The sequence below is a fragment of the Microcaecilia unicolor genome, chromosome 11 (assembly GCF_901765095.1).
Source record: "Microcaecilia unicolor chromosome 11, aMicUni1.1, whole genome shotgun sequence".
NCBI classification, from domain to species: Eukaryota; Metazoa; Chordata; class Amphibia; order Gymnophiona; family Siphonopidae; genus Microcaecilia; species Microcaecilia unicolor.
Window position 1 is genome coordinate 100999391 of NC_044041.1, and position 1012124 is coordinate 102011514.

Consider the following 1012124-nt stretch of genomic DNA (forward strand, 5'->3'; position numbering starts at 1 on the left):
CATCTGCCCTCTATCTCTGCTCCTTCCATGATCCATCCACCATCTGCCCCTGTCTGCCCTCTCTCTCTCCCCCATCCATTCACTGTCTGCCCTTTCTATCCCTGCCATCCACTGTTTGCCCTTTCTCTTTGCCCCTTCAATCCACAATTTGACCTCCCTCTCCCATCCATCCAGGGTTTGCCCTCCCTCTCGCTACCCCATCCAGGATCTGCCCCTCTCTCCGCCCCTTTTTCAGTCCCCAGTTCCAGCCCCACTATCCCACCAGTCCCCCATTTCAGCCCCAGCCCTTTTCTCTCACCAGTCCCGAGCTTCAGCCCCCCAGCCACTTCTCCCTATCCCGTTTTCAGCCTCCAGTCCCAGTACTAGCCCCCTTATCCCACCTACCCTCCTTTTCAGCCCCCAGTTCCAGCCCCCTTCATCCACATTCCTTGTATTAGGGCCCCCTTTTCAGAACCATTCTCCCACCTGACCCATGCATGCCCCATTTTCCCACCAGCCCCAGGCATGGCCCCCATTTTCTCATATGGCCCCTTCTCAGACCCCAGTGCCTGCCCCCTTCTCCCATCCGAGAACCCCCTCCCAATCCCCTTCTCCCATCCAAGAACACCAGTCCCCTCCCCACCCGTCCCCTTTAACCATCCAAGAACCCCCTCCCCACCCCTTCTCCCATCTGTGAACCCCCTCCCCACCTCGGTCCCCTTCTCCCATCCAAGAACCCCAGTCCCCTCCCCCACCCGTCCCCTTCTCACATCCGAGAACTCCCTCCTCAGTCCCCTTCTCCCATCCAAGAACCCCAGTCCCCTCCCCACCCGTCCCCTTCAACCATCCAAGAACCCCCTCCCCACCCCTTCTCCCATCCGTGAACCCCCTCCCCACCTCAGCTTTAGAAATTTTAAGTAGTAGTCTCCTTCCCATTTGAGAACCCCCTCCCCACCCTTCCCCCACCTGAGAACCCCCACCCCACACACCCTTCTCCCATCTAAGTCCCCCACCCCCAACCTACCTACTAGCTTTGTTCTCCTGCCGCCCACCACCCTCACTGGCTTTAAAAAAAGAATTTGGAAGCGCCAGAGGGACAGGCAGCGCCTCGTGTCTGCCCTCCCTGCTACTAAAAATGTCTTCGACGTCGTCATTGGGCCTTCTCACATTGAGTCCCGCCCACCCTCGCGGTAATTGGAAGTTACCTCAGAGAAGGGCGGGACTCAATGTGAGAAGGCCCAACGACGACGTTGAAGACATTTTTAGTAGCAGGGCAGACGGGAGGCGCTGCTGTCACTGGCGCTACCAAATTCTTTTTTTAAAGGTAGGACAGGGTGGGAGCAGCGGGTGCAGGGCACCCCCCACCCGCTGACATCCGGGGCGGACCGCCCCCACCACTCCGCCGTCGCGCGCCATCCGAGGGAGGGAGGGAGGACTGGAACTCGGGCGGTCGGGGCGGGGCGACCTTAGGCGCGCCGCGCGGGGCCCCCCTGAGCGCGGGGCCCTATGCGGCCGCATCAGTCGCCTCGCCTTAAGACCGGCCCTGGTGTGGGTAGACGCCAATCTGCATGGTCCAGTCTGGCATTTATGCCCAAGTGAAAAAAACAGCTTTCTGAAGAATGAGCCGTGCTCCACTGCACATGCATGAGTGCCTTCCCGCCTGGCAGAAGAACGGGGTCCTCTCAGTTTCTTTTTCTCCATGTGAAGAGAAGCTGCGTTCTTTAGTGTCTCAAGCTTTTCAGTGCCTTTGGCCTTCCATGTCCACGAAAACTGCCAAGGCTTCAAGTGTTATACCCAGTGCAACTGGACCATCTTGGGAAAAGACACCCATTCTTGATGTCTGCAGTGTCTTGGGCCTGACCAAAGCCCTGCTAACTGTGTTCTCTGCCTTCATATGAAGAAGAAAACCCAGGTTTCCCAAGAGGCTCAACGCAAAAAGATTTTTGGAACCATGCCAAGTTCCTCAACATCAGCATTGAGATCAGAGGCGTCAGTATTGATATCGAGTGTTGCACTGGCATCAGGCGTATCGGTAAGCATGGCTGCTTCAAGACCTCAAGACACTGGGAACAGTGAACCATCGAGTGAGTCTTCTCGTGTCTCGAGGCCTCCTGCTGTGCAGGCCCACTGGGACTATCCAAGACCCCAAGGTGATGTGAGGATTCAACGTCATCCTCATCAGCACGGAGGAGCATGGGTGATGTGCTTCGGGCGAAGGCCAAGAAGCACCATAACCAGTCTCCTTTGCTACACAGTGCCAGGGGCGCCAAGGGACATGGCACATGAGAAGCGTCGGCACCGGAAGGACCGCTCTCCCTTCATCCAGGACAGGGCCGGTCTTAGGGCGAGGTGACCGCATAGGGCCTCGCGCTCAAGGGGGCCCCGCACAGCGCGCCTGAAGTCACCCCGCCCCAACCGCCCGAACTCCAGTCCCCCCTCCCTCTGAATTTTATATTTAAATCGTTTTTTAATGACATTAACAGAAACAGCATATGTTCTTTCAGAACGTACAATAATGAACAGTCATATACCACTGGGTTTACATATTTTCATTATACATTCCACTTAGGACCATTTTATAACCCTTTAACCCCTGACTAACCAATTTCCCCTACTCGCCCTAATTACCCACCCATCCCTCCCTACCCTCCCCTTTCCTTCAAGTTCTAGGACACACTCAGACAGTCGGCCTGAAAGTTACTTGCATTAGAAGTTCAACAGATGACTCCTAGAAGCATGGGGTAATGTCTGTATAAATGGATTCCATTTCTTTAAGAATTGCTGAAAGACCAGTTCAGACTTGCCCTGACACATCTGTCTTTCCAAGCGCATCAAAGCCACCATTTGCATTCTCCACTTCTGCACTGAAGGGCCATCAGGAGAAAGCCAATCTATAAGAATAGTTGCCTTTGCTATGATTGTAGTTCGTTTTATAAAGGCAATGCATCCCCCTGGGACCGGGGGTCTCAGTTCAGGTTCACCAAATAACAGCAATGGAGAATAACGCCAATCTATGGCCCACAGTTTAGAGACCTGTTCCAAAATGCTCTTCCAGAATTCCTCCACCTGTGCACATCGCCAGAACATATGTCCCAACGTCGCTCCCTCCCTCCCACATTTGGGGCATGCTCCATCTGGGGAAGCTCCCATATGAAACGCTCGCCGTGGGGGAACATGCAGTCTGAGGGCAAAACGATATTGCATCTCCCAATGCGCTGACAGCAGAGACGTCCGATAGATGATCAGGACGTGCCTTTTGAACACGTCAGTCGTTACTGCTGCATTCAAGTCTTTCTCCCATTCCCCAGCATATTTTGCATAATCCAGCTCCAATTTATGATCTTTAATATGTCTGTGATGGTACTTCAAAGGTACCTTCTGTTGGGAGTTGAGTGAAAACGCCTCCGCCACTTCCACCTGAACATCTTCTGTTAGGTCCTCCCATTCCAGGCTAGACACATAGAGGCATATTTTCAAAGCACTTTGGGAGGCTAAGTTCCATAGGTTTCTATGGAACTTTGGGAGGCTAAGTGCTTTGAAAATATGTGTTGCAGCTGCCAGTAGTGAAAATAGTCTCTCGGAGTTAACAGTTTTAACCTTTGAAGATCTGCAAATGTTTTTAGTCTCCCTTCCTCTGTAAGTATTTGTTGAAGGTAAATTATTCCTTGTCCTTCCCAGCGCTTGAACACAGCGTATAAATCTCCAGGAGGGAAGTCCGGGTTTCCCCTCAGTGGCAGGAATGGAGTAGTTTTATAGGAGAAATGATGCATTCTGCAAATCCATTTCCAGGTTTTTTGCGCAGTTTGTAAAATGTTGGTGGACTTCAGAACTGAGGAAGTTCTCCTATCCAAGCCATGCAGGGCACTGCTGAAATGAAGGGGTTTTAGTAAGCTTTTCTCTATTTGAGTTGCTGAGAAATCTGTAGTACCGCGGAACCAGTCATTAATATGTCTCATTGCACACGCTACCGTCATGTGCCGCATACTCAGCAGCCCCATTCCCCCGTATTCCTTTGGTATCTCCATCACTTCCAATGGCAGTCGTGGCCTTTTCCCCCGCCATAAGTATTTCCTTAACATTGCATTCAGCTGTTTTTCATCTTTACTAGAGAGATACAATGGCAAAACCTGGAATACATACAACCAGCGTGGAACTATCATCATATTGTAAAGCGCTATACGCCCCATGAGAGAGAGAGGTAGTCCCTGCCAGTGGCCCAGCCTGGTTGCCGTTTCAGACATCAGTTTTTGGATGTTCAGGCTATAGAGCTGGGACAAGTCGCTCGGGATCTGCACCCCCAGGTATTTGATGGCTCCTACTGCTCTGCGTAATGGGAATTTAAACCTTTCCACGTCATCGGGGCTGGATTGAATATGCATGACACTAGATTTCTCTAAGTTGACTTTAAATCCCGAGATCTTGCCAAAATGGGAGACCCTGTCTATCAGTACCCGGAGCGATGTTGCCGGTCTAGTGGTCATTATCAGTAGGTCGTCTGCAAACGCTAAAGCTTTCACCGTCTCTCCCCCCACCTCTACTCCAGCTATCTCCCTTTCTCTTTTTAGACTCTTCAACAGTGGCTCTATCGAAATAAGAAACAGGGCCGGGGACAGAGGACAGCCCTGCCTCGTACCCCTCGCTATGGGGAATTGAGTTGTTCTTGAGCCATTAATTAACACTGCAGCTGTGGGGTTTGAGTATAGAGATTGGATCGCCTGGTATGCCCATCCCTTAACACCCATATGTTGTAACACTGCGAACATGTACTCCCATCCCACTCTATCGAACGCCTTCTCGGCGTCCAGGCTCACCAAAATTGCTTCTGTTTCCGCACAACTACATTGTCCCATTGCCAAAAGTAGACGCCTCACATTTACTGCAGCGTGTCTGTTTCGTACGAAGCCCACTTGTTCTGGTTCTATTAATATCGGTATCACTCTCTGTATTCTATTAGCTAGAAGTTTGGCCATTATTTTTGTGTCTACATTGATTAATGATATGGGCCTATAAGAGTCTGCCTGTGTGTCCTTTCTTCCTGGTTTCAAAAGTAACGTAATTAACGCTTCATTAGCATGAATTGGAAATTCTCCAAGTTCTACCACCTCCTCATAGTATGAGAGCAACGGTCTTATTATTGACTGACTTAGCATTTGGTAAAATTCACTGGAAAACCCGTCGGGCCCCGGTGCTGAGTGGGTGGGGAGAGCCTTAATTATGTCTTGTAGTTCCTTCCCGGTTATTGGTGTATTAAGTTCGCCTAGCTCTGTCTCGCCTAACTTGGCCAGACCTGCATGTTCTAAATACTGATCAATGGAGCTTGTGAAGTGAGGTAATGGCGCCGAATATAGATCTTGGTAAAAGTCTTGGAATACCTTCGCTACCTTGTCTTTTTGGTTTTGGATATGGCCCTCCTTGTCCTTAACTGCTACGATTGCTCTGTTTCCTCCCCAGGTTTTAATTATGCGTGCCAACATGCCTCCCGCCCTGTTCCCAAAGCGTTGTAACCGATATTTCCTACGTACTAGTGCCCTTGAGGTTCGGTCATGTAGAAGAGTGTTCAATGCTATTCGTGCTGACTGCATTTGTTCTTTAAAGTATGAATTAGGGTTGCTAATGTACCTTCGTTTTGCTTTTTGGAATCTTTTTTCTAGGTTGGTAATTGCCCCAGTGATTCGCCGCTCCCTTTTAGCTGTGAAAGCTATAATTGCCCCTCTTAGTACTGCTTTAGCTGCTTGCCAAAACAGGGATGGCTGATTTTTGTGGGCTGCATTAAACTTTTCATATTCCTCCCAACTTTCTTGTATATATTGTGTGAATTCCTTGTCTGCGGCCAAATACGCTGGGAAACGCCAACCCGCCCCGCCTCTAGATGTTTCTGGGTCCATCAAGTCTATCCATGTCATCGCGTGGTCGGAAACCTCTTCTGGTCCTATCACTGCGTCTACTACCATGTGAAACATGCTCTGGTCTACAAGGATATAATCTATCCTTGACCAGCTGCCATGCGCCCGTGACAAGTGGGTGTAGTCTCGTGAGTCTGGGTGCAGGGTCCGCCACGCGTCCACCAAATTTAGTGATTGCATGAACTGTGGTAGCGCTCTCGATCTTATTCCTCCCCTGTTAGCCCGTCTGCGTGCTGAGCAATCTAATGTTGGGTCTGCTACAAGATTGAAATCTCCCATTATTATTAGAGGGATAGCTCTACGGGAGAGACAGCGTTGGGCCACCTGTTCATAGAATGATTTATCAAATAAGTTCGGCCCATACAATGCTACTATCATATATTCTTGGTGTTGAATCCACAAATGGACCATCAGGAATCTCCCTTGAGGATCTCTCTCTATGACTTCTGATTTGGCTACTAGTCCCTTACGAATCAAAATGGCCACCCCTTTACTTCTTCCCTCAGCTGGGGCCGAGTGAACTTCTCCTACCCATGCCCGCTTCAATTTCTGGTGCTCTTCTGTGGTGAGGCGGGTTTCCTGCAAGCAGGCCACATCCGCTCTGTGTTTTTTAAGGGCTGCTAAAATTTTTGTTCTTTTAATTGGGGATGAAATGCCCCCCACGTTCCATGTGAGGAACCGGACCGAGTTATTCTTAGTCATTACTGTGTCCAGTTGTCATGTAGCGGTGGAATTTCCTAGATGTGCGGAACTCCGGGGCCCAGCTCCACCCGTGTCCCTTCCTATCTAACCAATTAGCTCCTGCGTCATGTTCTATTGACCTTCCCCCCTCTTTGTGTCCAACGTTATGTTGCTCTCTAAGTATGTCCCAGAAATCTTTGCTCTCTGCTCTCCCTCTCTCTACCCCATCCCTCCCACCCCCCCCTCCCCCCCTCCAACCCCCCTCCCCCCCCTTTCCCCCCTCTCTCACTTATCTCCAACCTTGCACTCCCCTCTCTTATCTTAGATCGGGTGTGCAGAGTCAACAATGGTAGGGCCTCCTCCCTCCCCCATCCCCCCCCACACTCTGTCAAACACAGCAAACTGTAATTCAAACATGACCATCTCTCTCTGTAGGGAAAAGTATAGCACTGTGCATTGTTTCATGCATCACTTACAATTCAACATTTAGCTATTCAACCAACGTTCTGCCGTCCAACTGGGACTCAACTCTAGCAAACCGGGCACTCCAGCTCTTGAAGTGTTATGTTATGTTCTTCAAATTGCCACTTCACCCCTGCTCTGAGCTTTTGTAATCCTGACTTTGAAGCACTTCTTGAGCTTCTGCTGGAGAATTAAAAGTTCTCCAAGTGCCGTCCATGTTGATTTTTAGTTGCGCGGGGTATAGTAGCAAAAACCGCTGATTTCTCTCTGTAAGTTGTCTGCAGATTGGAGTAAAAGCTTTCCTGCGTTCCTGTAGTGCTTGGGAATAGTCTTGGAACACTTTAATGCTAGCTCCATCCAAATTTAAGGAGTCCCATTTTAGACGCGCTCCCCGTAGAATCTCTTCTTTGTGCACAAAGTTATGTACTTTGACAATCACGGCTCTTGGACGGGTTCCGTTGTTAAGTCTTTTCCCCAATCTGTGCGCCCTTTCCAGGCAGAGCGGTCCCATGCTGTCAGAAAGGGCAAATTCTGATTTTAGCCAACGCTCTAATTGTTTCCGTCAGGGAGCGATCTGGTATCGACTCCGGTACACCGATAAGTCTCAAGTTGGATCTTCGAGACCTATTCTCGAGATCATCCAGCTTCGCTGCGTGTGATTTCAATTCTTTTTGCATCTCTTGTATTGACGCCGCCGCAACTACTGCGGTGTCCTCTGTCTCCGACACACGTGCTTCGAGCTCGCCCGTTCTTTTTATTGTTTCACCGAGCTGTGTCTCCACACTTGCTAGCCGTTCGGCGATTTGCTTCAGCTGCGGCTCTAGAGCGGTCTTTACCGCTTCTGTGAGTTGTTCGAGCTGTGCATGGTGGAATCGCGGCACTGAATCTGCTGCTGGGCTCGGCGCCATCTTGTTTTCGCCGAACCCTCGCTGCTTCTCGGGTTCTTTTTTCGCTGTTTTCCCGGTCATCGCTCTGGTTTCGCGGATAATGTAAGAGTCCATGTGTCTTAAATCTTTTCCTATTAACGCTCCCTTGTTTCTTAGCGAGTTAATCCAGTCTATGGAGGGTTTGAGGGAGGGAGAGCCCGAGAGTGAAAAAGGCTGCGACCTCTTCCCTCAGCCCATCACGTGACTCCCTCCCTCTGAATTTTAAAAGTTACCTCACATTGACGTCGGGTTACAGCGCCACTGGACTAGCAGCCGTAGATTCTAGGATTAGGGCAGAAAGCAAGCTTTGAAAGTGCAGGATCGAGCAAGCCCAGGGGTGGTGAGAGCTGAGGATGCGTTTCTCAGATGTGTTGTCCTCCTCACCCCAGTCCAAGGTTTTGCTGGGAGTCATGTGTCTGGTGGTAGTTTAACAGATTTAAGTTTAACATCACTAGCCTGTTATTCAATTCCATGTGAAGTTGTAGCCTATAGGACCCTGTAGGATCCATGACATCATCTTTTCCCTACCCCCTTTTTTTTTTTTTTACAAACATAAGAGTGTAAGACAAGAGGCAGACTAAAACGCTGTGGCCGTGCGAAGTTTCACATCCTGTGTAGCTCAATATCGTCTGTAATCTGCGGAAACTTTTCACAGCACAGTGACAGTAAATCCACAAGTAAACTGGTAACATAGTAACATACATAGTAGATGACGGCAGAAAAAGACCTGCACAATCCATCCAGTCTGCCTGTTATGGTATAAGCCAATCATCAGAATTAAATGTGTAGCATGATGTTGTGTTGGATCAGATACATATATATACACCAATATATTTGTGCAGCTTTTAAAAATATATATTTGACACTGCAGCAGAACTGGCTTTCTTCCAAAAGCCCTCTTCCCTCTCCCTTTGGGGAACATTTAAAAGACATTTAAGAGACAAAAGGGTACTGTGCTTCAAAGAGAAATAAAACTCTCTCTGCCCTCCCACCTAAAAAGACTGAACAAAAGCATGACTAAGGTGGATACTTGAAGAATCACATAGACATCTCCACCAGCAGACAGATAGTCTGGAAAAGGCATAACTCCAGCTATTGATAACAAAGACTTCAGAGGGGAAACCATAAACAAGACATTTGCTTGTCAAAGATATACCTGCCCTCCCATCAACTATCAGACAAATGGACGCCAGGACATCTGCAGAAAGGAGAGACCTATAATGCAGATCATGTGAACAGACTACAATAACCATAATGCCTTGCAAGTTATCCAGTGCAAACCAGGAAGCAGGTGCTGGGACTCTGTGATCATATCCTCCTGCAGCTTGCAAGATATAAAAGCAAAAGCTGTTTCCCCAAGATTCAGATTCTCTCTTCAGCTGCAAGCAACTCAGATCCACTCACTGCAGAAGCCCTGCTGTCCTGAGCATGTGCTTACCTCATGCTGTTCATACTATGTAACAAGGACTTGTGAGTAACATAACTTTTGATCTAGACCTGCTACTTTACTTTACTTTACTTAAGCACAGATTATCTGTAAAGATCTTTTAAAAAACCTACCTCTCGTGTGCAATTGTATATTAAATCAACCTTTTTGAAGCTAAAAATACGGTCTCTTTGTGTTCTGAGTATATGGTATCTTTTATATATACTTAATTTATTTAATTTATTGCAATTATCACCTTTGGTGATTGGTGGAGAAATTAATATCCTAAAACTTATAAATACAGCGCCTGCTCTTAAATTATAAACAGTAGCGAGTGCTCTAGAGCTCTTTTCCCCAAGTAAATCATTTCTTGTAACATGCCCAACAAGATAAACTCATATGTGCTACTTTTTCTGTAAACTTTACCTTGATTTGTACCTGTCCTTTTCAGGGCTTAGACCGTATAAGTCTGCCCAGCACTATCCCTGCCTCCCAACCACCAGCCCCGCCTCCCACCATCGGTTCTGGCACAGACCGTATAAGTCTGCCCAGCACTATACCAAAGGCAGATGATCGCCTGTGATCAGGCAGGTCTGAAATCCGTGCAGTAGTACCTTTCTCAGGCAAGCCCTTTCTCAGCTCTATGACTGTTTTAGGTGGATTAAGAAGCGACCAGGGTCTAGTTCTGGCACTGGGGGGGGGGGGGGGGGGGAAGGGCTGTGCAGAATTCAGCCATGACACAAACTGACCAGTGGAGGTTTGGGATTATCTGTCTTCAGAGCTTGCATTCTTTTAGGGGAACTCGATGGGCGCATTGATTCACCCCCCCTCCCCATGCTAAAAGCTGGTTGTGGAGTCCAGTAGTCATCTCGGGAAGGAGATGTTTAGCATGCATCTGTGTAGGAAGGGGGAGAGGGGGGAGGATTATTGAAAGTGGAGAAGCAGAATACAGTAGGGTCAGTTCTTTGAACCAGAGCAGAATGGAAAAACAAAGCACTGGGCTGGCCGGGAGCTCGGAGGGAGGGGTGGCCGCCCTGGAGCTAGGGTGGGGGCAGGGCTAGGATGGGGCCCCATCAAATTGATCTGCATAGGGCCCCACACTTGCTAAGACCAGCCCTGATATAGGAGGTGCCGATGCGATTGTTTCCAGCCAGCTAAGATCCTGCTCCCATATCGGCCCCAGTGGTTCTGCAACCTGTGCCTCAGCTGATGCCCCAGCTTTTCCCCAATGTCAGCCCTCAATGAGCACATCCAGACCTTGCTCCCTGAGCTGCTGGATGGCCTCATGTGCTACGGTGTCAGGGGTGTTTGCACCTGCCATACCTCCCACTGCACCCTGTCTAGCCTTCAGCCTGCGGTGCGGTCTCCAACAGCGGCACCGCTTGTGGAGCCAGTGTCCACTGCCACACAGGCTGGAACCTCTCCGACGTTGGTGAAGGAAGCTTCGCCGGAGTCGAGGTGGGAGCCAGTCTCTTGACGTCGCTCTCAGGGACATGGTTCCTCGGCTTCGAGGCAGGCTGGATCTTGGTCATCTCGTAGAGAGATTTTATCCGACACCAAGGAGGAGCTCTCATGGGAATCAGAGGAGAATCCCAGATACTTTTCCTCTGATGAGTCTTATAGGATTCTTTCTGAGCCCTCCCCACCACCTGAAAGGAGACAATCTCCACCTGAGAGACTCTCTTTCCCATCTTTTGTGAGAGAAATGGCTGATGCTATTCCATTCCCTGTAGAAGTGTAGGATGAGCCCAGGGCCGAGATGCTTGAGGTCCTGGTCTATACCTCCCCTCCTAAGGAGGCTGTGATGGCTCCTCTCCATGAGGTACTCAAGGCAGTCCTTGTTAGGAACTGGGCATCCCCTTTGTTGGTCCTTGTCCCCAAGAAGATCGACACACAGTACTGGATCCACGGTGAGCCTGGGTTTGTGCGGCTTCAGTTGCCTCAACACTCCATGGTGGCAAAATCCGCTCTCAAGAGAGTCAGGAGTACTAGGGACTATGCCTCAGCTCCCCCAGGCAGAGAAGCTAGAACCCTGGATTTGGGGGGGGGGGGGAGAAAGATGTACCAGGCCTCTATGCTTATCTCCCGCATTCAATCATACCAGCTGTTCATGAGCATTTACTTGCGGAATTGGTGAGGCAGCTGTCTTGAATTGGTTAGTACACTCCCTCAGGAGCAGGCAAAGCCTTTTCACCAGTTGGTCAAGCAGCAGAAGGCATGTCAAAAGTTCTTGACCAGGAGCACTTACGACACTTTTGATGTGGCATCCAAGATCTGTGCTCAAAGTATAGCAATGCACAGACTCTCATGGCTGCATGTTTCTGACTTGGAACATTCTGTTCAGCAGAGGTTGGCAGATGCCCCTTCCAGGGGGGGGTAATCTTTTTGGAGAGAAGATTGAGGAGGTCGCTGACCAGATCAAGAAACTCACTGATACCATCTTTTCTGTCTCCCGTCGTGCGCCTTCTGCAACTATCTCCTCATCCAGGAGGTTTTTTGGCAAGTCAAGGAGCAGTCCCTACTATTCTAGGCATAGGTATGCTCCGGCTTGCCAGCCTGCCCAGGCTCAGCCCCAGTACTCATCAACAGCGTGCGCCTAAGGCCCCTGCTGCTCCCTAGTCAAAGCAAGGGACGAGTTTTTGACTAGCTCCAGCAGAGCATAGCCGCAGTAAAAGTGTCCGTCCCGGATGACTTGCCGGTCAGGGGGAGGCTAAAATTTTTTCAACAAAGGTGGCCTCTCATAACCTCCAACCGGTGAGTTCTTCAAATAGTCCATCTTGATACACCCTTAATTGGCATTCCAAACCTCCAAATCGCCCCGAGAGCTCATTTATTCAGCTCTCATCACAGTCATGTGCTTGCAAAGGAACTCTGCCCTTCTGAAGGCCCGTGTGGTTGAGCCCGTTTGATCCGCTATAGATTTACAGCCTGTCTCACTAACACAGACTACCCAATAATTACTGTGGATTCTTTTGGATTCATAATGAGTAAATGAAACCTTTATTAGAGGAAGCTAGATTCTACAGTTGGTTAATATAAACATATATATACTGGTTAACACATATACACTGATTAGCTATATGAAAACAATGGTTACATCACTGATCTCTCATCTCTCAGACCAGGAAAAGAAGCAAACACAATGATTAAGACAATTATTGCATCACTGGCCTCTACATCTAAGCAATGCAAAGAGTTCTTTGACCAGGAAAGAAACAATAATTACATACATACAAACATCACTGATCTCCATCATCCAAGCTCTTGTTATCATCAGCTGAGGAGGGCCTGACACACACAGCGAAACAGCTAGGAGCTTTTTGGACCAGGAACAACAGATTTCTGCACAGCCCATACATTGCTCACAGATGAACCCCACTGTGCTGTGACAAGCCTTCCCTATTATTAGATTCCGAGCCCATGTCCAGAGCTATGGGAAGTTACAGGAACACCTCTAAGGGAAAATTACAGAATGTACATGGAGATGCAGTCACATGCTTCTGGCCCAAGTAAACAAACCACTGGCCAGGTGGCTCCTCTCTTGGGCTTTGAGCATATCCTGTTTCCCTCCTGCACAAACTGAATTGGTTAGAGACATGCCTTATCTTCCACATTCCAACTTATTTTTGTATTCACAAGGAAAGTTACTTTCGGTCAAAAGACAAGATTTCAGAGGGTATTATCGGACAAAAAGCAGGGTAGAAAAGCAATCCTCCTTTAAGATAGCACTTAAACAATGAATGAAACAGAATTACTTCTAATTAAAGATACAGGCCTCAAGCGCACTGGTCTGTCAAGGCAGACAGAGTTGAAAAGCAATCTTTTAAAATTCACTTCCATTACATTCGGTCCTTTGATTTTCAACTCTGTCTGACCGACAGTCCATACATAAGTCATTACTCTACATCAGGTAAAACAACCAAAAAAAAGTAACAAGACAGATTGTACAAATGGATAATATACTGAGCACTAATTTCAACAAACATACTAAAATTAACAGGAAGTGTAATTCAAGGGCAGATGGTAATAATGCTGCCCACTAATTACTAACCAAAATTCAGTATTACAAATAATACACAATGCTTAGTTTCACTAAACTACACAATTTGCCCAGAACAAAAAAGGTCAGTGCACAAGGCAGTATTTGAAATTATTAATCAGGTTGTGGAAGGAATCCACCGGTGAAATTCACCTCCACAAGTATTCAGAGCTAGTCATCATGAGCCTTATCCCTTTGCATAAGGGCAAATAGATGTTACAACATGCAAGTAGTAAATTATGCTATATTAATTTCTACTTGTAAACTATCTGAGTATAATAAAAAAAACCTCTTTATTATATTGCAAAATAATAAGCTGATTAATATCAGTTCTAATACATTTTGTGTTGTCTAAAGTTTCAGCATCAATAGCATTTATTATCTCTACACTTGTACTAAAAGCGCCTAACAATGTTTCATACCAAACTCTACAATTAAGGCAATTAAGAGTACTACAGTTCTTGCACAGGCCTTCATAGGTGTAGTATTCACACAAGAAGAATATAAACATTTGCTAATGGTGTAAATGTCAACAATGTCCGCATTTTTGGGTCAATAATGCTGTATTGACTGTCTCTGACTTGTGCAAGTCATATTAAACTCATTCATGTGACAGGACTTCTTTCCATATTTGAGTGTTGTTGACAGTTGCCACAGAACACATCTAGTTAGCCGAACATGTGTCTTGTTGTCAGATTTCACTCTGATTCTTCCACTGCCACATCAGCTTGCCTTGTCGTTCGGTGGTAAGATGTAGTCATCCACTGGGGGTAATGTCAATACCCAAAGACACCATAAGAAGGAGGATTATATTGGTTTTTACAAGTATCTATAAATGAAACATATTAACAGATTGATTACTCTCTAGGATAACATTTATTTGCTGGAACATAAGTCCATTTTCCCCGCCCAGATCGGAGGATCAGAATGGTATTATCCGCCCCTTGGGCAATAATTTCAGCAGGCTGTAGGGGCCCATTTTCTTGGGTAACCCACACCTTTGCACCTGCAGACAAATTAGTGGATCCAAAGCCTTTATCCCCTCATGTGGTAAAGGTGGTGGGTGGATCCAACTTTACAATTCCAGATTGTAACACAGGTAAAATTAATAATTAAGCAAATCTATCATTAGCCTGAATTAACACATCATGTGGACCTAGGTTATTAAGTATAACCCTCACTTTCCATTGATAATCTGTATCAATCACCCCTCCCAAAATCTGTATTAATTATTTGAATATCTCTTTGTAACAATTTGTAGAGCATATAAATCCAGCCCTGCAGGGCATTATAGCTCCTGCTGTAATTTCCCATTATCCTAATTGGTCATGTTTGATAGTCAAGACTTGTAGGTTAGAAGCAGTGCAATTTTTCTAGCAAAAAAGGTGCCGGTACTCAAATGCCAGGCCACCCTTCAGGGGTGGAGTGATCACTGAGGGACTCACTCCACAATAGCCAGGCCCCCTGTAACCAGTCACAGAATCTATGACAAGGCAGAATTGGTGTCTTGAGCCTGAGCTCGTTCATTAAAACTTGTGGTCCATGGGTCAATTTTAGCAGACACTGGAAAAGGTGCCGGTACTCAGTACCCCCGAGTATCCCCTCAAAAAAAACCCTGGTTAGAAGTAACCATTCACATTAGGGGTGTTTCTGCTTCCCCAATAGACCAATTCCTAAAGTATCCTTAAGGCCTCTACCACATTTATTTTCCAATTCTTTAAATGATCCCCCTATTTTACGTATTTGTTGTTTCAACAGACCATTCATTTGTTCAATTAAACCTGCTCCAATATATATATTATGGTCTGAAGCATATTGTTGCCAATTAATCCTCAAAAATGGGAACCATTATCAATTGTCAATTCTAAAGTTTTAAAAGTATTGGCTGCAAGGATGTGCAATTACTTATCTAAAATAATTATCTACTGCTGTGCACACATATTTACATCCTTGCAAATTGAGTAAAGGTTCTGTATAATTCATCTACCAAATTTGTTCAGGTAATTTTCCCCTTTTTAATTACCCCTCAGACATGTGGGGAACAGATCGCCATTAACAGGCCAGACATTCAACAATAACAATTTTAATAACATCTATAATTAAACTAATACCACGATCTGTTGCCCACCTGTGAATGGCCTTTCTTTCCAGATGTTCACATTTTTGGTGCACCCATTTCACCAAACCTGAGCATTTTTTTTTAATCATTTATTTATAATTTTTTCATTTTACAAGGATCACTTGCAAAACAGTAAAACAGAGATGATTGTACATTAAAACAATATTAGAAGAAAACAATCTCAACCAGATAAATGGATTTTATACAATATTTCTCTTTCTTAGACCACAAAATAAATAGGGAGAGTGAAACAAGACAAGGAGATCAATTTAAACAGCAAACAAAGAAAACGTGGTATTAACCCGATTATCCCCAGTCATTATTTATCTAAATCATTATTCCACATTGATCATCTGGTTGGTTTCTTCAAGACCATAACGGTGCATAGTCCATCAATTTCATTGGAAACATACTCACCGTCCAACATTAGTGAAAGTAATGCACCTGATTTCATTTTTTCCCTTTTAAAACCAGAAATTGTTCAACAATACAAACCCTTGAATCTCCAATCCAATTCCCGCTGATTAAAGCAATCCCAGCTTCACAGGCTCCACTCCCCTTGAATCAATATATTAAGAGGAATCATTTCAGAGGAAAAAAAACATTAGGAGTCATACCCGGAACTCTGGGAAAACAACAATCTCGATATTAATCATCTGTAACAATATTCATTTTGTTCAAATTTTTCTGGTCTTTTATCATTTTCAAATCTTAACCGTTTCCTACTTCAGTAGAACTTCATTTGCTGTATATTCTCAAAGGATTCGATTAGATTATCCCTGTGGCTCATTAACACAAACCTGAGCATTTATCTGGCTCTTCCCCAGTCATCAGCCACTGCGCTGTAGAGATGTTCTAGAGCAGTGATGGCGAACCTATGGCACGCGTGCCAGAGAGGGCATGCATGCCGGCCGTCGCCTCAGCTAGTTCCAGCCCTCCGTCGTCCCTCCCTCCCACCCACCCGGCACCAGGCCTTCCTCCCTTCCACCCGGCACCAGCCCGCCCGGCCTCCATCCCTCCCTCCGAGCACGAAATTTAAAAGTCTTCCCTTGTCCAAGTTAAGGCGGCATCAGCAGTAGCAGTGAAAAGCGTGCTGCTGGCTTAGCGCGCCTCCTTCAGCCTTCCGTCATAGGCGTAGTTTGACTGTTTCATTTGGGGGGGCAAAGGATGGGGCGGAGCATATTAGCATATCATTTGCATATATTATATATATACCTGTATGTATATATATATATATATATATATATATATATATATATATATATATATATATATATATATATGCAAATGAATATGCTAATATGGAGGAAGGAAGGAAGGGAAAAGAGCTGGCTTTTTTTGGGAATAACCATAACGAATATATATGAGATATCAAGCCAGCTCTTTCTCCCTTCCTTCTTTCCTCCTTACCCAGCACTCCTTCTTCCACTCCAGTAGTATTTCCCCACCCCCTTTCCCATACCATGCCAGTGACACACAATCTCTCCACTGCAATACACTATACACAAACTTCTGCAAAAACACACTCATAACCTTACTAAACCATAACAGCACTAATCCCAAGGACAGGACGAGCTGCAACCTTATGCGTGAAAAGGCAGAATTGTAATTACACCAGGCTCTAAAACACCAATACACTACCTCGTGAAAAAAACATGACACAACAGACATGACACAAGGAACTAGAAAGCAAAAAATATGAAGGCAAAATACTGAACTGGAAAGTTAACTCAATAAGTCAGACTCAGCATGCAGCAATACCAGAAAAACTGAAACTTACATGCAAAATTTCACAGATGCACATTTCAAAAAGCTGACATATTCCAATTAATAAATTCTGAATAAAATACTTTTTTCTACCTTTGTTGTCTGATCATTTAGTTTTTCTATTCGCTTTGGTCCCGTCTTCTGTTTTATGCAGTGTCTTCTTTCCATTTGATATTCCATTTAATAGATTCAAAATAAAATACTTTTTTGTACCTTTGTTGTCTGGACATTTTACTGTTCCATCATGCTGGTTCCAGTTTCCTCTTTTCCTGTCTTTCTGCTAATTCTCCTTCAACTGCTTGCTGTCCATTTGTCTTTTCTCTTCTCTCCTGTCTTATTCCATTCCTTCACTACACCTACCTTTGACACATTATTTCTTTTTTAGCTCTTTCCTCTCTGTTTTGTTTCTTTACTGCCTCTCTGTTCACTTAAATTTCACCGTCGTCCTCATCCTTCTCCTTTTTAGTTTTCAGCTATCAAATTCCATTTCCTTCTCTCACCCACTAGCTGCCCCATTCCTCTTCTCAGTCCTTCCTCCAACCTTCCATTTCGTTTCATCTTTAATCAACTCTCCATTACCACATTTCTGCCCCCCCCCACCCATCACTATCATCATCTCACTTGTATCCTTCCCACCTCCCCTTTGGCCTCTCCCAAATAGTTCCACCATTTGCAACATCTTCTTCCCTCCAACCTTCTAGCCCATCACGCCTGCTCCCTTTCTCCCCTCCCCACCCTTGTAGCCTAATATCTCCCTGTCCCTTCCACACACACACACACACCAGCATCTTCCAGCCCCCTCTTCCCTGTGGTCCAGCATTTCTTCCTCTCTCTCTTCCCTCCCTCCAATTGTCCAGCATTTCTCCCTCACTCCCTTCTGTCCCTGGATCCACAATCTCCCTCTTTTTCTCTTTCCCCTCTAGTGTATATCTATCCCTCCCTCTCATCCATCCCCGTGTACAACCTCTCTTCCCTCCTTCTTCTCTCCCACTGCCCACATCACTCTCAGTATCTCCCTTCCTTGCACCCTGGGCCCAACATCTCTCTCTTTCGTCCTCTTCCTTCCCCTTTTAGCATCCCTCCCATCCCCATACAGCATCTCTCGCTGTCTCCCTCCCTCCCACTTCCATGTTCCAACATTTCCCCTTTTCTCTTGCTGTGCATCTGTCCCTCCCTCCTCCTCCACATCCAGCACTATTTCTCCCCCTCTCTCCCCATGCATCTCCCCCCACCAACATTCCCCACCTCCCTCTCTCACCTCTACCTCGCAGCATTACCCCAACAGTGCTCCTCCTGTCTCTCCCTGCCACCAGCCAGCATGCTGCCTCGGTCTTCCCTGCCGGCGCTGCCTCGGTCCCTGACTCCCTGCAGCATTCTTGTGTGGATTCCAGATTGAGGGTGTATCCTAACCGGACTATTTGGAGAACCCACCTGTCGGAGGTTATCAGAGGCCACCTTTGGTGAAAAAATTTTAACCTCCCCCCAACAGGAAGATTGTCCGGTACGGACACAATGATTTCGGCTATGCTCTGCTAGAGCCAGTCAAAAACCCGTCCCTGGTTTTTGTTGGGGAGCTGCAGGGGCCTGCTTAGGCGCACGCTGTTGACGAGAATGAGCATACTGGGGCAGAGCCTGAACCGGCTGTTGAGATGCAGAGGTGTACTTACGGCCCCTAGAGGCGTAAGGGGCACTTCTCTTCCCTTTAAAAAACTTCCTGGAAGAAGAAGTGGATGCAGAAGGCGCCCGGCGGGAGAGAGAATCCATAGCGTTATCACGCTGATAGAGATTATCAATTAACTCCTCAACCTTCTCTCCAAAAAGATGATCCTCCCCCGGCAAGGGATATCTGCAATTTTCTACTGAGTTCTCTCCTCTAGGTTAGAGGCACGCAGCCATGAGAGTCTGCACATCACTATACCCATAGCAGAAAATCTAGATCACATCGCAAGTGTCATAAATGCCCCTGGACAGGAACTTGCGACACGGCTTCTGCTGCCTGACCACTTGGCAAAAGGGTTCAGCCTGCTCCGGTGGGAGTGCATCAACTAAACTCTCAAGCTGCCGCACAGAGTTCCGCAAATGAATGCTCGTAAAGAGCTGGAAAGACTGGATTTTGGAGGCGAGCATGCCAACCTGATACGCCTTCCTCACAAAAGAATCTAAGGTTCTATGTTCCTGCCCCGGGGGCACCGAGGCAAAGTTCCTAGAACTCTTAGCTCTTCTGAAAGCAGAATCCACCACCGCAGAATCATGAGGCAATTGAGGTCAGATGAAACTGGGTTCCCCGTGGATCCGATACTGAGACCCGGCCTTCTTGGGAACAGTTGGACAAGAAAGAGGCTTCTCCCAGTTCCTCATCAGCACTTCCCTGAGTGTATTGTGAAAAGGAACTGTGGTAGAAGACTTAGGTGGAGATGGATAATCCAGGACCTCGAGCATCTTGGCCCTGGGCTCATCCACAACCTCCACAGGGAAGGGAATGGCCTCAGACATTTCCCGTACAAAAGAGGAAAAAGACAAGCTCTCCAGAGGGGAGAGTTGCCTTTGAGACGAGGGAGTCAAATCAGATGGAAGACCCAGAGAGTCCTCGGCAGAGAAAACTCCACGCCCCCCCATTGTCATCAGATGAGCCATCATCAGATGGGGCTAGAAGCTCAGTCAGAGCCGCCCGGATCTGAGCTCGTCTCGACGCAGAGGCACGATGACCTCGATGACGGTGTCGAGAAGTCGAAGCTCCAGGAGACTCCGGTGAAGCTTCCTCCACCGACGCCAATGGAGAGTCGACCTGGGAGGCTGCCGACACCGACACCGGGGCCGGTACCGGTGAAGAAAGCCTCACCCCAGGCGAAAGGCTCGATGCCGCAGGAACCTCCGGTGCCGATGGCACCGATACCCCCGGCACCGGCACAGGCGGTACCTCCGGCCCCAATACCTCTGGCACCGAACGCAACTGATGCAGCATAGTTTCTATGACCTTTGAAGTCAGAATGATTGAATATTTTAACACCCAACAGAAAGGACTTAACAAGGATCTGGGGTTCCTAGCCCATTATAAACCATAAAGCTGTATGTCTCTGTTGATCACCCTCCCCTCACCTATCCACACCCACCCTGTTAGAATATCAATGATATGCTTTGATGTCCCCATGCATACTTTCTACCCACCCCCCTCCTCCCACCCTGTCAGACTGTCACAGTAATGCTTGAATGTTTTCACTTATAAACACTGTCAGCTAGCACATTTGCTTATTTCCGATCTGAGGAAGAAGGGCAACCTTCGAAAGCTAATCAAGAAATGTATTAAGTTATGTCCAATAAAAAAGGTACCATCTTATTTTCTTTTCCATGTTTTATTTTGTTTGATTTCTATTGATGGCATTGATGAGAAATTATTTTTACTTCAATGGAAATTTCCATCAGCAATTAAAAGGTACTATGATGGGGGACTCTATGACCCCAGATATCGCTATCCTATACATTGCCAAGTTTGAAAAATTGCATCTTGAACAGCATTCTTTTAATTCAGAGATTCGTATATATATGAGATACAGAGATGATATTTGTATTTTATGGAAAGGTAATTCTGAACATTTAGCCTGTTTTCTCTCATGGCTTAATGGCAGAGACCAGAATTTCAAATTTAAGATGTAGTTTGATCTACATGAGATCTCATTCTTAGACATTTTGATTATGAAAGATCACTGTAGGTTCATCACCACACTTTTTAGAAAGTCTTCAGATAAGACCAACTATTTACATTATTCTAGTTATCATAACAGTTAAAAACAAATCTACCATACTGCCTATTTCTTAGACTCAGATGATTGTGTTCAGAACAAGAAGATTTTCATATTCAATCCAAGGCCCTTACAAAGAGATTTAGACATAGAGGGTATCCAGATCAATGTATAAGGAAAGGATATCTGAAAGCTAGAGGCCAGTCTCGAGAAGAACTTTTGAAAACAGGACAAAACAAAAGAACACCTCCAGATCTGGTGTGTACTCTACGTTTCTCCTTTCTTTCATGTGATATTCAGAACACAATCAAAAGACATTGGCACATACAGTAGACACGACTGTTTCAGAAACATAACACCTGTTATGTCTTAATCCCACAACAACAACCTGAGAAACCGGTTGGTTCCCTCGGCACTACCAGAAGCTAGTCAGGTTAGACCATCACACTTTGGACAAACTCCCTACGGCTCATGCTCTGTATGTAAACATTCATTGAATCTTTCTGTTTTCACATATCCCTTGTCTGGGAAAACATACAAGATTAATTTTTCCAGTACAAGTAATACCCACAATGAGATATATGCCATCGTTTGCCCCTGTAACCTAATATATATAGGGAAAACTAAACGAATGGTACGCACAAAGATAGTGGAACACGGGAGTTGTATCAACAGACGGGTTACTTCAGCACCTCGTGTAAACCACTGGGAACAAGCTCAATATACAATTGATGATCTTCATTTCTTTGTATTCTGACTTTTAAAAAGTAGTTGGAGAGGAGGCAATACAGATATTGCATTCCTTAGGCTGGAACAAAGACTTAAGTTTTACACATATATGGTTATTTATGTTTTTAGGACCGATGTTTTTATTGTCTATTTATTGTTTTTTATTTTCAAATGCAAGCAACAGATTACTTAAAGCACTTAAAAAGTAACCAGTTGTTTCAATCCGATTTGAGTTTGACACTATCTTTGTGCTTTTTGACCTTTTTGTCTTTATCATATTTTTATTGATATGTTTTTTATTATGATGTATAAAGCTGCACCATTAGGTTGACATGTTTTTAAACTGTCAATTATGGACACGTTTAATGAATGTTCACGGTTCAGAAATAATTTATTTATTGTATTTTTTTGTTACATTTGTATCCCACATTTTCCCACCTATTTGCAGGCTCAATGTGGCTTACATAGTACAGCAGAGGCGATCGCCAATACCAGTATGAAACAAATACAAAATGAGGTTATGACAGAGTAATGATCAGTGTGATAGACACATTGGACTTAAGAAGGAGGGAGAGTTGGGTTATGTCCAGTACTGTCGGGTTCTCGAGGCAGAACCGGAATTTGTGAGCCCTTGGACCACTGCCGAGGAGCGGCAGAGGCAGGCAAGACCACCCTGGAACTGGATACAAGGAAGAGCAGGACGGGAACTCTTGGCTGGAGTAGTAACTGAGGCAGGCAACTAGAACAGGTAGAACAGGAACAGCTTCACCTGCGCTTGACCACCGTTCCTCAGGAGTTGAGCTCCCAAGTGCGGGTGGCCGGCAGGACTTGCAGGACAGGGCAGGAATTGAAGACCCAGACGACCCACCCTGGGTCTAGGATACACAAGGGAGGCTTGGCACAGAACTAGACTAGGACTGAAAGCTGCTACGCAGCCACTAAGCAAGAAACACCAGACAGACTGAGCAGATGGGATGTGCACAAAGACTAGGCAGGAGCAGGGGCTAGGATATACATACAAGCTTGGCAAAGCAGAGGCTAGGAGGCACATACAGGCCTGGCAGAGGCAGGGGTCAGGAAACACATACAATCTTGGCAGAAATGGGGTTCAGGATATACCCTAGCTAGGCAGAAGCAGGATTCAGGATATACACTAGCTAGGCAGAAGCAGGATACAGGATATGCACTAGCTAGGCAGAAGCAGGGTTCAGGATATACATACAAGCTAGGTAGAAGCACACAGAGAGTATCAGGGTTCAGACTACCGTCAGAGACAGGCAGCAGGCAGAGAATATCCGGGTTCAGGCTGTAGTCAGAGACAGGCAGCAAGCAGAGAATATCCGGGTTCAGGCAATAGTCAGAGACAGGCAGCAAGCAAGCAGAGAATATCTGGGTTCAGGCAATAGTCAGAGACAGGCAGCAGGCAGAGAATAAACCAGGCACTAGCAGAGGTCAGGGCAATGGCTGAAGCTCAGGAGCTAACAACCACCGACAGGGAACAAACAAAGGCTGGAAGCTAAATAGCTCCAAACACAGATAGGGATCAAACACAGGCTGAAGATTCAGTGGCTCCAAACACAGAGTGGAGCACCAGAAGGACTAGCAGTCCACAGACACAACAAGCAGATGGGCAAGAGCCCCAGAGAAAGGCTATGTGGCAGCGCAACAGTACACTCACTAACCTGACGACCTTTTGGAATAACACATGCAAAGGCCCTGAATGCAAGCACAGTACTTCCTTATGAAGGTTCTCACTGATGATGTCACCTACTGCAAGACAGGAGCATGGAACACACTCACACCAAGGAGAGGCTTGGAACACAGGAAGAACAGGCAGGAGCCATCTTGGAAGCTGACCCCCAGAAATAAGGTAAGTCTGAGGGTGGTCACGACCACAGACGTGACAGTACCTCCCCCTCAAGACCCCCTCCCCGGTCTCCACCGGGAGTTCAAGTGTCCAGGGGTAACTGTGGTGAAACCTCCGGATGGATTTCAAAAGCCAAACATGGATAACTGGACTGGACAGAATCAGGATCTTGGATGCAGCAAGAGGAACAAGATTCAAAAGGAACCCTTCCCTGAGGGAACCCACAACGTCCTTGACCTCCTGGCAACTCCAAGTAGTGACAGGAACAAGGCTGGAGCTGGTTGGTAGGTCTATGAGGTCTGTCATGTATCCCGGGGCATTGCCGTAGATGATTTTATGAACCAGGATGCAGATTTTGAATGCAATACATTCTTTGATTGGGAGCCAGTGTAGTTTTTCTCGTAGAGGTTTGGCGCTTTCAAATCTTGTTTTTCTGAATATAAGCCTGGCTGCTGTGTTTTGAGCAGTTTGGAGTTTCTTTATGATTTGTTCTTTACATCCCGCATAGATTCCATTACAGTAGTCTGGGTGGCTTAGTACCATGGATTGTACCAAGTTGCGAAATATTTCCCTCGGGAAAAAAGGTTTCACTCGTTTGAGCTTCCACATGGAGTGAAACATTTTCTTTGTTGTAGCTTTCACTTGGCTCTCTAGTGTAAGATTTCGGTCGATTGTAACTCTGAGAATTTTCAGGCTGTCTGAGATAGGGAGGGTATAGTCTGGGGTGATTATGTTGGTGGGTTTGATTGTGTTATATTGGGATGAGAGGATGAGACAGTGTGTTCTTTTTCTGTGATCAGTTTTAGTTGGAATGCATTCACCCATGAGTTCATGACGTTCAAGCTGAGTTTGATTTCTTTGGCGATTTCTGTTAGATCATTTTTGTAAGGGATGTACATGATTTATTTTATGAGCAATTGATTTTGCTCTATTTTGCTAACATCATGCATTATTACACTACATCACCCATCTCTTCTCTCCCCTTTTTTCCAGTAACTTATCAGTACTGTCCATTTTCTGTATTTACATGCTTTCAATTTCATATATTTACTCACAGAGTTATTTTTGACCACATAATTGGATATTTCTACTAGTCACTATGATCCTTTGGTCACACGTTGGTTCACAAGTATATTTTATACTATGTACAACACTAGATTCAATGTATTGGGTCTCACCTTTGGTCACACATTGTTTTATAATGTTCGGGCCTGTCAGAACTGGGTCACAGAACCTGGGACACAGTTCCTACCCAAACATCTACCCTCAGCCATATTTTCTTGGACACCAGCCTGGCCAAACACAAAAATACAACTACAAACAAAATAATCTTATCACATTAGCAAATGTTTATTCTTACAAAATTAGCAGCAAAGCGAGACTAGTTTCTTAGCAAGAATAAGCAGGGGGAAATTGGATATATAAGCAAAAGGGTAAAATGGCAGGCGGAACACCTACTAAGTTTCTGGCTCCCCAGAGACTTAGGACTGTCAGTGTCCAACCTGCCCATAGTATCTGCGTCCTTATATAAGAGCACAAAGAATATTGTTTTAGGAATACATCGTGTGGAATAAGTAATCTTTTGCATAAGCAGTCGGTGGCCCAACTGTTTGGGGAGGCTAAAGGGGACGGGGTTAGGGGTGGGGCCAGGGGTGGAGCTTAAATCCATAATTGTCTGATAACACACAGAAAAAATAAATAAATAAAAATAAAAGTCACAATTAATACCTTTTATTAAATTTAGATATTAGATATGTATCATATGTCAAAGAATAAAGTGGTTGCTCAAAGCATATTCTAAGCACAATCGCTCAACTGCAAAACACTATGCACAACTTTGTGCAAAAACACACTCAGAACCTTACTGTACCATAAATATTACACTGGGCAGAACCTAATACACCAATATACCACCCAAACGGAAAATGCAGACCGTCAACAATATGAAACAAGGGATCATCATATCATCACAATTCTCATGTAGAGCCACAAAACACCCTAATTCATGTTTAATGTGGGATAAAATGCCATAAATAAGTAAATAAATATAAACTTTTAATGTTGAGCACCTGATTCTCAAAGTGGACATATTCCAAACACTATAATGAAAATAAAATGATCTTTTCTACCTTTGTTTGGTGACTTTTTCTGATCATGCTGGCCCAGTATCTGCTGCTATCTGTTCTCAGTGCAGGTCAGGAAGTCATCCTCCTTAAATATCTCCCTGGCAACCCAGGACACCTCCAGCCAACCCCCCCCCCTCCTCCCCTACTCTCCCAGCAGTAAGGTAAACAAACCATAAACCAATTTCTACAACTGATTACACACAAGGCTAGAGGGCTTTCACTGCAGCTCCTGCTGTAAGGATGGAGGTAAATCAACAATTTAAACCCCTCAGAGCACAGCAGGGGAGGCTTAGCCTGTCCAAGCCTCTTATACTGGACGCCTATGATCTTTTGGCATAATTGCAAGAGATACAATCAAACAAATATAGTTCCTTCAAAGATACATCTTAGTTTCCTGATTTTAATTATGCATATTCTCAGTAGTAACTTCTTATCTAAGTTCAAAAGGTCAGGGTCCTATTCTCACAATATATTAAGCTTACAGTATGTTTTTCTTCCCTTGCCTTGGCCGCCAGGAATGCCTATCTCCTCCTCCCCATGTCCTATCCCCTTCATCTCTTCACAGGGCAATTAGTTCTCATGCAGATGGAAAACCTCCTAAACCCTGGTGCAAATTGGCTTCTTTGAACACACTCAAACAGTGAATTGCAAGACTCATTGCCTTGCAATTACATGGCAAGGAAGAGGGAGGGAATGGAAGGGGTGCTTGGCCATGTGCTGGCTGCTGAGATGAACTTTTGATGGAATCCACAGAAAGTAAAAATGTCTCCACAGTTCTTTGTCTGTAGATGATGATTTTCTTAATATTAACCATTACCAATACTGGACCCACATATCCTAGGCCTTCATATATGCACCCCCATCTCCAACAATAAGCACATGTTATAATATGTGTATCACTAGTTCACTGCTTTGGGTGTATTCCATCACGATTGATTTTTACATGGCTTTCAAACCTTTGCTGCTTTTACAAGTTTTCAAAGCCCAGGACTAAAACGCCACTGTTGGTTTACCCTTCTCATGTTAGGTTCGCTGCTTCATATATACATATTTATGAGCAGCATGCTCATTGGGATGCAGATCACGTTGCAAGTCATGCTGGCTTCTATATAATTAGGTTTCCTGTTTCCTTTGGCGCATTTTCAAGCCTTTATGACAGAGGATGCCACTTTGATTCTTGCTTATACTTCCATTTCTCAAGAAGGATTTTCACATGTAATTTCATCTTGTTCTTTGTTTGATTGGGGTTGTTTCTCATTTGATAGACTCTTGGCTCTATACTCACTGCTTACCAATATTAAAAAGCAGTATGGCCATTTGATACTGTTTATTGTGTCATTGATGTAACCCAGTGTGTGGCTTAAAGGCTCTGTTTCCTAATGTAAATTTAAAGCACCTTGCTTTCAAGATCTTATATAGTTTTTCAAAAATGTATATCTGGGTAATGCATGCAGGATGTTGATCTGATTCTCTCTGATGCTTTAATTTTTAAAGTTCAAGTCAGTATGTGGAGTCACGTTTATACAGTTTACATATATTTTTGGTGTATTTTGAGAGGGGGTCATTCTTTTAGTTTTTAGAATTTTAGAGGACGTCTTTGTTTAATATAGTTCCTCTATTTCTATTTTATTTTACAGAAAGCGATACATTTTGTAAGGAATATGCCGAAAGGAAGAGGGACCCCAGCTACCCACCGGAGAAAAGAGAGCCGGAGGGTAGGAGGGAAGACCCTAGGGATGCTCAGGTTATGCCCAAAAGGGACATAAAGATGGGAAACTACAACTCCCAGAAGGCCCCAGGAGAGCTCCGGGGGAGGAAAAGTAGGGTGCAGAACCAAGGAGCTCCAGAAGAGGGCCACCAGGGAAAAGGAAAAGCTGATTCTCCCACCTGGTGGAGGAGGTGGTGGAACCGGTGGCAGGAGAAGGAAAAGCAGCCTAGCAGAGTTAATGAAGAAAAGTGTAATCAGCTGGAAAAGGGGTGGGGGGAGGAGAAAATGGACTGGGCTACTGAAGGAGAGGGGGGAGAATGAACCAGAGGCGATGGAGCAAGAGGAGGCTGAGCTGGTCTTAGACGAACCCATGGAGCTCTTGGCTATGGCTCGGCCAGCACTGGAGGTATAGGGGAGAGGCCTGGGTCAAAGCGGGAGGAGGTTAGGAGAATAGAGACTGACCCAGAGGGTGGGACCCAAGGCTTTGAGCCCGCGCAAAGCCTAGCTCCATTGAACTGTGCTGAGAGAAGCCGGGCTGTAATTGGACTGTGTTAGAAACAGCCTGACTTTATTGAGCTGTGCTAAGAGAAGTCTGGCTGTAATTAGACTGGGTTAAAAACAGCCTGACTTTATTGAGCTGAGCTGAGAGAAGCCTGGCTGTACTTGGACTGTGTTTGAAACAGCCTAGCTCCCTTGAACTGTGCTGAGTGAAGCCAGGCTGTAATTGGACTGTGTTAGAAACAGCCTGACTTTATTGAGCTGTGCTGAGAGAAGCCTGGCTGTAATTAGACTGGGTTAAAAACAGCCTGACTTTATTGAGCTGAGCTGAGAGAAGCCTGGCTGTACTTGGACTGTGTTTGAAACAGCCTAGCTCCCTTGAACTGTGCTGAGAGAAGCCTGGCTGTAATTGGACTGTGTTAGAAACAGCCTGACTTTATTGAGCTGTGCTGAGAGAAGCCTGGCTATACTTGGACTGTGTTTGAAACAGCCTAGCTCCATTGAACTGTGCTGAGAGAAGCCTGGCTGTAATTGGACTGTGTTAGAAACAGCCTGACTTTATTGAGCTGTGCTGAGAGAAGCCTGGCTGTACTTGGACTGTGTTTGAAACAGCCTAGCTCCATTGAACTGTGCTGAGAGAAGCCTGGCTGTAATTGGACTGTGTTAGAAACAGCCTGACTTTATTGAGCTGTGCTGAGAGAACCCTGGCTGTAAATGGACTGGGTTTAAAACAGCCGAGGAGCTGTAGAAGAAAAGGGGGCTGGGTTGCAAATCCCAAAAACAGGCCCCAGAAAGAAGAAGAAACACATAAAGAGGAAAACAGAGAGCTCGGTGCTGGTGGTGAGGAGGCTTCACGGACTTAGCCAGTAGGAGCATTGTTTACAATTTGTGCTTATACTGTCTACCGCTCAATTACAATGGTTATTAGCAGTTTTGTTACGCTCAGAAGTAGCAAAGTTTATAGTTTTATTGGTCTCAGGGGTTATACACATATGTTTTATTTGTCTGCTATGGATCTGCACTGTTTTTAAAGTATGGCTTCACATTTACACTTTTTCCGCGATGATACCCTAGTCACTTAATTCTTGTATTTTCATATTTATATCTATATTTATATGAACACTTTTTGGTTCTATCACTTTTATCTATTTAATGGTTACATTTTCTTTTATATACTCTTCTCTTTATTATATCTATCTATCTATCTATCTATCTATCTATCTATCTATCTATCTATCTATCTATCTATCTATCTCTCCAAACTCGTCCTTTCCTACTCCCCTTCCCGTGCGCTCCGATCCATGGATAAATCCTTCTTATCTGTTCCCTTCTCCACTACTGCCAACTCCAGACTTCGCTCCTTCTGTCTCGCTGCACCCTACGCCTGGAATAAACTTCCTGAGCCCCTACGTCTTGCCCCATCCTTGACCATCTTTAAATCTAGATTGAAAGTCCACCTCTTTAACATTGCTTTTGACTTGTAACCACTTGTAACCTCTCTCTTCTACCTACCCTCCTCTCCTCTTTCCTCTACAAATTAATTGATTTGCTTGCTTTATTATTATTTTTTGTCTATTAGATTGTAAGCTCTTTGAGCAGGGACTGTCTTTCTTCTATGTTTGTGCAGCACTGCGTACGCTTTGTAGCGCTATATAAATGCTAAATAGTAGTAGTAGTAGTAGATAAATAGATAGATATTAATATAGATATATATATTCATATTCTTAACCATTTTATCCATTGATTATATTATTTTTTTATTTATAATTTTTATTTTTTTTTCTATGTGGTCCCTGATGAAGGCACATCTTTGCCGAAACACAGCCTGTGTTGGGTTTTGATGTAATATGCATCCTGTATATTGTATTTGAAGACTGCATTTTGCATACGCCTTCTGGATTTTATGAATAAATTGAACTTTTTATAACAGTCAGACTGAGTTATCCTGATACCTTGTCTTATTACCTTTATCCTTTTTGTTTTACTGCCTTTTTTCAAACATGACAAACCAACTGTTCTAACCTCTACACTACCTCATCTACTATCCAGCTCATTTTCGAAAGTGATCGCCGGCCATCTTCCAACACAAATTGGGAGATGGCCGGCGATCTCGCAAAAGCTGCCAAATCAGTATAATTGAAAGCCGCTATTTTGACACCATCGCCACTTTCCCGTCGCAGAGCTGGCGAAAGTTCAAGGGGGCGTGTTGGCAGCAAAGTGAAGGTGGGACATGGGCGGGCATGGGTGGGGTTACGAAATGGCCGGCTTTAGCCCATAATGGGAAAAAAAACCCGGCGATGGAAGAGCATTTGGCCGCTTTTACTTGGTCCCTTTCTTTTCAGGTCCAAGCTTCAAAAAGGTGGCTGAACTGACCACATGACCACCGGAAGGAATCAGGGATGACCTCCCCGTACTCCCCCAGTGGTCACCAACCCCCTCCAAGCATAAAAAACAGGTTACAAATACTTTTTTGCCAGCCTCTATGCCAGCCTCAAATGCCGTACCCACCTCCATGACAGCAGAATGTGTTCTGTCCTCCGACAGCCTTTGCCTGCTTGTGATGTGGTTCTGGGGTGAGTGTGGCACCTTTTCTGTTATTTGCACTGCAGAGTCACATCAGCAATACATTGTGGTGGGTATAGGTATTGGTAGTTGGTAGACTCTGCTTTTCCCCCTGCTTACTGGGTCAGAGTGTGCCCTGTTTTGTTTCCTGTTGTAGTCCATGCGGTAGTGGCCATTTTTGTAAGACAGTTTTAGATCCCTTCCTGTGTTACCCACGTCAGAGAACATATTTCTTACCTTGAATGGTGCTGAAAGAGGGCATTGTACACCATTGTGCCAGCTCTGACCTACTGCTAATCTTAGTACCAGGGGACTCTTTGCCAGTGGGGCATAACCTCTGATCTGCAGTTAACTGTGAGTAAACATGGTTATTTCAAGAAAGGACGTTTTCAGAGAGATTAGTCTTCAGGTGTGAACTGGTGTGCCAAAGTTATACAGCAGCAATAAGTCCTAGAGGCTGTATGCAGGTCCCTGGAGCAGTTTTAGTGGGTGCAGTACATTTGTGGGTAGTGGGTTTTGGGGGGTGGGTTGGGGGGCTCAGCTCCCAAAGTAAGGGAGCTATGCACGTGGGAGCTTTTCTGAAGTCCACCGCAGTGACCCCTAGGGAGCCAGGTTGGTGTCCTGGCATGTCAGGGGGGCCAGTGCACTAAAAATGCTGGCTCCTCCCATGGCCAAATACCTTGAATTTGGCTGGGGTTTGAGATGGCCGACATAACTTTCCATTATCGCTAAAAAATGAAGCCGGCCATCTCAAACCCCAGCCAAATCCAATGCATTTGGCTGGCCGGAACCGTATTATTGAAACAAAAGATGGCCGGCCATCTTTTTCGAAAATACGGGTCTGGCCAGCTGTTTGCGGCGCCGCCAAAATACATCGCTGGCCATGTATTTCACCGGCGCCGTTCGATTATTCCCCTCCACGTAACCTACTATCTCTGTCATCTGAGAAAGTTTTGGGAGATTCCTCACTTCAACGGGAACCCGAAGGCTTGTCGAGGATTCCTGAATCAATGTTAAATTGTTTTTGAGTTGCAATCAAGGGACTTTGTATCTGATAGAGCCAAAATGGCTTAACTCATCTCTTTGCTTACAGGTCCTGCTCTTGCCAGGGCCTCCCCTATCTGAGAGCGGAATGACCTGGTGTTGAACAACTTGGCAGAGGTTTTGGGCCACTTCAGAAGAATTTTGAGGAACCGGGGGTGGGGGGGAGTCTTCCTCTGTGGCCACTGAGTTATTGAATTTACACCAAGGGTCACAGACCCTAGGTGACTACGTGATCCGGTTTCAGACCCTGGTTTCCGAATTGGAATGGAACAAGAGCCTGGTCACTATATTCTGGTAGGGTCTGTCCTCTCAGATCAATGATGAACAATCAGGGCAAGACCTCCCAATGAACCTTGATGACTCAAGTGGATATTCAGTTCCGCGAGCAGGCACAACAGTGGCTGGCTGGCTGTCTGCTATTCCGCTTGGCTCCCAATTTCCAGCATAAATCCTCTCCTGCTCCGGCAAAACCCTCAGCGTCAGCAGAAAGTGGGGTGCCTATGTAGATTGACCGACTGGGTCTCTCAGATCAAGAGAAACAGCATAGACAGACCTAGGATCTGTGCCTGTACTGTAGGGATAAATGTCATTACACCTGGCAGTGTCTCAAGAAGCCAGGAAATCTTCAAGCCTAGTCCTGGCTGGGGAAGCAGGACCAGGTCCCTCCAGACAAATTCCTTGTGCACAATTGCTGATTCCCGCCACCATTGAATCAGCCCAGAAAGTTCGAATCAGACCAGAAATTTCCACCGAGGCATTCATCAACTCAGGGGCTAGAGATAACTTAATTAATGAAGCCCTGGTCCATTATTACCACATCCCAAACCAGGAACTACCACAATCTATCTCTGTCTCTTCTGTATTTGGGAATGTCCAATAAGTCATCAAGGCTAAGACAGTTCTGCTCTGCTTGAGGATCAGGGTTCTTCATAAAGAGACCACTGTCCTGTACGTCCTCCAGATGACAGTAAATCCCATCATACTGGGCCTTCCTTTGCAGCAGGAACACAATCCTCAGATTGACTGGGACCTGGGCGAGCTCTTGGCCTGGAGCCAGCCCTGCTTACATCGCTGTTTGGGTTCAGTGTATCCCGCCATTCTGGTGGCCACCAGTAACTTGGAAACCTCGGAAAACTTTCCTTGAGCATACCAAGATTTTGCTGATGTTTTCTCCAAACAGCGAGCGGAGATACTACTCCCACACTGACCTTCTGCATGGAAAGATGCCTCCTAGAGGTAGAGTCTATCCTATTTCTCACCCCAAAACTGAAGCAATGTCAGCACACATTAAGGATAATCTGCAGAGAGGTTTCATTTGCCCATCCACATCCCCAGCCAGGCAAAAAGGTTGGAGGTCTACATCTGTGCATCGACTACGGTGGCTTGAATGCTATTACAGTTAAGAACAAATACCCCCTTCTACTCATTTCAGAACTGTTCAACCAAGAGGCCCGTATCTTTCCCAAATTGAATCTACATGGAGCCTATACCTTAATTCGCATTCAGGAGAACGATGAGAGGAAGATAGCATTCAATACCAGAGACAGGCTGTTAGATTTCTCGTGAGCCCTTGTGCCTAGGCCGAGGCCTAGGAAGGATCTTGTCCAAGGCCTAGGGTAGACCAAACAGGCGCTACACAGTAACAAGTGCCATGAAGCCCAGCACACTCAGAGTAATCAGCAAGCACCACCAGAAAAGGGAAGTAGACCACTCATGCGGGCTGCAAGGCCGAACAGGAACCCACATGTACAGAGTCTAAGCGTATGGGCCGTAAGGTCAAACCAGAACCCAATCATACACTAGGGAATGGAAAAGAATAATGAGAGGTCCCAGAGGGGACTAGAGTTCGGGAGGCACACCAGCGCCAGGCATTGACACCAAGGGAAAGAAGTCAGACCAAACAGGCAGATACAGACAACAACCAGAGGGGGAGAATTCAGACAAAGGCTACATGAACCCATGTAGCAGAAGGCAGTTCCCTACAGTAGGTAAAGGGGTAAGGCAGGGTCGGAGCAAGACACTACTAGACTCAAGCAGGGCCGCCGAAAGACTGGGCAGGGCCTGGGGCAAGGCTGCCCCCAGGGCCCCGTCCCCCTGAGGTCGCTGCCTCCGCTCCCCTCTTCCGAGATCACTGCTGCTGCCGCTCCCCCCTCCACCCATCCCCCTCTGTCCACCACTGGGCTGGGCCCCCTGCATTGAAATCACAGCGCCTCTCACCTCCATGTGAAAGTGCTGCAGGCAGCAGCAGATCGCCTCCCTTTGGGCCTCCTTCCCTCCCTGTGTCCCACCCTCATGGAAGTTATATCAGATGACGGCGGGACACAGGGAGGGAAGGAGGCCGAAAGGGAGGTGATCTGCTGCTGCCTGAAGCGCTTTCACATGGAGGTGAGAGGCACTGTGATTTCAATGCAGGGGGCCCAGCCCAGTGGTGGAAGACGGTTGACGACGGAGGGTGGGTGGGACTGTAGCGCCGGGCCCCCCTTGGAGGCCCAGTCCCAGGGAATTTTGCCCCCCCCTCCCCCTCTCGGCGGCCCTGGACTCAAGGGACCTGAAGGAGCAGAGCTTCACAGATAAAGCAGAGAAGGAAAAGACAGAGAAGGACTGCTAGAATCCACAAGGCGGAGAGGGGCCAGAGCCCCCCAGAGCCAAGTAACAAATACTGTACACAAAGGGGTGCTCACAAGAGCTAGGAGCAAACACAGCACACCAAAGGAAAAGCAGACTAAAAGAAAAGGCAGCTTCTATCTATAAAAACCAGGGAAGGGGAACAGAGCACACAAGAGTTAAATAACAAACACTGCACACAACGAGTAAAAGCAGATTACAAAGCAAGGCTACTTAAAGAAGCAGGGCACACAAGAGCCAAATAACAAGCACTGCACACAAGGGGTTAAAGTAGGCTACACAGCAAGGCAGAATAAAGAAGCAGGGCTCACAAGAGAACACTAGGAGTCAAAGCAGACCACAGAGAAAGGCTGACTAAAGAAGCAGGGCTCACAAGAGCCAAGTAATAAACACTGCACACAAGGGGTTAAAGCAGGCTACAGAGCAAGGCAGATAAAAGAGGCAGGGCTCACAAGAACCAAGTAACAAACACGGCACACAACGAGATAAAGCAGATTACAGAGCAAGGCTGCTTAAAGTAGCGGGGCTCACAAGAGCCAAATAACAAGCACTGCACACAAGGGGTTAAACCACACTACAGGGAAGACAAAACAAACAGAGAAGGAACAAGCTTATCACGAACAGGTCAATACCCAAAGCAAGGAAGGGAGAGGCAAGGCAAAGGAGAGACAGCAGACACAGCTGCACAGCAGTGAAGCAATCAGAGAGAAAGCTAGCTACAGCCAACACACAGAGAAACCACAGACAAGGGGAAAAGCAACCAAACTACAGAAAGCACACCCTGTACCACGAGCACAAGCTAAGCAGGACAACGAGAGCTCACAGCTGCAAGGGATAACGCTAGAGCGTCTGCCATAGGGAGAGGTAAGTTTAAATAAGGTCTGACGTCTGCTGCCTCAGACGTCAGACCAATCACTGACAGACCAATCAGGAGCGTGTCCCAGTCATTCCCCTGCCTGTCCCAGTTGAATCATAACACAGGCACTACGAATATCTCGTTATGCCATTTGGGCTAGCTAGTGCTCCTGTGGTCTTTCAGAATTTCATCAATGACATTTTCTGAAACATGTAGAATCGTCTATCTTGATGTCACGCCGCTGCGGATGATCTGGAGTAGTGATCCCTTGGGCTGCTGCCAGAGACTGGCAACAGCAGGGGAACCACCCAAACTGGAAGCGAGGCCAAACACCAACAGGCTGGTACCAGGTACAGGAGTCTCGAACAGGTTTGGCTGGACAGAACTCTGAAGCGGACTTGGACTGGCTGGACTGGAACCAAATGCCGGAACGGATGGGACTTGATTAGACTGGAGCCAAATGCTGACACGGACTTGGCTTGACTGGACTGGAACCAAATGCTGGAATGGACTTGGCTTGGCTGGACTGGAACCAAAGGCTGGAACGGACTTGGCTTGGCTGGGCTGGAACCAAATGCTGACACAGACTTGGCTTGGCTGGACTGGAACCAAATGCTGGAGCGGACTTGGCTTGGCTGAACTGGAACCAAATGCTGGAACGGACTTTGCTTGGCTGGACTGGAACCAAATGCTGGCACAGACTTGGCTTGCCTGGACTGCAACCAAATGCTGGAACAGACTTGGCTTGGCTGGAACAGGATTCAGGATTTTCAAACAAGGCAGACACAAGCAGGGTAGGGCAGAAGCTAAGGACAAACAGGGTGATACAAGCAGGAAGGGAACTAAAGCTGAAGACAGACAGGGCAGAGACACACAGTAAGGAACTGAAGCTAAAGACTCACAGGGCAGCTACAACCAGTAAGGAAGCTAGAACTGAAGACAAACAAGGCAGATACAAACAGTAAGGAACTGAAGCTAAAGACACACAGGGCAGATACAACAGTAAGGAACTGAAGCTAAAGACACACAGGGCAGCTACAACTAGTAAGGAAGCTAGAACTGAAGACAAACAAGGCAAATACAAACAGCAAGGAACTGAAGCTAAAGACAAACAAGACAAGAACTAGCAGAGCTAGAACTGCAACAAGCACTCACAGACGAAAACACATCTGAAGACCTCTGTTGCAAAGGCAAGTCTGACAATACTCAGGAGCTTAATAAAGGCAATTACAGATTAGGTCACAGGTGAGGCTTGGCAGCAGAAACACCGGGGCAAGTCTGGAGTGCTGGAACATCAGGAACGGAATGGAACCTGGAAGATGTCTGGGAAACAGGAAAAAACAGTCCACAGCAACCACAGGGCCCGGTCACCCGGGGGCAAGGTGAGTGTAGGCATGGAATATAGTCACAATTGTGACACTTGATGATAATCTGATCTTCTTTCACTTGCTAGAACACCACCAGCAACATGTCAAGATGGTACTACAATACTTATACCAGAGTCGGCTGTATGCCAAGTTGGAAAAATGCGTGTTTGAGTGCATGGAGCTACCCTTCCTAGGGTATGTCATCTCTGACTAAGGACTATGGATGGACCTGACCAAGCTTTCTGCGATTCGCAACTGGCCTCAGCCCCATGGGCACCAGGCAGTGCGGAGATTTTTGAGATATGCAAATTACTGGCAGTTCATTCAGAACTATTCCTCCTTGGCAGTGCCATTAATGGTTCTCACCTAGAAGGCAGCTAATCCCCAAGCTGTAGCCACATGTGACTGCCTAAAGCAGGCCTTCACAACCACCCCAATTCTCCAACACCACCACCAAGATTGCAGGAAACATTTCTTTGTTGAGATAGACACCCTCTACCATAGGGGCTGATGTCAACGGTAAACTGTTCCCTTGTGCCTACTTTTCCCTGAAGTTCTCTTCTGCCTAAAGAAACTATGCAATTGGAGACCAGGAGCTTTTGGCCATAAAGATGGCACTTACTTGAGGGGGCCAAGTATCCATTCATCTTACTGACTGACCATAAAAATCTGCTGTATCTCCAAGAAGCATGCCGACTGAATCCATGACAAGCTCAGGGTCCCTTTTCCTTTCTCATTTCAATTTCCAGATGCTCTTTTATCCTGCAGAGAGGAATGGCAATGCAGATGCTCTGTCTTGATCAATGGAAACCACCAAAGAGATGTCCAACCTTCAACATATCATTGACCCCGCTCGGATCCTGACCGTAGTCACTGTGCTGGTTCCACCTGGTAAAGCCATTGTGCCCAAACGTCTCCAGGGGTCACAACTCTAAAATTGCTGGACATCCTGGGATTCGAGGTACCACTGAACTGATTTCCTGCTCATATTGGTAGCCCAGCCTTAAGAGAGATGTAAAAGAATTTGTCATGGCCTGTCCAGTCCATGCCCGCCAGATGCCTAATCATGCCCAACCCTGGGGCCTGTCGCAGCCACTTCCAACATTTAAGAAGCCTTGGGCACATCTGATGATGGATTTCATCATGGACCTTCCTCTTTCTGATGGTTTCTCCACCATCTGGGTGGTGCTGGACCATTTTTCAAAGATGGCTCACTTTGTGCCTCTCGCCAGATTACTCTCAGCCTCTACACTGGCTCGACACATTCTGAAGAAGATTTTCCACCTTCATGGGCTACCTGAGTCCATTGTCTCCAACTGGGGAGTCCAATTTACCTCCAGGTTCTGGTGGAAACTCTACAGTTCACTTCAGGTTAACCTCGATTTCTCATCTGGATACCATCCACAGACTAATGGTCAAACTGAGAGAATCAATCAAATTTTGAAAGCCTTCTTGCAGCTTATGTTTCCACCATGCACAGTGACTGGTCCTGACTGCTACCCTGATCAGAATTCTCTTACAATAATCATGTTAGTGAGTCCACTAGAGCATCCCCCTTTTGGATAGTGTTTGGCCAACATTTTTGAGTGCCTATGCTGGTTCTGCTGGCTCCGGAGGTCCCTGCAGTCAGGAAGACCATCAATTCCTTCTCCCAGATATGGAAAACAACACAATCTCCTAATCCAGTCCACTCACAGATACAAATGGCAGGCTGACAAAAAATATGCTTGTTTCCATAAAGAAGATTTGGTCTGGCTCTCTACACAGAACCTGCACCTCAAAACCCTATCGGTCCAGTTTGCTCCCCGGTTATCCGTCAAGTGGGTCTAGTCACTTATGAATTGAAACTGCCCACTAACCTACGAATGCACATCTTCCACGTCTCCCTCAAAGCTTCTGCTCCTACGGAAGACAGCTAAGGGCCTCCGTGCACCTCTACCAGTCAATGCAGACCCCGACAAGGAATACAAAGTCTAGGGCATCCTGGATTCATGAAGAGTGCATGGAAGATTGCAATACCTTGTCGCCTGGAAAGGCTATGGACCAGAAGAAAATTCCTGGGACCCAGATGACCAGGTCCATGCCCCAGCCTTCTTTGCTGATTTCACTGGACTTTTCCATGGAAAATCCAACCCACCTACCTCAGCAGGGTGGCCTGTGTCATGGACAGGACCCATGTGGCAGTCCAGGTGCACTAGGTCTCTGTTGCCGCTGGAAATCTTTGTGGTGCTTTGTGCCTTAGGTGCATGCGTGCCCCACGTGCCCTTTTCTGCAGTATGCCTGCCCTAGGTATGCTCCAATGACGTCAGCAAGGGGGACTACATAAACCAGTCAGCCTTTTCCTCATTGCCTTTGCAATGTCCTGCCGACCGAACCGTGTGTTGCCTGGCCTCCAGGAATCTTGGTTCCTGCCTCAGTATTTGTGGCTGCAGTCTCCAGTTCCAGTCCAGATCGCTGTTGTCTCCAGCTCCAGTCCAGCCCTCTGTGGTTCCAGTCTCCAGTTCCAGTTCAGCCTGCTGTGGTTCCAGTCTCCAGTTTCCCTTCTGTAGACCTGTGCTGCCTTTGGTCCAGTCTCCCACTGTTCTCTGTGACTTGTCTGCTGTTGGTCCGGGCCTTCTTGTCTTCAGGTCAGGGACCCAATGACGGTCCAAGGGCTCACCCTCCAGGCCCAAAACACCCGTTATTCCTGCCACAGGGTAGTGAAGTGATTGCATAAGAGATGGCGACCGCCATTATGGCAAATGTAAGCCACATTGAGCCTGCAAATTGGTGGGAAAATGTGGGATACAAATGCTACAAATAAATAAAATAATAAATTCTAGTAGTCACTACAGTCACTATGCAAACACATAGATTTGAAAAGGAAAGGGTAGGGTAGTAGATTCGATATACTGCCTTTCAGTGGTACAACCAAAGTGGTTTATATTTTTTACTATGTACGGGTACTTTCTGTTTCCCTGGTGGGTTCATAGCCTAGGATTTATACTTGGGGCAATGGAGGGTTAAGTGACTTGCTCAGGGTCACAAGGAGTTGCAGTAGGAATTGAACCCAGTTGCTCAGGTTCTTAGCCCATTGCACTAACAATTAGGCTACTGGTTGAATGGGTAAAGTAGTGTGGTTGCCGTGTTAGTCCACTTTAAAGGTAGTAAATACAAATAAAATGTTTAAAAAAGAAAAGAAGGTGGTATCTTTTTTTATTGGGCTAAATATATTTTTGGCAAGCTTTTGAAGGCAGAGCCATCTTTTTCAGGTCAGTTATGAGCAAAAGATGGCAATAAAGAAATATATATATAATGAAACATGAATTAAATCCAATGCCAGTCTTGAGAGAAAAGGAGGGATGAGGGAAGGAGCAACAGGGAAAAACAGGGAGAGGTGGATGTGTATTCAGGTGACAAGCAGTATAGTTCATAGTTGGTAATGTGATAGGAAACTCAGACCTTTCTTAAGTCCTATGAACACAATCTCCTTGCACAGCTCTAGTAAATCTAAACAGACCTTCACTCTATATCCCCAGACAAGGAGCCCAGCACACTGTAAACCTCCCTAAGAGGATACAGACATTTCTCAAAGCAATACAGTAATAGTCCAGTCCAGCGCTCCTCAGGGGTCAGTTGATGCAAACCTTCATTGAGCACAATATCCAAAAAAGTCTGAGCCTCCTTCAGAGAATTGTAAAATGCAGGGCGCCCCTCGTGAACCTCCCGTAATCAGGCTGGATAAAGCAAAGCAAACTTGATTTGGTGTTTAAACAAACACATGCAAACTGAGAAGTTCTGAGAGAAGAGAACATTTTTCTGGCAGTGAACATTATTTTGCTTTGCGCTTTGAGAACTTAAAGATCGGGGTTTAAAGGATTAATTGTAGGTTAGTGATAGGCAGAATAAAATATAAAAAAGTAAACTTTATCAACTAATCTCCATACTCTTTTTCTCCTAGTTTTAAGCCTTGAACTTTGTACCACAGCATTAACAGAAAATCTAGCAGGCATAGCAGACTTAGTTTAGTCTTAGGAGGGAAAAAGAGAGAGAGAGCAAAGAAAGCATTATTAACTAGTTTCCATAGTGTATAACCCTTTTCCCATAGTTTTAAACTGAAACTTTTTCTAGTGGTAGAAACTTAACAGCCAAAGAACTTTAAAAAGGATAGTAGGAAGGCTCAAATCTTGTTCTAAAAGACAGTTATTTTCTGTTCTTTGGTTGGTGGAACGGTAGCACTGCTACTGACCTGAATTAGGTGTTAATTAAGGTGTGAGGAAGTCGCAGATTTGCAAAGGTTATTAAGGGTAAACTGATTACTGGGTTAGCTTGAAAGGGTCTGTTTGAAGCAGTCCCCTTAGATTCAAAACTATATAAAGAGGAAAGGTCCCATTTAACTTTCTTTCTGAGTAGTTCTGAAAGTAGAGGACATTTCTCTGGTAAGTGAACATTATTTTGCTTTGTGCTTCCAGAACTTAAAGATTGGGGTTTAAAGGAGGAATTGTAGGTTAGTGATAGGCAGAATAAAAATATAAAAAAGCAAACTTTATCAACTAATCTCCATATTCTTTTCCCCCTAGTTTTAAACCTTGAACTTTGAACCACAGCATTAACAGATAGCCTCTAGCAAGTACAGCAGGACCTAGTTTAGGCTGCTGGTGCTAACTTTTAAAAAGGAGATAAAGCAGTTTTTAAACTAGAATGGGGGAAAACCGACAGTTGCCCAGGAGTGCATGGTTTGGTGTGGAGTATCCTTGAAGGATACTATTGAAACAGGACATTTAGGGAATCCCAGTAGAGAGGTTTCAACAATGCAGAAAGTAAGCCAGATGTGCTTAATGAGAGAGAAGGATAAAGGATGCACATTATCCCCTTCAACTTCTAAGCAGCTGGTAGATCAAATGAAGAAACACAATTTGAAGTGCCTGTATACAAATGCTAGAAGCCTAAAAACTAAGGTGGGAGAGTTAGATTATATAGCATTAAATGATGAGGTAGATATAGTAGGCATCTCAGAGACTTTGTGGAAAGAGGGCAACCAATGGGACACTGTGTTAACAGGGTACAAATTGTATTGTAATGATAGAGAGGATCAAATGGGGGGGTGGGGGTTGCGCTATATGTTAAAGAGGGAATTGAGTCAAATAAAATAAGCATTCCACATGACTGTCACGTCTGTGGCCGTGACCACCCTCAGACTTACCTTATTTCTGGGGGTCAGTTTCTAAGCTGGCTTCTGCCTATACTTTCTGGAGTAGTTTTCCTTCTGTGTGCTGGCTGCTTCCAGCATGGCTCTAATTACTCCACTCTACTGCACCTGGGGGTGCTGCCTGAGTTAGCTCTACCTCTGTCTCCAGCCTGGCTCTGTTTGCTCCTCTGTGTATCGCTCCATGGTGCGACCGCACCTGGAGTATTGTGGAGTATTGTGTTCAGTACTGGTCTCCGTATCTAAAAAAAGATATAGTAGAATTGGAAAAGGTACAGCGAAGGGCGACGAAAATGATAGTGGGGATGGGACGACTTTCCTATGAAGAGAGGCTGAGAAGGCTAGGGCTTTTCAGCTTGGAGAAGAGACGGCTGAGGGGAGATATGATAGAAGTGTATAAAATAATGAGTGGAATGGATCGGGTGGATGTGAAGCGACTGTTCACGCTATCCAAAAATACTAGGACTAGAGGGCATGAGTTGAAGCTACAGTGTGGTAAATTTAAAACGAATCGGAGAAAATTTTTCTTCACCCAACGTGTAATTAGACTCTGGAATTCGTTGCCGGAGAACGTGGTACGGGCGGTTAGCTTGACGGAGTTTAAAAAGGGGTTAGATAGATTCCTAAAGGACAAGTCCATAGACCGCTATTAAATGGACTTGGAAAAATTCCGCATTTTTAGGTATAACTTGTCTGGAATGTTTTTACGTTTGGGGAGCGTGCCAGGTGCCCTTGACCTGGATTGGCCACTGTCAGTGACAGGATGCTGGGCTAGATGGACCTTTGGTCTTTCCCAGTATGGCACTACTTATGTACTTATGTACTTATGTGCTGCACCTAGGTATTCTAAGTCTCTCTATGTTCTGTGTGCGCTCTGCTTGCTCCTTGGTTTGTGCTCCTCTCACCCGCTGGTGGCCAGAGCCAGTGGCTGCCATAGTTTGTCTTGCTGTTCCTACCCGTTCCAGACTTTAGCCCAGTCCGGTCTGGTTCTGCCAGGCTGCTGAACTTGTCTCTCTTGTTTGTGCCTGGACAGTCTCCGTAGTTGCTTACTGATGGCTGCAGCTGCTGCTCAGGTGTTGAAGAGCTTTATTAATCACTTAGAGACTACAGCCTTGGCCTTTGCATTGTCTAAGGTCCCTGGTATGTTAGAGTGCTCTGTGCACTGCTACCTTGTCCAGTTCAGTGTGAGTTTCTAGCTTGTTACTAGTAGCTTGGGCATAGCTTTTCTTGTTGGCTTGTGTACAGCTTTACTAGTTCTCCTGTATGTTGTGTTGTGTGAGTTCCTAGCGTATGACTAGTTAGCTTGGGCATAGCTTTGCTTGTTAGCTTGTGTACAGCTTTACTAGTTCTCCTGTGTTTTGCTTAGTGTGAGTTTCTAGCTTGTGACTAGTTAGCTTGGGCATAGCTTTCTTGTTAGCTTGTGTACAGCTTTACTAGTTTTCTTGTGTTTAGCTTTCTGGTTTTCCCGTGTGTGTTTTCCTTTGCTTCTGGAGCTTCAGCCCTAGTCCTGTCCGCTGCCTGTACTCCTTGCTACTGGAGCTCCAGCCATAGGCTTGCTGCTTGCCCTGACCATTGCCTGAATCTGACTACTCTCTGCCTGCTGCCTGACCTAACTACTGCCTGAACCCCGATACTTGCTGCCTGCTGCCTGACCCGACTACTGCCTGAACCCGGATATTCTCTGCCTGTGGCCAGACCTGACTATTGCCGGAACCCGGACATTCCCTGCCTGTCTGCCTTGCTTTCACCTAGGTGCCTGGGGGCACTTCTGTATCCTGATTCCTGTTGTTCCTGCTTGCTAGTTCCAGTTCCGGTTTTCCTGTAAGCCCTACCGGCTGCCCGAACCTGAGGGCTCAACCCTTGGGGAATGGTGGCTAAGCGTAGGTGAAGCCTAGGTCCAGTGTGTTCCTGTCCAGCGGGTTTCGGTCCCGTGTGTTCCAGTCCAGTGGGCTCCACTCCAGTGTGTACCAGCCCAATGGGTTCCAGTCCGGTGCATTCCAGTCCTGTGTATTCCAGTGCAGAACTCCAGTCCGGAGTTCCAGTCCAGCCTTGCCTCGTCTCTGCTTTGAAGGTGACCTTGCCTGCCACTGCCGCTCCATGGTAGTGGTCCAAGGGCTCACAACCCAGTGCTTCCAGGGAAGAAGCCTGACAGAATGCAAAGGCCATGAGTCCGGCGAGATCATCCATCCAGCGGGGCTTGCTGCCCATGACCTTGTTCCTTAGAGACAATACGGACATAGTTCTTAATTTGTGGTCGGATCCCTATATCAACCCAATTTTTTCTGTGAATCATTTTTTGACCCTCCGTGATTACCGGAAGAAACGTTTGTCTAACCCAACCCTGAGAGATACTTTGGAAGCGGCAGCCGAGAGAAAGCATCTCCAGGGGCGTAGGGTCCACCATAGCCCAGTTTCTGATATCGATCCTTTGACTAAGCTTTATGAATACCGCTCCAGACTTCTCGAGGAGCCAGCCCTGCGGGATACTCCAGAAGCGGAGGCTGAAAGAATACGCTGTGGAAGGCCCACGCTCAGGGCTCCCCAGCAGTTGGTACAGAGCAATCTGAGTTCCTGTCACAGTTCAGCTCCTGTTCGAGATGTCAAGTCCAGCCAAGCTCCTAAGCCGGTCCGAGGGGTACTTCAGACCAAGCCTCTGACTTCAGTTCAAGTAGCGCTGCCACCTAAGCACCTGAGTCCAGTCCGGGGGGTGCTTCATACTGAGCCTCCGATTCCAGTTCAAGCAGCATTCCCAATCAAGTCTCTGAGTCCCGTCTGAGGGACGCTTTCGATTGAGCCTATGATTCCTGTTCGAGTGGCGCTTCTGGCCGAGCCTACGGTCTCAGTTCAAGTGGCACGTCCAGTGAAACCCCGGAGGCCAGTTCGGGGGGTACTTCTGATGGAGCCTCCAAGTCCTGTTCGAGTTGGGCTCTGGGTCAAGCCTCCGGATCTTGTCCAAGTAACCCGTCCAGTCAAGCTCCTAAGACCAGTTCGAGTGGTGCTTGAGACCGAGCATTTGATCCCTGTCCGAGGGTTTTTTTCTGCCAAGCCTCAGTTAAAGTCCAGTTCGAGGGGTGCTCCCAGCCAAGCTCCTGAGTCCAGTTTGAGGGGCGCTGCCAGTCAAGCTTCTGATTGTAGTCCGGGTCCCAGTCCCGATTCAGCTCCGGGTTAAGAGTTCCTGTTTCAGTCCAGACTCTGATTCCAGTTCGGGTCCCAGCCCCGATTCAAGTCCTGATTCCAGTCCGGGTCCCAATCCCGGGACTGCTCCTGATACCAGGCTGAGCGTCCAGCCTATAAAGGTTTCTTCAGTTTCTACCCTTAATGATGAGATGACACTCCAAGAGTACCGTGATCGACTTTGTTCTGATCCAGCCTTGGAAAATACCCCCGAAGCTGTAGCTGAGAGAATGCGAGTTCAGCGGCTTGGGGTCCAGAGAAACCCAGTTTCTGCAATTGATCCTGCTATCACGCTCTGTGAGTACTGCCGCAGTCTTCTCTTGGAGCCTGCCCTGCGGACTACTCCTGAAATCAACGCCGAAAGGAGACGGCTTAGAAGGTCGTTCCAGTCCAACCAGAAAAGCATCAGTTCCAGCCAAGCTGTTGCATCTATTCTGAGTTCCAGTTCCATCCCCGCAGTTAAGCCCGCTCCGAGTTCCAGTTCCAGCCCAGATGCTGAGTCTGCTCCAAGCTCCAGTTCTAGCTCAGACACTTACTCCAAGTTCCAGCTCCAGCCAAGATGCTGAGTTCACTCTGAGTTTGAGTTCCAGCCCAGATGATGCTGAGTCCACTCCGAGTTCGAGTTCCAGCCAAGATGATATTGAGTCCACTCCGAGTTCCAGTGCCAGCCAGGATGCTGAGGCCGTGCTGGGTTCCAGGTCCAGTCAAGCTCCTGATCCCGGTCCAGTTCCCGGTTCCAGTTACAGTCAAGCTTTTGATTCCTGTTTGGGTCCCAATCCCAGCCCAGCTTTGGATGCTAGACCTGTTCCTGCTACTAGGTTGATATGCCAGGAGGCCCAAGAAGTTGTGGATCCCCTCAGAAAAGGGCTCCAGTTGAGTAGGACTCCTCTTGCTGCATCCAAGATTCTGATTCTGTCCAGCAGTGGTTCGAAAGAGCCTCCTGTTTACAAGACAGAATGAACAGACGGATGAAGAAATGTTTACAGAGATTAGGAAAGCTGGCAAACTGGGCAATGCTATAATAATGAGTGATTTCAATTACACCAATATTGACTGGATAAATGTTACATCAGGGAGTGCCAGGGAGATAAAATTTCTAGATGTAATAAATGACTGCTTCTTGGAGCAACCTGTCCAGGAACCAACAAGAGGGGGAGCCATTTTGGATCTGGTCCTTGGTTGAATGCAGGGCATAGTGTGAGAGGTGGCGGTGTTGGGTTCCCTGGAAAACAGTGATCATAACATGATCAAGTTTGAGCTACTATCTGGGATGAACGTGCAAAGGAAATCTACTGTAGCTGCATTTAATTTTCAAAAGGGTGACTATAATAAAATGAGGAAAATGGTTAAAAACAAACTAAAAGGATCGGCTGCAAAGGTTAGGACACTAAATCAGGCGTGGACGTTATTCAAAAATACCATCTTGGAAGCCCAGTCTAGATGCATTCCACATTCCACAAAGATGGAATTAATAGAAAACCTCAGTCAGCATGGGTAAAAGGTGAAGTAAAAGAGGCCATTACAGCCAAAAGATTGTCCTTCAAAGAATGGAAAAAGGACCCAACTGAAGAAAATAAGAAACAACATAAGCACTGGCAAGTCAGATGTAAAGAATTAATTAAGAAGCCTAAACAGAATATAAAGCAAAACTTGCCGCAGAGGCTAAAACTCACAGTAACAGCTTTTTCAGGTACATCAGAAGCAGAAAGCCTGCAAGGGAATCCATGGGACCGTTAGATCATGAAGGAGCAAAAGGGGCACTCAGGGAGGACAAGGCCATAGCGGAGAAACTGAATGAATTCTTTGCTTCTGTCTTTACTGAAGAAGATGTAAGAGATCTGATGGAACCGGAAACAGTTTTCAAGTGTGATGATGTGGAGGAACTGAAATAAATCTTGGTGAATCTGGAGAATGTACTGAGCCAAACTGACAAATTAAAGAGTAATAAATCACCTGGACCAGATGGCATACCTCCAAGGATACTCAAAGAACTCAAGCATGAAATTGCTGATCTGCTGTTAGTAATATGTAACCTGTCATTAAAATTGTCCATAGTACCTGAAGATTGGAGGGTGGCCAAAGTGATGCTGATTTTTAAAAAGGGTTCTAGGGGTGATGTAGGGAATTATAGACCAGTAAGCCTGATATCGGTGCAGGGCAAAATAGAATAAAATTATAGAACTCGTAAACAAACACAGTTTAATGGGACAGAGTCAGCATGGTTTAGCCGAGGGAAGTCTTGCCTCACCAATTTGCTTCATTTCTTTGAAGACATGAATAAACATATGGATAAGGGTGAGCCAATTGATGTAGTGTATCTAGATTTCAGAAAGATTTGATAAAGTTCCTCATGAGAGACTCCTGAGAAAATTAAAGAGTCAAGGGATAGGAGGCAAGGTTCTGGTGTGGATTAAGAACTGGTTATTGGTCAGAAAACAAGAGGGTAGGGTTAAATGGTAATTTTTCTCAATAGAGGAGGATGAACAGTGGAGTGCCAAGGGATCTATACTGGGACCGGTGCAATTTAACATATTTATAAATGATATGGAAATCAGAATGATGAGTGAGGTGATCAAATTTGCAGATGATAGCAAAATTATTCAAGGTTGTTAAAACACATGCGGACTGTGAAATATTGCAGGAAGACCTTAGGAAATTGGAAGATTGGGCATCCAAATGGCAAATGAAATTTAATGTGGACAAATACAAGATGATGCACATTGGAAAGAATAATCTGAATCATAGTTACCTGATGCTAGGGTCCACCTTGGGGGTCAGCACTCAAGAAAAAGATCTGGGTGTTGTCGAAGATAATACGCTGAAATCTTCTGCTTAGTGTGCGGCAGTGGCCAAAAAAGCAGCCAGGATGCTAAGAATTATTAGAAAAGGGATGGTGAATAAGACCGTAAAGATTATAATGCCTTTGTATCACTCCATGGTGCATCCGTGAGTATTATGTTCAGTTCTGGTTGCTGTATCTCAAAAAAGATATAGTGGAATTAGAAAAGGTTAAAAGAAGAGCGACCAAAATGATAAAGGGGATGGAACTCCTCTCGTATGAGGAAAGGCTAAAGAGGTTAGGGCTCTTCAGCTTGGAAGAGACAGATGAGGGGAGATATGATTGAGGTCTACAAAATCCTGAGTGGTGTAGAATGAATAGAAGTAAATCGATTTTTCACTTGTTCCAAAAGTACAAAGACTAGGGGACACTCGAGGATGTTACATGGAAATACTTTTAAAACATATAGGAGGAAATATTTTTTCAATCAATGAATAGTTAAGCTCTGGAACTCTTTGCCGGAGGAGGTGATAACAGCGATTAGTGTATCTGGGTTTAAAAAAGGTTTGGACAAATTCCTGGAGGAAAAGTCCATAGTCTACTGTTGAGACAGGCATGGGAAGCAACTGCTTGCCCTGGGATTTGTACTATATGGTGTGTTGCCACGATTTTGGTTTCTGCCAGCTATTTGTGACCTGGCTTGGCCACTGTTTGGAAAACAGAATACTGGGCTAGCTGGACCATTGGTCTGACCCAGTAAGGCTACTCTTATGTTCTTATGACTGAATTCCCAGTGGCATACTGCTACTGCCGCAGAGTAATCCTGAAAGCAAAGTACCTGAAAATTGTCCAAAAGTAGAGATTTGCCTGGCCGCAGTGCTCTCAAGACCAAAGTTCAGGACCTTCAGCACAACTACTCGAGGCCTCAAGCCCTCAGGCCCATGAGCACCCACATGGTGAGCTCGCTCAAACCAAAACTGGCCATGCTGAGTCCCTAACTATAATGTGTATGGTATCCAGCCTTCCAGAAATTGTTGTAGTTCCCTATCTGCAATAAGCTCGAGCATGCCTAGCAAGCGTAAATTGTTGGGTCGAGACTGATTTTCCAGATCTTCCAGTTTCTTTGATAAGTTAAGCACTTGCTTTTCCAGAATGCGTTGCATAGTCTCAGCGCTGTGCAACTTGTCTTCCACCTCTCCAGTCCACCTCTGCGTGTCATCTACTTCCAGGCCAAGGCTAACTAGGCATTCATGTGCATTATCTATTTTGTCAAAAAACTGCTGCAGCTTCTTGTCTATGGCAGCCTCTACTGCCACCTTGACTTCAGAGATGATCTCCGCTGTCCACTCTGAGGTCACAGAGGGACTGGGTGGGTCTGAGGACACCGCCATCTTGACTTCAGAAGGTCATCTCAGAGTATGCTGTTTTTGCTGCGCTTGTGTAGCCATTCCCACCAAAAGGCACTAAATCAAGTGCCAAAAGGTAAGCGGATAGTCCCACGCTCAATATGGTCCACAAATACCAGGAGTGCAGCAATACAAGCAGGCTCAAAGAAGGGAGGGGTGGGGGAAGGAGCAGTGCTTAACAGCGTCTGCTCGGTCTCATGGCTCCACTGGAAGTCTTATCTTTCATGTATTTTTAAACATCTGTATCTCCCCTGTCCCTTCTCTCCTCTAATGTATACATATTTAGGTTTTCAAATTTTTTCTCTTTATGACTTCTGCCACAGACCACCTACCCTTTTGGTCATCTGCTTCTGAACCACTTCCAATCTCTTTATATCCTTGGTAAAATACAGCCTCCAAAACTGAAAACAGTACTCCAATTGAGGCCTCACCAACGACCTGTATGGGGGCATTCTCACATCCTCTTTTCTTCTAATTATGCCCCTCTTTATGTGGCCTAGCATCCTTCTAGCTTTATCACATTGTTTTACCACCTTGAAGTCTCTTTCCTTTCACCTCCTATAGCATACAACTCCTTGGGATTTCTATTCCTCAAATGCATGATTCTGTACTTCTTCACATACAAGCCTGACTGCCAAACATTAGACTAGCATCATATTATATGAATTTTTGGTTACCAACATTATTAAATCAGAACAAGAGAGCTTTGCTCACGACTCTTAAGTTTTATTTTTCCAGATCCAAGGGGAGTGAGATATGGGAGGAATTTTGAACAATCTCTCCCCTATCAGGTAGCAAAATTTGGAATGCTCTCCCAGTTTAAATATGCCTGGCTATGGATTATATATGTTTTCATTACAAAATTAAAACCTTTTTGTTTCAAAGATTTTCTTTTTAAGTAAAAAATTAGAATAGTGTCCTATCAAACATTAATTTTTTAATGATTTTTTTCCTGGTAATTTAGCTAGCTCCATTCAGTTGTAATCCACAGTGAGTTTTATGGCATCTAGTGAAATACAAATAATAATATTGTATTATATTGTTGATTACTCCTCATGTTGTCTGCTTCTTCTGGGGTTGTAAATCTTCACATCATCCACAAAAAGGCAAACTTTTCATTCTAACCACTTGGGTACTATCACTCAGAAAGGCAATGAATAGAATCCATCCCAGTACCAATCCCAGAGGCACTCCACTACTTACTTGTTTTTTTTTTTTTCTGAGTGAATGCAATTTTCCACCACCCTCTGTCATCCATAGACCGTTATTAAATGGACTTGGGGAAAATCCACTATTTCTGGGATAAGCAGTATAAAATGTTTTGTACATTTTTGGGATCTTGCCGGGTATTTGTGACCTGGTTGGCCACTGGTGGAAACAGGATGCTGGGCTCGATGGACCTTTGGCCTTTCCCAGTATGGCAATACTTATGTTCTTATAATCAATTTCTATTCCAGTTCACCTCTTTGGATCCCAACCTCAGGCTGCTCATTTTATATATGAGCCTTCTATCAGAAACAATATCAAAGGCTTTGTTGAAAGCTAAACAGACCACATCTAGTGCATGCCCTCACCCTTCTGTAACCAGAGTGCTTTATATATATCTGAATTTGTAGGCACTGCGCCCTCTAAGCTGAGTGGGAGTCCTCCAACTGCATTGCCTCCAGTGGAGGATGATGCTTCAATATTGTGTTTTCAGTTGCTAGGGTCAAGCAGGTTTCCTAGAATCCTGCAGAGCTAGCCTGTCTCTCACTGTTGAAAATATGATAGTGATAAAGCACCTCCCACTGGCAGGCCTTCCTAGGCTGGCTGACACCCGGGGCAGATCGCCGATGTGCCCCTCCTGGGTGCAGCGCCCCCCCCCCGGTGAAATTACACCCCCCCCAGGTGCATTTTACCTGCTGGGGTGGTGCCGCGCGCCTGTTGGCTCTGAGTCCGCTCGTTCCCTGCTGCTCCCTCTGCCCCGGAACAGGAAGTAACCCGTTCCGCGCAGAGGGAGCAGCAGGGAGGGAACGAGTGCACTCGGCCAACAGGCGCGCGGCACCCCCCCAGCAGCATGCACCCAGGGCAGACCGCCCCCACCACCCCCCCTTGGTACGCCACTGCTTTTATGTACTACTAACAAGAAACCTGAATAAGGAACGTCCTCAGATTGGATCTATGAAAACTGCAGACCTAGTCTTATCCAAGAAATAAGCAGTGGACTTTTCCAAGTCCATCTTAATAATGGCTTATGGACTTTTCTTTTAGGAAATTATCCAAATCTTTTATATGCCCTGCTAAACTAACTGCTTTTACTACATTCTCTGGCAAAGAATTCCGGAGTTTAATTACACATTGAGTTAAGAAATATTTTCTTCAGTTTGTTTTACATTTATTACTTAGTAACTTCATTGCATGCCCACTAGTCCTAATATGTATGGAAAGGGTGAACAAGCGATTCACGTTTAGCATTCCACTCTCCTTAGTATTTTACAGACCTTTATCCAGTGGCGTAGCTAGGGTAGTTGACACCCGGGGCCGGTCATTTTTTAACACCCCTCCCCCCCCCCCCCCCCCCCCCCCCAAAATCCAATACTAGGCATACCGAGAATACAAAACACTCAGGACCTATACAGCAATTCTACCATACCATAAGCAGTAATTTGTACGAGTCACACAAGGAAAAGGAAAGCATCTTAAACACTACAGTGAGCACTAGAACATCAATTCACCTATTGTAAAACGAAAACAGACAGATTAGTACAGATCGTCGATCCTGCACAGTCAATGCCAACCGAAAGCCATGTCTTTTTCACAAATACAGATACACCCTAATCCACTATAGAATAAGTAATCATAAACTTTCTATTTAGACAAAAATTAAACTGAACCCCCGATGCCAGACTCTGCATACAATGCAACACCACAGAAACAGAAAATGTCCTCTAGTACTGTGCAAAATATAAAGACAGCAGATGTAAATTTGAAAAAACTAACAAATACCAATCACCACTTTACAAATTAACAAATAGATATAAAACAAATAATATCATTTTATTGGACTAATACATTTAGCTTTCAGAGGCCAAAACCTCCTTCCTCAGGTCAATTCAGTATAGTACTGTTACAGTGTCCTATCCTGACCTGAGGAAGGGGGTTTTGCTCTCCGAAAGTAAAATGTATTAAAATTAGTCCAATAAAAAGATTACCTTATTTACATGTTCTATTATAAACATTTATTAACACAGCTATAATACTACTTTATCCTAAAGCAAAAAAATAAAAATATATATTTACAGTTCGTTGTCTCTGGTTTCTGCTTTCCTCATCTTTTCACTGTCTTCCTTCTATCCAGCATCTGTCTTCGCTCTCTCTGCCATCCAGTGTCTGCCCTCTCTCTCTCTGCCCCTTCCATCCACTGTCTGCCCTCTCTCCCTTCCATCCACTTCTGCCCCTTCCATGCACCATCTGCCCCAGTCTGCCATCTCTCTCTCCCCCTTCCATCAACATCTGCCCTCTATCTCTGCCCCTTCCATTCACCATTTGCCCCAGTCTGCCCTCTTTCTCTCTCCCCTTCCACCCACCATCTGCCCTTTCTCTCTGCCCCTTCAATCCGTCTGCCCTCCCTCTACCATCCATCCAGGGTCTGCCCTCCCTCACGCTCCCCCCTTCTATCCCCTCTCTCTCTGCCCCCTCTTTTCAGCCCCCAGTTCCAGCCCCCTTATTCCACCTGCCCCTAGTTCCAGCCCCAGCCCACATCTCCCACCTGCCCCCCTTTTCAGCCCCACTATCCCACCAGTCCCCAGCCCTTTTCTCCCATCAGTCCCAAGCTTCAGCCCCCAGCCACTTCTCCCTGTCCTCTTTTCAGCCCCTAGTTTCAACCCCAGCCATTTTCTCTCACCAGTCCCGAGCTTCAGCCCCAGCCAGTTCTCCCTGTCCCCTTTAAAGCCCCTAGTCCCCACAGTTTCAGCCCCCTTCATCCACCACATGCCTTGCATCCCCCCTTTTCAGCCCCAGACCAATTCTCCCACCTGCCCCAGGCATGGACCCATTTTCCCTCCTGCCCCCTTGTCAGACCCCAGTTCCAGCTTCAGACCCCTTCTCCCATCTGAGCACTCCCCTCCCCCCTCCCCTTCTCCCCTGAGCACCCATCTGAGCTCCCCCACCCTCCCTAATCCCCTTTAAGCACCCCTCTGAGCTCCCCCACCCCTCCCCAATCCCCTTCTCCCCTCCTTGATACTCTCCCACCCTCCCTAATCCCCTTTAAGCACCCCTCTGAGCTCCCCCACCCCTCCCCAATCCCCTTCTCCCCTCTGAGCTCCCCACCCTCCCTAATCCCCTTTAAGCACCCCTCTGAGCTCCCCCACCCTTCCCCAATCCCCTTCTCCCCTCTCTGAGCTCCCCCACCCTCCCTAATCCCCTTTAAGCACCCCTCTGAGCTCCCCCACCCTTCCCCAATCCCCTTCTCCCCTCTCTGAGCTCCCCCACCCTCCCTAATCCCCTTTAAGCACCCCTCTGAGCTCCCCCACACCTCCCCAATCCCCTTCTCCCCTCCTTGATGCTCTCCCACCCTCCCTAATCCCCTTCAAGCACCCCTCTGAGCTCCCCCACCCTTCCCCAAACCCCTTCTCCCCTCTCTGAGCTCCCCCACTCTCCCTAATCCCCTTTAAGCACCCCTCTGAGCTCCCCCACCCTTCCCCAATCCCCTTCTCCCCTCTCTGAGCTCCCCCACCCTCCCTAATCCCCTTTAAGCACCCCTCTGAGCTCCCCATCCCCAATCCCCTTCTCCCCTCTGAGTCCCCCCCGACCCGACAGCTGAGATCCGTTCTCCTGCTGCTCCTACCCTGTCCTGCCTTTAAAAAAAAAATTTCGAAGCGCCGGAGAATGGCAGGCAGCGCGCCTCGCGTCTGCCCTGCTAGTAAAGAAGATCTCGTCGACGTCGTCGTCCTTCCCACACTGAGTCCCGCCCACCCTCGCGGTAATAGGAAGTTGCCACAGAGGGGGGTGGGACTCAATGTGGGAAGGGCGACAACGTCAGCGAGATCTTCTTTACTAGCAGGGCAGACGCGAGGCGCTCTGCCTGCCACTCTCCGGCGCTTCGAAAAAATTTTTTTAAAGGTGGAGCAGCAGGAGCGGAGCACCCCCCCACCCGATGACACCCGGGGCGGACCGCCCCCACCGCCCCACCCTTGCTACGCCACTGCCTTTATCATATCTCCCCTGAGCCATCTCATCTACAAGCTGAAGAGCCGTAGCCACTTTAGCCTTTTCTCATAGGATAGCCATCCCCTTTATCATTTTTGTCACCCTTCTCTGTACCTTTTCTAATTCTGCTATATCTTTTTTGAGATGTGACCAGAATTGTACACAGTTTTCGAGGTGCGGTCGCACCATGGAGCAATACAAGGGCATTATAACATTCTCATTTTTGTTTTCCATATCTTTCCTAATAATTCCTAAAATTCTGTTTGCTTTCTTAGCTGCCACTGCACACCGAGCAGAGGGTTTCAATGTATCAATAACAATGGCACCTAGATCCTTTTCCTGGGCGGTGACTCCTAATGTGGAACCTTGCATCACACAGCTATAATTTGGGTTCCTCTTTCCCATCTGCATCACTTTGTACTTGCTCACATTAAACATCATCTGCCATTGAAGAAACAGCAGAAAAGTTATTGATCAAGGGATGTTGTTAAAGGTGAAGGCTGACCAAACTAGCAGACAAAGACTGTAGTTAGAATGGTATGTGCACAGGAGTTCAGGAAACAGAACATGAGGTAATAGATAAAGTAGCAGGGAGTTTTTGGCTGAAGAACATAAGAGAAAAAGATGATAAGTGAAAAGAATGAAGTAATGTCTTTTATGAAAAGGCTTTGTGTAGAAACAGTATATTAGTAGCAGCCTGATTAGTAAAGGTTTGAAAACAGTCTCAGCCAATACTTTTGTATAAGCAGAACTGTACTCCTATGAGAAAAATTATTTTAATTCTGTATATTCTATTGGTAAGTTAATAAATTACTTTTCTCATACGTTACGTGGCCTTGGTCTTTTATCATTCCAATCTTTTCTCGGGATATATATGAATATTGGGATGGTGGTAAAAAGACCTAAATCTTAATTACACCATTTATCAGTAAATTTCACAGAAACAGAATTTAACTAACAAGGCTCTCACCAAGGTCATCTAGTCTGGCTAAATGTAGTCCTGCTACAGGACTCCAGTTCATAAGAGCCGGCTCTGTGGGTGCTTGAGCACCCCAATATTGAGAAAATTTCATGTATGTGTCCAGGGAGGGGCTATTTCCATTGAGCTTAGCACTCCCAATAATTTTGAAAAGTTGGCTTCTATGCTCCAGTTAATCTTTGGGCTTCCAGTTTATAATAACCAGGAATGCCCTGTGCGTATGCTATGCTTTCTTACATTCTATTACCATTTCTGTCTCCACCATCTTGCCTTGAAGGCCACCACCCTTTTCATTAAGTATTTCTTGATGCTGTGCCTGAGTCTACCTCCTCAGTGCCTCACATTGGGGTCCTTTTACTAAGGTGTTCTAATGGAGTTAGCGTGTGCTAATGGTTAGCATTATATTCATATGGGCTGAATGGCATTTAGCATATGCTAACCATTAGTGTATCTTAGTAAAAGTACCCCATTATGATTTCTTGCTCTAGAGCCCTGATGGCGAACCTATGACACGCGTGTCAGTACTGACACACGTAGCATTTTCGGTGACACGCAGCCGCATGTGGCCTCATACAAAGAAGCAGCGGCGTTCCTTGCTGACACCCGGGGCGGATCGCGTGACCTCCCCCCCCCGGTGAAATCACCCCCCCCCCCCCCCCCCGGTGCATGTTTACCCGCTGGGGGGGGGTGCCATGTGCGCTTCTATTGGCTCCCTCCGAGTCCTCCGCTCGTTCCCTCCCTGCTGCTCCCTCTGCCCCACCTCCTGCACGGCCGTTAGGGGATCTTTGACCTCACTTCCGGCCGGCGGAGCAGAGAGCAGCAGAATGCCGTGGGGGGCACATCTCTGTGATCGCCATTACCAGCAACCACATAACCACAGCAACCATCATCCAATCTACTGTTCTGGGGTGTCGTGGATTTCTAATTGACCATCATTACTGAGATAGGTGAGGGGGAGGCTGGGAGAGGCGAGGGCATGTGCTATGGGTGCCGTTTCCCGCCATTAGAAATAGCGGCAGCCATCTTAATTTACATAAGGTGGTCAGTTAGGCTAGTTAACCCCTAATTGCCTGCAGGGCTAACAGGCTATCTATAATTCTATCTTCTGTCACTGCCCCCCTGATGGAGAACCCAAAAAATAAAAAACCAAGGTTAAGTAAAGGAAGTGGTAGTAGCAGTAGCCGACCCTTTCAAGAGACATGGACCGAGATGTATGGCATTATAGAAAAAAATGGCAGATCATTTTGCGTTCTATGTACTGAAACGGTAGTAAGCAGAACGTGGAAGATAAATAGACATTTTGAAACTAATCATTCCCAGCTCTTGAAAAAAAGTGAGGATGAAAGGAAGGAATACATTTCCATGCAGCTACACTTTTATAAGAGCCAATCTAATTCCATCCTTAAATTTGTAAAAGGTTCTACAAATTTAACATCTGCAAGTTTGAGCATTGCTCACTCCATAGCTCAGCATGGAAAAGCACTCAGTGAGGGAGAATTTATTAAAGAAACTCTCCTAAGATGTGCACCAGTTCTATTTCACGATATGCAGAATAAAGATGCAATTATTAAGAGAATATCTGAGTTACCACTCAGTAGAAATATCAATTGAAGATTTAGCCAATGAAATTCAGCAACAAAAAAGTCACTAATAGGCAGATTGGTTAAAGAATTCCCCCTCCCCCTTAGTTCACGGCACCCCACACAAGTTAAATAATATCAAGACCAACAAAAGAAACCGACTGACAGATGAACAAAGAAGTCACTAAGCAGGTAAGTTAAATAATTAGGTTTTGGTTTATTAAATACAGTTATATATTACAATTATACATTTTTGTTATTTAAACTATAAATATTGCGAAATTATGTTTTTTTTTTCTCGAAGTGACACACCACCCGAGTTATGCTCGGTTTTTTGGCGAATTTTGACACACCAAGCTCAAAAGGTTGCCCATCACTGCTCTAGAGCATGGATTCCTCTTTGCCAATATCCTGATAGCCAGACCTGTTTATGGCCCTTGAAGACATCAGGACAACTCTGTCTTATAGTGGCAAAATGGTTTGCAAAACATCTGTGGAGAAAATGCAGTGGGAAATTGGGGGAAAAAACTAAGGGCTACATTATACATGGTGCATCAGTGATAAAACAGTAAGGAGGAAAAGGCGTGCATGACAACTCCTTAATACAGGACTGCCAAGAGACAAAGCCGGGCTCGGAGCAAACAAGGACCCCCCTCCCCACCCCACAAATTATACTAAATTTGCTTAAAGCAGCCAATGTAATTTTGGGGAAGGAATATCTCTGAATGTAAAGTAACTTTAAAAAAAGTTTTTTTCAATATACTCAACATTTAAGGCATTCACAGATAACCAGTATTGCGCTCTATTAGTATTTTCCGCCTTTTTAATGATGTTTTTTCCCCCTTTTTTTATTTTTTATTTTTTATTTGAGTCTTCAAATTTTTAATAAAATTGTTTATTAACGAACATCCTCCAGTTTCTGGTATCCTTGGTCGCTCTCCCACTTTTTGTACTCCACTGTTTTTACCATGGGGCGTTTGAGTTTTCCGCTTGCTGGCGGATCTTCTCTCACAGCACCAGCCTCAGCTCAGCACAGAGCAGGAGCACACAGGGTACTGTCTATATGCGTCTGTTCCCTCTACCTCCGCACAGTCTGTCTTCTTTCTCTCTCTTGACTCCTGCTCGTGTGTGCTGTCTGGGACCCAGGTTGTCGTGATGTGTTAACAGGGCCGGTCTTAACAAATGTGGGGCCCTATGCAGACCAGTTCAGTGGGCTCCCTGCCCGTGCCCACCCCCATTCACCTGCGCCTGCCACCTTAAGCCATAATTTATCAGTTTAAAAGGAGGTTTAGAGCTCTTGGAACCCCATCTCACCACATACCTTGATATACATCCACCACCTTTCAGTAGAGAGCATCAGACAGCGGCAGCAATTTTCATGTCCCATCAGCTGCCGAGCCCAGAGCCTCCTTGCTGCTGCATCCTGCCCTTGAGGAAGCAGGAAGTGACATCAAAAGGGGGTGGGATGCAGCAGTGAGGAGGCTCTGGGTTCGGCAGCTGACAGGATATGAAAATCGCTGCCTCTGCCTGATGCTCTCTACTGAAATGTGGATGCACATTAAGGTTCGGAACAGGGAGGAGTTCTGAGATAGGAGGACAGACGTGCCAGAGATGCGTGGCCCCTAAGAGCGCGAGGCCCTGTGCAACCGCCCCTGTTGCCTCTGCCTAAGACCAGCCCTGTGTGTTAACTCTTCTCTGCCACATCCCCTCCCACAGTGGAAACAAGAAGTACATTGCATAGGAGGCGGGATGAGGTAAGAAGAAGGACCTGCGGGCTGTACTGGCAGAGAAGCCTTAAGCATTAACGTGATTTGCACAACCCAAGTCCCTGTTGACACAAACGAACAGGAGACCAATGCAGCCTTGTGTGTGCCTGCCTTGACGTGGCACCACCACCGAGCCCAGGGAATGTTCCACCCCCATCCCCCCCTCTTGGCGGCCCTGCCTTAACAATAGCTAGGGAAGAAGGAATGGGGATTGCTCCAGTGGCTTAGGAAGGGGGGGCAGTGAGGCGGTCCGCCCCGGGTGCACGCTGCTGGGGGGGTGTCGGCTCCGCTGGTTCACTGCTTTCTCTGCCCCGGAATAGGTTACTTCCTGTTCTGGGACAGAGAGAGCAGGGAACCAGCGGAGCCGACGCAGCTCCCAGCAATGTGCACTCAGGGCGGAGCGGCCCTCCCACCTGCCCTCTTTGGTAAGAATGCGTTCCGGGGGGGTGCGCGCACCAAGGGGGGGTGCGTGCACCAAGGGGGGGGTGTGCCGTGCTGCACCCGGGGGGGGGTGCACAGCGGCGAACCGCCCCGGGTGTCAGCCGCCCTCGCTACGGCACTGGATTGCTCCCACCAAGGTCTTTCATAAAGAGTTAGTTGGGAAGGAATAAAGAGAGAGGATTGTATGATGATTCATGATGAAAGTCAGATGGGAAAGCAAGAAGCCATGCATGAAGGCCCTTTGAGAGCAGAACAGCAAAAATAAAAACAGTAAGTAGAATGACTCAGCAAAGTAGCTGATTTTGATAGGAAGGAGTAAGAAGAGAGAAAGGCACTATGTTGACAATCAGTTGGAAAGAAGTCAAGTGAAGCAATCCTAGATAACAAAATGATAGCTAAATTAAACTGTAAAGTAGGTGAGTATACAGAAGATTGGGGAATGGGCAGGATCTATTACAAAATGATAGTGTGTCAATATCTGACCATGGGCTATGTCCAAGGTCTTGCCATCACATGTATAGATGAGATGATCTTCACTACAGTCCTATAAGACTGCACTGGAAATAGAAACAAATAGTATACACACTAATTATACCTTGATAAAACAATGTCTCTTCATGTTCAAGTGTACAGCGCTGCGTACGTCTAGTAGCGCTTTAGAAATGATAAGTAGTAGTAGTATTGTAAGCTCTTTGAGCAGGGACTGTCTTTCTTCTATGTTTGTGCAGCGCTGCGTATGCCTTGTAGCGCTATAGAAATGCTAAATAGTAGTAGTAGTATCTTGTAACCGTTTATTTTGTCCCATGTAAGCCACATTGAACGTACCATAAGGTGGGAAAATGCGGGATACAAATGCAACAAATAAATAAATAAACAATAGCTTCACCAGTTGGTTAAGAAGATCAGACTTTTAAAATGTTGGAAACCCAGAAGATGATGCAGCTTATGTATTTCTAGTTTAGAGGAGCCTCAAATGCAGTGGTGTCACTAGACAAAAGTATTTGGGGAGGGCACAGGGGAGGCAACCCACATATTACCCAAGCATATTAGACACTCAGTTGATAATATATCGTTTAGAAGTTTACTTAAAGCCCAGTTCTTTAGATCTGTGTTCAGCTAATATGAAAATAATTTTTTTAATAGTTGTATTCTTGTATTAATATTAATTGTCTTGTAATGCTTCTTCTTAATTTGTTATGTAAGCCGCATTGAACCTGAGCTTTCTTGGGAAAATATGAGGTAGAAATGTCATAATAAATAAATAAATACATATTGAGGGAGGCTAGCTAAAGTGACACTTCTGTACATCATAGCTGGCCCATCCCCTCCTCCATCTTCAAATTAGCTATAAAGGATACTATAAGAAGTCACAACAGCCTTAGAAACCTTTTTAGACAGTTTCAACTACCCATTAAAACAAGTATTATTTAATGATACCATTCAATAAATTTACAGACCGGTAAGCCTTATGTCAGTGCTGGGCAAAATAGTGGAAACTATTATAAAGAATAAAATTACGGAACACATAGACAACATGATTTATGGGACAGAGTCATCATGGGTTCAGCCAAGGGAAGTCTTGCCTCACCAATTTGCTTCATTTCTTTGAAGGCATGAATAAACATATGGATAAAGGTGAGCCGGTTCATGTAGTGTATGTAGATTTTCAGAAAGCTTTTGATAAAATTCCTCTTGAAAGACTCCTGAGAAAATTAAAGAGTCATGGGATAGGAGACAAGGTTCTGGTGTGGATTAGGAATTGATTACTAAACAGAAAACAGAGGGTAGGGTTAAATGGTCATTTCTCTCAGTGGAAGAGGGTGAACAGTGGAGTGCCACAGGGATCAGTACTGGGACCAGTGCTATTTAACATATTTATAAATGATATGGAAATCAGAACAGTGAGTGAGGTGATTACATTTTCAGATGACAAAACTATTCAAGGTTGTTAAAACACATGCAGACTGTGAAATATTGCAGGAAGACCTTAGAACATTGGAAGATTGGGCATCTAAATGGCAGATGAAATTTAATGAGGACAAATGCAAGGTGATGAACATTGGAAAGTATAATCCAAATCATAGTTACCTGGTGCTAGGGTCCACCTTGGGGGCCAGCACTCAAGAAAAAGATCTAGGTGTCGTTGCAGATAATATGTTGACATTTTCAGCTCATGACTTTGGTGCTGAAAATTGGGTTGTTTCAGTTCTTCCTACCATCTTGAACGAGTTTGCACCTCGTGATATTTTCAATGCTGATGAAAACAGTCTCTACTGGCGAGCAATTCCTGATGGAACACTTGCATTCAAATAATCCAAAACTACAATCCTCCTTTGCTGCAATATGGATGGGAGTGAGAAGTTGGAACCACTTGTCATTGGAAAGAGCAAACAGCCTCATTGCTTCAAGAATGTTAATTAATTTATTTATTTTATAGCATTTATACCCCGCTCTTTCCCGCTCAATAGCAAGTTCAGTGAGGCTTACAAGTTGTGTTACAAAGTATCACAGAGGTTACACAAGTATAGTACAAAGTTTCACATAGATGACACAAAGTATGGTACAAAGTATCAAGAGATGTTCAGTTATAAAGAGTAGAACAATATGAAGAGATGTGAGGGAGAGGATTGGAGTGTAGGTAGGAAGAGACAGCCTCATTGATAGACTTGGATAACATAGTGCTTGAGAAGAGGGATGAAACACTGGTGGAGAGAGTGCAAGAGTCAATAGCCTGAAGATTCCTAAATGTATAAGTGGAGATTGGAAAGGACTGGGGGGGAGGGTTTTTAAGTGTGAAGGTTATCAATTGATGGTCAGAGAGGGGAAGAACTGAAGTGCAGGAACTGGAGAGTAAGCAGTTGGAAAAGACAAGTGGCAGTTCTAGTGAGTAGGGTTAGTGCAGCACAGCAGAAGATTGAAGAAGGATGTTAAAGCAAGAAACTGAGAGGCATAAGAGTCAGAGGGATCATTAGCATGAATGTTAAAAGGAGATGAGGATTCAAGAAAAAGGAAAGCCAGGAGTTAAAATTAGTGAGAAAGGAAGAAAGGGACTTATCAGGGGGTCGATAAATGACTGCTACTCAGAGAGGTAGAGGAGTGAGATGGATGGCATGGACCTCTAAAGAAGAAAAAGCAGTGAGACTGAGGTGGAAGAAGAGACTGAGATCTACAAAAGGATGAGAGTAGTATCCAGACACCATCTCCATGGTCAACCTGGCAAGGTGTATGGGAGAAAAGTTAACCTCCATGACCCAGGGCACCAGCTGAAGCAGAGTCTTCAGGGCAAAGCCAAGTCTCAGTTAGTGCATGCAGATGAAGAGTACGAGAGATAGAGAGGTCATGAATGTAGGAAAGCTTGTTGGATACAGAGTGGGCATTCCACAGGGCACATGAGAAAGGCCCCGGGTGGTTCGGGGTGGACCTGGGAGGATATGCAGATGGTCTGCAAGTCCTCCACAGCACCTGGAAGGTAGCTAGTAGAGGTGCTAGGCCTAAACACAACCAGACCACACATCCTTGCCATATGGACCTACAGCAGTTTTAGACATTAATATTCTGGTTTTATAAAATCAATATTTGGACATCCATGTAATATTATTTGGACATCCATGCAATATGGATATCTAATGCTAGTCTTCAGACATCTATAACATGACTAGAGCTTTAAAAATAAGCACCTTAGTAAGGAAAGTATTGCTAAATTGTGCTAACTTCAACATATAAAGAAATATTTATTGCAGGAGCATTTTCAATTAGTTATTCAGACAACAATACTACCATAGTTCAATTATTATAATTTGTTTTATTTAGGTTATACAGAAAATATAATGAAATGATTAAAACTGAGGCAAAATGTTGCAGCTAGAATGATTTTCAGGAAATGTAAATTTGACAGGGTTGCCTGTTTGTTGATTTACCTTCATTGGCTTCCAATTGAAGCACGATGTTATTTTAAAATATGGTTTTCAGGATTTTAGGGGTCAAGTGCCAGGGTATCTGATTCAGTTGGTTGCAGTATCTTCATCTAAAAAGCCTCTGCATTCAAAAGACCCTTTAACTCTTCAATTTCCATTGATAAAATTATTAGAATTCAAGAAGTTCCATGTTGTTATGTTTACTTATCAAGCATAACCATCAGTTCTGAACTGGTTTGCTGGGATGATGAGTCAAAAGCCTGTTTCCAAATATAAAGCATTTTTTACAGATGGAAAATGGCTTAAAAAACGCATGCAGGCATACACTTAAGACTGGCAAACCACAATATTTCACCTATTTTTATGTGATCTGTGCATAGGCAGTCCCAAGGGCAAAATTACAATGACACATATATTTTATAAAATATACACACACATACATACACATATTTATACCTTCTTTGGAGCACATGTAAATTTGAGCACTACTGAGGTATACAGTAGGAGTGTATTTTATGTACAGTAGGTACACAGGTGCCTAGCCAGCTTATTTTCGAAAGAGAAGGCTGGCCATCTTCCGACACAAATCGGAAGAGGCAGGCCATCTCTCAAGGCCGGTGAAATCGGTATAGTCAAAAGCCGATTTTGGCCGGCCTCAACTGCAGTCCGTCGCAGAGCCGGCCAAACTTCAAGGGGACGTATCCGCAGGGTACAGAAGGCGGGACGGGGGCATGCTTAAGAGATGGCCAGCTTCGCCCGATAATGGAAAAAAGAAAGCCAGCCCTGACGAGCATTTGGCCGACTTTACTTGGTCCCTTTTTTTTCACAACCAAGCCTTGAAAAGGTGCCTCAACTAACCTGATGACCACTGGAGGGAATCGGGGATGACCTCCCCGTACTCCCCCAGTGGTCACCAACCCCCTCCCACCCAAAAAAATAAAAAATAAAAAACATGTTTTTGCCAGCCTCTATGCCAGCCTCAAATGTCATACCCAGCTCCCTGACAGCAGTATGCAGATCCCTGGAGCAGTTTTTAGGGGGTGCAGTGCACTTCAGGCAGGTGGACCCAGGCCCACCCCCCTACCTGTTACACTTGTGGTGGTAAATGGGAGCCCTCCAAACCCCCCCAAAACTCACTGTGCCCACATGTAGGTGCCCCCTTCACCCATAAGGGCTATGGTAATGGTGTAGAGTTGGGGGAGTGGGTTTTGGGGGGGGGGTTGGGGGGCTGAGCACCCAAGGTAAGGGAGCTGTACACCTGGGAGCTATTTTAATTTTTAATTTTTATTTTTAGAAGTGCCCCCTAGGGTGCTCGGTTGGTGTCCTGGCATGTCAGGGGGACCAGTGCACTACAAATGCTGGCTCCTCCCATGACTAAATGCCTTGGATTTGGCCGGGTTTGAGATGGCCGGCCTCAGTTTCCATTAGCGGCAAAAACCGAGGCCGGCCATCTCAAACCCGGCCATCTCTGACATTTGGCCTGCCCCAACTATATTATGGAAATGAAAGATGGCCGGCCATCTCGTTCAAAAATCAGTCGGCCACGCCCCTTTGCAGAGCCATCCTCGGAGATGGGCGCCCTTAGAGATGGGCATCCCAGGTCAAAAATGCCCCTCTCTACTCTCTCCCCTTATGTCCCCACCCGTAACCTCCGCTCTCTAGACAAATCCCTCCTTTCAGTACCCTTCTCCACCACCGCCAACTCTAGGCTTCGCCCTTTCTGCCTCGCTTCACCCCATGCTTGGAACAAACTCCCTGAGCCCATACGCCGGGCCCCCTCCCTACCCATCTTCAAATCATTGCTCAAAGCCCACCTCTTCAATGTCGCCTTCGGCACCTAATCACTACACCTCTTCTCAGGAAATCTTAACTACCCCAACTTGACATTTCGTCCTTTAGATTGTAAGCTCTTCTGAGCAGGGACTGTCCTTATTTGTTAATTTGTACAGCGCTGCGTAACCCTAGTAGCACTCTAGAAATGTTAAGTAGTAGTAGTAGTATATTGTCTTTATAAAATAGGTGCTTTTTTGGATTTTTCCTATAGGCACCCTGTTTTAAAATTAGCCACATCAGGAATAATTTTACAAGGAGCTGCCTAGTTCTAGATTCTAAGAATGCATGTGAATGCCAGTTTTTAGTATTTGCACATGCAATTGGCCACTTATATGCATAAATGACCTCTTATAAAATGACAGCTAGGATGAAAGCATGCATGTAAGTTTCTTGGTGTGAACAGGGTGGAGTTTGGATAGAGTATGCACCTATGGAATAGATATATGTGGAAAATACATGCTAACATTTACAGCAGCTCTCAAGTTAATGCCTACATTTATGCATGTTCATTTATGTTTATACTTGTGGTTTATAAAGTCAAGTAGATGCAAGTTGACTTTATAAAACAGGTGCCTGAAAATGTGCATTAACTAGGCATGACTTTAAAAAATTATCCTCATCTTGTGTCAAATTCATAGCACAGTGTAATTGTGTATTTATGTTTATTTAAAATGTTTGATAAAATCACCAATTTTTGGACTAGAAAAGTCTAACCTCCCTGTTTACTAAAGCTTAGTTCAAGTTATCTGCAGCAGGGCCCATTTTATTCTTATGAGCCCTGCTACAGATAACTTGAGCTAAGCTTTATAAACAACACCCTAAGTGATATACAAAGACCATAAAAATAACAGCAAAATAAATTAAAAAGGAAAGAAACTCACTCATACAGAAAGCAAAGCTTAATGATAGTAAAAGGCATTAAAAAAAACAAGCTTAAATATAATAGATAGTATGCAGATGGTAATAATGCTGGAAATCTGTGCTTGGTCTGTTAAAATCAAATCAGTTGGTTGGACGCCCCAGATAGAGAATTTTATTCTACTTACAATGCCAAATGACTATCCATAGGTCCACATCTGACTCTTCCCAATGTAGCACTATGAAATGTAACCCTCTCGTTTTCACTTTTAATAATGTTGACCAAACTTTGGCTCATACCTATAGCCTAGCTATTGATAGTACAGGTTGTGATCCTATGATCCATTTTCGTATCAGTTACAGACCCGCCTGCGACTCCTGAACCCTGGTTACCCAAACCACACACGTACCATTATGATCTCCAAATTCATCATGCTAATTCTGTTCAGGATACCATATTCCAAGAGACTGGTTACGAAGATTATAATACATGGTTACACTGTCTGCACTATACTGCTTCTTCCCTTAAAGTTTCTGACTGCTACATGTGTACAAGACCTCGTCTTACATCTCAATTATTTTCCTTTCCTTTTAATTTCAAATAACATTATAATGCTTGTTTGTGTATGCTCGTCTTTTACTTCTGAAAGCCTAATTTCCGCTTCATGCAAGTCTATTCACCCTTTGTATCCACCTTTGGCTTTTCATTCCTTGTTTCCTCCTTCTTTTGGGGTGCATTTCAATCTGACCTTTTCTATATATTTGCAACGATACACTACCTAGACATATTCTTGCTTTCTAGGAAATGTTGCTCATTGTTCTGATACTTTTAACCCTTCTGACCTCCGAATGCTTAATTTCTCTCGCCTCTGTATCCCAAATTCTGATGTATGGTTAGGTAGTCTCTGTCTTTTCTGTCACCCCATATCTTGGGGGTGGCTGGTCCACTGTATCTTGGGGTGGGTGTAAGAAGGCAGAAACCCTATTGGTATATTTCTTATGGTAAGTAGAGGAGTGTGGTAGCCGTGTTAGTATGATAAGTAGAAAGGCCAGAGAAAGAATTACCACATATTATAGCCTGAGACTGGGTGGTTAGCAGAGGGGACCATATAACCCCAGACTCCACTATAAACATTTGGTCCGAAACTGGTAAGTGGAGTCAGAGGTTATTATGCTTTATTAATTCCTCTTGGACTAAAATTTGAAGTGTGTTTTTGGCAAACATAAATAGATGTGAGATAGGGTTATATTTTTAAATTTGGGTAAATCTGAGCTGGGATATATATATATATATATATATATATATATATATATATATATATATATATATATATATATATATATATATATATATATATATATATATATAACTTCTGCTTAGCTATAAATTATACTGCTAATTTCAGGATCCCAAATTTTTCATTTTCCAGTTTCTGTTTCAATGACAGGATTGCAGAAACTGTTCAGTGTTCAAATACTTTTTCGGAATCAGCTGTCAGAATTCTGAAACTGATATTTATCCACTGTTGGAAAAGATGTAAAAGATTTTTTGTTTCAGAAGACTGATCTCTTCACTGTGCCTTGCCAAGAAATCAGTGCAGGATTCTTGGTAATACAATATTTAGGTTCATCTGCAGATTCCCTGAATATCGGACTTACAGAACCTGTGATTGACTCTGTAAGTACCTACAGACATCCATTTGTAAGTATACCTTTTATTATTTGACTATATCATTTAGAAAGTCTGTTAGGTTTGTTTACATTATGTCCACACCTGTTGAAATTGTTGTAAGATATTTCCCTACTTAGCGAAAGGAATTAGAAAACATTTGTATCCAATGGCATGATTGGAACAAAAGATAAACCAATTTTTTTTTGTCCAAATAAGGGATCCCTTGATAGACAACTTTTGCAATCACTTATGAATTATATTGAAAAAACTAAAAAGGGTACCTCCAGCCTGAAACACCTTCAAGCTTTAAACCAGTGGGTTTTCGTTTACCAACATGAGAATGACATTAACTCCGTACCTCAGGATGAGAAATTTCCTCCCCCACCACCTGCAATGGAAACCGAGGCTACGGCTCCCTCCTCACCTTATTCATTTTATTTAACCTAGACATGTAATAATTCCAGTACCAGCTCTAGCCCCCGTTCAAGCCCCAGCCAGAGTTCTCCTAATAGTGGCACTAGCCCTACTCCTACCAAAGGCTCTAATTAGCACGCTCAATTATCATTTTAACTGTAAATCACACACTTAAACATTCCAATTCTGTACCTTTCCCATGCTGTTTATCCCGTCTCTAACGGGTTTTCAGATAAGCAATACTGTTAACAAGATTTGTCTATACAGTGAAACCTCGGTTTTCGTTGACTTCGGATTTTGTCGTTTTCGGTTATCGTTGATTTCTTTCGTGAAATTTTTGTCTCGGTTTTCGTTGGTCGCCTCGGATTTCGTCGGTGTGCCCACACTGCTAATCTTGCATTCTCACATGTCGTTCTTCTGCGGCTTTGTTTCTGGTTGGTGAGTGCCTGTATGAAAGTTACTTGCAGTTTGAGTACTCTAGGATCAGTACTCATCCTAGAGTACTGACAGAACTGAAAAATGAGCTTGCAGATCTACTGTTAGTGATATGCAATTTATCCTTAAAATCAAGCGTGGTACCGGAAGATTGGAGGGTGGCCAATGTAACGCCCATTAAAAAAAAAAAAGGTTCCAGGGGAGATCCGGGGAAATTATAGACTGGTGAGTCTGACGTCGGTGCCGGGGAAAATGGTAGAGGCTATTATTAAAAACAAAATTACAGAGCACATCTGAGGACATGGATTGCTGAGACCGAGTCAGCATGGCTTTTGTGTGGGGAAATCTTGCCTGACGAATTTACTTCAATTCTTTGAAGGAGTAAACAAACATGTGGACAAAGGGGAGCCGGTTGATATTGTGTATCTGGATTTTCAAAAGGCATTTGACAAGGTACCTCATGAAAGGCTACAGAGGAAATTGGAGGGTCATGGAATAGGAGGAAAAGTCCTATTGTGGATTAAAAACTGGTTGAAGGATAGGAAACAGAGAGTGGGGTTAAATGGGCAGTATTCACAATGGAGAAGGGTAGTTAGTGGGGTTCCTCAGGGGTCTGTGCTAGGACCGCTGCTTTTTAATATATTTATAAATGATTTAGAGATGGGAGTAACTAGCGAGGTAATTAAATTTGCTGATGACACAAAGTTATTCAAAGTCATTAACTCGTGACAGGATTGTGAAAAATTACAGAAGGACCGTACGAGACTGGGAGACTGGGCGGCTAGATGGCAGATGACGTTTAATGTGAGCAAGTGCAAGGTGATACATGTGGAAAAAAGAACCCGAATTATAGCTACGTCATGCAAGGTTCCATGTTAGGAGTTATGGACCAAGAAAGGGATCTGGGTGTCGCTGTCGATAATACACTGAAACCTTCTGCTCAGTGTGCTGCTGCAGCTCGGAAAGCGAATAGAATGTTGGGTATTATTAGGAAAGGTATGGAAAACAGGTGTGAGGATGTTATAATGCCGTTATATTGCTCCATGGTGCGACCGCACCTTGAGTATTGTGTTCAATTCTGGTCGCCGCATCTCAAGAAAGATATAGTGGAATTGGAAAAGGTGCAGCAAAGGGCAACTAAAATGATAGTGGGGATGGGACAACTTTCCTATGAAGAAAGATTAAGGAGGCTAGGGCTTTTCAGCTTGGAGAAGAGACGGCTGAGGGGAGACATGATAGAGGTAAATAAAATAATGAGTGGTGTGGAACAGGTGGATGTGAAGCGTCTGTTCACGCTTTCCAAAAATACTAGGACTAGGGGGCATGCGATGAAACTACAGTATAGTAAATTTAAAACAAATCTGAGAAAATGTTTCTTCACCCAACGCGTAATTAAACTCTGGAATGCATTGCTGGAGAACGTGGTGAAGGCAGTTAGCTTGGCAGAGTTTAAAAAGGGGTTAGACGGTTTCCTAAAGGACAAGTCCATAAACCGCTACTAAATGGACTTGGGGAAAAATCCACAATTCCAGGAATAACGTGTATAGAATGTTTGTACGTTTGGGAAGCTTGCTAGGTGCCCTTGGCCTGGATTGGCCGCTGTCGTGGACAGGATGCTGGGCTCGATGGACCCTTGGTCTTTTCCCAGTGTGCCATTACTTATGTACTAAAATTTCGTTGTTTTCCTACACTACTACTGCTGCTGGTTGAGTGTCTGTATAAAAGTTCCTTGCAGTTTGATGACCAAAATTTCGTCGTTTTCCCACACTACTACTGCTGCTGGTTGAGTGCCTGTATAAAAGTTCCTTGCTGTTTGATGACCAAAATTTCGTCATTTTCCCACACTACTACTGCTGCTGGTTGAGTGCCTGTATAAAAGTTCCTTGCAGTTTGATGACCAAAATTTTGTTGTTTTCCCACACTACTACTGCTGCTGGTTGAGTGCCTGTATAAAAGTTCCTTGCTGTTTGATGACCAAAATTTCGTCATTTTCCCACACTACTACTGCTGCTGGTTGAGTGCCTGTATAAAAGTGCCTGCTCTCATCATGGGACCCAAAAAAGTTTCTATAGCCAGCAGTCCTTCAAAGAAGAAGGACAGGAACACGATTGAGTTGAAGAAGGAAATCATTGAAAAATACGAGAGTGGCATTAAGATTGCTGAAATCGCCCGCATGTATGGGAAGTCGCCATCCACGATAAGTTCAATCGTGGCGAAAAAGGAAGCAATAAAGGAGGCAAAAGTAGCAAAAGGTGTGAATGTGCTATTAGATTGAAGATTAGAAATTGTCCCATATACACAGGAATTGTTCCATATACACAGGAGCCGACTCTGTGTGTGCTCAAAAATCCCCCAATACTTTTGTAAAGTTACTATCTATATCTGTATCTATGTACAGCAAGTGGATAGAGACTGATCACCTCTATCCACTCTGATTTTTTCCCCCCAGGTTTGTAAAATTGTCCTTTCACCTTAATTGACACCTTATAGTACAAGCAAGACAACACATCATTTGAACACTGACTATGTGACCACTGCCAGTACTAGTCTTCGCTGCAATTATGTCCTGATGATTTTTTTTTACCTTATTCAGGTCTTACGGCTATCCCTATTACGGCTGATTTAATTGCATTTGTGTACCTTCCATCTGCTTTTTGTTTCAAAGGCCCTGATTCACAGAGCAGAGGAATATTTGAAATGCACTACAATTTTTAATTTCCAAATTATAGGCTTTTTCTTGCCTGATCTATATATTGTAAAGATCGGCCAAGGATGCAGCTTTGTTTACTTCATTATGATTTGAATTTTTTTTACAGCTAAATTTTATAACATTGGGTTCACAGCTTGTCATTACTTGTTCTGAATTCTCTGTACTATGTTTCTTCACTGGACATTACTTATTATGCTTTCTACCTTTAAATTTAGTTATCAGAAATGTTTGTTTACTGAAATATTAAATGTGTTTAATTCTTATATCTCAAGATAGAGGTCTGTATATGTATGTGCTGTACCCTAGGTACCTGAGATTTCAGAGACATCCCTTCCAGGAATATTGTACCTAAATGAGCTTTTACATTATGAAGTCATTTAGTTTTTGCCTGTGCTCCAGTCTCCCCTAAATTGTTTATCTGATTGCAAACTTTCCCAATAAATTTTTCATTTATTTCATTTTTGTCATTATTCTCACTGCCTTGCTAGCAACAGGGAACCCAACTGTGCGGGGATAACAGATGCTGCAGGACAAAAAACGGAGGTGAATCTGGATAGAATTTGGCTGAAGCTATTAGATATGGAGAGAACCTTAAGACAATCTTTAGAAGAGGTAAAATCTTTAAATTTACATGTGCAGGAAGTGAAGACCTCTTTGGATGTGGTTAAACAAGATTTTACTACAAAAATTGAGGCCTTGCAGAAAGAGACTAAGCAAACAGAAGATTTTAAGGTGGCTGTGATTAAAGATAATATGGAAATAAGAAGGAAGATAGAACAAATGGAGAACTTTAATAGGAGATTGAATGTCCATATATTGAATTTTCCTAGATTGGTGGGTATATCCCCAAATGATATGTTTATCAGATTTTTGAGAGAAAACTTGAAGTTTCCCCAGGAAGTTGTTCCTCCATTGAACAAGATTTATTTATTTTTTTTTATTTATATATTTATTAACATTTTCCAATATTTTACAAGACAATCCGCTTGTTCAGGAAAAGTATCTAGTAATTTACAAAATATGTAAAAAAAAAAAAGAATAATAATACAAACAGGAAAAAAAAAGTGAAGCTAAAGCTTCACATTAACAGGAAAACTATACTCAAGTCCATACATATGATCCAAGATTTCAGAAAAATACTGGAGACAAATTATCTAAAGGTTTATCAAAAAAGAAAAAAGGAAATTATACAAATACTGTTAAGTAGAGCAAACATTTATAATTAACGCTTATCCGTTTTCACTGAGGTTATGAGTGAAGATACATGAGACGGCTCTGTAAATACATATTTTTTCTCCTTAAGCCTTATTATACACTTGCAGGGGTATCTTAAAAAAAAGGTACCCCCCAAGTGTAGAACTTCAGGCCTAAGGAGCAGGAATTGTTTCCTTCGTCGTCGAGTCTCCTTAGAGACATCAGGAAAAAGTAAAACTTTTAAACCCAAAAAGGGTTTATCTTTATTTCGTAAAAACAAACGAAAGATCCAATTCTTGTCTGGTAATAATGCAACTGTAGCCACCAATGTAGCCGCAGTTGCTAGTTCGGTATCAGAAGTCTCAAGCAAGAGAGAGACATTAATCGGAGCTTCGGGTTGAGAGGTTCCTTTCCCAGGAATATAATAAACCATAGTCATTGGTGGCAAATTCTGTTCGGAAATTAGTAAATTTTCACGCATATAGCGTTTCAGCATATCCATAGGAGTAACATTTTGAAGTCTAGGAAAGTTGATAAATCTTAGGTTATGATTTTTAGTGTAATTATCAAAGGTTTCCATTTTATCTCTAAGACTCGTCAAATCTTTCACCATAGTAGGTTGTAGCGTTTCAAGCTTCATAATTCTCTGATCCAAATTAGCAAATTTCCCATTCAAGTCTTTAATCTGTTCCTCTTGTACCCCCAAATTGCTTTCCAAAGATTTAACTTTAGGCTGAAGGTCATTTATCTGCTTAAGGAAAACTTGTCCTAGATTGGAAACCAAATCCCACAAAGCTTCTAATCTCACATCTTTTGGTCTAGTCATAAATTCTTTAGGTAGTTCAAACCTTACAGGCTGGTCTCGGTCCTCACTCTGCCCCTCTGCTTCTCTCCCCTCAGTTTGCGGTGTTTCCACGGGCAAACTGCTCTCCAGTCCCACCTCTGTAGTAAGGGAGGCTTCGATTCGGCGATCTTCTGGGCCCCTAACCTCTACGGGAGTGGACCCCGTCGAATCCAAGAGGAAAGAGCTGACGCCAATCGGCTGGGGAGGAGGAGTGCGTTCGGTGGGGCTAAGGGTCACTTCAAAGCCAGAGAGCGCCGAAGTCTCCGTTTCGCCGGCGCGCACCTCTGGAAGCAAACCGCCGTCTCGGTGAACTCCCTGCGATCTCAAATATCGATCCATCGGACCCGGTAATGAGGGAGTTAGCGGGGAAGCCCTACCCGCTAATCTCCCTCTTCGTTTCGGCATTTTTTTTGGGGAGCGTGAGTCGCAGCAACCTAACAGCTTGCGGCCATCTAAGGAGACTCGACGACGAAGGAAACAATTCCTGCTCCTTAGGCCTGAAGTTCTACACTTGGGGGGTACCTTTTTTTTAAGATACCCCTGCAAGTGTATAATAAGGCTTAAGGAGAAAAAATATGTATTTACAGAGCCGTCTCATGTATCTTCACTCATAACCTCAGTGAAAACGGATAAGCGTTAATTATAAATGTTTGCTCTACTTAATAGTATTTGTATAATTTCCTTTTTTCTTTTTTGATAAACCTTTAGATAATTTGTCTCCAGTATTTTTCTGAAATCTTGGATCATATGTATGGACTTGAGTATAGTTTTCCTGTTAATGTGAAGCTTTAGCTTCACTTTTTTTTTCCTGTTTGTATTATTATTCTTTTTTTTTTACATATTTTGTAAATTACTAGATACTTTTCCTGAACAAGCGGATTGTCTTGTAAAATATTGGGAAAAAAAAAAATGAACAAGATTTATTATATACCTAGTACAATGAAGAAAATAGAGGGAGAAAAATCAATTGATTTACAGAATATCACAGCCATTTTGGAACAATCTATGGAAGATGCTACTGAAAGAGGGACGTTGATAGTTTCATTTGTTTTCCAGCAAGACTTAAACTCAATAATGAGACTTTATTTTAAATCAACCTACCGCATATTTGCTGGTCAGAAAATCTGGCTATATCCTGACGTGATAAAAACCACTCAAGAAAAAAGAAAAATGTTTCTTTCTATGAGGTCAAAAGTTGTGGAATTAGGGGGATCTTTCCTTCTAGCATATCCCTGTAAATGCGTTATAAGGTTAAATCAGATAAAATATGTATTTTATGTACCTGATCAGCTTAAGACTTTTCTAGAAGCAAAACAACGTTAGAGTTAAATGTAAGAGAAAACGACGCCATAATTTTCTTTGTAAATTGTTTGATTCACTAAGTACTTCACTAATTCTTACCCCCCCCCCCCCTTAGCATTTTGAGATCTAAGGAAGTCAAATTAAATCAATATGTATATGGGAGAATAATGTAGTCTCAAATAATAATTGTTATTATACTTTATGGCTGTGTTAAGCTTGACAGAATTTTATGTATCTGTTTAAGTATATAAAATCAATAAAAATTATAAATCATAAAAGATATAGACAATGGTTAGCACATATACAATAATTATCTCAATACACACAATGATTAGAAACAATCACAAACAATCGTTACATCACTGGTCTCTACATCTAAGCAATGCAAAGAGTTATTAGACCAGGAAAAGAGGCAATTATATATATATATATATATATATATATATATATATATATATATAATCTTCACTGGTCCTTACATCATCCAGGCTCTTAACATCAGCTGGGGGCCCATTACAGCGAAAGCCAGAAGCTTTTTAGACCAGGAACAAGTCCTCTGTGCAGTACGTCTACTCACAAATGAGCCCCCGATTTCACTGCAAGAAACTCCCCTTTTTATTGGGCTCAGAACTCATGTTCAGAGCTGAGGAAAGTTACAGAATGCATCTAAGGAAAATTACAGAATGCTTCTCTGTTTAGGTAAACAAGCTACACTGTGGGAAAGTGGTCACATGCTCCCCAACTCCAGGTGGCTAGGCTGGAGCCAGTAAGCAAGCGCAATCCTCCCCTTCACATACCAAATTAGTTAGAGCTGTGCCTCATCTTCTGCATTCCAACTTATTTCCACACAATCAAAGTTAAACAACCATTTTTAAACAGAATTACTTCTAATCAACAATACAGACCCTGAGTGCACTGGTTGGTCAAGAAAGAGATGAAAAACAATCTTTAAAATTCACTTCCATTACACCCTTGCTTATTCAAATTCTGCCAGTATTTTGGCTCCTACCATTTTCACAGGAAGTATTTCAGGAACCCACCAGCTTCTCAATGAAAAAATATTTTCTCACATTCTTTTTGCACTGCCTCACATTTAGCTTCAAATGATTTGTCCTTTTCTTTTAACTTTTCGTTCCTTGGGAAAAGGTGCCTATCATACCTTATGAAAGCTTGCTATATTTGAATGTTTGAATCTTGCTCTGTTAGACTGGAATTATTTTGAAGGAGGCCAATACCTCTACAAAATCTTCAGTCCTGCCTATAGCATGATAGCTTTCTGATGAGATATGTATGTTTAAAAAAAAAGACAGAAACAGTATAAGATGGCTTTCTAATGGAACTGAGAAGGCCTAATTAGGACTGAAAGATGGTTTCCTGCTAAAAGCCAGATGATGAGTAAAAAGAAAAGAATGGCTATGAGGCAATGAACAGAAAATAATCAAAACAGGAAAACAAAGTCAGAACATCCTGCACCCAGAGACATATTTTATTTTGTTCAGTAGCTAATTGAGCATCATATGCTATTTCATAGAGACAGCTAATGAGATGGGAAGGAAATGTCTCTTGGAAACCAAAGCAGGACCACATTCTGCTGAATATGTTTGTCTTAATTAACTATTCACTTCTGACCAGCAGCCTATGTATAATAAGAAGCTAGAGGTCTTGCAATATTTCCCCAAGAGTCAAGATTCTGTACACCGACTCAATCTAGTCCAGCAGGCATTGTCCAGATAGTTCATGTTAAAGAACTTTAATTAACAAATGTGGTGATGCAGTATGTATCCATTTCATTAGGCTTTGTGTTGGCTTTTTAGACTGAGAAACATTTAACCTGAGGCAAACAAATCATAATTACCTTTACAAAATGATATATTGCCTCATTTAAGTACATAGATTGTGTGTTGCTTAAATATTACAACACCTAAAGCTTGCACAAATCTTAACACAGCACTGTAACCATGAAACATAGCAAAAAAAAAAATCATACCAATCACAGTTTTCTCTGTTTCCTGGCTTTGTTTGCTTTGAACTTTAGATATATTCTAGTCGGCAGGGCCAGCCCAAGAGTATCTGATGGCCTAGGCAAATTTACCTTTATCTGTGTCCTTTCCCCTCCCTATTAGAGGGGAGTATAAGCTTAAGCAGAAACTCCCCCCTCCCACAGTCTAATAGCACCTCTCCCCCCCTGGTCTGGCCAGTATCTCCCCTACCCCTCCCTATTCTTTCCCCCACCCCTCCACCGGTGTCTCTAGCATCTCTTCATCTTTTCCTTTCCCCTTCCTATGAGTCTAGCATCTTCCCTTCCTCCTGCTGTGCCTGCTGTCACTGCCGCCATATCTCCTTCTTGGTCTGAAATTACAAGGGAACTCAGCACTTTGTGTGGACTTTAAGCACAAGCCTAATCTCAAAGTACTGCCAATACAGGACTTGATAGTGCTCAAGAAAGCCTTAAAGACCCTATGCAGCGCTGAGTTCCCTTGCAGCTTTTGGCTTGGAAATGGGTAGAGAGTAGAAGCAGGCCTGGCAGGGGGAAGGTAAGAAGGGGAAGATGCTGGAAATAGAGTGGGGGTAAGGAAGGGGAGATGAGATGCTGCTCTCTTCCAGGCTGGAGTCACACCACTGAGTCCCAAATTCTTATTCCCTAGACAGATAGCTAGTCTGCCTCATGACAGGACTGGCCCTGCTAGTTAGTGCTAATTACATCTAGGGTTATAGTCTTTCTTCCTGTTTCTTATGAGTGTTTTTACAACCACTTTGGACTCTTCTTTCTCATTGTTTAGCTAATAGAAAAACTCATATTCTGTAATGCAACAGGATAGCTGCAGATACAATTTGCAGGATAAATTGTTTATGTTACATATGGTTATCTGCTTATTCTCCTCAAGCAACCCCAAAGCAAATAAGCACAAAATCTTGCCCAACACCAACTCCTGTACCCTGACTTACAGTATAAAATTATAAACAATTCTGACACCTCCACCTACAATAACCCTTTCCCAACCCTTCCAACCACACACACTCAACCTACAGTTCTGTCATCTCCATAGCACACCCTCAGAGAAAGAAGGGTTGCCAGTAAATGGAATCAATCCGGTGGAAACACTTGTACACAAGCACTAAACCTCCACCTCCCCCTCACAAAAAAAAACAAAACAAAAAAAAACAACTTAAGAAATAGCCATACTAGGTCAGACCAATGGTCTATCTAGCCCAGTATCCTGCTTCCAAAAGTGGCCAATCCAGGTCACAAGTACTTGGCAAACACTCAACTAGTAGCAACATTCCATGCTACTGATCCCAGGGCAAGCAGTGGCTTCCCCCATTTAGCAGACTATGGACTTTTCCTCCATAGTCTATTGTCTCTTTGATAATCCTACTATATAAATGAAGAGTGACTGATGTGCCGTGCATGTGCTGTTCTGCGCATGCGTGGCACGTCACAGATCTATCCCGAGTCCTGACGTTGTTAGGGGCAGTAACAGCGGCACGTAGAGGCAGGACCGGTGGATCAACGGAGGTCTGTAACAAATGCCCAACCGGCCTGCCCGGTTCGTCATTGCCACCCAGCAATTCTCCTCTCTACCATGCCCCCCCCCCTCCAGACACCCACCGAGTCTCCGTCGCTCCTTTGAAAGCCCTGCCCGTCTGTAGCCTTCCCTTCCAGGTCGTTCCCTCAGAGTCCTGCCCTCGCGGAAAGAGGAAATGACGTCAGAAGGTGGGACTCAGAGGGAACGAACTGGAAGGGAAGGCTACAGATGGGCAGGGCTTTCAAAAGAGCGACGGAGAATCGGTGGGTGCCTGGAGGGAGGGGCAGGGGAGAGAGGAGAATCGCTGGGTGGCTGGAGAGGGGGGGCAGGGGAGAGAGGAGACTCACTGGGTGGCTGGAGGAGGGCAGGGGAGAGAGAAAACTCACTGGGTGGCTGGAGGGGGGCAGGGGAGAGAGAAGAATCGCTGGGTGGCTACAGGGGGGTACACACTCTCTGTCTCTCTCTCAACTCACTCTCACACTCTCTTTCACACAGATGCACACACACACTTTCTCTGTCTCTCTCGCACAGTCACACATATACACACTCTGTCTCTCTCTCAACTCACTCACACTTTCTCTTGCACACAGATGCACACACACACTTTCTATGTCTCTCACACACTCACACATATATACACACTCTCACTCTCTCAACTCACTCTCACACTCTCTCTCTCTTTCACACAGATGCACACACACACACTTTCTCTGTCTCTCTCTCTCTCACACATATACACACTCTCAATCTCTCTCTCTCTTAACTCACTCTCACACTCTCTCTCTTTCACACAGACGCACACACACACACTTTCTCTGTCTCTCTCTCTCTCTCTCTCTCACACACACACACACACACACATATACACACTCTCAATCTCTCTCTCTTAACTCACTCTCACACTCTCTCTCTTTCACACAGACGCACACACACACACACTTTCTCTATCTCTCACACACACATGCACACACACACATGTTCTCTGTCTCTTTCTCTTTCTCTCACACACTCACTCTCTCACACACATTGTGATAAACACAGGACTGCCTTACCCTGAGGAGGCCGCCAGAGGGCGCTCTCCTACAGAAAGTCGGGATAATGCCCACTCTGGTCACTAGAGGGAGCCAAGAGGGGTATGTCCCCGTAATGACCTGGAGGGACAGCTAGGGGGTGCTCAGGATACAGGACTTGCTTTTCCAGAAGGGGCCACTAGGGGAGTGGTCAGAGTTGGAGAGAGACAGGTGGAGAGAGTTATGGGCCTGGACCTTTCTGGAACCAGGGGGAGAGGCCTAAAGAGGTGGGGTGGATTATTGGCCACCCTATAAAGAGCGCCCTCCAAGACAAGAAAGGAAGAGGAGATGGGGACCTGGAATGAATGAAGTCAGAATGAGAAAGTGAAGGAAGAGACCTGCTGGAGGAGAATTGGAAGCTGAGAGAGAAGGTTCCCTCAAAAACCCAGAAGGTACTTACCTGACTGTGGACATGTTATTAATGGCACTGGGGATTATTTGAAATGGACTAACAGCTGTGGGGTGGAGGATAGGACTGTAGAGTTAGAGAGAGTAAAGAAAGTCCTGTCCAGGGGAGGTGGCTGTTTTACACTGAGACCCAGGTCCCCTAAGAGAGTGGGCTCAGTTATCTACGTCAGAGGAGGGCGGGCCCAGGAAGAACAGAGACGTCGGAGGAGGCAGTAGTGATCGCCAATCATCTATTCCATCCTGTGCAGCGCCTTCACACAGAGGTGAGAGGCGCTGCGCGGGTCGGTAAGCGGAGGGGGGGTCCGGTAGAGGGTGGGAGCGGCGGCGACAAGCTCAGGGGGGTGGGGCATGGGGGCGGAGGGTGCCGGGAGGCGGAGCTATGGGAGAAGGAGTACAGAGAGAGACAGGAAGGGAGGGGGACCGGGCCTGCTAAACTTTTTAGTTTTGTTTTAATATTTTATTTTATACGAGCGGAAGCGGGGAGCAGTGGCGACCTCGGGGGGGGGGGGGGGGGGGGGGGCAAGGCCGTCCATACTGGACGCTTCTGACGAGCACCTTTGCCCCCTCCCGATCCTTTTTCGATTTTGGGTTCATTTTTTATTTTATGCAGAGGGAAGCGGGGAGCCACTGTTTGGGTTTTTTTTGTTGTTGTTGTTGCTGTTTTGGACATTTGTGGCATGCGCAGAGCAACCAGCTTAACGCTTGGCTGCTCTGTGCATGCTTTAGGGGCCAATTACCGACAGGGATTACGAATCTTTGACACATTGTACTTTTCAGTACCGCACCAAACATGTGCGACTTGTTTTTTTGCTGCATGCTTCGTTCTTTCAAATTCGTTAAGGACTTTAACGTCTTAGATTTTTTTTACGTATGGTTGATGCATCTGGGTCTATGTTAGGATTTGTACACCCTGGAGAAAGGGGGAAAGAAAATAATCTTCAGCACTTACCTTGTAAGAAGATACCTTGTAAGAAGGAGGCAGGAGAAATCCCTACACAAGCTGAGCCAGGGGAGGAGAATTCCCTCTAGGCAGGTCAGTTTCCTAATCAAGATAGCCTGGTGTATATGTTCCTTGGTTTTTCCAGCAACTAGAGAGCTAGAGTGAGAGAGAGGGTGGGACTGGAAGGCACACTCTGTTTAAAAGTAACAATCCTGCAAAGAAGAAAGGTCCATGGTAATGGAAGGGTGGGATTCCCTAGAAACCAGAGGGAAGGAAGGAGCCATTGAAGGGGTGGGCCACAGCATTGTAACCATGAAACATATAGTATTTAAACAAACAAACAAACAAACAAAAAACTCATAACAATCATAGTTTTCTGTATTTCCTACCTGTAAGAAATATAGAAATATATGGCATTTTCATATAATAAACCCTAGCTAAGATGTCTTTAAAAGAAAGCATTTTACTGTATCTTAGCTGTTTGAATTATTGTACAAAGGAATCTGTACTAAGCAGGAGAAGGGAGAGGAAAAGGGGGGTAAGAAGTCCACACTGCTGGCAAACAAGCTTTAGAAAAGACAGCAGGTCCCAGAGCTGAGGGAAGCCAATGCCACATCTGTGAGATAACAGGGAACTATGAACAAAGAGACTAAAGAGAGGGAGGGGGAGAAGTCCCAGCTGCTGTTATGCAGAACCCTAGCAGACAGGCAGACGACCATTGGCCAATGAGAAAAACTTAGAGGCAGACACTTAAATGTAACTATAAAGTCTGTGGAATCTTATAGAAATCTGTGTGTATAGAGACAAGCTCCAAGTTAGAGCTGACAGAACACACACACACCTCATACTTGCAAGAATGATTTATTATTAAACAATAAATTGCTTAATTAAGCTTTGATTCATCAATCTGATTTTGAATCCTATTTTTGTATAGGTTATCTGGGAGCTATTTGCAACACTATCTTTGCTTTAAACTTTAGATATGTACCTATTCTAGTTCCCAGAGGCAAGAGGAAAGAGAGGGTTTCCCTGGGTGGAAGCAGTGGTATGCTGCAGCCAGCTCGCACTGGCTCACAACAGCCAGTTGTTAGATTTTCTGAAAATCTGTGAGCCGGGTTTTGCACCAGATCAGCTGGGCAAGAGCGATCCCTCGTTGTACACTCCTGCCCCAGAGCTGGCGCTGCCCCAGAGCTGGCGTAACCTGGTAAGCTCAGTAAGCATGGCAGGTGGGTACTGACCTCTGGAGGGCACCACAAGCCATGCTTACCGGCAGCTCCCAGTTCCAGTCCCAGCTCCCAGTCCCCACCTGCCCACCCTCAGCTCCCGTGACAGCCCCCTTTTTGTTCTTGCCACCCTGCGTTTCTTTTACCTCAAAGCAGCAGCATGACAGCATCCGTGAACAAAGCAGGCTGCTGGCTCAGGCCTTCCCTCAAAGAAACAGGAAATTACATCAGAGGAGGACTGAAGGTTGGGATGCAGAAGAGATCTTTTGTTCTGCATGATGAGGGTCAGAAAACACTCCAATCTCCACAGTTCTTCAGAGGATAACTTCAGAAGAAGAGGGAACCAGATCTGCAGAGGCCAGTAAGGGTAATCAGAATCATGGTTCTGTGGTCTTGCCTGAGTTTCAGGAAAGTCTTCCCTACAAGAGGAATGGGAGGATACACATACAGAAGGCCTGTCACCCAGTGAAGGAGGAAGGCATCCAACCTTAGCCTGTCATGAGCCTGAAGCCTGGAACAGAGCCTAGAAACTTTCAGGCTTATTTTCGAAAAAGAAGGATGCCCATCTTTCGACACAAATCGGAAGATGGGCTTCCTTCTCACAGGGTCGCCCAAATCAGCATAATCAAAAGCCGATTTTGAGCGTCCCCAACTGCTTTCCATCGCGGCAATGACCAAAGTTCCCAGGGGCGTGTCGGAGGCATAGCGAAGGCGGGACTTGGGTTTGCCTAACACATGGGCGTCCTCGACCCATAATGGAAAAAAAGGGCGTGCCTGGCGAGCATTTGGACGACTTTACCTGGTCCAGTTTTTCTTGAGACCAAGGCACAAAAAGGTGCCCGAACTGACCAGATGACCACCAGAGGGAATCGGGGATAACCTCCCCTAACTCCCCCAGTGGCCACTAACCCCCTCCCACCCTCAAAAAAGAACGTTAAAACTCTTTTGTGCCAGCCTCAAATGTCATACTCAGGTCCATCGCAGCAGTATGCATGTCCCTGGAGCAGTTTTAGTGGGTGCAGTGCACTTCAGGCAGGCAGACCCAGGCCCATCCTCCCCTACTTGTTACACTTGTGGTGGTCAATGTGAGCCCTCCAAAACCTACCACAAATCCACTGTACCCCCATCTAGATGCCCCCTTCACCTGTAAGAGCTATGGTAGTGGTGTACAGTTGTGGGTAGTGGATTTTGGGGGGCTCAGCACACAAGGTAAGGGAGCTATGTACCTGGGAGCTTTTTCTGAAGTCCACTGCAGTGCCCCCAAGGGTGCCCGGTTGGTGTCCTGGCATGTCAGGGGGACCAGTGCACTACGAATGCTTGCTCCTCCCACGACCAAATGGCTTGCATTTGGTAGTTTCTGAGATGGGCGTCCTTAGTTTCCATTATCGCTGAAAATCAGAAACGACCAAGTCTAAGGATGGCCTTCTCTAGGGACGACCTAAATGTCAAGATTTGGGCGTCCCCGACCGTATTATCAAAACGAAAGATGGACACCCATCTTGTTTTGATAATACGGGTTTCCCCGCCCCTTCGCTGGGAAGTCCTGCGAGGACGTCCTCAGGAAAACTTGGGCACCCCTTTCGATTATGCTCCTCTTTGTGATTTATGTGAGTGGCAAAGAGGTCCACAAGGAGGTGCCCCACGCTTGGAAGATCTCTCAGGCCATGCCCATGTTGAGGGACCACTTATGTGGTTACATAACCATTGTCTTATTGTAAGCCGCACTGAACCTATGTCATCTCTGTCACACTTTGTTCCCATTTATTGTAAGCCGCAATGAGCCTGCCATCGAGCGGGGTATAAATGCTACAAATAAATAAATAAATAAATACTCTGTCAGCCAAGCTGTTGCTTTTGCCTGCCAGATAAATGGCTTGAAGGTATATGACATGTCGGCAGGTCCTGACACAGAGGGCGAGATCCAGTGCCCCCCGGCTTGTTGTTGTAATACATGGCAAGCTGATTGTTAATTTGAATTACAATTTGGTAAGACAGCCAAGCTCTAAAAGCCTTTAGAGTGTTCCAGATTGCCTGAGATTCAGGAGATTGATCTGGAAATCCGTTTCCTAGGCGGACCACTACTACTACTACTACTACTACTCGTGTGTGAACCCCCATCTACAAAAGCCCCCCAACCCAGGAGAGATGCATCCATTGTCAGCACTTTCTGCAGCGGAGGAATTTGGAATGGAAGTCCAAGAGTCAAATTGGATCAAATGGTCCACCACAATTGAGAGCGAGCGAGTTCCAGAGACACTCGGATGACATCTTCAAGACATCCCCTGGCTTGATACCACTGAGAGGCCAGGGTCCATTGGGTAGATCTCATGTAAAGGATTGTCATGGAAGTCATAAACTGTAAAGGCCATGTGGCCCAAAAACCTCAACATCTGCTGAGACATGACTTGCTGAGAGGCTCTAACCTGAGAAGCCAGTGTGACTAGGGTGTCTGCTCTTGGCTCTGGGAGGAAAACTCATATCTTCTGTGTATTGAGCAGGGCTCTAATGAATTCCAATTGCTGGGCAGGGCAAAGATGGGACAGGGTAGTTTAGGACAAATCCCAGTAGCTCCAGCATCCAAATAGTCCTCTGCATGGACTTCTGAGCCCCGTCCTCTGACATGATCTTCACCAGTCAGTCGTCGAGGTAAGAGAACGCATGCACCCCTAGCCTGCTTATCGTCACTCCGACTACTGCTAGACATTTGGTAAAGACCCTGGTAGCTGATGTGAGGCCAAAGGGCAACATGCGATACTGGAAGTGATGTGTTCCCAGCCAAAATTGAAGATGCTTCTGATGGGCTGGAAGTATCAGGATGTGTGTGTATATGCATCTTTTAAGTCCAGAGAGCATAGCCAATCTTTTTCCTGAATCATGGAAAGAAGGGTGCCATCCTGAACTTTTCTCTGACCAGGAATTTGTTCAGGGCCCTTGGATGGGATGCATCCCCCCTGTTTTATTTAGCACAAGGAAGTACCTGGAATAGAATCTCTGCTCTTCTTCCCCTGGTGGAATGAGCTTGACCGCATGGGCCTTTAGAAGAGCGGAGAGGTCCTCTGTAAGTACCTGTTTGTGCTGAAATAATGAGCTCTCAGTGGACAATTTGGAGGTTTCTGATGCCAATTTAGGGTGTATCTGAGACCAACTATTTGGAGAAGCCACTGGTCTGAGGTGATGAGGGGCCACCCTTCGTGGAAAAACATCAGCCACCCTCTGACCAGCAGGTTGTCCGGGACGGACTTTTACTGCGGTTATGATCTGCTAGAGCCAGTCAAAAGCTCTTCCCTGGCTTGGACTGGGGAGCAGCAGAGGCCTTAGGTGCATGCTATTGATGGGAACAAGCACACTGAGGCTGAGCCCGAGCAGGTTGGTGGGAGGTGGCATTTCTACTCTTCTGAAAGTAGTAAGCACTCCTCCTTGACTTGCCAAAAGACCACCTGGGCAGAAGGCGCCCAGCAGGAGAGAGGGTATCACGTTTAAGTTAAGGTTTCCTGAACTTAACTCACTGTATAAATGGGCTGGAAGAAGGCAGTGGGTAAAGATGAGTTCCTTTAGTTTTATTTTCCTATATCTTAGGGTCTTTATTACTTGATTTGTGGGCAAATTATAGAGATTATATTTCTTAGCTATATTTCTGGTTTTGTAACTGATTTCTTGTTTTCTAATCATGGAAGTTCTTGAAGTGATATATATTTGAAAAAATTATTTAAATAAAAATGTAAAACAAACAAAAAAACCTAAGAAACTGAGCCTTGTTTTCTCTCATAACACAATTACCACCCTCTGTGGCTTGCCTATTCCTTTGAGGGATGTTAAAATTCTTGGTGTAGTTGTTGAGTCATCTTACTTTCTCTCAGCATATCTCTATGGTGGTACAAAAGTCATTCTTCACCTTGAGGCAGATCAGAGCTGCTTGTTAACTTTTTGATTTGCAGTCCCTTCACACCTATTAATACATAGTTTAGACATCTTGACTTCAGTAACTCTCTTTTTCACGGTCTTCTACTCTCTGGAATTCAGTACCCTTTAGCCTTAGATTGGAGATGATTAACTTACAAACGTATTTCTTTAGTAAGGTTTTTAGCATTACTTAAGATTGCTGCATGGACTCACTTGCTGTTAGTCATGATGCCTCCGTTTTGTAGGCCCTGGTCTGTACCTCACTTTTGAATAGTCTCTTGTTATCACTCCTTCCCCCCCTCCCTCTTGTTTCATTTATGACTAATTTCTTCTACCTGATTCTCTCTCATATTAAATTTGTAACCTAGCTTCTTTGTGTATCCTTCAGCTTCTTTCCTTTTTCTGAACAACAATTTGGTAATTAAATACATCAAGGCAGTTTACAAATTCAAAGTTGAACCTTGAACTACATATGCTACCTGTTAAGGATGATCCCACTTGCAAACTAGGAGGCATTTGGGCTCATTTTCGAAAGAGAAGTATGCCCATCTTTCAACATAAATGGGAAGATGGACGTCCTTCTCACAGGGTCGTCCAAATCGGTATAATTGAAAGCCAATTTTGGACGTCCCTAACTGCTTTCCATCGCAGGGATGGCCAAAGTTCAAGGGGGCGTGTCAGAGGCGTAGCGAAGGCAGGACTTGGGCGTGCCTAACACTAGGATGTCCTCGACCCATAATCGAAAGAAACAAGGACGTCCCTGACGAACACTTGGACAACTTTACCTGGTTGTGTTTTTCTTATGACCAAGGCATAAAAAGGTGCCCGAAATGACCAGATGACCACCGGAATCGGGGATAACCTCTCCTTACTCCCCTAGTGGTCACTAACCCCCTCCCACCCTCAAAAAATATCTTTCAAAATATTGATTGCCAGCCTCTATGCCAGCCTCAGATGTCATACTCTGGTACATCACAGCAGTATGCAGGTCCCTGGAGCTGTTTTAGTGGGTGCAGTGCACTTCAGGTAGGCAGACCCAGCCCTATCCCCCCTACCTGTTACATTTGTGGAGGAAACAGCGAGCACTCCAAAGCCCACCACAAACCCACTGTACCCACATATAGGTGCCCCCCTTCACCCATAAGGGCTATGGTAGTGGTGTACAGTTGTGGGTAGTGGGTTTTGGGGGGAGTTTGGAGGGCTCAGCACACACGGTAAGGGAGCTATGTACCTGGGAGCAATTCATGAAATTCACTGCAGTGCCCCCTAGGGTGCCCGGTTGCTGTCCTGGCATGTCAGGGGGACCAGTGAACTACAAATGCTGGCTCCTCCCATGACCAAATGGCTTGCATTTGGTCGTTTCTGAGATGAATGTCCTTGGTTTCAATTATCGCCGAAAATCAGAAACGACCAAGTCTAGGGATGACCAAATTTAAGGATTTGGACGTCCCTGACTGTATTATCAAAACAAAAGATGGACGTCCATCTTGTTTTGAAAATACGGGTTTACCCACCCCTGGATCGGGATGTTCTGCGAGGACGTCCAAATCGAAATGAGGACGTCCCTTTCGAATATGCCCCTCATTATGTACTTTGTACAGTACTATTCTTTTTGATCACTGATTCTAAGAATATGAAGGTATTGTTAGGATTGAATAACTGTAAACAGACCACACTGCAATATGAAACAGATGTATTGAAGACTAAATTCTATAAGTGGTGCCTAAAAAATCAGTGTTGAAAAAAAGAACACTTAGAACTATTCTATAAATGGTACTTAAAGTTAGGCAGTGTGTCACAGATGTCAGGAATAGTAAGTGAGCCCTTGTGCTGATCCAGAGACCAGCGGTCAGAAACCCAATGCTTCACCTGCAGCGACCACCATTCCCCAGCGGTTGAGCCCCTGGGTTTGGGTGACCAACAGGACTTAAGAAGTCAGGCGAGTAAGAAGGACTCAGGTACTGACAGACGGAGGAGGTGAGGACAGAGCTAAGCAGAAGTTAGGTCCAAGTCAGTTCAGGCAGTGGTCGGGACAGGCGGCAATCCAGCAGAGGTCAGGTCCAGGCAGTAATCAGGTCAGGCGGCGATCTAGCAGAGGTCAGGTCCAGGCAATGGTCAGCAAAGAAGAAGAGTGATAGGGAAGCAATGCATCAGACATCAAGAAGGCAGTAGTTGAAGCAAAGGTGTGGTGAGAAGTTCCTGGTTATAAAGTGAAGGCATCTGATGTCAGAGTAGGCGCGCTCAGTGTGTAGTAGGCATGCCCAAACTGTAGGCATGTCCAGACGTAAGTGAGCTAAACTATAGATGCACCCAGACGTAGGCACACTAAACTGTAGGCGTGCCCAGATGTAGGTGTGCTAAACTGTAGACGCCCCCAAACTGTAACTTCTCTGGAAAGAGGGATTAAGCGCAACGCCGGCGCGTGTGTCTGGTTTAGCGCTTGATGTTCCAGGTTCGTGACACACTGTTTATAGAATAATGCTTAGCACCGGGAACCACAACCACATTTAGGTGTGACCACTTACACGAACAAAACCTTGGGGTAAATCCCTGTGCCTAAATTAGATGCGGATCCCCTTTATTCTATAACAGCACATGCAAATTAAAGGAACACCCCTAATCTACACATGATTCTCCCATGGCTGCGCCCTTCTTTTTGGACCCGCACATAAAATTTACACATGGATCCTGCGCCTAAATTTATATGCATAAATGTTAATTAAATCCAATTAGCACCAATAATTACTTAAGATCTCAATTATCACTAATTGGCTCATTATTCAATTAACTTGTGTGTGCAAATTGGGCATGCGCCCAAATATGCATGCACAATTTTTAGCAACTTTTATAGATTTGGGGGGGTAAAAGTGGAGATTCTTGTGGGCTTGGCAACCCCAGACTCCGGCACAAATAGCACCCTGCCCTCTACCCTATCAGTCTGGATCTGCATCAGTCTGTCCCAACCAGCCTGTGAAACAGACAAGCAGTTGAGAGCAAAGAAATAGATACAAAGATCTTGAGGGCAAGACCTTCAAAAACTCCTGTCCCACCTTCCATTTGCTGGTCTGACACCCCAGCATCTTACCTCTCCTGCCTACTTAAATTGCATATTGGGCCCTATGGAGTTTTCCTTCAAATACCTTTCCAAATCTGTTTTAAACCTAGTTATACTAAATACCTTGACCACTAGTATTTAATTTAACTGTCTTGGAAAGGAGGCTGTATCTGGCTTCATACTGCCAGCTAGTGGTCTACATGTGTGCTGATCTGTCATTCTGTCCTTTTTGTTCAGTGAACTCCTACATTTCTTATCAGATTTTAAAGAGTCATACTGCATTAGAAAACACTAAGGTGTACATTTGTTGAAAAAAAAAAATTGCAATTTAAAATGAAATTTTTTATATCAAAAGATACAGTGGTATATATGCAACTTTATATCTGCACTGTGTTTATGTATCCTCTGTGATTTTTATTCATAGAAGCAGAGATCAGAGTGATGAGATAACACATTTATGTTCCAAACCCTTGGTCTGAAAGAAGTAGATAACAAAGCAAAAGGCTTGCTGATATTCAGGAGGATTGTGCAGCAGACACAAATCCTCAAGCTCCACAGCTAGAATAATCAGCTTTAACACCAGCACATCTGGCCAGGAGAACAAAATCATACCAGCAACATTACAAGTTAATGTCCCAATCAAAGTTCAACTCAGGCTCCCCAGGCAAAGATACTTACCAGTATTAGGTGTTCTCCAAAGACAGCAGGCCATTTATTCTCACAACTAGGTGACATAATTCGATGGAGCCTGGTGCGAACGCTAACTAGCAAGTATTGTAGAAGTTTCTAGCAGCATCCAACTGTGCTTGTGCGGGTGCCCTCCCGTGATGTGCAAGGGCGGGTACCACAGTCAGGTGAAAAAGCAAAGAATACAACTAAATTCAACACCTAGGAGAGGTGGGAGGGTATATGAAAATAAATCCGCCTGCTTTCCTCAGAGAATACCTGCTACAGGTAAGTATTTTTGCTTTCTCTGAGGAGAAGCAGGCCTTCATATTCTCACATCTTGGAAGCTCTAGCAAGCTCTAGCTACCAGGCTCACTGAAAATAACAAAGCTAGGATAATCAAGTCTCAAAATGTCTAGACCAAAACTCCAATGAACCTGAAACGATGTACATACTAGCTGTGTAAGTGCAGCCTGGAACTAAATAAACTGGGCCTAGGAGGGTGGAGTTGGATTCTAGACACCAAACAAATTCCACAGGACTGCCTGCCCAAACCAACTGTCATATCGGGTAGCCTGATCAAGGCAGTAGTGAGATGTGAAAGTGTGGACTGAAGACCATGTTGGAACCTTTCAAATCTCTGTAGAGGCTGATCTCATGTGAGCTACCGAGGCATCCATGGCTCTCACATTATGAACCATGACATGGCCCTCAAGAGTCAGTCCAGCCTGGGCATAAGTGTCATGTTCCCTGACCGTTCAGGATATGGGCATCTGAGGATGGGGCGGCCATCTTGGATTTGGGTATCTCCAGGATAGGGCGGCCATCTTAGAGGTGGGCGTCTTAAGTTGTGGCAGTCATCTTGGAGTTGGGCAGTTTCAGGAAGGAAGGCCATATTTGGGTGTAAGGGCGTCTCCGGTGGGGGGCAGCCATCTTGTTGACAGCTGCACATGTTTAGGCCTAATTCCTGTTCTATTTAAAGCCCAACTACCAGTCCTTCCACGCTTTGGCTTCTACTCTGTTTCCTGGGTAGTTGCAGTGCTTCTGGATCTACCTCTGTTTGTTGCCTGGTATTGACCTTTGCCTGTTCCTGCATCTGCTACTGTTTGCCGTCTGGCATTGACCGTTGCCTTTTCCTGGATCTGCTACTGCTTGCTGCCTGGTATTGACCTTTGTCTGTTCCTGGATCTGCTACTGCGTGCTGCCCGGTACTGACCTCTGATGGCTCCTGGCCCTGCTTCTGGCCGTTGCTTAGCCAAGCCCCGTGGACTTTGTTCTGGACTCAGTTTTCTCTGCTGTTTGCTTCCCGCACCTGGGGGCTCAACCCCTGGGGAATGGAGGGGGACATGGGGAATTCAGGGTTGGCCGACAGCGCGATGAGGAATCCTCCTCCATTGGGCACAAGAGCTCACACCTCCACTGGGCAAACCTGACAATAAGCAAAGGAGATGCAATCTGCTAGCCAATTTGAAAAAGTATATGTTTGCCGATGGCCACCCCCATCCTGTTTCGGTCAAAAGGAAACAAAAAGCTGGATTGTCTATGGGCTTTAATCCGCTCCAGTTACAAGGCTAAGGCTTGCTTGCAGTCTAAAAGTATGCAGTATACTTTTGCCAGGATGGGCATGTGGTTTTGGGAAAAGTGTTAGCAGAACAACTGACTAAGATGGAACTCCAACACTACCTAAGGAAGGAACTTAGGATGTATAGAACTACTTTGTAGTGATGAAATGTAGTATGCGGTGGTTGAGCTACCATGGCTTGAAGCTCACTGACCTTGCGAGCTGAAGTGACTGCCACCAGAAACAACTTTCCAGGGGAAGATGACAGGAATTCAGAGGCTTTCAACATCTGAGTGAGAACCACGTTGAGATCCCATGACACAGTGGGAGGTTTGGTAGGAGGCTTCAGTAAGAAACCTCTCATGAAGCGAACAAGTAGAGGCTGTACAGAGATGGACTTGCTCCTACACGGTGATAAATGCCAGTTGCACCAAAATGAACCCTTACAGAATAGATTTTCAAACCAGACTCAGAGAGGTGTAGGAGGTACTCAACAGTTTTTGTGTAAGGCAGGAAATAGGATACACGGCCTTTCCCCCACATCAGACAGCAAACCTTCTCCACTTAAAAGAATAACAGATCTTAGTGGAATCTTTTCTGGAAGCCAGCAAGATATGATAGACACCCTGAGGCAAGTCCAGGGGTTCAAGTTCTATGCTCTCAACATGCAAGCTGTGAGGGCCAGAGATTGGAGGTTGGGATGCAGAAGGGAACCCTAATTCTGTGTGACGAGGGTCAGAAAACAGTCCAATCTCCACAGATCTTTGGAGGACAACTTCAGAAGAAGGGGGAACCAGATCTGCTTCAGCTAGTAAGGAGCGATCAAGTTCATAGTCCCCATAGTTTTAAACTGAAATTTTCTCTAGAAATAGGCATTTTTCCCATAATTTTAAACTGAAACCTTTTCTAGAGGTAAAAACTAAACAGCCCAAAACTCTTGTTCTAAAAGGCAGTTAGTTTCTGTTCCTTGCCTGCTGGAGAGGTAGCACATCAGCGACCTCAATTAAGTGTTAATTAAGGTGTGGGGCAGTAGAATACTTGCATAGGTTGCTGAGTCAGCTTCAAAGAGCCTGTTTAAAAAAGGCCCCTTAGATTCAAAACTATATAAAGAGGAAAGGTCCCACTGAAATTTCTTTCTGAGAAGTTCCGAGAGAAGAGGACATTTCTCTGGTAAGTTAACACTATTTTGCTTGTGATTTGGGAACTTAAAGATTGGTGTTTAAAGGAGGAATTGTAGGATAGTGATAGGCAAAATTAAAATATAAAAAGCAAATTTTATCAACTAATCTCCATAGTCTTTTCCACTAAGTTTTAAAAACTTTGTACCACAGCATTAACAGAATCTAGCACACACTGCAGGATCTAGTTTAGCGCATGGTTCGGGATAAGGTATCTTCCAAATATATCACCAAAACAGGGAAGATAGGGGGTTGCAAAAGAGACCATAGTAGATCAGGTGTCCTTAGTTCAAACGTTTTTTATTGACATTGTATCAACACCAACATTGTCATGCAAGCTCTGTTTCAGTCTAAATATACAACAATTGTTAACTAGCATACAGCATTTATAAATTTTTGCCAACATTATTATCCCCTCAAGTATACCAATCCTCCCCCCGCCCTCTCCCATTCCCTCCCTTCCCCCCCCCTTTTACCCCAGACCTGGATATCCATTCAGTTCAGCCCGTAGAGTTCACCTTGTATTTAAAAGCAAACTACGGCCTCTATGGCTTAGACTTTGCAAATAAGGGCCCCAGATAGCCAGAAATGTAACTCTCTTTTTCTGCGAGAACCTAGAATCCCCCGCCTCCCACGATACCAACTGATGTAGCTGATTTCTCCAGTGCCAGTATGCCGGAGGATCTTTGACCGTCCAGTACTGTAAAATACATTTCCTGGCCAAGAGGCTCATCTTACGGAGCATTAATGTTTCAAAACGATTCTGCCCTCTAAAGGACCCCGGAATGTCTAAAATCAGTTGCTCAACTGTCCCCAAAATCCGCAGCCTTAACCGCTCCTCCCAAAATCCTCGAACTCGAGCCCAGAACCTTTTTAAAATTGGGCAGCTCCAAAACATGTGCAGCATTGTGCCAGGATGTCTTCCACATTTAAGACAGTCCGGGCTTCGATTTCCTCCCATATGTGCTAATTGAGCTGTAGTTACATATCCCCTATGGATGCAACGATAGGCACATTCTCTCAAACGAGCATCTGATACTAACAGGGGTATTCGTGCTATTGATTTAGTGATGTCCCAGGAGGTCACTGCAACTCCCAATTCCTTTTCCCAAGCACTCCTCAGCTGTCTATAGTCCCTGGGGGGCAGCCATCCTGATATTGTTTTATAAAGCGAGGATATTGTGATTTCTCCCTCACCAAAGGAGTGAAAAAATTCCCGTATCCTTTCCCCCAACTGAGTTCTCAAAGGATCTGTCGGTAAAGAAGTGAGGTAATGTCGCACTTGACGTATAGCAAATCTATTCCCCCAGGAGTCGCCCACCTTTCCCAATAACTCCTCGTCGGTAAGAGGCTGCCCATCTTCACCCACCAGGTGTTCCAATTTAGAAATTCCCCGTCTAGCCCATTCCACAAAATATCGGCTTGACAGTCCTGGTAAAAATGCACTGTTCCCTCGTATGGTTATCAAATCTGTTGTTGTTGGGTCCCCCCCCAGTTGACGAATAAGCACTCCCCACACCTCTCGGAGAGAGCGCAACAACACACTTTTACTGAATCCCTCCGGTAGGTCTCGTGTTTTGTGGTGTAAAAGCGAAAAAAGATGATGCGGTTCCCAAAGCGCTGCCTCCAGCGCCGTAGGAGTGTATTGTTGCGTGTCTAAACACCAATCTCCCAGATATCTCAAATGACATGCTTTATTGTATAATTCTAAATTTGGCATGCCCATTCCTCCTCGACTCCAGCTCCCCACTAATCGTGAGAAGCGAACCCGCGGCTTCTTGCCTCTCCAGCAGAACTTTGATGCAAGCTTGTAAAAACTCTTTAGGTCTTTCCGTCGAAGCCAAACTGGGATGGTCTGCATCACATAAAGCCATTTGGGGAACAACACCATTTTAATCATGTTTACTCTCCCTAACACTGATAACGGCAAATCCATCCATCCTTGTAGCACCTGCTGGGTCTCCTCTAACAACCAAGTAATATTCAGATCATACAACCGCGAGAGATCCATAGGCATCAAGATTCCGAGATACCTAAAAGAGGTTTGTGCCTTTCTCAGAGGGAACTCGCCTCTCCACCGCCTCCACACGTCCTCTGAGGAGGCCAAGGCCTCCGATTTTTCTAAATTCAAGCTGAGGCCCGCATAGTCTCCGTATTCGGAGAAGATCTCTAATAGAGCGTTCAGGGATTCTTGTGGGTCTGTTAAATGGACCAAAATGTCATCTGCGAAAGCCGCTACCTTAAAGACCTCGCTTCCTATCTTTACCCCTGCCACCGCTTTCTGTTCCTCAATTTCTCTCAATAAGGGATCCAGTGATAGCACAAATAATAACGGTGACAGAGGGCAACCTTGGCGTGTTCCCCGGCCTATTTCAAAATCTTGTGTCTCAATCCCATTTACCGATATTCTAGCCTTTGGCGCTGAGTACAATGCTTTGATCCCTGATAGAAATCTATCCGTGAAGCCATATTTCTGAAGAACAGCATATAGGAAATTCCATTTTACTTTATCAAAAGCTTTTTCAGCGTCAAAGCTTATTAACAAAGAATTTTCCTTCCCTCGACATCTGGCTTCTAATGAGGCCAGCACCTTGCAAACATTCTTAGTGACTTTCCGTCCCCTCACAAACCCCACCTGGGAGTCGTGTATAAGGTTCGGCAAAATTCTCGCTAATCTGTTCGCTAAGATCTTAGCCATCAATTTCACTTCATAATTTAACAGCGAAATGGGCCTATATGATTCAACTAGTTCCGGGTCCTTCCCTTTCTTGGGGAGTACTATAATACAGGCTGTATTTAAATCCGGAGGCATCCTTTCCTGCTCTATTAATATGTTAAACATTGCAGCTAAGGGCTCAGTGATCTCTTCTCCCATGATCTTGTAAAACTCCGCTCGGTAGCCGTCTACTCCCGGCGCCTTAAGCAGTGCACTTTGATTAATCGCCAGAAACACCTCGTCTGGTGTAATGGGAGTTTTCAGTTGTTGTGCCTCCTGAGGGGATAGCGTTGGTAAACCTATCTGATCTAAGTAGGAGTCTCCCGTCAGACCATCATCTGGCGGGGCCTCATACAATTTTTTGTAATATTGATAGAAACTCTCGCTAATTTCCTTGTCCGTGTGGACTCGCTCTCCTTGCCTCTTCTTCATAGTCAAAATCCTGGTTTTCCCCTGTTTGGTTGCAATCAGGCGCGCCATCAAACGACCACACTTATTCCCATGCTTATATAATTGATATTTATAATAAATTTGCGATTTAACTGCCTTATAATGAAGTATTTCATTTAATTTAGTCTGCAAGAGCATCAAATGTTGTCTATTCTCAGTGGAGGCCTGTTGCCCATATCTTCTCCGAGCCTGGCATACTAATTGACTCACCCTCAATATCTCTCTATTCCTAGCTTTACGTTTGTGAGCCATATAGCTAATGATGTCTCCTCGAAATACTGCCTTAGCCGCCTCCCAGTACAGAACCGGATCTTCAACGTGCATTGCATTGTGTACTTTATAATCCCGCCAACTCTGATGTATGGAGGCCCTGAAACCCTGATCCCGATATAGCTCTGTGGGAAATACCCATCTCTGTGCCCCTCCCCTCTCTTCCCGAGGCGTCCAGCTCATTTCCACCCAAGCATGATCCGATATCACATCTGCTCCTATTGCAGATGCCGTCACTGAATTGGATCAGGTGTCCTTAAATAAAAATAAAAATCAGACAAAAGATTGCAAATTAATACTGTCAAGTACTAAGGATGATGTAAATAGGAACAACAAACATAGTTTGAAATGTCTATATGCGAATGCCAGGAGCCTAAGAAATAAGATGGGTGAGTTAGAATATATTACACTAAATGAAAAATTAGATATAATAGGCATCTATGAGACCTGGTAGAAGGAGGATAACCAGTGGGACACTGTCATACAGGGGTACAAATTATATCGTAGTGATAGGCTGGATCGAATTGGTGGAGGGGTAGCATTGTATAGATTGAAAATTCTGCAGGAAACAAAACACTTCTTGGAATCACTGTGGATTGAAATTCCATTTATAAAGGGGAAAAGGATAGTGATAGGAGCAGGGCTTTTTTTGAGGGGGTACTTGGGGGTACTGAGTACCGGCACCTTTTCCATTGTCTGCTAAAATTGACCCATGGTCCCCAAGTTTTAATGAAAGAGTTCAGGCCCTATACACCAATTCTGCCTTGTCATAGATTCTGTGACTGGTTGCAGGGGGCCTGGCCATTGTGGGGTGGGTCCCTCAGTGGTCATCCCACCCCTGAAGGCTGGTCTGGCATTTGAGTACCGGCACCTTTTACACTAGATAAAACTCACTGGATAGGAGTGTACTACTGTCCACATGGCCAGGATGAACAGACAGATGCAGAAATGTTAAAGGAAATTGGGGACGCAAACAAAATGGGCAACACAATAATAATGGGTGATTTCAATTACCACGATATTGACTGGGTAAATGTAGGATTGGGGCATGCTAGGGAGGTAAAATTCCTTGATGAAATCAAGGACAGCTTTATGGAGCAGCTGGTACAGGAGCTGACGAGAGAAGGAAAAATTCTGAACCTAGTCCATAGTGGAGCACATGATGAGGTGCGGGAGGTAATGGTGCTGGGGCCACTTGATAACAGTGATCATAATATGATTGGATTTGATATTAGCTTTGAAGTAAGTATACACAGCAAATCAAATATTTTAGCGTTTAACTTTAAAAAAGGAGACTATGATAAAATGAGAAGAACGGTGAAAAAAAACTTAGAGGAGCATTTGCGAGGGTCAAAAAATTACATCAGGCATGGATGCTGTTCAAAAACACCATCCTGGAAGCCCAGGCCAAATATATTCTGCGTATTAAAAAAGGAGGACGGAAGACCAAACAACAGCCAGCGTGGTTAAAAAGTGAGGTGAAGGAAGCTATTAGAGCTAAAAAAAAATCCTTCAGAAAAATAATAAGACTGAAAATAATAAGAAACAGCATAAGGAATGTCAAGTCAAATGCAAATCACTGTTAAGGAAGGCTAAGAGGGACTTTGAAAAAAAGATTGCGTTGGAGGCAAAAACACATAGTAAAATTTTTTTTTAGGTATATTAAAAGCAGGAAGCCGGCAAAAGAATCAGTTAGACCGCTAGATGACCAAGGAGTAAAAGGGGCGATTAGGAAAGACAAAGCCGTAGAAGAGATTAAATACTTTACTTCGGTCTTCACCAAGGAAGATTTGGGTGGGATACCGGTGCCGGAAATGGTATTAAAAGCTGATGAGCTAGAGAAACTTAATGAATTCTCTCTAAACCTGGAGGAAGTAATGGGGCAGTTCTACAAACTGAAGAGTAGCAAATCTCCTGGACCAGATGGTATTCAGATGGTACTGATAGAACTGAAAAATTAGCTTGCAGAGCTATTGTTAGTAATATGTAATTTATCCTTAAAATCGAGCGTAGTACTGCAAGATTGGAGGGTGACCAATGTAACGCCGATTTTTAAAAGAGGTTCCAGAGGAGATCCGGGAAATTATAGACCAGTGAGTCTGACGTCGGTGCCGGGCAAAATGGTACAGACTATTATTAAGAACAAAATTACAGACCATATTCAAAAGCATGGATTTAGTCAACATGGATTTAGTGAAGGGAAATCTTGCCTCACCAATCTACTACATTTCCTTGAAGGGGTGAACAAACATGTGGATAAAGGTGAGCCGGTTGATATTGTGTATCTGGATTTTCTGAAGGCGTTTGACAAAGTACCTCATGAAAGACTCCAGAGGAAATTGGAGAATCATAGGCTAGGAGGTAGTGTTCTATTGTGGATTAAAAACTGGTTAAAAGATAGAAAACAGAGAGTAGAGTTAAATGGTCAGTATTCTCAATGGAGAAGGGTACTTAGTGGGGTTCCCCAGGGGTCTGTGCTGGGACTGCTGCTTTTTAACATATTTATAAATTACCTAGAGTTGGGAGTAACTAGTGAGGTAATTACATTTGCTGATGACACAAAGTTATTCAAAGTCGTTAATTCGCGGGAGGATTGTGGAAAAATTACAAGAGGACCTTAAGAGATTGGGAGACTGGGCATCTAAATGGCAGATGACATTTAATGTGAGCAAGTGCAAAGTGATGCATGTGGGAAAGAGGAACCCGAATTATAGTTACGTCATGCAAGGTTCCACATTAGGTGTCACGAACCAAGAAAGGGATCTAGGTGTCGTTGTTGATGATACGTTGAAACCTTATGTTCAGTGTGTTGCTGCGGCTAAGAAAGCAAATAGAATGCTAGGTATTATTAGCAAAGGAATGGAAAACAAAAATGAGGATGTTATAATGTCTTTGTATCGCTCTATGGTGCGACCGCATCTCGAATATTGTGTTCAATTCTGGTCGCTGCATCTCAAAAAAGATATTGTGGAATTAGAAAAGGTGCAGAGAAAGGCGACGAAAATGATAAAGGGGATGGGACAACTTCCCTATGAGGAAAGGCTAAAGTGGCTAGGGCTCTTCAGCTTGGAGAAAAGGCGGCTGAGGGGGGATATGATAGAGGTCTATAAAATAATGAGTGGAGTTGAACGGGTAGATGTGACGCGTCTGTTTATGCTTTCCAAAAATACTAGGACTAGGGGGCATGCGATGAAGCTGTAATGTAGTAAATTTAAAACGAATCGGAGAAAATATTTCTTCACTCAACATGTAATTAAACTCTGGAATTCTTTGCCGGAGAATGTGGTAAAGGCGGTTAACTTAGCGGAGTTTAAAAAAGGTTTGGACGGCTTCCTAAAGGAAAAGTCCATAGACCATTATTAAATGGACTTGGGGAAAATCCACTATTTCTGGGATAAGCAGTATAAAATGTTTTGTACTTTTTTGGGATCTTGCCAGGGGTTTGATTGGCCACTGTTGGAAACAGGATGCTGGGCTTGATGGACGTTTGGTCTTTCCCAATATGGCAATACTTATGTACTTATGATCTTGCCTGAGTTTCAGCAAAGTCTTCTCTATGTGAGGTATCGAAGGATATGCATACAAAAGTCTTTCCCCCCAGTGCAGAAGAAAGACATCTGATGCTAGTCTGCCGCATGACCCAAGCCTGGAGCAGAACTGAGGGACTTTGATGTTGAGATGAGTGACAAAAATATCCACCACGGGAGTGCCCCACTCTCGGAAGACATTGCGGGCTTCGCCCATATTGAGACCACTCATGTGGCTGCAATACCCTGCTCGGTTTTGTTGGGTAGGCACGTGGTATGGAGGTCCATTCTATGAAGCAGAGCCCACTGCCACATGCCAACTACTTCCTAAGTCAAGGGGTAAAAACCCGTACCCCCTTGCAATTGACATAGAACACTGCAACCTGGTTGTCTGTCTGAATCAGAACAATGTGGTTCTATAGTTGATCTCTGAAAAGCTTTAGAGTGTTCAATATGGCCAGAAGCTCAAGGAGGCTGATGTGGAATCAGACCTCCTGGGCAGACTACATACCTCGAGAGTGAAGCCCATCTACATAAGCTCCCCAACCCAGGTTGGATGCATCTGTTGTCAACACCTTCTGAGGTGGTGCAATTTGGAATGGAAGTCCCAGGGTCAAATTGGACCTGATTGTCCATCAGAGAAGTGTGTGAGACAACTCTGAGGGAATGTGAATGACATCAAGTTTCCTGTCGCCTGAAACCACTTTGAACCTAAGATCCACTGGGCCGCTGTCAAGTGGAGACATGCCATATGCACTATGGAGACCATGTGGCCCATCAATCTCAACATGTGCCGAGCTGAAACCTGCTTGCTGCTGCAGACATGCGAGGCAAGCAGTGAATGAGGGCCCAAGCTTGCAATGTGTCTAGCAGGGCTCCTATATACTCCAATTGACAAACTGGTTGGAGGTAGGTCTTGGGATAATTGAGGACAAAACCTAGTAGCTCCAGTACCTGAATGTCATCCACATTGGTTGTGATGTGCAGTTGAGCAGCTAATTGTCTAAGATAGGGAAACACATACACTCCCAGTCTGTGTAGACATGATGTTACTATCGCCAGGCATTTGATAAACACTTTGGGAGCAGATTCTAGTCCAAATGGCAAAATGCAACACTGGTAGTGGTGTTTTCCTTCTCAGAATCTGAGATACCTCCTGTGACTAGAAGTATCAAAATCTAGGTATAGGCATCCTTCAAATCCAGAGAGCATAGCCAATCATTTTCCTGAAATAGAGGGAGAAGGGTTCCTAAAGAAATCATCCGGAATTTTTTTCTGACCAGGAATTTGTTCAGGGCCCTTAGGTCTAAGGATGGGTTGGAATCCTCCATTTTCTTGGGCTTAAGGAAGTCCCTGGAATAGAATCCCTTCCCTTCTTCCTATGATGGCACAACTGCTTGGGCCTACAGAAGGACGGATATAGCGAAGATACTTACCTATAGCAGGTATTCTCCGAGGACAGCAGGTTGATTGTTCTCACAGATGGGTCAACGTCTATGTCGGCCCAGGGAACAGCAATTTTGAAAGCAAAAATAGAAAGAGTTTTTGCCCAGAGTCTTTTCGCACGTGAATCACGTGCACCGAGCATGCACGGACAACTTCCCGCCCGTCGCGCGAGCGTGCCCCTTAGTTAAGTCAAAAAGCAAAAGAAAACCAGTGACAACTGCAAAGGGGAGATGGGCGGGTTGGTAAGAACAATCAGCCTGCTGTCCTCGGAGAATGCCTGCTACAGTGTCAGGTTCTCAAGGGTAGTCTGGAATCGTGAGCCCTTGGGCTGCTGACGAGGACCAGCAGCAGCAGGCAAAACCCTCCAACCAGGACTGGACCAACAGGACTGGAGTAGAAGCTGTAGGCACGCGAGGCAGGAATAAGCAGAACCGGAATGGACTTGGTTTGGCAGAGACCAGAATCAGGAAACACAAGCAGGAATCAGGAACTAGCGTGACTGGAACAGGACTTCACCTGCGCTTGACCGCCGTTCCCTAGGGGTTGAGCCCCTAGGTGCAGGCAGTCGGCAGGACTTACTGGACCAAGAGGAGAAACAAGCCAGACTAGACAGGGCTCAAGATACAGGGTCTCAAACAGACAGAAATACATACACAAGCTTGGCTAGAACAGTATAGAAGATACAAGGTCTCAGGCAGGATACAAACACAAGCTTGGCTAGAACAGGATAGAAGATACAGGGTCTCAAACAGGCAGGATACAAGGTACACAAACAAAAGGGAAAGGAAGCCAAAAGCAGAAAGGGAAGGAGCAATCAGGGCTGGATTCAAGACAGGATTCAGGAGACTCAAACACCGGTGGAGGTTTGACCGGGGGCTTTGACAAAAGCAAACCTCTCATGAAGTGAACAACTAAAGGCTGTCTAGAGATAGGCTTACCCTCTACACGGTGATGATAAGCACTAATCGCACTAACATGAACCCTTACTGAATTGGTCTTGAGACCAGACTCTGATAAGTGAAGAAGGTATTCAAGCAGAGTCTGTGTAGGGCAAGAAAGAGGATCTAGGGCCTTGCTGTCACACCAGACGGCAAACCTCCTCCATTTGAAAGAGTAACACCTCTTGGTGGAATCTTTTCTGGAAGCAAGCAAGACTCAGGAGACACCCTCTGAAAGACCCAAGGAGGCGAATTCTAAGCTCTCAACATCCAGGCCGTGAGAGCCAGACACTGGAGGTTGGGATGTAGAAGCGACCCCTCGTTCTGGGTGATGAGGGTTGGAAAACATTCCAATCTCCACGGTTCCTCGTAGGACAACTCCAGAAGAAGAGGGAACCAAATCTGGACACTAGGGACAGGAGGTTGTCTGCCCTTGCCTTGGGAAGATAAGCTTGAGCTGTCTTTGTGTTCAACAGAGCTCCAATGAATTCCAACTTTTGAACTGGGGTGAGATGGGACTTGGAGTAATTGATCACGAACCCCAGTAGCTCTAACACCTGAATAGTCATTCGCATGGACTGTAGAGCGCTTGCTTCCGAGGTGCTCTTCACTGACCAAACATCGAGATAAGGGAACACATACACCCTCAGCCTGCGGAGCGACGCTGCGACTACCGCTAGGCACTGTGTAAAAACTCTGGGTCGCAGACGCCAGACCAAAGGGCAGTACACAGTACTGAAAGTGCTGTGTTCCCAGCTGAAATCGAAGATACTTCCAATGAGCTGGGAGTATCGAGATGTGTGTGTAAGCATCATTTAAGTCTAGAGAGCATAGCCAATCATTTCCTTGAATCATGGGAAGAAGGGTGCCCAGGGAAACCATCCTGAACATTTCTTGGACTAGAAATTTGTTCATGGCCCTCAGGTCTAGGATGGGACGCATCCCCCCTGTTTTCTTTTGCACAAGGAAGTACCTGGAATAGAATCCCAGCCCTTCTTCCCCTGGTGGAATGGGTTAGATCGCTTGGGCCTTTAGAAGGGCGGAGAGTTCCTCTGCAAGTACCTGTTTATGCTGGGAGCTGTAAGAATGAGCTCCTGGTGGGCAATATGAAGGTTTGGATTCCAGATTGAGGGTGTATCCTAACCAGACTATTTGAAGAACCCACTGGTCGGAGGTTATGAGAGGCCACCTTTGGTGAAAAAATATCAACCTCCCCCCAACTGGCAAGTCGTCCGGTACGGACACTTTTACTGAGGCTATGCTGAACTGGAGCCAGTCAAAAGCCCGTCCCTTGCTTTTGCTGGGGAGCTGCAGTGGCCTTAGGTGCACGCTGTTGACTAGAATGAGTGCGCTGGGGCTGAGCCTGGGCAGACTGCCGAGAAGCAGGAATGTCCCTACGCCTAGGATAGGAATAGGGAACACCTCTTCCCCCCAAAAAAATACCTCCTAGATGAGGAGGCAGTAGCAGAAGACGGCCAGCAGGAGAGAGAATCCATAGCATCATTATGCTTCTTGATTTGGTCAACTAGATCCTCTACTTTCTCACCAAAAAGGTCAGGTCAGAGACACGCAGCCATGAGAGTCTGTGCATCTCTATACCTTGAGCAGCGATCCTGGATGCTACATCAAAAGTGTCGATTGTACCCTGGCCAGGAACTTTCGACACGGCTTCTGCTGCCTGACCACCTGGCGAAAAGGCTTGGCCTGCTCCGGAGGGAGTGCGTCAACCAAGCTGGACAGTTGCCTTACTTAGTTCTGCAAGTGGACGCTCGTGAAGAGCTAGTATGTGTCAGGTTCTCAGGTTCAGAGCCCGTGGGGCCGGGCTCTGGAGCAAACGTGAGCCCTTGGGCTGCTGACGAGGAGTGACAGCAGCAGGCAAAACCCACCAACCAACGTTGGGCAAGCACACCGGCACCGGCACCGGCAGGGACTGCAGGCACCGCCCAGCAACCGGAACACACGGACTGGAATCCCCCGGACTGGAACACTGGACTGGAGCACACTGGACTGGTCCGAACAGCTTCACCTGCACTTAGCTACTAAGCCCCCCAGGAGTTGAGCTCCTGAGTTCGAGTAGCCGGCAGGACTTACCGGATACCGGATGACACAGGGACCAGGACAGGAAACAGAAGAGACAGCAGTGCTCCAAGGAACTGGACTAACCAGGGCACTCCTAGGCCTACACTAACAAAAGGACTTCCTAAGCCCTATACTAAACAGGAGCTCCTAAGCCCTGCTCAACAAAGGGACTTCCTAAGCCCTAAACTAACAGAGCAGGGAACTAAATACACAAGCTAACACAGGTGCTACTAAGCACCAAGCTACAAGCAATGCTCTACAACTCTAAACTAACTAAGGTGCTCCTATGCACCAAACAACCAAAAGAGCTTCTAGCACTAAAAGGGAAGACAGGGAAGGCACAAGGAAAAAGCAGGAAAGCAAACACACGCTAGCAAAGGAGCTTCCTAAGCCCCCACGCTACAGCAGTGCACCACCGCACTAACCTAACCCAGGTTCCACTAAGTACCAAGCTACTGACGTACTTCTCACAGTGAACTGAAGTGCCTCTAACAGCACCAAACCCAGAAGTACTTCTAACAGCAAACTGAAGTGCTTTCTACAGCACCCAAAACCCAAACAGCAAAGACTGCAATGCTCCCAATAGCACAAACACCAGAAGTACTTCTAACAGCAAAATCTGTAGAGTTCCTAACAACACCAAACCCTGAAGTACTTCTAACAGCAACAGAGCTTCCAAAGCCCTACACACAGCAATGCTTCCAAACCAAGAGGGAAAAGCAGGGGAACCAAAGGGAAAAGCAGGAAAGCTAAACACACAAACACCAGTGCACACTGCACTAACACTAACCTGGACCTTAGCAAAATCAAGCAGGGAAACTAGACACAAAGTCAGAAGTGCACACTGCACCACCTTACCTAAAGCAAACACAACCGTTGCAAAGGCTCTGAAGGAAACAACACCACTTCCTTATCAAGGCCCTTCCTGATGATGTCACACTCCCTAGACCTAGGCAAAAGCACACTGACCCAGAGAGGCCCAACCCACACCAATGCAACACCGTGAAGCACTTGAAGCCAGTACACCCAAAGAGAGGTAGAGCTAACTCAGTCCACCCACACAGCTGTAGTAAAGTAAAACAATTAACCCCATGCTGCTGGAAGCTGCCAGCACAGAGAGACAGAGCCAGCTCAGAAAGGACAGAGAAAAGAAACAGAAGCCAGCTAAGAAGCTGACTCCCAGGAAAGAGGTAAGTTTGAGAGGGGTTCTGACCCCAATCATAACAGCATGACTGGATCCTGGTGGCGAACATAGCGGCCTGATATATCTTCCTCCCAAAAGAATCCAAGGTCCTAGCTTCTCTGACTGGGGGCGCCGAGGCATAGTCTCTAGTACTCTTGGCTCTTTTGAGGGCGGAGTCCACCACCATGGAATTGTGAGGTAGCTGAGACTTCATCAATCTAGGTTCACCGTGGATCCGATACTGGGATTCAGCTTTTTTTCGGGATCATGGGGTTAGATAGAGGGAACGACCAGTTTTGCTTAAGGACTTCCTTCAGTACGTTATGCAAAGGAGCCGTTACAGCCTCTCTAGGTGGAGAAGGATAATCCAGGACCTCGAGCATCTGAGCCCTGGGTTCATCCTCAACCTCCATAGGGAAAGGAATAGCAGTAGCCATTTCCCGGACAAAGGAGGTAAAGGACAGACTCTCTGGTGGTGAAAGTCTCCTTTCTGGTGAAGGGGAAGGTTCAGAGGGAATCCCATAGGATTCATCAGAAGAAAAGTACCTGGGATCTTCCTCTTCCTCCCATGAATGCTCCTCTTCAGTATTGGGCAAGACTTCTCTCAGGGTAGTCTGAGACTGAGCCTGCCTCAACGCGAGGAACGACGTACTCGATGGAGATGTTGAGAAGTCAACACCTGCCTGGACTGCGGTGAAACTTCCTCCAACGACGTCGAAGGGGAGTCGACCTGGGTGGCAGCCGATGCCGATGGCGGCACCAAGGTCGAGGACCTCACCACAGGTGAAGGGCCAGACGCCGCTGCACCAGACGGCACAGAAGGCGCAAGCACCCCCGACACCGTTAAGAGCCGCCGTCAGACAAGGCTGCGGGGTCAGTGGAGCATCCGGTGATAGAATCTGTCGAGGCTTGGGAGCAGGTACTGGGCTGCTAGGAGACCGACGCATTGGCACCTCCTGTATAGAGGGGGAGCGATCCTCTTGGCGCAGACGCTTCTCAGGTGCCAATTCCCTCGACGTCCTGGAGCTCCCGGCACCGTGTGTCGAAGGAGATCGATGACGGTGTTTCTTTGCCTTCGCTCGACGCCCGTCATTGAGACTCCTCGGTACCGATGAGGACATGGAATCCTCACGCCTCCTCGGGGCCGGGTCCGATGCAGGTCAGTCCCGGGGGGCCTGCATGAGGCCTTGAGACAGGTAGAGACCCACTCGATGCCCCACTGCTCTCAGCACTGGTTGGTCTCTCAGCAGCCATTACCTCTGCTCCCGACGTCGATGCTCCTGTCGATGTTGACACCAACGACCTCGGTACCGATGTCGAAGGACCAGACCGAGCCTCAAAAACCTTTTCACGTTGGGCTTCTCAAGATGCTTACATCTGTCTGTTCATACGAAGACAAAGTCTACAAGCGTCTGGGCTATGGTCGGGCCCAAGGCACAGGATACACCAGGCGTGGGTATCGGTACCTGAGATGGGCCGGTTGCACCGAGTACAACATTGGAGGCCGCTGGGTGTCTTCGATGACATGGAAGGAAAAACAGCTTTGGCGAAATCAAACGACGCGATTGTGCCAAAAAAGGGAAGGGCATAAAACGGGAGAAAACCCGGCCGCGTCGAAAAGAATGTAAACTTAAAATAGGGAAAAAAATACTAAAAGTAACTACGGGAATATTATTATTATTATTTTTTTTAAGAAAATTACTAAAATAAAAGAAATAAAATAAATAGTCGTCAGAGAGAAATAGTCGTCAGACTCTGTTCCTGGGCCAAGAACGAGGAGAGCAGAAAAAATCCTGTCACCTCGTCATGGACAAAAAGGAACTAAGGGGCACACTCGCGCGACAAGTTGTCCGCGCATGCGCGTGATTCATGCATGAAAAGACTCTGGGCAAAAACTCTTTTTATTTTTGCTAGCAAAATTGCTGTTTCCTGGGCCGACGTGGACATCGACCCATCTGTGAGAACAAGCAGCCTGCTTGTCCTCGGAGAATTCGTCTACCAGCATATGCCCATGGTGAGAGCTTATGAAAAGTGATCTCAGTGGGCAATTTGGTGGTCTTTGATGCCAAATCAAAGCGTAACCAAGATGGAAAATTTGAAGAACCTGCCGGTCAGGGATTACAAGGAGCCATCTGTGATAAAAATTCAGCCTCCCCCCAACTGGTAAGCCAACCGGGACAGTTAATTTGAGTGCAGCTATGCTCTGCTGGAGCCTGTCAAAAGCCAATGCTCTGCTTTGACTGGAGAGCTGTCTGGGGCTTCTGGGTGTGAAGTTGGTGAGGCCTGGGGTGCTGGGCATAGGTAGTCCGAGTCACATGAGTGGGAGGCGGAAACCTACGTCTCTGTAATAGTGTCACCACCTAGGCCTGCTAGAAAATCTTCTTGTTGAAGATGACGCAGATGGAGGATGTCGAGAAAGTGTGTGGATGGTGTCTGTATGTTTTTTTTGTTAATGAAGTGAGCAACCTCTTCCACCTTTCCTCCAAACATTTTGCCCCCTCAGCATAGCGTGTCCACCTACCTCTCTTGTGCCGCAGGTTTCAGGTCAGAGACATGCAAGCATGAGAGTCTGCGCATCCCCACACCCATGCCAGAGAGTCTGGACACAACATCAAAAGAGATAACGCCTACACTCCACCTTCTTGTTGGTCAGCTGATGAAGCTCTGCGGCCTGCTCTGATGAGAGAGAATCTGCAATACTGCGTGTACTGTTTACCAAAGACTGTAAGTATAGTCTCTTTTAGAGCTGGTAGGACTGAATGAGCCTGTACCAACCTCAGCCTGCTTGTCATCGGTGGTGTGGAATCTCAATGTCATGCTCACAGCTCTCATGAAACCTCCATTTGAACCACTCCATTCCTGTTCCCTCCAGTTCCTGATATATTATTGTTCTTAATAGCCATTGTGACAGACCCACCTTATACCAGGTTCTACCAGGACAGGGTTGTTCTTCAAGCCAATCCCACAATTGCTCCTTAAAGTGGTATCAGAATTCCACCTCAATCAGTCCATTGTACTTTCCGTCTTCTTCTCTAAGCCACACTCTCATCCTGGAGAAAAAGCACTGCTTACCTTTGACTGTAAGAGTGTTCTAACGTATTATCTGGAACATACAAAACTTCACAGAAGCCCTACCAGCTTTTTGTATCCTTTGACCCTAACAGATTAGGAATTCACATCTCCTACACATATGCTCAGGCTGGGCTAACCCTTCATGGCAGTGTCAAGGCTCACAATGTAAGAGCCATGGCTGCTTCAGTAGCCCATTTCCACTCTGCCTCCACTGAAGAAATCTGCAAAGTGGTAATGTGGTCTTCTATCCACACCTTCACTGCGCACTACTGTCAGGAGCAGCATTCCAGGTGGGATAGGTGGTTTGGACAAGCAGTCCTGCAGAATCATTTCCTACTTAACAGTCAACTCTGCCCTCTGGCCCTTTTTTTTTTCCGCCAGGTTCACTTTCTACTTAGTTCCCAAGTTTCATCATTATATTGTGCACCTGGCAGATAGTCCAACAAGTGAGAACATCGTGCCTGCTTGTTCTCAGAGAAATCAAAGTTACTTTCCTGTAGCAGGCATTCTCCAAAGAGAAGAGTCATATATTCTCACATCCCTCCCACCTCCCCTTGGAGTTGTCTTCTTAGCTTTAGTATTCGAGTGTCAGGTGGGAAGGCACCCATGCATGCACAGTGGGGCACTGCCTCAAAGTTTTAAAATGACACTGCACTGAAAGACTCCAGAGGAAATTGGAGAGTCATGGGATAGGAGGTAGTGTTCTATTGTGAATTAAAAACTGGTTAAAAGATAGAAAACAGAGAGTAGGGTTAAATGGACAGTATTCTCATTGGAGAAGGGTAGTTAGTGGGGTTCCACAGGGCTCTGTGCTGGGACCACTGCTTTTTAACATATTTATAAATTACCTAGAGATGGGAGTAATTAGTGAGGTAATTGAATAACTGTGTCATCAGCAAATTTAAAGTCGTTAAATCACGAGAGGATTGTGAAAAATTACAAGAGGACCTTACGAGACTGGGAGACTGGGCATCTAAATGGCAGATGACGTTTAATGTGAGTAAGTGCAAAGTGATGCATGTGGGAAAGAGGAACCCGAATTATAGCTACGTCATGCAAGGTTCCACGTTAGGAGTCATGGACCAAGAAAGGGATTTAGGTGTCGTCGTTGATGATACGTTGAAACCTTCTGCTCAGTGTGCTGCTGTGGCTAAGAAAGTAAATAGAATGTTAGGTATTATTAGGAAAGGAATGGAAAACAAAAATGAGGATGTCATAATGCCTTTGTATCGCTCATGGTGCGATCACACCTCGAATATTGTGTTCAATTCTGGTCGCTGTATCTCAAAAAAGATATAGTGGAATTAGAAAAGGTGCAGAGAAGGGCGACGAAAATGATAAAGGGGATGGTACGACTTCCCTATGAGGAAAGGCTAAAGGGGCTAGGGCTCTTCAGTTTGGAGAAAAGGCAGCTGAGGGGAGATATGATAGAGGTCTATAAAATAATGAGTGGAGTTGAACGGGTAGTTGTGAAGCGTCTGTTCACGCTTTCCAAAAATACTAGGACTAGGGGGCATGCAATGAAGCTACAATGTAGTAAATTTAAAACAAATTGTAGAAAATGTTTCTTCACTCAATGTGTAATTAAACTCTGGAATTCGTTGCCGGAGAATGTGGTAAAGGCGGTTAGCTTAGCGGAGTTTAAAAAAGGTTTGGATGGCTTCCTAAAGGAAAAGTCCATAGACCATTATTAAATGAACTTGGGGAAAATCCACTATTTCTGGGATAAGCAGTATAAAATGTTTTGTACATTTTTGGGATTTTGCTGGGTATTTGTGACCTGGATTGGCCACTGTTGGAAACAGGATGATGGGCTCGATGGACCTTTGGTCTTTCCCAGTATGCCAATACTTATGTACTTATGTTATGTACTTATGCACTGTAGCAGTGTTCGCAATGGGCTCCGTGGATGATGTCACCCACATGAGAATATATATCTGCTGTCCTCAGAGAACACCTGCTACAGTTAACTTTGTTTTACCATTAGTAATGCAATGTGAAGAAATGACACAAATTAAATTAATTGTTTTGCATTGGTCTATGTAGTAGTGCACCCGAGAGAGGGGTGATCGACCTAAGACACTGCTGCAGAAAGAAAAACGAGGGATCTACAGATTAAAAACTTTGCATCCACAGGATCTTAGCATGACTGTGAATGCAGCTTTGATCAACGAGATTCAGTGATTTTTAATTTAAAAACTCAATCAAGTTAATTTTGATATGTGCTGGAATATTTGGTTGCATTGAGTAAGAGGTTTGTGAACAGATGGATCAAGCAGCTCTCAATGAAGATGCGATCTTAAATATTTAAAAATATATATTTTTTGTATGTGATTAGAATCAATGTAGAATATATAGTGATCAGTAAGTACCAATGAGTTGCAGACTGCAATGAGTGTCTTTGTATGTTATTTTTTCAAATATTGAGACATCATCATTTTATAGAGCCATGATTGAGCAGGACAACCTCTCAACATTCTATCTGAACACTGGTGCAATCTTTAATCAGTTTGCATGTGGGCAGCGAATGCAATCCCGGTTTAAAACATAATACCATTTGGATCTGTCTTCTGTGTTTAAAATGTTTTCTTTGACTGATTTTTTTCATGTTTTGTAGATTAAGCCTTGCCCCTGGGCACAATTGATTGGAAGTTGAACACATTATTATTCCTGAAGAACCCACAAGGTAAAACGGCAACCCCATTGAGTTCTAAGTATTTTAAGATTTTTTTTTATATATTACTTTTTATTGATGGCATTAACATTCAAACAAACATGACATGAGATTTCTACAAGATGTGACATCACACTAATCATCCAATAACTATACATCTTTAAGTGTCTCTACTTCTGTCATCATACATTTTTATTTTCTCCCCCCCCTCCATCTCCTTCCTTCCTCCTCCCCCCTTCTTCACCAGGTTTCTGTTTTTTCTTTTGTTTAGCCACTTAAAACCCTACTGAGAGCCCGTAACGTTTAAGTGTCCAGAAAGGGCATCCAACATTGTAGATATTTTTCACCCTTCGGGGTGGCCAGGTCTGATACATCCTTCCATTCCAGTGCACTCAGCGAGATCATATATGCCCTCCAAAGTTGAGTTGAAGGTCTTTCCTCCTGAAGCCACAGTGTTAGTATTGTTTTTTCCCCATCATCACAACCCGTCGCTGGAAGTTGCGCAGTCCTGCCCTGCTTGGTCCTCGATTTGTGAATTCATCAAATAGGAGACCTGGGTGTCTGGTCCACTGTATGTTCCACATCTTAGATACTTGCCTACATATTGATGACCAAAAGCCTAAGACTGGTGGACAATGCCAGAACATATGACCTAGATGTGCTCCTCTCCCCGTGCACCTCGGGCAGTCATCTTTTGGCCTTAAAGTTGCCCAAAATGCTCTATATGGGGAGATGAAGAGCCGCATCAAAAATTTGTATTGTGTTTCCCGTATATCCACGTTCCCAAACTCTTTATAACATGTCTGCAGGCAGGACTGTATTGTGTCTTTCCCAATTTGATATCCCAATTCGCCTGCCCATTCCTGTGTCAGCTTATAATACTGCACTATAGGCATGGCTTCTCGTATTTGTGCGTGATAGTATTTTAGGGGGACTACTCGCTACGCTTCTAAGTCAAAAACTTCTGTAATCTGTTCATGCACTGTTGATTGCAGAGATGGACTGGGGAGCGACTGCACATAGTGTTGCAATTGAGTATAAGCTAAAAAATCCCTTATCTCTAACCCCCGGCGCCCCTGCAACTCCTCTCTGGGCTGCAATGTTCCATCCTCCTGCATGACCTGAAACAAAAAGAAAATTCCTGCTTCCCTCCACTTTATAAATGTGGTCGAGGAACTTCCCACTGGGAAGTCTACATTACCACCGATAGGTAGGAGCGGCGAGGCCATGGCGTTAAAACCATATAATTTACAAATCCATGTCTATGTCCTCCTCAATGGTGTAAACAGAAACTGAATGTGTTTTGGTGTTTTCACTTTACCCGGTCCCGCATGTAGCCAATAACTAAAATGTATATCATCCAACATCATACACTCAGCTTCTGGATAGGTAATATGCCCCGTCCCTCTCATCCAGTCTGCTATGTGTTTCATGCATCCTGCTGCTGATAACCATTTGACACTTGAGGTGCCCAATCCTCCCTTATCTCTTGGCAAATAGGTTTGTTGCTGTGATACTCGGGCTCTTTTCCCATTCCATAAAAATTGTTTGAGTATCCCATAGAGATCTAGCTCCTCTCTATGAGTTAAAAGTAGCGACAGCACCTGGACTACATACGTCCATTTTGGAACTATAATCATCCTATATAATAATTCTCACCTCCAATGTTCTAATGTGCCTGGGACCGTGGCTCCCTCGGAGGTGGACTGCTAGGCAGTTTAGAATGCACTGACGTCAGTGATCTCACTGACAGCTGATTCCAAGGCAAGGGGAGGAGTAGGGAAACACGCGGAAGCCAAAAACTTTTTAAATCTTTTGAATATATGTATGCTGTTTTAATGGTTATTAAGCATATTTGAGCATATTGACCTCTGATCAGAAAATCAGTGTCTATTGAATTTTCATATCTCTATATGAATGTGCATATATGTTTTTATTGGCATTATTTATATGTTATATGTTTTGATTTGTAGTGTATTTATTGACCCCTGATGCAGACGCTTTTTAGCGTCGAAACACGGCCTGTGTCGGGTCGCTATCTCTGATATAATAAAGACTGTTGGACTCACGTCTCCAGTGGTGAATCGTCTATTAGTCTCTACTTTTGCCTTCTGTGAACTGTGTGCAAAGCAAGGAAGCTGGCTGGGGTAAGAAGGCCTAGAGTGCCAGGTATAAGAACTGTGTGTTACAAGGACGGACTGGGGTGTCCGGGTTACAAGGAAGGACTGGGGTGTTCATGTTACAAGGAAGGACTGTGTGTCCAGGTGTTTAAGCTGGAAGATTGAACTGAGTAGGAAGAAATGTTTAAGCTGGAAGAACTGTTTAAGCTGGTAAAAGTGTGACCCAGGAAGCGGGAATAAAAGATTTGTATGAGAAATATCCTGTGGTGAGACCTGACTATGTTTGCCTTTCAAGAAGCAGGTCACCCTGAGCAGAAAGGGGTAGTAGACTAATTTGCATAAATTCTGCATACTGAGAACCAGCTCACCCTGAGTGAAAGAGGGACCTGGGATCCTGAGGTGGGAGCTTCATCTTCACAGTAGCCTCATTTTCACAATATTGCCACTCTCCCCCATAATGACAGGACCAGTTTCTGCCACATCAACAGGGCTGCTTTTGTTGATTCCCACAGCAGCTTCAAATTAATTTTATTTATTTGATCCAACTGGATTGATATGTATGTTCCCAGATATTTGATTTTATCTTCTCTCCACTGTAAAGGAAATGGACCTGCCCACTGTTTTTTAATTGTCGATTTATTCGGTAGAGCTACTGACTTTTGTCTATTTAATGTGAACCCCGAATGGTAGCTAAATTCGTCCACTGCCTCCAAAAGGTTTTGTAGTGAGCTTTGTGGTTCTGTGAGTGTAAGGAGAATATCGTCCGCGAAGGCCAATACTTTGGTCGGTAGTCGGTGAATTGCTACTCCCGATATTTCCGCATTGTTCCCTACTGTACACAGAAATGGTTCTATGTATAATAAAAAGAGCAGAGGGGACAATGGGCATCCCTGCCTCGTGCCTCTCTGCACTGGAAAAGCTGGGGATATCATATTGTTTACTACTATGCGGGCTGTTGGCTCTGTATAGAGTGTTGATACCGCTCGAAGATACCATCCCTCCAACCCCACATATTTTAACACTTCAAAGAGATATCCCCATCGTACCTTATCAAATGCTTTTTCTGCATCCAGGCTTACCAGCAAGAGAGGATCCCCGACGGCCTTACTGTGTGCTAAGGCCAACAGTGCACAGCGTACATTAAGACCCGGGTGCCAATCCCTCACAAACCCCACTTGGTGGTTTCCTACCATGTGTGGGAGGTGTTTTGCTAACCGATCTGCTAGTATTCTAGCTAGTATTTTTAAATCTACATTGAGTAGAGAGATTGGCCTATACACTTCTAGCTCCTCCGGCGCTTTACCTGGTTTTGGTATCAAAGTTATAAGTGCTTCGTTCACTCTCAGGGGCAATCGTCCTCGCTCTACCACCTCCTCAAAGTATTTTGCCAGAGGCACACTCACCCGGTGTGTCATCAGTTTATAGTATTCTGTGGAAAATCCATCGACTCCTGGACTTGTACCCCCTGAGAGCGACCCAATCACCTTTTGTATCTCCTGAGCGCCTACCAGGGCATTAAGTTGTCCTCTCATTTCCTGTGTTAAACGCGGGATTCCCGAGTCTTCTAGATAGTCGCTAATCGCTATTTCCTCTATCTCCGCTTCTGCCCGAAATACCCCGGCAAAATAGTCTTGGAATAGTTGCAATAGTTCTAGGGGCCTACGTTTCCTAGTTCCATCTGGGGCTTTTAGTGCATGAATGAACGGTTTCCTCGTCCATGCCCGTGCTATTCTCGCTAGCAATTTCCCGGTCCGATTACCGAACATAAAAAATTGAAATCTCCTGTGAAAAAGGTATTTTTGCGTTCTTTCATGGATCAGGGTATTTAGCCCTGCTAAATTTGCCATCATTTGCTCGTAATGGACTCGTGTTGGGTGCTGCTGGTGTTTGCGTTTTGAGGACATGTACAGATGCTCTAATTGTATGATTCCCTGTGCTATCCTTTTGTTCCTACCAGCCACATAACTTATTATTTCACCACGTATTACCGCTTTCGATGCTTCCCAAAATAGCCCGGGTGTATCTTGATGTTGGCTGTTTGCCTCCACATAGTGTTCCCATTTCTGTTCTAAAAAGATGCAGAAATCCGGATCTCCTGCCAAATATGCAGGGAATCTCCAGCATTTGTGCTGCTCTACAGACAACCCCATTTCTATCTCTACCCAGATCACTGTATGGTCAGATATTGCCATCGGTCCCTCCTCTGCTGTATGTACTGCTGAGAACACGTTTTTGCCACTAAGATATAATCTATGCGGGACCAGGTCCGATGTACTTTTGATAGATGTGTGTATTCCCGTTGTGTAGGGTGCAGGAGGCGCCAGGGATCTACTAAATCTAGCATTTTACATATATAATCGAGCCCTTTACCCTTGCCCGTCACCCCCCAGGCCATAACTGACGACCTATCGAGTCCGGGATCTAATACTTGGTTAAAGTCTCCCATTATTATCCACGAGGCTGAGTCATACTTTATGCCTAGCTTAACTAAGGTGTGAAGAAAGTTCGGGTCATGTGTATTGGGCCCATATATATCACAGAGATACATAGTAACATAGTAGATGACGGCAGAAAAAGATCTGCACAGTCCATCCAGTCTGCCCAACAAGATAAACTCATATGTGCTACTTTTTGTGTATACCCTACTTTGATTTGTACCTGTCCTCTTCAGGGCACAGACCGTATAAATCTGCCCAGCACTATCCCCGCCTCCCAACCACCAGTCCCGCCTCCCACCACCGGCTCTGCAGGATAGCAGTCTTGCCCTTGATAACTCAAGTGCACCAAGATGTACCTTCTAGCTTTGCCTTTTTCTACCATGCGTGACATTCCAGACAAGCCTTTTTTGATGAGTATGGCTACTCCCCCCCTCTGGCCTTCCGCCTATGAAAAATGGCAGTCTCCCACCCATTGCTGTCTCAATTTCTGATGTTACACATCTGTTAACTTAGTTTCCTGCAGACATGCAATTGACGTTGTGTGTTTTTTAAGATAAGCCAGTATCTTGGTCCGCTTTATTGGGGAGGTTATCCCAGATACATTCCAAGACACTAACGTAATGTTGGGGGTCTAACCATTGCTCCCCGTATAGCAGGCGAGGGCAAAGTTTTGGCAAAGTCTGAGGTTCTGGGTCTCCCAGCCAGGACCCATCACCCTCTTAGGTGGTCCCCGCTTTTGCGTGGCTATAGCTATCCATTTCACTTTACATCTTACTTGTAAACCTGGTGAAGATTTTTTTTCCCCTTCCCTCCCCCTCCCCCCTCTATATTCTCCCTTCCCTTGTACCTTTTCCAAGCAGGTCCGTTTAAAGCATCCGGTAGCCCACCTCCAACCCCCATAACAGATACATAGTTTCCCCTTTACTCCCCCCAACATTTTCCAGTGTACACAAAGTTCTATGCCTGTTTTATCTTATGCTCGTTGTATCAGGAGTCCCCTTCCATCTGCTGGATTCACTGTCAACGTGTGCACTCATCTTTGCTGCATATTCCCCACGATTTCCGCTCCATTAGATATCCACACCTCTGTTCCCAGTCTCTTCACCCCAGAGAGGAATTTATCCACTCTAGGACTTGCTCTGGTGTTGTGAAGCTTTTCCATCCATTACTCGTTTGTATCCTCAGTGTGGCTGGATATTGCACAATAAATCTTTGTTTCTTTTCTACTAGGTCGTGCACATGCAGGCATAAAAGTCCGTCTCCGTGTTATTAATGGGGCTGAATAGTCCTGGAATATTTTTATGGTTCCTCCTTCAAACTTTGCTTCCTTCTTGTTAGCTTTGTAAAGTTGGAGTACCGCTGCTTTCTGTGTGTAGCGATAAAACTTTGCGATAATCACTCTGGGCCTATTATCTTGAGGGTGTTTTTGGCCTATCCTGTGAGCTCTGTTCAAGTGAATCTCGCCTCCTTCACTGGCCTCTGGAAACCGCGCTTTCAGCCATGTCTCTAAGGTAGCTTTGATTTGCCCCTCTGCAAGTGACTCTGGGAAGCCTACAAACCGTAGGTTTTCCCATCTCGCTCGATTCTCGAGATCATCCAGCTTCTTCTGATATTCTCTAGTTATTCGCTCCAGCTTCTCTATGCTTGCCACGTGCTTGTGTTGGACATCTTCAACTTCTGAGACACGCGCTTTCAGCTCGCCTGTTCAACTCGGAGGTAATGGCTGTAATCTCGGTTAGCTGCTCCGATAGCTGGGTAAAGCGTGAGTCCAATGCGCGTACTACTGCCTCAGTAAGTTCTAGCACCAGTGAATCTGCTGGTGATTGAGGCGGGGATACCGGCGGCGTGGCTGGTGCCATCTTGTTTTCTCCTCCTCGGAGCCTGTCGTCCTTGCGTTTCGTTGTTTTTCTACCGTCGACATGTTTTGCTGGATCAAAATTTGTCCATGCACACCTGCAAGGTTAGCGCTTCGTTTTATGCTTCGTATAGAGGCTTGGGGTATTTCAAAACGCAGGTTTAAAGCGGGCTCCGGAGCAGACGATGTATCACACGTCCACTGTCCTCACTGCATCACATGACCTGTCAGTATTTTAAGGTTTTACAATTTTTAGTGCTCATCAGGTTGGCTCATAACTTGAAAAATTAATAAAAATGATTGAACTAAATTTTTTTTTTAAAGAAGAATGAATCAATAAAGAGCTGTTTGGGGAGGCTGGTACATAAGGCATGAAAAAAACAGCACCAACTCACCCCCATCCCCAGAATATATAGCCCCTCAGAGCACCCCTCCCCACCAAATAACCTACCCAACCACAAAGAGAAACAGAGGTAAATCAGGGCCTTGGCTCTTAGGACCCTGAACCTATGAATACCTAACCATCCCCTTCCAACTAATCCCCAAATCCTACTACTTACAAACTAGGAAGGTACCTGCACAGTGTCCTGAAAGGTGTTCAATAATTGGCACTGTGCTTTGGGAGATATAGAAGATAAATATGGTTCCCAGATAGATATAGATTGTTTTTGTCTGTTAGGATGGTGCTTAACTCCATAAGATTCCCACATCAACACATGAAGTTTATTGTGCCAGTATGAATGTGGAAGACAATTCTTGCAGCCAATGGTTTAAGATACATTTCTTCTCCACCACATAGGTCGTTCCCAAAAACTGGCGTTCACCTGTACTCTGAGCTCCAAAGATCGAGATCAGCCTAAAGGGAGTCCCCTGACAACTGGCCCTCCTCTGGGTCAGATGGTCCAGAGAAATCCCCCTCAACGTTTGGAAGCTCCAATCATGGCCTCTTAGGGAAACTCTGGGGCATGACAGATCGGGGGCTCTGAGGACTATGACTGGTAGTCATAGCTGAACCTCCTGCAGACTTCAATAAAAATGCCCTGTGCACGAGAAGAACGAATTCTGGTGAAAAGGGAGTCACTCCTGTCACCAGGGCCGCTGAGAGGGGGGGGGGCAGGGGGGACAAAATTCCCTGGGCCTCCAAGGGGGGCCCGGCGCCGCAGTCCCCTCCACCCGCCCCCCTCCGTCCACCACCAGGCCAGGTCCCCTCTGAATTCAAATCATAGCGCCTCACCTCGACCTCGCTCCGTGTGAACGAAGCGCAGCAGTGGCAGTCTGCAGATCGCTTCCCTTCGGGCCTTCCCTCCATGTCCTGCCCTCGTCTGATGTAATTTGCGTGAAGGTGGGACACAGGGAGGGAAGACCTGAAGGGAGGTGATCTGCAGACTGCCGCTGCTGCGCTTCTTTCACATGGAGCGAGGTCAAGGTGAGGCGCTATGATTTGAATTCAGAGGGGACCTGGCCTGGTGGTGGACGGAGGGGGGGGGGGGGGTGGAGGGAGTGTGACAGGGGCGGCCTTGCCCGGGCCCAGTCTTTCGGCAGCCCTGCCCGTCACAACTTCTACCAAGGAATTACAAGCACCACTCACCTCTTCCTTGAGTGAGGGCAGAGCGGACTGCAATCCTGCCGCTGTGGGGCCGACCGCATGGGAAGAAAAAATGGCGCCGGCAGAGGCGCGCATTGGGCCTGACAGTGGTGTTCCTGCCTAAGACGGTAGAGCGGAATCTGCACCTTCCCCTGCCAGTGGCTCCCCGCTCTGCTTCCTGCCTTGGGGCCCAGCCTTAGAGACCTCGCCACAAGCATCCGAAGATGCTCTTCTGCTCCCGCAGCACTTCGCCAATTCAGACGGCGCTGACATGACAAGCCCCCGAAACGGTATTAACCCAGCCTTCCCACGCGCAGGAGACTCTGCCCTGGCCCCGCACCCTTCTATTTAGTCTGAGGAAGAAGCCTGCAATAAGCGCAAACGCTTTTTAAAAAAATCTGACAGAGAGGCAGGAGAGAGCTGATACAGGCAAACTCAGACAACGCGCCAATGCGCCCCAAAGGACTGGCTAGCGAGGCTGTCAGGGGGAGGAGGGGAGGGACCTGGCCCCACCAGGTATCCCCAACAATACCACACGGCACCTTAACCCCACAGAAAGACTCCAAAGCTCCCGACTGAACTGGATAGGAGTCAGATCAACACAGAGCTGCACAGGTATGTCCTTCCACCTGCTAGAGAGAATGCTGAGATTGAGCTGGTTGCACAGGACCACATATAGCAATCTTGGAGTTCTCTCTATCTCCACCTGCTGGTTGAGGGACATAACCCACAAGTCTCTGGATTGATCTGGGGATGAAATGGAAGAGGCCTTTGGCAGCATCCCACTGTGCCATGTGCAGGGTTGCCTTCCTGTCCAATGCACAAGAAGGTAAAATTATGTATCATACCTGATAATTTTCTTTCCATTAATCATAGCTGATCAATCCATAGACTGGTGGGTTGTGTCCATCTACCAGCAGGTGGAGATAGAGAGCAATCCTTTTGCCTCCCTATATGTGGTCATGTGCTGCCGGAAACTCCTCAGTATGTCGATATCAAAGCTCCATCTGCAGGACTCAGCACTTAGAGAATTACACCCACAAAGGGACACTCGGGCCAGCTCACCACCGCCGAAACGGGAGAGGGGAATTAACCCAGCTCATCCCCACACAAGTGGGGGAGGGGAATCCGTCCAGCTCATCCCGCGGAGCGGGGGAGGGACACCACACCCGCCGATGCGGGGGGATCTGGCTTATCCTGCAACCGCAACCGCGGGAGGAGCTGACTGACCCTACCACCGCCAAAGCGGGAGGGGTACAAAGCTGCCCTACAGCCACACGAAGCGGGAGGGAGCGCCGGCAGAATTTAGGTCTCAATCCAGCCCCGTAAAACGGAGGGGAGAGGAATGCAGCAGCTCACTGTAACACAAAATCGTCTCAACTCCTGAAGAATCCAATTGAAAAAAACTTGAACACGAAGTCCTCCTGAACAGGAACTGAAGACTAAACTTGAACCTGAAATGCAACCAGAATAAAAACAGTACAGATATCTGGGAGGGGCTATGGATTGATCAGCTATGATTAATGGAAAGAAAATTATTAGGTATGATACATAATTTTACCTTCCATATCATCATGCTGATCAATCCATAGACTGGTGGGATGTACCGAAGCAGTACTCACCCAGGGCGGGACATAGAAATCCCTGACCGCAACACTGAAGCTCCAAACCGGGCCTCCGCCCAAGCAGCCACAGTCAAGCGGTAATGCCTGGAAAAGGTATGAGCCGATGCCCAAGTTGCCGCCTTGCAAATCTCTTCCAAGGAGACGGACCCGGCCTCCGCCATCGAGGCCGCCTGAGCTCTAGTGGAGTGAGCCTTCAGCCGGATAGGCGGCACCTTCCCCGCGGCCACATAAGCCGCTGCAATGGCTTCCTTGACCCATCTTGCCACTGTAGGCTTAGCAGCCTGCAGACCCTTACGAGGACCTGCAAACAGGACAAACAGATGATCCGACTTCCGGAAATCATTGGTCACTTCCAAGTATCTGATGATGACTCGTCTCACATCTAGATATTTGAGAGCAGAGTACTCCTCTGGGTAGTCCTCCCTACGAAAGGATGGGAGACAGAGCTGCTGATTCACATGGAAGCGAGAAACAATCTTGGGCAGGAAGGAAGGCACTGTGCGAATAGACACTCCTGCCTCAGTGAACTGCAGAAAGGGCTCTCGACATGATAGCGCCTGGAGCTCGGAAACTCTTCTGGCTGAAGTGATAGCCACCAAAAAGACTGCTTTCAACGTCAGGTCTTTCAGAGATGCCCTCGACAAGGGTTCAAAAGGCGGCTTCTGCAAGGCTCTTAGCACCAGATTGAGATTCCACGCAGGTACCACTGAGTGCAGAGGAGGGCGCAGGTGATTAACTCCCTTGAGAAAGCGCACCACATCTGGCTGCGAAGCCAGGGAAGCACCCTTCAGGCGGCCCCTGAAGCAAGCCAGAGCCGCTACCTGGACTTTAAGGGAACTGAGCGACAGGCCTTTCTCCAGACCTTATTGCAGGAACGCCAACACTGAAGAAATTGGAGCAGTGAAGGGAGAAAGTGAGCCTGCCTCACACCACGATGCAAAGGTACGCCACACCCTGGCGTAAGCAGTAGAAGTAGAGCGCTTCCTCGCTCTCAGCATAGTGGCGATGACCTTGTCTGAGAAGCCTTTCTTCCTCAGACGCTGCCGCTCAATAGCCAGGCCGTAAGATCAAAGTGGGAGGGATCCTCCATCACCACGGGACCCTGATGCAACAGGCCCTGCTCCGCTGGCAGTCGCAGAGGTCCGTCCACTGAGAGCCTGATCAAGTCCACATACCAGGGACTTCTGGGCCAGTCCGGACCCACCAGGATTACCCGGCCCGGATGCTTTGCCACCCGGTCTAGCACCCTGCCCAACATGGGCCAGGGCGGGAACACATAGAGAAGCTCCTGTGTCGGCCACTGTTGGAGAAGAGCATCTACTCCCAGAGATCGAGGGTCCCGTCCTCTGCTGAAAAAGCGTGGCACTTGGCAATTGGCCGATTACGCCATCAGATCTAGGCTCGGTTGGCCCCAGCGCATCGTGATGTACAAGAACGCCTGAGCCGATGGCTGCCACTCTCCGTGATCCAAGGTATGGCGACTGAGAAAGTCCGCCTGGACATTCATGACTCCAGCAATGTGGGCCGCCGACAGCTGTTCCAGGTTTGCTTCCGCCCACTGGCATAGATTCATGGCCTCCTTGGCTAGAGGGGCGCTCTTGGTACCTCCCTGGCGATTGACATAGGCCACAACCGTGGCATTGTCCGACAGGACCCGTACTGGCTTCTTGCTGGCCTCCCACTTAGTCACCTCTCCCCTCTCCAGTCGGTTCAAAACTCTGCTGCCCATCTCATCTTCCGCCAGGGTCGCTTTACTCATACTACCCCTCTCCTCAAGACCCTTCACTGGCTCCCTATCCGTTTTCTACTAACCTATAAATGTACTCACTCTGCTGCTCCCCAGTATCTCTCCACACTAGTCCTTCCCTACACCCCTTCCCGTGCACTCCGCTCCATGGATAAATCCTTCTTATCTGTTCCCTTCTCCACTACTGCCAACTCCAGACTTTGCGCCTTCTGTCTCGCTGCACCCTACGCCTGGAATAAACTTCCTGAGCCCCTACGTCTTGCCCCATCCTTGGCCACCTTTAAATCTAGACTGAAAGCCCACCTCTTTAACATTGCTTTTGACTCGTAACCACTTGTAACCACTCGCCTCCACCTACCCTCCTCTCTTCCTTCCCGTTCACATTAATTGATTTGATTTGCTTACTTTATTTATTTTTTGTCTATTAGATTGTAAGCTCTTTGAGCAGGGACTGTCTTTTTTCTATGTTTGTGCAGCGCTGCGTATGCCTTGTAGCGCTATAGAAATGCTAAATAGTAGTAGTAGTAGTAGTAGTAGTACCGGGAGAAACTCCAAAAGCGCCAACCGAATGGCTCTGAGTTCCAGGAGGTTGATAGACCACTTTGACTCTGCAGGAGACCAAAGCCCCTGCGCTGTCCTTCCCAAGCAATGGGCTCCCCAGCCCGTCAAAGAGGCGTCCGTTGTGACGACAACCCACTCCGGGGTCAAAAGAGGCATCCCTGCGGACAACTTGTCTGTCCTCAGCCACCAGCTCAGCGCCTTGCGCACCGCTAGGTCCAAGGGAAGGCGCACAGCGTAATCCTCCGACACTGGAGTCCAGCGCTGCAGCAGAGAGAGTTGTAGTGGTCTCATATGAGCCCTGGCCCAGGGCACTACTTCCATCGTGGCCGTCATAGAGCCCAACAGCTGCACATAGTCCCATGCCCGAAGAGTAGAGGCTACTAGGAACTGGTCCACCTGAGCCTGAAGCTTGACAATTCGATTGTCTGGCAGGAACACTCTGCCCACTTGGGTGTCGAAACGAACTCCCAGATATTCCAGGGACTGAGTTGGGCGCAGCTGGCTTTTCTCCCAGTTGATGATCCACCCCAGGGAGCTCAGAAGAGCAATCACCCGGTCTACAGCTCTGCCGCACTCTGCATAAGAGGGGGCTCGGATCAACCAGTCGTCCAGATAAGGATGGACTTGTACTCCTTCCTTTCGAAGGAAGGCCGCGATGACCACCATTACTTTGGAGACGGTCCGCGGAGCAGTAGCCAACCCGAACGGGAGGGCTCTGAACTGGAAGTGTCGGCCCAGGACTGCAAAACGCAGAAAGCGTTGATGAGGAGGCCAGATGGGAATATGCAGGTAAGCTTCCTTGATGTCCAAGGATGCCAGGAACTCCCCTGCCTTCACTGCCGCTATAACAGAGCGGAGAGTCTCCATTCGGAAGTGCCGAACTTTCAAGGCCCGATTGACCCCTTTGAGGTCGAGGATAGGCCGAACAGAACCTCCTTTCTTTGGTACCACAAAGTAAATGGAGTAACGTCCCTTGCCAAGCTGATCTTCTGGCACCGGAACGACCGCACCCAGGCGGATCAGATTGTCCAAAGTCTGCTGCACTGCCACAGCTTTGACCGGAGACTTGCAGGGAGAGAGTACAAACCCGTCTCTTAAGGGTCGGCAGAACTCTAGCTTGTAGCCGTCTCTTATGACTTCCAGGGCCCAAGCGTCTGAAGTTACCCTGGTCCACTCGCCCAGAAACGAGGACAGGCGTCCTCCAATCTGCACTGGGCCATGGACCAGGGCCCCGTCATTGTGTACGAGACCCTGGGGGAGGACCGGAGGAAGCACCTCCGGGACGGCGGTCTCTGCGAAAGGAATGCTGCTTGGGGGAGAAGTTCCTCTTGAAGGAAGAGGGGGCAGAGGAGCCCGACTTGCCCGGGCGATACTGACGGGCTTCCTGAAACCGTCCTTTGGAGGACCCGGGGCGAGCACCACTGGCCCGAGCCCTGACCTCTGGTAACCTCTTGCCCTTAGACGTGCCGAGATCGGTCACAATTTTGTCTAGCTCGACCCCAAAAAGCAGCTTGCCTTTAAAAGGCAACTTAGCCAGGCGAGACTTAGAGGCGTGGTCCGCAGACCAATGCTTCAGCCAAAGCCACCGCCGCGCAGAGACTGTCTGAGCCATACCTTTAGCTGAGGCTCTCAAGACATCATACAGCAAGTCTGCCAAATAAGCCAAGCCCGATTCCAGGGCCAGCCAATCAGCCCTCAAGGAAGGATCCGAGGGGGAAGCCCGCTGCACAATCGTCAGGCACGCCCTGGCCACATAGGAGCCGCAAACTGAGGCCTGCAAACTTAAAGCAGCTGCCTCGAAGGACGACCTTAAGGCCGCCTCCAATCTTCTGTCTTGGGCGTCCTTTAGGGCCGTGCCACCTTCCACCGGCAACGCCATTTTCTTAGTCACCACAGTGATTAAAGAATCCACGGTAGGCCAAAGAAAGGCCTCCCGTTCACCTTCAGGCAGAGGATAGAGGTGGGACATAGCCCTAGCCACTTTGAGGCTCGCTTCTGGGACATCCCATTGAGCCGAAATCAAGGTGCACATGGCTTCATGCACGTGGAAGGTTCTAGGCAGGCGCTTCGTCCCCAGCATAATGGCGGAGCCAACAGAGGCTGAGGGAGAGACGTCCTCCGGAGAGGAAATCTTCAAAATGCTCATGGCCTGCACTAACAGGTTGGGCAAATCCTCTGAGCGAAGGATCCGCGCTGCAGAGGGGTCATCCGCTCCATCTGAGCGGGAATCCGTCTCCTCCAAGGAATCCCCAAAGGACCGTTGGGAGAACTCAAATACGCTGCCCTCATCTACATCAGAGGAGACAGAGTCCTCTAGGGCCTGGAAATCCACCCAAGGGCGTTTGCTTCCGGAGGCCTCAACCCCTTTATCTGACAGGGGGCAGGGGCAGCGTTTTGCATAAGAAAAGCCTGATGCAGCAGCAAAATGAACTCAGGGGAGAATCCCCCCGAACTGTGCACTTCTGAACTTGGGCCACGGCCCTAGCCGCACCCGCAACTGGCGCTCGCAAGAGCGGGGGAGAAACGTGCTGTGCATCCAAAATGGCGTCTGGCGCGAAACTCTGAGAAGGAGCCGCACGGGAAGAACGGCGCTTAACTTTGGCCACTTTCTTACCGTTGCCCGAATCAAGAGCGACCATAGTATTAACGTCTCCCAGCTCGAGCGCGGCCCAAGAAGAAGCCGTCCGAGCAGAGTGGCCGGCCAACATGGAGTGGGCGAGCAGCGGGGGATGGGCGCTTATGGCGGGAAAAACCGCCGCACTGGAAGAGGAACCGGGACACTGACCGGACTCCAAACTGATGCCTAACAAAGGCGATTCAGGTTTTGAAATCCCCGCATCCCCGCTAGACGCACCCACGCGGTCCGGGGAGTGAATCCTCGCACCCTCCGACGCCATAAGCCACGTGGAGACCGAACGGGGAACCCCCTGCCCGCTATAAAAAGGTAAAAATTACCTGCTTCTTGCTCCGAGCTGTAACGAACTGGTGTCCCAGTGAGCAGCTGCAATAAACGTTGAAATAAACGCCCTTAAGGACGTCCAAAATTTTTTTTTTTAACGGAGCCAGCGGGAGGGGGGAGAAAAGGAGAGACCTGGCACCACCAGGTTTGCACTTGCTCAAGAAGAGCCCTCAACCCCAGGTACTCAACAAAACCTAAAAATTAGGCTTGGAGACCTAGCCAGAGCTGCTGCTGTGTGTGACCACCATCTGCTGAGATAGAGAACATACTGAGGAGTTTCCGGCAGCACATGACCACATATAGGGAGGCAAAAGGATTGCTCTCTATCTCCACCTGCTGGTAGATGGACACAACCCACCAGTCTATGGATTGATCAGCATGATGATATGGAATGGGACAGCAGTACAATACTAAAGCTGAAGGAATACAACTACAAGGGGAGGTGGAAGGGGATGTGAGAATACATATCCTACTGTCCTAGAACACTTGCTATAAGTAACTTCGCTTTCTCTGAGGACAAGTAGGACATAGTTTCAGGTTAAGTGGTTTTCCAGGGATTTGGTGTTGCAAGTCTCTCCCATATGTGAGAAACAATATACACCTATGTCCACACACAGTGGCATTGAAGATGCGGTCTAAGACAGAAAAAAACAGGCTTAGGAGGTTGGAGTTGGCTTCTACACACCAAATTCTACAGAAGTACCTGTCTCAACCAGCTATCATACCAGAAATTCTGCACAAGGCAGTAGCGAGATGTGAATGTTTGGCCAAAAGACCACATAGCAGCCCTGTAAATTTGCTCAATGGAGGCTGACCTCAAATGGGCTATGACATTGTGAGAAGTGACATGACCCTCCAGAATCAGCCCAGTCTGGGTATAAGCGAAAGAGATGAATCCTATCTAACCGGTTTGCAGACTGCATTTACCACTGGCTGCCCCCGAGCTGTTTGGATCAAAAGAGACAAAACGCTGGGTGGACTGCCAATGGGCCTTAGTCCTGTCCAAGGTAAAAAGCCAAGGCTCGCTTGCAGTCAATGGCATGGAGTGTGCTGCTCACACCGGGATGGGCATGAGATGTGGGACAGAATTTTGGTAGTTCGATTAAGATGGAAGTCCAACACCAACTTAGGAAAGAACTCAGGGTATGTATGAAGACCTATGTAAGCTGCATTGAGCCTGCCATGAGTGGGAAAGCGCGGGGTACAAATTTAACAAAAAAAAAACAAACTACTCTGTTGTGATGAAACTTCATGTAAGGCAAATCTGACCGTGAGCTGAAGTGACCGCCACCTAAACAAGACTTTCCAGGTTAGGTAATTCAGACACGAATGTAGTGGCTCAAAAGCTTTCATCAGCTGTATGAGAACAACACTAAGGTCCCATGATATAGTTGGAGTTTTGATGGGACTTTGCCAACAGCAAATCTTGCATGAAGCGAACAACTAAAAGCTGTACAGACAAGGGCTTACCTCCAGTATGGTAATAAACACTCATTGCACGGAGGTGAACCCTTAGAGTTGGTCTTCAAACCAGACTCAGAAAAGTGAATGGCTAGTTCTCTCAATGCAGGAAGATGAATAGTGGACTGGGATCAGCTTCTGATGAAATCTTGTCACTTTTTGGGACCTAGATTTAAGACCAAAAGAGTTGCCCAGGGGTCCATCTAGCCCTGTGTCCAACAGGGACCAGTCCAGGTCACAAATACTTGATAAAGCAGTCCCAAAAAGTTGCCATATTCAATGTTAGTGAACCTCAGGGATAAGCAATGACTTTCCCCAAGTCTACCTTAATAAACAGTTCATTGACTTTTCCTCTAGGAATTTATCCATTTTTTTAAAAAACCCAGCTATATTAACTGCTCTCACCACTTGCTCTGGCAGACACATTGGGGGAGGGGATAGAAATAGAGAAACAATGCTTGGCACATGTGATGGGGAATAGGAACACAAAAGGGGATGCTGGACAGCGCAAGAGAATGTGGACACAGGAGAAGCATGCTCAACATGGTGGGAGGATAGGGGCAGAAACATGGGAAATACTTGACAGGGCAAGAATGTAGACACAGGAGGAGGATGCTCAACATGGTGGGAGGATAGGGGCAGAAACATGGGAAATACTGGACAGGGCAGATAGCGACACAGAGGGATGACAGATGGACATGGAGAGAAGAGAAATGCTTAATAGACATGAGACCCTGCCAAAAGAGTTAAAAGACAGAGGAAAGTAGAAACCAGAGACTGGGGCCAACATGATTTTAAAAAATAATAAAATGACCAGACCACAAAGAGAAAAAAAAAAAAGAACCCCTTACCCACCAATCCCTTCCACCTGCATGTACCAGGTATGTTCCTGGTGGGTTATTGGCTATGTGCAGGGGGGGTAGGAGCAGTGCACAGATAACTCCTACCCAATCACTAGCCCAGGGACCAAATGGTAGCTCAGACCCCTAGTGGATGATGTTCTGCAGGTTTTCTTTTTTTTTTTTTTTTTAAATCAGGCTATGGTCAGTACATTCATTGTGTCTGTATGCAGTTATCTTGCAATCTGTGGATGTGGGTTAACATGTGGTAAATGTTTCCCCTGCGTGGCAACTAAAGGACAGATTATTTGGCCCAATCCAGTGGTGTGCTGGAGCCGGCTCGCAAGAGCCGGTTGTTAAATTTTGTTACGACTTGCGAGCCAGTTGTTCCTAAGTGCGAGCCGGATCGCCTTCCTTCCTCCAGATCCGGTCCCTCACCTGGCTGAGTCACCCTTGTCCAGAATTCTTCGGGGCCGCTGCCGGCGCTGACCCTCCCCGCTGCCGGATCGCTCTTTAATAATGGCCACTGAGACTTCCAGGGGCGGCCTCGCGAGACTTCTGCTGGTCTCGGCGGCCATTTTGAAAAGCAATCCAGCAGCGGGGGAGTCAGCGCCGGCAGGCAAGACTGCCTGACCCGATGAATTCGTTGAACAACTCGGTGAGGGGGTGGCAGGGGAGAGAAGGGAGTCACTGGACATGGGTGGCTGGAGGAGAGGGGGCAGGGGAGAGAAGGGTCGCTGGATATGGGTGGCTGGAGGAGGAAGGGGGGCAGGGGAGAGAAGGGAGTCACTGGAGGAGGGGGCAAGGGACAGAAGGGAGTCGCTGGGCATGGGTGGCTGGAGGGGAGGGCAGGGGGAGAAAAGGGTCGCTGGACATGGGTGGATGGAGGGCAGGGGAGAAGAGGGTCGCTGGGTATGGGTGCATGGAGGGCAAGGGAGAGGAGGGTCACTGGACATGGATGGATGGAGGGCAGGGGAGAGGAGGGTCGCTGGGTATGGGTGCATGGAGGGCAGGGGAGAGAGAAGAAATGCTGGACATGGATGGAGGGGAGGGGAGGGAAGGGAAGAGTAAGGAAGATGAGATGAGGGAAGAGGAAGCAAGGAGAAAAACTACACATGAAGAAAATAGGCAGAAGCTGGATCCACTGGACAGTCAAGTCTGTGGAGGACCAGAAATGAAGAAGAAAGGAGGAAAGGAAAGAAATAAATGGAAAGGAAGCCCTGGAAACGGAGTTAAGAGGACAGATAGTGAGGCAGTGAGCAAAAGAAATTGAATAATTCTGAGAAATCATATGAAGGGTTAATTTTGTTTAAAGGTGCTCAGATATTATTTTAAATTCTCAGTTCTGCTAGCAAGTGAAGGAATGTTATCTGGTTTAAGTTATTTACATTTGCTGGGCTGGGTTAGAAAGGTCAGACACAGGAATTTCTTTCAACCTTGTGAGGGATGGATTGCTAAGCAAACACATGTATTCTATTATGAGCCGGTATATAGCAGGCTGTTTGTTTAGGATTAGTTTAAAATGCTTAGAAGAAATACTGTTTAGAGAGAGGCAATAGATTAGTATTTACAAGTTTTTGATATTTAGAATATGTTTACTCTGTGTAGTTAAATGTAGAATGTCTGTTAAATTCTGTATTACTCTTTGTCTGCTGTTTAAGACTGCAGTTGAGGAGATCAACATGTGGTTAGACTTATCTGCAGTTCTGGCTGGTTTAATATATAAGCTGATAGGTGAACGAGGTCAGGGCTAGTTAGCTCTCGTCTCCTTGATTAATTATAAGCTAAGTGTAGGACTGGGTCAGTTTGAGGAATACCAAACCTATGTAACTGATATTTCAAAAGTAATGATTGGTTGAGGCAAGGTGACCAATCTATTCCTTAAACCAATTGGGAGTAAAGGGGGCTAGGCTAGGAGGAGGGCTTAGGACCCTATTTAAGTAGGAGCAGAAGCAGTTTACGTCAGAAGGAGCTCAGAAGAAAGGAAGAAAGCTGGAAGACAACAGGAGAGACAGCATAAGAAGAGAAGCAGCTGAGACAAAGACACAGAGAGCTGAGAGAAAGACACAAAGAGCTAAGAGAGGAGAAGAGAGCTAGAACTGATGTCCTGCTTTGTTTGCTGGCAAATAAAGAAGATTTCTCTCTCATTCTGGTGTGTGCTGTCTGACTCCTGAAGCATCACAAATTCCTATCCCAATTCCTGCAACAATTCTTGGTGGCAGCGGTGGGATAAATCCTGCATTAATCCCAGCACCCAACTGACTGGAGAACATTTGCCGGGTATGTATTCTGTATTTTGTATTGTAATCCTAGCTAGGAAGTTGTAAACCAGCCCCTCAAGAAAGAGGGAAGGAGAATCTGATCAATTCTCAGCAAAGGCCCTAGTACCTTCTAGTCGCGGGGACTAGAAGCGAAAACGCTTGAGCTTATCTGTATCTGAGAAATTTGAAATTGTTGGGTGGGATTTTCTGTATGGAATGTGTGATGCTTGAATGTTAGAAGAGTGCAGACCTCTTACTGCATTCTCAAAAACTCCTTCCCTCTTTGTGTGTTGTAACTGTAAGCATTATGGGTGGGACATCATCTAGAACAATTGCTACCCCCCTAGATTGTATGCTTAGAAATTTCAAAAAAGGATTTTTAATTAATGACTATGGACAGACTTTAAGCTCAAGTACTTTAAGAACCTTGTGTGAAGTTGAGTGGCCATCTATGGGAGTGGGGTGGCCCCCTAGTGGCAGCTTAGATATTGAAGTAATCCGGAAGGTCTACAGCATAGTAGTAGGAGGACCAGAATATTCTGAACAACTCCCTTATATAGATTCCTGGGACAGCCTTGTGACTGACCCTCCCTCTTGGTTGAAAACTTATATGGGATCCCCAGTAAAATTCATGTTAGGCCGTGTTCAAAGAAAGATTAGAAAATCTAAACTAGAAGAGGGAAAGAGCCCTAGGAAGCCTACCACCCAATCGGTGGCTTCCGCCCCTACCCTGTCTGAGAAACCCATACTCTCTGATGACCCCTCAGACCTTGAGCCGCCACCTTATGGCCCATTGTTGGGGTTCCGTGCCGCCCCCAGAGATCCACGCCACCCAGCCCAAGCCTCTCCAGCACAGGCTTCTCCGGATAGTTCTTCCCCTCCTGTGCCAAACCTGCCACACCCTAGGTTGGACTTTTCACCTGGCCTCTACCCTTCTGTGCCAAATCCTCTCCTGTTAACCTCTGAAGACCCGTTTTGGGTTCCACTCCCTGACTCCTCAACTCCCGACAGCCCAGCCTCTCCTTCTAATACCCCTACCCACTCATCAGGGGCCCGGCATCCCTTTCAATGGACTGATTCACCTGTGACCACCTCTCAGTCTATGAGTACCCCTCCCCATCCCTCAGGGGTTCAACACACCTCCACTGAATGGGTTAGACCTGCTGCAATTACCTTTGAGCATGATAGGAGGGTAGCTCCTAGCTCTACCTCAGGTTCCATTCCCACCTCCTCGAGAGTTCTGCCACTTCGTCAGGTAACTACCACTCGACCGGATCCTAATAATCAGGGTCAGGTTATACAGGCACAGGCCTATCAGTATGTACCCTTCACAACCACCGATCTCCTGAATTGGAAGACGCATTATCCCTCTTATACTGAAAAGCCTCAGGCGGTGGTGGACCTAGTGACTAGCATTATGGCCACCCATAACCCAACCTGGACTGATTGTCAACAACTTCTCCTGACCCTCTTCACAACTGAGGAGAGGCGGAAGATTTTGCAAAATGCTGAGGCCATCACGCGAGAGCGTGTTCCCGAGAGGACACAGGACCCAGAGGGATGGGTTAGAGCTCGGTTTCCTCGCGCAGCTCCAGATTGGGATCCAAATGATGGGCAGCACTATGAACTGTTGTCTGGCTATTGCCGGGACTTACTGGAAGGTATGAGGAAAGGCATAAAGAGGCCCATTAATCTGGCAAAGGTCTCTGAAATTCTCCAAGGGGCAACTGAATCCCCTGGGGCCTTTCTAGAGCGACTAATTGAAGCCTACAGAACATACACCCCATTTGACCCTGAAGCCCAAGAAAACCAGAGAATGGTGAATAGCGCATTGGTGGCCCAGAGTATGCCAGATATCCGGAAGAAGTTGCAGCGTCAGGAGGGATTCGCAGGGATGAATACCACCCAGCTAATTGAGATCGCAACCAAGGTTTTCATTAATAGAGATCAGGAGGTGCGCCGAGAGGCTGACCGGAAGATGCAGAAGAAGGCCGACCTTTTAGCGGCAGCCATTACTAATTCCACTCTTAATCGAGGTCGACCTCTAGCTAATGGGAAGCCAAAGTGGGACCCCGGACCACCAGCCAGGCTCCGAGATTCCTTCAATCAATCCCGGCCAAGGGGGGAGAATCCCAGACCAAGATTGGAGAGGGATCAGTGTGCCTATTGTAAGGAAAGAGGGCACTGGAAAGATGAATGCCCCCAGAGGCGCCAGGGACTGAGAAGGGGACCAGGAGATCGAGGAAGCCGAGGCCGAGTTCGAGAGGGAAGATATGAGCCTCCTGAATCTGACATCATCGGGATAGCCGAGATGGCAGAATGGGACGAATAGGACAGACCGGGTTCCTACAAACTGGGCTCCCAGGAACCTATGGTCAAGTTAACTATAGGGAGCCGCTCAATTCCATTCATGATTGATACAGGAGCTGAACATTCTGTTGTGACGGAGCGATTAGCGCCTGTGTCTGGAAAAACTGTCCGAGTGGTGGGTGCCACGGGGGTGCAGAACCGGAGGCCCTTCCTGACAACCCGTAGATGCCAATTGGGCTCACACATAGTCACTTATGAATTCCTGTATATGCCAGACTGTCCAATCCCTTTGTTAGGTCGAGACCTGCTGTCCAAGCTTAGGGCCCAAATTTCCTTTGACTCTGATGGCCAGACTTCAGTCTCCTTTCGGCCCCCAACATCCAGCCCTAAGGGTATACTGAGTTTCTGTTGCCCTCTTGAAGAAGAATGGCGGCTGCATCAGTCGCAGGGCCAAGTTGACCTACCCCTGGCAGACAGCTTTCAGGTCAGTGGGGTATGGGCAGAAGATAATTCCCCAGGGTTGGCCCGAAATATTCCTCCTGTACATGTAGACTTACTTCCAAGTGCCCGGCCAATCCATCTTCGCCAATACCCAATTCCCAGAAAGGCTCTGGAAGGGATTCAAGCACATTTGAATCGTCTGTTATCCCATGGAATTATTCGACCTTGCCAGTCTCCATGGAATACGCCACTATTGCCAGTTCAGAAGCCAGGGACTGAGGATTACCGGCCAGTCCAAGACTTACGAGTGGTTAACAAATCCACTATTTCATTACACCCTGTAGTGCCTAATCCATATGTCCTGCTAGGATTGATACCTTCTGGAGCTACCCATTTCACAACACTAGATTTAAAAGATGCCTTCTTTTGTATTCGGGTGGCCCCCGCCAGTCAATTGCTTTTTGCCTTTCAATGGGAAAACCCAGTAACAGGAAGGAAGCTTCAGTATACATGGACCCGCCTGCCACAGGGGTTCAAGAATTCCCCCACTATTTTTGGGACAGCCCTAGGACAAGACCTTAAGACTTTTAAATCTGAGCCTTCCAGGCGAGTTTTACTCCAGTATGTAGATGATCTCCTGATTGCAGCAGTGACTCAGGAAGAGTGTTTTGAGGCTACCAGAGAATTGCTGGAGCTACTCTTGGATGCAGGCTATAAGGTCTCACGCTCAAAGGCCCAACTTTGTCAGTCAGAAGTGAAGTATCTGGGCTTTTGCATTTCCCAGGGAAGTCGGAGATTGGATGCTAGTAGGAAGCAAGCAGTAGCTGCAATTCCCCAACCCAAGTCCAGAAGGGAAGTTAGGGAATTTCTGGGAGCAGCCGGATTCTGCAGAATTTGGATTCCAAATTTTGCATTGATGGCGAAACCCCTATACCAAGCCACAAAGGGGGGTGAAAAGGAACCATTTGAATGGGGATCTACTGCTCAACAATCCTTCATTGCCATAAAGAAAGCCCTACTCCAAGCCCCTGCGTTAGGCCTTCCTGATGTGGAGAAACCTTTCTCATTGTATGTCCATGAGAGACAGGGGGTTGCTCTGGGTGTGCTGACCCAGATGATGGGATCCTGGCAGAGGCCTGTTGCATACCTGTCTAAACAGCTGGATGGAGTGGCTAAAGGATGGCCAGCCTGCATGAGGGCCATTGCAGCAACAGCCTTACTGGTCCAGGAAGCTGATAAGTTGACCTTGGGGCAAGAACTGGTTGTTAAAGTCCCCCATGCAGTTCTCACCCTCATGGAGTATAAGGGCAACCACTGGTTTACAAATAACCGCATGGTTAAGTACCAAGCTAGTTTGTGTGAGAATCCACGGATACACCTGGAAACAGTGGCTACATTCAATCCCGCCACTCTTTTGCCAGCATCTGAGGGACCACCGGATCATGACTGTATCCAAACCATGGATGAAGTGTATTCCAGTCGACCAGATCTTAAAGATGTTCCATGGAGGGACCCAGATGTAATTTATTTCACAGATGGAAGCAGTTATGTGGAGAACTCCAAGCGACTGGCAGGCTATGCTGTGGTGACAGAAGACAAGGTGATAGAAGCAAGAGCCCTGCCCCAAGGAACTTCAGCTCAGAAAGCAGAACTTGTGGCCCTCATACGAGCTCTGGAGTTAGCAGCAGGACTGGTAACCAACATTTATACTGATTCCAAATATGCCTTCACAACTCTACATGCTCATGGAGCTTTGTATAAGGAAAAGGGACTCATAAATGCTGCAGGCCAACCTGTTAAGTATGGACCTGAAATACTTCAGTTGCTAGAGGCTGTGTGGGCCCCTAAGAAGGTAGCTGTCATTCATTGCAGGGGACACCAAAGAATAGATACTCCAGTGGCCCGAGGGAACCGCCATGCTGATCGGGTGGCCAAGGAAGCTGCTCGAGGACCCTCAGCAAGTACTGTGACCCCCCTGTTCCAAATTCGATTGCAAGAATGGACACCTATGTATACCCAAATGGAAGAGAAATGGGCTCAAGAAGAAGGTGCAGTAAGGAGACCTGATGGCTGGTTACATCTCCCTGATACCAGAGTTCTGGTGCCACGCCACCTAGCTTGGCCTGTAGTGTCTCAAGCTCATGACCTATCACACTTAGGGAAAACAGCACTAGCCCGCCTACTCAATCGAGTAGTGGTGCTGGAAGGATTGGATAGTCTGGTTGCCACTGCCTCTGCCCGATGTACTCTCTGTGCCCAGAATAATGCTCGTCAGGGACCCCGTATTCCACCAGGAGTTCAGTTTAGAGGACTAACACCCTTTGAGTCCCTAGTTATAGACTTCACAGAAATGCCCAGGAGTGGTAGGTTCCGATACCTCTTAGTCATGGTCTGTACCTTTTCTGGGTGGGTGGAAGCATATCCTACAGTCACTGAGAAAGCCACAGAAGTAGCTCGAGCCCTCCTTAGGGATGTCATCCCCAGGTATGGACTGCCTCTTGCCATAGGTTCAGATAATGGTCCCGCCTTTGTTGAAGCTACACTTCAGGCCCTGTCCCGCGCTTTGCGCACTACCTGGAAATTGCATTGTGCCTATCGTCCCCAGAGTTCAGGGCAGGTTGAGCGGGCAAACAGAACCTTGAAAAATAGCCTAGCAAAGATTTGTCAGGAAACCCAATTGAAATGGCCACAGGCACTGCCACTAGCCCTTTTCCGTCTCCGATGCACTCCAACTAAAGGAACAGCCCTCTCTCCCTTTGAAATTGTGTATGGGAAGCCCCCAGCCATTTTACAGGGAATTAAGGGAGACATAGGGATTTTAGGGTCTGCCCAGGTGCAGGAGCAGGTAGCCCTCCTGGGTAAGATAATTTCTGAGCTTCAGTCTTATGTGAGAGAAATAAACCCTGTCCCCTTCCAGGCTCAGGTACATTCCTTCCTGCCAGGGGATAGAGTTTGGGTGAAAGACTGGAGGCTCCAGCCTTTGGGGCCCCGATGGAAAGGACCTTTTACTGTTTTGCTTTCTACCCCTACAGCTGTGAAGGTCGCAGGGATAACTCCATGGGTCCATTGGTCTCGAATTAAGTCTGCTGACCAGACTGAGCCCAGCACGGATCAGACGGAGCCTAAACAGTGGAGAGCAGAAAGAGATCCAGCGGAGCCATTGAAGTTGCGCCTGACCCGAATCAAAGAATCTACTAGCTGAAAAGAAGGGTCAACTGCATACTGCAGGAGCGGCTGAACTTCGGCTTCATACTGAGACTCTTTCTTGCCTGATTCTGGCTTTCTTGGAATTTGAAAGCTTGATCCTTGTCAGTTGAGGGTCTATCCCAACTGGTATAAGAACTCAAAGACTGAGAACATTATATGAGAGTAATCTGTGATTAGCACAGACTGTTGAAATATTACTGCTTAATGAGTTTGCTGTATTTGTTTTAGATTAGGAAGAAAGAAAATGTTATTCCTAGTTAGGACCACTATAATCTCCAGAGTCTGAGTTGTGAGACTTATCTCTGCATAAGCTGATTTTAGTCTCAAAGGGGGGAATGAGGCAGTGAGCAAAAGAAATTGAATAATTCTGAGAAATCATATGAAGGGTTAATTTTGTTTAAAGGTGCTCAGATATTATTTTAAATTCTCAGTTCTGCTAGCAAGTGAAGGAATGTTATCTGGTTTAAGTTATTTACATTTGCTGGGCTGGGTTAGAAAGGTCAGACACAGGAATTTCTTTCAACCTTGTGAGGGATGGATTGCTAAGCAAACACATGTATTCTATTATGAGCCGGTATATAGCAGGCTGTTTGTTTAGGATTAGTTTAAAATGCTTAGAAGAAATACTGTTTAGAGAGAGGCAATAGATTAGTATTTACAAGTTTTTGATATTTAGAATATGTTTACTCTGTGTAGTTAAATGTAGAATGTCTGTTAAATTCTGTATTACTCTTTGTCTGCTGTTTAAGACTGCAGTTGAGGAGATCAACATGTGGTTAGACTTATCTGCAGTTCTGGCTGGTTTAATATATAAGCTGATAGGTGAACGAGGTCAGGGCTAGTTAGCTCTCGTCTCCTTGATTAATTATAAGCTAAGTGTAGGACTGGGTCAGTTTGAGGAATACCAAACCTATGTAACTGATATTTCAAAAGTAATGATTGGTTGAGGCAAGGTGACCAATCTATTCCTTAAACCAATTGGGAGTAAAGGGGGCTAGGCTAGGAGGAGGGCTTAGGACCCTATTTAAGTAGGAGCAGAAGCAGTTTACGTCAGAAGGAGCTCAGAAGAAAGGAAGAAAGCTGGAAGACAACAGGAGAGACAGCATAAGAAGAGAAGCAGCTGAGACAAAGACACAGAGAGCTGAGAGAAAGACACAAAGAGCTAAGAGAGGAGAAGAGAGCTAGAACTGATGTCCTGCTTTGTTTGCTGGCAAATAAAGAAGATTTCTCTCTCATTCTGGTGTGTGCTGTCTGACTCCTGAAGCATCACAAATTCCTATCCCAATTCCTGCAACAATAGCAGCAGAATCACATACTGGGCCAGTATGATCAGAAAAACAAAGTCACTAGATAACAAAGGTAGAAAAAACTCATTTTATTTTCATTATAGTGTTTGGAATATGTTCACTTTGAGAATCAGGTGCTCAACATTAAAAGTTTTCATTTACTTATTTATGGCATTTTATCGCACATTAAACATGAATTAGATTGGAACCTGGGATCATTTAATTTTTTTTCCTGGAGTAATGCATTGCCACCCCCCTCCCGACTATAGCCAGCTCTGCAATTTGGGGGGGGGGCGCAGAGGGGGCCTGGGGAGAGAGCCTGTTAAACATTTATCAGCACACCACTGGCCCAATCCCAATGGTCACCACACCAGCTTTGAATTTACCTAGAGGCATCAATAGAAATCAAACAAAATAAAACATGGAAAAGAAAGTAAGATGATACCTTTTTTATTGGACATAACTTAATACATTTCTTGATTAGCTTTCGAAGGTTGCCCTTCTTCATCCGATCTGATGAAGAAGGGCAACCTTCGAAAGCTAATCAAGAAATGTATTAAGTTATGTCCAATAAAAAAGGTATCATCTTATTTTCTTTTCCACGTTTTATTTTTTGATTTCTATTGATAACCTTTAAGAGTGGACTAACACGGCTACCACACCTCTCTACCCTAGAGGCATCGACATTTCAAAATAATGGAAAGTGACCAGTATAATACAAGCTACTTTTCCCTGCATTCTGGGGGAGCGCGAAATATTCAATGCCATCCAGAGCTGGCTCCTGTAAACATCTACCGCCGCGTATGAAAGTGCCTAACATTAATGCACTTTAGTGAGCAGACCTCCTGATTTCGTTTCATTTATCTTGCACGCTCCCTTCGTCCTTCTAGAAACTTATGGCACTTTGGAAGGCTAAGTGCTTTGAAACAATGCCTCAAAGAAACACAGGCACACATACAAAGCAAGTCACACAAATGTTATTAAGAATACACAAGCTACATGCGTTTCCCTCTTAATTTATGGATTTGCACGAGTTAGACTTACCAATATTACAAGTGTCCAGTAAAGCAATAGCTAGTCAATTTCATTGGAGATAAATGTTACACCCAAAAGAAGAGCTACAAAGTAGTTGCAAAAGAAACCAGCCGTGCACATTTCTACAATTCGTTGACAAACGCTTCATGTTCTCTTAGGCTTCTGCACTAGCATTCCGATTTTTGCTGTTGTCTCGGTCTTGTTGCCATCGTGCTGTCACTTTCGAAGAAAAGCTACAGCACAGGACTTTAAAACCTCGGTTTTACCGACTCGGACAGCTACAAAAAAGTAGTTCGTACTACCATCCATATAACAACCTGTTTCGTTTTAAAGGTCCTTGGTGTCATTCTGCTTTACCATTCTATTTTTATGTTAACTCACACGTGGTTACCGTACATACTTTAAGAAAGCCCCTCCCAAGCCACTGTTAATAAAATGAGCAAAGCCAATTTGTCTTCAGAGTTGGTCGATTTTAGTCAACGCATTTTTAGTTCTAGAAGGAAATCCTCGACTAGAAGATAGAAATTAAAGAACGTTTTTTGTTGTAAAGAATAGTGATTATGTACGCTATGTGAGGTTCAAGTTTTGCAGACACTTCATAACAAGCGGAAATCTTTCCCAATCAAATTCCTTTCATCATCAGGAACAACCCTCCTCTCTTCAACTCACTTCCCTTTATATTTTGGAACTCTGCAGCTCACCTATGCCCACCAAAGCCACCCTCCTACAACTCTTCTTCCCGCCACACTGTGCGCCAAAATCAACCCACTCTTCGTCTCACACAGCGACCCACTACTGCCCCAGCAATAATAGGCTAATAGCTTAGTTTCGTTTAGTAGTATACAGTTTGGTTTAACTCAACTCAACCCCCCTCCCCCTCCCCCTTCAAGACCGGAAATGGCGCAGTCATTAAAAGCCCGCCAGTGGCCGAAGAATTTGGGTCTGGCCAATTAACAAAGCTTAAAGGTTTATATCGCCGTCCCACTCCCACCCTCCGCCCCGGGTGAGAAAGAAGTTGGCACCATTGAGGGGATGGCGTAGAGAGGCGGCGGTTAGTTACCGTTGATGACGTAAGGAAGGAGAGTGTAGCAACAGTTGCTTCGAGACCCCCGCGCGCCATAGTGACTGTAGTCGTGGAGACTGTTACTTGCCAACGGGAGCAACACGCAGCAACAGCAGCAGCAGTGGTAGTAGTAGTGGTAGGAATCGGAGGAGCGTCGGCGGCGGCTGTGAAAGGATAGGCCGAGCATTAAGGGATATTAAAAAAGGGTAAGCTAAGGAGCAGAGGCAAAACTTCAAGAAAACAGAATTCCCGCTACCATATAGACCTGCATCCCCACCATTAATTCGTTTTATAGGCTGTTCTTTTTGTTAGCTTCACGCTTTTTTACCGCACTGGGAGAAAAAAAGACAAAACTTTTTCTCACTATAGTTTTATTACTGCATTTTTCTTTTCGCTGCTTTTCATGAACTGTTTCCTCACGCAGCACTGAGGAAGGGGCGGAGAAAGCGCTGTTTTCTAAAAAAAAAAAAAAAACCCAAGGAAAACTCATTTTCTTATAAGCATCATAACGTTGATGCTTATGATGGCGTTTTCTAGTCACAACACCTTTTTTTCTAGCAGCAGTTTTTTTTTAAAGCAAAAGAATAAACTATGCTTAAGTAACATTTTTGGCCGTGCTTATTCTTTTTGCTGCTTGGTGAAAGCTACATCTGAATGGATAACTTTTAAAAGCGGATCTATGATTGTTTTTTGTCAATGTAATATAAATTGGCTCATTTATATCTGAAATCTGCGTTTTTGTATCTTATTCTTTATGTTTCACTATTAATTATTGTACATCTGAATAGCTTTTACGTTGCAGTATTTTCCTTCAGGGAAGTTTTGAAAACTTTTGAGCTTCCTTTTTCATTTTTGGTTTTAAGTGAAACAAGTCTACTCATAAAGTGAGAAAGTGCTCTTAAGTTGCACCTAATATTTGCTGAAGATTTAAATGAGATGCAAAGCATTTTAGAAACTCCTCTAAAAAACTGTAAATTCCAAAAATTAATTTTAAGTGCATTTGGTGTGGTTTGAAATCAGATTTTATACCTAAAGTCAAAGGATAACTGGTTGCTGCTAAACAGTTGAAAAACTCACACAGCCACTCCTTTAAGTATTTTTCTTACCTTGTAAGCTCTTGAAAACATGGCAAGAATATAAATAGGCTGTAGCTGATTTCAGTATTTCAAAGAAAATGTTATTGTTTGTATTCCTTTTCATTTCACACCTTATTTTTATACCTTGTGTATATTTTTAGTTTTTTTTTCTGATGTAGAAAGAAATAGAACAAAATTCTATATTTATGTTCCTTGGTTTTGAATAGATTTGATGGTGCTGTGTAACTCAAGGAGTGGATATCTTTTCTCTGCTTAAGTCAATTTTCCTTTTAAATTTCTGGCATAACTTTTTTTGGTACTGATAAATCCAGTTACAGCTCTTCCATTTCAAATTATTCACTGGTTTCTCTTATAAACTTTTCCAGTGCATGTTTGTTAGATTCTGTTTAACTAGATGCTGAATCTAGAAACGGTATCTGAATGGTAGAACCTTACAAAAAAAGTTCTGCCAAGATTGCTTTTGATAGGTCATCTGTTCATAATAACTATTTATAGGTGTATCCAAGAAATATAAAACATTTAATGGTGTTTTAGCTATTTGCACAGTGTTTTATTAAGTAAAATATGTGAAAATGTTTCTGGTTCATAATGGCCATATGTGAAGTTAATATGCATGGTAAATGTGCTATTATGGGATTTAAAATGTAGAATTGTTTAGGCTGGGGTTATTCTGATTTTATAAATATTGTATCTGCCATAAAGGAGAACTTATAAATTACTTTTCATATTTAAAGTCTGTGTTATATACAGAAAAGAGATTTTATGAAGTCATGTGACTTGCATATGCACATAAGTACATATATGGAAAGCATGCACATACTTTTATGGGATATGTGTGTAGCTGTGTAGTTTAAGCACAGAAAGAGTTGTCTAATGGTTACAGTAACAGGCTGGGATCTAGGGGAAGTGGATACAATCCTACAGCAGCTCCTTGTGATCTTGGGCAAGTTATTAAATCCTCCATTGCTTCGGGTACGAATTTCATTTGTGAGCCTTCCAGGGACAGATAAATACCTGCATGTACACTTCTTTGATAGTTTTAGACTTGCAGGTGGTATATAATAAAATATGTGGGTACACACACACACACCTTCAGAGCAGGTGTAAATTATGTGCTTTTTGGAGCTAGTTCTGGAAGCATATTTTATGAAGGCATATGTGTCATGGTTGCCTTTCAATAGATACTGATTTGGATTTCTCACAAAAGCATTCTATTATAAAAATTAAGCTCAGAATGTTTAGGATTACCCATTCTAATGATTTGCTTGAATGTTTTTCGGGATACCACTTTTACTAGCTTAAAGTATTCAAAGTAGGAGCATAATGACTTTTCATTTCTGAACCTGACCCTAGGTGTTCAAATGTCTGTATTCCTCCAGAGGGTTTATAGTTTTTGTACCTGAAGCAATAGAGGATGTGACATGCCCAACATCTTGAAAAATGACAGTGGGAGAATCAGGGTTTGAGCTCTAGCTTGCCTGGTTCCTGCTGTTCTAACCACTTGTTAGTGGTAAAGAAATTTATATAAGGAATGTAGTAGGATGTTAGCAAGCATCTGGTGGGATAAGGTTTTTATGTGTGCAGAAGCAAGAAATTGCAAGCAGTTCAGATATTGTGGCTCAGACACTGGAATATGTGAGAAACATAGCAATATTACCCAAGTAAAAGGTACAGTGTAAATATAGAATATATTGCCTGAATAGAGGGTACAGTGTAGCTGATGCTTACCACACAATGGTTATATTTAACTATTAACAATAAGTATGTTTTACTCCCTCCTCTGAGTGGAAGCCTCACTGTAGCCAAGTGATACCATCTCTCAGGAGGCGTTGTCTTGGATAACACTTTCTGGTCTTTCTGCTGGCTGGTTTCTCAGAAATCCCTTAATTTTAATTTCATATTTATATACCACATAACCATCTGCATAGTCAAGGCGGTTAATATAAAAGTTCACATGGGAAAGAAGGAAAACAAACAATATTAGTTTCAATCTCTTTATTGATGACCAATAGAAATAAAACATTGAAAAGAAAATAAGATACCTTTTTTTATTGGACATAACTTAATACATTTCTTGATTAGCTTTCGAAGGTTGCCCTTCTTCATCAGATCGGAAATAAGCAAATGTTGGGAGATTACAGTATATAAGTGAAACCATAAAATTGTACTGCTTTGTCACCCTCCTGTCTCCATGCATATCTCCTTGTCCTTCATTCACCCAACTCTTCCTGTCTCTCACCTATCCACCCCCATCCTGTTAGACTGTCACTGAACTGCTTTGATGTTTCACTTAAATATACTGTCATCTACCAACATTTGCTTATTTCTGATCTGACGAAGAAGGGCAACCTTCGAAAGCTAATCAAGAAATGTATTAAGTTATGTCCAATAAAAAAGGTATCATATTTTCTTTTCCATATTTTATTTTGATTTATTTCTATTGATTACCTTTAAAAGTGGACTAACACGGTTACCACACCTCTCTACTTTATTGATGACAAAATAGTACAAGCATAACAAGACAGATTCACAAATATTCAGTAGTCACCAAGAAATTTCACATGTTCTCTTACCCATCCAGTTCCCCTCAACGTTCAGCCCCAAACCTCAACCCATATAACAAGGGTACACGAAGTCCAAACAACCCCTTCAATCCCCGCCTCCCCTCCTACATACAATAGACCACTTCATAGTAACATAGTAGATGACAGCAGAAAAAGACCTGCACGGTCCATCTAGTCTGCCCAACAAGATAAACTCATATGTGCTACTTCTTGTGTATACCTTACCTTGATTTGTATCTGCCATTTTCAGGACACAGACCGTAGAAGTCTTGCCCAAAACTAGCCCCACCACCCAAACACCAGCCCCGCCTCCCAATCTCGGCTAAACTTCTGAGGATACATTCCTTCTGCACAGGATTCCTTTATGTTTATCCCATGCATGCTTGAATTCCGCTACCGTTTTCATCTCCACCACCTCCCGCGGTAAATGTTGCAACATGAATAGAACGCAGGGAAGCAAAGTGCAATAGTAACAAAAAGCAAGTAATATTAATATCAAATATCTATCATAGCTGTATAAATCAGGATGTTAAGCTGAAATTTTCCTAAATAATCTTGTTTTAGAGTTACAACAAAAATTTGCATAGTCTTGCTTACTTAAGCTCACAGGAAAAGAATTCCACAGTTCTGGCCCTGCACTATCAGTAAACCTTTTCTTTTAAGTGTCCAGTTTAAATTTCTGAAAAGAAGGAAAATCACTTTAAATTGATTTTCACAATGGAGATGCTGAGTTGGAATATGCCAGAGTACCCAGTTTGGAATATAAATAGGTGTTAAACCATGCAAGATCTGAAAGAGAAGTTTAAATTCAAGTCTAGCCTTTATTGATAACCATGGAAGGCTGGAGGAGTGGCCTGGTTGTTAGGGTGGTGGACTTTGGTCCTGGGGAACTGAGGAACTGAGTTTGATTCCCACTTCAGGCACAAGGCAGCTCCTTGTGACTCTGGGCAAGTCACTTAACCCTCCATTGCCCCATGTAAGCCACATTGAGCCTGCCATGAGTGGGAAAGCGCGGGGTACAAATGTAACAAAAATAAAAAAAATTGGGTATGGGGTTGCTCTATCCCATTTAGAATAGCCAACAATCATTTTCGCTGCTGTATTCTGCAACACTTGTAATATCCAGAGCTGATGAGTGTAAGAATAGCCATACTGGGTCAGACCAATGGTCCATCTTGCCCAGTATCATGTTTCCAGCAGTTGCTGATCCAGGTCAGAAGTACCTGGCAGAATCCCAATCAGGACACTATTGTCATAATCTATTGCTGGTTAAAGCACTGCTTGTATCACTAAATGGCCATGATATGTATGTAGGCAAGATCTTATATGCCTGGTTTGTCTCAAGTGTCCATAAATATTCTTCACAAGAAAGTTAATGTGAATCCAAAGTCAAGTTAGAAGACTTCCAATAGTTTCATGATTGGTCTAGCCCAGGGGTTCTCAACCCAGTTCTTGGGACACACACAGCCAATCAGGTTTTCAGGATATCCACAATGAATATGTATAAAATATATTTGCATGCATTACCTGCATTGTATACAAACTTGTATATTCATTGTGTGTATGATGAAAACCTGACTGGCTGGGTATGTCTCGAGTACTGGGTTGAGAACCCTTGTCTAGCCTTTAGACATTGGTTTGACTTTATCTTGGTCTCAGTATCTGCTCCTGTCATACCAGACCAGAATGTGTATGTAACATATATATGAAGAGTGCAACTTATCGTGGGCTTTCTGGCTTTTGATGTTAGTTTACTTGCAGCAAGATGACTAGAAAGTTCATGTGCTCCACTTAATATTCCCCTCAAGGCCTAGTGTAGGGGTGGGCATCCTCAGTACTTGAGGACCGCAACCCAAGCAGGTTTTCAGGACTTCCCAAGCACTCTTATTAAATAAAGGGAAAGGGAATTGAGACTTGATATACCACCTTTCTGTGTTTTTTTCCAACTTCAGCCAAAACGGTTTACATTTATGTATTTATGTAATTAATACATTTATACCCCACTAGTTGTAGGCTCAATTGGCTTACACAAAACTGTAGTAGGGCTACAGTACAAAAGTACAATAATACAGTATAACAGTAAGGATTATAAACAGATTGATATAAGTTTAAACACAAGATAGTAAAGAAAATATAAGGTAATTAGTGTCCATGAATTATTTTAAACCATTAGTAAATCTTATTATGTTGTGCCTGGAGAATAAGCCTTTTTCAACAGGGTGGACTTCAATAATTTTCTGAAATTTAGATAGTTCTGAGTTGTTTTTACTAATTTATACATGTATACAGGTACTTATTTTGTGTCTGGGGCAATGGAGGGTTAAGTGACTTGCCCAGAATCACAAGGAGCTGCAGTGGGAATCAAACCCAGTTCCTTAGGATCAAAGTTCGCTGCATTAACCACTAGGCTAAACTCATGGCATTAATTTTTACCTGATTTCACCTCCTGTTAGACCTGTTTATGGTAGTTAATCCTAGCCCTTTACCTTCTTCCTCCATATATTTCAATTATCTATTTAATTACTTCCTTGTCATCAGCAGCAGATGAATCCATTAACTGATGGGTTGTATCCGCCTACCAGCAGGTAGAGATAGAGAACACTGAAAGACCATAGTGCCTCTAGGACGACTAGCCCCAACTGCCTTCAGTATTTCTCTATCTCCCAGCAGGTGTGGACGTAGCTTGATTAGCTCCTGGATCTCAGACTGCCTGGGGTGGCTCCTGTGCTTTGCCAGTTGAGCAGGGGTGTTGTGGCTGGTGGTGCCCACTATAAAGGCATATAGGTTCGCCCTTTCCCTGCCTCACCCATTCCCCCCCGCCTCCCGGAGTCCCTCTGTTGCTGCCTGCCTCCAACTTTCCTCACAGCATTAAAAAAAAAATAATAAAAAGTGCTCTTTTACTGCGTGGCTGTTCTGAGGCTTTTTCCAGTGATTCTGGTTCTGTGCAGCTTGACCGGAGCTCGTTGACTTGGTCTTCTGAGGTGAGAGTAGTGCCCAGCTCCTCCAGGGAGGTCCCGCAGACGCCGTTCCGATCGGGGTAAGTTTTGGCGCGAAGCCGCCATTTTATTGCTATATTCCCGTCTTGTGAAAAAACGGACGATGGCTGCTGAAGGAGTTAAGCGCTGCTCCTGTTGTGGTAAACGCAGATCAGCAGCTTGGCTGTGTAAAACGTGCTCCTTCCTTGTCATCAAGCAGATGAAGCCATTACGTATGGGTTGTGTCCATCAACCAGCAGGGGGAGATAGCGAGCACTCAACTTTTCACAGTGCCTCATGGCCAGCTAGCTCCACTGCTTCTTCAGTATTCTCTATCTCCCCAAGCAGGGTGGCTGCAGCTTCTTTGAGCGCCATCAAAAATCTGCCTGGGGGTGGCTCCTGGCTTGCCAGTTGTTGGCCGGGGTGTTAGAGGCTATAGCAGCTTCACTTTGAAGGCACATAGGTCAGCCCTTTCCCTGGCTTACCCATGCCCCCGTGGATGTGGACATATTAGCTTGCTTTTCCCTGTCCTTTCCCACTCAGTGGATGCAGGCACATTGGTTCGCCTTTCCCTGCCTTTCCCACTTATCTGAGCCTCCGGAGTGTTTTTTTCTTACCTCTTTTGCCTCTGCTTTCCTCACAGCATTAAAAAAAAAAAAAAAAAGAAAAGAGTTTTTTTTTCTTGAGATTCTTCTGCAGGACTGGAGCTATGATACTCGGTCTAGTGAGGTAAGAGTGTTTTCTGACTCCTCCGGGGTGGGCCCGCGATCGGGACGTTTTTGGCGCGAACCGCCATTTTTGAATTTTAATGGCTGCGGAGACTGTAAAGCGCTGTTCTAAATGTGGCAAGCGCAAATCAGCAGCGGGGCTCTGTAATTCGTGCTATACAGACGGTAGAGCCGGCCCGAGCATGGCGAGCGGTGATCTGTTGCGCACTGAGCTGGCAGCGGACGCCATTTTGGATTTTCCACATGGTGCGGCCTCCGTTGCGACGGAGAGCCCTGAATCCGGGGGGGGGGGGGGGGGGGGTCCTCTGAGTGAGGCTAATAATAGAGCTGATAGCCCTGGGCAGGATCCGGGCGGTCAGGGAGCGGTTTTCTCCCCTGATTTTGTTTTAATGCTGCATAGGGCTTATATGCTTAAAAGAGCTGTTCCACAGGGATCTTCGGACCCTCTGCCTGCCCACCTCCTCGGTGGATCCTGGCCTTTTGGAGTTGGCTTTGCCTGTTTCTTATCCTCCTGATAAACGCAGAAGGGCTAATTCCCCTTCTGAGGGTGGCGCCCCCCTCTTTTCCCTCCCGTGGTCGGGCTATGAGGATTCTGAGGGGTCTGGCAGAACTTCTTGGGCTGAGGAGCCAGAGTCGGGTGCAGAATTGCCACAGGAGCTTGATGATCCGTCTGCGGTGAGGATTTTCCACTGCGAGGAGCTGCCAGTGCTTATTTCAGATGCCTTACAAGCCCTCTCGATTGAAGATCCTGGGAGTGGCACAGCCTCCTCTGTTAATCCAAGGATGGCTAGTACCAGAAAGCCTGCTCGAGCCTTTCCTTTGCATGACTCCATCCAAGAGCTTATTTCCTTAGCGTCCCTCCGGACCGGACCAGGATTGGACTGTTGGGTTGTGCCCGCCTACCAGCAGGTGGAGACTGAGAAAAACTCTGACTCTAGAGAGCCAATAGGAGCCCTGGCCATGTGACCTTAGCCTCAGTATTTTCTCAGTCTCTCAGCAGGTAGGAAGTGAGCCCATTAGTCTCTCTCTCTCTTTTTCTTTATAAGATATTACAGATATATTTATAATACTTCTTCTGTGCCTGGAATCGTAATTAGAGGCTTGACAGGGTTTCTTTTCTTTCTTTGACAGCCTCTGGGGTGTTAAACTCGGGTGTCTCGAGTCCACCCCCCTTCCTCCCCATCTCCCTGGCTTAGCAGGGAAGGGCCGTCCCTTTCTCTGGAAAGGTGTACCGTCTTAGGGAGAGGCAGCCATTTTTAATAGGCAGCTGTTTTTAAATAATTAAATCAAGTAAAAGAAAATTAAAAGAATTAATTCAATTGAAAGGAATTTAAAGGAAGTAGTTTTTGCTTTCCCCAGGCTTATAACGAGCAGGTAGCTCTTTTGTCTTATTCTGTTTGAAGAGTCTTTATTTTCTTTTCTGGCGGAGCTATTTAAAAAAAAAAAAAGTGATAAGTCAAATCGGCATTTTTTTTTTGTCATCTTCATTATTTTTCCTCTGCTATCCGGCGTTGTTAGCGGCGGTAGTTGTAAAAACAAAAAAAAAAGAGGCGCGAACTGTTAAGCGCGTGCTCGCTCTTGGACGGGTCTGTATAGCTTGGGAGCTGTATTGACGGTTCCTGTTCGGGCCAGAGGCTAAACCATGGTTTGTGCGGCATCAGAGGCTATCTGTTTTTCGGCGGCACGGATTTCCTGCTTCTTCGTCGGTCCGGTCAGTGGTTTTCTCCCCCGAACTTTATTCTTCTCATTTTGGCGCGCTTGGCCGCCATTGTTTTGCTTGCAGCTGCAATTTCCCTTGACGCGGCAGCGTTTTTCTGCTTTTACTGTGTTTGGCTGTTTGTGCAATGGAAAGGAGATATTGTTTCTCCGGTAGTTGGGGCAATTGGTAGTATATTTGCCCTGCAATTAATTTTTACATGTATTTTTCAAGCTATTAAAAAAAAAAAAAAAAAAGAAATGCTACGATGCGAATGGCGCTCATTTTGTTTTTCCCTCTGTTTTTTCTCCGTCGGAGACTTTTTGGTTGCTAGCAATGTTGTGACTTAAAGTGCAGCTCAGTTGGCGATTTCTTTGTTCTTGGCAAGACTCCGATTCAAAGTGCAGCTCAGTCGGGAATTCTCTGTTTTTGACAATTGGGCGAATTAAATTGTATCTCAACTCCAAAATAATCATTTTCCTATTCCTTTCCCTTGTGTGTGATGTTTGGAGGAAAGGTCTTTGCTATTGTCTAGCGCAGTTTTTATGGGGGTCCAGTGTACGTCACTCTGTGTCTTTCTCATTTCCTGGTGAATAGGACTACATTGTCTAATAGTCAATTGATTAGTACTTTACAAATCTGGCCATAATATCGTAGTTCCTTTTAAACATTTCCCTTCATGGCTATGATGTTATACAGTGTTTTTAAGAACTTAACAAACATTTTCTATGGCATAGGCTATCTGGTTCAGGTGCCATGTGGATAGAACTACATTGCCGGATAGTCTATTGTTTGGTACTTTACAATGCTGAATATAAGATCTTAATTCCTTTCAGTAAATTTTCCTCCATGGCTATGTTCTTATACAGTGTTTTAAGATCTTAACAAACGTTCTCTAGAGCGTAGGCTATATGGTTCAGATGCCATGTGCAATGAAATACATTGTCTGATACTCAATTGTTGCGTACTTTGCAATTCTGGACATAAGGTCTTACTTCCTTTCAGCAATTTTCTTTCATGGCTATGCGTTCTCTTTGGCATAGCAGATGACAGCTGCATAGGCTACATGGTTCAGATGGTTCTCATATTCTAGGAGACTCAGTCCTGTCTACCGAGCACCCAGTTTTCTCAGCTGCTTTAGAAGGCATGTTTTATTCACGTCTTCTCTACTTTCCAACTGTCTTGGAGTTTCTCATGTGTTATCTTAGTTTTCTTCTAGGACTTACAAGATATATGTCCACATAGGGAGTAAAGTTATCCGGTCAATTTGCATTTTCTCCCACTTAAGGATAGTGGGAGGTCCTCACGCCATCTACTTGTATTTTTGTTTCCTCTATTCAGCCTGGGCACATGGTAAACATTCTGGTTTTGTCCAGTATGACCATCCATAACATCTGCTATCCCTTTCTCTTCCTTACAGATTTTAGGGTCTTGTTTCAAGCTTTCTTGATGTCAGGTACAGTCTTGTCTCCTGTGGCACAAATTCACCACCTTTTCCGTAATAGGTATTTTCCAAGTCTATTCCTTTTCATTTTCATTTTATTCTTCCTCTCTCCAGAGTTTTTTTCTCTTGGAAGGAGATTCACTCATTTTCTGTGCATTTTTTGCCATAAGGGCATAAGTGTTGCCATAATGGGAAAGGCCAAGAGTCCCCATCCTGTTTTCAGATGGGGTCAATCCAGATTGCAAATACCACATTCATATCTCGTGAGTGTGCGTCTGTTCATCTCTGTACATCTCAGTGAGGAAGGAGGCATGACATGATACGAGGTTTGGGGAGATCCGGTAAAATGAAAGGCCAGTGTGTCTCAGTCCACGCTCAACATATGGTGATCCTTTCATTTTCATTCTATACGTCCTCACTCCAGACCTTCCTTTCAATTGGAAGGGGATTCTTTCACTTCCTGTGCATTTTTGCTATTAGTATACGAGTATTGTCATACGGGGAAAGTCTAAGAGTCCATTAAGCCCAGCATCCTGTCCTCAGTTGTGGTCAATCCAGGTTGCAAGTATCGCATTCATTTCTTATGGGTGTGGGTCGGTACATCTTAGTACATCTCAGTATAGGAGGAGTAATGTCCACGATTCGAGGATGATGAGAAGGTCCTCATTACCAGTTTTCTTGCCCTGCTCTTTGGTCTCACGTCGGCTCTGCGCACTTTTTTCTTAAGTTATGGTCGTAGTAGCAGCGGCGCTCATGAAACAACGTCTCCTCGTTTCATCCTTTCCTAGATGTCTGGTTCATTACAGACAGTCTTATTGGCAGAGTTGTCAGGTCAAGCAATGGGTGGTGCATTTCGGGCACACTCTAGGTTACGGGGTGCATGTAGCCAGGTCTCTCATTTGATCTCTCTTTTGAGCTCTCGTGTGATCTCATTAGATTTCGTAGCATGTCTTTATTTTTTCTCTCTTTGTTTACTCAAGTTGGCGCAGACTGTTTTTTGTCTTCTCTACAAGCGTCCCACTTTCTGTTTTCTCTGGATGTTCTTGGGCCTTCGGCCATTACCTTGCTCTATTTTGCAGAGTAAAATTTTACTTTCTAGCTCCCAAGAAGGAATTTTTTCTTCATTCTCTTTGGAGTCTCGGTAGTCTTTTTTGGCAGCTTTTCACTCCCATCAATTTCGTGACCATTGAAAAAAAAAAAACAAACTTCTGGGAGTTCTCAGTGGATAGTACCTTAAGGGGAGGTCCCAGTTCTAGAACTATTTCTTTTCGCTCTGACCTTCCATGTGCCTCGCTTACTCTCTTGCTAAAAAGACTTGTCAGCGGCAGAGATAGATGCCCTCTCGTATCCAGATATTTATCTCGGATGGAATTCCCTCCGCTCAGTTGTCCTCTGTATTCTCACTAGTGCAGCACTTGGGTCTGGTGGTTGAGATTGAGCATTCTTCCTGCAAGTATGCCGGGAGTATATACACAGTGAGCAGTTTTTTGATAGCTGCATCTGTGAAAATATATATGTATATTTATAGTTCTACTACATAAGTACATATTTAATTCCACACTGGGAAAAGCTCAAAGGGCCTATCGAGCCCACCTTTCGGTCCACGGCCAATCCAGACCATGAGCACCTGGCTAGATTCCTAAACGTACAAACATTCTATACATGTTATTCCTGGAACTGTGTAATGTTTTATGGACTTCTATATGTATCTAACAGATGAAAGGTACTAACAAGTGTCTGCTGTTGATTTATTCCTGTTTTCACTAATTGGGGTCTACGACAGGAGTCTCAGGTGATCTGCTTGCAGAGGCAACAGCTACAGATGATTCTTTCTCTCTCATTTGAATTGCGCTCTGAGATATGTTTTCTTCATGTTGGGTAACTGCAGCGGCTGTCAGTTTATTTGGACCTTCAGTCTAGTTTGCAGCAGGGATTTAGGTACCTTCTTCTTCTGCATAGTATTTAACTGCATTCTTGTTTTTACCTATTTAGCTTCTAGTGATCAGGTACTTTCTCACTGACAGGCTTTACATACTTCCAATCTGTTGCTAGGTCAGCAATAGTCTACGATATCTGGAGTATTGTACTTCAGGATCTCGGTTTCCACTTTCTCAGCTGAGGTAGATTCATTGCAGTTTTTTGTTTCCAGGCGGCTCTGCTTCTACCTTTGCCATCTTTCTTTCAGTTGTCTTTTTTTTTTTTCTTGAGTCTCTCTGTCCTTTGCGCTGCACTGATAGTGCGGTAGGGGACATTATATAGCGGCCACTTGGTAGGGGACAATGTTCAGTGTCGCTTGACTTTTCAGCTTTTTTGCTTTGTAGTCATTCTATTTAGTTTATTGGCGGTTCTTGGATCGTCAAGCTTTTGGCTTCGTATTCATCCTAGTTTGGGTGTTTTCAGGGACTCTACCGCATTCTCAATGTCTGTCCCTCCCGTAAGATTACTGCTTTGGTACTTCCCAACAGTCCAATCCTGGTCCGGTCCGGAGGGACGCTAAGGAAGGAGAAATTAGATCTTACCTGCTAATTTGCTTTCCTTTAGTCCCTCCGGACCGGACCAGGCCCCTCCCATGTTCTATCAACTCTTTAGATTCTTTTATTAAGTTTGGAAGTGGAATGTTTCAAAAAAAAAAAAAAAAAAGACTTTGCGTGGTCCATACCACTTCTCTGGTGGTTGCTGGTGAGCTCGGTTGCTGGAATATATATAAAACTTTAAATATGTCATACCACTTTTCTGGTGAGAGTTGCTGGTGAGCTCAGTTGCTGGAATATATGTAAAGCCTTAATGGGTCATACCACTTCTCTGGTGAGAGTTGCTGGTGAGTTCAGTTGCTGGAATATATATAAAGCCTTAAATATGTCATACCACTTCTTTGGTGAGAGTTGCTGGTGAGCTCAGTTGCTGGAATATATATGAAACCTTAAGTGAGTCATACTGCTTCTCTGGTGAGAGTTGCTGGTGAGCTCTTATATGAATGGGCCATGCCACTTCTCTGGTGAGAGTTGCTGGTGAGCTCTTATATGAATGGGCCATGCCACTTCTCTGGTGAGAGTTGCTGGTGAGCTCTAATACAAATGGGCCATACCACTTCTCTGGTGAGAGTTGCTGGTGAGCTCTAGTACTTGGTTTTGCCGAGGAATTTGTGGCTGCTAGGATTCCATACGGCACAGAAGTTCTTTCTTTCTTTCCTGCTTTGTTATTCAAATACTGAGGCTAAGGTCACATGGCCAGGGCTCCTATTGGCTCTCTAGAGTCAGAGTTTTTCTCAGTCTCCACCTGCTGGTAGGCGGGCACAACCCAACAGTCCAATCCTGGTCCGGTCCGGAGGGACTAAAGGAAAGCAAATTAGCAGGTAAGATCTAATTTCTCCTTCGGCTCAATGGGCTGACCCCGAGGGACCTTTGAAGGTTGCCAGGGCTATGGGGCAATTATACCCTCTGAGTGAGGAACATTTGGCCCACTTTGCAATGCCTAAAGTGGATGCCCTGGTCACGGCTGTGACCGAGAACTACCCTCCCTGTTGAAGGAGGTGATGCCCTGAAGGATATTCAAGACCGCAGACTTGATTCAGCTCTGAAGCAGTCTTTTGATTTGGCAGGTCTCACTGTTCGGGCGTCTGCATGCAGTTGTTATGCTGCTAGAGCCTGCCTGGCTTGGTTACAGCAGGCAGTGGAACAGCCCGGTGATGGAGCGGAGACCTTATCTGAAGTGGCTCCGCGGATGGAGTCGGCCTTGTTCTTTTGGCTGACGCCCTTTATGATATGGTCAGAGCTTCGGCTAAACAAATGGCTGTAGCAGTGGCGGCTCGCCGCACTCTTTGGCTACGACATTGGGCGGCGGACATGGCCTCTAAGCAAAGGTTGGTGAAGTTGCCCTTTCAAGGCCTTCTCCTGTTTGGTAAGGAGCTGGAAAACATTGTTAAAGGCATGGGGGATTCCAAACCTCAGCGCTTGCCCGAAGATAGGCCGAAGTCTTCCTCTAAGGGTCAGGTGGTCCGCTCCTCTTACAGACCTCGCTTCCGTGAAGCTAGAAGGTACCGCCCGGGGCGTGCTGCTGGGTTCACTTCTCGTGCCCGCTTTCAGCAGAGAAACTCCTTTCGCTCGGACAAATGTTCTGCAGCTGCCGGTTCAAGGCCTGGAGTTCAGGGGCGACCCTCTCAATGATGGTGCGCCGGCCCCCTCCTCGTTTCCTGTCATCGGAGGAAGACTTTCCCTCTTTTTTGAGGAGTGGGCCAAAATCTCCGCAGATCAGTGGGTCTTGGACCTGATCAGAGACGGATACCGAATAGAATTCGATGCCCCGGTGAGAGACGTGTTTGTGGAGTCCCGATGCGGTTCTGCCGCCAAATGGGCGGCGGTAGAGGAGACTTTGCACAGTCTGTGCCAGATAGGGGCTGTGACCCCGGTGCCTCCCGCCGAACAAGGTCTAGGCCGCTACTCCATTTACTTTGTGGTGCCACGAAAAGGCGGGTCTTTTCGCCCGATCCTGGACTTAAAAGAGCTGAACAAGTCCTTAAGAGTGCGGCATTTTCACATGGAAACCCTGCGCTCCGTCATTGCGGCGGTACAGCCAGGAGAGTTTCTCACGTCTCTGGACCTGAAAGAAGCTTACTTGCACATACCAATTTGGCCCCCGCACCAGACGTTTCTGCGGTTTGCGGTGTTGGGAAAACATTTCCAGTTTCGGGCCTTGCCTTTTGGCCTCGCCACAGCTCCCCGAACCTTCTCCAAGGTGGTAGTAGCTGCCTTTCTCAGGCGAGAGGGTATCCGGGTTCACCCATACCTAGACGACTGGCTCATCAGAGCAGACTCAGATAAAGAGAGTCATCTAGCTACAGCCAGAGTGGTTTCAGTCGTCAATATGGCCAAAAGTTACCTGACCCCCTCGCAATCTGTAGAATATTTGGGGGCCAGGTTCGACACAGCCTCGGGCTATGTGTTTCTTCCCGAGCAAAGGCGATGCAAGCTTCAGAATCAGGTCCGTCTGCTCCTGAGGATGCCCCGCCCGCGAGCTTGGAACATTGTCCAGCTGTTGGGATCGATGACGGCCACCTTGGATGTGGTGCCATGGGCGAGAGCGCACCTGAGACCTCTACAGTATTCTCTACTTCAACGATGGTCTCCAGTATCTCAGGATTATCAGTGCAGACTTTCTTGGCTCCCTGCGGCCCGCCTCAGTATGGAGTGGTGGCTCTCGGACAGCATGTTGTGGCGGGGAATGCTGCTGGTGCTCCCCGATTGGTGCCTAGTGGTGACAGATGCCAGCCTGAAGGGCTGCGGCGCACATTGCCAGGGGAAGCATGCCCAGGGTCTGTGGACGCCCGACGAGTCGGAGTGGTCTATCAACCGCCTGGAGTTGAAAGCGGTGTTTCTGGCTCTTCTGGCCTTTCAAGTGACCCTGGAAGGATTGGCTGTCCGGGTATTGTCGACAGCACGACAGCAGTGGCAGGAGTGGCCTAGTGGTTAGGGTGGTGGACTTTGGTCCTGGGGAACTGAGGAACTGAGTTCGATTACCTCTTCAGGCACAGGCAGCTCCTTGTGACTCTGGGCAAGTCACTTAACCCTCTATTGCCCCAGGTACAAATAAGTACCTGTATACAATATGTAAGCTGTATTGAGCCTGCCATGAGTGGGAAAGCACGGGGTATAAATGTAACAAAAATAAATAAAATAAATAAATCGACAAGGCGGCACTCAGTGCAGAGCTCTAGCCGCGCAGGCCAAATAAATTTGCCACTGGGCCGAGCTGCATCTACAGTTCCTGTCAGCAGCTCACATTGCAGGTCAGAGCAACGTGCAAGCCGACTATCTAAGCAGGCATCAGATCGATCCAGCGGAGTGGGAACTAGCAGGCGATGTATTCCTGCAGATATGTGCCAAATGGGGCAAGCCAGTGATGGATCTTATGGCGACCAGTTCCAATGCCAAAGTCCCGTGCTTCTTCAGCAGAGGGAGGGATCCTCGCTCTGCCGGGTTGGATGCCTTGGCTCAACCCTGGCCCTGGGCTTGCTGTATGTCTTCCCTGCGTGGCCCTTGATAGGGCGAGTGCTCCTGCGGATTCGGCTGCATCCAGGAGAAGTGGTGCTCATCGCCCCGGATTGGTCCAGGAGACCTTGGTATGCGGACCTCTGACAGATGCTGTTGGAGGCTCCCTTTCCGTTACCTCTGGTTCCGCACCTGTTGTCACAGGGTCCGGTGGCCATGGAGGACGCCTGCCGCTTTGGTCTTATGGCATAGCGATTGAGAGGGCGCAATTGAGAGATAAAGGCTACTCAAATAAGGTAATTTCCACTCTCCTGCAGGCCTGTAAGCGCTCCACTTCCGTGGCTTATGCCAGGATTTGGCCCCAGTTTGAAGTCTGGTGTGTTTCAAGAGCGCTTTCTCCGTTGCAGGCTCCTGTCTCGCCGATTCTGGACTTTCTGCAGGATGGTGTACTCAAAGGCTTGGCCTATAATTCCCTGCGGGTGCAAGTGGCAGCATTGGCCTCCCTGCATGGCAAGGTTGAAGGCGTGTCCTTAGCTGCTTATCCAGATGTGGCACGGTTTCTTTGAGGGGTGCTTCGCCTCCGTCCTCCCGTGTGGGCACCTTGTCCAGCTTGGAACCTGGGGTTAGTATTGAAGGCCCTTCAGGGGGCTCCCTTTGAACCGCTTCGGCGTGCTTCAGAGAAAGATTTGACACTGAAGGCCGTCGTTTTAGTGGCCATTACCTTGGTGAGACGGGTGTCAGAGCTCCAGGCGCTGTCCTGTAGAGATCCTTTTCTGCAATTCTCACAGTCAGGGGTCACGGTTCGGACCGTGCCTTCCTTCATGCCTAAGGTGGTTTCAGCATTTCACCTAAATCAGCCTGTTTTTCTTCCCTCCTTTTTTGCGGAGGATTTTCCAGATTCATTTGGGCAGTTGCACCTTTTGGATGTGCGCAGGACTCTGTTGCAGTATCTGTGAATTACAAATTCTTTCAGGACCTCTGATTATCTTTTTGTGCTGTTTGCAGGTCCTCGCAGAGGGTCTTCAGCGTCTAAAGCCACTATTGCCCGTTGGCTCAAAGAAGCTATCTTTTCAGCATATCTGCTGTCTGGCCGGGTTCCGCCTGAAGCCTTTAAGGCACATTCCACAAGAGCGATTTCCTCTTCCTGGGCGGAAACTGGAGCACTATCTCTTCATGAGATTTGTATTGCTGCAACATGGGCTTCTAAGCTCTCTTTCGCCTGACATTACAGGCTGGATGTGGCTGCCAGGAGGGATGCGCGTTTTGGAGCACAGGTGCTAGCGCGTGGTGTGGCTTGTTCCCACCCTATTTAGGTATTGCTTTGTTACATCCCATACGTAATGGCTTCATCTGCTTGATGATAAGGAAGGGAAAATTAGGTGCTTACAATGATAATTTTCTTTCCTTTAGTCATAGCAGATGAAGCCATGAGCCCTCTCTGTATGATTGTCTGTCTGTATTGCAGTGATTCTGATTTTAGGTGCTGTTCTTGTTTCCTGAAGTTATATTCCTTCCTTGGGGAGTCGGAAAACAGTCTTCAGGATTCTTGTTACAGTTATAGGAGGATGAGTTCATTCCCTCCAATTCATGTTTTGGGAGGATGAGTTTATTCCCTCTAAACGGAGGACGAATTTATTCCCTCCATGAGGATGAGTTCATTCCCTCCTTTTGTGAGTTCATGCCCTTTTTAAGGGGCCATCGTTCACTGTGAGGAAAGTTCATGTTATTCCCATTGCGGTTTGCCATACTGCTTTGGAAGCTTCAGATACTGAAGAGGCAGTGGAGCTAGCTGACCATGAGGCACTGTGAAAAGTTGAGTGCTCTCTATCTCCCCCTGCTGGTTGATGGACACAACCCATACGTAATGGCTTCATCTGCTATGACTAAAGGAATGAAAATTATCATGGTAAGAACCTAATTTTCCCTTAGACGCTCACGCTAGTTTGAGCATGCCGAGCGATGTTTCTTCCTGCTCGATGGAGCTGGCAGCGAGCGCCGTTTTGGAAGTGCCGCATGCCTCGACCCTCGCGGTTGCGGAGGAGTCAGTACAGGGGGACGCCTCATTTAGAGGCTGCCAGAGGAGCTCCTACATCCATTTCTCCTAATTCGGAGGCGGAGGGTCAGGGTGAGTTTTTCTCCCCTGAGTTTGTGCTTTTAATGCATAAGGCTTTTATGCTGAAAAGAGCTCTGCCGCAGGTGTCTGACACTGCATTGCCTCCTGGCTTCTCTCTGGGTGTTGATGCCCTGGGGATGACTTCAGAGGTTATTTCCTCCCCCGAGAGTTTGAAACACACTAAACATAGATGGGTAAATTCCCCGTCTGAAAGTGGCGCATATCCCCCCCCCCCCCTTGGTCGGGCTGTGGAGACTCTGAGGGATCTGGCAGACCCTTAGGGACGGATGATCCAGAGGAGGGTGCCTGTTTGCCACTGGATTTGGATGATCCCAATGCGGTCTGGATTTTCCACCGCGATGAGCTGCCAGCTCTCATTACTGACGCCTTGCAGGCTCTCTTGATTGATGATCTTGCTGAAGGCGATGCCTCCTCTGTTAATCTTAGGATGGCGAGTACTAAGAAGCCTACTCGGGCCTTTTCAGTGCATGACTCCATCCAAGAGCTTATTTCTGCTCAATGGTCTGATCCCGATGGGCCTTTGAAAGTGGCCAGGGCTATGGGTCAGCTTTACCCTCAGTGTGAGGAGCACTTGGCCCCTTTTGGGGATGCCTAAAGTGGATGCATTGGTCACGGTGGTGACAAAAAAAAACACTCTCCCAGTAGAGGGAGGAGTCGCTTTGAAAGACATGCAGGACCGGCGTTTTGAGTCCACGCTGAAGCGGTCCTTTGAAATTGCGGGCCTTGCCTTGAGGGCGTCTATTTGCAGTTCCTATGCAGCCCGGCGGTGGAGCAGCTTGCCGATGGTGCGGGCCCCCTTTCTGAGGTGGCCCCGCAGATGGAGTCGGCTCTGTCATTTTTGGCTGACGCCCTGTATGATCTGGTCAGAGCTTCGGCTAAACAGATGTCTATGGTGGTGTCCGCCTGCCGCCTTCTTTGGCTGCGGCATTGGGCGGCTGACATGGCTTCTAAGCAAAGACTGGTGAGGCTACCCTTTCGGGGCCTCCTGTTATTTGGAGAGGAATTGGAGAAGTTTGTGAAAGACCTGGGGGAATCTAAACCCCAGAGGATAGGCCGAGGCCTTCTTCCAAGGGTTCTGTGTTCTCTTCCAGACCTCGCTTCTGTGAAGCTCGAAAGTATCGCCCGGTGCGCTCTGCTGGGTTTTCTCAACATGCCCGTTTTCAGCAGAGGAACTCCTTTCGTTCGGACAAACGTTCTGCAGGGGCTGGTTCAAGGCCAGAAGTTCATGGGCGTCCTCCACAATGATGGGACGCCGGTCCACTCCTCCTTGCCTGCAATAGGAGGACGTCTTTCCCTCTTTCTAGAGGAGTGGACCAAGATTACCTCTGATCAGTGGACCTGATCAGAGAAGGTTACCAACTGGAATTTGGTGCCCCGGTGAGAGACGTGTTTGTGGAGTCCCGATGCGGCACTGCCGTAAAACGGGCGGCGGTAGAGGAGACCTTACAAGTCTTGCTGCACCTCGGAGCAGTGATCCCGGTGCCTCCTGCCGAGCGCAGCTGCGTCCGCTATTCCATTAATTTTGTTATGCCTTGAAAAGTTGGGTCTTTCAGGCCGATCCTCGACTTACGAAGAGTAAACGAGGCTCTCAGAATACGACATTTTCACATGGAAACCCTGTGTTCCGTCATTGCGGCAGTACAGCCAGGAGAGTTTCTCACGTTTCTGGACCTAAAAGAAGCTTATTTGCACATTCCTATCTGGCCTCCACACCAGCGGTTCCTCACTTTGCAGTGTTGGGAAAGCATTTCCAGTTTCAGGCCTTGCCTCTCGACCTAGCCACAGCTCCCCATACCTTTTCCAAGGTAATGGTGGTAGAAGCTGCCTGTCTCAGACGAGAGGGTATCAGAGTTCGCCCTTATCTCTACGACTGGCTCATCAGAGCGGAGTCGGCAACCGAGAGTCGTCTTGCCACAGCCAGAGTGGTGGCGGTCCTTTAGGCGGTAGGCTGGGTGGTCAATATACCCAAAAGTCACCTGACCCCCCTCTCAGTCCCTCGAGTATTTGGGGGTCCGGTTCGACACGGCATCGGGGTTGGTCTTTCTCCCCGACCAAAGGCGGTGCAAGCTTCAGAATCAGGTCTCTCTGCTCCTGCGGATACCTCGCCCTCGAGCTTGGGACTTTGTCCAGCCGCTGGGGTCGATGATGGCCATCTTGGAGGTGGTGCTTTGGGCGAGAGCGCATATGAGGCCACTGCAGATTGTCCTGCTTCAACAGTGGTCTCCGATGTCCCAGGAATATCAACGCAGACTAACGTTGCTCCCTGCGGCCTGGCTCAGTTTGGAGTGGCGGCTCTCCGACAGGATGCTGCGCCGAGGAATGCCTCTGGCGCTTCCTTCCTGGTGCCTAGTGATAACAGATGCCAGCCTTCTAGGCTCGGGAGCGCATTGCCAAGGAAGCTATGCTCAGGGTCTGTGGACACCCATGGAAGCGGGGTGGTCCATCAATCGCTTGGAACTGAGTGATATTCCAGGCTCTTATGGCGTTTCAAAAGACTCTGAAGGGGCTTGCTTTCCAGGTTCTGTCAGACAGCACGACAGCGGTGGCGTACATAAATCGTCAGGGAGGCACTCAGTGCAGGGCCCTGGCTGCAGAGGCCGCTCAGATTTGCCACTGGGCCGAGCTACCCCTGCAGCTTCTGTCTGCAGGTCAGAGCAACGTGCAAGCCGATTTTCTCAGCAGGCATCAAATTGACCTGGCGGAATGGGAACTGGCAGAAGAAGTTTTTCTTCAGATTTGTGCCAAATGGGGGACTCCCGGAATGGGTCTAATGGCGTCAAGTGCAAACGCCAAAGTACCTCGCTTTTTCAGCAGAAGGAGAGATCCTCACTTGGCGGGGTTGGATGCTCTGGCTCAACCCTGGCCCTCCCCTTGGAGCTTCTGTATGTGTTCCCTCCTTGGCCCTTGATAGGGCGAGTCCTACTGCGGATTCGACAGCACCGAGATCTGGTGATTCTCATTGCTCCAGATTTGCCAAGGCGTCCGTGATATGCGGATCTCCGCCGGATGTTGGTGGACGCTCCGGTGCATTTGCCCCTGGTGCCGAACTTGTTGGTTCAGGGTCCGGTGTCTATAGAGGATCCCTGCCGATTTGGTCTGGCTTTAGAGAGGGCGCAATTGAGAGACAAGGGCTACTCTAAAAAGGTAATCTCCACTCTCTTGCAGGCCCGCAAGTGGTCCACTTCCGCAGCTTATGCTCGGATCTGGCACAAATTTGAGGCGTAGGGTGTTTCAAAGGCGATCACACCCACGTGGGCTACGGTCTCGACAGTGCTGGACTTTTTGCAGGAGGGCTTACAATTCCCTGCGGGTGCAAGTGGCAGCATTATCATGCTATCGAGGGAAAGTTGCTGGCTTGTCCTTTGCTGCTTATCCGGACATTGCCAGATTTCTCAGAGGGGTGCTTAGGCTCCGTCCTCCCATCTGGTTGCCCTGTCCAGCCTGGAACCTGGGGCTGGTATATAAGTACATAAGTAATGCCATACTGGGAAAAGACCAAGGGTACATCGAGCCCAGCATCCTGTCCACGACAGCGGCCAATCCACTCCAAGGGCACCTGGCAAACTTCCCAAACGTACAAACATTCTATACATGTTATTCCTGGAATTGTTGATTTCCCAAGTCCATTTAGTAGCGGTTTATGGACTTGTCCTTTAGGAAACCGTCCAACCCCTTTTAAAACTCTGCTAAGCTAACCGCCTTCACCACTTTCTCCGGCAACAAATTCCAGAGTTTAATTATACGTTGGGTGAAGAAACATTTTCTCTGATTTGTTTTAAATTTACTACACTGTAGTTTCATCGCATGCCCCCTAGTCCTGGTATTTTTGGAAAGCGTGAACAGACGCTTCACATCCACCTGTTCCACTCCACTCATTATTTTATATACCTCTATCATGTCTCCCCTCAGCCGTCTCTTCTCCAAGCTGAATAGCCCTAGCCTCCTTAATCTTTCTTCATAGGGAAGTCGTCCCATCCCCGCTATCATTTTAGTCGCCCTTCGCTGCACCTTTTCCAATTCTACTATATCTTTCTTGAGATGCGACGGCCAGAATTGAACACAATACTCAAGGTGCGATCGCACCATGGCGTGGTACAACGGCATTATAACATCCTCACACCTGTTTTCCATACCTTTCCTAATAATACCCAACATTCTATTCGCTTTCCTAGCCGCAGCAGCACACTGAGCAGGTTTCAGCGTATTATCGATGACAACACCCAGATCCCTTTCTTGGTCCGTAACTCCTAACGAGGAACCTTGCTTGACGTAGCTATAATTCGGGTTCTTTTTTCCCAAATGCATCACCTTGCACTTGCTCACATTAAACGTCATCTGCCATTTAGCCTCCCAGTCTCGTAAGGTCCTCTTGTAATTTTTCACAATCCTGTCGCGATTTAACAACTTTGAATAACTTTGTGTCATCAGCAAATTTAATTACCTTGCTAGTTACTCCCATCTCTAAATCATTTATAAATATATTAAAAAGCAGCGGTCCTAGCACAGACCCCTGAGGAACCCCACTAACTACCCTTCTCCATTGTGAGTACTGCCCATTTAACCCCACTCTCTGTTTCCTATCCTTCAACCAGTTTTTAATCCACAATAGGACATTTCCTCCTATCCCATGACCCTCCAATTTCCTCTGTAGCCTTTCATGAGGTACCTTGTCAAACGCCTTTTGGAAATCCAGATACACAATATCAACCGGTTCCCCTTTGTCCACATGTTTGTTTACTCCTTCAAAGAATTGAAGTAAATTGGTCAGGCAAGATTTCTCCACACAAAAGCCGTGCTGACTCGGTCTCAGTAATCCATGTCCTCGGATGTGCTCTGTAATTTTGTTTTTAATAGCCTCTACCATTTTCCCCGGCACTGACATCAGACTCGCCGGTATATAATTTCCCGAATCTCCCCTGGATCCTTTTTAAATAATCGGCGTTACATTGGCCACCCTCCAATCTTCCGGTACCACGCTCGATTTTAAGGATAAGTTGCATATCACTAGCAGTAGCTCCGCAAGCTCATTTTTCAGTTCTATCAGTACTCTAGGATGAATACCCTCCGGTCCAGGAGATTTGCTACTCTTCAGTTTGCTGAATTGCCCCATTACGTCCTCCAGGTTTACCGTGAAGTCAGTAAGTTTCTCCGACTCGTCCACTTGAAATACCATTTCCGACACCAGTATCCCACCCAAATCTTCCTCGGTGAAGACCGAAGCAAAGAATTCATTCAGTCTGTCCGCTACGTCTTTGTGTTCCTTGATCGCCCCTTTTACCCCTCGGTCATCCAGCGGCCCAACTGATTCTTTTGCCGGCTTCCTGCTTTTAATATACCGAAAACATTTTTTACTATGTTTTTTTGCCTCTAATGCTATCTTTTTTTCGTAATCCCTCTTGGCCTTCTTTATCTGCGCCTTGTATTTGCATTGACACTCCTTATGCTGCTTCTTGTTATTTTCAGATGGTTCCTTCTTCCATTTTCTGAAGGCGTTTCTTTTAGCTTTAATAGCTTTCTTCACCTCACTTTTCAACCAGGCCGGCTGTCTTTTGGACTTCCGTCTTACTTTTCTAATTCGCAGAATATGTATGGCCCGGGCCTCCAGGATGGTATTTTTGAACAGCGTCCACGCCTGTTGTACAGTTTTTACTCTCTCAGTTGCCCCCCTAAGTTTTTTTTTTTTTTTTTTTTTTTTTTACCGTTCTCATTTTATCATAGTCTTCTTTTTTTAAAGTTAAACGCGAACGTATTTGACTTTCTGTGTACCGTTACTTCAAGGTCGATATCAAAACTGATCATATTATGATCACTGTTATCAAGCGGCCCCAGTACCATAACGTCCCTCACCAGATCATGCGCGCCACTAAGGACCAAGTCTAGAATTTTTCCTTCTCTCGTCGGCTCCTGCACCAGCTGCTCCATAAAGCTGTCCTTGATTTCATCAAGTAATTGTACCTCTGTAGCGTGTCCCGATGTTACATTTACCCAGACTGTATTTGGATAATTGAAGTCACCCATTATTATCACATTGCCCATTTTGTTCGCGTCTCTGATTTCTTTTATAATTTCTGCGTCTACCTGCTCGTCCTGGCGGGGCGGACGGTAGTACACTCCTATCGCCGTTTTTTCCCCTTTTATACATGGAATTTCAACCCACAATGATTCAAAGGTGTGACTTTTGTCCTGCTGAATTTGTAATCTATCTGAGTGAAGGCTCTCGTTAATATACAATGCTACCCCTCCACCTGTCCGGTGTTAAAGGCTCTTCAGTGTTCGTCCTTCGAGCCGCTTAAGCGAGCTTCGGAGAAGGATGTGACTCTCAAGGCAGTCTTTTTGGTGGCCATTACATTGGCTAGACGTGCGTCTGAGCTGCAGGCGCTGTCCTGTCGGGACCCTTTTCTGCAATTCTCGGAGTCCGGAGTAACGGTACGTACAGTGCCAGTGCCTTCCTTCCTGCCTAAGGTGGTTTCAGCGTTTCACCTGAACCAGCCCATTTTTTCTTCCTCCCTTTTCTAGGGAAGAGTTCCCCGACTCCTTTGGGCAGTTATATCTTCTGGATGGCCGCAGGGCGCTCTTGCAGTATCTACAGAGGTCAAATGACTTCAGGACTTCTGATCGCCTTTTTGTCTTGTTGTCAGGTCCTCGGCGTGGAGGCCCAGCGTCTAAGGCCACTATAGCCCGTTGGCTCAAGGAAGTAATTTTTTCTGCATATTTGCTTTCAGGTCGGTCTCTGCCTGAAGCTTTTAAGGTGCATTCCACGAGAGCAATTTCCTCCTCGTGGGCTGAAACGGGTGCACTCTCTCTTCAAGAGATCTGTATTGCGGCTATTTGGGCTTCTCAGCTCTCATTTGTCCGGCATTTTAGGCTAGATGTGGCAGCAAAGCAGGATACTATTTTTGGAGCACAAGTGTTTGCTCGCGGTGTGGCCTGTTCCCACCCTAATTAGGGATTGCTTTTGTACATCCCATCTGCTGCTCATGACAAGGAAGGGAAAATTAGGTTCTTACCTTGGTAATTTTCTTTCCTTTAGTCACAGTAGATCTCTCTATATAAAAGGCAACCCCAACATTCTGAAGCCTCCACGGAAGTTGAGGCGCCCGAGATATCCGGTGTGCACTGGAGTGTTTGCACCGCTCTCGCGTCAAAACGTCATGATGTTGAGGGCGGAGCTATGACACTCGACGAGGGCCGAAACGGAAGCGCCACAGCGAATAAGGCAAGTAGCTCGGAGGGAGGGGGCCCCTTGCTAGCGCCCGTTTCATTGCGCTCAAACGGGCATTTTTTCTTAGTGAATCTATGATCCCTCCCTGTCTGACTTTGTTTTTTGTCCAGATCTTTCATGCAGATATAAATCTCATTGGGAGAAGTTGGAAACCAGTTCTCAGAATTTCTACATGATGTTCTACTACAGGAGGTTGAGTTTGTCCCAACTTTGTATGGTTATTGCTGCTCTTCGGGGGCGTTTGTTCGCTATGAGGAGTATGGTTATTGCTGCTGTTCTGGGGCGTTTGTTCGCTGTGAGGAAAGTTTATTATTATACCTTTTATGGTTCACTCTGCTTTGGAAATCTCAAATACTGAAGGCAATTGGGGTTAGCCGTCCAAGAGGCAGTATGGTTTTTCAGTGTTCTCTATCTCCACCTGCTGGTAGGCGGATACAACCCATCAGTTAATGGATTCATCTGCTGTGACTAAAGGAAAGAAAATTACCAAGGTAAGAACCTAATTTTCCCTTTTTATTTAATACTTTGTAAGGACTGATATATACCTGCTTTGTAAAATGTACATTTTTTTCTATTTTTATTTTGCAAAGTACAGGAGAAAATGCATGTCTTGTCTCTCTTTTTTTTTTTTTTTTTTTTTTTTACCAGTATTGCACTGTTTAGAGTCTGGCTTCCTTGGGCAGGGAGGGTTCTCTATTTCAATTTTGTTATTTTTTTTGTGGCTCCCTATTCTGTATTAGATTGGTAGTATGGAATGTTGTCACAATTTGGGTTTCTGCCAGGTGCTGGCCACATTGGAAACAGGATACTGGGCTAGACGGACCATTGGGCTGATCCAATATGGCTACTCTTTACGTTATATAGATGAGGGTCTGTCCATGTTACATAAGTAATGCCATACTGGGAAAAGACCAAGGGTCCATTGAGCCCAGCATCTTGTCCACGACAGCGGCCAATCCAGGCCAAGGGCACCTGGCAAGCTTCCCAAACGTACAAACATTCTATACATGTTATTCCTGGGATTTTGGATTTTTCCAAGTCTGTTTAGTAGCGGTTTATGGACTTGTCCTTTAGGAAACCGTCCAACCCCTTTTTAAACTCTGCTAAGCTAACCGCCTTCACCACATTTTCCGGCAATGAATTCCAGAGTTTAATTACACGTTGGGTGAAGAAAACTTTTCTCCGATTTGTTTTAAATTTACTACGCTGTAGTTTAATCGCATGCCCCCTAGTCCTAGTATTTTTGGAAAGTGTGAACAGACGCTTCACATCCACCTGTTCCACTCCACTCATTATTTTATATACCTCTATCATGTCTCCCCTCAGCCGTCTCTTCTCCAAGCTGAATAGCCCTAGCCTCCTTAGTCTTTCTTCATAGGGAAGTTGTCCCATCCCCGCTATCATTTTAGTCGCCCTTCGCTGCACCTTTTCCAATTCTACTATATCTTTCTTGAGATGCGGCGACCAGAATTGAACACAATACTCAAGGTGCGGTCGCACCATGGAGCGATACAACGGCATTATAACATCCTCACACCTGTTTTCCATACCTTTCCTAATAATACCCAACATTCTATTCGCTTTCCTAGCCGCAGCAGCACACTGAGCAGAAGGTTTCAGTGTGTTATCGACGACGACACCCAGATCCCTTTCTTGGTCCGTAACTCCTAACGTGGAACCTTGCATGACGTAGCTATAATTCGGGTTCTTTTTTCCCAAATGCATCACCTTGCACTTGCTCACATTAAACGTCATCTGCCATTTAGCCGCCCAGTCTCCCAGTCTCGTAAGGTCCTCTTGTAATTTTTCACAATCCTGTCGCGAGTTAACGACTTTGAATAACTTTGTGTCATCAGCAAATTTAATTACCTCGCTAGTTACTCCCATCTCTAAATCATTTATAAATATATTAAAAAGCAGCGGTCCTAGCACAGACCCCTGAGAAACCCCACTAACAACCCTTCTCCATTGTGAATACTGCCCATTTAACCCCATTCTCTGTTTCCTATCCTTCAACCAGGTTTTAATCCACAATAGGACATTTCCTCCTATCCCATGACCCTCCAATTTCCTCTGTAGCCTTTCATGAGGTACCTTGTCGAACGCCTTTTGAAAATCCAGATACACAATATCAACCGGCTCCCCTTTGTCCACATGTTTGTTTACTCCTTCAAAGAATTGGAGTAAATTGGTCAGGCAAGATTTCCCCACACAAAAGCCATGCTGACTCGGTCTCAGTAATCCATGTCCTCGGATGTGCTCTGTAATTTTGTTTTTAATAATAGCCTCTACCATTTTCCCCGGCACCGACGTCAGACTCACCGGTCTATAATTTCCCGGATCTCCCCTAGAGCCTTTTTTAAAAATGGGCGTTACATTGGCCACCCTCCAATCTTCCGGTACCACGCTCGATTTTAAGGATAAGTTGCATATCACTAGCAGTAGCTCCGCAAGCTCATTTTTCAGTTCTATCAGTACTCTAGGATGAATACCATCCGGTCCAGGAGATTTGCTACTCTTCAGTTTGCCGAACTACCCCATTACGTCCTCCAGGTTTACCGTGAAGTCAGTAAGTTTCTCCGATTCGTCCGCTTGAAATACCATTTCCGACACCGGTATCCCACCCAAATCTTCCTCGGTGAAGATCGAAGCAAAGAATTCATTCAGTCTCTCCGCTACGTCTTTGTGTTCCTTGATCGCCCCTTGGTCATCCAGCGGCCCAACCGATTCTTTTGCCGGCTTCCTGCTTTTAATATACCGAAAATTTTTTTACTATGTTTTTTTGCCTCTAATGCTATCTTTTTTTCATAATCCCTCTTGGCCTTCTTTATCTGCGCCTTACATTTGCTTTGACACTCCTTATGCTGCTTCTTGTTATTTTCAGACGGTTCCTTCTTCCATTTTCTGAAGGCGTTTCTTTTACCCCTAATAGCTTCCTTCACCTCACTTTTCAACCAGGCCGGCTGTCTTTTGGAGTTCCGTCTTTCTTTTCTAATTCGCGGAATATGTATGGCCTGGGCCTCCAGGATGGTATTTTTGAACAGCGTCCACGCCTGTTGTAAAGTTTTTACTCTCTCAGTAACACATGTTCTGCATGTGTTACTGAGGTGAAGGATTCTGCTAGTATGTAGTATCTGTATAGGAATGTGTAACGGTGCAGCTTGTTCCAGTTTCCCAATAGTAGGCATATTGGTGCTCCAGAGCCCAGTGTACTATATATAGCACTGTCATCTGATAGGTGGGTTAGGGCTGTTATGGTGTGGTAAGTTTTGTGTTCTAGGGCAGTCCTGGAGTACCCCCTTGTCAGTCAGGTTTTCAGGATATCCACAATAAATATGCATGACATTGATTTGCATATACTGACTACATTACATGCAAATCTTTTTCATGCAGATTCATTGTGGGTAGCCTGAAAACCTGAATGGCAAGGAGATACTCCAGGACCACCTATGGAAACACTTCTCTAGGCCCCACTGTAATATTTATGGCACTGTCTTAGTTGGGTTAGGGCTGTTATGGTGTGTTAAGTTTTCAGTATAGGTTTTGGGTGTCTTTTTTTTTTTGCAGGGGTTTGTGTTATTTCACAAAGTGCCTAGCCCTATTTGGAAAGTAGGCTCTGGGGCAAGGGCCACCTTTGGAGGCCCTTGTCACCCAAAATAAAAATGCTCAAGATTAGTGTTCTTCACATCCTGTAGAGTCACCACACAAACAAAAGCCCATCTTGATTTAAACAAGGTGTCTATCAGTGGAAGGACTGGGTGTGCTATTCCTGAGATGATGGTCTAGATTTGAATATTTATATGTGAAGTTAAGAAGACAGGTTGCCAGCTCTGGCCAGTCTAGGGACCTCTTCTGCGTCCTGCCTCCTGATGTAACTTACTGTTTCCTTGTAGGCAGGACGCAACAGAGACAGCCTGTATTAATCATTGCCCACCACAGCTCTTGAGCAACAACACAAACACTGCTGTCTAGCTGACACCAACTGGCACCTATTTTTTTTTTTTTTTTTTTAATCTTTTTTATTGAAGTGTATAAAGAATACAACAAAGAACCAATGACATTTGAAAACACAATATATGCTACAAATGTTGAATTCTCAATAAACATGTTATATACGATCACATATCTTGTCTCCTTTGAAAGTCATTAAGTTTCATCTATTCATTGTCTCATTGTATGAAACCTGTTACTTAATGTTCGACAGATGGCCTTTCTGATACCACGGACACTTGTGATCCTTCCGCATACTTCAACTCATTTTCTTCTTTTATCCCTAGACCCCCCCCTCCCCCCACCCTCCCGTCCTTATAATTATAAAGATCAACAGATTTTCTTGGTGATCCTGCGAAGCAAACAATGTTCCTCTAGTGCTTATACAGCACTACAGCATATTAAAGAAAACTCTGTTACAACCTTATGATACGACTTGATGCCAAATAAAAAAAAAAAAAAAAGGACATAGCCGCTTATAGTCGATTCAGAATATAACTCCTCGCCCTGGGTGCCAGGGACTGGATATAGGGTTCCCAGATCCTCAAGAATGCCTTCTTCCCCTTGGGGGAGGATCCCACCTCTCTTCTCTCCATCAACAGTAATTCATACAATCTATTTCTCCAATGCCAATACTCCGGCGGATCAGAGTGTACCCAGGCCTGCATGATCAGTTTCTTGCCTACCAGGCTGGCTTTCTTGATGAATTGCCGGGTTCCCCCCCTGTGCGAGACAAAGAGCTCATACTGATCCAAAAGGAGACCCTGCGGAGTAAGTGGAATCTTATTCTTTAATATCCGCTCTAAAAATCCCACAATTTGCCTCCAATAATTCTGGATCTTGTAACACTCCCAAAGGTAATGATATAATGTGCCTTCCCTCTGCCCACACTTAGTGCACAAAGGATCAGCTCCTCCTCCGAATTTGGATAGTTGCTGCTTGGACATGTAAGCCCTGTGTAAGATCCTGTATTGACATTCCCTCATAGCCGCATTTCTCGATATGGTGGGAATCCTAGCAGATAGTTTCTGAAAGTCTAGTTTCAGGTTTGGACGCTTTAGATCTTGGGCCCATTTCCCTAGAATATAGCCTGTATCTTTACTCCTGTTCGTCTCTCCCAATGCTTTTTGTAAACCAGAGACCGATAAACGCTCCCCTCGTATAGAACTAAAGAATGCCCTTATCTGGCGCCCATGCCCACTACTCAATTTCCCTTGTTCTAGAGATCTGACATAATGTGCTATCTGGTAATACGCAAATTGATGGCTTTGAGTTATACCCACCCCCAAGGCTCCAAGCTCCAATAGTCGTCCCTTAGAATCCAGTACATGTTCTAATCTGGTGATCCCCATCATTGCCCACCTACATATTACTTTGTTCTCCGTACCTGGTAAAAACTGTGGGTTGCCCTGCAGCGGTAGAAGGTCTGTCCCATCCGCTGCTAGCCCCCAGATCTCATTTAACTCTCTCCACATTTGTCTCAGAGGTCTTACCAATATGCTATTGCTTGCCCATGGCGGGAGTTGTCGGCTTGGGCATTGTAACATGAAATATAAATGGTATGGTTTAAAACATTCCTGCTCCAAGTTACGGGGAGTGTAGTCTTGCCTGTCTAGTAACCAATCACCCAGGTGCCTTAGTAAACTTGCCTGATTGTAACGGCGGAGGTTTGGTAGCCCAATGCCTCCCTCTCTCCATGACCCCATCATTAACTTCAAGGGGAGTTTTGGCTTTGCTCCTCTCCAGATAAATTTCCTGACATATTTACCGATTTGATTTATGTCTTTAGCCCGTAATCGTATAGGGAGTACCTGAAATAGATATAACCATCGTGGAAATTCCACCATACGAAATAGATGCACTCTCCCATGCAGATTAAGTGGCAGGGCTCCCCATCCGTCTAATCGATCCTTCAAAGCTGCGATCCTATGACCAATATTCATCAGATGTATTTCCGATGTTTTTTTAGGAATCTGTACTCCCAAGTATTTAAGTGACTCTGATGCCCATCGCAGCGGGAACTCTGTTCCCCACAGCTGCCTTACCTTATTATCTGTGGCCAGTGCTAATGATTTTGAAAAATTTATTTTAAAGCCGGCGAAATCCCCATATTCCCTAAAGAGTTCTAATAGGGCCTCCAATGAGCTCTTTGGTTGCGTTAAATGAACCAACAGGTCGTCCGCAAATGCGGATATCTTAAACCCTTCAGGTCCCCATTTTACCCCCTCTATTTCTGGATGGTCCATAATTTCCCTAATCAGCGGGTCTAAGGCCAAGACAAATAGCAGGGGCGAGAGAGGACACCCCTGTCTCGTGCCCCTCTCTATCGGAAACAAGGGCGATTGTTCCCCATTGATCCATAAATATGCCTGAGGGTTTACATATAGTGCTCCTATCGCGTCCTGGAAAGCCCCTTCAATGCCCATCTTTGTCAGCACCGCAAACAGAAAGCCCCACACCACCTTATCAAAGGCCTTCTCTGCATCAAAACTGACCACCAGAGAAGGCCTTTTCTGTCTATCCACTGTCTCCAAGGATGCCAACAGGGCCCGCACATTTTTTGCCACTGTTCTCCCTCGCACAAACCCAGCTTGAGGGGATGCTATTAACCCAGGCAAAAGCTTTGCCAGTCGATTGGCTAGGATCTTTGCATATAGTTTTAGATCACTATTTAAAAGGGAGATTGGTCTATATGAACTTACGTCAGTATCATCCTTCCCTGGCTTTCGTAATAGTATGATTTTTGCTATGTTAATGGAGTCTGGCGTTGTCCCAGTTGTGATCATGTGATTATATAAATCTAGCAGAGGAGGTGTAACCTGTTCTTGTAGGATCTTGTAAAATGCTACACTAAACCCGTCTGGCCCTGGCGCTTTGTGCAAATCACTTTGTTGTAAGGCCAGCATCAATTCCCCTTCCTCAATAGGTTTGTTCAAAGTCTCCCTCTGCACCTCAGTAATCTTGGGCAAATTTTGGTTTATTAAATATAGGTTACTGTCTTCTATAATATCAGTAGGTTTTGCATATAGGGCCCTAAAATAGTCCCTAAACCTCCCTATAATACCTCCAGTTTCTTTTATAAGGTTCCCTCCTCCATCCTTCACTTGCAAGATCCTTGAGGGCCCTTTCTTCCCTTGCACTAACCTGCCTAAAAGTGTACCTGCTTTATTTCCGTATTGAAATAATTGATATTTATAGTACATTTGCGTTTTTTGTGCTCTTTGATGGAGGAGCTCGTTTAGGTTTTTCTGAGTTATGAGCAGTTCCTTCTTGTTCTCGTCCGTTACTTCCTCCCCTAGTCTCTTCCTTCTTGTCCGAACCTCCCTTTCCAAGCGGAGAATCTCTTTATCCCTCAGTCTCCTAGCTCTGGCTCTGTAGACTATCACCTCCCCCCTCATTACAGCTTTGGCTGTTTCCCAGTATAGTGCCACCTCCTGCCTATGGCCCTCGTTAAATTGCTGGAAGTCCTGCCATTTTTCACTGATAAAGGGCTTGAAATTTGGGTCTCTATACAATTCAAACGGAAATCTCCATCCTCCCCTCCCATGCCCCCTTCCCGTAACTTGTAATTCAAACCATACCATCGCGTGATCCGATATCTCGCATGGGCCTATCTCTGCTTTTGGCACTTGGGAAAACAATGTTGGGGATATGAGAAAGTAGTCTATACGGGACTGGGTCAAGTGCGCCCTAGAGGTATGTGTATAGTCCCTCTGCGAAGGGTGTAATATCCTCCACACATCTATCAGGTTGAGGGCGGAGCAGAGGAAAGGCACACCCCTTGATTGAAATCTATGCAGTAGTCCCAGTGTACCACTTCTATCCATTTCAGGGTCCAACACCATATTAAAGTCCCCTCCGAGTATTACATTGCCCCCCTGATAGGGGCCCAGCAGTTCCAATAATTTGCTATAGAATTTCTTGTCATACACATTGGGTGCGTATATGTTACACAGAATATATGAAGTCGTGCCTATTTCTATTTCCATTATCACTATTCGGCCTTCCTCATCTCGTCTTATTCTTTTTGTTCGCATTTGCAGGCCCCTCCTTATTAGTATCAACACTCCTCCTTTTTTCCCTTGTGCTGGTGATCCTACTGCCTGTTCTACCCAGCCCTTCTGAAATTTTTTATGCTCTGTAGTTGAGAGATGGGTCTCCTGAAGGAATGCTATGTCAGCTCTGTGTCTCTGCAGCGCCTGCAGTACTTTAGAACGTTTCACCGGAGAGGAGATCCCCCCCACATTCCAGGATATTAACCTAATTGGGGTCATCTTCTTGTTTTACAATCATTACTATATCTGATAACTTTCGTATTCTGAAGAGCACCCCCCCAGCCCCAGGGCACCCTCCTTTCTTTGACCTGCAATTGTATCCATGTACGGCTGTCCAAACCAATAATAAAAAAAAAAAAAAAAAAAAAAAACCCTTTACACTCGTTGCTCCTTTCCGTAGTTCCCCTTTCCCCTTCCCCATCTGCCCCTTAACCCTCCCTCCCCCCTCCTCTGTCTTCCTTCTTTCCTGTCCTGTTGTTCTCGCTAGAGAACGAGTCACGCCCCCCCCCTTTTCCCCCCAGCGCTGACCCCCAAATGTTATATTTCACCCTTTGTTAATTATAAACTTCTAACTTTTATGCAGACCTGCATTTTCTTATACATAGTATTAGCCTTAGATTTACATCCTTTCTATGTGAACTTAGACACAGCCTTTAATACAAAAATCTACGGTGTATGTCCCTGCTAAGGCCTAGATAATACCTGCAGTTATTCAAGCATTCTGCCTTTCTGCACAGACCTTACAGTCCTGTCAGCTTAGCAGAGATTTAGTGTCCGGGCTTACTCCAATCAAGCCTTTATCACCGCCTTATCCCTAATCTCCTGGGCTGTTGTTCCTTGCGGCCTCACTCCCTTCCTCCGGTCTCTGCTCCATTTTGTTGGCAAAATGCAGGGCTTCCACATGTGAACTGAAAAGGTGTTGTTTGCCCTTATACTGAACTCTTAGTTTGGCAGGGTACATTAGAGCGAAATTCGCTCTCTTTTCATGCAGGCTCTTGCACACTTCTACAAATTGCCTGCGCTGGGCTGCTACTGCTGTTGAGAAGTCTTGAAAACATAGGACATTGCGGGCCTCGTACTGCACCTTGCCTCTCCCTCTCCATGCCCGCAATATTTCTTGCTTGTGAGTGTAGTTGAGGATTTTACATATTATCACACGAGGTCTTTCCAAGTTCTGTCCCGCACGGCCCAACCGGTGCGCTCGCTCAATTTTGAACTCCTTCTCCAATTCTGGTAGGTTCAGGACCTTAGGCAGCCATGTTTCGAGAAAGTCCCTCAACTCTACCTCGCGTATTGACTCCGGGAGCCCCACCAGTCTGAGGTTGTTCCGGCGCGATCTGTTTTCGAGATCTTCTATTTTGGCTTCCAGTTTATTCAATTGCTCCCTCATTTGTTCTTGTTTCTTATCTCTCTGCTGGCACTGATCTTCCACGTCCGACAGTCTCTGCTGAAACCCAGTCAAATCTGTGCGTAAGCTTTCTAATTTGCCGTCCATTTGCACTATTTGATCTGAGATTTTCTGTAGTTTTTTGTCGACAGATGCCTCCAGCAAAGCGGAAACCTCCGCGGCTATCTCTGCCGCCCAGGCGGAACTCACCGCCTCGCTCGACGCGCCGACCTCCGCCATTTTGTTTTCACCCGTGCGGCTCCTTGTGCTGTCTTTCCGGCTGATTTTTGTGGCCATTCCGACCCGAATCGCTGTTTACTCGCCGTCGTTTGCACCAAGGGAGTTTCCCACGCTTTTCCAGCTCGATTTTGTGGGCTCTCTGCCGCTGTGGTCAGCGCTAGGGGAAGTTGTTTTACGAGGGGTCTTGGAGCTCTCTCAAGCGGCGACCTTCCCCTCGCCTAGCATCACGTGACCCTAACTGGCACCTATTTTATAAAAGTCTGCTCCTCCTGAGATCAAAACCTGGCTACGCTTCTGCCATTTAGCATATTTTGAAACCAGTTTTTCCTTAACGTCCCTCCGGACCGGTCCAGAAACTGACTCGTGGTTATGTACTCCTTCCTTCCAGCAGGTGGAGACTGAGAATTCTGAATCTGTAGAACCAATAAGAGTCCTACCCAACTAGCCTTAGATTCAGTAAACTCAGTCTCCAGCAGGTGGAAGGAGGTGAGCCTTTAGTCTCTCTCTTTTCTCGTTATTAGGGTTTCTGTTTAGATCTTTTAAAGGTGAATTTTGGTTTGGATAGAGGCTGTGTTGTTTCTTCTTTCTCCCTGTGCTCTGGGTAGGCTTTGTTGTGACTGGGTGCAGTGCACACCGCAGTCAACCTTGGGGTGTTACACCCGGGGGGTAACCGGGTCCATCCCCCTCAATACCTCCTGGAGTCCCGACGTTATTTTCTTGGGGGACTGCTCAGTCTCTTCGGAGGAAGAGCACGGCAGCATCAGGAGAGGCAGCCTGTTCTAATTAAAAAAAAAAAAAAAAAGAATTTCTGGCGGCAAACGGCACAACAGCTCTGGGACTGGGTAGCTTTAGGCGGTTGGCAGTTGCAGCTTGGATTTTTTTTTAGAGTGGGTACTTTAAGTTCGTACCCATGGCATGGCCGAGAAGCTGCACCGGTGTCGGGTGTGTCAGCGCTAGGGGGTGGGCTCCTCCGGTGCTTACAAGTACTGCACTGCCGTACAAACAGCTGATTTGCTGGTTCCAGCTGTTCTTCCGACATCGACGGGAGGCTTCGGGTGTGGTGGCGGTCCAGCCCCGTTCCTCAGTCGGTTCGCACTCCCGTTTTGGCGGGCACGGCGGCCATTTTTATGGATTCAACTGCTGGGGAGGAAGGGCCTGTCATTGTTTCTGAGGGACATCGGCTGCAGGGCTTCACTGTTCTGGAGTTCAGGAGGGAGGTTTTCTTCCAGAATTTGTTGTTCAAATGTGCCAGGCCTTCCTTCTCAAGCAGTCTGGTGCCCATTTGTTTCCTTCTGCTTCTCCAGGGAATCCTCCGCCTAAGCGTTTGCCTATTAAGAGAGGTAGAGAGGCACTGCTGACCAGGTTTGGGGGTCTCGAGGAAGATCGGACTTCAGACCAGGATTTGGATATTGTTGCGTTCTTGAGGGCCTTGGCATTCTGTCAGGTCCTCGAGGCAGGACTGAAGTTCGTGAGCCCTTGGGCCACTGCCGAGGAGTGGCAGCGGCAGGCAAGACCACCTCGGGACTGGAAACACAGAAGAGCAGTACTGGAACTCTGGACTGGAGTAGTACAAGGCAGGCAACTAGAACAGATGAAACAGGAACAGCTTCACCTGCACTTAGCCACCGTTCCTCCGGAGTTGAGCTCCGAAGTGCAGGTGGCCGGCAGGACTTGCAGGATAAGGCAGGAACTGAAGATCCAGAGGACCTCCCCCCCCCCCCCCCCCCCCCGGGTCTGGGATACATGAGGGAGACCAGACTAGGAACTAAACACAGACAGTGTACTGCTGCATAGCCACTAGCAAGACCCAGAAGACAGACCAAGGAACACAAGGCGTACAGAAGCCTAGCAGGAGCAAGGACTACAGGGTAAACCCTCTAGCTAGGTGGAGACAGGATACAGGAATAATCACCCAGGAAATACACACTAGCTAGACAGATACAGGATTCAGGATATACACTCAGGATATACAAGCAGGGTAGGCACACAGGTTAGGCAAGGCAGGACTTAGGGTAAAGAGAGCAAACCAGGAAGAACAGGCCAGGGGTCTTGGGCTGGCAGCAGAGCAAACAGAGTAACCAGGAATATCAGGCCCAGGGACTTTGGGCAGACAGGAGAACAGACAGAGTAAACACGGACAGAGGCTTCACCCCAAACACAGGGTGAGCCAGGAACAGAGGCTTCACCCCAAACACAGGGTAAGCCAGGAAGGACCCACAGTCCACAGACACACAGTGGCAGGGAGGAACCCCCCCACTGGAAGACAACAGACACAGAGTGAAGCTGGGCTGGAACCCAGAGAAAGGCTAAGCAGTAGTGCAGCAGACACTTACTAACCTGACCTGGCCTAAGAGCATAACACTTCATGCAAAGGCACTAACTGCAAGCACAGTACTTCCTTATGAAGGCTCTCACTGATGAGTCACCAGCAGTAGGACAGAAGCAGGAAGTACACTGACCCCAAAGAGAGGCTTGACATACATAGGAAGTGAGCCCACAGGAAAGACAAGCAGGAGCCATCTTGGAAGCTGGCACAGAGCAAGTGGCAGCCATCTTAGATGCTGGCTCCCTAGAGGGACATAGCCCACACAGGTGAGGTCTAGTGAAGCAATCAGGTTCATGCTGGAAGCAGCCAGCACACCAGGACAGAGACAAGACTAACACAAACACAGACAGAAGCCAGCAGAGCTGCTGACCCCCAGAAAAAAGGTAAGGCTGAGGGTGGTCATGGCCACAGACGTGACAGATATGCCTGCTTTGGAGGCTATGGAGCTTTTAGAGGAGTCGCAGTTAGAGGATTCTAGTCCTGCGGAGGCAGGGTCAGATTCCTTTCTTCCAGGAGAAGATTCTTCGGTGGTCCGTATTTTTCATAAAGAGGACCTTCAGGAGTTAATTTCTCTGGTGGCAGACACTCTACATTTTGAGGAAGATCTCCCCACTGTTCCTGAGGTACGTAAGGTTGATTTATTGGTTAAGGGCATTAGACGCTCTGGGAAGACTTTCTCTGTGCATCAGGATATTAGGGATATTTTCCAGGCTCAGTGGGATTTCCTGGATGCTCCGTTTAGGTTGGCTAGGTCAATGGTTCAGCTTTATCCAGTTCCTGAAGAGGATAGATCCCTTCTGAAGGTGCCTGTTGTAGATGCTGTAGTATCGACGGTGACTAAGCGCAATACCATTCCGGTTGATGGTGGTACTGCTCTTAGGGATGCGCAAGAGCGTAGGCTTGATGCACTTTTGAAGACTTCTTTTGATGTCTCCTCTCTAGCGGTGCAGGCGGCCATTTGTGGTTCTTTGGTAGCTAGAGTCTGTTTTTGTTGGGCTGAGCGAGCTTTGGACAGATCTTCTGATGACTTCTTGGCGATTGATTCAGAAGTGGCGAAGATTGAGACGGGTTCAGCTTTTTTGGCGGATGGTTTGTATGATTTGTTGACGGCATCGTCGCAGTCTATGACCCTTTCAGTTGCGGCTCGTAGGTCTTTTGTGGCTGAAAGGCTGGTCTGTGGATGCAGTGTCTAATTCTAAGTTGAGTAAGTTCCTGTTTTGGGGTTCTTTTCTGTTTGGCCCTGAGTTGGATAAGCTGGTCAATAGTTTGGGAGATACTAAGGTACCTCGTCTGCCAGAGGATCGTCCTAGGGCTTCTCAGCATTATTCTGGATTTAGTCGGGGTCGAGGACGGGATTTCCGCCGATTTAGGGCTGTCAGAGCTGTTCCGCCGCAGCGATCTTGTTTCTGTCAGAGGAATCAGTCCTTTCGCGGGTTCCGTAGAGGAGGTAAAGATTCCCTCTCTTCCTCTGTCTTCTTCCCTTCCAGCCCAATGAAGGTTCGAGGGACTTGCCTCTGGTTCCAGTGGGAGCTCGTTTAGCTTTCTTCTTTCAGAGGTGGGTCCAAATCACTTCAGATCAGTGGGTCTTAGAGGTTATTTGAGACGGGTATGCCTTAGAATTTGCTCGTCTTCTCTCCGATGCCTTTCTAGAGTCTCCCTGCCATTCTCGGCTAAAAGCAGGGGCGGTGCGGGACACTCTCTTAAGGCTTCTCCAGCGGCAGGCGGTTTGCCCAGTACCTCCGTCCAAACTCAAGCAAGGTCGTTATTCAATTTATTTTGTAGTCCCAAAGAAAGAAGGTTTCTTCCAGCCAATTTTGGATATCAAGGCGGTCAATCGATTGCTTCGGGTTCCCAGTTTTTGGATGGAAACTTTGCGCTCAGTGATAGTGGCAGTCGGGATGAGAGAGTTCCTCACGGCTTTGTATTTGATGGAGGCTTATCTGCATATTCCAATTCGGGCAGCACATCAGGGATTTCTCCGATTTGCAGTTCTGGGACAGCACTTTCAGTTCCGCGTGCTTCCCTTTGGTTTAGCCACGGCGCCGCATACTTTCACCAAGGTCATTCGCGCTGACTCCGTGGGTGCTGTGGGTGCTCGAGCACCCCCAATATTTCCCCGTCGGAACCGGAAGTTCCCCAGGAGCCAGCCCAGTGCCCGATCTCTTGTCCCACTCCCACAACAGTCCTTCACCTGCTCCTCGCCTTCTTGCATGCCGCCCATAACTTAAGTCATCTTACCGGGGTCCTGGCGGCAGCAGTAGTGAAAGGCAAGCACGAGCAGGCTCGGCGAGTCGGCGCTTCAGCCTTCCTTCCCTTCTCGTTGCTCTCAGCTCTGCCTCTGGTCCCGCCCTTGTGGAAACAGGAAATGAGGGCGAGACCAGAGGCAAAGCTGAGAGCAACAAGAAGGGAAGGCAGGCTGAACTTAGCGCCGACTCGCCGAGCCTGCTCGTGGTCACCTTTCACTACTGCTGCCACCGGGACCCGGTAAGATGACTTCTAAAGTTATGGGTGGCATGCATGAAGGCGAGGGGCAGGCGAAGGACTGTTGTGGGGGTGGGAGAAGAGGTCGGGCTGGAACTCTAGTCGGAGGGAGGGAGGGAGGGGCTGGAACTCGGAGGGGTCTGGAATTCAGACGGAGGGGGGTCTGGAACTCAGAGGGAGGGATTGGGGTCTGGAACTCTGAGGAGGGGGGGGGGGGGGAGAAATGCACCACCTGTAAAAAGAAAAATTAAGCACCCCAAATCATTTTGAAAAGTTGGCTCCTATGACCAAGGTCATAGTAGTTGTTGCAGCGGCGCTCAGATGGGAGGGCATTTTGGTTCATCCTTATCTGGTTGATACGCGCAAAATCGTATCAAGAGAGCCTTCAGGTCATGAATCGAGTGGTCCAGCTTCTGCAGTTTCTTGGCTGGGTGATCAATTCAGCCAAGAGCCGGTTGGTGCATCGCAAACCCTGGAATATTTGGGAGTTGTGTTCAATACGGCGCAGGGTTGCGCTTTTCTTCCGCAGACAAGGATTCTCAAGATCCAGTCTCAAATTTCAGCCTTGTTGCGCAGCCAGATTCCGTGTGCTCGAGATTATTTGCAGCTGTTGGGCTCCATGGCAGCAACGATAGAGGCGGTTCCTTGGGCTAGGGCGCACATGCGCAGTCTTCAGTCATTCTTCCTGTCCCGGTGGTCTCCTCAGACGGAGTCAGTACACGTGAGGTTACCTTTGCGAATGCCAGAGCGCAGCAGCTTGTACTGGTGGTTGAGGACGTCCAATTTGATCAAGGGCATGCCACTAGATCAGCCCAGCTGGACAGTGCTAACTACGGATGCCAGTCTCAAAGGCTGGGGTGCCTATTGCCTGGGACAGTTTGTTCAAGGTCAATGGTCTCAGTCGGAGACATCCTTGTCAATCAATCTCCTGGAAACCAGGGCGATCAGGCAAGCTTTGGTGGCATTCTCTTCTCTACTGAAGGGCAGGTCGGTTCACGTTCTGTCGGACAATGTGAGTGCCATAGCTTATGTCAATCGGCAGGGAGGAACGAGGAGTCGCATGCTACATCTGGAATCATCGAGAATCATGTCCTGGGCGGAGGCTCATCTAAGTGCTCTGTCGGCATCTCATGTGGCAGGAATGGAAAACGTGCAAGCAGATTTTCTCAGTCGGAACATTATAGATCCCGGAGAGTGGGTTCTGGGATCGCGGGCCTTTCAGGTGATAGTAGATCAGTGGGGGTGGCCAGTAATGGATCTACTGGCCACTCAACTCAACGCCAAAGTAAGTCGTTTCTTCAGTCGCAGAAGGGATCCACGGGTGGAGGGGGTGGATGCTCTTCTTCAGCCATGGCCCCACGGGCTTCTATACGCGTTTCCTCCATGGCCTCTCTTGAGGAGAATTCTGCAGCGAATCGACACACGAGGGAAAGGTGATTCTGGTAGCTCCAGATTGGCCTTGCCGACCTTGGTACGTGGATCTTCTGCGTCTTTTGGATGCTCCTCCTCTTCGGTTGCCTGATCATCCCAGTCTACTTGTTCAGGGGCCGACTCTTCATCCAGATCCGGCTTGATTTTATCTTACGGCCTGGCTTTTGAAAGGGCACAGTTGACAAAAAGAGGTTATTCTTCCAAAGTCATTTCTACTATGCTTCGTTTGCGTTGTCATTCCACTTCTCTTAATTATATCAGAATTTCAATAGCGTCCCCTCAGATCAATCCAGAGACTTGTGGGTTATGTCCCTCCTCTAGCAGGTTAGATAGAGAGAACTTAGAAGTTTGCCTCAACGGAGCATGTGCAGCCACTCAAACTTCAGTATTCTCTCTATCTAGCAGGTAGAAGGGAGCATAATGGTGCAGCTCTGTTGATAAGACTCCTATCCCGTTCCCTCGGGTGTGTTGAAGTCTTTCTGGGGTTGAGGTGCTGGTGCACATTTTGGGGATACACCTGGTGGTGCCAGGTCCCTACCCTTCTCCCCCTGGCAGCCTGAAGAAGTATCAGGAGTTGGCTATTTAGTCTCCTGCCTCTTTTAAAAAACAAAAAAACAAATCCGAAGTGAGAGATTTTATTCTCGTCAGAACGTCCCTACAGCGTTGTTTCTGTCTGGTGCTGCAGCAGCCTTCAGTTCGGCTAGTCTGGAATGTGAGCAGGTTCTGGGGTAACTGAGGTAAGGCTTGGGGAAGGATGTCAATACCGTTGGAATCAGTAAAACGCTGTTCGCGCTGCGGAGCGCGACAGTCAGCGTCGGGATCCTGTGAAGTGTGTTCCGGGGCTGTAGGGAAGTCTGGGTCGGAGGAAGCAGTTTTGGCGGGAACAGTTAGGGCCGCGTCGGCGCGTACCTCCGCCAGCGCCAGTTTTGCTATGGGGCCTTCTGTACAGGACAATGCGGTAGCGGTTTCTCCGGGTGTAGCGCCAACTGAAACCGGGAAGATTTTGAGCCCGGAACTGGCGGTTTTGGGGGGTTTTTTCTCCCGAATTTGTGCTTTGGTTGCACAAGGCGTTTTTGCTCCGTTCCGAGAGCAAGCGCCAGCCGGCGGCCATGTTAGAAGGGCCAGCGTCCTCGTGCACTGAGTTTTCTCAAAAACCTTCAAAACGAGCCCGCTTACTGTTGGAAGAGGTTGCGGGTGAGGGGGACGGTTGTCTTGATTCGGGCCCCTCAGATTTCGAGGGGGATCTGGGGTCAGGAGATTCTGGCCCTGAGGCCATTGAGGAAGGTGAACTGCCCGCGGGGGAGGGGGATGACCCCACCGCGGCGCGATTGTTCAGAAAGGAGGAGCTTCATGGCCTTATAGAGCAGGCGTTGCAAGTGTTAAACTTGACAGCTCCAGAACCCGCGATTCCGGTGGCGGTGAGTACATCTATGTCGGGCACTAGAGCCCCGCCTAGGTCCTTTTATATTCATGAAGCTATGCAGGTACTCATTCGGGCGCAATGAGATTTCCCAGAGGCTGGTCTCCGAGTGGCTCGGGCAATGGGTAAGCTTTGCCCACTCTGGAGGATTTGGAATCCTTACGGTTGCCAGTAGAGGACTCGTTAATTTCGGCGGTGGCTAAAAAGACTGCGTTACCGGTAGAGGGTGGAGCGGCGCTCAGAGATCCGCAGTAGAAAAAACTTGAGGCAGCGGTTAAGTCGTCTTTTGAAGTGGCTGCTTTATGTTTGCAGGCCTCAGTGTGCGGGTCGTATGCGGCTAGGGCGTGCCTTTCTTGGGTACAAAAGGAAACGTCTGCGGATGATCTGATCGGAGTTCTTCCAAGTCTAGAATCAGGGTTGGCATATTTAGCTGATCTGTTATATGATGTTCTACGAGCCTCTGCGAAAGGAATATCCTTGGCAGTTTTGGCTAGGCGTTGGATTTGGTTACGACATTGGGCAGCTGATTTACCTTCGAAGTCTCGGTTGGCCCGTTTGCCTTTTAGGGCAGGCTTCTGTTTGGTCAGGAATTGGAGCAGATTGTTAAAGATCTTGGAGAGTCTAAAGGCCGTTTGCCAGAGGATAGGTTTAACTCAGTCAAAAATGTTTCGCCCACGGTTTAAGGAAGCGAAAAAGTATAGGCCTGGCAGAGTGAGCAATTTTCCTAAATCTCGATTTTCTCAAAAACAGCAGCAGCCCTTTTGTCCAGATCGCAGAATCCAGCCTCAGGCTTCCCGAGGTCAGTCGGGAGCCAGAGGGTCACAATGATGGGGCCCTAGTCCAGTCCTCTCCGCTAATAGGGGGACGGCTGTCTCTGTTTTGGGAGGAATGGGCCAGGGTGACTACAGACGTGTGGGTGCTGGATGTCATACGAGAGGGGTACAAACTAGAGTTCGCTTGCACTTTCGGAGACAGGTTCCTCGAATCTCCCTGCAAGTCTGCAATAAAGAGTGCGGCAGTAAAGGCTACTTTAGCAGAATTACTGCGCCTAAAGGCGGTGGTACCCGTGCCGGCGGATGAAGTAGGTCAAGGCCGCTACTCGATTTATTTTGTTGTACCAAAGAAAGAAGGAACCTTCCGTCCAGTGCTAGACCTCAAGGAGGTCAACAAGGCCCTGGCAGTGCGTCACTTTCGAATGGAAACACTTCGCTCGGTGCTAGCAGTGGTGCAACCGGGAGAATTTTTAACGTCACTGGATTTAAAAGACGCTTACTTGCACATTCCAATTTGGGGCCCTCATCAGAGATTTCTGCGGTTTGCGGTGTTGGGACAACATTTCCAGTTCAAGGTAATGCCATTCGGTCTGGCCACGGCCCCTCGCACCTTTTCAAAGGTAATGGTAGTAGTAGCGGCTGCTCTCCGTGCCAGAGGTCTTCAGGTGCACCCTTATCTCGACGATTGGTTGATTCAAGCTCCTTCTTACGCAGAGAGTGTACAGGCAACTCGAGAGGTAATTCTTCTTCTGCAGTCTCTGGGCTGGGTGATAAATTTTCAAAAGAGTCATCTTGTTCCAAGTCAGACATTAGAGTACTTGGGAGTTCAGTTGGATACCGGTCAAAGCAGGGTTTTTCTACGAATCAGAGACGGTTGAAGTTGACGGAACAAATTTCACTCCTTTAGCAGCAGGCCCCAACGGCCTGGGATTATGTTCAAGTACTGGGATCAATGGCAGCGACTCTAGAGGTTGTTCCTTGGGCTCGGAGTCACATGCGTCTTTTGCAGTGGCATGTGCTCAGTCTTTGGTCTCCCCTGTCAGAGGATTATTTGATCCGGATTCCCTGGTCTCCACAGGTTCGCTTTGCTCTTCGATGGTGGCTCCGGTCGGAGAATTTGCTTTGGGGCATCCCCCTAGCTACGCCAGAGTGGCGAGTGGTGACGACAGATGCCAGTCTGTTGGGCTGGGGGGCTCACTGTCTCGGGCATGCGGCTCAAGGGTTTTGGTCACCGGCGGAAGCAAGGTTATAGATCAATCTTCTGGAACTTCGAGTGGTTCGGTTGGCTCTGGTAGCATTCGAGAAGCTTCTCAGAGGTCTTCCAGTCTGAGTGCACTGCGACAATGCGACAGCAGTGGCGTATGTCAATCGTCAAGGAGGGACGCGGAGTGCTCCCTTGGCAAAGGAAGCAGCGATACTTTGTCATTGGGCGGAGAGTCATCTGCCGCTGTTGTCGGCTACTGATATTGCGGGAGTACTGAATGTGCAGGCGGATTTTCTCAGTCGGAATCGGCTGGAAGCCGGCGAGTGGGAACTCTCTCCGTCAGCCTTCCAACAGATTGTAGACCGTTGGGAGTTCCAGTGATAGATCTGATGGCTTGCACGTGCAATGCCAAGGTGGCTCGATTTTTCAGCAGAGGCAGAGAGGTCGGGTCCGAGGGCATAGATGCTCTTCTTCAGCCGTGGCCGACGGAACTCCTGTATGTTTTCCCCCCGTGGCCGATGATAGGTCGTGTGGTGGCCAGGATATCTCGGCATCCGGGACGGGTGATTCTGATTGCTCCAGATTGGCCCCCGGCGTCCATGGTATTCGGGTCTCATTCGGTTGCTGATAGACGAACCGTTCCGTTTGTCCCATCTATCGGAACCTCTGATCCAGGGCCCGGTGGTAATGCAAGAATCCCGTTCCATTTGCGATTACGGCCTGGCTATTGAGAGGTCGCGTTTGAGACGTAAGGGTTACCCGGAGACAGTCATACGGACGATGTTGCAGGCTCGAAAACGTTCGACGTCTTCCGCGTATGCCAGAGTATGGAGGACTTTTGTGTCTTGGTGTTCCGAGGTGGGACTGTCTGTGCAATCCGCTTCTCTGGGGTCTATTTTGGCTTTTTTGCAACAGGGAATGGATAAGGAATTGTCATTGAGCACATTAAAAGTCCAAGTGGCGGCTTTGGCATGCTTTCGGGGGAGATTAGGGAAACATTCCTTGGCCTCTCACCCAGATATAGTACGTTTTCTCCGTGGGGTAGGAGATATGAGACCTCCTAGAGATCCGGTGATCCCTGCCTGGAATTTGAATTTGGTACTCAGAGTGTTACGGCGGCCGCCGTTTGAGCCTTTGGTTAAATCTTCTCTAAAAGATCTCACTTTGAAAACAGTTTTTCTGGTAGCTATGGCTTCAGCTCGACGGGTGTCGGAGATTCAGGCACTTTCGTGTAGAGACCCCTTTCTCCGTTTTTCAGAAGCGGGAGTATCGGTTAGGACGGTACCATCCTTTGTTCCTAAGGTAGTTTCGCGGTTTCATGTTAACCAGAAAGTGGTGTTACCTTCTTTCAGGCGCGAAGATTATTCATATCGGGAACTCCGTTGTTTGGATGTTCGGAGAGTACTGCTGCGCTACCTGGAGGCGACTAATCCGTTTCGCAAGTCAGACCACCTATTTGTTCTGTTTGCGGGTAGTAGAAAGGGGAGCATGGCTTCTAAGGCTACAATTGCTAGATGGCTTAAGGAGGCGATTGAGTCAGCGTACCTTATAATGGGGAAGATTTCACTTCTTCACATTAAGGCACATTCCACACGAGCTCAGGCAGCATTGTTTGCAGAATCCAGTATGTTGCCGTTAGAAGACATTTGTAAAGCGGCAACTTGGTCATCAGTACATACATTTGCAAAGCACTACCGTATTGATGTGGGCGCACGACGGGAAGCGACTTTCGGGGCGTCGGTTTTGGCGGCCGGATTGCTACGGTCCCACCCTTGATGAGGATTGCTTGGGTACATCCCACAAGTCTCTGGATTGATCTGAGGGGACGCTATGGAAGGTAAAATTATGTCTTGCCTGATAATTTTCTTTCCATTAGTCCCTCAGATCAATCCAGAGCCCCTCCCTGGGATTAGTTCTCGCGCTATCGGAATCTGTACACTTCAGTCATTTTGTTCACGTTCCTGTTATTACTTGAACTGTTACAGGTTTAGTATAAGTTGAAGTTTGTTTATTCTATTTCATAGCAGCTCGGAGGATTCTCCCTGCTTTGGCTGCTTTTGTAGAGGCAGGAGACTAGTTTATGGTTTTATTTCCTACTGCTTTAGTATCGTATACTAAAGTTTGAGTGGCTGCACATTCTCATTTGAGGCAAACTTCTGAGTTCTCTCTATCTAACCTGCTAGAGGAGGGACATAACCCACAAGTCTCTGGATTGATCTGAGGGACTAATGGAAAGAAAATTATCAGGTAAGACATAATTTTACCTTGGCAAATATTTGAAGCCTGGTGTGTCGATCGAGATATTTATCCTTTATGTGCTTCGGTCCCGCAGATGTTGGATTTCTTACAGCATGGTTTTGATAAGGGTTTGGCCCTGGCTTCCATTAAGGTTCAAGTGGCGGCCTTATCGTGTTTTTGGGGGTGTGTACAGGGCAAATCGTTGGCGTGCCTTCCTGATGTGTCTCATTTTTTGAAAGGAGTCGGTCTTCTACAGCCTCCGAGAGTGGTGTTTCCGGCTTGGGGTCTTAATTTGGTCCTGTCAGTTCTTACTAGGCCTCCGTTTGAGCCTTTGTTGGACTGTTCTCTTAAGGATTTAACACTTGACTGTGTTTTTAGTGGCCATTGCTTCGGCCAGACAGGTATCGGAGTTTCAGGCTCTTGAATGTAGATCGCCGTTTTTGGAGTTTTCTAAGGAGCGTGTCGTGTTGTGGCCGGTTCCTTTGTTTCTTCCTAAAGTGCTTTTCTCGTTTTCATCTTTCTCAGTCTGTGGTTTTACCAGTCTTAGGTTCGTCCTCGGGTACGGAAGATCAACGCAGATTGCGGTTTCTCGATGTTAGACGAATTCTTAGACATTATTTGAACGTGTCGGAGCATTTCAGATGTTCAGATCGTTTGTTCTTATTGGGGGTTCCCGTAAAGGTGTAGCAGCTTCTAAACCAACTCTGTCTAGGTGGTTGAAGGAGATGATTCAGTCTGCATACATTCTTTCTGGTAAACAGGTTCCGCGGGGAATCAAGGCTCATTCTACTAGAGGGCAGGCGGCCTCTTGGGCCGAACGTTGTTTGGTTCCTCCGTTGGAGATTTGTAAGGCGGCTACTTGGTCTTCTTTGCATTAATTTTCGAAACATTACAGATTGGATGTCCAGTGCCGTCAGGAAGCTGTTTTGGGGGCAAGGGTTCTCACAGCAGGTTTCCTGGGGTCCCTCCCTTAAATTGTACTGCTTTACTTCCCACGAGTCAGTTCCTGAACCAGTCTGGAGGGACGCTAAGGAAGGAGAAATTAGGTCTTACCTGCTAATTTGCTTTCCTTTAGTCCCTCCGGATCGGTCCAGATCCCTCCCAGATAAATCATCAGTGTATATAGGAGTTCATTGTGGCATATGGTGTTTAGTTTTGGTTTCCAGTAGGAGCTGTTTTGTAGTTTGTATTTTCAAATTAAATATTCCTAATTTTATTATGACAAGGAATTTTCCATTGAGCAGTTCGGCACAGAGGTGTCGCTATCTTGCTTGGGATGGCTTGGCTGCTAACATTCTCAGGGGCACAGTAGAAGGCAATATGTTCCACTCTTTATTCTTCTTCTGCTTTGTTACTTGTTTACTGAATCTAAGACTAGTTGGGTAGGACTCTTGTTGGCTCTAGAGATTCAGAATTCTCAGCCTCCACCTGCTAGAAGGAAGGAGTACGTAACCACGAGTCAGTTCCTGGACCGGTCCGGAGGGACTGAAGGAAAGCAAATTTACAGGTAAGACTAATTTCTCCTTAGTCCCCTTCCAAGAAACAAATGCCAGCAGAGTTGAAACCTGCCATTTAGAAATACTCTAATCAGCATGCTAACACTTGAAATGGGATTTCTCAGGAACAGATAGTTTAACCTTTTCAGATTTCAGTCCTCATGAAACTGGCATGCAGTTACATTTCTAATGCATGCCGTATGTGGACCTTTGTCTTTAGCCTCTGCTTTAAGGTGTTTAATCTTGGTTTGTACTGGCACACTTTTATTTGAATGTTTTAACAATTAGTTCATTTTTGAGTATTTGGTCAGGGCGGGCAGGATATCTAGATGACATAATTTATTAGCAGCACTGAAAGCTCATCTCTTTTCTATTTATCTCTCTGCAGCTCCCTGGCTCATTTCCTCCACCTGTCTCTCACTTCTCTATACATCTGTCTTTCCTTTTCCTTGCTGTCTGTATTGCATATTGTAGTTTGTAAATTGCTTAGCTACTTGTGTAGGCCTCAAATGGTATACCAAGCGCTCATAAAATAAATTAATTCCTATTGTGGCATTAGAGAATTATTACTTTAAGATTTCAAAAGCTCACCGCAGTAGTAATTGTTTTGTAAGAATTAAAAAAATGTTGATGTTCAGTTCGTGTTAACTGGTTAAGAACTGCTCCTACCCAGTAGGCCCTCGTTGTGGCCAGGGCAGATTGTGCTGCTGAATATCTGTAGACCGCTACAGCACTATTGGGATAATACTAGGGTGGTCTGGAGTAGAGAGCTGCACGGGAACGGGGTTTGCGGGAATCCCGCGGAACCCACGGGATTCCCGCAGGGACAGAAGCAGTTCTGTGGGGTTCCCGTGGGGATGGAAGCAGTTCCTGTGGGGTTCCCGTGGAAGTGTAAGCTACACCTGCACCAGCCTCTCATCTACCGAGTACCAAGCTCTTTGAGTGCTGTCTCCTCCTCTTCTTCCTTGCTTTAACAGCACAAATGTGGAAAATTTTCCATTAAGGAGGTGGTAGAGACACAAATGATGATGGAATTCAAAAAGGCGTGGGATGAACACAGAGGATCTCTAATTAGAAAATGGAAGTTATAAAAAACCTAACCTTAAATGCCTGCATGTGTGTGGATGTGTGAAGTAATGCTTAGATGGTGAATCTGGCTGTGATTGTATGGTCTGTGTCTAATATATGGAAGTCTGGTTTAGGATGGGCTGGAAAGGGCTTAGACAGCAACTTCAGTGGCTGGAACATAAGGACAGTTCTGGACAGATTTTTACGATCTGTGTCCCACAAATGAGAAGATGTACAGACTGGAGTGGGCTTCAACGACAAATCCAGTAGTTGGAACATAAGGATAGGGCCAGATAGACTTCTATGGTCTATGTTCCAGAAACACAAAAGAGAGACAATAATCAAGTATATAATATCACACTCGTTGATTTAATCATGAATTGATAATGAGTGTGACTATTGGGCAGACTGGATGGACCATTCAGGTCTTTATTTGCTGTCAGTATGTTACAATTAATCCTCTTTGCTCCTGGGCTGATGAGCAGACCTCAGCTCTGACACAGGCATGAGCATCAGATGTCGCCTGGCCTACTGGCTCGTGCATGTGGTGACCTCTCAGCACACAGTGCCAGAAAATCAGAGACAAATCTTACATGTGCACACCAGAGTGTTCCAAGTTTCAGCTTCAATCCCTTCCTTGCCTACAGTGCTGTGGCTCAAATCCAGAGAGAGACTGAGGGAGCTGACTGGAATTTTCTTTTATGTACCATTAAATTCTTGCGGGGACGGGTTGGGATGGGTTACATTTTTGCGGGGATGGTTTAGAAGCTGCTACACCTTTACGGGAACCCCCCAATAAGAACAAACGATCTGGTAAGATTCCAGCAGGGATGGGCGGGGATGGGTAAGATTTCTGTCCTCGTGCAACTCTCTAGTCTGGAGGTAGAACCAAAAATATCCAAGCACTGCTGATATTTATGCTGTCTTACTTGCCCACATAGTTATCTAGCTACCTGTACCAAATACCAGCAGTATCTGGTTAACCTCTGAGGGCTGCTGAGGACCTAGATATTGAGCCTTTGTGGACAAATATGGCCTAGTGCTAAATATACTGGTCTAAATGTTCCACCTTGGGTTTATTTAAAAAAAACAAACAAACCCTGACGGCTGCAGTTTGAATATTGACAGATTGTGGGTTTTTTTTGAGAGACTAAATTTCTGTCCAACTGTGATAAGCAGTGGTCCAAACTGAATTGTATAGAGTATTGACTGATTTATTAATGCTGTGTTTGCAAGATATCATTTATTACTTAATAGCTAGAGTCACCAATTAGATTCATGTTGTGTAAGGCAATTTGCCACACAGTTCTGAACATGACTGCTCCCTAAGATTATGGTTGTCTTAATGCTGTTTTGTTGCCTTCTGCTCTGTATCTTGCTTTAGTCTTATTCTAATATTCAGGATTTGAAAATTGACTCTTATCCTGGTAGACAGGGGTGGGCAACCATAGTCCTCAAGGGCCACAACCGAGTTGGATTTTCAAGATTTCCACAATGAATATGTTTGAGATCTATTTGCATACAATGGAAGCAGTACATGCAACTAGTCTCATGCCTTCTTAGCATCAGCTCTACCATTCTGCACAAATGAGTGTTATTCTTTCCTACCAGCAGGTGGAAGTAGAGAAAACTGAAGTCTGCCAGTGACATTGCCAGCATAAGCAGATGTGTTCCCTAGAACCAATCCAGTAATTTTCTTTACCTTCAGCAGATGGTAGGCCATGCTGATGGTGCTTCTGTTCCTGGTGTAGCTCCCCATACTGCTGGCTGCGGCTTCACAGCATCGTCAAGCCCAATGGCCAGTTCTGGGTCACAGTCTCAGGATCGTACCTGGTTGAGCTTGGAGCTTTGGCTCAGTCCTGCCAGGCCTTGCTCGAGAGGTGCAAGTGTCTTGTCTGAAAAGAAGGTGAGCCCTTAGGTCCCGCAAGGCCCCGAAGGACCTCAGAGGACAGCCGTGCAACCCCAAGTCTTCACCCGCGGCGACCGCCATTCACCAAGGGTTGAGCCCCCAGCTGCAGGCGGTCAACGGGACTTCCGGAACCGCGGGGTTGACGAACTGACCCAGAACTGGAACCAGGAGTGAAGAGGGCAGGTGTAAAATAGAGGAGTCCAAAACCGGCAACAGGTCAGGGCAGGCAGCTCACAGCATAGTCTAAAACAGGCAAAAGGTCAAGGCAGGCGGCTAGCAGAGTAATTCAGAAACAGTCCAAAGGTCAAAACCAGGAGAGCAAGGAAACCAACTGAGAACTAGAACACACGAAGACTGGCCTCGGGAAACAGAACCTGAAGCAATGTCTTATCTCAGGCCCGTTCCATAAATACTATCAGCATTCAACCGCCCAGCCCCAGCCGACATGGCCGGCCAATCAGAACCTGGTTACTGACAAACTCCTTCTGATTGGTTCTGTCCGACCTCCGAGGCGGGACTACAGCACCAGCCTCCCAATCTAACTCCTCAGAGGCGGAGCTTCGGGTTCCCGCGCCCGAAAGTGAAGGAGACGCCGGCCATTGCGTCTCGGCGCCATTCTCCCCATTGGCGCAAGCACGGACCCCATAGCCGGCGATCGAGAGCCCGGCAGCCGCGATCGCCGGCCCACGGCCTCGGCCCCGGACTGGGCGGCTATCGCCGCGGTGAGCCCCGGCTCTCTGCTGCGGCCTCGAGAAGTCCGGCCCTCACCGCAATGGACATCGGTTCCTGCTTTCCGCAGAGGAGCAGCCGGAGGGAGCGACGGATGTGACAGCAAGTTCTTATCCCCCTCCTTCCCTCTTGCCCGTTCACCTTCTTTGAGTGTGCTCCCCCGACATCTCCCAGGCTTTCCAATAAGCCTGGCTAGGTTTATTCCCTTTGTCAGGGGTAGAGGCTGACCAAATTTCGGTTTTGTCACCGAAACTGACCTGAAATCCTGATTCAGGTTTCTGCTGAAAATGCCTGTGCATTTTTGGCAGAAACCTGAAACTGTAGCCCCACCCCCCCACTGCTGCAAGCCAGCCTCCCCGGGCCTACCTTTTTCTCCGTTTTTCGGAGGCGGGAGTATCCATTCGGACGGTGCCGTCATTTGTTCCTGAAGTAGTCGCGATTTCATGTTAACCAGGAAGTGGTTTTACCATCCTTCAAGCAAGAGGATTTCCCGCACAACGTTCGAGCTCTAGGGTGTCTAGATGTTAGGAGAGCGATTCTGTGTTATTTGGAGGCGACTAATTCGTTTTGGAAGTCAGATCATCTTTTTGTCCTGTTTGCAGGTCATAAGAAAGGAAACATAGCCTCTAAGGAGACGGTCGCTCAGTGGCTTAGGGAGGAGATTACGTCTGCTTACCTTTTGATGGGGAAGTCTTCTCCTCTTCACGTTCGGGCACACTCTACCAGGGCTCAGGCTACGTCTTTTGTGGAGTGTCGTCTGGTGCTGTTGGAGGACATTTGTAAAGCAGCGACTTGGTCGTCTTTGCATACATTTGCTAAGCATTAACGTCTTGATGTCGCTGCGTGTCGGGAGGCGATTTTTGGGACTTCAGTTTTGACGGCCGGGGTAGGCCGGTCCCACCCTTGATGAGGATTGCTTGGGTACATCCCACAAGTCTCTGGATTGATCTGGGGTCGCTATGGAAGGTAAAATTATGTCTTACCTGATAATTTTCTTTCCATTAGTCCCTCAGATCAATCCAGAGGCCCTCCCTGGGATTCACTTTCCTAATCGGATTCAGTATATTTCAGTCAGTTCTGTTCACGTTCCTTTATTATCTGGATGGTTAAGAGTGTTCAACGGTGTTACATTGGGTTTTACCTACAGTTCTAAGTTTAGCAGCTCAGGGAGTTTCTTCCAAGTTTATGCTGCTTTTGCAGAGACAGGAGAGTGTTCTATGGTTCAGTTAAAATTTCTTACTGCTTTGGTATCGTTATACTGAAGTGAGTCTGGCTGCACATTGTAGCAAACTTCGGAGTTCTCTCTATCTAACCTGCTAGAGGAGGGGCATAACCCACAAGTCTCTGGATTGATCTGAGGGACTAATGGAAATAAAATTATCAGGTAAGACATAATTTTACCTTCAGGATCCTTAACAAAGATCTGGGTTTTCTAGCCCAATACAAAGCATAAAATTGTATTGCTCTCCTGTCTCCCTGACTCTCACCTATCCACCCCCATACTGTTAGACTGTCACTGAAATGCTTTGATTTTTCGCTCATATATACTGTCGTCTACCAACATTTGCTTATTTCTGATCTGACGAAGAAGGGCAACCTTCGAAAGCTAATCATGCTTGCTTGTGACCTTAGGAAGGTAATGCAGTTTCCAAAGCCATGCTGGCTCACCATTTTTAGATTGGCAGATGTGGTGTAGCAGTTTTGATGTCAGGGGGAGCAGATCTTTTGTAAATAGGTGTCAGTGTGAAGATGAAGGGCCCCAGCTAGTTACGTTTCTGTATAGCGGGGGCAATGTCTGGGGTGAGCCACTGAGCAGAAGTGACTTCCTCTCATGCATTGCTAAAGACTGAAGTGGTCTTCTAGTGCTCACCATTTTAATGTTAGCAGATACAGCAGTTGCAGGATCAGAAGCAGACATATTCAGAACCTGGAGAGCCTTAGGTATATAGGAAGGCGACTCTTCCTTACGAAACACCCACACTGCAGTAGGATCATCAGATTCCTGACCTGCTGAGTAGAAATGCCTCCTGGCATAGCCTCATGCTGTCCTCTGGCTGGTCACAAGAAAAAGGATCTGGTTTCGAGAGCCGTGGTGGCCGAGAGAGGCAATTTCTTTGGCTGGCCTCTATATGGAACAGTCTCTTCTTTTGCAGGTGGCAGTGCTTGCTTCCAGATTGCAGTTGACTTCCTTTTTTGAGTCCCATCGGGCTTCCTTGGCTACCCTTTGTAGTTCTGCCACTTGATCCTCTGTGCTGCCATTGATCTGCTGTCCTTCCTTTGCTAGGCTGCAGACTTGATGTGGCAGTGCATGTAGCAGTGACCTGTGGAGCATCGCTCCAGTCTGCTGAGGTTGTAGTACCCCGCCCCACTTGAGGACTGCTTTGGTACATCACAGAAGTCTCTGAATTGATCTCTGGGACGCTATGGAAGGTAAAGTTAGTCTTTACCTGATAACTTTCTTTCCATTAGTCCCAACAGATCAGTCCCGAGGCCAGCCGTTGTTTGTTCCGGGTTGAGTGGTTTCTTCTAGTTGCTTCAGTTTCATCAGATTCCCTTATTTGATTTTTGGCTAACAAAAAAGCATCAAAACAAATCAAAACATAAAGGAAACCTTTTGTTATTCCCCTCCCGCAGGAACGGTTGAAGAACAAACATGGGCTTTATTCAGGCTGGAGAGGATTTACTGTTGTATTTCCTGTTCCTTCTTTCACTGCTTTGGTATCGACAATACTGAAGTTAAGGTGGCTGCACATGACCACATATAGTAAACCTCTGAAGTTCTCTCTATCTCCATCTGCTGGTAGGGGGACATAACCCACAAGTATATGAATTGATCTGTTGGGACTAATGGAAAGAAAATGATCAGGTAAGGAATAATTTTACCGTCTCAAAATGTGAGCAGTGATTGGTTCACATAACTGGAAAGGGGCCATATCTGCATCGGCCACCAAATCATCTAGCAGCCCCTGATCCACCCTGCCCCATGTGTATATTTCTCTCTATCATAAAATTCCCTGGTCTCTAGTGGTACCTATCGCTCCCCGCCCCCCCCCCCCCTAGGGGGGGTGTACCAAGAAGCAGGAGCAGTGGTCACTTGTTCCTGCCTCTGCACCATTATCTTGGAAAATGGCAGAGCCTGACCCCACCCAGTGCATACAAGATGGTGGCAGATTTAGGAGTGTCATTGCTCCTGCCTCTTGAAGGTATGCCCTGGGGTAGGGGTGTCACTAGAGCTCTCCTTTCCCTTTTATGCTGCCTCAGACCTGCAGTATATTTCTCGTGTTGTCCTCCATCTAGTAGACATATTTGTATTGCTGTGTATTGATAGGCTCCTTAACATTCATTTTAATATACAATGTGCTGATGTCTACTTGAGTCCTGAAACTGTCTTCATTGTGTGGCCAGTAGCAATTACTGCATCAACCCCACAAGTCAAAGTAACTGATAAGTATGAGTGTACAGTCAGATTATGAGCCCACTAGGGATAGTGAAAGTACTAGTATGTAATATATAAACTGCTTTGGTTGTAGCACGGAAAGACCTATCAAAAATCACACAAACACAGATGAAAAAGGGACAGCAATAGCTGTGGAGAAGAGGAACAAAGGCTGAAACATTGAGTCAGTAAATTGATTTGATGTTAAACAAATACTCTCAAATGGCTTCTTATTCTTGACATTTTAAAAGTAGCTTTTCATAAGTGTAGGGTCTGGTAAAGCTGGAGATACCCATCTAATTTTCAGCAACAGTTACTAACATGTCCCAACTCATTAGTGTTCCATGGTGCCATTAATGCGCATTGTTAACTCTTTATATTTCATTTTATGCAGTGGAACCTAATTACTAATGTGAAGTAATGGTGTTAGCACACACTAACATGGTAGTTAGTACTCATTAATAAATGTTTGCATGTTTATGCTAAACCTTTTAATTGTCTGACACTTTCCAAATGCCATGAAGTAATGGTTTTAATTTAATTTCGCAGTCGATGTGCTTAATGTTAAACTACATATTTGCCTCATAGCTGCTAGAAGAGGAAGAGAAAGCAAATTATACACAAATATTTAAATCCTTCCTCTTTAAACCACTTGTTGACCTGTAAAATGAGGGAGTGCAGTTACTTGTGCCTGCTAAACAGATCAATTTATGTAGTTACTGTAGAACAGAAGTGGTCCTCTCAGGGGTTCTGGAGACACAAGATTATATATTTTGTTTCAGATCTGGTTAATATAAGATACAGAATTGGCTGGGGGGTGGCATTGTTTAGTTTGGGAAGTATTCTGTTGGTTGCTGAGCAGCCAGGTCTTGGAAACGGGAGTGGACTGTTACCCTTAGCAACTGTTGTTACTAAGCAAACAATGTCGGTCAGTGCAAACAGAGCCAAGGCTGTGGACTCCAGTTTTTAATTGAACATCTGCTTTTCTTTGATTCAGCAGTGTTTGAGTCTTGATTTTGTCCTTTACACTGACTATGGTCGGTTGAAAAAAAAAGTATTCAAAGTTATTTTTTTTCAGAAGATGATGTTTTCCTAAGATTTCAGTATATTTTAACTTTAATGAATTATGGCTTAATACTTGTGAAACTGCTTGCTACATTATTTTATTAAGTAGCACTGTGTGATATTAAATTGGGAAGAAAAAACTAGTGTGGAAAATTTATACAGACGTTTGTGTTTGAGAGTGTATCAAATTGTTTTCCGCCTGTATTTTCTTCCTTTCCAAATGGATCCATTGTGTTGGAGAGGTAAAGGAAAAAATATTATGTTTTAAAATTCTATTTAAAGGGTCATTCTTAAATATTATTTTTTGCTATTTACCTTTTGCTTGAATAATTTTATTTTGTGGGGAGAGGAGTTAAGATGACAGCGCACAGACCTCGCTGGTGAGATCTCTCGTCTTGTATCTGGAAAATTACTTATTCCTGTGAAAACTATGCTTCATACCAAGAGGAAAGGTCTGGTAAAGGCTGGAGCCTTGGCTATCAGAACATCCTCGCCCTCCCAAATTACTATCGAGATTCGCAACGAGGATGCCCGATGTGAAAACTGGAGGAAGCCCTGCTGTCCCGGGAGGAGGAGACCCCTGTGACCTAGGGCTGGATACCACCCTATCGCCTTCGAAGTGCAGTCCGCCGCCCGGAGGTTGTACTGTCCAGCCAGGTCTACCAGAATCGGAAGTCGATGAGGCACGACCCTGGGCTAGAGGCCTTGGAGAGGAATCACCCAACGGAGGTCTGAGGCCTCAGGGCCAACAGACAATGAGATCTTCATTATCTAGACCGGAGACGGTTACACACGGGATGTTCTCCAGAAATTGGATGTTAAGCTAACCAACTCAACTACAGAAATAGCGACACTAGTAAGTAAAGTTGAACTTCTTTCTAATTCCTCTGAATCTTTGAAAATAGACTCTATGAATCAAATTGCAGTCTTGAACGATGATGATAAAAAAATCTACAAGACTTTACCACGGCAAACATTAAAGACAAGACTGTGATTCACAGAAAATGAGAACAAATAGAAAATTATAATCGTCGATTGAATCTGCGTTTTTTTAACTTTCCTTATTCGATTGGGACTTCTCCACTAGAGGCTTTTAAAAAAATACCTAATGGAAATTCTGGGATATTCCACTGATCTTATTCCTCCATTAACTCGCATATTTTATGCACCGAATAAAAAGACCTCAGACTCTCAATTGGAGATAGAACAATCTGAAAGAAAGACTTTGCTGGTATCATTTGTGTTTGAACAGGATTTGGAGGCTGTCAAACGTTTATTCTTTAAGAAGTCACAGTCTTTATTTTGTGAGAAAAAGATATGGATGTATCTGTTACCGGAAATAATTTAAATGTTCTTAATATCCATTAAAAATGTTACAAAATTGTCACAGTCCTAATATGATATTTAAGAACAAAGAGCAGGGGAGTATTTTAAGAGCAGTCGCTAAACTTTCTCCACCACTTACCTACAAGGTAAGAATGATTTACAATTGCAAGAATACAAGGAATTACCATATACTCAGAACACAAAGAGACTATATTTTTAGCTTCAAAAGGGTTTATTTAATATTGCAAACGAGCGATAGCTTTTAAAAGGATCTTAGAACAGAGAATTTGTGCATAAAATAGAACAAAGTAACAGGTCCAAATCTTAAGATTATAGGTTAACTTACAGTCCTTGTTACAAGAATGCTGTGGTCCAGCTGATTGATGAGCACATGGTCAGGAGTAAGGCATCAGCAGATCCCAAAGAGAGCAGCAGGTCCCAAGAGAGCGAGCTGGGCTGTTTCCAGGCTTTTTATAATGTTCCCCGAGTTCTGGGCATTGAAGCTTGCAGAGGATCTTGGGTATTGTAGTTTGCAAGGGGTCACATGCCATCAGCCCTTTGTCTTTACATGTGCTGAAGTCTTATCGAAAGGGGGGGGGGGGGGGAGCACTGAGTCCTCTGTGGCAAGTGGTTTATGGCTTCCTGTTTATTCTTCCATTCTGAGTCAATAGCTGGAGTTATACCTTCCCAGACTCTGTCTGCTTCAGTTTTTTGTTCTCTAGAGATGTCTTGGTGACCCTCCCAGCCAGCTTTTGTCTCAGTTAAGTGTTTGTAATTGACTAGCCCTGCTATCAGAGATTCCCAGGGAAAAGGGGAAAGAAGGTATTGAAATGCAGTTTCAATACATCTTTTAAAAGCTGCATTTTTATATTGGTATATCTGATTCAGCATAATCAATAATCCTGATAATTTAAACTGATACCAATACAGTGGTGGAAATAAGTATTTGATCCCTTGCTGATTTTGTAAGTTTGCCCACTGACAAAGACATGAGCAGCCCATAATTGAAGGGTAGGTTATTGGTAACAGTGAGAGATAGCACATCACAAATTAAATCCGGAAAATCACATTGTGGAAAGTATATGAATTTATTTGCATTCTGCAGAGGGAAATAAGTATTTGATCCCCCACCAACCAGTAAGAGATCTGGCCCCTACAGACCAGGTAGATGCTCCAAATCAACTCGTTACCTGCATGACAGACAGCTGTCGGCAATGGTCACCTGTATGAAAGACACCTGTCCACAGACTCAGTGAATCAGTCAGACTCTAACCTCTACAAAATGGCCAAGAGCAAGGAGCTGTCTAAGGATGTCAGGGACAAGATCATACACCTGCACAAGGCTGGAATGGGCTACAAAACCATCAGTAAGACGCTGGGCGAGAAGGAGACAACTGTTGGTGCCATAGTAAGAAAATGGAAGAAGTACAAAATGACTGTCAATCGACAAAGATCTGGGGCTCCACGCAAAATCTCACCTTGTGGGGTATCCTTGATCATGAGGAAGGTTAGAAATCAGCCTACAACTACAAGGGGGGAACTTGTCAATGATCTCAAGGCAGCTGGGACCACTGTCACCACGAAAACCATTGGTAACACATTACGACATAACGGATTGCAATCCTGCAGTGCCCGCAAGGTCCCCCTGCTCCGGAAGGCACATGTGACGGCCCGTCTGAAGTTTGCCAGTGAACACCTGGATGATGCCGAGAGTGATTGGGAGAAGGTGCTGTGGACAGATGAGACAAAAATTGAGCTCTTTGGCATGAACTCAACTCGCCGTGTTTGGAGGAAGAGAAATGCTGCCTATGACCCAAAGAACACCGTCCCCACTGTCAAGCATGGAGGTGGAAATGTTATGTTTTGGGGGTGTTTCTCTGCTAAGGGCACAGAACTACTTCACCGCATCAATGGGAGAATGGATGGGGCCATGTACCGTACAATTCTGAGTGACAACCTCCTTCCCTCCGCCAGGGCCTTAAAAATGGGTCGTGGCTGGGTCTTCCAGCACGACAATGACCCAAAACATACAGCCAAGGCAACAAAGGAGTGGCTCAGGAAGAAGCACATTAGGGTCATGGAGTGGCCTAGCCAGTCACCAGACCTTAATCCCATTGAAAACTTATGGAGGGAGCTGAAGCTGCGAGTTGCCAAGCGACAGCCCAGAACTCTTAATGATTTAGAGATGATCTGCAAAGAGGAGTGGACCAAAATTCCTCCTGACATGTGTGCAAACCTCATCATCAACTACAGAAGACGTCTGACCGCTGTGCTTGCCAACAAGGGTTTTGCCACCAAGTATTAGGTCTTGTTTGCCAGAGGGATTAAATACTTATTTCCCTCTGCAGAATGCAAATAAATTCATATACTTTCCACAATGTGATTTTCCGGATTTAATTTGTGATGTGCTATCTCTCACTGTTACCAATAACCTACCCTTCAATTATGGGCTGCTCATGTCTTTGTCAGTGGGCAAACTTACAAAATCAGCAAGGGATCAAATACTTATTTCCACCACTGTACATATCCAGATGTTACCAGACAAACCCAAGAAAGAAGACAATAGTTTCTAGCCCTTAGGAAAGAAGCCCTACAGATAGGAGCATCTTTTTATTTGAATTACCCCTGCAAATGTGTGATCAAATATTTAGGGTTTAAATATATTTTCTTTTCAGTAGAACAACTAAGTCTTTATTAATCAAAAAAAAAGTTGGCTTCAGCTTAGTAATACATCTGATGGATTGATATAATTTGTTAATGATTTGGGTGTATTGTGTGTTAAGCTATATACAATTTAATATTATTACTCCTTAAATTCTCTCCTGAATATGTATCTTCTCCCTTTGATGGTAGTGGTCTAAAGAAGGCTTATATTTTTTTCCTCTAAACTAATATTCTTATACCTATTGATTTAGTTATCAGTCAATTAATATGCCTGTATTACCTTTCAAGTATTGTACTTGTTGATATAGTTTTGGATAAATTAATAAAAAAAAAAAAGAATAATTTTATTTTGTTTCCCTACTTGTATACTTGTCCTGGTATAACTTTCCCTTTTATTATTGAGACCTGCTGTATGGCATCAGTTACCCTAAGCATCTATAGGATACCCAATGCCTTAGAGTCTCTCAAATCTTTCAATGCACATGGCAGGCAACACTTGATTCTACTTGTTTATAACGTATTGGAACTCATTAGTGTATCATTACATGAGAATTGAATCCCTCTCAACTCACCTGCCTCTTCATTTGGCCATTAAAATTTTAATTCCACATTTAAAAAAATATAGTTTGAATTTTTTTTTTGTATCATTTATAATTTTATAGAAAACTTAAAACAATGTACTTAACTCGAACTTCCTTAGCATCAGCAGCAGATGAATCCAGAGACTTGTGGGTTGAGGTAGAGACAGGTAGAGATATAGTGCTGAACTGCACTGTCTTATAGGATGGGAAGCTCCTTGGTCAGTCAGTATTCTCTAACTCGAACTTCCTTAGCATCAGCAGCAGATGAATCCAGAGACTTGTGGGTTGAGGTAGAGACAGGTAGAGATATAGTGCTGAACTGCACTGTCTTATAGGATGGGAAGCTCCTTGGTCAGTCAGTATTCTCTATCTCCAGCAGGCGGATGGATGGTCTCTCACAAGCTCCTGGTCTTATCTGATGGTGGCTCCTGTTCTGGGTCTCTCCTCCGCCCTTCTCCCCTCTCCAGCCCTTCCTCCATTCTCCTTCCTCACTGAAAAAAATTGGGACATAATTCTTTAAAACCCACAGGCTTGGCTTCAGGAATGATACTGGTTTGGGCCATATAAAGGCCTTAGTGATGGAGAGGAGGTGAGTGTGTTTCTAGCAACAAAGGCAAAACCCCTGATGGCTGTCTCCCAGGGTGAGTGTTTCTTTACATTTTCTTTCACCTTTGGGTTACTAGAGGTTTTACTTTTTGTTTTTTTGTAAAGGCTGCTGAAGTTGTTAAAATCTGGTCTCACTGTGGGAAGCGGGGAGCAGCACTGGGGCAATGTCCGGGTGGCTGTGCAGGCTCTCCTCTGGCAGAAGAGGCAATGTTTGGGGGAGGCCTCATTTGTTTCCCGTGCAGGAGAGATGTGGGCTCGTTCTCATGGAGCCGAAAGTGATCCAGCAGCCTTTTATACATCAGTGCAATTGGAGCAGCGCTGCCAGTGGCTCCTTTTATTTGGCACTGCTTCAGAGGTCCTTAGACACATGTTAGCTGCTCTGGGGGTTTCTCCAGGGTTAGGGTCTTCTGACACCCCCCCCTTTCCCCACCTGTTTATTCTGCTGCTCCATAGTGCCTATATGTTGCAGAAGTCTGGTAGGGGAACTGACAGTTCCTTTTCGGCTCAGCCTTTGGAGATTTCTGTTGTGTTCCCTATCTCAGTCTCCACTGATGGATCCTGCCCCGAAGAGGAGATATTTACACTCCAGCTCAGAAGTAGGGACTATTGCTCCCCTGTTTCCCTCATATTCTGAAGGAGTCATTTCAGGGCAGTCCCTTTCTTCATGGATGCAAGAGGAATTGGAGGAGGGGGAGCTGTTTACAGAGGAATCTGATGATCCCACCGCTGTGCAGGTGTTTCATAAGGAAGAATTGCCTTCCTTTATACCTAAGGCTCTCCAAGTTCTTAATATTTCTTCTTCTAATCCTGCTACACCAGCATCTGCTAATCTTAAAATGGAAAGCATTGGAATACTGTTTCTGATCTTGCTACACCTGCATCTGCTAATATTATGTTTCAACATTTTTTATTGATGTAATTGGGAATAAGTACACAACAAGCTCAACAATGCGTATAATACAGAGCCAAATTTTTAAGCCAAGTCTTAACATCAACAGTTTAACATTTCGTTCCCCCCCCTTTTTTTTTTTAAACCTCTCCCCTCCCCCCCTTTTGTAACCCCTCCTCCCCCGTTTTAAATCTCCTAGCTAGTTACGAATAGTATTACTTTTGTCGGCATCTGCTAATATTAAAAGGGAAAGCACTGGAATAGACTATCAGAAAGTAATTTCTGCTTAGTGGGTTATCCTAGACATTGCCCTTCAAGTGGCAATGGCTATGTCACGTCTTTACCCCATTTCCACGCCTGAGCTGGAAAAGCTACGTTTGCCTAAAGTGGAATAATTGGTTGCCACCAATTAATCCACTTTAGGCAGTCACCAAAAGGCCATGCTGTCTGTGGTGAGTTAAGATGTTACTTATACAGTGCAGCGCTGATTATCTGGACTATGCTTTGCAGGGGGTGGTCCGGATAATCTTAAATCCAGATGATTGGACATATTTCTTGAAAGGGAAAATTACTTTTATTTCTGCAGCTGTTAAATGGAAAGAGGAGTTTCCTTATCAGCAGCAGATGAATCCATTAACTGATGGGTTGTATCCGCCTACCAGCAGGTGGAGATAGAGAACACTGAAAAACCACAGTGACCCTTGGATGGTTAGCCCCAACTGCCTTCAGTATTTCTCTATCTCCCAGCAGGTGTGGACGTAGCTTGATCAGCTCCTGGATTTCTGCCTGGGGTGGCTCCTGTGCTTTGCCAGTTGAGCAGGGGTGTTGTGGCTGGTGGTGCCCACTTTAAAGGCATATAGGTTCGCCCTTTCCCATTCCTCCTCCCTCCCGGAGTCCCTCTGTTGCTGCCTGCTTCCAACTTTCCTCATAGGATTAAAAAAAACAAAACGCGCTTTTACTGCGTGGCTGTTCTGAGGCTTTTTCCAGAGATTCTGGTTCCGTGCAGCTTGACTGGAGCTCATTGACTCGGTCTTCTGAAGTGAGAGTAGTGCCCAGTTCCTCTGGGGGAGGTCCCGCAGACGCATTGCCGATCGGGGTAAGTTTTGGTGCAAAGCCGCCATTTTATTGCTATATTTCCTTCCAGTCGGGCGATGGCTGCTGAGAGAGTTAAGCGCTGCTCCCGTTGTGGTAAACACAGATCAGCAGCAGGGCAATGCAAAACATGCTCCTTAGATGCTCACGCTAGTACGAGCATGGGTAGCGATAATTCTTCCCGCTCGATGGAGCTGGCAGCGGGCATCATTTTGGAAGCGCCGCATGTCTCGACCCTTGCGGTTGCGGGGAGTCTAAGTGCAGAGGGAAGACTTGTTTAGAGGCTGCCAGAGGAGCTCCTACATCTGTTTCTCCTAATTCGGAGGCGGAGGGTAAGGGTGAGATTTTCTCCCCTGAGTTTGTGCTTTTAATGCATAAAGCCTTCATGCTGAAGAGCTCTGCCGCAGATGTCTGACACTGTGTTGCATCCTGGGTTCCCTCTGGGTGTTGATGCCCAGGGGATTGCTTCAGATGTTATTTCCTCCCCCGAACGTTGGAACCATGCTAAACATAGACTGTTAAATTCCCCGTCTGAAAGTGGCGCATATCCTCCCCCCCCCCCCCCCCCCCCCGTGGTCGGGCTGTGGGGTGTCTGAGGGATGTGGCAGGCCCTCAGGGAAGGATGGTCCAGAGGAGGGTGCCTGTTTGCCACTGGATTTGGATGATCCCAATGTGGTTCGGATTTTCCACCATGACGAGCTGCCAGCTCTCATTACTGACGCCTTGCAGGCCCTCTCGATTGATCCTGGTGAAGGCGAGGCCTCTTCTGTTAATCTTAGGATGGCGAGTACTAAGAAGCCTACTCGGGCCTTTCCAGTGCATGACTCCATCCAAGAGCTTATTTCAGCTCAATGGTCTGACCCCGATGGGCCTTTGAAAGTGGCCAGGGCTATGGGTCAGCTTTACCCTCTGCGTGAGGAGCACTTGGCCCCTTTGGGTGAATGCGTTGGTCATGGCAGTGACTAAAAAGACCACTCTCCCAGTAGAGGGAGGAGTCACTTTGAAAGACATGCAGGACCGGCGTTTTGAGTCCACGCTGAAGCGGTCCTTTGAAATTGCGGGCCTTGCCTTGAGGGCATCTATTTGCAGTTCCTATGCAGCCCGGGCATGTCTTTCCTGGTTACAACAGGTGGTGGAACAGCTCGCAGATGGTGCAGGGTCCCTCTCTGAGGTTGCCCCGCAGATGGCGTTGGCCCTCTCATTTTTGGCAGACGCCCTTTATGATCTGGTCAGAGCTTCGACTAAACAGATGTCTGTGGCAGTTTCTGCCCGCCGCCTTCTTTGGCTGCGGCATTGGGCGGTTGACATGGCCTCTAAGCAAAGGCTGATGAGGTTACCCTTTCGGGGCCTCCTGTTATTTGGAGAGGAATTGGAGAAGATTGTGAAAGACCTGGGGGACTCTAAGCCCCAGCGGTTACCTGAGGATAGGCCGAGGCCTTCTTCCAAGGGTCCTGTGTTTCCCTCCTCTTCCAGACCTCGCTTCCGTGAAGCTCGCAGGTATCTCCCGGGGCACTCTGCTGGGTTTTCTCAACGTGCCCGTTTTCAGCAGAGGAACTCCTTTCGCTCGGACAAACGTTCTGCAGGGGCCGGGTCAAAGCCAGGAGTTCAGGGGCATCCTCCACAATGATGGGACGCCGGTCCACTCCTCGATTCCTGCAGTAGGAGGACGCCTTTCCCTCTTTCTAGAGGAGTGGACCAAGATTACCTCGGATCAGTGGGTCCTGGACCTGATCAGAGAAGGTTACCGACTGGAATTCGGTGCCCCAGTGAGAGACGTGTTTGTGGAGTCCCGATGCGGCACTGCCGTAAAACGGGCGGCGGTAGAGGAGACCTTACAAGTCTTGCTGCACATCAGAGTGGTGATTCCGGTGCCTCCTGCCGAATGCGGCCGCTATTCCATTAATTTTGTTGTGCCTCGAAAAGGCGTGTCTTTCAGACCGATCCTCGACTTACGAAGAGTCAACGAGGCCCTCAGAGTATGGCACTTTCGCATGGAAACCCAGTGGTCTGTCATTGCGGCGGTACAGCCAGCAGAGTTTCTTATGTCTCTGGACCTAAAAGAAGCGTATTTGCACATTCCTATCTGGCCCCCGCATCAGCGGTTTCTACGGTTTGCGGTGTTGGGACAACATTTCCAGTTTTGGGCCTTGCCTTTCGGCCTAGCTACAGCTCCCCGTACCTTTTCCAAGATAATGGTGGTCGTAGCTGCCTGTCTTAGACGAGAGGGTATCAGAGTTCAAACTTTTGTCGACGACTGGCTCATCAGAGCGGATTCGGCAACCGAAAGTCATCTTGCCACAGCCAGAGTGGTTACAGTCCTGCAGGCGCTAGGCTGGGTGGTCAATATACCCAAAAGTCACCTGACCCCCTATCAGTCTCTCGAGTATTTGGGGGTCCGGTTCGACACGGCCTTGGGGTTTGTCTTTCTCCCTGACCAAAGGCGGTGCAAGCTTCAGAATCAGGTCCTCGTGGGCTGAAACGGGTGCACTCTCTCTTCAAGAGATCTGTAGTGCAGCTACTTGAGCTTCTCAGCTCTCATTTGTCCAGCATTACAGACTGGATGTTGCAGCAAAGCAGGACGCGATTTTTGGAGCACAAGTGCTTGCTCGCGGTGTGGCCTGTTCCCACCCTAAGTAGGGATTGCTTTTGTACATCCCATCAGTTAATGGATTCGTCTGCTGTTGATGACAAGGAATGGAAAATTAGGTACTTACTTTGGTAATTTTCTTTCCTTTAGTCACAGCAGATGAATCCATGATCCCTCCCTGTCTGACTTTGTTTTTTGTTCAGATCTTTCATGCAGATATAAATCTCATTGGGAGAAGTTGGAAACCAGTTCTCAGAATTTCTACATGATGTTCTACTACAGGAGGTTGAGATCGTCTCTCCTTTGTATGGTTACTGCTGCTGTTTTGGGGTGTTTGTTTGCTGTGAGGAAAGTTCGTTATTCTACCTTTATGGTTCACTCTGCTTTGGAGGAGTGGCCTAGTGGTTAGGGTGGTGGACTTTGGTCCTGGGGAACTGAGGAACTGAGTTCGATTCCCACTTCAGGCACAGGCAGCTCCTTGTGACTCTGGGCAAGTCACTTAACCCTCCATTGCCCCATGTAAGCCGCATTGAGCCTGCCATGAGTGGGAAAGCGCGGGGTACAAATGTAACAAAAAAATAAATAAAATAAATACTGAAGACAGTTGGGGCTAGCCGTCCATGGGTCACTGTGGTTTTTCAGTGTTCTCTATCTCCACCTGTTGGTAGGTGGGTACAACCCATCAGTTAATGGATTCATCTGCTGTGACTAAAGGAAAGAAAATTACCAAGGTAAGAACCTAATTTTCCCACAGGCTATCTCAACTTATAAAACAGTTGGTGGACCATGAAAATGGGAGTGTGATTTTAAGTTCTGTTGGTCAGATCATTCGTTTGCTTTGCTCAGAACCCCAGAAAACTAATGTGGCTTCCAAAGCCATTCTAGCTCGCTGGGTCAAGGAGGCTATCGTGTCTGCATGTTTACTAGCGGGTAAACCACTACCGTCCGGATGCCGGGTGCCTTCTACCCAAGCTGTCAAGACTTCTGGGGGGAAGCCCATCTGTTGTCCCTGGAGGAAATATGTAGGATGGCGACATGGTCTTCCTTGTATACCTTCTCCAGACACTACCGTTTGGATGTATCTTGGTCGGCTGTATCGTTTGGAGTATCGGTGCTATCTGTGGGAGCTTCAGGTTCCCACCCTACTTTAGGATTTCTTTGCTGCATCCCACAAATCTCTGGATTCATCTGCTGCTGCAGCTAAGGAACGAAAAATTATTTCGTACCTGATGATAATTTTCTTTCCTTTAGTGCAGCAGATAAAACCAGAGGCCCACCCTGTTTTTCCTGCGGTTCCTGTCGGTTAGTTCTCTGTTGGAACTTGTTGCTGCATTTTTATATTTTAGATGGACTGTTGTAATCGGTGTACGTGTTTGTAGTTCTTGGATTATAATTTTTCCCTGTGGGGAAAGAGAAATGTTATAATTGTTTTTTTTCTGCTTTGCCATGAGAAATACTGACTGACCAAGAAGCATCCCATCCTTTAAGACAGTGCACTTCAGCGCACTCTCTGTCTCCACCTGCTGGTAGATGGTCACAACCCACAAGTCTCTGGATTCATCTCCTGTGACTAAAGGAAAGAAAATCATCAGGTAAGAAAATTTTTTTCAATTGTATGATTATGGAACCATTCGCCAACAGGCGGCATGTTTCGCATAAAGCTGTGTCAGGGTTTGGTCCACTGAAAAATACAAAACCATAATTAATTTCAAAACACATAAAAAAAAAAGTGCCTGTCTGTTCAGTTCATGTAAACTCACCTAACCACGTCTCATATCCCCTTCTCAATTCAATTTCACAAAAGTATGATGTGTGGCAATTATTTATTGGAAATAGCCTACCAATGTGATCAAACTTCACTGCCAATTGGAGCCCCCTCTGGAAGTCATTGAATAAACATTGACAGGTTTACATTAGACATCCAGTCTATTTAAGCCCCCTGGCGAGAAGGTGTACAATGTGTAAATCTAGCGCTGCTCCTTATAATTCAGTAGTTTGACTAAATCCTCTCCTTCCCTACCCAAATCAATCTGATCCAATACTCGCCAATGCAAGTCTGATAATTTGTTATACTCCACCCAATGATGGACAGTAGGGGCTGTGATTACGTTGCCTTTAATATGTGACTTGTGCTCATTTAATCGATACTTAATAGATCTTATAGAATGCTCTTTATATACTTCATCACAAGGGCAAATCAATGTGTAAATCACAGTTGCACTGTCACAGTTGGTATTTACTTGGGCATAAACTTTTTTGCCTATTTCAGGAACCGTCCACATCACTCAAACTATAGCATCTCACACCACTGGCATTATGACCAAACCGTATGTCCAGTAAGCAATTCTACATTTAAAACATACCACTGTCATTATGACCAAACCGTATGTCCAGTAAGCAATTCTACATTTAAAACATACCACTGTCATTATGACCAAACCGTATGTCCAGTAAGCAATTCTACATTTAAAACATAATCCAGACATTTATGATAGTATCTCGGCTATGGTTTTCCTCTGTGGTAAGCCACTATAAATTCTTTGACCTCAGCATTACAGTTTACCAGTACCACAACTGTACTGGATTTTTTGGATGTAAAGATTTACAGGCATGGAGATACTATGCAAAACTACTTTCCTTAGCATCCCTCCGGACCGGACCAGGATTGGACTGATGGGTTGTGTACGCCTACCAGCAGGTGGAGACTGAGAAAGTTCTGAGACTAGAGAGCCAATGAGAGCCCTGGCCATATGTCACAAGCCTCAGTATTTTCTCAGTCTCCCAGCAGGTAGAAGGGGAGCCCATTGGTCTCTCTCTTTTCTTATTTCTTACTCAGAATTGTTTTTATTTACTACTACTATTTCTTAATTGTTTTATTTAATTTACCTTCTGTGCCTGGAGAACTCTCTTTAGAGGCTTGCTGCTAGAGTATTATTTATTTATTTTCGTTGCATCCTCTGGGGTGTTATACTCGGGTGTCCCGAGTCCCTCCCCCCTTTTCCTCCCCATCTTCCTTTACTTTCTAGGGAAGGGCTACCCTTTCTGTAGGAAAAAACAAACAAAAAAAACGGAGCAGTGAGAATTTTTTCCCCCCGAAGTTCAGACGAGCATTTGATATCTTTACTTCTGAGGTATTTTGTTGTGCAGACACTCGTTCTGTTCTTTAGTGGTGTATTAAAAAACACAAACTTTGAAGCGCGTTTTCGCTTCCAGAGCCCTCAGCTCCGCTATGGCGGAAAGGTTTAAACGATGTTTAGTTTGTTAGTGCTGAGGAGTCGGCGCTTCTGGCTCATGTAAGTTTTGTACTGCCAGAGAGGATTCTATTTCTCCGTTGCCATCTTTGCCTGTCGCTTCGGCGAAATTAGTTCAATTTTCCTCAGATGCCTCTTCCTCTGCCCTGGAATCGGGAACCGCGAAAACGACGCGAACGGCTGCCATTTTGAATTTGGCTGCTGTTTCTCCTTCTCGTGAGTGCTCTATTTCTTGCCCTTCTGAAACTGTAGCTCAGGCAGGGACTCTGGTACAGTCTGGAGCCTCTCAAGAAGGGGGTTTTCCCCCTGAGTTTGTCCTCCAAATGTACCAGACATTTTTAATGAAAAAGGCAGGTTTGGGGTCAGGAATTTCTAAGCACATTTCCATGTCTTTTCCTCTTGCTAAGAGATCTAGGGGATGTGACTTGCAGTCTGATTTTTTTCTCTAACCTGGATCGTGATATCCCCTTATTAGAGGACGAGGATGGCTTGGCTGATGATCTTTGGGAGAATCAGTCTCCTGTTGATCCTGAGACACTTCCTTTTTCCCAAGGGGGAGATCCTTCAGTAGCTAGGGTTTTTCATTAGGAAGATTTGCAGGAGCTCATTTCTCTTGTCTCATCTACTCTGCATTTTGAGGATCAACCTCAGCCTTCAGAAGTCCGTAAGGTAGACTTGTTGGTTAAAGGCACTAGATCTTCAGCAAGAACATTTCCCATGCATCAGGATATTTGGGACGTTATTAAAACTCAGTGGGAAGTTCCAGATTCTGCTTTTCATCCAGCTAGGTCCATGACCCGCCTTTACCCAGTCCCAGAAGTAGACAGAGCTCTTCTTAAGGTTCCGGTGGTAGATGCAGTGGTATTGGCGGTTACCAAGTGTAACACGGTTCCTGTGGACGGAGGAACAGTACTTAGAGATGTTCAGGACAGGAGGTTGGACTCTCTGCTTAAGAATAGTTTTGATGTTTCATCTCTGGCGGTGCAGGCGGCTATTTGCGGATCTTTGGTGGCCAGAGCCTGTTTTCGCTAGGCGGAAAGTGTCCTGGATAGATCTACGGATGATCTCACTATAGATGTAGAGGTGGCTAAGATTGAGACGGGTTCTGCTTTTCTAACAGATACCTTGTATGATCTTCTTAGGGCTTCTTCTAAGTCTTGAAGAGTTATGCTCAGGATTATTAACAGTCTTTTGGCTTTGGGGGTTGCAGCTCGCCGATCTCTTTGGTTACGAGGTTGGTCGGCGGATGCAGCTTCTAAGTCTAAGCTTAGTAAGTTTCCTTTTGTGGGCTCCTTTTTATTTGGAGAAGACTTGGATAAGTTGGTAAATTCTTTGGGAGAGTCTAAGGTTCCTCGCCTTCCAGAGGACAGGCCTCGTCTATGTGGTCGGGGTTCTTTGTTTGGTCGTAGTAGGGTGAGAGATTTTTGTAGATTTTATTCTGGGCGCGGAGCTCAAGCTCAGAGGTCTTGGTTTTTTAGTAGGACTCAGTCCTTTCATGGTTTCCACAGAGCAGGTAGAGTCTCTCGGGTGCTGGTTTTCGAACCCCCTCCCGTTCTTCCCAATGAAGGTGTGGGGGCCTCTCCTCTGGTCCCTGTAGTTGCTCGGCTTTCTCAGTTTTATCAGAGGTGGGCCCACATTACTTCAGATCAGTGGGTCTTGGAAGTCATTCGAGAAGGTTATGCCTCAGAATTCGCAAGGCCTCTCTGACGCCTTTCTGGAGTCTCCCTGTCACTCTCGTCAAAAGGCAGCTGCGGTTCAGGAGACTCTACAAAGGCTCTTAGATCTTCAGGCTAATTGTACAGTCCCTTCTTCTGAGTACAAACAGGGTCGTTATTCCATTTACTTTGTGGTACCCAAGAAGGAGGGATCCTTTCATCCTATTTTAGATTTCAAGGCTGTCAATCGAGCTCTGAGTCACAAGTTTTCGAATGGAGACTCTTCAATTAGTTAGTGGCAGTTCAGGCTGGAGAGTTTCTAACGGCCTTAGACCTGACAGAAGCTTATCTACATATTCCTATTCGCCCTGATCACCACAAGTTTTTGAGGTTTGTGATTCTAGGTCGCCATTTCCAGTTTCGAGCTCTGCCCTTTTGGTCTAGCAACAGCTCCACGCATTTTTACCAAGGTTATGGTCGTGGTAGCACCGGCTCTCAGGAAGCAGGGAATCCTAGTCCACCCGTACCTAGACGACTGGTTAATCATGGCAAAGTCTTATCTCGAGAGTTGCCATGTTACGGATCAAGTGGTAAATTTTATTGCAGTCTCTAGGTTGGGTGGTAAATGTAGCCAAGAGTCGTCTGGTTCCTTCTTAGTCTTTGGAGTATTTAGGGGTTACCTTCGACACGGCTCAGGGGAGAGTTTTTCTTTCACAGGGCAGAATTGTCAGACCAGTCTCAGGTATTAAACTTACTTCACAGATGCGACCTTTGTGCTCAAGATTATCTTCAGGTCCTGGGGTCCATGGCAGCGACGATAGAGGTAGCTCCCTTGGCCAGAGCTCATTTGAGATCTCTATAATGGTCTCTACTTTCCAGGTGGTCCTCTTAGACGGACTCTCTACTAATGAGGTTACCTCTCGGATCCCAGGAGCGCAGCTCTCTCTTCTGGTGGCTACGGACAAAGAATCCTTTCATAGGAATGCTGCTGGAGTCTCCTCAGTGGATAGCCTTAACGACAGATGCCAGTCTTCGGGGCTGGGGAGCCCATTGCTTGGGCAGGTTGACCCAAGGTCTCTGGTCTCCTCTGGAAGCAACCAAATCCATCAACTTTTTGGAGACTAGAACTATTCGGCTAGCTCAGCTGGAGTTCTCTCGGACAATGCCACAGCGGTGGCTTATGCCAACCGCCAGGGGGGAACGAAGAGCCGCCTTTTGAGTCACGCCGCACTGTAGGCGTGCAAACATTAGTGCACGCTAATGCTAGAGACACCCATAGGAATATATTTTATTTATTTGGATTTTGCTCACACGTTTTTCAGTAGTAGCTCAAGGTGAGTTACATTCAGGTACACTGGATATTTCTCTGTCCCAGGAGGGCTCACAATCTAAGTTTGTACCTGAGGCAATGGAAGGTCAAGTGACTTGCCCAAGATCACAAGGAGCGGCAGTGGGATTTCAAGACCGGTACTCTAACCACTAGGCCATGCCTCCACTCCCTTTGCCTTACATGTGGTATTCCTGCCGGAGAAGTTGTGCAGAATTCCCCAGTCGTGCAGAATTTAACATTTTTGCACAGAATTTGTGTCTTAAGGGAGCTGGCTAGCTGGCTGGTTTTCCTTGCTTCCTCTCTGAGCCTGTGGTGCTGGCTGGTTCCCCCACTGCCCCTCTGGTTTAAAATAGGCTTGCAAGTACACTTTATATGACTTCAGCCACAGAAGCGTCACCTTGCTCTATTTCCCAGAGACCATCTCTTTTTGTGTCACCTGCTCAGGGGCATAGGTTGATGCCACATGATATCTTACCCAGTATGCTAGCCAAATCAGTAGCATGAGAGTGCGCAATTGACCAATTTATACCACCGCAATGGGGTGGAACAATCTATTCAGTCACTATTCTCAACGTTTGACATTCCAAGGAAAAATACTCTGTGAATGTTTCCCTATATTCTCTATTTCAGAGGCTGATGTATTAATAGCAATAACATCTAAGGGAATAGGTGGTAGTTCAGGGGTGTGTATGGGTAAATCATTGGAAACATACTGCAGCATTGGTCTGTAATTACTAAAATCACTTATTATGAACAGTGAATCATTAGCAATAATCTAATACAGAAACAAGAATGGTAATATGGAACTGCTATACTATTGTTATCATTAGAAATAAAGGCATATGTATGCAATTATCATAATAATACACAAAAAGAAAATAATTATTCCTAACAATCCTATACCACAATATCTACTTAATCATTGACCAAATAAGCAAAAACAGAGTCATGGTATAGTGCCATGAAATACTTTAAAGAGAGAAACTTTTTTTTCCAGAGAGAAACTATTTATGGGTAATGAGTGTGGTAAAAGGTTACCATATTTATCTGCTTTAGCAGTGTTTAATGTAGCAAATTAATAGACAATATTCACGTGTTTAATGTTGTAAAGAATTTAGAAAATATATGCTAATTGTGCTTTGCGCACAGCCAATATTTCATTCCAGAGAGAGCATTTTGTACGTACTGGCTGTGATACTGAATATCAGAAATATTCACTATACTGACTGTATCTGGTGGATCATGTAAAGAGAAACCTTTGCTCATATTTTCAAATATACACATGTGAATATATAACCTTAGGTAGCAATTAGTAGAACATTATATGTGAGCCATAGCTTGTATAATAATCTTTTCTGTAGCTTTTCTGCCAGTGAAAATGGTCTTTTTCCTTTCTTGGGAAAGGACATGGTACAATGTGAACTAATGGAGGGACTGTTAGTAGGGAGGGTCTATGAATGTCTGTGTATAGTTTCTTGGGTACCCCATAACATAAAACAAACATGGAGACCACATGACAAACAAACAAAGAACTCTATTAGGCCTTTAGGTCTCCGATCGTCCATTCCAGATCCAGGATTGAGCTTAACCTGCAAATAAAGCACAAAAACACAAAAGCAACGTACGTGGCATCCATCTTGGATTGCCAAAGCATTTTCAATCATTTAGAAATAAGCAACAATTAGCAAATTTAATAAAGCACAAAAAGCACCAAAAGCAGCACCTGTGGCATCCATTTGGATTACCACAGCAGTTTCATTCATTTAGAAATAAGCAACAATTAGCAAAATTATACATGTCACTATCTCGTAAGTAGAACAGGTATAGATCTATTCATTTAAAAATGTAGAAGAGGCACAGATCTATTTTAAAATGTAGAACAGGTATCTGAGATAGCCATGTATATATTAATTACTAGCACCATTAAAATATTAATATCTCATAAGTAGAACAGGATCACTATTTCATAAGTAGAACTTGAACTCTGAAAAAGACAAGAAAAAGAAAAACACTTTCACATTAATTTTAGCAGGTCACACGGCTCCAGGTTCTGGTAGGGAATCCCTCTCTTGCTCCATTTCCTTCCTATAATCTTAGACCATAGTATGCAAGCAGCGTGTAGACAGGCTTTATTTTCTTAAGCTTTAATTTCTTTTCTGTAAAAATAAGCATATCTTGTTAATTCTCATTAAAGCACAATATTAAGTTTCAGCTCAAGTGGGAGTTACTTATTGGCAAGAGGCAATTTTAAAACTTCTTACCCAGTATTTTAGTTTCAACTCCAGTGGGAGTCACTCATCAGAAAAATACATTTCTAAATCCTTAAACAATATTATCAAAAACAAATTACAATAGAAGCTAATCATAGAGAGACATTTTAAATCTTACTTACTGCAGAGAGACATTATTAAATCTTAAACATTCAAAAGAACAATAGAAGCTACATTTTAAATCCTTAACAGTGTTACAAAAGGTTAATAGCAAAAACTTTTTCTATATTCCTGTCCAACCTATTTTACAAATTAGCACCTGGATTCCACTGCCATCTGCAGAGTGGGTCACACTGTGGAGAAGTCCAGTCCAGGCTGGAGGCGTCTCCTCATGTTTCTAGGAATTAAATTGCAGGAAGGGCTGACAGAATGTCAGTTTCTGGCACGGTAGGACCTGCAGTTACAGGTTTCTGCTTATCTGGTGGCAAATTTCTCTTGTTATTGTTAGCTATCTGCAATATCTGCATGGCCCTTGCTATAATGACGCCAGTGGGTTTGTTCTCCCAATATGTAATATTCTCACCATGAGATTTTAAAATGTCACATGCTTGCTTGTGGTTTTCAGTAGTTACATACTGAGGAGCTGATTTCTTTATTAGAGGTTTACCTTTATGGGAGCTTAGATCAGAATGCAGCCCAGGCGGTGCATCTGTGTGTTGAGGAGCTGAACATTTAACTGGAGGCTTACCTTCATGAGCATTTAAATTAGACTGCAGAACAGGTTGTGCATATATGTGCTGAGGTTTTGGATGCTGTGAGGGGGCCTGGGAGCTAATGGTTCTAGTTGAACCTCCTGCTATGGGGATGGACTGTGATACTGTTACCACAGCTGAAACAGGCATGGCTGTAGCTGTATTTGGGTCTGGAGGGGCACATGGGAGACCCGTAATGGTTGAGACCTGCAAATGTGAATCCTGTACCTGATCAATATTCTCATCTATAGGGGACGTCTGCAGATTTAGCTCTCTGATTAGTTGTTTTAGGCCTGGGACCTGGTTTGCCTGCACTTCTAAAGCTAAAATTCGGGCTTTCATTTTAGTCTCCTGTGCTGCCTGCCTTTGCACCTGTATTCTAAGGGCGTCTAATTGGTCATTTAAGCAACTAGCCATTCTGATTAGAAAATCCTTTTCTGTGGTTACCTGCATGCATTCTCTCTCTTTGGTTAGTAACTTCTCATTCAATTCTGCATGTTCTTTTAAGGCTTTCTTATATATGGTCCACATTAACCAGAGACAGGCTGAATTCCTCTTGCTCCCTGACTTAATTGAATATAAATCACATTTTGTTTCAATATCAGAGGGGGTGGAAATATCATCAGTTACGTTATGGGTCCAAGGATTAGGGCCAGAGGATTCTACGCATTGCTTAGGCAAAGTGGGGTTATCTATGTCCTCCTCAAAAGAAACTGCAAAATTGGTTTTTATTTTATGCCAGAGCATGCCTAAAGATTTGATTATAAAATACATAAAGTACATGAGTGCATAAGTACCTAAATAAGACCAAACATCCATCCAGCACGGCATTCTGAATACCTGAAAACCTTATCAATTTATCAATCGGAAATTTAATTAATGAAACCTGATACTCAGTTCACTATAAAGCAGCAAAATACAAGAATATAATTTAAGAACACTGCTACTTTGTGCACAATAACTCTGCGCGCAATTCTCCACCATTAAATATATTACAAGAAATGATTTATCTTGGGGGAAAGAGCTCTAGAGCACTCGCTACTGTTTATAATTTAAGAGCAGGCGCTGTATTTATAAATTTTAGGATATTAATTTCTCCACCAGTCACCAAAGGTGATAATTGCAATAAATTAAATAAATTAAGTATATGTAAAAAGATACCATATACTCAGAACACAAAGAGACCATATTTTTAGCTTGAAAAAGGTTGATTTAATATACAATTGCACACGAGAGGTAGTTTTATTTAAAGAGATCTTTACAGATAATCTGTGCTTAAGTAAAGTAAAGTAGCAGGTCTAGATCAAAAGTTATGTTACTTACAAGTCCTTGTTACATAGTATGAACAGCATGAGGTAAGCACATGTTTGCAGAAGAGGTCCTCATAGCAGGCAGGTGGGCTAGAGGTCCCAGGAAGAGAAGAATCTGTGTTGCAGTTGAAGGGAAGCAGCATCTGCTTGTCTGGAACAGCTTCTATCTTTTATACTCTTGCAAGCTGCAGGAAGACATGCCATGTGTATCTCTGTCCTGGTTTCCTGGTTTGCACACGACCCTTGGGCATTTGCAAAGCATTGTGGTATCTTGGTCTCATGTCTTATGACATCACAAGACTTGCTGTCTGGATCTTGCTGACAAATGGTCTTTTGATGTGAAAAGGCTTCCTGCTCAGTCTCTGGAGCAGATACACATTATAAGTCTTTCCTTTCTGCACATGTCTGAAAGCTGATGGGAGGGGCAGGTATACATATCTGAGGTAACTACCAAATGGTTTGACAAGCAAATATCTTGTTTATGGTTTCCCTCTGAAGTCTTTGTTATCAATAGCTGGAGTTATGCCTTTTCCAGACTATCTGTCTGCTGGTGGAGATGTCTATGTGATTCTTCAAGTATCCACCTTAGTCATGCCTTTGTTCAGTCTTTTTAGGTGGGAGGGCAGAGAGCGTTTTATTTCTCTTTGAAGCACAGTACCCCTTTGTGTCTGTTAAGTGTTTGTAATTGACTAGTCCTGCTATCAGAAGTTCCCAAGGAAAAGGGGAAAGAAGGTATTGAAATGTAGTTTCAATACATCTTTTAAAAGCTGCATTTTTATATTGATAGAATCAATAACTCTGAATTCTGACAATTGGCTTATACCATAACAGCGCTTTCGCCAGACGTATCTCTCTCTTGGCTTCTTTCAGTTTCATCCAGTATTCCTCCTCGTGTTCCTTTTCTTGAGTTTTTCTGTATTTCTGGAACGCCAACTCTTTAGCCTTTATTTTCTCAGCCACTTGCTTGGAGAACCATATCGGTTTCCTTTTTCTCTTGCTTTTATTTACTTTCCTTACATAAAGGTTCGTGGCCCTATTTATAGCTGCTTTCAGCCTGGACCACTGTCCTTCCACTTCTTGTATTTCCTCCCAGCCCATCATCTCTTTCCTCAGGTATTCCCCCATTTTACTAAAGTCAGCACGCTTGAAATCCAGAACATTGAGTTTTGAGTGACCGCTCTCTACTTTAGCTGTAATATTAAACAAAACCGTTTGGTCACTGCTGCCCACTGGGCACCCACTCGGATATTTGACACGCTATCCCCATTTGTGAGCACCAGATCCAGCGTCGCTCCCTCCCTTGTGGGTTTTATTTATTTTATTTATTTATTTATTTATTGCATTTGTATCCCACATTTTCCCACCTATTTGCGGGCTCAGTGTGGCTTACAATACATTGTAAATGATGGAAGTACAATTTGTTACAACTCAGTTATGGATTACATTGTAAGAGTTATGTGAAGACAAAGTCAAAGTATCGTTAGGGAATAGGACAAAGGAAGAGAACAATGGAACAGTGGAAAGAGACAACGGGAAACTGATAGGGTAATAGAACATTAGCAAGAGAACATTCGGTATAACATTTTTCTGTGAGTAAAGGTATAAATGTGATAAAATTACGGGGGATGAGAATTCAGAAGAGAATGTATTGGTGTATTTCTGAAAAGTGAGTGTGGACTTCATGTGTTTTGATCCTTACAGTAAATTTGATCAAAAAGATGAGTCTTCAATAGTTTGCGGAAGTTGGTTAGTTCGTGGATCGCTTTCAAGTTGCGTGGTAGTGTATTCCAGTATTGCGTGCTTATGTAAGAAAAGGTTGATGCGTGCAGCGCCTTGTATTTTAAGCCTTTGCAATTAGGGAAGTGGAGGTTAAGGAAAGTTCGAGATGATCTTTTAGCGTTTCTGGGAGGTAGGTCTATTAAGTGAGACATGTAGGCTGGGGCTTCACCGTGAATAATTTTGTGGACTAATGTGCATACTTTAAAAGTAATGCGTTCCTTAAGTGGGAGCCAGTGTAGCTTCTCTCGTAAGGGTTTTGCACTTTCGTATTTTGGTTTTCCGAAGATGAGTCTGGCTGCTGTGTTCTGGGCAGTTTGAAGTTTCCTCAGTATTTGCTCTTTACAACCTGCGTATAGTGAATTGCAGTAATCCAGATGGCTAAGTACGAGGGATTGCACTAGGTTGCGAAAGACGGATCTTGGGAAGAATGGTCTTGTTCTTTTCAGTTTCCATATGCAGTAGAACATCTTTTTGGTTGTATTGTTTGCATGGGTTTCGAGTGTTAGATGGCGATCAGTAGTGACTCCAAGGATTTTTAAAGTTTCTGAGATTGGAAGGTTTAGTTTCGGTGTGTTTAAAGCAGTAAATTCATTCGTGTTGTATTGGGAGGTGAGTATTAGGCATTGAGTTTTTTCTGCATTTAGTTTCAATCGAAATGCATCTGCCCAGGTGTTCATGATGTGTAGACTTTGGTTGATTTCATTGGATATTTCTTTGATGTCACCATTTGTCTGAGCAAACCGCTTTGTAAAGCAGCCACGAAAATAAGGGTTCTGAACAAGTGAATAAGGGTTAGGAGTTAAAAGCAGCATCAAAAAGGTGGGCTTTTAGCTTAGATTTGAAGACGGCCAGAGATGGAGCGTGACGTACCGGCTCAGGAAGTCTATTCCAGGCATATGGTGCAGCAAGATAAAAGGAACGGAGTCTGGAGTTAGCGGTGGAGGAGAAGGGTGCAGATAAAGATTTACCCAGTGAACGGAGTTCCCGGGGAGGAATGTAGGGAGAGATGAGTGGAGAGGTACTGAGGAGCTGCAGAGTGAATGCACTTATAGGTCAATAAGAGGAAACGGATAGGAAGCCAGTGAAGTGACTTGAGGAGAGGGCTAATATGAGCATAACGAACCTGGCGGAATATTAGTCGTGCAGCAGAATTTTGAACAGATTGAAGAGGAGAGAGATGGCTAAGTGGGAGACCTGTGAGAAGCAAGTTGCAATAGTCTAAGCGAGAGGTGATAAGAGCGTGGATGAGGGTTCTGGTAGTGTGCTCAGAAAGGAAAGGGCAAATTTTGCTGATATTATAGAGAAAGAAACGACAGGTTTTAGCAGTCTGTTGAATATGTGCAGAGAAGGAGAGGGAGGAGTCGAAGATGACTCCAAGGTTACGAGCTGATGAGACAGGAGGGATGAGAGTATTATCCACAGAAATAGAGAATGGGGGAGGAGGAGAGGTTGGTTTAGGGGGAAAGATAAGAAGCTCAGTCTTGGTCATGTTTAGTTTCAGATGGCGCTGAGACTTCCAGGCAGCAATATCAGACAGGCAGGCTGATACTTTGCTGGGTTTCAGCTGAGATTTCTGGTGTCGAAGGTAGATCTGGGAGTCATCAGCGTAAAGATGATACTGAAAACCATGGGATGAGATCAGAGTACCAAGGGAAGAAGTATAGATTGAAAAAAGAAGAGGTCCCAGGACAGATCCCTGAGGTACACCAACTGACAGTGGGATAGAAGTAGAAGAGGATCCACTAGAGTATACACTAAAGGTACGCTGGGAGAGATAAGAAGAAAACCCAGGAAAGAACAGAACCCTGAAATCCAAGTGAGGACAGTGTATCAAGGAGCAGGCTGTGATCAACAGTGTCAAAAGCAGCAGATAAGATCGAGAAGGATGAGGATAGAATAGAGACCTTTGGATCTGGCTAGGAACAGATCATTGGAGACTTTAGCAAGCGCTGTTTCAGTTGAATGAAGGGGGTGAAAGCCAGATTGAAGTAGATCAAGAATAGCTTGAGATGAAAGAAATTCAAGGCAACGGCAGTGAACAACACGTTCAAGTATCTTGGATAGGAAAGGGAGGAGGGAGATGGGGCGATAGTTGGAAGGACAGGTAGGGTCCAATGAAGGTTTTTTTTTAAAGAGTGGTGGGACTACGGCATGTTTGAAGGCATCAGGAACAGTCGCAGTGGAAAGTGAAAGACTGAGGATATGACAGATAAACGGGATGACAGTAGGAGAGATAGTGTTAAGTAGATGGGTGGAAATAGGATCAGAGGAACAGGTAGGTAGTTTTGAGGAGGAATGAAGATGTGTAGTTTCCTCTTCAGTGATTTCAGCAAAGGAAGAAAAGGAGGCAGGGGTTGGAGGGTTGAGAGAATGGACTAAGGGAAGGAGAGGTGGAGGTGACCTGGTTGAGAATTCAAGTTTAATCTTGTGAACCTTATCATGAAAGAACTCAGCCAGAGTCTGGGAGGAAAGTGAAGGGGGGGGGGGGGGGGGGGGGTTGGAGGTGAAGGCACTTTGAGGAGAGAGTTCAGTGTGGCAAAGAGACGACGAGGGTTTGAGCCAAGAGAATTAGTCAACTGGATGTAATAGTCCTGTTGGCAAGTAAAAGAGCAGACTGGAAGGAGGTCAGCAAGTATTTGAAATGTATGAAGTGAGCATGGGCACAGGATTTCAGCCAAAGGCATTTGGCAGAGTGGGCACAGGAGCGTAGGTAGCGGATACTAGAGGTCAGCCAAGGTTGGAGTTTGGTACGTTTTACAGAACGTGGAATGAGAGGAGCGAGAGTATCCAGAGCAGAGGAGAGAATAGTATTATAGGAAGAGACAGCCTCATTGACAGACTTGTATAACATAGTGGTAGAGAAGAGATTTGAAACACTGGACGACAGAGTAGAAGGGTCAATAGCCTGAAGATTCCTAAATGTATTGGTTAAGATTGGACGAGATTGGGGAGGAGGGTGTTTAAGTGTGAAAGTTATCAGATAATGGTTAGCTAGGGGAAGAGTTGAGGCACAGAAACTGGAGAGTGAGCAGTTAGTGGAGAGGATAAGATGAAGACAGTGGCCGATCTGGTGAGTGGGGGCAGTGGAGCACAGTTGAAGTGGGTTTGTGGGGGGTTGGGGGGCTGAGCACCAAAAGTAAGGGAGCTATGCACCTGGGAGCAATTTGTGAAGTCCACTGCAGTGCCCCCTAGGGTGCTCGGTTGGTGTCCTGGCATGAGAGGGGGACCAGTGCACTATGAATGCTGGCTCCTCCCACGACCAAAGGGCTTGCATTTGGTCGTTTTTGAGATGGGCGGCCTTGGTTTCCATTATCGGCGAAAACCGAGGTCGTCTATCTCTAAGGTCGACCATCTCAACATTTAGGTTGACCATCTCTTAGGTCGACCTAAATGTTGAGATTTGGGCATCCCCGACTGTATTATCGAAACGAAAGATGGACGCCCATCTTGTTTCCATAATATGGGATGCCCCACCCCTTCACGGGGACATCCTCAGAGATGGCACCCTTAGAGATGGGCGTCCCCGTTCGAAAATGCCCCTCTTTGTATATTTTGTTGGCTATATAAATATACATAGAACCTCACACCTACCTTATTATTATTATTTAATTATTTTTGTATTTTTTATATATACTATTTTTTTTTCTATTTTTCCTTTTTTTTTTCATCACAATTTTGTGCCTTAGTCTCAGTGTTGAGGAACACCATATACTCAGCATTCTCCGAGGACAAGCAGGCTGCTTGTTCTCACTGATGGGTTGACGTCCTCGGCAGCCCCCTCCATCGGAAAGTTTACTAGCAAAGGCCTTTGCTAGTCCTCGCGCGCCCATGCGCACCGCGCATGCGCGGCCGTCTTCCCGCCCGAAACCGGCTCGAGCCGGCCAGTCTTCTTTCGTCCACGCTCGGTACGGTCGTGTTACGCCGTTCGTGCCCCAGAGAGTCGACCTCGTGCGTCCTTTTCGACGTGTTTTTTTGCTGTTTTTCCTTGAAAAAGTTCGGGAAGCGCTCCGGTAGTGTTCCGGAAGACCCTTTCGGGTTTTCTGCCCTTCCCGTATTTCTCAGTTTTTGCCCCGTAAGTTTTCTTTCGTTGTCGGGGTAGGCCTCTTTTGGCCTCGGTCGAGATTTTTCTCCCTCTAAATTTTGGTGCTTCAATTTTCGCCATTTCGGCTTTTGATTTCGCCGGCGTGATTTTTCCGCCCATGACATCGAAGCCTTCCAGCGGCTTCAAGAAGTGCACCCAGTGCGCCCGGGTAATCTCGCTCACTGATAGGCACTCTGCGTGTCTTCAGTGTCTAGGGGCCCAGCACCGCCCTCAGAACTGCAGTCTGTGTTCCCTGTTACAAAGGCGGACTCAGGTAGCGAGATTAGCCCAGTGGAACGTTTTGTTCTCGGGCTCTTCGTCGGCATCGGCACCGGAGGCATCGAGTGCATCGACGTCGTCAGCGTCCGGACCATCTTCCTTGGCTGCCGCCCCATCGACTGCATCGAGGCATCGGACCTCTGCATCGGCGCCGAGGCATCGGGCGACTGCATCGACGTCGGTGGTACCGAGACTTCGTCTGCTGATGTCGTCGGACGGAGGTGCATCGTCAGGAGTGCAGGTGAGGGCTGTCCATTCCCCTGCTGGTGGCGGTGAGCCTTCGGGTGGGTCTCCTCCTACCCTGAGGGCTCCTGCGGTACAGCCCCCCCGGGATCGACCCTCTTCGGTCTCGGCCCCGAGGAAGCGACGGATGGATTCTACGTCCTCCTCGTCGGTGCCGGGGAGCTCCGGTGACATGCTTCGGAAGAAGTCGAAGAAGCATCGACACCGGTCTCCTCCCCATGTCGGCACCGAGAGCTCTGGGTCGCCGAGGGATTCGGCACCCAGCAGGCATCGGCACCGAGAGGACCGCTCACCCTCTGTTCAGGAGGTGTCGATGCGCTCCACTCTGGACAGCCCGGAACAGCCTCCTCGCCCGGAACAGGTTCTGACGTCGACGCCTGCATCGACCTCTCAGCCTTTCTCTGCAGCCGCTCTAAACGAGAGCCTCCGGGCCGTTCTCCCAGAGATTCTGGGAGAGCTGTTGCGCCCTACCCCTCCGGTACCGGCGGTGCTTGCGCCTCCGGTACCGTCGAGCGTGGCGCCTGCTGGCCCATCGCCCAGGTTGAGGTCCCCGACGTCGGTACCGTGTGCGGTGCCGACAGCGGCCACCTCCCAGGAAGGCTCCCCGACTACGTCGGCGGAGGGAGCTTCGCCGATGCGGGCGAGGGAGTCTACCTCTCGACGCCCCCACCGTGGACGGGGTTCCACCGAGTCGAGCAGGGCGAGGTTGCAGACGCAGGTTCGTGAACTTGTGTCTGACACCGATGGTGAGGCCTCGTGGGAGGAAGAGGAGGACCCCAGATATTTCTCTGACGAGGAGTCTGAGGGTCTTCCTTCTGATCCCACTCCCTCTCCTGAGACAGCTTTCTCCTCCCGAGAGCCTGTCTTTTGCTTCCTTTGTCCGGGAGATGTCTACGGCCATCCCCTTCCCGGTGGTTGTGGAGGACGAGCCCAGGGCTGAAATGTTTGAGCTCCTGGACTATCCTTCTCCACCTAAGGAAGCGTCCACTGTTCCCTTGCACCATGTCCTGAAAAAGACATTGCTTGCGAACTGGACCAAGCCACTAAGTAATCCCCACATTCCCAAGAAGATTGAGTCCCAGTACCGGATCCATGGGGACCCAGAGCTGATGCGCACTCAGTTGCCTCATGACTCTGGAGTTGTGGATCTGGCCCTAAAGAAGGCTAAGAGTTCTAGGGAGCATGCTTCGGCGCCCCCGGGCAAAGACCCTAGAACCTTAGACTCCTTTGGGAGGAAGGCCTACCATTCTTCTATGCTCGTGGCCAAGATCCAGTCTTACCAGCTCTACACGAGCATACACATGCGGAACAATGTGCGGCAGTTGGCGGGCTTGGTTGATGCTCTTCCCCCTGAGCAAGCCAAGCCTTTTCAGGAGGTGGTCAGGCAGCTGAAGGCGTGCAGAAAATTCCTGGCCAGAGGAGTTTATGACACTTTTGATGTTGCGTCCAGGGCCGCTGCTCAAGGTGTGGTGATGCGCAGGCTCTCATGGCTGCGTGCCGCTGACCTGGAGAATAGACTCCAGCAGCGGATTGCGGACTCGTCTTGCCATGCGGACAACATTTTTGGAGAAAAAGTCGAGCAGGTGGTAGAGTCTCTCCACCAGCGGGACACCGCATTCGACAAGTTCTCCCGCCGGCAGCCTTCAGCATCTACCTCTACAGGTAGAAGATTTTTCGGGGGAAGGAAGACTGGTCCCTATGCTTCTGGTAAGCGTAGGTACAATCCTCCTTCCCGACAGCCTGCGGCCCAGGCTAAGCCCCAGCGCGCTCGCTCTCGTCAGCAGCGTGCGCCTCAGCAAGGCCCCGCGGCTCCCCAGCAAAAGCAAGGGGCGAGCTTTTGACTGGCTCCAGCAGAGCATAGCCGACATCCAAGTGTCAGTGCCGGGCGACCTGCCGGTCGGGGGGAGGTTGAAAGCTTTTCACCAAAGGTGGCCTCTCATAACCTCCGATCAGTGGGTTCTCCAAATAGTCCGGCAGGGATACACCCTCAATTTGGCCTCAAAACCTCCAAATTGTCCACCGGGAGCTCAGTCTTACAGCTTCCAGCACAAGCAGGTACTTGCAGAGGAACTCTCCGCCCTTCTCAGCGCCAATGCGGTCGAGCCCGTGCCATCCGGGCAAGAAGGGCTGGGATTCTATTCCAGGTACTTCCTTGTGGAAAAGAAAACAGGGGGGATGCGTCCCATCCTAGACCTAAGGGCCCTGAACAAATATCTCGTAAAAGAAAAGTTCAGGATGCTTTCCCTGGGCACCCTTCTCCCCATGATTCAGCAAAACGATTGGCTATGCTCTCTGGACTTGAAGGATGCCTACACACACATCCCGATACTGCCAGCTCACAGACAGTATCTGCGATTTCAGTTGGGCACACGCCACTTCCAGTACTGTGTGCTACCCTTTGGGCTCGCCTCTGCGCCCAGGGTGTTCACAAAGTGCCTAGCTGTGGTAGCAGCGGCACTTCGCAGGCTGGGGGTGCACGTGTTCCCATATCTCGACGATTGGCTGGTGAAGAACACATCCGAGGCAGGAGCCCTGCAGTCCATGCAGATGACTATTCGCCTCCTGGAGCTACTGGGGTTTGTGATAAATTACCCAAAGTCCCATCTTCTCCCAGTGCAGAAACTCGAATTCATAGGAGCCCTGCTGGATTCTCGGACAGCTCGCGCCTATCTTCCAGAGGCGAGAGCCAACAACTTGTTGTCCCTCGTCTCGCGGGTGCGTGCGTCCCAGCAGATCACAGCTCGGCAGATGTTGAGATTGCTGGACCACATGGCCTCCACAGTTCATGTGACTCCCATGGCCCGCCTCCACATGAGATCTGCTCAATGGACCCTAGCCTCCCAGTGGTATCAGGCCGCTGGGGGTCTAGAGGACGTGATCCACCTGTCCACGAGTTTTCTCAAATCCCTGTATTGGTGGACGATTTGCTCCAATTTGACTCTGGGACGTCCCTTCCAAATTCCTCAGCCACAAAAAGTGCTGACCACGGATGCGTCTCTCCTGGGATGGGGAGCTCATGTCGATGGGCTTCACACCCAAGGAAGTTGGTCCCTCCAAGAACGCGATCTACAGATCAATCTTCTGGAGTTGCGAGCGATCTGGAACGCTCTCAAGGCTTTCAGAGATCGGCTGTCCCACCAAATTATCCAAATTCAGACAGACAACCAGGTTGCCATGTACTATGTCAACAAGCAGGGGGGCACCGGATCTCGCCCCCTGTGTCAGGAAGCCGTCAGCATGTGGCTCTGGGCCCGCCGTCTCGGCATGGTGCTCCAAGCCACATATCTGGCAGGCGTAAACAACAGTCTGGCCGACAGACTGAGCCGGATTATGCAACCTCACGAGTGGTCGCTCAACTCCAGAGTGGTGCGCCAGATCTTCCAAGCGTGGGGCACCCCCTTGGTGGATCTCTTCGCATCTCGAGTGAACCACAAAGTCCCTCAGTTCTGTTCCAGGCTTCAGGCCCCCGGCAGACTAGCATCGGATGCCTTCCTCCTGGATTGGGGGGAGGGCCTGCTGTATGCTTATCCTCCCATCCCTCTGGTGGGGAGGACTTTGTTGAAACTGAAGCAAGACCGAGGCACCATGATTCTGATTGCTCCTTTTTGGCCGCGTCAGATCTGGTTCCCCCTTCTTTTGGAGTTATCCTCCGAAGAACCGTGGAGATTGGAGTGTTTTCCGACCCTCATCACACAGGACAAGGGGGCGCTTCTGCATCCCAACCTCCAGTCTCTGGCTCTCACGGCCTGGATGTTGAGGGCGTAGACTTTGCCTCTTTGGGTCTGTCAGAGGGTGTCTCCCGCATCTTGCTTGCTTCCAGGAAAGACTCCACTAAGAGAAGTTACTTCTTCCATTGGAGGAGGTTTGCCGTCTGGTGTGACAGCAAGGCCCTAGATCCTCGCTCTTGTCCTACACAGACCCTGCTTGAATACCTTCTGCACTTGTCTGAGTCTGGTCTCAAGACCAACTCTGTAAGGGTTCACCTTAGTGCAATCAGTGCATACCATTACCGTGTGGAAGGTAAGCCGATCTCAGGACAGCCTTTAGTTGTTCGCTTCATGAGAGGTTTGCTTTTGTCAAAGCCCCCTGTCAAGCCTCCTACAGTGTCATGGGATTTCAATGTCGTTCTCACCCAGCTGATGAAACCTCTTTTTGAGCCACTGAATTCCTGCCATCTGAAGTACTTGACCTGGAAGGTCATTTTCTTGGTGGCAGTTACTTCAGCTCGTAGAGTCAGTGAGCTTCAGGCCCTGGTAGCCCAGGCCCCGTACACCAAATTTCATCATAACAGAGTAGTCCTCCGCACTCACCCTAAGTTCCTGCCAAAGGTTGTGTCGGAGTTCCATCTGAACCAGTCAATTGTCTTGCCAACATTTTTTCCCCGTCCTCATTCCTGCCCTGCTGAACGTCAGCTGCACACATTGGACTGCAAGAGAGCATTGGCCTTCTACCTGGAGCGGACACAGCCCACCAGACAGTCCGCCCAATTGTTTGTTTCTTTTGACCCCAATAGGAGGGGAGTGGCTGTAGGGAAACGCACCATATCCAATTGGCTAGCAGATTGCATTTCCTTCACTTACGCCCAGGCGGGGCTGGCTCTTGAGGGTCATGTCACGGCTCATAATGTTAGAGCCATGGCTGCGTCGGTAGCCCACTTGAAGTCAGCCTCCATTGAAGAAATTTGCAAAGCTGCGACGTGGTCATTTGTCCACACATTCACATCTCATTACTGCCTGCAGCAGGACACCCGACGCGACAGTCGGTTCGGGCAGTCAGTTCTTCAGAACCTGTTTGGGCTTTAGGATCCAACTCCACCCCCCGAGGGCCCTGTTTGTTCTGTTCCAGGCTGCACTCTCAGTTAGTTGGTAAATTTTTTAGGTCAATCTCAGTTATGTCCTCGCCGTTGCGAGGCCCAATTGACCATGGTTGTTGTTTTGAGTGAGCCTGGGGGCTAGGGATACCCCATCAGTGAGAACAAGCAGCCTGCTTGTCCTCGGAGAAAGCGAATGCTACATACCTGTAGAAGGTATTCTCCGAGGACAGCAGGCTGATTGTTCTCACAAACCCGCCCGCCTCCCCTTTGGAGTTGAGTCTTCCCTTGTTTCTCTTTTGCTACAATACGAGACTGGCCGGCTCGAGCCGGTTTCGGGCGGGAAGACGGCCGCGCATGCGCGGTGCGCATGGGCGCGCGAGGACTAGCAAAGGCCTTTGCTAGTAAATTTTCCGATGGAGGGGGCTGCCGAGGACGTCAACCCATCAGTGAGAACAATCAGCCTGCTGTCCTCGGAGAATACCTTCTACAGGTATGTAGCATTCGCTTACTGTAAATATCAATATAATTCAGCGTTGTAACATATATTTTTGAAACATACAATACATAACTTTTAATTTTTATTATTATTTTTGATTCTTATCAACAATGTTATTCTCCTTTCTCTTTCTGCATATCAAATTATCATCTGATATCCATTCTAGTGGAGTACCAACACACACTGTATTTTATTTCATTTTCCTATTTTTTTTAGTTCTATACTATATATATATATATATATATATATATATATATATATATATATATATATATATTATTATATTTTCCCCCTATTCTTCATCCCCTTGGCTAGCTTTTCCTCCATCCATTTCTTCCCCCTTCCCCCCTTTTTTTCTTTCTTCCCTTGTCCCCTCCCCCCACTTCCTCTTCCCCCTCCTTTTTTCATTTTCCCCTCCCCCTTTTTTTGTTTCCCTCCCTTTTTCCTTTCCTTCCTCTCTTTGCTCCCCCTTTTATCTTCCCTTCACCTTCTTCTTCTTTCTTTCCTTTCCCCCTCCCCCTCATCTCTTCGCAAGTATTATCATTCATTCACCTACTTCATCTACTCTTTCTTTTATAGAAACATTGCATCATCTTACTGCTTGCTATGTTATAACTTCAGTCGTAGCATCCGATTTTTAAATATTTCCTTAGATTCTCCAATAACCCATAGGAAATACTTTGTATCCCTCATTTTAATTTAAACCCACGTTTAACTATATTTTTAACTTATTTATATTTATATATTTTTATCTTTTATTTTTACTTTCATTTTTATTCACATCCTTACGTCATTTCCTACCAATTTGGCGCCTTTTAAGCTGCTTTTTTTTTTTTTTGTTACATTTGTACCCCGCACATTTTCCCACTCATGGCAGGCTCAATGCGGCAGGCAATGGAGGGTTAAGTGACTTGACCAGAGTCACAAGGAGCTGCTGCCTGTGCCGGGAATCGAACTCAGTTCCTCAGTTCCCCAGGACCAAAGTCCACCACCCTAACCACTAGGCCACTCCTCCACTCTTAAGGGACCATCTAGGTAAACGTTCCTTCTTTCGTTTATGCTGGTAACTTAACCCATCGACGAACAAGTCTCTTTTCAACTAAAGGTCTTTTTAAAGATAAGCTTTTGTTATTCAAGCAACATTTCCCAGCATTTACAATAGACTTTCTTTATAGTGAATTTAAAACCGGCAAGTACGCTTAAGGGTAATGTTTATTGCAGATGTTTCTGCTTTCGGCTACTTTGATTAGACCTCTGTCTGGATGCTCCATGGGTTCATTCATTGTTTAAATGTTCATATTGTTGCAGACTGACTTCATTGACTCCATACTTAACCAGTTTATATTCTCCAACAATTGCGCATCAGGTGTTCTCCGTCCATTGAGGTTAGTAGTTTTTCAGTATGTTGATGCACAGTTACTTCTCATGCTTCATGCACCACAACTATCTTTTTTAGCCATTCACACATATTTTTAATAACTGTTACGGTTCAATAAGCCTGGTGAGGTAACCTCTCCGCTTTCTTTCCTCATAAATATACGCACCACTCGGAAATAATGTGCCTCCCTTACCAGTTTCACGTCTCAAATTGTTTCGTTTTCAAGACTAACCTTGTTCTTCCCCTCTCCCCCGCCCCATCCGTCCCCTTTTCTTCTTCTTTTTTTCCTCTTTCTTCCTTCCTTCCCTTTTCCCCTTCCCTCCATTTTTTCTTTCTCTTTTTCTTTCCTTCCCTCCTTTTCCCTTTTTCTTACTTTCCTTTTTTCATCCTTCCTTTTTCATCTTTTATGTATTTTTTATTTCTATTTTATATTTTTCATACTGATCCAATTTCATTTTAACTATTTTCATTTTTATTATTTCATTTTGTATTTAATATCACCAATTAATTCCTTAATGTATTCAAACAATATTGTACCACCTTGTCAGTATATTTCTTCATATACAAAACATTTGTGTTGAATTAAGACAGATATTGTCTGCCTCTTTATATTTTATATTTTATTTTTCACTAGTAAAAAAGACCCGTTTCTGATGCAAATGAAACGGGGGCTAGCAATGTTTTCTTCTGTGTGTGTGTCCCTGCCCTCTGGCCTCTCTCCCCTCCCCCCTCTGAGTCCTTCACTGTTACGGAGCCAGCGATTTGATTTCGTGCTCTGCTGTTTTCCTTCACTGACTGTGTTACAGAGAGGGCGGGGCAGACACTCATAGAGAAACCGGATATCTCGCCCCCTTCACACTTCCGGCTGGAGGCTTCATAGAACGTTGGTGTTGCCTTTTATATAGAGAGATATTTCAGTTTTATATAGGGACTCAAATGATATCCATTTTTTCTTCATTAGGATTTATTACAGATGATGTGCACAAAGTACTTTTACTATACTTTTATTTTCATTTTTCATGTCTTTATGCATACATGTACGTGTGTGTGTGTGTATATATATCATTTATTCCAATCATGGTTTGGAAGCATATACATTGATACTGTATTATCCTTTATTCATGTACACAAATTTTGTTATAAGAGGTATCTACGTATATACACAATTTTAGTCGTTCTTAATATATAAGTTTTATACTTTCTTATACAGTGCACTCCATTTAAGTGCACGTCGGATAAGCACATGCTCTGTTTAACTGCATGCCGTACTTCGGTCCCGATTTTGGCACCATCAATTTCTATGGGGACAAAGTTCAGTTTAGCGCACCACTGATAAGTGCAAGATTCGCTTATATGCATGGTTCAAGACCGCTCCTCTGCAGGAAAGACTCCGCATAAGCGTGCGCATGGAATATGGAAGCTGATTGGCGTGTGACAACCAACGAGATTTCAAATTTACTGCCTCTTTAACTGCCACAGGCAGAATAAGTGAAAGAATGTTGTTAGGGCGTACACCGGAGTTATCGTCGCGGCGGAACTGTAAGACTTTAACACTGGCTGAACGAATAGAAGTTCTTAAAAAATTAGAAAACAAAGAAAGTCAAGCATCTATTGCTAAAGAATATGGTGTCAATCCCAGTCAAATTTCACGTGTCTTGAAGCAGAAAGACCAGCTTCTGGGAGACTGGCAAAACAACACAAATCCACACCAGAAACAAAAACTAGTGGGAACAGCTGAGGAGGTAGAAGATGCTCTTCTTTGGTGGTTTTCTTGAGTCAGGAGCAGACAGTTTTCTGTCAGTGGTCCACTGCTTATGGAGAAAGCTAACTAGGTAGCAGAAAGTCTTGGACTGACTGAATTCAAAGCCACTGTTAGATGGTTGGAAAGATGGAAGGAGAGGAACAGCATAAAATTCAAGAAGCAGCATGGTGAGAAACAAGACGCTGATGACTTTGGTGCTGGAAATTGGGTTGTTTCAGTTCTTCTTACCAATTTGAACGAGTTTGCACCTTGTGACATTTTCAATGCTGACAAAAGTGGTCTCTACTGGCGAGCGATTCCTGATGGAACACTTGCATTCAAACATGCCGAAACTACTGGAGGTAAAACATCGAAGGACCGATTGATAATCCTCCTTTGCTGCAGTATGGATGGGAGTGAGAAGTTGGAACCCCTCGTCATTGGAAGGAGTAAACAGCCCCATTGCTTCAAGAAAGTTAAGCGATTTTCTGTGTCATATGAGGCTAACGCAAATTCATGGATGACGGGGGAAATTTGGAAGCAGTGGCTAAAGAAGTTAGACACTAGAATGAGGGCACAAAAGCGTCAGATTTTGCTGCTTTGTGATAATTGTGCTGCACACAGGGATGATGTCAGGCTGTCTAACATCAAGGTGGTCTTCCTGCCACCAAACACTACCTCTCTGATCCAACCTATGGATCAGGGCATAGCCAATTTCAAACAACATTATCGGGCTCTTGTGCTACATTGTCTGATGAGTGTTATGGATGACCAGACTGGGAAGGATAAACGTGCTGTTGAACTGGCTCGTAATCTGTCACTGTTGGATTCCCAACACATGCAGAAAGAAGCCTGGAATCATGTTACACAGGCAACCATTGTGAACTGCTACAAGCGGGCAAGCCTTGTTAAGGATGTGGAGAGGGACGAAACAGATGCAGCTGTTGCAAACGCGTCAGATGAAGAGGTTATTGACATCCCAGCCGGTGTTACTGAAGAGGAGTTCCATCACTGAGTAGCTGTTGATTACGATCTACAAACAGCTGAAGACAGCACTGATGTCTAGATATGCGCCTACACGCAGGCAACAACGGCTGATGATGGAACAGATGAAGAAATGAGCAGCGAGGCACATGCTGATGAAATTCAACAACCTCCTCCTGTCACTTTTGCAAGAGCGCTGGAGAGTCTCAAAACCGTGCAGGCCTATCTGGAGACCACTGGATGTCAGTGCTATGACAGTTTTTACCGTCTGGCAGACGTAGTCTATGGAACTCACAGACCCAAGAGTGTACAGAGGACTATAACTGATTACTTCAATTAAGCCTAATGTCAGTTAACTGAGACCGTATACTGTACGTATAATAATAAACAGTACTGTGCATATGTTTATCAGATGTCAAGCTTCTTTGGGTCACAACGGTTAAGTGCACGCTTTGGTTAACTGCATGCATTTCTTTGGTCCCAGACCCTTGCATTTAAGCGGATTGCACTGTATATATATATATATATATATATATATATATATATTACTTTCTTTACATATACTTTTTTGTACATAGTTTTCTATATACTACTACTACTACTTAACATTTCTAGAGCGCTACTAGGGTTACACAGCGCTGTACAGTTTAACAAAGAAGGACAGTCCCTGCTCGAAGGAGCTTACAATCTATATATTCTTTCATATACCTGTCCTTTTTATTTTATATTTACATTTTTGTTTAGTTTTATCTTCTTCTTTGTCATTATATATTGACACTGTTTATATATATATATATATATATATATATATATATATATATATATATATATAATTTTTTTGTAGACTCCTGATGCAGGCCTAGCAGCTGAAACACAGAGTTTGTGTTGAGTGTTTTTATCTAAATAAACGTTTGCTTTTAAAAGAATTTTTCTCTTCAGCTTTTGGTTTTCATGGTCAAACATTCCACTTCTTTTCATACCTTGGGACGTTCGAGTTATCCACTCAAGCAGATCTTCCTGGATATAAATGTAACAAAATAAGTTTTATGAAGCTATGCTTTTTAAATCTGAGAAAAGTAGTATATCATTTTGTTCTGGTTTTTGTTTCTCCAGGACTGAGTATGCAAACTTCAGAAGGGGGGTCAGATTCAGCAACTTCAGTTACCCTGCGTACTTCTGCTCCGGCTCCTGTAGTGCAACCAGTTCCAGCTTCCCAACAGGTAAAATATATTCAGAATTCCTAATAGGTTATGGGCCAAAATGAGTGACATTTGACCTTGAAATATTTAGTTAAACCTAATTGGGAACTGTTGGGTTTTTTCACTCTGAAATATGAGAGAGCAGAATATAGGCTAGTGTACTAAAGGGTTTTTTCCCCCCATAAAATTCTATGTGAAGAATACTTGGTATGTATGGCCCATTGAGAACGATCTATAAAGGTATACTAAATTAAGTGCATCTTACCATTGCTTTAGTACGCAGATATATTAAAATTACTTCTGATACAGGGATTAATTTAGTTTTGACATTTATATTCCACATATTCCAGATCCTGGTTCTCTGAGAACAACCAGAATGTTCATATTCTTACTTCTGGGTGACGTTATCTGACGGAGCCTGCGCAGTAACGCTCTACAGCTACTCTTCCTGAAGCTTTTGAAGGCGAGTCACTAAGCATGTGCACATCTTTTCACCTGCTGCTGGACCCGCTCAGTCTGTTCTTTTTTCCTGCGGAACAGTGAGGACACATTTATTGTCATTCTATATCCGCTTGTGTTTTTTTTCTCAGCAGCAGTTGTGTTTTCTTTGAGGTGCATTTATTGCCTTATATTGAGTAAGTCCTGTTGTACGGGAACCCTGACCCACATTTCCTCATAGTTTTCCCTTAGGTTTTTTGGCAGTTCAATTTTTTTTTTTCTTTCTATGGCCTAACAGGTCCCCTTAGGCCTCAGGCAGTCAGTTGGGTCTGATTTTCATCAAGCCATTTGATTTTTTCTGCGGCCATCTATCCAAAGATGTCCTTTAAAACTCCCAGTGACTTTAAGAAGAGTTTCAAGTTCAACAGGACCATGTCCCTCAGACACCCCATAACTGGTGCTTTAGTACCTGGGGCCCAATCATGACCCTTCTTATAAACTGTTCACAGATGTCAAGGGGAGGTATCAAGGGTTGAAAGAAGCAGTGTGAACACATTTTTGGAGCCAAGAAGTCCAGTCCATTGATTTTGGCATCGGGGATATCGATCTCTGTGGCTTCCAGAGCTACACCAAACACTCTGGACGCATGGACAATGAAGGGGCCTCCCCCTTCTTTGACACTGAGCACTGATATCATCTGCCGGATTCAGGCATCCTCCAATCTTCTGAGGAAAAGGAAGGATTCATCTTTGTCCTTGTTGACACCAAGGAACTGTGATGCAGTGCATCGGGTGAAAGCCAAGAAGTATCGACATTGCTGCCCCCTTGAGGTATGGCATCAAGATACTGAAGTCACTGGTATCCCCAAGATGGCTTGCTCACCTTTTGGTATTGGATAGGGCATGACAGCCATCAATCTCAGATCAGGTCATAGATACACAGAAGGCTGTCTGTTGAAGGTTTGTGTGCCAACTGAGCCCCAGTTTTCATCAATGGCAACCCTCAAGGAGCAGCTCAGGATAATGCTCCTGAGTTTAGTTGAACTACTACCGTCATTACCACTCAGAGCTAATTACTTGGCGCTCTTATCATTTAAAGCTAAGACATTGGGAGCTTTTTTCCATATATTTGCCCTCCACCTGATCAGCAGTAGGAGGACAGAGTATACATAAGAGTGATAGCCTCAGCCCAGATTGAAAAGCACGCCTGCTTCTGAGGTGTTGTGCAAAAGGAGCATGCCAAAGAGACAGATTATGGCCCTTCGTGAGCTCCTGGAGCTCATCTCTCGGTCCCCCTCCTTTTTTCCTTATTTATTTTTTTATCTATTAGAGTTGCGCCATTTTGATTTCTCCGGTGGCTCCTTGTGAGAATTCGCTGCCATTCTCAGATACTTCGTCGAGTTTAAACAGAGCTTTAGCAGGGAAGGATGGCGGTGAGACTTTTCCAGCTGAGATCGTCGCAGAGCGGGTTATCGGTGATCGGAAATGGGTGCATTTTCACCCGAATTCGTCCTGCTTCTGCATCAGGCTTACCTTTTAAAGCGTGCTTTGCCCCCCCCCCCCTGTTTTTTCTGGAGTGCATGAGACTGAGATGACACCAGGTGAAGCTACTGGCTCTCTCCAGTTGCAGGGATGCAGTCTAAATGCAGGTGTCTGGATTTAGGATGTTGAGGAGGGAGAGATCATTTCTGAAGAGCCTCAGGATGCCTCAGCAGTGTGTATCTTTCATAAGGAGGAGCTGTCTTTTCTTATTACTTCGACCTTGGAGGTTTTAAACAGTGTAGATCCTGAAGCGCAGGGGGCAGCGTCTTTTAATATTCGCATGGCGAGTACAAGAAGGCCCAGCAGGGCCTTTCCGGTACACATGTCTATTCTGGAGATGGTCACAGATCAGTGGTCTGATCCTGAGGCTCCTCTCAAGGTGTCTAGGGCCATGGCTCATTTGTACCTGGTCCAGAGTAGTCTGGTGGATAATTTGGATTTTCCGCGGGTAGATTCTTTGGTGACAACTGTCACCAAGAAGACCACCCTTTTGGTAGGGGGGGGGGGGTGGCATTAAAGGACATACAGGACAGGCATTTGGAAGCTTCCCTGAAGCGGGCTTTTGAGGTGGCGGCCTTGGCACTCAAAGCTTCGGTGTGTAGTTCTTACGCGGCCCGAGCTTCTCTGGTTTGGCTCCAGCAATCTTTGGATCAAGAACAGGAACTGGGGGTTATCCCCATAGCCTTTGTGCTAAAAATGGAGGCTGTGCTTGCTTACCTTGTGGAAGCTTTGTATGATCTTGTTAGATCTTCGGCGAAACTTATGGCATTAGCTGTCACGTCTTAATGATTACTGTGGCTTCGTCATTGGACTGCGGATATGGCCTCTAAACAGTGTCTCACCAGGTTACCCTTTCGGGAAAAACTGTTGTTTGGAGAGGATTTGGAAAAGATTGTTAAAGATTTGGGCGATTCCAAATCTCAAAGGTTACCTGAGGATAAGCCTAGGACTTCAAGCTGGCCTGGAACAGCTAAGCCCCGGTTTCGTGAGGCCAGGAGCTGTCGCCCGGGTAGATCTTCCTCGGCTTTCCCTCGCTCTCATTTTCAGCAGAAGTCTTCCTTTTGTGGAGACAAAAAGGGAACCAGTTTTGCAACCCGTCAGGGAGCCGCTGCTCGATCCTTACAATGATGGAGCGCTGGTCCACTCTTTGGTTTTGAAGATATGGGGTCAGCTGACCCAATTTTACCAAGAGTGGACTAATATCACTTCAGAACCAGTGGGTTCTCGATGTTATCAGAGACGGTTACAAATTAGAATTTTTGACTCCGGTCGGAGATTCTTTCTTGGAATCTCGGTGTGCCACTTCTTCAAAGCGAGAGGTGGTGTTCATGACACTGCATGACCTGCTGGCCATTGGGGCTGTTTCTCCAGTTCCAGTGGTGGAGAGGCACACCGGGCGATACTCTATTTTCTTTGTGGTTCCAAAGAAAGGGGGTTTGGTCAGGCCTATTCTTGACCTCTGGAAGGTAAATCAGTTCCTCAGGGTGCGGCATTTTCGCATGGAGACACTCAGGGTGGTGATAGCGGCGGTTCAGCCGCAGGAGTTTCTCACTGCCTTGGACCTCAAGGAAGCTTATCTTCCTATCCCAATTTGGCCGCCACATCAGCGGTTCCTGCGGTTTGCAGTGCTAGGGCAGCACTTCTATTTTCAAGCCTTACCTTTCGGTTTGGCCACTGCATCTTGCACATTCTCCAAGGTAATGGCAGTGGTAACGGCGGCGTTAAGGAGGGAGGGAATTTGAGTTCACCCTTATTTGGACGACTGGCTCATTCAGGTGTCGTCGGAAGTGGAGAGCCGTGTGGCTACTCAGAGGGTGGTAGACTTTCTTCAATCTCTTGGATGGGTGATCAACTTTGCCAAGAGTCATCTGTCTCCTTCGCAGACTCTGGAGTATCTGGTAGTGAACTTCAATACGGCTCAAGGAGTGGTCTCCCTGCCGGAGGACAGGAGGCTCAAGTTGGTTCTCCAAGTGAAAAGCATCTTGCGGCTGCCGAGTCCCCGAGTTTGGGATTATGTTCAGGTTCTCGGGTTGATGGCGGCTACTATCGAGGTAGTTCCTTGGGCGCGAGCTTACATGAGGCCGTTGCAAAGATCTCTGCTAAGTCACTGGTCTCCGGTTTCCCTAGACTATTCGCGTCAGCTTCCTTAGTTGACTCAAGCTCGGGCCAGTCTGTCTTGGTGGCTTCGTCCCTCTCACCTCCGACAGGGGTTGCCCCTGGCAGCCCCTCAGTGGATTGCCAGTCTTTCCGGTTGGGGGCACATTGCCTGTCCAGCTGTGCGCAGAGGAGGCGACTTGGTCCATCAATCGATTGGAGTTGCGTGCCATTCTGAACGCTCTGAGGACGTTTTGGGAACTAGTGCCAGGGGTCTTCGGTTCTCAGACAACACGACAGCAGTGGCTTACATCAACCAACAGGGGGGTACTCAGAATTGGGCACTCTGTTCCGAGGTGAACAGTTTGCTCTCTTATTATTATTGTTATTATTATTATTAGCATTTGTATAGCGCTACCAGACGCATGCAGCGCTGAACACCTGACACAGAGAGACAGTCCCACCTCAATAGAGCTTACAGTCTAAAATAATACAGACAGACAAGACAAGGGCGAGGGAAGTACTGGGTGAGAAGGAACAAGGGGGGAGGCAAATGAATAGTGGCTAGGAGCCAAAAGCAGCAGTGAAAAGGTGGGTTTTCGCATAGATTTGAATACAGGTAGAGATGGAGCTTAGACGTACAGGCTCAGGAAGTTTATTCCAGGCATAAGGTGCCGTGAGAGAAAAGGAACGAAGCCTGGAGTTAGCAGTGGAGGAGAAGGGGGACGACAAGAGAGATTTGTCCAGCGAGCAGAGGTCATGGGGAGGAATGTAGAGAGAGATGAAAGTGGAGAGGTAATGGGGGGCTGCAGAATGGATGCATTTAAAGGTCAGTAAGAGAAGTTTGAACTGTATACGGAAGCGGACAGGGAGCCAGTGAAGTGACTTGAGGAGTGGGCTAGTTTGGGTATAACGATTTTGGTGGAAAATAAGCCGTGCTGCAGAATTTTGGACAGACTGGAGAGGAGAGAGATGACTTGAGCGGAAGACCAGTGAGAAGTAAATTGCAATAATCCAAGCGAGAGGTGACAAGGGTGTGGATAAGGGTTTTATCAGCGTATTCAGAAAGGAAGGGGCAAATTTTGCTAATGTTGTAGATAAAGAAACGACAGGTTTTGGCGATCTGTTGAATATGTGCAGAGAAGGAGAGAGAGGAATCAAAGATGACACCAAGATTACGAGCCGAGGAAACAGGGAGGATGTGAGAGCCATTAACAGAGATAGAGAATGGGGGAAGAGGGGAGGTGGGTTTAGGGGGAAAAATGAGAAGTTCCGTTTTAGTCATGTTTAGCTTCAGATGGCATAGAGACATCTAAGCAGCAATGTCAGACAAGCAGGATGAAATTTTGTTCTGGATTAAGGTTGAGATTTCAGGGGTGGAGATGTAGATCTGAGAATCGTCTGCGTAAAGATGGTATTGAAAGCCGTGGGATGAAATCAGGGTACCAAGGGAAGAGGTATAGATGGGAGAAGAGGAGGGGGTCCAAGGACAGAACCCTGAGGCACACCAACTTGGGCAGAGTCGAACCTTCTCCTGTCAGTAGCACACATTGTGGGCCTCGACAACGTGCGGGCGGACGTTCTCAGTCAACATCTTCTGGACGCAGCGGAGTGGGAGTTGTCAAATGCTGCATTTCAAATGATTTGCAGTCGGTGGGGTCGGCCAGAGACGGATCTCATGGTGACTCGAGCCAATGCCAAGGTCCAGAGATTCTTCAGCAGACGAAGAGAAGTAGGTTCCGAGGGACTGGCCACGTTGCTCCTGCAGTGGCCTCAGGAAGTTCTGCTGTACGTGTTTTCCCTGTGGCCTCTCCTTGGTTGAGTCATGCTCAGGATCAGCAGGCATCGGGGGTTATTGATCCTGGTGGCTCCGGATTGGTTGCGACGTCCGTGGTATGCGGACTTAATCAGGTTGCTGGTGGAGCCTCCACTTCGCATCCCGACGTCCTCTGATATTTTACATCAAGGGCCCATTCTGATGGAGGATCCATGCCACTTTGGTCTTACGGCTTGGCCTTTGAGAGGTCGAGATTGAGATGGAAAGGTTATTTGGATACGGTGATAACCACTCTGTTGCAGGCTCGGAAATGTTCCACTACTACGGCTTATACCTGGGTGTGGCATACCTTTGTTTCTTGGTGCGCCTTTCGAGGCTGGAAACCCTCTCGTGCTTCTGTCTTGCAATTGTTGGACTTTCTACAGGATGGCCTACAGAAAGGGTTGGCCTATAATTCTCTAAAGGTACAGTTAGCAGCTCTGTCCTGCTTCCGAGGTCGGCTCTGTGGATATTGGTTGGCGGCACATCCGGACGTCTCTCGTTTTTTGCGAGGGGTTCTTCATATTAGGCCTCCCTGCTGACAACCTTGTCCTAATTGGAATCTTAATTCGGTTCTGCGAGCGTTGGAGCGGGCTCCATTTGAGCCGCTATGCAGGGCGTCAGAGAAGTATTTGACCCTTAAGACAGTTTTCTTGGTGGCTCTAGCTTCAGTTTGTAGGGTGTCTGAGTTGCAGGCATTGTCTTGTCGGGAACCCTTTCTTTGTTTCACAGAGGCGGGAGTCTACTTACGGCCGGTTCCTTCCTCTCTTCCTAAAGTGGTATCTGAGTTTCATCTTAATCAGGATGTTTTTATTCTGGCTTTTCGTCAGGAGGATTTTCCCGCGCAGTTTGTTTTGCTTCACCTCCTGGATGTTCGGAGGGCCCTGATGCAATACCTACAGGTTTCAAACGAGTTTCAATGCTCGGATCATCTATTTGTCCTCTTAACAGGGCAGTGGCTAGGGGAGGCCGCGTCCAAGGCGACTATTGCTCGTTGGATTAAAGAGACCATTTCTTCTTCTCCGGTGGACGTTCGGGCTCATTCGACTGGGATCAGGCTACATCTTGGGCGGGAACTGGCATGCTTTCAGTGGAGGAGATTTGTCGGGCAGCGACATGGGCGTCTTTGCATTCCTTTTCTAAGCATTACAGGCTTGGCGTGGATGCGTGATTTGGAGCTACGGTGTTGGCACGACTGTTTCCCACCCTATCTAGGGAGTGCTTTGGTACATCCCACTGGCTTCTGGATTCATCTGCTGCTGATGCAATGGAAGGTAAAATTACGTCTTACCTGATAATTTTCTTTCCTTTAGTCGCAGGGGTTGAATCCAGGATCCCACCTTGTGTCTTTCAGAAGCTGTCCGGAACCTTCTTCCTTCTATCTAGGTTTCCTTTCAGATGGAATTCTCGTCTGTGTAAAAAAAAAAAAAAAAGGATGAAAAGGAAAATAAGTGTTGTACGCCAGAAGGCGTTGATTACATTGTTTCCACGTTGGCATAGAGTTTTCTCGCGCTTTGTTTTGGTGACTCAGGTTTATGAGGAAGTTTTCGTTTTTTTCACTTTCTAGTGCTTTGTGATGGGACATACTAATTGGTTTTAGCGCTGGTACTGTGGTGGTATAGCTGTTGGCAATTTAGTTCTCTATCTCCACCTGCTGGTAGACGGATACAACCCACTGGTTTCTGGATTCATCTGCTGCGACTAAAGGAAAGAAAAGGATCAGGTAAGAAATAATTTTACCTTTTCAAATACACTTTGGAACCATCCGGATCTAGATCTCTATTGCCCCAGAAAGGCAATAATACTGTGGTTCGTGGTGATACCTTCATTTTCTGGCAGTCAATGCTAGCCCTGCCTCATAGACTTCAATATGGGATGCTGTGGCATAGTAAATATCAAATGAGTTGATTTAATGTGCAGATAAGATAAAAGATGCACAGGTGTCAAGTTGTTGCTCCACAGAGATGGGTGGCCTTGATCCAATCCACCAAGTGTCTCATCAATCAAGCCACATTCTAATACCGAAGATCTGGAAGGGACAGGCCACCTCGTTCCATAGGCATTGTCAATTGGTGTAGAGTAGCTTGAGGCTTCTTATTGTTCCAGATAAATTTTCGTAATACAGTGCAAAATTGATTCAGAATGCTGCAGCAAGACTAATAGAATTTTGCAAGTGATGTGACCAAATCACACCATTTTTGCAAAAACTTCACTGGCTATCAGTACAGTACAGGGCTAAATTTAAAACTCTGTCTGATCTTCAAGGCCCTTAAAGGAAATGGCCCCAAATACCTGAAGAATAAGAGATCCTCTATACACCTCCAAGGACACTAAGGTCCTCTCAAGGACTATCACTAACCACAGCCTCTCCAAAAGACATTACACGATGTGATACCTGCAAGTGAGCCTTCTCCAGAGTAGCACTCACACTCTGGAATGTACTCCCTGAAAGGCTCCGCTGAACACAAGACTATCTCTACTTCAGGAAGCAGGTGAAAGCTTGGCTCTTCAACCAGACCTTTAATGGAAGACGTAACTAACTTGTAAGCCTCACTCTCACACACAAGGAGTGACACGAGCTGTACATACTGCAGCAGGACCTGTTTTTCCACTCCTACCCTAGCTGAGATAATATTTAACCATCTCTCTGACCTCATGTGGAACTTACTTTAAATTAGTCATCTTACTTTCTAACTCCTCTTACTCTTACCTATCTATATGTTCCATCTTTGCTTATACCGTACACTGTCAATTAAAATAGTTCTATTACGTATTATGTTGACGTAAGTAGTATATTATGCCATACTTGGTATTGTTATTTGAATATTTTTACTGCTGTAATTGTCTATTCCTCATGTTTGATTTATTCTTACTCTACACTGCCTTGAGTGAATTCCTTCAAAAAGGAGGTAAATAAATCCTAATAAATAAAACAAATAGTTAAAAACATTGGGAAAGTCTGTAGTATATATAACCACTTAGGGGACAGCACTATGTTGAACAGCTCAAACCCAATGGTAAAGACATCCACAATGTCAGAACATCCTGGGACGTATTCAGTAAAGCAGTGCCATTTTCAGAGTAGGCTCTGGCCACAGATGCAGTCAAATATATCCCTAAAGATTTAAGTTTGTTTTCCTTTTTAAGTGAAAAGACTTAGTCCAGTCTTCATAACTATAGAGGGGCATTTTCGATATGATGTCTGTCTGACTTTGGATGTTTTGCAAACAACATCCAAAATCTAAATAGGAAAAGGTAATTTTTTAAAAAGAAAAATATCTTATCTTTTTTTTATTTTCTAAAATACTGTAGACGTTTTGTGATTTGGACGTTTTTTTTTTTTTGGTCCATTTTCGAAAAGAAAAAAAAAAGTCCAAGTGCAAAATGCACAAAATCAAGCCATTGGGATGTAGGAGGAGCCAGCATTTTTAGTAGACTGGTCCCCCTGACATCCCAAGACGCCAATAGGCACCCTAGGGGGCACTGCAGTGGACTTCATAAAAGCTCCTAGGTGCACATCTCACCATTGCTCCTTTACCTTGTCTGCTGAGCCCCCCAAAACACACCACCCCCAACTGTACACCACTACCATAGATCTTACGGGTGAAGGGGCACCTATATGTGGGTACAGTGGGTTTGTAGTGTGTTTTGGAGGGCTCACAGTTTCCTCCACAAGCACAATCCAGATACATGGCCATGAAAATGTTTAAGAGATAAAGCACGAGGAAGTGACTTCGGAGCTAGCGAATGGCCGCTTGAAACCGGAGCTCCGTTGGAGTCCGAATAAAAGCATCAAAATCCCCGAGTCAGACGAGAAAAAAACGCAAGTACAGAGCAGCGCTAAGTATTGGGCACTGATGGCAGCAAGGAAAAAAACTGTTGCCATTCAAATATTCCTCCGGGAAGCCAGGTGCAGGACAGAGCGGGGCCCAGAGAGTATTGACACGAGGCGTGAAAATGGCGCCTGAAGAGTCGGAATCCGACATGGACCACTAACCTGCAGAGGCTGGTGACATGGCGGTAAATATGAAAGAGATATCCCGCTGGTTCAAGGAAATGAAGTCTGAGCTGGTAGCGAATTGAAAGAGTATACAAACAGCAGTAGCGGAACTGCATGCAGAGGTGAAAGAAATCGGTGGTTGGATGGCAGAGACTGAAGAGAAGGTAAAAACACTGATGGAGGAGGTGGGCACGCTCCAGGCTGGATTAACGAATGAGCAGCAGCACAGGGAAGAACTTGAGAGAGCAATTGAAGATTTAGAAAATAGAACACGGAGGTGTAACCTGCGAATCAAAGGAGTTCCTGAAGATGAACAATTTAAAGATGCAGTGACGGTGGTGAAAGAGCTTAGTGAGTACATTTTGCAGTCTGGTGCAGCAGCAGGGGAAGAGCAGGAGTTAGCAGCTATCAATATTGATCGAGCACACAGAAGCCTGGGTCCACAAAGAGGGAATATACCCAGAGATATTGTAGTGTGCTTCCATGAATTCTCAATGAAAGAGAAGATTTGGAAAAAAGCCAGAATTCTTGGAGAGATCCATTGGAAAGGATGCAAACCACAGATTTATCAAGATTTGGCAAAAATGACCATGCAAAAGAGACGTGGATTTAAAGAGGTCACCACCTATCTGCAGAAGGAAGGATTGAGATACAAGTGGTTGTACCCCTTTGGACTACAGGTCACGGTCGGTGACAAATCTCGCAGGCTATTAAAACCGGAAGGATCCTGGAAGAGCCTGGCAGAAATGGGATGTACAAATTTACCTGATGAATTAAGATCAACATCGGGACACCACCAAGGAGGTGGAAGTAGAAGTACCTCGAGCTGGTAGAAGGTGGACAGAGCAAAACGGAGATCTCCCCAGAAAGACTCCAAGACGTGAAGGAATAAAGGAACTGAGTTCTTAAACTTAGGGTCGAGGTACCTGTAGGAAGGTGTATTGCATGGAAACTTTTTTTTTTAAATATTGTGAATTATGGTTGTATGTTAAAGAGTTGAGAAACCTGCTGGTGGGGGAATAAAGGGGTAATGGAGTGGGGGGAAAATGTTGAAGGGGATATATTCGACATAAGAATGGCCTCTGGCGAAGACTAACTTCCTCGGAGCACAAACTGGCTGGTGGGCTTGTAGGCCAGTTAAAGGGGCTAGGGGGAGGGGGGAAGGTGGTGGGAAGGGAGGCAGCTGGGATGGGAGGGAGGGATGAGATTAGAGTGGGATCATGGAATGTTAATGGCTTAAATAGTCCGGGAAAACGAAGTGTTGTGTTTCGGGAATTGAGAAGGTTGAAATGAGATGCTGTAATGTTACAGGAGACACATATCCGAAAACAGGATGTTTCCTTAATATTGAATAAAGGAATAGGGGAGGGCTACTCTATGGAGGACCCGAAAGGGGGTAAAACAGGGGGATTAATCATCTATATTAAGGAAGGCTTACAATTTGTAAAGGAAGCAATATATAAGGACAAGGTGGGGAGGTGTATAGCATTGAAAGGGAAAATCCACAATACACCTATTACATTTGTAAATGTATATGCCCCTAACATAGGACAAGGGGGGTATTTTGAGTCCCTGCGGGAGGAATTAGGGGCTTTTGTAGGACAGAGAGTGATTGTAGGATGGGATTTTAATTTCCCAGTTGAGGCGATAGATCACTCTAAAGGAAGCGGGGAAGGGAATACTAGGATGAGGAAGCAATTTCATAAATTAATGAGGGAAATGGATGTGGTGGATGCGTGGAGACTACAGCACCCTGGGCAGAAAACTTTTACACATTACTCACATGCGCAGCAGACTTATGCTAGGATAGATGCACTTTGGGGCACTTTGGGAGTCGGGCACTTTGGGGGGAGGTTATTGAAACGGAGATTGAAAGTATACATACATCAGACCACGCGCCTATATGGCTGGCATTAAGGGGCATGGGAAATGGGAGAAGAGGTACAACCTGGCGCCTTAATGAATCATTGTTGGATGGGGAGCAGGAATGCAGGGAATTACGAGAGGTTATTCTGGAATATCTAGGCCTCAATGATACAGGAGAAGTCTCGGATGGCACCCTTTGGGACGCATTGAAAGCTGTGGTGAGAGGTCATCTTATCAGTAAAGGTGCCAGACGGAAAAAAGAGGTGTTAGCTAGAGAGCTCGAAGTGCGCCAAAATTTAGCTTATTATACAGCAGAACATCAGCGAGAGGGAGACTCTAGTAGTTAGTAGAAATGCTAAAATGGAGAACAGAATTGCAGAAGATATAAGTGGTAAGAATGGAATTTTACAGAAGTCTATTACAACAAAAGTTTTACGAATTTAGCAATAGAGCGGGTATTATGTTGGCCAGAAATTTGCGTCAATGGCGAGTAAAACATACAATAGTGAAGATAAAGGGGCCAAGGGATACATTACTGCACCAGGATGAGGAGATAAAGGAACAATTCATGAGGTATTATAAGGGATTATACTCCAAGGAGACTAGGGCCACCACGACAGAGATACGAAGTTATATCCGAGGGCTGGGTCTACAGAGGATTACTGAACAGCAAAGGGGGGAGATGGAGGCGGCCATCACATTGGAGGAAATATTAACCGTCATTAAGGGTTTAAAAGGGGGAAAAGCGCCAGGCTTAGATGGATTTACAGCTAAATATTACAAACTTTATGGCCAGGAGTTAGGACCGCTACTAGTAAGGATAGGGAATGCATGCGCTAAGGATGAAGCACTGCCCACTAGTATGTATGAGGCAGGGATATCGGTATTGTTAAAACCAGGAAGAGATCCGACCTTGTGCGGATCTTACCGTCCGATATCCCTGATAAATACTGATTTAAAAATACTAGCAAAAGTGATGGCCAATAGACTGAAAAAACGTTTGCCATATATCATACATGAGGATCAATCGGGATTCATTGAACATAGACAAGTAGCGGACAACATTAGGCGTGCGCTGAATATCATCTGGGGGGCACAAAGGAGGGGGGACTCGCTGACAATGCTCACAGTTGACGCAGAAAAAGCATTTGACAGGGTGGAGTGGGACTACTTGTGGGAGGTGATGGTTGAAATGGGTTTTGGGAGAGCCTTTGTGGGTTCGGTGAAAGGGCTATATAAGACGCCAATGGCCAGAATTAAGGTGAATGGGAGTTGGTCAGAACAATTCACTATTCAAAGAGGGACAAGACAGGGCTGCCCACTATCATCACTGTTGTTTGCCATTTCAATAGAACCATTGGCGCAGAGAATTCGGTCCCTAGAAGATATCAAAGGGGTTCGGATGGGAGGCAGAGAGCATAAGGTAGCGCTATTTGCGGATTACATATTATTTTATGTGGCATCCCCACTTACGACCTTACCAAACATAATTAAAACACTTAAGAGCTTTGGGGATTTATCAAGCTTTAAAATTAATATTAGTAAATCTGAGATTATGGGAGTGACAGCTTCGGAACAAGAGAAAAGGTGGATGGCAAAGCAATTTTCTTTTAAGATGACACCCACAAAGAGCCATTATCTCAGAATTTGGATTCCGGTGGAATTAGAGAAAATATACCTCTTAAATTATGTGCCTCTGCTTAAAAACATTCAAGAAGATTTAAATAGATGGAGGAAAGGGTGGTTATCATGATGGGGGAGGATTGCCGTTATTAAAATGAACATTCTGCCCAGGTTGCTGTTCCTTTTCCAGTCCCTACCGGTACAGGTTCCCAAAGGGGAGATATTAAGAATACAGTTGGAATTAGGAAGGTTCATCTGGGAGGGACGTCCGGCTAGAATATCTCGAAGGGTTATGTGGAAAGGGGTGGAACAAGGGGGCAGGGGAGTGCCTAACGTACTTTGGAACTACTGGGCAGCTCAATTAAAGCAGATTGGGGAATGGAGTAAGGTGGATCTATCACCAGTGACCAGGCTAGAGCAGATTTTTGTACGAGAGGGACAATTAGACGGATTACTGTGGGCTTCCATCCCGGAGAGTAATTATAAGAAATTGTCACTAAATTCTTTTCTCTCCCACTTATTAGAACTCTGGGGTACTCTGAAACAGAAAGTGCGGGGACCTCAGAAAAGCTCTACTTTTGCCTGGATTACTCAGGAACCGGGGTTCCCAGTGGGAGGTGAGAGTGGGATTTTTAAGACCTGGGCACAAAAAGGATTGATTCACTTTCGAGAACTGATGGGAGTAGGGACTATTAAGACCTTTGAGGAACTCCAATCTGATTATGAGCTTCCAGAGACAGATCGTTTTGCCTATCTTCAAATTAAGCATTATCTAGTTACAGAAAATTGGGCAAGGGCTGAAGCACTGGAACGGGAAAGCTTTTGAGAATATGTGGGGGGAGATAGTAGGAAGTGGAAGGGGGATTTCCCGATTCTATACATATCTGAGAGGCCAAGACATGGAGAAATTGCCATATATGAGGGCTTGGGAAAGGGATATAGGGGAAGAACTCAGTAACCCGGAATGGAAAAGAGTATGTATGGAAGTCAAAAAGACTTCGATCTGTGTGTTAATTAAAGAGAATGCTTATAAGATTTTAAGTAGATGGTATTATACTCCGGATAGGTTGAAAAGGATGTTCCCAGGGGCCTCTGATCAATGCTGGAGATGTGAGCAAGTGTTAGTCCCTCACCTGTTTGACGCTCCTCCCGGCTAAGTCATTCCGCAGCTCCGTCCAAAAGGGACAAGGTTCAGTCTTAGGAAGGGTCTGTTTCAGTTTCCTAAGTCTGGCAGCCGTCGTCCGGCTTGGAGCAAGAGCAGCAGCCATCTTGGCTAGCTCAGGAGGGGGCAGCCATCTTGTCTAAACGAGAACAGGAAGGAACTCCATATCTGGTCTTGGGAGGATCTCCTATGGGGGCTGCTATGTTGGATTCACCTGAGTTTGGTTTGCTCTGATTGCTTCACTATTTAAAGCACTGCCTCCAGGCCTTCTTTGCTTCGGCCTCAATTGTTCTGAGGAGTTGCTGTCTGAGTGCTGTTCGCCGGCTATCTTCTGTTCCTGATTTCCTGTGTACCGGATTTTGACTAGTTTCTTGGATTTCGCTTGTTTGCTGCCTGTCTTGACCCTGGACTGATTTTTGACTATTCTTGCCTATTCGGAGTTCTGGTGCTGGACTGTGTCTGTTTCCTGCCATCCTGGTCAGCGGCTGTGCAACCCCGCCGGTTCCAGAAGTCCTGGTGGCCACCTGCAGCTGAGAGCTCAACTCTCGGTGAACGGTAGTCGCTTCCCAGGTGAAGCTAGGGGTTGTCTGGCTGCCTGACCGAGTACGGCATCACTCCCTCTCAGCCGTGCTCAGCCGGGACACAGGGGCTCACTACTACCGGGTCATAACAGCAAGCAATAGGCACGTATTATCATATATGGTGGGAGTGTGAACCATTGAAGAAATTTTGGGGAGAGATAACAAATCTACTGTCCAAGACCCTGGGGATGTTGTTCCCGTGTGACCCTAAATGGTGCTTGTTGGGTTGGGGTAATGGGAAGGGGAAGGGATGGCAATGCAGACTTAAGAGGATAAGCCTGGCAGCGGCAAAAACACTTATTGCTGCAAACTGGAAACAGAAATCGGGCCCTACCGTACAGACTTGGTTATTGAAACTTATATCTTCATTGGAAAAATTGACAGATCGTCGAAAAGGACGATTGAACATGGAAGCAGAAGAGTGGAAACACCTGAACGAACTTTTTGAACATAGCATATAAATACAGACTATGACAGCCAATGCAGGGGCTGGGAAGAGTGGGTAATGCCGGGGAGTGGGGGGGGGGGGGGAGTTGGGAAGAAATGTATAGATTATGTGTTAAACTAGGGTGGATGACCTCAAATTTATCTTCATGTGATTAGGTCAATGTTTGGAGATTGGCACCTTGGCAAGTTGTGGAATGTATAGCTTTAACAATAAAAAACTATAAATTGGAAAAAAAAAAAGAGATAAAGCACTCAATAATGACTGTTGTGGATTGGTTAACAGTGTCATCAGTAAAAGCCATACAGCGTACTTCCTCGGTCCAAATTGTCAAACCCTGGATCGAGGCTGCCTCCCTTAAAGCAACAAGCAATGGCTCCACAGAAAGAACAAATAGAAGAGGGGACAGTGGACACAACTGTCTTGTACCCCGTCCCAAGCAGAACTCTATCTGACCATTGACCAAAACCACTGGCAGGGGATTAGTATATCAAATATGGATCATATCTAAATAGTAACTTCCAAAACCGTATTTATCCAGCAATTGGAACAAAAAAAATCCCAATTTACACAAATGCTTTGTGAGCATCTAAACGAATTAAAAGGGCAGGGATTGTATAAGTAGCACTGTGTCCCGTAGCAGCCATAACCTGGTGGACATTCCGCACTGCTTGTCTCCCTTGCACAAAATTCACCTGATCAGTGTGGATGACCCCCGGGCAGCAGCATGGTCAATCTAATAGCTGGTATTTTAGCAATCAACTTTAACTTAAAATTAATAAGAGAAATAGGTCTGTAGGAATGTAGTAAGGCCGGATTCCTACCCGGCTTCGGCAGCACCACAGTTAAAGAACGATTAGCATGAGGGAGGAGTGCTCTGTTCTTAAAAACTCTCTCAATGTACTCTGCCAAAGGCAAAGAAATATGGTCCTGCAGAATTTTATAAAACTCTGCAGTCATCCCATCCAGACCAGGTTCTTTAAAGAGTTGGGCTTGCTTAATAACCTGCCTAATTTCCTCTGCAGTTATTGGAGCATGCAGAGACTGCAGAGTCCCCCTCAGAGATAGCAGGTAACCAGAGTGTAGCTATGTAGGAATCAATAATTTATAAAATGTTTTGCTTTTAATTTAAAAAAAATTGAGAAAAAAAGCTCAGTTATCCTCTCTCTATCAATTTTATTTATTTATTTATTGCATTTGTATCGCACATTTTCCCACCTTTTTGCGGGCTCAGTGTGGCTTACAATAGGATATGAATAATAGAAATACATTTGTTACAATTTGGTTATGGATTACATTGTGCAAAGATATACGAGACATTCAAATATCAAATTAGGAATATGACAATGGGACATCAACATAGAAATAATTGGAAGGGGACAATGGGAAGCTAAAGGGTAGTGTTAGACAAAGACATATGGTGTCCATAGTTCTGTGGATAAGTGCATGATAGACTGGGGTGCGGGATGAGGGATCAAAGTGGATGTAAATTGCATTGATGAATAGTGAGTATGGACTCTATGTGAGTTGGCTCTTTCCGTAAGTTTGTTCAAACAGGTGAGTCTTTAGTAGTTTACGGAAGGAAGCTTGATCGTCAATCATTCTCAGGTTGCGCGGTAGTGTATTCCAAGCCTGTGTGCTCTTGTGGGAAAAGGTTGATGCGTGCAGCGTCTTGTATTTCATGCCTTTGCAAGTGGGGAAGTGGAGGTTTAGGTGTGTTCGGGATAATCTTTTAGCATTTCTGGGTGGTAGGTCTATTAGATCAGACATGTACGCTGGGGCTTCGCCGTAGATGATCTTATGGACTAGTGTACAAATGAGTGTTGAATAATATGCTACTACAAAAATGGGTACTAGTCCATGGATGGACCAGATGGGCAAGAATTTTCCCTGTACGATCTCTATATCTGTACAATCTATATTTGTAGTAGTATTATTATTATTTCAGTTTTTGTATTCTGCCTATACCTTTACAGTTCAAGTACAGATCACAGTTGTTGAAAGAGATGGACAGCTCAGTCCAGGAATTAGGAAAAGAGAGAGAGCAGTTAGTGATAGGATTGTATAGTATTCTCATGTACTTTGACATTTAAGACCACTCTAGTCGCCAATAAGTTTCCAGTGGACAGCCATCGTCTCTTGCATTTGTCTATTTCCTTAGCGTCCCTCCGGCCCGGCCCAGAATGTGACTGATGGGTTGTGCACGCCTTCCAGCAGGTGGAGACTGAGAAAAAAACTGTGACTCCAGAGACAGCCAATAAGAGCCCTTGGCAACAAGAGAAAGATCCAGTAATCTCAGTCTCCAGCAGGTGGAAGGTGGTGAGCCCTTCAGTCTCATTCTTTATATTATATTTATGTTCTATTATATTCTTTATATTTTTTCTGTTTCTTGGTGTAATTTTTAGTTGGTTTTAATTTATTTCTTCTGTGCATCCGGATATCTATCTATCTATCTATATATAATATATATAATATAATATAATATAATATAATATAATATAATATAATATAATATAATATAATAAAGCTCAAGCTCACCTCCAGTTCTGAAGCTCACAGTGTGGCAGGGAAACAGTGAAGCCCTGTAGTGTTGTAGCCTGTCAGCACCACTCACTCTCACTCATACACCCGCCCTCAGCCACGCCCCTTCCGGACATAATTCGCGAGGCCAATGTTCTAATGAAGCCGCTCCATCGACTTCCGTGAAGGGTTCGTGGCGTTCGTGGTGGTGAAGCCTCTCGACTGAGCATCTGTCCATCTCAGTCAGTCACGCCCTCACGCCCTCCCGACGCTGGCGTCCTCCGCCCTCCGCAAAACAGCTGATGACCGACGCTGCCGTCCTGCGCCCTCCCGACCCTACCGTACATACACCTGCCGACACTGCCACGATCCCCAAGCTGCCACCCTCCACAAAACAAACCAACAGAACGCCGGATGACCAGGAGGTAAAAGTGCTCCATGCTAGCAGGCCGGGGGACGAGTCGCGAATAACGGCGATCAAGTGCCACGGAGGGGTGCAGGACCACTAAGAGGTGGGGAGAGAGGCAGAGGGGGGGAGGCCCCTTGGCAGCCAGGCAAGCACTACGAGGTGGGCAGAGAGGCAGAGGAGGGGAGGCCCCTTGGCAGCCACGCAGGCAGGCATGGAGGGAAACATCAGTGCTAGCAGGCAGGGAATGCTGCAGGAGGAGTAGGAGGTGGGGAGACAGGTATAGGGATGGAAGCCCCTTGGCAGGCAGGCTGCCAGGCACGCAGGCACTGCCACGCACTCTCATTCCCCCACACACACACCCACTCTCTCTCTCACAAACACACTCGCACACACTAACTCTCTCTGTCACAAACACACACTTGCATCTGGCAGGCAGAGAAGAGGGAGGGAAGGGGGGCCACCTTGGTGGAGGGGGCACCCTAGCACACACTCTCATTCCCACATTCTCTCTCTCTCTCTCTCTCTCTCTCTCTCAAACACACACACTTGCTACCACCTGTTTCATCACACACACACACTCTCTCTCACACACAAACATTGACACACTCTTTCTCTCTCTCTCATTCTCTCTGTGACACACACACTCCATCTCTTGCACACACTGTTTCTGAAACATACACTCTGAGGAAAACCTTGCTAGCGCCCATTTCATTTCTCACAGAAACGGGCCTTTTTTACTAGTGTGTATATGTATATATATATATATATGTGTGTATATGTATATATATATATATAATATATACATAAAGCCTGTTATTTAGAGGCAGAAGCCCGTGGGGGTCTGTTAGTGCCTCGGGGATGTCAAACTCGGGTGGCCGGGTCCCTCCCCCCATGTCCTCCCTGGTATTATTTTAAGCTGTGCTTGAGTTAAAAAAAAAAAAAAAAAAAAAAAAAAAAAAAAAAAGAGGAAATTTCAGCACAAAAAGGCAGTTTCCTCAAGCTCTTCAGGGGAAGAGCTTTTGAGGCAGGGAGAGGCAGCCAGTAACAAAAACAAAAAAACAAAACAGACAAGCTTTGATTTTGGTTCTCTGTCCTTTACTTTCTCTTTAAACGAGCAAGACAGCTTCTGTTTTCTCTCTGTGACGGTTTGCTGTTGTTTTTTCTGCCTCCTATTTTGGTTCGCAGTTGGCTTAGGCAGACGCGATGGCAGAGAAGCTCCGCTGCTGTTCAATCTGTCAGCGGCAGGGAGTCTGCTTGAGCGGTGCTTGTAAGTTTTGCACTGTGGTAGATGCGTCATCTGAGCAGGGGCTGTAAAAATGTTGGTGCCATTAGTGTGTGTGTGGGGGGGGGGGGGATACGATTCAGCACTTTTAAGTGCGGTTGGGTCAGCCTCGCTGGCAGCGCCAATTTTGTCTTCCCCTCTAAATGCTGCATCCCTGCCTGCTTTACCGGCCTCTATACCAGCTCTGCCTCAGGCGCCTGTTTCTTCAGCAGGTGAAGGTGGCTTCCCGCCTGACTTTGTGGTACAAATGTACTAAGCTTTTTTATTGCACAAAGCTGCTCCAGGAGAGGCTTCAGTGAAGAGGTCTGAAGAGGGCTAAGCAGTGGCTGCTAAGCGGCCCTGGCAGTTTTAAGATTTAGAAGTAGATTTTTCTTCTGATTTGGACCAGGAAATGCCATCCTTGGAGGAGACATAGATGTTTCCGGAAGGTCATTTTCCTGAGGACCTCGGTCAGTTGGAAGATGGTGCGGAGACTCTCCCTTCGGGGGAGGATACTTCAGTGGTGAGAGTGTTTCATAAAGATGACCAGCAGGAGCTTATTTCTCAGGTTTCCACAACCTTGCGGTTTGAGGAGCAGGTGACTGTAGTGGCGGAGTCCAGAAAGGTATTCGTAGGCCAGGTAAGACTTTTCCAATGCATCAGGATATTAGGGACATCATTCAGCCACAGTAGGAGGGCCCGGATTCTGCCTTTCATCTTGCCAGATCCATGCGCAGGCTTTATCATGTTCTGGTTTTAGTCAAGGATCTTTAACGCCCTCCAGTAACATAGTAACATAGTAAATGACGGCAGAAAAAGACCTGCATGGTCCATCCAGTCTGCCCAACAAGACAAACTCATATGTGCTACTTTTTGTGTATACCCTACTTTGATTTGTACCTGTCCTCTTCAGGGCACAGACCGTATAAGTCTGCCCAGCACTATCCCCGCCTCCCACCACCAGCCCCGCCTCCCACCACTGGCTCTGGCACAGACCGTATAAGTCTGCCTAGCACTATCCTCACCTCCCACCACCGGCTGGCTCTGCCACCCAATCTCGGCTAAGCTCCTTAGGATCCATTCCTTCTGAACAGGATTCCTTTATGTTTATCCCACGTGTGTTTGAATTCCGTTACCATTTTCATTTCCACCACCTCCCGCGGGAGGGCATTCCAAGCATCCACTACTCTCTCCGTGAAAAAATACTTCCTGACATTTTTCTTGAGTCTGCCCCTCTTCAATCTCATTTCATGTCTTCTCGTTGTGGACATCCAGTGGTGGATGCCGTAGTGTCTGCAGTCACTAAACGAAATACTGTTCCCGTGGATGGCGGAACGGCTTTGAGGGATGTCCAGGATTGCCGTATAGAATCCTTGTTAAAGAATAGTTTTGATGTTTCTGCTCTGGCAGTGCAAGCTGCTATCTGTGGTTCTTTAGTAGCGAGAGCCTGTTTTCGTTGGTCTGAAAAGGTCTTGGACCGTTCTTCTGATGATTTTTTTCAGCGATAGATGCCGAAGTGGTGAAGTTGGAAGTGGGTTTGGCCTTTTTGGCAGATGCTCTTTACAACTTGCTTCGGGCCTCTTCCAAGTCTATGGCTCTTTGCGTGGCAGCCCATTGCTCTCTTTGGCTTCCTGTCTGGTCTGTGGATGCGGGCTCTTAAGTCCAAGATTAGTAAATTTCCTTTTATGGGTTCTTTTCTCTTTGGCGATGAGTTGGATAAGCTGCTGTGTAGCCTAGGTGAGGCTAAAGTTCCGAGGCTTCCTGAGGATCGTCCCAGGGGTCCTGGACGTGGTGTTTTTTTTCCGGCCGTGGTAGGAGCGGTGCTTTTCGGTATAGACCAAGCAGAGTAGTTCTGTTTCAACGATCCAAGTTTTTTTCAGAGGACTTTCTCCTTTTGGGTGGTCGTAGAAGCGGTCGGGAAACAGGAAATTCTTTCTCGTCTTCCTCCCATCCTCAGCAATGAAGGTTTGCTGGCCTAGCCTCTGGTTCAGGTAGGAGCTCGGTTGGCACAGTTTTATGGGTCCTAATTACTTCAGACCAGTGGGTTCTAGAGGTTATTTGCGATGGGGTTCACCTTAGAGTTTGCTCGTCCTTTGTCAGACGCTTTTGTGGAGTCTCCCTGCCGTTCTCTGCTCAAAACCAGGGCTGTCAGGGACATTCTATGCAGACTTCTCGACCTTCAGGCTATTTGTCTAGGACGTTACTCCATAAACTTTCTGCTTCCCAAGCAAGAGGGTTCCTTCAGGCCGATTTTAGATCTCCAGGTGGTCAATTGAGCCCTCAAGGTGCCCTCGTTTCGTATGGAGACTTTGCGGTCGGTCATTATGGCGGTGCAGACTGGGGAATTTCTGACGTCGCTCGACCTCACAGAAACCTACTTGCATATCCCTACTCGACCAGCACACCGACGTTTCCTTCAGTTTGCGGTGCTCGGCCAGCATTTTCATTTTCAGGCTCTTCCCTTCAGCTTGTGAGTGCTCCTTGGACGTTTACCAAAGTCATGTTCATAGTAGCCGCAGCACTCAAAATGGAAGGCATTCTAGTCTATCCTTATTTAGGCGATTGGTTGATCAGAGCAAAGTCTTACCAGGAGTGCGTTCAGGTGACAGCTCGAGTAGTAGACTTCTTGAAGTCCCTAGGTTGGGTAGTCAGTGCACAAAAGATCCGTCTGCAGCCATCTCAGTCATTGGAGTACCTGGGAATCTATTTTGACACGTTGCAGGGCTGTGTTTTTCTTCCGCCGGTTCGTGTCCTCAAACTGCAGTCTCAGAATCGTCACTTATTGCAGTCACCGAGGCCAGCGGCCAAGGATTATCTTCATGTCCTGGGTTCCATGGTGGCGGCGATTAAGGCAGTGCCGTGGGCTAGGGCTCACATGAGGCCACTTCTTTCTCAGTGGTCGTCACAGAAGGACTCTCTACATCAGAAATTGTCACTTCTGGCTCAGGTGAAGAGCAGCCTACATTGGAATGCCTCTGGATCAGCCCAATTGGAGGGTGGTTACGACAGATGCCAGTCTCCAGGGATGGGGAGCTCACTGTCAGGGACAGTATGCTCAAGGCCTGTGGTCTCCTCAAGAGAGATCTTGTTCAATAAATCTATTAGAGACCAGGGCAGTTAGACTAACAATCCAGACCTTTGTCCATCTGTTTGTTGAGGGGCGAGGCAGTCCGCGTGATGTCATTAAATGCCACAGCGGTGGCTTACATCAATCGGCAAGGAGGACCGAGGAGTCGGCAGTTGGAGCAAGAAGCGTCACAGCTGTTACAGTGGTCAGAGGTGCATTTGGTGGTGCTGTCAGCGGCTCATGTGGCAGGAGTTCAGAATGTTCAGGCAGACTTTCTCAGTCGAAACATGCTAGATCCCGGGGAGTGGGCTCTAAGCGATGTGGCATTATCGGGCGGTGGTGAACCTTTGGGGGTTCCCCAAGATGGACCTGTTTGCTCACTGGCCGACCGGTCTTCTTTATGCCTTTCCTCTCTGGCCATTGATAGGGCATCTACTTCAGAGAGTCGAGATGCACAGGGGCCGTCTGATCTTGGTGGCGCCGGATTGGCCTCGCAGACCGTGGTACGCCGATCTTCAGTGGCTTCTAGTAGAGGATCCGTTCAAGCTCCCGGTCAGGCAGGATCTTTTGGCTCAGCTTCACTCTCGTCGGTGTTCTACCTCTTTGAATTATGTTTGTGTTACTACCTCCCCGCTCGTGAGCCCTTGAGCCCAGGCCACAGACAGAAGGGAAGTCTAGGAGAGGCCTGGGGTGGACCGAACCACAATAAATGAAAGAAATAGCCCACAGGGTACTCACCCAGAACTCCAGCTTCTGCGAGAGGTGCAGACCTCCTCACAGGTAGAGAACTTCAGGACTCGGATGGTCTGCACACAGATAGCGGAAGCAGGGCCACCGGAACCGACAGGCAACAACAGGTACTCCCCGGGGAACAGCAGGAACACCGATACTGGAACAGCTACTTGACTTTACCTGCTCTTAGCCACCGTTCACCAGGAGTTGAGCCCCTGGCTGCAGGCAGCCGGCATGACTTAGGACCACCGGAAGCAGGAGCAGGAAAAGCTAAACCAACAGACCAGCAGATCAGAGCAGACAGCACCCAGCACAAATGACAGAAGGAATCCCAGCCAGAGGAAGGCTTCTGGCCACAAACCCCTACAGAGCCAGACACAGAAACAAAAGGGTTAACACAGCAAGCTTAGATACAGAGAAGGGGGTGGAACCAAGGACAAGTGAGGAGCACACAGCCCAGCTGCAGAGGGAAACTAATTACCACACACTGAGAAAACAAACAAAGAAGAAACGAAACACTGGACAAGTGCTGACCACCAGCACACGAGAACACAGAGAGGGAGAGAGGCAAGAGGAATCTACCCTTCCCCCACAGAGCAAAAGCTCTCTAAACAGAGAAAGCCAAGGCTTCCAGCAAGCACAAGTCTGAAACGCCAAAGCAACGTTTATCAGGCACTGCAGGTACAAAACATCCTGGCTACTGACGTCAGAGCTGCAGACGTCAGCTACTACCCAGCTGACCAATAGCGAGCAAGCCCCTCCCAGCTACCTAGCAGAGAGATTCCCAGCCCCGGGCCCTACCCAGCCTGCTAGGAGAAACGTAACCATTTGGACCTGGAGGATTTTTGAGGCCTGGTGTGAGGAGCTTGGGATAACTCTCTTTCACGTGTGTCTTGCAGATTTTGGATTTTCTGCAGCGTGGTTTCGACCAAGGCCTTGTTTTGGCTTCTCTTAAAATGCAGATTGCAGCTCTATCGTGTTTTCGAGGTCGTGTTCAAGGAAGATCGCTGGCGAGCCACCTGGATGTGTTCCATTTTTAAAGAGAGTTTAACCTCCTGTGTCCTCCATCTCGCTGTTCTTTTCCCTGCTGGGATCTTAATTTGGTACTCTCGGTTCTTACCAAGCCTCCCTTTGAGCCTTTATCTTCTTGTACTTTGAAGGACTTAACCCTGAAAGCATTGTTTTTAGTGGCTATTGTCGCAGCTAGGAGATTTTTGGAGTTGCAGGCTGTTTCGTGTAGGTCTCCGTTTTTGGAATTCAGCTTGGATCGAGTGGTTTTAAGACCAGTTCCTTCTTTTCTGCCCAAGGTATTGACTTGTTTTTTTTTTCATCTCAACTGGTGTTATTGCCTGTTCTAAGTTTTTTCTCCGGGTCAGAGGAGCAGCATCTCTTGAAGCGTTTGGATGTCGAAAGAGTTCTGAAGCATTATATCAAGTCTACGGAGGAGATTTGTCAGTCCGATCGTTTGTTTTATTCTCTTTGGAGGTTCACGCACAGGGTTTATGGCTTCTAAGCCCACTGTTTTTCGTTGGCGTAAGGAAATTATTGCATCAGCTTTCCTTCTTTCTGGGAAAGCTGTTCCAGAAGGTGTTAAGGCTCACTCTACCAGAGGTCAGGCTATTTCTTGGGCACAGCGTTGTCTGGTGCCTCTGGAGGACATTTGTATGGCAGTGACTTGGGCTTCTTTGCATTCCTTTTCAACGCACTATCGATTGTACCTCCTGAGTCATCAGCAAGTTGTTTTCGGGGCACACGTTTTGATGGCGGGGCTGTTAGGGTCCCTCCCATAATCTTACTGCTTTACTTCCCATCAGTCACATTCTGGGCCGCTCCGGAGGGACGCTAAGGAAGGAGAAATTAGACCTTACCTGCTAATTTGCTTTCCTTTAGTCCCTCCAGACCGGCCCAGATTTCTCCCTTTAGGTATTCTGTGTCTTCAAGAGTTAAGTGATATTGTTTTCTTGGGAGCTGTGTTGCTGGTTTCTGGTTTCATTGTTTTAAAAACAAAAACACACTACAAATTCTATGGTTCAGTATCAGGCTGATTTTCGAAAGAGAAAGACGCTCATATTTCGACCCAAATTGGGAGATGATCGCCTTTCTCTCATGGGCGCCCAAATTGGTATAATCGAAAGCTGATTTTGGGCGCCTCCAACTGCAGTCTGTAGCGGGAACGGACAAAGTTGACGGGGGCATGTTGGAGGTGTGGTGAAGACGGGACTGGGGCGTGTTTATCGGCCGAGGACAGATGGGTGTGCTCGGCCGATAATGGAAAAAAGAAGGGCGCCAGCAGCGAGAATTTGGGTCACTTTTTCTGGACCCTTTTTTCCCCACAAACAAGTCCCCCAGAAGTGCCCCAGCTGCCTAGATGACCACCGGAGGGAATCGGGGATGACCTCCCCTGACTCCCCCAGTGGTCACTAACTCCTTCCCACCAAAAAAATAGAACTTTAAAAACTTTTTTTTCCAGCCTGTATGCCAGCCTCAAATTTCATACCCAGCTCCATCACAGCAGTATGCATGTCCCTGGAGCAGTTGTTAGTGGGTGCAGTGGACTTCAGGCAGGTGGACCCAGGCCCATCCCCCCCACCTGTTACACTTGTGCTGGTAAATGGGAGCCCTCCAAACTGCCCCCAAAACCCACTGTACCCACATGTAGGTGCCCCCCTTCAGCCATAAGTGCTATGGTAATGGTGTAGAGTTGTGGGGAGTGGGTTTTGGGGGGGATTTGAGGGGCTCAGCACCCAAGGTAAGGGAGCTATGGACTTGGGAGGTATTTTAATTTTTTTTTACTTTTTACAAGTGCCCCCTAGGGTGCCCGGTTGGTGTCCTGGCATGTGAGGGGGACCAGTGCACTACGAATCCTGGCCCCTCCCACACCAAATGCCTTTGATTTGTTCATTTTTGAGCTGGGCACCTTTGGTTTCCATTATCGCTGAAAACCGATACCGCCCAGCTCAAATCCGCCCAAATCCGTTTCATTTGCCTGGCACCAACCATATTATCGAAACAAAAGATGGATGCCCATCTTTTTCGAAAATACGGTCTGGCCCGCCTCTTTGCAGACCCGTCCACGGAGATGGACGCCCATGGAGATGGGCGTTCGCGTTTGATTATGCCCCTCCATGTAACCTTTTGTGCATGATATGCAGAGGCATGTCATTGGTCACATTATTGTTGGTGGCACACACCCTGTGTTGGCAATGTGCCGGTGGCTGCTCAGGCTTTCGTATGCACAGATCATTTACGTATTGTTTTACTTCCTTCTGCTTTGGTACTTTGTTACTGGATCTTTCTCTTGTTGCCAAGGGCTCTTATTGGCTCTCTCTAGAGGGATCTGGAGGGACTAAAGGAAAGCAAATTAGCAGGTAAGATCTAATTTCTCCTTGGTTTTGTAAATATAACTCTCTAGCAGCCTCCTTCCCTTTTCCCACTATGTAAGCTATAATTTCTCCCCTTAAAACTGCCTTAGCCATTTCCCAGGATCCAAAGCTTAAGCATGAGCCATATTATCTTGTACATAAGCCTTCTGTTTATTAATTATATGTTGCTTATAAGTTTCATCCCAGTACAAGTGATTTGGAAAACGCCAGGCTTTAGACAAATACTCAACTTGAAACCCCCAAAGTTCCAGCCTATAATTGCATGACCTGACAAACCAGGGAGTCCGATCTCCACCCGTAGAACCCTGGGAAACAGCAAAGAGGCCACCAACATAAGATCAATATGATCACCAACATAAGATCACAGTTCCCCACAGGAGGCTCTTAAATAAACTCGATGGGCTGAAGATAGGTCCCGAAGTGGTGAACTGGATTAGGAACTGGTTGACAGACAGACGACAGAGGGTGGTGGTAAATGGAGTTTGCTCGGAGGAGGGAAAGGTGAGTAGTGGAGTGCCTCAGGGATCGGTGCTGGGGCTGATTCTGTTCAATATATTTGTGAATGACATTGCCAAAGGGTTAGAAGGTAAAGTTTACCTATTTGCTGATGATACTAAGTTTTGTAACAGAGTGGACACCCGGGAGGGAGTGGAAAACATGAAAAAGGATCTGCGGAAGCTAGAAGAATGGTCTAAGGTTTGGCAATTAAAATTCAATGCGAAGAAATGCAAAGTGATGCACTTAGGGAGTAGAAACCCACGAGAGACTTATGTGTTAGGCGGTGAGAGTCTGATATGTACTGAGGGGGAGAGGGATCTTGGTGTGATAGTATCCGAGGATCTGAAGGCGACGAAACAGTGTGACAAGGCGGTGGCCGTAGTGAGAAAGTTGCTAGGCTGTATAGAGAGAGGTGTGACCAGCAGAAGAAAGGAAGTGTTGATGCCCCTATACAAGTCGTTGGTGAGGCCCCACCTGGAGTATTGTGTTCAGTTTTGGAGGCCGTACCTTGCTAAGGATGTAAAAAAAATTGAAGCAGTGCAAAGAAAAGCTACGAGAATGGTATGGGATTTGCGTTCCAAGAAGTATGAGGAGAGACTTGCTATCCTGAACATGTATACCCTGGAGGAAAGGAGGAACAGGGGTGATATGATGCAGACGTTCAAATATTTGAAAGGTAATCCGCAAACAAATCTTTTCCGGAGATGGGAAGGTGGTAGAACAAGAGGACATGAAATGAGATTGAAGGGGGGCAGACTCAAAAAAGATGTCAGAAATATTTTTTAACAGAGAGAGTGGTGGATGCTTGGAATGCCCTCCCGCGGGAGGTGGTGGAGATGAAAACGGTAACAGAATTCAAACATGCTTTGGATATACATAAAGGAATCCTGTGCAGAAGGAATGGATCCTCAGTAGCTTAGCCGAAATTGGGTGCCAGAGCCGGTGATGGGAGGCAGGACTGGTGGTTGGGAGGCAGGGAATAGTGCTGGGCAGACTTATTCGGTCTGTGCCCTGAAAAAGACAGGTACAAATCTTTATCTTGTTGGGCAGACTGGATGGACCATGCAGGTCTTTTTCTGCCGTCATCTACTATGTTACTGTGTTACTATGTAGAGGGATGTTCATGAGCCACATTGGTGTAATCCTTATTTAATGGATATAGTATTCTCCATGAATCTACTAGGTTTAAAACTTTACAAAAATGACTCAATCCACAAATCGACCTATGATCACCAGGATTATCCCCACCCATTCGGTCAATCTGCAGATCCAAAGGAGTTAAAATCTCCAACTACCCTTAATGGCAAATGACGATAGGGTGCACAGATTTTAATTAACTGTTGGAAAAATGCCATATTGAACACATTATTCATATTAATTGAATAATATTTGTAGTCAATATTATAACTATAATACTTATAACATTATCACTAAGACATTTCTTTCATACACAACTGATAAAGTTCAACATATATCTTTTCCATATATAAACTCCTATGAGCAGCTGCAATAATTGTATAATCCAACGTTGTATATCTACTAAGAAATGATCTTATAATCTTGGCGCAACTGGCATGTCCAGTTTATGCTGCCCTCTCATATGTCCAAGCAGCAATAATGCATTGTACGTATACAAGAGCTGATTGTCTTATAAATCGGATCCACTTGATGTGTCCAAATTATCTGATACTGTATTCAAGCAGCTGAAACAAAGTCCTCCAATAGGGCAATATCTCGTTGAACTTCATCCGGAGGTTTTCACACGTGCCAACAAACATCTCAATATCTTTCTTTGGTCTGAGACTTGCCAGCTTGCCCTCCACAGTACTAACCCACTTTAGCATCGTGTTTCAGCCCTATGCTATCAAGCTTCTCATGGGCTGAGCTTATTTTATCAAAGAAATGTTGCAGCTTGCAATCAATTTGCAGCTTCCACAGCCACTGAGACCTCAGCAATGATCTCTGCTGTCCATTCAGAGCCGAACAACGGGCTGGGAGGGCATTGGGGCCACCACCCTCTTGGTCTCTCCCTGTTTGGTGTGCTCTGTCTTTTCTCACCGGTCTCGTGGCCATAAGCATTGTCCGCAATTCTAACAGCAGACACTTCTGACTAAGGTGCACTAAGGAAACGCACGAGGCAGGATTTTTAGCCGATAATTCACAGAATTGGGGCATGAACAGAACGGAGAGGAGTAGATACTGTCAGTGTCGGCTCACCTGCATGGTGTCACCGGAAACACTTCCTGCTTTCTTGATTGATTTTATTTTTAGTTTTAAACAGTTTTTTTTATTGATGAATAGTTGTGTATCACAAATAACAGACAAAATCTTTAGCCTCGGTACAACTTAGCCAACAATATAAACAGTTCGATAAAAGAACTTTGATATTTATAATAGAAGAAAAACCTAACCCCAACAGTAGCTCCACCAACCCTTAGCCCCTTATCCTCCCCACCTTTCCCTCCCCATTACCCCCTTACCCGCCCCCTCCCATACGTCCCCCTAGGACTGATTTTATTTTTAATACTGTATTATTTTATATTCTGTTCATTTTGTGGTTTCATACTTTGGAAGGTTTAGTTGAGATTTTATTGCTATACTTATCTTTTTTTTTTTTTTTTTTTTTTTTTAACCATGTATTGGTGACCTGTAGTTCTTTTTTTTTTTTTTTTTTTTTTTTGGGGGGGGGGGGGGGGGAATTGAGAGGATTAAATGATTCTAGTTATGACTTAACATTTCATAAATCCCTGTATTTCTAACCCATGCTAACCTAAGCCAGCTGATTGATTGTGGCGAACCTTTCAGAGACCGAGTGCCCAAACAGCAACCCAAAATCTAATTATTTATTGCAAAGTGCCAACAGGGCAATTTAACCTGAATAACAGGTGTCAGTACTCATTATGGGCGGGGTCACATTTGACTCCACCCCTATGATAGCCACACCCCTTACACCAGCCATGGCGCATATAAACAGACATCATTGAAAATATTATACTAGTACAGGAGAAAAAAATAACATGATTTTTTTTCATTATAAATCATTTCTGTAAGCTGTTACAGCTCCAGTATACCCAGTGCAAAATAAGACAGCAGATGTAAATTCTCAAATTGGACATATTCCAAACACTAAAATGAAAATAAAATGATTTTTTCTACCTTTGTTGTCTGGTGATTTTGTTTTTCTATCCATATTGGTCCGAGTCTCTGATTCTGCTGCTCTCTATCTGTTCTCTTAACTCCGTTTCCAGGGCTTCCTTTTCATTTATTTCTTTACTTTCCTCCTTTCTTCTTCATTTCTTGCCCTCCATCCATAAGTAAAAGCTGGGTCCCTCCTCTGTGGACTTGACTTGGAGGAGGTATAATGTGGATCCAGCTTTTGCCTATTTTCTCCATCCATGTGCAGTTTTTCTCCTCCCTGCCCTCCCCTCCATCCACCCACCCATGTCCAGCCACCCTCCTCTCCCCCTCCCTCCCAGCACCAGGCACCCCTCCCTCCCATCCAGCATCAAGCACCAGACACACCTCCCTCCCACCCAGCACCAGGCACCAAGCATCCCTCCCTCCCACCCAGCATCAAGCACCAGGCAGGCAGGCATCCCTCCCACCCACCCAGCATCAAGCACCAGGCACCCCTTCCTCCCTCCCACCCAGCACCAGGCACCCCTTCCACCCAGCATCAGGCATTCCATCTAGCACCAGGCACCAAGCATCCCTCCCTCCCACCCACCCAGCATCAAGCACCAGGCACCCCTCACTCCCACCCAGCACCAAGCACCCCTCCCTCCCTCCCACCCAGCATCAAGCACCAGGCATCCCTCCCACCCAGCATCAGGGTTTCTTCCCTCCCTCCCGCCCGCCCCCCCTCCAAAATGTAAAACTCATACCTGAGCGGGGTTAAGACAGCGTCGGCAGCGACAGCAGCAGTGAAAAGCATGCTGGGCTGGCTCGGCGCGCCTTCAGCCTTCCCTTCTGTCTCTCAAGCTCTGGTCCCGCCCTTGCGGAAACAGGAAATGAGGGCGGGACCAGAGCTTGAGAGACAGAAGGGAAGGCTGAAGGCGCACCGAGCTAGCCCAGCACGCTTTTCACTGCTGCTGTCGCTGCTGATGCCGCCTTAACCCTCAGCAGGTATGAGTTTTAAATTTCGGAAGGGAGGGGCAACTGGCTAAGGAGACGGCGCACGTGCCAGCAGAGAGGGCTCTGCGTGCCATAGGTTCGCCATCATCACTGCTCAATAAAATACTGAGTGAAATGGAACGGGTAGACATGAATCGCTTGTTTACTCTGTCCAAAAATATTGGGACTAGGGGGTGCTCAATGAAGCTACTGTAGTAAATTTAAAACAAATTAGAGTACATAATTAGACAGATTGGAGTTGGGGGTTCTAGGGACTAAGCCACCTCCCCCATTTGCCAATTTATTTCTATGGGAAAAGCAGTTCCAGCTTCTGCAACATAGAGACGTTAAATACAGAGAATCATAAAGATAAACATGTGCACAGAGGGGTTGGAAAGAATTCAGTGAGCCCTGTGCTGCATGCTTTTGCCACCTTTTCTTTTGTTAAAGCCTAATATCTGATAAATGATGATGCCTTTAAGTATCCTGTGGGAAACTTAGTACCAAAGGATTACTAAAAAGTCTAATAAGACTGTAAACTTCATATTTCAGGTGCAAACAGTTCAGCATGTGTACCCATCCCAGGTACAATATGTGGATGGAGATGATACGGTCTACACGAATGGAGCCATGTAAGTCTGTATTATTTTCTTTTTGCTGGGCCTGAGCGTTTTCTCTTGCTTCATTTTTAGGTTATTGGCACAATCAGAACTGATATAGCACAGGGACAGGAAACATATAGCCCGTAGGTCAAATGCAAACTGCATTACCTTAGGATGTGGCCCATCCAAGATTTTCAGCAAAATACATTTTCTCCTAAAAGCTAGTACACATGATTTTGTAGTATTACATTCTCCGAGGACAAGCAGGCTGCTTGTTATCACGAATGGGTGACGTCCACGGCAGCCCCTCCGATCGGAGATCTTCACTAGCAACAGCGTTTGCTAGCCCTCGCGTGCGCATGCGCAACCGTCTTCCCACCCGAACGCGCTCGTGTTCATCAGAGTTCTTTTTTCCGCGGCTCAGGACGGCTGTTTTTCGGTCGGTCTGTGCCCCAAGGAGACCCCTCGCGTCTTTTCGCCGCGTACTTCCGTTCGGAAGTGTCCGATTTTCTCTTTTTCCGTCGTGTCTCTTAGTTTAAAAAAAAAAAAAAAAAACTTCCCTTACATCGTTTTTTCCCGTAAGTTTCCTTTCGTTGTCGGGCACGGCCTTTTTCGCTGCCCGTACTGGTTTTTTCTAAATTTTTTGGTGCCATTAGCCATCATCACGAATTTTGACTTCGCCGGCGTGATTTTTCCGCCCATGTCCTCGAAGCCTGCCAGCGGCTTCAAAAAGTGCACTCAGTGCAGCCGGACTATCTCCCTCACTGACAGGCACGTTTCTTGCCTTTAGTGTATGGGGGCCGGGCATCGCCCCCGGGCCTGTACTCTCTGCCTTCTCTTGAAGAAGCGGACTCAGGCGGCGAGATTGGGCCAGCGAAATCTGTTGTTCAGGGCCTCGTCCGGTGCTTCGACGTCTTCGGTACCGAGGTCATCGTCTGGTGCGTCGACGTCTGCGGTACCCAGCTCTTCTGCCAGTGATCCAGCGTCTTCGATACCGAGGTTAGCGGTGGTATCGATGTCGTTGGAGGGTGCTTCGACTTCCGGAGCACAGGTGAGGGCTGTCCATTCCCCTGCTAGTGGCGGTGAGCCCTCGAGTAGGTCTCCGCCTGCCTTGAGGGCTCCTGCGGTACAGACCCCCCCCCCCCCCTCCCGGGATCGACCTCTTTCGGACCCGGCCCACAGGAGACGTTTGGATTCGACGTCCTCCTCTTCGGTACCGAGAGGTACCGGTGATGTGCTTCGTGCAAAGGCAAAGAAGCATCTTCATCGGTCGCCTTCCAGACGTGGTACCGAGAGCTCTGGGTCGCCGGTGCCACCGGCACCCAAGTGTTGACATTGGGAGGACCGCTCACCCTCCATTCAGGAGGTGTCGATGCATTCCCCTGTGGACAGCCCGGTACCGCCTCCGCGTCCTGGACAGATTCGCAGCTCGTCGCCGGTACCGGACTTCTTGCCTCTCTCGACAGCCGCTTTGAACGAGAGCCTCAGGGCCATCCTTCCAGGGATCCTGGAAGAGCTGTTGCACCCTTCTCCGGTACCGGGGGTGCTTGCGCCGGTACCGACGACTGAGGCGACGGCTGGGCCCTCGTCCGTGGTGAGGTCTCCTGTACGGTACCAGCATCGGCTGCCTCCCAGGCGGACTCCCCGACGACATCGATGGAGGGAGCTCCATCGCTGCCGGTGCGGGAGTCTTCCTCTTGACGCTCCCACCGTGGCCATGTTCCTACGGAGTCGAGGCAGGCACGGCTTCGGACAGAAGTTCATGAACTGGTGTCCGACACCGATGGTGAGGCTTCGTGGGAAGCAGAGGAAGACATCAGATATTTCTCAGATGAGGAGTCTGACGGTCTTCCTTCTGATCCCACTCCCTCTCCTGAAAGACAGCTTTCTCCTCCCGAGAGTCTATCTTTCGCGGCCTTTGTCCGGGAAATGTCTACGGCCATTCCCTTCCCTGTGGTTACGGAGGATGAGCCAAGGGCTTAAATGTTTGAGCTTTTGAACTATCCTTCGCCACCTAAGGAATCGTCCACAGTACCCATGCATCATGTCCTCAAGAAGACATTGCTGGCAAACTGGGCGAAGCCGCTAACTAATCCTCACATTCCCAAGAAGATCGAATCCCAGTATTAGATCTATGGGGACCTGGAGTTGATGCGGACTCAGTTGCCTCACGACTCTGGTGTGGTGGATCTGACCCTTAAGAAGGTCAAGAGTTCTAGAAAGTATGCTTCGGCGCCCCCCGGGCAAAGACTCTAGAACCTTGGATTTTTTTGGGAGGAAGGCTTACCATTCTGCTATGCTCATTTCCAAAATTCAGTCCTACTAGTTCTACACGAGCATTCATATGCGGAATAATGTGCGGCAGTTGGCGGACTTGGTGGACAAGCTCCCCTCTGAGCAAGCCAAGCCTTTTCAGCAGGTGGTCAGGCAGCTGAAGGCGTGTCGTAAATTCCTGGTCAGGGGTGTTTACGATACTTTTGATGTTGCGTCCAGGGCCGCTGCTCAAGGTGTGGTGATGCGCAGACTCTCATGGCTGCGCGCCTCAGACCTGTAGAATAGGCTCCAGCAGCGGATAGCGGACTCTCCTTGCCGGGGGGATAATATTTTTGGAGAAAAGGTTGAACAGGTGGTAGAACAGCTCCACCAGCGGGACACCGCTTTCGACAAATTCTCCCGCCGGACGCCTTCAGCATCTACCTCAACTGGTAGACGTTTTTATGGGGGAAGGCAGACTGTTACCTATTCTTCTAATAAGCGTAGGTACAATCCTCATTCTCGCCATCCTGCTGCCCAGGCCAAACCCCAGCACTCGTTCTCGTCAACAGCGTGCGCCTCCACAGGCCCCTGCAGCTCCTCAGCAAAAGCAAGGGACGGGCTTTTGACTGGCTCCAACAGAGTATAGCCGCAATCAAAGTGTCCGTGCTGGACGATCTACTGGTCGGAGGGGGGGGGGGAGGTTTAAAATTTTTTCACCAAAGGTGGCCTCTCATAACCTCCAACCAGTGGGTTCTTCCAATAGTCCGGCTAGGATACTCCCTCAATTTGTTCAAAAAAGCCTCCAAATTGCCCACCGGGAGCTCAGTCCTTCAGCTTCCAGCACAAGCAGGTACTTGCAGAGGAACTCTCCGCCCTTCTCAGCGCCAATGCAGTCCAGCCCGTGCCACTGGGGCAAGAAGGGCTGGGATTCTATTCCAGGTACTTCCTTGTGGAAAAGAAAACAGGGGGGATGCGTCCCATTCTAGACCTGAACAAATATCTGATCCGAGAAAAGTTCAGGATGCTTTCCCTAGGCACCCTTCTTCCCATGATTCAGGAAAACGATTGGCTATGCTCTCTGGACTTAAAGGATGCTTACACTCATATCCCGATACTGCCAGCTCACAGACAGCATCTTCGATTCCTTCTGGGAACACAGCACTTTCAGTATTGTGTACTACCCTTTGGTCTCGCCTCCGCTCCCAGGGTGTTCACAAAATGCCTGGCGGTAGTGGCGGCGTCTGTACGCAGACTAGGAGTGCACGTGTTCCCTTACCTCAACGAGTGGCTGGTGAAGAACGCCTCCGAGGCAGGAGCTCTACAGTCCATGCAGATGACTATTCGACTCCTGGAGCTACTAGGGTTTGTGATAAATTATCCAAAGTCCCACCTTCTTCCAGTTCAAAAACTTGAATTCATAGGAACTCTGCTGGATTCTCAGACAGCTCGTGCCTACCTTCCGTCCCTCGTTTCCTGGGTGCGGGCATCTCAGCAGATCACAGCTCGGCAGATGTTGAGATTGCTCGGCCACATGGCCTCCACAATTCATGTGACTCCCATGGCCCATCTTCACATGCAAAATTCATCAGCTCAATGGACCCTAGCTTCCCAGTGGTACCAAGCTGCTGGGGATCTAGAGGATGTAGTCCAGCTGCCCACCAGTTTTCTTCAATCCCTGCAGTGGTGGAAAATTCGATCCAATTTGACTCTGGGACGTCACTTCCAAATTCCTCAGCCGCAAAAAGTGCTGACAAGGGATGCGTCCCTCATGGGATGGGGAGCTCATGTCGATGGACTTCACACCCAAGGAAGTTGGTCCCTCCAGGAACAAGGTCTACAGATCAATCTCCTGGAGTTACGAGCGGTCTGGAACGCTCTAAGGGCTTTCAGGTATCGGCTGTCGCACCAAATTATTCAAATTCAGACAGACAACCAGGTTGCCATGTATTACATCAACAAGCAGGGGGGCACCAGATCTCACCCTCTGTGTCAGGAGGCCGTCAGAATGTGGCTTTGGGCTCGCCGATACGGCATGTGTCTTCAGGCGTAAACAGTCTGGCCGACAGGTTGAGCAGGATCATGCAACCTCACGAGTGGTCGCTCAATTCCAAAGTGGTCCACGAGATCTTTTTTTTTTTTTTTTTTTGTTACATTTGTACCCCGCACTTTCCCACTCATGGCAGGCTCAATGCGCCTTACATGGGGCAATGGAGGGTTAAGTGACTTGCCCAGAGTCACAAGGAGCTGCCTGTGCCTGAAGTGGGAATCAAACTCAGTTCCTCAGTTCCCCAGGACCAAAGTCCACTACCCTAACCACTAGGCCACTCCTCCACTCCCTCTTGGTGGATCTCTTTGCTACCCGAGCCAACCACAAAGTTCCTCAGTTCCGTTCCAGACTTCAGGCTCACGGCAGACTAGCGTCGGATGCCTTTCTCCTGGATTGGGGGGAAGGCCTCCTGTATGCTTATCCTCCCATACCTTTGGTGGGGAAGACTTTGTTGAAACTCAGGCAAGACTGAGGCACGATGATTCTGATCGCTCCTTTCTGGCCGCATCAGATCTGGTTCCCTCTTCTTCTGGAGTTGCCCTCTGAAGATCCGTGGAGATTGGAGTGTTTTCTGACCCTCAGAACAAGGGGGCGCTTCTGCATCCCAACCTCCAGTCTCTGGCTCTCATGGCCTGGATGTTGAGAGCATAGATTTTGCCTCCTTGGGTCTCTCCGAGGGTATCTCCCGGGTCTTGCTTCCAGAAAAGATTCCACTGAAAAGAGTTGCTTCTTTCTATGGCGGAGGTTTGCCGTCTGGTGTGACAGCAAGGCCCTAGATCCTCGCTCTTGTCCTACACAGACCCTGCTTGAATACCTTCTGCACTTGTCCGAGTCTGGTCTTAAGACCAACTCTGTAAGAGTTCATCTTAGTGCTATTAGTGCATACCATTACCGTGTGGAAGGTAAGCCGATCTCGGGACAACCTTTAGTTCTTCTTTTCATGAGCTGTCTGCTTTTGACAAAGCCCCCCATCAAACCTCCTACAGTGTCATGGGATCTCAATGTCGTTTTCACCCAGCTGATGAAACCTCCTTTCGAGCCACTGAATTCATGCCATCTGAAGTACTTGACCTGGAAGGTCATTTTCTTGGTGGCAGTTACTTCAGCTCGCAGAGTCAGTGAGCTTCAAGCCTTGGTAGCTCATGCTCCTTATACCAAATTTTATCATAACAGAGTAGTCCTCCGTACTTACCCTAGGTTCTTGCCGAAGGTGGTGTCGGTGTTCCATCTGAACCAGTCAATTGTCTTGCCAACGTTCTTTCCCCGTCCTCATACCCGCCTTGCTGAACCCAGCTGCACACATTGGACTGCAAACGAGCATTGGTCTTCTATCTGGAGCGGACGCAGCCCCACAGACAGTCCGCCCAAATGTTTTCTTTTGATCCCAACAGAAGGGGAGTGGCTGTCGGGAAGCGCATCATCTCTAATTGGCTAGTAGATTGCATCTCCTTCGCTTACGCCCAGTCTGGGCTGACTATTGAGGGTCATGTCACGGCTCATAGTGTTAGAGCCATGACAGCGTCAGTGGCCCACTTGAAATCAGCCACTATCAAAGAGATTTGCAAGGCTGCGACATGGTCCTCTGTCCACACATTCACATCGCACTACTGCCTACAGCAGGATACCCGACGCGACAGTCGGTTTGGGCAGTTGGTGCTGCAGAATCTGTTTGGGGTTTAGAATCCAACTCTAGCCCCCTAGGCCCATTTTTATTCTGTTCCAGGCTGCACTCTCAGTTAGTTGAATAAGTTTAGGTCAATCTCAGTTATGTCCTCGCCGTTGCGAGGCCCAATTGACCAATGTTTGTTGTTTTGAGTGAGCCTGGCGGCTAGGGATACCCCATTCGTTAGAACAAGCAGCCTGCTTGTCCTCGGAGAAAGCGAAAGCTACATACCTGTAGAAGGTATTCTCCGAGGACAGCAGGCTGATTGTTCTCACCAACCCGCCCGCCTCCCCTTTGGAGTTGTCTTCCCTTGTCTATGTCTTTGCTATTTACTGGACTGACGAACACGAGCGCGTTCGGGTGGGATGACTGTCGCGCATGCGCACGCAAGGGCTAGCAAACGCTGTTGCTAGTGAAGATCTCCGATCGGAGGGGCTGCCGTGGACATCACCCATTCGTGAGAACAATCAGGCTGCTGTCCTCGGAGAATACCTTCTACAGGTATGTAGCTTTTGCTTTACTATTTGGTGGATATGAAGTCACAATTTCAGAAGATATACCATGATTAATAATCAAAATACGTGTATCAGGCTAAAATATTCATGTGCACAAATGGACCATGCAGCCCACTTTCAAGAAACTTGGACACTGTAGTACAGCAAAATTAGAAAAGGTACATAGAAAAGTGACCAAAATGGTAGAGGATAGAAACACTCCCCTATGTGAAAAGGCTAAAGAGGTTAGGGCTCTTCAGCTTGAAGAAAAGAGGTCTATAAAATCTTGAGTGGCGTGGAATGTGAATCCATCATTCTCCGAGGGCAAGCAGGCTGAGTTCTCACAACTGGGGTCGATGTCCGCGTCTGCCGGGAATCGGCATTTGCAATAGGAAAAAGAAAACATTTTCCCAGAACCTTGTGGTGCGTGTGCGCGCACTGACTTCCCACCCGTCGCGCGACCGGGCTCCTCAGTTTTCTTTTTTCCGTATGAGAACATAGTAACACAGTAAATGACGGCAGATAAAGACCTGTACGGTCCATCCAGTCTGCCCAACAAGATAAACTCATTTTACATGGTATGTGATACTTTATATGTATACCCGATTTGTCCTTGCCTTTATCTGGGCACAGACCGTAGAAGTCTGTACTAAGTTCTGATGCTAACATCGAAGCCCCTTAAAATTTACACTCCAGCCCATTCTTATCCAGTCACGATCAGGGCGTAGGCCGTAGAAGTCTGCCCAGCTCCCGTTTTGTTTCCAATTACCGGCGTCGCCACCCAATCTCCTCTAAGATTCCACGGAACAGTTCTAAACAGGATTCCTTTTTGTTTATCCCATGCATGTTTGAATTCCATTACCGTTTTCATTTCCACCACCTCCCGCGGGAGGGCATTCCACATATCCACCACCCAGTCCATGAAAAAATACTTCCTGACATGAGTCCCGAGTCTGCCCCCCCTTCAACCTCAATTAATTTCCTCTAGTTCTACCGCCTTCCCGTCTCCTGAAAAGGTTCGTTTGCGGATTAATACCTTTCAAATATTTGAACGTCAGCGATGGCGTTTTTCTGTGGCCCCTTTTAGTGCCCGGGAAAGAGCCTTCACTGAAGTGTTTTGTTTCTACTTCAGTTTTCTCATTTCATTTTGTTTTCATTTGTTTAAAAAAAAAATCATTCATTTAAAATTTTTAGTTTATTTTTTTCCCCAGTTTGAAGTTTCCTTACTTTTTCACAGAGGCCCTTTTTGTACCCTTTTTTCTTGGCACAGTTGAGCCGTTTGATTTCGTCGGTGTATCTAGTGCCTTGGGCCCGACCATAGCCCGACTCGTTCTCTTTGTCTTCGTATGAAGAAGAGGACACAACTTGATCGTGAAGCCCAGAGAGCGAATCTTTTTTTAATTTCCATGAAGTCTTTATTGATTGTTAGTACATAGAATCTGAAACATATTACAGCATAAGTATAATATTACATGTCAATGGTGCAGAACATAAGTCTCCAGAAGCATAGCACGTAAATAATACAAAGATTAGTTAGAGTCTCATGCTATACCAAAAGAAAACTTCTTACTGTGGTAAAATACCTAGAGAATTATTCAGAATAACCAGTTCAGAACTTCAACTTTTTTAACAAATTTTTTGTATATGAAATCCCACTTCCATATCACTCTTGTCACTCGGAATCCCAACCCACCCCACCCCTCCCTCCCCCCTCCCACCCTTCGGGCACCACCATAACATAGGTCCTCAGACAAATTACATATGAAGGAGAAAGGAATCCCAGGTCAAGTGCCATCTACCCATTTGATTGTGCCGTTCCGCTAGGAGTCTCTCCATCTCGCAGATGTGCCTCAATTTTTGAATCCACCTAGTAATCGGTGGAGCTATGGGCTGCTTCCAATGAGCAGCAATTATAACTCTCGCTGCACTTATGGCCTGTCTCAAGAAAGTTTGCTGGGTGTGGGAGAGACCTGCAGCTAAAGCAGAAAATAGGAAAAGAGTCGAGCTCCAAGGTATTAGGCTCCCCGTCCACCTCTGCAACCTGCTACGAACCGCTCTCCAGTAAGCCTTAACCTTCCTGCATGTCCACCAAATGTGTCCCGCTGTGCCCCGCACCCCACATCCCCTCCAGCACAGCCCCGTCAATGCGGAATAAATACGCTGAAGACGTTCGGGCGTCAGGTACCAACGGTACAATACCTTTACTGCATTCTCCTTAAAGGGCACATGAGACGACACCCTCATCACAGCCCGCTCCAATTTTTCCCACCCTGCCTCCTCCAACTCCATGCCCAGCTCCCTCTGCCAACTCTTCCTGTGAAGTATATATGTCGGGGATTGCCTGTTGATAATGTGGTAGAGGCGCGATACCAACCCACTTGTCTTAGGTGGGCCTTCACAGATGGTTTCTAGTGCTGTTTGTTCCCTGGCCACTACCTCTCGAACTGCCCTTGTCTTAAGAAAAGAGGCTAATTGAAGATAGGCATATTGGTCTGACTCCACTATCGGGAACCTCTCACTGGCCTCAGTATATGACAGTAGTTTCTCCCCATCAAACAATTGACCCCACATTCGTAAGCCTCCAGTGTACCATCTTGTGAACACTCCTGTTATCATTCCAGGGTAAAACAATGGGTTGTGAGCTATGGGAGACAGACGAGATAGTGTAGTACGTCGATGGGGAAACAGACTGTCCCAATTTAAGAGAGTAACATATATAGAAGGACAGAGTCCTGCCTCCAAAGATCTATGCGAGCCTGGGATCCACATAAGGGCCTCCAGCGGCCTCTCACCCAAGGTGTATTGTTCAAGCTGCACCCATTGCCGATCCGGGTAGTCCTGAAACCATTCCACTGCCGCGCGTGCCTGCACCGCTCTATAGTACCAAGCCAAGTTGGGTACTCCCAGCCCTCCTCTCGTTCTGTCCTGGTATAGGACCGAGCGTGCCAGACGCGGTCGTTTTCCCGCCCAAATAAAATGCATGATACGATCCTGCAATGATGATAAGAATTTACGGGGCATTTTGATTGGGAGAGCCTGAAAGAGGTAGAGCAGGCGCGGCAGTACATTCATCTTTACTGCTGCTATTCGGCCGAACCAGGAAAGATCAAGATCACCCCATTTTCCCAAGTCCTCAATGAGCGCCCCTGCCAAGCCCCTATAGTTAATTGAGAAAAGATCTGAGAGGTCTGCCGACAAGTTTACTCCCAGGTAACGAAGATTCCCATTGGTCCACCTAAAGGGATAGGAGGACCCCAGCGTTCCCACAAGCTCCTCTGGAAGGGTCACATTCAGAACTTCAGATTTGGACATATTGACTTTAAATCCCGACACATTAGAGTATTCCTCTATCTCTTTCAAAAGCCCAGGGAAGGTGGTCAAGGGATTAGTGACAAACAATAATACATCATCCGCAAAAAGGGATAGTTTATGATTTCTCCCACCAATAGAAAGTCCTGAGATACCTGGATTAGTTCTAAGCCTGGTTGCAAAGGGCTCCATAACCATGGCAAAGAGCAGGGGGGACAAGGGGCAGCCCTGTCTAGTGCCCCTGTGTAAAGGGATCATTGCTGAGTTACCCCCATTTACTCGAACACAGGCTTTAGGAGCGCTGTAGAATGCCTGGATCCACCCACTAAACTGCGGTCCTATCCCAAAGGCCTCCATCACTTTATACATAAAGGGCCAGTGAACCCGGTCGAAGGCCTTTTCAGCGTCCAGACTAAGGAGACAGAGAGGCCTCTTTCTTTTGACCAAGTATATTAAATCGACCACTCGCCTAGTATTGTCTGTTGCTTTTCTATATGGGACAAATCCCACCTGGTCAGGGTGGATAACAGCTGGGAGCAGCGGGGCCAAACGGTTGGCCAAAACTTTAGCTAAAATTTTAACATCGGCGTTCAAGACGGATATTGGACGGAAGGACCCACATTCTGTATGATCTTTATTCGGTTTAGGCAATACCGCGATCCAGGCTTCCAACATGGAGTTAGGCAACGACTCCCCTTTCCCAATCATGTTAAACAAATCCGCGAACAGCGGGGCCAATTCGGGGGCGAATTTCTTATAGAATTCGTTAGGTAAGCCATCTAACCCTGGTGATTTACATGAGGGCAAGTGTTGTATAGCTTTTTGTATCTCAACTGGGGTAACTGGTGCATCAAGGGCGGTCCTCTGCTGGATATTTAGGGACGCTAAGTCACTCTCAGCTAAGTAATCTAAAATAGTGTCCTCAGAGGGATTAATCTCCTGTGCATATAGCTCTTGGTAAAATTCGCTAAAACGCCTCCGTATGGATTCTGAGGTATTCAGCAGGTTGCCCCTCTTGTCCCTAATGTGGGTGACTGTTCGATCTACTTTTCGCCTGCGTAGCTTTATAGCCAGGAGGCGTCCCGCTTTATTGGTAAATTTGTATGTTCGAACTTTATTTCTAGATTGTAACCAAGTTAATTGTTCGGAGTAGATAGAGTCCAGCTGGAGCCTTTGCCCACGCAGCTCCTCCAAAATTGCAGAGGAGCCACCTGATTTGTGCTGCGCCTCCAAGATCCGTATCTTTTCCATGCATTGCGCCAGCTGGGCCCTACGAACCCTCGCACGCCTGCTAGCTATCTGTATAAAATAACCTCTAGAGACTGCCTTCATGGCATCCCATACAACACTGAGGGGTGGGCCCGATTCTATATTGAGCTCCAAGTATTCCTTCAGGACACTCCTACAACCCTCCACCACCTCCTTCTCCTGTAGTAATTCTGTGTTAAGCATCCATTTTTTATCTTTGACCTCTGCTCTAATGGTCGGCAAAGTGACCCAGACTGGGGCATGGTCAGAGATTGTTGCATTACCGATTCCTGCTGTCGGGCCTCTCTCAACTAGTGTAACGTCAAGAAAAAGATAATCGATGCGTGAGTACGACTTATGTACGGGAGAGAAAAAAGTATAATCCCTAATTGTCGTATGCCCCAGCCTCCAGACGTCTAATGTCCCCAGTGAGTTGACCAGAGAGTTCAGTGCCAAAGAATCCTTAGAGATCGGATGTTGAGGTCTCCCGGACCTATCCAACACATGATCCATAACTTCATTAAAATCACCCCCCATGATCAGAGAACCCCGGGTAAATGTAGCTAGTATGTTCTTCACTTTGGTGTAGAATGCCCCCTGTTGTTCATTAGGTGCATATAGGGTTGCAAGAGTGAGTTCTGTGTGGTCTAGAACAATTTGCAGGAACAAAAAACGCCCTCCCGGATCTCGTTTAACACTCAGTATTTGGGCTGTTATAGATTTATGGAACAGCACTGCCACACCACGCTTTTTGGAGCCATCAGCAGAGGAGGCAAAAAAAAGCACTAGGGTAATCTGGATGGGAGAGGAGTCGCTCATGTACCCTGCGGAGATGGGTCTCCTGTAGGAGGACAATATGCGGCCTTAGCTGTTGTAACTCCCTGAACAACTTCTGCCGTTTTTGAGGCATGTTCAGGCCCTTCACATTATATGATAGAATTTTTAGGTCTGTAGTCATGCCTGGGACAATATATCAGCTTTCTCCCCCATTATATAGGGTCCATCTAATTCACATATTTGTGCTCCCCTGTACCAGTGGTGCCCCCAACCCACACATTCCCCCCTCCCCCCTGTTATTAACCCCCCCCCTCTCCCTTACCCACTGCATCCCCCCCTGTCTAACACCAACCACTGGGCACATGTCCCAATAGTGGGATTTGAGAAGGTAACACACCACTACGTAGGCATCCCAGCCCGCCCGCCCCCCCCCCCCCCCCCCCGAATTGCTTCACAGCATCACCAGGAGCCTTTACCCTAATAAACTTTCCACATTTGCACAACTACGAACTTAGCCCCCCCCCACCCTCCATCCCCTTAAACTACCCCTTCATACATCGCTTAAAACTTTATAACATCATAAACAATATTCCACACTGCTGTAGTTACCATATCCTCTGTTAATTAAGAGACGTCAGTTCCTTTGTGAAAAAAGATAACAGTTAAACCTGAAACAGAGCTTGGCTTTGGATACTGTCTACAGATTTACCAATCATGAGGTCAATATCAGCCAGTGTCCCTCTGGCCAGCTCCTTAGTTAGGACCTTGAATAGAGTATAACGTCCAGGCTGCTCTGCGCGATCAGGTTTCTTCCACGACCGCTTTTCTTTTTGGGTTATTCCTTTTAGGTGTTGCAGGGACCCGTTGCCATTTTTGAAGCCTGGCCTTCGTAGTTGACGCTAATTCACCTGGAGGTTTGCTCTTTTGCACCACTCCCGCTTCAAGCAGTGATGTCCAGGCTTCGGTCAGCGATGTAACTCTCATTTTAGCACCCTGTAATGTATAATTCAGGGAAAAAGGGAAGCCCCATCTGTATGTTATCTGCTCCTTAGTTAGAATGCGAGAGATCTTGGTACACTGTTATTTTGGCCCCGCCATATTCCAAGTTGGGCTTTTTCCTGGCACAGTTAAGCAGTTGTTCCTTCACTTCATATCGGTGGAACCGGGTGATAATGTCCCGTATTCTATTGTCCTGCCGCTGGCCCAGTGTTCTGTGTGCTCTGTCTATCTCGATCTTCACCGCTTCGGCCTCAGTCCCCAACAGGGTGGTACACAGTGTTTGTACAATCAACAAGACATCCTAGGTCTCACCTCCCTCGGGGACTCCACGGAATCTGAGATTATTCCTCCTTCCCCTATTTTCAAGGTCGTCAAGTTTATATGTAAGTTCTATATTCTTTTGGTCTAACGCTTGAAGGTGGGTCTCGTGCGTTAGCAGGGATTCAGATTGTTCTTCCAGCTTTGTTTCCGCTTCTTCTACTCTGTTCCCCAGCTCGCGGAGGTCAGAGCTTAGGGTCTCCATCCGGTCCAGAATCTCGTCCTTCGACTTTTTGATATCCGCTTGTATACCGGACAGTATCTGGCGAAGTTCGCCTGAGATTCCTTTTTTTGCAGGCGGTTTTCGCGATTCCGCCAACGACAGCGCAGAGTCAGAATCCGAAGGGGAAACCGGCGCCATTACCTCGTGGCGTTTCGCGGTTTTGCTCATCCCGCCGCCAGCGGACTTCTCTGAGTCTTTAGCTCGCGCCGAGGACGCTTTGCTCATCCCTCTGACGATGAGGAACAATGTGGAACAGTGCAGGCAGTTCCAAAAGGGCTGGTGATTGCTTCTTATTGCTTATTTTTATTATCGAGGAGTAGGAGTTAGAGTGCTAGGCAGCCATCTTCAGCGGTGACGTCACTTCCTCCTCCCGAGAGCGAATCTTTTTGGGGCTCGGTCCAGTCCTTCGACGTTGGCATCGGCACCGAGTTTGGCGGAGTCGACATCGAGGGACACATCGATGTCGGGAGTAAAGGTATGCATGGCCTCTGAGACGACATGGCAAGCTGGGAGCAGTGAGGCATCAAGTGGGTCTCCACCTGTCTCAAAGCCTCATGCAATGCAGGCCCCCCGGGACCATCCATCGTCGGACCCGACCTCGAGACGATGTGAGCATTCAATGTCGTCCTCGGGATCGAGGAGCCTCGGTGACGTGCATTGAGCGAAGGCTAAGAAGCACTGTCACTGTTCCCCTTTGACACACAGTACCGGGAGCTCTGGGGCATCAAAGGATTTGGCACCCGACTAACGCTGGCACTGGGAGGACCACTCCCCCTCCATACGGGGGGGGGGGGGGGGGTACTGATGCGCCGGCCTCCCAGCAGTCCAGTTCTTGCTCCCGAGCCTCAACTAATTCTGCTACCGAATGCTCTACAAGTCACGCAGCCTTCTCTGATGGCGGCTTTCGACGAGTGCATCTGGGCCTTACTTCCAGAGCTTCTGAAGGACTGCTGCACCAATCTGCTTCAATGTCAGGGGTGCTTTGCCTGCTGTGCCGTCTGCTATAGCTGCGTCTGGCCCTTCACGCTCTGTGAGGTCCCCGACCTCGGTGCCGCTTGCGGCTCTGGTGTCAGCTGCCACCCAAGTTGACTCCCCATCGTCGTCAGTGGAGGAAGCTTCACCACAGTCCATGTGGATGTCGGCCTCGACACCACCATCGAAGACATCGGTCTTCGGCGTCAAGGCAGGCTTAGCCTTAGACATCCCTAAGGGAAGTGCTTTCTGATACTGAGGAGGAGCGCTCGTGGGAGTCAGAGGAAGATCCCAGGTACTTCTTCTCCGATGAGTCCTTTGGGATTCCCTCTGATCCTTCCCCTACACTTGAACATAGTAACATAGTAAATGACGGCAGATAAAGACCTGTATGGTCCATCCAGTCTGCCCAACAAGATGATAAACTTATTTTACATAGTATGTGATACTTTATATGTATACCCAAGTTTGATTTGTCCTTGCCTTTCTCAGGGCACAGACCGTAGAAGTCTGCCCAGTACTATTCTTGTACTAAGTTCTGAAGCTAACATCGAAGCCCCTTAAAATTTACACTCCAGCCCATCCCTTTCTATTCAGTCACGATCAGGGCGTAGACCGTAGAAGTCTGCCCAGCTCCTGTTTTGTTTCCAGTTACCGGCGTCACCACCCAATCTCCACTAAGATTCCACGGAACCATTCCTTCTAAACAGGATTCCTTTGTGTTTATCCCACGCATGTTTGAATTCCATTACCGTTTTCATCTCCACCACCTCCCGCGGGAGGGCATTCCACATATCCACCACCCTCTCCATGAAAAAATACTTCCTGACATTAGTCCCGAGTCTGCCCCCCCTTCAACCTCAATTCATGTCCTCTAGTTCTACCACCTTCCCGTCTCCGGAAAAGGTTCGTTTGCGGATTAATACCTTTCAAATATTTGAACGTCTGTATCATATCACCCCTGTTTCTTCTTTCTGCCAAGGTATACATGTTCAGGTCAGCAAGTCTCTCCTCATACGGTTTGCAGCGCAAATCCCATACCATTTTCGTAGCTTTTCTTTGCATCGCTTCCAGTCTTTTTACATCTTTAGCAAGATACAGCCTCCAAAACTGAACAGACTCTCATGGTTGCGCATCCCTGACCTAGACCATTCGGTCCAGCAGAGAATGGCGGATGTACCTTGCTGGGGGATAACCTTTTCGGAAAGAACATGGGAGATCTGGTTGACTAGATCAAGAAGCACAATGATGCTATGTCTTCTCTCTTCCGCCGGGTTCCTTCTGCTACATCCTCCTCATCTAGGATGCTTTTTGGGGGGTTGCAGGGTGCTCCCTATTCCCCTTCCCGTGCACTCCGCTCCATGGATAAATCCTTCTTATCTGTTCTCTTCTCCACTACTGCCAACTCCAGACTTCGCGCCTTCTGTCTCGCTGCACCCTACGCCTGGAATAAACTTCCTGAGCCCCTTCGTCTTGCCCCATCTTTGGCCACCTTTAAATCTAGACTGAAAGCCCACCTCTTTAACATTGCTTTTGACTCGTAACCACTCGCCTCCACCTACCCTCATCTCCTTCCTGTACACATTAATTGATTTGATTTGCTTACTTTATTTTTTGTCTATTAGATTATAAGCTCTTTGAGCAGGGACTGTCTTTCTTCTATGTTTGTGCAGCGCTGTGTACGCCTTGTAGTGCTATAAAAATGCTAAGTAGTAGTAGTACACCCTGGCGTTCCGCCAGCCTACTCAGGCTCAGCCCCAGTGTGCTCGTTCTCGTCAACAGCATGCACCAAAGGCCCCTGCTGCTCCCCAGTAAACACAGGGGACGGGCTTTTGACTGGCTCCAGGGAAACATAGCCAATACAAGTATCCGTTCCGTACAACTTGCCGGTTGGGGGGAGGTTAATATTTTTTCACCAAAGGTGACCTCTTATAACCTCTGACCTGTGGGTTCTTCGAATAGTCTGGTTAGGATACACCCTCAATCTGGAATCTATACCTCCTAAATTGCCCACCGGGATCTCATTCGTACAGCTCCCAGCACAGGCAGGTACTTACTTTCTACAGGCCCATGCAGTTGAACCCATTCCACCAGGGGAAGAAGGGCTGGGATTTCATTCCAGGTACTTCCTTGTGCAAAAGAAAACAGGGGGGATGCGTCCCATCCTAGACCTAAGGGCTCTGAAGAAATTCCTAGTCCGAGAAAAGTCCAGGATGGTTTCCCTAGGGTACCCTTCTTCCCATGATTCAGGAACACGATTGGCTATGCTCTCTGGACTTGAAGGAGCCTTACACACACATTCCGATACTTCCAGCTCACAGAACGTATCTTTGATTCTCCGAGGACAAGCAGGCTGCTTGTTCTCACTGATGGGTGACGTCCACGGCAGCCCCTCCAATCGGAATCTTCACTAGCAAAGGCCTTTGCTAGTCCTCGCGCGCCAATGCGCACTGCGCATGCGCGGCCGTCTTCCCGCCCGAAACCGGCTTGTGCCGGCCAGTCTTCTTTTCTCCGCGCTCGGTACGGTTGTGCTTTACCGTTCGTGCCCCGAAAAGTCGGCCTCGCGCGTTGTTTTTCGACTGCTTTCTGTGAGAAATCCAGAAATTGTTTGGATTAACCACTTTTGGTTTTTCCTTCCTCTACTTCGAGTTTTTTCGCCCCGTTAAGTTTTCTTTCGTCGTCGGGGTAGGCCTTACTTAGGCCCCGGTCGAAATTTCCCTTTTTTCTGTGCCAAATTTCGCCATTTCGTCTTTCGATTTCGCCGGCGTGATTTTTCCACCCATGACATCGAAGCTTTCCAGCGGCTTCAAGAAGTGCACCCAGTGCGCCCGGGTAATCTCGCTCACTGACAGGCACGCGTCGTGTCTTCAGTGTCTGGGGGCTGGGCACCGCCCTCAGGCCTGTAGTCTGTGTTCCCTTTTGCAAAGGCGGACTCAGGTAGCAAGGTTAGCCCAGTGGAACATTTTGTTCTCGGGCTCTTCGTCTGCATCGGCACCGGGGGTATCGAGTGCATCGACGTCTTCAGCGTCCAGACCTTCAACCTCGGCGGCAATCATTTTTTACAGTTGGGACATGGGGGCGACAGCTGTAGTTTTATCAGTTAACTGTAGAATTTTTTTTAAAGAGGTAAGTTTTTTTTTCTTTAAAGAGACGAATGCCTTCCGGCTTGCCGTGAGGATGCGGTTACCACAGTTGTTTTTCTACCATGGTGAGGAGAAGACTGCAGCTGTAGTTTCTCTTCATTCCTGGATTGGAAGAGCTACTTTTTTTGCGATTTTTCACTGTTCCTTGTTCAGGCCTTTGTCCTCCTCTCGTCCCATATACTTTTAGTTCTTTTTACCAGTTTTTAAGTTTCCTTTATTTTCCTTGATTTACGCCATGTTTAGGTCTAGTCTCCGGTCTGGTCTTTTTTTTTTTTTGTGGTACCTTGCCATTTTTTTCAGGCACCTTCATGTCTTTTGATTTGGCTTAGGAAGTTTTTCCTTTCATGTCCACTAAAGCTCCCAGTGGCTTTAAGCGCTATTCCCAGTGAATCGGACGATCTCTGGCAAAGACACCTATTCTCGGTGTCTTCAGTGCTTAAGGCCCGACCAGAGCCCTCCAACTGTCTCCTTTGTCTTCGAATGAAGACGAGGACTCAAGTGTTCAGAGAGGCTCAACATGAGAAGGTTTTTGGAGCCAGGTCTGAGTTCTCATCATCGGCATTGAGGTCGGCGTAGTCGATGTAGAAGACTGCATCGGGAGCATTGGTCCATATGGCTGCTTCGAGATCCATGGACACTGGGAGCAGTAGTTCGTCAGGTGGGTCTCCACCTATCTCGATGCCGGCTGCTGGACAGGGCCCCTGGGACCAGCCAGTGTAGGACCTGACCCTGCGGCAACATGAGAATTCAATGTCGTCCTCGTTGGCACTGAGGAGTATTGATGCTGAGCCTCTGGTGAAGGCCAAGAAGCATCGGCTGTCCTCGACGCATGGTGACAGGAGCTCTGGGGGTGTCAAGGGATTCGGCACCTGAGAAGCGTCTGCACCTGGAGGATTCCTCCCCTTGTATTCAGGAGGTACAGATGCGTCTGTCTCCATGCAGCCAAGACCCGTCTCCCATCTCATCCTCATCAGTTCTGTAGCCTCTCTTGGAGCTGGTGCCCCAGCCTTTCCTGATGACGGCCCTTGATGAGTGTATCCATGCCTTGCTCCCTGATCAGCTAGATGGCATTCTGCAATGGTGTGCATAGGTATTGGGGGTGCTTGCACCTGCCATTCAGCCCTTTGTGACCCTGCTTGGCCCTCAGCCTGTGGTGTGGCCTCTGACGCCAGCACTGTGTGTAGCCTCGGTGTCGACTGCTTCCCAAGCCTCTACCCCTTCGATGTAGGTGGAGGAAGTTTTGCTGGAGTCGAGGCGGGAGCCAGCTCCTCGACGCCTCTCTGAAGAACTTGGTTCCTTAAGGTCGAGGCAGGCTTAGTCTCGGCCCTCCCACGAGGAGTTTCTGACTGACACCAATGAGGAATGCTTTTGGGAGTCAGAAGGATCCAGGGTACTTTTAGGAGGATGATTCCTATGGTTTCCCCTCTGAGCCCTCCCCTCCGCTTGAAAGGATAGTCTCTTCCGGAGAGCCTTTCATTTCCCTTTTTAATTTTTCTTTTTGGAAGAAATTGCTGATGCTATTTCATTTCCTTTGTAAGTGGAGAACGAGTCCAGGACTAAGATGCTTGAGGTTCTGGACTACACGTCTCCTCCTAGAGAGGCTGTTACTGTAGGTACTCAAGGAAGTCCTCGATAGGAACTGGGAGTCCCCTCTGTCGGTCCCTGTTCTACTTAAGAAGATCAACACCCAGTATCTGGATCCACAACCCACATGGTTTTGATAGGCCTCATTTGCCTCACAATTTCATGGTGGTGGATGCTGCTTTCAAGAGAGCCAGGAGTTCTAGAGACTATGTCATGGCGCCCCCAGGCAGAGAAGCTAGGACCTTGGACCCTTTTGGGAGGAAGATGTTCCAGGCCTCAAAGCTCGTGTCCTGTATACAGTCTTACCAGCTCTTTACAAGCGTGTGTTTGCAGGACTTGTTGCGCAAGCTGATGGATTTGCTGGACTGTCAGAGTAGGCTGTCAGTGCACCAGCTGGCCAAGCAGCAGAAGACATGTTGAAAGTTTTTGGCCAGGGGTGCCTATGACACCTTCGACATGGTTTCCAGCATCTCTGCTCAAAATATAGTAATGCGCAGACTCTCATGGCTGTGTGTTTGACTTGGAAGTGTCTGTTCAGCAGAGGTTGGCAGGTGCCCCATTCCAGGGGGATAACCTTTTTGGAGAGAAGGTTGAGGAGGTCACTGACCAAATCAAAAAACACACTCCCGCCAGGCGCCTCATCCATATGCCTCCTCCTACTGACAGAGATGTAGGTACGCCACTTCCTCTTGCCAGCCTGGTGAACCTCAACCCCAGCTTGTTCTCATGAACAACGTGTGCCTAAGGCCCCTGCTGCTCCCCAGTCTAAGCAAGGGATGAGTTTTTGACTGGTTCCAGCAGAGCATAGCTGTTAAAGTGTCCGTGTCGGACGACTTGCCGTTTGGTGGGAGGTTGAAGTTTTCCCATGAAAGGTGGCCCCCCTATAACTTCCGATTGGTGGGCTCTCCCAATAGTCCATCTCAGATGCGCAATAAATTGGCTTCAAAAACCTCCAAATTGCCCATTACTTCAGCGCTCAGCATGAGCAGGTACTTGCAGAGGAAATCTCCGCCCTTCTACAGTCCCATGTGGTCGAACCTGTTCCACCAGGGAAAGAAGGGCAGGGATTGTATTCCAGGTACTTCCGCATGCAAAAGAAGACGGGGGATGCTTCCCATCCTAGACCTAAGGGCCCTGAACAAGTTCCTGGTCAAAGAAAAGTTCAGGATGGTTTCCCTGGGTACCCTTCTTCCATGATTCAGAAAAACGATTGACTATGCTCTCTGGATTTGAAGGATGCATATACTCATATCTCGATACGTCCAGCCCACCGGAAGTATCTTCGATTTTGGCTGGGAACACATCACTACCAGTACCTTGTGTTGCCTTTTGGCCTCGTGTCTACTCCCAGAGTCTTTACCAAATGTCTAGCGGTAGTTGCAGAGTCGTTGCATACTAGGAGTCCAAATGGTCCCTTACCTTGATGATTGGCTGGTGAAGAGCATGTTAGAGGACAGTGTTTGGGAGTCTATGTGGAGGAATATCTGGGTGCTGGAACTCCTAGGGTTCGTTATAAACTACTCCATGTCCCATCTTCACTCTGTACAACAATTGGAATTCATTGGAGCCCTACTCGATACGCAGAAGGTTTGATCTTCCTTCCAGGACCGAGGGCTGACACTCTAATTGGTCTGGCTTCTCAGGTTCAAACATCTCAGCAGGTCAAGGCTCAGTAGATGTTGAGGTTTTAGGCCATATGGCCGCCACAGTTTGTGACACTCATGACACACCAGCTTACATGTCTGACCTAATAGACTTACCACCTAGGAATGCCAGAAGATCATCCCGCACATTCCTTGATCTGCACTTCCCCAGTTGTAAAGGAATGAAATACAAATCAATGCACGCGTCAAACTTCACCTACTTGAGCACACAGTTATGGAACGCACTGCCGCGCAACTTGAAATCGATCTATGAAAGAACGAACTTCCGCATATTACTGAAGACCCATCTCTTTGAAAGAGCATACCAAAAAGACCAACCCAAGTGAATATATACTACACAACTCGCCTATTTAATTTCAGAACTGTTCCTTAAAATCTGCTTGTATACTACTACTTTGTTTTTATCATCATACTAACCAAGATCATGCAATACTAAATGTTTATATTACTAACAGTCTTCCACTACTCATGATGTATTGTAAGCCACTTTGAGGCTGCAAAGAGGTGGATAAGGTGGGATACAAATGCAACAAATAAATAAATATGAGATCAGCCCAGTGGACCCTAGCCTCCCAGTGGTACCAGGCTACAGGAGAGCTGGAAGATGTCATCCAAGTGTCTCCAGACCTTTCTTACTCTCTGCTCTGGGGAACTGTTTGATCCAATTTGACCCTGGGACTTCCATTCCAAATTCCTCAGCCTCAAAAAGTGCTGATATTTGATGCATCTCTCCTTGGTTGTGGAACTCCTGTAGATGGGCTGCACACTTGGGGAGCATGGTCTCTGCAGGAAACAGGTTGTCAGATCAATCGCCTGGAGCTTCTGGAATACTCTAAAGGATTTCAGAGATTGGCTGTCCAACCAAATTGTGCTCATTCAAACAGACAATCAGGTTGCAATGTGTATTACACCAACAAGCAGGGGGGCACCGGATCATGCCCTCTGTGTCAGGTAGCCGTCCGGATGTGGTACTGGACTCACCCCCATGGCATGTTCCTTTGGGCCACTTTTCTGGCGGGTAAAAACAGTCTGGCTGACAGACCGCGTGAGTGGTCTCTCAATATGGGCATTCCCTGCAAGATCTTCCAAACGTGGGACACCCCCTTGGTGGATCTGTTTGCCACTCAGCTGAAACACAGAGTCCCTCAGTTCTGCTCCAGGCTTCAGGCCCAACATAGACTAGCATCACATGCCTTTCTCCTGCATTGGAGGACAGGTCTGCTGTGTGCGTATCTTCCCATTCCTCTTGTGGGGAAGATATTGCTGAAACTCAAGACCATGCGACCAGTGATCTTAATCAAGCCTTCCTAGTCTCTGCAGATCTGGTTCCCTCTTCTTCTGGAGTTATATTCCAAAGAACTGGGAGATTGGAGTGTTTTCCGACCCTCATCGCGCAGAACGAGGGATCTCTTCTACATCCCAAACTTCAGTCTCTAGCCCTCACAGCCCTGTATGCTGAGAGCCTAGAATTTGCTTCTTTCAGTCTGTCAGAAGGTGGCTCCCAGGTCTTGCATGCTTCCAGGAAAGATTTCACTAAGCGGTGTTATTCTTTCAAATGGAGTAGGTTTGCTGTCTGGTATGAGGGCGAGGTCCTAGATCCTGTTTAGTCCTACACAGTCCCTGCTTTAATACCTTCTGCACCTTTCAGAGTCTGGGCTTAAGACCAACTCTGTAAGGTTTTACCTCAGTGCAATTAGTGCTTATCAATGTGCAGAGAGTAAACCCATTTCTGGAGAACCTGTAGTTCGCTTCATGAGAGGTTTGCTTTGTCAAAGCCCCCTGTCAAGCCTTCGCCTGTGTCGTGGGACCTCAATGTTGTTCTCGCCTAGCTGATGAGAGCTCCTTTCGAGCCACTGAATTCCTGCCATCTGAAGTACTTGACTTGGAAGGACGTTTTCTTAGCGGCTGTTACTTCAGCTCGTTGTGTTAGTGAGCTCCAAGCTCTGGTAGTGGATGCACCTTATACTAAATTTCATCACAGCAGAGTAGTTCTCCGCACTCACCCTGTTCCTACCAAAGGTTGTGTCTGAATTCCGTCTCAACCAGTTGATTGTCTTGCCACCTTGTACACCTTGGACTGCAAGCAAGCATTGACCTACTACATGGAACGGACAAGGCCCCACAGACAGTCCGCCCAACTTTTTGTTTCTTTTGATACTAACAGGATGGGGGTCGCCATTGGGAAACATACAATCTCTAATTGGCTGGCAGATGGCATTTCTTTCACTTATGCTCAGGCTGGGCTGACACTGGAGGGTCGTGTCAAGGCTCACAGTGTCTGAGCCAAGGCTGCATCGGTAGCCCACTTGCAGTCAGCCTCCATTGAAGAAATTTGCAAGGCTGTGACGTGGTCTTCAGTCCACACATTCATATCTTATTACTCCTCGATTAGGTTACCTGACACAATAGTTGGTTCAGGCAGACAGTGTTGCAAAATCTGTTTTGGGTGTAGAATCCAACTGCACCCCCCTAGGCCCATTTTATTCTGGTTGAGGCTGCACTCTCACTCAGTTGTATATTTTTTCAGGTTAATCTGAGTTGTGTCCTTGCCATTGTGAGGCCCAGTCGACCAAAGTTTGTTGTTTTCGGTGAGCCTTGATGCAAGGGATACCCCACTTGTGAGAATTAATGGCCTGCTTGTCCTCTGAGAAAGAGAAGATACTTAGCTGTAGCAGGTATTCTCTGAAGACAGCAGGCCTTATATTCTCACAAACCCTCCCACCTCCCCTAGGAGTTGTCTCCTATTTTTATTTTTCTTGCTGTAGTATTTAACTACGGTAACCTCAATCGCTCAAGTGGTTTCGCAACATGGGCATAGCCCAGATGATCTTCTGAGAGTGGGGCACCCCCTCAGTAGATCATTTTGCCACTCATCTGAACAACGAAGTCCCTCAGTTTTGCTCCAGGCTCAGGTCATCTGACAGACTAGCATCAGGTGCCTTTCTCCTGCATGGGGGACAAGGACTCCTGTATGTGTATCCTCCCAAACCTTTCATGAGATTACTTTATTGAAACTCAGGCTAGACCAGGGAACCATAGTTCTGATTGCTTCTCAGTGGCTGTTGCAGATCTGGTTCCCTCTTCTTCTGGAGTTGTCCTCCAAACTGTGGAGATTGGACTGTTTTCTGACCCTCATCATGTAGAACGATGTTTCCCTTCTGCATCCCAATCTCTGGCCCTCACATCTTGGATTTTGAGGGCATGGAACTCGAAGCCCTGGGTTGGCATGAGGGTATCTCCCATGTCTTGCAGGCTTCCAGAAAAGATTCCACTAAGAGATGTTACTCTAAGTGGAGGAGGTTTGCCGTCTGTTGTGAAGACAAGGCCTTAGATTCCTTCTCTTGCCCTACAAAAAAAACTTCTTGAGTACCTCCATCTCTCTGAGTCATTGCTCTGGCTGCATCGGTAGCCCACTTGAGATCATCCTCCACAGAGGAGATTTGTAAGGCTGCAATGTTGTCTTCAATCCACACATTCACATCCTACTACTGTCTTGATCAGGATACCCGACACAACAGTCGGTTCCGAGAAGCATTTCTGCAGAATTTATTTGGTGTCTACAATCCAACTCCATCCTCCTAGGCATATTTTAGTCTGTTCCAGGCTGCACCTTCTCAGCTAGTTTGTATATAGTTTCAGGTTGATTGAAGTTTTGGTCTCAACATTTCGAGATTCAATTATCATAGCTTTGTTGTTTTCAGTGAGCCAGGTAACTAGGGTTTCCTAAATGTGAGAATAAGAATGACTGCTTGTCCACAGAGAAAGCAAAGATACTTAACTGTAGCTAATGTTCTTCGAGGACAGCAAGCCGATTATTCTTACATATTCTGTCACCTCTCCTAATAGTTGAATTTAGTAGTATGCCTATCTGCTTTTTGTTTTTTCATGAGACTGGGAGACCTGCGTTCACGCGTCAGATGGGAAAACACTAGGACATACATGGTGGGATACTGCTAGAAGCTTCTACTTTACTTGCTAGTTCACACTGGGCTGTGTCAGATGACGTCACCCAGATGTAAGAATAATCAGCTTGCTGTCTTCAGAGAGCACCAGTTTCAGGTAAATATCTTTGCTGCATCCTCACAGTTCTCATGAAACTTCTTTTTGAACCACTTCATTCCTGTTCTCTGATGTTCCTCACATATAAGGTAGTGTTCTTTATAGCTCTTACTTCTTCCAGAAGCATAAATGCACTTCACGCCCTTGTGGCAGACCCACCTTACATACAGCAGGTTCTACCTCAACAGGGTAGTAGTCTGAACCCACCTCAGATTCCTTCCTAAATTGCTATCAAATTTCTACTTCAATCAGTCCATTGTACTTCCTGTCTTTGTTCCTAAGCCTCAGTCTCATCCTCGAGAAGCAGCACTGCATACCTTAGACTGCAAGCGTGCTCTAGCACATTATCTGGAGCGTACAAAAGCTCATTGAAAGTCTTCCCAGCTTTTTGTTTCATTTGATACCCATTGCCAAATATACTATGTCTACTTGGCTGGCTGACTGTATCACCTTCATATATATTCAGGCTGGACTTGACCCTTCATGGCGGGTCACTGCTCACAGTGTAAGAGCCATGGCAATTTTTGCTCTTCCTCCATTGAAGAAATTTGCAAAGTGGCTATGTGGTCTTGTATCCACACCTTCATTGCTCACTACTTTATGGAGCAGCATTCTAACAGTCAACGCTGCCCTCCGGCCCTTTTTTCCACCAGGCTCACTAACAACTTAGTTGCCTGAAATTAATTTATGCTGTAAGCCTGGTAGCTAGTGAGCTCCCCATGTGAGATTATTATGCCTGTGTGTCCTCAGAGAAAACTGTTACCTACCTACAGCAGGCATATATTCTCACATCCGCCTCCCCTTGGTCTGTCTTCTTAGCTTCAGTACTGTACTGCTGGTCCCGTGCTCGAGTGTCTGGTCTGAAGGCACCCACGCATGCACGATTGAGGCACTGCCTCAAAGATTTAAAGTGACAGTGCACTTGGCAGTGTCCTCACCTGGCTCAGGGATGACGTCATCCACATTTGAGAATTCCTGCTGTGCTCGGAGAACACCTGCTACAGGTGTGTAGCTTAGCTATACTCCCACCTCCCCTTGGAGTTGTATTCTTTAGTTATTGTATATGACTGAGGGACCCACGCTTGAATTGTGGCTTTGAAGGCACCAGCACGTGCACGGTGGGATGATGCTAGAAAGTTCTTAGTCTCACTAGTTAGTGTCCGCACCAAATTCCATATCATCAAGCTGATCAATCCATAGACTGGTGGGTTGTGTCCATCTACCAGCAGGTGGAGATAGAGAGCAAACTTTTGCCTCCCTATATGTGGTCATGTGCTGCCGGAAACTCCTCAGTATGTTCTCTATCTCAGCAGGTGGTGGTCACACACAGCAGCAGCTCTGGCTAGGCCTCCAAGCCTAATCCTTAGGTTTTGTTGAGGCCTGGGGTTGAGGGCTCTTTTGAGCAAGTGCAAACCTGGTGGTGCCAGGTCCCTCCTTTTCTCCCCCCTCCCGCTGGCTCCGTTTAAAAAAAAAAAAAAAAAAAAAATATTTTTAAACGTCTTTAAAGGCGTTTAATTCGACGTTTCTTTAAACGTTCATTCTCCGAGGACAAGCAGGCTGCTTGTTCTCACTGATGGGTGACGTCCACGGCAGCCCCTCCAATCGGAAACTTCACTAGCAAAGTCCTTTGCTAGCCCTCGCGCGCCCGCGCGCACCGCGCATGCGCGGCCGTCTTCCCGCCCGAAACCGGCTCGAGCCGGCCAGTCTTCTTTTGTCCGCACTCGGTACGGTCGTGTTTTCGCCGTGTCGAGCCCCGGAAAGTCGACCTCGCGCGTCCAATTTGTTTTGAACGTGTTTTTTTTCCTTCGGGAAAGCTTTGTCCTAGTCGGGAAGTGCTCCGGAAACCCCCCGCCGGGTTTCGTGTAAATCCTCCCCGTACTTCCAGCTTTTTTGCCCCGGTAAGTTTTCTTTCGTCGTCGGGGTAGGCCTCTTTTCGGCCTCGGTCGAGATTTTTCTCCCTCTAAATTTGGTGCTTCAAATTTCGCCATTTCGGCTTTTGATTTCGCCGGCGTGATTTTTCCGCCCATGACATCGAAGCCTTCCAGCGGCTTCAAGAAGTGCACCCAGTGCGCCCGGGTTATCTCGCTCACTGATCGACACTCGTCGTGTCTTCAGTGTCTGGGGGCCGAGCACCGCCCTCAGAACTGCAGTCTGTGTTCCCTGCTTCAAAGGCGGACTCAGGTAGCGAGACTAGCCCAGTGGAACGTGTTGTTCTCGGGCTCTTCGTCGGCATCGGCACCGGGATCTTCGAGTGCATCGACGTCGTCAGCGTCCAGACCATCTTCCTCGGCCGCCCCTGCATCGAGTGCATCGAGGCATCGGGCCTCTGCATCGGCGCCGAGACATCGGATAGCTGCATCGACGTCGGTGGTACCAGGACCTCGTCTGCTGATGTCGTCGGACGGTGGTGCATCGGGTGGAGTGCAGGTGAGGGCTGTCCATTCCCCTGCTGGTGGCGGTGAGCCCTCGGGTGGGTCTCCGCCTACCCTGAGGGCTCCTGCGGTACAGCCCCCCCGAGATCGACCTTCTTCAGTCTCGGCCCCGAGGAAGCGACGGATGGATTCGACGTCCTCCTCGTCGGTGCCGGGGAGCTCCGGTGACATGCTTCGGAAGAAATCGAAGAAGCATCGACACCGGTCTCCTCCCCGTGTCGGCACCGAGAGCTCTGGGTCGCCGAGGGATTCGGCACCCAGCAGGCATCGGCACCGAGAGGACCGCTCACCCTCTGTTCAGGAGGTGTCGATGCGCTCCGCTCTGGACAGCCCGGAACAGCCTCCACGCCCGGAACAGGTACTGACGTCGACGCCTGCATCGACCTCTCAGCCTTTCTCTGCAGCCGCTCTAAACGAGAGCCTCCGGGCCGTTCTCCCAGAGATTCTGGGAGAGCTGTTGCGCCCTACCCCTCCGGTACCGGCGGTGCTTGCGCCACCGGTACCGTCGAGCGTGGCGCCGGCTGGCCCATCGCCCAGGTTGAGGTCCCCGACGTCGGTACCGCGTGCGGTACCGACCGCGGCCACCTCCCAGGAAGGCTCCCCGACTACGTCGGCGGAGGGAGCTTCGCCGATGCGGGCGAGGGAGTCTACCTCTCGACGCCCCCATCGTGGACGGGGTTCCACGGAGTCGAGCAGGGCGAGGTTGCAGACACAGGTCCGTGAACTTGTGTCTGACACCGAGGGTGAGGCCTCGTGGGAGGAAGAGGAAGATCCCAGATATTTCTCTGACGAGGAGTCTGAGGGTCTTCCGTCTGATCCCACTCCCTCTCCTGAGAGACAGCTTTCTCCTCCCGAGAGTCTGTCTTTTGCCTCCTTTGTCCGGGAGATGTCTACGGCCATCCCCTTCCCGGTGGTTGTGGAGGACGAGCCCAGGGCTGAAATGTTTGAGCTCCTGGACTATCCTTCTCCACCTAAGGAAGCGTCCACTGTTCCCTTGCACCATGTCCTGAAGAAGACATTGCTTGCGAACTGGACCAAGCCATTAACTAATCCCCACATTCCCAAGAAGATCGAGTCCCAGTACCGGATCCATGGGGACCCAGAGCTGATGCGCACTCAGTTGCCTCATGACTCTGGAGTTGTGGATTTGGCCCTAAAGAAGGCTAAGAGTTCTAGGGAACATGCTTCGGCGCCCCCGGGCAAGGACGCTAGAACCTTAGACTCCTTTGGGAGGAAGGCCTACCATTCCTCTATGCTCGTGTCCAAGATCCAGTCTTACCAGCTCTACACGAGCATACACATGCGGAATAATGTGCGGCAGTTGGCGGGCTTGGTTGATGCTCTTCCCCCTGAGCAAGCCAAGCCTTTTCAGGAGGTGGTCAGGCAGCTGAAGGCGTGCAGAAAATTCCTGGCCAGAGGAGTTTATGACACTTTTGATGTTGCGTCCAGGGCCGCTGCTCAAGGTGTGGTGATGCGCAGGCTCTCATGGCTGCGTGCCGCCGACCTGGAGAATAGAATCCAGCAGCGGATTACGGACTTGCCTTGCCGTGCGGATAACATTTTTGGCGAAAAAGTCGAGCAGGTGGTAGAGTCTCTCCACCAGCGGGACACCGCATTCGACAAGTTCGCCCGCCGGCAGCCTTCAGCTTCTACCTCTACAGGTAGACGATTTTTCGGGGGAAGGAAGACTGTTCCCTATACTTCTGGCAAGCGTAGGTACAATCCTCCTTCCCGACAGCCTGCGGCCCAGGCTAAGCCCCAGCGCGCTCGCTCTCGTCAGCAGCGTGCGAATCAGCAAGGCCCCGCGGCTCCCCAGCAAAAGCAAGGGGCGAGCTTTTGACTGGCTCCAGCAGAGCATAGCTGACATCCAAGTGTCAGTGCCGGGCGACCTGCCTGTCGGAGGGAGGTTGAAAGCTTTTCACCAAAGGTGGCCTCTCATAACCTCCGATCAGTGGGTTCTCCAAATAGTCCGGCAAGGATACACCCTCAATTTGGCCTCTCAACCTCCAAATTGTCCACCGGGAGCTCAGTCCTACAGCTTCCAGCACAAGCAGGTACTTGCAGAGGAACTCTCCGCCCTTCTCAGCGCCAATGCGGTCGAGCCCGTGCCATCCGGGCAAGAAGGGCTGGGGTTCTATTCCAGGTACTTCCTTGTGGAAAAGAAAACAGGGGGGATGCGTCCCATCCTAGACCTAAGGGCCCTGAACAAATATCTCGTAAAAGAAAAGTTCAGGATGCTTTCCCTGGGCACCCTTCTCCCCATGATTCAGCAAAACGATTGGCTATGCTCTCTGGACTTGAAGGATGCCTACACACACATCCCGATACTGCCAGCTCACAGACAGTATCTGCGTTTTCAGCTGGGCGCACGCCACTTCCAGTACTGTGTGCTACCCTTTGGGCTCGCCTCTGCGCCCAGGGTGTTCACAAAGTGCCTAGCTGTGGTAGCAGCGGCGCTTCGCAGGCTGGGAGTGCACGTGTTCCCATATCTCGACGATTGGCTGGTGAAGAACACATCCGAGGCAGGAGCCCTGCAGTCCATGCAGATGACTATTCGCCTCCTGGAGCTACTGGGGTTTGTGATAAATTACCCAAAGTCCCATCTTCTCCCAGTGCAGAAACTCGAATTCATCGGAGCCCTGCTGGATTCTCGGACGGCTCGCGCCTATCTCCCAGAGGCGAGGGCCAACAACTTGTTGTCCCTCGTCTCGCGGGTGCGAGCGTCCCAGCAGATCACAGCTCGGCAGATGTTGAGATTGCTGGGCCACATGGCTTCCACAGTTCATGTGACTCCCATGGCCCGCCTTCACATGAGATCTGCTCAATGGACCCTAGCCTCCCAGTGGTATCAGGCCGCCGGGGGTCTAGAGGACGTGATCCACCTGTCCACGAGTTTTCTCGAATCCCTGTATTGGTGGACGATTTGCTCCAATTTGACTCTGGGACGTCCCTTCCAAATTCCTCAGCCTCAAAAAGTGCTGACCACGGATGCGTCTCTCCTGGGATGGGGAGCTCATGTCGATGGGCTTCACACCCAAGGAAGGTGGTCCCTCCAAGAAAGCGATCTACAGATCAATCTTCTGGAGTTGCGAGCGATCTGGAACGCTCTGAAGGCTTTCAGAGATCGGCTGTCCCATCAAATTATCCAAATTCAGACAGACAATCAGGTTGCCATGTACTATGTCAACAAGCAGGGGGGCACCGGATCTCGCCCCCTGTGTCAGGAAGCCGTCAGCATGTGGCTCTGGGCTCGCCGTCAAGGCATGGTGCTCCAAGCCACATATCTGGCAGGCGTAAACAACAGTCTGGCCGACAGGTTGAGCAGGATTATGCAACCTCACGAGTGGTCGCTCAATTCCCGTGTGGTGCGACAGATCTTCCAGGCGTGGGGCACCCCCCTGGTGGATCTCTTCGCATCTCAAGTGAACCACAAGGTCCCTCAGTTCTGTTCCAGGCTTCAGGCCCACGGCAGACTGGCGTCGGATGCCTTCCTCCTGGATTGGGGGGAAGGTCTGCTGTATGCTTATCCTCCCATTCCTCTGGTGGGGAAGACTTTGTTGAAACTCAAGCAAGACCGAGGCACCATGATTCTGATTGCTCCCTTTTGGCCGCGTCAGATCTGGTTCCCTCTTCTTCTGGAGTTATCCTCCGAAGAACCGTGGAGATTGGAGTGTTTTCCGACCCTCATCACGCAGGACGAAGGGGCTCTTCTGCATCCCAACCTCCAGTCCCTGGCTCTCACGGCCTGGATGTTGAGGGCGTAGACTTTGCCTCTTTGGGTCTGCCAGAGGGTGTCTCCCGCATCTTGCTTGCTTCCAGGAAAGACTCCACTAAGAGAAGTTACTTCTTTCATTGGAGGAGGTTTGCCGTCTGGTGTGACAGCAAGGCCCTAGATCCTCGCTCTTGTCCTACACAGACCCTGCTTGAATACCTTCTCCACTTGTCTGAGTCTGGTCTGAAGACCAACTCCGTAAGGGTTCACCTTAGTGCAATCAGTGCATACCATTACCAAGTGGAAGGTAAGCCGATCTCAGGACAGCCTTTAGTTGTTCGCTTCATGAGAGGTTTGCTTTTGTCAAAGCCCCCTGTCAAGCCTCCTACAGTGTCATGGGATCTCAATGTCGTTCTCACCCAGCTGATGAAACCTCCTTTCGAGCCACTGAATTCCTGCCATCCGAAGTACTTGACCTGGAAGGTCATTTTCTTGGTGGCAGTTACCTCGGCTCGTAGAGTCAGTGAGCTTCAGGCCCTGGTAGCCCAGGCCCCTTACACCAAATTTCATCACAACAGAGTAGTCCTCCGCACTCACCCTAAGTTTCTGCCAAAGGTTGTGTCGGAGTTCCATCTGAACCAGTCAATTGTCTTGCCAACATTCTTTCCCCGTCCTCATTCCTGCCCTGCTGAACGTCAGCTGCACACATTGGACTGCAAGAGAGCATTGGCCTTCTATCTGGAGCGGACACAGCCCCACAGACAGTCCGCCCAATTGTTTGTTTCTTTTGATCCCAACAAGAGGGGAGTGGCTGTAGGGAAACGCACCATATCCAATTGGCTAGCAGATTGCATTTCCTTCACTTACGCCCAGGCTGGGCTGGCTCTTGAGGGTCATGTCACGGCTCATAATGTTAGAGCCATGGCAGCGTCGGTAGCCCACTTGAAGTCAGCCACCATGGAGGAAATTTGCAAAGCTGCGACGTGGTCATCTGTCCACACATTCACATCTCATTACTGCCTGCAGCAGGATACCCGACGTGACAGTCGGTTCGGGCAGTCAGTTCTTCAGAACCTGTTTGGGCTTTAGGATCCAACTCCACCCCCCGAGGGCCCTGTTTGTTCTGTTCCAGGCTACACTCTCAGTTAGTTGGTAAATTTTTTAGGTCAATCTCAGTTATGTCCTCGCCGTTGCGAGGCCCAATTGACCAATGTTGTTGTTTTGAGTGAGCCTGGGGGCTAGGGATACCCCATCAGTGAGAACAAGCAGCCTGCTTGTCCTCGGAGAAAGCGAATGCTACATACCTGTAGAAGGTATTCTCCGAGGACAGCAGGCTGATTGTTCTCACAAACCCGCCCGCCTCCCCTTTGGAGTTGTGTCTTCCCTTGAAGTGTATTGTCTTGCTACATACTGGACTGGCCGGCTCGAGCCGGTTTCGGGCGGGAAGACGGCCGCGCATGCGCGGTGCGCGCGGGCGCGCGAGGGCTAGCAAAGGACTTTGCTAGTGAAGTTTCCGATTGGAGGGGCTGCCGTGGACGTCACCCATCAGTGAGAACAATCAGCCTGCTGTCCTCGGAGAATACCTTCTACAGGTATGTAGCATTCGCTTTGCAGCTACTCACTGGGACACCAGTTCGTTACAGCTCGGAGCGGCAAGCAGGTAATTTTACCTTTTTATAGCGGGCAGGGGGTTCCCCGATTCTTCTCCTCGTGGCAATGGCGTCGGAGGGCGAGGGCGCAAAGGGTCGCTCCCCGGATCGCTGGAGCGCTTCTAGAGGGGATGCGGGGGTTTTACAACCTGATTCGCCCTTGATGGGTGATAGTTTAGTGACCGATGAATGTCCCGGTCGTTCCTCCGGCGTGGCGGTTTTTTCCCGCCATAAACGCCCATCCCCCGCTCCTCGCTTCCGCCATCTTGGCCGGCCACGCGGCTCGGACGGCTTCTTCGGGGCCGCCCTTGAGGTTGGAGACATTAATGCCATGAACGCCCTTAATTTGGGCGACGGCACCAAAGCGGCTAAAGTTAAGCGCCGTTCTTCCCGCGCGGCTCCTTCACGGAGTTTCGCGCCGGACGCCATTTTGGATGCGCAGCATGTCTCTCCCCCGCTATTGCGAGCGCCGGTTGAGAGTGCGTCTAGGGCTGTTGCCCAGGCTGCGGAAGTGCACAGTCTGGGGGGTTTCTCCCCCGAGTTTGTTTTGCTGCTGCATCAGGCTTTCCTCATGCAAAACGCTGCCCCTGCTCCCTCTTCTGATAAAGAGGTTGAGGTTCCCAGAGGTAAACGCCCTCGGGTTGATTTCCAGGCCTTGGAGGACTTTTGTCTCCTCCGATGTAGATGAGGGCAGCGTGTCTGAGGTCTCCCAACGATCCTTTGCGGATTCCTTGGAGGAGATAGATCCCCGCTCGGATGGAGCGGATGACCCCTCTGCAGCGCGGCTTTTTAGCCCAGAGGATTTGCCCAACCTGTTGTTACAGGCCATGGACACTTTGAAGATTTCCTCTCCGGAGGACGTCTCTCCCTCAGCCCCTGTTGGCTCTGCCATTATGCTGGGGACGAAGCGCCCGCCTAGAACCTTCCACGTGCATGATGCCATGCACACCTTAATTGCGGCTCAATGGGATGTCCCGGAAACGAGCCTTAAAGTGGCTAGGGCTATGTCCCGCCTCTATCCTTTGGCTGTGAGTGAACGTGAGGCCTATCTGTGGCCTACCGTGGATTCTTTAATCACTGCGGTGACTGAGAAAACGGCGTTGCCGGTGGAAGGTGGCACGGCCCTAAAGGACGCCCAAGACAGAAGATTGGAGGCGGCCTTAAGGTCGTCCTTGGAGGCAGCTGCTTTAAGTTTGCAGGCCTCAGTTTGCGGCTCCTATGTGGCCAGGGCGTGCCGGACTATGGTGCAGCGGGCTTCCCCCTCGGATCATTCCTTGAGGGCTGATTGGCCGGCCCTGGAATCGGGCTTAGCCTATTTGGCAGACTTGCTGTATGATGTCTGGAGAGCCTCAGCTAAAGGCATGGCTCAGACAGTCTCTGCGCGGCGGTGGCTTTGGCTGAAACATTGGTCTGCTGACCACGCCTCTAAATCCCGCCTGGCTAGATTGCCTTTTAAAGGCAAGCTGCTCTTTGGGGTCGAGCTGGACAAAATCGTGACCGATCTCGGCACGTCTAAGGGCAAGAAATTACCAGAGGTCAGGGCTCGGGTTAGTACTCGTCCCGATACCTCCATACCGCCCGGGCAAGTCGGGTTCCTCTGCCCCCTCTTCCTTCAAGAGGAATTTCTCCCCCAAGCAGCATTCCTTTCGCAGAGACCGCCGTCCCGGAGGTGCTCCCTCCGGTCCTCCCCCAGGGTCTCGTACCCAATGACGGGGCCTTGGTCCACGCCCCAGTGCAGATTGGAGGACGGCTGTCCTCGTTTCTGGGCGAGTGGACCACTATAACTTCAGACGCGTGGGTGCTGGAAGTCATCAGAGACGGCTACAAGCTAGAGTTCTGCCAACCCTTAAGAGACGGGTTTGTACTCTCTCCCTGCAAGTCTCCGGTCAAGCTGTGGTAGTGCAGCAGACCTTGGACAACCTGATCCGCCTGGGTGCGGTCGTTCCGGTGCCAAAAAATCAGATTGGCAAGGGACGTTACTCCATTTACTTTGTGGTTCCAAAGAAAGGAGGTTCTGTCCGGCCTATCATCGACCTCAATGGGGTCAATCGGGCCTGGAAAGTGAGGCACTTTCGCATGGAGACTCTCCGCTCTGTTATAGCGGCAGTGAAGGCAGGAGAGTTCTTGGCTTCCTTGGACATCAAGGAAGCGTACCTGCATATTCCCATCTGGCCTCCTCTCCAACGCTTTCTGCGTTTTACAGTCCTGAGACGACACTTCCAGTTCAGAGCCCTCCCTTTCGGGTTGGCTACTGCTCCGCGGACCTTTTCCAAAGTAATGGGGGTCATAGCGGCCTTCCTGCTAAAGGAAGGAGTACAAGTCCATCCTTATCTGGACGACTGGTTGATCCGAGCCCCCTCTTATGCAGAGTGCGGCAAAGCTATGGACCGGGTAGTTGCTCTTTTGAGCTCCCTGGGATGGATCATCAACTGGAAGAAGAGCCAGCTGCGCCCGACTCAGTCCCTGGTGTATCTGGGAGTTCGATTCGACACCCAAGTGGGCAGAGTGTTCCTGCCAGACAATCGGATTGTCAAGCTTCAGGCTCAGGTGGACTAGTTCCTAGTAGCCTCTCCTATTCGGGCTTGGGACTACGGGCAGCTGTTGGGCTCTATGACGGCCACGATGGAAGTAGTGCCCTGGGCCAGGGCTCATCTGAGACCACTACAGCTATCTCTGCTGCTGCGCTGGACTCCGATGTCGGAGGATTATGCTGTGCGCCTTCCCGTGGACCCAGCAGTGCGCAAGGCGCTGAGCTGGTGGACGCAGACAGACAAGTTGTCTGCAGGATTGCCTCTGGTGACCCCGGAGTGGATTGTCGTCACGACAGACGCCTCTTTGATGGGCTGGGGAGCCCACTGCTTGGGAAGGACAGCGCAGGGGCTCTAGTCTCCTGCAGAGGCAAGTGGTCTATCAACCTCCTGGAACTCAGAGCCATTCGCTTGGTGTTATTGGAGTTCATCCCGGTACTCGTGTTGAAGCCTGTACGGGTCCTGTCGGACAATGCCACGGCTGTGGCCTATATCAACCGCCAGGGAGGTACCAGAGCGCCCCTCTAGCCAAGGAGGCTATGAGTCTTTGCCAGTGGGCGGAAGCGAACCTGGAGCAGCTTTCAGCGGCCCACATTGCCGGAGTCATGAATGTCAAGGCGGACTTTCTCAGTCGCCATACCTTGGAGCCCGGAGAGTGGCAACTATCTGCTCAGGCGTTCTTGGACATCACGAAGCGCTGGGGCCAGCCGAGCCTAGATCTGATGGCGTCATCGGCCAATGGCCCAGTGCCGCGCTTTTTCAGCAGAGGACAGGACCCTCGATCCCTGGGAGTAGATGCTCTTCTCCAACAGTGGCCGACACAAGAGCTCCTCTATGTGTTCCCGCCCTGGCCCATGTTGGGCAGGGTGCTAGACCGGGTGGCAAAGCATCCCGGCAGGGTAATCCTGGTGGGTCCGGATTGGCCCAGACATCCCTGGTATGTGGACTTGTTCAGGCTCTCAGTCGACGATCCTCTGCGGCTGTCAGTGGAGCAGGGCCTGTTACATCAGGGTCCCGTGGTGATGGAGGATCCCTCTCCCTTTGGTCTTACGGCCTGGCTATTGAGCGGCAGCGTCTGAGGAAGAAGGGCTTCTCAGACAAGGTCATCGCCACTATGCTGAGAGCGAGGAAGCGCTCTACTTCTACTGCTTACGCCAGGGTTTGGCGTATCTTTGCAGCATGGTGTGAAGCAGGCTCACTTTCTCCCTTCACTGCTCCAATTTCTTCAGTGTTGGCGTTCCTGCAAGAAGGTCTGGAGAAAGGCCTGTCGCTCAGTTCCCTTAAAGTCCAGGTAGCGGCTCTGGCTTGCTTCAGGGGCCGCCTGAAGGGTGCTTCCCTGGCTTCGCAGCCAGATGTGGTGCGCTTTCTCAAGGGAGTTAATCACCTGCGCCCTCCTCTGCACTCAGTGGTGCCTGCGTGGAATCTCAACCTGGTGCTAAGAGCATTGCAGAAGCCGCCTTTGGAACCCTTGTCGAGGGCATCTCTGAAAGACCTGACGTTGAAAGCAGTCTTTTTGGTGGCTATCACTTCAGACAGAAGAGTTTCCGAGCTCCAGGCGCTCTCATGTCGAGAGCCTTTTCTGCAGTGCACTGAGGCAGGAGTGACTATTCGCACAGTGCCTTCCTTCCTGCCCAAGATTGGTTCTCGCTTCCATGTGAATCAGCAGCTCTGTCTCCCTTCCTTTCGTAGGGAGGACTACCCAGAGGAGTACTCCGCTCTTGAATATCTGGATGTGAGACGAGTCATCATCAGATACTTGGAAGTGACCAATGATTTCCGGAAATCGGATCATCTGTTTGTCCTGTTTGCAGGTCCTCGTAAGGGTCTGCAGGCTGCTAAGCCTACAGTGGCAAGATGGGTCCAGGAAGCCATTGCAGCGGCTTATGTGGCCGCGGGGAAGGTGCCGCCTATCCAGCTGAAGGCTCACTCCACGAGAGCTCAGGCGGCCTCGATGGCAGAGGCCGGATCCGTCTCCTTGGAAGAGATATGCAAGGCGGCAACGTGGGCTTCGGCTCATACATTCTCCAAGCATTACTGTTTGACTGTGGCTGCACGGGCGGAGGCCCGGTTTGGAGCTTCAGTGTTGAGGTCAGGGATTTCTATGTCCCGCCCTGGGTGAGTACTGCTTCGGTACATCCCACCAGTCTATGGATTGATCAGCTTGATGATATGGAAGGTAAAATTATGTATAATCATACCTGATAATTTTCTTTCCATTAATCATAGCTGATCAATCCATAGCCCCTCCCAGATATCTGTACTGTTTATATTCTGGTTGAATTTTAGGTTCAAGTTTAGCCTTCAGTTACTTCAGGAGGACTTCGTGTTCAAGTTCTTCTTTCACTTGGATTCTTCAAGAGTTGAGACGACTTTGTGTTACAGTGAGCTGCTGCATTCCTCTCCCCTCCGTTTTACGGGGCTGGATTGAGACATAAATTCTGCCGGCACTCCCTCCCGCTTCGTGCGGCTGTAGGGCAGCTTTGTACCCCTCCCGCTTCGGCGGTGTTAGGGTCAGTCAGCTCCTCCCGCGGTTGCGGTTGCAGGATAAGCCAGATCCCCCCGCATCGGCGGGTGTGGTGTCCCTCCCCCGCTCCGCGGGGATGAGCTGGACGGATTCCCCTCCCCCACTTGTGTGGGGATGAGCTGGGTTAATTCCCCTCCCCCGTTTCGGCGGTGGTGAGCTGGGCAGAGTGTCCCTTCGTGGGTGTAATTCTCTAAGTGCTGAGTCCTGCGGATGGAGCTTTGATATCGACATACTGAGGAGTTTCCGGCAGCACATGACCACATATAGGGAGGCAAAAGTTTGCTCTCTATCTCCACCTGCTGGTAGATGGACACAACCCACCAGTCTATGGATTGATCAGCTATGATTAATGGAAAGAAAATTATCAGGTATGATTATACATAATTTTACCTTCGTTGGGTGACATCACCCAGCTGTGGCAATACTTGGCCTGCTGTTCTCGGAGAACACCTGCTACAGGTGAGTAACTTTTTGCATTTTTTAGAATTAGATTTAAAATTCTATATATAGCGCAGTGATTCCTAAACCTGGTCCTGGAGGCACCTTAGCCAGTCAGGTTTTTATGATATCCACAATGAATATTCATGAGAGAGATTGTCATGCACTGCCTCCACTGTATGAACATCCCTCTCATGAATATTCATTGTGAATATGCTGAAAATCTGACTGGCTGGTGTGCCTCCAGGACCAGATTTGGGAACTACTGGTATAGCACAGCATTTCCCAAGTCCAATCCTGGAGTACCTCTTGCCAGTAAGGTTTTTAGGATATCCACAACGAATGTGCATGAACTTGATTTGCATACACTTCCTCCATTATATGCAAATATTTCATGCATATTCATTGTGGTTATCCTGAAAGGGATTTTCAAGGACCAGACTTGGGAAACAATGGTATAGCACATAGATCTCTGTGGAAACAACAACGTTTATGCTTGAGTAGGTGAACAATATTTCTTTGAGGACAAGCAGGCTGATATTCTCACGTGTGGATGACGTCACGTCGTGCCCGTAGGATTTTCAGCAAGAAATCTACAGAAGTCTCTTCTGGAGCGTTCCACCATGCGTGGCGCTCCAACTGCACATGCGCGCGTGTAGTTTCCTGCCCGTTGCGCGGCCACGCTCCTCAGTTCTTTCTTTTCCGTGTCTGAGGAGACACTGAGTTCTGTAGCGCTTTGTGTTTTTCCTAGGCCTTCGGAGTTGAAGTTCTCTTCAAATCATTTACCCTTTCGGGTGTTGCTAAAAAAAAAACCCACAAAAAAACCTTTACTTTCGTAGTTTTTTTTTTTCCGTTTTTCTAAGTTTCCTTTCTTTTTTCGTGTGACCGTTCTTAGGTTGCTCGACCAGGTATTTTTTCCCCCTTTTTTTTGTGTGTCTCTTTTCCTGACACAATCGTGTCCTTTGATTTTGTGGAGGCGATTTTTCCCGCAATGTCATCGAAGACGCCCAGCAGCTTCAAGCCATGCGCCTGGTGCAACCGGACCATCTCTGGCACTGATCCGCACTCGTGGTGCCTTCAGTGCCTTGGGCCCGACCATCTTCAGGAAAGTTGTAAGTTGTGCCTGAAAATGAAAAAGCGCACTCAACTTTCTTGAGAGGCCCAAAGAGTAAAGCTTTTTGGGTGCAGTACGTCGGCGTCGACGTCGAGGGCAGCATTGTCATCAGGAGACCGGGTACAGGCTGCCAAGAGACCGATGCACGCTGGGAGCAGTGATGCATCGAGCGGGTCTCCACCCACCTCGGCGCCTCCTGCTTTGCAAGCCCCCCCCCCCCCCCCCCCCCCCCCCCGGGACCGACCTCTATCGGACCCGGCCCCGAGGAAGCGTGTGGATTCCACGTCTTCCTCGCTGGTACCGAGGAGTCTCGACACGGTACCGTGAGCTCCGGGTCATCGAGGCATTCATTACCCGAGAAGCGTCGGTGCCGAGAGGATCACTCTCCCTCTGTTATGGAGGTATCGACACGCAGGTTGTCTGGCAGCCCGGTACCGGCTCCCCAGCCTCTGCAGATTCTGCCTCTGATGCCCGCACCGGCACCGCAGCCTTCCCCAACAGCTTCTGTAGATGAGTGCATCAAGGCTATTTTTCCAGATTTCATGGAAGCGGTGCTGCAACATTTGCGCCCGGCACCGAAGGTACCGGTACCGACGGTGCTGGATGCTCCTGCGGCACCGTGCCTCTTGCCGGTGGTGAGGTCGCCTTCTCCGGTACCGCTTCCGGCATTGGAGCCGGCTGCCTCCCGGGTTGACTTTCCATTGCCTTCACTGGAGGAAGCTTCACTGGAGTCTTCTGGGGAGTCGACTTCTCGACACCGTCATCAAGGTCACCGCACCTCTATGTCGAGATGGGCTCGGATCCAGGTGGCTCTTTGAGTTATTAGCCCCATCCGATGATGGCTCATCTGATGAAGATGGGGTTCATGGAGTTTTCTCTGCCGAGGATTTTCTAGGTCTTCCGTCTGATTTGACCCCCTCACCTCAGAGACAGCTCTCCTCTCCGGAGAGCTTGTCTTTTTCATCTTTTGTGTGGGAAATGTCTGAGGCCATTCCCTTCCCTGTTGAGACTGTGGATGAGCCCAGGGCCAAGATGCTCGCGGTCCTGGATTATCCATCTCCACCTAAGTCTTCTACCACAGCTCCTTTTCACGATACACTCAGGGAAGTGCTGATGAGGAACTGAGAGAAGCCTCTTTCTTGTCCAACTATCCCCCAAAAGGCTGAATCCCAGTATTGGATCCACGGGGAACCCAGTTTCATCCGGCCTCAGTTGCCTCATGACTCTGCGGTGGTGGATTCCGCTCTCAGAAGAGCTAAGAGTTCTAGGAACTTTGCCTCTGCGCCCCCGGGGTGAGAACATAGAACCTTAGATTCTTTTGGGAGGCAGGCTGGCATGCTCGCTTACAAAATTCAGTCCTACCAGCTCTTTACGAGCATTCATTTGCGGAACTCAGTGCGGCAGCTTGAGAGTTTGGTTGATGCACTCCCACCGGAGCAGGCTGAGCCTTTTCGCCAAGTGGTCAGGCAGCAGAAGGCGTGTTGCAAGTTCCTGTCCAGGGGCATTTACGACACTTGCGATGTGACATCCAGATTTTCTGCTATGAGTATAGTGATGCACAGACTCTCATGGCTGCGTGCCTCTAACCTGGAGGAGAGAACGCAGCAGAAAATTGCGGATATCCCTTGCCGGGGGGATCATCTTTTCGGTGAGAAGGTCGAAGAGTTGATTGATCATCTGTATCAGCGTGATAATGCTATGGACTCTCTCTCCCCCGCCGGGCGCCTTCTGCATCCACTTCCTCTTCTAGGAAGTTTTTTTAAAGGGAAGAGAAGTGCGCCTTATGCCTTTAGGGGCCATAAGTACACTCCTACTTCTCGACAGCCGGTTCAGGCTCTGCCACAGCAAGCTCGTTCTCGTCAACAGCGTGCGCCTAAACAGGCCCCTGCAGCTCCCCAGCAAAAACCAGGGACTGGTTTTTGACTGGCTCCAGTTGAGCATAGCCACCATAAATGTGTCCATGCCGGACGATCTGCCTGTCGGGAGGGGAGGGGAGGTTAAAATTTTTTCACCAAAGGTGGCCTCTGATAACCTCCGATCGGTGGGTTCTTCAAATAGTACGGTTAGGATACACCCTCAATCTGGAAACCAAACCTCCAAATTGCCCACCGGGAGCTCAGTCCTTCAGCTCCCAGGACAAGCAGGTACTTGCAGAGGAACTCTCCGCACTTCTCAGCGCCAATGCCGTTGATCCCGTTCCACCAGGGCAAGAAGGGCTGGGATTCTATTCCAGGTACTTCCTTGTGGAAAAGAAAACAGGGGGGATGCGTCCCATCCTAGACCTCAGGGGCCTGAACAAATATCTGGTTCGAGAAAAGTTCAGGATGCTTTCCCTAGGCACCCTTCTCCCCATGATTCAGGAAAACGATTGGCTATGCTCTCTGGACGTAAAGGACGCTTACACTCACATTTCGATACTTCCAGCTCACAGGAAGTATCTGCGGTTTCGGCTGGGAACGCAGCACTTTCAGTACTGTGTGCTGCCCTTTGGCTTGGCGTCTGTGCCCAGGGTATTTACCAAGTGCCTGGCAGTCATTGCAGCGTCTCTACGCAGACTGGGAATGCATGTGTTCCCTTATCTGGACGATTGGCTGGTGAAGAGCACCTCTCAGGCAGGAGCTTTACAGTCCATGCGGATGACTATTCAAGTGCTGGAGCTTCTAGGGTTTGTCATCAATTACCCAAAGTCCCATCTCAACCCAGTTCAAAAATTGGAATTCATTGGGGCTCTGTTGTGTACGAAGACAGCTTGTGCCTACCTTCCCGAGCCAAGAGCGGACAACCTTCTGTTTCTAGACTCCAGGGTTCAAGCGTCTCAGCAGATCATGGCCCGGCAGATGTTGAGACTTCTGGGGCACATGGCTTCCACAGTTCATGTAACTCCCATGGCACGTGTTCACATGAGATTGGCTCAGTGGACCCTAGCTTCCCAGTGGTTTCAAGCTGCAGGGAATCTAGAAGATGCGATCCAGCTGTCCATCGACTTTCGGAATTCACTTCAGTGTGGACAATTTGATCCAATCTGGTTTTGGGGCGCCCATTCCAAATTCCTCAGCCACTAAAAGTGCTGACTACGGATGCATCCCTCCTCGGGTGGGGAGCGCATGTAGATGGGCTTCACACTCAAGGAGCTTGGTCCCTTCAGGAAAAGCATCTTCAGATCAACCTCCTGGAGTTGAGCGATCTGGAATGCTCTAAAGGCTTTCAGACAATCAGGTTGCAATGTACTATACAAACAAGCAAGGGGGCACCGGATCTCGCCCTTTGTGTCAGAAGGCCGTGCAGATGTGGCTTTGGGCTCGTCAACATGGCATGTGTCTCCAAGCCGTTTATCTGGCCGGCGTAAACAACAGTCTGGCCGACAGATTGAGCAGGATAATGCAACCTCACGAGTGGTCACTGAACATGGCTGTCGCCAGGAAGATCTTCCAAGTATGGGGCACCCCCTCGGTGGATCTTTTTGCCACTCAATTCAATTATAAGGTTCCTCAGTTCTGTTCCAGACTTCAGGCCCACGTCAGGCTAGCGTCGGATGCCTTTCTCTTTCATTGGGGGACAGGCCTTCTGTACGCATATCCGTCCATACCTCTGGTGGGGAAGACTGTTTTCCAACCCTCATTACTCAGAACGAGGGGGCGCTTCTACATCCCAACCTCCAGTTTCTGGCTCTCACGGCCTGGATGTTGAGAGCTTAGAATTTGCCTCCTTGGGTCTTTCTGAGGGTGTCTTCCGAGTCTTGCTTGCTTCCAGGAAAGATTCCACTAAAAGGTGTTACTCATTTAAATGGAAGAGGTTTGCCATCTGGTGTGACAGCAGGGCTCTAGATCCCTTTTCATGTCCTACACAGACCTTGCTTGAGTACCTTCTACATTTATCAGAGTCTGGTCTCAAGACCAACTCCGTAAGAGTTCACCTTAGTGCGATTAGTGCTTACCATCAACGTGTAGAAGGTCAGCCTATCTCTGGACAGCCTTTAGTTGTTCGCTTTATGAGAAGTTTGCTTTTGTCAAAGCCCCCGATCAAGCCTCCACCAGTGTCATGGGATCTCAATGTCGTTCTCACCCAGCTGATGAAACCCCCTTTTGAGCCACTGAATTCAAGCCATCTGAAGTACTTGACCTGGAAGGTCATTTTCTTGGTGGCTGTTACTTCAGCTCGTAGGGTCAGTGAGCTTCAGGCCCTAGTAGTTCATGCTCTTTACCTTAGATTCCATCAAAACAGAGTAGTCCTCTGCACGCACCCTAAGTTCTTGCCAAATGTGGTGTCGGAGCTTTCCATCTGAACCAGTCAATTGTCTTGCCAACATTTTTTCCCCGTCCTCATACAAGTCCTGGCGAAAGCAAGCTGCATACTTTGGACTGCAAAAGAGCATTGGCCTTTTACGTGGACGGACAAGCCTCCATAGACAGTCCGCCCAGTTGTTTATTTCTTTTAATCCCAACAAGAGGGGAGTTGCTGTTGGGAAATGCACCATATCTAATTGGCTAGCAGATTGCATTTTCTTCACTTATGCCCAGGCTGGGCTAACTTTAGAGGGCCATGTCACGGCTCATAATGTTAGAGCCATGGCTGCCTCAGTGGCTCATCTGAATTCAGCCACTATTGAAGAGAGCTGCAAGGCTGCGACGTGGTCATCAGTCCACACATTCACATCTTATTACTGCCTTCAGCAGGACAGTCGGCGCGACAGTCGGTTTGGGCAGTCAGTGTTGCAGAATCTGTTTGGGGTTTAGAATCCAACTCCAACCCTCTTAGGTCCATTTTTATTCTGTTCCAGGCTGCACTCTCAGTTAGAAGTTTCTTGTTTCAGGTCAATCCTTGTTATGCTCTCGCCGTTGCGACGTCCAATTGACCAATGTTTGTTGTTTTGAGTGAGCCTGGGGGCTAGGGATACCCCACACGTGAGAATATAGAGCCTGCTTGTCCTCGGAGAAAGCGAAGCTTCTTACCTGAAGCAGGTATTCGAGGACAGCAGGCTGGATATTCTCACAAACCCTCCCACCTCCCCTTTGGAGTTGTTTTTCTGTTTAACTATTGGATTCAACTGAGGAGCATGACCGCGCGACGGGCGGGAAACTACGCGCGCGCATGCGCAGTTGGAGCGCCACGCGCGGTGGAACGCTCCAGAAGAGACTTCTGTAGTTTTCTTGCTGAAAATCCTCCGGGGCCGACGTGACGTCACCCACACGTGAGAATATCCAGCTTGCTGTCCTCGGAGAATACCTGCTTCAGGTAAGAAACTTCGCTTTATTTATATTTGTGCATTTTCCTAACTTCTATAAATCCAACTTAAATCCAAGCAGTTTTCACAAAAAATACACAGTAAACATAAAATAAATAAAAATTGTAAAACACCAAATCTGCTGATAAAACATCAAATTGTCACATTGCTGCTCAAGACTGTCTTAGTCAAGGTTACAAAAAAAAAAAACTCAACAAACTATTGTAATTCCACTCATAACTGTCTCTAGCAAAAATTACATAAAAGCCTCAACAAATAAGAAGGATTTTAAGAGTTGTTTTAACTACAAAGGCTCTGCACACAGACGTAAGAACCTTTTCAAAATATTCCACAAGTGAATCCTAGCTATAGAAAAAGCTGAAAGCCTTGTGTCACAAAATCTCATACCAACAGATGAATCAAGTGAAAGACGCATTGCAGCCTCTGACCTCAAATGTCTACCGGGACAAAAGCAGTCTTTCAAATACTGTGGAGCTAATGAATAAATCTCTTGGTGAACAAAACAAAGCACTTTATACTGTATCTGAAAATGAAGTGTCAACCAGTGCAACTGTTTCAGAATAGGGGTAATGTGTCATCCTGGATATTCCAGCAAGCAATTGTGCAGCTGCATTTTGTACGAACTGCTGCGCGCTAATCCTGGACTTACACAACCAAAACCATACTCCGTATAACTCCACAGAAATCATTTAAAGGCAGCATGGGTTTCAACCGATATAACGATCATAATTGAGCAAAACAAGACTGAATAACATTCACCATTTGATGTTTCATAGTCAAACCTGAACCAAAAGATACCCCCAACAGTTTCACCACCCTTTGAACTCACCCTGTTCGACCTTAAAGATTGGGGCCTAAAATCTTTAACAGCTTTTCCTAAAACCATCACTTCTGATTTCCCAATATTCAAAAGCAAACCATGGTCACATATCCAATCATTAATTTCATCCATATATGACTGTACCTATAATTCAAGGCAAGCTCCCCATACAGTAATAGGGGAAAAAAAATTAAATATCGTCAGCATAAAGACGATAACTGACCCCTAATTTCTGAAAAACTGTTCCCAAAGACGCCATATACAAATTAAACAACAACATGGAAAGGGTGAAGCCTTGAGGCACTCACTTATCCACTTAACCTCCTGTCAAACCTGTCCACCGTCCTGTCAAATAAGAGGCAAACCATTAAAATACTTGGTCTCTCATCCCAAACCCACTTAATTTAGATAGTAACTTCTGAACATTGTTTTCTTAGCCTCTATAGCAGATGAATGTAGACAGTGGTGGGTTGTACCCATCTGCCAGCAGGTGGAGATAGAGAATACAGTCCTAAAGACAATGATACCGAATGGCCAGCCCCTCAGTCAGTCAGTATATCTCTTATCTCTAGCAGGCTTCTGGATTCTTCATGTTTGTGTGCTCCTGGGCTGGATTCCTGCCAGTTGAGCCATGGGGTGTTTGGCCAAGTGGTGCCATCCTTGGAAGCATATCTGAGAGTCTGGTTCACCATGTGTTCTTCTTCCCCCATAGACGTAGTTTGACTGTTTCATTGGGGGGGGGGGGGGGGGGCGGCAAAGGATGGGGCGGAGCATATTAGCATATTAATTTGCATATGTACATATGCAAATGAATATGCTAATATGGAGGAAGGAAGGGAAAAAGAGCTGGCTTTTTTGGGGAATAACCATAATGAATATGTATGAGATATCAAGCCAGCTCTTTCTCCCTTCCTTCCTTCCTTCCTTCTTTCCTCCTTACCCAGCACTCCCTCTTCCTCTCCAGTAGTATTTCCCCACCCCCTTTCCCATACCATACCAGTATTGACCTTCTCCGAGGACAAGCAGGCTGCTTGTTCTCACTGATGGGTTGACGTCCACGGCAGCCCCTCCAATCGGAAACTTCTCTAGCAAAGTCCTTTGCTAGTCCCCGCGCGCACCGCGCATGCGCGGCCGTCTTCCCGCCCGAAACCGGCTCGAGCCGGCCAGTCTTCTTTTGTCCGCACTCGGTACGGTCGTGTTTTCGCCGTGTCGAGCCCCGGAAAGTCGACCTCGCGCGTCCAAATTTATTTTGACGTGTTTTTTCTTCGGAAAAGTCTTTCAAGCGTAGGGAAGTGCTCCGGAAACCCCCCCCCCGGGTTTCGTGTTAATCCTCCCCGTACTTCCAGCTTTTTGCCCCGATAAGTTTTCTTTCGTCGTCGGGGTAGGCCTCTTTTCGGCCTCGGTCGAGATTTTCTCCCTTACAAATTTTTTGGTGCTCTTTTTCCGTCATTTCGGACTTTGATTTCGCCGGCGCGATTTTTCCGCCCATGACATCGAAGCCTTCCAGCGGCTTCAAGAAGTGCACCCAGTGCGCCCGGGTTATCTCGCTCACTGATCGACACTCGTCGTGTCTTCAGTGTCTGGGGGCCGAGCACCGCCCTCAGAACTGCAGTCTGTGTTCCCTGCTTCAAAGGCGGACCCCCTTCAATCCGTTCAGAACTCTGCTGCACGTCTTATCTTCCGCCTGGACCTATATGTTCATATCTCACCTCTCCTCAAGTCACTTCACTGGCTTCCGATCAGGTACCACATACAATTCAAGCTTCTCCTACTAACCTACAAATGCACTCAATCTGCAGCCCCTCATTACCTCTCTACCCTTATCTCCCCTTATGTTCCTACCCGTAACCTCCGCTCTCAAGACAAATCACTCCTTTCAGTACCCTTCTCCACCACTGCCAACTCCAGGCTCTGCCCTTTCTGCCTCGCCTCTCCCTATGCTTGGAATAAACTTCCCGAGCCCATAAGCCAAGCCCCCTCCCTGCCCATCTTCAAATCCCTGCTGACAGCCCACCTCTTCAATGTCACCTTCGGCACCTAACCATTATATCTCTCTTCTGGAAATCTAGACTGCCCAATTTGATTGTCTGTACATTTTGTCCTTAGATTGTAAGCTGTTTTGAGCAGGGACTGTCCTTCTTTGTTAAACTGTACAGCGCTGCGTAACCCTAGTAGCGCTTTAGAAATGTTAAGTAGTAGTAGTAGGTAGCGAGACTAGCCCAGTGGAACGTGTTGTTCTCGGGCTCTTCGTCGGCACCGGGATCTTCGAGTGCATCGACGTCGTCAGCGTCCAGACCATCTTCCTCGGCCGCCCCTGCATCGAGTGCATCGAGGCATCGGGCCTCTGCATCGGCGCCGAGACATCGGATAGCTGCATCGACGTCGGTGGTACCGGGACCTCGTCTGCTGATGTCGTCGGACGGTGGTGCATCGTCAGGAGTGCAGGTGAGGGCTGTCCATTCCCCTGCTGGTGGCGGTGAGCCTTCGGGTGGGTCTCCTCCTACCCTGAGGGCTCCTGCGGTACAGCCCCCCCGAGACCGACCTCCTTCGGCCTCGGCCCCGAGGAAGCGACGGCTGGATTCTACGTCCTTCTCGTCGGTGCCGGGGAGCTCCGGTGACATGCTTCGGAAGAAATCGAAGAAGCATCGACACCGGTCGCCTCCCCGCGTCGGCACCGAGAGCTCTGGGTCGCCGAGGGAGTCGGCACCCAGCAGGCATCGGCACCGAGAGGACCGCTCACCCTCTGTTCAAGAGTTGTCGATGCGCTCCACTCTGGACAGCCCGGAACAGCCTCCTCGCCCGGAACAGGTTCTGACGTCGACGCCTGCATCGACCTCTTTGCCTTTCTCTGCAGCCGCTCTGAACGAGAGCCTCCGGGCCGTTCTCCCAGAGATTCTGGGAGAGCTGTTGTGCCCTACCCCTCCGGTACCGGCGGTGCTTGCGCCTCCGGTACCGTCGAGCGTGGCGCCAGCTGGCCCATCGCCCGGGGTGAGGTCCCCGACGTCGGTACCGCGTGCGGTGCCGACTGCGGCCACCTCCCAGGAGGGCTCCCCGACTACGTCAGCGGAGGGAGCTTCGCCGATGCGGGCCAGGGAGTCTACCTCTCGACGCCCCCATCGTGGACGTGGCTCCACTGAGTCGAGCCGGGCGAGGTTGCAGACACAGGTTCGTGAACTTGTGTCTGACACCGAGGGTGAGGCCTCGTGGGAGGAAGAAGAAGACCCCAGATATTTCTCTGACGAGGAGTCTGAGGGTCTTCCTTCTGATCCCACTCCCTCTCCTGAAAGACAGCTTTCTCCTCCTGAGAGTCTGTCTTTCGCTTCCTTTGTCCGGGAGATGTCTACGGCCATCCCCTTCCCGGTGGTTGTGGAGGACGAGCCCAGGGCTGAAATGTTTGAGCTCCTGGACTATCCTTCTCCACCTAAGGAAGCGTCCACTGTTCCCTTGCACCATGTCCTAAAAAAGACATTGCTTGCGAACTGGACAAAACCTCTAACTAATCCCCACATCCCCAAGAAGATCGAGTCCCAGTACCGGATCCATGGGGACCCAGAGCTGATGCGCACCCAGTTGCCTCATGATTTTGGAGTTGTGGATCTGGCCCTAAAGAAGGCTAAGAGTTCTAGGGAGCATGCTTCGGCGCCCCCGGGCAAGGACTCTAGAACCTTAGACTCCTTTGGGAGGAAGGCCTACCATTCCTCTATGCTCGTGGCCAAAATCCAGTCTTACCAGCTCTACACGAGCATACACATGCGGAACAATGTGCGGCAGTTGGCGGGCTTGGTTGATGCTCTTCCCCCTGAGCAAGCCAAGCCTTTTCAGGAGGTGGTCAGGCAGCTGAAGGCGTGCAGAAAATTCCTGGCCAGAGGGGTGTATGACACCTTTGATGTTGCGTCCAGGGCCGCTGCTCAAGGTGTGGTGATGCGCAGGCTCTCATGGCTGCGTGCAGCCGACCTGGAGAATAGACTCCAGCAGCGGATTGCGGACTCGCCTTGCCGTGCGGACAACATTTTTGGAGAGAAAGTCGAACAGGTGGTAGAGTCTCTCCACCAGCTGGACACCGCATTCGACAAGTTCTCCCTGCCGGCAGCCTTCAGCATCTACCTCTACAGGTAGAAGATTTTTCGGGGGAAGGAAGACTGTTCCCTACTCTTCTGGTAAGCGTAGGTACAATCCTCCTTCTCGACAGCCTGCGGCCCAGGCTAAGCCCCAGCGCGCTCGCTCTCGTCAGCAGCGTGCGCCTCAGCCAGGCCCCTCGGCTCCCCAGCAAAAGCAAGGGGCGAGCTTTTGACTGGCTCCAGCAGAGCATAGCCGACATCCAAGTGTCAGTGCCGGGCGACCTACCAGTCGGGGGGAGGTTGAAAGCTTTTCACCAAAGGTGGCCTCTAATAACCTCCGACCAGTGGGTTCTCCAAATAGTCCGGCAAGGATACACCCTCAATTTGGCCTCAAAACCTCCAAATTGTCCACCGGGAGCTCAGTCTTACAGCTTCCAGCACAAGCAGGTACTTGCAGAGGAACTCTCCGCCCTTCTCAGCGCCAATGCGGTCGAGCCCGTGCCATCCGGGCAAGAAGGGCTGGGATTCTATTCCAGGTACTTCCTTGTGGAAAAGAAAACAGGGGGGATGCGTCCCATCCTAGACCTAAGGGCCCTGAACAAATATCTTGTAAAAGAAAAGTTCAGGATGCTTTCCCTGGGCACCCTTCTCCCCATGATTCAGCAAAACGATTGGCTATGCTCTCTGGACTTGAAGGATGCCTACACACACATCCCGATACTGCCAGCTCACAGACAGTATCTGCGATTTCAGTTGGGCACACGCCACTTCCAGTACTGTGTGCTACCCTTTGGGCTCGCCTCTGCGCCCAGGGTGTTCACAAAGTGCCTAGCTGTGGTAGCAGCGGCACTTCGCAGGCTGGGGGTGCACGTGTTCCCATATCTCGACGATTGGCTGGTGAAGAACACATCCGAGGCAGGAGCCCTGCAGTTCATGCAGATGACTATTCGCCTCCTGGAGCTACTGGGGTTTGTGATAAATTATCCAAAGTCCCATCTTCTCCCAGTGCAGAAACTCGAATTCATAGGAGCTCTGCTGGACTCTCGGACGGCTCGCGCCTATCTCCCAGAGACGAGGGCCAACAACTTGTTGTCCCTCGTCTCGCGGGTGCGAGCGTTCCAGCAGATCACAGCTCGGCAGATGTTGAGATTGCTGGGCCACATAGCCTCCACAGTTCATGTGACTCCCATGGCCCGTCTTCACATGAGATCTGCTCAATGGACCCTAGCCTCCCAGTGGTATCAGGCTGCTGGGGGTCTAGAAGACGTGATCCACCTGTCCACGAGTTTTCTCGAATCCCTGTATTGGTGGACAATCTGGTCCAATTTGACTCTGGGACGTCCTTTCCAAATTCCTCAGCCACAAAAAGTGCTGACAACGGATGCGTCTCTCCTGGGATGGGGAGCTCATGTCGATGGGCTTCACACCCAAGGAAGCTGGTCCCTCCAGGAACGCGGTCTACAGATCAATCTTCTGGAGTTGCGAGCGATCTGGAACGCTCTGAAGGCTTTCAGAGATCGGCTGTCCCATCAAATTATCCAAATTCAGACAGACAACCAGGTTGCCATGTACTATGTCAACAAGCAGGGGGGCACCGGATCTCGCCCCCTGTGTCAGGAAGCCGTCAGCATGTGGCTCTGGGCTCGCCGTCTCGGCATGGTGCTCCAAGCCACATATCTGGCAGGCGTAAACAACAGTCTGGCCGACAGACTGAGCCGGATTATGCAACCTCACGAGTGGTCGCTCAACTCCAGAGTGGTGCGCCAGATCTTCCAAGCGTGGGGCACCCCCTTGGTGGATCTCTTCGCATCTCGAGTGAACCACAAAGTCCCTCAGTTCTGTTCCAGGCTTCAGGCCCCCGGCAGACTGGCATCGGATGCCTTCCTCCTGGTTTGGGGGGAGGGCCTGCTGTATGCTTATCCTCCCATTCCTCTGGTGGGGAAGGCTTTGTTGAAACTCAAGCAAGACCGAGGCACCATGATTCTGATTGCTCCTTTTTGGCCGCGTCAGATCTGGTTCCCTCTTCTTCTGGAGTTATCCTCCGAAGAACCGTGGAGATTGGAGTGTTTTCCGACCCTCATCACGCAGGACGAAGGGGCTCTTCTGCATCCCAGCCTCCGGTCCCTGGCTCTCACGGCCTGGATGTTGAGAGCGTAGACTTTGCCTCTTTGGGTCTGTCAGAGGGTGTCTCCCGCGTCTTGCTTGCTTCCAGGAAAGATTCCACTAAGAGGAGTTACTTCTTTCTGTGGAGGAGGTTTGCCGTCTGGTGTGACAGCAAGGCCCTAGCTCCTCGCTCTTGTCCTACACAGACCCTGCTTGAATACCTTCTGCACTTGTCTGAGTCTGGTCTCAAGACCAACTCTGTAAGAGTTCACCTTAGCGCAATCAGTGCATACCATTACCATGTGGAAGGTAAGCCGATCTCAGGACAGCCTTTAGTTGTTCGCTTCATGAGAGGTTTGCTTTTGTCAAAGCCCCCTGTCAAGCCTCCTACAGTGTCATGGGATCTCAATGTCGTTCTCACCCAGCTGATGAAACCTCCTTTTGAGTCACTGAATTCCTGCCATCTGAAGTACTTGACCTGGAAGGTCATTTTCTTGGTGGCAGTTACTTCAGCTCGTAGAGTCAGTGAGCTTCAGGCCCTGGTAGCCCAGGCCCCTTACACCAAATTTCATCATAACAGAGTAGTCCTCCGCACTCACCCTAAGTTCTTGCCAAAGGTTGTGTCGGAGTTCCATCTGAACCAGTCAATTGTCTTGCCAACATTCTTTCCCCGTCCTCATTCCTGCCCTGCTGAACGTCAGCTGCACACATTGGACTGCAAGAGAGCATTGGCCTTCTACCTGGAGCGGACACAGCCCCACAGACAGTCCGCCCAATTGTTTGTTTCTTTTGATCCCAATAGGAGGGGAGTGGCTGTAGGGAAACGCACCATATCCAATTGGCTAGCAGATTGCATTTCCTTCACTTACGCCCAGGCGGGGCTGGCTCTTGAGGGTCATGTCACGGCTCATAATGTTAGAGCCATGGCTGCGTCGGTAGCCCACTTGAAGTCAGCCTCTATTGAAGAAATTTGCAAAGCTGCGACGTGGTCATCCGTCCACACATTCACATCTCATTACTGCCTGCAGCAGGATACCCGACGCGACAGTCGGTTCGGGCAGTCAGTTCTTCAGAACCTGTTTGGGCTTTAGGATCCAACTCCACCCCCCGAGGGCCCTGTTTGTTCTGTTCCAGGCTGCACTCTCAGTTAGTTGGTAAATTTTTTAGGTCAATTTCAGTTATGTCCTCGCCGTTGCGAGGCCCAATTGACCATGGTTATTGTTTTGAGTGAGCCTGGGGGCTAGGGATACCCCATCAGTGAGAACAAGCAGCCTGCTTGTCCTCGGAGAAAGCGAATGCTACATACCTGTAGAAGGTATTCTCCGAGGACAGCAGGCTGATTGTTCTCACAAACCCGCCCGCCTCCCCGTTGGAGTTGTGTCTTCCCTTGAAGTGTATTGTCTTGCTACATACTGGACTGGCCGGCTCGAGCCGGTTTCGGGCGGGAAGACGGCCGCGCATGCGCGGTGCGCGCGGGCGTGCGAGGACTAGCAAAGGACTTTGCTAGAGAAGTTTCCGATTGGAGGGGCTGCCGTGGACGTCAACCCATCAGTGAGAACAATCAGCCTGCTGTCCTCGGAGAATACCTTCTACAGGTATGTAGCATTCGCTTTAGAAATGCATAGGCTCTATATGTAGATCCTTCAAGAGGTAGTGTGTCATGATTTAGGCTCTACACCCTTTCTGATGTTTTGGTGCCACCTCAGTAAGGCCAACACACAATCTCTCCACTGCAAAACGCTATACACAAACTTGTGCAAAAACACACTCATATCCTTACTAAACCATAACAGCACTAATTCCAAGGACAGGACGAGCTACAACCTTATGCGTGAAAAGGCAGAACTGTAATTACACCAGGCTCTAAAACACCAATACACTACTTCGTGAAAAAAAAGCAAAACAAAAAGGGCTGCAAATACTACACGCTTGCAGAATACTGCATCTTGATCACACATGAAAAACACATGACACAACAGACATGACACAAAGAACTAGAAATCAAAAAATATGAAGGCAAAATACTGAACTGGAAAGTTAACTCAAGAAGTCAGACTCAGCATGCAGCAATACCAGAAAAATTGAAACTTACATGCAAAATATCACAGATGCACATTTCCAAAAGCTGACATATTCCAATTAATAAATTCTGAATAAAATACTTTTTTCTACCTTTGTTGTCTGATCATTTAGTTTTTCTATTCGCTTTGGTCCCAGTGTCTTCTGTTTTATGCAGTGTCTTCTTTCTATTTGACATTTTTTCTCTCACCATGTCCACCATCCTCCTGTGTCCTTATGCATCCTGTCTACCATCTATAGCCCTGTCCCTATCCTTCGTCGAGTTTCAGTATCTGTCCTCAATGTGTTCCAAACCAACCCTTAAACTCAGCAGTTTCCCTCCATCCATATCCAGCATTTCTCCTCACTCCCCTCCATCCATGTGCATCTACTTCCTTTGTCTTCCCTCCCCTCCATCCATGTCCCGCATTTCTCCTCTCTCCATCCATGTGCATCTACTTTCTCTGTCTTCCCTCCCCTCCATCCATGTCCCACATTTCTCCTCTCTCCCTTCCCCTTCATCCATGTGCATCTCCTTCCTTTGTCTTTCCTTCCCTCCATCCTTGTCCAACATTTCTCCTCTCTTCCCTCCATCCATGTGCATCTCCTTCCTGACTTCTATCCCCTCCCTCCATCCATCCGTCCAGCAACTCTCCATTCTCCCCTTCCCTCTCCTCCATCCATCCATATCCAGCAAATTTCCTCTCTCCCCTTCCCCTCCATCCATCCATGCCCAGCAATTCCTCCTTCCCCTGCCCTCCGCTCCATGTCCAGCGATTTCTATTCTCTCCCCTGCCCTCCTCTTCATCCATCCATCCATGTCCAGCAACTCTCCATTCTCCCCTGCCTTCTCCTCCATCCATCTCCAGCAAATTTCCTCTCTCCCCTGTCCCCTCCATCAATCCCTGTTGTCCAGCAATTCTCCTCTCTCCCCTGCCCATCCTGTTTCTGCTTCGTTAACTTTTTTTTACAAGATCTCCAGTCCATCTCCTATTTTTTCTCTCCCTTCCTGTCTTCTTCACCCATTTCCAGCATCTCCCCTGTCTTCTTACTCACCCTATGTCCAGCATCTTCCAATATCCCTTTTTCCTTCCAGCATTGTCCCTATGTGTCCTTATCCCCTCTCTGTCCAGCAATGTCCCTTTGTGTCCCTGTCTCTATGCTCCCTCGCTGACCAGAATCTTGCTTCTCTGTCTCCCTGACACTCTTTTCTCTTCCCTTCCTCTTACCATCCATTCACGGCCCAGTGTCTCTCCTCCTTTCCCCAAGTCCAGTCTCCCTTCTTCCCTCCTACCAGCTAATCCACATCCACAGCAGTGACTCTTGGGATTTGCTCACTCCGACCGGCTCCATTCTATCCAGGCTCAGCCTCCTTCCTGCACAACAGCCGAACACCCTGCGACTTTTCTGCCTGCCTTGTTTGTATTCAGGTGGTGACACGTGGCCAGGTGAACTGCAGTGCAACTTTCCTAGAGAACGCAGGGGATTTCGCGCTATGTCTGAGAGTTTGCTGGTGGCTGAGGGTCCTTCGCTTCTACCAGGGGCCTCTACCAGTGCAAGCAGTGAGGGCAATGTTGTTGGCGGTAGTGGCGCCTCCGGGAACCCGGCGCCGCTCTCCCAGAAGCTGCACAAGATCAGGCAGCAGGCTGCTTGTGACGTCACTTACGTCGTCAAACGTCTTCTCTCTCCCAGTCTCGGGCGGGGCGCAGCTGCTGCAGGCATTTAAGTGAAGCCTGCAGCCCGCCTCTACGGGGCTTCTATTGGTCCAAATTGCCAGCAAATTGGACCAATAGAAGCCCCGCGGAGGCGGGCTGCAGGCTGGGGAGGGGAATGCTGGGCTTGTCGTCGGACCTGCTTAGTGCTTGCTGCTTTTACTATTGGAGTGGTGCCCCGCCCGCCAGTTCGCCGCTGCAGATTGTCGTCGTTAGGGGGGGCAATGCCCCCCCTCGCCCCCCCCAGTCTACGCCCATGCTCTTCCCCCCCCCCCCCCACCCCTATTTTCTCTGACTGATTTTCTTCCATTGGCTGCAGCCTTCCTCACAAAAAAAAAAAAAAGCAGCCAGACAACTACTGTTAAAAAGAAAGATGACTCTTCTGCTCCGATGCTGCACGAATCAACTGGTCCTCGAGATAGGAATGCGCCTGGATACCTTCCTTCCTCAGGAATGCCGCCACCACCACCACTACCATGCATTTGGAGAAGGTGCAGGGAAGCAGTCACTAGGCCAAAGGACAGGGCTTAGAACTGAAAGTGTCGCCCAAGAACTGTAAAGCGAATATACCACTGATGCAGAGGCCAAATGGAAATGTGCAAGTAAGCCTCCTTGAGATCCAAAGTCATAACAAACTCAGCCAACTGCACCACCACCACCATTGACCACAGGGAAGTCAGATGCGGGTCTTTGACAAGCAGTGGTGCTCCCAGGTCGGAGCATGTGGGCAAAAACGGCGCACTAGGCTCTGCAGCAGGAAACCCAGTTCCCTGTATTGTCGCCTTTCTGACTGACTATTGTTTCCCCCACCCCCCTTTTCTTTTTAACACTATTTGTCTGTCTGCGTTTTTTTGCTCCTTTGTGAAGCCTATAGTAGTGATTCTCAAACATGTCCTGAGGGAACCCCAGCCAGTCAAGCTTTCAGTTTATCCACAATGAATATTCATGAGATTGAATACACCAGTGGCGTAGCCACAGGTGGGTCAGGGCCCACCCACTTTGGACTCAGGCCCACCCAAAATTGTGACACTCTTGCTGTGGCTGGTGGGGATCCTTAAACCTTACCAGCTGAAAATTTTCCTTCCTTGGGCAGCCAGCGCTCTTCCAAATGTCAGCCAGCAGCACTTGCATTGAGCTGGCACTGAGACCGGCCCTTTTGCACATGCTCAGTTTTCACACATGCAAAAGCACTGAGCATGCACAGCCTGGACAGCAGCATCAGTGTGAGGCACGTGCTGCTGGCTGCCGTTTGGAAGTGTGCTGGCTGCTTGAGGAGGAGGAAATCTTCAGCTGGCAGGGTTTTGGGATCCCCGCCAGCTCAAATATTTAATATTTGGGGTTTGTGGGCAGGGAGAGGTGGAGAGAGGAGCAAGAGCAAACCGGAGGGGGGGGGGGCAAATTCCATGCCCACCCACCTTGGGCTCAGGCCCACCCAAAATTAGCCATCTTTCTACGCCCCTGGAATACACTACCTCCTTGTTATGAAAATCTCTCTCATGTATAGACATTGTGGATATCTTAAAAACCTGACTGGGCTTCCCTCAGGGTAGGTTTGAGACTCCCTGCTGTACAGATTTGATGTTCTATCCTAAGATTGCTTGGCCTTTGGCAGGGCAGTGGTCCAGAGGTCCTTGACTTCGCCCTCCCTTTGAGATTCTGCTTAGATGTATTCACTTGTCCAGACTAATGTGGCTGTGACACTAAGGTGAAATTTAGACATACCTGTTAATTTCTTTTCTTCAGTCTATCACACCAGTCTGGAACCTGTCCTAAGTGTCTGTGGCCTAGGGACTCCCTGGGCTGTCTGCTTTTTTATTTCACTGTGTATATAAATTCAGGTTAGAGTTTAACTTTTGGAATTTAATTATGCTGCAGTGGCAGATGAGGCTTTGGGGTGGCTCACAGGACCTTATGCTGCTTTGGCAGTGGCATACTGAAAACTTCCAGCAGAGTACCAGCCTATATCCTGGTGATTATTGGTGGGTTTCAGCTCTCTATCTGCTGGTAGGAAAGGGAACACAATCCTTGTCCAGTCTGGTGTGGCTGCACTAAAGTAAAGGGAATAAGCAGGTATGACTAAATTTCACCTTAAAACTTCCTGGTTGGCAGCGTAAGGTGGAAGCAGAGTTTGATAGTAACAGGAGTAAAACAGAAATTAGGGTGACCAATTTAAGGAAAAATTGAATATGAAGTCAGAAAAGGTGCAGGGAAATTATTTTCGTTAAAGTTCTAAGATAGCGCAGCTTACTACATTGGTCCCAGTACATCAGAAGTTGCATGATAGTTCTCTGAAATATTGTATGAACTGTTGAGACAAATATGTAATTACTCTGTTTTGCAGATTTCTATGACTAAATTATGATCAGTATAGGTTGTATATGATACTACATTTCTGTTTTCTTTTCATAGACGAGCAGCCTACTCCTATAACACAGAAGCTCAAATATATGCCCCAAGCAGTGGAGCTTCCTATTTTGATTCCCAAGGCAGTGGACCTCAGGTGACCACCGTGGTATCTACTCCTACAGCCATTCCTTCTCATGGTATGGTAGGCATTGCTGTGGATGTAGGAAGCAGTCAGATAATTTCCAGCTCTGGAGCATATCTTATCCATAGAGGAATGGATAACTCTTCCCGGCTTACACTCTCACATACATCTGGTTCATCTCCAGCAACAGTAGGTAGTTCTTAAGTCATTCAATATTTTGAATCAAATGGTTGAAAAATTAGAAACATCAAATGAGTACAAAAGTGCATCAGTCAAAAAATAAATTGGTAATTTTAAGGATGAAAATGGAAAATAATATGAAGTGAGAATAGATTGCGCAACAGTGAACTGTGAAGTGGAAAAGGGAATGGAAATGGATTGAGTTGCAAAGGAACCAGTCTGAGAAACTGGCTTAACAGAATAGTAGGTGCAGTAAAGGTTGAGGGGGATGGGAGGTATGATGAGGGCCAGTTATTAGGTGCAAAGAATGTCAGGGTTCGTTTCTATAATTGCTTGTGACTAGTATGTTGAACTGGTAAAGACTGATTTAAAAGGAGGGGGGAAGTATGAAATGAGAGCGGCAATTGACAGAATAGTCCTCATCATTCTGAAGGAGAGGGTGGGGATATGATAGGGAAACCGGGTAAGAAAGGATCACACTGGTTGTTATGTCAAAATAGTGTAAGACAATGGAGGAGGAGGAATTGTGTATGGATAAATATATATTATGTTAACAAAATGTCTGGCAGGAGTTCAGCAACTCAGAGTTGTTACAGCTAATGTTCCTACTAAGCTGGTCATAAGTACACAAGTATTGCCAGACTGGGACAGACCAAAGGTCCATCCCCAGCATCCTGTTTCCAGTGGTGTGTTGGTAAATTTTAAACAACAGGCTCTCTCCCTGGTCCATCTTCGCCCCCCCCCCCCCCCCACCTCTGTGCCCCCTCCCAAAGAAAACATTTGCAGAGCTGGCTATACCCGGGGAGAGAGCGTGCTTTCAAAGAATCCTTACATCCAAATTTACTTTCTTTTAATGTAAAAAAAAAAAAAAAAAAATCCTTTATCCTCCATCTTTTAAGACACTGTCTACCTGCTGGATAGTGATGGCACAAGGAAAGAAGTGAAGACTAACTCAAAATAACCTGGCTGTTCCTTAGATGGGCACTAGTATTACGATATTGAAGATGCGACCATACGATGACTCTTCGGTTATGCTCCACTAATAAGTTAAAAGATTAACTGGATTTCTTGAAAGGATTATATAAACTTAGGATGCAGGACTAGGGACACACATATACACGTATTTAGTCAATATCATAATTCTTTATGTACAGCCACAAAACAACCTTTTAGGGTGGATAATGTTCACAATGAGCTCCTTTTATTATCGACCAGATAGAGACAAGAGTTTTCAGTTTTGGCACAGTATAATTTATCACAAGAACAAAATATAAGAAAACCAATGGGCTGCATTAGGGGTTTACGGCCCATTTATGTTTAAACAAAAGAAATCTGCATGAAACAAAATATTTTTATTTTGACTAATAAAACCACTTGCCCCTGAAACATGTTCAAAACAGAATAATCCATTTGTGTATCTAAAAGGTAAACTTCTACAAAACAGATTAAGATCTGATTCCATGTGCCTCAATGAAAGGAGAGTTTAATTCTACTTCTATTTAATTTCAATATATTCCATCATCTTTATAACACCAGGCTTCCCAAGGTAGATTTCAACAACAGTTAAGTTGAACCCATCAGGAAACAGGATATCCTCACTAAAATTTGGCCATCTGTATTGTATACCGACAGTGTATTTATTTATTATTATTTTTTTTAGTATAGAAAATGAGCACAAAATAACAGAGTTTGATTGCTGTTTCTACCAGCTATAATAATTTTTAAAGATGTTTTAGTGATATTCAATTGTTGTTTCATGATATTTATATTATACTAGTAAAAAAGGCCCATTTCTGACACAAATGAAACAGGCGCTAGCAAGTTTTTCCTCGGAGTGTGTATGTTTGAGAGAGTGTATGTGAGAGTGACTGTGTGAGAGAGAGAGAGAGTGAATGTGTGAGTGTCTGTGTGTGTGTGTGAGAGAGTGAGTCTGGGTGCGAGTGTGTATGTGAGAATGAGAGTGTGTGCAAGTGCGTATGTGAGAGAGTGTGTGTTTCACACAGATACAGTGTGTGTGTGAGACACAGACTCTCTGTGAGACTGAGTGCATGAGACCAAGAGAGTGTATGAGTGACTGTGTGATACATAGAGAGTGAATGTGATACAGTGTGAGACATAGATGAGGCATATTTTCAAAGCACTTAGCCTTCCAAAGTTCCATAGGTTTCTTTGGAACTTTGGAAGGCTAAGTGCTTTGAAAATATGCCTCAGAGTGTGTGAGAGTGAGAGAGAGAAAGACATTGACTGTGAGAGAGAGAGTGTGTGAGAGAGAGAGTGTGTGTGTGACGGAGATACCTCCCCCCCTCTCTCTCTGGTGTCTGAGTGTTACTGTGCAGGACGCTGAGCTCTGACTGTGCTTCAAGGAACTGACCTATTTAATAGAATGCACCTCCAATATTCTGAAGCCGAGAAACCTCGTGTGGTTGGTCGCTTCTGCTTGTGACGAACCCGGAAGTAAGTGATATCAATTCAGGTTGAGGGAGGGAGGGAGGTAGGGAGAGGGAGCGGATACGGGAGGGAAGAAACTAAAAGGTTAAAAAGTTCAATGCATGGGGCAGTGGGAAGGGCAGCAGCAGGGGAGAGAGACACGAGGAGGCAGGGTTGCCACACACCACACATGCACCAATATCAGGTGACAACTGGTGTGTTTGGGCATGCGTGCCTCCAGCCTCCCGCTGCAAATAGTGGGAAAAAAAACCCCCGTCAAGTCCCGGCTGACAGCACAACAACTGGCTCGCAAAATTGTTCAAAAATTAACAACCGGCTCTGCAGAGCCGGTGTGAGCCGGCTCCAGCACACCACTGCGTGTTTCCCACAGTGGCCAATCCAGGTCACAAATACCTGGCAAGATCCCGAAAAAGTTCAATACATTTTATGCTGCTTATCCCAGAAATAAGCAGTGGATTTTCCCCAAGTCAATTTAATAATGGTATGGACTTTTTCTTTAGGAAGTCGTCCAGACCTTTTTAAAACCAACCCCACTAAGCTAACCGCCTTTACCACATTCTTTGGCAACGAATTCGAGTTTAATTACACGTTGAGTGAAGAAAACTTTTCAATTCGTATTAAATGTACCACTTTGTAGATTTCATCGCATGCCCCTTAGTCCTAGTATTTTTGGAAAGAGTAAACAAATAATTCACATCTACCCATTCCACTCCACTTATTTTATAGACTTCTGTCATATCTCCCCTCAGCTGTCTTTTCTCCAAGCTGAAGAGCCCTAGACGCTTCAGCCTTTCCTCATAGGGAAGTCGTCCCATCCCCTTTATCATTTTCATCAACCTACTCTGTACCTTTTCTAATTCCACTATATCTTTTGAGATGCGGCGACCAGAATTGAGCACAATATTTGAGGTGCGGTTGCACCATGGACTGATACAAAGGCATTATAACGCCCTCTCTTTTGTTTTCCATTCCTTTCCTAATAATACCTAACATTCTATTTGCTTTCTTAGCCGCCGCAGCACACTGAGCTGAGGATTTCACTGTATCATCAGCAACGACGCTGAGATCCCTTTCTTGGTCGGTGACTCCTAACGTGGAACCTTGCATTCTCCGAGGACAAGCAGGCTACTTGTTCTCACATATGGGTGACGTCCATGCAGCCCCAGGTCCGGAAAATCTTCCTAGCAACAAAGGTTGGTAAAGCCTTCGAACTTGCGGGTGCGCGCTCCACGCGTGCGCTGCCATCTTCTTGCCTGTCGCGTGAGAGTCCCGCTTCAGTCTTCTTTTTTCCACGGATAAGAGCAGCTGTTTACGGCGGTTCTGTGCCCCAGAAAAGAAGAGCCTTCGTTTTAGTCGGCTTTTCGCTGGTTTTTTCATAAGCTGTTTCGTTTTCTTAAAAAAAAAAAGTTTTTTTCCCTTAGTTTCGTTATTTTTTGCCCTCAAGCTTCCTTTCGTCGTCGTGTGCGGCCATTTAGGCCACCCCTAGGGGTTTTCTCCCTTTTTTGTGCCCTTCCTTTGGGCATCTCGAATTTTCATTTCGCCGCCGCTATTTTTCAGTCAATGATATCGAGGCTTGCCAGCAGCTTCAAGAAGTGCAACGGGCAATCTCAGTCACTGACCCTCACGCGTGGTGTATCCAGTGCCTTGGGCCCGACCATCGCCCAGACGCAAGTAAGTTGTGTCTTAGCCTTAAAAAACGGACACAAGCGTCGAGACAAGCTCAACGGGAACGCCTGTTTGGAGCTTTGCCTGGTACTTTGGCGTCGACGTCGACAGCGGTGCCGAGGTAGTCGGCGATGGTGTCGATGTCGGCACCGGAGAGCGCATCGACCTCGGGAGCGCAGGTAATAGCTGTTCAGAGACCATCACATGCTGGCAGCAGTGAACCATCGAGTGGGTCTCCACCTGCCTCGAGGGCTCCTGCGGTACAGGCCCATCGGGACGACCCCTTTCAGACCCGACCCCGAGGAGGCATGTGGATTCCACGTCCTCGTCGGTACCGAGGGGTACCGGTGACATGCCTCGAGCGGAGGCATAGAATCACCGTCATCGGTCCCCTTCTTGTCACGGTACCGAGAGCTCCGGGGTGTCGAGGGAATCGGCACCCGTGAAGCATCGACGCCGGGAGGACCGCTCACCCTCCGTACAAGAGGTGTCGATGCGCCGGTACCGTCTCCTCAGCAGATTCTGGCCTCGACTCCTGTACCGATGCCACAGCTTTTCTCGACAGACACTCTTGAAGAGCACCTCCATGCCATTCTTCCAGGGATCCTGGAAAGGCAGCTGCGACCGTCTGTTCTGGTACCGGAGGTGCTTGCGCCGACGGTACCATCGATAGATGCGGCTGGCTCCCCGCGCCTGTGGTGAGGCCCTCGACGTTGGTGCCGCCTGCAGCATCGGCCTCGGCTGCCCCCCCACCCCGGGTTGACTCTCCGTCGATGGGGGGAACTTCATTGCCGCTGGCACGGGAGTCAACTTCTCGGCATCGCCATCGAGGAGAGAGCTCCTCGGCGTCGAGACGGGCTCGGCTTCAGACTGCAGTCAGAGAACTCCTGTCCGATACCGAAGGAGAGGCCTCGTGGGAAGCAGAGGAAGACCCAAGATATTTCTCTTCTGAGTAGTCTTGTGGCCTTCCCTCTGATCGGACTCCTTCGCCAGAGAGAAAGCTTTCTCCCCCGGAGAGATTGTCTTTCTCGTCCTTTGTCCGGGAAATGTCTGACCATTCCCTTCCTGGTGGTAACTGAGGATGAGCCCAGGGCTGAGATGTTCGAGGTCCTGGACTATCCTTCGCCACCTATGAAGTCATCTACTGTTCCTCTACATAATGTCCTTAAGCAGACACTGTTGAGGAACTGGATGAAACCACTATCTAACTCCACCATTCCTAAGAAGGTTGAGTCCCAGTATAGGATTCCCAGAGACCCAGAGTTGATGAAGGCCAGTTGCCTCATGACTCGGGGGTTGTGGATTCTGCTCTCAAGAGAGCCAAAAGTACGAGAGATTTCGCCTCGGCACCCCCGAGCCAGGAGGCTCGGACTTTGGACTCTTTTGGGAGGAAGGCCTACCAGTCAGCTATGCACATCTCCAAAATCCAGTCCTACCAGCTCTACATGAGCATTTACTTGTGGAATAATGTGAAGCAACTGGCAGACCTGGTTGATCAGCTCCCTTCGGAGCAGGCCAGGCCTTTCAGGAGGTGGTCAGGCAGCTGAAGGCATGTCGTAAATTCCTGTCCAAGGGTACTTATGATTCTTTTGATGTGGCGTCCAGAGCCGCTGCTCAGGGTATAGTGATGCGCAGACTCTCATGGCTGTGTGCATCTGACCTCGACAATCGAGTCCAGCAGTGGCTTGCGGATGTTCCTTGCCAGGGGGATAAATTTTCGATGAGAAAGTTGAACAGGTGGTAGAGTAGCTCCAACAGCGGGAAAGCGCTTTCGACAAACTCTCCCACCGGGCGCCTTCAGCATCTACCTAATCAGGTAGACGTTTTTACGGGGGAAGGAGGAATGCTCCCTATGCTTCCAATAAGCGTAGGTACAACCCACCTTCCCGCCAGCCTGTTCAGGCTCAACCCCAGCGCGCTCGTTCAAGTCAACAGCGTGCGCCTCGACAGGCCCCTGCAGCTTCCCAGCAAAAGCAAGGGACGGGCTTTTGACTGGCTCCAGGCGAGCAAAGCCACAATAACAGTGTCCGTGCCAGACGATCTACCGGTTGGGGGGAGGTTAAAATTTTTTCACTAAAGGTGGCCTATTGTGATCTCCGATCGGTGGGTTCTTCAAATAGTCCGGCGGGGATACTCCCTCAATTTGATCTCCAAACCTCCAAATTGCCCACCGGGAGCTCAGTTCTTCAGCTTCCAGCACAGGCAGGTACTTGCAGAGGAACTCTCCGCCCTTCTCAGCGCCAATGCAGTCGAGCCCGTGCCACCGGGGCAAGAAGGGCTGGGATTCTATTCCAGGTACTTCCTTGTGCAAAATAAAACGGGGGGATGCGTCCTATCCTAGACCTAAGGGCCCTGAACAAATATCTGATTAGAGAAAAGTTCAGGATGCTTTCCCTGGGCACCCTTCTTCCCTGATTCAGAAAAATGACTGGCTATGCTCTCTTGAAGGACTTGAAGGATGCTTATACACACAAGAAAACAGCAGGGTTATCAATCTGCAAACTCCAAGATGGAAACGAAACGAAGCAGATATGCATGTGGAAAACAATATTTCTCCGAGGACAAGCAGGCTGCTTGTTCTCACTGATGGGTTGACGTCCTCGGCAGCCCCCTCCATCGGAAAGTTTACTAGCAAAGGCCTTTACTAGTCCTCGCGCGCCCATGCGCACCGCGCATGCGCGGCCGTCTTCCCGCCCGAAACCGGCTCGAGCTGGCCAGTCTTCTTTCGTCCGCACTCGGTACGGTCGTGTTACGCCGTTCGTGCCCCAGAGAGTCGACCTCGCGCGTCCTTTTCGACGTGTTTTTGTCCTTTTTTTACCTTGCAAAAGTTCGGGAAGCGCTCCGGTAGTATTCCGGAAGACCCTTTCGGGTTTCCTGCCCTTCCCGTATTTCCAGTTTTTGCCCCGTAAGTTTTCTTTCGTTGTCGGGGTAAGCCTCTTTTGGCCTCGGTCGAGATTTTTCTCCCTCTAAATTTTGGTGCTTCAATTTTCGCCATTTCGGCTTTTGATTTCGCCGGCGTGATTTTTCCGCCCATGACATCGAAGCCTTCCAGCGGCTTCAAGAAGTGCACCCAGTGCGCCCGGGTAATCTCGCTCACTGATAGGCACTCTGCGTGTCTTCAGTGTCTAGGGGCCCAGCACCGCCCTCAGAACTGCAGTCTGTGTTCCCTGTTACAAAGGCGGACTCAGGTAGCGAGATTAGCCCAGTGGAACGTTTTGTTCTCGGGCTCTTCGTCGGCATCGGCACCGGGAGGCATCGAGTGCATCGACGTCGTCAGCGTCCGGACCATCTTCCTTGGCTGCCGTTCCATCGACTGCATCGAGGCATCGGACCTCTGCATCGGCGCCGAGGCATCGGGCGACTGTATCGACGTCGGTGGTACCGAGACTTCGTCTGCTGATGTCGTCGGACGGAGGTGCATCGTCAGGAGTGCAGGTGAGGGCTGTCCATTCCCCTGCTGGTGGCGGTGAGCCTTCGGGTGGGTCTCCTCCTACCCTGAGGGCTCCTGCGGTACAGCCCCCCCGGGATCGACCCTCTTCGGTCTCGGCCCCGAGGAAGCGACGGATGGATTCTACGTCCTCCTCGTCGGTGCCGGGGAGCTCCGGTGACATGCTTCGGAAGAAGTCGAAGAAGCATCGACACCGGTCTCCTCCCCGTGTCGGCACCGAGAGCTCTGGGTCGCCGAGGGATTCGGCACCCAGCAGGCATCGGCACCGAGAGGACCGCTCACCCTCTGTTCAGGAGGTGTCGATGCGCTCCACTCTGGACAGCCCGGAACAGCCTCCTCGCCCGGAACAGGTTCTGGCGTCGACGCCTGCATCGACCCCTCAGCCTTTCTCTGCAGCCGCTCTAAACGAGAGCCTCCGGGCCGTTCTCCCAGAGATTCTGGGAGAGCTGTTGCGCCCTACCCCTCCGGTACCGGCGGTGCTTGCGCCTCCGGTACCGTCGAGCGTGGCGCCGGCTGGCCCATCGCCCAGGTTGAGGTCCCCGACGTCGGTACCGCGTGCGGTGCCGACCGCGGCCACCTCCCAGGAAGGCTCCCCGACTACGTCGGCGGAGGGAGCTTCGCCGATGCGGGCGAGGGAGTCTACCTCTCGACACCCCCACCGTGGACGGGGTTCCACTGAGTCGAGCAGGGCGAGGTTGCAGACACAGGTCCGTGAACTTGTGTCTGACACCGAGGGTGAGGCCTCGTGGGAGGAAGAGGAGGACCCCAGATATTTCTCTGACGAGGAGTCTGAGGGTCTTCCTTCTGATCCCACTCCCTCTCCTGAAAGACAGCTTTCTCCTCCCGAGAGTCTGTCTTTTGCTTCCTTTGTCCGGGAGATGTCTACGGCCATCCCCTTCCCGGTGGTTGTGGAGGACGAGCCCAGGGCTGAAATGTTTGAGCTCCTGGACTATCCTTCTCCACCTAAGGAAGCGTCCACTGTTCCCTTGCACCATGTCCTGAAAAAGACATTGCTTGCGAACTGGACCAAGCCACTAAGTAATCCCCACATTCCCAAGAAGATCGAGTCCCAGTACCGGATCCATGGGGACCCAGAGCTGATGCGCACTCAGTTGCCTCATGACTCTGGAGTTGTGGATTTGGCCCTAAAGAAGGCTAAGAGTTCTAGGGAGCATGCTTCAGCGCCCCCGGGCAAAGACCCTAGAACCTTAGACTCCTTTGGGAGGAAGGCCTACCATTCTTCTATGCTCGTGGCCAAGATCCAGTCTTACCAGCTCTACACGAGCATACACATGCGGAACAATGTGCGGCAGTTGGCGGGCTTGGTTGATGCTCTTCCCCCTGAGCAAGCCAAGCCTTTTCAGGAGGTGGTCAGGCAGCTGAAGGCGTGCAGAAAATTCCTGGCCAGAGGAGTTTATGACACTTTTGATGTTGCGTCCAGGGCCGCTGCTCAAGGTGTGGTGATGCGCAGGCTCTCATGGCTGCGTGCCGCCGACCTGGAGAATAGACTCCAGCAGCGGATTGCGGACTCGCCTTGCCGTGCGGACAACATTTTTGGAGAAAAAGTCGAGCAGGTGGTAGAGTCTCTCCACCAGCGGGACACCGCATTCGACAAGTTCTCCCGCCGGCAGCCTTCAGCCTCTACCTCTACAGGTAGAAGATTTTTCGGGGGAAGGAAGACTGGTCCCTATGCTTCTGGTAAGCGTAGGTACAATCCTCCTTCTCGACAGCCTGCGGCCCAGGCTAAGCCCCAGCGCGCTCGCTCTCGTCAGCAGCGTGCGCCTCAGCAAGGCCCCGCGGCTCCCCAGCAAAAGCAAGGGGCGAGCTTTTGACTGGCTCCAGCAGAGCATAGCCGACATCCAAGTGTCAGTGCCGGGCGACCTGCCAGTCGGGGGGAGGTTGAAAGCTTTTCACCAAAGGTGGCCTCTCATAACCTCCGATCGGTGGGTTCTCCAAATAGTCCGGCAAGGATACACCCTCAATTTGGCCTCAAAACCTCCAAATTGTCCACCGGGAGCTCAGTCTTACAGCTTCCAGCACAAGCAGGTACTTGCAGAGGAACTCTCCGCCCTTCTCAGCGCCAATGCGGTCGAGCCCGTGCCATCCGGGCAAGAAGGGCTGGGATTCTATTCCAGGTACTTCCTTGTGGAAAAGAAAACAGGGGGGATGCGTCCCATCCTAGACCTAAGGGCCCTGAACAAATATCTCGTAAAAGAAAAGTTCAGGATGCTTTCCCTGGGCACCCTTCTCCCCATGATTCAGCAAAACGATTGGCTATGCTCTCTGGACTTGAAGGATGCCTACACACACATCCTGATACTGCCAGCTCACAGACAGTATCTGCGATTTCAGTTGGGCACACGCCACTTCCAGTACTGTGTGCTACCCTTTGGGCTCGCCTCTGCGCCCAGGGTGTTCACAAAGTGCCTAGCTGTGGTAGCAGCGGCACTTCGCAGGCTGGGGGTGCACGTGTTCCCATATCTCGACGATTGGCTGGTGAAGAACACATCCGAGGCAGGAGCCCTGCAGTCCATGCAGATGACTATTCGCCTCCTGGAGCTACTGGGGTTTGTGATAAATTACCCAAAGTCCCATCTTTCCCCAGTGCAGAAACTCGAATTCATAGGAGCCCTGCTGGATTCTCGGACGGCTCGCGCCTATCTCCCAGAGGCGAGAGCCAACAACTTGTTGTCCCTCGTCTCGCGGGTGCGAGCGTCCCAGCAGATCACAGCTCGGCAGATGTTGAGATTGCTGGGCCACATGGCCTCCACAGTTCATGTGACTCCCATGGCCCGCCTTCACATGCGATCTGCTCAATGGACCCTAGCCTCCCAGTGGTATCAGGCCGCTGGGGGACTAGAGGACGTGATCCACCTGTCCACGAGTTTTCTCGAATCCCTGTATTGGTGGACGATTTGCTCCAATTTGACTCTGGGACGTCCCTTCCAAATTCCTCAGCCACAAAAAGTGCTGACCACGGATGCGTCTCTCCTGGGATGGGTAGCTCATGTCGATGGGCTTCACACCCAAGGAAGTTGGTCCCTCCAAGAACTCGATCTACAGATCAATCTTCTGGAGTTGCGAGCGATCTGGAACGATCTGAAGGCTTTCAGAGATCGGCTGTCCCACCAAATTGTCCAAATTCAGACAGACAACCAGGTTGCCATGTACTATGTCAACAAGCAGGGGGGCACCGGATCTCGCCCCCTGTGTCAGGAAGCCGTCAGCATGTGGCTCTGGGCTCGCCGTCTCGGCATGGTGCTCCAAGCCACATATCTGGCAGGCGTAAACAACAGTCTGGCCGACAGGTTGAGCAGGATTATGCAACCTCACGAGTGGTCGCTCAGTTCCAGGGTAGTGCGACAGATCTTCCAAGCGTGGGGCACCCCCTTGGTGGATCTCTTCGCATCTCGAGCGAACCACAAAGTCCCTCAGTTCTGTTCCAGGCTTCAGGCCCCCGGCAGACTAGCATCGGATGCCTTCCTCCTGGATTGGGGGGAGGGCCTGCTGTATGCTTATCCTCCCATCCCTCTGGTGGGGAAGACTTTGTTGAAACTCAAGCAAGACCGAGGCACCATGATTCTGATTGCTCCTTTTTGGCCGCGTCAGATCTGGTTCCCCCTTCTTCTGGAGTTATCCTCCGAATAACCGTGGAGATTGGAGTGTTTTCCGACCCTCATCACACAGGACGAGGGGGCGCTTCTTAATCCCAACCTCCAGTCTCTGGCTCTCACGGCCTGGATGTTGAGGGCGTAGACTTTGCCTCTTTGGGTCTGTCAGAGGGTGTCTCCCGCATCTTGCTTGCTTCCAGGAAAGACTCCACTAAGAGAAGTTACTTCTTCCATTGGAGGAGGTTTGCCGTCTGGTGTGACAGCAAGGCCCTAGATCCTCGCTCTTGTCCTACACAGACCCTGCTTGAATACCTTCTGCACTTGTCTGAGTCTGGTCTCAAGACCAACTCTGTAAGGGTTCACCTTAGTGCAATCAGTGCATACCATTACCGTGTGGAAGGTAAGCCGATCTCAGGACAGCCTTTAGTTGTTCGCTTCATGAGAGGTTTGCTTTTGTCAAAGCCCCCTGTCAAGCCTCCTACAGTGTCATGGGATCTCAATGTCGTTCTCACCCAGCTGATGAAACCTCCTTTTGAGCCACTGAATTCCTGCCATCTGAAGTACTTGACCTGGAAGGTCATTTTCTTGGTGGCAGTTACTTCGGCTCGTAGAGTCAGTGAGCTTCAGGCCCTGGTAGCCCAGGCCCCTTACACCAAATTTCATCATAACAGAGTAGTCCTCCGCACTCACCCTAAGTTCTTGCCGAAGGTCGTGTCGGAGTTCCATCTGAACCAGTCAATTGTCTTGCCAACATTTTTTCCCCGTCCTCATTCCTGCCCTGCTGAACGTCAGCTGCACACATTGGACTGCAAGAGAGCATTGGCCTTCTACCTGGAGCGGACACAGCCCCACAGACAGTCCGCCCAATTGTTTGTTTCTTTTGATCCCAATAGGAGGGGAGTGGCTGTGGGGAAACGCACCATATCCAATTGGCTAGCAGATTGCATTTCCTTCACTTACGCCCAGGCGGGGCTGGCTCTTGAGGGTCATGTCACGGCTCATAATGTTAGAGCCATGGCTGCGTCGGTAGCCCACTTGAAGTCAGCCTCCATTGAAGAAATTTGCAAAGCTGCGACGTGGTCATCTGTCCACACATTCACATCTCATTACTGCCTGCAGCAGGACACCCGACGCGATAGTCGGTTCGGGCAGTCAGTTCTTCAGAACCTGTTTGGGCTTTAGGATCCAACTCCACCCCCCGAGGGCCCTGTTTGTTCTGTTCCAGGCTGCACTCTCAGTTAGTTGGTAAATTTTTTAGGTCAATCTCATTTATGTCCTCGCCGTTGCGAGGCCCAATTGACCATGGTTCTTGTTTTGAGTGAGCCTGGGGGCTAGGGATACCCCATCAGTGAGAACAAGCAGCCTGCTTGTCCTCGGAGAAAGCGAATGCTACATACCTGTAGAAGGTATTCTCCGAGGACAGTAGGCTGATTGTTCTCACAAACCCGCCCGCCTCCCCTTTGGAGTTGAGTCTTCCCTTGAAGTGTATTGTCTTGCTACATACTGGACTGGCCGGCTCGAGCCGGTTTCGGGCGGGAAGACGGCCGCGCATGCGCAGTGCGCATGGGCGCGCGAGGACTAGCAAAGGCCTTTGCTAGTAAACTTTCCGATGGAGGGGGCTGCCGAGGACGTCAACCCATCAGTGAGAACAATCAGCCTGCTGTCCTCGGAGAATACCTTCTACAGGTATGTAGCATTCGCTTTAATGGATACAAGTCAATAAAATAAGCAAGCCTGACACAGACCGTGTTTCGCCCCACTGGGCTGCATCAGGTGCTAATAAATATCTGTATGATCATATAGTCTCCACTTGAGTATCTATCTGTTGAACTCGCAATTTGATAGATGGCACTTCACGAAAACAAATCTTTCAGAAGCCATGAACAGACATATACCACCATAAAAATTGTCTGGTGAAGAACACCTCACAGGCAGGAGCTCTACAGTCCATGCAGATGATTCTCAAACTCCTGGAGCCACTCGGGTTTGTTATAAATTACCAAAAGTCCCATCTCATTCCAGTTCAACAACTAGAATTCATAGGAGCTCTGCTGGAGTCTCAGATAGTTCGAGCCTATCTTCCCGAGGTGAGGGTGGACAACCTTCTGTCCCTGGTTTCCTTGGCCAGAGCGTCTCAGCAGATCACAGCTCGGCAGATGTTGAGACGTCTGGGCCATATGGCCTCCACAGTTCATGTGACTCCCATAGCATGCCTTCACATGAGATCTGCTCAGTGGACCCTAGCTTCCCAGTGGTATCAAGCTGCAGGGGATCTAGAAGATGCAATCCTGTTGTCCACAGCTTTTCACAAATCCCTGATCTAGTGGACGATTCGATCCAGTTTGACCTTGGGACGTCCCTTCCAAATTCCTCAGCCTCAAAAAGTGCTGACTACGGATGCATCTCTCTTAGGGTGGGGAGCTCATGTAGATGGGCTCCACACTCAGGGAGCTTGGTCCCTTCAGGAATCAGGTCTTCAGATCAACTCCTGGAGTTGCGAGTGATCTGGAATGCTCTAAAGGCTTTCAGAGATCGGCTGTCCAGTCAAATTATCCAAATTCAGACAGACAACCAGGTTGCCATGTACTATGTCAACAAGCAGGGGAGCACCGGATCTCGCCCCCTGTGTCAGGAAGCCATCCAGATGTGGCTTTGGGCCCGCCATCATGGCATGTTTCTCCAGGCCACGTATCTGGCAGGCGTAAACAACAGTCTGGCCGACAGGTTGAGCAGGATAATGCAACCTCACTAGTGGTCTCTCAACAGGACAGTTGTCTGCAAGATCTTCGGACCGTGGGGCACCCCCTTGGTGGATCTTTTTGCCACTCAGATCAATCACAAGGTCTCTCAGTTCTGTTCCAGACTTCAGGCCTACGACAGGCTAGCTTAAGATGCCTTTCTTCTACATTGGGGGGTCAGGCCTTCTGTATGCATATCCTCCCATACCTCTGGTGGGGAAGACTTTGCTGAAACTCCAGCAAGACTGGGGAACCATGATTCTGATTGCGTCCTTTTGGCCGCGTCAGATTTGGTTCCCTCTTCTTCTGGAGTTGTCCTCCGAAGAACCGTGGAGATTGGAGTGTTTTCCAACCCTCATCACTCAGAACGAGGGGGCATTTCTGCATCCCAAACTCCAGTCTCTGGCTCTCACGGCCTGGACGTTGAGGGCGTAGATTTTGCCTCCTTGGGTCTTTCTGAGGGTGTCTCCTAAGTCTTGCTTGCTTCCAGGAAAGATACCACAAAGAGGTGTTACTCTTTCAAATGGAGGAGGTTTGCCATCTAGTGTGACAGCAAGGCCCTAGATCCTCGCTCTTGTCCCACACAGACCCTGTTTGAATACCTTCTGCACTTGTCGGAGTCTGGTCTTCAGACCAACTCCATTTCACCTTAGTGCTATTAGTGCTTATTATCGTGTGGAAGATAAGCCTATCTCTGGACAGCCTTTAGTTGTTCGATTCATGAGAGTTTTGCTTTTGTGAAAGCCCCCTGTTAAACCTCCTACGGTGTCATGGGATCTCAATGTCGTCCTCACCCAGCTGATGAAACCTCCTTTTGAGCCACTTGATTCCTGCCATCTGAAGTGTTTGACCTGGAAGGTCATTTTCTTGGTGGCTGTTACTTCAGCTCGTAGAGTCAGTGAGCTTCAAGCCTTGGTAGCCCATGCTCTCTATACTAAATTTCATCACAACAGATTAGTCCTCCACACTCACCCTAAGTTCTTGCCGAAGGTGGTGTCGGAGTTTCATCTGAACCAGTCAATTTTCTTGCCAACATTTTTTTTTCGTCCTCATACCCACCCTGCTGAACGTCAGTTGCATACATTGGACTGCAAGAGAGCATTGGCTTTCTTTGTGGAGCAGACAAGCCCCTTCAGACAGTCCGCTCAAATGTTTGTTTCTTTCGACCCCAACAGAAGGGGAGTGGCTGTCGGGAAATGCATCATTTCCAATTGGCAAGCAGATTGCATTTCTTTCACTTACGCCCAAGCGGGGCTGACTCTTGAGGGTCATGTCACGGCTCATAGTGTTAGAGCCATGGCAGTGTCAGTGGCCCACTTGAAGTCAGCCACTGTTGAAGAGATTTGCAAGGCTGGGTTTAGAATCCAACTCCACCACCCTGGACCCATTTTTATTCTGTTCCAGGCTGCACTCTCAGGTGTTTCTTCGTAGGCCAATTTTTGTTATGTCCTCACCGTTGCGAGGCCCAATTTACCCTGTTTGTTGTTTTGAGTGAGCCTGGGGGCTAGGGCTACCCATATGTGAGAACAAGCAGCCTGCTTGTCCTGGGAGAAAGCGAAGTTACTTACCTGTAGCAGGTATTCTCCGAGGACAGCATGCTGATTGTTCTCACCAACCCGCCCACCTCCCCTTTGGAGTTGTTCCTTTCTTTGGTTTTGCTTCATAAGTTGACTGAAGCGGGACTCTTGCGCGACGGGCGGGAAGATGGCCGCGCATGCACAGTGCGCACACCTGCGCACTCGAAGGCGTTAGCAACCTTTGTTCCTAGGAAGATTTTCCGGACCTGGGGCTGCCGTGGACGTCACCCATATGTGAGAACAATCAGCCTGCTGTCCTCGGAGAATACCTGCTACAGGTAAGTAACTTCGCTTTACGTAGCTACAGTTCAGGTTCCTCTTTCCCACATGCATCACTCTGCACTTCCTCATATTAACCGTCATCTGCCATTTAGACGCCCAGTCTTGTGAGGTCCCCTTGTAACTTTTCACAATCCTCTCACGATATAACAACTTTGAACAACTTTGTGTTTTCAGCAAATTTAATTACACTAGTTACTCCCATCTCTAGATCATTTATAAATATGTTAAAAAGCAGTGGTCCCAGCACAGACCCTGGGGAACCCCGCTATCTACTCTTCTCCATTAAAAATACTTGCCATTTAACCCTACTCTGTTTCTATCCTTTAACCAGTTTTTAATCCACAATAGAACACTACCTCCTATCCCATGACTCTCCAATTTCTTCTTGAGTCTTTCATGAGGTTCTTTGTCAAACACCTTTTGAAAATCCAGATACACAATATCAACCAGCTTTCCTTTATCCACATGTTTGTTCACCCCTTCAAAGAAATGTAATAGATTGATGAGGCAAGATTTCCCTTTACTAAATCCATGTTGGCTTTGTCTCATTAATCCATGCTTTTGAATATGCTGTGTAATTTGATCTTTATAATAGTCTCTACCATTTTGCCCAGCACCAACAGGCTCATCAGTCTAATTTCCCGCATCCCCTCTGGAACCTTTTTTAAATATCAGCGTTATATAGGCTACTCTCCAGTCTTCCAGTACCACACTCTATTTTAAAGATAAATTATATATTATTAATAGTAGTTCTGCCAGTTCATTTTTCAATTCTTTCACGTGGGGACCACCTGGGGACAAATGGCCTGGCCAACATTAGCAAGTTTACAGCATGGACAGCATTCCAGAAACTTGGGGACGGACTGAAATCTTTGGTTCAGACTGTGGCTTTTTCTGAAGTAATTCCCATGTGGGGAAAGGGAGAGGAAAGTGCGCAAAACAGTGGATTTCAATAAGTGGCTTGAGTCTTGGTGTAAAAAAGATGGTTTTAGATACATAGGAGCATGGGGTAATACGTGGAAAAATAACAGGTTGTACTGTAATGATGGGCTACATCTTTCTGCGACGGGAAAAAGGATCCGTGGGGAGAAATCCAGACAGTTTGTTTCTAGACATTTAAACTAGAAGGCGGGGATGACAAAAGGAAATAAGGGAATTCAGATAGTCACCCTAAGAATAAACTTGATGGCAGAGGGTAAAGGTCATCTAAATACAGAAAAGCACCTAAACTCACAATGCACATGGAAAGCAATGAGCACAAATGCCCGTAGTCTAGGTAAAAAGGTTCAAGACTTGCAAGCCCTGATGTTTGAAGAAAACTTGGATATTGTTGCTATTACAGAGACGTGGTTCAATGAGTCCCATGAATGGGATGTGACTATACCGTGCTACAATCTTTTTAGGAAGGATAGAGAGGGCCGAAGGGGTGGAGGAGTGGCGCTGTATGTGAGTGACAATATCAGAGCTGCTGAAATGCGGGGAATCCGAGGAAAGGAAGAAGCTTTATGGAGCGACTTGGAAAGAGAAGGCAGAACCTGTATCCACACGGGGGTTATCTACAGACCTCCTGCACATCGGAGAAACTAGACAAGGATCTGATAGAAGATATTCAAATATTGGTATGAAAGGGTAGGTGCTACTGTTGGGAGACTTCAACTTGTCTGATGTGGATTGGAACGTCCCGTCTGCAGACTCGGAAAGAAGTAGGTAGATTGTGGATGCCTATCAAAGTGCCTTGCTCAGACAAATGGTTATGGAACCTATGAAGGAAGGGTCGAGCTGAATCTAGTGATCGTGAATGAAGGAAGTGGTTTCCAATATCCAGGTGTGTACCTACCTATGTAATAGTGATCATCACACGATATGGTTTGATATAAGGGCAAAGGCGGAGTGTGGATGCACAAAACTCAGTACTGGATTTCAGACGTACTGATTTTGATAAAATGGGGGAATGCTTGAAGAAGGAGCTGTTGGCGTGGGAAGGCGTAGGAGAAGGGGAAAATCAGTGGTCAAAGCTAAAAGGCTGCTATAAATAAAGCAACTGATCTTTACACGAGGAAAGTAAACAAAAACAAGAGATACAGGAAACCTATATGGTTCCCCAAACAAGTAGTTGAAAAATAAGAGCAAAAGAGTCTTTGTTTCAAGAAATACAAAGAACACAACGAGAGGATCATGGAAAGACTAATTAAACTCAAAGAAGCGAAGAGGGAAATATGGCTAGAGAAAGCTCCCAGCGGAAGAAAAAAAATGACTAAAGATGTAAGAAAGGTGACAGGACCTTTTTCAGATATTGCGAAGGAGGAAAAGATAGGAATGGAATTGCGAGACTGAAAGATAATGAGAATGGCTATGTGGAGAGTGAGGAGGAGAAAGCAATGTGCTAACAATTACTTCTCTTCGGTGTTCATGGAGGAAATCCTGGTGAAGGACCGCGGTTGGCTGCGAGGGTAATATCCTGGGATGGAGTGGATACTGCGCCGGTGTATTTATGGAAACTGAGCACCTATACATAATGATATATTTATATTAATATAACACATACAATTATAGCAAAGAAAAATGACAAAAAGAATGAGATAGTTGATAAGTAATCTTTCAATTGATTGGACTTCAGTAAGCATAGAAACCGGAAATACCAGATAAACCCAGTATTGTAGAGTTAAACTTTAATGCCAAGAAGTGCAGAGTGATGCACTTGGTGTGCAGAAATCCAAAAGAAAGATACCGAATAGGAGGGGAGAGATTAGTAAGCTCGACTCAGGAGAGAGACCTTGGGGTGTTGTGTCAGAGGATCTGAATGTGAAGAAACAATGTGACAAGCGACGGCCGTTGCCAGAAGGATGTAGGCTGCATAGAGAGGGGTGTAACCAGCAGAAGAAAAGAGGTATGATGCCTCCTCTCGCCAAGTCATTGGAGAGGCCCCATTGGAGTATTGTGTTCAGTTTTGGACGGCCGTATCTTGCTAAAGATGTAAAAAGACTGGAAGTGGTGCAAAGGAAAAACTACAAAATGGTATGGGATTTTGCGTTGCAACTGTATGAGGAGAGACTTGCTGACCTCGAAAATGTATACCTTGGTGGAAAGGATAAACAGGGTGTCATGATACAGACTTTCAAATATTTGAAATGGTATTAATCAGCAAACGAACCTTTTCCGGAGACGGGAAAGTGGTAGAACTAGAGGACATGAATTGAGGTTGAAGGGGGACAGACTCAGGAGTAATGTCAGGAAGTATTTTTCATGGGAAAGGGTGGTAGATACGTGGAATGCCCTCCCGTGGGAGGTGGTGTAGATGATACGATATTGGAATTCAAACATGTGAGATAAACACAAAGGAATCTGTTTAGAAGGAATGGATCTACGCAATCTTAGTGGCGATTGGGTGGCGATGCCAGTAATTGGGAAGCAAAACTGGTGCTGATCTATGCCCTGATCGTAACTGGATGGGATGAGCTGGAGTGTAAATTTTAAGGGGCTTCAACGTTAGCTTCAGAACTTTTAGTACAGAACAGTGCTGGGCAGACTTTTGCGGTCTGTACCTGAGAAAGGCATGGATAAATCAAACTTGGGTATACATATAAAAGTATCACATACCATGTAAATGAGTTATCTTGTTGGTCAGACTGGATGGACCGTTCAGGGCTTTATCTGCCGTCATTTACTATGTTACTATCAGTACTCTGGGATGAATACCATCCGGTCCAGGAGATTTGCTACTCTTCAGTTTGTCAATTGCCCCATTACATCCTCTAGGTTTATAGAGATTTCATTCAGTTTCTCTGACTTGTCAGCTTTGAATACACTTCCTGGCACCGGTATCTCTCCCAAATCTTCATCAGTGAAGACCGAAGCAAAGAATTCATTTAATCTTTTCGCTATGGCTTTGTCTTCTCTGATTTTCCCCTTTTACCCCTCGGTCATCTAGTGGTCCAACTGATTGTTTTGCCGACTTTTTGCTTTAATATACATAAAAAAATGTTTTACTATGTGTTTGTGCCTCCAACGCAATGTTTGCCTTCTTTATCAGCACTTTGCATTTGACCTTCTGTTCCTTAAGCTGTTTTCTTATTATTTTCAGTCAGTTCCTTCCATTTTCTGAAGGAGTTTTTTTTAGCTGTAATAGCTTCCTTCACTTTTTAACCATGCTGGCTATTGTTTGGTCTTCCGCCCTCCTTTTTTAGTACACGGAATATTTTTGGTCTGGGCTTCCAGGATGGTATTTTTGAAGAGCATCCACGCCTGATGTAAATTTTTTACCCTCGCTGCCGTTCTTCTAAGTTTGTTTGTTTTTTTTATTCACCGTTCTTATTTTATCATAGTCTCCTTTTTGAAAGTTAAACGCCAACATATTGGATTTCCTGTTCTAATATCAAATTAGATCATATGGTCACTGTTACCAAGAGGCTCCATCACCATTACCTCCTGCATCAGATCATGTGCTCCATTAAGGACTAGGTGTAGAAATTTTCCTTCTCTTTTCGGCTCCTATACCTGCTGCTCCATAAAGCAGTCCTTGATTTCGTCAAGGAATTTTACCTCCCTAGCAAGCGCCAATGTTACATTTACCCAGTCAATATTAGGGTAATTAAAATCACCCATTTTTACTATGTTGCCCAGTTTGAGCCTCCCTAATTTGTGATAACATTTCTGCATCAGTGGAGAAGCTTTTGACGGGCTCCAAGGGAGCATAGCAACCATAAAAGTGACCAGTATTGGTCGGTCGGCCTACCCCTTGGGGGGAGGCTGAATGTTTTTCCAAGCAAGGTGGCCTCTTGTAACCTCAAACTGGTGGGTTCCCAAAATAGTCCAGGGGGGTTACTCATTGCTTTAGCAAGAACTCCCTCCAAATTGCTCACCAAGAATGTCAACAGTGTCACCAGGATATGCTTACAAAGGAACTCTTCTTTGCTACATGCCCGTGTGATTGAGCCCATACCACCAGTGGAAGAAAGGAAGAGATTCTGTTCCAAATACTTCCTTATGTCCAAAGAAATGGAGGCATATTTTCCCTTCCTAGACCTAAGGGCTCTGAACAACTATCTGGTCAAAGAAAAGGTCAGGGTGGTTTCCCTGGGCACCCTACTTCCCATGATTCAGGCAAATGATTGGCAATTCTCTCTGGACTTATAGTATTCTTAGACCCACATACAGATAGCACCGGATGTATCTCATATTTGAGTAGGGGAACACCATATCCAGAATTGCATTCTGCCTTTTGGCCTCACTTCCATTCCCAGGGTCTTCACAAAATGCCTCACAGTAGTCACATCAATGTTGTGCAGACTGGGAGTGCATGTGCTTCCCTACTTGGACAATTGACTGTTAAAGAGCATAGCAAAGGAGGGTACTCAGTAGTCAATGGCGGAGAGCTATTTGTGCAGCAATTGGAATTCATTGGAGCCCTGCTCAACACAGTTCAGGTTTGATGCTACCTGCCAGAGTCCAGAGCAAACACCTTGATTAGCATTGCTCACCAGGTTCAGCAGAGCCAGCAGGTCATAGCTTAGCAGATGTTGAGATTGTTAGGATGCATAACCCTACTGACCATGTCATGCCCTTAGAATGCATCCATTTGAGAGAAACCCAGTGATCTCAGGTCCAAGGAGAACCTAATGGATGTCAATACGTTCACTCTGCAATTCACTGAGTCACTCTTGTGGTGGACAACAGTTGATCCTGCTCCTTAGAAGACATGAGAGATGTGTCCTACCTGGGCTGGGGGGCTTATGTGGATGGGCTTCACACGGAGGGTTACTCAGCTCTACATCATCTCCTGGAGCTTCTAGCTATTTGGAATGCTCTAAAGGCTTTCAGAGATAGGCTAATGCCACCAAGTTGTCCTTATCCAAACAGACAATTGGGTTGTGATGTAACTATTCAGCAAACATGGAGGCACAGGATCATATCTCCTGTGTGAGGAAGTGGTCAGGATGTGGCAATTGACTTCCAGACTGTCATGATACTCTGAGCCACATACTTAGCTGGCAAGGACAACAGTCTGGAGGACAATGCAAGGTGATGCAGCTGCACGCATGATCACTCAACTTGGATGTTGCTCTTGAAAATTTCCAAACATTGGGTACCCTCTCAATGGATCTCTTTGCCGCTCACCTCTGCAAGATTGAGATCACTTGACAGAGTAGCGTTTGATGCCTTTATTTGATTGTGGAGAAAGGCTGCCTATATGCGTATCCTCCTATTCCTCTGGTGGCGATGACTTTGCTGAAACTTGAGCAGGATTGGGGAACCATAATCCTCATTGTGCCTTACTGGCCAAGACAGATATGGTTCCCTCTAGTTATGGTGCTGTCCTTTGAAGATCCCAACCTCTAATCCTTGGTCCTTAAGGCTTGGATATTGAGGGCTTTGAACTTGCATCCCTTTAACAGCATGAGCGTTTTTCCTGGGTCTTGCTTGCTTCCAGAAAAGATTCCATTAAGAGGTCATATAATTTTAAATGGAAGAAGTTTGGTGTGACGCCAAGTCCCTAGAACCTTTTACTTGCCCTGCACAAAAAACTGCTTGAATACCTTCTACACCTATCTGAGTGGGCTTAAGACTAACTCTGTAAGGGTTCACCATGCAATTGGGCGCTTACCACCATCGTGTGGAAGGAAAGCCCATCTTTGTTCAGCCTTTAGTTGTTCACTTCATGAGTGGTTTGCTTTTGTTTTCTTTGTTTTTTTATAATAATTTTTCATTGGTTCAAATATAAATGTAGCATACAAAGGTCATAAAAAGAATGCCAACAGAACCAATTAATTTAAACAAATGCCAACTTCCCCAATTCCCAACTACCCTCCTTCCCCTTGCTCCTGTATCAGTTTGATTGTGGTAATTAATAAATCAGTGTTACTGGTTAAGCATACGTCTGCAAGCTAGTGATGTGAGTAAGTTCCAAAAAGACTCCCAGTGGAGCTGAAACTGTCGGCCCAAAGTCGAATCCATGGAAGTTAACGAGTGTCGCTCCATGGTGACAAGCTGCAACATAAGTGAACATCACTGTGCTACAGTAGGAGGGTCAGCCACCAGCCAAGTTTGCAAAATACATTTCTTCCCTAGCAAAATAGAGCATTTGACAGCCCAAAAACCCTCTTAGCGAAGGTCTCAAAATGTCTGCAATGTCAAGTAGCATAGTACGATAGCATCCACCGCCATCAGAAATGACTAACATGAGAAGATACCATTGTCCAGAAAGTCATTATTTTCGGACATCCCCAAAACATGTGACCTAAAGTTGCTCTGTCCTGCAAACACTTTAAGGCATCATCAGGTCAAAGAGTGGCAAGAAAGGCTCTGTGTGGGGAAACATACATTCGCAGAAGAAACCTATATTGCAACTCACCATGGAAGGCATCACGCATGAGACCCCCTATTGAGGATACAACTTTTAAATTGTTCCTCAGTAAGGGAGATTCCTAAATCCATATTCCATTTTTCAACGTACTGGGCATAATTAAGATCAGATACTACTACTACTTAACATTTCTAAAGCGCTACTAGGGTTACGCAGCGCTGTACAATTTAACATAGAGGGACAGTCCCTGCTCAAAGAGCTTACAATCTAATAGACAAGTGAACAGTCAGTCCGATAGGGGCAGTCAAATTGGGGCAGTCTGGATTTACTGAACGGTAAGGGTTAGGTGCCGAACGCAGCATTGAAGAGGTGGGTTTTAAGCAAAGACTTGAAGATGGGCAGGGAGGGGGCTTGGCATAAGGGCTCAGGAAGGTTGTTCCAAGCATAGGGTGAGGCGAGGCAGAATGAGCAGAGCCTGGAGTTGGCGGTGGTGAAGGGTACTGAGAGGAGGGATTTGTCCTGTGAACAGAGGTTACGGGCAGGAACGTAAGGGGAGATGAGGGTAGAAAGGTAGTGAGGGACAGCAGACTGAGTGCATTTGTAGGTAAGAAGGAGAAGCTTGAATTGAATGCGGTATCTGATTGGAAGCCAGTGAAGTGACCTGAGGAGAGGGGTGATATGAGTATATCGGTTCTGGCGGAATATGAGACGTGCAGCAGAGTTCTGAACAGATTGAAGGGGGGATAGATGGCAAAGTGGGAGGCCGGTGAGGAGTAAGTTGCAGTAGTCAAGGCGAGAGGTAATGAAAGCGTGGACGAGAGTTCGGGTGGTGTGTTCAGAGAGGAAAGGGCGAATTTTGCTGATGTTAAAGAGGAAGAAGCAACAGGTCTTGGCTATCTGCTGGATATGCGCAGAGAAAGAGAGGGAGGAGTCAAAGATGACTCCGAGGTTGCGGGCAGATGAGACGGGGAGGATGAGGTGTTATCAACTGAGATAGAAAGTGGAAGAAGAGGAGAAGTGGGTTTTGGTGGAAGACGATTGAGCTCGGTCTTGGACATGTTCAGTTTCAGGTGGCGGTTGGACATCCAGGCAGCAATGTCGGATAAGCAGGCTGATACCTTTGCCTGGGTCTCTGCGGTGATGTCTGGTGTGGAGAGATACAGCTGGGTGTCATCAGTATAGAGATGATACTGGAAACCATGAGATGAGATCAGGGAGCCCAAGGAGGAGGTGTAGATTGAGAAGAGAAGGGGTCCAAGGACAGATCCCTGGGGAACACCAACAGATAAGGGGATGGGGGTGGAGGAAGATCCATGAGAGTGAACTTTGAAGGTGCGGTGGGAGAGAGAGGAGGAGAACCAGGAGAGGACAGAGCCCTGGAACCCAAATGAGGACAGTGTGGCAAGAAGTAAGTCATGATTGACAGTGTCAAAAGCGACGGATAGATCGAGGAGGATGAGGATGGAGTAGTGGCCTCTGGATTTGGCAAAGGAACAGGTCATTACAGACTTTAGAGAGTGCTGTTTCTGTCGAGTGAAGAGGGCGAAACCGGATTGAAGTGGATCGAGGATGGCATGAGAGGAGAGAAAATCAGGCAGCGGCTGTGAACTCTTTAAGTTGCTTGTGATAACACTTCAAAGGTACCTTCAGAAGTTCTGGGTATAAGAATAAAAAGCGAGCCTGTTTGCCACCAATGCAGCACAAATAGGATAATACTGTTTCCTCTTCTCTGTCAACATAAGTGAATATCTGAAATACCTTAATGGAAGATTCATCATACTTTAAAGTGTTGTGTTTATTCTTATACTAGTAAAAAAGGCCCGTTTCTGGAAACGAATGAATCGGGCGCTAGCAAGGTTTTCCTGGAGTGTGTATGTTTGAGAGAGAGAGAGCCAGAGTGAATGTGCGGGTTGTGTGACAGAGTGAGACTGTCTGTGTGACAGTGTGTGTGTGAGAATGAGAGTGTGTGACAGGGCCCCCTCCCCTGTTTCCTAATGCCCCTCACCCCGTTCCCTCCCCTCCTTTTCCTCCTCCTTCCCACACTTTGGGTTCCTTAAGGCTTTCAAAAGTCTATGTACCCCCGTGGCCCTAACGCCCAGTATCCGGATACCCCACTGCTGTCCTCCTCACCCCTCCCCCAAGATGTAATACTTTCACGTCCTTCATTTTTTTTTAAGGTTCCTATCTACCCTGTGTACAAATGCCCAGCATTCAGATTGTGTTCCTCTCGTAAATTTTCATTTCTTTCATTCATTCAGAACTTGCCCCCCCCCCTCCTGAACACTTTGGTTCCTTCAGTCTTTTAAAACTGTCCTATGTACCCTGTGTGCTAATGGCCAGCATTGAGATTGTTTTACTGTCCCAAATTTGCATGTCTGTCAGTCATTCACAACTCCCCCCCCTCCTTCTCCAGTTTAACACTTTCGTTTCCTTAAGTCTTTTAAAACTCTCCTATCTATCCTGTGTCCTAATGGCCAGCATTCAGATTGTTTTCCTTTCCCAAATGTTCATGTCTTACAGTCGTTCAGAACTCCCCCCTCCCCCCCATTTAACACTTTCAGTTCCTTCAGTCTTTTAAAACTCTCCTATCAACCCTGTGTCCTAATGGCCAGCACTCAGATTGTTTTGCTTTGCCAAATTGTCTGTCACTGATGTCACTGAGGTCAGTGCGTGCCTGCCTAGCAGACCACTTCCGGCAGGCATGGTCCCAAGCACATCCTGTTGGAGGTGAGAATTATTATATAGGATTGGCAAGGGATTTCAACATTATGCACATAGTTATGCAGACACCCCCAAATCACTAATGTTGAAACACATACCAAGAAATATAGATGGAAAGCGATGGCCACAAATGCTTGTAGTCTAAACAATAAAGTTCATGACCTTCAAGCCCTGATGTTGGAGGCACACTTAGATGTTGTTGCAATCACAGAGACGTGACTCAATGGTTCCACGAATGGGATGCAAGCATACCAGGCTATAATCTATTTAGGAAGGATAGAGAGGGCCGTAAGGTGGAGGAGTAGCTCTGTATGTGAGGAATGATATCATGGCGAATGAAATGACAGGGACCTGGGGAAAAGAAGAAGCGATATGGATCACCCTAAAAAGAGGATAGAACCTCGGTCCACGTGGGTGTTGTCTACAGACCCCCGACACAATTAGAGGAATTAGATAAAGATCTGATCGCAGATATTCAAAAATTAGGAAAGAAAAAAGAGGTTCTGTTGATGGGAGATTTCAATCTGCCGGATGTAGATTGGAAGGTTCCGTCTGCCAAATCGGAAAGAAGTAGATAGATCGTGGATGCTTTCCAAAGTGCTCTGCTCAGACAGATAGTGACGGAACCCACGAGGGAGGGAGCGATGCTGGATCTGGTGCTCACAAATGGGGACAGTGTGTCAAATGTCCGAGTGGGTGCACACCTGGGAAGCAGTGACCATCAAACGGTTTGGTTTGATATAATGGCTGAAGTGGAGGGCGGCTACTCTAAACTCAAAGTCCTGGATTTCAAGCGTGCTGACTTTAGTAAAATGGGGGAATACCTGAGGAAGGAGATGATGGGCTGGGAGGACGTATATGAAGTGGAAGGGCAGTGGTCCAGGCTGAAAGAAGCTATAAATAGGGCCACAGACCTTTATGTAAGGAGAGTAAATAAAAGCAAGAGAAAAAGGAAACCGATATGGTTCTCCAAGCAAGTGGCTGAGAAAATAAAGGCTAAAGAGTTAGCGTTCCAGAAATATAGAAAATCTCAAGAAGAGGAACACGGGGAGGAATACCGGATGAAACTGAAAGAAGCCAAGAGAGAGGTAAGTCTGGCGAAAGCGGAAGAACAAATGGCTAGAAATGTAAGGAGGGGCGACAAAATTTTCTTCAGGTATATTAGTGAAAGAATAATGACTAGAAAGGGAATTGTGAGACTAAAAGATACAGCGAACCACTATGTAGATAATGATGAAAAAAAAGCCAATTTGCTAAATAGATACTTTTGTTCGGTTTTCACTGAAGAAAATCCTGGAGAAGGACCGCAAGGGACTGGCAAAAGTACACCTGAGAATGGAATGGATATAGCACGTTCACGGAAGAGAGTGTGTATCAACAACTTGGAAAGCTAAAGGTGGACAAAGCCATGGGACCGGACGGGATCCACCCCAGAATATTGAGGGAGCTCAGAGAGGTTCTGGCGGGTCCTCTTAAAGATTTGTTTAATAAATCCTTGGAGACGGGGAGAGGTTCAGAGGGACTGGAGAACGGCGGAGGTGGTAACCTCTTCACAAAAGTGGTGATAGGGAAGAAGCTGGAAACTACAGGCCAGTAAGCCTCACTTCGGTTATTGGAAAAGTAATGGAAGCCATGCTGAAGGAAAGGATAGTGAATTTCCTAGAAGCCAACAAGTTGCAGATCCGAGACAACATGGTTTTACCAGAGGGAAATTGTGCCAACGAATCTCATTGACTTTTTTGATTGGGTAACTGGAGAATTGAATCATCGACGTGCTATAGACGTAATCTACTTAGATTTTAGCAAAGCTTTTGACACGGTTTCCCCACAGGAGGCTCTTAAATAAACTAGATGGGCTGAAGATAGGTCCCGAAGTGGTGAACTGGATTAGGAACTGGTTGACGGACAGACGACAGAGGGTGGTGGTAAATGGAGGTTCGCTCGGGAGGAGGGAAAGGTGAGTAGGGAGTGCCGCAGGGATCGGTGCTGGGGCCGATTCTGTTCAATATATTTGTGACATTGCTGAAGGGTTAGAAGGTAAAGTTTGCCTATTTGCGGATGATACTAAGATTTGCAACAGAGTGGGACACCCGGGAAGGAGTGGAAAGCATGAAAAGGGATCTGAGGAAGCTAGAAGAATGGTCTAAGGTTTGGCAATTAAAATTCAATGCAAAGTGATGCATTTAGGGAGTAGAAACCCACGAGAGACTTATGTGTTAGGCGGGGAGAGTCTGATAGGTACTGAGGGGGAGAGGGATCTTGGGGTGATAGTATCCGAGGATCTGAAGGTGACGAAACAGTGTGACAAGGCGGTGGCTGTAGCGAGAAGGTTGCTAGGCTGTATAGAGAGAGGTTTGATCAGCAGAAGAAAGGAAGTGTTGATGCCCCTGTACAAGTCGTTGGTGAGGCCCCACCTGGAGTATTGTGTTCAGTTTTGGAAGCCGTACCTTGCGAAGGATGTTAAAAAAAAATGGAAGCGGTTGCAAAAAAAAGCTACGAGAATGGTATGGGATTTGCGTTCCAAGACGTATGAGCAAAGACTTGCTGACCTGAACATGTATACCCTGGAGGAAGGAGGAACACGGGTGATATGATACAGACGTTCAAATACTGAAAGGTATTAATCCGCAAAAAAATCTTTTCTGGAGATGGGAAGGCGGTAGAACGAGAGGACATGAATGAGATTGAAGGGGGGGCAGACTCAAAAAAGATGTCAGGAAGTATTTTTTCAAGGAGAGGGTGGTGATGCTTGGAATGCTCTCCTGCGGGAGGTGGTGGAGATGAAAACGGTAACGGGATTCAAACATGCGTGGATATGCATAAAGGAATCCTGTGCAGTAGGAATGGATCCTCAGTAGCTTAGCCGAAATGGGTGGCAGAGCAGGTGGGGAAGAGAGGTTGGTGATTGGGAGGGGAGGATAGTGGAGGGCAGACTTATAACTGTCTGTGCCAGAGCCGGTGATTGGATGTGGGACTGGTGGTTGGGAGGCGGGAAATACTGCTGGGCAGACTTGTATGGGCTGTGCCCTGAAAAAGGAAGGTACAAATTAAGGTAAGGTATACACATATGAGTTTATCTTGTTGGGCAGCACTGGATGGACCATGCAGGTCTTTTTCTGCCGTCATCTACTATGTTACTATGTTTGCGATAACCATGCGGGGCCTGAGGTCCCCTGGAGCCACTCTGTCCAAGTCTGTGTGCACATTCTAATTCAATCAGGCCCAAACTTTGAGTTATGGGAAATTCCATATTTAACCAACCTTCGAACACAGCAAGAAGTTAAGAATCTGCTACCGTGTCTGGGATGCCGAAGAATCACAAGTCTTCTATTGAGCAGTCTCTAAATCCTCCAAGTTTTTGAAATGCTGCTGCAGCTGTGTTTTGCCGTCAGCTCCACCGATTCCATGTGCATTTCATCCTCAAGGGCCGAGGACCCGCGTTTCCAGTTCAGCATTGTGCGATTGAGTCTCTGTAAGCAAATTCTCCAGGTATGAAATTTGTCCTGATAATGTTTCCAAATGAGGTGCCAACTCCCCAGTAACTGTTCTTGTAATATCTGGCAGTGCCTCTTCCGTTATCTTGGTGACTGCTGCAGGGAGTATAGTCGCCATCTTGCCATTGGTGGAATGCAAACTGTCACGCTGTTGCTTCTCTGTTCTGGTCAGCAATATCACCACTTTTACATTGTAAAAATTTATCCATGCACGCTCTACCGATAGTAAAGTCAGTGCAAAGGTAATAAAATTAAGTTAATGGGGTTTCCAAATGCAAAAATGGGACATGGACCTAGGGAGTTAGCCAGACTCATGTCTTCTCACTGCTACATCATCACGTGACCCCCCCCCCCCCCATTTGCTTTTGTTTTAACAAAGTCCCCATCAAACCTCCATTATCCTCACGCAGCTGATGAAAGCTACTTTTGAGTGTCGGAATTCCATCTTAATCGGTCTGTTTTTTCCAACATTCTTCCCAAAATCTCATGCCTATCCTTGTGAATGCACACTGCACACCTTGAACTGCAAATGAGCTTTAGCCTTTATTTGGATTGGACTAAAGCTCTACCCAGCTTTTGTTTTTTTTCTTTTGACCCAAACAGGATGGGGGTAGCCATCGGTAAACATACTCATCCGGCTGTCTAGCAGACTGCATCTCTCTCACTTATGCACAGGATAGGCTGAATATAGAGCAGGGACCACCAGGTCAGTTGAGTTTTCAGGATATTCACAGTGAATATGCATGAGATGTATTAGCATGTACTTCCTCTATTGCATGCAAATATTTCTCAGACATATCCTTTTTGGGTATCCTGAAACCCAACTGGTCAGGTGGAACCTGAGGAGTGGATCGAAAACCACTGCTCTAGAGGTTCATGTCATGGCTCACAATTGAGGAAACTAGCAGAGAGTTGCAACGTGGTCTTCTGTCCACACATTCACGTCTTGAGCGGCTTCTCGACGTGGCAGCCAGTTCAGACAGTTCTGCAGAATTCGTTCGGGGTCTAGAATCCAACTCTACTCTCCTAGACCTATTCGGTTTATTTTTATATCAAGTGCTGGCATAAACAAACAAACTAACTACCTTTATGAAGAGATTCACCCAAGACATGTCGTTCTTTCCAGGCTGACTACACAACTGGCTTAGTGTTGCAGTTTAGTTTAATTGGTTCTTGGTTGGCTTGCCTGTGCAAGTCCTTATTGACTGTTTGGTGTTTTCAGTGAGCCCTGGTATCCAGAATTCCCATCTATTGGTATAGATGTCCTCGGGAAATTGAAGTTACTCACCTGTACCAGGTGCTCTCAGAGGACAGCAGGACACATATTACCACATACCCTCCCATCTCCCTAGGAATTGTAATTGTTTAAGCTTTGTATTCAACCCTTTGGGGCTGCCAAAGGTTTCTAGAAAAATTAGAATACTGGGCAGAGTCCGCACCAGGGCCTCCTTCAGTATTGTCACCCATCTGTGGTAATGCATCTTGCTGTTCTCAGAGAGCTCCTGCTACATGTTAGTAACTTTGCTTTATTTATTTATGCTTCTGACAAGTTTCTTTTATGGCCTATCTCACTAATGTTTTACATCTGATTTACTAATACTTATGCCTTTTCAATTTGGGTCTACTTTCCAGTTTTTGCAGATCATTCCTTTGGATTTAATAACCATTTCTCCTCACCATTTAACATGCTCATATGTTTCTTTCCTTTGAAATTTTCAAAACTGGATATTATGGACCAATCTACGGAAGATAATTTGTTTGTTCATCTGATTATTTAAAAATCACTTTGCATTATCATTTAGGGATCAGTGATATTTTTTATTTTGCCTGCACATGCAATTCACGGTCATCGTCATATGCTATAATTTGGAAGAATGTACATTGTGTTTTAAACTTTTAAAATATGGGTAAATATGTGTTGAGTAGAGTTCTCTAACTTAAAAGCACAATCTCATTCCAAAGGCTGGTGGTGGTTTTGCATGTTAGAAACATGCTGACTCTAAAAGGCCTTTAACACAAGTCTGCTTAGGAAAGAGAGAAATTTTTTTTTTTTTAAATTAAATGTACAACAGCATTCAGCTAATGCTATCCTTCCCTTTCTTATGTTTTATTTCTCCTTGCATTCTTTCTTTTTTAGCTTGAAATGGCAATTGAAAACCTACAAAAAATGAAGGCATTACCTCTCATAAAAGCAGTTTGCTCAACAGCATGTAAGTTAATGTTGATTTTAACACTATTCCTTCCTTTAGAGTTAAAATTGTTATTGGTTCAATGATCAGACAATCATGACTACCTGATTTTTTCCCCACTTGATTTGTTAACAGCCTCTTTTGGAGGCAAAAGCTGTTTACAGGGTATGAGTAAGAAGACTACCAAAGAAAGCATCCCTCAGAGAATGATAGGTCTTTCAAGCAGAAGAAACATCACAATCCTTGGTGCAGAGATCTTTTGCACAGACAGCAGCCACTATATAGGAGAAACACAGCTGGCAACAGAAGCCTATTCTGCTTCTTGCATACTACTACTGCTAATCATTTCCATAGCACTACTAGACATACACATTATATGTAGATACTTTCTCCGAGGACAAGCAGGCTGCTTGTTCTCACATGTGGGTCGACGTCCACGTCGGCCCAGGAATCGGCATTTTTCAAGCAAAATATAAACAAAGTTTTGCCACTTTTGGCATGCATGCACCATGCATGTGTGGACTGGTTTCCTGCCCGTCGCGTGAGCACATCTCATCAGTTTTCTTTCTCCGCGTTGAGGTGCGGTAGGTTTTTATCTGCGCTTCTTTCAGGCCAGGAATGAGTCTTCTTGAGTTTTTTCGCTTTTTTGTTCTAAATTTTTCTTTATTTTACTTCAATTGTGTATTAAAAAAAAAAATTCCCGTAGTGTCTATAAGATATTTTTCACTTTTTAAAGTTTCCTTTGTTTTCGACGCAGCCTGGTTGTTCCATTATTTTTTGTGCCCTTTTTCTGTTAAACAGGCACAATCGCGGTCTTTGATTTCGCCGAAGCTGTTTTCCATCCATGTCATCGAAGACACCTAGCGGGTTCAAATGTAATCTGTGCAAACCGGACCGCAACCGGACCGTCTCAGGTACCAATACCCACGCCTGGTGTATCCAGTGCCTTGGGCCCGACCATAGCCCAGCCACTTGTAGTCTGTGTCTCGTATGAAGAAAAGGACCCAAGCGTTTCGAGAAGCCCAACGAAAAAAGCTTTTTGGGGCTCGGTCCGATCCTTTGACATCGGTACCGAGGTCGGCGGCATCGCATCGAGAGAAATATCGACGTCGAGAGCGGACGGTAATGGCTGCTGAAAGACCAATTCGTGCTGGGAGCAGTGAGGCATCTAGTGGGTCTCCACCTGCCTCGAGGCCTCCTGTTATGCAGCACCCCCCCCACCCCCCAAGGACCGACCTTCATCGGACCCGGCCCTGAGGAGGTGTGAGGATCCATGTCCTCATCCGGTACCAAGGAGTCTTGATGACGGGAGTCAAGTGAAGGGAAAAGAAGCACCGTCATCGGTTTCCTTCGACACACAGTGCCGGGAGCTCCTGGGCATCGAAGGAATCGGCACCCGAGAAGCATCGGCGCTAGAGGATCGCGTCCCCCCTATACAGGAGGTGCCGATGCATCAGTCTTCTGGCAGCCTGGTACCTGCTCCCGAGCCTTGACAGATTCTGCCACCGGCTTCTTTACCGACCCCGTAGCCTTGTCTGACAGTGGCTCTCGACAAGCACACCAGGGCCCTGCTTCCAGAGCTTCTTGAAGGGTTGCTGCACCAGTTTGCTTCGGTGTCGGGGGTGCTTGCGCCTCCGTACCACCTTCTGCAGCAGCATCTGGCCCTTCGCCTGTGGTGAGGTCCCTGACCTCTGTGCCGCCTGCGGCATCAGTGTCAGCTGCCACCCAGGTCGACTCCCCTTCGACATCGTGTGGAGGAAGCTTCACCGCAGTCCAGGCAAGCGTTGACTTCTCGGCACCGCCATCGAGCACGTTTCTTCTTGGCGTTGAGGCAGGCTCAGTTTCGGACTGCTCTCAGGGATGTCCGATACTGAAGATGAGCGTTCGAGGGGAGGAAGTGGAAGATCCCAGGTACTTTTCTTCTGATGAGTCCTATGGGATTCCCTCTGAACCCTCCCTTCCACCAGAAAGGAGACTTTCTCCACTGAGAGTCTATCCTTTACTTCCTTTGTCAAGGAAATGGCTTGCGGCTATTCCCTTCCTATGGAGGTTGAGGATGAGCCCAGGGCTGAAATGCTCAAGGTCCTGGATTATCCTACTCTGCCTAGAGAGGCTAGTGGCTCCTTTGCATAACGTACTGAAGGAAGTCCTTATGCAAACTGGTCATTCCTTCTGTCTAATCCCGTGATCCCCCAAAAGCTGAATCCCAATATCGGATTCATGGTGAACCTGGATTGATGAAGCCTCAGCTACCTCACAATTCCTTGGTGGTGGACTCCGCCCTCAAAAGAGCCAAGAGCACTAGCGACTATGCCTCGGCGCCCCCAGGTAGAGAATCTAAAACCTTGGACTCTTTTGGGAAGAAGATGTATCAGGCCGCTATGCACGCCGCCAAGATCCAGACATACCATCTCTTCACGAGTGTCCACTTGTGGAACTCGGTGAGGCAACTGTCCTGCTTGTTTGATGCACTCCCTTCGGACCAGGCCGAGCCTTTTCACCAGGTGGTCAGGCAGCAGAAGGCATGTTGAAAATTCCTGGCCAGGGGTACATACGACACTTTTGATGTAGCATCCAAGATCGCTGCTCAAGGTTTACTGATGCGCAGACTCTCATGGCTTCATGTCTCTGACCGGATCATTCGGTCCAGCAGTGGATGGCAGATGTTCCTTGCGGGAGATAACCTTTTTTGGTGGAGAAAGTAGAGGATGTAGTTGACCAGATCAAGAAGCATAATGATGCTATGGATTCTCTCTCCCGCCGGGCGTGTCTTCTGCTACTACCTCCTCTCTAGGAGGTTTTTTGGAGGGAAGAGGAGTGTTCCCTATTCCTATGCTAGGCGTAGCTACACTCCTGCTTCTCGGCAGCCTGCCCAGCTCAGTCCCAGCGCGCTCGTTCTCATCAACAGCATGCGCCTGAGGCCCCCTGGTGCTCCCCAGCAAAAGCAAGGGATGGGCTTTTGACTGGCTCCAGTTCGGCATAGCCTCAGTAAAGTGTCCGTAACGCGCGGCTTGCCGGTAGGTGGGAGGTTGATGTTTTTTTTCATTATAGGTGGCCTCTCATAACCTCCAACCGGTGGGTTCTTCAAATAGTCCGGTTAGGATACACCCTCAATCTGGAATCCAAACCTCCAAATTGCCCACCGGGAGCTCATTCTTACACGCTCCCCGCACAAGCAAGTACTTGCAGAGGAACTCTCTGCCCTTCTAAAGGCCAGTGCGATCGAACCCCGTTCCACCAGGGGAAGAAGGGCTGGAATTCTATTCCAAGTACTTCCTTGTGCAAAAGATAACGTGGGGATGCATCCCATCCTAGACCTGAGGGCCCTGAACAAATTTCTAGTCCAAGAAAAATTCAGGATGCTTTCCTGGGCACCCTTCTTCCCATGATTCAAGAGAATGATTGGCTATGCTCTCTGGACTTAAAGGATGCTTACACACACATCTCATAGGAGGTATCTTCGATTTCGGCTAGGAACACAGCAATTTCAGTACCGTGTACTGCCCTTTAGTCTGGCATCTGCACCCAGAGTGTTCACAAAGTGCCTGGCGGTGGTCGCAGCATTGCTACGCAGACTGGGAGTGCATGTGTTCCCTTATCTCGACGATTGACTGGTAAAGAGCACCTCGGAGGCAGGTGCTCTACAGTGCATGCAAATGACTATTCAAGTGCTAGAGCTATTGGGGTTCATGATAAAATTATTCCAGTTCATCTCACTCCAGTTCAAAATTGGAATCATTGGAGCTCTGTTGAACCCAAAGACAGCTCGTGCTTATCCTCCCGAGGCAAGGGCAGACAACCTCCTGTCCCTGGTGTCCATGGCTTGAGCGTCTCAGCAGGTCACGGCTCGGCAGATTGTGAGACTTCTGGGACACATGGCCTTCACAGTTCATATAACTCCCCATGGCACGTCCTACACATGAACCAGTTCAATGGACCTAGCTTCCCAGTGGTGTCAAGCTACGGGGGATTTAGAGGATGTGATCCAGCTGTCCACCGACTTTCAGAATTCCCTTCAGTGGTGGATGATTTGATCCAGTTCGACCTTGGGACGCCCATTCCAAATTCCTCAGCCATAGAAACTTTTGACGACGGGATGCACCCTGCTGAGGTGGGGGGCTCATATAGATGGGCTTCACACTCAAGGAGCTTGGTTCTCTCAGGAAAAAAGGTCTTCAGATTAACCTCCAGAAATTTTTAGCGATATGGAACGCTCTAAAGGCTTTCAGAGATTGGCTGTCCAACCAAATATTTTGATTCAGACAGACAATCAGGTGCCTTGTATTACACCAACAAGCAGGGGGGCACCGGATCTCGCCCTCTGTGTCAGGAAGCAGTCCAGATGTGGCTTTCGGCACGCCGTTATTGTATGTTTCTCCAAGCCACTTATCTGGCAGGCACAAACAACATTCTCCAAGGACAAGCAGGCTGCTTTTTCTCACTGATGGGTTGACATCCGACAGCAGCCCCAGGTCCGGAATTCTTCCTAGCAACAAAGTTTGCTAAGCCCTCGTTCGCACGAGTGTGCGTACCGCCATGCGCGGGCCGTCTTTCCGCCCGTTGTGCGAGCGTGCCCCTCAGTCTCTTTTTTTTCCGCGGTCAGGGCGGCTGTTTTACTGTCATTCTGCGCCTCAGGAGAGAGCCTTTGTGATTTTTTTTCGCCTTTTTTCTCTTGTTCTTCGTTTTTCACGAGTACGCTCGCTTGTTCTTTAAAAAAAAAAAAAAAAAAAAGATGACTTCATCTTCCTCTTCTAGGTTGTCAGACATTTTTTTGCTTCGTTTCGTGGCGGCCCTGTTAGCCACCCGTACGGGGTTTTGTTTTCCCCCTTTTTTTGGCGCCATTGCGTCTTTGATTTCGCCGCCGCGATTTTTCCATCGATGTCATTGAAGATCGCCAGCGGCTTCAAGAAGTGCACTCGGTGCAGCGCGGGCAATCTCATCACTGATCCACACGCTTCGTGTCTTCAGTGTCTTGGGGTGAGTCATCGCCCCGACGCTTGTACTTTGTGCTGCGGTCTTTAAAAGCGGACTCAAGCGTCGAGATTAGATCAGTGGGAGTGCCTGTTCACACGCTTCGCCCTGTTCTTCGACATCGACAGCGGTAACCGAGATAGTCGTCGGTGGTGTCGATGTTGGCACCGGAGAGTGCATCGACGTCCGGAGTGCAGGTAATGGCTGTCCAGGAGACCATCTCACGCTGGCAGCAGTGGGCCATCGAGTGGGTTTCCACCTGCCTTGAGGGCTTCGGACCCAGACCCCCGAGGTGCGTTTGGATTCCACTGTCTTTCCTCATTGGTTATCCGGGGGGGTACCGAGACCGTGCTTCGAGCGAAGGCGAAGAAGCACCGTCATTGGTCACCCTCCCGTCATGTACCGAGCGGGACGCCGATAGCGTCGACGCCGGAGGACAGCTCATCCTCCATTCGGAGGTGCGATGCGCAATCTCCGGACAGCCCGGTACCTCCTCACGCCTCCTCAGCAGATCGGGCTTCGACTCCTGCACTGGCTCCCAAGCCTTTCTCTACAGCCACTCTTGACGAGCGCCTCGAGGCATTCTCCAGGGATCCTGGAAAGGCTGCTGCGATCGGCCTGTTTCTGGTACCGCCAGTGCTTGCGCTATGGTACCGTCGACAGATGCGGCAGCTGGCTCCCCCGCTTTTGGTGTCGGTGCTGCTTGGTGTGCCGGCATCGGCTGCCACCCAAGGGGTTTCCCCGTCGACGTCGGTGGATGAAGCTTCATCGCTGTCGGCACGGGAGTCTTCTTCTCGACACAGTCATCGAGGACATCGCTCTTCGACGTCAAGACAGGCCCGGCTTCAGACTGCGGTCAGAGAGATCGTGTCTGATACCGAGGGAGAGGCCTCGTGGGAGGCAGAGGAAGATCCAAGATATTTCTCTGATGAGGAGTCTTGTGGTCTTCCTTCTGATCCTACTCCTTCGCCCAGAGAGAAATCTTTCCCCCCCCCCCCCCACCCCCCCCCCGAGAGTTTGTCTTTCTCGTCTTTTGCCGGGAAATGTCTACGGCAATTCCCTTCCCAGTGGTTACTGAGGATGAGCCCAGGCTGAAATTGTTCGAGGTCCTGGTCTATCCTTCACCACCTAAGGAGTCATCCACGGTTTCCCTACATAATGTGTTTAAGCAGACATTGATGGCGAACTGGATGAAACATTAACTAATCCCACCATCCTTAAAAAAAAGTTGAGTCCCAGTACCAGATTCACGGGACCCGAAGTTGATGAAGTCCAGGTTACCTCATGACTCTGGAGTTGTGGATTCCACTCTCAAGAGAGCCAAGAGTTCTAGGGATTACACCTCGCGGCCCCTGGGGCGGGAGTCTAGAACTCTGGACTCTTTTGGGAGGAAGGCCTATCATTCCGCTATGCTCGTGGCCAAGATCCAGTCCTACCAGCCTACATGAGCATTCATATGCAGAATAATGTGAAGCAAACTGGCGAACTTGGTCGACCAGCTTCCTTCGGAGCAGGCCAAGCCTTTTCAGGAGGTGGTCAGGCAGCTGAAGGCGTGTCGTAAATTCCTGTCCAGGGGTGCTTATGGACACTTTTGATGTTGCGTCTAGGGCCGCTGCTCAAGGTATAGTGATGCGCAGACTCTCATGGCTGCGTGCCTGACCTGGAAAATCGGAGTTCAGAAGTGGATTGCTGACTCTTCTTGCCGGGGGGATAACATTTTTGGCGAGAAGGTCGAGCAGGTGGTAGAACAGCTCCACCAGCAGGACACCGCATTCGACAAACTCTCCCACCGGATGCCTTCAGCATCTACCTCTTCAGGTAGACGTTTTTACGGGGGTTGGAGGAATGCTCCCTACACTTACAATAAGCGCAGGTACAATTCTCCTTCCCGCCAGCCTGCTCAGGCTAAGCCCCAGCGTGCTTGTTCACATCAGCGTGCGCCTCAACGGGCCCCTGCAGCTCCCCAGCAAAAGCAAGGGACGGGCTTTTGACTGGCTCCAGGAGAGCATAGCTGACATAAATGTATCTGTGCCAGACGATCTACCGGTTGGGGGGAGGTTAAAATTTTTTCCACCAACGTTGGCCTCTTGTAACCTCCGATCACTGGGTTCTCCAAATAGTCCGGCTAGGATACTCCCTCAATTTGATCTCCAAACCCCCAAATTGTCCACTGGGAGCTCAGTCCTTCAGCTTCCAGCACAGGCAGGTACTGCAGAGGAACTCTCCGCCCTTCTCAGCGCCAATGCGGTCGAGCCCGTTCCACCGGGACAAGAAGGGCTGGGATTCTATTCCAGGTACTTCCTTGTGCAAAAGAAAACAGGGGGGTGGGGGGGGATGCGTCCCATCCTAGACCTAAGGGCCGTGAACAAATATCTGATTCGAGAAAAGTTCAGGATGCTTTCCCTGGGCACCCTTCTTCCCCCTGATTCAGGAAAACGATTGGCTATGCTCTCTGGACTTGACGATGCTTATACGCACATCCCGATACTGCCAGCTCACAGGCAGTATCTTCGCTTCCGTCTGGGGACACAGCACTTTCAGTATTGTGTACTGCCCTTTGGGCGCGCCTCCGTGCCCCGGGAGTTCACCAAATGCCTGGCGGTAGTGGCAGCGTCTCTAGGCAAGCTGGAGTGCATGTCTTCCTTTATCGACGATTGGCTGGTGAAGAGCACTTCCAAAGTAGGAGCTCAGCAGTCTATGCAGATGACTATTCAACTCCTGGAGCTACTCGGGTTTATCAATTACCCAAAGTCTCATCTTCTTCCAGTTCAACAACTAGAATTCATAGGAGCTCTGCTGGATGTCCAAGACGGCTCACGCCTACCTCCCCGAAGTAAGGGCAGACATCTTCTGTCCCTCATTTCTTGGGTCAGAGCGTCTCAGCAGATCACAGCTCGGCAGATGTTGAGATTACTGGGCCATATGGCCTCCACAGTTCATGTGACTCCCATGGCCCGTCTTCACATGAGATCAGCCCAATGGACCCTAGCGTCCCAGTGGTATCAGGCGCGGGGATCTAGAGGATGTTATCCAGCTGTCCACAGTGTTTCTCAATTCCCTCTATTGGTGGACAATTCGATCCAATTTGACTGTGGGACGTCCCTTTCATATTCCTCAGCCACAAAAGTTACTGACGACGGATGCGTCTCTTCTGGGGTGGGGAGCTCATGTCGATGGGCTCCACACTTAAGGAGTTTGGTCCCTCCAGGAAACCGGACTTCAGATCAGCCTCCTGGAGTTGAGAGCGGTCTGGAACGCGCTAAAGGCTTTCAGAGATCGGCTGTCCAATCAAATCATCCAAATTCATGTACAACATCAACAAGCAGGGGGGCACCGGATCTCGCCCCCGGTGTCAGGAAGCCGTTCAGATGTGGCTTTGGGCTCGCTGTCACGGTATGTTTCTCCAAGCCACCTATCTGGCAGGCGTAAACAACAGTCTGGCCGACAGATTGAGCAGGATAATGCAACTTCACGAGTGGGTCGCTCAGTTCGGGCGTGGTACGCACAGTGGCGTACCATTCCTAACATTTGGATGGGTCCAGAGCTAATATGGGTGGGCACTGTGTATATAGGTATGAGTAGTGTTTCTTGCTACAAATAATGCATTAGAATGCACTTGATGATGGATTTCTAAGTAGTATGCCCAGCATCAACTATGGAAAAACCAATATTTTAAAATATAGTTTACACTATCCCACATCTTAAACTTGACCAGCCGTAAATCTACTATAATGGCAAACATCTCAACACAAATGACAGGATCCTGCAGTATAATTTCAGAAATGATATCCTTCAAACTTTGCTTCCCTACTCCTCCATCCAACCCTGTAGCCTGGCATCAACCCTTCTCATCTCTACCCTCCCCCCCCCCCACCCATAGCCCAGCACCAGCCCTTCCCTTCCCCATCATCCATCCCATAGCTATGCATCAGCACCCCATAACCCCCCCCCCCCCCATGGTCTGGCATCTCCCCTCCCCCCCACCTCGCCACCCTGAAGCACACCAGCATTAAATATAAAACCTGCACGGTCCATCCAGTCTGCCCATAAATAAAGGCATACAAGGTAATCTATATTACTACACATTGGATTTCCCCCTGACCAAATTCAACTCTGATATATTGATCCAATCCATGGACTTGCAGTCCAGCCTCTCCAGAGAAAACAGGGCCACAAGCTACAGACACAACTGAGTAAGCTCATAATGAGCACAAGCTCTCAGTATTCACGTCTGTCTCTTAATAAGTCTTCCTCCACTCGAACCTGGCTGCTCCCAGTCCTCCCCCCATTCATTGGGCACCACCTGCTCATGACCTTCCGTCGCCCTCTCACCTCGGTGCTGCGGCTCCGACATGTCTGTGACCCAGGAACCCAGCTCTGCAGAGAGACTGTAGCTGCCTCCGCTCCTCCAGCACCGGTGACACCAAGAAGCGATTGCGGGCACAAGAGATTTCAGGGCGGTGGCTCCCCACACTCCTACGGCAGCACCACCACAGAACTGAGGCCATTCTTTCTCTCCCTCCAGCCCTGTGCTGTCCGGTATCATCCCCTCCCCCTAGTCTTCCAATCCCTTGAGTCACCGGCAGCTTCATTGAGAAAGCAGTACACACACTGCTTTAGACATATCCCTGCCTGGAAGCCCTTCTCTCTCCTAGAACTTCCTTCCCGCCTACACGGGAACAGGAAGTTGAAGTAGAAAGAAAGGCTTCTCGGGGCAGGTCTAAAGCAGCGTGTGTACTGCTTTCTCGCCGCGATGGTGGAAGGAGAGAAGAGATGCTCTTTCCTGTCGACTGCGGGGCTAAAGGCTGGCTGTGCACTGATTGGAGGAGCAGGGAAAACTGGGTGGGCCTAAGCTGAGATTGGGTGGTTCTGGGCCCACCCGTAGCTACGCCCCTGGTTGCAAGATCTTCCGAGCGTGAGGCACCCCCTTCGGTGGATCTTTTTGCCACTCAGACCAATCACAAGGTCCCTCAGTTCTGTTCCAGAGTTCAGGCCTACGGTAGGCTAGCATCGGATGCCTTTCTCCTACATTGGGGCAAGGGCCTCCTGTATGCGTATCCTCCCATATCTTTGGTGGGGAAGACTTTGCTGAAACTCAAGCAGGATCATGGAACCATGATTCTGATCGCTCCCTTCTGGCCGCGTCAGATTTGGTTCCTGCTTCTTCTGGAGTTGTCCTCCGAAGAACCATGGAGATTGGAGTGTTTTCCAACTCTCATCACTCAGAACGAGGGGGCGCTTCTGCATCCCAACCTCCGGTCCCTGGCTCTCACGGCCTGGAGAACGTAGACTTTGCCTCCTTGGGTCTGTTGGAGGGTGTCTCCCGAGTCTTGCTTGCTTTCAGGAAAGATTCCACTAAAAAGAGTTACCCTTTTAAATGGAGGAGTTTTGCCGTCTGGTGTGACAGCAAGGCCCTAGACCCTTGCTCTTGTCCTACACAGACCCTGCTTGAATACCTTCTGCACTTATTTGAGGCTGGTCTTAAGACCAACTGGGTAAGAGTTCATCTTAGTGCAATTAGTGCTTACCATTACTGTGTAGAGGGTAAGCCTATCTCTGGACAGCCTTTAGTTGTTCGCTTCATGAGAAGTTTGCTTTTGTCAGAGTCCCCTGTCAAACCTCCATCAGTGTCATTGGATCTCAATGTCGTTCTCACCGAGCTGATGAAACCTCCTTTTGAGCCACTGAATTCCTGCCATCTGAAGTACTTGACCTGGAAGGTCATTTTCTTGGTGGCTGTTACTTCAGCTCGTAGTCACTGAGCTCCAAGCCCTGGTAGTCCATGCTCTATGTATTACATTCCATCATAACAGAGTAGTTCTCCGCACTCATCCTAAGTTCTTGCCGAAGGTAGAGTCTGAGTTCCATCTGAACCAGTCAATCGTCTTGCCAACATTTTTTCCCCGTCCACATACCTGCCCTGGTTAGGACAAGATGCACACCTTGGACTGTAAGAGAGCATTGGCTTTTTACGTGGAGCGGACAAAGCCCTATCTTATTTATTTATTTATTGCATTTGTATCCCACATTTTCCCACCTCTTTGCAGGCTCAGTGTGGCTTACAATACATCATCAATGATGGAAATACAATTTGATTATGGGTTACATGGTGAGGAATTATAAGAAGACAAAGTAAGATAACATTATGAGGCAATAAGAGCTATAGGATAGCAACTTGAAGATAACTTCATGTGACATGACACATTTCTAGCTATGAGGGAGGGGTTTCATATGTGGTGAAGGTACGTAAGATGAGAGTGCAAAAGGAAATATTATGAGACATTTCTAACTATATATAAGGAGTTTGTGTTTTGATCCTTGTGATATATTTTGTCAAAAAGATGGGTCTTCAGTAGTCTGCGGAAGTCGGTTAATTTGTGAATCGTTTTCAGATTGCGTGGTAGTGCGTTCCAGAACTGTGTACTCATAAAGGAAAAGGTTGATGCATGCATTAATTTGTATTTTGGCCTCTGCAGTTAGGGAAGTGGAGGTTAAGGAAAGTTCGGGATGTTTTTTTAGCATTCCTGGGTGGTAGGTCTATCAAGTCTGACATGTAGGCAGGGGCTTCACCATGAATGATCTTGTGAACCAAGGTGCATATTTTGAAAGTGATACGTTCTTTGAGTGGGAGCCAGTGCAGTTTTTCTCGTAGGGGTTTTGCACTTTCGTATTTTGGTTTTCTGAATATAAGTCTGGCTGCTGTGTTCTGGGCTGTTTGGAGTTTTTTTTCAGTATTTGTTCTTTGCAGCCTGCGTAGAGTGAGTTGCAATAGTCTAAATGGCTGAGCACAAGTGATTGCACCAGGCTGCGGAAGACGGACCTTGGGAAAAATGGTCTTATTCTTTTTAATTTCCACATTGAGTAGAACATCTTTTTGGTTGTGTTGTTCGCGTGGGTCTCGAGTGTTAGGTGCCGGTCAATAGTAACTCCAAGGATTTTTAAGGTATTTGAGATTGGCAGATTTAATTTTGATGTATTGATGGTGGTAAATTTACTCGTATTGTATTGGGAGGTAAGTATTAGGCATTGGGTTTTCTCTGCGTTCAGTTTCAGCCGGAATGCATCTGCCCAAGTGTTCATGATATGTAGACTTTGGTTGGTTTTGTTGGAGATTTCACTGATGTCTTGTTTGAAAGGAATATATATCGTTACGTCATCGGCGTGTATGAATGGATTGAGGTTTTGTTTTGATAGTAGTTTGGCCAAAGGGATCATCATTAGGTTGAATATAGTCGGTGAAAGGGGGGATCCCTGCGGGACTCCACATTCAGGTGTCCATGCGGCAGATGTAGTCGAATTTGATGTTACTTGATATGAGCGTAAGGTTAGGAATCCCTTGAACCAGTTTAGGACATTTCCTCCGATGCCGAAGTATTCAAGGATGTGTAATAGAATTCCATGGTCGACCATATCAAAGGCACTTGACATGTCGAATTGTAGAAGTAGTATGTTGTTGCCGGTTGCATCGTTTGTTTAAATTTTGTCATAAGGGTAACTAGTACTGTTTCAGTGCTGTGGTTAGGCCGAAATCCTGATTGGGAGTCATGTACTATTGAGAATTTGTTTAGGTAGTTTGTGAGTTGTTTGGTTACCATCCCTTCGGTTATTTTGGTTATTAATGGTATGGATGCTACTGGTCTATAATTAGTTAGTTCGCTGGCGTTTTTCTTTGCATCTTTGGGTATAGGGGTGAGTAGAATGTTTCCTTTTTCCTTTGGGAAGAGTCCATTTTGTAACATAAAGTTCATGTGGTTCGTTAGATCTGTTATAAATTGTTGTGGAGCCGATTTCATAAGGTTATTTGGGTATATATCTAATTTGCAATGGGATTTGGTGAATCTTTTGAGTGTTTTGGAGATAAGGTCTTCCGATAGTATTTCGAATTCGGTCCAAGTCCTGTCTGCTGGATATATTCCATGGTCTGGGTCTAGACAGTCTAGTAGTGTGGCGTATTCAATGGGGCTGGTGGGTATTTTGAGTCGTAGTTGTATGATTTTCTCCTTGAAGTATTTCGCGAGGCTGTCAGCTCCTGGTGTATCTTTGCTGTTGTTTGTAACTGGTGTGGTGTCTAGCAATTTGTTCACAAGGTAAAAGAGTTTGTGTGTGTCTTTGTAGTTTGGTCCAATTTCTGTTTTGTAGTGTAGTCTTTTAGTTTGTCTAATGGTATATTTGTATTTCCTTTGTAGTGATTTCCAAGCATTGAGTGTGAGTTCATCTTTCTTTTTGTTCCATGCGCGTTCTAATTTTCTGACTTGTGTTTTGAGTTTTTTTCAACTCTTCGGTAAACCATGGAGTTGATTTTTTCCTGTGTGATGTTCTGGTTTAGATTGGGGCAATAGTGTCTAGTGTTGTTCTACATATATCGTCCCATTTTTGGAGGAATTGGATGGTGTCTGCTCTTGTTGTCCATTCGTTTTGGTAAATCTGTTGCCAGAATGTTGTTGGGTCTATTTTTCCTCTCGTGGTGTATGTTGTTCGTTCTTGTTTTTTGATTACGTTTATCGTTCGCCAGTGGAGGGAGACGTATGCTTTATGGTGGTCTGACCATAGTGAGGGTGTCCATCTTGTATCTGTTAATAGGAGGTTTGAGTCTGGGTCGAATTTGTGTGTGATGATATCTAATGTGTGTCCTTTTATGTGTGTTGGTTGAGTATTTGGTGCATGAAGATCCCAAAGTTTTAAGAACTCTTTGCATTCTTGTGTGCTTGTTGAGGTATCACCTTCGAGGTGTAGGTTAATATCTCCTATTATGATGATATTTGAGGTAGAAACACATGTGTTCGAGATGAAGTCCATGAATTGGGGTTGGGAGTCTTGCCATTTTCCTGGTGGCCTATAGAATAGGATTGCGTTGAGGTGATCTTGTAGGTTTAGGTGACTGATTCTTACTGAGGCGATTTCAAGTTGCGGTAGGATGGATTCAGCAGTGGCTGTGATGGTGAACTCGGATTTGTAAATTATGGCTATTCCACCTCCTCTTTTTCCGTTTCTTGTCCAGTGGGTGATTTTGTATCCTGGTGGGCATATCTCTAAGATAGCGGGGTCTTTGAGGTTGTGGAACCAGGTTTCCGTGATGAATAGAAGGTCTAGGTTATCTGTGGTAATCCAGTCTATTATATCCACTGAGTTGCTTACTGCTGATCTAGCGTTGATGTATCCCAGTTGGATTGAGCGGTAAGGTTCCGATCGGGGCTTGGATGTGTCTATTTTTATTAGTTGTCTGTGTCCTCGGTGTTTGAATTTGTTGCTGGATTTTTTCCCTTTCTGTTGATGGTATTCGTATGTGGATATTTTTTCTTTTGGTTGGTTATTGTATTTTTGGTTTGGTGAGTTATAAGTAGGTTGTACATAGAGTTTGTGTATTGTGGATGAATTGTTATTAATGTTGGGGGTGGTCCGTGCGTGATAAATTATGGGAATGAAATAGATTATTATGAATAGTTTGTTGGTGTTCATGTTGGTTTTTTGAGAGATGTTAGTGGGAATGTTGAACAGTGTTAGCAGTGTCAGTAATATCGACAGTCCGCTCAGCTGTTTGTTTCCTTTGATCCCAACAGGATGGGAGTTTCCATCGGAAAACGCACCATCTCCAATTGGCTAGCAGATTGCATTTCCTTTACTTATGCCCAAGCTGGGCTGACTTTGGAGGGCCATGTCATGGCTCACAATGTTAGAGCCATGGCTGCGTCAGTGGCTCACTTGAAGTCAGCCTCCATTGAAGAGATTTGCAAGGCTGCAATGTTTTCATCAGTCCACACATTCACATCTCATTACTGCCTTCAGCAGGATACCCGACGCGATAGTTGGTTTGGGCAGTTGGTGCTTCAGAATCTGTTTGGGGTTTAGAATCCAACTCCACCCTCCTAGGCCCATTTATGTTCTGTTCCAGGCTGCACTCTCACTTAGTTGTGTTGTTTTCAGGTCAATCTCAGTTATGTCCTCGCCGTTGCGAGGCCCAATTGACCAATGTTTGTTGTTTTGAGTGAGCCTGGGTGCTAGGGATACCCCACATGTAAGAATATAGAGCCTGCTTGTCCTCTGAGAAAATGAAGATACTTTCTTGTAGCAGGTATTCTCCGAGGACAGCAGGCTCCATATTCTTACAACCCTCCCTTCTCCCCGTTGCTTTCTATATAACTAGTTCAGTCATGCTCGCGTCGCGGGTGGGAAGTGGTTCGCGCATGCGCGGTGCACTCGGGCCCGCGTGAGTGAGCACTCTACAAACTTCTAGTTTTTTCTAAAGAAAAGTTCCGGTCTCCTGGGCCGTCGCGGATGACGACCCACACGTAAGAATATGGAGCCTGCTGCCCTCTGAGAATACCTGCTACAGGTAAGTATCTTCATTTCCTCTGTCCCTAGAGGGCTCACAATCAAAGTTGTTGTTTTTTTTTTTTTTTTTTGTACCTGGGGCAATGGAGGGTTAAGTAACTTGCCCAAGGTCACAATCAGCTGCAGTGGCAGTTGAACCCAGATTGCCAGGATCAATGTCCACTGCACTAACCATTAGGCTATTCCTGCACTCTGGTGCTAAAAGACCTGTTATAAAGATCATACTGTCCAGAGGAACAGCTCTGCAGTCACTAAAGTATTGTAGATCTCACTCTGTGCCAAGACAGAAAACCTCAGTGCAACATAAGAAACCCAGCTATGCTTGGTTCAGAAGAAGCCTTCTGCAGAGGAAAAATTGTACTCCACGTAGAAGAAGGTCTCTGTGTGCAGAAGAAAATCTGCTTAGTGCACAGTGAAGTGCCACTTATGTATAAGGAATCTGCACAGTCAGGATGGTTCTCTGTGCTGAAGGAATAGTTAAAACCAAATTTACTTCCAGTACTAGTTGCAGAAGCAGATGACTCCTTGTTTGGACACTATTCAGTTGTTCTGGACTCAGGTTCATGAATGAAAGCATGAAAAAACTGCTTTATGTTTGTGACAAACTTGTTTACTATGCCAGTTCCATCTCATGTGAAGTTTGTAGTAGTGCCAGTGTGCTTTGAGATGCTTCAGGATCAAGACCCATCTAAACCACTCTGTGGCAATTCCCTATGCTTGACTCTCCACAATCAGTGACGCTGACTCTGCAGGAACAACATATGAGAGATGAGAGATTTTATTATTATTATTATTTGTAACATTTGTATCCCACATTTTCCCACCTATTTGCAGGCTCAGTGTGGCTTATGCTGTTCCCGGAATGAGAAATACAAATTGGTATTGCCTTAAAGTTCATAAGTGATGATCCAAGATGGCGACGGTTAGAGCAGCTTAACCAGACGTGCTCTGAGATTGTCCCAGCTAACTTTGGAGAAAGCGTCTTACTCGGTATCGATGGGTAAGAGGAGAGGCAAGGTCCGGGAGGCTCCCCAGGTCCCGGGCGGAATGCCCCAGCTTAACCAACCGACGCTGGAACAATTCGGAGTTTCACTTGGTCCTGTGTTGGCGTCTTCTCCTGCTGCCGGAGCTGGCGCTTTGACGCTAGATGGCAGTGTAGACGGGGCTTCCTTGAGCCCCGTCGAACGTGCGGCACCCCCACAACCCAGAACAGAAGCTTTCAGTGTGAGCCCGGACGCCATGGCCCTTCCAGGAGTACATGGGGAACGGGGAGAGAGGACAACTGGAGCCGACGAGCAGCGAGGACCGGGAATGTCAGCTACTCACGTTTTGTCTAAAACAGTGAGCATCCTGGAACAGGTCTCCAAGGCCCCTCTTCCGGAGTTTTCGGTGGGGAAGTTGGTGAAACCTGCCGTAGTGACCTTAGAGTCACTGTGGGACCTATCTTCTACGACTCAATCTGCTATACAAATGTTAATTTTGAAAAATATGGAGACTATCAAACTTTTATCAGAGACTGCGTTAAACCAGATACAGACTTCTGAACTACAAGCCTCTGAAGTGAAGAGACTGTTAGAAAAAACTCAAAATCTTGATCTTGTGGGACAAACTTTAATTAAAGACAAGAACTTTACTTCGAGGCGTTTGGAGTATTTAGAAAATCACTTTGAGACTGACTTTGAGGTTTATAAATTTTCCGAGGTCCCCCTTGATAGTGCCAATACAAATGGTTAGGAAATATCTGATAGAGATTCTGGGAATGTCAGAGAATTCATTGCCACCGATAACAAGAGCTTATTACATTCAATTTGATGTGAAAACATCAGAAACTTTACCTATATAAGGTGCAATGGATCTCACTGCATTCCTAGAGTCTTCTCTTGAGGTAATGACTCAAAGGACCACATTATTGGTCACATTTGCATTGGAAATTGATCGAGACGCAGTACTCAAACTTTCCTTGAGGCATTTGGATTCTCTATTTATGGGTTCAAAAGTGAGAGTTTTTCCTGACCTGTCCAGGGAAACTCAAAGGAGACGTAGAATGTTCTTGTTGCTACGCCCTAGGGTAGTGGCGCTTGGTGCAGACTTTCTCCTGAGATTTCCCTGTATATGCAGAATAAAGTTTCAGTCTAAACAATTTCAATTTTTTGACCCTAAACAGTTGGAGGATTTTCTACAAAGCAGAGAAGAGGTCAATGTTCAAGTTTAGTCACGTATGTAACACTGTATGGCAGATTAGAGTTAGCCACTCAGGAATTAAGCTGCTGCTTTATTTAAATTTTTGGTGAAACTGCTTTAACTTTTAAGTATGGAAATGTTTTCCTTTTCTTGGATCAATTACCTAAATATGTGGACGATAGTTAAAGAACTTTGTGGTGTTGAATTTTATTATTTTGATCTATGAGTTTGGTTTTGTGTATTATCACTCTTAAGTGTATATTATGAATGTTAAAAATTAATAAATATAAGATTAAAAAAAAAGTTCATAAGTAAGAGAGTAGATTAAGCAGTCAAGTATAGATAATTCATTTTCGGGATGAGAAATAAAGAGGTAGTGCGTTAAAGTTCATTCGTGACAAAGTAACTGATGCAGTCAGGTATAGAGAATTCAGATTTGTCAGTTTTGGTATAAGTTTCATTGTCTGATATTTAGGATGGATCATTGTAGTATGCCTTATTGAACAGGTTGGTTTTTAGCGATTTTCGGAAGTTAGTTCGTGCATTGTTCTTATGGCATTTGGAAGTGCATTCCATAGTTGCGTGCTTATGTAGGAGAAGCTTGATGCATATGTTGCTTTATATTTTAGTCCTTTACAGCTGGGGTAATGAAGATTCAGGAATGTGCGTGCTGACCTTTTTGTGTTCCTGGTTGGTAATTCTATGAGGTCTAACATGTAGGCCGGGGCCTCACCGTGAATGATTTTGTGAACCAAAGTGCAGATTTTGAGCGTAATACGTTCTTTAAGTGGGAGCCAGTGTAGGTTTTCTCTTAGGGGTTTGGTGCTTTCGTATTTCATTTTTCCAAAAATGAGTCTGGCTGCTGTGTTTTGGGCAGTTTGGAGTTTCTTAATGATTTGTTCTTTGCATCTGGCAAAGACTGCATTGCAATAATCTAGGTCTTTTAGCACCATTGATTGTACCAGGCTGCGGAATATTTCCCTTGGGAAGAAGTGTTTTATTCTTTTGAGTTTCCACATTGAATGGAACATTTCCTTTGTTGTATTTTCGCATGGCTTTCTAGTGTGAGATTTTGGTCGATTGTGACTCCGAGAATTTTCAGGCTATCTGAAACAGAAAGGGTGTAGTTTGGGGTGATTATAGTGGTGGGCTTGTTCGTGTTATATTGTGATGATAGGATGAGACATTGTGTTTTTTCTGCGTTGAGTTTTAATTGAAATGCATCTGCCTATGAATTCATGATTTGGAGGCTGTGTTTGATTTAATTTGTGATTTCTGTTATATCATGTTTGAACGAGATGTAGATCATGACATCTGCGTAGATGTAGGGATTAAGGTCTTGGATGGATTGTGATTTGGCTAGAGATGTCAGCATTAGGTTGAAAATGGTTGGTAAAAGCGGTGATCCTTGGGGTACTCCGCATTCTAATTTCCATGGTGATTATGTATTCAAATTTGATTTCACTTGGTATGTTCTTGTGGTTAAGAAGCCTTTGATCCAACTAAGTACTCTTCCTCCAATCCCGAAGTATTCTAGGATGTTTAATAGTATTTTATGGCTTACAATGTCGAACGCGCTGGACATGTCGAATTGTAGGAGAAGAACGCTATTGCCAGTTGCAATTGCTTGTTTGAATGTGGTTAGGAAAGTGATTAGTACTGTTTCGGTGCTGTGGTTGGATCGAAATCCTGATTGTGATTCGTGTAATATTGAGAATTTGTTTAAATAGTCGGTAAGTTGTTTGGTTACCATACTTTCCATTAGTTTGACTGCCAGAGGGATGGATGCTACTGGGCGGTAGTTGGTTATGTCATTTTCTTTTTTCTTTGAATCTTTAGGTATTGGGGTGAGTAGTATGTTTCCTTTATCCTTAGGGAAGAGTCCATGTTGTAGCATGTAGTTTAGGTGTGACATAAGGTCTGTTTATGAAGCGTTGAGGGGTGGATTTTATAGGTTGTTGGGGCATATGTCCCGTTTGCAGTGGGATTTGGTGAACCTGTTGATCGCTTGGGTGACTGTTTCTTCAGTAAGTGGAGCAAAGTTTGTCCAGATTCGGTCTGCTGGATATTCATTGGGGATTGGGTCCAAGACAGTCATTGAATTTTTCGTGGTCTGTGGTGTTAAGTGGTAACGTGATTCGTAGCTTTATATTTTTCTCGTTGAAGTATTTAGCAAGGTTGTCTGCTTATGGGGTGTCTATGTTGGTTGTGGTGACTGGTGTGGTATCTAGTAATTTGTTCATGAGTTGGAAAAGTTTGTGTGTCTTTGTAGTCTGTCCCTATTTTGGTTTTGTAGTATGACCTTTTGGTTTGTCTTATTGCATATTTGTATTTTCTTTGCATTTGTTTCCATGCGTTAAGTGTGTATTCATCTTTTATTTTATTCCATGCTCGTTCAAGCCTCCTAACTTGTGTTTTTAGTTTTTTCAGTTCTTTGTTAAACCATGGTATCGAGTTGTTCTTCATGAAGTTCTTGTTTGTAGTGGTGCTATATTGTTTAGCATGCTTCTGCATCTGTTGTCCCATTCTAGGAGATAGTGTTTCGAGTCTGTGCTGTCCATTAGTTTTTGTAGATCTGTTGCCATAATGTTACTGGGTCAATTTGGCCTCTCGTGGTGTAGGTTGTGCATTCTTATTTGTGGTATGAGCTTTTTTTTCGCCATTGTAGGGATAAGTTTAATTTGTGGTGGTCTGTCCATTTTGTGTCTGTTAGTATTAGATTTAAGTCTGAGGCCAGTCTGTGTGTGATGAGGTCGAGTGTGTGTCCTTTGATATGGGTTGCTTGCATGTTTGGCCAGTTGAGGTCCCATAATTGGAGGAAATCCTTGCATACACATGCATTGGTTGAGTTAGGGTCTTAGGTGTAGGTTTATGTCCCCTATTATAAGTAGATTGGAGTTAGATACACAGGTATTCGATATGAAATCCATGAAGTGTGGTTGGCAATCATGTCAGTTACCTGGTGGTCCATAAAACAAGACAACATTTAGGTGGTCAAGCAAGGTTGTATGGTGGATTCCAACTGAGACGATTTCAAGTTGGGGTGTTATGGACTCGGCTGTTGTTACGTTGAAGTGGGTTCTATGGATTAGTGCTATGCCTCCTCCTCTTTTTTTCTCTTTTCTTGTCCAGTGAGTGATTTTGTAGCTTGGGGGGCATAAATCTAAGATTATGGGGCCTTTATGATTGTGGATCCAGGTTTCACTGATGAATAGTAGGTCGAGGTTGTCTGCTGTGATCCAGTCAGTTGTTATTGTTGTTTTGTTGACTACCGATCTGGCGTTTATGTATCCCACTTGAATTGTTTGGTAGAGGTTGGTTAGGTTCGAAGTTGTGTTGATTTTTGTTAGTTGCCTATTCTCTTGTGAGGGTTTGTTGTGTCCTTTCTTTCCTTTGTATTGATTTTGTCCATGTATAGTAGTTCTTCCATTTTTTTTGGTGAGATGTATTGTATCTGGGTAGTCTGTTGAGCTTGTGTATTGTGGGTATGTTGTTGGTATCTGTGAGAGGGGTGGTTAGTGTGTGGTGAATTAGGGATAAGGAGTAAATTATTAGGAGCAGTTTGGCGGTGTTCATTTTGGTGTTAGTTCGTTTTGGGCTGTTCGATGATCAGGTATGATGGTTGCGTTGTTGGTCCTTGTTCATAGGATAGTGTGGAGTGGCTTTGTTGCTCTATGATAAGGTGAGCGGGTTGATTGGTTAAAAATGATTTGTTTACTTACAATTAGATGTGCAGTCCTAGGGCTGTATCAATGGTCGGGGGTAGTGGTCTCTGGAGCGGTGGCTGTGGTCCAAGATGATCCACAGCATACAGCTGGAGCAGGTAGGGGTAGCCCAGAGTGTTCAGAAGTGATGCTTCAGGTGCAGAGAGTCCTTAATTCTGAGTATTGGATCTATGGTTGGGTTGGGGCTTATGCACGGTGTTGCTTGAGCTCCATGGTGGACCAGTGGATCGCTGGGGCGGAAGTGAACCCCACGTCCTCATGCTCACCATGGCTGCTGCTGTAAAATGCGCGGTACTCCTACGTCCTACATATGAGAGACTTTTTAGGTTGCTCAGATCTGGGTCCCAACATGGACCACGTTTCATCAAGGCGTTATCAAGGACCTTAGCTTAGTCCTTGTTGAGATCTTGAATGTCCTGTCAGCCTCTTGTGATCTGTGTCCTGTGAAATGATGTCCTGTGTGCGTGGTGGTCCTTCGCTTTTCTTTCTTTCTTTCCTTCTTGGCGGGCGATTGGCACTCGATGTCTGTGAGGTATTTCTGCCATTGAGGCAGGGAAGAGCAGCTCCCAGTTGTCCGTTAATGAGATCGTCGGTGGGGTGATTCAGCACTTCAGTGTTGCCGCTTTGCTTCTCCGAGAGGCTCTCGATTTACGGGAACTCGTGCCCACCTGTGCAGTGCTGGGATGTTGGTGGATCCCGGGTTCCGTCTAGTCTGCGTCATACTGGCGGTACAGGGAAGGAAGCTGTGGCGCTGGGAGCGGGAGGAAGCTGCGGCAATTTGGCGGCTTGTGCTGACCCAGACGGCTTCATGATCAACCCTCTGGTGGGTCCGGTTAGTCAGCGCTGAGCCAACTGAGCAAGGAGGAAGCCGTGGCACCGGTACAGGGAGGGAGGTGTGGCACCCCGATGTTTTGCGCCGATATGGGCGGCCACTCGACCTACCCTCTGGTGTGTCCAACCCTCTAGTGGGTCTGTTGGTTGGTCCAAGCGCGCTTCCTGATCCGGGAGGGAGCCGCAGTGACTCGATCAGGCAGACGGCCTCGTTATCAGCCCTTTTGGTAAGACCGTGGTGGGCAGTAGCTGCTGCCGGTGTGTGAGTCTTTGGTTTACTTTAGGGGTCGCACGGGAGGCCGAGGCCTACCCTCGGTTCTCTCGGCGGTCCGTTCGAGGAGGCGATCACGCGAATGTCCAACCTTTTTGGCAAGATCGTGGATCGGTCGGCTCTAGCTGCTATCAGTCCGGTTGCTGCAGGTCCGCTTGAGGGTCTTACGGCCCTTTTTTAGCTAGTCTTTCAGCCAAGGGTCGTCGGAGATAACTGCTCCCGTGACCCTTATGCTGCGGCCATCGTTGTAGATTTTACAAAATCAATCCACATAGATGACAACCTGTTCTACTAGACCCGTCAGGAAAGTACTCAGAGGAGCAAGATTATTCATCATCCAAGTTCTCTTGAACATTTATGGGGGAGCTTCCACAATGATCAGACAAGGAGGAGATGACATGATGGAGCACTGGATAATTCCACTTAGTTTTCTAAAAGCACTTCACCTCCAGAGAACCTCTTATATCCTGCAATTATATGAAAACTTGCAAGGGAAAGTACCCCCCCTCCATTAGCATATGGCACTAAGACCAGACATATTTGGTCTCTTGCAGTATATGAACATGACAAATGAGACTGTGGCTGTCCTAATAATATACAGGTTTCTATAAAAGCTACAGTCAAAAATATGGCAGAACACAGTATCTTTTAATTCCTGTAGCTTGAAAATTAGACCTTAAATACAGGATCTAAACAATTCCAATTTGTTGTAATGCAGCCGCTATAGAGGGGCAGATTTGGATTTAACTCATGTCTTTATCAGGAGCTCAAGGTGAGTTTCACTCTAATAAGGACATTCTTATGTATTAATAGAATCCATTCTAGAAAGGCAGAGCATACCAGCATTCCACCATGAAGCATCAAATGATTCTTGATCTCATAGGAAAGAAGGGTTTTCAATGCAAAATGTTAAAAACACCAGAAAACAGATATTCATAAGTATTTGGGCGATTTTTTTTGAAAAATACCATTGTTCTTTTTATAACGTAATAATACAGTAAATACATGTATGGTCCATTCAGTCTGTGCAACAAGGTGGCCAGTTGTACCTGCCACTCTGCAAGTTACACCTCTCTATATTCTGTTTAAAAGGTATGAAGATCATTTAAGTTTTACTTGGATTTTATTCTTTCTATATTGGGAGTATGTGTTTATTCAATACATTTTTGAATTCATCACTGTTTTTGTCCTCACCACATCCACTGGGAGGGTATTTCAGACATCCACCAGCCTCTTCCTGATGTTACCCTCAAGTTTACTGCCCTGCAACCTCATTTCATGTCCGTTAGCTCTACTGCTTTTCTGTTTCTGAAAAATATTTGTATATTCCTTTTAAGTATTTAAACATCTGTATCATATCTCCCACTGTCCTTCCTATCCTCTAGGGTCTCTAAGTCTCTTCTCATATCTTTTGGTGCAAACCCCATACCATTTTTGTAACCTTTCTGAACCACTTCATGTCTTATGTCCTTAGCGACTTAAGGCCTGTAAAACTGAGTACAGTATGCCAATTGGGGCTTCACTAATGACCTATACAGGAGCATTAACGCTTCCTTCCTTGTCACTTGCAGCAGATGAATCCAGGAACTAGTGGTTAAGTCCGCCTACCAGCAGGTGGAGATAGTGATAAACAAACTAAAGGCAGTGATGCCAGACGACCAGCTCCTTCCTCAGTTAGTTAGTATGTCTCTATCTCAGCAGGTGGTGGACGGGTTTTTCTCCACTCCTGGGCCGGTGGCCAGTTTGAGCCGGGGGTGGCGGACTGGTGGTGTCCCCTTTGGCAGCATACGCAGTTGCTGGGCCCCTGCTGCACCTCAAATTCCCTCTGAACAGGCTTTTGCTGTTCCTTTCCTTCCCTGTTTGTTTCTGCCTCCTCACTAAAAACAAAAAAAAACAAAAAACCATAGCATTTATTTAAAAGAGAAACAGAAGCACAGGGATGTGTGTTTTTGCTGACCGAGTCCTGTTTTCTGTTGCCTGCTTGTCTGAGCCTGCCTCGAAGTGGAGTCGGAGAGTTTTTCTTTGGCTCAGCTGTCAGTTCCCGCGCTTTCCCGGTCTGGGGTAAGTCCTGCTGGGTTCCTGTTCGGGGACAGGCGATGGCAGCGGAGGCGGTAAAACGCTGTTCCTAATGCGGGGAAACGGCGTTCAGCGTCGGGCCTTTGCAGCGCGGGGTGTGCTGATTTTGTGGGACTCGATGGAGTGTTGCCTTCCCCCGAGATGTGCTTTCCCGCCCAGAGCCTGGTGATTCTCGCACCCTTTTGCAATCGGTCATGGAGCCGGTTCCGGTAGCGGTTTTGGGCAAAGCTTCTCCGCTGGTGGGGGGGGGGGGGGGGGGGGGGGGGCGTCAGGCACTGTGGGCAGTGGTGCAGGTGCCTGCAACCTCCTCCGTTGCGGGGGAGGGGTTTTCGCCAAAGTTTGTTTCAACATTTTTTATTGACAAAAACCGAAACAGAAGTAAAGCTTACACATATGAATCAGCAAAAACAATTGCCATCTGTGTTCATTATCGTAGACTAACATCATTTTCTTTTCCACCTTCCCCTCTCTTTCCCTTTAAGATTTAACATTTTTATTGATGATACTCCACAGAAAATACATCCAATAATTTGAATACCCAGAAAGTCAACAAGAACCATGCACTCATTATACCCAAAACAATACCGTTCATCATCCAAATTATGTACCCCCCCCCCCCCCCCCCGGTTATGAAAACTCCCTCACCCCTGCCATGAGTTAGGTCTAGCTGGTGTTGGATTACACAACTTCACTGTCAACATAAACAATAACGGTGTCCAACATACTGAACAAGTGGCAAGACCCTCGACTGGCAGGCCTACTATTAACAGCCATTATCATTATGTCCCCCCCCCTTTCCCTCCCCCTCCCGCACATTCACATTTACACCCTACAAGATTAAAAAAAAAAAAAAAATCATAGGCGATTCAGGATAAAGCTGCGAGCTTTAGGTGATAGTGATTGTATGTAAGGCTTTCATATCCCCAAAAAGACCTTCCGTCTCCTCGGGGAGGATCCCACCACCCTGCGCTCCAATAGTAACAGCCCATGCATACGATTCCTCCAATGCCAATAATCTGGTGGCTCTGCCTGTAACTACGCGGACAGAATAAGCTTCTTCCCTATGATACCCGCTTTACAAATGAACTGTCGGGCCCCTCTGGAAAGTTGCACGAAGACTTCAGACCGATCTAGTAAAAATGCTAGCGGGGATAGCGGAACCCTACCCTTTACCACTGTTTCCAGATACTTTGTAATTTGTCCCCAAAAGTTTTTGATTTTTGGACATTCCCAGAAGGAGTGAAACCATGTGCTCTCTCCCAGCCCACATTTGGAACAAAATGGGTCTGGGATTCCTCCAAAGCGAAACACCTGGCATTTCGTCATGTATGCTCTGTGGAGTATTCTATATTGGCATTCCTGCAAGGTTGCACTACCCAACAATGAGGGGATGCGTGCTGTCAGTTTCTGAAAATACAGATTTAAATTGGGCCTTTGCAAATCATGAGCCCAACGCTATACTATGCTGCTTGTATCTTTCCTACCACGTTGTTCCTCCAAGACCCTCTGCAATCCCGAGACTGACAAGCTTGTCCCTGGCACTGCTCCAAAGAACTCTCTGAGATGCCGCCCGTGGCCACCCTGCAGCTTCTCAGGATCCAGCGTCTTTACATAGTGAGTTAATTGGAAATGAGCAAACATAGATCCCGACTCTATACCCACCCCCAAGGCACCAACTTCTAGTAACTGACCCCTGGACCCCAATGCATGTTCTAACCTGGTGATCCCCAAAACTGCCCATTTACTAAACACTATGTTTTCTCTCCCAGGTGCAAAGTGTCACGTCTGTGGCCGTGACCACCCTCAGACTTACCTTGTTCCTGGGGCTCAGCTTCCTAGCTGGCTCCTGTTTCTTCTGTCTGTCCTTTCTGAGCTAGCTCTGGCTCTCTGTGCTGGCTGCACCCAGCAGCATGACACTAATTGCTTCACTATACTGCACCTGTGGGTGTTGCCTGGGTTAGCTCTTTCTCTCTCTCTGTGTGTGCTGGCTGCTTCCAGCATGACTCTAATTGCTCCACTACACTACACCTGGGTGTGGGAAGCCTCTCTGTGTTTCACTGTGCTTTCTGTCTGCTCTGTGGTTTGTGCCTGAACAGCCTCCGTAGTTACTTAGAGATTGCTGCAGCTGCGCCTCTGGTGTTGAAGGGCTTTATTAAGCACTTAGAGACTACAGCCTTTGCCTTTGCATCGTATAAGGCCCCTGGTATGCTAGAGTGCTCTGTGCACTGCTACATTGTCCAGTTCTGTGTGATTGCCTAGTGTTTGACTAGTTAGCTTGGGCACAGCCTTGCTTGGTAGCCTGTGTACAGCTTTACTAGTTCTGTGTTTGCTCTGTGTGAATTCCTAGTGTTTGCCTAGTTAGCTTGGGCACTGCTCTGCTTGTTAGCTTGTGTACAGCTTCTAGGTCTCCTGAGTCTAGCCTCTGGTTTTCCCCGGTGGGGTTTCCTTGGAGTTTCAGCCCTAGTCTTGTCCTTTGCCAGTTCTCCTTGTTACTGGAGCTCCAGCCCTAGTCTTGCTATTGGTTCTGACCCTTGCCTGTACCTATCTACTGCTCTGCTAGCCGCCTGCCCAGAGACTCCTGCTTTGAACCTGACCACGCCTTTCTCTGCCTATTGCCTATACTCAGTTATTCTTCCAGCCACCTGTCTCTGCCTATTGCCTGTACTCAGATCTTCTCTGCCAGCCACCTGTCTCTGCCTATTGCCAGAACCCGGACATTCCCTGCCTGCCTGTCTCACGTTAGCCTAGGTACCTGGGAGCACTGCTGGATCCTGACTCCGGTTGTTCCTGTTGCTGGTTCCAGTTCTGGTTTTCCTGTAAGCCTTACCAGCTGCTCGAACCTGAGGGCTCAACCCTCGGGGAAAGGCAGCTAAGCGTAGGTGAAGCCTACTCCAGTGTGTTCCGGTCCGGTGCGTTCCAGACCCGAGTGTTCCAGTGCAGGACTCCAGTCCGGGGTTCCAGTCCAGCCTTGTCTCTTCTCTGCTCCGAAGGTGATCTTGCCTGCCACTGCCGCTCCTTGGCTGTGGTCCAAGGACTCACGTACCCAGGGTTCCCGGGGAAGAAGCCTGACAGAATGCCAAGGTCCTCGAGAACACGACACAAAGCTTGGATTACCCTATAGAGGCAATAAGTTGGAAGTATCCGCCGCTAGACCCCAACTCTTGGTCAAGTCCTTCCAAGCCTCACGCAGAGGGCCCAACGGAATACTTCTCCCCATATGAAGCGGCAACACGGTTCTTGAGCAGTGTACATGAAACGGTTTAAAATAATCCTGTTTTAGCCTTCTAGGTGTGAAATCTTGTCTACCCAAAAACCAATCCCCCAGGTGCCGCAATAAGCAAGCTTGATTGTAACTACGCAGATTTGGGAGACCCATCCCCCCTTCCCTCCAAGGACCCATTAATAGTTTCAATGGGAGCTTTGGTTTCGAATCTCTCAAAATAAACTTACGGAGATGCTGATGGATCAGATTTAAATCTTTACACTTAAGCCTCAAAGGAAAAACTCTCATCAAGTAAAGCCACCTCGGAAACTCCACCATCCGGTACAACTGTATCCTCCCATGCAATGTAAGCAGTAGAATTTTCCATTTCACCAGCCGCCCTCTCTGAGCCTCTATCATGCTGGTAACATTAAGGCGATACAAAGCCGATGTACACATCCAGGTTCTCTATGCGAGACTGCATTTCGTCAACATCTTCCTCAGGAGAACCGAAACTCGCAATCTATGAATACATATATACAACCCTATTGTGAACATATCCCCCTGATATCTTACATATATCTAACAAATGCTTCATATACAATATAAATCACTTTAAACACAATCCGTGGCAATCTACCCGTGGGACTGCTCTCCAAGCCTGGGATACCTGGATATGTTAAGAACATTTAAATTGACGCGATGGTGGTATCCCCAGCAGCCTATCTCTAGCCCCACGCCACAATTCTGAGGATATAGTCAACGTGGCAGAGAAAGAAAAGGCTTTTGTGTTGGATTTGGCGATAGTTAACATGCCTGTTATCAGTCATTGAAGTGATCACAAGCAAACTCAGAAGGAGGTGGATTCGGACAAACGAGTGGTCTACCCTATTTTTATGTGTTGAGTTTATATGTCATATTATGTAATAATGTATTGGGATATACAGAATTTAAAAATAGGAGGTTGAATGAGTTATACATGCATGATGTGTGTGATTGTGAGCGAATGAGGAGCTAGTAGTTAAGGAATACTGGGGCTGCTTTATGGTATATGTTATATGTGAAGGTTGGTTATATCCTCTGATTATAACTAAATAAAAGTTCTATTGAAAAAATATTTGTATATGAGTAAATAGTGAGTACTTGACAAAGTAATATTAAAATGCTTACGAATGACATACTAACTGAGGAAGGAGCTGGCCGTCTGGCATCACTGCCTTTAGTTTGTTTATCTCTATCTCCACCTGCTGGTAGGTGGACTTAACAACTAGTTCCTGGATTCATCTGCTGCGTTAAAGGAAAGAAAATTATCAGGTGTAAGACATAATTCTACCTTTTTTCTGCTGACTATGCCTCTCTCTCTTTGCAGCCTAGCTTCTCTATGGCTTTGGCCACTGCCTTGTCACATTGTTTCACCATCTTGAAATCTGCAGATCTATCACTGCAAGGTCCTTCTCTCGGTCCATGCACATCAACCTCTTACCCTCATTTTGTATACATCTTCTTTGGATTTCTACATCCCAAGTACATCACTCTGCACTTCACATTAAATTTTAATTGCTAAACATTGTACCATTCTTCTAGTTTTTATAGATCATGTCTCATGTTGTCCATTCCCTCCATTGTGTCTACTTAGTTCCAAATCTTTGTGTCATCTGGGACAAGTGGAGGAGTAGCCTAGTGGTTAGTGTAGTGGACTGTTCTCCAGTCCCATGGAACCTCTTTGGTATCTAAGAATTTATTAAATAAATCTTGAAGGGGATCTACCAGAACGTTTTTGAACTCCATCAATATCCTGGGATGTATCTCATCTGGTGTTGTGGCTTTGTCACTTTTAGTTTTAAGAACATAAGAATTGCTATACTGAGTCAGACCAAGCTCCATCAAATTCAGTATCCTGTTTTAACAATATCCCAAAGCATAGCTAGTTTCCATGGTACTTACTCCCAGAGATGAGTAGTGACTTCCCAGGTCTTCTGGCAGCAAGTTGTAAAGCTTAATTCTTCACAAAAGAGACAAAAGTTGAATGTACAGGAAAGGAGCATGATTTGGGTGTGCCAAGGGCTGGGCATAAGCTTATACGTTGAGTGATGTGATTTAACCTCTGAATATGAGCACGTAGTTTGCACGTTCTCATCCAGGGTACTCCTCAGAGGTGCTTTCATTTCACAGTTTTAGGGCAGCACTTCTAATTTGGGTTAGCAGTGGCCTCTCAGACCTTTTCCAAGGTGATGGTGGTTATAGCAGTAGACTTACGCAAGGAAGGTATCTTAGTGCACTCCTGTATGAATGATGGCAAATTCAGGTGAAAAGTCTTTTCAAGAGAACACTCAGACAATAGCTTGAGTAATATAGCTCCTGGGAGAGCTGGATTGGGTAATCAACCAAGAGCAAGCTGAGGCCCTTGCAAGTGATAGAGTACCTGGGGGTGTGAGTCAGGGGAAGGTGTTCTTAATGGAAGAGAGAGGCTACAAGCTTTAGTCACAGGTTTGCCGTCTCAGCATAAAGAGACTTTGGTCTTGGGACAATCAGTAAGTGGGCTCCTTGGCAGTGATACTGGAAGTAGTTCCCTGGGCCAGAGTGCACCTATCCCCTCCAGAGAGTGCTTCTGTCTCGGTGGTCTTGCAGTCACAGGATCTAGTGTACAGCTGCCTTTGTAGTGGTAAGTGAGAAGTCTGGACTAGTGTCTGATAGGAGCAAATCTGGAGAAGAGGATGCACCTCAAGGCTCGAAATTGGAATATACTGACCATGGAAGGCAGCCTGAAAGGCTGCAAGACACATTGCTTAGGGCAAGCAGCACAAGTGTTCTGGTCACCGGAAGAGAGGACCTGGTCGATTAACTGGCTGGAGACTCAGGCAATTTGCTTGATCTCTTCCAGTCAGTGGTACAGGGTGAAGCAGTATGGGTGATGTCAGATGATGCAGTAGTGGTTGCCTACATGAATTGCCAAGGAAGGGACCAAGACCCTCCAGATGGCAGAGGAAGCAGCACTGTTGATAGACTGGGTGAAGAAGATTTGTTGGTGGCACATGTTGCCAGGGTAAAACTTGTTCAGGCAGACTTTTGAAGCAGGAATTGGTTAGATCCTGGGGAGTGGAACCTGGGAGAAGAGGCCTTTGCGGTGATGGTTCAGTACTGGGGCAAGCCGGTCATGGATCTCATTGTATCAGAGGCCAATGCGAAGGTGCTCAGATTCTTCAGCCACAGAAGGGAGTATCAAGCCAAGGGGATTGATGCATTAGTACGGTCATGGCCTCCCTGCAGGTTTGCTTTGTGTTTCTGCAGTGGCCTTTGCTGTGCAGAACCATTCAAAGAACAGAGGCACTACAGGCTGGAGATTCTCATTGCTTCGCATTGGCCATGGAGACTATAGTACGGAGATCTGGTGTGTATTTAGTGGAGAGGCCTTTAAGGCTTCTGTAGTCACCGACCCTGTTGGTGCAGGGACAGGTACAAATGTCTGATCAGTCCCTATATTGTCTCATGGCTTAGTTCTTGAGTTGGCAAGGTAATAGCTACTGTTTTGCAGTCCAGAAGGAAGTTGACCGCTTTGGCTTAGTTTCAAGTATGGCAGATCTTTGAAACCTGATGTCAGGAGTGTCAGAGTGTTCCTTTGCAGACATCGGTTGCAGTGGTGCTGGAGTTTTTGCAGAATGGTCTAGACAAAGGGTTGGTCTTAGCCTCCTCAAAGTGGAATTCTCAGCCTTGGCTTCTTATCGCAGACTGGTTCAGGGTAAGCCATTGGCTACATACCCAGATGTGCATTTCTTGAGACGTTTGAAGCTATTTAGATGTCCTTGCCCAGTGTTTCCTTTGTAGGATTTGAACTTGGTTTTGTCTGCACTTGTTAAGGTGAAAGCAATATTTGTAGTGAAGATCTTGCTCAGTGAGGAGCATCTTGGAGTAGCAGGAATTCAGATGCAACAAACTCTTCCTGATATTTTCTAAGGAACGGGTAGTGCTTCAGCTAGTTCCCTCTTTCCCCCAAAGATGGTTTCCACTCTTCATCTTAACCAGTGCGTTACTCTCCTGGTGTCTGAGGAGGCAAGAGAGAACAAGGAACAGAGGTGGTTGCACTATTAAAATGTCAGAAGGGTGTACCTGTAGCGGATGGAAGAATGTCAGAAATCAGATTGTGTGTGTTTTCTTTGTGGCAAAAACAAGAAGAAGTGGCCTCAAAGGCGACAATAACTTGTTGGATCAAGAAGGTAATATCTTCAGCCTATATTTGTAGGGACATTCTTAGAGTTTGTTGCTTTTTGTTTCCTAGCCAGTAGGAGATTATTCCTCAGCAACAACAAAAGAGATTGTATGTAGCTTTGGTACCAAAATGCTAGTTGACCGTGGGCAGTGTTTTCCAAACCAGGTCCTAGAAGCACCCCAGCCAGTCAGATTTTCAGGATATCCACAATGAATATTCATGAGAGAGATTTGTATGCATTGGAGGCAGTGCATGCAAATATCTCAATGGCCACTCTTCCTGGCCATTGTTGACACTCCTAGACGCATGTGCTTGGAGACCTGCTTTCTGGGGGCAGGAGTGGCACTAACCGGAAGCACTCTTTGATGATGTCTGGGACCAAGGCTTTTATCTAGAGTGGGTGAACACTTCCTCATCACCTTGCAACGGTTCGTCTAGCGTTCAGCTTCCTGCCTCAGCTTCAGTCCCCAGCTTCCAGCTTTGGTTCTAGCTCTGTGCTTGCAGCCTTCAGCCTCCACACCTCTCCTGGCTTCTGTTCCCGGTTCCTGCTTCAGCACAACTTCTGGCTCAAGGTTCCAACGTCCATCCTTTGTCTTATAGTTCTCCGATCCAGTGACTTGCCTGCCACCAGTCTGGCCTGCCTGATCTCCAGTTTAGGGGTGTGGTGCAGATCCAGTTGTGGTCCAAGGGTCACCTATCCTGAAGCATGACAGCCTATTGGTAAAGGTGTGTAAATCCATGTGTCTAGAGGCAGTAAAAGAAAATTAGATCTTGTGTGCCCTCAACAAAGGTGCTTGCAGTTTTTAAGTCTAATTTTACTGATTAGCACATGTTAGAAGCATATACAGTACTGCAAGGGCACCTACATTTATAGAAATGACAGAAATGGCTTACAAAATGTGTCTTGTGTGTACATAGTTTACAGTACAGGCTTTGTTCAATTTTGAATTCATCCCATTTTACAGAGAGAAAAGGAAATAAAAAAAATATTGAGTCCATTCTTTCTTTTGTATGATTAGTTTGAGCAGGTCATCTACATTTATTTTTTGTTACATTTTGTGTACTGATCCGGATCTTAATCCATCCTATCCTCTCAGGAATTTCTCCCCCTTCAGATTCCCTTATTTTGTTGTCTGTTTACTTTTACAATGTAACACTTGTAACGTTTATTAAAGTGTGTACCAGATCCCTGATCCCTCCAAATGTATGTATTCTCTGTTTGAATTTTGTTTGTGACTCTTGGTGACAGTTTAACAAGTTAACCCTCTAACAAGGTATTTCAAACTTTGGTCCTAACAGAGCAGGTTTTGATAAAATAAGCAAATCATAAAACATTAAATGAAGAGCATCAAATGTTTGTCAGAATGTTAATTAAGATATTTATGCTTTTTCATTTGTAGCTCCAGTGGTTGTTGGATAATTATGAAACAGCTGAAGGAGTCAGTCTTCCCAGGAGTTCGCTTTATAACCATTATCTGCGGCATTGCCAGGAGCACAAACTAGATCCAGTGAATGCAGCTTCCTTTGGAAAACTGATTCGCTCAGTGTTCATGGGTTTGAGAACACGCAGGCTGGGAACCAGGTTTGTTGAACAGTTTGCAGAACTGATAATGGTTTTAAAGGGTTTCTTTGTCTTAGAAATGTTTGCTTTTAATATTCTTGATTTAATTTCTGTCTCTTTTTCCTCATCTCCACCTTAAATTACAAGATTTGATTTTATATACTGCCTATCACAACATGACATTAAAGCAGTTCACAATGAGTGCATTTCTTTTTTTTAAACTTTTATTTTTACTGGTTCTGTTTTTTTGTTTTTGTTTTAAATGAACAAACATTGTTCAGAATATTATTGAACATCACAAACTTGCTCTGCACAGTAGCCAGTTGTCCCGTTCCGGGCCCTTACCTGGCGGTCCGCGGGCCGAAGCGCGAGGCTGGGGCGCCCGTGGGATGCGGGGCAGCGGGGGGAGGCTGCCACGGGGATCGCCGCGACTGCAGGCTGCTCCGAGGCCGGCGATCCAGAAGAACAAGCGCCGGCCTCGGAGAAGGAGATCCGCCGGCCAAGATGGCGGCGCCGGCGTCGTCGTCCTCCTCGCTACAGCGGGACCAGCGAGGAGGCTCCGCCCACTTGCGCCGGATTGGCGCATCCGCGTAGGAACTCCGCCCATCGGACGGGAGGACCAATCCGGGCTCCCGCTGCCGGCCTGGGCGAAGAGGATTGGTTCCAGCGGTTCCCCAGCCAGGACGAGCGGGGGATTTAAACGGGAACACGGAAGGGGTCCAGTGCTTCCGTTTTGTTGTTTGAAGCCACATTCCAAGCCTGTGTTTGTTCCTCGTGCCAGCTAGCCGTCCTGCTAGCTATTTCCAGTAAAGACTGTGTTTGTTCCTCGTGCCAGCTAGCCGTCCTGCTAGCTATTTCCAGTAAAGACTGTGTTTGTTCCTCGTGCCAGCTAGCCGTTCCTGCTAGCTATTCCCAGTAAAGACTGTGTTTGTTCCTCGTGCCAGCTAGCCGTCCTGCTAGCTATTTCCAGTAAAGACTGTGTTTGTTCCTCGTGCCAGCTAGCCGTTCCTGCTAGCTATTTCCAGTAAAGACTGTGTTTGTTCCTCGTACCAGCTAGCCGTCCTGCTAGCTATTTCCAGTGAGGACTGTGTTTGTTCCTTGTGCCAGCTAGCCGTCCTGCTAGCTATTTCCAGTGACGACTGTGTTTGTTCCTCGTGCCAGCTAGCCATCCTGCTGGCTATTGCCAATAAAGACTGTGTCCGTTCCCCGTGCTCAGCTAGCCGCCCGGCTAAGCCACGCTCACCAAGGACTCTGTACCCACATCCAGCCAGGCCAGCCATCACCCCGCGGTTCCAGCAGTCCTGCTGGCCGCCCGCAGCTGAGGGCTCAACCCTCGGTGAACGGCGGTCGCCGCGGGTGAAGATTCGGGGTGCTCGGTGATTTCCTGGCCCTAGTGGGGCTCGGGAAGACTCGAGAGCTCACCAATACCGGAGTGATATCAGAGCCGCGACAGAAAACGGAAGCCATGAGCTCGCCGACGCAACCTGATCTACGGGACCTGGCCAAGGTTCTCCAGCAGCAACAGGAACAGCTCAATGCCCTGTCTGGGGCGCTCCAGAATGTATGTTCTCAGCTCTCCACGCTTCAGGTACAGAACCAGGCCGCTGCGGTCCAAGGGGTCGCAGCGGCTCCCTGTATGGGAGGGTTCCGCGTGGGACCTCGGTTCCCTGAACCAGCACGATACGATGGGACCCCGGGAGGTTGTCGGGGGTTCCTCAACCAGTGTAACCTGGCCTTCCGGATGCAACCGGAGGCCTTTGCTTCGGACCAAAGTAAGGTGGGCTACATTATGGGCCTTTGTGAAGGAAAAGCCCAGGACTGGGTGGCCCCCCTGAACGAACAACATGACCCCATTTTGGATGATTATAGCGAATTTCAGCGCCGGTTCCGGATGGTGTTCGACCTTCCGGGAAGACCTTCCTCCGTGGCATCGGAACTGCTCCGGATTCATCAGGGAGAAGGTACGGTGGCCGATTATGCCATCCGGTTCCGTACCTTAGCCACGGAGCTGCGTTGGAATCCGGAGTCCTTGATGGCCATTTTTATGGAGGGATTACAAGAACGAATCAAGGATGAATTGGCGGGACGGGAGATTCCCGGACAATTGGATGCCCTCATATCACTCTGTATACGGGTGGACACCCGATTCCAGGAGCGAGCCAGAGCCCGGGCGGAGCGGCAGAAGTGGGCACGAGGGACCTCCCGGACGAGCAAAGGGCCGTCCTCTCGCCAGGGGAACCGGGACACTACGGAGCCCGGGAGGAGCCGATGGTGATGGGCCGGCAACGGTTGACTCCCGCCGAAAGACAGCAACGACAGTCAAACGGACTGTGCTTCTATTGTGGGAAGGCTGGGCATTTCCTCCGGACTTGTTCCATCCGGCCGGGAAATGCGCTCCCCAAGGCACCCTGAGGGGAGGGTTCTTGGGGCACTCCGCTCCCCTACCAGACACCCTGATCATCCTACCGGTGACCTTACGGTGGCAGGAAGCCACGGTTCAGACCCGAGCCCTGGTGGACTCGGGGTCAGGGGGCAATTTTATTGGGCTCGAACTGCTGCAGCAAATGGGCTGGCCCACGCTCCCCCCGGAGGCCGATGCTGCGGATAACCTCCATCCAAGGAACTACCCTTCCCCAGCCGGTCACTGAGATTACTCCAATGTTGGGACTGCAAGTGGGGGAGAACCATCGGGAGGAAGCCGAATTCTTAGTATTATCCCGGACCATCCACCCTGTGGTTCTGGGACTGCCATGGTTACGATACCACAACCCGGTTATCGACTGGGCCGGGGGAAGAATTCAAGCGTGGGGTAATTCCTGTCAAGAGACCTGTTGTAAGGGTCGGGCTGGCAGCTGTCCGGCCTTAAATACGTTGCCCGAGGAGGGACCGGGTGAACTGGGCTCCTTGCCTATGGATTATAGAGACTTTGCAGATGTGTTTAATCCCAAGGAGGCGGAGGTACTACCACCGCATAGGTCTTTTGACTGTGCTATCAATTTGAAGACGGATACGGTACCCCCACGGGGCCGACTGTACAAACTGTCCCGAGGAGAGTTCAAGGCAATGCGAGAATACATCCATGAGAACCTACGGAAAGGGTTCATTCAGCCGTCTACATCCCCAGCCGGGGCAGGGTTCTTTTTCGTTACCAAGAAGGATGGGTCGCTGAGACCTTGCATTGACTATCGGGGATTAAATGCCATCACCGTGAAGGATTGGTTCCCGCTGCCGCTCATTCCCGAGCTCTTGGACAGACTGCAAGGAGCTCAGATCTTCACGAAGTTAGATTTGCGGGGGGCCTACAATCTAGTACGAATCCGGTCCGGGGACGAATGGAAAACGGCTTTCAACACCCACGAGGGACATTTTGAATATCGGGTGATGCCGTTCGGTCTCTGCAATGCCCCTGCGGTGTTTCAACGCCTTATCAATTGTGTATTAGAGGATTTGCTAAATTCCACGGTGATTGTATATCTGGACGACATCCTAGTTTACTCTAAGGACCCCCTGGAGCATCCGGGCCATGTTCGTGCAGTACTGCACCGCCTACGTCAAGCCCATCTATTTGCTAAGCTGAGTAAGTGCGCTTTCCATCAGCGATCCTTACCCTTTTTAGGGCATATCCTGCTTCCAGGGGGGTTACAGATGGAGCCAGACAAGCTCCAAGCCATTCGAGAGTGGCCTCAACCGAAGGGCCTGAAGGCCTTACAACGATTCCTGGGCTTCGCCAATTACTATCGCCAATTTATTCCCCAGTACTCCCGGTTGACCACCCCGTTGACGGCGCTCACCCACAAGAACGCGAGGGTCAGGGATTGGCCGCCCGAGGCGCAAGCGGCTTTTCATCGGGTAAAAGAGGCTTTTGAGTCCGCGTCCATTCTGTTGACCCCCGACCCTGAGAAACCTTTCATTGTAGAGGTGGACACGTCCGCCCTAGGGGCCGGGGCGGTCATTTCTCAAATCAACCCCGAAGGCCGGCGCCAACCGTGCTCCTTCTTTTCACGTAAATTCTCCCCAGCCGAGCGGAATTATACGGTAGGGGATAGAGAACTCTTGGCTTTGAAACTAGCACTGCAGGAGTGGAGACACTTGCTGGAAGGAGCGGAACACCGGTTCACGGTCATCACGGATCATAAGAACCTCCTATACCTCCAAGAGGCTCAACGGTTGAATCCCCGACAGGCTCGGTGGTCATTATTCTTTGCCAGGTTTCATTTTCAATTAGTGTTCCGGGCGGCCTCCCAGAATACCCCGGCAGATGCGCTCTCCCGGGCCTTCGAGGTACCAGAAGAGACTAAGGAGACTCATCCGATGTTAGACCCCGCTTGTCTCAGTGCGGCCACAGGGGAGGTTGCACCGATCCAGAAATTCGTGGCGGCCGCCGATCGGAAAGAGGTTCTGCAATGGGGGCACTCGTCTAGATGGGCCGGGCACTTCGGGTACCAAAAGACACTCCGATTCATCACACGACATTATCGATGGCCACAGATGAGACGAGACATCCTCCAGTTTGTTACCTCGTGCCCGGTATGTGCCCGAACCAAGCCAGTAGGAGGACCCCCCGTGGGAGACCTACAGCCACTGCCCGTGCCGACCAGTCCCTGGTCGGAGATATCCATGGACTTTATCACTGACTTACCTCGCTCCCAGGGTCATACCGTGATCTGGGTTGTGATAGATCGGTTCTCTAAAATGGCTCACTTTGTTCCATTCGCGAACCTCCCGTCGGCCGCCTCTCTAGCTCAAGCCTTCATTCACCACATTTTTCGACTACATGGACTACCCACTCGGATCATCAGTGACCGAGGACCCCAATTTACCTCCCGCTTCTGGAGAACTTTGTGCACGGCCTTGGGGGTGGAGAACCATTTTTCATCCGCTTACCATCCTCAAACCAACGGCATGGTTGAGAGGATTAATCAAACCTTGAAAGGATTCTTACGAGCTTTTGTCAACCAACGACAAGATAACTGGGTTTCTCTACTTCCCTGGGCCGAGTTCGCCTATAACCAAAGTGACCACTCGTCCTCAGGGCAGTCCCCGTTCTTCCTGGTATATGGACGACATCCTCGGCTTCCAGGGCCGTTCCCGGCTACCGCCATAACCCCGGCGGGGGACCAAGTCGTGGCCGACCTACAAAAGGTCTGGAAGATGGCTAGGGAACAATTACAGAAGACCGCGACCAAGGACAAGATCTTTGCTGACCGCCATCGGCGGCCCGCTCCCGTGCTCCAACCAGGACAGAAGGTGTGGTTAAGCACGAAACATCTGAGATTCCGAGGTTCTTCCCGAAGATTGGGACCTCGATATGCGGGACCATATGCAATCCAAGAACGAATTGGGCCAGTAACGTATCGGTTGCGGTTACCCGGCACCCTACGCGTGCATAACGCCTTCCATATCTCGTTATTGAAGCGGTTCCGGGGGTCCGGGTGGCACCCGCCCCCGGCCCAAGAAGAAGATCTCCAGGTGGCCCCGGACCCGGAGTACGAGGTAGGAGAAATTCTCGACTCAAAGTGGCGGCGGGGAAGACTGCATTATTTGTTATCATGGAAATCTTTTGGCCCCGAAGACAATTCCTGGGAACCCGTGGCTAATGTTCATGCCCCAGAATTGGTCAAAGCCTTCCACGCCCGATATCCGTCCAAACCCGGGCCCCGGGAGAAGGGGTCATCCGGGGAAGATACTGTCCCGTTCCGGGCCCTTACCTGGCGGTCCGCGGGCCGAAGCGCGAGGCTGGGGCGCCCGTGGGATGCGGGGCAGCGGGGGAAGGCTGCCACGGGGATCGCCGCGACTGCAGGCTGCTCCGAGGCCGGCGATCCAGAAGAACAAGCGCCGGCCTCGGAGAAGGAGATCCGCCGGCCAAGATGGCGGCGCCGGCGTCGTCGTCCTCCTCGCTACAGCGGGACCAGCGAGGAGGCTCCGCCCACTTGCGCCGGATTGGCGCATCCGCGTAGGAACTCCGCCCATCGGACGGGAGGACCAATCCGGGCTCCCGCTGCCGGCCTGGGCGAAGAGGATTGGTTCCAGCGGTTCCCCAGCCAGGACGAGCGGGGGATTTAAACGGGAACACGGAAGGGGTCCAGTGCTTCCGTTTTGTTGTTTGAAGCCACATTCCAAGCCTGTGTTTGTTCCTCATGCCAGCTAGCCGTCCTGCTAGCTATTTCCAGTAAAGACTGTGTTTGTTCCTCGTGCCAGCTAGCCGTTCCTGCTAGCTATTCCCAGTAAAGACTGTGTTTGTTCCTCGTGCCAGCTAGCCGTCCTGCTAGCTATTTCCAGTAAAGACTGTGTTTGTTCCTCGTGCCAGCTAGCCGTCCTGCTAGCTATTTCCAGTAAAGACTGTGTTTGTTCCTCGTACCAGCTAGCCGTCCTGCTAGCTATTTCCAGTGAGGACTGTGTTTGTTCCTCGTGCCAGCTAGCCGTCCTGCTAGCTATTTCCAGTGACGACTGTGTTTGTTCCTCGTGCCAGCTAGCCATCCTGCTGGCTATTGCCAATAAAGACTGTGTCCGTTCCCCGTGCTCAGCTAGCCGCCCGGCTAAGCCACGCTCACCAAGGACTCTGTACCCACATCCAGCCAGGCCAGCCGTCACCCCGCGGTTCCAGCAGTCCTGCTGGCCGCCCGCAGCTGAGGGCTCAACCCTCGGTGAACGGCGGTCGCCGCGGGTGAAGATTCGGGGTGCTCGGTGATTTCCTGGCCCTAGTGGGGCTCGGGAAGACTCGAGAGCTCACCAATACCGGAGTGACATCAGAGCCGCGACACCAGTCATAGCTTGCCTGAACAGTGAACACAGTCTCCTTGGCTCCATTCTTAAACCTATTCTGTATAAGAATGCTATTGATAATTCATGAAATCCTGGGTAATTCTTCATCTTTTTTTTCAAACTTTACAGCTTGTCTCTCTGTACAACTATTAGTTTTTATATTAACATGACAGTTCTCAGTCTCCACCTTCACCTGCTTACACTATTACTGTTTTTCTAATGATATATAATTTTGCTTGTCATACTTGAGGTAGGTGAGGGGATCCATCAGAGCTCATTGGCTTCGCAATATGTCATGCTTAAGGTAGGTGAACTGCAGTCAGATTTGTGCTACCCACCAAGCCTGGAGGCTAGGCAGGTCTTGACTGGCAGCAGGTGGGTCGCCCCAGCAGGGCAAGGCTGGAGGATCTCTATAGAAGAGCCCTTGGTGCTGGCCCAACTAAGTTGAAGTCAAGAGAAGGACAGCAGGTGTCAACTGGAAAAGCTGGATACGACTGGAGCTGCACTGGAACAATGCTGAAGTCTCAGGAACAAGGCTGATGGTACAGGAACATAGTTGAAGCTGGAGACAGACTAGTGCTGGAGACGACAAGGCAAGAGCTAGAGGAGAATTAGCTAAAACTATAGGCAGCAACATATACCTGACAAAGCAGGAGACCTATTGTGAAGGCAAGGAGGAAGTGCTTCCTGACTTCCTATAAGGGACTATATATGTGACATCATCGAGAGGTACTCTGCTACTGGCTCTTAAGAGCAAGTCCCTGTGTGCATGTGCCTAGGAGCACCAGCGATGGCCGACAGAGGGAGAGAGATGTCCAAGCCACAGTGGGCCCTGAGGCACAGGGGACAATAGTATCAGCCATTGTTGTATCAAGAAGGCAGCTAGAGGCACTCAGGGGCGCCCAGAAGTCCGATCCCAATACCCATCTGTGGACCCAAGTGAGGTGGAGTATGGAGAGCCACATACTGTAACAGTAACCCCCTCCCCCTCCTTTTCCTCTGGGTTTGGGTGTATGGGGAGTCATGCAATGGAACCATCTAGTGAGCAGGGTAGCATGGACGTGAGCTGCTGGTTCCCAAGAATTTTCTTCGAATCCGTAACCTTTCCAGGCGATCAGGTACTGAAGGCTGCCTCATACCCTCCTGGAATCTAGGTTGTCCTGAACTTCATACTCTTTATCAGGATCTGCAGCTATGGTAGACAGTTCTGGGAACTTGATCCTCCTCCGATTCAACACAAGGGATTTGCGGAGAGACATATGGAAGGTATTATGGATCCGTAATGTGAAAGGTAGCTTCAGTTGATAAGAGGCAGGTCCTAGTTGACAAAGGACTGGATATGGTCCTATATATCGAGGAGCAAACATAGTGGATGGGGTCTTGAGATGAAGGTTCTGGGTAGATAACCAGACTAGATGTCCTGGTAGAAATCGAGGAGCCGGGTGTCTTATTGGCTTCTCTCTTATACCGTTTTCTTCTTGGAGCAAGAGTTCTCAGGTTCTCTCTTCCATTGGTTATGAAGAAAAGCGGCTGTGGTCTCAAAGACAGATACATCGGTGGTCAGAGGCATGGGTAAGGGTACCCAGGGATGTCGCCCGAATACAGTCTGGAATGGGGAAGAACTAGAAGCCTCGCTTACGTGATTATTATAACTGAATTTTGCCCAAGGTAGCAACTGTGACCAACTGCGTAAAAAGTTTTTCAGAATTTGGTTGATTCTCTCCGTCTCTCCGTTGGTCTGCGGGTGATAGCCTGACAAATACTACAGTTTAAAGCTAGAAATTTGAATTGACTCTGCCAAAACCTGGAAGTGAATTGGACTCCATGATCTGAGGCGATAGGTTTGGGAAGCCCTTGTAGATGGAAGACCTCCTTGAAGTATCAGGCCAGTGCGAGTTCAGTTGGTAGACCTGGTACAGGAATGAAATGGGCCATTAGAGCTTATATCCTGTGCCTATTGATGGCTGCAGATGAGAAGGGATGTACACGACTGAGGTCATGAATAGAAGGTACACTACTACTACTACTTATCATTTCTATAGCGCTACTAGACGTACGCAGCGCTGTACATTTGAACATGAAGAGACAGTCCCTGCGCGACAGAGCTTATAATCTAATTAGGACAGACAAACAAGACAAACAAGAGATAAGGGAATATTAAAGTGAGGATGATAAAATAAGGGTTCTGAACAAGTGACTAAGGGTTAGGAGTTGTTGTTGTTGTTGTTGTTACATTTGTACCCTGCGCTTTCCCACTCATGGCAGGCTCAATGCGGCTTACATATACAGGTACTTATTTGTACCTGGGGCAATGGAGGGTTAAGTGACTTGCCCAGAGTCACAAGGAGCTGCTCGTGCCTGAAGTGGGAATCGAACTCAGTTTCCCAGTTCCCCAGGACCAGAGTCCACCACCATAACCACTAGGCCACTCCTTTTTGATAGGCAGCATCAAAAAGGTGGACTTTTAGCTTAGATTTGAAGACGGTCAGAGGTGGAGCTTGACGTACCGGCTCGGGAAGTCTAGTCCAGGCATATGGTGCAGCAAGATAAAAGGAATGGAGTCTGGAGTTAGCAGTGGAGGAGAAGGGTGCAGATAAGAGAGATTTACCCAGTGAATGCAATTCCTGGGCAGGAATGTAGGGAGAGATGAGAGTGGAGAGGTACTGAGGAGCTGCAGAGTGAATGCACTTATAGGCCAGATTTAGATTGTAAGCTCTTTTGAGCAGGGGCTGTCTTTTCTTCATGTTCAGTTGTGAAGCGCTGTGTACGACTGGTAGCACTATAGAAATGATTTGTAGTAGTAATAAGGAGTTTGAACTGTATGCGGAAACAGATAGGAAGCCAGTGAAGTGACTTGAGAGGGCTAATATGAACATAACGACACTGGCAGAATATTAGTTGTGCAGCAGAATTTTGAACAGATTGAAGAGGAGAGAGATGGTTAAGTGGGAGACCTGTGAGAAGCAAGTTGCAATAGTCTAAGCGAGAAGTGATAAGAGTGTGGATGAGGGTTCTGGTAGTGTGATCAGAAAGAAAAGGGCGAATTTTGGTGATATTATAGAGAAAGAAACGACAGGTTTTAGCAGTCTGCTGAATGTGTGCAGAGAAGGAGAGGGAGGAGTCAAAGATGACCCCAAGGTTACGAGCTGATGAGACAGGAAGGATGAGAGTGTTATCCACAGAAATAGAGAATGGGGGAGGAGGAGAGGTTGGTTTAGGGGGAAAGATAAGATGCTTAGTCTTGATCATGTTTAGTTTCAGATGGCGCTGAGACATCCAAGCAGCAATGTCAGACAGGCAGGCTGATACTTTGGCCTGGATTACGGCTGAGATTTCTGGTGTGGAGAGGTAGATCTGGGAGTCATCAGCGTAAAGATGATACTGAAAACCATGGGATGAGATCAGAGTATCAAGAGAAGAAGTACAGATGGAGAAAAGAGGTCCCAGGACAGATCCCTGAGGTACACCGTCAGTGGGATAGGAGGATCCACAAGAATATACACTAAAAGTACGCTGGGACAGATAAGAAGAAAACCAGGAGAGAACAGAGCCCTGAAATCCAAGTGAGGACAGCGTATCAAGGAGTAGGCTGTGATCAACAGTGTCAAAAGCAGCAGATAGATCAAGAAGGATGAGGATAGAGACCTTTGGATCTGGCCAGGAACAGATCGTTGGAGACTTTAGCAAGCGCTGTTTCAGTTGAATGAAGGGGGCGAAAGCCAGATTGAAGTGGATCAAGAATAGCTTGAGATGAAAGAAAGTCAAGGCAACGGAGGTGAACAGCACGTTCAAGTATCTTGGATAGGAAAGGGAGGAGGGAGATGGGGGCTATAGTTGGAAGGACAGGTAGGGTAGAGTGTAATGAAGGTTTTTTAAGGAGCGGTGGGACTACGGCATGTTTGAAGGCATCAGGAACAGTCGCAGTGGAAAGTGAAAGATTGAGGATATGACAGATAAAAGGAATGACAGTAGGAGCGAGAGTGTTAAGTAGATGGGTGAGAATAGGATCAGAGGAACAGGTAGTTAGTTTCGAGGAGGAAATAAGATGTGTAGTTTCCTCTTCAGTGATTTCAGAAAAGGAAGAAAAGGAGGCAGGGGTTGGAGGGTTGAGAGAATGGACTAAGGGAAGGAGAGGTGGAGGTGACCTGGTTAAGAATTCAAGTTTAATCTTGTGAACCTTATCATGAAAGTACTCAACCAGAGTCTGGGGGAAAGTGAAGGGGTGGGGGGTTGGAGGTGAAGGCACTTCAAGGAGAGAGTTCAGTGTGGCAAAGAGACGTTGAGGGTTTGAGCCAAGAGAATTAATCAACTGGATGTAATAGTCCTGTTTGGCAAGTAAAAGAGCAGACTGGAAGGAGGTCAGAAAGAATTTGAAATGTATGAAGTTAGCATGGGCACGGGATTTCAGCCAAAGGTGTTCGGCAGAGTGGGCACAGGAATATAGGTAGCGGATTCTAGAGGTTAGCCAAGCCTGGGGTTTGGTACATTTTACAGAACGGGAATGGGAGGAGTGAGAGTATCCAGAGCAGAGAATAGTGTTATTTATTTATTTATTACATTTGTATCCCACCTTTTTGCAGGCTCAATGTGGCTTACGTATTACCGTTAACGGCGTTAGCCGATTCCGGTCTGAACAAATATATGGTGTGGATTAATTCAAGACGGTTTTGTGGTAGAATGGGGTACATGTGTACTAGGTACAGTTGGGGGAGCTTAGAGAGGGAGAGGGTAGGAAGGGTCAGGTAATGTCCAATACGGTCTTTGGTTCCATTGTGTGTCATAAGTGTCCAGGTATTTTATTTTATTTTATTTATTTTATTTTATTTGTTTGCATTTGTATCCCACTTTTTCCCACCTTTTTACAAGGTCAATGTGGCTTACATGGTATTGTATTTGGCGTTAACCGATTTCGGTATGAACAAATACAAGGTGATATTATGGTAGAGTGAGATACATGTATGGTAAAGACAGTTGGGGAGAGCTTAGAGAGGGAAAGGAAGAGTTAGGATATGTCCGTTACGATCTTTGGTTAAGTTGTGTTGCTGATGTCCAGGTTTTTTTTATGTTGGGTCTGTGGGGTATGCTTTTCTGAACAGTTTTGTTTTTGTGCTTTCCGGAAATTCGTGTGGTTTTTACTACTTTTGGTAGTGTGTTCCACAATTGTGCACTCAGGTAGGAAAAGCTGGAAGCATAGGTGTATTTGTATTTGAGTCCTTTGCTGCTTGGGTAATGGAGGTTTAGGTATGATCTTGCTGATTTTATGGTGTTTCTGGGTGGTAGGTCGATGAGGTCTGTCATGTATCTTGGTGCCTCACCGTAGATGATTTTGTGAACTGTCGTACAGATTTTGAATGCGATACGTTCCTTAATTGGAAGCCAGTGCAGTTTTTCTCGGAGTGGTTTGGCGCTGTCAAAACGTGTTTTTCCATATATAAGCCGTGCTGCTGTGTTTTGGGCGGTTTGAAGTTTCTTTATGATTTGTTCTTTGCATCCCGCATAGATTCCGTTACAATAGTCTGCGTGGCTTAGCACCATTGATTGTACAAGGTTGCGAAATATTTTCCTCGGGAAGAATGGCTTCACACGTTTTTGTTTCCACATTGAGAGAAACATTTTCTTTATGGTGAGTTTAGCTTGGGACTCTAGTTGGAGGTTACGTTGATTGTTACTCCGAGAATTTTCAGGCTGTCTGAAATAGGGAGGGTGTATCCTGGGGTGTTAATGTTTGTGGGTTTGTATGCGTTGTATTGGGATGAAATGATGACAGTGTGTTTTTTTCTGTGTTGAGTTTTAGTTGGAATGCGTTTGCCCATGAGTTCATGATGTTTAAACTGAGCTTGATTTTATTGGCGATTTCTGCTAAACCATGTTTGTAGGGGATGTATAGTGTGACGTCATCAGCGTAAATGAATGGATTAAGGCCATGTGTAGATAAGGCTTTGGCTAGTGGGACCATCATGAGGTTGAAAAGGATCAGTGATAGTGGGGATCCTTGTGGTACTCCGCAGCCTGGTTTCCAGGGTGACAATATGTTGGTGCTTGATTTGGTATGTTCTGGTGGTTAGAAAGCCCCAGTTGAGAGTGTTACCACCAATTCCGAAATAGTCTAGGAGTTTTAGCAAGATATTATGGTTAACCATGTCAAATGCGCTGGACATGTCAAATTGTAGGAGGAGAATGCTTTTGCTTGTAGCTATCTCCTGTTTGAATTTGGATAGGAGAGTGAGTAGTACTGTTTCGGTGCTATGTTGTGGTCGGAATCCTGATTGTGACCCATGTAATATAGTGAATTTGTTTATGTAGTCGTTGAGTTGTTTGGTTACCAGTCCTTCCATGAGTTTGACTACTAATGGGATGGATGCTACTGGGCGGTAGTTGGTGATGTCATTTTTTTTTTTCTTGGTGTCTTTTGGTATTGGGATGAGTAGGATGTTGCCTTTTTCTTTAGGGAAAATACCCTGCTGAAGCATGAAATTTAGATGGGATGTGAGATCTGTTATGAAGCGGTGGGGGGCAGATTGTATTAAGTAGCTGGTGCAGATGTCCAATTGACAGTGGCTTTTGGAGTATTTTTTGATTGCCTGAGTAACTATGTTGGCACTGAGGAGAGCAAAGTTTGTCCATAATCGGTCCGCCGGGTATTCGCCAGGGGTGGGGTCCAGCCCATATTTTTTTAAATCTTTATTTAAACTTTTATCAAACATATATTTTTGAGTGATAATGCACAAATCGAATTAAATTCCATCCAATATTAGAAATAAATTCTACAGGAAATAATAATAATTTACTAACGACCACAATAATCATGAAAACGATCCAAGAAAGAAATAGAAAAAGAATTCTTGCTTAAAACAAGCAGTTTCAATATATTAAGTTCAAATAAGTAGCTACTATCCCAATTGGGTTACTCAAGTCTGCATACAGCGTTGGGGTCCAGCCCATTTATGAAGTTTTCTATGTCTGTGTTGTCCAGAGGTAGGGTTTTGCGTAGATTAATAATTTTTTCGTTGAAATATTTAGCAAGATTGTCTACAGATGGGATGTCGGTGTTGGTTGTGGTGACCGGTGTTGTGTCTATTAATTTATTCACGAGATGGTATAGTTTCTTCGTGTTGTTGTAGTCTGGCCCGATTTTGGTTTTGTAATATGACCTTTTGGTCTGTCTTATTGCATATTTGTATTTCCTTTGTATCTGTTTCCATGCGTTGGGTGTATGTGTTGTCTTTAATTTTTTTTTTTCCATGCGCGTTCTAGTCTTCTTGATTGTGTTTTTAATTTTTTCAATTCTTCATTGAACCATGGTATCGAGTTCTGTGTGCATGAGGTTCTTGTTTGTAGGGGTGCTATTGTGTCTAGTATGTATCTGCATCTTTTGTCCCAAACTGAAAGATAGTGAATGGAGTCAGTTTGTGTTGTCCAGTCGTTATTGTATATCTGTTGCCAGAAAGCATCCGGTTCTGTTTGGCCTCTTGTGGTATGGGTTGTGTGTTCTCGTGTGTGGAAAGAGCCTTTTTTTCCGCCATTTTAGGGATAGGTTTAATTTATAGTGGTCAGTCTACGGTGTTTCTGTGTTATGGTTAGGTTCTGGTCAGTGGCTAGTTTGTATGAGATGAGGTCGAGTGTTTGGCCCTTCAAGTGGGTTGTTTGCATGTTTGGCCATGTTAGATCGCATAAGTGAAGGAAATCTTTACAGTCTCGTGCATTTGTAGAGTTTGGGCTTTCTTGGTGGAGGTTAATATCTCCTAATAGTAGTATGTTGGAGTTGGGTACACATGTGTTTGAGACGAAGTCCATGAAGTCTGATTGGCTTTCATTCCGGTTGCATGGAGGTCTGTAAAACAGGACACAGTTTAGGTGGTCGAGCAGGGTATTGTGGTGGATTCTGATTGAGGCTATTTCGAGGTGGGCTGTTATAGATTCGGCAATGGTTTCGATAGTGAGGTGAGATTGGTATATGAGCACTATACCCCCTCCTCTTTTTTTTTCTTTTCTGGTCCAGTGAGTGATTTTGTATCCTGGAGACAAAGGTTTAAGATGATTGGGTCCTCTTGGTTATGGATCCAGGTTTCAGTGATGAATAGTAGATCGAGTTTCTCTGACGTGATCCAGTCTGTTGTTATTGTTGTTTTATTTGTCATGGATCTGGCGTTGACGTAGCTGACTTGAATTGTGTGTTATGGGTCTTCTGCGTTCGGTGTTATATGGACTTTTTTTAGTTGTCGTGTCTTGGTTTATGTGGCGTTTTTGTCTCCTTTCTTTTCCTTTTGTTGAGGTTGTGCACGTATTGGTGTTCTTCCTTTGTGTTGGTTATTGTCGGTTTGGTGTGGTGAGTCTGGACAGTATTCGGTGATTGTATAATGTGGGTATGTTGTTGATTTCTGCTAGTGGGGTGGTTAGTATTAGATGGATCAGGGATTTTGAGTAGATTACAAGGAACAGTTTGGCAGTATTCATTGTGGTGTCAATTCACTTTGGTTATCGTATTTGGTAGAGTGCGTAGTAGGTTGTTGCTCTTTGTGGTGGAGTCTTGTGTCCTGGGCTTGTGTGTTTTGTGTAAGTTCGGTTTGTCTGTGGGGTTGTTGGTGTCTGTGGTGGTTTTGGTGTTTCGTTTGTTGATTAGGTATAGATGTGTTAGGTATGGGTTGTTTACTCACAGTTAGATATTCAGAGTCTCAGATGTACTAGGCTTTGGGCACCTCTGCTGGTCTGGTGGCACACTGCTGGGCCGCAACATCCACCTGGGGCGCAAGCCGCGTGGCATCGGCACTGGACCCTGGTGATGCTTGCTTCTGCTATGCAGTTTTAGATCTGGTTTGTGCTTTATAGGCAGAGTTGGATGTTCCTGGGTGTAGGGGCTCCGACCGCTCCTCAGTTTGTGCGGCTGCCCCCGCCAGGACGGCAACACATGTGGCGTAGGACAACTTGGTCTGGTTCGGGTTGTTGGTTACTGCACGACGCTCTCCTTGACGACGTTGCCCGCGGCAGCACCTCTTTCCTTTCCTTCCAGCTCGCACCTTGTATAAGCAAGGAAGATGGTTGGTTAATCTCCGTTTCCACTGCCCTGTGCAGCCGTCATTGGTGTTTGATCAGAGCACAGCAGGTGAATCTATGAGCTGGCAAATCTTGGAGGCTGTTTGATAGACTGGAGAGGAAGTGAGCCTATCTAGTCCAATGTAGGCAAAGAAGCCGTTTGGTTAATCTCTGTTTCCACTGCCTTGCGCTGCCGTTATTGGCATTCACTCGAGGTCTTCTGTAAGCAAAGAAGACTTTTGGTTAATCTCTGTTTCCACTTCCCCGCGCTCGCTCAGCCCCACGTCTTTGCGCCTCATGTTCAACTGGCACCCCGTCTTGTGTGGTGAGCGGGTGGGGAACTGCGCCCATTGAGCTCCTCGCGGTCGCTCCCAAAGAAAGGCCTGGCCGCCCCTGTCCACTCAGGGTGGCAGCGGAGTCGGTCAGCATTCTACCAGGGGGCACCGTTCAAGGCTCCGCTCATCCTGGGTGGGAGTCCTGCTGGCCGGCGCTCCCGCAGTGATGGAAGTTCACGGGTCGCTCTCTCGCTGTCTGGATGTGCATGGGGTCGGGGTCCGAGCAGGCAGCGCTATTGCCACGAGGGGAAGGGACCGCGGTTTGTCTTCGGCTCCTGCCTTTTGGTGGAGGGATCCCACAGTATGTGCTTGCGGTAGCCTGTGTGCGGCGGTGCCCTTCTTATGTTGGACCGACCATCGAGTGGTCCTGTTCACGGCCGAATTTCGATTGGGTCCCTGGAGCAGCAGCAGCAGCTCCATGACCCTCTAGTCGGCAGCCAGTTTGTTGGGTCAGTGGGGTATGCTCATTTGAACAATTCTGTCTTTAGTGCTTTCCGGAAATTTAGGTGGTCGAGCGTAGTTTTTACTGCTTTTATATTATAGGAAGAGACAGCCTCGTTGACAGACTTGGATAACACAGTGCTAAAGAAGAGATTTGAAACACTGGACGACAGAGTAGAAGGGTCAATAGCCTGAAGATTCCTAAATGTATTGGTTAAGGTTGTACGGGACTGGGGAGGAGGGTGTTTAAGTGTAAAAGTTATCAGATGATGGTCAGAGAGGGGAAGAGTTGAGACACAGAAAGTGGAGAGTGAGCAGTTTGATAAGAGGATAAGATCAAGACAGTGGCCATTCTGGTGAGTGGGGGCAGTGGAGCACAGTTGAAGATTGAAAGAGGATGTTAAAGCAAGAAACTGAGAAGCATAAGAGTCAGAGGGATCATTAGCATGAATGTTAAAATCACCAAGAATGAGGGAAGGTGATGAAGGTTCAAGAAAAAAGGAAAGCCAGGCATCAAAGTCAGTGAGAAAGGAAGAAAGAGTCTTATCAGGGGGTCGAAAAATGACTGCTACTTGGAGAGGCAGAGGAGCAAATAGACGGATGGAGTGGACTTCGAAGAAAAACAGTGAGACTGAGGTGGAAGAAGAGGTTGAAATCTACAAGAGGGTGAAAGTAGTAGCCCGAAACCACCTCTGCGGCCAACCTTGCGAGGAGTATAGGAGAAAAGATAACCTCCATGGCATAGGGCCACGACTGAAGCAGAGTCTTCAGGGTAAAGCCAAGTTTCAGTTAAGGCAAGCAGATGGAGAGTACGAGAGCTAGAGGTCATGGATGTAGGAAAGTTTGTTACAGACAGAGCGGGCATTCCACAGAGCTCAAGAGAAAGGCAGGGAAGAAGGAGGGAGGAGAGGAACAGAAATTAGATTGGAGATATCACGTTGTGACCTGCACAAATAGGATGAGAGCTGGTGTGGAGGACCAGGATTGGGATTAATGTCCCCAGCGGAGAGCAGGATAAAGAGCAAGAGAGTACGGAGAAGAGTAGGAGAGGTATGACGACAGCGACGAAGGCGAGATGTACTCGTATAGAAAGGAGATGAATGGAAGGAAGGAAATGTTGAAGGTTGAGAGCTGAAAAAAAGAAGAGGAAAAAAGAGATGGTGAGATGATGAATACAGAGGGTGGACAATGTGTTCCTGCAGTGTACAGATGAAGAAACAGATTAGGAAGGGACAGTACCAAGAACAAAAAGTGTACACGAGTAGAAGAATGGTCTCGGAATGAATTTGTTTGCAACACTGGATAAACATTCCATGGAGTAGGCCATATGGAGATCAACTATAATCTGAGTGGCTGAAAAATGCAATATAATTAAAAAAAAAAAAAACCCTATAATTAAATTGCAACAGCTGATTATAATTGAAGAGTGGATGCTTGGAATGCCCTCCCGCGGGAGGTGGTGGAAATGAAAACGGTAGCAGAATTCAAACACGCGTGGGATAAACATAAAGGAATCCTGTTCAGAAGGAATGGATCCTAAGGAGCTTAGCCGAGATTGGGTGGCAGAGCTGGTGGCGGGAGGCGGGGATAGTGCTGGGCAGACTTATACGGTCTGTGCCAGAGCCGGTGGTGGGAGGCGGGGCTGGTGGTTGGGAGGCGGGGATAGTGCTGGGCAGACTTACACGGTCTGTGCCCTGAAAAGGACAGGTACAAATTAAAGTAAGGTATACACAAAAAGTAGCACATATGAGTTTATCTTGTAGGGCAGACTGGATGGACCATGCAGGTCTTTTTCTGCCGTCATTTACTATGTTACTATGTAAGAGAACTAGAGGTTATTTTTCTAGGGAAACATTTTACATGCCGGTACAAACTATGCTATTAGCACAGGTTGATTATTGCAGTGGGATGTATGCTGGTTGTAAGGAGCAAGTCTTAATGAAATTACAGACTGCACAGAATGCTGCAGTGAGGTAGATTTATTAGAAATGATATTATCAGTTGGCTAATGGGAAAAAAAACGGCATCAACATGGTACAAAATCTTACAAGATCACTCTTCTCATTATCCTTCAGCTTTACAAAACATTTGGAACAAAGAACTCAATTCTCAAATTACTGAAGAACAATGGGAAAAAATCTGGACATTATTATATAAATCTTCAAAATCATCTGCTCTTACCCAATCATCATTCTACATCTTGCATAGAGCTATGTGGAAACCTTACAAACTTTCCAAAATATCTAAAGAAATTTCAAATAGATTTTGGTCTTGTAACAACCATGTAGGCACATTAGACCATTTAATTTACCATTGCCATATACTGGATGAGTATTGGCCTCATATAGAGGAAACTATTTCTCAAATTCTAGATTTTAAGATCTCATTAACATACAAAATCATAATCACGGGAGAATTTGGTTTAGACACGATACTACAACCACACATAGCCAAATTACTTCGTATATTGATTCAAGTTGCTTTAAAACTGATATGTCAAAACTGGAAGGACTTTACGAAGTTATCTTATGATATGTGGTGGAATACAGTATGTCTATACGCTAAATATGAAAAAGCTGCTGCTGAGAAATGCGGTTCCCTTGTAGCATTTAATAAAACCTGGTCTCCCATACTCAATTACTCATCCAATCAACATTAATTATTATAATTCAAGCATCTATAAATGGGTACTAATTACTAATATAAGAATAATTTCTTTTCTTCACCTCTAGCATTTAATAATATGTTTACTCCTATAGTTATAATTACCTGTAATGTAACAGCATCAGGGATTCTAGAGATGATGTAAACACTGTCCATAATTTTTCTATAAGTCAGTGTACATGTTCTAACTTGTTAAACTGTTATTAAGTCAATGGTACTTAATTTCCTTTTTTATTGTTATATCCAAATTAATAAAAATGATTGAACAAAAAACAAACAAACAAAAAAAAGAAATATTATGAAAGAGTGATCTCACTATACAAATATTACACTAGCTTACAATTAACACATTGCTTTCAAATTATGTACTTTTGTGTAGTTTATTATATGGTCTAACCCAGGGATATATTGCATGGGTTACTAAATCACGAAATGCTGTAATAGGATCCATAGACTATCTTATACTTCATTCTCCGAGGACAAGCAGGCTGCTTGTTCTCACTGATGGGTGACGTCCACGGCAGCCCCTCCAATCGGAATCTTCACTAGCAAAGTCCTTTGCTAGCCCTCGCGCGCACCGCGCATGCGCGGCCGTCTTCCCGCCCGAAACCGGCTCGAGCCGGCCAGTCTTCTTTTGTCCGCACTCGGTACGGTCGTGTTTTCGCCGTGTTGAGCCCTGGAAAGTCGACCTCGCGCGTCCTTTTCTTTGACGTGTTGTTTTTTTTTCTTCGGAAAATCTTTAAAAATTGTCGGGAAGTACTCCGGAAGCCCTCGGGTTTCGTTTTGCCCCTTCCCGTATTTTCAGTCTTTGCCCCGGTAAGTTTTCTTTCGTCGTCGGGGTAGGCCTCTTTTCGGCCTCGGTCGAGATTTTTCTCCCTAAAAGTTTTTGGTGCTCATTTTCGTCATTTCGGATTTTGATTTCGCCGGCGTGATTTTTCCGCCCATGACATCGAAGCCTTCCAGCGGCTTCAAGAAGTGCACCCAGTGCGCCCGGATTATCTCGCTCACTGACAGACACGCGTCGTGTCTTCGGTGTCTGGGGGCCGAGCACCGCCCTCAGGCCTGTAGTCTGTGTTCCCTTTTGCAGAGGTGGACTCAGGTAGCGAGATTGGCCCAGTGGAACGTGTTGTTCTCGGGCTCTTCGTCGGCATCGGCACCGAGGGTATCGAGTGCATCGACGTCTTCAGCGTCCAGAGCTTCATCCTCGGCCGCCAGTGCATCGAGTGCATCGAGGCATCGGCCCTCTGCATCGGCGCTGGGACATCGGATAGCTGCATCGACGTCGGTGGTACCGGGACCTCGTCTGCTGATGTCGTCGGACGGTGGTGCATCGTCGGGAGTGCAGGTGAGGGCTGTCCATTCCCCTGCTGGTGGCGGTGAGCCTTCGGGTGGGTCTCCCCCTACCCTGAGGGCTCCTGCGGTACAGCCCCCCCGAGACCGACCTCCTTCGGCCTCGGCCCCGAGGAAGCGACGGCTGGATTCTATGTCCTCCTCGTCGGTGCCGGGGAGCTCCGGTGACATGCTTCGGAAGAAGTCGAAGAAGCATCGGCACCGAGAGCTCTGAGTCGCCGAGGGAGTCAGCACCCAGCAGGCATCGGCACCGAGAGGACCGCTCACCCTCTGTTCAGGAGGTGTCGATGCGCTCCACTCTGGACAGCCCGGAACAGCCTCCTCGCCCGGAACAGGTTCTGACGTCGACGCCTGCATCGACCTCTCTGCCTTTCTCTGCAGCCGCTCTGAACGAGAGCCTCCTGGCCGTTCTCCCAGAGATTCTGGGAGAGCTGTTGTGCCCTACCCCTCCGGTACCGGCGGTGCTTGCGCCTCCGGTACCGTCGAGCGTGGCGCCGGCTGGCCCATCGCCCGGGGTGAGGTCCCCGATGTCGGTACCGCGTGCGGTGCCGACTGCGGCCACCTCCCAGGAAGGCTCCCCGACTACGTCGGCGGAGGGAGCTTCGCCGATGCGGGCGAGGGAGTCTACCTCTCGACGCCCCCATCGTGGACGGGGCTCCACGGAGTCGAGCCGGGCGAGGTTGCAGACACAGGTTCGTGAACTTGTCTGACACCGAAGGTGAGGCCTCGTGGGAGGAAGAGGAGGACCCCAGATATTTCTCTGACGAGGAGTCTGAGGGTCTTCCTTCTGATCCCACTCCCTCCCCTGAAAGACAGCTTTCTCCTCCTGAGAGTCTGTCTTTCGCTTCCTTTGTCCGGGAGATGTCTACGGCCATCCCCTTCCCGGTGGTTGTGGAGGACGAGCCCAGGGCTGAAATGTTTGAGCTCCTGGACTATCCTTCTCCACCTAAGGAAGCGTCCACTGTTCCCCTGCACCATGTCCTAAAAAAGACATTGCTGGTGAACTGGACAAAACCATTAACTAATCCCCACATCCCCAAGAAAATTGAGTCCCAGTACCGAATCCATGGGGACCCAGAGCTGATGCGCACTCAGTTGCCTCACGACTCTGGAGTTGTGGATTTGGCCCTAAAGAAGGCTAAGAGTTCTAGGGAGCATGCTTCGGCGCCCCCGGGCAAAGACCCTAGGACCTTAGACTCCTTTGGGAGGAAGGCCTACCATTCTTCTATGCTCGTGGCCAAAATCCAGTCTTACCAGCTCTACACGAGCATACACATGCGGAACAATGTGCGGCAGTTGGCGGGCTTGGTTGATGCTCTCCCCCCCGAGCAAGCCAAGCCTTTTCAGGAGGTGGTCAGGCAGCTGAAGGCGTGCAGAAAATTCCTGGCCAGAGGGGTGTATGACACCTTTGATGTTGCGTCCAGGGCCGCTGCTCAAGGTGTGGTGATGCGCAGGCTCTCATGGCTGCGTGCCGCCGACCTGGAGAATAGACTCCAGCAGCGGATTGCGGACTCGCCTTGCCGTGCGGACAACATTTTTGGAGAGAAAGTCGAACAGGTGGTAGAGCATCTCCACCAGCGGGACACCGCATTCGACAAGTTCTCCCGCCGGCAGCCTTCAGCATCTACCTCTACAGGTAGAAGATTTTTCGGGGGAAGGAAGACTGTTCCCTATGCTTCTGGCAAGCGTAGGTACAATCCTCCTTCTCGACAGCCTGCGGCCCAGGCTAAGCCCCAGCGCGCTCGCTCTCGTCAGCAGCGTGCGCCTCAGCAAGGCCCCTCGGCTCCCCAGCAAAAGCAAGGGGCGAGCTTTTGACTGGCTCCAGCAGAGCATAGCCGAAGTCCAAGTGTCAGTGCCGGGCGACCTGCCAGTTGGAGGGAGGTTGAAAGCTTTTCACCAAAGGTGGCCTCTCATAACCTCCGATCAGTGGGTTCTTCAAATAGTCCGGCAAGGATACACCCTCAATATGGCTTCAAAACCTCCAAATTGTCCACCGGGAGCTCAGTCTTACAGCTTCCAGCACAAGCAGGTACTTGCAGAGGAACTCTCCGCCCTTCTCAGCGCCAATGCGGTCGAGCCTGTGCCATCCGGGCAAGAAGGGCTGGGATTCTATTCCAGGTACTTCCTTGTGGAAAAGAAAACAGGGGGGATGCGTCCCATCCTAGACCTAAGGGCCCTGAACAAATATCTCGTAAAAGAAAAGTTCAGGATGCTTTCCCTGGGCACCCTTCTTCCCATGATTCAGGGAAAAGATTGGCTATGCTCTCTGGACTTGAAGGACACCTATACGCACATCCCGATACTGCCAGCTCACAGACAGTATCTGCGATTTCAGCTGGGCACACGTCACTTCCAGTACTGTGTGCTACCCTTTGGGCTCGCCTCTGCGCCCAGGGTGTTCACAAAGTGCCTGCCTGTGGTAGCAGCGGCGCTTCGCAGGCTGGGGGTGCACGTGTTCCCATATCTCGACGATTGGCTGGTGAAGAACACATCCGAGGCAGGAGCCCTGCAGTCCATGCAGATGACTATTCGCCTCCTGGAGCTACTGGGGTTTGTGATAAATTATCCAAAGTCCCATCTTCTCCCAGTGCAGAAACTCGAATTCATAGGAGCTCTGCTGGATTCTCGGACGGCTCGCGCCTATCTTCCAGATACGAGAGCCAACAACTTGTTGTCCCTCGTCTCGCGGGTGCGAGCGTCCCAGCAGATCACAGCTCGGCAGATGTTGAGATTGCTGGGCCACATGGCCTCCACAGTTCATGTGACTCCCATGGCCCGCCTTCACATGAGATCTGCTCAATGGACCCTAGCCTCCCAGTGGTATCAGGCCGCTGGGGGTCTAGAAGACGTGATCCACCTGTCCACGAGTTTTCTCAAATCCCTGTATTGGTGGACAATTTGGTCCAATTTGACTCTGGGACGTCCTTTCCAAATTCCTCAGCCACAAAAAGTGCTGACTACGGATGCGTCTCTCCTGGGATGGGGAGCTCATGTCGATGGGCTTCACACCCAAGGAAGCTGGTCCCTCCAGGAACGCGATCTGCAGATCAATCTTCTGGAGTTGCGAGCGATCTGGAACGCTCTGAAGGCTTTCATAGATCGGCTGTCCCACCAAATTATCCAAATTCAGACAGACAACCAGGTTGCCATGTACTATGTCAACAAGCAGGGGGGCACCGGATCTCGCCCCCTGTGTCAGGAAGCCGTCAGCATGTGGCTCTGGGCTCGCCGTTACGGCATGGTGCTCCAAGCCACATATCTGGCAGGCGTAAACAACAGTCTGGCCGACAGGTTGAGCAGGATTATGCAACCTCACGAGTGGTCGCTCAATTCTCGTGTAGTGCGACAGATTTTCCAGGTGTGGGGCACCCCCTTGGTGGATCTCTTCGCATCTCGAGCCAACCACAAAGTCCCTCAGTTCTGTTCCAGGCTTCAGGCCCACGGCAGACTGGCATCGGATGCCTTCCTCCTGGACTGGGGGGAGGGTCTGCTGTATGCTTATCCTCCCATACCTCTGGTGGGGAAGACTTTGTTGAAACTCAAGCAAGACAAAGGCACCATGATTCTGATTGCTCCTTTTTGGCCGCGTCAGATCTGGTTCCCTCTTCTTCTGGAGTTGTCCTCCGAAGAACCGTGGAGATTGGAGTGTTTTCCGACCCTCATCACACAGGACGAAGGGGCGCTTCTGCATCCCAACCTCCGGTCCCTGGCTCTCACGGCCTGGATGTTGAGAGCGTAGACTTTGCCTCTTTGGGTCTGTCAGAGGGTGTCTCCCGCATCTTGCTTGCTTCCAGGAAAGATTCCACTAAGAGGAGTTATTTCTTTCTATGGAGGAGGTTTGCCGTCTGGTGTGACAGCAAGGCCCTAGATCCTCGCTCTTGTCCTACACAGACCCTGCTTGAATACCTTCTGCACTTGTCTGAGTCTGGTCTCAAGACCAACTCTGTAAGGGTTCACCTTAGTGCAATCAGTGCATACCATTACCGTGTGGAAGGTAAGCCGATCTCAGGACAGCCTTTAGTTGTTCGCTTCATGAGAGGTTTTCTTTTGTCAAAGCCCCCTGTCAAGCCTCCTACAGTGTCATGGGATCTCAATGTCGTTCTCACCCAGCTGATGAAACCTCCTTTTGAGCCACTGAATTCCTGCCATCTGAAGTACTTGACCTGGAAGGTCATTTTCTTGGTGGCAGTTACTTCAGCTCGTAGAGTCAGTGAGCTTCAGGCCCTGGTAGCCCAGGCCCCTTACACCAAATTTCATCATAACAGAGTAGTCCTCCACACTCACCCTAAGTTTCTGCCGAAGGTTGTGTCGGAGTTCCATCTGAACCAGTCAATTGTCTTGCCAACATTCTTTCCCCGTCCTCATTCCTGCCCTGCTGAACGTCAGCTGCACACATTGGACTGCAAGAGAGCATTGGCCTTCTATCTGGAGCGGACACAGCCCAACAGACAGTCCGCCCAATTGTTTGTTTCTTTTGATCCCAATAGGAGGGGAGTGGCTGTGGGGAAACGCACCATATCCAATTGGCTAGCAGATTGCATTTCCTTCACTTACGCCCAGGCTGGGCTGGCTCTTGAGGGTCATGTCACGGCTCATAATGTTAGAGCCATGGCTGCGTCGGTAGCCCACTTGAAGTCAGCCACCATTGAAGAGATTTGCAAAGCTGCGACGTGGTCATCTGTCCACACATTCACATCTCATTACTGCCTGCAGCAGGATACCCGACGCGACAGTCGGTTCGGGCAGTCAGTTCTTCAGAACCTGTTTGGGCTTTAGGATCCAACTCCACCCCCCGAGGGCCCTGTTTGTTCTGTTCCAGGCTGCACTCTCAGTTAGTTGGTAAATTTTTTAGGTCAATCTCAGTTATGTCCTCGCCGTTGCGAGGCCCAATTGACCATGGTTGTTGTTTTGAGTGAGCCTGGGGGCTAGGGATACCCCATCAGTGAGAACAAGCAGCCTGCTTGTCCTCGGAGAAAGCGAATGCTACATACCTGTAGAAGGTATTCTCCGAGGACAGCAGGCTGATTGTTCTCACAAACCCGCCCGCCTCCCCTTTGGAGTTGTGTCTTCCCTTGTATTGTCTTGCTACATACTGGACTGGCCGGCTCGAGCCGGTTTCGGGCGGGAAGACGGCCGCGCATGCGCGCGAGGGCGCACGAGGGCTAGCAAAGGACTTTGCTAGTGAAGATTCCGATTGGAGGGGCTGCCGTGGACGTCACCCATCAGTGAGAACAATCAGCCTGCTGTCGTCGGAGAATACCTTCTACAGGTATGTAGCATTCGCTTTATCCTAGTTGTAAGAACCTAGTATATGTCAATTTACTCTGCTGGGTTTGCTTACCACAATATTAAATTGTGGAACTCTTTGCCTAAAGAATTAAGATATATGCATAATATAAATATTTAAAAACATTTCTTTTTAGAAAAATTTTCTTTGAAGGATAGTGAGTATGTTTATATGTTTTATTGCTGAGATGTGATGTTATGTGATACATACTGTAAGCCACATTGATCTAAAGCAATTTGGATAATATGGGATACAAATGTTAATGAAAGAAAATAAAATTGAACATTAGGGGTACGAGTTTACTGTGCTTTTGTAAGTTTTTGTTTGTTCTGAATTGTTCTGTGGAAAAAATTAATACCCCAAAATAAACAGTGTACTGTTAATAATTTTCAGGACTAAGGAAAGTTACTCATAATGTTACAAAGGTCATGATTAGTTGGTAAAATATTTCTTAGATTTTTGAATATGACAATGTAATATTTCCTTTGAGTACTGTTATCAAATCTATGACCCTTCAAGGAATCAGAAGGTGAAAAGAAAATGTTTGCTGTTTTCGTTTTATATCTGAAATCTAAATGTTTGTTTATTTTAGGGGTAATTCTAAGTACCATTATTATGGTATCCGCCTTAAACCAGACTCTCCCCTGAATCGCTTGCAGGAAGATACCCAATGTATGGCTATGAGGCAGCAGCCTATACACCAAAAACAAAGGTATGTATCACAAGTTCCTTTTTTATTCACTGGGTTCTATGTACTACTACAGAATTTTATTTTGAGTGGCATGTTGCAGGAATGGTTCTAAAAACTTTCTTTGCTTTTTAATTTTTTTTTTTAATGTTGTTTATCCTTTTCAAATCTTAACCAAGTAATGCTTGTACAGAAAAGTGAAGCAATCCAATAATTCAAAATAGGAAATTCTATACAAAAGCAAAATTAAAATATTATTTATACTGAAGTCCACTTTTTATGGATCCAAGACTACAAAAGTGGAAATACTGTGCAGGAAAAAAATATAGACAGAAACTAAACCTGACAGATTATGGAATTCCTTAATACATTTTAGAGCAAATAATAATGATATTAATAGCCCCCATGAGTCTTTTGGCTACTAAAAAGTCAGTAAGATGAGAAGGCTCAAAAAGCACATATTTACCTTATTGGTAACGGATTACACATTTACAATGATAGCGTAAATAAAATGTAGTGCTAGTCTGAAGAACCCCTGGTTTAAGTAATAAAAACTGGTGGCGTCTCTTCTGAGTTTCTTGACACATCTGGAAAAACTTGAATTTTAAATACCTTAAAGATCTTAACCTTATTTTTAAAGTATATATTCATCAACCAATCTTTATATAGAGCCAGAACAACCGTGGCCAACAAGGTTGCTGCAATTGCTGTTTCAGAATCCGAAGACTCTAAAACTGCCGTTACTTCTAAAGGGACATCATATTGTTCTTCAGTCAACTGACCTTCCACTGGTCTACTCGGAAGATAGTATGTTTGAGAGAAAGGAGGATTTCCCTAGGAGTAATAGAAAAAAAACTCTAGGGAAATTTAAGAAACGTAAATTATTACTTCATTCGGAATTATCCAAAGTTTCGGCTTTTCTCCTCAAACTCGCTACTTCCTTAATCACGATTGTTTGAATTTTTTGAACAGTATTGAGTTCTTTCTCCTGTAATGAGTCAATTTTTTAATATCAGAGTCAACAATTTCCAGTTTCTTTTTAAAAAACTGTGTTTCTTACTCCAATATCTGAATCTGGAGGCACAAAACCTTACCCAGATTTACAATTGGAGCTCGTAGATTGTCAAGGGTAACTTCAGTCGGTTTCTCAGTCAGGAAGGTAGGAACAAGTGAAGTCTGTATCTGTTGAACTGGTAAAGCAAGAGCACTCAAATCATCAACTGTAGTCAAAGAATCTTCCGCAAGGCCAGATGATCCCCAGTAGCCAATTGGGAGTTCAAAGAAACTGACCCCCCCCCCCCCCCCCGGGTCCTCTGATGGATGTAATTGTGTCTCACATTGTTCCAACACTGCTGCACTTCCTGCCTGTGGAAGGGAAGATATCATCAGTGGAGAACTGGCATTCTGTGGCTGCGGGGGAAGCACTCTATGGTCAGGGCTTAGAGTGACATCAAGCCCTAGCGTCGCACCAGGGTCTCCACTGACCACATTTGTCACAAACGGGTAGCTTGCCAAGCTCATCGGCACTCTAGTTCTCTGCAGAAACGAATCCAAAACACCAGCTGTCGACATGGGAGATCAGCAAAAGGCATTGACAGCAGCTAGCCTTTCTCTATGCATCTGCATTCTGAGGGAAACAGTTGCAAGAAGCAGCGGAGATTCTACTCACATCAGGTTTGTGACGCCATCTTGGATATAAAATCTTCATTGCTTTAATTCTGCATTTTTAGGTCTTTTGAGAATAATTTTATAAATTTTTGTGGGTAAACCCTGTTTTTTTTCCACATGTTTGTTCACCCCTTCACTAAATTCACTAAATCCATGTTGGCTTTGTCTAATTAATCCAGGCTTTTGAATATTCTGTCTAATTTTGTTATTTTTAATAGTCTCTTACCATTTTGCCCAGCACCGACATCAGTCTCACCAGACTATAATTTCCCGGATCCCCTCTGGAACCTTTTTTAAATATAAGCAATCTTCCGGTACCATCCTTGATTTAAAGATAAATTACATATTACTAACAATAGTTCCGCCAGTTCATTTTTCAATTCTATCAGTACTCTTGGATGAATACCATCCGGTCCAGGAGATTTGCTACTCTTCAGTTTGTCAAATTGCTCTATTACATCCTTTAGGTTTATAGAGATTTCATTCAGTTTCTCCGACCTTCGAATACCATTTCTGTCACCAGTATCTCTCCCAAATCTTCCTTGGTGAAGACTGATGCAAAGAATTCATTTAATCTCCCTGCTATGGCTTTGTCTTCCCTGAATGCCTGATTCTTTTGCTGGCTTTTTGTTTTTAATATACCTAAAAAAAAAAATTCTTACTATGTGTTTTTGCCTCCAACCAGGGGCGTAGCCACGAGTGGGCCTGGATGGGCCCAGGCCCACCCACTTTCCCTCCAGGCCTGCCTACGTCGTTCGCTCGCTGCCTTTTCTCTGGCGTCCGTCTGCAACGGAAATTCTTGTCCTCCCCACCGGCGTTGCCTCGTTCCCTGCATTCTTTTCTTTTGATTGTCGCCGGCAGCGCTGCCATTCACACAGGCAGCTCCGCCCCCTCTGCCGCGTCCATCCGGCCCTCTCTGATGCACTTCCTGTTTACGTAGGAGGGCTGGATAGATGCGGCAGAGGGGAGCGGAGCTGCCTGTGTGAATGGCAGCACTGACGGCGACGATCGAAGGAAAGAATGCAGGGACCGAAGCTAGAAGAAAATCGCTGCTGCCAGCTGACTCAGAAGGGGCCAAGACAGGAGCTGGGCGTTCAGTTGTTTGGTGACTAGCAAGTGGGAAAGCCGGTGATGCTGCATATGGGGGGGGGGGGGGGGGGGTTGGAGAGAAGATAAAATTGTTGGGCTGCTTGGGCATGGGAGTGGAGGGGAGGGAAAGAAAAGAGATGCTACACAGGGGGTGTAGGAGTGAGGGAAATTGTTAGGGAGGGGAGGGAGAGATGCAGGGGGGGTGTAGGAGAGGGAGAGATGCATGGGAGAGTAGAAGAAAGGGGATCATTATTGGGATATGGGGGAGAGAGAGGGATAATTGCTGGATGTAGAGTAGGGTGGGGAGGGAAGTACTACTACTACTACTACTTAATATTTCTAAAGCGCTGCTAAGGTTACGCAGCGCTGTACAATTTAACATAGAGGGACAGTCCCTGCTCAAGGAGCTTACAATCTAAAAGACAAGTGAACAGTCAGTCCGAAAGGGGCAGTCAAATTGGGGCAGTCTGGATTACTGAACTGTAAGAGTTAGGTACCGAACGCAGCATTGAAGAGGTGGGCTTTAAGCAAAGACTTGAAGATGGGCAGGGAGGGGGCTTGGCGTAAGGGCTCAGGAAGGTTGTTCCAAGCATAGGGTGAGGCGAGGCAGAATGAGCGGAGCCTGGAGTTGGCGGTGGTGGAGAAGGGTACTGAGAGGAGGGATTTGTCTTGTGAACGGAGGTTTCGGGTGGGAACGTAAGGGGAGATGAGGGTAGAAAGGTAGTGAGGAGCGGCAGACTGAGTGCATTTGTAGGTAAGAAGGAGAAGCTTGAATTGAATGCGGTATCTGATTGGAAGCCAGTGAAGTGACCTGAGGAGAGGGGTGATATGAGTATATTGGTGGGGTGGGGAGGGAAGGAGGGGTGAATGACAAAAGAAAGAGAAATGTTGGACCTGGGAGGGAGGGGAGGAAAAGGTACTGCACAGGGGAGAGAGGGATGAAGGAGAAATGTTACATGGTGGTGGGAGAGATGCTGCAAGTTGGAAACAGATGTTAGACTTGGGATGCAAGGGTGAGAGAGAAGAGGAAAAGAGGGAACAATGTTGAACATGAGGGTGGAGGAGAGGGAAGAAGGAGGGAGATGTAGGATCCAGGGGTAGAAGACAGTGAGGGAGAAATGCTGGAATGCGGGTGGGAGGGAAGAGGGGGAGAAATGCTGGCCCCTGGGGAAAGGGGCAAGAGGAAATAGAGAAAGGACAGGAAGATGCTAGGAGGGGATAGAGGGTGGAGAGAGGAGAAAGAGGGAGCAGATGCTGGGCTAGAAGGGTTGGAAGGAGGCAGACACTGGGATGGTGGAACCATGTGGAAGGCCAAGGGGGGTGGTAAAGAAATGAACGAGAGGATGATAGTGATTACGGGGAGTAGATTGAAGATGGAAGGTTGGAGAAGGAATGAGACGGGGAATAGGAGAGCTAGTGGGTGAAAGAAAGAGATGGAAATCTGATAGGTATCTGAAAAGTAAAAAGGAAAAGGATTAGAAGATGAAATTTGAGTGGACAGAGAGCAGGAAAGAAAAAAAAGATAGGAAAGAGCTAAAATGAAACAAACATCAATATGTCAGTGTAGTGAGGGAATGGAATGAGAGTGGAGAAAAGACAAATGAATAGCAGCTGCTTGAAGGAGAATTAACAGAAAGACAGGAAAGTGGAAAAGAGAAACTTGAACCAACATAATGGAAAAATAAAATGACCAGACAACAAAGGTAGAAAAGACATGTTATTTTGAATTTATTAACTGAAATTTGTTAGCTTGAGAAATGTGCATAGCGGATATCATTTTATTGTGTTCAGTAGAAAAAAGAAATACATTTCTGATTTTATTTCTCCACTGTAACATGCCGAGGTTCCGAGTTCAATTTTTGTCTACATATTTTTATTTCTAATTTGTGATCCCTTGTTTTGTATTTGGTGAGAGTCTGGGCCTTAGCATGTCTAACACTAGTCCTGACCCTTGCTGTAGTTGGTGGGGATCCCCAACCTACATCAGCTGAGGACCTCCTCTAAAAGCAGCCAAAACTCCCTTCTACTAAGCTTGGCAGATGGTGGCAACATCCTTGAGCCACCGATAACTAAGCATGCATGGGGTGCCAGCATCGGTGTCTCAAAGCATTGTTGCTACTGCTGCCTGCCAAGCTTGGTAAAAGGGATTTCTGGCTGTCTTCAGAGGAAGTTTTCAGCTGACAGAGCTTGGGGATCTTTATGAGCTAAAGTATATTTTGAATTGGGAGATGCCGGGGGAGATGTGGAGAGTGCGGGGAGGAAGGGGGCAGGGACAGAGAGAAAATTTTGTGCCCACCCACTTTGGGCTCAGGCCCACCCAAAATTGGCTGTCTGGCTACGCCACTGCCTCCAACGCAATCTTGTTTTCAAAGTCCCTCTTAGCCTTCCTTATCAGCACTTTGCATTTGACTTGACATTCCTTATGCTGTTTCTTATTATTTTCTGTCAGTTTCTTCTTCCATTTTCTGAAGGATTTTCTTTTAGCTTCCTTCACCTCACTTTTTAACCATGCTGGCTGTCGTTTGGTCTTCCTCCCTCCTTTTTTTTTAAAATTTTCATGAAGTCTTTATTAATACTTAAAACACAGCTTTAAATACATAGCACATCGTATACAGCATAGTGCATTTCAAATGTACATAACCAATTTATGGTATTGTGGATGACAAATAATACAACACATGGTAGGATTCTCACTGCATACACATCCACCCAGACAATTCTTGCCGTACGAATGCGCCCAGGAGACTATTCAGTATGCTCAGCCCATTACTTCAAGATTTGTAATTTTGTATGTATGTTAATCCCCATCCCCCACCCCCACCCACCCTGTCCCACCCCACTAACCAGCATCACCCTACCCGATAACAGCAATCATATTATACATGAAGAAGAAAAGGATCCCAGATCGTGTGCCATCTGTTCAGGTGGTTGCGCCTCTCAGCTAGTAGCCTTTCCAATTCGCAGATAAGCCTCAGTTTTTGAATCCACCTAGTTATTGGTGGGATTATAGGCTGCTTCCAATGGGCTGCAATTACAACTCTAGCAGCGCATATAGCCTGTCTCAGAAAAATTTGCTGGGTCTGAGGGCGATTTGCAACCCCCGCCAGAAACAGGAAAAAGGTTGGGTTCCAAGGCAGTGGGCTACCCGTCCATCTTTGCAGCCTGTTATGTACAGTTCTCCAGAAGGCACTGATCTTCCTACAAGTCCACCATATGTGTCCCGCTGTGCCTTTTACACCGCAACCTCTCCAACATACTCCCGTTGTGGTGGGGAAAATGCGCTGGAGGCGCTCAGGCGTCAGGTACCATCGGTACAGCACCTTTACTGCATTCTCCTTGAACTTCCTCCCTACTTTTTTAATACATCCTTATAATACTGGGCTACACCCTACTTGCTAACTGAACCAACAATACTACCAGTATAAATCTCTCTGTCAGTTAATTCATTTTTAGAAAATACCTTTATTATTTATTTGCTTACAAAACCTAATACCTTAACATATCATTCCTTCATACACACTCATGCACGCTCACTTACAAATGCACACTCATACACATTTCACAATAAAACCTTAATGGAGCAAACCCACTAATACAACATGTATTAGTGGGTTTGCTCCATTAAGGTTTTATTGTGAAATGTGTATGAGTGTGCATTTGTAAGTGAGCGTGCATGAGTGTGTATGAAGGAATGATATGTTAAGGTATTAGGTTTTGTAAGCAAATAAATAATAAAGGTATTTTCTAAAAATGAATTAACTGGCAGAGAGATTTATACTTTTTTAATACATGGAATATATTTGGCCTGGGCTTCCAGGATGGAATTTTTGAACAGCATCCACGCCTGATGTACATTTTTGACCCTCGCAGCCGCTCCTCTTAAGTTTTTTTTTTTTCTTTGACCGTTTTTCTCATTTTCTCATAGTCTCCTTTTTGAAAGTTAAATACTAATGTATTGGATATCCTATATATACTTATTCAAAAGCTAATATAAAATCTGATCATATTATGATCACTGTTATGAAGCAGCCCCATCACCGTTGCCTCCTTCACCAGATCATGCGATCCACTAAGGACTAGGTCTAGAATTTTTTCTTCTCTTCTTGACTCCTGTTCCAGCTGCTCTATAAAGCAGTCCTTGATTTTGTAAAGGAATTTCTCTGAGGACAAGCAGGCTGCTTGTTCTCAAATGTGGGTCAACGTCCCCATTGACCCAGGAAGCGGCAAATTTTGCAAGTAAAAAACACTAAAGTTTTGCCAGAGACTTTTGGCGCGTGTGTAGCACGCACTACTTCGTGCCCGTCGCGTGAGCATGCCCCTTGTTTTCTTTTCTTCTCGTTGAGGAGCAGCAGTTTTCGTCTGTGCTTCTCTTCAGGCCCAGGAAAGAGTCTTTGACAAGTTTTTCGGACTTATTTTTGCGTTATTTTCTTCATTTCCTTAAACAAAAAAAAAAAAGGGTACCTGTATCTTCTTTTTTAGATTTTTTCCCTTTTTTTTTTACATTTTCTTTGTTTTCGACATGGCTGGCCTTTAGGCAACACGGTCGGGTTCTCCCCTTTTTTCTTTCGTGCCTTTTTCTTTTTTATAGGCACAATCGTGTCTTTTGATTTCGCCGAAGCCGTTTTTGCTTCCATGTCATCGAAGACACCCAGTGGCTTCAAGCGTTGTACACAGTGCAACCGGACCATCTCAGGTACCGATACTCATTCGTGGTGTATCCAGTGCCTTGGACCTGACCATAGCCCAGCCGCTTGTAGTCTGTGTCTTCGTATGAAGAAACGGACTCAAGCATCTCGAAGTCCAATGAGAAAAGCTTTTTGGGGCTGAGTCTGGACCTTTGACATCTACATCGGTACCGAGGTCGTCGACATTGAGGGAGGCATCGACGTCGGGAGCAGAGGTAATGGCTGAGAGACCAGCTCGCACTGGGAGCAGGAGGCGTCGAGTGGGTCTCCACCTGCCTCTTTTGCAGAACCCCCAGGACCGACCTTCATCGGACCCGGCCCCGAGGAGATGTGAGGATTCCACGTCCTCATCAATACCGAGTGTTTATTATAGAGTCTATTGGAAGGCTGTAAAGCCATAATATTAATAGTTTTGGTTGGGGGAGCATTGAGGTTTCTACTAATTTAACATAATTAGTTGCTTTGACTTTTGTCTATTCTCAGTCTGTTCTACACAGCCTGGGCACTAATAACTTCAAGAATCAGAAGGACACACTAGATTTGTTTTCTTAAGTTTATTTCAAACTTACCAAAGGCAAGCTTAACATAGGAAGACATCACAGTACATCTAGTATGCAGGCATTCAGAGGTGAGGAGAGCAGCACTTCGTGACACATGGCATGTGCCTTCACAGGTTACTGGCTTCTCCGAGGCACTGCTTAGGTAGCAGACCTTTTATACATTTTTGGTCCCATAGATCCCTATGAGCCACCTGCAATTTCATCATAATTGGCACATACATCCAATTATGCCCAAATTCCAACTTTCTTATCTCTCATCCAATTATGACCAAGTTTCAACCATAGTAAGTTTTCTTATCTCCAAATTTCGCTCATCCTTAAATTTAACTTTTCTGCACCTGGCCCAATTATTTTTTTATAGTTTCTCAGCATGCCTGTGTCCAGCTGCACACAATCCTTGCCAACTTTGTAACTCTGCCAAGCTTCATTAACTTAATTAGACTGTCACATTTCTTCAGTGACGTATCAGGACTGAGAGATGCTATGATTTTACAGGCCTAGTTTGCTTAGAAAGCCTGAACCTGTTTTTCGCTGCATTCAATTTGTGACAATTATTTACACGAGGAGTCTCGATGATGGGCGTCAAATGAAGGCGAATAAGCACCGTCATCGTTCTACTTCGACACATGGTGCCGAGACCTCTGGGACGTTGAAAGACTCGGCACCTGAGAAGCGTCGGCGCCGAGTGGACCACTCCCCCTCTATACAAGAGGTGCCGATGCGTCAGTCTCCTGGCAAACCGACCTGCTCCTGAACCTCAACAGATTCTGGCTCCGGCTGTTACACTGATTCCGCAGCCTTCTCCGATGGCGGCTTTCGAAGAGCACATCCAGGCCCTGCTTCCAGAGCTTCTGGAAGGACTGCTGCGCCAGTCTGCTTCGGTGGTGGGGGTGCTTGAGCCTTCTGTATCGTCTGCTGCAGTGGCGTCTGGCCCTTCACCTGCAGTGAGGTCCCCGTCCTCGGAGCGGCTTGCGGCATTGGTGTCGGCTGCCACCCAGGTTGACTCCCCTTCAACATTGGTGGAGCAAGCTTCGCCGCAGTCCAGGCGGGCGTTGACTTCTCGACATCACCATCGAGGACGTTGTTCCTCAGCGTCGAGGCAGGCTCAGTCTCGGAGTGCCCTGAGAGAGGTCTTATCCGATCCTGAAAAGGAGCATTCGTGGGAATTAGATGAGGATTCCAGGTATTTTTTTTCTGACGAGCCCTATGGGATTCCCTCTGAACCTTCCCCTCCACCTGATAGAAGTCTTTCTCCACTGGAGAGTCTATCCTTTACCTCTTTTGTCCGGGAAATGGCTATGGCTATTCCCTTCCCTATGGAGGTTGAGGATGAACCCAGGGCTGAGATGTTCGAAGTCCTGGACTATCCTTCTCCACCTGGAGAGGCTGTTATGGCTCCTTTGCATAATGTACTGAAAAAAGTCCATATGCGGAACTGGTCGTAACCTCTGTCTGGTCCCGTGATCCCAAAGAAAGCTGATTCCCAGTATCAGATCTGGGTTGATGAGTTCTCAGTTATCCCACAATTCCATGGTGGTGGACTCCGCCCTCAAGAGAGCCAAAAGTACTGGAGACTATGCTTTGGCGCCCCCAGGCAGAGAATCTAGGACTTTGGACTCTTTTGGAAGGAAGACGTATCAGGCCGCTATGCTCGCCGCCCGAATTCAGTGTTCACGAGTGTCCACTTCCAGAACTTGGTGAGGCAACCGTCAAGCTTGGTTGATGCCCTCCTTCTGGAGCAGGCTGAGCCTTTTCGCCAGGTGGTCCGGTAGCAGAAGGCATCCAGAATCGCTGCTCAAGGTTTAGTTATGCGCAGACTCTCATGGCTGCGTGTCTCTGACCTGGATCATTCGGTCCAGCAGCGAATGGCGAATGTCCCTTGTCGAGGGATAACCTGTTTGGTGAGAAAGTAGAGGATCTTGTTGATCAGATCAAGAAACTCAATGATACTATGGATTCTCTCTTCCGCCGGGCGTCTTCTGCTACAACCTCCTCAACTAGGATGTATTTTGGAGGGAAGAGGAGTGCGCTCTATTCTATGCTAGGCGTAGGTACGCTCCGGCTTCACGGCAGCCTGCGCAGTCTCAGTTTCAGCGTGCTTGTTCTCGTCAACAGCTTGCGCCTAAGGCCCCAGCTGCTCACCAGCAAAAGCAAGGGACGGGCTTTTGACTGGCTCCAGTTATGCTTAGCCACAGTAAAAGTGTCCGTACCAGACGACTTGCAGGTTGGAGGGAGGTTAATATTTTTTCACCAAAGGTGGTCTCTCATAACCTCCGATCGTTGGGTTCTTTAGATAGTCCGGTTAGGATACACCCTCAGTCTGGAATTCAGACCTCCAACTTGGCCACCGGGAGCTCATTCTTACAGCTCCCAACACAAGCAGGTACTTGCAGAGGAACTTTTCGCCCTTCTAAAGGCCAATGTGGTCGAACCCGTTCCACTTTCTTGTGCAGAAGAAAATGGGGGACCTAAGGACCCTGAACAAATTCCTGGTTCGTGAAAAGTTCAGGATGATTTCCCTAGGCACCCGTCTTCCCATGATTCAGGAAAATGATTGGCTATGCTCTCTGGACTTAAAGGATGCTTACACACACATCTTGATACTTCCAGCTCACAGGAGGTATCTTCGATTTCGGCTGGGAACACAGCATTTTCAGTACCGTGTACTACCCTTTGTCCTGGCGTCTGCTCCCAGGGTGATCCCAAAGACAAAGTGTCTTGTGGTAGTCGCAGCATAGCTACTCAGACTGGGAGTGCATGTTTCCTTATCTTGACGATTGGCTGATGAAGAGCACCTCGAAGGAAGGTGCTCTGGAGTCCTTTCGAATGACTATTCAGGTGCTGGAGCTACTGGGGTTCGTAGTAAATTATCCCAAGTCCCATCTCACCCCAGTCCAAAAATTGGAATTCATTTGGAGCTCTGCTGAACACTGACAGCTCGAGCTTATCTCCCCGAGGCAAGGGTGGACAACCTTGTGTACCTGGTGTCCATGGTTCGAGCATCTCAGCAGATGACAGCTCGGCAGATGTTGAGACTTCTAGGCCATATGGCCTCCACAGTCCATGTGACACCCATGGCCTGTCTACACATGAGATCAGCTTATTGGACCCTAGCATCTCAGTGGTATCAAGCTGCAGGGGATCTAGAGGATGCAATCCAGCTGTCCACCGATTTTCACAATTCCCTTCAGTGGTGGACAATTCGATCCAATTTGACCTTGGGACGTCCCTTTCAAATTCCTCAGCCACAAAAAGTGCTGACAACGGATGCATCCCTCCTGGGGTGGGGAGCTCATGTCGATGGGCTTCATACTCAAGGAGTTTGGTCCCTCCAGGAAACAGGTCTTCAGATCAATCTCCTGGAGTTGCGAGCAGTCTGGAACGCTCTAAAGGCTTTCAGAGATTGGCTGTCTAATCAAATTATCCAAATTCAGACAGACGATCAGGTTGCCATGTACTACATCAACAAGCAGGGGGGCACCGGATCTCGCCCCCTGTGTTGGGAAGCCGTCCAGATGTGTCTTTGGGCTCGCCATTATGGCATGTTTCTCCAGGCCACTTATCTGGCAGGCGTAAACAACATTCTCCGAGGACAAGCAGGCTGCTTGTTCTCACGACTGGGTTGACATCCACGGCAGCCCCCCCCAACCGGAAGAAAACTTTGTGGGCGGTCTCGCACGCAGGGCACGCCCACCGCGCATGCGCGGCCGTCTTCCCACCCGTGCGCGACCGTTCCCGCTCAGTTTTTTTCTATTCCGCGCTGGAGAGAGAGGTGTTACCCGTCTCTCTCTTTGTCAGCCCCGGAAACCGGATTGCGGCCTAGCCGCGGTTTTTTTCTTTCTTTCGCGTACGAGTTCGCGTGTTTTTCCTTCGAAAATTTTTTTTTAAAAAAGGAGTTGTCCTCGTCGTTCTTAGCCGCGAGGGCGCTTCGTCGCGGCCTTGTGGCTGCGCGGTCGTTTCTTTTTCGGGTGTGCTTTACACTGCCACCATCGATGATTTTGACCTCGCCGACGCAATTTTTCCGTCGATGTCCTCGAAGGTTCCGAGCGGATTCAAAAAGTGTGGTCGGTGCGGTCTGCAGATCTCGCAGACAGATACCCACGCTTGGTGTCTCCAGTGCCTCGGCCCGGAGCATTATTCCAAGACGTGCACCTTGTGTCTCGGCTTAAGGAAGCGGACACAGGTGGCGAGGCAAGTTCTACAGGACCGTCTTTTTGGAACTTGCGCCGGCCCTTCGACGTCGACCTCGACGGCATCAGTGTCGACGGCTGGGTCTTCGGTACCGGTACCGATGTCGACGAAATCGGTGCCAACTCTGGCACCGACCCCAGGAGTACAGGTACCTTTGGCCCGCCGGCCTGTCGGTGACGGCGGGGGTGAGTGGCCGCATGGGCAGTCTGCCTCAGCCACTCCCTCTGCCCAGGACCATCGGGACCGAACCCTGTCGGATCTGATTCCTCGAGGCCGGGGAGGTTCCACCTCCTCCTCGTCTCTTCCGCCGAGCACTGATGACGGGCATTGAAAGAAAGCAAAGAAGCACCATCATTGGTCGCCCACGGCGCACGGGACTGCCGGCTCAGGTACTTCGAGGGACGACTCGACGCCCAGGAAGCGGCAGTGCCGGGAGGAGCGTTCCCCCTCGGTTGAAGAGGTGTCGCTGCGTCAGTCCGCGGGTACCTTAGTACCCACCGGCACCCACAGGCCCCCCTGCTTTTACCAACAGCGGGCCTTGACGAGTGCCTCCGAGCCATCCTTCCTGGAAGGGCTGATGCGCCAGTCTCTGCCGGGACGGCGCTGTTGATGGAGGCGCCGGTGTGCTCTGGCCCGATGCCGAGGCCTCTGACGCCGCTTGTGGCACCGGTGTCGACTGCCACGCAGGTGGAGTCGACGTCGATGGGGGAAGCTTCGTCCCCACCGGCGCGGGAGTACACCGCTCGGCGCCATCATCGAGGACATGGTTCCTCGCAGCCGAGACGGGCCCGGTTGAGGTCTGAGCTGAGAGAGCTCATGTCTGACACCGAGGAGGAGGCCTCGTGGGGGGGAGGAGGAGGACCCCAGATATTTCTCCTCAGAGGAGTCTGTGGGCCTTCCCTCTGACCCTACACCTTCTCTGGAGAGGAAGCTCTCGCCTCCTGAGAGCCTCTCCTTTGCCTCTTTTGTCAGGGATATGTCTATCTGCATTCCCTTTCCCGTGGTTACTGTGGATGAGCCGAGGGCGGAGATGCTCGAAGTCCTCGACTATCCATCAACACCTAGAGAGTCTTCCACGGTGCCGTTGCACAATGTCCTTAAGGAGACACTGCTTCGGAACTGACTGTAGCCACTATCTAATCCCACCATCCCCAAGAAAGCGGAGTCCCAATACAGGATCCACTCAGACCCAGAGTTGATGCGGCCTCAATTGCCTCATGACTCTGCTCTCAAGAGAGCACGGAGTTCGAGGGATACCGCCTCGGCGCCCCCTGGGCAGGAGTCTTGCACTCTGGACTCGTTTGGGAGGAAGGCCTACCAATCTTCCATGCTCGTGACCCGCATCCAATCATACCAGCTCTACATGAGCATTCACATGCGGAACAATTTGAGGCAACTGGCGGACCTGGTCGACAAGCTCCCCCCGGAGCAGTCCAGGCCTTTTCAGGAGGTGGTCAGGCAGCTGAAGGCGTGCAGAAAGTTCCTCTCCAGGGGCATCTAAGACACCTGTGATGTGGCATCTCGAGCTGCAGCCCAAGGTATAGTGATGCGCAGACTCTCATGGCTGCACCCAGCAGCACCCAGCAGCGACTGGCGGATGTCCCTTGCCGGGGGGATAACATTTTTGGTGAGAAGGTCGAGCAGTTGGTGGACCAACTACACCAGTGGGAAACCGCTCTCGACAAGCTCTCCCACCGGGCGCCTTCAGCATCCACCTCTGCAGGTGGACATTTTTTCCGGGCCCGGCAGGCTGCACCCTACGCCTACAGCAAGCGCAGGTACACCCAGCCGGCCCGAAGGCCTCCTCAGGCACAGGGACAGTCCCAGCGCGCTCGTTCCCGTCAACAGCGTGCGCCTAAGCAGCCCCCTGCACCTCCACAGCAAAAGCAGGGGACGGGTTTTGACTGGATCCATGGGAACATAGCCGCCATCAAAGTGTCAGTACCGGACGACCTGCCAGTCGGGGGGAGGTTGAAAGTTTTTCACCAAAGGTGGCCTCTCATAACCTCCGGCCAATGGGTTCTCCAAATAGTGCGGTGCGGATACACCCTGAATTTGGTCTCCACTCCGCCAAATTGCCCACCGGGAGCCCAATCCTTCAGCTCCCATCACAAGCAGGTACTTGCAGAGGAACTCTCCGCCCTTCTCAGTGCCAATGCGGTCGAGCCCGTGCCACCCGGGCAGGAAGGGCAGGGATTCTATTCCAGGTACTTCCTTGTGGAAAAGAAAACAGGGGGTATGCGCCCCATCCTAGACCTGAGAGGCCTGAACAAATATCTGGTCCGAGAAAAGTTCAGGATGCTTTCCTTGGGCACCCTTCTACCCATGATTCAGAAAGACGATTGGCTATGTTCCCTGGATTTAAAGGACGCTTACACTCACATCCCGATACTGCCAGCTCACAGACAGTATCTCCGATTCCGTCTGGGGACACGGCACTTTCAGTATTGTGTGCTGCCCTTTGGGCTCGCCTCTGCACCACGGGTGTTCACGAAGTGTCTCGTGGTGGTTGCAGCGTATCTACGCAAGCTGGGGGTGCACGTGTTCCTGTATCTCGACGATTGGCTGGTCAAGAGCACCTCAGAGGCAGGAGCTCTTCGGTCCATGCAGTGCACTATTCACCTTCTGGAGCTGCTGGGGTTTGTGATAAATTACCCGAAGTCCCATCTCCAACCAGTCCAATCTCTGGAATTCATAGGAGCTCTGCTGAATTCTCAGACGGCTCAGGCCTATCTTCCCGAGGCGAGAGCTCAGAATCTTCTGTCTCTCGCTTCTCAGACCAGAGCATCTCAGCAGATCACAGCTCGGCAGATGTTGAGACTCCTTGGCCATATGACCTCTACGGTCCATGTGACTCCCATGGCTCGTCTTCACATGAGAACTGCTCAATGGACCCTAGCTTCCCAGTGGTGCCATGCCACCGGGAATCTAAAGGATGTCATCCGCCTGTCCATCAGTTGCCGCAATTCGCTGCACTGGTGGACGATTCAGACCAATCTGACCCTGGGACGTCCATTCCAAATTCCGCAGCCCACGAAGGTGCTGACGACGGATGCCTCTCGCCTGGGGTGGGGAGCTCATGTCGATGTGGTCCCTCCAGGAACAAGATCTTCAGATCAACCTCCTGGAGCTCCGAGTGGTCTGGAACGCACTGAAGGCCTTCAGGAATCGGCTGTCCTACCAAATCATCCAAATTCGGACAGACAATCAGGTTGCTATGTATTATATCAACAAGCAGGGGGGCACCGGATCTCGCCCCCTGTGTCAGGAAGCCGTCAGGATGTGGCGTTGGACTTGCCGGTTCGGCATGCTTCTCCAGGCCACATACCTGGCAGGTGTAAACAACAGTCTGGCCGACAGGCTGAGCAGAGTCATGCAACCGCACGAGTGGTCGCTCCATTCCAAAGTGGTACGCAAGATCTTCCGAGAGTGGGGCACCCCCTCGGTGGACCTTTTCGCCTCTCAGATCAACCACAAGCTGCCTCTTTTCTGTTCCAGACTACAGGCGCACGGCAGACTGGCGTTGGATGTCTTTCTCCTCCATTGGGGGAACGGCCTCCTGTATGCTTATCCTCCCATACCTTTTGGTGGGGAAGACCTTGCTGAAGCTCAAGCAAGACCACGGCACCATGGTTCTGATAGCGCCGTTTTGGCCCTGTCAGATTTGGTTCCCTCTACTTCTGGAGTTGTCCTCCGAAGAACCGTGGAGATTGGAGTGTTTTCTGACTCTCATTTCGCAGAACGACGGAGCGCTTCTGCACCCCAACCAGTCTCTGGCTCTCACGGCCTGGATGTTGAGGGCTTAGATTTTGCTTCGTTGGGTTTGTTTGAGGGTGTCTCCCGTGTCTTGCTTGCCTCTAGAAAGGATTCCACTAAAAAGAGTTACTTTTTCATGTGGAGGAGGTTTGTCGTCTGGTGAAGAGCAACGCCCTAGAACCTCGTTCTTACCCTGCACAGAACCTGCTTGAATACCTTCTGCACTTATCAGAGTCTGGTCTCAAGACCAACTCAGCAAGGAATCACCTTAGTGTGATTAGTGCTTACCATTATCATGTAGATGGTAAAGCCATCTCTGGAGAGGCTTTAGTCGTTCGATTCATGAGAAGCTTGCTTTTGTCAAAGCCCCCTGTCAAGCCTCCTGCAGTGTCATGGGATCTCAACGTCGTCCTCACCCAGCTGATGAAACCTCCTTTTGAGCCACTGAATTCATGCCATCTGAAGTACTTGACCTGGAAGGTCATTTTCTTGGTGGCAGTTACTTCAGCTCGTAGAGTCAGTGAGCTTCAATCCCTGGTAGCTCATGCTCCTTATACCAAATTTCATCATAACAGAGTAGTACTCCGCACTCACCCTAAGTTCCTGCCAAAGGTGGTGTCGGAGTTCCATCTTAACCAGTCAATTTTCTTGCCAACATTCTTTCCCAGACTGCATACCTGCCCTGCTGAACGTCAGTCGCACACATTGGACTGCAAGCGAGCGTTGGCCTTCTATCTGGAGCGGACACAGCCCCACAGACAGTCCGCCCAATTGTTTATTTCTTTCGACCCCAATAGGAAGGGGGTCGCTGTGGGGAAACGCACCATCTCCAAATGGCTAGCAGATTGCATTTCCTTCACTTACGCCCAGTCTGGGCTGGCTCTTGAGGGTCATGTCACGGCTCATAGTGTTAGAGCCATGGCAGTGTCAGTGGCCCACTTGAAATCAGCCACTATTGAAGAGATTTGGAAGGCTGCGACGTGGTCATCTGTCCACACATTCACATCACATTACTGCCTTCAGCAGGATACCCGATTCGACAGTCGGTTTGGGCAGTCGGTGCTGCAGAATCTGTTTGGGGTTTGAATCCAACTCCACCCTCCAGGACCCGATTTTATTCTGTTCAGGCTGCACTCTGTTAGTTGTTCTTCGTAGGTCAATTTCTGTTATGCCCTCGCCATTGTGAGGTTAAATTGACCTGGGTTCTTGTTTTGAGTGAGCCTGAGAGCTAGGGATACCCCAGTCGTGAGAACAAGCAGCCTGCTTGTCCTCGGAGAAAGCGAATGATACATACCTGTAGCAGGTGTTCTCCGAGGACAGCAGGCTGATTGTTCTCACCTACCCTCCCTCCTCCCCTTTGGAGTTGCGTTTTACTCATTCCTTTGCTTGTCATTCAACTGAGCGGGAACGGTTGCGCACGGGCGGGAAGACGGCCGCGCATGCGTGGTGGGCGTGCCCTGCTTGCGGGACTGCCCGCGAAGTTTTCTTCCGGTTGGTGGGGGCTGCCGTGGACATCAACCCAGTCGTGAGAACAATCAGCCTGCTGTCCTCGGAGAACACCTGCTACAGGTATGTATCATTCGCTGTCTGGCCGATAGGCTGAGCAGGATAATGTAACCTCACGAGTGGTCGCTCAATTCGCGTGTCGTACGTAAGATCTTCCTAGCGTGGGGCACCCCCTCGGTGGATCTTTTTGCCACTCAGATCAATCACAAGGTTCCTCAGTTCTGTTCCAGACTTCAGGCCCACGACAGACTAGCGTCAGATGCCTTTCTCCTTCATTGTGGGAAGGACCTTCTGTATGCATATCCTCTCATACCTCTGGTGGGGAAGACTGTGCTAAAACTCAAGGAAGACCGCGGGACCATGATTCTGATTGCTCCTTTCTGGCGCGTAAGATTTGGTTCCCTCTTCTTCTGGAGTTGTCCTCCGAAGAACCATGGAGATTGGACTGTTTTCCAACCCTCATAACTCAGAATGAGGGGGCACTTCTGCATACCAACCTCCGGTCTCTGGCTCTCACAGCCTGGATGTTGAGAGCGTAGTATTTGCTTCCTTGGGTCTCTCTGAAGCAGGGGCATAGCTACGGGTGCGTCCAGGCCCACCCAATCACAACTCAGGTCTACCCAGTCAGTGCTCGGAAAATCGGGCATTTTAAAAAAAAAATCTGTGAAGCCGTTTGGGAGGGACACAGTGAGGGAAGGCCCGAAGACGACGAAGCGATTTCCTTCTTTTGCAATGCAAGCAGGGCAGACGCGAAGCGCTGCCTGCGAAACGGCTTCACCGATTTTTTTTTTTTAAAGGCAGGGTGGTGTGGCAGGAGAACTAAGAGGGCTGTCAACGGAGCTGGTAGTCGGGTCGGGGGGGGGTCTCAGATGGGAGAAGGGGACTGAGGTGGGGGTCTCAGATGGGAGGAGGGGTGGAGAGGGGGTCTCAGATGGGAGAAGGAGAGGGAAGGGGTGTGGAGGGGAGTCTCAGATGGTGAGGGGAGGGGGATCGGGTCTCAGATGGGAGGAGGGAGGGGAGGGGGGGACTTAGATGGGAGAAGGGGACTGGGGTGGGGAGGGGAGGGGGTCTCAGATGGGAGAAGGGGGCTGGAACTGGGATCTGAGAAGGGGCCAGTAGGGAAAATAGGGGCCATGCTTGGGGCTGGTGGCAAAATGGGGCATGCCTGGGGTAGGTGGGAGAATGGGTCTGGGGCTGAAAAGGGGGGGCCCTAATGTGGATGAAGGGGGCTGGAACTGGGGGCTGAAAAGGAGGGTAGGTGGGATAAGGGGGCTAGCACTGGAACTGGGGGCTGAAAAGGGGCAGGGGCTGAGAAGGGGACAGGGAGACGTGGCTGGGGCTGAAGCTTGGGACTGATGAGAGAAAAGGGCTAGGGTTGAAACTGGGGGCTGAAAAGGGGACAGGGAGAATGGGCTGGGTGCTGAATCTTGGGACTGGTGGGAGAAAAGGGCTGGGGCTGAAACTGGGGACTGGTGGTATATTGGATCTGAAACTGGGGGCTGAAAAGGGGGGGTATATGGGAGATGTTGGCTGGTGGGATAAAGGGGCTGGAAATGGGGGCTGAAAAAAGGGGGCAGAGAGGGGACAGATCCTGGATGGAAGGGGGAGTGAGAGGGAGGGCAGACCCTGGATGGTTGGGAGAGGGAGGGCAAATGGTGGATTGAAGGGGCAGAGAGAAAGGGCATACAGTGGATGAAAGGGATAGAAAGGGCAGACAGTGAATGGAAGGGGGAGAGAGAGAGGGCAGACGGGCAGATAGTGGATGGAAGGGGCAGGGAGAGAGGGCAGACATTGGATGGAGGGGACAGCAGAGAGGGCAGACACTGTATGGCAGAGAGAGAACGAAGACAGTTGCTGGATGGAAGGAAGACAGTGAAAAGAAGATGAGGAAAGCAGAAACCAGAGACAACAAACTATAGATAAAATATTTATTTTTATTTTTTTGCTTTAGGATAAAGTAGTATTGTAGCTGTGTTAATAAATGTTTATAATAGAACATGTAAATACGGTAATCTTTTTATTGGACTAATTTTAATACATTTTGACAAACTTTCGGAGAACAAAGCCCCCTTCCTCAGGTCAGGATAGGATACTGTAACAGCACTATACTGTATTGACCTGAGGAAGAAGGTTTTGGCCTCTGACAGCTAAATATGTCTAATAAAATGGTATTATTTTATTTTCTGTATTTGTTTTATTTCTATTTAATTTGTAAAGTGGTGATTGGTATTTGTTAGTTTTTTCAAATTTACATCTGCTGTCTTTATATTTTGCACAGTACTAGGGGACATTTTCTGTTTCTGTGGTGATGCATTGTATGCAGAGTCTGGCATCTTGGGGGTTCAGTTTAATTTTTGTCTAAATAGAAAGTTTATGATTACTTATTTTATAGTGGATTAGGGTGTGTCTGTGTTTGTGAAAAAGACATGGCTTTCATTTGGTATTGACTGTGCAGGATCGACGATCTGTACTATTCTATCTGGTTTCATTTTACAATAGGTGAATTGATGTTCTAGTGCTCACTGTAGTGTTTAAGATGCTTTCCTTTTCCTTGTGTGACTCGTAGAAATGACTGCTTATGGTATGGTAGAATTGCTCTATAGGTCCTCAGTGTTTTGTATTCTCGGTATGGTGGTTTTAAGGTTTGCAACATAGGTTCCGAATATGTATGTGGTTTATGTTGCTGTTGGGCAGACTATTAAAAATTATTTAGGATCCCCCAAAAAACTACTCACACCTACATATACATAGTGCCCACCCATATTAGCTCTGGGCCCACCCAAAATGTCAGGTCTGGCTACGTCACTGCTCTGAAGGTGTCTCCCGGGTTTTGCTTGTTTCCAGGAAAGATTCCACGAAGAGGTGCTACTTTTTCAAATGGAGGAGGTTTGCCGTCTGGTGTGATAGCAAGGCCCTAGATCCTCGCTCTTGTTCTACACAGACCCTGCTTGAATACTTTCTACACTTGTCAGTCTGGTCTCAAGACCAACTCAGTAAGAGTTCATCTTAGCGCAATTAGTGCTTTTCATCAACATGTAGAGGGTAAGCCTATCTCTGGACAGCCTTTAGTTGTTCTCTTCATAAGAGGTTTGCTTTTGTCAAAGCCCCCTGTCAAAGCTCCACCAGTGTCATGGGATCTCAACGTCGTTCTCACCCAGCTGATGAAGCCTCCTTTTGAGCCACTGAATTCCTGCCATTTGAAGTACTTGACCTGGAAGGTCGTTTTCTTGGTGGCTGTTACTTCAACTCGTAGAGTCAGTGAGCTCCAAGCCTTAGTAGTCCTTGCTCCTTATATTAAATTTCACCATAATAGGGTATTCCTCTGCAGTCATCCTAAGTTCTTGCCAAAGGTGGTGTCGGAGTTCCATCTGAACCAGTCAATTGTCTTTCCAACATTTTTTCCCCATTCTTGTACCCGCCCTGCTGAATGTCATTTGCACACCTTGGACTGCAAGAGAGCATTGGCCTTTTACATGGAGCGGACAAGCCCCTTCAGACAGTCCGCCCAAATGTTTGTTTCTTTTTATCCCAACAGAAGGGGAGTTGCAGTCGGGAAATGCACCATTTCCAATTGGCTTGCAGATTGCATTTTCTCCACTTATGCCCAAGCTGGACTGACTCTTGAGGGTCATGTCACGGCTCATAATGTTAGAGCCTTGGTATCGTCGGTGGCCCACTTGAAGTCAGCCTCTATAGAAGAGATTTGCAAGGCCGCAACGTGGTCATCAATCCACACATTCACATCTCGCTACTGCCTTCAGCAGGATACCCAATGCGACAGTCGGTTTGGGCAGTCGGTGCTGCAGAATCTGTTCAGGGTTTAGAATCCAACTCCACCCCCCTTGGCTCATTTTTGTTCTGTTCCAGGCTGCACTCTTAGATGTTTCTTCATAGGTCAATCCTTGTTATGTCCTTGCCGTTGCGAGGCCCAGTTGACCTTTCTTTGTTGTTTTGAGTGAGCCTGGGGGCTAGGGATACCCCAGTCGTGAGAACAAGCAGCCTGCTTGTCCTCGGAGAAAATGAAGATAGATACCTGTAGCAGGTATTCTCAGAGGACAGCAGGCTGATTGTTCTCATATACCCACCCACCTCCCCTTTGGAGTTGTCCTTCTCCTTGTTATTGCTTTATTATCAAACTGATCAGGGCTCTTGCACGACGGGCAGGAAGATTGCTGCGCATGTGCAGTGCGCACGCCCACATGCGCTCGAAGGCTCTAGCAAACTTTTGTTGCTAGGAAGATTTTTGTTCCTCGGGGCTGCCATGGACGTCACCCAGTTGTGAGAACAATCAGCCTGCTGTCCTCGGAGAATACCTGCTACAGGTATGTGTCTTCATTTTATGGACTAGTATTGATGCTGAATTCATCACTCAGCTTTGGGCACAAGGACTTAAGCCTGCAGAAACCTGGTATAAATTCTGACATGGTTCTGTGCTGTTCTGTTACACTGCATGCATCTTTTGTGAATGCCTCTGACTCCTGTCATGGCCATGCTCCCTTTTGAATTGCACACATGATAACAATATGTGCACCTATTGTTACATAATATTCATAGCCAGATTGGCGCCCAAGTATAATTAGTGCCAATTAAGTGCTTGTTTCCCATAATTAAATCATTTGTTCCAATTAATTATTTTGGGTTCTCAAATTTTGGTGACGTTTATAGAATCTGGGAGTCTGAGTGTGGGTATCTTTGGGGAGGAGGTTGGGTGTAAAACAGGTGGAGTTACAATGCATGCATATATTTTATAGAATGTGTGTACTTATGCATTAACTCCCAAGGAGGTGGAAATTAATACAAATGCACTTTATCCATGATTGTTGCAGACACATAGATACTTATGTTTCTCTGAGGACAAGGAGGCTATCTTCTCACATGCGGGTAACTTCATCCATACTACCTAATTCGAAGCTTAAATCTATATATATAAAAGGCAACCCCAACGTTCTGAAGCCTCCACGGAAGTTGAGGAGCCCGAGATATCCGGTGTGCCCTGGAGTGTCTGCACCGCCCTCGCGTCAAAACGTCATGACGCGTCAAAACGTCATGACGTCGAGGGCGGAGCTATTGACACTCGAGGGCCGAAACGGCCCACAGCGAACAAGGCAAGTAGCTTAGAGGGACGGAGGGAGGGGGCCCCTTGCTAGCGCCCGTTTCATTCCGCTCAGAAACGGGCATTTTTTCCTAGTAAGTTAATAAAGTTTTCTTTATTTTTGATGGGCTTGGTAAGACCCTCTTAGGCCTGAGCTATGGTTGGCCGTTTGTCCCGCGCTTTTTCTGGTGCTTGCCCCTTTTTCAGTCACCATCGAGCTGTTTAATTTGACCACAGCTGTTTTCCCTTCCATGTTATTGAAGGTTCCCAGTGGCTTTAAGTGGTGTAGCTAGTACAATAGTACCATCTCTGGCAAAGACACTCATTCTTGGTGTCTTCAGTGTTTGGGGCCTGAACCATACCCCTTCCTTTGAGCCAGAGAGGCTCAAAAGGGATACAAGTTTTGGAGTCCAGTCTGAAACCTCTCCGTCTGTATCAGCATGGATGGTAGCGTCATTATTGATGTTGAGGGTTGTATCGGGTGCATTGGTCCTTATGGCTTAGAGGCCTGTCTTGTACACTGGGAGTGGACAAGCATCTGTGCAGGGACCCCAGATGCTGGGATAACCACTACCCCTCCATTCAGGAGGTGCTGATGTGCGGGTCTCCATGCAGCCATGAGCAAGCACCCATCTCAGCCCCTGCAATTCAGCAGTCTGTCTCTGAACCACCCCAGCCTTTCCCCATGGCCTTTCTCAATGAGCGCATCTGGGCCATGCTCTCTGAGCTCTTGGGGTTTTTACAACAGTGTGCATTGGCATCTGGGGTGCTTGCACCAGCTATTCCTCTGTCTACTGCCCTGCAGGGCCCTCAGCCTGTGGTGAGGTCTCCAACATGTCGACAGCTACCTGTGATGGCACCCCTTCGATATCAGTGGAGGAGGCATCATTGGAGTCGAGGATGGAACTGACACCTCGACACGTCTCGAAGACATGGTTCCTCTGTTTCGAGGCAAGCTCAGTCTCGGCCCTCCCATGAGGGATGTTTTTCCAACACCGATGATCGCTCATGGGAGTCTGAGATTCCACAGTACTTCTTGGAGGAGGAGGAGTCCTATGATATCCCATCTGACCCCACCAGAGGAAAGGAGGACATCTCCACCTGAGTGCGTTTCCCTCCCATTTTGTGTATTGAGAATGGCGACTGCTATTCCCATTCATTTGGAAACAGAGGTTGAGCGCAGGACTGAGATGTTTCAGGTCCTTCCAACTAGAGAGGCTGTGACTGTCCCCCTTCACTGGATCCTGAAAGATGTTTAGATGAAGAACTGGAAGTCCCCTATGTTGGTCCCTGACATGCTCAAGAAGATACACCATGTATCGGATTCAGAGTTCCCCAGGGTTTGACAAGCCTCAGTTGCTTTATCATTCCTTGGTTTTGGAATCCATGCTCAAATGAGCCAGGATCTCCAGGTGTACTATGCTTTGGCACCCCTTGCAGAGAAGCTAGAACCCTGAACTTTTTTTTTTTTTTTTTGGGGGGTGGAAATATCAGGCCTCTGTGCTCATCTCCCGTATTCAATCTTACAGCTCTACACGAGCCTATACTTGCGGAATTTGGTGCACAGTATGTCTGTTTTGGCAGATTCTCTCCTACAGGAGCAGACCAAATCTCTTCGCCAGTTGGTCAAGCAGCAGAAGACGTATAGAAAGTTTTTGTCCAGGGTCATCTGACACCTTTGTGCCATCCAGGATCTCTGCCCAGAATATAATGATGCGCAGACTCTCATGGCTGTGTGTCTGACTTGGATCCTGCAGTCCAGCAGAGGTTGGCGGATGCCATGTGCCAGGGAGATGACTTTTTGGGAGACAAGGTGGAGGAAGTTGGTGACCTCATCAAGAAACACACTGACACTATTGACACTCTCTCCTGCTTGGACGTCTTCTGCACCTTCCTCCTCATCTAGGAGGTTTATGGGCAAGTGGAATAGGGGTCCCTATTAGTCTCAGAGACGTAGGTATGTTACTTCTTGCCAGCCTCAGCAGGCTCTGTCCCAGCGTACTCTTTCACATCAACAGCGTGCACCCAAGGCCCATCCAGCTCCCCAGTCAAAACTGGGGAATCACTTTTGATTGGGTCCAACAGAGCATAGATGCAGTACACATGACCATCCCGGACAACCTACCAGTGAGAGGGAGGCTGAAATCTTTTCCAAGAATGGTAGCCCCTTGTAACCTCCAACCAGTGGGTTCTCCAAATAATCTGTCTCGGTTATGCCCTGCATTTGGTGTCAAAGACCACCAAATTGCCACCGAGAGCGTCTCACTTCAGCTCTTGGCACGAGCAGGTACTTGGAGAGGAACTCTCCGCTTTTCTGAAAGCCCACGCGGTCATGCCTGTTCCACCAGTGGAGGATGGGCAGGGATTCAACTCCTGGTACTTCCTTGTGTCCAAGAAAACGGGGGATGCATCCTAGAGAATTTCTGGATGGATTCCCTAGGCACGCTTCTCCTCCTGATTAAGGAAAATGATTGGCAATACTCTCTGGATTTAATGGTTGCTTATACTCATGTGCTGATACTTCCAGGTCACAGGAAGTATTTCAGCTGGGGACACATCAAATCTAGTACCTCAAATCAGCTCCCAGGGTTTTCACTAAGTGTCTTGCAGTAGTTGCAGTGCTGTTATGCAGACTGGGAGTATGTTCCCCTATGTGGGCAATTGGCTGGTGAAGAGCACATCAAAGGATGGTGCACAGGAGTCCATGCAGAGAGCTATTTGGGTGTTAGAGGTACTGTGGTTCATTTTAAACAACCCTAAGTCCCATCTCCATCCCATTCAACAATTGGAGTTCATTGGAGCCTTGCCAGACACGCAGCAGATGTGGGCTTTTCTCTCTGTGCCTAGGGCGGACACTCTTGTCGCTCTTTCCACTCAGATCCAAGCCAGCCACAGATCAGAAAATGTTGAGATTGTTAGGTCACATTGCCTCCACTGTCCATGTCATACCCATGGCACATCTTCACATGAGAATTGCCCAGTGGGCCCTAGCTTCCCAGTGTTGCCAAGCCTTGGGGAACCTAGCAGTTGTCATCCAAGTAACATCAGAGCTCGTTTAGTCTCTAATCCATTTTGACTGTGGGACTTCCATTCCAAATTCATCAGCCCCAGAAGGTGCTAAGAATGGATGCATTCTGCCTTGGGTGAGGAGCTCATGTAGGTGAGCTTCACACCCAGGGTGCTTGATCAGCTCAGGAATCAGATCTTCAGATCAACCTGTTGGAGCTACGGGCAGTCTGGAAAGTTCTAAAGACTTTCAGAGATTGGCTATCCAACCAAATTATATTCATTCAAACAATCGGGTTGCAATGTACTACACCAACAGAAGGGGATGGGAGGTACCAGAACATGCCCACTCTGTTAGGAGGCCGTACGAATGTTTCAGTGGGCAGTGCAGCATGGGATGCTTCTCAAGGCCACTTACCTGGCGAGCAAATCCAACAGCCTGGCTGACAGACTAAGTAGGGTCATGCAGCCCCATGATGGGTCACTCAAAATGGTCATTGCCCACGAGGTCTTCCGAGTGTGTGGCACCTCCTTGGTGGATCTCTTTGCCACTCAACTAAATCACAAAGTCCTTCAGTTCTGTTCCAGGCTTATCTGATGCCTTCCTCCTTCATAGGGGAACAGGTCATCTATGTGCGTATCCTCACATCCCTTGTGGGGAAGATTTTGCTGAAACTTAAGCAAGACTGAGGAACCATGATCCTAATTGCTCCATACTGGCCCAGGCAGATCTAGTTCCTTCTTCTGTCTTCCGAAGATCCTTGGAGATTGGAATGTTTTCCGACCCATCACGCAGAGTGAGGGATCTCTTCTGCTTCCCAGCCTTCAGTCTCTGGCCCTCACAGCCTGGATGTTGAGAGTTTAGAATTTACTTCCTTGCATCTTCCTGAGAGTGTCTCTTGGGGCTTGCTGGCTTCCAGGAAAGATGCCACTAAGAGGTGTTACTCTTTCAAGTGGAGGAGATTAGCTGTCTGGTGTGAGGGCAAGGCCCTAGATCCCCTTTCTAGCCCTACACAGACCCTGCTTGAATACCTTCTACACCTTTCAGAGTCTGGTCTCAAGCCCAAATTTGTAAGGGATCCCTTAGTGTGATTAGTGCTTACCATCGCCATGTAGAGGGTAGGCCTATCTCTGGACAGCCTCTAGTTCGCTTCATGAGAAGTTTGCTGTTGACAAAGTTCCCTATCAAGCTTCCACCAATGTTATGGGACCTCAGTGTCATCCTCACTCAACTAATGAAACCTCCTTTTGAGCCGCTTGATTCTGTCATCTGAAGTACTTCACCTGGAAGTCTTGTTTTTGGTGGCTGTTACTGGCTCGCAGGTCAGCAAGCTTCAGGCCCTAGTAGCAGATTCACGTTACCCCAAGTTTCATCATAACAGAGTAGTTCTGTACACGCACCTTAAGTTCCTGCCTAAGGTTGTGTCAGAGTTCCATCTGAACCAGTCTATCGTTCTTCCAACCTTCTTTCGCCAACCTTAAGCCCATCCTAGCGAAAGTGCACTGCACACATAGGACTGCAAGTGAGCATTTGTCTTTTACTTGCAGCGGACTCGGCCCTACAGATAATCCACCCAGATTTTTGATCCCAACAGGAGGTTGCCATTGGGAAACGCACAGTCTTCAGTTGTCTGGCAGATTGAATTTCTTTCACTTATGTCCGTGCTGGGCTTACTCTTGAGGATCATGTTAAAGCTCATAATGTCAGAGCCATGGCTGCATCAATAGCCCACTTGAGATTAGCCTCTATAGAAGAGATTTGCAAGGCTGATGTGTGATCTTCGGTCCAGAAATTCACCTCTCACTGTTGCTTTGAGCAAAGTACCCGATACGATAGTCTGTACAGATAGTTCTGTAGAATTTGTTTGGGATCTAGAATCCAACTCCACCCTCCTAGGCCCATTTTGTTCTGTTCCAGGCTGCACTCTCACACACTATGTATAGAGTTTCCAGTTAATTACTATTTTGAATTCGCCATTGCGAGTTCCAATTGTCGTACTGTTTGTTTTCTGTGAGCCAGGTAGTTGTGGATTCCCACATATGAGAGTAACATGGCCTGCTTGACCTTGGAGAAAGTGAAGATACTTACCTGTAACAGGTATTCTCTGAGGGCAGTAGGCCATTCATTCTCGCATACCCTCTCCTTCTCCTTGGAGTTAGTTTTTGTATAGCTAATTTACTGTACTGATGGTCCTGCCCTCTTGCTGCAGATGGGAAGGCACTCGCATATGAGCAATGGTGACGCTGGCGTGTGCTCTTAAAGCTGTACTACGCTTTAAAAGCGTTCTGCACCAGGTGAAGTGGATGATGTCACCCACATGTGAGAATAAATGGCCTGCTGTCCTCGGAGAATACCTGCTTACAGGTAAGTGTCCTTGTTCTTCTTTATAAAATAGTCCCAGAATGGGCATCTACTTGGGCTTCTATCAAGGCAACCTGTTATAAAATTAACTTCTACAGGTCTTAGATTTATTTGTGCTTTTACCAGATAAAAAGAAAATCTGTTTAATGAACTGTTAGTTGGGAAGGACTTAAATGTCAGCAGGTTTAATTATGTAGGATTTGCTGAGCATCATGGGTTACTTCATTTAGATTACTTTCGCTGTAATAAATATAGCCGTCAGTGCTACTTCATTCATCCTAAAAACCAAACTGCTGCTCCTGTATATTATCAGAAGAAGAGCTGACCCTACACTGGGGCAATCATTGCCCCTAGCAGTGTTCTTTTCAGTCCTGAAATCTGTCCTAGCCAAAAAGAAATTGGGTTTCCTATGATCATGATTGCTGGTGTTGAATGTTGATATTGTATCTTCTTTTGCTGTATTTTTATACGTTGAACGTGTTATGCCTCGATTGAAATAAAATTAAAAAAAAGAAAATTTCCTACTGCATCACTAGGCCAGGATCCCACTTGTAACCCAGAGAAAACACTGGAGCTAATGAAATATTTCTTCATCAACAAGTAGTATGAAATGTATCCACACAAGTGGGTAATATCATCAAATGGCACTAACTCAGAACTTGGAAATGCCTGGAGGGTTTTTCCTCATTGTATGAGGGACTTCTAAGCTGCTGCAACCCTGTAGTTTTTCTATCTGTTTTAGTGCACAAATTTTATTTATGTATATATTAGTGTTTTACTATACTTCTTTAAATTGAGTCGCAGAGCACGCAGAGGAACACAAAATCATTGAAGAAGGAACGCGGCGAAGGCCAGCACAGGACTTCGGCTGATGTGGTTGGGGTCCCCCATCAGTATAGGTAGTGGACGGCGGCGGGGGACGGTTTTCGCCGAGAAGGGGGGGTTTGACTGGGTCACGGAAGGAGGGGGGGGGAAACGGAGGGACGGCAGAGTCTGGGACACCGAGGGAGGGTGGGGGATGGCCTTGCTCACACCAGTTTTCTTCCCTTTTGAAACGGGGATTTTTTACTAGTATATATATATATATATATATATATACAGTGCACTCCATTTAAGTGCACGTCGGATAAGCGCATGCTCTGTTTAACTGCATGCTGTACTTCGGTCCCATTTTTGGCGCCATCAATTTCTATGGGGACAAACTTCGGTTTAGCGCACCACTGATAGTGCAAGATTTGCGTAAATGCATGGGTAAGACCGCTCCTCTGCAGGAAAGACTCCGCATAAGCGCACGCACAGAATATGAAAGCCGATTGGCACATGACAAAAGGGCAATAAATTTGAAATCTCATTGGTTAACTGCCACAGGAAGAATAAGCGAAAGAAAGTTGTTAGAGTGTACACTGGAGTCGTCGTCATCACGCAACTGTAAGACTTTAACACTGGCTGAACGAATAGAAGTTCTTAAAATAAATTAGAAAACAAAGTCAAACATCTATTGCCAAAGAATATGGTGTCAATCCCAGTCAAATTTCACATATCTTGAAGCAGAAAGATCAGCTTCTGGAAGACTGGCAAAACAATACAAATCCACACAGGAAACATAAATGGGCGGGAAAAACTGAGGATTTAGAAGGTGCTCATCTTTGGTGGTTTTCTCAAGTCAAAAGCAGACAGTTTCCTGTCAGTGGTCCACTGCTTATGGAGAAAGCTAATAAGCTAGCTGAAAGTCTTGGACTAACTGAATTCAAAGCCACTGTTGGATGGTTGGAAAGATGGAAGGAGAGGAACAACATAAAATTCAAGAAACAGCATGGTGAAAAACAAGATGCTGATGACTTTGGTGCTGAAAATTGGGTTGTTTCAGTTCTTCCTACCATCTTGAACGAGTTTGCACCATGTGACATTTTCAATGCTGACGAAAATGGTCTCTACTGGCGAGCGATTCCTGATAGAACACTTGCATTCAAACAAGCCAAAACTACAGGAAGTAAAACGTCGAAGGACCGACTGACGATCCTCCTTTGCTGCAATGTGGATGGGAGTGAGAAGTTGGAACCCCTCGTCAATGGAAAGAGCAAACAGCCCTGTTGCTTCAAGAATGTTAAGCGACTTCCTGTGTCATACGAGGCTAACGCAAAGTTCATGGATGACTGAGGAAATTTGGAAGCAGTGGCTAAAGAAGTTAGACACTAGAATAAGGGCACAAAAGTGTCAGCTTTTGTTGCTTTGTGATAATTGTGCTGCACTCAGTGATGATGTCAGGCTGTCTAACGTCAAGGTGGTCTTCCTGCCACCAAGCACTACCTCTCTGATCCAACCTATGGATCAGGGCATAATGGCTAATTTCAGACAACATCATCGGGCTCTTGTGCTACGTCGTCTGATGAGCGTTATGGATGACCAGACTGGCAAGGATAAACATGCTGTTGAACTGGCTCGTAATCTATCACTGTTGGATTCCCTACATATGCAGAAAGAAGCCTGGAATCATGTTACACAGGCAACCATTTTGAACTGCTACAAGCGGGCAAGCTTTGTTAAGGATGTGGAGAGGGACGAAACAGATGCAGCTGTTGCAAAATGCGTCAGATGAAGAGGTTATTGACACCCCAGCCGGTGTTACTGAAGAGGCGTTTCATCACTACGTAGCTGTTAATTGCGATCTACAAACAGCTGATGATAGCACTGATGTCCAGATATGCGCCTACACGCAGGCAATGGCTGATGATGAAATGAGCAGCGAGGCACATGCTGACAAAATTCAACAACCTCCTCCTGTCACTTTTGCAAGAGCGCTTGAGTCTCAACACTGTGCGGGCCTATCTGGAGGCCACTGGATGTCAGTGCTATGACAGTTTTTACGGTCTGGCAGACGTAGTCTATGGAACTCACAGACACAGTAGTGTACGGAGGACTATGACTGATTACTTCAAGTAAGCCTAACGTCAGTTAATGGAGACTGTATACTGTACGTATAATAAACAGTACTGTACATATATTTATCAGATGTCAAGCTTCTTTGGGTCACAGCGGTTACGTGCACGCTCCGGTTAGCTGCATGTATTTTTTTGGTCCCAATCTGCTTAAGTGCAAGGGTCTGGGACCAAAAAAATACATGCAGCTAACCGGAGCGTGCACTTAACCGTTGTGAGCCAAAGAAGCTTGACATCTGATAAACATATGTACAATACTGTTATACGTACAGTATACAGTCTGTTAACTGACATACACACACACACACACACATATATATATATAAAACACGTCAGTTGTGTATATGCACGCACACGCACACATTATAGGAAACGCCAGGGGGGACAGTGGGCACTTTGATTTCTCTGTGTTGGTTTTTGGTGCCTTCACTTTTGCAGCTGCAATCTTGAAAAATGGGGGGGGGGGGGGGGGGGGAGGAAGCTAGAACCAAGGCAATCTAGAGGACTCTATTCCTGGTCCCCGCTTGGGCGGCTTTTCTTCCCGCTCTTCCTCCTCCAGTGGCAGTGCAATCTGAGAAGCCTTGCTGTTGTGCTGCCTGTTCAGCGCACCACGTGGTCTCCCATAGCACCAGCTTGTGCAGGGTTTGCGAGGAGGTGAGGCCTGGTTCTGGGGATGAGCTGGATTTGGGTATTCCGGTGGTGGTAGGGGCAGCTATGATTCCTGGGCCGACGGCTGAAGAGTCTGAGGTATAGAGCGTTTTTTCCCATGGTGTGATGGACGCGGTTTTGGCGAGTATGTCCTCCATGTTGCTTCCTGCGCCACCGGTCCCTTCTTTCTCTGAGGAGCCGCTGGTGATATTGCGACAGGACTCCTCAGGGGGGGGGGGCTTCAGCAGCTCTGTTTTCGCCAGAATTTGTGCTGCTAGTCCATCAGGTTTATTGCCTGAAGAAAGGAATTTCTCCTGATGTTGCAGCGGGTTCTCCGGCCCCTCTTCCACAGAATGGGCACTTAGGGCTTGCAGTTGAGATATCCAGGTCCAAGACGTCTCATCTGGCTGGCATGGAGGATTTGTGGGAGGCGCTGTCCCTTGGTTCAGACCCTCCAGTAGATGCTGGGGCGGAGGGGGGAGATTGGGACGCAAGATCCCTAGATGAACTCTCAGAGGCTCCCTTTGGTAGTATGCATTATTAGAAGGCAAGAACTGCCCTCCCTGTTGGCGGAGGTACTTCAGACACTTAAATTGTCAGAAGATCCCCCTCAGGTGTTCCGGAAAGGGGACCCGCTTCTTAAGGGGGTTCGAAGACCTCCACAAACCTTTTCTTATCATGAGTATTTGAAGTAACTGGTGGAGGCGGAATAGCTAGTTCCCGATTCGCATTTACAAATCGGTCGTGCCATGTCTCGCCTTTATCAGCTCCCTCAGGCAGCTCTAGAGACCTTTTTGGATTCCCAAGGTGGACGTGCTGGTTACAGCGGTCACCAAGAAGTCAGCTATCCCTCTTGAAGGTGGGGCGTCTCAAGGACCCACAGGATCGCAGGTTGGAGGCTTTGTTGATGCGCTCCTTCGAGGTTTCTGCCTTGGCATTGCAGGTGGCCATCTGCAGGGGCTATGTGGCTCGGGCCTCCTTTCATTGGGTTGAGCATCTCCCCGATGTTCCAGTAGACTCCTCTTTTCATTCGGCGGCTGGTGTCATTAATCTGGAGATGGGCACTGCTTTTCTTGCGGATGCCATGTATGACTTGGTTCGGGCCTCTGCGAGGAATCTGGCACTGGTAGTGTTGGAACGTCGCTACTTGTGCCTCCATCACTGGGCGGCAGATGTAGCATCCAAAGTACATCTGAGTCAGCTTTCTTTCCAGGGTAAGCTTCTTATTGGCGATGAGTTGGAGAAAGTTGTCAAGAGTCTGGGTGAGTCCAAAGGGGCTCGGCTTCTGCAGGATAGGTCCCACTTGGCTCCCCGGTCTGCAGCCCAAGGGCACCTCAGGGAGGCTCACAGGTACAGGCCAGGTAGAGGTGCTGGTTCGTAACGTGCTCGGTTCTGGAATTAGAGGTCAGTCCTTTCAGCTCTTTCGGGGTAGCTGTAGAGGAGGTTGCGATGGAGGCGCTAGGGGATCCAGCAGTGCCAGAACCTCCCAATGAAGTTGCGGGGGCCCAGTCTCTGGTTCTGGCCGTATGAGGCAGGCTTCATCTGTTTTATTGGAGCTGGTCCGGGTAACCAGACCAGTGGGTCTTAGATATAGTCAGGTACGGGTATGCCCTGGCGTTTGCCATCCGCTTCCAGATCATTTCTCGTTTCTCCTTGCAAGTCACCGCTCAAGGCCAGGGCCGTGCATCAGACCCTGGATCGTCTTCTGGCTGTGCGGGCCATAGTTCCCATTCCCCCAGGCAAGAGAGGTTCTGGCAGATATTCCATTTACTTTGTGGTGCCCAAGAAGAAGGGCTCTTGGCGTCTGATTCTGGACCTAAAAAGGGTGAATTGGGCTTTGTGGGTGTTGCCCTTCCACATGGAGACTCTCAAGTCGTGACAGTTCAGCCGGGGGAGTTTCTCACGTACTTAGATCTTACGGAGGCGTACCTTCACATTCCTATTCGTCCAGACCATCAGAAGTTCCTTTGCTTTGCAGTCCTGGGAGATCACTTCCAGTTTCGAGCAATGCCCTACGGGCTTGCTACAGCGCCATGGACCTTATCCAAGGTGATGGTGGGTGGTGGTAGCGGCTCAGTTGCGTCGGGAGGGGATCTTGATGCATCCCTACCAGGACAATTGGTAAATCAGGGCAAAGTCAGCAGAGGAAAGCCGTAGAGCCTCAGGTCAAGTGGTTCTCCTTCTCCAGCAGTTGGGATGGGTTGTCAGTGCATCCAAGAGCTTGCTGGTTCCCTCTCAGTCCTTGGAATTCCTGGGAGTGCTTTTCAATACACGCGAGGGCTTGGTATTCTTTCCAGCAGTGCACATCCTGAAGATCCAGTCCCAGGTGCGTTGGTTGCTGGCGATCCAGGCTCCATCAGCGTGGGATATTTTGCAAGTGTTGGGGTTTATGGCAGCTTACATTGAGGTGGTGCCGTGGGCACGGGCACATATGAGGCCTCTTCAGGCGGCCCTCCTGGCTCACTGGTCCCCTCAGGTGGACTCTCTCATGCAGAGTTTCTGTCCATCGTCCAGTGCGGCTCAGCCTTCAGAGGTGGCTGGATTGTCATCATCTGAGCCGGGGCAGGCCCCTCGACACTTCAGACTGTGTGTTAGTAGCAACAGATGCCAGCCTGACTGGGTGGGGAACCCAATGTCAGGGACAAGTTGCTCAGGGCTCCTGGTCAGCGGAGGCGTCTCCCTGGTCCATCAATCATCTGGAAACCAGGGCAATTTGTCTTGCATTTTCAGCCGATGCTCCCATTTTGTGATGTCCGAGTTCTCTCCAACAGTGTAACAGCAGTCGCTTACGTCAGTCGTCGGGGGGACCAAAAGCTCTCTCTTAGCGCAGGAGGCGGCGTTGATCATGGCCTGTGCGGAACAAATTGCCCATCTTCTCTCGGCAGCACATATTGCGGTTGCATCCAGCCTACAGGCGGATTATCTAAGTTGGCGTCATCTGGATCCAGGGGAGTGAGCATTAGGTTCGTTTGTCTTTCAGCTCATTGTCGATCGGTAGGGCACCCCAGTAATGGATCTGATGGCCATGGCAGACAATGCCAAGGCTCCGCGGTTTTTGAGCCACAGAAGGGAGCTGTTGTTGGAGGGTCTCGATGCATTGGCACAGCCCTGGCCTCATCGAGTCCTCCTGTTTGTGTTTCCTCTGTGGCCAGTCATTTGGGTTCTACAGTGTATCCAGGGTCATTTCGGTCGCGTAATACTGGTGGCTCCCGATTGGCCGCATCGACCATGGTATGCGGATCTCGTGCGATTGCAGGTGGACACTTTGCTTCCTTTTCTCTCGGAGGAGGGTCTGTTTTTTCAGAGACCCGTCCGGATGCCCGATGTGGCTCGATTCTCGCTTACGGCTTGGCTGTTGAACGGGCACGACTGTTGAAGAAGGGCTATTCAGTTGCGGTGGTGCGTACCCTTCTGAGTTCAAGGAAGCAGTCCACTTCCTTGGCTTATGTTCGGGCTTGGCATGTTTTTTGAGGCTTGGTGTGAAGAACGGGAGGTGCAGCCATTGAGGGTCTCCATTGGTCATCTACTTTAATTTTTACAGGGAGGTCTGGAGAAAGGATTGTCACTGTCCTCCCTTCAGGTTCAGTTGTTTTCAGGCTTCGCTTCAGGGGAAATCGCTAGCCCTTCAAGCTGGTGTCTTTCATTTTTTTCCAGGGGGTTAAGTGATTGCGGCCTCCCGTGTGCCCGGTGGTCCCTCCCTGGGACTTGAATTTGGTGCTGTCTGCTTTGGTTCAAGCCCTGTTTGAGCCCTTAGGGCAGGCTACACTTAAGGATCTTACGCTTAAGGTGGTCGTCTTGGTGGCTATCACTTTGGTGCGGCGTATTTCAGAGTCGCAGGCTTTATCTTGTGGGGAGCCATTTCTGGTCCTTACGAAGGAGAAAGTGTTGTTATGGACCGTTCCTTCCTTTCTTCCTAAGGTGATTTCTCAGTTTTATGTCATCACCCAGGAAGGAAGGCAAGGAAAGAGTGGTTGAGTCCCCTCGGTTATAGAAGTTGGATGTTCGTTGGGCGTTGCAGTGCTATTTGCGTTGGACAGCGGAATTTCAGAAGTCTCTCTGCCTCTGGGTCTTGTTTGGGGGACCTCGAAAAGGGAGGTGGCTTCCATCGCGCATTGGATCAAGGAGGCAATTTCTTCCGCGTACCTGCTGTCATGGAAACAGGTGCCCGCGGTTCTTCGGGCAAATTTTATGCGTGTGCAGGCTTCTTCCTGGGCAGAACACTCTCTCATTCCACCACAGGATATTTGTAAGGCTGCGACTTGGTCCTCACTGCATTCCTTTGCCAAGCATTACAGGTTGGACATGCAGGCACGACGAGATGCTTCCTTTTGGATGTGTCCGTCTTGCTCCAGGGGCTTTCCCACCCTCGGTGAGTACTGCTTTGGTACTTCCCATTCGTAGGGAATGGTCTGGAGAAAATGATAAGGAGAAATTAAGTCTTACTTGCTAATTTGCTTTCATTGAGTCTCTCCAGACCATTCCCGAGCCCACCCAGGAACAGTGGGATCGTTGAGATTTCTTCCGTCTGGGATTGCAACTGCATCTGTGTTTTTTATGAAAGTTTGTTCCAGTTATTCTTTTTGGTGCTTTTTCCTTCTGGGAGCTCAGTTTCTGGTGGTGTTTTAAGTGTTCAGTTCCTTGTGGTTTAAGTTTTTTTTAGGTGTTGCTTGATTATTCAAACTACTGAGCAGGTCAGGCTTGCACAGTCCCTTTTACAGGAGCGCTGTTCAATAATTCTCAGTCTTCCTGTGCTGGTACATAAGTATTGCCATACTGGGAAAGACCAAAGATCCATCAAGCCCAGCATCCTGTTTCCAACAGTGGCCAATCCAGATCACAAATACCTGGCAAGATCCCCAAAAAGTACAAAACATTTTATACTGCGTATCCCAGAAATAGTGAATTTTCCCCAAGTCCATTTAATAACGGTCTATGAACTTTTCCTTTAGGAAGCCATCCAAACCTTTTTTAAACTCCGCTAAGCTAACCGCCTTTACCACATTCTCTGGCAACAAATTCCAAAGTTTAATTACATGTTGAGTGAAGAAAAAGTTTTTCAGATTCGTTTTAAATTTACTATATTGTAGCTTCATTGCATACCCCCTAGTCCTAGTATTTTTGGAAAGCGTGAACAGACGCTTCACATATACCTGTTCAACTCCACTCATTACTTTATAGACCTCTATCATATCTACCCTCAGCCGCCTTTTCTGCAAGCTGAAGAGCCCTAGCCACTTTAGCCTTTCCTCATAGGAAAGTCGTCCCATCCCCTTTATCATTTTCGTCGCCCTTCGCTGCACCTTTTCTAATTCCACTATATCTTTTTTGAGATACGGCGACCAGAATTGAAAACAATATTCGAGGTGCGGTCGCACCATGGAGCAATACAAAGGCATTATAACATCCTTATTTTTGTTTTCCATTCCTTTCCTAATAATACCTACCATTCTATTTGCTTTCTTAGCCACAGCAGCACACTGAGCAGAAGGTTTCAACGTATCATCAACGACGACACCTAGATCCCTTTCTTGGTCCGTGACTCCTAATGTGGAACCTTGCATGACGTAGCTATAATTCGGGTTCCTCTTTCCCACATGCATCACTTTGCACTTGCTCACATTAAACGTCATCAGCCATTTATGTTATTTATTTTATTGCATTTGTATCCCACATTCCCCCACCTATTTGCAGGCTCAATGTGGCTTACATAGATTTGATAACATTGTCATAGCAGGATATCGGATACAGTTAGTAATGTGTAGCGATTAAGGAAGGGGAGAGGGAAGAAGGAAGATAGTTGTTATGGTAGTTATGGAAGGTGTGTGTTCATAGTTGAGTGGACTTAGTGAGGTTATAGGTTCTCATTGTAGGCCTTGTTGAAGAAGAATGTTTTCAGAGATTTTCGAAAGATGGATGTTTCTTTGATTGCTTTCGGGTCTGTAGGTAATGCATTCCATATCTGCGTGCTCTTGTAAGAGAAGGTAGTGGTGTGCATCAGCTTGTATTTAAGTCCTTTGCAGCTGGGGTAGTGCAGGTTGAGAAATTTGCGGGATGATCTTGTGGCGTTTCTGGGAGATAGGTCCACGAGGTTTAGCATGTAGGTTGGGGCGTCTGCATGAATGATTTTGTGTACAATTGTGCAGATCTTAAACGCAATGCGTTCCTTAAGTGGGAGCCAGTGAAGTTTCTCTCTTAGGGGTTTTGAGCTTTCATATTTGGTTTTTCCAAATATGGGTCTGGCGGCTGTATTCTGGGCAGTTTGGAGTTTTTTGATTGTTTGTTCTTTGCACCCGGCGTATAGTGCATTGCAGTAGTCCAGATGGCTTATTACCATTGACTGTACTAGGGTACGGAAGATGCCCAGTCTCTCAGTCTCGTAAGGTCTTGTAATTTTTCACTATCCTCCCGCGATTTAACAACTTTGAATAACTTTGTGTCATCAGCAAATTTAATTACCTCATTAGTTACTCCCATTTATAAATATGTTAAAAAGCTGTGGTCCCAGCACAGACCCCTGGGGAACCCCACTAACTACCCTTCTCCATTGAGAATAATGACCATTTAACCCTACTCTCTGTTTTCTATCTTTTAACCAGTTTTTATCCAGAATAGGACACTACCTCCTATCCCATGACTCTCCAATTTCCTCTGGAGTCTTTCATGAGGTACTTTATCAAACACCTTCTGAAAATCCAGATACACAATTAGGCATATTTTCAAAGCACTTAGCCTTCCAAAGTTCCATAGAAACCTATGGAACTTTGGAAGGCTAAGTGCTTTGAAAATGAGCCCCAATATCAACTGGCTCGCCTTTATCTACATGTTTGTTCACCCCTTCAAGGAAATGTAGTAGATTGGTGAGGCAAGATTTCCCCTCACTAAATCCATGTTGGCTTTGTCTCATTAATCCATGCTTTTGAATATGCTCTGTAATTTTGTTCTTAATAATAGTCTGTACCATTTTGCCCGGCACCGACATCAGACTCACCGGTCTATAATTTCCCGGATCTCCTCTGGAACCTTTTTTTTAAATCGGCGTTACATTGGCCACTCTCCAGTCTTCTGGTACCACACTCGAATTTAAGGATAAATAACATATTTCTAACAATAGCTCTACAAGCTCATTTTTCAGTTCTATCAGTACTCTGGGATGAATACCATCCGGTCCAGGAGATTTGCTACTCTTCAGTTTGTAGAACTGTCCCATTGCATTCTCCAGGTTTACAGAGAATTCATTAAATTTCTCAGACTCGTCAGCTTCGAATACCATTTCCGGCACCAGTATCACTCCCAAATCTTCCTCGGTGAAGGCCGAAGCAAAGAATTCATTTAATCTCTCCGATAAGGCTTTGTCTTCCCTGATTGCTCCTTTTACTCCTCGGTCATCTAGCGGTCCAGCCGATTCTTTTGCCGGCTTCCTGCTTTTAATATACCTAAACATTTTTTTTACTATGTGAGTGCATATTACCCACTCGTAGGGAATGGTCTGAAGAGACTCAAGGAAAGTACTACGCAGTATGCGCAGTGGAATGGGACAATTGCTAAGGCAGCCTTCTGTTGAAACTGCTATGGTTTGACTGTGTAACCTATCTCTTGGGCACCCTGCGCCATCTCTGACTGCTGGTCACTTCCTGCTTATTCTGTACTTTGTCTGCGCCTCCTGCACTCAGCCTGCTGCTGTCCGCTCCTGCTCGTTCATCAACCGTTGCTCAGTACAGCGGCGCCGTTGGGCCTTTTCGAACTCTGTCTCCAGGTCGCTGCGTCAATTGTCTAGGGAGCTGGTATGGCGGTTGAAGAGCAGCATTCAACGCCATTTGCATCTTGTTGTCCGGCAACTTCACATCTCTTCTGCCTCAAGCGGTTTTAATCGTGCCGTTGCTTTCTACGGGTCTGGATGGGTTTTACAACTGCTCCCCATCGTGGATTGCCTAGCCGATAGCTGTTTCAGTCACTCTGTTCCATCTCAGCATCTGGAATTTCCCTCAGACCGGCCTCTCTAGGAAAGCCAACTTCAGAACTGCCACATACTACCTACAGTCCATCCTAACATGTCCATGAACCTTTTTAGTTTCTAATACCCTTTCCCACTTCTTTCCCAGTTCCTTCTCTCCTATTTTATGTAATTGTATATCCACGGGTCTGATGATCGCCTTATCGGTACATTGTAAGCCACTTTGAGTCCGCATTCACGTGGAAAAAAAGTGGGGCATAAATGTGCATAAATAAATTAGCAGGTAAGACCTAATCTCTCCTGTTTTGTTACGAAAATACTAGATCTGGCTCTAGCTGGCAGGGTTCTTATTGACTCTCACTAGAGTCGAGAGTTCTTTGTCTCCACCTGCTGGAAGGCATTCACAACCCATCAGTCACATTCTGGGCCGGTCCGGAGGGACTAAAGGAAAGCAAATTAGCAGGTAAGGTCTAATTTCTCCTAAGAAGAGAGATCCGAGCTCACAAGGGAACAAACTGAGGATTCGGAAACAAACTGGGAAGAGGAACCAGGAGTCAAGGACATGCAGAAATGCCAGGGCAGAGAGCATGAAAGAGGCAGCAGCCCCAGAAAACACGAATAGAGGAAGGCTTAATTTGGGAGACCTGAAAAATACAAAATAAATCCAAAAAAAGAACAGTAATTTAGGGTGAAAACCGGATAAAACACAGTAGCCCCCAAGTAGCACGTAATGCTCCTTGGCTGCGCTACTTCGGTACGCGCCCACCGTAGCCAACTTAAATATATACTGAGGTTGCAGTTGTGATGTCATGTATGTGGCGGAACCAAAATTGGGCAGATTGGAGCAGCAGGGAGGCACTCTTCCTCTTCTAGAAGAAAAACAAACAAATTAAAGCAATTGAAGCTATATTTTCAAAGGGTCTGATTACAAATTTTCAGTATTAATTGACAGGTAAGGATCTTTTACATCTAGGTCTTCATGATGCAGCTTCATTCATTGCTAATATTGGGATTTTTTTTTTTTTTGTAACCCTTAGATATAGGGCTACTCAGAAAATGGATGGCATGGGAGACAGCACGTCCAACATCAACCAGCATGCAACGCCGGAGCAGTCTGTGGCAGCACAGAGTCAACACCATCAACAATTCATTGGTAAGGCCAGATCTAAAGATCTCGTCCAGGTGTGAAGCTTTTCTCATTAACTGTATGAACAAAATTACATATGAATAACTTAGAAGAGATAAATTTAGATGCTGGCTTCATATTTTAAGAGTAGCACAATATGCTACATTGCAGGAGACCCACAAGAGCTGCTTTCTATCAGTTCACTGTTGGCATACAAGTTTAACACAGGAGGCTTGAGAATAAAAAGGTAACTACTGGTTCTTTCAGGTGAGCTAAAGTTGCCTGAATAATTGTGTGGAAGCAAGGTAAAAGCTTCTAAAACTTACTTTTCATCTTTACCAGACCAGTCCAGAAATTGTGGGTATACCCATCAACCAGTAGATGGAAACAGAGAACAAAAGGATGTGAATCCTGCCCTACAAGAGCACCTGCAGCTAGAGTTCCACAGTATTTCTCTTTCTCCAGCAGATGGTGATGGTCATACTTTGCTGCTCCTCTACTGGTTTGGTGACGGTGGCTCTTGAAACAGAACTTAGTGGAGCGAATAGAGCCACAGCTGAGGGGATACTCAGAGGAGTCTGTCCCTGGCCCCCCCCCCCCCCCTTCCATTTTGCTGAACTTTTCTATTTACATTGTCCCTCCTTTTTCCTTAAAATAAAAATCTTACTTTTCTAGCGCTATTTTTTTTTTTTTTTTTTTGCAGTAGCAAACTTCTTAGCCTCTGTAGATAGGCAGAGGTAAGGGGAGACTGAATTCAGGGTGGTGGGGATTTTCTCTGTTAAGCTGCGATTTCAGGATTAAGACTAGCAGTTCAGTTCACCTACATAGAACAGTTGAGACCACAGGCCAGATGTTTGAACGAGAGCAAGCTGACGGTGTGCAACACTGGTGGCCGTTGTCGGGATGGTAATGGAGGTGCTGGCACAGTACAAGTAGGAGTTTGAGTTTCTTTATTGTTTAATTATTGTTGATTATAGAGTGAATTGATGCTGATCTTATCAGGAAAATTTTATGTTAGGATATGAGAAATCTTTTGGCCTTGTGTATAATTTAAATTCTCCGAGGACAAGCAGGCTGCTTGTTCTCACTGATGGGTGACGTCCACGGCAGCCCCCTCCAATCGGAATCTTCACTAGCAAAGGCCTTTGCTAGCCCTCGCGCGCCGATGCGCACCGCGCATGCGCGGCCGTCTTCCCGCCTGAACCAGCTCGTGTTCGTCAGTCTTCTTTTGTCCGCGCTCGGGACGGTCGTGTTTTGCCGCCGTTTTGTGCCCCTCAAGTTGACCTCGCGCGTCTTCGCGATTTTCGCAAAAAAAAAAAAAAAAAGAAGGACCTTTACGGTCTTTACCCCTTTCCCGTGTTTCCAGCTTTTGCCCCGCGTAAGTTTCCTTTCGTTTTCGGGACCGGCCTTTTTGGCCTCGGTACGGGTTTTTTCTCCCTTCTTTTTGGTGCCTTCCGTCATCATCGCGAATTTTGATTTCGCCAGCGTGATTTTTCAGCCCATGTCATCGAAGTCTTCCAGCGACTTCAAGAAGTGCACCCAGTGCGCCCGGGTAATCTCGCTCACTGATAGGCACGCGTCATGTCTTCAGTGTCTTGGGGCTGGGCACCGCCCGCAGGCCTGTAGTCTTTTCGCTCTTTTGAAAAAGCGGACTCAGGTAGCAAGATTGGCCCAGTGGAACGCGTTGTTCTCGGGCTCTTTGACGACAACAGCACAGGACTCACTGAGCGCATCGGCGTCAACAGCATCGAAGTCATCCACCTCGGCATCGACTGCATCGAGGATCCGACCTCCTGCATCGTCGGTACCGAGGCATCGAAAGGCTGCGTCGACGTCGGTGGAACCGAGGCCTCCGCTGTTGCTGATGTCGTCAGATGGTGGTGCTTCGTCTGGAGTGCAGGTGAGGGCTGTCCATTCCCCTGCTGGTGGCGGTGAGCCTTCGGGTGGGTCTCCCCCTACCCTGAGGGCTCCTGCGGTACAGCCCCCCCGAGATCGACCTCCTTCGGCCTCGGCCCCGAGGAAGCAACGGTTGGATTCTACGTCCTCCTCGTCGGTACCGGGAAGCTCTAGTGACATGCTTCGCTTGAAGAAGTCAAAGAAGCATCGTCACCGGTCTCCTTCCTGCGTCGGTACCGAGAGCTCTGGGTCGCCGAGGCAGTCGGCACCCAGTAGGCATCGGCACCGGGAGGACCGCTCACCCTCTGTTCAGGAGGTGTCGATGCGCTCCCCCTTGGACAGCCTGGAACAGCCTCCACGTCCGGAACAGACTCTGACCTCGACACCTGCATCGGCTTCCCAGTCTTTCTCCACAGCCGCTCTGCACGAGAGTCTCCGGGCCGTTCTTCCAGAGATTCTGGGAGAGCTGTTGCGCCCTTCTCCGGTACCGGGGGTGCTTGCGCCACCGGTACTGTCGAGTGAGGCGACGGCGGGCCCCTTGCCCAAGGTGAGGGTAGCGGTACCGCTTGTGGTACCAGCTACGGCCGCCTCCCAGGCGGACTCCCCGACGACGTCGGCGGAGGGAGCTTCGCCGGTGCTGGCGAGGGAGCCCACCTCTCGACGCTCCTACCGTGGCCGTGTTTCCACGGAGTTGAGTCGGGCATGGCTTCAGACACAGGTTCGTGAACTTGTGTCTGATACCGATGGTGAGGCCTCGTGGGAGGAGGAGGAGGACATCCGATATTTCTCTGACGAGGAGTCTGATGGCCTTCCTTCTGATCCCACTCCCTCTCCTGAAAGGCAGCTTTCTTCTCCTGAGAGTCTGTCTTTCGCGGCCTTTGTCCGGGAGATGTCTACGGCCATCCCCTTCCCGGTGGTTGTGGAGGATGAGCCCAGGGCTGAAATGTTTGAGCTCTTGGACTATCCTTCTCCACCTAAGGAAGCGTCCACAGTACCCATGCATCATGTCCTAAAAAAGACATTGCTGGCGAACTGGACCAAGCCTTTAACTAATCCCCACATTCCCAAGAAGATAGAGTCCCAGTACCGGATCCATGGGGACCCAGAGCTGATGCGCACTCAGTTGCCTCAGGACTCTGGTGTGGTGGATCTGGCCCTAAAGAAGGCTAAGAGTTCTAGAGAGCATGCTTCGGCGCCCCCGTGCAAAGACTCCAGAACCTTAGACTCCTTTGGGAGGAAGGCCTATCATTCCTCTATGCTTGTGGCCAAAATCTAGTCTTACCAGCTCTACACGAGCATCCATATGCGGAACAATGTGTGGCAGTTGGCGAGCTTGGTGGACAACCTCCCTCCTGAGCAAGCCAAGCCATTTCAGGAGGTGGTCAGGCAGCTGAAGGCGTGCAGAAAATTCCTGACCAGAGGGGTATATGATACCTTTGATGTTGCATCCAGTGCCGTTGCTCAAGGTGTGGTGATGCGCAGACTCATGGCTGCGTGCCTCCGACCTGGAGAATAGGATCCAGCAGCGGATTGCGGACTCTCCTTGCCGAGCGGACAACATTTTTGGAGAAAAAGTCAAACAGGTGGTAGAACAGCTCCACCAGCGGGATACCGCTTTCGACAAGTTCTCCCGCCGGCAGCCTTCAGCCTCTACCTCTACAGGTAGAAGATTTTTTGGGGGAAGGAAGACTGTTCCCTACTCTTCTGGTAAGCGTAGGTACAATCCTCCCTCTCGACAGCCTGCGGCCCAGGCTAAGCCCCAGCGCGCTCGCTCTCGTCAGCAGCGTGCGCCTCAGCAAGGCCCCACGGCTCCCCAGCAAAAGCAGGGGATGAGCTTTTGACTGGCTCCAGCAGAGCATAGCCGACATCAACATGTCCATGCCGGGTGATCTGCCGGTTGGGGGGAGGTTGAAAGTTTTTCACCAAAGGTGGCCTCTTGTAACCTCCGACCGTTGGGTTCTTCAAATAGTCCGGCAAGGATACACCCTCAATTTGGCCTCGAAGCCTCCAAATTGCCCACCGGGAGCTCAGTCCTACAGCTTCCAGCACAAGCAGGTACTTGCAGAGGAACTCTCCGCCCTTCTCAGTGCCAATGCGGTCGAGCCCGTGCCATCCGGGGAAGAAGGGCTTGGATTCTATTCCAGGTACTTCCTTGTGGAAAAGAAAACAGGGGGGATGCGTCCCATCCTAGACCTAAGAGCCCTGAACAAATATCTGGTCAAGGAAAAGTTCAGGATGCTTTTCCTGGGCACCCTTCTTCCCATGATTCAGGAAAACGATTGGCTATGCTCTCTGGACTTGAAGGACGCCTACACGCACATCCCGATACTGCCAGCTCACAGGCAGTATCTGTGATTTCAGCTGGGCACACGTCACTTCCAGTACTGTGTGCTACCCTTTGGGCTCGCCTCTGCGCCTAGAGTGTTCATGAAGTGCCTGGCTGTAGTAGCAGCGGTGCTTCACAGGCTGGGAGTGCACGTGTTCCCCTATCTCGGCAATTGGCTGGTGAAGAACACATCCGAAGTAGGAGCTCTACAGTCCATGCAGATGACTATTCGCCTCCTGGAGCTACTGGGGTTTGTGATAAATTATCCAAAGTCCCACCTTCTCCCAGTACAAAGACTCGAGTTCATAGGAGCTCTGCTGGATTCTCGGACGGCTCGTGCCTATCTCCCAGCGACGAGAGCCCACAACTTGTTGTCCCTCGTCTCTCGGGTGCGAGCGTCCCAGCAGATCACAGCTCGGCAGATGTTGAGATTGCTGGGTCACATGGCCTCCACAGTTCATGTGACTCCCATGGCCCGTCTTCACATGCGATCTGCTCAATGGACCCTAGCTTCCCAGTGGTTTCAGGCTGCTGGGGATCTAGAGGACGTGATCCACCTGTCCACGAGTTTTCTCAAATCCCTGCAGTGGTGGACGATTTGGTCCAATTTGACTCTGGGACGTCCTTTCCAAATTTCTCAGCCACAAAAAGTGCTGACTACGGATGCGTCTCTCCTGGGGTGGGGAGCTCATGTCGATGGGCTTCACACCCAGGGAAGCTGGTCCCTTCAGGACCAAGGTCTACAGATCAATCTCCTGGAGTTGCGAGCGGTCTGAAACGCTCTGAAGGCTTTCAGAGATCGGCTGTCCCACCAAATTATCCAAATTTAGACAGACAACCAGTTTGCCATGTATTACATCAACAAGCAGGGGGGCACCGGATCTCGCCCCCTGTGTCAGGAAGCCGTCAGCATGTGGCTGTGGGCTCACCGTTACGGCATGCTGCTCCAAGCCACATATCTGGCAGGCGTAAACAACAGTCTGGCTGACAGGTTGAGCAGGATTATTCAACCTCACGAGTGGTCGCCCAACTCCAGAGTAGTGCGCCGGATCTTCCAAGTGTGGGGCACCCCCTTGGTAGATCTCTTTGCATCTCGAGCCAACCACAAGGTCCCTCAGTTCTGTTCCAGACTTCAGGCCCACGGCCGACTGGCATCAGATGCCTTCCTCCTGGATTGGGGGGAAGGCCTGCTGTATGCTTATCCTCCCATACCTCTGGTGGGGAAGACTTTCTTGAAACTCAAGCAAGACCGCGGCACCATGATTCTGATTGCTCCGTTTTGGCCGCGTCAGATCTGGTTCCTTCTTCTTCTGGAGTTGTCCTCCGAAGAACCATGGACATTGGAGTGTTTTCCGACCCTCATCACCCAGAATGAAGGGGTGCTTCTGCATCCCAACCTCCAGTCTCTGGCTCTCACGACCTGGATGTTGAGAGCGTAGACTTTGCCTCTTTGGGTCTGTCGGAGGGTGTCTCCCGTGTCTTGCTTGCTTCCAGAAAAGATTCCACTAAGAGGAGTTACTTCTTTCTATGGAGGAGGTTTGCCATCTGGTGTGACAGTAAGGCCTTAGATCCTCGCTCCTGTCCTACACAGACCCTGTTTGAATATCTTCTGCACTTGTCTGAGTCTGGTCTCAAGACCAACTCTGTAAGGGTTCACCTTAGCGCAATCAGTGCATACCATTACCGTGTGGAAGGTAAGCCGATCTCAGGACAGCCTTTAGTTGTTCGCTTCATGAGAGGTTTGCTTTTATCAAAGCCCCCCGTCAATCCTCCTACAGTGTCATGGGATCTCAATGTCATTCTCACCCAGCTGATGAAACCTCCTTTTGAGCCACTGAACTCCTGCCATCTGAAGTACTTGACCTGGAAGGTCATTTTCTTGGTGGCAGTTACTTCAGCTCGTAGAGTCAGTGAGCTTCAGGCCCTGGTAGCTCATGCTCCTTATACCAAGTTTTATCACAATAGAGTAGTCCTCCGCACTCACCCTAAGTTCTTGCCGAAGGTAGTGTCGGAGTTCCATCTGAACCAGTCAATTGTCTTGCCAATATTTTTCCCCTGTCCTCATTCCTGCCCTGCTGAACATCAGCTGCACACATTGGACTGCAAAAGAGCATTGGCCTTCTATCTGGAGCGGACACAGCCCAACAGACAGTCCGCCCAATTGTTTGTTTCTTTTGATCCCAACAGGAGGGGAGTGGCTGTGGGGAAACACACCATATCCAATGGGCTAGCAGATTGCATTTCCTTCACTTATGCCCAGGCTGGGCTGGCTCTTGAGGGTCATGTCATGGCTCACAATGTTAGAGCCATGGCAGCGTCAGTGGCCCACTTGAAGTCAGCCACTATTGAAGAGATCTGCAAAGCTGCGACGTGGTCATCTGTCCGCACATTCACATCTCATTACTGCCTGCAGCAGGATACCCGACGCGACAGTCGGTTTGGGCAGTCAGTGCTTCAGAATCTGTTCGGGATTTAGAATCCAACTCCACTCCCCTAGGCCCATGTTTATTCTGTTCCAGGCTACACTCTCAGTTAATTGGATAAGTTGTTAGGTCAATCTCAGTTATGTCCTTGCCGTTGCGAGGCCCAATTGACCATGTTTGTTGTTTTGAGTGAGCCTGGGGGCTAGGGATACCCCATCAGTGAGAACAAGCAGCCTGCTTGTCCTCGGAGAAAGCGAATGCTACATACCTGTAGAAGGTATTCTCCGAGGACAGCAGGCTGATTGTTCTCACAAACCCGCCCGCCTCCCCTTTGGAGTTGTGTCTTCCCTTGTCTTTGTCTTGCTACATACTGGATGACGATCACGAGCCGGTTCGGGTGGGAAGACGGCCGCGCATGCGCGGTGCGCATCTGCGCGCAAGGGCTAGCAAAGGCCTTTGCTAGTGAAGATTCCGATTGGAGGGGGCTGCCGTGGACATCACCCATCAGTGAGAACAATCAGCCTGCTGTCCTCGGAGAATACCTTCTACAGGTATGTAGCATTCGCTTTTGTTCTCTCTGACTTTTGGTTGTTGCTTTTTAATAAACATTACAGTGGGGGAAAAAGAGATATACCCAGTGGGTGGAGAAGTGTTTCGGTGCTTTTTGTGTCTTGCTTTGATTGTTCATGATCTTGTAGCAGTCTCTCAATCATCCCAGCAGTGGTAGTGGATGCAGCTTCACTTCCCCTTTGCATGCCTGATATCTCCGAACAGAAGAGATAGGAACAATGGCCATTTTAGGCCTGTGCTCCCCTGAGGTCTCCTCTTGCAGTACAAGTGGAGCCTGTGGGCTCAGTGTTTGAGAGACTCTAAGAGGAGAAACACGTTCTGAATTTCTCATTCCTTCTCAACCACATTTGACAGTGAGAGAAGTGTACTCCTGATTTTATTCAACTCTTACATAAACCTTATCAGCTGAAGCAGGTCCTCTCATACCCTCGGGGAGTGCTTAGTCTGCAAAAATGCTGCAGTTAGACGTCCTAAATAAACTAGTGAATGAGAATCCAAATTATGTGCCTCACTTGTACCATAGTGTTTCTCTACTCTCCAGACATACTCCCGTGATAAAGTTGCTTTAGGAAGGAAAAGTTTCCCCAGGAGATGGGGATGCTTCTTAACTTGTCCAGCTCTTCTATAAAGAAGAGTTGATAGCAGTCATGTCTAATCCTCCAAGTCAGGAAGTTATCTCATGCAGGAGATCCTGTATTAGAAAATATCCAAAGGCATTCCCTCTACATCCTGCTGTTAAGGCTTTAATTGCTGCAGGTTGGGATTCTCTGGAAGTAGCACTTGGGTAAGGTAGACCTATCAATAAGCTCTGTATTTTAGTCCAAGTGGAAAAGGATAAATTAAAACTACCAAAGGTGGATGTCTGGTAACTGTTGTTACCAAGGAAACTAGGCACCTGTTGAGGGTGGTACAGCTCTTAAAGATGTTCAAGACCATAAATTGGAATCTCTGCTGAAGCAGGCGTTTGAGGCATCATCTTTAGGCCTTCAAGCAGCGGTCTGCATTGCATATGTTTCTAGGGTGCACCTCTGCTGGGCTCAGAAGGATCATGCCCTTGTAGAGGAGGAAGTAGGTCAGCTGTCCGTGCATATGGCTTGTCTGGAAATAAGATTTGCTTATGTTTCTGATGTCTTGTATGATCTCATTAGGGCTTCAGCAAGAAGTATTACAGTAGCAGTTTCTGCTAGACATCTTTTATAGGTAAGGTATTGGTCAGCTGATCTAGCTTCCAAGAATTACCATAGCAGGCTTCCTTTCAGAGGAAAATTAACTTTACAATTACTTGAAAAGATAATTAAAGACTTGGGGGATGGAAGACCACAGAGTTTACCTGAGGATGGATTGATGTCTTCTATTCTGGTGTTTCTGGTAAAGCTAGGTTTAGGGATATGAGACTCTATAAATCAGGTCATTCTAATTCCTGACAGTGCTCTTATTTCTAAAGCCATCAGTCCTCCTTTCGAAGTGATTAGAAAAAATACAGGCCAGACAGCTAGAACACAAACTATTGTCACGGAATGCCTAACACCCACCTGGGGCTAACCCTGCAGCCACCTGGAGGGTCTGTCCCAGCACTGCTCAGGCCCACTACCCCCTGTGCAAATGCTCTACTCTGGCATACCCTTCCTCCCACCTGCTGGGTTATGCTTGCCTCTGGGCAAGCATCCCACCCACAACTTAATTTCCCAGTGGTTTCTAAGGACACTGGGGCCACACTTCCAGGGGTCCCACAGTTCCTAGAAATCATCCACAGACCCAAAACACAAACCACCAGCATTCTTAGTCCAGGACAAACAGGGCTAATAAATGAATTATTATCATAACAAGTTAGAACAGTGAACGGATGAATAGGGTGTAATTAGCAGACAGTAACAGGTAAATTAAACAGAAATCAATATTAAACTAAACACTTATTCACTATCTGAGTAGTGCCTGGGGAATTCAGGAAAATTAACCACTGAGTCTTTGAATAGGGTCTCAGTATACAGGTCTGTACCTTTCGCACTCCCACTCTGAGACAATATTTGCAGCAGATTCAATCAGAGCCCAGAGTATAAACACTGAGGGGCTTCTGACCAACAGCAGTGCAGACTACTTCTCAGCTTAGGCAGGAAGAAGAAACTGTCACTTCTATAATAGCTTTACAAACAAAGGACAAACACCATCTGCTGGCCAATCAAGGGAACTGCACATCATAAAAATAGCTATACAGAGAAGAGATCCAAGATGGTGTCTGGACTAGAAGTGTGTCTGTTTTAGCTTCGGATTCTCTTCGCGAAATCTTGGCGAAACGGGTAATTCCTCCACCCAGAAATGGGGAAGAGGAAGGGAAAAACCTGTACACTTACCTCCACAAGTGGGGTGAATGTCCCCCCCATGCACCAAATGATGCTAGATGAACTCGGGCTACAGACGCCGGGAGGACAGGAAAATACCATGAGGGGTCCATCGGGAGAACGGGACCATAGTGCAGAGGGAGTGTCTCTTTCTCCTCCCTCGTTTACGGCACCTCTGAGACCAGGAACAGGACTGGTGGTAACAGAGCTACAGCTGACTGAAACCTCCGATGTGAGGGGAAAATCGGCAGCTGCCTGTGGAGGGCCTGCAGCCATCTCGACTCCTGTGGGAACAGTGTTTGCAGATAATCAGGTGTCGTCCCCTGATTTACCTACAATAACACAGATCAGTCTTTCCGGAGGGAATGGTGGTAAAGTTAAACCGGCTGTAATAACAATGGAAGTACTTTGGACTGCAATCCAGGGCATAAATACAACTCTCCAACAGATTTCAAGCTCCCTTCGAGGAGAGGTGACTGAAATAAAACTGATTCAAGCTCAGAATGTTGTGAAGATCGAAGAGCAGACTTCTAAGATTGAAGCTTTAGAACAAGAGGTAAAATCAGTAAAAGACTCGATTGTCGTGTTAATTAAAGATAGTAACTACCAAAAACGTAAAATTGAATACCTGGAAAATCAGGCCAGGAGGAACTGCTTACGTTTATTAAATTTTCCTAAGTCTCCAATTATCCCAGCACTGGAAATGCTAAAAAAGTATTTCAAAGAAATGCTGGGCATACCACCTGAAGCGTTTCCACCAATTACAAGGGTTTTATATATTACTGGAACTAAGGGAAAATCTGAGCCTCCACAACCAGATTTAAATCTTACAGATTTTCTTGAAAACTCTATGGAAGTTATATCTGAAAGGACTACAATGTTAGTAATGTTTGCCTTAGAACACGATCGAAATAATATATTAAGAGTGTATTTCCGTCACTTGAATGTTTCTTTCCTAGGTTCAAAAATTCAGATGTTTCCAGATGTTTCACGTGACACTCAAAAGCGGAGAAAAGAGTTCTTGGCTTTAAAACCAAGAATTCTTGGTTTAGGGGGGCTTTTTCTCAAATTTCCCTGTAGGTGTATTATTTCCTTGAATGCCACTAATTATATATTTTTCACTCCTGGGAAATTACTGGAATTTATAACTAGTAAAGAATAAGTTGGATTAACATCAGATTGCATAGAGATTGCATGCACTACTCGATTGTATATTCCTGTAAACCTTCTACTCCTAGATTAAGGAAACATTTTTGTTTATTGATGTATATTTCCTAGTACTTGGATCATTTATTGTGGACAAATTATTGAAAGTATTATTTCCTTATGTTTACTTTGTATCTACAAAGTTTAGTAATATTTGCCTAATTTCCATATATTTATGTTATTGCATAAATGTAAAATGAAAATTTATAAATAAAGCATTAAAAAAAATAGCTATACAGTTTAGAAGCAGGAAAATTCCCCGTTTCGCCAGAACTATCTTTTAGCTTTTCAGTGAAGGGCTGTGAGTATGTTCCTTGACCTTTGAAATAGGTGGCTGCCAAGTGGACCCAGATAACTACAGATAGTTGAGACGTAGATGTCATATCTCAAGGTTACATACTGGAATTTTCCAGCCCTTCACAATTTTCTTTATAAAGTCTCCTTATTTTTATTTGATTTATTTTATTTATTTGACACATTTATACTCCACATTTTCCCACTAGTTGTAGGCTCAATGTGGCTTACACAATACCGTAGTGCAGGCTACAGTTAGTAAAATACAATTAAACAATGTAATAATAAGATAGTAATCAAATATGCAACGTATAAAACAGAGATAATTTAAAGATAATAGAGTCCATGAATTTTGCTGTAACAAAGAAGTAAGTTAGGTTGAGTCTGGAAGGTAAGCCTTCTTGAACAGGGTGGTCTTCAGTAATTTCCTGAAATTTAGATGGTTCTGAATTGATCTTAAGATTTTGGGTAGTGCATTCCATGGCTGTGTGCCTATGAAGGAGAAGCTGGATGCGTAGGTAGATTTGTATTTTAGGCCGTTGCAATCTTATCATGCTGTATCCAAGATAGTCGCAGTAAATTCTACTTTTCAGAATCTTCTGAACTTAAGAACCATAGCTCTTGTTCTGGCATAATAGTGGGGAATGGACAGATATTATCTTTATTTAATTGTTCCCAAGGGAAAAAAAGGAACTTTTCATTCTGTTCTTGATCTCAAGGAGTTGTTAAAGTGCTCAAGACTTCATTTTAGAATTAAAAATATTAAGAAGAGAATTAAAATATTAAGAAGTGTAATTGTGCCTGTCTGGAAAGGAAAGTTTCTAACTTTGTTAGATCCCAAAGAAGCCTACCTGCAAGTTTCCAGTCCCCCCCCCCCCCCCCCCCCCCTCCTATCAGTGTTATCTAAGATTTGCAATTCTTGATCAGCATTTCTAGTTTCAGGCAGTGTCCTTTGATCTTGCTACATCTTCCAGAAACATTTCCAAGGTAATGGTGGGTGTTAGCAGTCTTCCTTTATTGAGAAGCAACCAAGGTTCAACCCCACTTGGACAACTGGTAGATTCGCACCCGTACCTTTCATCAAGCATTTGATATAACAGAGTAGCCCAAGTTCTGGAATACTTAACTCTCAGATGAGCAATCTAAATCCATTGCAGTCCATTGAGTACTTGGGGGTGAAATTTGACAATGCAGTTGGCAGAGTTTCTCTGCCGCATCAAAGGGCGCTCAAGTTGCACAATCAAATAAGATACCTCCTGGTCTTACAAATGCTTCAGGAGTGGGATTACATGCAGGCTTGAGGCCCAATGGCAGCAGCCATAGAATTAGTTCCAGCAGATTACAGCACATATGGGTCCTCTTCAAATATCTCACCTCAGCTGTTGGTCCTCTCAGTCACAGAACTATAAATATCGGTTTCCTTGGAATCCCAAAAAATCATGGGCAAGTGGTTACTTAAGGCAGTTCCCCCGGAGCCTCCAGATTGGTTAGTAGTAACAACAGACACCAGTTTTTCCAGATGGAGAGTTCATTGTCTGGAAAAGTAGCTGAAAAAAACTGCACTCAGACAATGCAATCAATGAATGGACCAGAAGACCTTACTGTCCTTTCAGAATCTGGTAAGGAGCAAAGCATGACTTTGGTGGCTTACATCAACAGGTAAGATGGAACAAAAACTGCAGCAGTAGCCAAGAAACATTTCTTATTATTTGTTGGGCAGAGCAAAACATTCTATATCTGTCAGCAGCTCACATTGTGGCGATAGAGAATGTTCTCCGAGGACAAGCAGGCCAGTAATTCTCACATGTGGGTGATGTGTGCTGCATCGCCTGGTCTGGAGCTTGAAAAAGATTTGTATAGCTTTAAGAGCGTGTGCTGCACTCCCACCACTCATCTGCAAGTGCGTTCCCGCCACAAGAGCATGGAATCTCCAGTTCTTCCCCCCCCCCTCCCCCACAGTGAGGAGAGGACACCATTTTCATCACTCCTCACATCTTGGTTTGAGAAAGGGTCTATTTTGTGGCTTCCTACATTTATTCTTTTAATTTTGGTCTTGCTTTCTCTTGCAGGATTTTTTTCCCCTTATGGTATTAGGTTATTTTGTCCCCTTTTTAAGTTTCCTTTCATTTTCCTGTGCTCGGTAGGTTATACTTAAGCCTGAGCCTTGGTCGGGCTTTCCCCCTTTTCTTTTTCTGTGCTTCCCCCTTTTTTCAGCACCGAGTCTTTTGATTTAGCCACAGCTGTTTTTCCTTCCATGCCATTGAAGGTTCCCTGTGGCTTTAAGCGCTGCAGCTGGTGTAATAGGGCTATCTTTGACAAAATTACCCATTCTTGGTGTCTTCAGTATTTTGGGGTCTGAACATACTCTAACTGTGCTCTTTGTCGTCATATGAAGGAAAGAACCCAGTTGGCCAGAGAGGCTTAATGAGAAAAATTTTTGAAGCCAAGTCCGAAGCCTCAATGTTATCATCGGCGTCGAGAGTTGCATCAGTTTGCATGGCTGCTAAGCCCTTAGACACTGGGCGTGCATCGAGTGGGTCTCCACCTGCCTTGACACCGGTTGCTGTTCAGGCCCCCAGGGACTGGTCAGAATTGGAACTAACCCTAAGGCAACATGAGCATTGGCACCGAGTTACATCAATGACAGGCATCGGGGGAAGCCCGAGAAGCATGGGCATCGATCGCTCTTGATGCATGGTGCTGGGAGGTCTGGGACATCGAAGGAACACCCAGTACCCGGGGAAACCCAGTGGATCTCTTTGCCATTCAATACAATCACAAAGGTCCCCAGTAATGTTCCAGGCCTACAACAGACTAGTATTGAATGCTGTCCTCCTTCATTGGGGGACCGGTCTCTTGTATGCATATCCTCTTGTACCTCTTGTGGAGAATACTCTGCTGAAACTCAAGCAAGACCGTGGGACCATGATACTGATCACCCCATGCTGGCCTAGACAGATCTGGTTCCCTCTTCTTCTGGAGTTATCCTCCGAAGAACCTTGGATATTGGAGTGTTTTCTGACCCTCATCACGTAGAACGAGAGATCTCTTTTCCATCCCAACCTCCAGTCTTTGGCCCTCACAGCCTGGATGTTGAGAGCTTAGAATTTGCTTTCTTGCATTTTCCTGAGGGTGTCTCCCAGGTCTTGCTGGCTTCTAGGAAAGATTCCACTAAGAGGTGTTATTCTTTCAAATGGAGGAGGTTTGCCACCCAGTGTAAGTGCAAGGCCTTAGATCCTCTTTCATGCCCTACACAGACCCTGCTTGAATACCTTCTGTACCTCTCTGAGTCTGGTCTCAAGACCAATTCTGTAAGGGTTCATCTCAGTGCCATTAGTGCCGATTATGTAGAGGGTAAGCCCATCTCTGGACAGCCTCTAGTTGTTTGATTTATGAGAGGTTTGCTTTTACCTAAGCTCTCTGTCAAACCTCCACTTCTGCCATGGGACCTCAATGTTGTCCTCACCCAGCTAATGAAAGCTCCTTTTGAGCCACTTAAATCCTGTCATCTGAAGTACTTGACCTTGGAAGGTCTTGTTTTTGGTGGCTGTTACTTCAGCTCACAGGGTCAGTGAGCTTCAGGTCTTAGTAGCAGATCCACCTATTATGACTGGGGATGTGAGCCCTTGTGCCCCGACTGAGCATGGCGAAGATGGAGGGACACCGCACTCGGTCAGGCAGCCAGACAACCCTTAGCTTCACGGTCCCAGAGAGTTGAGCCCCCAGGTGCAGGTGGCCACCAGGACTTCCGGAACCGGCGGGGTTGCACGGCCACTGACCCGACAGGCAGGCGAGCAGACACAGTCCCGGAGCAAGGAGTCAGCGGTGCAGCGAAAACAGGAAACAGTCCGAGGTCTGGGCAGGCAGCAAAACACCGTGTAGTCAAGAAGCAGTCCGAAGGTCTGGGCAGGCAGCAACACAGCTCGTAGTCGAGGAGCAGTCCGAGGTCAGGTACACAGGAAAACACTGGAACGCTGATAGCCGGCTGTGGAACACAGAGGTAGACCGCGACCTGTACGCAAATAGAAGCCAAAGCATAAAAGGACTGAAGGCAGGGCTTTAAATAGTTTAGGAATTAGGCTCAAACATGTGCAGCTGATCCAAGATGACTGCCCCCATCAGAGGAGGTGGTCTACACCGAAATAAGGGCTTCCTTCCTGAAACTACCCAACTCCAAGATGGCTGCCACCACCTGAGACGCCCATCCCAAGATGGCCGCCCTAACCTGGAGATACCCACATCCAAGATGGCCGCCGCATCCTCGAATGCCCATACCCTGCGCAAGCAGGCTGCCCCTCTGGAGGAGTGTAGCAGAGCGTAACAGCCTTATACTAAGTTTCGTCATAAGAGTAGTTTTCTGCACACATCCTAAGTTCCATCTGAACTACTCCATTGTCATGCCAACGTTTGTTTCCCAGACCTCATGCCTATCCTGGCAAAAGCTTACTGCACACCTTGGACTACAGGTAATCGTTGGCCTAATACTTGGAGCGGACTAGTCCCCAGAAACAGTCCACCATGCTTTTTGTTTCTTTTGATCCCAACAGGATGGAGGTTGTCATTGAGAAACGCACCATTTCCAATTGGCTGGCAGATTGCATTTCTTTTACTAAGGCCCAGGCTGGGCTGACTCTTCAGGGTCATGTCAAGGCTCATAATATCAGAGCCATGGCTGCGTCAGTAGCCCACCTGAGGTCAGCCTCCATTGAAGAAATTTGCAAGACTGCAACATGGTCTTCAATCCATACATTCGCTTCTCTCTACAGCCTTGAACAGGATACCCAACGTGACAGTTCGTTTGGTCAGGCAGTACTGCAGAATTTGTTTGGTGTCTAGAATCCAGCTCTATCCTCCTTGGTCCGTTTTGTTCTGTTCCAGGCTGCACTCTCACACAGTTTGTATATAGTTTTTAGGTTAATCTGTGTTTTGACCTTGCTGTTGCATGGTTCAATTGACCACTGTTTTCGGTGATCCTGGTAGCTACGGATTCCCACTTATGAGAATTATTGCTCTGCTTGTCCTCGGATAAAGTGAAGATACTTACTTGTAGCAGGTATTCTCTAGGGACAGCAGGCCATATATTCTCACATATCCTCCCTCCTCCCCTTGGAGTTGTGGTCCTGTGCTCTTGTGGCGGGCCGGAAGACACGCATGCATGGTGGGAGTATGGCGCATGCGCTCTTAAAGCTGAACAAAGTTTTATCAAGCTCCAGACCAGTCGATTCAGGTCATGTCACCCACATTTGAGAATATATGGCCTGCTGTCCTCGGAATATACTTGCTTCATGTAAATATCTCCTCTTAGTCACTAAGTCCAGAAGAATGGTAGATTCTGAACACAGGTTTCAGTCTTGATCAGAATTGGTAGGGAACACCTTTTAAGGATCTAATGTCTTTGAAATCCAATCTGAAGATGCTTCATTTTTTCAGCTGCTGAGAGGAGCATGGTTGCGAGGGGCTGGATAAATCAGTGGAGCCTTGGCCAGAGAAAGCGAAGATACTTACCTGTAGCAGGTATTCTCCGAGGACAGCAGGCTGATTGTTCTCAAATGTGGGTTGACGTCCGCGTCGGCCCAGGAATCAGACGGCATTTTGCAAGCAAAATATAAAAAACATTTTCCCAGAGTCTTCTGCCGCATGTGCAGCGCGCACCACGCATGCGCAGACAGATTTCCCGCCCGTCGCGTGTTCCCTCAGTTAAATCAAAAGGCATAAAGAGAAGCAAATAACTCCAAAGGGGGAGGTGGGCAGGTTTGTGAGAACAATCAGCCTGCTGTCCTCGGAGAATACCTGCTTGTTCTCACATGTGGGGTATCCCTAGCAACCAGGCTCACTCAAAACAATGAACATCGGTCAATTGGGCCTCACAGTGGCGAGGACATAACATAGATTGACCTGAAACCATAAACAACTAACTGAGAGTGCAGCCTGGAACAGAACAAAAATGGGTCTAGCGGGATGGAGCTGGATTCTAAACCTCAAACAGATTCTGCAGCACTGACTGCCCAAACCGACTGTCGTGTCGGGTATCCTGCTGAAGGCAGTAGTGAGATGTGAATGTGTGGACTGATGACCACGTTGCAGCCTTGAAAATCTCTTCAATGGAGCCTGACTTTAAGTGAGCCACTGACGCAGCCAAACTCTAACATTATGAGCTATGACATGGCCTTCCAGAGTCAGCCCAGCTTGGGCATAAGTGAAGTAAATGCAATCTGCTAGCCAATTGGAGATAGTGCGTTTTCCGATGGCGACTCCCCTCCTGTTGGGATCAAAAGAAACAAAACAACTGGGTGGACTGTCTAAAGGGCTTTGTCCGCTCCACGTAAAAGGCCAATGCCCTCTTGTAGTCCAAGGTATGCAAACTGCTTTCGCCAGGGTGGGTATGAGGACGGGGAAAAAATGTTGACAAGACAATTGACTGGTTCAGATGGAACTCCGACACCACCTTTGGCAGGAACTTAGGGTGCATGCAGAGGACTACTCTGTTGTGATGAAATTTGATATAAGGTGCATGTACTACCAAGACCTGAAGCTCACTGACCCTATGAGCTGAAGTAACAGCCACCAAGAAAATGACCTTCCAGGTCAAGTATTTCAGATGGCAGGTTTTCAGTGGCTCAAAAGGAGCTTTCATCAGCTGGGTGAGAATGACGTTGAGATCCCATGACACTGGTGGAGGTTTGATCGGGGGCTTTGACGAAAGCAAACCTCTCATGAAGCGAACAACTAAAGGCTGTCCAGAGATCGGCTTACCCTCTACACGGCGATGATAGGCACTAATCGCACTAAGATGAACCCTTACTGAGTTGGTTTTGAGGCCAGACTCTTAAGTGTAGAAGGTATTCAAGCAGGGTCTGTGTAGGACAAGAAAGTGGATCTAGGGCCTTGCTGTCACACCAGACGGCATAAGTCCTCCATTTGAAAGAGTAACACCTCTTCGTAGAATCTTTTCTGGAAGCAAGCAAGACTCTGGAGACACCCTTTGAAAAACCCAAGGAAGCGAATTCTACGCTCTCAACATTCAGGCCGTGAGAGCCAGAGAATGGAGGTTGGGATGTAGAAGTGACCCCTTGTTCTGGGTGATGAGGGTTGGAAAACATTCCAATCTCTACGGTTCCTCGGAGGACAACTCCAGAAGAAGAGGGAACCAAATCTGACGTGACCAGAAGGGTGAAATCAGGATCATGGTTCCACAGTCTTGCTTGAGTTTCAGCAAAGTCTTCCCTACTAGAGGTATGGGAGGATACACATACAGAAGGCCTGTCCCCCAATGCAGGAGAAAAGCATCTGACGCTAGTCTGTCGTGGGCCTGAAGCCTGGAACAGAACTGAGGGACCTTGTGATTGATCTGAGTGGCAAAAAGATCCACCGAGGCGGTTCCCCATGCTCAAAAGATCTTGCAGACTATGCCCATGTTCAGTGACCACTCATGAGGTTACATTATCCTGCTCAACCTGTCTGCCAGACTGTTGTTTACACCTGCCAGATAAGTGGCTTGGAGAAACATGCCATGACGGCGCACCCAAAGCCACATCTGGATGGCTTCCTGACACAGAGGGTGAGATCCAGTGCCCTCTTGCATGTTGGTGTAAAACATGGCAACCTGATTGTCTGTCTGAATTAAGATTACTCGGTTGGACAGCCGATCCCTGAAAGCCTTTAGAGCGTTCCAGATCGCTCTTAATTCCGGGAGGTTGATCTGAAGACCTTTTTCCTGAAAGGACCAAGCTCCCTGTGTGGAGCCCATCCACATGAGCTCCCCACTCCAGGAGAGATGCATCCGTCGTCAGCACTTTTCGTGGCTGAGGAACTTGGAATGATCGCCCCATGGTCAAATTGGATTGGATTGGATTGTCCACCACTGAAGAGAATTCCGAAAGTCAGTGGACAGTTGGATTACATTCTCTAGATCCCCCACAGCTTGAAACCACTGGGAAGCTAGGGTCCATTGAGCTGATCTCATATGTAGACGTGCCATGGGCGTTACATGAACTGTGGAGGACATATGCCCCAGAAGTCTCAACACCTGCCAGGCCGTGACCTGCTGAGACGCTCGAACCATGGACACTAGGGACAGAAGGTTGTCCGCCCTTGCCTCGTGGAGATAAGCTCGAACTGTCTGAGTGTGCAGCAGAGCTCCAATGAATTCCAATTTTTGGTTTGGGGTGAGATGGGACTTGGGATAATTTGCTACGAACCCCAGTAGCTCCAGCACCTGAATAGTCGTTCGAAAGGACTCCAGAGCACCTTCCTTTGAGGTGCTCTTCACCGGCCAATCGTCGAGATAAGGAAACACAGCTAGGCATTTTGTAAACACTCTGAGCACAGATGCCAGACCAAAAGGCAGTACACGGTACTGAAAATGCTGTGTTCCTAGCCGAGATCGAAGATACTTCCTGTGAGCTAGAAGTATCAAGATGTGTGTGTAAGCATCCTTTAAGTCCAGTGAGCATAGCCAATCATTTTCCTGAATCATGGGAAGAAGGGTGCCTAGGGAAATCATCCTGAACTTTTCTCGGGTAAGAAATTTATTCAGGGTCCTTAGGTCTAGGATGGGACGCATCCCCCCTGTTTACTTTTGCACAAGGAAGTACCTGGAATAGAATCCCAGCCCTTCTTCCCCTGGTGGAACAAGTTCGACCGCTTGGGCCTGTAGAAGGGCGGAGAGTTTCTCTGCAAGTACCTGCTTGTGCTGGGAGTTGTAGGACTGAGCTCCCGGATGGTAATTTGGAGGCTTGGATTCCAGATTAAGGGTGTATCCTAACCGGACAATTTGATGGACAATTTGATGAACCCACCAGTCTGAGGTTATAAGAGGCCACCTTTGGTGAAAAAACATTAACCTCTCCCAACTGGCAAGTCATCCGGTGCGGACACATAGTAACATAACATAGTAGATGATGGCAGAAAAAGACCTGCATGGTCCATCCAGTCTGCCCAACAAGATAAACTCATGTGTATACCTTACCTTGATTTGTACCTGCCTTTTTCAGGGCACAGACCGTACAAGTCTGCCCAGCAGTATTTCCCGCCTCCCAACCACCAGTCCTGCCTCCCATCACCGGCTCTGGCACAGACCGTATAAGTCTGCCCTCCTCTATCCTCGCCTCCCAACCACCAACCTCTCTTCCCCCACCTGCTCCGCCACCCAATTTTGGCTAAGCTTCTGAGGATCCATTCCTACTGCACATGATTCCTTTATGCATATCCCACGCATGTTTGAATTCCGTTACCGTTTTCATCTCCACCATCTCCCGCGGGAGGTCATTCCAAGCATCCACCACCCTCTCCGTGAAAAAATACTTCCTAACATCTTTTTTGAGTCTGCCCCCCTTCAATCTCATTTCATGTCCTCTAGTTCTACCGCCTTCCCATCTCCGGAAAAGATTTTTTTTTGTGGATTAATACCTTTCAAGTATTTGAACGTCTGTATCATACCCCTGTTCCTCCTTTCCTCCAGGGTATGCATGTTCAGGTCAGCAAGTCTTTGCTTATACGTCTTGGAACGCAAATCCCATACCATTCTCATAGCTTTTCTTTGCACCGCTTCCATTTTTTTAACATCCTTCGCAAGGTTCGGCCTCCAAAACTGAACACAATACTCCAGGTGGGGCCTCACCAATGACTTTACACGGGCAACAACACTTCCTGAGGCTATGCTGAACTGGAGCCAGTCAAAAGCCCGGCCCTTGCTTTTGCTGGGGAGCTGCAGTGGCCTTAGGCGCACACTGTTGACGAGAACGAGCATTCTGGGAGAAGCAGGAGTGTACCTACACCTAGCATAGGAATAGGGATCGCTCCCCTCCAAAAACCTCCTAGATAAGGAGCTAGTAGCAGAAGACGCCCGGCGGGAGAGAGAATCCATAGCATCATTGTGCTTCTTGAGCTGGTCTACTACTACTACTACTACTACTATTTAGCATTTCTATAGCGCTACAAGGCATACGCAGCGCTGCACAAACATAGAAGAAAGACAGTCCCTGCTCAAAGAGCTTACAATCTAATAGACAAAAAATAAATAAAGTAAGCAAATCAAATCAATTAATGTGAACGGGAAGGAAGAGAGGAGGGTAGGTGGAGGCGAGTGGTAACAAGTGGTTACGAGTCAAAAGCAATGTTAAAGAGGTGGGCTTTCAGTCTAGATTTAAAGGTGGCCAAGGATGGGGCAAGACGTAGGGGCTCAGGAAGTTTATTCCAGATGTAGGGTGCAGCGAGACAGAAGGCGTGAAGTCTGGAGTTGGCAGTAGTGGAGAAGGGAACAGATAAGAAGGATTTATCCATGGAGCGGAGTGCACGGGGAGGGGTGTAGGGAAGGACGAGTGTGGAGAGATACTGGGGAGCAGCAGAGTGAGTACATTTATAGTTTAGTAGAAGAAGTTTGAACAGGATGCGAAAACGGATAGGGAGCCAGTGAAGGGTCTTGAGGAGAGGGGTAGTATGAGTAAAGCGACCCTGGCGGAAGATGAGACGGGCAGCAGAGTTTTGAACCGACTGGAGAGGGGAGAGGTGACTAAGTGGGAGGCCAGCAAGAAGCAGATTGCAGTAGTCTAAACGAGAGGTGACAAGGGTGTGGATGAGGGTTTTGGTAGAATGCTCGGAAAGAAAGGGGCGGATTTTATGGATGTTGTAAAGAAAGAAACGACAGGTCTTGGCAATCTGCTGGATATGAGCAGAGAAGGAGAGAGAAGAGTCAAAGATGACCCCAAGGTTTCAAGCTGAGGAGACAGGGAGAATGAAAGAGCCATCAACAGAAATAAAAAAACAGGGGGAGCGGGGAGGTGGGTTTGGGGGGGAAAATGAGAAGCTCGGTTTTGGTCATATTTAATTTCAGTTGGCGTTGAGACATCCAGACAGCAGTGTCAGACAAGTACGCTGAAACTTTGGTTTGGATGCAAGGTGAGATATCAGGGGTAGAAAGGTAGATTTGGGAGTCATCAGCATAGAGATGGTAAGAAAAGCCATGGGATGAGATTAATGAACCAAGGGAAGAAGTGTAGATAGAAAAGAGGAGGGGACCAAGAAAAGAACCCTGAGGTACGCCGACAGGCAGAGGGATAGAAGTAGAAGAGGATCCACCAGAGTGAACACTAAAGGTGCGGAGGGAGAGGTAGGAAGAGAACCAGGAAAGGACAGAGCCCTGGAATCCAAGTGAGGACAGAGAGAAGTAGTCCAACACCGCCCCCACGGCCAGCAGGGCGAGGAGTATGTGAAAATAGATAACCGCCATGGCACAGGGCTGCGACTGAAGCAGAATCATCAGGGCAGAGCCAGGTTTCTGTTATGGCGAGCAGATGGAGGTGACGCGCGATAAAGAGGTCCTGGATATAGGCGAGTTTGTTACAGATAGAGCGGGCATTCCATAGGGCGCAAGAGAATGGCAGAGAAGAGGAGGGGAGTAGAGAAATAGAGATGAGGTTAGAGAGGTCGCGGTGAGATCTGTAGAGTTGGGATAATAGTTGGTGAGGGGGGCCAGGATTGGGATTGATGTCACCGGCTGAGAGTAAGAGAAGGAGTAAAAGAGAGCGGAGGAGAGTAGGAGAGGTGTGGCGTCAAAGGCGAGAGGTATTTAGGTGGAATGGGGAAGGCAAAATGGACGGAAGAAAGAGGCGGAGATTAAAAGCCAAGAGGGAGGAAGAGGGTAGGAGAGAAGGTGAGGTGATGAAGTCGATGGATGGGCAGTGAGTTCCTGTAGCGGAGAGAGGTAGGGGGTGAGGGAAAAGATTAGGAAGGGACAGGGCTAGGAAGAGAATGCGAATAGGGGGCCATAAATGACTGAGGTCAACCAGATCCTCTACTTTCTTACCAAAAAGGTTATCCCCCCAGCAAGGAACATCCGCCACCCGCTGCTGGACCGAATGATCCAGGTCAGAGACACGTAGCCATGAGAGTCTGCGCATCACTATACCTTGGGCAGCGATTATGGATAATACATCAAAAGTGTCGAACGTACCACTGGCCAGGAATTTTCGACACGCCTTCTGTTGTCTGACCACCTGGCGAAAAGGCTCGGCCTGCTCTGGAGGGAGTTTATCAACCAAGCTGGACAGTTGCCTCACCGAAGAGCTGGTAAGTCTGGATCTTGTGAGCAAGCATAGCAGCCTGATACGTCTTTCTCCCAAAAGAGTCCAAGGTTCTAGATTCTCAGCCTGGGAGCACCGAGGCATAGTCCCTAGTACTTTTGGCTCTTTTGAGAGCGGAGTCCACCACCATGGAATTGTGAGGTAGCAGAGATTTCATCAGTCCAGGCTCCCCATGGATCCTTTATTGGGATTCATTGGGGGGGGGGGGGGGGGGATCACGGCATTAGACAGAGGGAACGACCAGTTTTGCAAAAGGACTTCCTTCAGTACATTATTCAAAGGAGCCATTGCAGCCTCTCTAGGTGGAGAAGGATAATCCAGGACCTCGAGCATCTCAGCCCTGGACTCATCCTCAACCTCCATAGGGAAGGGAATAGCCGCAGCCATTTCCTGGACAAAGGAGGTAAAGGATAGACTCTCTGGTAGAGAGAGTCTCCATTCTGGTGGAGGGGAGGGTTCAGAGGAAATCCCATGGGACTCTTCAGAAGAAAAGTACCTGGGATCTTCCTCTTCCTCCTACGAACGCTCATCTTCAGTATCGGACAGGACATCCTTCAGAGCAGTCCGAAACTGAGCCTGCCTCGACACCAAGGAGCAACGTCCTTGATGCCGGTGCCGAGAAGTTGACTCCCGCCTGGACTGCGGTGAAGCTTCCTCCACTGAAGTCAAAGGGGAGTCGACCTGGATGTCAGCCGACACAGATGCAGGCGGCACCGACGTTGGGGACCTCACCACAGGCGAAGGTCCAGATGCCACTGCAGCAGACGGTACGGAAGGCGCAAGCAACCCCGACACCGAAGCAGACTGGTGCAGCAATCCTTCCAGAAGCTCTGGAAGCAGGGCCCTGATGCGCTCATCGAGAGCCACCATCAGACAAGGCTGCCGGGTCAGCAAAGGAGCCGGTGTCAGAATCTGTCGAGGCTCGGTAGCAGGTACCGGGCTGCCAGAAGGACCGACTCATCGGCACCTCTTTAATAGAGGGGGAGCGATCCCGGGTGCCAATTCCCTCGAAGCCCTGAGTGGAGCGCATAAAAAACTACTGCATCTCAACGCGGAGAAAAGAAAACTGAGGGAACGTGCTCACGCGACGGGCGGGAAATCAGTCTGCGTGCTGCACGCGCACCAGAAGACTCTGGCAAAACTTTTTTATATTTTGTTTGCAGAATGCCGTCTGATTCCTGGGCCGACACAGACGTCGACCCACATGTGAGAACAAGCAGCCTGCTTGTCCTTGGAGAAAGATCATTACACATTTCCTCTGGGGTCGATGCTGGACAGATTACTTGAGAAAATTGCTTCTCATCCCATATTGATCCAGGAGATCCTGGTTTGTGGACCTGGTGCAGCTCAAAATTGCTTCACCATTCAGACTTCACCAGAATGGGCTTTGAGTCAAGGACAGGGGTAATGGGCCATCTCAGTTTTGTCTTATGGTTTGTCTGTTGAAAGGTCGTGTCTGAGACAGGTTATTTGGAGGAGGTTATTTCTTCCTTACTCCAAGCCAGGAGACATTCCACCTCATGAGCTTGTTAGTTTGGCAAGCTTTTGAAGCTTGGAGTTCTGCCATAGGCTTACATCCTTTCCGGACTTCCATTTCTAATATATTAGACCTCTTTCAAGAAAGTCATAAAATGTAGCAGTGGGATCCTTGAAAGTGCAGGTTGCAACCCTGGCAGCCTTTCGAGGTCGAGTTGAGAGATCCTCTATTGCTTCCCATCCTGATGTAGTTGGTTCCGTGAAAGGGGTATTGAGGATTAGGCCTCCGTTGCATACCACTTTTTCTGGTTGGAATTTGAATTTTGTGCTTTTGTCCTTGGACGGGCCACCTTTCCAGCCTTTAAAGCTTGCCACTCTTAAGGATTTTACCTTAAAAATGGTGTTTCTCGTAGCCATTTTTTCAGTGTGCAGTGTTTGAATTGCAGACCTTTACTTGCAGAGATTCTTTTCTTTGATTTACAGAAGCTGAAGTTTATATTTGTATGATTCCTTCCTCCCTTCCTTCCCAGGGTAGTTTCTCCATTTCACATGAACCAGTTTATCTGTCTTCCTTCAGGAGGGAAGATTGTGGACCAGAATTTAAGACTGTGACTCTTGGATGTTTTATGGGTGCTTATGCGATATTTAGAAGTAATAAACAGAGATGGGACAAGTTTTTCTGTTTGCTGAAAGGAAGAAAGGTGGGGCAGCTTCAAAAGCTACTGTTGGCCACTGGATTAAAGATATTTCTTCCACTTATATTTTTGCAGGGAATTAACTTCTTCAAGGGCTATGGACCCACTCTACTAGAAGAATAGCTGCTTTTTGGACAGAATTGCATGCTGTATCTTCAGAAGATATTTGCAAAGCGGCAATGTGGTTGTGTCTGCACTTTTGCAAAGCATTACAGGATTGATGTTGCAGCTAAAGCTGAGTCATTCTTTGGAGCCAAAGTTGTGAATGCAGGGGGTTACTGGATCCCAATCATGATCAGTGCTACTTGCTGTAAGTTCTGGACAGGTTTGAGGATGATAAGGAAGGCGAAATTCAGGCTTGCTAAATTTCTTCCTTGAGTCCCACCAGATTCCCATCCAGTTGGATTCTGAGTACAAATAGTTTGCAGTTTCCAATGTTTCTTGCTGTTTCTGTTGTGGAAAAAATGGGATTGAAGTGTTATCTAATCAGAATTCACATTAGGTTCTAAGGAAAGAGGAGTAGTTTCATTCACTGGTCACACTGCATTATCAAATACTATGGAACTGTGACTGTAGGGTGGCCCTTATAGTGCAGGATTCACATTCGTATGTTCTCTGTCTCTATCTACGTGACAGTGGATTGGCTGGAGGACTCGAGGAAAGAAAATTAGCAGGTGAGACGTAATTTCTCCTTTAATCTACTCTAAATCAGTGGAAATTTGATATATTTACATAATATAAAAATATTATTTTAAAGAGTTAAAACTTATGTTTTCTGAGGACAAGCACAATAGGCATAATAACTTCAATTGGGTGACATCATCTGATAGAGCCCTGGCACAGATGCTGCCCAGTATTCAAAACTTCAATAAGTTTTTGGCAGCACCATCTGTGCATGTTCACGCACCTTCTCACCTGTTTCTGTGGTGCGGGACCAGGCAGTCATCTTTTTTTTTCCAAGGAGCGGAGGCCTTTTTTTTTTTTTTTTTTTTTTTTTTGCTGTCTCCACCCGCGTGCTTGCAGTTTCTTCTGGCAGCCTTCCCTGCCTTTTCTCAGTTTGCCCCTTTTTTGTAAGTTGGTACAGAACCTTCCTTCGTCCCTGTTAGTAAGTGGGGTATCGGGGGGGGGGGGGGGTAGGGGGGGACAGTGAGTGTGGTTTCCCTGGGTGCAGACAGTAAGGGGATGCACTGAACAGTTGTGTGGCTGTCAACTCTTCCAGGCCTCTGCCTCCTCTGCCATCAGCTTCCTGTTCTGGGGCAAGGGTCCAACAGAGCCGATAGCTGCGCAACTGCTCAGTGCACCCCTTTACTGCTTGGAAGGAGGGAAGCCGGGGAGTGCTCTGCCCGCTAGTGGCAACCAAGCTAGATAAACCACTGCTGTTAGTGTCTTAGTTTTTTCAACATTTTTAACTTTTATGGATTTTTCCACAGCTCATTTTGACCACTGAAGGCCTGCGCTCTTAGGTTGGGCATTTTCCTTCTTGTTTTCATCATTGAGCCATTTAATTTCACTGTAGCTATTTTTTATTCCTGCTTTGGCATTGGGCGTTGGTAATGCCTGTCAGGACCGAGCATCCTGGGATCCCACGTGGAGAGTACAGAAGGATCCAAGGATTTCAAGGTCGAGCAGAGGATAAGAAGCACTGAAGTTGGCCGTCCTCTAAGTTTAACTTCAATTTATTTGCTATGCTGCCTATACAAACAGATTAAGTGGTTTACATCTGAATATTCAATTTTAAGGGGTTGTGAATGAACTGAAAGTCACAACTATGACGCAAAGACAAGAACACCGAATGAACTTCCACAGTAGAAAAAAGGGTGCAGTGGAAAGAGTTACAATTGCAATAACTGGAGAAAAGGAGGGGAAAATAACAGAAGTGTCTCCCTTGGGGGGGGGGGGGGGGGGGGAGGTACAGGATCATTTCTCCAAAAAGTGCTGGTCTGGGGGATTATTATGGAAAGCAAGAGAAAAGTAATATGCTTTAAGGAGGGATTTAAATTTATTGAAGCATAGTACCAGGAGCTCCAAGGCCTTGGTGTTGCTGGTACCCAAGAAACATTGGCACCAAGAGGGCCACTCCTCATCCATGGATACAGCACCCAAACGATAGCCTCCCCTGAGCCAGGACCATGTCTTCAATTTGGCCTCAATACCTTCTCAGGCTGTCTCCATGCTGGCACCAGCCCAGCCTTCAGTGATGCCTTGCCTCAACAAGCGGTTCTGAGCCATTTTGTAGGAGGAGCTGGAGCAGGTCCTGGCTTGATGCATTGCCGAGACATCAAGGGTATCAGTGTCGACCTCAGTACCACTGCTGTCTATTCTGGAGGCCCACAGCCTGCCTTTTGGCCAAGCCTTGACACCAGTGCCCCGCTGGAAATTGGAGCAATTGCCGACCAAGGTGGTGTTTCTCCCAGCCCACAAGGGGAGGAAGCTTCTTTGGAGCCCAGGAGAAAAAAAATGTTCTTCAGCGCTCCTGCCCAGAGTCTAGATAGAAATCCAGTGGTCCAAGGCAGGTACAGATTTAGACTGCTTGAAAAACATACTTTACTGCGTCTGATTTAGACCACTCGTAGGAATTTGAGCTGGAGCCAGAAGACCTCTTGAAAGAGGGACTTGGTTGCCACCTCATAAAAGGAGAAAATCTTCCTCAGAAGAGCTCTCCTTTATCACCTTTTTATGGGAGATGGCTCAGTCTGTCCCATTGTAGGTAGAGGTTGAGGTTGAGCCCAGGGCCAAGATATTGGACATTCTAGACTATGACACCCCTCCCAAAAAGGCCATGACAGTGCCTGTGCATGGCTTCCTTCAATCTGTGCAAATTAAACTCCTTTCTCTGTGCAGCCTATTTACAAGACTGATTCTGTGTAGAGAGTCCAGAAGGCTCCTGGATTCAAGAAGCAGCAGCTTCATCTCCATTCCATGGGGTCAAATCTGCTATCAAAAGGGCCAAGAACTCCTAGTCTCAGGTCTCGGAACCTCCGTGGAGGGATGCTGAGACTCTGGAATTTTTTGGGAGGAAGGTTTACCAGAGTGCTTTGCTTATTTCCTGAATGCACTTATGAAACTAGTGCACAGTGTGGCAGAGTTTGCAGGCACTGAGTTTTACTGAGCAAGAGTGTGAAGAACACATGGCCAGGGTATTTATGATGGATGAGGGTCATGGGTTTGATAATACTACCTTTCTGTGGTACAGCCAAAGCGGTTTACATATTAAATGCAGGTATTTTCTCTGTCCCTAGTGGGATCACAATCTGTTTTTGTACCTGGGGCGATGGAGGGCCACTATCTACCCTTCTCCATTGAGAATACTGACCATTTAACCCCACTCTCTGTTTTCTATCTTTTAACCAGTTTTTAATTATTATTAGCATTTGTATAGCACTACCAGACGCATGCAGCGCTGAACACCTGATACAAAGACAGTCCCTGCTCAAAAGAGTTTACACAATTGGACACTACCTCCTATCCCATGATTCTCCAATTTCTTCTGGAGTGTTTTATGATGTACTTTGTCAAACGCCTTTTGAAAATCCAGATAAACAATATCAACTGGCTCGCCTTTATCTACATGTTTGTTCACCCCTTCAAAGAAATGTAATAGATTGGTGAGGCAAGATTTCCTTTCACTAAATCCATGTTGGCTTTGTCTCATTAATCCATGCTTTTGAATATGCTGTGGAATTTTGTTCTTTATAATAGTTTCTACTATGTTGCCCAGCACCAACGTCAGGCTCACCAGTCTGTAATTTCCCGATCCCCTCTGGAACCTTTTTAAAATATTGGCGTTACATGGGCTACCTTCCAATCTTCCAGTACCATGCTCGATTTAATGATAAATTACATATTACTAAAAATAGTTCCGCCAGTTCATTTTTCAATTCTGTCAATACTCTGGGATGAATACCATCTGGTCCACGAGATTTGCTTCTCTTCAGTTTGTCAAATTGCCCCATTGCATCCTCTAGATTTATTGAGATTTCATTCAGTTTCTCCGACTCAGTTTTGAATACCATTTCTGGCACCGGTATCTCTCCCAGATCGTCCTCGGTGAAGACCGAAGCAAAGAATTCATTTAATCTCTCCTCTATGGCTTTGTCTTCCCTGATTGCCCCTTTTACCTCTTGGTCATCTAGCAGTCCCAACCGATTCTTTTGCTGGACTCTTGCTTTTAATATACCTAAAAAACTTTTTTTTACTATGTGTTTTTGCTTCCAACGCAATCTTGTTTTTCAAAGTCCCTCTTTGCCTTTCTTATCAGCGCTTTAGCATTTGATTTGACATTCCTTAAGCTGTTCATTATTATTTTCAGTCAGTTCCTTCTTCCATTTTCTGAAGAATTTTCTTTTAGCTGTAATAGCTTCTTTCACCTCGCTTTTTAACCATGCTGGCTGTGGTTAGCATTGGACTCTCTAAAGGCTTTCAGAGATTAGCTGATGCACAAAATTAATCTCATTCAAATGAACAACCAGGTTGCACTGTACTATATCAGCAAGCAGGGAGAAACATGTTTGTACCTCCTGTGTCAGGAAGCAGATGGATTGAGATTGGACATCCAAACATGGCATGGTGCTCTGAGCCATTTACCTAGTGGGAAAGAACTGTCTGGCAGACAGATTGAGCAGAGTAATGCAACTGTATGAGTTACTTAATATGGGTGTAGAACGGAACATCTTCCTTGGTGGATCTCATTACCACTTATTTATTTATTTATGACATTTGTCCCATATTATCCCGAAGAAGCTCAGCTTCGGTGTGAGTTACATTTAAGAAACATCAAAAATATGATGCAGTCAGATAATTACATTATTTTAACAGATTACAAATAATTGTGTGTTTGTCATGAAGCTAGGCAAGAGTATTGGTTTTGTTGAAACATATGAGAGAGATGGCAACAAACATTTGAACAACAAACTCCCTCAGTAGTACTCCAGACTGGGATCATACAGCAGGCAAGCCTCAGCTGCCTTTCTTCTCCGTTGGGGAACAGGACTTCTGTATGTGTATCCTTCCATACCTCATAGGAAGATTTTTATCGAAGCTCAAACAGGACTTCAGGACCATAGGCCAATATGGTTCCCTCTATTTCTGGAGTCTTTTCTGACTTTCATCACTCCTGCATCCCACTCTCAAGTCCCTAGTCCTCATGGCTTGGATATAAGAGGTAGAAGTTGATTGTCTCCTTCTGCCTGCGGGTGTTTCCTGTGTCTCCCTTGCTTGGACCCGATATTCAGCTGGCAGTGGTCAGTACTTTTTGCTGTTCGCTGCCTGTGTTAGTCAGTGCTGGGTCATTTCCGGTAACCAGCATGAAATATCCGGGGGTGGGGGCTGTTAATTGGTTATGCCGATATTCAGCACTAATCGATTAACTTTTTAATGGTTAAAGATAGGACAGCTACTTATGCAGTCCTATTTGACCACTAAGCTTATACAGTTAGGCACTGAATATCGGCGCCTAACCAGATGTGTCACACACTATAGCTGGTTATCTGCTAGGCACTAACCAGCAATATTCAGTGGGAGGTAACCTGTTATCTCTCATTGAATATTAGCGGCTAGGCACCAATATGCTATTTAATTGGTCAGCGGCCATGTCTGACCAGTTAAATAGCTTTGATTTCAGGGGAATTGATTTTAAATTTTAGTACCCAGGCAAATACTGTTGAAAATTGTTCTTCCAGTGTTTACAGTCAATAGTGCTGACTGGTACGGCTATGAGGTTCTTGTAAATGATATATGAAACTAAGATTTCTCCGAGGACAAGCAGGCTGCTTGTTCTCACTGATGGGTGACGTCCACGGCAGCCCCTCCAATCGGAACACTTTCTAGCAAAGTCCTTTGCTAGTCCTCGCGCGCCGATGTGCACCGCGCATGCGCGGCCGTCTTCCCGCCCGAACCGGCTCGTGCCGGCCAGTCTTCTTTGTCCGCGCTCGGTACGGTCGTGTTTCGCCGTTCGCGCCCCAAAGTTGACCTCGCGCGTCGTTTATCGATTCGTTCTACAAAAAAAAAAAAGGTGTCGGAAGGAGACCTTTATGGTTTTCTCCCTTCCCGTACTTCCAGTCTTTGCCCCGGTAAGTTTTCTTTCGTCGTCGGGGTAGGCCCTATTTAGGCCTCGGTCGAAGTTTTTCTTCCCCCTATTTTTGCGGTGCCAATTTCGCCATTTCGAGTTTTGATCTCGCTGGCGCGATTTTTCTGCCCATGACATCGAAGTCTTCCAGCGGCTTCAAGAAGTGCACCCAGTGCGCCCGGGTAATCTCGCTCACTGACAGGCACGCGTCGTGTCTTCAGTGTCTGGGGGCTGGGCACCGCCCTCAGGCCTGTAGTCTGTGTTCCCTTTTGCAAAAGCGGACTCAGGTAGCGAGATTAGCCCAGTGGAACGTTTTGTTCTCGGGCTCTTCGTCGGCATCGGCACCGGGAGTATCGACTGCTTCGACGTCGTCGGCGCCTGGACCTTCATCTTTGTCCCCGATTGCATCGAGTGCATCGAGGCATCGGCCCTCTGCATCGGGGCGACATCGGAAGGCTGCGTCGGCGTCGGTGGTATCGAGACCTCCTCGTCTGCTGATGTCGCCGGACGGTGGTGCTTCGTCTGGAGTGCAGGTGAGGGCTGTCCATTCCCCTGCTGGTGGCGGTGAGCCTTCGGGTGGGTCTCCCCCTACCCTGAGGGCTCCTGCGGTACAGCCCCCCTGAGACCGACCTCCTTCGGCCTCGGCCCCGAGGAAGAGACGGCTGGATTCTACGTCCTCCTCGTCGGTGCCGGGAAGCTCCGGTGATATGCTTCGTCCCAAGAAGTCGAAGAAGCATCGTCACCGGTCCCCTTCCCGTGTCGGCACCGAGAGCTCTGGGTCGCCGAGGGAGTCGGCACCCAGTAGGCATCGGCACCGAGAGGACCGCTCGCCCTCTGTTCAAGAGGTGTCGATGCGCTCCCCTTTGGACAGCCCGGAACAGCCTCCACGCCCGGAACAGACTCTGACATCGACGCCTGTATCGACTTCCATGCCTTTTTCCACAGCCGCTCTGAACGAGAGTCTCCGGGCTGCTCTCCCAGAGATCCTGGGAGAGCTGTTGCGCCCTACCCCTCCGGTACCGGGGGTGCTTGCGCCACCGGTGCCGTCGAGTGAGGCGCCGGCTGGCCCATTGCCCGGGGTGAGGTCTCCGGCATCGGTACCGACTGCGGTAGCCTCTCAGGAAGGCTCCCCGACTACGTCGGCGGAGGGAGCTTCGCCGGTGCGGACGAGGGAGTCGTCTACCTCTCGATGCTCCCACCGTGGCCGTGGTTCCACCCTAAGTTCTTGCCAAAGGTTGTGTCGGAGTTCCATCTGAACCAGTCAATTGTCTTGCCAACATTCTTTCCCCATCCTCATTCCTGCCCTGCTGAACGTCAGCTGCACACATTGGACTGCAAGAGAGCATTGGCCTTCTATCTGGAGCGGACGCAGCCCAACAGACAGTCCGCCCAATTGTTTGTTTCTTTTGATCCCAACAGGAGGGGAGTGGCTGTGGGAAAACGCACCATATCCAATTGGCTAGCAGATTGCATTTCCTTCACTTACGCCCAGGCTGGGCTGGCTCTTGAGGGTCATGTCACGGCTCATAATGTTAGAGCCATGGCAGCGTCGGTAGCCCACTTGAAGTCAGCCACTATTGAAGAGATTTGCAAAGCTGCGACGTGGTCATCTGTCCGCACATTCACATCTCATTACTGCCTGCAGCAGGATACCCGACGCGACAGTCGGTTCGGGCAGTCAGTGCTTCAGAATCTGTTCGGGGTTTAGAATCCAACTCCACCCCCCTAGGCCCATGTTTGTTCTGTTCCAGGCTGCACTCTCAGTTGGTAAATTTTTTAGGTCAATCTCAGTTATGTCCTCGCCGTTGCGCGGCCCAATTGACCATGGTTGTTGTTTTGAGTGAGCCTGGGGGCTAGGGATACCCCATCTGTGAGAACAAGCAGCCTGCTTGTCCTCGGAGAAAGCGAATGCTACATACCTGTAGAAGGTATTCTCCGAGGACAGCAGGCTGATTGTTCTCACAAACCCGCCCGCCTCCCCTTTGGAGTTGTGTCTTCCCTTCTCTTTGTCTTGCTACATATGAGACTGGCCGGCACGAGCCGGTTCGGGCGGGAAGACGGCCGCGCATGCGCGGTGCGCATCGGCGCGCGAGGACTAGCAAAGGACTTTGCTAGAAAGTGTTCCGATTGGAGGGGCTGCCGTGGACGTCACCCATCAGTGAGAACAATCAGCCTGCTGTCCTCGGAGAATACCTTCTACAGGTATGTAGCATTCGCTTTATAAGCTGTGTAAGATGGACGTTGCTATTTGATGCATGGGCAGGGTGTGCTTCATTTTTCTTTGAAAGCCTATGAAACAGATTAGGCTCTTAGGGAATCACTATATGGGGAGGGATGTTAAAGATTTTTCAGTTTTGTCTTTCACAGTTTGTGAAATTGTAGAAAGAACAGTGCAGAGATTTTAGAAAACTCATTTCTAACCCTAACTATAATTTCTCACATGATTTTTTTTTTTATAGATGTGTCCCATGTCTTTCCGGAGTTTCCAGCTCCTGACCTGGGAAATATTCTGTTACCAGAGCAGATCACTATGAACGATATCAAAACACTGCAGCTTCTCTACAGGCGACATTGTGAGGTAAATAAAGGTAGTATTGGATTGTTTGACTGTAACTAGCTGTCCATGCTAGAACCTTAGAAATTGGTATGCCTGTAAATTTGAGTGCTCATGATCAATTGAAAGTTCATATGACATCAAAAAATAATGCCCTGTATGCACCAAACTGCTTTAGTTTTTAATTTTATAATGGAGCACCTAGGTAGGCAAGACACATAAGTTCATATGTTGCAACTATTTTATAAAGATAACATACATGCCTATCTTCTTTTATAAAATTACTACTACTACTACTACTATTTAACATTTCTAGAGCGCTACAAAGTGTACGCAGCGCTGTACAAACACAGAAGAAAGACAGTCCCTGCTCAAAGAGCTTACAATCTAATAGACAAAAAGTAAAGCATTTAAATTTAAAATATTTAAGCAGTCAAGCACAAGAGAACAGTCACAGAAGGACAGAAGATGTTGAAGGGTGGTCAGTGTGATTAGGTGTAACGCTGGTTGGAGTAGTGGGAGAAGGTGATAGAAGAATAGAAATGGGTGAGGTAAAGTAATGAGTGGGTTGATAGGGAGGTTATATAAGACATGTCACTCTAGGGGTGGGTGGGTAGAGGGGTAGGCCCAAGAAAAGTAGGCGTACACATTTACATCTGCTGTGAGGCACAGGCAATTATTTATGTATATGTGCTAGAAAAAAACTAAACTACTTACCTGTAGCAGGTTTTCTCCGAGGACAGCAGGTGCAGTGACATCATCCATGGAGCCCAGTGCAGCACTGCCAGCTGTACTGTTACTTTAAATCTTTGAGGCAGTGCCTCCACAGTGCATGCGTGGGTTTCTTCCTCCCTGATGCTCAAGTGCAGGGCCAGCAGAACTAAAGCTAAGAAGACAACTCCAAGGGGGAGGCGGGAGGGATGTGAAAATATATGCCTGCTGTCCTTGAAGAACATCTGCTACAGGTAAGTAACTTAGCTTTCTTCATGGACAAGCAGGCATAATATCCTCACATGTAGGACTCACTAGCTACCAGGCTCATACATTTTGCAAGTAAGTTGATAGTGAGCCTGGTGGAAGAAAAGGGGCCAGAGGTGGTGGTCACTTTTGAGTAGTAAAACGATTCTGAAAGACTGCTTGTCCAAATAGGTTATTCTGCCTAAAATGCTGCTCCTGATAGTATTGAACAATTAAGATGTTGTTAGAAGACCATGTAGCTCTGGAGGCAGAGCGGAAATAGGCTACTGAAACCACTATGGCTCTTACGTTGTGATCAGTGACCTGGCCATAAAGGGTCAACCCAGCCTGAGTATACATGTAGGAGATAGTCAGCTGGCCAAGTTGAGATTGTACGTTTGTTGATGGGAATCCCCAGTCTGTTAGGGTTGAAGGACACAAAAAGCTAGGAGGACTTCCTGTGAGGCTTTGCATGTTCTAGATAGTATGCTAGAGCATTCTTGCAGTCTAAAGTATGCAGTGCTGCTTCTTCCGGGTTATCATGTGGTTTAGGGAAGAAGATAGGAAGTACAATGGACTGATTGAGATGGTATTCTGATACCACCTTAGGAAGAAATTTGGGATGGGTTCGAAGAACAGACCTGTCAAGTGCCTGACGCTTCTGACAGAAGTAAGAGCTATTAAGAGCACTACCTTATATGTAAGGAACTTCAGAGAACAGGAACAAAGTGGTTCAAATGGAGGTTTCATGAGTGCTGTTAGGATGACATTGAAATCCCACACAACTAGAGGTGGTTTGATAGGGGGGTTGATATGAAACAAACCTTTCATGAATCTAACTATTAAAGGATGAACTGAAACTGGCTTATCAACTTTAGAATGAAAAGTGTTGATGACATTCAAATGTACTGTGACTGAGTTAATTTTGAGGCCAGAATCCAAAAGGTGGAAGAGGTACTCCATAAGGGTAGGCAGAGAGCTTGTAGTAGGATCGAGGGCTCTGGTTGCTCTCCAGAGAGAATATGTTTTCCACTCTAAATGGTAACATTTTTATGTAGAAGGTTTTGTAGATGCAGAGAAGGGCGACAAAAATGATAAAGGGGATGGGATGACTTCCCTATGAGGAAAGGCTAAAGCGGCTAGGGCTCTTCAACTTGGAGAAAAAAACGGCTAAGGGGAGGTATGATAGATGTCTATAAAATAATGATTCTCCGAGGACAAGCAGGCTGCTTGTTCTCACTGATGGGTGACGTCCACGGCAGCCCCTCCAATCGGAAAACTTTTCTAGCAAAGTCCTTTGCTAGCCCTCGCGCGCCGATGCGCACCGCGCATGCACGGCCATCTTCCCGCCCAAACCAGCTCGTGTTCGTCAGTCTCTTTTTGTCCGCGCTTGGTACGGTCGTGTTTACGCCGTTTGCGCCCCTTAAGTTGACCTCGCGCGTCTTTTTTGGCTTTTCGCTAGAGAAAGAAAAAAAAAAAAGATTTGGAAGAAGACCTTTTCGGTCTTTTTTCCCCGTCCTATATTTCCAGTTTTTGCCCCGTTAAGTTTTCTTTCGTTTTTGGGGTAGGCCCTTTTGAGGCCTCGGGTCGAATTTTTTCTCCCCCTCTTTTTGGTGCCTTACCGCAATTACGAGTTTTGACTTCACCGGCGTGATTTTTCCGCCCATGTCATCGAAGTCTCCCAGCGGCTTCAAGAAGTGCACCCAGTGCGCCCGGGTAATCTCGCTCACTGACAGGCACGCGTCGTGTCTTCAGTGTCTGGGGGCTGGGCACCGCCCGCAGGCCTGTAGTCTTTGCGCCCTTTTAAAGAAAAGGACTCAGGTAGTGAGATTGGCCCAGTGGAACGTTTTGTTCTCGGGCTCTTCATCGGCACCGGGAGTATCGAGTGCGTCGGCGTCGACAGCGTCAAGACCTCCGTCCTCGGCCACGACTGCATCGAGTGCATCGAGGCATCGACCCTCTGCATCGGGACCGAGACATCGGAAGAGTGCGTCGGCGTCGGTGGTACCGGGACCTCCACTAGTGCTGATGTCGTCGGACGGTGGTGCTTCGACTGGAGTGCAGGTGAGGGCTGTCCATTCCCCTGCTGGTGGCGGTGAGCCTTCGGGTGGGTCTCCCCCTACCCTGAGGGCTCCTGCGGTACAGCCCCCCCGAAACCGACCTTCTTCGGCCTCGGCCCCGAGGAAGCGACGGCTGGATTCTACGTCCTCCTCGTCGGTACCGGGAAGCTCCGGTGACATGCTTCGTTTGAAAAAGTCAAAGAAGCATCGACACCGGTCTCCTTCCTGCGTCGGTACCAAGAGCTCTGGGTCGCCGAGGGAGTCGGCACCCAGTAGGCATCGGCACCGGGAGGACCACTCACCCTCTGTTCAGGAGGTGTCGATGCGCTCCACCTTGGACAGCCCGGAACAGCCTCCACGCCCGGAACAGACTCTGACTTCGACACCTGCATCGGCTTCCATGTCTTTCTCCACAGCCGCCCTGCACGAGAGTCTCTGGGCCGTTCTCCCAGAGATCCTGGGAGAGCTGTTGCGCCCTTCCCCTCCGGTACTGGGGGTGCTTGCGCCACCGGTACCGTCGAGCGAGGCGCCGGCTGGCCCATTGCCCAGGGTGAGGTCTCCGACATCGGTGCCGCTTGCGGTACCGACTGCGGTCGCCTCCCAGGAAGGCTCCCCGACGACGTCGGCGGAGGGAGCTTTGCCGGTGCGGGCGAGGGAGTCTACCTCTCGACGCCCACACCGTGGCCGTGGTTCCACGGAGTCGAGCCGGGCACGGCTTCAGACACAGGTCCGTGAACTTGTGTCTGATACCGATGGTGAGGCCTCGTGGGAGGAGGAGGAGGTCATCAGATATTTCTCTGACGAGGAGTCTGATGGCCTTCCTTCTGATCCCACTCCCTCCCCTGAAAGGCAGCTTTCTCCTCCCGAGAGTCTGTCTTTTGCGGCCTTTGTCCGGGAGATGTCTACGGCCATCCCCTTCCCGGTGGTTGTGGAGGACGAGCCCAGGGCTGAAATTTTTGAGCTCCTGGACTATCCTTCTCCACCTAAGGAAGCGTCCACAGTACCCATGCATCATGTCCTAAAAAAGACATTGCTGGCGAACTGGACCAAGCCTTTAAGTAATCCCCACATTCCCAAGAAGATCGAGTCCCAGTACTGGATCCATGGGGACCCAGAGCTGATGCGCACTCAGTTGCCTCACGACTCTGGAGTTGTGGATTTGGCCCTAAAGAAGGCTAAGAGTTCTAGGGAGCATGCTTTGGCGCCCCCGGGCAAGGACTTTAGAACCTTAGACTCCTTTGGGAGGAAGGCCTACCATTCTTCTATGCTCGTGGCCAAAATCCAGTCTTACCAGCTCTACACGAGCATACACATGCGGAACAATGTGCGGCAGTTGGCGGGCTTGGTGGACAAGCTCCCCCCTGAGCAAGCCAAGCCTTTTCAGGAGGTGGTCAGGCAGCTGAAGGCGTGCAGAAAATTCCTGGCCAGAGGGGTGTATGACACCTTTGATGTTGCGTCCAGGGCCGCTGCTCAAGGTGTGGTGATGTGCAGGCTCTCATGGCTGCGTGCCTCCGACCTGGAGAATAGGATCCAGCAGCGAATTGCGGACTCGCCTTGCCGTGCGGATAATATTTTTGGAGAGAAGGTCGAACAGGTGGTAGAGCAGCTCCACCAGCGGGATACCGCTTTCGACAAGTTCTCCCGCCGGCAGCCTTCAGCTTCTACCTCCACAGGTAGACGTTTTTGTGCGGGAAGGAAGACTGTTCCCTACTCTTCTGGTAAGCGTAGGTACAATCCTCCTTCTCGACAGACTGCGGCCCAGGCTAAGCCCCAGCGCGCTCGCTCTCGTCAGCAGCGTGCGCCTCAGCAAGGCCCCTCGGCTCCCCAGCAAAAGCAAGGGACGAGCTTTTGACTGGCTCCAGCAGAGCATAGCCGACATCAATGTGTCAGTGCCGGGCGATCTGCCGGTCGGGGGGGAAGTTGAAAGTTTTTCACCAAAGGTGGCCTCTCATAACCTTCGACCAGTGGGTTCTCCAAATAGTCCGGCAAGGATACACCTTCAATTTGGCCTCAAAACCTCCAAATTGTCCACCGGGAGCTCAGTCTTACAGCTTCCAACACAAGCAGGTACTTGCAGAGGAACTCTCCGCCCTTCTCAGCGCCAATGCGGTCGAGCCCGTGCCATCCGGGCAGGAAGGGCTGGGATTCTATTCCAGGTACTTCCTTGTGGAAAAGAAAACAGGGGGGATGCGTCCCATCCTAGACCTAAGGGCCCTGAACAAAAATCTGGTCAAGGAAAAGTTCAGGGTGCTTTTCCTGGGCACCCTTCTTCCCATGATTCAGGAAAACGATTGGCTATGCTCTCTGGACTTGAAGGACGCCTACACGCACATTCCGATTCTGCCAGCTCACAGACAGTATCTGCGATTTCAGCTGGGCACACGTCACTTCCAGTACTGTGTGCTACCCTTTGGGCTCGCCTCTGCGCACAGAGTGTTCACGAAGTGCTTGGCTGTAGTAGCAGCAGCACTTCGCAGGCTGGGGGTACACACGTGTTCCCATATCTCGACGATTGGCTGGTGAAGAACACATCTGAGGCAGGAGCTCTACAGTCCATGCAGATGACTATTCGCCTCCTGGAGCTACTAGGGTTTGTGATAAATTATCCAAAGTCCCATCTTCTCCCAGTGCAGAAACTCGAATTCATAGGAGCTCTGCTGGATTCTCGATCGGCTCGTGCCTATCTCCCAGAGGCGAGAGCCAACAACTTGTTGTCCCTCGTCTCACGGGTGCGAGCGTCCCAGCAGATCACAGCTCGGCAGATGTTGAGATTGCTGGGCCACATGGCCTCCACAGTTCATGTGACTCCCATGGCCCGCCTTCACATGAGATCTGCTCAATGGACCCTAGCTTCCCAGTGGTTTCAGGCTGCTGGGGATCTAGAAGACGTGATCCACCTGTCCACGAGTTTTCTCAACTCCCTGTATTGGTGGACGATTTGGTCCAATTTGACTCTGGGACGTCCTTTCCAAATTCCTCAGCCACAAAAAGTGCTGACTACGAATGAGTCTCTCCTGGGGTGGGGAGCTCATGTCGATGGGCTTCACACCCAGGGAAGCTGGTCCCTCCAGGAACGCGATCTGCAGATCAATCTTCTGGAGTTGCGAGCGGTCTGGAAGGCTCTGAAGGCTTTCAGAGATCGGCTGTCCCACCAAATTATCCAAATTCAGACAGACAACCAGGTTGCCATGTATTACATCAACAAGCAGGGGGGCACCGGATCTCGCCCCCTGTGTCAGGAAGCCGTCAGCATGTGGCTCTGGGCTCGCCGTCACGGCATGGTGCTCCAAGCCACATATCTGGCAGGCGTAAACAACAGTCTGGCCGACAGGTTGAGCAGGATTATGCAACCTCACGAATGGTCGCTCAATTCCCGAATAGTGCGCCAGATCTTCCAGGTGTGGGGCACCCCCTTGGTAGATCTCTTTGCATCTCGAGCCAACCACAAAGTCCCTCAGTTCTGTTCCAGGCTTCAGGCCCACGGCAGACTGGCATCGGATGCCTTCCTCCTGGATTGGGGGGAGGGTCTGCTGTATGCTTATCCTCCCATACCTCTGGTGGGGAAGACTTTGTTGAAACTCAAGCAAGACCGAGGCACCATGATTCTGATTGCTCCTTTTTGGCCGCGTCAGATCTGGTTCCCTCTTCTTCTGGAGTTGTCCTCCGAAGAACCGTGGAGATTGGAGTGTTTTCCGACCCTCATCACACAGGACGAAGGGGCGCTTCTGCATCCCAACCTCCAGTCTCTGGCTCTCACGGCCTGGATGTTGAGAGCGTAGACTTTGCCTCTTTGGGTCTGTCAGAGGGTGTCTCCCGCATCTTGCTTGCTTCCAGGAAAGATTCCACTAAGAGGAGTTACTTCTTTCTATGGAGGAGGTTTGCCGTCTGGTGTCACAGCAAGGCCCTAGATCCTCGCTCTTGTCCTACACAGACCCTGCTTGAATACCTTCTGCACTTGTCTGAGTCTGGTCTCAAGACCAACTCTGTAAGGGTTCACCTTAGTGCAATTAGTGCATACCATTACCGTGTGGAAGGTAAGCCAAAAACAGGACAGCCTTTAGTTGTTCGCTTCATGAGAGGTTTGCTTTTGTCAAAGCCCCCTGTCAAACCTTCTACAGTGTCATGGGATCTCAATGTCGTTCTCACCCAGCTGATGAAACCTCCTTTTGAGCCACTGAATTCCTGCCATCTGAAGTACTTGACCTGGAAGGTCATTTTCTTGGTGGCAGTTACTTCAGCTCGTAGAGTCAGTGAGCTTCAGGCCCTGGTAGCCCAGGCCCCTTACACCAAATTTCATCATAACAGAGTAGTCCTCCGCACTCACCCTAAGTTCTTGCCAAAGGTTGTGTCGGAGTTCCATCTGAACCAGTCAATTGTCTTGCCAACATTCTTTCCCCGTCCTCATTCCTGCCCTGCTGAACGTCAGCTGCACACATTGGACTGCAAGAGAGCATTAGCCTTCTATCTGGAGCGGACACAGCTCAACAGACAGTCCGCCCAATTGTTTGTTTCTTTTGATCCCAACAGGAGGGGAGTGGCTGTGGGGAAACGCACCATATCCAATTGGCTAGCAGATTGCATTTCCTTCACTTACGCCCAGGCTGGGCTGGCTCTTGAGGGTCATGTAACGGCTCATAATGTTAGAGCCATGGCAGCTTCGGTAGCCCACTTGAAGTCAGCCACTATTGAAGAGATTTGCAAAGCTGCGACGTGGTCATCTGTCCACACATTCACATCTCATTACTGCCTGCAGCAGGATACCCGACGCGACAGTCGGTTCGGGTAGTCAGTGCTTCAGAATCTGTTCGGGGTTTAGGATCCAACTCCACCCCCCTAGGCCCGTGTTTTATTCTGTTCCAGGCTATACTCTCAGTTATTTGGAAAAATTGTTAGGTCAATCTCAGTTATGTCCTCGCCGTTGCGAGGCCCAATTGACCATGTTTGTTGTTTTGAGTGGGCTAGGGATACCCCATCAGTGAGAACAAGCAGCCTGCTTGTCCTCGGAGAAAGCGAATGCTACATACCTGTAGAAGGTATTCTCCGAGGACAGCAGGCTGATTGTTCTCACAAACCCACCCGCCTCCCCTTTGGAGTTGTGTCTTCCCTTGTCTTAGTCTTGCTACATATGGGACTGACGAACACGAGCCGGTTCGGGCGGGAAGACGGCCGCGCACGCGCGGTGCGCATCGGCGCGCGAGGGCTAGCAAAGGACTTTGCTAGAAAATTGTTCCGATTGGAGGGGCTGCCGTGGACGTCACCCATCAGTGAGAACAATCAGCCTGCTGTCCTCGGAGAATACCTTCTACAGGTATGTAGCATTCGCTGTGAAGTTGAACGGGTAGATGTGAAGTGCCTGTTTAGGCTTTCCAAAAATACTAGGACTAGGGAGCATGCGATGAAGCTACAATGTAGTAAATTTAAAACGAATCGGAGAAAATATTTCTTCACTCAACGTGTGATTAAACTCTGGAATTCATTGCCAGAGAATGTGGTAAAGGCGGTTAGCTTAGCAGAGTTTTAAAAAGGTTTGGATGGCTTCCTAAAGGGAAAGTCCATAGACCATTATTAAATGGACTTGGGGAAAATCTACTATTTCTGGGATAAGCAGCATAAAATGGTTTGTACTTTTTTGAGACCTTGCCAGGTATTTGTGACCTGAATTGGCCACTGTTGGAAACAGGATGCTGGGCTTGATGGACCTTTGGTCTTTTCCAGTATGGCAATACTTGTGTACTTATGAGTATCCTAGAGACTGTGTCGGGGAGGTTTAAGGAACATAATTCTATGTTGTCAGGAACCAAGCTGTCAGGACTAGGAGAAGAGGGAACTAATTTGATGTGGCTAGTAGGGAGCTATTAGATTCACGGTCCCCTTGTCTTGACGCAGTTTGAGAAGACTTTTCCCTTTGAGAGGTAGTGGGGCCGTACTGTTGGGAGCATGTATCTTGGAACAAAAGCGGGGAGAATTTTTCTTCTGAGGAGAATTGAAGAGGTCTATCATTGGGATCCCACACTGCTGTAACATTTGACCATTCATGAGGCTGAAGGACTCTGCTCAGTTTGTCTGCAATACCATTCTGTTTGCCGGCTAGGTAAACAGCTCTTATAGAGATATCTTGAGAAGCTGCCCAAGTCCATATCTGGATTGCTTGTCAACAGAGCTGGTAAGAACCTGTTTCTCCTTGCTTGTTCAGGTAATACATTGCTACTTGGTTGTCTGTACTAATGAGTATTACCTAACCAAGGATATAGTCCTGGAATGTTATGAGAGCTTTCCAAATAGATCGCAATTCCAGGTGGTTGATATGTCATTTTTCTCTTGGAGGCCAAGAACCCTGTGTGTGAAAACCATAGAGGTGAGTTTCCCAACCCATCATGGAGGCATCTGTGATGAGGACCTTGTGATGCAAAGGGGCTGGAATGGATGACCCCGGGTGATATTCTGGGACACCATCCACCACTGTAGAGTGGTGTAGCTGTGGAGTGGTTTGAATACGAGCTGATAGTAATCCCATGGCTTGGGATTACTGAGAGGAGAGTTTCCACTGAGGGATTCAGAAGTGGAGACAAGCTAATGTTGTTACATGGACTGTTGAAGCCATGTGACCGAGTAGACGGAGCATCAGACGAGAAGATACTTGGGTGAATTTAAATACCTGAATATTGTGTTGTTTGTCCTCGGTTGAAGAAGGAGGGCTCAGCCCTGAGTAGTATCAAGAAGAGCCCCTATGAACTTTAAGTTTTGAACCGGTTGAAGATGTGATTTGAGGTATTTTATCACAAATCCAAGGAGTTCTAGGAGTATTACGGCAGACAGAATGGAGTTGTTTACTGACTCCTTGGAGCCTGCCTTGATTAACCAGTCCAGGTAGGGGAAGATGTGTATGCCCAACCTGCAAAGTGTTGCAGCTACCACCATGAGGCATTTTGTGAAGATTCAAGGAGCCAAGGCCAAGCCAAATATAGTAAGATCTTGCATTGATAGTGTAGAGTTTCACAGCGGAAGCAGAGTAACTTTCTGTGTGCAGGTAGAATAGATATATGGATATATGCCTCCTTGAGATCTAGAGAGCAAAGCCAGTCTTTGAGTTGTATCATAGGAAGTAGTGATCCAAGGGATAATATGCAAAATTCTTCTTAGAGTAGAAACTTTTCTAAGTCTCACAGATCAAGAATTGGATGTACTGCTAGAGAATGTCACGGTGACAAAATTTGTCCCCATCCCTGCCCCATCCCCGTGAGCCCTATCCCCATCCTTGCGCCATTCTTATGTACACTCTCACTGTCCCCTTATGTATGCAAGTGCTGTCCCTGCCGCGCCCCCACCCCCGTAAGCTCTCTCTAATCTCATCTGCACAATCAAATAGTTATGATTTTATATTTAAATCATTTTATTATAGTGTAAAAAGAAACAATATTCTGTACAACTGTCATTTTTTAAAATCACAAACAATACAGTACAAGGATTGACAAAACCTCTGTCTCCCTTCCTCCCTCACACATATCCCCTCCACTATCGGGAAAACTGAACAAGCCAAATCACTACGGAATGCTACATAAAAAATTCATGGGCACACACACAGAACACAAATGCCAAATATATAATAGCTGGCCAAAAATGATAAACATAAATTAAATGAAATTCTCAAGAAGCCACACCTTGCATGTAGTACAACACCAGAGAAATACAAATAGATGCATTTCCTCCTATACTGTGCAAAATATAAAGTTGGCACATGCCAGGGATAGTGTTAGGGGAGTGCAATTAGGGCAACTGCCCCCCTGGCCAAAGAGAGCCCTAAGCCTGCTAGATACTGAAGAAGGTGCGGCTTGGTAAGATCCCCTCCCAAATTTCTTCCTTGGGCCCCAGCTATGTCTAACACCAGCTCTGGCAGGATACACATTTCAAATCTGACATATTCTAATCACAAAATAGAAAATAAAATTATTTTTTCTACCTTTTGTTGTTCGGTCATTTTATTTTTCAAATCATATTGGTCCCATGCTCTGGTTTCTGTTTCCCTCTGCCTTCTCTTAACTCACTGGGATCTCCTGCCCATTTGACATTTCTTTTTTCTTCATGCTCACCATACATCTTTGTGTACCTATCTTTCCCCATATTCAAAATCTCCCTTCTTTGTATCCCCTGTACATCCCTGTCCAGCATGTCCCCTGTGTCCATCTCCCCACATTCATCATCACCATTCTTATGTCCCTATTCCCCCCTCCTGTGTCCAGCATTACTCCTCTGTGTCCCTATGCCCCCTCATTCCAACATCTTCGTATTCTCCCCCCCCCCCCCCAGTCTAGCATCTTCCGTCTGTGTCCATATACCCCCTCCTATGTCTGGCATTGCCCTTCTGTGTCCATATACCATCTGCATGCAGTATCTCCCCTTTGTGCTTCTGTCCCTTTGCTCCCCTCCATGCCCATTATCTCCCCTCTGTTTCTGTATATCTCCTTGTGTCCAGCTTCTCCCCTCTTCCTCCCTCACACCAGTGTGTCTCCTTCCCTCCCTCTCTCAACTGTGTGTTCAGTATTTCACTCCCTCTTCCTTCAACCCCTTGGTTCAGTATCCCTTCTCTTCTTTCCCCCTTGCAGGTCCAGCACCTCTGTACCTTCCCTTCAGTTGCCCCCTCCCATGGGTCCAGTGTTTCTCTTCCTTCTCTCCAGCACCCCCCCCCCAAAGGTCCAGCACCTCTCTACCAGCCCTCCTCCTATGGGTCCAGTGCCTCTCCCCCGTCCAGCCTCCCCTTAATGCTTCCAGCGCCTCCCTCCTATGGGTCCAGCACCTCTCTCCATGCTCCCAGCCCCCTCACATGGGTCGAGCGCCTCTCTCCCTGTCCTTTAGCCCTCAGCCCCCCCCCCATGGGTCCAACACTTCTCATCCTTACCTCTAGCACCCTCCCCAAGGATCCTCTCTCCCTGCTCCCCAGCCCCTCTGTGTTCATTGCCCTCTCCCTTCCCTCCAGTCCCCTCCCATGGGTCCAGCTCCTTTCTCACTTTTCTCCAGTCCCTCCCATGGGTCTACCCTTCTCTCCAGTCCCTCCCTATGGGTACAGCGCCTCTCTCCCTTCCAGCCAGACTCTCCCACCCCCAATGTTTCCAGCACCTATTTTTCCTTCCAGCCAGTCTTCCTTCTCTCCACCCCCTGCGTCCAACACCTGTCCCTTCCCTCCATCGCCCCCCATGGGTCCAGCTTCTCCCTGCCCTTCAGCCTCCTGTGGGTCCAGGATCCCCCTCCCACATTTCCAGTAGCCCCCTCCTTTTCCGAGGGTCCAGAAGCCCCCCCTCTTGCCCCCCTAGTGCAGCCCTCCCTCACCACGGGTCTGGCACTTTGTCTTCCTCCCCTCCCCCCTTCCCACCATGGTAGCTTTATCTTATGCAGCTGACATCAATCTTCACAGGCCTGCTGTGGGGCCTTCACTCTGCCGGGTCCTGCTTTTTGATTCAATTCCTGTTTCACTAAACAGAAAGTTGCATGAGAAGGCAGACCCCAGCAGAGGGAAGGCCCCAGAACAGGCCTGTGGAGATCGCTGTCGGCTGCATAAAGAAGAGCTACTGCAGGTGAGATGGAAGGAACACACACAGATGCTGGACACACAAATTGGAAACCGTGGTTTTTATTTTTGTGTGTGTGTGTGTGTGTGGGGGGGGGGGGGGGGGTTATCACGGGAGCACAGCTTTTTACTGTTCCTGTGGGGCTGTAAAAAGTTTTGCTCTTGCACCCGGAGTAAACGCGCTAAATTGTTTCCTGCTTCTGTGGATTTAACACGGATCCCCATCCCCGTATCATTCTCTGTCATTCTCCCATCTTTTTTGGCATGAGAAAATACCTAAACTAGAACCCTTGACCCCTGTCTAGTGGAGGAACTGATTCTATTGCATTCTCCTGGAGGAGGGCCGAGAGCTCCCCTTGAAGTAGTTTCATTTGGAAGTAGTTGAAACTAGACACGTTTGGTGGATGGTCGGGAGGTCTTTTTTGCCAACGCAGAGCATAACCATGCTGAATGATGTGTAGCACCTGATTGTTGGAGGTTGTGAGAGGCCACCTCGTTGGAAGAGAGTAAGCCTTCCTCTGACAGATAGGCTGCTTGGCATGGACAACTGTACGGTGGCAATCATCTCTAGGAAGGAATCAAAAATTAGATTGTTTTTCAGACTGAGAGAGTGTCTATTTTTGACCCTGCTGCTTCATTGTACATCAGCATTGGGGCATAGCCCTTGAGATGGAGGAGGAGGAGGAATGTAATGACACGTAGAGCATTGATATCCTCCTGCAAATCTTCTCTAAGAAGAAGTAACAGAAGTTTGTGGCCTGGGTAGAGTTTTTGTAGTATCTATATGCTTTTTTTAATTAGGTTGCCACTTCCTCGACTTTGTCACCAAACAAGTTTTCTCCACAACAAGGGACATCTATCTGCTAGGTGGTTCTGGACCGCAGATTGGAGGTCAGAGACCCTGAGCCAGGAGAGACATTGCGTTGCCATGGCTAAGTTGGAAATGTGTGAAGAGACATCAAAGGCCTGCGGTACCAGATATTTTACAACAGTCAAGACGTTTTCTGTGAAGCTTTTGAAATTCCTCAGCTTTCTCAGGGGGATGGAATTCTATAAAAATAGTGGTCTGTATTAGCCATTTTAAATAAATTGTGGAATAATATTGATAATCCAAAATGTGATTGGCTAGCATTGAAGCTTGACAAGTATTTCTGCCAAAAGTCCGTTTTAGCTTTTCTTCCTGGAGGAGCAGAAGCATGAGATCTTGCACTGCAACTGCGCTTTAAAGCAGATTCCACAACTAGGGAAAGATAAGGTAATAGTTTCTCAAACCCAGTGGACTTCTGTATCCTGTACATTGTATCAATTTTCTTTGGGCTACCTGACTTGTTAGTGGAGTCTCCCAGTTTTTGAATAGAGTATTTTTCATAACTGAATAAAATGGAACAGTGATTCCTTCTCTAAGAAGAGAGTCATAATCCAGAACATCAGAGTTCTGAACAAGGTTCTTCCTCTGTCTCTAATTTGAAAGGTATGGCCTGAGCCATCTCACAGACAAAGCCAGGAAAAGATATACTTGAGGAGATCTACGTCTCTCAGGTGGCAGAGAAGGATCAGATGGAATGCCATAGGACTCCTCAGCTGAGAATACTGTTTATGGGAAGTACATGGAAGAGAGTGTTGACTAGAACGCTTCTTTGTATCAAGGTGTGTCAAGGCAGATGAGTCTCCGAAGTTGGAGAAGGTTCCTTTGCTGATGTCAATGCATGCGTTGGTCAGGTTCATACTGCCCCAGATGGTGAACGCCAAGCCGGCGTGTAGAACCTCTCCCATGACTGTCTCTCTGATGTATCGACGAGCTGGTGCACCTGTAAGCCTGTACAGACTACAAGTGCAGTAGCCCTGAAAACCGTTCCTTGAGCATAGCCCAGATTTTCTTGTAGAATAGGCTTCGGTACCAGCTGAGGAAGCAGTATGGGCACAGCCTGAGTTATAGCTTGTGCAGGCATTGGAGATCTCAAAGACCTTGAAGGCTCTCGATGAGAAAGTAGTTGAAATGAAGGAGAGAGGTCACTTTGGTACAGATGCTTCCCATGTCTCGAGGATGTCGATCCTGAGAGGTGTGGACAGAGTACCTGGAGGGAGAACAATGGTGATGCTTCTTGGGCTTTTTACGCAGCAGGTCCCTCGATGCGCACAGCACTGACGACGAGGATATAGAGTCCTTATAGGTACACAGTACCTAGTCCGATGTTGGACCTTCTCAATGTCGCATTGGTGCACCCTGCCATGCCTGATGCGGATATCAATATCAATGCAGAACCAAGTTTTTCACACTGGACTCAATGGGCTTTAAGGGTTCTCGCTTGCATGCGCAGACAGAGGCTATACTGTACATCCTGGTGCTCTGGATCCAAGCACTGAATACAGCAGTTATGGAGATCTGTGCCTGACATAGTCCTGTTTCATCGAATACAATTCTTAAAGCCACTCAGCACCCTTGTTGACATGGAGGGAAAAATGGCCAACACTAGGTCAAAAGGCTCTATGGTCCATGGAGTTTGAGTAATTGTGCACCTGATAATGGTCGATGCTTCCTGGGCAAAAGGAAGGGCTCAGAGGCCCCAAAAGGCTGAAAAATTAAAAATAATAGAAAAATTGTATAATATAAGTACACAAGTATTGCCATACTGGGACAGACTGAAGGTCCATCAAGTCCAGCATCCTGTTTCCAGCAGTGGCCAGTGCAGGTTACAAGTACCTGGCAAGATCCTAAAACAGTACAATATATTTTATACTGTTTATCCTAGAAATAAGCAGTGGATTTTCCCCAATTCCATTTTAATAATGGCTTATGGACTTTTCTTGTAGGAAGCTATCCAAACCTTTTTTTTAAACCCTGCTAAGCTAATTTCTTTCACTACATTCTCTGGTAACAAATTCCAGATTTAATTACACATTGAGTGAAGAAATATTTTCTCTGATTCATTTTAAATTTACTACTTTGTAGCTTCATTGCGTGCCCCCTAGTCCTAGTATTTTTGGAAAGAGTAAACAAGCGATTATCTCTATCCGTTCAATACATTCATTATTTTATAAACCTCTATCATATCTCCCCTCAGTCATCCTTTCTCTAAACTGAAGAGCCCTAGCCGCTTTAGCCTTTCCTAATAGGGAAGTTATCCCATCCCCTTTATCATTTTCATCGCCCTTCTCTGTATTTGAACAACTTAATATAGAAAAAAGAAGAATATGAAGAAAAAATGGCTCAAAAAAAGGGAAGGCACCAAAAAGGCAAAAGTTTGATGCACTGAGGAGAGATTAAAAAAGCAACCTTTCTGCTCCGTATAAAACGATAGACTGTTGGTCTTGCACTTGAGCATCGGGCAGGAAGGCACCTGTGCATGCAAGTTGGGGTCACTGCCTCAAGATTTAAAGTGACAGTGCACTTAGCATGTCTACACCGGGCTCAATGGATGATGTCAGCCACATGTGACAATATGCCTGCTTGGCCTCAAAGAAGGCACATGGGTTCATATGTTGCAGGCAAGACTGGGGATCTTTCCTGCCTGCCCTGAAGGATTGGTTACACAACCAGGCTGGATGAAGGAGGGGCAGGTGAGAGAGCAGGGTCGTTAGACATGGGTGGCTGCAGGGGGGGCAGGGGGAGAGTAGGGTCGCAGGATATGATATGGGTGGCTGGAGGGGGGGGCAGGGGAGAGGAGGGTCGTTGGACATGGGTGGCTGCAGGGGGAGAGTAGGGTCGCTGGACATGGGTGGCTGCAGGGGGGGCAGGGGGAGAGGAGGGTCGCAGGACATGGTTGGTTGGAGGGGGGGGAGGGGAGAGGAGGGTCGTTGGACATGGGTGGCTGTGGGGGGAGTGTAGGGTCGCTGGACATGGGTGGCTGCAGGAGGGGCGGGGGAGAGGAGGGTCACAGGACATGGGTGGCTGGAGGGGGGGGAAGGGAGAGGAGGGTCGTTGTTTCATGCATCGCTCTCTGCCACTTGCTCCACGTGTTTCCCTACTCCTCCCCTTGCCTGGGAATCAGCTGTGAGTGACGTCAGCCTGGGTGGCTGGAGGGGGGGGGCAGGGGAGAGGAGAGTCGCTGGACATGGGTGGCTGCAGGGGGGGCAGGGGGAGAGGAGGGTCGCTGGACATGGGTGGCTGCAGGGGGGAGGGGAGGGTCGCTGGACATGGGTGGCTGGAGGGAGGGGGTGAGGGGGATCCTGAGATCAGAGAGGTGGGGGTGGAAGGGGGGCCTCAGACCATAAAGGGAGGGGGAAGGGGGGGCACACTCACTCTCTGTCTCTCACATACACTCTCTCTGACACACTCTGTCTATCACTCTCTCTCTCTCTCTCTCTCTCTCTCTCTCTCAAACATACACTCCGAGGAAAACCTTGCTAGCGCCAGTTTCATTTCTGACAGAAACTGGCCTTTTAGACTAGTTATCAATAAAAAAAAAAGAGTTATTAAACCCAGAAATACCATACCCCACTTTAGGTATCTGCAGTTTTTAGGTTGTTTAAGATGAAAACATCAAAGCTATGAAAAAAAATTGCATAGTCCCATTCTACTGACCCTATAGTATACAAAACTTTCGAAAATGAAAGTTGCCCCTTCAAACTTTAATAGCTTTTATCTCTGTTATTTGTAACCCCACATTTGGTACTTTTTTACTCAGTGGGTCACATTTTATATGAGTACAGGTTGTACGCAAATAACTACTGTACGTTCATTTTGGATGTGCAATTTTATGAAAGTCTATTTCTGTGTCTAAAGCACTGCGTTTAATGCAGAAATGCCATTGAAAATTACCCTCATACTGTTTGGTTATACAGTTTTTTTTTTTAAATGACAGAATGGATTAGAAGACCCTTCAGGGGATAATTTTTGTAAAGGATTTTACCTTCATACATGTGGCAACAAGAATGCACACACTTTTGTGATCCACATGTAGACATGTTCAGGTTTGGTTTGAGTTGCTATTTATGTATATCATTTATAAAATACAGTCGTACTTTACATGCGAACAGTTACACCTGTTTCTAAAATTTTATGTGTGCTAAATAGCAGCTATAAATGCAGGCATATATTTTACCTGGGGTCGTTTTTAAAAACAATAGTACAATATCGGAATTTAGAGCAGCTCTTTTTGTGCTCTGTGCAGTAAATGCAGGGCATGCTCCCTGTATTTACCATACAGGCTTTGCACTTACCATACCTTAACTTTTGCAGTTAAAGGGCAGTAAGTGTAAAAATATACCGCACTTTAGTAAACATGTCCCTTAGGTTTTACCACATGGTGGAGACTGGCGTGGACTCGTCTACTATTAAAAACCAGCAGTGCAGCAGAAAACCGTGTGAGCTGTCTAACATGGGTATGGGCAGGAGCTGGGTGTGACATAGGTTGGAGAAGTGGTTGGGTATGACATCTACCTCATGGGTCGGTTCCGTAAGGTAGTGGTTATGACTGCTGATGCATAATTGCACTTATTGCCACCTGAAGAGGAAGCAGTAAATGCAGTAGCCACAGACCTAATGCTGCAGGTCCTCAAGCCCATCCCCTAAGTCCATACTTACATGTTCCCAAGGAAACCCTCCCCTCCATACCCCCTGACCTACTACCTCTGGGACTTAGCTGGAGGTGATTCCTTACAGTCTAGTGGACTAGGGCGGGAGCAGCCCCCTACGCTCCTGCCCTGTCAAGCTCCAGGTACAAATATTGTGGAGATGACCCCCTAGGGGTAGTCTCGTAGTACCACCACTAAGAGTAAGTCTTCCATATAAAGGTAGTTGCACCTGAATATAGATGTTATGGTGTTCTATGCTGACCAGAATTATAGACATCTGAATACTGTCAATAGCATGTCTTAATTTTTTTTTTTCCTTTAGGCAACTTTGGATGTAGTGATGAACCTTCAGTTCCAATATATAGAAAAGCTGTGGCAGTCTTTTTGGAGTTCCAAAATTCCATCTAGTGATGGGTCTACTCCGATGCAAACAACGTATGTGAAGTATACAGAATCCATTGTTTTGGCGGAACTTTTTTGTTAGCATAAATGTAACTTCCTTGGCGCCAGCAGAAGATGAATCCATAGACTAGTGGGTTGTGACTATCTACCAGCAGGTGGAGATAGAGAACAATGGACAGAAGTGCCTCATAGGATGGAGTGCTCCTAGCCAGTCAGTGTTCTCTATCTCCAGTAAGCAGAAAGACAATTTCTCTCCTTGGTCCTGGCTGCAAGCTCTTGGCCTTGGGCTTCAGTGTTGCTTTTGGGTTGTGTGGTCATCCCAGGTCCCTCCCCCACCCGATACCACTCTCATCTCCTGCCTCCTTTCTCACTAAAAAAAAAAAGTGCACCGGTTGACATCATGCATTTGGGGTTTATCTTACTGTGACCCGGTGAAGGCGTTCCTTTAGTAGAATTTGGCACTAGAAAATTTGGGCACCGTTGCAGTAGCTCCATGGACCTTAGGCAAAAACTCTCATCAACACTGCTTGGTTGGTGAGTGTGGCTACAGCGTTACCCTTTCGTCGGAGCGCCTTTTTCCTGCCTACAGCTGCCAGGATGGCAGTGGAGCTTGTTAAATGCTGCTCCTGCTGTGGGAAGCGGACAGCAGTGTCCAGGGGCCTGTGCTGCTTCCCCGATGACAGATGGGGGTTGGGTCCTCTGAGGCTTCGGGTTTTTCCTATGCAACTGAAGCACACCATTTCCCTAGCTTAGGGCAGCGCGTCAGTGGCCATTTTGCAGCGTAAGTCGGAGAGTGCGCTGTTAGCTGCCAGTTCTGATGGTCTGGCAGCCATGCTTCCTGCGTGTTTGGACCTTCCGGCGGGGCAGGCAGGGGGAGAGGTGTCAGAGCCGTTCTCCCCCAAATTTGTACTTCTGTTACATCGCGCCTATTATTTAAAGGTATCTGGACAGGCTGGAGTCCCAGTTGTGGATTTCGCAGGGCTTCAGGTGAGGGTTCCTAACCCCAAGAGGTGCCGCTGTGGCTTTCTTTCAGAGGGAGGGTCCCTGGCCCCCTTTCTCCCCCTCTTTCTGATGGGGCTGTTTCGGGCCCTTCTCTTTCCTCTCAGGTTAGGGGTGGCTTAGAGGAGGAGGGAGCTCCTGTAGGAGGAGGCAGATGACCCATCAACAGTCCAGGTTTTCCTTAGAGAAGAGTTGGCTTCATTCATTACTACGGCCCTCCAGGTCCTCAGTATTTCTGAGCCTGACACTTCTAACCCGACTACTGCCAATCACAAAATGGGTAGCACCCGTCAGCCACCTCGTGCCTTTTTGGTGCATGAGGCCATGCACAAAATGATCTTGGAGCAGTGGGCTAAGCCGAGCGCACTGCTTCGAATAGCCAAAACAATGTCTTGGTTATACCCGCTTGAGCAGTCGGAGCTGGACAAGCTCCATCTGCCTAGAGTTGATGCCTTAGTGGTGGCTGTCACCAAAAAGACAACCTTACCTGTGGAGGGTGACATTGCCTTAAAAGATGTACAGGATAGGAAGCTGGAGGCCTCTCAAGCTTTTGTTTGAGGTGTCAGTGCTTTCCTTACAGGCAGCTTTCTGCAGTTTTTATGCAGCTGAAGTCTGTTTTAGTTGGGTACAGCAATTTGCGGATTCTTTCCAGCCAGCCGATACTGGAATTCCCATGGAATTGCCGGACATGGAGTCAGGGTTAGCCAATTTGGCAGACTCCTTATATGACTTGATTACGGCGTCTGCATAACAGATGTCTTTGACGGTCAAGGCTCGCTGCTTCTTGTGGTTGCACCACTGGGCAGCGGACACTGCCTCTAAGCAGCGTCTGGTAAAGTAAAGGGCACTTGCTCTTTGGGGAGGACTTGGAGAAGTTGGTTAAGGACCTCAGCGATTCTAAGATGCATCATCTGCCGGAGGATAGGACACAATTTTCTCCAAAGACTGGGCCGTCCCATCCTCATGTCAAGGATGCGTGTCAGTATAGACCGGGACGGCCAAGTATCTCAGCGCTGTCTGTATCAGTCTCGGTAGCCCTTTTGCTCAGACAAGCGTTCTGCATCTGACGCAGGTCACCAGCCCTCCTCCTCTTTTCCCGCTCAATGATGGGGTGCCGGGTCACTCCTCGACTCCAGTTGGTGAACTGCTGTTCCTGTTCTTCGAGGCGTGGGCCCGCATAACTTCAGACCAGTGGGTGCGCGACATTATTCGAGAAGGTCACAAGTTAGAATTTGCCTCTCCTGCCACAGATTTTTTCTTGGAGTCCTCATGTGAGATCTTTGGCAAGTGGGCAGTGATCGTTTGACTCTCAACACTTTGCTGGCCTTTTGGAACCATTATTCCAATGCAGTCTGCCGAATGGCAGATGGGTCATTATTCCATCTGTTTTGTGGTTCCCAAGAAAAAGGGGGGATACGTTTTGCCCGGTTCTCAACCTCAAATGGGTCAACCATTCTCTGAAGGTCCTGCACTTCTGCAATGGAAACCTTGTGCTCCATACTAGCAGTGCAGCTGGGCTTGTTCCTTATGGCCTTGGACTTCAAGGAGGCGTATTTGCAATTTCCCATTTGGCCTCTGTATCAGAAGTTTCTCCTCTTTTTGGTTGCTTGGCCAGCATTTCCAATTCCAGGCCATGCCTTTCGGTCTAGCTACTATGCCATGGACTTCTCCAAGGTCATGGTCATGGTAGCCGCCTGTCTGCAATGCCAGGGTGTTCATGTCCATCCTTATCTGGATGATTGGCTGATCAGGGCTTCTTCCGTCCAGGAGAGTGAGCAGGCCATGGCTTGGGTCATATCTCTCTTGCAGTTAGTGTGGTTCATCAATTTCTCCAGGAGTCAGCTCGTTCCCTCTCAGATACTGGAGTATCTGGGGGTTCAGTTTGACACCGCTCAGGGCAAAGTCTCTCTGCCACTGCAAAGGTGTGCCAGGCTGCAGAGGCAGGTGGGTCTTCTGCTGTAGGCTTCTGCTCTTCGAGTCTCTCTCAGATCCATAGCAGCGATTCTCGATGTGGTGTCCTGGGTTCGGGTGCACATGTGTCCGTTGCAACACTCACTTCTCAGTTACTGATCCCTGGTGTCGCAAGATTACGAGCGAGTGCTCCACTGGATGACATTAGTGTGTTGCAGCATTCTTTCGTGGCTGTTGGACTCCATTTTGTGCCAGGGTCTCTCTCTGGCATATCCAGTGTGGATGGTGGTGATCACTGACATGAGCCTCTGAGGATGGGGGGCTCATTTTCTCCAACGGGTCACTCAGGGTCGGTGATCCCCAGAGGAAGCTTAGTGGCCAATCAGTCGGTTGGAGCTTCAGGTGGTGCATTTTTCTTCTTGGTGGAGGGCAAGCCGGTGCACGTCTTCGACAGCATGACAGTGGGGTAGTGGCCTACATCAATTGGCAAGGGGGCACACACAGTGCATCACTGGCTCTCGAAGCTCAGTTGCTCATCAGGTGGGCTGTCAGTGACTCACATTGCTGGAATGCAGAACGTGCACGCGTATTACCTGAGCACACATGTCCTAGACCCGGGAGAATGGGATCTTGTGGAGTCGGCATTTCAGCTGATCGCTGCCAAGTGGGGAACACCGGTAATGAACCTCATTGCAAATTGCCAAAGCTCCAAGGTTTTTCAGCAAGAAGCGGGATCTCTGTTCAGAAGGTCTGAATGCTCATCTTCAGCCGTCTCTGAGCATTCTTCTTCTCTGTGTTTTCCCCATGGCCTGTGTTTGGCAGAGTGCTCCAGTGGATCCTACTCCATCCATGTCGCGTGATTCTAGTTTCTCCTGATTGGCCTCTTCATCTGTGATGTGGGCACTTAGTTTGGTTGCAATGGCCCCTTTGCCCCGTTCTTCTGGTTGAAGGCCCAATTTGGATGGAGGATCCTTCTCACTATGGCTTGGCTGTTGAGCAGCGAAGTTGAGGAAGAAAGGGCATTCTCTGGAGGTGATTGCTATTCTACTTCAGGTGAAGAAGCATTCTACTTCCGCAGCTTATGCACACGTGTGGAGACTTTTTGAGACGTGGTGTGCTGATTGGGCAGTTTCTCCATTGCAGTCTTCCTTTCCTCAGATCTTAGCCGTCTTAAAGGATGACTTGGGGAAAGGCCTGGCTTACAGTTTTTTGCGGGTGCAAGTGGCGGCTTTGGCCTGTTATAGAGGCAGACTGCTTGGTTCCTCTTTGGCGTCACATCCCGATGTCATCCGCTTTTTGAAGGGAGTGTGTCAGCTTAAGCCACCATTGCGTCCTCCATGCCCAGAGTGAAATCTTATTTTGGTGCTTTGGTCTCTTCAGAAGGCTCCTTTTCGAGCCAGTACATCGCTGTTCATTGACAGATTTGACCTTCAAAACAGTCTTCCTTGCTGCTATTTCATTGGTACGCAGGGTCTCGGAGCACAAAGCATTGTCCTGTCGGGACCAATTTTTGTGTTTCTCCCCCGAAGGGTTAATGCTCTGCACAGTTCCATCCTTTCTTCCTAAGGTGGTGTCTGCTGTTCACGTTAATCAGCTACTGTTTCTTCCAACCTTTCAGGCGGATTTGTACTCTTGGGAATTTGGTTCTTTGTGCCTTCTCATTGTTCGCCGGAACGTTCTTTGGTATCTAGAGGCAACCAATGAGTTTTGGTGGTCTGATCATTTGTTTGTACTTCATGCCAGTCCTTGTAAAAGGGAGGGCATTCTAAAGCAACTGTTGCTTGCTGGGTGCTTGAGTCTATCGTGTTGGTATATATAGTTGCAAGGAAGCCCATTACTGCACATCTGCGGGTGCATTCAACTTGGGCATTGGCCATGTTGTGGGCAGAGATGCGTTTGATTTATTTGGATGAAATTTGCAGGACAGTGGTCCATACCTTCTACAGACATTATTGTCTGGATGTCGCTGCTCAGGCAGCCACAGCTTTCGGGGCGTTGGTCCTTTTTATGGGAGCGTCGGTTTCTCACCATAGCTAGGACTGCTTTGTTACTTCCCACTAGTCTCTGGATTCATCTGTTGCTGGTGTTAAGGAATATAAAATTGTCTTACCTGATAATTTTCTTTCCTTTAGGCACAGCAGGTGAATCCAGGGGCCTCCCTTGATTTCCTGCTCTGTTGCTTTGTTGTTGTTGCAAGTTGCTTTTTTAGTGAATTTTCTCCAATCAAGTTTTCCAGGGTGTTTTCAGTTATTTTTGGTTCCTGTGAGAAAGGAGAAGTCTTCTATGACTGTTTCTTTCTGCTTTGCTATGAGAAATACTGACTGGCCAGGAGCTCTCCGTTCCATGAGGCACTTCTGTCCATTGTTCTCTATCTCCATCTGCTGGTAGATGGTCACAACCCACTAGTCTCTGGATTCATCTGCTGTACCTAAAGGAAAGAAAATTATCAGTTAAGACATAATTTTACATGTTTTTATAATAATCATTATAGATTTCATTCTGACAAGATCTTTAGCTGTTCGTAAATGTAATGTTTATAGAACATAAATGCAACAATCTTTGATTAAACCAGGGATTCTCAACCCAGTCCTTGGGACACGCCTAGCCAGGCAGGTTTTTAGGATACCAACAACGAATATGTTTGAGAAATCTGCATGTTCCCTTTTCATTTTTTTCTGATTACTTACCTAATTCTTCGATTTTCAATGCCACAGAGAAGAGGGAAACAGAGGGTTTTCGCTTCAGCTGTTTTTGTGACTTCATTGTCAGATGATAATGACATCTTTCATCATCCCTGAGGCACTGAGTGTATCCGCTGCCAGGCTGGTGGAAGAGCCCAGCTTGGACGGTAATGTCTCAGGCCTTGGAAGACCTCCTACACCCCCACCCCCATCCAGGTTCACTGCTGGTGTCTTCAGAGCGCAAATTGGAGGGATGTGGAAGTGTGTCCAGTGAGTCGTGTCCGATCCTGCAATTAGACCCCGAAGTGTTGACGATGTCAGCGCCGGCATACAAACCCAGGGGGGTGAGCTGGAGTTGGCAACCCGCGAGGGTGTGGAGCAACAATAGAGCCAGTTTAGTTTGTCATACTAGCTGGCTGGTGCTATGACAGGGCTCAACAAAGTTTCTTAGGATCTAGGAGCCAGACTTGAAATGACTGGAGTTTTTATTCATTTATGCTCATATATTACAGAGTCATAATGTGTTGAACATGAGACACAGTAAGTTATTTCACAGTAGCAGGGAAGAAGCCGATAGGAAGCAATTGCTTTCCCCTTCACCCACCCACCTACATCATATCTGGCAATGGAGTGAGGTTTTAGGCTGTGGTTGGTGGGTCAATGGGAGAGAAGCCAAAGCTGGAGATACTAAGGGTGGGTGAAACGGTGTACCCACCCACCTACCCCCACTAGCTACAACCTTAGCCTCTCTTCGTTGCACTACAATTCTAAGTCCTCACTGCTAGTCCCATCCACTCCCAGCAAATGTAGCCACTTTTCATCACCTACCTAGTCACCCCAGCAGTAGCTTTGGCTCACAATCCTGTCCACAGCAGCAACCTGTGAATCTCTCATGTACCTCGAAAATAGTAGCTTCTGTCAATACTTACGTACCCCGTCACTCCCTCCCAAAAAATAAAAAACCCAGATTCTTAAAAAATATAAATTTATCCTACCAACAGGGCAGCTAGAATATTGCCTCCTCAGCAGCAATACTACTACTAATCATTTCTGTAGCGCTACTAGACATATACAGCACTGTACACGTTATATGCAGGTGCTTTCTCTGTCTCTAGAGGGCTCACAATCTAGTTTGTGTACCTGGGGCAATGGAGGGGGTTAAGTGACCTGCCCAAGGTCACAAGGAGCTGCAGTAGGAATTGAACCCAGGTTGCCAGGATCAACGCTGCACTACCCATTAGGCTACTCCAAGTATTGCTAACTCTCCAAGTATCCTTCTGATTAAGGTGGCTCCAATGAGGGCTGCCTCTTCAGGGTGGATACTTTCAAATTTCTCTCTTTCTCTTTCTTTCTCTCCTTCCCACACCCCCCCCCCCCCCCCCCAACACAAGCACACACACCTACAGCTCTCGCTCTGCCTCCGTCCAGCACACACCCATAACTCTTGCTGTGCCCAGCATACGCACACACACCCATTGATCTCGCTCTGCATCCGTGCAACCCCCCCCTTCAATAGCTCTCACTCTGTCTCGACCCCAGCTCCGGCCCAATGTAGAGTATATTACAGTAATCTAGTCTTGATGTTCTGATATCACTTTGAGAAGATTTCCCTTCTCGATCTACAGTGAGAAAAAATGTAGTCACAGGAGATCGAGTCATCTCCTGAAGGCTATTTGAATCTAGCTGTACTTCAAGGTTCCCGACCTGTGATTTAAGAGGGAGTTTGTGGCTTCCAAAAGAGTTTTGGATGTTGGGTATGTCATGACGTCTGTTAGGGTCACATAGGAGTTCTGTTTTGGGTTCAAAAAAATTTGTTTTTAGCTTATTCTTGAATTGAGGTTATACAGGCAGTTTATTCAGGGCTGTATGTAAGTCTGTTTCAGTGGGTACAAGTAGCTGCACATCATCTGCATAGATATAGAACCAAGTATCCATCGATCAAATGATTTTGGCTATTTGTTTCTGGTAGATGTTAAAATAAGTGAGTGCGTGGATCTCTGGGGTACCCCAAAGGTCAGTGCCCAAGTTGGTGATGAGGTTCTGCCAAACAGTATGGACTGTTGCTTATCTGATAGTTATGATCTGAACCTGGCAAGTACTGTACTATTGACGCTTGTTTCTGCTAGTCGTGCTAGTTTGATGCTGTCTGAGTTGGTTAAAAGACAATAGACACCCTAGGCAAACCTTCAGCCTTACCTCACCCCTTCAATTAATTTTTATGCCCCTAAGATTTTGATCATTTTAACAATCATGGTCATCACAAGAAATCCTATAAAAATGCAAGTTAAAGTATGTGCTGATGGTTTGTGTGGTTGCAGCTGCCTTTGCTTCCCTCAGGAAACTGGTGCCCTAAACAACCATCTAGTCTTGTGTAGGGCACAAGAGTTAAAAACTGCTGAGAAATACAGCAGTACTAACATCCCCTGTCATGGCTTCTGTGAAGATAGTTTAGCAGGGATACAAGAGCTGTCTCTGTTTCATAACTGGGTCATGGGTACATACATTACATAAATTACAGGCTTCAAAATGGACTCTTTCCCACGGATAAAGGAAACATCCTACTCGCTCCGTTACCAAAAGATGCTAAAAAAAAGCACAATGGACCTAACCAACTATCGACCAGTAGCATCTATTCCACTTATCACCAAACTCATGGAAGGCATAGTGACGAAACAACTCACTGAATACCTAAACGATCACTCAATTCTACATGAATCCCAATCAGGATTTCAGACGAATCACAGCACCGAAACTGTACTAGTGTCCACAATGAACTCATTCAAACAAGCAATTGCGACTGGTAACAACATCCTCCTCCTGCAATTCGACATGTCCAGTGCCTTTGACATGGTTAAATCATGAAATACTAATACACATACTAGAATACTTTGGAGTAGGAGGCACAGTTCTCAAATGGTTCAAAGGATTCCTGACCACAAGATCATACTAAGTAACAACGAACGCGGACAGATCACCACCATGGAAACCTGAGTGTGGAGTCCCCCAGGGATCCCCTCTCTCACCAACATTATTCAACCTAATGATGATACCTCTAGCCAAACTACTAGCCAATCAAATCCTCAACCCCTACATTTATGCAGATGACGTCACAATTTACATCCCATTCAAACATGATCTAAAGGAAATCACCAACGAGATCAACCAAAGCCTCCAAATAATGCATACTTGGGCAGATGCATTCCAACTAAAATTAAACGCAGAAAAAACACAATGAGGCATATTTTCAAAGCACTTTGGGAGGCTAAGTTCCATAGGTTTCTATGGAACTTTGGGAGGCTAAGTGCTTTGAAAATGAGCCTCAATGTCTTGTACTCACATCACAACATAACACAAAAAACTTCAACACCATAACCACACCATACTGTTCCCTTCCGATCTCACAAAACTTGAAGATCCTTGGAGTCACCGTTGATCGAAACCTCATTCTTGACACCCACGTGAAAAACACGACGTGGAAACTGAAAAGAGTAAAACCTTTCTTCCCGAGATACATCTTCCGTACCCTGGTACGATCAATGGTAATAAGTCATCTGGATTACTGCAATGCACTGTACATTGGGTGCAAAGAACAGACAATCAAAAAACTCCAAACTGCCCAGAATACAGCTGCCAGACTCATATTTGGAAAAACTAAATATGAAAGCGCAAAGCCCCTAAGAGAAACTTCACTGGCTCCCACTTAAGGAACGCATTGCGTTCAAGATCTGCACGATTGTACACAAAATCATTCATGCAGACGCACCAATCTACATGCTAAACCTCGTGGACCTACCTCCCAGAAACGCCACAAGATCATTCTGCAAATTTCTCAACCTACACTACCCCAGCTGCAAAGGACTTAAATACAAGCTGGTGCATGACACTACCTTCTCTTACAAGAGCACGCAGTTATGGAATGCATTACCTATAGACCTGAAAGGAATCGAAGACACAACTATCTTTCGAACATCTCTGAAAACATTCCTCTTCAACAAGGCCTACAACGAGAACCTACAACCTCATTGAGTCACCTCAACAACCACTCAACTATGAACACCCACCTCTATAAATACCCTAACAACTCTCTTCCCTCTTCCCTTCCTCAATCGCTCCACACTACTAACTGTATCTGATATCCTGTTTTGACAATGCTAACAAATCTTATGTAAGCCACATTGAGCCTGCAAATAGGTGGGGGAATGTGGGATACAAATGCAAATAAATAAATAAAATAAATAAATAAATACATATTTAAGCATTCTCAGAGGACAAGCAGGCTGCTTGTTCTCACATATGAGTCAATGTCCGCATCGGCCCAGGAATCGGCATTTTCCAAGCAAAATATAAAAAAAGTTTTACCAGAGTCTTCTAGTGCATGTGCAGTGTGCACCGCTCATGCTCGGACCGATTTCCCGCCCGTCGCTTGAGCGCATTCCCTCAGTTTTCTTTTCTCTGCATTGAGGTGCGGTAGTTTATTTTCTGCGCTCCTCTCAGGCACAGGAAAGAGTCTTCGAGTTTTCGTTTTTTTCTAATTTTTTCTTTATTTGATTATTATTGTCATTAAAAAAAAAAAAAAGTTCCCGTAGTGTACTTTTAGTTTTGTCCCCTTTCAAATTTCCTTTGTTTTTCATCGCAGCCGGGTTTTAGGCCGCTCGATCAGGTTATTCCCTTATTTGTGTGCCCTTTTTCTTTATCAAGCACAATTGCGTCTTTTGATTTCGCCGAAGCCGTTTTTCCTTCCAAGTTATCGAAGACATCCAGCGGCTTCAAACGTTGTACTCTGTGCAACCGGACCATCCCAGGTACCGATACCCACGCCTGGTGTATCCAGTGCCTTGGGCCCGACCATAGCCCAGCCGCTTGCAGTCTGTGCCTTTGTATGAAGAAACGGACCCAAGTGTCTCAAGAAGCCCAATAAGAAAAGCGTCGACCTTCTGGCAGCCCGGTACCTGCTACTGTCTGCTGCAGCGGTATCTGGCCCTTCACCTGTGGTGAGGTCCCCGACCTTGGTGCCGCTTGCGGCATCAGTGTCAGCTGCCACCCAGGTCGACTCCCCTTTGACGTTGGTGGAGGAAGCTTCACCGCAGTCCAGGCGAAAATCGACTTCTCGGTACCGCCATCGAGAACATCGTTCCACGGCTTCGAGGCAGGCTCAGTTTCGGGCTGCTCTGAGGGATGTCTTGTCCGATACTGAAGATGAGCGTTTGTGGGAGGAAGAGGAAGATCCCAGGTACTTTTCTTCTGACAAGTCCTGTGGGATTCCCTCTGAACTTTCCTCTCCACCAGAAAGGAGATTTTCTCCACCGGAGAGTCAATTATTTTACCTCCTTTGTTAGGTTGGTGCTATTCCCTTCCCTGTGGAGGTTGAGGATGAGCCCAGGGCTGAGATGCTCGAGGTCCTGGATTATCCTTCTCCACCTAGAGAGGCTGCAACGGCTCCTTTGCATAATATACTGAAGGAAGTCCTTATGTGAAACTGGTCGTTCCCTCTGTCTAATCCCGTGATCCCGAAAAAAACTGAATCCCAATATCGGATCCACGGTGAACCTGGTTTGATGAGGTCTAAGCTACCTAACAATTCCATGGTGGTGGACTCCACTCTCAAAAGAGCCAAGAGTACTAGGGACTATGCCTCGGCGCCCCCAGGCAGAGAATCTTGGACTCTTTTGGGAGGAAGATGCATCAGGCCGCTATGCTTGCTGCCAAGATCCAGACTTACCAGCTTTTCACAAGCATCCACTTGTGGAACTCGGTGAGGAAACTGTCCAGCTTGATTGATGCACTCCCTCCGGAGCAGGCCGAGCCTTTTTGCCAGGTGGTCAGACAGCAGAAGGCGTGTTGAAAATTCCTGGCCAGGAGTACGTTCGACACTTTTGATGTAGCATCCAGGATCGCTTCCCAAGGTATAGTGATGCTCGGACTCTCATGGCTGTATGTCTCTGACCTGGATCATTCGGTCCAGCAGCGGATGACGGATGTTCCTTGCTGGGGGGATAACCTTTTTGGTGGCAAAGTAGAGGATCTAGTTGACCAGATCAAGAAGCATAATGATGCTATGGTTTCTCTCTCCCGTTGGCTGTCTTCTGCTACTGCCTCCTCATCTAGGAGGTTCTTTGGAGAGAAGAGGAGTGCTCCGTATTCCTATGCTAGGCGTAGGTACACTCCTGTTTCTCGGCAGCCTTCCCAGGCTCAGTCCCAGCGAGCTCGTTCTCGTCAACAGCGTGTGCCTAAGGCCACTGTGGCTCCCCAGCAAAAGCAAGGGACGGGCTTTTGACTGGCTCCCAGCGCAGCATAGCGTCAGTAAACATGTCCGTAAAGGGATGACTTGCCGGTTGGGGGGAGGTTAATGTTTTTATCAAAGGTGGCCTCTTATAACCTCCGACCGGTGGGTTCTTCAAATTGTCCGGTTAGGATACACCCTCAATCTGGAATCCAAGCCTCCAAATTGCCCACCGGGAGCTCAGTCCTACAGTTCCCAGCACAGGCAGGTACTTGCAGAGGAACTCTCCGCCCTTCTACAGGCCCAAGCGGTTGAACCCATTTCACCAGGGCAAGAAGGGCTGGGATTCTATTCCAGGTACTTCCTTGTGCAAAAGAAAACAGGGGAGATTCGTCCCATCCTAGACCTAAGGGCCCTGAACAAATTTCTAGTCCGAGAAAAGTTCAGGATGGTTTCCCTAGGCACCCTTCTTCCCATGATTCAAGAAAACGAATGGCTATGCTCTGTGGACTTAAAGGATGCTTACACACACATCTCGATACTTCCAGCTCACAGGAAGTATCTTCGGTTTCGGCTGGGAACACAGCACTTTCAGTACCTTCTACTGCCTTTTGGCCAGGCGTCTGTGCCCAGAGTGTTTACCAAGTGCCTAGCTGTAGTCGCAGCGTCTCTACGCAGACTGGGAGTGCATGTGTTTCCTTATCTCGACGATTGGCTGGTGAAGAGCACCTCGAAGGAAGGTGCTCTGGAGTCCATGCGAATGACTGTTCAGGTGCTGGAGCTACTGGGGTTTGTCATAAATTATCCCAAGTCCCATCTCATCCCAGTCCAAAAGATGGAATTCATTGGAGCTCTGCTGAACACTCACAGTTCGAGCTTATCTCCCCGAGGCAAGGGCAGACAACCTTCTGTCCCTGGTGTCCATGGTTCGAGCGTCTCGTCAGGTCACGGCTCAACAGATGTTGAGAATTCTGGGACACATGGCATCCACAGTTCATGCAACGCCCATGGCACATCTACATATGAGATCAGCTCAATTGACCCTAGCTTCCCAGTGGTTTCAATCTGCGGGGTATCTAGAGGATTTAATCCAACTGTCCACCGACTTTCTGAATTCTCAGTGGTGGACGATTCGATCCAGTTTGACGACGGATGCATCTCTCCTGGGGTGGGGAGCTCATGTAGATGGGCTCCACACTCAAGGAGCCTGGTCCTTTCAGGAAAAAGGTCTGCAGATCAACCTCCTGGAATTAAGAACGATCTGGAACTCTCTAAAGGCTTTGATGGATGGGCTGTCCATCCAAGTAATTTTAATTCAGACAGACAATCAGGTCGCCATGTTTTATACCAACAAGCATGGGCACCGGATCTTGCCCTCTGTGTCACGAAGCCGTCCAGATGTGGCTTTGGGCTCCCTGTCATGGCATGTTTCTCCAAGCCACTTATCTGGCAGGTGTAAACAACATTCTCCGAGGACAAGCAGGCTCAAATTCTTACTTGTGGGTTGTCCTCCGCTATGGACCCAGAAGACAGCAACTTTTTTTTTTTTTTTTTTTTTTTAAAAAAGAAAACCCTAGGTTTATAGAATGCTCTGTCGCGCGAGCGTGACATAACTAGTTCTTTTTTTCTCCGCGTTCGAGAGAGTTGTGTTCTGCTGCTGCTCTCTTGTTGTTTTCCCCAGAAGAATCGCTTTTGCGCTTTTTTCGCGTTTATCGCGCCCTCTTTGTTCCTTTTCTTTAAATATAATTTTTTTTAAAAAACGTTTTCCCTTATTTTTTTAGGTTTTTGTCAGATTTTTCAAGTTTCGTTTCTTTTTCGTTGCGGCTGCTCAGTCGCATCTTTTTTTTCCCTTTTTTTTGTGCCTTTTTATTTGGCACACTCGAGCCTTTTGATTTCGCGGACGCTATTTTCCCGCCCATCGAAGACTCCCAGCGGCTTCAAACGCTGTACTTGCTGCAACCGGACCATCTCGAGTACCGACCCCCACGCATGGTGCTCCAGTGTCTTGGGCCGGATCATCTTGCAGCTGCTTGTAAGCTGTGTAAGTTAATGAAGAAGAGGACCCAGGTGGCTCGAGAGGCTTTTTTCGGATCGGTCCGGTCCTTCGACGTCGGCATCGACATCGGTACCAAGGTCATTGGCATCGACGTCGAGGGAAGCAGCATCGAGAGTCCAGGTAATGGCTGCCAACAGACCACTTTGAGCTGGGAGCAGCGAGGCATCGAGTGGGTCTCCACCCATCTTGAGGCCTACTGCTATGCAGGACCCCCGGGACCGACCTGAGTCAGACCCGGCCCCGAGGAGGCTGAGGATTCCATGTCTTCCTTTTCGGTACCGAGGAGTGTCAATGACGGGCGTCGAGCAAAGGCGAAGAAGCATCATCATCTATCACCTTTCAGGCATGGTACCGAGAGCTCCGGGGAGCCGATTGTGTTGGCACTCGAAGTGTCGGCGCCGGGAGGATCGCTCACCCTCCATTCAGGAGGTGCCGATGCGTCGGTCGCCAGGCAGCCTGGTACCGCCTCTCGAACCCCCTCAGATTCTGGCATCAACTCCTGCACCGGCCCCACAGCCTTTTCCGATGGCAGCTCTCGATGAGCATATCCGGGCCCTTCTTCCATAACTTCTGGAAGGATTGCTTCGTCTGTCTGCCTCGATGTTGGGGGTGCTTGCGCCTCCCGTACTGACTGCTGAGACGGCATCTGGGCCATCACCTGTGCGGAGGTCCCCGCCCTTGGTGCCGCTTGCGGTACCGGAGCCGGTTACCACCTGGGTCGACTCCCCCTTGACATCGGTGGAGGAAGCTTCACCGGAGTCCAGACAGGAATCGACTTCTCGGCATCCCCCACGAGGTCGTCGATCCTCGAAGTCGAGACAGGCTCGGGTTCGGGCTGCCCTTAGAGAGCTTTTGTCCGATACTGAAGAGGAGCGCTCATGGGGAGAAGAGGAAGACCCCAGGTACTTTTCAGAGAAAGAGTCCTGTGGGCTACCCTCTGATCCTACTCCGCTGATTGAAGTACGGATGTCTCCACCTGAGAGTCTTACTTTCTCATCCTTTGTACGGGAAATGTCTAAGGACATTCCATTCCCTATGGAGGTTGTGGATGAGCCTAGGGCTGAGATGCTCGAGGTCCTGGATTATCCTTCTCCACCTGCAGAGGTTGCAACGGCCCCCCTGCACAATACACTCAGGGAAGTGCTGATGCGGAATTGGTCTTGCCCTCTCTCTAACACAGTGGTCCCCAAGAAGTCTCAGTACAGAGTTCATGGAGAGCCTATGATGGTGAAGGCCCACCTTCCTCATGATTCCATAGTACTAGAGACTATGCCTCGGCGCCCCCGGGCAGAGAGTCTAGGACCTTGGATTCTTTTGGGAGGAGAATGTATCAGGCCGCAATGCTCGCCGCCAAGATCCAAACATACCAGCTTTACATGAGCATTCACTTACGGAACTCGGTGAGGCAACTGTCCAGTTTAGTTGAAGCACTTCCTCCGGAGCTTGCTGAACCTTTTCACCAAGTGGTCAGGCAGCAGAAGGCGTGTCGCAAATTCCTGGCCAGGCGGTCTTACGAGACTTTTGATGTAGCATCCCGAGTAGCTGCTCAAGGTATAGTGATGCGCAGACTCTAATGGCTGTGTGTCTCTGACCTGGATCAGAAGACTCAGCAGCAAATGGTGTATGTTCCTTGCCAGGGGGATAATCACTTTGGAGAGAAAGTAGAGGATATGGTTGATAGATGAAAAAGCATAATGAAGCCATGGATTCTCTCTACTGCCGGACATCTTATCCAGGAGGTTTTTTGGAGGGAGAAGGAGTGCTCCCTATTCCTATAATAGGCGTAGGTACACTTCTGCCTCTCGGCAGCCGGTTCAGGCTCAGCCCCAGCATGCACGTTCTCATCAACGCCATGCGCCTAAGGCCCCTAGGTCTCTCCAGCAAAAGCAAGGGACGGGCTTTTGACTGGCTCCAGTGCAGCATAGCCGCAGTAAAAGTGTCCGTACCGGGCGACTTGACTGTCAGGGGGAGGTTGATTCAGGAAAGCGATTGGCTATGCTCTCTGGACTTAAAGGATGCCTATACACACATCTCGGTGCTCCCAACTCACAGGAAGTACCTTCGATTTCGACTGGTAAACTCAGCACTTTCAGTACTGTGTACTGCCCTTTGGCCTAGCATCTGCACCCAGGGTCTTCACAAGGTGCTTGGCAGTTGTCGCAGCATCACTACGCAGACTGGGAGTGCATGTGTTCCCTTACTTTGACGAAGAACACTTCGGAAGCAGGAGTTCTACGGTCCATGCAGATGACTATTCAACTGCTGGAGCTACTGGAGTTTGTAATAAATTATCCCAAGTCCCATCTTGTTCCAGTGCAAAAATTGGAGTTCATTGGAGCTCTGTTGGACACACGGACGTCTCGAGCTTATCTTCCCCAGGCAAGGGCAGACAATCTTCTGACCCTAGTGTCCTTGGCTCAGGCGTCTCAACAGATTACAGCTCGGCAGATGTTGAGACTATTAGGGCACATGGCCTCCACAGTTCATGGGACTCCCATGGCACGCCTACATATGAGATCAGCTCAATGGACCCTAGCTTCCCAGTGGTGTCAGACCACAGGGGTTCTAGAGGATGTCATCCATTTCTCCACCGACTTTTGCAGCTCCCTTCAGTGGTGGACCATTCGATCCAATTTGACCTTGGGACGTCCATTCCAAATTCCTCGGCCACAAAAAGTGCTGACAACGGATGCACTCCTCCTGGAGTGGGGCGCTCATGTAGATGGACTTCACACTCAAGGAGCTTGGTCTTTTCAGAAGAAGAATCTTCAGATCAACTTTCTGGAATTACGAGTTATCTGGAACGCTCTTTAAGGCTTTCAGAGATCGGTTGTTCAATCAAATCATTCTCATTCAAACAGACAATCAGGTTGCTATGTATTACACCAATAAGCAGGGGGGCACCGGATCTCGCCCTCTGTGTCAGGAAGCCGCCAGGATGTGGCTTTGGGCTCGCCGCCACGGCATGTTTCTCCAAGCCACGTATCTGGCAGGCATAAACAGTCTGGCCGACAAGTTGAGCAGGATCATGCAACCTCACGAGTGGTCTCTCAACATGGACATTGTCCGTAAGATCTTCCGAGCATGGGGCACCCCCTCGGTGGATCTTTTTGCCACTCAGATCAATCACAAAGTCCCTCAGTTCTGTTCCAGACTTCAGGCCCATGACAGACTAGCGTCAGATCCCTTTCTCCTACATTGGGGGACAGGTCTTCTGTATGCGTGCGTATCCTCCCATACCTCTAGTAGGTAAGCCTTTGCTGAAACTCAAGGAAGACTACGGAACCATGATCCAGATTGCACCCTTCTGGCCGCGTCAGATTTGGTTCCCTCTTCTTCTGGAGTTGTCCTCCAAAGAACCGTGGAGATTGAAGTGTTTTCCAACCTTCATCACTCAGAACAAGGGGTCGCTTCTGCATCCCAGCCTCCAGTCTCTGGCTCTCATGGCCTGGATGTTGAGAACTTAGAAGTTGCCCCCTTAGGCCTTTCAGAGGGTGTCTCCCGAGTCTTACTTGCTTCCAGGAAAGATTCCAAGAAGAAGTGTTACTCTTTCAAATGGAGGAGGTTTGCCGTCTGGTGTGACAGCAAGGCCCTAGATCCTTTTTCTTGTCCTACATAGACCCTGCTTGAGTCTGGTCTCAAGACCAACTCCGTAAGGGTTCACCTTATTGCAATTATCATCAACGTGTAGAAGGTCAGCCTATCTCTGGACAGCCTTTAGTTGTTCACTTCATGAGAGGTTTGCTTTTGTCAAAGCCCCCAGTCAAACCTCCACCAGTGTCATGGAATCTCAACGTCGTTCTCACCCAGCTGATGAAAGCTCCTTTTGAGCCACCGAATTCCTGCCATCTGAATTACTTGACCTGGAAGGTCATTTTCTTGGTGGCTGTTACTTCAGCTCGTAGAGTCAGTGAGCTCCAAGTCTTAGTAGTCCATGCTCCTTATATTAAATTTCACCATAATAGGGTATTCCTCCGCACTCACCCTGTTCTTGCCGAATGTGGTGTCAGAGTTCCATCTGAAGCAGTCGATTGTCTTGCCAACATTTTTCCCCGTCCACATACCCGCCTTGGTGAGGACAAGTTGCACACCTTGGACTGTAAGAGAGCATTGGCCTTTTACGTGGAGCGGACAAAGCCCTATCGACAGTCTGCCCAGCTGTTTGTTTCTTTTAATCCCAACAGGATGGGAGTGGCCATCTGAAAATGTACCATCTTCAACTGGCTAGCAGATTGCATTTCCTTCACTTACGCCCAAGCTGGGCTGACTCTGGAGGGCCATGTCATGGCTTACAATGTTAGAGCCATGGCTGCGTCAGTGGCTCACTTAAAGTCATTCTCCATTGAAGAAATTTGCAAGGCTGCAATGTGTTCATCAGTCCACACATTCACATCTCACTACTGCTTTCAGCAGGATACCCGACGCGACAGTCTGGGCAGTCGGTGCTGCAGAATCTGTTTGGGGTTTAGAATCCAACTCCACCCTCCAGGCTGCACTCTCACTTACTTGTGTTTCTTTTCAGGTCAATCTCAGTTATGTCCTCGTCATTGCGAGGCCCAATTGACCAATGTTCTTTGTATTGAGTGAGCCTGGAGGGCTAGGGAACCCCACAAGTAAGATCCCCTTTGGAGTTATTTGCTTCTTTTTATGATTTTTGATTTAACTGAGGGAACGTATTCACATGACAGGCGGGAAATTGGTCCGCGCATGCGCGTTGCATGCTGCACGCACGCCAGAAGACTCTGGCAAAACTTTTTTTTACATTTTGCTTGCAAAATGCCGATTCCTGGGCCGACACAGTGTGATACCCCCCTTCTCACTCAGGGTGACCTGGTTCTCAATATGCAAATCATATGCAGATTATCGTGCTACCCCTTCTCACTCAGGGTGACCTGGTTTCCACTCAGCAAATTAAGCAGGTCTCACCAACTGCATATTTCTCAGTCACCTCTTTATTCCAGCCCCTGGGCACACTTATTCTAGCTTAACACTTTATACTTTCATAGGTCTTCCCACTGAGCCTCCCCCCACAGATACATGGGCTCAGTACTACACCAATACTTTGGGGACTCTCAACCCCAGGCTTTGCAGCCTGCTTCTCTCAGTACTTTGGACACACAGTCCCCCCTTTGAACACACAGTTCTAGACACACAGTCTTTTCTTCCTGGACACACAGTCCCTCTTTGAACACACAGTTCTAGACACACAGTCTTTTCTTCTTGGACACACAGTCCCTCTTTGAACACACAGTTCTAGACACACAGTCAAACTCTAATGCTTTAGGGACTTCTTACCCCAGGACTTTCAGCCTGCTGATCTCCTTTGGACACCCAGTCCACCCCCAAGTCCATAAGGTTAGCCAGTATCTTTCAGAGGCTCTCTCTTCTTCTGCCGCTAGCTCACTTCCCTCCTTTCCCAACTCAGGTGGGGTATAAAGTGGTTAATTAGCCACCCAGGACCCATCCCATAATCTCCTGCACCTGTGGGCCTCCCAGGGCTCTCCCCGGTCCTAGCAACCTCCATCTTCTTCTAGCGCCCTCTAGTGGCCTACACCATATAGGACACCCTCTTACTTATCACAACAGACGTCGACCCACATGTGAGAACAATCAGCCTGCTGTCCTCGGAGAATACCTTCTACAGGTAAGTATCTTCGCTTTGCTGTATTGGGACAGACCGAAGGTCCATCAAGCCCAGTATCTTATTTCCAACAATGGCCAATGCAGAACACAAGTATCTGGCAAGATCCCAAAAGAGCAAGACATAGTTCTTGCTATTTATCTCGGGAATAAGCAGTGGATTTTCCAATGTCCCCTTAATGGTTTAAGGACTTCTTGTAGGAACTTGTCCAAACCTTTTTTTAAAACCCTGCTGTATTAACTGCTTTTACCACATTCTCTGGCAATGAATTCCAGAGCTTAATATAAATTGAGTGAAGAAATATTTTCACCATTTTTAGATTTACTACTTAGGTGCTTCCTTGCATGGTGTATAGTCCTTATTTTATTCTTTATGGTAACGATTTTATATGATAGATCTCATGAAGTTGTCACCACGAAATGCCACCTCATCTAGAGAATAGCTCATATTACATTTCCCAAGTTGTAAAAACTTAACCTACAAAACTATCCATAATGCTAATTTTTCTTACCAAAGTACCAAACTCTGGAACTCATTACCCAAGTACATCAGTCACCCATTTGATCATATGTTGTTTAGAAGTTTACTTAAAGCCCACTTCTTTAGATCTGTGTTGAGCTCATATGAAAATAAATTTTTTAATAGTTGTACTCTTGTATTAATATTGTCTTGTAATGCTTCTTCTTTATTTGTTATGTAAGCCGCATTGACCCTGAGGTTTCTTGGGAAAATGCGGGATAGAAATGTTATAATAAATACATACTTTTGGAAAGTGTGAACAAGTGATTGTCTATCCACTCCACTCCATTTTATATAATGCTATCGTATCACTCCTTAGCTGTCTCTTCTCCATGCTTTGGATAATTATGTTCTTTAGAAGCTTATATACACAGCTGAGTGAAAATTTGTTTAATTTTATTTTGTTTCATGATATAAACGGCTAATGATGTATATAACATTATTCTATAGTGATGAAGAACATGAAGGTGTCATACCTAAGGATAAATTAATTACTATATGTGAATATGACCCCATTATGAAGTGGATGCGGAGCTGTGATCACATCCTGTACCAAGCTTTGGTGGAGATCCTTATTCCTGATGTCCTGAGACCTGTGCCCAGTGAGTACCTACTTTAAAAAAGCCTGAGTTCTTCAAGTTTCTTTACATTATATTGTAAAGTACTTGCATTTATCACTTAATTTCAGAATAGCTCATTCAGGGGTCCTTTTACCAAGCTGCACTAAAAAGTGGCCGGCACTGGTGTCAGTGTGTGAGCTTTCTGTGTGCTGCAGCCACTTTTAGCGTGGTGGTAAAGTGGCCGCCTTGCCATATTTTTTTGTAATTGCCACACGCTAATTTCCCCGTTAGCGTGTGGCCATTACCACGGGAGCCTTTACTGCCACCTATGTAAGAGGTGGTAAGGGCTCCCATGCTATTCCAATGCTAATTGGGTAGCACACAGTAATGTGCCCACACTATCTGATTAGCGCAGGTATGCCTACTCTCTGTCCATGGGCATGCATCTTGTGCTGGAAAATAAAAAATATTTTCCAGTGTGGGTTTAGTGCACGTTAAGTGAGAAACTACCATGGGATGCACTGCACACGGTAGGCCTGGATTAGGCCTATCACACCTTAGTAAAAGTGCCCCTGAGTTTGTCTTCTGTGGCTGCTATGCTTTTGAGCAGATTAGAAAAACTGAAGCAAAATCCAAATTAAACTGAGCTACAGATCCAAAAACTAGCTAGCACAGGATAGGAATCCATTGAATGCAAATGGAAACCAGAATAAAGAAATAATCCTGGTATTTAGTTACAGATTGTTGCAGTGTCTTGCATATGCCTCTTCACTTTGCAGGTTTCAAGTGACAAACTGGCAGATTAAGGAGTTTTTCAGTCATTGCATAAGGATGCTTTTACTCTGGACTTTCTTGGGAGGAAGGTTTACCAAATGCTATTCTTATTTCCTGTATAGCATGACATTGGCTCTTCATGGGCCAGTATAGGCAAGACCTACTGAAAAATGAAAAGGATGTTCCATCCACCAAAGTGATTTCATTTTCTGTCCCTTCACTACCTGCAGCAACAGCAGAGACTTCATTGTTCCAGACAAGAGGGGGCCCAAAAGCCCAGCCGACTTTCCAGTTAAGACCTGAAATGGGTTTTATGATCCACTAGTAAAAGAGGCCCGTTTCGAACAGAAAAGAAACGGGCGCTAGCAAGGTTCCAGGGCCCCCGGCCCCCTCCCCCCTCCTGTTCCCCCTCCCCCCCACCCCTCTTCTCCCTCTCTCCTCCCTCCTCCTCCTCCCCTCTCTCTCTTGTCTCAGGACCCCCCCACCCCTCCCTCTTGTGTCAGAACCCCCTCCCCTCCTCTCTCTCTCTGTCATCTCAGGACCCCCCCCCCCCCCTCTCTCGTCTCAGGACCCCTCCCCTCTATCCGCGCCCCCCCCATCTCCGATTTCCGATTGGCAGCAAGTACAGACGCCGCTTCAGACAGGCTGTGGTTTCAGCTGTTCCTCTTGTCTCGCCCTCATTTCCTGTTTGCGGAAGGGCGGGACCACAGGAACAGCTGAAACCACAGCCTGTCTGAAGCGGCTGTGGTTTCAGCTGAGCACTTGTGGGTGTTACGGGAAGAAATATAGTGGTTGGAGGTGATTTTAATAGCATGGCTGAGCCCTTTTGGATAGAGACATTTTTGTCTTGTAGACAGGGATCCCAAGAGGAGTGAAGCGGTACGTGTCTGAGTAGGGATCTGGGTTTTTTGGATGCTTGGTGCCTATTGCATCCCTTTGAGCGGGAATATATATTGCAGGTGCATCCAGCACAAAGTCATTTAGATTATTTTCTCGTAGCAGAACCAATGCGTCAATGTATTTAAAGTCCTATGATGCAAAAGTTCATTCAGGAATGCTGATGATTTAAAAAATTGTTCCTTTTTATCTCGGTTATACCCTGAGGCAAATTACATTCAGCTTGATGCAATTCCTGAGTAATTAGTAAAAGTTCTTTAACTATTTTATTCTGGGCGGCTTTATATGCAACTAAAAGGCCCGTTTCTGACACAAATGAAACGGGCGCTAGCAAGGTTTTGCTCAGAGTGTGTATGTTTGAGAGAGTGTGTGTGAGAGTGACTATGTGTGAGAGAGAGTGAATGTGGGTGGCTGCGAGTGTGTCTGTTAGAGAGTGTGTGTGAGTGCGTATGTGAGCCACAGTGATTGTGAGAGAGTGTTTCACACAGATACAGTGTGTGTGAGAGAGTTTTTGTGTGAGACAGAGTGTGAGAGACTGTGTGTGATACACAGACTCTCTGTGAGATCGAGAGTGTATAAGATTGAGAGTGTTTGAGAGTGACTGTACGACACATGGAGGGGCATAATCGAACGCGAACACCCATCTCCATGGGCGTCTATGTCCGAAAACGGGTATATGAAGAGGCGGGACAGACCATATTATCGAAAAAGATGGGCGTCCATCTTTCGTTTTGAAAATATGGTTTGGACAGACCAAATGCCATGGATTTGGTCCCTTCTGAGATGGGTGTTTTTTTGTTTTTTTTGTGATAGTGGAAACTAAAAACGCCCAGCTCAGAAACATCCTAATCCAAGCCATTTGGTTGTGGGAGGAACAAATGTACAACACTACCATAGCTCTTAGGGGTGAAGGGGGCAACTACATGTGGGTACAGTGGGTTTTAGAGGCCTCCCATTTACCACCACAAGTGTTACGGAATGTTAATATATGGCCTAGCTTTGGATCTACCACTGGAATAGTGAGTGCCAAAGCTATGAAGCCTAAAATAAATGAAGAAGTACCGACTAGGCCAAATAACAAGTACATGATTTAATATTTCAGAATCTGTAAAAAGCAGGTCTGAACAATGAGTCCTGACACAAACTGGTACAACTGTCACTTTAAATCAGATGAACAAAATGGAGTCTATTAGTTTTGTATAGAAGGCTACAGAGGTTATACAGGGTTCTTAAGATGGTGTGAAAAGTATTGCGACACAGACAGATGTGGAACTGTTATCTCAAAGCTTCTCAAAACATGCTGATAAGACTGCATGGGAAAGTATCATCTCAGAAATTGAGAGCTAGGTATCTCACCATTGACTTCTATGGAGAGTTTGTGTATAAAAGAGGGGACAATTTGCCATAGCTTTGGTATCCGCCCCAACGCTTATCTCAGACGGCGAAGCTCTGTCCGGTTGTACCCAGAATCTATCTGCTGAATGTACCTGATTAAAGTCTGATGTCTGTATTCGTACCAACTTGAAGACTTGTCTTTGGGTAAGAAATAAAATGTATCTATTTATTCAAATCTATCTCTGTCTTTATTCTATCTTCTCTTTACCTTACATTTAGTTTACAAGGCAGATTACATACACTCAGTCTCTGGAGAAACTTAGACAGATTTTTATTAGGCATTATCTGGGAACATAAATAGCCCAGAGTATACCTAGATCCAGGAAGACAGAAAGCAGTAGTTATGGGAATTAGAATTCGATTACAGCCCCTAATGCAAACCCAGAGCAGACCTCCTTGTGATTGGGTGACAATGGAGGTTGGAGAAACCATACAGAATCTGTTAGGTAAAATAGGTATCTTTAGTCCCCCGTGTGATCTGGAGTCAGAAAGAGGTCCAAGAGGGGGAAATTAAAACAGGGTGGGGGGGGGGGGGGGATGGGCCTGGGTCTGCCTGCCTGAAGTGCACTGCAGTACCCACTAAGAGGCAGATGCACTAAAGCTAAATGAGCCTTTAATGACCCTCCAACGAGGAAAATTTGATCCGTTGCATGCATCAAAGGGCTTTTACCGAGGAAGCCAGCAGCTAACGAAAACGGAATGGAGATGAGCAATTAGTGTGAAAACCCCATTGAAACGACATGCACTAACCTTTTCCGATTGCCTTTACGCAGGAAAAAGGCAGGAAAACTAACGAGAGGTCTGGACCTCTCGTTAGGACAGCTCTGTGCCAGGAAAAATCATTAAGTGAAAAAATAAACAAACTTTGAGCCAATCCCAGCGCATTAGCAGAGCTAAAAGCGCTGTGATTGGTCCAAAGGACGTCAGCAAACACATCAAATAAAAAAAATAAAAAAGGATCGGGAGGGGGCAAAGGCGCTCATCAGGAGCGTCCTGTATGGACGGCCTTGCCCCCCCCCCCCCCCCCCCCCGCTGCTCCCCACTTTCCGCCCCCCCCCCCCCCCCCCCGAAAAAGCAAAATGCTAGCTGCCCCGGTCCCCCTCCCTTCCTGTTCCTGTGTTCTGCAGAGCTAACTCCGCCTCCCGTCATTCTTCTGCCCCGTGCCCCGCCCCCGCTGCCCCCCCTGAGGTCGACTACGCCGCTCCCCCCCTCCACCGAGACCCCCCTCCCTATTAACGACCCGAGCAGCGCCTCTCACCTCTTTCAGAAGCGCTGCACGGGCAGGAAGATCTATTGTGTTGGTTGTAGTCTCCATGACGTCTCTTCTTCCCTGGCCTAGGCCCCGCCTCCTTCTGACGTAAGTAACCTACGTCAGAAGGAGGCGGGGCCTGGGCCAGGGAAGAAGAGACGTCATGGAGACTCTACAACCAACACAATAGATCTTCCTGCCCGTGCAGCGCTTCTGAAAGAGGTGAGAGGCGCTGCTCGGGCCGTTAATAGGGAGGGGGGTCTCGGTGGAGGGGGGGAGCGGCGTAGTCGACCTCAGGGGGTGCAGCGGGGGCGGGGCACGGGGCAGAAGAATGACGGGAGGCGGAGTTAGCTCTGTAGAACACAGGAACAGGAAGGGAGGGGGACCGGGGCAGCTAGCATTTTGCTTTTTCGGGGGGGGGGGGCAGCGGGGGGGGGGAGCAGCGGGGGGGGGGGGCAAGGCCGTCCATACAGGACGCTCCTGATGAGCGCCCTTGCCCCCTCCCGATCCTTTGTTTTTGGATTTTGCTGACCGGGTAGCCACGTGTATTTGTTGTGGCTTTTTTTTTGTTTTGTTTTTACGTTTGCAGCATGCGCAGAGCAGCCAGCAAAACGCTTGGCTGCTCTGCGCATGATTTAGGGGCCGATTACCGATGTGTATTGTGATTCTTTGATACATTGTACGTTTGAATACCGATCTGAGCATGTGTGACTTTTTTTTTTTTTGGTGCATTCTTCGTTTTTTAAAAATCGTTAGGGACTTTAACGATTTTGATTTTTTTACGTTTGGTTGCTGCATCTGCCTCTAAAAGTGCTCCAGGGACAGGACTTGTTGCTGGTGTATAACCTTGGCACAGCAGTTCACACCTGAAGACTAATCTAGCTGAAAACATCCTTTATTTGAATAAGCACCTTTACTCACAGTTAACTGCAGATCAGAGGTTGTGCCCCACTGGCAACGAGTCTCGCTGGTACTGAGATTAGCAGTAGGTCCAAGCTGGCGGAATGGTGTAAAATGCCCTCTTTCAGCAACATTCAAGGTAAGAACTAAGTGCTGTAACGTGGCTAACACATGAAAGGGATCTAAAAGTGACCACTGGGGGAGTCAGGGGAGGTCATCCCCGATTCCCTCCGGTGGTCATCTGGTCAGTTGGGGTACTTTTATAGGACTTGGACCTGAAAAAAAAAGGGTCCAAATAAAGCGGACCAAATTTTCATCAAAAACGCCCTTCTTGTTTCGATTATCAGCTAAAGACGCCTATCTCTCCTCGGCCGATAACCACGCCCAGTCCCGCCTTCGCCACACCCCCGACAAGCCTCGTGATCTTTGTTCGTCTCCGTGACGGACTGCAGTTGAGGACGCAAAAAATCGGGTTTCGATTATACCGATTTGGGCGCCCACGGGAAATGGACACCCATTTCATGATTTGGGTCGAAATATGGGCATCTTTCTCTTTCGAAAATAAGCTGGATAGAGAGTGACTGTGATACAGTGTGAGACATAGCATGTGTTGTAGACAGTGTATGAGAGTGAGAGAGACACTGACTGTGAGAGAGAGAGTGAGAGTTTGTGTGTGTGACAGAGATACCTCCCCCTCCCTCTCTGTGTTCGCAGGACCCCCTCCCCCTGCCTGTCCCGCTCTGTGGTCGCAGGACCTCTCCCCCTCTGGTCTGTCTCCCCCCCTCCTGTCAGATCTCCCTCCACCACTCCTCTCAGGTCTCTGGATCCCCCCTCCCCCCTTTGTGCTCTGAGGACCCCCTCCCCCCCTCTGTCTCTGGTCTCAGGACCCTTTCCGGTCCTCATCCTCCCCCTCCCCCCTCTCAGGTCTATGGACCCCCTCCACTGTGGCCTCAGGACCCCTCCCCCCTCCGTGGTTTCAGGCCCCACCCGGATTCCGCTGTCTGCCATAACTGTTGCTTAACCTTGGGTTACAGTAGAGACAGCTGTGCAGGACCCCCTCTTCCAACCCCTTCCCCATGTTTGTTCAAAAACAAAACCCCCCCAAAAAAGGAAACCTGCAAAAATGCTTTTAAAAAGGAAGCGGGACACCACAGGCAGCCATCGGCTGTGAGCTCTGCATCCGCTCCTCCTCTCACCTCTCATGTCGCTGCGCTCCTCCGGGGTTCTACTCCAGGGGCAGTGACGTGAGAGGAGAGAGGAGGAGCAGATGCAGAGCTGACAGCCGATGGCTGCCTGCGGTGGGCTGCTTCCTTTTTAAAAGGTTTTTTGTAGGGTTTTTGGGAAAAAAATGAGCATATTGCTCTTGTGTAAATTCAAAAAATATTCTTTTACTTAAATTGTCTACTTGGTTTTTTAAAGTAAATTTTGTGTCCAAGCTGAATCCCAACACTTTAGACGATTTCTCAAAATTCAATTTCTCCCCCATACTAAGAACCAAATCTTGTTGAATTTTAGCCAAATTATTATCAAATATAATTGACTTAGGTGCAGTCTTTGGGAATTTTGATGGATTCTGGATTTTCTTTTCAGATGCAGGTTCAGCATTTGATTCAAACCTTATTTTTTAAATTTCATCTTTTGAGTAAGTTGCATCGTTTGCTTCCAGCTGTGGATTTTGTGAGGGTGGTGGAGGCCATAGTGTTATCTGGCCTTGACTATTGTATTATTGTATATTTGGGGTTATCTGCTGCTTGTGTTCATTCCTTGCAAACTGTGCAGAATTCTGCAATGCATCTCGGATGGAGGGGGGGAGCAGCGGCGATCTGTGGTGGAAGGTTGAGCAGTTGGTGCGGCGACCTTGGGGGGGGGGGTGGAGGGTGGTAGCGGTGGCAACTTGGGGGGGGGGGGGTTGTAGGGGTGAGGGGTGGCGACTTTGGAGGTGCGTGGCGAAGATCGTGTACTGCGCCTGTAACGTTTCAATGGGACGTCATCTCTGTGTATAAAACGCACCTCCAACGTGTCAAATAGGGTGAGCGATGCGATCCGCTGAGTGTCATTGCTCCGCCCTCGACATCATCACGTTGTGATGTGAGGGCGGGGCAGACACTCATGGGGGAAAAAGCGATCTACACAACTACAGCTTCCGATCCGGTTTCCGGCTTCATAGAACGTTGGAGATGTGTTTTATATAGAGAGATAATCTCACCTCTCAGAACTACTTTAGCCACCTCCCAAAATAATCTTGACCTATGCATGTGTTGCTTATTATACATAGAATAGTTCTCCCATTTGCATAATAGAAGTTGTTGGAAATTTGGATTTTTCTCGAGACCTCTCAGCATCCTCCACCAATGGGAAGACTCTCATTGGGCAAGATACCATTGAATCATTACTGCAGCATGATCTGAAATCACCAAGGATCCAATCTCTGCTTCTAAAACTTTAGAAAAGAGATGTTCTTTTATTTTGATAATAAGTCAGGGGCTTGTTTGACTTGATCGTTGCACTCAGTGGTGGTACTCGGTTTATACTACTTGTTCATACTGCGTAATGCCAATTGGCTAGCACAAATATATCAATAAAAGTGTTTGTGGCACATTACAAAAAACCTTAAACTGGGATTAGTGCGTTCCACAAATCTCAGATAGATTAGATTAGATCTTTCTTGAAAAGCTCCCTTTTTTCATCATCTGCATTTGCCACGCTTAGCATTTGACTCCATTAAATAGCCCCTTGAAGGAATGGAAATTGAACAGGCGATATATTAGCCAACCAGCAACAAACAAAACTTCAGGGCCAGATAGTCTACTGATAGAGTTTTACAAGCTTCTGGGGCATTATGTTGTCCCAGTGCTGGCTGCTGTCTTTGAGAGTTCTGCTGAGTGTGGGTCCCTCCCTGAGTCTTCCAGTGAAGCTTTTATTCTCCAAGGACAAGCAGGGACAAGCAGGCTGCTTGTTCTCACATGTGGGTCGGCGTCCACGGTGGCCCCAAGAACGGAGATTTTTTTTCTAGTAAAATCCAAAGAGCTTTGCTACAGCCTGCAAAGCATGGGACGGACGCACTGCGCATGCGCGGCCATCTTCCCGCCTGCGCGTCCGTTCCCGTCTCAGTTTTTCTTTTCCGCGGTGGAGAGTGGCTGCTTGTCGGTCTCTCTCCCTTAAGTCCCAGGAAAAACTTAGGCGCCTTTTCGCGTGCTGTTTGCCGCTTTTTTCTTGTTTCCCGTCGCCTTTTTCTTGTTTTTTTCTTTTCTAGTAAAAAAAAGAAAACGAAATGCCTCTTTTTTTCCTTAGTTTTTGTCCTTAATAAGTTTCCTCTCGGTTCCGTCGCATCCTTTAGGGCCACCCGTCTGCGGTTCCCTTTTTTGTGCCCTAAGTTGGCACAGTCGAGCCGTTTGACTTTGCCGCCACGATTTTTCCACTGATACCATCGAAGCCTTCCAGTGTGCTCGGTGCCAGCGGTCGATCTCTGGCACTGGCCCGTACTCCTGGTGCATTCAGTGCCTTGGGCCTGACCATTGCCCAAACGCTTGCAAGTTGTGTCTTAGCTTGAAAAAGCGGACACAGGCGTCAAGAGCTCTTCGGGACCGCCTTTTCGGAGCGCCGACTGATTCCTCGGCGTCGGTATTGGCACCGGGGATGGCATCGACATCGGGAGCGCAGGTAATGGCTGTCCGAACTTCCCCTGTAGCTGGAAGTAGTCAGCCGTCGAGTGGGTCTCCACCTGTCTCGGAGGCTCCTGTCGTGCAGGCCCACCGGGACCGACCCAATGTCGGACCCGACCCCGAGGAGGCATGTGGATTCCACATCCTCCTCGTCGGTACCGAGGAGTACCGGTGACGTGCTTCGAGCGAAGGCGAAGTAGCATCGGCACCGGTCTCCCTCGAGGCACAGTACCGGGAGCTCTGGGGCGTCGAGGGATTTGGCACCCGGAAAGCGCCAACGCCGGGAGGAGCGCTCACCCTCCATACAAGAGGTGTCGGTGCGTCGATCTTTGGACAGCTCGGTACCGCCTCCCAGGCCTTTGCAGATTCTGACTTCGACTCCGGTACCGGCCCCACAGCCTTCCTCGACAGCGACTCTGGAGGAGAGCATTCAAGCCATTCTTCCGGGCCTCCTGGAAGGGCTGCTGCATCAGTCTGTTCCGGTACCGGGAGTGCTTGCGCCCTCGGTACCGTTGATGGAAGCGGCTGTGCCTGTGGTGAGGTCCCCAATGCCGGTACCACTTGCGGCATCGGCCTCGGCTGCTACCCAGGTTGACTCGACGTTGATGGAGGGAGCTTCATCGCCGCCAGCATGGGAGTCGACCTCTTGACATCGCCATCGAGGACATGGTTCCTCTGCGTCGAGACGGGCCTAGTTTCGGAGTGTAGTTCATGAACTCCTGTCCGATACCGAGGAGGATGCCTCCTGGGATGAAGGGGAAGACCCCAGATATTTCTCTTCCGAGGAGATTTGTGGTCTTCCTTCTGACCCCACTCCTTCCCCTGAAAGGAAGCTTTCCCCACCGGAGAGTCTGTCGTTCTCCTCCTTTGTCCGGGAAATGTCTGTGGGCATTCCCTTCCCTGTGGTAAATGAGGATGATCCCAGGACTGAGATGCTCGAGGTCCTGGACTATCCTTCGCCACCTAAGGAGTCATCCACTGCCCCTCTGCATAATGTCCTTAAGGAGACATTGCTGAGGAATTGGATGAAACCATTATCTAATCCCACCATCTTTAAGAAAGTGGAGTCCCAATATCGGATCCATGGAGAACCTGAGTTGATGAGGTCACAGTTACCTCACGACTCTGTGGTTATGGATTCCACTCTCAAGAGAGCCAGAAGTACTAGAGATTTCGCCTCAGCGCCCCCGGGGCGACAGGCTAAGACTTTAGACTCTTTGGGGAGGAAGGCCTACCAGTCCTCTATGCTCATGTTCAAAATTCAGTCCTACCAGCTCTACACAAGCATTCACATGCGGAAGAATGTCAAGCAACTGGCGGACTTGGTAGATAAGCTCCCTCCAGAGATCGCCAGGTCTTTTCAGGAGGTGGTCAGGCAGCTGAAGGCGTGTCGGAAATTCCTGTCCAGGGGTGCTTATGACACTTTTGATGTTGCATCCAGATCCGCTGCTCAAGGTATAGTGATGCGCAGACTCTCATGGCTGCGTGCCTCTGACCTGGACAATCGGATCCAGCAGCGGCTTGCAGATGTCCCTTGCCGGGAAGGTAACATTTTTGGCGAGAAGGTCAAGCAGGTGGTAGAGCAGCTCCACCAGCGGGAAACCACCCTCGACAAACTCTCCCACCGGGCATCTTCAGCATCTACCTCAACAGGTAGATGTTTTTTCAGGGGAAGGAGGAATGCTCCCTATGCTTACAATAAGCGTAGGTACAATACACCTTCCCGACAGCCTTCTCAGGCTCAGCCCCAGCGCGCTCGTTCATGTCAACAGCGTGCTCCCAGACAGGCCCCTGCAGCTCCCTAGCAAAAGCAAGGGACAGGCTTTTGACTGGCTCCAGCTGAGCATAGTTCCATAAACGTACCTGTGCCAGACAATCTACCGGTCGGAGGGAAGTTAAAATCTTTTTACCAAAGGTGGCCTCTCATAACCTCCGACCGGTGGGTGTTATGACCCGGTAGAAGTGAGCCCCTGTGCCCCAACTGAGCACGGCAGAGATGGAGTGATGCCGCACTCGGTTAGGCAGCCAGACAACCCCTAGCTTCACCTGGGAAGCGACCACCGTTCACCAAGAGTTGAGCTCCCAGCTACAGGTGGCCACCAGGACCTCTGGAACTGGCGAGGTTGCACAGCTGCTGACCAGGCTGATGGGCAAGCAGACACAGTCCAATAGCCAAGTAATTCGTAGGGCAAAGAATAGTCAAACCAGTCCAAGGTCTAGGCAGGCAGCAAACAATTGTGGTCAGGAAAACAAGCCAAGGTCTGGTACACAGGAATACAGGAACTGAGGAAAGCCGGTGAACAGAACTCCGGCGTGGACCTCTGAGACAATTGAGGCCGAAGCAACGAAGGACTGAAGGCAGGGCCTTAAGTAGTGGAGGAATTAGGCTCAAGCATGTGCAACTGATTCAAGATGGCTGTCCCCATCAGCAGAGGTGCCTACGTCCAAATATGGGCTTCCTTCCTGACCTCGTTACTCCAAGATGGCTTCCCAGGACCTGATCTATCCAAGATGGCTGCGGCCATTGATCCAACCCAGATGACGGTTGCCAGAAATAGGAAACAGAAACAGACCCTCCTTTCTTCCTGAAGCTAACCAACACCAAGATGGCCGGCTATCTTCGCCGGGCCACGACTCGCCGGCGAATCGGCCGCGCAGGCCTAGCACCAGGTGAGGGACATAACAGTGGGTTCTTAAAATAGACCGGTTGGGGTACTCCCTCAATTTGATCTCCAGACCTCCAAATTGTCCACTGGGAGCTCAGTCTTTCAGCTTCCAGCACAGGCAGGTACTTGCAGAGGAACTCTCTGCCCTTCTCAGCGCCAATGCAGTCAAGCCCGTTCCACCAGGGCAAGAAGGGCTGGGATTCTATTCCAGGTACTTCCTTGTGCAAAAGAAAACAGGGGGGATGCGTCCCATCCTAGACCTAAGGGCCCTGAACAAATATCTGGTCAGAGAAAAGTTCAGGATGGTTTCCCTGGGCACCCATCTTCCCATGATTCAGAAAAACGATTGGCTATGCTCTCTGGACTTAAAGGATGCTTACACTCACATTCCGATACTTCCAGCTCACAGGAAGTATCTGCGATTCCGTCTGGAAACACAGCATTTTCAGTATTGTGTGCTGCCGTTTGGGTTCGCCTCCGCGCCCTGGGTGTTTACAAAATGCCTTGCGGTGGTTACAGAGTCGCTATGCAGACTGGGAGTACATGTGTTCCTTTATTTCAACGATTGGCTGGTGAAGAGTACCTCAGAGGCAGGAGCTCTACAACCCATGCAAATGACTATTCGACTCTTGGAGGTACTAGGGTTTGTCATCAATTACCCAAAGTCCCACCTTCTTCCAATTCAACAACTAGAATTCATAGGAGCTCTGTTGCACTCTCAGGCAGCTTGGGCCTATCTTCTCGAGACGAGAGCAGACAACCTTCTGTCTCTCGTTTCCATGGCCAGGGCATCGCAGCAGATCACTACTTGGCAGATGTTGAGACTTCTAGGCCACATGGCCTCCATGGTTCATGTGATGCCCATGGCACGCCTGCACATGAGATCTGCTCAATGGATCCTAGCTTCCCAATGGTATCAAGTGGGGGGAATCTAGAGGATGTGATCCAGCTGTCCACCAATTTTCACAATTCCCTTCAGTGGTGGACAATTCGATCCAATTTGACCCTGGGACGTCCCTTCCAAATTCCTCAGCCTCAAAAAGTGCTGACCACGGATGCATCTCTCCTGGGGTGGGGAGCGCATGTAGATGGGCTCCACACTCAGGGAGTTTGGTCCCTCCAGGAGTCAGGTCTTCAGATCAATCTCCTGGAGCTGTGAGCGATCTGGAACGCTCTGAAGGCTTTCAGAGATCGGCTGTCCAATCAAATTATTCACATTCAGACAGACAACCAGGTTGCCATATATTACGTCAACAAGCAGGGGGGCACCGGATCTCGCCCCCCTGTGTTGGGAGGCCGTCCAGATGTGGCTTTGGGCTCGCCGTCACAGCATGTTTCTCCAGGCCACGTATCTGGCAGGCGTAAACAACAGTCTGGCCGACAGATTGAGCAGAATAATGCAACCTCACGAGCGGTCGCTCAACTCGCGTATAGTGCACAAAATCTTCCAAGCTTGGGGCACCCCCTTGGTGGATCTTTTCGCCACTCAGATCAATCACAAGGTCCATCAGTTCTGTTCCAGACTTCAGGCCCATGACGGACTAGCATCGGATGCTTTTCTCCTTCTTCTCTGGGGGAACGGTCTTCTGTATGCATATCCTCCCATACCTCTGGTGGGGAAGACTTTGTTGACACTCAAGCAAGATCGCGGAACCATGATTCTGATTGCTCCCTTTTGGCCGCGTCAGATTTGGTTCCCTCTTCTTCTGGAGTTGTCCTCTGAAGAACCGTGGAGATTTGAGTGTTTTCCAACACTCAGAACGAGGGGGCACTTCTGCATCCCAACCTCCAGTCTCTGGATCTCACGGCCTGGATGTTGAGGGCGTAGACTTTGCCTCCTTGGGTGTTTTTGAGGGTGTCTCCTGAGTCTTGCTTTCTTCCAGAAAAGATTCCACGAAGAGGTTTTACTCTTTCAAATGGAGGAGGTTTGCTGTCTGGTGTGACAGCAAGGCCCTAGATCCTTTTTCTTGTCCTACACAGACCCTGCTTGAATACCTTCTACACTTATCAGAGTCTGGTGTCAAGACCAACTCCGTAACAGTTCATCTTAGTGCAATTAGTGCTTTTCATTATCGTGTAGAAGGTAAGCCGATCTCTGGACAGCCTTTAGTTGTTCGCTTCATGAGAGGTTGGCTTTTGTCAAAGCCCTGTGTCAAAGCTCCACCAGTGTCATGGGATCTCAACGTCGTTCTCACCCAGCTGATGAAGCCTCCTTTTGAGCCACTAAATTCCTGCCATCTGAAGTATTTGACTTGAAAGGTCATTTTCTTGGTGGCGGTTACTTCAACTCGTAGAGTCAGTGAGCTTCAAGCCTTGGTAGCCCATGCTTCCTATACTAAATTTCATCATAACAGAGTAGTGCTCCGCACTCATCCTAAGCTCCTGCCGAAGGTGGTGTCGGAGTTCCATCTGAACCAGTCAATTGTCTTGCCAACATTTTTTCCCCGTCCTCATACCCGCCCTGCTGAACGTCAGTTGCATACATTGGACTGCAAGAGAGCATTGGCCTTCTATGTGGAGCGGACAAGCCCCTTCAGACAGTTCGGCCAAATGTTTGTTTCTTTTGATCCGAACAGGAAGGGAGTTGCTGTCGGGAAACCTACCATTTCAAATTGGCTAGCAGATCGCATTTCCTTCACTTACGCCCAGGTTGGGCTGACTCTTGAGGGTCATGTCACGTCTCATAGTGTTAGAGCCATGGCAGCGTCAGTGGCTCACTTGAAGTCAGCCTCCATTGAAGAGATTTGGAAGGCTGCGACGTGGTCATCTGTCCACACATTCACATCTCATTACTACCTTCAGCAGGACTCCCGACGCAACAGTCGGTTCGAGCAGTCAGTGTTGCAGAATCTGTTTGGGGTCTAGAATCCAACTCCACCCCCCCCCCCCCCCCCCCCAGGCCCATTTTTGTCCTGTTCCAGGCTGCATTCTCAGTTAGCTGTTTCTTCGTAGATCAATCTCTGTTGTGTCCTCGCTGTTGCGAGGCCCAATTGACCTTTCTTTGTTGTTTTGAGTGAGCTTGAGGCTAGGGATACCCTACACGTGAGAACAAGCAGCCCGCTTGTCCTCGGAGAAAGCGAAGTTACATACAAGTTATTCTCCGAGGACAGCAGGCTGATTGTTCTCAGCAACCCACCCACCTCCCCTCTGGACTTGTTTTATTCTTTATTTGCTTTTAATATAACTGAGGCGGGAACGGACGCGTGGGCGGGAAGATAGCCGCGCATGCGCAGTTCGTCCGTCCCGCGCTTTGCTGGCTGTCGTAAAGCTCTAGAAAAAATCTCCGTTCCTGGGGCCACCGTGGACGCCGACCCACATGTAAGAACAATCAGCCTGCTGTCCTTGGAGAATACCTGCTACAGGTAAGTAACTTCGCTTTACATTAATTCGAAGACATGAAGGGATCCCACACTGGTGAAATCTTATTGATCTATATCTTTAATGTGGGTGCCAAAATTTATGTGAAGGTAATTGTTAATAGATTAAGTGATTTGCTTCCTAGCTTAGGGCCTCTTTTATCAAGCCGCACAGCAAATGAGAGGAAGCCCATAGGAATTGAATGGCTTCCTTATTTACCACGCAGGAATCACTACTGCGGCTTTGTATAAGAGGCTCTTAGCGGCCAGATCTCAGGTGGGCTTTGTGTCTGGTAGAAATGCAGTGGCAAATATTCATAGTGTAATTGCAGTGATTCACTCTGCATTTAAAACAGGAGGCTCTAATTAAATTTGACATTGAGAAAGCTTTTGATTTTGTGTCATGGAAATATTTATGGTGGGTGTTAGTTATTAGACTTTGACGGTACGATTTTGAGGGGAAGTCCTACTGCCAGAGTGTTATCCCAGCTCCTTTTTATTTTATACATGGAGCCTTTAGCACAGTGCCTCTTTCCGGACCCTGTGATTCAGGTATTGCAGCTGAGACATATGAATTTAAGACAGCATTATTTTGCTGATTTATTGATATAACAAAAGAGAGGGAACAAAGTACAAACTAAAGTCCAAACAAAAAACAGCACCACGGGCCTTTAAAATGGAACAAAGTTCTTTAATGAATGAGCCTTGACCCAACACGGGCCGTGTTTTGGTGACTAGCACCTGCGTCAGGGGTCACAGTGATGACGTGGAAAACTTGAGGAATAACTCGAATATTTTCATCTACAATATTCCTTACCCCACGTCTCATGTAGCAAAAGTTATAAAGCACCAAGGCACCTTCACTTTCTGTATCCAAATGGATACAGAAAGTGAAGGTGCCTTGGTGCTTTATAACTTTTGCTACGTGAGACGTGGGGTAAGGAATATTGTAGATGAAAATATTCGAGTTATTCCCCAAGTTTTCCACGTCATCACTGTGACCCCTGACGCAGGTGCTAGTCACCGAAACACGGCCCGTGTCGGGTCAAGGCTCATTCATTAAAGAACTTTGTTCCATTTTAAAGGCCCGTGGTGCTGTTTTTTTGTTTGTTGCTGATTTATTGATGGCATTGCGCAGTCTGCAGGGCATGCTGTCAGTGATTCTGACTCATCTGCAGGATTTTGACACATTCACTGGCTTATGTATCAATAAAAACAAATCAGTTATGTTATGTATCAATAAAGACAAATCAGTTATGTTAAGTTTAACAGAAAACTTTCATCATTGTTGGAAGAGATTATTTTCTCATAAGTGGGCTGTAAGTTTGCCTATTGGGTTTGCAAATTGTTCTATAACCTGAACTTGGAATGGCAGTAAAACAGGTACTTCTCATATGGGTCTTTTGGGATTCCCTCTGAACCTTCCTCTTCACCTTCACCTCAAATGAGACTGTCTCGAGACCCTCTCCTTTTCATCTTTTGTACGGGAAATGGCTCAGGCCATTCCATTCCCTGTAGATGAGGAGGATGAGCCCAGGGCTGAGATGCTGAAAGTCCTGGACTACACCTCTCCACCTAAAGAGGCAGTGACAGCTCCTTTGCATAAGGTACTCAGGGAAATCCTTATGTGAAACTGGGTGTCCCCTCTATGTGGCCCCTTGATCCCTAAGAAAATGGATTCTCATTATCGGATCCACGGTGAACCTGGATTGATGAGGTCTCAGTTACCCTATAAGTCCCTGGTGGTGGACGCGCTCAAAAGAGCCAAGAGTATGAGGCTGCTTCTCCGAAGACAAGCAGGCTGCTTGTTCTCACTGATGGGTGACGTCCACGGCAGCCCCTCCAATCGGAACACTTTCTAGCAAAGTCCTTTGCTAGTCCTCGCGCGCCGATGCGCACCGCGCATGCGCGGCCGTCTTCCCGCCCGAACCGGCTCGTGCCGGCCAGTCTTCTTTTGTCCGCGCTCGATACGGTCGTGTTTCGCCGTTCGCGCCCCAAAGTTGACCTCGCGCGTCGTTTATCGACTTCGTTCTTCAAAAAAAAAAAGGTGTCGGAAGGAGACCTTTATGGTTTTCTCCCTTCCCGTATTTCTAGTTTTGCCCCAGTAAGTTTTCTTTCGTCGTCGGGGTAGGCCCCTTTGAGGCCTCGGTCGAAGTTTTTCTTCCCCCTATTTTTATGGTGCCATTTTCGCCATTTCGAGTTTTGATCTCGCCTGCGCGATTTTTCCGCCCATGACATCGAAGTCTTCCAGCAGCTTCAAGAAGTGCACCCAGTGCGCCCGGGTAATCTCGCTCACTGACAGGCACGCGTCGTGTCTTCAGTGTCTGGAGTCTGGGCACCGCCCTCAGGCCTGTAGTCTGTATTCTCTTTTGCAAAAGCGGACTCAGGTAGCGAGATTAGCCCAGTGGAACGTTTTGTTCTCGGGCTCTTCGTCGGCATCGGCACCGGGAGTATCGACTGCTTCGACGTCGTCGGCGCCCGGACCTTCATCCTCGCCCCCGATTGCATCGAGTGCATCGAGGCATCGGCCCTCTGCATCGGGGCGACATCGGAGGGCTGCGTCGGTGGTATCGAGACCTCCTCGTCTGCTGATGTCGTCAGACGGTGGTGCTTCGTCTGGAGTGCAGGTGAGGGCTGTCCATTCCCCTGCTGGTGGCGGTGAGCCTTCGGGTGGGTCTCCCCCTACCCTGAGGGCTCCTGCGGTACAGCCCCCCCGAGACCGACCCTCTTCGGCCTCGGCCCTGAGGAAGAGACGGCTGGATTCTACGTCCTCGTCGGTGCCGGGAAGCTCCGGTGACGTGCTTCGTTCCAAAAAATCTAAGAAGCATCGTCACCGGTCCCCTTCCCGTGTCGGCACCGAGAGCTCTGGGTCGCCGAGGGAGTCGGCACTCAGTAAGCATCGGCACCGAGAGGACCGCTCGCCCTCTGTTCAAGAGGTGTCGATGCGCTCCCCTTTGGACAGCCCGGAACAGCCTCCACGCCCGGAACAGGTTCTGACATCGACTCCTACATCGGCTTCCATGTCTTTTTCCACAGCCGCTCTGCACGAGAGCCTCCGGGCCGTTCTCCCAGAGATCCTGGGAGAGCTGTTGCGCCCTACTCCTCCGGTACCGGGGGTGCTTGCGCCACCGGTACTGTCGAGCGAGGCGCCGGCTGGCCCATTGCCCGGGGTGAGGTCTCCGACATCGGTGCCGCTTGCGGTACCGAGTGCGGTAGCCTCCCAGGAAGGCTCCCCGACTACGTCGGCGGAGGGAGCTTTGCCGGTGCGGGCGAGGGAGTCTACCTCTCAACGCTCCCACCGTGGCCGTGGTTCCATGGAGTCGAGCCGGGCACGGTTGCAGACACAGGTCCGTGAACTTGTGTCTGACACCGATCGTGAGGCCTCGTGGGAAGAGGAAGAAGACATCAGATATTTCTCTGACGAGGAGTCTGAGGGTCTTCCTTCTGATCCCACTTCCTCTCCTGAAAGACAGCTTTCTCCTCCTGAGAGCCTGTCTTTCCCTCCCTTTGTCCGGGAGATGTCTACGGCCATCCCCTTCCTGGTGGTTGTGGAGGACGAGCCCAGGGCTGAAATGTTTGAGCTCCTGGACTATCCTTCTCCACCTAAGGAAGCGTCCACAGTACCCATGCATCATGTCCTCAAAAAGACATTGCTGGCGAACTGGACCAAGCCTCTAAGTAATCCCCACATTCCCAAGAAGATCGAGTCCCAGTACCGGATCCATGGGGACCCAGATCTGATGCGCACTCAGTTGCCTCATGACTCTGGAGTTGTGGATTTGGCCCTAAAGAAGGCCAAGAGTTCTAGGGAGCATGCTTTGGCGCCCCCGGGCAAGGACTCTAGAACCTTGGACTCCTTTGGGAGGAAGGCCTACCATTCTTCTATGCTCGTAGCCAAGATTCAGTCCTATCAGCTCTACACGAGCATACACATGCGGAACAATGTGCGGCAGTTGGCGGGCTTGGTGGACAAGCTCCCCCCTGAGCAAGCCAAGCCATTTCAGGAGGTGGTCAGGCAGCTGAAGGCGTGCAGAAAATTCCTGGCCAGATGGGTGTATGACACCTTTGATGTTGAGTCCAGGGCCGCTGCTCAAGGTGTGGTGATGCGCAGACTCTCATGGCTGCGTGCCTCCGACCTGGAGAATAGAATCCAGCAGCGGATTGCGGACTCGCCTTGCCGTGTGGATAATATTTTTGGAGAAAAAGTCGAGCAGGTGGTAGAGCATCTCCACCAGCGGGACACCGCATTTGACAAGTTCTCCCGCCGGCAGCCTTCAGCCTCTACCTCTACAGGTAAAAGATTTTTTTGGGGAAGGAAGACTGTTCCCTACTCTTCTGGTAAGCGTAGGTACAATCCTCCTTCTCGACAGCCTGCGGCCCAGGCTAAGCCCCAGCGCTCGCTCTCGTCAGCAGCGTGCGCCTCAGCAAGGCCCCTCGGCTCCCCAGCAAAAGCAAGGGACGAGCTTTTGACTGGCTCCAGCAGAGCATAGCCGACATCCGAGTGTCAGTGCCGGGCGACCTGCCAGTCGGAGGGAGGGTGAAAGCTTTTCACCAAAGGTGGCCTCTCATAACCTCCGATCAGTGGGTTCTCCAAATAGTCCGTCAAGGATACACCCTCAATTTGGCCTCAAAACCTCCAAATTGTCCACCGGGAGCTCAGTCTTACAGCTTCCAACACAAGCAGGTACTTGCAGAGGAACTCTCCGCCCTTCTCAGCGCCAATGCAGTCGAGCCCGTGCCATCCGGGCAAGAAGGGCTGGGATTCTATTCCAGGTACTTCCTTGTGGAAAAGAAAACAGGGGGGATGCGTCCCATCCTAGACCTAAGGGCCCTGAACAAATATCTGCTCAAAGAAAAGTTCAGGATGCTTTCCCTGGGCACCCTTCTCCCCATGATTCAGGAAAACGATTGGCTATGCTCTCTGGACTTGAAGGACGCCTACACGCACATCCCGATACTGCCAGCTCACAGACAGTATCTGCGATTTCAGCTGGGCACACGTCACTTCCAGTACTGTGTGCTACCCTTTGGGCTCGCCTCTGCGCCCAGAGTGTTCACGAAGTGCTTGGCTGTAGTAGCAGTGGCACTTCGCAGACTTGGGGGTACACGTGTTCCCATATCTCGATGATTGGCTGGTGAAGAACACATCCGAGGCAGGAGCCCTGCAGTCCATGCAGATGACTATTCGCCTCCTGGAGCTACTGGGGTTTGTGATAAATTATCCAAAGTCCCATCTTCTCCCAGTGCAGAAACTCAAATTCATAGGAGCTCTGCTGGATTCTCGGACGGCTCGCACCTATCTCCCAGAGGCGAGAGCCAACAACTTGTTGTCCCTCGTCTCGCGGGTGCGAGCGTCCCAGCAGATCACAGCTCGGCAGATGTTGAGATTGCTGGGCCACATGGCCTCCACAGTTCATGTGACTCCCATGGCCCGCCTTCACATGAGATCTGCTCAATGGACCCTAGCTTCCCAGTGGTTTCAGGCTGCTGGGGATCTAGAAGACGTGAACCACCTGTCCACGAGTTTTCTCAAATCCCTGTATTGGTGGACGATTTGGTCCAATTTGACTCTGGGACATCCTTTCCAAATTCCTCAGCCACAAAAAGTGCTGACCACGGATGCGTCTCTCCTGGGGTGGGGAGCTCATGTCGATGGGCTTCACACCCAAGGAAGCTGGTCCCTCCAGGAACGCGATCTGCAGATCAATCTTCTGGAGTTACGAGCGATCTGGAACGCTCTGAAGGCTTTCAGAGATTGGCTGTCCCACCAAATTATCCAAATTCAGACAGACAACCAGGTTGCCATGTATTACGTCAACAAGCAGGGGGGCACCGGATCTCGCCCCCTGTGTCAGGAAGCCGTCAGCATGTGGCTCTGGGCTCGCCGTCATGGCATGGTGCTCCAAGCCACATATCTGGCAGGCATAAACAACAGTCTGGCTGACAGGTTGAGCAGGATTATGCAACCTCACGAGTGGTCGCTCAATTCCCGTGTAGTGCGCCAGATCTTCCAGGTGTGGGGCACCCCCTTGGTAGATCTCTTCGCATCTCGAGCCAACCACAAGGTCCCTCAGTTCTGTTCCAGGCTTCAGGGCCACGGCAGACTGGCATCGGATGCCTTCCTCCTGGACTGGGGGGAAGGTCTGCTGTATGCTTATCCTCCCATACCTCTGGTGGGGAAGACTTTGTTGAAACTCAAGCAAGACCGAGGCACCATGATTCTGATTGCTCCTTTTTGGCCGCGTCAGATCTGGTTCCCTCTTCTTCTGGAGTTGTCCTCCGAAGAACCGTGGAGATTGGAGTGTTTTCCGACCCTCATCACACAGGACGAAGGGGCGCTTCTGCATCCCAACCTCCAGTCTCTGGCTCTCACGGCCTGGATGTTGAGAGCGTAGACTTTGCCTCTTTGGGTCTGTCAGAGGGTGTCTCCCGCATCTTGCTTGCTTCCAGGAAAGATTCCACTAAGAGGAGTTACTTCTTTCTATGGAGGAGGTTTGCTGTCTGGTGTGACAGCAAGGCCCTAGATCCTCGCTCTTGTTCTACACAGACCCTGCTTGAATACCTTCTGCACTTGTCTGAGTCTGGTCTCAAGACCACTCTGTAAGGGTTCACCTTAGTGCAATTAGTGCATACCATTACCGTGTGGAAGGTAAGCCGAAAACAGGACAGCCTTTAGTTGTTCGCTTCATGAGAGGTTTGCTTTTGTGAAAGCCCCCTGTCAAACCTCCTACAGTGTCATGGGATCTCAATGTCGTTCTCACCCAGCTGATGAAACCTCCGTTTGAGCCACTGAATTCCTGCCATCTGAAGTACTTGACCTGGAAGGTCATTTTCTTGGTGGCAGTTACTTCAGCTCGTAGAGTCAGTGAGCTTCAGGCCCTGGTAGCCCAGGCCCCTTACACAAAATTTCATCATAAGAGTAGTCCTCCGCACTCACCCTAAGTTCTTGCCAAAGGTTGTGTCGGAGTTCCATCTGAACCAGTCAATTGTCTTGCCAACATTCTTTCCCCGTCCTCATTCCTGCCCTGCTGAACATCAGCTGCACACATTGGACTGCAAGAGAGCATTGGCCTTCTATCTGGAGCGGACACAGCCCAACAGACAGTCCGCCCAATTGTTTGTTTCTTTTGATCCCAACAGGAGGGGAGTGGCTGTGGGGAAACGCACCATATCCAATTGGCTAGCAGATTGCATTTCCTTCACTTACGCCCAGGCTGGGCTGACTCTTGAGGGTCATGTCACGGCTCATAATGTTAGAGCCATGGCAGCGTCGGTAGCCCACTTGAAGTCAGCCACTATTGAAGAGATTTGCAAAGCTGCGACGTGGTCATCTGTCCACACATTCACATCTCATTACTGCCTGCAGCAGGATACCCGACGCGACAGTCGGTTCGGGCAGTCAGTGCTTCAGAATCTGTTCGGGGTTTAGAATCCAACTCCACCCCCTAGGCCCATGTTTGTTCTGTTCCAGGCTGCACTCTCAGTTAGTTGGTAAATTTTTTAGGTCAATCTCAGTTATGTCCTCGCCGTTGCGAGGCCCAATTGACCATGGTGGTTGTTTTGAGTGAGCCTGGGGGCTAGGGATACCCCATCAGTGAGAACAAGCAGCCTGCTTGTCCTTGGAGAAAGCGAATGCTACATACCTGTAGAAGGTATTCTCCGAGGACAGCAGGCTGATTGTTCTCACAAACCCGCCCGCCTCCCCTTTGGAGTTGTGTCTTCCCTTCTCTTTGTCTTGCTACATATGAGACTGGCCGGCACGAGCCGGTTCGGGCGGGAAGACGGCCGCGCATGCGCGGTGCGCATCGGCGCGTGAGGACTAGCAAAGGACTTTGCTAGAAAGTGTTCCGATTGGAGGGGCTGCTGTGGACGTCACCCATTAGTGAGAACAATCAGCCTGCTGTCCTCGGAGAATACCTTGTACAGGTATGTAGCATTCGCTACTTCTGTCAGGACAATTTGGATGTTCTGAGCTAAGTAAAGTTTGCTTTTTGTCAGAATTAGAATCCATTCATTAGTAAGGATGGAAGTTTAAGCAATTCTAGCAATGTTATAAGAGTTTTGCTCTATTTTGAGTTTCTTTACTTGCAGGAAGGCTTCTCTGTTTGAATGAGGATTTTAGTCTAGTGAGGGATTGCTAATTAGTGTCTATTTTGGTGATTTATATTCATAGTGAGATTTAGTGTTGTGGGTGTTTGGATCTGTATTGTGTTAAATTGTGTTACCCTCCCTTCTGTTTTTTTAAACACAGACGTTTCTCCCACTTCTTTAGAATTTTTGAAATATTCTGGGAGTTTTTCTCTCTCTTTTTTTTCGGAAGGTGGTGGAAGCCTGTGATGGTAATATTTACAGTGGAGCATAAAAGTTAGGCTCCCTGTTACACTGAAGCTATTTTTTTTAATTTAATATATTTTATCCTTCAGATCTGAATCCCCAGTGTGACACTATATTGGAGTGATGTGTTTGATAGTTTCTTTATTATAACTACACACTCGTTGCAGATTGTTTATTTGTGAGGGTACACTCTGTGTTAGCAAGACACCCAGATATCCACCAACAGAGTCTCATTTCATCTCCCTCCAACTCCAATTATTATTGGCCATCCTCCTGCAAAATGCAATAGAACCAGTTCCTCCACTGGACAGGGGTCAATGGTTCTGTTCCACATACTTTCTGACTCCAAAAAGACAGGAGGAACCTATCCAATTCTTGATCTACGAGACTTAAACAAATTTCTCCATAAAGAGAAGTTTCACATGGTATCTTTGGGGTCACTACTCCCCATGATACAGCTCAACAATTGGCTTTGCTTTCTAGACCTCAAGGAGGCATATATCCACATACCTATTCCAACCGCACACAGAAAATATATTCCCTATCATCAAGCCGATCAAGCCATAGACTGGTAGGTTGTGTCCATCTACCAGCAGGTGGAGATAGAGAGCAATCTTTTGCCTCCCTAAATGTGGTCATGTGCTGCCGGAAATTCCCCAGTATGTTCTCTATCTCAGCAGGTGTGTGATCGCACAGCAGCAGCTCTGGCTAGGTCTCCAAGCCTAATTGTTTAGGTTTTGTTGAGTACCTGAGGTTGAGGGCTCTTCGTGAGCAAGTGCAAACCTGGAGGTGCCAGGTCCCTCCTTTTCTCCCCCCTCCCGCTGGCTCCGTTTAAAAAAAAAAAAAAAAAAGATTTGAAAAAGGATGTCCATTTGCAGCTGCTCACTGGAACAAGTCGTCGCTGCTCGGAGCAAGAAGCAGGTAATTTTTACCTTTTACTAGCGGGCAGGGGGTTCCCCGAACGGTCTCCATGTGGCTATGGCATCGGATGGCAAGGGCGCGAAAAGACGCTCCCCGGAACGCATTCGCGCGCCTAGTGGGGAAGCAGGGGGCCTTTTTGGGGGCCCTTTCGGAGCCGGGGAGAGTTCCACGGTTTTTCTTCCGGCGTGGCAGCCTTTCCCACCTTAAGCACCCATCCCCCGCTGGCCGCCCTCCGGGTCGTGACCGGCCACGCTGCTCAGATGGCGTCTTCTTGGGCCGCCTTCGAGGGGGGAGACGTTAACAGCCTGGTCGTCCTTGACTCGGGCGACGGTAAAAAGTCGGCAAAATTAAAGCGCATTCTTCCTGCGCGGCCCCTTCTCGGAGTTTCGCGCCGGACGCCATTTTGGACGCGCAACACAGCCTCTCCCCGCTCCTGGGAGCGCAGATGGAGGGCGCCTCTAGGGCTGCGGCACAGGCTACAGAAATGCACAGACTGGGGGGTTTCTCCCCTGAGTTCATTTTGCGTCTGCATCAGACCTTTCTTATGCAGAACATTGCCCTGCTCACCTCTCTGATAGGGGTGATGAGGCCTCTATGCTTAAGCGCTCTCGGGTGGATCTTCCACCCCCGGGGGACTCGGTCTCCTCTGATGTGGATGACGGCAGCGTGTCTGAGTTCTCCCAGAGATTTTTAGTGGACTGTATTGAAGAGACTGATCCTCGCTCGGATGGAGCGGACGACCCCTCTGCAGCGCGGCTTTTTCGCTCAGAGGATTTGCCCAACCTGCTTGTGTAGGCCATGAGCATTTGAAGATTGCCTTTTCCGGAGGAAGGCCCTCTCTCAGCCTCTACTGGCTCCGCCAATATGCTGAGAACGAAGCGCCCGCCTAGAACCTTCCACGTTTAGAAGCAATTCAGACCATAATTTCAGCGCAATGGGATGCCCCTGAAGCGAGCCTGAAAGTAGCCAGGGCTATGTCCCGTCTGTACCCCTTGCCTGAGAGGGAACGGGAAGCCTTTGTCTGGCCCACGGTAGATTCCTTAATCACTGCCGTGACTAGAAAACGGTGCTGCCGGTGGAAGGTGGCACTGCCCTGAAGGACGCTCAGGACAGGAGAATGGAGGTGACCTTAAAGTCGACCTTTGAGGCGGCTGCTCTGAGTTTGCAAGCCTCGGTTTGCGGCTCCTAAGTGGCTAGGGCGTGCCTAACTGTTTTTGCAGCGGGCTTCCCCCTCAGATCCTTCCGGAGGGCGGAATGGCCGACCTTGGAGTCGGGTTTGGCCTACTTGGCAGACTTGCTGTATGATGTTTTGAAAGCCTCGGCCAAAGGTGTGGCTTAAGCACTGGTCTGCTGACCATGCCTCTAAATCTCGCCTAGCCAAGTTGCCTTTTAAAGGCAAGCTGCTCTTTGGGGACGAGCTGGACAAGATCGTGACAGAGCTCGCGCACGTCCAAGGGCAAGAGGTTGCCGGAGGTCAGGACTCGGGCCGGCAGTGCCCGTCCTGGTTCCTCTAAGGGCCGATTCCAGGAAGCCCATCGGTATCGCCCCCGGGCAAGTCGCCTCCTCTGCCTCCGCTTCCTTCAACGGAACTTCTCCCCCAAGCAGCATTCCTTTCGCAGGGACTGCCGTCCTGGAGGTTCATCCTCCGGCTCGCCCCCAGGGTCGCATACCCAATGATGGGTACCTGGTCCATGGCCCAATGCAGATAGGAGGAAGGTTGTCCTCGTTTCTGGATGAGTGGACCAGGGTAACTTCAGATGCTTGGGTTCTGGAGTCATCAGAGATGGCTACAAGCTAGAGTTCTGCCGAACCCTAAGAGACGGGTTGTAAACTCTCCTTGCAAGTCCCAGGTCAAAGCAGCTGCCGTGCAGCAGACTTTGAACAACCTGATCCGCCTGGGCGCGGTGGTGCCAGTAGATCAGCTTGGCAAGGGGTGGGTGCCAAAGAAAGAAGGTTCTGCTCGGCCTATTCGCGACCTCAAGGGAGTCAATCGGGCCTTGAAAGTTCGCGCACTATTCCGGATGGAGACCCTCCGCTCCGTAATAGCTGCGGCGAAAAAGGGAGAATTCTTGGCCTCCCTGGACATCAAGGAAGCTTACCTACATATTCCCATCTGGCCGCCCATCAGCGCTTTCTGCGCTTTGCAGTACTGGGCCGACACTTCCAGTTCAGAGCCCTCCCGTTCGGGTTGGCTACTGCTCCGCGGACCTTCTCCAAAGTAATGGTGGTCATCGCGGCCTACCTCCGCAAGGAGGGAGTGCAAGTCCATCCTTATCTGGACGACTGGCTGCTCCGAGCCCCTTCCTCTGCGGAGTGCGGGAGAGCTACAGACAAGGTCATTGCTCTTCTGAGCTCCCTGGGATGGGTCATCAACTGGGAGAAAAGCCAGCTGCGCCCGACTCAGTCCCTGGTGTATCTGGGAGTTCGATTCGACACCCAAATGGGCAGAGTGTTCCTGCCGGACAACCGGAGCATCATGCTTCGGACCCAGGTGGATCAGTTCCTAGCCTCCTCTACTCTTCGAGCTTGGGACTATGTGCAGCTGTTGGGCTCCATGACGGCAACGATGGAGGTAGTGCTATGGGCCAGGGCTTATATGAAACCACTACAGCACTCTCTTCTGCGGCGGTGGACTCCAGTCTCTGAGGATTATGCCGTACGCCTTCCTTTGATCCAGTGGTGCGAAAGGCGCTGAGCTGGTGGCTGAGGCCAGGCAAGCTGTCTGCAGGATGCCTGACAAGCACTTGAACGACTTTACCTGGTTGTGTTTTTCTCACAAATTGACTAGGTGACCACCGGAGGGAATCGGGGATGACCTCCCGTTACTCCCCCAGTGGTCACTAACCCCCTCCCAGCCTCAAAAAATATCTTAAAAATATGTTTATGCCAACCTCGGATGTCATACTCAGGTCCATCACAGCAGTATGCAGGTCCCTGGAGCAGTTTTAGTGGTGCAGTGCACGTCAGGCAGGCAGACCCAGGCCCATCCCCCCCCCCACCCACCTGTTACGTTTGTGGAGGAAACAGCGAGCCCTCCAAAACCCACTAGAAACCCAATGTACCCACATCTAGGTGCCTCCCTTCACCCGTAAGGGCTATGGTAAGTGGTGTACAGTTGTGGGTAGTGGGTTTGGGGGGCTCAGCACACAAGGTAAGGGAGCTATGTTCCTGGAGCTTTTTCTGAAGTCCACTGCAGTGCCCCCTAGGGTGCCTGGTTGGTGTCCTGGCATGTCAGGGGATCAGTGGCACTAGAAATGCTGGCTCCTCCCACCACCAAAGTGCGTGCAGTTAGTTGTTTCTGAGATGGACATCCTTGGTTTCCATTATCACGCGAAAATCAGAAATGACCAAGTCTAGGGATGACCATCTCTAAGGACGACCAAAATTCAGATTTGGGCATCCCTGACTGTATTATTGAAACAAAAGATGGACGTGCATCTTGTTTCGATAATACGGGTTTCCTCCCCGCCCCTGCATCAGGGCGTTTTGCGAGGACTTCCTCATCAAAACTTGGACGGCCCTTTCGATTATGCTCTGCTTTGTCACTCAACCCTATGTCATGTTCTGTACCTACTCTGATGGAATATCTCCTCTATCTTTCTGGCCTCAAGACTAACTCAGAGTGCATTTGAGTGCCATCAGTGCATTTCATGCTAAACTTGCAGTGCATCTCTTGAGGGCTTCATAAAAAGTTTATATCACATTGAAACCTCCCATCAAGCCTCGCCAGTGTATGGGATCTCAACATCATTCTCACCTCTTATGAAACCTCCATTCAAACATTACTTCTCTAAAATTTCTAACTTATAAAGTATTGATCTTGATAGCTCTTACTTCTGCCATAAGAGTCAGTGAGCCCCAGACCCTTATGATAGATCCTCCTTACACCAGATTCTACCCTGACAGAGTTGTACTCTGAGCCCATACCAAATTCTTCCAAAGGTTGTTTGACATATCTCAATCAATCCTTTGTTCTGCCTGTCTTCTTCCTAAACTGCATTCTCAACCTGGAGAAGTAGCACTGCATACCTTGGACTGCAAATACGCTTTAGCATACTATCTAGAACACACAAAGACTTGTCAACAATCCTCCCAGCTCTTTATAACCTTTGAACCTGACAAATTAGGAATTCCCATCACCAAGCATGCGGTCTCTACTTGGGTGACTGACTGTATCCTCCTACATCAATGCTCAGGCTGGGCGTGATCCTTGTTTGCCGTGTCACTGCTCATATGTTCGAGCTATGGAGGCCTCAGTAGCTCATTTCCATTCTGCCTCCATTGAAGACATTTGCAGTGCGGCTACATGTCCTTCTATCCACACTTTCACGACTCACTACTGTCTGGACCAGTATTCCAGGTGGGATAGCCAGTTTGGACAAGCAGTTCTGCAGAATCTTTTTTCTGTTTAAAATCCAACTCGACCCTTTGGCCTGCTTTCCACCAGGCTCACTGTTTACTTGACTGTCAAATATACTTTTCCTGTGAGCCTAGTAGCTAGTGAGTCCCATTTGCAAGAATGTCATGCCTGCTTGTCCTCGGAGAAAGCTAAGTCACCCACTTGTAGCAAGTATTCTCCGAGGACAGCAGGTACGTATTCTCACAACCCAACCACCTCCCCTGGAGTTGTCTCTTAGCTTTAACACTGTACTGCTAGTCCCATGCTCATGCTTTGAGCAGGAAGGCACCTGCGCAAGGCTAGATGATAACCCACTATAACATTAGAAACACTGTTCTCTGTAAGTTTCTAAAGCTTGTAGTCCTTGTATGACCTACAGTACTAGCACTCTTGAAACCTGTTTCTATTAATAGCCAGATGGAAAACAATTTAGTAGCCAGACACAGCGTAGAATATATAGAGGCAGCAGGATGTCACAAACTACAAAACCAGTAACTAGGTTGATCTGAGAACAAAATAGATACAGCTCAGTATCAGATACAGAGTGGAGAGAGAGAACGGCAGACATGTCATGATTAATCATAGCTAGCTAGTTAGCAAAGGTTGAAGCTGCTGACAATCTGTAAATCCTAATCGGGGAAGGGATCCAAGGCAGAAGGCAGTGGAATCGATGAGTGCTAACTTCCTAAAGTGTCAGGGGATAATTCACCCACCATACAGCTGTGGATCAGACTGAGCTGTCTGAACAGTTCAATGCAGGATAGAATCACTTTAATCTACTCCTTAAGGCTCCAGGGGCATTGATTAACAGACGGCATCCACTTAACTAGTACTCTTCCTCTCTTATCATTAGTCCTGGAATAGGGAACTAAGGTTCCGGTGGGCCCCCCTTGATTGGGTTCTCCACCTGCTTCTCCTCTTGTTCCTCTCATGGCACCCGTGCCGAGGAAGGATACAGCTTCCTATCTGGACTCCCTGTAGGAGTAGAAGGACGTGGGCTCCTCCCCAGTTCTTAGGCTCTATATTTCCCTCCAGATACTCACAGCTGAATGTTATTGGACCAGAATCTCTGAAATATGCCTCCTACTGTTACACTATGATTCATATCTGTTTTCTGGAGCAGGGGCCAGAATGTTCTGTCTGCAACTGCAATGACAGAACATTTTTTGGAAGCCTACTACATCACAACAGATACTAGTTTTAACTTGGAAGACTGTTTCTTTGTGAAGGTCTTTGTATGCTATTTTTTGTTCTATTCTTTTTCACGTAAAATAAATCATTTACTGTAAATGCAGAGTGTGTATGCATACCAATGCCCATTGCTTAGTGCTAACTTTGGAAGACAAATGGGTTGTAGTCTCTCTATCAGCGGATGGAGATAGAGGAAGGAAAATAGTTCTTGTGACTAGCCCCTTAAGAGTATTATGCAGCATAGAATGTTCACTATTTCAAATAGCCAAGCAGCGGTGCTCAATATTTGCCTAATGGCCAATATTGGACCAACAGGCTTATTTTCGAAAGAGAACAACGCCCATCTTCCGACACAAATCGGAGATGGGCGTCCTTCTCTCAGGGTTGCCCAAATCGGCATAATCGAAGCCGATTTGGGCGTTCTCAACTGCTTTCTGTCGTGGGGACGACCAAAGTTCCCGGGGGCGTGTTGGAGGCGTAGCGAAGGCGGGACTGGGGGCGTGCTTAACAGATGAGCGTCCTCGCCAATAATGGAAAAAAGAAGGGGCGTCCCTGACAAACACTCGCCAACTTTACTTGGTCCATTTTTTTTTCATGACCAAGCCTCAAAAAGCTGCCCGAACTGACCAGATGACCACCGGAGGAAATTGGGGATGATCTCCCCTTACTCCCCCAGTGGTCACCAACCCCCTCCCACCCTAAAAGAAAACTTTTAAAAATATTTTTTACAGCTTCTATGCCAGCCTCAAATGTCAAACCCAGCTCCCTGACAGCATGTATGCAGGTCCGTGGAGAAGTTTTAGTGGGTGCAGTTCAGGCAGGCGGACCCAGGCCCATCACTTGTGGTGGTAAATGGGAGCCCTTCAAAAACCCACCAGAAATCCACTGTACCCACATGTAGGTGCTCCCCTTCACCCCTTAGGGCTATGGTAGTGTTGTACAGTTGTGGGGAGTGGGTTTTGGTGGGGGTTTGGGAGGCTTAGCACCCAAGGTAAGGCAGCTATGCACCTGGGAGCAATTTGTGAAGTCCACTGCAGTGCCCCCTAGGGTGCCTGGTTGGTGTCCTGGCATGTGATGGGGACCATTCACTACGAATGCTGGCTCCTCCCACGACCAATGGCTTGGATTTGGTCGTTTCTGAGATGGGCGTCCTCGGTTTCCGTTATCGCTGAAAACCGGGGACGACCATCTCTAAGGTCAACCTAAATGTTGGGATTTGGGCGTCTCTGATCATATTATCGAAACAAAAGGTGGTCGCCCATCTTGTTTCGATAATACGGGTTTCCCCGCCCCTATCGCCAGGACGTCCTTAGAGATGGTCGTCCACGTTCGATTATGCCCCTCCAAGTGAGTCAATCAGGTCATAACCTTACCAGCCAGTGAGGCATATACTGTACTGACATGCAGATTTTTCACTGAGTCAGGAGATGTGCGACATACTTAGGTTAGCAAAAACTTAAAGTAGAATCAGTGATATCTGAAAATATAGCTTGTAAGCAAAATAAAATTAGTAAACCAGGAAGGGATTCTGGACTGATCTGACAGGACTAAAGGAAAGAAAGTTATCAGGTAAGACACAACTTTTCCTTCCATAGCATCCTGTCAGACCAGACAAATGGGATATAGCATAGTGTCCCCAACATAGGGCAGGGCTAAAAGACCTAAACACTCAAAAGAAGAGAGAATTTTGCAATAAACGCAGCATTAATCTGACAGAGAAAGAAAGAGAGAGGGGAAAACTGGCAGATAGAGAGGCAATCTGGAATAGACGTAGAGGTCCTTTCCAGCAGTACCTAGTAGAAAGATTCAAGAGCAATCAGAAGGGCTACATAAGTACATACGCATTGCCAAAGGTCCATGAAGCCCAGCATCCTGTTTCAAACAGTGGCCAATCCAGGTCACAGATACCTGGCAAGATCCCCAAAAGTACAAAACGTTTATTCTACTTATCCCAGAATAAGCAGTGGATTTTCCCCAGTCCATTTTAATAGTGGCCTATAGACTTGTCTTTAGGAAGCAGTCCAAACCTTTTTAAACTTTGCTAAGCTAACGGTCTTTACCACATTCTCTGGCAACGATTCCAGAGTTTAATTACATGTTGAGTGAAGAAATGTTTTCCTCTGATTCATTTTAAATTTACTACTTTAACTTCATCGCATTCCCCCTAGTCTAGGGTTACCATATGGCTCCAGAAAAAGGAGGACGGATTGAGCCAGCCGGGTTTTACTTCCATTGCTTTCCATTGAAAGCAATGGAAGTAAAACCCGGCTGGCTCAATCCGTCGTCCTTTTTTCTGGAGCCATGTGGTAACCCTAGTCCTAGTATTTGTGGAAAGAGTAAACAGACGCTTCAAAGTCTACCTGTTCCACTCCACTCATTATGGAAAGACAAAAGATATGGAGAAAGATGTGAGTCCCATGATAAGATGTAATAATTTGATTCTCCGGGACAAGCAGCTGCTTGTTCTCGCTGTGGGGTCGACATCCGCATCGGCCCGGACCCGGCATTTTTGCAAGTAAAAATATAAAAAAAATCTTTGCCAGAGTCTTCTGGCGCACAGTGCAGCTGATTCCCCACCAGTCGCGTGAGCGTTCCTGCTGTTATTTTTCTCCGCTTCAGGTGCAGTCACATTTTTTCCCCCGCTCCTCACAGGCCCTGGAAAGAGTTTTCGTCGTTTTTCTGGCTTTTGCCTTTTTTCTTTCTTTTTGTTTAGTAGAATTTACAGGTTAAAAAAAAAAAAACACTTTCCTTTGTTTTCTTTATTTTTTGCCCTTTTAAAGTTTCCTTGTTTTTCAACGCGGCTGAGGTTAGGGTTGGGTTGTTCCCTTCTTTGTGCCCTTTTTCTTTTGACAGGCATGATCGCATCTTGATTCGCCAAAGCTGTTGTTCTTCCATGTCATCGAAGACACCCAGCAGTTTCAAACGTTGTACTGAGTGCAAAGGAACCATCTCGGGTACCGATTCCGATGCTTGGTATATCCAGTGCCTTGCGCCCAACCATAGCCCAGCTGCTTGCAGTCTGTGTCTTCGCATGAAGAAACGGACCCAAGCGTCTCGAGAGGCCCAACGAGAGAAGCTTTTTGGGGTTCAATCCGGTCCTTCGACATCGGTAACCGAGGTTGGCGACATCGACATCAAGGGACGCATCGACGTTGGGAGCGAAGGTAATGGCTGCGGAACGACCAACTCATGCTGGGAGCAGCGAGGCGTCGAGCGAGTCCGCCACCTGTCTCAAGGCCTCCTGTTATGCAGGCCCCCTGGGACCGACCTTCGTCGAACCCAGCCCCGAGGAGACGCGAGGATTCCATGTCTTCCTCATCGGTACTGAGAGTCTCGATGACGGGCGTTGAGCGAAGGCGAAGAAGCACCGTCATCATTCTCCTTCACACACGGTGCCCGGGAGTTTCCGGGGCGTCGAGGGGATTCGGCACCCAAGAAGCGTCAGTGCCGAGAAGATCGCTCTCCTTCTATTCAGGAGGTGCTGATGCTTCTGTCTTGCAGCCCGGTACCTGCTCCCAAGCTTTGACAGATTCTGCCACCGGCTCCTGTACCGACCCCACAGCCTTGTCCGACAGCGGCTCTCGATGAGCACATCAGGGCCCTGCTTCCAGAGCTTCTGGAAGGACTGCTGCACCAGTCTGCTTCGCTGTCGGGGGTGCTTGCGCCTTCCGTACTGTCTGCTGCAGCGGCATCTGGCCCTTGGTCTGTGGTGAGGTCCCTGACCTCAGTGCCTGCCTGCTGCATCGGTATCGGCTGCCACCCAGGTCGACTCTCCTTCGACGTCGGTAGAGGAAGCTTCACTGCAGTCCAGGCGGGCGTCGACTTCTCGGTACACTCCTGCTTCTCGGCAGCCTGCCCAGGCTCAGTCCCAGCGTGCTCGATCTGGTCACAGCGTGCGCCTAAGACCACTGCGGCTCCCCAGCAAAAGCAAGGGACGGGCTTTTGATTGGCTCCAGTTCAGCATAGCCTCAGTGAATGTGTCCGTACCAGATGACTTGCCGGTTGGGGGGAGGTTAATGTTTTTCACCAAAGGTGGCCTCTTATAACCTCCGACCGGTGGGTTCTTCAAATTGTCCCGGTTAGGATACACCCTCAATCTGGAATCCAAGCCAAATTGCTCACCGGAGCTCAGTCCTACAGTTCCCAACACAGGCGCAGGTACTTGCAGAGGAACTCTCCGCCCTTCTACAGGCCCAAGCGGTCGAACCCGTTCACCAGGGAAAAAAGGGCTGGGATTCTATTCCAGGTACTTCCTTGTGCAAAAGAAAACAGGGGGATTCGTCCCATCCTAGACCTAAGGGCCCTGAACAAATTTCTAGTCCGAGAAAAGTTCAGGATGGTTTCCCTGGGCACCCTTCTTCCATGATTCAAGAAAACTATTGGCTATGCTCTCTGGACTTAAAGGATGCTTACACACACTCCTCGATACTTCAAGCTCACAGGAAGTATCTTCGATTTCAGCTAGGAACCAGCACTTTCAGTACCGTGGGTGGTAGTCGCAACATTGCTACGCAGACTGGGAGTGCATGTGTTCCCTTATCTCGACGATTGACTGGTAAAGAGCACCTCGGAGGCAGGTGCTCTGCAGTCCATGCGATGACTATTCAGGTGCTAGAGCCTACTGGGTTTCGTCCTAAATTATCCAAAGTCCCATCTCACCCCAGTCCAAAATTTGTTTTTTGGTTGGAGCCCTGTTGAACACTCGGCTCGAGGCAAGGGTGGCAACCTTCTGTCCCTGGTGTCCCTGGTTCGAGCGTCTCAGCAGGTTACGGCTCGGCAGATGTTGAGACTCTGGGGCACATGGCCTCCACAGGTCATGTAACGCCCACGGCACATCTACATATGAGATCAGCTCAATGGACACTAGCTTCCCCTGGTTCAAGCTGTGGGGATGAGAGGATGTCGTCCAACTGTCCACCAGCTTTCGGAATTCCCTTCAGTGGTGGACAATTCGATCCAATTTGACCATGGGGCGACCATTCCAAGTTCCTCAGCCAGAGAAAGTGCTGACTACGGATGCATCTCTCCTGGGGTGGGGAGCTCATGTAGATGGGCTCTACACTTAGGGAGCCTGGTCCTTTCAGGAAAAAGATCTACAGATGGAACTAAGAGCGATCTGGAACGTTCTAAAGGCTTTCAGAGATCAGCTGTCCAACCAAGTAATCTTAATTCAGACAGACAATCAGTTGCCCATGTACTACACCAACAAGCAGGGGGCACTGGATCTCGCCCTCTGTGTCACAAAGCCGTCCAGATGTGGCTTTGGGCACGCCGTCACGGCATGTTTCTCCAAGCCACTTATCTGGCAGGTGTAAACAACAGTCTGGCCGACAGGCTAAGCAAAATAATGCAACCTCACGAGTAGTCACTGAACATGGGCGTAGTCCGCAAGATCTTCCAAACGTGGGGCACCCTCTTGGTGGATGTTTTTGCCTCTCAGATCAATCACAAGGTCCCTCAGTTCTGTTCCAGGCTTCAGGCCCATGACAGACTAGCGTCAGATCCCTTTCTCGTACATTGGGGGACAGGTCTTCTGTATGCGTGCGTTTCCTCCCATACCTCTAGTAGGGAAGCCTTTGCTGAAACTCAAGGAAGACTACGGAACCATGATCCTGATTGCACCCTTCTGGCCGCGTCATATTTGGTTCCCTCTTCTTCTGGAGTTGTCTTCCAAAGAACCGTGGAGATTGGAGTGTTTTCCAACCTTCATCCCTCAGAACGAGGGGTCGCTTCTACATCCCAACCTCCAGTGTCTGGCTCTCACGGCCTGGATGTTGAGAGCTTATAAATTGGCCTCCTTGGGTCTTTCAGAGGGTGTCTCCCAAGTCTTGCTTGCTTCCAGGAAAGATTCCACGAAGAGGTGTTACTCTTTCAAATGGAGGAGGTTTGCCGTCTGGTGTGACAGCAAGGCCCTAGATCCTCTTTCTTGTCCTACACATACCCTGCTTGAATATCTTCTACACTTGTCAGAGTCTGGTCTCAAGGCCAACTCCATAAGAGTTCACCTTAGTGCAATTAGTGCTTATCATTGCCTGTAGAGGGTAAGCCTATCTCTGGACAGCCTTTAGTTGTTCGCCTCATGAGAGGTTTGCTTTTGTCAAAGCCCCCTGTCAAACCTCCACCAGTGTCATGGGATCTCAACGTAATTCTCACCCAGCTGATGAAAGCGCCTTTTGAGCCACTGAATTCTTGCCATCTGAGGTACTTGACCTGGACGGTCGGTTTTTTGGTGGCTGTTACTTCAGCTCGTAGAGTCAGTGAGCTTCAAGCCTTGGTAGTGCATGCGCCTTATATCAAGTTCCATTGCAACAGAGTAGTTCTCCGCACGCACCCTAAGTTCCTGCCAAAGGTGGTGTCGGAGTTCCATCTGAACCAGTCAATTGTCTTGCCAACATTCTTCCCCGTCCTCATAGCCGCCCTGGCAAAAGCAGTTTGCACACCTTGGACTGCAAGAGAGCATTGGCCTTTTACATGGAGCCGACAATGCCCTTTAGACAGTCCACCCAGTAGTTTGTTTCTTTAGATCCCAACAGGAGGGGAGTCGCCATTGGAAAACGCACAATCTCCAGTTGGCTAGCAGATTGCATATCCTTCACTTATGCCCAAGCTGGGCTGACTCTAGAGGGCCATGTCAAGGCTCACAATGTTAGAGCCATGGCTGCGTCAGTGGCTCACTTGAAGTCTGCCTCCATTGAGGAGATTTGCAAGGCTGCAACGTGGTCATCAGTCCACACATTCACATCTCACTACTGACTTCAGCAGAATACCCGACGCAACAGTCGGTGCTGCAGAATCTGTTCGAGGTTTAGAATCCAACTCCACCCCACCCCCCAAGCCCATTTTTGTTCTGTTCCAGGCTGCACTCTCAGTTAGTTGTTTATGGTTTCATGTCAATCTATATTATGTCCTCGCCGTTTCGAGGCCCAATTGACCAGTGTTCATTGTTTGAGTGAGCCTGGTTGCTAGGGTTATCCCACATGTGAGAACAAGCAGCCTGCTTGTCCTTGGAGAAAGCGAAGATACATACCTGTAGCAGGTATTTTCCAAGCACAGCAGGCTGATTGTTCTCACCTCCCCTTTGGAGTTGTTGTTTGTTTATTATTTGCTTTTTGATTAAACTGAGCGGGAACACTCACGCGATGGGCGGGAAATCGGCTGCGCATGCTTGGTGCTTGCAAAACTGCTGGTTCCCGGGCCAAGGCGGACATCGACCCACATGTGAGAACAATCAGCCTGCTGTCCTCGGAGAATACCTGCTACAGGTATGTATCTTCGCTAAATAGCATTGATAGACCATGAAAGAGATTTACAGACCAAGAAACAACACCAGCTGATATTTTCCTTGAAAAAGTCTTGAAAGAAACGACCAAAGACTAAGGCACATCTATGAAGGGAATATTGCAACTACAGTGGAAAACCTGGAGGAGTTGAATATCCAGAGAAAGAAATATAGAAAAAAAGCTATCAGGGGCTGAAAAACCTTTGTGCATTCCTATCTACATTATGACAACCAAGTCAAATTAAGAAGCATACTTTGTTGAGAGTAAAGAAGGGAGATCAATGAGAATAACTATTGAAAACCCAAATGTCATTGCAAGAGGGCATAATGGCCTTGTGACATGAGACACTCAGTCAAACAAAACAACCCACGATGGGAGCCTGTTAGTCTGAGAATAAAACCATAATATTAGAGACTTCCTGCAGTTGTATAACAGCGGTGGCTAATGCCAGTGCTATCAAGTTAGCTGTGCAAAACAGCTAGACTGTAGAATCGCACAAAGTAGGTAGTTTGTATAGCCTGAGCAATATGAGTGACCTGCAAAACTGTACTAAAATAGTTGTGCAGAGTTGATAAGGCACCTATTCTGCAACCCAAACCAGTGAAAGCAGTCTACTGAAACAGCCATGCACCATAAGTAAATGGATCAGGAGATGTTATACATGTAGTGGCAATTAGTTAATGGCTTTGACATGGCTGCCAAAACTGGAAGACATCCAGGCCATCGCTAGAGCAAGAAATTATGGTGGGTATGCATCTGTATCCATGCCCATATAATCAGCTTGTAGCTGGTGCCATACAGGCAGCTGCGATGGTTGGTTCCATGTAAGCAGCAAAGTAATAGAGGTAGCTGTGGTACTGGCAGCACACAGGTGGCTGCTGCCTCTGAAGCTTGTATGCTGCAGCTGAAGCCATATCTGCCGATGCTTCATGCAATATGATATAACATGCACTTCTAATAGCTGACATATGCATTATTCCTGTCTCTGATGCCCTACTTATGGTTACAACACCAATGACATGCAGTCAGCTGCTGGTCTGGGATACCACATAAATGTTCATCCAGTGTACCACAGGCAGCCACATAGGAAGGTTTGAATCTGTGCCAGATATGTACTGGTGCCATACCTTCTGCTGCAGCAGTTGCACATATAGGGTGACAGAGTAGCCATGCTTGCATAGCTGGCTACTAGTACAGTGCTATATAGACTGACTTTGAAATGCTAGGACATGCAGGCTACTGCTGAAGGTGAAGAGATAAGGCTATTTCAGCTGCACAGCACTTGATGATATAGCAACCATATAAGACAGATGGTTATCGCATCTATGAAATACTAGTACTGTGCAACCCAAGTGGTTGTTGCAAGCACAGAAATAGGTGATTGCTTATGCAGAATAGTAAACATTGGTTGTTGCAACCCATGGAGCAAGCCAGATAAGCAAGCAGTGACTGTTGCAGCTACACAACAGAAGTGATGATAGCAATACAGGTGGCTTCTGCCACAGAGGAACAACCCAAGGAGTGCTGTAATTGTGTAATACAGGTGGTTTTGCTACAGGGGAGCAACCCAGGTGAGTGCTAATCCCCCTCTCCCTCATCCCACACACACTTAAGGGTCAAGGAAATATTCATTGTTTATAGATAGTCCCATAGAACATTTAACTGCTTATAGAAACAGAAGAATAAAGGTTCCTGTCAGTGATCCCTGCTGTGAGAAAGTCAAGCCAGACACCAGTGAGAGCTTAATAAGAAATAGAGACACCAAACACCAGAGGACTGAAAAAAAAATGAAATAAATCAGAACAGGGACATCAAATGCAGACTGACCACAGGAAATGCTGTCAGTCCTTTCTGAAATATACCTGAGCTCCATAGAACAGCTGCCTTTTTTTTTTTTTTAAATAGGAGCTTAGGCCAAAGAGGGCACCCCCAACTCAACTGATACCCAGACATTAAACTTGGGTCATTCGGACAAGCCCAGGAGAGCACCCCTAACTCAAACTCAACTGAGACCAGTATAAAACTAGCTCAGAACAGAAAGTCCAAAAGGTTATTTAAAGCTGAAACTAGTTAGAAAACCAGTCAGAAGCAGGGCTGTTAGCCCATCACTAATCCATTTGGGAGACTGAGAAATACTGAATCTTTTATATGCTGCATAATACCCTGAAGGGCGAGTCACAAGAGATATTTTCTTCCTCTGTCTCCATCCACCGTAGAGGGACACAACCCATTTGTCGGACTGGTCTAATAGGACTAAAGGAAAAAAGTTAATCAGGTAAGACATAGCATTTTCTATATATCTACAGTGGGGGGAAATAAGTATTTGATCCCTTGCTGATTTTTGTAAGTTTGCCCACTGACAAGACATGAGCAGCCCCTAATTGAAGGGTAGGTTATGGTAAACAGTGAGAGATAGCACATCACAAATTAAATCCGGAAACATCACATTGTGGAAAAGTATAGGACGTTAGTTGCATTCTGCAGAGTGAATGGCAAACAAGACCTAATACTTGTGGCAAAACCCTTGTTGGCAAGCACAGCGGTTCAGACGTCTTCTGTAGTGATGATGAGTTTTGCACACATGTCAGGAGGAATTTTGGTCCACTCCTCTTTGCAGATCATCCTCTAAATCATTAAGAGTTCTGGGCTGTCGCTTGGCAACTCGCAGCTTCAGCTCCCTCCATAAGTTTTTCAATGGGATTAAGGTCTGGTGACTGGCTAGGCCACTCCATGACCCTAATGTGCGTCTTCCTGAGCCCTCCTTTGTTGCCTTGGCTGTATGTTTTGGTGTCATTGTCGTGCTGGAAGACCCAGCCACGACCCATTTTTAAGGCCCTGGCGGAGGGAAGGAGGTTGTCACTCAGAATTGTACGGTACATGGCCCCATCCATTCTCCCATTGATGCGGTGAAGTAGTCCTGTGCCCTTAGCAGAGAAACACCCCCAAAACATAACATTTCCACCTCCATGCTTGACATGGGGACGGTGTTCTTTGGGTCATAGGCAGGCATTTCTCTTCCTCCAAACACGGCGAGTTGAGTTCATGCCAAAGAGCTCAATTTTTGTCTCATCTGACCACAGCACCTTCTCCCAATCACTCTCGGCATCATCCAGGTGTTCACTGGCAAACTTCAGACGGCCGTCACATGTGCCTTCCGGAGCAGGGGGACCTTGCGGGCACTGCAGGATTGCATCCGTTATGTCGTAATGTGTTACCAATGGTTTTCGTGGTGGACAGTGGTCCCAGCTGCCTTGAGATCATTGACAAGTTCCCCCTTGTAGTTGTATGCTGATTTCTAACCTTCCTCATGATCAAGGATACCCCATGAGGTGAGATTTTGCGTGGAGCCCCAGATCTTGTCGATTGACAGTCATTTGTACTTCTTCCATTTTCTTACTATGGCACAACAGTTGTCTCCTTCTCGCCAGCGTCTTACTGATGGTTTTGTAGCCCATTCCAGCCTTGTGCAGGTGTATGATCTTGTCCCTGACATCCTTAGACAGCTCCTTGCTCTTGGCCATTTTGTAGAGGTTAGAGTCTGACTGATTCACTGATTCTGTGGACAGGTGTCTTTCATACAGGTACCATTGCCGACAGCCTGTCTGTCATGCAGGTAAAGAGTTGATTTGGAGCTCTACTGGTCTGTAGGGGGCCAGATCTCTTACTTTTGGTGGGGGATCAAATACTTATTTCCCTCTGCAGAATGCAAATAAATTCAATACTTTCCACAATGTGATTTTCCGGATTTAATTTGTGATGTGCTATCTCTCACTGTTACCAATACCTACCCTTCAATTATGGGCTGCTCATGTCTTTGTCAGTGGGCAAACTTACAAAATCAGCAAGGGATCAAATACTTATTTCCCCCACTGTATATGGGAGAGAGGAGGCACAAGGCTGGCCTAGGATGGTTAATGATTTTGCATGAGTCTTGTCCATGAATAGTATTAACATAAGGATTTCTATTTCAGGCACCTTGACACAGGCTATCCGCAACTTTGCAAAGAGTTTGGAAGGATGGTTGACTAATGCCATGAATGACTTTCCTCAGCATATTGTTCAGATAAAGGTAACATAGTCTGGGGACGGGAAATAGTAGCCATTGCTTTTGTTGGGAGAAGGAATGTTTATTGAGTTGTTTGGGAAGAATGTAGCTAACAACTGTGGCATATCTTGAATAATTTTTACTTGTTGGGCAGGCCCTACTTTAGAAGCTTTGGGCTCTATTATTGCAGGCTTTTACAAAAACAAAAGAAAATCCTGGAGAAGGACCGCGATTGACTGGCAAAAGTACATATGAGAAGGAGTGATATAGCACCGTTCACCGGAGAGAGTATGTATGAACAACTAGGAAACCTAAAGGTGGACAAAGCCATGGGACCGGACGGGATCCACCCCAGGATATTGAGGGAGCTCAGAGAGGTTCTGGCTGGTCCTCTTAAAGATTGTTTAATAAATCCTTGGAGACCGGAGAGGTTCCGTGGGATTGGAGAACCGGCGGAGGTGGTCCCTCTTCACATAAGTGGTGATAGGGAAGAAACTGGAAACTACAGGCCCGGTAAGCCTCACTTCGGTTATTAGAAAAGTAATGGAAGCGATGCTGAAGGAAAGGATACCGAATTTCCTGGATGCAAATAAGTTGCAGGATCCGAGACAACATGGTTTTACCAAAGGTAAATCGTGTCAAACGACTCTCATTGAATTCTTTGACCTGGGTGACCAGAGAATTGCATCAAGGATGTGCTATAGACGTAATCTACTTAGATTTCAGCAAAGCTTTTGACACGGTTCCCCACAGGAGGCTCTTAAATAAACTAGACAGGCTGAAGATAGGACATGATGTGGTGAACTGGATTAGGAACTGGTTGACGGACAGACGTCAGAGGGTGGTGGTTAATGGAATTCGCTCGGATGAGGGAAAGCTGAGTAGTGGAGTGCCTCAGGGATTGGTGCTGGGGCATAGTCTGTTCAATATATTTGTGAGTGACATTGCCAAAGGGTTAGAAGGTAAAGTTTGCCTTTTTGCGGACGATAATGAGATTTGTAACAGAGTGGACACCCGGGAGGGAGTGGAAAACATGAAAAAGAATCTGCGGAAAGCTAGAAGAATGGTCTAAGGTTGGCAATCAAATTCAATGCGAAGAAATGCAAAGTGATGCACTTAGGGAGTAGAAATCCACGAGAGATGTATGTGTTAGGGCGGGGAGGAAGTCTGATATGTACGGACGGGGAGAGTGATCTTGGGTGATAGTATCTGAGGATCTGAAGGCGACAAAACAGTGTGACAAGGTGGTGGCCGTAGCTAGAAAGTTGCTAGGCTGTATAGAGAGAGGTGTGACCAGCAGAAAAAAAGGAGGTGGTGATGCCCCTGTACAAGTCGTTGATGAGGCCCCACTTGAGTATTGTGTTTCAGTTTTAGCGGCTGTATTTTGCTAAGGATGTAAAAAAAAGTGGTTCAAAGAAAAGCTACAAAAGTGCTATGGATTTGCGTTACAAGAAGTATGTGGAGAGACTTGCTGACCTGAACATGTATACCCTGCAGGAAAGGGAAACAGGGGTGATATGATACAGACGTTCAAATTTGAATGGTATTAATCTGCAAACAAACTTTTTCTGGAGACGGAAAGGTGGTAGAAGTAGAGTACATGAAATGAGGTTGAAGGGGGACAGGCTCAAGAAAAATATCAGGAAGTGTTTTTCCCAGAGAAAGTGGTGGATACTTGGAATGCCCTCCCGTGGGAGGTGGTGGAGATGAAAACAGTAATGGAATTCAAAAATGTGTGGGATAAACAAAAAGGAATCCTGTTCAAAAGGAATGGATCTTCAGAAGCTTAACAGAGATTGGGTGGCAGCACCGGTGGTTGGGAGGCGGGGCTAGTGCTGGGCAGACTTCTATGGTCTGTGCCCTGAAAATGGCAGCTACAAATCAAGGTTAGGTACACACAAAAAGTAGCACATATGAGTTTATCTTGTTGGGCAGACTGGATGGACCGTTCAGGTCTTTCTCTGCTGTCATCTACTATGTTACTATGTAAAAGCCACAAAGTGAGTTATTGATATTTAGAGGGCCAAGAAAAATGAATTTACCATAAAATAAAGTGATAAAATGGAAATCTTTGGGATTAACTGAAAAATTTTAAATTCTACTCTTGCTCCGTTATCAGAGGTAAAATCATTGTTACTGGGCAGCAGAGTAGTGAATGCAGCTTCATATCCCCGTATCTTTCTGAGGAGAATTATAATGTCCTGTGATTGTTCTGTGAACAGATTGTATGAATAGTTGAAAAGCACATTGTTTCTTCCCTCTCTGGAAACATAGAAAATGAATGCAGCTTCATATCCCCGTATCTTTCTGAGGAGAATTATAATGTCCCTGTGATTGTTCTGTGAACAGAATTGTATGAATAGTTGAAAACGCACATTGTTCTTCCCTCTCTTGAAACATAGAAAATGAAGGCAGATCATATGCAATCTGGAGGCTATATATTCATTCACATCAACTACTTCATTGTACAATCCCTTCATTCCCTTAGAGCTGTACTTAATTCTATGTTTCCTTGAATTCAGACACTGTCTCTATCACCTGCACTGTGAGATAATTCCATGCATTTATCCTCTACCACCTTCCAACCCCAGAGCCTCCTTTCATTGAAAGAGCTCATCCTCTGCATTTATAAGTTGGAAATATTTAAATGTATCCATCATCTCTCCTATCCCACTTTTCCTCCAGAGTATTACATGTTTTGGATCTTTAAGTCTGTCCCCATTGGCTTCTGACTAAAGCCTTTGACCACTATACAGCTACAACTTTGGAATGACTTCTCTGGTTTTATATCCTTCTGAAGGCGCAGCCTTCAGATTTGCATACAATTCTCAATAAGTCTCACTAGAGATTGTGCTCTCAAATAAGGTCTCACTAGAGATTGTACAAGACAAAGCCATCTTTTTTTCCCCACTTGCCATTCTTCTCCTTATACACCAAAACAGTCTTCTGACTTTTGCTATGCTATCATTTTGGTAATTATATTTCCTTAGCGTATGCAGCAGATGAATCCAAGAACTGGTGGGCTGTGTCCATCTACAGCAGGTGGAGATAGAGATTTACAAAGCTGAAGGCAGTGATACCAGACGGCCAGCTCCTCCTTCTCAGTACATCTCTGTCTCCACAGGTGGTGGACTGCTCTTCAGCAGCTCCTGGATTTGTCTGTTTGGGATACACCGGGAGCCAGTTGAGTTAGGGTGTTTGGCTGTGGTGCCGACTTTGGGGGGCTTACTCAGTCTTCTTGGGTCCCTGCTTTACCCTTTCCCCCCTTGCCTCCCAGTCTTTAGAGCTGTAGCCTTCCTCACCAGTAAACAAAAAAGAACCAAGAGAGCTTCTTTGCCTTCAGTTGGTGTAAAAAAAAAACCCAAAAACAGAAGATTTCTGGCAGGACTGGGCAGTACAGAGTTTCCCTGTCTTATTGCTGTGCTTTCAGTCTGTGTGCCAGTTAGGCAGCAGGCTGCTGCGTCGGTGGGACTCTATTTCTCCTCCAGAGACACCTGCGGTTAGGTGAGTCCCTGACTTTCTCTTTTCAGCGCGGGGGTACCATGCTTTAATGTGGGCGATGCTGGCATTTGAAAGCTGTTCCTGCTGTGGTAGCAGATGCTCCCCAGCGGGACTGTCTGTGTTGGCGTGTTCGAATGCTGGGGAGGGAAATGCTGAAGTTCCCCTTCCCTGAGCAGCCTTTTCCTGCGCTATGATGGCGGAAACACACACCTTTTCACCTTTTTGCCAGTGCGGCCTTCTGTTTTCTCCTGATATCGACTCTGATCCTTTCCTGCCCTGTGGCTTTGATGGGGGGGAGGGCGGCTTCTCCTAAAGGGTCTTGTGTTCCATTAGAGACTGCTGGTACAGGAGATTCCCCTTTATTTTCTCCAGTCTTTGGTTTCCTTTTCCAAAATCACTGTAGAGTCCGAAACCGCTTTCATGTAGCTGGGGCAGTGGCACAAATTCTTCTGAAACTGTCCCCCCCATGCAAGGGGATCCAAGGGACGAACAGAACTACTTTAAGCTGTTCCTATATCTTCTGAGCAGAATCTCTTCTGCTCTGGGACCCTTAATTTGAACCTTTCTTTTTAAGCTAGCTTGGCCTCAGTAGCCCTGTTCGTGATTAGGGGAGTTTTTATTCCCATGTCAGGCAGCTAAGTTTTCCAGAAGGAATCTGATGGTCCTGCGATGTGCCTTGTTTTTTTCGGGATGCACGTCAGGTAGTCCTGGGGGCTTCTCTGGGGCAGGGGGCTTCTGACCTCCTCCCCAACCCCCACCCCCGCAGCTTATTCTGCTGCTCTGTATGCCTATATGTTTGCAGAAGACTGGTAGGGGAAATGATTAGCAATAGCAAAAGTCAGAAGACGTATGAGGAGAGACTTGATGACCTGAACATGTATACTCTGGAAGAAAGGAGAAACGGGTGATATGATACAGACGTTCAATATTTGAAAAGTATTAATCCGCAACACAAACCTTTTCCGGAGGTGCGAAGGCGGTAGAACGAGAGGACATGAAATGAGATTGAAGGGGGGCAGACTCAAGAAAAATGTCAGAGTAAGTATTTTTTTCACAGAGAGAGTAGTGGATGCTTGGAATACCCTCCCGCGGGAGGTGGTGGAAATGAAAACGGTAACAGAATTCAAACACGCGTGGGATAAACATAAAGGATTCCTGTTCAGAAGGAATGGATCCTAAGGAGCTTAGCCGAGATTGGGTGCAGAGCCAGCCGGTGGTGGGAGGCGTGGATAGTGCTGGGCAGACTTATACGGTCTGTGCCCTGAAGAGGACAGGTACAAATCAAAGTAGGGTATACACAAAAAGTAGCACATATGAGTTTGTCTTGTTGGGCAGACTGGATGGACCATGCAGTCCTTTTTCTGCCGTCATTTACTATGTTACTATGTTTTTAGTTCAGCCTTTGGAGTTTTCTGGCTTGTTCCCTGTCTCAGTCTCTTCTGATGGACCCTGCCCCAAAGAGGGGATGTTTTCTCTCAAGCTCAGCAGTAGGGTACATTGCTCCCCTGTCTTCCTCTATTCTGATGGAGTATTTTTAAGGGCAGCCCTTTCTGCACAAAAGCAGCAATAATCACCTGAGCTGGAAAGCCATGTTTGCCTAAGTGGGTCCATTGATAGCAATAGGCATCACTGTCTGTGGTGAGTTTAGATTTCTTATAGTTCCTGCATTTGGCTAAGGCTGTTCCTGGTGTGGGAAACAATGAATAGCATCGGAGCAGGGCTCCTTGTATGTTGGGTCTCTGAAAGAACCTATTTTGTATTTTTATTTTCAGACTTTTCTGTCCCCTCAGTTTTTCTCTGAGGGCATTGCTTGAAACAGCTTGAGTTTCCCTCCTTCCTTTGTGAAACTCTTTTTATCTGGCAGTAAGGCATTGCCTATGAGCACACCACCACCTTGAGTGTGCCTGATCTTGATCTTGGAAGCTCAGCACAGGGTTGGCCTGGCTGGTTTCTACTTGGATAGGAGACTGCCTGGGAATACAGGTGCTGTAGGTTTTCTTTTTTTTTTTTCTGCACCTTTTGGACCTCTACAGGTGGGAGGTTCTAGGCTTAGTGCCTTTGCTCCATGTTTCTGTGGGAAATCTCTATATATAAAGGCACCACCAACATTCTAAATGAAGCCCTCCAGCCGGAAGTGTGAAGGGGAGAGATATCCGGTTTCCCCATGAGTGTCTGCCCCGCCCTCGCTCTCTCTGTAACACAAACAGTGAAGGAAAACATAGCAAAGCACGAAATCAAATCGCTCTCTCTGTAACAGTGAAGGACTCAGAGGGGGGAGGGGAGAGAGGGCAGAAGCCCTCACTATCTCTGTAACACAAACAGCACAGCAAGAAACTTAACACGGAAGGTTTTGACTCCGAGGGGGGAGGGGGCACACAGCACAGGGGAAGGGAGAGAGGGCAGAGGGCAGGGACACACACACTCCCACATGCACCAGAAGAAAACCTTGCTAGCCCCCGTTTCATTTGCATCAGAAACGGGGCTTTTTACTAGTGTTACATATTGTTATTTTTGGGGGCTAGTGCTCCTGGTCTTCATGGTAACCATGGAACCTCAGTGCTGTCATGGGGGCATGTGCTCCAGGTGCAGTAGTTTCAGCAAAATAGTTTTATTTTCTGGAAGATGGTTGGCTTTCAGCCTGAAGGTCACAGGTTTAAGTCTGGTTTGTGCATCATATTAGAAGCTGTGGCCCTGGGCTCCTTTTCTATGGGGCATATTTTACTTTCCTCTCTCATATGCTTGCCTTGACAAGCAGTTCTTGCATAGCTGGGACAGTTTACACTATGCTACAATGCCAAAGGTTAGCTGTGGTGGTTTCCCACAGCAGCTCTGCTCTTCTAGTTTTGTTCTCTGACACTGATCAAACTGTTGGCATACCAGCTCCAGCTTCCCCGTATCAGTTGCTCCTCTAGCTAGCTGTTTGTTGCAGTGTAAGGCGTTGATTGCACTTTTGCACTTTTTATTTATATTGGACAGTTAAATATATTCAGAGCTACTTCAATTTAGCATTCTTTTCCCTGCACTTCTCCCTTAGGATGCGTTTCTTCTCTTTCCTCTTGCCCCCCCCCCCCCCCCCCCCCCATTCTGCGGTTTCTCTGGTTGGCTGTACTGGGCCCTCATGTTCAATTCCAGGCTTTTCCTTTTGGCATGGCTTTGGCTCCATTCACCTTTTCCTAGGTTTGGGAGTTTTGTGGCATTCTCCGCAAGGACAGCATCAGAGTGCACCTCGCTCTAGACGAGATCCGAGAATCTATCTTCCCGGGTCATTCTCAGAATCCTTGGTCTGGGTGGTTACGCTTCAACTGAGCCACCTCGTCCCATTCCAGACAGTTCTGGCACAATTTTTTCTTGACCGAGGACTGGAGGATCTAGGTTCAGGCTTGGGTGCACAGTCTGGCTCAGGGGTCCTGAGTCCCTTGGGCCTGGCTATGCATTCATGTTCTTTGGCTCTGTGGCAGGACACTTTGGAGGTAGTGCCGTGGACAGTGCTCATAGATGACATCTACAAGCTCTTGCTTCTCGATTGGTGGTCTCCTTTGTTCCAGGAGTGTCAGCAGTGTCTTCCGTGGCTGTTCTCGGTACGGCTTCGCATGAATTGGTGGCTCCGCAATTCTTCCCTGTGGTAGGGATGCCTTGGTGCCTCCACAGTGGATGGTGGTGGTCACGGATGCGAGTCTTTTGGACTGGAGAGCCCTTTGCCACCTTCCTCCATCTCCAGGGTGGTGGATGGCACAGGGGACGGTGTAGCCGATCTCCTGCCTGGACCTGCTTTTGGTGCTGTTCGTCTTCTAGCCTTTCAGTACACATTTCAGGCCAGGCGGTGCTTGTGCCATCTCCCTGCCTGGATCTGCTTTTGATGCTGTTCGTCTTCTAGCACTTCAGGACACGTTGCGGGCTAGGCGGTACTTGTGCCATCAAAGAAGATGAAGCGGTGGCTGCTTCTTCGACAGAGTGGGACTCGGAATCAGACTGTGGCCTTCAGGGCATGTCGCCCCCATGGAGTGGGCAGACCTCGTGTTTCGTTTCAACGTAGCCTCCTTTGCGGGCTTTTCCTATGGTGAGTTCTTTTTTTTCTTCCACCTTCTGGTCTCGGCAGAATGGTTATTCCACACCAGTGCTTCTCCAGTTTGGCCTCAGATAGAGAGCTCTGGAGGTAGATCTGATGGTGTCCTGATTGGACGCCCAGATGCCTTCTGTCATCGGAGAGAGGGTGATTCAGCTTGGATGGTTGTTCAATTGCTTCCTTAGCCGGAGGACGTTCTTCGATAGTGTTTCCTTCGTGGCTTCTCTGTGGCCAAGTTTATTTTGGATCGCTCGCCACCAGGATTGAGTCATTCTGGTAGCTCCGGATTAAGCACGGCGCCCTTGGTATGCAGATATGGTGCGGCTCCTGGTGGCACCTTCATTTGGAATCCTGCTTGATTCCGGTCTCTTCCTTCTGGGTCCGTTCCTGAGTGGATGATCCCTTTCGCTTTGGTCTTACGGCCTGGTCTTTTGAGAGGCCAACTCTGAGGAACAGAGTTCTTTGGATGCAGTGGTTACTGTTCTGTTGCGATCTTGTATGTGGTCCACAGTCCACTTCAACCGCGTATTCTTGGGTGTTAAGGATTTTTTGAGGCTGGTTGCGGCCCACGCTTGGTCTTCATTGCGGGCATTTGTTCCTCAGCAATTGAGTTCTTTCTGAAGGATGGGTTGCAGAAGGGTCTGGCCTGGCCTTGCACTCGGAAGTGGTGCATTTCTTGCAGAGTGCTTTGCTCCTCCGCTGCTGTAACCTTGTTCACTCTGAAATCTTGTTCGTATTCTCCGAGTCTAGCTTGGGGCTCCTTGTCTATCAAGCATTGCTTCGGACTCCTTTTCTTCCTTTGCAGAATGCTTCACTTAGGAATTTACAAGCAGTGTTCTTGGTCGCCAGAGTGTCTGAATATTTAGCGCAGCCATGCCAAACTGTTTTTTTCTGCAATTTACTGAGTCTGGAGTGACCTTGCTTTCTGTTCCTTCTTTTCTTTCCGGCTATGGTTTTAGCTTTTCTTTTTCAGCCTCTTTCTTCCTCGGAAGGGGGATTTTCACGTTGAGTACACAGCGCTTCGTCTTCTGGATGTTCCGAGGGTTCTCCGGTATTCGCAGATGTTGCATGTTTTTCAGTGATCAGATCTTCTCTTTGTCACTGGTTCTTGCCGTGGAACGGCAGCCTCTGGTCTGATCTGATTTTTTTCTCGTTGGATTGCCGATACTTTGTGGATTTTTTGGAAAGATTGCGTCCCGCTGGTGGCATTGCAGGCTCGTTTCACGAGATTATCTACCTCTTGGGTTTAATGGATGTGCTTTCACTATTCAGATGCTGCCTTTGCAGTGGCAGTTCTGTCTCGGGGAGCTGCGACTTCCCACCCTACTTAGGGATTGCTTTGGTACTTTCCACCAGTTCTTGGATTCATCTGCTGCATACACTAAGGAAGGTAAAATTATGCCTTACCTGCTGATAATTTTCATTCATTTTGTAGCAGCAGATGAATCCAGGATCTTGCCCTTTGTCAGCTGCGCTTGTTTTGCCTGTCTGTTCTTGGCCTGGTCTTTAGTTTCAAAAAAAAAAAGAGAGAAGAGGAAAGAGAACAGAATCCACTGACAGGACTCCATCACAGTCGTGATTTCTCTTAAGTCAGACTGACGAGTTTCTGTTTTGTATGGTTGGTGAGGAAGGCTTCCTGGTTTCTTGTCTGATTCTGCTTGGTGAGGACATGCACTAAGGTGAAGAAGGAGCTGGCCGTCTGGTATCACTGCTTTCAGCTTTGTAATCTCTATCTTTACCTACTGGTACATGGACACAACCCACCAGTTCTTGGATTCATCTGCTGCTACTAAAGGAAAGAAAATTATCAGCAGGTAAGGCATAATTTTACCTTGAGTGACACTCAAGTAATTAAATACAATATGATATAAGTAGGCCTATAACTATGGTGGTATTAGTAGTAACAACGATTAAAAGACCAGATATTCACCAAACAAAAATAGTGGCACCTAAAAACAAAATCATTTGTTGCATATACTGTGCAGGTATGAAATACTGTGCAGAGTGACAGGGAATATTTGAGCTGGAATTAAGTATCACATTGCCTTATTTTTTAAGCACCGCTTGTCACTCTGCACAGTATTTCATTTGTTTAATCAACGTTTTGTGCACAGCATATGATTTAAAGGACGGTGGAGGTTTTTGGTCAATGATTACATTTATCTCCCACAGTCAAATCTGGCTCCTTAAGTTCAAATAATTTATTTATTTATTGTTGCATTTGTATACCACATTTTCCCACCTATTTGCAGGATCAATGTGGCTTACATAATTTTGTTAACATTGTCATTACAGGATAACAGATACATTTAGTTTTGTGCAGAGATTAAGTAAGGGAAGAAAGCAAGAAGGAAGGGAGTGGATTAGGGAGTGATTAGGGTAACTAGAGAAGGTGGGCTTTCTTAACTGATTGGGTGGGTGTGGTGCAACAGACTGGGTGAGGAGCAACAGACTGGGTGATTGATGAGACCTTTTCCTCCTTGTCAAGCATATGCAACAATCGATTTAGTTTTTAGGTGCCACTATTTTTGTTTGGTGAATATCTGGTCTTCTAATCGTTGTTTCAGTTTTGTCCAATTTAGATCAGCACGAAAGTCTGCCAAGTATTTATAGTTTTCAGGTATTGACAGTAATACAGAGGGGCACTTTCAATATGATGTCTAAGTTCAAATTGAGTTGTTTTGCCGAAAATATCTCAAACCAATGTCCAGCACACAGCCATACCGGAACCAGAAAAATGTCTAAATTTCTGGTTCGATTATGGCTTTGAGCTAGCTGGTTTCAGGCTCAGCATATCCATCTGTAAGTACCATTTTTGGAAAAAAATGTTGCAGAGAAAAACATGCCATAGGGAGGTCTGTCTGGCAGCATTCCTAGTGAACTGGCCACACAGACAGCCCAGCAGTGCAGAGGGGCAGCCTAGTGGTTGTTGCAGTGGACTTCACATAAAGGGATCCAGGTACAAATCCCACCTAAACTCCTTTATATTGTTATTGTATGGTGAGCCCTCTAGGAATAGAGAAAACATACTGTACCTAACGGTCCATCGCTATAATAGCCCTCAGGCTTGCAGGTCACTTATATGTTTAGGTACAGGAGGTATATCTATGTTCCAGAAGAGCTCACTTATTTGTACTGAAATGAAAGAGTTAAAGTAAGAATTGAATTTGGATTCTTTTGTGCACTGACCACTGGGCTACTTCTTCCACTTGCTTGCTGCTTTCTTAGCAATGGCCATAATATCTGACGCTGTCTACTGTCACTCTCACATCTTTTGGGGGGGGGGGGGTGGGAGGGGATAAGTGACCACTGGAGGAAAAAGGGGGGGATGTCATGCCTTAATCACACAATGATTAGTTCAGTTAGGGCACCTTTTTCTGACATACTTGTGACAGGTCGAGATAAAGACGTACTTCTTTTCTTCTCTGGACCTTTTTTTCTGTCCCATTATCACAGAAAAACATCCTGATTTAAGTCCTGCCCAAGTTTTACCTAATTATGCAAAGAATGATCCCAAATATACTCTAGTAACTATGTATAACCGCTAAGCACAAACTAGAGTTAAAGTATGGATACTTATAATAAGGTATCAGCTTGTTCTCTCGTCAAAATCAAGGAGATGAATTTCTAACGCCTTGTTAATTTTTTAGGAGGATTCTGAGAGTATTAACTCACCCAAAATGAGACACAGTAAATAAAATTTACAATCTCTACGGGTGGTTGAGCATCTCAATCACTGAATCTCTCCGTGGTTTTTTATTATAAATATTTTGAAACAAACCACTCAAGTGCTCTAATCACAAAGTGAATCTTTCAAACAACGTGTTTTTAAATTTTAAATTTCAAACGTATATATCATATATGACAAACTGATACCTTAAAGTTCCATAAAGTCCTCACAGAAGACTAAAAAAGAGAGACCCAAATAGGTCTTTCAATTCTATAATATATGAAAGAAGGCACTTATCGTTCTTCTTAAATAGCCACTTCCTTAAGGCTATAGAAGCGAGGATGCCATATCTGTTGAATACTCCATTTTGACTCTTTTTTAGTCTTCTGTGAGGACTTTATGGAACTTTAAGGTATCAGTTTGTCATATATGATATATACGTTTGAAATTTAAAATTTAAAAACACGTTGTTTGAAAGATTCACTTTGTGATTAGAGCACTTGAGTGGTTTGTTTCAAAATATTTATAATAAAAAACCACGGAGAGATTCAGTGATTGAGATGCTCAACCACCCGTAGAGATTGTAAATTTTATTTACTGTGTCTCATTTTGGGTGAGTTAATACTCTCAGAATCCTCCTAAAAAATTAACAAGGCATTAGAAATTCATCTCCTTGATTTTGACGAGAGAACAAGCTGATACCTTATTATAAGTATCCATACTTCACTCTAGTTTGTGGCTTAGCAAGTTTTACCCTAAAACACATCTCCAGCACGCCCCTTGCAATTTAGACAAAACTGTGGAGTAAAGTGTCTCAATTCTGAGTTTCAAAAATCGCATCTTAGACGTTTTGGTGAGGAAAACATCCCATCTGCCGCTTTGTGCTGCTTTTGAGTTGTTTTTCTCTTTTGAAAATGAGTGCCACAGTGAAAATTGCATAAAATATATAATATTACCTAATGCATAATGAGGGTACTCCTTTATTTTTAACATTTAAATATAAATAAGAGACTGCATTCAACTTTCATAAGCTTGGTATTTAATATGCAACATTTGACATCTGAGGAAACCAAACAAAGCTTTGTGTCATTAGTTCTTAGACATTGGAACAAGCAAGAGGGACATTCTTAATCTCTCATTAAAATAGGGATATTTTAGGAAAGAAAAGTGATTTACATTTTGACTAAGTAGGAATGAGGATTTGGCAACTATATAGGACTATAGATTTCATATTCCATCTTATTAAATTGCAGTGTGGAATGGATAGTGGACACTTTCTCAATTCTAACTTTTCACCAAGAGAATGGAGAACTGGGAAGAAGCAAACTTCTATTCCATGAGTTTGAGGGAAAACATGTTTTGTAGGTTGTCTTTTTATCCACTTCACATTTCCAAAAGGACTGAAAATTGTGTATAATATACAGGAAAATGTACTTTAATGACCTGATTCATTAGTTTTTCCCATACACACAGATTGAGAGAAAAGCCTTAGAGGCAGTTCTGTAAATGGGCACCTCCTTCTAGGTACCCCTATGCTGTTCAGTAAAAGCCTGTTCTACAATGGCACCTGAGCACCCAGATTTTGTTGTAGAATACTAATATTACCTGATATCAGTGTGCCTTACATTTAATGCCCTGCTGTAGAACTGGTATAACTGTGGGCACCCAAATGCAACAAGGGTTTGAGTAACACTGTATTTTCTGAGTTGCATGTGTAAATGACAGCCCTGCCCATGTGAATTTCCCCCCTCTCTTATATGTGCATGCTGTGCCAAGTACACGTTGCCCCTTACAGAATAGGGCGTATGTGTTTGCTATCAGTTACACATAGACATATTCTGTACACTTATGCGCTCAACTAGCATTTAAACGTGGGCGCTCTGGTATAGGATTGCTATTTTAGTGAATGAAAGCCTAAAAGTATATGATTTTAATTTGATTTTTTTTTTTTGTATCTCACTTTCACAAAAGACTTGAATAGAGCACCTTCAAACTAGCATATCTCACATTACAAAACATGCCTACTTTCCATGTATCAAATAGTAAGTGATAGTAAGGACAAGTGTTAATTGGTTGGTACATTCTTGTGTTCTAGGTAGGAGTAGTGAGTGCTTTTGCACAAACGCTACGGAGGTACACATCACTGAATCATTTGGCACAAGCAGCTCGTGCAGTGCTCCAGAACACATCCCAGATAAATCAGATGCTAAGTGACCTCAATCGAGTTGATTTTGCTAATGTGCAGGTAATTTAAATATATTTTTACTCACATTTATTGATGACTGTTATGCATGGAGTGTGTAATCAGGTTAGAAAAAGGACTATACCATTTTACTTTAGGATGAAACAGCACTACAGTAAGTGGATGATGTTGGCATTATCCTGTACTAATTTTTTTTGGTGGGAGGAAGGAGTTTACAAAAAAAATGAAAAATTTATTTCATCCTGCTTGTCAATGGGGAATGTATTAGTCATCCAAGTGGGTGATGATATCTAATGGTGCTGGGCCAGGGTAGTTCTCAAACACAGAAGGTTTGAGCACGTACAGTGCTTCCCTCCAGAGGCATGTCAATTATTTGCTTTCCCTCTGTACCGATTACACATGTTTCTTATAGCTCTGTCAACCCTGCAACTTAATGGCTGAAAACTATTTTTTTTTTCTTAGCTTGCTAAACCAGTCATTACTCATGGGTTTATGCAATGCTGCCAGCAGACAAGACAGCTTTTCCAGTGATATCCTTAGTATAAGGAGTTGTGTAGACCTGCAACTTGCAGTTTACTCTGTTTCCAGCAATTGTTGGCATATCTTAGATTGATGCAACAGGATGACTAGATAAGTTCTCTGAGCTTCAATCTGTAGGCTTTGCTTTCAGGTTATGTAGACTCTGTTCAGGGGCTCTCATTGATGTCTGGAGACCTTTCTAGTTCATAAACCACAGTTATATTTTAAAAAAAAAAAAAAGTCTAAGCAGCTTACAAGGCAAAGCAAACATAAAGGGCAGGGGGACAAGCACTGTTCCTTCTAAGCTGATCAGGAGTCCTCCAACTGCATTGCTGCCAGTGGGAGGCGGTGCTTCAGTATTGTATTTTCAGTCGCTAAGAACAGGCAAGCTCCCTGGAGTCCTGCAAAGTTTGCCTGTCCTTCACTATTGAAAATGTGATAGTGAAACAATACCCCCCCCCCCCCACACACACACACACACACACTTGCAGGACTATAGGTGGAGGACTCACGCTCAACTTAGAGGAAACAGTGAGGACAAGGCATCTTTTTAAAAACATAAGACACCAAAAGCTGTAGATGAAGGACTTGCACAGAAGGAAGCATGGAGCAGGAGAGATACAAGTTCATAGTAGGGGAATGAAGGGAAGAGAAAAAAGGAGGGCTTGTACAACATAGGGCAAATCTCATCCTTCACAACTCATGCCTTAAACAGCCAACAAGTTATAGAGCTGAGCATCCATGGAGGTCAGTTTTGGGCAGCAAATGGAGAAAAGCCTGGGAATTAAATTTATCCAGGGCTGACTCAGGCCTGAGCAATAGAGAGGGAATTCCAAAAATTGGGAGCAACTGTGCTGAAACAGGATGACTTGTTAGTCTCAAGGTATATCTGGTGGAAAGTAGGGTCAGTCAGTATATGTTGGTGGGATGACTGCAGTCTTCTGGCCAAAGTGTATGGGACGAGGATTTGAGGACAAGAAAGAGAGGAGACCTGAGGACTGAATCTGGTGGCATAGGGCAAGAATCTATATGGTATTTTATAGGCATTGGGAGCCAATGCTTACCTATGAAAAGGGGAGAAACAGGGTCAAATTTCCTCCGACCTTGAATAAGTTTAATGGCAGTGTTTTGTACGAGTTGCAACTTCTGTATTTGGGTGTTCGGAACACCAGCATGTAGGGAATTATAGTCAGTCTTGAAATTAATAAGCTATGCAGAAGGATACAAAGAGATGAGGGTTCGAGATGAGATCTTATAGAACATATTTGTCTGAAAGAGAAAGAAGCATGACAATACAATTTTAGAAATGGAACAAAAAGAAAGACTGCTCTCAAGGATGACCCCCAATTATTCTAACAGAGGAGGTGTAGCAGAATGGAGTCCCTCTGGTAGAGATAGAGAGATGATGATCTGGGGTGGGGGAAAAAGATTGCAAAGGCCAACATAGCAGTACTTAATTTTAAGTTGTTCTCAGTGAGCCAGTTTGCCACATCATCCAGCTTAGCAGACAAAAGGGCAGTAATGCAGGATGAAGTGGAGTCAAGAGTGAAAAGAAGCTGGATATGATCTGCATAGATTAAGAATGTGTAGCCAAGTGATTGAAGGATGAGGGTAAGTGAGGCAAGAAATCCACTAAAACTTGAAGGACCCCTAATATTACAATTTATAGCTGTGGGAAGGAGTCTTAGTGGTGGACAATGAAGGTGCACTCTGAAAGATAGGAGTGAAACCAATGAAGTACCAAGCCAGAGATGTCAAGATTCTTGAGACGATGGAGGAGAATGGTGTGGTCAACCAGATCAAAAGCAGCTGACATGTCAAGGGAGAGAGTAAGATCACATCTCTGCCTGTGTCAAGTGTTGTCTAACGTAGTTGACTAGTGTCACGCTTGCAGAGGAGAAAGTAGATTCCTGAAGTGAGCCCTTGTGCTGTCCGGGGCCAGAAGAAGGAGTTCTGTACCAGGACCGGCAGTCGGAGAAGCCCAGTGCTTCACCTGTGATGACCACCGTTCCCAAGGACTTGAGCTCCCAGGTGCTGACAGCCGACGGAGGTCTTGGGCGGAAGATGGTCGGATCAGTCAACGTGCAGTTGTCAGACAAGCAGAGGGGGTCAGATCCAGTCAGAGGATCAGAGCAGGCAGTAGGCAATCAGAGGAGTCAGGTCCAGGCCGTTGGTCAGGGCAGGCAAGCAGGGGAGGAGTCAGATCAAGGCAGCAGGCAGAGGAGTAAGATCCAGCAAGATGATCAGGCCAGACAATTGAGGAAAAAGGCAAAGAATACTCGAGCGCACCCAAAATCGGTTTGTAGCTGAGGCTCCAATTGCAGGGAGGAGAATGTTGTATGTGCATGTGTTACGCTTTCAAGGCAGAAACTAGGTTTGTGAGCCCTTGGACCACTGCCGAGGAGCAGTGAGGCAAAACCACCCCACACCAGGGACAAGGCAGAACTCTGACAGAAACAGCTAAGCTTCACCTGCACTTGACCACCCTTCCCCAGGAGTTCAGCCCCTGGGTGCAGGCGGCCAGCAGGACTTACCGGACAGGGCAGGAACTGGATACCAACTAGGCTGAACAGGGACTAAGGGTCAGAGGGGAAAAGAAACATGGGTCATGGGCAGCAAGGCAGGAAACTGGGCTAGGACTCGCAGACAGACAGTACTACAAAAGGCAGGAAATGGACAAGCTACAGGACAGGAACTGAAAGTTGCCAAGCAGCCACTGAAACAGGGTACAAATACTGACAGACAAGAGTCAGGACTGAAAGCTGCAGAGCAGCCACTAAGTAAGAACACAGAAAAGAGTCAGGACTGAAAGCTGTCACGCAGCCATAAAGAGATAGACACAGACAAACAGAAACTAGACCAGGAATACAAACCAGAAACAAGACTAAGAAATAAGCAACAAACCTAAGCTAAACTACACACAGACTACTAGAACCGGACAAGAACCTCAAACAAGAAACCAGACTAGGCAGAAGTGCAAAAAAGCGCCAACAAACCAGGGACCCTAGACGATGCAAAGGCCAACACAGAAGTTTCCAGGTGATTAATAAAGCCCATCAGCTGCTGAAGTTCAGCTGCAGGAATCACAAGGCAGCTACAGGTGCTGTTCAGGCACAAACAAGAGAATAAAGTCTGGCAGCCCGGAAGATCCAGACCGGACTGGGCAGAAGTCTGGAATGTGTGACAGTTCATAGCAGCCTCCTGTAGCGCTATAGAAATGCTAAATAGTAGTAGTAGTAGTTCTGGCCACCAGGGGGCGAGGTGAGCACAGACAAGGAAACAGTCACCGTCTTGACAGCGTGCTGGCTGCTGGGAAGGTCACCGAGAGAGGGAAACCGCCAGAGCAAGGGTCCAGTCAAGGAGGGAAGGAAGGCTGGCAGGCACACAATCGATCGCCGTCTTCCCAGGGGCGCAAGGCACAGGTAGGAACTAGCATTTTCTTTGCACTGTCCAGTGGACAAATGGGAAAAGGATCTACAAAATGTGTATTAGTCTGAACATAATCGTCCATAGGTGTTGAGAGCGGAAACTAAACCAAATAACTGATCGGTGAACTTGGATTGAAAATCAAGTGAACCTCATCACGACATCAGGAAAAGATGAATGTGCCATATAATACATTACTTAACTTACAAAAGAAACCCATAAATTCCCCCAGAATAAAATGCTAAGTAATAGTAAAAATACCATTCATTCTAAACATTAATGATGCTCTGGGTTTCCAGAGTCTCATATGACCTTATCAAGGTAACATATAAAATAAAATGTACCCATATACTAGCGCCCAAGTTATAGAAAGAAACTGCTTCACTAAAGAATGTCAAAATATGATCAATATATTATTATTTGTTACATTTGTATCCCACATTTTCCCACCTATTTTTAGGCTCAATGTGGCTTACATAGTGCCGGAGAGGCATTTGCAGACTCCGGTGTGAACAAATACAAAGTGATGTTGTGGTAAGATAGAGTTCATGTGGCACAGTCACATTAGGACATCGTATCTATATATATCAGAACAGACGCTGGTAAAACGGCCTGTGACATCATTAAAAGACCAAACTTTGTAAGAACATAGGATGACAGCACCATGTGTGCAAGATGCTTGATTTGGCTGATTCTCTCCCTCCGGATCAGGCCAAGTCACTTTGTCAGTTGGCCAAGCAGCAGAAGACGTGTTGTAAGTTCTTGGCCAGAGGTGCCTACGACACTTTTGATGTGGCATCCAAGATCTCTGCCCAAAGTATAGCAATGCGCAGACTCTCATGGCTGCGTGTCTCTGACTTGGAACCTGCGGTTCGGCGGATGCCCCATAACAGGGGGATAATCTTTTTGGAGACCAGGTTAAGGAGGTCACTGACCAAATCAAGAAACACACTTATACCATCTTATCTGACTCCCGCCAGGCATCTTCTGCATCTGCCTCCTCCTCTAGAAGGACGTTTAGTCAAAGCAAGGGACGAGCTTTTGACTACATCCAGCAGAGCATTGCTGCTGTCCTAGTGTCTGTGCTGGATGACTTACAGGTTGGGGGGAGGCTGAAATTTTTTCACGAAAGGTGGACCCTTGTAACCTCTGACCAATGGGTTCTTCAAATAGTCCTTTTGGATACGCCCTCAGTTGACGTCAGAAACCTCCAAATTGCCCACCGAGAGCTCATTCTTCAGCTCTCAGCACAGGCAGGTACTTGCAGAGGAATTCACAGCTCTTCTGAAGGCCCATGCAGTCGAGCCCATTCCACCAGAGGAGGAAGGGCAGAGATTCTATTCCAGGTACTTCCTTATGCAAAAGAAGACGGGGAGGATGCGTCCCATCCTAGACCTAAGGGCCCTGAACAAATTCCTGGTCAAAGAAATGTTTAGGATGGTTTCCCTGGACACCCTTCTCCCCATGATTCAGATAAACAATTGGATATGCTCTCTGGACTTAAAGGATTCATATACAAACATCCTGATACTTCCAGCCTACCAGAAGTATCTATGGTTTTGGTTGGGAACACAGCACTTCTAGTACTGCATGTTGCCATTTGACCTCGCGTCCGCTCCCAGGGTTTTTACCAAATGCTTAGCAGTAGTCGCAGAATTGCTACGCAGACTAGGAGTCCATGTGTTCCCTTATCTCAATGATTGCCTGGTGAAGGGCATGTCGGAGGACAGTGCTCAGGTGTCAATGCAGAGGACTATTCGGTTGCTTGAACTACTAAGGTTCGTTTTAAAATACCCCAAATCATATCTATATGCTGCCCAGCAATTGGAGTTCATTGGAGCCCTGCTCAATATGCAGAAGGTTTGAACCTTCTTCCTGGGGCTGAGAGCAGATGCAGTAGTCACACTGGCTTCTTGGGTTCACACCTCTCAGCAGGTCACAGCTCGACATGTTGAGGTTGTAGGAATACATGGCATCTACATGGCATCCACAGTTTGTGATGCCCATGACATGTCATCACATGAGAACTGTTCAGTGGACCCACCGGGAACCTGGAAGATGTCATTCGAATGTCCCCAGAGCTGACTCACTCCCTGTTGTGGTGGACCATTCAGTCCAGTTTGACTCTAGACTCCCATTCCAAATTCTTCAGCTGCAGAAAGTGCTGACGACAGATGTATCTCGCCTTGGTTGGGGAGCCCATGTAGATGGACTTCACCCTCAAAGTGCTATTTAGAACGCTCTAAAGGCTTTCTGAGATTGGCCGTCTCACCACATTATCCTAATTCAAACGGACAATCAGGTTGCAATGTATTACAATAACAAGCAGGGAGGCACCGGATCATACCCTCTGTGTCAGAAAGCCATTCAGATGTGGCATTGGGCTCTCAAGCATGGTATGCTCCTTTATGCCACTTATCTGGCGTGCAAAAGCAGCAGCCTGGCCGACAGACTGAGTAGGGTTATGCAACCACGAGTGGTCTCTCAACTTGGGCGTTGCCTGCGAGTTCTTCCAAGCATGGGGTACCCCCTCGGTGGATCTCTTTGCCACTCACATCAATCACAAGGTCCCTCAATTCTGTTCTAGGCTCCAGCCCATGACAACTTGCATCAGATGGCTTCCAACCTTCAGTCTCTGTCCCTCAGCCTGGATGTCGAGAGCCTAGAGTTTCCTTGGGTCTGCCGGAAGGTGTTTCCCAGGTCTTGCTGGCTTTTGTTTGCGCCTGTTCTTGCGCCCCGGAGTCCAATCAGGCCAGCAGTACTACGCAGACAAATCCTCTCAACTGTTATCTTAGAAACACGGACAGCTGGTTTAAGCCTATTAAAACAATAACAAGAGAAAAGAGGCAAGGAAGCTTCCTTTGGGGGAAAACACAAGTTTATTCTTTATCCAGAATTAGGACAAAAATAAGAAATAGAATAGATACAGATCAAAATAGAAAGAAGAGCATATTACAGAAATTGAAATACAAGGAAAATGGGGTCAGGACATTCTTTCAGACTCCCTGGCTTGGGAGCCAAAGAGATGTACACTGCTCATCGTTCCTGCCTTACAAAAGGTTTAAATAGGGTTTCTTTCCTTACAGTACAGAGAGCAAGAGGGAGGGGAGGACTTCTCCCCTCCTTAATTAGCATCTTACAGTCAGTCAGGATTTCCTTTGTTTAACAAAGAAATACATAGCATATGTTTACATTTTCTTCAGAAGGTGCATTTGTCCTGTTGTTAGAAGTGACAAGATGCTTTTGATCCTTATCTTCATATTACAGTTTTCCCATAAAAGAATCTATTTGTCAGAACCTTTGATCTTTTATCTTAGTATTTCCCTTTATTCTTATTTTTATTCTAATTCTAAAAAGAGGAGGCAAGAGTTAATTACTTTCCTATAGAGGTGATATGTTTCAAGCTTCTTACAGCCCAGGTCATTCTTATTCTAAAGACAAGAGTTAAAACTGCTTCCTTCTAGAGGTGTTACATTTCTCTCTGTCAGCTCATACCCTGTGTTTATGTCATAACATAGATTCAAAGAGTTGCGTAATAGAACTATTGCTATTGGCTCCAGAGATCTGTCTGTCAGGGAGATATAGTGTTTGATCTTATTGTCCTTCAGAAAAAGAAGTCTTCTACAAGGTGTTATGTGTTATGTCCTCTTATAGTTACAACAAAAAAGGGCCTTTCTCTCTTGTACTTTGAAGTGGCCTTACCTCAAAGGGCTTCAAAGGACATGGGGAAGAATTCTATCTCCTGAATTCCCTTAGGCCTGACCATATACAGTGGGAGAGATCGTGGGCAATCAGGTTCAATTACCTGACTTGGCAAGGGGGGGGGGGGGGGTGGTAGAGAGAGAATTGCTATTCCAGAAGCTCTTTCCCATGATTAGAAGGAGAGAAATCTCCATTTCTCTCTGTCCAAAAATATGAGGAATTCTGTATATTAAATAAATAATTGGAGGCCTTCCGCCTCCTCCAACACTTCCATGAAAGATTCCATCAAGAGATGTTACTTTTAAATGGAGGAGGTTTGCCATCTGGTTTGAAGGCAAGGCCCTAGATCCTATTTCATGTCTGACACACACCCTTCTTAAATACCTTCTGCACCTCTCCGAGTCTGGTCTCAAGACCAACTCTGTAAGAGTTCACCTTAGTGCAATTAGCACATCATCAACATGTAGAGGGTAAGTCCATCTCTGGACAGCCTGTAGTAGTTTGCTTCATATGAGGTTTGCTCTTGTCAAAGCCACCTGTCAAACATCCACATCGTTTTCATCCAGCTGATGAAAGCTCCTTTTGAGCCACTGGATTCCTCATCTGAAGAACTTGACCTGGAAGGTCATTTTCTTGGTGGCTGTCACCTCAGCTTGCAGGCTTCAGGCCTTAGTAGTGAATGCATCACAATAGAGTGGTCCACCGCACGCACCCTAAGTTCCTGCGTAAGGTTGTGTTGGTGTTCCATTTGTATCAGTCGATTGTCTTTCCAACATTTTTTCCCTGACCTCATGCCCATCCTGGTGAGAGCGCCATTCACACTTTGGACTGCAAGCGATCATTGGCCTATTACATAGAGCGGAGTAAGACCCACAAACCACCCAACTTTTTGTTTCTTTTAATCCAACAGGATGGGGGTCACCATTAGGGAAACACACAATCTCTAATTTGGCTGGCAGATTGCATTTCTTTCACTTATGCCCAGGCTGGGCTGACCCTGGAGGGTCATGTCAAGGCTCACAATATCAGAGCTATGGCTGCATCGGTAGCCCACTTGCGGTCAGCCTCTATTGAAGAAATTTGCAAGGCTACAACGTGGTGTTTGGTCCACCCATTCACATCACACTACTGCCTTGAGGAGTATACCCAATGCGACAGTCGGTTTGGATAGTCAGTATTGCAAAATCCATTTGGGGTCTGGAATCCAACTCCTCCCCCCTAGGCCCTTTTTCTTCTGTTCCAGGCTGCACTCTCATATAGTTGTATATAGTTTCAGGTTGATTTCTGTTATGTCCTCGCCTTTGCGAGGCTCAGTTGCCCAATGCTTGTTGTTTTTGGTGAGCCTGGTAGCTAGGGATTCCCATGTGTGAGAATTCATAGGCCTGCTTGTCCACTGAGAAAGCGAAGATACTTACCTGTAACAGGTATTCTCTCAGGACAGCAGACCTTATTTTCTCACAACCCTCCCACCTCCCCTTGGAGGTGTCTCATTTTTTTTTTTGTCACCTATTCTGTAGTAGTGTACTGCGGTAACTGTGCTCTCGCATGCACAGTGTAACATGTCTCTCGTTCTATAGAACTCTTTTCAGCTTGTCATAAGCTCCGAACCGGGCAACATGGGATTGCACTACCCTATGTGTGAGAATATAAGGCCTGCTGTCCTTGGAGAATACCTGCTACAGCAAGTGTCTTCACTTTTTGCAACAGCTTTTGATTGCTTTTAATTATTACAGAGTTTGCCGGAGTTGGCTAATGAGTTTGACAGGCAGGTTCTTCTTAATTCTTTCAAGATGACATTGTTGAGTGATTGCTGTTTTCTGTCCTATATTTTAATGGATTTCTTTCTTGCTTTGATTTGTTTCACAATAAGGGTGATTTTATCAAATTTTAATAAACATAAAAATAAAGAAAAAATGGTGATTCAGCCAGTTCCTTCTTTTCTTTCAAAGTTGGTATCATCTTTTTAGAGAGAGAGGTGTTTTGGTGGACTGACAGATTTGTATGTTTGTTTTTTCATAGGACCGTAAGTGTTGCCATACTGGAACAGGCCAAAAGTCCATCAAGCCCAGTAGTCCGTTTCTAACAGTGGCCAATCCAGGTCACACATACCTGGCAAGATCCCAAAAGAGGTAAAACAGATTTTTGTTGCTTACCCTGAAATAAGCAGTGGATTTCCTAAGGTCCCATCTTAATAATGGCTTATGGACTTTTCTTTTAGGAAATTGTCCAAACCTTTTTTTTTAAAACCCTGCTAAGCTAACTGATTTTACCACAATCTCTGGCAACAAATTCCAGAGTTTAATTACACGTTGAGTGAAGAAAAATTTTATCCAGTTTGTTTTAAATTTTCTACTTAGTAGTTTCATTACGTGCCCCCTCTAGTCCTAGTATTTTTAGAAAGCGTAAAGAAGCGATTCACATCTACCAGTTCCACTCCACTCAGCAGGGCTGCTGAGAGACTAAATCAGACCCTGGGCAGGGTCGCCCCTGCCCCCCCTCCCCAGGATTGCCAAAGTTGCTGCCACCTTCCCCCCCCTCCAGCCGCAATTCCACATACCTTGGCTGGCGGGGGTCCCCAGGACCCGCCTGCATAAGAAGCCTTCCTCCAGCGTTGTTCTTCACTCTGCCGCATTGCCTGTCCTGCCCCTGAGGCTGCTTTTCCCCTCACATCGCACATGCTCAATTTCATCAAAACTGAGCATGTGCGACGTGAGGGGGAAAAGCAGCCTCAGAACAGGTAATGCGGCTGAGTGAAGAATAGTGCTGGAGGAAGGCTTCTGCTGGTGGGGCCTGGGGTTCCCCACCAGCCAGAAAAGAGGTCCCAAAGCCCTGTATCTGCTCCTCCCCAGCATCTAAGGGGGGCCCGACGCCGGAGTTTTCTTTCTCCTCCTCCTGCTGGACGCGATCACCCGGGTCCATCAGAAGCAGGACAGAGAGAGAGGCGTCAGCACTGGGCCCCCTTGGAGGCCAGGCCCAGGGGAATCCTGCCTCCCCCCCTCCACTCCCCCCTTTCGGTGGCCCTGCGACTCAGTATTTTATAGACCTCTATCATATCTCCCCTCAGCTGTTTCCAAGATATAGAGCTCTAGCCATTTTAGCCTTTCCTCATATAGAAGTCGTCCCATCTCTTTTATCATTTTTTTTCACCCTTCTCTGTACCTTTTCTATTTCTGCTATATCTTTTTTGAGATGCGGTGACCAGAATTGCACATAGTATTTGAGGTGCAGTCATACCATGGAGCAATAAAAAGTCATTATAACATTCTCATTTTTGTTTTCTATTGCTTTCCTAAGAATTCCTAACATTATATTTTCCTTCTAAGGCTGCAGCTGCCACACTGAGCAGAAGGTTTCAACGTGGTCATCAACGACATCTAGATCCTTTTCCTGGGCGGTGACTTCTAACGTTGGAACCTTGCATCATGTAGCTATAGTTCAGGTTCCTCTTTCCCACACTGCATCACTTTGCACTTGCTCACATTAAACGTCATCTGCCATTTGGACGTCCAATCTCTCATAAGGTCCTCTTGCAATTTTTTTTTCATAATCTTCTTGCAATTTAACAGCTTTGAATAACTTTTTGTCATCAACCAATTTAATTACCCTAGTTATTCCCATAAATATATTAAATAGCAGTGGTCCCAGCTGTTCGAGGGCAGAAGAGAAAATGAAGCAGCTTCTAAGTCTACTGTTCAGTGGATTAAAGAAGCAATTGAATCCATGTTTCTCTGAGGACAAGGAGGACATTGATTTCTCACATGTGGGTGATGTCATCCGACGGATCCCCAGTGCGGATGCTGCCCAACGTAATATGGCTTAAAGAGGCTTTGGAAGCGCCCACCATTCACATGTGGGATGCTTCATGCCAACTTGTGAGCTTGGGACCATCAGTCTGTTTTTTTTCACGGAGCAGAGACGTCACGTTGGTGATCTCTTTTCAATGTGTCTGAGGATTTTTTTCCGGCTTCTGAGGCCCTCTTAGGCCCGAGAATTAGCTGAGTTACATCACCCTTTTTTTTAGCACAGGTGAGTCCTTAACCCTCACCATTGAGCTGTTTGATTTTGCATCAGCAATTTTATCTTTCATGTCCAAAACGTTCCTAGTGGCTTTAAGCACTGTACCCTGTGCAACATGCTGTTCTCTGGGACTGATCCCCATAGTTGATGCCTGGGCCCAGACCGTGAGGCCTCTAATTGTGTTCTTTGTGTATGCAGAAAAGGAACCAGAAAGCTATCCAGCACAAGAAACTTTTTGATGCTAACTCTTGTCCATCGATGTCTGTATCTGAACCATTGATCTCAATGGCTGCTCAAACTACTTCGGATACTGGATATGCACTGGCATCAAGAAGGTCTCTGCCTACCTTGACATTGGGCACTAAAGTAGAACCCTGAGACTAGTCAACATTGGACCCGATACCGAGCAGGTGTGTGATTTGACATCCTCTTCTTTGCCTTTGCTCAATGCTTGGCATTGGGATCCCTTGATGGCAAAGAAGCATCAGCATCAGACCTCCTTGAAGCATAGTGGTGGGAGCTCTGGGGCATCAGTGTTGCCCGCACCTGAGAAGCATTGGTACTGAGAGGGACCACTCCTACTCGGTAGTTGCCATGCAGATGCAGCATTTTCCATGCAGCCAGGACATTGCTTCCGACTCGGCACCAAGAAGTTTGTAGGCTGTTTTCATTCTAACTTCAACCCAGCCTTCATCGATGCATGCCCTTGATGAATGGTTCCGGGCCATGCTCAGAGAAGATCTGATGGGCTTGCTGCATCAAAGTGCATAGGCATCGAGGATGCTTGCATCAGCCGTAGCATTGGTCCACTCTGGCCTTGAGGCCAATGACCCGCCTATTGAGCGATCATTGACACCAGTTCCTCGCCGGGCATCAGGGCCAATGTTGACTGATGCAGTGATGCTTTTGACATCAAGGGAGGAAGCCTGGTGTTGAGGCATGGATATCACACCAAGAGACCGAGGCAGGTGCAGACTGTTACCTCCATGAGGAGTATTTTGCTGGGTCTGAGTCAGACCGTTCATGGGAGTCTGGTGAGGATCCTGTGGCATTCCATCTGACTCTTCCCCTCAGGAGAAAGGAAAATTCCCACCCGAGGAACTCTCCTTCACAGCCTCTGTCGGGGAAATTGTGGAAGCCATACCATTTAAGTTGGAGTTGGAGGACAAGCCCAGGGTGGAATTGTTTACCATCCTGGACTATGATTCTCCACCTAGAGAAGATGTGACTGTATCCCCTTCACAGAGTTCTCCAGGATGGACAGATGAAGAACTTGGAGACCCCGCTCTCTGTGCAGGTGGTTCCAAAGAAGGTCAATTCTATTTACAGAATCTATAAGGCTCCTGGATTTGAGAAAGTCCAGCTGCCCCACCACTCTGTGGTGGTTGAATCCATTCTCAAAGGGCCTCGGCTCCCCCAGGCAAAGAGTCTTGGATGCTGGACTGTTTTAGCAGAGAAGTTTTGTCATTGCCCTCACCTGTTTTCCATGTTCTCCAGCAGCAGTCCGTGCCAAGAAGAATCTGCTTTTCTTCCTGGAAACCCTGCACTTCCTTTATAGCCCAGCAAGAGGGTGCTGGCTGATGTAATCACTTCATGGTCTTTGGACCCTGCCTTGTTTCAGTTGTTTCTAGCCTCGTTCCTGTTGCCCATCTTCAGCCTTGTTCCAGTGGTCTCCAGCTTTGTCCCTTTGATCCATCTCCAGTCCTGTTCTGTTCTTTTTAGTGTGTCTCTCCTGCTTTGCCTTTCACATTGTTCCAGCCCCAGTCCAGTCTGTGCCCTCCATCTTGTTCCAGTCTGAATCTGTCTGCGTCCTCTGCTATCCCTGGCCACCGTGCCTTCTGGTTTCTGCTTCTCCCTGTCCCTGACCTCATCAAGTCATCCCTCAAGGGCCCTCTTAAGGGTTGTCTCCTGACCCTTACTCTGTCAGGCCAGCCCCCAAAGGCTCTTCTAATAACCACCCTCTGGGCTTGCCTCCGCTGGTGTGAGACTCGTCTGCCACGACTTTGGGCCAGGTGGGTAGCGTAAACAACTGCAACCTAAGGGCTCACCTACTTCAAACATGACAGGTTTATCTGGCCTCAGTGCTTGCTTCACGCATTCAGGCTTACCCAGCTGTACATGAGCCTCTACTAAAGTCCCTGGTGCAGAATATGTTTGACTTTGCGGGACACTCTATCTGCAGAGCAAGCTGCAAAGATTCACCAGCTGGCCAAAAAAGCATGAGTCCAGGAAGTATTTGACCAGAGGTACATTTGACACTTTTGATGTGATGTACAGACTCTGTGCCTTGTGTCTAGGGATGTGCTGACTCCTATGGCTGAGTGTCTCTGACCAGGAACCTGCGGTTCAGGAGAGGTTAGTGGAGTTCCTGTGCTGAGGGATAATCTTTTTGAGGACAAAGTGGAGAGGTTGCTGAGCTCATCAGAAAGCATACTGACACCATTAAGTCCTTCGCTTGGCCTCTTCCTTCTGCCTCCTCCACTTCTTTGGGGTTTTCTGATGGGCCTCAAAGAGGAACCTACTCTCAAAGGCATAGGTTCACTCCTTCCCAGCCACAGCAACAGGCCCACCCTCAGCACTCCCGTCCTTTGCGACAGCCACCTTCAGAAACCCCAGCCTGCTTCCTCAGTCAAAACAAAGAATGAGCTTTTGACTGGCTCCATGAGAGCATAGCTACAATCAAAGTGCCTGTCCCAGATGACCTGCCAGTAGGAAGGAGGCTGAAGGTTTACCAAGAAAGGTGGCCCCTTGTAACCTCAGACAGTTGATCTCTTCAAATAGACTAGGTAGGTTATGGACTACATTGGCAAATTTCCCACTGAGAGCATCTTACATCAACTTTCAGCATATGGAAGTGCTTGCAGAAGAACTCTCTGCCCTTTTAGAAGGCAATGTGGTCAAACCTGTTCCACCAGGGAAAGAAGGAAAGAGATTCTATTCCAAATATTTTCTTCTGCCCAAGAAAATGGGAGGATTTCGTTCCATCCTAGATCTATGGGCCCTGAACAACTATCTAGTGAAGGAGACATTCAGAATGATTTCCTTGGGCACCTTTCTTCCCATGATTCAGCAAAATGATTGGCTATGCTCTCTGAACCTAAAGGATGCATATACCCAGATTCAGATATTCCCAAGCATATCAGATTTAAAGTAGGGAAACACCACTACCATACTTTGTCTTGGCATTTGGCCTCGCGTCCATTCCCAGAGTATTCTCAAAATGCCTTGCCATAGTTGCCGCATCGCTACACAGAGTGGGAGTTCAGGTATTTCTCTATCTGGACTATTGGCTGATCAGGAGCACAAAATAGGCAGGTTCCAAGAATCAATGCAGAGACTTTGTGTGTTTTAACTAGCCAAAGTTCTATCTGCACCCTGTCCTACAGTTGGAATACATGGGAGCCCTGCTAGACCACAGTACAACCTTGACCCTACCTCCTCAGCAGAAGGTGATGCACTCGTAGCTATCACCACTCAGGTTTGCAGCAGCCAGCAGATCACAGCATGGCAGATGTTGAGGTTACTGGGCCACATGGCCTCCACAGTACATGTCACTCCCATAGCATGCCTCCATTTGAGACCTGCTTAATAGACCCCTTTCTTCCCAGTGGGATCAAACCAGAGGGAACCTTGCGAATGTCATCTCTTTCAAACCAGAGCTGGAAAAGTCTCTACTATGGTGGACAATTCAATCCAATTTGACACCGAGACCCATTCTAAATTCCTTCCCCAAAACAATAGTTTTCATTATCTTATTCTTCTTTGGACAGCTGCCCTTCTCATGTTATGAGATCTCCTAGTCCTAGTTTTATTGCTTCTTGACTAACTACCGTATTTTTCGTGACTATAAGACGCACCGGACCATAAGACGCACCTAGGTTTTAGAGGGAGGGAAATAGGAAAAAAAATTTTTTTCCTTTTGTCCCTCCTCTAAAACCTAGGTGCTGCTCCGGTGCGTCTTGTCCGAATCCCTCCCTCCAAGTTAGGATCGCCGTCAGGGTTACCTCACCCCCCCCCACCCCCCCGGCCCTGTCACCACCTCTCCCCTACTCACCGCGATCTTCCTGGTGGTCTAGTGACGTCGGGGCAGGAAAGAGCCCCCCTCTTTCCTGCCCAGCGCGCATGCTCTCCATCCCTCCTGTATGCAGCCTGACGGTCTCGGCGAGATCAAATGGCCGCCGAGAATGGACTGCAATCCCGAACTCGGAGGGCGGGCGGCCTGCAGCAACCAAAATCTACCTCCGACTATAAGACGCACCCCCATTTTCCTCCCAATTTGGGGGGAAAAAAGTGCGTCTTATAGTCCGAAAAATATGGTAGTGTAAATATAACAGTTACAACTTTGTAGCTCTTGTACTTCCCGTAGTGGCATATTTGACACCAATACTGGAAAATACTAAAAGTGTTGTATCTAATGTGACCTGTTGCATCCATCCCATTATTTATCAAGGTGATGGAAGGCTGGGTAACAGATAAGTTGAACTTGTTTTTTGATAAATTTCAATTACTGCATGGATCTCAATCAGGTTTTCGTCAGAGTTTTAGCACTGAGACCATGGTCTGTTCTCAGGTTACGTCTGGCCAGAAATGACTGAGCCAAAGTTTTATCATCATTTAATTTTTCTTGTTCAGCACTTTTAGCCTAGTAGACCACGATATCATGCTTTTGCTCCTTGACTTATTAGGGATCAAGGGCCCAGTACTATCTTGGTTTCAGGGTTTTCTTACTAGATCATATAGGGTGAAAATGCAGGGTGATTATTCTGATCCTTGGGATGTGGTATGTGGAATCCCTCAGGGGTCTCCCCTTTTGCCCACATTGTTTAACATTCTTATGAAACCGTTATCAGACTATTTAGAATCACTTCAGTTGCAGTTTTATTTATATATTTAGATGACATCACAGTATTAGTACCATTTACACCAAGTAATTCTTCTCATGAGCTTAATATGTTGCATTGCTTACAGGCAGTTAAGGATTGGGTATGTTCATTTAGGTTGAATTTAAGTAAGGAAAAAACTAAATTTCTTTGGATTGGTCCTGTAGCCTATCCAAGAGATAATCGTATTATTAAGTTAGGCACATTTAATATATATCCCTTGATATAATCTCAAGAGTTCTAAGCATAGAACTAGATAGCCAACTCTGTTTCAATGCCCAAGTTAATAAGGTGGTCAGTAAATCCTTCTTTTTACTAAAAAAAAAAAACTTCAGGTTATTTGTAAATATTTTGACCCAAAGATTTTTTGGTTCAGTGGTGCAGTTTTTAATTCTGCCATTATTGGGTTATTGCAATTCTATTTATATAGGCTGCACAAAATATTTAATTATGAAGCTATAGAGGATACAAAATGCCACAGTTATCTTTTTGGTAGGTAAATTTGACTCCATTTCTCCTTTCATGTCACAGTTACACTGGTTACCAGTGGAAGCTAGATTGCAATTTAAAGTTTTGGTATTATTAACCTTTAGGGCTGTCCATGGAGATATTCCAATTTATTTAATAGATCATTTTATTTTTCTTAATTGAGCCTGCAAAGAGGTGGGAAAATGTGGGGTACAAATACAATAAATAAATAAAATAAATGAACTGCTCTAAAGGCATTCAGGGATTGGCTAGTGAACCAAATAATACTAATTCAAACAGACAATCAGGTTGCAGTGTCTTATGTCAACGAGCAGGGGGGTACAGGATCCTACCCCTAGTGTCAGGAAGCAGTCAGAATATGACAGTGAGCAACCAGTTCTCCACGCTACATACCTAGCAGAGAAAGACAACAGTGTGGCAGACAGGCTCAGCAGAGTGATACAACCACACACATGTTCTCTCAGCATGGACATAGCCCGCAGAGTCCTCTGAGACTGGGGCATCACCTTGGTGGATCCTTTTGTCACCCATCTCAACAATCGAGTTCCTCAGTTCTGCTTCAGACTCAGGATTCACAGCAGACTAGCGTTAGATGCCTTTCTTCATTGAGGAAAGGGTCTTCTGTATGCGTATCCTCCTACCACTCTAATAGGAAAGGCTTTGCTGAAACTCATACAGGACCGGGGAACCATGATCTTTATTGCACCTTATTGGCCAAGGCAGATCTGGTTACCTCTATTTCTGCAGTTCTCCAAAGAACTATGGAGATTGTACTGTTCCGGCTCTTCACACAGAATGAGGGGTTTCTTCTGCATCCCAGCCTCCAGTCCCTGGCCCTCATGGTCTTGATGTTGAGAGCGTAGAATTTGAATCCTTATATCTGCCTCAGGGAGTCTCCAGTATCCTCTTTGCTTCCAAGAAAGGTCCTACTAAGAGGTGTTATACTTTTAAATGGGCTTGCTGTCAGCTGTGAGGGCAAGGTCCTAGATCCCCTCTCTTGTCCAACACAAAAACTGCTTGAGAACCTCCTGTACCTCTGAGTCTAGTTTGTAAACCAACTCTGTAGGTGTTCACCTCAGTGCGATTAGTGCATAGATTTTATCTGCTAATTTTCTTTTCTTTAGTCCCTCTAGACAAGTCTAGATCCTGTCCTATATTTCCAGTGCACATATGCAAGATTTTTCTTGGTAAGAGTGGGGGGTTTTAGTTTGTGTATATTTTGGTGTTTAATGTATCAAAGCCATGAGTTCCACCAGGAGATTTGCCTTGGCTGATGTTTCAGATTTGATTTTCTGACTCTGGGTTTCTTCTTGAGGAATATTATGGCCTTTGTGCTTGATCAGAATACTGACTGGTGAGGGTTCAAAAAAGATTTTGCCATTTAAGGTGTCTGTGAGTCAGATGTTGTCCGCTTTACATGAGGGACTCAAAAAAGGTTTGACACTAGCCTCCCTTAATGTTCAGGTGGCAGTGTTATCATGTTTCTCTGTTTGCTTGGGTTCTCATTGGATATATGGGAGAAGGGGATGGGTCTGCAGCAAGACCTGCAAGTGCTCACTCCAGTTCACAGTACCCACAATGTTTTTGTTTTATTTTATTTAATTCAAAACTAATGCCAGTGTTGATGCTCACATCTTCTTGAGAGTGTGGGGGGGGGGGGGGGGGGGGGGTTTGTACCCATAATTAGCCCGCTCCTCTTCAGGTCTCCTGAAAGGACTGCTTTATTAGGGTGTCACTAGAGCTGAGGCCAGTCCTCCTTACCTACAACTCGATAGGGCAGAAGATTACACTGCACCCAACGAAAACTAAAGTAAGCTAAAGCTGCAAGGTTGCTATGGCATCAGAACTACCATGCATGAGCCAATTTGCCTTTCTAGAGAGCTGTGAAAGATTGAATCTAATTAGAGTCACATAACTTACTTGTTTGACTGGTGAACTGCTGCCTTAAGAGCACAGCTGTTACCGTGATCAATTTTATAATTTGTTACATTTCAAAGTAAACAATTGGTTGCTAGTTAATTTACAAAACTTCTTGTAAGTATGTATAAATGTCCTTTAAAATGTTGCATATTTTGTGTTTGTAGGAACAAGCCTCATGGGTATGTCAGTGTGAGGAAGGCATGGTGCAGAAATTGGAGCAGGATTTTAAGCTCACATTGCAGCAGCAGAGTTCCCTGGATCAGTGGGCCAGCTGGTTTGGATAATGTAGTCACTCAGATTCTGAAACCCCACGAGGGAAGCCCAGTTTCCCAAGGCTGCCAGGCAGTTTTTGCTCAAATGGTCCTTTTACAGGTGAGCTGTCAGTTTTAGCATTACGGTATATGTTCACCCCATCCATGCTAAGGTGAGTTTTTAGTAGCCCTATCTCAAGAGATACCCTTAAACCCTAAGAAAAAAAAACTTCACTAGTAAAAGCAAGGTTACTTATCTGTCACAGAAGTTCTCTGCGGACATCAGAATAAGCCAGGCACATGTGAGCAATGTCACCTGACAGTGTCAAGCTTGGACATTTGCTTGCCTAGAGACCAGAAAACCCTAGAAGATTTTTCAGATTATGCATGAGATCTCCTGCCTTCATGTTTTGACTTCAGCTTCCTCATTTAGTTGAAAGCTTATAACAGTTTCTGATGATTAGGGGCTGGCAAGTGAATTTATGTGGCTAACGTATCTTACTGTCCATGGAGAATGTTATAGGCGAGTAATCTTGTTTTATTCATGGACAAGTGAAAAGTAAGATGTGTCAACCAGATATGGATGACCCCAAAGTTTAGGGTTGCAGTAAGTATTTTTTTTTTTTTTGGGGGGGGGGGGTTAATAGGCTTTAAATATGTAGGAAGAGCTGTTCGATCTGTGTATTTTGGTAAGGGTAAAACTGTTTGTTTATATATTCAGATTCATACTGTTGAAGGTTTCATCTTGATTAATTTTGAATATTAGTGCTTATGGTACGTTTGTACAGTTCTATAACAATGCAGGAAACAACCAGCCAGCCAACAATTCTTCTTATACAGTCCTCCTGATATTCAGCATTTTTTAATCAGCCAGGAATGGCTTCTAGCCAGTTAAATAGCACTTAACTGGCTATTCATGAATATTCAGCGGGAGATGGCTGGTTATCTCCCGCTGAATATTCTCAGTCAGCACTTAGCAGCTAACCAGTTATATCATGCGATAAAACCAGCTATCCACTAATATTCATTCAGTACATCACTGGCTAAGTTTGGTGGCCAAATTGGGCCACCAAAATAGAAGTCCTATCTTTGGCCACTCTAAACTTAACTGCCCAATGCTGAATGTTGGCTTGGCCGGTTAAGTTTAAACCGGTCAAAGATAAACCAGATATTCAATGCCAGCCACTGGAAACAGCCCGGCATTGAATATCCAGTATCACTACTGACCGCGGCACTCTCCGGTGCAGACAGTCTCCTTTCTGGTGGAGGGGAAGGTTCAGAAGGAATCCCAAAGGATTCGTCAGAAGAAAAGTACCTGGGATCCTCCTCTTCTTCCCACAAACGCTCACTTTCAGTATTGGACAAAACCTCTCAGAGCAGTCTGAAACTGAGCCTGTCTCGACGCCGAGGAACGACGTCCTCGATGGCGATGCCAAGAAGTCGACACCCGCCTGTACTCCGGTGAAGCTTCCTCCACCGACGTCGAAGGAGAGTCGACCTGCACCTTATATCAAGTTTCATGACAACAGAGTAGTCCTCCGCCCGCACCCTAAGTTCCTGCCAAAGGTGGTGTCGGAGTTCCATCTGAACCAGTCAATTATCTTGCCAACATTCTTTTCCCGTCCTCATACCCGCCCTTCGAAAGTAGTTTGCACACCTTGGACTGCAAGAGAGCATTGGCCTTTTACGTGGAGCGGACAATGCCCTTTAGACAGTCCGCTCAATTGTTTGTTTCTTTCGATCCTAACTGGAGGGGAGTCGCCATCAGAAAACGCACCATCTCCAGTTGGCTAGCAGATTGCATTTCCCTCACTTATGCCCAAGCTGGGCTGACTTTGGAGGGCCGTGTCACTGCTCACAATGATAGAGCCATGGCTGCGTCAGTGGCTCATTTGATGTCAGCCTCTGTAGAAGAGATTTGCAAGGCTGCAACGTGGTCATCAGTCCAACATTCACATCTCACTACTGCCTCCAGCAGTATAACCCGACGCAACAGTCAGTTTTGGGCAGTCGGTTTGGCAGAATCTTTTTGGGGTTTGGAATCCAACTCCACCCCTCTAGGCCCATTTTGTTCTGTTCCAGGCTGCACTCTACTAGTTGATTTTGGTTTCAGGTCAATCTCTGTTATGTCCTCGCCGTGCGAGGCCCAATTGACCAATGTCATTGTTTTGAGGAGCCTGGTTGCTAGGGATACCCCATGTGTGAGATCAAGCAGCCTGCTTGTCCTCGGAGGAAAGCGAAGATTACTTCCCTGTAGCAGGTATTCTCGAGAACAGCAGGCTGATTGTTCTCACAAACCCGCCCACTTCCCCTTTGGAGTGTTGTTTGTTTATTTGTTTGTTTTTGATCTAACTTGAGCGGGGAATGCTCACGCGACAGGTGGGGAAGACAGCCGCGCATGCGCGGGTGCGCTACTCGTGCGCCAGAAGACTCTAGCAGGATTTTTTTTATATTTTTGCTTGCAAAATAGCCATCCAATTCTCGGGCCGACGCAGATGTTGACCCACGTGTGAGAACAATCTGCCCCGCTGTCCTCGGAGAATACCTGCTACAGGTATGTATTTCACTTTATTTCTGAATGCCCAGGTTTCCCCCAGGTCTTCCATGAGTGAGAAGCTTGGGCCTTGCACGTGAAGATGACATGATCGTTGATTTTTACAACCTTGTCACATATGTATTCTCCTCTTCAACACCATCATTATGCCTATTTACAATTAATGCATTTTATATGGGTGGAAAAAGTTCCAAGATTTGATTCTTTAAGAAGATGCATTTTTTTTGTCAGGAAGCTTGTGAGGACTTTGTGCCTTCTAAGAAGCTGGTCTTCTCGTTATAGATTTTTGCTTAACCAGTGCCCTAAATATATTGCACATAGGCATAAATGGGAGCTTGAGTTTAGGTGTTCTGTACTTGGTAGAGCAGTGGAAACAGATGTAATCATCTCACTAACAACAGGATATCTCTTGATTTATAGGAAAATATTGCCAAGCTTTTGTACTGCTGGTTATCTTATCCCTGTACATCTTAATAAAAGTTATCCAGGAGTTCCCCTCTATGGTGGAGGCAATGTGGAGAACAAGGACCTATAGGACATATTTGGTAGTATTCTTGAAGGCACATGCTTTATGGCGGACAGTGCACTATAGAGTCTATACACTCTTGGGCCTACAGGTTCCATGGGACATGGGTATTTTTCTGTTTAATAAATTCATTCCTGAATTTACCATTGCGCACAACATTAAAGTTTGAAATTATTTAATCCTTTAGTAGTCCATTGGCAGGAGTGTTATCACTCCATTGATCAGCTCCGATGTGTGGTATTGATGCAGATTCCTCCTCTTAATAGAGGGGGAAACATCAGTGATCGTTTGTTGGTTTTGGAACAGCGATTCATATTTACATGGGGAACGGTAGCGCCCAGAGGCCTTAATTTAGAGGTTGAATGGATATAAAGGAGTGTGCCTTTAATTCGCCTAAGGCGGGGGCCAAGGATGTTAGATATTTAAATAGGGTTTTCACATCCAACCAGTAAACTTCAGTGGAGCGGTGTCTGTTCCGCGCCTTGTGAACGCCAATCCGGCAGGCAGCCGTGTATAATAGAGACAGTAAGTGATGAGTTATGCTATTAAATAGTTGACATTCATATTGAATTTAAATGGTTTATTATAGTAGTGATAATTAATTTTGTTAATGTTGTAGAGCAATGGGTGGTTCCTCCTGACGAAGGGAAACGAAATGCGGACCATCATTGGGGAACCGTGTTTCACATAAGAATGATTTCTGCCTGAACGGCGGTCTTGTGCGGCCCCTCACCCAGTGTCTGCAAGTTGACTAAATTTAACGTGATCCAGCAGCGTGGTTTTGGGACAAACAGCATTCAGTTTGAATATATACAGCGCTGTATTATTAGTGAAGCCTGGAATGGGCTGAACAGCGTGAGATAAGTGCTGAGCTCCACTCAGCAGCGTTGATTGAATATTGTCATGTTCAACGCGTCCCAAGTGGGTTACGTATGACGAAGGAACCAAGATTTCTTGGTAATGATCAATACGTTGCTCGGTGAACGCAGTCATAACGCAGTGTTCTTTGGACCTTATGTTGTTAACTATTGATGCCCTACAGTATGAGATACAGGGGCATAGGGAAGAGTTAATGGAAAAACAGAATGCTATGAAACGCACACAGGATAAATCCATTTTTGAGAAACATTTGGGTGAACATAATTTGAAAATTGAGGAGTATAGCAAAGAACAAAGAGCTATAAAAGTAGCCAAGTTTTGGAGGGACGAGTAAGAATACACTAAGGGCTATATTTACAGCTGGATGGATAAAAAGCGAAGAGGCGGAGAGGTAGAAGGACGGGTAAGAACTCAATTTTAAGCTGTCCCCTCCAGTGAGTCATCGGGGGATGAGGAAAAGTAAAAAAAAAATACAATAGACAAACGTCCACAAGTATACATAAAACACAAGAATCATCCAAACCTCTACCCGAATCTTTTTTAAGGCTTCCAGATCAGACACCCAATGTGTCGACCGAACCGAAAGAAACAGGCAAAGCAAAGAAAGCCCTCAAGAAATAAATAATCTATATATATAAAAGGCACCTCCAACGTTCCAATGAAGCCTCAAGCCGGATGAGGCGCCCGAGATATCCGATTTGCCCTGCAGTCACTGTAGCTCAGCCCTCACGTCAAAACGCGATGACGTCGAGGGCAGGGCGGCGAATAACGTCGAGGGCGGGGCAGCAAAGGCACAACGCACGAGTTCCAACTTCCAGAGATTCTGACAGCAGCAGTGGGGAGAGAGCTGCGAACTTTGACCACAAACTCGCAAACAAGTTAGTGAGGAACGGAGGGAGGGGGAGGGGGCTGTGGAACTTGGAAGGGAGGGACGGAGGGGGGGTCTGGAACTCAGGAGGGAGGGAGGATAGTGCGAGGGGGATTACCTTGCTAGCGCCCGTTTCATTTTTTCACAAAACGGGCATTTCTTACTAGTATTATTAATATATCACATGACACATTGTCCACAGTATAAGAGAAAATTCTGGCTAAGGGATTGTCATTCGTACCTTCTAGTAGGTATGATGTGTTTGAGACCAGGCGGGGACTCTATCAATTTTTTAGAGAGCTTAGACTGTGGCTACATTTCGGCAAACCTAGTGAGGAGGACAAGGATAGAGTGATCTTATCCCGGTCGGGACTAAGATCTCGTTGGGTGCCTCCGGGTGCAGTAGGTCCCTCTATCATGGCTTATCAAAAGTTGGTACTTGCTGATGTAGCTAATCTGGAGGCACAATATAGCAGAGGTGGCAGTAATATGTCTAATACTCAGAGACAAGAGTATTCATGAATTGGCTAATAATGATCGTATTATTATCCAGAGGGCCGATAAGGGCGGGTCAACGGTGATTATGGATAGGGACAGATATATGCGGGAGGGCCTTGGGCAATTGCGACAAACCCAATATTATAAACAGATTGGGAATGATCCTACCGCAGGATTGCAAAGTGAGATTGCAAAATGTGTTGTTAGTGCAGTAGTAGATAGTATTTTTACTAGATCTGAACAGCGGTATCTTTGCCATCCGTGGCCCAGGGTCCCCTATATCTATTTTGTCCCTAAAGTCCATAAATCCCTGGTTGACCCGCCTGGTCGACCCATTGTATCCACCCGGGATTCCATTTTGGAACCCTTGTCCAAGTATTTGGACATGTTGCTGAACCCTGTGGTTAAAAAGTGTGAGTCTTATGTAAGAGATTCGATGCATTTTATACAGCTTTTGGATAACATGGAACCACAGACAGAAGATGATTTTTACATGGTAGGGCTGGATGTAGCCACACTCTATACTAATATTCCCCAGGATAAGGCCATACAACTAGCCTGCAACCACTTTGTTGAGATGCAGATTTCTCATTCCAAAGTTGAGGTTTTGAAAAAGCTTATCATATTTGTCATTTGCCACAATTATTTTGAGTTTGGTGACCAGTTTTTTATACAAACTCAAGGGGTAGCTGTGGGGGCGACTGTCTCACCCTCATTAGCATGCCTTTATATGACTCAATTTGAAAAGATGCATGTGTATACTTCAGTGTGGTTTGCTAATGTGATCATGTGGAAACATTACATCGGCGATGTTATTTTATTCTAGCGGGGCCCCTTGAATGAGCTGCAGACCTTCATTGAGTTCCTTAATAGGGCAGATAGTCATATTAAATTTACTTCAAGAATTGACCAAGTGGAGCTTGATTTTTTTGGACGTTAAAATTAGTAGATCTATGAATGGAGGGAGGGTTCACTACCACCATCTTTCGCAAGCCCACAGACAGGAACACCCTACTGAATTATCAGAGTTTCCACCATGGTGCTCTGAAGCGGGGTGTTCCTGTCAGTCAATTTTTGCGGCTATGGCGGTTATGTTCCTCCACCATGGAGTTCAAAAAGCAACAAGAAATATGATGGATAGGTTCATAGCCCGTGGGTACTCTATGAAGGTCCTTAAAAGTGCATTCAAACGGGCCCTTTATGCCCATCTCCCGTGGTGGTTTTTACCCCACCAAAATTCTCAGAATACTGTGGCATGTGTCATTCCATTTTCTCAGAAAGCAGTAGGGGTTTTGTTCCATCATCCACAAGTACTGGCATGTTCTTTCTGTGCATCCCGAATTCAGTGAGCACCCAGAAGTGGCGTATAAACGACAAGCTAATATTGGGGAATTATTGAAAAGACTGAGAACAGATTTCGGTAATGGCAGGCACTACCCATATGGTAGATGCGTGTACTGCCAGTATTCTTGTGACACCAGGATGGTTCCCATTCCCCATACCAATAAACAGTTTCTTTTGAAACAAAATACTACATGCACCAGTGAACGTGTTATATACTGCATCATTTGCCCTTGTAAACTGTATTACATAGGACATACAAAAAGACAAAGAACAGGTTAGCTGAGCACATCAGCAACTTGCGTCACAATAAACAAGAGAATCCTTTAGTAGTCCATTGGCAGAAGCGTCATCACTCCATTGATCAGCTCCGATGTGTGGTATTGATGCAGATTCCTCCTCTTAATAGAGGGGGAAACATCAGTGATCGTTTGGTTTTGGAACAGCGATTCATATTTACATAGGGAACGGTAGCACCCAGAGGCCTTAATTTAGAGGTTGAATGGATATTATGGAGTATACCTTTAATTCGCCTAAGGCGGGGCCAGGGACGTTAGATATTTAAATGGGGATTTCACGCCCAACCAGTAAACTTCAGTGGAGCGGCGTCTGTTCCGCGCCTTGTAAACGCCAATCCGGCAGGCAGCCGTGTATAATAGAGACAGTAAGTGATGAGTTATGCTATTAATAGTTGACATTCACATTGAATTTAAATGGTTTATTATAGTAGTGATAATTTTGTTAATGTTGTAGAGCAATGGGTGGTTCCTCCTGACGAAGGGAAACGAAATGCGGACCATTGGGGAATCGTGTTTCACATGAGAATTATTTCTGCCTGAACGGCGGTTTTGTGCGGCCACTCACCCAGTGTCTGCAAGTTGACTAAATTTAACGTGATCCAGCAGCGTGGTTTTGGGACAAACAACAGCATTCAGTTTGAATATATGCAGCGCTGTATTATTAGTGAAGCCTGGAACAGGCTGAACAGCGTGAGATAAGTGCTTGGACATGTTTGATCTCCCGCAGCTGCAAACAAAATCTGTTTAAAGTGACATTACAGGCCAACAAGAAGCGTGTTAAAAGTTTTTTGTTAAATATTGACGTATTTGTCTGTATATGATCTGATAAGCTTGTATATGCTATATTATGGTCACGAGTCAGAAACAATGGATGAGTGGCATATGAATGGTGATGAATGAGTAGTTTGATTGCTTATATGTGTCATATGTTGTGTATAGGCACATTGATTTAATAAAAAGTCACATTTTGATACAATTTAACATTCTGGAGTCTTTGTGAATGAAATTATTTAATAACTGCCAGAATCATGTTGGCCCAGTATTGGAAGTGACATGAAACTCCTTCACTTCAGTTATGGCAATCCAGATTGAAAAGTGGTTATATGGAAAAGCTTAGAGCTGAATGACTTAAATCTTTGGTTGAATGGGAGGGTTATTGTGGAGGTGGGTGAGGGGTTGGAAAATTAAAATAGAGGTCATGCATGGCTTTTGTGGTGATGTATTTAGACTTTCTCGGAGGACAAGTAGGCATAATATTCTCACTTTTGGATGACGTCATCCATGGAGCCCAGTGCGGACACTGCCAAGTGCACTTTCACTTTAAATCTTTGCAGCAGTGCCCCCACCACACATGCAAGAGTACCTTCCTGCCTGACATTCGAGCACAGGGCTGGCAGTCTATTGTTTTCCGCAGAGCAAAGAGGTTACTGTTTTTATCTTTCCTCAGCACATCAAGCATTACCTTTTTGGTGCCTTTCCTTTTCAGGTTACTTTTTCTTCATATTCTACCTTTTTCAATACTAATTTGTATGCCGCAGTGACTGCTCTCCTTCTTTCCAACTTATTTATTTATTTATTGCATTTGTACCCCGCGCTTTCCCGCTCATCGCAGGCTTCAAGATCTCCTATGCCTGCAGATGCCATTACTCAGGCTGCATCCACATCGCTTTCTCAGCCAATACTGATACTTACTCTACATGAAGAAATCCAGGCTATGCTTAAGGAGGAGCTTTCAGGGCTACTACATTCACAATCTCTACAGACTTACAGGGTGCTTGTGCCAGCCTCAGCCCAGCCTGTCGATACATCAGAGAGACAATCACAGGAAAGTTCCCACATGCTGGCTCAGCATTGACCATCCGAGGCAGCATGAACCCAACTGATACATTCCTCATTGTTGGCCAAAGAACTCCAACTTCGGAGACTGATCTGCCTAACGCACCTCGCACAGAGCCGACGCCTCTAGTCGACACTCTCTTCCATGTACTTTCCATGAACAGTACTTTGCAGAGTCTCCTGGGAGACGTATCAGGACCCACAAGACGTCTCATCAGACCTATGGGATTCTATCTTATCCTTCTCCGCCACCTGAGAGACGTAGATCTCCCCAAGAAAGTTTATCATTCTCTCTGGCTTTGTCCTTGAAATGGCTCAAGCCATACCTTTCAAATTAGAAACAGAGGAGGAACTTCATTCAGAACTTTTTGAAGTTCTAGATTATAACTCTCCTTAAAAACTGGGAGACTGCACTGACTGTGCAAGTAGCCCCAAAGAAAATTGAGACCATGTATAGGATATACATAAATCCACTGGATTTGAGAAAACACAATTACCTCAGTATTTCCTAGTTGTGGAATCTGCTTTAAAAAGCATTTGCGGTGCAAGATCTCATGCTTCTCCTCCAGGAGAAGAAGCTAGAATATTGGATTCTTTTGGCAGACAAAATTTTCAAGCTTCAGTGCTAACCAATCATTTATTGGATTACCAACTTTATTCCATAATTTACTTAAAATCTCTAATAGAAGGTACTCATATGTTTTGCGGAATTCCTCCCTCCTGAGAAAGCTGAAGAATTCCATGAACTGCACAGAAAACTTCTCGACTGTCATAAATATCTTGCAAGACATGCCTTTGATGCCTCTTCACAAAATTTCTTCCTTAGCAGTAGCAATGCACCGTTTCTCCTGGCTCAGGGTCTCTGAACTCGAATCTGCAGTCCCAGGAGTGTCTAACAGATGTCCCTTGTCATGGAGAAAACTTATTTGGTGATAAGGTCGGGAAGTAGCCGACCTAATTAAAAAACATACAGATACTACAAAATTCTCTGATCCTTCTTCGTGTAGAAGTTTTGCAGGAGGATATCAATGCTCAAATTACTTTGTAAGCATTGTTACATTCCTACTCCTCCTCCATTATGCCCTAGTGCTCAAGTCCAAGGCAGCAGCAGGGTCAAAAATCCTAGACACCCTCCCAGTCTAATAATAAGCCAATGTTTGACTCTTTCCTAGAGAGCATTGCTACCTTACAATTGTCCTTGCCAAACGACCTATCAGTCAGAGGAGAGACTCTTTCTCTTTCAACAGAGGTAGTATCTCATAACCTCTGACCATTGGATGTTGCACACAATCCGGCATGGCAAAGCTCTGCCTACTCGGTCACATGATTTCAATAGTCCATGTAACATGGTTGGCTTGACTCCACTTCCGAATTCCTTAGTGGATGCTCTTCTCTCAGTGGTCCCAAGCCACAGGATTACTGTCATCTCATATTTGAGACACGCCACAGTTATGTCACTCTCTACAATGGTGAATGATGTCCGAGAATCTGACCCAGGGTCTTCTGTTTCAGTCCTCACCACAGATGCTTCTGTGGTAGGTTGGGGTGCTCAATCAGGTAATACTGGTTCGCACAGGCAACCAGGTTGCAATCTATTACCTGTCAAACAAGAGGGAACAGGTTCATCTCACCTCTGTCAGCAAGCCATACAGATATGGACTTGGGCAGTTTCACGAGCATCTCTCTGAGTCATTTACCTAACCAGCAAATGACTATGCTCTGGCTGTCAAATTGAACAGCTTCAACCTCATGAATGGTCATTTGATACCTCTGTAGTTCATCAAATATTTCAGCAGTGGGGAATCCCGGTGATAGACTTATTTGCTTCTCCTCGGAACAAAACACTTCCCCGCTATTGTTCCAGGATTTATGCACCCAACCGGACAGCCCTGAATGCCTTCTTGCTCCACTGCAGAACAGACCTATATGCCTTTCCCCCACTACCTCTCATAGAGAAAACTCAAGCTCTATAAAGACCAAGTGACCATGGTTTTAATTGCTCCCTATTGGCCTCATCAAATCTGGTTCCCTCTTCTAGTGTTATCGTCCAGAGAACCATTGAGGTTAGATCCTTTTACAACCCTAATAACACCGAACAGGGGATCCCTCTTCCATCCAGACTCTTGCTTTCTAGCTCTGATAGCGTGGTTCTTGAAGACATAGAATTCTGTTCCTTAAATCTTCCATCCTTGAATCTTCTTCCTGAAGAAGTCTCTAGGATACCCCTAGCCTCTAGAAAACGTTCCACACAAAAATGTTACAATTTCAAGTGGAAGAGATGATCCCTCTGGTGTACAGCCAGAGCACTTGACCCTCTTATATGCTCTCTTTTTACCCTTATGGAGTACCTCCTCCATCTTTCAAATTCTGGCCTCAAATCTAATTCAGTCAGAGTATAGTTGAGGGCCATTAGTGCTTTTCACATCAAAGTTGATAATAAACCAGTTTCTGTTCATCCCCTGATAGTAAGGTTTATTTCATACCAAACCTCCTATGAAACCACCGCCTGTGGTTTGGGATCTGTGTCATCCTCTTAGCTCTTATGAAACGTCCTTTTGAACCACTTCATTCCTTTTCTCGAGTTCCTTACATATAGGTAGTATTCTTAATAGCTTTTACTTCTGCCAGAGAAGTAAGCCAACTTCAAGCCCTCATGGCAGATCAGCTTTACATCAGATTCTACCAAACAGGATTGTACTACAAACCCACCCCAGATTTCTCCCTAAACTGGAATCGGAGTTCCATCTCAATCAATTCATTGTACTACCTGTCTTCTTCCCAAAGCCACACATTCATCCTGGAAAGCAGCACTGTATTTTCTTGAGCATACAAAACCTCATAGGAAGTCCTCCCAGCTTTATGTATTCTTCGATTCTAACAGATTAGGAATATCCAACCCAAACATACTATTTCTACTTGGCTGGCTGAGTGTATCTCTTAAACGTGTACACAGGCTGGGTTTACTCTTCATGGCCGAGTCACAGCTCACAACATAAGAGCCATGGTGGCTTCAGTAGTCCATTTCTGCTCTACCTTCATTGAAGACATTTGCAGGGCGGCTATGCAGTATTCTGACCACACTTTCATTGCTCACTACTGTCTGGAGCAGCATCCTTGGCAGGTTATCTGGTTTGGACAAGTAGTTCTGCAGAGTCTTTTCTCTACTTAAAAGCCAACTCTGCCCTCAGACCCTGTTTTTCCACCAGGCTCACTATCAACTAAGTTGAAAAATTAGTTTGTTGTGAGCCTGGCAGCTAGTGAGTCCCATATGTGAGAATATTATACCTGCTTGTCCTCGGAGAAAGCTAAGTTATCTATAGCAGGTGTTCGCTGAGGACAGCAGCATATATTCTCACATCTTTCCCACCTCCCCTTGGAGTTGTCTTATTAGCTTTAATACTGTACTGCTGGTCCTGTGCTCAAGCGTTGGGCAGGAAGGCATCTGCATATGCTCTGTGGGGGCACTGCCTCATAAGATTTAAAGTGACAGTGCACTTGGCAGTGTCTGCACCGGGCTCTGTGGATCACCCATATATGAGAATACATGCCTGCTGTTCTCAGAAAACACCTGCTACAGGAAAGTAACTTAGCTTTAATGCATGTAAACATAAGTTTTTCTGCCTTATTCTTGCAGTAGAGTTGTGTTTTTTTATGATATCTTTATTAAAAAGTAAAATCAAAATTAAAATACTTCTGTGATGTAAATGCACAGCAGGCAGGTCTTTTTCAACAAAAAGGAAGCTCTGGAATTGTGGTCGTGGGGGAGGATGACGATGAAAGGGGGATAGACTCAAGAGTAATCTAAGGAAATATTTCTTTATGGAAAGGGTGATGGATGGATGCATGGAATGAACTCCCAGTGGTGGGGGCGGTAGAGACAAACTGTGTTTGATTTCAAGAAAGCATGGGACAAGCACACAGTGATCTGTAAGGGAGAGGAAGTAATAAATAGATATGGATGGGAAGTCTGGATAGGCCATATGTTCTTTCGCCATCATTTCTGGGTTTTTATGGGCTTTTTCTTTGGGTTTTTTTTTGTTTGCTTAAGAGTTAAATCATCTCTGTGCATAAAGAAAATGATGAGCTTCCAGTCTCTGATGTCAAAAGTAAATGAAACAGCAAAGTAGATCGTGCCATAAGTCATAAGTACATAAGCAATGCCGACACTAGGAAAAGACCAAAGGGTCCATCAAGCCCAGCACTCTGTCTCCGACAGCGGCCAATCCAGGCCCCAGAATCTGATATCTCTAAAACATCAGAAATATTCAAAGTTGGCAGCGTTGGAGACTGAAGAGCTGGTTGACTTGATTTTTTTTTCTCGTTGTTTTAGTTGGTTTATTTGTTTGCAGTGGGAAGATAAGCTTGAACTGTTGGAGGCCTCTAATAGTTCAAGCTTATTATCTATGGGCCTGATATTCAGCCCACAGCGATATGCATTGACAGAACTGCTCACAGCCATGGGTTGAACTGACCCCCAATATTCAATGCTGGGACATAAGTGGGCTCCTGGCATTGAATATCTGGATATCAGCGGTCACCTGGAAGTTAACTGGACACCAGCCAATATTCAGACCGGTGCCTGGTTAACTTTAACGCATAATGTTAAGACAGCCTTTTCCCTTTTCCTAACTTACTTAGCTGGTTAGCAGTCTGAAAGTCGCCGCTAACCGGCTAAGTAAGCGTTCTGTCAATGCTAAGTGGTTAGGAGATGGCCACTTAGCAGCAATATTCAGTGACACTAACTGGTTAAGTTTTGCTGAGTATCACGTGCAGAGTTGCTCAGCGAGGAGGTCTCTACTGTCTGATTAAACACTTTTGAATATTGGACGGTATGTGTCTGACCTCCACTTGCACATGCATGCCAACTTATACAAAGAAAAGAATAGCTGTAAATCCTGATGTTGATGTATTGGAGCATACATATGCACCCCCTTTTTGAAATGGGGAATACAGATGTAGATTTTAGTTCCACCCATCCAAAACCCACTCCCTTGAAATCTAAATATAATGCAGAAATACATGTATAAATATTGGCTTTCTAAAATAATGGTTTACAATGCAATGTAATCAATATACACATGTAAATGCAGTTAGCTACACGTGTAAATTGTGACTAGAGCTTCTAAAATAAGGGCCAAAATGTCTGTGTATCTGAATACTTGGGACCTACTTGTTCAGAACTGTATTGGGAAACATTGAATTCATACAGAAAAGTTCTCTGGGATGTAATATTGTCAAACTATTTTAATCCTTTCAGTTCTATGGTGATTAGGGACCTCACCTTGCGCAGTGCAGCCAGTTTTGGATCTTTTCACCTGATTCGCCTGCTCTATGATGAGTACATGTTCTATCTGGTAGAACATCGTGTGGCCCAGGCAACAGGAGAGACACCAATAGCTGTGATGGGAGAGGTGAGTTCTTGTTCAGAATATGTATACAGTGTATACCAGATTAGAGGAACTTGACTTAAGAAAGAAGACTGCTTTGGTGGGGCAAAGCACAGGGCAAACCTGTATTGCAGAGAAATGCTACCTGTAGCATTCACTTTTTAGACAGTAAAAACTGCTAAATTATTCAAGGAGGTATGTAAACATTTCATAATGCTTAATTTCCTTGCAGTACAGAAATTTGCATTTGGTTACGGTTTTCAACCTGACAAGGCAGCTGTCAAAATTCTCTCTCAGAGTTCATCTTTACTTTTGCTTTTTACAGAGGTGGCATGTATGACGTTGCTAAATTTCAAACAATGAGATCAGAGACCTATAGCCATTAATCTCAGGTGAGGCACAGCAGCTCACTGCCATTTCAGCGTGCTCAGACCTGTCAGAGTTCAACAAAACAGTGATTTCAAAATGGAGAGCCTTATTCCTAGTCTTCCCCTGTAACACACAGCCTCCCAACCATATCTCCAGTGTCAGACTAAGGGAGAGAACAGTCCGTTCCCAACACATCCTGCCTCAAAAATAATTCATTTTTGAATATTTACCTCTGAGCAGCTGACCATTTTTCTTCAAAGAGGTATAGCACAGAATCACCTCAGATGGGTCCTACACATAAATATCTCAGGGCTATGAAATAAACTTCACTCAATTCCCATGTCCGTCCTCTAAGACTGACAATCACTATACTCTCGCTACCACCTTGCCAACCTTTCAACAGAGCTACAAGCTCATGATAGAAGTCGGGGCTCTATTCCAAGTACTTTATTCCCAAAAAAATAGGTAGACTACTACTACTACTCCAAGATCTGAGCAATCTCACTGAATATGTCAGAAAGGAGAAGTTAAAAATGACTTCCTTATCAACCATATGTTATTATTCCACTAGCCTGGCTGGCCTCAGTAGATCTCAAGAACATTTAACTCATATCCCCACATGAATGAATGGTTCTAGGTCAGTTCCCATCTGGACAATTCCCACCTAGGACAATTACCACTGAACCAATTCCCACCACACCAGGGAGGACAATTCCCGCCCATAACTCAAAAAATAAATACACTACGACAATTAATCTCCATCCCTTTCCCCTTCTAGACATGCAGTTTGTTTGTGTTTGGGGGAGCAATACCCCCCATTCTCCTCCCCCAAACTACACCCTGCCTGCCATAAAATGGAAAATGTAGGCACAGGAAAAAGATTTTAAATGATCCCAGGTTTCAACCTAATTCATGTTTAATGCCGGATATAAGTAAATAAATAGATAGAAACTCTGAATGTTGAGCACAACACGTACTAGGTGTCCCTATAATCATCTCCTCAAAATGACACACTGATTATGAATTATAACAAAGTACTACTCTACCTTTGAAAAGTTATTCCATTATTATACAGTACTTCCTCTGTGTACATTCATATGCTGCAGAAACGGTGCTAAGTGTCCCTATAATCAGCCCCTCAAAATGACACAGGTTACAAATTATAACAAGATACTACTCTACCTATGAAAAGTTATTCTGTTGTTATACTTCCTCTTTGTACATCCGTCTGCTGCACAAATGATCCTCGCTGTCAGCATCTGAAACATAATGCATCTGCTGGGAATTATGGGAATTCATTCGGAAAATAAAAAAGAGATGCGATACAAGAATGAAAATAAAGTAAAAAAAAAAAAAAGGATAGGGAGAATGAGAAATGAATGAGGAGGAGTCCTGGTTGGGAATTGTTCCCCTTAAGTGGGAATTGTCCTGGGGGGAATTGGTAGGTGGGAACTGTCCAGGTGGTTATTTGCCAGATACCGAATGAATAATGAGTTGGATTTTCAAAGGAGATATCAATCTAAACCCCTTCTCTTTAAAAATTTACCTCCTCTCAAAAACTAAATTTAACTATCCAAGAGTGGGATTTGGTTAGAGCCAAAGTAGAATTAAATTGGGTCAGCTTGGAAGTTGAACTGGGCATGTGCAGCAGTCCCACATGAGCACACCATAAGCATTCCCTCCTTCAGTCGTGTTCACTGCTCATATATTTGGATGCATGCAGCTCTCCCTCTCTCTCAAAAAAAGAAACCCACATAGCAATTGTATCATTAATCTCTCAAAGGAAGCATCAACAGCCATGGTTAACCCAGAACGTAAAGAACTCCTCCAGACCCCGCAGTGGTATCTGTGGGTGTGGCAGACCTGAACTTGAAGCAGAAAGACCCCAAAGGGTCTCAAAGTACCCTGGAACAATGCTTCTTAACTCAGTCCTTGAGGCACACCTAGACCCATCAGGTTTTCAGGATATCCAGGATGAATATGCATGAGAAAAATTTACATACCATGGAGGCAGTGCATGCAAATCTCTCTCATGCATATTCACTGTGGATATCCTGAAAACCTGATGGAACTAGGTATGCATCGAGGACTGGATCGAAATGCTCTGCCCTAGAGAGAGTGCCAGCATCCTTAAAATTGCCAGTGCATCGAAGTTGGAAAGTATCCGGCTGAATATTTGCATTTATATTTGTATGTTTTGTCTTTATTCAATAAAAATTTTAAAAGAAAAAAAAATTGCCAGTGCAATGGGCTACAAAAAGATACCGGATAATTCTGGCAAGAAATACCTTATCTATCAAATTGCTTATCTTAAAAGGGGAGTGAGTTAAACCACCCAAAAGGAATATTGGCAGCACAGCCACACTCACCAAGTACATAGCCTGCCTTCCTGTGGCCCTGAAGCACTGTTTTACACATCACATCTGTTGTATCTGGTCCTAACAAATTCTGTGGAAATTATGTCCCTGTCACTCCCCTCAACACTGGAAGAGGCAGCCACTAGCTATACATTTTCTCCTCCTACTGCAGCATAACAAATGACAGACCTCAAAGTAAATTACTCTACCTTTAGAGTGATGTGCTATTTGGACATTTCTCCTTTATGAGCCAAGTTGTGCGTGCGCACACACTTACACACACACACACACACACGAAAGCTCCAATGGCCAAGAAACTGAAGTCTACATGCCTCCCACAAAATACTGACCAGAACTTGTGTAACCTGCCCCCTATCACAGCAATCAGCTGTCACTCTGCAGCAGAATTTTAACACCAACACCATGCTGTTACAACTCCTGCAGAATCTATTGCTGACCAATCCCCGAATGACCTCGTACAAATGCCTGAACAAATTTCAAATAGTACTATACATAGCTCCAGGTCTGTTTTTATCCATGGAGCTGAGAAGTCGCATCTTTGTGTCCCGTCATCAGTGTGTATTAACAGTTATATTTTCAGTGTCTTCCCATGCAGTGTATTGCTTATTTTCTCTCTTAATAGTTTTTATTTTCGGTACCTTTCCCCTTTATTTTATTAGGTTTTTTTGGCTTTTCATGTTACTTTATTTTTCATGCAGCTCTTTAGGCCTCATTTAGGCCTGAGCACTGACCTCTGTTTGAGCCTTGCCCCTTTTTTGGCATTCAAGATTAAGGAATTTAATTTGGCCATGATTCTTTTCTTGATGTCTATGAAGACTCCCACTGGCTTTAAAAGGTGTGTCTAGTATATCTGCCACGGACCCACACAGTTGGTGCATCAGATGTCTTGGGTCTGACCACCAGCCTGATTCTTGTTAACTCTGTTTGCATATACCTCTGAGGACACGGAAGGTGCATCAGGTCCAGCAGGAGAAACCTTTTGGCTCCTCAAAGGCTGGTCCATTGACATTGACACCAGAAGCATCAACCACAATGGCTGCCCAGACTTCATCTTCCACTGGGTGTGCACCGGCATTGAGAGGTCTCCACCTTCCTCGACGTCAGGCGCTGATAGTAGGCCCCAGGACCGGTCAGCATCGGACCTAATGCTGAGAATGCATACGAGTTCAACATCATCCTCATCGGCACCGAGGGACAGCGATACTGAGTGTTGAGGGAAGCCAAAGAAGCACAAGTATCGGTCCCCTTTGAAGCCTGGTGCTGGAAGCACTTTGGCATTGAGCTTGCACAGTTGTTTCAGCTTCAGGCAGGTCAGTTACTGAGGACACTTGCTGCAGCTGCTTCTCAGCCTCAACTTGTTCCTGAGGCCCCCCAGTCTGCCTATGGAGCGGTCTTCTTTGCTGATGCCTCGACAGGTGTTGACATCAGACCATGAGGTACCACTCTTTACACTGGGATAGGAAGCTTCTCTGGAGTCTGAGAGTAGGACTGTATCTCAGCATCCTTCAGGGCATGGACATGATTCCACTGAGCCGGGGCAGGCACAGACTCTCTCCGCCCATCTGGAGTGTTACGTGGAGTCAGCCTTGGGCCACTCATGGGAGTCGGATGAAGATCTACATTTCCTCTCGGAGGAGGAGTCATATGGAGTCCCTTTTTAAATTAATTTTCAAAGTACAATATCAAACAAGACAATAAATGTACAAGAATGAAGTCAAAAGAAAACAAGTCATCTAGTTAGAATAAATCAAACAAGAAAACCACAAGCCCACATTAATAGAGATAACTTTGCCATACACAAGTGAAATATCAAAAATAAGAAAAAAAAAAAAAAAAAGGTTAGGACAACCTAACTAAATTTCTGCGACTTTTACAAGTACTCATTATAGCCTAAAGAAAACTCATTTCTCATGATCTTTAAGAAATTGCTCCAGTTGGAAAGAATCCAAAATTACAAAGTCTTTACCCTGAAAAGTAAGAACACATTGCTGTGGATATATAAGGGAAAATATAAATTTTTGCACCACAATAATAATTAAAAAAAAAATCTCTTTTTCTGAAAATATCTCTTCAGGTTCAAATTTTTATCTAGATCAAAGGACCAAAAGACCAGCAAAGTGGACCTAGTATTTATCACATCCTGACTATCTTCCAAAAAAGCTGTCAAATCAACTTTAGATGTGACTAACTGGTCCCCCTCCTGCTGGTCACCCTTAAGCCTCTTCTTCCCTTAAAGATAATAATTCAAAAGAGTATCTGCATTACCTAACTCCAAAAGCTCCTTAAGATACTTCAGGAGATAAAACATGTACATGGAAAATTAAGGAGACGCAAGTTTCTAGCTCTATTCAAGTTCTCAATTAACTCCAGTTTCATATGAACAGTATAAAAATCCTTAATAGTGGAAGTTGAGAAATCAATATTGAAGAGAGGAAGCCTGTCTCTCAGTTGCTGACACCTTTCTGTCCAAAACCATCATATTAGTCAACATTAGTCAATTTTTCAACCACTTACTGAGAAACAATTACTTTAAGCAAACCCTCCACTCATTGATTAGGTTCCCACAACTCTCTTAAGGTAATCTCCTGTTTAGCCTCACTTAATTGAGGCACCTGAGAGAGATCAGCCATTTGCATAGGAGTAGGTAATTTAGTCAAAGATAAATTCTGTACGGCTGACCCTAACTGAATTCAGTAGGAGGAGTGGAGACCACATGAGACACCCCATCTTTGCAGGAAGAGGGAGGGAGGGAGGGGAGGAGTACATTCTGGGGGACTTAAGGAGACTCCCAAGGGAGAAAGTACCTGCCTCACTGATGAATCTGACTGTGCCAAGTACTTGCCCATGGGTCGAGAAGCAATCTAAGAGGAAGTCTTTATTTTGGCATTGCACTTCTCCAAAGGGAGGAAGAAACAAATTGTCCATCAAACAAATCTTCAGCATCCCTCAGCACTCCTTGGGGCTCCCAAGGGACCAGGCATGCCTCTTTGGGCACATGCCCTGTGGTCGTGCTCCATAGGGGCACCAAGCCCCTGATGACATCAGCAGGTGTCTTCTGTGGTGCCTGTTGTCTTCAGCACCACCACTCCCCACCGAGAGACTTGCCAACCCTTACAGTTGGAAAAGGCAAGGGAGAAGATCCACCAGCCTCTAGACACCCAGGCAAGTCACCTTTGAAGGAAAAACCACAGAAACTGGCTCCTTATGGAGCACAAAGCCCCCAATGACTTTGTCAGGCACTTTCTGTAGTGCCTGTTGGCTTTCGCACCACTGCTCCCCACCTGGAGACTTACAAGCCCTCATAGAGTTGGAAAAAGCGAGAAAGAAGATCCACCAGTCTCCAGATGCCCAAGCAAACCCCCTCCCTTATGGAGTCCCTTCTGACCCTGCTCCAACTCGAGAGGTATAAATCTTCACTTGAGAGTCTCTCATTCACAGTTTTTGGCCATCCCATTTAAGTTGGAGACAAAGGAAGAGTCAAGGGCAGAAATGTCATCTGTTCTGGACTATAAATCTGCTCCTGAGTTACAGCACCATTGCACCCTATCTCTCCTCTCAGAGCATTTTGTACCAAAGAAGGTGGATACACAGTATTGTATTCAGAAGACCTCAGATTCAAGAGGGTGCAATTGCCTCACTACTCTCTGGTGGTTGAATCCCCGCTCAAACGAGCCAGAGGTTCCAGGATTCATGCCTTGGCCCCCCCCCCCCCCCCCCCATGTAGAGAGGCTCGGATTCTGGAGTCATTCGGGAGACGTTCATCAGGCCTCTGCTCATTTATTGCATCCAGCCCTACCAATTCTACACAAACATATACTTGAAGCCTTTGGTGTGCAGTACACTCAGCCTCGCAGATTTGCTTCCTTGGGAGCAGGCTGCAGAGATTTGCCAGTTGGCCAACAAGCAGCTGGAGTGCAGCCACGTTTTCAGCAGTGATGCAAGGAGAGCGTGCTGCAATATAGTGCTTTGTGTGCACTGTAAGAGTGGGAAAGTAACAGTGTGTAATGGTAGCTATTATCAATAACTCTAAAATCCCTCCCCACACATTACATGAATCCAAGTTCTATTGCTCCGGGAACTGACAAGCAAAGAAACAAGCCAATTATTATAAAAATAAAGGCTATTTATTTACAAGCGAAACTGACAAAAGTGAAAACACCAATAACTGAAAATTATATGCAAATAAAGATAACTCTGGAAAATGAAAGACAAATGTTCTTATCAGAGAATAGGTCAAAGTAAGCACATATTAAACCCTGGGTCAGGCCTGGAATCAGGCCTCCTATCATCGCCCTTTAGCAGTAATAGAGCTGGTATATAACCTGGATGTAGATGAGGGTAGCAGATGAACAGCTGGATGCTGAAGATCCCTGGCAGGTCCCAGCAGTGCTGCAGAGCGGATGACTGGTAGAAGCCTGAATGATGATAATGCAGGCTGAATGGAAAGAAACCAAATGTTTTCTTCCCTGATTTCCAGCACTTCCTTATACAGTTCTGGTGGAGGCAAAGTCCTTAAAGATAAGCAAACTCTTCCCAATGTTATGGACCTTCTGACCTGAGAAATTGCTGGAATATCCACTTTGTGTCTGCAAAATTGCAATTCCTGGGTCCCAGGCTCCAAATGGTCCAGTGATGTAGGCTAAGAGCATAAGCATTGTCATACTGGGACAGACCGAAGGTCCATCAAGCCCGGTATCGTTTCCAACAGTGATTAATCCAGGTCACAAGTACCTGGCAAGATCCCAGAATAGTAAAACAGATTTTATGATTCTCAGCCTAGAATATGCAGTGGATTTTCCCAAGTCCATCTTAATGATGGCTTATGAACTTTTCTTTTAGGAAATTATCCAAACCCCTTTTTAAACCCTGCTAAGCTAACTGCTTTTACCACATTTGTTTTAAATTTACTACTTAGTAGCTTCTTTGCGTGCCCCCTAGACCTAGTATTTTTGGAAAGAGTAAACAAGCAATTTACATCTATCCAATCCAGTCCACTCAGTATTTTAAATACCTCTATCATATCATGTCTCTTCCCCAAGCTGAAGAGCCCTAGCTGCTTTAGCGTTTCCTCACAGGAAAGTCATCCCATACCCTTTATCATTTTCATCACTCTTCTCTGTACCTTTTCTAATTCCACTATATCTTTTTTGAGATGCAATGACCAGAACTGCACAAAGTATTCAAGCTGTGGTCACACCATGGAGTGATTTCAAAGGCATTATAACATTCTCAGTTTGTTTTTCATTTCTTTCCTAATAATTCCTAACATATTTGCTTTCATAGCCGCCGCTGGAGATATCAACTTATCATCAATGATCCTTTTCCTGGTGGTAACTTCTAATGTGGAACCTTGCATCACGTAACTATGGTTTGGGTTCCTCTTTCCCACATGTGTCACTTACACTTGCTCACATTAAACATCATCTGCCAGTGGAGGAGTGGCCTAGTGGTTAGAGCACCAGTCTTGCAATCCAGAGGTTGCCAGTTCAAATCCCACTGCTGCTCCTTGTGATCTTGGGCAAGACACTTAACCCTCCATTGCCTCAGGAACAAACTTAGATTGTGAGCCCTCCTGGGACAGAGAAATATCCGGAGTACCTGAATGTAACTCACCTTTTGAGCTACTACTGAAAAAGGTGTGAGCAAAATCTAAATAAATAAATTTGGATGCCCATTCTCCCAGCCTCGTGAGGTCCTCTTGCAGTTTTTCACAATCCTCTTGCAATTTAACAACTTTGAATAACTTTGTGTCATCAGCAAATTTAATTACCTCACTGGTTATTCCCATCGCTAGATGGTCCCAGCACAAACCCCTAGGAAACGCCACCATCTGCCCTTCTCCATTGAGAATACTGACCATTTAACCCTACTCTCTTTTCTATCTTTTAACCAGTTTGTAATCCACAATAGGGCATTGCCTTCTATCCCATGACTTTTTGATTTCCTCAGGTGACTTTCATGATGACTTTGTCAGATGCCTTTTGAAAATCCAGATAAACTATCAACCAGCTCACCTTTATCCACATGCTTATTTGCCCCCTTCAAAACTTGTAATAGATTGGTGAGGCAAGATTTCCCTTGACTAAATGCATGTTGGCTTTGTCTCATTGATCCACGCTTATTTATTTGCTCTGTAATTTTGTTATTTGTAATAGTCTCTACCATTTTGCCGGGCACCAACATCAGTCTCACTAGTCTATAATTTCCCAGATCACCTCTGGAACCCTTTTAAAAAATTGGCCACCCTCCAATCTTCCAGTGCCATGCTTGATTTTAAAGATAAATTACTAACTATTTATTTATTTATTTTAGATCATTTATACCCCGCTTTTTGCCACGTAAAGCAGCCCCAGAGCAGCTTACAATGAATTAATAAAAACAATTACAATGATAGTTGAGAGGGCAGAAGGGAAGGGTATATAAATACAATATTTAAACAAATAAGCAGCAGGCAAGGAAGAGAAAACAAAAAGAAGAGAAAGCAAAGAGTAAAGAGAGACCAGAATCAGATCTTGACTCGCCGAGACAATGATAGGGAGTATATTATTAGGAGAGCTTTGACAACATTTGACAATAGCTCTGCAAGTTCATTTTTTAATTCTATCGGTACTCTGGGATGTATACCATCTGGTTCAGGTGATTTGCTACTCTTCAGGTTGTCAAATATTTGGATTTTGCTCACACCTTTTTCAGTGATAGCTCAAGGTGAGTTACATTCAGGTACACTGGGTATTTCTCTGCCCCTGGAGAACTCACAAGTTTGTACTTGAAGCAGTGAAGGGAAAGTGACTTAGCTAAGATCATAAGGAGCAGCAGTAGGATTTGAACTAGGCACCTCTGGATGTCAAGACCTGTGCTCTAACCACTAGGTCACTCCATTCCATGTTTACAGAGATTTATTTCAGTTTCTCTGACTCTTCAGCATTGAATACCATTTCTGCCATTGATATCTTTCCCAAATCTTCCTCAGTGAAGACCGAAGCAAATAATTTATTTAATCTCTTCTCTGGCTTTGTCTTCCTTGATTGCTTCTTTTGTCCCTCAGTCATCTAGCAGTCGAACTGATTCTTTTGCCAGCTTGTTGCTTCTAATATACCTAAAAAAGTAGTTATTCTATGTTTTTGCCTCCAACGCAATTTTCTTTCAAAGTCTCTCTTTGCTTGACTTGCCATTCCTTATGCTCTTTCCTATTAATTTCAGTTGGATCCTTCTTCCATTTTCTGAAGGATTTTCTTTTAGCTCTAATATCTTCCTTCACCTCACTTTTTAATCATGTTGGCTGTCATTTGCCCTTCCTTTCTGTTTTGTACCAGGCTATAATCTATTTAGGAAGGATAGAGATGATCGTAAAGGTGGAGGAGTAGCTCTGTATGTGAGAAATGATATCGCGGTGACTGAAATGACAGGGGCCTGGGGAAAGGAAGAAGCTATATGAATCACCTTAAAAAGAGATGATGGAACCTTTGTCCACATGGGTGTTGTCTACAGACCTCCGACACAATCGGAGGAACTAGATAAAGATCTGATTACAGATATCCAAAAGTTGGGAAAGAAAGGAGAGGTGCTGTTGCTGGGAGCTTTCAACCTGCCGGATGTAGATTGGAAAGTTCCATCTGCAGAATCAGAAAGAAGTAGAGAGATCGTGGATGCTTTTCAAAGTGCTCTGCTCAGACAAATGGTGACAGAACCCATGAGGGAGGGAGCGACGCTAGATCTGGTGCTCACAAATGGGGATAGTGTGTCAAATGTCCGAGTGGGTGCCCACCTGGGCAGAAGTGACTATCAAACAGTTTGGTATGATATAACAGCTGAAGTGGAGGGGCAGCCACTCAAAACTCAAAGTCCTGGATTTCAAGCATGCTGACTTAAGTAAAATGGGGGAATACCTGAGGAAGGAACTGATGGGCTAGGAGGACATACAAGAAGTGGAAGGGCAGTGGTCCAGGCTGAAGGAAGCTATAAATATGGCCACAAACCTTTATGTAAGGAGAGTAAATAAAAGCAAGAGAAAAAGGAAACCGATATGGTTCTCCAAGCAAGTGGCTGAGAAAATAAAGGCTAAAGAGTTGGCGTTCATGAAATACAGAAAAACTCAAGAGGAACACAGAGAGGAATACCGGATGAAATTGAAAGAAGCCAAGAGAGAGATATGTCTGGCGAAAGCGCAATCAGAAGAACAAATGGCTAGAAATGTAAGGAGGGGTGACAAAAATTTCTTCAGGTATATTAGTGAAAGGAGGAAGACTAAAAATGGAATTGTGAGACAAAGATGCTACAAACATCTATGTGGATAATGATGAAGCAATGCAAATTTGCTAAACAAATACTTTTGTTCTGTTTTCACAGAAGAAAATCCTGGAGAAGGACCACGATTGACTGGCAATAGTACATATGAGAATGGAGCGGATATAGCACCGTTCACAGAAGAGAGTGTGTATGAACAACTTGAAATTCTAAAGGTGGACAAAGCCATGGGACCAGACGGGATCCACCCCAGGATATTGAGGGAGCTCAGAGAGGTTCTGGTGGGTCCTCTTAAAGATTTGTTTAATAAATCCTTGGAGACGGGAGAGGTTCCATGGGATCGGAGAAGAGCGGATGTGGTCCCTCTTCACAAAAGTGGTGATAGGAAAGAAGCTGGAAACTACAAACCGGTAAGCCTCACTTTGGTTATTGGAAAAGTAATGGAAGCAGTGCTGAAGGAAAGGATAGTGAATTTCCTAGAAGCCAATAAGTTGCAAGATCCGAGACAACATGTTTTTACTAAAAGTAAATCGTGCTAAACGAATCTCATTGAATTCTTTGGGTGAACAGAGAATTGAATCAAGGATGTGCTATAGATGTAATCTACTTAGATTTCAGCAAAGCTTTTGACACGGTTCCCCACAGGAGGCTCTTGAATAAACTTGACAGGCTGAAGATAGGACCCAATGTGGTGAACTGAATTAGGAACTGGTTGACGGACAGACGCCAGAGGGTGGTCGTTAATGGAATTCACTCGGATGAGGGAAAGGTAAGTAGTGGAGTGCCTCAGAGATCGGTGCTAGGGCCGATTCTGTTCAATATATTTGTGAGTGACATTGCCAAAGGGTTAGAAGGTAAAATTTGCCTTTTTGTAGATGATACCAAGATTTGTAACAGAGTGGACACCCCGGAGGGAGTGGAAAACATGAAAAAGGATCTGCAGAAGCTAAAAGAATGGTCTAATGTTTGGCAATTAAAATTCAATGCAAAGTGATGCACTTAGGGAGTAGAAATCCACGGTAGACGGTATATTAGGCGGTGAGAGTCTGATATGTACAGACAGGGAGAGGGATCTTGGGGTGATAGGATCTGAAGGTGACGAAACTGTGTGACAAGGCGGTGGCCATAGCCAGAAGGTTGCTAGGCTGTATAGAGAGAGGTGTGACCAGCAGAAGAAAGGAGGTGTTGATGCCCCTGTACAAGTTGTTGGTGAGGCCCCACTTGGAGTATTGTGTTCAGTTTTGGCGGCTGTATATTGCTAAGGATGTAAAAAGAAGTGGTGCAAAGAAAAGCTACAAAAGTGCTATGGGATTTGCATTATAAGAAGTATGAGGAGAGACTTGCTGACCTGAACATGTATACCCTGCAGGTAAGGAGAAACAGGGGTGATATGATACAGACGTTCAAATATTTGAATGGTATTAATCTGCAAACAAACTTTTTCTGGAGATGGGAAGGTGATAGAAGTAGAGTATATGAAATGAGGTTGAAGGGGGGCAGGCTCAAAAAAATATCAGGAAGTATTTTTCACGGAGAGAATGGTGGATACTTGGAATGCCCTTCCGCAGGAGGTGGTGGAGATGAAAACGGTAACAGAATTCAAAAATGCGTGGGATAAACATAAAGGAATCCTGTTCAAAAGGAATGGATCCTCAGAAGCTTATCAGAGATTGGGTGGCAGCACTGGTGGTTGGGAGGCGGGGCTAGTGCTGGGCAGACTTCTACGGTCTGTGCCCTGAAAATGGCAGATACAAATCAAGAAACAAAACAAAAAGTGCCAGGAGCCTTCAAGAAGAGGGGAAAAATAAAACCTTTATTCATGTGTTTTAGATAAGACAATCCTTGAACGGACCCGACACAGTCCGTGTTTCAGCGCCTGCATCAGGGGTCACGAAGTCTAGCAGAGTAAGTACAGCTGTATACTATAATACAGAGCATGTGCTGGAAGCAATATACTTCACCGCCTCACTGTCCCTTTGCGTAAGATCATGCTAAGAGATACTCTCGTGAGCGAACTACCTTTGGTCATGTAATCAGTGGTCAGGTATACATATAAAGTAGCACATATGAGTTTATCTTGTTGGGCAGACTGGATGGACTTTACAGGTCTTTCTCTGCCGTCATTACTATGTTACTACATAGAATATGTCTGGTCTGGGCTTCCAGGATGGTATTGTTGAACGGCATCCATACCTGATGTTAATTTTTGGCCCTTGCAACTGCTCCTCTAAGTTCTTTTTTCCTTTTTGACTGTTCTCATTATACTGTAGTCTCCTTTTTGAAAGTTAAGTGTTAACATATTGGATTTTCTGTGTGTACTTACTCTAGAGCTGATATCAAATCGGATCATATTATGATCACTGTTATCAAGCGGCCCCAGCACCAGATCATGCACTCCACTAAGAATTAAGTCTAGAATTTTTCCCTCTCTTGTTGGTTCCTGAACCTACTGCTGCATAAAGCAGTTGTTGATTTCATCAAGGAATTTTACCTCCCTAGCATGCACTTATGTTACATTTACTCAGTCAATATCAGGTAATTGAAATCACCCACTATTTTTGTGTTGCCTAGTTTATTAGCCTCCCTAATTTCTGTTAACATTTCTATATCGGTCTGTTCATCCTGGCCAAGTGGACGGTAGTACATTTCTATCACTATCCTTTCCCTCTATACACATGGAATTTCTGTGATGTAATTTCATGCCCAGGCTCTAAAGTGGCTGAGTCAGCCTGACTTGGGGTGCATGTCGCTGAGCAAGAATATTGTCAGGTGATTGCATTAGGCAACCAGTCCATAAGCAATTGTGTTTTTGCTGATGCAGAACCTTGGTAAAATCGGGGCACATTTCATACTGTATTGATGCATAGCTTGAAGTATCTTTTCATGCCTGTAGAGGTACTTCAGTGGTTTCTTTGACAGCCTTATCACCTATCTAGCGGGTGCATATACTTTGTATACTGATGTGCAATCTCTACCTGTGGTAATATTCCTTTGCTTGCCCAGTGCAGCTGGGTTCCACGTCTTTCATTGACCTTGCTATAGATACCTCTATTGCCCCACAGTGTCCACTGCTGGGACTGTGCATTGTCAACTTAGTTGGTTCTGGAGGTTGGTCCTGAGACTCTCATCTATCTGATTTTCCTTTGTACTTAGGAAAGTGTTTGTTCCCTTTTGCCTTCTAAGCACAGGGTTCTTGTGCCAGTTCATTCTTGGACTTAAATGTCTGAATGTAGTTCATGGGAGCACAGGGTTTTCTGAGGCCTTGCAATCGATTTAGGTCTTCCATTTATCCAATTTTAGATGGTGCAATCTTTTCTCTGCGTGTACGGTTCTGTTTCCAGTTATGACTTCTGATCTAGTCTTGGTGACTCCTGGCTCATTGGGAAGAGTCGTGGGCCGATTTCTCAGTCTTATTTTCCTAGTTCCACCCTTTTGGGGTACTGCTTTGCTGGTATGGACCTAAGGAAGGAAAAATTGTCTTACCTGATAATTGTCTTTTAGTCCTACCAGATCAGTCCAGAACCCCACCCTGTTTCGTAAGTGGGGTTCCTTTTCTGCCATGTGGTGTTCTTTCTTCTTTGGTTCCTTTGACAGATTTCAAGTGTCGTTGCCTCAAGCTGCTTCAATGTCTTCTGTCTGACATACCTTCTGACACAGTATGTCAGTGTTCTCTATGCTGTTTTGTGAGGTTATTTGCTGAGTGAGCTATGTATATGTATGTACATGCTCTTGAAATTCACTGTTGACCGACATTATGGTATGGCGCACCACTCCTTGGCTAATCAAAGTACTGATCAATCTGTTACTGCATGATACCCTTGAGGTGCGAATCACAGGAACTATTTTTTTATTTCTCTGTCTCTATCTGCTGGTAGATGGGCATAACCCAACAGTCTGGACTGGTCTTGTAGGACTAAAGGAAAGAAAATCATCTGGTAAGAAATAATTTTTCCTTGTACCACACTTATGAGAGCCCTTGGGTCCCAGTTTTGAGATGCCTCTTCTTCAAGAAGAAACTAAGCATCATTCTAAATCAGGAGACAGTATCAATTACAATACTTTCAACAGTTTTACCCATGCAAGAGGTTCCAATTATATACTTACCCTCTTTAGTTCAGGGGTATCAGCAGTGTCAGATACCATGAGAATGGAAGCCGCAGATGTCCTCTGACATAAGTACATAAGTAATGCCACACTGGGAAAAGACCAAAGGTCCATCGAGCCCAGCATCCTGTCCATGACAGCGGCCAATCCAGGCCAAGGGCACCTGTCAAGCTTCCCAAACGTACAAACATTCTATACATGTTATTCCTGGAATTGTGGATTTTTCCCAAGTCCATTTAGTAGTGATTTATGGACTTCTCCTTTAGGAAACCGTCTAACCCCTTTTTAAACTCTGCTAAGCTAACCGCCTTCACCACGTTCTCCAGCAACGAATTCCAGAGTTTAATTATGCGTTGGGTGAAGAAATATTTTCTCCGATTTGTTTTAAATTTACTACACTGTAGTTTCATTGCATGCCCCCTAGTCCTAGTATTTTTGGAAAGCGTGAACAGACGCTTCACATCCACCTGTTCCTCTCCACTCATTATTTTATATACCTCTATCATGTCTTCCTTCAGCCGTCTCTTCTCCAAGCTGAATAGCCCTAGCCTCCTTAGTCTTTCTTCATAGGGAAGTCGTCCCATCCCCGCTATCATTTTAGTTGCCCTTCGCTGCACCTTTTCCAATTCTACTATATCTTTCTTGAGATGCGGCGACCAGAATTGAACACAGTACTCAAGGTGTGGTTGCACCATGGAGCAATACAACGGCATTATAACATCCTCACACCTGTTTTCCATACCTTTCCTAATAATACCCAACATTCTATTCGCTTTCCTAGCTGCAGCAGCACACTGAGTGGAACCTTGCATGACGTAGCTATAATTCGGGTTCTTTTTTCCCACATGCATCACCTTGCACATGAAAGGCATTCCTAGTCTTTCAGTAGGAAACTAGCTGTCTTCAGCAAAGAATGGCAGACAGATGGGTACTTAGCATTATAGACCATGGGAGTTGGCACCCGAGAAGTGTCGACGCCGGGAGGACCGCTTACCCTCCATTCAAGAGGTGCCGATGCGTCGGTCATCTGGCAGCCTGGTACTGGCACTCAAGCCCCAGCAGATTCTGGCATCGACAGCTGCACCGGCCCCATAGCCTTTTTTCCAATGGAAGCTCTCGATGAGCGTATCCGGGCCCTTCTTCCAGAGCTTCTGGAAGGGTTGCTTCGTCAGTCTGCCTCGGTGTTGGGGGGTGATTGCGCCTCCCGTACCAACTGTAGAGGAGGCATGTGGGCCATCGCCTGTGAGGAGGTCTCCGCCCTTGGTGCCGTTTGCAGTATCGGAGCCGGTTGCCACCTGGGTCGACTCCCCCTCGACGTCGGTGGAGAAAGCTTCACCGGGGTCCAGGCAGAGGTCAATTTCTCGACATCCCCCATGAGGTTGTTGATCCTCGAAGTCGAGGCAGGCTCGGGTTCGGGCTGTTCTTAGGGAGCTTCTGTCCGATACCGAAGAGGAGCGCTCATGAGGAGAAGAGGAAGACCCGAGGTATTTTTCGGAGGAAGAGTCCTGTGGGCTACCCTCTGATCCTACTCCATCGATTGAAGTAAGGATGTCTCCACCTGAGAGTCTTACTTTCTCATCCTTTGTACAGGAAATGTCTAAGGACATTCCATTCCCCATGGAGGTTGTGGATGAGCCCAGGGCTGAGATGCTCAAGGTCCTGGATTATCTTTCTCCACCTGCAGAGGTTGCAACGACCCCCCTGCACAATACACTCAGGGAAGTGCTGATGCAGAATTGGTCTTGCCCTCTCTTTAATCCAGTGGTCCCCAAGGAGTCCAAGTTCCAGTACAGAGTCCATGGAGAGCCTGTGATGGTGAAGGCCCAACTTCCTCACGATTCCATGGTGGTGGACTCTGCTCTCAGAAGAGCCAAGAGTACTAGAGACTATGCCTCGGCGCCCCCAGGCAGAGAGTCTAGGACCTTGGACTCTTTTGGGAGGAGAACGTATCAGGCTGCAATGCTCGCCGCCAAGATCCAAACATACCAGCTCTATACAAGCATTCACTTATGGAACTCGGTGAGGCAACTGTCCAGTTTAGTTGAAGCACTTTCTCTGGAGCTTGCTGAACCTTTTCACCAGGTGATCAGGCAGCAGAAGGCGTGTCACAAATTCCTGGCCAGGGAGTCTTACGATGTAGTATCCCGAGTAGCTGCTCCAAGGTATAGTGATGCGCAGACTCTAATGGCTGCGTGTCTCTGACCTGGATCAGAAGACCCAGCAGCGAATGGCGTATGTTCCTTGCCGGAGGTGGGGGGATAATCTCTTTGGAGAGAAAGTAGAGGGTATGGTTGATCAAATGAAAAAGCATCATGATGCCATGGATTCTCTCTCCTGCCGGACGTCTTCTGCTACTGCCTCCTCATCCAGGAGGTTTTTTGGAGGGAGAAGGAGTGCTCCCTATTTTTATAATAGGTGTAGGTACACTCCTGCCTCTCGGCAGCCGGTTCAGGTTCAGCCCCAGCATGAGCGTTCTCATCAACGCCGTGCGCCTAAGGCCCCTAGGGCTCCCCAGCAAAAGCAAGGGACGGGTTTTTGACTGGCTCCAGTGCAGCATAGCTGCAGTAAAGGTGTCCGTACCGGGCGACTGACCTGTCGGGGGGAGGTTGATATTTTTTCACCAAAGGTGGCCTCTTATAATCTCCGACAAGTGGGTTTTTTAAATAGTCCGGTTAGGATACACAGTCAATCTGGTATGCAAGCCTCCAAATTGCCCACTGGGAGCTCAATCCTTCGGCTACCAGCACAAGCAAGTACTTGCAGAGGAACTCTCTGCCCTTCTAAAGGCCAATGCGGTCGAACCTGTTCCACCAGGGGAAGAAGGGCTGGGATTCTATTCCAGGTACTTCCTTGTGGAAAAGAAAATGGGGGGGATGCGTCCCATCCTAGACCTAAGGGCCCTGAACAAATATCTGGTCCGAGAAAAGTTCAGGATGCTTTCCCTGGGCACCCTTCTTCCCATGATTCAGGCAAACAATTGGCTATGCTCTCTGAACTTAAAGGATGCTTACACTCCCATCTCGATACTGCAGCTCACAGGAAGTATCTTCGATTCCATCTGGGAACACGGCACTTTCAGTACTGTGTGCTACCCTTTGGTCTCGCCTCCATGCCCAGGGTGTTCACAAAATGCCTGGCTGTCATAGTGGCGTCTCTATGCAGGCTGGGAGTGCATGTGTTCCCTTATCTCGACGATTGGCTGGTGAAGAACACTTCCGAGGCAGGAGCTCTACAGTCCATGCAGATGACTATTCGACTCCTGGATTTGCTAGGGTTTGTGATAAATTATCCAAAGTCCCACCTTCTTCCATTACAGAAACTCAAATTCATAGGAGCTCTGCTGAACTCTCAGACGGCTCGTGCCTACCTTCTGGAAGCGAGGGCCGACAATCTTCTGTCTCTTGTTTCCTGGGTGCGGGCGTCTCAGCAGATCACAGCTCGACAGATATTGAGATTGCTCGGCCATATGGCCTCCACAGTGCATGTGACTCCCATGGCTCGCTTTCACATGAGATCAGCTCAATGGACACTAGCTTCCCAGTGGTACCAGGCTGCTGGGGATCTAAAGGATGTAGTCCGACTGTCCACGAGTTTTCTTCAACCCCTGCATTGGTGGACAATTCGGTCCAATCTGACTCTGGGATGCCCCTTCCAAATTCCTCAGCCACAAAAAGTGCTGACCACGGATGCATCTCTCCTGGGGGTGGGGAGCTCATGTCGATGGGCTTCACACCCAAGGGAGTTGGTCCCTCCAGGAACAAGGTCTACAGATTAATCTCCTGGAGTTGCGAGCGGTCTGGAACGCTCTAAAGGCTTTCAGGGATCGGCTGTCCCAACAAATCAAATTCAGACAGACAATCAGGTTACCATGTATTACATCAACAAGCAGGGGGGCCCAGATCTCGTCCACTGTGTCAGGAGGCCGTCAGAATGTGGCTTTGGGCTTGCCGGTATGGCATGTTTCTTGAAGCCACATATCTGGCAGGCGTAAACAACAGTTTCCAACAATTCCACCAGACTTAAAAATATAACCCAGCTAAAGAACGTTTTATGTTATTTTTAAATTGCAGTGCTCAGTAGTGCTGTAGTGTCCTTTAGACCAAATATCTCTGGATTGGAACTGCAGCGGTCTCACATCATAGCACACGCTCTCCCTGCCTTCCGGGAAAACAAAGATGTAATACTGATGACACTTATCTTAGCTGTTTGTCGGCGAGTGCTCGGTCTGCAGTGCCTCCAGAGCTCCCGTGATTAGTGCATAGTGATTAAAACAACAGGCTCTCTGTCTTTACAGGCGTAAACAACATTCTCCGAGGACAAGCAGGCTGCTTGTTCTCACGACTGGGTTGACGTCCACGGCAGCCCCCACCAACCGGAACAAAACTTTGCGGGCGGTCCTGCACCCAGGGCACGCCCACCGCGCATGCGCGGCCGTCTTCCCGCCCGTGCGCGACCGTTCCCGCTCAGTCTTTTCTTTTCCGCGCTGGAGAGAGCCGCATTCGTCTCTCTCTCTCTGTCAGCCCCGGAAACCGGATAGCGCTTTCGCCGCAAGATTTTTCTTCGTTGTGTTTTTCTTCGCTTCATTTTTGTTTAAAAAAAAAAAAAACAAGAAGAACTTTGTTTTCCCTCGTCTTTTTAGCGGGGGCGTCTCGTTGCGGCCTTGTGGCCGCGCGGTCGATTTATTTTTCGAGGTGTGAATTTTACTGCCACCATCGACGACTTTGACTTCGCCGACGCGATTTTTCCGTCGATGTCCTCGAAGGTCCCGAGTGGATTTAAGAAGTGTGGTCGGTGCGGCCGGCGTATCTCGCAGACCGACACGCTTGGTGCCTCGGGCCGGAGCACGATACCAAGACGTGCACCTTGTGTCTCGGTTTACGGAAACGGACACAGGTGGCGAGGCAAGTTCTACGGGACTGTCTTTTTGGAACTTGCGCCGGCCCCTCGACGTCGACTTCGACGGCATCGGTATCGACGGCCGGATCTTCGGTACCGGTACCGATGTCCACGAAATCGGCACCGACCCCAGGAGCACAGGTCCCGTCGGCCCGCCGGTCTTCCGGAGATGGCAGGGGTGAGCGGCCGCGTGGGCAATCGGCCCCGGTCACTCCCTCTACCCAGGGCCCTCGGGACCGAACCCTGTCGGACCCGATCCCTCGAGGCCGTGGGGAATCTACCTCCTCCTCTTCAGTACCGCCGAGCGCCGATGACGGGCACCGGAAAAAGACAAAGAAGCACCGTCATCGGTTGCCCACGGCGCATGTGGCTCCCGGCTCCAGAGACGATTCGACGCCGAGGAAGCGGCAGCGCCTGGAGGAGCAGTCCCCCTCTGTAGTAGAGGTATCGTCACGTCAGGGCGCCAGCACTTCGGTGCCGTCTCCTGGACCCGAACAGCTTCCGGCACCGACACCTCTACCGGCCCCCTCACCTTTCCCGACGGCGGGCCTGGACGAGTGCCTCCGAGCCATCCTTCTGGGGATCCTGGAAGGGCTGATGCGCCAGACTGTGCCGGCGCCGGGGGTGCTCGGCGTGCTCTAGCCCGGTGCCGAGGCCTTCGACGCCGACACCGCTTGCGGTGCCGGTCTCGACCGCCACGCAGGTGGAGTCCCCGTCGACGTCGATGGAGGGAGCTTCATCCCCGCCGGCGCGGGAGTCCACCGCTCGACGACGCCACCGAGGACTCGGTGCCTCGAAGTCGAGCCGGGCCCAGTTGAGGTCTGAGCTACAGGAGCTCATGTCCGACACCGAGGAAGAGGCCTCGTGGGGGGAGGAGGAGGACCCCAGATATTTCTCCTCAGAGGAGTCTGTGGGCCTTCCCTCAGACCCCACTCCTTCACCAGAGAGAAAGCTCTCGCCACCTAAGAGCCTCTCCTTTGCCTCCTTCGTCAGGGATATGTCGATTTGCATTCCCTTCCCCGTGGTCTCTGTGGATGAGCCGAGGGCTGAGATGCTCGAGGTCCTCGACTATCCATCACCACCTAGAGAGTCCTCCACGGTACCGTTGCACAATGTCCTCAAAGAGACACTGCTTCGGAACTGGTTGAGACCTTTAATCCCACCATCCCCAAGAAAGCGGAGTCCCAATACAGGATCCACTCAGACCCAGAGTTAATGCGGCCTCAATTGCCTCATGACTCGGCGGTCATGGACTCTGCTCTCAAGAGGGCACGGAGTTCGAGGGATACCACCTCGGCGCCCCCGGGGCAGGAGTCTCGCACTCTGGACTCGTTTGGGAGGAAGGCCTACCAATCTTCAATGCTCGTGACCCGCATCCAGTCCTGCCAGCTCTACACGAGCATACACATGCGGAATAATGTGAAGCAACTGGCGGACCTGGTCGACAAGCTTCCCCCGGAGCAGTCCAGGCCTTTTCAGGAGGTGGTCAGGCAGCTGAAGGCGTGCAGAAAGTTCCTGTCCAGGGGTATATATGACACCTGTGATGTGGCATCTCGTGCTGCGGCCCAAGGTATAGTGATGCGCAGGCTCTCATGGCTGCGTGCCTCTGACCTGGTCAACCGCCACCAGCAGAGGCTGGCCAATGTCCCTTGCCGGGGGGATAATATTTTTGGTGAGAAGGTCGAGCTGTTGGTGGACCTACTACATCAGCGGGAAACCGCCCTCGACAAACTCTCCCACCGGGCGCCTTCAGCATCCACCTCAGCAGGTGGACGTTTTTCCCGGGCCAGGCAGGCTGCGCCCTACGCCTACAACAAGCGTAGGTACACCCAGCCGGCCCGAAGGTCTCCTCAGGCACAGGGACAGTCCCAGCGCGCTCGTTCCCGTCAACAGCGTGCGCCTAAGCATCCCCCGGCGCCTCCACAGCAAAAACCGGGGACGGGTTTTTGACTGGATCCATGGGAACATAGCCGCCATCAAAGTGTCCGTGCCGGACGATCTGCCAGACGGGGGGAGGTTAAAACTTTTTCACCAAAGGTGGCCTCTCATAACCTCCGACCAGTGGGTTCTCCAAATAGTACGGTGCAGATACGCCCTGAATTTGGCCTTCCCTCCACCAAATTGTCCTCCGGGAGCTCAATCCTTCAGCTCCCAGCACAAGCAGGTACTTGCAGAGGAACTCTCCGCCCTTCTCCGCGCCAATGCGGTCGAGCCCGTGCCACCCGGGCAGGAAGGGCAGGGATTCTATTCCAGGTACGTCCTTGTGGAAAAGAAAACGGGGGGGATGCGCCCCATCCTAGACCTGAGAGGCCTGAACAAATACCTGGTCAAAGAGAAGTTCAGGATGCTTTCCTTGGGCACCCTTCTGCCAATGATTCAGAAAAATGATTGGCTATGTTCCCTGGATTTAAAGGACGCATACACTCACATCCCGATACTGCCAGCTCACAGACAGTATCTCAGATTCCGCCTGGGCACACGGCACTTTCAGTATTGTGTGGTGCCCTTTGGGCTCGCCTCTGCCCCACGGGTGTTCACGAAGTGCCTCGTGGTGGTCGCGGCGTATCTACGCAAGCTGGGAGTGCACGTGTTCCCATATCTCGACGATTGGCTGGTCAAGAACACCTCGGAGGCAGGAGCTCTCCGGTCCATGCAGTGCACTATTCACCTCCTGGAGCTGCTGGGGTTTGTGATAAATTACCCAAAGTCCCATCTCCAGCCAGTCCAATCTCTGGAATTCATAGGAGCTCTGCTGAATTCTCAGACGACTCAGGCCTTTCTTCCCAAAGCGAGGGCACACAACCTCCTGTCCCTCGCTTCCCAGACCAGAGCGTCTCAGCAGGTCACAGCTCGGCAGATGTTGAGACTCCTAGGTCATATGGCCTCTACAGTTCATGTGACTCCCATGGCTCGTCTTCACATTAGATCTGCTCAATGGACCCTAGCTTCCCAGTGGTGCCAGGCCACCGGGAATCTAGAAGATGTCATCCGCCTCTCCATCAGTTGCCGCACTTCACTGCACTGGTGGACCATTCGGACCAATTTGACCCTGGGACGCCCATTCCAAATTCCACAGCCCACGAAAGTGCTAACGACGGATGCATCTCTCCTGGGGTGGGGAGCTCATGTCGATGGGCTTCACACCCAGGGACTGTGGTCCCTCCAGGAAAAAGATCTTCAGATCAACCTCCTGGAGCTCCGAGCGGTCTGGAACGCACTGAAGGCTTTCAGAGAGCGGCTGTCCTGTCAAATTATCCAAATTCGGACAGACAATCAGGTTGCAATGTATTACATCAACAAGCAGGGGGGCACCGGATCTCGCCCCCTGTGTCAGAAAGCCGTCGGGATGTGGCGTTGGGCTTGCCAGTTCGGCATGCTTCTCCAAGCCACATACCTGACAGGTGTAAACAGTCTGGCCGACAGACTGAGCAGAGTCATGCAACCGCACGAGTGGTCGCTCCATTCCAGAGTGGTACGCAAGATCTTCCGAGAGTGGGGCACTCCCTCGGTGGATCTTTTCGCCTCTCAGACCAACCACAAGCTGCCTCTGTTCTGTTCCAGACTACAGGCACACGGCAGACTAGCATCGGATGCCTTTCTCCTCCATTGGGGGACCGGCCTCCTGTATGCTTATCCTCCCATACCTTTGGTGGGGAAGACCCTGCTGAAGCTCAAGCAAGACCACGGCACCATGATTCTGATAGCACCTTTTTGGCCCCGTCAGATCTGGTTCCCTCTATTTCTGGAGTTGTCCTCCGAAGAACCGTGGAGATTGGAGTGTTTTCCGACCCTCATTTCGCAGAACAACGGAGCGCTTCTGCATCCCAACCTTCAGTCTCTGGCTCTCACGGCCTGGATGTTGAGGGCGTAGACTTCGCTTCGTTGGGTCTGTCTGAGGGTGTCTCCCGTGTCTTGCTTGCCTCTAGGAAGGATTCCACTAAAAAGAGTTACTTTTTCAAGTGGAGGAGGTTTGTCGTTTGGTGTGAGAGCAAGGCCCTAGAACCTCGTTCTTGTCCTGCACAGAACCTGCTTGAATACCTTCTGCACTTATCAGAGTCTGGCCTCAAGACCAACTCAGTAAGGAAAAGTGCGATTAGTGCTTACCATCTTCGTGTAGAGGGTAAAGCCATCTCTGGAGAGCCTTCAGTCGTTCGATTCATGAGAGGCTTGCTTTTGTCAAAGCCCCCTGTCAAGCCTCCTGCGGTGTCATGGGATCTCAACGTCGTCCTCACCCAGCTGATGAAACCTCCTTTTGAGCCACTGAATTCATGCCATCTGAAGTACTTGACCTGGAAGGTCATTTTCTTGGTGGCAGTTACTTCAGCTCGTAGGGTCAGTGAGCTTCAAGCCCTGGTAGCTCATGCTCCGTATACTAAATTTCATCATAACAGAGTAATGCTCCACACTCACCCTAAGTTCCTGCCAAAGGTGGTGTCGGAGTTCCATCTTAACCAGTCAATTGTCTTGCCAACATTCTTTCCCAGACCGCATACCCGCCCTGCTGAACGTCAGTTGCACACATTGGACTGCAAGCGAGCGTTGGCCTTCTACTTGGAGCGGACACAGCCCCACAGACAGTCCGCCCAAATGTTTGTTTCTTTTGATCCCAACAGAAGGGGAGTGGCTGTCGGAAAACGCACTATCTCAAATTGGCTAGCAGATTCCATCTCCTTCGCTTACGCCCAGGCTGGCCTGACTCTTGAGGGTCATGTCACGGCTCATAGTGTTAGAGCCATGGCAGCGTCAGTGGCCCACTTGAAGTCAGCCACTACCGAAGAGATTTGCAAGGCTGCGACGTGGTCATCTGTCCACACATTCACATCGCATTACTGCCTTCAGCAGGATACCCGATGCGACAGTCGGTTTGGGCAGTCGGTGCTACAGAATCTGTTCGGGGTTTAGAATCCAACTCCACCCCCCTAGGCCCATTTTTATTCTGTTCCAGGCTGCCCTCTCAGTTAGTTGGTTAAGTTTAGGTCAATCTCAGTTATGTCCTCGCTGTTGCGAGGCCCAATTGACCAATGTTTATTGTTTTGAGTGAGTCTGGGGGCTAGGGATACCCCATCAGTGAGAACAAGCTGCCTGCTTGTCCTCGGAGAAAGCGAAAGCTACATACCTGTAGAAGGTATTCTCCGAGGACAGCAGGCTGATTGTTCTCACCAATCCGCCCGCCTTCCCTTCGGAGTTGTGTCTTCCCTTGTCTTTGTCTTTGCTATTTACTGGACTGACGAGCACACTCGTGTTCGGGCGGGAAGACGGTCGCGCATGCGCAGTGTGCATGCGCATGCGATGGCTAGCAAACGCTTTTGCTAGTGAAGATCTCCCATCAAAGGGGCTGCCATGGACGTCACCCATCAGTGAGAACAATCAGCCTGCTGTCCTCTGGGAATAACTTCTACAGGTATGTAGCTTTCGCTTTACAGCACTTTTGAGTGATATCCACTCCTTCTTTGATCAACACAAAATTGTTCTGGCTGTTTCTCTTGATCTTTCTGCAGCTTTTGACCTTGTGGATCACTCCCTCCTCATAGTAACATAGTAGATGACGGCAGAAAAAGACCTGCATGGTCCATCCAGTCTGCCCAACGAGACAAACATATGTGTAAACCTTACCTTGATTTATACCTGCCTTATTCAGGGCACAGACCGTACAAGTCTGCGCAGCAGTACTTCCCGCCTCCCATCACCGGCTCTGGCACAGACCTTATAAGTCTGCCCTCCACTATCCTCGCCTCCCAATCACCAACCCCTCTTCCCCCCACCTGCTCCGCCACCCAATTTCGGCTAAGCTTCTGAGGATCCATTCCTTCTGCACAGGATTCCTTTATGCATATCCCACGCATGTTTGAATTCCGTTACCGTTTTCATCTCCACCACCTCCCGCGGGAGGGCATTCCAAGCATCCACCACCCTCTCTGTGAAAAAATACTTCCTGACATCTTTCCTGAGGCTGCCCCCCTTCAACCTCATTTCATGTCCTCTCGTTCTACCGCCTTCCCATCTCCGGAAAAGATTTGTTTGCGGATTAATACCTTTCAAATATTTGAACGTCTGTATCATATCACCCCTGTTCCTCCTTTCCCCCAGAGTATACATGTTCAGGTCAGCAAGTCTCTCCTCATACGTCTTGGAACGCAAATCCCGTTCCATTCTCGTAGCTTTTCTTTGCACCGCTTCCATTTTTTTAACATCCTTCGCAAGGTACGGCCTCCAAAACTGAACACAATACTCCAGGTGGGGCCTCACCAACGACTTGTACAGGGGCATCAACACTTCCTTTCTTCTGCTGATCACACCTCTCTCTATACAGCCTCGCTACAGCCACCGCCTTGTCACACTGTTTCGTCGCCTTCAGATCCTCGGATACTATCACACCAAGATCCCTCTCCCCCTCAGTACCTATCAGACTCTCACCGCCTAACACATAAGTCTCTCTTGGGTTTCTACTCCCTAAGTGCATCACTTTGCATTTCTTCGCATTGAATTTTAATTGCCAGACCATTCTTCTAGCTTCCTCAGATCCTTTTTCATGCTTTCCACTCCCTCCCGGGTGTCCACTCTGTTGCAAATCTTAGTATCATCCGCAAATAGGCAAACTTTACCTTCTAACCCTACGGCAATGTCACTGACAAATATATTGAACAGAATCGGCCCCAGCACCGATCCCTGAGGCACTCCACTACTCACCTTTCCCTCCTCCGAGCGAACTCCATTTACCACCGCCCTCTGTCGTCTGTCCGTCAACCAGTTCCTAATCCAGTTCACCACTTCGGGACCTATCTTCAGCCCATCGAGTTTATTTAAGAGCCTCCTGTGGGGAACCGTGTCAAAAGCTTTGCTAAAATCTAAGTAGATTACATCTATAGCATGTCGATGATTTAATTCTCCAGTTACCCAATCAAAGAATTCAATGAGATTCATTTGGCACGATTTCCTTCTGGTAAAACCATGTTGTCTCGGATCTTGCAACTTATTGCTTCCAGGAAATTCACTATCCTTTCCTTCAGCATGGCTTACCGGCCTGTAGTTTCCAGCTTCTTCCCTATCACCACTTTTGTGAAGAGGGACCACATCCGCCTTTCTCCAATCCCTCGGAACCTCTCCCGTCTCCAAGGATTTATTAAACAAATCTTTAAGAGGACCATTCAGAACCTCTCTGAGCTCCCTCAATATTCTGGGGTGGATCCCGTCCGGTCCCATGGCTTTGTCCACCTTTAGCTTTCCAAGTTGTTGATACACACTGTCTTCTGTGAACGGTGCTCTATCCACTCCATTCTCAGGTGTACTTTTGCCAGTCCCTCTCGGTCCTTCTCCAGGATTTTCTTCAGTGAAAACAGAGCAAAAGTATCTATTTAGCAAATTGGCTTTTTCTTCATCGTTATCTACATAGCATTTCGCTATATCTTTTAGTCTCACAATTCCCTTTTTAGTCATTCTCCTTTCACTAATATACCTGAAGAAATTTTTTCTCCCCTCCTTACATTTCTAGCCATTTGTTCTTCCGCTTGAGCCTTCGCCAGACGTATCTCTCTCTTGGCTTCTTTCAGTTTCACCCGGTATTCCTCCCCGTGTTCCTTTTCTTGAGGTTTTCTATATTTCTGGAACGCTAACTCTTTAGCCTTTATTTTCTCAGCCACTTTCTTGGAGAACCATATCGGTTTCCTTTTTCTCTTGCTTTTATTTACTCTCCTTACTTAAAGGTCTGTGGCCCTATTTATTACTTCTTTCAGCCTGGACCACTGTCCTTCCACTTCTTGTACGTTCTCCCAGCCCATCAGCTCCTTCCTCAGGTATTCCCCCATTTTACTAAAGTCAGCACGCTTGAAATCCAGGACTTTGAGTTTAGAGTGGCCGCCCTCCACTTCAGCCATCATATCAAACCAAACCGTTTGATGGTCACTGCTTCCCAGGTATGCACCCACTCGGACATTTGACACACTATCCCCAATTGTGAGCACCAGATCCAGCATTGCTCCCTCCCTCGTGGGTTCTGTCACAATTTGTCTGAGCAGAGCACTTTGGAAAGCATCCACGATCTATCTACTTCTTTCCGATTTTGCAGACGGAACCTTCCAATCTACAACCTTTCTCATCTCTCTTCTCTTGGTATTGTCGGTGAAGTTCTCTCTTCACCTCTTTCCCCTTTACTATTCAATTTGTTCCTGGGTCCTCTCGCGGCCCATATTCAGTGCTTAGGTATCTTGACATATTTTTATGCCGATGATATTCTCTCTTTACCTGACCTACCCTTCCTATTCTGCTCCCCCTCCTATTGCTCCCCTGCAGACCTATTTAAACTCGGTAGCAAAATAGTTGGAAAACCAACGATTAGTGCTTAATGCTGACAAAACGATTGCCTGTTGGTTCACTGGTACCCTTTGTCCACCTGCATCTCCTATTTCCTTACTAGGGGCCCAGGTCACCCCGATCACAAATTTTCACTATCTTGGGGTAATCTGAGATTCTGCCCTTTCTTTCCAGCCACAAATTTCACAATTATCTAAGACCTCTTTTTTCCTGTTTTGTCAGCTGTATGTTCATCATTTTTTCAGCCACAATACTTTTCACGAACTGACTCTTTCCCTTTTCAAATCATGACTCAATTATTGCAATATTGTTTAGGCTAGCCTTCCCTGATCATCATTTTAAAAAACTTCAGTCCCTTCAGAATACCGCTGTTCATCATTTTTGTCATGCCCATCGCTTTGATCACTGCACCCCATTGCTTAAACATCACCACTGGTTACCTGTGGAGTATCGAATAGTTTACAGAGTAGACCTTTTAACTTTTAAGGCCCTTAGGGTGGGCTTACTCAACTATCTCACTCGTTTAACTATTCCGTATTCCTCTGCACGAGTGATCCACTCTTTTGATTATCATTGACTTGTGCTCCCTGGCCCTAGGTTTGCCCATTATGAATCAGCTAGGTGTTGTGCCTTCTTCTTTCTATCTCCCCAAATTTGGAACAATCTTCCCCACCCCCTCTGCACAGAATCCTCCCTCAAGGTTTTCAAAGCCGATCTGAAAGCTTGGCTGTTTAAGCCAGCATTTGAAGTGTCCGATTAAGTGGAGTTCACCAACTGGAGGTCCTCTACTTTACCTTATTTGCTCTCCTCGGCTTCCTTTTCTGTGTTTTTCGTTTTTCTTTAGTGAGAGTGTTTCTTTCTTATCATTAATGGCATTCTTTTCCTGTTTTCTGTTTTATTAGCCTGTACACTGCTTTGGTCTGCCATGGCAGCTTGAGCAGTCTAGAAAGTTTGAATAAACCATAAACCACCACTTGACTGTCAAGGGTTGCCACCTATACAGATCAGCTGCAGTTTCTTTAGTCAGTCTCCCATAAATAAGGTAAAAAGTTCACTAAGCTGGGTAGACACACGGATCTCCAAATATTGTATACTAACCTCCTGCCACCTTGAAAGGAAATTTAGGGGCCAATATTCAGACCGTGGGAGTTAGCATGGCTAACTCCTGCGGTCAGCGCTAAACCCAGATATTCAATGCCAGTCCCCAGCTGAATATCACCAGATAGCCAGTTATGAGGCATTTAACAGACCAGGTGGCTTCATTAATACTATCTTGCATATGTTAATCATAACCCAACAATAATCCTAGCAATTTCATCAGAGGTTAAATGACCATCGCAAGCTATAACCAGTAGAGAAAATGTCATACTGGGCTCTCTGATCCAGAGTAGTTTTGTTTTCAGACTATTCAATTTTTTTTTTCATCCATCCCTGTATTGAAGAGAAATGAACAGAGTTGCATAATTTTCCTGTCCTAATTCATTGCCTTCTTTGTCCTTATCATGTCATAGGGGTGTTCTTACAAAAGGCATTAATATTTAGTAACAGAGAACCACTGGGATCAACAGGATATAAGTGGTTTTAAATAACCAGCATTAGTTCTTTACTATGGAAATGAAAAATCTATCAATTGGAAAGCCAATGTGAAAGCTTGAACGCATGCCTTTCAAAGTGTTTTATGAGGAAATCTCTTCTGTTTTCTGCAGCATCAAGAACTTTGCTGGGCTGGCTTGATGGCAATGCCATACAGGTGGTCTCCAGTTCAGTTCCTGAGTTGGGTCATCCACTCCTCCGGTCTTAGGTTAACTGGGGCTGGAAGGTCATTACTCATGGGTGACATATGGTGGCAAGATTTAGGGCCCATGATTCCAGGATTCTAAAAGGAGACCTGGCGCATGAACCCTAGCCCAGAATATCACTGCAATGAGCACAGTAGGTGGGGGTACTTGTAAAAGACTAGGAAAATCCATTGGTAGTTGTGAATGGCAACTCATAGGACTGGTCTGTTAAGATGAAAGTATGAAGGAACAGGAGGAAATTGCTGGGTCTGTTAAAAACAGTGCTTTTTGCACTGGAAATCTTGAGTGTTTTGATACTAATTGTGCACATTTTCCTTTTCAGTTTAGTGATCTTGCTTCCATGTCCCCTGTGCACTTGGATAAAGGTACATATCAGTTACATTTCATTCTCATTTGAGTCCCTTGAAGTGTTGAGGCTATTTATGAGAGAGAGAGAGAGAGAGCAAACAAATTTCAATGAAGTTGTATTGATTTTCTACAGGGTGTGTTATCTTACATTGGACCAACATAAGACCTAAACAAAGATGCTTTGTCTTGCATACTATTAAAATGCCTCATTCTTTACAGTTTCCCCTTCACAGAATCACACCTATAACCTATCTGATTTAGTTCTCCCAATCATAGCTTTACTGTTTGAACTGAAAATATCTTGTTTGCCATATGTCTTGTTAGTCTGTCTTGATTAGATTGTAAGCTCCAAGGCACCAGAGACTCTTTCCTAAGTGTCTCTGTAAAACACTGTGTAGCACTATACAAATGTATTGTCACAGACTGATCCCTCTAGATTAGCTGTCTGGTCAGGAACTTAGCAATAACTCCCTTTCCATAAATGAGGCAGGACCCTAGTATACTGTTTGCTGCTTGACTCCCAGCTTTAAGCAGATAGTTCACCGGGTTACTAATTACTACATTTCCACAACTACCCCCTTGCAAAATGTAATACAAAGTGCATTCGCCAAGCAGGTAATAGCGAAAAGTTATCCTCTTTTTGCTTGTCCTGCTGTCTATTCTACAGACTATTGACTTTAGACTTTAGTATGCCAACTGATTTCCCTTTTCAGCTCCTCAGTTGCAGCACTAACATTCCCGCTTATGTACAACCTTCTGACACAACCATAAACCAGGATGTATTTCTAACTGCACTAAAATTCTCCATAGACAAGCAGGGTCAGTACATCCATACAAGTGGAGGATGTCACTGAGATGGAACCAAGTTGGGTTCCCTCTTCCACAGCTCATAAACTTCTGGAAAAGTTTTGAGCCAGGGCAAATGTTCCTAGGCTTCCTAATGGTATAGTTTCCTTAGTCTTTTTTGTACTGTGATTGTGACTGGTCATTTTTATTAAAACTTTCAATCAGACAATATTCTGTCATGCATAGAAATTGTGTATATAATGCTGGAGAAGCCTGATTTTTAGATGCCAAGATTGCAATAGGAAGATGTCTATCACTGATACACACGATGTGTTTTTCTTTTCTATGGGCTTATTACACAGTGTTCAAAATGCTCACATTACAAAGAAGAAGGATCAGAAGTAATAAATTAAAAGAAATCTTATCTGATCAGACACTTTCATCAGAAGATCGTACAAGTAAGCAAAAGTATCTAAAAAGGTTGCCAAACAAAACTTACCCAAGCTGACTCATGCTGAGAGATCACATGGCTCTTTGAACGGCCCATTTGAGTGCCACAGTTCTAATGCACATATGTCTGGCAACATCAGACTTCCCTGACCACACCGACAAGTGCTCTGGGACAAACAAAAGCTCTTGCTCTGAAATGCACAACTCCTCTAGCACCAACAAACCTGCGTCTGCTTAATTTAAGGTGTCCAAAAAAGTAAAGGGCTTTCCCAGAGCCACATCACAGTAATGCTGTTTCTCCGAGGACAAGCAGGCTGCTTGTTCTCACTGATGGGTGACGTCCACGGCAGCCCCTCCAATTGGAACACTTTACTAGCAAAGGCCTTTGCTAGTCCTCGTGCGCCGATGCGCACTGCGCATGCGCGGCCGTCTTCCCGCCCGAACCGGCTCGTGTTCGTCAGTCTTCTTTTGTCCATGCTCGGGACAGTCGTGTTTGCGCCGTTCGCGCCCCTTAAGTTGACCCTCGCGCGTCCTTCAGCTTTTTGCTTAACAAAAAAAAAAAAAAGGATTTTGGAGAAAGACCTTTTCGGTCTTTTTCCCCTTCCCGTATTTCCAGTTTTTTGCCCCATTAAGTTTACTTTCATTTTCGGGGTAGGCCCTTTTGAGGCCTCGGTTCGAGTTTTTTCTCTTCCTCTTTTGGTGCCTTTACCGCAATTACGAGTTTTGATTTCGCCGGCGTGATTTTTCCGCCCATGTCATCGAAGTCTCCCAGCGGCTTCAAGAACTGCACCCAGTGCGCCCGGGTAATCTCGCTCACTGATAGGCACGCGTTGTGTCTTCAGTGTCTGGGGGCTGGGCACCGCCGGCAGGCCTGTCGTCTTTGCGCCCTTTTACAGAAAAGGACACAGGTAGCGAGATTGGCCCAGTGGAACGTGTTGTTCTCGGGCTCTTCGTCGGCAACAGCACCGGGGGTATCGAGTGCATCGTCGTCGACAGCGTTAAGACCTCGGCATTGACTGTATGGACTGCATCGAGGCATCGACCCTCTGCATCGTCGGTACCGAGACATCGGAAGGCTGCGTCGGTGGTACCGGGACCTCCACTAGTGCTGATGTCGTCGGACGGTGGTGCTTCGACTGGAGTGCAGATGAGGGCTGTCCATTCCCCTGCTGGTGGCGGTGAGCCTTCGGGTGGGTCTCCCCCTACCCTGAGGGCTCCTGCGGTACAGCCCCCCCGAAACCGACCTTCTTCGGCCTCGGCCCCGAGGAAGCGACAGTTGGATTCTACGTTTTCCTCGTCGGTACTGGGAAGTTCCGGTGACATGCTTCGTTTGAAAAAGCCAAAGAAGCATCGACACCGGTCTCCTTCCCGCATCGGTACTGAGAGCTCTGGGTCGCCGAGGGAGTCGGCACCCAGTAGGCATCGGCACCAAGAGGACCGCTCACCCTCTGTTCAGGAGGTGTCGATGCGCTCCACCTTGGACAGCCCGGAACAGACTCTGACCTCGACGCCTGCATCGGCTTTTATGTCTTTCTCCACAGCCGCCCTGCACGAGAGTCTACGGGCCGTTCTTCTAGAGATCCTGGGAGAGCTGTTGCGCCCTTCCCTCCGGTACCGGGGGTGCTTGCGCCACCGGTACCGTTGAGTGAGGCGCCGGCTGGCCCCTTGCCCGGGGTGAGGTCTCCGACATCGGTGCCGCTTGGGGTACCGACTGCGGCCGCCTCCCAGGAAGGCTCCCCGATGACGACGACGTCGGCGGAGGGAGCTTCGCCGGTGCTGGCGAGGGAGTCTACCTCTCGACGCTCACACCGTGGCCGTGTTTCCACGGAGTCGAGCCGGGCCCGGCTTCAGACACAGGTTCATGAACTTGTGTCTGATACCGATGGTGAGGCCTCGTGGGAGGAGGAGGAGGACATCAGATATTTCTCTGACGAGGAGTCTGATGGCCTTCCTTCTGATCCCACTCCCTCCCCTGAAAGGCAGCTTTTGCTTTTGCGGCCTTTGTCCGGGAGATGTCTACGGCCATCCCCTTCCCGGTGGTTGTGGAGGACGAGCCCAGGGCTGAAATGTTTGAGCTCCTGGACTATCCTTCTCCACCTAAGGAAGCGTCCACAGTACCCATGCATCATGTCCTAAAAAAGACATTGCTGGCGAACTGGACCAAGCCTCTAAGTAATCCCCACATTCCCAAGAAGATCGAGTCCCAGTACCGGATCCATGGGAACCCAGAGCTGATGCGCACTCAGTTGCCTCACGACTCTGGTGTTATGGATCTGGCCCTAAAGAAGGCTAAGAGTTCTAGGGAGCATGCTTCGGCGCCCCCGGGCAAGGACTCTAGAACCTTAGACTCCTTTGGGAGGAAGGCCTACCATTCTTCTATGCTCGTGGCCAAAATCCAGTCTTACCAGCTCTACACGAGCATACACATGCGGAACAATGTGCGGCAGTTGGCGGGCTTGGTGGACAAGCTCCCTCCTGAGCAAGCCAAGCCATTTCAGGAGGTGGTCAGGCAGCTGAAGGCGTGCAGAAAATTCCTGACCAGAGGGGTATATGATACCTTTGATGTTGCGTCCAGGGCCGCTGCTCAAGGTGTGGTGATGCGCAGACTCTCATGGCTGCGTGCCTCCGACCTGGAGAATAGGATCCAGCAGCGGATTGCGGACTTGCCTTGCCGAGCGGACAATATTTTTGGAGAGAAAGTCGAACAGGTGGTAGAGCAGCTCCACCAGCGGGATACTGCTTTCGACAAGTTCTCCCGCCGGCAGTCTTCAGCTTCTACCTCCACAGGTAGACGTTTTTATGGGGGAAGGAAGACTGTTCCCTACTCTTCTGGTAAGCGTAGGTACAATCCTCCTTCTCGACAGCCTGCGGCCCAGGCTAAGCCCCAGCGCACTCGCTCTCGTCAGCAGCGTGCGCCTCAGCAAGGCCCCACGGCTCCCCAGCAAAAGCAGGGGGCGAGCTTTTGACTGGCTCCAGCAGAGCATAGCCAACATCAACGTGTCAATGCCGAGCGACCTGCCGGTCGGGGGGAGGTTGAAAGCTTTTCACCAAAGGTGGCCTCTGATAACCTCCGACCGTTGGGTTCTTCAAATAGTCCGGCAAGGATACACCCTCAATTTGGCCTCAAAACCTCCAAATTGCCCACCGGGAGCTCAGTCTTACGGCTTCCAGCACAAGCAGGTACTTGCAGAGGAACTCTCCGCACTTCTCAGCGCCAATGCGGTCGAGCCCGTGCCATCCGAGCAAGAAGGGCTGGGATTCTATTCCAGGTACTTCCTTGTGGAAAAGAAAACAGGGGGGATGCGTCCCATCCTAGACCTAAGGGCCCTGAACAAATATCTGGTCAAGGAAAAGTTCAGGATGCTTTCCCTGGGCACCCTTCGTCCCATGATTCAGGAAAACGACTGGCTATGTTCTCTGGACTTGAAGGACGCCTACACGCACATCCCGATACTGCCAGCTCACAGACAGTATCTGCGATTTCAGCTGGGCACACATCACTTCCAGTACTGTGTGCTACCCTTTGGGCTCGCCTCTGCGCACAGAGTGTTCACGAAGTGCTTGGCTGTAGTAGCAGCGGCGCTTCGCAGGCTGGGAGTGCACGTGTTCCCCTATCTCGACGATTGGCTGGTGAAGAACACATCTGAGGCAGGAGCTCTACAGTCCATGCAGATAACTATTCGCCTCCTGGAGCTACTGGGGTTTGTGATAAATTATCCAAAGTCCCATCTTCTCCCAGTACAGAGACTCGAATTCATAGGAGCTCTGCTGGATTCTCGGACGGCTCGTGCCTATCTCCCAGAGACGAGAGCCAACAACTTGTTGTCCCTCATCTCGCGGGTGCGAGCGTCCCAGCAGATCACAGCTCGGCAGATGTTGAGATTGCTGGGCCACATGGCCTCCACAGTTCATGTGACTCCCATGGCCCGCCTTCACATGCGATCTGCTCAATGGACCCTAGCTTCCCAGTGGTTTCAGGCTGCTGGGGACCTAGAAGACGTGATCCACCTGTCCACGAGTTTTCTCAAATCCCTGTATTGGTGGACGATTTGGTCCAATTTGACTCTGGGACGTCCTTTCCAATTCCTCAGCCACAAAAAGTGCTGACTACGGATGCGTCTCTCCTGGGGTGGGGAGCTCATGTCGATGGGCTTCACACCCAGGGAAGCTGGTCCCTCCAGGAACGCGATCTGCAGATCAATCTCCTGGAGTTACGAGCAGTCTGGAACGCTCTGAAGGCTTTTAGAGATCGGTTGTCCCACCAAATTATCCAAATTCAGACAGACAACCAGGTTGCCTTGTATTACATCAACAAGCAGGGGGGCACCGGATCTCGCCCCCTGTGTCAGGAAGCCGTCAGCATGTGGCTCTGGGCTCGCCGTCACAGCATGGTGCTCCAAGCCACATACCTGGCAGGCGTAAACAACAGTCTGGCCGACAGACTGAGCAGGATTATGCAACCTCACAAGTGGTCGCTCAACTCCCGAGTAGTGCGCCAGATCTTCCAGGTGTGGGGCACCCCCTTGGTAGATCTCTTTGCATCTCGAGCCAACCACAAGGTCCCTCAGTTCTGTTCCAGGCTTCAGGCCGACGGCAGACTGGCATCGGATGCCTTCCTCCTGGACTGGGGGGAAGGTCTGCTGTATGCTTATCCTCCCATACCTCTGGTGGGGAAGACTTTGTTGAAACTCAAGCAAGACCGAGGCACCATGATTCTGATTGCTCCCTTTTGGCCGGGCCGGTCAGATCTGGTTCCCTCTTCTTCTGGAGTTGTCCTCCGAAGAACCGTGGAGATTGGAGTGTTTTCCGACCCTCATCACACAGGACGAAGGGGCGCTTCTGCATCCCCAACCTCCAGTCTCTGGCTCTCACGGCCTGAATGTTGAGAGCGTAGACTTTGGGTCTGTCAGAGGGTGTCTCCCGCATCTTGCTTGCTTTCAGGAAAGATTCCACTAAGAGGAGTTACTTCTTTCTATGGAGGAGGTTTGCCGTCTGGTGTGACAGCAAGGCCCTAGATCCTCGCTCTTGTCCTACACAGACCCTGCTTGAATACCTTCTGCACTTGTCTGAGTCTGGTCTCAAGACCAACTCTGTAAGGGTTCACCTTAGCGCAATTAGTGCATACCATTACCGTGTGGAAGGTAAGCCGATCTCAGGACAGCCTTTAGTTGTTCGCTTCATGAGAGGTTTTCTTTTGTCAAAGCCCCCCGTCAAACCTCCTACAGTGTCATGGGATCTCAATGTCGTTCTCACCCAGCTGATGAAACCTCCTTTTGAGCCACTGAACTCCTGCCATCTGAAGTACTTGACCTGGAACGTCATTTTCTTGCTGGCAGTTACTTCAGCTCGTAGAGTCAGTGAGCTTCAGGCCCTGGTAGCCCAGGCCCCTTACACCAAATTTCATCATAATAGAGTAGTCCTCCACACTCACCCTAAGTTCTTGCAAAAGGTTGTGTCGGAGTTCCATCTGAACCAGTCAATTGTCTTGCCAACATTCTTTCCCCGTTCTCATTCCTGCCCTGCTGAACGTCAGCTGCACACATTGGACTGCAAGAGAGCATTGGCCTTCTATCTGGAGCGGACACAGCCCAACAGACAGTCCGCCCAATTGTTTGTTTCTTTTGATCCCAACAGGAGGGGAGTGGCTGTGGGGAAACGCACCATGTCCAATTGGCTAGCAGATTGCATTTCCTTCACTTACGCCCAGGCTGGGCTGGCTCTTGAGGGTCATGTCACGGCTCATAATGTTAGAGTCATGGCTGCGTCAGTGGCCCACTTGAAGTCAGCCACTATTGAAGAGATCTGCAAAGCTGCGACGTGGTCATCTGTCCACACATTCACATCTCATTACTGCCTGCAGCAGGATACCCGACGCGACAGTCGGTTCGGGCAGTCAGTGCTTCAGAATCTGTTCAGGGTTTAGAATCCAACCCCACCCCCCTAGGCCCAAGTTTATTCTGTTCCAGGCTACACTCTCAGTTAGTTGGAAAAATTGTTAGGTCAATCTCGGTTATGTCCTCGCCGTTGCGAGGCCCAATTGACCATGGTTGTTGTTTTGAGTGAGCCTGGGGGCTAGGGATACCCCATCAGTGAGAACAAGCAGCCTGCTTGTCCTCGGAGAAAGCGAATGCTACATACCTGTAGAAGGTATTCTCCGAGGACAGCAGGCTGATTGTTCTCACAAACCCGCCCGCCTCCCCTTTGGAGTTGTGTCTTCCCTTGTTTGTCTTGCTACATATGGGACTGACGAACACGAGCCGGTTAGGGCGGGAAGACAGCCGCGCATGCGCGGTGCGCATTGGCGCGCGAGGACTAGCAAAGGCCTTTACTAGTAAAGTGTTCCGATTGGAGGGGCTGCCATGGACGTCACCCATCAGTGAGAACAATCAGCCTGCTGTCCTCGGAGAATACCTTCTACAGGTATGTAGCATTCGCTTTCCTCCCCTCCTCTCTTAATATGGTACAACTTCCCTTATGGCATCATAGAGCTGCTGATGACTCCTCTGAGCCAATTAAGGGACAGCATGGAGAGGAAATCCCCCACCCAAGAGATCATGGATAGAGCTCTTCATCCCCAGCCTCCAAACAGTTCAGACTAGAAGGGAAAAAAAACACTTTGGCATAAACGTGGTACAAAGTGAATCTAACAAACATCCTAGTAGTAGATCATATTGGCATAAGACGTACTCAGATAACTTTGCTTCCTCATCAAAACATAAAGCAAGACAAATTAGCCTGACCCTGTCTGCCCTGTCAGAGCACTCCAGAGAGTACATAAGTATTCCCATAGTAGGTCAGACCAAAGATCCTTCAAGTTCAGTATCCCGTTTCCAACACAGCCCATCTGGGTCAAAGTTGTCCAGCAGGATCCAAAAAGTAGCAAAATTCCATGTTGCTTACCTCCAGGAATAAAAGTCAGGGTCTCCTTCATAGTCTTGTCCAGTAATAGCAGAATTACAGAGGGAGATCTTAAAGGAGTGGTGTGGGTCGAAAGAGTCCAAACCTCCTTCCCAGATAAGAATTAGTCTACTTTGGAAAACCAGTACCTTGTAAATGACCTCTACGTGTAGATTCAACCTACTTTGACTAACTCATCTAAAGAGGATTCCCTTTCTTCTGTACACAGTCCTGATTCTGACTCAAGAATGTTTTTAAGTCCAATGCTATCACCTCATTGGAATTGTTCTCTATAGCGGCTGAAGAATGAGTCCTAACCAGAAGATTCAACTTATCCAAAATTTCTTCAAGAGATCACAAAGGAGTTCTTTAGCTGGAGAGGAAAAGCCAGACCCAAAAATATAACTGAGGAATATTAAATATGTATATGTCCCAAAGGATTTAATGGCTTTGCTAATCCTTAAAACTTTTCTAAAACAAGATTTCCTCAGTGTCCTCACCAGATCAATCCAGGAGCTGCAAGTGTTTTGCCCATCAGCCAGCAGGTGGAGATAGGAAAACAGGATGTGCTCAACCCTCAAAAAGGTTAATTGTTTCCTGTGAGACTCTTCAGGATGGAAACTGCAATTGGTGATAGCTTCAGTTCTTTCAGGGGAATTTCTGTTCTGTATCACAAAGAAGCCTGTTTTCACATCTCTATTTGGTCACTCCACCAACAATTCTGAGTCGTCATGTCCAGTTCCAATCGATTATTTTTCAGACTAGCAGCAGCTCCTATGACCTTTTCAAATGTAATGGTGGTGGTAGTGGCAGCATTTGTATGACTACAGGGAATCAGGGACCACACCTATCTTGATAACTAGTTGATCTGGGCTGCTTCTCTCAAGGACAGTGTACAGAGGTCCTTGAGAGTTACAGCTTCTCCAATCGCTGGGCTGGATAATCAACTTCAACAAAAACAAGCTGGAACCCTCTCAGAGACTGAAATATTTGGGGGTCCTTTTTTATACCAGTGAAGGGAAAGGTCTTTCTCCTGGAACACATGATTTAGAAACTCAGTGCCCAACTCCAACTCTGGCTCCTACTGCAACAACATCACCTGACAGCCTGGGATTTCATGGCAGCAACCTTGCAGGTGGTCCCTTAGGCAAGAGTCCAAGAAAGCACAAAGGCAGACGGTCTGCGAAATCCAAGATGGAAAAAAATGGAGCAGATCGTAGGCAAACAAAATGTGATTTATTAATATAAACAATTGTAATATATGTATACAAGCACAAAAACAGCCCGATACAGGCCGTGTTTCGCCCAACAGGGCTGCTTCAGGGGCTACAAAAGAAATAATACAATGAATAAAAGAATAACATATATATGGTTTGTTGTATACATGTACGTCTTGTTAAAATATAATCAAAAGACATTTATAAATAAATATGTCTAATTGATATACAAAAACATATATATATATATATATATAAGTTAAAAGACTAATAAAAAATATGTATATGCACATATATAAATATATTCAGATATATATGAATGTATATATGAAAATATATGAAACACCAATATCCCACCAAAAAATATTTAGCATAACATAAATTAACAACATATAAAAAATTAATTTTGATGATCCATTCCTGTTTGCAAATATGATTATTTGGTATTTTTTATTCTTTTCTAGTCATTACAGTATATTGAGCACATATCTATTACACTTAACAGCAAAGGATTACTGTGTAGGTGGGTGTCTTTTGTCTTATACTTATCATGTACATTATATTATATTTGTTTTTATTTTTTTTACTAGTAAAAAAACCCCCGTTTCTGATGCAAATGAAACGGGGGCTAGCAAGGTTTTCTTCAGAGTGTGCATGTGGGAGTGTGTGTGTCCCTGCCCTCTGCCCTCTCTCCCTCCCCTCCCCCCTCCGAGTCCAGTCCTTCAGTGTTGTTTCCTGCTGTTCTGTGTTTTTGTTACAGAGAGAGTGAGGGCATCTCTCTCCCCTCCCCCCTCTGAGTCCTTCACTGCTTCGTGGGATTTCGTGCCGTGCTGTTTTCTTTCACTCATGGGAAAACCGGATATCTCTGGCGCTTTACACTTCCGGCTGGAGGCTTCAGTGGTGCCTTTTATATATATAGATATTATTGTTTATGGCTTCAGTCCAGGAAAGTTGTGTTTGTAACAATTAATTTTTTATATGTTGTTAATTTATGTTATGCTAAATATTTTTTGGTGGGATATTGGTGTTTCATATATTTTTATACATACATTCATATATATCTGAATATATTTATATATGTGCATATACATATTTTTTATTAGTCTTTTAACTTACATATATATATGTTTTTGTATATCAATTAGACATTTATTTATTTATAAATGTCTTTTGATTATATTTTAACAAGATGTACATGTATACAACAAACCATATATATGTTATTCTTTTAGTCATTGTATTATTTCTTTTGTAGCCCCTGAAGCAGCCCTGTTGGGCGAAACACGGCCTGTGTCGGGCTGTTTTTGTGCGTGTATACATATATTACGATTGTTTATATTAATACATCACGTTTTGTTTTCCTTAGGCAAGAGCACATAAGCAGCCACTTTAGACTTCATTTCTCAGCCACTGGTCACTACTTTTCTCAGCCACTTGTCACCTGCCATGGGCCTCCCAAGCACATCTCAGCATAAGATGGTGGCTGCACTCCAACAACCTCAGAAAAGGAGTTCCCTTAGTAATCTGTGATTGAATAATAGTCAGCACAGATGCCAGCCTGTCATGTTGGTGGGGAGGGGGGGCACTGCCAGGAGTTAGTGGTACAAGGATCTTTAACCTCTTCAGAACTGTTTAGGCTTAGTTACAAAATGACTTACTGACAATCGTTTAGTATTGAAGTATCAAATACAATGGCTTGTTGGATCACTGGGGATGCTGCTATACCACTTGTTTTACTAGGGACACCTGTGATTGGTAGGCACCTTTAAATATTTAGGTATCTTGATTGATTTTCAACTTTCCTTCTCATAGCAGGTCTCCAACATGGTTAAGAAAAGCTTCTTTGTTATGCCAGTTGTGATTTTTTTGGCAGCTTTTGTATGAGACAGCTTTACACACCTTGATCCATGCCCCACTGGCCTTATGCCTTGATTATGGCAATGTTGTTTGAACAGGCTTTACTAATCTGGAATGATTACAAACTTTGTAGAATATAGCAATCCGATTTCTTGGAAAAGTCAAATAGCATGATCATGTCCTTTGTTTATGTGCTATCACTGACTTCTTACTTAGTTTAGCATTGACTTTAAATTATTAGTGCTGGTGTACAGAGCGTATTATGAGAATATATCATCATATCTAGCATCTATAACTTTGATATATATGATGATATATATCATCATATATATCATCATATCTAGCATCTATGACTTTGCACTATGTTCCCACAAGGCAGCTAATATCCTTAGCAGATCATAGAATGTTTATACCTTCCCCTCTTGGACCCCACTGGAAGTCTGTTCATGAAAGCACCTTTTTTGGCGTGTTCCTGCTCTGTGGAATAAACTTCCTCATGTTGTCCACAAAGAATTAAGAAGCCAATATTCAAAGCGATTTAAGCGGGCTCACTTAAATCGCCTGTTGCCATCCAACCACCGATATTCAATGGCACTAAAGCGGGGAGTGCTGCTGAATATCGCCCAAAAAAGTGGGCTGGTCAGGGGGCAGCGCTAGGGAAGAGCCAGAGCTTATGCAGGCACCGGCGATATTCAGCCAAGGCTCGTATAAGTTAAGCAGGTGAATTTAAGGCAACTCAAAAGCTATCCTAAATTCACCCGCATATCTTACATGGGCCCTGGCTGACTATTGGGCCGGAGTCACATTAAAAAAAATTATTTTCTCTCTCAATTCCCCCCTCTCACCCCCCCCCCCCCCAGGCAAGGTTTGTAGGTCTCCTCCCCCCCCCCACGATGTGCAGCCCCTCCCCCCCCCCCAGTCAGCAGTACCACAAAGTTGCGGTAAGAGGTTGCAGCGGCCATTTTGAGGAAGCTGCTGTTAGGGACAGGAGCAAGGAGGGGATCACTCCTGCCCACGACACCCCGCTGGACGACCAGGGAAGTCAGGTAAGCCCTGGGTTAGTCCAATCTGAGTGGGGGGGGGGGGGGTAGAATCTTTTTTTTATGTGGGTCTCAGTCCGATATTCAGCTGAATATCTGCCAGGCCTGCATAAGCTCCAGCAGCCAGCCTGCCCTCATTTAGCCCCCAATATTCAGTGCCGGTGCCCAGACATGGCCCAGCACTGAATATTAGGGGCAAAACTAGCCAGTAACAGTGTTTAAGTGCTTCCATAAGACTTATTTTTTTGCCATTGCATTTCTTGCCTAACCCTAGGGGGAAAGGGTTGCCTGCAGCTATCTTTTCCTTGATTTGTACATGGGATATGAATGTTGCTTTCCTGTTATTTTTATTGGACTTCTTTTCTTATATCATTATAACGTAAACTGCTGTGATCTGTGAAAGCCAGGTGGTGTATCAACTTTTAATACAAACATAAATCTGTGATGCTGATTTTTAAAAGGGTTCTAGGGTTGATTGGGAAATTACAGACCAGTAAGCCTGACGTCAATGCTGGGCAAAATAGTGGAAACTATTATAAAGAATAAAATTACAGAACACATAGACAAATATGGTTTAATGGGACTTCCGTTGGAAGTCTTGCCTCACCAATTTGCTTCATTTCTTTGACGGCGTGAATAAACATGTGGATAAAGGTGAACCAGTTGATGCAGTGTATCTAGATTCTCAAAAAGCTTTTGATAAAGTCCCTCATGAAAGACTCCTGAGAAAATTAAGGAGTCATGGGGTAGGAGGCATTGTTCTGTTGTGAATTAGGAATTGGTTATTGGACAAAAAACAGAGGGTAGGGTTAAATAGTCATTTCTGTCAATGGAGGAGGGTGAACAGTGGAGTGCTGCAGGGATCTGTATTAGAACCGCTGCTATTGAGCATATTTATAAATGATATGGAAATTGGAACGTCGATTGAGGTGATAAATTTGCAGATGATACAAAACTATTCAAGTTGTTAAAACACGAGCGGACTGTGAAATATTGCAGGAAGACCTTAGGAAGTTGGAAGACTGGGCATCCAAATGGCTGATGAAATTTAATGTGGACAAATGCAAGGTGATGCACATTGGAAAGAATAATCCTGATGCTAGGGTCCACCTTGGAGGTCAGCACTCAAGAAAAAGATCTAGGTGTCTTTATTTATTTTACTATACCGTCACTTATTTCTTGGCAAATCAGAATGGTTTACATATTGATACAATAAAATACACATAAATTAAAACTATTTAGAACTCCATTCAAAATAGAAGACAGAACTTTCACACTAAAAGATTAAATCAATCAACTTAAACAACAAACACACATCAAATAATGGCATCAGCAATTTAAAACTACTGAAGACATGTGTAGTCAGCCAGTCAATAACTCAATCAGTGATGAAAATTGATTGGTAGTAGTGTGTTTTAAGTGCTACCCGAAAACGAGAATATGATTCCTCCAGTCTAATAGACTTAGGCAACAAATTCCATAATGTTGGGGTTAAAAGGAGAAAGCTGATAAGTGAGTGGATTCCCATCTTGCCTTAGAAGGTGGGGCAAGACCAGCCTATTATCTGTTAATGAACAGACAGTATAGGCAGGTGTGTAAGGGATGGTCAAGGCTGCAAGATAGAATGGGGTGGCAGTATGGAGTGCTTTATGGGTTGGTGTAAGGATTTTAAATTTTATTCTAAATTCAGTGGAAATCCAGTGAAGGTATTCCAAAAGAAGGGTGGCTCTATCATATCTAGATGCCTGACAGATGATACAGGCTGCAGTGTTCTGAATAGTTTGTAAGTGTTTCAGGTTGGATTTGGTTATACCAATGTAAATAATATTACAGTAATCGTACTGCGTAGTGACATAGGCATAAGATAAAGTATATAATGCATTTTGATCTAGCGAGTTTCTAATCAAACATCTGAGATCTGTTTGCTAAAGGAAAAGGCAGATTCAATGGTCATCCCTAAATATTTAAAGAAAGGTACGGGAGTAACCTGCCTGTCAAGCAATATTGGAGTAAGTGAGGGTATTGGACTATGACCAGTTATCCATTAGGCTATCATCTTATCTGGATTTAGTACCAGGCGATGTTTGGCTAGCCAGTTTGGAGACAGTTCTGAATTTTAAATCAATGGATGATGGATGCATATAGTGAATAAGCAAAAAATCATCAGCGTAAGAATATGAGTAGTGCCAGTGGACTCACAAATCGAACAACAAAGGAGATAAAACTGAGCCTTAAGGAACACCACATGAAGTGGAGTATGATTTTGAAAAAGAGCCACGTTGTTGTACTCTAAAAGAACTGTTGTTCAAGAAAGAAGAAAAACAATTGTAAACTGTACCAGAAATAGCCATTGAGTGCAAACGTTGTAAAAGTAAATTGTGATCAATTAGATTGAATGCTGTGGACAAGTATAGAGAAATGATCAGTGCAATCTTGCCCTGTTCTAAATGTGAGTATAGTTCACGCAGAAAAGCTGTCATAACTGTTTCTGTACTGCAACCCTTCCTGAAACCAGACTGTCACGGATTAAGTACATTAATGGATTCGGAGAAAGACTGAAGCTGAGAAAATGCAATTGTTTCTAGTATCTCAGCCATAGATGGGAGATTTGAGACTGGACAATAGTTATTTGGAAGAAAGGGATCAAATGTACTTTTCTTTAGGATTGGTCTAATCAGTTCCTTTTTCAAGTCCTTGGGACTGTTTACTACTAAAGAATGGAGATAAGGTAACAGTCCCAAAGAAGGCATTTTCAACCAGTTTGAGGGTAGAGGATCCAAGAGGGTAACAGGTGGTGGACAACGCTGATAATTGTTTTTTAAATTAGTCAGTGGAAGGGGGGTCAAAAGAGTTCCATGAAGCTGATAAATTAGAAACAGAGGTGTCATACAATGTACTTACAACAGATGAAACTTTTGTTCATAAGTTATCTATTTTAGAGACAAAAAAAGAAGCTAGTTTTATGAGTCCACATACACTGAAATCTTCTGCTCAGTGTGCGGCAGCGGCCAAAAAAGCAAAGAGGGTGCTAGGAATTATTTGGAAGGGGATAGTAAATAAGACCAAAAATACTATAATGCCTTTGTATCCCTCCATGGTGACACCACACCTTGAGTACTGCGTGCAGGTCTGGTCACTGTTTCTCAAAAAAGATACAGCAGAATTAGAAAAGGTTCAAAGAAGAGTGACCAAAATGATAAAGGGGATGGAATTCCTCTCATATGAGGAAAGGCGTAAAGCGGTTAGGGCTCTTCATCTTGGAAAAGACTGCTGAGGGGAGATATGATTGAGGTCAACAAAATCCTGAGTGGTATAGAACGAGTAGAAGTAAATTGATTTTTTTTACTCGTTCCAAAAGTACAAAGACTAGGGGACACTCAAGGAAGTTACTTTTAAAACAGGAGGAAATATTTTTTCATTCAACGAATAGTTAAGCTCTGGAACTCTTTGCCAGAAGATGTGGTAATAGCGGTTTGTGGAGGAGTGTCCTAGTGGTTAGGGTGGTGGACTTTGGTCCTGAGGAACTGAGTTCGATTCCAGCACAGGCAGCTCCTTGTGACTCTGGGCAAGTCACTTAACCCTCCATTGCCTGCCGCATTGAGCCTGCCATGAGTGGGAAAGCGCGGGGTACAAATGTAACAAAAATAAATAAATAAAGGTTTGGACAAATTCCTGGAAGAAATGTCCATAGTCTGCTATTGAGACAGACATGGGGAAGCAACTGCTTTCCCTCGGGATTGGTAGCATGGAATGTTGCTGCTAATTGGATTTCTGCCAGGTACTTGTGACCTGGCTTGGCCACTATTTGGAAAACAGGATACTGAGCTAGATGGACCATTGGTCTGACCCTGTATGGCTATTCTTAAGTTGTTATGGTCAGTCAACCATCTAGAGCTAAGGGCAATTCACAAGGCATGCCAGTAAGGATCTTCTCCAGCAGTGTCACAATGGTAGCATTTGTCAACAAACAACTTTCTTTCAGTTAGTCACCTTATTCTGTAACTCCTCTTATTCTCTTATCTTATCTATATGTTAACCATCTCTCTGTCCTCATATGCAACTTTCTTTAAATTAGTCACCTTATTTTCTAACTCCTCTTACTCTCTTACCTATCTATATGTTCCATCTTATATCCTACACTGTTAATTAAAATATTCTATTATGTATTGTGTTGACATTATAACCTGCACTGTCAATTAAAATGTTCTATTACATATTGTGTTGACATTGTAAGTAGCCAATACTTTGTATTGTTGTTTGAATATTTTTTACTGCTGTAATTGTCTATTGCTCATGTTTGATTTATTCTTACTGTGCACTGCCTTGAGTGAATTCCTTCAAAAAGGCGGTAAATAAATCCTAATAAATTTATTTTCTTTTGTTACATTTATATCCCACATTTTCCCACCTGTTTGTAGGCTCAATGTGGCTTACATAGTACCGGAGAGGCGTTATAGACTCACGTGTAAACAAATACAAAAGTGATGATGTGGCAAGATAAAGTTCATGTGGCCCAGCCACACTAGGGGATCGTTCAACAGAATGGTTGTGTTATGTCCATTATGTTCTTTAGTTTAGTTGTGTTGCAGAGATCAGGCATTTAAATAAATAAAACAGTGTTCATTTGGTTCTGGAAGTTTATCTTCTCTTCCACTGGGTGGATTGGCACCTGACCTTTCTCTCTGTAGCCCATATAGCAGGGAAGCAGAATCTTCAGGTGTATTTTCTGAGCAGATATTCCCTGGATCCAGGGGAGTGGAAGTTACCTTAATGAGATTTCAGTCTGATAGTGGAACGCTGGGGCCAGCCAGTTCTTGACCTGTTGGTGACCAGGGCAAATGCCAGCGTGAATAGTTCTTCAGATGATGCCAAGAACATGGGTCACAAGGAATTGATGCTAAGCTACAGTAGTGACCAACATTTGGCCTCTTCTACATTTTTCCACTGTGGCCAATACTAGGCCAGGTACTTTGAAAGGTGGCCACCCATCCAGGTCTGGTAGTTCTGGCTCAGATTGGCTCAGAAGACCATAGTACACAAATCTAGTCAGATTCCTGGTGGATCAGGCATTTCACCTGCCTCTGTTCAGGGGGCTTCTCCATCAAGGTCTGGTGCTGATGGAGGATCTGCCCCACTTTAGTCCTATGGCTTGGCCCTTGATGGTCAAAATTGAGGCATGGGGTATTGAGAAATATCACTATCCACCTGCAAGCTAGAAAGTGCACCACCTTGATGGCATACTGCAGAGTCTGGAGGATCTTTGAAGGCTGGAGCTGTCATTCCCAGGCACATGCCTCTGTCTCATTCTTGCCATCCTATAGTCTGAACTGTCAGACGGCCTTGCGTTAGGATCCTTAAACATACATGTGGCAGCCCTAGCCTGTTTTTAGGAGTCAATCATCTTTGTCCACCAGATCTGTGTGTCCAGAACGGAGTTTGAATCTGGGCCTCAGGGCCACTCTAAGGGACATTACATTGAAAACAGTTTTTCTAGTGGCCACTGTCATTGCCGTCTGAGTTACCAAACTGCAAGCTGTCTCATGTCGTGATACATGTCTGCATTTCACAGAAGTGAGAGTTTCCATCCATACGGTTCCTAAGGTGGTTTCCCCTTGATTCTTCTTTCCTTTCATAGGGAGGATTATGGGGCTGATTTTTCCCATCTGAGATGTCTGGATGTTAGGATAGCCTTGATAAAGTAGCTGAACGAAAATATTGAATTTCACTGAACAAAATGTTTTCCCTTTTTTGTATCTGCCAAAAAAGGCCCTGATTTCCTCGGCCTAAATCCTTGCCCATAAATAGCCCTATGGGTACATTCTACAAGTGGCATAGCTACTTCTTGGGCGGAGTTCAAAACCAGTTTTCCTTTGGATATAGATAGAGTGGCAGTGTTCTATTCTCTCCATACCTTTTGTAAGCATTGTCATTTGGAAATTGCAGTAAGAGATGAAATGGCCTTTAGAGCCTCAGCTGTATCGACTGGTATCTCTGAATCCCTTTCCTCATGAGAACTGCTTTGGAAATTGCAGTGAGAGATGAAATGGCCTTTAGAGCCTCAGCTGTAAGTTGCAGTGAGAGATGAAATGGCCTTTAGAGCCTCAGCTGTATCGACTAGAATCTCTGAATCCCTTTCCTCATGAGAACTGCTTTAAGTCCCAGAGCTCCTGGACCAATTTTGCTGAGGACACTAAGGAAGGAGAAATTATCAGGCTCATTTTCGAAAGAGAAAGACGCCCATCTTTCGACACAAATCGGAAGATGGGCGTCCTCCAGGGTCATACAAATCGGTATAATTGAAAGTCGATTTTGGATGGCCCCAACTGCTTTCCGTCACAGGGACAGCCAAAGTTCAAGGGGCATAGCGAAGGCAGGACTTGGGCGTGCCTAACACATGGACGTCCATGACCCATAATGGGTAAAAAAAAAAAAAAGGGCGTCCCTGACGAGCACTTGGACGACTTTACCTTACCTGGTCCTGTTTTTCTTATGACCAAGGCACAAAAAGGTGACCGAAATGACCAGATAACCACCGAAGAGAATCGGGGATGACTCCCCTTACTCCCCCAGTGGTCACTACCCCCCCTCCCACCCTCAAAAAGTATCTTTAAAAATATTTTGTGCCAGCCTCAGATGTCATAATCAGCCCCATCACAGCAGTATGCAGGTACCTGGAGCAGTTTTAGTGGGTGCAGTGCATTTCAGGCAGGCAGACCAAGCCCATCCCCCCTCCCTACCTGTTACGTTTGTGGAAGAACAGCGAGCCCTCCAAAACCCACCAGAAACCACTGTACCCACATCTAGGTGCCCCCCTTCACCCATAAGGGCTATGGTAGTGGTGTACAGTTGTGGGTAGTGGGTTTTAGGGGAGTTTTGGGTGACTCAGCACACAAGGTAAGGGAACTATGTGTCTCGTCCGCAAGGAAGGTGAGCCCTTAGGTCCCGCAAGGCCCCGAAGGACCTCAAAGGACAGCCGTGCAACCCCAAGTCTTCACCCGCGGCGACCGCCGTTCACCAAGGGTTGAGCCCCCAGCTGCAGGCGGTCAACGGGACTTCAGGAACCGCAAGGTTGACGAACTGACCTGGACTGGGACCAGGAGAGAAGAGGGCAGATGGAAAATGGAGACGTCCAATAACAGGCAACAGTTCAGGGCAGGCAGCTAACAGCATAGTCAGAGTTAGGCAAGAGGTCAAGACAGGCAGCTAGCAGAGTAAACCAGAAGAGTCCAAAAGTCAAAACCAGAAGAACAAGGAAACCAACTGAGCACAGGAACAAACGGAGACTAGCCTCGGGAATCAGAACCTGAAGCAATGTCCTATCTCAGGCCCGCTCCTTAAATACTGTTCAGCATTCACCCGCCCAGCCCCCGTAGACATAGCCGGCCAATCAGAACCTGGTTATTGACAGAACCCTTCTGATTGGCTCTATCCGACCTCCCAGGCGGGAATACCGTACTGGCCTCCCAATCTAACTCCTCTGAGGTGGAGCTTCGGGTTCCCGTGCCCAAGAGTGAAGGAGACGCCGGCCATCGCGCCTCGGCGCCATCTTCCCTATTGGCGCAAGCACAGCCACCATAGCCGGCGATCGAAAATCCGGCAGCCGCGATCGCCGGCCTCAGCCCCGGACTGGGCGGCCATCACCACGGCGAGCCCCGGCTCCCCGCCGTGGCCTCAAGAAAGCCGGCCTTCGTCGTGGCGGCCGCCGGTTCCTGCTTCCCGCGGAGGAGCAGCCGGAGGGAGCGACGGATGTGACAGTATCCCCCCGGAGGCCCCCCTCCTCCTGGGTCCAGGTTTCTGGGGATATCGATCATGGAAGGCCCGTACCAACTCCGGGGCATGTACATTGGTAGCCGGCTCCCAGGAATTGTCTTCGGGACCGAAATGCTTCCATGATAACAGGTAGAGCAGCTTTCCCCGCCACCTCTTGGAGTCTATGATTTCTTCAACCTCATACTCGGGATCGGGGTCAGCCTCTGGAACTACTGACTCTTTATTCTGTTGATGCCATTTAGACCCCCGAAAGACCTTCAACAGAGAAACATGGAAGGCATTATGGATCCGCAGAGTACTAGGTAGCCGCAGGCGGTATGTCACAGCTCCGATCCGAGACTGGATAACAAACGGCCTGATGTACCGTGGCCCCAGCCTCCGAGAGGGCACCCGGAGCCTCAGGTATTTGGTGCTCAGCCATACCTTTTGCCCCGGCTGCAAAACTGGGGCAGGGCGCCGGTGTCTGTCCGCAAACGACCTATACCTGGCCGCTGCTTTCTGTAGTTGCTCTCGGGCCATATTCCAGACTTCCCGCAGGTCAGCCAGGGTTTGAGTAACCATGGGCGTAGAGGAGTCAGAGGGGATGGGCGAAGGAAGCTTCGGATGTTGTCCATATACCATGAAAAATGGAGATTGCCCAGAGGCAGAGTGTTCACTGTGGTTATAGGCGAACTCGGCCCACGGAAGAAGGGATGCCCAGTTGTCTTGCCGCTTGTTGACAAAAGACCGAAAGAACCCCTTCAACGTTTGGTTAATCCTTTCAACCAATCCCGTTGGTCTGCGGATGGTAGGCAGAGGAGAAATGAGTAACTACTCCCAGAGCAGAACACAGGACTCTCCAGAACCGTGAAGTGAACTGGGCTCCGCGGTCACTGATGATCCTGACTGGTAACCCATGGAGCCGGAAAATATGCTGGATGAACTGTTGGGCTAACAGTGCTGCCGACGGAAGTCCTGGCAGGGGAACGAAGTGTGCCATACGGGAGAACCGGTCTACCACTACCCAAATCACAATGTGCCCCTGGGAGCGGGGAAGATCCGTAATGAAATCCATAGACAACTCCTCCCAGGGGGCTGCAGGAATGGGCAAGGGCTGCAGATCTCCCCAGAGACGCCCCACCACTGACTTAGTCCGGGCACAGGTAGGGCAGGTCGTGACAAGCTGAAGGATATCTTGCTTCATACGAGGCCATTGGTACTGTCGAGAAATCAGACGGAGGGTTTTTTTGAACCCAAAGTGTCCGGCCCATACAGATGAATGTCCACAACGCATTACTTCTTTCCCGGTCCTGCGGAGGCACAAGTTCCCGCATCGGGGTGACCCCCCCCCCCCCCCCCCCCCGGGGCTCCACCGAGGCAGGCCGAATCCAACATAGGATGAGGCTCTTTGATGTCCTCGAGCTTCGAAGGCTCGGGAGAGGGAGTCTGCAGGGGTATTCTGTGGAGCTGACCGGAACACAAGTTGAAACCGGAACCTGGCGAAGAACAGCAACCAGCGGGCTTGCTGCGGATTCAACCTTTGGGCCTCCTGTAGGTACAAAAGATTCTTGTGGTCCGTAATCACAGTGAATCGATGCTCTGCCCCCTCCAGCAGATGTCTCCACTCTTACAGCGCTAACGTCAAGGCTAACAATTCTCTGTCTCCCACAGTATAATTGCGTTCCGCTGGGGAGAACTTTTCGGGAGAAAAAGAAGCAAGGTTGACGCCGGCCCTTGGCGTTAACTTGAGAGAGGACTGCCCCGGCGCCCAAAGCAGAAGCGTCCACCTCTACCACAAAAGGCTTGTCAGGATCTGGGGCCTGAAGGATGGGAGCGGATTCAAAGGCTTTCTTCAATTGACTAAATGCTGCTTGTGCCTCGGCCGACCAGTTCCGAACATTCGCATGCTTCTTAGTGAGTGCTGTCAGTGGAGCTGTCAATTGCGAATAATGAGGAATAAACTGACGGTAATAATTTGCAAACCCCAGGAACCGTTGCAGCGCTTTCAGGCCTTGGGGTTGAGGCCACTCCCGGATAGCGCGGAGTTTGTCTGGATCCATTTGCAGACCCCCAGGTAAAAGAATATGTCCCAGAAAAGGCAGAGTCTGCTGATGAAATGAGCATTTGCTGAGTTTGGCAAACAAGCGATATTGCCGTAAGCGCTGAAGAACAGTCCGAACATGGGCCACATGCTCCTGGGGATCTTTGGAAAAAGATCAGGATGTCATCTAGGTATACAATTACCATGGCGTAAAGCAGGTCTTCCAGAGCGAAGTTTATGACCTCTGGAACACTGCTGGAGCGTTGCACAGGCCAAAAGGCATCACCCGGTATTCGAAGTGTCCCTCATGCGTATTAAATGCAGTTTTTCATTCGTCCCCCTGCCGGATACGGACCAAGTTGTATGCTCCAACGGAGGTCCAATTTAGTGAAGATCTGGGCCCCCTGCAGCCGATCAAACAACTCCGGAATAAGGGGCAGAGGGTATCGGTCCTTGACGGTGATGGCATTTAGACCCCGGTAGTCAATGCAGGGCCTCAAGGAGCCATCTTTCTTGGTCACGAAAAAGAATCCTGCCCCGGCAGGGGACGTGGAGGGACGAATGAACCCTTTCTGGAGATTCTCCCGGATGTAAGCTTGCATGACCTTCGATTCCTCTCGGGACAGAGTATAGAGTTGGCCCCCGCGGGGGCATCTTGTCAGCCATCAGATTAATAGTGCAATCAAAGGACCGATGTGGGGGTAGCACATCCGCTTCCACGGGACTAACATCAGCGAATTCCCGGTACTTCCTCTGGCAGAGCAGCTTGACAGACTGACACAGTTCTAGGAGTGGCTACTACCGCGGGACAGCTGGATTCCGGCCCTTCAAACAGGTCTCAGTGCAGGCTCCACCCCAGGCTTGAATCTCCCTAAAGTCCAATCTATTACTGGGGTGTGACGCCGTAACCAGGGCAGGCCCAGTACCAAGGATTGAATGGTGCAGGGTAAAATCAGAAATTGAGCCTCCTCACGGTGGTCTTCCCCCACCTGAAGCCCCAAAAATGGAGTCACCTCCATGATAGGCTGGGGTAACGCTGTCCCCTGGATGGATGTCACTTGCAAAGCGGGTCGATTGGGCAGTATAGGCCATCCCATCTGCCGCAAGAGTTCCTGACAAATGAAATTTCCCCCGGCCCCGGAATCCAAGAGAGCTCGGGTGTGAACCGTCGTCTCCCGCAGGGTCACTGGGAGTTATCAGATGGTCTGGTAGGGGATTAGAGTGCCCCAAGACCCCTCCCCTCAGGGCACCTTGGGAGTGGCATTTCCCGGCCGTGCATGGCAAGTGCGGATGAAATGACCGGCCTCGCCGCAATACAGGCAAAGGCCGCCCCGAAGGCGTTGAGTCCTTTCAGAAGGGGTTAACCATTGACGGCCGATGATCATGGGTTCTTCAGAGGTCTCCCTGGGTTCTTTGGAGCCCCGTCGGGGGGGAAGGTACCCGACTAGACTGGGACCCGCCTCCAGGCCCCCTCCGCCGGTCCGCCCGGGCTCTAGCCCTCTCCTGGAAACGGGTATCCACCCGGACACAGAGCGAGATCAGGGCGTCCAACTGCCCCGGGACCTCCCGGCCAGCCAGCTCGTCCTTGATTCGATCCTGAAGCCCCTCCAGGAAGATCGCAGATAAGGACTCCTGATTCCAGCGCAACTCTGTCGCCAGGGTTCGAAACCGGATAGCATAATCTGCCACAGTCCCTTCGCCCTGTTGGATCCGCAGCAGCTCGGAGGCGGCGGAAGACGGCCTTCCGGGGAGATCAAACACCATGCGGAACTGGCGCTGGAACTCCACGTAGTTGTCCAAAAGCGGATCTTGTTGTTCACATAGTGGAGAGGCCCAGGCTAGTGCTCGTCCCGTTAGCAAGGAAATAACATAGGCCACTTTTACCTGGTCTGAGGCAAAGGCCTCTGGTTGCATCCTTGAGTATAAGTTGCACTGGTGAGAAACCCCCGGCAACTTTCAGGAACACCATCAACCGAGTAGGCTCGGGGAACCGAGGTCCAGGGAAGGCCCTCCCAGACGGGAGCTGCTGCAGGAGCCTGGTGTGCGGCAGCGGCCTGGTTCTGGACCTGGACAGTGGTTAACTGAGAGCAGACATTCTGCAGGGCCCCCGACAGGGCGTTCAACTGCTCCTGCTGCTGCTGGAGAATTTTAGCCAGGTCCCGTAGATCGGGTTGTGTAGGCGAGCTCATGGCTTCAGGTTCCTGTCTCGTCCGCAAGGAGGTGAGCCTTAGGTCCAGAAAGGCCCCGAAGGACCTCAAAGGACAGCCGTGCAACCCCAAGATCTCACCCCGTAGGCGACCGACCGTTCCCAAGGGTTGAGCCCCCAGCTGCAGGCGGTCAACGGGACTTCAGGAACCGCGGGGTTGACGAACTGACCTGGACTTGGACCAGGAGAGAAGAGGGCAGATGGAAAATGGAGACGTCCAATAACAGGCAACAGTTCAGGGCAGGCAGCTAACAGCGTAGTCAGAGTCAGGCAAGAGGTCAAGGCAGGCAGCTAGCAGAGTAACCAGGAAGAGTCCAAAAGTCAAAACCAGAGAACAAGGAAACCAACTGAGCACAGGAACAACGGAGACTAGCCTCGGGAATCAGAACCTGAAGCAATGTCCTATCTCAGGCCCGCTCCTTAAATACTGTTCAGCATTCACCCGCCCAGCCCCCGTAGACATAGCCGGCCAATCAGAACCTGGTTATCGACAGAACCCTTCTGATTGGCTCTATCCGACCTCCCAGGCAGGAATACCGTACTGGCATCCAATCTAACTCCTCTGAGGCGGAGCTTCAGGTTCCCGTGCCCGAGAGTGAAGGAGACGCCGGCCATCGCACCTCGGCGCCATCTTCCCTATTGGCGCAAACACAGCCACCATAGCAGTCGATCTAAAATCCGGCAGCTGCGATCGCCGGCCTCGGCCCCGGACTGGGCGGCCATCACCACAGAGAGCCCCGGCTCCCCGCCGTGGCCTCAAGAAAGCCGGCCTTCGTCGTGGCGGCCGCCGGTTCCTGCTTCCCGCAGAGGAGCAGCCGGAGGGAGCGATGGATGTGACACTATGTTCCTGGGAGCATTTATGAAGCCCAGTGCAGTGCCCCCTAGGGTTCCCGGTTGGTGTCCTGGCATGTCAGGGGGACCAGTGGACTACAAATGCTGACTCCTCCTACGACCAAAGGGCTTGCATTTGGTCGTTTCTGAGATGGGCATCCTTGGTTTCCATTATCGCTGAAAATCAGAAACGACCAAGTCCCCGACCGTATTATTGAAACGAAAGATGCACGTCCATCTTGTTTCGATAATACGGGTTTCACTGCCCCTCCATTGGGATGTTTTGCAAGGACATCCTCAACAAAATGTGGGCGTCCCTTTCGATTATGCCCCTCCATGGTTGTTTATTGGATTCTTGGTATACTGCCTTTATGAGAGTGCAAGCAAAGTGGTTTACAATTTTATATGAGGTTAAAAAGGAACTACAATGGTAGAAAAGGACAGCAGCAAAAGCGATGTTTTAAAAAGCTAGCAGCTAGAGGTCATGTGATGCTGTGAGCTGCAGCGGACACATGTTAAGCTTGCTGCTCAGGGATTCTCTTCAACTCTTTTACAAATTGCATGGCGTTTTCCTGAGGATATCCATCATACTTACCACTCTGGGAGCCTATGGACAAATTTATAAGTAGAACAATGCTTTCTATGTTGAAATCATCGCAGAGAGGCCAAGATCGGACCTGCCCAGCAGAGTACAAGATGGCGCCTTCTCCCCCATCGACGCCTCACGCATTGGAATTCATACCAGAACTAACCAAGGCAGTCGTTAAAGCGTTGGATCCAAGATTAATGCAACTTTTGGAACAAATTGCAGGGATTGCCCAGACTACCTCGGATTTAATATGACGGACCGGCGAGCTTGAATGCCGCGTTTCTGAGGTGGATGATATACTTCAGTTCCAAAGTACAGATATAGAACATTTGGAGACTCTAACTCGTGCTCAGCAGATGAAAATCGAGGACTTGGGAGAATAGAGCCCGCCGTGAAAACCTTTGGTTTGTTGGGTTCCCGGAATCATTGCAAGAGTCCCCCTATCTGCTGCATTGAAGTCTTGGCTGCTGGAAAAATTGCATAAGTACATATAAGTACATAAGTAATGCCACACTGGAAAAAGACCAAGGGTCCATCGAGCCCAGCATCCTGACCACCGACAGCAGCCAATCCAGGCCAAGGGCACCTGGCAAGCTTCCCAGATGTACAAACATCTATACATGTTATTCCTAGAATTGTGGATTTTTCCCAAGTCCATTTAGTAGCGGTTTATGGACTTGTCCTTTAGGAAACCGTCTAACCCCTTTTAAACTCTGCCAAGCTAACCGCCTTCACCACGTTTTCTGGCAACGAATTCCAGAGTTTAATTATGCGTTGGGTGAAGAAAATTTTCTCCGATTTGTTTTAAATTTACTACACTGTAGTTTCATTGCATGCCCCCAGTCCTAGTATTTTTGGAAAGCGTGAACAGAGCGTGGAAGAGGTGGCTCTTCCACTCCATTCATTATTTTATATACCTCTATCATGTCTCCCCTCAGCCGTCTCTTCTCCAAACTGAAAAGCCCTAGCCTTCTTAGTCTTTCTTCATAGGGAAGTCATCCCATCCCCGCTATCATTTAGTAGCCCTTCACGGCACCTTTTTCCAATTCTACTATATCTTTTCCGTCAGTGGGGGACTTTACTACAAAAAGCCATACCTTTTCGCTAATCTGCTCCCAACTTGTGGCTAAACATCTGCGTTTTTCTTGGAATACCCAGCCACTCTGCGAGTACAACATGAGAACCGCTGGCACTCATTTACTAGCCCAGAAACTGCCCAGTCATGGATACGATCTTTGGAGAGCGTGTGAGAACTTGATATGTGTATTCACAACATTTATTAAGTTTTCTCTGGTGAATTGTTACAGCTAAGTAGAAGTGTAAAAGAATGGCTATGATTGGGTAAATGGAGGTTCCCACTAGTTAGTAAAGGTTTGGTAGATAGGTGAATTTTCATAGGAGGAGGATTCCCCCCATAGCATCTACACTGACCATTGTCCCTTCCCCCCGTTTTTAGGGTCTGGGACATATTGATAGTAACAAGGGTGTATGTTTGTGGTTGGGAGGGTGGGGAGGGTTGGGATTTCTTAATGTATATGAAGGAACAAGATGTTGAAAAAGTGAGTGTTGTTTATGGTGTACAATGTAGAATTTCTCTCATGATGAATCAGCCATTCCAAGGTTGGGTCTCTGCTCTGAATGTGTGACTTACTGGTATAAAGAGACAAGATGTTGAAAGAGTGAGTGTGTGTTTATGGAGTACAATGTGGACTGTTACTCAAATGATGAGTCAGAACATGCCAAGGTTGGCTCTCTGCCTCTGGAATGTGGATTGGCGATCTCCTGGAGAAGGCTGGGCGCTGGGGTTCTCTATACCAGCACCTAGGAACCGCCAGCGCCCTAGAAGACCTGGGAAACAGGTTGGCTTTGGTGCAGACACTGAATTTAGGGTAGGACAACTCAGCAGGGAAAAGTGAAAAGCTATTACACAGAGAAGGAGCAAGAAGGAAGCTTGCCTCATCCTCTCAAGACAGGAGTAGTAACTAGTGGAATGGTGAGACACTTGTCCAATGCAGATAGAAAATCCCTGATTGGGTTGTAGGGAGAAATCTAGAGGAGCGGTAGGAAGGTAGACCCAAGATGAAGAGCCCTGTTGGGCCAAGGTTAGCACCGTGTACTGTATGCTACAGAATATAGGAAGCAGTGCAGCCGATGTAGAGGGGAGTGACATACAGTGGTGGAAATAAGTATTTGATCCCTTGCTGATTTTGTAAGTTTGCCCACTGACAAAGACATGAGCAGCCCATAATTGAAGGGTAGGTTATTGGTAACAGTGAGAGATAGCACATCACAAATTAAATCCGGAAAATCACATTGTGGAAAGTATATGAATTTATTTGCATTCTGCAGAGGGAAATAAGTATTTGATCCCCCACCAAACCAGTAAGAGATCTGGCCCCTACAGACCAGGTAGATGCTCCAAATCAACTCGTTACCCTGCATGACAGACAGCTGTCGGCAATGGTCACCTGTATGAAGACACCTGTCCACAGACTCAGTGAATCAGTCAGACTCTAACCTCTACAAAATGGCCAAGAGCAAGGAGCTGTCTAAGGATGTCAGGGACAAGATCATACACCTGCACAAGGCTGGAATGGGCTACAAAACCATCAGTAAGACGCGGGCGAGAAGGAGACAACTGTTGTGCCATAGTAAGAAAATGGAAGAAGTACAAAATGACTGTCAATCGACAAAGATCTGGGGCTTCCACGCAAAATCTCACCTCGTGGGGTATCCTTGATCATGGAGGAAGGTTAGAAATCAGCCTACAACTACTAGGGGGGAACTTGTCAATGATCTCAAGGCAGCTGGGGACCACTGTCACCACGAAACCATTGGTAACACATTACGACATAACGGATTGCAATCCTGCAGTGCCCGCAAGGTCCCCCTGCTCCGGAAGGCACATGTGACGGCCCGTCTGAAGTTGCCAGTGAACACCTGGATGATGCCGAGAGTGATTGGGAGAAGGTGTCTGTGGTCAGATGAGACAAAAAGTGAGCTCTTTGGCATGAACTCAACTCGCCGTGTTTGGAGGAAGAGAAATGCTGCCTATGACCCAAAGAAACACCGTCCCCACTGTCAAGCATGGAGGTGGAAATGTTATGTTTGGGGGTGTTTTCTCTGCTAGGGCACAGGACTACTTCACCGCATCAATGGGAGAATGGATGGGGCCATGTACCGTACAATTCTGAGTGACAACCTCCTTCCCTCCGCCAGGGCCTTAAATGGGTCGTGGCTGGGTCTTCCAGCACGACAATGACCCAAACATACAGCCAAGGCAACAAAGGAGTGGCTCAGGAAGAAGCACATTAGGGTCATGGAGTGGCCTAGCCAGTCACCAGCCCTTAATCCCATTGAAAACTTAATGGAGGGAGCTGAAGCTGCGAGTTGCCAAGCGACAGCCCAGAAATCTTAATGATTTAGAGATGATCGCAACGAGGAGTGGATCAAAATTCCTCTGACATGTGTGCAAACCTCATCATCAACTACAGAAGACGTCTGACCGCTGTGCTTGCCAACAAGGGTTTTGCCACCAAGTATTAGGTCTTGTTGCCAGAGGGATTAAATAACTTATTTCCCTCTGCAGAATGCAAATAAATTCATATACTTTCCACAATGTGATTTTCCGGATTTAATTTGTGATGTGCTATCTCTCACTGTTACCAATAACCTACCCTTCAATTATGGGCTGCTCATGTCTTTGTCAGTGGGCAAACTACAAAATCAGCAAGGGATCAAATACTTATTTCCACCACTGTAGGTCAAAAGCGGATTTATTTATTTATTTATAGGGCTTGCTATACCGCTTTTACTTAATCACCAATTCAAAGTGGTATACAATAATTATATTAAATCGTTTTTTTAATGGCATTAACAGAAACAGCATATGTTCTTTCAGAACGTACAATAATAAACAGTCATATACCACTGGGTTACATATTTCATTATACATTCCACTTAGGACCATTTTATAACCTTTTAACCCCTGACTAACCAATTTCCCCTACTCGCCCTAATTACCCACCCATCCCTCCCTACCCTCCCCTTTCCTTCAAGTTCTAGGACACACTCAGACAGTCGGCCTGAAAGTTACTTGCATTAGAAGTTCAACAGATGACTCCTAGAAGCATGGGGTAATGTCTGTATAATGGATTCCATTTCTTTAAAAATTGCTGAAAGACCAGTTCAGACTTGCCCTGACACATCTGTCTTTCCAAGTGCATCAAAGCCACCCATTTGCATTCTCCACTTTTGCACTGAAGGGCCATCAGGAGAAAGCCAATCTATAAGAATAGTTGCCTTTGCTATGATTGTAGTTCGTTTATAAAGGCAATGCATCCCCCTGGGACCGGGGGTCTCAGTTCAGGTTCACCAAATAACAGCAATGGAGAATAACGCCAATCTATGGCCCACAGTTTAGAGACCTGTTCCAAAATGCTCTTCCAGAATTCCTCCACCTGTGCACATCGCCAGAACATATGTCCCAAAGTCGCTCCCTCCCTCCCGCATTTGGGGCATGCTCCATCTGGGGAAGCTCCCATATGAAACGCTCGCCGTGGGGGAACATGCAATCTGAGGGCCAAAACGATATTGCATCTCCCAATGCGCTGACAGCAGAGACGTTCGATAGATGATCAGGACGTGCCTTTTGAACACGTCAGTCGTTACTGCTGCATTCAAGTCTTTCTCCCATTCCCCAGCATATTTTGCATAATCCAGCTCCAATTTATGATCTTAAATATGTCTGTGATGGTACTTCAAAGGTACCTTTCTGTTGGGCGTTGAGTGAAAACGCCTCCGCCACTTCCACCTGAACATCTTCTGTTAGGTCCTCCCATTCCAGGCTAGACACATAGTGTTGCAGCTGCCAGTAGTGAAAATAGTCTCTCGGAGGTTAACAGTTTAACCTTGAAGATCTGCGAATGATTTAGTCTCCCTTCCTCTGTAAGTATTTGTTGAAGGTAAATTATTCCTTGTCCTTCCCAGCGCTTGAACACAGCGTATAAATCTCCAGGAGGGAAGTCCGGGTTTCCCCTCAGTGGCAGGAATGGAGTAGTTTTATAGGAGAAATGATGCATTCTGCAAATCCATTTCCAGGTTTTTTGCGCAGTTTGTAAAATGTTGGTGGACTTCAGAACTGAGGAAGTTCTCCTATCCAAGCCATGCAGGGCACTGCTGAAATGAAGGGGTTTTAGTAAGCTTTTCTCTATTTGAGTTGCTGAGAAATCTGTAGTGCCGCAGAACCAGTCATTAATATGTCTCATTGCACACGCTACCGTCATGTGCCGCATACTCAGCAGCCCCATTCCCCATATTCCTTTGGTATCTCCACACTTCCAATGGTAGTCGTGGCCTTTCCCCCGCCATAAGTATTTCCTTAACATTGCATTCAGCTGTTTTTCATCTTTACTAGAGAGATACAATGGCAAAACTTGGAATACATACAACCAGCGTGGAACTATCATCATATTGTAAAGCGCTATACGCCCCATGAGAGAGAGAGGTAGTCCCTGCCAGTGGCCCAGCCTGGTTGCCGTTTCAGACATCAGTTTTTGGATGTTCAAGCTATAGAGCTGGACAAGTCGCTCGGGATCTGCACCCCCAGGTATTTGATGGCTCCTACTGCTCTGCGTAATGGGAATTTAAACCTTTCCACGTCATCGGGGCTGGATTGAATATGCATGACACTAGATTTCTCTAAGTTGACTTTAAATCCCGAGATCTTGCCAAAATGGGAGACCCTGTCTATCAGTACCCGGAGCGATGTTGCCGGTCTAGTGGTCATTATCAGTAGGTCGTCTGCAAACGCTAAAGCTTTCACCGTCTCTCCCCCCACCTCTACTCCAGCTATCTCCCTTTCTCTTTTTAGACTCTTCAACAGTGGCTCTATCGAAATAAGAAACAGGGCCGGGGACAGAGGACAGCCCTGCCTCGTACCCCTCGCTATGGGGAATTGAGTTGTTCTTGAGCCATTAATTAACACTGCAGCTGTGGGGTTTGAGTATAGAGATGGATCGCCTGGTATGCCCATCCCTTAACACCCATATGTTGTAACACTGCGAACATGTACTCCCATCCCACTCTATCGAACGCCTTCTCGGCGTCCAGGCTCACCAAAATTGCTTCTGTTTCCGCACAACTACATTGTCCCATTGCCAAAAGTAGACGCCTCACATTTACTGCAGCGTGTCTGTTTCGTACGAAGCCCACTTGTTCTGGTTCTATTAATATCGGTATCACTCTCTGTATTCTATTAGCTAGAAGTTTGGCCATTATTTTTGTGTCTACATTGATTAATGATATGGGCCTATAAGAGTCTGCCTGTGTGTCCTTTCTTCCTGGTTTCAAAAGTAACGTAATTAACGCTTCATTAGCATAATTTGGAAATTCTCCAAGTTCTACCACCTCCTCATAGTATGAGAGCAACGGTCTTATTATTGACTGACTTAGCATTTGGTAAAATTCACTGGAAAACCCGTCGGGCCCTGGGGCTGAATGGGTGGGGGAGAGCCTTAATTATGTCTTGTAGTTCCTTCCCGGTTATTGGTGTATTAAGTTCGCCTAGCTCTGTCTCGCCTAACTTGGCCAGACCTGCATGTTCTAAATACTGATCAATGGAGCTTGTGAAGTGAGGTAATGGCGCCGAATATAGATCTTGGTAAAAGTCTGGAATACCTTCGCTACCTTGTCTTTTTGGTTTTGGATATGGCCCTCCTTGTCCTTAACTGCTACGATTGCTCTGTTTCCTCCCCAGGTTTTAATTATGCGTGCCAACATGCCTCCCGCCCTGTTCCCAAAGTGTTGTAACCGATATTTCCTACGTACTAGTGCCCTTGAGGTTCGGTCATGTAGAAGAGTGTTCAGTGCTATTCGTGCTGACTGCATTTGTTCTTTAAAGTATGAATTAGGGTTGCTAATGTACCTTCGTTTGCTTTTTGGAATCTTTTTTCTAGGTTGGTAATTGCCCCAGTGATTCGCTGCTCCCTTTTAGCTGTGAAAGCTATAATTGCCCCTCTTAGTACTGCTTTAGCTGCTTGCCAAAACAGGGATGGCTGATTTTTGTGGGCTGCATTAAACTTTTCATATTCCTCCCAACTTTTCTTGTATATATCGTGTGAATTCCTTGTCTGCGGCCAAATACGCTGGGAAACGCCAACCCGCCCCGCCTCTAGATGTTTCTGGTCCATCAAGTCTATCCATGTCATCGCGTGGTCGGAAACCTCTTCTGGTCCTATCACTGCGTCTACTACCATGTGAAACATGCTCTGGTCTACAAGGATATAATCTATCCTTGACCAGCTGCCATGCGCCCGTGACAAGTGGGTGTAGTCTCGTGAGTCTGGGTGCAGGGTCCGCCACGCGTCCACCAAATTTAGTGATTGCATGAACTGTGGTAGCGCTCTCGATCTTATTCCTCCCTGTTAGCCCGTCTGGGTGCTGAACAATCTAATGTTGGGTCTGCTACAAGATTGAAATCTCCCATTATTATTAGAGGGATAGCTCTACGGGAGAGAGCAGCGTTGGGCCACCTGTTCATAAAATGATTATCAAATAAGTTCGGGCCCATACAATGCTACTATCATATATTCTTGGTGTTGAATCCACAAATGGACCATCAGGAATCTCCCTTGAGGATCTCTCTCTATGACTTCTGATTTGGCTACTAGTCCCTTACGAATCAAAATGGCCACCCCTTTACTTCTTCCCTCAGCTGGGGCCGAGTGAACTTCTCCTACCCATGCCCGCTTCAATTTCTGGTGCTCTTCTGTGGTGAGGCGGGTTTCCTGCAAGCAGGCCACATCCGCTCTGTGTTTTTAAGGGCTGCTAAAATTTTTGTTCTTTTAATTGGGGATGAAATGCCCCCCACGTTCCATGTGAGGAACCGGACCGAGTTATTCTTAGTCATTACTGTGTCAGTTGTCATGTAGCGGTGGAATTTCCTAGATGTGCGGAACTCCGGGGCCCAGCTCCACCCGCGTCCCTTCCTATCTAACCAATTAGCTCCTGCGTCATGTTCTATTGACCTTCCCCCCCTCTTTGTGTCCAACGTTATGTTGCTCCCTAAGTATGTCCCAGAAATCTTTGCTCTCTGCTCTCCCTCTCTCTACCCCATCCCTCCCACCCCCCCCCTCCCCTCCCTCCAACCCCCCTCCCCCCCTTTCCCCCCTCTCTCACTTATCTCCAACCTTGCACTCCCCTCTCTTATCTTAGATCGGGTGTGCAGAGTCAACAATGGTAGGGCCTCCTCCCTCCCCCATCCCCCCCCACACTCTGTCAAACACAGCAAACTGTAATTCAAACATGGCCATCTCTCTCTGTAGGGAAAAGTATAGCACTGTGCATTGTTTCATGATCACTTACAATTCAACATTTAGTTATTCAAACCAACGTTCTTGCCGTCCAACTGGGACTCAACTCTAGCAAACCGGGCACTCCAGCTCTTGTAGTGTTATGTTATGTTCTTCAAATTGCCACTTCACCCCTGCTCTGAGCTTTTGTAATCCTGACTTGAAGCACTTCTTGAGCTTCTGCTGGAGAATTAAAAGTTCTCCAAGAGCCGTCCATGTTGATTTTTAGTTGCGCGGGGTATAGTAGCAAAAACCGCTGATTTCTCTCTGTAAGTTGTCTGCAGATTGGAGTAAAGCTTTCCTGCGTTCCTGTAGTGCTTGGGAATAGTCCTGGAACACTTTAATGCTAGCTCCATCCAAATTTAAGGAGTCCCATTTTAGACGCGCTCCCCGTAGAATCTCTTCTTTGTGCACAAAGTTATGTACCTTGACAATCACGGCTCTTGGACGGGTTCTGTTGTTAAGTCTTTTCCCCAATCTGTGCGCCCTTTCCAGGCAGAGCGGTCCCATGCTGTCAGAAAGGGCAAATTCTGATTTTAGCCAACGCTCTAATTGTTCCGTCAGGGAGCGATCTGGTATCGACTCCGGTACACCGATAAGTCTCAAGTTGGATCTTCGAGACCTATTCTCGAGATCATCCAGCTTCGCTGCGTGTGATTTCAATTCTTTTTGCATCTCTTGTATTGACGCCCCGCCGCAACTACTGCGTTGTCCTCTGTCTCCGACACACGTGCTTCGAGCTCGCCCGTTCTTTTTATTGTTTCACCGAGCTGTGTCTCCACACTTGCTAGCCGTTCGGCGATTGCTTCAGCTGCGGCTCTAGAGCGGTCTTTACCGCTTCTGTGAGTTGTTCGAGCTGTGCATGGTGGAATCGCGGCACTGAATCTGCTGCTGGGCTCGGCGCCATCTTGTTTTCGCCGGACCCCTCGCTGCTTCTCGGTTCTTTTTTCGCTGTTTTCCCGGTCATCGCTCTGGTTCGCGGATAATGTAAGAGTCCATGTGTCTTAAATCTTTTCCTATTAACGCTCCCTTGTTTCTTAGCGAGTCAATCCAGTCTATGGAGGGTTTGAGGGAGGGAGAGCCGAGAGTGAAAAAGGCTGCGACCTCTTCCCTCAGCCCATCACGTGACTCCTCTGGTATACAATAATTAAAAAAAAAAAACATAAATCAGGTCGGAAAGTGGAACTACAAAAACTGATAGAAAAGGATAAATAGCCTTGCACTCAACAGAAGAAAGCAATACAGGAAAGACTGAAAATCAGTGACGGAGGAGGAAGGGAACTGGGGTTAAAAAGAGGACATTAGCTGCACTTATCAGGACTTATCATAGTGAGGAACCAGATGCATTCAGATTGGGGGGAAGGGAAACCCTTGTTGAAAGAGCCATGCCTTGACAGTTGATTGCAGGCAGTTAAGAAGGGCAGAGGAGAGACCGACATTAAGCATTATTACAGTAATGTAGGCGCAGTGCAGCCGTTGCATACAATAGTGTGGCACATGCAGAGTAATCCACCCAGATTACTATTTTAAGGCAAATAAACTTGAGGCAAACTACCAAGGCTATTGAATTTCAAAGAAAGCTGAGACTCGGTGTGCACCACTATGAGCCAACCAAAATAACCGCAGTACCAAAAAAGATAGGAGCGACTGATAAACGGAAAGTGCAACCAGTGATCCAAGAAGTGATAGTTTTTTCAGTACTCAGAATGAGGCGGTGAGTGAGAAGGCAGTCCGAAATGGAGTTGAGATCTGGGTTACGAAGGCCATGGTAGGAAAGCAACAAAATGTCATCAATGTAGGAGTAATAGATGAATAAGGGAGGCCAGGGAACTAACATAAATATTGAAGAGAAAAGGCCAGGGAACTAATATAATATTGAAGAGAAAAGGGGACAGAAGAAGCCGTGGAGTACACCACAGATCAAGGGATGCGGAGAGGAAGTAGATGTAGGCAGAGCCACAGAAAAGAAGAAAACCAGATGCGATCGGAGATTCCATCATTGGACAATCTGGCTAGTAAGCATGTCATGGTCTATAAGATTTGAAAGCTGTGGTCAAATCAAGAGAGACAACCAGGGCAATCCTGTCATAGTCAAAAGCCGAATGAACATTAGTAATAAGAGAAGCGATGGTTGTCCCTGTGCTATGGCCTGACCTAAATCCAGACTGGCATGGGTGTAAATATGAAATGAATCAACATGTTGGGGTAGCTGGGCAAAAATAACACTATCCACAAGCTTGAAAATGTATGGGAAATTAGCTCTTAACTGATAATTTTCTTTCCTTTAGTCTACCAGATCAGTCCATTTCCACCCTAATTCAGAGTATGTTTCAGTTGCATAGCTTGTTCTCTTATGCTTCCAGATCTTCTCTGTACAGCCTATTCGTGAGAAGGCCGACTCTTGTGTGTAGAGTCCTGAAGGCTTCTGGATTCGAGAAGCTCCAGCTTTCATATCACGTTTGTGCTGCTGTACATTAAAAGGAGTGTGGTGCAAACAACTTTAACCACGGAAGCAGGTGGGATTCCTGCTGAATACCGTCTGCTGGTTACATCTGATTTTCCACTTTGAAGTGTAATTTTGACCATTAAACTGTGTTAGTGCTGTTGACTTTGAACTGATGCAGCATACATCACTGTGGGTGTGTTGACTTTGAACTGATGCAGCACACATCACTGTGGGTGTCGAATGACTTAGAAACAGCACTGCCTTGGATAAGTACTCACTTTCTTTTATAAAAAAAATCTTTCATAATTTTTGTTATTTTTATTTATTATTTATTTATTTCAAATATTTACCAAGCATTACACTTGAAACAGAAAAGGTACATTCGTAAGAATATTTTAAATAACAAACAAATATGAACAATTTTTTTGACTAAGTACTCTCAAGTCCTCAATAATAATCCAAGATTAACTTATGTGGAGATATACTATTAAATCATTTTAAAGAAAATTAAACCAGTCTATCTGATAGTATTCCATTATCCATTTGAGCTATTTCACCTCATAGATCTCTAGCTGCAATAAATTCAGTAAGTTGCACAGATTCAAAAAAAAACATACTTAACCGACTGATAACAAACAATACATTTGCAAGGATAAGGTAAAAAGAATGTAGCTCCAAGCTGGAGAAGCCCTGGCTTCAACAACAGAAACTGCTTTTGTTTTTTTGAGTCTCCTTAGAGACATCAGGAAATATACGGACTTTGAGACCCAAAAACTCTTTATTTTTAAAAACTTTCTTCATAATATTTTATCTATAGATAAAGCTAAAGTTACTAATAAAGTTGCAGAAGTTACTAAGTCCACAATTGAAGTTTCTAATATTGCTGAGATATCTAGTGGTTGATCAGGTTGTTGTGTAGAAGCTTCAATTGTCCGATTTGGTAGGTATAAACTTGAATCATGGGGGGAACAATATCATCTGTAAACCCAAGTATCTCTTTCATATATCTAATTAACATTTCTCTTTGGGCAATTGTTACTGCCCTAGGAAAGTTCAGAAATCTTAAGTTATTTGCTCTTTGAGAATTTTCCAAACTTTCAATTTTCCTCCTCATATTGGTAACATCTTTATCATATTTATTTGTATTTCTTGCATTTTCTCTGACTGGTCTGCCAAAGTTTTAGTCTTTTTCGATATTCTTTGCTGTCTACTTCTGCAACTTCAACAATTTTTTCTAATTTTTTAACTCGAGTCTCAAGTTCCTGAATTTGCGGACATAACACTTTGCCTAAATTGGCAATTAAAGCCCATAAACTCTCCAAGGTAATCTCCGCTGGTTTTTCCACTAGAAAAGTTAATGTACCTTTTGTTTCTTTGTCCAAATAGGATGGGGGGGGGGGGGCTGCCATTGGGAACACATGTTATCCAGTTGGTTAATGGATTGCATCGCCTTTCCTTATACCCAAGCTGGGCTGACTCTGAAGGGCCAGGTCATGGCTCACAATGACAGAGCCATGGCTGCACTGGTAGGCCGCCCGAGATAGCTACTGCTAAACAGTTCTGCAAGGCTGCAATGTAGTCCTTTGACTACACATTCACATCTCAACTACTAACTTGAGCAAGATTCCAAACGCAACAACCAGTTTGGTCAGTCAGCTTCAGAATCTATTTGGGGTCTAGAATCTAGCTCCACCCCCCTAGGCCCATTTTTGTTTCTGATTCAGGCTTAAATAAATAAATAGAGCAGTACCATGTTCTGGTTGTGATGCCCTTAACCTGTTACAGACCTCGTTCCTATATTTCTCTTTTTGTTTCAGTTCACCTGGTAGTTAGAAATTCCCGTATGTGGAAATGTCATCTTCTGCTTGTCCTTGGACGGAAAATCCACAAAGCAGATCGTGATGAAAAAATGTAATTTATTAATAGATATTAAAAATTATATACAGTACAGCCCGACACAGGCCGTGTTTTGCCCAGCAGGGCTGCTTCAGGGGCTATAAAACAGGTAAAATGACGTTTTAAAACACAATACAGATATGACAAAAAATAGTAATTATACACACATTACATATTTGTGTTTGTATATTACATACCAAATACCTAAAGTAAATGTAACATGAATAATGTAACACAAATATCCCACACATATAATGATTATAAATATATAATGATGTACATTTGCATTAAATAAATATAACACAAATATATCTCACACATGTAATAAAAGGTGTAATTAATTTATCATAAATAAGAGAACATTCCACAAATATGTCACACACATATAATAATAATAAAAAATAATTAAAAAGATAGAACTGCTGTTTGTATCAACTATAAATGATCATGATTAAGGAGCAATGTTTACTTAATCAAACAAATATGTCCAAATTCTAATTTTAAGCAAAACAAGACACCCATCTACACAATGATCCTCTACTGTCAAAATATGGTAGATTTGATGAAACCAACTAGAAAATATCAAAAACTGAATGACAAACTTGAGATTGAATCAATAACAAAATAGTTTTAAAAAAGAAATAATAAAATAATAAAAATTTTTAAAAAATAGTAATAAACTGAATATCCAATAAATTCACATGTACTGAAGACCGCAGTATATATATTGAAAACAAATTTAAAGACTACATCGTACCAATGATACATTGTAACGTTTGTGCAATACCATAGTATTTTAGTTATTAACATTGTTACAGGACATATAACTTTTTTTATAATTTCGGCATTGCTTGAAAAGTTATCACATACACAAACTGTATTAATATACAATAGCATATTTAAACACAGAGATACCACATGTCTTTGAAACAATATGCTTTATTTAGGTCAGCACATTTTTCTGGTTTATTCGGTTGAGCGGTTTTTTGAATATATATACTAGTAGATTCACAACTTCAGTCTTCAGTACATGTGAGTGATTGGATATTCAGTTTCTTTATTACTATTTTTTTTAATTTTAAATTTATTATTTTATTATTTCTTTTTTTAACTATTTTTGTTATTGATTCAATCTCAAGTTTGTCATTCATTTTTTGATATTTTCTAGTTGGTTTCATCAAATCTACCATATTTTGACAGTAGAGTATCATTGTGTAGATGGGTGTCTTGTTTTGCTAAAATTAGAATTGGACATATTATTATATTTGATTAAGTAAACATTAATCCTTAATCATGATCATTTATAGTTGATACAAACAGCAGTTCTATTTTTTTTAATTATTTTTTATTATTTATTATATACTAGTAAGAAAGCTAGCAAGGGTTTTATCTATTTGTGTTTATTTTGACCTGAACTGTTTTAATATATGTTTGGGTTTTTTTATTGATAGTTTGTGTTTGAGTGGAGTTCCTAAGTGTTGTACATCATTGTTCTATTGACAGAGGAGGGGTAGTTGTTTGTGTAGTTCTTGGCTTTTTCAGTGTGTGTGTATATGATTGAGACAGTAACTGTGTATGTGATAGTTAGATTGTGTGTGTGTGTGTGTGTGTGTGTGTGTGTGTGTGTGTGTGTGTGTGTGTGAGTCAGTAATTGTGTGTGTGTGTGTGTGTGTGACAGTTACCTTGTGGGGGGTTGGGGAACTGTGTGTGTTGTGTGTCACAGAGAGAGATTGTGTGCTTATGTGTAAGTGAGACGGGAGGGTTTTTGAGAGGGTGGTACAGTTTTTTTTCTGTCAGAATGAGAGAGGGGATGGGGTGATGGGTGTGGTGAAGTGGTCTGTGTCGGTGTTGGGTTTGTATTGGGGTTCTGAAGTGTTCATCATCTGTGTTGTATTCTCCAAGGTGGGGTCAGTGTGTGTGTCTATGAGACAGACAGTGATTGTGTATGTGAGAGAGTTATTGTGTGTGTGTGTGTGTGTCAGAATGAGAGAGGGGGTGGGGTGATGGGTGTGGTGAAGTGGTCTGTGTCGGTGTTGGGCTTGTATTGGGGTTCCGAAGTGTTCATCATCTGTGTTGTATTCTCCAAGGAAGGGTCAGTGTGTGTGTCTATGAGACAGACAGTGATTGTGTATGTGAGAGAGTTATTGTGTGTGTGTGTGTGTGTGTGTGTGTATGTGTGTATGTGTGTATGTGTCTGACAGTGCCAGAGGTGAGGGTTACATTTTTTTTCTCTGTCAGAATGACAGGGGGGGGGGGGGGGTTTTAGATGTTGCATGAGTGTATGAGTGTGTGTGAATGTGTGTGAGTCAGTAATTGTGTGTGTGTGGGGGGTGAACTGTGTGTGTTGTATGTCACAGAGCAAGATCATGTGTGTATGTGAGACGGGAGGTTTTCTGACAGGGTGTTACATTTTTTTCTCTGTCAGAATGACAGGGGGGGGAGGTTTTAGATGTTGCATGAGTGTGTGTGGGGGGGGAACTGTATGTGTTGTGTGGGGGAGTGAACTGTGGGTGTTGTGTGTCACAGAGAGTAGTATGTGTGAGACAGGGAGGTTTTCTGACAGTGTGTTACTTTTTTTTTTTTCTCTGTCAGAATGCTGCTGTTGCTTGGGCTCTCTGGATGACGTCATCCGAGGCTTCAGTCCCAGGCACAGCCAATCAGAATGGAGGCACGGACCCAGACAGCTTCATGGAATGTTCATGGTGCAAATTATTATATAGGATGTGTGACATATTTGTGGAATGTTCTCTTATTTATGATAAATTAATTACACCTTTTATTATATGTGTGAGATATATTTGTGTTATATTTATTTAATGCAAATGTACATCATTATTATATATTTATAATCATTATATGTGTGGGATATTTGTGTTACATTTATTTTATGTTACATTTACTTTAGGTATTTGATATGTAATATACAAACACATATATATGTAATGTGTGTATAATAATTACTATTTTTTGTCATATTTGTATTGTGTTTTAAAAACGTCATTTTATCTGTTTTATAGCCCCTGAAGCAGCCCTGCTGGGCGAAACACGGCCTGTGTCGGGCTGTACTGTATATAATTTTTAATATCTATTAATAAATTACATTTTTTCATCACGATCTGCTTTGTGAATTTTCTGTCTTGGAGTTTGCAGACTGTCTGCCCCTTTGCCTGCTTGTCCTTGGAGACAGCAGAGTTACTCTCCTGTAGCAGGTGTTCTTCAAGAACACCAGGACACACATTTCTGCTTACCCGCCTCCCTCCCCCTAGGAGTTATATTCTCTTAGCTATAATATCAGACTGCCGTGGAACAGTGCAACAGACGAGACAGTAGGTCATGATAAACTAAATTACCACACCAGTCAGTGGTGGAATATTTTTTCTAGATGTAAAGGTTCTAGAGCTCACTCAAACATGCCTCCAGAAAATTATAAGCTCACAGATACTATAGGCAATTTGCTTCTTAATATGATGCTAAATTCAAGAATAGTGGCATTCTATCATTCTCCAAGGACATGTAGGCCATGTCATACTCACATGTGGGTGATATCACCAGGTGCCGAATGCTTCCATAGTGCATAGAACTTTAAGAGCATGCACCAGTGTCCCCACTGCGCATATGCAAGTGCCTTCCCTCCTGCTGTGGTAGCATAGGACCAGCAGTCTCTCTTCATCTACCATGAGGAGAAAACGCACTATTTTCAACTCACAATGTGTGGTGCATTGATACTTTTTGAGCGAGTTTGTGCCTTCCTTTTCGGTAGTTTTTGCCCATTTTGTTTTTGGGGGAGGGGGAGATTTTTTAACCCCTTTCCTTATTGTTTTAGATTTCTTTTCCCCACTTTTAAGTTTTATTACTTTTTTCTGTGCTCCCAAGGCCTACTTAAGTTGTCTTAGAGAGGCTCAGAAAATTTTGGGAACCTGTCCGAATCATCAGAGTTGGCTCAGTACTTGCACCGGCATTGGATGCATTGGTCCCCATGGCTACTAGACCCATGTCTGACATTGAGAATAGGCATGCATTAAGCAAGTCTCCACCTGCCTCGACACCAACCGCTGTGCAGGGTCCCTGGGACCTGTCGGTATTAGACTCTACCTGAGGGACACGTGGGAATGCGACTCGGCACCAAGGAGTGTCAATGCTTGGCATTGGGCTAAGGTCAAGAAGCACAAGCATCGATCCCCCTTAGTGCATGGTGCCAGGAGCACTGGATCACCGAGAGTTCGGTCCCCAAGAACAACTGGCTCCGGGAGGAGTGCTCTTCCTCCATCGAGGAGGTGCTGATGCAGTGGTCTCCATGATGCTGGGTTGCTTGCGCCAGCCATGCCTCTGCCTGCTGCCCCGCAAGCCCTCAACCTGTGGTGAGGTCTCTAACACTAATGTAGCATGCGGTTACCGGTGTCTACAGCTGTCGTGCTGGCACCCCCTTGATGTCAATGAAGGAAGCTTTGCCAGAGTCGAGGGTGGGAGCCTACACCTCAATGCCCTTCCAAACAAGGATATGATTCTTATCTGTCGAGGCAAGCTTGGTCTCGGCCCTTCTATGAGGAGTTCTTTGCTGATACTGACACGGAGAGTTCATGGGCATCAGAGGAGGATCCATGGTGCGTCTCGGTGACATGTCTGTGCATACTTTCATGAAACACTATTGCGCTAACGGTCTCAAAGTTCCAGCAGTGCATTTGGTTAAACATCCTAAATTCAACCTACTTTCTCTACCTTCTTCATTGCACAGGTTGCATGATGTGGTATAGAGCAAATAAGACATTTGCAACCCTCAGCTTGGAAGTCTCCATTTGTATGGCAGTAGTGATCCTGTTTGTCAATCCAAGACCACCCAATACAGGCATAGTATTATATTTTGCCTATCCTAGCTTGTCTATCTGATTCCATAGCACAGTTTGCCATAGGACTATTAAACTACTAGGTGAATGCTTCTCTATGGCTACTTCTCAGGATCTTGCAACAATATGTGTTCTCTCATCAGCATCCTGAAACTCTGATAGCGCCTTAACCAAGCTAACAGGCTACCCAGTTCTAGGAGGGATTCCATAGGGTGGGGCTTACCACTGAAAAGAATCGAGTGCCATGCCATACCGAATGTGTCGAAAGGATGGTACAACTATCAAATGTTGTTGAGGCGAATGGAGAACAAGTTGGGGAGAATACGGTGTCAGGAACCATGCTAAATAAGAGGGAATACTAGAGAGTTTAATTTTGAACACCAGAATTTTCTAAGTGATCCTTTTTGTAACCAGGAGCCAATATGCATCCTGGAGAAGTGGTATAACATGATCAAACTTTTTTGAGCCTGTAATTAATTTTATGGAAGTATTTTGGATCAACTACATGTGTTGCAGATGTTTTTGCTGCAACCACTTATATAGCGAGTTAATAATCCATTTAATAGGAGTGGCACAGAAAATGTCCTAGCGCTTTGGATTTTTCAGATTACTTTCTCATCTATCATGTGAAGGGGAAAAGCAGCGGAAAAACAAAGTGTAAGGCAAAGGAAACATTTACAAATTTTACCAGTTTAAAATGCCTGCAAAAAGGGGGCCAATTGACTCTTCATGGTTCAGGGCAATCCTTGAAAACACCAGTGTCCTTTTTCTTTCCCTTCCAAGTCTGGAGCTGGCACTTGCTGACAGTGAGATGATTTTGATCTGCATCCAGTTTTGCAACTCCAAGGGATGACATGTTCTGAGCTGGGTTAGCTGCCTGCACCTGTTTAGAAAAAGAGCATAGAACTTTTATGAAAGTCACACAGTACTCAAGGAAAGAATCGTCCATCAAATCATGAGTCTGTACCGCCTTACTTGGACTCAGCCACACTTCCATGGGTCTCTAAACCTGTATCTCATGAGGAAAGAGACTGTGTTTACCAGAGGGCTAAGGGCAGAGCCTTACTCCAAGGATGCTTGCTTTGTGCACAGATGTTGGTATTTTGTTCTTTAAAATTCCATTTATTTCTATCTTACCAAAGGACTGAGGGTGATCAAGGTATGCAATTGCTGTTTAATCCCTAAGGCAGCAAAAAATCTGCTGCATTACTTCTGATGAAATAGTAGTGGAAATATCATTTCTGCCCATAATATTTTTTAACAGTTTCTTTGGTACTAAGATAGCATCTGCTTTCACTGTAATGATAATCTTCTACCCAGCCTAAAAACTTGTCTACACACACAAGAACAAATTTGAGCTTAATTCAACTTCTGGCATTTGAGCATTTGTATAAACTCTATTCTCCTAGGACAAGCAGGCTGCTTGTTCTCACTGATGGGTGACGTCCACGGCAGCCCCTCCAATCGGAAACTTCTCTAGCAAAGGCCTTTGCTAGTCCTCGCGCGCCCATGCGCACCGCGCATGCGCGGCCGTCTTCCCGCCCGAACCGGCTCGTGTTCGTCAGTCTACTTTTGTCCGCGCTCGGTACGGTAGTGTTACGCCGTTCGCGCCCCTTAAGTTGACCTCGCGAGTCTTTTTTGGCTTTTCGCTAGTAAAAAAAAAAAAAAAAAGGGAAAAAGGATTTCGGAAGAAGGCCTTTTCGGTCTTTTTCCCCTTCCTGTATTTCCAGTTTTTGCCCGGTAAGTTTCTTTCGTTTTCGGGGTAGGCCCTTTTGAGGCTCGGGTCGAAATTTTTTCTTCCCCCTCTTTTTGGTGCCTTACCGCAATTACGAGTTTTGATTTCGCCGGCGTGATTTTCCGCCCATGTCATCGAAGTCTCCCAGCGGCTTCAAGAAGTGCACCCAGTGCGCCCGGGTAATCTCGCTCACTGACAGGCACGCGTCGTGTCTTCAGTGTCTGGGGGCTAGGCACCGCCCGCAGGCCTGCAGTCTTTGCGCCCTTTTACAGAAAAGGACTCAGGTAGTGAGATTGGCCCAGTGGAACGTTTTGTTCTCGGGCCTCTTCGTCGGCGGTCGGCACCGGGAGTATCGAGTGTGTCTACGTCGACAGCGTCAAGACCTCCGTCCTCGGCATTGACTGCATCAAGGCATCGACCCTCTGCATCGGGGCCGAGACATTGGAAGGCTGCGTCGGCGTCGCTGGTACCGGGACCATCCACTTCTGCTGATGTCGTCGGATGGTGGTGCTTCGACTGGAGTGCAGGTGAGGGCTGTCCATTCCCCTGCTGGTGGCGGTGAGCCTTCGGGTGGTCTCCCCCTACCCTGAGGGCTCCTGCAGTACAGCCCCCCGAGACCGACCTTCTTCGGCCTCGGCCCCGAGGAAGCGACGGCTGGATTCTACGTCCTCCTCGTCGGTACCGGGAAGCTCCGGTGACATGCTTCGTTTGAAAAAGTCAAAGAAGCATCGACACGGTCTCCTTCCCGTATCGGTACCGAGAGCTCTGGTCGCCGAGGGAGTCGGCACCCAGTAGGCATCGGCACCGAGAGGACCGCTCACCCTCTGTTCAGGAGGTGTCGATGCGCTCCACTTTAGACAGCCCGGAACAGCCTCCACGCCCGGAACAGACTCTGACATCGACACCTGCATCGGCTTCCATGTCTTTCTCCACAGCCGCTCTGCACGAGAGTCTCCGGGCCATTCTCCCAGAGATCCTGGGAGAGCTGTTGCGCCCTTCCCCTCCGGTACCGGGGGTGCTTGCGCCACCGGTACCGTCGAGTGAGGCGCCGGCTGGCCCCTTTGCCCGGGGTGAGGTCTCCGATATCGGTGCCGCTTGCGGTACCGACTGCGGTCGCCTCCCAGGAAGGCTCCCCGACGACGTCGGCGGAGGGAGCTCGCCGGCGCAGGCGAGGGAGTCTACCCTCTCGACGCCCACACCGTGGCCGTGGTTCCATGGAGTCGAGCCGGGCACGGCTTCAGACACAGGTCCATGAACTTGTGTCTGATACTGATGGTGAGGCCTCATGGGAGGAGGACATCAGATATTTCTCTGACGAGGAGTCTGATGGCCTTCCTTCTGATCCCACTCCCTCCCCTGAAAGGCAGCTTTCTCCTCCCGAGAGTCTGTCTTTCGCGGCCTTTGTCCAAGAGATGTCTACGGCCATCCCCTTCCCGGTGGTTGTGGAGGACGAGCCCAGGGCTGAAATGTTTGAGCTCCTGGACTATCCTTCTCCACCTAAGGAAGCGTCCACAGTACCCATGCATCATGTCCTAAAAAAGACAATGCTGGCGAACTGGACCAAGCCATTAAGTAATCCCCACATTCCCAAGAAGATCGAGTCCCAGTACCGGATCCATGGGACCCAGAGCTGATGCGCACTCAGTTGCCTCACGACTCTGGAGTTGTGGATTTGGCCCTAAGAAGGCTAAGAGTTCTAGGGAGCATGCTTCGGCGCCCCACGGGCAAGGACTCTAGAACCTTAGACTCCTTTGGGAGGAAGGCCTACCATTCTTCTATGCTCGTGGCCAAAATCCAGTCTTACCAGCTCTACACGAGCATACACATGCGGAAACAATGTGTGGCAGTTGGCGGGCTTGGTGGACAAGCTCCCCCCTGAGCAAGCCAAGCCATTTCAGGAGGTGGTCAGGCAGCTGAAGGCGTGCAGAAAATTCCTGGCCAGAGGGGTGTATGACACCTTTGATGTTGCGTCCAGGGCCGCTGCTCAAGGTGTGGTGATGCGCAGACTCTCATGGCTGCGTGCCTCCGACCTGGAGAATAGGATCCAGCAGCGGATTGCGGACTCGCCTTGCCGTGCGGATAATATTTTGGAGAGAAAGTCGAACAGGTGGTAGAGCAGCTCCACCAGCGGAATACCGCTTTCGACAAGTTCTCCCGTCGGCAGCCTTCAGCTTCTACCTCTACAGGTAGACGATTTTTTTGGGGGAAGGAAGACTGTTCCCTACTCTTCTGGTAAGCGTAGGTACAATCCTCCTTCTCGACAGGCCTGCGGCCCAGGCTAAGCCCCAGCGCGCTCGCTCTCATCAGCAGCATGCGCCTCAGCAAGGCCCCTTGGCTCCCCAGCAAAAGCAAGGGACGAGCTTTTGACTGGCTCCAGCAGAGCATAGCCGACATCCGAGTGTCAGTGCCGGGCGAACCTGCCGGTCGGAGGGAGGTTGAAAGTTTTTCACCAAAGGTGGCCTCTCATAACTTCCGATCAGTGGGTTCTCCAAATAGTCCGGCAAGGATACACCCTCAATTTGGCCTCAAAACCTTCCAAATTGTCCACCGGGAGCTCAGTCTTACAGCTTCCAGCACAAGCAGGTACTTGCAGAGGAACTCTCCGTCCTTCTCAGCGCCAATGCGGTCGAGCCCGTGCCATCCGGGCAGGAAGGGCTGGGATTCTATTCCAGGTACTTCCTTTGGGAAAAGAAAACAGGGAGGATGTGTCCCATCCTAGACCTAAGGGCCCTGAACAAATATCTGGTCAAAGAAAAGTTCAGGATGCTTTCCCTGGGCACCCTTCTCCCCATGATTCAGGAAAACGATTGGCTATGCTCTCTGGACTTGAAGGACGCCTACACACACATCCCGATACTGCCAGCTCACAGACAGTATCTGCGATTCCAGCTGGGCACACGTCACTTCCAGTACTGTGTGCTCTGTGTGCTACCCAGAGTGTTCACGAAGTGCTTGGCTGTAGTAGCGGCGGCACTTCGCAGGCTGGGGGTACACATGTTCCCATATCTCGACGATTGGCTGGTGAAGAACACATCTGAGGCAGGAGCTCTACAGTCCATGCAGATGACTATTCGCCTCCTGGAGCTACTGGGGTTTGTGATAAATTATCCAAAGTCCCATCTTCTCCCAGTGCAGAAACTCAAATTCATAGGAGCTCTGCTGGATTCTCGGACGGCTCGTGCCTATCTCCCAGAGGTGAGAGCCAACAACTTGTTGTCCCTCGTTTCGCGGGTGCGAGCGTCCCAGCATATCACAGCTCGGCAGATGTTGAGATTGCTGGGCCACATGGCCTCCACAGTTCATGTGACTCCCATGGCCTGCCTTCACATGAGATCTGCTCAATGGACCCTAGCTTCCCAGTGGTTTCAGGCTGCTGGGGATCTAGAAGACGTGATCCACCTGTCCACAAGTTTTCTCAAATCCCTGTATTGGTGGACGATTTGGTCCAATTTGACTCTGAGACGTCCTTTCCAAATTCCTCAGCCGTAAAAAGTGCTGACTACGGATGCGTCTCTCCTGGGGTGGGGGAGCTCATGTCGATGGGCTTCACACCCAGGGAAGCTGGTCCCTCCAGGAACGCGATCTGCAGATCAATCTCCTGGATTTACGAGCGGTCTGGAACGCTCTGAAGGCTTTCAGAGATCGGCTGTCCCACCAAATTATCCAATTCAGACAGACAACCAGGTTGCCATGTATTACATCAACAAGCAGGGGGGCACCGGATCTCGCCCCCTGTGTCAGGAAGCCGTCAGCATGTGGCTCTGGGCTCGCCGTCACAGCATGGTGCTCCAAGCCACATATCTGGCAGGCGGTAAACAACAGTTGGCCGACAGGCTGAGCAGGATTATGCAATCTCACGAGTGGTCGCTCAATTCCCGTGTAGTGCGACAGATCTTCCAGGTGTGGGGCACCCCCTTGGATAGCTCTCTTCGCATCTCGAGCCAACCACAAAGTCCCTCAGTTCTGTTCCAGGCTTCAGGCCGACGGCAGACTGGCATCGGATGCCTTCCTCCTGGATTGGGGGGAAGGTCTGCTGTATGCTTATCCTCCCAAACCTCTGGTGGGGAAGACTTGTTGAAACTCAAGCAAGACCGAGGCACCATGATTCTGATTGTCCCCTTTTGGCCTGGCCGGTCAGATCTGGTTCCCTCTTCTTCTGGAGTTGTCCCTGTGAAGAACCTTGGAGATTGGGTGTTTTCCGACCCTCATCACACAGGACGAAGGGGCGCTTCTGCATCCCACACCTCCCTGGCTCCTCACGGCCTGGATGTTGAGAGCGTAGACTTTGCCTCTTTGGGTCTGTCAGAGGGTGTCCTCCCGCATCTTCTTGCTACCAGGAAAGATTCCACTTTTATGAGGAGTTACTTCGTTTCTATGGAGGAGGTTTGCTGTTTGGTGTGACAGGCAAGGCCCCTAGATCCTCGCAATTTTTCCTACCACAGACACACCTGCTTGAACCTTCTGCACTTGTCTGAGTATGGTCTCAAGACCAACTCTGTAAGGGTTCACCTTTAGTGCGATCCGTGCATAACATTACCGTGTGGAAGGGTAAGACTGATCTCAGGAAGCAAGCCTTTAGTTGTTCGCTTCATGAGAGGGTTTGCTTTGTGTCAAAGCCCCCCTGCTCACAGCCTCCTACAGTGTCATGGGATCTCAATGTCGTCTCTCACCCAGCTGATGGCAACCCTCCTTTTGAGCCACCACTGAACTCCTGCTATCTGAAGTACTTGACCCTGGAAGGTCATTTTCTTGGTGGCAGTTACTTCAGCCGTAGTAGAGTCAGTGAGCTTCAGGCCCTGGTAGCCCAGGCCCCTTACACCAAATTTCATCATAACAGAGTAGTCCTCCGCACGTCACCCTAAGTTCTTGCCAAAGGTTGTGTCGGAGTTCCATCTGAACCAGTCAATTGGTCTTGCCAACATTCTTTCCCCGTCCTCATTCCTGCCCTGCTGAACGTCAGCTGCACACATTGGACTGCAGAGAGCATTGGCCTTCTATATGGAGCGGACATCCCAACAGACAGTCCGCCCAATTGTTTGTTTCTTTTGATCCCAACAGGAGGGGAGTGGCTGTGGGGAAACGCACCATATCCAATTGGCTAGCAGATTGCATTTCCTTCACTTACGCCCAGGCTGGGCTGGCTCTTGAGGTCATGTCAAGGCTCATAATGTTAGAGCCATGGCAGCGTCGGTAGCCCACTTGAAGTCAGCCACTGTTGAAGAGATTTGCAAAGCTGCGACGTGGTCATCTGTCCACACATTCACATTCATTACTGCCTGCAGCAGGATACCCGACGCGACAGTCTGTTCGGGGCAGTCAGTGCTTCAGAATCTGTTCGGGGGTTTAGAATCCACTCCACACCCTAGGCCCTGTTTTTATTCTGTTCCAGGCTGCACTCTCAGTTAGTTGGATAAATTGGTTAGGTCAATCTCAGTTATGTCCTCGCCGTTGCGAGGCCCAATTGACCATGGTTGTTGTTTTGAGTGAGCCTGGGGGCTAGGGATACCCATCAGTGAGAACAAGCAGCCTGCTTGTCCTCGGAGAAAGCGAATGCTACATACTGTAGAAGGTATTCTCCGAGGACAGCAGGCTGATTTGTTCTCACAAACCCGCCCACCTCCCCTTTGGCAGTTGTGTCTTCCCTTGCCTTTGTTTTGCTACATATGGGACTGACGAACACGAGCCGGTCGGGCAGGAAGACGGCCGCGCATGCGCGGTGCGCGAGGACTAGCAACGGCCTTTGCTAGAGAAGTTTTCCGATTGGAGGGGCTGCCGTGGACGTCACCCCTCAGTGAGAACATCAGCCTGCTGTCCTCGGAGAATACCTTCTACAGGTATGTAGCATTCCGCTTTCTCGTGCATTGAAAGTGGCCTTGGAGACCGACAAATGAGTTGTCAGTATGTCCAGTACTTTTTTTCTACATTGTGTTTTAAACTCTAGCTAAACCGAGTTTCTACGTACATGATAAAACTACACTCTATGCAAGAAATAGGCACATCACTTACTGTATTTTACATAGCTACACCCTTTACTGTCACTATCATTTTACTTCACTTTTACAGAACTACTTTACATTTGTGTGACATAATCTTACATTGCACAAGTTATGTCAACTCGCACTTTCTTTCTCTCTCTCCTAACCTGTAGTTTGTTCCTTGGTACTTATTGGTTTTGCAGAAATTTCTTAGCACTGTTCCCCTCCCCCCTGGCTGGCTCTGTAAGAGACCACAATTGAGCAGGGATAATAGCTGGAAAAGGACAGTCACAGCTGCGTACATCTAGGCAATAATTCTTTGTCATGAGATTAGCACATAAAAATTACAGATGGAGGGTTCAAGATCTAAAGATGAAAACAGTCTCAGCTCAAGGATGATATCCTAATGAGAACTACATAAACTGGGTTAACCCATCAGAATATAAGAGTGCAGTTATCCACATAGCTTTCTCTATAGGAGGAGCAGTTTCCTGCAATTAGGGAAGAGGCCAAATCATGCACAGGACTAATTCAAGATCAACCGATTTGAACCACCATACTGGAGGAGGGGGAAAGAGAAAAGCTGCAGCATTGACCAGACTGGACAAAAGTATTGTCTTCTGCAATGAAGTTATCTGAATTTGTGTAATCTAGTCACTCTATAATGAGCAATCAAATGATCTCAAAAGTCCAAAGCACATTAGAGATCAGTATAAATCTCTGCCAGTTTCCCTTCTGCTAAGTGGCAAGCATGAATTAAAGTAATAAGTTCTGCTACTTCTGCAGAACTGGCCTGAAGGAGAGAAGAGCTTTTAAGAATTTGCTGGCTGGAGGGTGACAGTGTAGCCTACTCCCAAGCTGCCATGTTCATCTCTGTGGCAGGAGCCACCAACAAAAAGTGTTAAAGCAGCATGAAGTAAAGGAACATCAATCAGTTTTGGGTTTAAGAGTCCATCAGTATTAGTAACAGGTACCCAGTCATGCATATCACATAGATCATGCAGGTCCCTTTCCAGAGGGAGAAGAAAATGAATAGCTGTGTTGAGCACACTATAGCATTAGGTAGTGAAGTGAGAAGATATTAAAAGAGCAAGCAGATCTGCATTAGACAGATGCCAGGTTTTAGTGCAGAGCAATGGTTCTCAACTTGGTCCTTGGGACACAGCTTGCCAGTCAGGCGTTCAGATTTACACAATGAATAGGCCATGAGAGAAAACTGCATACAATGGAGGCAGTGAATGCATATTTGTCTCATGCATGTTAATTGTGAAAACCTTACTGGCTAGGTGTGTTCTGGGCACTGGATTGAGAACTCCTGGTTTAGAGCAATAAGGAAGCAATAGAATGTGGCACAAGCAGAGTCTTAAGAGAGCCCAGATCAAGGTCAACAGGTTTCCCAACAACACAGAAGCGGCTGCCTTTAGACACCATCAGGTGGTGCCAGTCACAGAGGATCCGTGCAGCAAAGCCCTTACGTTCATGACAATAAGGAAATGGTTTAAAGCAGTGGTGGGAGTCCCAGAGCTGGGACCTAGGCCAGTGAAGCTTTAAGAATTATGATTTACTTCAGCACTTCCATGAAAGTGGATCAAAACAGTTGTCCAGAAGCATAGGCTGTAAGAGAGATGTGCTTTCAGCTAATTTAGCTTGGATTGGTGTAGGGAACATAGCGTCTCATCAATCCAGAGATAAGCGGGTTATGTCCCTCTAACAGCAGGTGGACATAGAGAGAACTTCAGAGGTTTACTGTAAGTGGACATGTGCAGCCATTTTAACCTCCGAATTCTCTCTATCTCAGCAGGTGAATGGACATCTCCTGTGCAGTTCTGGTGTAGTGTTTGCTCCTAACCTGTTTCCCTCAGGTCCCTCAGGCTTAGTTGAGCTGGGGGCGTGGCATGGCTTTCTTGGTCAGTTGGGACACACCTGGTGAAGCCAGGTCCCTCCTCCCCCCCCCCCCCCCCCCCACCTCCCATTTCCCACCTCTGTGGTCCTCTTGTGGGCCAGTGCTTTTCCTGTGGCCTATAACTCTGGTTCCTCCTGCCTCTTTAAAAAAAAAAAAAGCTAAGATAGGGCAACCCCATATCTCTAGGAAAATAGTAAAAAAAAAACACCCCATGCCCGGCAGAAGCATCACAACCCCCAAGAAACGGGGACCCGCTCAGAACTGAAGTCAGAGAAACATGCCTGCCAAGACACTGAAGCCCATCCAACTATGGACCCCACGCCAAAAATGCCACCCGCAAGGGGGAGTGATGCCTGTCCCAATCCTCCAGGAGGAACAGTAAGAGGACTGGGTCGAAGTGGCTCCGCAAAGAGAAGCCTGCTTCCAACCTCCAGACAAGAAACAGAGCTGACCAGCAAGAGAAGGGCAACTTCTTCCACTGTTCTGTTGGCCCGCACATCCTGGATGTAGGTGTTTCATTGAGTAGAGCCTGGTTCCATCTCCGCAAGTCAGGCTTTGCGCCATTTCTGCAACTCCAGCCTTGCTCCACCTCTGCTTGTCGGGCCTTGCTCCGTCACTGAGCATCTGAGGCAGGCACTGTCGCTGGACCTTGAGCCTTGCTCCACTTCTTGTCCTCGAGCCGTGCTCCATTCTTGCACATTGAAGACTGCTCTGCCTCTGCGCGTCGAGCCCTGCTCCATCTCTACTCAGACAGCTGTCACTGCGCAATAGGAAAATGAAACAGCAAAGGGAGTAAACAAACCTGAACAACAGTGTGAGAAACAAAAGGTTATATTACCAAAAAGCCCAAAATAACTAAGCAAGGAAAAAACAGATAGAGGCATCATAAAGCAAATCAAGTAGGCTATATGATCTCCTGTAGCTTTAAGCTATTCCAGATCTGCAGCACATCATGATATAATCATGTGCCTCCTGTACTGGATTACATTCTTTCCATTGTTAAATTAATTGTTTAAAAATCCCAAAGAGTAGCGAGATTCCATGCCACCACTATCAGAGATAGGTAATGGCTTTCCCCATGTCTATCTTACTACTACTACTACTAGCATTTATATAGCGCTACCAGACGCACACAGCGCTGAACATTGACATAGAGAGACAGTCCCTGCTCAAAGAGCTTACAATCTAGGTAAAACAGACAGACAAGACATTACGGGCAAGGGCGGAGGAGGGCAAAAGAGTAGTGGCTAGGAGCCAAAGGCAGTAGTGAAAAGTGTAGCCTTCAGCTTAGATTAAAAACAGGTAGAGATGGAGCTAGACGTATGAGCTCAGGGAAGACGGTTCCAGGCATAAGGGCTTTCCTCCAGAAACTTCATCAAACCCTTTTTTAAACCCAGATATTCTAACTGCTGTTACCACATCCTCTGCCAATGAGTTCCAGAGCCTTAACTAATTCATTGGGTGAAGGAATATTTTCTCTTATTTGATTTAAAAGTATTCCCATGCAACTTCATGGAGTGTCCCCTAGTCTTTGTAACTTTTGAAAGAGTAAACAATCGATTTACATTTACTATTCTACTGAACTGCAGGATTTTGTAGACTTCTATTGATGACAATAATAATAGTTTCCAATCAGAGGACACAGGCTGATGAGGTGGGACACGTCTGCCCCCAGGATGTCCCTGCACATACCCTTTCTGATCCCTGGGAATAAAATCTGCCCTGCCTTTGTTTATAAATCTTATTGCAACTGCAACAGTATCCTCCTTTTTTTTTTCTACTGTTTTTTGATTTTACATATAGTAAATGACAACGGATATAAAGACCTGTACAGTTCATCCAGTCTGCCCAACAAGATAAACTAATTTTACATAAAGTATCTGTCCACAACTGTCAGGGAATAGTGAGCCCTTGGACCAAAGCCAGAGCTTTGACAGACAAATCACCTGGGCTGGCACAGGCAGGAATCAGAACAGACTGGACTAGGATTAAACTAACAGACTCAACAAGGCATGGACAGAGGTACAAAACACAATGGACAACACAAGAATCGGATCCAGGCAAGGGCCAGAACTGGAACCCAGACAGGACAAGGCAAGACTCAGAACTGGATTAAAACTGGGACTGAGACCCAGAAATGCAAGACAATGCAAAACAACGGAAGTAGATTAAAACTGGGTCCAGAAAAGGGCAAAGATAAGGACTAGATCCGGACAGGACTAGACTGAAGAGACAAGAAAAAGCACACCTAGACAGCAAGACAGGGTAGGAGCTAGGCAACAAGAATAACAGAAGCAATACAATAAACAAGGGCAGGAACAGGATTCAGGATTCTCAAACAGGATTCAGGATTTTCAAACAGCTTGGCTGGAACAGGATTCTCAAACAGGATTCAGGATTCCCAAACAGGATTCAGGATTCTCAAACAGGATTGGCTGGAACAGATTCTGGAACGGGCTTGGCTTGACTGGAACCGGATTATGGAACGGGCTTGGCTTGGTTTGACTGGAAACAGGATTACTGGAACGGGCTTGGCTTAGCAGGGAACTGGGACAGAACTAGCTCAACATAGAGCAGGAGCAGAATCTGGCTCAAACACACAACAGGAACAGAACTTAACAGAAACAGAGCTCAAGAACCAGGAAGCAACATAGCAGGCAAAGGATTAAGCAGAGTAGGGAGGACAACTACTACTACTTATCATTTCTATAGCGCTACTAGACGTACGCAGCGCTGTACACTTGAACGTGAAGACAGTCCCCTGCCTCGACAGAGCGTACGATCTAATTAGGGGCAGACAAACAGGACAAACAAGAGATAAGGGAATATTATGGGAGGATGATAAAATAAGGGTTCTGAACAAGTGAATAAGGGTTAGGAGTTAAAAGCAGCATCAAAAAGGTGGGCCTTTTAGCTTAGATTGAAGACGGCCAGAGATGGAGCTTGACGTACCGGCTTAGGAGTCTATTCCAGGCATAAGGTGCAGCAAGATAAAAGGAATGGAGTCTGGAGTTAGCGGTGGAGGAGAAGGGTGCAGATAAGAGAGATTTACCCCAGTGAACGGAGTTTCGGGGAGGAATGTAGGGAGAGATGAGAGTGGAGAGGTACTGAGGAGCTGCAGAGTGAATGCACTTATAGGTCATTAAGAGGAGTTTGAACTGAATGCGGAAACAAAGAAGCAATGTGCATAGAGTTTCCAGTGTGCTTTTTGGCCTAGGATCAGGCGATCCTCAGGGGAGGAATGCTGGCTTCGGCCCTAACCCATGGTAAGCTCTTTCCTAAGCTGAGAGGTGCCAGCTCTACAACGGCTGCCTTTCAGGTGCTGTGGAGGACTTGCAGCTCATCTGCATATCCTTACAGCCTTTCTCTGGGTGGCACTCTGACCACTCAGGGCCTCCGCTCTAGGTGCCGCGCGCTGGGGCATTTTTCCTCTTTACATCTAATCTTATTCCCAGTTGCTAAAGTACCTCAGTCGTTTATGGCCCCCTATTCACATTCTCTTCCTAGCCCTGTCCCTTCCTAATCTTTTCCCTCACCCCCTACCTCTCCTCCGCTGCGGAACTCACTGCCCATCCATCGACTTTATCACCTTACCTTCTCATCCATACCCTCTTCCTCCTCTTGCTTTTAATCTCCGTCTCTTTCTTCCCATCCATTTTGCCTTCCCCATTACCACCTAAATATCTCTCGTCTTCGACGCCTTCGTGGCCACACCTCTCCTACATCTCCTCCACTCTCTTTACTCCTCTCTACTCTCACGCAGTGACATCAATCCTAATCCTGGCCCTCCTCACCAACTATTATCCCAACTCTACAGATCTCTCCGTCAACCTCGTCTAACCTCATCTCTATTCCTCTAATCTCCTCCTTCTTCTCTGCCCTTCTCTTCTCTGCCCTTCTCTTGCGCCCTATGGAATGCCGCCTCTATCTGTAAACAAACTCCCTATATCCAGGACCTCTTTATCTCGCGTCACCTCCATCTGCTCGCCATAACAGAAACCTGGCTCTGCCCTGATGACTCTGCTTCAGTCGCAGCCCTCTGCCATGGCAGTTATCTTTTTTCACATACTCCTCGCCCTGCTGGTCACGGGGGCGGTGTTGGACTACTTCTCTCTCCCTCCTCCAGATTTCAACCCTTCTTCCACCTCAATCTCACTGTTTTTCCTCCTTTGAAGTCCACTCTATCCGCCTTTTCTCTCCTCTGCCTCTTCGAATAGCGGTCATTTATCGTCCCCCTGATAAGTCCCTTTCATCCTTTCTCAGTGACTTTGATGCCTGGCTTGCCTTCTTCCATGATCCTTCTTCCCCCTCTCTCATCCTTGGTGACTTTAATATTCCTGCTAATGATCCTTCCAACTCTTATATTTCCAAGTTACTCGCTTTAACGTCCTCCTTTAATCTCCAACTATGCTCCACCTCCCCCACTCATCAAAATGGTCACTGTCTTGATCTCATCTTCTCCTCCAACTGTTCACCCTCTAGTTTCCTTGCTCTGATCTCCCCTCTCTGATCACCATTTTAAACTTCACACTTAAATCTCCTCCCTCCCAGTCCCATCCTATCTTATCTAATTTATCTAGGAATCTTCACGGATATTGACCCTTCATCTCTATCCACTCATGTTTCAAACCTCCTCTCTACTGTGGCACCATCCACGTCTGTCAACGAGGCTGTGTTCTCTTACAACAATACTCTATCCTCTGCCTTAAGACACTCTTGCACCTTTGATGACCTGCCCCTATAAGTATACAAAAACCCCAAACCTTGGCTGACTTCTAATATCCGCTACCTATGTTCTTACCCGCTCCGCCAAACGCCTTCTGGCGGAAATCTCTGGCCCTTGCTGATTTCTTACACTTTAAGTCATGCTGACCTCCTTCCAATTTGCTCTATTACGCGCCAGATAGGATTATTATATCCAACTGACCAGCTCTCTGGCTCTAACCTCGACTTCTCTCACCACATTGAACTCTCTCCTCAAGGTGCCCCCTCCCCCAACTCCCCCTTCATTATCTCCTCAGGACCCCTTTCTGAATTCTTTCACGACAGGGTTCAAAAGATAAACCTTGCATTCTCTAACCTTGCCACTCTTCCTCCACTAGTCCGTTTCCCCCTCTCTCCTTCCCCTCATTCCTTTTCCTCCTTCCTGAAGTTACTATAGAGGAAACTACACTTCTCCTTCTTCCTCAAAATGTACCACCTGTTTTTTCTGATCCATTCCCACCCACCTTCTTCATGCCATCTCACCTGCTTCTTATTCCTTTTATCTGTCACATTCTCAACCTCTCACTTTTCCCTGCAACTGTTCCCTACTGCTCTTTAAACATGCTGTGGTCAACCTCTCCTTAAGAAGCCTTCACTCTGGACCCTACTTGTCCCTCTAATTACCGACCCATCTCCCTCCTCCCTTTTCTCTCCAAATTACTTGAGCGTGCTGTTCCACACCGTCTGCCTGATTTTTCTCTCCTCACATGCTATTCTTGACCCACTACAATCTGGTTTTCGCCCTCTCCACTCAACCGAAACTGCGCTTACTAAAGTCTCCAATGACCTATTACTGTCTAAATCCAGAAGTCTCTATTCCATCCTCATTCTTCTTGATCTTCCCACTGCTTTTGACACTGTCGATCACAGCATACTCTTGATACCCTGTCCTCACTTGGATTCCAGGGCTCTGTCCTTTCCTGGTTCTCTTCCTACCTCTCCCTCCGCACCTCAGTGTTCACTCTGGTTGATCCTCTTCTATTTCTATCCCTCTGCCTGTCGGCGTACCTCAGGGTTCTGTTCTTGGTTCCTCCTCTTTTCTATCTACATTTCTTCCCTTGGTTCATTAATCTCATCCCATGGCTTTTCCTACATCTCTATGCTGGTGACTCCCAAATCTACCTTTCTACCCCTGATATCTCACCTTGCATCCAAACCAAAGTTTCAGCGTGCTTGTCTGACATTGCTGTCTGGATGTCTCAACGCCACCTGAAATTAAACATGACCAAAACCGAGCTTCTCATTGTTTCCCCCAAACCCACCTCCCCCGCTCACACCGTTTTCTATTTCTGTTGATGGCTCTCTCATTCTCCCTGTCCCTCAGCTCGAAACCTTGGGATCATCTTTGACTCTCTCTCTCCTTCTCCTGCTCATATCCAGCAGATCGCCAAGACCTGTCGTTCTTTCTTTACAACATCCGTCAAATCCGCCCCTTTCTTCCGAGCACTCTACCAAACCCTCATCCACACCCTTGTCACCTCTCGTTTAGACTACTGCCATCTGCTCTTGCTGGCCTCCCACTTAGTCACTTCTCCCCTCTCCAATCGGTTCAAAACTCTGCTGCCCGTCTTCCGCCAGGGTCGCCTTACTCTACTACCCCTCTCTCTCAAGTCGCTTCACTGGCTCCCTATCCATTTTCGATCCTGTTCAAACTTCTTCTACTAACCTATAAATGTACCACTCTGCTGCTTCCAGTATCTCTCCACACTCACTCCTTCCCTACACCCCTTCCCGGCACTACCGCTTCATGGATAATCCTTTCTATATCTGTTCCTTCCTTCTCACTACTGCCAACTCCAGACTTCGCACTTCTGTCTGCTGCACCCTACGCCTGGAATAAACTTTCATGAGCCCCCTACGTCTTGCCCCCATCCTTGGCGCACCTTTAAATCTAGACTGAAAGCCCACCTCTTTAACATTGCTTGTGACTCGTAACCACTTGTAACCACTCGCCTCCACCTACCCTCCTCTCCTCCTTTCTGTACACATTAATTGACTGATTTGCTTACTTATTTTTTTGTCTATTAGATTGTAAGCTCTTTGAGCAGGGACTCTCGTCTCTTCTATGTTTGTGCAGCGCTGTGACGCCTTGTAGCGCTATAGAAATGCTAAATAGTAGTAGTAGTAGAAGGGAAAGGCCAGCCAGATTGAGAGGCAAGCAGACATACCTGCATAGCAGTGAGGTAATTAGGGACGATGCTGGCTTCTACAGACTCTCAGAATTAACAGACAAGAACTACACACACAGGAAACAGAACAGGGGAAAACAGGCTTGGCTAAACACAGAGCTTGGCTTAAAACATAGAGCTTAACTATAGCAAGAGTCAAAAGCAGGGTAGACTAAAAGCAGGAGCCAAGGGTAGAGTTAAACAGATACAGACACCAAGGGCAGTGTGTGGCTCTAGAGCCAGGCCTTCAGGAAACAAGGTTCAAAGGCAAACTCACAGAAACAAAGGAAAGCATTGAAACACAAGACTCAGGGAAACACAGAACAGACCTTCAGGAGCAGGACTCAGGAACAAAGCCAAGCAGGGATATGACCTATACAGGTAATACAAGATTAAGAGACCTCTTGCAAAGGCCACGTAGGAAAGCTCCCTGGGTCCTTATAAAGGAGTAGGCTGATGATGTCACAAGTAGGAAATGAAGCTGGTTCGGGATAAGGTATCTGGCAAGGATACCTCACAAACAGGGAAGATAGGGTTTCTGGATAGTGAGGTTGCACAACAGACCGTGGTAGGCCAGGTGCCCTTAAATACAACTAAAGATAAGACAAAAGATGGCAAATCAATAGTGTCAAGTACTAAGCATCATGCAAATAGGAACAACAAACATACTCTGAATGTCTATATGCAAATGCTAGGAGTCTAAGAAATAAGATGGGAGAGTTGGAATATATTGCACTAAATGAAAAATTGGATATAATAGGTATTACTGAGACCTGGTGGAAGGAGGATAACCAGTGGGACACTATCATACCAGGGTACAAAGTATATCGTAGTGATAGGGTGGACCAGACTGGTGGAGGGGTAGCATTGTATATTAACGAGAGCCTTGACTCAGATAGATTACAAATTCAGCAGGACACAAATCACACCTTTGAATCATTGTGGGTTGAAATTCCATGTATAAAAGGGAAAAGGACGGAGATAGGAGTGTACTACCGTCCGCCTCGCCAGGATGAGCAGGTAGACGCAGAAATGATAAAAGAAATCAGAGACGCAAACAAAATGGGCAATGTGATAATAATGGGTGACTTCAATTATCCAAATATAGACTGGTAAGTGTAACATCGGAAATCAAGGACAGCTTTATGGAGCAGCTGTGCAGGAGCTGACGAGAGAAGGAAAAATTCTAGACTTGGACCTTAGTGGAGCACATGATCTGGTGAGGGACGTTATGGTACTGGGGCCGCTTGATAACAGTGATCATAATATGATCAGTTTTGATATCAACCTTGAAGTAACTATACACTGGAAGTCAAATACGTTAGCGTTTAACTTTAAAAAAGGAGACTATGATAAAATGAGAAGAACGGTTAAAAAAAAACTAGGGGGGCAACTGAGAGGGTAAAAACTGTACAACAGGCATGGACACTGTTCAAAATACCATCCTGGAAGCCCAGGCCAAACATATTCCGCAAATTAGAAAGGAAAGACGAAGTCCAAAAGACAGCCGGCGTGGTTGAAAAGTGAGGTGAAGGAAGCTATTAGGGCTAAAAGAAGCGCCTTCAGAAAATGGAAGAAGGAACCGTCTGAAAATAACAAGAAGAAGGATAAGGAGTGTCAAAGCAAATGCAAGGCGCAGATAAAGAAGGCCAAGAGGGATTACAAAAAAAAGATAGCATTAGAGGCAAAAAAAACATAGTAAAAACAATTTTCAGTATATTAAAAGCAGGAAGCCAGCAAAAGAATCGGTTGGGCCGCTGGATGACCGAGGGATAAAAGGGGCAATCAAGGAAGACAAAGACGTAGCGGAGAGATTGAATGAATTCTTTGCTTCGGTCTGCACCGAGGAAGATTTGGGTGGGATGCCGGTGTCAGAAATGGTATTTCAAGCAGACGAGTCGTAGAAACTTACTGACTTCACGGTAAACCTGGAGGACGTAATGGGGCAGTTCAGCAAACTGAAGAGTAGCAAATCTCCTGGACCGGATGGTATTCATCCTAGTATACTGACAGAACTGAAAAATGAACTTGCGGAGCTACTGTTAGTGATATGCAATTTATCCTTAAAATTGAGCGTGGTATCGGAAGATTGGAGGGTGGCCAATGTAATGCCAATTTTCAAAAAAGGTTCCAGGGGAGATCCGGGAAATTATAGACCGGTGAGTCTGGCGTCGGTGCCGGGGAAAATGGTAGAGGCTATTATTTAAAAACAAAATTACAGAGCACATCCAAGGACATGGATTACTGAGACCAAGTAAGCACGGATTTTGTGTGGGGAAATTTTGCCTGACCAATTTACTTCAATTCTTTGAAGGAGCAAACAAATATGTGGACAAAGGGAAGCTGGTTGATATTCTGTATCTGGATTTTCAAAAGGTGTTTGACAAGGTACCTCATGAAAGGCTACAGAGGAAATTGGAGGGTCATGGGATAGGAGGAAATGTCCTATTGTGGATTAAAATCTGGCTGAAGGATAGGAAACAAAGAGAGTGGGATTAAATGGGCAGTATTCACAATGGAGAAGGGTAAGCTAGTGGGGTTCCTCAGGGGTCTGTGCTAGGACTTCTGTTTTTAATATATTTATAAATGATTTAGAGATGGGAGTAACTAGCGAGGTAATTAAATTTGCTGATGACACAAAGTTATTCAAAGTCGTTAACCTCGCGACAGGATTGTGAAAAATTACAGAAGGACCTTACGAGACTGGAGACTGGGCGGCTAAATGGCAGATGGCGTTTAATGTGAGCAAAAGTGCAAGGTGATGCATGTGGGGAAAAAGAACCCAAATTATAGCTATGTCATGCAAGGTTCCACGTTAGGAGTTACGGACCAAGAAAGGGATCTGGGTGTCGTCGTCGATAATACACTGAAATCTTCTTCTCAGTGTGCTGCTGTGGCTAGGAAAGCTAATAGAATGTTGGGTATTATTAGGAAAGGTATGGAAAACAGGTGTGAAGATGTTATAATGCCGTTGTCACTCCATGGTGCAACCGCACCTTGAGTATTGTGTTCAATTCTGGTCGCTGCATCTCAAGAAAGATATAGTAGAATTGGAAAAGGTGCAGCGAAGGGCAACTAAAATGATAGCGGGGATGGGACGACTTCCCTATGAAGAAAGACTAAGGAGGCTAGGGCTTTTCAGTTTGGAGAAGTGACGGCTGAGGGGAGACATGATAGAGGCATATAAAATAATGAGTGGAGTGGAACAGGTGGATGTGAAGCGTCTGTTCACGCTTTCCAAAAATACTAGGACTAGGGGGCATGCAATGAAACTACAGTGTAGTAAATTTAAAACAAATCGGAGAAAATATTTCTTCACCCAACGCATAATTAAACTCTGGAATTCGTTGCCGGAGAATGTGGTGAAGGCGGTTAGCTTGGCAGAGTTTAAAAAGGGGTTAGACGGTTTCCTAAATGACAAGTCCATAAACCACTACTAAATGGACTTGGGAAAAATCCACAATTCCAGGAATAACATGTATAGAATGTTTGTACATTTGGAAGCTTGCCAGGTGCCCTTGGCCTGGATTGGCCGCTGTCGTGGACAGGATGCTGGGCTCGATGGACCCTTGGTCTTTTCCCAGTGTGGCATTACTTATGTACAGAAGCAGGGAGACCAAAGCGAGGCTTGGCTAACAGAAAGAACAACAGGAAATGAAGCAGAAGCAGGGAGACCAAAGCGAGGCTTGGCTTACACGAAGAACAACAATAGGGAAAAAGGCAGACTGGAGAGGTCACAGAGCTAGATACCGAGAAACAGTAGGTCTGAACATAAGGGCATGGCCACAACCGTGACAGTATCACATACATAAAGTATTTTCATCTTATACAATACTGTATGCTTTGTATAAACTGTTCAGAATTTCCAGTATGTCCCCTCTGCAAAAGTATAGACAAGTCTTTATCTTGTACCAACCATCTACTAGTTTAAACAGTTGTGTAACAGTTGTTGGTAAAGTATTCTCATTAACTAAAAAATGCAAGAGACCACATATGCCAGCAGGATTTGCAGCATCGGAATATCTTGAGGGAGGGAATGCCTTCAGGGGAAATATTTAACTGATTTTGCTCCATATGTAAAATGACATGCTGAGGTTTTTTGTTGTGAGACAAGCACAGGCTCCTTCCTATTACTCTGTGTCTTCCTGTGATTTAGCGCACTATATCCTAGACCTCCATTTTTCCTAGATCTTGACTGTATCCATGAATCCCTGTCCCTTTTTCCTAGGTACTCACCCTGTTTTTTTTGTTTGGGAAGTTTTTTTTCTCCTCAGAGGACCCTTCTCCCGGACCTACCTTCTGTCTAGGCACTACAACCCTGCCTTTTGCCTACCAACAAGAAGTGCAGAAAACTCTTTCTCCTAACCCTGACAAAAATAAAAGCAAACTCAGCTACCAGAGAATGAAATAAAGGCCAATTTATTCTCCTGTCAATCAACCTGCAAATTTAGCTAATCCTCCCATTCACTTGAGACAAAATATTTTTCTGTGAAAGTAATGAAGTGGGGACAAGATGGAGATCAAAGAAAGCAAAGGGACAAGGTCCTCTCATGAGACAGAACTGCTGCTTATAAAAGCTAACCTCTGCATGTAGGAAGCACCATCTCTGTCCAGCATTGCCCAATTTGCAGATCTTGCAATTCCAATCCCACCTGGGGTGCCAAACAGTAAAGGACCTAAAACTTGGCAAAGTTATGAAATCACCAGTATTAGTAATAATCCAGGTATAGAGATATAGTCCGTTCTCACTATTTGCTGGGGTTAGGTTCCTAGAAAACCCCGTGAATACTGAAAACGTAAATACAGAACCATTGATCCTATGAGAAAATGGGGTTAGTTTCCTGTGTGACCCTCTTAGGTAGCAAAAGTATTATTATTATTAGCATTTGTAAAACACTACCAGACACACGCAGCACTGAACACCTGACATAAAGAGACAGTCCCTGCTCAAAATAGCTTACATTCTAAATAATACAGACAGACAAGACAGTTACGGGTGAGGGAAGTAATGGGTGAGAAGGAAGGAAGGGACAAGGGGAGGACAATTGAGTATTGACTAGGAGCTAAAGGCAGCAGTGAAAAGGTGGGTTTTCAGCATAGATTTGAAAACAGGTAGAGATGGAGCTAGACGTATAGGTTCAGGAAGTTTATTCCAGGCATAAGGTGCCGCGAGAGAAAAGAAGCGAAGCCTGGAGTTAGCAGTGGAGGAGAAGGGGGACGACAAGAGAGATGTGTCCAGTGAACAGAGTTCACGGGGAGGAATGTAGGGAGAGATGAGAGTGGAGAGGTAATGGGGGGCTGCAGAGTGGATGCATTTAAAGGTCAGTATAAGAAGTTTAAACTGTATGCGGAATCGGACACGGAGCCAGTGAAATGACCTGAGGAGTGGGTTAGTGTGGGTAAAACGATTCTGGCGGAAAATAAGACGTGCCGCAGAATTTTGGACAGATTGGAGAGGAGAGAGATGGCTAAGTGGAAGACCAGTGAGAAGTAAATTGCAATAGTCCAAGCGAGAAGTGACAAGGGTGTGGACAAGGGTTCTGGTAGCGTATTCAGAAAGGAAGGGGCGAATTTTGCTGATGTTGTGGATAAAGAAACGACAGGTTTCAGTAAACACCATACACTATTTCATGTAGCCTTCTTGTAAAGAACAGCTTACTTACTATATTGTGTGTTTTATAAATGTAATTTATGCACTGTTTTTTTTTTTTTTTTGTAAAAGTACAGTATATACAGGTTTTTATTGTAACCTCATGGGAACACACTTTCATTTGCACTTGCACTACACTGTGCATGGCTGCAAATAAGCAAAAATACCTGTGAATATCAAAATTGGGTTACATTTTATTTACCGTAAATAAGACATTTTATTTACCATAAATAAGCAAATCCATGAATGCCAAATGCGCGGATAATGAGAGCACACTGTATTGTCACAGAAAAGAAACTATTGTAGGATCCAAAAATAATAATAGTACATGTACTCTGAGCAGTCTAAACAGATTGCTGCTCTCATTCTGATTGTGTGACAACTTAGACATTTTCCTCATAGGAGCAGAGATGTTTTACCAGTCTTCTGGAATTTTATTTGCTGCACATAACCAAATTCACTGGAAGGCTAAAAGATAAGAAACTATGGGCAGGTGTAGATCTGGCTCATAAACAGATTTTTTGAGCCTGACTAGCCAAATGCCCTCCTTCCAGGTGTTCCTTTATCTACTATACAGATGAAAGGAGACCTTCAGAGTAATTTTCTACACTTGACTTACTTGTTAATACAGAATAGAAGAAAAGGGTAACCTGGAAAATCTGAAATGGATCCACACAATCTCTTGACAGGGTGAATCAGGATGTAGAACTGGCCAAAGTGCCTCCCTCCTGGACCTAGGTGACATGGCATCTTTGCTTTAGTTTGCTAATCCCTGAAGGGAGGTATGAGTTTTCTGGATAGAATGCTGTTGTATAACCAAGCAATTAAGCCCCAATGTATTCTACCTGAACTATCTTGCAGATCTTCCTCTGCTTTTCCTTCTCTGCTTTGCCTGCATACAGTCTGGGTTTTATTACTTTCACTGGCAGATTGCTAACTAATTCCAAGTACTTAATTACCTTTGCCTTTGTCAGTTGTTCCCAAACCTGGTCCTAGAGGCACCCCAGCCATTCAGGTTTTCAGGATATCCACAATAAATATTAATGAGATTTGAATGCACTGCCTCCACTGCATGCAAATCTCTCTTATTTTTGTAGCACCGGTGTTTACCAAGTAATAATTATTCAGTGCCACGTGGTGCCCGGTTACCTCCAGGTTAGCGCAGGAGCCCCTACTGCCACCTCAACCTTAAATGACCGTGCAGCAAGTGGTTCACTTGCTGCATGGCCATTTCTTTTAAAAAAAAAAAAAATACAGCCTTTTACCCTGTGCAGTAAAATGGGGCCTCAGTGCGCAACAAAAACATTCGCTGAAGCAGCTTGGTAAAAGGACCCCTTTATGTCTTATCCCCTTATTCAGGCTCCTACTTCCCCTTTAACATCCTTTATTTCCACCCTTTCTCACCTCCTTCAAAGATCTGTCCCTTTCCTTTGTCCTTCACCCTCTTCACAACTCCCTGTCTCTTTTGCCTCTTTCCCTATCATCCTTTGCCCCTGCCTCTTCTCCCACACTTCCTTCTCCATCTACATATGTCCTTCTCCAATATTTATTTACTCTCTTTCCTCTACCTTAACCCCCATTACCATTCTTCTGCCCCTCCATCTTCAATTTTCCATGCAAATACCCTTGCTTCCCCCCACATAGTATCTGCCCTTCTCTTCCATCTTCCAGCCTCTTCATCAGTCCCCAACCTCTGTCTGCCCCTTTTCAGGGCCCAGATCCTTTCTCCCCATCCCTAACCCCAGTCTGATAGCATTAGCCCCAACTCTAGCATTAGTCCCTTCTAGCATCTGCCTTCCAGCATCAGACCATTTCTGTCACCCCTACCATCTGGCATCATAAGCCCCCATTTCCTATTCCCAGCCATCTTCTCCTAGCACCTAAATCAGGGCCATTGCCAAGCCTCTGCCCTCTCTTTTCAGCCCCATTATCCCACCTGCCCCAAATTCAAGTCCCAGCCCACTTCTCCCACCTCCCCTCCCCTTTTCAGCCCACAGTTCCAGCCCCATTATCCCACGTCTTCAGTTTCAGCCCCAGCCCTTTTCTCCCACCAGTCCTCAGTTCAGCACCAGACCCTTTCTCCCCTGCCCTCTTTCCAGCCCCCTCTTCCAGTCCTAGCCTCCTAATCCTACCTACTCTCCAGTTCTAGCTCCCTTATCCCACCTGCCCTGCATTAAAGCCCCCCCTTTTCAGCCCTATTCTCCCACTCCCCTCCATTGTAGCCCTAGCCCCCATTTTAGCTGCTAGCTGCAGCCCCCAGTCCCTCTGTCCACTCTCAGCTCCCGCTACAGCCCCCTTCTCATTTCTGCCACCCTGCATGCATTTTTAAAATCTTTGAATCGGCAGCATCTGTGAAGGAAGCAGGCTGCCCCAGGCTTTCCCTCACTGAAACATGAAATTACGTCACAGGAGGGTGGGACACATGAAAGGCCAGAGGCAGCCTGTTCCTTCAGACACTGCCGATTCAAAGGTTTAAAAAATGCATGCAGGGCAGCAGAAACTAGAAGGGGGCTGTCTCGAGAACTAAGGGTAGACAGATGGGGACTGGGGTCTACAACTGGATCTCGAACTAGCAGCTGAAAAGAGGGCTAAGGCTGGAACCTCAAGAAGTCGGCGCCCCCCCCCCCCTTCCACGCTTACCACATTGCGCCAGCCCTGCTCCTTCTAGCACCAAACTGATATAACTAATGATAGACTACCTAGTAAGTCATTCTATACGCTTCTGAGATGAGTCCTTTGAAAAGAGACAGACTATATTTCAAAAGCTGTTAAGTAGATGTAATAAAATGGTTCACAGCTTGTGCAGACCCTTGTGTGTGTGCATACCATATACTTGCTCTGTTCCTCCTACTACCCCCACCCCAAAAAAAAAAGCAAAGGCCAATAAAGAGAGAGAGTATTTATCACATCTAGGAGTTAGAGATGTCAAATCATCATTAATAGTCTCAACATAATCTCCAACTCCCTACAGTCTTAAGAACATACATATCATCTTACATATCTGCAAAGCTGGTAAGCTAGGTTCTCCGAGGACAAGCAGGCTGCTTGTTCTCACAAGTGGGTCGACGTCCGTGTCGGCCCAGGAAGCGGCAAAACTTTTACAGCAAAAATATAAAAACTTTGCCAGAGTCTTCTGGTGAGCAGCGTGCACCGCGCATCTGCGGACGACTTCTCGCCCATCGCGAGCGTGCCTCCTCTGTTCTTTTTCGTCTGCGGCGAGGTAATAGGCTGTTTTCCTGTTCTAATTTTTTGGGCCCAGGAACTAGAGTTTGACGACTTTTGTACTTTCTTTTCACTTTTTGTCATTTCTTTTTAAAAAAAAAACAATTATTGCCTGTAGTTTCTTTTAGTTTTCTACTTTCTTTTTCAATGTGGCTGGCTTTAGACCGTGTGGTCGGGTTTCTCCCTTCTTGTGCCATTCGCTTTTTTGGCATGATCGCGTCGTTTAATTTCACCGAGGCCATTTTTCTGTCCATGTCATCGAGGACACCCAGCGGCTTCAAGCGTTGTACTCGGTGCAACCGGACCATCTCAGGTACCAATACCCATGCCTGGTGTATCCAGTGCCTTGGGCCTGACCATAGCCCAGCCGCTTGTAGTCTGTCTTCATATGAAGAAACAGACAGCGTCTCGAGAAGCCCAACGAGAAAAGCTTTTTGGGGCTGGGTCCGGTCGTTCGACATCGGTGCTGAGGTCAGCGGCGACATCGACAGGAGCATCGACGTCAGGAGCAGAGGTAATGGCTGCTGAGAGACCATCTCGCGCTGTGAGCACTGAGGCATCGAGTTGGTCTCCACCTGTCTCTAGGTCTCCTGTTATGCAGGGCCCCCCCCCCCCCCCCCGGGACCGACCTTCGTCGGATCCAGCCCCGAGGAGACGTGAGGATTCCACGTGCTCCTCATTGGTACTGAGGAGTCTCGATGACGGGCATCAAGCGAAGGTGAAGAAGCACTGTAATTGTTCTCCTTCGACGCACGGTACCGGGAGCTCCGGGGCGTCGAGAGAGTCGGCACCCGAGAAGCGTCAGCGCCAAGAGGATCGCTTTCCCTCGATACAGGAGGTGCCGATGCGTCGGTCTCCTAGCAGCCCGATGCCTGTTCCCGAGCCTCCACAGATTCTGACACCACCTGTTCCACCGACCCCGCAGCCTTTTCCGATGGCGGCTCTCAAGCGTATCTGGACCCTGCTTCCAGAACTTCTGGAGGGATTGCTGCGCCAGTCTGCTTCGGTGTTGGGGGTGCTTGCGCCTTCCATGCCGCCAGCTGCAGCGGCATCTGGCCCTTCTCCTGCGGAGAGGTCCCCTGCCTCGACAGCTGCCACCCAGGTTGACTCCCCTTTGACGTCGGTGGAGGAAGCCTCACCGCAGTCTAGGCGGGCGTCAAGTTCTCGACATCGCCATTGAGGACATCGTTCCTCGATGTCGAGGCAGGCTCAGTCTCGGAGTGCCTGAGGGAGGTCTTATCCAATACTGAAGAGGAACATTCGTGGGAGTCAGAGGGAGACACCAGATACTTTTCTTCTGACAAGTCCTTTGGGATTCCCTCTGATCCTTCCCCTACACCAGAAAGGCGATTATCTCCATCAGAGAATCTGTCCTTTACATCTTTTGTCTGGGAAATGACTACGGCTATTCCTTTCCCTATGGAGGTTGAGGATGAGCCCAGGGCTGAGATGCTCGAGGTCCTGGATTATCCTTCTCCACCTAGAGAGGCTGTGACGGCTCCTCTACATAAGGTACTAAAGGAAGTCCTTATGCGGAACTGGTTGTTCCCTCTGTCTGGCCCTGTGATCCCGAAGAAAACTGAATCCCAGTATCGGATCCACGGTGAACCTGGATTGATGAGGTCTCAGTTACCCCACAATTCCATGGTGGTGGACTGCGCCCTCAAGAGAGCAGGAGTACTAGGGACTATGCCTCGGCGCCCCCAGACAGAGAAGCTAGGACTCTTGATTTTTGGGGGAGGAAGACGTATCAGGCCGTTATGCTCGCCGCCAAATTCAATCTTACCAACTCTTCACGAGCGTCACTTGCGGAACTCGGTGAGGCAAACTGTCCAGCTTGGTTGATGCATGCCCTCCAGAGCAGGCCAAGCTTTTTTGCCAGGTGGTAAGGCAGCAGAAGGCGTGTCAAAATTCCTGGCCAGGGGTATGTTCGACACTTTTGATGTAGCATCCAGGATCGCTGCCCAAGGTATAGTGATGCACAGAATCTCATAGCTGCATGTCTCTGACCTGGATCATTCGGTCCAGCAGCGGATGGCGGATGTTCCTTGCTGGGGGGGATAACCTTTTTGGTGAGAAAGTAGAGGATCTAGTTGACCAGAAGCACAATGATGCTATGGATTCTTTCTCGCCGGGCGTCTTCTGCTACTACCTCCTCATCTAGGAGGTTTTTTGGAGGGAAGAGGAGTGCTCCCTATGCTAGGCATAGGTACACTCCTGCTTCTCAGCAGCCTGCCCAGGCTCAGTCCCAGTGCGCTCGTTCTCGTCAGCAGCGTGCGCCTAAGGCCACTGCGGCTCCCCAGAAAAAGCAAGGGACGGGCTTTTGACTGGCTCCAGTTCAACATAGCCTCAGTAAGCGTGTCAGTACTGGTTAATGCTTTTTCACCAAAGGTGGCCTCTTACAACCTCCAACCGTTGGGTTCTTCAAATTGTCTGGTTAGGATACACCCTCTATCTGGAATCCAAGCTTCCAAATTGCCCACCAGGTGCTCAGTTCTACAGCTCCCAGCACAGCAGGTACTTGCAGAGAAACTATCTGCCCTTCTACAGGCCCAAGCGGTCAAACCCGTTTCCACCAGGGGAAGAAGAGCTGGGATTCTATTCCAGGTACTTCCTTGTGCAAAAGAAAACGGGGGATGCGTCCCATCCTAGACCTAAGGGCCCTGAACAAATTTCTAGTCCGAGAAAAGTTCTGGATGGTTTCCCTGGGCACCCTTCTTCCCATGATTCAGGAAAACGATTGGCTGTGCTCTCTGGACATAAAGGATGCTTACACACACATCTTGATACTTCCAGCTCACAGGAAGTATCTTCGATTTCGGCTGGGAACACAGCACTTTCAGTACTGTGTACTGCCTTTTGGCCTGGCGTCTGCGCACAGAGTGTTTACAAAATGCCTAGCTGTAGTCGCAGCGTCTCTACGCAGACTGTGGGAGTGCATGTGTTCCCTTATCTCGACGATTGGCTGGTGAAGAGCACCTCGAAGGAAGGTGTTCTGGAGTCCATGTGAATGACTATTCAGGTGCTAGAACTACTGGGGTTTGTCATAAATTATCCCAAGTCCCATCTCACCCCAGTCCAAAAATTGAAATTCATTGGAGCTCTGCTGAACACTCAGACAGCTCGAGCTTATCTCCCTGAGGCAAGGACGGACAACCTTCTGTCCCTGGTGTCCATGGTTCGAGCGTCTCAGCAGGTCATGGCTCAGCAGATGTTGACTTCTGGGGCACATGGCCTCCACAGTTCATGTAACGCCCATGGCACGTCTACATATGAGATCAGCTCAATGGACCCCAACTTCCCAGTGGTTTCAAGCTGCAGGGGATTTAGTGGATGTAATCCAACTGTCCACCGACTTTCGGAATTCTCTTTATTGGTGGACGATTCGATCCAATTTGACCAACCATGGGGTGACCATTCCAAATTCCTCAGCCACGAAAAGTGCTGACGACGGATGCATCTCTCCTGGGGTGGGGAGCTCACGTAGATGAGCTCCACACTCAGGGTGCCTGGTCCTTTCAGGAAAGAGGTCTGCAGATCAACCTCCTGGAATTAAGAGCGATCTGGAACACTCTAAAGGCTTTCAGAGATCGGCTGTCCAACCGAGTAATCTTAATTCAGATGGACAATCAGGTTGCCATGTTTTACACCAACAAGCAGGGGGGCACTGGATCTCGCCCTCTGTGTCAGGAAGCTGTCCAGATGTGGCTTTGGGCTTGCCGTCATGGCATGTTTATCCAAGCCACTTATCTGGCAGGTGTAAACAACAGTCTGGCCGATAGGTTGAGCAGGATAATGGAGCCTCACGAGTGTTCACTGAACATGGGCATAGTCCGCAAGATCTTCCGAGCGTGGGGCACCCCCTCGGTGGATGCTTTTGCCACTCAGATCAATCACAAGGTCCCTCAGTTCTGTTCCAGGCTTCAGGCCCACGACTGACTAGCGTCATGCCTTTCTCCTACATTGGGGGGCAGGCCTTCTGTATGCATATCCTCCCATACCTCTAGTAGGGAAGACTTTGCTGAAACTCAAGCAAGACTATGGAAACATGATCCTGATTGCACCCTTCTGGCCGCGTCAGATTTGGTTCCATCTTCTTCTGGAGTTGTCCTCCGAAGAACCATGGAGATTAGAGTGTTTTCCAACCCTCATCACTCAGAACGAGGGGTCGCTTCTACATACCAACCTTCTGTCTCTGGCTCTCTCTCTACACTTGTCAGAGTCTGGTCTCAAGACCAACTCCGTAAGAGTTCACCTTAGTGCAATTAGTGCTTTTCATCACCGTGTAGAGCATAAGCCTATCTCTGGACAGCCTTTAGTTGTTCACTTCATGAGAGGTTTGCTTTTGTCAAAGCCCCCTGTCAAACCTCCACCAGTGTCATGGGATCTCAACGTCGTTCTCACTCAGCTGATGAAAGCTCCTTTTAGCCACTGAATTCCTGCCATTTGAAATACTTGACCTGGAAGGTGTTTTCTTGGTGGCTGTTACTTCAGCTCGTAGAGTCAGCTTCAGGCCTTGGTAGTGCCTGCACCTTATATCAAGTTTCATCACAACAGAGTAGTCCTTCGCACGCACCCTAAGTTCCTGCCAAAGGTGGTGTTGGAGTTACATCTGAACCAGTCAATTGACTTGCCAACATTTTTTCCCCGTGCTCATACTTGCCCTGGCGAAAGCAGTTTACATACCTTGGACTAAAAGAGAGCATTGGCCTTTTACGTGGAACGGACGAAGCCCTTCAGACAGTCCGCCCAGTTGTTTTTCTTTCGACCCCAACAGGATGGAAGTTGTCATCGGAAAACGCACAATCTCCAATTGGGTAGCAGATTGCATTTCCTTCACTTACGCCCAAGGTGGGCTGACTCTGGAGGGCCATGTCACGGCTCACAATGTTAGAGCCATGGCTGCGTCAGTGGCTCACTTAAAGTCAGCCTCCATTGAGGAGATTTGCAAGGCTGCAACGTGGTCATCGGTCCACACATTCACATCTCACTACTGCCTTCAGCAGGATACCCGACGCGACAGTCGGTTTGGACAGTCAGTGCTGCAGAATCTGTTCAGGGTTTAGAATCCAACTCCATCCCCCTAAACCCATTTTTGTTGTGTTCCAGGCTGCACTCTCAGTTAGTTCTTTATGTTTTCAAGTCAATCTATGTTATGTCCTCGCCGTTGTGGGGCCCAATTGACCAATGTTCATTGTTTTGAGTGAGCCTGGATGCTAGGGATACCCCACTTGTGAGAACAAGCAGCCTGCTTGTCTTCGGAGAAAGCGAAGATACATACCTGTAGCTGATGTTCTCCGAGGATAGCAGGCTGATCTCACAATCCCGCCCACCTCCCCTTTGGAGTTGTTTTCTTATTTAATTATTTATTTATTTGCTTTTTTATTTAACTGAGGAGGCACGCTCGCGACGGGCGGGAAGTCGTCCACGCATATGCGGTGCACGCTGCTCGCGCGCCAGAAGACTCTGGCAAAGTTTTTATATTTTTGCTGGAAAACGTTTGCCACTTCCTGGGCTGACGCGTTGTCGACTCACTTATGAGAACAATCAGCCTGCTGACCTCGGAGAACACCAGCTACAGGTCAGTATCTTCGCTTTTCACTCTCTTCTTGTAAGGATGAACCATAATCTTATTTTCTTTTGTATTCCACAGCTGATATTAGTGACCTAGGAAGTGAAACTGAAACAGACGCCAAAGTCATCTGCGAGCCACCAGTGAAACGAGAACGCATTGATCTGAACCATTCACTACAGGAAATCTAGAGCAGCCAGCGGAAATTTCAAAGGATTTTTCTGAGCTTTGTAGGACTCTGAATTTCCGAGTGCGCTATAATATTATTGCCGCTTAGATAATGACAGTTTATTTCAGTCCAAATCATAACTTATGCTGATATTTAGATATGGACAAACAGTGTAGAAAGAGCGTACGAGGTAGTTGAAAGGGTTTGGGATGGTCTGCAGAAACAGACTGAATAGCTGCTGACTCTTTTCAAATATAAGGCCAAGTTAACCCTGCTTCCTGTGATCATTTTATGGTCAGTCCTTCATGCAAACACCTCTAATATGTTTTCAAAAAGCAATGTAAATCAGATTTGGAAGTGAAGCAACACCGGCGGTAATTTTTTCGACAATTGTTCATTACAGGTATTCCTTGTATGTTAATTTTCTTTTTTAAATTCTGCTATTATGTGGATCCACAGGGTAGAATACAGAGCTGCCATGTATTAACCTTACATCAATACATTAGGAGGAGGTTATAGACTGGTCTTCTTTTTTTTTTTTTTTTTTTTTGCCAAAGTTTGCACTGTGGGATTATAAAAGTGTTGAATGTTACCTCATATCTAATTGAAGTCAAGGGCTGAAAGCATTGTTAAGACTATTTCAGCAATGTGTGTCTGTAGTATGAGCTTGGGATTCACACAGACTGCAGAACATCTATCTTTGTATTACACAGTTTTACACTTAGCACCATTTTTCTTTTCTGCATTCACAATGGCTAAGGGGCCCTTTTACATAGCGCATAAGCATTTACGCACTCCAAAATGGAGTTACCACCTGGCTACCAAGTGGCTCTTGCAGTAATTTCATTTTTGACGCTCGTCCGAAAAATAATTTTTATTTTTGGATGTGTGTATCAGACGCACGCAGGTCATTACCGCCCAGTTACCACATGAGACTTTACAGCTAGGTCAGTGGCTTACAGTAAGGTCTCAGATCCAAAATGGACACGCGGCAATTTTCATTTAGCTGCACGTCCATTTTCGGCAAAAATTTTAAAAGGCATTTTTTACAGGTGTGCTGAAAAATGATTCTGCTTGCGCCCAAAATACGTGTCTACACTACTGCAGGCCATTTTTCAGTGTGCCTTTATAAAAGGGCCCCTAAATTAGGTTATTTCTGGAGCCTCTAAAATTCAGCTTGTCTGGTAAATGAAAACCCTATAACTGAAACTTTGAGAGCCTTCGTGTATTAATACAGTTCTCCAAGATTAATGATTATTTTAAAGGAGAAATATCATGCTTTTTCTATATTTGATACTTATGCCCTCAATAGTTATGAAATTATAGTATAATTTTGAAAATTAAACAGCATGTCCTAAATCCAGTGTAAGAATATAAAAGGAGAGCAGCTGGCATCATTGTATGCACAGCTTATAAAAACTGTGAGGAAGACCAGATGCTGATGTCATAAGTTATTACTTCTTCCATTACAAAAGTAGAATAATTTAATTTTAATTTACAATAGACTTCCCTATGGTAGTTCAGTTGAAATTGGGGCCTTTTACACACAAATGTAGATAATAGAATTAGCCAAATTGCAAATATGCTTGGTTAAACCATGTTTATATCTACTGTTCCGATAATTGCAGTAGAACTTTGATAAAGTGGTTGAAAATCCTTGCTAATGGTTCTCACTACAAGAGTCTGTTACAAAAATAGTTAATTCCTATCTAAGTTTAAAAGGATTTTGAAGAGACTTCCCAGATAATAAACACCAAGCACAACATAAAAAAAAAATTGCCTTCTCAAAAAAAAAATGCAGGTTTGGTTTTTGGGGTTGTTTGTTGTCTTTTCACACTGGTGGCTTAACATTGGGGTACAATCCTACCACACTTGTGCCTTGACTAGATAGCATATCAGGTAGACTTCAGCACAGTCACTACTATTGCCCACTCTTTGGGGTTATATGTATATTAGTGAGTACTGCAAATGGTAGATAGTTCCTAATACTGAGCCTAGTGTTAAGCATGCTGTTGAGGTGTGGGGCTATATAACCATGCATTCCTCTAGGCCTGTGACATAGAGTTTTGAGATCTATTCCTGTTTGCTTTTAGGAAAAGCAAATTGTTTGTTATAAAGATACAATAATATATGCCAAAGTGCTAAATATACAGTTGGTTGAAATTATGCCATTTATTTTAGCTATGAACTGTGGTAGAATTACAGTGTAGTGCCTTAGCAAGAACCATTCAACCTAGCCAATTGTTTAGATTCTAAAGTAGTGCCTGAAATGAGATGTCCTTGTAGTATCTATAGTTTAACCTTTTTTGTTGTTTTTTTTTTTTTTTCATGCAACCATATGCTTAATTGACCCAATAAAACTGTCTTTCCACAAAATCCTCTGCTTTCATGACAGACCTGAGAAGCAAGAAATTGAAACCATTTTTAGATATTTAAAAGTTGCATGCTTTGATTGTTATGCTCCATTTTGGAGAATTTAAACCAGATTTATATTATCCATGGCAGCTCATTGATTCCTACTGTTCCATTTCTTAGATATTAAAATGACTATTTTTGAATGGTGAACAGTTTCAAACTAGCATCATTTCTGCTAGTAGGTGTACGTAATGGTGCTTGGGTTGGAAAAGTGTTTTTCATCTGCAGCTTAAATGATATCTTACAGTAGCGATACACTAGGCAGTCAAACAACTGCCTTCAAAACAGCTACTTACTGATGAACAGTTTTGTATACACAATTTTTTTTATTCTATGCTGTTTATTAAATTTAGCATTCATTTTCAGACAAAAATATCAGACTCAAGTGGGTAAAATATTTGTAGAACTGCAGTTGAAAGCTCTACTCCAAAAACCACTGTATTAAACTCTGCTTCTCAGGGTAACAATCCTAGGTTTTAATACACATAGAAAAGCATTATAAAATCATGTACAATATCTAAATGTATGATGGTTGCCCAGTAGATAAAGGGTTTCACAGAACTTAAGCAAAGTTAGGATTTTTCAAGAATGTATGTATAGAAGCCCCTCCCTTCATAATTGAGCAATTTTAATAAATAAATTTGACAGTCATTGTGTTGCATAGTATATTTTAAAGGAAATGCTTCTGTACAATAAAAGTTAAATTAACAATTAATGGCACCTTGTAAGATTATGTTGAAGGATCTAATCAGAATGCTTTTGCTTTATTGTTCAACCCTTTACAAAGTAGCTGTTTTTCTGAAGGTCCTCCGTTTGAGACATAAATTGCAAGTAACTGGTGAGATATTCTTTCTCCGAGGACAAGCAGGCTGCTTGTTCTCACTGATGGGTGACGTCCACGGCAGCCCCTCCAATCGGAATCTTCACTAGCAAAGTCCTTTGCTAGCCCTCGCGCGCACCGCGCATGCACGGCCGTCTTCCCGCCCGAAACCGGCTCGAGCCGGCCAGTCTTCTTTCGTCCGCACTCGGTTCGGTTGTGTTTTTGCCGTGTCGAGCCCCGGAAAGTCGACCTCGCGCGTCCTTTTTTCAACGTGTTTTTCTTCGGAAAATCCTCAAAACTGTTTGGGAAGTGCTCCGGAAGCCCTCTCGGGTTTCGTTTGCCCCTTCCCGTATTTTTCAGATTTGCCCCGGTAAGTTTTCTTTCGTCGTCGGGGTAGGCCTCTTTTCGGCCTCGGTCAAGATTTTCTCCCTTAAAGTTTTGGTGCTCACTTTTCGTCATTTCGGATTTTGATTTCGCCGGCGTGATTTTTCGCCCATGACATCGAAGCCTTCCAGCGGCTTCAAGAAGTGCACCCAGTGCGCCCGGGTAATCTCGCTCACTGATAGGCACTCGTCGTGTCTTCAGTGTCTGGGGGCCGAGCACCGTCCTCAGAACTATAGTCTGTGTTCCCTGTTACAAAGGCGGACTCAGGTAGCGAGATTGGCCCAGTGGAACGTTTTGTTCTCGGGCTCTTCGTCGGCATCGGCACCGGGGCATCGAGTGCATCGACGTCGTCAGCGTCCAGACCTTCTTCCTCGGCTGCTAGTGTATCGGGTGCATCGAGGCATCGAGTCTCTGCATCGGCGCTGAGGCATCGGACGACTGCATCGACGTCGGTGGTACCGGGACCTCATCTGCTGATGTCGTCGGACGGTGGTGCATCGTCTGGAGTGCAGGTGAGGGCTGTCCATTCCCCTGCTGGTGGCGGTGAGCCTTCGGGTGGGTCTCCCTCTACCCTGAGGGCTCCTGCGGTACAGCCCCCCCGAGATCGACCTCCTTCGGCCTCGGCCCCGAGGAAGCGACGGCTGGATTCTACGTCCTCCTCGTTGGTGCTGGGGAGCTCCGGTGACATGCTTCGGAAGAAGTCGAAGAAGCATCGACACCGGTCTCCTCCCCGCGTCGGCACCGAGAGCTCTGGGTCGCCGAGGGAGTCGGCACCCAGCAGGCATCGGCACCGAGAGGACCGCTCACCCTCTGTTCAGGAGGTGTCGATGCGCTCCACTCTGGACAGCCTGGAACAGCCTCCACGCCCGGAACAGGTTCTGACGTCGACGCCTGCATCGACCTCCATGCCTTTCTCTGCAGCCGCTCTGAACGAGAGCCTCCGGGCCGTTCTCCCAGAGATTCTGGGAGAGCTGTTGCGCCCTACCCCTCCGGTACCGGCGGTGCTTGCGCCTCCGGTACCGTCGAGCGTGGCGCCGGCTGGCCCATCGCCCGGGGTGAGGTCCCCGACGTCGGTACTGCGTGCGGTGCCGACTGCGGCCACCTCCCAGGAGGGCTCCCCGACTACGTCGGCGGAGGGAGCTTCGCCGATGCGGGCGAGGGAGTCTACCTCTCGACGCCCCCATCGTGGACGTGGCTCCACGGAGTCGAGCCGGGCACGGTTGCAGACACAAGGTCCGTGAACTTGTGTCTGACACCGAGGGTGAGGCCTCGTGGGAAGAGGAAGAAGACCCCAGATATTTCTCTGACGAGGAGTCTGAGGGTCTTCCTTCCGATCCCACTCCCTCTCCTGAAAGACAGCTTTCTCCTCCTGAGAGTCTGTCTTTCGCTTCCTTTGTCCGGGAGATGTCTACGGCCATCCCCTTCCCGGTGGTTGTGGAGGATGTTGAGAATTGGGGGGTCCCGAGGCCCCCCAAGAAGGCTAGAGTGACCTTAATCTGACTCCATCTCTAGATAACACTAGTACTGGGGTAATCAAGGAGTTATTGCCTCTAAGGGAGACGTTAGGTCTAAGGAAAAGATACCAGCCTTATGACAAACTGGATTTAGATTACAAGTTATACAATGCATTTATACTTACAGCCTTTGATCATTAAGTGAAGCCCACAAATCATCATTTGGAATGAGGAGTTTATTTGCCAAGGTATAAGTCAAATCAGTGATTGACAACAGGCATGTACAATCAATTAATTATAGGAATATAATAAGCTGCAAACAGGTGTTAATTATTTGCTAATGTTTTATAATTTCTTTCACCAATTAGAGGTTTTACAAGGGAAAGCAATTAGGTAATTTGTCAATTCTGCTGGACACATTGGTTTCCCTTGGAGAGAGAGTGCCAACCCTTTTCTCTCTAACTTAAACCAGGAACTACCCTGAATTTTATAGGCGCCCTCAGGATATGGATAATATGACAGTAGATATACATGATTGGATCTATGCTAATGTCATGGTTGTCACTGATTGGCTCATGCTAATGAGTAGCTTCTATCTTGCTACGCCTTTCCTTTCTCACACCAGCTGACCACAATCCTGCTCACAGGAAGTCTCCCTCCTCTCTGGAACAGCTAGTTCCCTATTTTCTTTGCACCTGCTATGACTCACTTATTTCTCAACTTGTTTTTCTAACTTACATTAGAGAAAATTCCACTTTGTAACAGATACGGGCTTCCATTTTGTGTTGAAATCCTCCATTTTGTTTCCATATCTATTGACTTAACTTTTAGGCCTCAATCTGGGCTACAAACTAGGCCATACTTTTCCAGGAAGCTCCCAGTTATGTCAGCCATCAGATTTCTGACTCAGCCAAGGTCTGTAATGGCCTGAGCTCTATGACTGGGCCCACCACCATTCCAGTGGGGGGGTCTCTGGCTGTACCATAATTATACAAGGACAAGCCCAGGGCTGAAATGTTTGAGCTCCTGGACTATCCTTCTCCACCTAAGGAAGCGTCCACTGTTCCCTTGCACCATGTCCTAAAAAAGACATTGCTTGCGAACTGGACCAAGCCACTAAGTAATCCCCACATTACCAGCTCTACACGAGCATACACATGCGGAACAATGTGCGGCAGTTGGCGGGCTTGGTTGATGCGCTCCCCCCTGAGCAAGCCAAGCCTTTTCAGGAGGTGGTCAGGCAGCTGAAGGCGTGCAGAAAATTCCTGGCCAGAGGGGTGTATGACACCTTTGATGTTGCGTCCAGGGCCGCTGCTCAAGGTGTGGTGATGCGCAGGCTCTCATGGCTGCGTGCCTCCGACCTGGAGAATAGACTCCAGCAGCGGATTGCGGACTCGCCTTGCCGTGCGGACAATATTTTTGGAGAGAAGGTCGAGCAGGTGGTAGAGCATCTCCACCAGCGGGATACTGCATTCGACAAGTTCTCCCGCCGGCAGCCTTCAGCATCTACCTCCACAGGTAGAAATTTTTCGGGGGAAGGAAGACTGGTCCCTACTCTTCTGGCAAGCGTAGGTACAATCCTCCTTCTCGACAGCCTGTGGCCCAGGCTAAGCCCCAGCGCGCTCGCTCTCGTCAGCAGCGTGCGACTCAGCAAGGCCCCTCGGCTCCCCAGCAAAAGCAAGGGACGGGCTTTTGACTGGCTCCAGCAGAGCATAGCCGACATCCAAGTGTCAGTGCCGGGCGACTTGCCAGTCGGAGGGAGGTTGAAAGCTTTTCACCAAAGGTGGCCTCTCATAACCTCCGATCAGTGGGTTCTCCAAATAGTCCGGCAAGGATACACCCTCAATTTGGCCTCAAAACCTCCAAATTGTCCACCGGGAGCTCAGTCTTACAGCTTCCAGCACAAGCAGGTACTTGCAGAGGAACTCTCCGCCCTTCTCAGCGCCAATGCGGTCGAGCCCGTGCCATCCGGGCAAGAAGGGCTGGGATTCTATTCCAGGTACTTCCTTGTGGAAAAGAAAACAGGGGGGATGCGTCCCATCCTAGAACAAATATCTGGTCAAAGAAAAGTTCAGGATGCTTTCCCTGGGCAACCTTCTTCCCATGATTCAGGAAAATGACTGGCTATGCTCTCTGGACTTGAAGGACGCCTACATGCACATCCCGATACTGCCAGCTCACAGACAGTATCTGCGATTTCAGCTGGGCACACGACACTTCCAGTACTGTGTGCTACCCTTTGGGCTCGCCTCTGCGCCCAGGGTGTTCACAAAGTGCTTGGCTGTAGTAGCAGCAGCACTTTGCAGGCTGGGGGTGCACGTGTTCCCATATCTCGACGATTGGCTGGTGAAGAACACGTCCGAGGCAGGAGCCCTGCAGTCCATGCAGGTGACTACTCGCCTCCTGGAGCTACTGGGGTTTGTGATAAATTACCCAAAGTCCCATCTTCTCCCGGCGCAGAGACTCAAATTCATAGGAGCTCTGCTGGATTCTCGGACGGCTCGTGCCTATCTCCCAGAGGCGAGGGCCAACAACTTGTTGTCCCTCATCTCGCGGGTACGAGCGTCCCAGCAGATCACAGCTCGGCAGATGTTGAGATTGCTGGGCCATATGGCCTCCACAGTTCATGTGACTCCCATGGCCCGCCTTCACATGAGATCTGCTCAATGGACCCTAGCTTCCCAGTGGTTTCAGGCTGCTGGGGATCTAGAAGACGTGATCCACCTGTCCACGAGTTTTCTCAAATCCCTGTATTGGTGGACGATTTGGTCCAATTTGACTCTGGGACGTCCTTTCCAAATTCCTCAGCCACAAAAAGTGCTGACCACGGATGTGTCTCTCCTGGGCTGGGGAGCTCATGTCGATGGGCTTCACACCCAAGGAAGCTGGTCCCTCCAGGAACGCGATGTACAGATCAATCTCCTGGAGTTGCGAGCTATCTGGAACGCTCTGAAGGCTTTCAGAGATCGGCTGTCCCACCAAATTATCCAAATTCAGACAGACAACCAGGTTGCCATGTACTATGTCAACAAGCAGGGGGGCACCAGATCTCGCCCCCTGTGTCAGGAAGCCGTCAGCATGTGGCTCTGGGCTCGCCGTCACGGCATGGTGCTCCAAGCCACATATCTGGCAGGCGTAAACAAGTGTCTGGCCGACAGACTGAGCAGGATTATGCAGCCTCACGAGTGGTCGCTCAATTCCCGAGTGGTGCGCCAGATCTTCCAAGCGTGGGGCACCCCCTTGGTGGATCTCTTCGCATCTCGAGCAAACCACAAAGTCCCTCAGTTCTGTTCCAGGCTTCAGGCCCACGGCAGACTGGCATCGGATGCCTTCCTCCTGGATTGGGGGGAGGGTCTGCTGTATGCTTATCCTCCCATTCCTCTGGTGGGGAAGACTTTGTTGAAACTCAAGCAAGACCGAGGCACCATGATTCTGATTGCTCCTTTTTGGCCGCGTCAGATCTGGTTCCCTCTTCTTCTGGAGTTATCCTCCGAAGAACCGTGGAGATTGGAGTGTTTTCCGACCCTCATCACGCAGGACGAAGGGGCTCTTCTGCATCCCAGCCTCCGGTCCCTGGCTCTCACGGCCTGGATGTTGAGAGCGTAGACTTTGCCTCTTTGGGTCTGTCAGAGGGTGTCTCCCGCATCTTGCTTGCTTCCAGGAAAGAGTCCACTAAGAGGAGTTACTTCTTTTTATGGAGGAGGTTTGCCGTCTGGTGTGACAGCAAGGTCCTAGATCCTCGCTCTTGTCCTACACAGACCCTGCTTGAATACCTTCTACACTTGTCTGAGTCTGGTCTCAAGACCAACTCTGTAAGGGTTCACCTTAGTGCAATCAGTGCATACCATTACCGTGTGGAAGGTAAGCCGATCTCAGGACAGCCTTTAGTTGTTCGCTTCATGAGAGGTCTGCTTTTGTCAAAGCCCCCTGTCAAGCCTCCTACAGTGTCATGGGATCTCAATGTCGTTCTCACCCAGCTGATGAAACCTCCTTTTGAGCCACTGAATTCCTGCCATCTGAAGTACTTGACCTGGAAGGTCATTTTCTTGGTGGCAGTTACTTCAGCTCGTAGAGTCAGTGAGCATCAGGCCCTGGTAGCCCAGGCCCCTTATACAAAATTTCATCATAACAGAGTAGTCCTCCGCACTCACCCTAAGTTCTTGCCAAAGGTCGTGTCGGAGTTCCATCTGAACCAGTCAATTGTCTTGCCAACATTCTTTCCCCGTCCTCATTCCTGCCCTGCTGAACGTCAGCTGCACACATTGGACTGCAAGAGAGCATTGGCCTTCTATCTGGAGCGGACACAGCCCAACAGACAGTCCGCCCAATTGTTTGTTTCTTTTGATCCCAATAGGAGGGGAGTGGCTGTGGGGAAACGCACCATTTCCAATTGGCTAGCAGATTGCATTTCCTTCACTTACGCCCAGGCTGGGCTGACTCTTGAGGGTCATGTCACGGCTCATAATGTTAGAGCCATGGCTGCGTCGGTAGCCCACTTGAAGTCAGCCTCCATTGAAGAAATTTGCAAAGCTGCGACGTGGTCATCTGTCCACACATTCACATCTCATTACTGCCTGCAGCAGGATTCCCGACGCGACAGTCGGTTCGGGCAGTCAGTTCTTCAGAACCTGTTTGGGCTTTAGGATCCAACTCCACCCCCCGAGGGCCCTGTTTGTTCTGTTCCAGGCTGCACTCTCAGTTAGTTGGTAAATTTTTTAGGTCAATCTCAGTTATGTCCTCGCCGTTGCGAGGCCCAATTGACCATGGTTGTTGTTTTGAGTGAGCCTGGGGGCTAGGGATACCCCATCAGTGAGAACAAGCAGCCTGCTTGTCCTCGGAGAAAGCGAATGCTACATACCTGTAGAAGGTATTCTCCGAGGACAGCAGGCTGATTGTTCTCACAAACCCGCCCGCCTCCCCTTTGGAGTTGTCTTCCCTTGTATCTCTTTTGCTACATATGAGACTGGCCGGCTCGAGCCGGTTTCGGGCGGGAAGACGGCCGCGCATGCGCGGTGCGCGCGAGGGCTAGCAAAGGACTTTGCTAGTGAAGATTCCGATTGGAGGGGCTGCCGTGGACGTCACCCATCAGTGAGAACAATCAGCCTGCTGTCCTCGGAGAATACCTTCTACAGGTATGTAGCATTCGCTTTATACTGCATTCCAGGCCCAGAGTAGGTGAAAAATTAATTCTCCAAAGATAAGCAGGCCTTTTATATTCTCACATCTAGGTGGCGTTATCCAACAAAGCCCGATGCTGATGCTGACCAGCAAGATGATTGTAGAAATTTATAGCAGTGTCTCACCACGCATGCACTGCTGCCTTCCTGCCCAACACATGAGCTCGGGTCCCTCAGTCTTTGTTTTTACGCAGAGTAGGGAGGACTCGTCATTGTGTTCTCCTCACAGTGCATTTTTTCTCTGCTACCGTACAGATATTTGTCCCTTTTGCAATTCTTTTTAATCTTTATTTTACTTTGTTTCTTTTTAGTTTTTTTTAGTGCTTTCAGGTCTTCAAGTTTCTTTTCTTTTTCGTGAGTTGCTAGGCCCGTTTAGACTGGAGCACCAACCTCAGTTTGAATGCTGCCCCTTTTTACAGCTCACAATTGAGAATTTTATTTTTCCCGAGATTCTTTTTTTGATGTCTAAGAAGACCCCCAGTGGCTTCAAGAAGTGCACCCAAGATAGTCAGGTGATTTCTGTGACGGACCTGCATTTATGATGCATCAGATGCCTTGGGCCTAACCATGAGTCTAACTCTTGTTCTCTCCTTTTGAAAATGCAGTTGAGGACACAAAGGGCATGGTAGGTCCAGCAGGAGAACCTTTTTGGCTCCTTGAAGGCCGGGACATTGGCTGTAGAAGTATCGACCTTGTTGGCTGCTCAGACTTTGACAACCTCTGGGAATGCACTGGCATCGAGGAGGTCTCTACCTCTTTTGACATCGGGTGGCCAGTCAGCATCGAACCCGACACCAAGGGCACATACAGTTAGACATTATCCTCATTGGCACCAAAGAACCATGATGCTGAGTGTCAGGGAAGCCCAAGAAGCATACGCATTGGTCCTATTTGACACATAGTGCTGGGAGTACCCAGGCATTGGCATTGCCAGTACACAAGAAGCACAGACAAAGGAAATAGTGCACCCCCTCTTTGGTAGAGGTGCCAGTGTGCAAAGTCTCCAAGGAGCCAGATTCCTGCTTCCAGTTCTGCATAGACTTGTCAGGCTGCCTCTGTCCCACCTCCCTCACCTTTGCCAATGCCTTCCTTCAATGAGCGGTACTGAACCATGCTCAGGGAGGAACTGGCACAGATACTGTAGTTGTGCCAAGTGCGGATCAGCCCCAGATTCTTCATGAGGCTCCATCCATGCCTGTGGAGAGATAGTGCTGGCGCCTCAAAGGATGTTGATGTCGACATCAACCCATGAGATACTGCTCTCAACAAGAGGGAGGAAGCTTCCCTAGAGTCTGATGGTATTAGCCATACCTCGGCAGTCTTCGGGGCATGAACATGGTTCCACTGAGTCAGGGCAGGCAGTCTGAGTACAGTGAGAAGTCTGACTGGGACTGCTTATGGGACTCAGAAGATGACCCTTAGTACTTCTCGGAGAAGTCTTTTGGGGTTCATTCTGATCCCTCTTCATCTCCCTCCACACCTCAAGAGACATAAATTTCCACCTCTCAACCAGTTTTCTCAAGGACATGGCTTCAGCCATCCCATATATTTGTAGACTGAGAAAGAGCCCAGGGCAGAGATGTTATCTGTTCTGGACTATGAGTCACCTTCTAAGGAAGGGGTCACAGTACCATTGTACCATATCCTAAGATGCACTGATGAACTGGGAATCTCCCCTTTCAGTGCAAGTCGCACCTAAGAAGGTGGATATGCAGTATTATATACAGAAGGCTCCTGGATTTGAGAGGGCACAACTGCTTTATTGAATCTGCCCTCAAATGAGCTAAGATCTCCAGGACTCATGCCTCAGCTCAGACACTAGATTTGTTTGGGAGGAAGACTTATCAGGCCTCGATGCTTATTGCCCACAGCCAGTCCTACTAGCTCTACATGAGCCTTTACTTGAAATCTTTGCTAAGCAGTACACTTAGTCTTGCAGATTCTCTCCCTTAGGAGCAGGCCACAGAGCTTTGCCTATTGGCCAGAAAGCGGCTGGAGTGTAGGAAGTATCTGGCCAGGGGCACTTACAATTCTTTGATATTGCATCCAGACTCTCCACCATGGGTGTCAGGATGCACAGACTCTCATGGCTGTATCTGTGACCTAGCACCATCAATTCAAGAGATGGTGGATGTACCTTGCCAAGGACACAATCTTTTGGGGGGGACAAGGTGGAGGAGGTCGCTGACCTCATACAGAAAGATACTGATACCATCCAGTCCCAGTCTCGCAGCCTCCAGCTGCAGCCTCCTCTTCTAGGAGGTTTTCAAGTGGGCCTAGGCAGCAACCCAACAACATAGTAAAAAAAATTTTTTTAGGTATATTAAAAGCAGGAAGTTGGCAAAAGAATCAGTTGGACTGCTAGATGACCGAGGAGTAAAAGGGGCGATCAGGGAAGACAAAGCCGTAGCGGAGAGATTAAATTAATTCTTTGCGGTCTTCACCGAGGAAGATTAACTTTTGAAAAGGAGATTACAATAAAATGAGAAGAACAGTGAAAAAAAGACTGAAGGGAGCAGCTGAAAGGGTAAAAAACTTGAATCAGGCGTGGATGCTGTTCAAAAACACCATCCTAGAAGTATAGGACAAATATATTCCGTGTATTAGAAAAAGGAAAAAAGACCAAACATCAGCCGGCGTGGCTAAACGATAAGGTAAAGGAAGTTGTTAGAGCCAAGAAACAATCCTTCAGAAAATGGAGAAGAGAACCGACTGAAGAGCATAGCCATTGTCCAAGTAATGATCCCAGATGGCCTACTGGTAGGGGGCGGGCTTTTAACTCTGACCAGTGGATTCTTCAAATAGTCTGTCTCGGTTACACCCTGCATTGGTGTCAGAGAACACCAAATTGGCCACCGAGAGTAGCATTCATCAGCTCTCAGCACAAGCAGGTACTTGTAGAGAAAATATCCGCCCTTCTACAGGCCAATACAGTTGAACCAGTGTCACCAGGGGAAGAAGGGAAGGGATTCTATTCCAGGTACTTCCTTGTGCCCAAAAAGACAGGAGGATTTTGTCCCATCCTAGACTTAAGAGCCCTGAACAAATTCCTGGTCAAAGAAAAGTTCTGGATGATTTCCCTGGGCATCCTTCTCCCCATGATTTCGGGGAAAAGATCAGCCATACTGTCTGGACTTAAAGGATGCCTACACCACATTTCGATACTTCCCAGTCATAGCAAGTATCTCAGATTCTGAAAAGGGAAATACCACTATCAGTATTGCGTTCTGCCATTTGACCTCGTGTCAGCTGCCAGGATATTCACCAACAGTGATAGTTACAGTGTGTTTGTGCAGACTGGGAGTATATGCTTTTCCCTATCTGGAAGATTGGCTGGTCAAGAGCACATCACAAGAGGGAGCAACAGAGTCAATGCGCCTAACTATTTGGGTGTTGGAACTTCTAGGGTTCTTGATAAACTATGCGAAGTCACACCTTCAAGTTTAGCTATTGGAGTACATAGGAGCCCTTCTTGACACATTGCAGACTCGGGCTTTTCTTCCAGAAGCGAGAGCAGAGACCTTGATAACGCTTTACTCACAGATCCGAAGCAGCAACGGGTCACAGCTCCGCACATTGCCTCGACGGTGCATCTTCCTCCCATGGCATGTTCCATTTGAGAGAGACCCAGTGGACCCTAGCTTCCCAGTGGTCTCAGGAGGCTGGGAATGTAGCAGATGTAATCTAGATGTCTCCAGAGTTGACTCATACTCTTCTCTGGTGGACAATTCAGACAAATTTGACTGTGGGACTACCGTTCCAAATTCTACCTCCTCAGAAGATGTTAATAGATGCATGCAACTTGGGATGGGGAGCTCATGTGGATGGGCTTTCCACCCAGGGTACTTGGTGTGCTCAGGAAATGACTTACCATATCAACTTCCTTGGTAGGGCCATTTAGAGTGCTCTAAAGGCTTTCAGAGATCGACTACAGAATAAATCATTCTCATTCAAACAGACAACCAGGTTGCAATGTTCTATGTGAAGAAACAGTGGGGGGGGGGGGGTATGGAATCCTACCCCTTGTGACAGGAGGCAGTGGGGATGTGGCAGTGGTCCCTCCTTCACAAAATGGTCCTCCAAGCTATGTGCCTAGCAGGAAAGGCCAATTGCCTGGCAGACAGACTGAACAGGGATTTGCAACCACTTGAGTGGTCTCTTAACCTGGGCATAGTCCACAAGATCATATGAGACTGGGGCACCACCTTGGTGGATGTTTTTGCCACTCGTCTCAACAGCAGCATCCCCCAGTTCTATTCCAGGCTCAGATTACATGGCAGACTAGTGTCAGATGCCTTTCTCCTTCAAGAAGGGGGTCTTCTGTATGTATTTCCTCCAATACCTCTCATAGAGAAGTCTTTGCTGAAACTCAACCAAGACCAGGGAACTATGATTCTAATCACCCCTTATTGGTTGAGGCAGATCTGGTTTCCTCTTCTTCTGAAGTTGTCCTCTGAAGATCCATGGAAATTGACATTTGTTTCAACCCTCATCATGCAGAACGAGAGATCCCAACCTCCAATCCCTGGCCTTCATGGCTTGGATGTTGAACGTGTAGAATTTGAATCCTTAGATTTGCCAGGGGGTGGTTTTTGCATCTTCTTGGCTTCCAGGAAAGATGCCACCAAGAGGTGTTACTCATAAGTACATAAGTATTGTTATACTGGGGCAGACCTAAGGTCCATCAAGCCCAGCGTCCTGTTTCCAGCAGTGGCCAATCTAGGTCACAAGTATCTGGCAAGAAAAACAGTACGATATGTTTTATGCTGCTTATTCTAGAAATAAGCAGTGGATTTTCCCCAAGTCCATTTTAATAATGGTCTATGGACTTTTCCTTTAGGAAACAATCTAAACCTTTTTTTAACCCCCCCACTAAGCTAACTGCTTTTACTGCATTCTCTGGCAATGAGTTCCAGAGTTTAATTATACGTTGAGTGAAGAAATATTTTCTCAGATTTGTTTTAAATTTTCTTCTTTGTAACTTCATCGCATGCTCCCTATTCCTAATGTTTTTGGAAAGAGTAAACAAGCGATTCACGTCTACCCGTTCCACTCACTATTTTATAGACCTCTATCATATTTCCCCTCAGCCGTCTTTTCTCCAAGCTGAAGAGCCCTAGCTCTAGCCCTAGCTGAAGTATTTGACATAGAAGGTTGTGTGGTGTTTCTGGTGGCAGTCAGTTCAGCTCAAAGGTCCTGGTAGCTGATCGACCAACTTTCACCACAGTAGAGTAATTCTCCGCATGCACCCAAAGTTCCTTCCTAAGGTGATGTCAAAGTTCCATCTTAGTCAATTGTTCTACCAACATTTTTCCCCAAACCACATGCCCATCCTGGTGAGTGTACTTGTATACTTTAGATTGCAAGTGAGCCTTGGCCTTCTATCTGGAGCAGACTAAAACCCATAGAAATTCCACCCAGATTTTTGTTTCTTTTGACCCAAACAGGATGGGGGTTGCCAGCGCTCGATTTTCAGTTGGCTAGCAGATTTCATTTCCTTCACTTATGCCCAGGCTGGGCTAACTCTAGAGGGTCATAATGTCAGAGCCATGGTGACGTCGATAGTCCACTTGAGGTCAGCTTCCATAGAGTAGATTTGCAAAGTTGCAACATTGTCATCTTTCCACACAATCACATCTCATTACTGCCTTGAGCACCTACCGTGACAGCCGGTTTGGCCAGGCAGTCTTGGAGAATTTGTTCAGTGTCTAGAATCCAGCTCCACCCCCCCCCCCCCCCCCCCCCACCCAGGCCCAGTTTTCTTCGGTTCCAGTCTGCATATTCACAACTAATGTATAAATAGTTTTGAGTCCCTATTGTCCTAGCATTGTTGTTTTTGGCGAGCCTGGTAGCTGCGGATTCCAAAATTTGAGAATATGGAAGGCCTGCTTGACCTTGGAGAACGAAGTTACCTGTAGCAGGTGTTCGAGGACAGCAGGCCAAGTATTCTCCCCTTAGAGTTGTACTTTTAAGCTCTTTTACATGACTGAGGGACTGCTCTCATGTGTCAGGCGGGAAGGCACCAGCACTTGCATGTTGGGATGCTGCTAGGAGTTTCTGCAATCATCTCACTAGTCAGCTTATACACCGGGCTCTGCCAGATGATGTCACCTAGATGTGAGAATACTTGGCCTGCTGGCCTTGGAGAACATCTGCTACAGGTGAGTGAGTAACTTTGCTATATTTGTATATTATTGCAAGGTTAGTGGCTACTTAAAGCCGTTCACAGGATCATTCTGTAGCCCATACTTATCTCTATATATAAAAGGCACCACCAACGTTCTGAAGCCTCCAGCCGGAAGTGTGAAGCGCCAGAGATATCCGGTTTCCCAATGAGTGAAGGAAAACAGCACAGCACGAAATCCCTCTCTCTGTAACAGTGAAGGACTCAGAGGGGGGAGGGGACAGAGACGCCCTCCCTCTCTCTGTAACACAAACACAGTACAGCAGGAAACTTAACACTGAAGGCTGGACTCGGAGGGGGGAGGGGGGAAGGGAGAGAGAGAGGGCAGGGACATGCACACTCTGAAGAAAACCTTGCTAGCCCCCGTTTCATTTGCATCAGAAACGGGGCTTTTTTACTAGTATGATATAAAACTAAGGGGCTCATTTTCAAAAGAGAAAAATGTCCAAAAAATGGCATAAACCGGTACGTCCAAATTGCTATTTTCAAAACCCATTTTTTTAGATGTTTTTCTATGCTGTTCGTCTTTAGTGCATCCAAATCATAAAGGGGCATGTTAAGGGTGGGATTTGGGCGTTCCTAACACTTGGGACATTTTTCTGCCATAATGGAACAAAACAAAAACATTCACTAAAACTTGATGTTTTGGTCTAGATCAGTTTGAATAATGACTAAACCACACAAAACTGCCATAAATGACCAGATGACCACTGGAGGAATAAAGGAATGACACCCTCTTACTCCCCCATTGGTCACTGACCCCCTCCCACCCCTAAAGATGTGAGTGAAACATTACATACCAGCCTCTGACAGCTTCAGTTGTTGTAGCCATTCCTATTAGAACAGCAAGCAGATCCATGATGCAGCCTAGTGATCAGTGAAGTGCATTGTGGAGAAGAGGACCCAGGCCCATAATCCACTCTGTTACATTTATGGTAGAAAGTGTAAGACCCCCAACACCCCCAAAAAAACCTATTTTACCCGTGTATAGATGACACCTGCAGCTATAAGGGCTATTGTAGTGGTTTATAGTTGGGTACAATAAGGTTTTGGAGGGCTTACCATACAATATAAGACGGTAAGGGTGAGATGTGTACCTGGTGCCTTTTATGTGACGTCTACTGCAGTGCCCCCTAAGGTGCCCCACTGCCCTGCTGAGATGTCTGTGTAGCCAGTCTAGTAAGAATGCTGGCTCCTCCTACATACCAATGGCTTGATTTTGTGCGTTTTTCACTTGGATGTTTTTTTTTCTTTTTGAACATTGTCCAGAAAGATAGATACACTACTCACAAAATGTCTAGGAAATGGCCATTTTTGAAACAAAAAGATAGACGTTTTCCAGGTTTGAAAATGGCAATGTTCACCACTTGATTTTTGGATGTTTCCAGCAAAATTTCCAAAGTTGAATTTAGACATCATATGTAATAGACTATAGAATCCACAGCGTCAGCAAGGGAACAATAACATAATCAATACAGTTTTCCCCTGCACAGCAATACCTTAATTGGATAGAAGGCACTCTTACTATTTCTCAATAAAACACCTTTAATATTTTTTACATATATATAAATTTTTGTATGGACCCTCCATTCAATATTTGTATCCATAAGCATTTGCCATAATTTTTCATAAGTTCTTATTTTTTTTCTTCTCAAAAATACAATTCAAAAATACAATTTAAATATTTAGAAAGTATGTAATCTCAAAATAGCATCTCTCAGGACAACCCAACATAATCATGTTTCACTTAGAGCTGCGTCAGGGTAGTGGTACTGAACAAAGTATATTAGATATAAATAAAAGTATATTAGATATAAATTCCTCAAAGTCTGGCTATTACAAAATTATATCAAATCCTGAAGAACTCTTTTTTTTTTTTTTTTTAAGAGGGCAACTTTGTTCTTTCCTCTTTTCCGATTTGAAACATTCAGTCAATCATCCATCTGGAGAAACAGTTTGTAGTTGAAAGATCCACTTTTGCTCCTTATAATTTAATCCACTTCCTTCCACCCTTAGTTAATTTGATCAATAATTCTCCAGTACAAGTAGGAAACAGAATGTTGTTTCTCCCGCCAGGACTAACTAGTGGGGCTTCTTCCTTGTTTGTGACTATCTGAGATTTGTGATCATTCATTTGGAGTTTGATCAGACTTACAGTACAACCAACATAACATAATTTACAAGGACATAGAATTAGATACATTATATTACCAGTATTATATGATGCTTGAGCTCTTAAAGTGCATTTTTCTGGGTTATCAAATGACACAATGCCAGTCCCTCTAGTAATATATTGCACCATTGACAGTGTCCACACTTAGTCAAATTACCTTCCACGTGACTATTCTTCCTAAAAATAAAAAAGACAGATACTTTCTGATACTTCTATTCTGCTGAAATGCAAAAATAGGTTTAGGCAAACTAGCTGGCAATAGTTCCAAAGTGTGTCAGTGTACAATCCTAGTTAAAGTTGAAAACATGACAGAGAATGGCATAACAAAAGTCAAAATCTCTTCTTGAGCTTTCTCACAATACTGCAGGAGTAGCTCACGCTGAGCATACTTTTCTCATAAATATGCTTTTTTTAATCACATCTTTAGAATATCCCCTCTGCAAAAATCTTTTGACGGAGCTCAACAGCTTGGATTTGAAACTCATGTAAAGTAGAGCATATTTTCCTAATTTGATAGAGCATATTTTCCTAATTTGAAGAAGTTGACTGATAGGCAAGCTCTGTCTTAATCTATTAGGGTGAAAATCGTGATATTGCTGAAGTTGTGGATTTTATAGCCTATTTTATTTAGCTTTGTATGATAGACTTTGGCTGGTTAAGTAAGGCACAACGACAAGAACAAAATACAGAAATGTGCAGTTACTCTGAACAGATAACATGGTTAATATAGAGACCAGTTCTAATTGATGTGACTGCTGACACTTCCAGACAGTCTTTATGGTTTGAATTAAATAATTAAATGGCTAGTTAAAGTGGAGCTGCACAGAAACACCCTAACCCATTATGTTAAAATTAGAATAATTCCAAGAGGTCTCAAGGTATATGAAGAACTGAAGATCTTTACTTTTGATACTCAATTTCAGAATAGGTGGAATACTATATTAAATGAATGTTACTGATCATTGAAACAACCTCCAAAGTGGAGTTAGAGCTACAAGTGAATATAGGGGAAATTAAGAACCGGTTCTATGAATCATTACCAATGGAAAACTATAATAAACAACTTTCAGAATTGCAACAGAAAACGGACAGTTTTAGGGAATCTTTATGTCAAAGCTTTAAAAAAAAAAAACACGATGGAAAAGATTATCAATCTGATCGCGTATATTCTCCGAGGACAAGCAGGCTGCTTGTTCTCACAATTGGGCCGACGTCCGTGGAGGCCCAGGAACCAGCAAACATTTTGCAAGCAAAATAAAGTCTTTTTGTAATGTTCCGTCGCGCGTGCCTCTGTAGTTATTTTCTCTCCGCGGTTACGTGCGGCAGTGTTTTCGCGCTGCTCCATTTGGCCCAGGATGAAGATTTCTTCAGGATTTTTCTCCTTTTATTTTCTTTTCTTGTTAAAGATTTTTTTAAAAAAGTACTTTTCCCCATAGTTTTTCCTTATCTTTTCCTCCTCTTTTAAGTTTTCTTCTCTTTTCGACGTGGCTGACCTTTTCCCCCTTTTTGTACCCTTCCTTTTTGGCACAATTGCGTTGTTTGATTTCGCCAAAGCCGTTTTTTCTTCCATGTCATCGAAGACACCCAACGACTTCAAACGTTGTACTCTATGCAACCGGACCATCTCAGGTAACAATACCCACGCTTGGTGTATCCAGTGCCTTGGGCCCGATGTGTCTTCGTGTGAAGAAACGGACCCAAGCGTCTTGAGAAGCCCAATGGGAGAAACTTTTTGGAGCTCAGTCCGGACCTTCAACTTCGACATCGGTACTGAGGTCAGCGGCGTCGACATTGACAGGAGCATCGACATCGGGGAGCAGGGTAATGGCTGCTGAGAGACCAACTTGCACTGGGAGCAGTGAGGCGTCGAGTGGGTCTCCACATGTCTTGAGGCCTCCTGTTATGCAGGCCCCCCGGGATCGACCTTCGTTGGACCCGGTCCCGAGGAGACGTGAGGATTCCACGTCTTCCTCTTCGGTACCGAGGAGTCTCGATGACTGGCATCAAGCGAAGGCTAAGAAGCATCGTCATCGTTCTCCTTCGATGCACGGTACCGGGAGCTCTGGGGCATCCAGAGAGTCGGCACCCGAGAAGCGTCGGTGCCGAGAGGACAGCTCCCCCTCAGTACAGGAGGTGCCGATGCGTCGGTCTCTTGGCAGTCCGGTACCTACTCCCGAGCTTCCACGGATTCTGACACCGCCTGCTCCGCCGTTCCCGCAGCCTTCTCCGATGGCGGCTCTTGACAAGCGTATCTAGGCCTGGAAGGCTTACTGCGACAATCAGCTTCAAAGTCGGGGGTGCTTGCGCCCTTGCCTGGCCCTTCACCTGTGGTGAGGTCTTTGACTGCAGTGCCGCCTGCGGTATCTGCGTTGGCTGCCACCCAGGTCGACTCCCCTACGATGTAGGTGGAGGGAGCTTCAACGCAGTCAGATCGGGCGTCGACCTCTCAATATCGCCACAGAGGACATCATTCCTCTGCGTCAAGACAGGTCCAGTGTCAGAGTACTTTGACTCAGGTTGCGTCTGACACTGAGCAGGAGCGCTCATGGGAATCAGAGGAAGATCCCAGGTACTTCTCTTCCGATGAGTCTTTTGGGATTCCCTCTGACCCTTCTCCTCTGCTGGAAAAAAGACTATCTCCACCAGAGAGTCTTTCTTTTTCCTCTTTTGTCCAGGAAATAGCTGTGGCTATTCCTTTCCCAGTGGAGGTTGAGGATGAGCCCAGGTCTGACATGCTGGAAGTCCTGGATTATTCTTCTGCACCTAAAGAGGCTGTGACAGTCCCTCTCCATAAGGTACTGAAGGAAGTCCTTATGAGAAACTGGTCCGCCCCTCTGGCCCTGTGGTTCCCAAGAAAGCAGAATCCCAATACCGGATCCACTGTGAACTGGATTGATGAGGTCTCAATTACCCCACAATTCCATGGTGGTGGATTCCGCTCTCAAGAGAGCCAGGAGTACTAGAGACTATGCTTTGGCGTCCCCAGGCAGAGAAGCTAGGACTCTTGACTCTTTTGGGAGAAAGACGCATCAGGCCACTATGCTCGCTGCCAAGATCCAGTCATACCAGCTCTTCATGAGCATACACTTGCGGGACTTGATAAGTCAACTGTCCAGCTTGCTTGATTCACTCCCTGCAGAGTTGGCCGAGCCTTTTCGCCAGGTGGTCAGGCAGCAGAAGGCGTGTCGCAAGATCCTAGCCAGGAGTACTTTTGACACTTTTGACGTGACATCCAGGATCACTGCTCAAGGTATAGTGATGTGTAGACTCTCATGGCTGCGTGTCTCTGACCTGGATCATTCGGTCCAGCAGCGGATGGCGGATGTTCCTTGCCGGGGGGGGGGGGGGAGGGAGACAACTTTTATGGAGAAAAAGTAGAGGATCTTATTAATCAGATTAAAAAGCATAATGATGCTATAAATTCTGTCTCCTACCGGGCGCCTTCTGCTACAGCCTCCTCATCTAGGAGGTTTTTTTGAGGGAAGAGGAAGTGCTCCCTTTATTCTACTCTAGGCGTAGGTACACTCCTGCTTCTCAGCAGCCTGCCCAGGCTCAGCCCTAGCGCGCTCGTTCTCGTCAACAGCGTGCGTCTAAGGCCCATTCTGCTCCCCAGCAAAAGCAAGGTACGGGCTTTTGACTGGCTCCAGTGCAGTATAGCCTCTGTAAAAGTATCCGTACTGGACGACTTGCTGGTAGGAGGGAGGTTGATATTTTGTTCACCAAAGGTGGCCTCTCATAACCTCCGACTGGTGGGTTCTTCAAATAGTCCGGTTAGGATATACCCTCAATCTGGAATCCAAACCTCCAAATTGCCCACCAGGAGCTCATTCTTACAGCTCCCAGCACAGGCAGGTACTTGCAGAGGAATTCTCCGCCCTTCTAAAGGCCAATGCGGTCAAACCCGTTCCACCAGGGGAAGAAGGGCTGGGATTCTATTCCAGGTACTTCTTTGTGCAAAAGAAAATGGTTGGGGGAGTGCATCCCATCCTAGACCTAAGGGCCCTAAACAAATTTCTAGTCCGAGAAAAGTTTGGGATGGTTTCCCTGGGCACCCTTCTTCCAATGATACAAGAAAATGATTGGCTATGCTCTCTGCACTTAAAGGATGCTTACACCCATATCTCGATACTCCCAGCTCACAGGAAGTATCTTCGGTTTCGGCTAGGAACGCAGCACTTTCAGTACTATGAATTGCCCTTTGGTCTGGCGTCTGCACCCAGAGTGTTTACCAAGTGCCTGGCTGTAGTCGCAGCATCGCTACGCAGACTGGGAGTGCATGTCTTCCCTTATCTCGACGATTGGCTGGTGAAGAGCACATCGGAGGAGAGTGCTCTGCAGTCCATGCGAATGACTATTCAGGTGCTAGAACTACTGGGGTTCGTGATCAATTATACCAAGTCCCATCTCACCCCCAGTTCAAAAATTGGAGTTCATTGGTGCACTGTTGAACACAAAGACAACTCGAGCTTTTCTCCCCTAGTGTCTATGGTTCGAGCGTCTTAACAGATCACGGCTCGGCAGATGTTGAAGCTTCTGGGGCACATGGCCTCCACAGTTCCCCATGGCACGTCTACACACTCAATGGACCCTAGCTTCCCAGTGGTATCAAGCTGCAGGAAGTCGAGAGGATGTGATCCAACTGTCCACCAACTTTCGGAATTCCTTGCAGTGGTGGACAATTCGGCCCAATTTGACCTTGGGACGTCCATTCCAAAGTCCTCAGCCACAAAAAGTGCTGACAACGGATGCATCCCTCCTGGGGTGGGGAGCTCATGTAGATGGGCTTCACACTCAAGGAGCTTGGTCCTTTCAGGAAAAAGGTTTTCAGATCAATCTCCTGCAATTGCGAGCGATCTGGAATGCTCTAAAGGCTTTCAGAGATCGGCTGTCCAACCAAGTCATATTGATTCAGACAAACAATCAGGTTGCCATGTATTAAACCAACAAGCAGAGGGGCACCGGATCTCGCCCTCTGTGTCAGGAAGCAGTCCAGATGTGGCTTTGGGTATGCCGTCATGGCATTTTTCTCCAAGCCACTTATCTGGCAGGTGTAAACAACAGTCTGGCCGACAGACTGAGCAGGGTAATGCAACCTCACGAGTGGTCACTGAACATGGATGTTGTCCACAAAATCTTTCGAGCATGGGGCACCCCCTCGGTGGATCTTTTTGCCACTCAGATCAATCACAAGGTCCCTCAGTTCTGTTCCAGGCTTCAGGCCCACGACTGACTAGCGTCAGATGCCTTTCTCCTGCATTGGGGAACAGGCCTTCTGTATGCATATTCTCCCATACCTCTAGTTGGGAAGACTTTGCTGAAACTCAAGCAACACTGCGGAACCATGATTCTGATAGCTCCCTTCTGTCCGCGTCAGATTTTGTTCCCTCTTCTTCAGGAGTTGTCCTCCGAGGAACCGTGGAGATTGGAATGTTTTCCAACCCTCATCACTCAGAATCAGGGGTCGCTTCTTCATCCCAACCTCCAGTCTCTGGCTTTCACGGCCTGGATGTTGAGAGCTTAGAATTCGCCTCCTTGGGTCTTTCAGAAGGTGTCTCCCGAGTCTTGCTTGCTTCCAGGAAAGATTCCACCAAGAGGTGATACTCTTTCAAATGCAGGAGGTTTGCCATCTAGTGTGACAGCAAGGCCCTGCGCAGACCCTGCTTGAATACCTTCTACATCCCAACCTCCAGTCTCTGGCTCTCTACACTTGTCAGAGTCTGGTCTCAAGACCAACTCCGTAAGAGTCCACCTTAGTGCCCCCTGTCAAAGCCCCCTGTCAAACCTCCACCAGTGTCCTGGGATCTCAACGTCATTCTCACCCAGCTGATGAAAGCTCCTTTTGAGCCACTGAATTCCTGCCATTTGAAGTACTTGACCTGGAAGGTCATTTTCTTGGTGGCTGTTACTTCAGCTCGTAGAGTCAGTGAGCTTCAGGCCTTGGTAGTTCATGCACCTTATATCAAGTTTCATCACAACAGAGTAGTCCTCCGCATGCACCCTAAGTTCCTGCCAAAGGTGGTGTCGGAGTTCCATCTGAACCAGTCAATTGTCTTGCCAACATTTTTCCCCGTCCTCATACCCGCCCTGGCGAAAGCAGTTTACATACCTTGGACTGCAAGAGAGCATTGGCCTTTTATGTGGAGTGGACAAAGCCCTTCAGACAGTCCACCCAGTAGTTTGTTTCTTTCGATCCCAAAAGGAAGGGAGTTGCCATCGGAAAACGCACAATCTCCAATTGGCTAGCAGATTGCGTTTCCTTCACATGCCCAAGTTGGGCTTACTCTACAGGGTCACGTCATGGCTCATAATGTTAGAGCCATGGCTGCATCAGTGGCCCCCTTAAAGTCGGCCTCCATTGAGGAGATTTGCAAGGCTGCGACGTGGTCACCAGTCCACACATTCAGTTTGGGCAGGCGGTGCTGCAAAATCTGTTCAGGGTTTAGAATCCAACTGCACCCCACTAGGCCCATTTTGATTGGTTTCCAGGCTGCACTCTCAGTTAATTAATTTGGTTTCAAGTTAATCTATGTTATGTCCTCGCCATTGCGAGGCCCAATTGACCAATGTTCGTTGTTTTGGGTGAGCCTAGATGCTAGGGATACCCCAATTGTGAGAACAAGCAGCCTGCTTGTCCTCAGAAAAAGCGAAGATACTTACCTGTAGCAGGTATTCTTAGGACAGCAGGCTGATTGTTCTCACAAACCCGCCCTCCTCCCCTTTGGAGTTGTTGTTCTTGTATTTATGCTTTTTTATTAAACTACAGAGGCACGCTTGCGCGGCGAGCAGGAAGACGTTCGTGCGTGCGCGGTTCGTGATGCTCGATGGAATGTTCCAGAAAGACTTTGTTTATTTTGTATGCAAAATGTTTGCCGGTTCCTGGGCCTCCGCAGACGTCGACCCAATTGTGAGAACAATCGGCCTGCTGTCCTCGGAGAATACCTGCTACAGGTAAGTATCCGCTTTATTGAATTAATAAAAATAGACAGTATAATCAGGCATCAAGAAATCCCCTTTGATGATTTCTGTTCTGATTCAGGCTCCAGGGGTGATAATTGTGCTGGCAGTAAAAGTTGATCAAAGTGTATGAAAGATACCCTAAGCTCTCGCAACAAATTCCAGAGTTTAATAACACATTGAGTGAAGAAAAATTTTCTCCGATTTGTTTTAAATTTACTACATTGTAGCTTTATCGCATGCCCCCCCTAGTCCTCGTATTTTTGGAAAGCGTAAACAGACACTTCACATCTACCCGTTCAACTCCACTCATTATTTTATAGACCTCTTTCATATCTCCCCTCAGCCGCCTTTTCTCTAAGCTGAAGTGCCCTAGCCGCTTTAGCCTTTCCTCATAGGGAAGTCGTCCCATCCCCTTTATCATTTTCATTGCCCTTCTGTGCAACTTTTCTAATTCCACTATATCCTTTTTGAGATGCGGCGACCAGAATTGAACACAATATTTGAGGTGTGGTCGCACCATGGAGCTATACAAAGGCATAACATCCTGATTTTTGTTTTCTATTCCTTTCCTAATACCTAACATTCTGTTTGCTTTCTTAGCCACAGCAGCACACAGAGCAGAAGGTTTCAATGTATCATCAACAACGACACCTAGATCCCTTTCTTGATCCATGACTCCTCTAATATGGAACCTTGCATGACGTAGCTATAATTCTCCGAGGACAAGCAGGCTGCTTGTTCTCACTGATGGGTGACGTCCACGGCAGCCCCTCCAATCGGAAAACTTTACTAGCAAAGGCCTTTGCTAGTCCTCGCGTGCCGATGCGCACCACGCATGCGCGGCCGTCTTCCCGCCCGAACCGGCTTGTGTTCGTCAGTCTTCTTTTGTCCACGCTCGGGACGGTTGTGTTTTGCGCCGTTTCGCACCCCTCAAGTTGACCCTCGCGCATCTTCGCGTTTTTTGCTGAAAAAAATTAGAAGAAGACCTTTAGGGTCTTTTCCCCTTTTCCCGTGTTTCCAGCTTTTGCACGGCTAAGTTTCCTTTCGTTATCGGGGTAGGCCTTTTTGAGGCCTTGGTTCGGGTTTTTTCTCTCCCTATTTTTGGTGCCTTTACCGCCATTACGAGTTTTGATTTCGCCGGCGTGATTTTTCCGCCCATGTCATCAGTCTCCCAGCGGCTTCAAGAAGTGCACCCAGTGCGCCCGGGTAATCTCGCTCACTGACAGGCACGCGTCATGTCTTCAGTGTCTGGGGGCTGGGCACCACCCGCAGGCCTGTAGTCTTTGCGCCCTTTTACAGAAGAGGACTCAGGTAGCAAGATTGGCCCAGTGGAACGTGTTGTTCTCGGGCTCTTCGTCGGCAACAGCACCGGGGGCATCGAGTGCATCGACGTCGACAGCTTCAAGACCTTCTACCTCGGCATTGACTTTATCGAGGCATCGACCCTCTGCATCGTCGGTACCGAGACATCGAAAGGCTGCGTCGGCGTCAGTGGTACCGGGATCTCCACTAGTGCTGATGTTGTCGGACGGTGGTGCTTCGACTGGAGTGCAGGTGAGGGCTGTCCATTCCCCTGCTGGTGGCGGTGAGCCTTCGGGTGGGTCTCCCCCTACCCTGAGGGCTCCTGCGGTACAGCCCCCCCGAGACCGACCTTCTTCGGCCTCGGCCCCGAGGAAGCGACGGCTGGATTCTACGTCCTCGGGAAGTTCCGGTGACATGCTTCCTTTGAAAAAGTCAAAGAAGCATTGACACCGGTCTCCTTCCCGCATCGGCACCCAGTAGGCATCGGCACCGGGAGGACCGCTCACCCTCTGTTCAGGAGGTGTCGATGCGCTCCACCTTGGACAGCCCGGAACAGCCTCCACACCCGGAACAGACTCTGACATCGATGCCTGCATCGGCTTCCATGTCTTTCTCCACAGCCGCTCTGCACGAGAGTCTCCGGGCCGTTCTCCCAGAGATCCTGGGAGAGCTGTTGCGCCCTTCCCCTACCGGGGGTGCTTGCGCCTCCGGTACCGTTGAGTGAGGCGCCGGCTGGCCCCTTGCCCGGGGTGAGGTCTCCGACATCGGTGCCGCTTGCGGTACCGACTGCGGTCGCCTCCCAGGAAGGCTCCCCGACGACGTCGGCGGAGGGAGCTTCACCGATGCTGGCGAGGGAGTCCACCTCTCGACGCTGCCACCGTGGCCGTGTTTCCACGGAGTCGAGTCGGGCACGGCTTCAGACACAGGTTCATGAACTTGTGTCTGATACCGATGGTGAGGCCTCGTGGGAGGAGGAGGAGGACATCAGATATTTCTCTGACGAGGAGTCTGATGGCCTTCCTTCCGATCCTACTCCCTCCCCTGAAAGGCAGCTTTCTCCTCCCGAGAGTCTGTCTTTTGCGGCCTTTGTCCGGGAGATGTCTACGGCCATCCCCTTCCCGGTGGTTGTGGAGGATGAGCCCAGGGTTGAAATGTTTGAGCTCTTGAACTATCCTTCTCCATCTAAGGAAGCGTCCACAGTACCCATGCATCATGTCCTAAAAAAGACATTGCTGGCGAACTGGACCAAGCCTCTAAGTAATCCCCACATTCCCAAGATGATCGAGTCCCAGTACCGGATCCATGGGGACCCAGAGCTGATGCGCACTCAGTTGCCTCACGACTCTGGTGTGGTGGATCTGGCCCTAAAGAAGGCTAAGAGTTCTAGGGAGCATGCTTCGGCGCCCCCGGGCAAGGACTCTAGAACCTTAGACTCCTTTGGGAAGAAGGCCTACCATTCTTCTATGCTCGTGGCCAAAATCCAGTCTTACCAGCTCTACACGAGCATACATATGCGGAACAATGTGTGGCAGTTGGCGGGCTTGGTGGACAACCTCCCTCCTGAGCAAGCCAAGCCATTTCAGGAGGTAGTCAGGCAGCTGAAGGCGTGCAGAAAATTCCTGGCCAGGGGGTATATGATACCTTTGATGTCGCGTCCAGGGCCGCTGCTCAAGGTGTGGTGATGCGCAGACTCTCATGGCTGCGTGCCTCCGACCTGGAGAATAGGGTCCAGCAGCGGATTGTGGACTCCCCTTGTCGAGCGGACAATATTTTTGGAGAGAAAGTCGAACAGGTGGTAGAGCAGCTCCACCAGCGGGATACCGCTTTCGACAAGTTCTCCCGCCGGCAGCCTTCAGCATCTACCTCCTCAGGTAGACGTTTTTATGGGGGAAGGAAGACTGTTCCCTACTCTTCTGGTAAGTGTAGGTACAATCCTCCTTCTCGACAGCCTGCGGCCCAGGCTAAGCCCCAGCGCACTCGCTCTCGTCAGTAGCGTGCGCCTCAGCAAGGCCCCCACGGCTCCCCAGCAAAAGCAGGGGGCGAGCTTTTGACTGGCTCCAGCAGAGCATAGCCGACATCAACGTGTCAGTGCCGGGCGATCTGCCGGTCGGGGGGAGGTTGAAAGTTTTTCACCAAAGGTGGCCTCACATAACCTCCGACCGTTGGGTTCTTCAAATAGTCCGGCAAGGATACACCCTCAATTTGGCCTCCAAACCTCCAAATTGCCCACCGGGAGCTCAATCCTACAGCTTCCAGCACAAGCAGGTACTTGCACAGGAACTCTCCGCCCTTCTCAGCGCCAATGCGGTCGAGCCCGTGCCATCCAGGCAAGAAGGGCTGGGATTCTATTCCAGGTACTTCCTTGTGGAAAAGAAAACAGGGGGGATGTGTCCCATCTTAGACCTAAGGGCCCTGAACAAAAATCTGGTCAAGGAAAAGTTCAGGATGCTTTCCCTGGGCAACCTTCTTCCCATGATTCAGGAAAATGACTGGCTATGCTCTCTGGACTTGAAGGACGCCTACATGCACATCCCGATACTGCCAGCTCACAGACAGTATCTGCGATTTCAGCTGGGCACACCACTTCCAGTACTGTGTGCTACCCTTTGGGCTCGCCTCTGCGCCCAGAGTGTTCACGAAGTGCTTGGCTGTAGTAGCAGCGGCGCTTCGCAGGCTGGGAGTACACGTGTTCCCCTATCTCGACGATTGGCTGGTGAAGAACACACCCGAGGCAGGAGCTCTACAGTCCATGCAGATGACTATTCGCCTCCTGGAGCTACTGGGGTTTGTGATAAATTATCCAAAGTCCCATCTTCTCCCAGTACAGAGACTCAAATTCATAGGAGCTCTGCTGGATTCTCGGACGGCTCGTGCCTATCTCCCAGAGACGAGAGCCAACAACTTGTTGTCCCTCGTCTCGCGGGTGCGAGCGTCCCAGCAGATCACAGCTCGGCAGATGTTGAGATTGTTGGGCCACATGGCCTCCACAGTTCATGTGACTCCCATGGCCCGCCTTCACATGCGATCTGCTCAATGGACCCTAGCTTCCCAGTGGTTTCAGGCTGAGTTTTCTCAAATCCCTGTATTGGTGGACGATTTGGTCCAATTTGACTCTGGGACGTCCTTTCCAAATTCCTCAGCCACAAAAAGTGCTGACTACGGATGCGTCTCTCCTGGGGTGGGGAGCTCAGGTCGATGGGCTTCACACCCAGGGAAGCTGGTCCCTCCAGGAACGCGATCTGCAGATCAATCTCCTGGAGTTACGAGCGGTCTGGAACGCTCTGAAGGCTTTCAGAGATTGGCTGTCCCACCAAATTATCCAAATTCAGACAGACAACCAGGTTGCCATGTATTACATCAACAAGCAGGGGGGCACCGGATCTCGCCCCCTGTGTCAGGAAGCCGTCAGCATGTGGCTCTGGGCTCGCCGTCACGGCATGGTGCTCCAAGCCACATATCTGGCAGGCATAAACAACAGTCTGGCCGACAGACTGAGCAGGATTATGCAACCTCACGAGTGGTCGCTCAACTCCCGAGTAGTGCGCCAGATCTTCCAGGTGTGGGGCACCCCCTTGGTAGATCTCTTTGCATCTCAAGCCAACCACAAGGTCCCTCAGTTCTGTTCCAGACTTCAGGCCCCCGGCAGACTGGCATCGGATGCCTTCCTCCTGGATTGGGGGGAAGGTCTGCTGTATGCTTATCCTCCCATACCTCTGGTGGGGAAGACTTTGTTGAAACTCAAGCAAGACCGAGGCACCATGATTCTGATTGCTCCCTTTTGGCCGTGTCAGATCTGGTTCCCTCTTCTTCTGGAGTTGTCCTCCGAAGAACCATGGAGATTGGAGTGTTTTCCGACCCTCATCACACAGGACGAAGGGGCGCTTCTGCATCCCAGCCTCCAGTCTCTGGCTCTCACGGCCTGGATGTTGAGAGCGTAGACTTTGCCTCTTTGGGTCTGTCAGAGGGTGTCTCCCGCATCTTGCTTGCGTCTAGAAAAGATTCCACTAAGAGGAGTTACTTCTTTCTATGGAGGAGGTTTGCCGTCTGGTGTGACAGCAAGGCCCTAGATCCTCGCTCTTGTCCAACACAGACCCTGCTTGAATACCTTCTGCACTTGTCTGAGTCTGGTCTCAAGACCAACTCTGTAAGGGTTCACCTTAGCGCAATCAGTGCATACCATTACCGATTGGAAAGTAAGCCGATCTCAGGACAGCCTTTAGTTGTTCGCTTCATGAGAGGATTGCTTTTGTCAAAGCCCCCCGTCAAACCTCCTACAGTGTCATGGGATCTCAATGTCATTCTCACCCAGCTGATTAAACCTCCTTTTGAGCCACTGAACTCCTGCCATCTGAAGTACTTGACCTGGAAGGTCATTTTCTTGGTGGCAGTTACTTCAGCTCGTAGAGTCAGTGAGCTTCAGGCCCTGGTAGCCCAGGCCCCTTACACCAAATTTCATCTTAACAGAGTAGTCCTCCGCACTCACCCTAAGTTCTTGCCAAAGGTTGTGTTGGAGTTCCATCTGAACCAGTCAATTGTCTTGCCAACATTCTTTCCCCGTCCTCATTCCTGCCCTGCTGAACGTCAGCTGCACACATTGGACTGCAAAAGAGCATTGGCCTACTATCTGGAGTGGACACAGCCCAACAGACAGTCCGCCCAATTGTTTGTTTCTTTTCATCCCAACAGGAGGGGAGTGGCTGTGGGGAAACGCACCATATCCAATTGGCTAGCAGATTGCATTTCCTTCACGTACGCCCAGGCTGGGCTGGCTCTTGAGGGTCATGTCACGGCTCATAATGTTAGAGCCATGGCAGCGTCAGTGGCCCACTTGAAGTCAGCCACTATTGAAGAGATCTGCAAAGCTGCGACGTGGTCATCTGTCCGCACATTCACATCTCATTACTGCCTGCAGCAGGATACCCGACGCGACAGTCGGTTTGGGCAGTCAGTGCTTCAGAATCTGTTCGGGGTTAAGAATCCAACTCCACCCCTTTAGGCCCATGTTTATTCTGTTCTAGGCTACACTCTCAGTTAGTTGGATAAATTGTTAGGTTAATCTCACTTATGTCCTCGCCGTTGCGAGGCCCAATTGACAATGTTTGTTGTTTTGAGTGAGCCTGGGGGCTAGGGATACCCCATCAGTGAAAACAAGCAGCCTGCTGGTCCTCGGAGAAAGCGAATGCTACATACCTGTAGAAGGTATTCTCCGAGGACAGCAAGCTGATTGTTCTCAGAAACCTGTCCGCCTCCCCTTTGGAGTTGTGTCTTCCCTTGTCTTTGTCTTGCTACATACGGGACTGACGAACACGAGCCGGTTCGGGCGGGAAGACGGCCACGCATGCGCTGTGCGCATTGGCGCACGAGGACTAGCAAAGGCCTTTGCTAGTAAAGTTTTCCGATTGGAGGGGCTGCCGTGGACGTCACCCATCAGTGAGAACAATTAGCCTGCTGTCCTCGGAGAATACCTTCTACAGGTATGTAGCATTCGCTTTCGGGTTCCTCTTTTCCACATACATCACTTTGCACTTGCTCACATTAAACGTCATCTGCCATTTAGACACCCAGTCTCATAAGGTCCTCTTGTAATTTTTCACAATCCTCCTGCGATTTAACGACTTTGAATAACTTTGTGTCATCAGCAAATTTAATTACCTCACTAGTTACTCCCATCTCTAGGTCATTTATAAATATGTTAAAAAGCAGCGGTCCTAGCACAGAGCCCTGGGGAATCCCACTAACTACCCTTCTCCATTGAGAATACTGACCATTTAACCCTACTCTCTGTTTTCTATCTTTTAACCAGTTTTTAATCCACAATGGAACACTACCGCCTATCCCTTGACTCTCCAATTTCCTCTGGAGTCTTTCATTAGGTACTTTGTCAAATGCCTTCTGGAAATCCAGATACACAATATCAACTGGCTCACATGTTTGTTCACCCCTTCAAAGAAATGTAGTAGATTGGTGAGGCAAAATTTCCCTTCACTAAATCCATGTTGACTTTGTCTCATTAATCCATGCTTTTGAATATGCTCTGTAATTTTGTTCTTTATAATAGTCTCTACCATTTTGCACGGCACCGACATCAGACTCACCGGTCTATAATTTCCCAGATCTCCTTTGGAACCTTTTTTTTTAAATCGGCGTTACATTGGCCACCCTCCAATCTTCCGGTAGCACGCTCGATGTTAAGGATAAATTACATATTACTAACAATAGCTCTGCAAGCTCATTTTTCAGTTCTATCGGTACTCTGGGATGAATACCATCCGGTCCAGGAGATTTGCTACTCTTCATTTTGTAGAACTGCCCCATTACATCCTCCAGGTTTACAGAAAATTCATTAAGTTTCTCCAACTCGTCAGCTTCGAGTACCATTTCTGGCACTGGTATTCCACCCAAATCTTCCTCGGTGAAGACCGAAGCAAAGAATTCATTTAATCTCTCCGCTACGGCTTTGTCTTCCCTGATCGCCCCTTTTACTCCTCGGTCATCTAGACGTCCAACCGATTCTTTTGCTGGCTTCCTGCTTTTAATATACCTTTAAAAAAATTTTACTATGTGTTTTTGCGTCCAACGCAATCTTTTTTCAAAGTCCCTCTTAGACTTCCTAATCAGCGCTTTGCATTTGACTTGAAATTCCTTATGCTGTTTCTTATTATTTTCAGTCTGTTCCTTCTTCCATTTTCTGAAGGATTTTCTTTTAGCTCTAATAGCTTCCTTCACCTCACTTTTTAACTACGCCGGCTGTCCTTTGGTCTTCCGTCCTCCTTTTTTAATACGTGGAATATATTTGGCCTGTGCTTCCAGGATGGTGTTTTTGAACAGCATCCACGCCTGATGTAAATTTGTGACTCTCGCAGCCACTCCTCTAAAGTATTTTTTTTCACTGTTCTTCTCATTTTATCATAGTCTCCTTTTTTAAAGTTAAACGCTAACGTATTTGATTTGCTAAGTATACTTACTTCAAAGCTAATATCAAATCCAATCATATTATGATCACTGTTGCCAAGCGGCCCAGCACCATTACCTCCCACACCAGATCATGCGCTCCACTAAGGACTAGGTCTAGAATTTTTCCTTCTCTCGTCAGCTCCTGTACCAGCTGCTCCATAAAGCTGTCTTTGATTTCATCAAGGAATTTTACCTCCCTAGCGTGCCCCGATGTTACATTTACCCAGTCAATATTGGGGTAATTGAAATCACCCATTATTATTGTGTTGCCCAGTTTGCATCCCCAATTTCCTTTAACATTTCTGCATCCGTCTGTTCATCCTGGCCAGGCGGACGGTAGTACACTCCTATCACTATCCTTTTCCCTTTTACACAATGAATTTCAATCCAAAGTTATTCCAAGAAGTGTTTTGTTTCCTGCAGAATTTTCAGTCTATTTGATTCAAGGCTCTCCTTAATGTACAATGCTACCGCTCCACCAATTCGCTTCACCCTATCACTACAATATAATTTGTACCCCGGTATGACAGTGTCCCACTAGTTATCCTTCTTCCATCAGGTCTCAGAGATGCCTATTATATCTAATTTTTCATTTAGTGCAATATATTCTAACTCTCCCATCTTATTTCTTAGACTCCTGGCGTTCGCATATAGACATTTCAAACTATGTTTGTTGTTCCTATTTACATCATGCTTATTACTTGACAGTATTTGCAATCTTTTGTCTGATTTTTATTTTTATTTAAGGACACCTGAACTACTACGGTGTCTTTTGCAACCTCACTATTAGGATACCCTATCTTCCCTGTTTTGGTGATATCTTTGAAAGATACATTATCCCGAACCATGCGTTGTTGAACGACTGTTGGCCTTCCCTCCATTTCTAGTTTAAAAGCTGCCCTATCTCCTTTTTAAATGTCGATGCCTACATCCCTATGGTATCCACTGGGTGTTAAGAAGTCATCTATTGCTATATTTACAGATTTAATTTTAAGAGATCTAGAACTGGCAGAATTCAAACAATTCTGTAAGACAACTATTAAGAATATGCTTTATAATTAATGGATAGCTTTACAACAGTTGTGACACAACTTTGAAGTTATATTTTGAGCACATAAGAGTAGTGGTGGTATTCTACAATCCCATCAACAATATCTAGTTGACACATAGAGACAACTTACTGATGTCTCTTAGTACAGACAGCTGGACAATGACCCTATTGTGTATTTGATGAATACCATTGATTATATAATTTCTCAAGCATTTAAAGCTGAATTGATAATATCTAGAGAAGCAACATTTCTGTAAGAAAAACACGCTCATGCTCCAAAAATATACTTTTTGTCTAAAATTCATAAGACCTTAGAAAACCCCACTGGTTTCCGCTATTAATTCTGTGATGGAACCTCTTTAATTCTTGGACTTTCACCTCTGCCAGGCAGCCAGCCAAGTTAAATCATATTTACAAGATATTTCCCATTTATTTTCTTCAGGTATTACAAGATCTGAATACCATACCTCAGCACTCCATACTGATGACCATGGGTGTCACTTCCTTAGATACTTGTATCCCCATAGATGGAGCATTAAGGGAAATGTGAACTACTTTTAATCAGAGACCTGTGCCTTCATATATCTACAGAGTTTCTTCTACAATTGGCTGAATTAGTATTGTATAAAAGTTTATTTTTGGTTCCAAGGGCATTATTTTGAACAACTCCTTGGCATTGCCATAGGTGCATCTTTTGCCTTTTCAGTGGCCACTTTATATATAGTGGATTTTGAGGAAGTACAAGTGTACCCTTCAGAGTTTTTTTTTTTTTCCTTCAGTCTTATTGTGGAAATTATTCCTGGATGATATATTTTTTTTCATCTGGACTGGATCAGAATAACAGTTAAAGCAATTTGGGTTGTAGCTTCATACATTTGACCCCTTCATGGAATTTACAGTGATTTTTCATAAAGACACTCCCTACAATATTCAGTGCTATTTAACCAGCCAGGAACTGCTGCTGGCTGGTTAAATAGCATTTAGCTATATTCAGTGGGAGATAGCCAGTTATCTCTGCTGAATATTTGCAGTTAGCACCAATATTCAGCACTGAGTTAAGCAGTTAATAGGACCATGTACATAGCAGATTGGTAAGATCCTGACCATCCAACCTTGGACCAATGGGAGAAAGGCCTGAAACACATTTTGCACAGCTTTTATAACTAGGCTATAATTTTTTGACCATCTTGCCTCTCTGGCTGCTAGCCCCGTGCTACCTTGTCCTTACAGTTGATATGTTTGGAGTTCTTAATGACTATGATCCATAAAGTGTAGTTGTTTTCCTATAATGGGTGTTCTCTGTAGATAACAGGGGAATATAGCCATTCTTACTGGTGGTGTCCTCTGGATGGATGCTGTGTGCACTCATGACATGCCTAGTCCTGTCATGACATGCCTACTGTCTTGACATGACTAGTGTCACAACATACCTTCTCCTGACATGTCATGAATGCTCCTGTCATGACATATCTACTCCTGCCAAGACATGACTAGTGATGTCATGACATACCTGCTCCTGTCATGACTACTGTCATTTATTTCAAATACAAATCATTTTTTACTTCATCAGCTCACACACATTCATTTTCTTATATATGATCATCTTTGTTGTGTACAACGTCAACAAACGTTTTTACCTATTTAATAAATCATTGTGCTATCTCTCTAATTCACCTTAGAGTCTTTTATATTATACTATTTTCTTTTCACTCCTTCTCCTTTGATGTTAATTGTCCTTGTTAATCCAGGAATAATGATATTATTCCCTTGCTTAATTCCTTGTCCTCTTAAACCGAGCACAAATGTTTTCAAAATTGTTTTCTTGTTCATTTAACAAATCTGTTCCTCATACAATCCAACATACATAAATTTTCTTTTGTATTGGCACCGTTACACTTTTAAGTACAACTTTCTTTGCTTCTCAATGTGGGACCACATTTCGTTTACCATCTTCTTCAGGAGAAGCAACCTATACCTTTAACCAAATACACAACCACCGTCATATCTTAATCTATACATCTTTTATTATAAAAAAGTAAATAAATATCCTTTTATCATATACTTAATACAAAAAATGACTGCTAACCAGTATTGTCCAACAGGCATTGATGACAACAATCATTCCGAGCGGATATCCTGCCAGCATCGCTGAGCTCTTTAAATATCAGTGCAATACCTCCACGTGTTATTCGGAGTGGCCAATCACCACTCTACTTCTAAATTCAGCCCACTCAGAATGACTGTGCGCCACATAAAAATAAATGTTTGCTCTATATTGAGTAATACTTGTTTAATGTCTCCCCCCCTCCTCAATGTCACCTGACATATAGCCGCAAATTTGATGTGGTCTACTGTGTGGCTTTTCTCGCTCCAATGAATCACTAGAGGGGCCTCTTTGCGTGAGTTCTTAATGTTGCTAATATGCTCCGTGATGCAAGTTTTCAATTTCCTTTTCGTGTGACCTATATAGTAAAGGCCACACAGACATGTTATGCAGTACACAACTCATGAAGATTCACATGTGGTGACCTCTTTCAAGTAGAATTTCTTATGAGTCCCGGGTATTATAATGTGATCGGTATGCATTGAAAATCGACAGTAGACGCATCTACCACATGGGGCTTGGACCCCTCTATTCACCACAGTGTTAGGAGTTTTCAAAAATTCCCCTATATTTCTGCTGCATTTATACCCTATTTTTGGGTGATCAATGAGGAAGGGATGTACCCCTAATATATTCCAATATTTGTGAATCCCACTTGTAGCTGGAGCTTGGGTGGAATAGGGAAGTATACATACCAACTGATTTTCCCTTTCTTGAATTCGGGAGGCTAATAACCATTTGCGATGGGAATATAGGGCTCATTTACATGCTTTTTTAACCACCTTGTGCTCCTGTCCTGACATGCCTACACCTGTCATGGCATACCAGCTCCTGTCATGACATATGACATGCCAAGTGCTGTCATGACATGCCTACTCCTGTCTCCGTTGTCTTTAACATTGTGAATATGGTAGGCTATTTTTCAAGTGTCTGGGGTGACAACTGCCATATTGTAAAAAAACTGTTTTTATCTGTGGGTTTGTGATACACATTCATATGGAATTTGCCATCTTGTAAAGTCATGGAAACATCTAAAATATGAACATTAGATCCAGATGATTATATGGCAAATTGAATAGCCGCTTCACATGTATTTAACCATACAACAAAATCTTCAAGTAGACAAACTTTCCGTGAGCAAACGTCATCAATGTACCATTTCCATACAAAAATGTTGTCTTTAAGAGGGGAATCTGTTATCTCTTTTCTTTTGTGTCAATTGTTGGACTAGGAAAGAAGGACTAGACACTATACAACAAGTTAAAGTTTAATGTGAGGATACTAATGGGAGGGGAGGGGAGAAAAGGGTGGGAGAAAACATTGATGATGCTGCTATACAGTGTATATACAACGATGACCTGTTTATATGTGTACAAAATGCTTGAACATGTTTGCAATGTCAATTCTCATCAATAAAAACTGTTTATACAAGAGGGGAATCTGTTAACCACTTGTTCTCAAAATTTGTCATGTGAGCCCTCCTGGGACAGAGAAATATCCAGTGTACCTAAATGTAACTCACCTTGAGCTACTACTGAAAAAGGTGTGAGCAAAATGGAAATAAAAAAAATAAAATGTAAAGATTGGCTATGGTTGGAGCAAATGTAGCTCCCGTCGCTACTCCAGCAATCTGCAAATAAAATTTGTCTTGAAACAAAAAATAATTTTTGTTGAAAGCTAATTTCATCAATTCAAACAAGTAATCCATGAAGGTCAACAAGGGTTCTAACAAAGAACTTTGTGATGATAATATAGGATGACCTGACAGTTTCTCTAAACATTTATGAATTTTTGGGTACCAAATACAGGACAGGAGTGCGTGAATGTGGAGTATTCAGATACTTGACCTCATTCTTGGTCAAAAAAAACGGTCTCCCAAGCTTCTTGTGTCAAGATCTTAATTTCTTCTTGTATCTCCTGGGTCAGATCCACCTCCAATCTGACATATGTGTTAGTGTCAGCTAATTGTGTTAAACCATTCAACCAATTCTTAAACCAATCAGTTACTCTAGGTCCCATACCGAGGGCACTCAATTTATTTATCGGTCGCCTGTGCGGAACCGTGTCAAAGGCTTTGCTGAAATCCAAGTATACCACATCAAGCGCCCCTCCCACATCCAACTGTTTAGTCACCCAGTTGAAGAAAACAGATTCGTCTGACATGACCTGCCACTAGTGCAGCCATGCTGCCTCAGGTCCCGCATTTCGTGTAGTTCAAGAAATCTCACAATCCTCCTCTTTAGAAGCGTTTCCATTAGCTTACTCACCACTGAGGTCAGACTTACAGGTCTGTAATTCCCAACCTCCTCCTTACTTCCACTCTTGTGCAAAGGAACCACATCTGCCCTTCTCCAGTCCATCAGGACCACTCCAGTTTCTAAGGAAGCATTGAAGAGGTCTGTCAGCTTGTCTACTTTTAGTTTGGCAAGCTCCTCATGAACACAATCCTCCTGTAGCATGATATGAGTTTAATTGTCAGAGTTATTGATTTTGCCGGATCAGATACAAATGTATATATAAACAAATACAGCTGCAAAGACTCATTGGGACAAAATCAGATACACTGGTCTGACATTCATCTCCCCCTTCCCCCCCTGGAAACTACTGATAACAAAAACTAGTTGGGTGGCTACCTAAGCCCATCAACACATCTGCAAAGGACAAAACTGAAGATGGACAGCAATCACAAAGACTGGAGTTAACCAAAGACAGTGAAACTCCACCTATTCTCAGACAATGACTCAGACTGAAAAGCCCATCTAGCTATCTAATCAGACAAAAGAAGCCCACTTACTCTCAGACAAAGACTCTTGTAATCCTGTCAGATGCCTTATGGATGTGTATATCACAGCAGATGTCCAGAGAGAAAGTCTTATGATGTCATTAAACGTGACCAGTTACCATGCCCCATCTCAAAACCCAGATGAAGCCAGTTCTCAGACACCCCACCTGACTTCAGCCTAGGGTCCAGCAAGAAAATATAAAAAGCCTGGAAAATGCCCAGCTCTCGCTCTTGGGATCTGCCTCCTGCCTCTCTGCTGGACTTCACACACACCCTGATAAGACTTTCTTCAGGCTCTAACTACAATTCTGAAACAAAAGACTCCTGTTTCAGCAAGGATCTCCATCACTCCACCCAGCAGCCTCTATCAAAGTGAGTTATCATTATCCAGCATAATTTATAATTCAGACTTGATAGCTTGAAAAGCACATTTTCCTCTCGTAACATTATTACATTACCTGTATTGTAAATAAACCTTTTACCTGTATTGTAAATAAACCTTTTAAAGTTAAATATATGGTCTTTATGTTCTGAGCACATGTCCTTAAACCTTGCAGTGCAGGTTAATGTAATTCAACAAATATAGTATTTAATGCCCCCTTTTGTTACATATTCTTATCATATTACCTTATATGTAATTGGTGGAGAATAGAATATATATTATCTAACACAGTGATGGCGAACCTATGGCACACGTTCCAGAGAGGGCACGCAGAGCCCTCTCCCTTGGCATGCGCGCCGTCGCCATCGCTGGTCCGCCCACTCTCCCTCCCTTCGGCCTCCCTCCCGCCCTCCCTCCAACCCAACAAGCATTAGGCCACCCGTCCTCCCTCCCTCTCTCCCAGCACCAGGAACCCCCCTCCTAAAATTTAAAAAGCGTACTGTCCTCGGAGTTGGGGTTAAGGCGGTGTGCGTCAGCAGCGGCAGCGAAGCGCGTGTTCGCTCAGCGTGCCTTCAGCCTTCCCTGTTTCTCAAGCTCTGGTCCTGCCCATAGGCGGGACCAGAGCTTGAGAGACAGGAAAGGCTGAAGGCGCGTCGAGCGAAGAACACGTGTTTTGCTGCCGACGCACGCCGCCTTAACCCCGACTCAGAGGACGGTATGCTTTTTAAATTTTAGGAGGAGGGGGGTTCCTGGTGCTGGAAGGGAGGGAGGGAGGACGGATGGAAGGGCGGCCTGATGCTTGTTGGGTTGGAGGGAGGGCGGGAGGCTGGCCTGGTGCTGTCTGTGTGCTGCTGGGTGGGAGGGAGGCCTGCTGCTGCGTGCTGGGAGGCAGGGAGACCTGATGGTGGGTGCTGGATGGGAGGGAAGCCTGATGTTGGGTGCTGGGTGGGAGGGAGGCCTGGTGCTGGGTGCTGCCGGGTGCTGGGAGGGAGGGCAGGGGGGAGAGGAGGGTGGCTGGACATTTGTGGCTGGAGGGGAGAGGAGGGTTACTGGACATTTGTGGCTGGAGGGGAGAGGATGGTTGCTGGACATGGATGGAGGGCAAGAAATTAAGAAGAAAGGAGGAAAGTAAAGAAATAAATGGAAAGGAAGCCCTGGAAACGGAGTTAAGAGAACAGATAGAGAGCAGCAGAATCAGCGACTAGAACCAATATGGATAGAAAAACAAAATCACCAGACAACAAAGGTAGGAAAAATCATTTTATTTTCATTTTAGTGTTTGGAATATGTCGAATTTGATAATTTACATCTGCTGTCTTATTTTGCACTGGGTATACTGGAGCTGTAACAGCTTACAGAAATTATTTATAATGGAAGAAAATCATGTTATTTTTTTCTCCTATACTAGTATAATATTTTCAATGATGTCTGTTTATATGCGCCATGGCTGGTGTAAGGGGTGTGGCTATCATAGGGGTGGTCATATGTGGTGACCCCGCCCATAATGAGTACCGGCAGAGATAAAAAAAAATTCGATTTTGGGTTGCTGTTTGGGCACTCATTCTCTGAAAGGTTCGCCATCACTGATCTAACACTCCGTAAACAGGTCTTGATCTGCCATACATCCATCCCATTTAGCCTTTGTTTTCTGCAGCCCTACCCCCAGTCTTTCATTCGTGAGCACAGAGCTAAAATAATCGTTAAGCAATTCAGCTTTATCCTTATCTTCCACATATTTCTCTCCCTCAGCTTTGAGCCTCACAGTGCTATTATGGCACTTCCTCTTGTCACATATCTGAAAAAGGTCTTGTCCCCCAATTTTACCATATTAGCTATCTTTTCCTCCATTTGCCACTTTGCTTTCCTGATAGCTTTTCCAGCCTCTCTTCACTTATTTAGGTATACTTTCTTGCCTTTATCTTTCTGAGTCATCTTATAAGCTAGCCTCCTTTCCCTTATCTTTTCAGCTACTACATTCGAGTACCAGAGAGGCCTTCTTTTCCTCTTACTTTTATGTAATTTTCTAACATAAAGGTTAGTTGCCTTTAATATAGCTCCTTTCAGTCTTGTCCATTGCTGTTCTACATCCTTCAGCTGTTCCCATCCCGCTAACTGTTCCTTGAGAAATTCCCCCATCTCAGCAAAGTTAGATCCTTTGAAATCCAGGACCTTCAATCTCAAATGAGCCCTTCCTTCTGTTTTAATATTGAGCCATACCATACAATGATCACTAGATGCCAAATGGTCCACCACCTTGACGTCAGAAACGTACTCTCCATTCGTAAGCACCAGGTCTAGAACAGCTCCATCCCATGTTGGTTCCGTCACCCACTGCCGGAACAATTCTTCCTGTAGGGAATCTAAGATCTCTTTGCTTCTAGACGACCCCGCAGCCGGGACACCCCAATCAACATCCGGCATATTGATGTCACCTATCAGTAGTATTTCCCCTTTCCTAGCTATCTTGCGGATGTCTTCAATTAAGTCCCTGTCCATTTCCTCCGACTGTGAGGGTGGTCTGTAAATCACTCCGATATACAGTGGGGGAAATAAGTATTTGATCCCTTGCTGATTTTGTAAGTTTGCCCACTGACAAAGACATGAGCAGCCCATAATTGAAGGGTAGGTTATTGGTAACAGTGAGAGATAGCACATCACAAATTAAATCCGGAAAATCACATTGTGGAAAGTATATGAATTTATTTGCATTCTGCAGAGGGAAATAAGTATTTGATCCCCCACCAACCAGTAAGAGATCTGGCCCCTACAGACCAGGTAGATGCTCCAAATCAACTCGTTACCTGCATGACAGACAGCTGTCGGCAATGGTCACCTGTATGAAAGACACCTGTCCACAGACTCAGTGAATCAGTCAGACTCTAACCTCTACAAAATGGCCAAGAGCAAGGAGCTGTCTAAGGATGTCAGGGACAAGATCATACACCTGCACAAGGCTGGAATGGGCTACAAAACCATCAGTAAGACGCTGGGCGAGAAGGAGACAACTGTTGGTGCCATAGTAAGAAAATGGAAGAAGTACAAAATGACTGTCAATCGACAAAGATCTGGGGCTCCACGCAAAATCTCACCTCGTGGGGTATCCTTGATCATGAGGAAGGTTAGAAATCAGCCTACAACTACAAGGGGGGAACTTGTCAATGATCTCAAGGCAGCTGGGACCACTGTCACCACGAAAACCATTGGTAACACATTACGACATAACGGATTGCAATCCTGCAGTGCCCGCAAGGTCCCCCTGCTCCGGAAGGCACATGTGACGGCCCGTCTGAAGTTTGCCAGTGAACACCTGGATGATGCCGAGAGTGATTGGGAGAAGGTGCTGTGGTCAGATGAGACAAAAATTGAGCTCTTTGGCATGAACTCAACTCGCCGTGTTTGGAGGAAGAGAAATGCTGCCTATGACCCAAAGAACACCGTCCCCACTGTCAAGCATGGAGGTGGAAATGTTATGTTTTGGGGGTGTTTCTCTGCTAAGGGCACAGGACTACTTCACCGCATCAATGGGAGAATGGATGGGGCCATGTACCGTACAATTCTGAGTGACAACCTCCTTCCCTCCGCCAGGGCCTTAAAAATGGGTCGTGGCTGGGTCTTCCAGCACGACAATGACCCAAAACATACAGCCAAGGCAACAAAGGAGTGGCTCAGGAAGAAGCACATTAGGGTCATGGAGTGGCCTAGCCAGTCACCAGACCTTAATCCCATTGAAAACTTATGGAGGGAGCTGAAGCTGCGAGTTGCCAAGCGACAGCCCAGAACTCTTAATGATTTAGAGATGATCTGCAAAGAGGAGTGGACCAAAATTCCTCCTGACATGTGTGCAAACCTCATCATCAACTACAGAAGACGTCTGACCGCTGTGCTTGCCAACAAGGGTTTTGCCACCAAGTTTAGGTCTTGTTTGCCAGAGGGATTAAATACTTATTTCCCTCTGCAGAATGCAAATAAATTCATATACTTTCCACAATGTGATTTTCCGGATTTAATTTGTGATGTGCTATCTCTCACTGTTACCAATAACCTACCCTTCAATTATGGGCTGCTCATGTCTTTGTCAGTGGGCAAACTTACAAAATCAGCAAGGGATCAAATACTTATTTCCCCCACTGTAGATATATTTTCCTTTCCCTTTTTCCAGTTTAACCCACAGCGCTTCTTCCTTAAATAAATAATGAAAAATACAGTGTTTTAAAATAGGGAATAAATAATTTTTAAAAATTAAAAGAAATGAAACGAAAATTACAGAAATTAAAAATTAAGAAAAACTTAAACGAAAATCTTTTTAAAAATGAGCTAAATAAATGATAAAATTACAGAATTTTATAATAAATCATGGAATAAATAATTTTAAAGAATTAAATAATGAAAAATACTGTATCATAAAATAAAGAAAACAGAAATAATTCAAAAAAATTAAAAAGAAATTAAATAATGAAAAATACAGAATTTTAACATAAACAAGAAAAAAATAAAATTATGTTTAAAAATTAAAAAGAAATTAGGAAATAATTTTTAAAAATTAAAAAATTAAATAATAAAAATACAGAATTTTAAAATAAAAATTAAATAAGAAAAAATTAAACAAAATTCTTCTTAAAAATGAGCTAAAATTATAAAAATACAGAATTAAAAAAAAAAGAAATTAGGGAATAGAAATTAAACTAAAGAAATTAGGGAATTAATAATTTAATAAATTCAAATAAATTAAATAATGAAAAATATACAATTTTAAAATAATAAAAACAAATCTTTTTAAAAGTCAAATAAATGATAAAAATACATAATTTTAAAATTATGGAAGAAATAATTTAAAAATAAAAGAAATTAAATAATGAAAAATACAGAATTTTAAAATAAAGAAATTAGGGAACAAATAATTTAAAATAATTGAAATTAAATAAATTAAAAATACAAAATTTTAAAATAAAAGAAATTATAGAATAAATAGTTTTAAAAAGTTTAAATAAATTAAATAATGAAAAATACAGAATTTTAAAATAGAACATTAAGTAATAAAAAGTTAAACAACTTTTTAAAAATGTAATAATTAAATGGTAAAAATATAGAACTTTAAAATAAAGAAATTAGGGGAAAATAATTTAAAAATTAAAAGAAATTAAGTAAAGAAAACTACAGTATTTTAAAATAAAGAAATTAGGTAAATTTAAAAAACTAAAATTAAATGAAAAATACATAATTTTAAAATAAAAAATTAGGGATAAGTAGTTTTAATACATTCAAAGAAAATAAATAATGAAAAATACAGAATTTTAAAATACAAAATTTATGTCAGAAAAAGTTAAAAATCTTTTTTAAAATGTACTAAAATGATAAAAATACATAATTCTAAAATAAAGAAATTAGGGAATAATTTTAAAAATTAAAAGAAATTAAAATTTACAATTTTAAAAATTAAAAACTTAAAAATCTTTTTAAAAAATGAAATAAATGATAAAAATACAGAATTTTAAAATTAAGAAATGAGGGAATAAATAATTATACAACAATTAAAAAATTAAAAATACAGTATATAATAAAAGTTTAGTAATAAAGTTAATCATCTTTTTAAGATGAGCTAAATAAATGATAAAAATACAGAATATTAAATTTAAAAAAGTATGGAATAAATTAAAAAATTAAAAGAAATGAAGTAATGAAAAATACAGAATTTTAAAATAAAAAATTAAGTAATAAAAGATTTTTTAAAATATTTGTAAAAATTAACTAAAATAAAAATACAGAATTTTAAAATAAAAAAAGTTATGGAATAAATAATTTAAAAATTAAAAGAAATTAATGAAATATACTGTATTTTAAAATAAAGAAAATAGGGAATAAATTTTAAACATTTAAAATAAATTACATAAATGATGAAAAATACAGAATTTTAAAATAAAACATTAACTAAGAAAAAGTTAAACAAAAATCTTTTTAAAAATGAACTAAATAAATGATAAAAATACAGAATTTTTAAATGAAACATTAAGAAAAATTTAAACATAGCAAAACATATTTAAACATAGTAAAACATAGTAGATGACGGCAGAAAATGACCTGCACAGTCCATCTAGTCTGCCCAACAAGATAAACTCATATGTGCTACTTTTTGTGTATACCCTACTTTGATTTGTACCTGTGCTCTTCAGGGCACAGACCGTATAAGTCTGCCCAGCACTATCCCCTCCTCACAACCACCAGCCCCGCCTCCCGCCACCGGCTCTGGCACAGACCGTATAAGTCTGCCCAGCACTATCCCTGCCTCCCACCACTGGCTCTGGCACAGACCGTACAAGTCTGCCCAGCACTATCCCCGCCTCCCAACCACCGGCTCTGCCACCCGATCTCGACTAAGCTCCTGAGGATCCATTCCTTCTGCACAGGATTCCTTTATGCTTATCCCACGCATGTTTGAATTCCATTACCGTTTTCATTTCCACCACCTCCCGCGGGGGGGCATTCCAAGCATCCACTACTCTCTCCATGAAAAAATACTTCCTGACATTTTTCTTGAGTCTGCCCCCCTTCAATCTCATTTCATGTCCTCTCGTTCTACCGCCTTCGCATCTCCGGAAAAGGTTCGTTTCCAGATTAATACCTTTCAAATATTTGAACGTCTGTATCATATCACCCCTGTTTCTCCTTTCCTCCAGAGTATACATGTTTAGTTCAGCAAGTCTCTCCTCATACGTCTTGTAATGCAAATCTCATACCATTCTCGTAGCTTTTCTTTGCACCGCTTCAATTCTTTTTACATCCTTAGCAAGATACGGCCTCCAAAACTGAACACAATACTCCAGGTGGGGCCTCACCAATGACTTATATAGGGGCATCAACACCCCCTTTCTTCTGCTGGTCACACCTCTCCCTATACAGCCTAACAACCTTCTAGCTACGGTCACCACCTTGTCGCACTGATTCGTCGCCTTCAAATCTTCAGATACTATCACCCCAAGATCCCTCTCCCCGTCCGTACCTATCAGACTCTCCCCGCCTAACACATATGTCTCCCATGGATTTCTATTCCCTAAGTGCATCACTTTGCATTTCTTCGCATTGAATTTTAATTGCCAAACCTTAGACCATTCTTCTAGCTTCCTCAGATCCTTCTTCATGTTTTCCACTCCCTCTCGGGTGTCCACTCTGTTACAGATCTTAGTATCATCCGCAAATAGGCAAACTTTACCTTCTTAACCCTTCGGCAATGTCACTCACAAATCTATTGAACAGAATCGGCCCCAGCACCGATCCCTGAGGCACTCCACTACTCACTTTTCCCTCCGAGCGAATTCCATTCACCACCACCCTCTGGCGTCTGTCCGTCAACCAGTTCCTAATCCAGTTCACCACTTCGAGTCCTATCTTCAGCCCATCCAGTTTATTTAAGAGCCTCTTGTGGGGAACCGTGGCAAAAGCTTTGCTGAAATCTAAGTAGATTACGTCCATAGCTCGTCCTTGATTTAATTCTCCTGTCACCCAATCAAAGAACTCAATGAGATTCGTTTGGCACGATTTCCCTTTGGTAAAACCATGTTGTCTCGGATCTTGCCACTTATTGGCTTCCAGAAAATTCACTATCCTTTCCTTCAGCATCGCTTCCATTACTTTTCCAATAACCGAACTAAATAAATGATAAAATACAGAATTGTAAAATAAAGAAATTAGGAAGGTACATGCATTGTGTTCACAGCTGTCATCCCTTCCTTGAAAGCAACTTTAACTAGTTGACAGCTGTCATTCCGTTTTTGATCTACTTTTCAGGCACATGTAGAGTGTTGACAGCTGTCATCCCCTTTTTTTGCAGGTACATGCAATGGTTGCTGTCATCCTATTTTTTACTTACTTTGCAAGCACATGTAGTGTCTTGACAGCTGTCATCCCTGTTTTCAGATACATGCAATGTTGACAGCTGTCATCCCTTTTTTCAGATACATGCAATGTTGACAGCTGTCATCCCTTTTTATTGGTACATGCAATGTGTTGGCAGCTGTCATCCCTTCCTTGCATGCACATTTAATATTTTGACATTTAAAGAAGTCTTTATTAAACAGTTTGAGACAACAAAATAGATCAGATACAATAAGTCATTAAACTGAAAATAAACAGCACAAGAAATCCCAAAAGGGAACAAGTCACAACAGCAGTTATCCAAACACAACCTAGAAACTTCCATGTAGTATAATTTTTAAAGAACAGAAACACAACCCCCCCTCCAATATATATATATATATATATATATATATATACCCCATCACAGTACCCCTTAAGCTTCCACAAACAGCAATTAAAATGAACATTTTGAAGTAAAAGGTTGCCAAACCTCCTCCCACTTAGACAAAGTGTTACCACAAAGAGCCCTCAGTCTCTCCATTTCACAAATATATTACAGCTTATTTAACCACTTTATCAAAGAAGGGACCCGAGGGGACTTCCAAAAAGCAGCCAATGTAACTCTAGCTGCATGATGAACCAACAATGACTGAGGCATGGTTAGACCCGAAGGCTTACCCAGAAATAGGAAATATTCAGGTGACCATTTAATGGGTTTTGAAAGCCAACTCTGTAGTCTATTTTGAATCGCTTTCCAAAAACCACGCACCTTAACACAGGACCACGAGATATGACCCATGGTATCCCTCTGTCCACAACCTCTCCAAAACAAAGACGATAATGTTGGAAACATATGATATAAACGTACAGGAGTGAGGTACCACCTATATAAGACTTTAACAGCATTTTCAAGAAAAGGAGTTGAAACAGAAACCCTCAATGAAGCAGTTTCCATATGTGACCATGCATCATCACCCATTGTGAACACCAGTTCCCGCTGCCAATGCAAACGATGATCCACAGGAGGCCGCAACTTAGAATGCTGATATGCACACAAACAAAAAATAAGACCCCGCGAAGAACCTGAATCCTCACACAAATCCTCCAAAATAATATTTTGACAGCTGTTATTTTTTTACATTTGGATCCACATGTTATGTGTTGACAGCTGTCACCCTTTTTGCAGATACATGCAATGGGTTGACAGCTGTCATCCTATTTTTTACTTACTTTGGAAGCACATGTAGTACGTTGACAGCTGTCATCTCTTTTTTGTAGGCACAATGTGTTGACAGCTGTCATCCCTTTTAATAGGTACATGCAATGTGTTGACAGCTGTCATCCCTTCCTTGCATACACATTGAATATTTTGACAGCTGTTCTCCCCTTTTTTTAACCTTTTGATTTGTTGTTTTTTTTTTATATTTGTGTATTGCATAAAGAAAAAATATATAAAAAGATTAATTATTTTTTGCACGACTTTTTTGGTTGGCTGGGGTTTTTTTGACCGATGATTATACTATAGCACACTGTGACCAGGATATAGTACTGAGTCTTAGATTGGCATGTTATTACCGTCACCTACTATGTTACTATGTTACAATATGATACCTTCTGAGGTCTTTTCCCCCTGTTTTGATTTTTTACCTTTCAATGGTATGGTGATGCATATCAAGATATATAATTGCTTTTTGTGACATTACTGTGGTTGTCTAAATAAATGATAAAAATACAGAACTTTAAAATAAAGAAATTAGGGAATAAATAATTTAAAAAATTAAAAAATTAAATAATGAAAAATACAGTATTCAAAATGAAGAAATTAGGGAATAAATCATTTTAAAAATTAAAAGAAATGAAATAAATATTGAAAAATAGAGAATTTTCAAATAAAATTAATTAAGAAAAAGATTTTTAAAAATTTTTAATGACCTAAGTAAATTATAAAAAGGCAGAATTTTAAAATAAAAAAATTTAAAAATAAATAAATGATAAAATACAGAATTTTAAAATAAAGAAATTAGGGAATAAATAATTATATAACATTCAAAATGTTTGAAAATAATGAAAAATAATTGTAAAATAAAATATTAAGCAATGAAAAGTTAAACAAAAATCTTTTAAAAAAATTAAATGATAAAAATAAAAAATTTTAAATAAAATTAAGGAATAATTGTTTTAAAATGAAAAGAAATTCAATAATGAAAAATACAGTATTTTTAAAATAAGGAAATTAGGGAATAAATAATTTTTAAAATTAAAATAAATTAAATAATTAAAAATATACAATTTTAAAATAAAAAATTTATGTCAGAAAAAGTTAAAATTCTTTTTAAAAATTTACTAAATAAATGATAATACAGAATTCTAAAATAAAGAAATTAGGTAATGTAAAAAATTAAATGAAATTAAATAAATAATGACAAATACAGAATTTTAAAATAAAGAAATTAGGGAATAGTTTTAAAAATTACAAGAAATTAAATAATGAAAATTACAGAATTTAAAAATTAACAAAAACTTAACCAAAAATCTTTTAAAAAATGAAATGATAAAACTACAGAATTTTAAAATAAATTAGGGAATAAATAATTATATAACAATAAAAAATTAAAACATTAAAAATACAGTAGTTTATTATAAAAAATTAAGTAATAAAAACAAACAATCTTTTTTAAATGAGCTAAATAAATGATAAAAATACAGATTACATTAAAAAATTACGGAATAAATAATTAAAAACTACAAGAAATGAAATAAGTAATGAAAAATACAGAATTTTAAAATAAAAAATTAAGTAATAAGATTTTTAAAAATATTTGTAAAAATTAAGTAAATAATACAATACAGAATTTTAAAATAAAGATATTAGGGAATAAATATTTTAAACAAATTAAAAGAAATTAGATAATGAAAATTAAAGAATTTTAAAATAAAAAGTTGTTATAAAAAGTTAAACAAAAATCTTTTTTAAAATAAACTAAATAAATGATAAAAATACCAAATTTTAAAATAAAGAAATTAGGAAATAATTTAAAAACTAAAATAAATTAAATAAATAATGAAAAACACAGAATTTTAAAATAAAGAAATTAGGGAACAAATAATTTAACACCTTAATTGAAATTAAATAACATTAAAAGAAATTAAGGAATAAAATAGTTTAAAGAATTAAAAGAAATTAAAAATAATGAAAAATACAGAATTTTAAAATAAAAAAATTAATGTCAGAAAAGGTTAAACAAAAATCTTTTTAAAAATGTACTAAATAAATGATAAAAACAAAACAGAGAGGGTATACAGCATACATAGAAAGTATACAAACAAAAAATGCAACACTGGGCCTTCAAGACTGAGACAACAGGAGTATTTTATTGACAAATGGCCCGACACGGGCCGTGTTTCGGTGTTAAACAATGCCTGCCTCAGGGGTCTAACAACAAAACATATAAATTACCATACTAAATGATTAAACAATTAAAAATGTAAATTTGATGAAACAATATAATAATGAAAAACATGTATAAAATATATAATGTAATAAGAAAGCATCACTATGATTTATATATATATATCTAATATAATAAAACGCACCGTGAACGTTCTAATGAGGACAACGTTCTGAAAGGGTTCGTGGGGTTCGTGGGGTTCGTGGCGTTCGTGTTGTGAAGCCAGCAAGCCGTCTCTGCCCCGCCCTCGCGTCTAAACAAACAAATCCGGAAGCGAAGCGTCAGGGAAGGAGGCGGCGCTCCCGACGTCTACCCTTCCCTTCGCTGTGTCACAGCGAAGGGAAAGCTAGACGTCGGGAGCGCCGCCTCCTTCCCTGACGCTTCGCTGCACGAACCGCCACGGAGGTAAAGTTAAAAAGAATAAAAAAAAGGGATGCATGGATGCGAAGGGGGGGGGGAGGAGAAGAGGGCGGCCCAGGCTGGGACATGGCAGAGAGAGTAGCATGGATGCGAGGGGGGGGGGGTCATGGAAGGGCGAGAGGGGACTTGCTGGAAAAGGATGAATGGAGGCGGCAGGGGACAGAGGAGTATGGATGGGTATGGATTAGGAGGGCAGGGCACAGGGAGAGAGGGGAATTACTGGAAATGGATGAATGGAGGGGGCAGGGGACAGAGGAGTATGGATGGGCATGGATTGGGAGGGCAGGACTCAGGGAGAGAGGGAAATTGCTGGATAGGGAAAAATGGAGGGGCCAGGTGACAGATGAGCATGGATGGGCATGGATTGGAAGGGCAGGACTCAGGGAGAGGGGAATTGCTGGATAGGGATGAATGGAGGGGACAGATGGGCATGGATGGATATGGATTGCAGAGCAGGCCTCAGGCAGAGAGGGCAAATGCTGGATAGGGAAAAATGGAGGGGCCAGGTGACAGAGGAGCATGGATGGGCATGGATTGGAAGGGCAGGACTCAGGGAGAGGGGAATTGCTGCATAGGGATGAATGGAGGGGACAGATGGGCATGGATGGATATGGATTGCAGAGCAGGCCTCAGGCAGAGAGGGCAAATGCTGGATAGGGAAAAATGGAGGGGCCAGGTGACAGAGGAGCATGGATGGGCATGGATTGGAAGGGCAGGACTCAGGGAGAGGGGAATTGCTGGATAGGGATGAATGGAGGGGACAGATGGGCATGGATGGATATGGATTGCAGAGCAGGCCTCAGGCAGAGAGGGGAAATGCTGGATAGGGAAAAATGGAGGGGCCAGGTGACAGATGAGCATGGATGGGCATGGATTGGAAGGGCAGGACTCAGGGAGAGGGGAATTGCTGGATAGGGATGAATGGAGGGGACAGATGGGCATGGATGGATATGGATTGCAGAGCAGGCCTCAGGCAGAGAGGGGAAATGCTGGATAGGGAAAAATGGAGGGGCCAGGTGACAGAGGAGCATGGATGGGCATGGATTGGAAGGGCAGGACTCAGGGAGAGGGGAATTGCTGCATAGGGATGAATGGAGGGGACAGATGGCCATGGATGGATATGGATTGCAGGGCAGGCCTCAGGCAGAGAGGGGAAATGCTGGATAGGGATGAATGGAGGGGGCAGGTGACAGACAAACATGGATGGCCATGGATTGGGAGGGCAGGGCTCAGGGACAGAGGGGAATTGCTGGAAAAGGATGAATGGAGGGGGCAGGGGACAGATGGCCATGGATTGGGAGGGCACGGCTCACACTCTCTCTCTCATATACAATGTCTTTCTGACTCTCACTCTCACACACTGTCTCACACAGTATCACATTCACTCTCTATGTGCCACACAGTCACTCACACACTCGCTTGGTGTCATACACTCACTCTCACAGAGAATCTGTGTCTCACACACACACTCTCTCTGTTGCCCAGACACACACACTCTCTCTCACACTGTGTCTCACATACACACACTCTCATTCTCACACACACTCTCTCACAAACACACTCACACCCAGACTCACTCTCTCTCTCACACACTCACACTTTCACTCTGACTCTCAAACAGTCACTCTCACATACTCTCCCAAACATACACACTCCAAGGAAAACCTTGCTAGCGCCCGTTTCATTTGTGTCAGAAACGGGCCTTTTTTACTAGTATATATATAAATCATAGTGATGCTTTCTTATTACATGAACAGATACATGTATTTCAAACATGTTCGTAAATAAACATTCATATGTGAATATAAAAATAATAATAATACGCAGAACAGGTAGGGTTTGTGAGAGGCAGGCATTCAGTACACAATGTCAGGAAACTCTTGCTGGCAATTGCAGCATGTAAACAAGATGGAGGGCCCTCCTTAGTAGTAAGTTTAGACGCGGAGAAGGCCTTTGACCGGGTCGGGTGGGACTTCTTGTTTCAGACCTTAGAAAGAATGGGTATAGCGGGGTGGTTCCTGCAGGCTGTTCGTACTCTATATTGCCAGCCAACGGCGAGGGTTCTTGTAAATGGCCCAAGAGAGTCAGAGTTCCAAATATGTCGTGGAACGAGACAGGGGTGTCCACTCTCCCTGCTACTTTTTGTTTTATCCTTGGAGCCACTGCTGAGGATCATTGCATCTACCCAGGACCTTGAGGGGGTCACCTTGGCAGGTCATGACATCAGGGCGTTGGCCTACGCAGATGATCTGCTGGAACTATTGAAAAACCCTACCCAGAGCTTAAGCAGGCTGCTGCAGATAATTGAACAATTTGGGAAATTTTCTGGCTTTAAATTACATTTACACAAGTCCATTGCACTTCCCATTTTACCAGACGTCAAAACATCTTGGCCTGGACAGTTTCCCTTACAGTAGTGGGCACAGGGCATGATTAAGTATTTAGGAGTATGTATTCCAGCTGATTTGTCCCAGTTATATGAGCTAAATATACAAAGCTTATTGAAAGACACTGAAAAACAATTGCAGGCATGGGGATCCCTTCCACTCTCTCTCCTGGGGCGTATTGCATTGTACAACATGATTGTAGTTACAATGTGGCTCTACGTTTTTCAAACTCTCCCGCTTTACTTAAAGAGGGGGGAGGAAAAGAAATTAATGAGGTTAATGCAAAAATTTTTGTGGAGTGGGAAGAAACCCCGCCTTTCCATTCCAACACTGAGTATACCGGTAGAATATGGGGGTTTGGGACTACTGAACGTGAAATATCTAACAATAGCTAGTGGCATGCGCCACATCACTGACTGGTTTCGCAGAACACAGGACCATACAAATGCAGAACTGGAATTACAATTATACCCAGAAACACACTTCTGCAGCTATTTGCACACGATGGGATTACCATTGCCGCCCCTACTGAAGCATACAGGAATAATGACATCAGCAAAAGCAACTTGGAAATGGATCTGTAAATTACACGGATTTTTTTTTGAAGGTTACACCATACTTGCCAATATGTGGGAACCCTGCCTTTGCACCTGGAAGGCTGTATTCGGTGTTCCGCAGATGGAAAAGGAAAGGGATAGTATACTTGTTACAAGTACTTACCCGTGAAGGACAGATAAAGCCATTTCAGGAGCTCTGTGCTGAATACGCCTTGCCACCCTCTGATGAGTTCTATTATGCACAGCTAAAGCATTATATACGTTCCTTGTCCTGGGAGGCGCTGACGGAGGATGTCCAGGAAGAGTTGGCAACAGCATTCTCTTTAGAGGCACAGCAAAAAGTGCCCCTCACGTTCCATCACAGGCACATCAGGGACACAGTTACCGAACTAGACTATGCCAAGTTACTGGCTGCCTGGAAACGAGATATCCCCATGGCCCTTACATTGCCTCAGTTCAAGTCCCATGTGCTTACAATGCGCAAAACAATGAACATGACGCAGCACTGGGAGCTACAATACAAATTTGCTCTTCGACCTCTACATTTCTCCAAGAAGAGCCTTTCACATGGGACTCTCGCCTTGAGGAGAGTGCCTCAAATGCAGGGATCCGGGGGCCACCCTTGGGCACATGTTTTGGTCCTGCAAGGGCATAGTCCGATTTTGGAAGGAGCTAGTACAATATGTTTCTGAGATGTGGAAGGCGGGCTGGAAGTATGACTCGGCGCTGCTCCTGAGCCATCCTGTTCTCATACACCCTGTCCCATCAGGATGTACCGCTTTTGTACGCAAAGCTATTGTAGTGGCTAAACAAGCAATACTCTCAGAATGGCTTACATACAACTACCCTACAGTATCGCAGTGGCATGTGTGTATGATAACATTACTGCGGGTAGAGAGGGTGGGAATTACAGATTTTAAAATGAAGACTGGAGTGCGTTTCCAACTCACTTGGACTCCCTTGACTCCAACTGCCAGGAGTAGACTGTTAAACTTCTAGATATTGCCCTGTACCCTGCGCTATTATGTTCATTTGATGCCATAGCAAAAGAAAAAGGGGGGAGGGGACAGGAAGGGGAGGGAAGGTTAAGTTCTATTTGTTGGGGTAGAAGTACTATGTGTTAGTTCAGCCACATGGGGGGGGGGGGGGGGAAATATCAGACGTTCATACATAATAATGTTAACTTTTCTTCTTAAGTTTTGAATAAAAATGATTGAAACATAAAAATAATAATAATAAAAATACTTTTGAGATGTTTGTAAAAGTATTCAGAGAACTCAATAGAAATTAAATTGCATGTAAATATAATGTTCACGTTTGTATATGTGCCATATTTTAGAGCTTAATCAAAAATTGTTTATATACACAGCACAAATAATTGAAAAACAGATACATTCATAGAACTGTAATGGAATTATTATTTAATGTATTCATATAGACTTATAAAACAGCAAATATTAATGACAAATTTTATGTGTAGTGTCCATTTCTGGTTTTAATAAAACCACATATTTATCATGAGGTGGGGGAGAGTGAGAGGGGGGAAGGGTGGGGGGAATAGGGGGGATAAAAGGGTTATAAGCATAATGTTAAAATAAAATTTCATTTGTTGCAATGTCATATGCTGGAGCCAATGGTTCGTTATGTTTGAGATGTTATTTCAATAAAAATTCAAAGTAAAAAAAAAAAGCATATATTTAAAATGATTAACAGTGAAAGCTGATAGATAAAGTATGATTCTAATTATATATATATTTAATTTGCTGAATGCTATTTCATTATGTGTCATGAGAGAAGTGTCTGACAGAAAAGTAAACTATTAATGAGAATGACTGAGGTTCTTACCAGGGTTTGGTTGTAAAGTGTGCAAGATGTAAATATGTCCAATGCCTATGGAGAAAAAGCGTTGGGATGATAAAAAAAATGGAATGAAAATATAGAAAAGTTTAACAGTATTGTAGTTAGTAATAGATGCACCACATATGATTACTGTATTATATTTGAACTCTAAATCTAAAGAGTAGTTTTTTGTCTGACCCCACAGAGCTGCATTTAGTAAGCAGTCGATCCAATATGTAGAGGAAGACATAGGCTAATTTGACGTGGTGACGTATGAACGCAGCATAATCAACTAGTGTAATACTTTGTTCGCCTAGTCAGTGCACACAGTATACATATAAATTCAAAGTGCATATAATGTAGATGGATTTAAATGTTTGTTATTATATATAAAGACTCATGTTCTTTCTACATGAGTGTTCTCCATTGGAAAAATATATTAATAAGTACTCCGTAATTGGGAATTGTGTGAGAACAACAAATATAGTGTTTTGTTTGTCTAGTTGGTACACACAGCATAAATATAAGCCCAAAAGATACATGTTGTAGATGAATCTGAATGTTTGTTCTGTACATGAACCTAAAAGACTCATATCCTATCTAAGTGAGTGTTAAAAAATGGATGCTCATTAATGGAGAAATACATAAGAACAACATGTATAATAGAAAAATATAAATAAAGAAAAAACAATAAGTTCCAATTCTACTTTAAGAATATTTGTTTTGTCAGTAGATTTAAATTACACATATTAAGTTAAAAAAGTGCTCCCTGGTAAAAAAATAATACTACAAATTAAAATATCAATGGTAATAAAAAATGTAATAGATGAGTACTCCTTATTGGAGATTAGAAAATATGATCATGGAGAACTAAGAAAAAACAGGCAAATCCAATTCTGCATTGAGTCCTGCTGGATGAATAGTATTGAGTTCAAAAATTGTTCTGTGTTCATGTTGTAGTAAATTTGAATCTAAGTTCCCACCTCTCCAATGTAGATCTCCAAAGTTATGTGACTGTTCAATGCAATGTTTGACTAGGGGAGCTGAAACATCTCCTCGTCTAATGCTGCTCCTGTGCTCAATCATTCTGGTTTTTATTTTGCGAATGGTTTTGCCTATGTAGATTAATTGACAAGGGCATTGAGCCTGCAAAGAGGTGGGAAAATGTGGGATACAAATGCAATAAAATAAATAAATTAGATATACCACTCCTGTGTTGCAATTTGAAGAGTGATTTAATGAATAAGATCTCATAGTGCGGGGATTTATAAAGTGTGTGATAGACATAGACGATGCACAGCCTGAGCAGGACCCACAAGGTTTATGTCCAGTGGGAAGCTGAAGAAGTGGTTGTATGGGTGGTAATGCAGAAGACACAATGATTTCCTTCATATTTTTGTTTCTGATGTGGGCAACAGTGAGCTGTTTGTCTTTAAAGCAGTTGTGATTTTCCAAAATGTGCCAATGCTTTCAGGATTTTTTTGTATATCCGATGAAAGGTTAGAGAATCTAAGACTGCACACTATTTTGGACTTCTTACATTTTGGATTTCCTTCTAAAAGCTCATCTCTATTTGACATTCTAGCCCTGTTGAGTCCTTTTCTGACACTCTCCTTCGGATAGCCTCTGTTTAGAAACCTTGTTGCCATCGGTATTGCTTGATTTTCGAACTCAGTATAATCACTACAGAGTCTTCTGAGTCTAAGGAAATGAGAATATGGTAGATTCTGTTTCAAGCTTCTATTGTGAAAGCTTTGGAAATGCAAAAAATGATTTTTATCGGTTGGTTTTCTGTATATTGTAGTAGAAAAGTTATGTGTGTTTCTCTATAAGGATATCAAGAAAAGGAATTTAATTATTATCATGATGCATGGAGAATTTGAGATGTTGATTGAGACTATTCAACCATGAATGAAATTCATTTAGTCTAGTGATGCTTCCTTTCTAGAGTACTAGTACATCATCAATGTATCTCTTCCATACTTTGAGTTCCTCCTTAAATGGATGGTCTTCTAGATGTTGATATTCAAAGAAAGCTATGCCTCTGATTTGTTTGTAAAATGATTCCTGGAAACAGAATAAATTTTCTTGAAGTCCTATTGATGCCAGCTGGATAATGAAAGCAGTGGGAACCTTAGTGTTGTTTTCTCTATTGTTCAGCACATCTGTAATAACATCCAGAGCTGGTTGATGTGGAATGTGGGTATAGAGTAACTCTAGATCGAAAGTGACCAAAATGATGTTACTGAGGTCTCCATCATATTCCTCTAATAAGTTAATAACATGAGATGAATTGTGAATATATGATTTCACAAGCGGGATGAATGGTCTAAAATACAGAATTCTAAAATAAAGAAATTAGGGAATAAATAATTTTAAAAAAATTAAATGAAATTAAATAAATAATGAAAAATACAGAATTTTAAACTAAAGAAATTAGGGAATAAATAGTTTTAAAAAATTAAAAGAAATTAAATAAAATACAGAATTTAAAAATCTTCTAATATAATAAAAGGCACCCTCAACGGTCTGAGGACAACGTTCTGAAGTCACTCAGACTCCGAGTCCCAGAACGGTTCGTAAGTTCGTGGTGGTGAAGCCACTGAACGACTTGCTGCCCCGCCCTCGCGTCAAACGTCATGACGTCGAGGGCGGAAAACCAACAGAAAAATGAAAGCAGGGACCGCATCAAGGAAGGGGGAGGAGTACCGTGTTTCCCTACTCCTCCCCCTGCCAAGGAAACGCTGGCTACCAACCGTGCCGCGCGCCTCAGGTAGCCCCGCCCCGACCGCCCGAGCACCACTCTCCCTCCCTCCCAAGTTCAGCAACGCGCGACGGCGACGTGGTGGGGGCGCTTTGCCCCAGATGTCAGCGGGTGGGGGGTGCTCCGAGTCCTCTCCCAGCAACGCGCGACGGCGACGTGGTGGGGGCACTCCGCCCCAGATGTCAGCGGGTGGGGGGTGCTGCGAGTCCGCTCCCGGCGCTGTCCTGCCTTTAAAACCCAATTTGAAGCGCTGGAATAACAGGCAGCAGCGCCTCGCGTCTGCCCTTCTACTAAAAATCTCTTCGACGACGTCATTGGGCCTTCCCACATTGAGTCCCGCCCTCCTCTCAGGTAACTTCCAATTACCGCGAGGGCGGGTGGGACTCAATGTGGGAAGGCCCAATGACGTCGTGGAAGAGATTTTTAGTAGAAGGGCAGACGCGAGGCGCTGCTGCCTGTTACTCCAGTGCTTCAAATTGGGTTTTTTTTAAAGGCAGTGAGGGTGGTGGTCCTGGGCGGCAGGAGAATGGAGCTGGTAGGTGGGGAGGGACTCAGATGGGAGAAGGGTGTGGGGCTCTCAGGTGGGGGGGAGGGGGTTCTCAAATGGGAAGGAGACTGAGGTGGGAGGGGTTCATGGATGGGAGAAGCAGAAGGGGGTGGGGAGGGGGTTCTTGGATAGTTGAAGGGGACGGGTGGGGAGGGGACTGGGGTTCTTGGATGGGAGAGACTGGGGAGGGGGTTCTCGGATGGGAGAAGGGGACGGATGGGGAGAGGACTGGGATTCTTGAATGGGAGAAGGGGACTGAGGTGGGGAGGGGGATACTTGAAGAGGACGAGTGGGGAGGGGACTGGGGTTTTTGGATGGGAGAGACTGGGGAGGGGGTTCTTGAATGGGAGAAGGAGACTGAGGTGGGGAGGGGGTTCAAGGATGGGGGAGGGGGTTCTTGGATGCTTGAAGGGGACGGGTGGGAAGGGCACTGGGGTTTTTGGATGGGAGAGACTGGGGAGGGGGTTCTCGGATTGGAGAAGGGGACGGGTGGGGAGGGGACTGGGGTTTTTGGATGGGAGAGACTGGGGAGGGGGTTCTTGAATGAGAGAAGGGGACTGAGGTGGGGAGGGGGTTCAAGGATGGGAGCGCTTCATGAAACCCCATACACACACACTCACTCTCTCATCTGGCAGCGCTTCCTGTACCCCCTGCCCCCCCCCCACACACACACACACTCCCTCACTCTGTCATCTGCCATTGCTTCCTGAACCCCCCCCCCCCACACACACACACATACTCACTTACTTTCATCTGGCAGCGCATCCAGAATCCCCCACACCCCTCTTCTTCCAAGCTGAACCCCTCCAACACATCCCCCCCACCCCACACACACACTCTCTCTCTCTCTTCCTCTCCTCCAGCACACCAATTGCTTAGGTGCAGTGGCAGCAATCTCAGACACCAGAGAAAGAGGGGGGCCTGACACCATAGAGAGAGAGGGAGGGATCTCTGTCACACACACACACACTCTCTCTCTCACAGACAATGTGTTTCTGTCTCTCACTCTCATACACTCTATGTCTCACATTGTATCATATTCACTCTCTATGTGTCACACAGTCACTTACATACTCGCTTGGTCTCATACACTCAGTCTCACAGACAATCTGTGCCTCACACACACTCTCATTCACGCACACACTGTATCTGTGTGAAACACACTCTCTCTCTCTCTATCACACTGTGTCTCCCATACGCAATTGCACACACTCTCATTCTCACACACACACTCTCTCACAGACACGCTCACACCCAGACTCACTCTCTCTCTCACACACACACACTCACACTTTCACTCTCTCTATTACACACAGTCACTCTCACATACACTCTCCAAAACATACACATTATGAGGAAAACCTTGCTAGCGCCCGTTTCATATGTGTCAGAAACGGGCCTTTTTTACTAGTTAAACAATAAGTAACAAAAACTTAAACAACATTTTTAAAAAATGAACAAAATAAATGATAAAATACAGAATTTTAAAATAAAGAAATTAGGGAGGTACATGCATTGTGTTCACAGCTGTCATCCCTTCCTTTAAAGCAACTTTAACTAGTTGACAGCTGTCATTCCGTTTTTGATCTACTTTGCAGGCACATGCAGAGTGTTGACAGCTGTCATCCCTTTTTTGCAGGTACAAGCAATGGGTGCTGTCATCCTATTTTTGACTTACTTTGCAAACAAATGTAGTGTTTTGACAGCTGTCATCCCTTTTGTTCAGATACATGCAATGTTGACAGCTGTCATCCCTTTTTATTGGTACATGCAATGTGTTGACAGCTGCCATCCCTTTTTATTGGTACATGCAATGTGTTGACAGCTGTCATCCCTTTCTTGCATGCACATTTCATATTTTGACAGCTGTTATCCCTTTTTATTTTGTACATTATTTGGAGCCACATGTTATGTGTTGACAGCTGTCACCCTTTTTTGCAGATACATGCAATGGGTTGACAGTTGTCATCCTATTTGTGAACCACTTTGCAGGCACATGTAGTGTGTTGACAGCTGTCATCCCTTTTTTTGCAGATACATGCAATCTGTTGACAGCTGTCATCCCTTCCTTTCAGGCACATTTAATTAGTTGACAGCTGTCATCTCATTTTTGATCTACTTTGCAGGCACATGCAGTGCCTTTTTTTGCAGGTACATGCAATGGGTTGACAGCTGTCATCCTATGTTTGACTTACTTTACAAGCACATGTAGTGTGTTGACAGCTGTCATCCCTTTTTATAGGTACATTCAATGTGTTGACACAAAATCATCTACGGGGAAGCCCTGTCCTACATGTCAGATCTTATAGACTTGCCTACTAGGAACGCAAAAAGATCATCACGCACATTCCTCAACCTCCACTATCCTAACTGTAAAGGGCTAAAATATAAATCCACATACACGACCAGTTTCTCATACATCTGCACGCAGCTATGGAACGCACTACCGAAGACCATAAAAACAACGCAAGACCTAACCACTTTTCTGAAGGCTACTGAAAACAGATCTGTTCAAGAAGGCATACCATAAACATCCATCTTAGACATTAACTAATAACATTATACATGATGTATACAAAACCGAACTCCTATCACATGACTGATTAACTTCTTAGCTATGAATAATCAAGTACCACCATTGTAAACCTTATATCGAATAGGATCTCAATATAATCGATGACTTAATGTATGTACAATCCAATTTGTACTCAGGAATCTTCATGCAATACCATAATGTATTCTTCTCTGCCATGTATGTATACACACGGTATATATATACCAAGATCTGTCCCATATATGTTATATTCCATGTACGTTTCAATTAAGTTACCATGTATGTATGCACCTTATCGCAATTTTACCATTTGTAATTCTGTTACCCGGAAATGGCAACCGCCATTACGGCAAATGTAAGCCACATTGAACCTGCAAATTGGTGGGAAAATGTGGGATACAAATGCTACAAATAAATAAATAAATAAATAGGTACATGCTATGTGTTGACAGTTGTTCTCCCATTTTTTAACATTATTTGGATCATAGCTGTCACCCTTTTTTGCAGACACATGCAATGGGTTAACAGGTACATGCATTCTCTTGGCAGTTATCATCCCTTCCTTGAATGCACATTTAACTAGTTGACAGCTGGCATCCTATTTGTGACTCACTTTGTAGGCACATGTAGTGTGTTAACAGCTGTCATCCCTTTTTTTGCAGATACATGCAATCTGTTGACAGCTGTCATCCCTTCCTTGTAGACACATTTAATTAGTTGACAGCTGTCATCTCATTTTTTTATCTACTTTGCAGGCACATGCAGTGCCTTTTTTTTGCAGGTACATGCAATGGGTTGACAGCTGTCATCCTATTTTTGACTTACTTTACAAGCACACGTAGTGTATTGAGAGCTGTCATCCCTTTTTTTCAGATACATGCAGTGTGTTGACAGCTGTCATCCCTTTTTATAGGTATGTTCAATGTGTTGACAGCTGTCATCCCTTCTAATAGGTACATGCTATGTGTTGACAGCTGTTCTCCCCTTTTTTTAACATTATTTGGATCACAGCTGTCAACTTTTTTTTGCGGACCTGCAATGGGTTGACAGGTACATATATTCTCTTGACAGCTATCATCCCTTCCTTGAAAGCACATTTAACTAGTTGACAGCTGTCATCCCATTTTTGCAGGTACATGCAATGGGTTGACAGCTGTCATCCTATTTTTTTTACTTACTATGCAAGCACATGTAATGTGTTGACAGCTGTCATCTCTTTTTTCAGATATATGCAATGTGTTGACAGCTGTCATCCCTTTCTTTAAGGCACATATAATGTGTTGACAGCTGTCATCCCTTTTTATAGGTACATGCATTCTCTTCATGTCATCAATAGAAATCAAACAAAATAAAACATGGAAAATAAAATAAGATGATACCTTTTTTATTGGACATAACTTAATACATTTCTTGATTAGCTTTCGAAGGCTGCCCTTCTTCGTCAGATCGGAAATAAGCAAATGTGCTAGCTGACAGTGTATATAAGTGAAAACATTCAAGCATTACTATGACAGTCTGACATCCTCCCACCCTGTCAGACTGTCATAGTAATGCTTGAATGTTTTCACTTATATACACTGTCAGCTAGCACATTTGCTTATTTCCGATCTGAGGAAGAAGGGCAACTTTCGAAAGCTAATCAAGAAATGTATTAAGTTATGTCCAATAAAAAAGGTATCATCTTATTTTCTTTTCTATGTTTTATTTTGTTTGATTTCTATTGATAACCTTAAGAGTGGACTAACACAGCTACCACACTCCTCTTCATGTCATGAAATGATTAGTGCTGTCATTAAATGCCTACTCTTGTCATGGCATGACAGTAGGCATGTCATGACAGGGGGTAGGTATGTCATGACAGGAGTACACAGATCATAAGGTAAGCAGGCCATGACATGAGTAGGCATGTCATGACTCATGAAGTCATGACATGCCTACTCCTGTCATGACATTCCTACTCCTGTCATGACATGATAGAGGTATATAAAATAATGAGTGGAGTGGAACAGCTGGATGTGAAGTGTCTGTTCACGCTTTCCAAAAATACTAGGACTAGGGGGCATGCGATGAAACTGCAGTGTAGTAAATTTAAAACAAATCGGAGAAACGTTTTCTTCACGCAACGCGTAATTAAACTCTGGAATTCGTTGCCAGAGAACGTGGTGAAGGCAGTTAGCTTGGCAGAATTTAAAAAGGGGTTCGGCGGTTTCCTAAAGGACAAGTTCATAAACTGCTACTAAATGGACTTGGGAAAAATCCACAATTCCAGGAATAACATGTATAGAATGTTTGTACGTTTGGGAAGCTTGCCAGGTGCCCTTGGCCTCGATTGGCCGCTGTCGTGGATAGGATGGTGGGCTCGATGGACCCTTAGTCTTTTCCCAGTGTGGCATTACTTATGTACTTATGTACCCTGTCATGACATGACTCATGATGTCATGACATGCCTGCTCCTGATGACATGCCTACCCCATCATGATACCTACTCCTGTCATGACATGTCTACTCCTGTCATGTCTAATTTCTGATAACATTTCTACATCTGTCTGTTCATCCTGGCTAGGCAGACAGTAGTAAACTATCACTATCCTTTTCCCCTTTACACATCGAATTTCAATCCACAGCGATTCCAAGATATTTTTCTTAAAGTATAAAAGGAACAATATGCTGTGCAACTGTTGTGTGTAAATTACAAACAGAAAACAATAACAATGATCAACTATAATAACCCATCCCCGCCGCCACCACCCTCCTCTATCCTTCCAACCTCAACAATAGCTGACTTCTACTACCTCAAGGAATCCTAATCCACCCTGTTAAAATGTCCAGGGGTACAAAATACAACCCGTTCTGTGTGCTCTAGAGGGGAGAAATATGCCCGCTAAAGCACTGTTATAATTTGTTAATCTGTGGATGAATAAGAAGTCATCAACAATCTCAGAATTCTGTCTAGCTCTCCTGTCTTCCACAGTCCTGCCTGCAATAGAAGATGACTTCTTAGAAGATGTGCTTGTTTTTCCAAAAATGTCTGCATCAAACATAAATAACAGTCCAGTTCATTAACAGGCTTCACAGTAGAAAATGACATTGGGATAAAGTTGGTCCCCCATCCCCACAGGCTCTGTTCCCATCCCTGCCCCCAAGGGATCTGTCCCTGTCACCACTGGTTCTGTCCCTATCCCCATGTCATTCTCTAGCCTCTTTTCAACTCAAAGACTCTATACATCAAGAGAACAAGTGCTGGGGAGAAAGTAAACTTACTTGTAATGGGGTTCTCTTTGGCCAGCAGGGGAGTGGAGCCACAAAAATGTGTGACATTCTCATGGAACACATCTCAGATAATCCATTTCTAAAAGTTCATCAGAGCTCAATGGGGCCTCCTGAGCATACACAGAAGTTCCCATGCTGGTAAAAATGATTGCACCTTCCTAGTTGAACATAGCAGGGGCTTGGAGCCACACAATTCCACCAACTTTCCCCTTGGGATTAAAACTTTAGCTATTTTGTAGAGAACTCCCATCACAAGTAAGCAATTGTACTTTCTCTGTGCAGAAGCCAGGACTATGGAGCCACACAACCGTGTAATGACAAAACTGAGTATTGCCAAGGATCCATTTAGGTAACTCAGGAAAGCATGTTGATTGGAAGACACTTTGTGAAAAGGTTTTGTAGAATGAATTGCCAAACATGTTGTCCATGTGAGAGGAATTGTGCAGATCTAATAAAGGCTGATACAACCTAGAGACAGTAACAATAAATACACTTGGAGATACAGTGTGAGAGAGTTTAGAAGGTGAAGTGGACAAGGGCTTGTAGTTCACTGACATGTTTTTGCTATGGTGATGGCTACTGTGAAAAATGTCTTCCCTGAGAGCGGTTCAGAAGGGGGCCTCAATGAGCTGCATACATACTGGTAGTTTATAGGTCAGATGAGTCCTTGCATGAAGTAAGACCAGGGGCTGTACTGAGCAAGGTCTGCTATCCACATGCTCATGGTAAGCTGCAATGGTTTATAAATGTAGGCATACCAAATTAGTCTGTATGGCAGAGTTAGAAAGGTGTAAGATGTAAACCAAAAGCCTCAGAACTGGCAGTTGGAAGAATATGAACACATCTTCTACCCTGAATGCTGAAAAAGGAGCCTCCCAGGGTCCAGCTGCACCTCTGTCATGCTATGGTAACAGACCACTTGCTATCCCTATCAGCAGGAGTGGAGGCCTAAATGTGAATGCTCAAGGACTGAATAAGGAAAAATATTTAAAACTGCCAAGAGTGCAAATATATATCTCAAAAAACACTAAGTATCACTCTTTTTATTATTCAATCTATAGATGGACATGAGACCTTGATCAAACATAAGATTTTTATATATAAATAAAATAGCCTCAGCAGGCCAGGGAACCTAACATTAGGACTCCACTGAAATGGCCAACATCATAGGCTCCTACCGCCTTCCGAAAAAAATCACAGACATCAAAAAACTCCCACACTTGGGGAGAAAAAGATTCTGTAAGCAAAAAAACGGAAAGCGGAATGTCTTCCAATATCAAAAAGTGATCAAAGTCTAAACACCCCTCTATAGAGAATACTAGTGGACTTAAGAAACTACAGTATCCACTGTTAAGCCCTCTTAAATGAAAACTGAAAGGTGCTAAAAATAAAAGATGAAACACAATTACAGTGTCTGCTATTCAACACATATCAGCAACAAGACATTCAAAAATTCAATAACTTAGCTTGAATTGCTGATTTGCAACTCTTCTGGAGTCTTGCGTCCTGACTCTCAAATAGCAATGATGGTAATGTCTCAAGTTGCTGACTCGTTCCTTCCAGTAGTACTTGCAAGAAGGTCATGAAGTTGAATACGATTTACTCTTATCAATATTTTAAGTGGGTATTAATTTACAGTCTTCCACACTCGCAATGTCTTATAAACTTTCCCGACAGCAAGGGACCCCACTGTTTCACAACCTTCATCAGGAGAAATGTAAAAAAAACAAAAAAATTTTTTTATTTTATTTTCTTTTCAATCCATTTTTTGTTTTTTACATTTCTCCTGATGAAGGTTGCGAAACAGTGGGGTCCCTTGCTGTCAGGAAAGTTTCTAAGACATTGCGAAAGTATTCTCTATAGAGGGGTGTTTAGACTTTGATCACTTTTTGATCAGGTGAGTCGGTCACTTGTCATTTATATAGTTAGATCATAGGCGCCCCTTATAAGAGGCTTGGGGAGGCTTAGCCTCCCAGCCCAGCTGTGACCTTCCTCGCCTGCCTCTTGCTCCAAATGTCCCGACTCCCGAACCCATCCCTCTCTCAGCCCCCCCATGTTGGTGGTCAAAGAGGTGCCTGATCATAGCAGCAACTAAAACCCAGCCTACCAGCTCTTACTGCAGTGATCGGTGTCCCCCCTCACGATCTCCAGGCTCTGTACTAGGCTTCAGGTACGGGCATCTATCTTCGTGCGATCGATGGTGCTACTAATTTGTCTTGATCGCTGAGAGTAGTGACACCGAAGCGATTAAGGCAGGCTGCCTCGGTCTTCCCAGTGATGCCTCCCGCCCTCTTCTGATGCAACTTCCTGTTCCGCGTGGGTGGGAGGCATCACTGGGAAGACCGAGGCAGCCTGCCTTAATCGTTTTGGTGTTGCTACTCTCAGCGATCAAGACAAATTAGCAGCACCATCGGACCACAGAGTGAGAATCAGCGCCGCTGGGAGTTGGGGCTGTGAGGTTGGGGTGAAAGGAAAGGGGAGAAACGCTGGATTTGTGGAGGGAGGGGAGAGGTGCTAGATCTGAGAATAAGAGGATAGATACGGGGGGGGGGGGGGGGGAGGGAGAGACAGAGAGAGGATTGACGAAGTGGGAGATATAGAGAGCAATACTGGACCATGGGTGGGGGAAAGAGTAAGGCATTCAGGCCCCAGAGTAGGAGTGCACGAAGAAGGAAAGACAGAGAAGAGTGGAAGGTCAGGGAGAGCGAGAAGAGATGCAGGGCATGGAGAATGCATAGAGAAAGGGACACACAGGGGCAATGCTGGACACAATGAGGTAGGGTGGGGAGGGACAAACAGGATGAAATGCAGGAAAGAGCAAGACAGAGGGAAGATGCTGAATGTAATGGGAGGACAGAGACACTGAGAGGGCAGATGGAACATAGGAACAGGGACACACAGAATGGAAATGCTGGACTGGACCAGTAGGGACACAGAGGGAAGATCAATGGTGGACAAGGCAGAACAAATGTCAAACGGACAGGGGATACTACAAAAACAGGAAAAACAGAAAATAGACCCTGGACCAGCATGACTACAAAAATAAAATGCTCCGACAACAAGGTAGAAAGAAGAATTTTATTCTGAATTTATTAATTGAAATATCAGCTTTTGGAAATGTGCATCTGTGATATGTTGCATGTAAGTTTCAAATTTTCTAGTATTGCTGCATGCCGAGTCTGACTTCATGAGGTAACTTTCCAGTTTTGCCTTCATATCTGTTGTGTCATGTGTTTTTCATGTGTGATCAAGGTGCAGTATTCTGCTAGCGTGTAGTATTTTGAGCTCTTTTTGTTTTGTTTTTTTTTGTTTCACTAGGTTGTGCACTGGTGTTTTAGTGCCCGGTATAATTACACTGCTGCCTTTCCATGCATAAGGTTGTAGCTCGTCGTGTCCTTGGAATTAGTTCTGTTATGGTTTGCTAAGGTTATGAGTGTGTTTTTGCACAAGTTTGTGTATAGTGTTTTGCAGTGGAGAGATTGTGTGTTGGCCTTACTGAGGTGGCGCCAAAACATCAGAAAGGGTGTAGAGCCTAAACCATGACACACTACCTCTTGAAGGATCTACATATGGTCATTAAAAAAAGGAGCTCATTGTGAACACTTTCCACCCTAAAAGGGTGTTTTGTGGCTCTACATGAGAATTGTGATATGATCCCTTGTTTCATATTGTTGACGGTCTGTATTTTCCGTATGGGTGGTATATTGGTGTATTAGGGTCTGCCAAGTGTTATGGTAGTGTGTTTTTGCACATATTTGTGCAGTGTTTTACAGTTGAGCGATTGTAGTTAGTATATGCTTTGAGCAACCACTTTATTCTTTGACATATGATATATATCTAATATCTAAATTTAATAAAAGGTACTGTGACTTATTTTTTTTTCTGTGTGTTGTCAATTGTGGATATAAGCTCCGCCCCTGGCTCCACCCCAACCCCGCCCCCTTTAGTCTCCCCAAACAGTTGGGCCACCGACCGCCTATGACTTAGATAAAACCCTGGCTCCTACATTTATGCCCTATTTTCATCCAAACTTAGGAGCATTCCTAAATTAAGATGAATTTTCAGCCAAAGAATTATGCTCCTAATTCTTTGGCTGAAAATTCATCTTAATTTAGGAACATTATGTTTATAAATAAATATATATATATATCAGGCCCTAACAGTTGTAAATGTTATATATATATACTAGCTGTTAAGCCCGTTAAAACGGGCGAGATTTGTGTTTTGCAAAATGTAATAATTCTCACCTCCATCCATCCATGTCCAGCAAACCTCCTCTCTCCCCTCCCCTCCCCTGATCCATGCACTCTCCCCTTGCCCCCCCCCCCATGTCCAACAGCCCTCCTGTATCCCCTAGCCTCCCCCGTCCACCAACCATTCTCTCTCCCCTGCCCTCCCCCCATATCCAGCAACCCTCCTCTTTCCCTTGGCCTCCCCCCCCAAATCCACCAACCCTGCTCTCTTCCATGCCCTCCCCCCTATGTCCAGCAACCCTCCTCTCTCCCTGCCCTCCCCTCCATCGATCTATGTCCAGCAACCCTCCTCTCCCTCCTGCCCTCCCCCTGTCCAGCAGCCCTCCTCTCTCCCCTGGCCTCACCCGTCCACCGACCCTCCTCTCTCCCCTGCCCTCCCCCCATATTGCGCTGCTGCTGCCTGCAGCGCTTCCACACAGAGGTGACAGGCGCTGTCATGTCAGTGCAGGGGGCCCAATATGGAGGGGGGCGGGAGCGGCGGCAGCGGTGACGTCGGGGATGGGGGGGGGGTGGAGGTTGGTGCGCCGGAGATGTTGCTTTGTCTCCAGGCTCCAGCAGCAGCTTCTGTTGCCTTCTCTGTTCCGCCCTCTGACATCATCACATCTTGACGCAAGGGTGGGACAGAGAGGGAAGTCTCTACTGCGCATTTGCAGGTGAGTCGGTCACTTGTCATTTATATAGTTAGGTAAAATCCTGGCTCCTACATTTATGCCCTATTTTCATCCAAACTTAGGAGCATAATTCTTTAGCTGAAATTTCATCTTAATTTAGGAACATTATGCTTATAAGGGAGGAATTCTATATATAACACCAAACGTTAGGTGCCAAAAAGATCAGCAGTGAGCTTATTATATAAAGGGCACACGACCTTTATAGAATACTGGCATAGTGCGCAGGTGACGCCTAGCTTTGTGTGCCAGACTTATGCCTGATTAAAACACGTTTTGAATGCCAGACTTACACCTGTTTCTATCAAGCATAAGTCTGGCAACTTAATGAGGTAATGGGCACCAATTGGCCACTTAATTGGTACTTGATTTAAGTTGCGCACAGATCTCTCCTGCACGCTATTCTATGACTTGCAGCATAACTTTTCCTGCACATAACCCAAAAGGGGACGTGACCAGGTAAGGGGCATAGGTAGGTCATGGGTGTCCCTAAGTTAGGCATGGATCAGTACTACTTTATAACTTGCCACCTAACCTTTGGGAATGTCCATGTCCTGCCTATGCCCCTCCCATGGCACAACCCCTTTTGGGTTGTGCGTGGGAAAAGTTATGTGCCAAGTCATAGAATAGCATACTGGGGAAATCCTCATGCAACTTCAATCATATAACAATTAGCACCAATTAAGTGGCCAATTGATGCTCATTACCTCATTATGTCCACAGGCAAATTCCAGCACCCAACTTTGGACAACCGATATAGAATCTGGGGGATAACATTAGCTTTGCCATTTAGGAGCTTAGTACTCAAAATCTGTATTAAATGCCTAACTTTATTCCCCGCTCTAAATCTGCCCCTGTTGCCACCTACTTTTTATGCTGCTAAATGTATAAAATAAATTTTGAGTAAAAGATTTTAAAATTTGAGCCCCACTTTCAAAGGTTTTATGCTCCTAACTTTGAGAGTTACATTCATAAATGGGCATCCCTGAAAATGTATTGGGGCTGAGTGTAAACACCTTCGGCCTGATCTCCAGTCTGGCTGCCCTTGCCATCCTCAACTCAGCTCTCAGGGATGCATTCCCTGGCAGAGCAGCTGCTGCTATGAGAAAGCATGCCAGAAGGCAATGGCACCCACAGGCCATGCAGTGTCTGCTGCATTTGGCCTGCCCTGCGGATCACGCTGCCATGTACTACTGGTTGGCACAGAAAACCTCCCCCATGACAATTCCAAATTTTATGCTCTTTAAAAAAAAAAAAAAAAAGCTTTATTTAACAAATGTATGACTCACTGCAGGGTCATGGTAAGGTACTATCAACACCAATAGGTAACATAGCAAAAATCAAAATATCACACAATCAATTAGAATTGACTCATACTAGGAAAAGGAATAGCAGAGGGGGATAAGACTGTCACTGAAGGTTGATCCCAAGTTATTTTGGGTCACTCTCCTAGAGGAACGGTTGCCTCTCCTGTACTTCACTCCTCATTAGCCTACCGTGGTTCTACAATTGCAGAAGCATGCTCTTTACCAGTTGCTGGAGATGGAGAACAACTGCGAGCATGAAAGATGCACATGACTGCTTATAGAGTGATTTAATCAAACCAGTAGTTCTGTCTTCATCCTCTGGCAAGGGAGCATAAACCTATGTGATTGAAGGGACAAGAACTACTTTTTACCCACTGTCTTTATACCATTTTTCAAGGTGGAAGTAGGCCTGTACTTTAATTCTGCAGCTATTTTTCTATGCAAAATAATGGACACGGATTTTAAAACTCTTATCTCCATTCTTCATTTTCCTTCCCTTATCCTTCTGCTCCATGGGAATGCAATCTCCTAATTACTTAAACATAGACCTGAAACTCCAATTTTAGCTGGGTAAAGGGTGGGCAGTTTTTGGACAGCCATTTTGCCCAGGAGTATCAGTACCTACCTGGGAAATTTTGGAAAAGGTGCCCTCCCTTGCTGCTTTGATTTAAAGTGGGTCATGTTTGCAGTGTGTGAATAAGATTGATCTCTGCTCATTCTGAGGAAAAAAGGACATTGTCTGTGTTGCCGTTTGATGTTGCTCTGTGATATAACATGCAGTTTGGAGCCACAGGATTTGTCTGGTCATTACAGCTAGTTTCTATTTCCAGATGAGGGTATTATTTACATATTTTTGTACCATAGCCATTTGCATTTCAGCAGCAACATAGGTGACAAAGAGCGGCATTTTCGATAGAACATCTAAATCAGAATTTGAATCTGAACAGGAAAGAAGGTAATTTTCAAAAAAATTTTCAAAAATGATTTGGACGTCCTTTTTATTTTTGGTCCATTTTCGAACAAAATGACTTCCAAATGCAAGACATCCAAAACAGAGGAGGAGTGGCTTAATGGTTAGTTCAGCAGGCTTTGATCTTGGCAACATGGGTTAAATTCCCACTGGTGCTCCTTGTGACTTTGGGCAAGTCAAATGCACAAGGGGCATTTTTGGATATGACATCTAAGTAAATCAGAACAGGAAAGGTCATTTTCTTAAAAATGCTGTTTGGAAATGTTTTGTGATTTGGGGGAGTAAGGGAAGGTGAGCCCCAATTCCCTTCAGTGGTTACCTAGCCATTTGGGGCACCTTTTGTATGGAGTAGAGGAGTAGCCTAGTGGTTAATGCAGCGACTTTGATCCTGAGGAAGTGGGTTCAATTCCCACTGCAGTTAGTCACTATAAAAATAGGTCTCGCTCAAAACGTCTAAGACATTTTTGTTTTGTTCCATTATGGCTGAAAGACGTCTAAGTCTTAGGAACGCCCAAATCCCACCTTGAATACACTACTACTACTACTACTACTACTACTTAGCATTTCTATAGCGCTGCCAGGGTTACGCAGCGCTGTACAAGTTTAAACACGGGGAGGGACAGTCCCTGCTCAAGAGAGCTTACAATCTAACGGTAACATACTATGTAGTCAGTGTAGGTAACAGGAATGGGGAAGGTGGTTAGGCGCCAAAAACAAGGGAGAAGAGATGGGCCTTGAGTAAGGACTTGAAGATGGGTAGGGAGGGCGCATGGCGTATGGGCTCGGGAAGTCTGTTCCAGGCATAAGGTGCTGCGAGGCAGAAGGGGCGGAGTCTGGAGTTAGTGGTGGTGGAGAAGGGTACAGATAGGAGTGAATTGTCCTGAGAGCGGAGGTTACGGGTGGGAACATACGGGGAGAGGAGGGTAGAGAGGTAATGGGGGGCAGCAGATTGAGTGCACTTGAAGGTCAATAGGAGAAGCTTGAACTGTATACGGTAGTGGATTGGGAGCCAGTGAAGCGACTTGAGGAGAGGGGTGATATGAGAGTATCGGTTCACGCGGTAGATAAGACGTGCGGCGGAATTTTGGACAGATTGAAGGGGAGATAGGTGGCTAAGCGGGAGGCCAGCAAGGAGAAGGTTGCAATAGTCAAGACGAGAGGTAACGAGCGAGTGGACGAGGGTTCGGGTGGTCTGTTCAGAGAGGAATGGGTGAATTTTGCTAATATTATAGAGGAAGAAGCGACAGGTCTTAGCTGTCTGCTGGATATGGGCAGAGAAGGAGAGGGAGGAATCGAAGATGACTCCGAGATTGCGTGCTGAAGAGACGGGGAGGATGAGGGTGTTGTGAACAGAGACGGAAAGTGGGGGAAGAGGAGAAGAGGGTTTGGGTGGAAAGATAAGGAGCTCAGTCTTTGCCATGTTCAATTTCAGATGCCGGTTGGACATCCAGGCAGCGATGTCGGAAAGGCAGGCTGAAACTTTGGCCTGGGTTTCGACTGTGATGTCGGGAGTGGAGAGGTAAAGCTGGGTGTCATCGGCATAGAGATGGTACTGGAAACCATGTGATAAGATCAACGAGCCTAGGGAAGAGGTGTATATCGAGAAGAGAAGTGGTCCAAGGACAGATCCTTGAGGAACCCCAACAGAGCAGGACGGGGGTGGAAGAGGAGCCATTAGAAGATACTCTGAAGGTGCGTTGGGAAAGATACGAGGAGAACCAGGAGAGGACGGAGCCCTGGAACCCAAATTAGGACAGTGTGTCAAGAAGTAAATTATGATTGACGGTATCAAAGGCGGCGGATAGGTCGAGGAGGATGAGGATGGAATAATGGCCTTTGGATTTGGCGAGGAACAGGTCATTGCAGACTTTAGAGAGTGCTGTTTCTGTCGAGTGTAGTGGGCGAAAGCCAGATTGAAGCGGGTCGAGGACAGCCTGAGAGGAGAGGAAGTCAAGGCAACGGCTGTGGACAGCACGTTCAAGTAATTTGGAGAGGAAGGGTAGAAGAGAGATGGGGCGGTAGTTTGAGGGACAGGTGGGGTCAAGTGATGGTTTTTTGAGAAGTGGTGTGACTACTGCGTGCTTGAAGGAGTCAGGGACAGTAGCGGTGGAGAGAGAGAGGTTGAGGATGTGACAGATTGAGGGGTTAACTGTAGGAGAGATGTTGGTAAGCAGATTGGTGGGAATGGGATCCGAGGAACAGGTGGTGCACTTAGAGGAAGAAAGAAGGCGAGCAGTTTCCTCTTCGGTGATCTCAGGGAAGGAGGAAAAGGAAGCCGGGTTAGGTTGGTTGAGGGAGTGGGTTAAGAAGTCACAGGGAGGAGAAGGCTTGGAAGTGAATTCAAGGTTAATCTTCTGCACTTTATCGCGGAAGTGGTCAGCTAGTGTTTGAGGAGAGAGTGAGGGGGGGTGGGTGGGAGCGGAGGGTACTTTAAGTAGGGAGTTGAGGGTGGCGAAGAGGCGACGAGGGTTGGAGCCAAGAGAATTGGTTAATTGAGAATAATATTCCTGTTTGGCAAGGAATAGGGAGGACTGGAAGGAGGATAGCATGAATTTGTAATGGGTGAAGTCTGATAGGGTGTGAGATTTCCTCCAGAGTCGTTCAGCAGATCGGGTGCAGGAGCGAAGGTAACGGATGCAAGGGGTTAACCAGAGCTGAGGATTAGTGCGCTTAGTGGGGCGAGAGACAGATGGTGCTAGGGTATCCAGAGCAGTGGAGAGAGTTTCATTGTAGGTAGAGACAGCCGTGTTGACAGATTCAGAAGACGAGATGGAAGGGAAGAGATTGGAGATGTGGGAGGATAGGGTAGGGGGGGTCGACAGCTTGGAGATTCCTGAAGGCCGTGGTTGTAGTTGGGCGAGGTTGAGGGGGAGGGTGATGAAGTGTGAGGGTGATTAGGTGATGATCTGAGATAGGAAGGACTGAGGTGCAGAAATTGGAAGGTGAGCAGGAAGAGAAGAGAACGAGGGTCGAGACAATGGCCATCACGGTGAGTAGGGTGGTAGAGCATAGTCGGAGGTTAAAGGAGGATATCAGAGTGAGGAATTTAGAAGCGTAGGAATTGGATGGGTTGTCAACGTGAATGTTAAAATCACCAAGAATGAGGGATGGAGATGCGGGATCAAGAAAGACGGTGAGCCAAGCGTCGAAGTCAGTAAGGAATGAAGAGAGGGGCTTGTCAGGGGGGCGGTAGATGACTGCAACTCTGAGTGGCAATGGGTAGAATAGCCGGATGGAGTGAGCTTCGAAGAACGAGAAGCTGTGAGACTGCGGTAGGAGGAGGGGTTGGAAACTACAGGAGGGTGAGAGAAGTAGCCTGACGCCTCCACCGCGGCCCTCTGGGCGGGGAGTGTGGGAGAAGAGATAGCCTCCATGACAGAGGGCTGCGACGGAGGCAGAGTCGTCAGGGGAGAGCCAGGTTTCAGTTAGGGCGAGCAGTTGGAGGGAACGAGAGATGAAGAGATCGTGGGTGAAGGGCAGTTTGTTGCAGATCGAGTGGGCATTCCACAAGGCACATGAGAAGGGGGAGGGAAGAGGGGGGGAGGAGGGGAATAGAGATGAGGTTGAGACATCACGGAATCGTTTGCATGGGAAGGAGGACAGGTGGGGGGGGGGCCTGGATTAGGATTAATGTCTCCCGCGGATAGCAGGAGGAGGAGCAAGAGAGTGCGGAGGAGGGTGGGGGAGGGCGGGCGACAAAGACGGGGTGCACTTAGGAGGAATGGTGAAGGGTTTAATGGTAGGAAGGAGGTGTCGGAGATTAAGGGCTAGGAAGGAGGGAGGGGGACAAGAGAGATGGTGAGGTGGTGAGGGATGAGGGTGAATAGGGTATTGCCGTAGCAGGCAGGACGGGAGGGAACACAGGTGGGCAATGGGTTCCAGCGGTAGACAGCGGTAAGGGGAGGGGAAAAAGATTAGGAAGGGACAGGGCAAGGAAGAGGATGTGGACAGGGGCCATAAGTAGTGATTGCAGTGTGACAAGTGTAAGTGTAGTGACAGAGCGAAGAGCCGGAGGCTTGGAATTGGAGGGATTGATGGACTGGAGAGTGGGTAAGTCAGCTAGCAGGCGGGTTGGGGCATGCTGGAGCCGATGGACAGGAATGAGCAGGGAGAGCTGGAAGCAGGTAAGTCAAGGGCTGACAAGTTAGCAGGCGGGCTGGAGCATACTGATGCAGGGGGACAGGAGCGAGCAGGGAGAAACTGGAGAGCAGGTTATGTCAATGGCTGATGAGTTAGCGGGCTAGTAAGCTAGTAGGCAAGTAAGCTGGGGCAGGCAGGCTGGAGCAGGTACTGGCTGACAAGCTAGCAGGTGGGCTGGAACAAGCTGGTGCCGATGAATAGGAACGAGCAGGGAGAAGCTGGAACAGCAGTCTGGAGCAGATGGACTGAGACCGGCAGGGAGAAGCTGGTTCAGGTGGATTGGAACACACTGGAGCAGATGAGTTGGATTAGGCAGGCTGGAGCAGGTACTGGAATAAGCAGGGAGAAGCAGGTTCAGGCAGACTGGAGCAGGTATACTGGAATAATCAGGGAGAAGCTGGATCAGGCGGATTGGAATACGCTGGAGCAGATGAACTGGAGCAGGTAGGCTGGAGCAGGTGTATCTGAGCAAGTAGGCTGGAGCAGATGGGCTGGAACGAGCAGGGAGAAGCTGGTTCAGGCGGACTGGAACACGCTGGAGCAGATGTACTGGAGTAGGTAGGCTGGAGCAGGTGTACCGGAGCAAGTAGGCTGAAGCAGATGGGCTGGAACAAGCAGGGAGAAGCTGGAACAGTTGGACTGGAATGCTGGAGCAAACAGAAGCTGGATCCGACGGACTGCAGCTAGAACAAGCAGGGGAAGCTGGATCTGACGGACTGCGGCTGGAACAAGCAGGGAGAAGCTGGATCCGACGGACAGCGGCAAGGCTAGAGCAGGTAGCTAGAACAAGCAGGGAGAGGCAAGAGCAGGTAGCTGGAACAAACAGGGAGCAGCTGGAATCCGACGGACTGCGGCTGGAACAAAGCAGGGAGAAGCTGGATTCGACGGACTGCGGCAAGCTGGAGCAGGTAGCAGGCGGGCTGGAACAGGCCGATGGATCAGAGCAGGCAGGGAGAGCTGGATCGGCGGATTGGGATGTTGGGACGAGGAGGGAGAAGCTGGAGCCGACGGACTGCTGGAGCAGGTAGCAAGCGGGCTGGAACAGGCCGATGGATCAGAGCAGGCAGGGAAGCTGGATCGGTGGACTGGGATAATGCTGGAACTGCCCGTACTGAATAAGCAGGGCTGGAACAAGCGGGCCACAGCAGATGAACTGGAATAGGCAGGGGGAAGCTGGATCGGCGGAATGGCGCAAGCTGGGCTGGAACAAGCAAGGATCGGTGGACTGGAACAGGCTGGAACTGCTGGACTGGAGCAAGCAAGCAGAGAGAAGAGAAGATGGCTCGGGTGGACCAGGGAGAGCTGGAGCGGGTGGGCCGCTTTCCGAGCAACAGTGCTGGAGCTGCTGGGCTGGTCTCAGAAGAGAGGATGGCTCGGGTGGACCAGGTTGAGACCAGAGAGCTGAGCATAGGCCGGCTCCTCCCGGAACAGAGCTTGTTCCTCTCTGTGATGCCTGTTGGTGTTGTTAGTCGGGCTCGGTTCTGTCAGGTAGGACTTCCGAAGTCGGTGGGCCTCCTGGTTTACTGATCGGCAATTGACCATGCGATGCCGATCCCTCCCTCGCCGGTTGACGCTGGTGGCAGGCCCAATCGGCGGGTCCGACTCGGGTCCAATCTGGATCTGGAGGGGGATGCTGCCCGACCCGCATCGGTCTCTGCTCTGTTGAGCTGTGCAGCACCACTCGCCCCTAGGGCGCCATCAGCCACGAGGCTGGCGGTCGACGAGGTCAGTCGATCCTGGCTCGGGTCATCTCAGCCCGGTCAGGGACGTGGCCTGTACGTGACCGCGATCAACTCGGGGATGCTGCAAGGTCGGCCCAGCCAGGGAGCCGCCCGACGTCTCCATGTCACTTCAATCCAATCTCAGTCCAACTCTGGACGATCCAGACTGATCCCGCATCCACTGACGGTCCGGACTGGTTCAGCTGGGATGCGCCGTGACCACGAGGCAGGCAGACCAGCGCGATCGGCCTCGAGCTCGCCTGCCAGTGTGGGCCCTCAGTGGGGTTGCCGCGATCCTGTGGCACCCACTTGGCTGCGGTTCAGCTCCGGACCATTCCGGTCCGGTTGGGATGGTGCAGCATGGACCAGGTGGCTCACTCCTCCGGACCTCAGGAGCTCAATCCCGGAGCTCCTTACAGTCGGCCATCTTGCCATCAACACCCCTGGCACACCCCCTTGAAATTCAGACATCCTTCTGACAGACTTCAGAGAAAGACGTCTAAAAAATAGGTTTCAAAAATACTAATTTGCACGTCTTTGTGAGGAGTGGCCTAGTGGTTAGGGTGGTGGACTTTGGTCCTGAGGAACTGAGTTCAATTACCACTTCAGGCACAGGCAGCTCCTTGTGACTCTGGGCAAGTCACTTAACCCTTCATTGCCCCAGGTACAAATAAGTACCTGTATACAATATGTAAGCCGCATTGAGCCTGCCATGAGTGGGAAAGCGTGGGGTACAAATGTAACAAAAAAAAGTAGAGTTATGTCACTTTTTGGACATTTTTCTCTTTTGAAAATGAGCCTGAAAAGTGAGCATTTATTTTTATGTTTTTTTTTTTGTTGTAAATACAATGGAACTTAGTAGATAATGTCCATAAGAACACCCTAATCTTTAGTAAAAGGGCCCTTAAATGTCCTGCCACAGTCCATAGTTATAAAATAGGATGTATAGCATTTAGTGCACACTAATGTCCATTAGCACAGACTAAACTTTAGTAAAAGGACTCTTTAGTTGGAGAATTAGGTTTACCTATAGCAGTTTTTAATTCTTCAAAAGTAAAGGTCTGAGGATCAGCAATGAGTCAAACCAGAAATGTATTAAGTTAAGCAGCTACCTAGAAGGTTAACTTGTTCAGGTTGCAGTTCAAAGTCCAGCTCAGTCTTCTCATGGGCATCATCTAGCCACTTTTCCTATGGCCCCTCCCTTTGGAATTCCCTCTGAAGGTCACTCTGAGCCCTCCTACCTTCAATTCCAGGCACTAATGAAAGCTCATTTGTTTGGGCAAGCATTCCCTGGTTAGGCTCCTGTCTGTGTGCAGTTTTCAGTTTGGTTTGGACTCAGCTGTAATGGTTTTCCCCCCCCCCCCTCCCTTTTGTATGCCTATCCTGCCACTATCCTACCTATTAATGTAGCTCCTTTAAATGTTCTTTGCATTGTGAAGCACTTTGACTCTTGTCTGAAAGGTGGTATATACGTCTTCAATAAACAAATATTTACCTAGGTAAAACCTGGCTGTCTGCAAATTACTCCCTCTAAACCCCAGAAAAAACAATAAGGGCAATTCTATAACAGGGAGCCTTGGATAAGAAGGTAAAAGCAACCTATTCTATTTTAAAACATTACAGTATAGAATAATAGCTGAAGTGGCAGAACACACAGTTACGTTAAAGGAGCGACAGAGTTACCCCCTGCATGCTGTGTTGTACATGTTCTCTTAGCTACATTTGGAACAGTTCCAGTAGGGATCAGATAATGTGCCCAGAACTCTTCTTGTACTAAAAGTTCTGAAGCTAACGTCGAAAGCCCCTTAAAATTTACACTCAAGCCCATTGGCGTAGACTGTAGAAGTCTGCCCAGCAGTGATTTCGCTTCCCAATTACCAGTGTCGCCACCCAATCTCTGCTAAACTTCCGTGGATCCATTCTTTCTAAACAGGATTCCTTTGTGTTTATCCCACGCATGTTTGAATTCCATTACTGTTTTCATCTCCACCACCTCCCACGGGAGGGCATTCCACATATTCACCACCCTCTCCGTGAAAAAATACTTCCTGACATTACTCCCGCTTCTGCCCCCTTTCAACCTCAATTCATGTCCTCTATTTCTACCACCTTCCCGTCATTTGTGGATTAATATCTTTCACATATCATGTCACCCATTTCTCCTTTCCTCCAAAGAATACATGTTCAGATTGGCAAGTCTCTCCTCGTATGGTTTGCAATGTAAATCCCATACCATTTTCGTAGCTTTTCTTTGCACCGCTTCATCTTTTTACATCTTTAACTAGATACGGACTCCAAAACTCCAAGTGGGGCCTCACCGACGACTTGTAGAGGGGCATCAACACCTCCTTTTTTCTGCTAGTTATACCCCTCTCTATGCAGCCTAGCATCCTTCTGGCCACAACCATCGCCTTGTCACATGTTTCTTCACCTTCAATCCTCAGACACCAACCACCAAGGCCTCTCTTGAGTCAAGCTTACTAATCTCTCCCCTCCTATCCAGTATCTCTTTCGGGTTTCTGCACCCCAAGTGCATCACTCTACGCTGTCTTGGAATTAAATTTTAACTTCTGCTTTAGGTTTCAATATACTACAGCTGTATTTGTTAATTTGAACTGTAGTTTATGATTAACATTTTATTGATGACAACCAGAATATACAAGACTTGTGAGACATTCAAGCCCTGAACAGCTGACACAGTATAAACGATACAGCATTATCCGTCATCAAGTTTTAACATTGTTTGATAAATCGCCTAACTCCCCCCCAAACCCCCCCCCCCAACTACACCGTAATGATAAAAGAGGAACAACCAATGAAGTAATAACATCTTATCAGAAACATATTAGAGACCACACTCCATCGACTGCTACGAAAATCGTGTTCTGTATATTCAGCAATGGGCTTGCAGTCCCCCAGTGGTATGTTTAACACACTGTCATAAACTTCAAACTAGAGCTAACGATCCCATGCTCTCCTCTATACCTCCTGGGGCTCAAGCAGGAGAGCCTGAGTTCTGATGGCCCTCTCTCCTACCCCCACAAGGTAGTTCTCTTAACAAGTACTAGTACGAGTGCGTTGAACTAAATATAACTCCCCTCCCCCTCCCTTTCCCATTCTGCCTGAGTGACCTATAAACCCACCGAATTAGTATCCTCGTTCTTAATTAAGTGACACAAGTTACTGAAGTAGGACCCTTTAATGGGCAGAGTTTATTAAGAATGTAACTTCGTGCTTTAGGAGACATCACATTAATATAATCTGTCCAAGTTAAATAAAAGTGTTTTTGTGTTTGAAATTAAGCAGAGCATCCTGAAGTTCCAGCAAAATAAGGCATGCAATCGATTACGTCATTGCCAGAAAGAGGGGGCCCGATCCAGTGTCCAATTCAGCAGAATACATTTTATACCGACCACATAGGCCTTGTGGACAAGTGCATTTTGGTAAGCTGTACCCCCCTCCACCGGAATTTGGCATCCCAGCAAAATACATTTTGGCAAACGTCTAACCCGGGAGCCTCCAATTCTTTCCAAAAACCTTGTTATCCTTCTCCAAAAAGCCTCGATTGCTGAGCATTGCCAAAAGGCATGGTAAAAATCACTTTGGTTCGCCCCACATCGCCTACACTGGGCCGATTCTAAATACCCCATCCGGTATAGGCGAGACTGTGATGTGTATGCTCTGTAAATTACTCTAGACTGACATTCCCGAAGTTCTACACTCCTTGTCCATTTCCCCACCCCTCTCAACCCCCTCAGAAGATCCCGGGTTGAGACCTCCGTCTGTGTGTCTTCTGCCCACCTAGCAGCCACCTTTCCTAAATCTCTCTGTGGACGAGTAGCTATCAATCGCTTGTATAACATGGAGATGGAGACTTTAAAATCAACACCAGTATCCTAATCCAAACTATTCATTTTTTTTAGATTTTTAAAATATGCAGTACTCAAGTGTGTGTTGCTGTGCCAATTTACCATTTATCTTGGTAACAGTATCTAGCACAACTTCAAACCATCATAGCACTGGACCTCTCTAATAACCTTCCTCTCTCGCTGGATGCTAAGCATAACATACAGTCTCTTGTCGATTTTATCAATACAGGTAAACTGCATTACTTATCCTTGGCGAGTCCTGTGCTCTGTTGTTGTTACTCACAACCAGTGTGTCAGTGCTCATAAGTGCTTTAAAAACAATTTGGTGAGACTTCCGGTGATGTCATGACCCGCGAGGGGTTGAAGAAAGCGATCTCTCCGGCTCCAATTCCCCTCTGCACAATAAACTCACAAAACTTTGAGTTATAACTAATCTTTTGCTGCAGCCTGAAGCGCTGGAGTGGCCGGCGAAATATCATTTCTACTCCACTGGCGGCGGAGATGGCAGCTAAAAACGTACATAAAGACAAGATCCGGGGCAGAGGAGCAGAGGACAAGATGGCGCCGCCCGCAAGCCCGCCTGGTCCGACAATGTCATCGGCCTGGATCGCCGAAATTACCACGGAAATGTCCTCAGTGCTGGAGGACATGCTGGAGCGCCGACTCTCCCCTATAAACACTAACCTGGAAAAGGTAAAAGAACAGCTCACCGAACTCTCTCGGGATTGTGCAGGGTTTCAACGCGGGCGAGTGAAATCGAGGGACAGAGTAACGGAGGTGGAGACCGGTGCAGGATCTAACCCAAAAAGAGTTGCAGGCGATGGAGGAAAGATCGAGGACCTGGAAAAGAAGGTCCAGGAGAAATAATATTCGAGTGGTGGGCCTGCCAGAAACGGTACCTGAGCGGGGCTTGGAGGCTTTTTTTGGCCCGCTGGTTTACCAACGAACTACAATTCCCAGAAGCCTCGGGGCCAATTCAGATAGAACGGGCCCATCGCTTAGGGATGAAAATGGCCGGTACCAATAAACCAAGAGTGGTAATCATAAGATTCCTGAACTATGCGCAGAAGCAAGAGGTGATGCAGCTGCTTAGAGCGGGGAAAACATTGACACATGATGGAATCCCAGTGCGGTGCTTCCAAGATTACTCAGCGGGGGTAGCAGCAAGACGGCGTTCAGTTTTCGGAGGTTTGCTCAACACTTTTCCAAAAGAAAAATTAGATTGGTGCTGCAATACCCTGCCAAGCTGCGGGTTACGCATATTGGCACCACTAAGACTTATGAGACGGCAGGGGCGGCTAAAGAATTTTTACAGCAGCTGGGAACAGCATCTTCGGACGTAAGTTGAACAACCATGGGAAGCGAACACTCTGAGAGCATCGAGGAAATGTTGTAATGAGAGGTCAGAGGAGACCTGAACTGGTTAGTTTACATTAATGCAGCAATATCCCAGCCAACTCAGAGATGGACTACTTGAAAGTAGCAGGACGGCTTGACAAGACGGCTGCAGTTGAGCAGTTGACGTTTCATGTTTTGTGAGTTTGATTTTTCTTTTGAGTTCTTTTCTGTTGGATGAGACACTCTATGGAGATGTGGCTAATGTGTGGAGCGGTTCGAACCCCTGGTGAGAGGGGTGAGACCCTGAAAGTGCCTGATCCGCTTGACATTGAGGGATATGTTTACTGTAACACTGTTTAATATGGAGGGGGGAAGGAGAGACATAAGGAAGTTGTGGTCCCAACTGGTGGACCTGAGAATAAGGGGTACAGGATTTGGGGGGTGGGAGAGGGATGCAAGCAGGGTATGTGTATTAAACAGAGCATAGTAAGGGAAGGTAATGGAGGCCTTCGGGGGCTTTATCTCCCCGAGCTTTCAATGGAAGGCGGTTTGAAAGTAGGAGGCAGGCTATGATGGGATTGTGGGCAGAATATAGAATTGATGTTGATAAGGTGGAGGTACAAGGTAGGGGGGACAGAGGCTGGGCTGTTCCCCTCATTTACAAAGAGGACATCTATGGAATTAGCCACACATTTCCGAGTCCAAGAATAGTAAGAATAATATCGTGGAATGTAGGCGGAGTAAACTCGCGATAAAACGCTCTAAGATTCTACAACAATTAAATAGGCAGAAAGCAGACATAGCACTCCTACAGGAGACGCACCTGAACCAGATTGAGCATGCCAAACCTCAGCACCTGGTGGGTTGGGGATTGTATAGCGGCAAATGCACAAGGCAAAAAGGGAGGAGTAGCGATACTATTCAGAAAGGGCATAGCCTCTGTAATCAACCCACTTCTGATTGATGCCGCAGGCCGTTATGTTATTTTGGAAGTGGTTGTTGGGCGACAGAAACTGCTAATCTGTAATGTTTATGCTCCGAATAGTTACGATTGGAGGTTTTTCCAAACCTTGATTAACTTTCTGCTCAAGCATCCGCACACAGCTATGGTAATGGGGGGTGATTTTAATGCAGCCTGGGACCCCTCTTTGGACAGATCAGCTCCGGGGACGGCCTCTTCATGTTATAATAATAGAGGCCTTTTGCAGTTGAGCCAGATGTTAGACCTGATTGATGCGTGGCGGGTGCTGCACCCAGGTGAGAAAGACTACACTCATCTTTCACGGGCCCACTCAACTCAGTCACGAATTGACTATATCCTGACATCGCGTCAGATGTTTGGGGAGGTGACAATGGCGGAAATAGGGTCGTACATGGTGTCAGACCATGCCTGGGTTAAGATAGAGTGGATACCAAGAGGTACGACCCAACAGATACATAAATGGCAATTCCCCCTGGAGTTTAGCTCAGACCCAGTGCTTAAGGGCCGATTACAAGCTAGCTGGGCGGAATATAGCACCCATAACCAAGATCATGTAGATGACCCGGTTTTGTTCTGGGAAGCGGCTAAGGCGGTTCTTAGGGGCGAAAGTCATAAGTCACGCACACTTTGTGAGGAAGGCACGCGACAGAAAGATCTTACGTTTAAGTAACCAACTTTGTAAGACGCGGAAGAGATACGAGGAGACACACGCGATAGGCGATAAGCAGCAAGTGTTAGAGCTCCAGACCGCCTTGAATGAACTTTTGCAGGAGAGGGCACGCAAATCACAGCTCTACTATCGATACATGCTTTATAAGCATGGTAACAAAACAGGCAAGTTGATGTCAAAACTAATTACCCCCCGGGGAGGGACTAGAAATATTCTGGCGCTACGGCAAAGGGGGGGAGGTCTCCACACATCAGATAGGGCAATATGTGAAACCTTTCGGACCTTTTACCAAGAGCTGTACGCTCCTCCAGCGGAGGAGGGTCTATTAAACCAGATGTACTTAGAAAACTTATCCTTGCCAAAGCTCACACCACAAGAGTTGGACCGCCTTAATCAATTAATCACTGAGGACGAAGTTAGCATGGTCATAGCCCGAAGCCCACGATTGAAAGCCCCGGGACCCGATGGTTTACGAGGAGAATTTTATAAATTGATGGAAGGAGGAATTATACCCGCCCTTACTAGATTCTTGAACCAATTAATAGAGGGACAGAGGATGCCCCCTGACTTGAATAGGGCTCAAATAATAGTCTTGCTAAAGCCTGGGAGGGACCCTCTAGAGCCGACATCGTATCGGCCTATCTCCCTATTGAACTATGATACCAAGATGTTGGCAAAAATCTTGGCCAATAGGCTGGCGAGGTTGCTACCTAGGTTGATCCATGAAAGTCAGGTGGGCTTTGTGGGAGGAAGGGCGGTGAGTAAAAACTTGAGGGCAATATTGACATCACTAGAGCAAAGCTCGCAGACAAAGGTAGCATCGCTGTTGGTCAGCTTCGATGCGGAAAAGGCCTTTGACAAGGTTCACTGGAAGTTTCTTTTTGATACGTTGGAACATTATGGCTTTTCAGGGAGATTTGTCAAGGCGATTCATGCTCTATATGCCAACCCTAGTGCCACATTGAGGGTAAATGGGATTGAGTCGGAAAGTTTCCCTATCAGGAGAGGCACGAGACAGGGATGCCCCTTATCCCCCCTTCTTTTTGTTTTAGTTTTAGACCCCCTTATCAGAGACATCATAGCAAATCCTTTGATCCGGGGAGTCGGCGTGGGGACCCATATGTTTAAGATCGCAGCATTTGGCGGATGACATTTTGGTACACCTCACAAACCCAAGGGAGTCATTAGACACTTTATTGGAAACATTCCGTGAATATGGAGACTACGCGGGCTTCCGGATCAACCTGGACAAGTCTGAAGCTCTGGCCTCACCCGAGGTAAATCAGAGGGACTGGGGGCCTGAATTTCCATTGAGGTGGGCCAGAGAGTCCTTCAAATATTTAGGAATTCGGCTCACAATGAATACTTCTGACTTATATCAGTTAAATGTTAAGATTTTACTGGAGCATACTAAGGACAAATTAGACTCTTGGATGAGCCTCCCGTTGTCACTGATGGGACGGATACATTTAGTCCAAATGGTGCTGTTCCCACGCTGGTTGTACGTCCTACAAACCCTGCCCATGCGCCTGTCGCGGACTGATTTGAAACGGATGATGCGACTTTTTAGTCGGTTCTGTTGGACAGGTAAGAAGCCTAAAGTTAGCCAGGACATGTTAATAGGGAGCTGGAGGCAGAGGGGAATGGGCATTCCGGACGTGTTCCTATATAATCAGGCATGCTTGTTACGCCACCTGGGAGATGTGTTTAATGCCACGCAATACTACACACCTACAGACTTAGAGAAAGGGTATGATACATACCTGTAGCAGGTGTTCTCCGAGGACAGCAGGTTGATTGTTCTCACGACTGGGTGACGTCCGCGGCAGCCCCCACCAACCGGAAAGAAGCTTCGCGGGACGGTCGGCACGCAGGGCACGCCCACGCGCATGCGCGGCCGTCTTCCCGCCCGTGCGCGACCGCTCCCGCCAGTTGAATGACTAGCAAAAGATGAAACACACAACTCCAAAGGGGAGGAGGGAGGGTAGGTGAGAACAATCAGCCTGCTGTCCTCGGAGAACAACTGCTACAGGTATGTATCATACCCTTTCTCCGAGGACCAGCAGGCTGCTTGTTCTCACGACTGGGGTATCCCTAGCTCTCAGGCTCACTCAAAACAATAACCCAGGTCAATTGAACCTCGCAACGGCGAGGATACAACAGAAATTGACCTACGAAGAACAACTAACTGAGAGTGCAGCCTGACCAGAATAAATTCGGGTCCTGGAGGGTGGAGTTGGATTTACACCCCAAACAGATTCTGCAGCACCGACTGCCCGAACCGACTGTCGCGTCGGGTATCCTGCTGGAGGCAGTAATGAGATGTGAATGTGTGGACAGATGACCACGTCGCAGCCTTGCAGATCTCTTCAATAGTGGCTGACTTCAAGTGGGCCACCGACGCTGCCATGGCTCTGACACTATGAGCCGTGACATGACCCTCAAGAGTCAGCCCAGCCTGGGCGTAAGTGAAGGAAATGCAATCTGCTAGCCAATTGGAGATGGTGCGTTCCCGACAGCGACCCCTAGCCTGTTAGGGTCGAAAGAAATAAACAATTGGGCGGACTGTCTGTTGGGCTGTGTCCGCTCCAAGTAGAAGGCCAATGCTCTCTTGCAGTCCAATGTGTGCAACTGACGTTCAGCAGGGCGGGTATGCGGCCTGGGGAAGAATGTTGGCAAGACAATTGACTGGTTAAGATGGAACTCCGACACCACCTTCGGCAGGAACTTTGGGTGGGTGCGGAGCACTACTCTGTTGTGATGAAATTTAGTATATGGAGCATGAGCTACTAGGGCTTGAAGCTCACTGACCCTACGATCGGAAGTAACTGCCACCAAGGAAATGACCTTCCAGGTCAAGTACTTCAGATGGCAGGTATTCAGTGGCTCAAAAGGAGGTTTCATCAGCTGGGTGAGGACGACGTTGAGATCCCATGAAACAGTAGGAGGCTTGATAGGGGGCTTTGACAAAAGCAAACCTCGCATGAATCGAACGACTAAAGGCTCTCCAGAGATGGCTTTACCTTCCACACGATAATGGTAAGCACTAATCGCACTAAGGTGATTCCTTACTGAGTTGGTCTTGAGGCCAGACTCCGATAAGTGCAGAAGGTATTCAAGCAGGTTCTGTGCAGGGCAAGACGAGGTTCTAGGGCCTTGCTCTCACACCAAACGACAAACCTCCTCCACTTGAAAAAGTAACTCTTTTTAGTGGAATCCTTCCTAGAGGCAAGCAAGACCCGGGAGATACCCTCAGACAGACCCAACGCAGCGAAGTCTACGCCCTCAACATCCAGGCCGTGAGAGCCAGGGATTGAAGGTTGGGGTGCAGCAACGCTCCGTCGTTCTGCGAAATGAGAGTCGGAAAACACTCCAATCTCCACGGTTCTTCGGAGGACAACTCCAGAAGAAGAGGGAACCAGATCTGACGGGGCCAAAAGGGCGCTATCAGAATCATGGTGCCGCGGTCTTGCTTGAGCTTCAGTAAGGTCTTCCCCACCAAAGGTATGGGAGGATAAGCATACAGGAGGCCGGTCCCCCAATGAAGGAGAAAGGCATCTGACGCTAGCCTGCCATGTGTCTGAAGTGAACAGAACAGAGGCAGCTTGTGGTTGGTCTGAGAGGCGAAAAGATCCACCGAGGGGGTGCCCCACTCTCGGAAGATCTTGCGTACCACTCTGGAATGGAGCGACCACTCGTGCGGTTGCATGACTCTGCTCAGTCTGTCGGCCAGACTGTTGTTTACGCCTGCCAGGTATGTGGCTTGGAGAAGCATGCTGTGCTGGCATGCCCAGCGCCACATCCCGACGGCTTCCTGACACAGGGGGCGAGATCCGGTGCCCCCCTGCTTGTTGACGTAATACATTGCAACCTGATTGTCTGTCCGAATTTGGATAATTTGGCAGGACAGCCGATCTCTGAAAGCCTTCAGTGCGTTCCAGATCGCTCGGAGCTCCAGGAGGTTGATCTGCAGATCCTTTTCCTGGAGGGACCACAGACCCTGGGTGTGGAGCCCATCGACATGAGCTCCCCACCCCAGGCGAGATGCATCCGTCGTCAGCACTTTCGTGGGCTGTGGAATTTGGAACGGACGTCCCAGGGTCAAATTGGTCCGGATGGTCCACCAGAGCAGTGAAGTGCGGCAACTGGTGGAGAGGCGGATGACATCTTCTAGATTCCCGGTGGCTTGGAACCACTGGGAAGCTAGGGTCCATTGAGCAGATCTCATGTGAAGACGAGCCATGGGAGTCACATGAACTGTGGAGGCCATATGACCCAGAAGTCTCAACATCTGCCGAGCTGTGAACTGCTGAGACGCTCTGGTCTGCGAAGCCAGGGCCAGGAGATTGTTGGCCCTCGCTTCGGGAAGGTAGGCCTGAGCCGTCTGGGTATTCAGCAGCGCTCCTATGAATTCCAGAGACTGGGATGGCTGGAGATGGGACTTTGGGTAATTTATCACAAACCCCAGCAGCTCCAGAAGTTGAATAGTGCACTGCATGGACCGGAGGGCTCCTGCCTCCGAGGTGTTCTTGACCAGCCAATCGTCGAGATATGGGAACACGTGCACTCCCAGCTTGCGTAGGTAGGCCGCTACCACCACGAGGCACTTGGTAAACACTCGTGGGGCAGAGGCGAGCCCAAAGGGCAGCACACAATACTGAAAGTGCCGTGCGCCCAGGCGGAATCTGAGATACTGTCTGTGAGCTGGCAGTATCGGTATGTGAGTATATGCGTCCTTTAAATCCAGGGAACATAGCCAATCGTTTTTCTGAATCATTGGCAGAAGGGTGCCCAAGGAAAGCATCCTGAACTTTTCTTTGACCAGGAATTTGTTCAGGCCTCTCAGGTCTAGGATGGGACGCATCCCCCCTGTTTTCTTTTCCACAAGGAAGTACCTGGAATAGAATCCCTGCCCTTCCTGCCCGGGTGGTACGGGCTCGACCGCATTGGCGCTGAGAAGGGCAGAGAGTTCCTCTGCAAGTACCTGCTTGTGATGGGAGCTGAAAGACTGAGCTCCCGGAGGACAATTTGGAGGCAGGGAGGCCAAATTCAGGGCGTATCCGCACCGCACTATTTGGAGAACCCACTGGTCGGAGGTTATGAGAGGCCACCTTTGGTGAAAAATTTTTAACCTCCCTCCGACCGGCAGATCGTCCGGTACGGACACTTGTAGGGCGGCTATGTTCCCGTGGATCCAGTCAAAAGCCCGTCCCCGGCTTTTGCTGTGGAGGCGCAGGGGGCTGCTTAGGCGCACGCTGTTGACGAGAACGAGCGCGCTGGGGCTGTCCCTGTGCCTGGCGAGGCCTTCGGGCCGGCTGGTTGTACCTACGCTTCGCAAAAGAATAGGGTGCAGCCTGCCGGGCCCGGGAAAAACGTCACCTGTGGAGGTGGATGCTGAAGGCGCCCCGGTGGGAGAGCTTGTCGAGAGCGGTTTCCCGCTGATGCAGTTGGTCCAACCATCTGCTCGACCTTCTCACCGAAATGTTATCCCCCGGCAAGGGACGTCAGCCAGTCTCTGCTGGGTGCGGTTGTCCAGGTCAGAGGCACGCAGCCATGAGAGCCTGCGCATCACTATACTTGGGCCGCAGCACGACGATGCCACGTCACAGGTGTCAAAAATACCCCTGGACAGGAACTTTCTGCACGCCTTCAGCTGCGCTGACCACCTCCTGATAAGGCCTGGACTGCTCCGGCGGGAGCTTATCGACCAGGTCCGCCCAGCTGTTGCACATTGGTCCGCATGTGGATGCTCATATAGAGCAGGTACGACTGGATGCGGGTCACGAGCATGGAGGATTGGTAGGCCTTCCTCCCCAAACGAGTCCAGAGGTGCGAGACTCCCGCCCGTGGGGCGCCGAGGCGGTATCCCTCGAACTCCGTGCCCTCTTGAGAGCAGAATCCATGACGCTGAGTCATGGGGCCAATTGGTGGCCGCATGAGCTCTGGGTCAGAGTGGATCCTGTACTGGGACTCTGCTTTCTTGGAATGGCTGGGGTTAGTTAATGGTCTCACCCAGTTCCGGAGCAGCGTCTCCTTCAGGACATTGTGCAGGCGGCACGGTGGAGGACTCTCTAGGTGGTGATGGATAGTCGAGGACCTCGAGCATCTCGGCCCTCGGCTCTTCCACAGAGACCACGGGAAAGGGAATGCTAATAGACATATCCCGCACAAAGGAGGCAAAGGAGAGACTCTCAGGAGGTGAGAGCTTCCTCTCCGGTGAAGGCGTGGGGTCCGAGGGAAGGCCCGTAGATCCTCTGAGGAGAAATATCTAGGGTCCTCCTCTTCCCCCCACGAGTCCTCATCCTCGGTATCGGACATTAGCTCATGTAGCTGAGTCCTGAACCGGGCCCGGCTCGACGTCGAGGCACCAAGGTCTCGGTGTCGTCGAGCGGTGGACTCCCGCGCCGGCGGGGACGGAAGCTCCCTCCATCGACGTCGACGGGGACTCCACATGCGTGGCGGTCGAGACCGGACACCGCAAGCGGCGGCCGGTGTCGATAGCCCCGGCGCGGGCTAGAGCTCGCCGGCGCCCACAGTCATCGGCGCCAAGGGCGCAAGCACCCCCCGGCGCCGGCACAGCCTGGCGCATCAGCCCTTCCCAGGATCCCCGGAAGGATGGCTCTGAGGCACTGCCAGGCCGCTGCCGGGAAAGGCGGTGGGGCCTGGTAAGGGTGTCGGTGCCGGAAGCTGCTGGGGGCCAGGAGACGGCACCGATGGGTGCCGGAAACCACGACGCGTCGGTACCTCCACCAACCCGACGGAGACCTCTCCTCACGACGATGACGCTTCGGCGTCGCCTCCTCTTCGGGATGCACCGAAGGCGACCGGTGACGACGCTTCTTTATCTTTCTTCCGATGCACGTCACCGGCCCGGAGGGCATGGAGGAGGAAGAGGCGATCCCCCTCGGTCTCGAGGGTACCGGGTCAGACAGGGTCGGTCCGTGGGCCACGAGCTGAGGGCTTTGACCGGGGCCGACCTGCACACGCGGGCTCTCACCCCCACTCTCACCGGCGGACCGGCGGGCCGACGGGACCTGTTCTCCTGGGGGTCGCTGCCATCCGGTGCCGATGTCTCGGGCATCGATACCGGTACCGAAGGGCCCGGGCGTCGATACCGATGCCGTCGAGGTCGACGTCGAGGGGGCCGGCGCAAGTTCCAAAAAGACGGTCCCGCAGAACTTGCCTCGCAACCTGAGTCCGTTTCCGGAGACCGAGACACAAGAACACGACTTGAGATTGTGCTCCGGCCCGAGGCACTGGAGGCACCAAGCGTGGGTGTCGGTCTGCGAGATCGGCCGGCCGCAGCGACCACACTTTTTAAATCCACTCGGGACCTTCGAGGACATTGACGGAAAAAATCGCGTCGGCGAAGTCAAAGTCGTCAATGGTGGCTAAAATCACACCATGAAAAACAACGACCCGAGCGGCCACTAGGCCGCAACGTGGCGTCCCCGCTGGAAGCGAGGGAAAAAAGGGAGCGCGTGTCCCACACGCGCAGGGTTTCTCTCTTTTTTTTTTTTTTTTTTTTTTTAAAGAAACCGGGCGGTAACGAGAACCGAAAAAAAAAACAAAGATTATAAACAAGCACGATCCGCGTAAACGCGATCGACGATCCGGCGGCTGAACAGAGAGAGCGCAAAACACGACTCTCTCCAGGCGCGGAAAAAAAGGAACTGGCGGGAGCGGTCGCGCTCACGGGCGGGAAGACGGGCCAGCGCATGCGCGGTGGGCGTGCCCTGCGTGCCGACCGTCCCCGCGAAGCTTCTTTCCGGTTGGTGGGGGCTGCCGCGGACGTCACCCAGTCGTGAGAACAAGCAGCCTGCTTGTCCTCGGAGAAAGCCTTTTTTGCTCCATATGATATATTAGCACTGATTCATTTGCCTCGTAGCTGGCTCCCTTCTAAATTTAAAAAAAGCATAATACTACAGCCTCTTCGGGAGGCGTGGCAGTGGTGGATGCGGCAGATGGGGGGTCAACCGCATGTTACGGATCAAATCCCAATTGTAGTAACCCAGTATTTGAGGCAGGGATAGACAACCCGACCTTTGGTCGATGGCAAGGGCTGGGCATCACAAGATTGGGAGCATCTGCTATTGGAAAATGGGGAAATGATGTCATTTGATGCTCTTCAGGATAAAGTGGGATCAGCTTGGGGTAATAGGTTTGCCTACGCACAGGTCCGCCATTACATGAAATCCCTGAACCAGGCAACCTTGAAGGGGCGGATGGGGGAAACACTTTGAGGCTTCTTTGAAGAGCTGCAGACAGAGAGACAGTCCGGTCTCTGCATTGTACGGGGCCCTGGTTAGGCGTAGGCCCAGGATGCAATATGCTGACCTTAAGCGGAAATGGGAACAAGATCTCGGGACCTCACTAGCATCATGGGATGTGTCAGCTACTTGAAGGGCATCCGGACGTTAGTAACGGACGAAAGACAGAGAATGTGGCTAGAGTGGTCCTTCGGGGTTATATGTCTAAAGCACAACTGGCTCATATGCTGGGGCCGTGCAGTTCGGAGTGCTCTAAATGCGGAGGGGGTCCCACCTCATTATATCATGCACTATGGCAATGCCCCAAGGTGCGCATGTTCTGGCAGAGGGTAAGAGGGTTTTTGATTTGATTGGGGAATAAAATTCAAGGAACGGAGAGGCAGTTTCTGTTAGATCAACCAAGAGCGTTTGCTCCATTGCGCGCCCCCGCTATAATGCTATGCAGGAAGCTGAGTTTGGTAGCTCGGAAATGCATTATGCAATATTGGATCTCATCAGAGGGGCCAGCATACTGGCACTGGCGCAACCAGGTGCATCTTCTGGCCTCCTGGGAGGCTAGGGACTCAAAACAATCACCTAAATGTAGAGTACGTTTTCTTCAGATTTGGACGCCATACCTGCAAATCCTAGACCTAGGGGACGTAGTTTGCTTATTAATGCCTGATAAATCGAGGCGGAACAGTGGGGGAGTGAAGGTAGCCTGGAGTTGTAGATTTAGACTAGAGCCGTATACTGCTGCAGGGGAAGAGGGGAGACGGTAGGAGGAGGGGGTAGTCTGGGGTAGGACTAGGGAGGCGGGTGGAGGGAACGGAGGTTACTGAGTACTAGCGAGAATAGGATTCTGTACAAATTATTGTCGCAATGCAGTTTCACATGGATCTTGGTGCCCTTGGCTTACGGGACCATTCAATTTGCTGGAGAATGGACGATGTGGAGAAGGGGGGCACTCCAGACATGTGGAGGCAAGAGAATGGACACATGAATCCGTTCGCTTTGTGTACCATCAACACGCCTCCGTACAGGCATAGAAGCATGGGGGGGGGGGAGGGGTTGGGAGGGGGGCTGGAGGGGTTGAGTGAGGTGAATATCAATAAAAGCTTGGCATTGCTCCAGAGCTTAATGTTCAGATACTTTTGGTGTTTTATGATATCTACTATTTCATCTAACGAGTTATTTTAAAGCTTGTGATGTCAATGAACAATTGAAATTTAATGTTAACATTCGCTGGAAATAAAAGTTGTAAAGAGGGGAGGGGGGAGGAAAAATGGAAAAAGTGTTTGACGGTGTTGAATATGTTGCTGGAATGTTGATTTGTATACTGATCCATGCTGTATGAATACTCCAAGTTGACTTGTAGTGTGCATATCGTCAATAAAAAAGTTTAAACCTTAAAAACAATTTGGTATTCTCTATTATCGTTCCCAAAAGGGACCGATAATAGAGAATACCCCTGAGGAACTGCACTGCTCACCTTCCTTTTCTCCAAGTGCATTCCATTTACTGCCACCTTTTCACCTTATGCATGGAGAACTAATTTACCAATTAGCCAATATTTAAGGGTACAGAGAAATTGTTCAGATCTCAGACTTTGAATACCATGCCTCCCTCCTTACTCAATGTTTTTTGGACAGTGGCTATTCCAGATCAATTCTCAGGAAAGTGTATTTAAGGGCAAGTTTGCTCAATGTTATTTGTATAAGTCAAATTCACAGGAGGAGAAAATCATTTTGGGTGATACCATGTAGGATCTATGATTTTCAAATACTGGCAGGTCTTGTCCTTGCATAATTGTTTCCAAGAACATCCAGTCATAGCCTACACTCAAGGGATGTACCATTGGTGAAATGCTTACCTATAAATGATTATGCACTTGTACTGGTTAAAGAGCTGGGACATTTCAAATGCAACAATCGCCTGTGGGTTTGACCATACTATTGAAGGATATAGTTGGCTGGTTCCTGGTATTAGATAATATATTTCTATTCTCCACCAATACCTAGAAGGTAATATGATAAGAATAAGAATATGTGTGATGTTAATGATGTTTGATATGAAAATGCTAATAAACATAATTAAAAAAAAAAGAATATGTAAGAAAAGGGGGAATTAAATACATATTTGTTGAATTACACTAACCTGCACTGCAAGGTTTAAAGACGTGCTCAGAACATAAAGACCATATATTTAACTTTAAATGTTTATTTACAATACAGGTAATGTAATAATGTTACATAGAGAGGCAGTTTTTAAATCTTTCACAAGTGAAATGTGCTTTCAAGATTAAAAGGTCTGAATTATAAATGGTAACTCACTTCGATAGAGGCTGCTGGGTGGTGTGATGGAGATCCTTGCTGAAATAGAAGTCTTTTCATGCAAAGGTGGTGGTGTTGCCTGGAGAAGATCATCAGGGTGTGTGAAGTCCAGCAGAGAGGCAGGAGGCAGATCCCCAGAGAGCTGGGCATTTTCCAGGCTTTTTATATATTTTCTTGCTAGACCCTAGGCTGAAGTCAGGTGGGGTGTCTGAGAACTGGTGTCATCTAGTTTTGAGATGGAGCATGGTAACTGGTCACATGTTTAATGACATCATAAGACTTTCTGTCTGGACATCTGCTGGTAGATACACATCCATAAAGCATCAGACAGGATTACAAGAGAAAGACAAACAGAGAGTAGGTGGGCTTCTTTTCTCAGATTAGCTAGCTAGATGGGCTTTTTAGTCTGATTCATTGTCTGAGAATAGGTGGAGTTTCACTGTCTTGGTTAACTCCAGTCTTTGTGATTGCTGTCCATCACCAGAGTTTTGTTCTTTGGAGATGCGTTGAGGGGCTTAGGTATCCACCCAGCTAGTTTTTATCATCAGTAGTTTCCAGGGGGAAAGAGGGGGGGGGGGGGGGGGAGGAAAGCCAGACCAGTTTATCTGATTCTGTCCCAATAAGTCTTTGCAGCTGTATTTTTTTTTTTAATATATATATACATTTCTCAATATATAATTTACATCATTAAATGCCCTTGTGATTTGTTATGCAGGCAGGATATAGAGACCCATCAAAATTACTGCCTGAACATAAATCTCACATTTCTAAGCAAATTTTATCAGCACCTTAGTGTCACACTGGTTGGAGAAAAATCACCAGATATCTGATCTTACTTGGAGGACTCTGGACAGATTGAAATAGTGTGGGATGGAGGGGATTCAGATTACAAAGAGCAAAGATAGATTTTTTTCTTAGATACTGTACATCCTAGAGGGCTGAATTTGGAATTAGATTGGGCTTCATTATATCAGCTTCATAGTGCTAGCTGATTGGCTGGGGGGCCTTGAGATAATTTAAATGCGAGTGTTCTTGAGCAATGGCTATTTTGAACACTGGAATACTGATCTTAATGGCAGGTATTGTTGTATTTTTAAAGTTTGGGACCATTTACTTCTATTTTTGTTGAGTTTTGTAATTTGTACTCCCCCCCCCCCCCAAGAGGGCCAAACGCTGAAGCAGCCATGAGGCAAAATATGTCATGTTGGTTACAGGTCCTTCTGTTAGATGACATTAACAGCAATACTAGCAGAGACATAAGCTAAGTGATGCTTTTTCAAATTTTGAACCACAAATGTTTATAAATATCTTTTAATCTCACTAAAAGATTTGATGACTAGTGAAATAATAAAAATTGAACATTCCATAGCCTTTGTTGAGACCCAATGAAGTTCTAGGTGAACCGCAGGATTGTGGTTCTGCATGAAACAAGTCTCCATGGAGGTCTTGGATATTATCTTATACCATGGCTGTATTATTTTGATAAAATTGATTGATAGGCCCCTGCCAATGAAGAATGTTTGACTGAGTTTAAATAGTTACAGTAGGTATTTTCATTTCATCTTCCCTCTATGTCACCCCTATTAGAAATTCTCATTTCTGCCAACAGACACGCTTTAGGGCCTGTTTACTAACATGTGCTAAGTAGTTAATGCATAGTATGAGTTCAATAACTGTTACAGCACTGACATGATAACATATGCTAGTTTGTGCATTATCTGCATGCGTTAGGCATGCAGAATGGGTGTGGATTGCACATTGCAATCAGCACATGATACTTATTGTGCACTGTCACTTGTGCATGTAGAGTAAGTACACCTGCACTATTGTAAAAAAAAAAAAAAATGCACTAACATTTGTCATAGCTGCAGGGAGAATGATGGGCATACCCCAACAGTTACTGTACTGTCTTTGCACTTACCATACTAATTTTGACATTTACCACACAGAAGTGCACTCCCCCCCCCCCCCAATTTAATAAACAGGCCCCTTTACCTTGAAACTGTTCTCTAATGTCTGTAGAAGACATTGAAAAACTAGACAACAGATTTTTGTGGCACCCTGCTGATCACATTCCCTTCGCCAGCATGGACTCTGTCAATTACCACTGAGTTCTGTTACTCAACCAGTTTCTCACACGGTTCATGATAGGTGTAACCCACACCCAATTTAACACAATAGCTAATGAGAATTTGGTAATGACAAATGGAACTGGCACCAGAAATTCAAATGTTTTTTTTAATAAAACAATGAAATTCTGTGTAGTATTTGAGGTGTTGTGTTTTCTTCTGAAAAAGAACAGTTAAGAATCCATCAAATTTTACTCAATACATTAAGTCTATAGTTCATTTCTAAGAGTGACTTTGCAAACTGGATTAATCCTACTGCATTTAACCTATTAACATGACAAATATGATGCAAACAAAAACTAACTTCCAGAAGTGATTTGGCAGATCACAAACATTTTCCAGTACTCAAAATTGGAACCTGATTGGGTAACAAATGAGCAGTCTCAAGTTTAGAAATACTTTATTTTGCAAAGAATTATAAATTTGCAGAACATGTTTACAGTACACATTTATAAAGACAAACTGCTAAAATATAGAAATATGCAGACTACATGATTAAAAGAGAGCAGAATGACTAATAGATTGAGGTTTATTCACAAGTCAGTGTGATCTAAAAAAACTCTTCTTCTGAAGACAACTGCAGTAAGGATGACCACACTTTGCTGTTAAGCAAATATAAACTATGTCTATAATACAACTACTATACATCAATTACACCTTACAGCTAGATAGGATATCTTCCACTAATTTCTTGTAGACCCATGCATCACCCTTAAGTCGTTGCCTTCTGATACCCATCACTTCAAGTTTGTTAAGTTGACAGACTTCCAGTTCAAACTGCATGGTCCACTTTCCCAAAATCTGACTGTGTACGACACTTCAGTGTATAGCTGTAGACAAAAAGAAGCATGTGGATAAACAGGCAGTTAATACTATATGATTGTGGCACATCGTCTTCTAGGAGCAGCATTATTCTCTCTTTTCTATGGGAGCTTATAAAGTGCTAGATGGGACTCAAGTCTCTAGCAGCTCTTTTGCAGTAGTCCAGGGAGTCCATCAAAACGCTCCATTAGTCCTTCAATAAAAAGCTGCTTTCTCCAATTTTTGGCTCTACCTTGTTGTTCCATCTGCAGCCCACTTCACTGTTAGCAACACAGACCAAACGTGGAGTGTTTCCTTCTGGTCTGCTCTACCTAATATAAACGATTGGCTGAAGATAAATATTAGGGATGCTGGTTTTCAGCTTTACATATGCTAACACTCAAATTTATGTCCTACTTCAACAGGACAATGATTGCTCTATACAAAATACTAATGATGGCTTAAAAGCTTTAAAAGCTTCGCTGGATTCAAATATGCTGCTATATATACTGTAGATAAAACATGTTTTGTGAGTGGAGTGTGGCCTGTTTTCTGGGGGAATCTGGTACCAATTTTGACCAAGTTTTAAAAAGGTCTGACTTTGGAAGCACAGGAATCTGCAAGTAAAGCTAAGTTCCATCAGTTATGAGTGTTTTGAACTGTGAGGCAGGTGATTATTGTAATCTAATTGGGACTTCCAAAAATTAGTGGGTAGACTTCAACAATATAAAGTCTTACAGCTAAGTGGTAACCAGAAGTGCATTTCAGCATTTTTTACCCATAAAGTCCCAGATCCAATTTTAACTCTCCTGTGTAATGGATTTAGTATACAAAGAAACAGACTGTTTCAGTATCTAGGGCTTTACGCTCCAGCCAGAGGCTTAATTTAGAGCTAATGGAAATGCGTTTTGTCTGGTTGGTTTCAAAGCTAAACTTTTGTGGGGCTCTCCTACTTTATGGAATAGTCTCTTACTTGGTTATTAGTGGGCTGCTTGAGAAGTGAAGATTTGAGCTATGTATGGGTGTTCCAATTGGAGTGAGGTTTGTTTTTTTTACCGTACAATGACGCATCAGGGTATGATTGTGGCTTGAATGGCTCTGTCCCAGGCTTGGAAAGCAGCATTGTAACCAGAATTTGCTGTGCAGCAGAAATTGAGGACATTTATACACTGTCTAGACTAACAGACAGATGTAAGAGTAAAAACAGTTTGAATTGCTCTGGTCTCCATATACAGAGTAGCTAAAAGACCCAGATGCGTAACTATCCTGGATATGAATGGATGTGTTGTGGCTGACTTCTACATATTTTTTTTGCCCTAATTGTATCATTTATAGTTTCTAAAACTTTTGTATTAGAATATTGATAACCATCTCCAATGTGTGTGTGTGTGAGAGAGAGATAGACAGGGGTGGGATAATAGTGAATATAGTTTGAGTTCTGTATAGCAGGGCTTCTCACACCAGACCTTGGGGCACGCCATCAGGTTTTCAGACACCCACAATGAATATGCATGAGATAAATTGGCATGCAAATCTCTCCCATGCATATTCATTAGGAATATCGAGAAACCTGATCGGACTTGTGTGTTCCGAGGACTGGGTGAGAAGGCCTCCTGTATAGGATAGGATTATTGGATTGCAAGAAACAACTAAGACTCAATGTTGACTGTATTGTTCATTCTGGTTATTTGTATGTGGTATATGTGGAAATTGTGCCATATAAATACTAATAAAATTAGTTGTTTAGCAATATGCAATAGTACATGCAAGTAATAATCCTGCATGACATGGAATCCGGGTATGGGCCTGAATAACTGTTCTCTGTACAACGTAATAGTACTATATGATATGGAATCCAGATGTAGGATCATTTGAGTATAAGTCGCCCCCCCCCCCCCCCCTTTTTTTATTTTATTTTATTATTTATTTTACTTTTATGGATTACAGGATATATGCTTTTGACTGCGGAGCGCTTTGGCTTTTATATGCTAGTTATACTGCAACATGTACTAATACTACACAATGTTATAGTATTGCAAAGTGTAATAATTAGGGCTGTACATCAATCAAAGGTCTAACCACTCGATTAAGCATATCTAAAATTTTTAATCGTTTGATCCAAATGGGCACCATCAAACTTCCTCCCCTCTTACTCTCCCCCGAATCATCCCCTCCCTTACTCTACCCTCCATGGGCACCATCTCATCCCCTCCCTTCATGATCACCATTGTTTCCGTTCTCTTTCCTCCCCTCCTATCATTGATCCTTCCCCTATTTCCAGCATCCTTCCCTCTTTCTCCTCCCCCTCGTGGCTCGCTTCTGTCTTTTTCTGCTTCCTTTCTCCATGGCCCCCGCTGTGGTACGCATATTTGTCTTTTTTTCTCTTGTGCCTCCCTGCCCCCACATCTTTCTGTCTTTGGCACCTCTTACCTCTCCAGCATGGCACTCCAGCGGCCCCCTCTACTCATCCCTGCTGCCTGAAAACAGTGCTGCGTCACCTGGCCCGGTGTCTCTAACAGGAAGTTCTGAGGCAGAACTTCCCATTACAGACATGCTGTGACCACGGTGAGCAGCAGCACCGTTTTCACTGCGAGGAGCCGCAGAGAAGGGGGCTGCTGGAATGCCAAGCTAGAGATGTAAGAAGATATGCTGGCTAGTGGGGGATGGATGACAAAGTTAACGCGTTAAAATTTTAACGTGCGTTATTGCATTTAATGTGTTAATTGCCTTAACGCAATAATGGACAGCCCTAGTAATATTTCATGATGTGGAATCTGGGTATGGGACCGCCTGAAGTATATGCTGTATTTCCTATACTCCCTCTCTCTCTTTCTTTGCTCTCTAATTTTTAAATTTTACTGTTGTGTCTGGAGTGCAATGAATATACATACGATTTAAAAAATATATATTTTCGTATAGTACTTTCATAGCATTTACTTGTTCCATTTTATTTATGTCTCCTTGACACTGTTTAGCCAGCCTTAGGTAATAAGTTATCTTTGTACTTTTCTACAGTTTGCAGTATATCATTAATTACATGGGGGAATTTTGGTGGAAGGGGAGGTACACTTTTTGCTGTCTCTGGGGATCAATACTTTAGTTGGGAACTCCTCTGGGGTATACAAGTATTTGCCCCAAGTTTGTTTGTGTGCACCACACCACTCTTTTGGGGTTTATTCAGATTGTAATCTTGAATAGGGGAGGAGCTTGAGATTTGGGGAGGGGGGGGTCTCAGTGATTTCAGTCCTATTCAGGACCATTTCTGGTTGTTTCTGGGTATTGGGGAAGAGGATAAGGGTCTTTTTTTAATATTTATTGCTTGGATAACTTTCCTTTGATTTGGTGTCTCATGTAAATAGGAACAAACATACTTTTGAAATGTCTATATGCAATGCCAGGAGCCTAAGAAATAAGATGGGAGAGTAAGAACATATTACACTAAATGAAAAATTAGATATATAGGCATCTCTGAGACTGGTGGAATGAGGATAACCAGTGGGACACTATCCTCCTTCCACCAGGTCTCAGAGATGCCTACCCTGGTATGACAAACCAGTGGGACAGTGTAATACCGGGTACAAATTATATCGTAGTGATAGGGTGTATCAATTGCTGGAGAGGTAGCATTGTATATTAACAAGAGCCTTGAATCAAATACATTGGAGCGCATGATCTGGTGCAGGAGGTATGGTGCTGGGGCCGCTTATAACAGTGATCATAATATGATCAGATTTGATATTAAGCTTTGAAGTAAGTATACATAGGAAATCAAATACATTAGCGTTTAACTTTAAAAAAAGGAGACTATGATAAAATGATAAGAACGGTTGAAAACCCCCCAAAACAAACAGAGGAGTGACTGCAATGGTCAAAACTTTACCATCATATTTGGATGCTGTTCAAAAACACCATCCTGGAAGCCCAAGCCAAATATATTCTGCATATTAAAAAAAAAGGAGGACGGAAGACCAAACGACAGCCGGAGTGGTTAAAAAGTGAGGTGAAGGAAGCTATTAGAGCTAAAAAAATAATCCTTCAGAAAATGGCAGAAGGAACCGACTGAAAATAATAAGAAACAGCATAAGGAATGTCAAGTCAAATGCAAGCGCTGATAAGGAAGGCTAAGAAGGACCTTCGAAAAAAAAGATTGCGTTGGAGGCAAAAAACCATAGTAAAATTTTTTAAAGGTATATTAAAAGCAGGAAGCCGGCAAAAGAATCGGTTTGGACCGCTAGATGACCAAGGAGTAGAAGGGGCGATCAGGGAAGACAAAGCCGTAGCGGAGAGATTAAATTACTTCTTTGCTTCAGTCTTCACTGAGGAAGATTTGGGGTGGGATACCGGTGCCGGAAAATGGTATTCAAAGCTGACGAGTCAGAGAAGCTAATGAATTCTCTGTAAACCTGGAGGATATAATGGGGCAGTTCTACAAACTGAAGAGTAGCAAATCTCCTGGACCGGATGGTATTCATCCCAGTGTACTGATAGAACTGAAAAATGAGCTTGCGGAGCTATTGTTAGTAATATGTAATTTATCCTTAAAATCGAACGTGGTACCTGAAGATTGGAGGGTGGCCAATGTAACGCCGATTTTTAAAAAAGGTTCCAGAGGAGATCGGGAAATTATAGACCGGTGAATCTAACTTCGGTGCTGGGCAAAATGGTAGAGACTATTATTAAGAACAAAATCTACCTATAGCACCTTGGTACTATGAACAGGCTTTTTATTACTCCTACAATTTCTTTTCTTTGTTGCATAGTCCTCATAGTACCTTAGCCTCATACCTCTGCAGGACAGTTTTAGTAAGATCTTTACGAGAGGCATGGAAGACTCATTCTACTTTAGGGGGTAATCCTTGAGTGTCAGACCATTTGCCTACCTCAGGTAATTTGCAATTTCCACCTGGATATGGATGTTAGCTTCTGCTGATGGGAAGCCAAGGGGATATTCTATTTACATCATATTTTGCTGCAGCCTGAGGGTAAGCTAGCTCATTGGAAGGATTTGCTTGCCAAGGGGATGGTGGAACAGCGCTATTTCTTTGCTTAATTGCCAAATACAACATTACATAGCTACTTTAGATTCTGCAGGTTTGGCTTTCTTTACGTTCTCGCTTGCTAGATTTCTTCAAGCCTTTCTGAGATGGTGGCCTGTTTCTTTTCTGCATCAGGCTGTTAGGGAGCATTCTTCAGTCCCCAATCAGATAAAACTCCAGAATTGTTGGTGTCAGGATTTAGATATACCGCAAGAATCCTTGGATTTACGGACGTGCACCATATCCCATCACGCATCACATTCAAACTCTGTACCCTAGTCCATAAAATCATCCATGGTGACGCCCCAGCATATATGTCAGACCTAATAGAACTACCACCCAGAAACGCAAAAAAATCTTCTCGCACATTCCTTAACCTTCATCCTCCCAAGTGCAAAGGCTTGAAATACAAATCAATGCATGCATCAACCTTTTCGTACACAAGCACACAGCTCTGGAATGCGCTGCCACGCAACCTGAAAACGGTCTATGAATTGACCAACTTCTGCAAACTACTGAAAACTTATCTCTTTGACAAACTATATCATAAAGATCAACACGTATAACTGCACTCTCTCTAATATAGCCAGAAATGTTCTCTAATGTCTTTTGCTTTAAAACTATCATGTATTTCACCACCATGTAACCCAAAACCCTCTGTTAAACCAATTGTATGTTCTCTTCTACCTCCATCACCCTTGAAGAATTGTAAGCCACATTGAGCCTGCAAAGAGGTGGGATAATGTGGGATACAAATGCAATAAATAAATATGTGAATGACAATTTCAGGTGTTACATCGTGCCTATTTCACACAGGAATGTTTGTTTAAAGCGGGAGGTATAGATACCCCTATTTGTCCAAAATGTCTTCAAGGGGTTAATTCATTTTATCATGCTTTTTGCATTTGTGCTCAGATCCAACATTTCTGGATGGTTATTATGCTATATGGGGGACACTATTTGGTCACTCTCTTCCTGCATTGCCCCCAAGGTATACTTTTGGATAGGTTATAAAGATTTTTATATTCCAGCCTTGATTTATGTCCTCTTTGCTCTGGAAGGCAGGAATGTTGGGTAAACGGGTCATTTTAGCAATGTGGCTCGGTGCTGAACCTCCATCTTTTTGGCCATTGAGGAATTGTTTTCATGTTCTGATGCTGCTGGAGCAGCAGCATGCTAAGTATTCCTTTAAACAAAGAGTTTTTGGTTTTGTTTTATTTTTATACCCTGTGATGTCTATATACAATCTTTGCCTCACAGAGCCAGAGTTTAATCCTTAATGCATTTTGAACTTTTTTTTAAATCTCATTTTCAAGATTGACATGGTAGTTTCCTGCATCTTGGGGGAGGTCATTGTGTAGCGCGCTTCATGGGTTCACCCATTTTACCGATTCATTTTTTCCCTCTACTTGCTATTTTTTTTCTAGTTTTTTCTGGGGTGCTTTAAGAGTCCAGGCACATCAGGACTGTTCTTATACTAATTTGTTAGTTTTTTAAGGACTGTTACGTTGTTCTGCTGACTGGGAATAATGAGGAAGTTTTGAGTCGAGGGGAGGGTTTGTGCTTGTTAAATGTTTGATGACAGGAACTTTATGTATCTGTTCTTTATGATTAGTATGTTTCGTGATTTATACTTAACTATGTTTTGATGTCATCAATAAAAAAATTGTAATCTAAATTAAAGAGCCATTACAATATGTCAGATAAAAAGGTGAGGGTTGTGTGCAGTACGTCACACATGCAAACAGTCTCGGGTGTGCCTCGATGTAAAAAAAAGGTTGAGAACCACTGATAGGGGTCCTTTTACTAAGGCACGCTAACAGATTTAGCGTGCACTAAATAAGATGCTCATAGGAATATAATGGGCGTCTTATTTAGTGCATGCTAAATCTGTTAGCGTGCATTACTAAAAAGGACCCCATAGACTATTATAACCCTAGAAAATACTTGCAAAAATTCACCCCATTATCTAAATCTCTCTCAGATTTTCATATAATAAATGGTCTTGTTATCCATGTATATGTGTTTAGTTCTTAAAAATTTAAATTTGGTCAAAGATTCCTCTCTCTCCACTTAACTGACTTGGTCAAGTCAGTTACACATCTAATAGGAGAAAAGGAAATTGTAAAGATGAGTAGGTGGCATGGATGGGTCACCATGTTGTGTGTTAATATGCAGAAAGCACAACCTGTTTTTTTTTCATGTTATTGGGGAACTTTTTTTTTTTTTTAAATTGATACTTTCCTTGTAAAAAACAAAAACAAAAAAAAAACAAAACACTCCAATCCCCTGATAAACTCATTTTAATTGGGAAAATACAGTGTTGCCCCACCACGATAGACCTCCTGCAGGCTCAATCTTCTGTCATTATTTATTTTATTACATTTGTACCCCGCTCTTTCCTACATACAGCAGGTCCAGTGCGGCTTACATAGTAAAAGAAAGCATCTTGCATGGTAAAGCATACAGTAAACACAAGGAAATGTAGGAACAGTATTATAAATTGTGATGATCATAACTACTTACATTATGAAAGGCATTACAAAGGACATGTGAAAAGAACGTAATGAACTAGAGTAGAGAAGGTAGACAAGGATATGATAGGTGAAAGGGAAGGAGAATGGGAGGGAAATAGTAAAGGATGGAGGGAAGACGATGAGGGATTGAGTATAACATTGGGGTCGGAGTAAGCATCGACATCTTAGCAGGAGTATCATAGGTGATCTGGTGGAATTAAGCTGGTCCATTAGGGTAAACTTGCTTGAAAAAATGGAACTTTAACACTTTCATGAAAGGTAAATAGTTATTAATAGCTCAGATGGGTCTTGGGAGAGCATTCCATGAAAGGTAAATAGTTATTAATAGCTCGGATGGGTCTTGGGAGAGCATTCCAAAGTTGACTACCCCGAAAGGAGAAACTGTAGCATAGTATGTTTTGTACTTGACACCTTTGCAGTTTGGCAGGTGTAGATTGAGGTATGTTCGCGATGACATTATTCTATTTCTAATTGAACATTAGAGTGCTTGAAAAATGCACACACCAAAAAACACACCCAACAATTTTACTGGAAAAATGGTTGAACTAGCTATAGAATGTAAAATGTTGTCCACTTTCCAAACATAAATTAGAAGCCCTACTATAGCACTGCACTAACGCACAATTGGGTGCAGCTTACCGAGCCTTACAGACACTTCAGATGAATGCAACCATATAAGGCTGAAAAACAACTGAAATTTAAGTACTGGAACTTTTTTTATTTTTAAAGTTTCTTCTAAAACTGTTCAATGTGCTACTTATCTTTGGAAATACCTTCTCAGCAGTTTACAATCATACGTGCAAAGCAAAGGCACACAAACTCTATCTTACTAGAAATCACATTCCTAACCCCAAACTATAAATGAAAGAAATGCATTTCCTGATTTCAAAAATATTTCACATTACCATTTTGTTTAAAATCTGATCACGCAATGCACCATATAGCAAAGATACTTACCTATAGCAGGGTATTCTCGAGGACAGCAGGTGATTGTTCTCACACGTGGGTCGGCGTCCACGGCGGCCCAGGAGCGGAGGTTTTTCCAGTAAAAATCACCAAGCTTTGCGACAGCTTCCAGAGCGCGGGACAGACGCACTGCGCATGTGAGGCCATCTTGCCGTGCGCGTCCTTTCCCGCCTCAGTTATATCAAAAGCAAATAAAGAATAAAAACAACAACTCCAAAGGGGAGGTGGGCGGGTTGGTGAGAACAATCAGCCTGCTGTCTTCAGAAAATACCTGCTACAGGTAAGTATCTTCGCTTTCTCCGAGGACAAGCAGGCTGTTTGTTCTCACATGTGGGGTATCCCTAGCCCCCAGGCTCACTCAAAACAATGAACATGGTCAATTGGGCCTCGCAATTGCGAGGACATAAAGATTGACCTACGAAGAAACATCTAACAGAGTGCAGCCTGAAACAGAACAAAAATGGGCCTGGGGGGTGGAGTTGGATTCTAGACCCCAAACAGATTCTGCAGCACCGACTGCCCAAACCGACTGTCGCGTCGGGAATCCTGCTGAAGGCAATAATGAGAGGTGAATGTGTGGACTCGACGACCACGTCGCAGCCTTGCAAATCTCTTCTATAGGGCTGACTTTAATGGGCCACTGATGCTGCATGGCTCGAACACTATGAGCTGTGACAGACCCTCAAGAGTCAGCCAGCCTGCGCTGTAAGTGAAGGAATGCAATCTGCTAGCTAATGGAAATGGTGCGTTCCCGACAGCAACTCCCCTTCTGTTGGGATCGAAAGAAAAACATTTGGGCGGACTGTCTGAAGGGGCTTGTCCGTCCCATAGAAGGTCAATGCTCTCTTGCAGTCCAATGAATGCAACTGACATTCAGCAGGGCGGGGTATGAGGACGGGACGGAAAGAAAGTTGGCAAGACAATTGACTGGTTCAGATGGAAACTCCGACACCACCTTCGGCAAGAACTTAGGGTGCGTACGGCAGGACTACTCTGTTATGATGAAAATTTGTACAGGGAGCATGGGCTACCAAGGCTTGAAGCTCACTGACTCTACGATGTTGAAGTAACAGTCACCAAGAAAAGACCTCCAGGTCAAATACTTCAGATGGCAGGAATCCCAGTGGCTCAAAGGAGGTTCAGATGGCAGGAATCCAGTGGCTCAAAAGGAGGTTTCATCAGCTGGGTGAGGACGACATTGAGATCCCACGACACTGATGGAGGTTGGACAGGGGGCTTGACAAAAGCAAACCTCTCATGAAGCGAACAACTAAAGGATGTCCAGAGATAGGCTTGCCCCTCTACACGATAATGAAAAGCACTAATTGCCCTAAGATGAACTCTTACAGAGTTAGTCTTGAGACCAGACTGACAAGTATAGACGGTATTCAAGCAGGGTCTGTGTAGGGACAAGAGCGAGGATTAGGGCTTGCGTCACACCGGACGGCAAACCTCCTCCATTTAAAAGAGTAACATCTCTCGGTGGAATCTTTCCTGGAAGCAAGCAAACTGGGAGACACCCTCAGAAAGACTTAAGGAGGCGAAGTCTACACTTCTCAACATTCCAGGCGTGAGAGCCGAGCATGGAGGTTGGGATGCAGAAGCGCCCCTTCGTTCTGAGGGTTGGAAACTACTCCAATCTAACGGTTCTCGGAGGACAGCTCCAGAAGAAGGAGGAACAAATCTGAAGTCTGGAACAGAACTGAGGGACCTGTGTTTGATCTGAGTGGCAAAAAGATCCATCGCGGGGGTGCCCCACTCCCAGAGATCTTGCGTACCAGCCCAAGTGAGAGCACCACTTCGTGAGGTTGCATCATGGTGCTCAAACTGTCGGCCAGACTGTTTACGCTGCCAGATACGTGGCCTGGACAAACATCATGCCGGCGGGCCCAAACCACATCTGGATGGCTTCCTGACACGGGACGAGATCCGGTGCTCCCTGCTTGTTGATGCAGTACATTGGCAACCTAGCTGTCTGAATTGAATACTTTGATTGGACAGCTGATCTCTGAAAAGCCTTTAGAGCGTCCAGATTGCTCCACAACTCCAGGAGATTGATCTAAAGACCTGATTCTTGGAGCGGACCAAGTCCCTGAGTGTGGAGCCATCTACATGCGCTCCCCACCCCTGAAGCGATGCATCCACGGTCAGCACTTTTGAGGCTTGAGGCATTTGGACGGGACGTCTCAAGGTCAAATTGGATCGAATGTCCCACCATTGAAGGAATTGTGAAAAATTGGGTGGACAGATGGATCACATCCTCTAGATTCTCCACAGCCTGCTACCACTGGGGAAGATAGGGTCCATTGAGCAGATCTCGTCTGACGGCGTGCCATGGGCGTCACATGACCTGTGGAGGCCATATGACCTAGCAATCTCAACATCTGCCGAGCTGTAATCTGCTGAGACGTTCTGGCCATGGAAACGAGAGACAGAAGTTGTCTGCCCTCCATCTCGGGAAGATAGGCCGAGCTGTATGAGAGTCCAGCAAAGCTCCTATGGAATTCTAGTTGTTGAACTGGAAGAAGGTGGGACTTGGGGTAATTGATGACAAACCCTAATAGCTCCAAGAGTCGAATAGTCATCTGAATGGACGTAGAGCTCCGGCCTCTGAGGTGTTCTTCACCAAGCCAATCGTTGAGATAAGGGAACCAATATACTCCCAGTCTGCGTAGCGACGCTGCAACTACTGCTAGGCATTTGTAAAAACCCTGGGCGCAGACGCCAGACCAAAGGGTAGCACACAATACTGGAAGTGCTGTGTTTCCAGCGGAATCGAAGATACTTCCCTCTGGAAGTAACCTGCCTGTGCTGGAAGCTGAAGGACTGAGCTCCCGGTGGACAATTTGGGAGGTCTGGAGATCAAAACTGAGGGAGTACCCCAACTGGACTATTTGAAGAACCCACCGGTCGGAGGTAATGAGAGGCCACCTTTGGTGAAAAATTTTAAACCTCCCCCCGACCGACAGATCGTCCAGCACAGGTACTTTTATGGCAGCTATGCTCAACTGGAGCCAGTCAAAAGCCTGTCCCTTGCTTTTGCTAGGGAGCTGCAGGGGCCTGTCTGGGCGCCGCTGTTGACGCGAACGAGGTGCACTGGGGCTGAGCCTGGGAAGGCTGTCGGGAAGGTGGATTGTACCTACGCTTATTGTAAGCATAGGGAGCATTCCTCCTTCCCCTGAAAAAAACGTTAACCTATTGAGGTAGATGCTGAAGGTGCCCAGTGGGAGAGTTTGTTGAGGGCGGTTTCCGCTGGTGGAGCTGCTCTACCACCTGCTCAACCTTCTCGCCAAAAATATTATCCCCTGGCAAGGAGCATCCGCAAGCCGCTGCTGGGTCTCGATTGTCTATGAGAGTCTGTGCATCACCGTACCTTGAGCAGCAGATCTGGATGCAACATCAAAGTGTCATAAGCACCCCTGTACAGGAATTTATGACACGCCTTCAGCTGCCTGACGTGCTCTGGAGGGAGCTTATCAACCACGTCTGCCAGTTGCTTTAAATTGTTCTGCATGTGGATGCTCGTGTAGAGCTGGTAAGACTGAATTTGGACATGAGCACAGAGGACTGATAGGCCTTCCTCCCAAAAGAGTCTAAAGTCCTAGCTTCTCGCCCTGGGGCGCCGAGGCGAATCTCTAGTACTCCTGGCTCTCTGAGAATGGAATCCCAAACCATAGAGTCGTGAGGTGGTTAACTGCAACTTCATCAACTCAGGTTCTCTGTGGATTCGATAATGGGATTTCACTTTCTTGGGAATGGTGGGATTAGTTAACGGTTTCATCCAGTTCCTCAGCAATGTCTCCTTAAGGACATTATGCCGAGGGACAGTGGATGACTCCTTAGGTGGTGAAGGATAGTCAAGGACCTCTAGCATCTCAGTCCTGGGCTCATCCTCAGTTACCCACAGGGAAGGGAATGCCCAGAGACATTTCCCGGACCAATGATGAGGAGAGACTCTCCGGTGGAGGAAGCTTCCTCTCAGGTGAAGGAGTGGCTCAGACCCACAAGACTCCTCAGAAGAGAAATATCTGGGATCTTCCCCTTCATCCCAGGAGGCATCCTCCTCGGTATCGGACAAGAGTTCTCGAACTGCAGTCCGAAACCGGGCCCATCTCGATGCCGAGGAACCATGCCCTCGATGGCGATGCCGAGAAGTCGACTCCCATGCCGGCGGCGATGAAGCTCCCTCTAACGATGTCAACGGGAAGTTGACCTGGGTGGTAGCAGAGGCCAATGCCGCAAGCGGTATCAGCATCGGGGACCTCACCACAGGAACGAAGCCAAGTGCTGCTTCCATCGACGGTACCGAGGGCGCAAGCACCTCCGGTACAGAGGCAGACTGACGCAGCAGCCCTTCCAGAAGGCCTGGAAGAATGGCTCAGATGCTCTCCTCCAGAGTCGCTGTTGAGGAAGGTTGTGGGGCCGGTACAGAAGTCGATGTCAGAATCTGTGAAGGCCTGGGAGGTGGTACCCGGGGCTGTCCGAAGATTGATGCACCGACACCTCTATATGGAGGATGAGCGCTCTTCCCGGCGTCGATGCTTTCCAGGTGCCGAATCCTTCGACGCCGGCTTGCTCGAAGCACGTCACCGGTAACTCCTCAGAACTGATGAGGAGGTGGAATCCACACGCCTCTTCGGGGTCGGGTCCGACAGTGGTCGGTCCCGGTGGCCTGCACAGCAGGAGCCTTTGAGACAGATGGAGACCCACTCGACGGCTCATTACACTCAGCTAGTGGTGATGTCCGACAGCATTACCTGTGCTCCCGATGTCGATGCCATCCCCGGTGCCGATGTCGACGCCGAGGAATCAGTCGGAGCTCCGAAGACAGTCCCGAAGAGCTCTTCGACGCCTGTGTCCGTTTTTTCAAACTCAGACACAACTTGCAAGCGTCTGGGCGATGGTCGGGCCCAAGGCACTGGATGCACCAGGAGTGCAGGTCAGTGCCCGAGATCGACCGCTGGCACCTGGCACACTTCTTGTAGCCGCAGGGAGGCTTCGAGGACATCAGTGGAAAAAATCGTGGCGGCGAAATCAAAAGGCTCGATTGTGCAGACCGAGGGCACAAAAAAAACCAAAAAAGAGTTCCGTGTACTTGCGGCCCACGAAGGCCGCAATGGAGCGAAAGGAAACTTAACAGGGGGGAAAAACTAAGATAAAAGAGGGGTTTTATTTTTGTACCTGGAAAAAAGAAAGACAAAAAAAAGGCAACGTAAACAAAAAGAAAGAGCTAAAGAACAATGCAAAGGCCGCCCAAGTCTTTCCTTGGGCCTGAGGAAGAGAGACCGAGACGCAGCCACTTCACCGCGGAAAAAGAAAAACTGAGGCAGGAACGGCGCACGCGGGCGGAAGATGGGCCGCGCATGTGCAGTGCGTCCGTCCTGTGCTCTGGAGGCTGTCCCAAGCTTTGTGGATTTTTCTGGAAAAATCTCCATTCCTGGGGCGCTGTGGACGCCGACCCACATGTGAAACAAGCAGTCCGCTTGTCCTCGGAGAACCCTAACTAGCCTATTTGTGTGAAGCTGTTTGCTGGTAGCTATTGACAATACTATAAGGGGATAGGATCTGAGTTCCACCTTTTGTGGTTATAGTAAAGCGGTTTAAATATTATATACAGGTTATTTATTTTGTACCTGGGATGATGAAGGGTAAGTGACTTGCCCAGAGTCACAAGTTGCTGCAATGGGAACTTGAACCGGTTCCCCGATTCTCAGGCCACTTCGCTAATGTTAACTACTCCTCCACTGCAACGTATCATTATTCCGACTAACCAACAATCCAATAAGAGCTAGGTAATTGGAGGGTCCAATTTTGGCTCGAATGGTTGTGTTTAAACCAGACGGGGAAGAGTAAGAGAATATTTTAGGTAATAATTTTCTAATCTTTTCATACGAACAGCCTCAAAATTGTCTTCATATAGCAAAACAAGTCATGCAGCATTTCTTCTGTTTGAGATTAAACACTTACCCTTTCTGGACATACTCTACATGTTTTTCGGGAAGAATCTGTATTATTTCCTTCAGTAACTGGTCTGGATTTAAAATTTTTGTTGTAGTTACATTGTAATGTGCCTAGAAATTAATGAAGATTAAAAAATTAACATTTATCAGTCTTATAATGGAATAACACAAGGTATGTAGAAATATTCACTCTAGCCATAAAGAACTCAATTTTGTTTTTGATTAACAGATGACTAGAGACTTCTTTCCATTTTTACAAAAGGTAGTTTATTTTTCTAGGGAATTGCAGCCTTTATTTTATTTCAATAACAAAAATGGGAGAACCAACTTGCAGTCTTGGAAATGGCGAAAATATTGCAGGAGAGAGGAACCAGAGTGCAAAAATCGCAAAGCTGCATAATCAAACCATTAGGAAGGAATGAGTAGTGGTAGATAGCCACTCTTTATTTAGATATCTATCTGCCAACCAGACATGAAATCTGGGAGGTATGTTCTCTGTTTAGTGCCAAGAAGAATATAGATGTTACAGAGTTTACAAGCTTACTGTTATTTGATAGTGCTTATCCATGTAGGTATAAACAATACTGCTAGGTCGCCCCACTAAACGTATAAAAAGTGACTTTTCTTCACCTATTATCTCAGAGCCACAGATGGGTGTGCAAAAGGTCTCTCCCTAGTTCTCCCTGACAAGGCTATGGCAGAGAAGCTGCAGCCATTTATGTAGAGAGAGTCCTGAATTTGGGAAACAGTAGTTATACCAGTGTATCTCAAATCTGATCTCACGGTAGCCAAACAGATGAAGGCCCATTCCTTGGTATTAAAAAGGGGGAGGGCATTAAGAGATAGTTGTACCTTGGGTGATATGCTCACCTACTAGTTTTTTTTTTTTTTTAAATCAGCCTTTCCTGGGTCAATACATACAAAAATATTCTGGCCAAGGTAGGTGGTTTATCAGAGTTCACTCCTCAAGAGCAAGTTGATGACCTTAAGACATCAGTGGACAAGGAAATGCACCATGGAAGACACATGATCAGGCCAACAACCTTATGAGGAAGCATCATAAATTTCTGCCACAGGTATTTGTGCTTGCAATTCCCAGGGTTGCATGCATCAGACCTGGGACAACATACACAAAATGCTTGTTAATATACTCTGCAAGGGAAATGTCTTCAGAGAAAGATAAAAAGAGGTGAATCAAAGACTAGTGTTCAATGCTTCAGACCCTTTCTGCAGCACACCCTTTTCATCCAGGAGTTTTTCAGTAGGGTGCCCAAGCTGTACTTTTGACAGAGGGGGTATTATCCTTCACCCCAATCCTTTTATCATCAACAGGTACTTCATTCTTACCTCAGAGGACTGAAAAGCTACAGCCTAGGAAAGGGCTTTGGCTAGACCCAGACAGCCAACATTCTGGTGTCATTCTGGAGAACTTCAATGTCAGGGAAAGGCTAAGGGTACACAAACATTTGGCCTAATATAACCTCATACTTGCATTCTTTGTACAGTGTGCCTACTAGAAACCCTGCCATATTGACCAAGATGATCTGTATAGGCAAACTAAGCATAAGGATGTACTTATGAGATGGATTTGTCTGCATTTACCTCTGAAGGAGACTTCCTTTTATGAATGTGTGTGCGGGGGGGGGGGGGGGGGGGGGGGGGGGTCAGGGATTTTATTCCATACATTTCCTGATCCCAAAATCATGTCAAGGGTGGGATTAAGTTGCCCCTAACAGACCAACAAATTCCTTTTAAGTTCAAGATAGTTTCCCTAGAAACGTCAATCCTTTCCATGTAATGAGATTGGCCATCATATCTGTAGTTTGAGGACAACAGGGGCACTACTGCTCACCTTAAACACTGCAGGACACAGACTTGGAAAGGGGTGCCTGCTTCCCTCACCCCCATATGGTCAAGTGTCTGCAGTAAAATGAAATGGAATTGATCAGAAAGCCTTGTGCTGAAGTACTCTGCAAAACTCTACTGGGTCCTGCCCCCTGTGAAGCTCTTTGCAAGGCTCTGAAGGTCCCGCCCCCTTGGCAATAGGAAATGCACAGGAGCGGAACAGACTCTTTACAGAGTGCTTCAGACAGTCTCCACAATATAATTTACTTCCTATTACTGCAGACACTTACAGCCACAACAATAGGAATAAAGAAGGTTTGGGCAGGGGGAGGGGGAAGGCAAGGGAGCAGAGAGGAGAGTGATAGCAGATGTTGGAATACAGGGGGAGAGGAAAGATGCTGGACCATATTGAGAGGCGGCAAGGAAGAGAAGGGAGACGCTAGATATTGAAAGGAGGTAATATGGAGGCAGAGAGGAGATACTGGAAAGGGGGGGGGGGGGCAGAGACACCAGGAGAATGGAGATGGGGGCTAAGTAGTAGATTGTGAATATGGGAGAAGGGGGCATTCATGTTAAAATAAAGGTCTGACACTGGAGCTGGGTGGCTGAAGGGGGCCAGCTCTCGTAAAGAACGGAAGGGAGCTGACCAGCTGATGCTGGGGGTTGCTGGGAAAAGGGGGCAGATTTTCGGAGAAGGGTCTAATGATGGGACAGAGAAGGGAGTAAATACTGGGAAGTAACAGTGGAAGAAGTAAGCTGATGCATGGGAATGATAAGAAAGAGTGGGTTGGGGGGGGGGGGCAAAGTAAGGGCATATGTAATGGAAGGTGGACAAGGCAGGGTAAATTAATTTAGGAGAAGAGGGAAGAAGGTATAATGGAAGAGGCAGAGAATGGATGCTAGGGGCAGGGGCAATGGATGCTGCTGAAAGAAGAACAGGAATATGGAAGGCGATAGAGAAATGAAGGAGCTATGTCTTTTTAGGGATATGAGAGGGTAGAAATGGGAAAGTAAAAGGAGGAATGGGATCCTGTATAAGGAAGTAAGAAAGGAAATGGAGACGGGATGAATGACAGGGAAGGAACTGGAGTTGGTGAGGGGATGAGCAGCAAAGATAGATGAGGCTGGCGAAGGGTCGAGTACAGAAGATGGAAATGGGGACCTAGAAAATAGCTGAAAGCTGGAAATAGGAATTACTAGAAGAGTAAGCTAGAAGTGGAAGGAAACTGAGGATTAGAAGAGGAGGAATAAAATCTACATAAGTACATAAGTATTGCCATCATACTGGGAAAGACCAAATGTCCATCAAGCCCAGCATCCTGTTTCCAACAGTGGCCAATCCAGGTCACAAATAGCTGGCAAGATCCCAAAAAAGTACAAAACATTTTATACTGCTTATCCCAGAAATAGTGGTTTTTCCCCAAGTCCATTTAATAATGGTCTATGGACTTTTCCTTTAGGAAGCCGTCCAAACCTTTTTTTAAACTCCGCTAAGCTAACAGCCTTTACCACATTCTCTGGCAACGAATTCCAGAGTTTAATTACACATTGAGTGAAGAAACATTTTCTTTGATTCGTTTTAAATTTACTACATTGTAGCTTCAATCACATGCCCCCTAGTCCTAGTATTTTTGGAAAGCGTTAAACAGGCGCTTCACATCTACCCGTTCAACTCCACTCATTATTTTATATACCTCTATCATTTTTTTTGTTACATTTGTACCCCGGCGCTTTTCCCACTCATGGCAGGCTCAATGCGGCAGGCAATGGAGGGTTAAGTGACTTGCCCAGAGTCACAAGGAGCTGCCTGTGCCAGGCATCGAACTCATTTATATACCTCAATCATTATTTTATATACCTCTATCATATTGCGGAGAAACGAGGTAGGCGTTGAGGTCCATCTGGCACCGGTCGATCCGGGGAGCAGCAGAGACACTACCCTTCCGATCTGACTCTCGGAGACCCACGCGTAGAAACGAGCTTGGCGCTGAGGTCCAACAGGCACCGGCTGAGAGTGACTGGGTCGATCCGGGAGAGCAGCAGAGTAGAGGCGGCCTAACCTCCCGATCTGACTCTTGGAGACCCACGCGTCAAACGAGTTCGGCGCTGAGGTCCAACAGGCACTGGCTAAGAGCGGAGGGGTGGCTCCAAGGAGTGGCAGAGCAGAGACAGCACACCTTCCAATTTGCTCGCCGGACCTGCAAGAATAGCGCCGGAATCCTGCGTACGGAAGGGCAACGAGGAGCGATGGAGAACTTGTGTAGAAAGGTAGTTTCATCTCCTCCTTTCACGATAGTTACACTGCCATAAATGCAAATCAACCTGTCCACTAATTTAAAACACCACAACTAGCGAGGCTAAAGTACATCTACACGGCTTTTGTGTGGGGAAATCTTGCCTGACCAATTTACTTCAATTCTTTGAAGGAGGTAAACAAAGGGGAGCCAGTTGATATTGTGTATCTGGATTTTCAAAAGGCGTTTGACAAGTACCTCATGAAAGGCTACAGAGGAAATTGGAGAGTCATGGGATAGGAGGAAAAGTCCTATTGTGGATTAAAAACTGGTTGAAGGATAGGAAACAGAGTGGTGTTAATGGGCAGTATTCACAATGGAGAAGGGTAGTTAGTGGGGTTCCTCAGGGGTCTGTGCTAGGACCGCTGCTTTTTACTATATTTATAACTGATTTAGAGATTGGAGTAACTAGCAAGGTAATTAATTTGCTGATGACACAAAGTTATTCAAAGTCGTAACTAATGACAGGATTGTGAAAAATTACAGAAGGGCCTTACGAGACTGGGCGGCTAGATGGCAGATGACGTTTAATGTGAGCAAGTGCAAGGTGATACATGTGGGGAAAAAAGAACCCGAATTATAGGTACGTCCATGCAAGGTTCCACGTTAGGAGTTATGGCCCAAGAAAGGGATCTGGGTGTCGTCGTCGTTAATACACTGAAACCTTCTGCTCAGTGTGCTGCTGTGGCTCGGAAAGCAATAGAATGTTGGGTCTATTAGGAAAAGGTATGGAAAACAGGTGTGAGGATGTTATAATGCCGTTATATCGCTCCATGGTGCGACCGCACCTTGAGTATTGTGTTCAATTCTGGTTGCCGCATCTCAAGAAAGATATAGTGGAATTGGAAAAGGTGCAGCGAAGGGCGACTAAAATGATAGTGGGGATGGGACGACTTCCCTATGAAGAAAGACTAAGGAGGCTAGGGCTTTTCAGCTTGGAGAAGAGACGGCTGAGGGGAGGTATATAAAATAATGAGAGGAGTGGAACAGGTGGATGTGAAGCGTCTGTTCACGCTTTCCAAAAATACTAGGACTAGGGGGCATGCGAATGCGATGAAACTACAGTGTAGTAAATTTAAAACAAATCGACGAAGAAAATATTTCTTCACCCAACGCATAATAACTCTGGGAATTCGTTGCCGGAGACCGTGGTGAAGGCGGTTAGCTTGGCAGAGTTTAAAAGGGGGGTTAGACAGCTCCTAAAGGACAGTCCATAAACGCTACTAAATGGACTTGGGAAAAATCCACAATTCCGGGAATAACATGTATAGAATGTTTGTACGTTTGGAAGCTTGCCAGGTGCCCTTGGCCTGGATTGGCCGCTGTCGTGGATAGGATGCTGGGCTCGAGGGACCATTGGTCTTTTCCCAGTGTGGCATTACTTCTGTACTGTAAGCAGGACAGGCAGGCCGGTACAAGGAAGATGCCTTATCTATTTGTTTGACGGTGAACTAACCCTATAAAGAATCAAGGCTACTGAACCAGACAAAATACACGAGCCAAAGACAACATTAAGCTCACTCGTCACAGACCCCAGAAATACCCTCAAAAAAAAAAAAAAAAAACAAATCCCTAAAAGACACAATAAAATGATCTTCACCATCTAATTCTACTATCCTTCACATTATCCCTAATCCACCAAAAACTATCCACCCCCTCACAAACACCAACAACATACCCACAATACTCAACCTCTTCAGATTACCAGGCCACAACACACCTCACCAGAAACAATAATAATCAAAACAATGGAAAAACCACCCCACGGGGACAAAACATATCACAACGGAAAGAAAGGACATACACCTACACAAAAGACCAGACAACTTAAAGAAAATTATCACAACCACAAACGTAAAGACCCCTACCAAACAATTCAAGTGGGATACATAAATGCTAGATTAGTAGTAAATAAACAACAACTGATTGGATTATGCAGACAATCTTGACCTATTACTAATCAGCAAACATGGATCCACGACCACAAGGACCACATAATCCTAGAACTTTGCCCCCAGGCTACAAAATCACACACTGGACAAGGAAAGCAAAAAAAAAAAAAAGAGGAGGTGGTATAGCACTAACCTATAGATCCCACTTCACCGTAACAGCAGCACCAAAACTCGAAATCGCCTCAGTTAGAATCCACCATGCTACCCTGCTCGACCATCTAAACGTAGTCCTGTTTTATAGACTACCAGGAAAATGGCAATAATGCAGTCAGAATTTATGGACTTCATATTGATACATGTATCTCCAGCTCCAATCTACTCCTAATAGGCGACATAAACCTACACCTGGAATACCCCAATGCACCTAATACAAGGGATTGCAAAGACTTCCTACAACTATGGAACCTTAACTTGCCTAATATGCAAGCTACACATGTCAAAGGACACACAATTGACCTCATTACCTACAAATTACCCTTAGATACAAACCTTTTAATAACAGATACAAAAGGATGTTAAAAAAATGGAAGGCGGTGCAAAGGAAAGCTACGAGGATGGTATGGGATTTACGTTCAAGACTTATGAAGAGAGGCTTGCCGACCTGAACATGTACACCCTGGAGGAAAGAGGAACAGGGGTGATATGATACAGCGTTCAAATATTTGAAAGGTATTAATCCGCAAACGAATCTTTTCCGGAGATGGGAAGGCGGTAGAACGAGAGGACATGAAATGAGATTGAAGGGGGGCAGACTCAGGAAAGATGTCAGGAAGTATTTTTTCACGGAGAGGGTGGTGGACGCTTGAATGCCCTCCCGCGGGAGGTGGTGGAGATGAAAACGGTAACGGAGTTCAAACATGCGTGGGATATGCATAGAGGAATCCTGTGCAGAAGGAATGGATCCTCAGAGCTTAGCTGAAATTGGGTGGTGGAGCAGTTGGGGGGAAGAGGGGGGTGGTTGGGAGGCGAGGATAGGGAGGGCAGACTTATACGGTCTGTACCAGAGCCGGTGATGGGAGGCGGGACTGGTGGTTGGGAGGCGGGTAATACTGCTGGGCAGACTTATATGGTCTGTGCCCTGAAAAGGACAGGTACAAATTCAAGGTAATGTATACACATATGAGTTTGTCTTGGGCAGACTGGATGGACCATGCAGGTCTTTTTCTGCCGTCATCTACTATATGTTAGATACAAAATGGATGGCCATACCATGGTCAGGACCACCACAAATTAAACGTAGCCCTTCAATGGCGGAAATTAAGAATGCACAACCTACACCACTAGAGGACAGATTGATCCTGTTACATTTTGGCAACAGATCTACAAAATGATTGGATAGCATAGACAGATTCCAAACACTATCTCCAAAACTGGGACGATAGATGCAGGAACATACTAGACGAAATTGCCCCAATACAAACAAGAACCACACGAAGACACAGCTCAATACCCTGGTTCAACGAAGAACTGAAAAAACTAAAAACACAAGTTAGGAGACTCGAGCAGGCATGGCAAAAAATAAAGAATGAACACGCACTCAAAGCCTGGAAACAAATGCAAAGACAATACAAATATACAAGAAGAAAAACCAAAAGAGCTTTCTACAAAACTAAAATAGGCACAGATTATAAAGATGCACATAAACTCTACCAACTTGTGAACAAACTTATAGACACCGCACCGGTCACCACAGCCAGCACAGATACCCCATCGGCAGACCAACTTGCCAAGCACTTCAATGAAAAAAATTACAAAGCTCCGATCCACACTACCACTCAATACCACTGATCACGAAAAATTTATGGATTGCCTGGACCCTATTCCAGGGGAACACCCAGCAGACCGAACCTGGAATGACTCGATCTACTAAGCGAAAGAAACCATCACTCAAGCACTCAACAAATTCTCCAAAACCCACTCCAAACTGGATACCTGCCCCATCAACCTAATAAGGTCCGCCCCCAGAGATTCATAACAGACCTTACGTCACACTTGAACTACATGTTACAACATGGACTTCCCCCAAGGCCAAAGGAAATATTTCATTTACACCCATACCCAAAGAAAAAACTGAATGATACAACCAACTATCGACCAGTTGCATCCATCCCTCTGATAGTAAAACTAATGGAAAGTATGGTAACCAAACAACTCACCGACTACCTAAACAAATTCACAATATTACATGAATCGCAATCAGGATTTAGATCCAACCATAGTACCGAAACAGTGATGACCACTCTCATAACCAAATTTAAACACCTTATTGCAACTGGAAATAATGTGCTTCTCCTACAATTTGATATGTCCAGCGCGTTCAACATGGTCAGCCACCAAATACTCCCGAACATCCTAGACTACTTCGGGATTGGAGGAAACGTACTAGGATGGTTTAAAAGCTTCTTAACAGCTAGATCATACCAAGTGATCTCAAATTAAAAAACATCAACACCATGGAAACCTGAATGTGGTGTACCACAAGATCACCGCTCTCACCAACCCTCTTCAACCTAATGATGATACCATTAGCCAAATCATTGTCCAACCAAGGTTTTAACCCATACATCTATGCCGATGATGTTACGATATACATCCCGTTCAAACAGGACATAACCGAAATCACAAACGAAATCACACATAGCCTCCAACTAATGAACTCATGGGCGGACGCATTCCAACTTAAGCTAAACGCAGAAAAAACACAGCATCTCATCCTGTCCTCACAATACAACACAAACCCAAGACCATAAACACCCCAGACTACACTCTCCCAGTCTCAGACAGCTTGAAAATTCTGGGAGTCACTATTGACCGAAATCTAACACTTGAAGATCATGCGAAAAACACAGCAAAAAAGATGCTCTACTCAATGTGGAAACTTAAAAGAATCAAACCTTTTTTCCCCAAGGGAAGTATTCTACAGCCTAGTACAATCAATGGTGCTAAGTCACCTAGGTTACTGCAATGCCATTTATGCCAGATGCAAAGAACAAATCATCAAGAAGCTGCAAAACCGCCCAAAACACAGCAGCCAGACTCATATTCGGGAAAATGAAATATGAAAGCGCCAAACCCCTAAGAGAAAAACTACACTGGCTCCCACTAAAAGAAAGCATTATATTCAAAGTCTGTACCCTGGTCCACAAATCATCTACGGAGAAGCCCCATCCTACATGTCAGACCTTATAGACTTGCCTATTAGGAACGCAAAAAGATCACGCACATTCCTCAATCTCCACTACCCTAACTGTAAAGGATGAAATACAAATCCATATACGCGTCCACTTCTCATACACCTGCATGCAGCTATAGAACGCACTACCAAAGGCCGTAAAAACAACGCAAGACCTAACCATCTTCCGAAGACTTCTGAAACAGACCTTTTCAAGAAGGCCTACCACAAACATCCAGCTTAAATACTAACATTATACACAATCTATACAAATGCGAACTTCTATCACTTGACTGTTCAACCTCTATTAATGACCAAACACTACCTCTGAACAGAACTTCTCAATAGACGATGAACTAACGTCTGTTACAATCTAACCTATTACTCAGGAACCCTCTTGCACTACCACAATTTATTCTTTACCATATTATGTATCACATGGTATATATATCACGATTTATTCCATATACACCATGTCCCATATGTTACCATGCAGGTATACACCACGAACGGTACCATGTATGCTCCTTAATGCAATACCAATTGTAACTGTTAACTGGAACTGGCAACCGCCATTACGGCAAATGTAAGCCACATTGAGCCTGCAAATAGGTGGGAAAATGTGGGATACAAATGCTACAAATAAATAAATAAAATTAAAAAAAAATCTCCCCTCAACTGCCTTTTCTCCAAGCTGAAGAGCCATAACCGCTTTAGCCTTTCCTCATAGGAAAGTCGTCCCATCCCCTTTATCATTTTCGTCGCCCTTCTCTGTACCTTTTCTAACTCCATCATATCTTTTTTTAGATGTGGCAACCAGAATTGAACACAATATTCGAGGTGCGATCGCACCATGGAGCTACAGAAAGATAAAAATGGAAATAAACATAAAATAAAAAGATCAAGGTCAGAGACAGATGTAAGGGAGGAAGGGAAGAAGACAAAATGAAAAACAGAAAATGGAAATAAGATCCTGGAATATCTTGAAAGAAAAACAAGCAAGAGGGAAACTTGGACTAACGAACTGGAAAATTAAAATAAGAAAGATGCAAATTATTAATTTCAATTTTGAAATGAAATGTCAGCTTTAAAAATGTATTTGTTCATTACAGAAGGAAATGCATTTGTTTCCCTTTCTTCAGTGTTCCACTGGTGAAGAGTCTGCTTTTGGGGTGTGCCCATTTATTTTTTTATCTGTAATTCTTTACTAGGGGATCATCTGTTTTCCATGTGTAGCTGAAGTGAAAGAAGTTGTGTAGGAAGCTGTAGCAGTACATCTTACTCTCTTTTCCAATCTGGAGGAGTATTGGTGTTCTAACCTTTCATTGGTGGCTTTGGTGCAGTTTGAGTTTTTGAATTTAAGCTTTCTAGTGTCCATTTTCAGGCTTCCTTAGCATCCCTACAGACCAGTCCAGAATTTAAGGAAATCAATTATATCATCAGTCTGAAGATGTTATTCAGAAGTGTTGCTTACAACTCTGTCCACAAGGTCAAAAACCTCTGGTAGAAAGATTTCAAACTTTAGGTCACTTACTTCTGAAATTATATATGTGAACAAAATATTACCACAACTACTGGGCAATGGATAGTTTTAGAAGTTTGATTTTTCTCTTTGCAGGTTTCAACTACGGCAATCCATCTGCCCAACCTTGGAAATTGGTTGGTCACCTCAATGCACTAAAATATACAAAGGACAGGGAAAAAAATAAAAAGTAAAGATTTGATCTACCTGAAATAAGGACACCACCTTTGGAAGAAAGGACAGAATTGTTTAATCAAAATTCCTGCTTCTGCAAACTGGAGAAAGGGATCTGTGCACATTAAAACTTGTAGCTCAAAATTCTCTAAGAGGAGGAGATAGAAACCAAAACATAAGGGTGAGATTCTTCTAAGATACTCCTTAACGGTAAGCTTAGTGATTTGATGCTGAATTCTCTCACTTGTTTGTTCATCAACAGGAAACAAGCCTGCTCTAGGAGAGATTGACCACACAACCAAGAGACGAAATAGTATTCAGGCTGCTGTCTCTTTGGTGTTTTAAAGAATACTGGTTCAAAACAACCAGATGTCCCAAAATAGATGTACTCCAAATTCTTCTCAGAAAGGTGCAACCAATAAAACTCTTGTAGAGCACTTCGGGAGCAGTTGCCCAAGCCCAAAGTAAATAGTCCAGTCAACTGAAAATAAATGTAGCAGTTCAAAAAAAAAAAAAAAAAAAAAAAGAAAGTAGAAAAGCCTCTCGAGTGGCAAGGCTGTTAAAAATTGTCCTGACCACACGACTGCTATTACGGATCAAGGTTTCTGTTTTTGAAGTAATAGGCATATATTCTGGTTGTCCAGACAATTCCTTGATCTAGAAAAATCTGTAGCATAGCAAGTATGGCTGGCACCAGGACAGAAGCATGACTGGCCATAAACAGAAACATGGCCACCTGTCCATCCCTGAGAGACATGAAGTCACAGCGCTTTCCTGTAACTTTGGAGAGAAGTTCAACTAACTGCTCTTCTACCATTCCAAAAGTACAGCTGTCCCAACTGCAAACAGCAGCGACAGCTTGTACACTCTTCATGCAATCTATTCTAACTGTGACAATCATGCCGAAGGCTGGGCTTGTCTCAGGAACGATAAAGCTTGGACTCCAAGATATTCACTCAAATTCTCAGAACTTCCAAACTGCAGTTCCCTTTTCTAAGCTATAAAAGAGGAAATGGCCAAAGTTATTAGTGGTCCAACTCCTGCGGAAGTCACAAGAAATTTAGAGGCCTTATGGCACATCTTGAAGCTCAGAATCTGCCAATTCTTCAAATAATCTAAGAGCTGTGCCCAGGCTTTGCTGGATCCAGCACATGCAAGTACCAGAACATTAGCACTGCACTCTTGTTGCTTAAGAGTTAGAGTCGACATAAAAAGTCTGCTTTCAGAAGGATTCTGACTAGGAACAGAGTGCACTCCATTTAAGTGCACATCGGCTAAGCGCATGCGTTGTTTAACTGCATGCCGTACTTTGGTCCTGTTTTTGGTGCCATCAATTTCTATGGGGACAAACTTCGGTTTAGCGCACCACTGATAAGTGCAAGATTCGCTTATATGCATGGTTAAGACCACTCCTCTGCAGGGAAGACTCCAACTGTGCGCACGGAATATGGAAGCCGATTGGCATGTGACAACCAACGAGATTTCAAATTTACCACCCCTTTAGCTGCCACAGGCAGAATAAGCGATAGAATGTTGTTAGAGTGTACACTGGAGGAGTCATCACGGTGGAACTCTAAGACTAACACTGGCTGAATGAACAGAAGTTCTTAAAAAATTAGAAAAAAAGTCAAGCATCTATTGCTAAAGAATATGGTGTCAATCCCAGTCAAATTTCACGTGTCTTGAAGCAGAAAGACCAGCTTCTGGAAGACTGGCAAAACAATACAAATCCACAATGGAAACGAAAACGGGCGGGAAAAGCTGAGGAGGTAGAAGATGTTCTTTGGTGGTTTTCTCGAGTCAGGAGCAGACAGTTTCCTGTCAGTGGTCCACTGCTTATGGAGAAAGCTAATCAGCTAGCTGAAAGTCTTGGACTAACTGAATTCAAAGCCACTGCTGGATGGTTGGAAAGATGGAAGGAGAGGAACATAAAATTCAAGAAACAGCATGGTGAAAAACAAGAAGCTGATTACTTTGGTGCTGAAAATTGGGTTGTTTCAGTTCTTCCTACCATCTTGAACGAGTTTGCACCTCGTGACATTTTCAATGCTAACGAAAACGGTCTACTGGCAAGCAATTCCTGATAGAACACTTGCATTCAAACATGCCAAAACTACTGGAGGTAAACGTCGAAGGACCGACTGACGATCCTCCTTTGTTGCCAATATGGATAGGAGTGAGAAGTTGGAACCCCTCGTCAATGGAAAGAGCAAACAACCCTGTTGCTTCAAGAAAGTTAAGCGACTTCCTGTGTCATATGAGGCTAACGCAAATTCATGGATGACTGGGGAAACTTGGAAGCAGTGGCTAAAGAAGTTAGACACTAGAATGCAGGCACAAAGTGTCAGATTTTGTTGCTTTGTGATAATTGTGCTGCACACAGGGATGATGTCAGGCTGTCTAACGTCAAGGTGGTCTTCCTGTTACCAAACACTACCTCTCTGATCCAACCTATGGATCAGGACATAATAGCCAATTTCAAACAACATTATCGGGCTCTTGTGCTACGTCGTCTGATGAGTGTTATGGATCACCAGACTGGCAAGGATAAACGTGCTGTTGAACTGGCTCGTAATCTATCACTGTTGGATTCCCTACATATGCAGAAAGAAGCCTGGAATCATGTTACACAAGCAACCATTGTGAACTGCTACAAGCGGGGCAAGCTTTGTTAAGGATCTGAAAAGGGACGAAACAGATGCAGCTGCTGCAAATGCATCAGATGAACAGGCTATTGACATCCCAGCCGGTGTTACTGAAGAGGCGTTCCATCACTACATAGCTGTTGATTACGATCTACAAACAGCTGACGACAGCACTGATGTCAAGATATGCGCCTACACGCAGGCAACAACGGCGGAGGATGAAACAAATGATGAAATGAGAGCGAGGCACATGCTGACGAAATTCAACAACCTCCTCCTGTCACTTTTGCAAGAGCGCTAGAGTGTGGGCCTATTTGGAGGCCACTGGATGTCAGTGCTATGACAGGTTTTACCGTCTGCCAGACGTAGTCTATGGAACTCACACACCCCATAGTGTACAGAGGACTGTACTTCAAGTAAGCCTAACGTCAGTTAACGGAGACTGCATACTGTATGTATAATAATAAACAGTACTGTACATATGTTTATCAGATGTCAAGCTTCTTTGAGTCACAACGGTTAAGTGAACGCATTTCTTTGGTCCCAGACCCTTGCACTTAAGCAGATTACACTGTAGTACTATCCATTAGAACAGAGATCCCTTCGCCCTGGAATGGTAGTTTCTATGAAAACTGCTGGAAATGATTAGCTGTTCCTCACTCAGGTCCCAAAAATAGAATGCTGGCCTGCTTGCAGAGTAGTTCACTGCACTTATCAGACCTTAACTGGCTCTCAGGTCTTCTCCATGGTGAGTTCAATCATTGAAGTAGGGCCCAGGGAGAAAAAACAAAAAGAAAAAACAAAGTCACCATGCTCAAGGACCCCAGAGTGTAGAAATTAACCAAAGGAAGTGCTAATCTCCATAACAGACTAGTGAAGGGCCAGTTATGGGCACTAGGTGCACATGCTCCTCTGGAAGGGATCGCCAACTCTAGGCACTAGAGACTGTACAGACTGCAAATCTTGAATGATAAACATCCAGTGTAGCTCTGGATCTCTGCTTACTATGCCACTGGGTAATCTTGAGTTGGAAGTGGAAAAAGCACCATTACTCTGAGCTCCCTCAGAGCGCTAAAACAAAAAGGACTTGGTAAAAGTCCTCCCAAACTCTGAGAAATGAAATCTCTGCTTCTAGGCATTCCCATTAGAGTATTTTATTTATTTATTTATTTTTTTAATTTATTTGTAATTTTAATGAATTTTACAAGATACACTTGTACAGAAAAGGAGTATTACCATACAAGAAAATATTTATAAGAAAATCTATTAAATGATAATTACTGCTAAAGTCCACAATTGTAGGCAAGGCACAATTCAAAAATTGGTTAACATAGGAAAAAATGAGTAGAACATGTTCCCACTTATCCTATCACGGAGTAGATACTAATGGAGGAAGCACAAGAGAGTTTACGGCTGGTTCTTGTCTGGAGTCCAGGAATTTTGCTAACTGATCACTCAAAGAAAACATATTTAATCGATTGAAATTTAACAACACATTTGCAAGGAAAATTAAGCCAGAAATTCCCCCCTGTGACAATACACGATCACGAAGTTTCAAAAGACTGACGTCTTTTCTGAGTTTGTCTAGCAATATCAGGAAATACTTTGACTTTGCAATTCAGAAAGACTTCATGTCTATGTTTAAAGAAAGTTTTCAAGATCCAGTCCCGATCCGGCTGTAGAACAAAGTCTATAATTAATGTAGCAGGTTGTACTCCACATAGTTCATCTTCAATTGTTTGTGATAAATTCAAATTTAGCTCCTCAAATGGGGTTTCCATAGATGGTATTATGTGCTCACTTGGTTTCTTAACATAGGGAGCCAAATAATAAATCCTTGCTACAGGTGGAAACAATTGTTCAGTAATTTTTAATACTTCAGAAAGATATCTTTTGAATGTTATTAAAGGAGCCACTGCTGGAACTTTAGGAAAATTTATAAATCTCAATGTTTTTATCCTTTGTAAATTTTCTAAAGTTTCTATTTTCCTCTGTAAGTATACATTTTCTTTTATTAAAGTTATTTGACTCTCTTTAATTTGATTTGTTTCAAGTATAATTGTTTGTTCAAAAGTTTTAGATTGTTCCAACTGTTTTTCGTATTTTATTTATTTATTGCATTTGTATCCCACATTATCCCACCTATTTGCAGGCTCAATGTGGCTTACATAGTTTTGTTAACATAATCATTGCAGGGTGACAGATCCATTTAATATTGTGCCGAGGTTAAGTAAGGGTAGAAGGAAGAAGGAAAGGGGTGATTAAGGTAGTTATAGTAGGTGGGCTATCTTGACTGAGTGGGTTGTCGGGTGGATTAGTGTGACTGTTAGTTCTCATTGTATGCCTTGTTGAAGAGATATGTCTTCAGAGATCTGCGAAAAATAGTTGTTTCGTTGATTGTTCTCAGGTCTGTAGGCAATGCATTCCACAGTTTCGTGCCCAAGTACGAGAATGTATCGTGCATCTGCTTGTAATTTAGTCCTTTACAACTGGGGAAGTGCAGGTCGAGGAATTTGCGGGATGCTCTTGTGGCGTTTCTTGGAGGTAGGTCTAACTACTAATGAGACCCCTTTCCACTAATAGAACCTTCCTGCAATGAAGGCAGGCTGCCAGTCTATTCTGGTAAAGATTCAGAAACTGGAGTTACTTCTGAAGCTGCCCAAAATGGCTGCTCTCCCAAGTTGATAGCTGAAACCTATGAGTTTGCAAGGCACCACTACATTTTTGTTTTGGCTCATAAGGTAGCTGGTAAGTCGGGTCCTTGTTTGTTTTACAGTTGGCACTTGAACAAATGTCAGTGAGACCAAAGACCCACTGAAAGCACTATGCACAACCAGCTGGGGGTTTTCCTCTGAAATGCACCCGGAGAATCTCTTTTGTCACAAGAGCTGAAGTACCAAGCAAGCTCGCAGATGTGGCCTAAATGCCGTTCAGGACACTGCTCCAACCGGCAAAAAAAAAAAAGAGTGCTCTGAAAGAAGTGCTGCTGCCCAGCCTGAATACTTGGCCTCTAACCCCAGCTCCATTGGGACTAGCCAAAGAAATCATCCCTCCTCACGGTATGGGTGCATACTCCCACTAATTCTGTTATAGCGTACGATGGAACAAATGCTGCAGAGCTCTTCTTATATACTAAGGTCAGAAAGCAACTTCCAATCCAAATATTTAAATCCCTTTCAAGGGAAGGAAGAAAACAGCGGTGTGGGGGGGGGGGGGGGGGGGGGGGGGTTGTGGCTCTGTTACAGATCAACTTAGATTTGCTATATGCCCTCTTTCTCTTTTGGAGCTGAAGCTAAACCCCTCTGCTCAACCCACACCCAATTCTCACCGGATCAGAATCTGCTTCAGTACCTGTCTAGGGTCTGCAAGGTCCACCCGTCACCACCCAATGGAGAGAAATACTGGGCATTTAAGGCTACATGGTGTCATACTGGGCGAAGCATGCAAGACTGTTTTTCTGCCTCCATCGCTGGTTAATAGGCACAACCCACAGTTTCTGGACTGGTTGTAATGCTAAGGAAAAAGTCTAAATACTTTAGATGAGCTGACAATGTAGGTACAAATAAGTGTATTGCCTACAGAAACAGGAGATATATCTACCTGTTTTAATATCTGAATTTCTAGGACTATAATTTGACTGCAATAATGTTGAAGATTTCTGAAGTTTTTATTTTTTTTTTGAGAGGAAAAAGCCACTCACTCTTAACTTTCTTGGTCCATCTCTTGTAGATCCTTTTCTTTTACCTGGAGTAAGCATCGTTATCATTTTATCTAACCCTCTTTCTAGGCTTCCAAACACCTTGCCTCCTTTTTTCTTTTGAGCGCTATCTAGGTGTATTTGGTTTAGATCCAAGTCAACAGAGCGGCACCTGTGGTAAAATAAAGCATATAGGTATTATTAATACACACAAAGGGGAAAATATATTGACACCCTTTTTTTTTTCAAATTGGACTAACATCTTATCTTCCTTTTATAGTTTTGTTTTTATTTCTATTCATCATCTCTAAAAGTGGACTAACACAGCTACCACACCATTTTGTCCAAGATTTATCTAGTAATGTGGTTTAAGTGCTTATATTTTTTGTTCACAGATTTGATACTACCGATACCATATTTTAATCTGCAATGCTGATTGAGGCACACTACCAAGGCAAGCAGTTCATCTACTTAAATACAGCTAGTACCATTGACAGTACTGGGTTACACCAGGATACAGCTGTCTTTCATTGAACTGAGTAGAGGGTCTTGAAGACAAAGGAATATAATGGGTGTCTCGGCGTTTACCACCAGCTGATTTCTACTGCAGCTTAGTAAAAGATCCCCACAATGATGTGGGCATACTTTGATACTCGAAGTTCTATATGTTACTGGAACATAATTTGAGAAAAAAGACAAAAAATGGCCATTATTTTTGTATTGTTTATGTAATCTAAGGATTACAAATAGTAATTTCATTACAGAATGTTTCATTTGCACCGTTACATTAGAATGGTTTATGTATTAGGTAGTTTTTATTTAACGAGAAGCTAAAATTGTTGTATGCTTGGCTATTACCGTACAACTTCTCTAAAACTCTCATACTTAAAGCAGTGAAGTCAAATTCTGGGTGCTCATGACATCCAAGACCCCTTTCTAGTTTGACATTTAGCCATTCACAATATGATGCCCTGCATGGAAAGTATATATGGGTTTGTGTATGACCTACATATTGTCGTACCTCTTATATATTTGGTAAAATAAAGCATGCTATAAAACACTAATCTTAGCATGTGCAGTGTTATATATAGATGACCAAGCTTAGAGAATGACACAGGAGTGGGTAATTGTGGTAAACCGCGGTAAAACTGCGGGAATGGGAGAAAATTTCAAAGTTTTACTGCGGGTACAAACAGAAGTTATTTCCCCGCCCCGTGGGAGCAGTAATAACCCCTGCTCCCGCGGTAAAACAGACGTCTACCTTTTTCCCATCCTCCCTCCCTCCTTCTCTACACGTTCGGTGTCACTCACTCCCCCCCCCCCCGTGTCCTGTTGCACTCTCCCTCCCCTCCCTGCAAGCTCCGGTGTCACTCTTCCTCCTCTCCGCTGTGCTCCCGCTGCAGCCTTTCCATTTTCCGGGCTGCCGGCAGCATTAGCAATGTAAGCACACTGCCTTTGTGCAGCCTGGAAGCCTTCTCTCTGCAGCGAGTGACCTGCCTATGCGGAAACAAGAAGTCGCAATACAGAGTCTGCCTTTCTTAAGGGAGATCTCTATTTCAGTTTTTCTGTGGTTCCCTGTTTTGTATAGTGAGAAAAGAATTAAATGTGCTTAGAGTTGTAGAAAGATTTGAAAAATTAGTGCTCATTTTTGCTTGACATGTGAATGAATATTCCATCACTGTTTCATTATTGCTTGCCAGACCAGTCCACTATTAATACATTTTAAGGGCATTTGCTTTAATTTGATGATGCAGTCCTTACATGAACCTGATTTTGCTTTTTAAACCCAAAGGTAAATCTTAAGGGTGGTTCAACAGTGATGCTTCTGTGGATAGGGACAGGGTGGGGGACAAACTTTGTCCCCACGTCATTCTCTAGCCAAGCTACTACCTGACCACTAGATTATGGATTTAAACTAAAATGTTTGGATATGGAGAGTACCCTATGTTATATGAGTGTTGTATTCTGCTTTTAATGAATATATATTTCTGATACTAAATATCAATACTACAATACAGTGCATGTGTCCATGTTTACTTTGCATCTTTAATTGCTTATTACACCAACATTAATTTTATTATGCTGTTACCACAAAGCAGACAGACAGAAGAGGAATGGGGCCAGGCTAAATTTAATGCATCCAATAGTTGTGTGCTGGAGCTCTTCTCCAGCTCAGAGAAATCTAAATTTAGACCTCTGAGCATTTACGGGGCCCCCTCCATCAGTCCATATCTAAGCTGAGATGTATTTCCAACTGTTGAATTGTCCTTTTTTTCCTGAGGGAATGAAGAACAAGGGAGTGGCTGAATTCCCCTGCAATCTATGGAGAATCACTGTTACAGGAAAGCAGCTTTGCTTTCTCTGCAGACAAGCATGGGGAAGTAGGCACTCCCTAAGGCAAGTCCCAAGCAATGAGCCACACTTCTATCTATATAAATAAATCCCACCTCGAACATTCTGAAGCTCACTGCAAGGCAGTGAAGCACTGAACTCCTGTAGTCTTCTTAGGCTAGGCTATCAGGACCACTCACCCTAACTCATAGACCCGCCCTCAGCCATGCCCCCCAGCCACGCCCCATCTGGACATAAAACACTACCTCAACGTTCTGACGACAACCAGCTGAAAGTCATCCTTAAACAGTTCGTAAGTTCATGGTGGTGAAGCCTTCAAAATCACCATATCTATGCCCCGCCCTCGCGTCTAACATCATGACATCGAGGGCGGAACACAGAGAGAGAAGGGACTGCAACCCCCTCCAACAAACCAGGCAGAGGGAGGAGTAGGGAAACAAGCGCAGCGTGTTTCCCTACTCCTCCCCGACTACGAATCGCTACACACCCTCCATTACCCCAGGTAAAAATATCGACGCTACATCACAAAGCCCCGCCCCCTACCCCCTTCCCTCCTGCATGCATCATCCAACCCCTCCCGCTGCCGCATCACGAAGCCCCTCCCCCCAAATCCACCGCCTCCCCAACCGCAACGGCAGCCAGTACATAAACACAACAAGAAAACAAACAACATACAACGCATCTCCGTAGAGAACCATCTCAGATTGCCAGTCTCTGCAGCCGCTCCGCCTCTCTTCTTACGTCACTGCCCCTGGAGAAAACCCCGGATAAGCGCATCGACGTCAGAGGGGAGAGGAGGAGCGGCTGCAGAGACGATCAATGTGAGATGACTAAAACAAGTTCCCTAACACTCAAAAAAGTAGCGCTTGCTGATGCAGCAAAGGTGTCAAAGGTATGTCCTCAAGAACAAGACGCTGAGACCGTCTGTCAGCCTGATCTCCTTTTGATGAAACTCAGGATTTCTACGAACAAGTAAAAATGCAGCCTGAACACTGACAACATCTCAAAACAACACACTTAATTCATCTCGACGGCACCATACGTCTATTTTACTGTTAGCAACTGCACCAAAATGTCATCCTCACACAATCATTAATCTGCCTTCTGGCAAGAGCCACCCAGTGGCGGTCCTGGGGGGGGGGGGGGGGGCCGCGCGCGCCTGTGCTCCTTTGGTCCATGCTTCTTCTCTACCCCGGAATAGGCTCTATGCAATACTCTAAAATAACGTTCACAGAGACCTACATTTGTTCTAAACCCTAGGATGCTTTTAATATTAACAGTTCCCTGTCCCACAAATCATATCCTACATCAGCTTCCCACCTTTGTTTTGCCACCCTCATATTTCGCTATCTCTAGCTGAGAAAGCATGCGATGTAGGCCAGGTATAGATTTTGCCAAGACCTCAAAAAAACCCCAAAACACACAAAAAAAACCCTGCACAGCTGATCTCCCTTTCTTAAAACTATCTTATTACAATCAAGGGAGCAACCATTGTGATTCAATTGGGCATAGGCAAATTTATTCCCTCATATTTCCCCAATGCAGCCTTATAGTTCCTCAATTGTAAAGAACCTGCCCTCCCTAGTAATGAGGTAAGGTAACACCATAAACCCCACTGCTTCCCATGCTTTAAATGCAGAATTATTCATAATGGGAGGGGGGAGGGATGCTAGATTTCCTGTGATCGATAGTAAATCAGTAACCGAAGTATCACCCCCCCCTCCCCAACTGAATTAATAAAGTTCTCCAAACATCCCATAAAGGGCGCAAGACAGTATACTACATTTAAAACTAGTAGGGACAAGTGAGATCGGGGCCTGAAGTAGAGAAAACAATTATATTTGGCATAATAAGCCTTTTCCAGTGGTATTGGTGTATATCTGACTTCCAAAAAGACAACCTCCAAGATGTCATAGTAGGCAAGCATGATTGCAGAGTCTTATATTACAGATGCCCAAACCCTCCTCCCCCCCTTCCAACTGCCAAGGAAAAAATGAAATTTTAATTTTGGTTTATGTTTAGCCCAAAAAACTGGGAAAGCAGCCTGTTCAAATGTCTAATATCTTTCTGCAACAGCCTAAGGGGCAAGGTCTGCAAGATAGACATTTTTGGAAAAAGACCATGCAAATGAGGCTAATCCTACCCACTAAAGTGAGAGGTAAATCCCTCCCTTCAACTTTTCAATCGTTTCGCTGTCTCATCTAATAATTTGGCTACATTGAGGGTATACAATTCTGAGAATGAAGTGGAAAGCTAAACTCCCAGATATTTATGATTTATGTATTTTATTGATGATACTCGATATCAAAACAGTATTGTCGTTTAACATACATCTCTTGCTGGTATATCCATCATACTAACAGTTTCCAACTATAACTTCATCAAACTTTTAACATTTTTCTCCCCCCCCCCCACCCCCCACCATTACCCCTTAGTATCAATATTAACTATTATCTCCTAGATCCCCTTATCTGAATTCCATACTTGGATGTATCTTAATTCACCTGTGTTCCATATACGCCCCCTCTCCCAACCCGCCCCCTCCTAAGAGAGTCTTCCCTCCCTTCCCAGCTCATTCTTCTCTGTGATTATGGTACTAATATTACATTTGTATGGTGTTCATCGCTAAACATAGTAACATAGTAGATGACAGCAGAAAAAGACCTGCATGGTCCATCCAGTCTGCCCAAGACAAACTCATATGTGTATACCTTACCTTGAATTGAATTTGTACCTGTCCTTTTCAGGGCACAGACCATATAAGTCTGCCCAGCAGTATTTCCCGCCTTCCAACCACCAGTCCCGCCTCCCATCACCGGCTCTGGTACAGACCGTATAAGTCTGCCCTCCCCTATCCTTGCTTCCCAACCACCACCCCCTCTTCCCCCCACCTGCTCCGCCACCCAATTTCAGCTAAGCTTCTGAGGATCCTATTACTGAGGGATTGAACACAGTGCCCAAAATTCCTTTTTCCGCTTTAAAGTTCCTCTGGCATCTTTAGCTTCCCACATAACTAGTTTATATAGACTATTTCGCCAGAGCCAGAATGATGGCGCTTCTCCTTGTATTCAGTATTGCATTATGCACTGTTTCCCTATTATGCAGGCTTTGTACATAAACTGACGTTCTGATCGTCTGAGATTATTCCTGTTCCCTCTATATCCTAGTAAGCAGACTGGTGGTGTCAGTTGGATTTGTTTGTTCAATATAGAGCAGTGTGCTCAATGCAAGGGAAACTGTCCCTCCCATGCTGTTGTACTACTTCCGAGGATGGTAAGGCCTCCGATTTCATCAAGTCAAAACCCTGTGTAATCTCCATATTCCTCTATGGTTTCCAATAAGGATGCTAGAGAGTTCTGTGGGCTTGTGATGTCATCTGCAAAAGCAGCTACTTTAAAGCATTGATCCCCCACCTGTATGCCCTGTATTGTCTGGGTTACTAAGGATATCCCGGATCAGTGGATCAAAGGTCAGTACAAAAAGCAGTGGTGATGAGGGCATCCCAGCCTTTACTACTACTAATCATTTCCATAGCGCTACTAGACGTACGCAGCGCTGTACATGTTATATGCAGGCACTTTCTTTGTCCATAAAGGGCTCACAATCTAAGTTTTTGTACCTAGGGCAAAGGAGGGTTAAGTGACTTGCCCAAGGTCACAAGGAGCTGCAGTGGGAATTGAACCTAGGTTGCCAGGATCAAAACCCGCTGCACTAACCATTAGGCCATTCCTCCTTTGTCCCTCTCTTTATAGCTAAGGAGCAAGATCAGACATCATTAATGAATATTTATTAAGATCATTTATTCCCCGCCTTTTACCACATAAAGCAGCCTCTAAGCGGCTTACAATGAACTAAAGAAACAATTACAATGACAGTAGAGAGGGTAGAGGGAACGGAGGAAGAAGGGAATATAAATACTGAGGCCGTATCTTGCTAAGGATGTAAAAAGAATTGAAGCGGTGCAAAGAAAAGCTACGAGGATGGTATGGGATTTGCGTTACAAGACGTATGAGGAGAGACTTGCGGACCTGAACATGTATATCCTGGAGGAAAGGAGAAACAGGGGCGATATGATACAGACGTTCAAATATTTGAAAGGTATTAATCCGCAAACGAACCTTTTCCGGAGAGGGGAAGGTGGCAGAACTAGAGGGCATGAAATGAGATTGAAGGGGGCAGACAAAAAAAAAAAAAAATGTCAGGAAGTATTTTTTCACAGAGAGAGTGGTGGGTGCTTGGAATGCCCTCCCGCGGGAGGTGGTGGAGAGGAAAACGGTAACGGAATTCAAACATGCGTGGGATAAACATAAAGGAATCCTGTTCAGAAGAAATGGATCCTCAGGAGCTTAGCCGAGATTGGGTGGCAGAGATGGTGGTGGGAGGCGGGGATAGTGCTGGCCAGACTTATACGGTCTGTGCCCTGAAAATGACAGTTACAAATCAAGGTAAGATATACACAAAAACTAGCACATATGAGTTTGTCTTGTTGGGCAGACAGGATGGACCTTGCTGATCTTTTTCTGCAGTCATCTACTATGTTAATATACTAGCTATAGGCAATGTAGATAATGTCCTCTCGCCAGTCCAGATAAACATTTGTTCTCCTGAAGATGCCATGATTGGCGAATCGCAGTTCTGTGTACAGGACAGAAGAATAGTAACAAGGGAGTCACTTTATTGATTTGCGCACACATATTGAAGCACATATCCACTGGAAGAAAGGTTTAATAAAGGATATGCGATATCAAACCTACACCAGTGCTCCAGAAGAGCAAAAAAAAAAAAAAAAAAAAACCCTGAAGTACTGGTTTAATCTGAAGCAATGCTATAGAAATTTAACAGAACTCTCCAGATAAAGTTTGGAATACTAGAGTTAACAAGTAGGGAGGGTCTGATCCTTACCTTTCATCCCTTCCTCTTAAGGCCAGAATCATTGTAAACACGCTGTAACTCTCTGATGGGTTTGGGGAGATACATTCTTTTGCTAGGAGTGGTTCCCCTTTATTTTTCTTTTTTTTTGGGAGGGGGAGGGAATGAGATGGGGAGTGAGGAATGGTTTGTGAATGTTAAGCAGGGGTGTGCTGGTAAATTTTAACAACAGGCTCTTTCTCCGGATGTAGCCAGCTCTGCAGTTGGAAGAGCCAGGGGTGGCCGGGGGGGGGGGGGGGGGGGGGGAAGCAACACTTGCCTCTCTCTCTCCTCCCTTCGTGTGGGCACACTAGGCATACCTTTGCTGGTAGCCAATAATGGACTGCCACCACTCCCAATGTCTTGCTCTGAGCAGCATGCTGAAACTTCTCACACATGCTGGAGAAGTCCTAGCCTGCTGCTCAGAGCTGGAAACAAGGAGCGGGGAGCAGCAGCAGTCTATTTACTTGGCTGGCAGGGTTCAGCATCCCCACTAGCAAAGTAAAAGAGAATTCAGCAGGGGGCCCAAGCCCACATTTTGGGAGCCAGTTGTTAAAGTAGCCATGGAGGGCCCTACTTTAACAACCGGCTCCCAAATTTCTTAAAAACTTAACAACCGGCTCTTGCGAGCCTGTGAGAGCCTGCTCCAGCACACCACTGATGTTAAGGCACATCACTGTTCTGGGGAGGACTATAAAAAAACAAAGCCCTTTTCTATTCTTTGTCCTGTATCATGCCTTGCATTGAGTTATTTTGTTTATGCAGTTGGAAGTTTTGGTATTTCTGAATAATGTCAACAAATTAAAATGCATGTGGGAAGGATTCTTATATCCCGTCTGCGTTGATTTAACAACCTCCTTTGATGATATGGCCTTTAAACAACTTAACTGTCCTACACATAGGAGGAAATATTCTTGATTTTATTTTCAAAGGGGAAACGATAATGCTGCATAAGAAATTATAATTGTTTCCTTTTCCTGGTCTGACCATTTTGGTCAATGTTTTACTGTAACTATTTATTTTATTTGTTGAAGAGAATGATGCATTAAGATTTTAAATCATCATTATGTTACTATAGAAACTCATGTGTCAACCCTAAAAAGATGCATGGCTCCTTACATTAACGGTTTTTATTCAGGATAAAAAAAAAATACAGCAGACATCTGAACAATAGTGTAAGACAAAGTCTACAGTAGAGGATGCCTAACAACCAAGGATAGAACAGTGAACAAGCACTAACAAAAGAACTTATGATCCCAATTTTATGAACACCCCACTACATGTCCATAGGAGCCAACTTTTCAAAATGATTAGGGGCTGCTGATTTTTTTTTTTTTTTACAGGTGGTGCATTCCCCCCCTCCTCCCCTTTTTCCACAAGGGCGGGACCAGAGGCAGAGCTGAGAGAGAAGGGAAGGCAGGCTGAAGCACCGAGTCTGCTCGCCTTTCACTGCTGCCCCTGGACCCGAGGTAAGAACTTTTAAATTCTGGGCGGCACGCAGGAAGGCGAGGGGGCAGGCAGAGGACTGGGAGAAGAGGGCGGGCAGCGCAGGTCGGGCTAGCACTCTGAGGAGAGGGAGGGGGGCTGGGAACTTCCGGCGGATCAAATATTGGGGGTGCTCAAGCACCCATGGAATTGGCGCCTATGCTTATGTCTGTTACCCTTTCCTTCCTGAATACAACTCTGATGGCCCATTGTCTGGACTCTTATGACTCCAGGCCATCTAGTAAGGGGTAAATATGCCTAGGTATTCTTAACCTTAAGCTATGAATTATTCATGATGTGCTCCAAAATTTATTCAATACCGTCCTTGCCTTATGTGAGATGTGCGTAAATGGTTGCCCATATTAAAAATAACCTTTCATTATCTGGAGAATGCATTAGACAGGTCTGATGCCCCAGTCATGGCAGTCATTTTGAGAGTACAGCTGAAATGGGCAGGAGTAATTAGGGAATCAATCCTGCCCCAACTACATTCCCTAGACCACAACTGCCATTGTAAGATAGGCTTGAGTGGTAAATGAGGGGGTCTGGGAGGAGACAAATTGGACAAAGCACAAATTTTCAGCTTCCATCATAAAAAAAAAATAAATACACACACATGGTCATTTTCATACGAAACCAAATACATGGCTGGAAATGAAAATAACTTTTCAGCCGAAACAGGGGAGAAAGGATTTTGAGCTCCAGAACCGTAATCGAAATTCAGTCAGCCGCTAGTCCTAATTTACAGAACTACCTAGTCTAATGTGATTTTGTATTTAAATTGACATGGTCTAAAAACTATGCAATCAGTTGAAGCAAACCATATTAAGTAAAACAACATAGCTGTAGTCCACTTACCGTCTCTCAGGACTAAGTACAGCATTTGCTAATTGTCTTTATTGTGGATTTCCAAACAGGGATTTCTTTTGTGCACTGGTTAACATCTGCGCATTAAAAAAAAAAACCAAACGTTATTGTATTTAGTTTTCAGCCAATCTAATGTCTTAAAATCTTTAAAGCAAAATGTATAAAGTTAGTCTAAACTGTAAATTTACTTTGCATTATCCCTGACAAATTTAGTCAAGGCTGCACAGGAAAGGAGAAATTAGGTCGTACCTGTTAATCTTCTTTCCTTTATTCTTTGGAAACTAGTCCAGATGCATGGGTTTGCTTTCTCCTACTAGATATGCTGACAGGCTTCTATTGCCTTAGAAGTTGCTTCCCCCCCCTCTCCAACAAAACGAATAGTTATCAGAATGATTAGCCTGTTCTATCCTCTTTAAATGGCAGTGTAATGTTCTTATGTTTAAATCTATTTATTGGTGTTTCAAAACAGAAACAAGATCATACAATAGAACAAACAGAGCCACATTACACAAGACAGAATACAAACCAACGGGCCTCGTTTCTTATACTACTACTATTTAACATTTCTAAAGCGCTACCAGGGTTACGCAGCGCTGTACAATCTAACAAAGAAGGGCAGTCCCTGCTCAAAGGAGCTTACAATCTAAAGGACAAAAAAGTGCAGTCAATCAAATTGGGGACAGTCTAGATTTCCTGGATAGAGGTACAATGGTTAGGTGCCGAAAGCGACATTGAAGAGGTGGGCTTTGAGCAAGGATTTGAATATGGGCAGGGAGGGGGCTTGGCGTATGGGCTCAGGGAGTTTATTCCAAGCATAGGGTGAGGCGAGGCAGAAAGGGCGTAGCCTGGAGTTGGCGGTGGTGGTGTCACTAGGACAAAATGCCTCGATCAAAAAGAACGCTGTACCCCCCCCCCCCCCAAAAGAAGGGGAAATAAAGGAAACCACACATCAAGGCTCCATACCCCATTCACGAACTACAATGTATTCAAGATCAATGAATATCACAAGTCTTCTTTTAAAGTTTGGGGGCCTCAATTATGGAACGAATTGCCTCTGTATATAAAGTCCTTGAATCCATTTAGGCAGGAGCTAAAAACAGTGTCATTAGAGGCATTTGGTGACCAGCATGCCTCTGAATAGATATGAATTCTATTGGCTCAAGGAAAATGTGTGTGTAATATGCAGTTAATGTTAGTTTGCTGTCTGTGTGAGCATTCCTTGATGACGTGTTTTATGTGACGTCTCTGTTTTTATAATGCCATGTCATTTCATCTCTGTGAATGTACTTATTGATTTATTTAGAACATTTATAGCCTGCAAAATCGGGCTACAGAGCCCTTGGGAAAGGGAAGTTATATAGGGATCCCAAATGAACATAATTGCTTCTTATGTTTAACAGATATTCCAAACTTTGCCTCTCCATTAACATAACAATGTAACAGCGACATCATCCCCAACAGGAAGGTGAAGCAGAAACAGTCCAAACCTTCCAAGATAGATTTCTTACCCTAGAGAACCGCCTTGTGTATAAACATATGGCCACTCCTGCTCTGCATTAAAAAAAACATATGTATCCAACAAAAAACCTGCAGCAGAGGCAGGACAACTGACCCTAAAAGAAATTCCAAATTACGAATCGCATTAAAAAAAAAAAAAAAAAAAAGCAAATCTGGGGGCATTCCCAAAAAACATGGAAAAATGAATTAGGCTTTTCAGTGCATTTCTGGCAAAGAGGTGAAGCAACCCCTCCCATATATTTGAGTAATGCAAGCTTGATGTAATACTCGGAACGGACACTCCCAGAACTACGTGGCTATCGTCAAAGGTATCCAGTCAGTGGAGCATATAAAGTTTCATAAAAGCGCAGAAAGATATTGATCTCCACATCAGATGTTTTCCCTCCTGCACCAGCCAGTTGCGGAATCCTCATAGGGCCACGTCTAGCCACATTTACTACCATGGACAAAAAGTTGGTTATTTATAGTAAGTTAAAGATTTGATGGCTCGTTGATGTAACAGCGACGTTAACACTGCCTGAGTCACCAACAGTGCTGTTTTGGCACTAGCTGTTTTCTGAATTCCCAGAATAATCCTATCCTTAATCACTTGTTTTTCAAGGTGCAAAATTTCCTCTTCTCGTATTTTCTTCCTACTGGCTGCATAGGCTATAATTTCTCCTCTAAGCACAGCATTAGCTGTGTCCCAAAAAAGATGGGGTTTATTCACATGAGCCACGTTATGCAAGTGAAAAACTATTCCATTTTTCCCCCCAACAAAAAAGAATGGAATGATGGGTCCCAGTAAAGCTCAAGGAGAAATTTCCACTGAAACTGATGCCATTCCAAAGAACTAGGTCCAACGAAACCCAAATCCATACATGATCAGAGATTCCATATGGACTGATCTCGGCGTTAAATAAATGTTAAAAAAAAAAATACATAGATATCAAGATGTAACCTATTCTTGACCGAGTAGAATGAGCCTGGGATAGGTAAGTATAATCTCTTTCCACCCATGAAAAATAAACACCAAGAATCAATTAGATCTACAGTATCACAGAGCAAGGGTAGATCACTGGAGGGGTGAATATGCAAGTCCGCTCTTAGATGAGACCTGTCCAAGGCTGGGTCTTAAACCATATTAAAATTCCCACCAATAACAGTATCAGTATCAACAGCAGGTAAAAGCAGATTAATCTAGTAAGAATTACCTTATATCTATTAGGTACGTATACATTACCTAAGGTAATAGGTTTTTTTTATTGATAGTCACCTTGGCTAAGACAAAACAACCTTCAGTCTCTCTAATAATTAGTGAATTTGAAAATTTAGAGACTTCCTAAACAATATAGGGACCCCAGCTTTCCTATGAGAAGCAGGAGACTCAACTAAGAGCCAAACCCACCATTTCTGAAATGTTTTTATGTTCAACCAAGGAAAGATGGGTTTCCTGCAGTAGTACAATGTCTACATGATGTCTATTCAGAAATTGCAAAATATTTTGCCTTTTAATGGGTGAAGTCACCCCTTCCACATTCCATGATAAAAGTTTTAGAGGACTCATTTTGCCAAATGCTTACAGTGGGGGAAATAAGTATTTGATCCCTTGCTGATTTTGTAAGTTTGCCCACTGACAAAGACATGAGCAGCCCATAATTGAAGGGTAGGTTATTGGTAACAGTGAGAGATAGCACATCACAAATTAAATCCGGAAAATAACATTGTGGAAAGTATATGAATTATTTGGCATTCTGCAGCGGGAAATAGTATTTAATCCCTCTGGGCAAACAAGACCTAATACTTGGTGGCAAAACCCTTGTTGGCAAGCACAGCGGTCAGACGTCTTCTGTAGTTGATGATGAGGTTTCACACATGTCAGGAGGAATTTTGGTTCCAATCCTCTTTGCAGATCATCTCTAAATCATTAAGAGTTCTGGGCTGTCGCTTGCAACTCGCAGCTTCAGCTCCCTCCATAAGTTTTCAATGGGATTAAGTCTGGTGACTGGCTAGGCCACTCCATGACCCTAATGTGCTTCTTCCTGAGCCACTCCTTTGTTGCCTTGGCTGTATGTTTTGGGTCATGTCGTGCTGGAAGACCCAGCCACGACCCATTTTTAAGGCCCTGGCGGAGGGAGGGAGGCTGTCACTCAGAATTGTACGGTACATGGCCCCATCCATTCTCCGATTGATGCGGTGAAGTAGTCCTGTGCCCTTAGCAGAGAAACACCCCCAAAACATAACATTTCCACCTCCATGCTTGACAGTGGGGACGGTGTTCTTTGGGTCATAGGCAGCATTTCTCTTCCTCCAAACACGGCGAGTTGAGTTCATGCCAAAGAGCTCAATTTTGTCTCATCTGACCACAGCACCTTCTCCCAATCACTCTCGGCATCATCCAGGTGTTCACTGGCAAACTTCAGACGGGCCGTCACATGTGCCTTCCGGAGCAGGGGGACCTGCGGGGCACTGCAGGATTGCAATCCGTTATGTCGTAATGTGTTACCAATGGTTTTCATGGTGACAGTGGTCCCAGCTGCCTTGAGATCATTGACAAGTTCCCCCCTTGTAGTTGTAGGCTGATTTCTAACCTTCCTCATGATCAAGGATACCACACGAGGTGAGATTTTGCGTGGAGCCCCAGATCTTTGTCGATTGACAGTCATTTTGTACTTCTTCCATTTTCTTACTCTGGCCACCAACAGTTGTCTCCTTCTCGCCCAGCGTCTTACTGATGGTTTTGTAGCCCATTCCAGCCTTGTGCAGGTGTATGATCTTGTCCCTGACATCCTTAGACAGCTCCTTGCTCTGGCCATTTTGTAGAGGTTAGAGTCTGACTGATTCACTGAGTCTGTGGACAGTGTCCTTTCATACAGGTGACCATTGCCGACAGCTGTCTGTCATGCAGGTAACGAGTTGATTTGGAGCATCTACCTGGTCTGTAGGGGCCAGATCTCTTACTGGTTGGTGGGGGATCAAATACTTATTTCCCTCTGCAGAATGCAAATAAATTCATATACTTTTCCACAATGTGATTTTTCCGGATTTAATTTGTGATGTGCTATCTCTCACTGTTACCAATAACCTACCCTTCAATTATGGGCTGCTCATGTCTTTGTCAGTGGGCAAACTTACAAAATCAGCAAGGGATCAAATACTTATTTCCCCCACTGTATATACTTGAAACTAATACAAAGATCTCTCTCAACTAAATAAAGTGAGAGGGCTGTCCCAGTCAACAGTCTCTCCCACCATAAAAGAGGACCAACATCTTTACAGGGGGCATATGGCATCTTGAAGGAACATAAAAAAAGAAAAAGAAAGAGAGAGAAAACAAATTCAAGTGAAAACCCCAAATATCCAACCTTGAAACCTAGAAAACTAATAAAAAAATAACAAAACCAACCACAAAAAAAAAAATCCCCCACCCTCTCTATGAGACCAGCTAAGGAGTCCTACAATTTAGGACTGAGGTCTGCGTGGAAGCTCTCCCCCCACCCTGAAACCTCCCTAAAAATGTACAGGATCATAACAGAGAACAGAGTACAGCAAACAATGAACAAAACCACAGAGTAACATAGGCACATCCAATCATTAACAGTTGGAGGAAAGTGGCATTAGAGTTCAAAGGTGAAAGCAACTGCCTGCCACTATCCAAACCAATAAATCTAATAGGAGAATCCAACAAAGCATGCATTAAAAAGTTACATAGAAGTTATAGGAAGCCAATGTGAGGGTCAGAACAATGAAAATCAAAAAGGGCCTCCAGATTTTCAGGTGCAGTAATCAACTCACAAAGCAAGGCTCCCAGTGCTCACAGAAATGAACCCCATAAATGAACAGGAAACCCCCAGCAATCCATTAAATAAGTTGTCACCAAGTCTTAATGAGCTGGTTCTCACAAGAACAGAGTCAAAAGTGTAGACAGAACTCCATATTATATCTAAAAGGCAAAATTGCCCAAGATTAGTGGGAATGATAGGCAAGCAAAATATAGAGCAAACCATTCACGGGCACCCTCTGTTAATTAGACCAGGGCCATGGCACTATCAGTTATACAAAGAGCAGCACAGTAGTTGAGATATCCATCCTCAAACCGGCATCCCAAAGAGAGCTAAAGTGCCAATGACCCCACTAGAAAAAGGGTCAAAGGAGCAAATGCTGCTAAGAGCCCTTAAGAACTCCAAAGACAAAAGCTGCAACAAATGCAACTGCCCATACGAATAGTATGCTAGTCAATGTGCAATGTTCTTTTTATATGCAAACTGATGAAGCCACTCAATCCCTTTATCCAGTAGACTCGTGAAACACCATGAGAGAAAACAGACTGATGAGATGAAATGAGGACACCAACTTGGGGAGAAAGGAAGGAAATCGGCCAAATTACTACCTTCTCATAAGGCATCAAGGACAGCTCTCCCCAAGGCAAGGCCTGCAGCTCTTAAAGCCTGTATTCCTGATAAGTATATGTACAGTGAGAAGACTATAAGGTAAGATCTTTTTAACATGGAGTCCCTAAGAGGCTCAAAGGGCGAGTTCACTAGTGCAGAGCGTATGGTGGTTATTGAACCCTCTCAGGTGTACAGTTGTGCCCCCTTGGGATCTAGTCTAGCATCTCAACACCCCCCCACCCCACCCAATAGCCTTTAGGAACCCTACCACAGCCAAATGGGTTGTCAAGGTCCACCACAACCTAAATTTTTATAGCAGGGGTGGCAACTATCTTTACCCCTAGAGAGGCTAAATCCAACCCATTGTCCAGAATTTCCAAAACAGAAGACCTGCCATCTTTCATACCATTACTCAAAGACTCGCCAAACTCTCACAAACAGCAAGGAGGTTGAAGTCTTCCTTGACAGACACCCAAACAACTAACCTCCCCTCCATAGCCTCATCCTCTAAAGAGCTAAGCCTCTGTTCACAACCACATGAGGTCTCCATACTAGGGCTTCCTTGGCCAATCCAGTCTAAAATCTCCTCACTTTTGATAATGGGTATATTTAGAACTGGGGTTCTCAACCCAGTACTTACGACACACCTAGCCAGTCAGGTTTTCAGGATACCCATAATGAATATGCATAAGAGCTAATCTATGCAAATCTAAATAGAACATGTAAATCTCTCTCATGCATATTTATTATGGGTATCCTGAAAACCTGACTGGCTGGGTGTGTCCTGAGGACTGGGTTGAGAACCCCTGGGTTTAGAAAATGGTTGCTGGAAGTAAAGGGCACAACGTCAACAGCCTTGATGCATCACGGGGCAATAATCTGTTTAATTTGAAAACAAAGATATTTAAAGTAAGTCTTCCTTCTTTTTTTATACTCCTAGAAAAAAAAAAAAAGCCAACAGAATCACAACCATGGACTTTGTGATGAAGATATGATCAGAGAAATTTTAATCCCATGCACAGCTTACCTTTAGAAGGCAGCATCAAATTCTGGTTTGGCATGGTAAGCACACTTTTCTCATTAAAACTCTTACAAACTGGAGTCACTGGAGCTGGCAATGCAAATTCATTCTTCACATGAGATTTAATGTCAGAGTTCTCTTTGTTGTCAGATTTCTTCACAGTCATTCTGGACTTCGGTGTTTGTGATACAGATTCTGATTTTGAACACTGCACCAGTTTTGGAAGACAAGATAGATTTAATGAGATATATGGGTTTGCAAAACAATGCTCATGTGTTTGAATAATTTCACTTGAACTCATGAGAACCTCTACCACTTCTGCTCATATGGTATTTCAACAACCTCACCTGTTCATGTTCTGATACCTTTATTGATCAAGCTTTCATTAACCAGCTTCAAATAACTCATCATCTGAAATCTGAAGAACTGTGCTAAATTAATTTCTGCATAAGATACCCCTCATAAAAATTCTCATTTGAGGATGAGACAACTGTGCTCTTTACAGTTGCATCCTGCATCTCATTCTAATAGCTCATGATAGTCACTTGTTCTCTGCATAATAAATTGCCCCACAGAAAAGACATTTGTAAATTCAGAGCAGAGCGCTCACTGGAAGAGAACTATTGCCCTGTGACAGAACAGTATGTTTAAGCCTGTAAACTGCCTAAATTAATTCTGTATTTCTGTAGTTTGGCCAGCAGGTGGTGCATGTTTATGCTTAAAGTTGTTACTGATAAGTGAATGATTCCTTCTATAGTGCCTTCAGAGATATAACCAGCTTTATTCAAATAATGTTGCTCTGGGCTCCTGATTGGCCTGGACTTTGAAATTACCCAGCAATTCCTGGTTGTTGCTCCAGTTTCAGTGAGAGCGAGAGTTATATTTGATAACTAGTGAGCAGCTATATGTCCCGATCTCCCCAGGTACTTTTTAGGAAGTAAACAAATGTTTAGTTAGTTTTATAATTGATCCATATTTCAGTTACCTGTTTGCCAATTGCACATTTTTTGTTCATTGTTCAATATATTTTTAATAAACAATTATTTATTGCCTCTGTCTGGACTGATGAAGAATCCTGGTGGTGTGTGTGCTGGGTCTGAGTGCTTTCTGGGAACAGTGGGACCACTGGGAGTGTGGCCTCCAGTAACTTAGAAATCAATGGGGATAATTTGAGAGCGGGAGACTCGCCCAGAGGCGGTGGGTGACTCAGTGTGGAGGAGGGTGCTAGTGTACAGCACAAGTAGCAGGTGCAGGCAGAACTGAGCTGTGGATAGACCCTCTAAGTGGCTGCGGGGTAACCCCAGGCTGTTGGCTAGGCGTTTCGTGACAGTCCCATAGAAAGGAAATGTATTAGTTCAGAGCAGAGTGATTGCTGGAAGAGAACTATTGCCCTGCAAGGCAATAGTTCATGTGATAAATTTTAATTTTCTAACATTTCCAGACTTTTGTAAAGCAAATATACATTCACTTTTGTTTTTTGGTAGATGCATTCACCTCATCTAGAAAGCACAGTGACATCATTTTACTCTGCAAATGTACACAACTCTGAAATATTTAGTGGTCCAACTAGTTAAATTTTGTTATACAGAAGACATTATTATTACACAGAGGGGGCATAATCGAACTGGCCCCAGCGAAGGGGTGGGGCATCCCGTATTATCGAAACAAGACGGGCGTCCATCTTTCGTTTCGATAATACAGTCGGGACCAGCCAATCTCAACATTTAGGTCGACCGAAATGTTGAGATCGCTGACCTTCGAGATGGGCGGCCTCGGTTTTCGCCTATAATGGAAACTAAGGACGGCCATCTCAAAAATGGCCAAATCCAGCTATTGGTCGTGGGAGGAGCCAGCATTTGTAGTGCACTGGTCCCCTCTCTCATGTCAGGACACCACCCGGGCACCCTAGGGGGAACTACAGTGGACTTCACAAATTGCTCCCAGGTGCATAGCTCCCTTACCTTGGGTGTTGAGCCCCTCAAAACCCACTACCCACAACTGTACAACACTATCATAGCCCTTAAAGGGTAACGGGGGGCACCTAGATGTGGGTACACTGGGTTTTGGGTGGGCTTTGGAGGGCTCAAATTTACCACCACAAGTGTAACAGGTGGGGGGGAGGGGGCCCTGGGTCTGCCTGCCTGAAGCACACTGCAGTACCCACTAAAAACTGCTCCAGGGACCTGCATAGGGCTTTGATGGAGCTGGGTATGATATTTGAGGCTGGCATAGAAGATGGGAAAAAGTTTTTTTAATTTTTTTTTTTTTTGGTGGGAGGGGGTTGGTGACCACTGGGGGAGTAAGGGGGAGGTGATCCCCGATTCCCTCTGGTGGTCATCTGGTCAGTTTGAGCACCTTTTCAAGGCTTGGTCATGAACAAAAAGGGACCACGTAAGTTGGCCAAATGCTCGTCAGGGACGCCCATCTTTTTCCATTAGCCGAGGACGGCCATCTCTTAACCACACCCCCGTCCCGCCTTCGGTACACTGCCGACACACCCCCTTGAACTTTGGAAGTCCCCGCAACGGAAAGCAGTTGAGGGCGGCCAAAATCGGCTTTCGGTTATGCCAATTTGGCCGGCCCTGAAAAAATGACGTCCATCTCCCGATTTGTGTCGGAAGATGGGCGCCCTTCTCTTTCGAAAATGAGCTGGATAGCTGATCAAGTAACATTCTTGAGTGGGATGCTGGATCAAAGATCAAAGTATATTGAACAGTTCTAGACTACAGAAACTTTTAATATGAAATTCATTGAGTTTAAGTTTGTATATATATACTGCAAATGAGCAATGTTTAGGCTCTCCACAACACTGATAAAAAGTACACTACTTCAAAAATTAACACGTTATAGCTGTACCCAGAAACTTAATAAATTATTTCTACATAAAAATGGTAACTGATGCTAATTATAAACACCAAACAAAGCAAAACATAATGCATACAGCTTAATATCAGTAGAAACAAAGAGTCACTATGCACCTCTTTCACTATTGGCGTGAGAGCAAATGGAGAATCTTCAAACAGTTCACAATCATCTGGAAATTCTATTGATCCAAGTACATAAGGAACATCACAGCTATCGACATCTTCAAAATGCATGTTCTTTTTGGACTGTACAAAGTTAAACAAAACAAATGAAAACTGAAAATACAAAAATCTCAAAGTTTGCAAGACGTTCACTAAGTTCCAACTGACTGCATATATAATTTGAGGAAAAGAGAAGCCTCACTAAGGAACTGATGCAAAAGCAACTGTAGGCTTAGCTGCAGAGTTACTGCAGGTTGAATGTGGATTGTGTGCGCCAAGCAATGCAAAGAGGAATTGTGTGTGGGTGTTAGCGCACGTGGGAAGATAGTTGCAGGTTTATTAAAATGTATGCTAATAAACTAATTAAGGTATTCCATGCAATGCAGAGTACAACACCCGCATCTGACATGTGCACAATGGAAGAATTTTTTTTGCCAGGTCCGGTGCTACAGGTTTTGCAGAGCATTTCTAGTCAAGGAAGCCCGTGTAAGTTTTAAAGGCAGATGGTAAACAAACATGTGCACATGTTTGTACAAAACTGAAAAGCAAACACTGACACCATGTTCTGTGCTTATAGAGTTCTCAATTTTTGCAAGGCCATTATTTAGGCACCAAAGAACAAGCACCAATGTGTGCTCTCGAAACCTTGTGCGCATGCATACAGCATATCCCCCATTCGCTGCAAAGTTTGTGCATAAAATTTGCATATAACTTACTGCATGCTGTATTACGCCATGGTAGAAGCCATGAGCTTAAGACATTGCACAAGGCTCTACTGCAAGCCTTTCTGCATCAGCCCCCGACAGGAATCTGTAAGAAATCTTATTAAAATTCACTAAAACTACCTTAGATGAACAAGAGGAAGAGGATTTTGTGGATTAGTGTTTGGAACTATACAGTGAAATGTTCAATCTCTGTAAATCTACTAACCATCCAAATTAAGACTTAATGAGGTCCTACTTCTCAATGGAGCATGTAGATACAAATGTTAGCACTTATCCGCTGGTTAAAAGTAGCTACCTGTAGCATATTCTTTGAGGATGGCAGGATAAATATTCTTACACTTAGGTGACATCATCCAATGAAGTCCGTGTGAGGAACACTCACCAGCTTGTAAACAGTGACCTTTTTAAAGCACTGCACTATACACACACACCTTCCTCCTGCCTGCTGCTATTGCATGGAACCTAGCCAGTCTAGTCTCCAGTATATAGAATTCAACTTCCAAGGGAGAAGGGTGGGTATGTAAGAATATTTATCCTGCTGTCCTTGGAAAATACCTGCTACAGTTAAGTCACTATTTATTCAAGGACAAGCAGGATAAGAATCTTACACTTGAGAATTCCTAGCTACCAGGCTGCTTTAAACAAATGGAAACAATAACATAGCTACAACAGGCAGGGCAACAATTCTGAAACTAGTTATAACCAAGTTTTTTTTTGTTTTTTTTTAAGGCAGCCTGGATCAGAAAAAAAATGGACCTAGAGTGTGGAGTTGGATTCTAGACCTCAAATGGATGCTGAAGGGCTGCTTGACTAAATTGACTGTCATGTCGGGAGTCCTGTTCCAAACAGTAATATGTGGACTGAAGACCATACTGAGTTCTGCAAATTTCCTCTACGGAGGCTGATCCCAAGTGGGCAACTGACACAGTCATAGCTCTGATATTATGAGCTGTGATATGACCCTACATTTTTTGATTTGTAGTACTCCATGGCATGCTCTGGATTGTTTGCCATTTCGTACTGACTGCAGACACTGCAGTGGGTTTGGAAAATTCCCTTGGATTCCCTGAAGGAGGAAAACTGAAATGAGTCCTCCGGTGGACAGTATTCACCGCCTAAGTGTTATTTTTGTTTATTGTGCTTCAGAGCAGACCATGAATGCATGTACATGAGAGACATTGCATTTCACCAATTAAGGAGACATTTATTAAGTCATATTTCATAGACACTGAGGGGTCCATGATGTGTTAAAGGTTAAGTGTTAGGCTCCCATACAATCATACCCATTGATCACTACTACTACTAAACATTTCTAGAGCGCTACTAGGGTTACGCAGCACTGTACAGTTTAACAAAGAAGGACAGTCCCTGCTCAAAGGAGCATACAATCTAAAGGACGAAATGTCAAGTTGGGGCAGTCTAGATTACAGAGCTGCACGGCTTCCGTCCCCGCGGGAATCCCGCAGGGATGGAGGCAGTTCCTGCGGGGTTCCCGCGGGGATGGAACCAGTTCTGTGGGCTTCCTGTGGAAGTGTAAGCTGCACCTGCACCAGCCTCTCATCTACCGAATACCAATTTATTTGAGTGCTGTCTCCTCCTCCTCCTCTTCTTCCTTGCTTTAACAGCATATATGTGGAAAGTCTTCCATTAAGGAGGTGGTAGAGTCACAAATGATGACGGAATTCAAAAAGGTGTGCTAACCTTAAATGGCTGCATGTGTGTGGATATGTCAAGTGACACTTAGATGGCGACTCTGGCTGTGATGAACTAGAGCTGATACCTGGCAGACTTGTATGGTCTGTGTCTCATACATGGCAATCTGGTGTAGGATGGGCTGGAAAGGGCTTAGACAGCAACTTCAGTGGCTGGAACATGAGGACAGTGCTGGACAGACTTTTATGGTCTGTGTCCCACAAATGAGAACATGAATAGGCTGGAGTGGGCTTCGATGGCAACTCCAGCAGTTGGAACATAAGGATGGGGCCAGATAGACTTCTGTGGTCTTTGTTCCAGAAACACGAAAGAAAGACCATAATCAAGTATATAATATCACACTCGTTGATTTAATGATGAATTGATCATGAGTGTGACTATTGGGCAGAGTGGATGGACCCTTCAGATCTATTTGCTGTCACTTACTATGTTACTATTAATCCTCTTTGCTCCCAGGCTGGTGCACAGACCTCAGCTCTGACACAGGCATGAGAATCAGATGTCACCTGACCTACTGGCGCGTGCATGTGGCGCATGCATGTGGCGACCTCTCAGCACACACTGCCAATGAATCAGAGACAAATCTTACATGTGCGCACCAGAGTGTTCCAAGTTCCAACTTCCGTTCCTTCCTTGCCTACAGTGCTGTGGCTCAAATCCAGAGAGAGACTGAGGGAGCTGACTGGAACTTTTTAATTGCCTGGGTAACTGTGTCGGTGCTTAGGAGAACGAAATTTGACCATATTTGGTCAGCAGGGTATTCACCAGGGGTTGGGCCTATTGTCCAGAGGTAGGGTTTTTACTTAAGTTTGTGATTTTTTCATTGAAATATTTAGCCAGGTTGTCTGCAGATGGGGTGTCAGTGTTGGTTGTGATGACCGGTGTTGTGTCTAGTAGTTTGTTCACAAGATGGTATAGTTTCTTCGTATTTTTATAATCCAGCCCAATTTTAGTTTTGTAGTTCGACCTTTCGGTCTGTCTTATTGCGTATTTATATTTCCTTTGTAGTTGTTTCCATGTGTTGAGTGTGTGAGTTATTTTCCATACGCGTTCTAGTTTCCTGGACTGTGTTTTAATTTTTTCAATTCTTCGTTGAACCATGGTATCGAGTTGTGTGTCTATGTGAAGTTCTTGTTTGTAAGGGTGCTATTTCGTCTAGTATGCGTCTGCATCTTGGACAGATCTTTGTCCCGCTCTGAAAGGTAATATATGGATTTAGTTTGTGCTAACCAATCGTTATTTTATATCTGTTGCCAGAAAGTGTCCGGGTCTATTTGGCCTCTCGTGGTGCGAGTTGTGTGTTCTCGTCTGTGAAGAGAACCCCTTTTTCGCCATTTTAGGGATAGGTTAGGTTTGTAATGGTCGGTGTCATGATGCTTGTCCATCTAGTTTGTGTTATGGTTAGGTTCTGATCAGTGGACAGTTTGTATGCGATGAGGTCGAGTGTATGACCTTTCGCATGGGTTATTTGCATGTGTGGCCATGTAAGATCACATAGATGAAGGAAGTCCTTACAATCTTGTGCATTGGTAGAGTTTGGGTCTTCTAGGTGAAGGTTAATGTCTCCTAATACTAGTATATTGCAGTTGGATACACATATGTTTGAAACGAAGTCCATGAAGTCCACCTGGCTTTCGTTCCAGTTGCATGGTGGTCTGTAGAATAGGACGCAATAGGTGGTCGAGCAGGGTTTTATGGTTGGTTCTGATTGAGGCTATTCCGAGGTGGGTTGTTAGATTCCGCTGTCATTTCAATCATGAGGTGAGATCGGTATATAATCGCTATGCCCCCTCCTCTCATTTTCTGGTCCAGTGGGGGATTTTATATCCTGGAGGACATAGGTTTAGGATGATAGGGTCCTTCTGATCATGGATCCAGGTTTCAGTAATGAAGAGTAGATCAAGTTTCGCTGACATGATCCAGTCTGTTATTGTTGTTTTGTTTACTACGGATCTGGCATTGATGTAGCCTATTTGAATTTTTTGGTGTGGGTCTTCTGCGTTTGGTGTTATGTTTACTTTTGTTAGTTGTCAATTCTTAGTTTGTGTGGGTTTTTTATGACCTTATTTTGTTGAGGTTGTACGCCTGTTGGTTCTCTTCCTTTGTTTTGGTTAATGTCAGTTTGGTGTGATGTGGTGTGTCTGGTCAGTATTCGGTTGTGGAGGAGTATGGGTATATTATTGATTTCTGCGAGTGGGGTGGTCATTGTTAGGTGGATCAGGGATAAGGAGTAGATTGCTAGGAGCAGTTTTGTGGTGTTCATTATGGTATCAATTCAAATATTTATAACAGAAGGCTGTTGTGTTCAACGTTGAAGATTATTCTCCCAGACCCTCGTATTTGCGTAGCAGTCTTGTCCATTTTTAAAGTTGCGAGGCCTCCATCGTGCGATGGTAATGTTATGTCACAGGGCGTGACTTAGCGGGATCTAGCGTTCTCGAGGTGCTAAAGCCCAGTGACAGAGCGTGCGCTTCTTTATTTTGACGGCCGGCTCCGTTTGCAGTATGTAGTGATCAATAATCATAACTCAGCACTGCAGTTCTCTATTTTCCTCTTTCTTGATGAGCCTTAAAGTAGGTTTAATAGGTTTGATAGGCTCACTTCCACTCCAGTCTATCTAGTCCACTGCCTATGTGGCTCTGAGTGACATCCCTTGGGAGATGGTCCACTTCCACATCTTGACTGCTTCATGACACACTGGTACAAACCTGTGCCTTTCTGCTTGTTGACGTAAAACATTGCAACCCAATTGCCTTTTTGAATTGCAAACGGATCTCCAAAAGCCTTGAGCAATCCACACTGCTTTTAGCTCCAGGAAATGTATATGGTGAAGTTTTTCATAAGCAGACCACAGACCGTGAGCGTGGAACCCATCTACATGAGCTCTCCATTCCAGGTTGTTTGTATCCATCATTAATGTTTATCAAATTTGAGGAATTTGATTAAACTGTTCACAAGGACAGCAACTCCTTGAGAGAAGTAGTAACAGAAATCACATCCTGAAGGTTGTTCTGGCATGTGACCATTGAGAAGACAAGATCATTGAGTGTCTCAAATTCAGGCATGCTATAGGAGTTACATGAACAGTTCAGGCCACATAGCTCCAGCATTCTTAACATCTGTAAAGCTGATACTTGCTGATTCTGTAGCACTTTTGTGACTACAGGAATCAGAATTTTGATCTACTGCTGTGGAAGAAATGCAAAAACTTGAGTCCTATCTAGCAGGGCTCCTATAAGCTGCAATCATTGTAATGGGCCAAGCTGCAATTTGGGATAATTTACAACCTGAATGGGCGTGTGCACTGATTTTGACTCTTTCCTCTATCATTCAAGTATGGAAACACATGCACCCCTCAATCTGTGTAGAGTTGCTGCAACTGATGCTAAACAACTTGTGAACACTTTTGGTGCCGACATGAAGTCAGATAGTACATGATACTGGAAGTGGTGTTTTTGTACTTATAATCTGAGATACTTCCTGTGACTTGGATGTATCTGTGGGTATAAGCATCCTTTAAGTCCATGGAGCATAACCAATCTCCTTCTTGAATCATGGGTATTAAGGTGCCTAAGGAAACTACCTGAACTTTTTCTTTGGCCAGGTTTTGGTTCATGAATTTCAAGTATAGGATGGGATGAAATTCACCCCATCTTTGTGATCAGAAATAAATTGGAAAAAAATACCTTCCCTCTTTCCCCAGAGCAGATTAGACTGTGTTGGCCTGGAAAACAAAGAGCTCCTTAGTAAGGCAATATCTGGTGCTGATAGCTTAACTTTGATAGATAGAATAATTCCTCCAAATTGCCCACCAAGAGTATCTATCAAAGTTAAGCTAATTGCAGACCATAACCAACTGATAATTTTGAGAACTCATCACTCTAACGGACCTCCTTGTGAGGAAACAATTTAGCCTCCCTCCTACTGGAAGGTCATTCAGGATGGTTATTGAGATTGGCTGGAACAGAGAAGGGGTGGGGAAGATAGGCTCTATCCAAACAATGGGGGAGACGTATAATTTAATTAAACAATGATATTTATTGCAAATGGTTGAGCCATACAAAGAAGCATTTCATGTGTTCCCTGAATCAACCCACAAAGCACTCCTTGAGGACTGCCATCAAAGACTGTGTTCAGTTGTTGTGGTCATGCCCTTCAAACACACTTGGAGCATACTGGATGCAAGATCTCAGTTCAAAGGAAGGTAATAACTTCCTCCAATATCAAGGAGGGGTGCTTTGAGGCCACCAGTGAACTTGTTGCCTTGATGCTCTCAGCACCAAGCTTTGAGGGGGGGGGGGGGGGTCGACGTTGGTGTGCTTTGGCCTTTGCCCAACATGCTGTATCTAGATCCCTGGGAAGGGATCAGATGTCCAATCCTGATGGCCTTTTCAATGCTCTATGTTGAGGGTGGTTGAGACACCCAATGCTGTTGCATCACCAGCGTCCAATGCAGCTCCCAGAGCCATGGAAAAAGGTGCTTCCAGTGCCAATGGACCAGACTTATCTGCACAAAATTATTTTCCACCATTTCTCACAACCTGCGATACCTCTGACTTTTGTGAGGAGATTACAAGAGGGACCATGATCAGGTCCCAGATATTGTAAGTACCAATTAGTATCCTTGATGGATATGGTCCTGTTACACCTGGCATATTTCTTAAAGTCACAGGGAGGTTTATTTCTGGGACATATCCAGAGATTATTCACTATGAAATCAAGAGATTTTAATTGTGAAAATGTACCTGACCAGCTGCCCAAAGTTTAAGAGGGCCTAGTGGGCAGTGGAAAATAAAACTTAAAAAGTGCTGAAAATCTACCTAAGGAAATTTTACCTGTAACCACGGCCTCACATTACAGTGACAGGCAATTTCTTGCCAAACAGCGATACTTGTACTCTTGAGATGTAACTGAGGAGAACATTGAAAAGAACATCCAATTTGATCCACAGAAAATTTGAGGCTATTAGGTCCCACGTGACAGGTGGAAAGATGTGTGCATGCATGGTACAATGCTCTAAAAAGTTGTAGTTTACAAGCTGATGAGCGTTCCCGCACAGACTCCATCTGATGTCACCCAAGTGTAAGATTATCTTATTCCTGGTTCTCCTCAGAAAACTGAAGTTTGATGGAAGATTGTCATCTATTTATTCAAACATTTTTGATGGAAATAGTGTCTATAAATGTTAGCTTTCTGTACAGCAAGCATACCATTTAATATGTCAGTGTATCTTGGTGTCAGAGATTCAAGACACAATACCAAGTAGTGTACACTTAATTCTCTTTAACTCTTAGCTACAAGTAGCTTGTTGGCCAGATGCTTTGGGGAGTTGCGTGGAGGGAGACATTAACCCCCTACTTGAGTAGAATGATTAAAGCTTAAGATGTTTTTTATATTTAAATTTATTAATTTTATAGTTTAACAAGCATTCTACTTGTACAGAAATACAGCGTTAAATGTAAACCAAAAAGAAAAAAATATATATCACACATTATTATTCATGACTTTATATATATATATATATATATATATATATATATATATATATATTCAACGTTTCCTTAGACCACTATTCGAGGACATAGTCAAAACTTGAGAAGAATTATTTATGGATTAACTTAGCATATAATAAGGCTACACATGGTGGCTTCGCGTAATTCTTATATTATCTAAGTTGTTTAGCATCTAAAGAAGATTTCAACTGTTCTGGCACCAAAAAAAAAAAAATATTTAGTCTCAGCAAAACGGACCAAACATTTACAGGGGAATGTAAGGAAAAATGTCCCTTCCAATTTCAGGACTTCTTGTTTCATTTTCAGAAAATCTTATCTCCTGAGTCTGTCGGGTTACGTCAGGATAAATCCAGATTTTCTCCCCATAAAAAGGGGTCTTTGAACAGGACTTAAATGCGATCTTGAGACTTTAAAATACCAAACAAATGTAATTAGCAAAGTGGCTTTAATGGTTATTATTTCAATTGATTGCTCCAGAAAAGCAGAAATATTATCAACATCAATATTAGGCTGTTCATTGACGTGTTCATGTTGTCCATCTTTCATACCTGGTTTTTGCGCTATATAATATAGCGAATGCTACATACCTGTAGAAGGTATTCTCCGAGGACAGCAGGCTGATTGTTCTCACTGATGGGTGACATCCACGGCAGCCCCCTCCAACCGGAAAGTTCACTAGCAAAAGCCTTTGCTAGTCCTCGCGCGCCGATGCGCACCGCGCATGTGCGGCCGTCTTCCCACCCGAACCGGCTCGTGTTCGTCAGTCCCATATGTAGCAAGACAAAGACAAGGGAAGACACAACTCCAAAGGGGAGGCAAGCGGGTATGTGAGAACAATCAGCCTGCTGTCCTCGGAGAATACCTTCTACAGGTATGTAGCATTCGCTTTCTCCGAGGACAAGCAGGCTGCTTGTTCTCACTGTTGGGGTATCCCTAGCCCCCAGGCTCACTCAAAACAACCAACATGGTCAATTGGGCCTCGCAACGGCGATGACATAACTGAGATTGACCTAACAATTTATCCAACTAACAGAGTGTAGCCTGGAACAGAATAAACATGGGCCTAGGGGGGTGGATTCTAAACCCCGAACAGATTCTGAAGCACTGACTGCCCGAACCGACTGTCACGTCGGGTATCCTGCTGCAGGCAGTAATGAGATGTGAATGTGTGGACAGATGACCACGTCGCAGCTTGCAGATCTCATCAATAGTGGCTGACTCAAGTGGGCCACTGACGCTGCCATGGCTCTAACATTGTGAGCCGTGACATGATCCTCAAGAGCCAGCCCAGCCTGGCGTAAGTGAAGGAAAGCAATCTGCTAGCCAATTGGATATGGTGCGTTTCCCCACAGCCACTCCCCTCCTGTTGGGATCAAAAGAAAACAAACAATTGGGCGGACTGTCTGTTGGGCTGTGTCCGCTCCAGATAGAAGGCCAATGCTCTTTGCAGTCCAATGGTGCAGCTGACGTTCAGCAGGGCAGGAATGAGGACGGGGAAAGAATGTTGGCAAGACAATTGACTGGTTCAGATGGAACTCCGACACCACCTTTGGCAAGAACTTAGGGTGAGTGCGGAGGACTACTCTATTATGATGAATTTGGTATAAGGAGCATGAGCTACTAGGGCTTGAAGGCTCACTGACTCTACGAGCTGAAGTTACCTGCCACCAGAAAATGACCTTCCAGGTCAAGTACTTCAGATGGCATGAATTCAGATGGCTCAAAAGGAGGTTTCATCAGCTGGGTGAGAACGACATTGAGATCCCATGACACTGTAGGAGGTTTGATGGGGGGCTTTGACAAAAGCAAACCTCTCATGAAGCGAACAACTAAAGGCTGTCCTGAGATGGCTACCTTCCACACGGTAATGGTATGCACTGATTGCGCTAAGGTGAACCCTTACAGAGTTGGTCTTGAGACCAGACTCAGACAAGTGCAGAAGTATTCAAGAAGGGTCTGTGTAGGAACAGGAGCGAGGATCTAAGGCCTTGCTGTCACACCAGATGGCAAACCTCCTCAGAGAAGTAACCTCCTCTTAGTGGAATCTTTCTAGAAGCAAGCAAGATGCGGGAGACACCCTCTGACAGACCCAAAGAGGCAAAGTCTACGCTCTCAACATCCAGGCCGTGAGAGCAGAGACTGGAGGTTGGGATGCAGAAGTGCCCCTTCGTTCTGTGTGATGAGGTCGGAGGAAACACTCCAATCTCCACGGTTCTTCGGTAGGACAACTCCAGAAGGAGAGGGAACCAGATCTGACGCGGCCAAAAAGGAGAAATCAGGATCATGGTGCCTCGGTCTTGCTTGAGTTTCAACAAAGTCTTCCCCACCAGAGGTATGGGAGAATAAGCATACAGCAGGCCGTCCCCCCAATCCAGGAGGAAGGCATCCGATGCCAGTCTGCCGTGGGCCTGAAGTCTGGAACAGAACTGAGGGACCTTGTGGTTGGCTCGAGATGCAAAGAGATCTACCAAGGGGGTGCCCCCACACCTGGAAGATCTGGCGCACTACTCTGGAGTTGAGCGACCACTCGTGAGGTTGCATAATCCTGCTCAACCTGTCGGCCAGACTGTTGTTTACGCCTGCCAGATATGTGGCTTGGAGCAACATGCCATAACGGCGAGCCCACAGCCACATGCTGATGGCCTCCTGACACAGGGGGCGAGATCCGGTGCCCCCCTGCTTGTTGATGTAATACATGGCAACCTGGTTGTCTGTCTGAATTTGGATAATTTGGTGGGACAGCCGATCTCTGAAAGCCTTCAGAGTGTTCCAGACCACTCATAACTCCAGGAGATTGATCTGCAGATCGCGTTCCTGGAGGGACCAGCTTCCCTGGGTGTGAAGCCCATCGACATGAGCTCCCCACCCCAGGAGAGATGCATCCGTAGTCAGCACTTTTTGTGGCTGAGGAATTTGGAAAGGGCGTCCCAGAGTCAAATTGGACCAAATCGTCCACCAATACAGGGATTTGAGAAAACTCGTGGACAGGTGGATCACGTCTTCTAGATCCCCAGCAGCTTGAAACCACTGGGAAGCTAGGGCCCATTGAGCAGATCTCATGTGAAGATGAACCATGGGAGTCACATGAACTGTGGAGGCCATGTGGCCCAGCAATCTCAACATCTGCCGAGCTGTGATCTGCTGGGACGCTTGTACCCGGGAGCCGAGGGACAACAGATTGTTGGCCCTTGTCTCCGGAAGATAGTCACAAGCCGTCCGAGAATCCAGCAGAGCTCCTATGAATTCGAGTCTCTGTACTGGGAGAAGATGGGACTTTGGATAATTTATCACAAACCCCAGTAGCTCCAGGAGTCGAATAGTCATCTGCATGGACTGTAGAGCTCCTGCCTCGGATGTGTTCTTCACCAGCCAATCGTCGAGATAAGGGAACACATGCACTCCCAGCCTGCGAAGCGCTGCTGCTACTACAGCCAGACACTTCGTGAACACCCTGGGCGCAGAGGCGAGCCCAAAGGGTAGCACACAGTACTAGAAGTGACGTGTGCCCAGCTGAAATCGCAGATACTGCCTGTGAGCTGGCAATATCGGGATGTGTGTGTAGGCGTCCTTCAAGTCCAGAGAGCATAGCCAATCGTTTTCCTGAATCATGGGAAGAAGGGTGCCCAGGGAAAGCATCCTGAACTTTTCCTTGACCAGATATTTGTTCAGGGCCCTTAGGTCTAGGATGGGACGCATCCCCCCTGTTTTCTTTTCCCCAAGGAAGTACCTGGAACAGAATCCCAGCCCTTCTTGCCCGGATGGCACGGGCTCGACCGCATTGGCGCTGAGAAGGGCGGAGAGTTCCTCTGCAAGTACCTGCTTGTGCTGGAAGCTGTAGGACTGAGCTCCCGGTGGGCAATTTGGAGGCTTCGAGGCCAAATTGAGGGTGTATCCTTGCCGGACTATTTGAAGAAACCCAACGGTCGGAGGTTACAAGAGGCCACCTTTGGTGAAAAGCTTTCAACCTCCCCCCGACCGGCAGATCGCCTGGCACGGACACGTTGATGTCAGCTATGCTCTGCTGGAGCCAGTCAAAAGCTCGCCCCCTGCTTTTGCTGGGGAGCTGTTGGGCCTTGCTGAGGCGCACACTGCTGACGAGAGCGAGCGCGCTGGGGCTTAGCCTGGGCCACAGGCTGGCGAGAGGGAGGATTCTACCTATGTTTACCAGAAGAGTAGGGAACAGCCCTCCTTCCCCCATAAAAACGTCTACCTGAGGAGGTAGATGCTGAAGGCTGCCGGCGGGAGAATTTGTCGAAAGCGTTATCCCGCTGGTGGAGCTGTTCTACCACCTGTTCGACTTTTTCTCCAAAAATATTGTCCGCTCGGCAAGGGGAGTCCGCAATCCGCTGCTGGATCCTATTCTCCAGGTCGGAGGCACGCAGCCATTAGAGTGTGCGCATCACCACACCTTGAGCAGCGGCCCTGGACGCAACATCAAAGGTATCATATACCCCTCTGGCCAGGAATTTTCTGCACGCCTTCAGCTGCCTGACCACCTCCTGAAACGGCTTGGCTTGCTCAGGAGGGAGCTTGTCCACCAAGCCCGCCAACTGCCGCACATTGTTCTGCATATGGATGCTCGTGTAGAGCTGGTAGGACTGAATCTTGGCCAAGAGCATAGAGGAATGATAGGCCTTCCTCCCAAAGGAGTCTAAGGTTCAGGAGTCTTTGCCCGGGGGCGCCGAAGCATGCTCTCTAGAAAGAACTCTTAGCCTTCTTTAGGGCCAGATCCACCACACCAGAGTCGTGAGGCAACTGAGTGCGCATCAGCTCTGGGTCCCCATGGATCTGACACTAGGATTCGATGTTCTTGGGAACGTGGGGATTAGTTAGTGGCTTGGTCCAGTTCGCCAGCAATGTCTTTTTTAGTACATGATGCATGGGTACTGTGGACGCTTCCTTAGGTGGAGAAGGATAGTCCAAGAGCTCAAACATTTCAACCCTGGGCTCATCCTCCACAACCACCGGGAAGGGGATGGCCGTAGACATCTCCCGGACAAAGGCCGCGAAAGACCGACTCTCGGGAGGAGAAAGCTGCCTTTCAGGGGAGGGAGTGGGATCAGAAGGAAGGCCATCAGACTCCTCGTCAGAGAAATATCTGATGTCCTCCTCCTCCTCCTCCTCCCACGAGGCCTCACCATCGGTATCAGACACAAGTTCACGAACCTGCGTCTGAAGCCGTGCCCGACTCGACTCCGTGGAAACACGGCCACGGTAGGAGCGTCGAGAGGTGGACTCCCTCGCCAGCATCAGCGAAGCTCCCTCCGTCAACATCGTCGGGGAGTCTGCCTGGGAGGCGGCCGTAGCCGGTACCGCTCGCAAGCGGTACCGGTACCGGAGACCTCACCTCGGGCAAGGGGCCAGCCGGCGCCTCACTCGACGGTACCGGAGGCGCAAGCACCCCCGGTACCGGAGGGGAAGGGCGCAACAGCTCTCCCAGAATCTCTGGAGGAACGGCCCGGAGACTCTCGTGCATAGCGGCTGTGGAGAAAGACTGAGAAGCCGATGCAGGCGTCGATATCAGAGTCTGTTCCGGGCGTGGAAGCGGTTCCGGGCTGTCCAAGGAGGAGCGCATCGACACCTCCTGAACAGAGGGTGAGCGGTCCTCCCGGTGCCGATGCCTACTGGGTGCCGACTGCCTCGGCGACCCAGAGCTCTCGGTACTGAGACGGGAAGGAGACCGGTGACGATGCTTCTTAGACTTCTTCAAGCGAAGCATGTCACCGGAGCTTCCCGGTACCGACGAGGACGACGTAGAATCCAACCGTCGCTTCCTCGGGCCGAGGCTGAAGGTCGATCTCGGGGGGGCTGTACCGCAGGAGCCATCAGGGCAGAGGGAGACCCACCCGAAGGCTCACTGCCACCAGCAGGAGAATGGACAGCCCTCACCTGCACTCCAGACGAAGCACCACCGTCCGACATCAGCAACAGCGGAGGTCCCGGTACCACAGACGTCGACGCAGCCTTTCGATACCTCGGTACCGACGATGCCGGAGGTAGAGGCCTCGATGCAGCCGATGCAGAGGTTGAAGACTTCGATGCTGTCGACGTCGATGCACTCGACGCCCGTGCTGTTGTCGTCGAAGAGCCCGAGAACAACGCGTTCCACTGGGCCAATCTCGCTACCTGAGTCCTCTTTTTTAAAAGAGCACAAAGACTACAGGCCTGCGGGCGGTGCCCAGCCCCCAGACACTGAAGACACGAAGCGTGCCTATCAGTGAGCGAGATTACCCGGGCGCACTTCTTGAAGCAGTTGGAAGACTTCGATGACATGGGCGGAAAAATCACGCCGGCGAAATCAAAATTCGCGAGGATGACGAAGGGCACCAAAAAGACGGGAGAAAAACCTGAATCGAGGCCAAATAGGCCGGTCCCGAAAGCGAAAGGAAACTTACGCGGGGGAAAAAGCTGGAAACACGGGAAAAGGGTAAAGACCGAAAGGTCTCTTTTTTTTTTTTGCGAAAATCACGAAGACGCGCGAGGTCAACTTGAGGGGCACGAAACGGCGGTAAAACACAACCGTCCCGAGCGTGGACAAAAGAAGACTGACGAACACGAGCCGGTTCGGGCGGGAAGACTGCATCAGCGCGCGAGGACTAGCAAAGGCTTTGCTAGTGAAGTTCCGGTTGGAGGGGGCTGCCGTGGACGTCACCCATCAGTGAGAACAAGCAGCCTGCTTGTCCTCGGAGAAAGCTTTGTTAAAGGAGGAATAGCTTCTTTAGGCATTTTTAAATTTTCAATCAGAAATTTCTTAAATAAATCAATAGGTAACATTCAAGGTATTTTAGGAAAATTCAATATTCGTAAATTCAGCCTTCTATTATAATTTTTCTATCTGTTCAATCCGTCTGTTCAGCAAAATCTTATCTTTAGCCACTGCTGCTTTAAAACTTTGCAAATGTTCCAATTCTTTTCCTATTTGAGCTTCTCTTATAATTAAGTCCTTTTTCAATACCTCCACATTATTAACCAGTTCATCAAACTTGAGGAATAAAGCATTTACCTCGCCAGAAGATTTTTGTAATGTTGAGTCCATTTTGTTAAGTTTGAGCCAAATCTTTTCCAGGTTAACCTCCGTGTTATTTTCGGAGGCCTCAGATGTTTTTTGGGCCTCTGACTCCGAGCACTGAACCGACAATATAGGCCCCCACCAAGGGAATCTTTCCCCACCACTTTGGAGGTTTGTGGATTCCTTGCCTGCAGTGCAGCCAGTGCTGGGAACGAAGGAGTATCAGAGATTGAGGGCAGTGAGAGAGATGCCTCAACTCCCAGCAGGAGCTCCGCTTCTCCGGAAGGCTCTGTTAAGGGGTTTCCCGCCCCCTGTTCACTTCGAGAAGCCTTTGTTAGGAAGCGTTCTAAACGCTGTTGGTTCGGGGACGCGGTTAAGGTAGGTGGGGGGATAGACCGGACCAAGCCTTTCCTTTTAGTATGAGGCAATTTTAACTTTCAGAAAAAAAAAAATTCTTCAAAGGAAAGAAGAACGCCAAGCCAAGAGCTGCTTCCTACATTCACCACATCGTCATCTTGACATGCCCCCTCAGCATCGCTTAAGATATTTTTATTAAAAAATTGTTGTCCTGGGAGTAATATGATAAGCTATCATCCTTCTGGAAGACCTAAACCTCAATATATGAAGTCTTAATAGGTACTGTTTTTGTTTGGGGATAAATTAGAGGGCTTTGAATACTTTGCTGATTCTCTGTCAGAATTACTTCTTGGTGGTTTGAAATACGTGATGGGGGAGGGAATGAATGGGGTTTCAGATTTCACATTATGGTTCTGATGTTTTGATATGGAAACATCTCTGCTATGGTATGACTGCATTTTTGGCAGATACGTTTTGTTTGACCCATTATAAAATTTCAAACTAAACTTCACTAAGATGTACCACTTAATATACTCAGTTTTGTCTAAAATTGAAAAACAAAAAACAAAATATCAAATGAAAAAAAAAAATGTATAACTTCATAGAACTTTTGCATTAAAGGCTGTAGCTTTTACTCAGGATGTTAATGTGGTGTTGGCCCAATGGCTCACTATTAATACAGCATTCCGCCAGGCAAGAGATTTAGGATCCAATTCTAGGACCTCTGCTTCTGCAGATCAGCCAAGGCTGAGGATGATGAACAGATAATGTACACAGCCCCTAATGCCATTGTGCAGTGATTGCACCTATAAAAGCAGCAAACTCAGGATGCCTGTGTACCTGGGTTTGGGATGGAGCCATTGCTTATGGCCACCAACTAAAATAAATTGATGCTGTTGTGACTGGTAGAGGAAAAAAAAACCAAACACAAAAAGTGGGAGAGGAACCCTAGACACTTCCAAATAAGAGCTCATGGCATCACAGCTGGTTCTGAGGATCAGCCCTAAGGAGCAGGAGAAAACTGCTAGAATATTGCATAACTACTGCGATTATTTACACAACATTACTGTATGGGTTTGTAATGACAGGATAAATAGATCTGGAAGTGTATACTAACAGGCATGTTAACACTGGAACTGATTTTCCACTGGGCTTTCATATTTAGATAAAGCTTTTGAAAACCTGCGCTGCATAAGTTAAATTTCTTAATCCATGCATTCCAGCAGAAGTAGAGTTACCCCTGATAAACCACATTAATCCCCTCCTCCCAACTTACCTTCAGTTCATTTAATGGTGAGGAGCCAACTGATCTGAAGGGCAAAGATGACCGCATTAAACGAACAGGCTTACCCTGAGCTTTTTTAGATTGAAGCAGCAGGTATGATGCTGTAGTCTGATCATAATTCCACTAAGATTTAAAAAAAAAAAAAAAAAAGGCTGGATCAGAAAGCACTTCCCAATATAATACACAACTAACTTGCCTGGAAGAAACTGTTCTTGGATGATGATGTGAGATTTAGCAAACTAAATCTCAAAATCTGGTGCTTCCTGATGAAAGGAGTTTCTATCTAGTCTGAGAACTGTGATATGGTCTCCTGCTAGGAAAGGAAAGAGGATAGATATGGTGCTTAGTTTTTGATTAGTCAGAACACTGATGAAGGGAAAGGTTAAAATGGCATGCCATTCATTTATTCATGCAAATATTTATATACCACTTAGACCTAAGCAGTTTACAGTTTTTTTTCATTTTACAGGTACTGGGTCTGTCTCTAATGGGCTCACAGTCTAAGCAGTACATTGTACTACTGTTATACCTGGGGCACCAGACGGTTAAGTCATACTTTCAAAATATCATGATGATAAAGTGCCATTAAAGGAATATTCCTGGTGATCATATAGAGCACACTGAATCTTATGTTTTGTCTCTGAAGGTTAATTCAAATCACATCAACTATGTATATTCCATTCCAATCTTGCTGCCAGTCTTCCAATGTTTCTTTGGTCTTCAACCTTGCAAAGCATAATACTCTTCTCAAAAGAATCTGGTCATTGCATATGTCCAAAACAAGACTTTTCAATCTGGTTATTTGGGCCTGAAGTAAGAGTTCAGGATTGATCTTGTCCAGGGCCCAGCTGTTTTTCTTTTTTTTTTTAAGTTGCCCATCCATGTTATTTACAAGATTTGCCGCCACCACCACCACATTTCACATAAATCAATACTTTTTCTGTCCGTTTTGATGGTCCAAGCTCTTGTATCCATAGAGTAACAACCACCACCGCCCCCCCCCCCCCCCAAAAAAAAAAAACCTTGCACGTATGATAAGAATATCTATGAAAATGGTACTCCCCCATTTTGGAGGGAACTATTAGAAATTTTAAGTGTTAGTATGGAAAATAAGATGACAATGTATAAATGCTTGTCTGCCCTACCCTACCTGACAACTTCAGGCCTCCTTAGTAAATAAAGCGACGATACTTACCTGTAGCAGGTATTCTCTGAAGTCAGCAGGCTTCATATTCTCACAAGTGGGTAGACGCTGAACTGCGTTTCCCAATCTGGCATTTATGCCAAAGTAAAAAAAAAAAAAAAAAAAAAAAATTCAGAGCTTTATGAAGCACAAGGCGTGCTCCACTGCACATGTGCGTGCGCTTTCAGGCCCGCAGCGAGAACCCGGTCCTCAGTTTAGTTTTAAAGCAAAAACAAAAATAAAATGAAAGACGGCTCCAAGGGGAGGTGGGCGGGATTGTAAGACTATAAAGCCTGCTGTCCTCGGAGAATACCTGCTACAGGTAAGTATCTTCACTTTCTCTGAGGACAAGCAGGCTTGCATATTCTCACAAGTGGGGAATCCCTAGCATCCAGGGTCACTGAAAACAACATTGGCCAACTAGGCCTCGTAATGGCATGGACATTACAAAGATTAACCTGAAACTATATACAATCTGAATGAATGTGCAGCCTGGAACAGAAGAAAACGGGCCTAGGAAGGTGGAGTTGGATTCTAGACCCCAAACAGATTCATGTAGAGGACTATTCTATTGTGATGGAAGGTGTATCCCACCACTAAGGCCTGAAAGCTCACTGACCCTATGAGCTGAACTAGGCCTCGCAATGGCGTGGACATTACACAGATTAACCTGAAACTATATACAATCTGAATGAATGTGAAGCCTGGAACAAAAGAAAATGGGCCTAGGAAGGTGGAGTTGGATTCTAGACCCCAAACAGATTCAGCTGAAGTAACAGCCATCAAGAAAACGACCTTCCAGGTCAACTTCAGATGGTAGGAATTCAGAGGCTCAAAAAGGAGCTTTCGTCAGCTGGGTGAGAACTACGTTGAGATCCCATGACACTGGTGGAGATTTGACAGGGGGCTTTGAAAAAAGCAAACTTCTCATGAACAGAACAACTAGAGGCTGTCTAGAGATGGGCTTACCTTCTACTTGTTAAGTACTAAATTGCACTAAGGTGAACCCTTACGGAGTTGGTCTCGAGACCAGACTTAGATAGGTGTAGAAGGCACTCCAGCAAGGTCTGTGTAGGACAAGTAAGAGGATCTAGGGGCCCTACTCACACAAGAAAGCAAACATCTATATAAAAAAGGACCACCACCTCTTAGTGGAATCTTTCCTGGAAGCCAGTAAGACACGGAAAACACCCTCCAAAAGACCCAAGGAAGCGAATTCTAGGCTCTCAACATCCAACCTGTGAGAGCGAGAGATTGAAAGTTGGTATGCAGAAGTGACCCCTCGTTCTGATTGTCGGAAAACAGTCCAATCTCCACGGTTCTTCCGAGGATAATTCCAGAAGAGAGAAGCAAATCTGCCGTGGCCAGTACAGTGTGATCATGGTTCCGCAGTCTTGCTTGAGTTTCAAAGTTTTTCCTATTAGAGGTATCGGAGGATAAGCATACAGAAGACCTGTCCACCAACTGAGGAGAAAGGCATCTGACACTGAAGAGACCACTCATGTGGTTGCATTATCCTGCTCAGCCTGTCGGCCAGAGTGTTTGTGCCCGCCAGATAAGTGGCTTGAAGGAACATGCCATGCTGGCGAGCCCAATGCCACATCCGGACAGCCTCCTGACAGAGGGTATGATCCGATGCCCCCCTGCTTGATAATACATTGCAGACCAATTGTTTGAACGAGAATAATTTCATGGGACAGCTGATCTCTGAAAGCCTTTAGAGCGTTCCAGACCGCTCAAAGCTCCAGGAGGTTGATCTGAAGATTTTTTTCCTTTGGGGGACCAAGTTCCTTGAGTGTGAAGCCCATCTACATGAGCTCCCCATCCCAGGAGAGATGCATCAGTCATCAGCACTTTTTGTGGCTGAGGAATTTGGAATGGAAGTCAGTCAAATTGGATCGAATTGTCCACCATTGAAGAGAGTAAACGAGCTCTGGGGACACTTGGATCTTCCAGAATCCCCATGGCCTGATACTGAGAAGCCAGGGTCCACTGAGCTGATCTCATGTGAAGACATGTCATGTGTGTAATGTACACAGTGGAAACCATGTGGCATAGCAATCTCAACATCAACTGAGCTGTGACCTGCCGAGAGGCACGAACCTTGGATGCCAGCAAAAGAAGAGAGTCTGCTCTGGCTTCAGGGACGTAGGCTCGAACCTTGTGTGTGTCGAGCAGGGCTCCTATGAACTCCAAATTGCTGGACAGGGTATAGATGGGACTTGGGGTAGTTTAAAATGAACCCTAGTAGTTCTAGCACCCGAACAGTCATCTGTATGGACTCCCGAGCACTGTCCTCTGAAGTGCCCTTCACCAGCCAATTGTCCAGATATGGGAACAGGACTCCCAGTCTGCGTAGCGATGCTGCAACTACCACTAGGTGAAGACCCTGCAAGCTGACGCAAGGCCAAAAGACAACACGTGATACTGAAAGTAATGTGTTCCCAGCTAAAATCAAAGACACTTCCTGGAAATATCGGGATACGAGTATATGCATCCTTTAAGTTCAGAGAGCATAGCCAATCGTTTTTCTGAATCACTGGGAGAAGGGTGCCCAGGGAAACAATCCTGAACTTTTCTTTGACCAGGAATTTGTTCAGAGCCCTTTGGTCTAGGATGGGACACCCCCCCCCCCTGTCTTTCTGTAGAAGAAGTATCTGGAATAGAATCCCTGCCCTTCTTCCCCTGGTGGAAAGGGTTCGACTGCATGGGACTTCAGAGGGGTGGAGAATTCCTCTGCAAGCACCAGCCTGTGCCGAGAGCTGAATGAATGAGTTCTCCCATTGGTCTGAGGTTATAGGAGGCCACCTTTGGTGAAAAAATTTCAACCTCCCCCAACCAGCAAGTTGTCCGGAACGGACACTTACTGTGGCTATGCTCTGCTGGAGCCAGTCAAGAACTTGTCCCATGCTCTGACTGGGGAGCAGCAGGGGCTTTATGCGTACGCTGTTGATGAGAATGAGCACGCTGACACTGAGCAGGCTGATGAGCTGAAGGAGTGTACCTACGCCTAGAGTAGTAGTAGGGAACACTCTTCGACTTGCCAAAAAAACCTCCTAGCGAGAAGGTTGGCACAGAAAGCGCCTGGTGGGAAACAGAAAAGAAGATAGTATCAGTGTGTTTCTTGATTTGGTCTGCGACCTCCTCAACCTTCTCTCCAAAAGCATTATCCCCCTGGCAAGGAGCATCTGCCAACCTCTGCTGAACAGTTTTGCTGTTTTGTCTTTTTCCAGACAATGCTCTCTGCACTTCAGGATTAAGAGATTTTGCACTGTGCCCAAGAGCACCTTTAATCCCAGACTTTAGGTGGGATTTTTTTCCAAGTTCATTAAGGCAGTGTTACTCCATTTTAATAGGAGAACCTAGAATCTAATTTGAGGTTACAACATCGGTGCCGTTATAAGGACTATTACAAGACTTTCTTTTGTGACCCCTGACACAGGCGCTTGGTCACCGAAACATGGCCTATGTCCTGTTTCTGGAAGGCCGTTTGTGCTTTTTTGCTTGCTGAAGTGGAACGGGCCCATTTGTGCAACAAGATCCTGCTGAGTTTGTCCACTAGGATGTTGTGGAGCTCTGGGATATATATAGCTTGTACAAAAGAACAAAGGTAGAAGAGTGTTCCAGATATGGTATGCCTCCTTGTTAGTTCAGACAGACATGGAGACATCTGGTTGTTGGTGCATCAGAGAATCATATTCCCTGCCATTAGATGTTTGGGAGCAGTAATTGCAAGGTATACTGCATTTTTGGAGGACACTGATAGGGAATGAATTCTATATTTTGAACAAGAGTCCTTAGTGTGCAGTAATGCAGAACATGTGTTCCCCATGCTTTGGGGGAAGCATCTGTCAGCATGGTATCTGCACTTAAAAGGTTTGAAAAGTGCAACTTTTGACAAGTTGAACAAATTGTTCCACCACTTCAATACCTTTTTGATTTGTGGGGTTGTTAGAATTCTGTGGCTCAAAGGTCGATTGTATTGGTCCCACCTATTCTCCAATGAATAGGTTGTATTTGGAGTTTTGTTGTACAGATTACTACCGCTGTAGCTGACATTTGGCCTAGCAGCCTCAGGAGTAGGAGTATTCCGGCAGTGCATCACTGGGCCAATAGAAGTTGAGATGTGAGGTGTTGAATCCATCTGGGAATGTTTGTTTAGAAAAGACTCATGTTTGAATTGTGTCCAATGTTGCTCCAATGAGCTGAATGGTTTGAGTTGGGGTCAATATAGACTTTTCCATATGTATGATGAAACCTAGAGATTGTATTGTAGTCATGGTGAAATGCAGAGTTCAGTAAGTCTTAAGTCAAACAGAGATGAGCCAATTGTCTAAGTAGGGACATATAAATGCCCCTTTCTTCATGAGGTAAGTTGCTACTACCATGAAGCACTTTGTGAACATCTTGGGTACTGAAAAGTCTGAAAGGCACGCCCTTGGATTGAACAAAGATTTTGAAAAATGAAATGCAGATATTTCTAGTGGTGTGGATGAATGGGCATATGCATCCTCGAGGTCTAAAGTTGCTAAAATTGTATTAAAATTGTAATAAATGCATCCTGAATTTCTCTCTTCTTAAACAGATTTAATTTCCTGAAGTTGAATATGGGACATAATCCACTTGACCTTCTGGGAATAATGAGACTAGAAACCTGGATGGCTGTCTAATGGACGAATGGTTTTTTTGTTTTGAGTTCAAAGGAGAAGTTGAATTTTGTCCACTAGGATGGTTAACTGCTGAGTAGGAAACTTCGTAGTATGTAGGGCAGTGGTTCCCAAACCTGGTCCTGGGGGCACCCCAGTCAGTCAGGTTTTCAGGAGTGGCCTAGTGGTTAGGGTGGTGGACTTTGGTCCTGGGGAACTGAGTTCAATTCCCACTTCAGGCACAGGTAGCTCCTTGTGACTCTGGGCAAGTCACTTAACCCTCCATTGCCCCATGTAAGCCGCATTGAGCCTGCCATGAGTGGGAAAGCACGGGGTACAAATATAACAAAACAAACCCATAATAAATATTCATGAAAGATTTGCTTGCAGCAAAGGTAGTGCATGCCAATCTCTCTCAAACATTCACTGTGGATATCCTGAAAACCTGACTGGCTGGGGTGCCTCCAGGACCATGTTTGGGAAGCACTGACATAGGGTATGGAGGGGAAGTTGGAGTGAAATTTTTATTTTGTAACTGTCTATTTTTAAGAACCACATATCTGAAATAACCTTGTGCCATTCCTTCAAAGAAGAATCTTAAACATGCTCATAATTTTGTTTGGATGCCAGTGTCAATGAAAACTTTCTTCCTCAGTGAATTTGGACATTGGAAAGATGACTGTTGAGAAGATCTAGATTGAAGCTGATGTGCATAGGGTTGATATCTTCTACGGTAAATAGATTATGGAAAGTAATGAGAATAGAGTTTCCAAAATGAAGGAAAATTAAATAGTCCCTAAGTTGTGGAAGTACTGGAAGGAGGATTTGAAAGTTCTCTTGGTGTAGAGCGATTATCTAACTTGAAAGTGAAAGGTGCTGCATGTCATCACGAAAGAGGTTATGCCCTTGACAGGGGGCATCTGCCAGAATCATGAAGATCCATCAGGGAAGCCTGAAGCCCAGCAATCCTTCTGGCGGCTCTAGAGACTGCTCCTATTTGTGAGGTGGTGTTGTACATACAAGTATTCCACATGAGATGAAAAGCAGTTTCCTCCAAAATATTGAAGAAAGGGTTTCTAGAATTGTGAAACAGACAGCCTCTAAGGTCTGATAAAGTTTAGAACACTGGAAGTGAATAATTTGAAGTTGGTGAACAGCAATTCTTTATGCAAACATGACTCCCATAAAAACTTGTGTCCGGATTTCAGGTGTTTACCAGGAGGGAAGAGTGCATGTAGTTTATGTTTTAGAATTGACAGTGCCTCAAATGTCACAAGTAGTGCGGGAAGCTACGGTTTACTGTGGCCAGGGACAGTCTGGACCTTCTACTTAGTGTCTAGGCACTTAGAAACTGGTTGAAGTGAATAAGGATTTTGCCAAATTTGGATTGTGATCACTGCAGAAGGGAATGGATTGACAGAACAACAGGATCTGTAGGGAGTATCAATTGGTGTCAGAATGCCTTCAGAGTCTTTTCTAGTCATGGTAGCACTTTTAGCTCCAACTGCAAAATCCATTAGTACTTTCTGTATGAATTTGCTATATTCAAAATGTCTTCTGGAGACATACGAACATAAGTTTTGCCATATTGGGACAGACCGAGGGTCTATCAAGCCCAGACATATCCTGCTTGACAACTTCAAAGTGTCCATTTACTATTGGGCTCATGATGCTCCTTGAGAATAAGATGTTCAAGCTCTTCAACTCAAGAAAGTAGTTCCACTAAAGGAATAGGCAAGTTTTGCCAGTGCAGGAGGAGGAGAAGAAGGACTCTGTGGATGGACTGTGGAGGCTGCAGAGGAAATATGCAGTATTGGAAACCGAGTTGAGAATGGGTGGAGTGAAGTGAATGCTGATAAAGATGGCACTGTGGCAAGGGCTGTTGTAGAACTTTTTGAAAGCGCTAAGTAGGAGAAGCTGCGTCCTGAGTAGATTGAGGAACAGCAGCAATTGTTTGTGGATTAGAAGCTAAAACTACATTAATAGAGGTTGAAGGAGATACTAGGTTCCATCTGATTTTCTTGAAGACTTGTTTTGCTGGTCTTTTTGAGCTTTATTTGGCAGTTGTGGAACTCAGTGTGCACACTAGCAGTATCAGATATTCTGGAAGACATGCTTGCCCCATCACTGCAGACTTGTGGAACTTGAGGCTTTATGCACGCAGCAGAAGCTGCAGAGTAAGATTGCTTAGAAGGTTTAGTTTGTGGTTCAGTTTTAGATTTAACAATTTTGATGACTATGTAGAGCAAACAATATGAATACACAAACATCATATAGCAGATCATGTGCCATGAAAACAAAAGCATACATGCCATCAAACTTTTAACAATGGTCACACCCCTTCCCAAACCCTAACTTCTATTTTACGAGAAAACATAGATATTGGTGGCTAATAATATTATATACCGCAATGAAAAACAGGACCAGTCAGTCATCCATCTACCAGAAAACACCCCCCCCCCCCCCCGGCCCTAAAAGTATCCAACCAAAACAAACTGAGGTCAGTATAAACCTCCTAGAGGGCCTGTACTCTTATGGCCCTCCAAGATTCCAAATTCTGAAAGCACCCCCCCCCCCCAAAAAAAAAAACAAACAAACATGCACCTAACATCCACATCTAGGTCTCAAGATCTCAAAGAGCCCTCAGTGACAGTCTTTGGATAGAACGATCCCATACAGATAAGAATTTGAGTCTTGCATTTAAGTGAACAGGCCCCCCCCCAGTATGTTACATTTAAAAAAATAAATCAATGAATGAAGTTTATTACACCAAACCCAGAAGGAAGGTGCATCAGAAACTGTCCAGATCCCCAGAATCGTCGTTACCAACCAGCCCCGCCTTCCTGATAAATTGTCATCCCCCTTATCCTGCAACACAAAAACTTCATAACGGTCTAACAGGCCCAGTAGGGATAAAGGGACCCAAGACTGTAAAATGGTCTTGATAAATCTAATAACAGATCTCCAAAAATGTTGAACAGAACATGACTAAAATGCTTGAAAAAAAGGTTGCATCAATTTGGTGACATTTCTGACAGACAGACACATCAACTTTACCAATCTTGAATAACTGCTCCCAAGGTAAACCCGATGTAGCACCCGAAACAGACACGCCCATAAATCTACATTAATGGTCAAATTAGGAATGCACTTAAAGCCAATACGTCTAATGTTCCAGGCTCCTTGTGGAGATCTGTGCACCACCTATTTATTAGATCCACCAAAGTCCGTTGCAGAGGTAACTCTGGTTCAGTTTTAGAGGGTTCCACTATACATTTAGTTACTAACAATGCTGACAAAATGTAAAGACTCATATAGCATATCACCTTTAATAGAGACCCCTGAGGGGTAAGGCTGTTGGTGTTGAGAACTGTTGGTACTAACAGTGAGCCCACAGGGTCAGTAAACCCACCTGTACCCGAATTGGACCCTTTAGGTTAGCACATACAGACTTCTCCATAATCAAAAAAAAAGGGGTGGGGGTTCCACTTTTTTCCTTTCCTGTGAGATAGCAAGCGTCCACTGCACAGCACAGAGAAGAACTGACGTCTGCAAGGTGGGAAGGGGAGCCATGCACACTGACTGAAGCATTTAAACTATCAAGCTAGAGAGCACATCTAAGTAGGCAGCTCACAGGGTAGGATACCCAAGTTGTTTGCATTATCTTGAAGACATGGAGAAAAAGGGATTCCATACCTCAGAAACTAAGTTAGTCATGCTTTGTTTACTGCGTTTGTGGAACACAGAAAGCTCTGTAATGCAATCTTCATCAATATACCCAAGCTATATGAAATAGAAAAAAAAAAAAGACCTTTAAATTAATGAGATAGGAAGACCGTATAATAAGAATGAATAGTAATCATAAGCAAATATTGTTAGTCACAACAAAAATTAAGCCTAAAAATGTAATTTATATTAATAGTAAAAGACAAGATATTCTATGGACATGTTGAGTGGGAATATAAGGTGAAATATATTCTTACCTGTTAATTTCCTTTCCCTGAGTCCAGCTAGACCAGTCCACACCAGCGGGTTATACTCCCTTACCAACAGATTAAAGTAGAAAAAAAAATTCAGACAGTTCCAAGTGACTTCACCGGTATAACAGCAGGTGCCAACTGGAGCTAGTCAGTTTCATCTAACAAAGCCTCAAATCAGAAAGTAACTCCCCCAAATCCTATGGAACCTCTGTGGAACTCAACATTCAAAATACATACCACAAGACTGCAGTGAATTAGAGTTCCAATGGGACCACAGTCCAAATCTGTTACAACAAAAAAAATGAACAGTTACTTCTCCCCACCCCCCACCAATTCTTCCAGGGCGGGATAGTAGACTGGTCTAGCTGAACTCAAGAAAATGAAATTCACAGGCAAGAATAAAATTTATAAACTTCCTTATTATCCAGCTAGACAAGAACACACCAGTGGGATGCACCAAAGCTCATAAATCACCTCTGGCCCACAGATCCATATAGTAATGCTTCATAAAAGAATAAAGGGATGACCAAGTAACTGTCAACAAATGTTGTCTGGGGCGACCATTCAGGCCTCCATCTAAAAAGTGGCCTGGGATCTAGTCAATATGGTGAAAAGTCATACACGTGTATTCAGTACAAAGAGCTCCTAGCACTTGAGGAACAGGTCCAATCTCTGGAGCCTAGAATAGCAAAACTTGGAGGAGCTGAGGCAGAGGCAGACAGAAAGGTTTATAGAGGGCCACAAAAGAAGTCCACCTCCTGCCTGGCAACTTCTGTGCTGCCATGGAGGAGAAAGTCTCCTGAAGGGAGTGCATCACTGTGGAGAGGCAGAAAGTGATCCTGTATCCAGGACCTGCCCTCCAGGGGATGCAATATTCTCCCACACAAAAGATGTGTTTCCAGGGGCTTCTGCCCAGGAGCGAAGGGTTAGGATGGCCATTGCAGTTAGAGATTTGATCAATAGGCAAATAGATAGCTGAATGGCTGGTGGACATGAGGATCGCTTGGGTCACTTGCCTCACTGGTGCAAAGGTGGCGGACCTCAGCAGCACCTAGATAAGATTTTAGACAGTGCTGAGGTGGAGCCTGCTGTCTTGGTACATGTGGGTACCAATGACATAGGAAAATGTGGGAGGGAGGTTCTGGAAGCCAAATTTGGGTAGAAAACAAATCCAGATCCTCCAAAGGTAACATTTTCAGAAGTGCTCTCCATTCCAGGTGCAGGACCCAAGACACAGGCAGAGTTCCAGAATCTCCCTTAAAGGAACACATCCACAGCTCAATGCTGCAGCCACAGCAGATGACAAGCCCCCACTGCCAAGAATACAGAGTTTGAGCATATCTGGACAAGATCATAAAGCAAGTCCATTAGGAAGACCAACCCGGACTTCAACTAGGCTGACTTCCAGGGAGGACAGAAGCAGCACTAAGGCCATATAACCCCCGTAGGTGGCCTTCTGGACTTCTAGAGCGAAAGTGAAGAGATGTTTCAACTGGCTCGCCATCTTCTGATCAAAGGGATCCTAGAGCATGGTGCCACTTTCCACTAGAATAGCGGTCCCTCCTGGTGACCATCGTGACCAAGATGTCTACCTTAGGGATAGGAAACAATTCACATCTTTGAGACAAGAAGTAAAAGCTGGTCCATGAGCCTGAAATCCTGCAAGACAGCCTGGGCTCTCCAAGACCATCTCAGAGAGAACCCAACGGTGAGGAAAGATCTTTGCTGGTCTACGGTTACTGGTGAGAATATATTCCACTAGGACTCCTCCAGTGGCTCAAAATACAACTGGAAGACTTCCACCACCTGTTCAATCAGGGCTGGCAGCTCCTCCCTTCTGAAAAGCTGCATCACTAAAGAATCACTCTCCTCTCCTAGGCACAGCTCCCTGGGCTCTTGAAAATAGGGGAGAAGACGGTTCCAGGACACACACTTCCTAGCACATGGACCCAAAATGGAAGAGTGCTAGGTCATCTGACCTTCCACTGGCTGCCCTCTACTGCTTGGTAGGGGGGCTGGTGGCAAAGAACCCAGAACCTGAGAGAAGGAGACAGCTACCCCCCCCTGGGGTGAGATCAACAAAGTCCACCCCCTTTTCATGCTGCCAGGGCTCTAAGCCCTTTTGATATGGCAGCAGTCAGCATGGGGCCCAAGTCAGGCTCCCAGAAGGCCAAATGGGATGGCTGAGCTCCAGACTAGAAGCAGCAGGGGTTGCCCAGAGGAGAAAGCAAAAGTGGCCGCTGCTCCTACCAAAAAGCCATGTGTCTGCAGACAGCAGCCCGGTACTAAGCAGCAGCTAAGGCCACAAACCTGTGCCTGGAGCTGCACAGAGACACCCTGAGTGGTCTTACCCACAACTGGGGTACTCCGATCCAGCCACTGAATAGCAGTGCTACATGGGCATGCTGGGCCTCTCCCACCGGGACTCACCAAAATTGCTACCAGAGAGGATGGTAAATCATCTCTGATACAAGTTGCCTACTGTCCCCCTCCTCCCTGGAGCTCAGCACTCTCTGCAGTCCTGGCATCTGCTGATTTTTTAAAGATGGTGTGTGTCTATCGCAGAGAGAGGGGACCAATGAACCAATGCCAGTGATTAGAAGAGCACCAGCTCACAGGAAAAAAAGGTGCTGGCTACAGGAGCTGAAACACCCCAAGCTCAATTAGGAAGTGGCCCGTATACTAACTCCAGGATTCAATCAAAAGTACACCCACCGTCACTGGGGTCTTAGGGAGTCAGACCTCCAAAACAAAAATAAAAGTAGCTATACCGGTCCAACCTGCACTGTCCGCTGGAAGTAGAGAAATACTGACTAGCTCCAGGCTGCATCTGCTGTTATACCAATGAGGTCACTGGGAACTCTTTCTATACATCCATCTGCTGGTCAGGAGATATAACCAACTGGTTTGCACTGGTCTAGATGGATGAGGAAATTAGAAATAATTACAACATTGTGACGCATGTGGAGGCTCATTTTCAAAGCACATAGACTTTCAAAGTTACATAGGTTACTATGAGGCATATTTTCAAAGCACTTAGACTTACAAAGCAACCTATGAAACTTAGTTGTAAGTCTACGTGCTTTGAAAATGAGCACCTATATATGCTTACTTTGCTTTCCAAAAGAAAGGAGGCTTGGAGGTGTGCATGTCCCGCCCATATCAAATTTTCAGTATATGACAAGGCATCCTGAAAAGGGTTCACTTTTTGGAACATGTATATACGCAGATAAACATGCATTCTGAAAGATGGGCTCCACTGATTGTGTGGAACACCTTATTTGTTTGAGTTAACAGCAGCAAAGTCACTAAGCAACTTGATAAGCGTTCAGTATGCAGGCAGAGTTAGGTACTCTACCTCATATTCTATTCCTGCAAACATTTAAAGACATACTAGTAGAGCGGAACAAAACCAGTACAATAGGCATTAACGAGGATTTGACTTTCAAGCTTTTAAGATAGAAATGCCTTAATACAAATCTTTTAAACTCTGGATGGACAGAGAAAAATGAGAACCAATGGATATTCTGCTATCCTTTGTGATTAAATTGATATAATAACTGAAAAAATAGTGACAGTATCAATACTTTGTGGAATATAACATGTCACAATTATGAAACCACTGATACAGTAAAAAGCAAACTGTCAGTTTCATTTGATTTGGAAAAATATCAATCTGCCTAAATTGAACCTATTGCATATATAGCTAACTTATGATGACTTTCTATGATTGCTGGAACTCAATGCCTTAACTGTACTCTTTGTACTGCGTTGTATTAATGGTCTGTACATTAGTCAATAAAATATTTGTGTAACATGGTGTCAGAATTATTGAGCAGATTGTGCTGAATCAGATACAAATATATATATATATATATATATATATATAGCAATACAAAAATACAGCTTTAAAAATATATATATTTGAAGATGCAACAGGAACTGGCTTTCATTCCAAAACTCTCTTTCCCCATCCCTTTTTCTGGGAACTTCTGATAGCAGGGCTAGGCAATTACAAACACTTAAGAGACAAAAGGTAGCTTTCTTCTCCTCCCATCTGAAAAAGCATGACTAGGTGGATATCTGAAGGCTCATCAGGACATCTCCGAAAACCAAAGACCCAACAGACAAAGTCTGGAGAACCCATTGACAACAAAGAACTCAGAGGAAAACCATAAACAAAACATTTGCCTGTCATCAGAGGTATACCTGCCCCCTCCCATCATCTATCAGACAAATGGACGCCAGGACATCTGCAGAAAAGGAAAGACTTATAATGTGATCATGTGAACAGACTACAATAACCATAATGCCTTGCAAGTTATCCAGTGCAAACCAGGAAGCAGGTGCTGGGACTCTGTGATCATATCTTCCTGCAGCATGCAAGATATAAAAGCAAAAGCTGTTTCCCCAAGAAGCAGATTCTCTCTTCAGCTGCAAGCAACTCAGATCCATTCACTGCAGAAGCCCTGCTCCCTGCTCCTGACCACATGGCTCATCACAGCATGCTTGTAACAAAGACTCTCTTGTAAGTTAAACTGTAACCTTAACTTTTAAACTAGCTACCTTACTTAAGTACAGATTATCTGTAAAGATCTCTTAAAAGAACTCTCTCTCGTTTGTGCTAGCCTTATATGATTGCATTAATCATATTGTAACTTAATAAACCTTTTTGAAGCTAAAAATATAGTCTCTTTGTGTTCTGAGTATATGGTATCTGTTAAGGTTATACTGATAGCGCATGGACACTTTTAAGCTTAGTGCCATGCTCTCAGTACATGCTTTCAAATCTTGCAGTTCAGAATACTGCATTTCAACAGAGATATATACTTAATTTATTTAATTTATTGCAATTATCACCTTTGGTGATTGGTGGAGAAATTAATATCCTAAACCTTATAAATACAGCGCCTGCTCTTAAATTATAAACAGTAGCGAGTGCTTTAGAGCAATATTCCCCAAGTAAATAATTTCTTGTTACATTTGAACCAAAAAAAGTGCTACAAGTGAACGTCAGCAGTTCAAATCTAGAAAGGAACCTACTGATTTTTGGGTAAGACGGTATACCAAATTTGATAAAGAGGTATATTTTCAATATGGCTACTATGGAACTTTGTAAGTGCTTTGAAAATGAGCTTCATAATGGCTAGACCACAGATACTTACACAAAAACAGTGAATAACACTGATACGTTTGAACTTGCATAACACCATTCTATCTGGCAGGGAGTCAAGCAATGCATAGTATTCTGCAGAGAAACTTACTGGATATTTACTTTGCCACTCAACAGGACATTTATATCCCTGCAATAGCCAAGGGTGGTTCAGAAGATGCTTAATTGTTATTCTTTTCTTTGGGTCTACCTAACAAGAGATCAGAAAAAAAAAATCAAAATCAACAAATCTTCAAAAAAACAAACAAAATAAAACATTGTCCTGGAACTTAGTGCACACTTCTAGCTCTTTCAGAATAAGAGGTTTTGAAAAATAGTTCTACAGATTTGCTGGACAGAACTGCTTGCTGCTTTGGTGTTGAGCATAAGACTATGGGCCTTTTTTCAATACATTTTCCCTATAGAAGAGGGAATAAGGTAAAGTGATTTTGACTATAGCTCACAGATCAAAATAAAAACACAGTGAATTTTGTTCTAACTTGTTCATTTCCTTGAGTCCTGCTAGATCAGTCCAGATCTATGGGCTATACCAGGGCAGGAGAAAGACAACACCTTCCATGGCTGCCCTACAAAAAGGCACTGTCCCACCTAGCCCAAACATCATATTTGACAAATAAAATTGTGGGAGTACTATGTTGCAGCCTTGAAAATATCTTACAAGACATCAGTCCCTGCTTCAGCCCAGAACGCCTATGACCTGGTAGGGTGAGCCTTAAGGCCCCGAGGAGCCTTTCTCTGAACAATTAGGCTGATACAATATAGTCAACCTAATCCAGCATGCAATTGAAAACTTTGAAGCCACATATCTCTTGCAAGGTCCATAAGGGGGGGGGGAAGATACAATATCCAAAAAGGATGTAATCTTCATGTGGCTGCTAGTGTCCAGCTTATGGAGTGTCTGACAGACACAGAAAAAGGAGAAACCACCTTCAGCAGAAAAGGGGGGAGAGGTACAATATGCAGTGAAACCACATCAGAAGGACAAAGGTCCCTACAGATGGCCACATGGAAAACCCTTTTAAGAATGAGATTTTTCAGAGAGGTCTACCAGACAGTGTCAAAGGGGAGCCAAGTAAGGCCCAACACCAAACTGAAATCCCGTTGGGTCACCACTGCCTCATATGTGGGTTGAAATGACAACCACCGGCAAAAAATGCACTAAATCTAACTGGGCTGCAAAACAGGCATCACCAATTTTGCCTCTGAAATAGGCCGAGTACTGCCATTTGGAACAAATGAGAGTCAACCTGCACTAGGTCTTGAACTACACAGCCTTGAAAGAACAAGATGAGTGGACAGCCTGCCCACAAGGGTATGCAAACCAGCCAAAGCACCAGGCCTCAAATACTCTCTAGACCCTGATGAAAGTCAAAGATGTGGAACATTTCTCCACTCCTTCAGCAGCACGGCACTGACAAAGAGAAAACATCTTCCTTCTTAAGTACTGCCTTTGAAGAGCCAAGTCTTAAGGTATCAGGATCTTCCATGAGAACCAGCCTTTGTCCTCTTGGGCAAGGGAAGTGAAGTGCAGATGAAACGCAGCAAGGCCATTCTATCTTGCATTATCACTTGACTTATCAGAGTCCATAAAGGAAAGATGTACAGTGGCTGAAGTTCAGACCACAGTTGCACCAGAACATCCAGCCTCTCCAACGCAGACTCTCTCCTCCAGCTGAAGAACAAGGATATCTAGAATTCTGGTGAGTGGCTGAGAAAGGTCATATGGACAATGCCCACCCCTGCCAAATAAGCCATTGAGAACGCCAGCAGGTGCAACTCCGCCCATGCATACAGCTTGTCCACAGAAGACTGCTGCACTCCTAGTAGCTCCCTGTTTGTTGACAACCACCACAACTGTGGCATCATTGGACAACACACATACCACTCAATTCTGAACCAGAAAGGAGGATGTGACACAAGGCCAAATGAATAGTTCTTGCCAACCAGCACCCCTAAGTCACCCTGTCCAAACAGTGGACTCCCCAGTCTCTGAGAATCACATCTGTAGTTGCCACATTAAATCTAGTGGGTCCTATGGAACCCCTCTTCCTTCAAAAGATGGTGTGAAGCTGATCACCACTCTAGTGGTCTCTGGAACAACAACTAGAGCCTGGGGACCACAGGGGAAGCACAGCAGGCTGCAAAAATCACATGTGGGTCCTTGGACACATACAAAAAAAACCCAAAAAACTTCCAGGTTGCTGCCATGGGGTTAAGCAATTGTAGGAAATCGCAAGATCTTGGAGCTGGGACTGTAGCTTGCTCGCTTGGGCTTGCAGAAGAAGGGATATGGACCCCTAACAGGTACTGAATCATTCTCCACAGATATTCGAGAACCTGAATTGGTTTCAAGTGACTCTTGGTAAAGTTTAGCACCAGCTGAGGTTCTACAGGAAGGAGACCACCTGAGCCACTGCCCTCCAGGTCTCCTGCTCCAAAAATCGGCCCAATTCAACCAGTTGAGCCAATTGTAGGGGTGTGCTCTGATCAATTCCTTGCAAAAACAAAATAAATGCTGCTGCTGCAGTCATGATCATTACCTTGGTAAAGATCCTAGAGTTGTCGCTAGGCCCAACGGGAGGGCTCTGAGATGAAGTAGTTATGGGCATCCTAAATAGCAATGTGGAAGTATGCTTCTAAAAGACAAAAAAGCCAGAAACATCCTTAGACATATCATTAGGATCACTAATTGTGGTCTCACCATGCAGGATCCTCACAACAGCATTGACCTCCTTGAGATCCAGCATCCCCCTTTTTCTTGGAGATGACAAAAAAAAAACTGAACAGCAGTCCTGTCCACACCCCTGTGATGGCACTAGCTTGATGGCTCCCACAGCAAGCAACAAGTTTTGCTTACTGCATATTTCTTGGGCCCTGCCCCATAGTGGGCAACACTAGAAATGAGTCAAACACACTCTACAAACAAACATATAGCTCAGCCAAACCATCTCCAATATCTATTGATCAGAGATAAAGAAGGTCCACTGCTGGTAAAAGAGGCAAAAGTCTGACTTCCACCAATTCCACAATGAGAGGACTTGCTGAATCTCACTGAGGTCCCTTGGCCCCTCCACCAGGGTTGATGGAGGGGAAAATGAACTACCTGGCCTTCCTGCCCTTGAAAGAGCTAGCCTTTCTACAAATACGAGGCAGGAAATGAACTCCTTAATGGAATGGGGATGGAACCTGTCTCCAGGCCAAATCATCCCCAGACACCCTACAGCAGTGGTTTTCAACCCAATCCTCACAGATCAAATGGTCAGTTGGATATTGATGACATCCACATAACATAGTAACATAGTAAATGACGGCAGAAAACGACCTGCACGGTCCATCCAGTCTGTCCAACAAGATAAACTCATATGTGCTACTTTTTGTGTATGCCTTACCTTGATTTGTACCTGTCCTTTTCAGGGCACAGACCGTGTAAGTCTGCCCAGCACAGTCCCCCGCCTCCCACCACCGGCTCTGGCACAGATCGTATAGTCTGCCCAGCACTATCCCCGCCTCCGGCTCTGCCACCCAATCTCGGCTAAGCTCCTTAGGATCCATTCCTTCTGAACAGGATTCCTTTATGTTTGAATTCTGTTACTGTTTTCATTTCCACCACCTCCCGCGGGAGGGCATTCCAAGCATCCACTACTTTCTCCGTGAAAAAATACTTCCTGACATTTTTCTTGAGTCTGCCCCCCTTCAATCTCATTTCATTTCATGTCCTCGCGTTCTACCGCCTTCGCACCTCCGGAAAAGGTTCGTTTGCGGATTTATACTTTTCAAATATTTGAACGTCTGTATCATATCACCCGTTTCTCCTTTCTTCCAGAGTATACATGTTCAGGTCATCAAGTCTCTCCTCATACGTTTTGTAACGCAAATCCCTTACCATTCTCGTAGCTTTTCTTTGCACCGCTTCAATTCTTTTTACATCCTTCGCAAGGTACGGCCTCCAAAACTGAACACAATACTCTAGGTGGGGCCTCACCAACGACTTATACAGGGGCATCAACACCCCCTTTCTTCTGCTGGTCACATCTCTCTCTATACAGCCTAACAACCTTCTAGCTATGGCCACCACCTTGTCACACTGTTTCGTCGCCTTCAGAGCCTCAGATACTATCACATAAATATGCATGCAATGTTATTAGCATGCACTCATCCATTGCATACAAAACTTCTTATGCATATTTACTGCATTTGTATCCCACATTTTCCCACCTATTTGCAGGCTCAATGTGGCTTACATTGTACCAGAGGTGCGTTTGCAGTCTCCGGTGTTTACAAATACAGAGTGATATTGAGATGAAAAAACGTTCATGTGGGACAGCCACATAAGGTCGTTGAACAGTAGGAGAGTTGTGTTTTGTGCATTTTGATTTCTAGTGTTATTGTGTTGCAGAGATCAGGCATTTGTTGGGTTGGTAGGGTATGCCTTTTTAAAAAGATGCGTTCCACAATTGGGTGCTTATGTAGGAAAAGTTGGATGCGTAGGTTGATTTGTATTCGAGTTCTTTGCAGCTTGGGTAGTGCAGGTTTAGGTACGTTCGTGATGATTCGGATGTGTTTCTCGTAGGTAGGTCGATCAAGGCTGTCATGTATCCCGGGGCTTCACCGTAGATAATCTTATGAACCATTGGGCAGATCTTGAAAGCAATGCGTTCTTCAATTGGGAGCCAATGTAGTTTTTTGCAGAGTTTTGCGCTATCGTATCAGGTTTTTCCGAAGATAAGTCTGGCTGCCGTATTCTGAGCGGTCGGGAGTCTCTACGGTTTGTTCTTTACATCCTGCATAGATATTCATTGTGGGTACCCTGAAACCCTGACTAGGCAGGTGGTCCCTGAGGACCGAGTTGAAAACCACTGCCCTAGAGGACTATGCTCTGGGAGTCACTGAAGCCTGACATCTCCCAGGTCCTTATCTACTTCATATCCTCACAAGAGCAGATGCCCACAGAAGGGCTGACCAATTTCTAAGTCACAGCCATCTACCACCACCCCCCAAGGCCAGCAAGCACAAACAGATGTGAATAAGTTATACAACATATCTGCCACAAAGGCTGTCCCTGACTCCAGAAGAGCCACATCTGGTGAATGGGGAAGTCATTGGACCCAACACAGAACTCTCGGGTTTCAAAACTGTCACAGATTACTGCCTATATCCCTCAGGAAATGAAGAGTTTAAAAATGAACTTGATCTTATGACTGCGGGCTTCAAGGGTCATAATGCACTCCACCAAAATGGCAGCCTTCTTGGTGACCACCAAAGCATGAAACTTAGGGAACCTGGTACATCTACAGGTCACCCTGAGGAAGGGTATAATGCTTGTTCATCAATCTTATCCCCTCAAAATCAAGTCCTGGGTCTACCACTCTGCCAGCACCAAGCTTGATAGAGCATTGTGGAGGGGGAACAGCTTTTGGAGGCCTTTTAGGCCCTCCAAAATAGGGTCCCTTCTGATGGAAATCACAGAAACTGATAAAACCTAGTCTATGAGGAAGAACTCCTCTTGACGAAATAAGTTCATTACTAGGTTCACAGTCATCAGGAGAGACCTGTCCAAACTTCAGAGAAGCTCCCAGAGGGGAACCACTCCTGATAAAACATCACTTCCAAACATCCTTACAAAAGATGATGGTGCAACCCTGGAAAGGCTAGCAGCTCCCACTGTGGCTGCTTTGTCTGGAGACCCCTGAGAGGGCTCCCTGCTGGCCATATCCTTAGAGATCTAAGAGTGCCTACTTAAGACAGACAGAAAGATCAAAAACTGGGACCATAATGGAGGTCAATGAGCCCCCAGTGAACCCAAGTCCAGTAGATGAGGCCCCCCCCCCCTGCCGCCCGAGGAAACCTAATCACCTTGAACTGTGCACACGCAAAAAAGCAGTCAAGGAACAAAACAGCCACGTTACCACCAAAATTAAATTTGGCCACAACAGGAACGAGAGAGACTCTCTCAAGTCTGTGCTCCTATCTTTGAGGAATGCTCCAAGTGGTCCCTGCAGCTTCCTCGTTTATACAATGCCATCTCCATTGCATATAATCATCTCCATTGCATATGGTACAAAAAGAGCCAGCCACTGTACTTATGCACCAGGATCTGCAGGCCCCGCAGTGTCAGCCAGCCAGCATAACAGAAGCTGCAGACATGTAGCCCTCCCCCAGTCCCCAAAAGGCAGGATCTTCTGCCTGGGTCAAAACTAGGCCTGCTGTCTACTATGCTTCAGCCTGCCATTCCAGCTCTCTTTTTTCACTCTTCACAGCCCAGGTGTATGAGTTTATATATATTTTATTTAGATTTTGCTCACACCTTTTTCAGTAGTAGCTCAAGGTGAGTTACATTCAGGTACACTGGATATTTCTCTGTCCCAGGAGGGCTCACAATCTAAGCTTGTACCTGAGGCAATGGAGGGTTAAAGTGACTTGCCCAAGATCACAAGGAGCAGCAGTGGGATTTGAACCAGCCACCTCTGGATTGCAAGACCGATGCTCTAACTACTAGGCCACTCCTCCACTCCATATGGGGGGGAGGTGTGCTGCTTGGCCCTGTAGACTCCAACTGCCTGGCACACAGAGTGAAGGCTTGCAGATTGACGCTCTGGGCTGCTGATTAGGAAACGTCACTTCCCTTCTTTATCTCAACCAGTGGTCTAGTCTTGGCCCTTATCCCGAGAGTCTCCAGCAAGTACTCACACACAGAGCCAAAGAGCCATAGATCAAGGCTCAGGGAGTAAGGCTGAAAAAGCTGAGAAAAAAACAGAACAAAAACACAAGAGAAATTGCTGCACCAGTCCACCTGCACCCTTCTCCTGGAGGCAGAGAAATGCCTGAATGTTCCTGGATACTCCATCTATTATACTGATGTTAGAGAATCATGAAGTTTCTGCCTTCATCTGCTTGAAAGGTCTGGACTGATCTAAGAAGATAAGGAAATCCCAATATGCAATGGTCATGCAAATTTAATGTAGGTATCCTGAAAACACAACTGGCTAAGTAGTAAGCACTACCTAGCCACATACACACACACAACTCACCACCACTTACTTGTAACATCTGGTTGAGAAGTATTACACTGCCAGGAGAAAGCCACTTTGGAATCTCATATTTTCCTCTCTGAAGAAAGATAAAATTGCTAAGCAGTAACTTCTTTTAAAAACAAAAACATAAGTTCAAACCACAACAAGAACAAGAACATGTAGAAGTTCTCATTATTGTGATAGAAGCCAACATCAAATTCCTTAAGGGGGGGGGGGGGTCTAATGCAGAAGGGGGCAACCATGGTCCTCAAGAGACAACTCTTTGTGGAAATCTTGAAAACCTGAAATTGATCTGCACGTACAGCTTCCACTGTATGCAAAAGGATGTCATGCATATTCATTGTGGAAATCTTGAAAATCCAACTGGGTTTTGGCTCTCAAGGACCATGGTTGCCCACCCCTAGTCTAACCTAAAGTCATCTGCTCAGTTTGCTGGTTAAGTCACATATTCCATCAATGCCCAATACATTTTGTTTCCATAGTGGACAGCTGACAACACTCTGACAAAAAAATAGGTCTTTAGCTCTTTTTTTTTCTTAAAGAAGTGTTACGCTCAGGTACAATAGGTTATTTCCATGTCCCCAAAGGCTCAGGTACAATAGGTTATTTCCATGTCCCCAAAGGCCTTACAGTCTAAAAACGAGAGTTAATTACTTGTGCTACTGTTATGTGCTAATGCAATTAATGTGATTTTAGTACAGGTTCATTTGTATGCAATAGGACATACTAAATAGCACATAATAATTCTTGCTTTAAGTTTGTACTAATGGCAGTGCTTACTCAAGGCCACAAGAGTGCCATTGGGAAATGAACCACTACTTCCCCGGTTCTTAGCCTGCTGTGTTAACCATTAGACTCCATCATCCTATACTTCCAGTGAAAGGAAGATTTTTCTTTTTTTTTTAAACATACGTGTTAAACCACATTTTACAGAGGATTTTCCTAAAACGAGCAATTTAATAGACCGAGAGAGAAAAGAAAATTTTTATATGTAAAATTAAGTCTTGGCTTAAGGGCTTCTCTATTTACTGTTTTTGATTGTGAAAAGGCGTTGACATCCTTTAGCCCTGGCTCACATTTGACACACAAAGTAGGGCTGCACGTTAATTGTGAGCAACGCATTAATCATGATTTTTTTTAAAATTAATGATTAACTACCCGCCCAGTCTGGCATCTCTCCCCTCCCAGTTTACCTCGTTAGTTGTCTTGCAGTAAATCTTCACCATGCAGCAGTCAAAGTCCCGCACCCTTCTGATACAACTTCCTATTTTCAGAACAGGGAGCTGGGTCACAAGGAAAGGACCGGTGCAGGCCAAGGCTGCATTTCAATATGCTGACGGCCGCTGCAGGGTGAAGATTTACTCTAAGACAACTGATGGAGATAAACTGGGAGGGAAGAGCTGCCGCCAGCTGGGAGAGGAGACATATGAGAGAGAGAGGGATAAAGAGAGGGAACGAGATCAGCAAATGGAGGCACCCCACTGACTTCCTCGCTGCAGAGGCAGCACAAGAAGGGGAACACTTTGGCAGTAGATTTAAGGTACAATACCTAGTGCAGGGGGGGCGTGAAAAATTGTTCAGACATGAAGGGTGCCATGAACTGAAAAAGTTTGGGAACCACCGATATAAAGTAAAAATGAAGGCTGGTCTTTCTCCTCCTTGGAGAAACATATGTGGGGTGCCACAGGGATCTCCCCTTAGTCATCTTTGCTTTTTAAGGTCTTCTTACGATCATTAGGTCATCTATTAAAAAATAATAATCTTCTGCACTATCTACATAGATGAAATTTCAGTGATTCTATTTAATTTAGTATCTGACATAAATCATTCTATTCTTCAACACTGTATAACATTAGAAAAATGGATGATAGAACATTGAAAACACTAAACTTTCATGTTTCGACACTAAACTGGAGAGAAGTCCAATGAGTATTAGCGTTGGCCAGGTTATTTATGAATTTTCATCAACAATTAAGATTCTAGGTATCTTGGTTGACAGTTATCAATAGAAAGTCAGGTTTCTCCTCTGGTGAAAACATTTTTTTTTTATATATAAATGAGGAAGTTAAGATGTGTTGAACTACTTTGAAGTAGACCACAATTTTGGTTCGAGCACTTCTGATTTCACAATTGGATTACTATTAGTATTATTACTACTACATGCTCCAGCCCTCTCTCAATTAGGGACTGAAGAAATGATTGATACAAAAAGATGTTGCCCAATTATAAGGATTTTGCTCGTTATGAATTACACACTGCCACACTAGTGGATTACTGTAAAAAAGAAATTATTCCTAGAATTGCGAATGTCAAAAGCCCCAAAATTATTTGAGGATGAAAATTTTGTGAAACAGTGGAATAGTATATTAAATCAATGATCTCTGGACCTTATGTTATTACTGATTCAAAACACACAAATCAAGTTGGATCAAGAGAAGCCGAAATTGGACGGGCAGACTTGGCTTTTGTTTTGTAGCACAGCCATGAAAGACCTCAGAAAACTGAAAACAAAAGTGAACCAGGCACGAAAGTCCAGTTTTAAGTTGAGAGGAACTCGAGTTGTGAAGGGAGGGAGGAGGGCTACAAATGTCCGAATAGATGGAAGTAATATACTGAATACTGATAGGCAGTCTCACGCAAAGTGGGAACCCCTGTGCAGCACAAGCAAAAACACGTCTGAGCTGGAGGAGGGTTCCCGACATCTTGGCAATGTTAGAGGACATCACCATGAAGTGTGCCTGCATTTTTCATGCTTTTCTATGGAGAAAATGAGTTTAAGAAATCAAAACCCAAGTCTTCCACATGGAAGCATTAGGTTAACCTCATTCTTACTTGAGAATTATTCACACATTTATGATACAGTGAATTTACATTTAAATTGAGGCATCCTGAATGACCATGTCTACCCTATTTTATCTTTCAGAAGGTTGTACCTGTTCTTCACCAAAACATCATTTCTGACATATGAAGAAGGAACAGTAGAAAATTGCTTAGCCACTGAGAACAAGCCTTTCTATAATTATTTCGCTTCCACACATTTCATCATTCTAAAAGAAGTTTGTATAAACATTAAAGATGAGAACGTTCTTACCATTATTTTCTTGTAGAGCACCATGACATTATCATCATCAAAAGGTAGATAGCCACACAACAGTGCATACATTAGCACCCCCATGCTCCAAATATCTGCCTAAAAGAAGTGGCAATAATGCTTTGAGGAATAAACATTGTTTTATCATTTTTTAAAATTCTTTAGACTGCCTTTGACCAGATAATATACTTAATTCACAGAGACTAAATTTAATATACAAACTCTTGTTTAAAATATTCCATGTAAAAGAGTATTTTTAAACAAGTTGCTTATGGGAGAAAGGAATCCTGTGTCAAAGTTAACATTTGTATAATAAAAGATCAATTTTGAAACAGCCTGCAAGCCAATTTTCAAAACATTTGGAAGAATCCTGATCTTTCAATAAACACTACATTTGTTAATCTTTTTTTAAGTTATAATCTACCACCACACAAGATCTGCTTAACAATGATACTGCCATCTACCATGCATGATTTTTATTTTCTGGGGGGGGAAATCCCAGTGGATACATTTAGTCTTACTAAATTTCTTTTCTCAAGTCACATCAGACCAGTCTATACAAATGTATTATGCCAATCAGCAGATGGGGATGAACAAAACACATCTGTAAGCCCTGCCCTTATAGGGCATCATGCAGTCAGCATCTCTTCAGTTTGCTTTTTAATACTGAACAAAAAAGCCGTCATCCCACAATATGGCCAAAGGAGGTGGGGATAGCTACTCACCAGCAATCAAATGCAACTTCAGAAATATGGAAAATATGGAAGCATTCTGGACTGTCTGGTAGGTCTAAAGGAAGAGAAAATTATCTAGCAAGATCAAATTTTCTCCTTTCTTATCAAGTCAGTCTAGATGTAAGAGAGCAGTCTCAAATACTGGGGCAAGGACTCTCAATACATATCCTCAGCACATCTGCTCTGGGCATCCTTGCCAGAGAGGATGCTGCTTTCAACCTAAAATGTTTAGAGAACAAAACGGTGGACAAACTACGTAGCTGCCTTAAAGACACTGTGAACTTCTGCCTATTAACTTGACTGAATCCTGATCGAGTGAGCCTATAGCTCTTTGAGCACAACACACTGAGTGTATAGGCCAAGGCAGATCCCCCTGAGTCAAGTCAACGTGCTATGGTTGATTTAGACATGGTTCCATCCTTCCTTGATATTTCAAACAGGCCAGTCTGTACAACATCCAAAAAATCACTGGCTATCTCCAAGTACTATAATAGCACTCAATGTGCATCCAAGCCCTGGATCATTTCTCCAGACTTCCTTCTTAGCAGAAAAAGAAGACAACATCTAAACTCCTGTCTCGGTAAAATGTAGTAAAAGTCTCTATTGGAAATCCAACAAGCAAATAGCCACCAGGAACACTATCACTATCCTCAGTGAATGCACTTGAAAGTACCTAGTCTTAAGTGGCTCAACAGTAAGGGAGGGGGGGAAGGAGACACCAAGCACATGGAAGAGTAAATTAAAATTCTAGCCCAGAAAGAGCAATTAAAGTAGAAACAAAACATGCCTCATGCTTTTCAGAAAATATGGAATATTTCAGTGCAATGACACCCTTAATACACTCCCCCCCCGCCCCCCCCAAAACAGGCCAGTGCTGCTAGCTGCATCTTCCAGGTGCTTCACTGTCACATCTTTAAGATCCACCTGTAAGACCAAAAAAAGAAATGGAGAGCTTTCTCTCTCAATACACCAGGCTTCAAACACTTCCCATACTCCTGCAGGTATCAAAGAAGAGAAAACTTTCTTTTGTGCCTGAAGGAGAGTAGTAACGTGAGACAAGCAACCCTTGGGGCTCAGTCAAGACCTTCCAAAGACCAAACCGTAGGACAAAAAGTAAGATGGGTTGTCCAATTGTACCAGCTGTTGCCTGAAGTCCCTTTCTCCACAAGAGCCTCAGGTCTACTTTGAGCCTGACTAAATCTGCATCTCAGCCTCCTAGGCCAATCAGGGTTGGAAGAGGGATTTGACATTTAAGGCTCACATTTTGCATGTGGTTTGAACTTCTCTTGCATTGCTTAGGCTCACAGCCACCAAAAAAAGTCCTCTTCTACAAGTGGATGTTAACATTGGTTTGTGAATTTGTTATATCACACATTACTTACCATAATGGCCTTTAATGGTGGTCTTCCTAAGATGATTTAGAGCCAATACAGAATACTGTAGCCCACTTTTTTATACAAGGAGGTTGTGATCAGGTAACCCCATCACCGAAGGAGCAGTACTGGCTTCCAGCTAGCATTTTAGAAAATGTTGTGCTCGATTCGATTCATAAGGCAAACTATCAGGATCACCTCGTTTGAACCATCTTTTGAGCACCTATGTACCTTCTCAATCTTTATAGTGATCAAAGGAGGATTATTTGGCTTTGCCTATAAAATATAGGTTAGATTAGGTCTTGCGTAAAAAAAAAATTTTCTCCATGACCATTCCAGACACTCAAGTATATGCTCTCCTGCCAGCAGGTGGAGACTGAACTACTGAGTTATGACATCACTGCCTATAGCATTCTGTGCTACCTACAACAGCCACCTTCTTAAAGCAGGACATTAAATTCTCCATGAACTTTAGGGAAAACCCAACAGAGATAGCAGAAAATTAACATACCATACCTTAGAAGACTGAAGGCATTCTGAAGTACCTCATTTCTCTAACATATCTCATCAAACTGATACTGGATAGGTTCTGGACTGGTCTTGAGACTCAAAAGAAAATTAGCTGGTAAGACCTAAATTTCTCCTTCCTTATCTCGCCAGACCAGTCCAGATGCTTGCAATGTACCAAACCAAAAGATTATAAAATATTGTGTATGAGGAAGGAATCCTCATTATTTGTATATTAATTTGGTGACTGTTTTATACAAAGAAGGACCTGATGAAAAGAACCACGTGAGACACCCCTTGAAGCCCTCATACATATAGGGTGAGTGTTCTGGATGAATTCAGTATCTGAGGGTTCCTTCCTCGAACATATCTTTTGAGCTGGCAACTATATTGAGTTGGTCATCTATCCAATGTCTGGATAGTTTATTTTGTAAAATATCAAAAGCAGTTCCTGCCCTTGAAGAGTACTCTCTCCACTCACAAACAACATACACGTCCAAAAAACAGTATCCTGTATGGCCTACACATCTAAACAATAATGTCTTACAAAGTAATGCAACACCCCCTAAATGGCAGCTTTGCAAATCTCTTGAGACGGAATCAGCAGCTTGTTCTCAGCCTACAAGGATGCCTGACTACAAATCAAAGGAATCTTCAGAATAGAAACTGGCAGTCTAGCTTCCTGAAGTCACTAGCTCTTGATAAGTAACATTTGAGTGACATTCTGACATCCAACATCACCATCTGCAGACTGCCTAAGATTTAACATATTTATAAATGATCTAGAAATGGGAATAACTAGTGAGGTAATTAACTTTGCTGATGACACAAAAGTTATTCAAAGTTGTTAAATCTTAAGAGGACTGTAAAAAACTGCAAGACCTCACAAGATGGAGACTGGGCATTCAAATAGCAGATGACTTAATGTGAGCAAGTGCAATGTAATGCATGTGGGAAACAGGAATCCAAACCATAGTTAGATGATGCAAGGTTCCACACTAGGAATCACTGACCAGGAAAAGGATCTAGGTGTCATCAATGATATGTTGAAACCCTCTGCTCAATGTGCAGTTGCAGCTAAGAAAGCAAATAGAAGGAATTATTAGGAAAGGGAAAACAAAACTGAGAATGTTATAATGCCTTTGTATCACTCCATGGTGCAACCGCACCTAGAATACCGTGTGCAGGTCTGGTCACCGCATCTCATAAAAAAGACATAGTGGAACTAGAAAAGGTACAGAGCAGGGTGACAAATGAAAAAGGGGATGGAATGACTTCCCTATAAGGAAAGGCTAAAGTGGATAGGGCTCTTCAGCTTAGAGAAGAGATGGCTGAGGGGAAATATGATGGAGGTTTATAAAATACTGAGTGGAGTGGAATGGGTAGATGTAAATCGCTCACTTACTCCTTCCAAAAATAGGGGAGCATGCAAAGAAGCTAAGTAGTACATATAAAATGAGTCAGAGAAAATATTTCTTCACTCAACACGTAATTAAATTCTGGAACTCCTTGCCAGAAAATGTGGTAAAAGCAGTTAGCTTAGCAGGGTTTAAAAAAGGTGTTTTTTTTTGGGGGGGGGGGGGGGGGGGGAATTCAAGACGGCGACTAAGCAGAATGTGAGAGACGGACGCTCTCAAACTTTCTTGAAAAGTTACCTTTTTCTTATAAGATCATGCCGAAAAGGAAGGGTAAGCCAAAGGGACCACCCCTCCCGAAGCAGGTACCCTCCCTTACCTGGGCAGCCGTCAATATCCACCCCGATATCGGGCATTTCCGCTAACGGGGCAGGGAAGAGCCCCGTTCAGAGCAAGTTCTTGCTTAGCCCGCTGGGACCTCTGACCCCGCCGTCTCCGCAACCAGACGGAGCTGCTGTGCCAAATCCTGAAGGTGGAACGGACTCGAAGGGGTGGCGAACTCAGTCAGTGGAAGCGACACCCAAAAAAACACTTGGGACGGTGGTGGGAGTGCAACAACTACAAGAAATGATAGCTGGGGACGCCACGGCGGATTTGCCTCGAAATATTGATTTACAAGAAGAAATCTCTCTGTGCAATGGCGATTCAGCCGTTGGTTAGACCCCAAGAGGTGTCGCTGGAATCAATCCGGACTGCCTTGGAGTCTTTGCACAAGGTCTGTACTTCTTTTATATCAGTATCTTTGAATAATGCTACTCAAATAAGAACTTTAAAAGAAAAGGTGGAGGGTGTTTTGACGAAGCAGACTAACTTGGAAACAGAAATTGCTAAAATATCAGATCAACAGGCTCAAGTCTCTGGGGACCGTATATTATTACATCGAAAGTTAGAAAATTTAGAGAATATATCAAGAAATTTGAACTTACGCTTATTAAATTTCCCAAAATCTCAATTTGTTACTCCAAGAGACATGTTTGTAAAATTTTTGAAAGAGATATAAATATTCAGAGCAATCTCTTCCACCATTACAAAAAATATATTACCCGATTATGAAGCCAAACCAACAACAAAACGTCCCAATATCATAGGATAATTTAACTGAAACACTTGATTTAACGGATTTTTTGGAACAATCGAAGGATAATATTGAAACTAGAGCAACCTTGATTGTGTCATTTGTATTCTTACAAAATAAAGAAGCTTTAAGACTTTACTTCAAAAATATTCACCTGAGTTTAAAGGCAGTAAGGTCTCAATATTTTCGCACATTTCCAGATGGACGCAACAGAGAAGGAAAAAATTCCTGGATATGAAGCAAGATTCTTTGGACATTAAAGCCTATTTTCAACTGAGATTTCCCTGCAAGTGTTTGTTGACTTTGAAAGATAAGAGATATGTATTCTTTGAATCGGAACAATTACGTACATTTCTTAATATGCAAAGTGACAAGGGTCAAGTTCAGATATAAAGTGGTCTTTTATTAACAGGGGTAACCTCCTGCTTGTTTTCTTAAAGTAATTTTCATATTGTTTTGCCAACTTCCTTTGGTATATTGAGTATCTTGTATCTCTCCTGTATTTGTGGACTATTAAAACTAATAGTTCTGACTGTGCTTTTCTTTCTTTTCTTGAAAAATTGCCATATATTGGTGTCTCTTGTCAAAGATTGTATCTTTGAATAAAAATGAAAATTAATAAATATAAAAAAAAAAAAAAAAAGGGTTGGATAGTTTCATAAAAAGTCCATAAGCCATTAAGATGGACTTGGGAAAATCCACGGCATATTCTAGAATAAGCACCATAAAATGTTTTGCGATCTTGCCAGTTACTTGTGACCTGGATTAGACACTGTTGAAAACAGGATAATGTGCTTGATGGTCTGTCCCAGTATGGCAATGCTTACATTCTTATTGGCAAGGAAACAAGACTGAAATGGTATCTACCTTAGGAAGAAAAGAAAGCACCAGCCCCTGGAAACAGCTGGCAGACAGAACCTGCAACTGATTTCATTTTTGCTGAACAAAAAAGCCACAAGAAAAATCTGATATCAAATTAAGATCCCAGGAAGGAACCACCTGGTGTCTAGGTCTGAGCAATTTTATCCCCTTGAAGAACCCCAAGACATCCAGGTGAGCCCCCAAGGACCACCTATGCACCAAATCTAACTGCTTACTGTATCCTGACAGATAACAGTGCCAGACTGCTAATCGAAACATCACCACCTCATACAATGGAATAGCTGGCTCTAGTTTTCAAATATTCTCCACAGCTTTCTGAAGGGACCTCATATCCATGGCACTAAATCCAGGGTCATTACCATGGAACCTAATACCTGTAAGAGTCCCACGCCATCGGTCTGGGACTGCTGTGTAAGACCCCACCTTGAAGCTGAACTTTTTTTTTGTCTCAGTTGTCAGGCAGAAAAACTTTCCTCTGTTTCATGTTGAACTGTGCTCCTAGGTATTCCAGGGTCTGAACAGGCACTAACCTGCTCTTGGTTCAGTTGACTACCCAACCTAGCACTTGGAGAAAGTGACCCACTCACCTTGTGGCTCCTTGCTCTCTGCAATCGACTTTACCCAAATGAGTCTGACATGCAAGAAAGGGTGAACCAAGATTCCTTCCTTGTGCAAAGCTGCTGCAACCACTACCATCACCTTAGAAAAGGTTCTTGATGCTGCTGTCAGACAACTATAGGGCCCGGAATTGAAAATGCTGCCCCTGTACCGAAAATCTGAGAAGAAGTTGAAGCTCTTTCCCGATGAGATATTAAATAGGCATTCATGAGATCGGGGGGGGGGGGGGGGGGGGGGGGGTGAGAGACAACCAACCTTACCCTGCTGAATCACCACCAGCAACTGCAGTTTTTATTTTTTTTTTCATATAAAACAAGGAACTTGCAAGGCCTAATTCATCTCTTTGAGATCTAGATGGGACAAAACAAAAACAGTCTTTCTTGGGCAATAAAAGTAAAATATCTTCCTCTAAGGGAACTGGTACCACTGTCTGCAGGTTTAGGAGTCTGTAGAAGACGGCTCTTTATTGCTTCCACTTTGAATAGAGAATGGCAAGGCAACTTGAGAAACAGCTTGGACAAAACAGGCAATAGACTTTGTGAATGACTTCTAGAACCCACAGATCTCAGTGTAACTGGACTCACCTGTGGAAAGAAAAATTGGATTCTGCCCCCTACTGGGATAACCAGATGACAGGTCCTTAAGACCTGCCTATGAGCTGCTCTTGAAACTCCCATCCTGGTGTCTCAACAGCCTGTGTGGCCCCCACAAAAGGGCAAGCCACTACCCACAAAATGAGAACTCTGGAAAGCCTTCACTGTACCTGACCTATAAGTCCCTACACTGTGCCCGGGAGAGGACTCCTCTCCAGGATTAAACAAGCCCATGGTCATCCAAGAGCCTTGGTACTTTGGTATCCACCAGGCTCTTTACCATTTTCTCCGAACACACAAAAAAACAGTTTCCCCTTAAATGAAGCTTACTTAAGTCTAGCCTTGGATGCCACATCTACTAACCAATTTCTGAGCCAAAAACTTCCTCACAGCCAATAGCAATGTATGGATCAAGTCATAGGATGTCAGCCAAAAAATAAAGACAGAACCCACATCTAACTAATCCAAGATTGGAATCTCAGCCGAATCCTTGCAGTCTAAGGTATGCAGTGCTGCTTCTCCAGGACGAGAATGTGGTTTGGGAGAGAAGATAGGTAGTACAATGGACTAGTTAAGATGGAACTAAAAAACCAACTTCGGAAGGAGTTTGTGGTGGGTTCTGAATACAACCCTGTCGGGGTAGAACCTGGTTTAAGGTGGATCTGCCACAAGGGCTTGAAGCTCACCAACTCTTCTGGCAGAGCAGCTATTAACAGTACTTTATACATAAGGAACTTCAAGAGAAAAGGAAAAAAAAGTGTTTTAAACAGAGGTTTCATAAGAGCAGCGAGGACGACAGTGAGATCCCACACCACCGGAGCTGGTTTGATAGGAGATCTGGTGAGAAATAAACCCTTCATGAATCTAACTATCAAGGGATGAACTGAAACTGGCTTATCAATTTTAGTATTAAAAGCGCTCCAAGTTAGTTTTGAGTCCAGAATTTGAAAGATGGAGGAGGTACTCCACAAGGATAGGTACAGAACACATAGTAGGGGGAAAGGGAAAGGGACTTATATACTACTACTAAACATTTCTAAAGCGCTACTAGGGTTACGCAGTGCTGTACAGTTTAACAGAGAAGGACAGTTCCTGCTCAAGGAGCTTACAATCTATAGGGCAAGTGTACAGTCAGTCAAATAGGGCAGTCTAGATTTCCTGAATAGAGGCATAAGGGTTAGGTGCCGAAGGCAACATTGAAGAGGTGGGCTTTGAGCAAAGATTTGAAGATGGGCAGGGAGGGGGCTTGGCGAATGGGCTGAGGAAGTTTATTCCGCCTTTCTGTGGTTTACATATTATATACAGGTACTTATTTGTACCTGGGACAATGGAGGGTTAAGTGACTTGCCCAGAGTCACAAGGGGCTGCAGTGGGAATCAAACCCAGTTCCCCAGGATCAGAGTCCACTGCACTAACCACTAGGCTACTCCTAGCTGAACACCAGAGAATTGTTTCCATTTTATATGGTAATATTTTCTTGTGGAAGGTTTTCTGGAGGCACAATTACAGAGACTTCGTAAGGAAGGTTCAATGAACGCAGATCTGTCTCGTGAGATACCAAGCCGTCAGGGCCAGCAAGCAAGAGTCTATATGAAAAAGGGATCACTTGTTCTGTGTTATTAAGGTTGGAAAAGGATCCAAATTGAATGGTTCCCTGGACAACAACTCTAGAAGAGGGAACCAGATTTGTTCTGAGACGTAAGCAGGACTATCGCTGGGGTTTCCCACTGCTGGAATATTTGACGAGTGACAGAGGTGAGAGACCATTCATGAGGTTGAAGGATTCTGCTGAGTATGTCTGCTACGGTGTTCTGTTTTCCAGCTAGACAAACAGCTCTTAAAGATTTTTCAAGAAGCCACCCAAACCTAGATTTGGATTGCTTGGAGATAGAGGAGGTAAGATCTGGTTCCTCTCTGTTTACTCAGGTATTACATCGCTACTTAACCGTCTCTGCGAAATACTATAACCTGATTGAGAATACAATTTTGGAAGGTTTTTGAGAGCATTCCAAACAGCTCTCAATTCTAGAAGATTGATATGTTGATGCTGCTCTCATGGAGACCAACAGTCCGGTGTATAGAGACTGTCTAGGTGAGTTCCCAACCAGTCATGAAAGCATCTGTGGTGAGAACCTTGTGATGTGGAGGGGATTGGAACACAAGGCCTCAGGTCAGATTGTTGGACACCATCCACCACTGTAGAGTGTGAAGCTGTGGAATTATTTGGATTTGAGCTGATAGTAATCCAGTGGCTTGGAACCATTGAGAGAAGAGTGTCCACTGAGGAATTTGAAAGTGAAGTCAAGCTAATAATGTTACATGGACTGTTGAAGCCCTGTGATCTAGGATGTGGCGCATTTGATGAGCAGATATACGAGTCGACTGGGATACTTCAATAGCGAGATATTGTATATGGTTTGCCCTCGGTTAATGAAGGAATGCAGAACCTCGAGTTGTGTTGAGGAGTGCCCCTATGAAATCTCAAGTCTGTACCTGCTGAATAAGTGATTTGGGGTAGTTGATGACCAATCAGAGGAGTTCTAGGAGTCATAACGTAGACTGAAGAACTGGCGGACTCCTGCCAGGCTACTTTGATTAGACAATTGTCCAGGTTTTGGTAGACGTGGTTGCCCCACCTGCGAGGCACTGAACATAAAAACATAAAAGTAGCCATAGTGGATCAGTCCATCTAGCCCAGTATCCTGTTTAAACAGTTGCCAAGCCAGGTCACAAGTACCTGGCAGAAACCCAATTAGCAGCAACATTCCATGCTACCAATCCCAGGGCAAGCAGTTGCTTCCCCATGTCTGTCTCAATAGCAAACTATGGACTTTTCCTCCAGAAATGTACAAACCTTTTTTAAACCCAGATACACTAACCGCTGTTACTACACCCTCCAGCAGAGAGTTCCAGAGCTTAACTATTCATTGAGTGAAAAAATACTTACTCCTATTTTTTTTTTTTTTTGTAAAGTATTTCCATGTAACTTCTGTGAGTGTCCCCTAGTCTTTGTACTTTTGGAACGAATAAAATAAAAAATAAATAGATTTACTTCTACTCATTCTACACCACTCAGGATTTTGTAGACCTCAATCATATTTCTTAGCATCCTGTTTGCTTTTTTGGCCACTGCCACACACTGAACAAAAGATTTCAGCGTATTATCTACAACACTTAGATCTTTTTCTTGAGTGCTGACCCCCAAGGTGGACCATAGCATCAGGGAACTATGATTTGGATTATTCTTTCCAATGTGCATCATCTTGCATTTGTCCACATTAAGGTCTTCCTGCAATATTTCACAGTCCAAATGTGTTTTAACAACCTTGAATTGTTATTTGCAAATTTGATCACCTCACTCGTCATTCTGATTTCCATATCATTTATAAATGTTAAATTGCACTGTTCCCAGTACAGATCCCTTGGCACTCCACTGTTCACCCTCCTCCATTGAGAGAAAATGACCATTTAAGCCTACCCTCTGTTTTCAGCCCAATAACCAATTCCTAATCCACACCAGAACCTTGCCTCCTATCCCATGACTAATTTTCTCAGAAGTCTAGTGAGGAACTTTATCAAAAGCTTTCTGAAATTCTAGATACACTACATCAACCCCTGATCACATTTATCCACGTTTATTCACGCCATCAAAGAAATGAAGCAAATTGGTGAGGCAAGACTTCCCTTGGCTGAACTCATGCTGACTCTGTCCCATTAAACCATGTTTGTCTATGTGTTCTGTAAATTTTATTCTTTTGCCTGGTACAGACATCAGGTTTACCGGTCTGTAATTTCCCGGATCACCCCTAGAACTCTTTAAAAATCGACATTACATTGATCACCCTCCAATCTTCAGGTACTCCAGACAATTTTAATGACAGGTTACATATTACTAACAGCAGATCAGCAATTTCATGCTTGAATTAAGTACCACTGCAACTACTACTAGTCACTTAGTGAAGACTCGAGGAGTTGAGGCCAAGTCAAACGGTAAGAACTTGTACTGATAGTTTAGAGCTCCACAGCAACATTTTCTGTGTGCAGGGAGAATAGACATATGGGTATATGCTTCCTTGAGGTCTAGAGAGCAAAGCTAATTGTTCAGTTGTATCATGTGAAGCAGTGATCCCAGGGATACCATGCAAACCTTTTCTTTAAAGAGAAACTTGTTCTGGTCTCAGATTGAGAATCATATGTTCTCCTGTCTTTTTGGGATTGAGAAAATATCTGAAGTAGAACCCTTGACCCCTGTCCAGCGGAAGAACTGATTCTATTGCATTATGCCTGAGGAGAGCAGAGAGCCTCTTTCCAAGTAAACTCATTTGGAGGGAGGGAGGTGAAACGAGATTCTCTTGGTGGAAGATCAAGGGTAGACCTCCCTACGAAAGGAGGGTAGACAGAGCTGCTGATTCACATGGAAGCGAGGACCAATCCTGGGCAGGAAGGAAGGCACTGTGCGAATAGACACTCCTGCCTCAGAGAACTGCAGAAAGGGCTCTCGACATGATAGCGCCTGGAGCTCGGAAACTCTTCTGGCTGAAGTGATAGCCACCAAAAGACTGCTTTCAACGTCAATGCTTTCAGAGATGCCCTCGACAAGGGTTCACAAGGCGGCTTCTGCAAGGCTCTTAGCACCAGATTGAGATTCCACGCAGGTACCACTGCGTGCAGAGGAGGGCACAGGTGAATAACTCTCTTGAGAAAGCGCACCACATCTGGCTGCAATGCCAGGGAAACACCCTTCAGGTGACCCCTGAAGCAAGCAAGAGCCGCTACCTGGACCTTAAGGGAACTGAGCGACAGGCCTTTTTCCAGACCTTCTTGCGGGAACGCCAACACTGATGAAATTGGCACAGTGAAGGGAGAAAGTGAGCCTGCCTCACACCACGATGCAAAGGTACGCCAAACCCTGGCGTAATCAGCAGAAGTAGAGCGCTTCCTCGCTCTCAGCATAGTGGCGATGACCTTGTCTGAGAAGCTCTGCTTGCTCCGATGCTGTCGCTCAATAGCCAGGCCGCAAGACCAAAGGGGGAGGGATCCTCCATCACCACAGGACACTGATGCAACAGGCCCCACTCCGCTGGCAACTGCAGATGTCCATCCACTGAGAGCCTGATCAAGTCCGCATACCAGGGACATCTGGGCCAATCCGGACTCACCAGGATTATCCGGCCCGCATGCTTTGCCACCCGGCCTAGCACCCTGCCCAACATGGGCCAAGGCGGGAACACAAAGAGGAGCTCCTGTGTCGGCCACTGTGGGAGAAGAGCATCTACTCCCAGAGATCGAGGGTCCCATCCTCTGCTGAAAAAGCGCGGCACTTGGCAATTGGCTGAAGACGCCATCAGATCCAGGCTCGGCTGGCCCCAGCGCTTCGTGATGTCCAAGAACGCCTGAGCAATATTCATGACTCCCTCAATGTGGGCCGCCGACAGCTGTTCCAGGTTTGCTTCCGTCCAAAGGCATAGCTTCATGGCCTCCTTGGCTAGAGGGGCGCTCCTGGTACCTCCCCGGCGATTGATATAGGCCACAGCCGTGGCATTGTCCGACAGAACCCGTACTGGCTTCAGCGCCAGGCCTGGGAGAAACTCCAAAGGTGCCAACCGAATGGCTCTGAGTTCCGGGAGGTTGACAGACCATTCTGCCTCTGCAGGGGACCAGAGCCCCTGCGCTGTCCTTCCCAAGCAGTGGGCTCCCCAGCCCGTCAAAGAGGCGTCCGCCGTGACAAAAAAAAACCACTCCGGGGTCACAAGAGGCATTCCTGCGGACGGCTTGTCTGGCCTCAGCCACCAGCTCAGCGCCTTGCGCACCGCTGGATCCAAGGGAAGGCGCACAGCGTAATCCTCCGAAGCTGGAGTCCATCGCTGCAGCAGAGAGAGCTTTATAGGTCTCATATGGGCCCTGACCCAGGGCACTACTTCCATCGTGGTCGTCAAAGAGCCCAACAGCTGCCCATAGTCCCGAGCCCGAAGAGAAGAGGCTGCTAGGAACTTGTCCACCTGAGCCTGAAGCTTGACAATCTGATTGTCTGGCAGGAACACTCTGCCCACTTGGGGGTCGAATCGAACTCCCAGATACTCCAGGGACTGAGTCGGGCGCAGCTGGCTTTTCTCCCAGTTGATGATCCACCTCAGGGAGCTCAAAAGAGCAATCACCCGGTCTGAATCTCTGCCGCACTCTGCATAAGAGGGGGCTCGGATCAATCAGTCGTCCAGATAAGGATGGACTTGTACTCCTTTCTTGCGTAGGAAGGCCGCGATGACCACCATAACTTGGAGATGGTCCGCAGAGCAGTAGCCAACCCGAAAGGGAGGGCTCTGAACTGGGAGTGTCCTCAGAACTGCAAAACGCGGAAAGCGTTGATGAGGAGGCCAGATGGGAATATGCAAGTAAGCTTCCTTGATGTCCAAGGATGCCAGGAACTCCCCTGCCTGCACTGCCGCTATAACAGAGCGGAGAGTCTCCATCCGGAAGTGCCGAACTTCCAAGGCCCGATTGACCCCCTTTGAGGTCGAGGGTAGGCCGGACAAAACCTCCTTTCTTTGGTACCACAAAGTAAATGGAGTAACGTCCCTTGCCAGGGTGATCTTCTGGCACCGGAACGACCGCACCCAGGCGGATCAGATTGTCCAAAGTCTGCTGCACTGCCACAGCTTGACCGGAGACTTGCAGGGAGTGCGCACAAACCCGATTCTTAAGGGTCGGCAGAACTCTAGCTTGTAGCCGTCTCTGATGACTTCCAGCACTCAAGCGTCTGAAGTTACCCTGGTCCACTCGCCCAGAAACGAGGATAGGCGTCCTCCAATCTGCTCTGGGCCATTGGGTACGAGACCCTGGGGGAGGACCGGAGGAGGCACCTCCGGGACGGCGGTCTCTGCGAAAGGAATGCTGCTTGGGGGAGAAATTCCTTTGATGGAAGAGGGGGCAGAGGAGCTCGACTCGCCCGGGCAATACCGACGGGCTTCCTGAAACCGTCCTTTGGAGGAACCGGGGTGAGCACCATTGGCCCGAGCCCTGACCTCCGGTAACCTCTTGCCCTTAGACGTGCCGAGATCGGTCACAATCTTGTCCAGCTTGACTCCAAAGAGAAGCTTGCCTTTAAAAGGCAACTTAGCCAGGCGAGACTTAGATACGTGGTCAGCAGACCAATGCTTCAGCCAAAGCCACCGCCGTGCAGACTATCTGAGCCATACCTTTAGCCGAGGCTCTCAAGACATCATACAGCCAGCCTGCCAAGTAGGCCAAGCCCGATTCCAGGGCTGGCCAATCAGCCCTCAAGGAAGGATCCGAGGGGGAAGCCCGCTGCGCGTCAGGCAAGCCCTGGCCACATCGGAGCCACAAATTGAGGCCTGTAAACTTAAAGCAGCCGCCTCGAAGGACAACTTTAAAGCCGCCTCCAAACTCCTGTCTTGGGTGTCCTTTAGGGCCGTGCCACCTTCCACTGGCAATGCCGTTTTCTTAGTCACCGCAGTGATTAAAGAATCCACGGTAGGCCCAAGAAAGGCCTCCCGTTCACCTTCAGGCAGAGGATAGAGGCGGAACATAGCCCTAGCCACTTTAAGGCTCGCTTCTGGGAAATCCCATTGAGCCGAAATCAAGGTGTGCATTCATGCACGTGGAAGGTTCTAGGCGGGCGCTTAGTCCCCCGCGTAATGGCAGAGCCAACAGAGGCTGAGGGAGAGACGTCCTCTGGAGAGGAACTCTTCAAAGTGCTCATGGCCTGCACTAACAGGTTGGGCAAATCCTCTGAGCGAAAGATCCGTGCTACAGAGGGTTCATCCGCTCCATCCGAGCGGGAATCCGTCTCCTCCAAGGAATCCCTAAAGGACTGTTGGGAGAACTCAGATACGCTGCCCTCATCTACATCAGAGGAGACCGAGTCCTCTAGGGCCTGGAAGTCCACCCGAGGGCGTTTGCTTCCGGAGGCCTCAGCCCCTTGATCAGAGGGGGGAGCCGGGGAAGCGATTATCATAAGAAAAGCCTGATGCAGCAGCAAAAAGAACTCAGGGGAGAAACCCCCTAGACTGTGCACTTCTGCCGCCTGGGCCACGGCCCTAGACGCACCCTCAACCGGCGCTCGCAAGAGCGGGGGAGAAACATGCTGCGCATCCAAAATGGCGTCCGGCGCGACACTCCGAGAAGGAGCCGCGTGGGAAGAACGGCGCTTAACTTTTGCCGCTTTCTTGCCGTCGCCCGAATCAAGGGCGACCATATCATTAACGTCTCCCAGCTCGAGGGCGGCCCAAGAAGAAGCCGTCCGAGCAGAGTGGTCGGCCAACATGGAGTGGGCAAGCAGCGGGGGATGGGCGCTTATGGCGGGAAAAACCGCCGCACCGGAGAAAGAACCGGGACACTGACCGGACTCCAAACTGATGCCCAACAAAGGCGATTTAGGCTTTGAAAACCCCCGCACACACGCGGTCCGGGGAGCGAATCTTTGCGCCCTCGCCCTCCGACGCCATAAGCCACGTGGAGACCGAACATGGAACCCCCTGCCCACTATAAAAAGGTAAAATTACCTGCTTCTCGCTCCGAGCTATAACGAGCTGGTGTCCCAGTGAGCAGGTGCAATAAATGCTGATATAAACGTTGAAATAAACGCCCTTAAAGGACGTCAACATTTTTTTATTTTTTTTTTTAAACGGAGCCAGCGGGAGGGGGGAGAAAAGGAGTGACCTGGCACCACCAGGTTTGCACTTGCTCAAGAAGAGCCCTCAACCCCAGGTACTCAACAAAACCTAAAGATTAGGCTTAGAGACCTAGCCAGAGCTGCTGCTTTGTGTGACCACCACCTGCTGAGATAGAGAACATACTGAGGAGTTTCTGGCAGCACATGACCACATATAGGGAGGCAAAAGGATTGCTCTCTATCTCCACCTGCTGGTAGATGGACACAACCCACCAGTCTATGGATTGATCAGCATGATGATATGGAATAGACCAATTCTAATCTTGTCCTGATGAAATATGGGTGCACTATGATGTCCTCTTTGTGAAGCACTGTGGTCATGACCACCATTATTGTTTGGTAATGCTCAAGGAATGTGACCAGATTGAAAGGCAACACCCGGAACTGATAATTGCCCCAGCATGGAGAACCTCAAAGTATCTCCTGTGTTCTAACTTGAGAAGTTGAAGGTAAGCTTCATTGAGGTCCAAAGATACTAAAAATTCTCCCTGCTACACCAGAGTCAACAGGTGGAGAACTTAAGCTGAGAATACAAATTCACATTCTGTAAGCTGAGAAAAGTAGTCCAAATATCTACCTTTATCCCACTCATCCTTTGGCATGGGAATCACTGCTCAAGTTTAACAGCCTTCCCCCCTTGCTCCCCCACAACTGTTCTCTCAGCTGGAGCCAGACAAGGAGAAAAAGATACTGGCGATATGGTGAGAACTCTCAAAACATTAAAAAAAAAAAAACCTTACACCATGCCAAACCACTTGTTCAACATTACCTGATTTGCTTCTCAAAAAAATGATTTGCTTCCTATCTGCCCAATCGAGGATACTCAGCCCATTTTGGACACCTCTAGAGATTCCTACACAAGAGGACCGTCTTCCACGAAAACTGGTACACTGGGAAGATATTCTTATTATCTGGGTGATACAGGTGCACTTCCCAGGCTTCTGTCTTCTGCCAGCTTGACTGGGCCCATCTTAAGGTGACCTTTGCAGCTTAAGATTCCCATAAATCCTTGGCTATATTTTAATTCTTCCAATCTTTCCCAAAAAAGTGGTTTTCCCTAAAAGGGGAGTTTACTAAGGAGAGTGAGGCCACACCCATCACCAAATCACAAGCCACAATAACTGCCCGGCCACTGCCTCCATTCCTCTGGCAAATGTCTGAACAAGATTGTGCAAGGCAGTTCACCTTGGGCAATTCCACCCTCTAAGTGCCAAGGGGTATAGGTTATTGATAGCTCTGCACCCTCAGACCATTCTCCAGAGAATTCCATTGCTGGTATTAGGCTTCTAAAAGTTAGATGAAATGGTAATGACAGTAGGCCTATGTAGGCCCTCTAGAAATAGCATCTCCAGAGGCCTCTGCTTCCTTCCCTGGCTCCTTTGACATACTTAGTGCCTCTAATGTCTGGGCTAGCGTAGAGTGCGATTCTTCCCTCCAGAAAAGCAACCCTAACTTGCACAATTAAAAAGGCCATCCTCCTCCAAGGGCTCTCAGAGGCACCCCCCACCCCAACCCTCAAAGCTAGAAAAACTCCACCAATCAGATTGTCCAGCTGTCATGACTCTCCAAATGTGTCCACAAAGCTACAACCACTTTCATCAAAACCAGAGATGAATTCGCTAGGTCCAAACCAAAAAGAATACCAGTTAGCCCAATACAAAAGCCATGTGTAACAACTGGAATACTCGAGAGAGAAAAAAAAACTTCCCATTCAAGGGCCCCAGTCCTCTCCTGTGCCAAGGAACCCTTGCAGAGACCAAGGAACCTACTTCACCCCCCCTCCCCCCAGAGTAAACACAAGTGGTACAGAGAAGCTAGAGCCCTTGAGAGAAACTGCCATTTTTAGACCTGTCATTCCCTCTCTGCCCCAGGACTCCAACAGCTGCGATGAGAAAATTCTCTGGCTCCTCAACAGGCCTTAAATTACTCTTATCACAGGACAAACCCCTTCCCACTGAAGCAGCTTTCCGGGCACTGCACTGCTAGGTATAGTTTCAGCAGCTGCTGCAGCAGGTATAGCCATCACTTTCTGATGGTGCTACCATTTCAAAAATGTGCCAGCTTCCTCTGCTGCTGATCACTGCTGCCAAATGATGTCTACAACCTGCTCCCAATGCAAGTCACTCAACCCCCCCCCCCCCCCCCCCCCGATTTTGCTGCTTCCCATGGCACTGAATTCTAGGCTCCCTCAATCACTGTAAACAGCCCATAACTGACCACCACTGCATGTACATGCTGCTCACTGCAAATTGCTTAGTGCAACTCTCCCCTGATGCTTTTACCTCCTGCTCCTCTCACCTGTCTTTTTTTAATTTGAAAGTTGGGATAGCAGGAGAAGAGGAAGATGAACTGTCAGAAAAGCTTTCTGAGCAACAAAGGGAGGCCAGGAGTGAAATGGATAAGACTTCAAGACATCTCACCAGAGGTTCACTGATAGAAGGAAACAGCCCAAGTACCCAGCTCAGCCCAATTTAATGCTAGACAGGCCATCTGCCTACCATCTGCAGCAAAACTGAAGAAAAGCTGGTTGCACAAAATGGCCAGGACTCAAGCGTTTTATTCTCTCTGCCAGTAAAGGAGTATAACCAATTCATCTGGGTTTGTTTTGTGGATAAATTACCATTTTCATCATGCATGAAGAGATACATCAGATATAACTTGAATCATATTTGTTATGTAAAAGCAAAATATACCTCTGACCCAATATAAGCTTTGCCTTGGATCAACTCAGGTGCTGCATATGCTGGGCTTCCACAACATGTCATTAAATGGTAATCCAAGCCACCCTGAACAAAGAAAATTCAAATATTAGAATTCCAATTAGATCAATCTACTTTCAAAAGCAAAAATCAAATCATTCAACAAGCTAACAAGTTTGGATCATCATATACGTTTCCAGATAATGAAAAATATGACTAAAGATTTTAAGAGTTAACTTCCATTCAAAAATAAATGGTACCCGGGCTACTTGCACCAGATACAAAAATCAGTGGTATATGAATTCTGACAAGAAATCCCTGGGTATTATTAGACAACAACAGCCCTACCCTTTTGTGGCACAATGGATTTTAACCTTACTATTTAACTGACTGATTAAAATCATGAAAAAATTGCCCTCCGAGCATTTAAATCATATGTATGAATATCAAGAAGTTAGATCTTACCTGCTAAATTTTCTTTCCTTTAGTCCTTGACATGTAGATATATGCACCCTTACCACCAGCTACAGACTGAGAATCACTAGCAGCAAGTATTTCCTTAAAGTATGATGACATCACCTAACAAACTTGAAAATACCATTTCTAACTAGAGATGACATTGCAACAGATGATTTACAGAACATTTACAGCTTGCTGTAGACTTCAGAATGCAGAGACAAAAAAAAAAACTCCACCTTCCACTCACAAACACCAACACCTCAAGCACAAACATTGACAACACCTGAACTGGGTAGGTTCTGAACTTGCCTGAAGGGACAAAGAAAATTAGTAGGTAAGAAAGATTTAATTTCTCCTTCCTTAGCATCCCTCAAGACTAGACACACAGGAAATACCAAAGCAGTAACCTTGAAGGGTGGGACACAAACCAGTGGTCAATCTGATCCCAAAAGTATCTAACTGAGCTTGCACGTCCAATAGTGCTACACTAAACCCAAATCTCCAGAGGATGAATAAGACTATACTATGCCCAAGAGGCAGCCAACCCCCTAGTGCAATGCAACTTCAACACCGTGGATACATTCTATCCCTTAAGAATATATAATGATGCAATGGCCTCCTTAATCCAGTGAGCCACCATCACCTTTGAAGCTGTTTCTCCATTCTCATGGTCCCCAAACACCACAAACAAGCAGTTCATCTGGCAAAAGCCGTCAGTACAACTCTCCTTACAGCCAACCAATACAACTGTCTTGCTTCCTCATCCCCATCTGCTTTGCCCAACACTGGAAGTAAGATGCTCTGCTCAACATGGAACAAGGACACCATCTTCAAAAGAAAGGAGGGAACTGGTCGAAGTACCACCTTTGAGATCACTAGGAAAGTTTCCCAGTAAGACAAAGTCTGTAATTCTGAGATCCTCCGAGCCAAATAGCCACTAGATGTGGAGGAGTGGCCTAGTGGTTAGGGTGGTGGACTTTGGTCCTGGGGAACCGAGTTCGGATTCCCACTTCAGGCACAGGCAGCTCCTTGTGACTCTGGGCAAGTCACTTAACCCTCCATTGCCCCAGGTACAAATAAGTACCTGTATACAATATGTAAGCCGCATTGAGCCTGCCATGAGTGGGAAAGCACGGGGTACAAATGTAACAAAAATAAAAAAAATAAAAGATCTGTTTTCAAAAGGTGAAATCCTTCAACAAAGCTTCCTTGATCAGCTCAAAGAACGACTACACCCATCAGATTAAAGTCCCAAAGGGATACTACTGACTGCCTCTGGGGCCTTAAGAGCGTCATGCCTCAAGAAAAACACAATCTGGATGCCTAGTCAATATTTTCACTTGAACCGAACCTCTAAAGTATGCCAAGGCCACAATCTGAAGAAACAAATGCTAATTATCTCGCTAAACCATCTGATATAGACACTGAAAATGCCCCGCAACCAATGACCACAGGGAACGCACCTGCTGCTCCATATATCACTCTGCCACATTGACATACACCAAGAAAGCGGACCTCTTCCTAGAACACAATAAGGTGGCTATGACTCAACCAGATTAACTCCTCTTTCACAACCTAGCTCTCAAGTGCCATGCCTTAAGACAAAAACGGAGATGCAGCAGCATGCAAATCGGTCTCTGGACTAACACAGCTTCTGCAGCCTGAAGTAACCGATCTAACACCAGCTGCATCAGATCTTGTTACGCAAATCTGGAGCTACTAGACAGTTGTAGCTCCCTATTCTTTGAAGGAAGAGGCACTGTGGGTCAGTCTGTTAAGAGGGAATGGCAAATGTATTTACACTGGTGTGATATACAGGCCTCCTTCAGACAGAAGTGGTCAGAGATTTAATTGAAGACATACAAAATATAGCTGTGATTTTAATATGCCAGATGTTGATTGACATATACCTATTGTGGAATATCCTGGATTCTCTACAGGGGAAACTATTCCAGCAGTTGACAATGGAACGCTTGCAGAATATGGGGGGGGGGGGGGGGGTCATATATTGGACTTAATGCTTACTAATGCTTTCTGATGTTGCAGTAGGTGATTATCAGGTGTGGTTTAATATTAAGAGGAGAGAGGGTTCATTCAAAAGTGAAGGCTCTAAACTTTAAAAAAAAAGTAAACAAAAAAACCCTAACTTTATTCAGGAGGAGGATTACCTCAAGGAATTGCTGTCTTGAATGGAAACATTTGGAAAAGCGGGAAAGCAGATGGAAAAACTGAAAGGAGCTATTGTAAGGGCAACAAGCCTTTTTGTAAGCAAAGTAAATAAAAGAGGAAAAGGAGGCTGCTTCTGTTCTCAAAAGTAGTAGCTGAAAAAGGAAAAAGAGGTTAGCCTTTATAAACTAGAAGAGATCGCAGAAAGAGAAAGACAGGTGACAATGTCTAGACAAGCTAAGAGAAGCTGGTAGTCTGGGAAGCAAAGATGTAAATGGAAGAAAAAATAGCCAATACAGTAAAATGGGGGGGAGAAGAAGACAACTTTTTTTTTTAAGACACGTCAGTGATAGGAGGAAGTACAAAAGTAGCATTGTCAGACTAAAGATGAAGAGGAGGAATTTGTAGAAGCTGATAAAGATAAAATGGAATTGCTTAACAAATATTTCTGTTCTGTGTTCACAGCCGAAAGGAGCAGGACCACATAAAACAAATACAAATAAGAATGGAGAGGTGGAAGTCCCTGAACGATTTTCAGAAGACTGTGTTTGTGAGGAGCTGGTTAAAGTAAAGGTGGACTAAGCAATGGGTCCAGATCACATACATCCGAATGGCTAAGTTCTGGTGGCTCTGCTGGCTGACCTTTTCAATGCTTCTCTAGAGTGGTCCCATAAGACTAGAGAAAAGCAGATGTGGTCCCTCTCCACAAAAGCAGAAGTAAAGAAGAGATTGAGAACTACAGGTCGGTAAAAGACATCTGTGGTAAGTAAACTAATGGAAAAGATTTTAAAACAGAGAATAGTAAAGTTTTTGGAATCCATGGATTACAGGACCCGAGGAAACATGGTATCACTATAAGCAGGTCTTGTCAGACAATCTGATTAATTTCTCTGACTAGGAGACAAAAGGATTAGATCAACAGAGAGCTAGATGTGGTGTATTTAGATTTTAGCAAAGTCTTTGACATGGTTCCGCACAGATTAATAAATAAACTGACTGCCCTCAGTATGGGCCCTAAAGTGACTGTCCAGCCCTTATTGGTAATGTCATTGGAAGACACTACCTCTATGTGCCAGGAGGAGGATATAACTCATTGGTCTGGTCTAACAGGATGAAAAAGAATTAGGAGATCCTTGAAGGGTTTGTTTTTGTTGTTAATATGCTACACGGCAGCACTATTGTACGGTACATTTTATGCTTGAATCATATACATCTATATCTGTAAATTGCACATTCCCTTCCTCTAGCCCCACCATATTCCCAATCCCACATACAAAAGAACAAGAGAAAAATGCTCCTTTTGAAATCCACATAGCTTGAAGTAACCATCTAAAGATCTACAATTTTCAACTTTGGTTTCATTCTTTTCTCCAAGACAAGTTGTTTTGTTTTACATTCCTGAATTAAAAGCTATGCACATATCATGAAGATACCCCTCTGTTACATATGTGGGTAGAACATATCCAATCTTCACCTGCCTAATTGCAAAGGTCTCAAATACAAAACTTACTATGCATCCAACTTCTCTGTTATAGGCAGCCAACTTTGGAACGCCATACCAAGATTCATCCGAACAACAAACGAACATCTACGCTTCCGAAAGCTGCTGAAAACATACCTCTTCAAACAAGCCTATCCAAACGACCCAACTTAATTTATGATCCTAATCCACACTACTAACAATAAACATGCCTCAATCCTTCCACCACATTTCTCCCTCTGTCCTTCTCAATACAATTGTATTATCTTTATGATACTTTTACCCACACATTGTATTACATCTATGATACTCTGTAACCTGTTATCTCTGTGATTCTTTGTATCCATACATTGTAAGCCGCACTGAACCTGCTATTGAGCGGGAAAGAGCGGGGTATAAATACTATAAATAAATAAATAAGCAGTAGTTAGCTACAATATTGCTACCAAATGTTTATCAACCTATCTAAAGGAGTTTAATTATTAAATCATATAAAGAGATGGTGTGAAGGTGTCCCTTTGGATTGATGAATAATATTAACAAAATGAACCTCAAACCTCCTAGCAGGGAATATTACAAAATTATTGCTAAACCCCTGCTTCAATAGGAGTAAAGTACTATCATAGGTTCTATTTAAGAGAGTCAAGAGAAAAAAACCCCAACGTAAAAACTCATGAAGCATGAGAAAACCGATGGGATAAAAAACTCAATTCCTCTCTTAAAAATTCTTTTTCAATCTTAAATACAAATGGACACCAATCATCAAGCCACCCTAAAGACTGACAATAGCCAGTAAAGGACTGTCTAAAGAGAACCCTCAGAGCAAGGGTACACCCTGAGATACCCTAAGGTACTATTTGTTGTATAGTAAAGAAAAACAATGGTAAGTATAAAAAACTTTTTAACATTTTAAACCATCTTGAAACTTTACTTATACACTCTACAACAATTAGAAACCCACTCAGGCTTAACCCCAGATATATCAAATGTGGAATACTTAGCTTCAACCAGGTGTTTAACCCTCAGGAAAAAGACTATGACCAAATATCCCACGCTAAGAGCTGACGATTTAGTTTTCAGTGTTAATTTGGTTTATCTAGATGGTTTTGTAGCGCTCTTCCTGAGGCAGCCACGAGGTTGGCGAAACAAGGCGCTCTTGTTGAGGGGCTGGCGTTTTTTTCGCCGCTGCAGCAACTCCATAGGACTCCGGAGTCCCTTAGCGTGGGATATTTGGTCATAGTCTTTTTCCTGAGGGTTAAACACCTGGTTGAAGCTAAGTATTCCACATTTGATATATCTGGGGTTAAGCCTGAGTGGGTTTCTAATTGTTGTAGAGTGTATAAGTAAAGTTTCAAGATGGTTTAAAATGTTAAAAAGTTTTTTATACTTACCATTGTTTTTCTTTACTATACAACAAATAGTACCTTAGGGTATCTCAGGGTGTACCCTTGCTCTGAGGGTTCTCTTTAGACAGTCCTTTACTGGCTATTGTCAGTCTTTAGGGTGGCTTGATGATTGGTGTCCATTTGTATTTAAGATTGAAAAAGAATTTTTAAGAGAGGAATTGAGTTTTTTATCCCATCGGTTTTCTCATGCTTCATGAGGTTTTACGTTGGGGTTTTTTTCTCTTGACTCTCTTAAATAGAACCTATGATAGTACTTTACTCCTATTGAAGCAGGGGTTTAGCAATAATTTTGTAATATTCCCTGCTAGGAGGTTTGAGGTTCATTTTGTTAATATTATTCATCAATCCAAAGGGACACCTTCACACCATCTCTTTATATGATTTAATAATTAAACTCCTTTAGATAGGTTGATATTTCATTTTTGAGTTTATTTTCTCCTATACAATTTAGAGGTGTACCAAATGTTTATGACAGACATATCAATCCCACCATATTTACAGATATTCATGTATTATACTCAATATAGATGTCGAAACAAGTTATGAAAGTTCATTTATAAAATTAAGCATTTTCTCTTTGAATAAGCATAAAAATATATGGCATGGCAATTTCACAACAGAAATTGCCATACCATTCTGTAACATACTTTAGGCTTTGCACATAGGCCAAAATCAATCAGCTTCAAATTTTGATCCTCATCAATGAGTAGATTCTCCTGAAAGAGAAAAGAACAAACCTCATTAGCCAAATATTAGCAATATAGGTTAAACTACTCTGAAAGACTACACACCAGCTTACCGGTTTGAGATCCCTGTGAGCATATCCTCGACTATGTACATAAGCAACAGCTGATACGATTTGGCGGAAGAATACACATGCTTCATCTTCCATAAGGCGATCCTTGGCAATTATGTAATCAAACAATTCTCCTCCAGGACAATACTGAAACCACAGAACAAAAAAAAAATTAATATATTGCACACAGTCTTAAGGCAAATTACAGGTACATGTATAATCAATGTTTAAAACTGTGTGCATAGGAGATTAGAGACTGCCATGAATACCGTCCATCTGAAACCAGAAGCTGTATGAGCTGATTATTCTGCTGGCATCATATTAAAGGTATCTATCGTATCCTATTTCATGAGTGAATGAGCGAGTTTGTAGTCTTTGCATGTTTGTCATCTAAAAAAAAAACCAAAAGAACTCAAAAAGGTACCAACAGGAGTCACTACTGTTCTAGATCTTATGGTGTTCAAAAGCTTAATATTTGTAGCTGTAAACAATTGTGAAGAATAGGTTAGGAAAATCCTAGGAAAGCTATATACATAGACTGTTCACAGTCATGTTTCAGTTGAGGTGGGGTATTAAAAATAGCAGAAGTAGGGGGCACCATCCCCGAGGATTCCTATGGCGGCTCATGGAGCTCAGCAACCAAAATTATAGGAGAGTGGGCAGATCTGGGTTCGATACAGAAGTTACCCCTGAAGGGGCTAAAGCTGCAAGCCCCAAGCCTGGGAAAGTGCGAGGCAGAATATGAAGCAGTGGGGAAAATTAGGCTTGGTTCTCCTGACTGCTCTCTTTCCTGCACAGATTTTCCTGTCGGAGAATACGAAACTGTCCATAATTTCAAGATGAGCAGGCAAGTTTTGTACCACAGAAGGCAGCACATGTGCTCGAGAGAAAAATTAGCATTTACAATCAAAAACAGAGATAAGTAGGTTGAGATTAAGCATTAGCAATCACAACTAAACGAGATGAGCAGTTTGCAGACTTAAAAAGCTCAGATTTTATAAGAGAGCACTAGGCCAGGGTTGGACCCTGCTGGGGAACAAACTGACAATAAGAGAAAAAAAAAAAAAAAAAAGAAGGTGATTTACCCGATTGTTATGTAGTGAATCAATATAAGAAGCAGGGCACTTACTAACCTAATACAAACCAGACAAGCAAACGTGTAGACCTCATCTCTGGACAACTTGTATAGAACAAGAGATATGCAGGAAGCACCATGCAAGGTGTCGGTCATTATTTGACCCATTACATCGCATCGACTAAACATCTCAGAAACCTCAGGTAGGCCTCTGGAATAGTGGAAAGAAAAATCGGGTTAAGACCTAATTTCTCCTTCCATTACACAGAGTCCTGCTATTCCAGAAACTATGGCATGTTCAAAAGCAATCTCTTAACCATGCCAGAATTCTGTGCAACTGCGCAGTGTAGAATTTCTGCAGAATTCCTCTGCCGTGCAAGAGTTGCCATTTTAGCTGCAGAATCTACCGTGAAAGCGCTGGCTGGCTGTCCTGCCACCCCTGCCTCTGAGCATTGGTGGCCTTCCCCAGGCCTACCTTGACAGCCCTGGTAATCTAGTAGCCTCTTCGGAGCAGAAAAGAATGCCCACTCTTTCATGCCCACTGTAGCTCCTCTAGGCCGGTTACCATTGCTTCTTCAAAATGGCCGCCTTCAAACGGTAATCTTGTGAGGCTGCTGCAGGAAGTCTTGGAAGAAGTGGCAGTACCAGCCCACAGCAGCTGCAGCGGGCAAGAAAATGGGGTTCTTTCCTGCTCCAAAGAGGTAACTCCCACTGCAGCTTTTCATTGTAGCTCACTGGTGAGTGGTGGATGCAATGTGTGGGTGCAGGGCAGGGCATGGAAAAAAAATAAGGATGGGATCTATATACAGGGAAGGGGCTGTATTTAAATTATAACAAGCTTGTAGAGAGATGTGGTAGCCGTGTTAGTCCACTTTCAAAAGTAAATCAATAGAAAAAGAAAATAAAACAGAAAAGAAAATAAGATGATATCTTTATTGGACTAACTTAATACATTTTTTGATTAGCTTTAGAAGGTAGCCCTTCGTCAGATCAGAAATAAGCAAATGTCGATAGATGACAGTATGCATATAAGTGAAACATCAAAGCATTTCAGTGACAGTCTAACAGGGTGAGGGTGGGGTGGGTTAGGTGAGAGACAGGGAGGACCGAGTGGATTAAAAAAAAAAAAAAAAGATTTTCTTTTCTATGTTTTATTTTCTTCTATTTCTATTGATTAACAAGCTTGTAGAATTTGCAAATTTTGCGCACAATTCGGGCAGGAGTAATCCCTAAAGTGGGTGGGATCCTGGTGCCACCACTCTGAGGATCGAAGCCCAAACACTGGCTTCCGAGGACACAACGTCCACCTTATAGTGCTTGGCAAAGTTATGCAGCGTCAATTACATCACCACCTTGCATATATCCAAAGACAGTAAGATAGTCTCATTTCAGAATGTTGCTGTAAACCTCGTAGAATGAGCCCACAAGGCCTGAGGAGCCTACTTCCCTGCAAGCAAATAAGCTGACATGATAGTCTCCTTGGGCCATCTAGCAATTGTGTGCTTGGAAGCCATGAGGCCAAGCCTCCGTTTCCCAAAACAGCAGTCTGTCCAATTTGCAAAACTCATTCATGACTTCCAGTGTTGACACCACTTTCGGAAGAAAGGAAGAAACCGTGCCCGTAGGGAGACCCCTGCCTTTGAAAAACCAAGAAAGGGATCCTGACAAGAGAGAACCTGAAGCTGAAACCCTAAGTACTAATGCAACAGCCACCAAGAATATCATCTTTAGAATAAGATCTTTCAAGGAGGCCTTCTAGAGTGGCTCAAAAGGCGGCTTCTGAAGAGCCTGAAGGACTAAATTAAGGTTACACTCTGGACACGGCGTACAAGAGGGAGGCTACAAGCGGACCACTCCCCGCAAGAATTGAATGCGAGTGAGTCGCAAGAGACGTCTTCTGTAGTTGGCCCCTGAAAAAGGCCAAAGCCACAACCTGAACTTTTAGATCATCCCCCTTCTCAGGTGGGGGGGGGGGGGGGGGCCTTCTCCCTCCTCAAAAGACTTCTTCAATGGCAGCTCCTTTGACTAGAGGGATGCCACATCAGATAAGGAGGGGAAAGCAGAGATAGCCTCATCTGCCCACTCCTGGAGGCCCAAATGAGATCTCTTAGGAGCCGACGGGGCAGCAGGGTGAAAAAACTGAAGCACTTTACAGCAACTGACTGTCCCTGCTTCAGTAAATAGGCTTGGAGCAAAAGCAGTATAAACTCCAGAGAAAACAAACATCCCGATGCAGTTGAACGCACCGAGGATGTAAAATAGCAATTGTGCTCCACGCGTGATCAGACGTAGGCTGCTCCTCACTGCTAGTCGGTCCCGACAAAATGGTGCTCGTTCCCATGCTCTCCTGCATCAAACTGCACCAGCCCTGCCACAGAGCCCGAAAATCCTAGCATATCCGAATGCTGCGCCAAATCCAAAGATGTGCTACTGCTGATCATTTCTTCAGTGTCCCACAGGATTGCCAGCTTGCCAATGCCAGTCAGCGGTTCCCACAATGGGAACACCGCTTAACTGCCTCCAAGGGAGTTGCCATTCACCCCGACTGTCACAAGTGCAGCACATGTCCAAGCGAACAGTCAGGATGCCTCCCCTGCACCAAGTAGAACTTGCAGCCCTGAATCAAAATTTAGTTTGACTTACCACTACTAGCTGCTCACCCAAGCTCTCAGTCTCCACAAGTCTTACCACAGATTAAGGCTGGGGACCAGTTGACCAACTGGAACAAGAGCAAAGCACTCAGAACAAGAGGATGAAAAAAATGGGAGATAGTATTGGAGCTGGACTGGATGCCAAGAGATGCGTCTCAGCTCAGTTTTCAGTTCTCTGTTTCTACCTGCTGGTTGATGGACAACTATCTCACAGGTTCTGAAATAGTGGGAACTATGTAATAAAAATAATCAGACAGATTTTTTTTCTCTGCTTTTGACTGGATTTATGCCCTGGCCATAGAGCTTACAAAATTGTACAACTAGTGCCCAATATGAATAGGGTCCTATAAAGCTGCCCTTTCAACTAGTAGGGTCTATGTATAGGCCATTATTAACAAGACAAGCCCTCTGCCTATCCCCTTGCCATGGAAGTGTATTAATACACCTACTTGGTTCTTAATACATAAGAACAGGCAAGCTATTACCACACCTTAATATCAACCATCTCTGGCCCCTTACACTGCCAAGTGTTGTACAGCTTAATGGATGCTGAAGAACCAGTTATCCAGAATACATGCTATACCCAAACAACCACCCTGCAAGCTCCTAAGAGGCAGCAGCATCACTGTTGGGGAGAATTGGGGGAGTCCAGCTGGGCACTGAAGAGAAGGGAACTCAAGCTAGGAGATCAGGGTAAGAGAAAGAAGATAAAATCGGGCCTGCATGTCCTGGCACCTAAGATCACAGTGCCTAAATGTCCTGGTGCCTAAGTGGTGGGGCCTGAAAGGCGGCATCTAATCACCACATACTCTTCTTCGAGCATCTTCAGAGTGCTAAAATAAGAAGGACTTGAGAAAATCCTCCCAAATTCCCAAGAATTAAATCCCTGCTTCCACTATCAGATTATTAATAACTATGAGATCCCTTTCCACTGATAGGCCTTCTTTTAAGAGTTAGTATCAAAGACAGGCACCCAGTCTGCTCTAGAAAAGATTCAGAGAGTTACTTCAGAAGGCTACCCCAGGATAGCCACGCCTCATGCTTACAGATTTACAAGGCTCCACTAAATGTTATTCCCCACCCCCAAACACACAGACATATAAAATGTAAATGCTAAATCAGGTACTGGCTTGAATATAGGCCGCTGGGACTAAAAGATCCACTGATCACGCTAAGTACGGTACACCAGGAACTGCCTCCAAAATGTGCTTTGATGATCTCAAGTGAGTGGGCTGCAGTACTATGTAATCCACAGCCACGGCCGTTTAGGACAATGCTCCTGCCGGCTTCCAAGTATCATCCTTGCTGCAGATCAAACTAAATTTGCTATATGTCTTTGTTTTGGAGCATAAAACCACTGCTCAACTGAAATTCCATTCTCCAACTGGGTCAGGACTCGGAGCTGCATAGTCCACCCATCACCATTTGCTGCAGACAGAGAAATACTGAGCATTTAAGGCTCCACGGTACCTTTACTGAGCAAAGCACGCAGGACTTTTATTTTTCTCTATCTGCTGATCAACAGAGAAACTCACAGGTTCTGGACTGGTCTGGTGAGGATGCCAAGGAAAGTTTGTTTGGACCAAATAGAAGGTGGTCCCAAGCAAAAGTGGGGGCTGGAGAAAGACAGCAGTGTTTAAAAATGTGTTACATCAAAGTAGAACAGTCTTAATTGTTTAGTGTTTCGTGTCTGTATGCTTAAAAATAAAAAAATTGTAGCCTCTGTATTTGTGATTTATTTTGCTTCCCTATTTAGGAAATACTGTGTTTACCAATTTGTACATAAAATTCTTTGCTACCTGGAGGTTTCTAGTTTATTAACGGAGTACACTCTAGAACTAATTACATAAAGTACTCCTTACATCTTAAGTATCTTAAGCTTATCTCTTTATTATATTACACAGGCCTAACACTTTTGACCTCGAAACTCACATTCTCACGTCTCATTCACACATAGCTCGCAGTGCCCTTGTATATTGCCTTACCAATTAATCAACCGTTTTACTTCTACATTCACTTTCTGATACAATGCATCAGCTATACAATTGTTTCACTGCCTTATTTCAAAGCATTTCAAAACAGTGCCTCCAGATCTAAATCAGGCATCCTTCTTAAGCATTGGTTAAAGTGCCTACTAATGTTTATGCAGATTTTATCAGTTCAGTTCATTAGGCTCAAAGTCCAAACTTCTTTGTACTCCTCAATAACTGTGCCGAAGAGCAATTGAAACTGTGTTCCATGCGGAACCCCGCTGCGTGAGAAAGGCTAGCGAGGATATAGCTGATGCATTGTATCAGAAAGTGAATGTAGAAGTAAGACGGTTGATTAATTGTTAAGGCAATATACAAGGGCAATGTGAGCTGTGTGTGAATGAGACGTGAGAATGCGAGTTTCGAGGTCAAAAGTGTTAGGCCTGTGTAATATAATAAAGAGATAAGCTTAAGATACTTAAGGTGTAAGGAGTACTTTATGTAATTAGTACAAGCCAGAAGGTAAAGCTTTCAGATGCCATAAAGAATACAATAAAAAGGATAAAAACCCTGCATACTAAAAATAAAAATAATAATAATATATATTTTTTAATAGTGTGCAGGGGATATATATATATTATATATATATATATATAAATAAAACATTAAAAAGAAAAAGAGCATTTGTAAGGGTTAAATTTCCAAGAGGCATGGAGACAATATTTTCCTTTCATAAAATGGAATCTAGTTGCTCTGCTTCCATCACAACACAAGTCTACTGCCTAGATTTGATTTTTTTGTGAATATTACCTCCAAGATCATGAATATTTTGTTGGCCGTCTCAATCACATGATACAAACGGCAAACGTGTTGATGACTCAAATTCTTCATCGCTTCAATCTCCATTTTAACACGAGGCAAGTCATCCTATGACAGCAACAAAACAAACATTCCCATGCCTTTTAGAGACCAAAAAAGGTACAAGTTTCAGTTCTCTATAATGCACCTTTAACCCTTCAAATTCCTATGAACAGTATAATACTATTACAGAAATAAATGAGTCAGTGCAAAACTGTGCCAGAAACAAGAGAAGTTTGGAATCACTGATCACAGCTAGAGCTGAAGTTAGAACCAATAGATGCCAGCCCAGTTGTTCAATGCCAGGCATGTTGAATTTCTGCCAAGGAGGCCTCAGGCAATTGCCCTGGATCACAGTAATCCTTGTATTATGTAATTTTCCAGAAACAAACATTTACAATGCAAGACTTCCATCTTCACTGTACATCACTATACTTTTAACTCCTATTCCACTGGTCATATTGTACATAACCTACTTTCAGCTGTACCTATCATGATTCTCCGAGACTGGTGGAAGCAGATAAAGTCTGCACTGCTAGACAATCTCTCAGCCTCTTATTGGGTTTAAATTCCACTTATACTCCTTTTGTGACCTTGAGCAAGTCACTTATATTTCCACTACCTCAAGTATAAGCTTAGATTATAAGCTCTTTGGGGACAGGAGAAATACTTACATAACTAATGCAACTCAAACTGCTACTGAAAAGGCATAAGCCAAATCCAAAATGCATGCATTATAGTGCACGTATTAGTTGACAAAAGGAGAAGCTTGAAGGTGGTAGGCAGCACAAGGTTATTAATTATAGCTGCCATCTAGAAGGTAGTTTTGTAGGCCATTGCACTTTGGCAACAGTTACATTTCAAAATGCCCAGCAACATCTTGCCTTTTCTGGTAGTAGCTGCATTTTATCTAACTGTTGATACAATTGTTCTTCAGATCTCCCAACGCCCCCCTCCAAGCCAAAAAAATCAATTTCTACAATGAAGCTTGTACAACTAGATAGAAATCCCCAATTTCACATGTTTTATGATATGCTTTGGCTAAAGATATGTACGTCTATTAAAATCTTGATCTCATAATCCCTTCCAAGTGTTTTCCTTAGCAAGATCCCTCTGCTCTGCTGATATACTATTCTTAGCTGAATCAAGTTTTAGAATTGTGCTAGCTAAAAGAAAAGGAAACCAATACAATTCTCCAGTTAGGGATATGTACCACTTTTTAAAATCTTATCTTCTTCATTTTAGCCACATGCAACTCGTATTTCAAGCAGAAGTGTCCTCAAGGAACTCCCTGTGGATGAACAATAGCATACCAAATCGAGTTAGAAGTCACTTTCAGGAAGTTTTTAATAGAATACCACCAAGTTAGGCTTTGGCTGACAGAAAATAAGAGATGGAGCGACCTCGAAGGCCTGCAACTGAGAGAAGTGAGCTCTTAAGAGATAACATGGGTGAAATCCAAGGCACCAATATCCACTGTTGCAGTCACTGAATCTAGACATTGAAGATCATTCCTAGAGGGATCCCTGAGTCCGGGGTTATGTCTGTGCATCTGGAAGAGCACTTTGGAAACTGAATCAAAGAAAACTGCCTGCTCTGTTATTAAACTGAGCCCCCAGATACATAAGGACTGGGAGAGAAATAGCTTACTTTTGATATAACTCATCTCCCAGCCCATGCCCTCTAAAATCCGAATCATTCTAGAAGCTCTGGAATGTACATACATTTTGAGAAATAACATTCATTGTACAACAAGAAATCAGTAGTACTGGTCTTTTCTTAAGGAGTTGTATAATATTTCTTGTTGACAAGGAGGCAAGACTAGGAGAGAAATTTCTCTCTTCTTCAAAGTCCCCCTGAAGTTTGACAATCCAAATGCTCCCATTTATACCCTTAACCAGATACACAGAATTCCATAGCATTAGTAAAACATCTTTCTAGAATGCTGAACTTAATCTAAGCAAATATGCCAAAAGTCTAAGGGCATAGTACAATGGAAAAAGCCTATTACATAGTAGTTCTCAAACATTTAATAATAGACTAACATTTATAACATGTTCTCCTTAAACACAGAGTATGATTTGCTTTTCCAAAAGAAGACATCACAAATACTGGTCAGTTTCAGACCTTCTTTAACCTCTCTTATCTAAAGGCCTATCTTTGTCAATATAAAGAGGACTGCAGAAAACAATGACTTCTATTTGTACATATGACCTTTTTACAATATAAAGTGGAATCTGTCAATAACTAATTTCTAACATTTTTCCCCAGACCAGACGTTAATTCTAACTTTTCCAGTTCCACAAAGTCCTCTAGCTATTCTGCTTCATTTTCACCTTGATGAGTTAATCATCCAGATATGAGTGAACCATACCTTAAATACTAATAAGGCCACCATCATTACTTTGGAAAAATAGCCTGTTAACTATGGCAAGGTTAAAAGAAAGCTCTACAAGACACAAAAATAGAGGAATCTCTGATGATTCTCCTTGTTTGGAATATGAAAACAAGTTCCTAAGAGTTCTAAGAAAGGGAACTCCCCCTTTCTGACCCCATCAGAGATCTTAGGATTGCCCTGTGAAAACAGTGAACACGAGGGCTTTTGTAGACACCCCCTCTGAAACTGAGAAAAGATTATACCTTCAACCATTTCTGGCACCACAAATTTGATGGAACATATACCTTGGCACCACTATTCAACTGGGACTGGTGAGATTAGAGTTCAAGAAGCCTTCCTACTATTGCCTCCAACATCAGTCACTTAGAAACTGGACCTCATGATGCTGCCATGTAGGCATCTGAAATGGGAGTGGTATATTCTAACCATTGTGCAGAATTTCCAGACCGCAGGCAAAAAGGTTGCCCCCAACTCTAACCAGGCACCCTCTGGGTTCTCTCAAGAGTAGAAAAGTGTGTGCCACATAACTCCTGCAAATGGAACAATGCAAAAAAACAATGCTTACTTGAAGAGAGCCTCAGTCTTCCTGTCTTTCAGGTCATTGAGGGCTGTACTATGCTTTCAGAATGGTTGTTCTCTGGGTAAATGCTGAAACTAGGTGAATCAACCCTAGAAACCCAGAAAGAGCTCTCCAAGTCTCAGATAAGCAGGAGATGCTCAAGATCCTCCTCCTTAGGCCTCCATCTAGAGTTGGCCTTTTGGTTACAGCCATCTGGGGAAGGCCTTGGAGGGCTTTGATACCCTCCAAAATGGATTACCCTTAAAAGCCTTATCTATTCTTGCATCTGACATCAGATTATAGTTGAGATATTCTCTGCCTGGGATAAAAAAAAAAGATCTACCTTATTTCCCAGCAAGTGGATTAATTTTTACTCTGAGCAAAATCATTTAGGTACCGTGTCCTTATTGGAATGTACAACTGCATGCTGTTCTCAACACTAAAACTGAAGTAAGGTTGACTTTCTACAACATTGCTCCATTTCAACTTTTTCCCTTTTCTCTCATCTCTTCTGCACTCCCTCCCTTCCATCCTCTGGCCATACATACCCCCCCCCCCTTTTTTTTTTCCATTACTACCACCCATCTTCTCATTTAGCCATTCCTTCAAATTCTCTTCTTACTGCTAATGAGGGCTAGATTTAAGCTTAGACCATTAAAGCACAATCAACCACTCTAAAACCTTATTTAAAAGAGCAGGATTTTGAGTTTCTAAGGCTTATAAGGTACTGAAGATTTTTTGGACTTGTTAAAATTGTTAATGTGACAATCTGTACAGCTATGTTTGCTGCTCACAAAGGAAAATAGTGGAGATGTGTAGGGAGATGGAGTAGGAAAAGAGCAGCTAGTGCATGGTAACTACAATTAGTACACAGTACTTCCCCAAAGTTCATGGTGATATACTTTTATTTTACCTTTGCAAAATAGTTTGTCAAAACAGGACTGCTCTACAGAACTCTGAAAGGCAAAGTTCAGCTGCAGAAAAACTGGCTTTTAAACCTCTTAGCCCCCCCCCCCCCCCCAGATTATCCCTTTCACAGTGTAAGGGAGAAGTTTTACTTTTTCTCTATGTCTATACAGAGCCTACAAAGTCTTCAAACTTTGGCTAATTTCTCATAACATATCCTCTTTTCAGCCTCAGTGGAACTGTTAATTCCCAGTAGCAAGATCAGAAGCTGGTCCTCGCCCCTCTCTCCTTGGGTACACAGCAACTGTATTTGCCAAACAACGCCCCACCCCCCCTCCACAAAGCAAGATCAAGGTGAACAGCAACCCATCTTCTTTATAATCAAAGGAAATACTTTGTTTAGCTCAAGTCCCATCTCCTCAAAAGGATTTCCCCTTATGCTCAGCAGCTGGTTGTGCAGTAGGCAGCCATGCCATATATTCCTCTGCGCTCTTGTCCTGGTTTGTAATAAGCTCAAGGGCACTTCCTGGGAGACTCCAGAAGCAATCACTTGCTCTGGGGCAGAGACTGTACTGTATGTGTTCCCTGTAGGAACCCACTGGTATCTTTCCTCTCCCCAGACTCAGGTACAACTGTTAGTTTTCCTCTATAGCTTCAGATGGGGTGGAATTCCTCTCCTCCCAGTGTACATCTTGCTTAGAATATGATGTCCTTTGAGTTTCTCAAGGAAAATTAACGTGCCTGAGGGAATCTTGGGATGGCTGTGCCTTCCCTATCACAATATGAAAGTTCAGACTGAATGGCCTAATGAAGTTAGCATAACATTATCAAGTTGCTATCTTTTTAAGCTACATATTTTTGCTTAGGCCTAAGCAGCTCTCAGTCTTGCACAGAATGTTTTCACATATCTACTAGACACTGTTCACAAGGCTGCAAAAACCCACCCATCTTTCTCTCAGCAAACCTGGTGGAAAGGAATTTTTTTCACGGTAATATATATTTTCCCTTGGGCTGTTGCTACTATTGCCCCCTAAACACAGAAGGCATTATCTTCACCAGCACTTATTACACTTTATCTCCCTTCAGCTCTGCTCCATCCAGCTTCTGCAAACTTACAGAGAGGGGTTTGGAGCCTGTTGTTATCTGTGCTTATCTGACCACTGCACCTTATTATCCAAAGTGCCAGACCTATCTCCAGTATGCAATAAAGCTAAAGTATTCTGGCTTTTCTGATAAGCTGATGCTCACAACCAAACACAGACGCTAGAGGCGATTAGCGCCGGACTAGCGCCCGTATTAGTGAGCATGGGAGACGTGCACACCAAAGATTAGCACAAATAGCATGCTAATGTAGTCAAAATGGATGTTAATTAGGTAATTTCCTATTCCCTCCCAAAGCTCACAGAACAGCACACAAAACAAATCTGCCTTACCACTGAAAAACAGGCTCGGAATGGAACAGGCGTTAGGATTTCTCATGATTCTTTCTTAAAATCTGCTTGGTTTTATATGATTTGGAAGCAGAATGAAGACCATGCAGGCCCCTAAGCACTGGTAGTGAGAGATGAATATGTGCCAGTCAGAGCAAACCCAAAAGTGAAAGCACACATTGGCGCCTGTTTCTTACGTTTAAATATATGCTTTCCAAGTTAAAAAATAAAAAATTGAAACACTTAGTACATAAGTATTGCCATACTGGGACAGACTAAAAAGTCCATCAAACCCAGCATTCTGTTTCCAATCCAGATCACAAATACCTGGCAAGATCCCAAAAAAGTAGAAAACATTTTATGCTGCTTATCCCAGAAATAGGCAGTCTTTTCCCCAAGACCATTTTAATAATGGTCTATGTAATTTCTTTAGTAAGCCGTCCAAACCTTTTTTTTTTTTTTTTTTTTTTTTTTAACTCTGCTAAGCCTTTACCACATTCTCTGGCAACAAATTCCAGAGTTTAATTACACATTGAATGATGAAAACTTTTCTCCGGTTTTAAATTTACTAACTTTGTAGATTCATTGAATGCCCCATAGTCTTAATATTTTGGAAAGAGTAAAACAAGATGCTTCACATCTACCCATTCCACTCCACTCATTTTATAGACTATCATATCTTCCCTCAGCCGTCTTTTCTCCAAGCTGAAGAGCCCTAGCCGCTTTAGCCTTTCCTCATAGGGAAGTCATCCCATCCCCTTTATCATTTTTGTCACCCTTCTCTGCATATTTTCTAATTCCACTATATCTTTTTTTAAATGCAGTGACCAGAATTGAACACAATATTCGAGGTGCAGTCAAACCATGGCACAGAAAACAAAAAACACCAATGTGTGCTTCACTTTCAGGTTTGCCAAGTGCATGCGCACAGGAGCAGAATTTACCGTGAAACTCTTCTGCGCATGCACCAAGCATGCTTCCCCCCTTGCTTTCACTTTTACAAGGCACATATAATTTGAACACAGTTTCCTGAGCATTGGCGAGCTAGGTTTCTGCGCTGTTCCAGTGGTATGGATTCTACACTGTTGGCTTACTACAGGAGTTCTGAGCGTCAGCCCATGAGTGCCTCTAAGTCATTTGCAAATAATATCTAGGGAAACAGAAAGAACTGTAGGCTAGAATCTAGCAGCTTCAGCTTGTACTGCTGGCAGCTAGTGGTTTGCTTTGCATTCCTATATACTCACCCCAAGAGTGGCTTTGTCCATAATTTTGATTGCAACTTTTTCCCCTGTTAAAATGTGGCGAGCAAGTTTGACTTTTGCAAATCCACCTGCATTTAGCAAAACAGAAAACAAAACTTTGAACAAAATAATGAAAAACAAAAAGGAAAGCAACATGCAGACAAAAGAGGTGCCTTCAACCAGAAGAAGGAACAGCAGATTTAGGTCCACCGTCATTTCTTTACTCCAAGAATGGACAAATGTAAACCCAAGGGAGTACCAAACGTTTTAAGAAGAGATTTTTGTGCTCCCACTTACTGCAACTGAACTATCAGCAGCTCATGAGAACAAGGTAAAAGGTGGGTGGCAGACTCTGCAGCTGCTGTTCTATCCCCAGTGAGTAAGAAAGAAAGCATAAACAAAACAATCAGAAGCAGCTGTAGGAATGGGCACATCTCTTTCCATGTTGCCTACCCCTGTACTGCAGAAACCAAAGATGGTAAGGAAGCTGAAGGCAAGCATGGAAGGGATATGACAGGTGAAGGGATGAAAGATTTGCAAAACTGGGAGCCTGGAATCTTTCACATGGGGGGAGGGGGGAAGGTTGATGGAAGCTAGGCACACAAAAGACTGGCTAGATTTACTCTATTCTGACTGGAGCAAAGCTAGATTGCCGAACGTTCTGTGGACAGCAGGATAAGCCAGCCACACATAGGCGACACCACATGACTGTGCCTCTCAGATCTGCTGTACAACTTATCAGAAAGATCCGGAAACCTCTCTGAGCACATGCAAAGGTCCCCCCTCCCATTAACCATCTTTCCCATAGCTGAAGTTGCAGTACTACTACTTATTTCTATAGAGATACTAGACGTACGCAGCGCTGTACACTTGAACATGAAGAGACAGTCCCTGCTCGACAGAGCTTACAATCTAATTAGGACAGACAAACAGGACAAACAAGAGATAAGGGAATATTAAAGTGAGAATGATAAAATATGGGTTCTGAACAAGTGAATAAGGGTTAGGAGTTAAAGCAGCATCAAAAAGATGGGCTTTTAGCTTAGATTTGAAGGCAACAAGGGATGGAGCTTGACGTACCGGCTCAGGAAGTCTATTCCAGGCATATGGTGCAGCAAGATAAAAGGAACGGAGTCTGGAGTTAGCAGTGGAGGAGAAGGGTGCAGGTAAGAGAGGTTTATCCAGTGAACGGAGTTCCCGGGGAGGAATGTAGGGAGAGATGAGAGTGGAGAGGTACTGATTTGCTGCAGGGTGAATGCACTTATAGGTCAATAAGAGGAGTTGAACTGTATGCGGAAACGGAGAGGAAGCCAGTGAAGTGACTTGAGGAGAGGGCTAATATGAGCATAACGACACTGGCGGAATATTAGTCATGTAGCAGAATTTTGAACAGATTGAAGAGGAGAGAGATGGTTAAGTGGGAGACCTGTGAGAAGCAAGTTGCAATAGTCTAAGCGAGAGGTGGTAAGTGTGTGGATGAGGGTTCTGGTAGTGTGCTCAGAAAGGAAAGGGTGAATTTTGCTGATATTATAGAGAAAGAAACAACAGGTTTTAGCAGTCTGTTGAATATGTGCAGAGAAGGAGAGGGAGGAGTCGAAGATGACCCCAAGGTTACAGCTGATGAGACAGGAAGGATGGGAGTGTTATCCACAGAAATAGAGAATGGGGGAGGAGGAGAGGTTGGTTTAGGAGGAAAGATAAGAAGCTCAGTCTTGGTCATGTTTAGTTTCAGATGGCACTGAGACATCCAGGCAGCAATGTCAGAGAGGCAGGCTGATACTTTGGCCTGGATTTCAGCTGAGATTTCTGGTGTGGAGAGGTAGATCTGGGAGTCATCAGCGTAAAGGTGATACTGAAAACCATGGGATGAGATCAGAGTACCAAGGGAAGAAGTATAGATGGAGAAAAGAAGAGGTCCCAGGACAGATCCCAGAGGTACACCAACTGACAGTGGGATAGAAGTAGAAGAGGATCCACTAGAGTATACACTAAAGGTACGCTGGTAGAGATAAGAAGAAAACGAGGAAAGAACAGAGCCCTGAAATCCAAGTGAGGACAGCATATCAAGGAGCAGCCTGTGATCAACAGTGTCAAAAGCAGCAGATAGGATCCTGAGTGAATGTGAGTTTGGGCAGTTACTAGAGTAAGTAGTACTAGCATAGTGTAATGGAATAGAATTTTAAAAGATTGTTTTTCAACCCTGTCTGGATAGACCAGTGCATTTGGGGTCTGTATTGTTGATCAGAAGTAATTCTGTTTCATTTACTGTTTAAGTGCTATCTTAAAGGATTGCTTTTCTACCCTGCTTTTTGTCCGATAATACCCTCTGAAATCTTGTCTTTCTGACCGAAAGTAACTTTCCTTGTGAATACAAAAATAAGTTGGAAATGTGGAAGATAAGGCATGACTCAAACCAATTCAGTTTGTGCAGGAGGGAAACAGGATATGCTCGAAGCCCAAGAGAGAAGCCACCTGGCCAGTGGTTTGTTTACTTGGACCGGAAGCATGTGACTGCATCCTCATGTACATTCTGTAATTTTCCCTTGGAGGCATTCCTGTAACTTCCCATAGCTCTGGACATGGGCTCGGAATCTAATAAAAGGGAGGGCTTGTCACAGCACAGGGGGGGGGGTTCATCTGTGAGCAACGTACGGCCTGCGCAGAAATCTGTTGTTCCTGGTCCAAAAAGCCCTTTTGCTGTGTGTGTCAGGCTCTCCTCAGCTGATGGTGACAAGAGCTTGGATGATGGAGATCAGTGATGACTGTATGCATGTATTTATTGTTTCTTTCCTGGTGAAAGAACTCTTTGCATTGCTTGGATATAGAGGCCAATGATGTAATAATTGTCTTAATCATTGTGTTTGCTTCATTTCCTGGTCTGAGAGATGTAGAGATCAGTGATGTAACCATTGTTTTTCAGAGCTAATTACTGTATATGTGCTAACCAGTATATATATGTACTAGCCGTTAAGCCCGTTAACGGGCTAGTTTTTTTTTTCCTATGGCCTCCCCCATCCACCAACCCTGCTTTCTCCCCTGCCCTCCCGCCAGCGTCTGTTTCCCTCAGTTCCGCCCCCCTCCTTCCCTCCCTGCTCCCTCCTCCTCCGATTTCCACACCCATGTCCAAGCCCTGCTCCCTATTGGGCTGTACTGCTGGTGGAGGCAGGGCTTGGACTTCTACACTCTCAGCGTTCCGACTCTTCTGCGCATTTGCAGGTGAGTCGGTCACTTGCCGTTTATATGTTTGATATATTAACCAATTGTAGAATCTAGCTTCCACTAATAAAGGTTTCATTTACTCATTACGAATCCAAAAGAATCCACGGTAATTATTGGGTAGTATGTGTTAGTGAGACAGGCTGTAAATCCATAGCAGGTCACATGGACAGTGGGGGGGGGGGGGGGGGAAGAGGTATTTCAGGAGGGTTTGGGGGGGGTAGGGATATTGGGGAGAGAAGTTAGTTTTGTTAACATTTCGTATTAAATTTTTGATGTTTATTGAACTGTATTGTGTTACTACATGATTGTACTGCCGGCTGCAATGGTCTGACTAAGAATCTGTATGGTGTGATTGGACTTCAATAAAAACCGTTGAAACATAAAGGATGTAAAAGTGAACACTCCTTTCATTGGGGGATATGGAATCACTTCATCTGTTTTGTAGAAATTTACCTTTTAGATACACAAATGGATTATTCTGTTTTGAACATGTGTCAGGGGCAAGTGGTTTTATAAGTCAAAGTCAAAATAAAAAATATTTTGTTTCATACAGATCTCTTTTGTTTAAACATAACTAAATGGGCTATAAGCTACTAATGCAGTCCATTGGTTGTCTTATATTTAGTCCTTGTGATGACTTATACTGTGCCAAAACTGAAAACTCTCATATCTCTACCTGGTCGATAATAAAAGGAGCTCATTGTGAACATTATCCACCCTAAGGAGAAATTAGACCTTACCTGCTAATTTGCTTTCCTTTAGTCCCTCCGGACCGGCCCAGGATTGGACTGATGGGTTGTGCACGCCTACCAGCAGGTGGAGACTGAGAAAAAAACTCTGACTCTAGAGAGCCAATGAGAGCCCTGGTCATGTGACCCTAGTCTCAGTATTTGAATAACCAAGCAGAAAGGAAAAGAAGGACCTATATTCTGTGCCCTGAGGAATTTAAGCAGCCAGGCAGCACGAGAGAAAACCAACGTGCTTAAACTACGGCTTCGCCGTGACACTGGGCGCACCAACAACTCAGTTCAGAGCCGTGGCATGGCCAATTATGTACAGAAATGTGTATCCCATAAACTGTGCAAGTTGTATAATATTATGAACTGAATAACCAGAGAACTTGCAAAACATTTAACTTGTAGAACATAATGTATTTCTTGTAGAACATAATGTATCTCCTTTAACTGTCTAACTAGCAGAACAGCTCTGTAGACGACAGTTGCATCTCTATACACAGTAAAATTGAGAACCATAGAACACGGGAGGGACCTGGGCCGGTCCGGAGGGACTAAAGGAAAGCAAATTAGCAGGTAAGGTCTAATTTCTCCTTCCTTAGCATCCCTCCGGACCGGCCCAGGATTGGACTGATGGGACGTAACAAAGCAGTAGTCCTAAGGGAGGGACCCCAGCAAACCCGCTGTGAGTACGCGAGATGCAAAGACGGTCTCCTGACGACACTGTACATCTAGCCTGTAATGCCTAGAGAAAGAATGAAGTGACGACCAAGTCGCTGCCTTACAGATCTCCGCTGGAGGCACCAAGGAACACTCCGCCCACGAGGCTGCCTGCCCCCGGGTAGAATGAGCTTTAAGCGCTGCCGGAACTGGTCTGTCTGCCAAGAGATAAGCAGACGCTATCATTTTTTTGATCCACCGAGACAAAGTAGGCTTAGAAGCTGCCAGGCCCTTGCGGTGACCAGCAAATAGCAGAAAGAGGCGGTCCGATCGACGGAAGTCCTCCGTAACCGCAAGATACCGTTTAAGTACTCTCCTAACATCCAGAGTATGCAACTTTCGCTGCTCCTGCGTTCCGGAGGAGGATCCCAGAATAGGAAGAAAAACCGACTGGGACATATGAAACCGAGATAGTACCTTGGGCAAAAAGGAAGGAACCGGCCGAAGGACCACTCGCTCTTTAGAAAATTCCAGAAATGGAGATCTACAGGAAAAAGCTTGCAACTCTGAGACTCTTCTAGCTGACGCGATAGCCACCAAAAACACCGTCTTAAGCGTTAAATCCTTCAGAGAACATGTTTGTAAAGGCTCAAAAGGAGGCTTTGTCAGAGACGAAAGCACCAGATTAAGGTCCCAAGATGGAAAAACCGATCTGACCGGAGGACGAAGAAGGCAGACCCCCTTCAAAAAACGAGCCACCTCGGGAAGACTAGCCAAAGACTTACCCCTTATTTTACCTCTGAAACAGGACAGAGCTGCCGCCTGCACCTTCAGCGACGAAAGAGAGAGCCCCTTATCAAAACCTCGCTGTAAAAAGTCTAACATCTGAGGTACTGACGCCCGAAAAGGAACAATGTCAGCTTCTGCACACCAATCCTCAAAAATTCTCCACGTGCGAATATAGTTTAACGAAGTGGAACGGCGACGAGACTGCAGCATGGTAGAAATCACTGGCGTTGAAAATCCTCGCTTAGTTAAACGAGCTCGTTCAAGAGCCAAGCCGTAAGACAAAATCGAGCTGGATCTGGATGTAGAACTGGTCCTTGAACCAGCAACGCCTTGTGTGCCGGAAGACGAAGAGGAGACGCCACGGACAGACGCTGGAGATCCGCGTACCAGGGACGCCGAGGCCAGTCCGGTGCCACCAAAATGATCGGCCCCCCGTGGTCTTCGATCTTCTGAAGGAGACGACCTATTAGTGGCCATGGAGGAAACGCGTAAAGAAGGCCGGAGGGCCATTGCTGCAAGAGGGCGTCTACCCCTGCCGCCCTTACATCTTTTCGGCGACTGAAAAAGCGAGGAACTTTGGAGTTGAGCCTGGAGGCGAAGAGATCTAGTACTGGAAGACCCCAACGCTGTACTATCAACTGAAACGCCCGATCGCTCAGAGCCCATTCCCCGGGATCGAGAGTGTGACGACTGAGGAAGTCTGCTTGCACGTTGTCCACTCCTGCCACATGCGAGGCTGAGATGGCCGTGAGGTGAATCTCCGCCCACGCCAGGAGACTCTCCGCTTCCCGACACAGGAGACGGCACCTCGTACCTCCCTGGCGGTTGATGTAGGCTACTGCCGAGGCGTTGTCCGAGAGAACTCGCACAGCTGTGCCCTCCAGAAGAGAACCGAAGTGCAGCAGAGCTAACCGAATCGCCCTGGTCTCCAGAAAGTTGATGGATTGAACTGCTTCCAGCGGCGACCAGAGGCCCTGGGCCCACTTGTCCAGGCAATGAGCCCCCCAGCCTCGGAGACTGGCATCTGTTGTTAGAGGAATCCACCGCGGAGACTCCAACGGCATCCCCACAGTGAGATTCTGCATCCGTAGCCACCAAAACAGAGAGATTCGCTCCCGGAGCCGCAAAGGCAGTCTCACCAGAAGGGAATCTGTTTGAGCAGACCACCGGGTCAGAAGAGACCACTGAAGAGATCTCATGTGAGCTCTGGCCCAGGGAACTACTTCTATCGAGGCAGCCATGGAACCGAGAACCTGAAGATAGTCTCGAGCACACGGTACTTTCAGATGCATCAAATTCAGAACTTGAGACCGGAGCTTTAGGATTCTGCCCTGCGGAAGAAAAACTCGACCCCTCGCAGTATCGAAGGTGACCCCCAAATACTCTAGAGACTGAGAGGGAACCAAACGGCTCTTGGCAATGTTCACCACCCAACCTAGGGACTGCAGGAACGATACTACTCGCTCCGTGACCTGACAACTTTCCTGATAAGACTTTGCCCTTATCAACCAGTCGTCCAGGTAGGGATGAACCAGAATCCCTTCCTTCCTGAGAGCCGCTGCCACCACGACCATCACTTTGGTAAATGTGCGCGGCGCCGTCGCCAGGCCGAAAGGCAGAGCGCGAAACTGATAATGCCGGCCTAGAATTGCAAAACGCAAAAACTTGTGGTGAGCAGGACGAATGGGAATATGCAAATAGGCTTCTGTCAGATCCAAAGCTGTTAAATACTCTCCCTTGCGCACTGCTACTATGACTGACCGAAGGGTCTCCATCCTGAAACTGGTGACCTTGAGAGCGCGATTGACAGCTTTGAGGTCGAGAATAGGACGATGGGAGTCCTCCTTTTTGGGCACCACAAAGTAAATGGAATACCGACCTTGCTTGTACTCGGCAGGAGGAACTGGATAAAATCGCCTGAAGATCTAAGAGCCTCTGTAGAGTCTCCCGAACCGCACGCGCTTTGAGTGGAGAGCGACAGGGAGACTCCAGAAAGGCGTCTGAAATAGGCCTTGCAAATTCTAAGGCATATCCGTCTCGAACCACCTCCAAGACCCACTGATCTGATGTAATGTGGGCCCACCTCTGATAAAACTGAGAAAGCCGAGCTCCGACAGGTACCAGAGAAGGGGCCCTCGCACCTTCATTGGGAAGTACGCGCAGGGGAGCGAAAATTGCCGCTTGAGAATCTGCCTCCTCTGCGGTAACCTCGAAAGGACTGGTTCCTGGTAAAGAAACGCGATCTCTGAGGCTGAGAAGCTTTATCAGGCTGAAATCTACGGAAAGACCTTAGCCTACCACGTCCAAAGAAGGCACCCCGACTGGATAGGCGAGGCCGATCTTCAGGGAGACGAGGCACCTTAGAGTCTCCTAGGGAGTGAACCAATTTGTCCAAATCCTCTCCAAACAAAAATGACCCCCTAAAGGGAAATTTACTCAACTTAGATTTGGAGGCCGCATCTGCCGACCAACCCTTCAACCAAAGAGAGCGGCGAGCTGCAACTCCCAGGGCCAAAGATTTAGAAGAAGCCCTCAACAGGTCATATAGGGCATCGGCTAAAAAAGCAGAGCCCGTTTCAATCTTTGCCACCTCGACATCTATAGCTGCAAGATCATCCGAAGATCTATCCAAGACTCTCTCGGCCCAACGAAAGCAGGCCCTGGCCACTAAAGATCCGCAAATGGCCGCCTGCACTGCCAGAGAGGAAACCTCAAAATTATGCTTCAAAAGAGAGTCCAAACGCCTGTCTTGAGTATCTTTAAGCGCCGTTCCTCCATCTACTGGGACTGTGTTGCGTTTAGTAACCGCAGAGACCACAGCATCAACCACTGGCAGCTTAAGAAGTGCTTTATCAGCTTCGGGCACTGGATATAAACGAGACATGGATCTAGTAGGCCGAAAAGCAGCATCCGGGACCTCCCACTGCGCTTTAATGACATCCCAAATGTCCTCATGCATAGGAAAGGTCTTGCTGGAAGCCCTAGAGCCCTTAACCAACAAATCAACCTTACGGACTTGTGAAGCTGGAGGCTGATCATCAAAATTTAAAGTAGTAGCCACCATAACAATAAGATCCTGTAAATCTTCCTTATGACACACTCTAGCCACCGAGGGATCTTCCCCCTGGCCCAAAGGAACAGAGTCAGGATCTAAAGAGGAAGGATCCTCCCAAGCCAGCTCATTAAGTGCCGGTCCTAAGTCTTCCTCTTCCTCCAAAAAAGGCATGTCTGAAGTATGCTCTGGTACCAGATCTGAAGGAAACTCACATGTCCTAGGCTTAGGTGCAGTAGGAACCAAACTGCCCATAGCCCCTGACAGCCCCGCTGTAGTCCCTGCCAGCCCCGCTGCTGGCCCCTCTCGCTGCATCAGGAAGGCCTGGTACATCTGAATAACAAACTCAGGGGGAAAACCTCCTCCCTGAGTGGCTGTCGAATGTGCCAGGACCTCCGTATTTAAATCTCCTAAAATCGCGGAGTTTAAAGGGCCAGACGCGGCACCCGACGTTGAAGGAGCAGGAGACAAAATGGCCGCCGTTCGCGCCACTTTCGCCGCGGGCGCCTCTAAGCCAGAGATCTCCGAAGTAGGAGCGAGGGAGCGCGACGGCGAAATCGAAACCCCCGACGGAACCGAAGGCAAAACCGGCGGAGGAAGAGAAACGGCGGGCATGTCAAGCGCTGTACAAAATTTACAGGCGCCGGAGGCATTAACCCCCCGACGCTGACAGACTGCACATCTTTTCAACTTCTCCGCCATCGCGGCAACAAGCGAGCACTCGCGAGAAAGCGGCAACGCGGTTCGCGCCTTTTTAAAAACGCCTATTTAGCAGCTAAAAACCCAAGGGCTGACAGGAGCAATAAAGCACTAAAAGGGTACTTGCTTGCCTTCGTTCGCTTCCCCTATCTCAAAGCTCTTTTTTTTTTTTTTTTTTTTTTTTTTCAAAACAGGTGCTGAAACCCACAGAGTTGAAAACACAGAGCTGCCTGACAGAGCTGCCTGCTCGTTAAGTCAGCGGGGAACAGATAGCTTACTCAGCTGTTTCAGTTCTTTTTTTTTTTTTTTTTTAAATACTGGCTGCCTCTCCCAAAGGCAATACTCCTTTACAATGAAAGGGTAGCCCTTCCCTTAGTTATTAATAAAGCTGTGTGGGGATACACCAGAAGGGAGATGGGGAGGAAATAGGGGGGAGGGACTCGGGGCACCCGAGTTTAACACCCCAGAGGCTGAACACTAAGGCACTTAGTATCAGGAATGACCTCAATAAAATTCCTGGGCACAGAAGAACCAATAAAGAAAATATCTACAAATACCAAAAAGAGAGACTAATAGGCTCACGTCCTACCTGCTGGGAGACTGAGAAAATACTGGGACTAGGGTCACATGACCAGGGCTCTCATTGGCTCTCTAGAGTCAGAGTTTTTTTCTCAGTCTCCACCTGCTGGTAGGCGTGCACAACCCATCAGTCCAATCCTGGGCCGGTCCGGAGGGATGCTAAGGAAGAGGTTGTTTTGTGGCTGTACATGACGCATTTTGATACTGTGGTCCCTTGTTTCATATTGTTGACGGTCTATGTTTTGTGTATGGGTGGTGTATTAGGGTCTGCCCAGTGTAATATTTACAGCGTTGCCTTTTCATGCATAACACTGAGTCATTGGAGTTAGTGCTGTTATGGTACAGTAAGGTTCAGAGTGTGTTTTCACACGTTTGTGCATAATGTTTTGTAGTTGAAGGATTGATTGTGTGGGCCTTACTGGAAACATCAACATTAATTTTAGTTTACCATAACATCAGACAGTTTTAGAATATTTTGGAGGATCTGATGTTGAATTGTTCCATAGATATGGAGAAATTAGATCTTACCTGCTAATTTGCTTTCCTTTAGTCCCTCCGGACCGGACCAGGATTGGACTGATCGGTTGTGCTCGCCTACCAGCAGGTGGAGACTGAGAAAAAACTCTGACTCTAGAGAGCCAATAGGAGCCCTGGCCATGTGACCTTAGCCTCAGTATTTGAATAGCAAAGCAGGAAAGAAAGAAAGACCTTCTGTGCCGTATGGAATCCTAGCAGCCACAAAGCACTCGGCAATGCCAAGTATCAGAGCTCACCAGCAACTCTCACCAGAGAAGTGGTATGGCCTGATATGTATTACAGCTCACCAGCAACTCTCACTAGAGAAGTGGTATGGCTCACTTGTACTATAGCTCACCAGCAACTCTCACCAGAGAAGCGATATGGCTCACATGTAATATAGCTCACCAGCAACTCTCCCCAGAGAAGTGGTATGGCTCACATATAATATAGCTCACCCGCAACTCTCACCAGAGAAGTGGTATGGCTCACTTGTCTTATAGCTCACCAGCAACTCTAACCAGAGAAGTGGTATGGCCCACTTAAGATTTTATATATATTCCATCAACTGAGCTTACCAGCAACTCTCACCAGAAAAGTGGTAAATCATATTTAAGGTTTTATAGATATTCCAGCAACTGAGCTCAGCCACAACTCTCACCAGAGAAGTGGTATGGCGTATTTAAGGTTTTATAGATAGATTCCAGCAATTGAGCTCACCAGCAACCACCAGAGAAGTGGTATAGACCACGTAAAGTTCTGTATATATATAGTATTGTTCCACGAATCGTAAAGGAATGAATACACTTCCTACTGAATACACTTCCTACTTAATAAAAGAAGCTAAAGAGTAGAGAGAACATGGGAGGGGCCTGGTCCGGTCCGGAGGGACTAAAGGAAACCAAATTAGCAGGTAAGATCTAATTTCTCCTTCCTTAGCGTCCCTCCGGACCGGACCAGGATTGGACTGATGGGAAGTACCAAAGCAGTAATCTGAAGGGAGGGACCTTATGAAAACTGCAGAGAAATGTTCATGCTGCATAGGCCACCTGGCGACAACTAACATGTAGTGTGTCCCAATGAGCAAAATAAAATGAAACTAGGACTAAGTTGCCAACTTACCAATGTGCACCGAGAGCACCAAAAATCGCCGTAGTAAGAATAGAGCCCGCTTCTGAAGTTGTGGAATATGTTGTAATACGCTGTGGAACTGCCCTCTCAGCAAGAAGAGAAATAGACATTCTCATTTCCTTGATCCTTCGCGATATAGCGGGTTAGAAACAATGAAAAACTTTTACGCCTACTGGCTAGAAGGACAAAACCAATAAGAAAAAACCGATTGGGAAAGGTGAAAACTTTAAACTACAGCAGACCGAAAAGAAGTTACCAACCATAGAAGTATTCCACACATAGATCTACTTGCTGCAATGGCTACTGGGAAACACTGCTTGAAGAGGAAAACTTTATAGAAAAAGTTATGGCTACTAGAAAACAGAACTTTAAGAGTCTGTTCACCTAGTTCACCTAGCTGGTGGATGAAGCGGGAGGTACAGGTGCAGGACTCCTTTAAGAAACCGCTTTGACAGTGGATGCTGCATAAGCGTGCGGTTGTCAACAGTATCATGCATCACTGATAGAGCTGCCAAATGAACTCTAATGGATGAGTAAGACAGACAAGATTTCGCAAGATGCAGAAGATATTCCAAAACATGCAAAATGGATACTGTTTGTGGAATGAAGTGGCGAGAGGAGTACCACAGAGTGAACCGTCGCCACTTTGATTCATAGGACTTTAATGTAGATTTCTGTCTGGAAGCAATTAAAACTTGAAGTACTTCCTGCGAAAATATCAAAGATGTTGCAGACCCAGTAACCACGCCATAAGTTTGAGTGACTGGGGGTCCGGATGTAGAAGGGTGCCTTGGTTCTGCGTAAACACCTAGTGAGATGATGGAAGAAACGCATAAAGAAGGCTGAAAAACCCCTGCTGGACGTTGGCATCTGTCCCTGTCTCCGTAAGACTGTTGCTGAACGGAAGAAGCAAGAAATGTTCATGAGCCTGAAGGCAAAAAGAGATAGCCCTTAAGTGTCGCAGTGAGGAAGTAAGGCTGAAAAAATGAGAGTCCATTCACCTAAATGCAGGGTGACACAACTAAGAAAAAATGAGTACAAACTCAAGAGTATACTCTTAACTCCTCCTTGGCGGATGACATAACCCATTGCCATGGCAAGGACCAACATAGCTCTCTCCGCCTTGTTTGTCAGTAGGGAAAACAAAATTCACCCGAAGGTAAAACGAATTGCTGAGGTCCCCCAGAAAAAAAATATATACAAAAAAGCTTCTGCCAAAAAGTGTACTGCACGAAGCATCCCAATGACAGAACTAAGGTTCTTGAGATAACTAGATGACACTTAAATAGCGCGATTGATGACCCTGAGATTCGCAATAGGATGAAGGAAAATTCCTTCTTGGGCATTAGAGAGTAAAATTGCATTCTGCAGAATAGAGCGAGGAAATGGCCGAAGGCCCAAGGTCACCAAGAAAAATATAAACTGGGATGTTTGCAGAGGAGACAAAAGACTGTGCGCCAACCTGACTAAACAAAGAGAAAATCAGAGATATCTGATGAGAGATCAAATGAGAGATCAAATGAGAGGCCTGGCTACAATCACCACCCAACCTAGAGACTGTAAGAAATGCAACACCCGGTGCGTGACCTGAGAACTCTGCTAAGACTTTCTCCAATTAGGCAGTCGTCTAGGTAAGAATGAAATGACCCTAAGAGCGCAATGAACATCCTCTTAGATCTATAAAAGAACGGAAGAGAGAGTACTGCTGAAAATGACCGGTTAATGCATAAGCAAAAAACTAGCCATTCTCTGGATCCTGAGGAGAAGAGGAAGGGTGACCAAGGACACCAGTTAAATAGGGCTACAAACTCCAACCCTATCTCTATGGCGTTCCATAGTTGGGTAAGTTCTGAATATAGAAAGTTCTGAATATAGGAGTCCACCAGCTATGGTAGTACGCTCCGGACAGAAAAAAATTGTCCCAGTATGAACGTCTGATTCACCGGCCTGTAATTTCTTGGATCTCCCTAATCCACATACCACTAATCCACGTACCACGGTCATGCATCCTCCCTCACTGAGATGTAGATTGTAAGCTCCTTTGAGCAGGGAACGTCCTTCTTTGTTAATTTGTACAGCGCTGCGTAACCCTAGTAGCGCTCTAGAAATGTTAAGTAGTAGTAGTAGTACCAGACTCACACCCAATAGATATGAATGTTGAGCTTGTTTCAGGTTAAAACACCGAACCTAGGCCCAGGGTCCCCGGTGTTCCTAGTGGTGAACAGCCATGGCAAATATTGTATGCGTTAGTTTGCAGAATTACTGCAAAGCCTTGCTTTTGGAGCAGAGATTTCTGTTCGATACTCTCGTGAGAGTTTTTTTTTTTTTTTCTTTAATGCTGTTCTGGCTGTAGAAAGGTGGACATTTGAGCTTCCCCAGAATGGCAAAACTTATGTACCTATGCTCATTAGATATGAATGCTGGACTTGATGGACTTTAGGCCTTACCCAGCATAACCATACTTATGTACCTATGGTATAAATACACAGGAAGTGAGTGAATCCCCTTCCAATTGAAAGAACACTCTGGAGTGAAGGCGCATAGAATGAAAATGAAAAAGGACAAACTTGGAAATTACCTGTAACGAAAAAAGTGAAGTTCTGCCACAGCCACTTGGTGAAGGCAGTGTAGACAAGACTGTATCTGAATTCAAGAAAGCTTGATATAACATCAGGTCTCTAAGGAAGAGGAAGAGATAGCAGATGGTATGTATAGGCATACTGGACCAAACCAGGATGTTTATAATCTGCCAATGCTGAACTGATAGAGTAGAGACAAACACGAGTAGATGGTTTGAGGACCGTCCACTATCTTTAAGTGAAAGGATGACTTTATTCTCTAAGTGACCATATGTCCTGTAAAAACCAGAAGAAAGCTAAAATGAAATATGAGAGGCTTCAAGGCAGTTGGAAAAGAAGGGAAGACATGAATAAAGCATGCCTGCTAAGGCAGCTGAGTGACTGGGAGCTTGGTAGACAGGACTGTCCCTCAGAGAATATGAAAGAGCTGATATATCCCCATGGCATCTGAACAATATACTGTATGCCTCTAGAGAAGGCTTCTTAAAGTCGGAAAAAGAAAACACTGTATAACACTACAGCCATTGAGAGTGTCTGTTAAGTTCTTAAAACACTATATAACATCATAGGCATGGAGTAAAATGCTTGAAAGGAACTAAGATATTATGGTCAGAATTGCAAAGTACCAATCAATTGACTCTTAGACAATGTAGTCCTATTCACCAGGGAATGAGAAAGACAGAAATTTACTCTATGCCTATAGAGAAAGTTTCTAAAGTTCTTAAAACACTGTATAATACTACAGCTATTGAGGAAAATGCTTGAAATGAATTATGATATTATGATAAGATGTAGATTTTCCACCAGGCAATGAAAAATGACTGAGCACCAGAAAAAACTAGTGTTAACAGCCCCGTGATACATAGAAATTTAAAAGAAGAAAAGCTTGTTATATATCCATATATGAAAGGAGCCCCCTTTCAATCAAATATTGCCTGCTGATGTGAAGAGCATTTTAGAATACGCCGTTCAGCACATACAAAAGTGTACACATCTTGGAGCCAAACTGCTCTATGAACTGCAGCCTTACCTTCAGCAGAGAGATCCCCGACTGATAAGATGGAGGGAGAAACAAAATGGCCGCCGTTCGCGCCACTGGCCCTGTGGTGATCGTCGACAGCGCGCCCAACACCTCCGAACAAGTGAAGCCCAGTGGAACGGCGAAGAAAAAACAGCCGGCGAAAAAGGCCCCGAAAAAACCGGAGGCAGCACTGGACCCGAAGAAACCTTGAAGGGAGAGCAAAATTTACACGTTCCGGCTGCGTGAACTGCGCCTGACCGATAGCAGCTGTTTGAACTTTTAAGCCATATCAGAAAAAACAGGTGGCCGCGCTTATGCAGTTCGCACCTTTTTTTTTTATTTTTTTTTTTTTCATTTCTTTAAACTGCCGCTGCCAAAACGCAAGAAAATGGAGGAAATTAAATCTGACGAGAAAAATCGCTGTTTAAAGTCACAGACACTGAATTATTTTCTTCTGTTTTTTTTTTTTTTTTTTTTTTTAATAACCCCTCAATCATAATAAAACACTGGAGCTGCCTGCTCGTTAGAACTCTGGGGAAAGAAAGGCTGCTTCTTTGAATTTCCTTTTGTTTGATTTAATTCTTTTAAAGCAGCTACCTGTTAAAAGTGGCTGCCTCTCCCAAAGACGGTACACCTTTCCAGAGAAAGGGACGGCCCTTCCCTGCTAAGCCAGGGAGATGGGGAGGAAGGGGGGTGGACTCGAGACACCCGAGTTTAACACCCCCGAGGCTGTCAAAGAAAGAAGAGAAAGGAAACCCTGTCAAGCCTCTAAATAAGATTCCAGGCACAGAAGAATTATCACAAATATCTGTAATATCTAAAGAGAAAAGGAGAGAGACTAATGGGCTCACTTCCTACCTGCTGGGAGACTGAGAAAATACTGAGGCTAAGGTCACATGGCCAGGGCTCCTATTGGCTCTCTAGAGTCAGAGTTTTTTCTGTCTCCACCTGCTGGTAGGCGAGCACAACCCATCAGTCCAATCCTGGTCCGGTCCGGAGGGACGCTAAGGAAGTATGTGGTTTAGTGTTGGTAAGTGCTTGAAATAGAGTTTTAAAAATTATATATATATATATGTCATTTATGATATATAAATCCATTTTTACATGCACAGAAACATTGTCAATAACCAGCAACCCTTCCTTGGGACTCAGTCTCTTCTCCACCATGACAAATTTATACACCGAAACACACTGCAAGGAAAAAAAAAAAAAAAAAAAACTCACGTGCGATTTTACTTTTTTTTTTTTTTGCGTGTTATCAGTTATGGATGTAAGCCTTATCCCTGACCCCGCCCCCTTTAGCCTCCCCAAACAGTTGGACCACCGACCACCTATGAGAGAGAGGCACATACTATTTAAAATAAAACCATTTATGACATCTCTCTTACTGCACAAATACGTAACCACAACCTATATATACATAGCTCCACAGCCTACAGTAATACATATAGTGGTGTTGGGAAGAATTACATGAACTATGTTTCACACATTATGTTTGTATGGATGCTGCTGAAGTTACATAAGTACATAAGTAATGCCATACTGGGAAAAGACCAAGGGTCCATCGAGCCCAGCATCCTGTCCACGACAGCAGCCAATCCCCCCCCCCCCCCCCCAAAAAAAAACAACTCTCTTTCAAGCATCACTCAAAAACAGTTGAAAGCAAATACCATACACAAACTTATTACTAGCTCATTTTCTTGCCAATATTTTCTGTGTTAAAGGCCTGGTTATTCCATCAGGCTTTTAATCTTCCAAGTTAGTCGCTTGTAGATTATTGCTGCTGGTTCAAACCCAACCCTCCTTCTTCCTTTCTATACCTCTCCCCTTTCTTTGCTTTATCCCTGTATGGACATGTATCAGCTCTATTTGTATGCATGTTGACTACTTTCCTATCAGAACACTGTAGTTCCTTTCTTGTTCTTATTTTATTTTTATTGTTGTATTAGAATAACATGTTAGTTAAGGCAGTTTATCAAGTTACTGTAAATAAATCAGTACTCCGGTATTCAAAGAGGAACTGGCTATAACATGAACATCCAGAAATCATCCTTCCACGATGCCAACTATAATAAATTTCAGAATTAAGATGCCCACTGAGAAAATTTTAAAGAACACACTGGTAAGATGGTAGAAGTCATCTAAGCATTTTGTTTCAGAGACCACCAAAATGGTAACCCGGCTTTTAATAGACACACACAACTTTAAAAGTTATTCTAAACTGAGAAATAATTTTTGAACAGGGCAAAAAAACAAAAAAAAAAAAAACATGGAAGCATGTCCTCTCTAGACCAATATTTTAAATATATCATGTTGACTTGACCAACATTCACTTTTTTGTTTTTAAGAGCATAGCTAATACATATTCTTAATTTATTTATTTAATTTTTTTTTTCTTTTTGATGGCTATTATCTTAGGAAGACTCTTCTTGTCATGATGTGCTAATGATTTAAACTGACTAAAATCAAATATACCCAATTAGAATGTTCAAAATTCAGCTTCTACACATACCTGCCCCAATGGTTTCATAAAGGTCATAATATTTGAGAAGTTCTTCATAATCATCCACAGCCATCTTGATGCAAGTAAAATTCAAGAGGGAGCAGGCATGCAGGAAACCTATAGATAAAAGGAGCTTAAGTCATGGTTCTATAAGCATATGCACAACCAGCAGATCAGATCTAGATTTCAAAGTACTTTAAAAAAAATGCATGCAAATTTATTTGACCACATCCAACTTTACCCAACTAGTTCTCATTACCCATATGAGTAATTAACCCATTAAGCAGTCAATTGCCTCTTTAAAAATCAATTTATTTGAAACTACTGAAAGTGGAAAGTATCCAAAATTTCTAACAGGAAAAATACAATTTAAAAACTCCACAATAAAAGTTTAGTTCACATTCCAGGAGCAACATTTGGTTAAAGCAGCTAAACCTATAAGCACCTAGGCCTACATTATGACAATCAAAAACAAACAACTCACCCAATGCAACCCTACTTCACTAGGTTCTATAGCCATAGAAGTTTGGTTACTTTTTAACATTTCACAGCACAATACTTTGGCACTGCAAATGAGAATTTCAGATGCTGGTTTGGTGGATGTGGGGGGGGGGGGTGCCTGAGTTTCCACCTATTCCTTTGGTTTTTCAGCTCAGTCTGGACCTGTACCAACTGAACTATATTGCCATGAAGCACCTTCACTTGCAGCTACTAAACTACTATACTCAGGTTTCCCTCGTAAGCTCTCTATATTGAAGCAGTAGTTTTCTGTCAGCCTCCAAAATTCAGATTTCCTCCCTACTTCACAGGGTACAGTACATCCAGCTCCTACTGGAGTCTGAACAAAACTTGGATCACTCATAACATACAAAAAAGTACTTCTGTTGGGCCATCAGGGTAGCCTAACACTACTTCTTTCCTTGTTGCATGATCTAATTCTCTAGTGGGATCAATACCAGTGCTGCTGCTGATATAGATCAATAATTGTGGGTATTCACACAACTGTTTCAGGGCCTATTTTAGGATGCACTTCTCTGCCTTGCCTTCTCACAGGTAATGGAAAAAGGCAGTTTAGATTTCCCCAAAGGCTGATCCAATGTAAAAAGTGTGCTGAACAGGGGCATTCAAATGTGCAGCCCACTGGTCAAAATGTGTCTCACTTGAGATTTAGCAAGAAGTTACCTAGTTATCAAGCAAACAATTTAAGACTTGCAGAACTGTTTCATGGATATGAAGTCACAATTTCATAATAGATTTACATATTTTGAAGAGTTATACCACAGAATACTAAAATTTCTGTGGCCCAGATACATTATTTCTGATCATACAGCCCATTGTTGGGGGGAAAAAAAAAAAGTCTGAAAACCTCTGACAGGAAATTAAAATATAAAGAAAAAAAAAGAACATTTTTAAAAAGTGAAAATGATCTACTCTAAGCATATTTTCCATATTCTCAAGGTGCCTATGTATACATAGGCTATCCTTAATAGATGTCACACTAGTACTCTGCAAAGTTTTAACTAACAATATTCCGATTCAAAAGATTTACTAAACAATAAAACGAGTGTTCATATCCAATAGCAGCCACCGTCTGTTGAGAAAAAGTACATAACTGAGGTATTGTTTCTTTCAAACAAGACCCTATTCTGGTGATCATTTGCCAGATATTCACCAAAGTACCACCTTTGGTGGTAAGGGGACTCCAGAAGTCAGATCAGCACATTGAACCACAGTGAGAAGTCCTACTGTGGACTTAGACACATCTTGAGGTAGACCACTACCAGGAGAGGGCAAACCTTCTGGAGAAAGCCCTACCCAGCTAGAATCCAAAGAGGCTCGCGGTAGAGAAGGGGGGGAGGAGAGACCTGCCCCCTGAACTTGAGACTTCCAGATCTTCATGAGCCACAGTTTCAGTTACTGTTGTCACAAGTTTATCCATCATCTAATAGTCCCAGGAGTGCTGGACATCATACCTCCATTCACTTTTGCTCGTTTCCCCATAAGAAAAGAAAGAAAAAAGTAGCTTTAAGCAGGGCTTCGAACAAAGTGACTGGCTGCCAGCTCGTATGTGGCTCCTCAGGGGTCTGGTATGCCCCTTTGGGCATGTGCCTACAGCTGTGTGCCACAGAAGCGGTGAGCTTTATGATTGGGGGCGGCAGCCTTGGATAACGACAGACACTGCCGATGGTAATCAATACTGCACACTCCACTGGGGTGGATCTTACTCTGCCTCACTCCATTTCATTTTTTTTTTAATTTTCCCTATTTGCCATCTTTTGGCAAATGGGAAAATATTTTTCTGAGGAAATACATCAAGGAGGTTTTGCTTATGAATGATTGAGACATGTCTAACTTATGTTTATATTCCAAAAACAGGGGATGTGGAGCAAGTAGAGTCACCTCATTGAATTTAGCAGAATTTTGAGACTTCTCAGGATCTTATTTGTACAAGGACAACTCACCTTCTAACCATTAATATAGAACAGGAGAACGTAAAAATCTTGAAGTTATATTTTAGGAAGAAAGATGTCTTGTTCTGTGGTCTTTCTATTCAGGTTTTTCCAGATTTAACTACAGAAACTCAATTAAAGAAAAAACAATTTTTGTCATATACGAACCATGTTTTAGCTCTGGGAGCATCCTTTCTCCTCCGTTACCCCTGTAGATGTTTTAACTTCCTTTCAAGATAAGTATGTGTATTATGATTCTACTCAACTTGAATTTTTTCTATTACTGCGTGAAAAGGAAAAGGTGGAGAGTTAGACCTAAAGCGGATCTATTAGTGATGGATTTCGATATTCGTTTGATTTCCTATATAATTACTTCTCATTTTTTCTCTTTACGCTCCTCAGTGATGTGGACTATTTTGTTCTTGTTTATTCTACGTATGTAAATGCTAATTTAAAAAACAAAATCAAATGGAAAATGTATCACACTTTATATTTCAAATGCCAGATATCAGAGATTAATGAGAAAATATTTGATTTAATTCTAATGCAGTTTAACTGTTTTTGGAGCTTACCTAAGGCTTAATAAACTGACAACCACGGCGACCAGAAATTTTAGCTTGGTATTCAAAGACCAAAGGGTGGAAGATGCAGTTTCAGCAGCCTACAAAGCAAACAGCACAAACCTGGCTTAACTTGGGCTCAAAGTTTATGGGAAAAGGTGGTATATAAGTACAATAACTAAGAAAGTCCTACAGCAGCAGCAAACACCTGTGGCCTTTGACAGCCAACAGTGTTGTAGCTGCAACAGCTTGCACACGAACACAAAATGTATACAACAAGAAATGAAGGGGGAGTAGCATTATACATTAAAGACAATATTAAATCACACAACTGCAGGACCTACAAGGTATGGAAGAGGTACAACGGCTCAAATCTGGGAAGAAGAAATGGAAAATGTATTTACATTGGTGTGATATACAAGCATCCTTCACAGAGTAGAGATTTAATTAAAAGACATCTGTGAAAGGGGAAGTACTATTAATAGACAATTTTTAAACCAGACAATGATTGGGGTATCCCTACTGAGGAGTCTTCTAGAAATAGGGAGATCCTGGATTCTCTACAGGGAGAACTGTTCCAGCAGTTGGTAATGGAACCCACAAGGGATAGGGCCATTGTGGACTTAGTGCTTATAAATGAGGAAGATATGTCCGATGTTATAGTGGGTGATCACCTCGCATCCATCGATCACCAGATGTGGTTTAATATTAAGACAGGTGTGGAGAGGTTCATTCAAACGTGGAGGTTCTAGACTTAAAACCAAAACAAATTTACTTATATAAAGTTTGATCTGATGGCAGATAACTCCTTGAGGTAATCTGGATCAGAACATCTGGAAGAAGTAGAAAAGCAGTGGGCAAAACTGAAATGAGCCATTGTTAAGGGCAAACCTTTTGGCAAGGAAAGAAGATAAAATGCCGCTTTAGTTCTCAAAACTAGTAGTTAAAAAAAATAAATAAGGAAAAGCATGGGTTTGCAGAAAGAGAAAGATGGGCAATAACATCTGGAAAAGCTAAGAAGCTGGTAGTCAAGAAAGCAAAGATGCAAATGGAAGAAAAAATAGCCAATATTGTAAAATGGTGGGACACTTTTGCATTTCCTCATATCACCAATGTGAGACTCAAAGGGGAAGAATATGTAGAAGCTGATAAACGCTTAAACTTCTGTTCTTTGCTTTCACTGGGATTGGTAGCATGGAATGTTGCTATTTGGATTTCTGTCAGTTATTGTAACCTGGCTTTGGCCACTGTTGGAAACAGAATACTGGGCTAGATGGATCTTTGGTTTGACCCAGTATGCCTTTTTTTTTTTTTTTTTTAATGTTCGTAGCTGAAGGTCCAGGAGTTTTATTCTCCACTACTTTCCTAATAATCCCAAACATTCTAATGTGCTTTCTTAACCGCCACTGCACACTGAGCAGAGATTTCCATATAATCAACAATGACACCTTTTCCTGGGCAGTAACTCCTAATGTGGAACCTTGCATCACATAGTTATAGTTTGGATTCCTCTTTTCTACGTGCATCACTTTGCACTTGCTCACATTAAATGTTAATCTGCTATTTGGATGCTCAGTCTCAAAGTCCTCTTACGATTTTTCACAGTTCTCTTGTGATTTGAGAACTCTGAATACCATATTCTCTCTAATAATCACCCAGGCTATTACACAATACCACGTGAAAACTCTTAATGAGTACTGCCATGTACAAAGGATCCCACGAGGATTGCGGTGGAATAAAGAACCTCGGTTTCTCGATGACAGAGAATTCATTTCCCAATGGAATGCTGTGATCGAGGAAATACAAGAGGATGAAGAAAGTGGGGTTTCCTAACACGTCAAGTGACTCATCCGGTAATGATTTACAGTCTATTCCGCAGCCCCGAGACCGAAGTATGAACTCTTCCTCAGGTCCCCCTACAAATGTGAGCGCCCAGAATGTGACGCCTTTTTTAGACAACATAGACGTCAATGTCTTAGAAGACCAGAGTATTGCCCCATCGCGACCAACCAGGAACAAACGCCAAGTTCGAAATTACAAACAGTAGTTTACAACCTCTCATCAAAAAGACTTACCACTCAACAGAATCATGCGCTCCAGTTGGGGTTATCATATGTACCTACTAATCAATATGATGCATTCACTATGAGGAGTTATTTACATCAATTTTTTAGGAAACTGAGGTTATGGGCATTTTTTTGATAGCCGACAAAAGTGAAGAATCAGTTTCGGATGGTGTTAGTGAGGGATTTGAGACCTTTATGTCAACGCATAAGCTGCCATCTACGTGGCTCCCACCTGGTCCACCGGAAACGACGATTGAGACCTTTTCTCGCCTGGTGCTTTGTGATGTATCCATAATGGAAAAGAATAAAAGCCGTACATTCTCTAATTTGAGCCAGGATCAACGGAAAGCACTGGATGAACTGTGTCAAGATGAGGATATCATTATTATGAGAGCCGATAAAGGGGGAGGGGTGGTCATTCAAGATATTAATAACTACAGGCAAGAAGCTTTTAGACAGCTGATGGATTCTCAATATTATTCACAATTGGATCATGATCCGACAGTTGAGAATCAACAAGTAGTACATCAGATGCTGCTGGCGGCTGCCGATCAGGGGATTATCGCTATAAAGGAATTTCAGATATCTTTACAATAAATTTCCACGTATTCCTCAAATATATTTTCTACCCAAAATACATAAAACTTTGCATAATCCTCCCGGACGCCCTATCATCTCTAGCAAAGAATCCTTGAATGAGCCCCTGTCTCAATATCTGGATTATTATCTGCAGCCTCTCCTGCTAGAGATCCCCTCTTATGTGCGGGATTCAGCCCATTTGATTTCCATGTTACAGGACTTAAATATCACAGATGAGCGAGCAGTCTTGGTCTCTATGGACGTTTTATCTTTATATACGAAAATTCCACACCGAGAGGCTTTAGAGCTTGTAACAGGATATTTGGATCAATTAGGACTGTCTCATAATAAGATTGAGCTCCTTGGTGAGATGGCAAAGAAGATTCTGGAGACTAATACCTTCCAGTTTGAGGGCAGAAACTATATTCAAAAGCACGGCATTGCAATGGGGGCCACTGTAGCCCCGACTATAGCCTGCCTTTACTTGGCCAATTTTGAGCAGAGTATATTCATAACTCCAGGTTTTGTGATCAAATTAAGGTATGGAAAAGGTTTATTGACGATATTCTTCTAGTATGGACTGGTGATATTGGGACCCTTCAGGAATTTTTAGCTTATATCAATAGATGTGATGAGCATATAAGTTTGAGTTGAATGTAGATGGCTTGTCTATTAACTATCTGGACATCAACATATCCCTGAACAATGGCATGTTTGATACTAGTCTTTAGGAATCCCACCGATACTAATACAATACTACATTACAACAGTTTCCATCCCTCTGCAGTGAAAAAGGGAATCCCTATGGGGCAATTTCTTCGGATCAGAAAACTTTGCGGTACAACAGATAACTTCAGTCTGGAGGCTAAACAGATGTACAACAGATTTAGAGCTCGGGGGTATCCCCCTAAAATGCTGAAGACATCGTGGACACGAGCTCTGAACACCCACCAGCAGTGGCTTTTACATCCTCAAGGTACATGTGTGAGGGAAAGAAGAGAGAGGTTCACATGTATTTTGCCACATTCTACTAGGACAGCGTGCGTTCGTCGAATTATTAAGCGACACTGGCCGATGCTATCTCTATTGCAATTCACGGATTATCCACTTTTTGCCAGCACTAGATCAAGGAATATGGGTGAACTGTTGCAATCTAGATGTCCTTCTAGAGATGATCGGATGATAGCAGGAGGTGGTCATAACCCTTGCTTGTGATGCGTGTACTGTCGGTATGTGTGGAAGACAGATCATGTGATTCATCCTAAAACAGGTAAACCTTTCTATTTCTCTACCACCACAAACTGTGAATCTACTCAAGTGGTTTATGGTTTCAAGTGCCCATGTAATAAATGGTACATAGGGTTTACCACGCGCAAGATCAAGCAGCGTATTGCGGAGCATGTGAGTAATCTACGGATTCATAAGCGGGAAGCTCCTCTAGTTGAGCTTTGGACCAACTCAAAATAATGATATTTCAGATTTAAGATATGTCATTTTGAAGCAAATTGTCCTCCCATTCGTTGGGAATGTAGCCAAGATGCTGAAAAGGAGAGAACAGAGATTCATCGTTCAGTGGGATACAGTCACCCCAGCTGGTCTAAATCGGGAGATTGAGTGGTTGCATGGATGACAGATTGTGACGTCACTGGTGATGTATTTAGTAGAGTGGTGCGCAGGCACCAGCGTTCTCGTGTTTGTTTGGCCACGAGAAGTAAGTTTGGCGGTCCACTCAGGTATGCCTTGAAGCAATGATAAATATGTGGAATTTTTTAAACTATATAAGCTTGCTTTTTCTTAGTACATTTTACGTTAGGTTGCAGCAGACTAATGCATTTATTTATTGGATTTTCTAGCCTCATGGCAGCGATTCAGTTCATCTTATATGAGTTCTCCTGAGGACACCGAAGAGGCAAAACACACGTGGTGTTGAGGACTTTTAAATGAGTGGAGATGGATTTTTTTAAAGAAGAACTGCTGGGGACCACGTGATGCACGGCTAGAGAGTGGCAGTCGCTGTGCAGAGCTCCCTCCTTACCTGCAGTTAATTGAGCTTTCTAACCTTCATCGCGCTACTCCCACTAAATCAGAGACTATTGCTGAGCTGGGGAAGTGTAGCGGCAGCTGTTGGTAGACGCGGATAGGGTGCAGGAGTGGAGAATGGCAGCTAAATCTGGAAAGAAAGAAGGGGCGCGAAGTCGGCTGCTCGAAAACAAGATGGCGGAGACGGAGAGCGGGAGTCCGCCGACAGTGAGCGCCGCGTGGGCCGCGGAGGTAGCGGCAGAAGTGTCGGCCATGCTGGAGGTCTCCGTAGACCTTAAACTGCAAAGGATCGCGGATCAGCTGAAAGGGATCGACGACAAGCTGGGCGGTATCCAGACGGAGTTTACCCAATATAAACAAAGGCTATCGGATGTAGAAGATTCGGTGCAACAGCAGGAGACGTCGAGTAAAGCCCTGAAACAGAAGGTGGAGCGACTTGAGGCAAAATTGGAGGACCTTGAAAATCGGGCGCGGAGGAGTAACATCAGAATGGTGGGGCTGCCGGAAGCTATTAGAGAGGCTGATTTGCGATCTTTCCTCGAATCCTGGCTCCCCACAGCACTTCAGCTCAAGTTGACAACAGGCCCGTTAAGAGTGGAGCGGGCCCACAGGTTAGGGCCTGTGCGAAAGGATGATTCGCGTCCCAGAGTTGTGATTTTTAAGGTGCTGAACTTTGCACACAAACAGGATATCTTACAAGCACTCAGGAAATTGGGACAGCTCAAGTACGAAAATTCAGTGGTGCGCTGCTTTCAGGATTTTTCCACGGCAGTGTCATTGCAGCGAAAAGCTTTTCGCGAAGTGTGCCAGCTTTTGTTTTCCAGAAAAATACAATTTGCTTTACTCTACCCCGCACGACTGAAAATTTGGTACCGGGGGTCCCAGCAGTTCTTTACTGTGGCGGAGGAAGCGATGAAGTTTATTCAACAAGACCTACCTGCTGAAGGGCCAGCATGAAGAGACTGGAGTTGACAGCCAGTGAGAGTGGAATGGACATATGAAGGGACTGGACTGGTACATACTTGGTGAGATGGTGAGGAGTACTAGTGAGCACGTTGTAGTGATTTTTTTTTTTTTTTTGGAGCTGTGGGGATAGGTATCACAAATATATAATGCAGTTGGTGTGATTTGTTTGAGAAGGTGGTGAGTGAATGCGGTTCAATTTTTTGTTATAGTTGAGTGAGGATCTGTAAGGGACACTGTATTATAATTATATGATGGGAAGGGCCCCTGGGTACTAGAGGAAGGGGCTATATATATGAGGCTTGGATGGATATCTTATAATGTCTGGGGGGAGTGAGTGGGTGCGGGAGATAACAACTTTGATGTATAAAGGGGGCATGCGTGATTATGGAACTGTAGATGAGATGGGTGAGGGGGGAGCTCGCGTGGTCCGGCTCTTTTAGGAGCTATGGAGGATGATGTAGGGGTTGGGATGGGAGGGAAGGGTGGGGAGGGAGGGCTGAGGAGATATCTGGAGATAGTATGGAGAAGAAGTTTTTGGAATGGATGGCTGTGGGGGAGGTGTCCATGGGCTGGGGGGCACCCTCCTTTGTTTTTGAGTGGAGTTAGTTTTGTTATGAGAATACATGACTACTGGGTTATTGGGATCACTTAGAATAATCTCGTGGAATGTAGGGGGGGTTTCCTCCCCTATTAAGCGCACTAAGGTGTTACAAGTGCTGCAGCGGCAGAGGGCGGATGTAGCTTTTCTGCAGGAAACGCACCTGTCCTCCGGAGCACATGCTAAGTTTAAAAGAGGTTGGGTTGGTTCTTTGGTGGAGGCTCCTGCAGTGGGGAGGAAGGCAGGGGTGATGATCCTATTCAGGAAGGGTATCCCACTTCGGCTCAACTTGACCCAGGCTGATCCGGAGGGCAGGTGGGTCTTGGCCGATGTGGAGATAGCTGGTCGCCATTTGGTGTTCTGTAATGTATATGCCCCCAATGTGTTCAATGGCAAGTTCTTTCAAGCCTTGATTAAGAGACTGGCTCCGCGTGCGGGGGGGGAGCTGATATTAGGGGGGGGACTATAACTTAGTGATTGATCCCTTAATGGATCGTTCCAATTCAGGTGGCCAGAGTTCGGGGGGAGGCTGTAGGGCACTATCCTCCTTATGTAAGGCTTTGGAGCTGGTAGATGTTTGGAGGGTGCTGCACCCGTCTGAGAGAGACTTTACTCATCTTTCTCGAGCACATGGCTCTCAATCCCGTATCGACTATTTGTTTGTCTCTCGCTCTCTATTATCCCAGGTGCAGAAAGCGGAGATTGGACCATACGCGGTCTCGGACCATGCTTTGGTGTGGTTGACCCTGATGGACAAACCGCGGGCTGGGTGTAATCGGACATGGAAATACCCTTTGGAGCTGGTGCAGGATTCGAGATTTCATGCTTATCTGATGGATAGATGGGAAGACTATGTATATCATAATGGGGAGCATGTAGATCAGCCGGCCCTTTTTTGGGAAACAGCAAAGGCGGTGTTACGAGGGGACATTATCTCTTATTCGGCGAGGGCTCGGAAGTTGAGGGATGGGGAGATTGTTCGTTTGGGGGCCTTGGTTCAGAGGCTGCGGAGAGCCTATGGGCGCTCACCTACTTCTGAATGCAGGGGGGCATTGTTGGGAGCGCAGAAAGAGTTAAACGAATTGCTGCATCAAAGGGCGGTTAAGGCCCAATTCTATTATAAATATCGTCTGTTTCAATATGGGAACAAGGCCGGGCGATTGTTGGCTAGGATGCTTCATAAAAAGGGGGGCGTTAACCGCGTGTTGCAGGTGAAGGCAAAAGACGGGAGGATGACGAGGGTAGATGGAGAAATTGCTGATGTTTTTGGACAGTTTTACAAAGCACTATATGCAGTGGATCAGGATGCTGTGTTGGACAGTGATATGCATTTGGAGAACCTGGACTTACCTCGGCTTTCTGACAGTCAACGTGGCCGCCTGAATGGGTCATTTACGGAGGGGGAGTTAATATTGGCTCTGCAGCAGTGTGCTACTTATAAGGCCCCTGGACCAGATGGTTACAGGGTACAGTTTTACAAACAGTTTTTTGATAAGGTCAACATGCCGTTGTTGTCCTTGTTTAACTCGATGGTGGCTAAGCGCACGCTCCCAGGTACTTTTCAGGAGGCTCAAATAGTTGTGCTCCCTAAGGAGGGGAAAAATGAGGTGGAACCGGAATCTTACAGGCCCATTTCTCTTATTAACGTTGATGCGAAGTTATATGCTAAAGTTCTGGCCAACAGATTGGCGGGGGTCCTCCCGTCATTGGTTGATGAGTCCCAGGTGGGTTTTGTGAAGGGAAGGACAGCAGTGAAGAATGTTCGATCTATCTTGACATCTTTAGAAGTTGTGGCCCGGGGACGCCTTCCATCGCTCTTAGTTAGCTTTGATGCGGAGAAGGCGTTCGACCGGGTGAACTGGTCCTACATGTTTGCGGTGTTGAGACATTACGGCTTTGGGGTTTTTTTTCTGGATGCTGTTGAGGTCTTGTATTCGGAACCGCGGGCGTATGTGTGGGTAAATGGGGAATGCTCAGAGTCTTTTAGGATCCATAGAGGGACTAGACAGGGTTGTCCCTTGTCTCCTCTTTTGTTTGTTCTTTCTTTGGATCCTCTCATTCGGGAAATCCTACAGCATCCAGAGATACAGGGAGTACCAGTTGGGCGAACGGAATTTCTTCTTTCTGCCTTTGCGGATGACCTGCTGGTGCATCTTACGGAGCCGAGCACTTCTCTACCTGCCCTCTTAGAACTTTTTCGAGAATTTGGAGACTTCGCTGGGTTTCGTCTTAATTATTCCAAATCATTGGCGTTGTCTTCAGCGGAGGAGATACGGCGGGAGTGGGGTGGGGAGTTTCCTCTTCGTTGGGCGCAGGGATCCTTTAAATATTTGGGTATATGTTTGTCGATGAGGGTTTCCGAGTTGTACCATCTGAATGTCTCCGGTTTGTTGAAGGCCACATCGGAGAGGTTGCAAGCTTGGATGTCTTTGCCTTTGTCGCTTTCTGGGCGGATCCAGTTGTTCAGAATGGTGGAGTTCCCCAGATGGCTATATCTGCTGCATATGTTGCCCATTTATCTACGAGCCAGAGACCTCAACCAGCTGGGTAAGGTGATCAGACGTTTTTGCTGGGGGGGAAAGAAGGCAAAGTTGCCGTTGAGTTTACTGCAGAGGTCCTGGGGTGAGGGAGGTTTGGGCCTGCCGGATTTGCGGCGTTATAATTGGGCTTGTCTCATGCGTTACATTGGGGACTGGTTTTTGGCGCGAGATGATTACATATGGAGACGATTGGAAAGCCAGTATTATACACCGTGTAATTTTCATTTTTTACTACAAGCTCCCAGCAGGATGATTCCGGTGGAGTTACGGAATAGTATATTATTGACCCCTCTGCGAAGTCTTTGGAAAGATATGATGAAGCTGTTTGGCTTGAGTAGATGGATTTCGGATATTCTTCCTATTCGGGGCAACTTGTTGTTCCAACCAGGTTTGGAGAATGTGATTTTTCAGAAATGGGCGCGACAAGGTATCACTAGGTTAGAACATGTGTTAGATAGGCAGGGGGTAATGTTGAATCTGGGGGCATTGGGGCTCGGGTATGATATGGGAGGTATCTTTGCTCACGCCCAACTGAAGCATTATGTTGATTCATTGGACAGGGGGGCTTTAGGTTCTCGGCATTGTCATTTTCTGCGGCAGTTCTTTCATTCAATACAGGGGGAACGTCTTTCAATCTCTGGGCTGCATAGGGCGTTGGGAAGATATATGGTGCCCAAGATCCGAGGGCAAATTCAACAGCGTTGGGCGGACGATTTGGCTAGGCCGCATTTGGCTTTGGATTTCAATGCTTTGACAGCTAGGATTCCAGGTTTGACGGGCAATGCAGGACTTAGAGAATGCCAGTATCGTATTCTACACAGGGCCTACCTAACAAAGTCTCAAGTGTTCAGGATGGGAGGGGTGTCCACTCCTCTCTGTGGGAAGTGTGGAAGGGCTCCGGGGTCGTTTTTTTCATTATTTGTGGGGGTGCTATAAGGTGAGGCATTTTTGGGACTCCATCGTTCGGTATTTGGGCACTCTTTTGGGATCGAGAGTCATGTGTTCCCCGATGGGGATCTTGCTAGATAAGCATGAGCTTTTCTTGTTACAGGGTGGTGCGGCCCGACAACTGATTCGCAAGGCCTGTCTGATTGGTAAGCGGATTATAATGAGTCAATGGATGGAGGAGTCCTCCCCGGATTTCTGGCACTGGCGGAACAGATTGCATGAATTCATGCTATTTGAAAGGAGGGGGGTGGGCTGTTCCCCTAAGCGGAGGAGGCAGTTTCTGGACATTTGGGGGCCATATATCCAAAGCTTATCTCCTAAGGGGAGGAGTTTGGTGATCAATTCGCTTTAAGTTATAAGTTGATAGGAAGTCATCCATTTCAGATATAGATCAAAAGTTTGGGTATCTCCTTAGAGGGGGGGAGGGGGGATTTTCCTTATTGGTTAGATTTATCGATATGGGGTTTTTTCCTATATATAGGGGGAAGGGGGATGGAGGGCGAGGGGGGGAGTAGACAAGTAATAGTCTGATGGGTATAGCAGGGTTGTTGGGGGGGGAGGGGGGGACTGATTACAAACTATGGAGGATAACGGTGAACAGTTCTATTGTGTGGTGATGACATGTTACCTAAAGAGGTTCAAAGGGAATTGGCAGTCTGCAATGTAAATGTTGGATTATTAAGATAAAACTGTTGAACCATAAAAGGGTGGGGAGCTATAAGAGTCCAGGCTCTCTACGCTTCTTTTGAATGAGGATGGTTACAGCAATAGAGGGGGAGGATGAGTTTTAGTTGTTTGCAATACGCTTAAAAGTACATCAATGGTGTGACATATAATCTGGGGGGGTGGGGGGGAGGGTGGGGGGCGGAGTTGGAGAGGAAGGGGGGGGGGGGGAAATGTTTACTATTTTGATGATGCGATTTTCGCCCTGTTGGTATTCTATTTGTTTTGTTTCTCAATTGATATATATTGAAACGGTTGACGGTCATTTTTATTATATCATCCATAAAAAAAAAATTGTTGAACATAAGACAGAGGGGCAGGGTGGGGTTAAATTGTTAAAAGTTTGATGACGAAATGTATCATTTGGTCCTTATTGTATATCTTTTCCTATTTCAACCTCTGTGTATGAATATTGTAGATGTTTTTTTTTCTTCTTTTGTCATCAATAAAAATGTTGAAATATAAAGAAGAACTGCTAATGAAGGAAAGAAGGATTTGATAAAAGAGAATTTGATAAAAGATTTTCACATTTACTTTCACAAGGGCACATATAGAGCACAGATTCTGTTAGTGAAAGCTGGGATGTTATTGCCGGATAAAGGACTGACCTTGGGATCCACCCCTCTTAAAACAAAAGCTAAGTGATATTTTTTTGCTTCACTTTATGAGCCATAAAGGACTTGTATGCAAAACCAGTGAATTTGTAGCGAGGTGGGGGTTGGTAAGAGTGCAGTGATGTTGTTTAAGCTATTCATGCTTGCATTATTCTGCCACCCAGCCGTAGCAGCATGTTTTTACTGAGCACTCTAATTAGCATTAGGTTTATGCTGTGTCGTTTTGATTGATAGCACTTTTGATGTGGTGTGATTCACAGCAAACTAAAAAAGAATAAAAAAACATTGTGCATTTTGAAGTATTACAACGGTTTCATCTGTGTATATTGATCAAAGGAAGGATGCCAGCACCAACACAACCTTGGTAAACGTTCTTGGAGAAGACCAAAGGACAAAGCCCTGAACTGGACGTGATGACCCAGCACCATAAAACGTAGAAACCTCTGATGCGACAGCCATATGGGTATATGCAAGTACACCTTGAGATACAGGGCGGTAAGAAATTCTCCCGCTTGAACCAAGACTACGACTGCTCCGAGTGTCTCCATGCGAGAGCAGGATACTCAGAGACAGAAGTTTAGACCTTTGAGATCTAAAACCAGATGAAAGGTACCTTCCACCTTCCTTCTTTGGGACAATGAAGTATTTTATTTATTTTCAAACTTTTGTAAACTGCTTAGGTTTAAGCGGTATAAAACACACACACACACACACACACACATCTATAAAAATATAGAAGGAAAAAAAAACTCGTCTGCTAATAGCATAACCTGCTATTACACTCAAGTTACAACTGTCCTCATCCCAAAGTTACATTACTAGTACTAGACGTATGCAGCACTGTACACATTATATACAGGTACTTTCTCTGTCCCTGGGGGGCTCACAATCTAAGTTTTTTGTACCTGGGACAATGGAGGGTTAAGTAACTTGCCCAAGGTCACAAGGAGATGCAGTGGGAATTGAACCCAGGTTGCCAGGATCAAAACCTGTTGCACTAACCATTAGGCTACTCCTCCATCCACATAAATGCTTTAACAAACAGATATGTCTTCAGATAGCGTTTAAATTGTAACATCTGTGTACATAAACATAGCTGCTCCTTTAAAGGGAGGCTGAAAGTCTTGTATAATTGTTATCTCACACCAACAGTAGATTGAGTATCCGCCTTGTCCATGTTCGGCATGAGAACTGGAACAATGATCCAGAGCACCAAAGAATCTATGGTGAATTCAACCTTGACCGCCTTTGTTCCCTTTCAGACTGCAAGAAGAGACAAGCAACTGGGCAGGAGAACTCCAACTTGTGACCTTCCGTAAGAATATCCAAAACCCACTAGTCTGACATGACTTTGGCCCACTCCTCTTGAAACTCCTGAACACGTCCTCTCACTGGAAGAAGAGGAGAGTACACCAGCCTCACATCATTAAAAAAAAAAAAAAAAAAAAACTCTGGATGCACTGGGCACTCTGACAGAAGAGCTTCCTGTCATCACAAAAGGAAGTTTGATGTGCCTGAAAGAAGGATTTCTGACCATCAATCAAAATGTTACCACCTGCTGTCTAAAAATCAAGAGCCCCATGAAGATGGATGACCAAAGGCTTTCGGCTTATCCTCTGGCAACCACTGTGGCTTAAGTGTCTCCCAGTTCCCGAGATATTCTCCAAATAGCCACTTGCCCTGAAAAAGGCAGTTTAACTACATGTGACAGATGCTGCTGCCCAATGTCACAACCAGAGTTGCTGATGTGCTATGACAACCAAAAATATACTGTAGGCCATAACATATCTAACAGCATCCACTAAAGTAGGCCAACCCCATTTCCAGCAGGGTATTATGATGTCCGTCTTGCACTGCTGACTGCTGATGCTACTCTTGACACGAACAAGTGCCACAGTGTTGCTTGAAGGCCCAAAGAGGCTACTTCAAAACGCCTATTTCAGTGAGCCTTCCAGCTTCCTATCTTGTAGTCTTGTTGGGCAATACCCCCTTCCACCAGAACAGTGGTCTTCTTAGTCACTGCCATAACCAGGGAACCCACCCTGGGAAGCTGCAATTTATCTTTCTCCTAACAAGAACCAACGGGTAGATGAAAGCCATAGCTCTTCCACTCTCAGCTGTGACGTTTGTGAGCCCTTGCCCCAGAGGTGCCGTGTGATAATCACCCCACCTCTGGGTAGACCGAGCCCCCTCAGAACTAAGAGTGTTCCCAAGAACTGGACAGGACCACAAGTGAAGATGAACTGAGGCAGCTTTATTAGCAGCAAAAACACAGGGCTAAAAGGGTAGCCAAACGGCACAGAAAGGAAAACAGGCAGCCTATCTATACAGGCTAACCTGGCTGAAGCAAGGCAAACCTAAAACCTAAAATAAGGTAATGTAGAACAGCCTAGCTGTATAGGGGAATCTAACATAAGCAGCGTAGCTGCGCATCTCAATACTATCAAACAATGCAAAGCATAAAGTATACAGTAAAGATAAAGTAAGACATCCTAGCTGTATGGGGAAATCAAACACAAGCAGCCTAGTTGCACATCTCAATACTAGCAGAGTAATGCAAACATACGGCATACAATAGAACACAATGCACTAGGCAAAAGGCCCGCCCTAGCGGGTTAAAGACAAACAGGCAATACTTGGCTGACAGAGGTAACACCGCTAGTGGTTAAGGAAAGGGTTCATTCTGTCAGTACGCTCAGATGAGTCACAGAACAACCGCGGCAAGCTCCCTCAAAACCAGAGTTGAGCAGAAGCAAAACAAAAGGAAAAGAAAGAGTCTCTTGAGGACCCGCACTGCAGGTGGAGGCAAGAGCGGGTCACTCTGCTCACAGAAGACTAGGGATGTCACCTACGACAAGCAAACAGTCACTGAGGCGTCTGAGCCAGATACTCCCAAGGCAAGCAAAATAAAGCAACAAAGCCTGAGCTGACGTTCCCAAGGCAGAAGACTCAACGGCCCTGCACAGCACCCAAGGGCCAGGATCAGCCCATGCGGACCCCTCCATGCTCCAAGCACCGCTCCCTCATCCAGAGATACTTCGCGATGTGGCCTCAGCCACTGCACCGCAGCATTCCCTGTCATCCAGCCCACACAGTCCCAAACACAGCACTAAGCCACTCGCTGCATACAGCGAGTAAGGACTCACGGTGGGTGACTGGAATCTCAACTGAGGCACGGGAGGCTCTGGACTCGCAGGCCTGGCAGCAGGCTTCATTGGACCCAAGCAAAGGTGAAAGCTGTAGGCAGAGCTCTTACTCCTCAGATCTATCAAGCTTGAAACCAGGCTTCACAGGAACACAACAATAGGTGAAAGCTGTAGGCAAAGCTTTACTCCTCAGGACTCCTTGGCTTGGAGGCAGACTTCCACAGGAAAACAGCATAAGGAAAAGCTGTAGGAAAGCTTCAGGCCACAGCCTCACAAAGGAACTGAAGTTGGAATTAGCAGGGCCCAATCAAGGGTAATTGTCGGAACCCTGAGCACTCTCAGAAGCCAGCTTAAGAAGTGCTCAGTGCTTGACGACATCACCAGCTTGGCCTCCACCACTCTCAACATTGACCCCACAGGTCACTGACAAACTGCAAGTAATTTTAGTACGTTAAGAAGGGGGAACACAGCAAAGACAAGCAAGGCACGGATGTTGGCAATGACGACGACATCAGCCCTGACCCCAGCGAGACCCGTTCTGCTGTAATCACATCCTGATGTCTGGATGCAATGGGAAGACATTCTAAGCCCCCTCATAATCAATGAAAATGGAACTCCTGATGCTGAAGCAGCAGGCATCTCAATGAAAAGCACCGCCACTGCCTCAGAAATACCTGAGCTCCTCTTTTTGAAACCACCTCAGTACTTTCAGATCATCCCCTTCTTCTAATGGCTCCTTCAAAAATGGTTCCTCCAAGTAGACATGTCACATCAGATAAGGAGAGAGAAGCAGAGAGCCTCCTCTACCTACTCCTAGAGGTCTAAAGGAGATCTCCTTAGGAGCCGGAGGAGCAGCGGGGCAAGAAAAGCAGCCTACAGCAACTCTGTCCCTGCATCAGTAAATAAGTCTTGTGTAAGCACAATATAAACTCCAGAGAAAAACATCTTGATGCAGCAGGCCCAGAGGCTGTAAAATGGCGGCTGTGCTCCACACGTGATCAGACAGAGTATGCTCCTCACTGCCAGTCAGCCCCAACAAAACAGCACCTGCATCAAACTATGTATTTGGATACTGCGCCAAACTTAAGATCTGCTACTGCTGACTGTTTCCTCCACGTCCCGTGGGATTCTCGACTGGCATGCACTACAAAGCCCCAATGCCAGCCAGCGGGTCCATAGTGGTTAACATTACTTAACTGCCTTCGTAGGAGTCACCATTCACCCTGTCACAAGCACAACACAATATGTTTAAAGTAGTGAGTCATGATTCCTTCCCTAGAACTTGCAGCCCTCCAAGCAGTTCAGAGTCAAACTTTAGTCACACTTATCACTGCCGGCTGCTTCCCCAAGCTCAGTCTCCACTAATCTTACACAGATGAGAAAGGCTCAAGACTGATACGCTGCCCCACTCTCTCCAGTAAGGTCTTCATGCAATTTCTCACAGTCTGCATGTGTTTTAACAAACCTGAATAGTTGTGTCTCATCTGCAAATTTAATCACCCCACTCGTCATTCCAATTTGTAGATAATTATAAATGACCCTTCTCTACAGTAGAGTACAAAGGACACTGGGCATCCAAGAGCTCCTCTGAGATCATAGTGGAGGTACTCGAGACATTGGATACAATCTGGTTCCTCTACAGCATTTGGCCCTGCCAGCACCATGCAGACCCCCCCCCCCCCCCCACCAATGACCGAGCGGTCAGCCTCTGCATGCAGGGCTTGCTTAACCCATTGGGCTAGGCAAGCTCAGGAACCAAAAAAATAAGTTAGGGGCCTCCCCAAGCCCCAAAGGTTTAAACCTGAAAAAATGGCTGCCGTTCCTGCTGAAGATGTCAGGACCATAGGTCCCAACTCTTCAGTGTGGGAAAAACAGCCTTCAGCTCTGGCAGACCCTGGGGCTGATTCCAAAGTCAAAAATGGCGCATTGCAGGAACAGCAAATTTAAAAGCCAGCAGCTTTACTGAGCTGCCAGCTCTGGCTGACTGCACAATGTCTGCCTGCAGGCATGGTCATTATTTTACTCAACTAGCTTTATTCTTCCTATTGGGGGAGTAAAACTAACAAGGCAAACCCAATGATTAAAAAAAAAAAAAAAATTAAGTGCCTGGTAGTCTGCAAAACTCTAGGTGGCCTTTTATTCCAAATATATTGAAACATCTGGCAATGAAATTCCTCTAGTGACTTTCAGGACCCTATAACAGAGTAGTCTGGGCTATATCATCATCTTGCTAGCACTAAATGTTTGCCTCAGGGAGGGCAGAAATGAGAATGGGAGTTATCTATAAAAACTACTATACAGCAGCACAGCTCCAAGCAGTTCAGGAGTGGAGCTTGCCACATAAACCCAGGGTAGGCAATGAAAAACACTCTCCAGAGCACCGCAATTTAGGCTTTGCCCTGGTTGCCAGGTGTGGTGGCAGAATTAATCCCTATGTTGCTCATACATTAAATTCCCCAGGTACAGAAGGGAACAATCCCTTTACACCTACCTAAAGTGGCTGCCTCTCCCGAAGGCTAAAACACCTTTCCTCCGAAAGGATTGGCCTTCCCTGACAACCAAGGGAGAAGGGGAGGAAGGGACCCAGGAACCCCCCCGAGTTTACCACCCTAGAAGCTGGAGAAGAAAACACCTTTATCTCCTCACCTCTCAACAAGATTCCCCAGGTACAGAAGGTAACAATCCCTTCCCCCCCCCCCCCCCCAAAGAAAGAGAGACTAATGGGCTCACCTCCTGCCTACTGGAGACTGAGAAAATACTGAGGCTAGGGTCACATGGCCAGGGCTCTTATTGGCTCTCTAGAGTCATCAGTCTCCAACTGCTGGAAGGCGTGCACAACCCATCAGTCCAATCCTGGGCCAGTCTGGAGGGACGCTAAGGAATCCCTATATTGCTCATACATTAAATTCTGGTCCTTGGATAAGCACAATTTGCCTATCCCTAAACACCACTTTTATTATACACCCATAGAACACAACTGGTGTGACCTCCACCCTGTTAGGAAAAGTAACACTTTTCATAGTTGGGATGCAAAGAGTGACATCCTCAGTTAACTGGTAGAACTGGGGAAAAAAATCACTTTAGAGGCTCTAGAAGAGATTTGGATTGGATGAGAGGGACAGGTACTCCTAACAATTGAGAAGCTATGATTTAAAAGAGGCCCTTGCTAAGGAGAAGCATTCAACAGAAAATGTTGTGACAGTAGGTCAGCTTAAAGGGGCAACAACTAGGTACTGGCAACCGAATTTCAATTTTGGTGCCAATATTGGCCCAAAACCCTTTTTGCCCGATTTTGTTTTCAGTTCCAGCTGAAAGACTATGGTCATGGTTTTAGCAGAAACTAACTGTGTGGAAGCAAAAATACATAGTAAAAATTTTTTTAGATACATTAAAAGCAGGAAACCGGCCAAAGAGTCGGTTGGGCCGCTGGACGAAAATGGTGTTAAAGGGGCGATCAAGGAGGACAAAGCCGTAGCGGAGAAATTAAATGAATTCTTTGCTTCGGTCTTCACCGAGGAGGATTTGGGGGGGACACCGGTGCCGGAAAGAATATTTGAAGCGGGGGAGTCGGAGAAACTAAACAAATTCTCTGTAACCTTGGAGGATGTAATGGGTCAGTTCAGCAAGCTGAAGAGTAGTAAATCACCGGGACCTGATGGTATTCATCCCAGAGTATTAATAGAACTAAAAAATGAACTTGCGGAGCTACTGTTAGAAATATGCAATCTGTCCCTAAAATCGAGTGTAGTACCGGAAGACTGGAGGGTAGCCAATGTTACTCCGATTTTTAAGAAGGGTTCCAGAGGAGATCCGGGAAATTATAGACCGGTGAGTCTGACGTCGGTGCCGGGCAAGATGGTGGAGGCTATTATTAAGAATAAAATTGCAGAGCATATACAAAAACATGGACTGATGAGACAAAGTCAGCACGGATTTAGTGAAGGGAAGTCTTGCCTCACCAATCTAATGCATTTTTTTGAGGGGGTAAGCAAACATGTGGACAATGGGGAGCCGGTTGATATTGTATATCTGGATTTTCAGAAGGCGTTTGACAAAGTGCCGCACGAAAGACTCCTGAAGAAATTGCAGAGTCATGGAATCGGAGGTAGGGTATTATTATGGATTAAGAACTGGTTGAAAGATAGGAAGCAGAGAGTAGGATTGCGTGGCCAGTATTCTCAGTGGAGGAGGGTAGTTAGTGGGGTCCCGCAGGGGTCTGTGCTGGGTCCGTTGCTTTTTAATGTATTTATAAATGACCTAGAGATGGGAATAACTAGTGAGGTAATTAAATTCGCCGATGACACAAAATTATTCAGGGTCGTCAAGTCGCAGGAGGAATGTGAACGATTACAGGAGGACCTTGCGAGACTGGGAGAATGGGCGTGCAAGTGGCAGATGAAGTTCAATGTTGACAAGTGCAAAGTGATGCATGTGGGTAAGAGGAACCCGAATTATAGCTACGTCTTGCAAGGTTCCGCGTTAGGAGTTACGGATCAAGAAAGGGATCTGGGTGTCGTCGTCGATGATACGCTGAAACCTTCTGCTCAGTGTGCTGCTGCGGCTAGGAAAGCGAATAGAATGTTGGGTGTTATTAGGAAGGGTATGGAGTCCAGGTGTGCGGATGTTATAATGCCGTTGTATCGCTCCATGGTGCGACCGCACCTGGAGTATTGTGTTCAGTACTGGTCTCCGTATCTCAAAAAAGATATAGTAGAATTGGAAAAGGTACAGCGAAGGGCGACGAAAATGATAGTGGGGATGGGACGACTTTCCTACGAAGAGAGGCTGAGAAGGCTAGGGCTTTTCAGCTTGGAGAAGAGACGGCTGAGGGGAGATATGATAGAAGTGTATAAAATAATGAGTGGAATGGATCGGGTGGATGTGAAGCGACTGTTCACGCTATCCAAAAATACTAGGACTAGAGGGCATGAGTTGAAGCTACAGTGTGGTAAATTTAAAACGAATCGGAGAAAATTTTTCTTCACCCAACGTGTAATTAGACTCTGGAATTCGTTGCCGGAGAACGTGGTACGGGCGGTTAGCTTGACGGAGTTTAAAAAGGGGTTAGATAGATTCCTAAAGGACAAGTCCATAGACCGCTATTAAATGGACTTGGAAAAATTCCGCATTTTTAGGTATAACTTGTCTGGAATGTTTTTACGTTTGGGGAGCGTGCCAGGTGCCCTTGACCTGGATTGGCCACTGTCGGTGACAGGATGCTGGGCTAGATGGACCTTTGGTCTTTCCCAGTATGGCACTACTTATGTACTTATGTTTTCATTGGAAGCCAAAAATTTGTGCTGTCCCGTTTGTCTCCCTCCTTGCCCCCCTGTAGGTGCTCCCCTTGGGCCTTACATCACTGGCCACCTAGGGGTGTAGTCAGAGAAGGAGTGATCCTCAGTCATTCTTGCCCATACTGACTCTGCTCTGAAAATGGCTGACATGACCTCTAGTGACAATCTCACAAGACTGCCATAAGAGGTCACAGCAGCCATTTTGAAAATAGAGCAGACAAAATTAATTTTTGATACAAAGTTTTAGGAGGAATTTAAAATCTGTAAATTTGAGGTGATAGGCTAATTTCTAAGGAGTTTTTCTGTGGAGATGACATCAGCTGTCACTCCAAATATGACACAAAGTCAGTCACCATAAAAGTACTGTGGCTTTTAGTTTCGATTTTCATTAGCTGAGGTTCATGTGGGCTATTTTGTTTGGAGGTAAAACAGTCTGATTTTATTTCTGGCTTGGATACTATTTGGGTGATTTTAAAGGCTTTCCAGGCTCTGTTGGGTATGATGAAGATGCAGTGTTTTAATCAAACTTATGGTGTGCACAAGCTAGATTCTATGATAAAGGAAGAACTGGTCAGCTTACAGTGCAAGTAGGGAAATAAATTTTCTAAACTTCATTTTAAGAAATGTATTGCTCTTGTCATTTTTCAGAGCATAGTCCTCACATTGAGTGACATCAATGTGCTTTTTTTTATTCGGGATTGTGCATCAAGCTCTAGTTATGTCAGCAGTGTAGACCAGTGTCTGGACTACTTTACCCTATTTTAATAAGGATCTATATCATGCTTATCCTTAAATTGTTATAAAACTATCTCAAAGCTACTTTCTCTTACTTGTGCACAGTTTGGGTACACATTTTTTTTTAAACACTCTCTCCCAAAGTTCCTGTCTCAAAGGATATTTAACTACATCTGCACTGACTTAGGGACCTCCATGCCAGACTTGTTGGGAAAGCTATTTTAACAAGGACTTCAGTTATCAACTTGTGCTTTCAGTTTCTTGTGGGTTTAGCAGAGGCCTGCCAAACAGCAAGCTCTGACAATCCCCAGTGGGCCTCAGTGGTTCACAATCACACAACTAATCTTTAGTTTTCAGTTTCAGCCCAAGTGTTTAGACTCAGTAGCAGTTGTGGATGGCCTCCATCACAAGGATTTATAGTGCCTTACCTCAAACTATGAGCTCCCCACTGAGGTTAATGGGTTAGTGACTAGAGTAGAGGTGTCCAACCTCAGCCCTTGCCAGATCAGGTTTTCAGGATTTCCACAATAAACATGCACAAGATCTATTTGCGTACAATGGAGGCAGTACATGCAAATGGATCTCATGGATATTCACTGTGGAAATCCTGAAAAGCTGACTGGATTGTGACTGGACATCCCTGGGATAGAGGATTTGAGCGAGGCAATAATTGGAAGCACATATAAGAAAGTCTGTTGAATCAGTCCATTGCTAGCCATCTGCTGGAAAATGGGTACAAAATGCTCTACAGATGGTTGTATATGCCAAAGAAAATATACCACATATATAAGAAGGGGACTTATCTCTCTTGGGAGACTGTGAACAAGTAGGGAGCTTCCAACATAAGTGGTGGTCCTGCCAAAAAGCAGTATCATTTCAGCAATTTTTCATCACTGGGTGGAAGACATTACTATTGTAACCAGTGTGTGACATGCAGGTATGGTTGCTCAACTGTCCAATTGCTGGGCTTAATAGGTATGATTTGATATACTACTGTAGTGTTCTAAACTGTTTACAATAAAACTTAAAAATACCACAAACCCTATTTGTTCATTCTGCAGCTACTTTGGCCCACTTAGCTACGGTAGGGCAATGGAAACAGGAGAATAGGCCTGGGCAGAAGTGGTACTATCTAAACATTTTGTGTACTGGATGTAAAAACTAACTACTATGAAGACAATATAATGGATACTTTTGGAAAAATTGGGGGGGGGGGGGGGGGGGGGAGAAGTATAAGACATGGAGAGCAAAGCAAAACATGGATTCAGGTGGGAAGGCCTTTTTTTGGAGAATTTTACCCTCTGGCTTGAGTAGAGTGGTGTGGTAGCCGAGTTAGTCCATTTTTAAAGGTAATAAATTTGAAAAAAAAAAAACATAGGAAAAAAACAGATGATACCGGTTTTATTATACTTTAAACGTTTTTTATTAGCTTTCAAAGCTGTCAGCAATGAGCAAATGTTGATAAATATCAGAATATATAAAAGCATTCCAATGAGTCTTATAGGATGAGGGTGGGGAGGGTTAGGTGAGAAACAGGGAGAGATGGATGGGTTACACTTATCACTCACCCAACTCTCCCTGTTTCTCACCTAACCCATCCCACCCCCTTTCTGTCATTGGAATGCTTTTATGTTTCACTTATATATTCAAGTACATTTGCTCATTTCTGATCATCAGAAAGGTTACCTTTGAAAGCCAATCCAAAAATGTATTAAGTTAGTCCAATAAAACAAAAGTATCAATTATGTTTTGATTTCTATTTGTTACCCTCTGGCTTATAATAAAATAAATTACATAAATTATATACTGACTCCAAATTCACCTTAGGAAAACAAACCAATGTGATCGCAGCCACTAGTAAAGTTTTGCGTCTGTACTCAAAGTCCAAAGGCCTCCAGCACCTATGAAGTAAATAGGGTGTGTGTGTAGACAAAAAAAAAAAAAAAATATATATATATATATATATATATATACACACACACACCTTAAGCATTCCACCAAACACACTACCGCCAACCCCCCCCACAAAAAAAAAAACCCTAAAGCTACAGTCAAGTTATTTAAAAAAAAAAAAAAAAACCAAAAATAATTTTTCCCTACAAGACAAAACCCTTAAAACACTTGTAACTCATTTCAATTAACTTCCATATTGGCAGGAAGTGGTATAACATTTTTTTTAGCACAACTGAGATAAAATTAAAGTAATAGTTAGTACATTGCAGAGATTTCACACGCCAATCCCCCCTCCCCCTCCTTACACGTATTCAAAGAGTAAGGACCCTCCCGAAGTCTGGCATCTCTCCCTTACACTTTCACTCTCTCCCCTCCCCGCCCGCATCTTCCCCTCATTCCCATACTCCCAGCTCCCGCGTCCTACCTTCAGGCTCGTCTTTTAAGTCATCAACAGAAATTCACACAAATTAATTTAATAGTTATCACCACCAACGCTTTCTTTCTCAAACGTCCCGCCACCTCTCTGACGCAACTTCCTCCTATTTCAGGCAGCGTAGAACTGGGCAGAAGAAGGGATTGGAAGAAGACATGAAGTTGACTAAGAGGGGGCGGGACGCCAGAGAAAGAGAGCTCGGGGTTGGTTGCAGGTAATTTGTATGAATTGCATTCTGTTGTCGGCGAGCTTTTTGAGAGCAAGGTTACATGCAAGGAGGTTTAATAAACAGGAGTGGAAATGAGCCTATCTAGTCCACTGTAAACAAAGAAACCAGTTAAGACAATCCAAGTTTCCCCTTCCCAGCGCTGCCGTCACCCCCGTTCATTCAAAACAAAGCAAGCAAACCTATGAGCTGCGGCATCCACATTGTCATTTTTTATGTAACAAGTCTAAAGCTGTTTCAGTTGGATAGGCAGTGCCTTAAAAGGTGGAGGGCAAAAGTTTTTTTTTTTTTTTTTTACTTATTGGACAAATGTTTTATTTATTTGAAAGCTTCCCATATGTAGATATAAATATCATGAAATAACAATTGAATAGCACTAAAACAGCTTTAACTAATTATTATAGCTGGTAGAAGCAGCATTTTTTAACTCTGTATTTTGTGCTCATTTTTCTACACTAAAAACTAAATAAATACACTGTATATATTTATTATTATTATTAGTAGTAGTAGTATTTGTATAGCGCTACCAGACGCACGCAGGCTGAACACCTGATACAAAGAGACAGTTCCTGCTCAAAGAGCTTACATTCTAAATAATACAGACAGACAAGACAGTTACGGGTGAGGGAAGTAATGGGAGCTAAAAAGCAGCAGTGAAACGGTGGGTTTTCAGCATAGATTTGAAAACAGGTAGAGATGGAGCTAGACTATAGGTCCAGGAAGCCTATTCCAGGCATAAGGTGCCGCGAGAGAAAAGGAGTGAAGCCTGGAGTTAGCAGAAGGGGGACGACAAGAGAGATTTGTCCAGTGAACGGAGTTCACGGGGAGGAATGTAGGGAGAGATGAGAGTGGAGAGGTAATGGGGGGCTGCAGAGTGGATGCATTTAAAGGTCAGTACGAGAAGTTAAAAATTTAATGCGGAAGCGAACAGGGAGCCAGTGAAGTGACTTGAGGAGTGGGCTAGTGTGGGTATAACGATTCTGGCAGAAAATAAGTCGTGCCACAGAATTTTGGACAGATTGGAGAGGAAAGAGATGGCTGAGCGGAAGACCAGTGAGAACTAAATTGCAATAGTCCAAGCGAGAGGTGACAAGGGTGTGGATAAGGTTCTGGCAGTGTATTCAGAAAGGAAGGGGCGAATTTTGCTAATATTGTAGATAAAGAAATGACAGGTTTTGGCGATCTGTTTAATATGCGCAGAGAAGGAGAGAGAGGAATCAAAGATGACTCCAAGGTTATGAGCCGAGGAGATAGGGAGGATGTGAGAGCCATTAACAGAGATAGAGAAAGGGGGAAGAGGGGAGGTGGGTTTAGGGGGAAAAACGAGAAGTTCAGTTTTGGACATGTTGAGCTTTAGATGGCGTTGAGACATCCAAGCAGCAATGTCGGACAAGCAGGCTGAGATTTTGTCCTGGATCGAGGTTGAGATTTCAGGGATGGAGATGTAGATCTGAGAGTCATCAGCGTAAAGATGGTATTGAAAGCCATGGGATGAAATCAGGGTACCAAGGGAAGAGGTATAAATGGAGAAAAGGAGGGGGTCCAAGGACAGAACCCTGAGGCACACCAACAGAAAGCGGGATGGAAGTTGAAGAGGATCCACTAGAGTGAACACTGAAAGAACAAAGTGAGAGGTAAGAGGAGAACCAGGAAAGAACAGGGCCCTGGAATCCAAGCGAGGACAGCGTATCCAGAAGTATAGTGTGGTCAACAGTGTCGAAAGCAGCAGATAGGTCAAGAAGGATAAGTATAGAATAGAGGCCTCTGGATTTAGCCTGCAGCAGGTCATTAGAGACTTTGGTAAGTGCAGTTTCAGTAGAGTGAAGAGGGTGAAAACCAGATTGAAGTGGGTCAAGAATAGGTTGTGTAGAAAGAAAGTCAAGACAACAGCGGTGAACAATATGTTCAAGTAATTTGGAGAGGAAAGGGAGATGGGGCGATAGTTGGAGGGACAAGTAGGGTCAAGTGAGGGTTTTTTAAGGAGTGGAGTGACAACAGCACGTGAAAGATTAAGAATGTGACAGATGACTGGGATGATAGTAGGCAAGATTGTTAAGTAGATAAGTGGGGATGGGATCAGAGGAACAGGTAGTACATTTAGAGGAGGAAAGAAGAAGGGCAGTTTCCTCAGTAGAAACTTTTGAGAAGGAGGAAAAGAAAGGAGAGGAAGGAGAGTAGGGGGTGAGGACTAAGGGAGAGAGAGGTGGGGAGGGTTTGGATGAAAATTCAAGGTTAATCTTACGGATTTTATCGTGGAAGTGCTCAGCTAGGGTCTGAAGAGAAAGAGATGGGGGAATTGGGGACGGAGGTGCCTTGAGAAGAGAGTTCAGTGTGGCGAAGAGGAGTCGAGAGTTGGAGCCAAGGGAATTTGTCAATTGGGTGAAGTAATCCTGTTTGGCAAGTGAAAGGGCAGACTGGAAGGAGTTAAGCATGAATTTGAAATGAATGAAGTCGGCAAGGGTGTGGGATTTAAGCCAAGAACATTCAGCAGAGCGGGCACAGGAATGAAAGCAGCGGATTTTAGAGGTCAGCCAAGGCTGGGGTTTGGTACACCTAGTAGGACGGGGTTTGGAAGGGGCAAGTGTCCAGTGCAGAGGAGAGAATAGTATCATAGGAGGAAACAGCTTAATCGACAGACTTAGATAGAGTGGAGGTAGAGAAAAGGTTAGAGACATAAGAGGATAGAGTAAGGGGGTCAATAGCCTGAAGATTTCTAGATGTGGGGATTGAGATTGGGTGGGATTGGGGAGGAGGGTGCTTAAGTGTGAAGGTTAATAGGTGATATAAATTAAAAAATATATATATATATACAGTGGGGGAAATAAGTATTTGATCCCTTGCTGATTTTGTAAGTTTGCCCACTGACAAAGACATGAGCAGCCCATAATTGAAGGGTAGGTTATTGGTAACAGTGAGAGATAGCACATCACAAATTAAATCCGGAAAATCACATTGTGGAAAGTATATGAATTTATTTGCATTCTGCAGAGGGAAATAAGTATTTAATCCCTCTGGCAAACAAGACCTAATACTTGATGGCAAAACCCTTGTTGGCAAGCACAGCGGTCAGACGTCTTCTGTAGTTGATGATGAGGTTTGCACACATGTCAGGAGGAATTTTGGTCCACTCCTCTTTGCAGATCATCTCTAAATCATTAAGAGTTCTGGGCTGTCGCTTGGCAACTCGCATCTTCAGCTCCCTCCATAAGTTTTCAATGGGATTAAGGTCTGGTGACTGGCTAGGCCACTCCATGACCCTAATGTGCTTCTTCCTGAGCCACTCCTTTGTTGCCTTGGCTGTATGTTTTGGGTCATTGTCGTGCTGGAAGACCCAGCCACGACCCATTTTTAAGGCCCTGGCGGAGGGAAGGAGGTTGTCACTCAGAATTGTACGGTACATGGCCCCATCCATTCTCCCATTGATGCGGTGAAGTAGTCCTGTGCCCTTAGCAGAGAAACACCCCCAAAACATAACATTTCCACCTCCATGCTTGACAGTGGGGACGGTGTTCTTTGGGTCATAGGCAGCATTTCTCTTCCTCCAAACACGGCGAGTTGAGTTCATGCCAAAGAGCTCAATTTTTGTCTCATCTGACCACAGCACCTTCTCCCAATCACTCTCGGCATCATCCAGGTGTTCACTGGCAAACTTCAGACGGGCCGTCACATGTGCCTTCCGGAGCAGGGGGACCTTGCGGGCACTGCAGGATTGCAATCCGTTATGTCGTAATGTGTTACCAATGGTTTTCGTGGTGACAGTGGTCCCAGCTGCCTTGAGATCATTGACAAGTTCCCCCCTTGTAGTTGTAGGCTGATTTCTAACCTTCCTCATGATCAAGGATACCCCACGAGGTGAGATTTTGCGTGGAGCCCCAGATCTTTGTCGATTGACAGTCATTTTGTACTTCTTCCATTTTCTTACTATGGCACCAACAGTTGTCTCCTTCTCGCCCAGCGTCTTACTGATGGTTTTGTAGCCCATTCCAGCCTTGTGCAGGTGTATGATCTTGTCCCTGACATCCTTAGACAGCTCCTTGCTCTTGGCCATTTTGTAGAGGTTAGAGTCTGACTGATTCACTGAGTCTGTGGACAGGTGTCTTTCATACAGGTGACCATTGCCGACAGCTGTCTGTCATGCAGGTAACGAGTTGATTTGGAGCATCTACCTGGTCTGTAGGGGCCAGATCTCTTACTGGTTGGTGGGGGATCAAATACTTATTTCCCTCTGCAGAATGCAAATAAATTCATATACTTTCCACAATGTGATTTTCCGGATTTAATTTGTGATGTGCTATCTCTCACTGTTACCAATAACCTACCCTTCAATTATGGGCTGCTCATGTCTTTGTCAGTGGGCAAACTTACAAAATCAGCAAGGGATCAAATACTTATTTTCCCCACTGTATATATGCGGGAGGTGGTGGAGAAGAAAACGATAAACATAAAGGAATCCTGTTCAGAAGGAATGGATCCTCAGAAGCTTAGCCGAGATTGGGTGGCAGAGCCGGTGGTGGGAGGCGGGGCTGGTGGTTGGGAGGCAGGGCTAGTGCTGGACAGACTTCTACAGTCTGTGCCCTGAAAATGGCAGATACAAGTCAAGGTAAGGTATACAGAAAAAGTAGCACATATGAGTTTATCTTGTTGGGCAAAGTGGATGGACCGTGCAGGTCTTTTCTGACATCATCTACTATATATATAGTAGATGGCCAAATTTCAATGAGGATATCCTGTTTCTTGATGGGTTCATCTTAAATGTTGTTTAAACATAACTAAATGGGCTATAAGCCCCCTAGTGCAGTAAATTGTTTTTCTTATATTTTGATCTTGTGATGACTTACACTGTGCCAAAACTGAAGATTCTTACCTCTTCTAAATTGTTGATAATAAAAGGCAGTTATTGTGAACACTAGCCACCCTAAAAGAGGCAAGGTATGGACCCAGCTAAGGAATATGTTATTTTGAGTTAGTCTTCATTGGACCAAACTTGCTTTCCTTGTGCCCTCACTATCCAGCAGGTAGGCAGTGTCTTAAAATGTGGAGAATAAAGGATTTTTTTGTTTAACATTTAAATAACACATAGTCCCAAGCAATGCCGGGTTCAATATAGCTTACATTTGAAAATACAGTGAGACCGAATAATATAATTCAGTTATATCATGGGAGCAAATAGATGGATATGTCTGAAACATCTAGCAAAGTTGAGATTAGCATATATACCCAACTGGGCATTTAAAAGTTTGTACTTTAATGATGCTACATGTTCAGAAATCATAGCCATAAGTATAGGCAGCTATTCAAAGATTATCATATGCACACACCAGAATAGACATCCATCACATTGCAAAAGTAAACAAATTCTACAGAGTACATCCAAAATTTAATTTGTATTTCTTTATTTCCATATTCCAAAATTCTAGACAGCAGATGCTAGACAGATCAGCAGGACGCAAAGCACTCCAAAACAAGTAAAGTCAGAAACAACATCGTTTATACCTAATTGTTCTACCATACTTAGGATTCACCTTTGGGTTTAAAAAGCAAAACCATATGCATGTAAGGTTTGGATAAACAAACTAAAACAATCAAAGTTTAAAGCAAATGCCCATAATATGTAATGTGTGGTAGCAATAATTAAAGAATGATGGAATATTCACGTAGCAAGCAGCCTGAGGCAACAGATTTATTTTCCACTGAACATAATTGACTTGTATAACCTTGGCTGCTAATATTGTGCAGAACTGGACAATGTTGGCACATTTAGACTGACTGTGGACTTCTGCATTAAGGTAACTCTGCCCTCATTATTTAATATCTTTCGTTAAAATAGTAGTAATAAACAATATTAAGTGCATTTTTATAATATTCCACTGCAATGCACAAAACAAGAGGAGCAAGTTCCCACAAACCATCTTTCTCTTTTGATCTAGGCACAGGAAAAAAATGTAAATCTCATAGGTTTCAACCTAATTAATGTTAAATGTGGGATATAACCAGGGCTTTTTTTATGGGGGTACTGAGTACCGGCACCTTTTTCATTGTCTGCTAAAATTGATCCATAGTCCCCATATTTTAATGAAAGAGCTCAGGCTCTACATACAAATTCTGCCTTGTCATAGACTCTGTGACTGGTTGCAGGGGGCATGGCTATTGTGGGGTGGGTCCCTCGGTGATCACCCCACTCCTGAAGAGTGGCCTGGAATTTGAATACCGGCACCTTTTTCGCTAGAAAAAAACGCACTGGATATAACTGTCATAAATAAGTAAATAAATAAATAGATAGATAGAAACCCTGAAGTCTGTTTAGTGGCCCTTTACCAGGAGAAAAAAATCTGTGCACGAATATAACACATGCTAGGGTGTCCCTATAACTAGCCCCTCCAAATGATACAGATTACGATTTATAACAGATTACTACTCTACCTATGAAAAGTTATTCCGTTATTATACTTCATCTGTGTACATCCGTATGCTGCACAAGCCAGCATGTTTGAAAATGTAAGTGAGATTAAATAAAAATGTTATCAACAATAAAGAATGACAACATGAAACTAAACATGACCAAGACTGAGCTTCTCATCTTTCCCCCTAAACCAACCTCTCCTCCTCCCCCATTCTCTATTTCTGTAGATAACACTCTCATCCTTCCTTTCTCATCAGCTCCTAACCTTGGGGTCATCTTCGACTCCTCCCTCTCCTTCTCTGCACATATTCAGCAGACTGCTAAAACCTGTCGTTTCTTTCTCTATAATATCACCAAAATTCGCCCTTTCCTTTCGGAGCACACTACCAGAACCCTCATCCACACTCTTATCACCTCTCGCTTAAACTATTGCAACTTGCTTCTCACAGGTCTCCCACTTAGTCATCTCTCTCCTCTTCAATCTGTTCAAAATTCTGCTGCACGACTAATATTCCGCCAGTGTCGTTATGCTATTAGTCCTCTCATCAAGTCACTTCACTGGCTTCCTATCCGTTTCCGCATACAGTTCAAACTCCTCTTACTGACCTATAAGTGCATTCACTCTGCAGCTCCTCAGTACCTCTCCACACTCATCTCGCCCTACATTCCTCCCCGGGAACTTCGTTCACTGGGTAAATCTCTCTTATCTTCACCCTTCTCCTCCACTGCTAACTCCAGACTCCATTCCTTTTATCTTGCTGCACCATATGCCTGGAATAGACTTCCTGAGCCGGTATGTCAAGCTCCATCTCTGGCCGTCTTCAAATCTAAGCTAAAAGCCCACCTTTTTGATGCTGCTTTTAACTCCTAACCCTTATTTTATCATCCTCACTTTAATATTCCCTTATCTGTTGTTTGTCTTTCCTAATTAGATTGTAAGCTCTGTCAAGCAGGGACTGTCTCTTCATGTTCAAATGTACAGCGCTGCGTATGTCTAGTAGCGCTTTAGAAATGATAAGTAGTAGTAGTAGCAGCTCACAGGTTTGTTTTGAGTGTACTTGAGATGACGGCTGTGCTGGGGAGTGGAAACAGAGATTAACCTAATTGAGTTCATGTCACTTGTGGTCTCCTGCCTATTAAACTTCCTTGTTAAAACCAATTAAGTTAATCTCTGTTTCCACTCCCCTGCACAGCCCTCATTCAGCACACTCATGTAAGCAAACCTATGAGCTGCTGCATCCTTGTTGCCATTCTTTATTGTTGGTAGCATTTCCTTCTAACCAGCCACATGTAGCTGGCTGCCTTTTACCTGTGAGAAGGTAGCCAGTTAGAATCTAACCTTCTACATCAGAATCTAGCCGGCTACATGTGGCCGGTCAGAATCTAGTCACTAGATTCTGACTGGCTAGCTGTAGCCGGCTAGATTCTAACTGGCTACATGTAGCCGGGTAAAAGGCAGCTGGCTACATGTGGCCGGTTAGAAGGTGGTCAGCTATGTGTGGCCAGTTAGAAGGAAATGCTACCAACAATAAAGAATGAGAACAAGGATGCAGCAGCTTATAGGTTTGCTTGCTTTGTTTTGAGTGTGCTGGATGACGGCTGTGCAGGGGAGTGGAAACAGAGATTAACCTAATTGGTATCAACAAGGAAGTTTAATAGACAGGAGACCAAGTGAAGTCATCATGTTGAACCCAATTAGGTTAATCTCTGGCAGTACTGGGGCAGAGTGGGTGGGGCTGGAGGTATGCCCCAAAATCTTCCTCTCAAAAATTGTACCTTGGCTGTTAATAGTGCACAACTTTGTAGGGACTGGTTAGGACTTACCTTCTTGACCTCTGTGCTTCCTACCCAGGCAGGGCCTCGGGCCATCTGTGTTCCCCACCTAAGCAGGCCCTCAGGCCATCTTTAGTTGTCAGGATTTAGCAAGATCTCACTTTCTCATCTTAATTTGAGCAGAGGGGTTGGGTCTGCAATCGTTAACTGTAGACTTTCCTGCTTGTTGTGCTGTTTCTGGCCTAACCTCTAATCTATTTATTTCTGTTATACTAATAAGTTAGTTATTTAAGGTTATGCTACTATCAGCTATTAATTTATTTTTCCTCAGATGTAACTGTATTGTAGCACCTGCACTCTAGCTATCATTATGTGTACACCTGTAATATCCCCCACACCTGCACGGTTGGTCTTGTATTGTATAAAAGTCTGCACTTGCTGGTTAGTTTGTGCTACTGTTCAGGCCCAATGTGTCCCTGTGCTCACTCACAGCCCCTTACTGTACTCTTGTGGGAGATTATCACCCACTGCAAGAGACAGAAAATGACCGGAGCACTCGCTTTCCCGCCTCCTCACTGTGAGCTTGGGGCAAATTTATTTTCCTGTCATTATCCTTATTATTATGCCGCTCCCTCCCCATCCCCTGTTTCCAGCACCTCTATTATACACCCATTCTTGCTACATCCATAACCTGCACAAATCAGCATGTTTCTAACTATAACTGAGATAAAATAATAAACAACTCAACTGGATGTAAGAGCTAATTGTTTTAGACATACCAAAATGGCAGCTGCTGGGGGGAACCAGCTTCAGGTTTTTTTTAATGTCATGCTGTCTCCTGTCATCAAACCCTCTAAAGCTAAAATGTGGGCCAATAGGTTTTTTGATGGTTTCCCCATTTACTGAGATACACAACAGGGTTGTCCATTGTCTTCTCTCCTTTTTGTACTGGTCTTAGATCTCTGATCAGGGAGATAGCACAGCAAGAATTAAAAATTGCACATTACAGACCTACATTCTTCATTACCAATGATGGAAAGGATCACAGAATATGGTAAAATTATGTATAATCATACCTGATAATTTTCTTTCCATTAATCATAGCTGATCAATCCATAGACTGGTGGGTTGTGTCCATCTACCAGCAGGTGGAGATAGAGAGCAAACTTTTGCCTCCCTATATGTGGTCATGTGCTGCCGGAAACTCCTCAGTATGTCGATATCAAAGCTCCATCCGCAGGACTCAGCACTTAGAGAATTACACCCACGAAGGGACACTCTGCCCAGCTCACCACCGCCGAAACGGGGGAGGGGAATTAACCCAGCTCATCCCCACACAAGTGGGGGAGGGGAATCCGTCCAGCTCATCCCCGCGGAGCGGGGGAGGGACACCACACCCGCCGATGCGGGGGGATCTGGCTTATCCTGCAACCGCAACCGCGGGAGGAGCTGACTGACCCTAACACCGCCGAAGCGGGAGGGGTACAAAGCTGCCCTACAGCCGCACGAAGCGGGAGGGAGTGCCGGCAGAATTTTAAGTCTCAATCCAGCCCCGTAAAACGGAGGGGAGAGGAATGCAGCAGCTCACTGTAACACAAAGTCGTCTCAACTCTTGAAGAATCCAAGTGAAAGAAGAACTTGAACAAGAAGTCCTCCTGAAGTAACTGAAGGCTAAACTTGAACCTAAAATTCAACCAGAATATAAACAGTACAGATATCTGGGAGGGGCTATGGATTGATCAGCTATGATTAATGGAAAGAAAATTATCAGGTATGATTATACATAATTTTACCTTCCATATCATCAAGCTGATCAATCCATAGACTGGTGGGATGTACCGAAGCAGTACTCACCCAGGGCGGGACATAGAAATCCCTGACCTCAACACTGAAGCTCCAAACCGGGCCTCCGCCCGTGCAGCCACAGTCAAACGGTAATGCTTGGAGAATGTATGAGCCGAAGCCCACGTTGCCGCCTTGCATATCTCTTCCAAGGAGACGGATCCGGCCTCTGCCATCGAGGCCGCCTGAGCTCTCGTGGAGTGAGCCTTCAGCTGGATAGGCGGCACCTTCCCCGCGGCCACATAAGCCGCTGCAATGGCTTCCTGGACCCATCTTGCCACTGTAGGCTTAGCAGCCTGCAGACCCTTACGAGGACCTGCAAACAGGACAAACAGATGATCCGATTTCCGGAAATCATTGGTCACTTCCAAGTATCTGATGATGACTCGTCTCACATCCAGATATTCAAGAGCGGAGTACTCCTCTGGGTAGTCCTCCCTACGAAAGGAAGGGAGACAGAGCTGCTGATTCACATGGAAGCGAGAACCAATCTTGGGCAGGAAGGAAGGCACTGTGCGAATAGTCACTCCTGCCTCAGTGCACTGCAGAAAAGGCTCTCGACATGAGAGCGCCTGGAGCTCGGAAACTCTTCTGACTGAAGTGATAGCCACCAAAAAGACTGCTTTCAACGTCAGGTCTTTCAGAGATGCCCTCGACAAGGGTTCCAAAGGCGGCTTCTGCAATGCTCTTAGCACCAGGTTGAGATTCCACGCAGGCACCACTGAGTGCAGAGGAGGGCGCAGGTGATTAACTCCCTTGAGAAAGCGCACCACATCTGGCTGCGAAGCCAGGGAAGCACCCTTCAGGCGGCCCCTGAAGCAAGCCAGAGCCGCTACCTGGACTTTAAGGGAACTGAGCGACAGGCCTTTCTCCAGACCTTCTTGCAGGAACGCCAACACTGAAGAAATTGGAGCAGTGAAGGGAGAAAGTGAGCCTGCTTCACACCATGCTGCAAAGATACGCCAAACCCTGGCGTAAGCAGTAGAAGTAGAGCGCTTCCTCGCTCTCAGCATAGTGGCGATGACCTTGTCTGAGAAGCCCTTCTTCCTCAGACGCTGCCGCTCAATAGCCAGGCCGTAAGACCAAAGGGAGAGGGATCCTCCATCACCACGGGACCCTGATGTAACAGGCCCTGCTCCACTGACAGCCGCAGAGGATCGTCGACTGAGAGCCTGAACAAGTCCGCATACCAGGGACGTCTGGGCCAATCCGGACCCACCAGGATTACCCGGTCTAGCACCCTGCCCAACATGGGCCAGGGCGGGAACACATAGAGGAGCTCTTGTGTCGGCCACTGTTGGAGAAGAGCATCTACTCCCAGGGATCGAGGGTCCCGTCCTCTGCTGAAAAAGCGCGGCACTTGGCCATTGGCCGATGACGCCATCAGATCTAGGCTCGGCTGGCCCCAGCGCTTCGTGATGTCCAAGAACGCCTGAGCAGATAGTTGCCACTCTCCGGGCTCCAAGGTATGGCGACTGAGAAAGTCCGCCTTGACATTCATGACTCCGGCAATGTGGGCCGCTGAAAGCTGCTCCAGGTTCGCTTCCGCCCACTGGCAAAGACTCATAGCCTCCTTGGCTAGAGGGGCGCTCTGGTACCTCCCTGGCGGTTGATATAGGCCACAGCCGTGGCATTGTCCGACAGGACCCGTACAGGCTTCAACACGAGTACCGGGATGAACTCCAATAACACCAAGCGAATGGCTCTGAGTTCCAGGAGGTTGATAGACCACTTGCCTCTGCAGGAGACTAGAGCCCCTGCGCTGTCCTTCCCAAGCAGTGGGCTCCCCAGCCCATCAAATAGGCGTCTGTCGTGACGACAATCCACTCCGGGGTCACCAGAGGCAATCCTGCAGACAACTTGTCTGTCTGCGTCCACCAGCTCAGCGCCTTGCGCACTGCTGGGTCCACGGGAAGGCGCACAGCATAATCCTCCGACATCGGAGTCCAGCGCAGCAGCAGAGATAGCTGTAGTGGTCTCATATGAGCCCTGGCTCAGGGCACTACTTCCATCGTGGCCGTCATAGAGCCCAACAGCTGCACGTAGTCCCAAGCCCGAATAGGAGAGGCTACTAGGAACTAGTCCACCTGAGCCTGAAGCTTGACAATCCGATTGTCTGGCAGGAACACTCTGCCCACTTGGGTGTCGAATCGAACTCCCAGATACACCAGGGACTGAGTCGGGCGCAGCTGGCTCTTCTTCCAGTTGATGATCCATCCCAGGGAGCTCAAAAGAGCAACTACCCGGTCCATAGCTTTGCCGCACTCTGCATAAGAGGGGGCTCGGATCAACCAGTCGTCCAGATAAGGATGGACTTGTACTCCTTCCTTTAGCAGGAAGGCCGCTATGACCCCCATTACTTTGGAAAAGGTCCGCGGAGCAGTAGCCAACCCGAAAGGGAGGGCTCTGAACTGGAAGTGTCGTCTCAGGACTGTAAAACGCAGAAAGCGTTGGAGAGGAGGCCAGATGGGAATATGCAGGTACGCTTCCTTGATGGCCAAGGAAGCCAAGAACTCTCCTGCCTTCACTGCCGCTATAACAGAGCGGAGAGTCTCCATGCAAAAGTGCCTCACTTTCCAGGCCCGATTGACCCCTTTGAGGTCGAGGATAGGCCGGACAGAACCTCCTTTCTTTGGAACCACAAAGTAAATGGAGTAACGTCCCTTGCCAATCTGATTTTTTGGCACCGGAACGACCGCACCCAGGCGGATCAGGTTGTCCAAGGTCTGCTGCACTACCACAGCTTGACCGGAGACTTGCAGGGAGAGAGTACAAACCCGTCTCTTAAGGGTTGGCAGAACTCTAGCTTGTAGCCGTCTCTGATGACTTCCAGCACCCACGCGTCTGAAGTTATAGTGGTCCACTCGCCCAGAAACGAGGACAGCCGTCCTCCAATCTGCACTGGGGCGTGGACCAAGGCCCCGTCATTGGGTACGAGACCCTGGGGGAGGACCGGAGGGAGCACCTCCGGGACGGCGGTCTCTGCGAAAGGAATGCTGCTTGGGGGAGAAATTCCTCTTGAAGGAAGAGGGGGCAGAGGAACCCGACTTGCCCGGGCGGTATGGAGGTATCGGGACGAGTACTAACCCGAGCCCTGACCTCTGGTAATTTCTTGCCCTTAGACGTGCCGAGATCGGGCACGATTTTGTCCAGCTCGACCCCAAAGAGCAGCTTGCCTTTAAAAGGCAATCTAGCCAGGCGGGATTTAGAGGCGTGGTCAGCAGACCAATGTTTCAGCCAAAGCCACCGCCGCGCAGAGACTGTCTGAGCCATGCCTTTAGCTGAGGCTCTCCAGACATCATACAGCAAGTCTGCCAAATAGGCTAAGCCCGATTCCAGGGCCGGCCAATCAGCCCTCAAGGAATGATCCGAGGGGGAAGCCCGCTGCACCATAGTCCGGCACGCCCTGGCCACATAGGAGCCGCAAACTGAGGCCTGCAAACTTAAAGCAGCTGCCTCCAAGGACGACCTTAAGGCCGCCTCCAATCTTCTGTCTTGGGCGTCCTTTAGGGCCGTGCCACCTTCCACCGGCAACGCCGTTTTCTTAGTCACCGCAGTGATTAAAGAATCCATGGTAGGCCACAGATAGGCCTCACGTTCACTCACAGCCAAAGGATAGAGGCGGGACATAGCCCTAGCCACTTTAAGGCTCGTTTCCGGGACATCCCATTGAGCCGCAATTAAGGTGTGCATGGCATCATGCACGTGGAAGGTTCTAGGCGGGCGCTTCGTCCCCAGCATAATGGCAGAGCCAACAGGGGCTGAGGGAGAGACGTCCTCCGGAGAGGAAATCTTCAAAGTGTCCATGGCCTGTAACAACAGGTTGGGCAAATCCTCTGGGCTAAAAAGCCGCGCTGCAGAGGGGTCATCCGCTCCATCCGAGCGGGGATCTATCTCCTCCAAGGAATCCGCAAAGGATCGTTGGGAGACCTCAGACACGCTGCCCTCATCTACATCGGAGGAGACAAAAGTCCTCCAAGGCCTGGAAATCAACCCGAGGGCGTTTACCTCTGGGAACCTCAACCTCTTTATCAGAAGAGGGAGCAGGGGCAGCGTTTTGCATGAGGAAAGCCTGATGCAGCAGCAAAACAAACTCGTGGGAGAAACCCCCCAGACTGTGCACTTCCGCAGCCTGGGCAACAGCCCTAGACGCACTCTCAACCGGCGCTCACAATAGCGGGGGAGAGACATGCTGCGCATCCAAAATGGCGTCCGGCGCGAAACTCCGTGAAGGAGCCGCGCGGGAAGAACGGCGCTTAACTTTAGCCGCTTTTGTGCCGTCGCCCAAATTAAGGGCGTTCATGGCATTAATGTCTCCAACCTCAAGGGCGGCCCCGAAGAAGCCGTCCGAGCCGCGTGGCCGGCCAAGATGGCGGAGGCGAGGAGCGGGGGATGGGCGTTTATGGCGGGAAAAAACCGCCACGCCGGAGGAACGACCGGGACATTCATCGGTCACTAAACTATCACCCATCAAGGGCGAATCAGGTTGTAAAACCCCCGCATCCCCTCTAGAAGCGCTCCAGCGATCCGGGGAGCGACCCTTTGCGCCCTCGCCCTCCGACGCCATTGCCACGAGGAGAAGAATCGGGGAACCCCCTGCCCGCTATAAAAAGGTAAAATTACCTGCTTGCCGCTCCGAGCTGTAACGAACTGGGGTCCCAGTGAGTAGCTGCAATGAACGTTTAAAGAAACGTCGAATTAAACGCCTTTAAAGACGTTTAAAAATATATATTTTTTTTTAAACGGAGCCAGCGGGAGGGGGGAGAAAAGGAGGGACCTGGCACCACCAGGTTTGCACTTGCTCAAAAGAGCCCTCAACCCCAGGCCTCAACAAAACCTAAGGATTAGGCTTGGAGGCCTAGCCAGAGCTGCTGCTGTGTGTGACCACCACCTGCTGAGATAGAGAACATACTGGGGAGTTTCCGGCAGCACATGACCACATATAGGGAGGCAAAAGTTTGCTCTCTATCTCCACCTGCTGGTAGATGGACACAACCCACCAGTCTATGGATTGATCAGCTTGATGATATGGAAGGGGAATTTTCAGGATACAAATTGAACTGGACTTAATCTGAAGCCGTCTACGGATCTTACTGTATCATATTCTTGGGAACCACATCTTTTCACAATTTAGGTATACACCTTTCAGCTACTACCCAGATTCTTTATTCTCTGAATATGGATGTGCTATTGGAGTCATCAAAAACCAATAGGTGGCCTGGCAGAACTTGCCTCTTCTATTAATGGGGCCATATCAGTTTGATTCAAATGACACATTTTTCTGAAGTGGCTTTAAGTGCTGTAGACATTACCCATCCATTTATTAAAGAAAGCTTTGGTTTGCTTACATAGACTATACACAAAATTTGTTGGAAAGGGAAAAGACCTGAAATGAAAATACATTACCTCTATTTGGGATGGAAAGGAGAAGGGTTGGGCCTCCCAAAATTAAAAACATACAATCAAGCTTGTTTGCTGAGACATTTGGGTAACTGAGTTTCCAAAAATAAGACTATACACTTACATCTTACAAAAGAGAGTTCATGGCTCCTTGGCACATAACTACATCCTGCAGACTCTCTTGCCATCAATGTCCATACATCTTAAGAACAGTTTACTACTGCTGCCTTTAAGAGACAGTTGGAAAGCCTTGGTAACACTCTTGGCTTTTTAATTCTACAGTCACTGATCAGCTCCCAATACAAGGTAATAAGGCTTTTCTTCCAAGCCTAGAGAATCAGGTTTTTGTGCAATGGGCATGAGGAATAGCATTAATAGAACATTTGATGAGGAAGGCAACCTAATACCTTATCCAACATTACAAGATAGAATCCCAGCTCAGTAGAGTGTGTGTTTCAACTGGCAGCATGCAAACCTATATTAAGTCTTTAGATCAAGGGTTCTGAACCCAGTCCCTTGGGCCACACCAAGGCAACCAGGTTTTCCTGATACCCACATTGAATATGCATGAGAGATTTGCATACAAAGGAGCCAGTCCACGCACATTTCTCTCATGCATATTCATTATGGATATCATGCCGACTGGCTTGGTGTGTTCCAAGGACTGGGTTGAGAACCACTGCTCTAGATTGTGAAAGCTTAAAGGTGACACCTGAGACTGAAGCTATGACAATTTTTTAATTCTATTCCCTATGATAAAAATCAAAGCTTTGTAAAGGATGTCTGCAGTGGTTCCCAAACCTGATCCTGGAAGCACCCCATCCAGTCAGGTTTTTATGATATCCACAATAAATATTTGAGAGATTTGGCATGTACTGCCTCCTTGATATGCAAGACTCATGAATATTCATTGTGGATATCAAAGACCTGATTGGCTGGGGTGCCTCCAGGACCAGGTTTGGGAACCACTGTACTACTGTATATTGAAGCTTAAATGGGGGGGGGGGGGGGGGCAAATTAAGGTAAATCATTGAGAATATGGCATGTACAGAAACATATAGCATCAATTTCCAAGCTAGTTCAGAATGCAGATTTTAAGAAACACCAATATAAATCCTTACATAGAACAGATTTCACACAATTACAGATGTTCAAAACAGGAGCTCTGGATACATCAATCTGTCCTAAGAGTTGTACTGGGACTAAGTCCCCCCCCCCCCCCCTCCACTCTATTTGGAATTGTCCCAATAGTTAGTGCTTTTGGTCGACTCTTGGTAGATTTATAGGGCACTTGGTCAACCAGCAGATTCCTGTGAACTCTGAGCTCTGGATAGCTTGGATGGTTATCATGGGGGGGGGGGGGGGGGGGGGGTAAAATTACTCATTCAGAAACCTGTATTAGGAGGGAAGCAATGCATCCTCAGGTCCTGGACTAGCAACACAGCTCAAGTCATACTGGGAAAAGAGAAATTATTTGCACTTGCTGATGTTGTGGGAATCCAGGGATGTTTCTTTTGCCCCCTGCAGGAAAAAGCAGTTCCTGCTCATTTGGGAACCATACTTACAAATCTTTTATCACCTCGAGTTCACAGTATGATAATGAATCATTTGTAATTTGGATACTCTCCTCACTAGTTTGCTTCTCAGCACATTTATATAACAAAGGGTGGTCTCTGATATCTTGATTGTTGGAGGGTGAGAAGGGAGGGGGGATTATATTGTACTGTTTTGGGATCTTACCAGGTACTTGTGACCTGGACTGGCCACTGCTGGAAACAGGATACTGGGCTTGAGACTGCTAGGCCCACCCCCCTCCAGTGACATCAGGAGCATGGTGCCTTGAAATTGAAGTGAGCGGCGCCACAGGGCAAACAGGAGAGTTTTACTATCTGAGCCTACCGACTCCTTTCTACTCCTCAAGAAATGGCTTAAAGACCATTCCAAGCAATTATTAAGAATAAGGAACCTGTTAAGAAACCAGTCTACACACTGCAAAATATGGATGGAGAAGCAGCAGTCAACATAATCCACCTATCCGGGACTGGGAGCAACTACCACAGTTGCTGCCAATCTCCAACAGGCCAGGTTTTCAGGATACCCATATAAGAGATTTGCATGCAATGAATACAGTTGGTATGCAAATGCTCTCATGCATATTCATTAGGGATATCCTAAAAACATGATCTATGGGTGGCCTTCAAGGATTGGGATGAGACTTTCTAATATCAGGTTTACAGCTTCCAGGTTATTACAGGTTTAAGCATAGAGATCTGGAAAAAGAGAAGGCAAAGACCATACTGCCTATGCAGTCTGCCCATCTATGCCATCTACCATCCATTCCTCTCCTTTAAGACTTCCTATGTATTTGTTCTAAGCTTTCTTGCATTCATGT

General features: G+C 46.4%; 2 protein-coding genes across 2 annotated transcripts; one reads left to right on the plus strand and one right to left on the minus strand.

Moving 5' to 3' along the window:
- Nucleotides 1-138626: 138626 nt before the first annotated feature.
- On the plus strand, nucleotides 138627-721520 carry RFX2 (regulatory factor X2). Its single transcript, XM_030218518.1, is given in 20 exon segments — nucleotides 138627-138976; nucleotides 233023-233129; nucleotides 265210-265289; nucleotides 322815-323082; nucleotides 354495-354516; nucleotides 354519-354577; nucleotides 387737-387918; nucleotides 414359-414478; nucleotides 454942-455057; nucleotides 488856-488974; nucleotides 507363-507475; nucleotides 527920-528071; nucleotides 569025-569122; nucleotides 582428-582577; nucleotides 601653-601763; nucleotides 601765-601808; nucleotides 601810-601860; nucleotides 615798-615951; nucleotides 646347-646389; nucleotides 720640-721520. Coding segments are annotated over 19 exon segments (2091 nt in total). The 5' UTR covers nucleotides 138627-138976; nucleotides 233023-233030; the 3' UTR covers nucleotides 720750-721520.
- A 98031-nt stretch (nucleotides 721521-819551) lies between these two features.
- Nucleotides 819552-994200, minus strand: MELK (maternal embryonic leucine zipper kinase). The gene is given in 20 exon segments (XM_030219609.1): nucleotides 819552-819916; nucleotides 819918-819960; nucleotides 834438-834541; nucleotides 851735-851903; nucleotides 861335-861382; nucleotides 861384-861420; nucleotides 868259-868460; nucleotides 871231-871362; nucleotides 887872-888003; nucleotides 897406-897492; nucleotides 902954-903052; nucleotides 909901-909969; nucleotides 912985-913083; nucleotides 931564-931656; nucleotides 937728-937796; nucleotides 937880-938023; nucleotides 944383-944499; nucleotides 950968-951053; nucleotides 968456-968563; nucleotides 994083-994200. Coding segments are annotated over 19 exon segments (1929 nt in total). The 5' UTR covers nucleotides 968520-968563; nucleotides 994083-994200; the 3' UTR covers nucleotides 819552-819781.
- Between the last annotated feature and the right edge of the window lie 17924 nt (nucleotides 994201-1012124).